Genomic DNA, 1,019,385 nt, shown 5'->3' with positions numbered 1-1,019,385 from the left:
CATGGAAACTGTCAAAAACTGGAATCTCTAAGTTTTGACGAGTCATAGAATTGGGCAAGGGTATACTTGTAGATACCAAAAGGCCCAAATCTCACTGGGTTGCTTTGTAGTTATTAACCAATAAATAAAATATTTCTATGTTAAGTCTTATAAATCATACCATTTTGAGTAGTCAAGCAAATATAACAGTATTTTTATACCTGATATATATATATGGCCTTTTATAAACATGAATGTTATGTGTGATGTTTGTTTATTCTATGAAATAAGTTTACTGATTGGAGGTATAAAAATTCATTTTTCAGAAACATATAGTTATTTAATTTGCATGCAGCAATGTGCAGTTGCAGGACCAATATTGAAAAGTATGTTGCCCATTAAAAATAAAGAACCTCTCATATTTTATTTTAATCAACAGGTTTCCCCCCATTTATTTACCTATTAATAATATTCCAAACAGTAAATCTGATATAACAACTATTTTAGTGGAATATGATGTTCTGGGTGAAAGGTATGTTGATATTGGTTATTAGATATAATAATCTCTGATGTTAATAATATGAACATTCACAATTTCCTGAAATGAGACATATAAGAAAACCCAAGCTTAAAAAATAATGAATACTCCCATACACACACATATCCCCCCTCCCCGTATATCAAGGTTATTAAATCCCATTAAAAGTAAAGGGGGAAACAAAACATTATTGAGGCCTCATCTGCACAGAGCTGGTTCATCATTAGGAATGGAATGTGTTGGAATCAAAGGAAACCTTAAATTACAAACCCAGATGTCTTCATCATGATGAAGTGCACAAATGTCAGGCCTTCCCAGGGATCCCAAACCTTGGGATCTGCCAGAACCCCTCAACCCCCAACCTTTCAGATTTCAACCTTAAGATAATTTCCTTCTTAAGAGAACCTTTGCATGATTCCTGAAGGACTATGATTTTCGTTCCTTTTAGAGCACTGAAACCCTTGTCTGAAAATTCTCAAAATGTCTCACCAGAGAAATTTCGACTATCACTATCATTCTGCCTTGTTTGTCTCCAGTTCTCTTTGGGCACAGTAAACCGAAGGAGCCTAGAAACCTCCTACGGAATATGGGGAAAACATCAGCAAACTGACTGCGTACACGCACGCTCTTTTGTTTTGCTTTGCTTTTTTTTTTTTTTTTTTTTTGGCAGCAGCAGCAACAGACACATCAGTGCTCTTTCTCCTTTAGAATTGGAACTCACCAGACCTGCAGGCTCCTTTCCCCCACCTCCTGTCCCTCTTCCTAGCTTCGGAAACACACGAGAAGGAGGACATGCTTCTCATCTGCACCTGCCCGGGAACCATTCGGCTAATGCGGTGGTTGGGGGAGAAAGTTACTTCTGAGGCAGGGCTGTCTCACCTTCCATGCTTGTTGCCATGGAGACGGAATCCCGCGAGTACATCTAAGGGTTGGCAGGTTGGTCTGCGCGCGCGGATCGGCTCAGCAACAATGTAACAGGCGCGTCCGGGGCCCTGCGTGGCGTCGCAGGACCGCGGGGAGCGCTTTCCTGGCCTACCTGGGTCAGGGTGTCTGTCGGTGAGAGGCAGAGGGCGTGGGCGCCCGCCAAGTGCGTGTGCGCGAGCGAGTGTACTTGCGGGAAGACGGGCACGGGGTTCTTCGATGTGGCAGCGTGTTCACACTCGCGCGCGCGCGCCTGTGCGGCTGTGAGGGCTCTGGGTCCTTACGTCTTCTCCTCCGACAGGGGAAAGGCGCGAGCGAACTGTTTAACTGGGGACTGCATGCGGCACTTGGGGTTATTTTCCCTCGCCCCCCCCTTTTCTCCCTCTACGCAAACCCAGCCGGGTCCCCTCCCTTTCGCAGGAGTAGGCGCCTGGGCGCTGTCCGTAGTGCTGAAGCATTGCGCAGCAGGACCCGGCTCCCGGCGAGCGACGCTCCGACACGGCTCCCCATGCGGCTGGGACACACGCTTTCCACACGCTGTTAAATATGTAGAATCCAGGCCTCCGCCGCCTAGAAAGCAAAGCAAAACGAAAACAGCAAAAATCTCTCACCTTCTCCTTCCTGAGGGGTCTTGTCGTTCTCTCCAAACTCAGTTATAAGGTTCCAACTCTATTCCTGTTTGGATACTGTATCCAGAACCTACAAGTTGTAAACACCTGTAGATTTCCTAAACGCTTAATTATTGACCTAATGAATTATTAAGTTGTCAGCGACTGGGGAAGATGTAAATGCCAAATCGGGTCATCATTCGCATAAAAATAAAACATAATGTAAAGGTGTGCTATAGTTTAATAATAAAGTGAAGACAAATTTTGTGGTCATTTGGAGTACTTACTAATTTAGAAAATTTTATGGTATTACAAAAAATGGACAATGAACTGGGAGTTCATACAAGAGTACACTAAAACCAAAAAAGGTTATTCTTTTTCATTTAAAACTAGTAAACACCCTGTAATGTAAGTGAATTAACTGCTCACCCAGGAAAAAAAAAATAGAAGTATCTTCTTCCATCTCATAAGCATGGTTTTATTGACTTTTTTAAAAGCTCACTAACATATATATACTAGGTGCTAAAGCAGTGCCCCTTGAAATTTAATGTGCATATGAATCCCCTGGGGATCTTGCTAAAATGTGCATTCTCATTCAGCAAATGTGAGGCTGGGTCTCAGATTCTGCATTTCGAACAATATTCCAGGTGATGCCAGAGGTTACAAGTCTCAGGACCTCACTTCAAGTAGCAAGGTGCTAGAGATACTGTATTCTGGCAATGCAGTCACTTATAGAGTATGGGAAAGGAGGTCATTTTCTTCCATCTAGAATTCTATGTATGTTTCCAGACTGTTGCAAGAATATTTTATTCACGTAAGTGCAGGGATTAACTATTTTGTTTGCACAATATTAACAAACTTCATGAATTTGATCATTTGATTTTGATTTTGACATTGTCTGGACACACACTATAGTTTACTACACTCTATATTTCCATACTATAATCTGCAATCATCCATTCTCTTTTCAAGTCCAGCTCAAGGAAGCAGGGCTAAGTTACATAATTCTACTTTTGATGTATGGGGCCCTACTGCAAGAATGTATTATGATTGGAGACTTTGCCTGGTAATTTTATAATTTTAAATATGGCTCCATAGTAAATCCTCATGACGCTGATCTTAAAAATCTAGATGCTACAGATATAATTCTCACCCAGTTTAGAAAGTAGGATTTGGCCACTATTTCATAAATCATTTGAATGAATGTTGATCTGTCGTGTCATTGACATAATAAAGGTATAGTTAGATTTTGAAGGTTCCTCGGAATGGTTTTCTGGTGTTTTAAAAAAATCCATACCTACATCAGTTGATACAGTGCTTTTAGTTAATGATTTTGAATTGATGCCAAAGGAAAGTTTTGACTATAAATTGGGTTCCTTGGCGTTAGCTGGTGCATGACCTTGACCCCTTTCAAGTTATATGAACAAGGGCGATGCTCTGAAAAGTCTGCAAAATGGCTTATTCAGGGGAGCATAGTGGATTAAAAAATCCATTATGTTCCACTTCCCTTGCTAGATTCTGGGATACAAAGATAGATGAGATTTAGTATCTGCCCTTGATGAGATACATTGCACAACAACTTGGCAGTTTTTACAAAGTTCTATAGAAGCACAGAGATTAATAATGTATATTTTCTTCTCTGTTGCCAAAGAAGTTATGAAGAATAGTAATGGAGAATAGAATAAAACCCAGAATACCTGTATTTTAAATTCTTACCAATGTCTGCTGCCCAACTTTTATTTTTTTAAAGTTGTTGAAAGATATGAAAGAGTTGAATGCTCTTCTAAAGAACCTGTGGTTAACCTATACTTCTGGGTAGTCTATGATTCATTTTCAGAGCAATCCAAATGATTAGAAAGGTAAATATGTGGGAGTCATTGTCTAGACCTCCCTCAACAGAATTGCCTTTACTATGCTTTGGCATTACACTTTCAGCTTATACACAAATATTCTATATAAAACACCCCTCAGTCTGTTATACAACCTGTTCTATGTCATCTATAGAATTGTTACTAAAGGCTTGACCAGCATATCACTTTCTATTCCTTTATGACAGCCCTCCAAAGACATTTCTTTCACTATCAATGTCATGAATTGAACTCTCACATCCCTCCTCTTCTCTTAAAACATCTGAGGTAAGTGGTGTTTTCTCTTCTTGTACACAATGTATTATATCATATCATTCATCACATTTGCCTTTTCTTTTAGTCACCAGGGATTAGAGACAAATCAACAACTACAAATTAGTAACTATATAAGACTTTAAGGCCTTTATATATGTTTTTTTTGTCTTCTCTATTGCCTTGACTGATACAATTTTGTTTTCTCAAGTATTGATACATTCTTTTCTTTAAATTATCTGTTTTAATATATGTCCTCATGTAAATGTACTCAGAAAATCAGAAATGGAGTCAGTAAATACAAAATAAGTAAATAAACACATTTATTTCTCTACCTTTTGGCCAAAAAATTTGACTACTGGGTGAGTATATGTGATTGTCTTATAAATTTGTTTTTAACAAGTAAACTAAAATATAGAAAAAAAATCACCTAGTTAGCTATGAAGATAAAATCTAATTTATTATGACTAAAGAATAAATATTAAGCTATCAGAAGAAAAGTTCAATTTATATAACTACAGATCAGCTTTATTTCTAAACATTATGTTTCCCTGTTTCTATAAATAGTGTCCCTTACATGACTAGGATCTTTTGTTATGTCAGAGAGTAGAAATGTTAATTAGCTGCCTTGTTAGAAGACAAGGTAACTACAGAAATTTAAAGAACATGACAACTCTACTATAATGAATATACTCTAGAATGAGGGTATCACAAAGGAACTGAAAGCAAGAATTTCCTCTGACAGGTCAGCTCAGAATTCCTTTGAAAGGAAAATTTTGCTTGCTATGAATTCTTTCCACCCAGCCTCCAGTTGACTTCTTGCTCTCATTTTCTATAGTGGGATCACCTCTTGAGCTTGTTAGACCAACATGTCCCCTTCAGCTTTTCATGGAAATCTGTCTGGCTGAAGTGTGATTATTCTTTATGAGCTAAAATGTTTTAATATTGCTGTGATTTGTTATTTCAAATGTTATTTACTCAAATGTTAGATATCAAAACTTTCAAATAAAAAAACCTAAAAATGATTAAAGACAAATATAATTTACTTTTGTTATAAATATTTAAAAAATTAATCGAATGCTTATTTAGCTTTAGATGGTATTAGATAATTAGCTATATCCAAGAGTCAACTGTTTATTTTTTTAGATGCATTTCTACCTATTTTGAGTATCATTTGAAGCTACCCATACCTTTTTCACACGTAAGTGGTTTTAATATTTTTTGAGAATCAAGAATGATTTTGGAATTCCAATAAGAAATATATGTCTTCTACCTAAAAATACACAGATATAGATGATTTTTCTCACAACTCAAGGCATTCATGGCCCCCTGGGAATCCATTTCTGTAATCCCAAAGTAATACAAGAAGCAATTTAAAAATTTCTCGTATAAATGAATGATCATGGCCTCATTCTCAGTTTTGCAACTAAGTATTGACTGACTTAAATACCTCTTTTTTTTTTTTTTTTTTACCATTCCATTTGTTTTCTGGTCTTTTTTTCCCCCCTTGGATTTCCTTGGAAATCAGGTGGAGTTGCTTTACCGTCTGATCTCTAGAAAGTAGCCAATGCTGAATATGCTGAAATAGGATTAGAGAGTACAGTAACAGGATGATTAGATTTGATTAGAAAATCGCTATGTGGGATTTTTGTCAACAGTGAAGAAATGATCTGAGTGGACTCCTAAGTGAATTGAGCACGATGACACTTCAGTGTACATAATGATCTAATGCCTGTGCGACAAGTCCCACGGAAAATGAGATGTTATGTTTCACTGGTAAACTTTTCTGCAAAGAAAAATGTACTAAATATTTCAATTCAGAGTGATCTATGACGTTTTATTTAATTGGTTTCATTTTTTACTGCTCCTAAGCCTTAAACTGATTCATTTAAAGTGTACTTCAAATCCTCTAGTATATTTACTGTTGAATCTAATGAGTATGCGAGGGTGCCTTGGGCACAGTCTTCATGAATGTGTGAGCCATAACTACAGTATCATATATTTAATTGACTTGAATTATTTTGTTGGGTTAAAGAAACAGGAAAGCAAAAGCAGTTTATTCTGCTACAGTCTATGTTTCTATAACAGGAGTCAGTTATGGGCAAGAAGGGTTGCCAAAAAAAAAAAGTGGAAATCAATTGGTTTATACATGATGTTCTGCGGTCTATTAGTGTTTTGACCACCAAGTAAAAGCAGTTTACCCATAGCTCCGCCAACCCAGCGGAATGAAGTCGCTGTGGAGGAAAGCAGTCCTGTACACTGTGCCCATTCACTGCTTCTTCCTCTGTTGAACGCTTTGTCCTGATCTTTGTGCATTTGCCCTTATTTTCATAATTCAACCTTTCCTTAGAGTGTTTCATCACTCTTAACTAAATCTTTTGTGAAGTTCTATATATTGTAATGTATGTTTTTAACTTTCGTTTTCAACGGCGCTAGTGTTTTCCTTAGGTTTGTAAATGTTCTTGTAGTGTCTGGTTGTGAAGTTGCAGGGGTTTTACATTCAATTTTTCCTCAGCATGATTTTCCCCCTAAATCATTCCATGTGTTTTTTAATTGAATGGACTTTATCTTTTAGAGCAGCTTTAGGATTACAGAAAAGTCAGCAGAAAGTTCCCATGTACCTCCTTTCTCTTATCCCACAGTTTCATGTTATTAACGTCTTGCATTAGTACATGCGTGTGTTACAATTGATGAACCAGCATTAATACCTTATTATTAAGTAAGGCTCATAGTTTACATGAGAGTTCATTCTTTGTGTTGTTTAGTCCTATGGATTTTAAAAAATGTATAATGTCGCGTATCCACCATTATATATCAGAACAGGAGAGTTTCACTGCCCTAGGTATCTCCTGTGCTCCACTTACTCATTCCTCCCCTCCCCCACCCCTCCCCACTCAACCTCTGGAAACATTGATCTTTTTACTGTAGCTATTGTTTTGTCTTTTCCAGAATGTATGTGTAGAGTCATGTAGACTCTGTTACCTTTTCAAACTGGCTTTTTTCCACATAGCAGCATACATTTGAGGTTTCTCCATGACTTTTCATGGCTTGATAGCTCATTTCCTTTTATTGCTTAGTAACATTTCCTTGCATGGGTATATCACAGTTTACTTACCATTAGCCTATCGAAACATATCTTGGTTGCTCCCAGTTTTGGGAAATTATGGTTAAAGATGCTCTAAACATTAATGTGCAGGTTTTTGTGTGAACATAAGTTTTCAGCTCATTTTGGTAAATAGCTGAGAGTCTGATTGCTGGATTAAGTGGTAAAAATATGTTAAGCTTTGTAAGAAAATGTAATACTGTGTTTCAAAGTGGCTGCGCTCTTTTGCATTCTGACCAGCAATAATAAGAGTTCCTGTTGCTTTGCACTCCTCAGCAGCATTCGCTGTTGTCAGTGTTTCAGATTTTAGGCATTCTAATAGCTATGTAGTGGTATCTCATTGTTGTTTTTATTTTTTATTCTATAGTGGTGTAAAACATTGAACATCTTATGCTTGTTATCTATCTGTATATCTTTTTTGCTGAGGTGTCTGTTTAGATATTTTCCCACTTTCTAATTGGGTGGTTTGTTTTCTTATTGTGTTTTAAGAGTTCTTTGTATATTTTGAATATATGTCCTCTATCAGATATATCTTTTCATTTTCTTAGGTTTCCAGTTATTTTTAGCACATTATTTTGTAGAACATGATAGGTTTTTTTCTTTCTTTCCAGAAATGCTTGCATTGTTAAAGTTGAAATACTTGTATATTTAATATTAGATTTCTAAATCTAAGCTGACCAAATAAAATTCACACCTCTCATATGTTAAGCAAAATTAAACCGAATGTGTATTTGATAAGATACAAAGTCACTTTGAGCAACTATAAAAGACAATTGGAAAAACAAAAGGGCCTTATCTTTCAATACTACTTGAAAGTCTGTATAAAATAAATTGAAGTTAGTGGCTATTTTATAAAAGAATATTTAAAATATGAAGAGTTTAAGGATAAAGTATAAACAATGTTTTGAGGACTGATTAATTTTAATAATTTTTACATAGTATTTTATATACAGTACACCTATGTTTTTTTGTTATTTATTTATTTTTAAAATATGTTTTGATTGATTTCAGAGAGAGGAGGGGGGGAAATAGAAACATCAATGACGAGAGAGAGTCATTGGTCAGCTGCCTCCTGCACAACAACTACTGAGGATCCAGTTCGCAACCCAGGCATGTGCTCTGACCGGGAATTGAACCGTGACCTCCTGGTTCACGAGCTGACGCTCAACCACTGAGCCACACAAGGCGGGCAGTACATAGTTGTTCTTATATGACTGTCCCAAAACAGTCATAAAAAATTTGAGACTTGCTGCCACAGACAACCATGATCGTTGGTGATAGTTCCCCATGATGTGCAAAGCAATAAACAGTTGGGAAGGATAAGGTCTGATGTTACAGATATGTTTTTGACACTAGTTTCCAGAAATATTAGGAAGCCAGGTGCAGAAATACAGTTGGAACGCTTATGCGTATATATGTACATATATATTTTAACATGTTTAAACAGTTTGTTATGCTTATGCAAGCCTACCATTCCTCAGCGACCTCAGGACTGTCAGAACATCCACCTCGATGTCCGCCATGGAGTCTCCTTAGTAATCTGAAGGGTATCGAGGGGAATTCAAAATTGAGATTTGTTAGTGGAGTCAAGAGAATAATGTAAGCTATAAGTGATTTTACATACTTACTCTTATTTAGAAGTGCAGGCATTCCTAAATCTAACAGGCACAATGAATGAATGAATGAATGAATGAATGAATGAATGAATGAATGAATGCATGAATGTAGTAATTCTGTCCTTTGTATTGGAGTACCTAAGAACACATGCCGTATTGCTTAGAAAGTGTGTCAAATATCACTTATTGAGGCTCAGCATCATTCTTATCCTTTGAAGCTCCCCCTTGTGTAAAACATTCCTCAGACTCTGTTGCCAGCAGCATTCTAACCTGGACTGTACCCCTGAGAGGCGGTGGTGCAAAATTTTAGAGGAGGAAGACAAATAAACCGTCCACCTCAGCAGCAGTGACCTTGTAGGTATCAGTGAATGGTTGATGAGATGAGATGTTATGCCCAGTAGCTTTGGGATATAAGAAAAATTTGCGACTTGCTGCCACAGACAACCATGATCGTTGGTGATGGTTCCCCATGATTCCTGCCCTTCTTAATTTTTAAAAATCTGGCAATCCCTCTTAGACCTTTGCTCCCCCAGTCCTACTAATTATTGTGGTAAATCTTTCAGTCTTTGTGCATTAATTCCTACATGAAATATCTATATTGTTTGACTTCATCGAAAATTTTTTTTCTGTTCCTGGTTGACTGCTGAATAAAGTAAGACATGAACATCATAGAAATACACCTAATCAAGTTTGTTTAAATACATATTTATGTGTATATATTTGCATATATATATACACATATATATTTTAACATGTTTATACAGTTTGTGACTTGAAATGTAATGACATGAAATAATTTCAGCCTACTATTCTACAATACACCATGAAGAATATGTCACATTTGCATACTACTGAAAAATCATTGCTTCTAACAAACTGGGCTCATAAGTAGCCATCAGGAATGGTGTGACCCTTGTTAAAAAGGGCTGAAAAAGGGTAGAATTTTTGGATTCTGTTCAGATTCATAAAAGTGAGGTAACAAATCCAATGGCAATGCCTAAAGGCAATGGGGTTAATTTTTCTCTCAAAACAAGAACTTCAGATGTAGGCAATCCAGGGCTTATACAATGGTTCTATGAGGCCATCAATGTTTCAGTCCCCTAAACTACGGATCTGTCATCCTTAGCTAGTAGCTTTTGTCCTCAAAATTGTTGCCTCATGCTTTCAAGAGGGATATTCCACCCTCAAGTCTCACAGAAAAGAAGGAATGCAAAGAACTTATTAGGAAAGACCCTTTTAGCACCTGTAGCATATTTCTTTTTTATAACTTCTTAGCTAGACCTGTGTCCTATGGCCCCATACTTTAGCTGGGCACATTGCTACTCTAAACAGAATTGTGGCTTGGTCAAGGAAGAATGTATATCAGATAGGAAACTTGTAGTGTTCTACAGCATAAAGCAAAGGAGCAAACAAAAACCAATGCAAATGACCTCTCCAGAAAAAAAATGTTTAAAGTAGTGTTTGTGTGACCACAATGTAGAAGAAACTATCGAAGCAAATCAGTTATTTCAATACAAAAATTATCAGGATCATCAGGATTAAGTTAAACTATGCATCATAGAAAGAATTTAAGTAGCAGCAATTTAATCAGGATAGAAATTTATTTCCTACTCTTGAAAACAAGTTTGTGGTAGGAATATGGGGGTTGTTACTGTGGCTTCATGTTGTCATCAGAGACCCTAATTTTATTTTCCTGTTACACCGCCTTCAGCACTTAGCTTCCAATTACAAGGTCACCTCACGGTCCAACCTGGTTGCTGTTGCTACAGACATCATTTGCTCCTTCCAAGGCCGCAGCAGGACGAGGCAAGAGACAAAGGCTATTCTTCTAGTTAAGTCAGTTCCTTCTAAGGAACCTCCCGCATGGTCCTCGCAACACTTCTGCTTATATCTTACTGGCTGGAGCATGGTTATGCCCTGTGCATGCATAGCTTCAAGTGTGCCTAGGAAATGTGGACTTTCAGCAACATTCAGTCACCTTAAATACATTTCTGTTATTAAATAAGAAGAGGAACATGGATTGTGTCAGTCCTCTCTATGATCAGCATTTATAGGCTTACCTTCAAATGCACTGGACAGCATGTGGATTGAACTTTATTATTCATCACTCTAAGAAATCTATTTTCTCTTTTAAATGTTGTGATTGAAAAACTGAAGAATGATATTGTTAAAGCAATAACTGCTATGAAGCAATCGTTTTCATTAATACCGTAGTCCCCCCTTAGCCTTGGTTTTGCTTTCCACGGTTTCAGTTACCTGTGGTCAACCATGGTCTGAAATATGAAATGGAAAATTCCAGGAGTGAAGAATTCGTAAGTTTAAATTTCATGCCTTTCTGCATAGCATGATGAAATTTTGCTCTGTCCAGCCCGAGATGTGAATCATCCTTGTTCAGCATATCCACACCCATACACTCTACCCACTACCTGTCCCTTGTCACTTAGTAGTCTTCTTGGTCATCACATTGCCATGGTATTTCGGTGCTTGTGTTCAAGTAAGCTTTATTTTTTAGCTTCAGGATGGCCCCAAAGCCATCCACTTAACATTCATTGCAGTATATTGTTATAACTTCTATTTTATTATTATTTTTGTTAATCACCTACTGTGCCTACTTTATAAATTAAATTTTATCATAGGTATGTATGTGTAGGGGCAAACATAGCACACACACATACTATGTATATATACACTATATATATACACACATATATATACAATTCAGTATTATCTGCAATTTCAGGCATCCACTGGGGGTCATAGAACATATCCCCTGTGGATAAGGGGCAACTACTGTACTTTTTGGGTTAGTATACCAAACTTAGAATAGTTAAAAATATCACCATACAATATCCATGGCATTGGACAGGGAAAGCCCAGTTCATGGAATTGTTAAAGCGCGGAGAGTAACTGCACACAGGGAGGGCAGTGGGGCAGAGCTCTTGAAAACTGGCTCTGCTGAGCCTCCCTTTCATGCAGTTACTGGGGTGAGACTGAAGAAAAATTTAAATTAAGAAATTTAATTAAAAATTTAAATTAAATTATTTAAATTAAGAAGTTAGAACATGAATAAAAATTGAGACTTCAAATAAACATCGGGGAATCAAAGGAATCTTTAGTCTTCAAAGAAAGTTCCAATACTTCTTGCAAAAATCAAAAGTAAATCTGTTATTGGGCAATAACCCCTGCGTTATAAAGTTGAAAAATGTGACAATTATCTAAGGAATTCAAGCAAAACCCTTGGTATTATCTGAATTATTTCAATAATTGAGGTGAAAGTAGAATTTCAGCCTTGATTATTCAGATAATTGCCCTAATTCTAAACTTCACTTCACTGGTAGAGTCCTTTCTTCAGGATGTATTTTTAGAATGCTAAATGCTAAAAAATAGATTCCTAAATTAAGCAGAGCAATGGGGTTGGGGGTGGGGGGATAGTAAGTGGTTGATTGTCAGAATAAGACTATACTTTTCTTTCTAGTGACAATAACTGACATCCACTTTTTCACCACAGAATAAACTTCTGTGATGCAAAAGGAAACTACATATGGATTTCAAATATAACCTGTAGTATTTTTTAAAGTTATAAATTCCTTTTTAAGTTTTAATTCTCTAATGTTTAGAAACTCAATAGCTCCAAATTCAGCCATTTAATTTTTTAAAATTTATCTTTATTGTTGAAAGTATTATAGATGTCCCCTTTTTCCCCTCCATTGACCCCCCCTTCCCTGCTCCCGCCCCCTCCCCAGGACTTCACCGTACTCTGTGTCCACAGATTATGTATATATGCATACAAATTCTTCAGTTAATCTCTTCCCACCTCCCCCTACCCTGAGATTCATGAGTCTGTTACATGCTTCTATGTCTCTGATTAGACATTTAATTTTTTAAAGCCAAGCGAATTGATTTAAAAATCACACTATACTTTCTGTTTGACTTCATATTTTTGGTCTTTGCCTTCGAATTTTTAAAAAACTTATTTTTCAATTACAGTCGACATACAATATTATATCAATTTCAGGTGTACAACATAGTGATTAGACATTTACATAACTTAGGAAGTGATCACTCCGATAAGTCTAGGACCCATCTGACACCATATATAGTTATTACAATAGTATTGACTACATTCCCTGTGCTGTTACTTTACATCCTCGTGACTATTTTCATAACTGGCAATTTGTACTTTTTAATGCCTTCACCTTTTTCGCCTATCTTCCCAGCCCTGACCCACATGGCAACCATCAACTTGTTCTCTGTATCTATAAATTTGTTTCTGTTTTGCTTGCTTGTTTATTTTGGTTTTTAGTGAAATCATATGGTATTTGTTTTTCTTAGTTTAACCTATCATTTAGCATAATACCCTCTAGGTCCATCCACGTTGTTGGAAATGACAAGACTTCATTCTTTTTTATGACTGAGTGATATTCCATTGTATATACGTACCACCAACGCAAGGCTAGAAGGATGATCACATTCTAGTTGCCACTAGAGTCTCTTCTTTGGAAGTAGAACTCTGGTCAGTGAGCCCAAATGAAAAGTTATTTGCCAACCTCCCCTACAGTTGGGTGTGTCATGTGACTAAGTTCCCACTCATGAGCAGAAGTGTTGTGTGAGAATTCTGGATGCAACACTTTTTTCCTGGCCTCCAATGCCCACAAGATGCCTAGATCTACAGAGCCATCTTGGGCCAGAGGGCGACCCGCAGAATGGAAGCCTCACACGAGGGCGGTGTAAGATTAAAACCGAAAGAACCTTAGTCCTTGATGACTGTGGAGCTACCATATCTCCTCTGAGATGCCTCCCTCTGCACTTCTTTTTCTCAACAGAGTAAAAACTCCTATCTTGTTTCAGACACTATTATTTTATTTCCAGTTTCTGTTACTACCCGGTGAACACAATTTCTAAATGATACACATATTTAATATTAATTGAAAATATTTTGGGATTTTAGGGTCAAATCTCTAGATATGAATAATGGCTCCCCCCCCCCATTTCAATTTGTAAGAAAAAAACTAAGTGGTTATGTGAAGTTGTACTATTAATACATTTTGTGTAACTGTGAAGGATGACACTTGTAATGGGAACTGTAACTACTTATTAAAAACGAAAGCTTTATTTAATTATTTTATAGCATGTATATGTGGACTTAAAAGAGGGGGAACATGCAGCAATAGAATGTTAATAACTATTTTTTCTTTATTTTTTGCAGATTTAGCTAAGATAAGTACAATACTAATAGCAAAAGAGGGAGGAAAGATCAATCTATAGAGCAGTCGGATGGAGTGGTAAGGAGTAATCATTTTCTCTTCAGAAGCTTCCCCCAATTCTCTTCGTCTTTTAAGATCCAGCTCTTTTGTGCAGCTCTCATGGATTCCCCTGTAGGAATTAACCTCTGCCCTTTATGCATTTATAGAATCAGGACTAAGGTACAGTGAGTAAGGCATTTGCCTTAGGCACAAAATTTAAAAGGGGGCCAAAAAGCTCAATAATCACGATAAATATTTGAATGGAATGTTTTAATTATCACACTATAGCATGCAGGCTGGTCTCCTCTTTTTGTAAATAAATTTTAAATAATACTTCGCTTTTATCTTTATTACAGAACTCAAATAGTGCTTTTTATAAACATCCTCTCTCGACAGGCCTATACTCATTTTTGTATTCCTCAGGCACCTACTACTCTGTTTTAAGCATAAAGGCCTCTTAAAAATATTAAATTGGCTCTATTGAAGGATTTTGCAAGAATATACTAGGGACTACAGGGTTAAATTTTCATAATTAAATTCAACTATAGCAAAAGGATACGCAGAGAGTGAAGAATGTTTTGAAAGTACTTATAATTCAGGTCTTGGGAATATCACCTGACTTCCCTGTGACTAAAACCCTCCCCAGCCTAGAGAAACAGGGAATTGTAATACTACTTTACATTCATATAGCATTTTGTCCTATATAAAGTGTTTTCTTTTAATCCTCACCTTAATCCTGCAAGGTAAGTATTACTATTCCAATTTACTATGAAGAAATTGAGAAGGTAAGTGACTTGCCCAAGCAGTTATAGGCAGGAAGTGGCAGAGCTGGGGTTTTAACCCAGGTTTTCTGGGTCAAAATCCCATTCCCGCCCTGGCTTGTGAGGTTCAGTTGGTTGAGTGTCCTCTTGTGCACCAAAAAGTCTGGTTTGATTCCCAGTCAGTGCACATGCCCAGGTTGCGGGTTAGTCCCCAGGGTCAGGATGCATGCAGGAGGCAACAGATCGAGGTTTCTCTCTCACATCCATGTTTCTCTCTCTCTCAAATCAATAAAAACATATATTTAAAAAATCCCACTCCTTTCTTCTTCAAGCGCTAAGTCTTAGGCTTGACTGAGGAGAAACAATTTAATAGAGCAACTATCATAGCGTGTATTCTGTTTATGAAACAATATCAGTAGCACCTTAAACAGCAGTATTTTACCAAGCATACTCATTAATAATTAAAATTCTTCTGATTTTTATGTGTATGTGTTCAATGACATAGATTGTCTTGTAGCATAGCATTAAATGTTTTATGATTAAGCGCGGAAACCTGCATATTGACATGTCAAAGGACAGGGGGATATTATGCAATACTTGAGTATGTTTCAAGCTACAGCTGTCCTACTGATGTGCAAGACATTCTGCAAAGAATGTAAATCATACATGTTTGCTTCTTTATGAAAAGAACATTTGGTGAAGTCTGAATTTTCAGCTGAAAAAGGTTATTTAAATGTGAAATTAAAGTACTTCAGAGTTAGGAGTTAAGCTTGATGGATATTTTTTTTCTTCATACTTAGGGGGAAAATACCTATGACTGTATTTTAAAACTCTATATGGTAATTAAATTTGTTTGAGAGTCTATAACTGCTTCAAGTATAATTTCCGTCAGCATATAATAAAGGCATAACCCAAACCGAAAATGTCTATTATTAGCCCATCTAGTAGATTTCTTATAAAAAGTATGGGTTCTCCCCATTGATTGTTGCCGGGAGAATTAAAATAACTTCAGTCTTCCTTTGATAAGCTGGTAGGAGTTCCCAGGAAAGCCTCATTGTCAAACACCACCGGAGCTCACAACAAATCCAACGCATTTCATTCTGGGGAACGGGAACCGGTCATCAACGACTGTTCATTGAATGCTCACGGGGTGCCCGGGCAGTGCCAGGGGATTTGTCTGCATCAAAGGCTTTCTAAGGGGAGCCTGAAGATCTGCAGACGTCTCCAAAGATGCAGGGCGGCTACCTGGAAGGAACAGTCCGAACCGACCGGAGCGCTAGGGGCTCCCAGCACCCACAGGCGACTCTGGCGCGGAGACCCCCGCTGGGTGCCACGCCACAGGCCGGCGGGGGACGCGCCCGGAGCACCCCGGGGCCCTGGACACGCCAAGCGCTCCCGGCCCGGGGCAGGGCCGACTGCGGCAATGGCGGCCCCGACCGGCCACCCCGTCCTCGCCCTTCCCCCACGCCGCGCTCCCGCTCCCACTCCCACCCCCCACCCCCGGCTCGCACCATCTCCCAGTCGCCAGGCCCCGGCTGGTTCTCGCGAGATCCGGGCAACTGAGCGCTCGGGGCCTTTTCAAATCGGGATCCGTTACCGCTTTCCCGGCCGCCGCCATTGTCACGCTCGGAGCCTCTCAGCGCGGGCGGCCGAGGCGGAGGTAGTGGCGGCGGGATGGCGGACGCTGACAAGGCCGAGGTGCCCGGCGCCGCGGGGCACGACAGCCCGCTGGCACAGCCCGCCGAGCCGCCGGGGGAGGCGCGGCGAGAAGCGCACCCGCCGGAGGCGGAGAAGCAGCCCCCTCAGCACAGCAGCGGCTCCAACGGCGTTAAAATGTATTGTCTTTTCCTCCGGGGACCGGGACGCGGTGGGGGACGGGAAGTCGGCCTGGGGGGCGGGGGGGGACGGCCTGGGCCTCGGGGGGAACGGCCCTGGGCCGCGGGGCGCGGGCGGAGCAGGTGCAGCCGGGCTGCTCCCAGGCCCGAGCCTCCCGCTCCGGGCGCGGCGAGCGGGGTGCGGGGGGCGGCGGCCCCGTGCCGTTTGCAGCCGGAGGTCACGGCTCAGCCCCGCCGCCCCGGCTGCCGCCGGAGAGCCGGCCAGCAAAGCCCGGCGGCCGGCGCGGTTTGCTGGGAAATGGTCCCGCGTTTAAAGGCCAGTAGTTAGTGTTCATCACTAGGGAGTATCTAGGGATGACATCATCGGACATTTCCTCCTCGCCGCGGAGGCGGGACGCGTTTCCGAGGAATGTCCGCGCGCCTCCCCGCCTCGCGCTGCGCGGCAGACCTCCAGTCGTTCTGTTGTTTTCCAAAGTAAACACGCACTTGTGAACAGATAGGTACCGAGGGGAAGTTTACTAACGGGCTGTGAGGCTGCATCCATTGTGCTACCCTTGAATTGGAAGCGGTGCTTTTGAAAAGGGAAATGTAAGCCTTGCTCGCCCTTCCCGGCCCCCAAATGTTTGTCTAGCGTGCAGGTATTTTTTTTTTTTTTTTTTAAACAGTGTGTGATGGTAGGTTCTTAATTCTGGTATGGTGGCATAGTAGGATTTTTTTTTTTTTTAATTGAGGGAAATCCACTACTTTTAAGATTGCACCTGTCATTAGGACCTATGAAGAATTGAGTTGACGCGAATTCATTCTAATTTCTAGTTAGTGTAAGGAAATGTTACGCTCCCCTTTGTTGTTGTTATGGGGGTGTGTGCGAAGGCGGGCTTTATTTGCATATGCCCAGCTCTTTAAACCTGAAGTGGGAAGGAGGTTGTTAATTTAGTGAAAACATCGTTTTCCTTCTCTCAGTTATTCCTCAAGAGTGGAAAGCAGTGGACATGTGCTCCCACTACAATAGACCAGGGAAATGGTCTTGCTTTTCTTTTGTGTAAAAATGTTTGAAAGTGTAGTAAATCTGGCCCAGCCTGTTTAAGGGTTGATTGCAGATAAGGTTAGTTGTGGCACTCCTGCTCTCAGTTGGGTGTGGACAGGATAGGCGCTATCTTTAGGCAGAATGGAGGTAAAGGTACAGGGAGTGTGTTCCTAGGTGGAATGCGGTGCGCCTCCGCAGCCCAGGGACCAAAAGTGACTGAAGCACTTTCTACCATGCCTACCAAATTGTGCGCTTTCAGGGATTGGGCATCATAAATATGAATGAAAACCAGTGAAATGATACATTTAAAATGTGCTTTTTAAAAATATCTCAACATGGGCCTGCCACCCTTTTCTCCTGAACAGAAAGTACAGCCTTGGATTACAGAGAGAAACCCTACTGAACTTGGATATAAACAGTGTAGTAGTGTCAGTACAGGTAAAGCTGCTATCTAAACCTCCATCAGATCTAAAAGTCTCTAATCCCTTTTAAAGTCTCTTTGTGGTTTACTTAGACAGGAGAGGAGAGAGGCGGAAAAAGAATCTCTTTAACTTCTAATTGAGGAAAAAGAAAATACAAGGTGAAGAAATTAAGAAATGTGACTATTAAATACAGATACAGATCCTTTTCATACTGCTTATAGTTCATCTCTCTCCTATCCTCTTTTCCAAGAAGTTGAGTGAAGAGGCAAGTTTACTTTCAGGGGTTTCTTGAACTGCCTATTACATAAAAACATAATCCAGCATGGGTCCCTCTCACTGAATAACTAGGTACATTTACCTGTATCAACCTAAGAACCTTTTTTGACCCTGTGAACCAACGGGTGGAGTAGTTAACCCAATGCATAAACTTCAGTTGATTTCCATGTTTTTAATAATAAGAATTCATAGAGATGTAAAAATTGCCAAGTATTGCCTTAAAATATATATTGGTCAGACGTGAACACAATGTTTCTTGTTATCAAGATTGAAATGACTTTTGCTGAGGTTAATCGATAGTCATTGAAGATGGAGACCACTATGTCTTATTCATCTTTTATCCCTGAGGCCTTATACTTAAAAAGGCCCAATAAGTATTTGTTTAAGAAGTGTAGAAGTAAACTTTTATGGTCATGAAACTCATATACAGAAGATTTAGTGGGTATGTTCACATCTTTTGACAAGAAATTAAAGATGTTTTCCTAGTGTAGTCTTTTGCTTTGCGCTGAATGGTATACTAGCTCTCCTTTTCTTAAGTGAGTAAGAGGAAAAAGAGTATTGTTATAACTCCTCATTATTCAAGTGTGATTAAGTAGTACCTTGGAGTATGTGGAGATTGTTAGTTACATTAGGATACTAGCATAAAAGTTTAAAGCATTGGAGTAGGGTGAAGTGGTTGAAGTAGAGTAGTACTTTTTTTATCATGTTAGGAATAAAGAATGGAACTGGACTTAATTTTGGATCTCATACTATAGCTTTATGTTCTTAAAATCATATTAAAACTATGTTTTCTTATTTGATGTCCCATATTGACTTTTCAGGAATTTATGTTATAATTTGGGTGGGCATAATTCAGCCTTAAGCGTAAATAACATTTTTGTAACTTAAAATAGTCAACATGTACAACAGTATAGTGATTCCCGGGGTGGGGGGAGATAGAAGAGGGTAAAGGGGTCGATAAATGGTGACTGAAAGATACTTACTTTGGGTGGTGAACACATAATACAATATACAGATGATATAGAATTGTACACTTGAAATCTATATCATTTTATTAACCAGTGTCACCCCCAATAAATTTAATAAAAATTTTTAAAAACTGAATAGTCATAGTATTTCAAGTACGTTAAGAGGAAGGTTTGCTTAAATGAATAGTTTGGGAATTATTAAATGGAACTCTGAATATAGTACCAATATTTTAATATTATGTAGCATTGTTTTTCTAAGAGTTTTAACATATATTTTTACTGTGTCTTTCATAATGTATTTAAGACATATAAAGAGTTCAGAAATTGAGCAGTTATAGCTTAGTTTCTTAATCAAACCATACCTCTAGCTCTAAACTTCCATAGGTAGTCTTAATTATGCATTGTAAATTAGCAGTTGCCATTTTCAGTAGTGCAACTCTGTACAGACAAGTAGTACTTGCTAGAGTTGGACAGGTGAGATGATCCCTTCTAGGATTTCCCATTTCTGAAAAGGGAAGATGTTTGACAGTGAAGGTGTCCCTGTCAGGGTCTGAAAAAGTGGCAAAGCAAGTTTGGCCCTAATATCTCTTAATTTTAGCAGTTTTCCTGGAAGACAGTAGCACCATCTGACTGTTTGCTCACTCAAGAATTAATATTTATCGAGCGCATGTTATGTGCAGTCACCATGCTAGATGCTGCTGATCCCAACACAGATAGTTTTTCTTTTTGTAGAGTTTTACAAATTATATGTATGACTGTGTTGTTAACCTGCTCAGAAAAGTGGTGTGTGAAAAGTTCTATATATCATGGAATAAGTGACTAGAATAAGATGTGTATGTGGAGCACAGCAATGTATATATTCTCACAGTTGCTTGGTTTAGAAGATAATTTAGAGCCTGGATTATAAAGCCTGATTGGTTATCAGAATAATCCAGGAAGCTGTAAAAAATTTAGATTCCTGGGTGTCACTCCCAGAGATTTTTATTAATGTATATTTATAAACAATTGCTTTAAAATAAAAGTTTTAGTTAGTTTTAGATTCACTAGTGTAATTAGTGATTTAAAATAAATCTATTGTTCTGTAAAAAAAAAAGATTTCTTTTGAAAAGTAAATTGCATTTTTAAAATACATATTTAAATTTTTTATCAACAGGATTTACTTTAAGTATATACTTGTATCCTACAGATGGTTGATGGATAGCATCACATAGTTGAATTGTCGTTACAGTTTTATAAATTCAAAAATTTTTCGGTTAAGGCCTCATTAAAAAGTAGATTTATAAACTTCTAGTTGGTGTTGTGTTTAAGTGCTGCTTCCTCCTCCACCCCACCCCCCCATTATTGATAATACTAATAAAAATGACTTGGTTCTCTTACCGTACCCTGTCCTAGTTTATAGGTTAAAACAGAAAATGTTGAGCATGAAAATATTAGTATACCTTATCAGTTTTCTATGTTGATCAAAACTGAAAATAGAAAAAAATTGAGTCATATGGTAGTGTGTGCATGTACAGATACGTAGATATAACTACGTATTTTAACTACGTTTTTAAGCAACAAGGGAGAAGAGTTCTGGGAAGAAACTGTTAACCTTTAAGAGATGAAATTTTTCAGGGTATCATTTTGTAAATTAATTTTTTAGAGTTCTGAATAAGGCCCAGAAAGTTAATTCTCCATAAAGGTGGCAGTTGTACATACTGTAGGAATAAAATTACACATTTCCCCCTCTTAAGTTCTAATTACGTTTATTATGCATTATGAAGGGAAAAACTGGGTGATTGTTTGGATGCTGCAGCTATTTAATATAGAAAAAAAGGATTGTGAAATGAGAATTTTGGTAACATGCCCAAATCCTTGCTTTGAAATGGCATTGGGTAATTTCATTGCCAGCAGTCTGACTCTTCATCTGCTTTGCTGAGATCTAACTTAGTGGAGAGTTTTGTGAAGTGAAGTGATAAATATTGAATATTTAATATAGACTTCCATTTTCTTGTTTTTAATTCATAGGGAGAATGATGAATCAGTGAAAGAAGAGAAATCTGAATTAAAGGAAAAATCTACAGGAAATAAGAAGACTCATAGATTTCATCCTTATTCAAAAGACAAGAATTCGGGCACTGGAGAAAAGAAGGGTCCAAATCGTAATAGAGTTTTCATTAGCAACATCCCATATGACATGAAATGGCAAGCTATTAAAGATCTAATGAGAGAGAAAGGTAAACATCTTTGATAAACCCACTGTTGGGTAATCTTCATATAGAAGGGGGAGGGGACTAAGTGAACTTTTTTTATACCTATGAGCCAAACAGACTCAAAAAACCGATTTTTGTTCATTTCTTAACACGTGAATTAATCATTCCCTCTTCTTTCACTTGACACAATTTCATTACAAGGTAGTATGGATAAATAAAGTTTTTTTTCTTTTCTTTTTGTTATTTCAGTGGGATAGTAGTGAGCCAGCATATGCATGCCACCAAGAATTTTGTTAAAGTGATTGCTTTGTTTAGTTGAAGTTTTTATAGATTTTAAAGGACTATTGCATTAGTTAAGCAATACATTTAGCTGTTAAAGTATGAATAATAAGGTCTGATTATTTTTTTTCCAAAAGCTGTTTTGTTATTATCTTGGTGGAGTCTGGAATCTGGCTGTGGAATTCATTTTGTTTGCATTGTCATGAATGCGATGATGCTGTCTCTGCAGTTCTATATTAAAATTGCGTTACTGCTGTTTCAGTTTTGTTTTCAGAATAACCTGAAAACCTTCATTTTATATACATGGTTGGTTTTGGGGAAAAATAATTTTAATACTTGATCTTGTAAAAGTTAGTTTTGTTATCTCTTGAAAAATTGAGTTTCAACAGTCCTGCAAACTATGTACTTGGCTTTGAGGCTGATCTCCTCTAATAAATTAAAAAAAAATTGCATTGGTGTATCTGTTGTAAGGTGACAACTATTTGATTGGTTTTATTCATTGACTTTATTTAGAAAGTGTGTGGCTTGCTGTGAAGCATGACTTGTAAATTTAGTTTGATGGCAAAACATGATTGAAGACATTCAGGTAGGAAGTCACCTTAAAACAGCTGTTGTGTGTAGGCGACTAAAGTTATTTGAAAAGTGCTAATGTTGATGTTTTTAATATGATAGGCTAAGGGACCATTTGTATGTATATGTGCATTTGTTCACCAACTATATCATGCTGGCCAAAATATGATCTGTAGTATGAATTAGGTTAATATGGTTGTTAGCTTTTTTAGAGAATGTGGATGATGTACATTTCTGAAAATTAGTTAAATTTACATAGCCATTGACAGGAGGTATGCTGGTCTGGTTTTGATTGTTGGTGAATAATAGGTGCTTTTCTGTAGAGTTGTGCACAGGTGTGCAGTAAAGCAAGATATTGGTGTTTAAATGTATTGTTTCTTGGTATCTTCCTTTTGTATGTCTTATGTAGTTGGTGAGGTTACATACGTGGAGCTCTTTAAGGATGCGGAAGGAAAATCAAGGGTAAGTGCTGTGGGCAGTAATCTGCTTGAGGTTTAAAAGTTCCTCAGCAGTTTACTTTTTGTATAATACTTGTACCAGTTTTTGGAAACTTAAGTTTCATTTTGTTTTACTTTATTATGCAAGATTTGAGGCTTTATATTAGCAAGTCTGACACTTATACAAATCAAGCTAGCTGCCTGGAAGGGATGGGTTTTGTAAATGCTCAAAAAGAGCATTCACTTTTTTAATGCTCTAAGGTAATGCTTCTTCTTAGACTATAGATTTTAATGTAGGATTTTTTTTTGTTGTGTTTTGATGTCTTCAAGGATATTTTAAAAGTCACTGAATTGATAATATTCCTTAAGAGTTCTATGAGAGGCCTGTAATTTAAAGGTGTTACTTCAGAATGTTTGTTTGGAATTTATACTGAAAAAAACTTAATTTGGTAGCCTACAGGACTACATAAGAGGCAGTGCCCTGATCAATTGGTATGAATGACACTGATGATTAAATTGACCTAGAAGGGATTGGGCGATAGTCAGTTTTGATTTTTGGCAACAAACAAGAAAGAATATGCTGAAGAAAGAATGGAAAGCTCTTAACAGTGTTTAATTTTATTAGCAAAAAAACAGTTGGGTGCATGAAAAATAAAAAGTTTGTCATTGCATCTAGTGACACTTTGAATAGTAACAATGACAAGGAATTATTTTTAAAATGATACTACAAATTTGTTTCTTTAACATAGGTGACTTTTTTTACATTCTTGAAACTGGATGCTGTTAAATTGTATGCAGCCAGTTTGAGAACTTCGTTAAAAGTGAGATTAATATTTCCTATTTTGATTTTAATAAAATTGAAAAATATACATTAAAAACTATTTATGCACAATGTAGCTCCTGAAAATATTTATAACTGTGTAAGGATAGGGATATTGGAGTCTTCAATTATTTCTTTGAATTAGTTTTCATTGAATTTGTGCAATGATATTACATTGGTTTAAACTTAAAGAAGAATCATCTAAAATGTGCTTCAAGCTTATGCTAGATCGTACTATCTTAAAAAGATATTTAAAACTGACAAAAAATTTGTGGTCACTTGCCTTTTATGTTCTGGAGGTGTAAAAGAAAAAAAATGACAATTGATTTTAATGACTTAAATGTTAGACTCTACTATTAACTTCGTCTACTGATAAAACTTTTTTTCTTTTGCATATATTGACAAATCTACCTGGATATAGGGTTGTGGGTAAGAATTTTTTTTAAGTATCTTAAGTCAAATTTAAACTTCTGATTGTAAAAAATAACCTTAGTACATTAAAATTTCCTCCCAATTTTTCTCTCAATTAAGTGTGGTTGAATTTAAAGATGAAGAATTTGTAAAGAAAGCACTAGAAACCATGAACAAATATGATCTTAGTGGAAGACCCCTGAATATTAAAGAGGTAAGATTGCTTATATTTGGAATAATGTAAACATTTGAATATAAGGACATGTTTTCTTTGTATTTTTATCATTGGTAATGCATTTGTCTGACTACAACATTTTTTTTAGCATAGATTCTTATTAAAGTATTATCTATTGATGACAATTTTGCTTGTACATGATTTTCTATTTGCCCTTAAGCAGTTGTCCTAATATTTGATTTGCTCCAAATTATTATAAGCAGAGGAACATGATTTAAAGAAATTTCAGGACCCAAGCCCTGGCCAGTACGGGTTGGTTGGACATCGTCCTGTGCACCAGGAGGTTGCCAGTTCGATTCCCAGTCAAGGGCATGTGCCTGGGTTGTAGGCTGGGTCCCTGGTAGGGGTTGTGCAGGAGGCAGCCAATTGATGTTACGCTCTCACATTGATGTTTTTCTCCCTCTCCCTTCCTCTCTCTAAAAATCAATAAACTATTCTTTTTAAAAAAAATTAAAGATGACACACTTTAGGTGTTGACTTTATTTGGTATATTTATTTTCAGTTTTTAGATTGTGTTTAATTTGAGAAATGTAGATTATCAAAGCTTGCTTAATAATGCAAATACCTTATGGATTTGAATAAAATTGATACTTTTAATAACATTAACCTGAAATTATACCAGATTAAAATTTTTAAAAAGTTACATCTATTAGCGAAATTTATAACTGGAACTTGTAAACCCCTAAAATGGAGATGTTCCCTTTGTATAGAATTGTTGCAATATAAATACGTTGATAAAAGAATGATTGGAAGATACATAAAAAAAACCCTAACTATTTATAGTTTGGTGTAAATTGACCTTAGAAATAATTAGCTTGAATAGCAATCATTTTCCTCTCTTCCTTTAGTTCATATTGTTAATCTTATCTGAATAATTTGATCACAGACCAGTTATGTATATATCCTTGCTGAAGTCTGTATTAAAAAAGATAGAGGATACAACTTGGGAACCCTGAAGAGTCTCCATTAGCACAGATGTTAATCATTGGTAATAGAGCTGTACTATCGGTCACAGTTTAACTTAGTATAGTAGTGATTTGAGTCCCAGCTCTGTCACTTCTAGCTGTGTGAGTAGACATGTTACTTATTCTCTAAACCTTAGTAATTGAATAGTACTACAGATAATACTTACCTAATAGGGTGTTTATAAGGATAAATTAGATACATGGTAAAGAACTTAGTCTGTGGCATAAGAGAACCTGTGTGACCCAGGGCAAACTACTTAAGCTCTCTATTTCTTTGTTTTCTTATTTCTAAAATGGGAATAATACTAGAATCTATTAATAGTGTTATAAGGAGTCAAAGAGTTAATATATATAAAACATTTAATAAATGTTAGCTATTTGTTATAATTGTGGTATTATATAAAGCACTTAGCATATTGCTCAAAATATTGTAACTACATAATAAATGTTAGCTGTAATAATAATTATGATTGTCGTTATTCCTGTCCAAGGTGTAGATGTTACTAGTCATTGTTCTCTTGTTCCTTAGTATGAGGTGATAATGCAGTATTTTCCCTTTATCTGCAATGGCTGCATTCCAAGACCCCCAGTGGATGCCCGAACCCTAAGTATATTCTGTTTTTTTCTATACATATTACCTTTTCACTTAAAGGAAGCTCTGTACAGCTTCCCTTTGGCATATTCGAATTGCCATCATCACTACTCTTGCACTTTGGGGCCATTATTAAGTAAAATAAGGTCACTTGAACACAAGTACTGTGATACCATGATAGTTGATTTATAACCGAGGTGGCTTCTAAGTGACTAAAGGGTGGGTAGTGGTATACAGTGTGAATGAGACTGGACAAAGGTCTGATTCATGTCCCAGGCTGGATGGTGTGAGACAGCACAAGATTTCATAATAATACTCAGGACAGCACACAATTTAAAACTCATGAATTGTTTATTTCTGGAATTTTTCATTTAATATTTTCAGGTGGTTATTGCCCATGGGTAACTGAAGCCAAGGAGAGTGAAACCATGGATAAGCAGAGACTGCTATAGCTTAAAATGAAAGGCCAGGCTACTAACATACACAATATAAAAGTACCTCGAACCTCTCTATTTGAGTTAGTTTCTCACTTCCTTTCTAACCCTGTTTGAGCCTGGGGTTTCTTCTTTTTTTTTTCTTCTGACTGGGAAGTGGAGAATTGGTAGAGAAAGTTTAGACTGTTATGGTCTGTGCCAGCCCATTTATTTAGTGGTTTTTATGTGTAGGCCAGGACCAGTGTTCCAGAAATGTGTTGATATTCTAAATAATTTCCCATAAGGGTGACATTTGTAGAAAACCATTCTTCTGGGAAATTATTATTTTGAGGATTATGATTTACTGTTTTATGATGTTTCTTATTCTTCAAAAGACAAATATTACAGATTCCCAGTGTTTTTATTTTTAATTGGAAGAAAAGTGTATTGGATGCTAAAGGCCAGGTCCATGTCTTTTGTGTTCTTTTAAGTTTTAGCACATTGTGGATACTCAGTATTTCAGAGACCCTAGAATAGAGTTATGTGATCCATGCCAATATAGGATACTTCCATTTTTAACCCTTTTAAGAGGAAAAAATTGTATAGGTTGGCCTAGCTAAATGGTGAGATGTTCTTTATTCAGTTACCTTTTTTGGATTAATATCACTAAAGGCCCCTTTTCTGGGAATATCAGATTTACAGATGGGTCAGTGCTGAGGTCAGTGCTGAGAACTACTAGTGAGAGTCTAAGGAAAAATTTATTTCCAATGTTCCTTTACAGGTATTAGAATTTCACTTTTCATGTAATTCAATGGGGTTTAGTAACAGTTGTAAACTTATTATAGGCTCTCTACTAGCATTAGCAGGCAATGACTGGCAGGCTGACATCCAAGGTAAAAAGAGGGATAAAAACTATTTATATAGTAGGTAATTTGTGTTATATAAATTGTATTGTATATATGTTTTTTTAAAAATATGGCTTTATTGATTTCAGAGGGAGGAAGGGAGAGGGAGAGATAGAAATATCAGTAATGAGAGTCACTGATCAGCTTCCTCTTGCACCCCCCTACTGGATATTGAGCTGGCATCCTGAGCATGTGCCCTGACCGGGAATCAAACCTTGACCTCCTGGTTCATAGGTCAATGCTCAACCACCAACCACACTGCTGGGCTGTACATATGCTTTATATATATGTATATATATTTGTATATGTCATGTACATAGAAGACAAATCAAGACATAGTAATATGCTTTATTAATATTAAGAGCAAACAACCTATCTTAATAGTTCATGAGCATCTATTCTATTGTGTTCTTCTCCATAGGTAACCACAATCCTGACTTTTGTATTTGTACAAGATTTTGAAACCTTAGACCTAAAGCATTTATTGTTTCATAGCATTCTTTAAAATCATTTATTTCTTTACTTCCGTATTTCTTTTTATTCTTCATGGTGAAGAAATATATTGGAAGCCAAAATAACTTTATTTGTGCATTCACTTTTTTACCTTCTATTCTCCCAGCCTTTCTAGAGAATTTAGTATCTAGAGAATGTATTAAAGTCACCAAACTTTCTTTTTATTGGTATTTCCAGACAGGCCAGCAGAGTAGAGTTGATGCTTACATATATCATAATCATTTGGTATTGCAGATGATAGCCTATTACTGTGTTTGTGTGGTTTTAAAATTTTTTTTATTTTTTGCATTTCACCTAGTGAGATGAGTGAGAAGTATATTTGAACTTGCTTTTCATTGGTTTAAAGGTAGAATATTTCTCTTATAAAGTTAATGAGCCAAAAAAAAAGCAATGTTTACTATCATTCTTCATTTGGACATTTAGTCTTTATTCCCTCTGTGCACCCGATCTTAGATCATAATCATGAGGAGGGAAAGCAGTTAGAAGGTGGATAATTATATTTTGCTTCTTCAGGAATGAAACTTGCACATTATCGTAGTTCCCCTCTACCCCAATATTCCTGGGTAATTCAGTGTGGCATTGCGTTGGTCATCCAGCAATGACAATTCATTATTAGTGCATTTGGGAAAGAAAAGAGTTGCAGTAAGTATTTTGTTCCTGTTTGAGTTATGTGTATTTATGTGTATGTGTATATACTTTTAAAATAGTACAAGGGCAAAATTAAACTATTTCAAGTTCTTAAGTGACTTTAGTGATTGGAAAGAGGTATTTAATTTACATCCCTGGAGACTGTAATCTTTTATCTGTCCACAGGTTTTTATGGGACTGAATTTTCTGGATGAGAAAAAAGCTCACTCTTTAAGAGGGCCAATATTTAACCCAGATGGGATAGCTACTGTAGAATTTGAAGTTTCTGTTTTAATTATATAGACTTTCTGATGTATCTAGTGGCATTTAACATTCAATGTGTGTTATAGGATCCTGATGGAGAAAATGCTCGTAGGGCATTGCAACGAACAGGAGGATCATTTCCAGGAGGACATGTACCCGATATGGGATCGGGGTTGATGAATTTACCACCTTCCATTCTGAATAATCCAAACATTCCTCCTGAGGTTATCAGTAATTTGCAGGCTGGTAGACTTGGTTCCACAATTTTTGTTGCTAATGTAAGTTTAAGCTTTAGTCTAAAATTTTGTCATTCAGATATGTAGTTCTAATTATGAGATTATTTAATTAGATGAATGGGTTATAGGTTTATAGAACATTTTATTTTTAACTAAAGTAAGCCAGACATAAATTATTGTAAACTGAAACCTAATTTAATTATATATATAAGGTTAGAGTGTATATACGAGTATTTAGAATTTTGAAAAAAGAGAACTGTGGAATTTATAAACACTTAGCAGTTCTTGACATTATTTACTTTTATTGTATGTGACTTTTGTTCATATTGGTAAGTAGATTTCTTTAGCTTTAAAATTTGATATTTGTGAATGTGCATGTTGTAGTTGGTTTGTCATTTGTTTGTTTTAAGCTTTTGAAAGTCAGTGATATCAACAATACTTTCCAAAATCTGAATTTCTCTCAGTAAAAATAGATGTGCAAGTTTCAAATGTACAAAACAGGATTGAATAGGTGAGAGACTGTTTTGGGAATTTAAAAAAATTAAGGATAAGGAACAACATAGATGTAGCTTAACTAATTTTAAACAACTTAAGATCTTTGTATTTGAATATTATTGATATACTGTTTAACAAGAATTATAGTTCTTTATAGTTTGAGAGTTTAGAAAAGATTTGTTTGTATTATTTATAAATGGGGAGGGGTTTATTAGGTACGTAACTTTATATAATTTTATGTTAAGCTTGACTTCAAAGTTGGTTGGAAGAAGCTAAAGGAAGTGTTCAGCATAGCTGGAACTGTAAAGCGGGCAGATATTAAAGAAGACAAAGATGGCAAGAGCAGAGGAATGGGCACAGTCACTTTTGAACAAGCAATTGAAGCAGTTCAAGCAATTTGTATCCTGATTTACACTTTAGGACTATTTAATAAGGTTGAAGAAGCTTAATACCAACCACTTTGTGGGAGTCCTGGAATTTAAGGTTGCCTGGCTTAGAAATGTGTGTTAGACTTTAGTCTCCAGTACGTAAAACCTTTTCTATGTCCAAGTACTAAAGTCACTCTTAAAACTTGAATTAGCCATATTGTACAGGCCTGGTATGAACCTTTTTCTACTTTCTCTTCCCGCCACAATTAATTATATGCATACATGCTCTTGACAGTTATGTAATCCATTGTAAATTAATACAATTGTTTTAAATGAAGCAGTGTTAATTTTTTTCTCAGTGGTTGAATTAAAAGAATACATTTTATATATAAAATCAAACCTATAAAGCAAAGAATTGAAGTTTTTGAATATATAGAAGACACAATACAAATGAGTAAAATATTAAAGATGTTGATTAAAATACTAGATAGTCTGACTTGGATTGTTAAAATGTGTTTGTATTCAAGTATAATTTTATAGTTGTCTTAACTGGCTTTCCTTGACTGAACCAACAGCTATGTTCAATGGGCAGTTTTTGTTTGATAGACCTATGCATGTGAAAATGGTGAGTTCCTATATATCACTTCATCTCTTCTCTTATCTGCTCTCTACATTGCAGATCTTTTTAGTTATATATTAACCTTATAATAAACTTTTTTGTAATTAGGATGACAAGTCTGTCCCTCATGAAGACTACCGTTCACATGACAGTAAAACACCACAATTACCACGTAAGTAAAAGCCATCAGAAAAATACAAACTCGTTTTTCAGTTTTATTATTTGCTAAGCAGAACTCCTTGTTTTTGTGCCTATATCCCAAGTTGCCCAAAGTTTGGAGTTATGCAGATAGTTTGGCATGATAGATTAGGAAGACAGACGATAAATATGTGCCATTTTTTTCTCTCTTTGGTAGTTTTTCCTCATTATAAAAGTAATATATACTAAAAAATTTGATTAGCTTACATACATGAGGGGAGAAAACTCTTTGTAATTTTACCTCCCATAAGCTATCTCCATTATAACATTTTTTGTATTTTTTTCCAGTCTCTCCTTCTATGTATATTTCTTACATAGTTGAGAATTACCACACAATAATTTTGTATTTTTTTTGTTTAAAATAGAGTGTAAGTATTATTCCATGTTGAAAATTATTTCCAAATATTTTTATTGAATGTATAATAGTCTATTATATGAATGCTCCATACTGTTATGTATATTTAGGTGTCTAATTTTTTTTTCCTTTAATCAACAACAAAGTAATTCATATCCTTTTGTATACAGATCTTTGGTATGTTTTAGTTACAGCCTTAAGATAGGTATCCTGAAGTAGATTTATAGGTTTTTCAAGGTATGCTCATTGATCAGTATTATCAAAATGTTTTTCCAAAGGATTATAAAATCACAATGTAACGTACTTAACATCTGTGTCTCAATACCCCATCTGTAAAATGAGAGTGATAATAGTAACCTATTTCATGAAATTGGATGAGTATTGCGTGAGTTAATATATATAAAGCACTTAGCACAGTTTTCGAATAATGTAACCACTCAATAAATACTAGCTCTTGTCTTACTGTTTTACTGTACCTTCTCTGGTTATTGTTAAACTTCTTAATAAAATACCTTAGATATACAGACAAACCTAAAATTACTCATGTATCCATCATAGTCCATATTTGTTTTAGGTGATTTTTCTTTAAAATAAAACTTTACAGATAAAGTTGAGATTCCTCTACTCCCCTGCCCACCTCTCACCAGATATCTTACCTTGAGGAAACAACTTATTATGAATACAGTGTTTGTCTTTTCGTTTTAATAATTTGACTACACATTTATAAATCCACAAACGTTATATGGAATTGTTTTGCTGGATTTAAAATTTGGTGTGTGTGACATCATACTATATATATTATTCTGCAACTTGCTGTTTTTAGTTCAACATTGTTTTTTTGATATTCATTTATGTTGATACATTTAGCTCTAGTTCCTTCATTTTAACTGCTAATACCACATTTTGTATGTTTTTCTGTTTCTTAGTTATTCTAATTTTTGTTATTAGAAGTAATAATTTGAAGAATATGTGTGCTTTTTCTAATAGAATGATCTCTTCTCTTGATGTTTGCTAGAAATTACAGGTGAAACAGTCTGGCCTTGGTGTATTGTTTTGGGGAAGATTTTTAACTATTGATTGTTCATATTTTCTCTTGCTTCTTGAGTCACTTTTGGTTATTTCTGGTTTTCTAAGAATTTTACCATTTTTGTCCATTTTAAGATTTGTTGGCATAAAATAGTCTCTTAAAATTTTGCCATATCTATAGTTCTATCTTTTAAGTTTTCAAGGTTTGCAATTTATCTTTTTTTCTTGGTCAGTTTTGCTTAGAGATTTTTGTCAGTTTTATTAGTGCTTTCAAAGAACTAAATTTTGTTTTCGGTATTTTAATTTCTGCTCTAAGCTTTATTATTTTCTTCTATCTATTTCTTTGGGTTTAGCCTCTTATTTTTGTCCTAACTCCTTAAGTTGACTATTTCACTAATTTGCAGCTTCTATTTTCTAATGTAAGTAGCTATGACTATAAATCTGGCTGCTTTATACAAGACTGTTATGGAGCGTTTTTATTGTTATTTACTTTTTATTAAATTACCGTTATAATTTTTTATTATTTTCTAACTTAACATTGTGGCCAGAGAAGATAGTCTGTATCATTGTGGTTCTTTGGAATTAATTTAAATTTTGCATTTTGGCCTAATATATGGCACATTTTTATAAATATTCCAGGTGTGCTTGGTGAATGTAGTGTTTTGTATATGTTCAAGTTTTAAAATCATTTAAATGGTCTTATGGCTCCTAATTTTGTTTGCTTGTGCTGTCACTTAGAAGTGTATATGATAAAATCTCTCCCTAAAATGGTGGATTTGTCTATTTTTTCTTATTTTTACTTTAAATGTTTTAAAGCTACACTCATGTGGAATTTAATGAACAAACTGAACTGCCAAGCAAAATAGGGACAGACTCATAGATAGAGAGCAGGCAGACAGCTCTGGTGTGTGTGTGGCAGGGTGTTGGGGGTGATTGTGGAGGGATTGAGGAAAAAAAAAAAGAACTAATGGACATGGACAACAGTGTGGTGATGGTGGGGGAGAGTGTGGAGTTGGAAAAGGGCATAGAGGGGATAAATAGCGATAGAAAAAATAAAATAACAAATATTTTAAAGCTAACAGTAGGTGCATCCAAGTTTAGAAAAGATGTTTTCCCATTGAATCCAAATTTTATCATTATAGAGTGATTTTACTTTCAGAAACTACTTTTTAGTCTTTTGTCTAATATTAATGTAGATACAACAGTTTTGTTTACATTTATTGATTTATTATCTTATTTTTCTCCTATCTTTCTCTTTTAGTGGTTATCCTAGAAATTTTAATGTCTTTATAAAGTCTCAAATTAATGTAATTATTCTCTTGCTCAATAATAGAGTGACCTTTGAATGCTTTAATTCTGATCATTTTTCTATTGAATTATATGCTATTATTGCTCTGTTTTATTCCTGTATTTCTTTTTTTTCTTTTTTAACTCCACAAATCTGTCATTATTATTATTTACCTTTTTTTTCCCCCCCTTTGGTCTCATCATTTCTCTGCTTTCCCTAGACCCTGGCACTAATTTTTCCCCCTGAAACATATATTTTAAAAGCTCTCTCATTGAGGATCTGTTGTTAGTAAATTCTCTCAATTTTGGTTTTTCTACAGATGTATTCAAAGATAGTTTCATTTGTATAGTTTATAAGATTGATAGTTATTTTCTCTTAGCACTTTGAAAATATTCCATAGTCATCTGGCTTCTATTGTTGCTACTAAATCAGCTATCTGTCCTTTCTTTATGGGCAAGCTGTGTTCTTCATATAGCTGATTTTAAGGTCTTTGTCTTTGATATGCAATTTCACTACAGTGTAGGTGGCGTGGATTACTATTTATCAAGCTTTCATAATATGGATACTCATTTTTAAAGGATAAACTAGAATATTCTTAGCACATGTGTCTTTGAATATTGCCCCTTCTCCTTTTATAGGGCAGTTCTTTCTATCTCCGTCAAGCTCACCTTACCATTCAGGGTGTCATCTTTTTTTTTTTTTTAAATATATCTTTATTGATTTCAGAGAGAGGAAAGGAGAGGGAGAGAGAGAGATAGAAACATCAATGATGAGAGAGTCATTGATCGAGCCCACAACCTGGGCATGTGCCCTGACCAGGAATCGAACCCTGATCGCCTGGATCCCAGGTCAACGCTCAACCACTGAGCCACACCCGGCTGGGCCAGGGTGTCATCTTTCAAGATCCTGGCTTTATGTAGGATCTCCCAATTTACTTTTCAACTATTAATACTTTAGATAAAAACTAAATCCTCTATTACATTTATACTTACTTTATATTATGTTTTATGTAAATGTTTTTATGTACTCTTATTGACATATGTAAATTCATAGACTTTGACAGAATCAATTTGTTATAGTTATGTTGTTATTAACCTACCCATATTTTTTTCTCTTTCCCTCCTTTCATTTGCTCAAATTGTAACTTGGCAAGTGGGAGCTACCTCATTTCCTATGCCTCTGATACTACTATTTGACTTTTTGGTTAAAAACAGAATTTCCCAGAACCATGAAGATTTTTTTAGTTGAATACATGGAATTGACCTGCTTTCAAAGAGGCCTAGTTCGTTTTAGTGAAGAATGATATCAGAGATGAAAATATGAGTGCTTAGGTGTAGACATGAGCATTGCTGATGTTCAGATTTACAGTTGCTTTCAGTTGGACCATTTTTAGGGACTAAGCTGAAAAAAGATTTCCTTTACTAGGTCACATTGATCTTTCTAATTTAACACAACATGCTTCTGTACTCTACCTTTTAAAATACATATATCTATGTATGTATGTATGTATGTATGTATCTATCTATCTATCTATCTATCTATGCGCACACACACACACACACACACACACACACATATATAAAGTATATGGTTTTCTCAGCCCCTAATCGCTACATTAACTAGTAAGAACTTTAAAAGTAGAACAAAACAGTTCCTACTCAAATATCAATTAGTTCTGTCTTTAAGGCCATCAAATTATCTTCTTAAAGTCTATTTTCAATTAATTTAATTCATTTCTTTTAAGAGAAGTAGTAAACAGAATATTGGATTTAGAGACAGAAAACTTAAATCTAGTCTTAACCACTTAGCTAGATGACATTGTGGAAGTAACTTAAAGTCTCAAAAATTTCCTCGTCTATGGATAATAGATGTAAAAACATTTAAGGTACCATATAAATATAAAAAACATGTCAGTGATAAAACTAGGTAATGGAACATTTGCTTTATTCAATATTTTCATGGTAGTTGACTTTTTAGTTTGATTTGAACCATTAACGTAATCCTTGGATTTTAAGTGGTTCTACAAATGCAAAAAAGTCCCATTTTCGGGTATGTATGCCACATAGAAGGTGATACAATATTCAAAATCCTTTTAGTATTTTATTAGTCCTTTTCAATATGCCTTTAATTGGGATATAAGATGGACCGCCTTTATAAAACACTTCTCATTATTTATAAATGATATTATAGTGAGTGTGCAGAGTGCTGCATTCCAATGAAAACAAGAACCAGTGGTCTTATTTATAAATTTGTGGAATTTATAGATAGTACTACAGGCTTATAGCTTTTTAAAAAAATTGTAGTGCCAGTTAGTAAATCATATATGCGCTGGTAATATTCTTATATTTGTGTTTCAGGTGGTCTTGGAGGCATTGGAATGGGACTTGGTCCAGGTGGACAGCCTATTAGTGCCAGTCAGTTGAATATAGGTGGTGTAATGGGAAATTTAGGTCCAAGTGGTGAGTATTCTTTCTTATTTCTTTTTAAGAGATACATTTGCTAAGTCATAAAGCTCACATTTACTAGTTAGTAATAATGTTTAAAGGACTGTATTTTATAGTTGGATATTTAGGATGTCACTTCAGTTTGGAAAAGGAATGAAACCTTGGGGAGCAAAGGACATGAAAGAAGATGGGCAAATGTCAGGAGGTTTTCTCTTAGATCAACTGTGCTGTAGCTAGCCTTTTAGCACTGGATTTTTGAATTGGTTTTAAAAGGCAAAAGGCAAATGTTCAACATAGTGCCTTGTGGAATGGCTGAAAGGCTATCATATCATAAAGAGTTTAAATTTGCATATCTAGTTGGGTAGGTAGCTTTTTAGATAGTATTTGGCTCTTCACCTGGACTAACTTACAGTTTATTTTTGAAGATTGGTTTTTAAACGTTTTTAAACTTAAAATTTGTTGAAGGCTCCAAAGTTCTTTTGTGTGTATGATTATATTTATCAATATTTACTATCTTAGAAATTAAAACATATTTATAAATTTATTTTAAAATAATTATAAACTCATTGTTAACATAAATATACTTTAAAAAAAGATTTTTTATTGATTTTTAGAGAGAAAGGAAGGGAGGAGGGAGAGAGAGAACCATCAATATTAGAGCGAAACATTGATCAGCTGGCTCCTGCACACTCTCTACCCAGGATTGAGCCTGTAACTTGGGCCATGTGTCCTGACGGGAATTGAACCAGCAACTCCTCGGTGCATGGGATGATGTCCAACTAACTGAACTACACTGGGCAGGGCCATAAATATACTTTTTTAAGAAAATAAATTATATTTTCCAATACAAAAGAATTAGTGACAAAAGTGGCATTATTTTACCTTTTTGTACATCTCTTTAATGTTGGGCTTAATATAAGACAGCAATGCTATTGTATTTTCTGCATTTAGTTTGTTACACTATCATACATTATATAGTAGTTTTTGGGAAATTCCACATTATACTCATGAGAGAATGAGAGTAAAACAATCAAATAATATCTTAGTATGAATGAAATAGTTTTGACCTATTAGACCCCCAAGGGTCCCCAGACCATACTTTGAGAACTGCTATTTTAATTGATAGACTAATAAATGCTATCAGATTCCTTTTTTTTTTTTTGAGATGCTATAGCTACCCTTTAAATTATGAGGGTAGTTATGGTAATCATTCTGATCCAAACAGATGGAGATTTCTTCCTTACTCTTAAACCTTCCACCCTCCTAAATACATACTATTTTTATTCTTTAATTTTTAATGCTCCCTTAGCTGTCATGTGTAGAGGAGTGCTTAACTTTCTGACCTGATGTGTAACTCTGCTACAGTGTTAATTCTGTGTTTGTCTAAAAAAATAAAATCAGTGATAGTGATATTTTTTTGTCCTGAAAAAAAAAAAAAAATCATCCTAGATATTTTCTAACTGAATGTGTGGCCAGTGAATTTTGTTTTCTTGTCTAATAAATATTCAAAGAAGCCTTTTTGAAGACATGATTAGACAACTGTGGCACAGCACTTTAAACCATCCCACCTGTACCCTGCTGCTTCTCTTAGTGTTCCATTGTGACTAAACCAGTGTTATCTGTTTTTGCTGTATTGCATTATGTCATTCTTAGTCATGAAAATAAGATTTACTGAAAGTACATTCTGTGTATTTTATTTGAGGTATGGGAATGGATGGTCCAGGTTTTGGAGGAATGAATAGAATTGGAGGTGGTATGTATAAACACTTGTTTTTCATACGTACCCATTACCATTTTTAGTAAATAAGGAACTGTGTTGAGAATTCCAAGAGGGAAAAAGTCATGGTTTATTGCTGGCTCACTCCCTAAAGGCTGCTAGCAGAAACTGAGCCCAGTACATACTTAAGGGACATGGAAGGTGATGTGTTAAGCAGCTGCACAAGGTAGGGTAGATGAAGAGCTTAGTGGTGAGACTTAACATTTACAAATGTACCTTTCAGCTATATGACTGACAGTCAAATCTCAAAATTAATTTTTATTCCATAGGAATTGGGTTTGGTGGTCTGGAAGCAATGAATAGCATGGGAGGATTTGGAGGAGTTGGCCGAATGGGAGGTAAGTAAATGTATGTAGTGGGATGTATATGCTACATTTAGTTTAACTTATATTTAAAATGTTCCCCCCTACTTAGAATTGGGTACTATAGCTGTCTTCAGAGGGCATATGTGGGCATTTGGTAATAGGGACAGGCATGGTGAACCAGGATATATGTGGTATGTGAGGTAGTAAGTTGGGTAAATCACTGACCTTTTTTATATTTGTGACTTTTGCTGTCTCTTTAGTTTCATTATGTTCCTAAATGGATTACTGTGTATTGATATACTTGAAAAAGGGTTAATTTGTTGCATAATTTTTTCAGAGCTATACCGTGGTGCAGTGACCAGCAGCATGGAGAGAGATTTTGGACGTGGTGATATTGGAATAAATCGAGGCTTTGGAGATTCCTTTGGTAGACTTGGTAGGCTGGCTGAATATGTCTTTTCGCAGATTATATTTTTCAAAGTTTATTTCTCTTTTTGTGTGAAAACTTGGAAATATATGTTTCACACAATTTGTTACTAGAAAAACACTATGGATTTTAATGTACTAGCTCTCTTTTTTAGTATCTTACATATTTGAACCCTATTTCTAGAAGACTATACTTTTCAGTTACTGTACATCTTCTGAGAGCATAGTACCTTGGGACTTTTAAAATATGATTATTTAAATTAATTAGTATATTATCTTTCCATCCTTGTTTAGGCAGTGCAATGATTGGAGGGTTTGCAGGAAGAATAGGAGCTTCTAACATGGGTCCAGTAGGATCTGGAATAAGTAGGTTTAAATTTTACTAGAATTTATTCAGTAATATTGTGTGCTTGCAAAAGGCTTTGCAAGAGTAGTTATTGTAGTATAGTAATACTTTGCTCTTATATGTTAATAATGTCTTGTTATAATTTAGAGAAACTTTGATAGTTATTGAACTTTTCTGTTTGATCACTGAAATTTCTAAAGTAACCGAAGTTTACTTCTTTGACATTTCTAAACTAACACCAGAGTATGTGTTAACTATAAGCCAACCCAAGAATCTCCTTTCCACCTAAGAGGTCTGGGGATTTCTCTGATCTTGTGCCAAGAACAACTTTTGCTTTAGCACCAACTTAGATTCCTTGTTTATTCTCTACAACTGCTGCTGATTACTAGATTATTTCATCTGCGAATACCGTTTTTGTCTTTTGGAAGACACAGGTGAATTTCCCCAGATATAACTCTTCCAAAGAGACCTCCTTTGAAGTTGAGGGATAAGGTTGAAAGAGATGCTTATTTTCTCTCCTCTTAAACCTTCCATGTGGTAGAATCAAGAGTAGTTGAAATGGTGGGGAGTACTGAATCGCTTCCATCTGTTTCCACTACCACATTTTAGGCCTTATCTTAAGGCTTAACACATGGCTGAGTTTTTTTACCTCTGTTGCTTACTGGACCATGTCTCTAGAGCTCTCCATACTTTATTGACTTCCTTTAATTGATTGAAATCTCACAAATAGGAGACAGTCTATTTGAACTGTGCTAAGAGTGAATGCAAAAATCCTGTCAGCTGAAGCTACCTGCTTCTGTTGTCCCTTGCTTCTCATTTTATTCCTTCTTGTCGTCATCTTTTCAGCCTTGGCCATTTTCCTATTATTGGTAACTTCCCTACCTTCCCTCTTTCACCTCAGTGTTTACACTCTGTTTCCCTGATTTTGTATTTGTTATTCACAGAAAGCCAATTGGAGGGTGATGTTAATTTTTAGAATTTCTGTGTGTGAGCATTTTAGGTATGAGAAAAAGGGATACGTTTTGAGAATGAGTAGGACTGGAATAGTTAAAGGGGAGGGACTCAGTGCATAAGAATGAAGTAGATATGTGCTCTGAGCTCAATTCTCAAGCTCTGGCTGAAGGGGTGTGATTTCATTTTTTATTGTTACCTCCACAAGTTTTATATAACATTGACATTAAAATTTATGTGTTTCTGTGGTTATTGAAAATTGAATTGATGCAAAAAAAGAAATTATATGTGACACAGAAGATACTGAGGTGAAAGGGAAGCTAGAAAAAGAATACTATGTAGGAGAGTATGATGAGAGCAACAGTTGATGTGTTGGAGTTGTAATAATTCAAATTTGCCCCATATATTTTTGTTTTAGCAATTATTAAACTTGGTGTATTATTGGAAAATAAAAGGATAAATACTGTAACATTAATGGATAAAGTAATTGGTAGAAAATTTACATAACTTACATATGATGAGTTTTATGATCAAGTGTAATTTTATAGAAATATATGTATATAATGTATTACATAGTGGCTAAAATTAACAAATTCAATTAGCCATTAACATTCAACTAACCAAATGTGTACCAAATTAAATTCTGTTCTTTGGAAGATTGTTATATTGTGCATATGAAAATAATTTTATGCTTACATATTATCTAATACATAAATGAATTAATTTTTCTCTCCCTTTCTTTCTCAAAAATGATTCTTTCCCTCCTCTTCCTTCTCCTTCTGTTTTTAAAACAAAATACCAAACTTCCAAATCCTCTCGTCCCTTCCTGAAAATCCAGGTGGTGGAATGGGTGGCATGAACAGTGTGACTGGAGGAATGGGGATGGGACTGGATCGGATGAGTTCCAGCTTTGATAGAATGGGACCAGGTATAGGAGCTATACTGGAAAGAAGCATCGATATGGATCGAGGATTTTTATCGGGTCCGATGGGAAGCGGAATAAGAGACAGAATAGGCTCCAAAGGCAACCAGATATTTGTCAGAAATGTAAGCAACTAAATGTAAAGGATACTTAAAATTATTTTTTGCCTTGTATATCTGTTACTAATACCTTTTTTCATTCTAGCTGCCTTTTGACTTGACTTGGCAGAAACTAAAAGAAAAATTCAGTCAGTGTGGTAAGTATGCCAATGACTGCAGATATGTTGATCGTGATTATGGAGGAAAAATTTATTTTAAACTTTTGAAGACTGTGTTTAGATCTTTGTCCAGATGCTTATTCCTGGGTAATCTAATTTCATTTCAAATAAATGAATTATTTTGCTTTACTCAGACTTAGAGCAGTGCAAATTACTACTAAATAACATGATTTAGAGTAGAGCTTGTCATTGTCTCCTGTGGATAAAGAAAATGCTTGGTTTATTACCTGATTATTATTGGTTTATTACTAAAAGGTTATTATATCATAATTGTTCACATTTAAAAAGATTCCTTTTCTTGTAGGAAATACTAATAAATGGTATATTTATTTCCTTGTTTATAGTATAGTGTAGTACATTGTCAGCATGACCCAGTGAAATGCTGTGACATCTAAATGATATGGAGTTAATAGATGACCCATTCTACGTACCTCATTGCCTACACAGCACAGGAAATTTATCTAATAGCATAGAACCCAGTCCTGCCTGGAACTTCTTAGACATAGGTACATTCTGGTGGTCTTTCTCATTCTTTTATAAACTGTTCTTGGCTATAGTGATACTACCTATCTAACATTAATACGTTCATTAGGTCTGTAGAAGATTAGGTGGGTTAATACTTTTAAAAGAAGGCCTTTTTTCTTGTTGGTGATGAGAGAATTAGTGTGAGTGGAACAAACTAACAAATTTTCCTGCTAGTGTTTTTCTGCTATTGGGTGGTGTCCTAGAGACTTTAATCACAATAGTAAGCTATTAAGTGGCTTATAATGATGAAAACGGGCTAAAAATGGTACATTCAGCCTTTGAGAGTTAATAAAAAGTTAAAAGTATTTGGAATATATCTTTAATTTTTTGAGATCATGAAGGGGATAAGTTTAATGTTCTCCCACAAAAGTAGCCTTTGTAGCCACTTATCACAAAGTGATAGATCTCTTGTGATCAAAGTGCTCACTGTGGAATCTATTTTCTACTGTGTTCTCAGAGTACTTCATACCTAACTCTAGTGTGATAATCTGTTCACATGTTTTCTTCCCTCCTAGATAGAGGCTCTTGAGGATAAGAACTGTCTTTATCTCAGCACCTTTCATTGCCTTGATACATATAGTAAAAGTTTATTAAGTGTTTTTGAGATTTTTATTTATTTAGTTATTCATTAAATCTAATACTATATTTTTGGCAGTTTGTTGTCATGAGTATTTGAAAGGCGAACAAAGTAAGATATTATCTCCACCCTTAAAGAGCATTCAGTGTGAGTATATCTAGGATGTTCTTTTGGCCTCTTTTTTGATCATCTTTTTAAAATATTTTATTCAAAGAAGAGAAACTAAACTTTCTTTTTTATAACAAAAAATATATTGAAAATGAGTAAACAGTCATCACTAAGAGAAAGCAGAATTTTATAAACTTGTTTTGGGGTGTTGGTAGTCTTTGTAGGAGTAAGATCTCCCAGAATGAGTAAGCAGCATCTAGCCATGAGTTTTATAGATTAAAGAGGAATGAATATACTTGGACTTTAACTGAAGTATATCAAATGAGGAGCAATGACAGCAAGTATAGATAATCTCTGGTGTAGTTTCAGTGGAAAAAAAAATCCCCAGATGAGATATGACTATTTTAAAAAGTAGAAATGAAACAAGATAAAGAACAAAGTAGAGCATACAAACGACATTAATCAAAATCCAACACCCCACGGACAATGGTGGGGAGAATGACTGGGGAGGGGGAAGGAACAGAGGGGAAAGGGTCATTGGGGAGAAACAGGGACATCTGTAATACTTTAAACAAAAATAAAAATTATTAAAAAAAATCCAACACCCATTTTTGATACTCAGCAAAGTGGGAATAAATGTTTCATACCTCAACATAATAAAGGCCAAATATGAGAAACCTACAGCTAACATCATACTCAATGGGCAAAAACTAAAAGTGTTTTCCTTAACAGGAAAAAGACAGGGTTGTCCACTTTCACCACTCTTACTCAACATAGTACTGGAAGTTTTAGCCACAACAATCAGACAAGAAGAAAAAATAAAAGGCATCCAAATTGGAAAGGAGGAAGTGAAACTGTCATTATTCATAGATAACATGATATTGTATATAAAAAACCCTACAGACACCGCCAAAAAACTAAGAGATTTAACAGATGAATTCACTCAAGTAGCAGGATACAAAATTAACATCCATAAATTGATGGCATTTTTATACACCAATAATGAACTCTCAGAAGCTTAAAAAACAGTCCCATTTACCATTGCAACAACAAAAGATATGATACCTACGAATAAACTTAACCAAGGAGGTAAAAGACCTGTACCTAGAAAACTATAGAACATTGAAAAAAGAAATAGTGGAAGATACAAACAAGTGGAAGAATATACCATGTTCATCATTAGAATGTCCATACTACCCAAAGCAATCTATAGATTCAAGGCAATTCCTATTAAAATATCAATGACATATTTTACAGATCTAGAACAATTACTCCAGAAATTTATATGGAACCAAGAAAGGCCCTGGATAGCCTCAGCAAATTTTGAGAAAGAAGAACAAAGTAGTGGGATCACAATACTGGATATCAAATTATACTACAAAGCCATTGTAACCAAAACAGCCTGGTAATGGCCCAAGAACGGGCATGTAGATCAATGGAACAGAACAGAGAACCCAGAAATAGACCCATGTCATTATGGTCAGTTAATATTTGACAAAGGAGGCAAGAGCATACAATGGAGTAAAAGGTAGTCTCTTCAAAAAATGGTGTTGGGAAAATTGGACAGGTACATGCAAAAAAATGAAACTAGACCACCAACTTACACTATATACAAGAATAAACTCAAAATGGGTAAAAACTTACATGTAAGTCATGGAAACATAAAAATCCTACAAGAAACAATAGGCAGCAAAATCTTAACCCTGGCTTGTGTTGCTAAGTGGTTAGAGCATCAGTCCAAGCACCAAAGGTCAAAGGTTGATTCCTGGTCCAGGGCATGGGCCTGGGTTTCAGGTTTAATCCCTGCTCAGGTCATGGTGCGTTCAGGAGGCAACCAATCTATGTGTGTGTCTCATGTTGATGTTTTTTTCTCTCTCTCTTTCCCTTCCTCCCCTTCTCCCTTCCACTCTTCCTAAAAATCAATGGAAAAAATATTCTCGGTTGAGGATTAACAACAACAAAAAAATCTCAGACATCTCTCATAGCAATATGTTTGCTTATACATCTCCTAGGGCAAGGGAAATGAAGGAGAAAGTAAACAGATGGGACTACATCAAAATAAAAAGCTTCAAAGAAACCAACAAAATGAAAAGGGATCTCACTGTATGGGAGAACATATTTGCAAATGCTACATCTGATAAGTGGTTAATTTCCAAAATATATTAATAACTGATACAACTTAACAAAAGGAAGACAAATAATCCAATTAAAAAATGGGCAAATGACCTAAATAGAGAGTCCCCCAAAGAAGAGAGACAGATGGCCAAGAGACATATGAAAAAATGCTCAAAGTCACTAATCATCAGAGATACGCAAATTAAAACGAAAATGAGGTATCACCTCACACCTGCCTGAATGGGTACCATCAACACATCAAATGACAAGTGCTGGTGAGGCTGTGGAGAAAATGGAACCCTTGTAAACTGCTGGTGGGAATGTAGACTGGTGCAGCCACTATGGAAAACAGTATGGGTTTCCTCAAAAAATAAAAATGGAACTGCCATTTGACCCAGTGATCTCACTTCTAAGAATATATCCTAAGAATCCCAAAACACCAATGAGAAAGGATATATGCACCCCGATGTTCATAGCAGCACTGTTTGTAATAGCTAAGATCTGGAAACATCCCAAGTGCCTATCAGTAGATGAGTGGATAAAAAAGCTGTGGTTCATTTACCAAATGGAACACTATGCAGCTGTGAAAAGGGAGGACCTCTTACCGTTTGGGACAGCATGGATGGAACTGGAGAGTATTGTGCTAAGCGAAATAAGCCAGTCAGTGGAAGACAAGTATCATGTGATCTCACTTATATGTGGAATCTAATGAACAAAATAAACTAACAGAGTAGATCCAGGGACATGGAAGGATGGAACAAACTGACAAATCTCAGAGCAAAAGGGGTGGGGGAGCAGGAAGAGATTAACCAGAGAACTTATATGCGTAACCCATGGACACAGACAATAGTGTGGTGAATGCCTGGGGTGGGGTTGGAGCCAGGTAGAAGGGGGTCAATGGGGAGGAAAAGGGGAAATCTGTAATACTTTAAACATAAATTTTTTAAAAACGTGACCAATGTTGAGTTGACTGTTCTTTATCTTTTGTAGGCAGATTTCCTTTATGTCAAGTGTGAGCAAGGCTTGCAGCAAATTTGAAGGGTTTTTGGTGGTCTTCTAGCTGGAGTGGTATTGTTTTGACCAAAGGACATCAACAATTCAGTGACATTTTCTGAAAGGAAAATTGATATCCAAATCTACATTTAAAAAAGTTGTACAGCATTTTAGCCAATAAAAAAGCAGTTAAATTATTATACTTTACTTTGTAATTTTATCTCTATTCTTATGTCCCTTTTTGATCAGTCTATAGTTATATCATGAAAGTAATGATTTTTGTTTTTCTTCCCAATTCTAATTGTAAAAGCTTCTGATGTTTAGATTTATATTAAGGCAATACCATACTTAAATAATTTCCTATCATCATTCTGTTTTTAATCTTGAACTGTATTGATGGGAAAGAAAAAAAGTTATATAGTAATACAGAATTAAGTGTCCAGCTGTTGTCAACTGTGGAAATTGCCTGGTTTGTATGAACTGAACCATCCATTTGTCTGCCACATCACTTTGTTTTTCAAATCTTAAGAATTTTTCTTTCTTAGTATGGAAGTTTCTTTTTAACCTGCTTCAAGCCAACAATGGACTCTTGCAGTAAAAGGCAGTTTTTTGTTATTTTTTTTTCTCCTGAGCCCAAGGTGCATGAGTATATTCTCTTGGTTGCTTCCTAGTAAGAGTCTAGTGGTACTCCATGCATCTCCCCCAGACATTATCTGCCAGTAAATGGTACACCAGCAAGCCCTCTGCTTAGTAAATTTCTATAGTGGTTAATTGTCCTTGATGGAACAATTACAAAGGCTAAGAAATATTGTATCATGGATTATGTTACCCTCAATACAACCAACATTTCCTTAGCCTTTATAATTCAGAAAAAACGGTGTTCACATATCCCCAAGTATAAAAAGATGAGTAATAAGTATAGTAAAATACTGCCTTATGTAATTCCTCAGTGACATGCATTTTTAAGAAGGCTGAGTAAATAAACTGACCCATTCAGAGTTGGACCCTACATTAGTTCAGGTTGTACCAATGAAGTCAAAAGGGTATAGTCTTTAAATTTGCTCCATTTCTGTCTATCCACTTTAACTGTTCTCTGGTCTCCTGGCTTAGTGTGATTCAGGGCCATAACACTTTAGAACTGCAGTGCCTGTTCTTAACTATTACTGCTGTATGTTGTAAACAAATATAGCTTTTTTCCACAGATTTCTATTATGTAGTTTTCTACCTGATTATGCTTGTTAATTTCACAGAAAATGTGGACTTGATAGATTTTATTTACTAAAAGCATATGCTGCTTCAAGCATGAATAGTGGGCTTTGACTCTGGAAGAACTTAACAGTAAAAATAATACAGTGACAGTAAGCATAGTATATGAAGAACACTTATTGATAGTCACTTTTTACTTGTAAGAAACACTAAAACTTTGTTTTTTTGGTCCCTTATGTCATAATTATTTCTTGTAGAGTATCTGATTTTGCTGTTTTTTTCTCTCCTGTGGTTATGTTACGGCTTGGCTTTGAAAGTAGATTTCATTGAATCAAATATTTATTTATGTTTTCATTTGGTCTACTTTGAGATATGCTTTTATATAAGCATTTCCCAAAGTAAACACTACAAGTTAATAGGCTAGGTAAATAAAGTAGAAAGTTTTCTTTCACTTCAGGATAAGTCATTTTTATAACTAGTAAATGTAACAGCAATATGTTTGATTATTCTATGGTACCGATTTCTCATTGCATACTATTTTGTTCTATATTGTTGCTAAAATAGTTCTGTTTTTGTTTTTCTTGGACTCATACAAGATGTTTGTAGATATTTAAGTCATTTAAGAAAAGTCCTCAGAGAATAAAAAACCAGAGAGGTCTGATTTTATTTAGTTATTCGAAACTAAATTTTTTCTCCTTAAATACTTAAGAAAATATCTCAATTGATGTTTTTATGGGATTAAGAAGAAACTTAGCAAACATATAACTCTTTATGTTTCTGTGCCTACTGGGATTTATGCAACAATCTAACAGCACAAGTATGTCTAGGCCACTCTCTCTGTAGCCTGAACGTCCAAACTGGAAGAAGTTTGGAGTATCTTTGCTAAGAGACCATGTGAGGTCAGTAGTTTGGGGGTCTGAGTGATGATCCCTAAACCAAGAGACAGAATTTAAGAGGGGGAATAAAAGAGAAACTAGTCCTGAAAGGTTGAGACAGATTTTGCAAGAGATAATTACATATTTTCCTTTGAAGTTTTAAAAATTTCTTGCTTGAATGAACCTTGCTATTGCTAATAAACCTATGGTGGGATACTTAATGTTAAGAAAAACCCTAAATTTTTAGGTAAAATTAGAATGAGGGCAAACCTTTAACCTTAAAAACCCTTGAAAATTATCCACAGTCCCCTTTAAAGTCAATGTAAAGTGTTGCCACTTACCAAGGTATACTCCTTTAATTAAACTTGCTTTTTTTCAGGTCTCAGCATTCAAGATATTAAGATGGCTCTGGAAATTCCTCTGTATCTATTTTAAAGTTTGTTTTTAAAATAAGTTTTCCAGTTTCATTTTATGATGTTTATTAGAAAATGTGATTTCGTGTGTGTGTGTGTGTGTGTGTGTGTGTGTGTGTGTGTTTAACCAGTTGTAGGGTAAATATTGTTTGGGTCTGCTTTAACCATTATAGTATAGCTTTTTTGAGGATTATTCTGTTTTGTAACTTTTTAGAACACAGTTAAAGACTTCCTGGTCTGGGTTACAAAATCATGGTTTTGGCTCAACATGACATTTATTGACTTGCACCATTTAATTAGTTTTGAGTGATTAAGCGATGGACTATCAGTTTTTTAAAAAAGCAGTTATGGGGAGTGAGGGGAGAGTGGATGAAAAAACAGTAGAAAAGTAGTCCAGGATGTTGTAGATAAGAAATCAATCAGATCAATATTTAAAAAGACAAAAAAATCTTACTCATTGAAATGAAAAATTGTCCTCATTGCCTAAAAAGAGCTTATGGATTTTTTTGCTAAGCCCTTTGCTTTTACCTTCCTCCTCCTTCTGCCTTTATAGAACTAAATATGAGCTAAATATGTTTGGCGCTCTGATTTTTGCCAGGCTAAAATTAGCCCATAGTGTTCTGGCAACTACAATATTCAAGGGGAAGGAAATATGGTATATAGTCACACACCTTACTCTTAAGTCTTTGTGAATCGGTTATCATACATCCCAGTTTGCCTGGGAATAATCTCTTTACATATGTTATATACTCTCTCAGATGTTCTGGTTTGGGAGATACATTTTTATGGCCACTTTGTGGTTTGATAAATGATAATTGATTTAGTTCAAATACCAGTCTCTAGAGTTAGCAGTGATATTAACTGTATATGGAATAATTGTCTAGTTTTCCTCCTCTTCCTGGAAACTCTTCTCTATGCTCTTACCATAACTTTTTACCTTTATTGATTTAAATCTGCACTCTCTCTTCCATGCCTATTTCCATAACATTTGGTGCCAGTCTTATGCTTGGAGTTCAAATTGTGATACTGAATAAATGACTTTGGCACTGTGGTTGAAAACAAAATTAGTGCGCCCTTTGTGACCTAGCAAAACTTAAATTTCAGGGCAGTTACTCCTGTTTTTAAGGATCGAGGAGTCAAAATGGAGGATACAAGGGAGGGGAAAGGAGATTGAGCAGAAAGCAATAATTTTTTCAAAAAATTTGTTTAAATTTGTAGTTTGTCATTGGGTATGGTGACTTGGTGGCATTTTGTGCTAGCTTACCTTATTGCTATAAAATTTACTTCAGCAACTAAGGAATTAGCATAAAAATAAAATTTTTCTAATAAAATATTAAATCCTTAGAAAATTTATCAAGTCCAATTTTGTATATTCTAACCTGTGTATATTTATAACTTTATATGAATTACATTATATTCAGAATATAAAATGATGTGAATAGTACTTGTATATGTTATTTTTAAATCGTTAATGTTTCTAGTCAAGTCACTTATCACTTCATTGGCAATGAGAAATTTCAAACCTGTGTAGTGAAATATAGAACCTGTTTAAACTGGCTAGTAATTCTATGATTTTTCTTTTACAGGTCATGTAATGTTTGCAGAAATAAAAATGGAGAATGGAAAGTCAAAAGGCTGTGGAACAGTCAGATTTGACTCCCCGGAATCAGCTGAAAAAGCCTGCAGAATAATGAATGGCATAAAAATCAGTGGCAGAGAAATTGATGTTCGCTTGGATCGTAATGCATAATTTCAAACCACGGTTGGAACATTCTTACATCTGTTTTGCTGAATCTCCTAGTAAAAGTCATTTTTTAAGTAATACTGTATGCTTACAAAAGCTGTAAAAATGAACTTTTAAAACTCCCACCAGCTTTTAACAGTATAATGTTACATATACTGTGATTTTTGTTAATCTCAAGTTTGGGTTTTTAAAGACAGCAAGTCTGGTCATTCAGTTTAAATGAATGGTTATACTGTTTTTTAATGAAATAAGCCATTTTCATGTTATTTTCAGCACTACATAGTGGGATTTGTTTGTTCACGTTTCTCCAGCTTTTATCAACTTATTTATTGTAAGGTAAACCGTAGATGGTTTTTCAAAACTTCTGTTATCTATATGTAATTGTTTTTGATAAGAAAAGACTCAGACAAATTAGGATATGATTTTGGTTGATTTTAAATTACTTTTCTTTGATGATAAAGAATTACTGTAAGTTTTAAGAGTGTAAGGTTCAGGATATTTTTTATTTTACTTAAATGAAGAATTGGAGTATTCCTTCTCTGCCCCTTTCTATCATTCACAATCTCCACCTATCACTATTAATATTAACCCCCACAGCCACTTATTTTGTTACTTCCAATAATTCCAAGTTCATACAGAACTGATAATGTAGCAAGTCCCAAGTATAATAATAGACAGACTACCCCCAGCTTTCTGTCTAGTTTCCAGCCATTGAAGTGAACAGCTGAAAAAAGGAAAATAATTGAAATGTTAAGAGAGATGGTTATGTAAGTTAGTCCTCTGCTGTTCACTTCTACAGGAGCTGATGTATTTATAAATACAGTTTTAATCAACCATGGAACACCTAGGCACAGCATATCAAACACATTGGATCCCACGATGTTAGACATAGCCATATCTCCTTTGCCTGCAAAAAAAGCATGTTGTTAAAATGTGCATACCATTACTGTATTTTATTAATAAGCTTCATAAGAAAAGACACTGGATACTTTTTTTGTTTGTTGGTTTTGGAAAATTGTATTAGAGCAAAAGTCTTAACTGAATTTGTATTTTTTAATTTGGGGAGGTTAGTATTTAAAGTATTAACATTTATTTATCTAATAATTATCTTTATTAAAGCATTTTTCAATAAGGTATGTAGATTACTTGTTGCTTTTCATTCTAATTTAACATGTTTAATTACAATTTAATGCACATTTCAGATGAACTTTATTGGGGAATTAGACTTAGTGAAATTAATCTGTTTGTTATTAAATAGTAAATCCTTTCTCTGAGTTACTCCTTTTTTTCTTCAAAGTATGTTACTGAGGAAATAAATATTTTTAAAGGCACCTTTGCTTACTGTAGTTCAGCCAGGTTTGAAGAGTTGGCATTGCAGCTTGAAGGATCTAATTCTTACCTTTTCTTGCAACCAACACACTTGCAATCGTGTCTGGTATGCTTGTTCCTGCTGCTAATAAAGTAAGGCCCATTATTGTGTCTGGAATTTCTAATGTTTCCCCTGTAATAAACATAGATATTGTAAGTCACAAATCTTAAAGATTCACTAACCATTCTCTACAGATATTTCCTCCCTGAACAAAAAGAAAATAGGTACATTTAGATTACAGAGCCCATAAGTATGTATTTAGATTTTAGCTAGAAAAATATTTGAACAAGATTGGTGAATTGGGTAGCATGGGTAGCACAGAATCTTTTTTAATCCTCACCCCAGGATATGTCTTTATTGATTTTAGAGAGGGGAAGGCGGCGGGGAGAAGAGAAAGAGAGAGACACCAGCCTTAGGTATGTGCCCTGACCGGGAATCAAATCTGCAGCCTTCTGCTGTACAGGGTGATGCTCCAACCCACGGAGCCACTTGGCCAGGGCAGCTGGGACAGATTTTTAGACATATGTAAAAGGCAAAATTCTACCAAGGAGTAATTCCTCTCCCTGGTATGCTCACAGAAGTTTTGGATGTCATCGCTGTTTATATCATCCAGGCTGTTGCTTAATGTATGGTAATAAGATTGGTCATTTTTTTTTTCTTCTTTTTAAAAACATTTCCTTAAAGTGGTCATGTGAAGCAAATTATTTATAGCTATTTTTAAATTGTAAATGTGTTAACATGGTATGCATTTTTACGTCCTACTTTAGTGATATACCTTAATTTATGTTTTCTTTGAGAAAGTACCATAAATCTGAGGAAAACAAAATAGGGTTTTTCTTGAGTCTTTATAACACTGCAGACCCAATTTATTAATGCTTCTGTTAAATTTGATGTCAGTTCAACATTTTTCAGAAATGCATTCATTCTAGGAAACAGAACGAGCAGGAAGTTTTAAAAAAAGTACATGTAACTGCTCTTTTAATGTTATAACTGAAAACTTGCTTTAGAATCATTCTTTCTTCCTTTTAAGTATCAATTTAAAAAAACTTTTAAGTAGCTATTTATTGCATGCTTATATATATTGATATTAGGATTGTAATTGATTGTTAATTTTTGTTACTGGTTGGCCAGAGTTCGTATGTACGTAAATAACACTAATACTTATTATCTTGGGGGTTGGGGTGTTCTATGATCTGTTACTCGATTTTGCTCTTTTCCTGTTTTCCTAATATCAAATATGTTCTGGCTGAGAAAGTTTGGAGAGATATACTATGCAAGCTAATTGGACTTTATCTTCCTCATTAAAAAAAGAAAAAAAATTCTGCTTTTTGCTAGCATACTATTCTAACTCACATATTAATTTGGAAAAAGTCAGAGATCAGAAAACTTCTTTTGTAAATGGCCAGATAATAATTATTTTAGGCTTTGCAGGCTATAGTCCCTGTTGCAATTATTTGGCTCTGCCAATGTAGTGTGAAAACATGCATAGATAATATGTAAATGAATGGGCCTGATTAGCAAAAACTGAGACCCAGTGATTTGGGCACCCTGGAGGTAGTTTGCTTACCTCTGATACTAGTTCATTCAGGTTTACCTTTGGGGCAGAATTCCTGACTTTTTTGTTCTGTGTTTATATTCAGTTTTTTCTTCTGGACTAGGAATTCTGTGGGACCAGAGCTGATTATGACCAAGCAGTAATAGTTAAATCTTAATCATGAAGGTAGTAGAAACCTACAGTGAAACTTTATTTTATATCCTTTTTACTCATTTCATAGTACATTTGTATTGCCATATTAAAAAGCAAAATAAAATGTATTCCAGTTAAATAGTGAGCACCCATTGTTTTCCCCAAACATTGGCATCTTGCTATATTTTTTATTACGTAATTGAACTTAATTTAAAGAGTGTACTATGGACCCCCTGCAATGTGATTTAATTATTAGCCTAATAGACATCCTCTGAATTTATTTCATTTATGATCCCTTGACTTGTACCCCTGGGCTGTATAACTGTGAGAATACAATTGATACATAATACACAACACACAAAACCTGGATGATTGCCACATTAATATTTAATTTTTGGTAAATAGCATTATTATTTACTCTTTGCTGAAAAAGAAATTTGCTCCTTAGCTAGACTACCTGTAGTGGATGTAAGGAGTTCTTACATAAAACTGACTATTTTCTTTTTAAATTGTGCTCTGGTACTTAAGATACATACCAGTTATTGTGACCATCCAAACCAGGATATATGTAAATGCAGATATCCATAGTGCCGACATGAAAAAGGTTATCACAAAATAATTTTTCCAAAACTTTCTTCTACAATCCGGTGTGGTTATAAAAAGTAGTGTAATAATAGGAAGAGATAGTACCCAAAAAATTCTTTTTAAATCTGCTTCAGGCATGTTGAAAACACTTGGTGGATCTGTTGAGAAAAAAATTAAATGATTCTTAGTTTTCTTAAATGGCCAATTAAGTTAGAAATGTCCATTTAGAAAGCTATATTGAAATAAATTAGCTGTATCAGTTTTTAAGAGGCTATTTAAAACATTTGAATACCTCATTACTGATATTGCTGGCAAAAAGAAACTAATTGAGACTTTAGGGCAAACAGTGTAAAATGTGATACTCAGCATGTCTTGATTTTGGGGCCTTACAAGTCCATCAAAATGTCTTGGGTCATTCACTAAATATGTTAGAGATAATGTTTATGAAGTGTCAGTCGGACATCTCTTGGTTTTCTGCAATGTGGATGGCTTTTGGTAATTTTTTTTTTTTTTTTTGCTTATGGAATTAACATGGCTTTTACCTTATCCATTCTAGTCGTCTCCACTTCCCAATATTGATGATGCCACAGCCTGTACTATGTATCAGATAATGTGTACTTAGGGATTATATGATAATTAGGGCATAATTTTTTAAATTAAGTTGGATAGTCCATTCTAATTCTCATTGTAAGTGGTTTTGAGGGACTTATTTCATTATTTTTTCAATAATAAATTCAGAATTCATTACAAATCTTAGAAAGAACCTTAAGAAAATAGGAACTAGGATAGGATCTACATGTAATTTATAAAACTTTAGTTTGTTCCTTTATTCAATTTGTTTTATGAAGTTGTGAAAGACAATAATAATATATTAGATAAAATGGGAATTTATTTTAAAATTGTTTAACATTTGTATGGCATTTACAAAATATGTACCCACATATTTGATCAAATCACATTACTACTAATGCTAGTAAAATAACTAACAAAAAAATTTTGCCAAGCCTCAGCCAATGGGCCATTAAGTAATAATAGGTATAATTTTAGTATAAATAATAAATTTTGGACTGATTCTTTTGAGTTTCTTGTTATGCAATTTAACTTAGAAATGTATAACTCTTGTATCTGAAGGACTATAAATTTTGTAAGAAAGGGAAAAGTCCTGTTTTAATTTTTTTAAGTAGTAAATTAGAGTAAGTTCCCTTCCTTAATGTACTCAGTTAAATTTAGAATCTGTTTTATACAACTGTTTTATTTTAAAAAGTTACCATAAATTTCTATTTGGCCATAGACGAATTTGACTTTCTACTAAACATATTTACCAAACTGTTTTGTTTCTGCTTCAAATAACGTGTTTAAAACTCAACTGCTTCCTTTGTCTTCTCACCAGCCCTTTTTCCTAAATTCCTAGTTTTTGTAAGCAGTGTTCCATTTTCTTAGTCAGTTGTGATCAAACCTTCAGAATTGTCTCTGCTTCCTTTTCTGGCCCCATATAGCCCTTTAATTGCCCAGTCTTCGTGATGTGTTCTCTGCATTGTCTCATGTCTGTTCTCTTCCATTCCCACTGCCTTTGCTCTGTCTGTGCATCTATTAAACACATCGGCTGTTTAGTAGCCTCTTATAGACCTCCCTGTCTTTTATCCCGTGTTTCAGTTCTAGTGATTTCCCTGCTCACAAACCTGCAAAGACTCACACACAAACATTTAAGTCTCTTCCTATTCTATTCCTTTCTGTCCACCTTTCCTCTGCTTTTTTACCATGCACATTTTGTACTTAGTTGTGCTAGTACTTGAACAAGCATCTTGCTCATGTATTTTCTTGGCTTCAATCCATAGAATATACTTTGTTCTTACCTCTATATCGTTTACCTAATGAAGACTTCAGTAGCTGTTACTTCTTGGTTATAAATCAGATCAGTTAAAATCTTACCTATTCTACTAGATTCAGTACTTTGTATTTAACCATTCTCATCCAATTTTAAATAATTATCCCATTTAGGAAGAACAGTTACACTTTATTTCTTTCTCTAAGTGTGTAAACCTTCATATTTTAGTTATTTTGTTTTTTTCCTGCAGTATTAGAAGCTTTGTAGGGATATGGACTGCCTCTGCCTCTCTGAATCTCCAGTGTCTTTTATATAAGAAGTCTATAGTACTTGCTGAATTGAAACGAGATTCTCACTACTGAATAGACTAGTGAACAGACTATTAATAGTGGGCAGGATGTGGTTATTACCTTCAGAAACCTGGTTAAGACCATGTAAACTTATAGAAAGCTGGGAGTAACCAGAATCCTCATGAAATATTCCGCTGTCGTTTCTTGATTGCCGACGGATGAATGGTCGACCCTCATCTTCCCATCCCATCAGTGGTTGTTGTTCACTTCTCTCCTCCATAGCTTTGGCAAGACAGGTACAGCAAGGACTGCATTTCTTTATAATATATTGGTTAATTTTAATGTCAAAACACAGCACCAGAACATATAATCCATATATCAAAAGTAGTAAAGTTCCTTCATACCTGTAAATTAGAGAAATTTGTGTACTTTTTAATAAAAAAACAAGAGTTATTTGAGAATTAATAGCTTTTGAGGTATATGCTTAATTTTTAATGCAGCAGTAGAACAATCACATGTTTCTGGATATATTTTGGTTTGGTAGATGTGTTACAGCGTTATTAGAAATTTATTCATAGGAGCTTGACTCTGCCTTTTCTGTATTAAAAAAAACAAGGATTGGAAACTCATCTTCATTTATAGATTCCTCCAAGATGGTAGGCATAAAAATGCTTTGAAAATAATATAGATTTTCAAAATTAAAGCAAAACTAATGAATAGTAATGGGCATTCTTCATCTCTCAGTTCATTGGCAGAATCCATTCCCCAAAATACATAATAATTATAAAAGAACATAGCATGTATTAGTTCATTTCAACTGTGTCTATTCACATTTTATAATGTAGGGATTTGTGTAAACTATTCGGAATATGTTAGGCTTTGGCTGGGGCTTTTCAGTTTTCTATACAGAGAGGTTTTTTGATAATATTAACATAACTGAATTCGCAAGAAAACAAGGAGATATTCTCAGACATAAAATTATACCTTAGACACTGACAACTATTTTCCTACACTGGTTTCCTATTTAAAGAACTGTGATTAGCTAATACCATCACATTTGAACCTTGCATTTACCTGTTACTTTATAGCTAGTGAATCTCTGCTGCAGCCGAAGCACAGAGTTCCTGATTTCCCTAGTGGAGGGATACTCTCACAATCATTGTCCCCTTATGGACAGCTGCTGAGTCCCAGAAATATCCCAACTGTAATATATAGTTTTCCTGTGGAGACAGACTAGAGTTCAGAATGATTCATTTAGAAACTTTGCTCCCTGCTAGATTTTAGGTTTCTTGATAGCAGGCATTCTGCAGCACTGCTAAGTTGTACTCTAGAGGGGAGCCAACCTGTGTGGCTGTGGGTTTAACATTTCTTTATCCCTGATCATTGCTAGCAGAGTGATAAATGCCTAATAGATACCTGGTGCATGTTAACTGAAAAAGTTACCTGTCTACTCCATCATTCCCTTTTTATTTTCTTGGAAAGGCAAGGAATAGGGAGATTATAAAGCAAGCAAGCAAGCAATTTTAAACATTGAAACCTACATATTTTTGGTTCTTAGAGGAAGAAGGTTATTATAGTTCCTCTTCCTAAATGAACATCAGGGAGAAAGTTGCAGGAATTCAGAGGGATGTTTACATCATCACCATCTCTCTCCAATCTTGTGACCATGACCACTTCTAACTGAGGTAAGGTGAACAATAACCCAATAGATGAAAAAGCCAACTGTTAGGAGTTTAATGGACAACAAAAGTTGGGAGACTTTTTGAACACTCAGTGGGGAAAAGGGAGGATGGTAACCTCCAGTGATTAATGAGACAGAAAAAAGGAGACTGACGACTAAAAACATGCAAAGAAGGGAGAAAAAAGGCAACCAGCAATTGTGACGAGGAACGTGAGCTCAGAGACCCACTGGAAAGCGGTGCGAAAGTGGCAGATATTTGAGAAGTGACTGAAGTTACATTTCTGGAAACAAATGTTACCAAGCCATTGGAATTTCATAAAATGTTCTCTGTAATTGTGTTTTACGTAAGAGTAACGATTATTTCAAGCTTACCAGTACACTTTGTTGTCATATATTGTGCCGAGAACTGCTGCTCCACTAATCGCGTATGCCGCGCAGTCTCGGAATAGGGGCCAGCAGGATAGCGTTGAAACCTGTAAAATGACAATTTACTGTTCCCATTACACTGTAACTTCAAGTACATGCTTCATGTAATAAAGTTGTTTGTATATTTGTAGCTAAATATTATCTTTTGGATATTGTCTAGAGAAAAAGGAACTTTAAGGAAAATTGTTTCTTAAACCTCTGATTTTCATAAATTTGACCAAGAGCTATTTGTGGGTTAACTTAAAATTGAATACATGTTGGTTTTTCTACTGATTAATAAATTTGATTGAACACATTACTAGTGCCTTATTTGTTCTAGACTATAAACAGTTCTTTAATCTGTCAAGGCAGTAAATTTTGTTGAATCAAGTTTTCGTACATACATTAGATAGCAAGCCACAGGCTGCGCAGATGCCAAGGAGATTATAAATGGCAGATCCAAGAATGGTGCTAATGCCAATATCTCCCTTTGTGATAAATACACCTATGAGCAAGATAGTAGGTAAGTTAGTGTTGATTTGAAATAGATAAAATCACATGGGGTTAGCAAAAAATATAAGGTGCAATATTTACCTAGGAAAGCAGTAACTAATTCAGGAGCTGAACTCCCGGCTGCCATAAAAGTTGCACCTGCAACATCCTGAGACAATCCAAGGGCTGAAGACAAATGAGATTATGTTATGCCTGGTAAAGTGACAAATGAAAGAGTATGTCTTTATAACTAAATACAGTAGATATTCAAAGCTACAGCTTCACGGAAAAGCACTAATACTGACTTCAACTGGAAAAGGTAAAATCTACATGTTAGGAAATAGGGGAATGTAGTGTCTTGCTTTATGACTCCGTGACTTAGAGCTTCTGTAGAAAGGGAGGCAAGGCCAGAAGCATATTGAAGCTATGCTGCGACTCAGTGTTCTGAGTGCAAAGATGCATCTTTTGGGGCCCAGGAAAGATTCCTTTCTAGATGTGGGTGTGTAGCAACAGCGTGACTTTTTAAAAACTCAGTGCTTCAATGGAGCTGAGAAAGTTAATGGTAATTCAGAAATCCTAATCCAACTTGAAAGAAAAAGTGAATATTGGTAGTTCTTAAGATCTATAAATGAAGCTGAATTAAGGAGTGTATTCACAAATTGGCAATTTCAACCTTGTCTAAATACATGAGAGGAAATTAGTTAACTAAAAACAAAATTGACTACTATGTGGTAACTATTAAGACACGGGATCATGAGAACTGCTCTAAAGTAGGAAATGTAGGAAAATACTACTATTCAAATTGTGTGTATCCCCCATGTTTATGAGCATACAAGTCCATTACCCTCAGTGATTGGTGGGATGAAGTCTTAAAGTTTTGCCCCCTCAATTTTAGAGCCAAGGGACCTACTTCAGCAAGGAAAGAGAAAGCCATGTTGAAGAAACCACCTGCTCTAGGAAGGCTGAGATAAGGCTGCGTGAGAAATCCCCAACCCGGCTGTGCGGGAAGAATGAAAAATAGCTGATAGAGGCCGTTACTGACCCTGGTCACACAGTTGGGACCAAAATTCCGGTTTCCAAGGCTCTTGATAGCAGCCCCTTGCTGATGTTTACTGTTTATTATACCTATTGATTCTTGACACTTCCGTCTTCCTGGGCCCCTCAAATTCTGCTGTGCTGTGGTCAATATTCCCTTATTCTTGCCTGTGGGGACCCTTATATGTTGCTCATTCTCAGGTCCACCTCGTGTTGCATTTCTCTTCCGGGACATCTGCCTTTGACTTGACTGATTTTTTTTCTTGGTGTGGCAGGTTGTGTTTTACAAAAAATGGCTACACTATTTCTGCCCACGTGATTTCCCAGAACCTTTTCATTCCCAATCCAAAAAAAAAAAAAAAAAGAGTCTAGGTTTATGTCGCCTCCTGGGCCTGGATGAGCCTTTGTGACTCACACTTTGACTGACAGTGTGGAAGAGCCATAATATTTGCCAGGCTAGGACATAAAAGGTGACAAACTTCTCCATGTTCTGTAAGGACATTTGCTTTAGAGCTGCAAATCCCCACATAAAAGTCTGGCTACCTTGAAACCCCCATGCTGGAGAGACCTCATGAAGAGCCCACATTGAAATAGAGCCCACATTGAAACGGAGATGCTTGAGGAACCCCTGCTCTTTGAATGTCCCCATCGCAGGTAACAGCCATGTGAGGGAGGGAGCTTTCCGATGTCCCTCCCTCTCTTCTGACCCTGAGCAAGAACCAGCTAGCGGAGCCCAGTTTTGGGGTGACTTGTTAAGCGGGCATGGATAATAAGAACACCTGGCTATTGTTCATTTCTTTGTCGCATTTACCTACTAGGCCGGAAGCTTTTCTCATGTGCTGGGAATATGGCAGTAACAAAACACAAATGTTTCTGCCTTGTGGAACTTGAATTCTAGGGGAGGAAACGGACAAGACCAGCAAACTCTATGTTATGTCAGAAATAGCAAAGAACAAAAGCACGGAGGGAGTATATGAAAGGGCGGGCTGGAGAGACCGGAATTTTAGGTTGGGTTACAGAAAGGGCTTCACTGAGACAGTGGTACCTGAGCAAGGACTTCAAAGGGAGCGAGCTGGGCACAGACACCCCTGGGGTAAGTATCCCAGGCAGAAGGAGGGAGCGCGAAGGTCCCGAGGTGGAAGCCAGCCTGTGCGTGCAAGAAGCACACGGCCAGCGTGTCGAGTTAAATGTGTGAAGGGAGAGGGGTAGATGACAGGGCCGAAGGTAATACGTGGCCAGATCATGCAAGGCCTGCGGATCCTAGTATGGACTTTGGCTTTTATTCTGAAAGAGAAGGGAAGTGCTGGGAAAGCCACCCACATATGCCTGCCGATGATACCAGCATCAGGCGTCATTTTTTTTTTTTTAATACCTGTGGGGTTATTTGGTCTCAGAGGCCCAACCAGCTCTAGTCTGGCCACCTGCTAAGCTTTGTGAAAAGTCCTCGGGATCGTTGGGATGATCCAATCCAGGCCCTCTGTCCTATTCCTCACTATTTGCCTTTGGTGGCTTGATAAACATCTACCTGCAGTGACTAATGAAGGGAGAGAAGTAATAATAATTTATGAAAATTATAATTTCATAAATGTAACTTATGAAAATATAACATATATATATTACATATCATCCATACCCACTTAACAAATCACCCCAAACTGGGCTCAGCTAGGTGAGATACGTGTGTGTGTGTATATATATATATATATATATACACACACACACACACATCACTCTATATAATATATAATAGTTATGTAATTACATATATAATTTATATGTATATATGTACACTCTTATTACAACTCAGTAATGTGCACTAAGATCAGTTGGCCATGAAACAAAATAAAACAAGATAAAGCATATTGCTCTGTGATTAACTTTTTTCATTTTAGGTGTGAAGTAAGTAATATATTGATGGTATGCAACTTACCTCACATAATTTATGAATCTCAACTATCCTCAAATATGAGTGGTGGTATTTCTATTCAGATATGAAAAAGGCCCAGGAGGTTAAGTAGCTCAAAGTTAGGTGGATAGCAAGGATCTTAAATGTGAGAAGCTACTACATAAACCCCAAGTATATTGGTGCTAAGTCCAGCGCTATTTCAGTTTCACCACAGAAACCCAATGTAACAATGGCAGTTAGGCAGGCCCATTAAACCTGATTGAGTTATTTTCTTCTCTGCCTTGTGGCACTAGCACATAACTGCCCCCAATTTGTTCCTTTCTTGTGGAGGAAAAATAGTTACTGGGAGTCAGAGATACTTTGGAAGTTTTCCAGCTTTTCCCAGAGAATATAGAAATTTAGTAATATTGGGTATTATCATGGAGTTTCACATCAAATCAGGGCTAAATAATATGTGGAGGAAACTGGAAAAATAACAAGTCACTGTCCAAACTCGGTGCAACGGAAGAGTTAATGACCAGTTTTCATTTAGCTGAAGAGGGTTTCATTAGAGAAATTCAATCTGCAGCGCGATCTATTGGGTTGTTGCAAGACAGAGAAATCCGCGACTCTTTAGAACACCTTCCCTCGCAAAAGGCAGTAACAATAAAGCGTGTTGCTCTTCGCTGGGCCCTGAGTCAGGAAAGGAAAGAGCTTGTATCAATGGACATGTAAACCTTCAAAGATATTTTAACAAGTTATATCTTAAGGTTCTAAGCATATTTTGTAAAAATGCTTTATACATCTGAACTTTAGAATAGACTGGCCTTGTCTTCGCTGACCTTTGGCTAGCGTTTCTCTCTGCTTTAGTTTATTATTAGAGATAAATTGTTTGGGGGATTTTTCTCCTCCAGAGCTATTTCTTTCCTCTCTATTACTCTAAAAGGAATAATCACATTTTCCTTCAGGATATAGTAGAAATGCTTAAGGTGAGTTTGCTTTATAAGTTTAGATATCAACACATTGTTTCTATTAAGTGCAACTTTATGATAATGGACTGATTACTAAAACTCATCAGACTTTTTCTTAAGTGTGTTCTCTTCTAGGATGCCATGTTGGGAAGTTTATAACAGTTTTTGAAAATCCACTTCTGGAAATATAGTAGGAAGAGTTTTAAACTAAAATGGAGACCTGGATTCTGGCCCTGCCAGTAAGTAGTACCTTAACAGGAGATTTTAGGCAAATCATTCAGACAAGGCTTGTATTTTGCCATCTGTAAAATGGGGGGTTGGATTACACAATCTTTAAGGTTTCTTCTAATTTTATCAAAATTTAGAGTATGAATTCTATGTCATAGACTCTGTACCACTTTTCATGTTAAATAAATCCCATAATAAAAAAACAACCCTATATTATTGAACATTTAGAAGATGGAGGAAAATAGAGGGGGGAGAGTCACACTCTTCACTGTTGTGTTTAACCACTGCTACCATTTTAATGTATTTCCAGTCCTTTTCACATTATAACAGAATTACAGCTGGGCTGTATGCAATTTGGTGTCCTCTGGCACTATTTTTAAAAAGTCCTCAATGATAGCAAATTTTCATGCTTTGTGAATGGACTCGAGTTTTGGAACAATCAAAAGTCATTCAGACCCAACTCTAGTGACTTGAGGGGGTAATCATACTGAGTAATACCCTTTAGGGTCCAAAATGAAGTGTAACAGCAAACCAAAGCCTTTTATGGTTTGCAAAACTCATTCTGACATCAATTTCAAGTATTTTTCTAGAAACATTTTGAGTAAAATTATCATCATTGGATTGAATGCTTGCCTCTCAGTGCCCAACTGCATGTACATGCTCTGAGGTTCTTGACCATAAATAAAAACATTTTGAGTACTTTATAGTTGCCATCTTATGTTTTGTCTACTCTATGATGGAATGAATTCTGGAACCCTGTACAATGGTTTTAAACTCTTGATTCCACTGAAAAAAGACTCTCCTCACCCCAATCTAACAGCTATAATATTACAATGAAGGCCCACTGCCCTAAGCCTATCATATAAAGCACGTGCAAGGCATTTTATCACCAAACCTCACAATTACCTGAGTTATGGCTTCATCATCTGCCCACGGTCCCATGGTAATTGCAGAGATGGGATTGGGCACCTAGATCATTTTTACTTTAAAAAGCTGCTCTTGCAGTCATTCATGTAGGTAAAGTAAAAGTAAAGAGATCAATAATAACAATGACATTATTATTATTACAATTATCATTGCCTATTCCTGCAATAGCATCTTGGTAACATCCAAATGACTTGGCACTTATTTAGATCCACACACCTTGGGTAGATTTAGCTGCAATCCAAGGGGACCACAGTTTAGATCCGAGAGAAAAGAAAACCAGAAAGGCTGAAAATGCTCTTAAAAGGAGGATGAGTGCCCTGCCCACGTGGCAGGGAAGAAGCACTGTTCTTAGGTTCTTTGTTCTTTGGGAAAACTTTGCCTCTGTAAACTTCATGAGGATTAAGAGAATCAAACGCTGAAACTATAGACTATGCAAGTGCCATACTCAGAATCCCCTGACTCCCTTTCAGTTTCATCAATTTAGGACCAGATCTACCTGGAATTAAAATGTGCGCTCCTTTCTTACTGTCTATTTCTGAAACACAAGGTAGAACACGGGCAAATATGAGCTCAAAGCAGAGTGAATAAAAATAACTTTTTTAATAAAAAAGTAAATATTTTATTTAATGATGTTTCTCCATCTCTTACTAAGATCGTTTTCACGTAGGACGTGTTACGCCTCAAAGGATCAACGTGGTGGAGGGATTAGAATTTCTAATTGAATAGTATATTAGTGTGACGTTTAAAATGAAAAGTTTTATAAGCTGGCTCATTGTGAACTTCGGGCTATGATATCAAGTGACCAGTCGTAAGGAGGGGGTCTCAGTTTTCTATGTAGATCGCTTGGAAAAAAGGTTGAAAACACAAAAGCGGCTCTGAACTGTGGTTAAGTAATTCTAGGAGATCCCCTTTACATATAAAAAAATATGTAAAAAGGATTTGCTTTGACTTTACACTGAACTTTTGTGTTTCTAAAAATGAACTGAGAGATAATAGTCCTATCTGGGCTATAAGATAATGTAGTTTATATTTTTAACTTAATTTATATTTAAATTACACATACTTTAAAATATCCTTTAAACAGTAAAAGATTGCTAAAGGTTTTGGAATACAATGGTATGGATTTTAGTGTAAAAGAAATAAAAGGAACTCTAAACAATATTCTAGAGATGTTTAAGGTATTGTTTAAAGTTGCCAAATGGGATATTAGACGAAATAAAAGAATTGATTTCACCAACTGACTTGCGACCTTGTGAAGTCGTGTTTGCTTTCATTTGCCTTCAGCTTGGCCTCCAGGCCCCAGCAGATGCACCCTGGAGAGGGTATATGCCCAAGCAGCTCGACGTTGGCTCTGGTCACCGCTTTCCCCCTTGCACCTTCCCCCAGCGCAGGGTTCCAATCCTGGGGGCCTGTTCTCACGTGGCAGTGAACAGGCGGCGAGTTTGCCGCGTGCTGCGGCCGTGTTTCCTGGCTGCCTGGCGCACAGCTCTGAACCGAGAGCTCGGGTCCCCGGCTGCGCGGCCGGCGGCGGCGGGCAGGGGACTCGGGGCGCTCTGCCCAAGTCAGAGCCAGTGCGGGGGGCTGCCAGGCTCCATGGGGGACACTGAACCATCTCACTGATGGCACTATAGCATAGAACAGCACCCCCCAGCACCCCCACGGATGCTCAGCGTGGTCCTAGACCACTCAGCAAGCATGTCACGGAGATGTAGAGCAGAGCGGGCACAGCCCCAGGCAAGCGGCACCGCCAGGAGCGCAGGGTCGTGACTGACTTCACAGGCCCAGCGAGGGAACTTAGGCGGTTTCCTAAGCCAGGCTGACGTGAGCGACCAGGGACCACAGAGGCTTCCCTCGCTTCCTCCTTGTCATTTGGAATCCTCTCTGATGCCGTCTCTTTGTCTCTGTCTGTCTCTCTTTCACACACACACACACACACACACACACACACACACACACACACACACACACTCCTAAGAGTATCCACCCAAGCACTGTCTGCAGGGGTGGGGAACGCCTGGCCTGCAGGCAGTGTATGACCCACAAAATCATTTGGCCTGGCCCTGCCAAGGCAACCACAGGCGGGACTTGAAATTCAATATATCTAGGACCTTTTTTCATAGATAATTTTTAAGTTGAATAGTTTTGTATGGCCCACGAATGATGTTATAAATATCCAAATGGCCCTTGGCAGAAAAAAAGGTTCCCCACCCCTAGAGCAACACAACTGATGGTAACGAGGGAGCTCCCCACAGTTTTTTCTTTACCCCATTTTCCTTAGCTCTAACTTGTCTCAGATAATATTCCCCCTCTGACGACATCTTTTAACCCCTTACCCTGAACCCCAGAACCCATTTCCCCACCTAATAATGTGGATTAATTTCACTTCAGCCCTCTGTGGTCTAAGAATCATCATTAGCCTCTTTTCCTATAGAACCTAAATGGGAAAAAGGACATTTAGAAGAAGGGGGTATAGCAATAGCATTTTCTGATGCTGGTTCTACACAGTTAAGAGAGAGCACACTGTCTCAGGTTGTCTAGTAGGGGTACGTGCTTGCTTTTCCAGTGTTGAATTGGGGAGGAGGGGTTGTGTGACATTTATGATTACGAGTAGAGCAAAGAGGAGGGAGACATCCCTGCTGGAAGCCTCAGGCGTGGCAGCTCTAGGGGAAATTGCCAGACCAACATACATAGCTACTGACAGACAGCACTTGCTGCCTGAGCTGGGGCCCGGCCAGGGGGTCAGCAAGAGACTCTGCCCTCCACCTCCTTTGTCCCCTGCACAGAGTCCATTCCTGAGCCTCTTCAAGTCTTCACCTTGCTAATGCCCCTTCTGCCAGCCAAATGAATCACTGCTGGTGACTTGAGGAAGGGGTAGCGGGGTGATGGGGCCGGGGTGGGCCAGGGGCCTGCCAGTCCTACCGTCATATTCTAGGTGGGGACTCAGAACATGTACCCCGCAGACAGTCATTGCTGATTGATCCCACAGTACGATCTCAGGTACATCCTAGACAAAAGGTGCAGGCCTCACAGTTCACTTATTGTGGGTAAATGTTTATAACATTAGTTTACAACCCCCAATAGGATGCCAAAAGCCTTAGCTGACTTTTGAAGTGGATTCTCCTTATTTGATAGTATACCTCTCCATCGTTGCAGTGGGTATTTGATGAGGCTTTTGGCGCGTCAAAATTTCCAGTGCCCTTGGGAGGGAACCATCTTTTCATTGTTCATATGGAATAGTTCTTCCGAAACAACCGTGTTACGGCAGCTAATCCCGAACAAGGAAGTGTAAAATTGTATCAGACAGCGATCGAGAACTTTCTTGGCTTTTGGCACGACAGAGACCAGGGCTTTGCCTGGTACTGACTGCAGCCTTCTCAGCCTCAGTGTTCTCTTCAGTGAAACCAATCAAATAGTCCCTACTTTGTAGGGTTTTTGTGAAGACTAAATAAAACCATGTATATTTAATTTAGAACCATGCTTTGTCTTTAGAACAACTAACTAACTAACTAACTAACTAACTAAGTAACTAACTAACTAACTAACTAACTAACTACATCACACTCCGGTACTGTGTGGAATGCCCCAGTGAACTGTTTGGAAGGTAGTATTTATTGGCTGACAGGATGGGGGAACTACTGTAACTCAGTGCTCATCAAAGAACTGTGGGAGAATGTCACCAACACACTGCAGACCTTTGCGTGGGTGTAAACAACCTCCAGGGAGATTGTTTTTATTGCTGATGTTCTAATGTGGATGAGACCATGCTAGACCTTGCAAAGAGAAATGACAGCGTTAATTTATAGACTTTTAAAAATGAATGGAGCTAGCACCATCTCTATGGTATTTTCTTGCCAGTATTTTTAGTCCTCAAGACCAGGGTGAGCTCTTAGCTGCTGGGGAAGGTTGGGCAGTGGCCGGCATCCATCAGCCACGCCTCTGTAACAGCTACTGGAGTCCACTGCAGAGCAAAGAGCATGCACTTGAGAAGGGCATGTTGTTGTTGATGTTTCTAAGGAATTCCACAAGTGGCCTGGTGGACGCGATTGTTAGGGATATTCTATGAAATCACTTAATGAAGATTTTTTGAAGTAGCAATCCAAGCTTTAAGGCAGTAGTGTCTTTCTGCAGGGTGAGGAAAGTTATTTATTTACCACTCTGAAGACAATTTTTTATGGATTTGTTCTTTCAGTCAAGTCATTGGTTGGAAATGTGAAAGCATAATTTTTTTAAAAAGTGATTATTTTACTTTCCAGAAAGATAAAGATTCTAGGTGGGATATAGTAACTTAAATTGTAAGTTTCTTAGGCTTATATAATTAACATTATTTATTTAGGTATTCTATTTAGAAGTACGATTCTTCCCGCAGGATGAACAAGTAGATTATTTCTGCAACAGAGTTGAGAGTATAGAAGCAGATCCATATATATAAGAATTTAGTATATGAAAACTGATCAACTTTTGAAAAAATAGCATTGTATCCTATAGCAAAACAAATTCTTAGGGGAATAAATAAGTAAATATAAAAAAACTATAAATAAAATAAAATGTCCTAACCTAGGGATAAAACAGTCTCAGTATAAAACCAAGAGGAGAATCCTAAACTATTTATAAATTTACTTAAAATATATAAAATTGTAATGTGATAAACACACAAAATAAAAAGCAAACATCAAACCATGAAAAAGCATATGATATATAAAAATTGTATTAGAAAAAGGGTTAATATCCTAATATTTAAAGAAAAAGTCTTAGAAATCAATAAGAAAAAGACAAGTTCCCTCCCCCCATTAGAACATGGGCAATAAGACACAAAAGAAAAAATGAATTTCAATAAATTTATAAAATGTTAACCTCACAAATAAGATAAAAGATAAATACAAATTTTATAAAATGAAGTTCAACTTTTAAAGCAATTAACAAAGACATTTAAAGTGATATTGTTCATGGTTTTGTGGAACTGAAGCTACCACACATTCTGGAGGTTTAGGCCCACACACTTTGTGAAATGCTCTTGGCAATGTGTAAGATGAAGCTTAAAACACACATAGCTCTGCACCTTTATCAGGAAATGGTCAGAGAAGTTTGCAAAGGTTTTATATAAGTAGGGGCATGGCATTGTTTAGAACAACAACAAACTCCCCCCTTCCCAAAAAATTCAAATGTCTCATGAATTAGTAATTTTAAAAACTGTAAGTTTCTACATGGTGCCTACTATGTATAAAAAATAGTCTTAGGTGCTCAAATCATTTACATAATCCTTAAGTATCATGCTACTACTAAAAATCATGCTTCTGAAGAGCATTTAATAATATGGGGAAATGTACACAATACGATATTATATGACAAAAAGGAAAAGACCTTAAACTGTATCTATAACAAAATCCAAAAGACTGAAAGGAAATACACCAAGTGGTAACTGTGAAGCTCTCTGGGTGATGGAAATGTAGATGATTTTACTTTTTTCCTCTATTTTTCTTGTACTTCATCAATCCAAGTACAAACACTTTGTTAAGTAACTTAATCTCTATTAAAAAAAATATAAATGTAAAACATCAGTGTAAAAATGTGTGCATTTACATCTACTTAAGTTAAATAATAATTATAATAAACTTACGCTGACCTATTCTATAATTTGTTGTTGTTGTTAAACAAATATGTGTTGAGTGTCCCCGCTGTTGCCAGGTGGTGTTTTAGGTCCTAAGGATACTGTTATACTGTAGTGAACAGACAGAAAAAACACAAGGGGGGTGGGGTAAAGGAGAGTTTATGTTCCTGCTCTCCCCCTCGGTGACCAAATGCTAGCTGTTTGGTGGGGTGGGGATGCTGTTTCTGTCCAGTAGGTGACCTAACCCTACCAACGCTGACTTTCTCTGAAGTGACCATGCTCAACTAATTAAACGAACCAAGTAGGAGACAGAGACTGGAGACGCTGCCATTTTTGCTTATGTGGCATAAAACATCACTGACATCTTGCTTTTAGGGCCCAGGGCACCAGTGGAAGGTCTGGGTGATGTCCGTGACCCAAGGGATATAAATAACCAATGGACTTAAACGGGTACATCTTATTTTCAGAAACCAGTAATGGAGCTTAATTTCTAATAGCAAAATTCTGCAACCGGTGGAGAGGGTCGGAATTGTTGCCGAGCTGTTTCAAAGGCAGCGGGGTATGTGTGTGGAGCGACTATTCTGGAAGGTCACGGGGGAGATCCCCAGCCACTTACATTCACTGATGATTTCCAGGGAGGGCAGGAAGTACTGGTCACAGACGACAGACAGGGCCATGAACATGTACACTATAATTAGGAAGTAGATGACCAGGCCTCCATCCGCGCGCTCCTGTTGGGTGAAAAACCCTTCAGGAAACTCCGACGATGGGGAAGTGACACACTGGGTGCTGTTTCCTGGGGAGGGAAGGGGGAGCGTTTGAAGGATGTCGGAGTCGCACATTCCAAGCCCACAAGGGGGGATTGCTTAAGAAAACTGTAAAGGGTGGGGTTTCTGGGTGGAATCTTAAGAACCCGGGTGAAAATGTATAAAGCTTTTGAATACGATGTAGTTGTAGATCCTCTAAAAAAAAAAAAAATCAGTCTCTGGGACCCGAAAGAGATGCTTTACTGAAGTAAGCGGACGAGAGCGGAAGAATTAAAAAGGAAATCACGAGACCACTCTTCCTTGCCTGCTTCATCCCTACAAGGGAATTCTGAACCCCTTTTCCCCCTCGAGGACAGATTGTACCTCTGATTATAAAGATTTCTAATATCTGTACAATTTCATTTCCCATGGCAGAGCCCAAGTTGTCCAAAGGCCTGCAAAGAGTCATCCGCTCTCGGCAGGGTGAGTTCCTAGGATGAAAGGAGATTTTTGTTTATTTTTTTACAAAGTCTCCAACAATAAAAACTGGAGGCTCTCCTGCTTCATGATGTCTGGGAATTATTTCGGCGCTCTCTCTGAGAACTTATTTGAAGGATCGAAAGTGTTTCATACTCTTCCAAATGCAGAAAATCAGAGCAAGCACAGGAGGAAGCACAAGCAAAAGGGAGTCAAGTGAGGATTTCCCTCTCTGTCCCTTCATCTCTAGGCAGCAGCAGCAGGGGGAGCCGACCCCAGTGTCCACCTACCTGTGGCCCTTGGGAGACGCTGGGGCAGGGAGGCGCCTGGGGGTGGCAGACGTGCGGTAGCCCAGAGGATGCCCAGGAGCAGGGCCCTTCTCGTCCACCGGGGTCCCCCTTTTGTCTGCATTTTCTGCCGCGCTCTTACTGCAGCCTGCAGCTTGAGGAAGAGAGGAAAGGAGGGTTAAGCTGGATCATGTGAGGAGTCTCCTTCCTGCCCATTGCCCTGCCCAGGGCGCATTTCAGCAAGGCCACTGCAGGAGGGAGGGTGACTGGAGCCAGCCAAGCTTCTCTGGTCGGGAGCCCCAAGCTCCAGGGAGGCTGGAGGAGGCAGGGAGGAGAGCAGACACCCCTTGTCGACAGCTGCTCTGGGCCCACAGTCCCTGCAGGCAGAGCCTGGAGGCTTGCGCTTTAGGGGGTCGTCTTTTTAATGTCTTCATACTGGCTCTGCTTTTGTCTTTCTCTAGATTTGTAAGGATCTGAGCTTCTGCAACTGCTTCCACTTCTCTGCGACTCTTGCTTCTAGAAATTGTGGGGACTGGGATATGTGTATTCTTTGGCTAACTTGGCACCTTTTACACTTCTGTTTTTGCCATTCATCCATATCTCCAATTAGGGCCAGAAGCCGGAAGGTGACTTAGGAGCTACTGCAACTATCCAGTGGAGGAATAGTGGTGGCTTGAACCAAAGCAGTGGCAATTGGGGATGGAGACAATCGGCAGCTTCAAGAACTATTAAGGAGACAGAGTGCATGCTATTTGATCATTGATTAGCTGTGCTTTCTGCCAGAAGCTGTTATCTAAAATGCAAATTCAATAAGGCAGGGAATGCTCAGATATGCACCACTGTCTTCCCCGTTCTAACATTTCCCGGGCTTGCCAAGGTGTTAAGAACTTGTGGCAGTATAGTAACAGGTAGCTAATGTCACAGGCTCTGCAGTCAGGCCACTTGGTTTGAGTCCTTGCATCGCTACTTTCTGGCTATGTGACTTTGGGCAGGTTATTTAACCTCTGTGCTCCTCGGTTCCACCATCTGTAAAATGGGAATGTTATAGTACCACCTCTGTTTGGGTTGTGGTGAGGATGGCATAAACGAATGAGCGCAATCTGCTGAGAACAGCCTCTTCCACATGCTCAGTGTTATCTATCATTGGTCTATACTATACTATTATATTATTATTATTATTATTATTGTTATTATTATTATTATTACTCTTGGTTGAGATAAAAGCTTCTTGGCCTTAAAGAAATTTTATAGCTTTACAGCTCTCACAGTTCCTTGGCTTTGCAGAAAAAGCATATGTTTGCTAACTTTTAGATTTAGAAACTGGGTTTTTCTGGAAAAGAGTTGCTTCTGGATATTTGTGATCTTGGGTTGGTAAAAATTCTTAAACAGCCTTTAGTTTTGCTGGGAATTGGTACCCACTATAAACCTCTCTGAAACTGTCATTTCGAGGAACTTGCTATGCAGATGCGTGGTGTGGTGTCGAGGCCGGGATGGTGAGTCACCCAAGTGTAGCCCAGGAACAGCAGATTCTCAGCGAGCAGAGCTCCCGCCGCCCACAGCCGCAGGGGGACGCCCTGGGCCCCTAGACTGTGGCCTCGCTGCCAGCAGTGGCTGAGGCAGGCTGGAGGCCATTTACTCCTGTGCTGAGTGGGAGTGTTCCTGAGTCTTCTCCAAAATGCAGTTCAACCGACTAGTAAAACTAAACATTATAAACAAACAAAATAGCACAAAAACTCAAACCCATCTGACTACTTCCATTGATGGTGTTAATCCAGGGAACAGGAAGTGTCTGAAGAGACAAGCCAATTACAACAGGGCAGCAATGTCTCGCAGGTAGCAGGTCCTTTATAAACATTTGTTGATTGATTACATTGTAGAGATTCTTAAAAATACACTCTGAGAACAAACATGTACTTGCTTTGAAAAACTATATAATAAAATAAGGATTTACCAAGAAAAGAGAATTTAGGAGGCTAATGAGGGTTGCTGTGTAAGTTTATTCTTCATTTTGCAAAAGGATCTTTAAAAGTTTCTTGTTGTAAAATAAAACACAGATAAAACCAAACAAAATAACTGTAATTTACTGTTATATTATCATTGTTGTTTTTTATATGATAAACACCCCAAGGTTAAGAAATAGAACTTTGCCAGCCACCCTGGAAATCCATCCATGTGCCTCAATCTCAGCTCCTCCTCTTCTCTGAAAATAACCAGACTCTTGACTTGTATAGTCATCACTTTCATGTGTGTATTTTTTTTATTGCTAATCCTCACTTGAGGATATATTTTTCCATTGATTTTTAGAGAGAGTGGAAGGGAGAGAGGTTAGGGGAGGGAGAGAGAGAAATATTGGTGTGAGAGAGACACATCGATTGGTTACCTCCGGCTCTGACTGGGGCTGGGGATAGAACCCGAGACCCTCCAGGGCACAGGCTTGTGCTCTAACCACTGAACAACACGGCCAGGGCCATGTGTGCATTTTTAATAGTTTGTCACCCATCCCTAATTGGGTGTGTCCTTAGGATAATATGGCTTAGCCTTTTTAAAAGAAGTCCTTTAAGCCTTTTTTAGTATATAGATTTCCCCACCTCCCTCTTCTTTTCTTTATAATTTACCTGTTGGACAACCCCAGGACATTCGACCTGCGGAGTTTCTCAGATTTTGCTGATCATGTCCTATCGCACAGCTCGATATGTTCTTCTGTTTCCTGTATGTTTGTTAATGGGCAGCTGGATGCAGAGGCTTGACCAGATTCAGTTCTGTCCCTTGGCCTAGGCGGTGGTGTGATCTTCCCTCAGAAGCACACAGTGTCTCCTTGTCTCTCTTCTTGTGACGTTAGCAGCCTTTCATGCTCATTACCTTAACCCATTCATTCTTTAGAGGTTGCCAGAGGGTGGCATTCTAATTCTATAATTTCTCTTTCATTTGTTACTGGGAATATTTTGCAATGACATTTCTATCATTTACTCTTTCAGTACCAGGGATACCCAATTTATATAGAAACGAAAACATACATGCTTGATTCTTTCCCTTTATCATTCCTCAAGATTATTGGTTTTTTTTTCTTTTCCAAATATAATCAGTTAGAGCTTAAAAATCATTATAAATTAATGTATTTAAATATATCTGATGGGTTCCAATTGCAATTATCTTTTTTTATCTTCACCAGAGGATATGTTTATCGATTTTAGAGAGAGAAGAAGAGAGAGAGACATCAGTGTGAGAGAGAAACATTGACTGGTTGCCTCCCCCCACACTTGGACTGGGGATTGAACCTGCAACCTGGGTATGTGCCCTGACAGGGAATTGAACCTGCAATATTTTAGGTGTACAGGACGACGCTCCAGCCAACTCCTACCCAGCCTGGGCAGCAATGATCTTTTTTGAAGCTCAAATTGCCTCATCTTTAGCTGGTGGGAGCTTCTTCAGGTTGTCTTCTGAGGGCCTTTGACATGATCTTAATAGGTTTTGTAGCTTTCTCACTACCCCATATAAAAAGATGTTCAGGGCTCATCTTATACACAAAACCAGCCATTTATCCAAAACGTCTCTTTATTTTTTTAGTTGGAAAATGTATCAAGATTATGATCAAAGAATCTAGGTTCCCAGGGATGCTCATTGCTATTGAGTTGCTTCCACTATCTGAAGGGATGCTCTTCTGCCCCTTTGTCTCTTTTATCTTTATAACCTTGTGGAGGATTTGGCCTCACTTCCATGTGAAATCATTTTTTCCTGAACTTTTAGAAGAAGGTGTTGTTTAGTAGAGCTTTTCTCAATTCACAGAGATCCCTCTTCTGTTGTTTCCTTGTAGGGAGATTTACTGGGTCTGCCCTCTACTCTTACTTTTATTGGGAATTTCTCTCTCCTTTTTTTTCTCTGATGTCCCTATCCTGCTTAGCATTATTCCATTTCTAGAAGTTTCAAATCACTACGCATCAGCCCTGACCCGGAAGGGAGCCCTAGTTGATCAGCTTTTAGAGTTTATATACGTCAGTCCTTCCTGTGACCCTTGGTACTCACCCTCTGCTGGACTGAGCCAAACCTTTTTTTAAAATATATTTTTATTGATTTCAGAGAGAGGAAGGGAGAGGGAGAGAGAGATAGAAACATCAGTGATGAGTCATTGATCGGTTGCCTCCTGCACGCCCCCTGCTGGGGATCAAGCCCGAAACCCGGGTGCATGCCCTGACCTGGAATCGAACCAGGATCTCCTGGATTCTAGGCCTATGCTCAACTGTGAGCCATGCTGGCTGGGCTGAGCCAAACCTTTTTTAGTTTCAACTAATGTTCTCAGATTTTCTGTTCCTTCCACATAGAAGCTGATACCATGCATGTCTGATATTATAAGGGTGGTTTGTCCCCACTTATTTGTATTTGGGGTTCTTGGAGGTAGCTCGACACAATTTTATTTAAAATGCTGCCCGTGGGTCTTCAGATTTGCTCTCTAGTTGCTTTCTCTGTTTCTATGTGGATATTTGGAAAGACTGAAAAACCATGCCACTTCTGTCTCTGTCTTGAAAGACCATTTTGCTTTCAACCAAAGGGATTCATAGTTTTAAGAGTAACCAGAAAGTTCTTTCAGTACATTGGAAAAGTGCTTCACAAAGATCTTATTTACATATAACCAGTGGGAAACTCATCTATTATGTAAAGCTGCATACAGCTAAATTGTTAGATAGGTTCATGCCGAGCAAACAAAACAAAACTGAACCTTTCCCAGTTTGGGAAAACCACTTCACTTCTTAGGGTTTCCTTGTTCTCATTTGTAAAATGCTAGGGCTGGGCTAGATATGACTCTAAGATATGGTCTTAATTCTCCTTACTAGCACCATATTTGACATTATTGAACTCTGAGTGGTGGCTTGTACTCAAAATGGAAATTAAAACAGAGAAGTTACAAAACAAGCCGTCTCTTGAAATGGCCAAGTAAACTAACCCATTAAAGTGAGCGCCGCGGTGGTTATTGAGCTGTGGCTAAGTTATAGATTTGTAGTCTTGTTTTTTTAAACAACAACACCATCAGAATTATCTTCAGCTCTTCCTTGCTCACTGACCAACTTTAGGTGAACAGTCTTCTCCAAGATACCTGGATCTCTGCGAAGCATACCTGTTATACTTGGGAATCAAAGCTAACAGTTATGAATTTACTGAATGGAGGTCTTCATGTGCATCATTCAGTGAAATTATCCCATCAACCCTCGAGGATAGAGGAGTAGTTCTCACTGGCTGCTCAAGAGAAGAACCTGGTGGCTTTTAAAACTACTGATGATTTGGCACTTACTCAGACCAGCTGAATCAAAATCTATGGGGGAGCCTCAGGCATGCATATTTAAAGAGTTTCCCAGGTGATTCTAGGAAGGTCGAGAACTACTGGGATGAATGTTGCTATCCGTGCTTTATAGATGATAGATTGAACAGTTGCCTAAGATCTAAGGTTAGATAGTTCTCAACTAGGTAGCAGAGCCAGGTTGTGGACAAAGGTCTGTGTAATGCTAAAGTGCAAGAGCATCCTTACCTGCTAAGCTGAGCCAACACCTCCTAATGTAAGTTTTGTGAGGGTAAAACCATGTCTAACTTCTCACTGCACTTCCAGCGTTCAACACAGGGATGGTCGGGCACATGATGGAATCTAATAAATGTTGCTGAACAAATAAATAAGAAGTTCCGCAATGGCTCTTCCTTGACCATATCCACGGGACTGCAAAGGAATACACAGGGTCTTTGTAAATTGACCCTTTTGTTCCATCTGCTCCATTGCCTAAGCATTTGTCTGAAGTGTCCCCTTACTGAGTGGCCCAATTAGCTCTCGGACTTCACCTGCTGATGCTCCAAACACAGCTGGATTTCCAACTTCCTGTTGGAGAGAACATGGGGGAGCCTACTGGAAGCCCTGTGAAAGCTGTCATTTGAAAAGAGATTTTGACTCTCCTTCATGGGATGAGACCTATGGATGGATGCTGGCCACTCTCAGCCTTGTATTATCTGCAACCCAACACTGAGATGAAAGTTTGCATAGGCTGTCCCTGTTACTGTGAAGACAGAGGAGGAAAAGGCAGCAGGCAGCTATGGCTGTTCCCGTGCTCTGACTCCAGCTTGTCCATGCTACCTTTTTATTTTTTAACCTTTTATTATATAATATATTATATATATATATATATATACATATGTATGTAAACACTATGTAATAAACATGCAGAAAAGTGCACATATTTTGCCACTGTCATAATATATGCATATATAAACACTATATAATAAACATGCAGAAAAGTGCACATATTTTGCCACTGCCTTTTGCAAATTAAATATGCAGAATCGAGTCCCGTAGGTCACACTTGGTAAGGTGAGGGATTGATTGATTCATGTTAAGCACTGCCTGGGAAGGCTGGGATGGAGTGAGTGTTGGATTGCTGCTGTCCCATGAGTGGCCCTCCCTCAGGCTGCCTGCACAGGAGAGTGGCCTGGTACTAATCACGACTCAGAGGTTCCGTTTCAGGCTACTGAACTCCTTCATATTTTGTCCAGCCATCAGAGGAGTTGCTAGCTTGAGCCTCAGCCATGCCTGTGAGCTGATCAGCATTCCACTCAGCGGTTCATATATTCATAAGCTGCCTGCCAGCTTTCCCTCGCCCTCACCCTCAGTGAGTTCACCAGCGAAAATCAGGGTGAGCGCTGGTTTAGAGTATGACTGAAAACTTTCCATCTTCAATCCAGTTCAGATTGGTCTCATTCACTGCTGTGTGGGCCCCACTCAATGAAAATTATTTAAAATATTTTCAATTCCCAGAAGGCCTTCATGGTCTTCTCAAAATTTGTATTTTTTTTTCTTTTACTAGAGGGCATATTCCAATTTTCTGAATACTGAAGGGGAATCCAACTTGCACATGAAATGCTATTTAAAATAAAAATAGTTTAGAGAGGAAATTATTTTAGAATTAGCTAAACCTGAGTTAAATCTCCCCTCCTTCATTTTATCTTATTTATTGATTGACTCTACTGGAGTGACACTAGTTAATAAAATTATATAGGTTTCAGGTACACAATTCTATAATACATCATCTGTGTGTTGTATTGTGTGTTCACCACCCCAAGTCAAGTCTCCTCCCATCACCATTTATCCCCCTTTATCATCTTCTACCTCCCCCCTCCTCTCCTTCTCTCTGGCAATCACCATACTGTTGTCTGGAATTCAGTCCATGGGGCTAACAGTTCATGCTTTTTAGGCTGTGTGATTCCAGATCTAGGACATAAATATTCATTCTTTTTCCCTCTGCACTGTAACTCCCTAGGATCACATTTTATGTTACCAGAACTTGGCAGAGGCTTAGCTCTCAATGAAAATGAATGTATTGGACAGGCCATCAGCTGTGGGGAGGGGGCGGAACAGAGATTTTTATTGGCTATATCTACAAAAAATGGAATTTAACTTTCAGACTGCTTTTTGATATTGGTGCTCCCACTTCATTTGTGCTAGCTTCACTCTGTCTTTGTTCTAAGAATTTAAAGAAAAGTCTTCCCTGAGTGTTCCAGTACTTGGAGGTTTACTGAGTGACCTGGACAAAGGCCCGCCTCGGTCTGGCTTTGTCATTTTCTCCTCTGGCTCTATTTCATGGAGGTGCTCTGAGGGGATGGCGAGTGAGACAAGAAGTGGAGGGGCCCGGACTCAAACATGCCAGAGTGGGGAGATTTATTGTCTTTACTTTAATATAATAAACCCCCTCAGGGTCTGAGTTAGCATCATCATTTTTCCTTAGTCTGCCCTGTGAAGGCTGCCAAACCTACGTGGAGAGATTGATGCCTCCTTCACTCTGAATAATAGGGACAGAGGCACTCGTCAGGGATTCTTCAGAATTTGCTGGCCCTAGAATTTCTCCCCGAGGTTTGGAACTCAAGTGCCCTAGAGCTCTTAAGGACAGAATATAGGAGAATGTGGCCCTGAAGAGAGACAGCCAGTAAGTGTTTTGTAATTCTCTCTGTGCTGGCATAGGTCATTCACATTACTTCATGCGCTTTGAAGTCCCTCCTTGCAAAACAGAGGTGAGGTTGTCATAGCTCTGTTTTGTGTGTGTGTGGGGGGGAGGGGGGTGTGCTGGAGAAGTAGGGAAGTTGACCAGAAAGATGGACTATTGCAATACGAGTAACTTGTGTACCATCCCATCCAGTCCATGACTGTTGCTGGGACTGAGACAATGGTCATTCTTTGTAAATCAATCTCCTGCAGTCATGGTCTGCACATCTCTGTGAAAGGGGTCGTTGCTTTCCAGACCTCTGGGTACTCAGTCTGTTCTGTTTTTAGCTAGATATTCCCAAAGAACTAGAACTATATTACTATTTTCTAGAACCCAAGGACACACATATCTCACCTTTTGCCCTTCTCTCCCTCTTTTTCCAGTTCTCCCCCCAATTGATAGGTTACTGCAATAGACATGCACGTGTGCCTTCCGGGTTCTTCTTGAGGAAGGACTTGTTGTCCCAGCACTGGGGGTGTGCTGTCAGGGACTGCCTGAGTTGCAGAGAGATACCTCAACTGGTATCACATCACCCCCAGCCCACATCCAAGCAAGGCAGGGACAGAGAAGCCCAGCCATTTCAGCCTGATGCAGACAACTGTGACTGGCAATGCTCAGTTTGGAGCTTCCTGCTGGCCGAGGGTTCATTGGAGCTGCCTTAAAGTTCAAGTTCTTCCACCTCCCAACTCTGCCTCCTCCCTTCCCTCTCACAGGTGCTGAGCTCCAGTGAATATCATACACTCCAAACTCCATGTCTGAAACAGCTTTAAAGTGCTTTACCTGTGAGAAGCTCTAGCCTGCTTGGTTGTTTGGTAAAATTCTATGCTAAGAACTCCAGCCTATTCTGATATGTAAACAGTGAGTTTTAGAATTTAGAAAACACTTCTTTCCTTCAACAAATCTTGGTCTTGAAACTGTTGTCATGGATAGAAAAAAAATTGAATTTAAAACTCAAAGTTGAGAAATGGCTCCTTTGTTCTAAGCTGTGTCTAACCCCCCCCCCCCTTTTTGAAGCAATGAATGCCATTGATTCCATGAGTGGGTAGCCACAGGGCAAGAGGAAATTAAAAGGAAAAAGAGTTGGAAAGCATTTATAAAACATTATTCCCATTAGATCTTTGTTAGAGAGCTTTGTAAACTCTAGAGCACTGGGCAACCCCTGGTGGTGGTTGCTCTTTTGATGGAAGAACGCTGTCCTTTCTGCACATTGTAGTCCATGACCAACTGGGCTGGCCGTGTCTTCGTCTCCTCCTCAGCCAACTCTGCCCCAGGTAAGTTGGGAGGCTGTGTAGATAGGACAGCACAGTGGCCGTGATGGCAGGAATGGCTTTACTCTAGTTAGAATATTTTAATTTCAGCCCCTGTCTTTTCTGCCCTTCTTTTACTCAGGTGCTTACTTCCTGGCTCTGGAGTGTCCTTCTAATCCAGAGATTTGCGGACTTCCTCCTAGATACAGAGGTAACGACAGGTTCACTCTCAAAGGGTAGCCTCTTTTTCTGTGCCTTCTGTGCTTACCTTGTGACTGTGACTGTGCAGCCATCAATCTGTCCTATGTGGGGACTCATGTCACTGAAAGGTGTGGCCACTGGAGAACCCCAAGGGACCAGCAGCCTTGAATTCTCTTCTAAATGAATTTAGCTGCAACATTTAGTATCCATTCAGCATCCCCTTAGCATTCTTGGCTTCCTTTTAGGAGAAGTCACTATGAGAAACAAGAACTGAGCTGCCACGCGGGTAGAGTCTCTCAGCTGACTGTACTTTGTGGAGTAAAGGTCTTTATGTGCCTGGGACACTGAACCAGGCTCAGATGTTCTGAACAAAATGCACATGGTCCCTGCACTGCTGGAAGTCAAAGGTGGTCAGAACAATACTTGCATCTCAGATTTTCTGCTGGGGAATAAACCTCAGACCCTCTGCTTGCTGCCTGATTCTTCTTAAAGGCTCAGTTGGGAGAAACCAGGTTTCTGGAAAAGTTCTAAAGGATGTATTATATGCAGCCCATTTTCCTCCCAAGTTCCCCGTCTTAGTGAATGACACCATCCTGGATGTCATCGTTGACACCTACTTTTCCCATGTCCTACCACATTTATTAATCACTGAGTCCAGATAGCTCTTTCTCCTAAACACCCGTTGGGTCAAGACACTCTTCTCTATATCCATTGCCACCATCATCTGTCGCCCTGAGTTTTATAATAGCCTCTTGACAAGGCTGTCATCTCTTTGCCACTCTACAGCCCACTGTCCTTCCAACGCCTATGTGTCAAGTGGTCAGTTGAATATACAAGTACACAGCTCAGAGGTGCAGCCTGGTGGAACGAGAGGTGTCAGCAAGTGAATTTCACGAAGACGGTCACTGAAAAAGGAGGGCAACTGGAGGAATGTGGCATTGCCAGGGTAGAAGATGGGTGGTTTCCGAGGAGGAAGTGATGACAGGTTAAGGTGAAATACAAGACAGTCCATCGTATTTGCCGGCACAGGGATCATGGACGACCTTAACAGAGAAGTTTCGCTGGATTCCTTTGTGCAGAAGTAAAATTCTAGTCAACAGAGAGAAGGAAAGAGCAGAGGTGGGTTTTTCGCTTTTTGGGCTTTTTTTTTCTCCTATATGTGAAAGATAAATTGAATTAGCAGCTGGAGGAGAATATTAGATGAGGGATTTGATATTTTTTGTTTGTTTTTACCATGGAAAATTCTATAGCATGTTCGTGCATGGATGGAAATGATCCAGTAACAAGCAAGAGACTGAAAATGCAGCCGAGAGAGGGAATCCTTGAGGAGGTGCTGAGGCTGAGGATCGGGTCCAGGGCCCCAGAGGATAGATGGGCCTTTGTTGGGGGAGCTCTGCTTCCTCCCCTGAAACAAGAGGAAATGGAGACGATAGATGTATCATAGATTTGGTGGGGAGGAAGATATATACATTCTTATCTGGTGGTTTCTACTTTTTTTCACTTGAACAACATTTTCATTTTTAGTTTTATTTTTCAATTACAATTTACATTCACTATTATTTTGTATTAGTTTCAGATGTACAGCATAGTGGTTAGACAATCACATACTTGACAAAGTACCCCCCCATGTTTCCGGTACCCACCTGGCACCATACATAGTTACGACAATATTACTGACTATATTCCTTGTGCTGTACTTTGCATCTCCATGACTATTCTGTAACTTCCAATTTGTACCTCTCAATCCCTTCACCTCTTTCACCCAGTTCCCCAACCCCTCTCCCCTCTGGCAGTGATGGTTCCTACTTTTTTAAAGCATAAAAAATATTTAAAATGCCATGTTTAATTCACATTTGAAGGAGGTTTGAGGAGCAAGACTAAAAAAGTATAAAATAATCATTGAGACTGGAAAAGCTTACTAGGGAAACGTAAGAGGAGAGTCGAGTGTTTTCTTCAGTTTGAGCTTTTGATCATGAATTTAAAGTGAAACTGGTCAGCAATATTTTGGGCTTGTGTTTTTCTGCCAGTATCTATTTTTTGAATCCAAGTGTGGATAAGTTGGACTCAGCAAGGCTTGGTTTGAATCCTGGCAAGTGTGACAGAAGAGAGAGGTGTAAAGGAGGTAAAATTGTCAGAGAGGTGATTGTAATTATAGACGTGATCTAAATGAGTAAGAAGGAAAAAGAAGAGGGAACTTCCTGGCGGATAATGAGATCATGGTTGGTGGTTCGGAGGCATCAGTGAGGTTAAAGAATATGTTAGTGGGCTGGAGATAGGGGAGGAGGTGTGGGTTAGAGAAACAGATTTGGAGGGGATGCTGATTGTGATAATGCCAAGGTAGAGTGTAATAATAAGACCAGATTAGCCGTAATAAAGTGAAGGGAAAAGCAGCCGGAGAGGAGAGGGTCAAGGAGCTGAAAGTGCAGAGTTTAGATGTCATCTCATTTTGCATATATCTCAATGTTTTGTAGTTTGCTGTATCTTTCCAACAAGTATGTTATATTCTGAAGGAAGGAACTACAATGGTCCCTCGGTTTTCGAATGCAATCCATTCCCGGAGACCTTTTGAGTTCAGAAACGTTAGAAAACTGAGGGATCCACAGCCCACAGCTAGGCCTCAGGATCCTGCCCTCAGCAGAAGCCGCGTGGCACGTTCGACTTCCGAGGTATGTTCGAAAACCGAAACATTTCCATCCAGGTTTACAGCATTTGTGAACTAAAATGTTCGCCAACGGAGACGTTCGAAAGCCGAGGTACCACTGTACGTGAGTCTTGTCACTGCTTCTTCCCTAATTCCCAGCACAGTACCTAATCCATAAAATACTCAATATATATTTAATGAATGAACAACTAAGTCCATTCTTTAAAAAGAAATTTAAAGTTATCTTTGAATTGAGAGCTGCACCTTGGGGTGCCGTTGTCTTGACACCTTATGGACCATGTTTTGAGAGCTGCTTCAAGGTAATGACATTTACTGCTGCCGGGGATGCTGTAAGAAGCACTCCGGTTTAATTCTCCGTGGTATTTTAACACAGGAGTGTGCTGAAGAAGTAACTCACTTCCTCACGTAGCCTTCCCTTCGTTAGGGCCCACAAGGGAGATTTTTCTGGGATTTCACTGCTAGGACGACCTGTGACTCTCCTAAGTGAACGGACGATTTGTGAGTCTCATAAGCAAACATGTTTTCCTCTTCGCTTTGCCCATGTCAACCAGATCTGTGGCTCAGGCTCAGCTTTAGCAATTAGGTATAAAAATATGGTACCTATTTCTTAGGAACAATTTTACCCTTTGCTTTATCTGATTATCTTTTCCTCATGTCCGCATTTCAGTGATTTCTTCTCATGTTTCTTTTTTTTTTTCTTTCTATTTTAGAATCTTTCTTGAGCATTTAATGCTAAAGTGTGTTTCCCAAGGTTCACTGGATGAAATTTTCTTTTCACCACTTCAATTGGTGTCTGATGATCGTATGAAAAGCAAGCCTGTTATTTTAGAAACTATGATAGTAAAGGTCCATCAGATTATGACCATTCATAAATAATGCATGTTTCTGAGGATTTGTGGAGCTAATCTTTTCGAGTTATGCTTAGAATTTCTACAACATATAGTGTTAAATGTGCCGCCTATCTTGGATTTAATATCAGGCACAAAATTGCTTACTCAAAGTAAATGCATTTCTGAGCACTTCTCAATGAAATCGAAAGCTCCTATCTGAGACTCTATTCATTTAATTAAGGAAACAGGAATTTTTGAGCATATATTTGCTTAATCAAATAATGTAAGAAGTGTAAAGGGAACTAAGTCACGAGTAAGGAGTTTGGGAGTCTTATAAGAAGGGCACATGCAATAATAAGCAGAGATCAGGATGACCAGTATGGACCGAGGCGCTGCAGAGTAAGAAGGGGGAATGAAACGAGGGGATGAGTGAAACCCTACAGGACTAAGCACACAGGCACACTGGACACAAAATCTACAGACTGTAAAGGAAATGAAAGGGGGGAGAAAGAGGAAACGTTATGGTGGGAGTTTTGCAATATACAATGTTGGAAAGCCATTAAGTACATTAAATACTTTCACTATGGGAAAGTTGATTTCGGAACACTAGTGGAGACACCTACTATATCTTACAAGGCTCGTTTTCTGCAGGCAGAATGCCAAGCCTGCAGGACAGGGCATGACGCACGGGCACCCTCAGCAAGGGCACGTGCGCCGGTGGAGTGAGGCCAGGCCACTTGTGTAGTTTGGTTCGGGACAAATGTATGCTTTTCTCTGAAGTTTGATCACTAGTCTCGTTAAGTGTTGTAGATGAGAAGAATGAGATTTTTAATGATGTCTACCGTGAAATATATGAATAAGTAAGTAAAACGTATTAAAGTTTTATCAGCAACTGTAAAAATATTCCAGAACGGTATAAGTTATATTGGCACAGCGAATTTTACGTATTTTTGTTAGCTACCTCCAGTCTTTTCTTGGGAGAAGCTGGGTTACTCATTACATGACATAAAACAAGACAACGTAAAGTCACATTTTCAGTACTGGATTTTTAAAAAATGACTCTGGGGGCTGAATGCTTATATTAGTATTATTAGAACTGCTAGCTATCATACATCTCATGCTTCTAATTTGTTAAGCAATATGCTAAACATTTTTATGCCTTATTTAATCTTCATAGCAATTTGATGATAATTACAATCACTATTCCCATTGATGCAATCGGGAAACATTTATTGAGTTCTTAATACACGCTGCCAACTTTTCTAAAGTGAGTGAGACAAAGACCTTGCTTTCTTGGTGCTTCCCTTCTAATGGAGGGCACTGAACAAATAATCTCACAGCATATTGAGAGTAATAAATGCCAGGAGGAATGTGAAGTTAGACAAGGGGAGGAGAGGGACAGGGAAAGCCATTTATTTAGACAGGGTGGTCTGGGAGGACCCCTCTGAGGACATGACATTGGAGAAGAGACTGGTATTCAGAGAGTGTGTGTCATTTTACAAAAGAGGTAACAAAAGCTCAAAAAGGCTAAGTAACTTGCCGAGGTCACAGATGGAAAGTGGCAGAGCTGGAATTCAAGTCCAGGTGTATCAAACTCTGGAACCTTCACTTTTCACCGTTAGCTTTGCTGCCTCAATGTTCTGGGCTAATTCCACTGCAGCACCGGAGGGCAATTTTGTTTTTGTTTTTTACGTGCTTTTATTTATTTTAGAGAGAGGGGAAGGGAGACCGATAGAGAGATAGAAACATCTATCGGCTGCCTCCTGCACGCCCCCTACTGGGCATCGAGCCTGCAACCGGGGCATGTGCCCTGACTGGGCAATCCAACCGGTGACCTCTTGATTCATAAGTTGATGCTCAACCGCTTAGCCACCCCGGCCGGGTGCAGAGAGCAGTTTTGAAGGTAGGACTCTCAACTCCTGGAATTCCAACTTCCCAAGTCAGGCTTGCGGCTCGCTGGTGCTCAGTGCGGTGTCTCGTTGTGGCCACTGCAGTGTGGCCAGGCTACAATTTCGTGGCAAAAAGATAAGCACATCTTTGATTAACACTGATCTGAGAAACAGCTGGGAATCAGTTTTGCTGTGTGACAACAGAGGAGGGGGCAGTGTTTTGGGAACTGCCTTGGGCGGTGTTAGAGCTAAAGTGCTACTTGACCGTGAACCTGCAGAATGTTCACGTTGCTTGAGGGTAATTCACGTGGTGTCCTTAGCCCGAGTCCTACCTGATGAAGTTGCCAGCAGCGGAAATATGTTTCCTGCCTTCGACCTCCTCTCATTTATTTTCCGTCATGCTATAGTGGCTGCGGGTAGGGAATGCTGTCTCTGACCGTTTACACTTACTAGCCTGCATTTGTTCACTAGAATTCCTGTAGCCTTTCCGTCTCCACCCGGGGACCCTCAGTATGTATGACACTCCCTGGCTTCCATGGCACTGCGTGCGTGGACTGGGTTTAATCGCTTTCTCTCCCAGTCCAGTGATGAGTGCTAGTAGGTGTTTGTTCATAAGGAGGAGTGAAAACCATTTTATTGAGAGGAGCCTGGATCTGGGATAAATTCCAGAAGAAACCCTGGTCCCTAGATGTGCAAAATAAGTCTTCAAGTTGAGGTAGATTTGAGTAAATCTCAAGTTTTTGAAGATGTCAGAGATGGTCTCAGAAGAATTATAACCTGTTCATTCATTTGCTCATTTGCACATTTATCAAGTACTTATTAAGTACCTTAAATAGGCACACCACAATTCTTAACTCAGGAGACACAGAGAGCAGATGGTCTCATGGGAGAGACAGACATGAACAGGATCATTGCATTTAGTGTTATAAGTGGTTTAAAAAAGGCATAAAGAGGGCGATGAGGGAAAAACAAAGAGTGACACCTTTGGGGGATCCAGAAAAGCTTTACAGAGAGGGTGCTACTGGAGGTGGACCTTGATGGGTGAGTAGAATTTGCCAGTGGAGGAAGGAATGAAAGTTGATATAGAGGGGACAGCTTGTCCAAAGACACAGAATTCACACTTGGCCTGGCTTACCCAGAAAACAAGGGGATCTGAGATGCCCCTGCAGGGAACTGGGGGAGGGATGACTGGGAGAGGGCCGGCCAGACCAAAGGCTTCTGCTCCCGGCCAGGAGGCTGGGCCTCTTTCTTTCCCTCTGTGGAATGGAAGCACAGGTTTTGGGAACAAAAGGGGCCTTAGAGGACATCTAGTAAATAAAGAGCCCGAGACTCAGATGGTGACTGAATTAAACTAGAAATTTATAAAGAGAATGTGATTTAGGAGTTTCTGTCAAATGAGAATCTCTTAAGGATTTTTGTTTTGATCGAACACATCTATATTATTTATCAACGTAAACATTTTGTTTCTTAGGTGTGCTCGTGTTTCAGTGGTGGACACTGGGTTGTAAAGGTTTCAATTCTTACAGCCAAGTTGAGTCTGTCAGCAAGTTTACGGCACAGCATTAAGATTAATGCTTTGGACATGCACCCACAGCACACAGGTGGGAGTATAAATTGGAACAGTTCTTCTGAAGGGTAATTTGGCAACGTACATCAAACAGCCTACGAAACCTGAGCAGCGCTGACCTCTAATTCCTTTTTAAAGGATTTTTCCTAAGGGAATGGCCAGAAATGCATCTATAGTGTATTTATTCATTGTAGTATTGTTTATAATGTAAAAAAAAAACACCACAAAAAACTAGATAACTTACATTTTCTAATAAAATAATTATGGTACAATGAAGTGCTTTGTAGATGTTAAAATGATTAAATAACTTGCTTGTTTATATGGAAATATAGTCCTAAATGAAAAAATAGGTTACAAAATAATATGTACAATAACCCTAATAACTCTAATCTTATAAAATTTAGATATATAGTCTACTTATGTGTATGCATGAAAAAGCCTGGAAAAATATATACCAAAATATATAGTAGTTATCATTGTGTGGTAGAATAATAGCCAATTCTTAATTTATACTATTGGCTTGTTTATGTAATGTTTAAGTTTTTTGTTTTGTTTAACAATAAACATGTAATACCTGATTACTTGTGTAATACAAAGTTATACATTATTTCCCCACATGTGTACAGACTGGCTGGTTACCTCTTCACCACACTTATTTAAGACTCTTCTGTTGTTCCATTCAAGACTGTTTGGCCAACAACTGGGGGAAGTGAAAATGAAAAAGTTTGAGCGCCATATATTATGGCTGGAAAAACTCTGCCCGTGTCAGCCATGTCTGTGATGGGAAAGATAAGCTGGACTTATCTCCATTTCTTTATGGAAAACACAAGTCTTTAGCTTAAGCATGGCTGGCCAACTTCCAAAATTTCCATTTTCCTTTGTAACTGAGAGGTAGAATATTTGGGTAAAAGCATCTGCTATTTTTTAAATCATCTATGCTGAGCAAAAGTCTTACCCAGACACCCGGATTCCCTTTCAAAAATTGTGATTTTCATATTCAGCACATACACCTGGAAATAATCTGGGGTTGAGCCTGTTCTCTTAGGGATAGTTATTTATTTGGTTTTGCCCACTTACTTTGACTCTGGTATTCAAGTGTGCATCATCCAAATCTAGTGTCTATTTCTAGCACTTTGAGAAAGGACTCTGTGCCTTGGGTCTTACGAAGATGGTGTCTGTGTTGTGAAGAATGAATTGAAACACCATTCACTGTTCTTATGCATAGACTTCAAGATGCAAACAAAAGATGTGCAGCAGATTCCGTCTTGTACTCTTTTCCCTCTTAACTAAGGTACTGGGAGATAACCTTTGACTAGACTAGTTCTGGTCCACATTGATTTCTTTTCTGCAAGTCTCATGTTGCTCTTATCTGAAAAGGTCTTATCTGCCCTGGGAGATCTTCACCTGCTTATGCCTTTATTACAGAGTCTTTTTTTATAGCAGAATAAAGGACTGAGATATTAATTGATCTGGATTTTCCATTTTTCCTCCCCCTTCCTCATTTCAGATGGAAAACCAGGTTGTTTGTATTTCTTTAGCCTGGAAACTTCTGCAGGTAAGAGAAGAGGAGCTGCTTGCGGACAAAGGCTCCTGCAGTGTGTTATAAAATCTTGAGCTCATCGTAGAGATTGAGTTGGGTGATCAGGAGAAGAGTGGTGCAGAGGAAGCACTTTCAAGATAAGGTGAGAACAGGGGAATCCCGAATATTAAGAGGGGTCTGGAGGCCCTCCAGTCTGGAGAGCAGTTGGGACCCACACCCTGTTCCCAGCAGTGCTCTGGAAGGGGCAAGACTAGCAGGGAGAAGGGCACTGCAGCACCTGGGCAGAATAGGCATATGCTCTCTGCTCCAAAGCAGACTTCAAGGGACCATGTGGACATAAACTTTGAAAATGTCAGAAAAAGCCATTAGAAAAATGAGGACCTGCCCCTATTTTCAGGGTTTCTTCTAATTTTCCAATTACTGGAGGCTGGAATAAAGTCTCAGGGGCCGTGTATCACGAGCCCTGAATGACATGAGCTTGGGGCATACTTAGGTTGATAAAAAGAAAATGCTGTTTCTGGCTCCAATGTCACTGGCTCTGAGTCCATCAGATACATTTCTTAGAAAACCTTGTTTCCCTCAATATTCTCCAACATATACTGCCTATGGTTTATATAGACTTTTGAGTTTTGTGGTAATAAGGAAAGGCTGGTTGAACTGTTGCATTCCCTTTGTAAGAATTAGTAATTTGGGAGCCAGAAGCTGAATTTTTAGGGGCTGTAGTTATTAATGGGGTTTTCAACCCTTTTGTGTGGGAAAAACCACCTCCAGTTTGGACCTAAGAATAGAAAACCCACTTTTGTAGCTTCATGAGATTTCCCATATCACATTATTAAGCATCACCTCTCCCCTCTGTATGAGCTGCAGCTATAATTGTTTCTCTGTGCCTTGGAGCAGGTAATCCATTTTTAGTTGAGCTATTAAAAACTATGCCATTGATTATTCCTCAGTTTATGTCGTGGTTTCTGAGGCTGTGATTTAAGTCACTGTAAGTTTGCATCTCTCATAGTTGTTGCTTATGCATCGGGTGGGACCGTCCGTGCAGACTGGAGCACCGAGGACGCCACAACATGGACATGAACATGGATTGCCCTCTGGGGATGAGAAATAGAGGCAGGAGCCCTGACCCCTGGTTTCTGAGAGCTCAGGAGAAAAGTTGGAACATAGTTTCCAACACCGATAACACACAACCTTAAAATAGGGCAGGAATTACTCAGGGCTAGAATCAAGTGACAAAGCATTATGGGCACTTAAGGGAGTTTATTCCTGGATGGAATACTTACAGAAGAGTCTTGAATGAGGCACAGGATTTGGGTAGGCAGAAGGAAAAAACTGATTTACATGTTTATTTTTGATGAGGTATTGCAACTAAAGCCTGTGGATTTGGCTCTTAAGACAACCCATAGGCAATCCAACCCAATCCACCATCTTTCTCTATAGTATCTTAAGCCACAGTTGAAGGTAGATTGGAACAAGGTAAAGTCGTGTTCCATTTCTTTTCAAGAGAGCTTTAATTCATTCCATTTTCTTTTTCCCTTTTCATTCCCTTTAACTGAAGACTTAACTGAGCCAAGAATGTGAGCTCGGCATTCTCCAGAGATGGGAGATGACTGGGATGGGGGCGGTTTGGAGCCTCCCTTTGCCCTCGGAATGGTGCCCTGCTGGCCCTCACTATCCCTCCACCTGCGCCTAAGAGCAGCACCAGGGCAGAGAAGAGGGGAGAGGAACGAGTTAATGTCTCCAGGCCGTTCAGCTTTCAACTGCTGGCTGCCTAACATGGGAAAAGCCCGAGGCAGAACGAGGGAGGGAAATGTTGAGAACGCGATCATCACTGGAAAGGCGCCCTCCACACATGGCTAAGGCCTGCGATAGGGCCGCGGTGGAAAAGGGCAGCGCCTGGATAGAAACGGTTCCCGATATAACAGCACCGAGCCTGGCTGTTGTATCACAATGTAATCATAGTACCTGGTGTTTATTGAGCATTTTCTTGCTACAAAGCTCTTGACATGCATTAACTTATTTACTCCATGTTACTGCCCGTGAAAGAGATACAACTGTTATCCCTATTTTACAGATGAGAAAATTTAGGCAGGAGACTTAAGACAATTGGTCAAGGTTATCAGTTAATAAGCATTAAAGTCAGGTTGTAGAGCCCCAAAGCATAATTCCTTTTTTTTTTTTTAATCCTCACCAGAGGATACATTTTCACTGATTTTAGAGAGAAAGGAGAGAGAGAAACTTTGATCAGTTGCCTCTGTTATATGCCCCAACTGGGGATGGAACCTGCAACATAGGTATATGCTCTGCTTGGGAATCGAACCTGTGACCTTCCGGTGTACAGGATGACGCTCCAACCCACTGAGCCATACTGGCCAGGGCTTATGCCGCACTGACCGTCTGCTTTCAGAAAGCAGAGCAGGGCGTGTATGGGGAAGTTCTGTCAGTGCTCCCAGTGTTCCGGTGTGCAGTGGAGATGTTGCTGAGTTTACTTGCATCAGCAGAGATGATTTAATGAACTGTATTAAAACAAAAACAACAGTTATACTCACAGAACTCATGTCTCTCATTTCCTCAGGTGTTTTCTCTTTTATCTTCTGCCATCAATAGGGCAGTGGCTAAACTGGCATTTTTAAAAAGCATCAATAATGAATTAAAATAGCTTTTTGATGGAAAAACTATTGATAGCCTATAAAAGAGGAACACATTTAATAACTTGCCTGGAGTTGACTGAAGACGGCAAATGAAACACATTTGCAGCATGTTGTATTTTGTTGGTTTAGTTTCTGAAAAATAAATAAGCCAATAAACTCTACTACTCAAGATTGCTGGCTGTGTGTCCTGAGTTGCAGGACTGTAATATTGATTCTCCAATCAGGAGACATGAGTTTGCATCCCTAAGTATGCCTTTGCTTCTCAGACATGAATTTGTATAATTCTTCAGCTTTCTGTAGTAGGAGTGATATTAAACCTATTACCTTTTTTTAAAAATATATATATCTTTATTGATTTCAGAGAGAGGGAGAGAGAGAGATGGAAACATCATTGATTTGCTGCCTCTGCACGCCCCCGACTGAAGATCGAGCCTGAAACCCGGGCACATGCCCTGACCGGGAGTCGAACTGCAGCCTCCTGGATCCTAGGTTGATGCTCAACTGCTGAGCCACACCCAGCCGGGCGATATTGAACCTATATCTTATGTTCACTTATCATTTATAAGTTCACTGTCATTTTTAGACTCTATTTCCAACACCAGAGAGAGGAAACATTTCTAAGCATACCTCAAATTTTCATCTCCAACAAAGTTGTGGTGCAAATACATTGAAATTAATAGGAGTTTTAACCTTGTACCACCTTGGAGTTGGTATGCACTGTTCTCTAGGACCCTGGTGCAACAGGTCTATTAAGAGCTTACACAGTCTTAAAGGAAACTTATTTGTGTTTAGGTGAAAAGGTAATGTACTCACAATGCAGCATGCAAAAGGAGTTCATCATGTATACTGAAAGTAAAGGTCCCTCCAGCCCCCTCCCCTGCCCATAGCAATTACTGCTTTCCTTTTCTTGTGTCGCATGACATCTTGATTCAGATAATTTCATGAGATAATATTCTGACCTAACTGAAAAACAAAGAATTAAATCTTCCCCTTTCAAAAAGGTATCAAATCACACTCATGAGCAATGCGCCATTGCACTGCTCACCCCCTCCCTTAGGACCAGCTCTTTCCTTACCACAACTCTGATGCTCACACCATTAAAGATGAGAGGAAAGGTGGGATTGACATTGTGAGGCTCAGAAAGGGCAAGGAGGTGGGGAGTCAAAGCTGGGTAGGATGAAAGATGGGGTAAGAATCAAGGTTATGTGTTGTGCAGATTCATTTTAAAATCCAATTTTTAAAACTCAAGTTGGCTGCTTCATAATATCGCGTTTTATGTAAGCAAAGCTTTAGTGACGGCCTCGGATGAGCTTGGAATCTGATTAGGACATTTAGTTGTCTCAGGTAGTGGAACAGGAGTTGGTGACTAAACCCTGGTGGTGAGTTAGCACTGAAGGCAGTACATTTGCTCCAGCCTCCGTCACCAGTGGGACTGAGCTGCGCCCCTGCTTTCAGCAGCATGAGCAGGGGACAGTGGGAGGCTGTTGTAGGATGTGCTCCCAGAATTCACTGAAGCTCTTTTGTGCCCAGAGGCTATAAATATTTTTGCAACACTTGTTCTTACACCCCCCTGCCCCTCAAAAAAGCACAGTCTACCGTAGACTCTAGTTTTGATTCATTGCAATGCAGTGTAGTGGAAATAGAGGTACCTGTATATGAGGTTGCATTTTCCAGCAGGACAAGAGAAGTAGCTTGAGCCAAAGGAGGAGTGGGGTTTGTGTAGTGGGCTGTAGCGTGGTAAGTTAGAGTGTGGGTGTGGAGCATGGAATGACCCATTTCTCTAGAGGAAGTTTGGGCCTGGATTATGCATGGTCTTGTCTGAGATGGGAAGCCTTGGGCCATTTGAGTCAGAAGAGGGATATGGTCAGAGTTCAGAATAACTTCTTTGGTGGCTTGGAGAGAGAGGTCAGAGTTGTCTTTCTCCTCATGCTTAGCAGTCTTAAATGTGACTGCACCAAGAATCCAGGAATATACTTAAACCAAATCCTTCATCATCTTTCCCCAGAGATATAAAGTATTTCAATGCCAATTGTCTTCGTATATGTTACGCTTCTTGATAAATGAATCTAGCCATCCGGCTGACTCTTTGGACACTACCTGATTGCATCACCATCTGTTTGGGGGTTGGAACTCAGACACTTTGGGATTTTCCATCATGTCTCGGTGTGTATAGTTTTTAGGTCCCTGAGTTAAGAACTTAGTTAAGCTCTGTGATTGGGCAGGTCAAGGCTATCAGTTTACAGGTAGATTTGCCCCATCTCAAATGGGCTGGAAACATGCTTGTGCAATAACATAAGTACAACAGCAATGGCAAGGGCCAAGGTGAGACCAGCAACACTCGAGCCTGTGGCATTAGCTAACTGCCTCCCTCAGAGCTGTGCTGGTGTGACTCAGCCCCGCTTGCAGGGCTTGTGAGGACGGTGCACAATAGCAAGCGTTTGAATGGTTCCTTCGTGGTAAGGGTGGGCGAATAGAGTAATGAGGGGATATACTAAGAGAACATTCTCAGGAAGAATTTCAAGCAGTGCAACATACATTTAAGAAGATGAGTGAAGCCCTGGCCATTTCGTTCAGTGGTTAGAGTGTTGGCCAGGGGACCGAAGGGTCTTGGGTTCGATTCCCAGTCAAGGGCACGTAATTCAGTTGCAGATTCCCCACCCTGGTCTGGTGTCTCTCTCACAGTGATCTCTCTCTCTCTCTCTCTCTCTCCCCCTTCCCTTCCCCAATCACTTCCACTCTCTCTAGAAATCCATGGAGAAAATGTCCTCTGGCAAGGATTAAAAAAATAGAAAAAGATGAGCCGAGAAGCTGTAAGAGCAGATCAAGGTGGCATGCAGCAATCAGAGCTTGAGTGACCCATTCAGATGAATGCAGACATTGACCACTGACCCGCTGTGTTCCTGGCATACAAGACAGCGATGGAGGAAATAAGATACACTTTCTTCCCTTAAGTACCTTTCCATCTTAGAAGGAAACAGACATCCAAGTAATTATAATATTGAACTGGATAAAATAAGTGTACATGAAGTGCTGTGGAATTGTGTATTTAAAAAAAAAAAAAAGCCAAGACTGATGGGGGAAATAGAAATACATTAGAATGGGGTAACAATTGAGCTAAACCTTGAGAAAGGAATACATGAATAACTGAAGAGGAAAGAAGAAAATTCTAAGCAAAGTGAAGAGAATGAATGAAAGCCTTGGGACCCCAACATGCACGCTATGATTTGGGATGGTGAGTGTTCCAGCTTGCAGGGTGTGCCCAGGGCTTCAGTGGGAGGAGAGACTGGAAAGATGATCTGGGGGATAGATTGGGGAGAGCCCTCACTGCCAAGCTAAGCAGGTTAGAATTTATCCTACAGGCAAGGGGGGGATGTTGCAGGATGTTGAGGAGGAGAGGGATGAGATGTAAGAAAAAGCAGGGACATGCAAATAATGAGGTTGAAGGGTTGGTGAAAGGAAGGCCACCGACAGGGACCATGTCTTGTTTATTTTCTTGATAATACTAAATATAGCTAATGTTGATTGCTTTTATTGTCAGGCACTGTTCTAAGATCTTTCGTTATTGAATATTCACAATAATCTTTTGTGGTGGGGGGAAGTAAAATAACTAGTCTAAGATCACACAGCTAGAAAGGATGGAACCAGAATTTACACCTAGACCACCTGATTCCAGAAACCACTCTCTTATTCTCAGGAATTCAGTGCTCAGTCCAGGAAATGTTTGCTGACTCAATAAACACTTGAATAAATGGAACCATCTGGCTTTAGCCACCACGGTGAAGAATAGTCCAATATCAAGTATAACAATTATATCTGAGACCTACGTATCCAACCTGAAATAGCTGAAGAACAAGGACCAGGCTGGTGCCAGAGTCTGAGAGTCGTGTAGCCTCTACTCTTTGAGGCCATGACATCTGCAGTATGAGCAAGAAAAGGGAGGAAGAACTGGGGTCCACCAACACCCTGGGGCCATGTCACTAATTCAGTAACTGCAAGCAAATATAGGTTGCATTGGGTTGAATAGTACCCCACTTCCAAATTCATGTCCATCCAGAAGCTCAGAATGTAACCTTATTTGGAAATAGAGTCTTTGCAGTCGTAATTACCTCAGATGAGATCATAGTGGGTTAGGGTAGACACTGAATCTAAATCTGATGACTGGTGTCTATAAGAAGAGGCGAGGACAACTCAGAGATTATATCAGTCAGGTCTTTCCAGGGAAACAGAACCAGTAATATATATATACACACACAATATATATACATGTATATATATATATACACACACACATATATATATATGAACACATACACATATATGTACTAGTTAATAACATATATATAAATATAAATATATATACAGGATGTCCCCTAAAATGTATACACACTTTAACAGCTGATAGCTCAATTGATGTTTCTTTCTTTTCAGATTTAATTCATTGGAATTAACAACTATTCAAAGTATGTATACATTTTATATATATATGTGTGTGTGTGTGTGTGTGTGTGTGTGTGTGTGTGTGTGTGTATAAAAGAGAGAGAGGGAGGGAGAGAGAGAGATTTTAAGGAATTGGATTATGGAGACAGGCAAGTCCAAAATCTGCAGAGTGGCCATCAGGCTGGACACAGAGGCAGGGAAGAGCTGACTTTATAGTTCGAGGCTGCCTGCTGTCAGAATTTCTTCTTGCTGGAGAAGGTCAATCTTTCGGGGGCAGAGGTCAATTTTTGGTTGTATTTAGACCTTCAACTGATTGAATGAGGCCCACGGTCAACAGGGAGAGTAATCTGCTTTACTCAAAATCCACTGATTCAAAGGTTAATCTTACTCCAAAACACCCCAACAGAACCATTCAGAATAATGTTTGACCCAATATCTAGGCAACGTGGCCCAGACCAAATGACACATAAAATTAACCGTCACAGAGACCTAGACACACAGGGATGAAGATGATGTGAAGGACGATGTACAGGTGCAGGCAGAGATCAAAGTGATGTTGCCTACCAGCCAAGAAATGCTGCAGGCTGCTGGCGACCTCCAAAGGCCAGGAGGGAGGCAGGGAATGCTGTCTCCCGCGGGACCTCCAGAAGGAATCGATGCTGCCGACACCTTGATTTTGGACTTCGGGCCTCCTGAACCACGAGACAATAAATTTCTGTTGTTTTCAGCCACTTAGTTTATGGTAATTTGTTCCAGTAGCCCCAGGAAGCCAATAAATAGCTAAACTCAGCAGTGTCACAGCCTTATTTCCCAGTAGAAATCAGGGTCTGATGTCCCACTGGGAACAGGTTGAAATATTCATGATGCAGGCACATAGCAGAACTCTGGGTGGGCTCTGGGGAGGACCAGGGAAGGGAAAGAAAGGCTGAGAGGTGGGGGCTCCCGGGCACACCATGTCCAAAAGTCAATGGCAAAGTGCACACTGAAAACAAGTGCAACGTATATGACAGGAACATGAGTTCATTTCCTTATATATGAAAAACTTCTGCAAAAAAAACTTAATAAGGAAAAGATAAGTGCCTTTTAGGAAATGGGAACATTGAGAAACAATCAATATCCAAAGGAAGAATGACAATGACTAATATATCACCACCTGGGTGACCTGGGCTTGTTGAGCATCCTGCCTCATCTTAAATTTGTGTTCAAGATTTACTCTTTTAAGTGGGTCCCGAAGATGCATATTCAGGATCCAGCTTGTGAGGACCAGAGAGCAGGCCGATATCAGGCCAGATGAAGTAAAGCGGCGGTGGGGTGCTCACAGCGAGATCCATCAGTGAGAGTGTCGCTGCTGCTCAGAAATGGTTCCAAACCTGGGACAAAGGGAGTTGTGAAATGTGAAAGCGTAATCAATCGATTAATCAATAAACAGGCATTTGTTGAAGACCTAGTTGTCTCCCGCACTGCACTGGGCACTCGGAGGAGCACGAGAACCCCATGCCCTGCTCCACCCACTGCTCGCCTCCCAGGAGGAGAGAGAAAGAACAGGACAGCAACCCAAGGAGGATTCTTTATTTGGTCTAGATCATATCAGTGGTTTCCAGTTCTGGCTGCACATGAGAATCCCCGGAGAGCTTTTAAAAAATACAGATGCCTGCTAGAATGTTCATAGCAGCACTACTTACAGGAGCTGCAAACTGGGAATTACCCAAATGCACCGCAAGGGCCGTATGAATAAATACCGGTGGGCGACTCACGGAATGGAGTGGTAGCATTTAGCCATGAGAAAGAGAGCTCGACAGCTACAGGCAACAATGTTGATAAATCTCCTTAGTATAATGCTGCTGAGAGAAACCAGATAAAAAAGTGTCACACTTAAATGGACCACCGTAATGTAAGACGTTAACAATAGAGGCAGTTTGGTGCGGGGTACACAGAATCTCTGTACTATTTACACTTTTTTCTGAAAATCTAAACCGTGTAAAATTTAAAAGTATATTCAAATATTTAAAAAAGTCATACTGTGTGATTCCATTTGTGTCAAAAACAAACAAAATTTGCCCTGTGCCATTAGAAGTCAGGGAAGTATTTACCCTGGGAGGAATGGTGTCTGGAAGGGACCCTGGAGTGCTGGTAATGTTCTGGATCTTGATACGTGTGCTGGTTACAAGGGCACCTTCCACTGTGAAAATTTATCCAGATGAATACTTGTTTGTACTTTCTGTATGTAACATTTTATTTCAATAAAAAATTAAAAGCTAGTCTTATATCCGATCCTATCTAGACTAGCTATATCAGATTTCTTGGAAGAGGGCTTGGGCAGTAGTGTTTTTTTAAAGCCCCCTAGATTATTCTAATGTGCACCCCAGATTGAGGGCCCCTGCTATTTGTCCTGTGGGCAGGGAGAGGAGCCAGAAACCAGTAGAGCCTGGAGCTGTGAGTTCAAGCTTCCAGAGAAGGCAGACCATGAATAGATCCCCCAAAGGCTGGCAAGGAGTGATGAGGCCAGCAGGACTCCACCATAAATGAGCATTTCCAGCCCAGGAAACATTCAATTTCCAATTCTCATCTTGTTTGTTTTTCTGGTAGTGGCTACATTTTCACTTAGAAACTTGATTTCTTGTCTTAAATGCTCTGTTAAGAGCCGTAACAGGGTCTCACCAGGCTTCATGCAAACAGAATTAAAAAGCAATTAGTCTTGTGTACCCTAAAGACTATTTTATCTAATTTGTACTCTTTTCTTTTGTATTTCTCTTCAAGCTTCAGTAAGCCCTCTAGAAAGCATGCTTGAAATAATGACCAGAAAAACAAGCCTCAGTGTTTAGGTTGGATCACAGAAGCATTCCGTGTAGTATTAATGATCAACTGCTGAGACATAGCCCGTTTAAGACTTCTCAGGGGCAAGGATGGATGGATCCCCGGCTCACAGCAGAACTTATGTCTGAGTGTGTCCCTGTTTATGATTATTTTCAGTCCAGATAGTCCAGTTGACTCACTGATGAGTGTCATGAGGGGAAGAGCAGCTAAGGAACACCCACTAAGCGCAGCTCTGAACTTGTTGGCATTTTATTCTGATAGCCTTTGCTTCCCTGGGCTTATTCCAGGTAACGATGATAATAACAGCCAGCCTTTACTGAATGTTGACTTCTCATCAGGCACTTCGTCAAGCCCTTTCCATGAATTATCTCACTTAATCCTCACTTCAATCTCATGCACCCCCACTTGACAGATGACAAAACAGGATTAATAACTTAGCCAAGGTCCCAACAGCTGTCAGAAGCAGACCCTGTTATGTCGACGCAGTTGACTTCCAGAAGATGCTTTTAACTGTGGTGCAATACTGCCTGTGTTTGTCCGTCAAGTTGGGATGATGTGACCCTGTAACATTTGTTCTTAAAGCCCTCCCCTCCTCTCCCCAACCCAGATTTATCCCACCCCACCCCATGTCTCACGGTGTGTCACCTCGTCTTTTCTTTTCCCTCTGGCTTACTTTTTCCATCTCCTGATACTCACATTTATTCTGTTTCTCCTCTCCTACTTCTTATCTCTGGAAGAGTGGATGATGAATTAAATCATGCTAAGATGTTTGGGATTTGCTGAGTAATTTCTCCCAAGAGCAATTGCATTTGAAGAGAAACTTCTGCAAGAAGGACAGTGCTAAGGGAGGTGATGCAAACTAACCCAGAGCTCAGCAAACTAGCCTGCAGGCCAGACCCTGTTTTGGTAAAAAATAAAAATAAAAATAAAAAAAATTGTGTGGGAACAAAGCTGCACCCTTTTGTGTATTTTTGGCACCACAAGGGCAGAAGAGAGCAGTTGCCACAGAAGTCGTATGGACCACAAAGCCGATTTGCTATCTGGCATTACAGAAAAACTTTGCCCACTCCTGAGTTACCCTGTGGGAGACGCTCTAGTCAGGAGTGGTGCATAGGCCCTCAGGAAATGCCAGTTTCCTCTTCTGTGGTTGCAGGCTTGCAGGCGTCTTCCTGCAGTGAATTCTGGGCAGGTTTTGAAATCACCTCTGCTCATTCCCTGTGGGCATAGAGGCTGCATTTCTCCTGGGGGAATATCCATTTGCACTTTGGCAAGTGCAAGGGTGACAAGGGTCCTTGGAGAGACAGAGAGATGCATTATTCATTTTGCAGAGAGCAATTCCTGGTGTGCAAGCAGCAGGGAAGCTGGAGGGGGAGGGGGGGAGACACAGCAGCCAGGAGTGGTGGGCTGGCTGCAAGAGCAATGCCCCAGAGCCACAGATGCAGGGCAGTTACGTGTCCTGACAGCTGTTTCTTTCACCAGATAGAAGAAGGGACTAAATTTCTCTTTCAAATTATGTTTAAAAATATCAAAACTGAAATTAGTCTTGAAGCACTTGAAGGTAACTCTGGTCTTTGCTTCTTTATTATAATTTTGTTAAGGACCATTTTCCACCATGCCATCCTTGTTTTTCATGGGTTAGTCGTTGGGTTGCGTGGGGTGGTTGTGGGCATAGACACAATCAAACGGCTGGGCTGCAAAGGTACTTGCTACTGGCTCCATCCCAGGAACCCACTAAATGCAGTCCCCATTCCTCCATGAATTCTACTTTCTCTAATTTGGGGGACTTAGGGGTCTTGCACTTATGGACCATTTTTTCCAGGAAATATATTTCTCTTCCTTAGGGACACCCAAGTACTGGGATCTAGTCTTCTCTCCCAGATAACTTACCTCTTAAATAGGTCAGATGTGACTTGAAATCTCACATTGTGCCTCTCTGCACTCTAACTAAGATCAAGTCTCTGTGGGGCTAGTACAGTGCTGGAGACGGGAATAAGAAATTAAGCCTGTTGCCAGGATCCCTGCAACAGCTTAATTCCTGGGAGCAGGAGAGAGGGAGGAGGGGAGTGAGGCAGGGAAGAGGGGGGTGAGGACCGGTTGTAGAGCTGGCCTCCTCTAAGTGAGACGAACTGCTTCATCTCATGAGACCATTTTCCAAGAAGGTATATAAACCCGGTCTGGGAAAGCTGACCCTGAGGGGAGAAATGGGGGAAAATTTATCTACCAGCTCCCGTCTTCCCCACTAGCCCCTGAAAGTTTAATCCACGGGATCCTATGGCCTGTGCTTCCTGTCGACATGCCTGGGCCTTGCGTGGGGTCCCAAGAAGTCCCAGGGCTCTTAGTCACAGGTGTCGCCCTTTGGTAAGCACTGTGCCTGTGTCCCTCAGCACTCCTTATTTTCACACACACCTTGGCTTTCCAGGTGAGCACCACCTGCAGCTCTATACTTGAGGCTTTCTCTGGTGGCAGGAGCCTCCCTGTCCCACATACCAGGGAGTTCCCATCCTTAGGATCTGAGAGTTCGTGGTAAATACTCCAGTGTCACTCTTTTGGGTGAAGCAACTAAGAAGCATGTGCTGTGCATTCTCCCAGAGGCTTCAGGTGGCATGGAACCCTGGTATCCACTGCAACACCCTTCATTAACACACTCTTCCTTTGTCCCTCCCTCCCCCGCCATCAGTGTTTCTAGGATGCCTTTAAATTGTTATCTCAGGATCTGTTTCTGGGACAACCCAACCAAAGAAAATAGAGAGGCCCTCGAGGAGGCCTGAGGCATGTGCACAAGCTTGTGGTGGGTGCCACCCTGTGCTTCACCTGTGTAGCTGCTCCAGCTGCAGTGACAGCTAGGGCAAGTCTGGGGAGCCCGAGAGGACCTGAGGTGGTGCGTTCAGGTGTCTGATGGGTTCTGGTACACCTGGCAAGGGGGCAGTTCATTGATTGTAAGTAGGCCCTGAGTATATTTACTTTGTGCAGAGACTGTGCTGAGCACTGCCTGAGGATCAATGCATTTACGCCTCACCATTGTTACAAATGAAAAATCTGAAGCTCAGAACAATGAAGTAACCTGCCTAAGGGAATACAACAAGAAAGGGCGGGGGCAGAACTTGAACCCAAGCCAATTTGCATCCAGAGCCTGGACCTGTAAGTCGATGGTTAAGGTTAGTGCATTTTAACCACTGCTGTTTGCAGTTGTACATGACCCAATTTAATTTTAGGGGGGGAGGGCTTTCAGGCATCCTGTTTCATTGATCTTTTATCAGACTCAGGTTCTTAGTTGAATGTGTGAGCATGAGAGTGTGAGAGTGTGAGTGTGTGAGTGTGTGAGTGTGTGTGCATGTGTGTGAGGGAAAGAGAGTGTGTGTGTGTATGCACTGGGTTGTGGGAGCATGGGATCTGGGGGGTTAAAATGTACAGACCCGTTTCCCTGCAGTCTGACCCAAAGAAATAACCTCCCACAGTTCGTAATGAAAGCAGAAGCTGGGTCTGAGTCTTGCGTCTGGCTTTGGGTCCCTTTCCAGGACCACAGGCTATTTCTAAATTACACTCTAACTTACTGGCCATCAAACAGCACAAAGCAAAACAACTTTTTGATGAGTTATGTATAAATGAGTCAGAGGTAGAGAGATTAAATTTTCCCTCAAATACACATGGGTTAAAAGAAATTACAGTCTCCAGAGGCACTGGCTCCTGGGAACTGAGCTTCTGCCGAGTCAGCACGTTGGAGAAAGTCTCTGAGTTTGCCAAACCCCAAGTGCCACTGGCTTCCGCGCCTTAGCTTCTCGCTGAACCCAAGAGTTCATCTTTCTAAATCTTTGCTGTCTGTCAGACCAGAGAGCCCATCTCTGTGCAAATGATTCATTGTTACAGTTTGTTGTGTCACCTCCTCACAGAGTCAGAGACTTTTCATTTTTTTTACACCAATCCCTAGGTGGTATTTCAACATGTCTCTTTTCCTCCCTTGTCTCTCTCCTGCCCTGTCACTGTCTCTCTGCCAACAGAGTCAAAACAGGGGTTCGCGATGGGGCACATTTGGAGCCCAGGCCCCAATCTCACTCTGCCTCTGGCAGGAGAACGACAGCATCATGCAAAACGCAAGCAGATATGATCTGTGCATCACGTTGCTCCTGCTAGCGCCCCTTTAGGTTCCGGTGAAATCATCTTTGGGGACGATTGTTCTTTTACTTAAACAAAGACGTCATTGTAGCTAGCATCCTCCAATTCCACTTTGAAGAACACAACGGTTAGGAAAGGATTAGATGATTTGGAGTCTCTAGATACTTCCCACCCCAAGGTTTGGGGTAAAGATGTGTTCCCTGTTGCAGGGTGGCTATAAAAGTGCAAGTGCAGGAGAGCCATGGAGGTGGCCTTGAATGTTGGTGACAGAGGATGGTGGACGGTGATTATGAGAAGCACGCAGGCTGATCGGTGTGAAGACTGAGCACAAGCTGGACCGGCTTGCCTGGATTTGCTCAGCTGCAGGCAATTCCAGTTCCAGGTGTGTGAAGTGAATAATCCAGAGCCAGGAAAATAAATCTCTTCTCTTTGATTTTAATATCAATGGATACGGTCTCCAAAACTGAGCCACCGGCACTCGCCAACTCCTTTGCCTTTGGTGTGAATTTTAATGAGCACCCAGACTATACTTGTCTCTCACAAGCTTTCTGCAGAGATTCCAGGCTTCGCCTCGGAACCCCACTGGTAGGACCTGCGCCAACACCACCTGCAGCGTTCCAGAGGCCTTGGCCACCAGGGCACTTCTTGTTCTATAGATCCTGGAAGATGGCTGGGTATGAGTGTGGAACAGAGTCCAGAGAACATGCACATCAACCTGTCAAATATTCTGTTTTGTTGGTGGCAGACGCTGGCATAGAATTTTCCCCATTTAACGGCCTGCACGCAGCCCATGGAAGGATTCTGAAGTGCGGCTTTCCCTGACACTGAGCCGTACGCTTGGAAGCCTTGGTAAAATTGAACAGCAGATGGAAAACTCCATTGAACCTTTTATTGGCCATATGTCACTTTTGAGTGTTGGCCAACAAACTAAATTTGCAGCTAATATATAATGATTTAAACAGCAAAAAAAGAGCAGCTGCACTTTGATTTCTGATGCCTTTCCTTCAGGCTTTCCTAGCTTGCTGGAGTTTCTTGAGCTACTTTCTTTAACCCTGCACAGTCTCTCTGAATTTTCACCAGGTGCCACAAGCTTTGGAGCCGCATCCAGCTTAGTTGGTTGATCTCTGCTTTTTCTTCCTTGAGGTCCGAGTTTTATACTTCTTTGTGATTATCATTATTTAATAGGCAAGAAAAAGCTACAAAGCACAAGGCATGAATGTTTTTATACTTCTGCCTGCTTGCCTTTCTCTTTGTTTTTCAAACCCCTCCTGGAGACAGGGCCCCTTGCATTCTCCGTTGGGCTGACTGGGCTGGCCTTCTGCTCGGTCTGTAGAACTCGTCCTTGGAGTAGACTGTGGGAGGGCAGCTCATTCTGATTTATGAGGACATGACCTGGGATGGGGTTCCTCTGGAAAAATTTAGTTCTCTTGCTGTCAGAATCTTCTAGAAGGAAATGATGGATATCAGGAATAAGGAGAACAGGCCACCTCTTGGTGCTTTAGTCTCAGCTGACTCTTCTCTCCCATGCAGTTGAAGTGCCAGGTCTCCATCCAGCTGCTGTAGACGTGCTAGCTGGCTCAGTGCTTGCAGCCTCATGGAAGAAAAGGCTCCTTGTTATCAAGTGAGAGTTACATGGTCGTTTCTGGGGTCAGTGTGCTGGGAACCACCAGGAAAGAATGGGAGAAACAATTTGAATTTAAACTTGCATGCCTGCCAACCCCTAACCCAATAACTCAATTTAGGAACATATGATTGTTGAAGTTGCGTGATCATAAAATGGTTCTGTTGCTGTCACTCTAACAAACTCCAATCCAGGTTTTTGTATATTAATTCCTGCAAAACTCAGCCACCTCCCTAATGTTAGTCAAAAGACTTTGAACAGAATTGTGGATAAAAATTATAACAGAGTACATCAAACTCAATGATTTCTATAACATCTGGAGCAAAGCACATTGCATGGGGATTAAAATACACATTCATCATGGTGTTTGGGTTTGTTTTCTGTTTTTACAAAGAGAGGAAGTAAGAAATATCTTTCCTGTAGGGATTTTTAGTTATCTGTCCCTGTGCGGAGCTGGACACCTCACAGAAGAGTTATAGCTTTGGTTTCTATATTTATAGATTCTCTTTATAGGCCTGATTAAGATTTTGTCCTGTAGCAACTTCACTTTGGGGAATTTATCCTACAGATAGAACTGCTGTGTGAAATAACATGTGTGCACAGTTAACCATTCCAACATTATTTTATGAAAGCAGGAGATTGGAAGCAACCGAAATGTTCATCAGTAGAGAAAAGGCTGGTTTAGAATATATCCACACACTGAAGGCAGCTGTATAAAGGAACCAAGATGTTCTCTGTAAACAGAGATGGAAAGAGCTCCAGGACATTTGTCAGTAAGTCAGGCACAGAACACAGTGCACAATGCATTGTATTTTAATCCGCATATTATGAGTACATACATAAAGAAACTTTGGGAGGGTGTGAAAGACGGTAGGCTCGTGGGACAGCAGGAACAAGGCCCAGAGGGGGAAAGAATCCACTACGTCTTTACCTCTTGGAATCTCGCTTTTGCATCCACTGTTCAGAAGGAAATTTTCCCTCCTGGCTCACATACAGTGTCCTAAATGCCAAACTCTCATCGTCCTTGATGTCACTGCCCACCGTGACCACACGCTCCTCTGGAACGAGGTCACTGCAGCGCAGAGCAACCCTCGGTTCTGGCGCTCACTGGTTCTGTGTGCCTGGGGGCGCTGCTTAGACTGCACGAGCCTCAGTGGGCACAGAGGGGGTGAGGAAGGAGCGCCTGGGGGTTCCTGCCATCTTCACAATGCTATCTCTTTAATCATGACAGTGGCCCTCTGAGATCGGTGCTAATACTATCTCCATTTTACAGGTGAGGAAATTGGGGTTTGGAGAGCTTAACTCACTTGCCTCAAGCCTACATAGTGGGGTCAGATGGCTAGTCACTCCTGTGGGTTCGCGGGCGCTTGAGGATGGGAGACACAGCAGCGCTTCAGGCCACCTCGTTGTCTTCTCTTCTCCCTGAGTCCACGACACTGTTTCTTCCACTTCTCTGGCTGCTTATTTTCTGACTCCCTTTTCTGGCTCTTCCTCTTCTCTTTAAACAAGATTGTCCCCAAGGTCCTGCCCTGGTCTTTCTCTCTCTTGCTCACCCCACCCCTGAAGAGTTTTGACCTTCACCCTATGGGTCTACCTTCCGAGCCGTTGTCTGTAACTTCAGACAACTATTTCCACTTGCTTGATGGCCATTTCCACCTGGACGCCTTGCTTGTACCCGAGGGCCAATATTTCCCGAAATAAATATATCATCTTTCTGCTCAAAACTTGGTTTTCCTTCTTCTTTCCCTTTTCTAATAATACTATACCCCAATCCCCAATCCATTAATCTCAAAACCTTAGAGAAGGCTTTGCTTCCCTTTTTCTTCCTTGCTTCCAGTTTCCAATAAATAAAATATTCTGCTATTTTGCTTCAACTGCCTTCATATAGCTCCCATATAGCTCAGTTGCTCATTATGTCTTGCCCCGGAGCCCTCTCTTAACTGACCACCCACATCCAGCTTTGTTCCTCTCCTAACCGCCTGACAAATAATCTTCAGACAGTGTGGTGCTCACACTGACATCTATGTGAGTTAAACTTTCAAATGCTAACGAAGGACACACTCAAAAAGACTTCCTAAGTGGAAAGGCCTGGAGCACAAACGCTGCCATTTCTCCCCAAATTAACCTATAAATGCAATAGGGCCTCAATAAAAATACCAACAGGGCTTTTTCGTATTTTTTGGTCACCAAGTAAGCTGATTTGAGAGTTCTTATGAAAAAATAAATATGCTAGAATATTCCAGGAAAATCCTGAAAAGGAGGAACGAAAAGGGAGAAGTAATCCTAAAACATATTAACATTGCTATAAAGTGATAGGAATTAATATAGATTACTATCTGTGCATGAATAAATAAGAGGAACAATAGACAAGAATAGAATCTGAAACTGGCCTCAATACTTTTATGAGGATTTAGTGTTGATAAAGTTTGCATGTTAATCAGTGGGGAAACATTTACAACTCAATAATGGTGTTGGGACAATTGGGTCACCATCTGGAAAATAATACAGTTGCATTTCTCCTGACTCTTTATACCAAAATCAGTGCCAGATAGACCTAACAATATGGAAATTAAACTATCAAGTTTCTAGGGAGAAAATGGGAAAAATTGTTTTAGTGATCTTGGAGTAAAGAACTTTGTAAACATGATAAAATTGAGGAAACACAAAAGAAAAGATTGATAAGTTTGGCTGTAAACACCAAACATTTTTGCGTGGTAGGTAACATTATAAATAAAGTCAAAAGACAAATCATAAACAAGGAAAATATTTGTAACAAATATGTCAGACAAAGGGCTAAATTTGTTAAAATATAACAAAAAAACTTCTACAAATCAATAAGAAAAGATCAACAGTGTAGTAGGAAAATTGACAAAGGACATGAACAAATACAGCAAGTAGTTCCTCCCTTATCCCCAGGAGACACATCCCAAGACCCCCAACGGATGTCTGAAACCATGGAACTTTCACCTTTTCACTTAGAGTAAGCACTTTACGGCTTCTCCTTGTCACATTCAAATTGCCAGCATCACTACTCTTGCACTTTGAGGCCATTATTAAGTAAAATATGGGTCACTTGAACACACAGGCACTGCAATACCATTATAGTCAATCTGCTAACCGAGGAGCTACTAAGTGATGGATGGGCAGGTAGTGTACACAGTGTGGATCTGTTGGATACAGGGGTGAGTCCCATCCAGAGGGGGAGGGGGAGGGGGAGGGACAGCTCTAGGTTGCATCCCACTACTCAGAATGGCATACATTAAAACTCACAAATTGTTTGTTTCTGGAATTTTCCATATAATATTTTCGGACTGCAGTGACCCTGGATCACTGAAATTGTGGAAAGCAGAACTACAGAGATGGGGGGACTACTGTAATTCACAAAAGGAAATACAAACAATACTAAGATAGTTGAAAAGATGCTAGGTTCCACACAACAAGCAAATGTAAAACAACTGCATTTCTCCATCTCACATCTAGAGTTTCTTAAGATGTGTTTTCGACAACTTATTTTTGACCAAGGTGTTTGGGAAACAGACACTTATACATTTTTTAAGCTATGTAAATTGGCGTAACCTCTAGAGAGGTCAGTTTCAGAAAATCTCTCAAAATTTAAAATATGCCTATCCTTTCACACATCAATTGCATGTTTAGGAATTTCTCCCACAATTATAAGCTTGTGCTTGGAGAAATAGATACGGATATTCACTGCTGCACTGAGTGTAATAGCATCTTTTACCATCTCAAAAAAGAAATGAAAAAATACGAAAGCGGGGAAGCAGCCCTGTTTAGCCTCTACTTAAATTCCCCAGATCGTTTCCAATCAGCTATTGACATTTTTGTGATCTGTCCCCAGCCTACCTTTTCTGTCATGTATCTTTTTCTCTCTAGTCTCCTTATATTCAGCCAAATGAGCACATTGTTTCCTGCACCTTCCCATCTCCTCTCTTGTGCCCGGCACCTGGTCTCCCCAGCCTCTCCTCTCCCTCCTCTGTGTGAATCCTCTCTCTCCTCTATAACCTGACTCACATGCTACCTCTTTCTGAATATGTGCTGGAACCCCCTGTAATTCCTCATCCCTAGATGAAAATCTCTACCTTTTGACATGATCCCTTTGTCACAGCAACTTGGGGGCAGTCTCTTGAATGGCAGTGATATTTTGATGTTCTCCTTTTGACGCAATCTTGGGACACTTGGCTGTCACCTACATAAGACACCATTAACTTACGTCTTCCCAAGAATGAAACTATCTTCACTGTTTGTTTCTAAATAATAGGCACATACTCAAAAAAGCAGGAAATCTCAGGACTCACACTTGTGTATGTGTGTGTGTGCACGCAAGCATGCATAACAGAATAAGGGAAAAATAAATTTCCCAAAGTAGATTCTGAGTCAAAGGATATGCATATTTAAATTTTTGCCATATGTTGCCAAACCCTCCTGTGGAAAGACTCATAATTCATTCAATAACATTTATTGAGATCCTACTATGTGCCAATTACTGTGTGCTAGGTACTTAGGAAGCAATGGTGAGCAACACCAGATGTGGTCCCTGCCTTTGTGGTGTCTGGAGGGTTACTAAGGAAAGATACATAGTACTGCTAGAGAGTACAACAGAGAGGATTTGGCCTGGTTGGGGAGTTCAAGGATGACGTCCTGGAGGAAGTGACATTTCAGACCAGGCCTGAAGGGTAAGTGTGAGTTAACTAGACTAATGGGGGATGTAAGAGTTCTTCAGCAGCAGCTGGGCAAATGCGGCAGGACAGGGAGATGCAGAAGGCTCGCGTGGCTGGAGGGGAAAGTGAGGGCAAGCTCAGTGCAGGACGAGGCTGGAGATGTGGGTAGAGAGCCGTAGATAAATTTGTAGGTCTTGCGAAAGTTTTATTGTTATTCCAACCTCAAGCAGAGGTATAAGCAAGACTTAGGGACCACATTTGTGTTTTGAAAAGACAACGGATAAACAGAGGAAAGAATAAATGCAGGTTAACAAGTTAGGAGGCTATTTAATAGTCCAAGTGACAGATGATAGTAGCTTAAACTAGTCTAAATTATAGACAATAGTAGCAGAATAATCCAAGCATAAATACAGAAAAGTGAATGATATTATAATTTTATCCATTAATAACTCTATCACAAGTGATATCACTGATTGTTTTTGCCTTTGTCAATCCAAGGTGTATATGTAAAATATATTACATATAATATGTAACATGCATATATATATTATACATATATATATAATTTTTCTTTGATTATTAGTGAGGTTAGAGGCCTTTTCTTACTTCACTGGTCATATTTATTTCTTCTTTGCATTACCTGTATGTATCTGGTCAATTTTCTTATTGGGGTGGATGTCCTTCTTCTGTTCCAGGACCAGTCCAGGATCCCACATTGCATTTCTTCATTATTTCCTCTTGTCAATGGCAGTTTCTCAGGTGCATTTATTTTTATTAATGATTTGAATAAACCATTGTTATACTGAGACAAGACAGAGCTTGGTAAGAATCCAACTGCAAAATCAAGGTGAACTTAAACCAACTTAAAAAGAAAAAAAAGCAAATGACCTTCTGTGATATATATTGCAAATATTTTTTCAGCTTTTTAAAAACTTGGTTACATGTCTGTGTGTGATACCACAGTCGATTAATCTTTTTCTTGATTATTTCTGGTTTTGGCTTAAAAGTCACTCCATTCCAATGGATAGAACTATTAAAACGAGTTATCTTCTACTACTTTTACAACCATACATTTTCAGGGTACATCAAGTAAGATGCAAACACAGATATCCATACACTATTCCTGTTCTCCCTGCCGTCAGCTTCACCAGATGAGGCAATAAAAATCAGTAGTGAGGTGGCTCGTGTGATATAAAACCAGCAATGTCAAAATGACAGTGTCACAATGTCTTACTCTGCTGTGACTACTTTGACTTTGTACTTAACTTGGGTGCTGACCAAAGCCTTCCCTGTATCAATGCTATTCTTTTATTATCTTACCAATCCTACCAGATCCTGAGCTCCTCAAGGGCAGAAACTACATTGACCTCATTTTGTGTAACACATAGGTAGCTGGGCCTTCCTTACAGTCTCTGCCAACATAGCAATTCAGTGCAGCTATTCCCACTTTGAGGAAAAATGCTGATTTTCTCAAATGTTTTCTGAGGTATTTATTAGAAGTGAAGATGCATCATAAATCATACAACTCAACAATTAAGTTTCTACATTGGACGGTATTTTTGTTCACTCTTTCCCTCTTCTCCACAGCTTTCCAATGAGAGTAAATTCTACCCAGCAAATAAACCCCCCCAAGTCAGTCTAATGAGCACCATATATTTTTCCTTGAACCCCCCCTTAAGGGTTTCAGTTCATCTTATCATGGCTGTATCCCTTGATGACTTTATCACAAAACTTTGGGTACGGCATGGAGTCAATAGATGCTTGTGGGAATCAATGAATTGGGTGATTATGCTGTTCTGATACGGGACTTACGTAGTGACTTAGCTGGTATCTAGGAGATTAAAAAAAGACTATTTCTTCTTCTAATTCCTCCTTGTTTTTATGAAGAGAGTCAGGACTCTACTGGAAACCCACCATAGTTTTATGGGCTACCAGGTCCAGTTAATTATAATAAGGATCCATCCTAAATTCTTACCAAAGGGCTTAGTTACTGAAGCAGCATTTTCTTAAGTGGTCCCTTAGCACAGACACAGAGGACAGTGTTACTGCCAAGTGAGCAGGTGTCTGGGTAAGTTGAAAATGTGGATATTACCTGTCTGCCCTGAGTGGCCTGCAAGATGCAGATCCATCTGGAATAAAGCCTTTGGGCTAGAAGCCAACAGCCCCCACAGAAGTTTTATCCCTTCCCGGAGGCATGGGGAGAGAGGAGCTGAAATGCTAGTGCAGCGCTGGACAGAGTAGATGTGAAAATCTTGGTACTGAGGAGGAAGCCATGCACCCACAGGTGAGCAAACCAGGTTAGAGGGACTGGGAGGTTAGCTGCTTAGCTTCAGGTCACCTGATGCCTCACCCAGGGCTAGGTTAAGAGTCGAGCAATGGGACATTTTAATATCAGTTAAGCACCAGGGCACAAGATGGGGTCAAGATCAAGTTATTAGAGGGCTGACGTCTTCACACCTGAATTCTGACTCAATGGCAAATAAGGGGTCATTTCCCTGTTTTTCCTTCCCTCTTTCATTTTCTAATAATTTCCCTCTGTCACTCTGCTTCCTAGGCCCTTCTCAGTCTTCATTTATCTATAACAAGCTCATCTCTTGTTGGTGATGTGACCTCTAGAGAAATCACTTTCTCTCTCTTAGCCTCGGTTTCCTCATCTGAAAAAATATAATGAAAGAAACTGGGTAGAGCAACCAGCACAGCACCGGGCACCTTGTAGGTGCCACTGTGGTTCATCTTAGAAGAAGCTAAAGTTGTTTCCAGCTTTCAGGATGCCTGAGGCTCCCTCGTTGTCTCAGGCCTTTGGAGGGAGATGCCTGGAGCAGCAGAACCATCAGGACCCTTGCTATTCCCTGATTCCTCACCACATCAAAGCTCTCAGCATTCAGATTTCTGGCCTATTTTGAAAGGCTGGGTGATGGCTCCCTGGTATCTCCTCAAATGCCACAGCCCATGAGTTACAGCTTCTGCTGACCTCTCCGCGGGGCAGGACAATGGGCTGGTGACAGCTGCGGGAAACATAGGAAAAAACTGTGGCATTGGGGTAGCTGTCTTGAGGATTATAAAAAAAAATAATGAAAAACAAGGAAAAAAATCCCAAGCCCCCAAACAAAGACAGATGTTTTGACTTAGGAAAAGAGCATAAAGAGATAGCAGTTTAGAAATTTGTTTTCCTGAGAGCAAATAGATGATGCTTAATTGGTTTAATGTAAAATAAATTGGAAGATATTTTACATTGACATCAAAATTAGCACGAAAACATAAATGAAAATCTAGTCCTCTCTACTCCATTTCTGCCTTTATTTCTTCTCCCCTCCTCCAATACAATAAACGCCCCTCCTCCTGGTTATCCCACGGGGCTCAGGGCAGCTGGAACCGGTGCTGTGGGTGATAGAATCTGTAAATGGAAGCTTGGAAATCCCACCCCAAGTCTGTGCTGTGAAGTGTACTTGACTGTGGCTGAGGCAGACTCCTTTCATTTAAATGTGAGTTTGGGTGCTACTGATGTCAGGGGAGAGGGACTGTCACTGGCATTTGTGGAGAAGGGCAAGGACCTGGAGGCTGGGATTCAGGACACATAGGTTTTAGTTCTGAGTTGGCCCCGAATTGATGTATGACTTTGGGAACATACCTCAACTTCTTGGGGACTTCACTCTCTACTGTCTCTTCCTCATCTAACATTTAAAGTCTATGCCTTGGGCAAAGCTGCCGTTTATGGTTGTGAACCTTAGCAGTCCATTCTGGGGACAAGTCGGGGTGGAAATCCAGCCCCCGCTCCCTGTCCCTCAGTTCCAGATGTCCAGAGAGGGGGACTTGATGAAGCCCTGATGGTGGGCTTGGTCAAAGTTGGGGCAGAGAGGAAGAGAAGGGAAGAATTTTTTAAGAGACTAGATCCTGAAAGCCCAAAGATGTGACTGTGCTTGTAGGATGGTCAGGAGTGACCAGGAGACAGGAGAAGTCTGCAGGGGACAATCTGGAACAGTTTAGGAGAGTGAAGAGGCGGCTGAGAGTCTGGGGGAGGAATCAGGGAGAAGTCTGTGGAAGGCCCGGGGAGGATCCCTTCTCCGAAAGTCAGGGTGACTTGGAGTGCAGCCCGGCCTCAGTGCGCTGAGAGGACGCGGAGCAGCCAGAGAGGGAGGCGTGCGTCCCGCCAGCCTGCACAGTGAGCGCAGGTGACGTGCTTGGCCCGGTGGACAAACGGTGGAGGGCTGGGCTCTGGGGATGGGGGTAAATGAGAATGAAACAGACTCGAAAAGTATGTTTTCAGGACACGGAGAGCTGGGATTTACTCTGGAGTTGAACAGAGTCTTACACCCCACAGTAAAGTGGATTTGCCCAACTGACTGGCCCCAGGTTGTGTTTTGAGGTCCTAAGATGCTGCAGAGAAAGGATGGGGAAATAGAGGCCCAACTGGTGTGGAAAATAAGACCTTCTGCTAGGGATACTCTAGACTGGTTTGTCTTGGAGGGTAAGATGGATTAGGACCTGGAAAACCAGGGCAGGAAATGTGAATGCATTTTTTAAATGGCTGCCAAGCGATGGGTAAATCCTAGGATGTCCCAAGAGAAGGCTGGAGGCAAAGTGAATTAAAAAAAGAAACCTCTTTCCCAAATATGTTCAGACCTGTGGGACCTGGGAAAAGTGGGAGCGAGTGTTGGGGAAATCAGGGGAGTGAATCAGTAGCTTCGGGCGAAAGCTCTGTGGAGAAGGTGGGTTTGACCTGGGGCTGGGATGGGGGAGAGACCGTTGTCTGCATTGGGCTCAGTCAGAAAGGCCTGGTTTAGTTCCATGGGACATAAATTCTCTGAGACCGAGACAAGCCTCATACCCTTTATGAATACCCTCAGCTCAGTGTTCCTGAAATGCCAGAGGCTTGTATATATGGAGGAGCCCCGTTCCCCCGCGCAAAGCCGGTCTCCAGGGCCAGGTGCCTCAGCCCTGCAGCCCCTGCCTGCGGGCACCGCTGCTGCACAGGTCCCCCTGGTGACCCCTGCCCGCCCACACCCAGGGCTTGCACACACTGCCCAGAATCCTGACATCATTTTCTTGTGTAGCAGATGAGAAATTCAGAGTTCAGGAAAGGTAAGTGGCCTGCCAAAGTCACAGAGCTAGCGGTCACACCAGACTGTGTTTTTTGTGTTTTTCTTGCCCTGCCTCATCTCGCAGATGGAGTCCATCTCTATCCTCACTCCTTGAATTGCACTCACTTTCTCAAACTCCCAAATTGCTATTTTACAAAAGGGAATTCTATTTTTTGTAGCAAACAGTAATACCGTCATGCAAATACTGGTAACCAGAACAGACACACTCACAAAAAGACACCCTTAGTGAACATTGTCAAATTAAGATTTGTAGGCCAGAAAAGAAAATCAGAAAGAATTATATTCTTATGTTTCTTTAAATCTATTATAAAACCAAAAATCTCCAATGGACCAGAAAAGTCTCTCTATAAAAATCATTAAGGTAAAAATAAACTTTAAAAACTGACTGGCAATCAACAAGCATAAACAAAAAACTTAAAACCTTTGGAGTACAGCAGTAATCATTTTGTTGATCTGAAGGATTAATGCAAAGAGAGGAAACTTGGGGAGAGATAATGATGAATGATTGCTGCCCTTTGTCTGGGAACTTTGAGGCACAATGGGTGGTTAAGTTTTAGGACCCCAGGAGGGTTTCCACCATGAAGAAGTTTGTTTCAACAGACTATGCCCCAAAGCAGTGTTACTAGCACCTCCTAATGTGGCCATATGATCAAATAAAATAGAAGTGCTCCGTAAACTGTGAAGGGTGTTGCAAAAGCAAGCGGTGCCTTAGTCCTGGGGGCCAGACTTTAGATATCGACCACTGTTGTATCTTCAGAGGTCCTGGGTTCAGTAAATATTTGTTGAACAAATGAGTCAAATATTCTACAGATAATACCCTTCTGATAATACTCCTGATTATACTGAAGGGTTGGGAGGGGGCAGGGATACTTATTTACCTTTTATTTGCAACCTAAAAACTGCCCTTAGCAGCTCTACTGCATCCTGTTCTGCTCAGGGAGTCTTACAGAAAAGGAGTCCTTTTGTTGAGAAGCAGAATGGAGGAGATGACATTGATGATCCTTTCAAGGGCCAAGATTCAAAGATTGTGAACTCACTGGGGTTCTCCTAGTGATACCATGTGATTCCCCTCACCTTGCTCACTGCCACCTTTCTCTGGTGGCCCTGCTGGGTTATCTCAGGATTGATTTCCACTCCTAGAAATTCAGACATGACTTGATTTCTACAATCCAGTCCTTGGAGTTTCCTTTCCCAATCCATAAATAAGTCCACTGAAGGTACACTGATGTGGTCTTTAAGTTTCCCTTCACTCATTTATTCAACAAATATTACTGATCACTTATGAGATGCCAGACACTCTATTCCTGAAGCTCCAACTCTGAATAACACAGACCAGTCACTCCCTCTTCTCATGGAACTTTAATGTTAGTGGCTGGGAGGAGGGCCCCGGTGGGATGGGCTGTGCTGTGACCAGCCTCCACCTTCCCAGCCCATCCTCGGGCAGGCTTTGCAATAGGAAAGGAAACAATAACATATTTAGTAAGTCTGGGTAACTAATAGAGGCAACATCAAGAATCTCTCTCACCCTTTAGCTGACAAATTCAGTGATTGGGTTTCCCTCAGGGATTCTGTGTGATGGAGAATTTTGCCCCAAATCTGGGAAGACTCTAGCCACATTGTCTATTTCATGTTCTAGAAGCCCTTGAACAGGTTTGACCTGGTCATCTGAACTAGTTTGGGAACCTGGCTCCATGCCTCACCTCACTCCCAGGAAGCTTGAGTCATTTGGCCAAAGATTTGGGAACTCCAAGAGGTTGTTCAGTCAACCACCCAAATAAACAACTCCTTGACACCACTTAAAATCCATTCTGGAATAAGGTGAGGTTATAAATACAGAAAAGAATCAAAATAAAGAATTGATAGTTGGCACTGAGGGACTGTGGGAGAGTGAAAATTTCCCACAAGACGTGCCTTTGCCATAGCAGGAACTTGTCTTGTAGGGTCCTGCCCGCTTGGTCCTGCCCTGTTGCCTGATTATGTATATATTGCCCTCTCTGTAGCTAGACCCCTGCTTCCCTTTTCCCTCTTCCCACTTCTCCCTGAAAGCGGGGAAGCAAACAACCAAGACTCATAGGAACAATGCTAAAAACTACAAAACATGAATGGAATATTCACTCGAAATGAGATTTTTAAAGAGGCACTTTAAATGCAGCAAAGACCTTAGCACTAACATCAATGTTCCTGTAAGCAGAAAATAAAATCTACAAATAAAGTTTTGGTGGAAGGTGTATTATTTTATTTCATTAATATTCATATTTGGGACTAGTATACGCCATGGCGGAGAACTTCATGAAACAATTTTGTTGTTCGGAAACACAGCCCCAGAGCAGCTTAATACACACTCAAAGCATCACTCACACTGGGCACAGGTGTTCTCCAGTTGTCGCCTGCACTGATGGGCAGCGAGCTGGAGCTCCAGGCGTCATCATCATTTGTGTTCTGGCTTTGCATCCCAATGCCACTGGAATGAAATGGGCCAATTTGTCCTACCTTCATGTCGGTGGGGGCAGGGTCTCCAGGATCCTCTTAGTCACACACCTGTCTCCCAATCCACCATATTTGTGGTCAAAATGACCCTCCTGCTAGCCTCCCTGGACTGTTTAAGGACAGGTTAAAGCTGAAGAATGGTGCTTGAGAGCCTCCTGGCCTATTCCTCTGTTAGATGTGGCCTCTGACTCACAGCCAAGCATGGGGGAGGCCTTTAAACCCAGACTCTGTGACTTTCTCTGAGCAGGTATAAGGTGCCGAGACAATGTACATACCCCATCCAGAACCTGGAGAGATTGACTTTTGGATAAACTGGCCTGGCCTTGGAGAGAATTTATTGGGCTACAGGAAATGATGGTGCTTTGCTACCTATAAAAAGCAAACATACTCGCTGTGCTATTCAGCCTTCATGTTGGCATCCCTATTATCCCCAGAGGCATGGAGAAGTGACTTTACAGGCTCCCAACACTGCGCTTTTGTCCCCAAGTCCAGTGTTTCTCTCCTCATTCCAGCTGCCCTAAAGAATCATAAATTCCCGATGGAATTACCTCCACATTTAAGTTCCTTTAGGTCCTGTTGGGGCAAGACCTGCAGAAGGGAACATCCAGATAAGAGGCCCAGGGAAAAAACCTGAGGGAAAACCAAGGGTTTCAGCAAAATACATTTGAACGGGAAGGAATCCTAAAAACACCCAGTGGGGGAAGCCACACAATTTAGCTGAGAAACCAGGGGGAGTGTCTGACCCAGATAAGTAGGGTTTGGTTTAATCTCTAGATTCTGGTTGCTTAAGTCCTGGACCATTTGCTCTTGGGTCTGCACAATCAATTGGCCTAAGGAGATAAGGGACCTGTTGAGATTAATGTCAGGAAGAAAACCCAGCACACCCTCTGGGGGAAGTGTCAGTGTCTCTCAGCAAAGAAACTGAGAAAGTAGAGCAAAGATGAGGTGCCAGATGGTCCCACTGCATTCCACCCAACTGGACAGAGCTCTGGGCCTTGGGAGCCTGGGTCCCCGCCTCTCTCCCTGCCTGCTGGATGGGAGAGAGGAGGAAGGGAGCTCACAGGAAGAGAGCACTGTGAACCCAGAGAAGCTGCATGAGGAGGTATAACCCTGGCCCCATCGAAGGCCCAGGACTTGTCTGCAGCCTCAAGGAGCCAAATAACAGAGTGGTTCAGAGCACAGGCCTCTGAAAGTGACCTTGTGGGGCCACATCTGATGATGCCACTCTACTTTGCACAAGGGCCTTAACTGCTCTTAGCCTCAATTGGCTCTGCTGTAAAATGGGAATAAGATAGTTGTGCAAGTCAGATAAGTAACATCATGTTTGCAACAGTGCTTGGCCCATAGTAAGTGTAGTAATTATTACCACGATTGCCACTACTGTTATGTTTGTTGTGATAACCAGGTTCCATTTATCCAGACTCTTCTGTTTCAGTAGCTCCTGGTTGTTTCTAGTTCCTGGACTGAACTCCAGATCTACAGAATCAGGATCTCTGTGGTGGTAATCTGTATTTTAATGACTGTGCCAGGCAAGTCTGGAAAGCACTGACCCACTGAGCCAATTCCTTATCTGGGCCCTGGAACCAATTTAGGATGAATTCCATGCCTTAGGCCCACTTTGCCTCCCCTCAGCTGCTCAGCCCACTGGCTACATCTTCCTTTGTGGCCAGAGAGTGTTGTGTTGTGTTTTTTCATCCTGCGTGAGGAAATGCTGCTCTCCTCTGGGTGCGTGGACTTCCCTGAACCCTGGCTGTGCGCAGCTATCCCCGCTCCTCCTTCCCCTCCTGTGGCCAAGTCTTCCCCAGCTGGCCATATACCAATGTTAGGCATTTTTCCTTCGTGGAGGCCTTTTCTCTCTCTTCCCCCTGGTCCAGCAGGCTTTCTAATGCAGCAGAGCTAGCGATGATGGTCTTCTGCGTACACCTGTCTCCCAGCTCACCTGCAGCCCACTCTAAGTTGGAAATTGGACTCTGATGGTGAGAAACTAAGAAGCTGTGACCCCTGTGTCACCGGCTGGTGTCTCCTCACCAAGTGGTGGTGGGGTGTGGGTGAGGAGGGGGCACTATTCTCTAGGAGTCAGGTCCTGCACTTACTTCCACACTTGCTGATACTGAGCCTATATCATGTGGCAAACCCTTGGCCCCTCCACACCCCGTTTAAGCCCTTTGCCTTGTATTTGGCCCAGTTCCCCTGAACTGCTCGGTTGCCACTCAGCCGGCTGCACCATCGCTGCCCACACGGGATGTGGGCCTCGTCTCCACGGCCTTTGCTCAGGGTCTGAGGCAGCCACCGCCGTAGTCTGGCCGGCCCGTGGGACTGCTGAGCGCAGCCCTCGAGCCCAGGCCCTGGGGCCTGCCCGTGGGAGGGGATTCTGAGTCTGGACTGTGAGACCGCGGTGACAAGGTCAGAGAAGAGGCTGGGGCCACAGGCCAGCCTCAGGGGGCAGACCTCCCTGGAGAACGAACCCGGCTACGGCAGCGGGGGGCAGACATTCCTGGTGTTTCTGCTGCTGCCTTTGAACCTCCTGGGGTTCGCCACATACTTATTTAGGTCTGCTGCTTGACTGGCTTTGTTATCAGATCTGTCTCCTTCCTCTTGGTCCTTCCTTTCCTCTGTCCTCTGACACAAAGGGGGTGAGGGTACAGAGGCTGGCAGGGGTTGGGGCAGGGTGTGTGACATTTCATACCCCATCGTGGTGCAAGGAAGCCCCAAGTCTAGGAGCCATGACTGGGAAAGGTCCACTGTCTTCCATGCTGTCATTCCTCCAGGGGCAGGGAGAAGGCAGGGGGAAGGCACAAGGTAGTGTTCATATGCCGGGACTATTTATTAGCTTCTTCTTGTATAGGGTCTATGCTTTCTCCAATAGTCAAACTGCCTTTTTGTATGAAAAAATACATGACTTGCTCTTTAATTGATTCACAAATATTCGCTGAGAACACACTCTGCCTGGGCCCTTAGGGTAGAGGCGCGGGGAAGAAGGCTGGGAGAGTGGATGAGATAAGCCTGTGACTGACACAGTGCCTGAGGATGGGTAGGCCTCAGAGAATGGCTCCTCCGTGGAATCAGGAATCTCTAATGAAGGTGCTATAAATGAAACATGAAAAGGTCAGAAACTCTTCCTTGGCTGCAGTGCTTGGGGGAGGTGTCAAGGTGGAGGTAACATTTGGTTGGCTTTGAAGGACAGGTGTGTACATCGCCTACCAGGTGAGGTGGACAAAAGTCAGCCTGAGTAGGCATAGAGAGAGGAGAGGGTTCTGGCATATTTGGGAAGTGAATAATGTTTAGTTTGGCCAAAACCTAGCGTTTCTTAAGGGAACTAGTTAGCTAAAAGTCTGGAAAACCTGGCCAAAGCAAGCCTGTGGAAGGCCTTAGACACAAGACCAGGGCTTTCGACTTGATTTGGTCGAATACGTAATAGACAGATGAGTGAAAATGGCAACAAATTATGCTTTAAAAAACTGAATCTTGATTCCAGATCAAGAAAACCATCATTAAAAATGTTTGGGAGGAAAAGGGCAGTGGCAGTGTGAGTAGAAAGGAAGAGATGAGATATGGATGGTGGCCCTGAGGGACACTAAGCGTGGAGGAGAGCCCTATTCTCGTGGGAAAGAAAATCAGAGAAGACTGAATGTTTTCTTTCAAATTCTCCATAAAGTGTGGATGAAGGAAAAGGGATCCAGATTCACTAATTTCCTGGATCGTTCAATGATTTTGTTGGGCGTGAGCTCTGCAGGGCTGTATGACAGGGTTCCAGAGAGTGGGGCTGTTGCATTCCCCTAGGGTGATGCTGTAAGGAGGGGAGTGCTCCGCCCAAGAAAGGTGGCATCTATGGAAGAGGGACTCAGCACAGGGATCCTGGTGGCTGGCCCTTCAGACCCCTCCCAAGAGCCAGAAACCCCAGACTCTCATTAGGTGACTCTAGTCAGCTCTACCCTCACTTTGCAGGAGCCCAGGGTTAGTGCCTGCAAACAAGGGTTTGTGTGTTGGTCCTTTAAGAGGGTGCAGACTCCCATCTCTCCCTGGCAGACAGAATGCCTGCTGATTTTCACAAGCAGATGTTATGCGGGCGCCTTTTCCTGGCTCTGTTGCTCTGGGCTGGGGAGCCTGGTTTGGGGTTGAGACCCCACTCTTCTCAGGGGGAATCTTTGCAGCTGAGAACCTCCAGAACCTCAGCTGCCACCTGTGAGAGTGGGGCCAGCACTTCTTCTCACGTCTCCACTTTTCCCATCAGTCTCGATGTGGCTTTTTTGGTAAATCCTTGGCTATAAGGCTTTTCTTTAGTTAGTCTTCAGTTGGTTATTCAGGTTGATTGCTCTGTATTTTAGCTGTAATTCCAGTTTGGTCCTAGGAGGAGGTGAGTGTAACATCCACCTTCTCTGCTGCCTTCTTGGATCTCAGTAGCTATTTCATTTGATTTTAAGATGGGCTATGTATGGAGTCACGAAGGTGAGTGAGAGTCCTGGTACACATGCACACTCCCTCCCCACACACGCTCTCCAGTTTCTCCCAACTTTTGAGGTGGCAAGAGGAGCTCAAAAGAGCTACAGGCTGGAGTCAGAAACAGGGCAGAAGCAGTGGTGTGGGGTTGAAAGGTAGGTCTCCTGTCATAGTTGGGGAAAGGACTTCAGGAGATTCTTTGTGGGAGATATGGTATTTGAGCCAGACTTTGTACAAAGCAGATCAATAGGCAGACATAGCGGAGATGTGAGTGGCATTCCTGGTGAGAGCAGAGGCGAGGAGACAGAGAACAAGGGGCAGGTTTGGGTCCTGTTACACGGTCCTGTTCAGAAGGTATAGAGGATGAACATAGCCTTGTTTATAGCTAGGATTTTGTTTTTTTCTGTTTTACTAATGAAGTCAGAGTAACAGTTGGAGATCCAATTAAGTGGTTTAGAAATTGTGGTTTAATTGTTTCTAGTTATACAATGTTCTGAGTTTTTTGTTGGGCCTAGAAGACATCCTTGTCAGTTAGCCAGCTGTCAAGCGTTCTTTGATTAGGTGATTTCTCCATTCCCGCCTGAAGTATGTCTGCTGGGCTTTGATTTTTGGCAATAATGTGTTCTTGGAAAGGAGACTTTCATTACTCACCATCCAAGGGGTGGAAATCATGCTGCTTTCTTTACGGAGTCTGTTTAGGGACATTAAAATGTGTGGGTGACTAGACATATGAGGAAATATATGGAAATCACCAAGTTTCATAAACATATTCATGGAAACTCAAATGCTCAAGGCCAGGACCAGGCTGAAATTAGTCTTTTGTACTCTCTTATGTCATCATTCTGGATCTTCCTTCTCACTCAGGGTTGTTGCTTCATCAAAGAGCAAATAGAAATATTATGACAGCAGTATCATTTTTATTCTAAATAAGAGGACAAGAAGGACCACCCAAGGGTAAGAGACACAATTAACCAACTTAATTATCAGCAGCAATTGTCAGTAAATCTTAACTATGTTCTTTCGGTGACATTATGTGCTGGTATGATTAAAGTAAATACAAGAATAGATTTTTTTCTCTTTGTCAGGGAGGATGGTGATTGCAGTTGAGGAGTTGCTTATCAAAACAGAAAGGATTCTAATAAACCCATGAGAATCAAATCCTAGACATGGTACCTGATAATATTCCCTTTCTAGGGCTGACATAACAAACTACCATAAATTAGGTGATTTAAGAAATAACAGAAATTTATTTTGTCAGTTTTGGAGACAAAAGTTCAAAATCATGGTGTTTCCAGGACTCCTTTCCCTATGAAGTCTCTCAGAGAGTATCCTTCCTTGTCTTTTCCAGCCTCTGGAGGCTCCAAGTGTTTCTTAGCTTTATGTTGTACAACTCTAATCTCTGCCTTCTTCTCTGTGTGTCTCTGTGTCTGAAATCTCCCTCTGCCATTCTCATAAGGATATCTATCATTGGATTTAGACCTACTCTAAATCCAGGATGACCTCGGAGTTCCTTAGCTTAATTCTACCTGCAAAGGCTCCTTTTCCAAATAAGTACATATTCACAGGTTCTAGGGATTAGGACATAGACATATTTGGGGGTCATGTAGAGGGCACCATTTAACCTATGACACTGAAGATGCATTCTCTGCTGGCACAAGGATGTGCCCCTAGACATTCAATAAGTCCTTGCTGGTGGATGGGTCATCCTTGGGACAGCAGAGCAGGGCTGGACTTGATTCAACCCAGCAAGGAGACTGGATGTTGCACTGAATCTCTCTAAGTAAGCTGCACTTAGAACAAGAGAAGTTCTATTATTTACTGGACAGAGATTATAAATTCATTTCACTAATCACAGTATGCTCTGGAAACTTATCAACAATTTTACTGATAGACTCCAAGGCTTGGAATTAGAGATCACCAAAGAAAGTCATTTGTCATTCATAACACACTTTATTGTTACTTATTTTTTTGTCCTCTGTCTTAAAAATAGAAAACTTTGAATCGATTCAGTTGGACATTTGAAATTCTGAGAGGCCTGAAACACTGAAGTCTTATGGAATAAAAAGTACATTGTAAAGCAAGCCTCCCTAAAAATAAATGGAAGACAACCTAGTAAGTAATAGAAATCTAAGAATTTTTCAAGAATATTTAATGGCACCCCATAAGGGTGAGAGTTCCTTATTTTTCATATGGGGATATTAAGACATAGAGAAGCCAGGGCCATAAATGCAAAGTTAGCTCCCTAAACAATAATTCCAAGATCCCCTTTCTCTTCTAGCTGAGAAATATAGTCACTCACATATTTCTGCCACCTTCCTCCAGCGCTCTGCGATGGTGATAGGAAATTGCCAGGAGAGCACTGGCTCACGGGAAATGTTCTCTTTTCTAAAGTAAACAGCAAGAATGAAATCATGTCAGCACCATTGGCCAATTTTATTTTTAATTGCCTAATATGCCTTTGGTCACTGAAGGGGAAATAAGTGAATGAGGGCTGGTGCAAGCTTAAGGACCAACATTATTACCTTGTACGTTTGTTTAGATCATTTTCCACCATCCACCTGAGATGCAGTTATTTGTTAGCATAATATGGTTACCGATCTATCTGCAGGGCTTCAAGATGGAAATTGAAACTCAGGGATGATTTAGCTGAAAGTTACTGGAGCATTCATAAAGCTGTCAGAATTACAAGAGGAAGCACATTAAGAAAACGCCAGGGCTAGTTGCTGTTAAATGGATATTCAAACATTGTCAGCATTGTTATCCAGAGAGGGCTGGTCTAATTTATAAGCTCCTGTGCAAGGGGATAATGGTAGCTGCAGGTTCAAAGGAAAGTGGATCATAGGGATGACATTAGGAAGAACAATCACCTTTTAAAGCATAAATCAAGACATAGGATAAAGGGCTTTTCCCTGATTTGTTAATTTATTTACATCTTTAAAAGATATTCTCACTAATAAATCACATTTATAGAAAACAATGAAATGAATTGAAAAGACAAAAACTCAACTTTTATTCATTCAACAAACACTTATTGTCATTTTTATGCTGGGCATGGTTTTCGGTGCTAAATGCGATGTAGACTAAACAGACAAAATATTGGCAATAGATGGATATTCAATCTTCCCGTCTTAACAAAGCCTTTTTGAGTGGCTGCCGCACACCCGGCATGTTGATATTCTATGAATTTACAATCATATACACTTGTGATCATATATTTGGGAAATGAGGTGTTATTAATTCTCTGACCTTGAGAATTCTGGGGAGTACCCAGGTGTCTCCCATGAGTTGGCCGATCACCCTTGACAGTTGCCTGTTGCTCTGCCATCCAAGCTAGAGATCTGTAGACTTTGGTCTAAGTGTACAGAGCAGCTATTCTGAACAGAAACTTTGTTCCCATTTCCGTGACTGCCCCCATGGCTATAGCCTTCATGCTGGTGGAGCTGGAAATCTGGGTGTGCTACTGGTGCCGCTGGACTGGAGCCACGTGCCCAGGCCTGGTGATCTATGTCATCACCTTCTCCAGCGCACTGAGCTCAGATTGCTTGGGCCTCGAGTGTTAAGCGTTTAGCCAGTCAGTTCTTTCGATTTTCTTTCTCAAACAGAGACTCCACTGCAAGCTTGCATCCATCTGACATGTCTGTAGTGGTTTCCTCAGCCCCACATAAATCTGAAGACATCATTGTGTATAAGGAGAGTGGGGGCACCTCACTCCACTCACTGCGGGCCCCTGAGACTGGGACCCTGGCAGGCCAAGGTATATTATTACACACGCATGCATCTTTGCCAACAAGATGGCCTGAGAAGACCTGGAGCAGGTGGCCTTAGGAATAGAGCGACTAGGCCAAAATTGATGCCACAAAGTTCAAGGTAGAAAAGCCAGTATCCTATGAAAATAGACAGGAAGATGAGCCAGGAGTCAGTTACAAAGGCAGGAAACACATTTGGGGTTGAGCCCTATACCAACAAATGTGGTTGAAGTTACGGTGCAATAGTTAGAAACATGAGACTTGGCCTCTAAGATTAAATTAAATTGGCAAAGCATGTAATGGTCTACACCCATATTTCCACCAGGCGGAATTATTAGTTACCTTTATTCTGCCATTTAAGATATGGCTATTCATGCCTACTCGGCTGCACACTGTGCCTTCGGTAATGGGAAGATGGTAAGTGAATTCTTGTCTTGCCTTTAAGCAGCTTAGAGTCTAAGACAAGGGTCAGAAAAGTATAGCCCTTTTGACAAATCCAATGCATTTTCTGTTTTTTGTACAGCTTATGAGCTAACAATGGCTTATACATTTTTAAATGGTTGGGGAAAAGAAATAAAAAATAATATTTCCCAACATGTGAAAATTACATGGTTTAAATGTCAATGTGTATAAATAAAGCGCTATTGGAACACAGCCGTGCCCATGGGTTCATGTATTCTGTGTGGCTGCTTTCCTATGACAGTGGTGGAGTTGACTACTTGCCACAGAGACAGTATGAACCACAAAGCCTGGAACATTACCCACCCCTGATCTAAGAGACACAAGTGCATGACTTAGGGGAGGTCAAGATGTACCCAAGGGTGCCCCTGGGGCATTGAGCAGGTGTTAATATAAAAGGTGTACAATTTTTGGTTTCCTTCCAGTCACTAGAACATGTGTATAATTAACCAAAGAGAAACAGAAAAAATTATATGTTATTATATTTCTGGCTTAACTCTTCTGTTTTTTAATTTATTTTATTATTAGTTTTAACACCGTTTCAGCTTTCTTTTAATATCAGTTTATAAATTTTGCTTTATTACCAGTTGTCTTATATGTGTTACTAAAACATCATTTGTTCAGGATATCCTGCAAAGGATAAAGTTTTAAAAAAATAAAGCTTCTTTGTTTTTTAAGTGGTCTGAGAGCTGTGGTCTGGAGCAGCTCAGCAAGGCTGGTTCACTGTGTGTGGCTCCAAAGGCACATCTCCCAGCAAGGCCTGGGAAAGAGGTGCCCTCTGAGAGGTGCCTTTTCATTGGATTGGTCTTCTTCAAATGGGGAAGGTGAACTTGGATGCCAGCAGGTCATGGGTGTACCAGCCATGGCAGGTTGCTGTGCCTGGCTGACCTCAGGGGCATGTTTAAGTAGGGCCTCTTCCACATGGGACGGGGAAAAGCTGAGCAGAAAAAAGATCTGGGGCTTGGATTGCCATTTTGCTCTCTCACCTTTGGCTTTCTCTAGTCAAAGTGTAAGCTGGTGCTCTAATGGGCTGGTGGTCAGGTCACAGGCCAGTAGTCCACGTGGGTTCACTGAGAGGCAATGGTGCTTTGGTTGCAGGGATAGGATGTCTGGATTGGGATCCTAGTCCTGCCATTCAGCAGCTTTGTGACTTTGGGAAATTGACTTCACTTCTGCGCTTCAGTGCGTGTTAACTGAGGAAAACAATAGCAGTTATCTCATAGGGTTACTGAAGATTAAATAAACTAATCCATGAAAACCATTTGGAACAATGCCTGGCACGTGGCTGAGTCCTTAACATTTGCCATGATGATGATGATGATGATGATGATCACTATTACTTAGCTGCCTTGGAGATATCCATTCAGAGTCAACCCCAAACACTATTTTAGGCTCTGGACATTTTTCCTGGCACTGCATCTTCATAGGTGAAATCTTTCTCTTTGTCTCTTTCAATCTCTATCTTTTTTCCTGAAGTCTTCCCTGAATTCTAGCCTCTTCCATTGTCCATTCTCTTTTTTAGTCTTTTAAATCCTGACGGTAGCAATCTAGCATATATGCCCAGGCACTAACTTTCATTACCCAGGTGAGGGGGAGCGCAGCAGAGGGATTAAATATTCCAGAGCAACACCACTGATGATCCACTTTCTGTCTTAAAACACCAGTCATTTCCTTTGCAATGGAAACAGTGACCACTGCATACTGGTTGGATTGAATTGAATGCTAGTCTTTCTCTGACAGTGATGAAGATTCCGTTCTCAGAAATCTATTGCTCCTTTAAATTAGCCGAGAGCTCGAGAACTGGACAGGCATCCATTCGTTTACATTGAACTACCTGATACCTTCTGCCTGACTGGTTTGCTCTGGAAAACAGAGTTAGGAATCTCTGGCTTCTGATTTATACAAGGTATGCACTATGATTCTTCAGGCAAATGATCCTTAGTCACAATTTCCTGGGAGCCTTGCTTGAAGTGCATCCTTACGAGGCTTCTTATCTGTTCCCAACTGATTTGTAATGACTCAGCTTCCTCCCTTTCCTTGCTCATCTCTGAGTTTCAGTGATTGCCAAGGGCTGATTTAGGATTGTAATAGAGGATGAGCGAGTGTTTTATTTATCGATTTCTGTGTAACAAACGTAGCACCTTGAAACAAGAAATATTTCTTATCGCATGGTTTCGGTGGACCAGGCAGCTGGGAGAGGCTCAGTGGGGTTATTTTGGCCCGGGCTCCCTCCCCAATGCTGCAGTTGAGGTGTCAGTCAGGGCTGCAGTCATGTGAGATTTGATCGGGTGGGAGAACCCACTCCCAAAATCACGAACACGGCTGTTTGCTGGACGCTTCATTCAGATCCTTGCCATGCTGGCCTCCCTGCCGGGCACACACAGAACAGCACCCAGCTTCCTCCGGAGGGAGTGAGCCGCGTGAGTGAGTAAGGGTGCCCACGGCGGAAGCCACAGCTTTCATGACCTAGCATCAGAGGTGGCGCGCTGTCCTTTCTGTGTAGTATCGGACACACAGATCAACTCTGGTACAACGTGGGGTGGGGAATGCACAAGAACATGGAAAACAGAATGTGGATTCCTTGGGACCACCTTAGAGCCTGGAAGTTGACTACCATATTCTACCCTCGGGTCCCTAATGATTCACGTTCCCACGTGCAATTTATATTCATTCTTGCACGAGGCCCCCCAGAGTATCTCACTAAAGCATCAAGCTTGAAATACAGACCCTTATTATCTAATCAGGTCCCAGAGAAGAGGCCTCTCAGGTACAGCTCCTTCAATGCAACACCTCAGGTACAGTTCTCATTCACTTATGAAGCTAGATGGTGATGATCACTATTACTTTGCCGCCTTGGAGATATCCATTCAGAGTCAACCCTAAAAACATACAAGTGGGGACAGGTATAGGATAACATTCCTGTCTGAAAAGGGGGGGGGGAATCAAAAGCACAGAAAAATGTCACTGGTATTTCAGAAATAGCAATTCTGGAATCCAGCTGGACGAATATCAGATATTCCTCGATTATGTCCCGAGGCCTAGGAACAACTCTGTGGCTCTCAGCTCTGCCTCCACAATCTCTCCAGTGGAGAAAGAAACAAAAAACCAAATAAAGAGAAACATTTTCCCTCTGACCCTTAAGCTGAGAGTAAGAATATAATACTGCCCTGAATGACAAGAGGACAGGGAAATGGCCATTGTCATATAATTAATGAGAGTGAGGAGCAGTGCAAATTTTCCAAAGAGCCTTTGGCAATGTTTATCAAAAGCTTTGACCCGATAATGCTATTGGTCAAAAATTATCTTAAGAAAATGTGTTATATATATATATAGAGAGAGATATATAGATATTTATCTATATATAGATATTTATCTATATATCTATATATATGCAAAGTAATACATATAGGTACATGTTACTTTGGTGCTGTAATGAAAATAAAAGTTTGTTTTAAAAAAGTATATTTCTACTATGCTATACTGTCATTAATGATGTTAATGCATCAACCTAGAATTAACCTAGAAAGCTGTTCGGTTTTGTTATTGAGTGAAAATAGCATATAAAAAAGTATATATAGTATCTGTCACATTTTGTAAGTATAACTGTAAATATAATAACATAGATGGTTGTATCTAGAATGTTAACAATACTTATCTTTAGACGGTGAGATTATGAAAGATTATTCTCATCTTGCTTATACTTAGATTCTTTTCTTTAAAGATTTTTTTATTGATTTTTAGAGAGAGGAAGGGAGAGGGAGAGAAACATCGATGTGCTTCTGACCCGTTGCCTCCTGCACATCCCCTACCCGGGATGGAGCCCAGAACCCAGGCGTGTGCCCTGACCAGGAATCGAACCGGCAACCTTTTGGTGCACAGGACCATGCCCAACCAGCTGAGCCAAACCAGGGCTTATCCTTAGATTCATATTTTTCTACTATAAATGTGCATCTCTCGTGCAATAAAATATAAATTTTCTTCCTTGACTGAGTAGATTTTCTTAAATGTGAAGCCTTTTTGAAAATAGACAACAGCAGTCACATTTCTAGCTGGGCGTTTTAAATTTCTGTAAAATGTGATTCAACTTACTTGCTTCATTTTTTTTCCCCATTAAATTTCAACTTAGATCTTTTTTTTTTTTTTTTTGCTTGGGTCCTCTGTGTGTGTTTGCTCCCTGTACCTAGAAAACTTGCCCTTTCATTTGGTAAGTAAAGCAGTCGAAGAACAAAGCCACCAATGTAATTTGAGTAGGTGTGGATCAGAATGAATTAAGCTGCAGGAAATGGTTTGAGACTGTTTTTCAAGATCTTTATTTTTTTTTTAGTCTTTTGTATTCAGGGAAGATTGAAAGCCCAAGTGGGAGAGGAGGACTTTCAGGTTCTCAGGCTTTTAAAATGCAGGTCTCGAAGGCCTTAGACTGAGCGTCCTCTGCATGACAGGAATAGAATTTGGTGCAAAAAGCAAGCAAATAGCCTTGGCATGTCCTGGGCTTTCTCTCCTCTCCTCCACTGTCAAACACTCCTCTGCCTTTCCTCTCCTTCTTCCCGCTTCAAGCCCCCTAAACTGCCAGTGTCCTTGAATTTGAACATCCTCCCAAAGAAAGTAGAATTGCAGAGAGAAGTAAGGAGAGAAAACGAGAGTTTATTTGCCAGTTTTCAGGGTCTGCTTGTGTGAAGCAGTTAGCTCAAGGGTGCAGCCAAGTTTATGAGCGTGTTGCTATGTTTGTTTATTTCTGCACACATGCATTGCCCTAATGCAGTATCTCTTTGACCCTTCCCACCTACCCTTGCCCTAAAACTGCACCCTCTCCTCACCCCTACAGTATTCCTAATGGGGTAGCAGTGGTAACAAAGAGGGGGAAGCATGAGATACGTAGGGTAGTGTTGTTGTTGACAAGAGGTGCAGAAGTGGTTGAGAGAAGGTCTGAACAGAACAGGCTCCAGGATGCCAAGACAGAGATATTCCTGTTCTTTTCAGATTTATTTATTCATCCGTTCATTTTTAATTTATTCACCCATTCTTCAAACACTAGTGTAGTTCCCATATATGTCAGACACTTGACCAGGCCAATGGAATCGATGGATGAACCTACTTTCAGCACTCAAGTAACTCATCTTGGTCTACAGCCAAGCTCCCTAAAGATGCACGTTTGTCGGAACCAGGTGGAGGCTTTTGTAAGGATACAGATATCTGGGGCCCATCTCACACCTCCTGAATCTACATGGTCAAAGAAAGGTTTCAGAAATTGGTATTTTAACCAAATTTCCCAGATAATTTTGTACTGTCAGCACTGGTCCGAGGACCAATGTTAAGAAACTACAGGTAAGGACTTTGTGATGCAAGAAAGAAAAACAAAAGTTAAGAACTGAATGACAGTGTAGTTGCCAGGCTAGCCAGCTCTTCCTCTCTTCTCTCCTTCTTCCCATTCCTCCTTCTGTGAGCATCCAAGTCAAGGATGGTGTGTAACAAGTTGCCCCCAAACTTAGCTCGTTACAACAACAACGACGACGTGTTAGTTCTCACAGGTCTGTGGGTTGACTGAGATCAGCTGGGTGACTCTGTTCCATGTGCTACAGCTGAGGTCACTCTAGCTGCATTCAGCTGGGAGCTCCACTGGTCTCCCATAACTCAGTAATCTAGCTTAATCTTCTTTCCCACTTTCACAGCTGACTTCCAAGAGAAAAAAAGCTGATGCTAATAGTTTTTTTGTTTTTGTTTTTAATCCTGACCAGAGGATATTTTTTCCATTGCTTTTCAGGGAGAGTAGAAAGGGGGAGAGAGAGAAAGAGAAAGATCGATGTGAGAGAGACACATTAATTGGTTGCCTCCCACATTTGCCCCAGGGGCTGGGGATCAAGCCTGCAACCGAGGTACGCGCGCCCTTGACTGGAATCAAACCACGGACCCTTCAGTCCACAGGCCGACTCTCTAACCACTGAGCAAAACCGGCTACGGCACTAATAGTTCTTTTAAGGCCTGGGTTTAGATATCCCAGACTATTACCTCTGCAGCATTTCATGCATCCTATTGGTAAATGAAAGACACAGGGCCAGCCCAGATTCAAGAACAAGAGAAACAGATTCCCCTTTTATTGAGAGGGGCAGCAAAGAATTTGTGATTATCTTTAATCCACCATAGATTTAAAAACATCCACAGGAATTGTTATGCTGATTTATAAGGCCTACACACCCGCTGACTTCACAAATGACTTTAGACTAGGGGCTTCGGATATGGTTCCAGAAATCAGTCATCTTAGACCAAGACCTTGGCTAGTTGTATAAGTGGCCATAAATGAACAATAAAATTTAATAGGGACAGGCTGTAAATAGAAGATGGGCCTACTTCACTGGGACTACATAAAAAAGAGCTAAAGATAAATAATAGACAAACAAGGCATAGGAATATAATCTAGACTTCTTGCCAAAAAACAAGCATGATACTGGATATATCTAGAAATTCTAAAGCATAGTGAAACCATGACCAGAATATCACATCCAGTTTGGGCCTTTATGATTAAGAGTCAGAGTTCAGGACAGGAATAGAAATGATTTTCTTCTTCCTCCAATGTGCCCAGGGCCCTGGACTTGATTAGGAAACACAGGCTAGCCTGTGCTCTGGGAAACGAGGAGTTTGGGTGAGTAAAGAAAGGCAGTGGGGAAGTCAGGCCATCAGCCACCTGTTGACTCTGTGGAGCCAGGACTCAGGATGTAAATTAGGCCATATCTCTTCTCTGTTTCCCCTCCTTTGGCTACTTAGGTTTCTTAGAGTAAAGCCAAGTCCTTGCAAGAGCCCACGAGGCCCCACCTAGCCTGGCCTCCCTGTCCAAAGTCATCTTCTACACACATTCCCCTTGCCTGTTCCATTCCCACCAGAGCTGCCTTTCTGCTGTTCCTTGAAAACTGCTAGCACATCGCCTCTAGGCCTTTGCACTTACTCTCCCCTCTGCCCCACGTGCTCCCCGCGCAGATCTCTGCACAGCTCATACTCTCACTTCTCTCCCGTCTCTGCCCATATTCAGTACATCACCCCGCATAAAGCAGTAAGCCCCCAACCTTGTGCATTCTTCTATATTCCCATTCCTCTGCTTTGCTCCCCTTCCTGCACTTACTCACATATGTTAATTGCCTTCTGTTAGCTTCAGAAAAGAAGCAGAACTGTTTTGTATTCTGTTATATTTCCAAAGGCCCTGGCGATGCCTGGCACCTTATCGGTACTCAGTAAGACTTTCTCAAATACATGAACAAGTCTCCTTGTGAGGCTCAGGGAACTGAAAGCAAGGCCTGGATCCTCTTGGTCTTTCCATGAAGCTTATTGAATTGACTTGCTGGCCAGTGTCTTGCAGAGTCCATGGGTCAGGAGGCCAGAGTTTAACTCCCTGTTCTGCCTCTAATTCCTTTGTGACTTTGGCTAAGTATTTAGCCTCTCTATGTTTCATCAGGCACTTCCCCTATAAAACTCAAAATTTCAAGGAATCTTAGATAAAACATTTTGGAAAGAAAATTACCAGTGGTCTTGTATTATTCTTGGAGAGTCCTGCCTCAGGCTCGAGGCTAGAGAATTGCAGCCCCCCTCTCAGTCCAATTTTTTGTGTCCCCCCGTGGGGAGGGATATTATCAACCCAGCTCACTGTTAATGCACCCAGAAGTAAAGGTGATGCTAGGATTCTCAAGAAGGGGGGACAATGGGTGGGTGAAAATGGCAATGTCCCAGACACTGAGAGATGTGGGTTTTATCACTGTCAGAGTGGGTTAGAATGCACATCTGGAACAAGGGTTTATTAGGGTTTTGAGTCCCTCTTTTGGTAGAAATGGTATTTTCTAAAATGCTAATGAATTTAGCAGGAGCAGGAGAGTAAGTATCAAATTCCCTAGGTTTGAATTTCATTTGACCACTTGTTAACTGTGAGACCACAGGCAAATTACTCAAACTTTTAAAATTCTAGTTTCATCTTCTGTTAAATGAGGATTTTAGAAACTGTCTACCACATCAGCTCATTATGCAGATTAGATAAAATATTCCATGCAAAGTTGCTCTAACCTACACATGTTTATTATCATCATCATCATCATTATTACTGTTATCAAGAATAGTAGTGGAGTAACAATGGTAGTTCCAGATCTACCACTTAGTGACTTAAACCTTCTGAGTCTCATTTTCCATTCAATACAATGGATGGTAATCTACTTTACAAGGCAGTTATCCCAACCTGGCTCTGGAAACCAAATGACGATGTGTGTCAAAGAACTTTGTAAATGTGTAAGCTTTATCCAGGCGTTAGTTATTACCCAGTGTTAGGATTCAGCTACTGTCACTGGCTCCATCTCCCCTCCCCCATGGAATACATACAATGGCCCCTGGCCCTGGCTTTGGCCCCACAGTCGCCAGCCTCTCCAATTACAGTGTCAGATCATCCTCCAGACCTGAGGGGACCAAGGACCTCAGTCCCAGATGCAGTAGAAACACAGGCCTTTCTCTCATCAAGCCTCCATGAGGGACTCTAAAAACCATGATGGAAGACCCTACGTCAAGGGCTACCACTATAGACTCCTCCAAGGGTTGTCAAAACTGTGAACAGAGAAGGCTGTTCAGTTTCTCTCCCTGAAGTTTTAAAAAATAAGTCTTGTCTGAAGATGAGCCTGAATTATATGACCTCTCAAGACCACAGCTCGTTAAGATTCCTTGTCACTTCCTGGGTTTGTAGAGTCTCCTTTGGAAAGTAAGGCCCTTCAGTGGTTGAACATCTGAAGGCACTGGGCATTCATTATCTGAGGATTAATTCTGAAGGCGGGTCAGGAGATTCGGCAATTTCAAGCCATTTTGGTAAATGGTCATTTGATTTTTATCCAGCTGATGGAATTAGAAAGAGACCTTTGAACTCAATCTTTGTTCACATCCCTGTTCTTAGAATTTCCGTGTATAAAGGTCTTTGATTAATTTGCTATTGAATTTCCTTTGTAGCCGAGCCTGTCCCCTCTGTGATATAGGAAGCACTTTAGGGGCTGGAAACCTGTCTTGTCCTTGTGTGTGTCCCACTGGGTATAAGTTTCACAGAGTAAATGTTTTCTTTTGTTTTTAATAAACCAATGAATAAAATTTCAGGGGAATTAGTCAATTGATTGTGACCAAACTTGGGATTGCTACTAAAAAATTTCAGCATAGTATATCTTGGTTTTTCTTTGTGGTTATCTGTCATCTGGAAACAAAAATAATTGGCAAACACTTTTAAGTAGACTTTTCTAATAATTCTCAATTAATTTTAATGAAATTAAGTACGTTTCCGGAGTTTGCAGAAGTCATTTCAACATGTGAGGTTGATCCACAGCGAACAGAATGAGACTATTTTTCCAGACCACTTAGAAAATGGGACAGAAGAAGGTCCCTAGTTATGTTAGCAATGAAAGCAGGGATGAAATTCCTGTTCCAATGCAGTGTCCTATGCTTTGTCATCTGGTTAAAATGGAAACATCTGGCAAAAATTGACTTAATATAGATCCATTTTTTTCTGGGCCAGGTATTTTGTGAACCAGGAGGGTAGATGGAAGTTATGAGATTTGAATCTTGATTCTGACTTTATTTAATACTGTAGACCTCGGTTTCTGTGTGGGTATATGGAGGTGGGGTGGAGAGGGAAAGCTCTAATATTCGGTGACTCAGTGCTGGGTTTCTGGTAGCTCACACACCGGAGAGTGGAAATAGCTGGGAACTTTATGGTTCCGAATGAAGTCCCTGAGACCAGAGTGTCTCACAGAGCCTCATGCCTGAGAGGTGGAGAGAAGTATTTACTGCCTTGTGGATTCATGGCTGAGAGTCATGGCGGTTTGAGCAATGCCTTTGAGGACAGGCTGAACTGGGCTCTTTTCTCAGACCTGCCACTCATTAGCTTTATCACTTTATATTTGTTAACATTTCTAAGTCATTGTAAAATCTTAATGTTTACATTTCATTGAAAAAATGGAAATGAAAATAGTGCCCACATGATAGGGTTGTTGAAAGGACTGAAAGGATGAGGTGTGTTAGATGATGTAAGCGGCGCCTGATGCTCAGCCAGGCTTAGAAAAGCGATAGGGTGGTGGCGATGGATGGGGACAACCGTGACCATGATGATTAACGGGAAGAGACAAGGGCATCAGTTTCCTGGCTGCCTCTTAGATTGCCAAGAGGATTAAATGAATTAGTTTCTGTAGAGAGTTTAGTAGAATACCTGGCACACGGTACATACGATTAAAATGTGGATTTTTAAAAGAAAATACGTGACTGTTTCCACACTCTCCAATAGAAACCAAGCTCCCACTCCACGAAGCCCGAAGGGAAGGAAGGCGTTTGCTGCCACTGAGACATTTCTGGGCCTTGTTGTTCAGTTTCATGATCAAGAAGGTGTAATTTATTCCCTCCTGGATGTGCTTTGTCTCTGCAGACAACAGGTGCTTTGTCGGAGAACACCAAACACTTCTTTCTTTGCCCCTTTCCTCACACTCTTCCTTCTTTTGTGTTCTGACCCTTGCTCCCCCTTTGGTTTGTTTCAAGTTACTTTCCCTCTGCTGTGATCGTCCCCCTCACATCTGCTCCTGTCCCCCCTTTCCTGCTCAGCCACGAGTCATGAGGGCCACTCTGACAGAGGTGCAACTGTTCTTTGGCAATCAAAGGGCTTCTCATGCCCTGTTCCAGCCGTACGGGAATGCTGCAAATGCCAGCCCAAATGCCAGCAAAGAGCCCTACCCCTTTCATCTCTTCCTTTTGAAGAAATTCTTTGTCGAGATCTCCTCATAAGCACTGTCCTGAGACAGAGTGCATTTTAACCCACTTGTTTCGCTTTTCTTTCTCATTCCTAAGGAGGGAGTGGAAAGTTGGAATCTGTGAGAAAACTGCTCTCAGCAGAGGCAGCCTCCTATGAAACTCTGTCCCAAACCTGGGTTAGAAATAAGGTGATTTCCCTGAAGTGAGGGTTTGTCACATGCCCTGGATAATTCAGGAGGACTCATCAGCTCAGAGTTTACTTACGCCTTACAGGTAGCTCATGGAGTCACCCAAAAGATTGTGAACTTATCTTTAGAAATCAGATGGGTTTTCTTGTTTGAAATTGGCAAATATGAATTTGGTTTATCACATCAGTATTGTTGGTTTTTTATATGTTTTTATTGAGCGAGTGAGAGGAAGGGAGAGGGAGAGAGAGAAATAAATATCGATGGGAGAGAAATATGAATCGGCTGCCTCCTGCACGCCCCCTACTGGGGATGGAGCCTGAAACCCGGGCATGTGCCCTGACAGGGAATCGAATACGGGACCTCTCGGTGCATGCGATGACACTCAGCCAACTGAGCCACACTGGTCAGGGCTATCACATCAGTTTTTGTTTTAAATGTTTTCGACTGATTTGCTATGAACCACTAGGAATATCTCAGGCTCAGAATTTACTTAGAGAGTGTGTTGGATTCTGGGAATAATCCTAGCAGCTTGTCCTTCTGTCAGGGCTTTTGTAAAGACCTTTCCTCCTCACACAAGTAAACACCCAAAAATGAGATCAAGAGTCCTTCTAAGTTCCAGCATTTAACTAATCATTTTTAGTTACTTGTTTACATTCAGTCTAAAAGGCCTAACGCAGATGCATTAATGTGGGAGGAAATAATTGTCTTAATTCCAGAACTGAGCTGGTTCCTTCTCAAGAGGAGAGCTATTCCCAGGATAATTAGGATGAGACTGAAGGATGGTTCAGCCTTTTGTCTTATTCTAGTTCTAACAAGCTTGGTTCCTTGTCCAGGTCCAGGTGCCTCAGCAACCTTTGCATGAGCAACAGATCATTTCTGCCTCCCCACGTCTGACGTCCAACCTGGACTGAGAAATGGTATTGAGCATCTGCTGTGGGACCCTACATTATCTTTAACCTTTATAAGTGCTCCCTGAAATATCATCATTCTCTTTCTTCAGGTAAAGAAACTGAGGCTCAAACAATCAAGTAACTTAACCAAGTATGGAAGATTATAATTTCAAAATCTGGCCTCAGCAATATTTCCTGTTGTATGGCTTGTCTAAAATCTTGCCACTCTCCCATCCAGAGGTGAGGTCAATTTTCTCTCCTCTTTAAACTTGGTAGGCCTTTGTGATTGCTTAAACAAGTACAGTGTGGTGGAAGTGATGCTGTAAGACCTCTCAGGTTGGGTCAATAAAAGGTGACAACTTTCTACATAGCTCTTTCTCTCTCTCTTGAGGAGTACTCACCATTGGAACCCAGCCACCATGTTGTTAGGAAGCTGAGGCCACATGGAGAGGCCAATAGCCATGGCTAAGGTTCTAGACAACAACCAGCAGCAATTGCTAAGCTTTTCAATGATTCCAGCCCCCAAGCTCTAGCCACCCCAGCTTATGCCTAGTAGAGCAGAGATCAGTTGACCCTGATAAGTCCTGCTCAACCTGCAGATCCATAAGAAAATGAGTAGTGTTGTACTAAAATACTGCATCTTAGGGTGGGTTGTGACATAGCAATAAAACCAAGACACTCCAATGGAGGACCCAGGACTTGAACTTAAATCTGTATGACTTTACACCTCTGCAGCCTGGTTCCAATGTCCTAGGTCCTTAGCCTCCTAAGCCTTACTCCTCAAGGAACTCTCCTAATAGACTCAGGAAACTTTCCACATTAGCTGTGGCTTTCATCAGTGTTTCCTAAGGGCATAATAAGAAGTCTTTACAAATATAGTTAGTGTTGTGTAGTGGTAAGTGTACAGTTTCTGAAACCTGAATTTCTGGGTTCAAATCTCACCTCTTCTATTTACACATTGTTTGACCTCAGGGAGTTTAACTTCTCTGTATCCTAGTTTTCCCATCTATAAAATGAAGCTAACAACAGTCCCTTCCTCACAGAGTTACTCCAGTGGATTAATGAATTAAGGAATTAAATCTTTAGATCAGTGCTTGGCCTATTAGCTCTCAGTAAATATAACTTATTTATGGGTCACCCGTAATTTAGAACTGTATTTCACCATACACCTTTTTCTATTCAGGTTATTGGACAGGAAAAAATGTTAATTTTTCTTGTTGTCTGTCTTTCTCTGTGGTTTTGTGTATGCACTTTTGAGTGTTTCTTTTTTTTAATTAATCCATTCATCTATTTATTTCTTCATTCAAGCGTTTAGAGAACCAGAGTAGATCATACTTTTTTGTGTGTGGAAGGTAAGGCAAATGCTGCTGAGCATGCATCTCCCAGTGGGGAGGACTCCCTTCCAGGCTGACTAGAGACTCCAGCATGCAAGGTTCAGCCTTGCCCGCATCTTAGCCACACCTGCTGATCTGCCAAATGAGAGCTTTTGGTTTCACTGGTAATTGTTTGTAGTGTGTGTGGATAGATGTGTGAACTGAAATGTGTTTTGGAAGACACTTGAGAAAATCTAGTATCTCTCCATAAGGACTCAGGGGAGCCAATAAACAGACAGCATAAGAGATCGGGGAAATCTTTTTGCCTTAATACAGACAATAGAGAAACACAAACAAGAGGATGGGACAGGGTGGTGGCTGACACAGCATCAGTGACCACGCAGGACAGAATTCATAGGTTTTTTAGTCCAATCTCCTCACTTACAGGTGAAGTCCCAGGGATAAAACAACTGCCCTGAGATGGTACCACCTGCATGGACTTGAAGAACTTGGTGGCGTGATCACCTTTGTCCTTGACCACCAAGGACACTTGACTTTGGGGACCATTAATGAACTTAGATTTTTCTAATACAATGACTTGGATTTTCCATCTTCATAATTAACGTTCTGTTCAGTTTCTTTTGCTTGAAGAAAAACTGAGGTAGACAGGTAGCTGCAACAAAGTGATATATATTTAGAAGTGTCATTTGCTGAAACTAGCCGAGTGTCAGAAATTGTAGGAAACATATAATTATCCAGTCTGTCTCAGGGCTGAGGAGCCCTGTTGGTGTGATGGCTAAATTAGTTTTATGATATTATTTCTGGCTTCAGTTCAAGTGAATCTAGGGACCCCAGGAGGCACACAAACTCTCTGCCATCTCTGTATTTTCAGGACCTATCCTTGCTACAGGGGAACAAATGTGATATTAACACGAAATATAAATTGAAAAGCTTCCCTTGGCCCTGTGTGTACCGCCTGGTTTTTTATATCAGTTACTTGATTTCTGTCACTTGTCTGTCATGCTCTTGATGTCCTTGCTGTCTCAGTGTGCTGGTTAGATGCTTAATGCTTGCTCTGTTGAAGCCCACTCCCTTGGAGCTGGTGTTAATGAGGTCCCAAGAAGTACTACATTTTTGCAGCACAATTTCAGTTTCCCAGAGAGATGAATGATATGAAACAGGCAAAAGGGCTCCCTCAAGTCAGCTTGGAGAACAGGACCACCAGGAGCCCTGCGAGGAATTCAATCAGGTGGTGCTACAGGGTAGGGGCGGGGGGGAGCGATCTCTTTGACAGGAAAACAAATAGAAAAGGAAAGGAAACCAGAAGACAAATGCCCGTTTTCAAAACGGGGGCTGGGAATAGAGGGCTACCGTGTTTGATCAAATCGAGGCTCTACGCTGCAATGGTTTTCTAATATTCTAGGGGAGATTTCTCTCTGACATTGCACAAGGTCTTGATTAAGGTGTCTCCTGGGAAAAGAAACTTTGCTTTGTCACTTGTGGGTGCCATGATTAATCTCGGTTCTGATACGGCCCCCATTTGGGTGGTTAAAGAAAATGCATAGATAGCTGGTGTTATGGCTCCTTTCTTCTGTCAGCTTGCATTTAATGGCAGTCCTTTGCAGATAAAAAGTTGGGAGTAGAATTCCATCACATGTATGCACACACATGCACACACACACATACACACAAATCTGAGAACTGAAAGAAGTTTTAGATGAAGGCGTCCTTGTCATTTTCTTAAAAGTAAAAATTGCGCTGGCTAAAAGGTACATAGCACATCTGAGGGCTCTTTGTAGCATTTTGCTTCTCTGCCTCAATGTTCTATGCATTTCTAAGCAGGGAGACTTCAGGCAAGTCCAGGGAAAGGAAAATGTAGCACAGACTTTTAGGTTTCAGCCAGAGAAGTTCTCTGTGGGAGGCTCTAAAGCCAGTGATTTGCCATCTGATTCACGTATAGCCTTACGAGTAGGAGATTTAGACATTCCGGCACAAATCCTGGTGGCTCCATCCACTTAGCATGGGACCTTGGGCATTTTCATTAACATTTTTGAGATTCCATTTTCTCAACTAAAAAAATAAAGATATTTAACATTGTTGCTATGGTGCAGTAAGGACTAATGAGATCGTGTATATGACTGTGTAGCATAGCGCTTGCCAAGCAGCAAGTGCTCAGAAATTGCTACCAATTTATTTCAACAACAGCCTGAACTATTGGCCATGGTGGCACATATGAGAGAGACGTTTTAGAGATAAAATCTGAGAGTATGCGCCACTAGCAAGAAAAAGACATTAAAGAATGAGCTTCACTGAAAGTGACCTGAGTTGGACTCTAAGGCTTTGTTCTTATGGAACAGTGAGTGTCTCACAAGTGGGCTCACACGGACATACTTTACAATACACAATGTGACCAGTTACATTAGACAACTTATCTTCTCAAAATGCCTATGAAGGGAGGGTAGGCAGTGGGTGGAGTGGGAACTGTTTTTTTGTTAGAAATAAGGACCCTGGAGAAGGTGCTCCCTGCACGTGGCTCTCGGGCCTGAAGTGTAATCCTCACGCTGCAGTGGTTGTGGCTGTCTGTTCAGCTGGAGGGTGGGGCGGGGGCTTTTGCTGTAGGAGGAGGAAGAAGTTGTGCTCTGAGATAATAGTCCCTGGGATTGGGACATGACATCTGTGGTTGGCTGTCAGTCCCTGGAATCTGTCGATTGGGTTGTTCCTATGTGCATGCCGTATGGACATAACACACTACTGACGAGAAGTGCACTTAACCATGATGCTGCTCCCTGGCATTTCATTTATTCATTCATTCAACGAGTGAGCACTTTCTTGTGACAGGGACTGGCAAATCCGTCTCTGTACAAAGCCTGCCCCCCTGCCCTTATATGCCACATCTTAAGGAGCAACACAGACGTGTTGGATCCCTGGGTGTGTCCTCGGCTCCTCACTTTCCCTTACTTCCCAATCCCAAAGAAAGCATCCTACCGATTCTCCCTTTCTTCATATTTCTGCACTTGCTGCTCTCCTCTCCTCCAGCATGGTTGCTGCCCTGTCCCTTTTTGGCCTGCTAATGTCCCTTCCCTAGTTGCTTCCCTAATCCAGAAAATCCTTCAAAGGCTTCTCCCAGAGTGATGGCCAAATCCTTGTGGGACCCGAAGGGACTTTCCCAATCTGACCCTTCCCTAGCAGGACGCATCCCCTGCCGCACCCCATCTGTCTGTCTCCCTGCTTCGGGCACACGGCCATATCTCCCAGCATGGCATGCTCCTTCCTGCTTTCACACCTCTACTGTATCCTCACTTGACCTGACAGCCTAGAAGATGCCATGTTTCTTTCCAGATTCCTCTTAAATGCCCCACCTCCCCTGCAAGCCTCTTTTCTTTATCACGTCTGCAAAAGGCTGATTATATTCTCTGTGACCATCCCTCTCTGAGCATGCCTCCAGTGTTCAGCTAAGCACGCTGCACGCTGGGGTGCAATTGTTTGCATATAAGTCTACCTCCCACATGGGAAAGACAGTCCTCCTCCCCTCAAGGTCAACAACCATGTCTTCAGTGTTTCAATAAGATTTATGGAATTAATTTGAGAAATCTATTTATGGTGGCCGTATTTGAGGACCAGTGTCATGAAGATAGCATCTTTGAAAATTGCTGTTTTCAGTAATTTCAGCTCTCTTCAGAGAGCATTCTGAATATGTCACAAATGTTTTCCATCTATAGGTCGTGAGGATGCTGGCTTTGGTGTGACTCCATTGTATCCAAGTCAAGGGGGGCCTGCTGTAGAGTCAAATAAATGACTGGGGTTCCAAGTTATAGTATGGTAAGAAGGCTCAGAGTCCAGGAACCAGGCCCTAAACGGTGACCAGCAAGAAAACGGGAAACAAGTACAAATAGGAAAATAAAACAAAGAGGGAATGGGTGGGAGCAGCAAGCGAGAGGAGGAAAGAAAAAGGAGCAGTGGCGAAATGGGAACGCAGGGCCAACCTAAAAATAGACAAAGGTTTATTGCATTGGACACTTCATTGCAGCTTTGAGCTAGGAGAAGTGCAGCTTTTAAATCTCATCAGTAAGCCTTCTACTTCCCCAGCATGTTCCTTCCTCCCTCCCATGGGAAGGAACTTCATCATTATGACACTCGTCTTTTTTTTTCTGTTTTAAGTACACTTTATTTTTTAGAGTGGTTTTAAGTTCACAGCAAAATTGAACAATTTCCCAAACACCCCCTGACTCACGCATGCAGAGTCTCCCCTGCTATCCAGATCCTCTACCAGAGAGCCACACCTGTTCCACTGGGTGGGCCTACGTGGCCACATCTCACACTTACTGTACCTTAGGGTTCACTCTCAGTACTGTACATTCTGTGGGTTTGGACAAATGTGTAACAACACGTAGCCATCATTACGGTCTCATACAGAGTATTTCACTGCCCTACAAACCCTCTGTGCTCGGTCTGTTCCTCCCTCCCTTCCCTCAGCCTCTAGAAACCACTGATTTTTTTATAGTCTCCATAGCTTTGCCTTTTCCAGAATGTCATATAGTTAGAATCACAGAGAATGTAGACTTTTCGAGTTAGCATTTTTCACTTAGTTACATGCATTTAAATTTTCTCCATGTCTTTTCATGGTTTGATAGCTCATTTCTTTTTAGTACTGAATCATGTTCCATTGAATGGAGGTACCACAGTTTACTTATCCATTCACCCACTGATGGGCGTCTTTGTTGCCTCCAAGTTTTAGCCATTATGAATAAAGCAGCTTTAAGCATCGGTGCCCAGGTTTTTGTGTGGACATAAGTTTGCAGCTCATTTGGGTAAAATCCAAGGGGCATGGCTGCTGGATCGTATGGTAAAAATATGTTTAGTTTTATAAGAAACTGCCAAACTGCCTTTCAAAGCCACTGCACCATTTTGCATCCTCGCCAGCAGTGGATGAGAGTTCCTGTTGCTCTGCCTCCTCGCCAACATGTGGTGGTGTCAGTGTTCTGGATAGTACAGGGCCCTCTCATTGTTACTTTTTATTCCAGAGTTCCGCTTTTTACTGAATGTGTTACAAAAGAGGTTTAGTCTGAAAGGTCAAAGCCCATGTCATCACCAGGCTCCTCTGATTCTTCTTTGTTTCCACTTTCTTCTCCTAGCTGGGGCAAGAGCGGTGGTGGGGGCAGGACCTCCTGCAGATGCAGTGTTAGCTGTGGGGGTAGGCCCACGAGCCCCTCCATCGCAGGTGAGGCTCCCCACTTGACATGGGCTAGAGCCTCTGCAAACAAGCCTGGCCTGGAAGGTTCAACACTCACACTGGCTGCTTCAATGAGGGCATTGATCTTATCCTCTGTCATGGTCAGGATGAGGGAGGGTAGACGCAGGCAAGAGGAGAGGGAGGCTGCAGTGGGGTCAAGTGCTGGGCAAGCTCTGCCAGTGGTGCTAGAGGCTGGGGGAAGCCAGGGCCTCTCCCCACCTGGCCTTAGCTTCCCCCACGGAGCACCTTGCTGCAGCTGGCGAGCAGCTCATCATTATTTTAATTTGCATTTCTCTGATGACATAGGATGTGCGGCATCTTTTCTTATGCTTATTTGCCACCTGTGTACCTTCTTTGGTGAAGTGTCTGTTCAGGAAGTTCACCTATTTTTTAATCAGGTTGTTTGTTTCCTTACTGTTGAGTTTTAAGAGTTCTTTATAAATTCTGGATAACAGTCCTTTATCAGATGTTTTTTTTTTGCAAAGATTTCCTCCCAGTGTGTGGCTGGTCTTCTATTCTCTAGACAGTGTCTTTTGCAGAGCATATTTTTCATTTTAATAAAGTCCACTTTATCAATTATTTCTTTCATGGATCATGCCTTTGGTGGTGTATCTAAATATCATCGCCATACTCAACAAAGGTCATCTAGGTTTTCTCCTATATTTCCCAGGAGTTTTACGGTTTTGCATTTTACATTTAGACCTCTGATCCATTTTGAATTAATTCTTGTGAAGGTGTAAGGTCAGAGTCTGAATTCTTTTTTTTTTTTTTTGGCATGTGGATGTCCACATCTTACTTTTGGTGCAAATATTTATCATTAAAAAAACAAATGTAGAAGTTTATAATGGCTTTTTATTGCTTCATTTTGCAATGTTTACACTTTCTGTTTATCAACACCAACCCATACTTGTCTCAAATTACTGTGAAAATCTGAGTAGGTTTAGTGTTTCTCTGCTTTCTCCCACTACCTACCACTTTTGACACATTAGATTAAATTTCAGCCCTGGGCCAATCTGTCAGAGAAACAGGAAACGTCCCTTGCTGTGACACGTTTGCCAGTGGCTGAGGTTTGAAGCCAGTGGGGTATTAGTTCTTACACAGAAGCAATTTTTCCCCATTGAAGAGGCGGAATCACTTGATCAGCTCAGCCCAAACCTTTGCTTTGTATGAATCAGTCTCCCTGATGTGAACAGAATCTTTTGATAAATATGCTTAACAATTTGCAGAATTCTTGAGAAACTTAGGGAAATAAAAAAGACAACAATTTCTGCTTGGGAGCGAGAATCAAATCTAAATATAGCTGTGCTTTCATTTTATTGAAAGTGTATGTGGATGGCTTTAATATGGTGATCAGCACCCTGAAATTGTATGTGGATTATTTTAATGTGGTGATCAGCACCCTGAATAGACTGTATGCGACTGGAGGTCGTGATAAGTGGGGGGAGCGTATTTCCCAGAGAGGCTCATGGTGCACTCTCATTCTCACAGCTATCTTTGGAGCAGAGAGTCCGGGGCTCAATTTCTCATCAAATGTGAAAGATAAGGAGCGGCTCACAGTTGCTTTGACTCATCACTCTGAGCTGGCGATGAGGGAGGGAACCCACCTCTCCCTCCTTCATGCTCTCATTCCTTTGCTATTCCACTGAAGGAAAAATCAATACCTAACACAGAGAACAGATCTTGCATCACCAGAGAGGCAGCGCTTCCCTTGTGGCCACCTAAAGAAGATATCTCCGGCAGGCCCTGGCCAAGAACTGGAATGGCTGCAGCCAGCCGTGGATTTTCTATGCACAGGGGATCATGTTTGCAGTGGGTCTATCGTAGGTGTCTCTGTTCTCCACCTCCCCTCATTCCCACACACCCCTCTCTTTCTTAACCCGGTGGATCACTTTAGAATTCACTCCAAATCAGCCGAGGGATACAACGTGGAAGCCCAGAGCGGAGGAGGCCATCCCGCGTTTTTAAGGCCAGCATTCCTTTCTCCCTCTCACGTTCCCTTTTCAGTGAATGGTGAATCTGGGTCACAGACACCGGGGAGAGACTGCTCAAGGTGAGGCGGTAACTTGTATAATTTGCCTTGAGTTTTTAAGGCACTTATTTCACACAGAAGTGAGAAAGCTGCCTGAGCAAGAAAGCAGCCTGGCACTTAACAGGAGCTGCAGCCAGCAATAACCACCAAAAAAGCTGCCTCTTCCTGGGGCTGTGGTGATCGATGATTTCCTTTCCATTTTCAAAATATTTTGTTTTGCTTGGTTGGTTAGCTCAGTTGGTTTGAGTGTTGTTGCCCTATACTCCAAGGTTGTAGGTTCGATCCCAGGTCAGGGCACATATAAGAATCAACCAATGAATGCATAAATAAGTGGAACAACAAACTGATGTTTCTCTCTCAAATTAATAAATAAAAATTTTAAAAAATATCTTGTTTTAAATTACTTTGAGTTTTATATATTGGTGTATAAGTTATCTTATGCATGTAAATTACATGTATATAAACTTATATATACATATATATATATAGATTTCTAACTGAACAGGAACGGAAGCTTCCTGGCTTTGTACAGTAGTTCATGAAACGAACACCTTAAAAGATTTGCCAATGAATATTTAAGCACCTTTCCCCTTAGGACTAGTAATATAAGAGTAGCCATAACCATGCTAGTTACAGTGATAAAAACAACAATCACATGTGGAATATGATCCATGTCTAGACACGGTGCTTAGTGCGTTATTTCATTCTTACAACAGTTCTGATTAGAAGATGACATTCTCTGCATGTGTCAGAAAATACAAACCAAAAAGAAAACCCAAAAGGCCTTAAATTTACCATTTGCCTTTTTTTAGCCATCTGTTTTATTGGAATGTGCCGCCCAATTCCTTTGGAACATGGGGTAGTGCCTGCAATTATGAAATCAACCTGAAGATTGGCTACCTGTTTTAACATGGCATTCGTAGGTTTTATTGTAAAGGTTAATATGAACAACAGCAGCAACAACAATAATAGTAATAGCAAAAGGAACCTTCTATCGAGCACCTACAATTCACCAGGCACTGTTTTAACAGCGTGGCACATGTTGGCTCATTTCAGCCCTTTGAAATGGGTATCATTGTGTCCACTTGTAGCTGAGGAAACCGAGGCTCAGAAGGGTTAGATCACTTGCCCGAAGACCCTCAGCTGGTAAGTGGCAGAACCAATGTCAGAGCCAGACTGGCCTGACCCCAAAGTGCTGTGCTGCCCAGGCAGCCTACAAAGAGCTGTGTGTGGTAGGGTGGGAGCACTTCATGGAGTAACTGCTGTGTGTGTGTTTGTGTACTGGGGGGAGGAGGAGCTGTGAGAACTGGGGAAGGGGTGAGGATGCCTCGTGGGAGCAGCACAGGCTGGATCCTGGGACTGAAGTCTTTCTCCTGGATGAGCCTCCTGTGTCCTTCATCTTTCAGTAGCAACGATCTCCGTCCATGCCATCATATTTATAATGTAGGGAAGGAACTCTAACTGCAGGGAGGGAGAGCTGAAATTCATAACCTTGGTCAGAGGCCATCACTTGAAGACCTGGTTTGCACACTTACAGGAAACTGTCTCTCTACTGTGTTGAGTCCCACGACAGCCATATTATACGACGTCATTTGGATCTACCGGTCACAGCTGATTAATTCAAGGCTGGGCCCCCAAGTCAAGTTGGGCCAGTCATGGTTCCTTCCTTGAAATTTGGAATTGGGACTCAGAGATGCCAGCCTCAGCGGGAGCTGTGTGTGACCTTGAAGCTGAGAAAGCTGAGCTGCAGCAAGGTAAAGTAATGGGGACATTCTGACACGTACAGAGAGAGAGCAGCAGCCACACAGGTATTCCAGTGACAAGTTTGGTCTGTTCCCGAGGCCTCGCTGTGTCCCTGACCTGGGGTTCAATGAGACCATATATAAAAATTAAATACAGTGTGGCAAACTTCCATTTTTGTTTAAATCAATGAAGTCATTGGCAGACAAAGGTTCTAATTCTGGAGTGTTTTAGGCCCGGTCCCAGGTTAGAGGACAGTCCTGCAGCAGTCGGGGTGGGGTGTGGCAGTGACAATACTGTAATAAAACAGCTGAGGAAAGTGACTGCATCCCAGAGTCTCCATCAAATCCCAAGAAACCGGGGATGTAGGACAGTGGTAATCACAGTCCAGTAATGGAGCTCCCCGGGGGCTGGGAGAGGAAAGCTCGCCCCCTGCTCCCTCCCTAGCCCCTGCTGGAGCAGAATGGAAAGGGGGTGGCAATGGGCAGGGAGCCCAGAGTAGCAGCGGAGCAGTAGCTTAGCTCTCAGGGAGTCCACAGTTGGAACAGTGGAGGAGATGGTGGCACCAAGAGTGGAAAGGGGTGACTGTCATGGCCACCCCTTATGGAGAACCTACAGGAAGGGACTTGGGAGGTTAGGGGTTTCTGTGACCTGTGGGAGGGCCTGTGGGGGCTGTGCTGTGTTGTTACTGTTGTTGAGATATCACAGGGCCCCCGGGCTGATGTGAAGCAATGAACCTTACGCAGTGAGAAGAGTGGGGAATGAACCTGGGCTCAAACGAAGGCTCACTAGCAAAGCCAACTCACTCTCCTCAAACTTGGCCAAAACCATGTTGGAGTGTGAAGCCCTGTCTCTCTGCTTGCAGCTTCTCTCTACCTAGGCCAGCGGCATGAGGCCAGGGGCGCTGAGGCCCTGACAGAGGCAGATGCATCATTGTCCTTTCTACGTGTCCCTCTGCCCTCCTTTCAGGCAGGCTCACCCTGGCACCCTCTGATCAGTGCCTGTGGTCGCATGCTTCCCCCTTGCAACATGAATTCTAACTCTGTAATTGACGTAGGGAGAAATCCAGGGGACTGAGTCAAGATCAAGTCAGTCTTACAAGATCTTACTCTGCTTTACTACGTTACCTTTTCTTCCTTTTTTTTAAAAAAAGAGCCAGGCCTGTGTGGCCCAGTGGTTGAGCATCAATCCATGAACCAAGAGGTTGCCGGTTGGATTCCCCGTCAGGGCACATGCACAGGTTCTGGGGTCGATCCCTGGTTGGGGGTGTGCAGGAGGCAGTCGATTGATGTTCCTCTCTCATCAATGTTTCTCTCTCTTTCTCCCTTCCTCTCTCTCTAAAATCAGTAAAAACATATTTTTTTAAAAAAAGAATTATCTTGGCAAGGAAAAGTGCCCGAGCAATGCTAGACTGACAGAAAGGGCAATCTATGGTTTTAGTGATGTATTTTCCCTAGATAAGAATATTTAGACCCTTCTTACTCTTTTCTTCTTCCCTGGAAGCTCCCTAGCCTTTCTAATAACAATTCCTGTGAATATCTCTGACCTCTGTGGCTCCAGGTCATCTTGGTGATAATATGCTTTCATTTGTGTTCATGAGAAATTTGTCATTTCTAAGTCACTGCACACATTTTATACCTGAGTAAAAGAAAAATATGCGTGGATGTTACTGTGCTTGATTGAGTCCTTATGCGTGACAATTGGAAAGTGTTTACATGAGGCATTGCGAACAATTAATGATTTACTCATCCGAGCCCTAACAGTGTGTCACTACTACCTGGGGTTGATGAAAGGCAGCACCTAAGTGCGACATGTTATTAGCTTTTAGGGAAGGGTTGATGAGATTTGAGGCATAACCCAGCCCTGGTGAAATACTCATTCTCGGGTAAGCTGCTTGCAGTTCCAATTGCAGTAGCAAAGAGGCTTTAGGTCCCTGTTCACATTAATCTTTTAAGCAGAAATGAAGCCTAGAAACTCAGACATCTCCAAAGGGAGGGGGTGCCTGGGACACATACCGTAGGCGTCCTAGGAATCACCATGGGGATCGGACCTGGAGGTGCCCCCACCGAACTCTCTGGGTGACCTTTCACTAGGGCTCTGAGTGGAACGGGGTGCAGGGTGGGGTGGGCAGGGTGGGAGGCTTTGTTTGGCTCCAGGAGGCACTTCATCAGGAAAGGATGAGCCACGCATCTCTGACTGATGGGCTGTTAGAGGTTTAAAATGTTTGACTTGGGTGACCTTAGGGAAAAACACCATCCTCTCTAGCTTAATGTGAATTAAATTTTTCGATTACTCCAGAGGAAGGAAAGGCATCAGCTCCAAGCATGCTTATTTGCGGAAAGTAAAATGAAATTAAACACTCCAGCAGAAGGCATCTTAGCAGCTCACTGATCCCAGGGCATCGCCCCTTGCCACTCAACGGCAGCGAAAATTTGATTTGAGGGTAATGGATATTTTAAATGGAGAATCCTGAATCCACCTAAACATGTTTTACTCCTGAGAGAATAACTGTCCTAATATGTATATCCTGGGAAAGAAATGAAGCATTTAATATTTTTTTCTCCCTTCAGGGAGGGTGCTGTAGATCTCTCGAGTAATGGAAGGAGAAATCAATGTAGGAACACATGGCCCTCCTGAAGGCTGGCATTTGTGGATTGCCATATCCAGACATGCGGAGGGTCTCCTCTTGGTCATGGGATGCTCAGATAAAAAAAAAATGGGAATCTTGGGAACAAAAGCAAGTCTCGTTTTCATAAAAGTGAAAACCTCAGTGGTCCTTTCCTCCTGTTTGAAAGAAGACAAGAAAAGAAAAGTGTGTGCGCATGATTTATTAGAGCATGAGCAAGCAATCTTGATTATATATCAGAGAGCCCACGATGAATTAGCATGCAGGTGTATTTAAATTCTGAGACCAAGAGTTGTCAAATTGTCATATCATCACCTTGGAAGTTCCTGTGAACATGCCAAATCCCTCTGGATCTGCAATGAATTGGAGTTCATTATGATTGGTGATGAGTGGGGCAGGGGGAAGGCATGACTTTGGTGTTTCTGAAAATTCCTCATAGCCTTTGTTTGGGGATTCCACAAGGAGGCAAAGTAAGAAAGGCTGAGGGAAGGTGGGACAAATAAGAAGATAGTCCCCAATACCTTGGTAACCTGATCATTTGAACAGTTTCTATTTCTGGTAACGCTTGAGCAGACAGAGGTGATCAGGTGGGCAGGCTTGAATTTTCAGCCACCAAGTAAGACTTTACAAAAAGGGGGAGAATGCAAAATGACCCTTCAGCCCACGTGCCAAGGAAAGGGAAGGCAATTAGCAAAACGCATGGTCTCTGCAGATTTGTCAGCAACTACCTCATTGTTGGCAAGTAACTTCCTTTGGGGAGCTCTGTTTAAATTGTAATCCCAGATCTTTGACAAAGCAGATACTCTATCTCCTCTTGGTGGAATAAATTAAAAATCTTCACATCTTCTGAGTAGAGAAATAAAACCTTTGTGGTAAATCTCATAAAAATGTGCCCTGGAGATGAAAAATTGCATTCAAACCTCAGCCATCTATATTAATTATGAGAAAGGACAGTGTGAACAGGGAAAAATATGAATTATGAAGTATTTTGAGGTGCTGCATGCTAAGAGAGACACTGATAAACTAAGATGTATCTGGAGTGGGGTGACCTGCTGCTGATGCTGGTGCTCCTGCTCGTGGTGGGAAGGCAGCGTGCTTAGTGTGGGCTCCAAGACTCCTCAGAGTCATTTCAGAGAAGTAAGGAACTGGGAGCAGTTAGCCTGGAAACAGACAACTCAGGGACAATGCTATAGCTCCCTGGGTCATGTGAAAGCCTGTCAGTTCTGATTTCTAGTGGCAAGAATTCTGTTACTACAAATGATAGGACCGGACCAATAAGCAAAGTTTTGTAGGGAAGGTTTCTGCTTAGCATAGAGGATCATCTTCTAGACATCAGAGTGGTCTAATGGTAGGATGGGTGACCCGTGGAAATAATTGTATGTTATGCTATAGAGTTCAAGCTGCATCTGGATACTGGGCCATCTGGGATGTTATAGGGAAGATCTCTGAATTGAGTGAACAGTTTGGTCAGGCACATGTATGTGCTTATATACACATATACAAATAAGTATGCATTTAAGAAATTATACTTGGATCACAAGTGAGACTTGCAAAGACAAAGTGTCTCTCAAGTCTGTCGTTTTGGGCCCATCCCCTCTGCCGTCTATTTCGGGGCTCCTCCTCTCTTCCTTTGGTTTGTATTTGGTCTTCTTGATTCCAACCTCCCTTCTCCACAGTCAGTGTTTCACAGAAAGCCTCCTATGTATTCTTTTCTAAATTCAAGTATATTAATTTTATTCCCCCGCTTACATACCTTCAGAGGCTCCCAACATCTACCGGGAATACATTGGAGGTGCCTTGGTGTGGCCTCCAAGGCTGGCCCAGCCATGGTCTTGCTGTTTCTGCCTTTACGCCCTGGTGCACCCATCCATCACTAAGAACCATGTCGCTGCCATCAAACACATGGTCTCGCCTTGTGAACACTTTTCTGTCCCTCATAACCTAGCTCAGATTTCGTCTTCTTTGGGGCACCTTTCCTGCTGATCCCAGATCCGGTTCATCACTCCTTTTTGGAGGTGTCTCCACAGGACACACCTCTCTTGTGTAGTTATTTCTATTACCTGTCTGTGTCTGCGGCCATATCTTACACATTCCACGCCTCATGAAAGCAGAGCCTGGGGCTTGGGTATCTGCCCAACAACACCGACAGCACAGTGCCTGACACAAAACAGGAGCTCGGAAATACAGGCAACATCATCAAAGAGAAACCTTTGGGTGACAATGAAACCCATGCTTGCCCCAGCATTTGCAAGGGCTGAAGCAAGAGTACAAATGGAGGCCACATACCATATGTCTAAGTATTTAAAACTTATAAATCAAGCTAACAAACTGTTTGTAGAATAGATTTTTATCTTCCTGCCTTGACAAATACACCCTCATCAAGGCAATACCAAGTAGTGTAAAACTTTATGTTTTTAATGGCTGAAAGTCAGCAAAACACCAAAGATGAATGAATTTAAATATTAATGCACATGTCTGAGAATTCTCTTAATGAGTTGGTGACATTTGCATGAAAATAAAATGAAGACATACATAATTCATAAATTACCATATATTTATTCCATTAAATTTATTCTTTTCCATTAACCAGCAAAAACCACTAATTATGTGATTTTCACACAAATTGGGTTTTATTCACAGTGATCATCTAACAAATTAAAAATGCAATTGTATTCAAGATATACAAAATTTAAATATGTTTTCATAATAAAGATAAATTAACCCCAAAGTCAAAATATAAAATTATTTTTCACATATATTTTCAAAAACTTTAAATAAAATCACTTACAAAAGCTTACCATTTTAAATTTAATTTTTGAAAAGTTAACTAAGCTTTATTTGATGTTTTATAAAACTCTTTATATTTCCAGCATCCAATGTTCATCTAGGTGCCAATGTAAAACCTCAGTATCACACTTCAAACAGGATATATATATATATATAGATATATATCTATATCTATATATATATATATAGATATATTTTGAAATGCAATATGAGTTATTTAATATTGCAAGATATTCCTCAGTTGTCACGTGCGACTGACTGTCTTAGTAATTCATGAGTCCACATGGAGCTACAAACTGGAATATGAAGAGAAGCAGAAAAATGGAGTCAGTGCCACTGGGAAATGTACTTCATTATGCACAATTCCACTGCATTCATGCCATCTTAGAGAAAGGAGTTGACGAGTTAATTAATTTGTCTTTCTGTTACCTAAGCACAAGCCGTCTCCATGCCCAGAAGCTGTGTCTGCCTCCAGTGTTGAACAAGTGGCAAACTGGCTTCAGGTACAGTTCCTTTGTGTTAAGGACCTAGAGCTAGAGCTTCAAAGTGGTGTTTGCCTACGACCTGAGTAGTTACAGAGCAGATGTTTAAAGTTGTGGGCCAGGTTTGCCAGTGCCAAGTGTCAGATCTTGAGTGACAGAGATGTCTGAATGCTCTTTAACACATTTGTTTATTTATTTTTGCATGTTCTCTAATACATGCAGTTTCCTCTAAAGTATAAGCTACAAGCCCCCTTTGCTTCAGCCTAAGGGGTCTACTGATGAAAATTCTTGTTTATGTGTGTGCATTTAAAATAGCCTGATCTCTTTCCTATTTAAGGCATTATTTGCAATCTTGATTTTTTACTTCAAATTCATAGGCCAAAGACCTAAAGTATTGGTAGTAAGGGCTTTGACGTAGGGATAAAGAAAGATGGCTTTGAATTCTAGTGCTGACATTAATTCACTCTATGAGTCTGGGCAAGTCCGAGTCTCAGTTTTCTCATCAGGAAAATGGGAAAATGAGGGTAGTTGTTAGATTAAACAAAGTAAAGTAAGTGAAAGGTTTTTGTAATTAAGAAACAGTTCATAAAGTAAGGGGTTCACTTGGTATAGCCTTGTGTTAGTTTTCTAAACCTACAGCAACAAAGGACCATAGACTGGGAGGCTTAAACAACAGAAGTTTATTTCTTCACAGCTCTGGAGGCTGGAAATGCAAGAGCTAGGTGTCAGCAGTGTTGTTTTCTTGCAAGGGCTTCTCTCCTTGGCTCGTCTTCTTCCAGTGTGTTCACATGGTCTTCCCTCTGTGTGTCTGTCCTCATTTCCTCTTCTTATAAGGACACCAATCATGTAGGATTAGGCCTACCCTCACACCCTCATTTACCCTTAATTACCCCTGTAAAGATTGTGACTCCAAATTGTCACCTCCTGAGGTGCTGGAGGTTAGGAGTTCAACAATTCAGCCCATAACAAGCTTTATCTCTTTATTATTATTATTGATTTTTAGAGAAAAAGGGAAGAGAGAGAGCAAAACACTGATTTATTGTTCCACTTATTTATACATTCATTGGTTGATTTTTATATGTGCCCTGACTGGGGATCGAACCTGCAGCTTTGGTGCATTGGGGAGACGGTCTGACCAACTGAACTACCTGATTAGGATTTTATCTCTTCCTTCCTTCCTTCCTTCCTTCCTTCCTTCCTTCCTTCCTTCCTTCCTTCCTTCCTTCCTTCCTTCCTCCCTCCCTCCCTCCCTCCCTCCCTCCCTCCCTCCCTTCCTTCCTTCCTTCCTTCCTTCCTTCCTTCCAAAATGTGTTTGTTTATTGATTTCAGAGAGAGGAAGGGAAAGGGAGAGAGAGATAGAAACGCCAATGATGAGAGTCATTGATCGGCTGCCTCCTGCACGCCCCCTACTGGGGATCGAGCCCACAACCGGGGCATGTGCCCTGACAGGGAATCGAACCGTGATCTCCTGGTTCCTGGGTTGACATTCAACCACTGAGCCACGCTGGCCAGGCTATCTCTTTCTTTTAAGTGGATTTCAGATTCTATTTGCATTATTCTAATCCCAATGTAACACTTTCCCTGAATGGCAGGTGACTATGCTTATTTGGAAGAGAGTTCCTGCTGCGAGGAGCTACGGGAAACCTGGGAAGAAGCTGCTGAGGCCTCTGCTTACTTGAAGCGCCCTCAACACCCTTCTGTAGTGAATAAGCTGAACTCACAGCACGTGAGGCCCGGCGGGATCCTCAACATGCCCCTGCTCTTTAGGAGGAGCTCAGATGTTTTTGCAAAATGTGTAAAAGGAAGGTCTTCAGCTGCCTGTGGTTGGGTGGTGGGGAAGGGATTCCTCATCCGCGGTGGGCAACGCCTGGGTGAGTGTCGGGGCCCAGAGCCCGGGGGTCCTGGCCTGGCCTGGGCGGGGTGTGGGCAGCGGGCGCGGTCCGTGCTTTCTCTCCTGCTGCCACTTCCGAGCAGCGAAGGGAAGTTTTAGAGTCAGCTGAGTTCTTGGCTAGTGGGGAATAATTTTACTTTTCAGCTGAATTGAAATCAGATCTTTGGAAAACCAAGGAGCGAACAGAACGTCATTCTCCGGCTGCGAGAGCCTCAGGGTGTGCATAGGGACACTTCTCTACTTTTTCTCTGGAAGTGAAAGGAAAGTAGGAGATATTCTAATGGAACAGTTCTCAACATTGTGTAAAGTATTGACCCTTTTAAAAGGAAAAATAATTTCCCATTGTTCCTAGTATTATGAACATGCATTATTTTGCTTCAGTATAAAAGTTAGTGTAAATCCGTATGACTTTATGCCTCCTTTATGGCCATGAAACCAAAACAAGTTTAGAAACTGAATACAAACAAATTTACGAAATCCATCGCATTCAAATGGTCATTACTTTAAGGTGGAAAATTGAGCTTCACCGTGGCAAAGACAGGAAATGTGCGCTTGATACTTGGTGATACTTTATTGACCTTCATTTTGAGGGTGAGGATATTTGAGTCACCACCATAATTGTTAACAGCGATTAAATTTTGTTTGTGAATTTGATGGACCAATCAATCCAACAGCACACCTCAAAATAAAATTTACCAAAAGAACTGATCAGCAACACGGTGTGGCTCACTCCGTTACCGGCTCCTGAAGCGTCCCACAGATGGGACCTGCTCAGTGCCTTTAGCTCTGAGCAGCGCGGTGACCTGGGTGTGCTGCTGCCATCCAGGGCCTTGTGAGGGAGGACACAGCTCTCCCCCTATGCTGTCCCCTTGCTTTCTTGTGAAAGCTTGGTTTCTGCAGCTCAAGGAGACAAAGGTGCAGGTACTCAAATTATGGGGTGGTACTTCATTATGAGGAACTGCCTGATCCACTGTAGGCTTTAAATTTTGTCTAGTACTTCATCAAATGAAGACACCAACTTAACATAAATTCTTTGAACTCTTGAGCCCCCTGAGAATAGCATTCACACATCCCAAATTGAGAATGAGACTTTTATAAGGAGTTTTGAAAAGACCTATTGTAGCACATGTTTTTATCCCTAACACTCAGTATATTTCAATGCCATGTGATTCACCCATTTAAAGTGTACAAGTCACCCGGCTGGACGTGGTTCAACGGCTGAGGATCAACCTATGATCTGGGAGATATCGGTTCGATTCCCGGTCAGGGCACATGCCCGGGTTGCGGGCTCGATCCCCAGTAGGGGGCGTGCAGGAGGCAGGGGATCAATGACCCTCTCTCATCATTGATGTTTCTATCTCTCCCTCTCCCTTCCTTTCTCTGAGATCAATAGACATATTTAAAAATAAAGAATAAATTGTACAAGTCAGTGATTTTAGTATAGTCACAGTCTGTGCAACCATCACCACAAATTAATGTTAGAAGGCACAGAAGCAGGGAAATGTGGGGGCTTCTGTGGAACCAGCAGTGAGTTAGTTCAGCGAGAAGTCACTTTAGGAAACACCGAAGGGAGTGGACTGGTTAAAGCTGGAAGGAGAGAGGCTGGGGTTCAGAGCCTTGCTAGACTCACATCTCCATGCTGAGCCATAACCTCGGCCTGGTGCTCAGGGCCTAAGGCATGGGGGTGGCTGTTGACCCAGGGGTGTGGGCTAGGGTGGCAGGCGGTGAGGAAGGGGGTGGTGCATTGCAGGCTCAGCAGGTTACTCTGTGGAGGCTGTTCTGCTTCTAGTCAGAGGCAAGACCAGAACATTTGCAGATTATGAAGGTCTTTAGATACTGTCCTGAAAGGGGGAAGCCATTGGCAGGAGTAGCGGAAACTGAAGGGAGACCCTTGGTAAGACCTGGTCTCACTTTCCTCAAAGAAGCCTGAGGACACAGCTTCCTGTGCAGTCTACAGACACAGGCATCACTCGCTCAGGTCCCATAGGCCAATGACTAAGGGCAAAGGCAAATTTCAGACACTGTTTCTGTTGTTTGAAATATCTGGAGTGTTACTGCTTTTTTATATACGTAGGAGGCCAAGCAGACCCCAACCCCCTGACAGGTGACTTTACTTGCATGGCTTCACTCTCTCTCTGTCACAGGACTTTGTGACCTTTCCCATCTCAAACCAAGACTCACAGCAGTTACCTCGTCCGTGCAAGATTAGTCAGAAAGAAAGTGGGGACAAACAGATTCCTTCGGTCTCCAAGTCTGTGCTTTTTTCAGAAGACAAACTGACCTCTCTTCTATTATAAAGAATTAGTAGGTGCAAATTTATAGTCACTTTACTTTCCATCAAATGACTCTTAGAAGTAATAAAAGGTCTGGATAAAGGCCAACCAGAAGCTCCTAAATTGGAAATACATGTGACCAATTGTCTTCAGGCTTTTAAATCCCATTTAACAGCTGGTAACCATTTTTTGCATGATGTTAGAAGCACCCAAATCTTTCCGTGCTTCCTGAGCAATGAAAAAAAATATATATATATGTAATATGAATATATATACAAATATCTATATATATGGTTTTTTTAAAAGGTAACAGGAAAACTTCCACATTCAGTAAACTGCCAGAGCGAGTATGAACACACCAGGCCAAGCTTGGAAAGATTTTCAATTCCATCTTCCAGTCTCTATCCTTTGCTCACCACGGGGCCTCATCTTTTAGGGCACAGTGTGTCCTCTGAAAAGTCACGCAGCTGTTCGCAGCTAGAGGTGCTCTCCTAGCAGCGAGGGCTCCTCCCTCACCATACAGGCTGGCTAACCTCGCTGGGAGAGTCCTTGGGCCTTGGAGACAAGGACAAGAAAGCACTAATGAGGAAGAAAGTGCTGGAGGAAATTTTTATTCAGTGAGCCTAGAGGCAATGACTCTAGCTGACAGGGCCACAGGCAATCCCTTCCATACAACCCTGGAAACACAGCAAGGGCTGGAGGAAGAGAGACATCTGCCACTCTTGCTCACTATTTCTCTTTTCACTTGGTTCCCACATTTGTGAGTGCTCATGTTCAGACAGGCATCTTGCTGCTTCTGCATGGGAGAGGCCATCGGACAGGAGACGTCAGGGTTTGGAAAGCTTTCTTAAGGAGGTGAGCAAGGACATACGGAGGGCACGCGAGGTGCAAGGAGCTCAGATTGGGGACTAAAGGGATTGAAAAATATTAAAGGAAAGCGGTGTGTGTAACTGCCAAGGGAAACAGAGGGAGCAGTGCAAGAGAGCTAGGGCAAGTCAGGCCTCCTACAGACTTAGTCAGTGACAGATGGAAGGCTGGGACTAGGAGCATAACCTGTGGACGACCTCGGTGACACTGTTCAGGGGCCTCCTGAAGAACCCTGGGCTCAGGCTCCAATAACTGCACCTCGCTCTGATATTTCCTCATTGTATACACACGGGGAAATCATGTAGCATCCTTGAACCTCAATCACTCAAATGTAAACATCTACTACTAATAATACCCAGCAATAATGTTGTTGAGGGGGTTAAATGAGGTCATGCATATAAAAGCATCCTAGAAACTGTAAGCGGGCCAGCCGACTCTCACTATGCACATGAACAGGCCAGAGGCTGGTCAGAAATTACAAGGTGTCCCTTCAAGGAGAGCACTTTAATTACTCCCGACTTTATAGGAACTTGGTCCAAGTCAACAAGTTAGCTTAGTGGAAGACCTTGGAGTCTTCTGTTGTGTTGTAGTAGATATTGGAGGGCTTATTTTTTAGAAACGCAAATGTTCATGCTCTGTAAGTTCTCACGTTGCTTCCTAACGTACTCCTTGGGGCTGCGATGCGATTATTCTATAACGGCTCAGGAAGGAGCCCTAGTCTCCCACCCACTATTCACCCTACCTGGGCAAACGCTTTCGCTCTTACTCATCCCACTTAGAGGACAGAGGTCACTGGGTGGAAACGTACTTTCGTATTCTGTGGGTTTTGAGAAGATAAACGGGGTAGTGCAATGTAAAGGGTTTATGAATTATAAAGTGCTAAAGAAAGTGTTAATGCCAGGGGTGCATTACTGTTGCAGTTCAGAGGCTGCTTGTAGAAACAGGAGGACTCTCAAGTAAGAAGGGTGGAGTTCAGGTCCTGATTCTGTCACTGTGTATGTGTGTGATCTTGGGTAAATCAGTTAACCTGTCAGTGCCTTAGCTGGGTTATCTGAAAATGGTAAAAAATGTGGAAAATACCCACTACTGCACAGGATGTGGGGAAGACAAAATGCATGGTAGTGGGCTTTGCCAGCCGTAAAGTACTAAACTACTGCTCCTATTTGAATGTAAGGCGTGCGAGCCATCTATTTTCTCTTCCTGTTGTTCACACTCTGTCCTTTAGAAGAAGCCTGAATGGTCTTTCTAGACAGGGTCTGCACCTAGATTATATGTGTCTGAACCCCATTGAGTTCTGGTTGTTGATTCAATAGTTATTACCTTTAAAATTCACAACAACGGTTTAGATCAACAGACTATGAGGAGGCAAGAGGTGTAATATCCCAGGATGGAGCCCCAGGTCTACAGTACACTTTTTTTTTTAAGTCAGACTTTTCATTTTTATTTTATTTTAACTTTATAAGGTGCACTGTGATGGAATGGCAAACCACTCCTATATAAGGTGGAGTTATAGCGCGGGAAGCTGATCGATGTTGATGTGTTGGATTTGGATGAGTTGGTTTGTTTTCTCATTTTTTTCATTTTGTTTCTTTTTTCTTATTTTTCTGTAGTGGTTTTGTCTGTCTGTTTGTTTGTTTGTTTGTTTGTTTGTTTGTTTTTAAAGTCGCCATGTGTGATGACTTTGCAGCCATCCCTGCCAACAAGGAGTGCCATATGGGTGATCACATCGTCCTCAATACCATCGGCAAAGGACCTTGGCCGAGCTGAGTTTGGCCTGGCACATGCTCACTGGCACAGAGGTGGCAGTGAAAGTTGTAAATTGGCAGAGCTCTCCTGATGTTCTTCAAGAAGTTCATTGTCTTAAGAACTCAAACCATCCAAATATCACCAAGTTGTTTGAGGTGATTGTCACTCAGGACAAGTGTATCTCTTCATGGAACATGTAAGCGGAGGACAGTTATTTGACTACTTGGAAAACTGTGGCCCGATGACGAAGAAGGAATCCCAAGCCATGTTCTGCCAGCTACTATCAGCGGTACGATGTTGCCACCAGAAGCACACAGAACATTGGGACCTGAAGCCAGACAACATTCTTCTAGACAGTGGGCTGCATGTTAAATTTTCAGACTTTGGCTTCAGTAGGAAATGTACAGATGAGAAACTGAGTACCTTCTGTGGCACTATCTCCTATATAGCCCCAGAGATCTTGCAGCTCCAACCCTGTGAGGGCTTGAAGGTGGATGTCTGGAGCATGGGGGTTGTACTTTATGGAACTGCCATTTGTGGGGAAGAATTTTGAGGAACTAAAGAAGATCTTGAGTGGGCACTTCTTTATACCATATTTTCTGTATCTAGAATGTAAAAACCTTTTAAAAAACTTGTTATCATTCAACCCCAGCCAAAGACTAACCCTGGAAGATATAATGAAAGCCTGCTGGGTCAACACTGGTCAGGCAGAGGAACGGAGGCCATACAGCAAGCCTCCCTGGGATGACTTGGACTCCCCAGGTAGCCCAAATAATGAAGAACATGGGATATGAGCAGCATAAGATAGAAGAGTCAGTAACAGGAAGAACATATAACAACATTTTGGGCACTTATCTAATCCTAGCTAGCACAAAAACAAAGATAAGGGGGGCAAGATCAGGATCTAGGCCCTGCCACTCCCATGACACAAGCATCAGTCTTCCCCAACCCAGGGGGGCACAGGCATCAGGGCAGAAGGGTAGAGACCCTGCCACTCTCCCAGGGAGCATGCTAGAGAGGGCGACCATTCCAGCCGCCTGCGCGGGGTCAAGACCACACACCGCTACCCAGCCTAGATTCAAGTTCTACCGCCCCGGGCCCAGCCTTCCAAGGCGGCCTGGCGGCTCCTCCACCACCCGAGCAGCAGCAGCCCCAGCAGCAGTGGCGGAGCCCCAAAGGCAACAACCAAGGAAAACTGCCTTCAAGCCGGGCAGTCGGAGGGTGGGATCCCAGCCTCTTCCTCTGGTCACAGTCATGGCCAGCACAGGGTGGCTAGGAGGGTCTTAAATTTTTTCCTAAAATTCCTATGCTATAGGCCATCGGCTGAGGAGCAGCATCTCACAAGGAAAAGAGCGAAGCCAATATAACTTTTCATAGCCAGCGTTCAGGCGAGGATGAACTTCTAATGAAGGTGATCTCTGGTAATCTTTGGTTTCGAATACCTCCGTGGGTGCACTGTCCATCATTTTTACAGCAAGAAAGATGTCACCTGTGCAGCATCTGCAGCGCTCTGGCTGAGAAGTGAGTTGGTTTAAAGGGTTCCATTTCAGATTACTCATGAAGATTTCAGCGGCGCTGTCCCTTCCTTCCACCTGGTAATCAATTTTCTTCACAACAATAGCACGGGTGTCATCTTTTAAGCCTAAATACTGCAGTTTAAAAGTCCCCTGAACCTGCAAAATCACATTTGTTTTCTTTACAGTGTGAGCTTTTCTCTAGTCTTGCCTAAATTCCTTTTAGGTCTGTTTTGTGCTGCAGCTTCTGTGAGCCAGTCACAGGATAGCTTCCCTTCCCTCTGCTTCCTTAGGACCCAACGTGGTCCAGCTACACAGGGTAGGTGCAGACAGTCTTGACTGACAGCTTATAGGAACTCCAGGCCCAGCATCTTAAGTGACACAGAGTTGACATTTAGTATGATGTCTCGCTATCTGGAAAACATCTGTTCTTATACGGCCAAGAGTTTTCACTCACCTGAGGAAAGCTGACATCTTTCAATACTTATGATGCATTGTCAACATGTTTTCTCTCTCTCTCTATTTTTTAATTTTTTTTTATTTTAGCTAGTGCCAACTGGCAAGCATTTTTCACCTGGTGGAACATGACTGACAGTTTTGCTTTGCAGGGAAGTAGCTACTCTCTTTGGGACACATGGATTTTTTTCCCCTAATACTAAATTTTTAGGGCACTGGTTACAAATATTCATATAAAGTCTTAATTTAATAATATTAATGAGATGAGCATGATTCTCTACTGTTGGGAAACAGAGTGTTGTGGGAAGTGTTCTGGTTCTGAAGTCAGAAGATCTGGGCTCGGGTCTTGGCTATCCTACTAATTAGCGAGAAGACCTTGGGCAAGTGTTAGTTTCCTGCCTTGTGAAGTTGAGAATAACAAGGATTGTTGGGATTTTAAATGAGCCAGTAATTATGATTGTGGGGTAATATACAAGTGAAGATTATCATCAAGAACCTTTATCCTTATAGCTGCTGGAAGTTGTAAAGTACATTTTTATTTTCTTAGGTTTGGCCGATTGATTTCACATGGTCCTTGCTCCTGTAATTTCAGAGGATAGTGCTGATTCTTAGGCTTTCACACCAGCCTTTTCAATGGTGTCATTATTTGATGAGGAGGAGGAAGAAGGTGATTCTTTACAGAAAGAATTTTCACTTAGCAGAAATCTTTCTAAAATCCCTCCAATCCGAAAACCTGTTATGATAATATTCTAGCACTAAGGCTTACAATTAGTCTGAGGAACTCATGGAACTTAAACATCATTTCATTAATTCACATCACACAGAGAGAGGACAGTTAGGGAACAGGTGACACTATGCCCAGGGCTTGACAAGTAACAGTTGCTTGCTTGCTTTAGTTGACTGAATATCATTCTTGCATCTCCTTAGGTCTTTTGTGTCAATCCAGCTTAACTGATACTAGGATAAGTAGGTAGAGGCTTAAGTGCTGTGCAAGATACAAAAATCAGAGAACTCATCCATCTCTGTCCTCGGGAATGTATAATCTTGTTAATCTCTTCTTTGGTGTTGCCTCTCTGTTATCTATATCCATATTTATATCTGCATTTAAATCTCTCTCTCTCTCTCTCTCTCTCATCTCTCTCTCTCTATCTCTCTCTCTCTTTCTATCTCTATCTCTATCTCTATCTCTATCTCTATCTCTATCTCATCTATATCATCTATATCTATATCTGTATCTTGTTCAAGCCCACGCTGGAAGAGGACTGTGCCTATGAGTTCCTTAAGGAAAAAGTCCCACCACTCCCAGCATCTCCTCCACTGGGAAGCAGGTCTGGCTGCCCAGAGGCTGGGCCTGGGGAGGCCTGTGAGCTATAGATAGTATACCTGGAACAAATGATAAACTCTTCTGGGTGCATTTGGCTCAGGGGTGGATGGTTGGAAAGCAGGACAGTGTTTGGGATCAGAAGTTACTCCTGTGCAAAAGGTCTGCACAATCAGAAGCTTCAGCCTCACAGCTTCTGGCAGACTGGGGACACTGCCCCACCTTCAGCACAGGGCCTCTGACACCACCTTAGACTGAAGGGTCAGGCTCGGCTCCCGTTGCGGCTATAGTAACAGCTGTCACTGTCATGGACCCATTAATGCTTCCACGTTGCTCGTTCTGTTACTCACTCATTCATTCACTTGTTCACTCAAATGTTTATTGAATGTCTACTATGTGCCAAGAACTGTTCAAAATACCAGTGACAGAATGCTGAGCAAAAATACATGATCCTTGCTTCTATGGAGTTTATAATTTATTGTGAAAGAAGTACTTGGATGAAAGCCTCGAAATGGGCACATACACGTGAGGCAAATACTATGAAGGGAGGAACCAGGCCTAGAGGGAGAGATCTGGGAGGATCTGAAGGAGGGGCCCTGGGAGAGCTTTCAGGCAGAGGAAACACAACCCAGGAGGCCTCCCACCCTGATCTGCAGGCAGTGTCTGGAGTACTGAGTGTGAGGAGAAGCGAAGGTGGGATGTGAGTGCGGAGGGTGGGAAGGGCCTTTGCAGGCCAAGGTCAGGGTTTAGACAGAAGATAAAAGAATTCTAAGAACATGGGTGATAAGGTCAAATCTGCATTTTCAAACCTACTCTTCCTGCTCCTTGGATAGGATGGGAGGGGGCGTGGTGAGGTGCAGGGACTCCAGGGAGGTTATTGTCCTGGTCTAGGACAGGGCGGGGAGCAGCCTTGGACTAGGATGGTGGCCATGGAGGGATCACAGCGGAAGTACTGAGACGTTAGGAGTCAGGCCTTGGAGAAGGTTTGCTTATGTGGGGAGACAGAAAGGAAGGAGTCAAGCAGAGGGGAGCTCAAGTGGGCCAGCAAGGCCAGACACAAAGACAAGAGCCAGGGCTGGGGGAGGCAGATTTGGCAGGCAGCAGGGAGAGAGCGGCAGGGAGGCTTTTGCTTAGATTCCTTCTACTTATGAACTCTGCTCTCAGCCTGAATCGTCCAATTTGGTTTCAACTTTAAGCGATTTTGCTTTAGAGGTTAACTTTGCAGGGTCATTCAACTCCTGCGTTCAGTTTTTGGTTTTTGTCTTCAGGTCCGTGGGTATGTGAGTGTGTTTGTGGGTGGGGGCACGTCAAAGGGGACGCTGGTATTTGGTCCTTTGGCTCTGAGTTTCCACCCACTCCTCTGGAATGCGACTTTCCTGACCTCCTGCGGTCCTCCCCCACTCCCCTTTCTCCTTGCTAACTTTCACGGATGACCCAGCAGAGTGTAGTCAGCCTGAGGCTGCTTAAAGCCTTTCTAGTTTTGTTTTCAGCTCAGTAGCCATTGTCCCCTCAGGCATCTGGTTATGTTTGTTCCTGGTTGAATGGTCTCACCTGACCCTGGAGGTGGCTTCAGGAATTGTGAGGGTGGGAAGCGGACAGCTTTCCTGTTTTTTCATCCAACTGAGGCCTAACAGAAACCCACCCCATCTCAGCCCATGGAAATCTCACATAGTTAGTTAGTGCCCAGTGGTCTACTACCACAGTACATATTACTTTTATTGCATCAAAGAGAGATTGGTTTTAGAGGGATGAAATGATCTTGACATTTTGGGTGGATTTGATATAAAGAAACTATATTTTTACATAGACTTTGCTACTCCTGACTTGTATTTCCATCTGTCTATCCATACAATCAATCAACAACTACAAAAATACTGAGCCATCTCCCACGTGCCAGGAATAGTTCTGAAGATGAGGAACGGAGGAAATATTAGTGACTACAACCAGGGCTGTCAGGGCTTCTCAAACGTGCCCTTGAAGTGTCGCCAAGGAGCCTGAAAGAAGATGGAGAGGTAAGTCTTGGCTTTGGATGCAGCTGGTGCTGGTTGTGGAAACAGCTTGAATTGTCTTGCCATCATATCCCTCCACGTTTGTTTGAAGGATTTTGTTTTAGTTGCAAACTTCATGCACATTTGCACTTTGTTCTATAATGTATCCCTGTTTTTTAAGTACTAAAAATGTCTCCCAACTTAAAAAGAAAATTGTTGCCCTAGTTGACTGCACCCTGTACATTCTGAGCCCCTTGGCATCGCCTGAGCACCCGGATGTGAGTATCTCAAGAGAGATGAGGAAGGGCGCTCCAAGTCGGTGGGACAGACAGTCAGACGGACACACGAAAGCACTGTCATGGGGAAGGGAGGAAACCATGGAGCAGACAGTAAAAGTGGGTCCTGAAGGAAGGATTACATATTTTGAGGAGATGGGGAAGCATTCCAGAAAATAAGAAGTACTTATTGAAGTGTGTGGATGCCTGAAATAAAATGACTTGTTTAGGGAATGATAAGTTGCAAGAGCATAGAGTCTGTGCAGAAGGAAGGAGCTGGGAGAGTGGACAGCAGCCAGACTGAAAGGGTGTTGAATGTCACACGAAGAATCTGAACCAAATCCAGAGCCATTGATTTTGCAGGCAGTGAGAAGCTTCTAAAGTTTTTCTCAGGTGGATTTGTGACCTAGAAATATCACTGAGCAGGACTCAGCCATAGACTGTTAGAGTGGAAGGGCAGTTCAGAAGGCATTTATTCCTTGGTTCCTTTCACTCTCTGACCATCTGCAATGTGGGGGTGGGAAGAGGGCAGCCCACCCACTTCTGATTCTGTTTCAGTCTAGGGCAGGGCCTGGCAACCTGTATGTTCAAATATTTCCTTTAAAATCTGAAGAGAATTAGCCAGGTTTGCCACTTGCTGATCCTTTTGGGATCATTTTGCAGTGCACACGAGGAGAGATGGAGGCCTAGAGAGGTGAAACCGTCGGCCCAATGTCACCCGCTAATTATTGGCGTAACTGGGACTCACACACACCCCTCTGCTCCCCAGTCACGAGTCGCCCCCACTGTCCCAGGCTAGGAGCTCCGACCCAGGTCGGAGTTTCTCTGTTCCCCTTCTCCCTTGCGTATTTCTCCATAACTGAAGGCAGGGAGAGGACAGAGTTGTTTTGCAGGGCACTGGAAGTTTTGTGTCCCAGCCAAGGTCAGTTTAGCATTCTTATTAACATACCATAGATAATGGATGTCTAAAAGTCTGAGGGCATAAATATTTTAATGCAGCCATACCGTGTCGCTGTTTCTTTGAGACCTGCACTTCAATTTTTATTTACTTTTATATGTTGCTGGCGTAGGGCCACAAGGTTTTCCATCAACACAAATGGCTGCTGATTGAAGCGATTTGCTTTCTCCCCCAGTGCTGAAGACCGACCCATTCTCCAAAGCAGGTGTTTTTAGATCAAGATGGGCTGTTGGATGACACAGTGGGGAATACACTCAGTAAAGCAATGCCATAAATTGGGCTGGTGTCGGTTTCCTGATTTAATGCTTTGCTCCATTTGGTCATGAATTATATATTCTTTTTTCAGATGGATCATTTCTCCCACTGATAAAGGGACAGTGTTTTACCCAGTGGGTTTGGCCCCTGACCTAAGAAATATACTGATGCATCAAAATTCCCCAAGCTGTCAACCTGGATGAACTCTGGAGACTGTAAATCTGCAAAGGCAGAGAGGGCAGGCAGGCCTGTGTGATAGACCTCTCCCCTCACTTAGTATGCGCTGGCTACCATGATGGCCAAGCAATTCCTTGTCTGTGTTTTACCCAATGTAATTTGCAAAGTGATTGTTCTTCCTTGGAAGTCTTTCTTAATTAAATAGCAACTGCAGTTATTACCCTCAGACAAAGGGGACATTTTAGTGTGTTGGCAGAGGACAGCCTTAGCTCAGTGGATTTTCATTTGCTGAAATGCCCACCGTGGACTATAGAGTGCAGAACTCTACTGAATGGCCTCCTCCTACGGGAATGAGATAGCATTTCTTGCCCACAAAGAGCTAGAGTCAGGTGAGTCAATAATAATGCCCGTTTGCAAAATATGTATAGAATGCCTCTGCTTTTCAATGCACATATTTCAAACATTACCCCATTCCATTTTCATACTATGTATGGCAAACAACTTTAGTCTCCATTTGTCAGATAAGGAAACTGAGAAAGAATCTGGGGCCTTGCCATGCTCATAGAGGAAAGTGAGAAACAGGACAAGAGTATAAATGACCTGTCTCCTTGTCTGCTCCTTACATTGAATTAGGACCAAATGTGTTTATTCAACACCATTTTAAAATGCCAGCTGTGATTGGGCACAGTCAGGATAAATAGAATAGACATGAGTGAGCAGGTGTCTTTGATGGAAATCAGCCATCTAACCAGGCCGGTGGTTCCAAATTTTTGATAGGTGTCAGAAACATCTGGGAAGCTTGTTAAAAAGTGCAGTTACCCGCACCATAGCTTGGGGTTTTAATAAGTCTGGGATATGCCCCAGCATATATATTTTCAAAAGTTCTTGAGGTAAATCAGATGGCCAGTCGTGGGAAACCACAGAACTAGTTTTTTATCTTACCCAGGATAGCGGTGAATTAAAACCAGAATACCTGACATATTACCCCAGTCACACCTGTGCCTCAGAGCCCACAGAGAAGCAGGCACCATCTCTGCTCCAAGGAAACATACCCGTGTCTCCTGGATGAAACTCTTCTGGCTTAGGCCAAGTCAAGCTCACGGGCTGGAACAAGGAAGCCTGCCGCCTTTATTCACACTGGGTAATTCTCTCCTTCTGCTCTCCTTTTTCTTGCTTGCTCCCTCCCTCTTACACATTTAAAATTCCCCCTTTCCATCAAAATCCTGCTCATCCTCCAAGGCCCAGCTCACATGCTACCTTTTCCATGACATCATTGGTTTCCCCTCTCAGAGTGACTCTCTCCTTCCTCTGTGATCTTCAGCACTTTGTACCCCTATGGTTTTTACTCAGCCATTGTACACAAGAGTGCATTTTATCATTGCCGATAAATTTCTTATTCATCTTTGTACCTCTCAGTAGCTAACACAGAGTCTGACACATTAGAGGTGACCAGTTATTTGTTGTTCAGTTAAAATGACTAACTGAACTGTTATTACTTCTGAGCCTAATCAAAACTAATTAATAAATGTATCAGTTCAAATTTAGAATGCATATCCCACCAATAACTTCTACCCCTTGACAATCTAAAAACAAATTTAAAAAATTTAGCTCACAATACTTGAAGAAGGGATAATTGCTGGTTTCAATGATGAGTCTACACTGGTCATTGGTAAGGCCTATCTACGTGAACAGAGATTGTCCCACACAGCCGTCCTGTGACTGCTAAGTACTGAGTACTTTTCACAGGCAGCCCTGCATGCTTCCGTCCCTGTACCCGAGGCTGACCTTGGCCTAGCCTCCTCCACATCAGGAGGAGAAATATATTTCTGATGGTTTACTTCCTGCCCTCCTCCCTACCTCTGTAACCCAACCTGGCTCCTGTGTCCTTCCCTAACCTGCCTTACCTTGAGTCTGCAGAGTCTGACCCTGACCAGGAAAGGGGTTGACAAAGTATTTGGCAGAGGTACAGCCTGGAGGTGACTGTTCCGGGGGGGTGTGCACCCTTGGTTGGAAAGGCTGAAAGTTGGGCCTGGTGTTAGGAGAAAGCCATCCTTTCTCTCCTTTGTCTCTCCCACTCCTTCCTGCCCCTGGAATCAAGTTTTGCAGACCTATATTTGGTTGGCACACACTCTATATGCACAGCTTTTCTAGCCAGGTTTTTTTAGACCATGGCCAGGAATACTCAAGGTCAGCTATAATCAGGGTTCATGATTCATACAAGCTTGACAAACCTGACATGCCTACAGGGTTCACTCCTTCCACCTAGAGAAGCACCCATAGGAAAGCAGCCTCGTGATCTTGTCTGCACCTCCAGAGGTGGTGATGGGCTCACATGTCTCCTTATCTATCATCTCACACCTGCTGGAATGTCAGCGTGGCCCTGAGTCATGGTGTTAGGCAACCAGGATGTAACTGACATTGGGAGAATCACAAAGCTGTCTGCTGGAGAAACACTGGAGGGCTTTGAGAAGAGAAAATCGTCAAGGCCAGCACAGCTGTCTTCAGACACTTGAAGGGTCCTCTTGCGGAAGGAGGGTGGAAGTTACCACATGAGACCCTGATGGGTGGAACAGGCTGAATCATAAATCGATTTCCTAATCACTTTCCTCTCCAGGTTCTGGCCATGCTGACTGGCCCCCGGCTCTGCAAGCATGCAGTTCCCTTTGCTGGAGCACTCTCCCTGGATAATCTTGACCCTGTCTTTTGAGTCACAGCTTTAACTTCCCTTCCGCAGAGCAGGGGCTCTCCTTAAATCCTCTAGATCAGGTTTCTCTAAACAGCATTATTTTGGGCTGGACAATTGTTTATGCTTTAGACTCATGCTCCTATAGCACCCTATGCTTTCATCGCTCTCCTCACACTTAGTTCCTGGTGCTTGTTTAACGTCTGTCTTCTCCACTGTCAGCTCCTTGATGGCAGGGATGGATTCCAATGTTCTCTGCTGGCCCTAACCTTTCAAAATGTAAAAAAGTCGGTGAAGGGATGAATTGATTTAAATAAGAACTTTGTAGCTCTCAGAGTTGTCCACAGACAGCACAGTTACCCTTCAAAGTTATTCAATTTCCTGTCTCTGAAGGGGTCCTAAAAAGGCAACTGGCCACTTGTAGAGGATGTCATCAAAATTTAAGCCCTGAATGGGTGATCTTGAAGGCTCCTTCCAGTTATAAGATTGTATGGAATGTAGGCTTTTAGCCAACCACCCTGTGGGCAGCTAATTAAATCACAAGGAAGAGGCCAGTCACCCCCTCAAGAGTCAGGTGCTAAGTGTTCCCAGGAAGGGGAGATGTAGCTTGGGGAGTGCCCTTTACATGGGTCAAGAGTCACATGAATATGGAATGCCTTTCCCTTTCCTTTCTCCTCTCCTCAGAGGTCATTTGACCCATATCCTCAGGGGTAAGATCATGCTTGAAAGGTTTAGAAAACATCCCTTTCCCCTAACTCCCACTCTTTGCTCTAGCAAGCAGAGCTAGGCAGCCCTCTGGTGTGTGATGTGGGTGGGGAAGGGAGCCCAGCACACCTCCTTGGGTGGTGCAGGAGTTGCCTGGGGCAGTGTTCTCCAGACTTTGAAGGTTACAGTGCATATGATTTATTGCTCTGTTTGTCTTTCCCTGTAACCCCTTTTCCAGTGGCGTAAAGAACTGTAAGCAGAGAAAAATGGATGTTCCCTAGGCCCACAGTCAACTCCAAGGGCTATGGGAAGACTCGGTTTTGACTGCTGCTGACTGGCTCTGTGCTAGGCACTCTCACACACACAATCCCATTTAATATTTATAACCTAATAAAAGAGTGGCAATTAAATCTATTTTCCAAAGAAGCAATGAAAGGGTCAGCAACTTACCCAATATCATACAGCTAGTATGGGCCTGGCCCCGGGGCAGAATCCATCCATACCCACTGTCTGGCCACAAGCAGAATGTGAAGCTTTCCACTCCAGGCTTCTGCTTCAGAGAGTCTCTGTGAGTTGGCATAGTCATGATGAAAACTATTTTAGAACTCAAAGTACTTCTGCTAAGATCTTACCATAGTTGACTTGATTATACCATTGCAAATCTCTCCTTACCTATCTGTAGCTAAGCCTTCTTAAAGCATTGTACTTCTGATTTTACATGGTGAATCACACATGTGGTTGTTTCTCTTTAGAAAGAAAAGCAGAAGAGTAAAGGAGTATGAACCTACAAAGAGAAAGAAGAGGAGTGTGAAGATGTTGATCAAAATTTGGAAGATGGAAACTGGATGGATGAACAGTAAGTGAGCTGGCATACCAGAGAAATCTAAAACCTGAATGTCTGGGGGTGGGATAGAGTGGGGTGGAAATCAACAAGATGCAGGATAATTCTCATTGCGGAATCTTAGAAAGAATAAAGGTAGACATGCTAAGTGCTACTGAGTACGGAAGGAAACAGTGAGGCCACCTAGATCATTCCACCTCCCGGCTCAGCTATATGACACCTCCTCTCTGACCTCAGCAGACTGTCTGAATAAAGTATACACTGCAGAATGTGAACCAGAAAAGGTCTGGATTTAAACATGCCAGGTATAGCCAGAGCTTTAGGAGAGACAGAAGTGGTAGCAGGGCTAAGCTGAAGTTTGCACACTGAATGGTAGGATCCCACCAACCCCTTTTCTGATTAGCTTCTGGATTTCTGGAAGCCAGGCTTCTACCTAGGACCTCAGGTAGAAGATTAGAAAAATCTTCTCAAGGAAAACGGACCTAAGAGAAAAGGCCTAAAGATTTGGACATTTGGGTATTCAAGAATGCAAGGCCAGATTCTCATCATCCTGTTGGGTGGCCCATGGTGTCCAAGCCCTACTCATGCATGCAGGCCATCCATTCAGTGGTTAAGCAGCTCACTGTATGATGGTGCTGAGATTGGAGCCTTCTTTGTTACCAACTTGATTGCTATTGAGACACCTTTGCAAACATAATATTTGAATTTCTTGACCTTCTAATTACAAAAGCCTTAGTTATTATTTTCTTACAAATTTTGGCCTTCTGTTTGACAAAGCTGGCCCTCCTGTCCCTCTATACCCCACTCTACTCTCCACCCAGTCTCTGGAGTGTCCGGTTTGTTTGTTTGGTTTTATCCTGATATAGATTAAAACATGGATCTTCTTCATGGGGACTGACAGAGCTAATTCTCATTGTAAATTGCTTGACTCTTATTTAGCTATTTCATGGGTTAATTTAATTGTGTTAATGTTCTTTATGTTTCTTATGTTTTATGCCATTTCCCCCACCTTACTCTTTGAATGCTTTGAACCTGAACCTGGTTTCCTGAGTATAAATAACAAGTGCTTTAAAGCTTTTTGTGCTCTTGCAAGATACCATTATCCAGAAATATGTTGACATTTCATATAAACACATGTTTAGATTTCTATAACTAAATATGTCCTTATGTATAACTTATTATTATAACTGAATACATCTATAAAAACATAACTTTATTTACAGGTGTGTTCTATTATAAGCTTCTGCATCTCTGTTCAGTTGGTACATGTGCCCAACAAAGAAAGTGTCATTTTTCCTCAGGAATAAAATCACATTATTTGTGAAGATTTAGTAGAGCTCAAATGAGTACCAACAGTATTTACCTTATTAAGTAGGTATTTCAACACTTATTTAAAATAGGCTCATGTTCAATGATGATGTTCTGAGACATTTCAAGATGATTACCAGCTCCAGGGCTAAAACCAATGAGAAACTGTGGTAAAGGGCTGATACTTGTGGCTATTTTGCAAAGGAGAGAAATATGGTGGGGTGGAAATGGCATGAGTTTTGTAGCCAGAGACCTGGTGGACTCAAGCTTTCCATTTACTTATTGACTGTGATCTTGGGTGAGCCGCTTCACCTGGGTATGGGACCTAGATAAAATGTAGATCACATTTATCACCTCACAATTGATGTGTTGAGTTAATGTGCATGTAAGCATAACTGTAAGTTGTTTGACTTATTTAAATTATTGTATGTCCAAGTCTGTTTTAACACCCTGTTGCTTACAGTGCCTTGGGCAGAGTACAAGTGTTCAATTAATGTTTATTGGATAAAAAATTAATAAAGTAACTCGTGAGTCTGGGTTTTCAAAATATTTTTGCACCTGCCTGAGTCATTTATAGACATATATAGAATCAAGAATTTGTAAGTTGTTCTGGGATAATCAGATCTTTTGGCTTAATGGTAAAAGATAACTGTTTAGGTTTTCATGTCTTTCCTGCATATGGGACACTAACAATTAGGGCTGATTGGGAGAAACTGTCATCCTTCTCAAGTATAAGATCATAGAGTGGGTGAGCCTTAGAAATAACACCTTCTCAAATACAAGAAAACTGAAACTCAAAGTCTACTTGAAGTTGGTGACTTTATAAAATGTCTTCTCTTCTAGGACTATTATATATAGATGCACAACAAATATATTTTTAAGATATATTTTTCAAGGATTGTGCTAAACACTGGGGAAATAAACATCAATAAGACAATATCCCCTTTGAGGAACTCATAATCTAGACAGACAGGGAAACCAGTAAGTATATTATTAGTTGTATTAATGTTGTCTTGGAATTATAGGGACAGAAAGGAAGAGCCAACAGAAGCTTTGAAAGGAGGTGATGTTTACCGTGCCTTAGCTTGGGTTCCCCAGAAGGTGATTCTGACGTAAGCAGGCAAGTGATTTATTAAATAAGTCATTGTCTAAGAGTCATGATGGGAGAGGTTGAGAGGCTATGCTGACTCCCAAACATTCTGGACTTTGAACTTATGGGCAAACTGGCTCCAGTAGCCTGAGGGTGGGCCTCTGAGTTGGATTACAGGTATGGGCCCTTGCAGGTGACACTGGTTCCCAGCACCCTCCTTCCATTCTCAAAGAACGTTCTGGTATGTATATACATCCATATACACATAGTACATCCAAGTCTGGCTGAAGCACGGGATGCCATTTATTAAATGGGAAGAAGAAAAATAAAAATTATAGACCTTGCAAAGGTCCTTTCAAGGTTCTTGTAGTCATAGTTCTAGAGTCTCCGGCTTCCTCCCGAGATGTAATTGGAAACACAGCCGGTCTCTGTCTTCTGTTCACTGATCCTTTCCTCCATCCAGCCTCTGCTTAGCCAAAGGGCACATGGTTCCTTCCTCCCAGAGGAAAGAGAAGACAACTAGGCAGATCAACATTTCACTTTGTGTGACCTCCGTTTTATTGGGCTTTTTCCTAAGGCACATTATTTCTTACACTGCCTCTCCTTATTATTATGTTGACTAGTGGTTATTTCTTTTTTGTAGCCAGCAAATAAGAAGACTTAAATGCTTTCTTCAGGGAAGTGGGGGAGAAGACACTGTGCAGAGTTGCTTGTTCCAAGGTAAACCAAAGAGTAGGAAAACTCTGAGGGTGAAGGGGAGGGGGAAAGAATAAAGGACATGAATAGGTAGTCCCACCCCAAGTCCTGTGAGAGAACCGTCCCTGAGTCATCTCCAGGGTCTAGAAGTGGCTCCGGGTAAGTCTGCAGCATCAGGATGCTTCCTTTGGAGTTCCTTTGCATCTTTCCCTCATTGTGAAAATTCTACTTACATGGGGAAAATTCTACCTTTGGCTCATTTTCTTGACATAGACACACAAAGAAAGGAAGACAGTGAGGCAAATGACCAATGACTTTTGCTCTGGCTCTCTTCTCTGAGCTGGAAGATGCTTATATTAATTTATTTACCTTCTTATCTATCACTCTAGGATTTCATTAAACTAGAGAACAAATTAGGGCTTTCTAGAAGGGCAAAATGTGCTTATGGGGACTTAAACACAACCTCACCTAAGGTAGATTTTATTGCTAATCACTTGAATTTCTAAGTCTCCTCTTTTTTCCCCTGAAGATTGTAAAAATGGCATATTGTTTCACACCTCTTTCTGTAAGCAAGTTCCCATCTTTTCACACCGTGAACCCTCCATCAAGCCTCATTTTGAAATGGAGGCACCACAAGATCAGTACAGCCTCGACCACTGAGTCACCACATGGAAGACAACTCCCTGGAGAGTTATTCATGTCCACAGCAGACCTTATGTGAATGAGATATTAACTCTTCTTGCATTAAGTCACTGAGATTTTGGTGCTGTTTGTTACTACAGCATAACTAGCCTATCCTGACTGACACACAGACTCAGTCTCAGATCATTTCTCAAACTTATGTGCACATCAAAACCACCTAAAGTGCTTTAAACTTTATCCCAAAGCTTCTGATCAGGTAGATCTGAGGTGAGGCCCAGAAATCTGCATTTTAATTGCACATCAAATCACCCACAGAAATTCTGGCCCAGGATATCTGTGAATCTGCTGTTTCTGAGGACCCACACAGACAAACACTTGAAGGCAGGTTGAAGAGGTTCATTTAGATTTCTTGCTGTTGAAATTGAGTTGTGTTTTTCTGTCACTTTGAAGGCCTCAATTACTTTCTTAGCCACCAAAAGAATGGAAAAATAGGAGCGAAGGAGAGCTCGTGTTCATCAAGATCACAGACAGGAGTGGTGCCTACCTCATGAGGGAGATAATTCATTGGGATATATAAATTATTTAGCCCCTTCTCTGGAGCAAGAATAGTGGTCAATAAATGTTTTTTGTTTTAAAAGAGGAAGAAAAGCTAAGTTTCAGGAATGGCTTCATTTCAGTACATACAAACAATTATGGATTACCTTCCTAATTCCAGGCACAGTTAGGGACCAGGATCTACACCTGTCCCAGCTGTCACAGAGTTGAGTCAGGCAGGGGACTAAGCTGTGTGCGTGCAGAAATAGCAACAGTACAAAGCTCTGCGTGATAAAGGCTGTGAGAGTTGTAAAACCAAAGTACTATGGGAGTTCAGAGAAGGGAGAGATTTCCATTTTCTTTGAATATTGACTCACTGCTGCAGAGTAACAGTAATATCTTCTAAGAATGACAGCCTGGCGTTTCTCACAAGGACTAATGAATCACTGCATTTACTTGTGACAACAGCAAGGCAGAGAAATATCTTCAAGGGCCCAGACGTTATTTTTCCAGCCTTGTCCCAGGAATATAATATACTTAGAAGTTGTGACAAATTAGCTGCTTGTGACAAATCTATATGAACCCTTTTATAAAAAGGGAAATTTGGGCCTGAGTTAATGGGTTATTATTGGCAAGGGAAATAAAGTTGGACTGGAAGGGTGGGCAGTGGCTAGGAAGGACTTTGAAAAGCAGCAGAAGGGTTTAGACTTGATTCAGGATGCCCAGGAATAAGGAACTGTTAAAGGCATGGACCACATCCCCATGTAGTCTTCTGCCATTGCTGCTCTTCAGAGTCCCAATAGCCATTTCACAATGAAGGCTGAGGGCAAAGTCACCAGACCATTGTGCAGAGAAATGGAAAGGAAGCAAAACAGAAATAACTTAAAAACAAAATGAAATATAGCTGTGAGGGGAATGAAATACTATTGTATTTTTTAACTGCTAATTTTTTTCTCATCAATATTGTTTTCCTAGAAGGGAGCATCCCTCAGCTTCACACTGCCGTGTTTGTGCTTCTGTTCCAGTTACACTGGGAGTGGCCAGCCTCTTGGTTCTCCCTGTGCTTTGGGAGGAAGATGCCGTCCCTGGATTCAGGGCGCTTGGGAAATAGAGCCTTGTTTTGGCAAAAATATGTGCCCAAATGTCCAGGTATGCTTCAAACTTCTCACCTGTAAAAAGGGTGTAATGACAATACCTAGAGCATATAGTGAGAACTAGACGAGTTAGTGCATAAAGGACTCTTAGCAGAGTGGCTGGTCCAAACCAGGCTGCCAGTGAAGGCTGGGTATTAATAATGGTATTCTGATGTGAGGTCCTGAGGCCTGGACTGCTTGGAGACATGGGAGCGAGGGAGGTTAGAGTGAACCTGAGAGAAATGTGAGAGGCAGAACAGACAGGACGTTGTGACAGACAGGGTATTTGGGGACAAGGGAGAATGAAGGGTCAAAGACTCCATAAATTATTGATAAGTCATCTTTCTCATACGCTCCTTGGCACTGGGTTATTTCTATGTGAGCTGGTATTTTTCAGATAAAGTAACAGGAAGAGAACAATGGAAAATTTGATCTGATACAATGAGTTTTCTGAGCAGTAAAAGAACGGCTGAGCGCTTACATGCAAGGAAGCTGTCCCTCCGCTTTCCCTTCTTCGTAAAAAGGAGACAATTGAAAACATAGCAGAAAATTTTACACCTAACATTACTAGTCAGATAGCTGGATCCTCAATCATATCTCCTTGCTTCAAATCTGTGCTAGAAAGAGATAGGATATAAACTGCAAATAAATAAATAATCAGGTCAACCCATCCACCTTAGGGATTGACTCCTTCCTCCGCAAATGAAGGTCAGGCCCACATCAGGGGAATGATAAGAACTGGCCCTAACTCCAAAATTTCACCTGGGTAGCCAGTCCTTAGACTGGAAATCCCTACTGTGCCATTCCCAAGGGGGCCTCCAAAATCCTGCACATCGTGGCATATCACCAGGAGAGGGAATGGTTGCTAAGCTCACGTGCTAACAGTAGCAGGCATAATTTTTTTATTAGCATCCAGTGTTACCTAATAGAAGGGTAACTGTGGAATGAAAGATAGGAGTTACAGATGATCATAAGAAGCCTGGACTTATTTAATGCTTTGCTACCAAAAATATGGTCCGGAAACAGAAGCAGCAGCATCCCTTTGGGAGCTGGGTTGAAATACAGTCTCAGGACCCATTAAATCAGACATAGTAAATCAGAATCTGCATTTTAACAAAACCTCCTGGTAATTTGGGGAATCATTACATTTTGAGAATCACTGGCTGAAGGTAGGAGAAATTGAGGAAGAGGAGAGAGAGAGATCAGTTTTTATGGAAGGCAGAGAAATGAGGCACTCAGAAAGTGGAAAAATAACATAGGTCTAACTCTCATTTTGCCTCGAACTGGCCTTTGAGTGGCTTTTAGAAAAGGGACTCCAGGCAAAACGCCTCACGAGGCCGAGGCAGCAGTAACAGTTTCGCAGAGTTCCCTGAAACCCATAAGCACCGTGTCAGCTCGGCCCCAGGTGCAGGGCTGCCTGTTGACGACAGGTTTATTGAGCTCAGCGCGTGCGGAGCGCTCGCCCTCCCCTTCGAATTGGAAACAGATTGCAGCGCTGTGGGCAGTGTCATTGAGAAGGTGGCAACTGCCTCGCTCCATCTCCAAAGTCACCCAGAGTCAGTGTGGACTCTAACCAGCCCAGGCCGCTCTGGCTGGACTTCCGGGCCCTCAAAGAGGGCAACTTTCTAAGCAAGGATGATCCTTCAGCTTTTAGTTTTTAAATTTCCTGTGTCAGGGCTTTTCCAAGCATGACCCCAGACCAGTAGCCTCGGCGTCACCTGAGGACTTGTCAGAGTGTAAAATTCTCTCCTTTCGCCTCTCTCCCCAGGCCTACTGAGTCAGGGGCTCTGGGAGTGGGGCCCAGCAATGAGCAACAAGCCCCCAGGAGTCTCTGATGCCAGTTAAAGTTTGCAAATCAGCGCTCTATGTAATTTTGAAAACTCGAATGCAAATGAAACGAAGTTCCTGCAGTCTGCATTGCTAGGTGGTGAAGGCTTACTTCTTAAATGGCCATGTAGTTTTGTGCAATTTTTAAAATTGGATATATTGGGGTGACATTGGTTAATAAAAGTATATAGGTTTCAGGTGTACAATTCTATGAGACATCATCTGTATATTGTACTGTGTGTTCAGCACCCCAAATCAGGTCTCCTTCCATCACCATTTATCCCCCTATACCCTCTTCTACCTCCCCCACCCCCTTCCCCTCTGGTAGTCACCATACTTTTGTCTGTGTCTATGAGTTGTTTTTTCTTAATCCCTTCACCATTTTTACCCAGCCCCCTCGCCTCCAACAACTGTCAGCCTATTCTCTATCTATGAATCTGTTTCTATTTTGTTTGTTAGTTTACTTTGCTCATTAGATTCCACATACGAGTGGAAGATGTGGGTTCTGGTCCCTGATCTCTGGATTCGCTTGCTACCTAAGTTTAGACAAATTGCTTCAGCTCTCAGGCCCCATTTTCCTCATCTACTGAATGGGAGCATTAACACCTGCCCTGTGTGTTTCCCAGAGCTGTTTCAAGACTTACATGACGTCTGTCACCTGGGAAGCGGTGTGCAAAGGCCAAAGTCTGGGCACGGTGCACGCTTCCTCCAGCTGCGTGGTCCCCACCGCTCCGCCCCTCAGGGAGGACTCTGCCCTCCTCCCCGTGGGAGCACACAAACTGTCTTTCAGGGGACCACATGAGCTTCTAGAGACAGGGCAGTGCTTTTGTATGTCTGGACCCAGAGCCACCCAGAGGAGCCACCCGAGGGTCTCGCCCACGAGGCCCTGCTGCCAGTGCCCTCTTCCACCCAAAGCCCAGAATCCAAGCCCATGAAGACGGCCTCTGTTCTGCCCTCCGCGAAGCTGAATAGAGCCCATTCTCCTCCTCCTGCACCTTTTATCTCAAAGGGGTCCCGAGCGTACAATACACTGCACAGCCTGGGCCTCGGCCACTGGACAAGAAAGGGTCTTTCACTGGCTTGCCCGGCTGAAAGCCGCCACCTCTGGCGCGCAGCTGCAGGACAGCTGTTCTGGGCTGTGCGGAAAACGCCTCTCGGTTCTAGGTCATTTAGAATGTCGTACGCTGATGGGAGCGCAGGAGGACCGCACCGAGTTATAAACTCTGGATTCTTGCTAAACATACGCAAGCCACCAAAACCGACCTCCCAGCCAATCTTAAGAAAACCAGACTGATTCCATTAAAATGATGTTGGTTTGTTTCGTAACGAAGATCCACACTTGGACCCTGCCCATTTTTGTTCTACTCAAAGTCACCTCTTTACTATAAACAAATGGAAATTGTATAAATAACATTTGAGAGTGGTAGAGTAAACTTTACTTAGTTTAGTCCCCAAATAACTATGGGTATTACGAGTGTGTTTTGCCTAATTCAGTCTAACAGGGGGGTTGCTGTGTGTCGGAGCTGGGCTAGGAGCTGCGAAGCTAGCAGGGGTCAGACAGTTTCTGGCATATTCAGAGTTCAGATTTCCTGTGTAAAAGGAAAAGGCTTGGGGTAATGTAAGACCCTTGGCTCTTCTCCTTTGCCACAGATGGGCCTACCACAGTAGAGCACCAAACTAGAGCAGCTCTGGCAGCCAAAGTCCTTCTCAGCAGGTCCCCAGTGTCCTTCTTACTATTTGAAAGGAAACCGACAAGTTCCAAGAGGTTTTCAATAATTATTGGATAAATGACCTTGTAGTCACAATACCAGAAATGACTATAGGTATTTGAGTTCCTTTTCTAATGCTAGCTATATCCAAGTATAACTTTCTTATGTTTTCTTCAAAAGGATGATTCATATTTTTATTCATTGTGGTTTTGATTTTATTTTTAACTGCGCAGATAAATTCCCCTTAGCAGAGGAAGCCTGAGTGGTGACTATTCCATAGGTCCACACATGAGGGTCTAATACCCTGCTTACAAGCCCTCACCATTCCCAGCTCTTTAATTCCTGCTGCTTTTTGTGGGTTTTAGTTATTTTTTAAGTCAACACGACCCTTTCACAGAATCATTCAGTAGCACAACTGGGGAAGGAGCGGGGAAATTGTGATTGCAAAATCTATTGAATGACTCAAATTTATATTTTCAGAGAACCCATATAAAACATCATCGCCAACAATTTGTTAAATCCCAATCTGTGCCAGCACTATGCTGGGAACTTGCCAGAAGCCTAGTGGTGAGTACATGAGCCACATAAGCAAAAATCTTCAGGGAAATCTGGTGAGGGAGGCGAGATAATCATGGGAGATAATTTGAGAGCACTCCAAGATGATCATTTAGGACCAAAGTTTCTGCTGCGAATGTCAGGGTCAAAGGGATTCATATACAGGGTGGGGCAAAAGTAGGCTTAAGTTGTTCATATGAAAAATAATACAATTATTAATATATAATAATTCAACAGTAAACTGTGTTTTGCATACTCACAATTGTAAACCTACTTTTGCCCTACCCTGTAGTAAGAGAAAATTATGGTTGTACTGCTGTTCACAAAAGTCTTTGTGGAGGAAGAAGAAAATTGTCCATGGGTCTTAAAGGATTGTATTTAGTAGTTGGAATTCAGCCGGGGGGAGGCATTAATTTAAACAGTTAAAAACTGGCAAAGCAGAGGGATGGCCTGGTACATGTATGTGTTGATGAACTAAGAAAAAATAACTTTTTGTTGAAACAGTAGTTTTCAGATATTCAGTTGACCATTGCGATGACCCATCAGGGGCCATACACCCATTCAGTAGAGCAGTGAACTTGCTTCTTTAGCTTAGCTTTTCCCCGACCCCCTGCTCCTTGCCAAGGTCACCCCTCCCAGGGATTCAGCTCCTCCACAGACAGGTGGTCGAACTGCAGGTGCCATCATGTTAGTGATGTGGAATCGCACACTGGAAATGTTTAGATCATCTAATCCAGTGATTCTCCCCTTTTGTGTACATCACAGTCACAGATTGCTGGGTCCAACCACAGAGTTTCCAACTCAGTGAGTCTGAGGTAAGTTCCAGCTGGTGCTGATGACACTGGTCCAGGAGCCTCACTTTGAGAACTGGCTACCTAATACATTATCTCAGTTTACAAATGAGGAGACACGTCTGGCGAGTTCTGAGCTTAAAGAGTGCAGTAGTAGGCAATTCCCTCCACTTCTCAACCTGCACCAAGTGCAGCCTAATTCCCAGTTCCTGCAGGGCGAGTCTGACTTCGGTTAGATTTTAATTGTCTGAGAGTTGAGCTTCTCTAATCTCAGGGAAAGTTCTTGCATATTTAGGAACAGTTCTGCCTGAAGGCAGAAGAATAAACTGGCTAACTTTGAGGTTTTTAAGGCTATGAAAATGTTACATTAATAAAATAATTTTTTCCTACAAATTAAATATTAATTTATGATGTCCCTAATTTTGCAACCTGTAGGTGGCAGTGCCTTCCTTCTCTATGCACAGTTAGATGCCTGACCCGATTCATTTCCTGAGGCACTGAGAAGGCTGCAGAGCACGCAGGATTCGAGATTAGGCCACCTACCCCAGCCCAGGACAGTAGAATCAGGTAACAGGATTTAGCATTCCGAGAACTGTATTGTCCCGGATTGACAAATGCGGTTTTTAACATTTTAAATGTTTTTGTTTTCTCATGTTCTTATTTAATTAGCTACATTCTTATTCTTTGTACAAGCTTCTAAAACTTAAGACCTGTGAAAAGCCAGAAACTGGAGACTACAGAGAATTAAAACTATTGAAATACTGTGAATTCACTGCAAGAAAGCATTCTTCACTGGAGAGGCTTGTAGCCGCCAGAGCACTCTTTTATTGGTGCAAGTCGGGGGTGGGAAGGGAGAAAAAGCAAAGTATGATTCTAGGAGCCACATTGCAGAAATGCCAAAGGGAGGTCCCAACAAGAAAGTGATTGTTCATTAGCTACTGTCAATGATTAAACATGAATTCCCCATTTCCATCTGACCCAGAGTTTGCAGATGACCTGTTAGTACGTGATTTCCATTTCATCAGCAGTCATTGACATGAAGATAGAAAATCCACTCTGTGTTCAATCTTAAAATGAAATCAGATTGTAAGAGACTGAGGTGTGCCCTCGCAAACACCCCACACCACACGCTGTGCACTTCGCCTCCCAAAACCCCAAGGCTGGTCCCTTTCCCAACTTCACTTTCCCCCTGAGAGCCACTGGATTGTCCCGGCCTCTGCCAGAGCAGAGAAACACTCCGATCTAATGCTGTTGACCATTCCCTCCTCTCTATCTCTATGGAGGGAACCATAATTTCCTGGCACTGTCTTCTCTTTCGAGTGATACAAAGATCAATTAATTCCATCTCTGTTCATTTTCTTAGTTGTTCCAACATATTATTATGGATTGAAACTTGTCTCCAAGTTACCTGCACAATTGAGTTTCAACTCTCCTTGGACATTCAAGGCCACAGGGTGAACTTCCACCTTATCTCTTCAGCTTCATCCCCCTCCATTTCCTACATTCCTTCCCGGCATTTGCTGAGCCTTGCATTATTTCCAAAATGACTTTATGTCTGCGCTTTTGTGTATTTTGTTCCTTCTCAAAAATTCTTATTCTTTTTGAAAATTAACTGTGATTTTGGGGGAGCATTTCCAGATTTTCCCAAACAGCACCTTGCTCTTTCTGTAACACAGCGTTTAGCACATTGTGGCATAATTGACATGTTTACTTGTCTGTTCACCCTCCCAGCAAGCCCCCTACCTCATTTTGTCCCACCATCCACTGCAATAGGTTGGTATCATGATGGTAGCAACTGTCCTGTTCTTTATATCTCTAAGACCTAGCGGAGAGCTGGGCAGATGGTGGATGCTAAATAAATATGTGGGTTTTTGATCAATGAATCCAATTCATGAAGCTTCTTTCTTTTGTTTACTCAGGAAGGCCCCTCTTTTTTACTTCCAACCTTTCCCCTGTTCTCTATTATTTCATTGTGAACTAGAAATAACGTGAGTTCTACAAGTGGCAGAATTATATCAATGAAAAGAAAGAAATGTTGAAGTGAAAAGCTTGAATAATGCTGACAAGCCTTCTACCGCTACTACTAAAAAGCCAGCTTAATCAGTATCTCCAAACCCTTGAAAGTTGCCTGAATTCCCTGTAGACTAGTCACTGAAGTTATCATCTACCTTCTTGCCTCAAGCACCAGAATTCCAGCAAGTAAAAACGATTTCTTATTTACACTGCTGTATGTTACATTCAAGAGATTAGTTTTGAAACAATGCTGTGTTCTACTTTCATTGCAATAGTATGCTATTTCTTATGCTTTGTGGGTTAGAGAGGGCATTGGGGCCAAATCTGTGGTCAGCACCAACACTAAAACACTGTTTTTAGATGAAAATAAGTTTTACATTTCAGCCACTGACTTATAAATGAACTTTTTGAGCATGCCTTATGTTCTAACGGGAGAAATTTGGCTCTTCATACATTTGACATCAATTCGTAAGAGTGGTCAATTCTCCCATTATGTCACATGTATAGGGCAGAACATGGGGCCAAAGACATGTATTCCCGAGAATGTGCTGGAAAATCTCTTATGATCCCCAGGAACACACACCCTTGATAATCCCTGGTGACATGTCTTTGTGTTTTCTGTGATAACGGGGATGAAATGGGAGAAACTGGGGTACACAGGAGGCAGCTCTTTAAGAAAGGGCTGTCCAGCCCTAGGCCAAGGATGCTGGAAAGGTGTCATACTATGTGTGGGTGGGTCTTGGTATCCAACTTAGAGAATCGATGACCATGACTGACAGGGCCTGACGTGTCCTCTCACTGAGGCTACTTCATCTAGAGGTATGGAAATAAGTGATGTAAAAGTAAAATAAATTTTTAAAGAGAGAGCCCACTGCTCTAGTATATAGCATGCAAGTAAAGACTCCAGTTCTTTGGGAAGTCAAGAGATTAATTCCTCCTAAAATTTCCAGACAGAGACCCTAAAGGAGCAGTGAGGGAGCCTGCAGGATTTGGTCTGGCTGAAGGTGAGCATTCAGACTAGAGACAGGGGGAGATGGGAGATCTCAACAGTAACACAGGGAGAGACCCAGGGCCCATGGACACAACTTCTAGTTAAGATCCATTTGGAGTAGGAATTAAAATAGTAAACAAGCCCTATGAGAGCACAAGTGGACACATTTTATCCACAGCTGTGGGGGCCAGGTGGCATGTCTGAGTGGGCCACAAGAAAGCCCCTTAAAGAACTCCAGTGTGTAGGACAGAGCTTTTCAGATAGCACTCATTTTAGAAATTAGATTCTTTTCATCCCAAAGTTAAGAAAACTTATAACACCTTCCCACCATAGCAATGCCAAAGAGAAGGCATTTTCTAGCAATTATTTTGCAGAAGCATTGTTATGTCAGAGTAAAATAAACCTGGAGAATTCAGCTTTGCATATTTATGGAGTAGCAAATAGTAACTAAAATATCTAGAGCAAGAGAAACACATTGAAAACATACAAACAGGCAAACAACCCCTACATTCCCTGAAGGCTGACCTCCGAGCCTTGGTAACTGCACTGACAAATATTTAATATATACATACATATAGGGTGCCTCCCCCAAATGTATACATACACTTTGAATAATTATAAAGGCTGTGTTTATTAAAATACATTTCATTTTCAAAATTGAGCTGTTAAAGCGTGTGTACATTTGGGGGGATGCCCCGTATTTATGAATATATGCACATTTTAATTAAATGTAACATATATATACAAAAGCATTCATATAATTTTTATGTAAAGTTAAAGAGTAATAATGAAATGAACACCAATGAATCCGCCAACGAGCTTAAGAAATTCACCTGATGACCCTGTATATTCACTCTGCTGTGATCCCTCTGCCTGCCTTCAAGAGCCAACTATTACCTTGAATTTTATGCTTATTATTCTCTTGCTTTTTTTAAATTTTACACTTTTTATCACATTTATATCCCCAAACAGTTTTAGTTTTGAACTTTATACAAGCCGAAGATCCTGGCGCCTTTCCCCTCTCCTCTTTGTACTTTGAGAATCTGGTGCCGCCATGTGGTATTTCATCTTAAGAGCCCACCGTCATCTACCTATATTCTTGTCCATGGACACTCAGGCCCTTTCCAGGCCTTGCAATCCCCAAAATGATAATAGGAACGTTCTTGTTTCCTGGAGCACATGAGCAATGGTTTTCCAAGATCCCGATAGTTATGTCTTAGGAAGTGTGCCTCTTCCATTCGACTAGGTAATGCCACGTTGCTTTCCTACTCACGTGGTTTACACTCTGCCAGCAGTAACATAGGAGCTCTGGTTGCTCTACATTTCCTTCCACACTTGTGATCACCAGACTACTACATTTTTGTCAATCTGGTGGGAGCAAAAAGTGTAATTTTTGGTTTTAACTTCCATTCTCCCTTTTGATGAAGTTGAACATATTTTCTTATGTTTATGGCCAAAAATATTTCTTCTTCCATGAAATGCCCAATTTTTATGGGATTGTGTGATAATTTCACAGATTACTGAAATACTCAGTATGTTAATCCTTTGTCGATTATAATGTGTGTCAAATGTCTTCTAGCTGTAATTCAAATTTTAATTTCTTTATGAAACTATGCTAACATTGTCACTATCACATGCATATACATAGTTCTACTTGCATGGAAAAAGTAAACTCCCACTGCAGTATAACAAACCTATTTCATAGCCTAGTGTCTGACGTGTAGTAGCAGCGTTTTACACAGTTGGGTGCAGCAGAAACTGACCAGCTAAGGCCTTGTCTGCGGCACGCACACCCTACCCAGAGGCAACACTTGATTGGTACTATTGGTTGCTCTGAAAGAGAAGAAAACTGAGCAAGCCACTGCCCTTTTCGCCGGTAAGTAGCAGCTTCCTCTCCACTCTCCATTTTTTCTTTTATCTCTCTTTTGAACATCCTTACATCCCCCAAAAGACAGAGGAAGTACAAGATAGAGACCTAATAGCTCCAACGTTGAAATAAATGATAATGATTAATACATTCATATCTACCTCTCTGCACTTGCTTAATATCCTGTAATTCCCCCTGATATCACTTATTGCTTTAGGTACATCACTCAGGATTACTACTGCGATGTATAAACTGTTTGTTTAATGTCTGCTTCCCCTGCTCCACCCCAGACCACGAATCTCTGTGTGCAGGGCTTTGTCTTTCATTGTTACAGTGCCCTCAGGGCCCAGCACTGTGCCTAGTTCCCAGCGGTTCTCAAGCAAACAAACCAAATACTTGTTACTGGGCTTGTTACCTCATTTTGCTCTTTGAAAGGACAATACTTCTCTGTCTCCATGATCACAAATGAGCACCCCTACTTTTTCCATTTAAAGAAAGATTTCTCATCTCTGTAGATGAGATATGTATGCTTTGATTTTCTGTCCTGTTCAACTGTTTTCAAAAAAAAATTCATTGTTTTGGACAACGGCCTTGAGAGCATCCTGATCGAAAATGTGTGTGCATAAAACTGGGAGGGATGGGTATGATGATAGATTAAATCTATCAATGTGGGATCAATAAACACAAGTGCAAAACTCTTCAGTTCTGTATAAAAAAAAACAACTGCACAAATCGGAGGGAAAAATTTGTGCTTCAATGGCACACTGTGCGTTATTTAGGGCGCATCCTTCTGGATTCTCTGATTCTTATCCTATGGAGATTCTGCACCTTTCATTGCCTTTGAGCTATTTTATGTTTATGGAAATGGTAGACAACCAATAGCAGTGAAGAATAATCCTTGTCTATAGACTCGAAAATAAATTTTGTCTGGTGGAAGTTCAAGTGACATTGTGGACTTGCCAGTTTTGCATGCTTGCAAATTCATTTCAATATTTCTAATCTATATGTGTGTCTGCTCTTGGAAGTTTCCTTTGAATGGGTGGTAACATCTGCTTGGTTCCCTCATTGGATAAAAAGTTAAAAATATTTAATGTGTATTCATTTTATATTTATATGAGAATTATGATTTCACCTTATTTTGAAAGTTATTCTTTAATAAAATAGAGAATGGGAAAATTTTATGTAGATAATGCTGTATGTGAAAAAGATTTGAAGTCTTAGTTAAACAATAAATTCACTGTAAGTCACCAGTGTAATAGGGCTGTTGCTTTGGTATTTGAACCTTAAGTACTTAATTTAGAATCACTATTCCAAGCCACTGGTCAACTTTTCTTATTTTTAACCCAATAACTGATTGTTACTTGTTGCTATAAATCATGTTTTAAAATCTTGTATAGCAAGCTGTTATAATTATCTTTTTTAAAAGACCACTTCCATGTTCTTGCTAGTTTATTCTAGATGAATTACACTGTGATTTTGTCAGAGCCTGTACTGTATTCATTGGGGATCTTGGTTTTGCATAAAATCTATAAATATTTGCTTTGGAATTACTGTCATTACTTCTGTACTTGGTCTTTCCAATAAGAAGCAATATCTATCTCTCCAATTGTTCTTCTCATCTTTATTTCTGCCATTAAGAGTTTTAAATTTTATTTGAATAATTAAATCATTTATGTCTTCAAGTAAATAAGCATGCATTTAATGATTTCAAGTGTAACAGAATCTCATATTGTATCTCTATTTGTTATGGCTGTAAAAAATACAATTGATTGTTATGTTTATTAGTTCTAAAAGTTATTATCGATCTTTTGGGAATACTTATTGTATTTCTCTCAAATAAATACCACCAGCATTTTTGCTGCTATGTTTATAAAAGTGGTTTTAAAAAACAACAACTAGGTATCCTTGTTTTGAAAATAATCTTCATTCATCCTGGAGAAAACAAATATGAAAAAAATTTTAGGTTCATTCTTTCTAAAAGATACCTTGAGTAAAGGTTGTTTTGCTTTTTAGGTAAAGTTATTTTGGGGCAAAGCAGTTAGAAACAACAACAGAGGTCATAAGTCATCCTTGTTCATACTTGCCCCAAAATAATTTAGCCTATGCCGTGGGTTCAACAATGTATGTGTGTAGTCCGGAGCTCAGGAGTGCATCTACTCAAAGATACTCTTAGGAGATCCCACATGTGAGCAGCATGCAAAAGAGAACAAAAGTTTGAAATTAAGATTGAAAGATAAACCAGAGTGAAATTTTTCTTAAACGTTAAATATGTTTTCTATTTATTTCCAAATTTTCCTTTCTTCCCCTTTGGTAGTTACCATCTGCCTTTAATTATCACTTTGCTCAATTTCCTTTGAAGGTCCTGAGTATTTTCTAAATTTCAGTTGTTTGACCTTAAGAAATTAACAAGCCCGCTCCAGCCTCCACTTCTTTATTTGTAAAATGGGCATGAAAAAGTGCTTTGCATGTCTCCCTGAGGGTTGGTTTTTGAATCAGATAAAATGGTGAGGCCACCTTCTCCATGAGAAGAGTGGCTGGCCGTTGACAGTCGTTCCCACTAAATTCAGTAAGAATGTGTTCAGTCTATTTCATGGCTGCCATGGTTCCACGTAATTAGAAAAGAATGTGAATTAGAAAAGAAGAGAAATGCAAAATAAGGTCCCTGTCTCCCAGGGAAATGCCTCTAAAACATTAACTGCACACAGATCTCCCAGGGTCTTGTTAAATGGCAGATTCTGATTTAGTTTGTCTGGGGTGGAGCCTGATATTCTGCATTTCATTTATTTCCTTTCTTTCTTCCTTTCTTTTTAATTTAGTATTATAGCACTTGTTTACTGAAATTTTCCCTTGGATAATAGCAGTTGCTATCCATTAGGTATCCAGGTCTTAAAGGAGGAACACTGAAACCTCTGTTGATTCGATTACCCACAGAAATTCAGATTTTGCCTCAGCACCGGAACACCTGGAATCAAGAGGATTCAAGTCCACTCCCAACCAGGGGCATCACGTACATATGGTCATTCTGGATTTGGTCAGGGAAACAGAACCACTTCAAGAGTGAGGGTAATATGGGGCGCAGGTTAGGAATTAGGGAGTCCATGAATGAGGGGGAGCTGGGAGAGGGAAGGCAGCGACTCTGCAGGGGTGGGTCAGAGCACTGGAGCAGAAACAGGAAGGGAATCTTGGGCAAAAGTGCACAGAGAAAGAGATTTTGCATTTCTAACAACTCCCTGAGTATGCTGATACTGAAGGTGATAAGATCCCTATGTTACAAGTTGCACACATTAGAGGCAGAGATCAGGAAAATCTAGATATCGTTACATAGCCAGCCATGGACAATTGGAAAGATCAATGTGGGCCAGAGAATGGGAGACGGTTTCATGGCCACGAAAGATGGGATAGGATTCAACTTGAGATTCCTTCCACTGTTGGTAAGGAGACAAAGCAAGCTTAGGCATGCCATGGTCTCACTGGAGAGAAAAAAATGGTGTGTGTTTTGTAAGATTCTGTGAATTTCTGCATTTTAAGATGCTGGAGATGGCTTTTGAAAAAAATGTATGAGAGTGCTTAACCAAGAAACAATGGTGTGAAGTAGCTGCTGGAGCTCAATATTACATGCGCACATGCACATGGAAGTTAAAGTGGCTGGTGCATCCACATAACAGTGCAACATGCCCTCTTACATATAATCTCAATAACCATCAGAATATTTTCTGTAGACAAGTCACATGCTTTGTGTTTGTAATATTATTAAAGGGAGCATTTAGGCTTTACTAAGTACCAATTAAGCTCCCAAGACGCTCAGAAGCAATTCCCTTTTACATGCTGATCAACTTGCTCTGGAATGAACTGGCTTCTCATCCCCAGGGTTGGTCTGCAGCAAAGCTACAAAATTAGGTAAATTTGTCTTCAGGGTTCATGGACTCTTTTGGTGCCCCATCCCTCAGGGACCCAGTGTTCATGTCTGATGGTCTTGATCACCCTCCCTCTAGTTTTCATGTTCATACTCCTTGCTGTCAGATCAGTCCCATTCCATGTCTATCCCCTCAGCCTAAAGCTATTTCAACTAACTCATCTCCCACACAGGCCCCACCTGAACCTCGACCTCAACCAGAGGGCTTGACTTACTGTTCCCTGCGCATACCTCCTGCTCTCTGCTCTATATTTAGCTTTCTCCTGGACTGTCCCTTCTCTTCCTTTCTTCTTAGCCAAGCTGGTCCTACCCATCTTAAGTCCAGCTCAAATTCTGCCTGCTTTGTAAAGCCTTCCAAGATTCATACTCTCCCAATAGGCTATGAATCCCTCAATAGGCTATTGTTTACACTATCCACAGACAATTAATCATTACTGCTTTGTTGCTGTTTTCTATTGCTATCTTCCATTGCCATTTGGGACTTATATTCAGTTCTTTAAAAGCTCCTTGAAGTTGGATTTCGGATCTTATGTTTTTGTATATTATACAGAGGAGTCGCACACAAGCAAATGTTTGTAGAAAGCTGCTTTGATTTGATGAATGAATTCTAAAGATTTTTAGGATGATCCTAGTGAATATAAAAGGTCATTTGATTAAAGTGGTAACTAGGTCTCTGAGTCTCTCCCAAAGCTGCCCCTTCTTTGGACCCTGCCCCTTCTGTAGGCCTGGCCCTGTTGCCATGGGAACTATGCCCTCAGCTGCAGCCCAGCTTTCAAGCTGCCAAATAAGAAGGGATGGAGAAGAGGGTAGTTCTTAGGGCTTCTTGGCTGGCCTTGTTCCGCTTCTGTTCTCCCAAGCAGGAGTGTGGTATCTCTGCAAGGAGGCATGCATGCTAAAGTTGGGAAGCGAAGTGCAGCTGAGGGCACAGGCAAAAACCTTGAGTGGGTGCTGGAAGAGGTGGCCCTCTTCTGGGAAGTCAACGTCTATGATGCAAACAGTAAGCATGTGCAGCCCTCCTCCATCCTCAGAACTCTCTGGCCAGGGATAAAACGTGATGTCTGGCTCTGTCTCCTGCTCTTCTCCCTGGATCCTGGAGTCCTAGTCTGAGTGCCAACTGTGGTCAGCCAGGCCTGGTTCTTTCCCCTGAGAGAGTAAGCACTGGGACTCCGTGAGGGTGAGGCAGGGCAGGGCAGGGCAGGCCGCCCCCCCCCCCCAAAGCTCCCTCCTAGGTAGCAAGTAAGGAGATTAGCATCAGGGCCCAACAGTAGCCTTGGGCTACTCTTTGTCCCTTCCCTCCACCCCAAGCTTTCTATTGTTATGTCACTAAGAAAGGCAGGGCTTTAAAGAGCTGCCTCTGATCATTGATGTCCAACATCCTTTCTGCTCTGGGAAACCATACCTGCCGCCCAGGGGAGAAATGACTGGGGAGAAGCTGGCTTTCCTGCCTCGCTCTCTGCTGGCAGCCATGAGACCAGCAGTGGCCATCTTTCCTTGATGAGGTCAGAGCTGAGATTTCATACAAAGCCACACCCTGGATCCTCAGTCCACAGGCTTAGCTGTCCTTTACCCTGCCCACTCCCTCATCTGAGCATCAGAGGCTATTCCTAGAAAGATAAACACTTGTGAATGTACCTCTTAATTCCAGAAGGAGGGAGGGTGTGAGAGACTGGACTCAAGGGATTAAGACAAGAGAGTGAGGTGAGGTGGTTCTGGAGCCAAGGAACAGCCATCAGGATTGGTCACCAGTTCTGTGAACCCTCACCTAGTCAGGAGGGCAGGTTTGGGGTGGGGGTGGGGACTATGTAAGAGGAGCTATAGGATAAAAATAGAAGAGGGAGTCTATGTCTTTGGGAAGCTTACACTACTATGGACACAGAATTGATGGATGGATTGATTGATTATTTACTTATTGAGGGTCCACACATACTTTCCTGAACCAAACCAGCATGCCCTAGACCTTCATCTGTGTAGAGGCTCCACTTTAGAATCTCACAACTCACACATCCCACTCACTCCTTTATGATGCTGGATCTTAAGTGCAAGAATAATGATGACATGGGTATCCAACCTAAGGATGATTGTTTAGAGCTTGCTTGAGATGTTCTAAGAGATACTGAGGAATATTCTCTGTCCACCTCCTCCCACCCCTTTAAAAAACTGAAATCTAGTCCACCACTAATCACAGAGCCTGAAATTGCATGTTAGGGTCTCTTGATGGTTAAGATAGCTTATTTCCTTAGTTTTTAGTTTAAAGGCAGTGTCTTATAGACAAGGCAAAAAAAAAAAAAAAAAAAAAAGAGAGAGAGAGAGAAAGAGAGAGAGAGGGATTATCCAGAATTATTTGCATATTTTGAAAGTAATATAATTCTCCATTAGTAATTCCATAAACCAAAATAATTCCTAGTCTAGTGTAATACTTAAATATATAAAGAAAAAATAAATACTTAAAATACAAGAAGAATATAGATAAATATTTACTGATTCCAGGCCATAAAAGCCTCTGTAAAGTGAAGAAAGAAGATATAAAGGAAAAAAAGTAAATTTGACTGCAAATAATTTAAGAATTCAGTTTGTCGGAAGAGATCATAAATACTGGTAACTGTCAAACTGAGGGAACTTGCAATAAATACAGCAAGGAACTCATATCATAAATGCATAAAGAGCTTTTCCAAATCAATATGAAAAACTCTAAGACCTCCATTGAAAAATTGGCAAAAAATGAAGATAATTCACATCTGAATAAACATTCCATTTCACTAATAATCAAAGAAATGCAAAATAAAATGACAAGGCAATACTATTTGCATGTAAGAAATGGACATTAGCCCGGCCGGGTGTGGCGTAGCGGTGAAGCGTTGACCTAGGATCCAGGAGATCGGGGTTTGATTCCCCATCAGGGCACATGCCCAGGTTGTGGGCTAGGCAGCCGATCAATGACTCATCATTGATGTTTCTATCTCTCTCTCTCCCCCTCCTTTCCTCTCTCTGAAATCAATAAAGATATGTTTAAAAAATTTTAAAAAAAAGAAAAGAAAAGAAATTGACATTAAAAAGCAGCCAAACGGAACTCAGGTAAGAATGAGATCTCCAACTGGATGTCCCCTTCCTCACACCATAGCCTCCTGATGGGTCTTCTCTCCACCCCATCAGTGACTGAACTTGTCCTTCAGCATTTCTGGGTCTTCCATTCCCTTGAATCGTCCTGTCTTGCTTTGGTTGTTTATCTGTATGTCCAGGGTAATGCTGAGAAGGAGGGAACAGGACATGGATGGGAAGGAAGTCTGAAATAACTATGTCATGTTTTTCGAGCTGTTGCTGTACTCAAAAGAGTATCTCGCACCTACTGCAGGCCAAATGACCTTCTGGTTCTCACTGCCAAGTGTAATAGACACTTCCAGTAGAGAATGACAATACTATAGCTTAAAGCCATTAACTCTAGCCTTAATAAATGGATAAAGATTACTCTGTGGGCCCATAAGTAGTCCATTAGCCCATGCCGAGCTCTGTTTGACTCTGCCTGGCTGGGCTTTTGCATTTGGCAACTTGAATGTTGTTCTCATCATGACTCTAGAATCTTGTCAGATGAATTTGTGCTCTGTCTCTTTGCTTTGCTTTCCACCCCCAGGGGTGAATTCCAACTTTCTCTGCTCTCTGCCCATATTCCTTGTTTACTGAAAAAGGACATGAGACCACACTGGCTATGCCCACTACAATTTATGTGCCGTATAATGTTCATTTCCTATTGATTTTTCTTGAGCACTTCCCATAATGGCTAGGACAAATATGTTCTAATATTCACAAAACTATAATAACAACAATAACAACAAATATGTACTACTATAGTATTTATTGTATTCCAAGCTATTCTAAAGGTGCTTATCAATTATTAAATCATTGAATACTTTTAGCAACCCTGTAAGATGGGTAGGTATGATTATCTTTTCCATTTTACAGATGAGAAAACTGAGGCACAAGGAGCTTATGGAAATTTCCCAGGGCCATCCAGGCTGTCAGTGATGGTGCCAGAATTTGACACTGGGTGCTTTTTCTTGACCACTCTGCTGGATCCCATCTTTATATTCCCATCCCTAATCTCTTGGTAGAAAGTTTTGGTTCCTACATCATTGAGAAAATCAAGTGCATATAATGCATGGGCTTCCTTACACACTTTCTTCTTTCATACCATATTTTTTGGGTCCTTAAAACCATTTATCTCCCTTATTTCAGTCTCAGAAAATGACGTTTACCTATCACACTAGGTGGGCCCTCCTATGTCCTTGGCCCCAAACCTTCCTAAGGATTCAGGCTTTGCTCTCACCCATTCCTTGTCATCACCAGGATCTCCCTGACCCTTGGGTCTTTCCTCCCAAGGCCTTCAAATATGCACCAATCTCCCTCATCCCAAAAGAGCTCTGAGCCTTCATGTATAGGAAGCCTAGAGTGCTTTACTTGTTTCTTTCTACTTCTCTAAATGGTGTCTTTTCTTCCAGTGCTCATTAGGATCCCCTCCAGGTGCTCTCTCTGAATTCCATGGCTTGCCTTGAGTTTTATGACTCTGGGCTCCTGGAGCCCCTAGACCAAATCTATTCCTGTTGGCATTCAGGAGCTACTGTCCCAGCCTGCAGGTCAACAGACTCCTGCCTCATCTTCTAGGGAAGATTATACCCCTGTGGAAACAACCCATTCACCTCTCTATTGATTAATTAGCTAATTAATGGTTTCGTTAAAGTTGCTTATCAAGTGCCTACTGTGTGTCAGGCAATGCGCTAAGAATTAAGGGTGCAAAACAAAAATGATAGCCCTTGAAATTGACTCACACAGATGCAAAGTAGAAAACCACTAATTAGAATACAATAACCAATTTATTGTGATATGCTCATATGTAATAGGCACTGTGCAAAAGTCACTTTTAAATTATTTAAATTTCACGTAAAGGAGGCATTACCCTCCACTGAAAGGTAAGACAACTGAAGCATAGAGAGAGATTAGGTAACTCACCCAAGATTATACAGCTACCTGTGAGAACGGGAGCTCCCAGCCCATTTCTCTCTTTAACTCTGTTGTGCTTCCTACCGCGGGCGCACACACCTAGAAGGTGGCACGGGAACCCAGACGGTCCCCATCTCTGAGAGGCGGGGCCCTCTGGCAAAGGCTGCACAGGGCAGCTGAGACTCGGTCTGTGTCTTGGTGGAGGAATAAAAGCTTGCCCAGTGGACTGGAGGTGAGCAGAGGAAAAAAGGATCCCTGGCAGAAACCCCGGAACGAAGGACGGTGAAAAGACGTGACGAGATGAAGGAACCGCAACAATACTTCTAAGCCTGGAATGTAGGCCAGGAGGAGAGGCGGCTGGAGATAGGGCTTGAAACCCCTTAGACTGCGGCCTTGTCATAAAGAGCCTTATATAATCAGTGAAAAAGCCTGAATTGTACATTCTATGATCCCTACAGTGTCTAGCAAAGTGATAACACTAATGAGTTGTCTCAATAATCTTTCTCGAACCAAAATTACTTGGCGAGCATATGGGAAGTGAGTCAGGAGGTTCCTGAACCAGTGCCTATAGCTCTCTCATGAGCTCACTGTTTAGCACTCAGAGTGTTTTAGCACCTTTCTCAGCCTATTATTACATAGTTTCTGTGCCTTCATCTTTTCAGAGAACAGTTTTGCCATTTCTTGGCTAGTCTGAGCCTTTTCCTCCGTGCTTAGAGGAAAGATGAGGTAATCCAAATAACTGCTTGTTCTATTTGGAAAAAACGCCAGGAACACCACCTTCTGAAGTAATTGTTTTTCTCTTGATGCCTTGTGCATCCAAATAGCTATCTTGCTGGGGGGGATGAAGCCAGGACCAGTGCTTCAGCACCCTCCCAGCCCCATCGCACCCCCGCCCCATCCCCCACTGAGCAGTGGACCCCACAGCTTTGGCAGGTACAGCTTGGACTACATAATCCTCCAGGCTGAGGGTGAAAACAGGGCTCCCCAATCCAGAGATCATTGCTCACTCCACCCCCTGGAATGAGGGATGAGCAATCCCAATCCCACCTCTGTCTTCAGCACACACACCAGGAGAAACCTCGCCTTTCTTCACCTTGAATTGGTCATCGGCATAAATATGACCCACATCTGTCCAAAGCGTGCTCCACGTGGCCCTGGTTGGATGGGAGACCCATCAGATCAGGTTTCCACCGCCCGATAGCGTAGGATCAGGTTCAAACTTCTCAGAGTCTTTAACAGGCTGAGATGTTTCCTGAGTCTCCAACAACAATGGTATTTTAAAAACTCTTTTGATGACAAAGGCTTTTTCTCCTAGGGCAGAATTAGAGAGTACTGAGTGTCACACGCACAGGGTTTTGGGAGATGCTGCTCGGTGCTTTATTGGCACACAGTAGCCTGGTATTCAGTTACTTAGTACGCATGAGAATGAACATGGCTGTGGATTTTCTGGGTAACAGAATATTAACTCTTTTGAGTACCAGCTGGGCAGCAGTGTTTGGGGACATGCTGCACAGGGCGCAGGATAACATTTGGAGATATTTGCTCTGCTTTTTCCTCTGCCACCCCCCCCCCCAATCTAAGCAGGGTCAGCCTTTTGTGGTTCATTGTCTCAGAGAAGGAGTATGACAGGGCGGAAATATGACCGAGAAGAAATATGACAGGTCGAGAAGGAGCCTGTATATCTGTCTAGCTTTTATGTTTCAAAGACCCAGACCCTTAAAACAATTTAGAGGATTTGCAGAGGGGGGTAAAAGAAAGAGGGTTTGGGGTATAGAAACATGAACTGGGAAGGATAACCCTGTGGGCTAAATTAAATGCAGAGAAGGGGGGATGGGTGGAGAAGAGTATGGGAGGAAGGCAGGAGAGGAGAGAGGTAAATGGACAGAGACACAGATGCGGGAGCCTAGAAAGGAACGGTTGAGTGGGGCATCCAAGGAGAACGGCCAGGCATAGCTTTGCAGGAAGATCTTTTTCCTTCAAGGCTGGATTAGAAGCAACAGTCAGCCACGGCTAAGGTGGGAATAGGTGTGTTGACAGCAACGGAGAACTCACCCGTGTGCGCACACAATTCAAGGACCCCATGACCAGCTGGGCACCTAACCAATGTTCTGACATTATTGACATCTCTTGGAACATTAGGCATAACCTCAGAGTGGGGTGGAGGTTTACTATGAAAGCTTGAGGTTTGAATTCCTAATCTGCTCAGTGGGATAAAAGCCCTCAATAGAAACGATTATGAACTAAAGAAAGTTAAATTTCTTCCAAACCTGGCTTTTGGGATGCATTATGCAATCTGTTCTGTGGCTGGGACTGGCTCACAGTCAGGCCCCCAGGGTCTGTTGAGGAGGGAACACCTTCACATCCACGCCAATGTTGCAGGCCCTGGTGATTTTTCAGTTTTTGTGTCTGCTTTTTATAGTTTCCTATCCTCAGCCCAGCTTTCCCTTCTTGATGCTTATCATGAGCAGACGTAGCTCTCACTCTCCCTTTTCCTCTCTAAATTTGTTCTCCTTAATATGTTTTGGCAAGGAAACCAGATAACGAAGCTCCTTAGAATTGTATATGAAGGGAGGAAATAGGTTCTGAGAGTCAGCTCATTTTCCTCGTCTACAAAATGAGGAGAAACTGTAATAGATCTCACTAAGGCCCAGTCCAGCTCTAGCAATTTATGGTTCCCCCGAATAAAGTAGGTGAATTTTATGCTTTGTTCCTGGAACATCTTCTTCCCCATTTCCTGACTCCCAGCCGTGTTCTCAAGGGTCGAGGTTGCACGGTTTGTGAACTCTTGGAAAGTGACAATATTTAACTTGCGGTTTGTTGCTCAATTCACAATTCACCCATTCATTGAAAACAACACTGAGCATCTACTGCATGACCCATGCTGTACTGTATGGTTTAACTACAAAGAGTAACACACAATCCCGCCCTCATGGAGTTCGTAGACTTGAGCATTGACTTTCAATCTTCTCTGCAGTCAAGGACCCCTTTGGGGATCTGATGGAAGCATCATATTAGAGGCCACTTTAATTGAGCACTTCCTACATGCCAGATTAGGTTCCAAATGCTTCAAAAGTCACTTATTTTATCCTCAAATATCTGTGAAGTAGCTGTTACCAACTGCATATACAGATGAAGGAACAGAGATTTAAGCATGAGGACACATGGCTAATAAGTGGTGGGAACCAGAATTCACTCCCAGGCAGTGCAAATCTAGAGCTCGCATTTTTCATCAGGGACTGTAGTGTTTCTGAAATCAACAACAACAAGAGCAACATGGTAACAACAACAATAACAGTTTTTGAATATCAACACATGTGCCAGGCACCGTGCTAAGCCCCCTGCATTAATTATCTCACTTAATGCCAATGACATCATGAATGGGTACTTGTATTATCTATATTTCAGTGAAGAACCCCTTGGCTTAAAAAGATTAAATAACTTGTCCCAAGGTACACATTTAATAAAGAGGGGTGAGGGGGTTCAAAGTGCATTTTTGGTATGGTTTTAGATGGTTCATGAACGTCTTGTCTTCTGACCAAGAGGAAGAGAAAGGTAAGAAATATATTGATTTGTGGTAAGTGCAGTGAGAAGTTCTATGGGAAGAGCATAAATCATTCTGCAAGATCAGGGAAAGCTTCCCAGAAGGTCATACTTGAGTGGAGCTTAAAGGATATATAGGAACATAGATTGAAAGCAGGGAGAGAAGAGCTCATGCAAAGGCAGGAACAGGAAACAACAGCATGACCTGTTGAACCAGAATTGAATGTTGCTGTGCTTGAGGCCAGGCAGGAGATGAGTAAGGCTGAGAAGTCAGGTAAGAGTCAGGTCACACAAGGTCCAGATGTCAAGCAAAGGCATTTGAACTTCCCCTGCTCTGTGGGAGCCACTGAGGGCTTTAAGTGTGGGGGTGGTTTGTTCAAATGTGCATTGCAGAAAGATGCTTCTGGCAGCAGACAGCAGGCAAGACTAGAAGGGGCCTCCTGGTCCACAACTAGAGAGAAAAATGAGTTAGGCTATTGTGATCAATGTCAGATGTGATGAGAGCCTGAGTTTTGACACTGGTGGTAGAGATTAATTTGAGAGATATTTAAGAGAGAAATTAGAGATTGGTGGAGTGATGGAAGAGTCTAGGAGACTTCCAGGAGAAAGTCTGGGGCCTGGTTTGTCAGCTTCCTGGGAACTGATGTAGAAAAGTTGCTGAAACAACATGGAAAATTAAATGAGATGGTAAAAATTGTATTGACCAGTTTAATTTGGGGAGGCTCCTGATTATGGTTGATAGTACATGATCTCCATGTACATGATGGTTGAAATGGGGCTGGGAGGTTGAGATTTTCAAGCAACCAACACCAAGTATTATGGGTTAAATTGTGTCCCCTCCAAAATCCATATGTTGAAGTCCTAAACCCAAGCACCTCATTTGTGACATTACTTATAGGGTCCTTGCAGATGTAATTAGTTAAATTAGGATAAGACCATATGGAGTAAGGTGGGTCCCTAATCCAATATGACTAATTTTCTTTTATAAAGGGTAAATATGAACAGAGACACATGCACAAGGACAAGGAAACATGAACATGAAGACACAGTCAGGGTGTTGATTCTACAAGCCAAGGAATGCCAAAGATTGCCAGCAAACCACCAGCAGTTAGGAGAGAAATATGGAACAGATTTTTTCTCAGAGCCCTCAAAAGAAACAAACCCTTTTCAGCATGTTGATTTTGGACTTCCAGTCTCCAGAACTGTAAGACAATAAATTTCTGCTTAAGCCAGTTGCTCGACCTTTGTTACAGCAGCCCTATGAAACATACACCATGCAACTACAGGTGGTCTCTAAACTGCCCACTAAGAAGAGGTAGAGTGACCAACTGTTCAGATCTGCCTGGGAATGAAGGGTTTCTCAAGACACAGAGTTTTCAATGATAAAATCAAAGAAGTCCCTGGTTAGACTGGGATGAGATGATCACCCTGAGAGAGTTGGTCTCCTTAACTGCAGTCTGTAGGTGTGAGGCCAGAGCTGCAGGGAGTGGTGAGCACAGCCCTAGCAACCCGCCTGTAGGCATCTCTTAATGGCTTCCCTAAAGCTGTCAGATGACCATTGAACAAATGCTGCTTTGAACGGCCCTGTACGTTGACCTGTCTTGGTCACTCACAGTTTCTTGGGTGGCTGGTGATGCCATTTCATGAGATAGGGAATGCTAAGAGTGGAGAAGGCCTGGCAGGAAAGATGCTGAGTTTAAGGGAACAATGGTAAAAATGGGGTAGAGTGTTGGTCATAACAACAAGATAGAACCAAAAAGGAAGTCTATCTGGGATAGGGGTCTAAAGGGAGAGGAGCTGGGAGAAGCTGCTGAGGCTCCAGGAAGAGGGCTTGCATAAGATACAGGGCCCATGATCACATGATTATTCAGGTAATTAATAATGAAGAGACTGTAGTGAGAAGGAAAACAGGATCAGGAGTGGAATCATGTGTGGGCAGGAAAAAAGCAAGAGGTAGCCTGACTCATTCAATAAGGTGGGAGCGTGGGCCATATGAAGTGCCTGTATATATTCAGACAAACACATGGATGCTATCATGCTGTCCTGCTGTGAGTGACATTTATTCTCACTGCCTCTCAGCCCATGAAATGGCTCCCCTGATCATATTAAATTGTACCTGACTACCCCTGAAATTCAGGAAATAGGAGTTACCATGTGCTACTAGCATTAGGTTTGCAGATCCAGCTGACATTTCCCTCTTTCCTCCATTTCTTGGTCCAAGAGAGAGTCTTGGTTTATTGATTTATAATTCCAGGGTGAATGAATGAAACTAAACCCTTTTCAGATGGAGCCTGTTTATCACTTCTTGGTAATCTTCTGGTTGTTCACTTCTGGTAGAAACATTTGCCCTAAGTGATAGCGTGTGCCCTAAGTTACATTTGCAGAGGGCTTTATACTTTATTAAATGCTGTCACGTGCATTATCTCATATAACCCTTGCATACTATGGAAGCCAATTCTGGTGTGAATTTACACACTCTCATCACTACCCTAGGTAAGAAGTTAATTTGTTGACTCAGTAATAATTGAAGATTCCACCTGCGATCTTCATAGACACTATCTACAGGCCCAGGGGGAACTTACATTCTCACATAATAGAAAAAAAACTTTCAGGGACTTAGGAGATAATTCTTTAGCCCATTATTTGAGTAAAACACTAGGCTAGGCATTGTGGGGAGATGCAAAGAGACATTAGACAGAGCCTCTGCCTTCAAGGAGCTTAGGGTTTGGTTGAAGAGACAAGATACACAAATCATGAAAGATGACTCAGTAAAAGGATCTTATAGGCCAAATGTGTGAGGCAGACATAAGTTGGTAGGAGAACGGATGACTGCTGTCGAATGTTCAACTGAAGGACTCGTTCGGAAGGTGGGGCTAAAAGGACCTTATTCTGTGGGAGAAGACACACTGCTCACCGGGATTTTACTCATGGAACGTGTTATACTTGGTTTGCAGGCTAGAAAGAGCAGGGTTGCTGCCAGCTGGCACACTTGTGCCAGAGGGTACAGGAATGACATTTTCATGTTGAGCTTTGGAAGACAGTTTTTTTTGCAGGACCTTGATGTGTCCTGAAGAAGGTGGAATATTAGGTGTAGGCAGGCTCTTGTATTGCACTGGAAGAGAGAACATTTCCAAACAGGTGACTAGAACTCCCTTATGGGTCAGCCCCACTAAAAACAAAGCAAAACAAAAGAAGACACTCCAGCCTAATTAGCAGCTTTTGATTTAGAGTAAATCCCTTATTGGTGAATTAGATTTGGTCCAGTCTTGCTCCTCAAAGTATGGTCCATGGATTGGCAGCATCAGCATCACCTGGGAGCTTATAGAAACACAGAACTTACTACAGATCTTCTGAATCTGCATCTGCCCTTTCATAACATCTGCAGTAGGCACATAAAAGGAAATCAGTCATTAGGTACATGGCTTTACAATCAAGCAATAGGGTTGAAAAGGTTACTTAACCCATGATTCTAGTTGTCACAGTGCAAACTTAAACATAAATTTATGTTATTATTTCTATGCATGGATATATTCTTAGGTGCAACTTGCAACTGTAGGAATACCTATCCTCCCCCTTCACCACCCTCCACATGAGGGCAGGAGCCCAGTTCCCTGCCCTTGGGGTTGTTTCTGGGGAAGGTGCCATGGATTCTGCTGAGTTGGGGATGGGCATCAGGTGCATACAGGAAAAAGCATGGGCTTTGTAGACAGAAGTGGATTCAAATTTAACTTCCCCCTCAGAATCTGCCTCCTCCTTTATAAAACAGGGCTATTAAAATCGTGACATTACCTACCATATTGGCTTGCGAAGTTTAAAAATATGGATGATGCATAGCAGCTACACAAGTGCCTGGCATATTGGGAGTATTCCCCTCCAAAAGCAAAAGGGCAATTAATTTCTACTCCCCACAAGGAGCTTGTTGTCAGACTTTCAGTATGCCCTTCATTCTCTTTGAAACTCGGCTTTCACTTCTGTATAATGGGAGTCAGGGACTAGATGATCCCCATGACCCTTCCCAGGGCATAGCTGTTAAGTGCCCCATGTGCAAGCAGAGTGCAGACAGGGGTGGCTGCTGTCACGCTCCACCCACCTGCATCCCACCCCTGTGCTTCCCAAGCCACAGCACTGCCCCTTTATTGCCCCCGTCCCCTGTCTCAGAAACCAGGCCCTGGCAGCCTAGAGGAGTTCTGGTACTATTCCTTAAAGGACCAAGTTCTGCCAGGCAAGTTGACAGCCTGGTTGAATTCCATAGCAGTGAAAAGCGTGAACACATCCGTGATCCCAGATCTGCAGACAAGGCTCCACTGGGCACCCTCGGCTGCTGATACAGAAAACCTGGGTGGGCCACACCCCTTTCCTGAGACATTATAATCCTACTGAGAGACAATGTAGGGAGCCCAGGGCTTAAGTTGCACACTAATAGGTGCCAGCAGCAAAACCCTCTTTATACCACAACTGAAGCACAAAGCCTTTAGTCATGGGGCCCCATGTTCTGGGGGACGTTGTGGTAACTTGCAAATGATCAAATTATGAGGTTAAAAATATAGTGTGTTAACACAAGTTCCACTTGGCAAATTTGGCTAAGCAATTTCGTTTCTGGCTGGGATTTCTCGAAACAAGAGAGGGTGCTTGCTCTGTGGTTGGGAGCTGCGAGGGGAGCAATGCCAGGTGGTGGATCTGGGTCTTGTCTTTCCTGCTGACATGAAAGTTTCACCTGAGTCACTGCATTTTTCTGGTCCTTTCTGAGGCACAAAAGCAAAACAAAAACAAAGCCCGAAGAAAACCAAAAACCAACTGTTTGTTTCTTGAAGATTTGTGTCTAGAGGGAAAACAAGACCTGCCTGGTCCTTTGCTTGAGGCCGTTTGCTTCTTCTGAGACCCGTCTTTGAGCTCTGCTCTGCCCTTGCTCACCTTTGCCACAGACACCTCGTCATTCTCCCTCTTTTACCCTCCAAGATTTCCTCTTCCTCTGAACGATGTTCCCATTCCTAAAACCACTTCATTGATGGGGAACCATCGTGTGTCGCCAAGTAGAACACTTCTCTAGTAGGACACTTCTCTAGTGCCAGGAAGGCTCTCATTGCCCTTTCACCTCCACCTGAAAGATTTGATTTCAACTTCCTGTCAGTGCTTTGAATTTCGAAGAAACAGTGAATCAGTTTGTCAATAAATATTATTTATCAAGCATTTCCTCTCCTTCGAGTAGAGCTTCTCAAGCACAAACACAAATGTCACTAACAGCAGAGGAGTGTGGACTTGGATTCCAGGAAGAGCTGGGCACAGGCTTGGGGCAGGGGCATTGGTGTCACCTGTGAGGTCTGCTGCAAAGGTGAAGTTTTATTCAAATCAAGTTTTTCCTTAGAAAATAATGTGAATTTCCTATTCTGTTCTTTAAAATATCTGTTTGTGTTCATGTATAAAGTTTGGATTATTTACCATGGAATAAAACTAATGCTCCTGGAAGATTTTTTGTTGTTGTTTATTTAAACGCCTATATTTTTTAGACAAGCTTCAGGTTCCCAGCAAAATTAAAAGGTAAGGAGGTTTCCTAATACTCCCTATCCCTACACATTCATAGCTTCCCTCATTATCAATATCCCCCACCAAGGTGATACATTTGTTACAATTGATGAACCTACATAGACTCATCATAAACACCCAACATCCGTAGTTTTTTATATTAGGGTTCACTCTTGGTGTTGTACATTCTATGGGTTTGACAAATGTCTAATGATATGTATTCATCATTATGGTATCATACAGAGTAGTTTCACAGCCCTAAATATCCTCTGTGCTCTGCCAATTCTTACCCGCCACCACCAACCACTGATCTTTTTTGCTGTCTCCATAGATTTGCTTTTTTCAGAATGTCATATAGTTGGAATCATGCCGTACTTAGCCTTTTTAAATTGGCTTCTTTTACTTAGTAACATGCATTTAAGTTTCCTCCATGTCTTTTCATGGCTTGATAGCTCATTTCTTTTTAGTGTTGAATAACAGTCCATTGTCTGAATGTGCCACAATTTATTTATCCACTCACCTACTGAATGTTTTGGCAATTATGAATATAGCTGTTATAAACATTCATTTACAGGTTTTTGTGTAGATGTAAGTTTTTAAGTCCTTTGGGTAAATAACAAGGAGTGCAATTGTTGGACGGTTAGGATAAAAGTATGTTTAGTTTTGCAAGAAACTGCCACTGTCTTCCAAAGTGGCTGTGCCATTTTGCATTCCCACCAGCAATGAATGAGAGTGCCTGTTGCTCAGTATCTTCACCAGCATTTAGTGTTGTCAGTCTTCTGGATTTTGTCCATTTTAATAGGTGTGTACTATATCTCACTGTTGTTTTAATTTGAATTTTTCTGATAACATAAGATGTAAAACATCTTTTTAAATGCTTATTTATCATCTGTATCTCTTCTTTGGTGAAGTAGGTTTCTGTTAAGATCTTTGGCTCATTTTTTAATCAGGTTGTTTTGTTACTGTTGAGTTCTCTGTGTATTTTGGATAACAGTCCTTTATTAGATACATCTTTTGCAAATATTTTCTTCCACTCTGTGACTTGTCCTCTTATTTTCTTGACAGTGTCTTTTTCAGAGCAGAAGTTTTTAATTTTAATGAAGTCTGGCTTAAGATTTTTCACCAGAAATTGTGCTTTTGGTGTCATATCTAAAAAGCCATTGCCATATCCAAAGTCATCTGGATTTTCTCCTATGTTATTATCCTCTAGGAATTTTATAGTTTTGTATTTTATATTTAGGTCTATGATCCATTTTGAATTAATTTTTGTGATGAGTTAATTTTATGTTTCTAGATTCTTTGTATTTTTGCGTGTGGATAGACAGTTGTTCAAGCACCATTTGTTGAAAAGGCTAACTTTGCTTTATTTTGTTGCCTTTGTTCCTTTGTCAAAGGTCAATTGACTATATTTATGTAGGTCTATTTCTGGGTTCTCTATGGTTTCATCGATCTCTTTGTTTAGTCTTTTGCTAATACCACACTGTTTTGATTACTGTAGCTTTATAGTAAGTCTTGGAGGTGAGTAGTGTCAGTTCTCCAACTTTGCTCTTCTCCTCCAATACTGTGCTGGCTGTTCTGGGTACTTTGCCTCTCCACATAAACTTTAGAATCGGTTTGTCTTGGTTGGGCTCCTGGAGGTAAAACTCACAAAATATCAGGACCCCTGGAGTTTTTAACTCTCATACTTGTCTGCAGTGAGCCTCCGCTAATTCATCACTTACTTTTTTTTTTCTGAATTGATTTTAAAGAGAGAAAAGGAGAGAGAGAGAGAAACATCGGTTTGTTGTTCCACTTATTATACATTCATTGGTTCATTCTTGTATGTGCCCTGGCCAGGGACTGATGCTCTAGCCAATTGGACCACCTGGCCAAGGCCAGTTGGTGTTGCAGTTCAGCTTTTCCTATCCAGGTACAAGCTCCCCCAGCAATTTACACTCTTGGGTCTCTGCCCCAATGAACTATGACTCTCTGTATTTGCCTGTGTCTCTGATCTTGGAGGCAGTGGTTTGCCCTATGACTTCCCTTCTCTTATAGATCGAAGAAGAGTTGTTGATTATTTAGTCTGTTCACCTTGTTATTTGTTGTTAGGATGAAGAGGTAACTTCTAAGCTCCTTACATGTGGAACTGAAACTAGAAGTTCCCTGGAAGATATTTTCAGATGCCTTGCATCCCCCAAAAGGCTGTTGTAGGCCTCAGGAGTATTATGGCTCTAGGGTTAGTGCTGACTGAAGGGTCAGACCAGGGTTGTGCTTGGACCGCTGTATGAATGGAGCTGCTTTGGGTTTTCAGAATTGCTGGAGCAATAGTAGGTGCCATCAAAGAAGCTGAAGGTGTGAGGAGAAGGGCATCTTAGCTTTCCCCAGAAGTCTTGGCCCAAAGGGCAGAGAGGTGCTGAATCTTTGACATGAAGTCAGTAGATTTCTTCCTGTGGCTTGTTACAAGTTCAGGTGTTCCCTGGGTGGGCCATTCACCAGAAAAGAAGGCTTTTCCAATAGTCTGTGGAATAGCTGTATTTCAACCTATTCTACCTCCATTTAGTCTCACTAAGGCCTCTCCTTCCTGAATTGTTAGCACTTTTTGGACTTTTCCAAAATGAGTCTTGCTCTTATCAAAAGCTCAGTCATCCTTCATTTCTTTTATGGGTGCGTCTTGCAAGGTGCTGGGAAAGCTTTGTATCATTAGTCACTATCCCTAGAAGAAATTACAGAGCCATCATTTGGGGTCCTAAGAAAAGGAACAAGTATTACTGTCCTCTCTCTTCTAAACCATAATCTACTCTGGGAAGGAAGTCACTTTATGGGAGTGGAGTCACTCTCGAGTAATAGCTACCCTTTCTTATTACTGTGAACCAAACGGTAATTGTGAAGAAGAAAGGACCAGCCAGTAACAAAATAGAATAGCAGCAGTGGTAGTGGACAAACACTAAGATGATCTACCTCTCAGTGGGTTTTACAAGCAGACTTGCTTCCAAGCAAAATAGTGAAGTAGGTGGCATATGTTTCTAGGGTCTCACTCCCAGGCTTTGCCCCCAACCAAGTGACTTTCTTCTACCCACAACTTAAGCACCCCTTGCCTTTGTGTCTCTGTCACAGAGAATTTTTTCATAGGGAATTCATATGTATTGATAACTTATTATCACAACTTCAAAAGTCAGCTTCGTGGGTTACTTGCATTTTAATAGAAATCAAAATCTTACAGAAGGAAAGGTGGGATGGGGCTCATGTCTTCAGTAACATCAGTCTGGCTATCAGTCTGAGCAAGAAAAGGCCCAGAGGCAGCTCTGGACACCTGGGAAAGAAGTGCTAGTTAGATACTGTACCCAGCGCAAGCCAAGGAGGAGGTAGAGTATTTCTCTTTTCAGTATGTGGACTGCTTGGTCATGCCTACTTGGGAAGCCCTGCCAGCCAACACATACTTCTCCTCTTTAATGCCTTTCTCAATATCTAGGCTCTTAGAAAGGAATGTCACTGCTCCCAGCACTTGGATAACAGAAGGAACCTGAATAGGATGAATCCAGAAACACCTTCCTCAGAACAATGAGCAAGGACTAAGACATCCTTCTGCTCAATCTCTGTTCACTGTGGTTCATAACCACAGGGGCAAGGCCTTGTCCAACGTCACACTGGCATGACACTTGAAGTGACAGAAAAGTCCACTTTATCCACCTCTGCTCGACCATTACCTCTAAAGAGCACTAAAAATGACTCTTGCCACTTGCATGTTCAGAGAACTCAGTGTAAAAAATACTACATTTGGGGGGATCCCTCCCAACATCTTATTTGCATCAGAATGCCCAAGTTGTGACACATTTTTGTTTTTTTATATTTATTTTCCTCCCCTGCTGTAAAATCTTTTGGGGCAGGGGCAGGGTATTCTATATTTCCTGTACTATCTGTAGTGCCTGAAATACCTTGTCTTAATACATAAAAGGAGCATAAGAAATATCTATTGAATAGATGAATAAATGGATAAAGCATTTAATTTTAGAACCATTATATTTTTATGAAAGAGCAACTTTTTAATGAAATAACACAGTTTCTGAACAAGTTATGGACAGGTACTATTAAAGTTTGTGGGGAAAAAAGTCTGGCTAGAGTTATATAAAATTTGTTCTACCTTACGAGATACTGTGGATTTTCTTGTTTGAGAGGGAAAAAAGTGATTCTTCACATTGTCTTTAGATTTCCTGCAGGTATGAACACGTTTGATTCTAAGTGATGATGTTGTCTGTGAGGATATTACTGAGGGTTGGTGTCCCGGGTGGAGCTAAGTGTTGCTGGTAATAATCAGGCTCCTATTCTGAAAGACATATTATAGATATGAGAGAGGAAGAACAGAGGGATGGGGAGGGCCCTTGAGTGACCCACAAGACATGCAGATGCTTAAGCAGTCATGAACCCCAACTCCCGCTCCCCCACACACTCATGGGCCTGGCCCGCATCCCAAAGTACTACTTCTTGCAGCATGATGGAGTAAGAACAGTGTAGTGACAGAAACGTGAGAGGGAGAGAGCAAGAAGAAAGATTGAAAAGTGTGGACCAGAGAATTGCAAATGTAATGGGTCCTTAATGGATGCTTACTGACGAGAGAGGAGAGGGCGACAGCTGGCTAGGACTTAATCATGAAAGATGAGGTGCCCCCTGGTGGAGCAGCTCAGCTGGTTAGAGCATCGTCCTGATACACAAAGGTGGTGGGTTCGATCCCCAATAGGGGCACATGTAAGAAGCAACCAAGGAATGCATAAATAAGTGGAACAACAAATCAGTGTTTCTCTCTCTCTCTCTCTCTCTTCCTCTCTCTCTCAAATCAACCAATATTTTTTTTTTTTAAAAGAGATGCAAGGAGACAAATGAAATGGACATGTAGTGGCTAAGGAGGCCGGAGACGGGGCATACTCAGCAAGAAGCAGAGAGTACCCAGGAAAACGTAGAGAATTATGTTTTTTCCTCTCAAACAAGAAAATCCACAGTGAGGGGAGCAAAAAAGGCCAGAACTGACTACTGCCACCATTTAAAAGTATATAAGGGAACCTCAGTCCCCAGTAATGAATGTGTAGGTTTAATCAGCACAGAGTGAAGTTACTGAGTTGGAAAGTTCAGTATGAAGGGAGATGACATAAGGCATGTCCTAGCAAGCCATTCTAAACAGCAAGAAGACTATGACTAATACTAAGCAAGGCACTATCCAATGGAAAAATTTAAATAATGTTTAAAAGTGTTATCCCATAAACGTATTTTCCCATTCCATTATGGACTTAAAAATCCTTATTAAAATCTTTATTCTCTTTTTTCATTTTAGAATAGTAAATATCTTTAAGAGGTTGAGAATTTGGATTTTGGAGTCATTTAGCTCTAAGAAATTAAGTTTCTGGCCCTGCCACTTTTTAGTGGTATGATTTTGAGCAAATTACTTAATATCTATCACTAATCTCCAGTTTCCTTATCTATAAAATGGGTACAATAATACACACCTGTTATGATTTTAGGAAATTAAGTAAAAATGTACTCAAGGTATCACAGAGGCTTGATCTCCAGAAATGGCTCAAGTTGAAGCAGTGGTAGCTTTTACTAACCACCGTCAGTATTATTGGTGGGAGTAGGCTGACACTGATAAATGTGTTTGTTGAAGACTGAGGAAGGGGGGTTGTGAGAAGATGTAGTTTCCAATTAACTTTATCTCTGATTATTGGGTAACTTTGGGCCAACTGCTATTCTTTAATGAATGGGGGAGCAACACTTATTAAGATTAATGACTGTTACAGCTGATAGCCAGATGTTTACATAATTCCTTCTGTTTTAGAGCAAACATATCGGAGGAAAGGGGTTGGATAATAAAATTAGGCAAATAAGTACAGTATTTGGGGAATGTATTCTGATTAGGCTAATATTAAAAATTAACATCAATTATCTAAATGAGTTAGTTTTTTTTACACAAGTGATTGGTAGAGGGAGCCTGCCATGGAAGAGCATGTTTCTAGCAAAATCACCATGGATTAAATTGTCTGCTACAGAACACGAAGAGTTAAGTGTGCCTTTAAATAGCTTCTACTATGAAAGAGTAAATCATTTCTTTTAGCTGAGGAAGAATAAAATGTTTTTGCTCTCCACATGTATTTATGTTCTATTTTAGCATCATAATTATTTTTGCAGCTGTCAGAATTTCACACAACCTAATAGGAAAATAAATCTAAGTTCAAAATAGCCCAATACTTTCCAGAGGAGTCTGGTAAATAAAAACTTGAGGTCGATCCAAGATGGCAGCAGAGTAAATGGAAGCTACACTCACCTCCTCCCAAACCAAACCAAATTACAACTAAAATATAGAGAAATCAACATGAATAACCAGCCGAAGACCAGCTAAAGAGAAGTCTTATAACTAAGGATTTATAGAAGAGCCTACAGCAAGGCTGGTAGGAAGGGCAGAGACACAAAAAGGGCAGGCCCCATTCCCATGGGTGGTGGCTGAGATTCTGGAGAGATGTCTCAGCTGGAAAGGTTCCCCCTGAGAAAAGGGGGGTCTCAACTCCAATCCAGGCTCTCCAGCCCAGAGCACCAGAGCCAAGAAGATGTGTGCACGTAACATGTGGCTGTGAAAAGCAGTGGGGAGTCTGTCTGCCAGGGAGGACAAGAGTCTGCTAGAGGTACAGGCTCCCTCTAAAAGGGCCAATGCATACTATCTTGTTCATAGCCACTGACCCTTAGCTCTGGCAGAGGGAGGGTGAAGCAGACTAGAGTCATGTGAAGAAAGACTGGGGATTGTGGCTCTGGGTAGAGAGATGAAGGGATAGCCGCCAGGATCCCTGTGCTGAGTCTGTCTCCCACACAGCAGACACCATCTTTCTTGAGTGGAGCACTCCCCTCCTTACAGCATATCCTGGGTGAATGCAATAGCTTCACTCTCTCAACTCCCTGTCACCCCACCCTGCTAAGTTTGTGCCCTGTTGAGGAGTCAGCTTCCTGGGTCAGGGTGTAGAGGTCTGGGCAGACTCAGGGCATGTCAGTGACTGAGTTGTGTGGCTTTGGGGCTGGAATCATTCTTCCCACTTTCCCGTGACCCTGGCTGGGGCCTCCCCCTCACTGGAGATCTGCTAGCCTCACTTACTGAGCTCCAGGTGACCCCATCCTCTCAACTCCTAATGGCTCACCCTGTTGAGACTGGGCTCCTTGCAGAATCTGGGACAGACTGAGTTGTGTGGCTCTAGAACAGGGGCCATTTTTTCCCTCACACACCAGACCTGTGCAGAGCCCTCCCCTCACACGGCCAAATCTTGGTCTATTTTTGCCTGATAAACTCTGCTGGCTTCACCCTGATCACTCCTTGAGACCCCACCTCAGCACAAAGGTGTGCAAGCACCCAGTAGGTGGCAGCTGGACTTGGTATAACCTGGGACTTTGGTTGTGTAGCCTCAGACCCAGCACTGGCACCCAGCTTGAACCTGTATCAGTCCAGTGAACACCACTTGCCCCTACATGGTGACTCACTGAGAACCTACCTTATGCAACTCATATACCACCAGAGGCTCTCTCAGTGACTAAACGTAATAGACAGCTGGCAGGTGGAGGCAGGCAGAGGCCAATCTCATGGTGACAGAAGGGATTGGCCACTGCTAGCTTTGAAGATGGAAGGGAGCATGAGCTATAGAATATAAGTGATTTCTAGAGCCTGGAAAAGCAGGGAAAGAGATTCTCCCATAGATCCTCCAGAAAGAATGCAGTCCTGTTGATACCTTGATTTTAGCCCAGCGAGACCCATGCTGGACTTCTGACCTCCAGAACACAAGATAATAAATTTGTGTTATTTTGAGCCACCATTTGTAGTAGTATGCTACCGCAACCATGGGAAACTAATACAGATGCCACGGCAGTGGGACAGGGAGGCACATAAAAATAACAGCAATGAGGGGAACAGAAAATGTCACAGGAGAAGCCAATGTTTCTCTTGGAAAGGACAGTTCACTGGCAACTTTCACTTGAATTTCTTAAGGAAAAAGTTTCTCACTTATAGTGATCAATCCCAAGGTGACAGGTTATAGAGCTGATGGCTTGTATAGTCCTTTCTCAGGAATATGCTAGCCAACTGTGAAGGAGGCTAGGGTCATTTTCTTGACCTGCCTTAAAGGGTAAGGTGAGTGGGTACAAAGTAAAGAGGGAAAGGACAACTTCTTTTCCTGTATAACCTAATTACATTGCCTCTAAACTTGTTTATTCTGTTCTTTCTAAACCATAGTTCCAGAGCTTTCATACTTGCAGATTTCTAGGGGTTAAACTAGAACAAGGGTTGACTGTTCCTCTTATCATTTTGGGTCCTGCTGAGCCCTCCCTACTTGCTACTCCAAGACCACCCACTGGGCAGATAATATACAACCCATCAGGAAATTCCTCATGCCCATCTAGGAGGGAAGTGCTGCCAGGGCTGATTGTTTCTGGGAATGCCACTTCTCCCCTGCCTTTTCAATATTCTTGTTATGCTACTCCTGTGATCACTGCCAATCTGTAGAAAATTACAGGATGAATTTTTGTGAAGGACTGGATTTGCCTAACTTGTTTTTTGTTGTTCATTGTTGGGGAGGAAGGGGATTGTGCTTGTTGCACACAATTCGTGTGCATTTATTGGAGGCTATTGGGTTAGATTCTTCCCACTCATTCACAATTCTGGCATTGCTATGCATGTGATGTCAGGGCTTAGCATTAAACGATTTTCTTTGTTCAGATTTGGATTGCTGTCTCTGCTTAAAAATTATTTTTCACAATGACTCTTCTCTCTCTCTCTCTCTCCCTCTCTCTCCCTCCCTCCCTCTCCCTCACACATACACGAACACACACACACACACACACTGCCAAGTTCAGGGCTGGGATAAGTCTACTTTATTTTGGTTCCTCATCATCATCCAGCCATTGTGTTCTGCTAAACAAAATAAGTTATTAGAGGAAGACACAGAACCCATGTCTGTGTTTTAAAAGAGCGTGGTTTCCTCATCTTGGCACTTTGGGCTGAATAATTACTAGTTATTCAGGGCTGTCCTGAGCGTTGTAGGATGTTTAAGCAGCATCCCCAGCCTCTGCCCTCTAGATGCCAGTAGCAATACATTGTGGCAATAAAAAATGTCTCCAGATATTGCCAAGTGTTCCCCGAGGGACAAAATAGCTTCTAGGTGAGAAGCACTAAGAGTAGTAGAGAGATCACACACACCCAACTTCAAACAACTTGTTAAGATAGCCTCAAAAAGCAGTGAACAGGCTCAGCTGTTCACCCAGCTGTGTGGACCACCTGTGGCCAATTACTCTGATAAGATTATTAAGTTTCAGGCTTGGGCATGCAGCTTCAGCTATAGGCAACTATATGTGCTCTGTGGGTTGGCTTCCCTGGTGGGATTGGGTTACATACATTCCACTTTGCTTTGCTCTTCAACTGCTTGAGGGCAGCTCAGTTACTTGCTAACTAATAGTGATGACAGTTTGAACCTCGCCATATGACCCCAAGGTGGTTGAATGAGTTAAATAGAAATAATGATAATCACTTTTGCCCAAATTATTACTGTCGTTGTTGCTGGTGTTATTGTTATTATTTTTTTAAGTTCCAAAATTTGAGGAATCACATGAAATTTTATTCTGTGGTATTTTGTTTTCCAAGGGATGTTTAATAAGGTAGATAAATGCTTTTCTAACATGTTTTTTTTTTTAATCACAAAAGCTAAAGCATAACATCCTGTGCATTGGGTAAAAACTGCCTGCTTTATGTGTATACACTGAGTGCAATGAAAAAAATACTGTAATTATAATTTCAGACATTGGAATTTTAATAGGTGCCAGCGTTCTCTCCTTTCTTCATATGGAAAAAGAAAATTCCTTTGAAAATCATTTGAAGCTTGGACAAAAATTCCACAGATATACTTAGGACCACTCTGTAGCATCTTCATGATTCAGATAATACAAGGGAAGCTTCAATTCAACCTTTTAGAGAAGGCATTCCAGCTCTCATGATCTCATCGAGCAGGAGAATGTCAGTGGCGATCACAGTGCAGGAGTGGAGAAGCTCATTCTTTACACAATAGTTGTCCCACGTGCCTACTGTTGCTGCCACCATTGGCTCACCTGCGTTCTGGTCCACAACCAGAAGTTGACCTGATTCCAAATGTTCTGCTTGAACTTTAACTAGTGTTTCCTGAAGATCAAAACCAGACTTCTGAGCAAGAACCTCGGGAACAGTGAGCACATGGGCATCAGCGAATGCTTGAACTCCAAGTTGGGCCCTGCCCTTTACACTGGGCTTATATGTAATTAGGTTTTTGCCATTGCCACTTGCAATGCACCAGCACTTGGAACTACACAGCCACCATCAATAGCACTTCTAACAGTTCTCAAGCCATCTCTTATTGCATCTTTGATTTGAGTGAATGTGTGCTTATTTGGTTTTTTGATCAATAATGGGACAGCTAGAATTGTTACATTTCTCAATAAAGGTGAGCTTCTCTTCTCCCAAGGTATACTCATAGACAAGTCCTGCCTATCCAAAAGAATCAGGATGTAGGTCATCAAAAGAATTTAGAGCCACACCACCCCACAAGCAAGAGTCCACCTTTCCATGTTTCTCCTTTTGCGAGAGCATCTAAGGAAAATGGGTCAGTTCCCTTTTGATTAGAACAATAAATCCTTCGTCTGAGTCACCACAGACTTTCTTTTTCAGTTCTATTATTTTTTTAACTCTATCTTCAGTGAATTTCCCTTCAGGTTTTACTAGTTTCTCTCTTCAGCAATCTTGTAAAAAAAAGCCAGAATTCACTTCAGTTTTTTCATATTCTAATGACATATTGCATGTGATGATTATAAGCATCTTTTACTCTTTTTTTTCATATCAGAATGCCATGCCCCATGGTCCAAAACAAGACCTCTGATTAAGCTTGTATCAGTTTCAGATTTACATTTCATCTTCATGATCTCAACCACGAAGAGGTCAATAGGTTCATCTTGTGTTTTAATGGTCAAAATGGAGTCAATCGTAGCCTCTTTTAAGACATCAGCAAATTCAGCATGAACTTTAGTATGCAGAGATGTTCTGGCCACATCTATGAGTATTTCTCTGTCCATCTCTTTGCTTACTTTGTCTTGTTCCAAAAACTAAAAGGCCCTTTTCTTTAAAGCTTCAAATACTTCTGTTACTGTTCTGGGATGAAGACCTTCAGAAATGTAGAGATCTATCTGTTTCAGCAGCTCTCCAATGGTTAGGACAGTGGAGGTGGTACCATCACCAGTTATGTCATCCTGGGCTATTGTTACCTTAGCTAATGAGGAGGCTGTTGGGTGTTGGTTTTGCATTTTATAAAGGAGCACATTGCCATCTTTAGTAAGCTTGATGTCTCCAGCACCAGAAACAAGCATCTTCATGGTGCCCCTAGGTCCCAAGTTGGTCCTCAGCTCGTCCTATAGCACCTGGGCTATGCTGATGTTGACTGCCAACCTGCGTGGGTTCAGGCCACCTTGGCTTTGGGGTTCAGGGTCTTCACAGCCACTATAGCTGAGCCAGCAGAAGAGGAAGAGACCAGCACACCACAAAGGATGCTTAAAGCTGGCTCAGTGACATAAAATTTTATTGACTTCTCCTTAAATAACTATAGATTTGCCTTTTCACTGGCTGCTACATGTCCTGATGGCCTCTTAAATGGAACGTACACAGGCTCAAGTTCCTCATCATTCATCTCCTAAACAGCATTTTTAAAACCTTTTTAATTTCTATGAGTTCTTTCTGTTACCTAGCCTTGTAACAGCACACATATGAGCTTCCTAATTCAGTTATCTTCCTTCAAGTCTTTCAACATACAATTATCAGATTATCTTTTCTAACTCAAAGATTGGATTAGAAACTATTCAAAAACATAAAATGTCTCCATTAACTATCGAGTTCAAATTTTGTAGCTCAGCATTTCTAGTTTTTCCAATATTTACCTTCATCCTATATTTTTTCCTTTCTTCTTTCTTCATTTCTTCCTTCCTTTTTTCCACCTACTTCTCCAATGTTATCTCCTAACCAATCATTTCCCAAAATATGATCTATGGTTTACCTGAAGAAGAATCAACAAAGACACTTTTAAAAATGTATATATGTTTTTATTGATTTCAGAGAGAGAGAAAGGAAGAGGGAAAAAGAGAGAGAAACATCGATTGGCTGCCTCCCATACACTCCCCAGCTGGGCATTGAACCCGCCACCTGGGCATGTGCCCTGACTGGGAATTGAACCGACGACTTTTTGGTGCATGGGATGATGCTTAACCAACTGAGCCACACAGGGCTGGGTCACAGATACTTTTTAATGCAGATTTCTAGACCTAGCCCCAGAATTTCTAGGAATAGGACCTGAATATCCAAACAAACAAAAAAAACACAACAAAAAAAACCCCTGAAATACCATTTTCTTTTAAGACTCAAACTAACTTCTCTCTTTAAAACATTTATTGCTTTTCTTTGGGTACTTATCACATTCTAACTTGGAGGAGTAAAAAGAGGAGGAAATGAAGGCAGAGAATGACCACAATTTTTGTGCCAGGAACCGTTCTAGTCACTTTACATTGATTATTTCATTATATCTTTGCAATGTCATTATTTACTTTACCTATGTAGAAACTGAGACTTAGGAAGTTTTCTTTATTTGCCCATAATTGCACTTAGCAAGTAGGGAAGTTTCTCACTCCAAAGTCACTTCTCACTCCACAAAGTCAATACTGAGCTGTGAACTTGCTCAGACTCCATTCGGATGTCTCTTTGTGTATTATATACTTGCCTTACATCTGTGATTGAGAAAACTCTTTGTGTCCAAATCCCTGATAAAATGGCTCAGTGGAAAAAACAGTAGACTTAAAGTCAAACCAATCTCTGCTTGAATTCTGGCCTTGGCATTTCTTGGCACCTTCTAGCTGGCCCTAGGGTATGGCCATCTGCCTCTGGTTCAGGACATGGCCGGGTGATAGAAGGGATGGAGATGAGAAGTGCAAAGGGCAAGCACCTGCTTTCTTTTAAGGAAGATACCTGGAAGATTTGTCCTACCCTCCTGCTTACATCGCATAACCTATTCCTATAACCAAGCTTGCTTCAGGGGAAGTTGGAGCTTATTTCTTTATCTACGTGGCCTTGAGCCCAACTAAAAATCAGAGAAAAATAGATTTGGAGAGTTTGCTATGCCAGCCAATCATAATGGACATTTCTTTTCCCTGCATTTCCGTTTCTCCAGTTACAATACCCTGGTCTTCCTCTGGGCACCATCCATTTCTACCTCACAATCCATGACCTTTCCGTGAATCTAATTCCAGACTCCAGTGGAGAACAAATGCTCCAAGTCTAGCCAGTCAGAGATGAGCATGTGGTTCGAGTCAGGCCAAACACACCAAATTAGAGTGAACCCTGAGACTTTGCTGGAGGAACTGGCACAGAGAAGTGCCCTCCCTGCCTCAGTCTTGAAGCTGTGATGGGGTGTCCTGGAGGTCTGCAGAGTCTAAAGCCATCTCAGAGGGAAGCAGAACTGAGAAGCAGAGAGAGAGGAAGATAACCTTGGTGATATCACCTGAGCTCTGGATCAAGCCCTGTTGAAGGATGAGATCTACCAGTGGACGTTTTATTTACATCTAATAAACTTTTCATTTTGCTTGAGCTCTCTAGCATAGGGCCTTTTGTTCCTCATAGTGTGCTAAATAAGCAGAGATTCAATAAATAGTCACTCATAAGATATTCATCTTTGAATTTCCCACACCAGCACACTTCTTTGTACAGAATGGGTGCTTTAGAATTAATGATTAAGAGAGTAAAAGAAGAAATGAATAAATAAGTGACTGACACTTAGGGCAACCTCACGATGTTACAAGAATTTTATTAGTTTCTTTTATTCCAAATACCTTCTTTGACCATATTTACTTTTAGAAGTCACAATTATAAAAAAAATTAGGCCAGATGGCATGGGATGTTTTTCAGAGCTTTTCGCAAGACCTTGAAAGGAAACCAAGAAAGGAAGATCTCCCTAGTTCCAGTCAGGCTTTGCCCATATGTGAAAGTAGAATCATTCCCAATTACTTTCCAACTAAATTTTTATTTTCACTAATCATCTGTCGCCTGTCTTCCTGGTGATGGAATGCTGTGAGGGCACCATTTCAGGGTCACCAGATGGTGTCCTCATGGACAGTCCCTGCTCAGGTCCCCTGTAGGGGGGCAGGGCAAATATTCTGCAACAGGCCCTTCAGTGCAGCAAAATGTGGAATTAATTCAAGCATTCGTTACACCCATTTTGCTTCCAAAGCAGGTTTGAGTAGGCTTTCAATAAAAGGCACACGTACAATAGATTTTTTAGAACCAGGATAAAATAACAAGTGCCATATAATGAAGGGTGATTATATATATTAATTACAAACATTTTTATTAATGGCTACATTTATGAGGGCTTACCGTGAGCATGGCTAAGTGCACTGTTCTAGGCACTTAACTTCTTATCAATTCACTTAATTCTCACAACAGCTCTAGGATGGTAGCTCCTATAATTATTTACATTTTATGATAAAGAAACTGAGTACAGAGGTTGAGTGACCAGCTTATGGTCATATATCAGTAATAGATACGTGCAGCATGGCTGAGCCAGGATTTGAACCCAGTCGAATTCAGGACATGAATCAGGCAGAGATAAGGAGTGTCATTTTAGAGTCCATCAGCCGGAATTTAAATCCTTTCTCTTCCACTTACTAGCTAATGACCTGGCAAGTCACTTAACTTCTTTAATTAAGCTTCAGGCCATTCATCTGTAAAATGGGGATAATGATACTTACCTGTTGGATTTGAGGTGAGGACACAGTGTGTAAAGATGTGGGGTACAGTGAGGGGCACAAAGTAAATGAGACATGTGTGACCCTTTGTTATCTCCCTTAAATAATACTCTCATAGTGTTCTAATAATCTAAAATTAAGTAAATGTTAAATTCATGAATTTTTTTTCTCCTTTCCAATGTCATTGGCAAAGGACACCATCCATCTCTCACCATTTCATTCTGGTGACATTGCTAAGGATGTACCTCCTATGGGAATGACAAAACTATAAAATTAAGAGGAACATTCCAGGGTTCAAATCGGACAAAAGAGAGGCATTGTTCAGATATGAAATAATAACATGGAACAGATGGACTGCCTGTTTACCTTCCTGAGTATGTAAATCCTCAAAAAAGCTCATCACATACAGCCCAGCTCCCCTGCACTGTGTCCTTTTGAAATGAGCTCTTCTTTTTGTTAAGTAAATAAATAATGAATTCCCTATCTACCTGTCCTCAGAGCCATAAGAAAGAAAGAGTGACACTGTCATTCAGGGCTGCTGACACAAAGAAAAGATGGGCACCAAAGCCAAGGAGCCAGTGATTATGTGGTGGAATGGCCCTGTTACAGAGATCACTACGGGTTGTCACCACTGGCCTGAAAACTCAGCTATGTTGTTGGGCGATGGAAAGATCCAATGATATATAACATGCCTCTGCTTAATTACTTGAAAAGCCTTAAATTCTAGCACTTTGCGTGAGTGTGTTTAAGTTAAAGAAAAAAAACTCATTGGGGGGAATACATCATATACCTTCCAGATTAAATTCTGTTTCTGCAAACCTCAGCTGAGGGCTGTCCGTTTTATGCCATTACGATCATTGCTGAAAGGTCAAAAGGTCAAGCATGAGCCCATGGGCTCAGGATACAGCGCGCCTTTCCCCTTTCTCGATGGGAACTGGATCTTAATTAGACTTCACAGGCCCCCAAGCTCGAATTACTTGTTAATCTAATAGAGTGCTTTCTTTTAGGGAATAAAAAAGCAAAAATAATTTACAGAGAAACCCCTCACTTGATGCTTCCACCAAAGGGAGGAGGCAGAGTCGCCCGGAGCCCCCTTGAGGCTCAAGGGAACCTGCTCAGTTCAGGGTGTTAAATGGATGTTTCGCCTCTGCTATTTCCTCTCCTGCTTCCCTCTCCTCCACTTTCTTCTGTCATACTTTCCTTCATTTCTTCTTCATCTTCTATCCCTCCCTGTCTTTCTGGCTTCTCTTCTTTCTCCTTCCTTTCTTTCTTTAAGAGAGAGGAAGGGAGAGAGAGACGTTGGTGTAAGAGAGACACTGATGTGAGAGGGAGACCTCAGTCAGCTGCCTCCCCTATGTGCCTGCCCGGGGACAGAACCGCAGCCTGGTATGTGCCATGACTGGGAATCGGACCCGCCACCTTTTGGAGCACCGGGCCATGATGCTCCAACCATCTGAGCCACATCAGCCAGGACCTCTTTCTTTCCTTTTTATATTCCATTTTTAATCTCTCCTTCCCCTTACTTTGGAAGTTTTCTCTAATTTGTATGAAGCATCTAGGGAAAGCAATTAAGAGGTTGGGGGGAAACCCAAGTGCTAAGGTCTGAATGTCTGTATCGCCGCCTAATTAAGATGCCCAAAGTGATTGTATTAGAGGTGGGGCCTTTGGGAGGTTATGAGTGTGGAGCTCTCATGAATAGGATTAGTGTTCTTACAGAAGAGGCTCCAGAGAGCTAGCTTGGCCCCCCTTCACCGTGTGAGGATACAACAAATGAGATGCCTGTGACCCAGAAGGGGACCCTCACTCAATGGTACTGCACCCTGATCTTGGACTTCTAGCCGTCAGAACAGTGAGAAATAGATTTATGTTGTTAATAAGCTACCCAGTCTATGATAGTTTGTTAAAGCAGCCCAAATAGACTAAGACACCAAAAACCAACTTGAGGTCCAGGTCAGGCTAACCATTTACCAAGTTTATATTAAATATAGCCCTCACTCAAGCTGATTCCATTAGTGAGACACGCTATGGCATGTCCCTCAAGGTCAGCATTCATGGTGACAAAATTAAACACAATGAGGTATGATTTTATTATATCCGGTGACACACATGAATGACTAGGAAAAAACCCAAAGAGCAATTTTTTCTTTAAAAGCTTTCCAGTTCTTGGAATTAATACAAATTTATTACAGCTGATGGGTTGGACTCCTAGGTTTTCCAGTGCCTTTAACTCAAAACATCTAAAGTGAAGCGTATTTGTTAGCAGAGGTAGATTTGACTATGCGCCAAAGGCAGACAAATCATGTCAATACTGTTTTAATAAAAGGCCTAAATGCAACTTGTTCTATGCCATGTGGTCTCAATTCACAAGAAAAAAAGTTGTGGAAAGAACACAGTAACTTCACAAGCTGGATTTACTCTAAAAATCTACCCAGTTCTCCTGGATTTCACGGGCCGCTGCTGCAGAACTGACAGGGTCCTGTTGGTAAGACGTAGAACCCGGGACTGCCTGTAGCTGAGTGACGTGTCTTTACCTCCAGCATAGAAAGCTACTGCAAAGGCCTGCTTAGCCACTGCAAGGGTTTGCAGAGGTACATTGGGAGAGAGCCATTTTAAAAGGGTTGGGCAATCTTCCGAGACTGCACTGCCTTGCCAGAATGCTACTCCATTTCATCTTAAAAATAATATTTTGATCCCAGCCCATACCATGTTTCTGGCTAAATGTTACACTTAACAAGCTTTATGCAAATTACCATACACAGTCACATACTGTTTGCAGCTGATTCCATTTTTAGCAATGTCAAACGGAAGAAGGAATCTCAGAACAGTGAGGGGATTTGATATGCCTGATACTGCTCTCAGAAGGTCAACTCCGCACAAGCCTTCCCCACAGGCCAGCATTCCTGAGAGCTCTTCAAACAGCTCCCTCCTGCATGAAAACCCTCCAGGGTCTGCCAAATTTCCCCTCCCAGTGCCTGAGCCCCTCTGGCAGGTCTAAAAGCAAATCTAGATGGTTCAGCAATTTGGCTGGCTTTGTTCCCCATGGTCCCCCCTCCATCTGTGATGGAAGCCTGCTAATTTGTCAGTTTCAGCAGTGAAGCTAGAGAGGGGGAAAGAAAGGTGACAACTGTGGCTGCAGTGTGTGTGTGTGTGTGTGTGTGTGTGTGTGTGTGTGTGTGTGTGTGCCTGTATAAATGTGTGTATTCCCAGTCACAGGTTTTTTGGAATTATTTTGGTATAAAGTCACAGGGTAAGGTGAACTCCAGGCTTAGGGGAGAAATCGTGCCTAATCATCAGTTGTCCTAGCTTATATTGGAAACCGTTTCTATGCTAACTGGAAGCTTCACTCTCTTCTTTCTTTCTTTGTGTTTTTACTATGAAATGTTACATACATACAAAAGAGTGAATTTGTATGTCAACTGTAACTAAAAAATAAAAAAATGTATTATTTAAAAAGTAAAAAAGTGAATATAATAAAAATAACATAAATATGTGAATGAACATATTACATACACATTTTTGTGTGTCTATATATGTATGTGTAACTATATAGCAAAAAGAAAAATAAGTGAACACCCATGTACGTAGCACGCAGCTTAAGAGATAAAAGATAGAAAACAGAAGAAAATTCTTCCTACTTCTGACACCCCCCCAGTTCCGTTCTCCTCCCTTCTTTCTAATGTTTGTAACTTCCATTTTGTTGTGCTTTGCTATACATGGAGTATCCCTGAACAAGCACTGTTACATTTCTGTTTTTAGAAATTACAGAAATACAATAGTTAATGTGGTTGTCTGCAACTTGCTGCTTCCACTCCGTGTGCTTTTGAGGTTCATCATGCTACTCTGTGTTGTATGTATTATGAATGCAGCTGAATGTAGTATGAATGAGTGAATGTAGCTCATTTTCACCGTGGAGCGTTTGATGCTGTGACTGCATCCCAATTCGTTACCCATTCTGCCGTTTTCTAGACAGCGAGCTCTTTCTACCTGCTCCTGCTACCGCCAGCAGAGCTTCTGTGAACACTCTCCTGCCTGTGCCCTGGTGTCCACACGCACAATCTCTCAAGGGCACAAAACATGTGTGACAGAGCAGGGTCACGGCTTAGGCCTACCATCAGTTTTACTGCCTAACACCAAATTGCTTTCCAAAGTGGTCATACACACGTACATTTCCACCAGCAAAAAATGAAAGATCGGGCTGTCCTACATCCTTGCCAGACGAGAATGTTTGCCAGTCTGATGTGTGTGAAATAGAACATTGTTAGGATTTTACTTTGTGCTGCTCTGAATACCAACAAGCCTGAACACCTTTCATGTTCATTGGCCATTCATACTTCTGTTTTGGAATTCATATCTTTGGGTTGTTTTCTTTTGGGTTTTTTATGTTTTACTTGTTAGTGCATATCACTTAACCCCCCCCCCCCCCACTATATTCTAACACTTTGTTTGTTTTTACATGCGATAAATGTCTTTTTACCTTCTTTTTGAAGCCCTTTGATAACAGCACTTTTTTATTTTAGTGCAGTAAAAATTACCAACATTTTTTGGTTATAATTATCTTTTTTATCTTGTTTAAGGAATTGTGCCTGACATCAAGATTATAAAGATACTCTATTTTGTATCCTAAAAGTTTGAAAGTTTTGTTTTCACACTTAAGTCTTTAGTACATCTGGGTTTTGTACATGGCATGGGAAGGAATTTTATTTATCAAATGGATAATCAAGTGCCTAATCACATTACTATTCATTGCATACATGTTCCCCTCTCCCCCTTCTGTCATATACCAGGTTTCCATATATGTGGGGTTCCCTCTTATATTCCTCTCTGGGTTCTAGATTATATTCCATGAGTGTGTTTGCTACATGTGCCAGGACCATATTCCTGACTGTTAAAGCTGTGCAGTAAGTCATGATTTTTGTAGTCTCCTGGCCTTATATTTGCCCTGGGGAGTACAGTCACCATTCTTAACTTTTTTGCTTCTACATAAATTTTAGAATCAACTTGTCAAGTTTCACTAAGAACCCTACAGAAATTAATATTAGAATTTTATTGAACCTATAAATCAATTTGGAGAGAATGAGTATATTCACAATATTGAATATTGGATCCTTGAACACGCTTCCTTCATTCCTTTGTTCCTCCTTCCGAACTCTCTCCATTCCCCCCCTTCCCCCCATAGGCAAGCATGCTGATTTGTTTGATGTCAATCTTTTCATTTATATGAGTTTTGGTAACATTTGCTTTTGTATGTATTTTAATTTCTGTATATCATTTCTTACTTTTTTCCTGAGTCTCAGTCCTGTTTTTCAGATTCACGTAAAGCGCTTATATGCATATCTAGACAGTTCTTGCTACCTGTTGCTTAGAACTCCATCCTGTGAAGCTGCCTTATTTTACCTACTCACTCCCCCAGTTCTGAGTACCCAGATTACCATCAATTCACTCCAGCCCGTTATATGCACACAAATAATGGTCCCATGAATAGCCTCATACAGGCTTGTGTAGGTGAGTTTCTTTGGGGCAATACCCTCAGAGACAGGAACGCTGTGTCACGGAGCATGCCCACGATGGGCATGGCCCTGTTCTGACAGATTGCTCCCCAGCTGCCTGCAGTGCATAGTTGCTAATCTTTACCTTCCCCGTTGCATCATCTAACTTTCCAATCTTATAGTTATAACAGGTTATTAGTCTATTTAATCCGCATTTTCCTTGTAACTAATGACTTTGAGACTCTTGACGTGCTTACTTGCTTTTTGGGTTTCCTTTTCTGTCATTTAGTTGTTCATAGAGAATGACCATTTTCCCATTAGGGTTACTTTTTTCTTACATATTCTCAATATTAATCCCCTGTCTGTTTAAGTGCAAGTATCTTCTTTTATATCATATGTCTATCAATTTTGTTCAGTGTCCCTTGCTGAACTTAATTTTTTATTTTAAATTTTTATCTATTAATTTATTCATTTATTTTCCAGTATTATTGAGATACAATTGACAAGTAACATTGGGTTAGTTTAAGGTGTAAAACATAATGATTTGATATATGAATATATTGCAAAAAATCATAAGTTTAGTTAACACCCATCACCTCACACAATTGCAATTTTTTTCTTATGATGAAAACTTTTAAGAGCTACTCTCTTAGCAACTTTAAAATATATGCTGTACTGTTGTTAACTTTAGTCACCATTAATTACACCCCCAGAACTTATTTATCTTATAACTAGAAGTTTGTACCTTTTTGCCGCCTTCTCCCATTACCCCACCCTTGCCTCTGGCAACCACCAATCTGTTCTGTTTTCTTAGAGTCCACATATAAATGAGATCGTACAGTACAGTTGGCCCTTGAATGACACAGGTTTAAATTGTGCGGGTCCACTTACGTGCAGATTTTTTTCAGTAAATTCAGTCAGCCCCCCATATCCACAGAATTCATATCTGTGGATTCATCCCACTGCTGATCCAAAAAATATTTTCAGTTTGAGGTTGGAAATTTGCTGTGTGGAGGGCCGAGTGTATGCATTGTTCTATGCCATTTTATATAAGAGACTTGAGCATCCACACATTTTGATATTTGTAGGGTGTCCCCAAACCACTCCCCAGCAGATACCAAGGGCCTACTGTTAAGTTTTGGGGGAGTCAAAAGTTATATGTGGATTTTCAACTGCTGGAAAGAGGCTGGTCAGTGCCCTTAACTCCCGAGTTGTTCAAGGGTCAGCTATATTTGTCTTTCTCTGTCTGATTTATTTTACTTAGTATAATATCATCTCTGTAGAATTTATTTAGATGCTCTTAATGTTATTTAATAAAGTTTTCTAATTTTCTCTATGAATTCGTACACATACTCTCTAAGATGTATTCTTTGTGCTGTGTGGTTTTTAATGTTATTTTAAATTCTATATTTCAAAATACTTATTGTTGGTTTGTTTCTGGTGGAATAAAATGTGACTCAGTTTTGCTTGTTAATCTCATTCCAGCCTTTTTGATAATCACAGTTATTACAGTTATTAAGTCTTTGTCTGTAGATCCATTTTGGTTTCTTATGTAGATACATTTTGCTTTTCTGTGCTTTGCTATCTTCTTGCAATGAACCTAATTGTGTGTCCCCTGCCCTAACTCCCAATGTGATGTAATTTGGAGACAGGGCCTTTGGGAGGTGATTTGGTTTAGATGAGGCCATGAGGCTGGGGTCCTCATGATGGGATTAGTACTCTTATAAGAAGAAGAGACCAGAGAGCTTGTTCTGCCTCTCCCACCACGGTTGCACACAGCAAGAGAAGATGGCCGTTTGCAAGGCAGGAAGGGAGCCCTCAGCAGGAGCATTAGCCAGCGCCTTGATCTTGGACTTCCCAGCTGCCAGAACTGTGAGAAATAAATGTCTGTTGTTTAAGCCACCCAGTTTATGGTATTTTGTTATAGTGGCTCAAGCAGACTAATACACTTTCGTTCCATATATTTATATATTTTATTTTGCCTCACTGTTGCTGCTAAGATCTCTAGGACATTGTTGAATAAAAGTAGTAACAGAACGTATCCTCACTTTATTCCTAATTTAAATGGAATGCTTCTATTTTCACTACAGTGGTCCCTCGGTTTTTGAATGTAATCCGTTCCGGGAGACCGTTCGAGTTCTGAAATGTTCGAAAACCGAGGGATCCACAGCTGACAGCGAGGCCTCAGGATCCTGCCCTCAGCGGAAGCCGTGGGGCATAAACCAAAATGTTCATCAACGGAGACGTTTGAAAACCGAGGGACCACTGTATTACCATGATTTTTGGTAGACACACTTTATGAAGTTAAGGGAGATTCCTTCAATTCTTACTTTACTGAGATTGTTGAATTTTATCAACTGCCCTATCTGCATCTATTAAGATGACTATGAGTTTTCTTCTTTAAGTACATTTGTTAAATTATATCCATATATCCATAGATTTATAATGTTCCAACCATTTATTGCTTGAATAAACATTTTAGACATATTCTTTTGTATTGTGTTCTTTTGTCTTAATGGGCTTGGTTTTTAATTTTTTATTTCAGTAAAATTATTGAATCTATGTTTATTAGTGAGCTTAACCTGAAATTCTATTTTCTCTTATTGTTATTGCTGATTCTGATATCAAAGTTATAATCATCTCACACAATGCGTTCGGGGAGTATTCTTTCATTCTCTAGGTTGACTCGGGGTATCATCTACTCCCTGAAACTTGTTAGAAGTCATTTATAAAATTATCTGAACCTGTTGTAAGACGAAACTACTGATTTAATTTATTTAACGGTTATAGGAATATTCTAACTTTCTGTTTCTTCCTAAGCTTGGTAATTTACAATATTTCTCTAGAAATGTATCCATTTTGTCTAGTTTTTCAAATTTATTGACATTAAGTATTAACAATATTCTCTTATTAAATTTTAATCTGTATTTGCGGTTATATCCCTCTTTATTTTCCAGCATTTCTTGTATTTCTTCCTGTTTTTTCCTTGATCGATTTCCCCGTAAGTTTGGTTGTATTATTAATCTTTGTCCAAGAACAGTCATTTGGATTTGTTGATTCTCTGTATTATATCTTTATTTTTTATTTCATCTATCATTTTCACTATGTTATTAGAGATTTTATGATGACTTAAAAAATACCTAACATTTACTGAGAGATTGGCATTAGCCAGATGCCATACCAAATGCTACGTGAATATACTTTAGCTTATTTTGTCTTCATGAAAACTTGAGGAGGATGATAATGTCACTACATCTATTTTACAAATTAGGAAACTCTGTGAAAGTCATAGAGCCACTAAATCACAAAATTGGAATTCAAATCCAAGCCATGCATACGGTGCTATTCTTCTATTTTCTTTGAAATATAATTAGGAGAATAAAGACATTATTTAACCCCAGGGAATAAATTCGTAATGTTGGAATCTCAGGTATGGTATGAAGCCATGAGAAATTATTTTTGAATTTGGAGTTGAAAGCTATAGACTGCCCAAGGCTGCTGTCTTCTGAATTATGCTAAAGATGGCAGAATGAGAGAGCCTAGTTATTATCTAAGTCCTATCCGGTCTTTTTATTTCCAGATATGTCTGAGCCAAAAAAGAATTGTTGAACATATAATAAAGTGCCTCCTGCAAATTATCAAATTGTCTTGTAATGAATGATAATATTATTTTGAGTGTCAGTTTTGAAATAGCTTGTCTAAAATCAGTTTTCAGAGCACTTTCCAATGCTGCATCTAATTCTCACACTTCTTACCACTTCAGCAGCCTATAAGTAGATAGGACCATTATTATTCCTACCCTACAGATGCAAATGTGAGAAGTTATATAACTTGCTCAAGGTTATGTACACAGTGAGAGGCAGAATGATTCTCTAATGCAGATATCCTGGTTCCTAGCTTGTTCGTTGCTTTTTTAACTTATACATTTATATATATATTTAAGATCCTCTATATGTAAGATACAGTGTTGAGCACTGTAGAGTAATAGAAAATTGTTTAAGTCATAGGTATAAGGCGTCCACACAAAAAAATTATGATAAAATGTTATAGGAGAGAGGTTCAAGTAAAGGGTTATTAAATTCAGAGGAGGGAGAATATTTATTTTTGAGTGGAAGGAAGAGAAGGATTCTGATCTTTTTCTACTAAGCTCCAAATCGATCTTAAGAATTTATTAACATCAAATATTATGTTTTGCAATATAATATTATATTACATGTAATAGAGTAAACAGACCAGAATATCAAAGAAAACCCTCAGGGGGAAATGAGCAAAGTGAGTGGCTCAGTACATTCTAATACTACTCTCACTTGGATTTCAGGACCTTTTCTGTATTTCTATAGGCCCATGGTAAGACCAACACCCTTACTATCAGACACTCCTTATTATAACCAAGAAAAAGACTATACCTGAAATTGATGACCTACCTTCCCCTACGAAACCATCAGGACTAATGCTATTATCTCATATACCTCAATCTCTTCCAGAAGTTCAGGAAGCCAGGTCATCAAAGAACACAAAATTATCTCCACATATTCAGGTCTGCATCCCACATCCTCTAAATCCTTCTACTCTGCTCTCCGTCACTTATGTTCTCTCTTTGACATAATCTTCCACATCCCTAGTCTCTCCTCTGAACATTCACCCCTTTATCTTCTAATCTAAAACCTGATTCTCTCCTTTATCTTATGATTTATCTAAATAGGTCAAGGAAAGTGGATTCCAGCTACTTCCCTTGCAGCCCCCTCGAGTGGGACCTGCTTTGTTCTCACACAATGTCCATACTGTGGACCCAAGAGATAATGATTGGTGCCCTCCTGAAGTGCCATTTTGTTTCCAGATCTTTTCAACCTTCTTTCAAAACCCTTAAATATTTTCAAGCATGTACCATTAGGACAAACCTACTTTCTACCCTTTCTTCTCACCCATTCTCTGATCTTTCAGTCACACAACTCATTAAAGCTTTTAGCATTTGGCTCGCTCTCTCTTTCCGTCACTAGTCCTGTCATCATTCTTGGTGACTTCCACCATCATGTAGGTGGTCTACTCAACCATTTGTTCTCCCAGAATCTTAACCTCTTTACTTGAAATGATGTCTTCAATCAATCCTCTTCAGTCACATACTCTCGTAGTTCAACTCTAGACCTCATCATTATCTTGAACACCTCCAAATCCTGATTTAGAGAATTCTGTTGACAATCACGCCTAGCTTTTCAACATAATTACCCCGGTACTCTAATCACAACATTTCTTTGCCCCATTGGGAACTTCATTCAGCCCATTTCCCTTGCCTCTTTTTCCTTTATCTCATTTATATCTTCTTGAGCTAGACAAAGTTCTGTGCTCTATCCATCCCTTGCATACAACCTAAACATCCTTTCCCCTTTTTCTCTCTAAGAGTCACCTGGCAAAACCACAACCCTGGTTAAATGAAGCTCTCTGCCTCCCCGTTCCTGCTTCTGAGCAGAGCGTGGCCAGGGGAGAACACTCCATCACCGCGCCGCATGGAATTGCTCTAAATGTACAATCATGACGCTTGGGCGGATCCTCAGCACCCCTCAGCCAGTTTTCTCCATCTCCCTACTCAATTTCCTTTCCTTCTCTTGGAGGTTATTTCACACCTCTTGTCTCTTCAAACCTGTTCTCCCTTTCTCGCTCATAACTGATGATCTCACTTGCTATTTCTCTGAGAAATGAGAACAATCAGAAGAGGAAAATGCATCTTCCAACAACAAATCTGTCCTTTTAATTGTATCTGTGCCTCTATCTTTTGCCTTCTCTCCTGGTAAACGAAATACACTTTCCTAGTTCCTATCAAATGCCTGTGTACTGGGTCTCATCTCCTATAACCTGCCCAGGAGCTCCGGGCTTCCCCTTCTCTCCTCAGCGTCAGCCACCACCTGCCATCGTGTTTCATCTTAGAGCCTATGACCTCACACTCTCCCAGTTCTCTCTGCCTTCAGACCCTCATCTCTTACCAGACGCATAATCTTTTGGGAGAGCATTTTGGCAACATATATATTTTTTGACCCCCCAATTTTTTACTCTAAAATTATACTTATAAAAATATATCTTAATGAACAAAGCCAAAGAAAAATAATAAGCAAAGATGCCCATCTCAACCTTAATTTTAATTTGAAGCAAATCTAAGCATTCACTTATGGAAGGGTATAAACTGTGTGTGTGTGTGTGTGTGTGTGTGTGTGTGTGTGTGTGTGTATCCAACAAACATGATTACGTATGTAGCTATTGACATGGGGAAATGTTTATTATTTTAAGAAAGGCAAGGCAAAAATCCCAGCTTACAAGATAGTAGGTATATTATGATCCAACTTTTTTTGTTTATGAAATAATACATGGTAAGTACCACATGCACATAAGTCAGTTCGCATAGAGATAGGGTCTCAAAACATGCTGTCCTTCCTTTCTTTCTTCTCTGTTAGACTCGGGTTGGTGGAAGAAGGGGGAGTAGGGTGTTGGGTGAGACTCTATAAGGTTGGAAATAAGAACATAGCTCAGAAAGGAAAAATTGATTGGATTGATTATATAACTTACCTATGTTCATAGAGATAGAAGTTTCATATATATGTATATAAAGCTGGGAAACATTTTTGGTAAATATGACATGATTATATAAATATATAATTAAAATTGATAAAAAAATTATTAAGCCAAAAGTAAATAAATCTATGAATAGCCAGGGTTTTTTTAGAAGAAATGTAACTGGCAAAAAATTGTGAAAGAATATTTAAGCTCACTAGAAATCAAATGTCAGGTAAAATTTTAATAATGTAATCTCATTAAATTTATAAATTAGTAGAGTGTATGTGTAACTAAGTACATAATGTATATGCGTATATGTGTGTTTAAATATAAACATGTATATATATATATGTGTGTAGAAACATACACACACTCTGTATACTACTAGGTTGTAAAAGTTCCATGAGGGATAAAACTATTTCTGTGTGATTGACGGCTTTATCCTGAGTACCCAGCTCCATGATTATAGTTTGGTGTTTAATAAATATCTGTTGAATGCTCAAATGCCAATGAAGTTGCGGTGAAACTGATCTTCATTTTCAAAGTACATTTTCTACTATTACATCTTGCCAGTTTATAACGCCATTTCAAAATTATTAGTGTTTTATATCCTTTTAAATTTTCCAGTTCCTAAGCATAATCAAATGTGTATATCGACCCAGTCTTTAAAAAAATTAATCATTTGATTTTAGTTTAATTTATTATTTTTTTCTGTTTTTTATTTAGCAATGTAATCTACTTATTACATCATGTTTTAGTGAAACTTACAAGAAAAATAACATGCCAGAGAAAATTGCATTGTAAATGTAAAAAATGTAAATCAAATAAAAATCCCATTGCAGGTCTCTGGTGAAGCCATCTATAACATCGATTACAGGACAAAATATAGCTGAAACAGCCATGGCCTGATTATGCAGACTATAAAATGCGCTTTTAAAAAACTGCAAAAGGTCAAGGTTTTTCTCTTTCTCTTTTTCCAGTCAGGTTGGGTAAATAAGAGGGCATTAGAATGAAAAACTTATTAAGACTATGCTGCTTACTCTGGGACTGAAAACTAGGGAATATTTACAACACACATAACTCCAAAAGTAGGCTAGTCTTTTGTTTTAGCATTGCTATTTGAATGATTTTGCTTGAAAATATGCATAGATTTATTGCAGTTCAGCTGAGAATGGTAAGATAGGGCAGACTTTAAAGGGCCAGCTACAGAGTGGGCACCTGAGTGTTGTGACCTGAGAAGCCCCACTCTTGTTACAACTCAACAGTGGAAACACACACCTTTGGGTAAATAGGCATCCACCTTTGAAATTCTCTGAGAGAGCAAATCTGGAGAAATACTCCCAAAACGTGGCTTCCTGGGCATTTTTGCCATCATAAATTTTTCACTGACCATCCTCTTTCCCCTTCACAGTAAGAAAGAAAGGTGCTTCTTAATTCTCAGCATCATTCAAGAACACTAGCCTTTCCACATATTGTTTTTGAAAGGCAGACTAGTATAAGAGAAAAAAATTACTAAAATTGGATTTAGGGAAACAGAGTCCAAATCCCAACTCTGTCATATGTCAACTCAGACAAGTCATTAAATTATTCTAAATCTAAATCTTAGATTAATTCATTAAATTATTAAACCTTAGATTACTTATCTATGTAATAAAACTAATAATGTCAGTTCCAGATGCCTCCCGAGGGTATTATAAAATGGTGGTGAGATCAGTTCAAGTGTTATGTACATTTTTTTTCTGTACCTTTCTTCACCCTTACCTATGGGATTTTATTTTATTTATTTATTTATTTTAATCCTCACCTGACGATATTTTTTCCATTGATTTCTAGGTAGAGTGAAAGGGAGGGAGGAGGGGGGGAGAGAGAGAGAGAGAGAGAAACATCAACGTAAGAGAGATACATCGATTGGTAGCTTCCCTCATGTGCCTCAATCAGGGATGGGAAACTTGAAACTGAGGTATGTGCCCTTGACCGGGAATTGAACTTTCTACCCTTCCATCCTCAGGCTGACACTCTAACCACTGGGCCAAACAAGCCAGGTGTATGGGATTTTAGATTTGACCTCAAAGGCAGTTTCTCCTCAACCAGCTAGAAATCAGTCATTTACCCTTTAGTTAGAAATAACATAGCCATCTGCTTTCTTCTTAAGAGTGTGTTGAGATCATGGCATGGAAGGATTGAACATTTTAATTCATAGGTGAGAAAGAGAAAAACAATTTTGAAATATAGGGCATTGTCCAAAATAAGACTTAAAGGCCCTCCCTGGTTGATTTTCTCTGTTCCCTTCAGATATCTCTCAACAATGTATTTATGATTCTCTAACTGATGTTCACAGCCCTAGCCCTCCCCTGAGCTATGGATAGCAATTCACCTGGTCATCTTGTAGACACCTACAGCTCAACAGGTCCCCATCTGAGCTCATCAGTTCCACCAAACTCCAGTCTCAGTCCATGGACATACCACTCTAGCCACCACACAAGCTAGGAATTTCAGAGTTATCTTGCATTTCAATCTCTCTCGACACTCATATTTCATGATCAACCAATCCTGTTAATTCTTTCTGAACTATCTCTCCAAACATCCCTCTTTCCTCTCCTCTTCATTGCCACTCCCCTATTTTAGATTCTCATCATCCATGTCCAGTCTATTGAATTAAACACCTAACCAGATTTCTCCTCCTACTATTCATTCCCCATCCTGCTATCACAATGCTCTTTCTAAAAAATATCATTCCACTTTGCCTTGAAATTCATGGGGGAAGCCAAGCCTGGATTCGGAGATGTCAATCCAGCCCTCTCCTTCTAGATTGCCCATGCAAATCTCACAGCCAGTCTTCTCAGCAGGACACCCTCTACCCGCTTGCTTCTCTGATAGATAACAACAGGAAGCTACACGTGGGGTTCCTGGGGAGACTCCTGGGCCTTTCCCAGGCTGAGCATTTGTCCCAGGATGAAGCACCTGACTGCCAGGTAAAAATAGAAGACTCTCAACTTCTTCTTTTTTCTCACTCTATTCACAGATCTCCTCAGGCCTATATCTTTTCATCTTGGCACAGCTTGACAGCTCCTCCATTTGGCACACCAAGCTATGCACAGAGCTCCAAGGAGTTATGCCCTAGTTGCAAAAGCTTGAATGAATTTCTACCCACTCCCTGTCCCTGGGGCAAGTGTTCTTAACTCCCTTTGATTGATGGAGAAAGCAGGGAGATTATTGAGGGGCCCAATCAGGGACACAGAGGACCAGCTGTAAATTCTCATCTCAATATCCTGGCAGGAAGGCCAGGCTAGAGCTGAAGGTTGGAGGTAGGTGCATTTCTGCTCACAATTCTGAATTTTGCTCCTCTCTCTCTGGGGTGCAGGCCTTTGTGAAAAGAGAGTTAGGCGCTCTCAAACAGAAATCACTCAAAGGACAGAGTTTTCTTCTTTTCTTACCATAACCACAAGAATAAAGCCTTGGCTTCATGGTCCCATCAGGAGAAAAAAATTTCCACTTATAGATAAAACTGCCCGAGTGGCCTGGGAAAGGCAGCCGATGCAGCACTGAGCATCATCACACCCCCAGTTCACTCGAGGCCCCTTCCTGCCTGCTCACACAGCGAGGCTGAAAGCGATAATTTATATGGCTTCTGGGCACCTTCCCAGGGTGTTGCATGAGAAAGCTCATCACTCTGTGATGCTGAGCTTCAGAATTCCCGGAAACTTCACTATCACTTCTCTTTTTTATCACCTATTGTTCAGCGATGCCCCTAAAGCAAAGCAGGCCTTGGAAATATTGGCCCCCAAAGGCTAGTCCTAGAGAAAAGGCAAACCACATGGACAGAGCCTGCTCACTGAGATTGATTCAAATTTGATCCATTTTACAAAGAACTGAGCACATGAGGAACCTCTCTCTCTCTCTCCCCCTTCCCTGCCCTCCCCTCTGGGTCAGACAACTGAGTCTTAGCCCTGGCCTTCACTGGAATGACTGCTTTTCTATAGGGTTCCGAGCCCAGCCCTGGACTCCATGCCAAATCCGCGCTCTTAGCAACCACTGGGGCCTTGTTAAACCAGTGTGTGGTTCCTTGGACTACTTCCCAGGACCTTTTGAATACAGTTCCCTTCCGAGGCCCCCTCAATCGCTCAAGTCCCTCTTCAGTACTTTCTCTCCTCTTCTCTCTCTTGGCCACTCTCAGACGCCAGCTGCAGACTTGCCGGCCACCTACCGCAGCTCATTTTCCTGGGTTTATCTCTTCCTTTCCCCTAATCCTCTCTCTTCAGGCATCTCTCCCCCTTGAGGGACTCCCTGCCCCAGTGTATCCGATCGCTCTTTCCTTGCTTATTCCTCTTGCCTCTCAATCACTGATGGCACATTGTATCTATTATCATGTCTAAAGCCTTTAAAGTCAACTGTTTCTATCTACCATGAGAATCAGAGTATATTTTCAACGAATATAAAATTGAAAAAGATAGCAATTTTTATTATAATTGTTTAAGGTCTGTATTCTACTATTTAATGCTTTTCTAAAGTGGCTTAAGAGGGTTTGGGATCAGGGGACTTATTTTGATTAGAAGCCTGGAAATTATAATACAGGAAAGTCTGTTTTCCATTATATACAGAGATAGTTTAATTGATGATTAGTAAGTGTTAAATAGGAACAAACCGTAAATGTTCTTCCAATGCTCATTCATCATAAAAAAATTTGATAGGCCCCATAATGGAAATAGGGGTCTGATTATTTTACATGTATATATGTTTTCCATATGGATTGTTTTACTGCTTTTTTGACTCAAGCTTTCTGTTTCCTGCTTTTGGGCTTGCTTCCCTCATTTCCTTCTTGGCGCATTTGAAGGTGGACAGACCATTATCAGTGGATTGTGTGGCTTCCAAAACATCGCCTCTGTTTTTTGTGACACGCGATAGGCACGAAGAAGGGAGGGATATTTATAAAATTCCACAAGCTTTCTTTCCAGGTTGACGTATAATGAAGGAAGAGCAAAAGAGAGGCTCCCATACGAAGAGAACTGTGTACCCAGAGCGGCATCTAGGATGTTTCCTTAGAGCTTAATACAGAATATCACCTGCCTTTCCATTGTTTACAGGACAGCTTCCTCTTCAAGTAGACCTTAAAACTGATATTATGAGGATGAGGAAAAATAGATGAAATCAAGCATGATTCAAGGGTGTGTGTCCTGGGGACACTCAGAGGGTAAAATGTTATGATGATTTAAAGAATATGTTTTTTTATTTAGAAAACTAACATATGCCTATAGCAGGAAATGTTGAGATGAAAGAGAGAAGGAAGGAAAACGCCATCCAGAATCTGCACTTCCTCCAAAACAGACAGGAACATTGTGCTATTTTCATTTTGGATTTCTGTATTTCCTTCCTATCTTTTTTTCTTAGGATGAATTCTTGCATAGTTGAAACACTGTTTCTAGATGGTATATACAACTTTATTAACTTATTTTTTTTAAAAAAAAAATATTATTAAACATTTCTTTTCTCTTTTAACAGCTGTATAAAAATTCTTCCATCAAATAACTATTCCTTTATTTATTTAATCACTGAACTCCCTTGAACTTGAACTTATTTCCAATGTGGGAAGATACGCATCTTTGTGCATAAATCTTTATCCAAAATTTCAAATTATTTTCCTTGAGATAGATGCCTAAAGGTGTGTAAACTGCACCAAAGGACTGGAACATTTCTAAGACTCTTGACATATTTTGATGAATTGCTTTCTGAAGGGTAGCACCAATTTATACTCCCATAAGCAGTGTGTGAATATATCTCACCTCATCTTTGCCAAGACTGAATAATTTTCAAAATCTTTGCTAATTGGATAATTAAGAAATGGCCTTCTGTTTTGGTTTCCCTTTGTATTACTTTTTTTTCCTCTAGAGAAGTTGAAAGTTTTTTCATCTTTAACAGCTAGTTTGAAAACAATATTTTCTTTTTAAAGAAAATCGTGTAAATTGAGAATCTTGTTAGCCTCTCTTATTGTTTTGCAAGTGTTGATAATAGTTTCAACGGATGATAGAAAACTTCCTCCAAATAGAAATGGTACCTATTAAACACGCCCATACTGATAGAAGAGGCATTAGCAGCAGTAAGCAGAAAGCTGACAAAATGCCCTCTTTGGAAAGGAATTAAAAGAATGGGTTTAACCCCTCCACATGGCTTAGATTGGGTTCCCCCAAATCAGCCCCTGAGAGCTCACGTTAATTTGTTAGGAAGTGTTTCCAAGAAAAGACAGCAGGGCAGTAGGAAAGTGGCCCTGGGACAGGAAAGAGGCAAAGCAAGTGTGAGGTATTAAGTCAAGTTGCATGGAAGGAAACTGTGGCTTCGTCCTGCAGGACCGCTCAGCTGTCACAACTCAGAGTGGGCCAGCGGGGAAGCTGAGCCCCCCCCATCCTTGGCCATTGTTTAGAAAACTCAGGGAGAGATGGCGGGCTTCCCTGGGCCCTCCTGACGCTCGCTCTCCATGCCTGCAGGCAAGGTGGTTTCCGGTAGCCTAAGGGAAGCCCCCTCACAACGAGGTGCTGCTGCGGGCTCCTGGGAGGGCCTGCGGGACCTCCGGGCATTGGCATGGCGCGCTGGCAGCCTCTCCACCCCAGCTACACCGTGACTAATTCTGGTTAGTCCCCTGACAGGGACTTAGGAAGTCAGTGACTACATGGCAAAAGGCAAATGAATCTGTTTTCATGCCAACGATGATTCATAAAAGGTGGAGAGGCAATGAACTAAGATCTTGGTCATATGCGTGGGGGAGGGGTGGTGAGTAACTCAGGGTTGCAAAAGAAAACCAATGAAGAAAGGTGTGAGAGGGTGAGGGGAGAATGAAAGAAAAAGAAAACTGATGGTAAAAAAAGAACCGGGATCTGAAGGCCGCTGATTGGGAGAGGTGTCAGGAGGCTGGGTGGCTTGGGGAATTCCAGGGTTGAGAACAGAAAGGGGAAGGGCCACAGGCTATCCCACTGGCTGTGTCAGCATTTGGAGTTTCTTGTAGGTAATATTTTGTTTGACTTTAAAAGAAAATATAATATTGACTTAAGAATTTATAATGTATATATTTGGACCATTCATGAAAAGAAAACAATATCTCATGTATTAAAAATGCTAATATTCAATTAGGTTTACTGCAAAACGTAGATCCCCTGACATGATAAATAAGTTATCATGTAGATAATGCAAAGAGAAGTCAAGGGACAGGGAGCTGCTGGGATTGGGCACCCGCTCTCCACTTCACCCTCCTTCTCTTGGGATAGATTGGAAACCTAAAAGACACACTCTAAGGAGCAAAGGAAACAGAACAAACACACCTCTGAGAACCCAGAACACCTGCCCAAACCTTCTGAAACTTGAGCCCTGATGAATTCACTTCCTCCAATCAGATGGACGTGTGTGACTTTTAGAAAACAAAAATGAGAAACACGGATTGGCTTCTGGTTGTTGCCACTGGTTAGGAAGATTGTAGTTTTTCTGAAGCAATTTCTGGAACTTATTCTCCAGCTTCTTGGCTGTCAAGGCACAGTGGTGGTAGCAGCAGCTCTCTTGCGTTGCCTCTTTGACACGTGGCTAACATTTGTAGGTGTCCCTTATTGGTTCTCAGGTGTCCAGAGCTGCCATGGAAGGGCTGCAGCTTTGGCTCCAACCAGCCCTGCTTCAACAGCAGCCTCAGAAGGTTTTTCCAGAAGTCATTCCAAAGGCTCAGCCGAGAACCTGCTGCTTCTCCCTTTCATCAACATATACACATCCGATTATCTAAAGTAAACACCTTCCTGCTTAAAGTGCCTGGAGTGGTTTGGTGTTTTTCATACAAACACCGACAGACCTAGGAATGCATACACAAGCCTTTTTAAAAATAAAATTAAAAGAGCAGTATTTTCCTTCCTCTTTCTCTTTCCTGTGTTTCCTCTCTTCCCTTTCCAAACAATTCAATCCAAAAGCCATTATGTGGGTGGAGCAAGATAGGCATCCTTGGGCTGGGAGGACAACCTGGTATGGGGCATTAGAGCCTAGGTGGGGTGAGCAGGGAATCCAACGGGAAGGGTGGTGCTAGTGGTAGTCTAAAGCCACAGGAGGGTGAGGAATGTGTTCTTGCACACTTGAAAAATTAAAAAAAATATATATTTTTAAACAGGACATCCATGCAGCAGGGGGAATGAATCGAGCAGCGACAGGATGTTGAATATGTATACAGGGGGACTGAGAAAACAGGTAAGTATTTTAAAGAAAATGGGAGCAGGGTTTTTATTGTCAGAGAAGGGAGTTACAAATATGAAAAGGGAGAAAACTAGAACGAACCCTATGGTATTCGATGAAAATTAGAGATATTGATGTGAAGTCATAGTTTTAGATAGATGATAGGTAGCCACATAGGTAGATGGATTGATACATAGCCAGATAAACAAATACAGATGTAAATGTGTATGCAACATGCATATATTCTCTAGCTCTGTCCATGGAGTCTGGAAGCAGTGACACCCCAATAGCAATAAACACATTAAATATCAGGTCTTGGTAACTAACTGCCATTCTCCACTCAAAAGGATCCCTGAAGATGCCCCAAATATAGGGCAGAGAATATACAAGTGATCTTAGAAAGTAGGGACATGCCTGATGAAAGTGGGGCACATGTCAAAAGGGTGCAGAAACTAGCTCAAAGGGGCTCTTATTGAGCAAATCTGGAGTTTGAGCAACACAAATAATGATTGTAATGGATTATAAGCCACTGAACAGAACAGTCATCTATGAGTCCATGATGACACCAATAAGCAAATAAAGAGACTGAAAGGTTGATGAGAATGGAATATTTATCAAGTCTCAAACTACCTCCCTTTAAAATACTTATTAAATGCAAAGACAAAAAGAGTAACTTTACGGGGAAGAAGAGAGACAGCACCTTAATCAACTGATCAAAGTTAACGTCGCCTGTGATGGGACACATTGAAATCATGTGCTGCATAACGGGCTGCAGTGAAAAGAACACAGCATCACTTCGGTGGCATTCCTGCCAGAGATGCAAAATTGGAGCCTAATCATGACGAATCATCTGACAACCCCAAACTGGGGGACGATCGACAAAATAACTCGTGTGTAATTAAAAAATGCCCAGGTTATGAAAGACTGAAAAAGCCTTTCAAATTAAGGGACATTAAAGAGACATGATCAGTAAAAGAAACATGCTATTTTAGACTGTTAATTTTGCTATGAAGGACATTATTGTGACAGCAGGTGAGATTGAATGGGCCTGAGAATTAGATGGTAGCAGTGCATCTCTGTTACTCCCTCAGTTCTGATGACTGCATTGAGTTACAGGATAGAAGGTCCTCGTTTATAGGAGTTATACACCAAGCATTCAGAGTACGGGGGCAACGTGTTAACAAGTTGCTCTTCGGTGGTTCAGGAAAAAAGCATTCTTGTGCTGTTCCCGTAATTTTTCTGAACATTTGAGATTGTTGCACACGCTCTCCCCAAACAAACAAACCCACGTTATTTATGATCTAGCCTCTCAAGAAGCAAAGATGCCAGGAAGGCAGAGTGGCAGAGAACTGAAAAGGATTTCTTGTTATTTGGGTAGAGGCAGTACAGTCAGCAAAAGCCAGCACGCAGGCTCCCATCCAGAGCCCACTGACAATCTTGACGCATGGCAGGTGGTGTAGGCGGGTGTCTAACGCCTGCTGAGAATGAGCCCTGGTCATTCCTACTCTACTCGTTCTTTGCTTGTGACCTACACTGTGAGATTGTTTGTCTTGGGTTTCCCACCCTCCTCCCCCACGTGGCTCTGTGTCTCGCCTCCCCTCCTGCCTGCAGCCTCGCCTCTGCCCTTGGTGCATTTCTACCCCTTCATTGTTCTGGTAACAGACCTGGTCATCAGGTGCCAGGAGGAGAGATGGGCCTTCCTGCTGGGAATGCCTCCTCCTGCTGGAGGAGACCAGAGCGAGTGGCCCTTCTGGAGGGGTCCAAATAATTGTATAGCCCAATCCCCCCATTTCCCAGATGAGGAGACAGAGGCCTAGGCAGGCTGAGTCATAGGCCGGTGGTTACAGAGCCAATTCGTGACAGAGCCATGAGCAGAGCTGGGGTTTTCTGTCTCTCGGTTCAGTGTAATTACCATAGGCTATGTCGGAACGAGGGTGTTGGTGGCAGAATTGAAACAATAAAAGTGGAAAAACAGAAAATGACATCTTATGGAAGGTGGAGATTTTAAGCCCAAAGCCTATGGCTTTGGCCTGGAAAGGAATGAGGAGTCATATGGAGGGGTGATGTGTTGGAGGTGGAATATTTGCATTGATTTAACACAGGGTTTCTCAGCAGTGATGCTATGGATGTTTGGGGCTGGAGAAATCTGGGTTGTGGGGCTGCCCTGTGGCCTGAAGGACACTTAGCAGTGTTCCTGGCCTCCACCCACTAGATGCCAGTAGCCCCTCCCCGAGTATGACCATCAAAAATGTGTCCAACGTGCCAAATGTCTGTCAAGTAAAAAGTTGTCCCTAGTTGAGAGCCACTGGCTTAATAGGCGGGTTGGAAGCAACACGCCCCAGAGAAGGGACGCTGCCAGGAGGGTGTGAGGGCTGCAATCCCGAGGCTCTGGAGGGAGACGGCCTGTCTTGAATCCAGACCACATCACGCACCAACTGTGCAGCTCCCCTTGGGTTCTCTAAAAGGGGGGTGGTATTAATACTTATCTTTAAGAGTTTTCATTAAACAATACCTACAAAACCCTGAAAGTAGGACTTGGCAAATAGGTAAATGCTTAATGTGTGAAGAGAAATGGGGGGGGGGGAATGAGCAGCCCACAGTGGGGCATGCAAGGTGAGCCCCCCCAGTGATGTCAGAGGGATGTGGCACTAGGTGCTGTGAGCAGCACATCTAAACCATTCTAGAAGGTATATTGACTGTCATTTCTGCTCAGTAAGGATTTGGTGGCTGATGGATAAATCAGACTTGTGGGCATTTTAGAGTTTTTATTGAAAAGCTAAGACAGGTCAGCTTCTACTGAACTTCCTGTTATACTGAAATGTGTAACTCAAAGGGAAAAAATCAAGTCAGGTGCCTCATTTTTGTCTCAAATACAGAAATCGGTATATACTAACATAGAGAGAGGAAAGCATTCACAACAAATGCTTGGCGCTCTGGCAAGTCAGAACCCTGGGCTCTGTGATCTCTTCAGGCAATTTACCAAAAGTGCTCCCAGGGAAGTGGTTCCTGAGTGCCACCTCCCTCCCACCTGCCACCTGGAACCTTCTGCACCTCCTACTTCTCCCCACAATCTCAGGGCCCAAGCGAATGAGGGACCTTGAGGCTTCAGCTTCACTAACCTCTTACTGGACCCCCACCACTGATGGCAGTGTGCAAGTCCCAGGTGACTGCAGCGATGTCATCATAGTGCTCTGGGCCCTGCTTGTATGTCATGGGAATGAAGAGTTCCCTGGTGATAACCAGGCGTGACTGAGCTCCTGCGGCTACTTCATCCCACTGGTGTGCATGAAGACACCCAGCAGAGGATTTGTTCATGGCTTTTACTTGACAATTGTATTGTTTCCTCTGCCAGAGGCATGTACTTATTTTATTTTCCCAGCCGGGAGATTTCAGATTTTCCCATCGAGAGGACTCTCTCCCTCTCACAGCATTCTTTGAAATAATAATAGTAATAATCCCCTATGTTTACAATACTTTATACTTTTCAATGCAGTTTCATATACATTAACCTGCTTGTACTATTATTTTTGCCTCAGAAATGGTTATTGGCCCTGTATAGAATTTCCATTTTCATCCTAAAATTCTGTGATTTTTTTTCTCAGTTTGCTCTTGCAATGATATTATATGTTGTTCAGTTCACAAGGTTCAATCTCAATTAAACCAAGTTCAGGATATGAGCGGAAATGACTAGCAGTGAGGGGCACATGTACTAACACTTTGTGACTTGTCCATTCTAAATTTAGACAATACCCCTAGAGTCTTCCAGATTGAACCGCAACCTTCTAATTAATATTCCCTGCCCCTCCTCCCTGTGTGAAGTCCTCAGTCCCTGTGGCACTGTGCTTATTCCTTACAGGTTGTGTGTTGCCATGTGAACTGAGAGCAGCAACAGTACTTTTTACTTTTCCTGAAGAGACAATTAAAGAGTAAGGTCCAAGTGCATGTAAATACAGTGACTCTCCCTCCAAAGTCCCTAGTTTTAAAAATTTAAAGCTAAAATATTTTGATGTGTGTGACTCTAAATTCTTTTATAACAATATCTGTACATGTGGACTCACAATCATGTGTGTAGAATGAAATATTTTTAAAGCCCCGTGTAATTTTATAGATGATCACCAGCAAAGGTAATGTTCGTTTTATTTGGCAGCAATATATCGACATGCATAAGAAATTAATACCAGATTAAAACTTATTAACAATTTGAAGCCTTTCCACCTTTTCTTCAATCAGATTTCAAGACGCAGAAGAAGAAAACTCAATTTCAAAATTAACTGGGGTTCAGTGTCAGGTGCCAAGAATTTTGTATTTAGCTGGGTGAATATCTAATGGATATGGAGGCAGAGGGAGGGGAGGGGAGGGGAGGGGAGGGAAGAGAAAAAGACACCAACCATCTAGTCTCAAAACGGGCAATGCTGCTTGAGGCTGGTATGCTCATGTGTAGCCATAATAAAAGCGTGCTTTGTAGCTGACTTCAATGGATAACTAAGTGCTCAGATGCACCCATCTGAAATGGTCATTGAAGGTGTATTTGATAATTGCCTTTAAAGATAACGTTGCATAACAGTAATCAAGAGAAGAATTTGGCTAGCTGTGGGTTTTTCCTGTGAAAACCACATTTTGGATGAACTAACAACAGCTGAAAAAAGCATGATGAATCTAGGGCTCTAGCAGAAGCCAAAAGCTGACTCAATTCATTTGTAGTTAAACGATCTATTTCCTGGTCAATAGCAGGCAACACGAAGCCATAGTTAAATGAACCACACACCCGAATATCATACTTGGAGAGGTTTATCATCATTTGGGATGAGATAGCCATCGCTTTGACTGGTAGGTCTCCAACTCTTTATGCATCAAAGACCTATGCATATGTATCCTGGTCATTTGGCATCCAGGAGAGTGGCTATGGCTTACAGAATTATGAACATCTGTAGCCTTCTCCATATTAGGTAGGTACACATCACCTGCTGGTTAATGACTTCCCCAAAAGATTATTGATGTCCTGGTAGACAAGCAGCACTGTCATCATTGGGATGCTTGTTGGAAAGGCAGAGTCTTGAGTCCCACCCCAGACCTTCTGCATCAGAATGTGCATTTTAACAAGATTCCCAGATGATGCAAATACAGTTTAACGTTTGAGAACCATTGCTTTACATGGTCTGTCACACCTTTCTTTAAATCCGTATCGCTGCAAAAGCCTCTGAACTGATCTTCCTCTCACCACTCTTATCCTACTTTGTTAGTATCTTTATGCAGCTGCCAAGCACATTTTGAAGGCAAACTCGGGCGGTAGAGGAAATGCACTTCCAATTTCCAAAGCCTTCCTGTGGCTTTCCGAATTAAGTCCTGATTTACACAGCCCTTTCTGATGTACTACCTGCCTACAAGTCTAGATGCATTTCTTAATATTTCCATGGAATGTGAGAGTGACTTAGGCAGGAATGGGGTGGTTACTATAAACTGGAAGATCAGAGAAGTCTTCTGGAGGAGGTGATGATTGAACTGGCACCTGAATGACAGGAGCTCATATGCCAATAACATCCTTCCTTTTTTTTGCACAATCCATTTCCTGTACCTGGAGCAACATGGTCACCTTGCTCTGCTCCCTGCCTCAGTTTTATATTTATTTTCCAAATGAAATGTTCTTCTTTCCTGGAAAGTCTTTTCTGAGCAGCCCTGGTTCACATCTGGATTAGTTCCCTTGCTCTGGACTCACCTGTCTCCTATATGAGACGTTAAAATGGCACTGTGCAGGTGTGAGTATCTGGAAGCAGACACTGATGCAGAGTTTAGGGTACAAGATGTTTATGCAGGGTCAGCATTTGTGAATGGAAGACGGAGGAAGTAGGACTGGGTAGAGGAAGGCATCTGGCTGTGATGGAGATCTGAGAAAGCTTCAGACAACCCAGTGGGGAGCTCTGGAGAAGGTATTGCCCATCAGAGTGCCCAGTATTGGGCTAAAGTGGCTGGATCTTTATAATTCTGCCTGACCTAATCAATGGATGTGGGTGCCCCAGAAGGGTGTGACTTTGGACAAGACAGCCCTTTGTAGGTGAGGCTGGCCCTGAAGTTGCTGATAGCTGGACAGTGCCTTTTTTGATAAGGAATCTAGGTGGTGCACATCTGTGTCTACCTTACATGCTCATCATGTTGTGTTGTTTTCTCTCTAAGTAGATTTTGAGCTCCTTGAAGGGAGCAAAAACATTTTTTAAAAATCACAGAACATAGCACAGAGCATGATACATAATAGATGTTCAATGTATGTTTCCTAAACAATTTACTTGCTTTTTGAGCACTGCCCCTTCTTACTGAGACCTATCCTCACACTTTCTATGTGTGGCAGAGGAGAAATGCACATATACTTGGTAAAGTTCTCTAAGCATCTGTTCTGCACTTTCTGACTATCTCCAGAGATTCCTTACACCATTTCTTCCATTGATTGACATGTGCTTGCCTTTTCTCTTTGTTTGTAGAGTGTACATAGTCTCCCCAATAATCAAGCCAAGGGAAGACCTACAGAAAGCTTGAAGTTGAAACTGGTTGTCAGGCTATTGATGATTTTGTTTTATCATGTTAAATTAAGAATGATGAGATGGTGACATTAATGAAACAGGCAAAGAATATCGCTGTGAACTTGACCTCCAAGTCAACACTGTCCTCGGGGAAGGGCAGCCCTGGGTCAATGTGATAGCCACTCTTTCCCTCACCGCACCACAACCCTCTGGGCCTGTGCTGAACACATTGTCCAACGTGAGTTAATAGGGCCACCCTATGGATTTTGAATTCATACCCAGAGGGACTGAGTTAGAGCAGTGCCTTTCAGGCCATTTATTGGTAGGAATCACATTGTTTTTGTTATTTTCCAAAGTGCCATGAACCAATATTGTTGTAAAATACAATAAAAATAAATTACCAAAAAATTCAATTGAAAAAAGCGTATACAAACTATAAGACCCAAATTTTTATATTAGATCTAGTTGACATAAAATTACTTTTCAATAAATATAAACAGAAGAAACATAGCCTATAGAAATAAAGAAAAGAATTACAAAATTATGCACATTGTTCATTGGAAGTATGCATAAAGGCAATTAATAGAGTCACTATTACACTTGTAACTTTTAGTTATTCCATAAACATAGCTCAACAAAATTTGTGGTTTTAATAGTGATTCTCCATAATGCCTACCTGTTTTGAATGAACACTATGTATATCAATATTTGAAGTTTTTAATGTTTACTTCTTGCTTGTTAACTAATCTAATCTAGGTTTATTGATTATGATACTACATACAGAGGATAATTTGTATTTAAACTGCCTCTGTGTTTTCTTTTAACAGCACTCATAATAGAGAAACCAACCTTACAGAAGTAGGTTGATGGAAATGAAAGAAGATATTTTAAAGGAATCTCCACGAGCTTGGGATATTAAATTCTATCCCAAATGAAGTAAGTGATAACATATTTTCAAAATTAATCTTCAATTTGGTTCAGTAGCCAGATCTAAAACTTAAACATATAATATTGCAATTAAATTTAAATTTTCTTTAGATTAGTGAAATGAATTCTGAATTTTATTCATGTTTGGGTTATAGTTGACAAAATAACCTTAAACTATCGCATGTTGTAACACAATCCTGCTGCATATAATGTGTGTCTCATGCAACTCACTGCCGAATTTAGTGACACCCACACAGGTCTCTATCTTACACAAAAAGCAAGTCCTCTGGTCATGCACTTGGATAGGTGGGGGGAGATCAAATTGCTATGAAAATTTCTAAACATTTACTCTCAATTTCTGCACTTTTTCTTTTATGGAGTCATAACAATCTTTTCACGAACTGGTCTGCAAACAGTTTGAGGAGCTCAGAGTTAGTTTATGTAATGGAGGAAGTATGGTAGGAAGTCATGTGGATTTGGGGGCCAAGCAAAATCTCGTCAAGCTGAAGGTTTGGGGAGGCAGAGAAGCTTCTCAGTATGAAAAGAGAAGATGGAGAAGAAGCCAAAGTCCATGGGGTCCATTTAAAACAGAGAAGCAGCCTCTCTGTTCTTGACCTTCACCTTTTAACTCCTGGGAGAAGTTGCTGTTCATGGAATTGCATGCTTGGCCTAACCTGTCTTTAGTGGAGTTCTGTTTTGTGCAACAAAAGAATCTCTGACTCAGAAACAGATGAAATTAATACAGCTCCTCAAAAAAGCAGATTTAGAGTAAGTTTCTAAGCTACTTCCATCCACAGATGGTTTCCCAAGTCCAGCTATAAGTGATCCAGATGTGGACTGTCTTCAGAAGACAAGGGTCAACATACTGTCAGTCTGAAAATGTACTTGGCTATATTTCTTTTTCTTTTTTGTTAAATATGTCTTATTGATTTTAGAGAGAGAGAGGGAGAAAGGGAGAGGAAGAGAGAGAGAGAGACATCAATAATGAGAGTCATTGATTGACTGCCTCCTGCACACCCCCTACTAGGGACCGAGCCCACAACCTGGGCATGTGCCCTGATTAGGAATCGAACCTATGACCTGGTTAGATGGAATGATGCTCAACCTACTGAACCACACCAGCCAGGACAGGTCTGTTTCTTTTTTATAACACTACTAGGTGATTGTGCTGCTCTAAGCCTGGCGTGCACTTGCAAATGGGAATATCTTGACTCATTCTGAATGTTTTGGACAGAGAAGCAAGAAGCTATAAGTTTGAAGGGTAACAAGAAAGTAGGTCAATGGTCTTCTTTAAACCATGTTCCAAGGCTTGTGAGTGTTTGCTGTGTGCTGTATAAGAGACGACTTTCCATGCCAGTAGCTGGCCAAGCCTGATGTCATTGACTAACAAGCATGACCAATGGCTGCTGCTGCAAAAAAATGATGAAAATGTGACTGCTGGCATTGTGAGATTTTCCCAGCAGAAGCCAGGACGATTCCACCTGGAATTACCCGGCTCAGGGAATTTGGGCTATTCTTCAGCATATCTACCCTATTTCTATGGGCAGTTTTTATAGATTTTCTGTTGTGGATATTTTTGCTCACTGATATAACTCTGTTCACCTTGGCTTCACATGCGTGGGTGTTTGGGGTTGCTGATGAGCATTTACGATGATGTTTATATATGCTGGTTTTGCACAGAGGTGTCTAGGGATTTAAAACACAGGGATTTCATTATGCCTCTCCTAATGACTAGGTATTTATTGACTAGATTAATTAACACATTATATATTCTCAGGCACAAATATCTCCATTGTCAATGATTTAGTAATTTCATGGGAGACATTGGAGTCATTTATTATGGTACATCATTACCCTTCTGGAACACAAAAATGAGTCTAAACTATTAGCCCTAAGAAAACCATGCTAAATTAGAGCACATACATAAAAAGAATTAGAGGGAAATCATGAATAGTTCATTTCTCTGTAACTCCTAAAATCTCAGCAGCATGCGTGGAGGGCAATGATATTGGCTAACTCACAGCCCTCACTTCTGACACTAATGGAACACACCAGTAAATCTGCACTTTAGGAGGTAAAAAAAAAGACCCAGAAACCATTAGGACCATAAATATGAGCATCAGCAAAAGAGAGTCCAGCTGACTTTAAACAACAGATTTCAACTCATACTCTGGTTTAATTCCCATATGAATTCATTGTATGTCAAACAGAATCTCCACATCTCATAAAATTCTCAAATCTTTCACTTGCAGCATGGGAGCCGATATCATTTCCGACTTATTGACTGACAGATATCCACCCCAGGCTGACCATCATTCATTAAAAACAATATGTGTGTGTTTCTTTATGTCATCACTTTATTGAACCCCAAATGTTCACGGCTAGCTCTGCGGCTGGAAGGTTAAATTACTGATATTGCAAAAGTTATTTAACTTTTCTGAAAGCTATTCTTCATGACCTCAGGTTTGACTCTTTGAGGTAAACCTCAGGCATGGGCACTTTTAGCACATTTTGCTTTTGAGAAGCAGGCTGCTAAAACTTGCTCACGAAACCTCACACTCAATTTGCTTCCAGCCACTCCCCAACTTCAGGCAGGGTCTTATATTTTTTAAAGATTTTTTTAGTGATTTTTAGAGAGAGAAGAAGGGAGAGGGAGAGAGAGAAACACATCAATGTGAGTGAAATATCGATCGGCTGCCTCCTGCAGGCCCCAGACTGGGGATTAAGCCCCCAACCCGGACATGTGCCCTGACCAGGAATTGAACTGGCCACCTTTCAGTGCACTGACCTTGCCCAAAAAACTGAACCACATAGGCCAGGGTGCCAATAGACGGGTTTTAGTGTTTCGGTTTAGAAAACTCTCAGGAAGAGCAGTTTCTTTTCATTTTGGCGCTTTGAAGTTAGAGATGTGCTCAGCATTGCTTGCCTTTTGTGGTATGGGGTGTGAGCTTTACATAAACTGACATGATCCATGTGGGCAAACTGCCCGACCAATTGAGGGAATTAAAAATACACATTTACACACCTCAGATGCGCCTTAGCCAAGGGTTCCCACTTCCCTGATTCCATCCTAGGTCAGGGCCTCGACTCTTTTCCCCTCTGCCTCTTCCTTTACTTAGGTAGAAGTGTGGGCACAATTACACAGCATGCAAGGAAAACGTAATTTCTGCTTCAAGATGTACTAAGCATTTTTAAAACCTTATTATGTAAATGTATTACTCTCATACACTGATTCTTCTTTTGCTCAACAGAGCCCTTAGACATTAGACAGCCCACTACAAACTCAGAATATTAACAAGAATTCCTTTCTCTATCACTCATTAACAAGGATTTTAGAGTTCCTACTATGTGCCAGATGTAAGGTCATTTTAGAGATTCGGGTCCAAAGCAGACTACCCTTGTTTCCAATTGTACCCTTCCAATTCTTCCCAAGATTTTTATATAAGCGCTATTAGGGTAAAACTCACTTCTAGCTTGAAGTGTAAAGGAGGAGCATTAAGAACAACCTAGACTGCAGGGCAAATGTGAAGAGGGGGAGGGCGGAGTCACATTACTCAGCTGTTGCTTTTGCTTTGGGTGTTGTTTTGCTAATCTTCCCCCGAGGATATTTTTTCCATCGATTTTTTAGAGAGAGTGGGAAGGAGAGAGAGAGAGAGAGAGAAACATGGCTGTAAGAGAGACACATGGATTGGTTCCCTCCTGCACAAGCCCTAACCCCCCACCGGGGCAGGGGATCGAACCTGCAACCGAGGTACGTGCCCTTGACCGGGAATCGAACTCAGGACCCTTTGGTCCGCAGACCGACACTCTAACCACTGAGCCAAACCGGCCAGGGCTGCTTTGGGTTTTATGGGAGAACAAAAGAAGTTTCCAGGATCAAACTCAAGAGTATTTGGCATCAACTGTGGAGCCACCACCGCTTTCCTCACCTGCAGCCTTTCTAAGTCACGGCCAGGTACCCAGCAGGGCTCCCTCATAGAGGGGGCAAAGCAAGGAAGGGGCATGTAAAGAGTGGAGCCTTGGGGTGGCCTCGAGAGCAAGTGCAGTTCCTAGTGGAGGAGAAGAGACAGGTCATTCTTGGGCAGGGCACCACAGCATACAGGGCTCACAGGGTGACAAGCATCTGCCTGGAAACTAGAGGGCAGGTGGGCACAGGCCACAGGACAGGCTGGGCTGATGGAGCTGCCTCCTCTGGGTCCCCATTGTCTCACAGCTGGACCACTGTGTCCCCCACTTGTAGTCTCCCTCTTGGTGCTGTTCTTTGCCAGTCCAGTTGGAGACTGACAGGCTGTCTACAGCCATATTCTCTTTCTGCTCCAGGGGTTGCCCACCTAGATTTACATCACCATTGCAGACCAGGCCCAGCCACACCTGCAGGATTCCTAACATAGCTCTTTCTCCACTAATCAGATCCAGACTGACTGGTGCCTCTGGGGTAGGACCGGAATCAGATCCCTCCAAGTTGCAGCTTACCTCCTGCCCAGCTGTCTGACCCACTATGACTAGAGTCCTTCTGTTTCCAGGTCCCTGGACTCAGAGCTTTATGGCTCTGCCTCACTCTCAATGACCTTTCCTCTCCTATGGAATAAGAAGTTTTACCCCTGACCGTAGCCCTGGGGCCAGGTCTTATTCCCCAGAGACAGCTTTGCAGGATGCTTATCTGTCTCCCTAGTACTCTGCTTTTTGGATTTAGTTTGGGCCAATATTCTTTGCTGGCCTGATTGGGAGCCCCAATTAGAAGCCAGCTGTCACTGGAATCATGAGTGAGATTGACGCTGGTTTATACAGTTTAGAAGAGCTTGGCACTGCTCTTTATCTGTTCTCCTGGCCCAGGAGTCAGCCTTTGCAGCCCCATCATTTCCCCATCACTCATTCTGCCTCAGGAGTTGGTTATCTTGCTTCTCAGAGAACCATCATACGTTGTACTTAAATATAATTTAGCCAAAAATCAAGACATGCTGTGTACATAGGAAAATTTCAACTGATAGCCTGTGATGTTAAGATCTGATTTTCTGTGTAACAACAACAGTTAATACACTACTTTGGATATATATTCATTTGGTCCTCACAATAACCCTATGGTAAGAACTATTGTAATTTCCATTTTATAAGGAGGAAAACCAGGTCACAGAGAGGGTAATTGACTTGCTCAAGGTCACACAGCTAGTGAGCAGTATGGCTGAGACTGAAGTCCAAGCATTGTGACCTTGCAGGCTTTCTGACCGTCGAGTTCACATCCATCACCAGCATGCTGGGCTGCCTCTCTGAAGCAGGAGGTCACTTTAGGTTCACATTATAATCAATGGTCAACTTTGGTATTTTGGGGAACTGTATACATAAAATAGTTCCATTAAAATTACTGCTAACTGAAGCTAATTTAGGCTTGCACTCTGCCAACACCCACACACAGGCACACACACACACACACACACACATAATTTGACACAGAGAAGTACTTATCTCTCAGTGTACAAGCCATCAATTTGGGCAAGAGTTTTGGAGTAAAAATCAAACACTATAAAATGTAAAAAGGGATTATCTCAGTACCTGGTATTTGTAAACATTCGATCACATATTTATTATTGTCATTATTATTAATACATCATATGCCAGTATTACAGATTAATATGCAGTCTCCCCATAAGACTATCATAGATGCAGTTGTTTACTATAGAAAGAGATGGCAGAAATGCAAAATGCTGCCTCTCTCCTGGTGCTCCCCTACGTTTTGATATCTCCCTAAAGTGATTTACGTGACAATCTTTCTATATGTAATATGGATGCTAATATTTTGTCTTTTTCAACATGACAATAATGTTGGGAGGTAAAATAAAATAATTATCAAATTAAAGCCCTTGAAATGACTATTTTAATGAAATACTAGGAGAGTTCCTTCAAAATCAGATTATATTTCATACTATTACCTCTAAGCTTTTCCTAGTAATATACCATTTTGAAGTAGCTTTGATTAACAAGAAGCAGCATGTCCAATAAAGGTCATGAATTTATTTTCAAGCTCATAAGAATGGGACCTTCTCACTCTCATCTCCCTGCCTGCCCAGAGCCAGCTCCAGTGTGCAGCTTGTGCAACCCCACAGGGTCTCACACTCAGAACGTCTGTGTGTGTGCTCTGCTGGCACTGTTTTTGAAATTCTTAATTATTTATAAATAAGGGACCCTGTATTTTTATTTTGCACTAGGACCCACATATTATATAGCACCTGTCTTCCATCTGCAATGGCACCTGCTTCACAATGTAGAGGTGATTCACTTGGGCAGAGCAGCTTCTTCACAGGGGTCTAGTAACCTCACAGGGGCTGAAGTTAAACTTAGAACAGAGGAGAATTAATGGCAAATTTCCAATAATGGTTAGCTTCTTTATTATTATCATATTAGACACCTGCACTCTGGCAAGTGACTTAGTGAAAAGCTAAGTGAGGTTCATTTGTGGGAGGGGAAAAAAACGTGATCAATGTCAGAAATACCTGCCTCAGTCGGGGGGAGGGTGTTACCAAGAACACGTCCATTCCTGGGACCTGGGGGGCTGAGAAGCATCTTCCATGTTCAGCTGCCCACGCTGGAGCTTGTGAGATGAGAGCTGACGGCCATGCGGGCTGCACTTCGCCATGTCCCTGTCCTGGGCAGGGGCTGCATACAACCTTCCAGCCGACTTCCATCTCATGCGTCGAGTGCTTTTGTTTATTGCCAGTCATTTTTATCTTTTTTATTTATTTATTTTTAAAATATATCTTTATTAATTTCAGAGAGAGGGAGAGAGAGAGAGAGATAGAAACATCAGTGATGAGAGAAGTTGTCATCGATCGGCTGCCTCCTGCACGCTTCCGACTGGGGACCGAGCCCGCAACCCGGGCATGTGCCCTGATCGGGAATCGAACCTCGATCGCCTGGATCCTAGGTCGACGTTCAACCGCTGAGCCATGCTCTGCCGGGCGCCAATCATTTTTAAAAACAACTTTATTGTGACATTATTCACATAATATAGAATTCATCCTTTTAAAGTAAACAGTTGTTTTTTTTTTTCATTGACAGAGTTGTGTAATTATCACTGGAGTCAATTTTTCAACAGCTCTGAAAGAAATCTCTTACCCACTAGCAGTCACTGTCCAGTCCTCCTCCCTCCCTGCCAGCCCCACCAGCCACTAATCTACTTTATGTCTCTATGGAGTTGCCTACTCTAGATATTTCACATAATTGTACAATATTTGTCCCTTAGTCTCTGGCTTACTTTACTTAGCATAATGTTCTTGAGGTTCATCCATGTCGTAGCATGTATCAGTAATTTGTATTACTTTTTATGGCTAAATAACATTCCGTTGTATGGATATACCACATTTAATTTATCCGTTCATCAGATGATGGATATTTGGGTGGTTCCACTTGGGTGCTGTTATAAATAATAATTCCACGACGAAGGTTCATGCACAAGGTTTTGTGTGGATGGATGTTTTCATTTTTCTTGGGTGTAAGCCTAGGATTGGGATTGCCGGGTCATATGGTAAAGCCAGTCATTTTTTCAAGTGCCAACAAAAAGGGGACCCTGCCATCAGAATCACTAAAACCAAAGCAAACATTGAATATATGAAAATCCCTAAAGGTCCAAATTAAATACTAGTTAAATATTTTATATTTAGATTCAAAACTTACAGTCCAATGTGCTGGACCAGCCATGGCATAAATGGCTTTATAATTAAGTAACCAAAACCCAGAGAAGGTAACATCCCTCTGCCCCCCAGCACCATTAGAGGAGATAATTCAGGGTTTTTGCTCTTACTATGCCAAAAATTGCATTTGACATCTGTTCAAAATCGCTCTTTCCTGATGCACTTTGGGAGGTCTGGCTTAGGAGATATTTGTAGAAAATATGCAAAAAATTAACCATGTCCCTGTGTGTGTGCCTAGGACAGGTTTGGGGTGAGGGAGAGCTTTGGTAGGTGCTATGGTCTAAATATGCCTCCCTCAATTCATATGTTGAAACCTAACTCCCAAGGGGATGGTATTAGGAGGTGGGGCCTTTGGGAGGTGATTAGGTCATGAAGGCAGGGATTAGTGCTTATAAAAGAGCTCCCTTCCCCCTTTTACTATGTGAGGATACAAGAAGTCTGCAACCAAGAGAGGGCCCTCCCCTAACCATACTGCAACCTGATCTCAGAATTCCAGCCTCCAGAACTATGAGAAATAAATTTCTGTTGTTCCTAAATCACCCAGTCTGTGGCATTTTGTTATAGCAGCTTGAACAGACTAAGACAGGGGGGAGATCAATTTGAAGAAAGAAGCTATAAAAAATAACGTGAGAACTACTAAGACAGTGTTGTCAGACTTTGGAGTGCACATGAAGTGCTTGAGTGCCTTAGTAAGGTGCATATTCTGATTCAGTAAGCCTAAGGAAGAGGCTTGGATGCTGCATTTTGAACAACTTCCCAGGCGATGTCAATGCTGCATGTCCACAGACTTGCACGTTGAATAAAAGGCTCCATGGGACCCCACGGCAGCAGGAAGATGGGCTAGGTGGCATGGCTTCCTAGACCCTGGGCAGTTCATGGACCCCGATGTGCTGTCCCAAATTTGACTCCCATGTGGTTTTCTAGGTGAAATCAAGCTTATTAAGGCCAAATATCCCGCACCTAATAAACTGAAGGAACAGGAGGTAAGACATGAGCACCATAAGCCCAGATCCCCTCTTGTAGAATCAGCAAATCTCATCTGGTCTTTCAATTCAATTAAACTCAGCAAGCTTGATTAAGTGACAACCTACTTGAAAGTTGGGCAGACTCATGGTGCAGAGGGAGGCCAGGGTTAGACCAGAAATCCAAATAATTGAAAATAAAGTTTCAAAAGTATAGTGCATTCTCCTGAAGAACATTAAAAGCCTACCTAATTTTAAAAGCCATAGAAAAAAGTATTAAAATGCTACTTACCCAACGGCCCTCTCATACAACTACCCCCCCCCATCTTGCCTACAGAGACTGTCTTCCTCCTCTCTCTTCCCTTCCCTCTGGGTCAGGTACTAGTTGGGTAGACACTGCTTCTCAGGCTTTAAAGTACACACGAATCACCTGGGGTCTTGTTAAAACAGATTCTGACCCTGTGGATCCGAGCGGCCCAAGGCTGCATTTCTCACAAGCATGTGGGTGAGGCCAATGTGTGCTGCACCCCAAGGAGCAAGGGTTTAGACTATCTTAGTCTCCCCGTTTCTTTAATTTCTTCTCTTATTTCTTCTCCCCCTCCTTCTCCTTCAAAATGGGAGACAATAACTGCTGACTGTATAGCCTAAATGATCCTTTCTGATTCCTAGTTTTAGCATCTGTACTAGTAGTGACAATGAAGGCTACTTTTCTAAGGTTGGTAATAATATAGGAAGACCTAGTACCGTGCGGACACAAGGTAGATGCTATCAACACAATAGTTTATTTTATTCCACCTTCCTAGATTCCTTCTGGAGTTCTAGGCAGGCAGTTTTTGTAAGTGCAAAGGATAAACAAGCATTGATGATTGATATTAGCAGATAGCCACAAATCAGACTTTTCCCCACTGGAAAAAAAATGCAGTTTGTTACAACAGAAGCATGAATATATAACTAATCTTTGTGAAAAAGTATAATCCTATCGACTTAGAGATTACATGAATTGGGGGTGACATCCTTTTGAGTGCAGGTTAAGATTTCAGAGAAATGTAAAGGGCCTCACCAACCTTTGGTCCCCATCGAAGATTAAGCTATCAGAAACTAAGGTAAGAAAAGTCAGATATCACCCACGTAACTCCTGGCCCTCTGCCTGAAGCTGGGTTCCTCAAGTATCTGAATGTTTTGTTCGTTCGTTCATTTATTTTTACATTGATTTTAGGGAGTGATAGGAAGGGAGAGGGAGAGGGAGAAACATTGATTTGTTGTTCTACTTGTTTATGCATTCATTGGTTGATTCTTGTGGGATCGAACCAGCAACCTTGGCAGATCAGGATGACACTCTAATCAACTGAGCTACCCAGCCAGGGCCCTGAATGTTTCTGATTCCCGATGGACTTGACTCTCTTTGTGGAGTGTGGACAGATGACAAGAGGGGTGACTGGCTCTGTAGTAGGGTGTCTACAGGCCTGAAGAACTTTATTTCCAATGGAAGAGACATTCTGACCCTTATTCTATGCTTCCTCAAGTTAGAAACTTGTGAGATAGTGACACCCAATCATGAGTCTAATTTTATCAGGGACACTGGGGATCAAGATTCTTATATTATCTAATAGAGCACAAAAAGTCAAGCTAGCATAATTTCCAAACAAAGAGGGACTTTTAACAAGGAAGTTGCAGACATTACACATTCTCATTCCTCATTGCACTCTGCTGTCCATCTTCTGGGAAAGAGGCACACAGATCATGGCGTAACTTGCTTAGAACAATAGACAATTGTCACAGTCTATTTATTTCATCTGCTTCTGACGGGAAGGAAAATGGTTACATGGTGAAGTCAGAGGGTCTCGGGCATAGACGGGGATTTTCCTGAGGGTCTCCCACGAGGACTAATGTAAAACTGGAAGCATGATGTAAAGAAGAAAACTTCCTGGGTTATCAAGAACTCAGTCCCATCACTGCTTCTGTGATCTAAAAAATTTTTTTCCATAGCGAGCTGGGCAAAGAGCTTCAGTATTAATATAGATAGTGAGGAAGTAGAGGAGAGTAGAGGGACCTTTGCTTTAAATCAGAGTGAGATTATATTACCTGCTATACAGTGTTGAATCTCTCTCTCCCTGGCAGTCCTATCCACTATGAAGCTATCCCTAAACCAGAGAGAAGACAATGTTTCAACATTCTTAGGTTTCTTAGAGGTGAAAGGGTTAAGAAGCACAAATTGATAGTTACCGAGTAATTGTGGGGATGTAAAGTATAGCATAGGGAATATAGTCAATAATATTGTAATAACTGTATGGTGTCAGATGAGTAGTGGGTTTATTGGGGTAATTACTTTGTAAGTTATATAAATGTTTAATCACTGGGTTGTACACCTGAAACTAGTATAATATTGTACATCAACAGTAATTGAAATATAAAAAATATATATAAAATAAAATATTCTTAGGTTTCTTGGTAATTCCTAAGCTACTCTATTTTTTTATTATTTTTAAAAATTCACATAATTTGGGGGTATCATTTAGATAATCCTAATTGGATCATCCTCGGAAGTAGCCAGATTGGAAGCCAGGACCCCTGACTTTTCAACTAAGTACTTATGTGCACTTGGGTACTTAGTTCAAACTTTTTAGACTTTTATCTTTAAGAGATAGATTAGTCTCTATTGGTGTTTTCAAATGTGTATTGTGTGCAATAAATAATTGTTAGGCAAAAATAGGATTCATTGCCCTGGCCAGTGTGGCTAGAGGGAATGACCTGCGTTGCAGGTTTAATCCCAGGCCCTGGCTGGGGCAAGTTTGGGAGGCAACCAATTGATGTCTCTCTCTCTCTCTCTCTCTGCCTCCCCTTCCACTCTCTCTAACAATCAATGGAAAACAAACAAACAAAAAAGGATTCATTGATCAAATATATGTGGATGTTGCTGAGTTAGGGCTCATTTTCTTTGTTCTCGGAGTCCTTAATATATGGACACACACCTGGGACTCTCTGAAAAGAGGCTAGAGTATTCTGTTTCCAGAAAATACTTGACCACAGAGCCCCTCTCTTTTGATACTCCTCCCATTTTAGTCGCGCCTCTTGGGACTTATGTAAGAATGAACACATTTTGGGAAATGGCTGTCTACGGAATATCTCAATTTTAACTAATAGTTATTTTGCAAGGATATTAGACTGTACTTCTCAAGCTGCCAACCTGGAGACCCTTTTCAGAAACTTTCCACACACATTAAAAACTTCCATCCCCCTCAGCTTTTTCACTGACACAGTACGAATTTGATGTCGATCATAAAAGCATGAATGACTCAGTACCTTTATGAACTGCATCTGAAACGAATTATTCAGGCTCTGGGGACTGCTCTATTAATTCGTTGATCAGGGAATGTTTATGTGACTTACGTTAGTTCCAAACACACTTGATCCAATGTCTAAGGCTGTTTTAAGTACACATCAGATTGATTTCATGGCCAAGTCGATTACTCAAAAACTTCTTTTGAAAATGGTTCAAGAAAAATAGAATAGACTTTCTACTGGCCGGTTCGAGGGACATATCCAGAGTACACTGAAGTTCCTTATAAACTGCCACCTTGGTGGATTACAGAGGTGCAGAAGGCTCCACCAAGGGTAATTTCTAGCGAAATAAATTGTCAAGGAACTTGGTATTTGTCCTCAGAGGGCATCTCATTGCCTGTGCCGGAGGAAGTCTGCAAACAGGCTATTACAGTAATCCAAGCAGAGATGACTAGCCATCTATTCATTTTAATTTCTTGGGTAATTGGCTCCATCTATTAGCAGTCAGTCACATATTTAAAAGACTTTTCTCCATAAAAATCCTTCCTCTTGGGTATGATGGTCAGCTAAGCCAGTAAGCACAGTGGATTTTGCCAGCATCTTCTAGTGATTTCAGGCCCTTCAGAGACTGGCCATAAATACTTCCCCAAACTCTATCTACAAAGTGACTTCTATTTCCCGACAAAAATAATCCCAGGATGGTGTGCATTTTGCAATTAGCTTTCTTTTATTGTACAGAACAGCTTTATGTCATTCACTTCGCCATGGTGAGATACCCTCGGAGCATCGCCGGTGCCGGTTTCCTAGGCCGTCCCGAAGGGCTGGCGCAGCTCGGTCTGTTTTACAGTTCGCAGTAAAAGAGGTCCTTTCGGAGAGGAGAGAGCAATACTGATTTTTATGTGCCTTTCACATTCCAGACTTGGATTTAGTTAGACTACAAAACATTTACATTTTTCATAACCAACGAGTTCATGTTTTGACAGATTGAATGTAAAGAGACTCCCAGATCTTTTTTGATTTTCAAAAAATGTCCTAACGCCTACTTTTCTCTTACCACTGCTGCCGTCTACTAATCTACATTTTGGAAAAGCAATCCGACGTGATCCATTTACAAGCCGAGGCTACAATGCGCGATCATGTTATCATGGAGCAGAATGATCCAATTCACGTGATTCCTCAAGGGGTAGCAAAAATCTGTGTTACACTGACAAAAGGCACCATGTTGGGGTTCTCTGTTGCTGAAATTAATACCACAGTCATTTGACATGTGTGTGATTCAGGCAAAACTCATGTTACACTCAAATACTTACTACTTGAGACCACCCTCTACAATTATAAAACATTGTCCAAGGGGGAAATAGAGAATGGATTTATTGTCTACAAGATCAGAGCAAGGAATTAAAATACTTTATTGCATTCTTGAAGGTCAAACTTTTGTTCCAATGAATTTAACAGGCTATAAGAACTTTTTTTGTTTTAAACTTTTAATAAATCAGTTGTGAAAGATTTCGAACCCAGAAAATAATGCAATAGTATCTATGTATGAATTATCAAGAATAAACTTATAGTAACATTTTTCTGTATTTCTTCAGCTATACCTTTTTTCAAAGAAATACTCAAGTGCCCTCCCATTGTTCCTCTTGTTCTCGCTACAATGGCAACTTCTACCTTGGAGTTGATTTGTTTTACTCCAATGCGTATTTTGAAATTTTACTATGTATGCGTGTATGTCCCCAAACAATAGCTACTTTTGTTTTCTTGCTTACCTAAGTGTGATACTAGTCTTTGTCTTTTTGAAACAACTTCGAGATAAACATTCTTATAAGATATAATTCATCTATTTGATGTGTACAGTTTAATGGTTTTTAGTATATTCATAGATATATGCAACCATAACCACAGTCAATTTTATAACATTTAATCACTTCAAAAGGAAACACTCTACCCTCTAGCTATCACTCCCTGTTCTTCCATCAATCCTCCCTGCCCCCAGTCATTAGCAACAGCTAATCTAGGTTCTGTCTCTATAGATTTGCCTATTCTGAACATTTCATATCAGTGGAATTATATACTAGGTGGTCTTTTGTGACTGGCTACTTTCACTTAGCATAATGCTCTTAAGGTTTGTCCATGCTACAATAGTTCATTATGTGGATATACCACAATTTGTTTATCCATTCATTGGTTGATGGATATATGGGTTGTTTCCACCTTTTGGCTATTAGGAACAATGCTGCTCTAAACATGCATGTGCGTGTTATGTAGGCAGATGTTTTCATTTCTCTTGGGTGTCTTCCTAGGACACAGCACAGTTTTCTAATACATGTAGCTCTAGTTTGTTGTGACTCCCGTAATGGTGCGGCTTTGTAGTAATAATCTGTGTTCCGCTTCTCTCTTCTCCTGCTAATGGCCACTTTGGTGGTGTTTGTTCTTTGCTGCCTCTGCTCACAGTGCTGCAGGCACGTCCTTCTATGTGCTTCCTTACACAAACGCAGGACTTTCCAAGGGAGGACCTCCGGGGGGAGGGGCACACACGGAACCTTTCTAATTATTGACAGGCTGTTCTCAACATTGCTGTATTTTTATTACTCCACATTTCCCCCAAACTCTGTGTCATCTGACAACTATTGCTAGTGTGATGGGTGTGAGTTGGTGTTTCGTTAGTTTGGTTCAATATGCCTTTCTCTGGGTGTTAGTGAAGTTGAGCACATTGTCATGTTATTGGTCATTCCTTTTCCTCTGCAGTGAGTTGTCATTTCACAGTTTTTGTGTGTTTATTGGCTTATGGTTTTTCTCATTTGGCAGATCCCTTTTGGATATTAATTTTATGTCTGCTATAAAGAGACTGCATTGTCTTCTCCTGATCAAAAGCATTTCCCCCAACTTTTGAAAACAGTTTTTCAGCTTTATTGAGATATAATTAACATATACATTGTGTAAGTTTAAGGTGTACAATGCAGTGGTTTGATGCACATATATTTTAAAATAATAACTACAATATTGTTGGTTAACATATTCATCACTTCATATAATTTCCATTTTTTTGGTGTATGTGATGAGGACATTTAAGATCTACTCTCTTAGCAACTTCCAAGTATATAACACAGTATTGTTAACTATAGCAACCATGCTGTACATTAGATCTCCAGAATTTACTCTTCTAATAACTGGAAGTTTGTACCCTTTGACTGACATCTCTCCAACACCCCACCTAGTCCCTCATCTGCCAAACCACCATTCTGCACTATTACTATGAGTTCCACTTTTTCAGGTTTCACAGATTAGTGAGATCATATGGTGATTGTCTTCCTCTGTCTGACACTTCACTTAGCATTATGCCCTCAAGGTCCATCTGTATTGTCTTAGATGAGTCCCAACTTTTAAAATGCTTTTTATCATACATTGGTTTTAAGTTTTGTTAAATTCTCAGTGTTTTCTTTTATAACATGTATTTTGTATCTTAGTTTAAAAATTCTCTCCTATTACAATTTCATTATTCTTCTGTGTGTGTGTTTTTAATGCTAGATTTTGCTTTTTTCACATTTCAGTCTTTAATTCATTTGATGTTGTGTGTGTGTGTTATCATGGAATGAGTTAAAATTTTAATTTCACCTTATTCTATAAAATTATCTATTTAGATATCTAATTGTCCTAGCATCATATATTAAATAGGCTATTCTTTCCTCATTGACTTAAAATGCCACATTTGTCATACTCCAATATCGTGTGTGCATGTGGGCCCGTGTTAATGAGGGAGGAAGGGAGGAAACGAGGGAGAGGAAAAGGGGAGGGAGAGATTATTTCTGGGCTCTCTGTTCCACTCTGTTCGTCTGTCACTAGGCACATTTTTTACTTTAGCTTTATAGTCTTATTATCTAAGAAAGTGAATCCTCCCTCTTTCTCCTTCTTTTTTCTTCATCTTCAAAATTATCTAGGCTATTCGTGGGCTTTGCTATTTCCCATATATATTTAGAATCAAATCGCAGTTGTTAATGCTCACTTGTTGAGTTCCAGGAAAAGCCTGCTGGTGTTTTTGTTGTCACTGAATTGAACTTAGGTGAATCTGGAGAAAATTGATTAACTTTAGACTTTGTTGAGATACGTATACAATTTAAAGTTCAAAGAGTAACCATTAAAAAAATTAGAGATTGAGTATATAACTTCCAAACCAGTACAAAGGAAAAAGGAAATAAAAGAATCACAGTCTAGTAAATTGGCATCTTAGCAAACATCTGTCTTTTTACGTGTCATTGTGTTTACTGTTTTACTAGCACCTTTAGTTTACAGACCCTACAAATTATCATTAGAATGCAATTAAGAAGAAAAAAGAGGCATAGAAAATATATGGTAAATTAGAACAAATATTATGAAAAAAACAAAGTCAATTGTATCAGTGATCAGAATTATTATAAATGAACAAAATTCACCAGTCACCAGTTAGAGACTGTCAGACAGGAAACTCTCAGCTTTATTTCAGGGTCTGGATTCCTACTCCCTGCTCACTTGGTTCAAAGCTTTGCCTCTCATCCTGCAGAGTATTAGGAGGCCCCCACACAGCCCCACTCCCGCAGTCCTGATCCACCATGTGCTTCCATCTCATTTCACCTTTATTTCAGGCAACTTGATGTTCTTCTTACTTGAGTTTATTGCACATTTAAACATTTCATTTTGTTATTTTTCTGCAGCATTTCTAAGGCTTTATAGCTGGAGGACTGTCATATTATCTTTATCTGCTATCTTTCCAAGACCAGAACTCCTCCCACCACAAGTTTTACAGGCTTGCCTGGCCCTGCAGCAACATAGCCTATAAAGTTCATAAAATACAGCAAGTTCTAAATGATTCAAGTTGATAGAACACATGAGTTGGCCAAACAACAGACATTGGATAACTTGTGTGTATTAGTGAGAGTTCTACCGAGGAACAGAACCAAAAGGCTATAGATAGATGTATAAGAGGAGATTTATCACAGAAATTGGCTCACACGCTTACGGAGGCCAAGAAGTCCCATGATCTGCTGTGTGTGAGCTGGAGAACGAGGAGAGCTAGTGCTGTAATTCAGCCTGAAGGCCCAGAACCTGTCCCAGGACAGGAGAAAATGAATGCCAGATTGGCTGCTGCCCACATCCACATGGGGAGGCATTTATTTATTTATTTATTTATTTATTTATTTATTTTTACTCTGCCTACCAATTCAAATGCTAGTCTCTTCTAGAAACACCCTCACAGACACACTTGGAAATAATGTTTTGTTTGTTTTCTGGGCATCTCTTATAATAGTCAAGTTGATACATAAAATTTACCATCACAGTATGATTCACTATTTCTTTTTTTAAAAATATATTTTTTATTGATTTCCGAGAGAGGAAGGGAAAGGGAGAGAGAGACAGAAACACTGATGAGAGAGAAACATGGATCAACTGCCTCCTGCACGCCCTCTACTGGGGATCGAGGAGGCAACCCGGGCATGTGCCCTGACCAAGAATCGAACCAGCAAGCTCCTGGTGCAACCAACTGACCCACACTGGCTGGGCATGATTCACTATTTGTATAAATTATTTCTAAAACTATGTTGTTCAGTAGAGAATATAATTATTGTTTGGTGAGACAGATGCAAGAAATCCTTCTTTATGGCCTTGGTAGTCAAGAAAAATTACCCAAGCAGTGGAATATATAAGCTATGGGATTTGTTTATTGAATAGGCTGGTATTGATCAGCTCTCCAGCTCCCATCACTATGAGATGAGTCTCCCATCTCTATGTATCTTGATATTTATTTTGAGACTATAACATTCTTAAATATAAATATGGAGGATATATTCTCTATGTATTGAGATTTGTTTTGTCTCCAATCACTATGAGAAAAGTCTGTGGCTGGGTCAGCACTGTGCCCTGTCGTGAATTGTTGGTTCAGGGAAAGGTGACACCTAGAGGAAAGGTAGATGCACACTCTGCGAACCTTAATGGTATAGAAAATCCCTCTGCTGGGCAAGATTCACAATTCCTAGCTTAGAATAACATGGAGGCTCCCATCCATCCAATAACCAGAGTTATTCAGGGGCTGGAGATGGGGGGGTGGGGAACATACTGCTTTTCTAAAAAATTTGAAGAAAAAAAATCTTGAAAATAAGATACTTTCACCAAAATAATGTCTCTGAAACCCCAAAGGGTTTAGTGTGGGGGGAAAAAATAAGCCTAGAGAAATAAAGAATATGCATGTTATTTTTGTTCTAGTCTTGATCATCCCTACATAGTCTTAAATCTTGAGCTTTTGAGCTCTGGAGCCAGATAATATGAATAAGTAGCATTTTTTACTTTTATTCCTATCCTTGGCCTACAGGTCTTTACTCCTAAGAGATTCCATGGAACACTGGATCAATGGCATTCAGGAGGTTATTTGGATTTTGGAGCTGGGCCAGTTATGTTAGTTATATACCAACAGCCATTTGCTCTTCTCTGCTCACAAATCTCTGATTTCATTCAGGTTGCTACCTTTTCCCCTTGTGGCTCTGGTGAAAATCCTGATTCATCTTAGTCAACCACCTCAGTCCTATTTTCCTAACCAGTCAGTGAGTCTGGGGGTGGGCATGAGACCCAGCCAATGAGAATCAAAAGGAGATCTGGTGGGAGTTTTATAACAAAAGAATCCTTCTTTATAAAAAAGACAAATGAAAATAAACAACCTTCTCATTTGTCTGCACATTGCTGTTTGCCAAGGATGTTTGTAGTTTTGGGAGTCATCTTTGCACGTTTGAGGGCAGCTTGCCTAGGACAAGGCCAATATGCTGAGGTTGGCATATGGAAAGAAGAGTGAACCAAGGCCCCGGTGCCCTTGAGTTGTTTTATGGAGCCACCCCAGAGCCAACTTATGCTAGGATTTCTTGTTCTATATGTTGTAATTCTCCTTACTGTTTAAGCTGGGTGAGATAAGGTTTTCTGTTATATTTAAGGATGTTCTGTAACAGCTCAAGTCATCTTAATTGATACAATAGCAACCTTTAAGGATCTTTGGTTTAATCACCACTCAACTGGTCTTTGTAAGATCTGAAGGCCAGGGGTAGAAAAGATTGAGAGATCTAACTTTTCGGTGGGGGAAGAGATGATGGATGTGAAATGAAGAAGCTGTAGGCTGTGACATCAGGCTATTTCTGGAATTCTGAGTTGCAAAAACTCCATTACCCATTTCAACAGAACCTTCAAGGGCTGCCGGAGGTACCCACTAACTGATGACTCGGTGTTCAAGCTGCTGAGGTTTAATTAGTAATGGGGCTCTTGCCTTCATCAAAAGTACAAAATTCTCCTTTTTTCCCTTTTGCCTCAAGGTACAAACACTGCCCAAGATGCTTGACTCTGCAGGGAGGAAGGAGGGATGCAGCAAATGTGTTTATTGGGCACCTTTGCCCCGTGGTAATAGAGGAATCTCAGAGCCTGAGCTGCTCGTTTTGCAATTAAAAATCGGTGGGAGAATTTCTCCAACTTTTCCCGAGAGAATACACAGTTCTGGGCAGCAGATGACTGCCAGATAAAGAACCTGATCTCTTATTTTGTTTTGTTTGCTTGTTTGTTATTTTCATTTAAAATTGGAAACAGCTGGTGGCCAAAGATCTCAGGCTTCCAGCAGTGAGGCTGCCCTGGGCAGGGCCTGGGGCTGCCTGAACTCCAGTGCAGCAGAGCAGTGTCCCCATGAGAACTAGGACTGCTCCAGAATTTCCTCCCTAGGACGACCATGCTCTGAAAATCCATGTCAAAGTAGGAAAATGCCCAAGAGCAACAGTTACCCATCCTTCCTCCTACTCCTCCCTCCAACCAGTCTAAGAACAACTGAGGAAGACTAGTTGCAAGTCCAATCCCAGGGTGCCCGTGATCACAACTCTACTGCAGCCAGTTTTACTAAGACACGAAGACACGTCTTCATTAGTCGGAGGGAGAGGGTTGTGGGAAGGGGGAATGGAGAAGGAATATTCTAGAGCCCAGCAGTATGTTTCAGATTTTTATAGAGATTCAGAAAATTCAGCACTTTCTTACTACCCTGCTGTCCCCTAACTTTCCCCTGGTGTTGATGCTGAGTCTGACACTCCCCAGGTCCCTGGACTAGAGCAAGGGGTGGGGTGGGGGTGGGGAGGAAGTTAGTGTCTCACCTGCTATGATCCTCCGCTATTATTAACGGGGATGTACTCTGATGGGGAGAAAACATGTAAAAAAAAAAAAAAAAGGGTCTCAGACTCTCTGTTTTCAGCTTTCTTTTGTCTGCATTTAATCAAGTGCCCTGTGCTTTAGTCACCACTTGCTGGAGTCCAACAAAATGCGTGGGATTTAGAAATCAAACAAAAAGATAATCACCCAGAAATCAGATAAATCTGCAGTGACTAAAGTTGCTTTGTTAGAGAAATAAAAGTGCTAAGAAGCTTTTTCTTCTAAGGTTACTAAACAGTTTGTAGCTGGAACAAATAGGTTTGGGGCTGTTTACATTGAGCGGTGGAAAACCCACCTCGAGTATGGAAACAGGCTACATTTACTTTGATTTCAAAGGTCCTGTAATCGCTCAGGAAATGGGGAGCAGTTCCTCGCTCTGATTTGGAAGGATCGATGCTTTCCTTATTAATCCTCAAGGCTTAAAATACTGCAACCTCGCTTTTGGTGGCTCCCAAATGTCACTCTCACATCAGGAAAACAGGAGACGAATATGACATGGGAACTCAGTGCAGGCAAAAAATTACAATGCATGTCACACTGTCATTTTACAAAGTGACTTTTTAAAATAGAAAATAAATAAATAAAGCCAGGAACCCCCCCAAGGCGACATGTTAGTGCCTCAACCTGGAACAATAAAGCTCCTTTAAAAACACTTGCCATTAGCTACCAGCTGCTGTCAGCAATTGGGGGTAATCTTTATGTCTTCTTGACAGCTTTGCCTCATTCTTTAGCCCCTTGATGAAGCAAAGACGCCAGTGGATAAAACAGTTAGGGGTAAGGATCGACAGCATTTCACAGCTCTGAGCTTGGTGACTAACATCCAGAAATCTGTTTGAGGTTTTCAAGACTGCACATCGAATTCAAGGAAGTTTGCGAACCATATTCCCTTCCCCATCCACAGTGCTCTGTCCCCATCAGCATTTTCTGCACAAATCAGAGGTGAGGTGGGCTCCCTGACCCTGACATATTTGGGAATTTAGGAAAATAAGACTCTTACTCTGCTCTGAAAAATAAGGAAAGTTGTGTGGTTCTCTTGATCAGAATTCCTCCAGTGCACCTGCATTTTTTCTTTCATTTGAGCTTATACTTTTTGGCTATTTAGTAAATATAATTCTTGTTGACACCAAAAGCAAACATTTTCTCTCTGTAGTGCTGTGGTTTAAGAAATTTTTAAAAATAATAATAATAAACAAGATAAATGGTAAAGTCATGGGCTCCCCCACTATTTGGCAAAGAATCTCTTGTGCAGCTCGAAGTGCAGTAAAGGAAAAAAGTGCTATTAAGATTCCGAGTGCGCTGAGGCCACTGTTTTCCATCTTCCAGATATAATCTTACTGCATTTGAGGGCTGTGATTAGAGGAGGGAATGCAGTTAGGTAGATGTCTATGACACACGCTGGACTTTTATTTATTCTCTATGGGGGTTTTCCCTATCTAGCTCTCTGTGGTGGCATAAGTCATAAAATGTACTTTGATTTTTCCACAATAGTCCGAGTCCAGTTTTTGGATTTTGTGGACGTCTTTGAGTTAAAGTTCCTGACTTCTTCTGCGAACCTACTTGATACAGTAGAGGGAAGGGACCAGGGGCATCAAAGTAGTCGTGGGGCAACCGGTTTCTTCAACAGTCTCGGATCCCACGGGTAGTGCCCTTTGCTGCACTCCAGTCGTGGTTATCGGGGTTCCTGCGGCCAGGGAAACTTTCCCCTTACCCCTTTAGTTCTGGCTGGTCCAGTAATTCATATGACATACAGCAGGTTAACTGACAGGGGGAAATACAATCTTAACACGTGTGCACAGGGAATTCACATAAGCATGCAAATTCCAAAGGTAGTGAGGCAAAATGAGGTCTATAAGTCATTTTGGACTAAGGGAAGGTGGGGTAAGAAATTCACAGGTAGATGAGGGAGAGCAAACATTTGGTAAACAAAGTCTCACAGGGCCACCCAGAAGCAATGGGACACGGAGGGCGACCTAGGTGTTGTGGGTGTGACTGGGTTCTTGCAGCGTTGCTAGAAAGGAACTTCAAAGGCACACCTGCGGGAGAAGTTGAAGTGCAGTGGCAAGATCTAGTGCTTTCTAGTGAATGAGCCTTAATATCCAGTTCAGCTCCCTGGTTTATTAGGCTCAGTGCCTGATTCCATTTGCTCCCTTCAGTGTTAATACTAACTAGCTACTTTAACATAGGGAACAGCCTTTTGCTTGGATCCTCCCTGCCTGCCACACTTAATTCATATGGGCCCAGGTGAATATGTGCCAAGAGTCCCTTCCTGAAGCAGGTTTTTCTGTCTGACTCTTTTTAGGGAGGTGAAGGGGAGGTAAACTCTTCGTGAGTTGGTTGGGCTTTGACGGTTTTCAGTTTGAAATAATTTGCATGCCAGGGTGGCACAGTCTGGGGAGGCTCGCTCGCCACCCTAACAAGGCCATGCCCTGTTACTTCATTTTTGGCTTCTGTCTCCTAGTGGTACAGAGAAGGAAAATGGGGTGTGGGGGAGGGGCAGTAGAGACTGGGAGGGAAACAGAGGGCAGGCCTGGGTCAGCCCATCAGATGCACTTCCTTTCATCCACACTTCTGCATTGTGAGGGCTAAAAAATAAATTAATAATTTTCCTCCTACCTTCTGAATTCTTCTGGTTGGACTAATAATCAAATTAGCAGAGATGGATTAACAGGAGAAAACCAAAGTTTAATACATGAGCATGGGGAATTCACATAGACATGAAAAGTCCAGACAGTAAGGCCACAGTGGGTATATAAGACATTTTGGACGAAGGAGAAAGGGGGTGGATGGCTGGTGGAATAGGGTATTAGATTTCAGAAGGGAGTTGAAGAATTACAGAACACACATGGCAGGAAAATCCTTGCTGGGAAACCCAGAAACAATGGGACACAGTGGGTGTCTAGCTAACGGGCACCTGCCTCAAGCCCTCTTGTTTACCATACTTGACTCAAACTAGGCTAAGGTGGCATCCTAAGATCTCCTTCCTGAAGTAGGTTTCTGTCTGAGTCTTTCAGGGAGGAAAGGGGGGAGAGTCAAAGGTTCTTTCTGAGCCTTGTTTCTTAATAAACAGCTTAAAATCACTATCCCAAAAAGGTAGCTTCAGGGTGGCAAAACTTTGGTCCCTGTAGCATGCCCCCTGCTCCTAACCTATAGACAGTATTCCCTGCCTTAATCTCAAATGGCTTTATGGTCTACTTTCCTTTTAAACCAGTAATAATATTGGCAGCATCACTTTAAATCCATCCAGGACACGCATGCTCTGTGGGGAAGAAGTTGCTCTAGAGTCACAGGTGCATAATCTCATCCTTTTCATTCTTCCTCTCTTCTTTCTTCATTTTTTAATCTTAGACTGGCTCTGGACCTTGCCCAGACCAACAATGCGACACTATCCTGGTGTGCAGAGAGTCTGGGTGACTCTAGGAGACCAGCAGATGTTATTCTAAAGTCTGAGGCCACAGCTCTAGGAATCTATGTTCTGCCTATAACAAGCATTTTGCATAGACACATGATTCACCGATCAGAGCTCTCCTTCACCTAGCTGTATCATTTGTGTTCTTTGAGGCAGCATGGAGAACCCAAACCCAGAATAACTTTTTACGGGGGTTCACTGCAACCCCTGTGGTATAGTCACTTGGCCACAAGGAGAATTTGAATGGTAGCTTGACACTGCTTGAAATAGTCCCCAAACTCAAAGGACACATCGTCGCTGTGCAAATTAGTAATCATAATTCCTGAGGAGAGGACATGAGGAGGCTAGTTTCTCACCATTCAGCGGCAAACACCTGCTTCATCAGAGATTCGCCTCATGGCCAGGTGGTCTTGCTCATGTTCAGATCTGCCATTGTTTTCATCAATGTTATCGTCGTTGTCATCTCCGACACTTATAAAGGTTCTGTCCTAAGCACAATTTAATTGTATGAACAATTTCATGAGGTAGATACTATTATTTTCCTCATTTTACAGATAAGGAAACTGAGGCACAGAAAGTTTAAATGAGTTGCCCAAGGACACCCAGCTAGTAATTAGAGGAGCCAGGATGCTGGCTCAAGGCCTATGCCATTACTTGATAGCACAGTCATACATTCTGCTGGCCAGAGCTTATCTCTGATTCAATCACGTGGGCTGATTAGGTGGCAGCGGCTCCCCTTGCTGTGTCAGTTAAATCCCTTTAACTGCTGGATCAAGAGGGGGTTCTGGGACCCTTAAGGAAGTGCTGGGGAAGCTACTTTAAGGCTGGGGAGAGAGGCTGTTTTTCAATTGGTACTGAAGAAGTATTTCAATATTTTAATGATGGGTAGTCCCCAGTGGCACCTACAGTCCTCTGAGTATGTGCATACTTACAGCACTCAAATGCTGTTTGCTTTTCCTTAATTGAAAGTTTTTTTCCTTCCAACCAAATATAAGGTATCAGTTACACCACCTCCTTCCCAACACATACACGCATATGCTACCATTTCAGTGATATACAATTTGCACCGTTTATTTTAGAATCAGATGGATTCTATAATACATGGAGTATCTTTGGAGCCTCTATCTAAAATCAGTTCAGATGAAACTAGATAAGATGAAATTAATTCAGATTGCAATGCTCACATGTATAACTCATTTTTGAAGATTATTATAAAGAAAGAATATGTTCTAATGGCCAGACAGTATCTACTTTTGCATTTAAAAATTACAAATCTGTTAACAGTGCAAGAGAGTCTAGCTATACTATAAGTAGAGCTGGAGTGAAATTGTGTAAGAATCAAATATAGAAATTATTTACGAAGAGAGTTCATTTAATGAGAATGAAAATCCTTGAATGAATAAGGCATATATAGATGTAAAGCTGAAATTACCACCCCAAATTTTAAACATTTGTACTGACACTTTAAGTGGGAAACTAACTGATTTGGGAGTAACACCCATTGAAAAGAAATTCTGATCTCAAGTACAATGTCGTCATCATCTTTTGCACACAAGGTCTATAGTATATAAATGAGAGAACTGACGTACCTCATCCAGCTACAAGCCAATAACAGCCTTTCCCCTCCCCTCCAAACTAATGAGCTATTGTAACATGGACAAGGTAAAACTCCTTTCCCTTTTTATGCTTTGTTCGTTTCATAACCAGACAAAAGTTGTAAAATAACAACCACCCAGCCCAGTCAAAGCTATATTTTCAGTTGCTTTCCCTTCACCTGTCAGAGAAGATGCATTAAGGAGATTCTATGAGGTTCTGCAGCAGACATGATTCCAAGGGTCTCACAGGCAGTTCTTCTGGAGATAGTTCTGATCCTGAGAAGACAACTTCGGGGAAGTGAGGAGGCAAATCTCATGGACACACTACCACCCTGAGAAGCATCAGAGCCAGTCACCCTCACATTTCTAAAACTGTAATAAACAGGCTGAGTGGGATACTATGGAATGCCTCCAAGAATTAAATTCTAGCGTGTTCAAAGGTAACTTTTCTCATTAATATACCCCGGCTGGAGAAAGTTAATCCTGAAAGTCTGTTTTTATTTGTCTGTTTTCAGTTCTCCATGAATAGGTGACAAGCAGCAGTCAGTTGTCAAAGTTGACAGGTGGAAATAGGATTGAACCAATTTGACACGGCAGCTCTTCTCACATCCCAAACCTTGTGATTTTTCGTGTTGGGCCTGAATTATTTGCCCAGAAGAACTTAAGTTCTCTCCTCTGATAGACTTGTACCTTATACCAACTCTAATCTTAGAAGAAATAAGAAAAATTTACAGTGTTGAAAATGGCCCCTTTGTGACAATAGCATTGCTCGGTTCAATATCTACTCAGGGTGAGAGCATTCCCTTAACTTCAAACATGCCAGTTCTTCATAAACCATTTCTCCTCTAGGGAATGGAAATGTGGTCCAGCCCAATATTATAATCCCAGTTACAAGCTGTTGCGGTGGATTTACTATAATTACAAGGTTAAGACTCCCTTCCTTGACTTGCAAGGACAAATGTCGCTCTGGTGTGACATATTCCATTCTGGGGTAGGGGAAGGGGGCATTTTTTTTCTCTTAATTAGAACAGCCGTGCTTTAACTGAGGACAGCAATGATAATGGCCACAGAGCGAAGTCCAAGAAAAATCTCGTCAGAACCTCTGAACCTTCCACTGCCAACCCAAGGCAATTTGAAATAATTCTCATGTAGAATAGGTGAGAAAACCCTTTGCCGTAATTCGATCAATCATAGGGGCTTTCTTGCCCTCACTGCTTATAAATCACTTAGTGAACGAATCTGAACAATGCCTCTGGTGGAGTGTTTGTACTGCATCATATCTAGCTTTGTCAGACCTTTGTCATTTATTTGTGTCGGTTCATGAATCTTTAAGAGCTTTTCCGTTTCAACCAGCTCATTCTACAGATGAAGACACTGAGGCCTCTGAGGCAGGAAGTGACTCACCTAAGGTTCCAGAGTGAGAAAGGGGACAGGCTGGAATTGGGTGCCCACGTTCCCAGTACTTATTTCAGTCCATTATGGCCCATGTCCTGCCATACAATTCACTGCTTAATAAGAACCGAGCTATAGCAGCAACTTTCAACGTACTGAGTGGAAGGAGGGTCTGCTATGTGAATATCCGTCACAGAGGAAGTAGAAGAATCTAGGGGGAGAAAAGTTTCAATTTAAACTTGTCGCCAAAGCTCACATGCGTACTTCGTTCAAATAATTTAGTTTTACATACCAGACACAATCTTACATTCAACATGAGATGGAAGTAGAGTGCGCTTCCAATTTAAGGTTAACCAAAGATAGGTCATGGTTAGAATTTTCTTGGGAAAGGAATTGAAAACATGCGCTTGATGTTCCCCACGTGACACTCATCGCTTGCTCCGGATGCCTCATGTCTCAAGTCTGTTCATGATCCTGGAGTCTCTAAGCCATAGACACAGCTATCAGATATCAAGAATAAAATTGAAGCCTAATTTATTTTTCTACAGCAGTTCAGTAGACTGTTATCCTATATTTTTAATGTATAAATCAGATCTTATCAGAACCTCTTATATAATAAGAGGATTTAAAGTTTTAGCTTTGAATTAAGGTAAAATATACATATGGGAAAGTGCATATATCATTTGGTTTGATGAAAGTACATACCTGGATACTGTGTGGTTTGATGAATCGTCACAAACTGAATGTGTTCATGGAAACAGCACAATACTAGCATCCCCTCAGACCCCCTTTCAGTCGCCGACAAGCCCCAGCCTCTCCACAATCTCCAATAACCATTCTCCTGCCTTCTAACCATATACGCTACACATACAACCCTGTTGTGTACTTATAAGTGGAATGATGCTGTATTTACTTTTTTTTAGGGTCTTACATCTCTTGCTTAATCTTTGGCTTGTGAGAATAAAGCACAATGTTGCATGCATTTGTAATTGTTCATCTACGGTGCAACCAATCACAATTTATTTAAGCATTCTACTCCTGTTGGGTGTTTGGGGAGTTATCCTAAACATTTTTGATTGTGTTGAATTGTTTGCAGAAGACATTAATTCAAAGATAAGAAATTCACCGTTTAGAAGTGTGGTATATTTCACTGAAGGAATTCTTAGCTCACACTATGAAATTGTTTTCCAGAATCTAGTTTATTTTTTTTATCTGTGTGCCTTTGAATTTACTGTCCTCCCAACCAACAGTTTCCACCGAGCCATTCAGCGGCTAGGACCTCAGCCTGGCAGTAGGGAGCGGGAACACTGCACGCTCCAAGCAGAATGGATGGCTGGACTATTGTGACATTAGTAACCAGGTAATTCATTGCCCATGTCACTGCTCCTCACCTTGAGCCGATTAGCCGGGGCTTTCTCAAAAACTGCACCTTGTTTGACCTGCTACCAGTTACAGTCCACTTCAAGCTCTTCTGTACAAAATGCAGTCTTGTCAAAGGGAAGACACCTGCTCCCAGCAGGAGGGTTGCTCCCCAGCTGCCATGTCCTTTGTTACAGTGTCTAGGAACAAAACGATCTTTCCATCTGGAACGTGTCTGCTGCCATGACTGCCTGCCTCGGGTTGACTGCCAGCCTCTGGTACCAGAAAGGGGCAGAGAGACATGGGAGGACGGTTCTGGAAAACGGATTCGATGAGTTCTTGACACTGTGATTTTTAAAGCTGATTTTCTCCGAAAGAGGAGCATTTAATTCTTTGGTGATGTCAGCAAAATACCCTTATTTCTAGGTCTGGTTTCTCCTTTTGTGACCCCAATTTGAGCTTATTTACTTCTTCTGTCTTATTTTAAAAATTTAGCAGGCCTTTTATTAATCCTCATTTTTCTCTAAAATATTCTCCTTCATGATAAATGAACTCCTGATTGGGGTCCCAGGCTTTTTCTTCAAGGCAGGAGAAACCAGGGGACCTGTTTTGTTTCACTCCCCCCACAGACAGCCTGGGATGCTGGAGTCGTCCATCCCTGGGGAAGCAGCTGTCTCACACACACACGCACACGCACACACACACACACACGCACGCACACGCAGTCTGGAACCTTCACAGGAGGCTCCTCTTCTAGCTGTCATTTAACACTGTGAGTCAAGTCCATTTGATGGTTAATGGGCTGAGTGTTTCATACCAACCCCCTTTTTCCTGATTGAAAATGACCACCGTCTCCACACATCCCAACTGCCTGCTGCCCAGAGTCACGCGGAAGCAGCGGGCTGCTGAAAGGTTGGCTTTGTTTCTGTCTCCACTGGCTGCGCCCAGAACATAGCCAGATACAGTTTTCAGGGTGCAGATGTGTGTTTTTTTAAAATCGTAGAGTGGAAAATGTACACTAATAGAGAGAGCATTTTAATTAAAAATTTAAAATATTTTTCAAGCTTACTATTCTCTGTTGAAACATTTAAAAGAACTTTAAGATTTCAAGTAGGGACTGTTATTTGATGTAACTGCCATGGATGGGTTAAAGGCCACCCAGTTCGGTATTGAGAAAGGAAAAGTTCCCTATATCAAAGCGTTCTGTAAATTGCAAAACACAGCACAAATGTATTGTAATTTTAATTGACCATGAGGAATTACATGCTTAAAAATTGTCCTAATAATGTCCTTGGTCTCCAGATGGAGTATAATCCTGGAAAACAGCACCCACCAAACTACAAAACAAACATCCCTCTCCCCTTGTAGCAGCCCGGTGCTAATCTCTCCCTTTCCGTTTATTTCGTAGGAAGGTAGATAACTTCCCACGGGCTCCATCTTTGTAGCCTATTTAATTAAAACAACAGTAATCACCAACTAATCAAGCTCTCTCTTAACAAACTATTGTATTCTAACAAGTCTGGTTTTGTTTATTTGTTTGTTTTCTCCTTCAGGGAGAAAAATGGATGAGAAAAGATAGATATTGGTTTGAGGTCAGCAAAGGAGATTTATGTAAGAAAACTGACCCACCAGAGGAATCAACTCCATTTAGCCATAAAGCATTCCCCCTGCAAGCTCAAGAAGGATTTCCAATTATTTACAAACAGATAACATTGTGTAGCTCCCTCAGTATTACAGATAAGTCACCAGAAAACAATTAATTTGACAAAATTGCCTAGCAGCCCATTAACTGTATAGCTCCGCTAAATATCCACATGGGCCACCCTCTGTGGAATTTGCTAAGGAAACAGTGCGATGGATTCCCCAGCAGCATTCGGGAAGTCATGAAATCAGGAGCCGGGAATGGTTTCTTCCACTGATGTGTCCGTTATATCCACTCAAGACCTGGTTGTCGTGTGTGTGTGTGTGTGTGTGTGTGTGTGTGTGTGTGTGTGTGTGTGTGTGTGTGAAAGAGAGAGACAGAGAGAGAGGAGAGAGAAAGAGAGGGAAGGACAGAGAGCATAAATTGATGGTAAATATTCAGTAAGAGTAAGTCAATGGTGCGTGCTCCAGACCTTCTAACAGTGAATGAATGTTTTATTACAATCTGTTTAGGGACAGCTCAGCTTAATGAGCACTAGAGGAAGGCCTTTCTTCTGGTTCAGTTTTTGAAAGTGAAAAGTTATTTCCCCCCTCCTATTGTACTATGGCACAATTGGGAAGGAACTCAGCCAAGCTAAACAGGAGACTCCGAGACCAAATAAATGACTCGAGCTTTGTGGTGCATATTTAAAATTGCACCAATCAACACTTTTGGAAGTTTATCATTTATTCTCTGATCTCTTGAGATGACTTCTCAACAATGAGAGATGTGCAGTTCACTTCTATGATTTGGGAGCTCTCAGTGTATTTTAAAGTAAAAATAAATGCCAAGATAAATATTCCAAAAGCTGATACAGATTAAAATTTTGCATTTAAGGTATTAGCACATTCAACACAGAAAATACAATTTAGTAAAACTGTGAGACTTCTAACATAATCAGAGGATTTATTTTAAAATGTAAACTGTCACCTATAAATATCATAGCCTAGTAACGAGACAAAAGTTTAAAATTGTTTGATGGAGGTCATCTTTTCCAATCCTGTTGGTTTAATCTCTGTAATTACGTACATAAATCACTTTATTTAAAAATAACACCAGAAATTTACATCTCAGGCAGTCATGAAATGGAAAGCCCCAAGCACAAGAACCCATGCCCCCTACACTCTCCTGATAGACCATCAGCACCTTTCTTCATTCTACTTGTTGACGATGCTGAATAAGGTCTGGTAGTAGGAGGTGAGGTGAGGAAATAGGTGATCCTTACCAATGGTTCCCAAAGACAAGTCCATGAATTGTCATCTGGAATCATCTGGAATTGCCATTAAAAATTTGTATTCTTGGGCCCCACTTTAGACCTTCTGGGTCAATATCTTTGGGGTAGGTCTCAGGAAGTTGCATTGATTATGATGCCTCGGTGATTCTTGGGCACAGAAATGTTTAAGAACCACTGAGCTATGGAGTTGGGATTGAAGGTAACGAGGCCTGATTTCACATGTGACTGAATGTTGCTACCTAGAAACACCATGTCTGCTCACATTCTCTGAAAAGATGTGACTTTACAGCGGTCATATTTTCGTTGTGTACCTCGTATCATTGGGGCCACCTGGATCACTTTGGTAGATTGGGAACCACCAGGAACATTTTGAGCTGACCTGTCTTAAAATCCTTTTTTTTTAACCAACCTGGATCTGCTTTCACGATAAAACACAGAAGCAGGCACTTTGGGCCCAGGGGTCCCCTGAACTTTCCTTACTTGATGAGGTCTTACAACCACCACCATGAATGTATGTATAAGCCTTTATCCTGCAGAAAAGACTCCAGAGAACCATGAAAAATTCCTGCTCTCCACCATGCCTGGCAAGAATTAGCCCAGGGGACTGATTACAAGGAGGTAAGCCCTTTGTGGCACACTGTTTCCTGTAACATAACCAGAGGGCAGGGTGCTCTGGCCACAAATAACTCCAATAAGTTGGGTGCTGCTCTCTTCATTTTGGCTAGAGAGAGACTTGGCTAAATCACATCCCTGAATGAGGAAAGGGGAGTGAAAGCTACAGGTAAGCCATAAAGCAATGCAAGTGTTAACTGTTACTCTTTTCATTAATAGCAATCAGCAAATTACTAGGCGATGTCATTTGCTAATTAATCATCTCTTTTTATGGAAGGATTCTACCTGGGTTGGTGCTGTTACCATGTCAAAACAAAGCTTTCTGAGCCTAAAAAAGTTACACATTGTGCCACCATTTGTTTTGATTTTGAACGTTACGTGTCATAGTATAAAGGAAGATTTGGGGTATTGTTGAGTAATTAGTTATTCCTCCATTCCTGTCCTCCCCACTGAAATCCTTCAAAGCCCAGGACAAATGTCACCTTTATAAAGTCTTCTGACAGTTCTCTCTCCAGCTAAAACCAACAGCTCATTCTTCTGCATTCTAGAAGCCTGGAATTTGTATGTCCTTTTAGCATTTATGTCCCTCTGTCTTCTATGGTAGTTGGCCCACGCTGTCTCCTCACTAGATAATGGAAGAGCAGGGTCCACGCCATCTCTGCTTCCCCACAAGCAGGTGTCATGAGCTGCAGTTAGCAAGTGCTCTGAAACATCCACTAAATTAAAATGTGTCATCCTCCAACAGAAGTCACAAGCTGGCAGGCCATAGGCCAGAAATACCTATACAAGTTTGATATAATGGCCTACTGGCAGATTTCACATAAAGCTTTGGGTGTCTAGCGTTTCCCATGGCTATCAGTAGCTCGAACAGAGTGGTATCTGCTCTCTGAAGGGGCGCATAGTGCCTCTAGTTTTTCATAGTTACTTTTCGATCATGTGTCCTACCTGCCTAACCTCTGTGGATACCCTCCTCACAGAAATACCATTCCCACAGCTGCTTTGATGTTAGCACCAAACGCTTCCCTCCACGAGTGGATGTGTGACCGCACTATGGTGCAGGCAGTTCAGAACCAAAGACTATGTTTGCCTAGAGAGATCATTTATAGGCCCTCAATGCCAAATAATCAATTGATTTGTTGTGCTCTATGATCTAAATTTTTTAAGGTGGCAAAATGTAATCTGATCATCTTTTGGTTAATTGTTTAAGGCTTAATGGTTTCGTGGAATATTAAGCTTCAACCTGAAGTCCATACAGGTAAGATTAATAAAAAAAAAAGTAACACCTAGATCTCACTGGTCTGAGTTTCCACTAGCATAGTACTTTTATAGCGTTTCCTCCTTAATTATTCCTAGCAATCCACACAGGGGCTTACAAGTTGACAAGGTTTTTTCTATGAGGTTTCTTATTTCCCCAGTTTCCACGGTTTCCTTGGCTATCTAGCCTGGTCTCTCCTCCTATTGTAGTAGAGAATGGTCCTGATCATGGCCTCCAAGTCGCCAAATGCAATGAATATTTTTTCAGTGCTCTTTGTATCTGATCTCTTGGTAATTCTGGTACTATTGACTGTGCTCCCTTTTCTTAAAACTCTCTTATCCTTTGCCTACTGTGATACCACACTTCCTGGTGGCTCCCTGGCTTCTTATCCAAAGTCTTCCCTTGAATATTTTCCTCCACATGATTAATATTTGAGTACTTTAAGGCTGAGTTCTGCTCCTCTTTTCTTATCATTCTATACATTCTTCCTAAGAAACATATTCGTGTCCTCTAATTACTATTTATATGCCAGTGATATAAAAATATATATTTATAGCCCATATCTTTTCTTTGGGCTCTAGTTCACGTAGGCCATTGTTTACATTGCATCTTCACTTGGGTATTTGAAGAGCATCTCAAGTTTCATTTATCCAAAAACAAATTAATACCTCCTTTCAAATTGGTCCTCTCTCAGGGTTATCTATAGTAAATATCACAGCCATTTAGTTAAACAAGTGAAAGAACTAAAAATCATTGGCTTCACTTACATCCCCACTGAATGATGCCCATCCCCAAGCCTGTGTATTCTTCCAGTCCAAAGGCCTTGAGCCTGTCCACCGTTTCCATCCCATACTGGTTCAAGCTACCATTACCTACCATCTGACAACTTCCATGCTTTGTTAACTGTCCTCCTCTAGTTCATTCCTACATAGGAGCAGGCTTCACATTGCTCTTCAAGGCCAGGATCCTTGAAAAGGCCATGCACAGTCAGGCCCCCAACTACTTCGTTAACCTCTCCCATCAATGCCCTCCCAGTACTCTCTGTGAACCAGCCGCACAGGACTTCTCCACATTTCTAAATCCTGCAGAGTCCTTCCCATGACAACACCTTTGCTCAATGAGTTCCTTCTGTCCACAAACCTCTATTTCCAGACTGCCCTCTTCAGCTAGTTATTTGTATTTCTTCTTTAGATGTCAACCCAAACATCATACCCCAGAAAGTCTTTCTTAAACCACTTTAGAGCATTTTCTCTGTAATGGCACTAATTATAGTTTATAATTATAAATTCATTTGTGACTCTGATTAATGTGTCTTTACCACACTGTGTTTTCGCTCATCATTCCCCTAGGAGTCTCCCTGACCCCTTACACAATGCAGGGAATAAATATAAATATTTTAAGGGATAAAAGGTGTTACTTATTAAATTATTGGTCAGAAATATCTGAGCCCTAAGTCCAGCCTATCCAGACACCTGGTTATACTTCATCAGTCTCTTCCCATTTCAAAGCAATACCTATATAAACTGTCTATAGAACAATGTTAATAGAAATGCTTTAATTGAAAAATAAGAACAGATTTCTATGTATGTGGCTTCATACATCTCTACACATACCCTAAATTTAAAATTCTCTTGTAGCTTCAATAAGAGTCAAAAATGGATGGTTAATGGCAGAATATTTAAGTTGCTTCAATAAGCTATTAAATGGAAAGTGGGAACAATACTTGATTCAGCACAACAAACAAATCGCACTGGTATGCTTCTAAATTGCTACCGTCGTGATCTTTGGTAATTGTATAGTGTAAGTTATTAGTCAGTCAAGCGCTCAATATACCCTGTGAGCTCAACCGAAATAGGCTAGATAGGATAATTAGGTGAAAGTGTGATCATTGCCTAAAAATAAACATGAGGCTTGTATGAACTTTGTGGTTATGTATGGCCAGCCTAGTCTTTATATACTACACTGATAGTTATTCCATCACTTTAAGTGTCTTTCTAAAGCATTAATACCTACCTGAACTCACATTAAATCTCTATATCTGAGCCAAAGAAAATTATGACTTGGGTTTAGATTTTTTTTTAAATCCATTGCCTTACTGGTTTCAATTTCCAATCACTGTTTTTCTAAGTGAAGATGTCCTGATATGGTTGCCAGGGAATGGCAAAACTATACAGGATTCTTCTCAGGGTCTTTGCAGGAAGAGTTCTGCAAAGGACACGCGTCAACCGAGAAGTAAGAGAACATAAGAAATATTTTTAAGTCAAAGTGTTGTATTTTCTAGGCTCTGAAATATTTTCTTAAAACAAACATATTGACAATCAAAGACATGTGCCTCTCAAGCAGTTTAGCTGCAGATTCCTCCAGCTTTTCCATTTGGTCTCTGAAATACTGGTTTTCTGTGACACCAATTCATCTTCACATGATGTGAAAAACATCATACGTTCTCTCCGCGCGGTGCTGCTCATCTGGATCGCCTCCAAATCAGAATAGACCTTCAGTGAACACAAAAAAAGAGACAGTCTTTGCCTAAAGCAGGCATTCTGGGTAGACTCTGAAGTTTGTTTGTGTTTGAAAGCTGGTCGATCATGGACCTGCAATGTGACGTCAGATGGAGTCAGGGCTTTGTTGCTCTTCTGAGCATTGGGGATCATTCGGAAATCGAATCTTCTAACACAATCAAGGGCCATCATTTATCTTCCAAAGGCACATTTGACTAATCAGATTCTCTCATTTTCTTCTATTCTGACTTTCAACCATGGTTCCTAATAAGATAGAGGAGAAATACAGGGCTCTCTTTTCAGCTGCTTTCCATACAATTAACATCAAAGAGAAATAAGTGACTCATAGTCACAGATAAAAAATTAGCCAATTATACACTGAAACTGGGACAAACAATCATGTCAATAAAATCGACTGGCACAAGAAGCCAGACCCATAAAGCCAGGACATTTGGCAAAATGTAAGACTTCTAGTCTCTGCAGAATCTCACACTCCTTCCAGCCTGTCACCCACAACTGGACAAATGGACAATGGATAATGGAAACTTTAAAAAAAAAAGGTCATGGCTCTGGTGGGGGTCATTTAAGGCCAATTTATCCAGCAAGGCTGTATGAGTTTGTGGAATGAACAAAAAGCACTTCCTTTTTTCCCCTAAGCAAAACTTCACATAGAGGCATTAACTTAGCAGCTCTTAGGACAGATGAATGTTATTTTTCAGACATAATTCTTTTTTTCCTGGCATATAATTTGGAGGGGAAAAGAGCCATCAATTTAAAAATTCAAATACTTAAATCTTTGAACACTGTTTGCCAGACACTAAGAATGAATGACTTGATTCAAGGTCATGCCCCTGTGCAATGAAACAATCAGCCAGAATCATCACTGAGCCACCCACTGCACCATCCTAACAGGGTAACTCTCTCTGCAAGGTCGGCGCACGTGAGGCTCATCCATCTGGACTGAGCAGTCAAGCCACAGTGAGCCAAAGTGTCGGGTTCTGCTGCTCCATGGTGTTTTCGTTCCAGTTGATTAGACACAGCTTCAATTTTGACCAGTTTACAGATGGAGATGCTCAATGCATTTCAATTTGCAGTGATATTATTGTGGGGCTAGAAAGTGTGCTCTGGTTGGTTATCTTGAGCCTGTGTGATATAAATAATAAGCTGTGAGCTCCATTATTCCCTGTGTCTGAATCCCTCCCCGGGAGAAAGCAAGAGATCATTGCGAGAGAAAGGTGCTTGGAGGCCTATTAACTACTTAAGGCCACTTAGAACACCATTTAATGCATTATTGCTACAGTAAGAGAGCAGAATGGCCATTTATGTGGGAGATGGAGAAAGGCCATGTTGGCTTGGCCTCCGACATCCTCCTAACCATCTCGATTCATGCCATTTCAGAGGGGAATGGCCCCATACATATTGTCACCTGTGGGGCTGGGAGGGGGCTCACTCTTACCTAAGACATAAATTTGTACTCTTATAATTACAGTAATTTTTAAAAGCCTGAATGCTGAAAGTAAATTTCTAATAACCAAAAAAACCAGTTTGGACACAGTATCTGAAAGCATCACTTGCTCTTTTGCTTGTCATTGGTTTTCTTTCTTTCCCTTTAAGACCAGAATTGCATTGGTAATCAATGCCCTTATCTATCTGAGGATGAGAGATGTAAAAGTGGCACAGTGCCCCTTGTCCTGTGTCCTTTCAGATCAAACTAAATGTTTCTTTGCACAGTATCCAGAGGGCCAGCCGTGGAACATGGGGGAAGGGTAGGTAACCCGCCAGGTCAGGCCAGTGCCCCCGGCTGCCAAACGGACATGAGGAAATGAGCCATGCTTGGCGATACCCACGTGAAGATCTGATGACCAGGCAGAGTAGTGGATGCTGGAGTTGAATAGAAGCGTCTTTGAAATTTTAATTTTCATATTATGTAACAGATTCCTGACCCCATTCATAAACTATCAAAGTTAAGACTAAGATTTCACTATTTTTAAAGACAACAGGCCTCTGTTACATGAGTTGAAAAAGAAAATCCCAAGATCAGCTAACTCGAAAACCTTGGCAATTTCCTCTTCAGGTTTTTTTTTTTTTTCCCCCTTTCTGTCCCTGACCAAACTTAAGTCCACTGGGACTTGACAGAACTCTCCTGCCTTAAGTGATTTTGGAAACAACTACAAGACAACTGCAGGGAGATGGATCATCTCTTTCAAAGGTGTGTCCTGGGCTGACTTGCCACCCCAGGGGCTCATGGAGTCTTGTATCAGTCCCGCAATGAACTTGCAGAGCAATACCGGGGTGTCTGTGGCCATGTCTCTCCAGCACGTCTGACTAGTTTTCTCACGGCTAGCACACCGAGTCTGCGCAGTGCCCGCCTGAACAGAAAGACTAATCCCAGAGACGGGGCTTGGGGCAGGGTCCCCAGTAGTAAAATAAGTTTATGTTTAAGCTTCTGAGTAGCCCTTTCTGTGAACACTGACTGAGTATAGGTGTGGATGGAGGGAGAAAGGGTGTGGAGAGGAATGCTTATCACCCCCACAGCCTGGTTTTTAAAATAAATTAGTAGACTTTTTCTTAGAGCAGCTTTAGGCTTAGAGAAAAGTAAGTGGAAAGAACAGAGAGTTCCCATATACGTATTCCCTACTGTTAACATCTTGTATGAGTGGTATATTTGTTACAATCTATAGGCCAATATTGACACATAATTATGAATTAAAGTCCATAGTTGACATTAGGGGTCATTCTTGGTGATGTATGTTCTATGGGTATATTCACTATACATTTTGACAGGCATAAAATTACATGTGTCCACCACTACAGTATCATACAGAATAGTTTCACTGCCCTAAAAGTCTATGCTCTGTCTGTTCCTGTTCCCTCTCCCCAACCCTGAGCAACCACTGACCTTTCTGCTGTCTCTATAGTTTTCCCCTTTCCAGAATGTGGTATAATTGAAATCATACAATACATACCTTTTTCAGATTGGCTTCTATCACTTAATCTTATGCATTTAAGTTTCCTTCATGTCTTTTTGTCTTGATAGCTCATTTCTTTCTATTGCTGAATAATATTCCATTGTATGGATTTACCACAGTTTGTCTATCCATTCAGCTAGTAAAGGACATCGAGGCTGCTTCCAAGTTTTGGCAATTACAGAAAACTTCCTGTAAACACTCGTGTGCAGGTTTTTGTGTTGACACAGTTTTCTGTCTTTCTATTTTTGAGTGTGGAACTTTGAGAATTCGGGGTAGATACAACCTCAGCCAGGATTCATATACCTCATAAGTCGAGGAAGAAAGACAAGCATAATAACCTCGCATCCCGGATGCAGCGCACTGCTGGGCAGTTATAGCTGTTGGATAAATATTGGTTAAAAGAACAACTGAATGATCCAATAAGTAGGCTGACTTTGAGTATTATGGGCTGAATTTTGTCCCCCAAAATTCATATGTTGGAGGCTTAACCCCCAGTGTGATTGTATTTGGAAATGAGGCCTTTAAGGATATGATTAAAGTTAAATGAGGTCATAAAAGTGGGTCCCTAATGTGTTAGGACTGGTGTCCTCATAAGAGGAGGAAAAGACACCATACACAGAGAAGGGTCATGTGAGGACACACTGAGAAAGTTGCCTCTGCTGTGCAGGAAGAGGGGTCCTACCAGAGCTCAACCTGGGCTTTCAGCCTCTGCAGTGTGAGAAAAATACATTGTTGTTATTTAAGCCATCCAGCCTGGCATTTTGTCATGGCAATGCCAGCAAACCAATATCTGGGGGTCTCTCTCCTCTGGTATTGTTGGGGAGGTTAAGGTAAGTTTTGTCTATCCTGGGGCCCCTGTGGGTTTGCATAGGCGAGAGCTCCTTCATCCCTAGGCTCAGGTGTGACCTCCCCCTGCAGTAGGTGCCAAGAGGGCTCTAACAATGTATCCTTCATTATTGCCCTGGAATTCATTCTGAGATGCAGAATTCCTAAAGATGGAATTTCTGGGCTAAAGGCTATACGAAGTTTTAAAGATTGTTATGTGTTGTCCAGTTACCAACTACACCACCCATTGACTTTTCTAGGAGTTTTTGAAAGTATTCATTTTACCAGTGCTGACTATTGTTATAAAAAACAAAAGTAAAAACAAACAAACAGCCTGGCCGGGGGTGGCTCAGCATTTGAACACCAACCTAGGATCCAGGAGATTGCGGTTCGATTCCCACTCAGGGCACATGCCCTGCTGGCGGGCACCATCCCTGGTTGGAGGCGAGCAGGAGGCGGCCGATCAATGACTCTCTCATCATTGATGTTTCTATCTCTCTCTTTCTCTCCTTTCCTCTCTCTGAAATCAATAAAGATATATTTTTAAAAAAACAAAAAACAAACAAAAAAACATTAATTTCAAAGCGAAAAAACTAATTTCAAACAAAGCCCATCTGACAGCTTTTAAAATTTATTTATGCATTTGAAAATTACTGAAGAAATCATATCTTTTGTTCCTTTTACAAATTACAGACTCATGTTTTCTTAAGAGAAACCTTTATATATTGAGACTGACTCTATGTGCCACATGAATTACACTTTTTTTTTTTTTTTTTACCACACCTTTCTTTTGACAGTTAATGATGTTTAGGTATTTTCTGTGTGCAAATTTTTTAAATTTTTGTGTTCCTACAATATATTTGATGTACTCTTTTTCAGTTTCTGCTTTAACATCATGTTTAGAAATCCTCCCCCATAGCAAGGCTAAACATATATATTTTTCTGTGTTTTTATCTAGTAGTTTATTGTTTTGATTTTTTGCAATTTAATCGTTAGCCACCCTGGAAGTTATTTGTGCATAAAGTGTACTGGGACTCTTCTGAATCTTTAAAAGAAGTGTGAACCAACTTCCTTCTCTCTGAGACTCTCCTCTATTTTCCACTGACTTTTTGAGAAAACTCGAACTGGACTTGAAGATCTTCCTTCAACAGAGGTCAAGAAAACAGAGCTAGGAAGAGAGCAAAGAAAGGAAAAAGGAGATCAGGGAAATTGTTTGGTTTAAAAAGTCAAGTAGAAAACTAACTCGAGTTTTTCCATCTTCTAAATGAGCAGGTTGAACAGGATCATCTGTGGGGCTCTCTTCCAGCTCAGCGTTACAGAATTTGAGGATTCTGAGGGCAAATCACATCGCTCCTCTAGTCTCTCTAAAATGAGAGTAGTGCACACTAAACAACTCGACGCTGAAATGACATTTAAACTCAGGAAATACTGGAACCCAAAAGGATCTTCAAGGACTTTCAACCTCCATCGGATCGTTTCGCTGATAAGGACACTGCGTCCTAGGGAGGTTAATGGACCTACCCAAGGTCTGTCACTCTTTCAGCTGCAGAGTGGGCCTGGGGCTCAGACCCCAAATCCCACGCTGCTTTCCTCCCCCCTCCTCTCCCAGCCATCTCTTCACTTCCTCTTGCCTTCCTTTTCCTGTCACTTCTTTCAGTGTGAAATTCATTTCACTCTAATCATAATTGCTTTCATCCAGTGGCTGTGACACTGTTTGACAGTGAAAGCTGAGAAAGGAGGTGGCTTACACCAGGAACAATATAATGGAGAGAGACACTCCCTTAGGAAATTTATCACTTAAGGCCACTGCGTATTTAGCCCCCCCCCCACTCCACCCCCCCCCCCCCCAGGCACTTTAAGATATTTTCCCCTGGGAACTGAGAGATCTTTCCACTTCTCTTCCGAGAATCTCATTGCAGCCAAAGTAACAGACTCTTCCATTTTTGCCTAAAAGCAATGAAATGATTACCTATGTCCTTAATTTAAATTCTCACTGACAGCTCAGACGCTGTTGCTGCTGGAGGAAACGAGCTGACCTTCAATCTATTGTCAGTATAGAGACGGAGGGGAATTTTATTGACCAGAGAGGATAATATGCATTAGGGAAGCCAAGCAAGGATGCTCTGACCTATCGGAATATAGCTCAGGGTCAAAGGGCACAGGATTAGAGCTCTGTGGCATCATTGGCGTAAATGCCAATTGTGTCCCTTTGTGTGCTCCGCTGCGGCACTCTCCTGTCTGTACCTTGGGGAGTGGCAAGAGAGTCTCTTCCAGCTGCTCTTTGCTTATCTATGGTATTGAGAAGAGCTGGCTGCCAGCCCCTTGGGACTGCCTCTTGAAAAAAAAGAAAACAACCGATTGCAACATCATGAATCCCAGAAATTCCATCTGCATATTTTCAGAGCCTCTGGTACATTGGGTCACTCCTTAGGGGAACCGTTTACTGTATTTGCCTTTAGAAATGAACCTCAGAAATCACTCAAGGGAATGCCCAACGAACAATTCTGCTTTCTTTTCCCCCTTCCATTTTCCCGCTAAGTGTCTCTGAAAAGCTCCTCTCTGGGGACACTTGTTCTTGGTAATATCAGGCCCCAGTCATGCATAAGGCTCATGGATATTTTTGTTGTTTATTTCTTTCCTCATTTTCCATGTATGGGAGGAAGGGGGCAGGCTCGGACCCAGGATGAGCTCATCGGAGGTCCTGGGAAAGTCTGTCTTAGGGGCCCACAGCTTTGTTCTAAGTGGCAAACACTGGCCTATGCAATTGATATACATTTTCTCATTAGGTAAGTATGATCAGTGTCCCCATCTGACAAACTGAGAAACTGAGGCACAAAAGTTAAGTAACTTCTCACAAGGTGATAGAACGAGTTGTAATGTGAACTCATGCATTTTGACTCTCAAGCTCATGCCCTTAATCATTGCCTTTTTCACCAGAAGTCTCTCCCTCCCTCTCTCCCTCCCTCCCTCCCTTCTTTCTTGCCTTTCTTTGTTTATAATTCTTTAAAAAGGTAAGAAACCACTCTCAGCTCCAGGCCATACAAAAGTTTGCCGACTCCTAATCTAAAGTATTGATTCTAATTACATCGCTAAGACTCTTTTAATTGCAACGAATAGAAAACCTAGACTAAATGGCATAAGCAAAGGGAAAAGAGATTTTACTGGATCATATCACTGAAAAACCCAGGAGAATCTCTGGTGGTAGGTAGGACTCCACGTGAGGTTTACAACTTCATCCCAGGGCTCCATGCCTCTGTTTCTCTCAGCTCTGCCCTCGACAGGGTGGGCTTAGTCCCCATATGGCTTCACTCACTGCAGCAGAAATGCACAATCCAGCCACTACATCTTACCCCACATCACAGAAATCTCTTCCAGGAACTCTCTTGGAGAGCGAAAAAGCTCCTTTCTCAATAGCTCCCAGCAAACATCTCACATCTCACAGGCTCGTGCTGAGTGACATGTTCATCTATGAACCCCTAACTGCAGCCCAGAAATGGATTTTTCTTACTATCTTAAACCAATGTCACCTAAATGTTAGAGAAGTTGGGAGAGGCCTGGTTTTTCCAATGGAAATGCAGATCCTTGCTATGCGAAGAGTGATCCACAGAACAGCAGCAGCAGCAGCAGCAGCAGGGAGGAGGGAGGAATACAGTCTCAGATCCACCCCAGGCCTACTGAATCTGAATCTGTGTTTGCACAAGACCCCAGATGTCTCATTTACGCACCCAAGTCTGAGAAGCACTGATGACTAAGAACGGGGAATGGATGCTTAGCAGTAGCAACAGGCGACTACTGCACACATTTCCTTGTGATGGTATTAAATTGATTCTGCCTGCACTTTCCACTGGGGAGATGACAAAATGAGTTGAGCAGTTATCATTAACCAGGTTGAATGTTTTCAATGACAAATAGGAAAACTCCAACTCAATAGGCTTTAGGTATAAGGGGAGATAATTATCTAACAGAAGAGAATGTTACCACGTAGGGTAGCTACTGGGCTTGTTAATTCTTTTTAGAATTGTTAATTCTTTCCTTGGAGATTCAGTGGTTCTCTCCTCACAATTCATTGGCAGTGTTTGCCATCCATGCCTACTTTTAAACACATCTCTCCATCGCTGGCTTGGCAGTTCAGGATGTATCTCTGACTCGTGAGAAGGAGTGCATGCCAAAGCCAAGTCAGGTCCCATCCGTCAGCAAGAAAGGCCATCCATGCCCAGGCACCAGCTAGAGCATCTTCGGTGTAATTGTGGAACTTCTTAAGATTGCTGCTGTGTACGCCAGTGCTAGTGTTAGCATGCTTCATTTCTTTTTAACCAGTTATTTTAAAGCTCTACCTTAGAATAGTTTATTTGTTTATATGTCTGTTTTTTAAAAAAAATAATAATAAAGCAAGGACAATTTTTAATAAGAGAGGAAAATGGATTCAAAACGGCAGGAAAAATATTTCATGATAAGACTTTGGATTGTGTGTGACAAAAGGCCAAAATAAATAAAAACGACACTTGACACAATCCTTTATAAAGAAAAAAAGGCCCTACTTGTTTTGTGTTTGGGCAGCACGGTTTTCTTTCCCAAGGCCTGCAGCTGGGGGTCAGACTGTCTGTATCAACCAGGATCGCTAGAATTTTTGGCATTGTCCTAGAGAAGCCCTGGGGTCTGCTTTTAAATCATCATGGTTGGTCTGCTTCACAGTGACATTTCTCTGCCAGGAAGGAAAAATAGTCTGTGGTTGGTGCGAAAGAGTAAAACCAGATACACTTGCCAGTCGCACAAGAAAGTCGGAGGCGTTTTCACACTTATACTTGTTTTCCTTCATTAAGGCAAAATAGCAAAATCATTCTCCGTTTCCTAAGAACAAGGCCCAGCCCTGGGGTGAACCGGAAAGCAGTCCATTCTGTCCAATGCTGCGCTAATCCTCTGGGGATGAGTGAGGATTTGTTAGGACAGGGGGACAATCCCGGCCCCTAGGGGACTGCCACCAGTGAATGGCTCCCCTCGCTTCAGGGCTCTGTTTAATAAGGGGCTCTCCAGCGCCCTCAGCCCCCTGCCTGCGGCCCTCAGCCTGTTGTGGGAGGGGGCAGTGAGTGGTTTTGCACTGGCTTTATTTGGTGGCTGAATGAATGGTTTCCTCAGGATTTCTTTTGTTCTCATTTTATTAGCAACCGCCCTGCGCAGAGAGGAGTTTGGGGCCAGTGCGGATGCTGGAAGGAAGTTATATAACAGGTTTCATGGGCTTCAGAATGGCCATGCTGGCCCTTGACCAGTCACCCATAGGTTTTACTCTTAAAGCCCAGTTGTTTTGAACATTCTTGAACTTTACAACAGAAAAAGCACTTATTATAACAGGGTCTTGTAGCTGCCAAGGCCTATATTGGGCCCTTTAAATGCAATAGCTCATGTATAGTGCTTTCAATCACCCTTTGCAATGTGTACTATTATTTTCACTTAAAATATGAGCCGCTGAAGCTCAGAGAGGGAGGTTGTGACTTGCCCATAGTGGTAGATCTAGAGTTAAAACATAGCCTTAATTTACACCAGAGCGCCGTTACCTGGGGGTTGTGCTCTCTACTGCCCAAGGCTCCGCCCTGTTCTTTGAGACACGTTGGCAGCCTCCTAGGGAAGGAGGGCGTTGGGGAGAAGGCACAGCCCAGGAGCAGAGGCCAAAGGCTTGGAAACCGCAGGCTCACAGATTGCTGCCCTTCAGGTGGTTGTTCCAGCAGCAAAGCAGGAAACACAGCCCTCGCTCCCGTGCCCCAAGCCCTCACTTTATCATTTGGGGTGGGTTCCTGCTCCTCCAGGAAGGAGACTTTTTTGTTCTCATTACTGCATTCCCAGAACCTAGTAGCGCCTGACACATACCCCAAAGCACCAACTGCGTTAGAATGGATGGAGCGGAGTGGTGAGGGACACAGCAAAGAAGCAGCTTCCTTTTTCTCTCTCTTTCTTTTTCTTTCTTTCTTTCTCTCTCTCTCTCTTTCTCTCTCTCTCTCTTTCTTTCTTTCTTTCTTTCTTTCTTTCTTTCTTTCTTTCTTTCTCTTTCTTTCCTCTCTTTCTCTCTTTCTTTCTTTCTCTCTTTATTTCTTTCTGTCTTCTTTTTTTTTTAAAGAGACACAGCTCATTACTTTCAGCTTGAACCTCAAATATTACACTGCTGCTGTGTGACACTGAGCAAGGTACTGAACATCTCTGCATTTTAAAATATAATAATATCAGCTATATAGTTTTGTTTAGAAGATTAAATAAGATGAGACAAGGCATATAAATTGTTTAGCTCATCTCCGGATGGACCAGGCTTTTGATAAATGGTGGCTATCATCATCATCATGGTATTTTGCCAATGTTGGGAATGGTATTTCAGGTGTGTTTCTAATACAGTGAGGCTCGTGGCTGCCTGGCTGCAGGAACCTTGGTCTGTTTTCTTAAGGCAGGAACACTTGTGTTTCATGACTCCCAAGAAAGGAATTTCTTGTCACTTGGTCACATAGCTCTGCAGGTAGTGGGATGGTAGGCAGCTCTTCCATGGATTTTGATTTTCCATACCAATCGTGTCTTCCACGGCTCTGTTACCTGGAGGTGGACTGCTCTCCCATGCCTGACCTACCAGAGCCCCATTATTTCAAGAAACAAACATCAGAATAGTCCCTTCCCAGGCAATAAACAGACTAACTAGCATTTTCCCCAATGAGTATTTTAAAACTAGAGATTTGTATGGCTCATTCAGAACCATTTTACCAGAAGAGGCAGCCGCGGGGAAAATGACTTTAGAGGACACATGAAAGATGAACTCAGCCTGTCTTCGTGGTAACAGAAATATTGCTATTATTAATATCATGCACTTAGAGAGTGCTGCTTTCCTGAGGAGCTCAAAGCAGTGCACATATATTACCTTATTTCTCCTTGCCACATGCAAGGGAGGTAAAAGACAGCAATGGGTAATCTTTGGAAAAAACACTGTTTACGAAGTGCATTTGGGCTGAACTGGGACCACACCAAATCATCCCAGTCTGGATGGAAGAGAGCTAATAAGTCATACCCCCAGGAGCACTGACTTCCTGTTCTATGTCACTGAATGCCTGGGAGGTAAGGGCTCCCCTGAGTGAGGCACCTGCACCCGCAGGTTGGGAACAGGCCACTTAAGTCCCGGGGCCACTCAGCAGCCTTCGGTACCCACCTGGGGGCCCCACTCCCCCTTGGAGCTGTGCAACCTCCTGGTTAAGGCATCGAGCCTAGTGCCTGCAGTTGGCGCTGTGCTGGCCTTTGCTTCTGATCTTTTCCAAAGGCGTTCATGGAATTCTGCAGGTAGAGTCAGGAGAGCTCCCCACTACACAGGACCTCTCAGGGTCTTGGATACATTTAGGATTAGGCTGCGGAAGATGCCCTGAACTGGGCTCTCTTGTTGCCCTAGCAATGGGAGAATCTCTGTAGTGTTCTACACCTAAGAAGTCGCCTACGAGTTCAGATGTTTATTTCATGCTCTACACCCTCAACCTTGGCTCTGATCCAGAGCATGTCCCGCTTAAGCTCATCCTAACTGAAATTTGACTCAGTGAAGAGCTAGCCATGAAAGACTACAGACCCACTTAGACACACATGTTATGCTGCCTCTGAACTGGAGCCTAGTAGAGACATCACCACCATCTTCGTAGGTGATGGGAACTTTGAATGAAGTTAGAGGTATTTGGGGACAAGTAGAACCACTCAGGAGGCTACCTCAGTACTGAGGGAGGGAGAAATCTTTAGATGTCAGTTTCTGATAAACTGGAATCTCAAATCCCAGATCCACACATACTTACCCATATGTTCTTGGAAAGCTCTCTAATCTTTCTGAGGCTCAGTTTCCCCATCTGTAAAATGAGAATCAGAACATATATCGAAGGGTGCTTATAAAGGCACAAAACCGGCCCTCCCTCGTGGAGGAAGCTCAGGATAAGACTGCGGGACCCTTTACCTCGCTGTTTTGCTTTCAGGCACAGGTAACAGGCAGCCTTTGAGGTTTTCAGGAAGTGGTAAAATTTGACCTATCCTCTGGGAAAACTCCAAGAAGATGCTGGCATTTTATAAGCTATGTATCATAAGAACATATGTTCATTTGTTTACTCAATTAGTAGCAGAATACATACTTAAGAAACCTTGGCCACTGGGCTAAATCGATAAACACCATAATGGAAAACATGATCCCTGCCCTCATGCGGTGGTGGCTGTTGTGTTTGGCAGATTTTTTTCCTTAGTTGGTGATGTAAAAACCCAGGTGGCCTGAGTGGAGCTGCTGTCCACAGAACCCTAAAAGGAAACAGGAAACGAGCCTCAGAGTTGAAATGGCCCTGGGATTCCGCAGCTCTGACCACACCAATTACAGCCTTTTGTGTCAGGGCTGACCTTTGAGGAGATTGCCTCAATTATAAAAGGTCAACATCTCCTGGTTCTGGCACAAACGAGTCCTGAGAAGGTGGTGAAATATAGCCAGATCACCCCATAAAGGTCTTTGACCTTTGCCATTCAGCAGTGATCCAAGGCTATCAGGCATGCTTGGAACATCGTGGTTAAGTAGCTCTTACAGGCAAGGTGTGTGCTGGAAAATTAGCACTTATGTCTCAATGTAAGTAGGTTGTATGGGCTTTTTTATTAGCAATTCAAAATGTGTTTTCATAGCTAGTTAGTGGTTACTCCTAAATGAATTAATTCCAAAGGTCATGCATTTCTTCATACATGGGGTATTAGATGGGCAATATTAGATCGTGTTTAGAGAACTCACTTATCCACGTAGAAGGGAAAATGGGAAAGGACATTTGGTCTCAAGTTTCTGTTTCTCATTTTGCCACCTTGACACAAACTCCAAGAAGAAAAATTACATCCCCTGACATTACCTATGAGGATAATAGTGACCCTTGACCAAGATGCAATTCCTGATCTTGAAGCTCCATCTTTGTAAACTGCAAGACCCCATCTCTCAGCATCCAAAGAGGAGGAAACGGACCAGGATGACTTCTCTTCAGAGAGACAAGAAGAGGGACGAGAGTTCAGCGAGAACAGTGATCTCGGTCAGGCCCATTGAGATGCTGTGAAATTGCCTTCCCACCTGCATAACTTCTTCTCTGAACCAAACCTGGCCCTGTGTTCACATTAACTCCTGAGAGATGGCCTTTGTGTCACCAGATAGGAAAACTGGTTTATTGCCAGTCTATAGGCACAAAAATCAGGCTGGGACTTAACTTTGAAGTACATTTTCATATAGCTTAGCTTTCTCTGTCAGGGAGGAGTCTGGAATTTCTAACTCTTGTGCTTAGACTTTTAGCTGGAGATTTTTTGATATAGTAATATTATCAGATTTCTTTGCTAACTTTTCTCAGGATAATATTGGTAGCAGGAATCTTTCTGACAGTTACATATTTGTGTTGCCCTTTGGTAGTCTTCTAATTTATAAAACTTGGACTTTATAGAGCTTCAAAAAGAGCACTTCACTTCTGGGTCACAAGGTCTATGGATGGGTTGAAATCCCTATAATTATATGCAAGCAATTTTAAGTATGTACGTTTTTCTGGAAGAAAGACTCTCATAGCATTGGTGACCTAGAACATATTAAAAACACCAATCTAGACAGTTTCTTTGACTCTCGGAGCTGATAGCTAACTGGTAGAGATTGTAACTAGGGAGAGAAGCAATAAGGGGAGATCTGTCAGCAGTAAGAGAAGGTGATTCTTGGTCTCTTTGAAAGTATGAGCATTTTAATCATGAGCCTGGGGTGTTGCTCAGATGAAATATATTTTAGTTTTAGTGCCTGTGGCCTAGCTCCACCATAAGACTTTATCCCACTATTCTATGTTGACTTTCTTATGAAAAAGATTTGTCCAGAGAAGCACCTCTCTTCAATCACACATAAAGTTTAATTTCACAGACTTCGCATCGCCAACAAGTAGGAAAGCTTTGCAAATTTGAATTATGTTGCATGCTGGCAAGACACAGTTTCACTTTCACTATGTCAAAGGAACATTATTTCTGTTACCCAATCTTCTGTGTAACTGGTAATGGACAACTGAAAAGCACAAAGCACATGAGAACTACCAGAACCCAAATAATCCAACAGAAGGATATAGAGAAAAGAAATGATTCATAACATGAAAGAGATTGCTCAAAACCTTCCTAAGTAATAAACTCAGAGGTGAGAAAATATACTTTTAAAACAAAATCTGAATGCTACGAAAAAGAAGTACTCAGAGAACAAGAAAAAAGAAGTATCCTGCTAATTAAACACAATTGCCAAAGTAAAAAAAAACAATAAAAGGATTAAATCTAATAAATTTCTTAGAAATAGAGAAACACAGAAAGAATTAAAAAAAAAAAAAAAGTTCAAGGAAAGATAAGAGACACAGGGAAAATAAGCATCCAGGGAGTTCATATTGGATTAATAAACTTACTAAAAAGAAAGAATTGAGAAAACAAAGGTAAGCAAATTATCACTAAGGAAAAAGATTTTCCCAGAGTCAAAATACTGGGATCTTCCAACTGAAAGAGAACACTAAGTGTTGACTCCAAATAACGGAAACTCTTGTCTACAGGTAGCCTCGTGAATTCAGAACACCAGGGACAATGAGAAGATCCACAGCCCTTCCAGAAATTATTATTTTTTTAAACCTACAAAGGGAAAAAACTAAAACTGACATCAATCTTCTCAAAAGCAACTTTAGATGCTAGAAAACAATGAGTAAGCAACTTCAAGGTTTTGAGGGAAATGATCTACAACCTAAAATTTTATGCCTACTCAAGTGGGACATTAGAGCAGAAGTCTTTTTAGATATCAAGGACTCAGAAAACGCACATCGGATTGAATAGAATAGAGGGGAGGGATGGTTAAACAGCAATCAGAGAGTTGTCAAAATGATGTCACAACTTAGTCTGGTGGGACACCCCTCCCACTACCAAGAAGACTCCCCAAGCAGCTGATTGTCTTGCTGCTTCTGGCTTGGACCCTGGGCGCTCACAGTTCTGCTGTGGAGTCCACAGAAACTCTATATTCTGGCTGCTGCCGCCACTGCCACCATCCCACCAGAGCAAGTACTCCACGGTCTCCATTTCTGTGCGTCCCTAGTTCTCCATTCAAAACCCGGAGTAAGGAAATCTGATGGGTAAATCTTAGGCGCTTTTTCATGGTCTGGATGCAGAGGAGATTAGGAAAGTGGGGTAGGCATTTGGAGCTGCCAATACAGAAAGTTGAGCTTTGACCTCCAAAGACTCATTCAGTAGAAAATTCTCCATACATGAAAGGAAAATGTAGATTCTGAGTAGAAAAATTGACAAATGTCTGCACGAGATAACTTGGACACACTTGGTGATATCTTAAAAGCCGAAATGCAAACTACAATTATAAAAAAAGTTAGAAAGTCCAAAAATAGAAGCAAAAGAGAAGGAGCACAATAGTCTCACTATGAGGCCCAGTAGAATGTTGACTTTGTACAATTCATTGAGTGTAATGGAGTAAAATGCTTTAACATGGATGATAGAAATTTTTCTACAGATGACTCCAGGATCATGAAGTGAGACTTCCAAAGAAAGAAATGTAAGTATCCTACACTTGCTGTTTAATAGAGCAATGAACAAAATTTACATAGCCATAACAATGTAAACAGGTTTTTCTTGGTTTTTTTTTCAGTGTTTACTATCAATTTGTGAACAAAGTACTATATTTACTACCAATCTGCTTGTGGTTACAGGACAGATTGTAAATGTAGACAACCTCAGCAATGCCAACCTGTAGGGACTGAAGGGAAGAAGTAGAAAGTAGGAGAAAGGCAGGGGACATCTTACAAATAGGATATCAAAAATATATAGAGAAAGTCAATGGGACAAGACATAGAATAGCACTTAAAGCTACAAAGGGAAACACAAGGCATTTTTTTTTTTAAAGCAATTGAACTCTCAAATGCTGGGAGCAGAAGAGGAGAAGGAGGCAGCCTGAGTGACCCAGATCTTCATCTTTTATATTTGGAAGTCAATAGAGAAGTTTCTAAATTTAACAAATCAAGACATGGTGTTATAAGATACTCTGGAGGTCTGCTGATAACCTCAGAACAACTGAAACCTGACCAGAGTTGAGACTGCTTTTTGGGAATGGGACGAGAGTAGAGAGATGAAACGTAAGAAGTCCTGCTTTCAACCATTGCCTCTTGAGTTATTACGTGTATACGTGACTTATTTAATTAAATTAACATTAAATTAAAAGTAGGTAAATCAGAATCTTTGAAAAATAACCCAAATGGCATTTATTTATTATATTTCCTTTGTTTCATGAGTAGTAGAAAAAATGAACGTGTGCTATTAAAAACTGATTAGAAAACAGATTACTTTAAAAATAGTTTATAGCATTTTCCCTTCTTTATTTTCGTCAGGCACACAATTAAACAAAAATAATTTATTTTAATTTTACTGAAAATTATTCCAATGAAGATATTTAAGAGACATTCTAAATTTGTGATATATGGGAGCTCAATGTAAAATATGAGACAAACACTTTTTCAAATTTCTTTTGACTAGTCTAGATTTCCATGGAGTACTTTTCTTTCCTTTTCTTTTCTTTCCTTTTCTTTTCTTTTCTTTTCTTTTCTTTTCTTTTCTTTTCTTTTCTTTTCTTTTCTTTTCTTTTCTTTTCTTTTCTTTTTTTCCTTTGTGTATGTGTGTATGTATGTTGTTACCTCTTGAATTGCAATTTTAGAAGACATCAGCAAAGATCTGCAACAGAAAACTCTATTTTCCAACTAGGCATCTTACTTTGACAGAAGTTGTAAACTTCCACAATTAATTCTTGTCCGTAGATCGATGGATTGCATAAATGGAAGATCAACCTTGACAAGATGGAACAAATACATCCTATTAGTGACATCCTAACAATACAGAACAATCAACTATGAATTCAGATCAGTTTGTCTGCTTTGAAATACTTTTCCTCTGTACTATTTTATACCTGACTAGTCCTTATTGTGTAGTTGACATGTTTTGTAATTGTTCATAGGCAATTTAGAATCTTTATTTATTAAAAAAAAAAAAAAAAGGAATATTTACTTAGGAGATGTGAATGTGCAGAACATGGATAGCATAGTTAACTTAAGGTTTTAACACAGTAAACAAAATCGCATATGTATTCTGAGATTTTGGAATAACACCTACAGCTAGAGCATGAGGTAAGTGTCAGGGGAGTGTGGGGAGGGGAACAGGTCTATTAAGAGTATTGGGGTAGAGCAGCATCCTGTCTCCAGAAGACAAGAAGAGGTGGATTTGGAGTTAGTATCTCATGAAAGAATATGAGGGAGGGCAAAAGCAGAGAGGGACCAGTGATATGTTGGGACACCTTTACAACAGGAACTTCAGAACTGGCAAGCAATGAAATGGGTCCATAAGGGGGACCTCCTTATGTGCACAGGGAGCTACTTGCCTTTTTAATTGCGCAAGTTCTTCTACGGAGCTTTATCTGATTGGGTTCTGGTGCTGCTTCCTGTTTCCCATGGATCATTCTTTGTGGCTCTAAGAAAGACACAACAGTTTTAGGCATATCTGATTTCCTGGGAAATAAATAGACTTGTTCTATTTACATTGACTCTCTTCTATGGACTACAGGTGGGGGACTTCGGCAAGGCTTAGGTACGCTTGGGCAGGAGCATACTCTTCCTGCCAACTAGAAAGTACAAACTGATCTAGTTTTTGTAAATTTCCCCAGGAGACTCATGCTTACCAGTAAGATGCTTTTTAGTATTCTCACTATTACCTAATGCTTCCTTTCCTCTTCAGTGACAAGCTCAGAATTCTGGACCATTTTTTTAACATTTGAGAAGAAGCTCAGAAGGCAAATACAAAGCTTGCTGGGTGGTGTCCATGTCTCCAGGTTTAATCCTGTTACATTCAGGTGAGCCATGTTCTCTTGATCATAAGTTAGGCAGTCCTCAGATCAACCAGGCTAACTTCACACTCCTGGACATACCCTTGGCCATCCAAGGCTTCTCCTTAATGTTTTTTATGATCATGTTTGTTACCCTAGACTAGGCCGTCTGCTTAGTTCTTGCTGTTAGTGCAGGGGAGGTACAGAAAATTGCTCAGTCGTAGCTGTGAGGAGGATTGTGACTATTGCTAGCTACTTCTCACATACCCTTGACCTCCACCCTGACAATTTTTCACCATGGTGTGCGTAACTTGCTAAGAACTGAGTCCTTGGAATTTCTTAATGTATTTTTGTCATTGCTGTTGTTGTTAATCTTCACCCTAGGGTCTTTTTTCCATTGAATTTTAGAGAGAGTGGAAGAGAGGGAGGGAGGGAGAGAGAGAGGTAGAGAGAGAAACATCGATGCAAGAGAGACACACCGATTGTTGCCTCCTACACAAGCCCCAACCGGGCGAGGGATCAAACCCCCAACCCAGGTACATGCCCTTGACCAGGAATTGAACCCATGACCCTTTGATGTGTGGGTCAAGGCTCTAACCACGGAGCCACACTGGCTAGGGCTTAATGTATTTCTTGGTCTTTCTTGCACTCAGTGAATATATCTCATCTTTCCAAGTGAGCAGTCCTTGATCTCTATTTTTCATCGCATGCTCTGTCTAATCTGTTGCCAATTCTACAGGTTTGACTAAGTTAATTCACTGTCTACATCTGTATTTCCTCAAGTTTAAATACCCACGTGTCTTTCCTTGACAACAATAGACTCATTCGTGTTCCAGCTTCCCTTTTTTGTACCCTGGCAGTCCGTTTTGCACGTGGCTGTTAGAATAATCTAAACACCCAAACCTCCAAAGCATTGATTTCATCATGTCACTGTTGAGCTTAAAATCCTTCAATTGGAGGTCAGTATACTTAAAGTCCAAATTTCTTAACCTGGGGTACAAGACTCTCATGTGGCCCCCTGACTCCTCCAGCTTCACCATGGTCCTTTCTCTGCCTGATTTCCATACTTTGATTACATTTGTCTTTTTTCATTTAGTTGAATGTAGCCAAGTTCTTCCTCATTTTGAGGCCTTGACACAGCTGAAAAGTCCTTTCTCCCAAGCTTCACCTAGATGACCCCTTCCTACCTTTAGAGCCTCCCTCTAATGCCACTTCCTCAAAGATACTTCCTATGACTTTCTCTCTACACTCACATATGTGACTGACCAATTTTTATAGAACAGCACCACTCAAAGGGCCGACAGCTACTTACAGATGTGACAAGTGCAAGGCTACCAGAGCCCCCACTTTATCCATGCCTACTTCAGCCTTTCCCCAGTCCTACCAGCCCGGGTCCCTTGCTCTCTGCATTTTTTAGCACGTATTGGCCTGTCCTCACTAATGTCCAACCAAATCTCAATGTGGCTCCTCAGTTCAATACTCAGATCTCAGAAACACATGTTTGAAAACTCTCTCATGATGCAGAAATTGACCCTAGTTATGCTAAGCTGCATTCATTTAAACATTCAACAAAAGCCCCTGTAGCTACTACATGCTGGGTACTATGTTAAGTACTAGAAATAGAAAAGTGAGTGAGGTGAAATCCCCTCCTGCACGGAGCTCATACTTGACTAGAGAGACAGATGTTAGACAAATGAACACACACACATACACATTCACATACGATAACCTATTGGTACAAGTTGTGATAAATTCTATGGTGGAAGTATTATTGACTAGAGGATCTATGATTTTAGATTCTCTAATAACTATATTTACAAAGTATAAAAGGATAAAATTAATTTTCATAAAAATATTTTTACTTATCCAATATATCAGAAATATTACTTTTCAATATGTAATCAACATGGAAAATTAATGAGCTATTTTACATTCTTTTTTCATACAAGTCTTCAAAATCCACTGTGTACTTTACACACACAACACATTTCAATTCAGACCAGCCATATATGGCTAATTGCTTGATAATCATTTATGGCTAATGGCTACCATATTGGACAGAGAAGCCTCATAGGTTCTCAAAGGCTTATTAGTGCTGACCATGAACTTATTCTAATTTTCTCACAATGGGATTTTATCACTCAGGTAAAACATGCCTCCTTGAGTGGCACATCCTGACAACTTTAATTCCACCCAAGGCTGAAGGTGGTGGGTAGAGCTGACATGTGAAAGAGGGAGTTTTGTGTAGCTCCAGCATACAGAACTAGAACTGAATTTCAAGGAGGCAGATTGTGCTCAGAACTTTAAACAATGAGAACTTTCAGGAAACAAATGAGATGCCCCATCTTGCACTTCTTGTCATTAGAAGAGCCAAGGAGAGGTTGATGCCCACTTGGGCTAGGATTCAATAATTCAGTGAAGGCTTCTATCAGATGTTCTCTCAAGTTCCTTTGAATCATAAGATTCTGTAATTGAATTAAACTTGAAACATTCTTCCAACAAAACAGAGTTTGTTTTCTTGTTCTTTATTTAAAAGGCATTAGCAAATGCTTTTGAAAGCATTTTATTTTCAGAGAAAACAAGTTTTCATCTACAGCTACACATACAAGAAAACTGGAGAATTTAGTCAACTATTCAAAAAATTTTAGAGGAAAACTGATAGAAATGTGGGGGGAGGGGTAAAAAGAAATAATCTCTTTAACCCTTGTGTCTTGACTTGTTTTGTTAGTGTCAGCTGGGACTAAAGAAATTTCTTCCCTACATGCCGCATTGGACTCATCTACAATCTTATTTGACTAAATGATGTATGCTAGTGATGGCAGCTTACTTTTTAAGTGAAATCCTAACTGCACATTTCTATATAAAATTAGATAATATTTGTAAATAGACAAATTTATTATATGCTGGAACTCATTAGGCCTGGGAAATGCCTACTTATTATAGTCACTTCTCCCAAAATGTTAGAATAAAACATTATGCTTCCTATTTGTTGCCAGGGACGGCCTTATTGACGTCTTGGGCCCAGTTGGTGCTGAGTACTCACCTCCCTAATGTGAGGAAGGCAGAACTCAGTCCAGACTGCTAGACATTCTCTCTGCTTTTAACCTGAGAGACAAAAAAAAAAAAAAAAGCCTTATTTTTTTAATGGCAGAATATAAAAAAATAAATTTGAGACTATGGAGAAGAGTGGGATGATATATTTTGCAATAATAGAGTCTACACATTTGTGTTTTTTTTAAATGACTAAGGTTAAAGTTGTCTCTGAAAATCTGCAAATTTTCTGTAGTTTTTGTATTTTGTTATCATTATTTTCAATGTGCAAATGCTCTCCGTATTTGTGGATACCCTGTTATTAACTCTGTGCACTCACATTCATTCTCCATGTGCCTTACACCCCTCATTCATGCCCTGACTCCAACCCCATATATCCACGTTGCCCTCACACATGGGTGTGTGGCCTCATGTGAGTGTGCGCGCGCGTGCGCACACACACACACACACACACACGTATACAGCAATAGAGTTCACTCTGTTACGGCAACAAATTTGCTCTCTGTGATTCCAGGTGAGGTAACAGAGTGCCTTTGGTTCTCTTTATCTCTTCCTAGGCTCTTTCTGTCCTATCAGTTACCAGATTCCTCTAAGGCTAAGTTCAAAGCCTTTAGTTCTCTGCTCAAAGAGGAGTTGAGGCCCTAGAAGAATCTACAGAGTGCTAAATGGTATCCTTGTCTTATTTAGAAAGAATTTCGCTCAGGTGAAAATGGAGAACTCTTTCCTTTTTTAACCGTACTGTTTAATTTACTTATCTATTCATTTGTTCATTTAGTAAACATTATTTCTGAACGCCCACTTCATGCCAGCCGCCATATGAGGAGAGTAAACTCATTTCATGTCCTTATTTAATTCATGAGTAAGCAGGGACACAGTCATCATAACAGTGACTTACTGCAACCTTATACTTCAGGTAATGGACAAATGTGCAAAGTGTCGTGCAGTGGGCATGCTGGGGCGGGAATGACAGTCTCTGCCTGCCTCCCGGGAGAGATGGTATTTGATCCAGGCCTTCAAGAATGCTGTGCACTTCTGGCACTTGGCCGAGGGTGGGGGGCTGCAGCGTAGGCAGGGTGAACAAAGCAGAAAGCACGGGGTGGGTGTGGGGGGGAGGGGGAGGCGACAGATGGTGTGAAGTGACTGGGTAGTGGAATCAAGGCTGCAAAGCCAAGAGTGGGCAGGTTGTGATGAACATATGGGCTGGATCTGCCCTGGAACTTTCACACTTCTCTGTTGACTTTAGGAATATTTTTAAATTCTGGGCCTAAAGCTGGAGACTAGAAAATCGTCTAGAACACAGGATTGGAAAATATGAGAAACAATCAGGCTACATTTGGATGGCAGTGGCTTCTTCTCACCCTCCTCTTGCAGTCCTCCTCTATTAGATAGCAAGAATGCATCTTTTTGTAATAATTTTGTAAACAGTAGTACATAGAATGCCCAGCCATGGGGAAATTCGGGTGCCATTCTGTGCTAGTTTTCCATTCAGAAACAAAATGCCGTTATCTCATAGACATAAAATGTTAATGAGCTGAGCCTCTGTGCCCGCTGGGAGCCACCCATGGGCCAGCTCTGCATGGAGAGCTCTGGAGATTGCTGAGTAGAATGTCAGAATTCAAGTGACCTCAATGCCCTATTGTGACCAAACGTCCCTCTGCATGAATGGGGATGCTCACACTCAGGCCTGTGACCACAAAAAAAGGAACTGGTTCATCATCCCTAGACGATTATGTAGTCTTTACAAACTAGCATGGTCATGGACTTGTTTTGTCCTTAATGGAGACTGTAGATCCCATGAGAAAGTAGGAGAATCTAATGTGAAATCTGTACCCTGCATGGCATGAAATATCTGAAAAGAAACCACAATGGAAAATAACTAATGAATACTGTTAACTCTGGTGAGCTGGTACTCAGATCCTAAGAGCCAAGGTCACGTTAATATGGTTAGTATGCCAGTCAAACTAGACTAATCAGAGTGGCCAAGCCACCGTGTGCATACACACACAGTCAGGATCCCCACAATAGTTTCTTGGCCTGACTTTGATAAAGCACTTCCTTGTATGTAGGGTTAATCCTAAATCTTTGTTGTTGACTCAAGTCTTTAAAGGACTGGGTAGCAGGCATTCAGACTTGCAAGCTCCCAGTCAAAAACATCTTCCTGAGTGCACCTAAGTCCATTTCAGAAACACTTTCATGCATTTCAGAAAGGGACGCAAGAGATCAATGAACTGAATCTTGGGAAACTTAAGCTTCTTACACTTAAACTGGGTTCTCCAAAATCTCTCAAATCTGTCTCAACTTTTCACCTCTATAATCCATTATCCCATTATGGATCCCTATCCCATCCCCATCACTCACCCACAAAGTTTGTTACTTTTTCTCTGTTTGCTCAGTCCACTCTTTCTCCCTTTCTTAAAAAGTCAACCCTTTTTTCTCTCATCTAAATCCTATCCCTCTCTTCTGGCTCTGGCTTTTTTCTCATATTATCTAGAACTCTTTCCCCAGTAATCTCTAGAAAACACAAAACTCCCTTTCTTTCATTTTCATTTTAGTAAATATTTATCGAGTGCCTGCTTTATGTCAGTATTATGTGCTATGAAGAATATATAGGTAGATTAGGGTCCCTGTCCAAAAGAGATTACAACTTAAAGATGAAATTAGTGGAGTAGGCAAGTATACCATTGCAGCGTGATGAAATAAATGCTAAATCAAGGTTGAAACGCTGTGTTTTGGGAAACCTAAGGGAAATGGGGCTGACTACAGCAGCAATTTTCAATCTTTTTCATCTCATAGCACACATAAACTAATTACTAAAATTCTGCAGCACACCAAAAAATATTTTATATTTTTTGCTGATTTGACACACACACAAAAAAGGTACAATTTTGTTTCAGTCACACCAGTCAGCTATTGTTGTGTTGGCTGTTGTCATTTTTTTAATTTGGCAATCCAAGAGAAGAAAGGTCAGTGCTCCTGACTAAATAGTCAGGTAGTGCATGTTTTATAAATCCCTGTGGCACACCAGTGTGCTGTGGCACACCGACTGAAAATTGCTGGGCTAGAAAGATGAGTGAAACAAAGAGGTTGCTTTTGAACTGAGCCTTGGTGAATGTGAACGATCTTTGGCTTCTGATTGTTTTCAGCACTTGCTGTATCTTGCACCACAGCATTTAATTAAACACAATCTGACAGTCTTTTAAAATATACGATTTGTTTCCTGTCGAATTTTGTCAACCATGGGTGGGTCTGGTCTACCTGGCAGAGTGAACTCCCTCGTGCAAGCCCAGTCATCTTTTTCTCTATTACTGAGGCACACAGCATGTGCTCAATTGACCCTGGCTGGGTCATGGACAAGTCATTACCATCATGATGAATATCAACAGGTTTGGTTACTTCAAACAATCCGAAGAACCTGAGACCGCCTTTAAAACAGGGCTTGTTGTTTAGAATGATAATAGGCCCTGTGATGTATCTCAAAATACCGCTGTCCTCTTTAAAGTTGTTGCCCACTAGCGGCTGCCTGATGTCCCTAAAGGACTCTTGGTAGAGGCCTCTTTAGAGACATTGAGTTCTTGGAAACTAAATTTAGAACCAAAGTAACCTGATATTGGTGGCCGCATGTCAACCTGGTTCAGAGCACAGCTAACAGTGCCCTAGTGTGATTGGAGGGGAGGAGCCTTCAAAGCAAGTGGGCAGAGCCCTGGTGGGAAATAGGGGCAGTGCCTGTTGCCTCCAACTCCAGGCTGAAGCAACAGGTTATCACAGACGCTTGTTTGGTTACACGGTCAACTGTGTATGGCCTCAGGAAACAGGCTTCTTGACTGCTGTTTTTTTCCTAGGAGTGGTTATAAACAATCTTCTTGTTTGATGGAATTGTCGGAAAGAATGGATGAGTCATTCATGAGCATTCCCAAACAGGAGGCGATCGGTACCACAGTCACCTCCCAATGAGGGTGGCAGGGTCACAATAGTCTCAACTGGATTTAATGTTCTCAGGCGGCTCCTCGTCTGTGTCACCTCCCTTAACCTTTAGAAATAGGCAAAACCACATATTGGTTTATCAGACACCAGCCTACGACAATTCCTTCTGCCTCTTCCCCTTGCACAATGCACAGAGTTGACAGTTGGCCACTTGAATGTCTCCTCACTGTATTGCTTTCAAGATTCGAGCTATCACTGTAATGCAGCAACGCCTTTTGGATCAAGAGAGCCTCACTGTCTAAGAACTTGATATTCTGAACTGCTAGCTTATGTTCAAGGATGTTCATTTCCTGGGCAAGGCACTAAGCAGTTTTAGGAAACAGTCATACAACTGTAGCAATTTTCCCCTATTTGTTCCTGACAAAGAACTCTCTTCAAAATTGAGTTGGCTTCTTTTCTTTTGTTCAAAAATGCTGGTAAACACAATTAGCCTCATTAACCTCAGTTTCTGTTTCATAACTGAAAATTAGCCTACAATCACTGGTTTGCTGGAAAGCACAGTCATAATTAGCCTTCAACTGACTGATAGAAAAAATCTGCCTCTTCTTTAATTTCTCCGACATCTCAGTGCATGGGGAAACATGTCTGAACTCTCCCACAATGGCATGGAGGATGGAAGTAACAATAAATCAGAGATTATATCAAGCATCTCAAGCTAAGACATAATAACTGATATTCGTGCACTAGGAAATTGGAGACGAGGAGGCATTTGTCAGAGGCGATGATGAAAAGGTAGCTACCATGAAGTCATTCCCAACACCGCTTCTAACATGCCCACAGAAGGTTGCTAGTATGCTGATGATAGCCACAGGCAAAGTGAAATGATTATTCACGAAAAAAGATTGGGGGAAAAGTAGTTGTTCCTTTGACATGGGTGAAGAATCACTATCTCAGCCTTTGAAATCCATATCGTCAGCCAGTCTTACCATGTCCTTTTCATGGGCAAGAATTTGCATTTCAGGAGCAGCCTTGGCACTCGTTCCTTGTTCAGGCTAACACCCGAAGGCTGGAACTCCAGGCTTTGTGATCAGACAGCTGGGATTATGAGTCTCTTTGAGACACTCTATGGCCATCATCCCTTCAATGATCGGTTGCCTAAAGAAGGTGTCCAATGAAGGAAGGATGAGGGCATTCATTTTCTTTCGATCAACAGACAATCTGCCGCGACAAGGGGAAGGTAATTTGAAATTGTTCAACCAGATCTTTGGGTCTGAGTTTAACAGAGTGTGGTCTGGGGACCCAGGCCATGAGAGGCATGTGTTTGGGGGAGCCCATCCCGCAAACAATCACTACGAAGTCGACACTGTGTTTTTGTGTTTCTTCCAGTTTCTCTAGAAGGAATTAGTTATTTATCAATCATTCCTATAACATGTGCTTCCTGGATTAGTCACTGAGTTGGCAAATCAAGCATACATGCTGACGTGTGCCCTTCTGGGCTGTTGGAGTTAGGGGTGGCATGATAGAGATGAATATCTCAGTGCTCAGAAATCTGAGGCTGGTGAGACCTTGTGTGTGTGCATGTGGGTGGGTGGTGAAGGGCAGTCCTTAGGCAGAAGCATGGCTGACTCTAATTAAAGCTCATGGCATAGTGATGTCCCTCCCGTACTAAGAGGTGGAATATCTATATGTGACCAACATCTTTTCCTTTTTTAGCTTCAGTTTCCCCTTGGTGGAATGAAAAGTTCTGAAGGTTATAATCCCTGAGACTCATCTGCTCTGGCACTCTTTGAGTGGGCACTAAGCAAAGCCCTAATCTGCAACCTGAACAAACAAGTTCTAGATTCCTTAACATAGACACAGTGTCCTTCTTTGTCCCCTTCACCTGCTCCCCACACTACTGTGTTCCCTTAACTCCGAGTAGAGGTTCTAAAGTTCTGAGTCGTTTCCCTACAGACTTAGATGATGCTCCCTGGCATGCACAGGCTCAAGGACTGTGAAACATCTCCCTGCCAGTGTGGACTCTGGCTGGAGGGCTATGAAATGACGCAGAACCGTTTTGTCTTGATGCCCAAACTGCAAATGAGAAATTTTATAATTCAAATTGAAGTTCTCCTGTGTCACTCCCTGTACCTCCATAATAGTGAAATAAAATAGTCACTAAAATCAGGAAATAATCCAGGGCAATAAAGTAGCTTTTATTAGGCACCTAAGGCGCCAGATGCAAATAAAGTAATATGAGAGGAAATTAATATTATTTTCTCGGTGCTTGCTGGAGAAAGTGGTGTGTGACACTTGACTGAGTAGCAATATCTCTGAAATATCTTTCTTATTCTCTTCAGCATTGCTTATGCAGGAGGCTCTGTCTATGCAAACACCAGGTTGGAAATGGTCATGGAGTTGGGCCAGATAACTGGATCTAATTACTGAGCGCTCCCTAATAGAAGTATCTGAGTTGAGAATTCTGTTTGAAGAATTCCCAGGAATGTATCATTTGGGAACCACTGTATTTCAAAGAATGACACTGAGACTCTTACTGCCAGAGATATGTTTTTGCTTAGCTGTCCCCCTTATAGCCATATGCTTTCTCCATTGCACTCTGTGTTTGTTTCAGACAAGCATCACTTATCCCACAGAAAGAGGAAAGAGCTTGGGGGTGGTTATTTTGACAAGACACTCAGCACAGGGACCTCCCCCTTCCTCTGGCATTCATTTTTTGCATGTTTCTTTTGGGTAATTGAACACAGAAAGGTCACCTAGCATCCTGGCAATTACAGGAAGTGGGAGTGGGGAACATAAAACAAAAGCAAAACAATCGATATGAGGACATCAACACTGTGTTTTTGTTTTTCTTCCAGATTCCTTAGAAGGGATTAGTTATTTATTGATTATTCATATGCCACCTACTTCCCCTAAAGATTTTTGAAGCAGACCAATGTGATTGTATCTCAGTAACCCCTGCAGGCTCCTAAATTTTCTTTCTTGGCAAAATAACAACAAGCCAGTACAAAAATCTGATTTTGAGTACTTCTAAGTTTCAGTGAAATTAAAAAAAAAAAATGTCTCAGTAAAAACATCTGCATTCACTTGTTCCAGTTCTCTGTTCCATAATCCAGTCATGTAATCTTCTTTTCAAGAAAGTATTTGCTTCCCTGCCCTGCTCAGCTGCACCTGTATAACAGGTGCAACTACAAGACTTGACTCTTTCCGTATCTTGCACTCTCTTGGCCCAGCCATAGAGGAGGGCAAATGTGTATGTCACAGCCCCAGCATCTAAAGGAGGTTGTGTCAGAATGCACCCTCCTTCAATAGGGCTGCTTGTCTAGAAGGTAGCCGCCCCACCAGATCACTTCGTATAGTTGACATCGTGAGAATGATCATTTAGAAATTCTGAGCCCTCTTCATTAAACTGGGTTGTAGCCATTCTGTGGCCATGTCTTGGGCTTTCTCCATGGTTTTATTTGTACTATGCCTTTTGCTTGAAGTGCTCCCCATTTATACTGCCTGTCATAATCCTCAACCCTCTTCATTCTTCATGGCTTGTTGAAAGATTACTAGCTCCTGAAGCCTTTGGTATCAGTTATCAGTTGTCACAATAAAGCTGAGTAATAAATAAGCAATGTAATAACATCCTACAGTAGACATCCATTTATCCTCACAAGTCTACAGGTCAGCTGCATGCTTCTTATGGTCTCACTTGTGTTCACCCATGTCTGCGGACAGCTAAGTGATGGCAGAAAGATCTGCAAGTATTAGCTGAGCTCTCTTACATGTAAGGCAGTAGGCGGGCTCTGAGGTGACCTAGTTAGCTGATACAATTGTGTTTTCTTTCACATGGTCTCATCCTCCAGCAGGTTAGCTTTGCCTTGGTCCCATGGTGGTGACAGGGTTATGAAAGAAAGAGGAACTGTGCAAAGTCCCTTGAGTCTTGGGCTGAGAACTGGCACACCATCACTTCTGCTGCTTTCCATTGGCCAAAGCAAGCCATAGGCCAACTCAGTTTCAAGGGATGGGAATCTAGACTCTGCTCCGTATGGGAGGAACTGTGAAATCATGTTGCAATGGGTATGGACAAGAAAGAATGAAGACCTGGGAGATTTTTTGCAGTCAATGTACCACGACTTTTCTGATTGCCTGGTTTGAAATCACTTTTGATTGTGGTTTAGTTTTGCTGTTTTGATAGCAATTTTAAAATATAGTATTATTTGGGCACTTGCTTTTATGAGTCTGTTAAAGTCAGAGGCCTTGTCTCATTCATTTTTGGGGGCTCAAGCTGATTAATTCAGTGACTTACCCCTTTTAAGCATTAGGCATATTTAAAAATAGAAACAGACTACAAACAAGTTAGGATAGAAAACGTAGGTACACAGAATTTTAAATCTGAGATGACCTTAAAAGTTTATTCTATTCCATCATCCTGTCTTGTAGTGGTATGTAAGCTGCTCTAAATAGAAAGTCAATTTCAAAAATTGTTTCAAAATGCAGATCCCCCTCCCCAGTGAACTCCTGGTGCAAACCATGGGCCATCCATGCATCTTAACACTCCAGCTTTCAATTTCCAATTTCCTAGCACACAGAGAAGAGCCCTTTTCCCATTTTCTTCTTAGCCTTCAGTGGCTGCCTTTCTCTTATCACTATGATTCAACCACATACTTTACTGATGACAATGACATCCGCTTAGCATTCCAAGCTGGGAAGAGAGTCTGAGTGGTGTTAACAGCAGTGTTTTGCACATAGTAGGTGCTCAATAACTGCCCTTTGAACACATAGATGCAGGAGACTTCTTCTACCTTGGGGTCTCCTGATCCCATCTAATCGAGGGTTTTTCGTAAGAACTACTATGTGATCCAGTAGGGAATTTTGTCTTCTCATGTGTTTTTTGTCTTCCTTCCTGAAACATGGCTCCCAAGGGCACATTGGTTATTTGCCTTCTCAGCCCTTCAGAGCATGCTGAGAGCCCATCCTCTTGGTATCTTCCATCCAGCCTTTTGGCCAGGGTTATATTTTAGGAAGACAAAGCCAGTCCAGAAGTGGAGGGTGTGCACTCCGCTCTGAAGAGAAAGAGGAGATTGAGCTCTATATTGATTCATTCATCTTGAGAGCTCTTCACTCTGCAGAATGGAATTCAATTCATATTTCAGGCTTTTAATGAAACTTGTTCTCACCATGACGTTGCCTGTCACCATTTATTTGAGTTCTAGGCTTGTAGAACTCAGTATTAAAGAAGGTCTTTTATAATCGGTATATGCCCGCATGAGCTTTCCTGGTTTGGTTTAATTCCCTAGCCAACCCCCTGAGAAAGAAGAGCCTTTTTAAGCAATCTTTCACCCAGGGAACAGGTGTGTTTTTCCCTCCTCAATCTATAATTCTGTGCCCTTTATTGCTAGTTATGGTTAGTACACTTTTAACTTCAGTTTACAATACAGTGTATCTTTCAGATTCTCTCTGGATGGTTTTCTTTGAATCTGTCCCTGTGATGGTTCATTTCATGTGTCAACTTAACTGGATTGTAGGGTGTCCAGATATTTGGGCACCATGATGGAGATTAACTCTGGGTGTCTGTGAGAGTGTTTCCGGATGGGATTAGCATTTGAATCTGCAGACTGAGTAAAGCAGATTGTCCTGCTCACTGCCCGCGGGCATCATTCAATTTGCTGAGGGCCTGAGGAGAAAAGACAAGTGGGGGAAGGGAGAATCCACTCTCTCTCTGCCTGACCCCTTGAGATGACACACTGGTCTTTCGCCTTCAGACTGGGAATTCCACCATTAGTGCTCCTGGTTCAGGCCTTGGGACTAATATTGGAATTTACACCGCAGCTTTCCTGTGTCTCCAGCTTGCTGATAGCAGATTGTGGGACTTCAGCCTCCATAATTATGTGAGCCAATTTTTTATAATAAATCTCTTTATATATATCCAATTGGTTCTGTTTCTCTGGAGAACCCTGACTAATAGAGTCCTTCATGGTAATATGACAACCTGATGTCTGGGCCCTTCTGGCCATTTCTTCTCTACTGCTAGCATTTCTCTAGCAGCAGAAGTCACTACGAGTAATGCAATTGCTAGCCCTGCCTGCCTTCTTACCTTTCAGGGTGGTCTATTATCTCCATGGTTTTCAAGACTCTATCTTTCCTGAATTCAAGCCTTCCTTGAAACTTAGTCTTTCCTATCAGAAAAGGATAGCTCTCACCTTTGTCTTTTAAAAAGGAATAAAAAATTCCCCTCTCTAAAATAATTTATTTTCTCTTCCATAGTCAGGGTCTACTTGAAATTGTATATAGTACTCTCTTAAGACTAGCTGGAAAGAGTTACCAGACCTGCAACTTAGAGTGATAAACTGCTAAAATCTTTTCAACAACAGGTTTGTTCCAAAATATTTCAAAATGAAACCTAAAAGGTAGCCTTAAAGTAACTTTTTACTCTATAATTATTTACTCCTGATACTCTCCCAAAGATTTCACCTAATAATACAGATCTCTTCATTTTTTCTGCATTTGCCTTAATCCTTTGAGGGAAACTTTTATTTTTCAGATAGCTGAAACATTTATTAAGCAACTCCTGGTGACTGGAGCTTGTATTAGGCACTGAGGATCCAAAGACGAGTGAGCGCCCTCAGGCTGTGCAGGGAACCCCCTGGGTCTTCCCGCCAGCGCGCTCAGAAGCCTGGGCCTTCCCCGCTTTCTCGCTCCCTCTGATTCCAGAGTGATTAGGGCACAAGGCGTTCATCTAGTTACTGAGTGAAATATGGAACAGGTTACTTTCTTGTTGTTAGGATGCAATTTTAAAGGGAATATCTCCATATTTTTTTCCTCTGCCTCTTTGGAATACTAGGCTGTGAACGTTCTACACTTGATGTTTTACTGCATTTCGGATACTGTAGTCTTTATACCGGTAGATATATGCACACCCTTACTTTTTTCTAGGTTGTGCTTTGTCCCCTCCTAAGATTTGTATTTCTGTCTCTCACCCACCAGCCTTTCCCGTGAACTCTCAGGCAGAGTGTATTTCAATTTTCTGTAATCTCACTTTCTAACACCAATAAGTAATCCACCCATCCCTATGAGGACTGCTGACCTTTCGCTTCTTACCGGCTTGGCATAGTTTTATGTTTTGCCTTTAGTTTTTACATATTTTTGCTTCAGTTCTCTGGTCTGAATTCTTTTTGCCCAGTTTTGCACCCTGACTACTTAATTTTGATTTCTCGGACCCCCACCTTCCCATTCTCTTCCTTTGCAGAGGTTCCTCCACCCCCAGGCTTTTCTGCCTTTCTCCCAAAGATCTGTCCTCTGCTTAGCTGCTTGGATTCCAGCTTCTCTGGGACTCGGTTCACTTACCTCTCTGCCCATACCCTCCTCCTTGCCTTGCCTGTGCTCACTGAATTCTCTTCTCTTACCTGACTGTGCAAAACCGAATATCCAGAGATTGGAAAGCCTCTCTGCTCACCCTACCCGTCACTAGTCCCCTCACCCACTCACCGCATTCCACTCACCCCCTGAGACTCAGGGCACAGTGGGCATGCGCAACAGGTTGGTCTTGTTGGACAATACTGTGAGAAATATTGGCAATGACTCACGGCCTCTTCCAGACACAGAGTCCCCTGCTCCCTACCTTCTCTTTACTGGCTACCGGGAACCTATTGTGCCCAGCAAAAGAGATTTGTTTAATATTCCAACAGTTCCAAACTTTCGGAAAAGTTGTAATAGTAGAAAAACCTCCATATATTCTTAACCTAGAGCCTCATTAAAGTTTTGCTAAATGTCTCAGCAACATCATCCCTTATAGCTGAAGGTCCACACCAGGATCCCTCATTAAGCCTGATGCCCATTTCTCCAGACTTTTGACCTGGAGTGGTCCTTAATCTTTCCTAACCACCATGACCTTGGCATTTTTGAAGACTGCAGAGCAGTCCTTTGGTGGCATGTTCCTCAATTTGGGTTTTCCAGTGCCCCCTCAAGATGAGGTCCCCATCCCATTGTACATTTTATGGAGGGACTATCACAGATGCTGTAGTTAGTTCACTCCGGTGCATCCTATCCTATCCAGCGGCACACGATGCCTGTTTGCCCTGTAAATGGTGCTGTCAACTTGGCTCATTTGACCGAGATGGTGTCTTCCAGTCTTCACCACTATAAAGCAGACCTCTTTTTTTTTTTTTTACCCAAGGATATTTTTTCAATTGATATTTAGAGAGAGTGGAGGGGAAAGAGGGAGGGGGGAGAGAGCGACACAGAGAGAGAAACATTGATGTGAGACACATCAATTGGTTGTCTCCTCACGCACCCCTACCAGGGCCAGGGATCAACCTGCAACCCAGGTACGTGTCCTTGACCAGCAGTCGAACCCAAAACCCTTTGGCATATGAGCCGACACTTCAGCCACTGAGCACACTGGCCAGGGCTATAAAGCAGCCTTTTTTTCTTTGTAATTAATGAATATATTATGGGTGATATATTGAGACTATAGAAAATCCCATTTCTCATCCAATTATTTGCCCACAAATTTTAGCAACCTTTGGAATGTTCCTTGCCTGAATTAATTATTACTTTGATGGATATGGTGTTTTTCCAACACCATCATTTCTCTACATGTATTAGTTGGTTTCCCATCCTAAGCGTGAGCTTACATTTATTAATTTATTCATTTATTTATGTCACTGTAGACTCATGGCTTTCTATTTTAATCAACATGTAAGACATTTTCATATTATTTATTTTGATGCTCAAATTGTCCATGTTTCACCAGTGGAACTTTTGGCAAGTCTCCATCATTTTTTTATAATTTTTTTACTTTTTGTCACAAAAAACAAAAAAGATGTTTCAGACTCACCTTGTTCTTTGCCTGACCCGGCCCTGGGTAACCAGTCATTTATTTATGTATATGTGTATATGTGTGTGTGTGTATGCATATGTGTGTGTATATATATGCATATATATGTACACACACACCCTATATTTATCCTCTATCTTTTTAACTATATTGGAAACTATGAGTGCTTCCCAGTATGTCCAATTCCAATCCAACACCACAGGGTTTGTTCTAGCTTTCCTCCTTTCTATATTTACACTTCCCTTCTCTGGCTCCCAGTATCTCCATCTCCCTGTATATAACCACTCTCCTGACCCAACCTGGCTGCCCTAGCCCTGGTTTGGGCCTGCCTCCTTCAAATTGCTTACATATTTGGAGCTGCCTGAATGGCTTTTTGATAAAGGAAGGAGAAGCCAATGATTTATTTTTTTTAAAACAAGGCAAGAAGAATTTCGAAAGAACAGTGCTAAGAGCATTTACCCAAACTACATTTGTTATTTCTGTGTCTTTGAACTTAGACTATTATTTCTTTACCATTTATGTAATTACTCTAAATAATTAAAAAAACACATCTCTGATTATTTTGCTCTAATATTTTTATTTTGTTTGACCGCATGTGCTATTTCTACAAATCATCACTACTCAATAGCCTTTGAGAATGGACAGGAACATGAGACACCCAGTTTAGTGCTACGAAGGGAATACTTTCTGTTTTGATCAAAATGGGTTGTTAGGTTAACAAACAAACATCCCTAAAACCTCAGTGGCTTAACACCATGAATGCTTAGCTTTCGTTCATGCTATGTACCCAAAACAGGTAAAAAAACAGGAATCTCAAAGACTTAGACTTATAAAAGCTTCATTTCTAAATGTGTTCCCATGATTTCCATAGTTGTAGGAAGAGACTGACTAATTGCAGTTTCTGCCAGGAAATGAAGCACATCATTTCTGCTCATACGTCACTGGCCAAAGCAAATCATACGACCATGCTTCTCAGGAGGTAGGGAAGGACTGTCCTACCATGTATCTTGAAAGAGGAAAATATGAAATAGTCAGAGAAAAGCACTAATGACGCCCATAATGTCCTTTGATGAGGGACAAAGGCCAAGGCTCTGACTTTGGCTCTGCATTTTACTACCAGTGTGAACTTCTATTTTTTTTATCTACATAGCAGGAAAACCTAGCTCATGTGGTTATTATAAAAAAACAACAACTGTGTTTTACAAAATATAAATACCATAAGAAGCAGGAGAGCATCATAACTACCATTTCTAATATAATATTCCCAGTGGCAGGTAATCTTCCTGTGAATTGTATAACCCCTTGGACTGTACACTTCAGGCGCAGAGGAAGACAGTCTTTATCTGATGACAAAAGTAATGGGTGCTCAGTGTTGATCATTTGCCCAATACAAAAACATACAAATAAGAAAATACCAAAACCCATTATTTCAAAACAGAACAATATTTACTTTTTTAAAATGTATTTTTATTGATTTCAGAGAGAGAGGAAAGGAGAAATAGAAACATCAATGATGAGTCATCGATTGACTGCCTCCTGCACGCCCCCTGCTGGGGATCGAGCCCACAACCCCGGGCTTGTGCCCCCACTGGGGATCGAACCTCAGTCTCCTGGATCCTAGGTCAATGCTCAATTGCTGAGCCACGCCAGCCAAACACAATGTTTACTTTTTGATATTCATCTTTCCAGTTTTTTTTCTATATATACTTTAAGTAGTTGAAATTATACACAATATTTGTTGTATTTCTTTTCAAAATTTGAACTTATGTGCAATATTTTCCTATGTTAAACTTTAAATATTTTCTTAAACTTATTCTTAAACTTTAAATATTTTCTTATATAATTACAAGTTTTTTAATGTTTTTCAAAGCTGCAAAATATTTCATAATTAGTTAAACAGGAATCCATTGTTGGGCATTTAGGTTGTTTGCACACACATGACATTCATGGTTATTGAACTCTGCTGAAGGTGAGAGAGGAATTCCTTGCTTCCACACTGTACCAGTCCTGGGCCTCAGGTTCATTCCTTACCCTCTGCTCTGCTCCATGCTACATGTGCCAGGGCCATTTGGCGGCCGGCTGAATTCACCGAGTGGAAGGCACTAACAGAAGATTGCAGGACGGGGGAAGGAAGATCTCGGCTATTTCTCCACCTCCGTCTGCCCTGGGTGGTTTCTCTGGCAGATGCCTCCTCCTTGGCTCCAGCTCTCATGGGACAGGACCCCCCACATGACCCAGCTCCTTGGCTCAAGCAACACTCCCTCCTTTGTCTCTCTGCAGAGGTGAAGGGAGTGACTTCCTGCTGTTGCTAATCTCTCCATTATCTCATTATATCTGATGCTGGTGCTCAGCTGCTCCAACACTTGGCTTACCAATTCCCGCATTAAATTCTCTCCTTCGGAAATATAGGGTGGGGCAAACATACGTTTACAGCTCTTCATGTTCATATGGAAACTAATACAATAATTAATTAATAGTAATACAAGAATGAACTCTTATGTTTCGAGTATTCACAACTGTAAACCTACTTTTGCTTCACCCTGTACTTGAAAAGGTTTATGTTTTCCTGTCTAGACTCCCATTTATTCACACCCTGGGCTCCTATAGTTTCTATATCATTTTCTTTCTCCCCAGCCCTGGCTTGTCTTTATCAGGGAAACCTAGTCTAAGGAACAGAAACCCACTAAAACTAGTAGTCCAAACAAACAAACAAAAAGGATGCAGCCATTGCGAAGATAAAAAGCAGCACCCGTTACCCACAAGAAAGAAGTACAGCTGGGAATCAGCAAATTTGAAGCTGCTCCCATTCACTCTTTTTCTCTGCAGAGCAGAGTCAACACTAGAGAAAGCTGTCTGCACCCACAGCCCCATTTCTGCATAACTGCTCAAACCCGGTGGCCAAGATGAACGAAGCAGATCTCTGTTTCTCCATGTCTTATCGAGCCCCACTTGTCGCTGGTGTCTAAACCTCAAGCAATCAGCTGTCACCAGGAGTGGGGTGTGAACAGGTCATGTGCCCATTCTCTGAGAAAGGCCATGGGCAGGGCCAGCCCCTTGACTAGCACGTCCACCTCAAGGTTATTTATTTCGTGATCCTAAGAGCAATGTGGACTTTCTGTTTCTGGAAATACGACATATCCCTGCGACACAGCACTCCTAAGACAGAACACGTAAAACTGCAGGATGAGTTATCAAAGAACAGCCTCAACAATATCTTTTTAGTTCATGGCTGAGCAGGCAATAAAGTTAGGAAAACTACTGGGGCCTGAAATGAAGGAAAGTCTCCTCTATGAATGGGAGGAATGAGGGAAATTGATCAAGGATGGATAACAAGTATTGACATTGGTGATGTTTTATTATATAAGCTCGGTGGTAAGTATAAGTGCACTCATTTTATGGTTAGTACTTAAACTCAGTTAAATATGTACGCTTGCATATATGATATATTTCATTAAGTAAAATTAATTTAACATATATCACCTGGAAATACTTCTAGATTTCAGTTCATAATTGGCCAAAGCTTAATTTTGAAAGAATAAAGATTTTAGAATGTGTTTTCCTTGCTCTATTTTTATTACTGCTGCTATAGAAAATCTCTCACAGCTGCAAATCTCCACTTTTTTTCTACTCTAATATGAAAATTCTTTGTAGAATGATCTCTATGAAATGCCTCCTTCTGCTTACTACTCTGGGGGAGGTTACTAAAAATTTTCTTATCTTTTTGATGAAAAGAAAGTCATCTGTGAGACTCTTTTTAGGACTTAAAGGTCTTGATTCTGTGGCCATTTCCTGTGTCACAACATCAAGCAAACCACCTGGCCGCAGCAGCTGTGAATGAAAAGTGTTCATTTCCCATCTCACTGGGCTTTTGTGGTTTAGTGATTAATTCCTACACCAAATTAACTCACTAGGGAAGATGTGTCCATGGGTCCTGGGTCTTTCCTTGAGTCACTTCCTTTTGGTTTCTATTCTCCTTCCTTTGTCCATAATTTAAATGTCCAGCCTCCAGCCCTGCAAAGTCCTCTAGCCTCCCATTCAGAAGGAAGTTGCCTCTCGATCTCCCCAATAATTGGATTATTAGCAATGCTTCTGCTTTTTACTAATTTGCCAGGACAGTAGGCTCCTCATTTTAAGTGTTTTGTTTTTTGTTTTTTGTTTTTTTAACTCTTGCATCACTCATAGGTGCACTTCTGTTTACATTAGCTACACTTGAAAATGAGGTCAGGCTCTGTTGTCAGTCAGTCATGGTCACTGACTCCAATTTGGATGGCCAAGTGTCCCTCAAAACATGGCATTGTTCCAGTGTCCCTGGGAATAGCCTTTCCCCAAGGGTTTACCTCTTGCCACTTGTTTTCATGTGGCATGTGCAGTGGTATGCTAGAGGAAATCTGAGTAGCCAGTGAGAGTTGATTGTTAAATTTTCAGGAATTTTGTAAGCCAGTTGCTACACCACTGGTAGCTTGATATTAGCCATGATGGGAGTATTTATACTGTGGAAATTTGCAAATACTATAAATCAGGGCTTCCCCTGTCCCCTAGAAAGCCCGTTTTGGAGCATCTCAGTGCATTTGGGTAATTAAAATGCAAATAATTTATTTAAAAAACATTTTTGTGAAGATGGATAATCAGGAAATTTCTATTACTGAGAACACTTACAAAATATTCTTTAAAATATTTCCATCAAAAAAAGTCACCCAAACAGGTAAACAAAAATTTTCTAGAGGAAACAGAAAATGCTAAACATAAAAAGAAATGAATTGGTAAACTGGACTTTATCAAATTTAAAACTTCTTATTAAAAATACTTTTAAGACAACAAAAAGGAAAGCCATAAACTAGAGAACACATTTATGATATGGCAAAGAGCTTGTGTCTAGAATATATAAAAACTTCTACAAATAAATGATAAAAAGATGACTCAATGAACTGGGAAAAATATTTGAATAAGCACTTCTCAAACAAAGACATGCAAATGGCCAATAATTACATGATCAAAAGGCTCAGCATCATTATCATCAGGGAAATGAAAATTAAAGCCGCAGTGAAAAGCCATTTCACAGCCACTAGAATGGCTGCAATCGAAGGCTGTCCAGGATGTGGACCCGCCAGAGTAGGCCAGTCCTCCATCGGTGGAAATGAAGAATGTAACTCCTTTGGAAAAGCTTTTGGCAGTGCCTTACAATGTTAAACATACATTTACTCTTCGATCTTGCCATGCTACTCCAACCCAAGAGAAAGGAAAACATACCCACAAAAAGGCTCACACGGGGGTCTCTACAGGAGCTTTATTCTTTGTAGCCCCAGACTGCAAACTGCCCAAATGTCCATCGACAGGAGAAGGAACATACACATTCTGGAACATTCATTCAGTGCGAGACGACTCGGCAATAAAAATAAACCATTGGCACATGCAACATCATGGATGCATGTCAAAAACTTGTTGAGCAATAGAATCAGGCACCAAAGACTACATGCAGTGCTCCTCTAGTTGCATGAAGTTCAAGAACAGACAATACTAATCTTTGAAAGGGGAACAGCGGTTAGCGGGCGGGGTGGGGTGGAGGTGGGTGGGAATAACTGGGAAAAGACACCACCCAACTTTCTGGGATGATGGGAAGCTCCCATGTCTTGATTAGGGAATCGGTTACACAGGTCTATGCAGCCATCAAAACTCATTATCTGGATGGAAATTCAGCTTAATAATAATAAATAAAAAGAATAGGAAAAATCTGCTCCCAAAATAGCAACCTAAAGAACACAACCAACATGAAGTAATTTCATCAAGTCTCAGGACAATGGAGTAGTGACATTTTATCTGGTTTAATGATGGAAAATATATGTCATCAGATGATATCACGCAGAGAGCCAGACCATAAGACAAAAAGAGCAGAGGGCCGAAAGCAATTTCACCTCACACCATTACGCATTTAGCATGATATTACACAAAAGCTCTCCTGCAATTATTTTATTTCAGGGTAATGGTATCTCAGGAGTCATAGTTTCATTTCTGACCTTAAAAACAAAATAGCAGTTTGGTCTGTTTACTCATATTGGTGGAGTAATAAATCCAATAAATCATTGCAGCCTCCCACGCACCTTGGCTGGCGTGAAGCTGCTGACTGACGCAGGCTGCTAATCGCTGTGCAGCTTCGGAGATTTGGGGAGAAGCAGAGAGGAGTTAAGGAGTTGAGGATGTCTACCTGGGAATTTGGGGGACAGTATAGGCATCTTAATCAGCATTTATGAAACAGACATGGTTAGTCCACCCTGCTGCATACTTTGGGTACTTCTGTGTCACAGACCGAGATGATTTCCATGTCTCCCACCACTAGGCATGGCAGTTCATGATCATGGGTCACAGTATCCATCAGTTCTCGACTTTTAGGTTAACTTTGATTTTATTATTAAAGTAAGATAACTCCAGCCCATCCCTCATTTTCACCGTCACAGCTTTAGTGCCCTCCTAGATATTTCTGAGAATTCCTGGTGTCACCTGTGAGCTCTCTCCTAACCTGGCTCACTTTCTCATTCCCCTTTGGCCTCTGTGCTGCTGGGCCCTGCAACGTGAGCACAGCCCACCCAAAACGACATTGTCACCAGGTGGACCCTACCCTTAACTATTCTTCAAGCTCTCTTGAAGGCCTGGAGAAATATGGAGAGGGATTGTAGCATATATTGCAAAGAGATAGACACTGGTTGTAGAATATCAGAGTTGATGAACTCTTGGCGTTGGCCTCTCCATCACTGGAAATCTTTCATGGGAGAACTTTCCTTGGGCTGGCCTCCCTCATCTCATCGCTGGGCTCCATGCTGACCTTACTGAATCCCTTTCCTCCACTCCTTTCCTTGTTCTGTCACTGAGGCTGGCACAGAGGAAATGGAAACCTCATTTCTCAGGAGAGCAAGCCCAGTCTCATGATTGCCTTATTATGCACAAGCAGGTTCTTTTGTCGTGACAACCCCATTCCAGGCCCTGTCTTGGCCTCCCTAACCAAAACCCTTTTAAATGAAAGAATAGTATCTGCCTGCCCTCGCTTATGACCCCGCACTCATAGACATCCTACCCATCAGGCTGAAAAGCTGCCTTCAGTTGCACAAAGTAGCAGTTTTGCTTCCCATTAGTTCATTTATTTTAAACTTTGAATTTGTTTTTTTAATGCTGGTGCCATTTAAGCTAGATGTTTGCAGAAGCTCAGCATTCTCTGGACCACAGTCTAACCTAGGGTTAGATGGGCAGGGAGGAGAGGACACAGCTAATCCGTGTGCTGCCTGCATATCTTGCCTGGCTACGGAGCCAATTTTTGTTTTCTTATTTTTTAGGTCTTACTTTAATTTTCTCAATTTTCCTGGCACTCAGATTAGATGAGCTAGTGTCTGCCTCTGTCACCTATGGCCTTTCCTCCAGGCCAGCGAGGCCCGTGCATAGGAGCCATTGTCACCACTCAGCAGCACAAAGAGCCCACATGTTAATATTAAATACTTTGCAGCTGGTCAATGGCTTTCACACCAACTCTCCTCTCTGATCCTATGCAAGGGGCCCGGTAGAGGAATCAAGGTTCTCCTTTCTGCTAAATTTAGCCTCATCTAATGCTTCTTGACCACTGTTTTCTGAACCCTGGCCTCCCAGAGCAGTTTTGGAATAAGCTTTGCCAAATTTTTTTGTGTGTCAAATAAAAAAACACCAAGGCCATTTGCTCTTAGCTCCTTGTGTCCACGGCCCTTGGTTTTTACATTGCTGCAAACCTCTCCCTCCACAAGACTTCTGACCCATCGCTGAGGCTGGAACAGGGACCGGTGAGAGGCCTGCAAGCTTGCAGACCGAGGCCAACTATAAACAAACCTGGATTCACATGTTCAAACGGGCTTAACGAAAAGGATAACTATCTATGATAGAAAAGATACTACAGAGTAGAGCGCTCTCAGATGCCGTTCCGCATCCTCCCATGCCTTCGTCCATCCTGGTACCATGTTACTGTATTTACCCAAAAAGCTGCACGTGAACATGGGCCTCTGATGTCCGAAGCTTACTAGCCCACTGTCTCTCTTGCGCCGCAAGGAATTAAGAAACTGAAGCTGAAGATGAAAATGTTCACCATTTTCTACAACAGTGCACCAGAAAAGACAGTGAAGGCTCCTCCTTTTTTAAAAAAATAAGTAGCCCTAAGAATTTCAGACATACAGCTCAGCCTGGGGCAGCTTTAAAAGGCCACCACCAGATCCCACCCAAGATAAGCAGCCCCCATGCTGAGGCTCGGCACCAGCAGATACAGGAGATGACTGGGACCGAGATAGGAAAGGGGGAGAGCTGCTTTTACACAAATAACATAATTTGGCTCCCTGAGAAAAGAGAAGGCAAAATGCAGGTTGTGTTCCTTCTTCCCTCCCTTGCTTGCCTCCCTGGGTGGAAGCGTTAATAGGCTTAGTGCTTATCAAGATGAAATCGAAATGAGAGAGAGAGAATTGCACGAATGATACCTCCAGAGACCTCCAGTTTGAGGGTTTCCAGCTGGCTCATTTGTTTCAAGGAAGGAGATTTAGGGAGTGTGGGAGCCCCTTTCTGCCTCAGTTCAACTTTGAAAGGAAGAAAGACAAGATGTACATAGCTAATGTAGAAGGTGCGATCCAAAATGACAGAAACGATCCCATCTTTTCATTTCAACAAATAGTGAGTTCTTATGTGCCCAACACTGTGCCTGAGATGGGAAATATTTAAAAGGCTTAGTCATAGATTCTGCTCTTAACACCTTTATAATTTGATCTCTCCAAAGGTGAACCGGAGCTCATCTTTGTGACAAAAGGCTTTCCATTGTCGGGACTGCTAAGACAGCCTCGGATGATTCGCGTGGATCGGGTGCTGGCAATAGTTGAAATGTCCTGTTGAGGGTCATTTCTGAGGTTGCAGAGGGCTCGCTGCAGTGACTTTAGGATCCATGTAACCCACTCTAATTTGGAGCTGTTTATCTCTGCCCTTTTCCCCCACATCCTACTTCTGACTTGTTTGCACCACACAGGCATCATTTATGTGAAACACTATCCAAATTTCTTTCCCACATTCGACCTCAGTTTCTCCATATGTGTTGTTATAGAATCATCTGGCTCTAAGTCATTCAGTGTCTCTTGGCAGAGGTTCAGTGCGTTTGCAAGCTAGTACGTGCTTGTTTCAAGTCCTTATGGTTCGTCCTCCCGGTCTGTCAGTCAAGTGCATCTGCTTCGTATCTTTATCTGTTATGTCTATAAAGATGCCTATTGAAGAAAAAAGTCCCTGGAAATACTCACCTGCATAAGGCTCTCTTTTCCAGTTACTTGGCATTGGTTTCTGTTTAACGAACACGAAGATTTCAGAAATATTGTGCATTTTAATTTAAGTTCAGGGCAGCCTGACGTCGGAAAGATCTGCTGGGATTCTTCCCTTTGAAAAAGAATCTGGCTATGTGATACTGCAAACAGCTGTAGGGGGCCGTGTTATCTCCGTTGTCTTTTTTAAGCCTAGCAGTGTGTGTGTGTGTGTGTGTGTGTGTGTGTGTGGTTGGAAAATGGGAATGGAAATAAAACTTATATTGGTTTCTTATATTGGTCATCTGTTACTTTGGGCCACTGACATTTTTGCAGAAATTAAGTCATTACTATTTGCTGATATAATGTCAACTCATAAGTGACTCCTTCTCAGCATCAAAGCACATCACTTGGAAATTATAAAAATAACCACCTCACTGAGTAAGCATATGTATTTGTTTAGATGAAGCATCCAAGAGCTACCTGACCCATCCAGCTAACCCAGACCACAAAAGACAAGGCCCCACGTGCCCATCTGCCCGAGGAGGGACTCAGAAACCCCCATTGCCCACGGCCCACAGTCCTGACAGCAAAGTGAATCACTTCTGGGGAAGACAGTGACTTGTTTACCTTTCACTGAATTGAAAATGGAAGCTATTTCATAATAGGGTCTGGGAAAATTTGCCAGATGTTTCATTTCACTGTGTTCTTCTGGCAGGTCTATAAGATATAATGCTGGGAAAGGCTAATAAATCAAGGTAGGTATGAAAAGCTTAGGGACAAAATTCACAAAAGCTTGAACTGCGGGAGGACACCTTTTCTGTAGCTGCTAGAATATGAAATTTCCTCACGTTTTGGATGCTTCAGAGGCAAGTTAATATCAACCAGAGATTTCACTTTTACTCACTTCCCTTCCTCACCTCCTCTTTTCCTCCCCCTCCCCTTCCTTCTGCTCCAATTTTTCCAATTAGAGAATCTCTAAACCCAGAATAAGAAAATGTATCTTCTAAATTAATTGAAAAGGATGAACACACGAATATATAAAGGTAGCTTTGAATATAGTGTCAACTGGAGAACTTTTTCACTTGGCCCAAGGAAAGGTACCCAGGAACAAATCCTGAGATGCTTTAAACTAACAAATTCCTTTGTTAGGAAATTGGAAAGCTTTTGGTTCGTGTTTTTCCTTCTCTTCAGATTTTTGAGGTGCTAGTGAACTGTGGCGTTAACCAGAGGAACATGGGTTTAGCCTTCATATTGGTCATCTGTTACTTTGGGCTACTGTCTGTATCATAGTGACCACAATCCCAGTTGTCAGAGTTACTGCATAACCAGTTACCCCAACATTTAGTGGCTTAGAACAACAAATATATTATCTCACAATTTCTGCTGGTCAGAAATTTGGAAGTGGCTTAGTTAGTGGTCTGGCTCAGGAGCTCTCTTGAGGTTGTAGTCAGGATGTTGACTGGGGATGCAGGCGATGGATGCTTGACTGGGGCTGGAAGATCTGCTTTCTAGATGGTGGGCTCACGTGGCTATGGGCAGGAGGCTCAGTTCCTTACTGTGTGCACCTCTCCACAGGCTGTCTGAGAGTCCTGACGATATGGCAGCTGGGCTTCCCCAAGAATGCACGCTCCAAGTGAGAGAGTGAAAACAAGCATTAAGCCCACAGGGCCTCCTATGACCTGGTCTTCAAAGTCACACATTGGTGTGTTTTATTCTGTTTGTTAGAAATAAATCATTAAGCCCAGCCCACAGTCAAGGGGAGGGGAACTAGTCTCCATTTCTGAAAGGGAGGAGTATCAAAGGCTCTTTTGAATCATCTTAAAATCATCGCACTAGTTAAGTAAGATTTCTAATTTGAGGTGTTGATAGGGGGATACGGATAAACACCATGAATGATGGAGGAGGGGGAAAGCACACGTATATTTATGTGGCTCTATATCCTAGTCTGCTAACTTTCATCCCAAGCCCCACCCCCACCCCAACCCTCATCCCTTATTCTGACACTGCTCATGGCTTTAACTAACTTCTCCCTAGCTCCAGCTGTTGATCTTACAATTGTTGAGATCTTACAACATCTTCAACTTCTTGGGAAAATGAACCCAACCCAGGCAGAACCTAGAGTCACAAAAAGACAAGAATACATGAATTAGAGGACAAGAGTGAAGTTACACATAAAGAGAGAAAAAGTTCCCATGTGGCCCTCTCCGGCCTGATGTCTCTCAGAGTCCTGGGGGGCATTGCCGAGGCCTTCCAGAGGATACCCTTGGTTCCTTCCAAGGAGAGGAGTAGGCAGTCTCACGTATGTGGGGCTGGAGTGTCTGATTTCTCATCCATCACTCCTCTGCAGCTCCTCTGAGCTTCTCGGCCCAACGCTTCTAGCCTCTGTTGAGCAATAATCACTGTACTAAATCACTCTGACCATTATTATCTAGAGTCTGCCCATGGACATCTTTATACCTCACCAGGAAGTCTGCTCTGATCAGCTATTCACCGACTTCCTTTCATGCTTACAACAGGCAAGAAAAGTGGCTTCAGGGACTACCAGTTTGCACGGTGCAGTCAGTCCTAATGGCCTTATCACTCGGCTACCTGCTCTTCCTTCCCAAAGGGAACACCAGTTAGTGTATGTGAGCCAGAGAGTCTGGCTGAACCATCCTACTACTGTTTTATATAAAGCACTTACTGAATTCCTAGAGGAAAGAGGAGTCTCCAAGGGGACTTGTCTCATTAAACTGCGGCCTGCTCGGCAAGCAGTTGGCTAGGATCTGAGAGGTGGTGAGCAGAGAGGCAAGACCTTTGGGGGCCTTGGTGATGCTAATGCACCAACCTTGGGGCGCATGAGCAGCACAAAGGGGGAATAACCTCAGAGGAAAAAAGGAGAAATGTGCTTTTCTCCTTTGTCTCATTTAATGGGATTGAATTAGAAACAAAGACATTTTTACAGAGTGATAAAAATATGCCCGGTATCAAAGCATCTGGGTTTTTGTACTTAAAAACTCTTTATGATTTTTATGTTCTTATTTTCCTTTCTTTATTTTTTTTATAAAGAAAATCCTCTTTCTCTCTCTCTATTCGATAGGATTCTCCACTTAGCCTAGATATCTAAAGAAAATGGCTTCTGATGATGTGGATTTTTAAAAGCCTGAGAAGAAACAACAGAAATTTCTTTAAAAAGCTTCTGGCCATGATGCCTTTCAACTTTGGTTTAGGTTTTTAGGAACCATTCACGGGAGCCCTCTGGAAAATGGCTTTTTTTTTCTTCTGAAAAAGCACCACTGAAAACAAGCCAACCCCCAGGCTGAAAGGCTGCTGTCTACAGAGAACTTGGGAACTGCATTTGCAAAGGTTTCCAGAGCAGACTGATGCCTCTGGATGCAGTGAACTTCACTGCACTTGATTCTACTGCCAGGGTTAAGTCTGCAGACAGAGAAGGAGGCCCTTGGCACAGAGAGGACAGTCAACGTGTGATGTCTCAATTCCATTTGCCCCAGAATGGGGCCTGCAGTCTTCTATTTCACCCCCTTCCAAGCTGTTCAATACCAAGAAGAGGGACCAATTCTCTTCCTTCTTCTATGGAAGGAGGGGGTGGTTAAGTAAATACTTACACTAGGCAGCCTGAGGAGAGTGTGTGTGTGTGTGTGTGCGCGCGTGTGTGTGTGCACGCGCGCTAGTAGGTTGTGCCCAGGGAGTAGCACCTTCCTGTATCTGAGAACACCTGGATATCCACCCTGACCTCGGCCAGGGCAAGCTGCATTTGGAACAAAGTGCTTCCTGGCCTTCCTTCCCCAGGATGTAATTTCTTCCTTTGGTGACAGTGTATAGAGCCATAGCATTAGGACTAAAAGCAAATATTCTGATACTTCTTTAGGACATTTGGTAGTACCATTTTCCCCCATCTGACTTGCTTTGCTCACTAAGATGTGAGTAAAAATAACTTTGCCGCTTCCTGTTGAAGATTTAAGAGTTAAGCATAACTCACCACCTCCTTTTTTACCTGCCAAGGTGATTGGTAACGGTCTGGTAATGGCCGATTCCAAAGTGAGGGTGACTTGGAGCAGAGCCCCGCCATCAACCCTTGATAGACCTGTAGGGAGAGTGAGAGGTAGGCTTTTACTGTTATAAGCCATTAAGATAATTGGCTTGTTAATTATTGCAGCATAGACTATCCTGTGCTACCGGATCCTTACAATCCCCTCTGGGAAGAGGGTGGGTTTTTAGCTACTGATGGGAGTATATTTCATGGAAAGAATCTATGTTCATAGTTCACAAAAACATCTCTCTACATGAAGGTTTGAAAAAGTCCTTCTCACTTCCAGTCTAGGGAAATTTATGTTATCTAGGCCACAGGAAAGAACCAAGTTTCCATAAAAATGTAGCCATATATGATTTTGCTCTGGAAGGACAGAGAATGAACCAATTTTTTAATTGCTTTGTTAACGTTTATGATTAAGCTGATCTGTCTTTCTTCCTGGACCTGTGCATAACCCACAGCCTCTAAAACATGTACACAAGCTATCCCCACTTTTTATCTGCATGCATTTTATTCCTTGGACAGGATGGGGATGGAAGATTATAAACTAATAATCATGCTTCAACAGTGATGAAACCTGGCAGCACTCTTGTCTAGAGCATAATTATTTTCTTAATGAACTCTTGCTTACATCTGTCCTCTGCAGGAGAGACTTTGGAAACGATCTACGTTAGAATCCACAGAGCAAACAAAGGGTTATACACAGTGGCTTATCACAATCTTATTCCCATCCAATGGGCAGTAGGGAGTATTGCATGTGAGGAGTCTTTATAGTAAGGTTAAGTACACAAGGGCTATGATTATGATTATTTTAAAAATAGGAAAAAAAAACTTGGATATGTATGGAGTTATCAGCCTGGGTTCCCCAGAACAGAGCTTAAGGCAGAGTTGAAATGTTAGTGATGCCCTGGGGGATACAATTCCAGGACACAGAGCGTAAGGCTGGGAAGTAGGCCAAGCAAGTTGAAGAGTGTGGTTTCCCCGGAGCAGGCCACAGCTCTACAGGAAAACAGAGCTCGTTGCTCCCAGGGCTCTGGAAGTGTCATGAGGACCCACTGCACCTCAGGACAATCTGTTGAGGGGAGGACGGGAGTGGCGCTTTCCCGTCAGCTTCTTTCTGCCTCCTGTTTCTTACTGGGCAGGTGTTGTCTCACTGGCTGTTAATTCTTCTCCCACTCCCTTAACTCCCCCAGGCTGTGTTCCTCAGCCTTTCTGGGAAAAGGCTGATCCTCAGCTTTATGTCCTGGTGTTTCATCCATGGCCCAAATGAGGAGGATGTGAGCCTTTACAGATCCAATAAGGTGTGAGTAGGGCACCTGAGCTGCTGCCAGTGGTGATAGGAAATTGGGTGGCAGCTGCCAGGGCTCCCCATTGAGCAATATCCAAGACCTAGGGATTTGTAGGAGGTGCATAAACTGAGTTCAACACAGGTGCTTGGTATTTAATTGTAAAAAGTACGATATGTCTATATGGAGACAATGATTACAATCCTTGAAATTGTATTATATATGGGCAATTAAATACTTGTAATTATGGATGATTTTCGACCTGTTTCGGAGGACGGTGAAGCTTCTCAGAGGAAAACAGCTTGAATAAGTTTTGCAATTAAGGTATTACAAGCTAGGTCAGAACTGTGTACCTCAAATGCCCAGATTGCTGGGAATCACAAGGCCCAGTTAGCCTACTGGAAATTTTGAGAGGGTGATCTCTGCATCAATTCCTCAAGAATGGTCAGCAAGTCCTTTGTAGGAAACTTTTCAAATACAAAGGCTAGAAAGGATACTCACTACAACCAAACAATGCTTGGCAGTGTACATGGACCACACACTCACATGAACAAGCAAAGCCAAAGCCTTAGATTGCTGGCCACTGAAATAGTTCGAATAGTAGGTTATCCGTTCTTGGTACCAGGAGGCATCCAAATATCCAAACTGTGGGCATCATAGCCACCAGTGACTGTGGCTTATGAGAGTATTTTCTAAGATGCAAGATGATCTTAAAGTAAAAGCTTGTATGGTCAAGTGCCTTTGGAATTGCTTCTGTGGCATGCATTACCTTGTCTTGGAACACTTAAATAGCACGAAAACCCCAACATATCTTAGGAAGCCTGCTTAACCTAGCTTTTCCCAAACTTATGTCATCAGAGGCCACTCCTTTTTGCATAACTTTTATCCACCTTCCAAGAAATGGACTGGGTGTTCTCCTTTGAAAACACTTAGATAAACTCTAGATTATTGAGAAACGCAGTATGATTTGGTAGGAATTCCGGCGGCTGAGAGGCTGAGAACTGTGCTCTAAGACTGTTTTCGACATTAAACTGTGACTTTAAAATCAAGCCACACAACCACATCCGGTCTCTGTGTCTTTGTTTTCCAAATAGAGATGATAGTATGTTACAAGGTCACCAGGGAGACCAGGTGAAGAAATGGATATGAAGGCATTTTGGAAAATTAAAAGGGAAGGAGAAACAAGTGAACTCTACCCTTGAAATGAATGTGTGGTCTGCGATGGAGTCGATAAGCAATCTCCTTCTTACAGATGAGTCCTGTGCTGATCTGAGCCGGTTTTGCCTTTTCCAACAGGCTCTCGTATAGTTTTGTAAATGCAGAGAGCCAACAAGAGCAGATGTTGAGTGGCTGCCAGAGCAAAATAAAGCCCCGCTGCCAGCTTCCCACCAAAAAATAGGTCCTTAGACCATTTCATTCAAAACCAGTTCTTTGAAGGCATTAAGTGCTGACTAAATATCACTGAAATGTGTGTGTGTGGCTTCTCTGCTTCAGAGATAGGAAATGAATAATTGAGTTTAAGGTCTACCCCATCCACATATCTCTTCCTGCATGTGTGTCTCTTCCTGCACATTTCTTCTGAGTAAATATGATGACCAAAAAAAAAAAAAAGAGTGTGGATCATAAACCCCTAGAACGGCAGAACAGGCAGGGAATTTGGGGCTCATCTTTTCCTTCTCCCCACTTGGCAGAAGAAGAAACTGAGACCCAAAAGCTATATCAACTTATCCCTGGTCAAAATGACTACTGAGAGTGGCGCTGGACCAACCCAGTTCCTCTTCATCTCAAGCTGGCACCCCTCCACTACCAGGAAGCCTCATTTCCTCCTCCCCAGGGATCTGCAAACATTACTACGAGAGGCTCAGTAGCCCCTTAAATATAAATAAACCACAGAGGAAATGTGTTAGGAATTACCTCAAACCTCCAAAGGACAGCCATGTAGCAAACAGTCTGCCTACCAGTTAAAACAGCTTTTCCAGTAGGGGGTCATATGGTGTGACAGACTGAGGGCGGACAAGCTCAATCAAGCTGAGTTCCATAGAAGCAGAGCCGGACACAGGCGAGGGCAGGGGGAGAAGCCCAGCAAGGATGTGGTCCTGGGCAAGGCCTCGCTGTGATCCGATCCATGGGGGAAATGTTCTGGAGTGTGTACCACACAGAACAGACATCCCTCTTTAGACAAGAAGGTTGGCTTTCTGTATGCCCACGTATGTCAGGCATTGGCTGTGGGCCTCTGAGGGTGCTTATCTTCCCAAGCAAGACCGCTCCTGTCCTCTGAGACTGGTTCTCAGAGGAGGTTGCATCTATGAGTCATTAGCAGCCACCTCTCACAGCTGATGGGGTTGGCACTGGCTGGTAAAGGGGATCTGGGCCCGGCTGCCACAGCATCTACCACAGGAGCAGAGTGTGGGTTCAGGAGAGAGAGAAGGTTTAACCTTGAGTAGAGAGAAAAAGTCAGGCTTATCATCATTCTCTTGGATATCTGCTTGGACTCGTCAAAGCTGAACAGAACATGCAACCATGTCCATCCATCAGAAGAACGTGTTTGTTTTTCTCTGTGGTCATGGTTACAGAACTATGATCCGCTCAGCTCCTCATTTCCTTTAGGGTTTCTCTTACATTTCAATTGCGATCATCTAAGCAAAGACAACAAAGAGGAAGGGCAGGTGTGATGATAGTCCTTGGTGCTTTGGCAGCCATCCTGACCCTCATGCTGCCCAGAGAAGCCATCCAGAACTTTCCCATTCTGCAGAGTGAGAGGGTGACTGGTTAGCACTCTTGGAATAAAAACAGAGCATATGCTCCCCACTTTGATAAGTTGGGTAGTATTTCTGTCATGCTCCTTCTAAGTTCTCTGGTATGTGGACTTGGAGTTCCAGTCCAAATGAGTCCATGGAAAGGTCAATGTTATTTTATTTGCATAAACATGAGTCAACAGTTCTCTAAAAAAACAAACCCATTCTTACCACACTGTGAAGAAAATATTAATTCTGCACTTTGGAGAGATTGGGCCATGACTCTGTGACAGCATTTTATTTTTGGGAAAGACTCTTGTCCAACTTTCTCATGTTAAAATGGAGGGAACTAAGGCCCAGAGAAATAGAAATGATTCAACCAAAAGCACAGGGCTATTTCATGTAAGTATTATTCTTTAAAAACAAACACAAAACCTCTGAGGCTTCTATTGAGAGCCAAAGTGCCACATCTTGTCCTGTGAGCCAGACACACTAAGTGATTAGGCCCCAGTAGCTGCCATTCGGAAGGCATAAGGCACAAGGCACCATGAATGGCTCACTAAACACTTCACCTTGGCTCCACATGAAGCCACAGGAGAGGACTGGAAGATACTGGGAGGCAGAGGTAATGAGATCGGCCTGAAGAATTGGAGGAAAGCCTTTGAAGAGGTGGGGATATTTATGCTGGCACTTAGAGGATGAATCAGATTTTGAAATTCAGGGAAAGGGGGAAGAAGAAGGGTAAAGAAGGCATCCCCACAAATGCACAGCCTGAATGAAGGCAGAAAGAGGAAGGAGTGGCACTTTTCAGAGGAAGGCACAAGTGGATCTGAGTAGCTGCACAGGAGAGCTGGAATGGACTCCAAAGGGGGTATGGTATGTGAGCCATGAGTTTGGAAACTAAACTTGGAAGGGGAGGTAGGAGAGATAGAAATAAAGAAGACTGACCTCCCAAAGAAGATTTGACCCGTGAGCAGTGATTTAAAAAGCAAAGAGTCGGGCGTCTTAACTACAAAGTTTCTCTCTAACTCTATCTAGCAGATTTTCAGTCATGATGCTTAAAATTCACTGTTTAGGATTTGTTCCTTTGGGTGGTGAAGATGTCTTTTTCTTAAGTAAACCCTATTAAAATGCAATGGCTCTGAGTGAGATAAGTAATCCATCAGATAATACCTCCATAAATTTGTTAACATAAATGACAGCTAGCTGAAAACAAGACCTGGAGGAAAGAAAGCAGAGGAAGCATGTGAGTGGAGGGAATTGAATGCCAAGAGAAAAGAAAGATGCTGAGAGGGGAGGTTCCAAAGTTGTGCCTGTGGCTGTCCCTGACTGAGAATGGTATGTACAGGCCAGATGTGGGGTCAAAAGGAACTTTATCTGGCCTAGAGACTGATGGGTGGTGCTCGCAACCCCAGTGCCTAAGGGGAATGCAACAAGTGTAGACAGAGAAGTGTCCTTCAGCCAGTGGCCTCGGGCAATGAGAGTGCATTTCTGAATATTTCTACTTTATTGGATTTGAAGAGGAAAGAGGAGGCTGGCTCACATAAAACTCTAGTTTCTCTTCTGCTTATGGGGAAACATGATGAATGCAACTCCAAATTTTGATATTTTTAGACTGTTAGAAACTGTAAACTGGTACAGGCTTTACATTAAACTTGCTTCAATCATCTTCAAGATATGCATTGCACTTATCTCCAAATGTGGATGATATTTCCTGCCTATTCTGTAACAAAAATGCTACTAAGTGGCAGAGCAAAGCTCTGAAGCCATTTCTGTTATAAAACCATGAGTAATATCTGCCTGTAGTAGTCAGCCCCCAAGGCAATCCCAGTATTCATGACCTTTTTACTGTTCCCTCCCAAAGGGTATAGGTCCGACTTGTGTAACCATCAGGATATTGCAGAAACGATGGAGTGTGATTTCTGAGGCTAGGTCATAAAAGACAATGTGGTTTCCAGTTTGTGTTCTTGGGTCACTGGTGCTGTGGGAAGCAAGGTGGCATGTCATGAGGACTTAGACAACTTATGGACAGACCAGTGTAGTGAAGACCTAAGGCCTCCTGTCAACAGCCATGTGAGTGAGTTATCTTGGAAGCGGATCCTTCTGGCTCCATCAAGCCTTCAAATGACTGTACACCCAGTGGATATTTTGACTGCAACCTCATGAGAGTCCCTTAGTCACTTCCAAATTCCTGATCCCAAAATACTATGGATAATAAATGTTTATTGTTTTAAGTCTTTAAGTTTAAGAATAGCCTGGGTGGTGTGGCTCAGCAGTTGAGCATCAACCTATGATCCAAGAGATCTCAGTTCAATTCCCAGTCAGGGCACATGCCTGGGTTGTAGGCTTGACCCTCAGTAGCAGATGTGCAGGAGGCAGCCAATCAAAGATCCTCTCTTATCATTGATGTTTCTCTCTCTCTCTCTCTCTCTCCCTCTCTCTGAAATCAATAAAGATATATTTTAAAAAAACAAACAAGAAATGACCTTCTTGTAGGCTCCCAATTAGAGCCCCAACTTTAAAAAAAAAAAGAGTAATTTGTTACCCAGCAGCGAACATCAAGTATACTAATACAATGAAATTTGGGATAAAATGTAGAACACAGAATCAATACATATTACTTTAGGCTATAGGAAGGATATGGGTTTCTCTAAACATGTCACAATCTTAAGAGGGCTTTCCAATGATCTAGGGGCCTGGATGGGCCACAAAAATAGTATGTCTATATAGGTTTATTTCTCTTCGAAATGATAGATGGATATAAAGGAAAACAGACGTGCCTTGTAGGTCTGATATGCAGGAGTGACTTTTAGAGGTATGCCCAGATGAAAAAAGAAAGGAAGTAATAATCACATGGAGAGCCTAGAGGCTTACATAGCATTACTGTGAACCCCACTGACTTCTTGTTTTCCCAGAAAATGGAAAGTGAAATAAAAACTGTGGGTGTGGTTTACTTACCCCTAGGGAGGCATAGCTAATTTAGTGAGAGCATGGTTAAGATAGCACACTCTAACTAAAACATAAACTTGGCCAGTTCAGTCTTCTTGTCGCTCTAGGTAATATTCCAGCTGGTCTCAATAGAGGCAGCTCAATTCAAAGACTGTCATTAAACAAAAGAGAACTAGTATAGAAGGACTACAAAAGCAGATGGTCAACATTCCTTCACCTAAATTTATTCAGAGCACTCATTTTTCCTTTGAGAAATTAACTCACTCTCTTTTCATGTGGCTCTGGTGTGATTACCATTCACTCTCTCCCTTTTTCTACTGGAGATATGTGATCCTGGTCAATCAGAATAATCATTTATGAAGCCAGACTGATAGCATTAAGGATGGGTATGTGACTGAGTCTGGGCCAATCAGACTCTTCCCTGGAACTTCTCTGTTGGTACTTGGAGAAAAGATGCTCTTTTCTTAACTGTGTTGCCAGCAGTAGAACATGAGTCTTGAGTTGGCAGCAGCCATCATGGCAACCACTTACAGAGAGCTTAATACCTAGATGGAGACTTGAAGACAGCAGGTGAGATACTAGATTTTCTAAAAATTACATTGCCATTGGAGTTTTTAGTAATATGAATAAATAAATACACGTTTACACTAAGCTAGTTTGAGTTGTGTCCATCACTTGCAGCCAAGTTAGTACAAATGAATTCATTACCATAGAAAACAGAAAAGTTCACAAGATTAGTTCCTTAGAGTCTTAGAGAAATTAAAGACTGCATAGACTTTTTGGAAGAAAAAACCCTCAAAAAAAAAGGGAGATCAAAGAAAAGATGGTAAGACAGCTGAAAAGTTGAAAAGTGAGCTGGGAGAGCATAGAAAAGAAACGGAAGAGAAAAATCAAAGAAGAAAGCCACATAAAGAAAAAACATAAAGGAGAAAGAAATTGGATGTAAACATTGTCAGAGGCATGGATAACAAGTCTGAAGGAATTATCATTTTAGAGTCATAAGATATAATTTTTAAAAATAAAGTGATAGTGATAAAATGATAAATATGGGAGACGGACATATATATGCATATATAAAATATATATAAGATATATATATAAAATATATGTTATCACCCTAGCCGGTTTTCTCAGTGGTTAGAGTATCAGCCTGCGGACTGAAGGGTCTTGGGTCTCCATTCCAATCAAGGGTGCGCACTTCGGTTTGAGATTCAGTCCCTACCCTAGTTGGGGCGTGTGTGGGAGGCAACCAACTGATATGTCTCTCTTACATGGATGTTTCTCTCTTTCTGTCTCTCCCCCTCCCTTCCACTTCTCTGAAAAATCAGTGGAAAAAATATCCTTGGGTGAGGGTTAATCAAAAAAAAAAAAAGGGAGACATATGTTATCATGTATATTATATGCATATCACATACATATAGCTGGTATTCATTAATAATAGCTAATATTTATATAATGCTTATTATATGTCAGGTATTTTCTAAGGTGCCCTATTAACTCATTTATTCTTTATAAAAGCCCTATGAAAATCGGTCTCCATTTCATGGGTGTTATGGACTAAATGTTTGTGTCCTCCTCAAATTCATAGGTTAAAGCACCAACCCCTAGTGTGGCTGTATTTGGAGATGGGGTCTCTAAGGGAATAATGAGTTAAATGAGGTCATAAGGGAGGGGCCCCGATCCCATAGGATTAGTGTCATTATAAGAAGAAACCTCAGAGAGCTTGCTTTTCTTTTGTATCAGTTTTTCTGCTGACATGATGTTCTCTGTTACTTACCTTCTAAGTGACCTTGGATAAGTGGCAGAGCTGAGATTTGAAACCTAGAGCCTGGCTCCAGAGTCTATGTTCTAAGCCACTATGCTAGAGCCTCTCATATTCATACGCTATAAAGTCTCTTATAGTCAAAGATAAAATAAAACAAATTTTTATTTTAATGTTAGTAGTAACAGTAAAGTATGGCATTTACAGTGTGCCAGGATATACAAAATAGCACACTGTGTTAGCAGAAAAACTAAAGCAAAACAATCTACAGCAAAGTAACTCATGATAAAGAATAAAAAGTAATCTTATGATATCCAGGCAAATTAAAAGTACAAGAAAAAAATCTGAGTGACCTCGAACTTCTTCATGACAAGATTTAATTATAAGCTAAAATTGATCACTTACATTAAAAAATCCATATGAGAGCCCAGCCAGTGTGGCTCAGCAGTTGAGCATTGACCTATGATCCAGGAGACTGAGTTTGATTCCTGGTCAGGGCACATGCCGGGGTTGTGGGCTCAATACCCAGTAGGGGGCGTGCAGGAGGCAGCCATTCAATGACTCTCTCTCATCATTGATGTGTCTATCTCTCTCCCTCTTCCTTCCTCTCTCAGAAATCCATAAAAAATATATTTTAAAAAATTAAATAAAAAATAAAAATCCGTATGAGAAACAATTTTGATTTAAAAAATTTTATGTTTACATTAATTTACACTTTAATACAAATATATTCATATATATATGAAAATTACATTGTATATTGAATCCCTTGGTTCACTACTATCAGTAGAATACTAATTACAAGTATGTGAAAATCTCAGTTATAAAAGCATAACATGTGATTTGGCTCAAGTACAAAAAAATGAATACATAGTACTTTATAAATTATGTATGTGTTTATTTTATTACTTACTTAAACATTGAAGCACATTAGTAAGAGCAAGAATAATTATATTCTCTTGTCTATGATATTCCTCAATGTTTAGCCAGATTAAAAACCCTAAAGTTTAGCACGTTTTTCAATTTTGTTATTATGATGGTGTATTTGTCGAGGTAGAAGAATATAAATTTCATTTAACCATTTGCATTTATAGCACTTAAATGTTTAGGTACAGGGTAAATGAGTTTTAATTTTACTGTTGCCAGGGACCTCATGAATGTTAGGGCCAGACTTTATAGCAAAAAAAATAATAATGAGATGGAAAGAAAAAGTTAGATGCTAATTTCCTTATAATTATAATAAGAAACCAATAAACACTGTTTAAAGTCAAGAGTAAGGTTTTCTTTTTTTCCTTCTAAATGATTTTCAATTTCTTAATGCTATCCATAATTTTCACTTTCAAATATTAGGCATCTTTTAGAAACTTTAAAAATGTTTATCTAAAGGTCATAATGTTTTGTTTTATTATTTTTTTAATTTATTTTTTAATATATCTTTATTGATTTCAGAGAGAGGAAGGGAGAGGGAGAGAGAGAGAGATAGAAACATCAATGATGAGAGAGTCATTGATCGGCTGCCTCCTGCACGCCCCAACTGGGGATCAAGCTCGCAACCGGGGCATGTGCCCTGACCAGGAATCGAACCGCGATCTCCTGAATCCTAGGCCAACGCTCAACCGCTGAGCTACACCAGGCCGGGCTGTTTTGGTTTGGTTTGGTTTGTTTTATTTGCTTATATTTTGTTAACATTTATATAAATTAAACTTAAAACATTTTAATAAAAACAGCTTGCTCGGTAACTCCATTTCTATAAAATTTGCTTCCAAACCTCCCTTATTCTATCTGTACATGGATCGCTGTAATGATGTCCCCTCAAGTTCCCTGTTAGAGGTTATTTCTACTGGGGAGGCTTCATGTGATTTCCTTCCTTTGCTCTTTGCACTCTGTATTGCTTGATTTTTTTTTTTCTACCAGCAGTTATCATTTTTCCAAAAGAGTAAAAGTGCATGTGTACCTATGTGCTTAGGGTAAACAAAGACAATCCTATCAGCCTCGCCTAGGAGAGAGAGGGAGCAGTCATTGTTCAGGGACTTGTTGAAGTGGGGTTCCCTGGCTCGGTGATATCAACCTAGTCACCTCATTCAGGTTCCACGTGAGGTGATTTGAATCTTCCTTGGCCAATTTGCACAGCACCATATGCTGCCCAGACTAAATTTTTGCACAGTATGAAATAATTTCTTTTGACAGGATAACCACTATTGCAGCAGGTAGGCCAAACTGGGAGAAATCTGTAATCAAATTAAGGAAGCCGTAAGTAGACAATTAGGTTTACCTCACCACCAAATGCTGGCACTAATCTGCTCAGGATACCTAGAGAGCATTCGGTTGGGAAGAGCTTGAGGGCCACTTAGAACATTACTGCAGTGTGAACGTGGGGCCTCCCGAAGGCTCTTATTCATAAGCTGTTTAGGCCTTACTGGTGGCTTTAAATCCTGATTTTTGCCATATTTTGCAAAATAAACATTTTAGTTCAGGCCTCAAACTGCAAAGGTATAGCCCAAGGACCAAGAATGCAACTACAAATTGGCTTTTCAGTTTAGCCTGATGGCCTCGTGCATTAGTTTAATTACCACGTGTTTAAATGTTTGGGTCCTAGGTTAATGCTTAATTATCTGACAGAAAGATACAGGCGCACACTCTGGAATGTAATGCTCCGATGATCCTTCAACCCAGCCACCTCCCCCCACCTCCCTTCTGTGCTGACAGTGAGCAGAGCAAGCCACATCAATATGCTGCAGAGTAGGGATTTCACAGTTATCTCAGAGTCCTGCTCACGTGGGCGGCCGCAAGGCGCTAGTAATCCCTTTACAGTCAGAAACCTCACCCTTTTCCTCCATCAACATGAGGGACTCTAAAAAGTTGTTGCTTTCCCCCTTCCAATGTGTGCTCCTGAATAGAGCAGGGCCTCGCCCCCTTCACCCCCCTGTCCAGAGCCAAGCTGAAGTGTCAGATGAAAATTCACTGTGGAGACGAAGGAGATGCCAGAGATCTGAGTTGCACTGGATGAGTCCTCTGGGAGTGAGAGAAGCTTCTTTTCTTATGGGGGCTGAGCAATTCTGAAGGTGCCACAGAGGCTGGCGGGCTTTCTCATGTCTCCTGAAGTTAGGAGAAAAAAACACACAAAAACCTTCAAAGTGTAATTGTGGGGTCTGATGGCTTTTTTTATAACCTGGGTCTTTAGGAGCAGTCAATTAAGGTTTACCTGCTGGAGCATTTGCAAAACAAATCAATATCTCATTTATTAAAAATTAAGAACCCATAAGCTTCTAATATACAAGTGAAAAGAGAGGAAGCGGTATAGCATTGAAGGCTTGGGGGACCAGGGTGGGAAAGCATAACATACATTTATGATTTTAAACACACCACAGGATCAGGGTATTGTCACGCTGCACTGCCTGGCATTAGCATAATCAAGTTTGCTTACTTTTAGTTTATGAGCTGTAGCTGCATTTAGGCTCAAATTGTATTCTCTTTCTTCTAAATCACAGGCTCCAGCCCTGAACGCAGGAGAGGAATTAAAGGAGGGATTCGCTGGAGAGAGTAAGCAGATTATCGGTTTTCTCTGGAACAGTCTAGGAAACAGGAAACATGGTGGAGTGGAACCTTTTCTTACTGAACTTCCGTCTGTGCTGTGGATGATAAAAAATATATATATATTTCTATGAAAAGTAACCTCACAGGGTGATCTGATCATAAATTCCTAACTGGGCAGGTCACAGTGGGTAGTCATGCCCCAGACCTAGAACGCCTTTAGAGAGCGGTTCTAAACCAGCCCTGTCCATTGTTTCTGTGCATCCAGGTTAACACATTTTTGAAATTAGTCATCACAACCCTCAATAAAGCACATAGTCTTATTAACTACCCTGTAATCCAATGCCTGCCTTGCTTCTCCCACCTCCATGGAATCTTCTTTAGTTCCCTCCTTAATTTCAAATGCATGAAAGAAGCTGCAGAACTGTTATTCTCTGGAGCATTTGAGATCTTACACCTTGGCATATGTCATCAGTTTGTCTCAAATAAACTCTCATAAAAATTCTCTACAGGTTTGGACATTCTTACAACAACAGTGGATTTTCTGTGGTTTTCTTCACCCAAGAATTCCTCCCTCCCCCCCAAAATTGTCAAAGTGTGGTCCTCAGCCCAGCAGCAGCAGGATCCCCTGAGAACTTGTCCACCCCCACCACACTAATCCATGATCCCTAGGCTACAACTGTCCCTGGCTAGTCTCCATGCTACCAGCCTTGTTTTCTACACAGCAGAACAATCTCTTTAGCAACATTTCTAGATGATCACCATAGCCCTCCCACCATTTCAAAACATTCAAATGGCTTTAAAAAAAACACAGCATTTGACTATAGTTAACAATGCTGTACTATATACTTGAAAGTTGCTGAGAGAGTAGATAGACCTTAAATGTTCTCATCATACACAAAGGTAGTAATTCTGTGAAGTAATGGATGTGTTAACCAACCTTATTGTGGTAATCATTTCATAATATATATGTGTATTAAGTCATTACATTGTACACCTAAATGCACACAATGTTATATGATAATTATATCTCAATAAAGCTGAGAAACATTTATTTAATGATTTGGGGATATTCTATCTACACAATGACTCATGGTCTCTTATTTTCCTCAGTTTTTATTTCCTTTTCAAGAGATGAATTAACTTTTAATCATGTTATCTGAGATTTAGTTTTATAAAAAGGGTTGTTAAATTGGTCATTAATATTTCTGATATACACACATACACATATTTGAAGTTTCTCAACATGTTCTCTTTTACATTGGAACATTTAATTAATAAGATCATTTTTAATTTAAAGAATTTATTCTCTTCTCAGTAATAGAGCTGTTGTCCTTAAATAGTACATCTAAATATTACAGGGTTTTCATTTTTTCTTACTTTTATGAAAAAAAAATCGCCTTAAAATGGAGAAAGGAAAGAAAACATGAAACACAGCATTGCCTCAAGTACATGGGAACTCACACTTATTATTAAAAGTTTTTACCACATTAAGGGACCCTGAGTTACACTAAATTCAAACAAGTGCATCTCAATAGATGGCATTTCAATAATGGTATCATCTTGTTGGATATATAATGGTTCACAGTTAAATTCTTCCAAGTCTGTTGTACGGTTAAAATTTCCAACCCAAAAAGTTGGAGGATGGGGGGGAGGAGGGGAAGAAAGAAGAAAATCAAGTAGCTCCTCTTTATTAATTTCTCCCTTCATAAAAGCCCCACTAATCGTGAAATACAGTCTACATCTCTCTGAGAAACTAAAAGAGAACTACCAAGAGATGACTATAAATGATGCTTCCATTAATAATTTCCATTCCTTTCAAGTTTCAGGTTTACAGTTTAAACACATACAGCCCAAGGGTGAAGGGATCCTAGGGGTGCTCAGCCCAGTTTCCAGCCTAAAGCAGCATCGCTCTGTGGCTGCCCCAGGGACCTCTACAAAAGCCCGTAACTGGAGCTCAGAACAGTAAGTACCTCTCCCTGCTGGGACTGAAACACAAACCGTAGGAGTGGAGAAGTAAGGTAGGTGGAGTGGAATAAAGGAGATTTATTTTGCACCCCTCTTCCATTGTTCTCGCCTTTTCTTTTGCTAAGTCGGGTGTCAGTGGCTTGCTGATATTTTAACTCTGTTCACTAAAAAGGAAAAAAAATTCCTCTCTATGCAATGTGTCCACCTCAGGCTTCACGAGCCAGAAAGCACAGGTTGAGTCTGAATATCCAAATCTCAATGGCTCGGATCCTTTGCTCATTTGATGGCACAGCCTGCCCCTCCTACCCGGGTAATGGGCCTTGCGGCTCATCTCCACCGCTTCCCAAGTGCGCTCTCAGCCCTGCCCTGAGGCGTCTGGGGAGGGACCTTTCTGATTCTAGAATGCAGCTGGGTCTCTGCTGCTGGTGCCTGAATCCTGCAGGAATTGAAAATCAACTGTTCTCCATGTTAGGGAGAAACTGGAACACTACCTCCAGTCTGGCTGCCAGAGATCCTTGTCACCCCTCCTGCCAAGTCTGAAGGGGAGGGTGGGGCTGGGGAGGGTGGACGGCAGGACTTCCCACAGAAATTCAGCTTCGGGCCTCAAAATGCTGCAGCAATCCCTGATCTAGCTCTCTCCTCCTTCCTGGCCGGGGGCTCTGAGCTTAGATCAGCAGCCCACAGGCCCGCAGGCCCTCAGAGATCCAGCTCTGACGTAGAAACCTGCTTGCATCACTACAGCAGTGAGTATTGCTGTCACCTACTTCGGTCTAAGGTGATGCGGGATACGTGCTTAGGACACTTTCTAAATAAGGGCAGAGCTCCAGCTGGTTTGGCTCAGTGGTTAGAGGGTCGGCCTGTGGACCTAAGAGCCGGCCAAGGGCAGGTACCTCTGCTGCAGGCTGGATCCCCGGCCTGGCGAGGGCAAGCGCAGGAGGCCACCAATTGATGTGTCTCTCTCACATCAGTATTTCTCTCTCTCTCTCTCTCCCTCCCTCCCTTCCAGTTTCTCTGAAAAGCAATGGAAAAAATATCTTTGAGTGAGGGTTAAAAAAATAAATTAAAATAAAATATAAATAAGGGTAGACAAGGATTTTATTTTTACCTTGGAAAGGGATACAAGTTCCTAGATTACATCAGCAGCCCTCACGTATTTAGAGATATATTCCTTACACACACACACACAGCTAGTGGAGCTGTGTGGCAGATTAGAGATGGAAGCAAATTCTTTGACACGCTCCCCATGGAGGGCAGGGCCTCTGCCTTCCCGGTGAATCTGGCTGGCCTGTGTGTGACTGAGAGGACAGTGGAGAAAGTGAGGCTACACTGGATCTGCCCTGGTCTTTACAGGACTGGCAGTGTCTGCCCTGACCTCTGGGAGCACTGCACCACCCATAGCAAGTCCAACTACCCTGCATGAGAAACTATGTGGGGAGGCCCCGAGGCTACGTGGAAAGGGAGATGGCCCAGCTGAGGCCAGTCTTCCAGCCATCCCTGTGGAGGCCAAGGTACTAAGTGAGGCCCTGGCCCCTCCAGTTGAACCCAGTCACCAGGCGAGTGACCTCAGCCAACTCCACCTGATGCAGAGAAACCAGCTGATTCCTGACTTGTGCATAGTGGCCACTGTTTGCATTTGCTGCGTTGGAGGCCTGGGTAGGACACATTCTGTAGGAACCTCCACGCTGTGCTCAGAATGTTCACTCGCTCTCAACACCCAGGCCCTGTGTCTCGTCTGTCCCTCCTCATCGGACTCCTTCCCACTGGGCGCAGACATCTGGGGCCCTCAGAAGTACAGTCACCATGGGACCAACTAGGTTCATTAGACAGGTTTCAACTTTTTTCCTACTAGCAGTTGTAGGTACAGTGACTACATGCAGAGATACACTCAAAATACCAGAGCCCCTCCGCTGCCCAGCCAGGACATCCTGTTACACTTCCTTTACTAGTTGCCGTGATTGTTATTTCAAAGTTCAAAAATAAGGTTAGGATATAAAGATTAAGCAGGAGAAAAAAGTAAATATTTTCACATTTTTCTTTTTAGAATTTCAGTGGAAGGAAAGTGTACAGATAAGCATGGTACTTTAATCTTTATTTTTTTCTTTGTAACCAGCGTTTCTCTTCCCCAGATTTCATCTCCTGAAGCCTGTGCTGCATTTCAGGATATAAATCTAAAAGTTCCCCATTCTCCGTCTCTGTGAGAGCTGTTTTGCCCCCATTTTCTCTTTCTCTGCCCCTGCTATAATTAGCGTTCCTAGCTTGGATCCGTAGTTGCTCCTGCTCTGAGTCAGATGCCAAGAACACCTCTTCAGTCTGGTTCCCGGGGTGTTGGCATTGATGTGCTGTACTCGGGCATCAGTGTGATGCTCAGTAATGTGGAGTTCTTTCTGTTCTAAGGGCTACATTACACTGTTTATAGAGCAGCAAGGAAATGCCTCACCTTCCCCTGCTGACAAAGGGTTCAGGAATTTGCTGTCCAAGTTACCACCTCCCATTTTTCCAGAGGACCTTCATTTTCTGATCATCTCACATCAAGTTGTAGGGTGTTGTGAAAAGCATAAAAAAGACTTAAATATGACGGAGGAAGAATTGAATGGGTTAGTTAAGACTTGTTTCAAGTTATAAAAAAAGTAGGGTGGCCATAAGATTTAATATTCAAACTTTGAGAAAGAAAGGAGGACCTGCTAATTATTCCAAGACAATAGGCATATACTTGGACTATCCCAGGCAAAAAGGGCCTATTCCACCATTAAAATACCCCAGCTCAAGTGGGTTTAATAAATAAAGGGCCCACATATTCAATTCAACCAGTTTCTTCTAATGTCTCTGCTCTGCCTTCTGGATGGCAGCTTTCTCCTAAGACTGGGTCTTCCTTTGGTCATAGGATGGATGCCAGTAAGACCCTGTGGTCTTGGGATGTGCGCCAGTAGCAACTAGAGCTCCATGCGGCCGCAGGGAGAGCCCTCCTGCCCCAGCATTCCAAGCAAGAATTTCAAGGTTTGAACATTTATGTCACATGCTCACCACTGGATAAATGAGTATGTGACATAAGTGGACAATGGCCCACCGTTGGAACAATGAATAGGATCAGTTTCTCACAAGAACTGGGGCAGTTTGGGGATGAGTAGCTTTTTTTAATAAAATTAAAATCTGGGTAATAATAATGTCAAAAAAAGAATGTCCAGCCTGAGAAAAAGTCTTATAACAGTTTATTTGAGCCAAACTGACCACAATTGCCAGGAAGCAAAATCTCAATGGATTGAGAAAGTGCTCCTGAGAATGGCCCTTATTTTGTGCATTAGAATAAAAGGAGGAGACTTAGGAGGGTTATATGAAATTCACTTGGTGGTAGATTTCCATTTGGTGGAAATCTCTGAGTTTGCATAAACAATAAAAGAAGAGACATGTTGTTCTTTTGCATTGATGGGTACAAGATAGTTTTTAACATTTACAGCACAGAGAGATGGTATGTGAGTAACAAGATAACATGGTCTTATGCTCTGGTGCCTGAGGTTGTTCCTTCAAGGAGACTGGAAAAAAAATTACTCTGTCATTTCAAAGGCATGTTACCTTAGATGCACAAAGACAATAGTCAGTTTCAAAGGTAAAGATTGGCCTTTGTGCAGGGAGCTACAGACCGAGGACGTGACTACTCACCAGGCCCCGCTGTCAGCTGTGTGGTTACTTTAGTCTCTGGGTAAGGTCAGCCACGTGGGCCTCCCCTGAGCTTGTCAGGTTTAGTATGTGGCCCCTTTTATCCACATAAAGAAAGGAGGTGAATACTGCATAGATCAACAGGAAATATCTGCTCTATCGGAAACGAACCTGAAATCAATAAGTGACTTCTTTTATGCTAAGAGCGGGACTTCCTAGGTATAAATTCAGGTTTTATCAATTAATAGTCATGTGACTTTGTATTTAACTGAAATCTCATTTTCCCAACTTGGAAAATAAGATAACAGTAACTTCCTTATATGTTATTATGGGATTAAATGAGTTAATATATGCAAAGTGTTGATAACATTGTCTGGCATATAGTAAGTGCTTAATAAATACCTGTTAACCTCTACTGTAATAGTTATTTAAGTGAGTCTCGAGGGGGATATTGATGGAAATCTGTAAAGAAATGCTAAGGTATCAACAATAGAGAAATCCACTTGGTTGAGGGAAAATAATGAAGGCAGACATGAGAGCTGGAGAAAGGAATTGGGTGAGGACTTCATATGGGCAGGAGAATGATCCCCAATAAACAGATGGATAAAGTCAGGTTTCAGAAGTTTTTAAATGGTTCCTGCCCAAGGTGAGTCTGTCCTTCTTAAACATTCCAACAGACTCTCTTTGGAGCTTTTTCCAGTGTTTCATGATCAAGAAATTCTCCGTTATATTCAAGATAAATCCCTCTGGTTGCCCCATAAGCCTGTTTTATGTCTTCACGCAGGATGAAACATGGGAAAAGGTTTAACAGACATGGAGAGCTAAGTTGGAGAGTCAGAGATGTCGCAGAGGGAAAGTGACAAGCCTCACTGACGTCCATTTCTTAGGGGCAGGGAGAAAGGGTAGTGTCAGAGGCTGGCCGGTAAAAGGCTCAAAGGCTCGGGAGACAATGGTATCTCTGACAAAGGGGGGGGTCTGCTAGATAAGTTGGATTTTTAAATATAAGGTACTACCAGGGCTTTGATAGTAAAATCAAAATCGTGCCAGAACAGTAAAGAAGACATTTCCCTTTCTCTCTGTCCCCCAGTAGATAAGTAGGCAGTTAAAAAGGGAGGAAAGGGAAAATCTTGCAAACAATGGGAACTTTTAGCAATCTGTATACATTCTGGCAAGGCTTGCTCATTAGAAAAACATCAAAAGTGTTTATTATCAAGTCCAACTTTTTGGTGTGTGGGGCAGTGCAGGTGGGGGTTGGGGGCTGGCTTCTCTTTGCCTCCCAGGGACTTTGGTAACAAAGTGGTATTTGATTACTCCAGTGGTCAATCGAGTGAGCCTTCTACCTTATGAATACAAGCTGAACCATTCATAACCACATGTGTATAGTCATTTTATTATTTTTTAAATATGTTTGTATTCATTTTTAAAGAGAGAGGAAGGAAGAGAGAAAGATACATCAACCGGGGATTGAACCTGCAACCTGGGCATTTGCCCTGACCAGGAATTGAACCAGTGACCTTTTGGTGCACACGACAATGCTCAACCAACTGAGCCACATCTGCAAGGGCATGTGTAGGCATTTTAGGTTTTGTTTTTCTTTGTTTCTCTATGGATTTTTGGGGAGACTAGACTCTTGTATTTAAAGAGAAATTATATGTTTTTATTATTGGTTTCAAGAAAAGACAAACTGGATTATCCAAATTTTGGTTATTAGCATAACTGCATTAAATGTGATTTTCCAAAACTTAAATACATTACAAAGGTTATCTGAGGTTTAACTTGCTATACACAGAGCACCTGCTAATCATTTTGCATCAAAAATAATAAAGATTAAGTGTCTGCCTCTGAAGTTTGTGCTTTGATTTGGGAAGTGGAAATACGTAGTTGCATCACTGATAGAAAATTGAAATCCTAAGGAGAATTGTGTCCCACAGGAAAAATATCAAAAGAATTTGGTTTTTTTTTACTTCTGTTCTTGCTCTTCTAGCATATTTTGCTTGTGTAACAAATTATGGAATTTTATTATATAACCATCTTATCTCCATTATCAAATCGATGGCAAATAACATGCTTTTTTTTCCCCTTACAAATAAGAGTTGCTTAAAAGGTAAAATGAACGAATAAATGAATCTGTTATACTTGAGAAAATAATTCAGAGTCTTGATTTTGTTCACGAGAAGCTTTGAAATATTATGAGAATTGATGCAAATTTAGGGATACAATAAAGTTGCATTTTATCTTTTAAAATATATCTGACCCTAATTTATTAATATGTTTAAGAATTCAATTCTTGCTTAACCATTTGACCTACCACTGTCCACTAGTCTCAGTTATTTAACAACTTAAACTGACACTTAATAAGTATGTAAATGAAAGCACCCTAACATAATACAGGTATCTTCCCAAGTGCCAATTATATGCCTCAACATTCCCTTCAATTTGAATGTGTTAGTAAGAATCTAATTACCCTGGTTTATAGCTGATGGAATTACAGAAGGAGATTTCTCTCTTCCATACTTATTAGACCTCAATAAGTGTTCCTTTGCAATCTGTTGCTATTCAATTACCAAGTAATAACTGTCTTAATGAATCTAATTGAAATGCTTATTTCAGACTGCTATCACACACAAAAAGGAGGCTTCACTCGGAAGCTGCCACTGGATGGGCCTGACTTGTTTATCCAGAAAGAAGTGACTTCACTGGGAAGCAGTTCACATTGTGAACGTTCTTACAGAGTTTCAGGACATTCCCTTTTTCACATCCACATATCGTAAAACTTAAGCTCCTATTTAAACTTAAATCCTTGCTACTCTAGCCCATGTTTAAATATGTTTTTATTGATTTTTTTTTTTTTTTTTAGAGAGAGGAAGGGAGATGGAGAGAGAGAGAGAAACATCAACCAACTGCCTCCTGCGCACCCCTTACTGGGGACTGAACATGGCACCCAAGCATGAGCCCTGATCAAGAAGCAAACAGGTGACCTCTCAGTACAAGGGACAACGCCCAACCAGCTGAGCCACACTGGCCAGGGCATCCAACCCATATTCACATAAACACTCACACAATCATTTGGCCCGCATTATTCCTTATAATAAGAAATGTTTGTTTAGCTTTCCTAAATGAAGACAGAATAACAGTAAAATTTAAAATATGTATAATTATGTGTAGGGTACTTTTTAGTGCCAATGTTGCCTAAATACTTTACATTATAGAAACTTATTTAATCTCCACAAACTCCCTAAAAGGGATATATACTGTTATTGTACCCATTTAACAAGACTAAACTGAGTATAGTTTATTTTTTGGAGAAGGGCTAATTCACACAGTTTATAGGCTAACAAATGACAAAGATGGTGCTGCAATCCCGGGTCAACTGGCTTCCACCGCAAAAACAAGACTTGAAAAAAAAACCCAAAAAACAAAACAATAAAAACCACAAGACTTGACGTGAATGTTAGAGTTTAGCTGATGCAACCTCTTATTACTCAGGACATTGAGGTTACAAGCTCACACAGCAAAGAAGGGACTAGATCCTGAGGCCTCGTCCTGTGCACTTTGGCCTAAACCATGCTGCACTGTTTAAAAACAACAAAAACGGTTACAAAGCAAAAATACCAATAACATCTCTTCAGTTAGATGTTCTATGAAACACTCCCTCCACCTTTTTGTAACTTTTGTTTAGATCAGCAACTGGGTCTTAAAACTCATTCATCTCAGAGTGTGTAAGAAGATAGCCCAAAACATACCACCGTATTTATTTACTTTAAGAAGAAACTTAAATTTTATTGGCCCAAACACAAAAGTAAAATTGGTTCAGGGACTTGTGGATCCCTGATAATTGACACTTTTTATGCAGTTGCTCTGATGCTGGCCCATTTTAAACCACCCTTGGACGACAACTGGCATAGCCACAGAGTTGCTGGCACAGCTGTACGAAGCCCAGAGACTCATGGAAAGTTAAGAGCCTCACCGGGATGCTCTCCTCAGGTTGTGTCCTCACAGTCATGGTGATGGACACATCCCACAGACCAGCTTTGAGACATACGCTGCATGGATTTTCTTCTCCGCCAAATATGGCCATGGGGTCAGGTGACACCTCAGTGACTGCAAAGATTTCTGATAGAACAATATCTCTATGGAATTAACAAGCATTTCAGATTTTCAAAAACTATCTGACAAGAATAAAAACCGCACTTTATATATAAATTATCTAGGTTTGCTGAAGCATCACTTTATGACCTATATAGGTGTGGTTTTTATTTTTAACCATTGATCCATCTCAGCAGTGACTCGTGTCATGCCTCCAGCTATGAAGAGCCATAAAGGGAGTTGCCCAGCCTGTTTCTGTCCCACGTTGTCATCTGTGCAGCTTTCTTCTCAATTTAAGTTATGATGTTTGCCTCCAGATATCCAGGCTGGTCCATGCAAGTTCCAAGGGCTTTATGACTCCTTTTGCATTCACTTAGGAACAGTAAAAAAGGAACAAGGGTCATATCTATCTCGTTAAGATAGTATGAAAAACATGGAGACTTCAAACAGGGAAATATCTTATTTTTTGTAGAAAGAAAACAACACGATAAGAGTAAGCTATTTACCCTCTTAAGAAAGCCCAAGTTCCCTCAGCCAGCCAACTTAATTGTTTTGAGTTCCACTAACGTGCCAAGCACTATGCTAGGCTCCCTGGTTCTAGGACTTACAGCCTAGAGCACTACAGCCTACAGTTTTTGGAAAGTTCTCAGAAATGTCCTTACAGTGATATCCACGGGAAAAATCACAGTGGGAGACGGGGAATATGCAAGGGAGAAATGAGAGTTTAACTTAATCCTGTCCTTCCTAAATAGAAAAGACCCAGATCATTAGACTCCAGCAGGCAGGGACCCATCCTATACAGAGACAGTGGGTTTATGGAACAAAAAGAATTGCCAAGAATTTTTTAAGTCCAAAATTTTTTATATATATATGTGTGTGTGTTTGTGTGTGTATATGGAAAATGACTATTTGTATGTATAGAAGGTTCATATGAATTGAAAATATTTTCATTTGATATTTTTAATGTGGAATTGTGTAGGTGTATACTATAGTTGTAAGCAGTAAATTTAGTAGAGAATGTGGAAATTTCTTTCCACAAGGGAATTGATTGTATAATATTTATAGAACATGCAGTACATACTGTATTCTAATCTGATTTTTCTTTTCAAGATAGTGGGATGCTTGGTTTTAAGATTCTACAGGGATTATTTACTTATGAAATGTGACTATCTTTACTTTGTTGTTGCTTTAAGGTGAACTGTGTCAACAACCGGTGAAGTGTTTGCATTATTTTGCGAGTCACCCAAGGACCCCAACCTCCAATGCAATCCAGAGAGTGACTTATCAGTGGTCCACAGGCATGGCCTAGTGCAGCGGCAGCCCTCGAGAATTTCATTTTGTCTCTTCCCATTCTCTGTCTCTGTCTCCATCTCTCTCTATCTCCTTTTGCTTCCTTGGCTCTTAACTGTCCTCTTAAAATATCAAAATCAATTTGAGACTCCTTGTTTCTGGTCCAAAGAGTTGATATGGATGAATTTAATGATCTAAACTCTGGGTTTGAATATCTTGATGCAAAAAGAAAGGAAATAATCCGAGACTATTATGAGAGACCCGTAGTATGAAGGGAGGCACACAAGCCTAAAGGCGAACTTATCATTAAGGCCATGAAAGAAACAAATCCTGACTCTGTGGAGCACACATTGGCTAAGACAAGTCGATAAAACACCAACAAATAAGAGCACATCTAATAGTAATAAACATTATGAAGGGAATAAAAAGTGAAGGTAGGGCTCAGGAGGAAGGGGTTATTTCAAGTAGGGAAGGCCTCCTGTGAGAAGGTAACACTTAAATCGAAACCTTATAAGCTGTGCAACTGTAGGTCAACTACCTAACCTTACTACATCTTTCAAAGGTAAAATTGGACTAAAAGTTCCCAGCTCTTAGCTTATTGTGAGAGCAAAGGAGAGGAAAATATATGTGAAGTGGTCCAACAAATACTATCTGTTACTGTCATTGACAAAATGCCGCATCAGTTAGGGTCTGAGCAAGAAAGTGACAAATTAGGATAATTTGTGTAGAGTTTAATAAGGAAAGAATTTACAAATTGTGGGCAGGGTGAAGGGAAATGAGAAAAGAGCAGTAACTGGGTTTAGTAAGAGCAGACAGCACTTCTCACCTTTAGACCTGTGAGGGAAGAACAAACTTTCCTCTGCCCTCGAGGTTCTTCTGGCTGGTCCAATGATCAATGGGCATGAGACATATTAGCAAGAGAAAATAACCAAATTTATTATGTACATATGTATGGGAACCCCGCATACGTGAGAGAGCCAGAGACCCCACATGCAGAAAGGTTCACAGTTAGAAAGGGAACATGGGTATACAAGGCATCCTGAGCTAGGTAAGGTGCCTCGGGGGTTTCAAAGGGTCATCGCACTTTTTCCAGCCAGTGCCAAGCCATGGGCATCTCTCAGGACAACTGGTACAAATGCCACAAGTCCAGGGGCAAGAGAAAGCCCTACCATAAGAAGCAAAAATATAAACTGCCAACACTAAGATTGGCCCTGGTTGCATATACAGTCCCCATGCGGGAGAGAACGAGACGTATGGAGCCTTGAGGCTGGATGCGGGCAACTTCCCTGGGGCTCAGAGTGCTGTCCATGCAAAACAAAGATTATTGATGTTGTCTACGATGCACCCAACAACAAACTGGTCCTCACCAAGACCCTAGTGAAGAACTGCGCTGTGCTCATTGACAGCACACCTTACCAACAGCTCCACTAGGCACTGCCCCTGGGCCGCAAGAAGGGGGCCAAGCTGACTCCTGAAGAGGAAGAGATTTCAAACAAAAACTATGAAAGAAAATTTAGAAGAAATATGATGAAAGGAAAAACAATGCCAGATTCAGCAGACTTCTCGAGGAGCCGGTCCAGCAGGGCAAGCTTCCTGCCTGAATCTCTTCAAGACCAGATCAGTGCGGCGGAGCAGGTGGCTACGCGCTAGAGGTCAAGGAGCCGGGGTTCTATCTGAGGAAAATCAAGGCCCCGAAAGGCAAATAAATCATCCTCCCTCCTGTCTTAGATGGTGTACTAAAGGTGTTTATTATTCTGGGGGCCGAGGGGAAAGGTCAGTGGAGGGTGATAAGCAGAACTGTAGTAAATGGAAGTTTGCCCGGCCCTATAGATAAGTCAAAAGAAGCTGTCTCTGATATAGCTTAGGCAAGACCTCTCATTCAGATTCTTCTGGGTAGTTAAGAGTGGGGGTGGAGCAGGCAAAAGTTGAGTTTGCTGCTAAACTTGCTTTTTAGCTCAAAACAATCCGCATACCATGGAGGCCCATCTGAGAAAACCGAGTGTGGCTGCTGACACTTAGGCAGAGGGAGGCTCGTGGAGCAGGCGGCGACTGAGGCAAAACCTGGAGGCCTTGAAGGCGTGTTATGCGCAGGATTAGGTTGGGCGCTGCTGGGGCTACAAGGATGTGCTAGGTATGGAGTCCACCAGCATATGGGCCCACAGTGAAGACTGGAAAATGACACGTACACATGCAGTTTGATTGCAGCCTAGAAACCGAGTAGGAGTCAGAAAAGGGGTTTGGAGACAGGCTAAGGGGTTCTCAGGGGTCAGCTGCTTCCCGCCAAAGGAGCGGAGGAAGGGCGGTAGAGGAGGTGGCGGGTTTGCCCCACACCTTAAAGGAGAGGCGGGATTCACACGTGTAGTAGTGAATGTGGTGGGGAAACCCTACATGTGCAGAAAATGGAAAATTACGTCAGCTGGAGACTCTGGCCCATGAAACGGAATTAGATTTTGTCATTTCTGTGAACCCGAACCTGTTCCCCGCCCTTCGAACGCTTTTTCTTCTTTCAACCTACATTTCTTCCCTCTTTTATTGCCTTTCTCATTTTTCTCTTCCGTCTGTCTTCATTTATGAGAGGAGGATTTGGGTGTAAGGGCAAATGGGAGAGAAGTGGGGCTCTGCGGAGTATCCGTGAAGCATGTTAAGCCTAGAAAACTGTGGGGTTCAGAACAAGCCAAGATATGCCTCGGGGGTATGCAGGTTACTTTGAACTAACAGCAATTTTAGCTTCAGGCTCAAGAGAATCTTCTGCCCCTACCTTTAACTAGCTAGAAGAATTGAATGATAGGTCTTGTCATAATAAGAGATTATCAGAGGTAACGTCTTCCGACTATATACTTATAGGGCAGAGAAAACTTATTATCTTATCCTGCAATGACCCTTTGAAGCCCCCAAGGTACCTTACCTGCTCCCTAGCTCAGGATGTCTTATCTACTCAATCCCCTTTCTATCTCTGAACCTCTCATGTATGCAGGGTCCCTGACTTTCATCTGTGTGGGGCTCCCGTATGCAGGAGATTAAATTTTATTTTCTCTTGTCAATCTGCCTCCTGTTGATTTGATTATTTGGCCAGCCAAAAGAACCAGAGGAGGGAAAGGGGAATTTTCCCCCTTCCCCACGTTTCCCAAGCTCTAACTCAGTCCTATTCCAGGGATCACAGCATGGAAAATGATGGGTGATGTTAGGCAAATGAAACAAAATGACCCCAGAGCACAGGTTATTTACTTTATCCCTTTAACCCAATTCTTCTGCTTCTCTACTCATTTTCTGAGAACCAAAATCTACTTTTGCCCACTTCTGTATATGTAGCCCATAATAGGCCTTCAATGCATACTTGTTTGATTGAATCGATAACTAAATTACTGAACAAACAACCCTGGCTTCTAAGCATGACTTAGGGAAATGATAGAAAATAATGAGGACCCATCATTTAGGCCAGGTTGGAAGGGCTTTGTACATACATAAAACTAAAGAAGCTGGACTTTATTACTTTCTCTCTCTCTCTTTTTTCTATACAGAATGACTGAAGCTTTATAAGCTATCAGGGAACATTTTAGTGACCAAGGCTATTTTAGAAAGATCATTCTAATGGTTATGTAGAGGATCAGTAGGTGTGGTACAAAGTCTGATGTACATCTAAGCTTTTGTTGCTTTCGAAAAGTGACAATAGCCCCGCCAGGGGTGGCTCAGCTGTTGAGCATCAACCTGAGATCCAGGAGGTCATAGTTCGATTCCTGGTCAGGGCACATGCCTGGGTTGTGAGCTCTATCCCCAGCCAGGGGCGTGCAGGAGGCAGTCGATCAATGATGACTCTCTCACCATTGATGTTTCTATCTCTCTCCCTCTCCCTTCCTCTCTCTGAAATCAATAAAGATATATTTTTTAAAAATTAAAATAAAAGAAAACAAAAAAACTACAATAAAAACTTCAATGAACATCCTGGACAGTGTGGTTCAGTTGGTTGGGAGTTGTCCCATGAACCAAAAGGTTGCCGGTTCAATCCCCAGTCAGGGCACATGCCTGGATTTTGGACTCAATTCCTCGTGGGGGTGTGTGCAAGAGGCAGCCAACCTGTGTCTTGCTCTCACATCATTGTTTCTCTCTCTCCCTTCCTCTCTCTCTAAAAATCAATAAAAAGTCTTAAAAAAATACACTCTAATGAACAAAGGGCTTTTTAGTCCAAACATAAATGTGGCTGCCTTAACTTTATTGTCTATTAATGGAAATAAATATACTTTATCCATCTTCGTGGTCTATGGGTTTTGTATAGTTTTAGAAGACCATGTGTCCTCATGAAACTAGTGTGAACTAAATCTGTTCAATTATTTATCATATAAGTAAAGTATAAAGTCACAAGGAATGCTTAGATCCTTAATGGCAAACAAGACTACCTTCAAACTAAGAAAAAGAAATAATGTCAGAGCAAAGGAAATTGTCACCTTTTAACATCCCTGTGGGAAAGAAAATTCTTTGATTTCCATGTCTCTTTAAAGTGCTGGACATCAAAGTTGCATGAAGGTCAGACTTGTAGAAGCAGATTGTTTTGTTTGTTTCTGCCATCTGAGTAGCAGGCACCTGATGGTCACACCTTAACATACAGATTTGGTTAGCCATTTGGGATTTTCTTTGCCAGAGCCAACCGAAATGCACTGGACTATAGCTGAGGATAACTCAGGTCCACCTATGTGTGCTTTTTGCACCTCTAAAACCATCCAAGCACCTCTTTGTTAACATATCATCACAAATATTGATTAGTCACTATGACATATTACATATGGCTATAAATTTTTTACAGTTTCTTCTATCATGCAGTAGAATCTACCTCCTGAATCTGGGCTGGACTTAGGACCTGCTCTGACCAAAAGGAAGTATAGCAGTGTGATTTTGTGTGATTTCCAAGCCTCCACTTAGAGATCTTGGGGTTTCCCCTCTCTCTTGGAACTCTGCACCTTGAAGCAAGCCTAGGGTAGCCTCTTTGGAGGTGAGAGATCATATGGAGAGAAAGAGAAATGGGGAGAAAGGAAGAGAGAGAGAAAGAGAGAGAGATCATGCAACAGTGGAGGTTCAGTTATCCCAAACATTCTAGCTGAGGCCCAAGATATGTGAGGCCATCACAAACCAGTCAGCTTCACAGCCAGCTCTACCAACTGATGGACATCAAAGCCAACACCATGTGGAGCAGAGATCAGCTATCTCAACTGAGCTTGCCCAAATTGCCAACCTATAGAATTGTGAGACAATAAATTGTTATTGTTGTCAGCCATTAAAATTCGGGATATTGTGGTAGACAAAATTCTAAAGATGCCTTCTGACCCCCAAGATTCCCATTTCCTGCTAACCAGTCAAATACTAATATAGGTACTGCTGTAAAGGGATCTTTCAAATATATTTAAAGCCCTAAATCAGTTGTCTTGTGATGTGGACCTGATGTGATGATTTAAAATGCTGAAGTGAGCACTTTCAAAGTAGCAAGTTTTCTCTGGCTGGCAGCAGAAGGGAATGTCGTAGAGATTCAAAGAATGAGAAGGATTTGTTGTCCCCTTGTTGGCTTAAAGGTACAGCAGACCACATGACAACTAATTCTGGCAGTCCCTACAAGCTGAGTGGCTCCAGCTGACATCCAGCAAGGGTGCTGGAACCTCAGTCATACAACCCACACTGAATTCTACCAACAGCCTGAAAGAGTTGGAAGTGGACTCTTTCCCAGAATTTCCAGATAAGAACCTACTTCAGCCGAGACCTTGAGTTCAGCCTTGTGAAACCCTGAGCAGGGAACCTGGTGCAACTTGCCCACCTCTCCGACCTAGAGAATGGTGTGCTGATAAATCTCTACGTTTGTGCTAATTTGTTATGCAGCAATAGAAAACTAATAGAAGTTGCTTATTTCAGTCATAGATGACGAATGCATACTCTAGCATCTGTACGGCACATAGGAAAGACACAGCATAGAGCAGGGATTTCAATTCTGGCTGCATGTCAGAACTTTCAGGGAACATTTTACAAATACCGGTGCCTGGGCCCACACTAGAAATGCTGATTTAATTGATTTAATTGTTCTGGGATGTGGCCCAGCCATTGGTATGTTTGAAAAGCTCCCCAGGTGATTCTAACAGGCAGCCAGAATTGAAAGCCACTGATATAGAACAAATTATGTAAGGGTAGATAGATAGATGAGAGAGGGATTTCTACCCTCTCATCCCTCCGCTGTGAGATAACCACCTGGAGCATGTCAGGGGCCATCAGTGAGGGTGCTTTCAGATAGAAGGAACAATATCTGATCAGCAATGGGACCACAAGGGCATTCATCTCTCCCTTCATAGAAAATATGAAGGGCCTCAAGTTGGTGAGATCAGCAACCCTACATAGTCGTCAGCCAAGGATCTGAGGGCTTCCTGTCTCTCTGCTCCGCCATCTGCAGCACGTTGCTTTCCTCCCGGTTCACCTTCATGCTCCCCAGGGGCGGCTGCTGTTCCGTGCAGCATGTGCCACTCACCACCATCCGAAGGAAGAGCGTTCCTCCTCATGCGTTCCCTCTCTGTTAGGGATGGAAACCTTCCCCAAAGCCTTCCCAGACTGGCTCAGCTTCCGCTGGCCAGAATTGGGTTGTTTCCGTGTTCTCGCTGTCAGAGAGACTGGAAAAGAAGTACAGCAGGCCTTTGAATAATGCCATTTTGTTCAGCATCATTTTGATGAGGTGCCATAGGAGCTTAACCCTTGGTTATGTCAATTAGTCTCTGGTAAAACTGGTTTTGTTATGTCTTTTCTCTGCAGTTCCAAGAACCTATTGTTACCAGAAAGGGGACCTGGCCCTTGGTGGGTCTGCCTAGGGCCAGCTGGTAGTGTGTGGGTTCTTGACTTCCTGGGGGAGAAATTTCACCACACGAGTCCAGGTGAATTTTAGAGGGTGTCTATCAAAGCTAGGACACTGAAACAAGGAAGGGCTGGGGAAATGAGCCTATGCAGGGCTGCTTTGGCTCACTAAGAAGTCAGAGAAAAAGGAGGCACCTCCTTGGGGACAGGTTCAGGGGGTTTGGGACAAACTGCTGCTGACCTTTGCTGCCCTGGTTGCAAGCCTTGTGGGGTCCCTTAGAGTTTAGGAGATGCAAGCCTGTGGGGAAAGGGGGGACACTCTACACCTTTGTTTTGAGGGGTTTTAAAGGCTGGGAGTTTAGGGGAGGTCTTAGGGGAGGATCTCAGTAGAATATTCATCAGCTTTATGCTAATGCACCAAAATGAGATTAAATCTCTTAACTTCATCTGTGCTTGGGTGTGGTTGACACAAATGGCACTGATTGGATTTCTGCTATTTGTCTCCCTGAGTAGAATGATTTAAGCCATTTACTCTCTGGTTGGAGAGGAGAAGAGCAAACTATTTACTCTCAAGTGTCCCTGGTTTAGGGAAAATAGGATTTACTAGACAGTTGCAAACTGCTTGGCATCTTGATTTTCTAGATGGTTGCAAACTGCTGTTTAACTATCTGGTCTGTTTCCCTCTTCCGCTTGTCCTGACTTACCGGCGTGTCTCACTATCAATGACGTTAAATGAGAACTCACTGTACTTGGCATTTTCAGCCTCTTTAAAAATATTCAATTGTGGTGATATCACATGTAAAAATGAGAAAAGTACCCTTCTTCTAGAGCTATCTCTTCATTCCCTGACAGTAGATGACCAATCTAAAACCAGAAACACAAATCCAGTTATGTGATTGATTAAACATTTTCAACAATGGGAATAATTTTCTCCCATTTGCATCCAAAGCTCATTTTCAGAGAACAAGATCTTCCTATTGAATTGTCTTGGCTGTTGACACTCCTGATATAAGTTAGAACAGTGGAAAAAACCAATGAAAAAAATATGCTGGCATACAGCTAGGCCCCTAAAATGCCAATTTAGAAGTTGAATTCTATTTTGTCTGGCTATTGGTTAAGATTATCTAAAAAAAAAAAAGTCTTTAATCTCTTCAAGGTGTCACACAGCCATTACAGAGAGGAGGGGCAAAGTCACTTCTTCAAAGGGAGAACTTGTTAAATTGAGAAAATTCACTTTAAAAAGAATTTTTCTTTAAAGTGGAGATTGGGGAGGAACCCATGGGAATACTGGAAAAGGGTGTGGCTTTCCTGACAGCCCTGACAAGCTTGCTGTCAGAGAGGAGAGAATTCTGCTCCACTAATGATTTCATACTCTCACAAGTTGACATTACCCTAACAGTCTTATTGTCCTCAGACCTGCCCGCTCTCTATTCATCAGCTTCCTTGCTTTTGGTTATCCTGGAATCCAGGGAAGAGAAGACAAAGGAGAAAATCTGGCTTTGTAGGTTTCTGTGTCCTTGCCCTTTGAGACACAAAGAAGAGGGAGCTGCCGCAGCTCCTCCACTGTGAGTCCCGGCCCTGGACCCTCAGCCATCACCTTGTCTCCTGTCTCCTCCGCACCCAGCTCAGCTGCCTGCTGCTGTCCAGGCTGCTCTGCCTGGGTCCTAATTCTGTTCCTCAGAAACTTATTTTCTGCTTTTGATATTTCTAAAATTTTCATATTTCATCAGTTGAGTTCCAGCATCTCCAGGAAAATAAAGAAGAAAAAAAGAGAAAGAAATACACTGTTTACACACTTTAGAAACCTAAGGACCTCCAGGTCAATCATAATCAGTGACCTCCCCCTTTTAGCTAAATCAAACCTTCAGGGAGTTCATTTTCAGCAGTGAGCAGAGTTCAACTTTTCTTGAGACCAAATAACTAAGCAGAGTCAGGGGCTGCTCCCAGGATATTTTTCTTTTATTAGAACAAACTTAGAGTCAATCTTAGAGACTTTCCAAAGTATGTTTGAATGAAGCACGTTTCAAAATATGTTAGTTTTAATGATTGTAACCAGCTTTAGTATTTTTGTGTTTCTTTCTAGACTCTCTTCTGTGTGTATACTGACATTTAAAATAATTTGAATTCTATCACTTTCTTCAGTTTAGTATTTTGCTATTTTTATTAAATGAATTTATGATAATTATTTATGTAAATTAAGCAGATATCAAGAGCTCAGCTCTCTCTACCTCTCTGCAGGTGAGTTGCATAGGTAATTGGAAATACTAGCTAGGTAAGTCCTGAAATTCAGATGGGCTTATTTAGGGGGCAGCCTTAATTTAGGCAATCAAGTCAGGCTGAATCTTAAGTTTTGATTTTAGTGTTACGAGTTGCCACAGGTACATATTGACTGACAAATCTCCAGATTGCCTGGACCAGTGAATGGTCCTGCCTCTCAGCCTGAGATGTCCTTGAACTTTGGAGCCTAACTCAGTTCCCAAATGCTCACTAACACCTGAGGTTTTCAAATTGGCAGAAGTCCCCTAAGGGTTCCATTTCCTTTTCACACTTCCTAAAGCCTTCCCCAAGCCCATGGAATGCCCCTTTCAGAATGTTTAAAGAATTCTATAATCCTCTTATTTGGGAACCTGATTTGCAAACGCTAAGAAGGGGGTATGCTTCTAGTATGCTTATCAGCACAAACAGTTGCAAATATCTGGCCAGGCCCTGCCATCTGACTTAGGAAAAAACTCTGAGAGGCTGTCATCAAATCTCCTCCTTCAACAGGCGTTTTCTATGTGCTTATTCTGGGCCTCACAGAAGACCAGGCAGCACAAATCATCAGAAAACATTCTCCTCTAAGATAAAGTCTGACTGCGCTAGCTCCCCCAACCACAGGGAGCAGTGGAAAAATTACAACTGTGTTTAGTTCCCACTATGCAACTCCAGCTCAATATGAAGAAATTCCAATTTAAGAAATAAAGTGCATTCTCCCCCGAGACTCTGACAGTCCACAGGTATGGATCTGGCAGGATGCCCAGAAACCTGGGCACAGTTTGGGCACGTCAGGTTAGTTTCTCTTAACATCACAGAGTCCATCCTCTTTGGTTGCTTTCAACCTACACATCAACTCAATCCAATGATTTTTTCCAAATAATTGATTTGGCATATTCATTACGATGGCCCAGCATGTGACTCACTCACTGAATGTTTCATTTTTTCACTGGATGTTTGGCACATACCCCTGGATACTGTAATCATTCTACCTTTTTGGTTTCTCCTCATTATCCATGAAGTGCTGGAGAGAGGCCATCCTTCCTGAGTGAACACTGATATTCTCTTTCAGCCCTTTCATGGAGCGTGTTGGGTTGTACACAGGACATGAGTGTGAGAATAGGTGGATTAGCCCTGAGTTTTGAAATGGCTGCCATCTGTATTTCTATAACTGTCACAATACCATGAACTCCATTTTTGTACCTTGAAAATGGGAATGACGTCTTCATGGCTCAGTGGTTGAGTGTCGACCCATGAACCAGGAGATCTCCGTTTGATTCTTGGGCAGGGCATGTGCCCGGGGTTGTGGGCTCAATTCCCAGTTGGGGGCTTGCAGGAGGCAGCCCGTCAATGACTCTCATCATTGATGTTTCTCTCTCTCTCCCTCTCCCTTCCTCCCTCTGAAATCAATAAAGACATATTTAAAAAAGAAAATGGGAATGACAAATCTTGTCCCCTTCCGACAGAAAGCGTGTTGAGGATTAACTGAATAGGCCTCAAAATCTCCAAAAAACCCCTGTCCACACAACCAAAGTGCTGACCCTCTCTCAGGTACCAATGGATGTGCTCATCACAGTTTCTAAGTAGGAAAAATAACAAAAATAAAAACAAAAACACCTCAGACTAGATCTGTGATTGATTGGTGATCAGTTGTGAGCCCAGCTGTGTGAGGAACAAGGGTAGATAAACAAAATGCACAAAGCACATCTCACCTTTTAATCAGTTACAAGCCCGTTGGAATTGCTGCTTTCTGGGGGGCAGCAGCAGCAGTGGCTTTCTAGACCAGTGCTGTGCAATATCCAGTACCTCAGTGGCCCTGGGTACGTTCCGAGTGCCCAGAAGCTATACATGCTGGTGGCTCCCATATTGAACGATCCAGGTAGAGGGCATTTCCACCAGCACAGACGGTTCCAGGGGACAGTGCTACTCGACACTGACAAATCTCCCCTCTTATGACTACTCCAACTGGCCTCAGGTCAGTCTTTTATTTTTTAAAATCCTCACCCGAGGGTATTTTTTCCATTGCTTTTAAGAGAGAGTGGGGGGGGGGGGGAGAGAGACATCAGTGTGAGAGGAACACATCAATTAGCTGCTTCCCACACACGCCCGACCGGGGCCAGGGATGGAGCTTGCAACTGAGATACGTGCCCTTGGCCAGAATCGACCCCAGGACCCTTCAGTCCATGGGCTGATGCTCTAACCACCGAGCCAAACAGGCTAGGGCTCAGGTCAGTCTTTAGAGTAGCATCAGGGGGATCCATCTCACACAAATGAAGAACAGTTCCAAGGAACAGTGCATAGGAACAAATGTCGTGTTTTCATACTTTCTTTCACTAAAACCCAGCATAAGAGGCCAAGATGAACCAGGCTGCATGTTACAAAGACATCGAGCAACCAGTAATCAATACCTCATTTTAAAAAGAATCATATCATGCCCCGGCAGGTGTGGTTCAGTTGGTTGAGCGTTGCCCCATGTGCCCAAATGTTGATGGTTCAATCTCCGGTTAGGGCACATGCCAGGGTTTTGGGCAACAATCCATGTTTCATTCTCACATCGATGTTGCTCTCTCTCTCTCCCTTCTCTAAAAATCAATAAAAAAATATTTAAAACGAAGGGAACCATATCATTGGACAGTGTCTAAAATATTCTATTTTCTTTTGTGTGTGAACCTCAGTTGATTCATGGTCTGCATATTCAGGATTTGATTCCCCCACTCGCTCACCCCTATTTGCATGTGATTTTATTATAGGTCCAAATCTTCCCTGTTTATGGTATCATGTCTATTTGATAAAGAATGCAACTTTGGCAGAGATTTGTTTTGCATATTATATATGCAGAAAGGGTAAACAACCACATACAGACCCAAGCTAAATGGCTTAAAATGCATTGTTTATCATGCCTTATTTTATTGCTAATTTCACATATATCTCACATCTACCAGGAACAGACCTCACACACCCATAAAAGCCCACAAACCAAGCTATTGAAAGAGTAATACTTAAGCATAGCATTCATAAAATAGGTAATAGAATTATAGAGTTGGCAGGTTACATAAAACTGTCAGAGATATGGATGTCAAACCATCTCTTTTCAAAAATGGGAAAACTGAAGTCGAAAGAGCTATAGTGCCACAAAGTTGCTTGATGAGTGATGGAGTCAGGATTAGAACCCTGTTCCCAGACAGGGGCTGTTTTGGACACCTTGCTCTTGGCCCTCCTCTGACAAAGAGGGAGAAGGTGAGCTGCAGAGGGGAGAAGGCTGGCCTCTCTCAGATGGCAGGAAGGTCACTTCTCCTGGTGCCTCTGCCACCAGGTCATTGCCTTGCTTGTCAGCCTGCCCTTTCCTCTCAGCCTGCACCAGCCTCTCCAGTGTCCCACTTGGCTTCAAAATTGCCACACTCCAGAGTAACCTCAATGCCTAATCAATGGGATTTCTGGACCCAGAGAACAGGTGGCCTGTCCTAGTTAATTTGTGCCTTTACAATGTCTTCCTTATGAAAACGTCTCCCAAAGGACACTGAAGTATTTATCTTGAAGAGTCAGTTTTAGGGGTCTGTAAATCTCCTGAAAAGTGAAATTCTGCTCAGTCTGTAGCATTCATTACATTATTCAAGATGTCCACAATTGAAAATGGTTAAGTCTGTCCATCAGGGGAGAAGAGAAAGAAAAATCGAAGAACCCAGGAAACCTGGGGTAATGGTCATAAGGTATAATAAACACCCATTTCATAGAAATAGAGAATGTAAATGAGATTACAAAGCTCAAGAAGCCCAGAAGGAAACAGGATGGAGATAACTTTCCCTTGTCTCTTTCTTCATTCGTTTAAATTCTAAGTTACGAGTGGACTTCGGCACGTTGGTGAGAAGGGAGCCCCCACCCGCTTCCCCAGCACTGCAGGGGGCGCAGGCTCACGGACTTCCTGCGGTGGGGGCAGGGCGCCGAACGCCAGGCAGGCTCCTCCACTAGTGGCGCCCCGGCCTTGCTGTCCACACGGCTGTTGTGGTCGCTGTGGCAAGGGGCAAATCGGCCTTCCGGCAGCCTTTCTCTCATGAAAGGATTCCTGCACGCTTCCTCCTGTCTCTAAACTAGACTATGCCATGAGAGGAATGAAAAAGGGCCCTATACGATGAACTAACATTGAAACTTAGCACCCTCATTAGATGTCATCGTGAGAACAAGGACCAAGACAATACGGCACCTTCTGCTGCAGAGATGCTGCTGGGGCTCTCAGAAAAAATGTGGCCATGGAAGAGGTGCCGATGGGCTCCGGCAGGAGCAGCAGCTGGACCCGAGGGCAGGGGTTGCTGCGAACGCTCCTGTTGTCTCCCCCAGAAGCAGTGTGACACCCTCAACATCCACAAGAGCCGATGACAGCAGCCAAGAACTCATTCCACGCTAAGGGAAGAACGAAATGGAATCATAATTATACCTCCCATTTCAATAGTTGGGGACGGTATTTATTAATATGTTCTCTTCAGTTAAAACAATAGAATTGAGAAATGCCATATACCAAGTAGCAGGAAGTGCTCAAGGAAATCCGGTAAGCCAGATATAATTTTGGACTTAAAATGACATTGAAAAATGTGGGAATACAAATCATGAATTTTAAAAATGTCTGGTGAGCCAGATATGAGGACGGGTGAGCCACCGTGATGTCTGCCCTGCGGCATCTGGCTGTTGATGCAACACAGTTCATCTGGTTTTCGGAATCGTTTCGCAGCGTTTCAGGACCCTGCCCATCACCATCAGCCTTCCAAGAAGAGAACGGTGGTGTAACCCTGACTGGGTAGCAACTATTCCAGACAAGAATATTTGGTAGATTTTTTTAAAAAGAAACTCTCACTGGTGTCGACTGAAAACTATTTCGAAAATATGGTCTGTTAAACCTCTTCAATATCAACAAGCAGGAAATAATGATTTATATAGTTTATTTTGACTTTACATGCGGTGTTAAAAACCCAAAGTACATATTATTTACACATCCACAATACAAGTTTACAAGATATCTATACATGTTAAAGTACTCTATAAAACAGTATAGAGCCACTTCACTTTAGGGTTACTTTTTATGCCGTAACATTAAAAAAGATACAATCTGTGTTTACCTTTGCACAAATGGATAAAGCATTTAAAAATTAAATTAACAGGATAGAGACTAGATTTAATGTTAGAAATCTCAACATAAATACTGGAAGAACTCACATCACAAACGACAAGGCAGCACAATGTTACATGTTACCCGGGAATCACACCGTTACTGCTCCGTTTTCCGCACGCCGGGATTAATATCGGTCAGGTGAATTCAAACACGCTTGTCGGCGGTGGACTGGGTAGTGTTTATCATTGGTTGGTTTAATTTATTATTAATCTGTAATATTTTAGTTGCAAAGCTGAAGTGTGTCAAGAACAGAAGTTTTAGCTTTTGAGGTTCCAGAGATCTCAGGGAACCACGTTCTTTATAAAACAATATCCTCAAAAGAAAAGAATAACTGTACCATCGGTATTCTACATTTTGTATAAAAATGCTCCGGCCTTCTGCCACCCATCCTCCCCCAAGTAATGTATATCATCAGCATTATCACAAGAAATCAGTCGAACTTATTTGTCTGACAAAGTCAGGAGCATTCCTCTGCCTTGATACTGTCTAGATTAGGGTCGATCAACCACAGTGTGATGTGCAGCATCGTAACCGAAACAGTCGTTGGGATCGCCCATCAACAACTGTACGTGGCTTCTGCAAAGCTACAGATAAATGACTATGGTCTCCGCAGGTGTCCCATTACCGGGGAAACCTCATTTGATTTCACATTATCGCTGTTTCATCCTTAGGAAAGCAGGAGTGGAATGTTTATCATGGCAAGGACATAATGCTGCTATCTGGGCGGACTGTTTTACAATTAATTGTTCTAGGTTGTTTTTATGATTTTTTTAAAAAGTCTTTTCAGGTGCTGGTTGAAAAAACATTTACAACTGGCACTCAGTAAATGATGTGCTATACTGCAAACACTTGACATATTTTAGTACTTCTATCATTCTCATGAGTAAGGCACAAAATGCACAGATTCAGGTAAACGCACGTGGAATATTTACAGTCTACTGTCATTACCTGCATGACTTAGGAGGAAAATTCTCACATGACACGACACAGACGACGTGATTGCACCACTGTTAGGTTTTCATAGGCTGTCTGTTAAGCCAATTACAATTCTTTTCTCATTTCCTTCTTTTGTCTTTTTTTTTAAATTTTAAGTCTCGGGGGTAGGAGGAGTTAAAGGAAGAGAAATTTTACTACACGGGAAAAACCAAACACAACCAAAATAAAACCTTATCAGTATGTCCAAGGTTAAACAGAGTGACTCAGGCTTGGATTCACAGTGGACAGGTAAGTTTTACTACTGAATACTGTTGGATAAATCAAGGATACCTCTTAACATCTCTATCTCCTTAAGCTGGCAAGACTGAAATAGAAGTTTTAATGAATAGCAGCACAAAATGACTTAGAACTCTTACATTCTGGCATTGGGTGCCCCGTAAGTCAATCATACTGACGGTCAAATCAGCCTTCGCTTCATTCCTTTCTCAAAGCCCAACCCAACGGACTGCTGTGGGAAGGAGTCTCGTGTTCAGTCATGCTCAATGTAAACAACTCCACAGCACAAAAAGATGCAATGGGCACCTAAACACATCCTAGTGGGTACAGAATGCACGCACACACGCACGCACACACACACACACACACACGCAACACAGTTCAGTGGTGGCCTGAAAAAATTGCCCCATGTGAAAAAAAAAAAAATGCTACAGTTTGGGTCAAAGACTGAATTTTTAGCAAATTGTTTGGTAATCTACAAGTTTGTTTCTTTGAGACATAACCGTTGTTTGTGACATTTGTGCAAGAGGCAAGGTGAATGCATACATAGTAAAATGTTCACATTTAATGGGAAGACCACACATAATAATGGCAGTCTAAGTTGAACCCATTTTCAAGTATTTGCTCACAGATTCTCCTGCGTACTGTATCAGCTCTTTACACCAGGGAAGGTAGCCCCTCAGAGCTACACCTCTCTTCAGCTTCAAACAAAAGAAATGGAATGGCCAGCACCTTCCTTTGTTTCCAGGCAAGTACATAGAAGCCTCGCTGCAGTAGCTACATGTGGCAAGTTCTGATGTTGCCAAAGTGAGAAAGAGTTTCTTTGGCCACTTGGTTCTCTTAAAAGACAAGTGAGTCTCTTATCTGAAGGTACCCTTACAACATCATCCTCGCAACAACATGGACAGGAGAAAGCCACATGGGGAACGGCACACTTGAGGCCTAGTAAGTGTATTTGTTCAGTGGTCTGACAGAGGTCGTCTGAGGAGCAAATGAAGGCTTTGGTGGCACGTCAGGTTTTAAGGACGGTGTCCTCTTTAGCCCCGTCCTAGGAAGGGTGCCATTACTGGTGTAGCTGCTCTGTCTGGAGAGGGAGGGCTGCAGGTGAACACTCCCTGGCGTTCCCTGAATGTAGTCCACCTTCGCCCCTGTTGGGGTGGGCATGTACCCGCCACGGTTCATGCTAGGCTGTCTAGATAACAAAACACCATTCGGTGAGTTTAAGTTTTTAGGCATAGCAGATATGGAGTGCCTCTGGGAGGAGTTTTTGTGGTAACCTCTTTGTCTTTCCAGAGAAGTCATTGGGACTCCAGGAGTGGTAGGAACATCCACTCGCTTGGTTGGGCTATTTCTGGGGAGGGTTGAAGGAGGAGAGTAGAGCGATGCCTCCCGGTTAGGGACCTTGGGCGGGACCTCAGACATAGGGCCCACAGGATCCAGCATGAGGGTCTGGTGGGCCATTTGGATGTCTCCCATGATGGCTTTGGGGTTACTATTTGGGTCATTTAGATGCTTCAGGAGATCATTGAGGGTATTTCTGGAATCCACAGAACGCCGGTGATCTCTTTTACTGGATGACTTCGTAAGAGGGTGGTCGATGTGTTGAAGCTTTTTCTCAGCTTTGTGAGCATTGGAGTTCGAGAAGGACGTGTTATAGTCATGGGTGGCATTAGGAAGAACAATGGCACTGGGGATATGCCCATGACTTAACGGGGAGTGGGGCGGAGGACTAGAAGGGAAAAACTGGGGGGCTTCTTTCCTTGAAGCTGCATGGCTGTGGGCCTTGTCCGAGTGGCTCTTCATGGCCTGCAGGGTCTTCTGGTGCAGCACAGGTGTGGACTCAGGTGTGGGGAGGGCAGCCAGCTCAGGAGGTTGGCCTCGGTGGTCCATTACCATGGATTTAGTATCTCCGGTGGGTGGCAGCTCTTTCCGACTGGTCAACAGGTTACTATACAATTTGGGAGAATCGATATTCTGCTGGTATTCCTTCACCGGGCTGTCAAAGAGGCCATTCAGCTTGGCGAAACTCCCACTGGAGTCTGTGCACGACTGGGCAGATTCTGCGTCTTTGTGGATCTTTCTGTTTTTCCGAACAAACATGTCACGGTAGCAGTACACGGCCACCCCTGCAATGAACGCACCCAAAACAAAAGCGGCAAAGACACAAGTGATGAGGACATTCATGTGGACCATCTGGTTGGACTCTCCAGACTGGACTTCCCATCGCACACCTGCAATAGACACAGGGAGAGAGTCTGAGCGAGGTGCTCTTGAGAACAGTATTAGCCGGCAAATGGCTTCCACTGAGCCAACACTACCTCATGGTCTACATGCTTAGCTTGGGGGGTCAGGCAGACTCTAAAGTTCCATATATATTCTCCTCTTTAATCACAATAAGATCCCCAGGGACATCTGATTGCTGCAAATGCCAAGATAACTCTAATCTCTTCATCTCTATTCCTTTTTTCCCCCCAGCCCCTCTTAAATAGTAGTTATATAACACTAGAAATTTTAAGAGTTTCTACCTAAAAATTAGAATTAGAAAGTGTATATTTTCTAAATGGCCTGTTTTAAACTCACAAAAGGTTTTATCTCATGGTTTTCTCCTAATTCATAAATCAGGATTAAAAGGCAGCTGCTAGGATTAGGGAAATGTATAAATTGTCATAAATATACATTATGCTAACCTAATTATGCTTCCTTAACTGGAATAAAAACACGTAACTTGTTCACAAACTAAAAGCACCTGCTTGGTCATTGTTAGCTGCAAATATAGACTTTCATATTTGCTTTGATTTTTTTTTCCATTCCATCTTGGGGTGAAGCACTCTTGAACTGCCTGCTATGAAAGAAATCTAAACAGTCTAAGGAAATATACTTTGTATTCATTAAGTAACATAATTCAAATATCTTGAGATATTTAGAAATATTTAAGTTAGACTAGAAGAAGAGTGAATTAGTTTTAATTATTGGGATTTTTAATGCAACCACAGACATCTAACAGTCAACCAAGGAAATGTTAGTTTAAGAGGTATCCAAGTCTGTTACATGCTATAAACACAGCTATCCCAGAAAAAGGTAAGTCAGAGTGATTCTGAAGGTTTGGCTGTTTTAGGTTAGTACCAAGGCCTTCGAACATTAGTCATTTTTAATCAACGTCCAGGGTTATGAGATTGAGTGGCATCTTGAAAGACAAAGAATAAAGGTAGAAATGGTACTAACTAAAGAAAACAAAGCAGGAAAAATGATGATAAAATTGTTTACAGTGAAAATATATAAAAGCAAAATAAAAAGGTGTAAATCATAAATGACAATGTATAGTCACAGAAACTGATTGGAAACCTGATCCCACAGTTTAGTAAGTACTAAAGAATAGATCCCCCCCCCACCCCCCGGAGTAACATATCTAATAAGCCCACTCCATAGGCAGCTATGTTATAACTGCTTCTATGATGGGCTGTTATGTTTGATTGCTTGTGGCATTCAAGCAACTTAGCACCTCACATATCCTTTTCATATTGTATTTTGAACTGTAGCTAAACAAAAGACTGGGAACGTCTCTTAGGCAAAATATCTGATATCTGGGTATTTGCAATGAATGAGATTTGTTTTTTGATGTGGCTGGGGGACCCTTGAAATTCTCTGATATCCAGAAGTCTCCAGCTTCTTCACACAGAAATCAACAGATTAGATTGTCTGAGTGGCTGTTTCACCACTCTTTCTTTAACAGCTTTCCACCTCTTTCATCTTTTAAGCAATACACTCCAGTTTAAACACAGAAAACCAAAGTGACTGCGGCCAGTGGAGGCGGGAGTAATACGAACAGCAGTTCCTCTCTGGTTCGCCTCTGGAGAGCCCTAAGTCTTTGGGCTCCAGAGATATTAGGAATCAGGTTTCCACTCATTGAGAGATGACTTCCCTGGTGAGGGCTTACCCTTTGGGATACCCGATAAAAGATCAGTAAAATCAGAAGTGTTTGGGTCATCTTGAACTACAAATTTCCGGGAGCTCGTCAGTTTAGGTCTCCAGGTAGCAATCACTTTGCGTGTGATTTGTGGGATACTTGCTACTGTGGTAACAGAAGATGAAGATACCTCCATGTCTGTGGTGGCAAACAGATTTTTATTAACGTGGGTAGTGTCAGCAAATTTTTCTGACTGGTCTGTTGCATTTTTAAGTACAGTTGAAGTCAATTTTAGGAGAAAACCAGTTCTAGGATTTCATCAAAACCCATTCACAGAGAGACTACACCAAATCCTTTTCTTGCAAGGGAAAACTAAAAACTAAAAATGAACAGTAAAGCTATATTAAGCTGATTTCAAAATTAAACATACTCAAAATGCTCCTATGGAAGCCCCTGGGGCGAGGAATGACACTCATGGAAAAGATAATAGAAATCTCAAAGATGAATTGCTATGCTTTCCATCCTTTTGTGAGTCAACATCATTTCATTTCTTTTTGCGTATATTTTTCAAGCACTTTCATAGACAGTTGGAGACTGTCTATCCTTCCCTGGGGAACCTAAATGGAGCACCTGGGTAGGTCCGTGTAAACACAGGATCTGAGACCTGATGAAGCAGCTCTGCCTACATTGTCCTGCTCTGCCGGGGACCCCTGTCCATCTGTAGATTATTCACTGCACTGAGGGCTCACTGCCCACGGGAAAGCACTGAAGCTGGGATGAATCTTGCCCGTGCCTTCCAAAATGCCCGGGGAGTTTCTTCCGAAGAGTTAGCAGCAACTCTTAAAAAGAAACGGCATTTACAAACTGAATTAGGATGTCCTGAGGCGTAAGATCTACCATCCCTTTCCTCCCTCCTCCCCCAAAGAATGAAACTGCTGGGGAGTTTTAGAAGCAGCACTAGGATTGGGAGTGACTTAACCTCTTAGATGTCTATTACTGATTCCCACCAAACAGATTTTCCCTTAAAAATGTAAGCATGTGATTTTAGATTAAAACTCCAGAGATCCCAATTCAGACTGGTGTAATGGTCACAGATGAAGACTCCAAAACACATACAGAGAGAGGGACGTGGGGAGCCCACTGAGCACCTCAATACATCAGAAACCAGCTTCATTCAACCAGGAGCCTTTTGCATACCACTGAGATCGCAACATTCCAAGTTTCCCGAGATTACCGCAAACCATTCAAAAAAGATCTCTAAGATGTATAAATACACATTTTGGGGAAATGTGTATTTGTTTACTAGGTCTGAGGAAAGGTGAGGAGAGAAGGGGGAAAATAATGAAATTCTGCCATCCATTAACTATAGATGGCCAGAGGCAACATTCACGATGCACAGGTGAGAAGAAAGCTTGGGTGGCTGCGTGCAGCTGGAATGCATCTATGTGACCCCGTTTGATTTTCCTTAGAGGATGTGCCTGGGCCAATGATGGGCTGTTAACATGCTCCACAGGGTGAAGTGCTGAATAAGAAAAAGTCTTTTGGTACCATCAGTGGGATTATGAGTCAAAGCACAAAAATGAAGGGCTGCCAAACTGCGCAAAAGGAGGGGAGAAGGGGCTGAAAATGCTGAACTGAAGGAAAGAAAAGGTAGTTAATTCAAAAAAATTAAAAAAACTAACCAGATGTTGGACCGCCAAATATTTTGTAATCTGGTGTAGTTGAAGTAGGCAAAATTTCTAAAAGAATTAAAGGAACAAGTAATCAGTAAAAAAGTAACCAAAAGAAAGCAAAAATTTATGAATTCCAATTAACTAAAAAAGTCAAAAGAAAAGACTATAAATTAAAAGACTAGCCTACTGGTTAGACTACCTTTCTCTAGATTTCCTACAAAATTGTAAATGGTGAAGAAAAAAAAGTAAGATTCTCTAAGAAAAAAAAAAAAAAAAAGTAAGATTCTTCTCTAACGTATCCCCATGACCAAACAGCTCAGCTTTTGCGAAGTTTAAGTTAAATGCTAGGTGGTATGTGTCCTGAGTCATTAAAAGGCTGGTTGTAAAATAATGTTCACGTGCAAATGTGGTCAAAAAGAAGCGCGAGGGGGGCAAGGGCGATTCGGTCGTACCGTGGCAGTCCCCTAGGTGGGCCGTGTTGCCGGACTCCGTGTCCTGTTCATATCCTCCAGCGCTGTGGTTATGGAAAGCAAAGAAGTCTTCGGTTAACAGCCTTCATAGGAACACAAGTGACAACCAGAGCAGAACCAAGAACACAAATCGATTAGTAGTAAGAACGGGCAGAGAGAAAAAAATGGGCATTTCAACACAGCTTGCAAGCTTGAGTGTTCCTGCTAAACGTCTGCTAGCTGGAATGTTTAAGAGAACAGAAGAGAATGGCCTATTCCCTCAGGTAATACACTGTCTGTAATCTTCCCTTCTCCTTCACAGCTCCAGATTTCCCCCTTTTTTTTAAACTTCTCCCACACCAAAAAAGGGGCAGGAGGGATAAAAGTAGTTTATTGGAAGTTTTCTACAATTTCTAGCTTTACAGACCCAGGGGGAAGATAGGAACAGATGTGGAGATCTTGGCTAATGTGACAGTGTACTTACAGCATCCCCGGGGTGACTCTACCACAGGTCCCCTGGCTTAACCAGCCGCAGTATGGGTCTCGAGATGCAATACAAGACCTGCACAAAACCAAACAGAACATAACTTGGATCTTCTCGTCATCAAAGGTCTTAATGCTGCAAGAACCAGGGTCGGAACAGAATCATCAGCTTACTTTTTGCACGATCCATGACGCTCACAGCGGCTGAGGGGCATGCGAATAACGCAGCTAGAGAACGCCACATACAGAGTGTGGTGATCTTTATCCAACTGTAATGAGATGACCCTTCTGTCCTCCTCATTCTCGGGATTGCACCTAGGATGAGGGATACGTTTTGAAGCCGTCTGTTTAGTAAGTCAAAAGCTACATGAATGATACAAGGCAAGTGGGGTTTGGCTTTGACAATTACTGAGAGCTGGGGGGGTCTTAAGGAATATTCTTGGTAGCAAACCAGGCAAGTGTGTAGTTTGCGAAGTAATTATGTGATTCATTTTCTACGGCTTTGCATGGTTGGTTAAATTTCAGGCTCGATAAAGGGTGTTTTAAGTTTGCTTTCCCACTCTGATGATGGAAGGGAATTATATTTGTGAAGACCATGTTGGTCTCTAGGGGGTAAAAAAGCATAATGTTTTAATGCATTTAAATCTTCCTGTGCTAGATGTTTCTCCTTAGTCTCTTTTGCTCATTTCTCTCATTTATTTCTTGTCTGTTTTAATGGCCTAAATACTCTTTTATGTCCATGGGTTGGAAGAACTGTATTCTGTGTGTGTGTGCTTGCAACTGCCTGCGGCCTGTAGCATCCCCGAATTTATCTACAATGCTCTCGCCTTCCACAGGTGAAATACAAGGGCTGGATTATTTTTAAACTCATCAACTGCCCACCTCCGAGCCCCAGCGGACTCAGGAAGAAAACAAAGCCAGGATTTGCTTCCGTGAGAAAAACACACACACCAAAACCCAAAATGCTAATTTGCCAAACCACTGCTAATTTAGAGGGCTGAAAGGAAATGACCGGATGGAATCAACTCCGGAAAGTTCTGAGCAGTGCCGAAGAGCATTCTCGTAAAATAAACCTACTTTGCATGGTTGTACGCTTCAATCTCTTCCAGTAATACGCTGTCATTCAAAGAGAAAGAACTGGTCTTTGCCAAAACTTTAAGTACCACGCCAGCTTCCGAGCCAACGAAGATGACGGTGTAGTTCTGGTGGGGGCCGGCCGAGTGGTCCACCGCCACGGCCGTCAGCCGGTACCTGCCGGGAGGCGAGCGCTCAGTGGGGGCTGACGCCAGGAGGCGGGGTGGGTGGCAGGGGGCCGCCCTTCCCGCACCGGCTTACCTGATCCGAGTCTTGGTGAACCAGGGCTCCTCTGCAATGGGTGGGACGGCAGAGTCCATCAGGGGGTGCGATTTGATGAACGACAGGGTTTCATCCGGGAAATCGATGGAGGTCTTATAAGCTTCGGCAAGGCCATGCTTTGCACAACAGCCAGGCCTGAAAGGAAAACAGTGTGTTTTTTTCCGCATCAAAAATTGTATCTAAGGAGTAAGTGTCCATTCTGAAAGAAGAGGTCAAGAGAAAAAGAACAGTGAGCGACACCCAAGGAGCGATGCTAGCGCCCCGACTCCAGCGGGTGCTCCGCATTCAGGCTCACGGGGCTGTGCTGACGGGCTTTTGTCTGTGCTGCCCAGGGGCCCCTCCCAGCGTGGGAGACTGAGGATGGATGCTTCTGGGGGCCAGGCGGTTTTGTGAAAGACAGAAATCCCTTTTCATCATTTTTCTTTACCTTGGCTTGGGTACTTTGTCTTCAGGGACTGCTGTCCAAACAGAATCTGGAGTTTTCTGTTCTTTAAATCGTCCTTTGAATACTTTCTCAATGTCATCCATGCTGAATGCACAGACTGCAGACCCAGGAATGCTGAAAAGGGGGAAAACCATGGGAAAACCATCAGGCAACAAGGGGGCCCTTTCGTGGGTCCCACCAGCAAGGACAGAAGGCCTTTTGAGGTGCCAAGGATCTGTTCTCACCTGTTGAGCTGTGTGGTGAACACCCCGACCACTGTGGGGATGCCATTGATTTGTATTATGTTGGTAATAGACTGCAGAACATCAAAGTAGAAAAAAGAATCTCCGGGGACGGAGCAGTTCAGCCGAGCCTTCAGAAACGAAGTCCAGTGTTTCTCCAGGACCCGCTGGGAGCCACCCATGTCGTTTTTACATATGCGGGCCACACGGGAATAGACAGCCTGCCCAAGGGACCAAGCAGAGCAGGGGGGTTGTGAGCATGGAAGGGGAATGAAAACCAAAAGCCGCTACATATGGGAGGGACAAGAAATGCTAAAGATATATCTGGTTTGAAAGAATCTAGCTGTCTTCTCTCTAGGGATCTGTAGACTAAGAATGTAAACTAGGCTTACCTGTTAGAAAAAAGGGCCAGCTTCTCATTCTGCCAAAAAGCTCCCTAAGAAGTGACCGACTGAACTGCCTTGCTGGCTGGAAACCATTCCCACACTTTATCTCTCAGATTGCTTCTCACATTGCAAGTGAAATGTGCCATCCTTAAACCTGGCACATCCTTAAACCTGGGGGGGGCGGGGGCAATACTTTGAACTCATAGGAGCTTCTACCAAAGCACCCAAATTGAACAAGGTCCTCTACTTTCCACCCTGCCTCCGACACAGAGAAACAGAAACTATCAAAGGATTGCTAAAGAGTTAAGGAAGCATCCAGAGTCAAGGGTGCCCCTACAGCACTCTCTGCAGAGACAGGAAACATGAAACCTTCTCAGGGCCCAAGGCTGCTGTCCCCATCCACGCCATTGTTCAGGTGTTTTCCAGCAATTATTCTCATGATAAGCTACTCCCCTCTCTTGGCCCTAAACGCAGTAAGCGCAGGCAAAGGCCATGTCTCTACCAATGTGGGCTCAAGTCCATGCAGAACGAGTCCACAACACAAGTCAAGCACGTATACTTGCCTTGCCTAAGTTATTATGTTCCACAGCAATTTCTCGAAAGAAGAAATAGACATAGTTTCCATATTCTATGGCATGAAGAAAGTGCGGCTCTGAAAGAAAAATGACAAACTGGTTCTTAAAGGGTAGATCAATTAGCAGACGACCCTGACTGCTAGGCATGACTGACAGGTGTCACGTAGCTACATTCAAGCCAAGGGGAACTTGGACACGCCGATGAGTTTTTGGAGCCCCGACATGGGTGAGCTGAAGCTCCAGGGAACGCGGTGTCTTTAATGTCAGCTAATGGGCTGTAAAAAGCCTACCGGGAACTGAACCACAACAAAGGTCTTTGTTTCAACAGATTTTTCATTAACCTATTTAACTAGGGAAGAAAACCTGTTACTCTGAGAATTAAAAAAAAAAATCTTGATTTCTAGACTCTAAAGAACAAAATGATTCTGCAGATATGACCTAATCGACTTTCACTGTTACCTTCTCAGGATAAGTAGATGAAAGTGGGCAAGGAGTACTGTGTGCATTGAGTTTGGCTAACTGGAACACTGAAATGGCTTTTTTTTTTTAAGTGACCTAAGATCAAATCCTAGATGAATCTACTTTCTTGCCTTGGCTATGGGTCTCTTCATTCTTTGTCAATGCCCCTGTTCACAACCAAAGCAGCTTACATTTGCTGTAAATAAACAATATAAAGTCGTGCACGGAATCTCCTGATGCCCAGGGCACCTGTTCCCACTTGGCCATCCCACTACCCTTGGCAGTCCCACAACACTGCTCTTCAAAGGTACCTTTTATCCATTTGGAATCATATTTAATTGTACGAAGGGCAGATCCATCGCCCATGCTTCGATAAATAACAGCGTCACTGGCCAAGAAGTCAGCCACTGTGGCAGAGTACAGCTTCCCATCTGAAACCGAAGTTATAATTTGAGTAAAATAACCATAATTACCCTGTACTGTGCTGCCCTAAGTAGTGTGTTGTGCTCTTTGGAGTGCTTTCACCTGTTATCCCTACACAGAGAAATAGAGCTAAACCTGATGCTCATAATCAACCTAGGACAGGTTGGCCAATAATATTACCTAGTTTTACAGATGAGGAATCTCAGCATCAAAACATTAAGCAACTTATTCAGGGTCACTGGCCTAGTTAAGAACAAAACCAAGTGTCAGAACACTGTATTATAATACGCTCGCTTTTAATTCTTTTTGGAAAATTTTTTCATAGCTTTTAGGCTTTGAAACACCTATACTGGGGTAGCTATCCTAGTTAAGAACTTTTTTTCTTTCTTTGAATTCCTTTTGCACCTTCAGTGTCATTAATCATTTATATTCATTATGCTAAAGAATCTTACCAGCAAAAAGGGCAACATTGGTCTGTTTGGCATCAAATGGGCATCGTGCCAGGCCACTAATTTCTTCCCCGTCATACTCTAAGGTATTCAACTACAAAAGAAAAATAAATAGATGGTGTCACATCTGTTCAATGTACCTGTTTGAAAGCAATACTGCTTTATTTGTACTGAAACTCTATTTGAAAAATTCTGTCTCTATTCTTCCATCGCATTAGAGATAAAACAAATTACTCCGTTATAGCAGAAAGAATTCAACTTTGACAGCATATGAGTGAAGGAAGAAAAATTGATGAAAAAGAAGCACATCATATAAAATTTACTTACCCTATAGTATCGACACATGGGATTAAATGCATTGGTACCACATACGAAAACCATCTCATCGTTTCTTGGAACAAATACTTTGATGAAGTTGTGGCATTCATCCTAAAGAAAGTAATAATTACATTAATATTAGACATTCCATTTGCTGACATTGTGGGATCAAGACCACAGGAAGACTCAATGTAGCAGGCACCGGTCGGTTTTACTTACTTTATGTTTGCCTTTCATGGCACAGTTTTCTCGGTCCTGTTGTCTTGACCGCCATGTCAGTTTCTGCACGAACGAAGCAAAACCAAAGTTCAATTTTTAACTGTGCAAATTCTGGGAGGGGAGGGGGGCATGATCCAAGTTCTGAGGGAATGCAAGCAAATTTGCCAACTGCACTAGCTTACCTTGCTCGGTATTACTTCTGTTTTGGGGATTTCATTTAAGTTTACTGTATAAACTTGATCCCTGTTGGAAATAAGGCAGTAAGTCATCGCATGTGGATGCATAAAACTGTTAAGCTGCTTCTTATTTTATTTTTACAGATCTGCCTTTATTGTGTTTTGGAGATCATTTGGATTTTCTATGTCTCCAACAAAGTCAACAAAGGAGACTTTTTCATTTTTGAGAAGCTTTTATACAGTACTGTGGTCAGGGAGCAAAGCAAGCTCTTCTCTTCAGGCGTGGGTCAAACTGCTACTTGCATTAGCATAGACATACTTCTAATATTTGCTCGAATAATTCCAAGTTAAAAAAGAATAAAGAAATATTTTTTCCCCCCACTGCTTTAAGAATAAAGAAGGACGTATGATTTCTTGATGGCGGTAATAAAACAGCACCGCCGAAGGTTGCTGCTCTGTATTTTGTTCCTGGCACACAACACTGACTCTTCTCCGTGAATATTTTTGGCTACTTGCAATTTTTGATCACAATCACATATTAGTTTTTCATGAACTAGATACATTAATGCAAGCACCACGAGAGAAAAGAATTTTAATCTAATAAACCAACGAGAGGAAAATTACCTGCCAGCAATATAAAGTGTGTCTCGAATTTTCAACATCAGCTGAAAGTCCAGCCTGTGCTGCGATTCATTGCCTGAAGGGCGTCCTCTAAAAACCGGATATTGCCTTGAATCTGCAAGTAAAAATGGGCTAAACCATCAGTCAGGATTATGGAGCTAAAGAATCAATAGACAGCATTGATTAGCTGTATATACTAGTTGTAGAGGGGTTTTAACTAAATTCCTCTCTTCAGGTCTTGAATATAAATGAATAAAAGACGGTAAATGTCAGCAAATGGTCTTTTTCTTTAAACTGAAAATATATAACCTATATATGGGCTGTCTCAGAAAAGCACCCAACAAAACTGTCCCCATTGTCTCTGAACACAGTTATGGATACATTAATATGCAAAACATTTTTAAGGCACATAAAACTCTCTTTCTAAAAATGAATACGTTTAGAAAAATCAAAACCAAAACAGCTTCCTTCTTAGAAAAGGAGGATGTTCTTTAGATTACTTACAGTGATAGTCAACAATATTAAGGGGTTCATCATCTTCAGGAAAGCTGACTGCCCTCAACTGGGAAATCATCAGGAGCAGCATGTAGGCACAAAGCAGGAGGAACCTCATGGTGGGCCAAGGTCAAGTCAGAGCAGCCCCTCCTCAGAAGTCCCACTTAGCTACCTAGAAAACAGAAACTGTTTGGAAAGACCTCTATGCTGTGATGAACCTGTTTTCTTATTTGTAATCAGCTCAGTTTTCACCACCAGCTCTCTCCAATGCCCTCCTCCCCCCAGGAGCCCTGGCCCTGGTGAAGGAGGTATCTCTGAAAACACAGGCAGAAGATGGCAGTGTGCCAGGCCTGATGACAGCATCTGGTGAGCATATGGAAGTTTTAGGCAAATCTGCAAGAGTTTTTGAGGTAACTATGGATGTCATCATAGCAAAATCCCCAGAACCACAAACAGAAATGTTGGCTGCTGAATTGGCGAGAAGATGGGCAATGTTGGGATTAGAATTTTAATTAAACTCCAATCTGCTTCCCTGCCCCCAGCCCTGAAACACAATTCAGTACAGCCTGCCTCTGCCCCTCATAAGATGTCCAGGCTGCCTCGCAAATACCCGGGGAGCTGATGGTCCTGTCTCCCCTCATCTGATCTTTGCTTAAGGCATTGCCAAATTCCCAGCGTTACTCAAGCCGTGGCCCTAAATTCTTAAGTAGAACAGTTCCCCAAGCTTAGTAACACCAACACGAAAGCCGCCACATGAATGACCTTGAATCAGGGTGAAAGAGAATTAAAAGAAATGAAATGATTTCACGATCAATCAATCAAGCAAAGCAGGGCAGGGATGAAACAGCACAGCTGCCGCCAGACCACTGGGGATGTCGACATTTTTACATAAAACCATTTGGACACAAACCAATACCCTAAGTACGCCTGTCCTCTTAGCTTTATTGAACTTTAGAGTCATAGGGGGCCTTAGGGACCATCTAGTCGAACCTCCTTATTTTTCAGATGAGAAAACTAAGGGCTTGAAAAATTAAGGGACTCACTGAATTTCATGGAGCTATTTAGGAAAAGAGTTAGAGTCCTGACTCAGATCACCTGAGTCCCCATCCAGGCTCTTTTCACCAAATTAGATTATGGGTTTTGTCTTCAAAAGTACAGCATTACAAAACATCTTTTTGGGGTGATGAATACATTCACTATTTTTATTGAAGTGGTGTTTCACAGGTGCATGCATATGTTAAGTTTTATCAAGTTGTACATTTACATACGTGTAGTAGGTTGTATGTCAGTATCTCGGCAAAGCTTACAGTATTAATTGTATAATATTAACTGTCAAAATTTTAAAAAATCTTTAAATGGTATCCTTTTATTAAAAAAATAAATTAGGGCCCTGCTGGGCCAACAGGATGGGTATTTTTGTGGGACTATAAATGTTCCACTTTGCAAAAATACCATCCCTTCCTCAACCAAAACTGTCACTTACAGCTACTGTATTGAACAGTAACACATGAAGAATTATCTTCAGCTTCACACATCTAAGAACTTTAGGGAGAGGATAAGAATCGCTTCACATTCCGGGGGAGTCCAACCACTCAGCCAGGTACTTCCTATGCCTTTCATCTTCTTTTTTTCTTTAATCCTCAACTGAGAACATTTTTTCCATTGCTTTTCAGAGAGAGTGGAAGGGAGAGAGAGGTAAAAACTTCGATGTGAAAGGGACACATCGATTAGTCGCCTCCCACACATACCCCAAACCGGGGCCAGGGATGGAGCCTGCAATGGAGGTACTTGCCCAGAATCGAACCCGAGACTCTTCAGAATGAGGGTCAACGCTCTAACCGCTGAGCCAAACCAGGGAGGGCCCTTTTATCTTCTTAATGTCAAACCGCAGATGCACATGCATCCTATGCAATGCTTTCAATATTTCTCTTTTTCACTAGAGTCAAAGCCAAGTCTATGTGAGTTTTAGAATCCCAGTTTTACAAAACAAGAGAACATTGCAATACGATTTTTCTTAACGGATCGCTAGCCCAGCAGTAAGTTGCGGGATCTGGGGCAGCGTCATTCTGTACTCGGCTGAAAGAGTGTGGACTGTGCCGGCGCTCTGACTTGGATGCAGCGCCGTCACCGACTAGCTGACTGACCCAGCAGAAGTGCTTTCATCTCTCCGAGCATCAGTTTCCTTCTCTCGAGTTTGTGGATAATGCCACCTTCTCCACACGGTGACAAGGAACTAAGTGCCTGGCATATGCAGGTTCTCAGCAGCTGGGCCTCGTCACCCATCCCCTCCTGGACGTCACGCATAAGACCAAGTCGGCTTTAAGAGTCTGAGAAGGGTCTGGGAAAAAGATCTCGTAAAATATTAAAGCTATTCGCCAATTCTCCCCCCACAAATGAATAGTTATTTTAAAATACTAAAGCATTATTTTTAGAATAAATTTCACAGCTTGAGCCCTTACCAAACTTGGAAACGCAAGGAAAAAAACCAAAACCCAACACTCTTACCGTCCTAACCCAACAACTGTGCTGACTTGGTTCTAGTCTTCTTGCCACATGCACCTCTTTTCAGTCATGGCAAAGTGACCTCTTTCAACCTACCACTTCTCCTGAAGCGGCATCTTCCTGTCTTGCTTTTCCACATTGCTTTGCCACTTAAAAATACCCTGGTAAGCTGATAAAAATACAAAAATGTTGCCCTAAGAACCAAATTCTGTTAGGACATTAATTCCAAAATTCATTCTCTGGAAGTAAAGTCTCTGGATGTTTCTGCAGGGTATCAGGGGCGGAATTAAGACACACCAGTCAGTCCTAAAGAAATTCAGAAACAACTGCGTGAAAACAAGAAGACGGTTCTGTGATTCTTTCTCCACCAGGACAGGTAACGGAACAGTTTGCGTCATGTGGGCAGAGCCTGGGTGCCCCAGACAGCAGGGCAGGGCGGGCCTCACCGGGAACAGTGTCTGTCCCAGCTGGATTCCGGCATGGAGCCTGAGGACGGACTCAGCGCTGACTCACTGGCAAGTGCCAAGCCGCTGGCTGAGTTATCATTTCCTATAACTCATTCATCTGACACGGCAGAAAGCATTTTCTCCTCAGACCCCGCCCCCACCAATCTCATCCTCCAAAAATAAAGCCCCGCCACTAATTGCTTCCTGGCCCTGCATAAAGCCTTATTTTTAAAAAGAAATACTTTTAGAGTTGCCATAGGAATTATAAATGGAAGTATTTAAAGTAAAATATATATCTAAGTAAGGCTGAGCAGGGAAGGGAAGGATCTAGAAATACTTTAGAGAAAGGTACCGGGGAAGGAGATTTATTTGCATGTAAACCCCCTCGGTCTACATAACTCTTACCTTATTTAAGGAAGAATCTCAGAATTCTCGGACTCAGTAAAATCATGAAACTATGTTATGTTGAAAGAGGGCCAGTTAAGAGGCAGGACAAAATGTTGGAAAAGAACACAGACCTTGGGGTTAGAATATTCCGAATTCAAACTTACTTGTGCCATTTATTTCCTGGCTTTGTTTCAGTACACTTGACTTCTTTAAGCTTCAGTTTCCTCAAGTGTAAAATAGAAATAATTACATTTCCTACCTCATAAGCTCTTCTAAAGATTAAATGAGATAATGTATATAAAACATCTAACATAGAACCTAGTCCACAGTAAATCTCTAGTAAATTTTTGTGAATATTATCATGACTGTTATATTATGGTAAAGCCAAATTACAATTAGGAAAGCTCTTAAAGGGGTTTCAGAGCTACCAAGACCGCCAGAGTTTGAGTGGCAGGATCCTTTAATAAAGAGCGGTGGAAGGACATGAACCCCACACTCGGCACTTGATTTCACATTATGGGATTTGCTAATTCTTAAACTGTATAAAGATGAAGAAAAGCCAGAAGTTTGGCAGTCTCAAGTTTAGGACCGACCAAGAAGGAGGAGTTCTAGTAAATGTCTAAAGGCTCTCATTTGGGCCTCTGACCATCTGTACCCCAAGGAGAAAAGGCAAACTTGTGATAGGCCAAACCTTACAAAAACTCTAACTTGATAAGCTAAGTGCTATAGATAGATGTTATCTCCTCCTACCCTAGCTACTTGCAGAAAAGATAAAGTGAATCTTCTCTAGAGAAAAATAACATCCAGAGACTACAATTTTTAATAAAACACACAACATTCAAGCAGCCATTACTAAACATTCCAAGAACTAAGACTAAGAAAGAAAAAAAAAGGCATTAGAAATAGCCCAGCTATTAGAGTTATTCAACATAGATAAAAAAAAAAACAACTGTGTTTATTTTGTCCAAGAAAAAAGATGATAAGACGGAGAATTTAACAGAGAAATGGAATCTATTTAAAAAAACTAAATGAAAATTATATAACTAAAAAGCACAATAACCAAAGCTTCTTAAAATATGTTTTTTGGCAACATATTTCTTGTGGCTGAAGAGAGGATTTGTCAACTGTAAAATGGGTTAGTAGAAAATACCAGACAGAAACATGGAGAGCAAAAAAAACAAACAAAAAACAACCCCCCCCAAAACAGGTAAGAGGGTAAGAGACATATAAGGATCTTGTGAAAAGATCCAACATACCGGAATCCCTGAGGGGGGCGGGGCGAGGGAAAGGGGAAATTATATCTAACAAGATAATGGCTGCATTCTTTTTCAAAGCTGACAAAACACTGTAAGTCACACATTCAAGAAATTAAGAACTTCTAAATATAAAGAAAAACACATTTAAACACACCATAGTCAAGATGCTAAACACAATGACAAAAAAAATGTTGAGAGTTGAAATAGATTACCTTCAGAGAAGAATACTACAGCTGACTTATCAATAGAAACAACAGAGTCCAGTAAACCAAAGAGTGACATTTTTAAAGTGCAGAAAGAAAATAAATTTCCAGAATTCTATTACCAGTGAATATATTCTTCAAAAATGAAGGCAAAATAAAGATGTCTTAGACAAACAAAAACTGAGAGATTTGTTGACCCAAACTAAAAGAAACACTAAAAGGGATTCTTTAAGCAGGAGAATGTATAGGATTGGTTAATGCAAGTTCTTTTTATTGTTACAGCACAGTGCCCACATTTGAAATTAATGAATCCCAGATTGAGAAAATGGTATATAGTCTTTGCCTCCCTAACAGCTATCTTAGTTCAAAGGAAATGAAAACTCAGAAATGGAGTAGACCTACTACTTTATCCCCAGGCCAAAGAACCCAGAAAGATACCTTGCTGCTTGTAAAGCTCTCCTCTCGCTCTCTTCTGGAGAGGCCACTTCTCAAAAAGAGGCTGTTTAGACTCATATTCCATCTACCTCAGGATCTGAAAGTGGAGCTAAGTCTTCCCAGTTTCCCAATGATTCTTCCAGACCTTGAGCTTCCATGACCTTACAGAAAAAATATTTGCTTACTTGACGTTCTGCCTCTCCTTTTAGCTGATAACTTCCCAGTCACTTTCTTTAAGAAAGACAACTCAAAGACTTTAGTAGGCCCAGCGCATGGTTCCACTCTGGGACTTGTTATCAGCTATAGCTTCTTCACCTTAGAAACCATATAATCAAGCATTAAATGCTTTGATCCCCATCTCCTGTTTTTCCAACCTGCTTGTCCGATCATTTTTACCATGACTGCTTATCCTTCTCATCGGAGCCTTCTGTTCTACTAACTGCTCTCCCTTCTTCTAATTCAGTAGTCTTCCCCAATCTTGACATACAACTTTATCAGTTTTACATGTAATAGTCCATAGTCAATCATTTCAATAATACATTTGCCTATACTCTGGATTCCCTCATCTTTTGCCTCTGTGTCAGATTTTCTTGCAAAGTTCTTACCTTGGATGAACTCGGCTATTCATCTTCTGTACCCGCCCCAGAGCAGCTGAGCACTAGTGAAGACATCCACACTCTGGGGCAATTGGGTAGTAATATCACAGAATTCTTGATCACCAACTACAGCTAGCACTCCTAAAACTCTGGGGATCCTATGTTTCTCTACTAGATTTGCTCACTCCCCAAATCAGTAAGTTTAAATTTCTTCCATTTTCTTCAAGGCCCTAATCAGTTCTCTCTCCTTACTCTACTGCAATCTTCCTTCCTGCCATCCTCCACCCCCAGCTACTTCACATAGAAAATAAAAGCTATAGATAGAAACTTCCTCCACACCCCCCTTCCAGTTACCAAATACATCAACTTATCTGCACCTTCATCTAGCTTTTCCTTTCTCCTCTTTTAAGAGAAGATTTCACTCCACAACTCCTCTGCATGTGTTTAAACCCAAACTCTTCTGTATTTCCTGAAACAGAAGAAAACATCGATATTTCTCTCTCCCTAAATATTCTATACCTTTGTATTGATTAAATACTATACATCAGCACTTAAATTTCCCAAGTCTCTTTCAGCCCAGGTCCTCCTCCAGCTACCACCTAGTTCTTTCCTTCCATTCAAAGACACTGAAAAACAGTTTTTTTATTCTCAGCTGCTGTCATTTCCTTACCTCTTACTGATTCTTCTACTTCCTCTGTTTAGCTTCTCTCTCAATATCGCCTTTCAATAAAGTCACTGATGGCCTCCAGGTAATTAAATGCAGCAGTCCAGTTTCAAGTAATTGCTCAACAGCTCTAGACACAAGCTGAGTGTCCACAGCTTTTTAAAACACTTGCCTTCCTTCCCTTCTGTTATACCATAGTCTTCTGCCCTTTTACCTATCTTTCTGTCTGTCCCTGGTTTGTCTCCCAATCACTTTCTAGATGAAGCAAGAATTACCATTTTTAGAACATAAACGTCATCATACAATCTCATAATCCTCCAGTAACTTCTTAGTACTCTTAGGAGAAAGCCCACATCTCTGTAATGTAGCCTTACGTGCTCTGAGTCCTGCCTCCCTCTCCAGGCTTATCTTGAGCATCTCTCCATCTCTACTTGTGCTTCTAGCACCCTGGCTCTGTTTCTGGCCCTGGAATGTGTCATGCCACCTACTTTCACCAAGCCTTTTCTCCTACTTTCCTTCTGGGCTGTTCTTCTCTCCTGTCCTTGGCCTGGTTAAGTCCTCTTAATTTTTCAGAGCCTAAGGAAGCTTCTTCTCAGTCCCGTGGGGCAAGCATGTCTCACAGTGGTCAATACTTCAGACAACTGTGAATGAACTGTGGAGAAAGGAATAAACCAAAGAACTAGTCACGTGCCCTGAATCATCAAAGCCCTGCAGGATCTCTCAGGACAGGATTAGCATTTTGGACTCTTGTGTAATTTAGGTTTACTTAATATTGTTAAACAAACGAAACGACAACAAAAGAGGGCAGTAAACCCAGGGAAGGTGGGCATCCTACTCTCAGAGAGCGTTCATTCTTTTAGTTGAGAGTGCAATGAACCACAAGAGAGAATGGGGGTACAACTATTTGCCCCTCTGCAGCATGAGGGGCACCATTCACTCCATAGTCCATGAAATTCCAGGACACACGGTTAGCATTTTGGTCAATGGAATGACAGCCCCTGGAGTTGAAGGACTTACAGGCCCACCACCTGAGAATCTCACGAGACCAAATAAAAGAGGAGCAAGCAATGGGTTTAGGTAGATTGACAAAGAGCAAAGAGAAATGACTTAATTGCTGTTCCTTGGAGCCCACCAAGACAGAGGGTCACATGTCCAAATTCAAGGCATGTGTTGTCTGTAGGGCTATGGATTTCAATCAGTGCTCAACATCAGCATTTAATCAGAATGGTATGATAACCAGGCTGACAGCATAACCTTTGGAGTATAAGAAAGTGAAATGGGATGATGAACCACCACTAGATACATGCGAGTTCCACAAGACCCACAGGCAAAGTTGAGGCAAGGGCCCTTCTGATCAGTGTGGAGAGAGACCACGCATCCAGGCTCACCAGGTGACTCGGCTGGTGAGGTCTCTTGGGAGAGCATCGGCTCTCTCACTGAAGGAATCTTTACTGCTACCCCACCCCACCCTCTTCTGCACACAGGCCTGGGGACCAGCTGCTGTGTGTGAACAAATATACCCTCCCTTACTCTGGACCAGGAAGAGGTGGCTGAAAGACTCTTAACTCTGAGACCCTTCCTCCCTCTGGGAACGTGGGTGCTCAGGTGAGACAAAGAGGCTTCCAGCACTGCTTTGTTAATGACACTTTGTAATTAACCACACACAGCCTTGACCAACAGCATGTTGAGGAAATGACAGCAACTCTCTGACTCCTCCTCCACAGGGCTGAAGTCCTGCTGACACATCAGAATCTGGAAGGACGTGCATTCTGCGGGAGCAGGGAGAGCCACTGGGGAGGACTGCGAACTCGGAACCATGAGGAGCATCTCAGGACTCTTCTCCCACTGACAATGGCAGCAGGAGAGGAAAGGGGCCAGGTACCAGATCTGGGGTCATGGGCTTGCTGTGTGACCATGGATGGGTCACTTCACTTTTTTGGCTTGAATTTCTTCATACAATAAAAGGTGGGTAAATTGAAAGTGTAAGAATACTTTTTTTCATTTTGAGTCCATGATCTCCTTCTGAGAGCTGGAAGGGAGAATCCTACTTCCCCAACCTACTCGGATAAACATCCTGTGTAACCGCCACTGCTTCTCAGTTTCTTTCTCCTTCACCTACATACCAGCATCTCCAGTGGCCCCCATAGCAAATAGTATTTTCCTGTTTTTGAGGTTGCCACTGTTATCTCCCTGTCTCTCATCAACTTCTCCGAGTCTGAGCCCATTGTCTCCATTTTCTCACTTTTAAAAACATTTTTTAACCCACTTCAGTCCAACTTCTGCTCTTGCCCATCGACCACCTAATTGCCAAAACCAACTCAATCCTCATTTTAAATCTTCTTTCACTTTCCTGAGGAATTTAATTATGTTTGTCCCTCCATCAGATCTTGAAACCTCACCTTTGACTTTCATAATTATCTCATCTCTCTAGCTGCTCCTTTGCAGCAATCTTCCCAAAGTTGTCCAAACACACACACCCTTACATGTGATTCTTGATGGTTCCCTCTTGGCTCTTTTGAGATTCACCCAACATTACACCCACTTTCTTTACTACCACCAATTCACTGAGGAATCCCAATTCCACATGTCCAGCACAGACCACAGCCTTCAGTTCCAGATCCAGCTGCCCAATTCACTCGATATTTTGATCTCAGTAAAACACAAGCAGCAAAAAGGAACTTAAGATACTTTGCCTTGACTTGTCCTCCTGCTAAATTTCCCACAGAGCACAGGCTCTAGCTCAGAGTGCCTGGGTTCAAATTCAAGCACTATCACTTACCAGCCATGGGGCCTTGGACATGTCCGTCACTTTACTTCTCAAAGTCTCAAGTTCTCCCGCCTACAGTGAAGATAATTATAGCACTAATATTGTTATGAATTTTCAATTAAATAATCTATGTAAAGCACGTAGCCAACCCCTTTGAGCCTGGTAAGGATCCAATAATTACAGCTATTATTAATAGTGCTGTTGATATTTTTGATATCCTTAGTAGCTTAAGCCTTCAGCCTGGGAGTGTTCCTAGGCCCCTCCCTTCCATTATCCTCCTTCCAATCTGTCAGTGCGCCCAGCTGATTCTTTCTCGTCACCGTTCTGGAGCCCACTCCTGACTGGCTTCTGCTTTCCTAGACTTCTACCTCATTCCCCCATAGCCGCCAGAATGATCTTCCCAAAGCGCAAATAGTATAATGTTACTTCCCTGTCTAAGAACTGTTTCATGGTTCCCGAAGACCTATATGATAAAGTCCAAATTCATTTCCAAGACTTACAAGGTCGTCCACAATCTAACTCTTGCCAGCTTCTGCCTCAGCTGCCACTGCTTCCCCATCTCAAAGCAGCCTCTTCTGTACACACTGTTCTCTCTGAAATGCCCTTCCTGGGAACTGTCTACTTACTAGCTCAAAACATCCCTGGGCTTCTCCCCTTTCCCATTCTTCCTCCTACCCCAGATCCCTCTTCCTCAGCCGTACTGCTCCCTAGGATGGCTGATCATACTATGATACCATGTAAATGCTTCCATGACAGCACTTATCACTTCCAAGCGATACTACTTATCGTCACATTTGCTCTATCAAACTGGGCTGCTCGAGGAAGAGAGTACATCTTACACACTCTCTTTATCTCCAGCATCAAGCATAGGTGCTGGCACCTAGGAGGTCCTTAGTCAGTATTTAATGAACAGAAGAAGAAATAAATGAAGTAGTACACATGACCAGACTCAGCCGGTGCCACATCACGAGGACCTCTCCACCATCACCCCAAACACCTAGAGTCTTGAGCCTGCCACTGTTTTCCTACGGCACTGGCACACAATCCTCAGTAGCTTCCAGTCCATGTGTTTCCAGGTGCTGCAAAACCAAGAGGTTCTTACAATCAGCAGCAGATGCCTCTTTTCACACTGACCCATCATTAACAAAGTGCTCTTTGATGCAGGACAGATGGTCAACACAGGCCAAAGGAGTAAGTGATTTCTGTCACCTCCCACTGATATTCCTGCCCATTCTGCAGCTTTCCCAGAACAAAGGGAAGTAGAGCCATTCCTCAGAGTAAAGAGCAGGACACATGGGACTGGCAGAAAAGGAAGCCTACTCGACTCCCCACTACCAAGAAACAAAAATAAAATAAAAACCAGCTTCCCAATGGCTGGCTGATGCTGGAGATTCTGCAATGGGAAATTCTTTTCTTTGGCTGATGGCCTTTTTTTCAGTTATAAAGTAAGTAGTGTTAGAGTGTAATATAAGCCAGTATGAATACATTTATATGATTTATTTATTTATTTATTTATGCAGCTAGATTCAGACAGAAGAGACAAGAAAGAAAAGTTGCAGTAGATACCATGGAAAGGAGAAAAGGGCACATGGTGGGGTCCAGAGCTGGTTGTGTTCTTTATTAAGGCCTTGTTTTTATAACCAATGTTTTCTGAAAAGTTGGGTCAATTGTACTTATTTTAATTATATTTTACATGCATGAGGAAGGCTGGCTATTTAAAGGAGTTTCCTGAAAATTAAAGCAGCTCTTATTGAAGACTTTCACTTTAAGTCTGAATTTTCAATGCTTCTGGACAAATATCAATAATTCAAAGAGGAATTGAACTTAAAAGGAACTGGGCAGGAAGGGACACAAAACAAGACCGAACCTGTCTTTGTCAAATTCTAAGCAAACTGAACAGAGATCCCAGAAACTAACCTCTGATCAGAACCATGGCTCCGGGAAGCAAAATCCTAGTGACAACATGCCTACAAATTTTTGGCTGTCCGCCCTTACTCAAATCAGGTAACATTTTAAAGTTAAATCATCCTAGAAGCAGTCTTCATTTAAAGTGAAAATAACACAAGAGACTAATGAGAGGATGAGCACGTTTCTAAGCAGAGAAAATCTGCTATCCAGGCAGATGACAAAACACATCAACTTCTTAAGAGATAAAGATGAAGACTAGCTTTGGGAAAATATAAAACATAGGAACCTTGTACAACCACAAAAGAAAAACAAAGACAGCGGAAGATGGCTATGGCAGAAATGAGACAACCGTGTGTCGTTTTTTTCAGGGAGGACCACAGGGCTCTCTAGGCTAACAAGAGAAATCGAAAGCCTTTTCCTTTATTTCCTCCCCACAGTCGTCCCCAGCCAGGCAGGGCTGCTCCCCTCCGGCCTCCAGGAAAGGAACCATCCTAGACAAAGGAAGGGCTCAGGGTTCCAAGGGATGAGTGAGATGCCAAAGGACTCAGCCTGTCTTTGGAACATTGGCTTATTCTACCAGATGACCTGCTGGGGCTGCCATATGGCGTGCGCGTGACATTCTGTTCAGGATAATAGGGCCTGGGTCCATGCCTGGTTCTGCCCTCGGGGCAGGGATGACAGAAGTAGAGCTTGTTTGTTCTGATTCTACTGACTTGTCTGATGCCACCACTAAGGAGCCACAGCTTCCAGTAGCCTCCACGATGCCTTTTCAGGTTTTCAAAGAACAGGACTAATACCCAGGCAAGGAAGGACTGAGGGTGGGCCACTGCTACTATTCCTGGGACAGAATAAGATAAATGAAGGGACTTATGATCCCAGAGCGGTTAAGCCAGCGCAGAACCCAGATGTCATGAGAGTCCAGTGGTCTATGTTTATCATCACTGCCGACAACAGAAATTTGCTCTCTATGAAAGAGCTCATGTCTTCACGGTTTATATTCTGCAAATCACCTCACCAGAGGTTCCCAGGTGATGTCATGATTTCAAACAGTTGTTGAAGGGTTCACAGAAGAGGTAAACAACTCTGAGAAAGAAAAATGGTCTTTTAACAGCTTTTGAAAGCCAAGAATTCCTGGTCCAAGTCCTGTGTTTTCGGTTGCCAAAAATATGGCCTTTGTATTTGCCCCCTGCATCTGAAAACACAGTAGCAGTTGTCTGTTTATGGAAATGTGGAGGATGATTCCTAATTGTCCCAAAGGATCTAAAGCATTACCACTACCCGTGTTCCTCTAGAAAATTCAGCTGACTTGTTTTTAAAAATGTACTTCCTGGGTGAAGACGACATGGGACTCTACTATTGTTACAGCTCTCTGTGGGTTTATAATTACATATATATACTTTTTTCCCCCAAAGGTGTTCTGTCCTACTGATGGAAATGGAAATGAGGTCCCCAGGAGTTAGGTTCAGCCCACGGCCCTGGACTAAACATGAAGCTGTAACCACGAATGAGAACAGTAAGTGGCCCAAGTGAATTATGAATTTTATGGACAGTGAAAGCTCTCAGAGGGCCCAGACTGGACCTGAGTCCGTTCACAGTGACTTACCTATAGACCTCTGTCTAGGGTCCATATCTGATATCTAATGAGCTTTTGAAACCTGTGGGTGCACAGAGGCAAAATGGGAGTTTAGGTGCACTGGTGTCAATTGCTGATTTTTCTAGATTGACTAAACACCCAGAGGGTGTGAGCAATGCTGGGCCCCTCCTCCTGTGAGGGGTGAAGTCTCACTGAAGGCCGAGCAGTGCAGTACCGGTCACAAACACGAACTCCAGAGCCTGAATGTCTAGGAGGGAGTTCCGGCTTTTCCACTTACTAGCTGTGATCCTATCTCTGGATCTGGAACCACAAAATAGATTTGTAGAGATAAAAATAAAAAGTAGGTTCTACAGTGACATTCAGAAGCAATCTTACAAATCTGAGGCCCAAGTGGGACCAGAGGACAGCGTTCGGGTAATGCTCCTCTTAGCACCCCATGTTCTGGGTGTATGGATTCACCTAATTCCCCAGCAAACCAGCTTCTCCTGCCTCTCTGCCTTTGTATGTGCTGTGTCCAGCACCTGGAATGCCCTTCTGGTCTTTTCTTCTCTTTACCTGCCATTGAGCAAGCTCGTTAACTGCTTTGTACCTCAGTTTCCCTACAAACCGGGGATAATACTAGCAGCTCTCTCACAGTTGCTGTGAGGATTGAGTGAGTTATCTAAGGGGCGTACCAGGATTCCGGGCACATGTTCTGTGATCATGGGAGTGCAGGGAAGCCTGTTCAGGGCTAAAGGCATTGAGGAAGGGTGGTGTGGTTCCAGTGTTATTATTGGAAATAGTTATGCTTCAAACATCAAACCGTTATCTACATTTATTCCTACCTCCCTTTATGAATCACCTCAGGGGATGTTAATCTCTTCCCAGACAGCAAACACACCTGCAGATAATAAATCTGGAGTTAAGAAATCTGGATTCTATTCTTGACTCAGCTTCTGAGAAGCCGAGAGGCCCTGAGAAAGCCAATTCACCTCCTCCAGCTTCAGTTTCCTCATCTATGCAAGGAGAGGTTGGGCCAGAATCTCAATCGCTAAGGCCCCCTCCAAGTCATGAGGTTCTATGATTCTGAGTTTGGTGTCTGGGCTGCAAAAGGCTCTTTACCAAAAGTGAAATGATTCTCAACTCACACTTCTAATTTTTTTCTTATAGCATTGGTGTTGCCTAGGATACAGAGTATATGGGCTCCCTCTGAACCCCGAGACAGGACAGTGCTATGATCCTGCCTCCGATCTGTAACCACAAACAGACTTTGTAGTGCAAAGTGGCTGATGCGTTGAACACCGAATGGGTTCCACTGGCACCTATGAATGTGGATATGGCATTCTCATGGTGTCCCAGATGGGATGCAAGAGGGTACATTTTTTCCCCCTCACAATCATGTGGCCTTGGAAAATACTGCCTCTACATGACAACTCTAGCTTCCTTGGACCCGGGGGTAAAGTGGTGCAGGCCCTCCCACAGGTCAACAGATCACTTCCGATTTCTTCTTTAAATTGCACGATATTCTTCTGGGAAGCACGGGTCAGACACACCCAGGACCTCTAGGCTTCACAGCTTCCCCAAATGTACTTTATAGCTGATGGAGGTATTTCATTAACTTCTGTGGGTGAGGGTGTGGACCAGGGACTGCCAAGTCTCAGTGATAGTCACCGTAGACCAGGGATTGGGCAATGAGCTTTCACTTTTACAGCATCTTATGCTTTCCAAAGCAAATATGCCTGATCTATTTTTGTCCTTAAAGGTTTAGGGCAGAAATTATTATCTCTACTGAACTTCATGTCAGCTTCACGAACCGTCTGCTCTATTGTCTTTATCTTTATCACCCACCATGGTGTTGGGTAACTGGTATCTACTTGGAGAATATTTGCTGAGTTGGTCAGTAAATCTCCACTGCACAAAAGAAGAGTAAAAGAACTGCTCGGGGTTAGGTTGTTAAGAGGCTTCTGGAAAATTTGTCTCCAGGTCCACTGCTCTGTCACTGCCAAGGTTAATTTCAGAGAGGCACAAAGTAGATTTGTGTAGACAAAAACAAAAACGAGGTTCTACAATGACATTCAGAAGTGAGCTTACAAATCTGAGGCCCAAGCAGGACTGGAGGACAGCATTTGGATGATGCTTTTCTTAGCACCCCATGTTTTATAAAATTCCACCTAATTCCCCAACAAACTGGCTTTTCCCGCCCCTCTGCCTCTGCATGTGTTGTGCCCACCACCTGGAATGCCCTTCTGGTCCTTTCCTCTTCCGTTACATGGCCAATTCCTAATCAGAAACCACTTCCCACCAGACTTTTCCATCTTTTCCTCCTTCTGCCACCAAAATCTGGGCTCATTTTTTATCAGAGCACGTACCAAACAATATTACATTTCCTTACTTTGTCAACTTCCTCTCCCCTCCCACAGCCCACACTGTGAGTTCCTTGAGTGTGGAGACTGTGTCCTTAATGGTCATAAATAAATTCCTTTTCAAGTGGTTGGTACACAGGTTTTTAATTGTTGTTTGTTGAATGAACTGCAACGCTGTACTTTATCAATAAAAAAGTTGAAAAACCTCCAAAGAGCACTTTTCCCACCGATGGCGAGCTGCTAGTGACAGGGCGCACACAATCTGCAGGAGTGATCGCAGTCACACACACCGCCATGAGATCGTGCTGCAGGATGTGTGGAGGGCGTTCCCTCTTATAACTGCTGATCTGACCACAGTCAGACTCCGGCTTCCACAGATTTTGCAATCACGGAGATGGACATATAGGACTGACAATGCCCCAGTGTTATTCTCTGGCCCACTTCCTACAATGACCAATCCGTCAGACCTGGAGACACAAATTCTATCCCAGTCACCGAAAATATCTTGGGGAGGTATAGAAAAGTGTTGCTTCAGGCACACAAACAGGCTGAATATTGATGAAAAGACTGAGAGAAATTAGCTTAATTACTTTTGGAGGGAAAGGTGTGGCTGGCTTTCCTTTCACTGCCTACCCTTTTTACAGCCGGGTGTCTCCTTGATAAAAAAGGACTATAAAACCAGGGAAGGCGGAGGGTTCGGGTTTTTTGTATAAAAGATACAGAGATAAAGTGGGGTTACAACCAGAGTAAGCAAAGAACTCTATAAGGACTTGGAGAAAATACACAGCGGCACCTTTGGGTTTCTCCCCAAGTGGTTGTGTCTATACCAAGCTGGGGAGAAAGGAACGGCCTCTTTAGTGTTGTACACGCCGAAGGCTCCAGAGCACCTTCAAGGTGTTGGGAACTCAAGGAGAGGTATCACAGGCACAATCCTCAGCCCAATGGGTGCGGGTGGCACTGCTTTCAGAGGTGCTCGAATCAGAAGTCCCCAGGCCCTAACCTTTATCACAGGTCAGTCAGTTACACCTTCTCTACTTGCTGTGTCTTCTGCATCCAACCCGCCCAAGGGAGAGGAAGAAACAGAGGCCGCAGACAGGATGGAAGGGATCCCACAGCAAGGGCTTGCTTCCGTGGCCTCCCACACACTCACTGTCACCTCTTTGCAGGTGAGATAAGAAAGCATGGCTGCTGACTACCTCACCGTGGTTTATAAAGGGACAAGTGAGAAAATGTGAATTAAAAATACATTGTAAATTGTAAAGGTGCTATACAAGTGTGAAGTAGTATTATTATTATCAGTGCTTTATTTAGTCGCAGTTCGCATCAGCACGGATAGGATACTAATACTGCGTATGCTCTGGCCTAAATAAATATTAACATTCCTATCTCCGTGGATGCAGCCACTCTGCAAGGCTCAGGCCCCGCTCAGCCTCCTGCTGTTCTCTGGACCTGGACTGCCTTCTGAGGCTTCTCTGATCGGCAAGTTCCTACCTGTCCCTTAGGACCCATCAGCAGTTTGAGCCCCTTTCTCTCTCTCTGGTCTTTTTCAGCAACACTCCATCCATTTGGACTCTAGGTTTACCACGGTGGGTAGCACTGGCCATCTACTTGCTTGTCTTTCTGATTAGACCGTGAGTTCCTGGAAGGCAGGATCTATGACATATTTGTGGATATACATTCATGCTCCAATACATGAAATATTTCCTGTGCCTGCTCCACTAAGAGAGCAGTTTGCCTAACAACATACTCATTTTTGTTTTCACGCGACACACCTGGAGTTATGTGTAATATGCACGTGCTGGAGACGGGAGAAGTAGAGACAAAAGTGATCCAAACAAGCCGTGGCTGAATGCTAAACAAGCACTAGGCACTGCGATAAGCACCCCCCAGGACGTTGGTGCTATCTCTCCAAATCTTCAGATGAGGAAATCTGCCTTCAGTCACAAAACTAAGGGTCACAGCTCCAGTGTCTGTGGTCTTGATCACTGCACCAGAAAAAGGGAATGCAGAAGAAAGGGAAAGGAGAAAGGGGTATTTGTAATTTATTAAGACAGAAATACTGTCATATTTGTAGCTTGATTTTCTTAGTGTTATTTTAAGATACAGTCAGCACTATTTCCCCCACATCCCTTCTTCTAGTCTAACTGTATCAGACAAATAAATAAAGTTTTTGTGAAACAATAAAATAATAAGAGAGGTGTTATATGTGGGAAGTGAGCTAAGATCCTGCCTCCATAGGTCTTGGGAGTTGGTTTCCACCTCTTGCTCCTACCTCCACCTTTGAAGTGGTCAGAGGCCTCTTCCCTGCACTCTCTGGCCCAACATCAAAGCCTTTAACTTGTTTCCAGAAAAGACAGGACAGGAGCGCACCAGCAACCCTCTCCCAAGGTCAGGGAACCTCCTTGCTCAGGTGTCTTGTATGGAAACAAACTGAGAGCGGAAGGAAGGCCAGGCTCGCCTGGCTCCTAGGTCCTCCCGAGTTAAAGAAAGGCTCCCTCTGAAATCCCTTCCTTAGAGTGGACATGGTGGGATGCACGTAACGAGGTAAGTCTCCTCCTCTGGAAGGCTTGTCTACTCCTTACTTTCTATCTTCAGTGACCAAAAAGAGAACAGTAAAGGGTGAGGGTCTAATCCACACACCATGAAATGGCTGAAAAAGGGGTGTCAATGTGTGAAATCCAAGAAAGGAACCATAGGATGATGGGCCGTCTTCTCATCACGCCTGAGGAAAAAAACACCCTTGTGCAATCCAAGGAGGAAACTTGGTTTAAGGATATTCTGGCTCCACCATCTACTAGCTATGTGACCTAGGAAAGAATATTTCACCTTGCATCTGTAAAAAATAGAAAATAATTGGACTTATTTTATTTAATTTATCTATTTTCAATATATCTTTATTGATTTCAGAGAGAGGAAAGAAGAGAGACAGACAGACAGATAGAAACATCAATGATGAGAGTCATTGGGGATTGAGCCCACAACCCGGGTATGTGCCCTGACTGGGTATTGAACCCCGATCGCCTGGATCCTAGGTCGACACTCAACCGCTGAGCCACGCCCGGCCAGGCTGGACTTATTTTAAAGGGTTGTTTTGAGGTTTATAAACCTACTACCCAGAAACCCTTTAAAACTGTGCCTGGCATAAGTGCAATAAATATTAGCTATTATTATGGCCATTGCTGTTAGTATTATCATTAGCACCACTCTGTTTTCTCTCTGCTGTGTCCCCCACTCCCCTGTGATAATAAATCTTTCCTGAAGACCACCTCTGGTGATTTCAATGTCGTCTTCTATGTTCCAGATTCTCTCTTGGAATATTCTTTGGAAGATTGGACAAAGAAGCTGCTTTCAAATAACTTCCTTTTGTTGGCACTAGTAATAGAAACGCCTAAATCAACCACTTAGCAATCAGGTGAGAGTCTCATAAATACGGCTGTCGGCACATGAGAAGTTAGCATTTTGCCTGTATAAAATATACCAAATACATATAATGTCATTATTCTTTTTGAGATGCATCACCCACTCAGGTCTGCCTCTAATATCTATCTTACTAGGAAAGAGCCCAGGCACAGATGGTTAAAAGCACCGAGACTGGCTGCCTGGGAAGGCTGGGGGTGCAAGGAACCACTAGGTTCCCAGGAGGGGAAAAATCAATCCCAGAGACACCAGACTGAATCCCTTGTTGTGGGAAAGGTGAATTAGGTAAATGGAGAGCTCACTGCTGGAGTATTCTGGGAAGCAGTGGTGGAGGTCAGTGCTGCAATACTCCCCAGTCCGTGGTGTTCTACGTATCTAAACTTACTGTCTCTCAAAGGACTAGATATACTCTATAGTAGTTTAAAAACATAGTCTCCAAATATTTTTATATTGTTCCCATTAAAAAGTAGATAAATATATCTTCCCCTTGAATCTGGGGTACGACTGCTTGAGTAATTGAATATGGTGGACGTGATTTGTCACCTTCTGGGCCCAGAACCTAATAAATGGGCAACTTGCTGAACCCAGCTACCACAGAACGAGGAAGCCTGAGCTGCTTGTGGAGAAGCCTCCGTGAAGAGGCTCGTGTCGGAAGGAACGAAGGCTGTGGCTCTCAGCCCTAGCTGAGCCCCCAGCTGACAGGCAACACCATGGGCCCCCCATGAGAGTGGGCCATCCAAGAAGTGGATGCTCCAGCCCCACTTGAGCCACCCCAGTTGCCACTACGTAGAGCAGAGATGGGTTTCTCTGCTGAGCTCTGCTTACACACTTTGTTTGGAGAAGGTTTCTAATGCAACTAGATAATTGATACATTCCATGTTCTGGGAAGAATCCTTTCCTGGATCCTTTCAAGCCTTTTCTCTATCCTGAAATATTGCTTTCTTTGCTCTCTCCTCTTAACTGAAGACTGAAATTAGCTGTCAAAGCTGGATACGCTGCAGAAACCCAAGGAGTCTTTGGTCAGAATGCAGATGCCATGACAATTTCCCAGTAATAATCTTCAGATGGGTTTTCTATGTGTCAAGCACTACAAAACGTGTCCCTAAAAGGATTAATGCCAGTCTGTTGAAATCGGGCTTCTTCTTATTAATCATAGAAATACAAATTATATCAACGAGATACAACTTCACACTGGTCAAATTAGCTGGCTTTTTCTTTTTTTTTAAAGGATAATATTTAATGCCTGTGAAGTTAGGATAAAATCAATATATTGCCCATGGCAGGATAAATTAGTACAACCATTTAGACAATAATTTGGCAATGTGTAACATACACACTCCCATCCATGCACATTAACAATACTAACCTTTGACTCAGTAATTTTACTTCTCATAATTTATCGTAAGTGAATAATCTAAAGTAAAAAAGAAAAAAAAAAGAATCTTATAGAGGAAGATGCTTTTTGCAGCTTTATTTATCACGATGAAAGAACTGGAAACAGGTTAAATTTCTAGATATGGAGAAATAATTTAAATAAAAGTATATTGTATCAGCCTCATGGAATGTCATGCAATAATTAAGATGATAATAATGAAGACCAGTAATCCTCAGCCTATGATGTAATAGTAAGTGGGGGAAAAATCAGAATAATATAAAACTATATGCCCACTGATTACAATTTTATAAGAACAGATGAACACATCAACAAGTATTAAAAGGGAACAAAGACAAAATGCGTTATTTTATATAATAGTTTATATTAGACTTTTTCCCTTTTAGAAACAAAACTTTCTATTTTTTTTAAACATTTAAAAAAGAAGGGATAAAGAAATAATCCGTTAATCTTTATCCAACGAAAGGGAACTTTAGTTCCCGGCAAGGAGTGGGTCCCACTGGCCGAATTTAAATGCTGACGGAATTTAAATGCCGTCTTTTAAAGGTTAAATACTCAGAACCCTAAGCATATACGTTCTTTTTTACAGGCAAAAGGAAAGAAACCATTATTTGTACAGTTGATCCTGGAAAATATATGGAGTTTGTATGATGCTGTCTTTTAAATGCCGTCTTTTAAAGGTTAAAAACAATAAAGTCACTCTCCAACCCAACTGGCTGAACATTTTCTTGGTGAAAACAGTTATTGCTCTACTGTTGAATAAAACCAAGAACTAATACTTGGGTCTCATGGAATATGTTACTTGACATAGATAACTTAATGCTAAGTTACTTTGGTAACTTGCTAGAGAATGAGTCCTCTATCATTTTATATACCAATTTATCCTTTGGGTGTTCAGGAAGAGAAAATGGAGGTAATTCAGAGATTACCGTTAAGTTAGCATATTATAATTTCGGCTTTGTTTCTCTCCCCTTCCAACCTCCTACTTTTTTCTTCCTGGGCTTCTAAAACATAAAGTGCTAAAATAAAACCAGCAACAACAATTCGTATTTTTAGAGTGAACTTTAATCCGATTTTCACAAAGATTCCTGCCAATTCAAAATCACTGCTGTTCTCTTGGTGCTAGTCATGCAGTGACTGTCTTTTGCATTAAAAATTAAGAATGACAGTCACATAGGAGAAAGAAAACCTGGCTCAGACTTCTCAGTTGGTCCAATGGACACCAGGAAAAGCAAAGGGAAGACTGACTGCAACTGTGTACTTCGATGCAAACACCAGATACCTGTCACCCTAAGGCACCAGGGAAGCTTTGTGCTGGACCGTGCGGCAAAACGTCAAGTGCATGTTTGCACAAACTAATTTCCAAGTGGGACTGTTTACATTTTACCTTAAAGAAAAATGGCTGCTGGAACACTGAATCTATTTCAGAATTTTAGTCACATTGCCGTAGTAGACACCAAGAAGTCTGTAATTCTGCCTCTAAGTTGTTAGAGCAGCAAGAAGCCAGGCTTCAGTCCTCTCCGTGGCCCGTTTGAAATCAGCCCACTCAGTGCTAATACAGATACAAACACGTCAATCAGCCATTAGGGCTGAAGAAACATCGTGGGAGCTAAAATGTAAACTCCTATTTGGTTCCAAGGCTTCTAAACTGAGCATCCTATTGCACGTAATAAAACAGGCAGAAGTCAAGATGTTCTCCACCATGAGAAAATAAAATTGAATGAGGTTAAATTATATTAAGGAAATAAACCCTAAACTGAGTATCTTTTAGGAAACCCAAATACATGATACTTCTGGCTCTTGCAAGAAGAAAAAAATTACCATTCTTGCTCTTCCCCTCTAAATTGTTTGAGTTATTTAAAAGAATCGACACTGCCCGGCCAGTGTGGCTCAGTGGTTCAGTGTCGCCCCCATGAACCAGGAGATCACGGTTCGATTCCCCGTCAGGGCAAATGCCCAGGTTGCAGGCTCGATCCCCAATAGGGGGGTGATCAATGACTCTCTCTCATCATTGATGTTTCTCTCTCTCTTTCCCTCTCCCTTCCTCTCTCTGAAATCTATAACAACATATATATAAAAGAATCTACATTAATAACTCTTGATCGGTGTCAAAGTAAAAATTGCTTAATATTTAAGTGATATAATCAGTAACATTAAGCATCATGGCTTTGATCTTAATTGGCTCCTGGTACTGTGACTTACACTGAAGTTGTCTGTGGGCTTTAACACTACAGAAGGTCCCCATCTTTTCTTTGCTCAAACAGGCGACAGCATGCTTGTAAACTGGAAAGCCCTGCTTAATGATGCAAATGTTTAGGTAATGATTAGAGACACTCTGAGCTGCAAATTCTCTTGTGATCTAAAATTTGCTCAAGTAGAAGGTAGCTTCAGGCAGAACTGAAGGTGTATCTACAAATGATGATTGCTGAATCTGTTAATTTAGAGTTGTTTTTCTTTGAAATGTCTTTATTCATTACAATTTGCTGGTGACCTCAACTTGATTAAAAAAAACAAAAACACCTGCAAAACATGATTAGTATCTGAAGTCTATGCTTGCCATTAAGCAGCTGTAAGTTTTAATTCGGAAATTGTAACAGTGCTCTCAGAGGTGTCAGTCAGAATGTCTGAACCAGAAAAGATCTCGGTTCTCACCTTGAGTAAACAGTGCTACCTCTTTCTTACACCTTGGAGAGACTGGGTCTCTGTAGAAGTAGATATATGGGCCATGGTGAGTTCAGTGGCACTTTAAGTAAAAATTAACACTGGAGTGTGAGACTATGGAATACACCCAGAGCCGGCATTCATTGGGTACCACGCGGTGGGGTCCGTTTTAATTGGTCAGCTCCCTCGCCAGAGAGCTGGCTAAATATTTTGATTATCATCTTGCAATATACAACTTCTTGGAATGTAAATTAGAGAATTGTCACGGATGCCAATATTTATATATTAGAGTTTTAAGGTCTTGGATATAGATTTTTTTTTTTAAGTATGGCAAAAGTATTGAAGTGAGTTAAATCTCCTCTGGGATATTAGCATAAAATCTATAGAGAGGAAAGTTCAGATCCAAATGAAATGAGCAGAATAATGCCAATGCTCAATCAATTTGACTTTATGTTGTAAAACCACCAAAGAGCATGTTTACGAGGACAGAGTCTAGAGGTCAAAGGTTTCGGCTACACAGCTCAACTTCTCAAGAAGAGTCCTGATTTCTTTTTTTCCCCTTCTTTTGATCCCATAATCCCCATGTCCTAATTTTGAGTTCTGAGCGTGTGGTTACCACGGTTATCCAAATTCAGGCCTGACATCATTTTACACTCATGTCTTCCTGTCTTGAGGTATGAAGGTTCCCAGCAGTGACCCTGGAGACCAGTCTATTCTGCCTTAGTTTACACCTGAGAGAACAAGGCCCAGGGCAATTAGGCGGCTTGCCTGAGTATGTGACACAGTGGGAAATTAGACCCAATCTGTGACTCTTTCCAAAAACTCCTGTCTGTCCACTCAGATCAGCGCAGAATAAACACCACTGGTGAAATGCAGTAGTCAGAACAGGCTCCGTGATTTGCAGGGGCCAATGCAAGATGAAAATGTGGGACTCCTTATTCAAAAAGTACTAAAAGTTTCAAGACGGCTATAGCAGAGCACTCTAGGCACAGGGCCAAGTGTGACTGCCCAGGTTCACATGCCCATAAAACTGACCACCAGTGCAGTTTCATTATTACTAGGCTTTGACTCTACGAAGGCAAAGGGGAAGAAAGGCTCTTTGATCACTGAAAATGGCCATACGTGATGTGTTTCATAGATAAATGAAGGAATGAGTGAGCGAGTTAAGGAAAGCACCTAGAAAATCACTCAGGGTCAGCCGGGGTTAATACAGTAAGTCACCCAAAGTACCTGGTCCATTATTTAAGAGTCACAATTCATCATCTGAAACTAGTTCACAACGTAATAAACTTTCCAAGCCCCAACACAAATAAGTTGCCAGAATCATGTCCAAAACATGAGTGACAATGTATACATGTGGTAGCATAACTATGCTTTTATGTGCTCAAGAAGTGCCAACTTCTTACCAAAACTTTTGTATTTTTTCTGTCTCTTTCTGCATTTAGAAGTAGCCATCCAGATGTTTTATGGAACCTATCCATATGCAAAATCTACAAGCCCTTCAGATATGAATATTTCATACATTGCTAGGCATCCTTGATTTGAAACAATAGTACTAATAACAAAACTAGTACAATATGTTGAGTTTTCATTATGTTAGATAGCATGCTAAGTACTTGGCATACATTTCCTTCTGAAGAAAGACATCATAACATCTCTATGGGTAGACACAGTATCCTGATTTACCATAAGGAAAACACCACTCTTCGAGGTTGAGTGGCAGTATCAGATTTTGACCTAGGGCCATTTGGACTCCTGGAGAGATCAAGAGATTTTTGGAAGGAAAATAGTACGGGCTGGATATACAGAGAACACACAGCAAGGTCTGTGGCTTAAGGAATACAACTTGCATTTGACAAGGCCCGGGTGAAGGTTCACTTTGGTGAACAAAAACGCAACCATAAAGGACTGAAAGTAAACATCTCCGATATTGAAAACCTAGGTGGTTCATTTTACAGTATTACTGCAGAGGCAGACCAGTTGTATGATGCTAGGTACAAAGTTGAACAAAGATAGCGCCTCCTCACCCATATTTTATGGGGCCTCGGGGATGATTTATTGCATTACTGTACCAAGAAAGGACGTTAAACAGTCCAGAGTGAAGGAAGAACCAGGCTAAGATTTCCAGTCAGGGAACCTGCAATACATTTCATTAAAGGACAAGACAGACAAAAGGTGGGGAAATTTCCTCCGTACATACAAGATGTACGATATGTAGCCAAAACACCTGAAACTTTAACTTCAGAGCTTCAGGGGTTAATGGATGTTTTGAAGTAGGAACCATAACAAAATGTGAATTTATAATCATGAAATGTCTCAGAGTTAAGGAGTATAGAGTTAGTGTTTCTGTCTCTACCCATCAAGAGATAAAAGTGTCTTCATAATGATGGCTTATATGTATTATGATATTTCAAAGTGTTAATATGACAGGGCTATCATTTCTCACTTAACACATGATACAGAAAAAAATTAAGAAAAATATGGAAGCATAATGAAGGAACATTCATTTTATATATTCCGGGCACTCTTTTGTAGTATTGTCCTCCAGTGTCATGACTTTTAGTTTTATTTGCTTCATTAAATGAAAATTCTGTTCTAGGTATGCAAAATTTCAAATAATGGCAAGAAGATATTTCTGGCCAAACACATGAATATTTTTATGTAATATACACTGTGTTTACACAATATGCATATGTAACAATATAAAAATACACACGCTCTGCAACAAAATGCTGATTTTGTTCCTGTATCCATTGGTGAGTCTCCTCCACCTAAGTCAATAGTGGTGGTTGAAAGGTGAACGGTCAGTGGTGCTCGGGCAGGCTAAATAGCCATCTCAGACGGTGAATAAAGAACATTTGAATTTATTTAAGAAAAAGGGAGGGGGGGATGGGGATATGCAAAGGGTAGGGCTATTGTGCCAAAGGGTACTGTGCCAAAGCACTGTGCCAAAGGGTACTGGGTTCATGATGGCAGCAGTAATGTACTTGGGCCAGCGAAACAAGAAAGAGCATAGAAGCAGCAGGAGAGCCTAGGCCTGGCTGCTTTGGCTCCCTGAGAAGTCAGAGAGAGAAGGGGGCCTTGGAGACAGGTTCAGGGGCAAGTCTGGGATGAGCTGCGCCTGCCCATTGCTCCCCTGGTTTCAAGTCTCCTGGGGTCCCCTCAGAGGGATGGAGATGGCGCTGCTGGTGTGTCCCTTTATGGGGAGTGCTCACTGGGTCCTTTGTCTTGAGCATGTTTATCTCTTTCTGGCAGGCAGGAACCTTAGGGGAGATCTCAGGGGAGGGTCTCAATAGAATATTCATCAGCTTTCCAGGGGTGCTCTTTCAGGGCCATGGTCTCCACTGATCAGCAGGGGGCCATTAGTCAATGCAGCTGGTCCTGGGACCACTTGTCTGGTTTTGCTGCTTATCTGGGCCTGGAGCTGAAATACAGCTGAGGCCTAGATGTTATCTTTAGGGAGGAACACTCAGAGTTCTAAACCACATGACCAATGACATGCTAGGGAAGGAGAGATTACCCTGGGGGCAAGGTTCTTGTTTTGCCAGTTTTGCCCCTTGCTCGGTGGCGTCCGGGGCTTCCTGCCCTGGTGCGTCTCTGTACTCAGGTTTCTGTCCCTGGCCCACCAAACAGTGGTGGTGGTCCCACTCTCTCGTCCAAGGCTACATTAGGCTTAGGGCAGGTGCCTGATTCTATCCGTGAAGACCAAGGGGAAGCCAACTGCTAGGAAAGGTTTCAGAGGAAGACCTGGTCTCTTGATCTGTTTTATTCTCACCTGGAATGTACCAGTCTTAGTGGGAACATAAAAAGAGCTAGTCAAGGAGAGGCTCAGAGGCTGAGAAGAGCGGAGAAAAGCACGGAAGCATGCGAGTCTCTGATGACATTTGTTGAGTCACCTCATCTCAGGGCTTTATGTGACTTAGCACGTCTTCATTGTTCAAGCGATTTTGAGTTGGGTTTTCTGTTACTTGTAGACAAAACTTACTTGACTGAGCACCTACTGTGCTCTAAAAACTGTGCTGGCCGATTTGCTCACATCTAATTAACATCTCTTTAAGATAAGGGCTGTTTTCTCCACTTAACAGACAAGGAACTAAGACTTACAGAGGCTAGTGATACACCCAATTTCTCACCTCTCATTAGCAGACAGGGCAGGATTCCAACCCAGTCTATGTGCCTTCAAAAGTTATTTAAAAGCTCTGCATGTGTTTGTGTATATGTGTGGTGGTTCTGTATTTTTATATATGTCCACCCTTATGCACCTATGGTGAAGGTTGTTATTTATCTCATTTATCACAATCATTTCTCTCATTCTTGGGTCTTTGAGAAAAATGGCAGGGCATAATTGAGGAAATATGCAACAAAACAAAGCAAACGGTAAGAACTGGGAAAAGTAATCACTACCAAATTGCCTTATCCATTAGGAGTTTCTTATTTTCCTTCTCATGGGTCAGGTAATTCAAAACTGTTCTTGCGGCTAGTTGAAATATTGTGCCAGATGACGACGGCATAAAATACTTATCATTAAGACCTTTGATGAGTGTTTTAAGGGAGATAGGTGTCTCTAAAGAAAATACTGAATCAAAGGTGGCACATTTTCTGTGTAGAGGTGACATGCACCCTCCCCTTTTCCCAGAAGAACCTGCTAGGCAATCAGGCATTCTTCCTCCCGCCGCCCGACCTTGGATGTGGCCCCACAAATTTCTACAACACAAGCTCCAGCAGTCACTACCAAGCCATTAGGTTTGGCTTTCTACTCTGAAACTCATTTGCCCTGTCTGTCCTACATCCATGTTCAGTGGGGGATGGCTCTTCAGGGATGTAACTGAAAATTACAGGGAAATTGTGCAATGGTAGCATATCAACCCCTGAGAGCTGACTGAGGTGCAATTACTACTAACTGAAAACATTATCTATGTATGTCTGAAATTGAGTCTAAAAACTATATTAGCAGCAATGAAGTTTAAGTGATCCCGAAAGAAAAGGGCAAAGTGTTGTAAAATGTAAATGGCAATAATAAATTTGAGAAGTAAGACTATTTTTTGTCTGTCTCTTTTTGCAGATAGCTATATGCACATTCATGCAGTGGATTCATAGTTTTTAAATCATCATTAGATTTGATCTTACTACCAAGGTAATTAAAATATGAAAATATAGCACTAAGGAATCCTACTACTGACAAGAACAGTGGAGATCATCTAGACCCTCTGCTGCCCATCCCCACCTCGCTTTGTTCTAATCAGAAAACTAAGGCCAGCAAGGCCAACGCCTTGTCCATAGATAGCTGTTGGCTAACAGGTGAGCCAGGCTGGGTTTCAACTCCCAGCTCTGTTCTCTTACTCCTTGTACAAACTGCTCTGACAGCCCCGTCCGTGATGGGTGCACACTTTGAACTCTACAATCACATTAGGCTAAACCTCAGATATTAGCTAAGTGTGTGGCAAAGAGAAGGAGAGACAGAGAGAGAGGTATGAAGAGAGTGAGGGAGATCTCTGATAACTTTTTACAGTTCTTTGGAGGCTTGGCAGAACACAGGCTCCTGATTTTCTCATTGACCTCTGAGGACACCAAGCCCCACAAGCTAGAGATGGTCTTGGCTTTCAGTGAATGAGGTGGGGTAGTTTTACCTGAGGAACCCCACCCAACTGGCCAAAAGACCAGCAAAGCCAGAGCCAATGCCAGAGCCAGCAAAGGATGACTGGCTTATCGCCATCACCTTTTGTTAACCAATCTTTGCTGAAGCGGCAGCTCCATTAGAACACCTTCCTATAGTCTTCCAAAATGGTCCCCTGGTCCCCCAAATGCTCCTTTATTCAGTCACCCCACAAAAGACACCTGGATTCAGGAACCCTATAAATTCAGTTAATTAGGTAAATAATACTCACCCTCACAAGAAAGAAATGACTATATATAGTATGCTTAGTACAAAGTAGGACATGAAGCTCAGTAAGGTTAATTTTTGTGTTGTTACTACTATAATGATTTTATTTAAAAGCCCCAATTGATTGCTCTAAAAGTAACAGGGCCCTCCTCACCACTTAGGTTCTACAATTTTATTGTTTCTTCCACTGATTGAATCGAAGGGGTTTTTATAGTAAGTGGTTGAGATTATGGGCTTTGAAGTCAGACAGGCTTAGGCATGAATTTTGACTCTGCCACTGTGTGTCCCTAGCAGGGCACTTAACTGTGCTAGACAGAAAAATGTCGCCATCCCACCCCAAAGAGTCCATGCCCTGATCCCTGGCCTGTCAATATGCTACTTTAAATGACAAGAGGGACTCTGCATGTGTGATTAAGTAAAGGCTCTTAAAATAGGGACATTTTCTTGGGTTATCTGTGTGGGCCCAATGTAACCACAGGGTCCTTAAAAAGTGGAAGAGGGAGGCATGAGTCCAAGGAGATGTGACTATGGAAGTCGGAGTCTTGGGATAGCTGACTTTGAAGGTGGAGGAAGGGATCACAAGCAAAGAAATGAAGGAAGCTTCTAGAAGCCGCAAGACCAGAAAATAGATTCTCTCCTTGAGCCTCCAGAAGGACAGCCCTTGACTGTTTCCCAATGAAAGCCATTTGGGCCTTCTGACCTCCAGAACTGTAAGGTATTATATTTGTGCTGTTTTAGACCTCTAAATTTGTGGTGATTTGTTACAACAGCAATAGTCAACTGAAGCTCCTTCAACATCTGTGTCTTCATCTATACAATGGTAAAAAAAAAGTATGTGCCCCGCTCCAAAGGGCTGATGCGAGGATTATATAAGAGAATGAAAATAAAACACTTCAGTGCTTGGCAGAGATTAAGAACTCAGTAAGTGCTCACTGTCATTATGCATATGATATCATCACATAGAGTAGGGATTTATACATTGCTGATTATAATAAACGGTGATTCTATAAATATAATTCATTGTATCGTAATAATACCTTACATCTGAGCAGCACTCATCTGGCTTCTACAAAGCTCTTTCACCTCTACTGTCTTATTGGACGCTTATCATCATTGTGAGTCCACAGAGGAGGGGACAGTGCTTTCCCGAGGTCCCTCAGAGTATGCCGTTGGCCAAAGTTGGGATCTAAATAGAGCAGGCTTCCAATCTCATCATGTGGCTTATAGAAATACTCACAGAATGCAGAATCTTCCTAGGAAACAAAAATGATAAGCCAGATGATGATGGGCTTATTCATCGCACATCAGACCATTTCCCGTATGATGTTACCCAGGGAAGTTTTCTGCCAGGGCCTCGAGGCCCTGTTCCTCCAAACACAGCCCGATTCCTCTCTGTAATGCATCTAGTCAATTGTGCAAAACACAAGGGAAAAAATTCCATCCCGACCACAGCAGGCAATCACCTTATGCCCTGAAGCATGAAGTTTGATTACCCTTATCTCAGTTTATCATTAAATCAAAAAATGTTGCTGCGAATACTGGCCCAGGACTCCATTTATGAAATGGTATAGGCCAGTCAGCAGAAAGAGGTGAGTGGCCTTTTACTTTCTTAATTTCTGCTCATTGTAAAGATCTTTTGCAAACTGGGGGGGGGGGGGAGGGGCTCTTTAGCTTTGAGCAGATCTTACTTTTTTCGCTTTCATGAGCTAGCTGGGAAACTTTCCACTCATAACTGTTCTCCCCATGCTGTAGGCAAAAGATTTCAGATCTACTATCCAGTGGCCTGCTAACACTAGCCTTGAAGTCCAGAGCCTTGCTTGGATGGGAATCTGCGCTCTGGCTACACTAGAGCATCATTTCTCAAAGTGTGGTCAAGGGACAAAAGGGGACACAAGTCACTTGAAGTGTCTGTTAAAAATGCAGACTCCTGGGTCCCATTCCAGATCCATGCTTGCTGGGACCCGAAGAATTTGCATTTTAACCCTATGTGATTCCAATGAATTTTAAAGTTTGAGGACCACTGTTAGAGATCAAAGATGCGGGTGATGGCAGGGATGGTCTAGGTGTGTGCCTCAATTTCCATGGTATTATTCAGGTTTTTATCAGCCCAGGAGGCCACCAACATAGAACACTCACTGATGATCTACATTTGTCCTTCAACACCACCAATAGTGGCAGCCAGATTTCTGATATCATGAATCTGAAACAGCTGAAATCTGGGTCAGGGATATGCAACTAGGGGTCAAGGTCTGAGGTAAATCTGCAGGCCACTGGACCTCTCCTGCCAAGTTACCCTTTCCAATCTGGTTGAATTTGTGGCAAGTGTAGTGGGTAGAGAGCTGTTTATAGAACTGGCTTCAAGGTATGTACATCAGTTAAGGAGATGTGATAGAATCACAGGTGAAAAAACTGCACAGTGTAAGGCACAAGCGCATGGGCTCTGGAGCCAGACTGCATTTACATTTCTTTAATAGACACTGAGATATATACAGCACTCACTGCATGCCAAGCACCGTTCTAAGTGCTGTCTGTTCAAATATTAATTCATTTATGCCTCACAACAGCCCTACCAGGTGGGTGCTACCATCATCATCAACCTTTTATGTGGTGAAACTGGGGCTCAGAGACATGTAATCTGCTCAAGATCACACAGCTTATCAATCACGCAGCCAGTACTCACACCACAAAAAGCTGGCTTCAGAGTTCATGTTTTTAATGCCCCCCCGCCATGCTGATTCTTATGGATCCAAGTCCCCTGGTTCCACTACTCATTAGCTGTTCAACCCAGGAGAAATTACTTAAATCTCCCATCCCTCAGTCTCCCCCTGAGGATATTATTAATAACAGTACCCACCTCATAGAATGCTGATCAAATAATTTAATATATGCATTAAAATGAGAATCAGGCACATAGTAAGCACTCAATAAATGCTAGCTCTTAGCTATTAGTCCCACACTCTCAGGGGTAGCGTGAGGGCTTAAATTAGATAACATACTTGAAGTGCTAGGCACAGTGCCATGGCACACGGTAAGCACACAGTAAGCGCTCGCTGTTATTATTAGTTGAGTTGAGCCACGCCAGGTTATTTTAGGTCCTGTCTGGAAGGCAACTGTGCTTTATGAAGGGGGAGGTAGCATGCCCTTCATTTCACAAAGTAACTGGGTGGGAGCCAGACTAATTACTAGACTCAACAGGTTCTCTGCTTTACATCACTGGAATATTCCTGAAAAGTTCCCAATATTGAATTTGTGTAGGCTTAGTCCATTTCCCCCACTGACCTATTTTATAATTTCTGATTGATCTTTCATTGGCAGTGATTCTTCACACTTCTCTCAGACTTCTCTAAGACTGTCTGTCATACATCTATTAACTTGTAAAAGACTTAAATATATCAAGAGAAAATGAACTACTGGAGCAATTCTTGGCAAAGCAATTGGCTTAATCATTCTGTAACGTAAATGTTTTCCTTCTATTTTTCCTTTATTATGTGTTCTAACAAGCATGCTTATACTACACAGAACTTCCAGGCTTTCTTCCTGCAAAGCTTATCAAGTCCACTATTAAACTTAACCACCTGTCGATTACCATTTATGTTAACTCAAGGGGTTAATGATGGCTTGGAAACAACCCTCATACCCAAAACAGCACAGCTTGGGGTAGGGATAGGCATGAAGGGGAGGAGGGAGAAGCTAAGGGAGATAGGCGGGTGGGGTCGTGAGGAGCCACTGATGGGAGGGTGAGTTTGTCCTGAAATCTCAGACCCAGAAAGGGGTGCTGAATCCCCAGGGACTCTCAAGGATAGGGTTTTCGAAAAGGAAGAATTAGTAACTTTCCAAGTCATTTCCTGCTTTTCCCCTCCCTATTACGAAAAACAGTCAATAGCTCCAACCCCATTTCTTGCAGTGTACCAGTCACTATAGGCCATAACTGCAATGTAATAAATTCAATTAACACATTTACTGAAATATTTGCTGCATACTTACAGGGTGAATAGACAATCTGGCCTCTTGGGGCTGCAGTGTAATGAGCACCTAGAGTCCAACTCTTATCATTCTCACAGTTTCAACAAGTCTCTACTTCCCCTTCCACTTCCTATCTCCACATTTCCTTCTCCCACCACCAAAAATCCCCATATATGTATGCAATTTATTCTGTATTATAGAGTCTATGTTTGGAGTCTTTTCAGGTTAAAAAAAAAAAAAAAAGAGGACGTCTATGAGGAAACAAGCTTCTAGTTTGGTTCTGCTAAACACCACTGTGGGAGAAACCATCTTGCTGGGAAATCTGAGGCAATCGTGCCATGCTCTGCAATGTTCATGCGAAACACTGAACCATTTGGCAGTTGACATGGGGGGGTATCAGTTCTGATCACGCAGCAATTACTAAATCATCACCAGATTGATCCCATTCATTCTGATGGTTTAAGTAGCGGGGCCATCTGCTGAATGACTAAGAACCAGAGACACTCAAATATTTGTGGATTGCATGGCAAACTGCCTCCTCGCACCTGAAATGCAAGTCTGTCCTAGGTTAGGACTCAAACATGGACAACTGATCTAGACCCCACCCCCACCCCAGGGCCTTTGCCTAAGCTGTTCTCTATGCCTGGAATGCCCTCCTTCTCACCACCTCCCCCACTGCCCCTCACTGTCCACCTGTCCAAATCCTACCTAGTTCAAGGACCAGCTCAAATATCAGTGGCTCCACAAAGCCTTCTCTGACCACCCTCGCCAGAAATAACCTCTCACTCCTCTCAGTTTCCATAGGTCTGTGTGTAAGTTTTCTGACACAACACTTGCCATTTTATTCTGGCTATGTGTTGACCTTGTCTTTTCCATATACCACTCAGTAAGACCCTTGAGCTTTGGAAGTGTGTCACGTTCCTCTCTGAACCCTCTCCCACCCTGGCACCTACTTGTACAGCACAGACACTTGGTAAAAGTTAGCTGGATGAACAAATGGTTACCCCAGCAATGGTAGAAACAGAAACATTCTTTATGTGGCATTCTTTATTTATACTGCAAACACAGGAGCATTCTTTATCCCTCCTTCTGCCTCTCGTTCTCCTTCTGTAGCTTTAAAAATATGTTTACTCCATCCACCAACTACCCGGGAGAGGTTTGGGGACCTACTGATAAATGTAGACAACTCTGCAGACCAAAGGATCTCTCCGAGACCCTTAGAATGACAAGTAAGGCCTAGGCCCATGCAGATGCTGGGAGAGTCCGAGTCCCTGGTCTGCTGACAAGCCGGCACCTGGGGAATGGAAGCGTGATTTTCTCAAAGAGCTTCATCTGCTCTGGTTCATATGTGCCAGTTCCTCAGCTGAGTAGAAACTCCAGACTTTATTTTTAAATACAGACTCCAATAATAGGCCAAGTAATTGCCCATCATCTGAGGCCTTATTATACATGTACCAACATATCGGACTTTTTAAAACCCATATTCCCTTCCCATAAATATATGTTGAAAACCTTAAATTTCAGCATTATTGCAGCGGTAATGTGTTATTTGTTTTTCTTCCCTCCCACAGGGATCCTGAATAAAAAAGAACACCAAAAAATGCTGATGCATGGGTGACGGGTTCTCAACAATGCATCTGATGACTCACAGACGTAAAAGGATTCTCGCACAATCGTAACGAAGAAAAATGTATATTACAATACAATGCACAGTCCAACTTGGGTAATACACTTTCCCTCCTGTTGCCCCTGATGCTCCAGCAGCTGTAGCTCACTGTCTTTGCTGATGGGGCCCATAAATACTCCTGGGAAATGGGAAAGGATGCATAATGGATCTTCACCTGCCAAGATCAGGGAAATGAATGTGACTCGCACCCTGATGCAGAAGCACTTTTTGGTGGAGAGTGATGAATATTGCCATTTGTCCTCTGCCACTGAAATTTTAGACAGGGAAGCCTAACATGGAGAAAAACAGTGGGAGGAGATAACTGTTCTAGGACACTTGAAAAGACAGCATGTCATAATTATTTGGCCAACAGGAATAAAAATGAAAGAAGAGTACAAGGATACGACTGAGTTCAGAGAAAGGTTAACATTTAAGAGCACACCCATTGTGTACATATCATTTGATTCAGTAGAAAATTTTCCCCTCAAAATCTGACTCTTTCGTTGAAAAACAAATGTCAGAAATATCAGGGACTCAGAACATTGTTCCTGGAAACAATTCAGTGCAGTGATGGAGACGTGGGCTGAGAGGTAAGGCAGACCTGGTGCAAATCCCGATGCACACCTTCCTGCTGCACCTGCCTGCTGTGACTTTAGGAAAATAACTTGACTTCCCGGTGCCTGAGTTTCTTTCTTGATAAGGCTCTGGAGCAAACACCTCACGCAGGTGTTGGCGGGTAACACGATATAAGGAAGATAAAGATCTTAGATGGTGCCTAGAATTTAGTAAGCAGACCAACAGTGAGTGGCTGCCCCTTTGTCTTCTTCCTCTTTATCATCATCATCATCGAAGGGGGCCAAAGTTTTGTCACCCTGAAGCAGCCTTTTGGGATACTGATTTTAAGCTGTTTATTGCGAACCCAAAGACTCAGAAAGAACCTTTGACCCTCCCCCTTTCCTGCCCAAGAGATTCAGACAGATAAACCAGCCTCAGGAAGGAGATCTTAGGCTATTCACCTTAGCCTAATTTGAATTAAGTATGGTAAATAAGAGGGCTTTCAAGGCAGGGACCTGTTAGCTAGACATCACTTGTGTCCCATTGTTTCTGCGTCGCCTAGCAAGGATCTTCCTGCCAGGTGTGCTCTGCTCTTCCTCAGCTCCCTATAAATCGCCAGTTCTTACTGAAATCTAATACCCTATCCCACCCCATTATCCCTGGTCCAAATACATCTTATATACTCGGTGTTGCCTCACTGTCTTTGAAATTTTCACACATATGTGAATTACCCATGCCCACGTATTAAAACTTGATTTTCTCCCGTTAATCTGTATGCTAATTTGATTATTAGCTCAGCCTAGAAGAACTTAGAAGGTGAGAGGAAAAGCATTATTTTTTTTTTTTTAGTCCTGACAATATCACCCCAGCTGTTTTGTGGCTGATGTCATTAGTAAATATTAGGAAAAGAAACAAGAATACTATCTCCCACCGTAACATGGGGCACATCAAACTCCCCTTCCTACATCAAACTCCAAGAGCAGTACCTTCTAAGTTTTTTTTTTAAGGTGGGCAACATAGCCTAGCAAATATATACACCTAATTCATGTCACTCTTGCTTTAATAAGCAATGACTACTGTAGCAGATCTCTTACTGAGTAAAAAGAAGAACAAAACAAGTGATGGAAAGCTCTGAGTACTATTAGACACGGGGCCTTGATTTAGGCCCAGCACACGCTCTTTGTGCAAAGGGATGAAGCAGTAACCTGTTCAGTTCTCCAAAGAACTCGACAAGGTCCTTTCTGTGTTCAGTCTTTTGGGATCACAAGCTAAAGGATACTTTTTTTTTTTTTTTCTTCCTCTTTCAAATAGAGTGAATTCTGAAGGTCTAGGATTGAGTGTTGTCTGAATGGCTACTTCTAATTCTAATTCTGGTGCTTTAATCATATCAAGCCTAAGGAGGCTTTCCTGTGGGCCATGTAAGGTCGGTACTAGCCCCCCCTGAAGTGGAACACACCGTCTCAAGCCAGCCAGTCTGCAGGTGTGCCCCCAGAACTGGATGAAGAGCCCAGGCACAGGTTGCCAAACAATGGAAACTTCTCACTCTGGGTGTTAACTTTAGTTACCACAGCCAGACAATGCTGCCAGTGGTGTGGAAGAAAAAATTGCTGTAGCCAGCTGTGCTGTTCACAGTCGGATGGATTCTGTGTAGCTCCAAATGGTGATGGAGCCAGCAGCCTGTTGTAGCCAAGGACAGGATGATGGATGATCTACACACTGTGTCCGAGTAGAGAGAATGACAGAAGTTCACTTCAGGGTTGTTAAAATGCTAATCTGGGTGAGTTAACAGAAGCTTAAGAGAAAAGAGAAGTTTGAGAACTAAGTATACCTCATGTGGTACCTATGGGGACCATTCATTTGATCGCCCTTGGTCACATAAACAGGTGCTTTGCAAAGTACAATGTTTCCTAGTTTTCCTGTTGGGATGATGAATGCAGCTTCAGTTATCAGCTGCACTGCCACTGTCATCAGGGGCTGAAGAGGAAAAGTCAGCCAGACAACAGCCACCTCTACTAAAAAGGGTTATGATATGCTCAATATAGTTATATGATTTGTATTCCCTCCGCATGTCATGGAAGTAAATCAAAACACACCTTTTTCCCTAACTGGAAGTTGGCAGCAGTTCACAAAATAAGAGGCAACTTAAGACTCAGGCTTTGGTAGGTTGTAATACACTATGTCTTCATTCACATGAGCCACAGAAAGTGAGACCTCCCATTCTAATGACACTTTCAGTAGGCGAATTACACTACTAGGACATTAGATTATTACTGTTAAAAACAGAAAGGCTGGGCCTCTGTAAATATCTGGTATAACTAATCTTGCTTTAAAATTTCTAGGATACGATAATATGCTTCGCGAAAAGGAGTGTATATTTATATTTCTTGCCTAATAGTACTTTTTGCCATTCTCTATTTCTGTTAATTCTTACTTAAATTGAACATCCAGAAGCCTGTCTGCCTCACCTGGTGTTGGAACACTGGCTAGCATAGCACCTTGCAAACACTAACACTCCATAAATACTGGGTGGTTGGCATACCCCAAGTGCCTCTTGCTTCCTCTAGAAATGAATCTAGAATGTGCAGGTTTAAAGTCTATTAATTGAAATAAAAGGTAATATTTTATCCTGCAATATGCTAAGGAAGGAGCTCACCTCCTATGGTTACACCAATAATGGTTAGGCATTCAGCCAGGCTCTTAACTCTGCATAAAATGCATCAGAAAGGTGAAAAATGACCCTATTTCAGATGCATTTTTCACTCCTGGTATCTTAGTGAAATTCACATGCAAGAACAATGACTAAGCTAATTACCAAGGTTCATTATGATGGAGCAGCAAGAAGTAAAGAACTCCAGTTTCAGCAAGTCCTTAAAAATTATGGGCATCTTTTGTGAATCGAATCTCTATTCTTGTCTACTTGCCTGTGTGCCTTTTAAGCAACCGAAACCACCACACAGGATTCAGGGGCCCACTTACCCAGAGCAGTTACTGGACAGATCCCTCCCGTGCAGCAAGCAGGCAAGCAGCCAGTGAGCTGAAGTCCACTGGATTTCTAAGTTGCCCTCCCTCTAAGGACTAACAGGTTTACGTCACGGCCATCTTTCAAATCCATCAAACCAGGGGAGGAGACATGACAAAAAAAACCCCACAAAAACAACAGAAACAAAAACAAGGAAGAGGGCAGAATGCCAACAAATCTAAATCAAACTGGAGTTAACCAGCTGTTTGGCGGTGGGGAAGTCACAATATTCCTGGCACACTGTCCTGAATCACAGAAACGTTCCTCAAAAAGGGTTATCTATGTAGTGCCCCTAGAAGAAAGGAGGGCAGGTAGCAATATTCTGCAGGAACCAATAAGAAACAGTGGCTGGTCGTTAATCTAACTAAATGTGCCAATGGAGAAAAATGGACCGCTAAGCAACATATTTTGGGAATCTGAGGGTTACTTTTTGAACTGCCTTTCTGAGAGCAGATTCTAGAGAGCTAAATCAAAACACAGACACTAACTATAAAAAACAAGACTTAGCTATGGCTGAGCTATAGTTTATTTACCTTCAGATGTTTACGTTCATGATAATATAGGCCCAAATCTCAAGGCTTATCTGGCAATTTCTATTTATCTAAGCCAGGGCAAACGTTTGTGTAGTATTTGCCAGTCTGACAGAATATGCCTGTCACTCACTACATTAAACATGACTACACACAACTTAATTTCCTGAGTCAGACAGCTAAAAGAGCAAAGGGATTTTTTACAACATAAATAAACCGGCATCAAAACCTATTGTTTATATCACCAACAAGGATAGTAAAATCATCACCTTGAGCTGTCTGAGATAAGATTTCTCAATTCTACTAGGAAGAAACCTTAAAAAAAATTCTCCAAACGAGTATTCTTCCTATTCTGAGAAACAGAGACAATCCAACTTAGGAATATGTTAAACCTTTCCTAGGACTTCAACCTTGAAATAAACAAAACAACCTACTCTATTGCCCCAAATATCAGGTGGGTACAGCACACAAAATTCTTAGTAGCCATAAGTTCTTGGGAAAATTGCCCTAGATACTTATTTCCCCTAGAAACAGGAAACGCTACTGTTATTTTTATGGGAAAGTGGCCTCCTGTAAAGGTGGACATAGGTCGAATTACTGTTTTCAAAGTCTATATATCTACAATGATGACCTGCTGTCCCTTCTTTGTGAAAACCACCCAGCTGAGAGCGGTGAGGGACCGGGGTGCTGACACTTGGGTTACTGACCCCTCATCTCAGAGCAGGGAGCTCTCCCCTGACTTCCTTCCTCTAACGCTGGCATTGATACTGCTACTTCATTCCGCGTTAGCTCCATGACATTTAGCTTTTCACAAGTTCAGGATTTAATCACCTGACAGCACTGGTCCCGAGAGTCGATTTAGCAGAAATTTTTCAAACCCAGCTCTCATCCACACCTTTAAGTCTTCTATGACCTTTTATTTCCATCCGACAGTTAGACACGGCAGAGGAAGCCTTCGTTTAGCCCCTCCGAATCTCCCCAAGGCGGCGGCTGTATCAATCTCCGCAGCCCAGACACAAACATCGCTGTCAAGACGAAATAAAAGTTTCCCTACCTTCCTGCTCATCCCGCTGCCAGCGGCGGCCGGCGGCGCGGCGGCTCCCTCCGGGCCGCAGGACGCCTCCCGGGCCGGAGCGGGGGCTCTTGCAGAACTGACTCTTCCTTATTTGTTTCCATCCATAATTGATGGGCAGCCGAGAACCTAACACATCCCAGCGCCGGGCTCCGGCCGCCTGGCGGAGACCCTGTCCGAGACGCTTCCGTAAATCATTTCCAGCCGGAGAACAAAGCACGGAAAGTTGCGGGGGAGAGTGGCCGGGAGGAGAAACCCGGGCGCCGGGCGGGAGGTGGGGTGGGCGGCGGGCAGCTCGGGGCCCCAGAGCCTGTCCGCCGCGCGCTCCGCCAGCAGGGGGAGAGGGAGGGTGGGCAGCGGCCGCCCTCCCGGCCGGAGCCCCGGCTGGAGCCAGGAAGGGGGGGTGGCCGAGTCCCCCGAGCCCCAGCCCCCTGCCACCAGGCGCAACAACGGGTGCGCACTGACAGGTAGCCAGGGTGCGCTGCGAGCTGCTCGGGCTCTGCGGCTGCGCTACGCCCGTCCTCCAGGCGCGGGCCGGGGCTCGCCCGCCAGCTCCCAGTCGGGCCCCGCGCCGCCGGGCTCCCGCGGTCCCAGGGCGGCTGCGGGGCCGGCGGGCAGAAGGGGGCGGCCGAGCCCGCAGCCGGCTCCTTTGGCCTCGGCTCGGCTGTTTTGCTGGCTGGAGACGCCGCGCCCGGCACCGTAGCAGCCTGGGTTGGCCCTGCTAAGGTACGGGGCAGCGCGGAGCTGGCGCTGCCTGGCAAGAAACTTTTCCTTGCCCCCTTCTTCGGCTGTATTTTCCCCGAGGGGGTGCACGGTGCAGGGGGGCCTCCAGGGCCACATGCCCCTCCCCCCAAGCTCCCAGCTCTGCTAGTTTTGACTGGTCCGCCAAACCTCTCCAGCCCTCTACGCGTCCCTTGCACGGCAGGCGGAGAGAGCTGGTTGCAAAGAAATCAACTCTCCAGTGACCACGCACACACACGCGCACGCCGGCTGCGACTCCGGCTCCGAGGCTCTCGGTCCGAGCCCCACCGGGCGCCCAGAGCATTAGCACATTTGCAAAGAGGGTCTTACCTCATGGGGGGGAGGCTGGTAAAAATAAAGCTTGTCACGTGCAAGGAAAAAAGAAAATCAAAAAGAAAGAAAATGTACATATATATCCCTCTGTCTCTTTAGGTCTTGGCTTGCTCCATATAATCCTGAAACTCGCCACCACCAGTCCTAGCAGCAGCGTCAGCAACAGCGGCGGCGGGGACGAAGCCGAAGAAAAATCGAGGCACGGCAAATGGTGTAATTCGATCCATCTCCAAGTCAATCCATCAGGCGGCGCGGGGCCCACCCCCAGGCGCGGACGGCAGGAGGCGCGGGTGGCCGGCCGGGCGCGCTCGCCCGAGCCCGAGCCCCGCGGCCAGCGCCGCCTGGAGGCCCCCAGCCCGGCGCCGCGGCCCCGCTGACCCCTCCGTGGCCTCCGCGTCCCTCCTCCCCGCGCCGGGCTGCGCCCCCTCCCTCTCCGCCCCCCTGGAGAGCGGCTCCTTCCAGCAACTCCCAGCGCCTCGGTCGCCCGGCTCGCGGTGGCCGCTGCGGCTCGCCAGGCAGCCTTTTCGCTTTCCTCCCTCTTTCTCTCTTTTTTCCTCGCTCCCTCACTTTCCTCCAGCTGCCCAGAGGACAAATTCGTGCAGCCCGCAGGAGCTGCCGGCGCAGTTGCTCCGTCAGGTCCAGCCTTAGTTCCCTAATCGAAGCTTCATTTTTTAAGCACATCTTTACCAACCCGCCCCCATATTACCTTTCTCGCCCTCCCCCTTCCAATTTCTCTTTATAACCACTAACTAAAACAGCTGGGAGAAGCAATCAAACATTGCTTTATCTTTTATAAAAATACAGAAATTGCCTACTAAAAATCCCATTTCTATTTTGAATGAAAGCCATTCAGCACAGTATAATTTTGCAGGCTAATGAGCCGGTATTACAGGCAAGTGTTTCGTGTAATATGTTGTGGGAGAAATGAAAATGTCCTTGAAGTGACATCATTTAAAATTGACTGTCACAAATGAAAGAAGAAAAGTCATATATTCCAAAACAGGAGGATCTGAACCCAAACTTCATTTCCAAGAACCGGCTGTGCCTTATTAATTTCCAGTTGAATTTTGAATCACTGGGGGCTCTAAATGGCTGGAATGAACCATGATGCCCTATGTAAAGAAAGAGGGGAGCGTTTTTGCCAAACTTTTGATTTTCATTGAGTTTGGTTAATTACCCTGAAAGAGAGAAGGGGGCAAAGTAAGGACTTTCCTTTCCTTGAGGGTTCCTGCTTTCGCCTCAGCACAAAGTTACCTGTTCAGGTTTAGGAAAAGACCCTCTTCTGAGTTGTTTCTGATCCTTCCACTGACAGCCTTGAAAAGGAACTCAGAAAGGATACCCCAAGGAACTGCTGCAGGACAGTGTCCTGGGTAGTTAACACTTTGTTACCAAAATGAAGGAGGAGGAGGGTGTGTCTTTTAAAATATAAACTCTCTTCCTGCTGTTCGTCCTATTGGAAGAAAAGGGTAGGGGGCGGAAAGAACAGCGTTGGCAACAGAGCCCTCTGATTTTTCTATTGTTGTTGAGGCTTTTGTTGGCTGACTGGCTGGTGTTGTTTGGTTGTGCTGGGTTCTGACATCATTGCAAGTTACTTGGCAGTCAGGGCCCTTCCCCAGCCAACTTCTGACCCAGAAAGCTGTGCCTGTTTTACTGGCACCCAGTCATTCCGTATTTTCTCCACCAAGGGAGCAAGCCCCACTGCAGGCAGAGGGCTCTGTGCGCTGAATGAAGATGCAAGAAGGCGACCAGTGGTTTGATGAGGAATTAAATTGCCACCCACCTCTCCAGAAAGTTCACAAGTTGTCCTGCATCTGCTGCAGCAGCAATAGAAAAAGTTCAATCCTCTAGATTCCTGAATTCTTCACTGAAATTCAGCACCGGACAACTCTCCCGAGTGCCACCCCAGAGTGTGCATTTGACAGGGTCCTAGACTGAGTTCTTTTTTTTTTTTTTTCTTTCTTAATATACCTTTATTGATTTCAGAGAGAGGAAGGGAGAGGGAAAGAGAGAGAAACATCAATGATGAGAGAGTCATTGATCGGCTGCCTCCTGCATGCTCCCGACTGGGGATCGGGCCCGCGACCCGGACATGTGCCCTGACCGGGAATCGAACTGAGATCTCCTGGATCCTAGGTGGACGCTCAACCGCTGAGCCACGCCCGGCCAGGTTAGGCTGAGTTCTTAAATCCAGGAATGAAAAAACTTCAGGTTGCAGAAGGATATGGTGAGAGGTCACTTCAAGCCAAAGATTAGACATGTTTTCAGTTTCATTATCAGTCTAGACCTTAGAGCCAATCCTTGCACTCGGCCTGCTGGGGAAAGAGAGTTCAGGAAGTGGACAATTCACCAGCATACAAAGAATGGCCCTTCATCTTTTGAAGATCAAAATAATTTAGTAAGGATTCATCAGGGAAATGACACTCTTTGTTCAGATTCTAAGGAAACTGCTCACTCTTTATGCAGTGTATTAGCATCTGGCCCCTTCACTTTACTTTATATGTTCACTTCTCTAGTCTGCCCCCCCACTACCTCATGCTGTAGGTAGTTCCCTGAGATGTCACATGTTTCACGTCTCCATGTCTTCACTTGTGGCATCTCTGATTTCTGGGGCACTCATTCTCCATGATTTGATGCACTTTAATCTGCTTTCCTTGACTTTTAACAAAAATTTTGTTTAGCTATCAAAATGTCCTCAACCCACTCCCTTTGGGATGGGTTTAAGCCCTCTCTTCTGAACACTTATGTAACTTAGCAAACTGAAGGAAAAATATCTGTTTAGGATGTCTTCCCCACTGGCTGCTTCTTAATTAACTGAGGGATCATGTCCTATTTACCTGGACAGCAGCAGTGCCTAGCCCAGTGCCTGGTATTTAATGGGCACTCAACAGATACTTGTTAAAGAGATCTGATTATGGAACCCACAGCTTTTTCACATTCTTTTATGTGCCAAACCAGAGAGTATAGTCGTCCCTAGATTGCATGTTCCTCCAGAGTAGGGATTTATTCACCTGCATCCCCAGTGCAAGCATAGTACCTGTGTGAGGATGTTTGTTGAATTGAGTGAATACTAAAGTGGATAATAAAGGAAGGGAGGGGAGGAAGATATTTCCTCTTTCTATACCCAGAAAGAACACTTAAAGGACTCAATGCTGTAAATGGTTAGTGACTATGTTTTATAGTGTTATCTGCATACATCTCTCATTAGTCATAAGTAGTAACCTAATTTACAATCTGTTTCTTTGTTTATTTACTTTAGGAGTAAAATTCAGAATTTTATTTCTATGTTTTATTTGCAATCTAGTTTCTGTTTGTTTTTTCATTGATTTTAGAGAGAGGAAAGGAGAGAAAGAGAGAGAGAAAAACATCAATTGGTTGCCTCCCGTACATGCCCAGACCAGGGATCAAACCTGCAACCTGGGTATATGCCCTGACGGGGAATCAAAATGCCACCTTTTGGTGTACAGGACGACACTCCAACCAACTAAGCCACACTGGCAAGGGCTCCAATCTAGTTTTAAGAATAAAAGCTATCTGAAAATTATAGAAAATCTGTGTGTAATAGCCAGTGAAAGTTTATCAATCAACAGAGTGTACCACTTTTTAACTATTACAGTTATTAAACAAAACATTAATGCTAAATATGTGACAAACTCTGTTCTAAGCACTTTTCAAATATTAACTCACAATAAGTCTATGATGTAAGTACCAATATTATCTTCACTTTATAGATGAGGAAACTTCAGCTTAGAGAGTTTAAGTGACTTGCCTAAGGCCACACAGGTAGTGACTAAGTAGGATCTGAACGATACCTCTTACTTAATTGTCATAATAGTTTTAATGGAGAGGTCACAGTTAATAGCAGAAGGCTCTGGAACATTAGACAACCTGGATCTATATTCAGACACCTCCTCTCAGGATAATTTATTCACCTGCACTGTGCTTTAGTCTTCTCATCTGTGAAACAGGGGTGATAACAATACTTCAAGTGGATTTCATGAAGACTGAATGGGATAATGCATGTAAAGTGTTTGGCATCTTACCTGGAACACAGCAAGCACTGAATAAATATTAGCCAATGTTCTTACATGTGCCCTGATGGAAGTGCACTCTGGGAATCCTGCAGAATTGGATTAGAAACTTAGTCCAACCTCACATTAAATGTGAGATTTAAAATAAAAGTCCATGTTGTACAATGGGTTTGCAATAAATGTTTGTTCCATTCCAAGTCCTTCACTCCCTCATCCATGTACATATGCTTGTTAATTCAGATACAATATTCACTATCCAGTTGTTGGTAGAAAATAACATTTTGTATGAATTTTAATGAAAAATACAGGTTAGAATGCAGAATTTCATGCTTCAAAATAAAAAAGTAGAGGTATTGAAATTTCAAAGGTAGCTACAGCTTCTGTGATTACTTTAATTTGAAGAGCACATATAGCATGCCTTGCGATTGCACATTATAGAAAGTGCTTTTGTGGCAAGGGATTGCTTTCAAAAATAATCTAAGCTCCCCGTGACATGATAAATCATTAATAATATAGACCCAAATCTCGGCATCTGCATAGGCACAGCTGGCCTCCTTGTGTCAATAGTCTGCATATAAAAGTGACTCTGCCAAGATATTTCACTTTAATGAAAAATATTTATCATGGTAAATCTTCAACCTCAAGAGTTTACTGACATAATTCATTTCTATTATTATGTACTATGATAGTATACCACCACAGCTAGGCTTATGTTTGAAGTAATAAAAATGTGCTTTTTCAGTCATTCTGATTACTCTCCCTTAGCATGAATAATTTTTGCTGTACCCTCTGAGTAAAGGGAATGCACCACGCATTTACAGAAATGATAAATCAGTTACTTATCTAATTTTGCTCAGGACTCTGTAGGTGCCATGGTGTGGAAGGACACTGCATGCTCAAGCTAAATAAAAAGAGTTAAGCTTTTTTGTCTTGTGTTTTTTTATACGAAAGATGAGCAGCAAACAGCTTTTAATAATGCCAGCTCTTTTGAAAACACAAGAACTAGGAATGTTATCACCATTTTATCAAAGATCTTTTGAACAAACAGAAGCGAAATAGATGTTTTGGAGGGAAGATCGAATAAAAAGATGGTAACTCAGCTGGAATTGCTTAATTGTACTTCTATGTACTTTGGGAAGAAACACTTAGGATACAGGGACTCCAGCTTACATCCCAGCAGATGTAAATTCCTGACAGCCCTTTCTCCACAAATTTACAGTAACCAAGCCCCTGACCTTGAAGAGCTGGGGCTGAATAGTTTCTATTAAATGTTAGAATGTCTTAACAAAGAAGAAAAAGGCTGGAAATAACCAAAAGTAGTAGAGAATTACAATTTTTTATCTGTTTTTTTAAAAATACTTTTAAATTTCTTTTTAAAAAACAACCTCCCTGCCTAATCTTTTTTTTTTTTTTCCCCCTTAAGCCAATGTTAAAATTCAAGTCAACAGAGGGAGAAGAAACCCACTGGGTACCTATTACATCCAGATGCTGGCTGGCCACAATAGTGTCACTTAATTCTTACCACAGCTCTTGAAGACAGGCATCGTTTAGAAACAAGGAAGCCACACTTGCTTAAGTTAACCGTCTTAGCAGGGTTTTCAGCCCTAGTGGATGATGGAGTCTAGGGTCTAATACAGGTCTGTTTGGCTCTCAAGCCTAATTTTCTTTCTAGGACACCATGCTATGAAAAATGGAAAGAGTATAGGTTTGAAAAAATGTGTCTTGGATAACACAGAAAATAAAAACATTAAAAAAATCCAAAACTAGATGCTCAAAGCTAGGTTAAAAATGTGCTTCAATTTCTAATTCTTTGATAGTTTTTGCTTGTCACATACCAACTAGTGTCAGGAATTCCGCAATGGGGTTTATAGCATTATTTGAACCTTTGGACATTATATCCATTTTATTATGCATCTCTGAATCACTTACAAATAATGAGAAAAAAAGGACCTATTTAACAGCATACACGTTTTTATTAAAATAAACCTTACCAGTTAAGCCATAAATGTTGCAATTAATGGTTAGGGCCATACAACTGCACCTTACACAAAAAACAAAACCAAAAACGTTGAATGCTACACATCAGAAAGGACTGTACTGTGTAGAGTTACAGAGCCAATTCATTGCCCAAAACCACTAGTGACACCGATTGATTAAAAAAAGAGAGACTAAGATTCTGGGTAATTTATGTCTTTCCAAAAAAAGGAGCACAAAAGATACTTTTTTTTTTCCTGTGCCTTCTCAGATAGGACGTTTCCTATTATGGACATCTTATTAATATTGAATATATTAGATTCCTTTAAAAAATCACACTGCTAATATGCCAAGGATTGAAGGGTGGTATGTGCTTAGCGGACAGGAAGGAGTTGACATTCTGGGATAAAAATCAGTAGCAAACGCTTTAATTAAAGGACTTGTCCAACAACCCAAATGCCCTAGTAGGCTGTGATGCAGTGGCAAGGCCCAGCAGCACGTGGGAAGGTACATTTGGCCAACAGCGTTTAAATCTGGGTCTGGGTTATGGTGTCACCGAGTCAGTAACATCACAAATGAGGTGACTGGAGGTAAGCTCTCTCCACCAGCCCATTATAGGAATTTCATTTACGTCCTAGGAGAAGTCTGGGGAGAAACCTACAGTTTGTCTAACCTTTGGTTGGGCCCACAAAGTGGTCTGCTCAAGTTCTCCTTGTCCCCAGATCTCTTTGGCCTTTGAACAGAGATCCCAGCATCAGTTGACAGCCAACAAGTACAAAAAAACACATAAAGCCTATAAATCTTTGTAACAGACTTTCTTACCAGGTTGACCCTTGCAACCAAGTTAGATTTAAGCATTACCTGATTCACTTAACCATCTTCCAGAATGAGCTCCTCCTCAGTGGTTATCTCCTAAAGCTTGAATTTTGAAGTATAATGAAAAAAATCACTTCAAGCTTATCTTTTTAAAGAGGAAAGCTTTAAAAAGGAGCCTCACGGAGTTTGCCATTATCTGAATTTGTACTTCATTTATAAAGTTAAAGGAAGAAACTACTTGGCTAAGAGCCTTCCCGGAAAATCCAGAAAGGTCCGGAAGGCTGTTTAGAGGTTTTTAACAGCATTACATATCCATTAAATTAGAGTATTTCCATGTTACAGTTATATTCAATGGTTGACTTTTTAAAAATAATTTTTTAAATGTTCTTTTGACTTCAGAGAGAAGAAAGGAGAGGGAGAGAGAGAGAAACATCAATGATGAGAGTCACTGATTTGTTGCCTCCTACACGTCCCCTACTGGGGATCGAGCCCGCAACCCAGGCATGTGCCCTGACCGGGAATTGAACAGCGACCTCCTGGTTCATGGGTCGGTGCTCAACCATTGAGCCATCTGGCCGGGCTCAATGGTTGACATTTAAAGTCTATTTTATCTGATCCATGCACATACACAGCATACACAGTGTGTGCGCGCGCGCGTGTGTTCTTCTAAGAGTTCCTGTTTAAAAGCTTTGTGAGTTCTTTGCTATATTAAAATCTTTGATATTGTGCTCATAAACTATCCCCAATATGTTCTGAATTTCTGGGTTATAATTACAGAATAAACAGACTCATTTCTCATCAAAAAATTTAATTAAGAATTCCAGTTATGCAATTATTTGCTAATGAATAATACCTACTCAGCACCAAAGCATACTATTAAAGGTATTTACTCAAAAATGTTTCCATAAAGATAGTTTCCATGGGTCAATTTCTCATTTTTAAGTCATTGACCTTATATTAAAATAAGAGGCAAATGGTTATCTCCTATTTTACTGATATGTTTGGGGATTCAGGAGACAAGGATAGTCTATAGTTCCTGGGAATAAATTTAATATTAAAGTTTAATCAGTTCAACTCTATAAATATCAAGCTACTGAATTCTGTGATTTAACTGTCTTTAGATCATTCGACGAGGCCGTGCGATTGCCCACTCATTGGCTAGGCTTCCCCTAGAAAAAGAGGACAGTGGAAGCAATGATTTGTGTTTTTTCTGTGCTTTTGAAAAACTGCCCCAGTCTAAGCTACTGATTCTTTAAATGTGCTCTTGGTTCCCAAGTAATAAGGGAATAATCCACTTGCTTGCTTTTGACTTATTTGCCATCTTTTATGTTGATGAACAAAAGATATAAATAAGTGAATAAATATGTAATCCATTTTTGCTATCGGGTAATTGTGCAGCCTATAGAAAGAGGGTATTTCTAGAAATTGCAAAGTTAACCCTTTCAAGTTTAATCACTAGAAACAAACAAGGGCTGAGATAGACTATCTGCAGAAATGTTTTCCCCAAGAGACAGTAAGTTCCAAGGGAACAGGGGACCTCCCAAATCAAATCAAGCATTAAAAATCCAATCAAGGTGACAAGGAGATATTCCCGCCATTGGAATGCAGCTAAAGTGGAGGCAGGCAGGATCATTCACTCATTCATCCTTGCATACATTCATTCCACCGTTTGTTATTAATAGCAGCAATCTGCTTTGTGTAAAGCACTGTGCAGAGATAAATGAGAAATACCTTGCATTTAGACAGCAAGTTAAAGTTTGAAAAGCAGTTTTATCAATCAGAGTCCTGGCAGGGAACATTTGACGTGGGTAATTTTCGGGGACTTTCGTAGAGGGACTGTTTGCGGAGGTGTGGGCAGAGGACAGGGAAGCCACAAGGGAGAGTTACCCTGGGGCCTGACTACCCCTGGGACCGAAGGAGCCAGAGGAGAAGGCAATTAGCAGAACCTGAAGACAGAGAGGTGATGTGGAGGTGACCCCCTTGCTTAGAGGTCAACTCCTAGAAGCACAGAGTAGAGAAAAAAGAGAGTGGACCTGGTGAAGCAAATGAAAACTCAGTATTCCATTTTATTTTGATGTTTATAGAACACTAGGTGGTAGGGCCCCTCACTTTGCAGGTGGGAAAACTGAAAGTAGGAGAGTTGCTTATTATAACTTAGCTACGTAGCAGAGGCAGACCTTGAACACCTGAATCTTTTGCGCGTAGGTCCTGTGCCCGTCACACTGTCTCCCCACTTCCTCTCCTTTGGACTTCCTTATGACACTTATCTCACCATAGCGCACTAGTCACATGTTTTTATCACCTACGTGAACGAGCTTCTTGAGGAGGGAATTGGTCTTTGTATCAGTGTCTAGAACAGAGGCCGGGGCGGGAATGCTGGAGGCATCTGATGGGTGGGTAAGGAGTGGGGGGTGCAACCTACAACACATGTGCCACAGGCCAACTTCATACGCCGCAGATGCTGAATCCAGAGGTGGAGGGAAAGTGCTCGAGCCAGAAAAGGGGCAATGAGTAATAGCGTGGGTGGTAAAAGACTTCATGACAGGGGGCCACACAAGCAGAGCCAAGCACAGTGAAGGACAAGTGTCCAAGGCAGAGGAGTACAACCAAGTTATTGTGGGCTGAGGGGACAGCAAAGGCAAGAGAGGGTGGGAGGGCCTGGTGTGGCTGGGCCATGACTGGCGGTCCTGGGGGCATGTAGCAGTAGATGTGACGGGAAGGACAGGATAGAGTCATGTATGGAATTTCTGAATTGGAACTTGCTGGAGTCTGAATGTTTTTCTTGGGGTGTTTAGAAACCATGGATTTTTGAGGAAAAGATGATCATAATCTAGGCGGTGCTTTTGAGAGACAATACTCACGCCGGAGGAAGGAACCGGTTGGAGAAGCAGGAGGTTTCAGAAGTAGGGATGCAGGGGTCAGGCCAGAAGACGGCTTCAGTGGCGGTGGAACCAATAGGAAAATAGGAATCTATGCAGAGACACAGCAGAGTGGGCTGGTGTTTGAATGTCAACGGGGGAAGGGGAGATTTTTCCAAGTTTCTTAGTCTGGCTGGATTTGAGAAAAATTGAATTACTGTAAGAGATGGAGACACAGGAGGTGGAGGAGGTTTGCAGGGGGCATAATTGAGTTTGGTTTTGGATAAGTGGAGCTTAAAGTGCTGGTATGTTGTCCATGGGGGCTGCCCAGGAGCAAAATTGGGAATCATTATTATAATTACGGTTAGTGGACAGGAGAAAGTTTCTATCTTCCAGAGAAACACCAAACTCTAAAAGACAAATACATACAAGAGAGTAAGAGGAAATCTAGTTTTCATCAAATGGCCTCCAGTGAGCCTGAATGACTCTGAAGTCTCAGGTGCTCAGAAACAATGAAGTGAGAAACTGTAATCCTTCCCACTCCCAGCCTGTTCCACCCAACACGGAAACCATACGGTGGAGAGTTATGCAGTTATTACCACTCATCGCTGTGTCTCACCAACTTAGGAAAAGTAGACCTGGCAATTAATCTTATTTTATCTAATTCCTTTTTAAGCTGACCAGTGATACCTTTTCAGACTGATACTTTTCAGAAAATGCTGATAGTTGCTTTTAAAATGTTTTGTGAAACTATCCAAAATCATTGTTTTCTAAGTGTTGAGGGAACCCTTCATCTTCACTTGGTGTAGATGAGAAAAATGTTGAAAAATTAATTTACTTAAACCATTATCACTCCATGTAAAATTAGGCCTCCTCCGACTCTGATTATCAATCTTGGCTGCTGAAGTCTAAATGAACTTAGAGAAATACAGTTCGGAGGCTTCTTCTCCCAATTATCTTAAACAACATAAACGCTGCCATTTTTCTTGATTTGAAATGTGAACATGAAATATATGTAATAGAGAGTAGATCATTTCAGAGTAAGAAATCACATCTTGACAGCCAGATGATGAAATGTTATAACAATAAAGATTAGATCACTTCCAATTCACTTTACAAAAAATTCTGGGGGAAAAAACAGAATATGACCTGAATTCTTCAAGCATAGTTCCCCTTTTTATTTAGGAAAAGAACCTGTATGAAAAGTGAGTGTCGGGACCATGTGCATCAGGTACTGTATAATGGTTGGGGTGAGCTTTGAAGCAACAGCACTTTACAGACAATGTATAAGGTAATAGGTGTAGGATTAGAAAAATGGCCCCTGCAGTTTTTCCTAAGGTGATGAGTTTCTTCATTTGTGTTATGTAGGCCATTGAAAAGCATATAGTGTCCTCCTGGTATTAAAGGGAAAAAAGAGGAGGGATCGAGGGGGGAGGGCAGAAAAAGAGAGACAGAATGAAAGGAAAGGAGAACAAATGGGAAATCTAATTAAATTTAATGGCACATTTCCAAGAAAAAGATAAAGTCTTTAGCAACATCTGCAGTTTCAATTTTCGAACTGTAGGTACTACTTACATTGGAAGGAATTTCGTTTCATTTTGTGTTTTGTTTTTTTTTCTTTCCATTTTTGTTTTATTACTTGCCATTAATGGAAGGAGAAATAAAATAGATATAAGTATTTGTTAATTCCTTGCAAACCATTTCAAATTACACAGAATGTCATAGAATTTATGCTTAATTACACGAGCAACCTTTGTATTAAAAACATCCTTTTATTACCCTCTATAAACATTTTATGGATCTGTTTAGTTTATGGTTAAATTAAGAGGAAATGAAAGGCAGAGATAAACTACAAAGGATTCTCTCCTCATCTTTTAAACTGACTTCATTAGAACTGTGATTTAGTGCTATGTATAGCTGAGCAATTCAAGAGCAGAGATGGGGCAGCTCTGCACTTGTATTATTCAGTCAAACGTTGAAAAGGTGGTGTTTAGCTTTTGATGAATATTTAATATGCCAGAGAGCTCTCAAGACTCCACTTTAGCAGTGAGATCTAGAGCAGTTTTCAGCAGAGACTGAATTGCTGATCTGGCCTCCTGAGCTCTCTCAACCACCTTTCTTCCTCTGATATTCCTTAAGTTTCAGAGATGGAAAAATACAGCCTCCTGTTGCTGAAGCAGTCTCCTGTGTGCTCTGTGAATGAAGTAGAGGAGGAAGCGGCCTCTGGGACTGAGGCAGTCCCCACTTTGGAGAAGAAGGAGCAGATTCCCCTGGCTTGAGCCCGCAGGAGCTTGGCTACCCAGCAAAGGGTTCTGACTCCCTGGTGATGGCCGTCTCCTAAGCCTTGAGGGCTTCATAGAAGGCCAACATTTTTCAAACCACAGCATAGAATTTGGCCCTGATTTGAGCACCCCCCACCCTTGCCTCTGGATCAGAGCAAGTCAACCTAGGGCAAGAATACAGGGTTTCCACAGAGGACTGGTCTTAGGTATTCCTGCAACTCTGGGGGGTTGGAAAAGTACTGGTTGGGATGGCCTGGTGTGATTAACAGGTGATTCTCTCATTGAAATGGGAAAGGGGGATCGTTGGGGTAAATAAACCACAGAAGAATGAATTCTAGAACTCTCTCCTAAAGATTATGAGATTATTAAGTCATGGATTATATTATTCAATTCTTTTATTAGGGTCAGTACAAAGAGCACAGATTTTCTTTTTGCTTGACTTTGGTATTCTGGCAATTCCAAGTTCCAATTTTGTCTTCTGTAATGTTGACATAATATTTAACTGAGGTTATTGCTAGGAGTAAAGTAATTCATGTTTATGAAAATTTACTTATTGTATAAGTAAAACTGTAAAACTATATTGAGGTTAGATATTACTAAAGTCCAGTGCCCAACCCTATGGCCATATAAGAATCACTTGGGGTGCTTTGTTAAATAACATGTGCCACACCTGCCTTTTTCCTTCACCTCTAGCGTGATCCTTCTCTTTCCTCTCACTGAGTAGCACTGCTTTAGTGAGCCACTTGTTATACTGTGTCCCATAAGTTCTTCAGAGTCATAAACAGAGTTAAAGCAACTGCCTTCAGCAGTGAGTGCTAGAAAGCCAGGGCCGTATTTGATTCCCTAGTGCTTAGGACAGTGTCTGGCTAAATACATTATTAAATAGACAGGATGAGTGATAACAGAGAGATTATTATTAGAAAGATAAATGTATTTCTACTACCATAACATGTCTTTTAAAAAATTTAAATGCATCTTGAATACAGCTCAGAAATAAAGCTAGAATAAGATAATTCTTTAACATACTCAAAATGTAAACTGCTCATATCAAAATCCAATACAGTTCTTAGTGGTAAAATATAGAATTCTTCTTTTTAAAAAGCCATGGATATCAGTCATTAATTGCTAACATTATACACCATGATTTTGAATGTGCTAGCCAAAGCCATAAGTCAAGAAAGTGAAATATAGTCATAACTATTAGAAAGGAGACAAACATTATAAATTTTTTAGAAGGAATGAGAGTTTACCAAAGTTAATAGTTTTTAAAATAGTGCAAAAATGACTAGCTCTTCTATATGCTAAATACCACGCAAATATTATTGCAGCATATAATGGGGAAAATACCACATACACAAGGTCAAATTAAACACAGATCACCTGAGGATAAACCTGGACAAAAATGTGCTAGACATATATGAAAAAAACAATAATGCTCTTCAGAGGAACATAAAAGAAGGCAAGTATATGAAGAACCAGATTTTACTCTTATGTGAGAAGTCGCAATGTGTTAAAATGTCCATAATCTCTAAATTAATCTCTAAATAGTGTAACTATAATGAAGTTCTCAATGCTTTGTTTTTCTTTGTGAGAGTATTTATGACTGCTTTTCAAAACCATTTAGAACTTTAACTGTAATATAACTAGTTTGAATAGTTCTGAACAGAGAACGTAACATGTATTTTAAAGCTACAACAAATAAGACAGAGCAAGAGTCATATGGGAAGAAGTATTCAAGTTAATGGAACCGAGTACAGGAATAGACACAAATTTTAATATAAAAGTTAAAATCATCTTAATATGCAAATTAAAATATAACAATGGTAGCATTTCAAGCAACAGGGACAAGATAAATTACTAAATAACCAAGTTGAAACAACTGGTTACTCATTTTAGAAAAAAAAACTAGAATCCTATTCCATATTTCACCACCCACCAAAAAATAAATTTCTAATGAATCAAACATCTAAATTTTCAGAAGAGAGTATAAGAAAGTACAAGTGATTATTTCCACAGACCTACAGTAAGGAAAGAATTTCTAAATATGACACAAAACCAAAAACAACAGAGAAAAAGACTGATAGGCTTAGTATAAAAATATAAAAATGTATATACAATGAAAACCAATAAAACTTGAAAACAATTTAAAACCACTTACAACATAGGAACAAAAATATTATTCTTTTCAAAATAACAGCTGTTTTAGGATGTAATTCACATACTAAAAAGTTTACTCTTTTATAATATACAATTCAGTGATTTTTAGTATGTTGATAGAATTGTGCTTCCACCACAATCTAATTCCAGTACATCCTCCTTACCCCAAGAAGAAACCCTGTACCCACCAGCATCCTTCCCCTGCTCCTGGTAACCACTAATCTACTTTTTGTCTCTACCTAGATTTGCCTATTCTAGACATGTCATACAAATGGAACATTTTCAGGATCCACCCATATTGCATCATGTATCAGTACTTTATTCTTTTTATGGCTGAATAATATTCCTTTATATGAATATACATTTTGTTTATCCATTCATCAGCTTATGGACATTTGGGTTGTTTTAACATTTTGGCTATTGTGAATAATACTGCTATGAACATTTATATACAAATTTTTGTGTGGACATATGTTTTCATTTCTCTTGGGTGTATACCTAAGAGTGGAATTACTATGATAACCCTATGTTAAAATATTCCAAAGTTTTTGAAACAGGTAATTTTCTTTCTTCTTTCTTCTCCCTCCCTCCCTCCCTCCCTCCCTCCCTCCCTCCCTCCCTCCCTCCCTCCCTCCCTCCCTTCCTTCCTTCTTTCTCTTTCTTTCTTTCTTTGAATATTTTTATTGACTTCAGAGAGAGGAAGGTAGAGGAAGAGAGAGAAACATCAATGATGAGAGAGTCATTGGTCAGCTGCCTCCTGCACACCCTCTTCTGGGGATCGAGCCCGCAACCCGGGCATGTGCCCTGACCAGGAATCGAACTGTGATTTCCTGGATCCTAGCTCAATACTCAACCGCTGAGCCACACTGGCTGGGTGGTAATTTTCTTTTTTTTTACACCCTCCAAGTACTATCAGAAACTTTTCTTCTTTCATTGAGCAAAAATTAATTTTATTAGCAGAAAAAACTTAATCTCTATTAAGAAAATCTAAAACCTTGTAAAACTTTAAATATGTTCCCACATATGATACACATGCACACACAAACCTACCCCATCTTCCCTCCTTTCCAAAAAATGAGAGACATTATTTAGCATTAAACCCAAACATTCTTTTTATCTTTATTATTGATTTGGATATTTCTGGGAGTTGGTTTGGGGTTGTTTTTTTTTTTTGCCAGAATTATCTAGCTAACCATATTAATCTTCTACTTTGCTTTATAAAAATGTAAGTTCAAAGAGCAGGAGCTATATTTCTTAGGCATCATTTTTTCCTGCAAGAAGTTTCTGGAAATTGTCACAAAGTGTGTTGCTACATAATGGATTCTTTTCTCTTTTTCCACAGGAATAGTGATATACCTGAAAGTTTACATAGCTGACTAAAAATGTGCTATGTTATTGATATTTATGTGTTACGTTATTGGTATTTATGACATAAATAACAGCTACAGCCAATGTCATAAAATTGAATATGCAAATGTGCATCTTGATATTTACTTTAAACAGGAAAATTATATTTCATGTCCTATTTTAAAAAGTATAAAAGTATTTTTATTGATTAGACAACAGGCCCCAAAGTACTATAAAATGAATGTATAGCCTATAAAAATACAATTCCACCATGCCATAAATTATAGTTAGCTGAAGCTAATGGGCTAGCTATAGTCAATATTAAACACTTGATTAACAATATGCACATCTGCTTTAGAATTTAGTAATATTGTTGGAGGATTATGTCAATAGACCATGTCCTTTTGTAAAAGTTGTACATGGAAATTTGAAATAAGAATGCTTTTACTCTTAATAATAAGCTCATGAAGCTATATTCAAAATCCTTCCATCTATCCTTTCTTCTTTTTTTGAAAACACACACTCAAACACTGCATCAAAATTCATTTTTGGAAGTGTTGACAAACATTCTGTTTTAAGAGGGTGATTGGAAAGTAGGACTAACTTAAATTTTCCTACTTTTCCTCTGTTTTCTTTTCTCCCCCAAACGTTTCCCTTCCTTTCCTACTGAATTGATGCAAATGCAAAAGGGCAATTTAAAGTACATATTTAGGCATAGCTTAGAGGGACAGCCACTATTCTCTGTTGCTGGTCGCTTAGGTTTCCAGGATTCAGTTTGCTTATCTGTTAATCTGTTAATAGAAAGAGTACCAAATGTCTGTCTTTTTTTTTATTCCTCACCTGAGGATATGTTTTCTATTGATTTTAGAGAGAGAGGAAAGGGGGGGAGAGAGAGAAAGAGAGAAAAACATCGATGTGAGAAAGAAACATCATTGATTGATTGCCTCCCATATGTGCCCAGACTAGGGATTGAACCCGAAACTCTTTGGTGTACTGGATGATGCTACAACCAACTGAGCCACCCAGCCAGGGTCTAAGGACTTTTTTTCAAAGGTAATATGGCATAGTAGAAAGAACACTGCACATAAATAAATAAACCCAGATTTATATCCCAATTCCACTTCTTTATAGCTATTTGACCTTGGAAAATTACTTTAATTTGATGAGTTTTAAATGCCTTATGTATAAAATAGGAATAATATCAGTCCTCATAGGATTGTTAAAGATTTACATGAAATAACATTGACAAAGCACTTAGCATAGTGCTTGGCACTTAGTAGACTTGCAATAAATATTAGGTCCCATGCTCTTTTACCTAAATCCCATGATTATATAGAGGTTAGTTTCAGAGATGAGATAGGTGCTCATTGAACCATGTTAAATAAAGAAATAAAGGCTTTTGAAAGCCTGGGATAGATGTACCCTTCTCATCTTCACTGGGACGGGTACAGAGTAGATGTTCAATAAATTGTATAAATAATTAGGACAAAAAAGCAATTTAAAAATCATTCTTTGTTCATGTTCTCTGTCTTTTATAATCATAGTCACTTCCCTTAAGTTTGCCTTTGTTTTCACAGCCATTTTAAAATTTAAGTTTATCAATGGAGAATGTTACAGCTATTATTTTGAGGGGGAAGGTGGGTGGTAGGCTATAAGTGGGCCTAGAAAGCCATATTATTAGGAACCTAGTTCGTTTCTACTTTATGGGAGGCCAGTAAGTGTGATATATTGTGCCAACTTTGATAGATAGTGATTGCATGGGATGTTGCATTGACAAAGATGCTGTGGCTGCAGGAGGATGCATAGGGAAAGAGTACTGTGATTGATTAGTTATGCCTGCCATGGGTACAGCAAAAGAGACTAGATGCCTGTGTGCCATGAATTTCTATTTCATATACGTGAATCAGCTACACCAGAGAAGAAATGGAAGAAGGGAAAAAGTAACAGGTGATTTCCAGACAGGAAGGGAATAATCAAGTTTGTAAATGTCCCTTATTTAGTAGATTCACAGCTTTGGGTTTCATCTCTATCAGAAAAATTTTCATTTCTGTCTTGAGAAGTTTTCCCTGGTAGGAAGATTTTAGTAGCCATGTTGTAAAGAAGTCTTAAGAGAGTTTCATTTTTATTGCTAGAGATTTTGCAGTAGAAGCAAAAAGCATTTATAAAATTTTGTTCTTGCCATTGGAGAGTTTGATCATTTTGTCTGTTAAATATTATCTAAGCTTACACTGGCCTTTTTCTCATTTCTCATCTCTTCTGTTGGTTACGTAGAGAGAGGCAGAACATCTAAAATCACTTGCATTTAAATGTTTATTGACCATTCTCCACTTGACCCTGAGCACTGTTCAAATGCAAAATTTCATGGATTATGCAAAAAATACGTAATCCCAAAGGTATCTCACTAAACCCATATTTTAATAATGGGAAATAGCTACTTTGAGGGGAAATTAAAAAATGCACATAGTTCCTGCAAACATGTTAAAGATCAAATGATATCTGATTGAATAGACTCAATATTGAACAGATTCTAGAGATCATCAGTGGCTAATCCTCTATTTTACTGATGGGAAAACTGAGTCCCAGGAAATCTAATGATCTTTTTGCTTTAGTGAGTTAGGTAGACACCATGTTGAAATGCAATCCAAGTCTCTTGAGACTTAGTCATAGCATTTTCTATTAAATGTTGCCCCTGGAAGGAGCTGTCAGAAATAAGATGATAAGGACATGTATTGGGGATGCTAGGAGGCTTGCCTAAGGGAAAGGGTGAGTATGTTGAAGTGGAAAAATGAAGAAGGTTTAGTCAGTAATAGACATAAAATTAGAATAATTAGAATTAATCTCAAATCAGCAGAGCTTCTCAATACAAGGAAGAGAGATTTTTGAAAGAGACTAAATGACAACTGAAAAACAAACAATGGGCTAAAGGGGTTTTGGAGTCTGAATTCTAACAAATATAGTTTATTGGATTATTATCTGAAAATAATCAGAAGTTAGAAGTAAAACAGGATCAACCTTGGAATCCAATGAATATTAGCCGATAATCAACCAATGAGAAAAAATTACCACAACCTTTACTACTGGGAGAGGAGAAGAGGCAAGGGGTGGCAACAAACCATCATTGTGGGCACTCTGGGTGTCCTGAGAAGGTCTTCTGGGGAGTTCATTGAGCAAAGCATGCTAGGACTTGCTGTTTTAGCAGAGCAGGATAAGTGCTAACCCTCGGAATGCATACCAGGGTTCCCCCGTGGGCACACGTGCCATGCTTGTGATTCTCTGCTCTGGCAGCGAGGAGAGATAGGTCCCTGCGTCCCATTCCCGTTTCCAGCTAGTTCACAGCTATGCATGGCCCTTGCCTTTCCTGCACAAGGGAAGGCAGTTAACACATCCTACTACGTTCTTTAAACCTGGGCCTGGCTCTGGCCAATGTGGCTCAGTGGTTGAGCATTGACCCAGGAACCATGAGGTCCCTGGTTTGATTCCTGGTCAGGGCACATGCCTGGGTTGCGGGCTCGATCCCCAGTAGGGGGTGTGCAGGAGGCTGCCGATCAATGATGTTTCTCTCTCATTGATGTTTCTCTCTCTCTATCCCTTTCCCTTCCTCTCTGTAAAAATCAATAAAAAAACATATTAAAAACACACACACAAAACCTAGGCCTGATGTGAGAGTGAGAGGAGCAGTAAATGCATCCTTTACCCAATTTGATAATTTTACAAAAATGTATAGGACACTCATGAAGTGCCAAGCGAAGCGTGCCATGACCTAGCAGTAGGGGCCTGGGTAGGACGTACAAGATGATGGTGATGATTATCCTGATAGTAGTAATAACAATAGTAATAATCATAGCAGTTTCCATCTATTGAGTCCATGTTGTGTCAAGTACTTAACTACTTTACAAATGTTTATCTTTCTAACAAATCTATGAGACAGGCATTGTTTTCACAAGTTTCATATGCATATTGTATGTGTAGGCCGTCCCCACAGCAGTGGTTCAGACTCCAGCTCTATCACTACCTATGTGTCTTAGAGAAAATAAATGAACTTAGACTCAGTTTCTTATGTGCAAATGGGAGTTTAATCCCACCTCGCTAGGCTATTGGTAAAGTGTCTTTCACAGAACTTCACCTCCAAGAAGCTGCAGAGCAGATGTCAGATCCTTACCCCTCACTGCCTCTGTCCTTTCTCTTCATTTTGGCAGCAAGGAAGTCACTAGGAGCTTTTGCCAAGTTTTCTCACCACAGAGAGCCCCTCTGGCTCCCCCCTCCCATCCCTACTTCTAAAAATAACTACTGAGAGTTGCAATCCCTGAGAGCAATGTCTAAAGTGTATTGTTCAGGCTGAGAGAAACCCCTAGAAGTCCCTCGTTCCCCCTTGAATTTAGCAAGAGACCTTGTAGCTCAGGGGACTTTTAGAATTTCAACAACAGTGGAGGTGGCAGAACTTCTAACCAACACTTAGAGTAGATATTATGGCCTGCTGGATTTGATGGCTGAGTCATCTAAAGAGACTTCAGACTGCAAACAAGTTTTTAAGTTCCTAATAAAAGTGGAGTTCGGGTCATCTTCTTAACCCATCAACTGACATCAAGAAAGTACATTGGAGGTGAGTGAAGAGAAGATTTGTATTAAGTAAAAATGTATGTCCTAGTGGGTAGAAGAGAGAATTAAACATATGGATATGCATGCACTGTTGCAAATATGCATATTCTTTATGTATCCTAAACTACCAATGACCTAATTGTAACATTACTGACAGCTATGCTTACTGGATATACTGATGGCTTACTGGTTTCAAAAATGTCAGCTTAGTTTATCACAGATCAATAACTCATTACATGCTCCAGAATATAAAAAATCCAATATGAATCAACTTGCTGTCATATCCAGGCATTCAAATCCCACGCCAATATGGACCTTCAGTCATGTGACTCTTCAGTTTTCCTTCCCATACTAGCTTTGGGGATTAAAAGATGTTTTATATTTTGTTAGAATACTAGGTTAAGATTTCATTTGGAAATGTTGACAGGTGAGGGGAAGGCATCAGATGAAGATCAGAATTAAGAACTTCATTTAACAAGACCTATAAATTTGTGTGCGTGTAGACAATTGGGTGTGCACAACTCCTCTCTTTCCTAGCTAGAAGTTATCAGGGCTTCCATAATTCAAATTAGCAAATCTTTTCCAGCTGATTTTAGCCGAGACCATTCTTGGCACCTGTCAAGGGAATGAAGATATCCAAATTGCCCCTGGATTGTTTACTCCATAAACTATGAGAAGCTGCAATATAGCTTCATTGAAGGGAACATAATTCATATGGCTATGCTAGCAAGATTCTTAAAGGCAAACGGAACACATTACCTTCTCCCCTCCCCCCAATCTTTTCTGCATTTGAAAAAGTAGAATTTGGGTTTGGCATTGGTATCACCAATCAGCTTGAGTCCACAGAAGTTGTAACTGTCATCGATTTACATTTGGATACAGATGAGGAACTTCATTAAGTGGCCAACCAAACAAGCATTGACCACCTAGTGGCTAGGCAATCTGCTTGTCTGGGTAACTTCGGTTTTAAGCCGAGTGTATATGCCAGGCATAGTGTTGCCATTTAATGAATAAATAATCTCCATCAATATTAACTTTAATTTTTGCCTAAGGCAATGCCCTGCTCTAAAGTCTATCGTGTTTAGGGCTCTGGATCCAATCCCTGTTACTGACATACGTTACTACTATCTCAGTAATTGTAACACACACTCTAATTGAATACAGATGTATTTTAATTACCAACCTTCTCTGCCATGACTTTTTGTCTCTGTCAATTTCATATAAAAATGACTCCGACTTGAGAAAAGCTGCCGTGCTCTTCTTAGCCCCTGCTGCAAAACATAACTTGCAGTTGACTGGCCACAGCAGACACATGCATTGATCTTTTCACAGCTGGGTTGTTTGTATTCATGTGAGCCTAGGAAAAATATTGCCATTTGTATCAGGTGAGTGAACGCACAGCTCCACCTCAGGCCTGTAAACCTCAACAGGGAAATTGATGGCGACAGCAGGAGGCTTGGGCTTTCCCCCTCCCCGGCAGCAGCCCCTGACTTTGCTGGAGAGGCGCATGTGAGCAGGACAGGGGACAGGCTTTCCTGGGAAGTCTGCTTATTTTGCAGTTAAGAAAGGGCAAAAAGGGCTTCTAAATTTATGGCTTGTTGGGTTGGAAGTAGAGAGGAGTATCAAGTTCTTAAACTGGGATCTTTAGATCCTGAGATGTCCATGGACCAAGAGAGACCTTGGACTGTCTGACAGTAAATAAAAAATTTTGTGCACGTGCTGTTTTTTCAGGTTCTATGAGCTGCCATCACATAAAACATCAATGTACTAGACCAATCTTTTTCAAACATGAGCAGGCGTCAGCATCATCTGGCGGGGTGTTGGAACACTGATTCTTAGACCCACCCCAATAGTTTCTGATTCAGTAGGGCTGACACAGGGCCTGAGAGTGTGCATTTCTATCACCTTCCCAAGTGACTCAGATGCACTGGGTGAGGGCACCACCTATTGGGACCACAGAACTAAGCAAATGCAAGGTTTCCAAACCTATTTTTACAATGCAATCCCTTGAAGAACTTTTAAACAGTACTGGAGGAAATGCTCTGTTCTAGGCCTTTCTCCTTGGCTTGTAAGGGGCAGTCTTTTTTCTGTGTCTATTCACATTGTCTTCCCTCTGTGCAAATTTCCCTTTTTTAGAAGGACACCAGTCATATTGGATTAGGCCCTACTGTAATGACCTCATTTTAATGTGATTGCCCCTGTGAAGATCCTGTGTCTATATAAGTCACATGCTGAGGTACTGGGGGTCAGGACTTTATTTAACGTGAATTGGGGGAAGGAGGCAGAAGTCAACCTGTGACGCTTAATACTGTTCTTTCTAACATTGCAAATATCTGGGGTGGGAGAGAGATACTCTTTACTCCTTTTTGCAGATTATTTATTCAAACCAAAGCCTTTTATAATTGCAGAGAATCAATCTTTTGTAAATATTGTCTTCTCAGCCTATGATTGCAGACTCCAACTTTTCATATGATGCTTTGAGACAGAGCAGCCAGATACCAGAATGAATCCCCAGGGTCACTGCTACACAACTGGAAAATAGATGGTCATTGCTGTGCATTGCGATAAGCTCATCCAGGTGACACCGCAGGTCGCATCTCAAACAGATCCCAAGAAAATCTGAGCACCCTTTCCAGTTCAGCTGGCCAAGAATTTTCCAACAGGTTTAGATGACTGCTTTGCTCCGAGCACTGGAGAATCAGGTATAATGTGTTTTTAGTGTAATGTGACAATACTGAAGGTGCTAGACAACCTTGCTTTCAGTTTAACTCTGTGCTGAAGGGGTGCTATGTTTGCACCATGCTTAGGGATTTTTAAAAGCAGAGCAAATGTGTAATCAGCAAGTGGACCTTAGCAAGATCATTACCAGGGTGGCAGAACAGTAGTTGGCATGGAAGGCTGGGAAAGCAGAGTAAGCCGTGCACATTCAATACTCTGATATGCTCACCATGGAGGAAGGACAACACTGTGGAATAAATAACACTTTCAACTATGAGCAGAATTAAGATAAGGGCTCTCGGGATGGGGAGAGAAATACATTTCTAACACCACCAGTGACTTAGGAAAATGCCTAAAACTGAGCAGAACTCTAGATGAACATTAACCAAGAGAAGAAAAAGTATGTGAATAAGCTCTCTGAAGAGTTCTGGCTGTTAAGTACAGGCAGAGCTTCAATTCTGTGTGTCCCAGCCACTCCGGCCATCTTCCATTTCCTCAAACATCTCAAGCTCTTTCCTATCTTAGAGCCTTTGTCTTTGCTGTTCCTTCTGCTAGAAACACGTTTCCTTTGGCTCTTTTCATTGAGCAATCCTTGCCATCTTTTGGGTTTCACCATAAATGTCACCTCTTCAGTAAAGTTTTCTTTTACCATTCCATCTAAATATGTTCCTTCTCCCATTTTCTCTCATAAGTTCCACATTGCATGTTTTCCATTTATTTGTTGGCTTTTCTTTCATTGGAGCATAAGTCCCATAAAGGCAGGGACTATATAACCAGCCCCGGCTTCTGGTAGACACTTAAGATAGAGATTTTGAATGAATGAATGAATGAACCAGGCAATAAATGTTTCATGAATGTGGACAGCTAACCAATGTTACACTGGAATAGAAACATCTACCCCATGCCCCGTCAGGCATGGTTTATGCTTTTTATTAAGTACCCACTCTGAGCCCTGCCCTGCATGGGAACCTTATATTTATCATCTCAAATATTTACACCAATCTGCAAGATAGATACTATTATCATTATTTTGTAGTTGAGCAGGTTAGTAACTTGTCCAAGATCACAGACCTGTGATTCAAACTGAGGATGATCTGACCCATACATATTCTCCTATCACCAAAACAACAGTTGTCCCTTAAGTCACTATAGTCCCCTGCAACTGCAGACTAAAGCGGCCAGTGACAGTGGCAAAGATGGGAGCCGTTTATACTGCCTACCACCTCCGTAAAAATATGTACAGACAAGAAAGAGCATGTCTCAGCTTCCCCGACTTCCCTTCATTTCAAGCACCCTGAGGTGCCCAGTGATAACTCTAATGGGTAGTGTAGGCTTTTGGGTATCACCCAGGAAAACTGTCTTTTAAAAATAATAGTTTCAAAGGGAAAAATAGTAACTTTTACAGCAGAGAAACCCGGGAGACACTATCATCAGTAATAAGATGTTGACGGCCAGAACCTTCTGATAGGATGCTCTTGAGGTGAGCTCAATATTGCTTCTTGGTTACTTTTAAAAAATTGCATAGATAGCCTCATTTTAATTACAGGACAACATAGATAAGTCCAAATTGATGCACACTCTAACAAATAACTAGCCAGTACTCTTCAAAAGTGTCAATTGGCCATAAGAAACAGTCCCAGGTTAGAGGACACTAAAAAGACATGACAACGAAATGAAAGGTGGGTCTTGTACTGACTACTGAGCCAGAAGAAGGACATTGGTGAGACAACTGGTGACATTCATAGGAAGTTTACAGATTAGTTAATATATCAATGTTGATTACTGTTCTATGGTTATGCAAAATGTTGACATGAGGGGAGAAAGTTGGGTGAAAGGTATAATAGAACTTGATATATTTTTGTATAGAACTTAATATATTTTTGTTTAAATTTTTAAAGTTTAAAATTATTACAAAATAAAATGTTAAAAAAAAACAGTATAGTTTCTACACACAAAAAAAATGTTCCAATTTCTAAAAATTCAAACAATTAAAACCTACGAAAGGTTTTAATTGTAAAATTGCAAAGTTTGCTTGTAAGTTGGGAAATGTAAGTTTGGTGCCACTGGGAACCACTGCGATGCCAATGTTGTTTAGTGGATTCCGAAAGTACAGCGTGGTAATTCTTCCCTATTGCTGTGTCTCCTAGAAGAAGAATTGAGAAAAAAACTTGTTGAGTCTACAGGCTACCCCTTCCACTCATCCCATTTTTTGGGAAATGAAGAATTCCTTGCGGAGAATATGTATCAAGTCTGAAATCAAGAAAGGAAATGGATACTGATTGTTTATGTAATAACTGTAACATCTCAAGATTTGTGGTTCCTCTTTTCTCCATCTATCATGAAAGATTAATTCAGATGTTACCCCTTCCCTGTCTTTACCATACATAACACACCTAAAACAGACCAGGAAAAGGTTCACAATAATTTTATTATGAGTCAGCCTCTGGGGGCAATGACTTTTCAAAGCCACAGGGGAGAGGTGACTAGGTTTTGAGGCTTCTGAGCTTTGCAGTAGCTGCAAGTTGTTTCCTATTGTAGCTGTCTTTGAACTTCATAAATGGGCAAAATGCCATGCCTGCAGATGGGCAGCACAGGGTGTAATTGATGGGGGAAGCCAGTCCTCTGTCTTTATGACAGCAACACTCCACTTAATAAAGGGATGGAGACATACGGCCACGGAGGCGCTTTTACCAGTGGAACCAGCCTGCCCAGGCAGTGCGTTTCAGGGAAACACTTTGCTCTACATCCCTGCTGTCCCGCCCCACAGCAAATCTCCGCTGCCCAAGAAACCCCTGAGGAGCTGTGGCAGGGAGAGATGATGACAAGGAAATTCACTCATACGGAAAGCTGTGTGCCTGGCAAGCTCGCGCGTCAGACTACTGTGGAAGCTGATGATCTGAGGGAAGGCGTGCCAAGGAGAAGGGGCAGCAAGGGAGTCAGGCCCTTGCTCTAAAACGTACAGGCCAGTTCAGTTTCCAAATAAGTTGGCAGCACAGCTCCAGGAAGTGGCAGGGCCAGAGAAAATTAGGCTTGGTAGAGGCCAAATCTCTCCTTTTGCGAGAGCTTTTAGACTGACTGGGACTCTTCACTGAAGGCCCTGAAGGGAGGGGAGGTGCTTTTTTGTTTTATCCAATGCCCAGGGCCAGCCCTGTGACTCCATGACATTCTGGGGAAGATACTGTGGAAAGCGATGCAAGAAGCTACCTATTTTCTCAAGTTCTTTCCTACCACCTCGTTCAACTAGAAGCTGATTTTATGAGGCCAGGATCCCTGCTCTAAGATATAACCAATTGGCTGAGCATGGCAAAATTCCCTGGGAATTGATATCGGATTGGTGTGATTTTCTATGTGCTCATTCATGAAGGAACCAAAACAACTTCTAAAGGATTCAGTTACGTGCTGAGACTGGCTTGCTGGAGCAGCTTTTAGGACTTTAGCCCTCCCTGAACAGGTCATCAAAACCTAGAGATGTTCCAGCTATCCATATAAAAATAAAATTCACAGGAGTTACTAAAATTAGAAGAATATATTTTAACCATCTGAATATAAGTGTAATTGTTGAGCATGATGAGTGTGAACAAATGTCACTGACACTCACTGCAATGTAAAATCTACGCTAATATCTGCCACTGGCCTCCAGACCCTCCTTTTCCTGGGTGAGTCTTTGAGCAATATTAAATCCATCAGACTCATCATGATTCAAAACGGCTTATCTGTGACTCAGAATTGGTTTACACTGTCTTTGCCAACCCGCACAACAAGCCAAGACTTATTTCCTTTGCCTCCCCAGTCCTCTTATTTCAAAAGTTCTTCCATCCAACCAAAATAGGCATGTGATACATTTGCATAATTAAAGTGTACTGATTATATGTGGGAAATGTGGGAAGAAAATCTAGCTAGAAAAAATAGCTAAAGAGTATGAACTTTCACAGAATTTAAGGACCTTAGCAAACTTTCTGTCAATCCCTCATCTTTCAGGGAGGAAACTGAAGCTCAGTCTGGTGAGATTGCCAGGTTATACTATTCAATGGTCAACTCAAAATGGAAGCATGGAACAGATTGACAAATCTCAGAGAGAAGGGGGTGGGGGTCAGGGGGTCAGGAAGAGATTTACCAAAGAATTTACATGCATATATGCATAGCCCATGGACACAGACAATAGTGCTGTTGGCCTGGGAGTGGGGGTGGGGTGGAGAGGGCCAATGTGAGGACAAAAGGGAATATCTGTAATACTTTCAACAATAAAGATAAATTAAAAACAATAAATAGACGAGCACAAAAAAAGACAAAACAAAAGAACCTACAAAACAAGCCCTCTTCTACGTAGTCCACTAAAATTATGTTGCCTCATACACGTCCCTTTTTCATCCCCAGTCAGGGTGAATCATAGAATCTCAAGGTTGGAAAGTACAGTAAAGTTTGTTAGCCCACCCATCTGTCTGATCTTGTCATTCTCTCTACAAAAATTTTACCAGCCAATGCTTAAATAAGCCTGTGACAAGGGGTGTACTACCTCCATGACTTTAATAAGTAATTGTGGAATAAGTAAATACATAATAATATTGATACAGCTACTATCTAATTGCCTCTTTCCTATTTGAAGAAGAATCATCTTTTATTTAAACATTCATGCTTGCTTTAGTAATCCGTAGGCTTCATCCTGGTTTTCAGTCTCTTCATCACCTAGACCCCCCTTCTGCTTCTAGCGTCGCGCCCAATCTGATGCTTAGCATGGTCTGGTCAGCTCCAAGGACAGCAGGACTCTGCTGCCTTAGTTAGTGCCAAATACTGTATTAATGAGTCCTATCACTTTGCCTTTTTGGTAGCTACACCACATTGTTGACTTTACAGACAGTGTATATTCAAATCCTATTTCCTATTTATTCTATCTCTAATTCTCTGGTTTTATTTACTCCCATGGCTTCAGTTATCACATATATGTTGACTCTCAAATATGTACCTCAGAGAGCTTAGACCTCATTCATGAGTTCCAGGTTCTTATGTCCTGGTCATCTGTACCTGGATAGCCTAGAGATACGTCAGATTCACATGGCCCAAATTTCAGTTCTTCTCGTCTCTCCTTAAACTGCTGTCCCCCAATATTTTCATCTCAATGAATGGCATAATGTATGATCAGATCCTCAACTGGAAATGTTGGAATCATCAATGAGTTTCTCCATCCCGTCACCTCTCATATCCAATAACCCACCACACCCAGTTGCCTCAGCCTCAGAAATCTCTCTGCTTCTCTCCATTCTCGCTGTTATTGGCCATCAGCTTGGATTTCTCCTACACATGCCTATATTCCAAATGCTTCCAGGTTAATATTTCTAAGTCTCATATCTGCTCATGTAACTTCCCTGCTTAAAATGGTTCAGGGGGCCCCCATTGCTTTAATGATAAAATCTTATCACTTAATGGGGGATTTCATGATCTGGTTTTGTCACACTTCCCAATTCTTTGAACAAACGGTGCCACATACTGTTCCCTTCTGAAACGGCCTACAAGTCTGCCTCACCTGCTAACTTCTAACCTTTCCTTAAATTCCAGCCTAAAGGTCATTTCTTGGGGCTGGAAACATCCTCCAGAGATATTTTAACACGTGGCCACACATTTTCATTCTGCTTCCTTCCCTGCTTAGAGCCCCTGCTGAATTCTAAGTGCTTCGAGGGCAGGGCAGCATCTCATGCTTGCCCCCAGCTGTCTCTACAGTGCCTGGCACAGCAGCAGGTACATAGCAGATGCTCAAAATTACTTGTAGAAGGATGAAAATGCAGGAACCTCCGTATTATCTCTGTAAAGCTTCATATTCCTAGCTCTGTTCCAAATTCTTTCAAATTCTTTTAGGATATTCTGTTGGTTGTAATTAACACCACTTTAGTTTTAAGTCACCTACAGTTTTGATAAGACTATCGCCTGTGTTTATTCAAGGCATCTGACACACGCTGAAGCGGAGGGGAGCTCGTATGCTGCCTGCGAGATGGCTGAGAATGCAGAGCTGGAGCGGCTGTGAGGGTGGCCGGCCAGGAGGGTGGGCAAGATGACAGGGGAGCTACCTACCCTAGGGCCTCACCAAGTTTGGCAGCAGTGAATTCATATCTTACATTTTCATGGTTTTGTTCATCTAAAACGTTAGCAACCTAGGTAAATATATTATTGTTGAGAACATCCTAATCTCCTTGAGATAGCTTTCCTTGAAGAATCTCATTCCATGAAAGATGTGTATCTTTTCTCTGAACATTTTTTAGTCTTTCTAACCATGGTTATATCCCCAACCCTTCATGTCCAGGGACAAAACTGTCACCGAAGCACTCTGTAGAAGTTTCAGAAGGCAGGAGCTTAGTTAAGTGACCCTCCTAAGATGTCTAAATGCTGAAAATTTTTCCTTTTTGCCCTCAATTCATGACTTAATTTTAATTTTACTTTTGAACCATTTCAAATGAGTCTATAACATGGCTTACCCTCCTGCAAACAAGGTAGTTTATAAATGACTGAAGTCTTAGCAAATATCTTGCCGCTGTGCAAGACACATCATCCGCTTCTTCCCTCTGGACAGTAGCTGAGAGCAAATATCCACATTTTCACTTAAATAAGTAATACCCAATATTTTCATTTCTATTTCTCTCGGCGAATCCAGACCCACCTGCTCGCAAGTGGACTCTCTACATCAGCAATCGTACACTGCTCCATTTTTCAGATATGCTTTTTTTTGGCAGTAACAGGAATTTTAATTTTGTAAACCATATATTCAAGTAATCGACAACAGAACGTTGCCCGTAGAGAACTGGGGCCCGGGCTGAGACCTAAAACTTATGTTCCCCCAAATGCAAGGCCATGCTGCGCTCCAGTGGCTATGGGGGGAGCCCGGCCCTTCTGGAGGAATGGCTGGGAAAGACTCAGGCGCACCTGCCATGGCGCGTCTGCAGGAGCTGGGCAAGGCCAAGGGGAGGCCAGGAGGCTGCTCAGCAGCCTGCGGGAGCGTCGGCGCAGAACAACTTCTCGAAGGCGATAGAGGCTGCGCTGTTGCTGTGTCATCTCCCCGGCCCCCCAAAGAGGAGCTGGTACTGGGCAGCCCCAAAATACTGGAAGAAGGGGATCAAGAGCTGGTTCACTGGCTTCTGGGGAAATTGGAGATCGCTGCTTTTTGCCACAACCTCTCAGATACGCTTTTTAAAATCTATCTGTGTCTTCCTCTGTTACAAGGTGTTGAGTGGCGTCTAAAGGAGACTGAAAACCGTAACAGGAATGTGGCTCATCTTCCTGGGGTCAGTTCTACTTGCAGGTTGTATCAGACTCCTAGTGTGGTCAACCCTAGACTCTCTGGGCCTCACCTGTCTCCAGGGTCCTTGGTCACAAGTCCTACTATAGTTGTATTGGTTTGGGGCTCCTGCGAAGGGTCTCAGGACTCTCCCCCCATTTCTGGTCTCAGTCAAAGAACTACCTCCCCTGTGGTAGGTGTGTGGCTTGCTCTGGTTTCTTGAAAGGGTCATGTGGTCCAAGCCAGAATGTAGGGGAGATAATTCCCTGGGGGGCAAATTTGATAAATCTGGAAGAGAGTCAGCAGATAAATTCACTGCCTCTCTGCCCCCACCCACTCCAATGCGCTGGTCAGCAACACGGCACTCCCCATATCGTCTTTAAAAAGACTTCCAGCCAGACCAGACATCAGCTCTGTTTGCTCCCTTGGTGACGGTGACGTCCCTCATGCTCACTGTCCTCTCTGCCTCACCACCTCTCTCCTTCGGGCCTGCTCCCTGGGACTGCGCTAGCCAGAGCAGCGTTAGAGCGAAAGCATCCAGCTCAGGCTGTGCTTTCTAGGGATTCCAGGAAAACTTAGGCGATGGTGCTGCACAAGAATTTTATGAATGTTACAGTAAAACAGGACTCTCCCAAGTTAGTTAATGCTCGCAGTGGGCCCTTCGTGCTACACAGCCGGCGTCCGTGGAAAGACAGGCTTGCTCTCGTCTGCTCTTAGGGGCTCTGCGGTGGCACCATTTGAGAGGGACTGGCACCTTCAACATACCCCTGAACCTCACATTTAGTCCTGCGGCTTCCTCCTCTGCCTCCTTCTTTCTTTACACATCAGGGCTTCACTTGGTTTATCACTGGTTTTGTATTAAGTTTCCTTATATCTCTGATTTTGGCATTGAGTCTGGCATATAGAATCCATCCAATGAATATTTTAAAGGTCAATATTTAAGTGATGAATGTATGAGTAAATGGATGGGTGGAATAACAACGTTCATTTCTCTATCGTAATTACTAGACTGAATAATTGAAACTGATTGTAGTTGGAATAAATCTGCCAGTACAAATTTTTAAAAACGAAATTCCCATATTAAAAAGTCTTACAATTTGCTAAATATTTAACTTTCAGTTATAATTGGATAACTGCTGGCATAGTAACCTTAGACAAGTTGCAGTCATTCATACACTCAACAGATAATTACAGAGCCCCTGGTATGTGCCCGGCATTATTACAGACTCCAGGAAACACGGCGGTGTGCTAAGTAGTCAGCAACTCCTGCATCTGTAGAGCTTACATTCGATGTCATGTCTCTGTGTTTTAATATTAATTGTAAAATGTGTATAGCTCTTATCTCAACCTTCTTAAAAGAGAAGAGAATGATATATGATATGGTCCTAACAATGTATGTTTTTCAGATGGTACCAGACATGTAGCCAACACTCAGTAAATGCTAGTTTGTTATTATTGTTGTTTTTATTATTAGACTGGGGCGTATTCCATAGAACTGCATAAGCCACATGAAGATAACGCAAGCCTGGCCCCTTTCAGTGCAGACAGTGTCTGATGTGGCCTCAGGAATGCATCAGCATCTTTTAGGGACACGGTCATGGGACCTGTAATGCTTTCCTTTCTGCTAACGTTGCCTACGTGTGAAGACCATGGACTCTGCCCTTCTGAAGATGGCTCCGTATTGATCCAGAGCATACTCATCCCTTTGAAGAAGCTGCCTCTTTACTGTCTGTTTTCAGCACCTCCTGGATTTTGCTATCACTAGGTACAACTTAAGGAGGGTCACTAATGTATATTGCTGGAGAGAAGTAAGCTTAGTCACACATTACCAGAACTGAACTCCAGGAAAATGCAACGCATTTCCTTTGTGCCATCCGTGTGTCATTCAGCCCGGCCTTGGCCCCAGACTTCCAGAGGCGAATGACTCACTCATGTGCTGGTACAGCCCTACGAATACTTAGGTATGTGCTACTAATACTTAAATAACCATTTGGGGCATGCTCGGGTATATGATGGCAGTTTATAAAACCAGAGCAAATAAACAAGACAACCAAAAAATAAAAACAAAACAATAAAAAACAAGGTAAATAAAATATTCAAGGTTGATTTTTTTCTGAAAAGAATGCAGACAAGATATACAACTAACCATATCACATTCTGATTAAGAGTAGGTACTAGACACAAAAAGTGCTGTGCTTTCTAAGTGCAGAGTTTAGAACAGAATCCAAATTTAAGGATTTGGAGATTTTTATAAACTACTAGCTTTTCTATTTTCAGAACTTGGATTTCGCTGTTTTTAGGTGACGATCCTGACATAAAAATATACAAGCAGACAAATTTCTCTTCACGGCTGTGTTTGAAGCCTCGGTGCAGCCATGGGATTAAACCTGAGCTCATTCCTGTGTGCAGGAAATCGATCAATAGCATTTGTATGCTCTTTTCTGGGGGAATCTGTCCCCCTTCTCTCGAACCCTGTTCGTGTGGTGTCCAGAGTTTCCATATTCATTTTTCTCAGTGGACATTTGTGAGGAGAGCTTTACGTACTGCTCAGGCCAAATGAACTCAAGTAAAAATGGTTTAATTTTCAGCTTAACTAGAATATTATATTATTACTTGGCAGAGTTGTGCTATTCTTAGAGTATAATACCGAGTGATTGGCAACATAATTTTTTTAAAAATTTATCTTTATTGTTGAAAGTATTACAGGTGTCCCCTCTTCCCCCTATTGACCCCATCCACCTTGCACACACACCCTGCCTTCACTGCACTATTGTCTGTGTGGCAATATAGTTTAATTGGTATTCTAGTTGTGTGGGGTGACATGGCTAAGCCATCCTGGTAAAGACCCATCCAGGTCTTGGTCTCCAGAGTGGGTAAACCAAGCCCTGGAAATGGGGAATTGAGATAGAAGCCAGTCACTGGCAGACACTAATTTTTTACATATTTTCTTTTGTGATTTGAAGAATGATGTAAATATTGCTGATGTAACTGACACGAAAGTGGCATGTTTGGGTCAGTCTGTGACACCTTTGTCTTCTGACCTATTAAACTGGTCCTAAGAGACTAAGAGCTAACTTTACCCTTTAGGGGTCTATCTATGTTCCCTTACTCAGTGACAGTAAGATTACCATTAGCTTTTATAAAAATTGAATATTATTTGAAACAACTATGCCATTAGACTCAAAAGCATTTTCTTAGGTAGTAATTTTGATGACAAATCCATTTATTACTGATTACATGTGAGACATTTTGCCAACATCAACCACATATGTCCACGATGAACTCTTCTTCAAGTGGAGAAATACTAATACAACTTATGACAACAATTATAAGCCCACCTTTCATTTCATATACTTTATAATTAATAATCATTTTATATGCTTTAAAATGCTTTACAATGAATAATCATTCATTCCACTCTCACATTGTCACTGTATAGAAGGTGTTACTCTGTAAAGACTGGAGAGGTAAACATCATGTTCAATGTCATACAGTGATTTAATGACAGAGACTGGTCTGAAGCAGTCATTCATTCACCCATTTGTCCATTCATTCCACTTTTTTATTGTGATAAATAAAAGAGAACAAGAGATCTGCCCTCTTAGCAAATTTTAAGTATAATATTGTTATCTATAAGCGTAATGTTGTATAACAGATCTTTAGAACTTCTTCATCTTGCATGACTAAAATTCTATACCCACTGATCAGCAACAGCTCATTTCCCCTCCCCAAACCACCATTCTACTTTTTGCTTCTATGAGTCTGGCTGCTTTAGATACTTTATGTAAGTGGAATCATGCAGTATTTGTCCATCTCTGACTAGTTTAGTTCACTTAGCATAATGTCCTCCAGGTTCATCCATGTTGTAGCATGTGTCAGAATTTCCTTCCTTTTTTAGGCTGAATAATGCTCTACATTTTAAAATGTGGCATGTATACACCACATTTAAAAAATTTATTTATTTGCCATTGGGCATCTGGTTTTTGTTTGTTTGGTTTTGCCTCTTGGCTATTGTGAATAATGCTGCAATAAATGTGGAAATGCAAAGATCTCTCTGAGGAGCTGATTTCAATTCTTTGGAATAAATACCCAGAATTGGGATTGCTGACTCATATGATTGTTCTACTTTTGATTTTTTAAGGAAATTCTATACTGTTTTTCATAGGTAAGGCACCATTTTACATTCTCACCACTATTGTACAAGGGTTCCAGTGTCTCCACATCCTTGCCAACACTTACTTTTAAAAATAATGGCCCTCCTAACAGATGCAAGGTGATATTTCATTGTGGTTTTGATTTGCATTTCCCTGATAATTAGTGATGCTGAGCATCTTATCATACATCTGTTGGCCATTTGCATGCCCTCCTTGGAGAAATGTCTATCAAGTTCTCTGTCCAATTTTTAATCATTAGGTTGTTTTTTGGCTACTGAGTCATATGAGTTCTTTATATATTTTTAGATAGTAACCCCTTATTAAGATGTATGGTTGGCATATATTTTCACTTTATATTATACCACCTAGAAACTGTCTATTCTGAGTTATTTGAGCAGTGGATAAGGCTCCATTTTACCAATAGATAACTACATTTATGTCACTGCCCTCATTTCTTTAAGTGTAAGGACAAAAAGTCCTTTATTATTTATTTATTTGTTTATTTATTTATTTATTATTTTTCTTAACCCTCACCAAAGGATATTTTTTCCATTGATTTTTAGAAAGAGTGGAAGGAAGGGAAGGAGGGAGAGAGAGAGAGAGAGAGAGAGAGAGAGAGAGAGAGAGAGAGAGAAACACTGATATGAGAGAGACACATTGATTGGTTGCCTCCTGCATGCTTCCCGACTAGGGCAGGCATCAAACCTGCAACCCAGGAATGTGCCCTTGACCAGGAATAGAACCGATGACCCTCTAACCACTGAGCACACTGGCCAGGGCAGGACAGAAAGTCCTTTAAATGCTGGCACGTTATCTAGAAGAAGCAATACATTAACCAATTAGTACCCATGCTTTTATATGAAAATGGATTTATTTATTGTTTCCCTCCTGTTCGTTGGTTCAGAGTAGAATTTGTAAATGATATGACACCGAACACCAGAACTCTAGTCACCGGGAGTGTAGAGTGTCAATCCAGTTGAAGACATAAGATATACCTAGGAGACCGGATTTGGGAATGTGGGATGCATTTCAGGGAGCACCTCTGAGTCAGAAGAATCAGTATGAAGGACAGTGTGAAGATTCTGGGTGTATGTTAGTTGCTGCCACAGGCATGTGATGAAAAGGGCAACAGAAGCAATTTTTTGCTGTTTTGTCCCGGAGAGGGAGAGATAGCTCCCATCATCTTACCTGGGCACCACAGGGAGGGGCCTGTTTACACTCGGTGCACTCTCTTCAGGGTCTCATGCAGGTAAGTGATGCAGTTCCATGATGAGGAATAGCTGGTGATTCTCGGGCCCTGCATCCTTGGCATGAACTCAAGCTCAACTGAGTGATGCTTTAAGGCCCATTTCTGCCATTTAACAAGCTTGGAGATAAGAGACAACCCAGAAAATCACTTAAACTATCTAGATTCCCAGGTTCCTTCTCTGTGAAAACCAGGATGGATTTGTGGCCCACATAAGCCAAGAATTGGGAAAATGATTTAATATCTGCAGAATGTTACAGACATATTACTTGTGATTATTACAATTATTTTTCCTTTGGGTGTTTTAACATTTTTGCAAAATTTGCCAAGAGGAAAGTGATTTTAATTTTTATAAAAAAAACCACACACACAAAAACACACACCACAAAGTGCTTTGAGGGGGTGTTGCAGAGCCAAAACAAAAAAGACAGGGTGTTGCATCTCTGGCAAGGTTGAGAATCAGCAGGATTCTCACCAGGGCTTCATTTTCCTCAGTTGTAAAATGTGAACCGTAGTATTTAGCAGTATCATAGGGTTGATGTAACACTCAAATGAAGTAGCTTATATAGCACTTTCTGATATATAACCCATTCTACAAGGAAGCATTGAGACAGGAAGGGAGGAAGGAAAGAAGGAAGGGAAGGGAAGGGAAGGGAAGGGAAGGGAAGGGAAGGGAAGGGAAGGGAAGGGAAGGGAAGGGAAGGGAAGGGAAGGGAAGGGAAGGGAAGGGAAGGGAAGGGAAGGGAAGGGAAGGGAAGGGAAGGGAAGGATATGAACACATTTGAAAATCATAAAGCATTTTTTGACTGTCAGGAACTAAAAAGGCACCCCTGCTAGTCTGTGACTGAAAAGTTGAGAACTTTACCTCCTTGCTGCAGCTCAGCCTCTGATTCATTGTTTGATGCTGGGGAAATCATTTAATCTCTCGATTACGATCTCAGCGGGTATGTATCATTTGTACTCTTCTGCCCTGTATCACTGCATTGGATAAGGTGACCTTGAGGTCCCTTCAACTCTTACTTTCTATGATAAAATTATGTTCTCTGTGCCACTTGTACTTCTCCAGTAAAAAGAAAACAGTAAAACCTTAAGCTAGTGAGTGTGTCAAATGCTTTGAGATTTGCAGGAGAAAATTAATGTTCACAGGGTGGTTCTTATTGAAAAAAGATACTCCCTGTTTTCACACTCCCTTTTTCTATTGAGGCTTTTTAATTTAGCAGAATTACAATGCTTCTTTGCTGCTCTACAGCTTTCAAACATGGTGTGCTTTTGAGAAAAGTCTTTAATCATCTAATTTCTTACATTCTCTGTCTAAAAGCTACATCATGAGAATTGCTCACAATTTAAGCTTTTCCTTTTCTACTACTTCTTGGTTTCCAGGACCTATAGCTAGATAGATACAGATGTCATTGTTCACAAAGGGCCAATGGATGTTTTGGTTGGAATGAGCTGTAAAAAAGTGTCTTGTTCAATTCTCTCATTTAAGAGTGGAAGATCCTGTGGCTCAGAGAGGGAAGGCCTCTTAACCAAGGTCACATAGGAGTGGGCCCCAATCTCCCAGTTCTTGGTAACTATGACAAACTTCATTTTCTAAAGATGGTTGCAATATTATTTCCTATGCCCACGTTTGTCTGTCACGTGATTTTTGTCATGCTCCCATTAAGATATGAAGGCGAACTCTTCTCCCCTTGAATCTGCTTGATCCATAGAATGTGACAAAGGGACATGAGAAAATTGTAAGGCTAAGTGGAGCAGTACAGTCAGCAGCCCCAGCTGAGCTCCTAGCACATAGGGCCTACTCCTCCCCACGACTGTGTTTTCTTGGACATCCAGGTCAGCGAAACCTTCAGAAGACTGAAGCCCAGCCATTCAAACACAATGGTGAGAAGACCTACAGATTAGCACCAGTAGGCAGTCACTATTATCTGGGACCCCATGAGACACCCCAAGAGAAAACTCCCCATCTGAGTCCAGCCTCTCCACATAACCGGGAGAGATAATATGTTTTAAGACATAAGTTTTGGGATTCTTTGCCATAAATAACCTGAAGAGTATACACTATGCTTCACTGGCTCCCAGGCTCTAGACTACTTCTTTCTGATACCACACTATTTCTCAAACTACTTGGGATTAGCAGGATAATGTAATTAGTACTTTGGTCTCAATTGTTGCACAGAATTGAAAGTGAGAGCCTTAATTTGAGTTTGACTGGAAGAATAATATAATGTCAGAATTCCTGAAGTTGCACAAATAGTAACTTGCCACCCTTTGCCTGGCTGGAAAGCTTGTGTTGGTCTGTCAGATTGCCCATAATGGACCAGCTGTCTCTGAAAGTATCGGCCCTCAGAAAGTTTAATATGAAAGGAGTCGAGGCTAGCGATACGGAGGTATTTTTTAAAGGCCCAGCGGCAGAAGCAGCAATTTTTCAACCAATATCCTCCTTCCACATTCTCTTTGAATCTTAATTTATTTATTTCAATAGGTCCAATTAATAGACTACATTTCTCAGCTTCCTTTGTTGCTAGGAGTAGTCAAGTGACTAAATTTTGGCCAATGAGGTATAGGCAGAAATGTTGGATGAAGTTTTCAGAAAGGTTGCTTCAAAGAGCTGATTTAGCCAAGAGGCAAGACCTTTTTGTTCTTTTTTCGTTTCCTTCTTCATCTTTCCTAGAACTAGGCACGATGCGGGGAGCCCCAGCTCACTTGGACAATGAGGGGGTACTGGGAACAGAGGTTCCCTCAGGCAGGGCCTAACCAGGAAAACAAAATCACACTTTGTATTTTGCACTGATTGAATCCAAAGCGCAGGATTAGTTGCACAGATACTGGAATAGCTGAGAAGCTAAACAGAACAGTGAGAAGACCTCCAGATTAGCACCAGCAGGCAGTCACTACCAGTGTTATGCTGGAAGGCAAGGGAAGGAGACAGTGTTGCTGGAGCCCCGAGAGCAGTCACCCAATACAAATGGTACATGGTGGACTGTCCTGCTGGAGCTGGAGCCCCAGAGAGACGCAGCTGCTCCAGAGTGGGGACCCAAGGTGGAAAAGCTTCTTCCTTCCTCTTGTCCCCTGAACTCTGGCCAGTGCCCCCTACTGGCTAAACTCAGTTGTAAGCCAATGATCTCAGGAACCAGGTAAATATAAAATGCAGAGGCGAGATTCCCTGCATACAGGGCAGATCAGGGAACAGGTTCAGAATGATTCTGAGGAGCTAACGAGCCAATAGCCACCACATAAGCCAGTGCTGGGATGGTGAACCAGAAAGATAGGAGGAGGCTGAGCCCTGATGACCGTGGAACTGCCACGCAAGATAAAAGCCGATCGTCTGTAAGTTGTCCTTATTTTGCATTTTCTCTTATATACAGCAAAGCGCAATGCTAATTGATATTAATGTCCCTTAGGAAGGACAGTGCAGTAGTTTGCTAAGGTTACCATAAAAATACCAGAGACTGGGAGGCTTAAACAACAGAGATTGATTTTCCCACATTTCTGGAGGCTGGAAGCCCAAGATGAAGGTGTAGGCACATTTGGTTTCTTCCGAGCCTCTCTCCTTGGCTTGTGGATCGCCACCTTCCTGCCATGTCCTCACATCGTCTTTCTTAGGTGTGTGCATGGCCCCTAGTGTTCTGCTGTGTGCCCAAATTTCCTCTTCCTCTAAGGACACCAGTCAGATTGGATTGAGGCTGCATCCAATGGCCTCATTTTAATTTAATTACCTCTTTAAAGGTCCTACCTCCAAATATGGTCACATTCTAAGGTATGGGGGAAGGGGAGATTAAGGCTTAAATATGAATTTTTGGAAGATGATTCAGTCTATAACACAGAGTGAAAGAAATATTAGAAAATTGGAGAATTAAGTCAATCTAAATTATATATGCTAACTAGGAAATACTAGTGTTGACAATACCACAAAGCAAATAATCTAAGAGACATTTTTATGTGGCTTTCTAATACTGTGGTCACTCCTTGATTAGACACCTCTTAAGCCTGCTCTAGTTTGCATTGTTGATATGCCGTTGTGTAACACAGTCTGTTTTATTTGCTCATGTGGAGGCCCCACCATTACTTTTTACTTAGATCACTGAGCCAGGAATCTTCCAAGAGACCTAGAATTTGTCAGGTGCTAATTATTTGCTAACTCCTCAACTAATAGGAATTCCCACTTCTGCTGGGTAAAAGAGGCAGATGCTCCAAGAATCTTCAATCAAGGGGCAGCTGCAAAAAGGGTGTTGCTTCCATAGTTTGCTCTTATAATTAGCTCCACCTTAATCCTCACATACACAAAGCCTTCCGAGACTACAAAGCCCCAGCCTTGTCCAGCTGCCATCCTTCCCCGCTAAGCTTGCTTTTGGCTGGACCAGGCTGCTTCTAAAGGTGTAATTTAGTATTTAAAAAGCAAGGTCTAATAAGTGATCTTGGGTGGTGATAAACAGACTTCTCACCCTTCTCACCACAATGGTTACAAATAGGGTGAGAGAAAGCAGAGGTGGCAGCAAAGGGGTCAAAAGCGACCCAGTGGGTGGGAATTTCAAGTTCTCCTCTTAATCAAAGAAGAATTAATTAATGTTTTTAACATGAATCCAGATTCTCAAAACTGTGCCTTATTCAAGGTGAATTACAAGGGTTTAAGGTGGCCCCAGTGATTTCTGATGACAATGATGGTGGTGGCTAAAGAATCAGATGCTATTTCCATGATTGGCTTCTTTCCTTCTAACTCTTCCTTGCCCTTCCCTATTCTACTAAGAGAAAAAGCCAGGCTTGAGGATATTTCAGAAATTTGAAAATTATCCGAAAAACGATTTTTCAAATAGACACAGTTTTTATTTGGAAATGAATCTGCTACCAACAGCATATTTTCCATATTTCACTTTATACAGGCTCAAACCAACAGGCCTCTGGGACACTTCACCCCGATGGGGTCCCAGGAGCCACGGCTGGTTTTGTATTGAAGGGAGATCTACAGAGTGTCTGGGGACAAAGTTAGACGTAACTGCCAATAGGTTAGGATGCAAGCAGATGGGAGACAATGAGATAAGCAGCAGAGGTATCGAGACACAGAAAAACTAGCTTGAGGAAGTACTGGACAGAGGGCACAGCCTGGAGACACATCCTAAGGAATGGGAGCATAGCATTACTTTCCCATGGAGACCTTTATTGGGTGTACTTGCAATTTTCCTATGTGGGCAGAAGGCCACTACTGCAGGCATCCGGCTAGCTGGGGAGTTAACTCTTTGGTTTCTTCTCATTATTTTTCTTCTCTCAGTTATCCTGGCGTGCACCTGGCTCTCCCATTCCCACATGACAGATCCCTCCTTTTTCTTTTTCCAACCCCACCGCAAGTGCCTGAGCAGAGCTGGCTTTGCACCACGCACTGGGCTGGCTTTCAACTGATTAGGAAGCTTCCAGCGCTGCCAGTACATTAAAACAACACGCTTTCCCTGCAAACCCTATCCCTGGCTTGAACACGACATCTCCCACGAATACCTGCTGGGCCGGCCCCATTGCTGTGTGACAGGAGTGTGGGCAGCGTTCCCGGGCGGGGACCCTGGTAGACAGCCCCGTGAAAGCAGGGGTTAAACTGCAGAGGAACAGGGGAGGGGAAGAGTGTTCTCGGCTCGTGTTGATTTCTGTCAGATTTCAGTTGCGGTTTGTGAAGAGATAATTGTGTTATATTTTCTCATCCTTCACAGCCTGGTGGTTCCTGTATAATTATATATGCTTGAGCTTAATATTATTTCAGAAAGAAGAAAAGTATACAACAGATTTTTAGCCTTAGGCTTCTTATGATTGGGTACAGATTTTACGCTGGCAAATAATTCAGTACTTTTTCCCTTTGCAAAGAGTGATTGTAGGGATGCAGCTCCAGTGGGTAGTTGGCCACTGGGGGATTTTCTGGGGGTAAGGGAATATTGCCAAGCTAGGGGCATATGTCATTCAGGACCCCGTGAAACGTGCAGAAATGGTCCTCCCGTGTTTTCGACAGCATCCAGGGGGATGACGGATCTTTCTGCCTCTGGCCTCAGAAGCTAAAGAAGATGGCTTAAAATAAAAATCCCATTTGAAAAAGTTCTTTGTCGTTCTGGTAACTCAACCAATTTGTTAAAATTGGAGGAACATTTCTGAATGTCATTTAATTTTTGAAATTTACATCATTAATGTGATTAAGTATTATTAGGTCATATTTATTAGGTTGCACTGAATTATTATGATAATTATTAATACATTGCCTAGAGTGGAAAAATAAAGAGACTTGAGTTGAGTGGAATTTTCATACTGATGTTACGTAATTATCATATTTAACCAGAAAGAGAAGCTGATGCAATTAGGAAAATAAAACCGAGTGCAAACGTTTTTATTGATATCATTAATACATGTTCTCAGGATTGCCAATAAACGTTTTAATACAACCCGGTGACAGAATAAATTACACCAGTGATATAATTATTTCAAGTTAATTAAAATATTATTGGCATATATTTTTCTTAAAACTCAGGATTTAACCCTATGTTCCTTACTGTTTAAACCACTTTTAGGGATTGTCTCCATGACTTTTACCGGTTTTGCCTTTTTTTCATAAGCTTTTGTGGTCTATAATAAAAGAGCAGTGGGCATTTCCCCCAATATTTCAGATTCAGTTTTCGATATATAAAGTGAGGATACGCAGGAGGGTCATTTCTCACTATTGGGCTTTGCTGCGCTGTGGTTAGTTAAGGCCTATAAAACGCTTGGTCGCGTAGCACAGCCCTTTAAAGTTCAGACTCTGGAGCCAGGCTGCCTGGTTTTGAATCCTGGCTTTGTGTGCGACCTTTGGTAAGGCACTTAGTCTCTCCGTGCCTCAGCTCCTTCCTGTGTAAAACAGAGATGAATACATCACATAGGGGTATTATAAGGATTATACGTAGTGATAATAATATCACATAAGGATGTTAAAAGTCTTCGATGGTTCATATAGGTAACGTTTTAGAACAGTGTCTGGCACATAGTACTCACAATGCAAATGTCTGCTCTTATTAGCGGACAACCTGGCATGCAGTACATGATCAATACATAGTAGCAGTTGTCATTTTCACAAACACACCTACGCATGCCCTTGTCCTCATGACAGAACAGCCCAACTTCCTATTGTTCTGTGCGCATAGGTACCATATTCCACTCTGCCAATTACGTTTTTTCTCTTTTTCTTGCCCTTATATTGACCCAGCTACCAAGTTTTATCGCTTCTTTTTTCACATCTTTTTTATTCCATTTTATTGCTACCACCACCACGTTTTCAAACGGAAAATACTGTTACAGCCTCTGAACGGTTATTCCTGCCTCCAGTCTTCTCCCCTCCCCATCCATCTTCTGTGGCATTAAAAGACATGGTTTTCCTGCTTAGTTACTACCTGGGTTCCGACTATCCAGACTCCTTACTTTGTCAGCCTGAGCTTTCCATCTCTGGGCCCCAAATATGTTACTGCCTTCCATTACCCAGTCCTCCAGCCAGGCTGATTTATTCCTAGTGCTTCCAAAAAGCTATGGTCATGATCACTTTTCTTTTGGCAGAAGTCCTCCTACCTAGTCAAACCCTACCTGCTTTCCTGCTTCAGTTTCTCTTCCTGGCTCTCAGACATTGCTCATCACGTCAATTCCTGTAGGTCTCATCTATACCTTTGATACACTTGCCACAGGAACAAATACTGTATTGCATTATTTTATCATTTGAGCCGTGCCCACATTTTCTATATACCTTTGAGGGCACAGGCTACTTCTGACAGTATTCATGCATGCCCTACCTTGCCTTGTACAGTGACAAGCAAATGAGAGTATTTAAAAAATTCTCAGGACAACTACTGTATCTAGCCAAAACGACTCAGTTTCACTTTTCAACTCAATTCAGCATCATTTTCTGGTTCGTATGCACTGTGTATAATGAGATTTGCTTTGAGTTATCAACACTGCAGGGAAATGTTTAAATTAAAAGGAAAAAAAACCCACCACCAATTTCTTTGAAAATAGAATAAAAAGCACAAAGATATTTTTCTATATTCTATTATCAAAATATAATCTAAATCAAAAGCTATCATGTCAACAATACCATTGTTTTCTCGGGAACACAAACTTGGTTTACAAAACGTTCTTATTGAAAATAATTAAATGGAAACCAAAATCCTTATAAAACACTACTGTGTAATATTTCTTGCTACCAAAAATGGGATTGGCTAACACCTAGTAACCCACAGAGCAGGAGGAAAATGCAGATACCAACAAAAGAATGACTAGATTTGGGAATTTAATAGCAGCCCTTTGAAAATGAGTGAGAAAAGAGGGAGGCGAGGGTTCATAAGTGTTGAAGTATATGTGTGTGTGTGTGTGTGTGTGTGTACAGGAAGGAGACCTTTGTTCTTCAGATTTCAGTTTCTTAACTACTTTAATCCCTTAGGAGATTTTTCTTGCACATATGGAAAGAGAAAACTTATTAAGCCTTATTTCAAAGGAGTCTACCATGCTAGGAAGGTATGATTAGGTAATGCTTCCCCATGGGCGTGTGTCCCCAGGTCTCACTGGCTTTCTGCTGTGACATGACTGAGACTCCCTGGAGTCTTTGCCCTGGTTCTTCAGTCAAGCACACTGCTAAGCAAGCAAGGACAGACACATGGAAATCATGCCCTTCTCACTCAAGACGCTTGAGAGGCTTCTCAGATAATGTACCACGTCCTTGGTGGTGGGCTTGGTACATGTGTGTGTAAGATGAATGAAGACACAACAGCTCACCACGTAGTGAGTATGACAGATCCTCAGGTGTTTACAATGCAACATAATGAATATTGTGTCATGTTGTTTATTGAAGGTTAAGGGAGCATAGAAAAGGATTCTGTTTTCTGCTTGTGGGTGTTCAAATGGAGAGGGTGATACTGCAGGAGTGCCTCACAGTGAGTATGTCATCTGAACAAAATCTTAAAATATGTGCAAAATTTCTTCAATTGGAGAGGTGCTAGGGACACTTCAGGCAGGGGCAACATGCCCAAAGGTACACAATGAGTGGAAGAACTTGACTTGCTTTGGGGAACTGATAAGGATGGGACAAATGCAAACTAACTTTCATAAGCCAGGTAGTTGTTTCACAAAGGTTGTTGAAACTTAGAATTATCTATGATAACAATACATTTCCCATATTCTGGAAAAAGAGAACATGGTAACAGAGGCAAAATTTTAGAGTAAGGGCTCAAGTCCAGGTCAGTTTTTTCTACACCTGATAGAACAAGATGTGATGATTCACAAATTCAAAGGAAGAAAGATGTTTCTCTGAAATACCTGAGAAGGAAGTGACAGAGCAGGTGTTGAGGAGAAGGAAGTTGACGGAGAAAGTGACAGATATGGGTGAAGAGACAGGTGGGTCATCTCTGGATAGTTGAAGGAGCAAGGCTGGGGTAGGAAAGTGATATGAGTTCTGAATAGTAGCCCCGGAGGCTGAGAAAGGAAGTCTCTGGATTGTCAAGGCAGGCGTGGCAGATGGCCAGGGGGGTGAAGAGCCTTGGTGTTCCGGGCCGGAAAACCACGAGAGGACTAACCTTGTTCAATGATTCATTTATTTGGTTAACAGTTAACCAACATGCATCATATGCCAGGCCCTGGGCCAGGCCCTGATGATGCAGAGAAAAGTAAGCAAAGGAGCCCTACCCTTGGGCATTTACAGCTGATCCAGAAGACAGAGCCTTATGCATGCATGAGCTACAGATGCCAAGATAGACGTGCACATGTGAGAAACGGGGGGAGGGGGGGGCCTCAAAGGAAGAGTAAGGATTCCATTTGTGTGCAGGGAAAGGGTGCTGGGAAGGACTTCTAAGGCGGTGCTTTAAAACTGTCCTTGTTCTGAGGAGCTATGTGGCAAATAGGCCAGGGCGAAACGACCTGATGGCTCTGCCTAACTTACTTTCAAACCATTCAGCAAAAGGAAAGAAAAAAAGAGAAAGACACAGATGAAGCCAAAGGCAGCAAGGTGATACCTGATGAATATACACAGGCGTTCGTTGTACTATTTCCCAACTTTTCCGTAACCTTGAATTTAAAAAAAAACAAAAGGTGGCGGAGAACAAAAGGAAATGCCCTACAATGAGAATTGAACCGTAAGTTCTTTCCTGCTAGTGGGTGAGGGCTGAGGGTGGAGGGGGAGCGGGAAGATGGGGCGGGTTCCTGCAGGGGGCAGCCGGGATGGGAACCGCAGGTAAGGGTGCCCGGAAGGCTGGGCCTCCCTGGGAAGGGAGGCTGGAGCCTGGCAGAGGCCAGTCACAGTCAGGAACAGGAATTTATTCATTAGGCCAAGGAACCATGACACTAAGGTGTTGGAAGAGACTGCTCCGTCCCCATCTGCAGAAGGTCCCACTCTGTAGGTTCAAATAAGCTTTTGGTTTCTTGAAGTGGAGCCTGCAGAGTGAGGTGGATGGAAGGCAGGGTGGCATTTGTCTCATTGATTTTGTAATTTCTGAGATATATGAAACCAGAGCAAGCAGCTAGGAGCAGAATAGAGCCCATATATTACTCAGCTCTTTATACATAAGATGTTGAAACAGTGTAAACGTTATAAACAGTGCTGTGGAAATTAGTTGGCTAAGACTATGCAGGAAGAGGTCAGATTTCATTCCAGTCGTCCTGCATGCCAATGTTAGATCAGCTAGGTGCTTATAGTATGACACAGGGCAAACTGACTCAAGTTATTTCAGAGCCATTAATACTAGGCATTGTTTTAGATTATTGTCTTAGCAGAGTATCTTTGGGGCTACAAGGTAAATCAAAGAGGAAATAAAGTCAGTGAAGTTTAGTATCAACGATACTCTTAACTGTGGAGATAAAGAAATACACCACAGTTGTATTGCTAAGGCATTAACTTCAAAACAAATTTAATGAAAATTCTAGTTAATTGTATTTGCTTAAGAAGATTTTTAAAACAAAAAAATTACAACTCTTTTGTGTAACAATAGAAACAAAGAATAAGCAACGATGGGAATAAATACAGAAGAAAACACTGTCTCCTCTTGGCACCTGCTCAAGTAGCCCTGGACCCTGGATGCTCCCCTCGGTGTCAGTCTATGGAGCTCTCTGGGCTCCATGGGGATCCCCAGTCTGAGGAATTAGGCCTCTTCACATAGCTTTCTATAAAGCATGAGGTCTGACGGCCTAGAGAATGCTTTAGCTCCACAGAAAATTAGACTACATTGTGCTTGAATTGTGTTTTTAAATACCCTTGCTGTTCTGCACAACCTTTTAGGGCTTCAGAAAATCAAAACTTCAGAATGGCAAGTTCATGAATGATGATGATGGTGATTGTTCCAGTTATTCTCGCTTTGTAACAAACCACCCCCAAAATCTAGTGGCGTAAAATGACTGATTACGCTCACAGAGTCCATGGGTCAGGAATCTGGACAGGGGGCAGTGTGGATGGCTTGGCTGTGTGCCATGATTTTTAGTGCTTCAGCTGAAAAGACCTGCAGGCTGGTGGTGACTGAACAGCTGGGTGCTGGAATCATCTGGAAGCTTCTCCATGCCTATGTTGGATGGATAGAGTGACTCCCAGGCTGAGCTCTGCTAGGGCTATTGATTGGATGCTTATTGGTGGCCTCTCCATGTGGCTTGGGCTCTCTCTCAGCATGGCAGCCTCAGGGTGGCTGGACATTCTATATAGGAGCTTGTTTAGGGCCATGTATGAACCATGAAAGAGCCATGAGGATAATGATAAGAATTTAGCAAGCACCTCCCCCCCCCCAAACACTTGAAATGAATCACATTGAGGAGCTTCATTTGCTGTTCATGATGTGATGAACACACATTCCCTAAACAGAGAGAATAGAGACAAGAGCCAAAGGTGAAGGGACTTCTCACAGGTGGGTCGCAGTGAGAGTAATGTAGGTGTGTTTTGATAACTATATGAAAAAATGAATCCAATAGGGGCAAGAAAAAGTCAGCATTGTACTCTGCACACTAGGGTGAATGTACTTGAGGTCTTCGTCTCTGTTTTACTCCGCCTACACAGTTTTGGTTTCAGAAGGAGGCCACTTGCCTTGTTCAAAAGCAATCTCTTAGGCCTGGCCTCCCCACTTTTCCTTTTAAATAAAAATAAAGGAGTTGACCACTAAGCATGGGCTAATGCCTTAAATGTCACAAGTTGGCCCCAATTTGGTGTTAAATGTAACTGCTAGTACAGTTACTCAACAGGGGTACAGTGGGGTTTTTTCTGAGGGCATTGGCCTTGCCGTGACATATATAGATGTGTCCAGGCCCAACTTCCTGAAGCAGGAAGACAATTCTAGCTCTTGACTTCTCTGACAGCATTCTCCCAACAATGCGAACACTGAGAGAAGGAGGCGCGAGTGGGAATTTGTAAACAAAAGCATTTTCGTAAGTTCAGAGAAAGGTGTCATACAAAATTCAACCATGAGTGTTTTAGAAATCTGCACTCTCATGCTGCTGGGACCATCCATATATTATTGACCAGTTCCTAGTTTTAGGAGAGCAGTAGTTTTCCACCTAAGAATTGGGACACATGGTCTAACAATAGGAAGAACCCTGGAGCTCTGAGTTTATTCTGGAAATTCTTCATTGTATTGGAGTCAGACGTAAGGCCCTGAGGTTGTTTCTTCATCTGTAAAAATGTCAGTGCTAAGGGTAGAAGTTTCTTAAATGTCACTAAGGGTAGAAGTTTCTTAAAAAGGGGCAGAATGCACTTACCATAGACAACATCTGCCCACACCCTCTCTCTAACCGTGATCTTACTCTTTGTCCCATCTATTGTTCTGACTTTCTGAAAAGTGTAGAGATGGAAAAAAACCTAGAAGGACAAATGCAGAAAATAAAGACAAAAACTTGCACAAAGATAGACAAGGGAAGAAAAGGCGGAACAAATGGAAGAGGTAGGTGAAAATCTTCCTTCGATAATTTATAACACTTAAGAGTAGAACAGATGATCTAAAGCTGCAAAAAGAATGAAGAATAGTTTCCCTTTGACCCTCTCTTCTTGCTACTCAAGGACTGAGAATACCAAGAATTGTTCATAAGCATGATTTAAATAAAAAGTTAAATAACAAACCCCAACTCAACACACACTTACTATGGCTGAGGTGGGGGCTACTTGATAGAGAAAGACATTAAATTATGAAGCATAAAGGGCTTCTGAGATGAGAGAGGATCTTCTAGGTGACACTCAGTCTGGGGATTTTTACCTACTTCCCCCAACCTCAGTAAAGCCAGGGAGGTGAATACCATCCTTCCACCACCATTGCAGCAGGAGTTCTGTATCAGCCATGGTCGCCAAGGTCGTCCACTGACCCTGCCCAGCATGTGCATCTATCTGCCCAATTAGTGCAAATGCTGCCAACAGCAAAAAGAGTTGATTGGTGGAATTCAACTCTAAAGACGAGCTTTGAACAACTGCAAAGAGAATGCTCGAAAGTGTTGCAATTAGATGTTTAGTTCTGATACGAGGGTGTGGCTAATCACCACAGATCAATGTGATTCACGGGCAGACGAGGTACACACTGAGCACAAAGGAAAAGGGACACCCAAAGGAGTAGCACAGATGGGATCTCATTCCTGCCAAGGAAGTGTCGCACTGAGATGCCAAGTGATCTGCCCAGGGTCACGTCCTAGTGAGGATGGACTGGTAGGTATGGGCTACACATTGTGGTTATGCCCACAGTTGTTCACTACTTTAACATTTTCAAGCTGTGACACGTGATAAGTGGCTCATTTCCCATCACAGTACAGATTTGTGTCTAAATAATTATTTTATTGTCTCTTAGTTAAGAATACTTCTTAAAATACCTAGAATTTTGCCTGGCTCATTTGGTAAGAACTTATATTGTATAAACAGAACTTGGCTCTTACAGAAATGAAGAATTTAAAAAAATTACCCAATCAGAGCAAACTCACCTATAGTTGTGCCTGCACTTATAAAGAGATAGGTAGGCATCTATAAATGTACAAGAAGTTTCATCCTTTTATGTCGGTATCTGTGTGTGTATAAATGCATGTTAGAAATAACAATAAATAAATAATATCTGCAGTAGATAACATGCCACAGGTTGAAAACAGTTTTGCTTTTAGGTTCTATTAATTTATCCAGTGGAATTTCCCTTCATATTTGTTCTAATACTTATTTCTAGATTTTTTTATTCATAAGAAAAATATCTACTCAATCCAGATGAAAAAGTTTAACACAGTAAGATACAAACAGACCGAGAAGTCAAAAGACTCCAATTCTGATGCAATGAGTGCTCTTTATAGTCTGGGTGTCTAGGGAAACCACTTCGCATTTCTGGAGCTGTAGTTCTGCATCCCCAAAGAAGAGAGCTCAGTTAGAGGAATTTAACTATCACACCCAATTGCCTGAAGGATCTTCTGAGGGACAGTTGCATTTTCTCTTCTCCCATCCAAACCACTAGAATATCTTGGAAATTCCAGCAGCTCAGTCTTCAAGTTAAGTTACACTGGCTGCCTTGAACCTGAAGAAGCACTGAAATCTTTCAGTCAATTTTGCTTCCAGAATCTTGGCGAAGAGCTATGATCACTATATTCCAAGTGTTCCCTTCCTATGACGTGACGTTTCACAGGCTTTTATTTCTGGAAACCAGTTTACGTATCAATGTCTCTTTTCAAAGCTCCCACCCCCATTACTGCTGTGAAAAAACAAAGAGCAAAATCCTGAACCTGTAACTTCAGAGATCAATCCAGGATTAATTCAGGATCAGGAAATAAGGTAATTCAGTTCTAGTGACACTGAATTAAATAGAAATAAACAGTCTACTAGCCCAAATGAGTGAAAGATTTCAACCATCTTTCTAGTTGGAACACAGAACTTTCTATTGCTGAACATGACGGACCCTTTCACAGGGAGCAATGCTCTTGGAGCATTCTTTCTGCAAGTTATCAGTGTCTGTGTAATCTTTAAGGGGCTCCCTCTGCCCACAGAATGAAAAGACTTGATGTTTTCTGGGCACCTCAATTGTACCAGACACTATTCAATGCCTTATATATGTTATTTCATGTGATGATCGAACTTGCTTTAAAATATATTAAGAGTACTTCAGAAGCTTCCATGGCTTCTAGAGTGTGGTCTGAACTGACCCGTCGAACCTCTTTCTCCCAACATGTAGCATAGTGCTTTTCATCCCAACTAAACTATTGGCTGTTCCCCAAACACACCCTTGATCTGCCAGAGCTGTAACTGTCATCGTTCCACGTGAGTCAGCACTTTTTGTGTTTGTGAACAACTACTTGCTTTGAGCTCGATGTAAAATGCCTTCTGCTTAAAAAGTCCTTTTGTGCTCTACTCAACTCAAAGTAGGCACCTAGTGGCACTCGAAATATATGTCTTGAGTTGAATTGAATTCATTTATTCTGTGATTACAATAAGTTTAAAAGAAATTAAGTGCAAGAAGTGATGTAGATATGTGTACAGAGAGAGTGCCTAATGAGGCAGGTTATTGCCGAAACGCATTTACACACATTTAGGGCTCACGCAGAGACAAAGGAAGATAAATTCTAAGCAGGATGGGCAAAGAGTGATGAGCTAATAACAGAAGAGTCTGGCCTTTCTGATTTTACAACACTGTCATTAGCGGATGAAACTGAGATGAATGCTATTTCATAAAGATGTGGCTAATTTTAGGTTCCAGTGGTGTGTTTGGCGAGCGCAGCGGCATCACAGAAATGGATCACTCTCGTGCTGCTCTTGCAGAGGGTGCTCGAAGCCTGTGAGGACACGCACAGTCACACACATGTTACTCTGACTCCTGTGTGCGCGTGTGCGTGTAGTGGCAAGGCTTCTGATCCTACACCATGTCCCCTTTGTATGCACAGCATGTTGGAAACACTGCCGAGACACACTGGGACACCTTAACATACACCACCACTAGCTTTTGAGGGGATGTCACCCCAAAATGCAACTTCTGGGATATTGATTTTAAGCTGTTTATTAACGTGGGGGGAAGAAGAAACTTTCCTTTACCCTCTAGGTTCTTTTGGCTGGTGTAATAATCAAATAGACTTGAGAGAGATCAGCACGAGAAAATAACCAAGTTTAATACATATGTATGTATGGGCACCCCGCACACAGGAGAAAGTCAGAGACCCCACATGCAGGAGAGGCCCTGAGACCGCAAGAGAAGCCGAGGGATCTGAGGCATCCTGAGCTGGGTATGGATAAGGTAATACCCCTTGGGGCTGCATGTGGTTATTGCCTGGAGGACACATGCTCAGTAATTATTAGTTTGCCCTGCCACATAGATAGCTAAAATGTCATTCTGTTCTGAAGTCTTATCATGGGCCAGGCTCCTAATTTAAATTCATCTGGATAGTTAAGGAGGAGAGCACAAGTTTCTCTTCAGCCCGCAGGGTCTGGGTTGCTTTCAGTTCAAAATAACCCGCATGCCACTGAGGTGCCTGGCGGGGGGCTCGTTCTGAAGGCCCACAGGAAGGAGAGAAAGGTCAGAGAGAGCCTTGACCTCGCCCCTGGACTGGCTGAGGAGGGTTAGAGGGGGAACCTGCCTCAGGAAAGGAGCCCTAGGTTCCCACCTTACCACGCACGAGTCAGCACATAGGCGACGACAGGGAGAAACCCAGCAGGGCCATCGCCAGCAAGAATGTGCTCGCCATATGGCTGCTCTTTACCCTCCCTGGGAATTGCCTGCGTCCCTTGGACTCCCAGACCTCTGTCCCCTCCTTGCCTCCAGGGCGCCTAACCCTCCACCGCCCAGTGCATTTCAGGCCTGAGTTCCTATGGCACCCCCCAGGGTACAGCAGCTTCATAAACTTGGGGTGTCTGCTCTCGTCAATCAGTTTCTGTTAACCCGGTTATTAGCCCAGCTAGAATTTAGAAGGTGGGACGAAAGTTATTTTTTTTTTGCTCCCACCCCCTCTACTGGTGTCTCCAAGATGAGGCAAACCACGTGCGTGAAGCCGCGGCGGCGGGGCGGGGCCCAGGCCCGCGCTGCTGCGAGGGAGGCCAGGCACCAAGGCAGCCGCTGAGCAGTTTTCACTGGGATTGTCCACCTGGGACGAGTGTGCCCGAGTAACAGTGTTCTGTATCCGCCTCCCTTTCTGAAAAGCTTGCTTTATTTTAGAGGCGTGGGTTCTAGTCCTACTCCTGCCTGCGCTTTGGCATGGAGGGCGGCAGCTCCCTGTCACCAGGCGGCGTGGCTTCGCCCTGCACAGAAGCCCTCCGGCAGCACCTTCTGGGGACACAAGCCGGGCATTATTCCTCTCGGAAGCACAGGCGTTATTACCTTCAAAGCCTCCGTTTTCCCACAGTCAGTTCCTCTGTTCGCTTCCTGGAATGAGCTTTGCACTAAGGCCGTTTTTCTCTCTGAGTTCCTCGCTTCGGGAGAGAATGCGAGAAGCCAGCTCTGCATGCAGTTTCCATAGCTTCCCCCGTCACCCAGAAAATCTTAAGGACTGTAGATTTAGCCGGGCACTTGCCAAGGTGTTGATGCCAAAAGAGATTTAAAATTTTCTAATTCAGCTGGGTAGGCAGAGATTATAATATCATCACTATTTTCACCATCAATTTTCATTTCTTTTTTCTTTTTGTTCAAGTGGGGGGGGGGGGGAGATGTAAAAGTATGCAAGAAGAAGGGATTTAAACAGGTCATCTCAGAAACAGAGTCAAGTTTCATCTTCATACACATCTCTTATGAAATGGTTTCCTAGGGGATGTGCAGACTGAAGATTTCATGGAGGAGGGAGGCGAGGAAGGGGACTGCCAGGTGAATGTTCCCCCCCAAAAATGTACAAGGGTGAGGGTGGAGCCTCAAGTTGATCAAGAAAGAAAATCTACTCTTCTTTTACTTGGCTTCCTAAGAAAATTAAGTGATTATGAAAAAGCTGATATCTGAGACGGAGTCCAAAACTGACAGGTTCTTTCACTCTAAGAAGATACTTGGCAATTGTGCCTGTTTCTTTATCCCAAGCTAACTTTATTAACAGATGAAAGCAGGAGGCTATGCTTGCTTTTCCAATTATTTAAATCTGCATTTGAAAACATGATTCTCATAAACTATCCAAGCACGGGTAAAGAAAGATAGTGGAAAATCAACTCTTCAAGATCCTCAGGAAGCTTGTGAGTCATTCTGAACACAGAAAAATATCACTTGTAAAGTCAAAACTATTTTTAAAATACACTAGATATTTTAATTTAAAAAAGCAATGCTGCAAATTTGTTTATAAAATAAAAAAGCAATACATATTTCTGGAAAAATGCAAATACTAAAAATAATTGTTCACCAAAAGTAAGTTTTCTCCTTACCCTGGTTACCGGGTCAACTTTGTCAGAGCACCTCCTATTAATAGTTACCTGTTTATCCAGAAATAGGCAAATACAGCGCTATGCAAGCATGTGTGTCTACATGCGTTTACATGTTACTTTTGCCCACATAAAACATACATTTTTCTGTACCTTGCTACTGTTATTTTTTAAGCTTAGAACATACCACAGGTCTCTCTATATGTTTACATATCGATCCACCCCATTAAAACAACCCCAAATCATCATATTGTGTTCATCTCCATAATTTATGTATTTTGGTCTTCTAGTCATACACATGTAGATTATTGCCAGAGGTTTACTCAACATTTCAAGAAAAATGCCCTTACAAGAAGCATGACCTCAGGGAAGATATTTAATCTATGTCTCAGTTTCCGTGTTTGTTAATCGGGGACAACAGTACTAATCTACGGCAGACGCTTTTGATTGCCCACCCAGCAACAATTTCCTCCTTTTTAAAGTGTCGGAAGGGTGACTCTGTCTTGGTGGCCTTGCAACATGCTCAGGTAAGTTGAGCCCCCACCCCTCCCCCCTTCCCCATCCAGTCCTAGAGGATCAGAAATGACTTGTCTTAGCGAGGCTGGCACTGATGTTCTCCTTTGTTAGTGATCACTTTAAGCACAAGCACAAGATCTGCCCAAAAGCTTAACTGTTTAAGGTGCGACGTTGGAGTCAGCTGCCTCGGTAAGAATGCTGGGTCCAGCGTTTATTAGCTGTGTAAATTTGGGCAGGTTATTGAAACTCTGCTTCTCAGAGATCATACTACTACGTACTGTATAAAGGACGTTTTGAAGACTAAATGAGTGAATGTATGTAAAGAACGTAGAGCGATGTCTGGTAATTATTAAGTGCTCAATAAACTTGCTATTAATATTACCTGTGCAATGAAACCTAAGAGGAAGTTTGTGCTGGGGGAGGCTTCTAGGAAGATTTTCGATCCTGATCGAGAGGTGGACTAGAGAGGCACTGGCTCCCTTCCTGCTCTGAGGCTACCATGTGAACTGTGTGGGACTGTGACAGTCAGAGTTGCTGCAGCCACCTTGCCACCATGGGAAAGCTAAGAGAACTGTCCAGGCGTCAACCAGGGCCCAGGATGCTACACACAAATCTACACCACAAATGTGCGCCGAGGATCACTTATCTCCAAACTTCTTTAATTAGATTACATACTTCTAAACTGTTTAGCCCCCTTTAGAAGGTATTTGGTTACTTGCAGCTAACAGCACTCCTAATGGATACATAGTTTATAAGGTGTTTGTGTGGATTAAATAAATCAATATTATAGGTAAAGCACTTAGAGTAATACTTGGTCTATATGAATGTTCAAAAAGTGATAATTATCATGATTGCTTTTTTATTGTATTAGAGTGCATACTTGCGTAATACAATATTATGTATTTTACATTAATTGCTAAAAAAGCAACTTCTGGGTCACAGAGTAGGTGCATTTCAAACTTTAATATGTACCATCAAGTTACTCTTTAAAGAAGTGACCTCAAATTAAAATGACAGCATCTATTTCAACACACCCTTGCCAATATGTATAATCAAACTTCTCCAATTTTTTGGTTAAAATTTTATTTTAATTTACATATTTTAAATTGTTGGTGAGATTAAGCATCTTTCATATATTTATAAGCCATTTATATATTTTTTTCTGTGACCTATATGCTCATGATCTTCATTCTTTACTTTATTGAATTTTAAGTACTTTGTAAACCATCACTTTGTCATAGGATACAAATATAAATTTGTTCCTTAAAATATACTTTTGTCACCCTGGCCAATGTGGCTCACTTGCTTGGAGCACTGTCCCGTATACTAAAAGATTGTGGGTTTTATCCCCAGTCGTGGCATGTGCTAGAGACGACACAGATTTTTTTTCTCTCTCCCTCTCCCTTCTTCTCTCTCTCTCAAATCCATAAAAGCATGTCCTCAGGTGGGGATTAAGAAAAAAACTCCATGCAAAACCTTAATACTGTAATAAAATTTATCATTTTCTTGCTTACAAAAACCTTTCCGGCTTCAAATTTGTAAACAACACAAAAATTACGATCCTATATATTTTTCTAATACTTTCATTTTTAAAAACTTGTAACTGATGGATCCATTTGTATTTGGTAACTGTCATAGCTTTATTCTTCTGCAGAAGGCTGGCTACTTTCCCAGTACCATTTTATTTACCAATTCCTGTTTCTCCATTGATTGGAACATTACAAATATTATATACTAAATTTGCTACATATATTTGGAACTGGACTCTCTCTCTTATCTTATTATAGTTCTTTTGTAGATAATGTGCTGGTACCAAGTTGCTTACTGTAGAAATACATTCAGATATCAATTAAGTTATATGTCACTTATTATTTCTATTTTTCTGAAATTTTTTGTTTGTTCCCATGTACTCGTTTTTCCACAAGGACTTTAGATTCTGTTTTTGTAATTTAAACAGATCCATTGGTAATTTAATCTGGATTCCATCAAATTCATTAATTTAAAAATTGACATCTTAACAACATTGAGGCCCACTGCTCAAGGGTAAGGTACACCCTCTTTGCTCCTCAACAGTTTTCTTTATAAAACTCATGCCGACTTCTTGTTCAGCTTATTCCTAGATTCTGTTGTTGGTGTTGTTTAAAATGGTATCTTTTCTTCCATTATATATTCTAAACTATTGTGTGTATGAATTTAGGGAAGTTGAATGACCGTCCCTATGCCTTCTTAAACAGAATATGCCTAACATAATTTAACATTTTCTTTTAGCATAACTTGCAGCTATTAAGTAGACTGTTGTGACTAAAGTGAAAAACATTACATATAGCTATGTGAGATATCGTAATAGATGCTAGAAAATGATAGATCAAGCATTTAGAAACATAGGGGTTAAAGACTGCATAACCCAACAACAAAACTGAGCTTTGCCCAGTGTCATGTATGAATGCCATTACTAAATTAAAAGTAAATCTTTGTAATATAAACTCACGAATCTTCTATCTTATGTCTTATTTATCCTGCTTCTTTAATTATTTCTTCAATTCTAAGCTATGTATTTTTCACACTTTTAATGTCTTTGAAATTGAGAAGCACCTTATAATCCATATGTATATTTTACATAGTAATGTTTCTTTCTTCCATTGAAAACTTCTTTATCATAATAATTGGTAGCATCTCAGAACTGAGAAAATGCTATAATACATTATAGCCATGCAGGTTTCCCTGGTCAATCCAGGGAAGCAAAGATGGTTTAGTATATTTAGTAATATGATTAGTTACATCTGATGCATAAAGGGATAAAACACGTGAACTTTTTGGGAGATGTTGAAAGATTTGGATTAGATTTAACATCTAATTTTTTAAAAAGCCAATAACATTTTAGGTGAAGAATAATATGGCTTTAACATCATAAAAATATCTCAAGTCAATTACCACCATTTTTCTTATAATAAGATGCTACAACTATTACATTAAGGCCAGGATAAAGAAAGGCTTTGTCATTGCATGGCATACATTTATTTTTAAAGTATTTATCTTTATTGTTGAAAGTAGTACAGATGTCCCCTTCCCCCCAGCCCCCCATTGACCCCCATCCACCTGTATCTGCGCCCCCCAGGCCTCCACTGCACTATTGTCTGTCCTTGGGTTATGCATATATGCATACAAGTACTTTGGTTAATCTTCCCCCCCAATACATTTCTTTATGAATTCTAAGTTTTGATGGATCAATACAAAAGACATAAATGTTGCAAAGAGGAGAACATGAATTGCTCAGACACATTCTTCTTCTTTCTGAATGAAATTTTAAAGTAAATTAATAAAAAATAGGAAATACAAAAAAATCAATGATTTCCTCATATACTTGTAACCCCCTAGTTCAAAAATAAAGTAGAAAAATACTGTCTGTACAAGAGTAATGTTAAAAACCTAGGCAAAAATTAAGAATGAGTTGGGACAAGTTAAAGAAAACCATAAAATTCTGCCAAAAGACACAAAAGCAAGTTAAACGCATGGGTAATCATATTGCCTGTTTATACAGAAATCCTAAGTATGGCACTACATGCACTTTAAGAACCTGCAAACATGTAACAACTTCCTGTTCTTAATTTTGATTTTAGGGTTTAAAATCTTACTACTCAGTTGACTTGCTGTCATTTGCCTGTGCTCACCCAGTTTTGTCTATAACTGTTAGCATTACTCTTTTGCTTCTGTCTCTTGCCTGTCACTGCAGGAAGACAAATGGGCCCGTAGAATTTCTGCAGCGCCCTGATCCACTGCAGAGGCCACACACATCCTGTTGTGAAGAGCAGTGTAGTTGGGGGGCTCCGGCATCGGGTACACGGGTGACCCGGAGAGAGCCTTGTGCTGGGTCACCTGTTTTCAACATGCGGGCCTGACATCCTCCAGGGTTATGGGCATTAAATGGGCCACTCTTTGTGCCCTAATAGTTGTAGCTGCTTTCTTTTCTTCCCCCCCCTTTTGTCACTCATGATTTTCCAGTGTCTATGGTTTCCATGCCTGCTTCTGCTTCTAACGGGTGTCAGCACGCTGACCACCATCTTTCTCCTCTGCATGCTTCGCAGCTTTTTGCGAAAGGCAGGCCGAATATTTCATCAACGGGCTCTTCCCACCCACGCGGCAGCTTTTACTAGATGCGTTTAGTGCTGCGTTGCTTCTTTGCTGCTAAAAAGCTTCATGTAGTTTTCTAACTATTGATGAGTTTGAAGGTTTCCTGGGAGCCTGGCTATTCTAGAAGGCTAATTCAAGAACACTGTAAGTGTTCTTATAGAAAAAGAAAGAAGCGGATTTTATTACAAATGGAATCAATGTGTCTATTCATATCTGGATTCAATTAAAAATAATTTTATGATAAAAAATCCTAATAATAGGTGACAAGGTCACAAAAACTGATATTTTCTAGAAAGAATTATGTGCCAGACATCATGCTGGACACTTTTCACGGTCAATTCTCATTATTCGTATTTTTTTTACTTTTTTATTGAATTTATTGGGGTTACATTGGTTAATAAAATTACATAGGTTTCAGGTGTGCAATTCTATAATACATTACCCATATGTTGTATTGTATGTTCCCCACCCCAAGTCATAGTTTCATATTCTATAAAGTCACCACAAGCACTGAATGAGAGAGTATTGAACCACTGCTCCTAGGGGAAACACAGGATTAGGTCCCTGTGAGCCTCTGTCACATTTTTTGTCAACTAATCAATACATAACTTTGTTTATGTGTCTTTTCATTTCAAGGCACCTTATTTAATATATATGGTTCATTGATTCATTAATATTGAACTCATGGCCAACAGCACTCTAACTCATGCCTGGGTGACGCTTATCCAACACGTGTATTTTTCTATAAGGTACATCGCAGCCTTTTGTCCTTAGAAACACTAGACAGCACTTCAGCTCGACATTTGGAAGCCATTCTGTGTAACAGTGAAATCACTAACAAAAGCAAAGAAAATGAAAAAAAAAAGGGGGTGCTAAATAGGCCATAAAAAGAACAACTGTTTATGGCAGCGATTTTCAACTGGTGTGCCACAAGAGGCAAGTTGATATGCTGCAAGAATTTTCAAAACCTGCAGTACCTGACTATTTAGTCAGGGGCATGGACCTCTTTTCCCTTAGGTTGTCAAATAAAAAATGACAACAGCCAACACAGCAACAGCCTTCCAACCCAGCAACAGCCGAATCAAAATTATACCTTTTTTTGTTTTGTCAGATTGGCAAAAAACGTAATACATTTTTTGGTGCGTGGCAGAATTTTAGTAATTAGTTTATGTGTGCCCTGAGATGAAATGGTTGAAAATCACTGGTCTGCAGTATGAGAGCTGAAACAAGAAGGGGGACACAGCCTTGTTCCGCTTCAACTGGGAACATGTGTCAAGCAGATCAGACTTTTCACCGCTCTGGGCATGTCCACAAATGCCCAGGAAAGTGCCCCAAGTATTGGTGGTGTAGTTACAAATAAATTTTGGCAAGTAAGCTAATTTGCAATTACCAAATCCGTGAATAATGACCATCAACTGTATCTGAATTTTCATCTAACATTTAAAGTAACTCTCAAAGATAAACCTCGGTATGCCCAACCTACAGAGGGGAAAGCTGAGGTATAGAGAAGCTTTGGAATACAGAAGCTTCAAGAACACATTGATAATCTGCAGAGCTTCATTTAGTTCTAAGACCTTCATTCTTCCCACACGAGTTTCCAAATACGAATAATGACCTTTTAACTCATCTCCTTTGAAGAAACCTGAATATATTTGCAATACTTAAAGTGCATGCTCACTTAAAAACAGTCATATACTGATCCATGTATTCTTCCTAGACTGCTTGTAACCTTTAAAAATATATTTGTAGGTATTTATAGCAACAATACATGTGCACAAATTATTCCCTCTTAGGTTCCTGACTTTCTATTCAGAAAGATTTAAGAATATAATTACGAAGAGGCAGAAATTATGCCAGTAGTTCTCAACCATAGCTTTATGTCAGAATCACCTGGGAAGTTAAACAAGAAAATATGAATGGCCAAATCCCGACCTGGGCCAACGAATCAGAATCTCCGTGTGTGAGAACTTGGCATTTATAATGTATTTAAAAGTGCCCCGGGTATTTGCATATGGAGCCAGACTGATATCTGTTGAATGGGGGATGTAGAAGCTATCCAACTGCATTCATTTCATCTTCCTCAATAGGGGTCCTGAAAGGTATGGAGAGAAAGAGAAAGATCCATCACGTAATTTGAAAACTGGCGAAACAGTTGTAAATGGTAATCTAGCACCTTAAACTGAAAGAGGAAGAGTCTCCCAATTTGGAGTGGAAAGGCCTTCAGCCCTTCTTTCTTTTTTACCTTAGAAAAACACTAATCTCGGAGCTTGGTAGAAGATTTACGATCACGTCAACATGGACGGTAAGATTCAGTATCACTATAAATGTCCAAAGGCAGGGACTATCCCTATTTTACTCACCACTAAATTTCTATTTCTAGAGCCCAGTACAGTGCCTGGAACAATGTGAGTCTCATTAAACATATGATAAATACATAAATGATGCACTGCCCTTGTTTGGGAATGGATGAGGCAGGGACTTTTAAGGCTTGATGAATTCCCCATTCATTTATTCACAGACAAGCGTGTTCTTCCGTGTGCCTGTATACCATGCAACCTACAAAAAAATTATTGTTGTTTTTTCTTATCAGCAAGAAACTGATAATATTGTTTCATGGACAAGGCATATGAAATATTAGTAACCCACATTAAATAATTATTTTAGGAACACCTCATTGAATTACAAAGATAATCAGTACTGCTGTTGGGAGAGAGTTTAGGCAAAGCTTTGGAAGGGCACTGGGTCTCCGAGTGGCTCCTGGAGAACCTTCCGGCTCTGTATAAACAAGAGCAAGCCAGTCAAAGGAACATTCAACACATGAAGAGCCATCAACTCTCTTCTCTACAGGCCTGGCTATGAAGGAGTTTGGGTTGGGAAAAGTGTGTGACGACTAGGAATTAGCATCAGCAGTCGATTTTCACTCTGCTTTTTGTGATTTTTATTTTCATTGCATATTTGAAGAGTCTCTATTATTTCCTGAGGAGTCAAGTTTCTTTTTATGTGCAGATTCCACTGCACATTAAGCATACTTACATGCGAACAGCTTCAGGTTACAGTTCCATTTGAAGGTTTTCTATGCAAAGAGTGATTCAGCCTTGATTTAAGAATATTTCCCATTATAGTGCATTTTCCTTGTAAACTGATCTTCCCTCAATTATACCTTGCCAGGTGTATGAGCATGTTCATCTGCTAAGAAGACAGAAGTAGTTTTTATCATACCCTTTCCTAGCCAGGAGAATGTGGAGGAATAGGCATGTGTGGAGAGTAAGCCTATCACCGTTCCACGTACTGGGCGCCACAATCTCCATGTACAAGGAGCACCAATGAGCCAGTGATAGTATCAAGCCAGTCTCTGAATCTTCATTTGGACCTTGTTTTCTTTCGAGATGTGTGAGGCACAGCTACAGGTAGAGTCTTTATTTATTATTATTATTATTATTATTATTATTATCATTATTTAATAATGTATGTCATAGGAGCATAGTCTGCACTTGGAGTGGACCAAGGAACGCCTAGCAAGGGCCTCTGTGTGTATAAGAGTCACAAGCACTCAGCATGATCTAGCTACACAATTCCATAGTTGCATTTCTAACACTCCCTGGAAAGTGGAGAGGGCTGTGGGTTTTGAAGAAGAGCCGGGGTTAGGTGGGGGTGGGGAGGGGGACTGGGGAATTCCAGACTCTAAGACAGACTTCAAAGTCCTATTCTTGCTAATCTCATAATGTCCTTGAGCTCCCCCACCAACAGCTGCAGTTGTTAAAACTCTTCTTAACCCTTCATGTGCCAGTCCCCCCTCAAACCCAGGAAACCACACAAAGGCCAGGTGGCATTTCTCATGAAAATGGATTTGTTTTGTGCTTTTTCTCTTTTATCGTTTTATGTCTTCGAAGCATTCATTCACTTGATGTTAACTGAGTGAAGCTCCTACATGCAAAGCACTGTTTAAAGAGAATAGGGAATTCCAACTATAAAAATTATTTCCTGATCACCAGGAATTATTTCCCAGTGAAGTAGAGCAATAAATAATGTATAGCAAAAGAGAAATGGTTCAGAAAATCAGGTTATGAATAGTAAGAGTGGGATGAGATCACCAGACTTGGGAATCTCGGGAAGGGTCCCGGCATTTAAGCCAGCCATTCCTGAGGACACCGAGACTTCTCGGCGTCGGAGATGTGCTCCGACGGGCCAGATGCTCTGCTGCAAAGCACAGGGGAGTGACTGGTACAGCTGGGCTGAGGGAGGTTCACACAGGACGGCAGCGCCCGAGAAAGCCGAGCAGGGAGTCGGGTCCCGTTGTGTTGAAAGATGAAGCCTTTCTCGTTAATAAGCACGTAACCGAGGGGAGGGGATGCTTTAGGAAGACGGTTGCCCTGCTGCTGTGGGCTACGGTGTGGACACAGAAGATGGGCACACAGTACAGTTTAGGGGGTAAGGACAATAATCCTGCACATTTTCATAGAACTTTACCATTTTATGAGGTGCTTCCACATTTATCTCATTTAATACAAGTCGGGGGAAACTGGGACTCAGAAAATTTCACACCTTTCTTGGCAAAATCAGAATCTGTGACTCCAAAGTAGGTTCCAGGGGTGTCTCCCAATTCACCACAGTCCCAAGTGTCCCATCAAGGTTCATATCTGTGAACTGAGATGGTAGTGATGGAGGTTGGGGGGAGGAAATGGATATAAAAAGGTTGTAAAGACAGGACCCCAGACCTTGGTGACTAATCTGCGGGGTGTGGCACTGTGGGCAGAGAATCTAGACTCAATTCAACACCCGCCCTCCTTGAAGCTTTAATTAATAAAGGCCTTCCACTTCGCCGAATTCCTAGAACACACAGTCCAGAGCACACAGTCAGTCCATTCATTCCTTCCCCCTATGTTCTCTGCTTCCTGAGTGTTAGTCTTTCATCTCCAAGTCTATTAAGTGCCTGAACACTAGACATTACTTTGTTTTCATTGTCCCTCATCTGAGCTAGACCAGCGCTGGGGAAATGTGAATAGATTTATGAGATAATGCTCTATCACGTACTTGAAGTATAACTTCTGTAGGCAATCCTTTGGCAAAACACATACCTCTTGGAAGAAGGGAGAGTTCAGGGTTAACGACAATGATTAGTAGATCAGTAAAATGTTGACATATTATGATTTTTTTCAGCGCTAAAAGGAACTAATGTTTGAACACTACTCATTCATCTGTCCATATCTCAGTTTCTTTTCTCAGAGGTACTTAATGGCGAAGATTAGCTTTTTTTGTTATGGAAGGCTCGTGCCACTATTAGAGTTATTGACTCATTCAACAAACGTTAATGGATGCCTCCTATGATATAGGTGCTGTAGGTGTTGTCCTGTGGACAAGAACCAGCCCTCTGAAACTCCGGTCCTTCATGGGGGCAAAGGGGCTGTTTTCCTTGGGACCAGATACCAAAGCAAGCAGTCTTAAACTGAAACAGTTGGAAATGCTACTTACTGTTAGTAGTATATCAGTACCATTCCCTGCGCCAAACCCCCCCCCCCCCAGCCCAAGTAACTGTTTATTTTCACTCAGTACATTTGGGAAAGCCTGGTACATAGTTAAGTCACTGTGACCTGAGATACCGCAGAGTAAGAGAAACATTACCTTGGATTTATGCTTCAGGTCGGTGGGGTACTAGCCTTGGGTTTTGATGAGTTGCTTAACCTCCTTGAGTCTCATTTTCCTAATCTGTATAGTGGAGACACAAATGATTGTTTTGCCTGTGTTCCAGTGTTATTGTAAAGATAAAATGAAAATAAATATGGGTTTTGAAATGAAAGCTACTTGTGATACAAACCACTATTTACATGCATGGTACCTTGGTTATTGAGAGGGAAATCCATAATTACTTACTGATTTTGAGGTCAGCTATAAATATTAGCATTTATGTTGAGTCTCTCTTATGGCACCATATCTTCAAATCTGAATTAAGCAAAAATCACTCAGCTGTGAGTTCTTGAGTAGCTAGAGTGGTTTCCTGGACTAGACGTTGTCATGGTTTTGCATCACAAGCCCCTCCCCAGCTGATGCTAACATCTCCACCTATGGGGTGGTGTATGGATATCATGAATGAGCTTGCGTTGCATAGCAGTTTAGGCTAGGTCTCCAGAGTAAGACAAACCTAGGTCTACTCCTGAACCCCGAATTCCACCAGCACTGTAGCCCTGAACAAGTCAGTGCACCCAACGCTGGAATATCCTTCCCAAGATGGGAGGGGGGAGGGGGCAGTGTGGCCACGCCCCAAGTGCTCAGCGCATTACCTGCCCAGTACAGGTGCGCCATAAACGTTCTCTGTGCTGGTAGTGGTGCCTGAGAGAGGGCTCCAGAGGCCAATAATCTGGCTTCCACCTCTGTTTTGTTACCAGTGATAGTAAGCAGCTATGTTCACAAGAAATACTTTCACTGCACACCTTTTAAAGCCTACTTATGCTTTTGCATGTAATGCTTCTTCAGCCCAGACTCGAGCTGGTGGAGAAAGAAATTTTAAGAGTACAGGATTAGCCCTCACTCTTTCATTACGGAAACTGCCTACAGGAGCTATTTTGTAGCAGCATCTTTGAAAAGTTGTAGAGATTTGGCGTCTATGAAAGTGAACGGCTGTCTGCTGGTCCTCCAGGCACTGGCACAAGAGTTGTACCCCTTTCTCTGGATGACTTGTGGCTGGTGCCCTTCCCCCCTCTGTTTCCGTGAAGAGCTCTGAGAGAAGCCCCTTCCTGTGCAGGCCACTGTGATTGGTGCTGGGTAGTTGTTCCCTGTCAGCAGACGATGTCCCGATGGCTAGTGCAGTTCAGCTTTGAATGACTCAGTGTCATCTGTGTCAGGCATTTATTTTTAGTACATTTTGCCCCACAGATACATCTCAGAGATGTGCCTCTTCCATCTGTCTAGGTGACTCAGTGCTTCTGTGTAAGTGACACATAAAGCCTTGTATCCAACTCTTTATACCTAAGCCCTTCCATCGCCTTTCTCCTCTTTACGCCTTCGAGACAGCCACACAGAACTACAGGAATGACCTTTAAGTCACATTATTAAATGGGCTTCTTATTCAATATTATACATACATATAACAATAGGCCCACTCAAAGCTCGCACATGCATTTACATACAAATATACATATGTATTCATACATAAATACACATGTGGACGCATTTTATATACAGGGGTGGACAAAGGTAGGGTGCAGTTGTATGTTGTATGTGAGACAGAGTTTATTCTTGTATTAATTATTTATAAATTATTGTATTATTTTCCATATGAACAACTATAAACATACTTTTGCCCATCCCTGTTTATTTTGTATCATCAATTGACATCAATATATTGACATGTTAAAATAGGCACATAAAAAGACATATTTAGCTATTTACTTATGCATAGATAATTTATACATAAATATACAAGTGCATGTACATTACTCATAGATATTGTTTTGTATCATCAAGTAGGTTTGCATTCTAGTTTTGTCTTCCATTGGGTTTTATATCCCCCAGGTTGTCCAGAATATAAGCATGTGAGTGTGTAGAAAAGAAATTTCAGCTCCCATCCCTCTGACCCTGCTTTGGTATGGAATGCTAAGTCTCTGTTCCACTTTTAGGAAGTGCTCCACTGCTTCTGAGCTGAGCTATGTAACAAGCTATCTCCATTTTATAATCTGTAAAATAAACCAGGCTACTTGCATCCTCTACATAATTTGCGTCCATAAGGGTGGTCATTGCCAAGGTCTTCTTCCACACTTGGGCACGCTCAGTGTGAATTCTGATCTAGGGAAACTTCATTCGCTAGAACTTCCAAGATTCAAAATGTATGAATTTAGTGTCATCTCCAATGGGCCATGCCGATTTAAGAATGAATGTGTTCCTATTTTCTCCTCTTTTTAAACGTGTGTGCTTGGTCACTAAAACATCAATATGTTCTGTGATAATTTGGAAGCCTATATGAACATGCACATTTGCACATGCAAAAAAATACTCAATACTTCTTAAGTGTGCCCCCCATCTGTCAACCTGAAAAATAAAGACTTTCAATGAATATAATTCCAATCATGTAATCTTGTTAGTTCAAAATGAGCTTCAACAGCCCTTTGACACACTCCAGCAGAACCAGCTCCCTGCATGGAAACACAATTCTGTTTTTATGTATACATTGGCACTTGCTGACATACTATTAAATTGTTTTAATAGGCCTTCCTTAGAAAGGTGTATATCTTGGTAGTTAAAACCCACTACATTGTAAAGTACACTTTATATCCAAAATACTGCTCTCATAGGAAAACTGTAATTACAACTTTAGACTACATAGTTAGACTATGTTGCTTTGTCTTGTCTTTGGAAAACCCACACTAAGCTAATATTGCACCTGCCATTGAATCAGCAGTGACAAGAAAAAAAAAAAAAAAATGACCACCTGGGGATTTAGCTGGCTATGGGGGGTGCTGCACAGTTTACCACAGTTCTGCTTATTTTCGGTCACAGCTACAGTCTGGAAGAAACCTAAATGCCAACCTTTTTTTAGTCTCTAAAAATCTTGTTCTTTCATGAAATTTGTTTACCACAGCTTTCTCTCAGAGAAGATAGTGGAGAGCGATACAGTTTTCAGCTAGTGACGTATTCTGCCAAAGGGGACATGTCTGCCTCGTGAATACGTAAACGCCGTTCCACTCACACAGCAGTTGCATCCTTTCACTCTTACCCTGAGGTCGCACTCCCTGGCTGCTCCTGTCGTCTTATCTGGGAAAGCAAATGCATGGGCCTAATATGAATATGGATTAGTACATACTCAGCCTTTTGGGCCTAGAGAGAAATAGAGTGATTCAGGATCATACTGTCCACAGAACATTTCCAGCTTAGCTAAGGCAGTTTTGTTTTCCTTCTTTCCACTGTAAAAATCTTGAAAACACCATTGGGAGATTTCCTCCTTCCCCCAAATGATGACACTAATATTTCCTTCTTCAGAACTGTATTTTTCTAATCAAAAATGGAGATACTTCCATACGTTTTCAGTCAGTTCTCATTTGAGGGGAGGCATTATCATCTCCAAGGCCCTTCTCCAGATCGCCCGGCATACAGCTCACCCCTGTTCTGCGACCACCCCGAAGCCAAGCCAGTCCGCAGCGACATCCGTCTCTGTAACACGATCACTGGGAGAGGCGGCCAGGGCGCGGGCCGGACCAGGAGCAGTTGGGGAAGGGTTAGTGTTCTCTCGGTGTTTGGTGAGCTCCACACGGCAGCATGTGCTTCCCCGTGCCTTCAGAGAGGGAGCAGTGACCCCTTAGGTTGGAAACTGTTCCAGCGATGACAGCAGCAGGAACACCACAGATGAGAAGGGGAAGAGGGAGATGAAAGGCAGACGCTCGTTATCCACAACTTGACTGTTTTCTTAAAGATGTTTCCAATAAGGGGGGACGCGCCACATCATTTGCCCAAGCTTGCTTTTCCCGTCTTCTCTGGATCATCAAAGCCGCCAGCACAGAAACAGATCTGGAAGCCAAGCAGGTCTCAGGGGTTGCAGGGCCCGCATGCTTCCTTCACTGTGGACAGGCTGATCCCGCGCCGTCACCACAGGCGATGTTCGTTTGTTGTCTTGGAAACAGATGTGCTTGCTATTTATTTATTTATTTATTTATTTATTTATTTATTTATTTATTTATTTATAATATGTCTTTATTGATTTCAGAGAGAGGAAGGGAGAGGGAGAGAGAGAGATAGAAACATCAACGATGAGAGAGAATCATTGATGGGTTGCCTCTTGCACTCCCCCCACTGGGGATCAAGCCAGCAACCCGGGCATGTGCCCTGACCTGGAATCAAACAGTGATCTCCTGGATCCTAGGTCGATGCTCAACCGCTGAGCCATGCCGGCCAGGCTGTGCTTGCCCTTTTAGAGACATGCGGATCAGCACGGTGTGTCCTGAAAAATCTCCAATATGCTAATTTACCCCCTCTCCTAATGTTAGTCAGCTTCACTGGGTCTTTTGAGACTAAATCAGGCTTCCAAAGAGAATCACTTACAGTTAATGGAAACAGGACAGACCTAAGGGTCACTTCACTTATTTCCATGCTGTGCCAGCATTAAGTTATTTGGTGTGGGAAAGTCCTCCTTTTTGTACCTGAGCAAAACTCTAGGATTAATTCCATCAAGATGTAGAGTTGATGCAATCCAATTTTATTATAATTAAACAGTTTTACTTAAAGGACATGAGATGATCCATGACACAATGGTTTTTAATGCTGACTGTGTAACTGTGTAGGCACTTAACATCTGTATGTCATTTTCACTCATTTGTAAACCATGCATTGAGGACCCACATATGCCAGAAACTGAGTTGTTTAAAAGTGGTGACTGGGGGGAGGGGGGCAGGTGGGAGGTGGGGGGGGCAATGGGGGGAAAAGGGGGACATCTTTCTCTAACATATCTAGAACAAGGGTAGGCAAACTTTCTGTGAAGGGCCACACAATAAAGACTTTAGGATGTGCTGTACAGTCTGGGCTGTAACTATTCGACTCTGTCACTGTTGCATGAAAGCAGCCCTAGATGACATGCAAATGAGTGGGTGAGCCTGTGTTCCAATAAAATTATTTGTAGAAAAAAAAGTATATGATGTTTGAAGGAATAAACATTAAGTAGGGAAATAAAAAATGGTGCAAATATTTTGATTTTTGAATGCCTTTTGTTACGCGGAGGTGGGGAATCTTTTTTTGCCAAGGGCCATTTGGATATTTATAACATCATTCTTGGGCCATACAAAATTATTAACTTAAAAATTAGCTATAAAAAAATTCCTAGATTTGTTGAATTTCGCGTCCCACCTGCAGTTGCCTTGGCAGAGCCAGACCAAATGATTTTGAGGGCCGGAAGTTCCTCACCCCTGGATTATAGTAAACAAAACAGAAAGGCTAAGGGGAGGCCTGGCATAGTTTTTAAAAGCTCCCCAGGTACACCCAGGAAAGAGGATCACTACTCTAGACCAGGGGGGATTGATTGGCCGTTCTCAAAGACATGCTTTGCAACCTTGCTTATGACAAGTGTCAGCATCCCTTGGACGTTTGTCATGAATGCAGAACCTCAAGCCCCTTGATAGATCAACTTAGTGAGAATCTGTGTTTTAATATGGTCCCAGGTAACTAGCAAGTATGTAAAGTTTGAGAAGACCTGCTCTATCATGTCACACACAGCAGCTGGGTTACAGATTTGAAGCCTGTTGCTGAGCCTTGTCCCTTCCTCCTTCAAACCTGCATCAGAAGCCTGGCTAGAGGCACCGAGTGGCTGCGCCGTGCAAGCCAGATACATTCTCGGGTATTGGTCAGATCTTCCAGAGCAGTGAGAATGCAGGCCCTGGGTACTCACCGTGTATGGTGTATACATCAAGAACTGCCTTACTGTCAATACAAGTGTGGTGACCACGGAAAAAGACATCTCCCACGTATGATTCAGTAGAGACTTACGCCATTCTAACATCCTTTCCCTTTTCCTTGTGCACTCAGGGAATCCTTCCTGAGAGTTGGGCTGTAGAGTGATCCCTACATTACCCCTATTTCTGCCTCTCTTTCTCTATTGCTATCTCCATCTCAATCTCACTTTCCACCTCTATTCTTAACTCTGTTTCCATCTCCTTCTCCATCTCTCAACATATCAAGCCAGTCTGCCATTTTCCAAACACTATCTGACCCGATTCACAGGAAAAGCACAAGATAAAAATCGTACTTCACTCCAAGCCCTCCTGCCTTTCTCCCCTGCTCCTGTGCTCCTGGAAGGGAATTCTCCACCATTATGGCATGTTCGGCCCCACCCCCGGAGGTCAAGGTCCACTCCCTCTCTTCGCCACTGCCCTGCCTCCTTTGCTCCCTCTCTCACAGGCTCCTGGCTGTACACCCTGAGGCTTCTGCCGCCTTTGCCTCCTCTTGGACTACACCTTGCTTTTATCTAGATGAGTGCATGCCTTGTCTCTCCAACTAGACATAAAAGCTTTTGAGGGTAAGACCTGTGGCTTTGGGAGCCCAAAATGCCGTGCCCCCTGCTGCAGTCACAGTGGGAACTCAGCAGCTATTTATTGAGTGTGTGTGTGTTTACCTGTTCCTATCACAGGCTGCAGAACCGAAGAAACAGCACTGGGTTCTGAGTGAAAAAATTTCAGTGTCCTCTGAATGATCTCTGCCAGGACGTTTAAACCCTGCCCCTCAGTTTGCTCATCTGTGAAAAGAGGAAGTTGAACTAGTTCTCTCTACGTTTCTTTCCAGCTCAGACGTGTCTATCCCTGTTGGTGCCCACAGCTAGCGCCTCTACTGGTCCTGGCTGCTTCAGAACCCACTTCAATAGGCACCTGACGTATCTGTGCACAGAACAGTGGTGTCCATCAATTTCTCTCTACAAGAGAGAAAGATCTGATTCTGGCTTCATCACAGGTTAGGTAGGCTGCCTCCGTGGAGGAGGCCGGGGAAGCAGATCATGATTCATTCAGGAGGCACTGAGTAGCTACCACGCGTCAGACACTGTGCGGAGCCCGGGCAACGCAGCCCCGAGCCCCGAGCCCCGAGGGAAAGGCGGGCAAAGGACCCCAGTGCTGCAGCGCAGGACGTGCGCTCTGCCCCACAGAGCACGACACAGGGCACCTCCCCCAGCAGGGGCGCCGCGATTACAGCTCAGATGCGATTTCTAGAGTGAGCAGGGGTGGGGAGCACAGTGTTTCCTGGCAGGTTTGGGGGAACTGAAAACAGTTGAACGTGGCTGAAGGGCAAGAAGGTGTGACTGCAGATAGGGCCGGAGAGGAGCAGGGATCGATGGTCCTGCCCACCTGGATGCCTGCCTGAGAAATGGGAATTTAGGTGGGACAAGCCAGGGGGATTCCCTTTTCCTCACAAAAGGAGCCTCATTTCCCCCAAAGTCCTGGCCAAGAGCTCTTTGGAAGAGCCCAGCCAGGCTGGATCGGTGCCTCGCCAAGATGCAGATTCTTCTTCAGCGAGCTCCAGGCACCACTCCATGAGGCAGGAATTGGGAATTTTGAAAATGGCACAGAGAGAAAGAGGGAGGGAGGGAGGGAAAGGGGGGTGGGAGAAATGAAGATGGAAACTGCAAATAACAGACCCAGGAGCCATAGCTAGATCCTCTGCCAGCATACCCAAGTCTCGCTCCCTCTTTGCGTCTTGAAGAGTTTCAATGTGTTTTAAAAATCTGCTTAGAGCCATGCTATTTCTGTAAGTGGTTCTTGTTTCCTGCTCCCCACGGCCACTCTTCCCCCGCCCCCCCGTCCTGATCCCTAAGCTGCATAAACATGTGGGAAGGGGAAAAAGGAGATGCCGAAGCTGCAGGGCCAGAAGAAGCTGTGGTACCTGGAGCAACTCCTCCCCCCTCCCACTCTGCCCCATTTAACTTGGCTTTGAAAAGGCAGACCATTGGGGACTGGTGTGTGTTTTTTGTGTTGTTGTTTTTTTTTAATATCACTACTGACTTCCTTTCCCAAGAAATGTGAGCCCCGTGGATATGAAAAATAGTTGGTGAAGTACTGTGAGGTTTCTTGAATATAAAGGATGGTGTAGGTGTGTAATATTATTATTACCACTTTCTGTTCAATAAGTGATCTTAAAAGAAAAAGAAGGTATGTAATTTTCAGCTTTCCTCCCAGACTGGCCTATGTATGGCCATATTTAACATAAATATTATATTCCTTTGGATGCACAAAATTGGAATTTTTTCGGTGACTAGTTAACTCCTGACTTGAGAAGTGTATTGTGTGACATCATCTTTGTTCCATTATTAGTTCGAGGAACCGGGTAGCCAACCCTGACGACCTTCAGTTCTTAAAAGAGAGAAAGAAACACCTCCAATACATCAACTAAGGCTGTTAAGACAGAATACTTGAAAAGATCTCGTGGGTGTATAAAGTTCATTTAATTCATTAATAAGCAACTTCCTTTAAGGCGATCCCTTAAAGTGCACTGGAAGTTTATTCATGGGCACTGACCTGTGTGTGAGACAATCACCAATTTCGCTAGAGTTGGAGGCAGTTTTTTGAGGTCCCTCCAGGCTCAGACAACTTCACCAGCTCACTCTAAGGTGAAGTTAGGCAGGATTCTAAGGGTGCCCCTAAAGCCACAGCCAGTTTTTGAAGATAAAACACATGTATTTGTATCTTAAAAGACAGATCCAATTCTATATTTATTTTCTTCCTAAGCCACCTTGGGCTGTCCCTGCTGGTGCTGAGATGACTCATACATGGGAATCTTGCTTCAATTCCAGCCTGTTTGTTTCTCACATTGTGAAAGATCACTGATGTCCAACATTTCTTTAAAAAAATTACAGTGGGAGTTACTAAAAAAAAAAAAAAGACATTATTTTTTAGAACAGTTTTAGGTACGCAAAAAAATTTAAGAGATTTCCTATCTATCCCCACACCTAGTTTTCCTTATTACTAACAGCTTCCATTAATATATTTGTTATATTAATAAACCAATATTGATAGTGTCCTTTTTCTGTTAGACACTATCAATGTTGGTTTATTGATAATCACCAAGTCTCCTTAGGCTCCTCCCGGCTGTGGCAGCTTCTCAGGCTGTTTTTAATGACCGTGACAGTTTTCAGGAGTCTCATCAGGTGTTTTGAAGAGTGTCCGCTATTGGGGTTTATATGATGTTTTCTGACTCTAGGATTGGAACTATGGGTTCCTGGAAGGAAGACCACACAGGTGAAGTGCCATTTTCATGACATCATACCAAAGGTACAAACTGTCGACACGATTTATGAACGTTGATGTCCGTGCTGAGCACCTGTCAGGCTGCTCCGCTGTAATGCTCCTTCTCCCCTCCCCGACCCCCTGGCGTACCCATTCTCTCTGGAAGGAGTCCACACCTAAGGAGTGAGGAGTTATGCTCCCCTTTCCTTGAGGATGCTGCACCTCCATAAATTACTTGGAACTTTTCTGCATGAGAGATTTGACTCTCATTTCCCACTTATTAATCTATTTGATCATTTATTTATAACAGTATATCTTCTAATTGTTCCAGCTTTGGCCTTTGGGAGTTATTTCAGTTGCATCTGTGTCCCTTTCACATGCCCCTTCATATGTTGGCTTTCAAATTGTTTTAAAAAATTAGTTCAAGCAGGTCCTTACTTTCTGGCACTACAAGATGCTCTAGGGGTCATCCTGTACATGTGCTTTACATTGGTGGAAACCATCTGGTCACCAGTGGTTGTCCCTTCAAAGAGACTTGCCCCCAGCTTTTGAGAGAGCCTGCGATTAGAAGTAGTTTAAAAGCCCACACTGACTGGTACTTTGTGGGGGCAGAGTCCTGTCCTCCTAGCTAAGGAAGGGCCCAGGTTTCAGGTGCCACTATGTGCAGATGTGAGGGGGAATGCCACAGACAGGCAGGTGACTGGGCGGAAGAACATCAGACGGCGGCTGCAGCTGAGGGGCAGCCCTCTGAGACCAAGTCCTACTTCCTCAGGCGAAGGGGGGCGATCATTTGCAGCTGAGAGCAACCAGCCAGACAACCTGATCCATCTGCTGACAGAACATTTGAGTGGAGGCAGCCAGTTTTAAAAGACATTGGGGGGAATCTTTGGTTTAGACAGGAGAGAGAAAGAGGGAGGGAGAGCAGAGAGGGAAGCATCCCCTTGGTGTCATGTGCCAACCCAAATTAACAGCTAATGACAGCAGATTGTATTTAGCAGATTTTAATATAAATTAGGTTAATGATGACACATTTGAAATAGTACACTGAAAAATAAGTCTGTAATAGCAAGCTAACAGATGTTGGCATTTTTATTAATTATACATTTCATTATCATCTGATTATTGTCAAACATCATTTGACAGAAAAAAATCGTATAAATGATTCATACACATTGTTATGTTGTTAAGGGGGACTAGGGTCTGTTTCATTAATGTAGTGACTTGAGTAGTCTGATATCATTCTAAAAATCTCAAATTTAATTAAGACTGTGTGTCCATATGCAATGTGTAACAATTATCCTTATTTAATTTTGGTTATCATTAGAGGACCTCAAAGAATTTCGCATCCTCACTTGGCTTACCCTTCGTTCTACTCCCCGTAGTGCAAGGCCCGCAGAGAGGGGGTTCGGGCTCTCAGGGAATATTTCTGAGCAAATATAATGGAATCATCGCACAGCGTATTGTCATTTCTCAAAAAGATCTCACGGAGAAACTGTTATGAAACTGCTGTTCTAGCGTCTAGGGAACTAAGAAATTGGGTTTTTGTCTTATATAAGGGAAATGAAATTAAGAAACGGGTAGCCTAGATAGCCAGTCACTAGACCAATAAAATTTTAAATAAGTTTTTGCCCCTCATGCTCTTGATCAAATCTGCTAATACGATATCTGTGCTACAGATAATCTATTTGTGCCAGAGTGTAACTTTTCCACTCGGATATTATTCTAGTTATGGTTTGTTGAATGCTTCAGACAGTTTAGGCGCCGTAAGAAAGCCATGTGATTGATGTGCTGCCTGGGACTTGCACGGGGCCGGGAGCTCCTTAACTGGGTTGGCATGTGGGTCGTCCATGAAGACTGCCAAGGGTGGTGAGGAAGCATCGGGTGATCCTTCCACGAAGGATCAGTAATGGAGTTGGAGATGCTCAGCAGAAAGGGCAGCATGTATTAGGTCAGTGGGCAACTACTTTCTCTGAGCGACTGAAAGGTTCTAAAGGCCCTTCTGGAAATATTGACTCCCCAGGGCTTATCACAGCGTCACAACTGTTTGCTACCTGGCCTGTGATTCCCAACATGGAAGTCATTCCCCTTGGAAAACTGGGAAGATGCTGGCAAACAGAAGGTGAGTGTGAAATATTTTCATACCCTGAACATAGAGGAAGGCTGTGGTCTCTCTGCCCTTGATACTAGGAAAAAAGTGCCTCCTGTATCAGCCAGGTGATAGAACCCTGGGGGCACTGAGCTGGCTCTAAAGCCATAATCAGATTAGTGATGGCCAGGTAAGCAGCTGCCCTGACTCCCAGCCTATAAGGAGCAGTGGAGCATGAGTGGAAATGTGACAGGAGTAAAAATTCCATATTAGCTGTCGGAAGCTCTCTCAGGGACAGTGCTGTTTGGGGTCGAAAGGAGTATTTTACTAGTTTCTGGGAGTATAAGTTGATGTTTTCTGGTGCATGCTCCAGTAACAATAGGTGGTAGACACACTGGCTTTGTAGAAGATGTATTCAGATCAAAGTAGACCTTTTATTTTTCTGAGAAGATGTACAAACATTGTCCAGAGTTGAGGTGCCGAGGCCATACACGAGGCCTGACCATGCTGTCACTTCTGGGCCCCCTTCTCTGCCCTTCTTTCAACAGCGTCACACTTACATCTACTCAAATGCTTAACCACTATTTCAAGGACACTGATTTAATAGGGTATCAAGTTATTAACCTGCTCACTGCATCCACATATCTCAACCCAGCCTACGGTAGCCAGGAGCAGGTATGGGGCTGGTGAAAAAGAATGAGAGACCCTCCCCTGAGGAGAGATCAGCTAGGAACACTGACATGAGATCTCTATTTGCAGCATTAGGTGGGGGTGGGGCCCTTCTGTATTGCAGGTCCCAGTGCTACAGTGGTGCTCCCGTAGGTCAGAAACTAGTGCACTGGCTTCTTCCCCTTGACCCCGGTGCTGCCCACGGGGACCAATAAAACTGCATTGGGGTCAAGGAGAGTCTTTTGCCTGGCCATGAGATGTTATTGCTGTTCGGAGGCATGAAATCATAAAAGGAAGTGAAAGAAGCGGACTGGCCAGAAGGCACCACCTGGGGTTTGTGTAATTGCAGAGGTGGGGAGCCCTGCGGGTGTACCCTAGCGAAGAAGGGTAGGTTCAATGTGATGAGGAATTTGAGGCAGGTAAATTCAGGAGATGGGGATAATCCATGTTGAAAACAAGAGAAAGAGGGAAAGAGAGAGTTACACACAGCCTGCACTGCCCTCATAACAAACTTTAGCAGGGACGAAGGTGCATTCTTGTCCCTGCTGGGTGTCATGATGTTCATCCATGACCACCATTCATTTTCAAGAATATTGCAGGTTTGAAAAAGCACTCTTAATTCAGAAAGGACAGAATTCCATGTGGCACTTTTAATTATATTTTATTACTACTTAATTTTTTAATAATTCAATGATTTTTAGTAAAATTCTAAAGTTGTGCAACCACTACAAAATCCAGTTTTAGAACATTTCCTTTTTTAAAATATTCCACGTATAAGTGAGAACACACTATTTTTCTTTGTGACTGGCTTATTTCACTTAACATAATGTCCTCTAAGCTCATTCACATTGTTGCCAATAGCAGGATTTCCTTTCTTTTTATTTTATTTTTAATTGAATTTGTTGGGGTTACGTTGGTTAATAAAATTATATAGGTTTCAAGTGTACAATTCTATCAATTCTACAATACATCATCTGTATATTGTACTGTGTGTTCACCACCCCAAGTCAAGTCTCCTTCCATCACCATTATCCCCCTATACCCTCTTCTACCTTCCCCACCCCCCTTTCCCTCTGGTAATCACTATACTATTATCTGTGTCTATGAGGGTTTTTTTCCATCATCCCTAAAGAATTTCTTCTACCTGTTTGCAATGCATGCCGCTCCCCATCTGGGTCAGTTCTGAAAGCAAAAGCAATATACACATGCTGCATATTCAAGATTGCCTCTATGGAAACAATTGTGTGCTTGAAGCTCCTAAACAGAATGATCCTTCTCAGTAAAAAGATTTGTTTTAGCATTTAAGGTTTGTAATTTTTATTTTTTTGTCAAGGGTAGTGTTTATTGGTCCAAAGTGCAGGAGTTTCTTCTGTCCCGTGGAGCTGGGGTGCACCCACCTCCCAGCACATGGATGCATTCACCACCTTGAATGGCTCTCAGAATCCTGACATTTAGGGGTTTTTATGGGGGACTCATGTTACAGACAAGATTGATTAAATAATTTGCCACTGGTAATTCACTCACTCTCTAGCCTCTGTCCTCTCTCTGGAGGTTGGGGGTGAGGCTGAAAGTTCCAAGTTTCTAATCAAGGCTTGATCTTTCTGGTGACCAGCCTCCATCCTGAAGCTATATAGAAGCTGCCAAACATTATCTCATGAAACAAAAGATGCTTCTGTCAACCTATCACTCAGGAAATGCCAAGAGGTTTAGGGGCTCTGTCATAACATCTGGGTCAAAGATCAAATATCTTTCTACGATATCATACCTGGGGACCATCTAAGGGTTCCAGTTCCTGAGCTCCATCTCCAGGTTCTGATCTAGTTGATCTTGGTAGGCTCTGGGTATGGATAATTTTAAAAGTGCTCTAGGTAAGTCTAAAGTATAGCTGGAAATAATATATTTAAAAAGTATAGCTGAAGTTGATAATCACTGTAAAATATTTGGTGATCACCTTCTATATATTCAGTGGGGCTCTACTGGACTTTATGGCAATTACAAAGAAAAATAAAACTTATTCCAAAACCGCAAGGGGTTTATAATCTAGGGTTAGGATCAGAGAAGTGGATGTGGATGTATATATTATAAAAGAAAGAAATATGATAAGATATTCTATAAAGACATAATAAAGAAGCAATTGCTTTTGGTTGGAGAGACTGGAGAAGGCTCTACAGAAGTGGTGGCCTGTGGGCTGGGCTTTGAAACATGAGTCAAACTATTATAGGCAGAAAATACGGAGTAGGCATTGCAGTCTCAGTATATGACTTATCCTCAAGTTTCATAGACAACTCTGTCTTGCAATGTTACTCTGGAAGAAAAAAAATAACTGTTCTATCGAAAAATACAGTTACATATTTTTATGTCTAACAAAGATTCTTTATTCCTTACTCTACATAGAATGTGAGGTGGGCATATCAGGAATTTATGCAAAAATCAGTGAGGACTAAAATAAATATATCCAATGTTCTGGTACACCCTGCTCTGGAAGATGAGGTGTGTATTTACTATATACATTTGTACAGAGAAGTTTGACCCATTTTATATCAACTGCCCACCCAAAGCCTGGGTAAACAGTATTTATTGGGTAAACAGAATTAATTTAATTCAATTTAATTTATTGAATTAAATTGATTTGGAAACATAATTGACAGAGGAGCATCTAGGATTTTAACCCTGGTCAAACTGAAAAAAGCTGGAACACAGATCAATGTGATCAATTAATTATTTCATTTGCTTAACTTCCTATCACCATGACTTTTGCTTATTGGGTACATTTAAATACTCTTAGCGGTGTTCCTTTAAGATCTAGATGGATCTAGATGGATCTCAAAGCAGCATTTGCTAGAAATGGATCTGAGAATAATATAGAAATGGATCTGAGAATAATACAAAGATGAATTCATTTTTGTTTCTTTATGCTTTCTTCCCCTCCCTCCCACCCAGAACCACATGACCGAGATGGAAGGAGGTTGGTGGTATTTGCTAAGCAAGTCGGTGCCACTACCTGAGAGAGCTGTGCCACTGATCACCCTCACCACACTCAACAAAGAAAGCCTGGCCCTGGCCAGAAGTCGGGCTCTCTCTCCGCCACCAGCTTGCTTTTACGGAATTAAACTTTTCTGGTAAGAAACTCTCTTTCTGGTTTCATATAATGTCCCTACTGTTGGTGTTCCTTTGTGCCTCTTCTTCTGTCAGATGATTTTAAATACCAGGAAATTAAACTCTGAACATCCCTTAAACACAAAAATTGCATGCATTTTGGAACATTCCCATCAGCCAAAGCATTAATTTTTTAGTAGATAATTCAAGACTGATTTCCATTTACTTGTTTAACAACCCACCCTCCTGAACAAGGGGACTTGTTGTGCATTTCCAAAATTAAAAGAGTACAAAATGAACAAGAAAGAGCACAGAAAAGGTGTCTGTCGAAGGCATTTCAGGGAAACAACAACGGCAACAGCAGCTGCAGGAACAGCAAGCCTATTGTCTCAGAGCCCTTGAATTCATCCTTCTTGGTTTCTTAGTTCAATGAAAATATTGAAAACTCTTACTTTTTTTTTAGAATGACAAATGTAGAGTCTTGCTGACTAACTTCAGTTTCTCCAAGTCTTCAGGAAGCTGATGACAACAGTCATTCAGAAAGTCCACAGACACAGTTTCCTGGGCACTTTTGTTAAGAAGAGCACTTCTGAGCTGGAGTATCAGTGACATACCCATTGGAGGTCAGCCACCCCTCAGAGGACTCACACTCTTTTATGTCACAGATCGGAGCATGGGCACATCCAGGGAACTCCCTGCCTGCTCTCTGTGCCCCAGCTTTGTTAAGGAAGTAGCCTGAATTCACGCACACCTAGCACAGCTGTGGCAACGCTTTCTGCCATCCCCTCACAACTCTTGAGCAATGCATAAGCATTTCCAGGGGCCAGGTCTTATCAGACCGCCTGGCTGGAGACGTCTTCTGGCCCAGGATTTGCCTGGGGAGAGATGATGTTCTAGGCATCAATTACATATTGGAAAGTTTACTAATGCCCAATCTCTCTTCCCCATCCCACTGCTCCCTCTTTCTCTTTTCCCTGCCCACCTCTCTCCTGGCTTTTCATAATCTCTTGCCAGTTCAAGTCGTGAGAAATTGTCAGCTAGGGAATGTCTTCACGAGTAGTCTCCAAAAAAGAGGTGTGCAAATTATTATATTCAGGTATAGGAGGAAAAATACATGAAATGATATTTGTCTATAGTTCCTTGCATCCTTTTAAATTCCATTTTTTGGGTAAATGTATGAAGTTTAGTAGTACATAATCATGCATGTAATTTGTAAATAAATATTCATATTTTTGCATGTATTCTCAATAAGATATTGTACTAATCAAGATGCAAACAGCAAAATTGTAGAGCCTACCCATCTAAACCCTGCTTGACAAATGATGGTCTGTCTCCTTCTAATGGAGAGAGATCTTACAGGCTTCAGTATGGACTCATCTAACTGTTTTATTGCTGTATGTGTTTATGCATTCATTCACTTCAATCATTTAAAAATTATTATTGTGTATAACAATTAGGCCATAAGCTAGGTAAATGGCTTTGGCTCAGAATTAGTTTTCCTTCCCATGAGCAAGATATTTCCCCAAAATAGTCTTTAGGAGAAAAACGATTTGCCAACTAGAATGTTAAGCCCATTGGTCTTTCCTGAACACACACAAGAAACATTTCAACCTCCTCATAAAAATATATACATACATATATGTATATACATATATATGTATATCTGTGAAATGGTGACAATAATATTTAAACTGAAAGGCTGTTGTAAAAATTGAATGATGTAATGCTCAGGAATGTAGCATGTTGTTAATTGGAACAGTTTAAAAATGTAACGTAGCAGCATTTCTGATTCTCAGAAACAGTAATTCCCTCCTCCAGTCTGCACTAAATAACCTCATTTTCTCCAATATCTCCTCAAAATATATTGCATTAGTTTATGACTTGGTGGCTGAAAGTGTCTGCTTCACTCTGCAGAAGCCACGGTGGAGGCAAAAATCCCTTCCCAGCCGAACACATCAAACCTCATTTAATGCACCTGGGAAATATGAATCTGTCCTGCATTTTCTTTCTGTAATGGCACTTCATTGCCGACTCACATTTATCTCATGGTTAGTTATGCGTCCTAAGTGCTTTTCCACTATGTTTATGCTTTGCCATCCTACATATTTGTTACTGGATTTGTGTTCTTTGGAGGATGACCTGGCATTTACCTATTACATTTCCGCTTTGTTGATGAAATCATTTTGTAATGTTTCAAGAACACATTCTATTTTTGCCCCCATATCTAGAATTCTGGTAACCCATCTAATTTAATATTATGTACAAATTTGATAAATATGTTTGTAAGTTTTTCATAGAGGCAATAAAAAAAAAAAAGACATATTCCTTACCGGAAGGTATTTGAGAGAGCTACCCAGATCAATGCCATTAATAACACTCTTCACCTTCTTACCTGAGGCTAAAAAAAATGTACAAGGCGGTGGGAAAAGTGCAGTGATGAGGGTAAATGCCCAGAGCTACGGGAGCATGCAGGTATAGTTCCTAACAGTCTTGGGAGTTCAGGGAAGTCTTCTAAGGACATGTGATATCTATGCTGAGACAGGTAAAAAATGTCCAGAAGAAATGCAAGAGAACAGGTACAAAGGTCTGAAGGTGAGGGTGCCAGATCATATCTCTTCTGGGTATTGAAAGCAGTTCTGTATGACACAGGAGACTAAAGGCACTGGCAAGACTTGAGATGGGAGAGATTGGCAGGTCTAGATCATGAGAGGCCTAGTCAGCCAGAGGAGGGATGGAATTTGAGGTCACTGGAAAGACACCAAAGGATTCTTCCAGCAGAATCCTGACACTCTCAGACTGTTTTGTAGAAAATTAAGAATTATCATCCCTTCAGCACAATGAATGGATTAGAGGGAGAACCAGATTTGAAGACTCAGGATGTTGCAGCAATCTGTATGTGTGTTTTCCCTTCCCTTCTGGGCTACAAGTACTCTGAAACAGGACATAGGTCTGTTCCTCATTTCCCTGTCATCACCTGGCATGAGCCCTTGAAAAGGTTTTATTGAGTACATGAAAGAAGATACATCGCATCTGTACCTTCTCCTTTGTTGATCATGGCTACCACTCTATTATGGGAGAAAATGAAACTGAGCTGGACTACCCACTCTTCACAAAATACTGTTTGTATTTTGTACACACTTTGTATAGGAGCAGCCTTCATTTTCTAAGCAGTGGCTGATTATTTGCCTGGCGATGCATCCTAGTAGACTCCTAAGAATGATGGTTCTGTTGGCTGGCATATCAGTTAGGATGTGGCTATCAGAAAACATGATTTTCCTTTGGTTGTCTTATCTTTAAGGATGATAATTTACCTACATAATGCGGTTATGGTGAGGATTAAATTAATGTAAGGGCATAAACTAGTTACTAGCATAAATAAGCACTCAGTAAATGCTAAGTATTGTGTTGTGATTATTATAATTATTTTAGCTAAAAATAATAGAAGACCCAAAGAACACATATGGTTGACGCTGGGCAGTGCTCGGGCTGAACCTTAGGAGGCGGGCCCAGCCAGTCAGGGAGGGGCTCAAGTACTCTGATATGGAGCTTGAACACAACTCTACAAGTAAAGCAAAAAGTCATTCAAACAGGTAGAAATGAGGCTTGACAGAACTCTCTTTTTTGACTTGAAAAGAGAGCTGTCAAAAGGACAGGAGGGAAGAGAAGGGTAGTTCTGGAACAAAAAGTTGGCACTGTGGTGGGTAGCGGACTTTGAGCTCTGCCCAGGTCCTCTTGGGTCCTCTCTACTGTTCCCACGCACCCTTCCCCCAGCCTCTGCGCTCTTGTCCTTCTCAGAGCCATACCTGCCACTCTCTCCTGAGGGCTCTCCGAGGGCTACTGAAGGCCCTGGGTGTGGTCAGACATTTCTGCAGAGTGACAGAAATGTCTGGGAATTCACAAACCCCCAGGAGACCTTACCTAGGATTGACCCGTGCAGGCCTAGGAAAGCCCAGCTCCCACTCTTCAGTGCAACAAACCCTACAGTGTCATTTATGCTGCAGAGTTCCCCATGGCCTCAGGCTGGAACTTGGCCTGAACTCACATACTCGCTGGACTTCTCTGTCCACGTTTGTCTTCCTCCCTCCCTTGCTGGTTTCTTCTGGGCCCCCTCTTTAGTAACTGCTCACATTCACACGCTCGTTTCAGGGCTTGCTTCCGCAGGACCTCCTGGGGGCCAGAAGATTTTCCTTGGAGAGAGGCAGTAAAAGGCCAATGGTACTAAAGAGAAACTCAGCTCTCTAGGCTTGGGCTGAATCTCCAGCGGTTTCTGAGTTGGGCTGAGTGGCTGGGATAGGCTGAATTTCCTGGCTCCAAGACTCTCCTCTTTCACATTCAGGACAGAAGCAGCATTAGAGGAAAGCTCTTGGAAAGCAAGCAGAATTTCAGCCTCAGGCGGACATGAGGAAGCTGAACTTTGGTTACCCTTACCTCCTGTGAATGAGGGTAGCTGAATCGGCAATCTCTCCCTTATTTTCAATGGCTGGTTTGCCCTGCATGGATTTGAGAGGCTCACTGGTTTAAAGCTACCACAAAAGGTTTGGTCAGGAAGTCATTTATAACCTCAACCACCAGCCATTTACCCTAATGATTCTGGGGTGAGTTTTTGGTCATGTTGAATCAGCCTTCTCCATGGTGCCACTAGGAACTTCCAGCTCATTAACAGAACCCTCTGAGTTACTACCCCACCTATCAAGGGGACAGAGGCTCCTAGCTCTCACAGTCTCTGGAAATTAGGGGTGGGGTTAAAGTGTCCTGATTGAAGACTAATTACTTCTTAGTTTTCATGAACTTTTCACCCTGCGAAGTGCTTTCAGGTGTGCTACCCTGGTAGCTCTTCATGACAATATTCTGAAGAAGGTGAAATGGATTAAATTGTGTCCAATAGACAGGAGAAAAACTGAGGCCAAGAAAGGTCAAGTGAGGTCCTTAGAGCCACAGAAAGGGAAAATATAGAGCTGAGAGCCACATCGAATCAGAATTTTCTGATTTTACGCTCTGTGCAGAGGAGGTGGGGCTGGGGGAGTGGGATGAGATCCAGGAGCATCTAAGAGCAGCATGTAAAGTGAGATAAACTGTGGCTGTGAACTCAGACTCTCTGGGGCTCCCAGATATCACCCACAGCCCCAAACTGGCTCTATCCAAAACAGCTGCTCTCTGCACAGGTTTGGTCTTCCTTGCCAAGTCATTACTGGTGACTCACTGGGCTTATGTATTTAGCTAAATCAGCTAAAATAAATATTCTGTCTTGGGAGAAGAGTTAGGACATGTAGAGCTTATAATTCCCACATTTCTATTTCTCCTCCTGATTGTGGTTTATGACATTAGAAGATCCTTTTGTTCTGCTTAGCAGAAGGTTAGAGACGAGTATCTATGATGCAAGTGATCACTGCAGGTCTGAGCTGGTGGCATCCTCGCCTGCTGCAGCGGGTGCCCGAGCAGGCGTGCACATGCGTTCACCCAGGGCAGGTCTGAGAAAATGCCACCGTCTACACTGGAACGGGGGGGTTCCTTCTAGGATATTTTCTCACCACTGAGAGTGAACTAACGAGGGTATAAGGTCTCCATCTATGTGAGTTGTATGCTTGTTGTGTGTATCACATGGGTGTCTTCTCATTTGACCCTGTGTGTTGCTCAGAGTCCCTCTGCCCCTGCCTTTAGGTCCCGCCTGTCACACACATTTGGGACTCTATGCTGTTAAGAGCTGGAGCACAGGATGGCCTGTGGCAGGACACTCAGGCTGGGGATCTCTTCAAAGGACTCGTCATGAGTCATACAGCCTGGGGTCAGATTAGAGTTTGGTGTGTCCCAGCTTCCCCGTGCCATGACGAACGGGTGGGTAGCCCAAACCTCTCCAAACCCCGGGTGAAAAACATGCCCACAATGAACTAATATTTGAAAAACAGAAGATAATTTTTTTTTAAAAAAGGCAAGCACAACCACTCAACCGCAACAACCGCCCCCTAATTTATTACCTTTAGTGCCCGCTAGGTCCTGGCGCGCTGAGAGCGCGCTGAAAGAGGGAAGATGGATACGGAACATCAGCACAGCTGGCTGCTTCGGTCTTAAAAATAACCCAGGACTGAATCAATAAGTAACCAGAGGCGGCATGTTCATCTTAATTTTTAAACTTTCAATATTAGTTATTCTTCCCCTGTGCCCTGAAAGTAAGAGTCTCCGTGGCCTTGATACCGAGAACGAAGTGGGCAGAGTGCTCCTGTGTGAAGCAGGTGCTCTCGCCCCCCAGCCAGGCGCCCCGCCTCCTCCCCTCGTGGGCCCGCCCTCTCTAGCACACCCACACGACAGGGCTAGAGCCTTGGCAAAAGGAAACACGCAGTTAGAGGGCTCAAAACACCACCTGCACATGCCCAGGTTGGGCACGCATTAGGCATAAGCCTTGTGAGATTGCTATTTAGGACGTTAGTGCAGTCTTCTACTGCATTAACAGACGCTTAGTGTTCAGGCAAAGGAAATGAGAGTGTCGTGTCGCAGGGCTGAGACCTGCTAGAACCATGTCTCGAGTGTTAAGTTCAGATGTGGGTGCCACATTTTACACTGCTAACTTCACGGTCACCCCTTTTCTAAGACATATTGTTCCCTCACTCACATCCTGTATTAATTAGCAGATGTAACATGAATGGGGAGAGAAAGTAAATTAAAATAATAAAATCTGGGTTTGGAAGGTCCTCAAAAGAAATCTGTGTCCTTGACTTTGAATTTCCCAGGCCAACAAAAATGACGTAATGTTGCTAATCTTAGATTTTTCCTAGTGAAGATGTTATAAAAAACAAAGACAAAAACTCCATTTACTTTTATCACTTTATTTTTAAAAAGGCATTTTAATGCCCCAAATTCAGACTAAAGAGCAGTCTTTTAAGCTAGTTTCTCAGACATTAGTGAGCATCCAAATCAGCAAGACAGCTTCCTGGGCCTCGCCTCCAAAAATGTTGATTCAAAAGGCCTGGGGGCCTGAATTCTATATTCCTAATAAGTCCACAGATCTTGTTGATACTGCTGGTCTATGGGCCATGTGTCAAGGAGCACCTCTATGAAGAAAATGAGTCAGCTTGGTTAGAACTCACTACCTTGTACTTTGTCCAAGTCCAAGGAACACTTCCTCTTACATGGACTCTGGTCCTGCAGATCCCACTGACCATGTGTAACTTCTCACCTGATGCCACACCCCCTTCACTGCATATATAAGCATGCCTTATCCATGGGTTCAAACAATCCCACCCTCTGGCATATAGCTTTCATTAAAGGTTTGCGGATAGACGCAAGGCTCTCCTCTACCACCCACCCAACATGCTCATTGAGTTCGTAGCTTAATTCCCTCTGAAGGGCAGAATTGGGGATAACCAGGAGGGAAGGCACTAGAGACAGGGAAGTAGTGTCTGTCTAGCCTAAATGATGACTCATATAAATCTTCCTTTAGTGGTCTGGCTGCTTTTGCCAGAGTTTCAGTGCCTTGGAAAGCACCTGGCCTACAAAGGTGCCTGTGGCTGAGTCCTGCAGCGTGTTATCTACTGACTTCCCCCTTGATCCACCTTTACTCACTAGGGCACCAGCTCACAGCTCTTCTGGCCCCAGGTCCAACTCCAGACCTGCCACCTTTACCTGCATCCAGGAAGGGACCCGAATGGAAAGAGTTAGTTCTATTATATCAGACTATTATTTATAAGGCACGCTCACATATATCATCTCTTTCGATCTTCAAACCAACCCTAAAGAAAGTTACTAGTGCTCCACATTTTCAGATGAAGAAACTGACATTTACCCTCAGCATACGGGTGTTCAGTTACCCAGGAAGTTCTTCTCTTTCCCAGCAGTCTTTCCCCTCTGGCTGCACCGCACACTTACTTTTGAGATTATTCTCATTCAGTCCCCTTACTCTTTCTAGCCTTTCCAACACAGAGAGGTGGCGAAGGTCAAACGTGAAGCTAAATACAGAGCGGAGATTAACTCTACTATTTCTATAATAGGAAAAACATCCCAAATCCCTATAGCTGCATCACAGAAAAGAGACCCAATTAATTCAGTGACAAGATCAGCCATATTGATCGGCTGAAGAGTCAAGTGGACAATACAAGTCATTGATTGAATGTTTTATTTTCCAGAGGCTTGTGTAGACATAGCCACAGGCAAGTCTCCTCTGAAAGTGTTTCCATAGCACCAGCCAATTGGTTTGCTGTCCAGCCTCCTCTGTTTCACCTGGCAGTCCTTTCAGAACCTGGGTCGGAGGTCTGCTTGCCCAGGTCAGGATCCTAGCCCCTCTTCTTGGATTGGATTGCTTTTCAAACAAATGGGCTTGTCTTTCAGGACAGCCTTATTTCAATTACTAAGTACCTGTTGACTCTATACATCTACAAATTGCTATGCTCCTTGTTAGTTAGCAATCTAAGCACTGAAAGAGGACCAGTGGTGTTACCCCCAACTTACAGACAGATAGGGCATTGAAGCCTAGAGAGGTTAGGTCACCCAGCAAGCCAGACTGGGCCAAAATTGCTTCTCCCCATTTGGATATTCTCTGAACTGTCTTCCACCTTTATGGGGATAAATCGATGAAGATGCATTAACCTTGAGATACAACTCAATTAAGGAAGAACAGACAGGAATTAGAAGAGACATCTTATCAGGACCATACCAAATGGATGCCTAATGAAATCTCAATAGGAGGAAATAAACTCCAATGAGAGGGAGATGTTAAGAGTACCTAAGGTTATACAGTTTCTAGCCTGTACTTTGTGCCAGGCACTGTTCTAAGTGCCCATATAGATTCACTCAGTTAATCCCTACTTTAGCCCTAACAGTTAGGTACCATCCCATTTTATAGGTGAAAAACTGAGTCTTGCCCAAGGTAATTTACTCTAGGTCAGCAAATCTTGAATATAAACCAAGTAACTTAACTCTGCAGGTATGTTTAGACACTGTGCTATATGCATCTTAAAGAAAGAGAAAATGTTCTACAATACTATTTCTTTATGTTTTAAAGTGGAAAAAGTACAAAGAGACCAAACCAGACCAAACTAAACCAAACATATAAACTTGGTCACTGTCTTCTTTCCTTAAAGCCTATTTCTATTACAGTAGGAGTGAGGAACCTTTTTTCTGCCAAAGTCATTTGGTTATTTATAACATCATCCCTGGGCCATACAAAATTATCAACTTAAAAATTAGCTATGACAAAAGCTCCTAGATTTATTGAATTTCGAGTCCTGCCTGCAGTCGCCTTGGTAGGGCGAGACCAAATGATTTTGCAGGCTGTATACAGCCTGTAGGCTTGACGTTCCCCATCCCTGTATTACTGTGTCACATTCAAAATAATATAAATTTTTACTGACCCCTTCTAAAGAGACAACAGAGAGGGAGAATTTCATCACTCAACATGGCAAAACTTTGTCCCATTAGCAACTATTTTTCCTTTTTAAAAAATTCTCACCTGTGTGCAGGAGGCAACTGATCAATGTTTTTCTCTTTCTTCCCCTCTCCTTTCCCCTCTCCTGCACACACTCTGACCGGGGATGGAACCTACAACCTGGGTATGTGTCCTGACCAGGAATCAAACCCGAGACCTTACATTATCCCATAATCAACTACTAACTGTGATTTTCTCAGCCAGTTTCTTACAAACCTTCAAGCAACAGCCTGGAGTCTGAAGGATGAATTTATTCTCTCCTACAGACTCTAATAACCTTGGAGGAGACCTTGAAGAAGCAGTAATAAGCTCCAGCTTCTGAGAGAAATTCTGAACTCAACTAACAATGAGATCAAGGTGGAGCTGAAGACTTTGGCAGGTGACTCACTGTTGAGCCGATAGAAGGCTCAGGCCTGCTAATGTTCACGCCTGGGAGCTCAGTTTGCTGCTGCAAGTCTTGGCCCTGGGCTAATATGTGACTAGGAATTCAGGTGTTAAAAGCATGTATGCCAAAACCAGCTGTTTCTTAGCAGCTGAGCTAAAGCAGCTGAGGGAGTCTGAAATACCTCTCAGCACATGGGCAGTGCTGCCTGAAAGTCATAGAACTGTTGAGAGAAGATGGGAAGGCTGTGGTTTGAATTCCATAAAGGGGGAAGGGAGCAGGGAGTTAAAAAAGAAAGGTGTACATTTGTCACCAGTCTTTTATTTTTAACATATACCTTTCCACCTTGGATACCAGGCGTTCCAGCACACAAAAAGAACACATCCAAACTGTAAAACCCAAACCTCTCGTGCATGCATCCTTCACCTACATAAATATCTACACAATTAAACAGCACCCTCTCCAGGCTCACCTGTAGTTTTGTCTTCAGGCTCAGCTCTCTAGTGAGCAATGGCATGAAGTCAACAATCCACACACTCTTCTTTTAAGCACCTACATTGTGCCACCGCCAAGGCGGGCACTGGAAATAGAGATTTTTTTTTTTTAAGTTTAGGTCTAGATATTTGAGGACAGTTGAAAGAGAGTAGTAAGAGGTCAATAAATGACCAATTCAAATATGACTTAATCATACTCAAGTGTGCACAGAGGCCCAAAACTACCCCGAATGGATATAGCTAATCTACAGGAAGGATTCAGGGAGGAGGTAGAAAATGAATATCTGAATTGGGCCTTGACATGGGTTAGGAGTTTACCAGGTGTTCAGAAGAATAATTTTCAGCAATTGACTAGTGCATGATATATATATTTTGCCTGAAAATGCAAAGCTCATGTCCATTTCCAATTTTTAACAATCCGTCTGAAGTGGTTTTCATATTTTTGTTATTAATACAAATGCTTTCACAAAGAGAACATTTCTGTGCAGTCCTTGCATGAGTGTTAAATAAAACAGAAATTCTCTCTTACGTGTGGCATACTTTCTTTTCCCTTTATTATTGCCATTTGGATTGATGTGATAATAAAAGATCCTGGAACTAACTATTCAAATATAATAGAATTCATATCCTTTGGGTCTTCCTTATTTGTTCTCTGGAATAAAAATATTTTTTGGAATAGGTGAAAAAGAAACCCTAAAGCTTCCTCATTTTTGTAAAATAAGCACATGAGCAGACATTTTAAAAAAAAACCTTAAGTTTGTGTGTACATAAATGAAGTCTTAATTTTATAGGTAAGAACACAGGAAACTATGAAGAAGCCATCATATGGGGAGTCATGATGGTTGGCATGTACTGGGCTGAAGGAAACTTTCCCAGAATGACCTGGGATTCACCCTGAAGTCCAGTCATTTCAGGTTTACTCTTAATAGGTCATGACTGACATATACCAGGGCCTTGAAAAAAGTATATGTTGAATATTGAGCAAATATTAAAAACAATGGCCAATATTGGCAAACAATGGCAAAAAAAGAAAATCTAATGCTTTGTGGTAGTGCTCTGGGTTCTCCAGGAACACTGTGCAGCCTGGATTTAAATGTCTTAGACTAAGGCATTCTCTCAAATGAGTGTAAATGCACTCTATGTTTACACAACCTATGTGACATATTTTTCTCAAAAATTTCATCATTTATCTCATTTCATCATTAGGTTAGCTATAACATACGTACCATTATTAATCCATTTTACATACAAGAAGATAGAGGCTCCAAAGATGAAGTAACTTAAGGTTGCACATCCCAAATGGCAGAGTCTGAATTTAAACATGGGGAGCTCTGACTCCTGAGCCTTGCACTCCATTCCTGTGCGTCCTGCCCTGTGCCAGCTCCCAGACCCACACAGATCCCAGGTGGAAACTCGCAGGGCGCTCGCAGCGACCACACTGGGCAGTGGACACTTAGGAAGACTGGGAGGACTGTGCAGACAGATGTGTAGGAGGCGGGGCGACACGGAGGGGGGGCCCATCTGTTTGGGTCTCTGGCTCATTCAGGATCCAAGTAACTTTAGACAGGGAACCCTGCTCTCAGAGGAGATCTGGAGGCCGAAGAGAAAGAAAGATTTGAGCTACAAAACACTTAAATCAGGCTTGTGGACTCAGAAGAGGGATTCGGCACTTGGTAGGACAAACCGACCAGCCGTAGCAGTGCCGACCCATCTGGCTGTCCAGCGGTTCGGGTTGGCCTGCGCGACTGCAGGCGGGGAGACTCCCGCGTCCGCTGCGGGAGGTGCTTCTTGACCAACCAGAACGGGCCAGGAAGCGGCTGGGGACACTCTCTGCAGCCAAGTGAGGAGCAGAGTTCTCTGCGTTCCTTTCTACTCCACTCAATCTTTGTTTTTTGTTTTGTCGCATTCTGTTTAGGTTTCTGTAAAAGGGCCTTTCCAGCCCCCACCCCCAAACTAGCTGACATTTTCAAGGATTAAAACTGGATATGAAAGAGCTTAACTGCCACCTAATACTAATTGTACTAAGTTCAAATATCCCCCCAAATAATAACATTAATTTTAAATAAACTTTGGGGGAGACTCTCAAAGGTCCAGATATACTGGGTTTATAAACATCTTCTTTATTTACAATCTACCCTGTAAGCACCATGATGACAAAGGCCACATGTTACCCTCTTAGTATCTGACCCCAAACCGAGTGCTACCTAGTATTTTTGTATTATAAATGTATTTTTTCCATCTTCCTCCAATAGAATTTGAAGCACCAGAGAGAGACTTTCTCTGTCTTGTTAGCTGCTGTATCCCCAACATTTGGAAGGGCACCTGTCACACAGATGAGCTCATTAATATGTGATGATGAATGAAGGACATATTAATTACAGAGTGCTAAGCTAGAAATACAGGACAGACTTAAGATGTTTCCTAATAAAGGAAAAATGCAGTTTAAAGACTCCCCCCCAACAACTGAAGGGTTAAAACAGTGGGTTGAGATGAAATCTGTTTATTTAGCAAATGTTTGTCTGCGAGGAAGGGAGCTGGGGGTAGGTATCTCTCAATGCTGTGTTTGTAGCAGTTATTTAGCTCTGTTATGTAAATGTACATTTTTAAAGTTCTTTAGATTTTAGACTTTCTTTCAGATATAATTAACAAAGAAATAATCTGTAGTTTTACACTCCATATAGCTTAAAACTCACTGCCATGAAACAACATTATCTATGCTTCTCATAAATACATTGACATCCGTTCTAAACCATTGTACACTCTATGTTAGTGTTGTTGAGGTTTTTAATAACTTCAAGATCTAGAGAAGCAGTCAGAAAACTTTCCGATTGTAGCAAATTGCCAAGAGAACAAAGGTTTGATAGCACTTCACTTACAAAAACCCACTTATTTGTCAAGCTCAATTACCCAGAATAAAACTTTTCAAAGTAAAAAATATAAGCAAAGAAAAGGTCTTTGCTCAAAAGGAAAATAGAGAAAAAACTCGTGGACACAGACAACAGTGTGCTGATTGCGGGGGGGGGGGGGGGGATGGAAGACTGTAAAGGGGGATAAATGGTGATGGAAAGAGACTTGACTTGGGGTGGTGAACACACAATACAGAGTACAGGTGATGTGTTGTGGAATTGTGCACCTGAAACCTGTATAATTTTGTTAACCAGTGTCACCCTAATAAATGCAATAAAAAGTGAAAAAAAGGCCTTTACATTGTCAAAACAGTCTTCATAAGAGCCTGAGTGCTGAAGTCCATGCCCTTGATCCATACAAAAGCTTCTGGGGCCCCTGCTCTCTGGCAGATGCCAACCAGGAGTTTCCAAACCCAGGCACAATGCAAGGGGCAAGTGAGAAGGGCTTCAGGGCTGCTGGAGACAGTGAGAAACAATAGCAAAGAGCCAGGAAATTAGAGAAAATAGGTAATATCCATGAAAACGAGCACAAGGTGTCTACAAGCTTCTTCCCTCCTGGAATTATTTTGAACAAGCGCTTTTTGACCACACCAGTTTTCTCAATGCAAAAATTTATTGTGTTAACTTTGCCTTGAAGGAAGAAACACACTGAACTTCTTCTGTTCAGGTAGCCAAGGGACAACTGCATTGTGTATGCATCTCATTTTCAAAAATGCTTATTTTCTCAGTAGAAAGTTCTGTCTTAGTCACCGTGAGCCTGGAGATTTGGCCAATGTCTTTACTGCTAGATATTTAGGATATAAAAAAAAAAGGCAAGATATCTTGCAGCTGAAATGTAGAAAAGCACAAAGACTATAGTATATTTTACATTCTGAGGTAAAGTCCTAGACTCTGTGTGTGTGCGTGTGTAGGAAGGTCGGGTGGGTAAACTAATCAATCACATGCTGCCTGACGCAGGTGCCTTTGCTGTTGTTTCCGTTACGGTGGCGTTTCACGTGCTTTCGCTCAGTGCTGCAGGCATTAGGAACGACGACACAGCTTCAGTCATCTGTGTGCCATTTGCCATATGAAGACATATGTTCTGAACACATCTAGCCGTTTTAAAATAGTTTTAACTGCCCTATAACATAAAGTCACTCCTTAAATAGCTTAATCCACTTTGAAGTGAGCTACATAAGCATCTGTTTTCTCTGCCTGTCCCGCTCTCCTTCATTCTTCTCTGTACATTGGAAACAATCATATTGGGCATTTCCATAGTTTATTAACTAGATTCTTTAGCAGTAGAAAATTAAGGAAGTGCTGAGAAAATGTCTTCTTTAACATTTCAGCACAGAGTATTGCTATTAAGAGTTTAGAAGAAAAATGGTACCAAGCATAAATTATTATACTATGAGCGCAGAAGATAATATATCTAGAAAGGAAGAAGATTATGGAAAAGTATTTCTTCAAAAGGGAAAGGAACTATAAATGTGCATTGTGGTGGGATTGTAGCTTGAGCCTCAGCCTGTTGTCGTTCATTGCTAAGGTTCAGACATGCCTGCAAATTTTTATCACACATGCAGTAAAATATATAAGAAAAGTTTATTCAAATAGAATGCAACCATTTTCTTAGGGGTGGGGGGATGTCGTTAAAGGCGAATCCACTGTTGGAATGTGTGTTGAACTTACATGGTGGTGCAATAGAAGTCTGGCAGGGGTACGGTCGGGGGCAGGCAGTGGGATTGTCTTTTTCTGGAAAGAAGCTGTCCCAGGGGAGGAGAGACTCAGTTGAGATGCTCTTGCTCATGTAAAATTCTTAAGTGCTGGTGAGGAGCAGAGAGTCTGCTTATGACATCCTGTCTATGACTTGAATCAGCCTCTGACCCAGTACCTTGGAAACATGGCCAGGTCCTGGGGGAAGAGAGGGTTACCAGCAAAATCTGAAAGCACCTAAACTATATGACTCAGTGGGATTCAAGCAATGCTTCTTTAGGACTCCGCTTTAACCACGGAAGAAATCCATCATCCTTACTCTTTTGAAGGCTACGGGACAGCCTGTATATTTTCAAAGCAACCACCAGGAGATTATAACCAGGCCGGATAAGGCAGCAAGAAAGACAAGGCCATCAGGCAGAACACAGCACATGTACAGTGCCTGGCGGGGACTGCAGAAAGCAGTGGGGCCATCGAAAGAGGAGAGGCAGTGCTCCACAGTGCGAGGGTGTGCCACCCCTGGTGGAGCTCACGTAAATACGTGTGCTGTGAAAGTTGCGCCTGAGCGCAGGTGAGACCACCTGGAGGGTCCCAGGGCTTGGGGAGAGGAAAACTGACAGAGTACTGGAGTTCCTGCCAGAGTAGGTAGGGGATGCAGCTAGGTTAGCTGGGTGATAGGTGTTCCTAAGTCCCATGATTTACCTAAGTCATTTAAGTGCAGAAAGACTTCAATTTTAAATGTTTTAGAAGCAGTGAACTTCAGAGATCCCTTTTGGGGTCAATTAAAACATGCACATGTGCCTTCAAATGGTTAAGGGAGTCGATCCTCAACAGAGGGGCAGCTAAGCTACTGCATACCCAAACAGGGAGATATTGATAAAATGGCCTCTGAAAAGGGCTTCTGTTTTCTGTTCTTAAACTGATGAACCCATTTGTATTTTATACCAAGATCTGTATGCACAGACGCAGGATGCTAACGATTAGTCAATTCTGCTCAAAATATAGATCTTAACATAGTTTTTCCTGCTGGAGTATGGTATACACTCACCTTCCTTCCCTCTATACCTTCTTATATTGTTTATTTAAAGTTTTATTTTTTAAACTGTATGTGAGGGACCATGTAGATAATAAAAATGCATAAGACATGGTCAGTACTCTTGCGGCTACTCCAGTGTTCTCTTTGTTACACAATCAGAATCATCAGAATAAGTAGTTTGGCCACTTAAACATCTCAAGTCTGAAGTCAGTGAAAATTCACGATGTAATTTTAAACTATTGCATTTAGTGTTTGGGTGAGTTCAATGACTTGATATGAAGAACACATCAAGTCCTTAATTAGGGTAAAATATATGAATACAGAATAACTGGACTAATATATATGAATACAGACTAAACGATAGCAGAGTGCACTGTAATAGTCCCAGGAGGAAGTGTTTTGTGATTATTTTCATCCAATATATAGTTTTTCCTTTAGGAAGTCATTAGGGATATTACAATACAATGCAAAGGGAACAGGATTCTACATACAGATGTTCATTTAGTTGTGCCCAAAACACACCTGATATATATATATGTCAACTACGTGAAATATTGATTTTGGGGAAGGAGGAGATTGAGATATTTTGTTGAATGTGGATCCAGAGAAAATCTTATATAAAAGTTATACACCCATAACTTGTAAATCATATATACTTATAGGTAAAAATAATATATAGTGCGTTCATGGCCAAATATAGGAGGTTATTTGATGTTTGTCCAAAGAGGTAGGGAGAGAGTTCTTATTCTATTGTTGAACTCTACAGACAAAAACTCCCCTGTGAGTAAAACCAGCCCTGGTATATGTTAATCAGCCTAGTTCTTAGTCATTAACAGGTCATTGAGATTAAGATAGGAAAGGTAATTTCTAGTGATCAAGCCTAGCGGAGAGGAGTTTATGAATCAATAAAAGATTGGATTAAAGACTTTTATACTTTTAAAATCATCTAAGTAAATAAATTACCATGAAGTCCCTTTAAGGAAATGGCAGAGAATCCAAGTCCACGCCCACTTGGCATAGAAATGAGCCATTCTACAGCCCTATTATCTTGACTGCAATAAGAACAGTCTCTGTTTACATACAAGCTGGAAAAGTTTTGAATAATAATCTTGAGAGCAGGGAACATACTACACTCTCTGAGGCCAAATTATGACCTCACGTATGTCACAGACAGTACAAAGAGCCCCAAAAAGGATAAGAAATGGATAAAGAGAAGAGACAGAAAAACAAAGTGGCCAGAGGAACGTTTAGCAGGGCCCAGCACAAGTCTGGCAGCTCCTCCCTAGGCCTCCTGTCTGTCTGCAGAAGCAACACTCATCAACCACCAGCTTCTCCTCAGAGCAATGCCAGTGAGCCCCTTCCCATGACTTACCAATACCAGATATGTCAAGGCAAATAAGCTATAAGCCAAAACAGCTTCTTCTCATTAAAACAGGGCTTCTCATTTGCAATATTAACAAAATAGAAAACTGTATCTTTTAAAAAAATTAAAGTATTACAGATGTTCCTCTTCTTCCCCGCCAATGGATCCCCTCCACCCCAGATCCCCCCCCCCCCAGGTCTTCCCCTTACTAATGTCTGCGTCCATGGGTTATGCACATATACATGTAAGTTCTTTGATTAATCTCCCCCCTCCCTACCTTCCCTCTGAGATCCCTCAGTCTGTTCCATGTCTCTGGATCTATTTTGTTCATTGGTTTATTTTGTTCACTATATTCCACATATGAATGAGATCCTGTGATACTTGTCTTTCTCTGACTGGCTTATTTCACTTAGCATAAAACTCTCCAGTTCCATCCATGCTGTCCCAAAGGGTAAGAGATCCTTCTTTTTTAATGGCTACATAGTATTCCATGGTGTAAATGTACCACAGCTTTTTTATCCACTCATCTACTGATGGCACTTGGGCTGTTTCCAGATTTTAGCTATTGTAAATTGCACTGCTATGAACATAGGGGTGCATAAATTCAGAAAACTGTATCTTAATTCAGTACTATTCAATAAAAACATTTTCTTAAACACATTGGCACTTTCTCCTTGAAATCAGTAATACTCTGCTCCTTGACATGTGTATTTATTTGTTGTAAATAAAAGATAAGTAGATAATTACTTATGGTAGCAGAGGAAAAATACACCAGCTGGTAGGTATAGTAGACATGTGGAAACGGACAAGCACTGAGGAGTTCTGGACTGAAATCTGCTGTCCCTAACTTGCTTTGTAACCATAAGATAGTCTCTTAATCTATCTCGGTCTCGGTGTCTCTACATATAATTTGAGTGAGTAGAAACTTTATCATTTTTGTTAAATGATCTGTGATCTATTCACATCAACTCCAAAATGTAGTGCCAGAGATATTATTTTGAGCATTAATTAGAGTACGTGGTGACTGACTGAGGAGTCATATACAGTGGTACCTTGGTTTTCAAACATCTCCATTTACGAACATTTCAGTTTATGAATGGCATAAACCCAGAGGTAAATGCTTCAGTTTTCGAACACGCCTCGGAAGTCGAAAGTGCCCCACGGCTTCCGCTGAGGGCAGGATCCTGAGGCCTACCCGTCGGCTGTGGCTCCCTCTGTTTTCGAACATTTCAGAATTCGAACGGTCTTCCGGAACAGATTACATTAGAAAACCGAGGGACCACTGTAATTTTAATATACTTTAAAAAAAAGAAATATAAGCTCTTACTGTCTCCAAATCAATTAAACATATCTCAAGGCGCTTGGCCGCATCTTCACCAAAAACATCTGACATGATCCTTATCACTTGATTTAAGCAATTTTCTTTGAGCCTTCCTAGAATTGTGAACATTTTAGGACCAGAAGGTGCAATGCAGATCATCTCTCTTGACTTTCATATTTTAGAGACTAGAGATGAGAAAACTGAGCTCATGGGACAACTCAGCAGCAAGAACAATACTAGAGTCCAGATCCCATGGTTTGTGCCGTGTGATCTCTCCATTGCCAGAGGCCACTTGTAGAAATTTGAGTTGGAAACATGGCCCATCATTAGGCCTTGAGAATTCCAGCTAGGATCATGAGCAGGCTTTCATTTCAACAGCTCATATGTTAAGGGCCACCAGGGGGTTAGTAATATAAATAGATACGATGTCATCATCTAACCAAGAAATCATATTCTTGATCATACACAAGCCACAGTCAAGGGGATGCCAGATTTCCTTGAAACAACTGTAGATAAAAGAAGAAAAATCACAGCAGATGTGTAGCCAGCCTCCAGGGACCCCTGCTTCTTGGTAGTCATGCCCTTGTGTGGTTCCCCTCCACACTGTATCAGAATGGGTCTGTGTGACCAACAGAATACTGCAGAAGTCACGGTATGCCACTTCTGAGGCTAGCTCATAAATGTTAATTGGGTTTTGTCCCTGGTTTCTGATACAGAGCTCCTAAAACCCTTGAAATTTCCTGATAAGGGTGATAGAAATGTATTTTATTATAATGAGGTGATTCGTGGCAGCCCCTAGATAGTTTCAGGATAGGGGCTGGTCACCAAAAAGAACAAGTCTCATTAGAAGCTTAAAACTTTCAGCTCCACCCCTGAATCCTCTAAAAAGGGGAGAGGGGCTGGTGATTTAGTTAAACACCAAAGGCTGATGATTTAATCAATCATGCCTACTAAAGGAAACCTCCATAAAGGACAGGTTTTGAGCCGCTTCCACCTTGGTGAGAACATCGACGTGCTTGGAGGGTGGTGCCCCTGGAGAGAGCATGGAAGTTCCAAGTCCTGCCACCCTCTCGCCTACAGTTCCGACCCTAGTCACTCATATGCTTATTGTCCGATACCGCAGCATGTTTTCTTCAGGCCCAAGCTGGGCCAGAGGCTTACAATGGTTAGAGAAAAACTAAAGAGAGAGCGAACACTATACAATGTTTAACAAGTCATCCTATCCCAGGAGGTCAGGGAATGAATTAAATGTTAGGAAAAACAGAAAAGAAGTCAGCAACATGGTGCCAGTCTTCAGGTTTCTTAAACACTCAGCTGGACATAGAAAGTGCAGAAACATTAACCCAAGGGATAAAAGTAGGGCATGTTAAGAAGGACCATTTAAATTGCAAGGACTGGGGACTCGACAGAATGAGATGACCAGAGTAGATGGGCTTAATGATAATAAATATATGTATATATAATCCCTCGTATGGAATGGAATTTCATATTTATGAAGGACATCTTCCACATTCGTAATTTTGTTTGAGATACTTGTTATAAGGCATCTGGCTGGACAGATGTTAACTTCATTTTACAGATGAGCAAACTGGGACTCAGCGAGCTCTGTTGACTTGTTGAGTATCACAGAGCTGGCCAGTAGTGGAATATAACACAGCCCTGCTCTCCTCCACGTCCTTCCTCCGCCCCCTCCTCCACGTCTGTGAACTGTTTTCCTGGAAGAGGTAAGTTCTAAAGCAGGACTGGAAGCTTTAGAACTTAAAGTTTATTTGTCTACGACAAAGAAGACACACATCTAAGAGTGGCAATGAGTTGGGGCAGTCGTGGGAGAGCATGAAGATGTGTGGGAAGGAAATGATCAAGGCGGGTGGAAGAGTCCAGATAGAGAGTAGAAATTCCGAGTGTGAAATACCGATGCCACCCACTGTGACTAAAGGAGCCATTGATATTAGATAACAAATGCTCCCCTCCAACCCCTTGACTACATTTGCCTGCTATAGGACTTCACATGTGAGAAACCATGAAGAAAACACCAGTATCTTCACACAGCACGTCATCCAACACAGGCGTATACAATCTCTCTTGGGCTTTTCTAAATCTTAGTCACAGTGAGCGACATCACTCTAAATTCTTGTTCTCTGGGTCCTGTATCCAAGGCTTATATTCTGGTATGGACCAAAGGTGAACCTCTTTAATTCTTAGTGATAATTCATATTGTCACCCACACTGACCCCACATAAGCCAGTGCAAGGGAGGCGTTGCTCCAGTCAGCTTCCTCCACAGCGTGCAGGCAGGAGACGGTGTATGGGACCTGCACGTGGAACATGAGGCAAGGCCTCTGAAGGAATACTGGGTGGCAGCGCTTAGCATGAGATGCCAGGTGCGTACAGGGGACCCTTACGACGCTGTGATGCTAGGTTCACCTTTCCGTACAGACCTCACGTGGCCTGAAGCTTTCGTGTTGAGAATGTACATTGATTTCTGTGCTTAAAAATAAGAAATGTATCACTCAATGAATAAAAACACAAAACCCTCTACTAATATTCAGTCTCTCCCTGCTGCCCTTCCTCCAACATTCTTATCTATTTTTATAAGCAACACTATTTTGGAGAAGTGAAAATTCTCGAAATCCTCCATCCCACCCACCGCTATCCCAAAGCCTGGACTTAGTGCGAAAGCTCTGTGGCTCTGACTCGGTAGAGCCAGTTATCCCCTTTAATTGGATTGATGGCGACAATTGTAATTACCTTAGATGAGACTGCCTGTAGCATAATTATACTTCCTTCATCAGCCTGAGATGGACTTGTGGAACTCATACAGAAGATGCCTCCAATTACTGAGGGGTTAAGGAGAGCATCATATTGCCTCACAAATCATGTTTGCTACAGTATAAGATTTTCAAAATTATGTAGGACGCTGACGGAATTATTCCTGTGAAGCGGCCACTCCAAAGACATTCCTGTTGGAGATATACTATATAGTGAGATGGCTACATTCCAGAGCTGTATTTTTATTTAAATAAAAGAAATATTTTTAAGGACCTAACTTAGACTACCAATAGTAAATCTGTATTTTCTCACTATTGAGTTGCTGCTTATCATTTATAACAGGTGATTATTATATGTGATTATATCCCAAAGACATGTTTACAAAGCATGCAATGCATAGTAAAGTTTAATTTACAGTTTCTTAAAGTAACAGTAAATAATAAGAGATAATTTTAAAATCCTAGTCTTTATAATAGATGGAGCCATAATTAATACCCAAGGAGCCAGCTGCTTTGCTACAATGATGTCTCTTTCTATTTTCCAATTAACACATGGAGAACTTTAAATTTTTTCCACTGGAAGCCCAGCCTCTAATCAGGACAAGGCTGCCAAATGTACTGCAAACACATGCAGTTTAGGAGAAATGGCGCAGACTGAAAACCCACCCCAATCTTATTAGCTTCAGCATTGCTCTCATTAAAAATAGAGCTGCTTGTGGGCTTCTCCTTCTCCAGCATATGAAACAGAACTTGGACATGTGCCCTTTTGAACAACTTATTCCTGTATTCACAAACCAGATGGTGCACATCAAATGCATCCTGATTTTCTAATGAAATAAAAAAGGGTTCCCAGTGTGTTCCTTAATGAGATTAACGCATCCTCCGTAGCTGGTTCTGACAGATCCTCCTGGAAAGTTAAACAACTTGGCGAAGGCTGTTTGCTGGACCCGGACAGGAAGGCTCGACCGAGCTGAGGGGCTGGGGCCATGCTGAGGGGCGCTCTGCATGTTAATTCTTCCAAGGCAGGCTTTAGCAGAGGTGCAAGCCCTGCCACAGCTGCTCACAAAGAAACCCCCTGCCTTTGAACATCAGAGACGGAGAGTCTGCTGTCTCATAAAAGGGCTAATCAAGCAAGAAAAAGAGTCTCAGTCTCTCTTGCACTCACTGGTCCAGTCCCTGCTTAGTCAAGCCATCAAGCCATATTCTGAGGGTGCCCTCATCACTAACTCTGCCAATAAAAACCTAATTCTGGGCACCATTTGAATGTTACTCTCATGACTTTGGGACACCGCGGAGCAATAATGTATTCAAAGTCAATAAAATTATGCTGGATTTTCCCAACAAATTGGAGAAGAGTGTAATGTAGCTTACCTTGGAGAAGGTTGGTTTGTGTGGTCAAAAACCTGAAAAAAGGAAAAGAGAAATGAATTAATATTCTATTCCTTCTGACCTTTGTCACCACAATTGTCATTTTGCAATTCGATGTATCTCTTGCTTAAAGTAATAAAATGGTTTAAGCCAAGCTGGATTCTAACCTGAATCCAATTTCTGCATTTAATTCCACTATTAAGTTAGGAATAGGTTCAGCTGAGGGAAATAGACTTGAGTAAAAAACTGTGGTGGGTTAGATACTGTAGTTGTAAAACATTTTTTTGAACTTTCAACAACTGGAAGATCTCAGCTATGTCTTTTTTTTTAAAATTCTCCCTCCACAGATGAGAAAAAAAATTTCTTTGTGCTGAGACACCGTTTCACGGAATGCAACATCATATCTCATCTTTCTTCATGAACTGCTCTAATTTAACAGGTGGGCTGGAACAGCAGGCATTACCAACAGGTTCAGTCATATAACATCCACAACCTGGAAATAACAAGTGGGAAACTTCACATCCTACAAAATAAATCAGTCACTCCATCAATTCCATAAGCCTGAGAGTCTGAAAATTGAAGCAAGGTATTTTGAACAGCACTGTGCAAGAGCTATTGCTGAGTTAGATGCTCAGTTAAGCTGAGCACCGTGTCTTGTTCCCAGTTTTCTTTGCAGAAGCAGTTACTTTATATTTTAAATATGTGTGTCCTCCAACTTTGGCAAGGAAGATTAATTGAAAATACCACTGCTACCACCAAGTGAGGCCATGGTCCATCAATACTCAAGGATTTGAAAAAACTTCCCCAAAGTCACATGATTCCCTGGGGCCCAGGAGCTTTTCCTCTGAGTTGTAAGAGTGCTTCTCTTCTTGGTGTTTTGCCACTGGGGGGAAAAAAAGCATTTAGCAAACAGCTACCAAATTCATCAAAAGGTTAGGAATCTTTTTATTTTAGTGATTTTTCTTTATGGGCAAAATTGATTGGTTTACCTAGAACATGCTTAGCCTTAGGGCAGAAACAGTGCTTTGTACACAATAGTGGACTGGATTTAAAAAAGAAAAAGACAGTTAACATTCGCAAATATAGTGAACCTCAAAAGTGGAAGCAGCAAGATAAAAAGCATGGTCTGAAAGCATACTAAAATTCTTGTATTTATTCAAAACCTAGTGCATGTTTAAATTGCACTGAATTATCGTGTGTGTACTGGCTCTTCATCTTGGTTGGAAATGTACTTACTTTATTGTTAAGTGGGTCAGGAACAGACACTCACATACAGAAACCCGAGTCCAGAGACTCATCAGGGCAGGAAGCCCCAGACGCTGAGCAAGGGGCAAACTGGGAAAATAAGAACCTTGTCCCCGGGGTAATCTCTCCTCCCCTAGCATGTGACTGGTCATGCAGTTTAGACCCCCTGAGTGTTCCTCCCTAAAGAGGAACAAGATAGGACCACAGGCAAGGAAGCACAGAACAGACCGACAGATCTCCAGGGGAAAGGGGGGAAGGAGGGCGGGAAGAGATTAACCAAAGAACTTATAAGTATATACGAACACCCCATGGACACAGACAATGGACAGGTGGGGGCCTGGGGAGGGGTGGGAGATGGGTGCAGGGGGGTAAGAGGAGGAAATGGGGGGCCTCTGTAATACTCTCAACGGTAAATTAAAAAAAAAAAGATAACATCTAGGCCTGGGTTGTATTTCAGCTCCAGGTCCAGATAAGCAGCAAAACCAGACAAGTGGTGACGTGGCTGCCTCAGGACTAGGAGCATTGACTAATGGCCCCCCGCCCTGGCACCGGCCAATCAGTGGAGACCATGGCCCTGAAAGAGCACCCCTGGAAAGCTGATATTCTATTGAGACCCTCCCATGAGACCTTCCCTAAGGTTCCTGCCTGCAAGAAAGAGATAAACATGCTCAGGACAAAGGACCAGGACTTCACTCCCCATCAGGGGAGCACACCCTTGCCATCTCCATCCCTCTGAGGGGACCCCAGGAGACTTGCAACCAGAGGAGCCATGGGCAGGCGCAGCTCATCCCAGGCTTGCCCCTGAACCTGTCTCCAAGGCCCCTTCTCTCTCTGACTTCTCAGGGAGCCAAAGCAGCCAGGCCTCGGCTCTCCTGCTGCTTCGATGCTCTTTCTTGTTTCGCTGTCCCATTTATTCTTGTTGCCATCATGGACCCAATGCCCTTTTGCTCAGTGCTGTGTAGCCCTTCCCTTTGGATATCTCCATCCCCTTTTAACAAATTTAAATTGTCTTTATTCACCACCTGAGATGGCTATTTAGTCTGCCCATGCACCACCACCCCTGAACTTTCAGTTATGACATTTAAATTCACCTGGATAGATTACACTATCACCTTAGTTTCCTGAAACTCCATATATTTTTTGAGAAAACAAATTAAGGCGAGTGCTTCTCCAATTAATCCACAACCTCTATTGCTTCCCTCAATTTCCGCCCCCACAATGACTTTGAAACTACTTTCAGGAAGAGGATTCTCTAAGTGGAAAGTTTGTTGACCTTTCAGAAAAGACAAGGGGTGAAAAAGAGAAGCTAATTCCTTGCCACTGGCTAGAATAAAGTGAGAGGGACTATCTGAACCCTAGTGATATTAATCCTCTTTACTCTGATCTTATCTCTGACCCTCTTCTACTATTTATTGTTTGGCATTTGCAAGTACCATGCTCCCAGCACAGTGATTTGTCTCTTAGGGAAAGTGGTTTCTAAATGTAAGTGTACATAAGAATCCCTGAGGAGCTTATTCAAAATGCAGATTCCTGAGCTCCAACCCAGCTCGGTTAAACCTGAATCTCTAAAGAGTGGGCACCCAGGAATGTTCATTATCAATAAGCTTCCAGGGAATTATGATTAGGTGGTCATTAAATGAAAAGTGATCTTGGGCTGTGCCAAGCACCAAGTGCCAAGCCTTGGGTGGACAGCTTTAATAAGTTGACATCCTATCTTAGAGTATGTACTCAATAAATATTTAAGTTTGAAAAAAATAGTAATAATGTTATTGTCATAATTGGCTGGTTAATATTAATAAAGGAAAGAAAGCAAAGGGAAGCCAGACGTTATAAACACTGTCACATGGGCCACTTCACCAGGAAGCTACAGCTTCACGCTCCCCAGGGAAGCACCGGTCTGCTCCTTGCAGATCACTGGGGGAAGGCATGGATCAAAGGGGGGATCGGCCCACGTGCAGAGAAGTCGGGGCGATGTAGGGAAGGTACTTGCCTGTCAGTCTAGCCTGGGGGACAATGGATTAGCTAGGGGGTGAACCCCATGAGAAGCATGCAAAATCTTGAAAAGTTAATTGGTTAAGCTCCTGGTTAAAGCTCCAGACAAAGGAACCTGTTTCATCTTGCTCTCTCTTGCTTCGTGACCTGCACTCATCCGTGGGCTCGCCTGTTCTCTCTCCATAGTCATGTGGCCTTAAGCAGCCACCTGGCCATGGCTGTGCGGACCCCACACACAATGGACTGCAGCTGGGAACACAAGGTGAACTCACCAGATACTGGACTGGACTTTAATATGGAACAGAAATTCTGGGCAGTGGCCTTTATTCTGGCCCTGCTGAAGACAAGAATGGACTTTTTCCATGGATGGGAATGGGATTGGAGGGAAATCCCCTTAATTTTACATTATCAATAAAGCTTTCCACGAAAGCCCATCCTTCCATGGAGGCCTCAGGAAATTATTTTCCTCCCAGGACACCAAGAACTCCATTTCCACGGATAACAGTAATATATAAGTGCAATTTGTTCATTATTTGAAAATGTTTTTTCCTTCTTCTTGATGACTTTCAGAGAGATATAAGACTAGCCTTAAGCATAATTTCACTTTGATAATCTATAAATCACTTTCGAAAAGGGGAGAAAATTTAGGTAATATAGACACTAATTAATGTGGCCCTTATTTACTGTTTAACTCCACATAAGTTATAGAAATCTTGACATTTATAGCTGGAAGGACTTCAGAAAAAATTAGTTCAATCCTTTCATTTTTTTTTTTTTTTTTAGGTGAAGAAACTTTCATGTAGAGAAATGAACTAACTTTAGGGTTATTTTATAAATGGGAGTGATCTGAAACATTAATGGAAAGTTTTTGCTGTGATCTTGAATAATTCTCAGGTTTCTGCTTAATTTTCACTCCTTTCCAGTTCAGATGGAAATAGCCACAAAGAGAACAGTGTAAGTAAATACAATTAATTCTAATTAATCATGCACTGTCTTGGATTTGCCTAGAACCAAAATACTACTGAAATGCACACATGACATCCTACTGGTTCTTATTTTCCACCAATTCATGAAACTGTTCATGCTTTTCTTATGATAGCACAAACCTTTCAATTTCTTATTATGGTTAGTATTATGAAAGGCATCATTGTGCCTACATATGTGCCATGAAGTCCTTGAGTGTGGAATGGATGTTTCCAATATACACAGAGTTTGTATGAATGATAATAAACACATTATTATCATTTTCTTTGTAGCATCCTCAGGACTTCACTTCCTTCATCTATTAATGTTGGGATTGAAATAGATGATATCTAAGAATCTAAAAAAATGATTCAATCAAGCTAAAACCAAGTGACTGGCATAAAGATGCCAACTTTTAATTTAAAGCATATATAAACATATTTGAGAAATGATCATCTCTCCCATCACCATCATTTCACTGAAAAGGAAAATTTTAGCACTAAAAGCACAGGAAACACATAATTTCAAACTAAAGACAACCCTTAAATTGAAAAAACACACACATCAGTAAAATACTGCATTGTTCTTATGTTTCCCATATTGCTGTAGATTGGCCATTTTCAACTGGTGTGCTGCAAGAATTTTTAAAACATTCAATACCTGGGAACTCACTTCCTTTTCCTTAGACTGTCAAATAAAAAAATGGCAAGAGCCAACACTACAATAGCTGTCCTGTGTGAATGAATCAAAATTATACCCCCCCTTTTTTTTTGTCAGATCAACAAAATAAATTTTTTGGGGTGCCACAGAATTTTAGTAATTAGTTTATGTGAGCCATGAGATGAAACAGGTTGAGAATCACTGCTGTAGATTCATACCTTTGCCTCGGACCAGCACCATCTATGACCTCCTCTTTGGGAGCCACTGCTATAAAGTTCTACAAAGAACTTAGAGGCGGTATTTCCCTGGTGTATCTGACTCAACACTCAGCCCCTGAGATGCTTCTGAACGAGGATTTCCTGGTTTAGAACAAAGGAGTGTGTGGTTGACCGTATAATTCCCTTTCAGAGAATCTTGGTGAATAATAATACAGATTCAGAGTTCTCATAAAGTAAGGCAAAATGTTAACTTTATTTCATCTAGCATTTAAAATAGTTATTTATCCCAGGAAACAATTTTTGCACACAGCACCTATGAATATTCTGTAAAACTAGTGTTCTGCATAACACACTCTCAGAAAGTAGCCCATGACTTCCCTTAAATCAGCTCCACGTCCTAACCTTCCGCTTATAGTTAACAGGCCCACCTTTCTCCCACTCCCCAGTGGTAACTTTGAGGACTCTCTGACCTACACTCAGCAAATATTAGTTAAGTGGGTTGGAAGTGAGCCTATATGGCAGGCGGCAGCTGCAGGGCCAGAATAAAGCCTAGGAGGAAGGCTGGGTCTTCATGAAGGCAAGGGTGTCCTCCCCTCCCATCAGAGCAAGCCATGTAAGTGGTGACTTCAGGTCTTTTCTCTTCCCCCTCATTTTGGGAAGTTCAGCTGTGTGTAAGGAGACTGAAATAACAGTGGCTTAAATAAGATAACTTTTATTTTTCTCTCGTATACGTAATTACTTATACAGTCCCAAGCAGTGATTCTCAAAGCCCTGGGGGGCAGAATCAGCATCACCTGGAAACTTGTTTGAAATGCACATTTTTGAGACTTTCCCCACGCCTGCTGAATCAAATAGAGGTTCACCAAGCCCTCAGGGTGGTTCTGATGCTAAACTTTCAGAACCACTGTTCCAGAGGTAGTGGTCCAGGACTGGAATGGGGACTCTGCCCCAAGAAGTCATCCAGGAATTCAGGCTCCTTCTCTTGACGCTTCACTCACTGTACCCCATGATGTTTCCCTAGTACACATGATCTCAAATGACTTGCTACCAATGTTTCCCAAAGCTGGCTTCTCCTGAGTTCTTCAGCTATAGGCCTGGTCCAGGCCCTCATGAACTCTACCTGGGCTGCTCCTAATGGCCTCTGTCCTGTCCACTGATTCCAACCTAGTCCATCCCCGTGTAACTATCAGTTACCATTTTTTTTAAATATAATTTTTTTATCTGTCTTACTAGACCATTATCTGATTCCCTGGTGGCAAAGGCCAAAGAACAATGAAGGTCACAGAGTCTTTCAATATCTAACATCTATCTTTTTCTCAATTATCCCTCAGTCCTTTACCTGGACACCTTCTGGATCCCAGCTATAGTAAATACTGTTTCCAGAACCTACCGCGGTGCATCAGCCTCCATGCCTTTGCACACACTGTTCCTCTAGCTTAGAATGCCTATGTTCAACAGCCCCACCCCCACCCCTGCCTGCACGCTTCTTCCAGTCTTCCTTTTTCATTTGAGGAACATCCACTCATCCCTAAACATCTAATCTATACACCGCTTCTGTGGGCCCTTCCTCAACTAACTCACGCTTGGTTACTGCCTTTCTTGTGCTCCCTTTATAGGTATTCCTACGTATTCTAGAACACTATTCAAAGTGTGTCATACTTTTCTGTGTTCAAGTGTGCCCTCCTCCGTAGATAGGGAGCTTCTTGGAAGCAGGCGCTGATACCTATTTGATAAATATTAAATGCCTGTTTGTGCCAGCAAGTATACATCCTGAATCACAGGGCCTTGAACAGAGTCGGTGTCCAGTGGGTGCCCAATAATGGCCGGTTTAAAGCACGAACAAGTGAATGTTTCCTGTAAGTTCTCTCCAGGATGCAATGATTGCAGTTAGCACCTACTTTGGATATAACTGCGGGTGTCCCTGCAAAACAAGCGTGGAACTATTTTAGCTGTTAGTATTGTTGGGTTTGCTAAGTTTGAAAATGGGAAAGTATTGTCAGAGTAAACACTGGCCTTTGAAGAGCAAAAGAAGAAAGTGTAGGAGGGAACAGAGGATGAGAAAAACAACAACACTGGGGTCAGGGCATAAGAAGTGAAATTTCTACGCCCAATGTGTTTGTACCTAGGGAAATTGGGCAAAATGAGTCCTGAAACATCGGTTTCAGCTCTGTAGAGAAACAAATATTATCCTTCCAAGTTTAATGGCACCTGCCCCTCTTGCTGAGAGCAGGAAAACTGATGAGTTTAATTCCCTCAGGCATAGTCGACGGTGGTGCCCCTTCACCCTGAAATCTTTTCTTTCAATTTTTTGAAAAGAGGGAGAATGTCTGGATGCTTGTAGCTTTTCTTCTGATTATTTTAAAAAAATGAAAGTCTTTCTAGGCAATTGTCCAAACCTAAGAGCTTAAATTAAAATGCTCGTTTTCAGAATTTTTCGTGTAATTCCCTATTTGGATTGAGGCTATAGATCTTTTCTTGACTAATCATGGGACAAGTAGCAATGAATACTTCTGAAATGTCAGACCAAGTTAGAATCAAGGACACTTAGCAGAGATGAGTGGGACTGTTGTGGCTCTCAGGAAGAGGCACAAGGGCAAGCCAATTTTTATGATCCATCCTGTGTCAAGACCTAGCTTTGTGGATTCCATCAGTGAGTCCATTCTGGAAGGTTATGTTCACTGTTGTGCTTTGTTACTAATCTGATAAGAAAAACAATGTGATTGCCAACATTGTTACTTTTCATAATGAGCCAAGCCATATACATCTATGCAGTAATGATGAATAATTGTTGGATGTAAAGTATCATGGACTATACTGTAGTTATAATTTCTTTGTCAATTACAGAGCTATTATACAATGCAGATAAAAAATTCGACAATCTTTTCATAATTTTTATGAAGGGTCCTTCTAGATGCAATTTTTAATTTATGTAATTTTCATAGGATGTAATTTGACGTAGTCTCTGTCTCCTAAGAAAAAGGTTTGTTGTAAACACTTTAGCTTGCAATTACCATATAATTAAATGACTCATCACAGAAACTCACTCCACGATCATTGACAAAAACGGCCACACTTACAGCTGAAATTAACAATGAAGAAATGGATCTGCCTCTCATGCATATCCAGGAAGTCAATCACAGCAAAATGGCCCAACCATGACTCCAATTTTGTGATGAGATAAGATTAATCTGTGCTGTCTGAGTCAGAAAAAATTCATATCTTAGGTCCTGTTTTCCCACTCTAAGTATGGCTGGATGCAATAAAGAATGGGGGAAGTCCTTCAGGACAGGGTAAGACATTCTTTAAGTATGTTGGGATGAGATGTTAAAACTCTTTTTCACAACATTTTTCTTCCCCAATAACCCTTCTCTTGTGGCCGACCAAATACATAGATATTGATTTTTAATGAAATGTACTTATGAAAGGGGGATCATATCTTCCCAACTCCCATTATCTTGATTTCTGCTAGAGACTTACATTAGGGCAGAAAAACCCAGGAAATGTCATCAAGAATGCCACTGACAGCAGAAAACAACTGCTCCCTTCTGGATTTCACGCCTATCCTCAAAGTTTATCATTTTATACTGATAGTGTTGTGGTCCTTAGACATATATTTACTGCAGTTAGCTCTCTCTCATTCTCTACTGTGGCTCTTTCAAAATGTTACTCTTTCCGAGTCTACCACATATCTTACCAGTGTCAGCAGGTACTCCTCCTTCTTTGAACCCAGAGACACTAGAAGCCAATACACGGGAACTCTCTCAACATCCTTGAAACTTCTGTGCCCACCTCCACATCCCATTCCCCATCCACACATTTGCTGTCTTTACCTGTCTTCACATGCTTCTCTCCGGACACAATGAAAGCAGTATTTCTCTTACAGTAAAGCTGAACCCTCTAAATTCTGGATCTTATTCTCTCAGCTCTTCTCTCCTATACTTTCAACTTTTAATACATCTTTCCCATCAATATCTCAAATCAAAAAACAAATGACAACTTTCCATCAAACTTTCTACTCCTTAGAAATCAAACTTCTTTAAAAAATTGCTTCCAACCCTTGTTATTGTCTGTAGCCAGCCCACAAAAATGACCCTACACCAGCAACCCATTCTGGCATTCATATCCTTGTATAATTGCCCCTCTTTGAAGCTAGGCTGGACTACTGACACATTTTTTGGCTGAAAAATAATGCAGCCAAGTGACATTGTCTAACCTTTGAAGGTAGGCAAAAAAAGCTCTCGCGCTTTCTACCTGGGTCTCCTAGAACACTTGATCTCTGGGAAGCCAGTCACTATGTAAAAGCCCAGCTAGCCCGGCCAGTGTGGCTCAGTGGTTGAGCATCGACCCATGCACCAGGAGGTAGACAGTTCGATTCCTGGTCAGGGCACACACCGGGTTGTGAGCTCGATCCCCAGATGGGGACACGCAGGAAGCAGCCAATTGATGTTGATGTCTCTCTCTTAGATGTTTCTATCTCTCTCTCCCTCTCCCTTCCTCTCTAAAATTGATAAAAACATTTTTTAAAAAGTCCAACTACCCAGAGATTACTGTTAGGAAACCCAAACCAGCTATGTGAGAGGCAGTGTGGAGAGAGAGAATGAGCCCTATCCAGCCTCAGCACTTTCTATCGTCCAAGGTGAGGCACCTGCCATGGGAGAGGAGCAGCCCTCTTGGACAGTCAACCCAACAGAACCTGCAGATGATTCCAGCCCCAGTCGCGGTCTGACTGCAACTGTATGAGAGATCCTGTACTAGCTTCTGAGGGACAATCTAATGAAGAACCACAAACTGGGTAACTTAACATTGCAGAAATGTATTCTCTCACAGTTCTGGAGGCTAGAGCGCTGAAAGCAAGGTGTCAGCAGGGCCGTGCCCCTCTGAAACCTACAGGTGGAGAATCCTTCCTTGCCTCTTCCTAGCTTCTGCTGGTGGCCATCAATGCTCAGAATTCCTCAGATTGCAGCTGCCTCACTCAGCCTCTGCCTTTGTTTTCACATGTTCTCCCTTTGAGTTTCTCTCACCTTCTCACAAGGATACCAGTCATACTGGATGAACAGCCTACTCTACTTCAAGATGATTTCATCTTACCTAGTTTTATCTATAAAGACCCTATTTCTAAGTAAGGCTACATTCTGAGGTATTATTTTTGAGGGACATAATTCAGCTCACAGCAAACCCTGACCTAGAACCACCCAGGTGAACTCAGTCAACCCACAAAACTGTGAGAGGTAATAATAAATGGTGGTTTTAAGCCACTAAATTTTAGGATGGTTTGCCCCATAGCAAAAGATAACCAAAATACCTTTCTTTACTCACATCTCCTTACTGTAGTCTGGCTTCTGCCAACACACTCTTTTGGTGAGGTCACCAGTGACCTCCTTGGTGTTAAATCCAATGGACAGAGGTGCTGCTCTAGAAGGGTGACATAGCTTATCTATCTACCTCCCTTCCTTCCTGAAGTCCACCAAAATGACCAAATAAATTTGTATGTAAGAATAAATTCATCAAATCCCTGAAAAACAAAGAAGGGGGACATTAGCAGATCAGAAACTCAAAGCATTTCTTAAAGATGGAAAGAAGATAGAATTTGATTGAAAGAGGGAGCGGAAACAAAGCCAAGGAATCCATAGCCTAGGAGAGGAAGACCCCAGGCTCAGAGTCAGCAGGATTGGGAGGCTCTGTCAGGGTTGAACTCAGTCTCCCCTTCCTTCCGTATCCCCCCTCCATGTAGAGCAGCTGCGAGAGACATACTCCCTCACCTACAGTTGCTACAAAAATAGAGTGGCACCTTTCCTTGAGGGCCTCCTACCTTGGGTATTGGAGCCAGAGGGGCAAGGGGCCATGTCCTTGATAAAGGTGGGCTCTACAGACAGGGAGGGAACAAATTAGAGAACACATAGCTCAGCACAGGAGCAAGAGCCATAAAAGGGCTTCCCATACATTTACCCTTTCCCACTGCCACAACCCAGGTGGGTGTGGTGCCCTCTACTGTCCGGCCACCCTCACACCTTGACAGAAGTGATGCTCATGTAACTAATCCAGCCCATCTACTCATGATATCGTTTAACCACTGATGGTGCAGAGCTGTTCAGGTAAGAGACACCTTTAATTCAGAATTTCTCAACCTTGGCACTATTGACATCTGGGGCCAGGAAAGTCCCTGTTGCGGGGATCTGTCCTGGGCACTATAGAATGCAGGACAAACAACGTTCTTGTCCCCTACCCACAAGATGCCATAAGTATTCCCCCTGCCTGGGGTTGTGATAACAAAAAATGTCTCCAGATATTTCTGAATCGCTCTCTATTGAGAACCATTACATTTAATTCATGACTACCAAAGCCCCTCTTTGGCTTTCTGCTTATTACCAGGAGACTATAAAACTCAATTCTCTAGGAAACACTACCCATGTCTAAGTGTAACTGCCTTCTCGGCCTCTACTCCCACTCTCTACATCCTTCCAAGGACTTGCCTGTCCTTCACAGACAGAGCCACAACAGGGGCGCACACTCGCAGACAACATCCAGACACTAGTCCTCACACTGTATTTACAAATGCCTTCAGGGAGGCTTTCTGCAGCCTCAAATGCGTAACTTGTGTTTTCAGATACGTGCAGTTCGTGTGCTGACTGGACACTTCTCCCAGAATAATGGTTCTGTTTGTGCCAAGCCTGAGGACCTGGCTTACAGAAGAGGAAAGGCAGGAGTGGGAGGCTGAAAGCCCAGCACCAAGGATGTGACTCCCTGAAGTTAGTGGAAGGAGTAAACTGTTCTCTGAAGGACTGAGGCAGAAAAGAGAATAGGCTAAAATTCTTCCCTTGAGACAGTTGGCCTTGCTGGGGTTTCATCTGAAGTCATCGCTCCTCTTTGAAAAGGAAATGCTCCCAGGAAAGCCTGACCTGCACCTGGGAGTAGACCTCAGACACCACGTACCCCAGAGAGGAGGGTGCAGCGGGGGGGGGGGCACAACTCTTGGAGAGCGAGAGGGGAGACTTGGTTGGGGTAGAGACTGAAGGAGACTGAAGTCCTTTGGGGGAATCCTTGTGGTAGGCTGACTCTCACTAGAGGGCCTACAAAGCTGGGGGGGGGGGGGCAGGAGCGAGGCGAAGAGACCCCTTCAGCTCAGTCTTTCCATGGTGGGTTGGGGCAAGGAATTTCTTCATTAGTCAGGCACCCAGGTATCTTTCTCCAGTGTTTTCCTGTGGAAGTAGATGCACACATGCAACCTCCAACCACTCTTTTTATAAAGTATACAAGCTGTCCGAGTAAACCAACAATGCTGGCTCAACTCACTTAGCTACAAGAGCAAGCTCACTGCTAATGCAAATGGAGAAAGGGAGGAGGTCCAGGCTCTTTAGTCTCCCAAGATGCCAGTGGTACCTCATTTTGAAAATAACAAGTTGTTATTGCTCCAGAGCAGTGGGCAGCAAACTCTGAGATATTACCTATTTTTGTAAATAAAGTTTTATCAATACAGAAACACACTCATATTGTCTATGGCTGCTTACAATGACAGAATAGATTAGTTAAAATAGACCATATGACCAGCATATTTAAAAATATTTACTATCTTGCTCTTCACATAAAAAGTTTGCTAACCCAGCTCCAGAGCATTGGAAGCAGAATTTTTGTTTTATATATAACATCTAGTTACCTGCTATTCTTCACTGTGCTACAGCTATATTTAAACAGAGCGTGAGATTGTCAATATGAGACTGACAGTTTTGTAGAAGATATGTTTACATTTCTTTATTGTTCCAATAAATGGTGCTTTTCAGGGAGATCTAGGATGCTTCCATGAGGGTCTAAGCAGTCCTTCAAGTCTGCACGAATGTATGGTGAAGAGAGAAATTTGTGGATGGAAGAAGTGCAGATGAGTCTGCTCTGAAAACTCAGGACAGAGCCAGGTAACTGATGGGATGAGGCAGGGTGGAGGGAACCTTGTCTCCCAGGGCCCTTTTCCCCTCCTGGCCATCTTGCCTTTTGCCATCTCTGCTCATTTCCTGTGCCCTGAGGTTCCTCCAGCTGAAGGAAGGGGCTTCCTCCCATGGTCACCCACCCAGGAAAGCCAATGCCCCTTCTCCCGATCTGTTGCTCCTATAATGTGATCACCCTCTGCCCTTCCCTTCCTGGTCCTCACACCCAGATGTCTGACTTTCGCCTCCAGCCTACCCCTATGACAGCTATTCTGGCCCAATGGATGAAGCACCCTGGGGAGAAGAGAGGGAACACAAACACAGACAGGTCTTTTAAAAAATAAAAAACCCATCAAATTTCATTTTGAAACGCCCACCCTGAATTTAAATGCAGTTCTAGCACAAAATGTAGTAAAATAGAGCTTTCTTTACAAATTGATGGCTACAGGGTTGGGGGGCTTGTGAATGCATCTGTTTGGTAGGATTTTTAGTTGAAGAAAATTCATGTAATTCAGCAAAGCACGGTTACTATGAGCCAGCTCCTGGGCATGAGGGAAGCTGTACTCATAGAACTCCGATTTAAAATGGTGTTTGTTTAAAAGTGGTTTTACCTTCCCAAAGTAAAAGCTTATATATCCAATGACTGGACATCAAATCATTTGGATAATGTGACCACCTTGCATTTATTTGCACTTGTTTAATATTTTATAGGTATCCAAAGTATACTCTCACAGAAGTGAGCATGTTTTGTCTTCCCAGCCAGTCTGGGAGGTAGATAAAACACAAGTCATTTGGGGGAAAAAGTAAGTTAAGGCCCAGCTAACCAAGGCTGCACTAGAGTAAGAGAGGACACAAACCAAGACTTTGATTTCTTAGAATTTTCCCTAACATTTTTCCTGCATTTTCTAAATTAGAGCACTGGTTCTCAGGTCATAATGGGCCTTTATTAGTTCTTACAAGAGGCCCTTAAATTCTTATGCCCACTAAACATATCTGTACACTAAGTAAAGGATATATCACAAACACATCTCAAGAAGCCATGAAAAACAGCATATAGTTAACTCATTTTAAAGGCACCTTTGTTATTTTAAAATCAGCAGATATTAAAAGTAAGTGTCCTCATTTTTGAAATGTAGGAAGGGCTGCTCATTTAAAAAGGCTAAGAAACACAGCATGCCCTGTACCGCTCACTAAGTAGCCCCAGGCCTGGCAATAGCAGCAGCCAAACTTGGTTCACAGCTTGGCCTCACCTGGGCACCTCCAAGCCCAACACAAGTAGCAGCCATCTGCAGATCACTTTGTAGTTCATGCTGGGTGGCCCCAGGCAGAACACAGGTGGCGAATGACCTTGGCCTGTACCTCCCCAGAGGACCCAGAGCCAGCATACCCAGTGGAGAGCTTCAGACCATAGTGAAGCACCACCACCTAACTACCTCCACAAGCAACACACTCAAGGGGCAGATGCAACAGGCACCAGAGCACCACTGAAGTAAGTCTTGCTCTGTGGGGTGGACCCCTGCTCAGCCAATCTTTCACAGTGGTCTGAGGTCAGTGGTCGGTGATCACAGCCAGTCCTAGCAGCTGATCAGCCTGAGGGTAAATCCCTCCTATTGATGTGCCAACAGCAATCAAGGCTCAACTACAAGAGGAGGGTGTACACAGCCCACATGTGGGGTGCACCCCAAGTGCCCAACTTTGGTGATCCGGGAGGCTGTGCCCCTGGACCCTACAGATCACCTACTATATAAGGCCACTCTTCCAATCCTGAGAGACATAGCAGCTCTACCTAATATGTAAAAATAAACACAGAGAGGCTACCAAAATGAGAAGAAAAAGAAATGTGTCCCAAATGAAAGAACAGAACAAAACTCCAGAAAAAGAACAAAACAAGATGGAGACAAGCAATCTACTAGATGAGGAGTTCAAAACACTGGTTATAAGGATGCTCAATGAACTTAGGGGGAGAGTATATGAACTTAGTGAGAACTTTAAGAGATAGGAAACATAAAAGAGGAACTAGAAAACAAAAAGGAACCAGTCAGAAATGAAGAATACATTAACTGAAATGAAGAATACATTACAGGGAATCAAGAGTGGAGTAGATGAAGCAGAGAATCAGTTCAGAGATTAGGAAGATAAGGAAGAAGAAAACACCCAATCAAAACAGCAATAAGAAGAGAGAATCCAAAAAATGAGGATAATGTAAGGAGCCTCTGGGACAACATCAAGAGTATCAACATCCACATCATTGGGATGCCAGAAGGAGGAGAGAGAGAGCAAGAAATTGAAAACCTATTTTAAAAAAATAATGACAGAAAACTTTCCTAACTTGGTAAAGGAAATAGACATACAAGTCTAGGAAGGGCAGAGAGTCCCAAACAAGATGAACCCAAAGAGGTCCACACCAAGGCACATCTTAATTAAAATGCCAAAAGTTAAAGACAAACTGAGAACTTAAAAGCAGCAAGGAAAGCAGTTAGTTACCTACAAGGGAGCTCCCATAAGACTATCAGCTGATTTTTCAACAGAAACTTAGCAGGCCAGAAAGGATTGGCAATACTTAAAGTGATAAAAAACAAGGACCTACAATTAAGATTACTCTACCCAGGAAAGTTATCATTTAGAATTGAAGGACAGATAAAAAGCTCCCCAGACAAGAAAAAACCTAAAGGAGTTCATCACCACCAAACCAGTATTATACGAAATGCTAAAGGGTCTTCTTTCAGAAGATAAAAGATATAAAAAGATATAAATATTAACAACAAAATGGCAATAAATATGTACCTATTAACAATTGAATCTAAAAAACAAAACGAACAAACAAAACAGAAACAGAGTCATAGATACAGAGAACATTTTGATGGTTGCCAGATGGGCAGGGGGTTGAGGGGATGGGTGAAAAAGGAGAAGGAATTGAGAAGTACAAATAGGCAGTTACAGAATAGTCATGGGGATGTAAGGTACAACATAGGGAATAATATTCTAATAACTATGCATGGTGTCAGATGTGTGTAAAATTTATTGGGATGATAACTTACACGAGTAAGTTATGTAATGTCTAATCACTGGGGTGCACACCTGAAACTAATATAATAATTTAAGTCAACTGTAATTGAAAAATAAAAAAATAAAATAAAAAGGCTGAGAAACAAACTAATAGGTTGACTGAAGTGGGTACTGCAGGATTTGGGAGAGCTGTAGGGGCCTTGGGTGTGATGTAATCCTGAACAAATGCCCCCTTGGCCTCATTATTCCTTCACAAAGTCACTTAGTCACTGTAACTCCACATAGAGAGGCTGCACACCTGGTGGTTAGGGCTGCAGGCTGGGGCCAGATAGATCCTGAGCTTTATGCATATAAAATAGTACTTACTTTACAAGGTTGTTGTAGTCAGTGACTAGGGTAACTCATTTTTATAAATTACTTAGCACAGTGCATAATACATAGTAATTATGGATAAATGTTTGTTATTGTTTTCAATGGTGTTATTGGTGTAAATAATATATTTTTGATCTCTCCTCTACCTCAGTCAGTATTCTCCCAATTTCTGTAGAAAGATGCTGCATGGCTGAGGTGCTGGACACTTGCAGAAACCCGTTATAGGAAAGGTGGTCTCTTATTTCTTGCTACACAGTGTTCTTGCCTCTATTAAGCTAGCAACAAGCCCCAGGCAATATTAACTTTTCAAGATGAGGACAGGCTCCCACATTGGGGCTGTCAGAGAGAATTTGGGCCATTTAAATGAATCAAACCTGACAAATCCGATTTACAGATTAAAATAATGTTGTGAGATTTACCAAAAGTATATATAGCGAGTTAAGACACCTCCGACAGGCAGACATTGATGGCCTGTGTTTAATCAGGTGGTATAATTTAGCTACCACCAGCAGCAGAATGCTTAGGAAAGGTAAATCTGATAAAAAAATAATTCCCATTTTGATGCATTTAAAAATCAAGTAAGACCTTTGTTGGAAGTTGGCTACAAGGTGACACATCTACCACATTATGTGAGGTCACATCAGGTTTCATTTGGGTGTTAGGAGAAGATCTGACTTGACATAAACAGATGCCAAACAAAGTGTTGCAGCAATTTCACCCAGTGCCAGTATATTAAGCTCGACAGAGAGAAGACGGAGCCTCGCTGCCCTCATATGTCCACTAAATCTCTGATGTGGTAGTACTTTATCACTATTGCTTCATCAATACCTCCAACATTTCTGAGCAGAATCAAGAATCATGGCTCTGAAAGACGCCTCAAGAAGTCACTTCGTCTAGAAACCCTGAAGCAATGTTATTGTTTAAAAGAAGTTGGTCTGGCTTCAAAACTTATTTGTTGAATGAATAAATGAGGGTAAAACTATCTTCACTTTCAATCCCCAGAGGGCTGTCTTGCCCTGGGGGTAAGATAGGGCTGAAAAGTCCACAGCAGCCCCAGGGGTTTAAAGCTGATCCACTCACTTATTTATTAATTATTTATATGCTGCCTACTTCTAACAAAGATCTGCAGCAGCTTACAGCAAAAGACCCCAACAGTAAAGAGCCTTATCCTCAGTCATCCCTTGCAGGGTTGTATTATCACTTTCATGGTCATTAAAAATATATATATATATTAAATGGCTATTTGCATGGGATATTGTGCCAGGCCTAAATAGATCAGGCACAACATTAATTCTTTTGACAAATATTTATTCAGCACATTCCACATGTAAGTGCTGCCAGGCAGTGTTGGGAAGGCATAAATGAATCACAAGTGAGCCCTGCCCTGCTCTCAAGAAGTTTACACAATAGAGGGAGCCTAGGGCAAGGGTATCTGATAGCTATGTGTGTGGACAAGACACAAACCTACCCCCATCCCCCCAATGCCAGGAAGGAGAGATCAGAGCCGGGAGGGAGCTGCAGAGAGGTGCAGTGGAAGAAGGTCAGGGAACATTGCACCTGCTCATGGAGTGTCCTAAAGAGAAACCAGCTGAAGCATGTACGGCTGCAGGCAAAGCTGTGAAGGAGAACTCAGCTTTCCCAGGCACCTCTCTGCCCTCCTGGAACTCCTGCCTTCCCTTCCCACCTGGACACCCTAAGCCCTAATGCTGTCACAGCTGCCTGGTTTCTGGCTTCCCCTTCCCCAGAAGACTGGCGTGCCATCTTGGTAACAAGTCTTGAGATAAAAAATGCCCATTTCTATGGGACTCTGCTATCTTCTGGCTATCACCAAGAACAGTGATCGGAACCCTCATCTATACCAAAGCCAGTTTGTTACCGAGTCATGCCTAGTAGTCTCTGATTTTAAAAGAAGATCACGTCTGGGCACAAAGGAAGTAACTTTGCAAAATGTGGGCTCCTGGAGGCCTATTATTGGAGTGAGAGCTTTCTGGAGTGAGAGATTTCCTTAAATCCAGGACCCAAACGACTTCCAGTCCTGTGCATCTAGAAGGCAAAGAGTCTCCAGAGAAAACATCCTTGGGGGGCCTCACTAGCAGAAGATCTGCCCTAGCTCCTAGTAAGGGGGAGAAAGAATCCCTTCAGCTACAGTCCTTCATTCCATGGGGCAGTCGTTTTTAAACTTTAGTTTATATAAGAATCCCCTGGGAAGCTTTAAAAAGTGCAGATTCCGAGGCTCTGTTCCTGAAAATTTTTTCTTCTGGAGGTCTGGAGTGAGTCCTGGAATTTGCATTTTTAACATGTATCACAGCAGCTTCTGAGGAGGTGGTCTTAGGGCCACCCATGAGAAACATTGCCAAAGGGATATGCATCCTAAGAGGAGGTCCAGAAGAGCTGGACTTGCTTCTGTCTTGTTCATAGATGAACTCCTAGCACCTAGAACAGTACGAAGCTCAGATCAGACCCTCACTAAATATGTGTTAATTGGATTAATGATTGGTGACTTGGCCCGCTTCCTGGCACCATGTGGGAGTTGATGGTTTGGCAATATTTTTTGGTGAATGGTAGCTTTGGAGAAGGTACAAATGTCTACATAAAGACTCTTGATTATGCAGATGAGGCAGTAAAGAACTAATTTAGAAGGTGAGAGTAGAAATCTCAAATGTATCTTCCCCTTCCCTCAAGAAGTTGATAGGCAGAGAGTGAGGGGCTGGATTGGTAGATGCACTTTGAAGCTTATCCTGAGAATGATGGATCTGCTTAGCACCTCATCACTCTCCCTCTTCCCCAGCCTTCTGGAGGAAAGAAGGTCCGAAGAGACAAGTGGAGACTGAAGGCAGGGCTTCAGGACTCAGGAGGCGCAGGCATCAGGGAGGGCTCGATGCACACAGGGGCTGTACGCTCCGTCCTACAGGGGACACCGAGCAAGCTCCTAACACCACAAGCCAGAGGCAGCTGCCTCTTCTGCTTAGTGTAGAGCAAACCCCCAAACAGGCTGCTTTTGGCCAAGGCATTTGCCCTGTGGCATTTAGCTTGTTGTCAGGTTAAATTTATTCTTCTGTTTTCTGACTGGCTTTGATAAAAGACAAGTGTCAATATGAAAATAAAATCCTACAACTTCTTCCCATGACTCATTGCTGGGCCTTTTAATCCACTGTCAGAAAATCCTCATGCCTTGTCTCTAACGTCAAGTGAGCAGAAGGACAGAGATAGCAATCCCCACATCCACTGACTGCATCATTAGACTGCTTAAAGGCACTACGAAGGTGGGTGGATCTGGGCCCTGGCAGTTGCTCTAAGCAAGAATGGCTGCCTTACAAGTCTTGCTAACATCTATGATGGTACAGTAGACATTTTGTCTGATCTATTTTCCTTTCACCAGCCGAATGAAACAGGACACTAGACAGAGCCTGGTTCAACGGGACTTCTTTCCAATATCATCATGCTTGAGGAAGCAATACACACATCCAGGATCCATCTTGGACCATCTGGGAAGATTCCCTAATCAATTTCTTCTTCCCTGTGTTCAAATGAAGGTCTCATCTAGGGATTGCCGCAGATGTTTGCCTGTGCCCATGGAAAAAGATGTGAGATCCAGGTCTGTCTGCTGATGTGACCCTGTATATGAAGGGTAAGTCCTCCAGGCCTCAGATATACATCTGTAGAGTGGGTTCAAATGTGACCTTCTCAGAAAGTTTCCATGGCCACCAGGTCTTCAGGAATGCCTCCTTGTTTGTTCCATGCACTCCCATCCACAGTCCTTAATTTAATTTTTTCAAAGCACTTATCATTACCTGGAATGATCTTGCTTGTTTGCTAGTTTCCTTGTTTACAAATAGTTCTTCTATAACATGTTATGTGAAATCCATTGCAGAATGTAAACCACGAGGTTTGTGGAAAAAATAGGGTTGTGGGCCCAACATTCAAAAACTTCATCAGTGAAAGGTTTAGAAAACAAGATGGGAACAATAAAAACTGCAGCAGTTTTACATATGTTCATTGGCCAAAGCCTACATAAATACTACAATACGTATGTCAGTTTATCCTGAAAAAACCTGAAGTTTTGCTTGTGGAAGTGGGCATGTGGAAGTGGGCATGCGGAGGGTTGCAGCCTGTGAGTTACTGTGAGGTGGTAGAAGGGTTATGTGAAATCAAACCGATAGCTGTAGTTCCAGATGTGGTTCATAACACACTCAGAGGCTTGAGGTGGCTGGTGGAACTTTGAGGTGTGTATGCATGTCCAGGTTGCATATTCCCAGGTGACACAGCTCAGCTGGGTGAAGTTTTCTGCATTCTATTGTTTCTCATAAACGAAAGTACGTAAGGAAATATGAAATTCTCACTGTGCTCAAATTGTTCCCTAAGATATCAGTCACTTTGCAATAAATTTACCTTTTCAAAACAAATATTACTGGAGTTCTGATAGCATTTTTTTGCTCCATGTACTAGAATTTAAGCTCAGTAGGATCAGGGAACTTTTCTGTTTTATCCATTGCTATATTACTAACATCTGAAGAGCCAGCTCATAGTAGGCTTTCAATCAATATTTGTTGAGTAAATGAATGAATAGATCTTCCTTCGACTTTCTTCTCTCCCCAAACACTAGTTATACCTTTTCAAGGGTTACAGTGATCCTCATTGGCGTGGTGGTTGCTTTTGGTGAAAAGAGTAATAGTAGGATGAGACGGGTTTCAAAATTGCTGTGTTGAGGGGCATATGTTTTCTGAAGGCACACAAGAAAATGAAGAAAGAAAACAAAACTACTGCTACGAATGATTGTGGTATCCACCTAGGTCCCTCTACCTTGTGGTCATGAAAATCTCTAACACTCCTGCTGTGTGTTACACATTCAATTCTAATTATGGATTGTTTTGAAGAGTGAATGCAGAACTATGAGTGAAGGTAAGACCCCCAAACACTACATAGAACCCTATGTTTTGTGGAAAGGTACCTGGCATTCATTCCATGATGAATGAAAGAAGCCTCAAGTCTAGCTTTAAAGTAGGCAAATTTGCTGGGAAACTCTAGCTTCTTCTCCCTACTCTCCATATAAGTGTCTCAGGTCTTAGAATTTAATCACTTTTCTACTAAGTCAGAGACCAGAATTAAAAGTGGCTTTGAAAGGTCATCCCAGACAGTTGGGTTATGTCATATTTCTAAGGGGTTTGAAATTGTTTAAATTTCAGGGAAATTGTCTAGTGCTACTAAGTAAAAGGTCAAATCAGAAAGCCCCAAAAGAGCTAAGGGATGCTCTATCTTCTAAATTTTCTCTGATTTAAATTTGGAACCTAAGAAAATGTGCCAGAAAATCCACATGTTGTGGTGGAGTTGCTTTGGTTTATCAGGCAAAATAGGGAATATTTTGTTATGATTCTTTACTTCCTCAGTAACTGCTCAATCTATGGAGAGTTGAGTGGAGTGGCAAAGTAATTACATGGTGAGTACCATATATTTACGATTATTTATGTTTTCTAGATTGGAGTACAGGGTAATTATTTTTGGTCTTATTAAGTGCAAATTACCAAGTAGTTTTCAGGAACATGTAATTACTATATACTGTAGTCACATGCCACTTACCAAGCAAAATGAATACAGTGAAGATTTTATTTAATACAAGCAAAACGAGGCATATGGTTTTCTGAAGCAAAGTACAGGAACCCACCTTCCTGTCTTGGGAGAGGAAACAGAAGCAGTCCCTCTTAATTTAGGGCATTTCCTCAGTGGGCTAGATCAACATTTCTCAAAGGTGTCTGCTCATTAAGAATGCAGAAGTCTGGAGCCCCAACCCAGACCTAGAGAGCCCTACTCTGGGAGGTGAGGTCATGGAGCCTGTCTCTCCAGCAAGTGCTTCATGTGCTCATCACAGTGAGAGAGCATCTGCCTGAGAGTCACAAAATACTCCAACCAGCAGGATAACCTCTAAACACAACAGGCACGAACAAACAGGGTCCTAGATGGAGTAAAATTTGTTGGTTTTGGTTGACTAGTTTGTGTTCTTTTTAGATTGTACTTTGAGAAATATCCTTAATCCCACTATTACTATTACAAAGACACAGATGTGTTACGTATTCCCTGTGAGTTAAGTTTCCTATTATACATAGATCATCTATGTTCAATTCAGTTTAGATCTCTCTCTCTCTCTCTCTCTCTCTCTCACACACACACACACACACACACACAATCTGAGGGACAGCAGGATGAAGAAGGGCCAGAGGCTAAGTGGTGATTTGCTTCAAGGTCAGAATAAGGGCAGACTTTTTTCAAGACACATTCTGAGCACTTACTCTATGAAGTGTACAGATGGTTCCCAACTTACAATAATTCTTCTTAGGATTTTTTGAATTTTTGATGATGTGAAAGGATATGCATTTAGTAGAAACTGTACTTCAAATTTTGAATTTTGATCTTCTCCCAGGCTAGTGGCATGACATATGATGCCCTCTTGTGATGCTGGGGATCAGTAGCCACAGCTCCCAGTCAGCCATGCAATCAAGAGGGTAAGCAACCGACACCTACAATGTACTGTGTGGCCGGTGTTTTTTGTGCTTTGTACTTTCACATCCCATCATGTCTACAAAATGCCCATCATGTGTTATGTCTCCTGCTTCTGGTGAGAAGAGTAAGGCAATTGCTTCTTGAGATAAAACTCAAGATAACTGCCCAACTGTAGGCTGATGTAAGTGCTCTGAGCACATTTAAGGTAAGCAAGGCTAAGCTATGCTACTCGGTAGGTTAGGTATATTAAGTGCATTTTCAACTTAAGGATACTTTCCATTTACGATAGGTTTATCAGCCCTAACCTCATTGTAAGTTAAGGAGTATCTGTAATTTTACTTTTTATACCCATTTAATTCAATAAGCCTTATTTTCTTAATTGAGAAAGATTATCAGAGTGGTTAAGGGCAAAGGATCTGGAGTCAGGCGACCCCAATCTCACCATTTACTAGTTAGAAAAGCATGGGTGCTACGGTCTCAATGCTTGTTCCCCCCGCCTCCCCCCTGGGGCAAATTCATATGTTGAAATCTTAACCCCCAAAGGTGATGACTTAAGTAGTTGGGGCCTTTGGGAGGTGATTAGGTCATGAGGGTGGAGCCTTCATGAATGGGATTAGCATTCTTATCAAAAAGACACCCCAGGAAGACCCCTTGCTCCTTCTGCCGTGTAAGAATACCATCGGGTAGAGGGCCGCAACCAACCATCATAGCACCCTGATCTCAAACATCCAGCCTCTAGAACTGTGCGAAATAAATTTCTATAGTTTCTAAGCCACCCAGTCTGCGATATTTTGTTATAGCAGCCTGAACAAACTAAGACAATGGGTACCTTACTCTTGGGCTCACTTTCTTCATTGTAAATTAGGAATAATAATGCCTATCTCAGAAGGTTACTTCAAGGAGAAAATACTATAATGCACGCAAAGTGCTTAAAACCCTGCTACCATCTAAAAAAGCCTTAAAAATTAGCCATTATTGACGTATTAAACATAAAAATAATACAGTATGTATTCGGCACTTCCATCGTCTTCCTTATTCCCCTTTTGAAAAGCAAAATCAATGAAAAGATTTTTATACTTATCTTTCCTCTCACATTTTAAAAACTCCAACCGCACTGACAGGCAAGAGTAGAACATGCTTTGTCCTTGACAAGGCAGAGAAAAGGTTAACTCCTTGACTTCAAGGGAAGCCAGCTGGAGAAGCAGGCTGTCTGTTAACGGTGAGGAAGGGGCACAGGGGCTGATTTTAGCTATCGCTCCTCAGTCACTGTCCAGCTCCCTCTCACACGCCTCCCTGCCTGCCCCATCCTCTCTGGACACTGAGGTGGAAGGCTGTTTCCCCTGGGCACCCTCGGTCCCGGGAGGGAGGGACATAATTCTACGGCAACCCACTGCCTCTTGGAGGTGCTTATGTCCCAGCTTAAGCAACATCCTGAACACCATACACACCAGCTGTCTATCATTTGCAAATAATCTTTGTCTTTTTCTCAGAAACACTCATGCAACCACGCGCCTTTCCTGCCATCTTTTGCTGAAAATAAAATTTTCCCCTGAAATGCAAAGCATTGCGCTGGAAAAAGTTGAGAAAGTCCAGAGACACTTAAACTCGGCCTGAGAGTAAACAGGGAGGAGGCAAGCAGAGGTTAGCGATGATCGCTAGGGTGAACCCATGTGCCTGCACAACTTTTCTCATTCTTGCCATTGAAGTGAAAATACCAGGGGAAAAGAAGAGAAAATTATGCAAATAAATATTTCACGAGCCTGACTTCCCCTGCAAAGACTGTGAAACAGCATATATATGTGGGAAACACCAACATTTTCCCCTTACTAATGTTTATAATTAAAACGTAAATTCTTACTCAAACAAAAAAAATCCTAGTTTGGGAAATAGAAGCATAAAGAGAAACACCATTAATGCTTTGCTGACAGCAGGTTTCTTCTGCGGGTAAAGCGAGCCTTCCACGTGAGAATAAATACCAAGAGGCATTTCTGTAAGTACACAAACATACATGCGCATGAAATACGATCGCGGGCAGTGGGAGCTCAAAAACAAACGGCAGCGTGGGGCTGCTCAGATGGGAGAACCGCACGAGCTCGCTTTGCTCTGCGTTGATAAGCGCTGCGGGAAAGGCTCGGAAGGCACGGTCTGGACACGGGAAGAATGAGAGAGGATTAGTCCCTTCCACAGGCCAGAGAAAGGCCTGCCCAGGAGCATCCTGCTAGTGCCTAGCCCAGGCCATGGAGTGAGCATCTGAGTAAAAGCAGCCTTGGAATGGCAGCGCTGCAAGAGGCCTTACGAGGCCTCTAATCCAACCCTAGATTTGCCGGCACAATGAGCCCCCCAGGGACGGCTGGTCAAGTTGCCTCTGAGTCTGCTGATGGGCAGGGCTCACACAGGGGCGCTCCTTATTTGGCGCCATGTGAGGATGTCAGCACACCCAAGTTCTGAGATAAACTCATCAAAGTGGAGGGCGGATCAGATCACCACATCCTACCTCCCACCACACTCATCATCATCATCATCATCATCTTCACTTTGAGTCTGAAGCTACAGCTGGGGGTTGCCTTGGTACTGGGCCTGCAATAGCCCCAGTTTGCGGGTATTTGTCCCTTGGCCTCACTTGTGATGGAAAAATGTGCTGAGGTCAGCTGCACTTGGACCATAATCTTAACAAGTCATATTAGTTTCTCTTTATTTCAGTTCTGTATCTCTACTATTCTGCATTTAAAAAAAAAAAAAAAAAAGGTCAATTCCTAACTAGATTCTAAACATTACAAAAGATACAGGTTTCAGTGAAAATTAAGAATAATTACAATAAATTGGTTCTTAAAAGTTAAAGAAAAAATCATGGTCCATTAGTAATGTAAAAAATTCTGCGGTGTGAAGGAATGATACCATTGTGAATCATTTTGTCATGTAAAAGATTTGTGATGAAAATGTTTCATCTGGGTAAATACAGAATTTTCTCTATCATGGCTCCTTATCCAGCCAGACTCCAAAAACCGGGAGCAGAAGACATGGTATGTATTTATTTAAATAATATGTATTGAGCCCCTACAATATGTTCCTTTCTGTTAATTTTTAAATCTGCATGTCCCTTTGCCAGCTTCTATATCTGGAAAGGTGAGATAACACAATGTTTATTGATTTCTTTATGAGATCTCCTTGAGGCTACTCAAAGCCTTTGCCGCTGGAACATCTTGTGCTAGCCAGCTCCCATCCACCTGTACTTCCTGTGCTTTATAGCCGGGTCCCTCAAGCCTACCTCACACCTGGGTTCTGTGGAAATTTCAGCTCAAACTATCTTGACTCTCCTGATGACCTTACTTCCACCCCCTCCTTGCCCAGCAACTTCATAATAGTGTCTATTTAAGAAAGACTACCTGTTGGGAGAAAGCTATGCATACTCTGATCTTTCAGCACTCTCAAAAGAATTAAGATAGATTGGAATAGATTACTACATAATTGATACAATTAATTCATTTCAATGAATGAAGTGGCAATGGTGTCCACAGTGGCCTTGTTTCCATCAGCTCAGGGATCTGGTCACCAGATCTAGTTTCACTGCATAGATATGGCTTAGCAAACACCATTTGAAAGTCTTCTCATTCAGTAAATATTCTGACATTATATTTTTAATGTTATATTTGCTTGTCAAGAAGATAAAAATTCTCCAGATTTCATCATTTGAACTAGGATTTAGCCAAAACTAAAACCGATTAGTCATTTTCAGAGTGGATCACTGTATTCAGATCCAAATAAGACCAAACAAATACCACTGTTTGAATACTGATCATTCTTAATATTGTGGGGAAACAGGGAGACACCAGAGCCCTGAGGATGGGAACTTAGTTCTATTGCGTTATCCAAAAGCACTTAGTTCTTACTCAATAATTGTTTGATTCCACAACAGTCAGCAACATCCATCAGGCATTTTGCGTAATCGTTAAGATGATTATCAGCTACGCGGTTTTAATGCAGGCCAGGCACCACGCTACGGGCTTCATGAGCATGAGCTCACCGCTTCACAGCCACCCAACTGGTGAGTTACTATCACTCTTTCCATCCTTATAGAAACATAGATCGAGTGACTTCTCTAGAGTCAAACAAGTCATTGGGGGAAACTAAACTTAAGTGCAGTTTGCTTGACACTAAAGCCCAAGACCTTGAATACTGGGTCTGGAAATCTAAATCCCTCGAAATGACAATAGACTCATGAGAACGGTATACTATGTGGGAAATGAAAATCCATGAAAAAGACAGCCCGGTGCAGACTGGCAACGTCACAGAGGACTTGATGGGTTTGTTCTAGGTAGACATAGTGGAGTACAGATGGCATCAATGATGAGGGATACAGTGGAATCCAAAGGATGGAGTAGGGAATGGGTAACGTGATTTGGATGTCACTTAGATGTCAATGTTGAAAGGCTGAAGTTTTTAGTTGGGTAGGTAGGCCTGATTCCCAAGGAAATTCAAAACCAGGCTGAGTTCAGACATGGTTTGTTATAAGGAGTCCAGGTGATGGTGAGCCAGGAAGATGTTTTAATAGTGGCATTTTAGGAAGATTCAGTGCCAGGTTGGCTCTGAGAGATGGTGGAAGGGAAGATCTGCAATCAGTAATCTCAGGGAGACTCATGAGGGCCTGGACTAGGGCCTGGCAGAAGGACTGTACAAGATGGGGCATTTATATGAGATATCTCAAAAGGAGAAATGATAGGACCTCACTGGCTCATATAAGAGTTGCTTTTAGCAATTATAAGAACAGTGTTTAATTCAACAAAAGTCTGTCATGTTAAAATAATTTCTATTTACTGGGGGATCCTCTTTAGCATGCACTTTGTAACTATACCTTGCCTGTTTTATAAAGTAATTTTTAATGCTTAGTTTATTTTCCTAACTTTGTTTCAAAGAATAAGTACTTTATGAGTTGCCAGTCGTTTTAAAAATCGTATTAATTGGTAACACTTTGTTTTTAACTGTGTTGTACAGTTCAGCTATTGATTTTTGTTACAGTAAAACATTTCAATGGTTCTCTGTTTCTTTGATTTAACTTACAAACTCACTTTTGTCCCCAGTATTTTGTGCTGATTGTTTCTTCCTCAGTTTATAATACACTCTTTGATTTCTTTTTATCACACACAATGCTTATCAAAAGGTTGGGCATATAGAACATCTAATAACTTAGTGATTAATTTGATTTTACAAAGGCGGCTTTATTTGTTTCCAGTGTTAACAATTTTTAAATAGAAATATTTAATATTGGTTTTCAAGTGCTCTGGTTTGACTTACCTTTAGAATGTAATTCCATGAGGACAGTCTGCCATATATGACTTTATGCCTCTCTTAATATCTAGTATGGTGTCTGACCAAGGTTGAGGAAACATCCGTTGAACAAATGAATGATTTATTTACTCGAAAAAATATTTTCTTACTAAAAATAATGAGTACAGGGCTCCAAATATCCTATGACTTCCTGGAAAAGCAGTAGTACATATTCAGTGTTTGTGTTTTTCTTTTTTTTAAAAAAATATGTTTTTATTGATTTTAGAAAGAGGAAGGGAGAGGGAGAGAGAGAGAGAGAAACATCATGGATCAGCTGCCTCCTGCATGCCCCCTACTAAGGATCCAGCCTGAAACCTGGGCATGTGCCTTAGCAAAAATCAAACCAGTGACCTCTGGGTGCATGGATAGCGCTCAACCAACTAAGCCACATGGGCTGTGATTTTCTTGTACTGGAAGGAACAACTAGGTATAATTGTGTGTCTGTACGTCTATGTACATGAAGCATGTGATTTGATTCTTAATGTGTCACTCGAGAAGGACCTGTTTCTGGAAATTGATCCTGGCTATGTAGGAAAGCAAGAGAGAGGGTGGTAGTTATCTTTTGGAAAGATGGTGTTAGAGGTGTGCCCATAAAAGAAGGGCCAGGGTTTATCACAGCCTCTGTGCTCAATACAGAAATTACCATCTAAAAATCTTCTATTGCAAAACACCAGCAGTCAAATAAATCAAGTAATGATACAATTATAAAGTATCTGCACTTCTCTGCATGAATGTTATACCACAATAATAAATTTAAAAAGTAACAAAGATGCTAGCACACAAATAATTTCTTCCTAAAGATAGTTGAGGCTTAAAAAGTGTTTTAAAAATTCAAAATGACCTATACCTCTCATTTGATATATACTTAGTCAGAGGAAACTAGTAACCATTATAGATTCATCGTAAGAAAGTTTGGGATCTAGTTGTTCCCTGGAGATGACACCTAATCCTGAGACAACTGTCCTAACTGGATGGCCTTTTTTCCCAAAACACACACTGCCTCGGAATCAAGGAGGAGTTCCTTAAGTAGAAATTTTCACCCTTACTTATAGTGAAGAGTGATGCTGTTCTAAACCTATGACAATGTGTAACTTGGCTTCTATTTCTATAATATTTTGAACTAAACATTGGATAGGAAACTCGGCTCCAACCTGAAAATAACAGGCTTTGATTTTCAAGGACTTTTTGCTGGAATAACAAATCATTTTTTTGTTAGTTCCAGGTGAGGATGAACTAAAGGATGTACACACACACACACACACACACACACACACACACACACAATCTCGGATGTCCAATTTTCAGACCCCACGTTTTCGTTTTCGTAATTTAACCAACAATTGGGCAATTTCCTATCCATTACCAAAAAATAAAAAAATGACCTTACAAAACTTCAATGTTCGTGGTTCCTGTGAACATTATCCAACGTCTACGGAGCTCTAAATATGCTTAAACCACAGCTGTTAAGTAAACTATTTAATAGAATATTTTCTTCAGTGCTTTTTCAGGAAACCATCCCAGCCACAAAACAGTTCTCAGCATCAGATACTTAGCTTTCTTAAACCGCGATTAAAGGTCAGCAACAGTTCTGGGGTGTTTTTAAGTCACCCTGTAGTTGTAAATGGTTAATCAGATTCAGCACCCAGAATTCAAAGACCTACCCTTTGACTTAACGCACTACTCTGAACTCCAGGATTCTCTAATTAGGCAGCAAAAGCATCTGCAATGGGCACGCTCAAGACCAGTGGTGGCGGTGACCCCTCGTATAAATTCCAGGAACATCAGCCTCTGAAATAGCCTTTGTTTTATTTTCAAATGCTTTCTTCCAAATTGGGCTCTGTGATTATTTTTTCTATTTCAGTTACAGAGTGAGTATAGCTACGTTGTTAAAATTGGCCTCAAATATATTTCAAATAAGTGGGCTGAGGACTGAACGAGGAACTTATGACCCTGTCAATTAAAAATAAAGTCGTGGGGGATGCGCAAGATCAAGATTGTCACAGGTCTTGTAGCGGGGCAGGAGGGGGCGGGGACAGGAGGGAATTTGGATGGCGTTTGTTGTTTTCTTCCATTTAAGATTGTATATGGTCTACAATTTATGTTAGCTTTCGGATCTGTTCACAGAGCCTAAAGCTCCCCAGTCCCAGATGTATATTTGGCAGAGCATCTGCACCTTAGCGACTCATCAGAGTCGCTGAAACATACTGAGCCTTCCTCACAGCATCGGGCCACTCCATCACTGCGACTCCCCTGGCCTCTTCCCACAGGCTGAAGCTTAGCTTGGACTTCGCTGTGTCTTTTGGCCACAACTTAATCATTTGGGACGGCACAGTCTGGGAAGAGGTGCAAAGTACCCCAATTTGTCTTGCATCGAGGGACAGCCTCTTGGACGCAGAACTAATGGAGTACAACTTTGGTACTGGGCTGGGGGAGAATTTCACCGGCCAGATGAGGCCAGAATTAGGGTCAGCGAGGGGTGAGGTGCTGAGGCTGACCAGCGGGGGCTGAGAAAGGAGGCACTGATCAAATTAGAGTTCCAATCCTTTAGGATACCGAGAGCCCTCGGGAAGTCTCAGGAGTCCAATGGTAACTGACTTTTTTTTCTTTCAGCCTAAGATATATTTAAAAAATAAAGATCATTAAACTAATCTTTAAAAAAAATATAGAGAAAAACCAAAATGAGATTTCAGAATTTGTGGCACATTTAAATATTTACATTTAAACAAAGCAAAAAACACACAAACACACAGAAATCCACATAATTGTACCATTTACAAGTTAATTATAGGATTGACAACACATATATCATTGTAGAGTTCATTATATGCAGTGTGATCTGGTAATGGGTTACAGACTAACTCAAAGCCTGAATTATTACTTTCAATTCAGTCAGTATACCCCTCCCCCAACTGCATGCACCACTTCACATGAGGATGACATCAAAAGCCTGCTCCAGGTGAGTAACGGCTCCATGGGCCACCTGCATGGGGGCAGGGCTCCCAGCATAGAGCCAGCCTAAGAGCTTTATGCATACTCAGGTCTCTGAATCTCTTCAAACAAAAGGCACAGCATGTGACTGCTGGGGCAATTGATGGGAGATGAGTAGGTCAGCAAAGGACTCACATTTTTTGAGGTTAAAATAAAAAAGGTCTTGCACTAATAAAAAGTAAAAGAAAGCACAGGGAAACATTGCTCTGTGTCAGTAATTTTCAAATCTTTGCAAAAACATCCACCCCGATATAATTTATTTAAGTATTAATGTATATGTATGATTATTGACCACGTGTTTTCTCTTCCAAGTATCATCTGTTTAAATTCTTGTAGATTTCTCAGTTTGGTTGTCTTTTTCTTAGTAATTTCTTCCATGCCACTCCACAGCCCCTATAAATACCATTGGATGGATAATTCCAAACAGCAAGTTTCAGCTTCCAGTGATGATCTCATTCTAGAGAGTGAAGGGAAGCTAACATTTCTCACACCCCGTTCAAAGGAGCAAAAGGTGAGGGCTCTTCCTTTTTCCTTTCTCTGCAACACCATCTTGTTTTCTCCTCAGATGAACAATAAATATTTTCTATTTTCCTTCAAAATTCAGATTTTTGTCAGGTTTTAGCCACCAGCCTTTCCTAGACACTATCAGGTGACAGGCAGTATATGAAGTACTTTGCATGCATTATTAGCTCATTGAATTCTCATAACAACCCTGGGAGAGGTATTTGTTACCATCACTTTCCAGATGCGGGAACTCAGGTCCCGGGAGGTCTAATGACTTGCTCATAGTCGCACAGTTTTAAGTAATACAGCCCAGATTTGAGCCAGGTACTTCTGATCTCAAACAGGCCCCCACTTAGTATCAGAACAGAAGGACCTGCCTAGGTTCTCTAGAATGCCTCCTGTCCCCACAGAGTGGGAGCTTGTCTTGGGCTCTGAATCCGTGATTCGAGTACATTTTGCCATTTAATGACCTATAGTTGGTCCACAGAACACTTAATTCAAGTGAACACACTCCAGTCTTCCCTCTTCATTGTCTCTTCCTCTCCCCCATCATCTGCTTCATATGATTTCCCATGCATTATTGTTGGCCAGAAGGGATCTCCCTCTTTCTCAATGTGGCCTGAGTTAGACTCATTATGAGGTTAGCAGAGCAGGTGGAGGCCCAAACACTGTAATCCAAAGACTTTGGGAATGCCCTCTGTCTCTTGTGGACCCCGAAACTCACAGATTTTATTGCTAGACGTGACCTCAAGAGATCACCTCATCCAGCCATCAGCCTTTGTCAGGTGTCAGACATTATCTCAATTTTGATGATGAGGTCATCGAGACTCTGAGTTTATGTGACCAACCCAAGGTCATGGGCTAAGGAAGTGACTCTACGGGCCTAAAGCCCTGCTATGATAAGCTTCTTCTTTTTTTTACACTGTGAGAATATTTCTTTGAGATTTTGAGATACTTAAAAAATATTTAAATTTTATAACTCAGTTGAAAACTAAGAAAACACACACACATATGTGTAGTGATAGGATTGACAGCCAGGAGAGAAACAGCAAAAGCAGAGGAAGAGAGGGTCTAAAGGGAAGTGAAGAGATGCGGGAGAAAATTTTCCTGATTGTCTACTTTGCACTGAACTAAATCTATTTTGCGTTTCCAATTGAACTTTTCTGGAGTTTTATAACAATGGAGATTGGAAAAAGGGAAAGGAAGAAAACAATATATAATACATTACACATTTGTTATCTCGCTTAATTTCTCCCTCCAAAAAAAACTTAAGAAGTAGGGGCAGGATCCAAAACTTTATCTAAAACACTTGTGGTTAGATGTCTCCCAGATTCACGATTGCTCAGATTTTAGAAAGGCAATGCACTACATGGATCATAAATTACAAGACATTCCCCACAGCATCTGGGATAGCATCCTGTAATCAAACACATTTGTATTTCTTCAGCCAAAAGCATGAATATTCTCATTAAGTGGAATTAAATGAAGGCTATAAATAGCCCCTCATCAGTTCATGTAAGGTTTTGCAGCCAACCAAGTTCAGATAGGGTCAGGTTTTGACATCAAATGAGTTATATATATAAAAAAGGCTCTGTTTGGAGAGATTTCTGGGAATTTGAAATTGCTGATAAGGGACTGGGGATCTACATTATATCCTGTATTATCATATCACAAATAAAGAAATAGGCTTAGAGTCTAAGTAATTGCCTAAGTTCCCACAGTTCCATGCCAGAAGTGGGACTGGAAACCAAAACCACCCTCTCTTCTCATCCCTGCCTCCAGGGAGAGGGGTCTCATCTCTCAAGGAAATGGAGGGCAAGCTTCCATGGGCAGGCTGACTGACACTTGTGTTTCATATTTTATATATTCCAGGAGACTTTGCATAGCATTATGAATCACACAGACTAAATGCCCATGAATGAATTCCAGGGTTTACAAACGAACACAAAGGAGATGGTCTGGGGATGCCATAAGAGGTAGGGTCAGGCTTCTTGGACTCATAATTAGGATAGTGGTCAGAATCCCTCAAAGGAGATATGCCATAGGAGATGCTGATCATGAATTTATACTCACAAAACAGGAGAGGCTTCTACCTGCTGACTCTTGTCACTATCAGGAAGGGTGAAGGACAGTAGGAAGGCAGTTCCTTGCCTACTGAAAGGTGCTCGTTGTATGGACGGATCTTTGTGATGGTAAATACCTATGTAAATGTGGTACTTTTATTAAATCCATAGACACTAGTTAAGCATCTTCCACAAACAGTATAGTACTAAGAATACAAAGATAAGAAAGGCTTATCTTCTGTCCTCACGAGGAGATGGAAGAAGTGATAAGGGACATAAAGACTTAATGTTAACACAAAGTAGACAATTGTGAAATAATGGAAAATATATATAGGTCTCTGACCCCAGTTCCTGACACAGCACTTCTGAAATATCTGTAATTCTCTGGGTGATAGGAGTGCTTTTTATTCTAATGAGGAGACTATGGGTGGGCTTCTGGATGGCACCTAGATGAGGAATGTCACCGGAAAAGCTCAAGCCAAAATTATAAGCTTGGCATTTTCAGTCTCACCCCTGATTCTCTTGAAAAGGGAGAAAAGCTGAAAGTGGAGCTAATGATCAGTCATGCCTACATAATGAAGTTTCCATAAAACCCCCAAAGTATGGGGTTGGGAAAGCTTCCAAGTTGGTGAGCCTGGAGAGCGCACAGAAGCTCCATGTTTCTTCCCACATACCTTGCCCTACTCTTCTGAATCCTGTATCATATCTGTTCATAATAAAACCAGTAAACGTAAGTAAAATATTTCTCTGAGTTCTGTGAGCCACTCTGACATATTATTCGAACCTGAGGAGGAGTTTGTTGAACACTCCAATCTATTGCCGGTTGGTCAGAAACCCAGGTGACAAAATCCTTCTGGGATTTTAATAAAAATAATTGCATTGAATTTATAGATCCATTTGGGGATAATTGGTATCAAAAAGATATTAAGTCAACAAATCCATAGAAATAAAATATTTCTCTACTTATTTATATCCTTTTAAAATTTCTCATCCATTTCATGTAGTTTTTACTGTATAAATCTGTACTTTGTGTTATTCTTAATTTATTTTATTATTTTTGATGTTATTGCAAATACAAATTTTAAATTAATTTTATTTCCAGTTTTATCTTTGCTGGTATATAGGTAAAGTTGACTTTTATAGATTGATTTTATATCCTGTGCTCTTGTCAGACTCGTTTTTTCATTCTAGAAGCTTTTATTCCTGTTGTTAATCAATTAGAGAATCTGGTAAAAGCTAAATGGAAGTAGCATGAATGAACATCTTTGGCTTGTTCCTGATTTAAGGGGGAAAGCATTCTTTCAGCAAAAGGTTTTTGTCCTTTATCACATTGAGTAAGTTCTCTTCTGTTCCTGGTTTGTTTAGAGTTTTTATCATCAATGAGTGCTGGGTTTTGTCAATGCTTTTTTCTGTGTCTATTGAAATTGTCATGTGGTTTTAATCCTTCAGTCTACTAATATGATGCAGTGTATTAATTAATTTAGATGTTAACTAAAGGTACCTTCCTGGGGTAAATTTAACTTGGCCATGACTTTAAACCTTTTTTTAAAATATTTTACAGAAGTCAATTAATTTTGTTAAGGAATTTTGCATCTATGTATGTCCCTCTTTCTATCTAGTAGTATTTCTTGTCTTAAAGTTTATTTGATCTGGTCTTAAAATAGCCACATCTCTATTATGGTTACTGTTTGCATCTTTGCATCTTTTCCCCTTCTTTGCTTTCAACTTATTTGTCTTTGAATCTAAAGCACATCCCTGTGGACAGTATATACTTCCTTTTCAAAAAATCAAGTCTGATCATCTCTGCCTTTTGAGTGAATTGTTGAGTCTATTCAGAATTATTTTAATTAATAATATGATTGTATTTATATTTGTCATTTTGCTGTTTGCTTCCTGTTTGTCCCATGTCTTTCTTTGTTCCTCTGTTCTTCCTTTATGCTAACTTAATATAGTTTGTTGTACTATTTTAATTGTTCTGTTGATATATATATATACATATATATATGTATATGTACACACACATATATATAGTTATTTTCTTGGTGATTGCTCCACTAAGATTATAATATGGATCTTAACTTATCACAATATGCTCCAGAAAAATACTTTGTTCTGGTAAAATATAAAAACTTTCCTCCAATATATCTTGCCCTGTTTAGTGCTATTGTGTCATATATAGCATATCTATATGTGTTGTAAACTCAGCAACACAGTGTTCTAATTATTGCTTTTACAATCTTACTTATTTTAAAGCAATTAAGGAAAAATAAAAAATACATTCATAGAATATTTTGTATTTTCCCACATTTAACATTTCCTGTATTCTTCAGTTCTTCAAGTTTTGTTTGATCCCTGGTGTCATTTCCTTTTAGTCTATATGACTTCTTTTAGTGTTATAAGGCATGTCTCTTAGCAAAAATTATTTTAGCTTTTTTGTTTATCTTGAAATTTCTTTACTTCATCTTCATTTCTGAAGAATGGTTCTTCTGGTGACAAAATATATAGTTGGCCAGATGTCCAGATGTCTTTTTTTCCTTCCCCCTTTCAGTTGAAAGTATCATTCTACTGATTTCTGTACTCAATTGTTTCTGATGATAAATCATCTGTTAATCATTCCCCTATTTCTGATGAGTCATGTTTTTCTTTCTGCTTTCAAAATTTTCTCTTTTCCTTAGACTATAAATAGCCTATAATACATCTAAATGTGGATCTCCTTGGGTTTTTCTAAATGAGATTAATTTAACTTCTTGGACGTGTAAAAATTAAATTTGGGGAAATTTTAACCATTTCTTTATATATATTCTGTTCTGTATGTTTCCTGGGCTGCTGTAACATGCTACAAACTGGGTGGCTTAAACAACATAAATTTATTATCTCTAGTTCTGGAGGCTAGAAGTCTGAAATCAAGGTGTTGGCAGGGTTGGTTCCTCCTTAGGGAGGTGAGGGAGAACTGGCTCCATGCTTCTCTCCTGGCTTCTGGTAGCCTCTGGCATTTCTGTCTTTTCTGTGTCATACATTGATTGTCTTCCTTCTATGCATGTCTTTCTCTATGTCCAAACTTCCCCTTTTTAGTCATATGCACTAGGGCACATGCTAATGACCTCATCGTAACTTGATCATGTTCATATTCTCTAGTTCTAATAAAGGTCACATTCACAGGTACTAGGAGTTAGAACTCCATCATCTTTTTGGAAAACAGGATTTAATCCTTATATTCTCTTCTCTCCTCTAGAACACCAATTGCATGCATGATGTCTGTTTTATGTTGTTCCACAGGTCTCTGAGGCCTTGTTCATTTTTCTTCAATCTTTTTCCTCTGTTTTTCAGACTGGGTAATCTCTATTGATTTATCTTCAAGTTCACACTTTTATTTTTCTTCTTCCATCTCAAATCTGCTCTTGAGGCCTCTAGTGAAATGTTTTTGTTTCAGATATTATGATTTTCAACTCTCAAAATCCCTTTAGTCCCTTTTTATAATTTCTATCTTTTTATTGAGATTCCCTATTTGAGTCATTGTCATCATGCTTTTCTTTTGTTGTTTAAACACAGATTCCTTTAGTTAATTGAACTTATTAATAAAATCTGTTTTGAAGTCTTTGTCTGTTAAATCCCACATCTGGGGACAATCAGGGACAGTGTATATTGACTGCCTTTTCCCCCCAATGACTATTGATCATATTTCCTTGTTTCTTTAGATGGGTTGAAAAATTTTTAGTATGTTTTAAATAATAGGCTGTAGTAAATCTGGGTTCTGACTTTTCTCCTCTAAAGGTTGTTTCTAATGTTATTTTATTCATTTGTTTGTTTAGTAATTTGCATGGATTAAAATCTGTGAACTCGTTCTGCTGGCATGGCTCAGCAGTTGAGCATTAATCTATGATCCAGGAGATTGCGGTTCAATTCCTGGTCAGGGCACATGCCTGGGTTTCGAGCTTGATCCCCAGTAGGGGGCGTGCAGGAGGCAGCTGATCAATGACTCTCTCATCATTGGTGTTTCTATCTCTCCCTCTCCCTGAGAGTAATAAAGACATGTTTAAAAAAAAAAATTGTGAACTTCATCTCCTTGTAAGATACACCTACTGATGTCTCTACTCTGTTTTCATTTATTTTGTTTTTTATATTTAAGCCTACTTCCTAGGTGTCTGCATAACTTAGCGTTTAGAGGAAGACTTATCAGAAGCTAGGCTCAAACACCTAGAGCCAGTAAGGCTTTCCATGCTCTGACAATGTGTCTGAGTGTAGACTGAGGAGTGTATTCAAATTTTAGGCCATTCTCAAATTTGTCCTGACTTTTGCTTCTTTCCAGAATCTCTTCTATTTCCTTCATGAATATATGTATACTCCATCAACCAGGAATGTTTGAATGGCTTTAGCCTGTCCCAGTCTTCCCTATATATCTGCACAGAGTCCAGTCAACTCAGGATATGTGGAATGCTCATCAGTTCCCCATGCTTATTTCACATCCAAAAACTTTCAGTTAAATCTCTAGGTTTTTTGACAGCCCAGTCCTTTGATTATCCCACATAAGACAGCAACCTTAAGCTACTGTAGCCCCTGGATATCCCTATTAGCTTGCCAGTAAGCTGGCCACTTTAATTTTCAATAATCTGATACAGGTGAGCATTCTCCTGCATGGGTATCAAGGCTACTGGTTTTCAGAAGCTGATAGATTTGAGAGAGAGGTGGAAGAAGCCATTGACAAGAACACCACAGACTTATACTGTTCTTAGCTGAAGTCCAGTATTTTTCAGGAATAAATGCTTCTTAATTTATTGTATGCCTTTGGTTGGTTTCAATAGCACAAAATGGTTGTTTCTGCCCAGTCTTATAATTGGTTTTTTAGGAGAGGGTTTGTTTACCTTCTCATTCTGTCATTCTTGAAGAGAATCTCTTATTTCAGGAGTTTGTTTGCTTGTTTGTTTGTTTGACAGTCTTATCTTTGATTTCCTCAGGATTGTGCATCAACTCTTTGCTTTATCTGTACAGTGATACTTTCCCAGATGCCTTTTGTCCTAGAAGTTTGGGAGATAGACTAGACCAATTCTGAAGATGGCTGAGCCAAACAAAATGGATAGGACCTTCACTTCTAATCTCTTGCTCTATCTCTGGAAAATAAACAAGCTTATTCAAGCACCCAAGAACTTTCTCATCTGTTAGCACTCTCTGAAATGTATTACCTCTCTCTTTTCAAATCAGTTGCTGCTTTAAGTCTTCTCTCAAGATCTTCCTCCTTTATAGTTGTTGCTAATTACTTCAACTCACTCCAATTTCCCCCTTCTTTGAACACTTTGGCTTTTATTTTTGCCATTATTTTCGGAAATTACACAGATTCTATCATATGTTCATTTCCTAACTACTCTTTTTATGCACCGTTCTTTCTTATCTCCCCAGGGAGATCACATTTATTGAAGGCAGAAGCAAAGCTATTATTATTTTGCATGTCTTATAGATTTTACTGAAATCCTAGCTATAACTAGTGCACAATTTAGAGTTAGTAGGTTGAATTGAATAGAATACAATCAGGTGAATGGTTGCCTGATTGGTGATCTTTTCCTACACTTTTAAAAAAGTCAGAATCATGAAAAGATGCTTTATACTCCTCTTTGCACCATGCAAGTTTCGGCATGCTTAATCACCCCATTTTTCAAAGTCTAGGTAAAATACTTCCTTCATGCAGCCCTTTCTGATTCCCTCCTTCCCGAACCTGCACTGTGTTCTGTACTTTTGCCTGTGGTGTTTATCACTTTCTGTCTTGTACCCTAGTTTCATGTGCATGTCTTTTTATGATGTAAACATCAGCTTCAGGCAAGGATTTATTTCTGTAACCTCACTGGTGGAATGTCTTGCTATACAATTGACTTGGTACTTGTACACTAAATAAAAGAATGAATGCATGAATGAGGCTCAATCTTGGATGTATCAATTGCAATCGGTTTTTAGAATACATTGGTTGAATATAGAGTGTGTCCTGTAAAGTCAGAGGTCAGTGTCAGAAAAAAACTTGTAGATGATCTAGAACAGCTGTTCCTTTTCAGATGGGATTGCTGAGGTCTAGTGAGATGACACGACTTGATCCAGTGAATTAGTAGCAGAGGGCTCTGGCTGGCTGATGGGATTGCCTCCAATGCTTTTGGCCATTCTTCCCTCAGGATGCAGAGTGAAACTGTGGCTTTGCATGTGTTCCAAGCAAATACTGGCTTCATCAGAATTCCAAGTTTTATTCATGTCAATGAATTTATATTCAAATCCTTTCGCCACCAACAGTACAGCTGACCTTGCACTCATTGTAGGGTAACAAATTAATGGGCCTACTCTAATAGCAGAGTTAGCAGGTCTAACAGCCAAGGCTATTCCTTTGATGGAAAGATGTTAATAGACCCCAATGTATCGACTGGCCCTTAACAAGGAAGTAAATTCAAAACTAACAAGAAAATGTAAACCTGATGTGACTTCCCTAATCAAAACAGAGAGCAAATAGACCCTACTCTCTGGGAAAGTATACAGCTACTGAACTTTAATGACAGTATCAGTTCTGTTTGATGAGGGCAATAGTAAGTTTTTGGTTTATCTATTATAAAGATTGGAATTCAGGCTGATTTCTCTGCACTTGGCAGATGGCTGAGCACTAGCTAGCTAATGCAGGCCCATATTCTGGCTGTACTTAATGAAGGCAGCACCCAAGACACCAACTTCAAGCAAAAAGCTCATCTACATATCTGATTCAGACCTAATAGCAGAACATTGTGTCTGGGAGGTTGCTGATATTTAAGAGTATGTCAACCCCAAATTAAAGAAATAGTAAAATCATAATTATAGGTTCTTCAAAATAAGTTAGGTAGACAACTGTCAAATCTAGGCTTTTACTTTAATAGGGTGAGGGTACTTTGGGAAGGGGTGCTAACAGAGAATGGCAGGCAACCCCACAGATAGACACTTCTCTTCTGCCCTTTTGAAACAGCCCATGCTTACATCTTATAAGCTACTGCAGATTTTTTTCCTAGGCTCCCTCCCCTGGTACCCATGCTGACACCTCTTACTATATGCTTCAAGACTATAAGTACAGAGAACTGCTTTCACTTATTGAGAATGTATTATGTGCCAAGCTCTCTGCTAGATACCTTACATTGTCTCATTTAATCACAACAAGTCTTTTAAGTTAGGTATTGTTACATTCATTTTAGAGATCATGTACACAAGATTCAAAGAGATTGACTGACATGCTCAGGGTCACACAGCTGATAAGGGGTAAAGACAGGTTTTGAACACCTGATCTGATAGCCTTTGCACTGAACCTTGGTTTCATATTTTCATCCCTGATTTTAACTTTGGGCACCCCAAAAACATCACTCCCAGTTACTGTTCTTGTAATCTCAGGGGGAAAATGTACACAGCCCTAGTCCTGTTATAACTACCAAGGGCTCTTCTGGGGAAAGGGGCTTCACAGCAGAGAAAAGCGATCAAGGAAAAGGGATTTTGCATAATTTTTCTCATTTAGCTCTGTATGCCCAAAAAACCTTTGGAGAACCATCCAGGGAGTACACTTCTATAATGTGGCCTGTAGATAATAACAAAAATATAAAGAAAGTAAATAAACCTTTTTCTATTGTTATATGCACACCACCAGACACAATGCCTCACACATAACAGGTAAGCAATACATACAAATTTGACAGATTTTGATAAGAAAGTATTCTCATAAATATTCATTTCTTGGTCTATTTTATATGATAATCATTGTATATTCATTACACACAGTTATAATGTTGGGTGGAAAAAGCAGAGAATAAAATCTTATCCATGTTACAACCGGGAAAAATTGCGTGCATATGAAAAATTACTGGAAGAGAGTGCAAAAATGGAAGCCATCATCTGTTGGTGTGGTGGGATTTTGGGAGTTTCTTTCTTCCATTTGAGTCCTATTTAAGCTGTTTTGGTGTTGTTTGTGCAATAAATAAGTTTTAAAAGTATAACAGTGAATACCAATTAAAAATAAAACATATAAGGTGTGTGCCAACACCGTCAGGAAGCATAAATGTGGCATTTCTATTTATGCTGGAATTCTGACTTCTAGCAAGGTATTTATTTTTGCTGCCACAAAGTACAGTCAATCCCCAACCAACTGTGCTAATGGAGGGACGTGCTGATGAGGTCACTGCTACATGTGGATGCTGAGGGGCCCAGGGCATCTGTTGCCTGTGGGCCTGACAGCCTGATAGGCATGGTCCTGCGGGTCATTTCTAATTTACACTGATTACCACACAAGCATCTATACGTTGCCTCCCCTTAACAGAATTTGACCCAGATTGCATCATCCCCCATTATATCATGTGATCTGACAGTGATCAAAATTACTGCAAGGTCTAATCTAGTGGCTTTCAAAGTATGATACCTGAGTAACAATGTTGGGGACTTGTTAGAAATGCAAGTAGTCCAGCCCCTCAGACTTTCTGAATCAGAAACTCTGGGGGTGAACCTAGAAACTTAGGCCTCCTGGGTGGTTATGACGATCAATAAAATTTTAAAAACCCCCCAGACTAAAACATATCCCCATCTTGTCCCTGTCCTCCATTAGCCAAAGCATCTCATATTTTACCCAATCCAGGGCTGATTACTCACTTCATATCACTCACTTTACTCTTTCAGGTTAAAACAATGAAAGTTACTTAAACTCAAATGTATTGCATGTAAGGAGTGGTGTTTTAAGATGTTGTATGCCATTAATATGTTAGATTGAATTAACGTATTAGTTGCCTTGAAAGAACAGGTTCTTTGGGGCTTGGGAGTTGAGGGTTTGACAATAGAGAGCAGTTATGAAAAGATGAAATGTAACTGTGAGGTAGGAGAGGCTATCATAGAGGTGGCTGGGGGTGAGCAGCGTTAGGACACCTTGGAAGGGGTAAGTCTGTGTCCTGCAAACAAAAGTTACCTACCTCATAGACTACCCAAACCATGTCCTGTGCACTCAAAGCAACTCAGTGTCCTACCTGGGAAGTGGTTCAAATCTACCTCCCTTTTTGGAAGTAAAAGGTTGATGTACCCATTCTATGAACATCCATTAGGGAATTGGTCCTTAAAATGAGCCTACTTGAAGCCTCAACTCTCGTCCAGAAAACACTGCCTTCTTGGGAAGATGCAAAGCTATTTTCAATCAGAGCAAAAATAATATGCAGCTCAAATCTTGTCTTCACATATAATTATGAATCATTTATCCTGGATTGAGCCCTGCTGAGCATGGTTTCATCCTAAAATCACCATAATCCCCCTGAGAACACAGACTTCCTTGCTTCGGCACTTCCCCACTGAGGGCTTATTAGAGAAAATACACAGAAGCTACACAACCAAAACAAAATATTCACCTGAGACTATCAAAGATGTTACCTACAGCAGCGACGTACCCCTGAGGACCTCAGGGTCTGTATACCCTTCCTGGAACACCACCATTCATTATCTGTGTGTCACTTTGGGTTTGTCTTGGCAGCCACATGTCTTGCTGAAAATGAGCAGCAGCATGGAGAAAGAGTGAAAACATGAAGCTGCTTCCTTGGGCATTGAGAGAAAACCGAATGCTGAAATCAGCAACGCGTATTTCCTGTCTACACAGGGCCATGATCAACCCTAGGCAGATCTATCCTGCCACAAAGTTTGCTCCCTTCCATTCCTACAACTTTTACTTCCAAAAGAACATGTCTTTTTCCAAAGGGCTAACCCTTGGTTCTGTAGCATTACTCGCATCGACAGCCTCATTTCCTCATACAACCTGCATCCCCATGTCCTTCCTGCTCTTCCCAGGCTAAATATCTGTAGCTTTCTGATGCTTTCCTCAGGGCTACGTAGGGAAGCTGGAGAGAATGATGATTATAAATATGGGGTCTTGAGTTGGAATGTTGAGTTCAAATCCTGCTTCCGCTACCCAGCAGCTGTGTGGCCATGGGCAAGTAATTCTCTAATAACATATACTTATATTTAACCCACTTTTTAGAACAGAGTTTGGGAAAGCCCCTCAGATACAATTTAATTGTTTACCAACAATTAAATTCTTTTGCCTTCTTATCAAACAACACTGAGATGCTGTTCTTAAGATGGGAATAACACGGCCCTGGCCGGTGCTCAGTGGTTAGAGCGTCGGCCCTCGGACTGAAGGGTCAAGGGTTTGATTCTGGTCAAAGGCACGTGCCTCGGTTGCAGGCTCGATCCCTGGCCCAGGCTGAGGCGCGTGCAGGAGGCAGTCAGTCAATGCGTGTCTTTCACATCGATGCTTCTCTCTCTCTCTTCCACTCTCTCTAAAAAAATCCATGGAAAAAAAATCCTTGGGTGAGGATTTAAAAAAAAATGTAATACTTTCAACAATAAAGATAAACTTAAAAGAATAAAATAAAATTTATACGGAAAACAATGGGAATAATAAAGAAAAAAATGCTTTGTCCTCACACACAGCTGAATGAACCCCACACACAACTTCAGCTTCATTTCTAATCATGACTTAAAGTCTTCTTACCCCCAGTGTTCTCTCTTTTCAGCCCAAAATTCGATGGTGCAATACATCAGCAGCTTTAAAATCTCTTTCAGGCAGGAAATGTGAGCTACCAGCAAGGCTGTGATATGCCAGCTGAAAGTAAAAGGGTGACAGGCGTGGGTGCGGGCAAAAGGTGTTTTATGCAACCCACCGGGACATCATCACTTTAGAAAACAGTTTTACAGCCATATAGTTAAATTAACTAGTAGTTAGAGGCAATTATGTGAGAAAGTAAAAATATTTATGCTCTTTAGAGCTCCGAGACTGTCATTTGAAGTGTGACAAATTTTTAAGTAATTTCACCTGCAACTTTTGAAAGATTAGTTCTATGACTAAGGGCATGAAATGGAAACAAGTTGCCGCTGTGAAATAAAATCAAACTTATCTCCCTGTAATTTCGCTTGAATTTAGTGCTCATGAAATGTCTCGCTGTCAGTTCTCATGCTCAAAATCTTCATTTTTCAAACAACCATAATTTGGAGTTTAAGATTTTAAAATGCTGTCACCTCTTGAGAAACTGAAATATATGCACATGCACATGCAAACACACATACACCCGCTTCTTCATGCCTTGCCCTGCAATTTTTTTTTTTTAACCATTTTCTTGATAATAAGCATAAACTCACACTTTCCTTCTTATTATTGTTAAAAAGTACACTGGAAGCCATAAGCCATCAAAAAGTCCCACCTACATCCTATCTTCTGCATAACTGTTTTATTGTTGCTTATTACCATTTTTGTCTCTGCTTATACACATTTACATCTTTATACAATTGCAACTATAGCATATATACCATTTTGTGGTTTTCCTCAGTATTTTACATTATGCATTTTTAGTGTTGTTACAGTCTCCACAACCATCATTTTCACAGGCTGCACAATAGTTTTTTTGAATGAGGGCACCATACTTCCTTACACTATTCTACAGTTGGCACTTAGGTGGTTTCCAGTGTTTCACTATTGCACATGAACATTTCTGTGCTTATGGCTTTTTTCTTTCTGTTATTCCATTTCCTTGGGCTAGAGTCCCACAAGTGAGATTACCAGGTTAAAACATATGCATTTCTTACTTTGATAGCTTTTGATACCTAAGGTCAAATCACTCTTCAAAGTGTTTTATCCATGTACCTGACTTCTCAAAATATGTAAGTTCCTCTATATCCTCTGTATATTTCAAATTCATAGCCACATGTTTATCTATATGGTTTCAATGATATTATACAGAATTCTAAAGCATTGCCCAGGTCTCTGAATCTTTGGTCTTGGTTGGAGCCCTTTTCCTCCTTAAGTTTTAATGGGTGTCAATATAACAACATTCAAATGCAAGTGCACACAGACACACAGACACACAGACATACAGACACAGCCCCAGATGTTAGAATTGGAGGGGGTGGACGTCAATTATTTGCCCTTATGTATTGGAAGCACTAAGATGCAAAGGAAAATGAGTATAGTATGTGGAGTTCAGTCTCCGTACTTTCTCACTTCATGATCCCTCTTCTTTCCCTCAATTCCTTCAATACTAAACCCCAGCTCCTAAGGAGGTTGTAGGCTCATTTACTCAGGACAGGGCAGCAGCCTTTATGGATTATTGTCGGTCTACCTGGCCTTTTGCCATGGCCTAACTGCCTCTGAAAATCACAGTGAAAATAGGTATATTCGGTTCATCCCTCCCACAACCCTACCAACCACCTCTAACCAAATACACAAAGGACGGCCTGTGGAGCTGTGCGTGGAGCAGGGCCATGGACTGCAGAATAGCACAGGGAGTAAGTGTGCTCCTGGCTGGCCAAGCAATGGATAACCTCTCTGAGCTCCCACCAACACGGATCATGAGTTGTGGTCATCTAATCGCAACACTGGACCAGAGCCAGCAACTCATTTCAAATGAGTCACTCAGGAGCCCAAGACAGAAATAAATTTGAATCGAGGCAATCGAAAGGTGAAAACCTCCATGTAACTGGAAGTGTAAGGAGCAAAGCTTCCTGATGTCTTGAGTTGTCCTAGCCCTCATAAAAATCATAGCTTTAACCTTTCCTATAGGATGGTTCTAGTCTGATTTTTATTATAACGTCATGAATAATGTATGTCCCTTTTATAGCAAATGGGCACCTTTGAAAATGATGCTGCCATATTTACTTTTACACTTTCTTCCATATAGAATTTTGCTCTCATTTTGGAAAATTCCTGCTTGGGATAGCAATCACAGCGTCAGCTCCTTGGGGTATATGGGACATCAGTTTCCCAGCAACAAACGAGTGACTGAGAAAATAATACAGGCACCAAGTGCCTCTGGAATAATTCTTGCAAATGAGCTTTGGGAGTCACTTAAGCTTGGAAAAGGCGCTGCTCTCTCTGTACATTTGATGGATGCGATGCTCACTTGTCCACCGCAGCCTACGTGGATGGGTGGCCCGGGGGGAGGCTTCCGCTGAGCAGGGGGCCAGCCCATCAGTGGAGATGAATTCGGCGCAGAGGTTCTCATGAGAAGAGCATTTCTCCATTCTCTGGCTGTAGTTAGGCTCTCGCATTAGGGAACAACACATTTTGTGTCCAATAAAAATGGTGTTTCTACAGAGATCTATAAGCAAAAGTAACGGAAAGCGGGAGCCAATAGCATTGAGCTATTTGTCATTTAATGGAGAGAAGTGAGGGAGGACATGATATCTGGGAATGATTCTCTGTTGCCCTCTTCCACGGCAATTCTGCCTCTCCCGCCTCCCCTGCGATGTTAGAGGACTATCTGAGTTTTGTTTTACTTTCACATCACTAATATTAAGACCCAGACCCAGAAAAAGAGGACTGGCCATTCTTCCCCTGGATCAAAACTTCAAAACGTGGAACGAAAGGAAACCCTAGCTCAAAAATTCACTTTTGCTCCCTGTCGTTCAGCATTAGCTTCCAATGATATAATAAAAGTGACGTCTCTTGAAAGGTTCTACGGTGCCATAAAGACAGGCCAGCGCGTGGGTAGTAACACCTCTCTTCTCTCATCTTAATGAGAACTTAGATTGCTCATGGAGCACTTTGAGGATGAAAGAGGAGAACACCAAGTGGGAGATCCAAATTTCAATGACCTTTGTCACTATCTCTTGTGCAACTTTAGACAAGTATTGGGACTTTAGTAAAAAAAAAAAAAAAAAAAAAAGCAAGACTTTCAAGGGTGAACGACACTTGTCCTGGTCTGGAGTGAAGAAAGACCCACTCTTCATATTTCTGGGTCCCTTTTCATTTTCTTAAAGTTAAAACACCTGGGGTGGGGAGGCAGCATGGTTATACAAATCAGTACTATAAATGGTTGTAATTATCATCTTTGTGTCAATAACCCTAAAACTGACTTTGGTTAAGTTTATGCTATTTGTAGCACACAAACGAATTTATTTCCCTCTGCATAAAACTCGCAGTGAAAAGTCTATTGATATTTTAGGTTTTTTTTAAAAAAAATCAACATTTCTTCTATTTCCAGTAAGATAGGATTAAGTGACTCTTTCCACCCCCAAACTAGCTCTACAACATGGAATAGCACTGTAGTCACAGAGAACCTGGCATCACGACAGGCATGCCACAGAGTGGCTTCATGCCCTGACAGGAGCTTTACAGAAAATAAGCAGACCGTGCCGGGGAAAGAAGGGCCCTCGAGGGTACCAAGGCCTTGCTGCCAGGAGGATGGGCAGCTTCTCTTCATGCACCCCCCTGGCACAAAGTTGCCTAGGTTTCCTCCGGCAGGGAAGCCTGTAGGCTCTCCAGCCCCAATTCAAGAGCTGACTACAGGCCTTCCTGCCATGTGCTTTCTTTGCCAGTTGTTGTGGGAAAGAAAGTGCGTGGTTGGCTCCACAGGGGCTGGGGATACCCTGTGATACACACAGCTAAGTGAATATGGACATTTTCAGCCCTGCGAATTAGATGAGTTGATTCAGATCAAAGTGTAATGCTCTTCAGCAGCATGACCCATGAGGTGACTTGGAAAGCATGGGTGCCTCACTTTGTGCTCCATGCTCTTAATAATATTGATGATAATAATGATACTATAATGATAATGGCAGACGGGAAGTTCTCCCTGGAAAGTTCCTTATAGTTTTATGGGATCACACTCTCCTGTATTTTTCTAAATGTTTACAATAAATGCGTGCTATTTTAGATTCAAAAAAATTATATATGTATGTGTACGTGTGTATAATCTTTACACATGTATATATGTATTCATGCATGTGTGATATGTAACACATAGATGACATATAAGTCTACATATCTAGGTATATAGATATCGTCATACTGAAGGGGATTCTGTCATTGTGGCAAACAGTTTTGGGGAGCACAATGTGCCATCCTCAGGGCATTCATGCTGCTTTGAGGAGTGTCCAAATGGCAGCCAGGATGACCTGGGGAGTTCTCTGAAGGCCACACTGAAAGGGCGATGGCTCTTTCCATGTTTTTTAACATGTGCAAATCTTTTGCCTACACTCCACATACTTCCCCATTTCTGTGTTTGCTTCCAGAAGGGAGAAGGCCAAGAAAGAGCTGAACTTGTTCCAAAAGGAGGTGTTCCTGGCAGGTGTGAGGATTCTAAGGCAATAAAAACAGGCAGCAATCAGCAGCCCCCTCAGCTGAGCAGCAGCTGCCTCTCCACGCTACCGACTAAGCCTGCTTTGGAAGTGCTCTTGGCTTCAGACACCAAGCGGACCCACGTCTGTGTTTCCAACCATTTGATCTTCTTACCACCTAGCCCGTCCCTGGGGATTCCCGACCACTAAATTAGGAAAGTTTAAAAAGCTCTGCATTTCGATACCAGTTTCCATGAACTGTGGTAGGCAGAGCACACCATTTTATCTTAAGCACATCATTCCCCTCCAAGAGTGTGTGCCATAGAAAAGCACACAGGAATAAAACAGAATTGCGGGAAGAATATGTCAGCAATTACACATTTTGGGGGGAAACGAGTTTTCATCTCAGAGGTGGGAAATTCCAGAGTCTTCTGTGTTTCTGGACTAATCAGCATAAATGTAGGTGAGAAAATGGGGTCCTTTTCTTCTTTTTCTGGTTAATGTGGGTGAGAGCCACAGCAAGTTGAAACGAAGTCATTTTGATTGCTTTTGTGTAGGTAGGAGATGGATGTTAATAATGTTTTAAACATTCATTTTTATAAAGGTTTTAGAGGCGTTGGGCCGAAGCGACGGGCAGGCTAAGATTTCCTTAATGCTGGCTGTCTGCACATTTTTGAGCTTCAAACTAAGATTCTGTGAGCTTGCTGTTCTCAAGTGCAGATAACAACATGATTGAAACAAATCTCTATTAAACAAGAGCAAAGATGGATGAACACATTTTCTTCCATTTTATTGGGACTTACCGAATGTGGAAAGTTAAAAAAAAATTGTCAAAAGTCAATACAGCACAAAAAAGGGGGGCAGGGAAGGGGGAATATTTAATGTTTAAAACCAGAACAAAAGCAAAACTCCTAGTCAAGATATATATTTTTAAAATTGTAGTGAAGCTGTAAAACAATGCATTTGGTAAGGTCTTGCTCAAGCTTTGGGTTATATATATGTAATTAAGCAGCAAGTATTAATTTAGCCCCACAACAATGTTCTTGTGATCAGTGGGGATGGTGTTGCTAATGTTTCTGGAAGCATAACAAGGGCTTGTGTGGTGAAGGTTTATAAATGGGTGGATTTCAGTGGGTAGAGTGTATTTTCTTTGTTTTCCCATTGTACTTTAAGGCTCCTTTAATTTCCCAGCCACATACATCAGGATCCCCTAGAAATAATAATTTTCCCAACTAGTATTTATATATGTATAATTTTATCTACAGGTAAAAATAGTGTCATTTCACAAGTGCGCGTCAAGTCAGAGGGATTTGTGTGTGTATTTTTACAGCAGTGATCCCATCACTGACTCTCCCCAGAGCAATTAAGCTGAGAATAGCCTATTTCTGTCAGCTAGAATGTCTGGCTCTTGATACACAAGTATTAGACAGAACTGGGTTGGAATATGGAGTGATGGGGCCAAGGTCACAGGCTGGACACCAATTAGCTCTGAACAGAGGATAGGACTGTGCTTTAGGACACAAATGCCCCTGGTCCTCTGACTGGGAGCCCAATATGGTTGATCTCAAGAGAAATCTGAGTGTAAATGGTCCAGTGTGATCTGTCATGTCCACTGAAATAAATACCAAGTACGCATGCCCCACCACCATGGGCGTTTCCTTCAGGGCCACAGTGTGCTGGTCACATGCCTTAATGTGAAGGGTTGGCAGGGGATGGGAGGAGAGCTGCTCTGGGTTCCATGGCTTTCATTTCTAGGTCACCCACATTGGAACTTTAAGCAAAGTTTGATTGTAATCTGAAACCATGTTCTGCACTGAGAGAGAATCTTATTTCAAAACAACTTAGAGGTGTAATATACTTAGAGATAGATGCATCTATCCAGTGTGGATTCATTGGCTAGATTTCATTAGTTAGGAAATCAAGACAGCACAATAAAAAGAAGCTCAACTTTGGAGTCTAATTTAAATTAGAATCTCAATTCCACACTACTTTCCAGTTCTATAACCTTGAGAAAGTTAAATAATTTACCGAGCCTCAGCTTCCCAAACCATAGAATGGGACATGTTTGATGCCTGTCTTCCCATTTGGTTTTGGTGAGACTCTGAACTCCTCCTTTTCTTTTCAGTATGATCAGTCACACTGTTTTCCAGTTCCTTTCACTTCCATGGTTTTGGAGTTTTAAGTTTCCTTAAATGAAAATTCCCTGTGTCAGTTAATAACAACTTTGGAAACTCCCCTCTCCCTCCCAGTAGGGTCAGTTCCAACCTCCCTACCGGCAACACCTACTCAAATATAGTAAATGTGTGCACGTGTGTACATGTTGGGCTGAGAGCTTCAGGCAATACTTATCCCCATGACCCTACACTTTTCCACCTTAAGTTTTGTGCAGGTTCCTGCTTTCTGCTTTCATCTAGGAGGGGCCCCGCACTGTTGCCACCCTGGGAGGGGAAGAAGAAAATGAGGGAGAAGTGCTAGAACGAGGCTGTGTTGCATGCTAAGGGCAGAAGAGAACATCTGAATTGAAACAAGACAGGATGTCCTCAGATGTTCATTCCAGGGCTCCTTTCATTCATTCTGTCATCTGAATGGCAAAAGATGTAGTTTTTCATCACCTGGCTCTTTCATAAAATATAAGAGGGTTACTGCGAGTATATATTAAAAATTGACCATGTTTACTTAAATCTTAGAAGCTAGATTTAGAGTAACCTATTCATGAACATGCAAAGTAAAAATGGACCACATAATTCAATTCAGAAACTGATAAATTGGGAATATGTGTTGATATTCTGAGCTAATATCTGTTAATGTCAACAAAGTAGGATGCCTTGCTACTACCCTGTTACCATAGGCTGATGATGTAGCAGGAGGCAAACTCTAATCTGATTAGGTATTATAGCCTAAGGATTGTCTTTCAGGACAGAACACCAACAGCCTTAGTTATTGACCATCCAATCTAGAGTAGGTATTGGTAGATAGAGTGCAAATTAATAAATGTCCACTATATTCGCCAGTGATGGATAACTTAACAGCCTATTTTAATTTACCTTAATTTGTGATTCAACTGGTACACATTTTCCCCCAAAGTGTTAATCAATCTTCAATCAAAGTCGATTGTTACCTTGGGTCACTTCAGAATCCTAAAGCATTATTTATTTTGGAAATAAAAACTAAACTCTTTGGTATATGTCTACATTTTCCTGGCAAGCTCTGAGTTATAGATTTGTTTACTGACCCAATTGTACAAGGAAAGGTCCATTTCCTCTTCCCCAACCCCATGCCATCTTGCAAAGAAACCAATTCATGTACAGTAATTTCCCATTATGGCAGTTTTAGATAAATCTACAATTTTAATGACAATGTGCCACTCTTCATGTTTGTATTTTTCCATATAGATATCCTTAAAAAGCATCTGTCCATTTACTGATTAACAATACCATTCAGGTCACTTAATAGATTGCTGATCTGAGTTCTTAAAACAAAAAATACTTTCTTCAGGCTTTAGCTGTATTGAAGACCGTCCGAAGTAAATACAAGTTCCCCTGCCCATATGTTCCTCTGTGTTTGAACCTTCTGGCTCTCCTAGAGCTGTTGTCTGTGTTCCCAGAGCCGCGCATGAGTGCACCCTGCCTTGCTCTGTATTTCCTAAGTCCTTCACGTTCTAGAAGTTTTTCCTGGTTCCTTTCTCCATCTGAATTCAATCACCCTTTGAGTTCTATTCTCCCAGGACTTCTTAGAGACAAATACTAATTTGAACTATTTGACCTTAGAGGTAAGGAGCTATAAGAGGCCTGATGTACTAAAACTTCAATATTTTAAAATATAAGCTTCATAACAAAATGGGTCTTAGTAATTTTTAAAAAAATATATCTGTATTGATTTCAGAGAGAGGAAAGGAGAGAGAGAGACAGACAGAAATGTCAATGATGAGAGTGTCATTGGGGATCGAGCCCACAACCCGGGCATGTGCCCTGACTGGGAATCAAACCCCGATCGCCTGGATCCGAGGTCAATGCCCAACCGCTGAGCCACACCCGGCTGGGCAGTCATAGTAATTTTTAACTCACTTTTGAGTTCTAGGTTCCCTGCACAGTGCCTGACAAATAGTAAGTACTCAATTTTGAGCCCATAAGCAGTATTCAATAGTTATTTGTTGACAAATGAGAAAGGATACTTGTTTGCAGTCTAACAAGGGTCTTCAAAATTGTAACTCAAAAGTTTATGATGCTGTTGTCATCAAAACTGAGAACACACTTTAAAGAGGTATTTGGGGACCGGGGCACTCTAGTGCCTCATATTATTAGTTGTCTGGTTTACCATAGATAAGGTTAATAAAATTCATATCACAAAATAGATTTTTATAAAATATTTGGTTATATCCATTTAGCAGGCATTTAAACATTCTAATTGAATTTAAAATATCTAACCTTGAGCCTATATTCTTTTTTTCTTTTTAAAAAATATCCATTACAGATGACATTCAATATTATATTAGTTTCTGGTATACAACATAGTAGTTAGACATTTATATAACTTGTGAAGTGATCACCCTGATAAGTGTAGTACCCACCTGACACCACACATAGTTATTACATTATTGACTCTATTCCCTATGCTGCACTTTACATCCCGGAGACTGCTTTATAACTGCCAATCTGTACTTCTTAATCCCTTCACCTTTTTCATCCAGCCCTCCAACCCCCTCCTACCTGGAAACCATCAGTTTATTCTCTGTCTATGAGTTTGTTTCAAGTCTACATTCTTTAATTTGGTTACTTCCAGTGATCAAAATTAACAAAATAATTTCTTTATCTACTTTATTAGAAATAAGTAGGGGAACTTCTGATCAATAGTAGACTTCTGAGTACTCCAAGACAAGTCTATCAACCAACTGTTGTATCTTTATTTGGGTAATTTACTTCTTATTCTAGTCAGGCAGATTCTTCATTTTTCGATCTCTGAGATACATCATTTTAGCTTTATTCTTATATGTTTGGTTATTTCCCCCCCTTCCTTAATTTGGCACTGTAAAGCTACCCAGAATCAATTTTAGAAGGTTGATATCTTATCACAGACTCATAGGACTGAAATAACCCTCCAAAAGTCATAGAATTCCAGAGTTGGAACTAAACACTAGAGATTGCTTAGTCCAAACCCTTTCGTGGAAAAAACAGATTTGACTTAATAATTTGCCCAGGGTGACATAGAAAGTTTAGATTAAAATGTAGGCCTTTTAATTCCTATTCCAAAATTCTTCTGTAGATTGATGGTTCATCCTTGGTCATGAAGTCATTAATTCATTCTAAAACCATTTTTATTGAACACCTATAATGTGTTGGACACTGTTAAAGCATTGATAATGCAAGATACAAGAGAGTGCTAGATGAAGATACCGTACTTTATTGTCCCTACCCTTGGGGTGCTCACAGTCTAATGAGTGCAATAGATGTCTAAACAGATATCTACCAGCAATGCAAAATGACAGGGCATTGTGGGAACACCTGGCAGGGCACCTAGCTCAGTCTGAGGGCATGAAAAACACCTGGGTTAAGGCTTCTCTTGTAAGCCACATGCCAACCTGGACAGAAACATGCTGAAAAGAACACCTGACGTCCTGGTCATGTTTTCCCCAATGTCACACTAGTGCTTTTGTGACATCTAGGCATCTACTCTATGTGGTATTGACTAGAACTAGCAGAAAATATTGACTGAAAAAAAATCTTAGAAAGAAAAAATAATAGCACTTGCTTTAAGCAAAATAGTATCCTAAGTTTTTAGAATGGATAAGCAGGAAAAGGCAGATGTCAACACCTCTAGCTTGGTAAGATGTTAAACCTAAATAGGTCTCAGGTTCAGTGGTGTCATTACTAGTGAGTTGTACATGGGCTTCACTGATCATTGTAGATCATCAGGCAAAACAAGCAGCCTCACAAGGGCTAGAGTCCAAGAACTGCATGTGTAGAGTCAGCAATAGGAGAGATTTCTATGGTTTGCTTAATAGGAGTGAAGCTATAGCAGAAAGGAGATCCTCAGGGTGGTGACTTATTGCCAAGTCCAGGAAGCCATAGATGTTCTCCAAGGTTTATATGTTCCAGATGTCACAGGATTAGCCTTTAGTCCAATCAGTTCCTCAACAAAAAATACTCTTGTCAAACCATTGGGTTATTTCACTTTGGAGAGGAATATATCTTGAACATTATAGTGGAAGCCAGAGGAAAATAGAACATAATATTATAGAAATTTAGGATTGGCTGATTTTTATAACATATCCATAAACCGAGGTGCACCTGCGGTTCAGTTCTGTGATTGGTCTCTATCAGAGTTTCACTGTCAATGTCTTCATTTTTCTTGTTATAACAGCAGACTCACTCTGTACATATGCATATATAACAGTTTTTTAAGGGAATGTGAAAATGTTTCCAAGGGTAATGTTTTGAAGGGTCTTTTTAGAAATCAAATAAGCAGCTGCAAATGGGGAAATAACCATTCCGACTCTGTTTGGGAAACAGCTCTGATCACTCAGGGTATTCAGCAGCCACACAGGGAACTTATTTAGAACAGCTTTGAATAGACCAAGAAAACCAGCCCTAAGCTAATTCATCTGATTGTACTCTTGGCAGCTCTTCTTGGATTGCTAACACTGTGCAGCTGTAAAAATACAACAAAAACACCCTTGAAATAAGTTAGGTGCATATATGAAAAGCACAGCTGGGCTACTCCTCCAGATCATCTGTAGATATAGGATTCCGTTTTTAAATGCTATTTTGCAAAGGGCAAAATCACAGCCATCTCTGAAGAAAAGCCAGAACTGCAAAGAGGATTCATTCACAGTTCTTCTTTTTTTTTTTTTTTTGCCTCTTTACCTTTTCTCTCCGGTGGCTCTGGCACCATTTTGCTGAGCTCCACAGAAATTGCTGTTAGAAACATCAGTTTTGGCTGAGTCCACACAGAACCAAATGGAGATCAAGCAATTTTTTGGAGGCTCAGACTAACAGAGAATCTGGATGATTCTAGACATGAAAGTTTTTTATTTACTGTAGGGATTCTTTCATCTCAAGCTCTTTGGATAATTTTTTATGTTCGCATGAACTTCAGAGGAACACTTTTAGAAGTTATGGGAGGCAAATCACCTTGTTGATTTTTTACTGTCGTGGAGCTAAAATATCTTTCTGGAAAACTTTCAGCCCATCTGCAGCCCACCTAATAGTTCTTTCGGAACCATATGCTTGAGTGTTTCTTATCTGCAGTTTTCTTTACTACGTTTGCACATGAATGTTTTGTTATGTCTGAACTTCAGAAAGCTCCCTGACGGAAGGATCTACCTCTCTCCTCACACAGAGCATCCTTGCATAGTGCTCAACACACATTTGATGCTGCCATTAAAATTCTTCTTGGTTGCCCTTTATCTTCGTCATAAGTCTTGTAATTTACACTTGATTTCTACTTCCTGTTCAGTCTTATCTCCTACCTGCTATTCCCTCAGTTCTCTTCTCCATCACTAATGAATTACCTGTTCTTGCTACACTCCCCATTTGCTCACACTTCTTTGCTTTTACCAAAGCTTTTCCCTCTCTCTGGAATATGCTCTCCATTTCTGCCTGGGATGCTCCAGTCGTCCTTCCCATCCACTGTGCCCTTCCTTTGAGAGCCTTCTTTAACTTTCCCAGGGCAGCACTACATGTCCGTTCCAAGCTCTTCCTGAGGATAGTGTGAATTACTTCATTATAGGATTGATTATATTGCTTTTCAATGAGGTGGAACGCTCCCCGGGACCAAAGCCTTGTCTTTTCATTCTTATATTCAGAAGTGCTCTACGGGCATTGACCTGTTGTCCATTGAGGACACCAGCCCCACATCTCCAGTCCCTCTGTCCTGGTGCACTCTGGCTGAGTGCAGCCTGCCTGTGCCGCCAGCCCCAGCAGCTTCCACACCCGCATTCACCACTTACTGAACAAACTGAGAGATATAATGGGTGAAAGACTGATAAAGAAATGGACGCATAAATGAATGATTTTTAAAATACAAGTTCATGGAAATAATTTCCTAACTTGTCTGTTGATGGCAGAAAAAAAAAAAAATGCTTTTCTAATTTGGAAATATCTCACATTTTGAGGTCGCTCACTGTAGAAACCTGGACATAAAGTTTTATTCACATTCTGTTCAAAGTGGATCTTTCTAAGCTACAGGCAAACCTCATTTATATGTGGGTGGATTCTCTGATTTATGGTTTATTCACAATAAACCATGTTTTAAAGTTCTTATTAAAAATTAGCACCTACTCTAAATTAATTAAGTGTTCACAGTGTGGCTTCATTACATGGTTTGAAGTGTTGTGAATTCCCAGAGCACCAGACACATCCATATTTAAATGTAAGTGCAAAAAAATTTAAAAAAACACATTACAGAGCTAAATATAAAAGCTCTTTGGATCATGCTCTTATTTCTCTCTTTCTTGAGTAGAATCCTTCAGACTCTTCAAAATACGCTTTCACATATTTTACGAGACTAAGGGTGCTGGTATCATCCCCTTTTACAGAAGAGAAATCAGGTACCGACAGGACCAATGATTTGCCCATTGAAATGCAACCTGACCACAACAGAGAAGGGCCCAGACCCACTGTCTCCTGGATCAGACCTGGACCCAAGTCTTCTGTCCATTATCTTCTTGGCTAACTTCTGTACAATTGTACCTGTGTTTTCAACAGTGCTAAGCACACATACTCAGGAGATGTCTTTTCTTTGTGTTTTCTGTTTATAAATTTATTTCCTTGGTATAAAACTGAGTCCAGGGTTATATCGTGAATGGCTTTTGTCTTGGAGGCATTTAAAATTACATTATTATAATATTATTAATCTTTTGGTTATGTGAGACCATATCTTTTTAGAATAAATTTGCAATGTTTTAATTTTCACCAGGGCATGTGGTAGCTAGTGACATAGTTGTAAGCAGATGTTAGCAGAAATTTCAATGGCAGTACCAGGTGATGACAAGCATATCACAATATAGGAAGGAATGGAATAAAATTTTTTATGTTCTAAATTATCTGGCTGGGTCATAAAATTCAGCAGAGCAGGATATTTCTTGCAATATGCTTTCTAACACCTTGTCCAGGGAAGGCGTGGTTATCAATTTCCCTGAAGCCCAAGCCATAGCTCCAACATTTTCAATAAGAAGAGGGTTTTACAGGATTCTTAGCTTAAAGTCTTTTTTCTTAATTCTATCCCATGAGCTCTAAGTAGATTTTCTTGATACCAGGCAAATTATTATTTTTTCTTCCTCTGGGTTTACATTCTCTACATGGTGATTGAGGGTGTGTCTGTACTTTCTCTTTACACAACTGAGTTTTCTAAACTTAATTTTTTTGCTAATATTTTGCTGTAACAGTATGCTGACACCAAATAATAATTTTAGTAACTTTACGACAATTTGAAAATCCTAAAAGTGTTACTTGTTAGTAAGCTCAACAAAACAGGACCTCTTTATCAGAACAATAAAGTCTGCCTGACCCCCAAAGCCTATTCACTGCTGTATACAAAACGACACACTCTCATATTTTATGGTAAGTATCAATAGCTATTATGTTACCCCCACACCAATCAACAGACCAGTTGATTCTGATACAGATAATTTGTTTGACTTTACATGGTATCTTAGCTAAGCTATTGGGTTTTTTTTTCTGAGGTTGGTATAATGCAGGTTTACTACTATGACTTAGTGTGAATTTTTAACCCAAAGAGCTGTAAAATACCTGGAGCTCTTCTAGCCCTCAACTTGTCTCATATGTTCGTGGGTCCTATGGGAATTAGGGTGCAAGGTGAGACATGTAGCAAAAGCCTTTAACCCCATTGTGACAACTCCCAGGTTCTTCACACTGGTCTCTTTTGGTAAATATTTATTTGATCTGTCACTGTGCTACATGTGGGAGATACAATACGAGCCAACTCAAACACATTCTTTGTCTCTAGGTATCTCAGAAATAAGTGAAAGAAACCATGTTACTCAGATAATCATATTTAAAAAGTTAAAATAACATGTGTTGTAGGTGCTTCCAAGGAGAGAAATATAACTTGATGAAAGCACGTAACATATTTGATCTAAATAGGAAGTAACTGATAACAAATTTAAGTTGACCAATTATAGAAACTCAAGGACGGTTAAGAAGACTGGCATAAGGCTGAAGGTTCAGGACAAGCAGAAAAATAATAGGTAATATAGAGAGAGACATAGAAGAAGAGAAGAGAAAAGAAAGAGAGAGGAAGGAAGGAAAGAAAAGGGAGGAGATGCATAAAAAAGTAGAGTTGATGGAACTTCTCACAATGGGCTTCAACATCTGGATCTCCTGACCACATGGGATTTGTTCTGGTGAAGAGACCAAAGATGGTGATAGGAACAGGTTAAGATTCATCGAAGAGAAGGGACCAGAACAGACATGGATGTGTAACAAAATCAGAATCAGATGGGGTTCTGATTGGAAAGAGAAACGATGGAGTAGAAATTTAAATTACTGACTGTATTTAGAATGTTCTGGGTCTTGAGCAACCATAAAATATGTCCTAACAAATTACTTTAATTTTTGAGAAAAATCTCACTGTGCTTATCCTTCTACTTCTCTGATCACATCTCCTCAGGCTCCCTATGTGGCTCCCAATTCTGTATGTTCTCTCAAGCTTTGGTCGGCCACCCTGGCTTCTTTCTGAATAACTTTCTCAAAGAGCACATAATCTCATATTTCAGGATCGCAGCCACATCACTGATCATCAAGCCTGCTCCTCCAACTCTGACTGCTCTCCCCCATTACCACCCCGTATCTTAAATTTGGATAATCTGTTATCAACTCCAACTCCACACATCCAAATCCAAACTATACATTTTCTATAGAATCTCTTGCTCAGCATTCCTACTTCTGTTAATAGCCGGGTACTATCTCAGACACAAAGGTATACACCCCTTGAGGCACGCTGTGGTCATTGTTTCCTTCCCTGTACTTCCATAGCCCGTCTATCACCAAGCCCCATGATTTATCCTTTGAGGTGATTCTCAAGTTTGCCCTGTCTTGTCATTCTCACTGCCAACAACCTGCCTGGCCTGTGTGGCTTCAAACCTGACTCATGGCAGAGCCTTTGACCTGCTCTCCCAGGCTCCAGCTTTCTTCTCTTCAATGTATTCTAAGAACATCTGTTTGCTATTCCATGAATTAAAATTTAAACATGTCCTTCTCCTTTTTAGGAAATTACAGTGGCTCCCCAAGACCTTATAGCGTGTAATCTAAACTCTTTGCCTAACTTAGTTGAGCTATTTCCCTCCCCACTGTCTCCTTCTCACAATTTTGCTAACCTCCTGCCTCTACCTTGTACTTTGGTTTGCCATGTGTTCTGACCAAAAAACATTCTTCCTACACTCTTAACCCATGCAAATTGTATTTTGTTCTCTAGGTCTATTTTGTTGTTTTATAATCTGAATAAATCCATTCCTACTAGCCATTATTTATTTATCAAGCTTTACTCTCTATTATTTGTACTATGAAAATAAGTGTTTGTTTCCCTTTTAAAATATAAATTTAATTCATATTTATTGTGATATTCTAAATTATGTACCACCTCCAAGGGATTGTGGTAACCAGCATTCCCTGTTGAGTCACAGGCTCTACTTTTCCAAGATGCTCTACCACCGCTTGGTCCTTTCTGGTTTCCATATCTAAATGCTTACAGAGGTGCCACACATATACCCACAGGATCTCTAAGGGACACTACTGATTGGACCAGGAGTGGATAAGAGGCCCAAATGAATCAATGCACTTACCAACTAGCCACCAATTAATTATTCCCTCTTGAAAATTCAAAATGAAAGACCCAGAATAACAAGGTGGGTTTGATTTGAACGTTTGATAAAGGTTTAGGGACAGAATTGGTGCCATAACAACTTAGTATCGTGAAAGCCTAAGTGATAGGAGCTAGAACTAAGAGGCTCGAGGAGAAGTCAGTCTGCAGTGCCAGGAAACGGAGCAAATGTACAGCAGTGGTAAGTAACGGTGTAAAAACAGAGAAGGAGGGAGAGAAATAGAGGTTCCGAGAGGGTCGGAGTACTTCATGGAGTTGGATTTTTATGGTATTTTACTATATAGTCTTTTAACTGATGCCTTTATTCATTCATTTTTTGAAGGGGGGCTGAGGTTTCTTTAAATCTGAACTATCCTTGACAAAGATAATAGTCAACTGAGAGAGGCTAATTTTCAGAGGATTAAAATGTATTAATGCACATTACCCTAGAGCTTCCTGGACTGTGATTTCATTTCACAGTAATGCTTGAGAAAGTTGTCCAGCATCTTTGGACAAGAAGAGAGGTGGTAGGGTTAAGTGCTGGGTGTGGAGATGAGGTGTGTAGGGTGGAGAGAGGAGTATGGGTACCATTCTACTGTAGGGAACATTCTATTAGTCCACTGGGTATTTTAGAACAAGAACCCCTGCCCCCCCCCAAACAGTACACAGCAACATGATCTCCAATAAGTAGCTCATTTGGAAAGTGCATATATATTGAGGGCAGAGGTGGAGTCAGCAGAAGGAGGGGAAGGCAGGCAGTCACCCAGCAGAGCTTTCCTTTCCTTTGATTCCCAGCACTCCATTCTGTCCTGACACTGGCCCCTGAAAGAGAGTAAGTCTGAGTAGAGACTAGTGGTGTCCCCCTCAACTGTTCTAATGAAGAGTCACAGAGGAAGCACTGGCTGAAACGTAGGATTCGTTAGGTAAAAAAGAGATCATCGCAAGCGCATATGTACACGTGCATAGTCATTTTTCCTGAAAATATATGCAATGATATAAAGTGCTAGTCAAAAATAGCATCTGCCAAATGTGCAGCTCCTTTCCAATACCTGATAATTTTGGTCAAAACTATGTTATAGCATCCAGTGTGCGTGGGCATGTAATGAAAGGCCAAATATAATCTGTCTATACATACAGGGGCAAAGGGTCAGAAATGCGTTTGTGATGAGGCTTTCCTGTTTGAATCCTAGTTTCCTTTGCACTGCAAATCACAATCTTAATGCCAGGCTGATATTTTGCGCATACAATTTTAAAGTGAATATTTGTTACATGTGTATTTATAGCAAATTAACAATATATAATTTTCTTCACTGGAGCCTAATTTGGTAGGAAACTTTACACAGATGTGTAAACAGTACACATCTCTGACCTATTTTTCTTTTCTTGTAGATTCTGTTTAGTTGCATAAAAGGCAAATTGGATAAACTGTCATGATTCCTCTTTGCCTACTTTTAATGTTTTGTGTATACTTGTTATATGTAAACATATAAAGTGAAACAATGATACCAATGGTAATGTACAATTATATAATGTTTATCTTGGCCAGATAGTGCGCTAAGTTCCTAACTTAAATTTTTTCATTTATCTCTGTCAATACCATGTGGAATAAGCACTGTGATGAACCCCATCTTATTGATAAGGAAACAGGATACAAGAGGTCCTATAACTTCCTCCCAACTAATGAGTGGCAGGACTCAACTCAAGCTTGCCTGTCTCCAAGCCTGACCATCATCTTTACTGAGCTACACAACTTTGTATCTCCTGTAAAGGTAGATGATTTAAGATAAAACTTGCATTCTGCGAGACTGGACCTTAAAAACATCAGTTCTGCCTTGTCACCTTCAGATACGTACTTTAGTATACCCGGGGTATTCAAAATTCATCTGAGGTCTCTGTAAATGTCTTGTGATCTTAATTATATAAACTAAGAAACTATGTCAAAGAAATAATCATGAAGGATATTTTTAAAGTAATAATGATAGTCATAGAGGATACTTTTAAAGGAGGGCTTGAGTGTGGGTATACATTCTATATGACAACAGGCTTTGGTAAAATGCTCCAATTTAGGGGATCATTGACTAATTATGAAGTGCCTAATTTTGTCATTTTAAATCAGGGCATTTGGTATTCAGAATGAAACATGTTGATGTATTTGTTCAAGTCCCTTTGGATTACTCAGAAATTAGATGTTCTGTCTGAAGGAGCTTATTATGACAGGAAGAAATGTGGGGGAAATGTTAAAAATTGAAGTCCACCTTTTCTAAAGGAGATTCCATTGAACTGGAAATGGCCTTTCTCTACTGCTGTGGTGTGTGTCTGTCAGAGCTCACAGCTTTTCCTGTTCTGCTATGTGATTCAGAGCCTGAGAAGATCACCAAAAAAACATCTTCTTGGCCCAAAAGCATGTGAGGAAACCAAAAGATGTGATATGCTTCCACCCTGACCACTGACCAGGGCTATGGAGACCATCTCCTCCTCCCCATGGAGCTTGGTAAGCACAGGATGGAATCATGGCTTGTGGTGGGTGTTGCATTTCAGACTGAGACTATCACTCAAAGAATAAAGTAGAAATATGTGCGACTTTAAATATCTTTCTGGAACATATACTACCAAACTTGCAGCAAACTGATGGAGCGATTCCCCCTTCACATGAAATAAACTAAAGATAAAGGAAAAAGCAGGTTTTGAAAAACAAATATGATATCCTTCCGTAAACCCTACTATCTCCAAGGTGCTTATACAAATGATTCTCATTCGTGGAACAAAAACTCTTTCCAGGTAGGGCTACTGAAGACATCATTAGTTAAAGACTTAGAAAACAAATTAAGAAAAGTAAAACACATACTTCAAAGTAAGCCTGACTTTTCAGTGCCACAACTACTCAGGGCTAAAATAGGGAAAGACCCAGAAGAACAGGCTCCTCTATTCCGAAGGCGAACAGGTTAGCCTTAGGAAGGTGGATGACAGCCTACATTGAAGGCTACCTTCTCCTACCTTCCCACCTCTGAGCCTCCCCTACCAGCTCAAGTCTTGTTACCAATATCTACTTTCTTCTTCTTGCATACTTATCAAATTATCAGCTGGGCGGAGGGACAACAAGGAGAAAGGCTACATTTCCCAGTATCCCTTGCAGTTAGATGTTGTCTAGTTCCGACCAGTGGGATATGAGAGGAAATGATATGCCAAACTTCTGTATGGCAACCTTAGAGGAAGAGCCTTTCCCTCCTTCATTGTTTCATGGAGGCAGAACTTTCTGGACCGTGCATATAAGGGCAATGCCCTAGAAAGCAAAATATTCCTTTATTCCACAATTACAGATGAGCCTTAAAATCTGAAGTCTCCTAACTGTTGGCCAGCTGAGAGGGATGGAGTGGAATAAAATAGTAAAAGTAAGATACAAGTTAAACTATCCCACAGACAACCTTATCTATTTTTCAATGCTATTCCAAGTTGACCTCCTTTCATTAGTTTCAGGACTGTACTCTTAGTTGCCTTAAAAGAAGAATCAGACAATCTAAACTTAGGAGGCACAGAGTGATGAGAAAGACCTAGGCATGGTAGGCTTTCCTCTTGGGAGTTCTCTCCTTGGTTATTACGTAACACACACACACACAAAAACCCACAAAAAAACCCCACAAACTAAAAATACATAATAATTTGTTATGCCTCTGATCACTTATACTAGAGTAGTGAGCGAGTGCGTGGGGTGAGCCGAAGAAGCTTTGTCCCTACTCAGTTGAAAATGAATGTAGTGTCCACATTAAAGTTTAAAACAGAGACTCGGGATTACATCACCCAGGTGCCTCATACTTTGCTTGGCTTTGTTCTGGGCGCAGTCGAGCGTGAGGAGTAGAAGTGCTGATCCGTCCAGAGTCTGACTGGCAATAAAATGATACTGCCTCTTGTCAGCTAGGAAACAGTTACACACATAGCACAGGAACTTTTCCTGTTGGATTAATACTGGAAACCTGGTCTTAAAAAATAATAATAAAGAACTGTGCTTTACTACCCTGACATGCAATATCTTGAAGTCTGCAGGGGATTTTCATACCTGCTGGGGGTTATAGACTGTGAAAAAATAGCTGTTAGCAGTTTCAACAGTGGATTATTTTACAGAAATTTTCATGAAAAATATGCACATGCATTTTCCAGTATTTTTTTTTCTTTCTCCAGGAAGCATCTAAGGAAGGATATAAATTTAGTTCCCTTCTTTTCTCCCACTGTTCAGAGTGCTCTAAAGGAAACAGACGTGGTGGGGAAATAAAGTAAGGCTATGAGTGTTATAAGATTGGCATACAAAATTGCCTTCCTCATTTCGTGCTATGAACTCAATCAGACACTTTACCTCTCTAGGGAAAGAAACCCAACCCCAAACACGCAGGCATACAAGAGCACTTTTACCAATTACTTTCACAGAGAATCTTTGAGAGGCTGGTTTGTTATTTTTTGGAACTAGATTTATAGCAAACTCCAAGACAATCTACAGGTGGTATCAGGAAATCTTTTTTTTTCTTTTTTCTTTTAGCATTTCCATAAAATTTTTGGTCAAACACCCTTTTGCCAAACTATGTACCAAGATACCCATACACTCGTCATGGTTCAGGCCCAGTTTGCACCCACTCAACCTGACAGGACTTTAAAGTGTTGGCAAACATTCCTCTCTTGGGGCTAATCCATGTCAGGAGCCAATTGTTGAGTAAAGTCTTGAGACACCGAGTAAATGAGGGACAGTCCAATTAAGAATCACTAGTTCCATTTTGGTGCCAAACACGCCACCACCACCACACCCAAACCCAAACAAACACACAAAGAATAATTCCAGCAGGCCAAGACAGCAGGCTGCCCACTGCCAGAATGAATACTGGCCATGTCTCCAAAGGACTGGCTGGATGGTTTGATTTGAATAAGACTGGTCTTTGGGGAGAATTATTAGTAACATTCAGGTCCCCAATAGTGCTTCTCAAGTCACAGCTTACCCCAAAGCCAGCCTTTGATGTTTGCTTACTTGCAACATTTTTAGAGACACTGCTCTGAACTCAGCCCTTAAAAACTTTCCCTGCCTCCAGCTTTCTTTCTCTGAATTATGGCCCGTGATTGAGAGAAATTTCTGAGGTCCTCTTCAAATTCTCTAATAAAGGGCAAATAGTCCTAAGAAGGAAGGACATAGGCCCTTATAGTTTTGAATAAGGGAGATGTATGTGACAGCTGGTTGAGAGCAAAGTCCTGTAGGAATGGGGTACCAGATGATACCAGGGAAGGAAGCAAAAAGAATGGAAATAAAAAATTAAGGAACAGATATTGGAGGTAAAAAGATGCCAAAGCCTGACCTTAGGGAAGAGTCCAAACAATAGTTGTTTGAAAGCACAAAATTTCTCTTTCTTAAGGCATTGCTGTCAGAAATCCCACAACTCACAGAAGAGGAGGTGGCTATTATATCTGAGAGGCTTTCTCCCCCAGTGGATGCAGAGAGAGCTTCTACTGTAGGTGGTCTACTCCCTCCCCTCTGCCACCTCCCTGGACCATTTTTCTGTTTTTCTGTCTTTTAAAGACCATTTTATTTATTTATTTATTTATTTATTTATTTATTATTTTTGTTAATTCTCACCCAAGGATATTTTTTCCATTGATTTTTTTAGAGAGTGGAAGGGAGAGAGGGAAGGAGAGAGGGGGAGAGAGAGCGAGAGCGAGAGAGACATCCATGTGAGAGAGATACATTGATTGGTTGCTTCCTGCACCCACCCCGACTGGGGCTGGGGAATCAAACCTGCAACCCAGGTACATGTCCTTGACTGGGAATTGAACCCAGGACCCTTTGGTGTGCGGGCCAGAGCTCTAACCATTGAGCAACACTGGCCAGGGCTAGAAATTATCTTAAATGTCCACATGAGTAAATAACATAGGAAGCTGCCTCTCTGATTTCAGAGACCCCTGTGAGGCTCTGCCTCTACCACCCTTGTTGGAAGCTAAAATTGTGCAAACTGAACTACAGGATTTTACAGGGGAGTCAGATGTCAGGCTCCAGCCAAGTCAGGGGTCCACTCTTAACCTTCTCTAGCAGATAAGTAGTAGAAAGGAATTATTTTGGAAGTGAGGTTCCCTATTAAAATGGTAATGCTTATTTACAACTTCTGACCCATCTTTGTGGATGAGTTTTAAAAATCCACCCTGAAAAGCAAGATTTGATGTAAGAGAAAGGGGAGAGAGCATGAAGAGAGTGATAAAGAGAGGAAATACAAGGACAACTTACTCAGTGGCAGAAGAATTTGAAGAGTCCCAGAGGAAGCCCTGAAGACTTTCTTTGCATAATCAACAGGGTAGCTGAAAGCCCACCCTGGCCTGACCTGAAAGCCCTGGAGCACCTTCTAAGGTGTCTCACTGGTAAAGCAGCTGTTGCAAAACTGTGAGGACTATAGCTGTGTTTATATAAAAGGCCCACAGTGATGTGAGGCTAACTCAGACTATTATAAATCTCTTATATCTGCTACCCTAGAAGCAATCATTTTTCATCTTCTCTTTCTCTCTTTAAATCATCTATCCTCATTGATCCAGATCACCTCCAATAGAAGGGGGAAGGGCAGAGAGAGAATTAGTGGCTGGGGGACAAAGAACATGGAAGGATGACAGGTGAAAACAATGGGGTGGGCAGAGGAAAATACACTCAGTGCCTGTGAAAAGAGAGATACCAAAGCAGAAAGGGAGCCCATTCCCTACCCAGCCAGTCCCTCTACAGGAGTAAAACAGCCTGGAGAGATGCTTAGGTCACCATGACAAACTACATTTGGTCCATTTACACTGTCATGAGCAAATGCCTTGTCATCTCATTACCATGCTCATGCTGTATCTGGTTCCTGATATACATAAACACCTTCTGTTATGGACTGCATGTTTATGTGCCCCAAAAGTCACATGTAGCAACACTTACCCCACTGGGATGATATTGGGAGGTGGGGCTTCTGGGAGGTACAGTGGTGCCTCGGTTTTCGAACATCTCCACTGAGGAACATTTCGGTTTACAAACACTGTAAACCTGGACGTAAATGCTTCGGTTTTCCAACATGCCTTGGAAGTCGAACATGTCACACAGCTTCCACGGAGGGCAAGATCCTGAGGCCTAGCTGTCAGCTGTTGATCCCAGTTTTTGAACGTTTCAGAACTTGAATGGTCTTCCCGAACGGAGTACATTCAAAATCCGAGGTACCACTGTAATTAGGTTTCAATGAGGTCATGAAGGTGGGGACTCCATAATGAGATTAGTGGTCTTAGAAGAAGAGAAACGGGGGTGGAGGGGGCCACTGAGGATAAAAAGGGGGACATCTGTAATACTTTCAACAATACACATTTTTAAAAAATGAGGAGAAAGAGACTACAGCTCTCTCTCCACCACGTGAAGACACATCAAAAAGACAGCTATGGGCAAACCAGGAAGGGAGCCTTCACCTAGAACCCAACCTTGCCAGCACCCTGATCTCAGACTTCCAGCCTCCACAGCTAAGAAAGAAATGATTGTGGTTTAATCCGCCCAGTCTACGGTATGTTACAGCAGCCAGAACTGACGAAGACACCTTCTGTGATCACTGGTCTCTGCCAAGGCCCTAACATTTGCTGCCTTGGCCTGCTCCAATAGTGCAATTTTTAAGCAATATATTTCACTAGCCTGAGCCCAATTCATCTACTCAGGAAGAAATAGTTCCTTATTTGCCACCAGGATAATACAAAATATGAATGGAGAAGAGACTTCCTTGCATTAATAAAATCTTGATACAGTAGTACTGTCTCCCACTGACTAATTAGGTTTCAGAATGATCACACCCCTGAATCTTTTGGGTCTGACTAGGTATTAAGTCATTTATAATTAGGCATAAACTACAGCAAGATTTCTATTTGTCTATGATTTATCCCTGGTATCAGGCATCTTTAGGAAAGTAAGCCCTTTATATTTCTTTTATCGGCAGAAACCTCATTAATTTGTTGTGTTTTTTCCCTCCTGATAAGGCGCAAATTATTACCAAGGTAATCTGTGAGTAAGTTTCAATCGGCAGCTTCACTAGGGGGAATGGTATGCAGGCAAGTGGAAACACCGGCCCCAGCCACCTGCACGAAAAGCCTTCTGCTCACCCTCCCTCCCAATTCCCAGTCTCCCAGGGAAATAAGGATTAGGCTGAGCATGTTAATTCAGGATGGGATAAAATGGCTTAAATCTTTAGGCAGGTCCATCCATACTTAGATACAGCAACATTTCACCATGCAGCAATCTTGTCAGCAAGGAGACATAATGCCCCAAACTGTCACTAAATTATGCAGTGAAGCCAGTTTGTATCTGTGACAATAGATTTTATGATAGATCCTACGCTGAAGCAGGGCACATAATTTATATCTCCTCCTGTCTCTGTCCTCTCCTTGATAAAAGTCAGGAGGAAGGCATATTTGTATTCCACTGTCCTCTGTAGAGGGTGTTTAACATGCTTATAGGCCAAATGAAGCCGCTTTGTTTGTTATCTCCTGGCTTCCAGAAATAGTCGGCTCTGATAATGTGCCACTGGAGCTCGGAGCTACCAAGTCATGATGTAAATGGCTCAGGGAGTACAGTGAAACCACAAATATCCAAATGAATTGACACAATTTCCTGTGGAGGAAGCAATCTACAAACAATAGGCAGAAATTCTGGCTCCTTTTACACTTAGAGGAGATGACAGTCATCACTGAAGGGGTGCCTGAGAGTGTTCTGGTCCATCCGCAACGGGAATGCTCACAAAAATCAGGCTTTTCTAAATGCACACTGAACCCATCAAGTCTTCCTTACCCACCTTCCAAGAGCAAAGTGAGAGCAGGTCTTGTTGTAAATAACCCACGCTGAGAATCACCAAGCCATCTCGTTTAAGTTAGAGCATCGCTTCAAGAGTTTCCTATAATGGTCCTGTTCTCTTTTGCTTCCTGACTTTGCATCCGCCATTTCCTCTGGTTGGGACACTGCATTCCTTCTCAACCACTCCTTCCTTCCCTTGCCCCGCCCTGACTCCTTCCCAGCCTTGGACTCGCAGCTTGAACTTGGTCTCCACTGGGAAATTCTCACTGAAGAAGCCTGTGATGGGGTGGGGGAGAGGTCCTCCTCATGTGCTTTCTCATCAGTCTCTTCATCTACATCCTTTTAAAGCACAGTTCTGTTCACTGTAATCAAGCACCCTGAAGGCCAGCCCTGTGCTTTATTTATTCACTCTTCTATCCCAGCAGCCCCCACATGCCCTGTACAGAGAAGATGCTCAATAAATGTTTACTGAAAGATTATTGAAAGAAAGAATCCAAACCATGGGGCTTCACTTTGTTGTTGAAATGTGTTACTTTGGGTGTTTCTCTTTAAGGCAGAAAGATATTTACAAGCTCTGTCTGGCAAACCTGTGGTTTTGGGCATAGCCCCTTATGCAGGGTATTCCATTTGCCCTTCAGGATCTACTTGTGACTCTTCTGCACACTATTCTGTACCTCGGGAGGTGGACACTCTGGGCTGCCAAGCACCTGCGCCCTCTAGATTTCAGTTGGATCAACTTAAGAAGGCCATCATTTGGAGCTGGAAGACAAGTGATACAGTGGTACCTCGGTTTTCGAACATCTCCCTTGATGAACACTTCGGTTTAAGAACGCCGTAAACCTGGAAGGAAATGCTTCCGTTTTCGAACACGCCTCGGAAGTTGAACATGCCACACGGCTTCCATTGAGTGCAAGATCCTGAGGCCTAGCTGTTGGCTGTTGATCCTTCAGTTTTCAAACGTTTCAGAACTTTAACGGTCTTCCAGAATGGATTACATTAAAAAACCGAGGTACCACTGTACTTACCACCCCCACCCCCCAAACAAATCCCCAGTCTCCACTATTAGGTTGGCTCTGTCCCACTATTAGAAGGCCATGGTCCTTTAGCCAGCTTTTTCCTACAGCTCTGTGGCTTCATGACCCCTCACTCCCTTGTCCATAGAAGCCTAAGAGTAGTGAAGACACCTCTCATTGCTAGGCAAAGACAGCCTCACCATCTCTTATAGGTGTCTCTCAACCTGTGCATACCTTAGTAAGGTCCATTCATTAATCCTCCCTAATTACCTGGTTTGGGAGTTGTCATCTGTTTCCTGCTGGGACACTGATGGGTGTGTCTTCCTTCCCTAATTCTGCCTGTGGTGAGCAAAGGATACCACCAAAGGCAGTATCATCACTATCATCACGCCCCCTCCCCATGGTGGGAGGGCTCCACCACACTGGCCGGAGCCACCACTCACACCTTATAAAGGCCCCCTTTTGCTTCCTCTTCTAAAGGAAACATCATCCAGAGCTTTTGACAGGGTTCTGATCTTAACATTTCACTTATTCATCATTCAACCATCATGTATTGAGGCTCTGTGTTTGCCCCTTGAGATACAGCGTGAACAAGACAGGCAAGGTCCCTGACCAGATGGAGCTTATAGACTATTAGGGGAAGTCCAACAATAAACAAGACATATAATTTATGATTGTAAAAAAGTGGTACAAGGGGAAAATGCTTGGTACCAGATTTCTGAGAATGTCCTGTAGTTTATATAGGAAAATATTTCCTGTACAGGTTTTTGTACTTAAAGAACCTAATAAACATGACTTGGGAATATAATTACAAACATTTTGCATTGTTCTTGAAAAGCACGAGATATTCTGATTCTCCCTCTAAACTCCAAGTGCATGGCTTCCCCTGGTTTCCCATCAGCTTCATGGGACATGTATACAGTCAACAAAGTGCCCACAGAACTGTGCTGTCCATCTGTGCTTTGGAATTGAATTGGACAATTGTAGTCAGATTACTGGTAGGTAAAGGGACATAGTCCCCCAAAGGGCATTCCTGATAATGAATGTTTTGGTGAACTTATTTTCTAGTTCTAAGGAAAGATTAAAAAATCAAAATAATTTATTATTGTTCACTGTTCTAAGGAGACTATAATATGAAGTGATGGTATATTAAGAGAAAAGAAGTTTTTTCTAACTGGTGCCAGGAAGTGATTGTGGAATGAGCATCTATTTATTCCACTAACATCTGTTGAATTCTTGCTATGTGCCAGCTTAGGCACAGGCACAGGGGGAGGGGGCAGAGGTGGGTACAGGCAAGCAGGTCCTGGAGGAATTTACATTTGAATGGAGGGACTGCCCAGAACTTCAAGGCAGGAGAAGAAGCAACCCTCAGAAAGGCACCTGCCCTGGGCAGTTGGTGAAAAAAGTCTCTTCTCAAAGGTTCTATAGAACCTGAGCTTCCTTAGAACCCAGGGTACCTGTTCCACAAATGCTCCTCCAGCACCTCACTTCTGGAGGTGACTTCTCTTTCCCTTCTAAGTGCCCTCAAAGAGGACTGTGCCCAGCTGGTGTGGCTCAATAGTTGAGTGTCAACCTATGAACCAGGAGGTCAGGCACATGCCCAGATTTTGGGCTCAATCCCCAGGAGGGAGCGTGCAGGAGGCAGCCAATCAATAACTCTCTCTCATCACTGATGTTTCTGTCTCTGTTTCTCTCCCTTCTTCTCTTTGAAATCAATAAAAAGAAAAAAAATTTTTAAAGAGGACCACAACCTGCATCCAGCCATGTGTATTAATGCAAAACCAAATGAGCCCATATTGACCCATGTACCATCAGGTGACCTTATGAACAGCACAGAGCTGCTCTTCTCAGCCGGGCATCTCTGAGTCAAAACCCACTAGAGGAGGTGGTTCTACCAAAATGGCAACTTTTCCACTATCCAACCCCAATTCCAACCCCACTCACACTGCTTGAAGCAGGGTGACTGAAGCTCAAGAAACACTGAATCCAAGTGTTCTTTTCCATCTTCAGAGACTCACTTCTGCCTCAAAAATAGCTGTACAGAGACATCATAAGCAGGTACATCTGCGTTTGCTAGATGCTGGCTTCCTTCTATGCTGGCTTCCTTCTGGCACTTGCCCGTCCCCTTTGCTTTGATTCCCCAAAGGAAAAAAAAAGTGCCTGGTACTTGATGTTAGATTCTCCAATGTAGACTCCCGTTATTTGACTTTTGAACACCTCAACCTCAACTCCTCTGTTTCACACCATCCCCTCAAGAGCCTGACGTTTGTGGCTGAAATAGCAGGTGTTCACAGGATACACCTGAAATGATTAGTTTCCAGAATCTTCTGAAGACCAGTGCACAAAGCAGTATCTCCTTTCCTGACTATTTTCTGCACTATATTCTGACAGGTGGAATTGGGGTAAAATTTTTAAAGTCAGCCTTCTGGTAGCTTAGATTACATAATGCAGGTCTTGTCCAAGATGTGAGTAAAATGGTATTAAAAGCATCTGATGTCCATCTTATGTTTTCTCATGTTGAGAAAGTGTGATATGATGAGAAAGAAAGGAATACTAGTTTGTGTCCCAGGAGACCTGGTTCCAGTCCTCAACTCTGCCTATGGCCTCAGCTTCTTTGGGTCTCCATTTCCCTAAAACACTCTTTTACTATTAGGACGTGGTAAGTGTCAAATAAATTCCTAAGAGAGTATTCTATAACACAAATGTTAAGTATATTTTAAAACCAAATGGGGAGAGATATCAAGATGGTGGCACAGGTAACAGCTGCACCCGCTGCCTCCTCAACCATATCAAAATTACAAATAAAATACAGAATGACCATCACTCAGAGCCTCCTGAGATCTGGCTGAACAGAAGCCCCACAACCAGGGAACTGAAGAAGCACCGAGACCGTTAGGGGGAGTGGAGACCCGGGCCGATTGGGGCTGAATTGTGGAGACGCAGCCGCAGGCCCACACCCGGTGCCGCGGTTTAAGCCCGGGAGGGAATCTCGGCGGTGGAGGTTTCCCAGAGGAGGGAGGAGGGAGGAAGAAGGAGGGAGGGGTCCCAGCCCCACAGCAGGCCCCCAGCCCAGGGCTCTAGGGCCTGGAAGAGACGTCCCCACAACTCCGGGCTGTGAAACCAGCCGGGACTGTCCCTGAGGGTCGCGGAGGCTGCAGGAGCCCCAGCAGCTCCTCTAAAGGGCCCGCGCACGGACTCACTCGGACGCTCCCTCTGAGCCCAGCGCCGGGCAGCAGCCTGAAAGGACCTGGGACACTCGGGGAGGAACTAACCTGCCTGGAATCCGGGCGAGGTGGAGGGGCGGCTTCCTCCCAGGCAGAAGGGCTGGCAGAGGCCATGGCTCCTTTGGCGAGTCCTCCCCGCACACAGCCGCAGGCAAGCGTCATATTTGAATCGCCAGCACCTCTCGCCTTTGGCCCCGCCCCATGATTCCAGGAGGCCCCGCCCCTCCCCACCTGCAGCTCATCAGGCCATTTCCAGGGGCTTTTCTGTGCAAGTGGCCTCTCGAGCCTCATGCTTAGGACTTTCCTAAAATCTCTCAAACAAGCAGCAGCGGGCCCCATACAGCTTGGTAAGTGGCCCCAGGCCTGGCACTAGCCGCAGCCTGCACTGGCTCATAGCTGGGCCTCTCCTGGACACCTCCAAGCCCAGCACAAGTAGCAGCCAACTACGGTTTGCTGTGTAGCTCATGCTGGGTGGCCCTGGGCAAGGCACTGGCAGGAGCTGACTTTGCACCTCCCGGGAGGCCCCAGAGACAGTGCACCTGGTGGTCAGACTCGGCCATGCTGGATTACAACCCTACCACATCCACGAGTGACACTCAAGGGACGCACTTGGTGAACCAAAGCTCCACTGAAGTAAATCCTGCTCTATAGGGGTGTCTCCAGCACCGCAGCTCTCTGGCTGTAGTTGCAGCTGGTCCTCACAGCTGATTGGCCGGGGGGTCACTCCTCCCAGTGATGCCAACAGCAACCAAGGCTCGACTACAACAGACCAGTGCACACAGCCCACACAGAGGAGCACCTAGAAGGCCCAGCTCAGGTGACTGGAGAGGCTGAGCCACTGGATCCTACAGGACACCTATTACACAAAGCCACTCTACAAATTCCAGGAGACATAGCAGCTCTTCCTAATTCATAGAAACAAACACCTGGAAGCAGCCAAAATGTGGAGGCAAAGAAACATGTCACAAAAGAAAGAACAGAAGAAATCTCTAGAAGAGGAACTAAATGAAATAGATCCAAAGAAGCTAACAGATATGGAGTTTAGAATTTTGTTTATAAGGATGTTTAAGCATACTATTAGGGAAATAACTGAGAAAATTGATAACATAATAAAGTACCAATTTCAAATGAATGCTACACGAACTGAAATGAAGAATAATTTACAGGGAGTCAACAGTAGAGGACACTGAGAATCAAATCAGCAATTTGGAACATGAGGAAAGAAAAACCACCCAACCACAAGAGCAAAAAGAAAAAAGAATTCAGAAATATGAAGATAGCATAAGGAGCCTCTGGGACAACTTCAAGAGGCCCAACATTCATATTATTGGGATCCAGAAGGGGAAGAAAGAGAGCAAGAAACTGAAAACCTATTTGAAACAATAATGACAGAAAACTTCCCCTACCTGGGGAAAGAAATAGACTTACAAGTCCAGGAAGCACAGAGGGTCCCAAACAAGAGGAACCCAAAGAGGCCCACACCAAGACACATCATCATTAAAATGCCAAAGGATAAAGACAAAGAGAGAATCTTAAAAGCCCCAAAAGAAAAGCAGTTAGTTACCTACAAGGGAGCACCCATACGACTGCCAGCTGATTTCTCAACAGAAACCTTGCAGGCCAGAAGGGAGTGGCAAGAAATATTCAAAGTGATGAAAAACATGGAACTACAGCAAAGATTGCTCTACCCAGCAAAGCTATCATTTAGAATTGAAGGTCAGATAAAGAGCTTCACAGACAAGAAAAAGCTAAAGGAGTTCATCACCACCAGACCAGCACTACAGGAAAAGTTGAAGGGTCTTCTTTAAGAAGAAGCTAATGAACAAAAGAATCTGACAAACTAAATAGATCCAGAGACATTGATGCAGGCAACAGACGATCATCTTTCAGAGGAAAGAGGGAAGGGGGGTGGAGGGTGGGAAGAGATTAACCAAAGAAGTTATATGCATATATGCATAACCCATGCACACAGTCAATAACGGGGTGAAGGCCTGGGGAGGGGGTCGCAGCGAAGTGGAGGGGGACAATTGGGGGGGAAAATGGGATACCTGTAATACTCTCAACAATAAAGATAAATTTAAAAAAACAAAGAAAAACTGATTTGCAACATCCACTGGTTTCTCCATTTCCTCGCCTGGTGAGAACTGCCCAGGCTCCACAGAGCCAGAGGATGGCACAAGAACAGGCACAAGAGGATGTGGGGATTCTGTTCATTATCATCCTGAATGTCTTGCTCAGTGGGAAGACTCGTCTTGCTTTTCCTTAAGCTCTTTTAGGGAGGAACTTAGAAGGTCAGCAGCACAAGGAAGAATTAACATAGGCTGAGAGTCCAATGCTGAAAATAGTCTGTCCTAGCATGAAGCACAGTGTGAAAACACACTCAAGCATTTTGTGATGACGATAATAATGACAACGTCTTGTATTTCTCCAAAGAATCTCAGAGGCTCTCACAGGCCTTGCATCAATCATCCTTGCCACCTCCCCGTGGGGAAGGGGGAGGGCAGGCACTAATATGATACAAACGGCAGCAGCCGAGTGAGCCATCACGTTGAAGTAGAGCCTTATAAATTGTTTTCTGCCCCCTTGTAACCAAACAGCAGCTACAGTGAAAAGCGGGGAGGGGGTTTGGCACAGTCTTAGACCAGAAACCATATCCCCTTGGAGACCTCCGGACAAGTAGGTACAGCTGATTTTTATAAATGACACTTTGGACAACCATTTATCACTGATTAAGGCCTGTCTGGTCTTAAATTTTGCATCATTTTTGTTGATCTGATATGTTTTGCTGCATCAAACCTGGTTTCTACAAAGCAGTGATTACTGGATTTCCTCCTAACCCTCAGATTGTCATGTGTAAACAACTACTTATCACTCCCTAATCATCACTGAGTTCTTGTTCCTGGGTTCTTTTTGCCTGAAAGGAATATGCCAAAAAGCTTCTCATGCTTAGTCATTACCCTTTAGAAAATAAATAAGACGAAGCCTTCTCTGGGTTTCCCGAGCTTAAATATCTCTGCTCCTTTGTTCCCTCACCCCCTCTCTCTGAGTGTTCCGAGTTTTCCTGTTTATCATTAAAAATTAAATCCCTATGCCGTGCTCTAAATCAAAAGTAAGTAAATAGCTAGCTCCGTGGCATCTCTAATTGTCCTCAGCTCACGACCATTATCAACATTTAATGGGTTCCTATGAAGCTCAGGGCACAGTGCTGGCAAAGAGAGCCGAAGCAAGTCAGGGTGCTTATCCTCAGGGGAATCTGCTCCTTGGAATGAGTTGGGATGGCCTGCCTGGGAAAACAAGCAGCAGGTCCGGTCTGGTGGCCTAAGTGGGAAAGAGAACCAGGAAGCCTACGGAGGAGATGACTTCAAGACATTTCCAGAAGACTGAGAAGAGACAGCTCCCCCACTTGCTGAAGCTGGGAAAGGAGTGTTATGAGCTGTTAAGGGTAGCGATCAGTCTATGGAGGGTAAAGGAGGGTTTGAGGTAATGAGTATAGGTCAATGACCCTTAGCGAAGGGTCATTCCAAGGTCAAGAGAAGAGTCTCCTCCCAGATGAAAATTTCCAAAGGGGGTGGTGGTGGGGGCCGGAGGAGAGGAAACAAAAACAAAAGCTAAAACTCTACCTTATGCTTTTAAGGCTGTATTTTGTTCCCACTCTCAGTTTCCTGAGATACCTCTAAAAAAGAACAAGGTAAGTTCCAAATAGAATTCACTGCAACCCCTGTGCCACAGTATAGGTGTGTAATGCATGGAAGGGAGCAAATAGGTATTTTCGTATAAAAAAACATACTCAGCTGTCATGCCAGAGTCCTTCAAGTGGGCGGATTGAAGAGCGAGACAGTCTGACCTGGAAGACATCTGCCTTCCAACCTGAGAGTCTATGATCTAATTTTCCACACACCCACTTTGAAAACTCCTGGTAAGCAATAACTGACAATGTGATCACAGTCAAGAATCAGGCAGGCAGGGAATCAAGGGCAGCCATACAGCTGCCTCCTAGGACAGTGTGTTTCCCTTGAATACCCAAGGATAACAAATGATGGTTCATTCCTCATTCATTATAAAGCTAAAGACCTGAAAACCTACTGACCAAGGTATTACTTTTCCTAGAAGTGCAGCTGGAAGCTACAAAATTAGAGAGCAGCACTGGCTTTTGAAAATAGTGTTTTTCTAGAAAGCACTGCTCTGTGCCCAAGAAAATTGCTTCAGTCCAGCACATCCCTCAACAAGCCTTAATTCTTCTTAGGTACTTAAAGGTAATTTTTTAAATTGGTTCTTCTTTTAACAAAAAAAGAATCAAACAAAATGCATTATTCAACACAACTACTTCTGAGCGTGGACTCCTTGCCATATTAAAGACACAAGCTCTGGAACGGCTGCTATGAGAATATTTTGGCGCTTGGTAATTATTTTGCATGAGCAAGTCTTACAACTCATCAATACTTATTACTTTAATGATGTCCTCTTCTAACTAATTTCTTTTAAGAAGCAAGGCACCTCACTTGTTAGCTTGATAGAGCTGCAGCCGAGGATACATGTCTATGACACACACTAACTCACAGCGTTCCCACAAGGCAGATGGGACTTTCCTGTCCCTTAGCCAACTGTCCATAGGAGAAATGGGGAGGTGTTCTGAAGAGTCAGCATTCTAGGCTTTCTTCCATTCCCCAGGAAGGTACAACCAATTGATGAGATAGTAAATTAGGCCTTTGTTAAATCAACTCATTTTGACAGTAATGGTTAAATTCAAAACTAGAACATCAACAGCATTGAAAAGTAAGTCGACTCTGTCACTTTGATGCGCCTGTGGCTGCTGTGATCATCTGAGAGCAAATAGACAATACACACCTTTTCATTACAGAAGATCCTTTTGTAATTTCATTTCATTTAGTGGCAAGGCCTGGTTATCCATATTGTGGGACTGAACTGAAGTCCTAGGTAGTTCAGCAGGATAATTGAGCTAAGTTTACATCAAGATAACTGGGCGCCAATGCAATTTACACCATTATGAAATGAATCCAGCACTCCTGGAATCAGGGTCTGTAGAGTCACCATAAATAACAGTGTTGCTCCTATACAAAAACCATCCATTTCACATGGCTCAATGGGGATAGCTGTGCAAGTAAAAACCAATAGCTTATAAGCCTGAGGCTCTGGGCTGCAACCAACCTGTTGCCCACAATTTGAGGTGTGGTTTTCTGGTTTCCAAAAGTAACTTTCTATCTCTGTCTTTCTTTTCAGATCCACCCAAATTACAGCTTTGGCTGTGAAGAAGGGTTGGGAGAATGACTGCATAGTGAAAAGGGTATTTTTTGGAAAGGTAATTGCACTGTTAGTGCTGCTCCAAGTCTAGCCCACAGAGTCAAAATATATCAAAATGACACAGACAGTCTCATTGAAAAGGTGTTCTGTGCATGGCTCATGCCTTTCATTAACTGAAGACATGTGCTCCCAATAGCTTGTTGCTAATCATGTTCTAGGGAGATGCTAACTTTGCTCTAACTCCTCAGAGACTCTCTGAGGAAAGGAAAAGTTTCTCTGCAAACTCCACCTCTGCTGGGGCTGCCTCCAGGAGGGGTCCTAGCTCCTTCTTTGCCTTCTCAGATTTTTGTACCCTCTCTGGGGATAAGAAATCCCTACTGTTATGGAAGGGTTGCTGCAGAAAGTTATATCCATCCTCAAGTTAGCAAGCAGCAAAATATCTTTACTACATTCATTAATTTATTTCACAAGTATTTATTGAGAGCCTAGTATGTGTCAGAGTGATTTTAGGCACTTGAGATATATCAGTGAAGGTCAGTGGGAAAACAGATCATAAAAAAGACATAATGAGTAAATTACAAATATGTTAGTAGGTGATAAGTGCTAAGATTTTTTAAAAATGTAGAGCCAGATAAGAGGGATTGAAAATTTCAGGAGAGGGGCAGTTAACAATTTTAGAAAACTCTGGATAGGTCTCTGAAAAGATGATGTTTCAGCAAAGGCTTGAAGGACGTGAGGAAGAGTTGGTGATAGTGATGTCTGGAGGGGATCATTTCAGGCAGAGGGAACATCCAGCAAAAAAGCCGTAAGTCAAGAAGCATGCTCGCCATGTTTGAGAAAGTCTAAGAGGCTAGTGTGGGCCTCTTAGTGTGTGCGTGTGTAGGAGATCAGATCAAACAATAATAGGAGTTTAAGTCACGTGGGGTTTTGTAGATCAGTGCTTCTCTAACTTTCAACTGCATATAAATTGCCTGGGATCTTGTGAAAATGAAGCATCATGTCCACTTGATGTGGGTATGGCCTGAGATTCTGCTTCTAACTAGTTCCCCATTGCCTCTGGTGCTGCTGCTGTTCAACAGCCCATACTCTGAGTAGCAGAAATTTAGATCATTGTAAATGGCTTTACTCTGAGTGAACTGAGAAATCCTTTGAAAGATTTTGAGACTACTGAAAACAGACTGTGGTGGGATAAGGGAGACAAGGGAGACCAATTAGGAGGCTATTGTATATAAGCAAGTGGTACTGAAGACTTGGATCAAGGAGGTATCAGTGGAAACAATTAGATTCTGGACATGTTTTGAAGGGACAGTTATGATAACTTCCTGATGGATTAGAAATTGTGTGTGAGATAGGAACCAAAATAATGCTGAAGTGCTTGACCTGAGCATCTTGGAAATGGAGTGACCATCAGCTTGAAATGGGGAATGCTGCAAGTAGAATAAGTTTTTGGATGTAGGTTACACAATGTGTTTGGTGGGTGTTTAAAAGGCAGCATCTGGAACGTGGAAGACAATGCTGGACTGGAGATGAATGTGGGAGTGGTTGACAGAAGATATATAAAGCTATAAAACTGGATGAGATCACCCAGAGAGTGAGTGTAGATAGCAAATAATAGGCCAGTAACAGCCCTGTAGCATTCCTCTCCTGGAGTTCCATCAGGGATCTCCTGCATCCAGGAGACAACACAGAGAAAGCCTGGAAAGAGAATTCTCTCTCAGGTTTCACCAGAAGCAGCACTTGGGGTCTCCTCCAAAGTCTCCTGTATCACATCTCTGTCATGCACAAGGCTACTGTGCTTTACCAGTGACTTGGGGACAGACACATAGAGATGAAAAGGTGCACTTCCTCACCCTCCACACTCTCAGCTTCCCTGATGAAGCCTCATCTATCAGCATGAATTGTCACTGAATGGGCAACAACTTGGAGTTTCTACACAGTTGGTTGAAACAGGTGAAGAACAAGCATCTACTTGAGGTAGCAGCAGGACCATTTATTTATTCATTCAACAGCAACAAATGAGCAATTACAATGTGTAAGTACTGGCCTAAGCAATATAGAAGCTACAGAAAGCGTCACCTATGGATCTTACCTATCTGAATGCTTCAGTACCCTTAATAGCTGAGCTTGGTTTGAGATGCTTCAAGAACAAACTACACACACACACACACCTTCTACTGCCCTTGGGAATCTATCTTGGATCCACTTCTCAAACCTGCTCAGTCCATCTGGCCAAGCTTCTATTGTAGATATATTTCTTCCTTTCCCTTCTTTTCTCTACCTGCCACTTTGCTAGTGGAACTTTAGGCTCATCTATTTTCCTGAAATCCATATTTGGCTCAGTTCTACCCATGCCTAAGGCCAGCTGCGGTTCCCAAAACCCAGGGAGGGCAGAGCTGTAGGCCCTCTACTTATTCAGAACTGAAGATGATTAGGTACTCTCCTTAAGAAAATTATGGTGGAGTAGAGATTAGTATTGTAAGATTGCTTGATAAATGAGCCAGGGTATGCATATGTGTGATCATACACTTTGATATATACATAAAAGTGGACTATTAATAACATAGGCACTATCATGTAATTTATAAACCTTGATGCATTTTGCCTTGTGTTCCATCTCAAACTGTGGCACCATTTTTGGGGTGCTGTGGAGGTGAGGATTGCTATTCCCTGATATTCACCCAAAGGTTAAGTGTGTGCCTTAAAACTTCCTGGTTTCTGTTAATATTCCATTCTGGTCTCTCATCCATGAATTTATCTATACCTTTCCTGAAGCTATTGACATTTCAGAATGTACTACCTCTTGGGGGTAATGACACAGCATTTTATGCATCACTGGAAAGTGACAGTGGAGAAGGAATCCGTCAAGGCCTACTTTGGTTCCTGCTCCCACAGCCTGCCTCTCCCTCTGCAGGGGACACATCCCTCCCACCTCTAGACTAAGCCTTGCTCGGGAGCTTGAGGACAAATCCTATCTGAAGTCACAGGATTTAAAGAGTTCTTCAACATTTAGGTGACTCAAAATCAAATCACCATACCTGCCAGTTCTAGAAATAAGCTTGTCTTGTTCCTGAGGTCAGCTTCCCACCTGTCCCCAAAATCTGGCAGTATAATCTTTGACTTGCTCTTTTGTATCAAGGTCCCCAATTTGGTAAGCTTCCCAGTACTCTCAGCCTTCTAAGAGTATTTCTTGCCTTTTTCCCCCAGGCCCTCTACCTGAGCGATGAAAACCTTTCCTGTGAACCTTGGAATAGACAGTGTCTCCTGATGCTGCCTATTTGAATGTCTGCCTGCTTCATGATCCCACATTTCTGTGCTCTGCCCACCTGTCAGGAATGCAGAATGCGTGTCATCTAACCCTCCACACTCACTGCCTGCTGGATCCATCTGTTGTTGATGGTTCACCTGTGTGGACACTGTGAGTGCTGCATGAACGATACTTGTTCTACCATGTGCAACGTGCAAGAGGAATCAAGACTATTAACCTGAGCTGCTGCTTACTGCTGTGCAGATTACATACTGGTCAACTGCAGAGGGCACCATATGCAATGTCTGAAAGGTACAGGAGATCACAATGTAATGGCACTCCCTGGAGTTGTGCTGTGCAGCAATCCTGATATCCTGGAGCTATAACTAAGGGATATGCTTACAGCAAGTTAAGTGGTTATCAGCATATGCATCAGTATTTAACACATCATCAGCATTTAATTTGGGGAAAGCTGACTCACAGCTAGGTAGACTTTAATTATAGTCTCATACCAGGGTCAGATGCAAAAGAAAAAAGTGAGACTACGCTGAATCTCAAACACTTGATAATGTTAAATAATGTAACAAACAATAAGAGTAAAAATTTTCATGATTGAGGCAGGCTGCTAGGCCAGGAATTAAGCTAGGCGGCTCAATTCTAAATGATAGAGTACATATTTCAGACTGCAATGGTCCTTGGAGCATTTGTGTGGCCTGAGGTGTGCCAAAGGCATTCTTGCTTACAAACATCTGCCATACAGAGCGTATCTCTTCAACCTTAAAGTCAAGTTCCAGGATTAGTTGAATTGGAGCCCTACTCAACTCCCTCATTTTCCCCTCTAACCCCCTCCAAAAAGTTTATTTTAGAAATCTAGCCTGTAGTCATATTAACAAAAATCAGAATTACTGACTTAGTGGCTCATATATAAGTTTCTGAAGGAGTATGTTACAGGGCAGGTATGGGGGAGGAGAAAGGGAGATAATAATGTCAAGGTGTAGGGGCAACCTAATATATTTTGTGGGGAGTGGAAACTGATCTGAGAGGCAGAAGATGTGGGATCCAGTAGAGGTTAGACTACTAGCCAACTGTGCAACCTTGGTCAAGTCATGCTGCATCTCTGAGCACTTGCCCTTTTAACTGTAAACATGAGGGAGTAAGGCTGGATGACTGCAAAGGTATTTTCCACCACTAACACTGCAGACTACTGACCTGGAAGTTGAAGTTTCTTCAGCAAGGAGTCCTGGATTGCAATGGTGATGTTTGGACAGCACACGGACACAGACTAAACTGGTGCAAATGGAATCCCCAATAAGAGTGGAGGAATGCACCAAACCAACTCCACCTCCTCTGCAATTCGCCCCAAGGCAGCTCTTAAGGAAGATGAATGCTTAATTGCAAAGTAGGCACTCAAAGAACAGCCACGTGTAATTGAAGAGGTGGTTTCACGAGCACCATTTAAAACCTAAGGGAATTGAAAGCAGTACATGTTGGCATTCATTTAGAAGGTTGTATTATGAATACTTATTATATACAACCTGATTTTTCTTTCATAAATTAGATGATAAAGTACTTGGTTAATTCTAGCAAGGTATTAATATCATATTAATCTAAGTCATAAAATAAAGTATTTATGGATCTTATGCAGCCCTCTAAGAACCAAGTGCCATACGGAAAGCGGTGTCTGAGGAGGTGTGAAGTTAGCAGAGGAGTCACCCTGCTCCCACTCTCATCCTCCTTGGCCCACCGACACCCTCTGCCCTTCAGGCTTAGCTCATGTCCCATTTCTCCAGGAGCAGCCCCCATAAAGCCGGTCCGCAGGTATTTCCTCTTCCCGATTTCCTGTGGCACTTACTGCCTGCACTCATGATCCACCTCTGCATTCTCACCATTGCATGTTCTTTTCCTAATCACCTCATATATGCACTTCTTGACATTCCAATTAGATTGTAAATGCCTGCAGACCAATATCCCATGATGCATTGCTCTTTTTATCTCTTCAAGGGCCAGTTACTGGAGGCTGGCACACATTTAATGGCCAACAAACATGTTTTGAATGGAATTACTTTCATAGACTTTAGAGAGACTATTATGGGCCAGGTTGGGGATATGACAATGGATTAGAGAATATCTGTCTTAAGCACTTACCTAAAGGGAAAGAGAAGACAGAAATATTTGCAAATAATCACTAAAACACAATGGTCATGGGAAAGAAATGTTTTGCACATTGGAGAGCAAATTCATTTCAAAGGATGGGCTGAGGCATGCTTCTCGAACTTTATGCATTGGAATCGTCTGGAGGGCACATCTTGCTGGGTCCTGCTTCCAGAGTTTCTTTTTCCGCTTGGAAAAGGCCTGAACACATCCATTTCTCATCAGTCCCTATGTAGGTGATGGACTAGTCTCTGGTTCAGGGGTAATACTTTGAGAACCACTAAGCTAGAGGACAAATAGGTATGAAATAATGAATATAGCATCTCAGTAGCTATATTTACCTTCTTTAAAGGAGTAGAGGAGAACATTGCTAAGAAAACAGTATGAGCAAAGGGGGAGAGATATGGAAGCACCCACAATGTTTAGGGATGACAGCTGCATACGGAGGTGAGGATGCCAGAATTCAGGGGCATTCTTTTAGCAGTCTTCAGTGTCATGCCAGGGAACCTGGATTACTTACTGGGCAATGGAGAATACAGGAGTGTTGTACAGAGATTCCAAGAGGCTGACAACAGGAGGCATTGGAGGAAAGGGATTGATAATTAAGCCACTAAATCAATCTGTCTTTATTAAGGGGAAACTAAAATAGAACGGAGACATGTGTTCTTCCAAAGCCACTCCATATGTTTCTGGTGATCATCTGAGTAAGTGGGACAAAGGTCTCAATTTGGCTATTGTCCAGGGTTTAGGGATTCTGCTTATATTATCACTGACACACATAGAAATGCATAGGTATGTCATGATTTAGAAAACACCTCTTCACACACCCCGGTGAGGCCCTGGCTCTGGAGTTAGGAGTTAGTCCTTATGCTAAAGAAGTGGGTGTGGAAACCCTCAGCAAATGAACAGGGAGATATAATTTTCTAACTCAGGTCAGAAGTTGGCCAGAATGAAAACTTGATCTATCAAGTAGAGCTAAAGAGAAGGAAAACGGTACTGAACACTCGAATCAGGCTCTGTTTGAAAGAAAAAAATTTGGGTTTGAGCTCTGTCTCCCAAAATAAAAATGATGCCTGACGCATAGTGCTGGACACTGTTCTAAACACTATAAACATATTATGTTATTTAATTCTCACAAAGGAGATGGTTATTATCTCTATTTTACAGGTGAGAAAACCAAGACACAGAGAAGTCAAGAAATGTGACAAGGTCACACAGTAAGAGGTGTGACTTACATTCGGAAAGGCCAAGAACCAGTGTTTGTGGGTGTAACCACCACACTAGGCTTGTCCTCTCAGTTGGGCAAGGATTCTATATTTATTTTTTGATTTATTTGAGAGAGAGAGAGAGAGAGAGAGAGAGAGAAATCAATTGCCTGTCACGCATTCCCCGACCGGGGATGGAACCTGCAACCTGGGCATATGCTCTACTGGGAATGGAACCCTACACCTTTTGGTGTATAGGGCACCACTCCAACCAACTGAGCCACATGGGCAGGGCTGAAACTGCTTTTAAATAGCTGAGCAAAGTAGCAGCTCTAAGCAGGGAAATTATTCTAGCAGTGAATTACTACGCACGTGGGCCATACACAGGGTCTTCAGAAAGATCAGACCGCTCCACGGGGCTACCCCCTCAGAGTGTAGCTTTGGCTACACTTCCAACTTAATAAAATTCCAGGACCTTGTCCCCAGCCTCATTTAGTTTCCTATCACAAAAGCATACGGTACCTCTCTGCAATGCCAAGTAGGATTCAAAACCCCCTGAAAGAAGAGACTGTAAAGAGAGCTTTTATATAGTTATGAGGAGAAAATATCTTAAAACACATTCATCTGAAGCCTTCTTTCAATTCTCCCATGGAATGCTAACCTTTATTTGCAGTCTGTGAGATTCATGTCAAAAGCTTGCTGTAGCCCCAGGTTTAAACCAGAGAGATTCTGACTTGGTCCTGAGGCAGGTTCCTTTGTAGCTTTCTAATCTCTCTCTCTGAAGTTCTTGGGCTTTTAAGAGGTTGGTGATTTTCCCTGCAGAGGTTTTTCTGTCATTTCATGGGCAGGAATGCATGGTGGTGATACTAAGAACTGAAGTTTAAATCTCTTTAAGTTTGCCTAATTGCCATTATTGGCCTAATTGCAGGTACAAGGCTCAAAGAGAATGTGTGTTACTGGCCATCTGTAGCCAGAAGGTGCTTGAATCAAACCGAATCTGTTCAGGATGCGAAAGACACTTTAGCATATGCAGATGCCCGAGATGGCTTTACAGACCGAAATCCTTTTAATAAGCTTAAGACAGGCCTGAATTTATTTAGATGTCTAATCCTAAATGTACGTATGCCTGGTAGTAATGTTTACCATCTGTCTGACACTGCCTGTTGAGGTAATTGTCAAGCTACACTATGACATATGGTGCACATATTTGGACCTTAAATATAACAGCCTTGGCATGAAACAATTGGAAACCAAGATTTAATCTTTGGTATCATTCAAGTTGGAGTTGAACAAACAGACAGTTCTGGGCTATTACTGTTTTCTCCCTTTATGATAAATACTCCTCCGTAGGCATGCTTGAGAACAACAAGGAAGGGCGGCCTGCTTTCCGCACACTGCCTTTTTCCTGCTCGGGCTCCGGCACTTAGAAACCCAGTTGGAATGGCAATTCTGCAGGAGGGGCCAGAAGCCAGTCTCAAGCTGAGGAAGCATCTGGCCTCAGCCAAGAAATAGGAGGAGGGTCCCATGTGAGAACACAGAAGAGCTAGTTGCCTAGACGGAGGAGGCAGAATAGAATAAATACAAGGCAATGGCAGCAATTGCAACTCTTCTTTCTACTGTTTATTCTGCGTGCCTATCTCCTCTTTTCATCCATTCTCTTTTCTTTCCCTGTTTAGTTTTCCCAGTGTCATGTCAAATATGGTGGGGTCAGGGGAAGGGAGGAAGACAGGGGAGAGGCTGACCGCTCCAACAGCCCCCCTAATGCCCTGGGGAAATGCACAGGGCTCCAAGACAGGAAAACAGTGCCCTTTTCAAGTTATTTTAGTTAAATGATGGAAACCTTAGAGTGACAACTATCTCAGGCCCGGCTCCCGTTTTTCCTTAAATACTAGCAGCGCTGTAGCATGAGATACAGCTGCGTAGATGCCTGAAGCCTGACTTGAAAGGCCCACTTTATGCTTGGATTAGAGGACGAGCGTAGCTATTGTAGCCGCAGTCGCTGTCTGGATCTAAAGTGCTGTAAATATGGCAACAGAATAATGTAACTCTTGCAGTAACGTAACTGAGAACGCGGCCACTGTCCTCCACGGGTATGGCACGTCCTTACAGGCGGCACTCCGTACAATAATAGCTTCCAGTATTAAGTCAACACAGACACCCTTTCCCTAATCCTGCTTCTGTCCCTGGGCTCCACTGCCTTTCATTTAGAAAAGGAGGCATAGGGGATTCTGGGGGATGAGCAGGATGATCTGTGTGTGTGTGTGTGTGTGTGTGTGTGTGCACACTTGCACAACTAAGGAGGCCTAGGAGATGAAAATGACAATCTCCGAGGTTAGCCACCACCGTAATTCAGCCATAGACTTCCCCCCAGTCTGAAATGACAAGTTGATTCCATATTTTGGCATCCCACCAAGTTCTGTATTTAAGCCTGAAGCTTAACATGTTTTCTGTTCCTAATTAGCAACAAGGCTAAATTTAGCAAAGGTTTCTCTGGTGCTACCACTGTCACAAAACGATTCTAAAATCTAACATGAAGGCATGCTACTCGATGGATTTAGAAAAAGACAAAACAAACCTAAAGGTGCCTCTCTGGGATCTGGTGACTGGGAGGCTAAGGAATTTTGAGGCACAGGGATAAAATATTTAAATTTTGATACAGGAAAGTCTCTTCCTTGGGGCTCAGAGTACACAGGGTGGTTACACTTTCAGAGTGTGAACATTGAGAAGAACATTGAGAAGAGGGCAAGGTTCGTTTCTCCTGCCTTCCATTTCCCCACTAAAATCCTATTGCTTCCCTACCCTGACTCTTTTTCTCTGACCCCAGGACCATCCCCAGCAGATCAAGGTACCCCCAACTGCTTCCCACCTTGAGACCTCAGCTGCCAATAACATCCCACATGCCAGCCTTTCCTCCTAGTTGGCCACAACTTTTTCTTCCCTGCTCACCACAACTTTTTATTATTTTTTTTAATTTCAAATCTGCAAAAGAGCTGCAAGAATAAGATGATGAGCAGCGAACAGGTGTGTAACCTTCACCTTGAGTCACCCATTGTTAGCACCTTGCCACGTTTATTTTATTTTTCTTTTCTCTTTCCTTATATGTGTGGGAGCACATGTGTACATATGATTTGTGTAATATGTTTATTTTTGTTGCTGAGCCATTTGAGAATTTGTTAGACATCTTGACTCTTTCCTCCAAAGTGTTTTCACATCTGTCTCCTAAGAACAAGGACATCGCCTAGATAACCATGAATACAATTACCACGCGTAGGAAGGTTCACACTCATACTCCGTGACCAGCTGATTACACAGCCTGGGTTCCTATTTCTCCAGTTGTCCCAGTGCAGTTACAGGCCTCTTATGTATGATGTAGGTGCCTGTGGAAGATTCAGGCCAGTAGGTTTGCAGAATGAGCCTGCAGTTGGAAACGTTGGGAAGTGCTTTCAGTTCTGGTGCCTCATCAGTGGTCTCGGACATCGCTGGGCTGGTTAAGACTTACATTCTTTTTTTTAACAGTAAAGATTGAAGAGGGTGATGACCTGCTGTGGGGCAGACCTAGCCCGGGACCAACCAGAGGAGAGGGGCAGGAAGAGCGCATGTTTGGGCCTTTCTCTTCCTTTTATCTTAGGCCTCCCACGGCCATGGCTCTCACTTCTGCAAGGCCCAACTTCCTTTCTTACTCCTGGACTACCCCCGCTTCTGCAGACCGCCACTCGGCGCCCCTGGAATTCTGAACTCCAGCTGCGTGTCTGCCTGGCTGCCTGGGTCTTCCCAGGCTCAGGTGACAGGAATGAGACAAATTCTCCTTATAAGGACAAGCTCTTACTCCCCAATTTTCTTTTTCCCATGGAGGAAAGGAAATCTGCACTCCCCTCCCCCAAAAGAAAAAAAATGATGGGAGAGACCCGCGGACCCACTCCTCTGTGAAGTGACTGGTGACCCTGGAGGACAGGTCTGAGCATGCCCAGTCAGCCTCTCCTCTCATTCCGAGCTGCCTGTCCAAGCAGACAACTTATATGCTCGAAGCATTCCCTGTGTGTGTCTGCATGTATGGGGGAAGCAGTTAAGGGGAATATGTTCCATTTAGAGGGCAAAGTCAGGTGCCCATTTGGTGGCACATCAAAGCCACACTGCATTCTGTAATTAGCTTCATCAAAAATAAAGCTGCTATTTTTGTGCTTATCTATTTGATGCCTGCAATTCCATGTTGTTTTCCATCTCAGAGGGCAATAGGGTCTTATTTAGTGGCTTTCTGAATCCTCAACTTATTTTTATCAGATAATTAACTGTAATAAAGCAACACAGGTTTCTCTCTGTCCTCACCATGGGATGGAATGAAACTGCTTGCACTGAACTCTTCCCTCTAGAAGGAGACGGGTTGCCCAGGCTGTGACACAATGGGGACAGCTCAGGACCGCTCAGGCAGGGTGGGGGTGGTGAGGACAGAGGCAGCCAGCCAGCCTCAGCTGAGCCCCAGCCAGCTGGCCTGAACAGAGACTCCACAGAAGAATTCAGAAGGTGGGAGGAGAGGCCCATAATTCTGCTAAGCAGGTGCAGATATGATGAAAATGGACAGGGAAAGTCCCCATTTTGTCTGTGGTGATAGGGCAAACCTGGCTGGTGTTGTCTGTAATGCACTGTCTGGGAGGCTGGACCCCTCGGGGGAGCAGAGGGATTTGTGTCCAGGTGCCAAGGGCTAATGCGTTTGCTATGGAAACTGAGCCTCGGGGTTCCTACCAGGCTCTCTGGAGACACTAGGCTTCTTCACTGGGAGGTGACTGGAGCTGTCCTTTCTAGAACAAAGACTTCCCTCAGATATAAAGAAAAATGGCCTTTAGTTAGTTGGGGGGTAGGGGTGGAATGAAAGTTACAGTAAATATAAGGATTGGGGTATCTCAGCCTTTTGCCTATATTACTAAGAGTTTAAATGACCCTGAATGATGTTCACTTTGTCTCTGAGTGCAGCAAGAGGTGAAAGGAGAGAGGCCTTATTCAAAGCAGAGGCGAGGCTTTCTAGGCCTTGAGCTATTACACAGAGGGGTATGATGTGTGTGTGTGTGTGTGTGTGTGTGTGTGTGTGCGCGCGCGTGCCCATATGTACAGACACAAGCAAAGGTACTGATGTTTCCCCCAAGAAAAGTGAAGTTAATGATCATGCCATCCCTACATGGCTGCCAATAGTTGAATAAATCAGCAGTTACCATCACCTCCACCTCCACCATCACCGCACACATATGCTTGTCTTCCTTCCCAAAGACTGAGCCAAATAGCCAAGTCCCTTGGTCTGCTCTCCCAGTCCTGACTAGACTCCCTGGCATCCTTGGTGTGCTGGGCAGGTCTGAACAGATGAATCAGCTTCTCATGTTAAACTTTTGAGACCCTGTTATCAAGTGACATAGCACAGGGCATGGCACAAGGCAAGCGTTTAGTAAAAGAATAACCATATTGTGTCTTCTCTGAGTGTGAAACAATATGATGTGGAGGCTAATGGCATGGGCTCTGAGACACAGTTCTGTCACTTATTAATTTGGTGGCTTTGGGTAAGTGACTTGACTTCCTGAAGTCTTATTTTCCTCACTTATAAAATAATAATAAAGACTATTTTATGCTATTGTTTGAGGATGTCATAATATGTGTAAAGTATGTAGCTGAATTCCCAGCAATAATCAGAACTCGGCAGAATTTTGTTTGGAGCTGAGGGTCGTGCTTGATCAGTAAACTGCTGCACTGGAAAAAGCCCACTGGGCCTCTGCTCCTTGTATGCATTACTGACATGGCTGAGTTAGATTCTCAGCTTAACCAGAAGGTATCTGGCACTATATTTTGTGTGTGGACCTGTGGAGAGTGATGTTGTTGGGGACAGGGCTTGTCTTTGGAAGTCTTCATAGGAGGCTTTTAAAGCTGTAATAACTTGGAAATTTTTTCAACAAAAACTCTCAGTTTTACATCTTATTTCCATTAGCCCAGAGTTATAAAACTGACTTTCAGGACATATAAAAAGCTCAAAGAATATTGGGAAAAAATTAATCTAATATATTAATTAACCTGTGACACTGAACTCCTGAATGCAATATGTGGTCCCCCACCCACCAAATATTCTGAATTGGAATGAATCGAAGTCTTGCATTTCTATCATGCTTGCATACATGATGAACTACAAAAAGAAACACAGGCTACTGTGGTGATTTAAGGGACTTCTAAAATCAAATGTCTAGTCTGTAACTAAATTAATGCATTTTTGCTGCTCAGTGGCATTCTTCAGTTGTGGAACTTCCCCCAAGCTTCGTATCATTAGAAGGGAGATTTCAATTTTTCTTTAGAAGAAGCAAAACCATACGCGAGTGTCGCAGATCATACACAGGCTGAGCACAGGCTCGTGTGTGTAAGTGCATGTGTGTGTGTACGGACATGATGAAAATGCTCAGAAATGACTAAATTCTGAACACTCAATTTTTTGTGCTGCCAATTTTTCTCCTGTAATGCTCCCATTTCATTCTTTATCTCAGGTACCCTGAAGACCCAGGGTTCCTCTCTTTCACAGGCAGGTAGCAGGGAAGGGATACAAGGAAATAAAATGAACCTATGCCTCAAGCCCAGACTTTCTAAGGAAGATGAATGAGAGGGATCTGATTCCTACGCGAGCATGTACAAGAAAGCAGAGTACAGACGGCTCCATGCGCTTTCCTCACCCAGAGTCCTGCGATGGCACCCATGCTCCTCTGATCTGACACCAGGCATTACAGCTAGAGTTATTTGGCCACAGCACATTCAAGAACAGAATCAGGGCTCCAACTGCCATCACTGTGGACAGTGTGCAGAGGAGTGAGAGGACTGCTGGCAGCCCCTCCCCAACACTGCCTGATTCTCCCCCTCCCTGGCCAACAGAGTTACTGTGGTTGCCCTTACCATGGGAACCCTACAGGTGCTCCTCAAAGCACGCAGATGTGAGCCCATGGCTTTAAATACTGAAGGTGGCATAATATATGAAATAAATAAAATCAGACAGAAAATGGGTTTGAAATCTTTGGTTCTTTCTCTTGAACTTGGGCAAGTTACTTAAACTCCTTAGAACTTTTCTCATCCGTAAAACTTCCTCAGCTTGCTATTAAGGTGAAGTGAAGCGTGTTTTGAAGGGTACCTACCACTGAATAGATGCTCATATGTGTGATCTTCTTTCTCCTTGGTGACCACAATGCTTACATGAGGACTGAACAATAACCTTCAGAAGGATGCCTGTCCACCAGGCAAGCTCCGCTGCGTGACCATAGTCTAGAGAACAGCCAGGCCATGGGCTGAAGAAATGAAAATACTGAGTCAGGAGACCTGGGTTCTCCTCTTGGCTCTTTCCTCTACTAGCCTGTGATTGTGAGTGAGTTGCCTGACATGTCTGTGTCTGTCTTTGTCCATCTCTAAATGCCCGTTCTACAAACTTACAAGGTGTCGTAAAGAGCAATAGAGATGCTAGTGTAACAGCATCTGAATGGCAAAGCTCAGTATAAATACACTGGATTGATAATATCACACACCAGTGGTCAGGTGCCAGCTCCAGAGGCCCCTGGATCCAACTGCTTCTCTGTAGGGGGACTATTTGTCTTATCTTACTCTGTGGACACTTGTAAAAAGATAGCGCAGATGTGTCTGTGAAGTAAAAACTAGGACCAGGAGAGGCCCAAACTTCCTCTCTGTGACCACTGTCATCAGCTTCCAATAGAAAGGATATTCATAATCAAAACTTAGCCTGAGTCTGAAACCAGAGCTGTCAAGATCTATACTCTCAAGATAGTTCTTGGAATCCTGACCTGGCCTGAGACCCCCAAACATGAACAGCTAGCTCTTCATTAAGCAAGTCTTGCAAGCAAACATTCATTTATTAAACATTCACTACATCCATTAAGCATTCAGCAAGTGGCAGGCATCAAGCAAAGATGATTTGTTTTATCTTTACCTAAAGTCTGCACATATTATTTATTATCCCCATTTTAAAGATATGGGAACTTAAGTTTGCCCAAGGCCATCAGGCTGGGGAGTGACAGAGCAGTTGGAATACTCCAAAATCCATCTCCTTTTGACTTCACCACACTGACAACCTCACACTTTCTATGAACAACAGATCTACAGGGATCTAGTGAGTGGTACAGTCCCACTCACTTTGGCTTTCTTTCTGGCAAAAGGAGAATTTACATTTGAAATGAAGATTTAATATGATGAATGGTGACTCAAGTATATATCACTTCAAGGAAAATCAACACATACAAAACCATTTTTTCCCTAAATAGGTATATAAGCAGAAATTATATTAAAGTTTTATCTCATCACAAGATATCACTAAAGATCAAGTTTTCCTAAGGTATCCAACATACAATTCGAGTCCCAAAAATCTGGTTGATGCAAATTTTTGTATTATATTTTTTGAACAAAGCAAGTATAAAAAAGTATGTAATAATAAAATAGCTACCATTCAAAGCAAAAAAAAATTTATTGGCTTTAAAGGTATATCAACACAGCCATAAATATAATGAGTAATTTTACTGATACTTTGTATCAGGTGTCAAGATAAAAATAGAAAATGAGACCAGATTAACAAAAATGAGATTGGGTGAGGGGTAGAAGAGATCACAGTCAGCTCATCTTTTTCATTTCCACGGGTAAATCACAGTGAGAATACAGTTTGATGAAAAAATTCCTCTAAGTCGGTGGACACATGTAGTGTCTTAGGCCTATTATTTTGAGTCATAAGACAGGAGTAGTTGGAAAGCAGGAATGGCTTTAATACGTGGTGGTACTATCAAGAGACCTTTCATGAATCAATGAACATTTTTATGGCCTGAATGAATCTGGAAATTTGTTACAAAAGATATATTCCATTCATTTGGGTAGAAGGGAATCATCTTTCAAACATAATGTGACATGCCCTTGTCATACTCTCGTGGTTTGGGTCATAGATTTTACCAAGGACTGCATAGCCTTTAGAGTTTTTATCCAGTATCAACTTTCTTCCGTTCACACCTCAGGCTGGAGGTGGGAGGGTAGCACCTTTCTTCCTTTTCATGTGGCCTATCCCAGAAGCCCTTTCCTGTGGGGCTGGGCAAGACAAAGGAGCACAGCCCCTGCAGCTGAATGTGCTGGATTCCTAGAGGAGCTCACTTTCTGTAGTATAATTTTAAATCATAGAATTTATTTATGTTCTCTCTCTCCTTTCTGTGGTCAATGACATGGGTCAAAGGCATTTAATCAAACCCTTGTAGAGAGATGGGTTCCATCACCATGCAGTGCGACGATCTAATTTGTCTTCTGTCAAAAAATGCATTTTGGGAACAGAGCTGAATATGGTGAGTGTGATGTCTTTTTACGGTCACTGCTGAAATATGTGTACGGCACAGATTTGCTAGGCTCATTATTTCATCTGTCTCTGGGTAAATATTGAAATTGTTGTTAGTGTGGATACTAAATACTGAGGAAACATGAGTACATGGTTGTTTTTTATTCCACTCTGAGTTAAGCTAGCTAAAGCCAAAATTATCTTCTGATTTCTGAACCAGAATAACTGACGACCAAGAAGGCAATGCAATGACAGGAATGTCTACAGGCCAGATGCCTGAGTGCTGTTGGAGAAATGATGTCAATGAAGCTTATAGTAAAAAGCAAAAACAAAAACAAAAAACTCCTCCAGCCAGCAGATGGTGCCACAATTTTTAATGTCTGGCTACTTTGGGCTTTATGGGCAGCTTGCTAAGGGCTTTGTCAATTAATTTAAGGGAGGTAATTTAATTTCTTCCGCTGCATCACATTGTGGTTTTTTAAAGAACTCACATCCAGCTCACTGGCCCTGGATGACCAGCTCATTTGTTAGCACTGCTAATGATTTCCAGACATCCTCTGCTGACTTACTTCTCCATCCTAACTCCAAGAGGAAGGGAGAAGCTTGATCCCAGGTATTAATCAAGGGCAGATCCAGACCTAGTTTCTAAACCAAACTCTACATTTCAAACTTAGATCTGAACTTGTAAAGTAAGAAGCCAGAATGATGTCCATTTGCAAGATAATGGGGAAAATCTATCTTTGGGCCCATGTAGGATTCTTTCCCCTAAGTCCTTTGCAAATTTTTGCTTTATGACAAAGCCCCAGTCAGTCCTCATGTATTCTTCTGTGTATAATTTATTTCGTTTTCTTTGTCATAGCAGTGGAGAATGAAATAACACATGAGGCAAGGAAGGGAAGTGAGAAACTTGCAAGAAACTTGACGGGAAGAGCAAATTCCACCTCTGAAAATAACTCTAGCCAGTGGAATATTTCCTAGCACCAGAGAGAGGTTCCCTGATTAATTTTAAGCCTGGAACCTGAATGCTAGATTCCAATGCAAATGAAAGAACTGAAGAACTTGTCTGAACTAATGAGGAGAGAACATTTGTTGTTGTTGTTGGGATTCTCCATTTGCCCAGGTACCAGAAGGTGCTTTAATTCTCTGCATTGCTTTCTCCAGAAATACCCAGGCCAATACTTCCCTCTGCTGCTTGGAAGCAACTCTACACCACAAGTCAACCAGAATTACTGTTACAAAAGAGCATACCTGTCTCTCAGCTGTAGAAACTGAGGCATGTCCTAAGTGAACTTTTAAAAAGTAAAGTCAAAACTAAAGCTTAGTGATAGTTCAAGACTGTCTCGTCCCTGTAGAACATCTATATAGATGTAGGCAAATTTACCTTTCTGACTGTAATCTTAACCAACTGACTCTATTAAGTGAAGATATGAAGCTTGGCAAATGGAAACCTGTGAAATGGATTTAAGAGAAGAGCATAAGTTACAAGTGACCTAAGATATACCCATGCCTGGGCCCACATCATACTGATGACACCAGAACTTCTATGGGTGGAACTGAGGCACTAGCATTTACTAAAACCCTCCAACCAATTCTAGTAACTACTAAACTAAAGAAATCCTGGCTGGTAGGGTATTCAAAAGCAGCCAAAAAGAGAATTAGAATGATAGCTCTTTTACTAAATTTATCTAAAATTATTTCAATATGATTACTTGATCTAACCATGTAATAAGCATATATGCATTAATTACATCATTGTCTTATTTTAAATTATATAAATATATGTAATAGTCAAAACTATCGGGTATGGAAACATGCAATTTAGGAACTGTTAGCAGATGTTGGTATCTTTATATTTTTCCTATTTGTAATTTAGTTTCCCAATCACATTTGGGGGCATTTGTTGAGTAGTTACAGACAAAATGAAAGTGCAAGGTGTGGATATAATTACATCCTGTGACCCACCAAGTACCTAATCTCAAGGGCAGAGTGACTTCAAACCAGTCAAAACCTGCTCTTTCCATCAGAGGGGTCATCTTACTATTGTCCTGTCTCACTGGTTATGAAAATGACTTCTCAAGAAGCTAGACAGGCTGGTAGTATTGCAGCATCAAGATAAATTCTGACTGGGGAGGAGGGTTTGGGTTTATCATTGATGGGGTTAAGAGCCAGGCCATAAGAGACTACCCTATAGGTAGCCATGGTGATGTCAAAAACTTCTGTGGGCAGCAATATGGGTGCTGTCTTTATTCACTGAAGAAAAAAAAAAGCTTGAAGCACAGGGACAATCACTCATTCCACCATGTGGGAGCCTGCTGCTGTATGGAGGAAAAATAACAGGCTATAAACACATGATTTACCTGCAAAAGCTTTAGAGCTGCAATTGCAGGCCTTACAGACAGAGCTCTATCTTTTATTTAAACAGCCTTTTGTTTTCATCCAAGAAACTATAAGCAACTTAAAGATACAGCTGAACCCCAAGTTTCATAAAGAACATAATCTTGAGAAATAATATGTGACTTAAGATAGTGTAACTGAAAGCATTAAAGTATCTTAAATCAGTCCTGAAAGCATGATCTATTTGTATTTTATGAAACAAGATATTTAAATATAAAACATCACAATGACATTAATAATCCTATTCAAATGTTTGCTATGAATTATAATTTGATGAAGTTAAAATTAATAAAGCACTAATTAATTTTTGATACAAATGACATAAATATTTTATCTGCAGCTGGTGTTACCTGTCTTTGCAGGTAAGCAACGGGAGACACGTGGAGTCTGGGAGAGGGAGCAAAGGGAAGTCTTGAGTAAGTGAGCCTGGGAATGGCACAGAAGTTGGGCTAGAAAAGGTATTTCTGGGAACAGATGAGAAGCTTAGAGAGGAGAGAAGCTCTTTGGTCTCAGACCTTGGCCTTGGTCCCAGTGCCGCCATTTACCAGCTGTGCAACCTTGAACAAATGAATCTTTATCACTTCTATGATCTGCATGTTTGTGTTCCCCCCAGCTTCTTCCCACCAAGAATTCAAGTGTTGAAATCTTAATGTCCAATGTGATGGTTAGTAAGTGGGGCCCTTGGGAGGTGCTTAAATCATGAGGATGGAGCACCCATGAATGAGATTAGTGTTCTCATAAAAGAGGCTCCAGAGAGATCCCTCACCCCTTTCCACTATGTGAGGATGCAGTGAGAAGGTGCTGCCTATGAGCAAGGGGAGAACATCAATTTCTTTGAGGTGCTTCTCAGATCCCCTCAAAGTAAATCTTTCACACAGTCTATAAAATATATTTTGAGTCAGTTCTTGATAATCATATAACCACATGAGTTAGTCCTTGATAACCATATCTTCCAAATTTGTTGAAAACGTCTATTTTCATAATTTGTGGTAATATGGAGGAAGAAATATACTTTTTTTTTTTTTTTGCATTAACTGACAGTATCATTATTTCCTAAATAATTCTAGATACCTATACCCAAAGGGACTAAGACTCCTGGGATTCCTCATTCTAAAATAAGGCTCCAGAAAGAATCTTCCTTTTCCAGCAAAGATTTATACTTAGTAGCCTTGCGATGAGAATGTGATAATTTGATGTAGTTATCAAGATTGGTGAGAGATACAGGAAAGGGAATGAGAGGTGACAAAATCAAATTTGTCTATTTTTCAGTTTTACTTCAAGTTGGTACATGACTCCCAAACCTTAGGATAGAAAGGAGGTGTTTCCTTCTTTAGGAAGCACATGGTATATATCTATGCCTTTCCATTGCTAAGTCTTGGGGGTGGAATTTTAATCTCATAATAGAAGTCTAAGTTATGGTTAGATCATTCATTTTATTGTTGTGGAAACACATGGTCTTAAAGTGGTGTTGTGGGAGATAAGGTTGCTAAAATAGGATGGGCCGAAGTATGAAGACAGTGATTGCCACATTTAGGAATATGGACTTAGTTTGGTAGGCAGCGAGGAGTAGGTGAGGGTTTTAGTGGTATTGGAATCCTGCTTTAAGAAAATGATCTGATAGTGGTGTACAAAGAGATAGAAAATCAGGGAGGGCATTTGTTGTACAATGGTTCCTATGGGAAGTCCTGAGGCACTGATGTAGTGTTGGCATCCAGAGAACAAAGTTAACCTCTGCAGAAGTAGAATCTATTGGAAACTGACTTGAGCCCAAGAGGGAGGCATGAGAGAGAGAGGAGTTTAGAATGGTTCCAAGGCTTCAGCAGCGGTTGACCGAGAGCAAGGTACTGTAGCAAGCGGAATTAAAAGGCAGTAGGTATAGTGGAAAGTAGGCTTGATTTACACATGTTGGTTGAGGTGCTAAAGGCTCTTATAGAATTGGCCAAGAAGCATTGGGAATGGAGATTCGGGGTAGTGTAAGGAAATTGAGGCTATACCAATATCCTTAAGTCATCTATTAGGAAGGTAATTGCCACCAAGAAAATTGATTAATTTGCTAAGAGAGAGAGTGTGTATATTTTGTGGGAGAAAAAGGTAGGCAAAGAAGAGAACCAGAAAATGGCAAAATGAGAGGAGAGCAGAAATTTCAGAAAGGAACTAAATTACAGTGTAAAGGTTGTGAGGTCAAAGTGAATTATCAATATAAAAAAAGATGACTGAAGGGGAGCCAAAGGTATAGTTTTTGCTTGACACTGAAGGGAAGAAGGGAAGTAACAAGCTTGAAAAAAGCTTTTTTCCCCTTTTCCATTCTTTTTCACAGACAGAGAAAGGAAGAGGTGGCAAATCAGTGATAACTTGTGAAGCGTAAGACAGAAAATTTAGGGAATTGTGTCAGAAGAGCTTATCTGTTGAAAGTGTGGAGAAAGAACTGAGACTGGGATTGTAAAACAAGGGCTAGTGTTTAAAATCATTGCCAGGAGTTTGGCCAACTAGTGGTGAATAAAGGGACTGCAATGCAGCCATGGTGGCTCAAGGGAGGAGAGACAGCACAAGGCTTTCTCAGCAGTTTCTTGCAGCCCAGAAGTCATAGCATGCAGAAATCTTCTGGATTGGAGACCAGTAAAGTGGGAGGGTGGAAAATCAAGTAGGTGAGACGTTCTGAATCGTTCCGACTAGGATGTTAAATTTTCTGAAAGGGAGATCAGGCTAAGAAGAAAGGAGAAAACCATGGAGGAAAAAGGTAACAAACCAGGAAAGTGAAGATTCAATTACCGGAAAAGATGCTGAGGCTAAACATCAGATTTAGGGGAAGGGTAGAAACTTCTTATCCGAGGTGAAATAGGACCATTGCAAATACGATGAGATCTGAAGTGTTGACTGAGCCCCTGGTGTCTGAGGTAGGACAAAAACATGTTCCTGGAGCTGAAAAACAGAGGCGTGGATATTAAATTTAGGGAGGAGGGTGAGCTTCCAGTAAAGAGAGTAACTAAGAGTTAAGTTCTGGAGTCACTGAAGACATTGGGAAAGTATTGGTGAATCTTCAAAGAAATAATGGAGAAGATGTTATAAACACACAAAGAACAGACATTTCAAAAAATATATCTACTTCCATTGAGTGAGTCAGTTGTAGGATAGCTCCTGACTAGTCACTGTCAGAGACAACAAATTATGGTTCCGGTGAAATCATGGAAATTACGGAAAATCACTGTACTGCTTAGTCTTTGACCAGCTAGAGAAAATATTGAATCTGAAAGTATAATAATTTAGCTCCAGTGTTCCATTAGGATACATTAACATCAGTAATCAGAAATCTAAAAAACGAGTTTAATGGAAAAATGGAGGTGAGTCCCTAGTGTTTTCATTATATCCCATTTTCTAGCGAACATTGTTTCTATCTCCTTTGGGGAATTTTCTTTAGGAGACCAAGTGAAAAATGTGCCTATAAAAGAAATATTGATTAGCTTAACAATCTCATTAAATTTGATTAACCTTTTAAGAGCATTAGGTAGATCATTAAACTATACAAAGCTGAATAATACTTTTATGTTCAATGAAGGGCACATTTAAAATCCTTCAGAAATTTATGAGAATTGGTTACTTATAAGACTAAAGTTAACACTTAAAGCTTTAAAATATGTTTCATTCTTTCTTTACTTTATTTATTTTTTAAGGTTACTGAGAATTAAAAATAACTTGATAGCTGTTTTATTATTTTTAATATTCATGACGAGAATGACACACCACACAAGGCTAAACTAGAGGCTGATAGAAATGAAAGTTAAAAAGAGTCTTAGAACCTTCCTTCTCTTCATTTTATACCTTTTCCAAATTTTACATCATGCCATTTATGAATTACAGATTCATGAACAAGACCTGTTAACAAGAGTTCTAACACAAATGTAATGGAGTTAGCAGGGGAAAGGACTACAATCAATCTTAGAAATGCAATAGCTAACCCCTCCATCTCTAGATCCTCAATTAGGAAAGCAAGTTCTTGGGCATCAGTGCAAAGTCTACTCAACTCTATAAGTCTCAACTTATAACCAAGGCATAATGTAGAACTTAAGGGAAAACAGAACCCATCAGTAAACAGAAAATCAGACAGTTTTTCTTTCTTTTACTTTTCCTTTCCTTTAAAAAATAATTTATAGTGAGGAACACTACTATTTTCTGACTGGACTGTTGCCAAGAATGATCATTATTTGTAAAAGTCCTTTAATCACTCATGGCCATAAGAATGGCTTAGGGTTTTTCTATTTCCCGCTTACAGTAGATTTTTAAGATAAAAAAGGTAAGGCAACAGAAACTTAGTCCCTTATGTAGCTGACCTTTTAAAAATTCAGTATTTTTATTGACTGTCCATTGTAGTCTCTTCCCCTGAGACACTGGTGTGGTAATCAAAGTGTGGGAATTAGTCAAACATTGTTACCAAACCCTGAAGCCAAATGTTCCTTCCACAAGGAACTGCATTACTCTTCCAACAACTGTGTTTACAATTAAATGCAAATATAAATGCTAGCAATCAAAATAATGGCCGGCTATCATGTGAGGAATGATTTAGCATCAGGGTGTGTGTGTGTTCTCCAGATTTTTTATTGCACCTTGGGGTAAGAATAAAAATAAGGGGGGAAAATCCAAGTATTTTAGATTATAACAGAAGATATTGGCAAATCCTCCAGCAGCTGTTTATCATGTAAAATAAGTTATAAAGACTATTCACTGGTCATATATGTTGAAAATTCTTGAAATTATACATCAATAAATTATGTCCAAGATGCACAAAACTTAACACAAAAACTTTTGAAGGCTGAATTTTACTACACAAATACTTTGACATGTTCCCAATAAGTGATTTTAATGCTGCTTGGAAATTTCTCCAGGGCATTTAAAGCTTCTTTTGTGACTCTTCATCAGCTGCTTTACAGACAGCAGTGATTGCTATAATACACATTTTCTCTTTCTGCATGGTTGAAGGAGTTCATGTGCTATATCCAATTTGAAGGTAGAGTGTAAGATTACATTTCTAGAATATAGAGAGCCATGGCCATTGAAACTGCACCAATGCTGTTCATAGTAATTCCTACTATTTACTGTTTGACAGACATTTGTGAATTGAAGAGAAGATGGTGCCTAGATGATCATCCGGCCACTGTAATAACTGGTAGTGCATGCTGTCAACTGTAGATGGGCCCAGACCAGCAAGCACCTGGGTACTCCATACACTCTGCAGTGAGCAGCTTCTTTGCTTTCTGGAATGGAACTGACTTTGAAGAATATGTTACAGAAATACATGAAATACCCTTCTGGCTGACTTTCTCTGTCTTACTGAAGCCTTCACGTTGCATAAGTTTGAGACTTGAATTTTCCATCGCAGGTTTTACTGAAGTTGAAGTTTTACAAACTACCTTCCAATTCCAACAGCCTGGCCATGAAATTTACAAAGGACCCCAATGTACCATAAAAGGGAAAGGCTAGGAAAGGCAGAAAAACAGAATGACTATGAATATGAAGTTTGGATGAAGCTCACCTGAGATCAAATCTTAATTGCTCTTAGATAACTTACTTGGGTTCTCTGAGCTTCAATTTCCAAGCTTTAGTTTCCTCACCTTTAAAGTGAGATCATTATGTATTCTATCTCCCACGGATATAATGAGAAATAAATGAAATAATACACATGAAACAGGTAATAGAGTTTTGGGAAAATAGAAAACGCTCAGACTGTTAGCTAGTATAATTATGAACTCACACACATACGCAGGCCTTTTCTGTAAACTACTGCTCAGTTGACAGACTGATTTCCTATTATGGGTTTCTGTGAATGGTGGGATATGACTAATCTGTCTTCAATGCCCACTGCTTGAGATGGAACTCGATTTTCTAGCTAAGATATTGTGCTAGTATAATTTTCCAATTCTAAAGAGAAACCTTCACATCTGATCCTGATGATGCTTTTACTTGCCAACAAAAAGACCACAAGATGAAAAGACTAACAGAGGTGGGAGTTGCTAACAAAACCTCGCAGAGTCTATTTCCCTGGCCGAGGTATGTTTTCAGGAAGCATCGTTTTCCTCGAGCAAATGCCAGGCTCTGAGAACTGGTCATTGTTCACCGGGGCCTTATGCTGACGTGTCTGCCACCCTTGTTATGGGATGCCAAGCATGAGGGATGGGAACCTCTTATGGGAAATTGGGCTTCAGTGGATGTTTGGAGAGTCTGATTGTGGAGGTTGATTTTTATACTAACTCAGTTCCTGTTCTGCAGCCAATCCTTTTTGATTTGAAATCCAAGTGTGTTTCCTTCCATGCTCAGGCTTTAAGGTTGGATGCAGGAGTAGGTTCTTAGTTTCTTTTCTTGCTCTCCCTGCTCAGAGACTTTGGTAAGGGATATGGTGGAATTTAATACCCCAACGACTCTTCAAAACATTTTTACTTGGCAAATATATAAACCAAAGTTGGGAACAAGACAACCATCAAAAATATATGCAAAATGTAGACTCTTTCTATTTAAATGTTTATTGTTAAGTTTATAACATTGTGCTCTTCCACTCCAGGGAGACCAGTTAGAGTTATACCAATGTTTTCACCATAAAACAGCTAGTACCCAGGCCTTGTAAACTACCTACAAAAACATATATGGATACAGAACCCACTATTCCAAATATCATTATCTGAGTGTATTTTTAAAATGCACTTTAAGTATTTCCAGAGTTTTAAAAATGCTAAAAAGAAACAAAGCCAATTCAAGTTGTCAAGTAGTTTCCAAAACATCTTTCTATATTGCTTGGAAAGGTATAAAACTACAGACAGGGCTATGTGATAAATACACACACTGAAGGTCCTGGCTGAAGACCAGATGTTCAGAGAGCTGGGACGAGCACTCTTCCCAGCTGCTCAGAAATGTGATGTGTGTGTCCCTCCCAAGGGCACCGGAAGTGGGGGAGAACTTTTAAAGTATTAATTGCAGTTTTATGTTTGCTCTTTTATTTGGCCAGGAATTGTAGAGAGGTAATTTTATAGTTCAGTACTGTAGCTCTGTGGGACCTTATGAAAAACATGTCTTTGCCCCCCTCTATCCTAATTTCAGTCAAATTTAGATTTACCTGATTTTCAGTCAAATCTAGAACAGCCTTTGAAGTGGACATTTCTAATTAGGATCCTCTTATGCTTCTATGGCCATGGTGACCCATGTGTTTTCTTACATTGAGATGAGCTGCCTTAACTGCAACCATAAATGCAATGGAAAGTTATCGCGTTCTTGAATGGCCACATCTTGCATTTCATGACAGGATCTAACCCCCGACCCTGCGCCTGTCATCGAGACTCACCAGCCCAGCGCCCGTCCACCGCCCCTGCGCTCACACGTTCGTGAGCAGCTCAGCGTCCCTTGCCTCCCCCAAGAACTAAACACCAGCTTCAGTTTTGTGTCTCTAGTTTGCTTGCTTTTAAAGAATATCGTTTTAAAGTCACATATATTTGTGCATAAAGGATGTCTTGCTTAGTTTTGTGTATTTTTGAGCCTTGTGGTAAGGACGTCTCACGCCGTGCAGTTTTCCAGGACTTGCTTTTTATTCCACATCATGTTATAGGGGTCATCGGGGTTATCTCCAACTCCAGTTTATACCTCGTCACTGCCATACAATATGCCATTGTGAGGACACAACACAAGTCTCTTGTTAGAGTCCTTTATCAAAAGACATCTCGGCTGCTTCTAGTTACAGGGTTATTTGAGAAGGGGTGGTGGTGGAAGGAAGGGTGGTGGTGGTGGGTTTGGTTATTTTATTGCTGAAAAATTATTGTGCACGCCTCCTGATGGTGCATATATGCAAGTGTTGCTCCGTGTGTGTGTGTGTGTGTGTGTGTGTGTGTGTAATTACGAGGTCATAAGGTACGTGGATATTCAACTTCACGAGATAATGCCAAATGTTTCCCAGGTGGTTCCTTCATTTTGCATTTCTACTAGCAATTTTAAAGACGCCTCACTGATCATAGTTTCTCCTATGCTTGGTTTTGTCAGATTTCTCAAAATTTGTTTCAGTTGAAGGGTTATAAATTAATATTAGAAATTATCATTTTCTATTACTAATTAGATTGAGCATATCTACTATATGTCTATTGACTATATGTATTTATTCTTTAAAATACCTACTGAGCATTTTTTTTTAAATCTATTTTTATTGTGTTTTGCGTTTTCCTTATTTGTTTGGTGGAGTACTTTTTCCCCCCCAAGCAACTTTTATTATTATTTATTTATTTATTTATTTATTATCTTTACTGTTGAAAGTGGAATATTTTATAAAATCTGCATACCAATCCTTTGTTAGCTGTATGTCTTACAAATATCACCTCATCAGTTTGTGGTTTGTCTTTTCAGTTTTTCAAGTGTCTTTTTAGAGAACAGAAGCTTTTAAGTAAATAAAGTCCAACTTATCAATCATTTCTTTTATGCACACATTTTATAAGTTAAATGAATATTGGACACTCGCCATGTGCATGGCTTATGCCAGGCCCTAACCCCTGGTACCTGTGAATGTTACCTTATTTGAAAAAAACGGAAACAAATACAGTCCTTCCTTTCAAGGAGCTCAAAGTTTAGTGAGAAAGACAAACAAGTAAATGATTACAAAAATAGTGTGATATCTGCTGTCATAGAAGCAGGGAAATCCTAGTGAGGACAGTTACAGAAGCTTCATAAAAGTGGATGCAATATTGGAGCTACTATGTAACGATTGTAGGAGATAAATTTTATCAGCACATGCCAAGGCCCAGTGACAAGAACCTATGGTGAGAATTGCTGGTAAAATTGAACCAGATGTGGCAACAGATCAGAGTGAAGAATGAGAGGCCTTAAAGCTGGTGCTCCCCAGGGTCCTGCACTGACAGGGCTGTGTTGTGAGGAAGCATAAGCTTACAGAGGCAGGGACTTCTTTGTGCCTTATGCACCGCTGTATCCGCAGGACTTCAAATAGTTTTGATATAGGGTGAACCCTTTTAACAGAATATCTAAGAGAATGAACAAAAGAAGAAACGAACCAATACCTATCAGTTTTTTAGGGCTGCCATAAAAAGGACCACAAACTTGGTGGTTTGAAACATCAGAAGTTTATTCTCTCACTTCTGGAGACTGTAAGTCTGAAGCCAAGGTGTCGGCAGGGCTGTGCCTCCTCCAACAACGCTGGGGGAGAATCCTTCTTCACCCCTTCCAGCTTCTGGTAGCTCCAGGTTGTCCTTGGCTTTGGCTGTATAACTGCAATCTCTGCCAAGGATCCTTCCCCATGGCCTTGGCCCCTGTGGTTTCCTCTTTTCATAAAGACACTGTCATTGGACTTAGGACCCACCTGAGTAATCCAGGATGACCCTATCTTGAGATTCTTCACTTAGTCACATCTGCAAAAACCATTTTTTTTCAAATAAGGTAACATTCACAGGTACCAGGGGTTAGGACTTGGACTTATCTTTGTTGGGGGCTACAATTCAACCCACTATAGAATGTCACTTACATGCTTAAAATCTTTCAATGCCTCTACTGTTTTAGAGTAAAATATGAGTTATTTTAGATAAACCTGCAAGACCCTAAGGGTCTGACCCCAGTCTGACTTATCTCCTCCCCTGATCCACTTCCTAAGCTTTAGCCACAGGGGCCTTCATTCAGACTCTTTCCCGGGCCGTGCTTTTCCACGCTCAGGAAAAGCCTCTGCTGGTGGATGCCCTGCCTTCCTGCTCTTTCCCCAGCTAACTCTGTCTGCTCCTCAGCTCTTGGCTTTCTTCTCTGATCCTCATATAAAAGTTATCTTACTATTGCCCTACACATTTAAATACTATAAAGATGCACCAATTAAAACAGTATGTTTGGAAAGAGTAAATATATATATATATATAAACTCTATGAAGTTGTTTAAAAAAATAAGATCTGACTATATGCACTGATATGAAAAGATCTCCAAAAGTGTTAAGTGACAAAAGCAAGTTGAAATAATGCGTATAGTATGATCCCATTTGTATTAATAAAAAGAATAAAACCACATATGGCTACATAGCTTCATGTATATATGGAAACACATAAGGAGACTAAAATAATATCTACCACCTGTTGACAGTTGGGAGAAGGGCAGGGGGAGTAATGAGGGAAAGAAAGGTTCTTTCATGTTTTCTTTCAATATTTTTATACTCTTCAAATCATGTGCAAAGAAAATACTATGTATTGCTTGGGTAAAAAAATAATAGTAATGGGAGAAACCAAAAGATGTAAAAACAGTATATTGATTCAGGAACATACAAGCAGACCAATAGAACAGAATAAAACCAGAGATTTTGTATTTGGTAGAGGTGGCCTCTCAAATTAGCCACGAATAGATCAGCTCTCTCTTCAATCAATGGTACTGAGGCAAGAGGCTGGCAATTTGGTGGAAGGGGCTGGGAGAGGCAGATAATAGATCCCTGCCTCTAATCTCTCACCAAAACTCAGATGAAGGAAAGAGCTAAATATAATTATTACAAATATTATAAGAATATACAAGATAGCATATTTTATAATACAGTCATGTGCTGAGAAATACATTGTTAAGTGATTTTGTCATTGGGTGAACATCACAGAGTGCACTTACACAAACCTAGATGGCATAGCCCCCTCCACACTTAGGCTCTAGGATATGACCTATTACTGTTCCTAGGCTGCAAAACTGTGCAGCATAATACTGTATTGAATACTGTAGGCAACTATAATGCAATGGTAAGTATTTGTGTAGCTAACCATGGAAGAAGTACAATAAAAATATGGTATAAAATATAAAAAATGGTACACCTGTTTAGGGTACTCACCATGGATGGAGCTTGTAGGACTGGAAGGTTCTCTGGGTGATTCAGGGAATGACAGGGTTAATAAAGGTGGTAAACATGTAGGGGACAAATTATAAAGGGCATACAATACACTCATAGTCAATGACAGTATAGATTTAGCATTAGCATCATCAATTAAATTTTTAGTCCAAATTCTCCCTACAAAAATGTATAAACTCAGTTTCAGTTTTCTAATGTGAAGAATTCACTAAAATGTAATTGTACTCTCTTCTTTCTTTGGCCATGTGGAGAAGCTGGTTTCAGCAGGGTGCACATGAGGCCAAGACAACAGATGTGATTCTCTGGTAGGCATGTCTTCGTCATTGTAATGCACGTCCAGCTGTCTGGCAACCTTGCTCTCGTGCTCCCAATGGGAATGGGTTAGAGGGTGCTTCAGAGTGGATGCAGATCCACTAGAAACATTTTGGGTTTGGGGGCCATGTCAACATCTTCATCTTCCTTAATAGAAGTCAACTGTACAAATAGGAGACCTTTTCCTGCAATGCCCTCTCACCAGCAGAAACAACATCAAGAGTGTTGTCTTCATAAAATCTATGTTAAGGTCTTGCATTGCTGTCCCTGCCTGTGGTGCACATCTGTTTGTTTTCTTGACCACGTTGCACATTACAAATTCACTCAGTACACGGATGGAAAATATTAGTGGGAACATTGACTGCAGCTGTCCTTTTCATAGTCTGATATTGTTTGCAACTCTGCCTTGTATATTTTTTTTTTATACTTTAACTAAAAATCAGTTCTTATGCCTGGTCACTAAGTATCAAAAATTCCATTTTCTCAGCAACCACAGCTATGGGATTCAGTAGACTTTGTTTTTTATTTCTCCTAACCATCTCCTCCTACCTGGCCCTGCTGCCTTATTTCAGTTCACTACAAAGCAGGTTTTTGTTGGCAATCTTGTCCTTTTATTATCTACACAAACACAGTCCAATACTGTGGACTTGAAACAGTGTTGTTGGTCCAGTGGACTGAATCTTTCTGGCTCCTTTTGGAAAACAATGTTGTCTTCTCCTCTCATGCTGACTGTGGCTGATGAAAGAGCTCACAAAGTTGGGTGCACTGCAGAGAACAGTGCCGCATCTCTCGGCCATATGAAATATGGCATGGACTGCACTGTAATGCTCCTGAGGCTCAGTGTTATGCTTATCTGCCAGTCTCATGAAAGATTTACAGGCTAGCTTGTTTCAGTTTTCTGCCTTGTTTCTCTCTGTGCGTCACTAGTTCTGTTCAGTAATCAAGCAAATATAACCTAATGATATCATTCTAGAAAGCTGGATATATCACATAATTAAGTCTGACAAAATGCTCTTCGGGTTAAATATTGTATGACTCTCTTTGGTATAGATTTAATTGTAGTTAAATCAGAGCATTTCATTCTCTCTGCAAAATGTTTTAATGCACATGTTCCTAGTGAGCTTCACTTTTTTTTTTTTTTTTGAGGGGTGGGGGTTATATCTCTATCTAATTGTGGTCATTTTGTGTTTACCCCTTCTTCCAAGGTATTAACCACTTTTCTAAAGGTAGATTATGCTAGATACCTTGAGAAACATAAATGTGACCTCCCCCCAAAAAAAACATCGGTTGTTTTCATTCATTGTGTCCCGTTACCTTAATATAGACCTAGAAATATTGATCTCTCTTACACCTGCTGGGCAGGTCAGAGTGGCTCAGATTTTGAGCACATAGTTCATCACATTCATTTTAGTCACAAAGATATGGCATTTATGTCATCTAAGTATGTGCTGGATCTATGCCTCCTCTAGCACAAAAAACACAACCACACTAAATCCAATTTACAACTAGGTTGAATATTCATAAGTATTCATAAATCACTGCATTATTCTCAGATACAGTTGTCCAGTATGACATGCTCTAACCATCCTTGTGTAGCCTTTGGAGAATAAATAGAAAAGGCTCAATAAACAACCTTTCAAATCAATCAGAGTCAGGAAATCACACAGCACTCTCTTCTCCTAGCCCCACATTGTACAATTTGAAACTGCTTTTTGAATCAAGACCTCTTGACAATGATAGGGTTTGGGCTGTAATTGTGTTTTTTGTTTATGGTTAAAGATTGAAGAACAGAGTCAAAAACACTCAGGATATACATAGTATAAGGTTTTGCTTCCTTCTTGAATGCTACTGTAAATTCAGAGGGGCCTTAAACTTGCTTGGGTTCCATCACTGCCACACTTGTGTATTCATGGCTTGAGTGACTCTGACAAGGGAATAAAATATTAGCTTCATCAACTAACTAGTAGTAGTAATTTTTGTGCTTGTGAGGAACTCCAGCAGAGTTAGAAATGAAATAAATATTAAGGATCTCGAGGTGCTGTGTGGCCACTGCAACAAAATATTTAATCAAAACCAAAAGCAACCCTGCCCTTCTCCTCTTGGTGCAAGGATTGTAATGAGGTTACATAGGAAGTGTCCCTAAAATATCACAGAAGTACCCCTGTATCGTTACTGATGGGGAAGGAATTTCAATAGTGCTACAGAGGAAATGTCCCTGAAGGGCTTTTGATGGGACAGGAATATTTAATGGTGTCACGCAGGAAGTACTGCTACACTGCTTCTGCTGAGACAATGTCAAAGCACTTGACGATGGGGAATGTTTTCAGCTTGGTGCCAGGCAAAAGATGACTCTTAATGCCAAAAAGAGACTGAAAATACCCTTCCTGCTGCCACAGTATGCTTAGAATGCTACAAAATGCAGAGAAAGTACCAATTGTGCCAAAAAGAATGCAGAGAGGAGGAAGCCCGCCTGCATGAGAAGAGTTGCAGAGCTTAGCAAATAGACCAAAGCCGTTTATAAGGCTAACATGTAAAGAGGCAGCCAGCATTTCAGTGAGCTAAACAAGAACTCTTAATAAGGACTCAGAAATCAGAAACTCATCCCAGTGTGAAAGAAACAAGGTAGGACATTTGCAGTAAACCAAAGAGGCTCCAAGAAACAGGAGAAAGTTCTGAGTGAGCCAGCATAGATGCTATTCCTCTGCCATGGGAGTTGAGAAATTTTAACAAATCTTTACTAAGAAGGGCATGAAGATGGAAGTCTGAAGATGGAAGTCTTCACAAAGTCCTGATTTAACATCTCCTCCGGGGGCGGGGGGGGGGGGCACATCTGTAATGCTATCAACAATAAAAATCATTAAAAAAATAAAATCTCCTCCAGCTATTGTAATTGTTAGAAATTTGGATAGACTATATTTGACTATTACAATAAAGACTCTGGTATTCCGAGTGGGCAAAATTAAGCAATCTGTCCTCCCCATTCTTTGGAGCATAGATTTAGGTATGAAAGCAACATGGAAAATCCATTAGGCCAGATGTTCCATTCTATTCCACCACTTGAGGTTACTGGACATTTCCTTCCTCTCCTGGAAGGCAACAAGACCAGTGTGAGTCAAGATGACCAATTTCTGGTCTCCTAAAAAGTCCTAGCATACACCTCTATAGCATGAAGGGTCTATAGCCAGCGAAGTCTCTAGGATCACAAGTAAGAAAATTAATTAATATTTCTTAAAACATATGGAGTTGGCCTCTCAAGTATTCTGATGGTAGGTCAAATGGTGAGGGTCTATAAATGAATGACGCTCAATGTTCTCCACACTGCCTGACTTCCCGATGATTCTCATGCCGCTCTACAACTTTCTCTCTTTTACGATACTTATCTTCTGATAAACTATGTGATTATTTATTGCATCTGTTGTTGGGTGTCTGTCTCCTCTCATTGCTAGAATTCATACCCCAGGCTTGTTCACTGCTGTATCCCAAGCACCCAAAAAAGTACCCAGTACAGAGTGTTTGCTCCAAGTATATTTATTAAAAGTGTTGAATGAATAAAGTTATGAACCCCAATATTATATCTTATCATCTCTCTAAGCCATTATTTTTAGTTCATTGTATTTGCATGGACCTAAGCCTAAAGGATTCATAAATAACTCATTTTCTTATCAAAACAAGATTTCCTCCCTTATTTCTCTATTACATTCTTGGAACAGCTCTTCGTAGACCCTTAGGTTTCTACATTTTCAGTCATTTCCTATTATTTTTCCCCATTCTCTGTGTGCATGTCATCCTATCAGTACATCCTAGGCGAGACTTCTACATAACAGCTCCTGTTATATTATTTCCACCTGTTGCACCGTAGTCTAAAACAGGAATAGCATTTAGGCACTATCTAGCTCGCCACCTCAAATTGTTTGGTAAAGGCTTCCCAGAGGGTAGTGTTGAGAAGGATTCTGGTGCCATCCTGAGAGCATCTGCATGTGACTGGGGATCCCTGTCATGGAATAGGTAATGATGGCATGTCCTCCTTGGTCTAAGCCCTCATAAGCTCATACATTTAAAGTAGCCAGCTCCTTCATAGTGTCCAAGTTTTAGTTCTTTCCCCTCTAATATGTTTAATATAAAAGTTTTAAAATATTTATCCTCAAAAGTATTTTATCATGTGTTTTCCCCTCAGTCAATAATTTATAATGGCTCCCTGTTGTCATCACATCTTTAATCCAAATTCTAAACTGATCACTACTAAACACCCATTTTCATACATTTAATTATTTATGATTTCCCTGCCCAGAATCCTTGCTCTAGCCAAGGCATCTGCCTGTTTTCATCGCATGTCTTGCTTGGCACTGTCCAAGTCTCCTTAGGCCATCCTGCATCTTACACCTAAAATGATTGCTCTCCCTCTCCTTACCAAACACTTACCTTATGTTTCAGAGAAATTATGTCTTCTAGGAAACTTCCTATAATTAACTAAACCTGACAGGTCACACTGACACTCTACCCCTCCTTAGGACTTCTGCACGCAACCTTCCTTTTTTTTTTTGACATGATTTTGTACACACAGAGCTATATCTTAAACAGACAGGATTGAATTATACATAAAATGCACCTGTGTCCTCCCTAGGGCTATGGCCTGGATTTAGTAGAGAGAAATAGTCCACAATGATAGTCATACCACTTTCCCCTCCTGGTCAGAGCACTGCAGACATACTCAGGAATGGAGCACAATGGATTTGCAAGTTGGAGGTGATGGGGTTGGCAGTGGCCTGGCTTCAAGGCCACTTATCTGGAAACTGCAGTGGTCATGTAGTTAAACAAGCTTGTATTCATTAACCTCAAAGTCTTGGAAACAGTCAAGACCGGTTCAAGAAGAACCATGGGATATGTCCCACTGCAAATAATTGGAGCTCAGGTGTCTAAAAAAGCTTGAGAGTTTAAAACATTTGCTATTTTCTAGAATCCACCGGAACTCTTTTAAAATCTTCCAAAGGTGTTAACCCTCTTCATGCTCTTAAGCACAAAGCTACTTTGTGGCGGTAACTGGAGGCGGTTGTGGAGTTCAAGATGACAAAGCCCAGGCTGAACATAATTTTAGAACCTGAAGAGTGGAAGTGTTTTGCGGCTGCTCACCTCAAAGAGGGCTCTCTCATCTTATCTAAACTGCCCTGTCTACTGTCTCCAGCCTTATCAGAAAAACTGCAGGGATTTGAGCTCTTAAGGAGCCCTTCCGAATACACTGAGCACCGACAATATGGAAGCTATGAATCAAGGCGCAGGGAACTTAATACTAGATAATTCCTTGGGGGCATGTAGAGTCTAGTAGTGAAGACAGCCCTATAATTAGGTAATTTCATTATGACGACATGGATTCAAGATGATAGTATGAACAAAAGACAATGAAAAAACACAAAGGTGCAGTTAATCCAGACCTAGAGGTTTAAGGACTTTCTGCAAAAGGTGATATTCAAAGTGGCTCTTCATACTTAAGTAGGAGTTCATCCAGTGAAGGAAGACGGAGAGCTGAGGGAAGTGTGTTTATTTAAAGTACTATGCTTTCATTATGAAGATACAAAAAGATCTAGGACAATTTCATCGCCACAAAAATCTTACAGTGTTATTGTGGAGATGAGGTAGATCTACGAATAAATAAATATAAGGTACTGATAAAAACTTTTGAAGTTCAAAGACAGAAGTGGAGCGCAGGGAGAGAAATTATATAAGGGTGTGTCATTAATGTGACATGTGAGGTAGGTCTTGAAATAAAGGCAGAATCCAGTGTGGGAAAATAGTTGGGATAGCCTAAGCCAGGAGGTGGAGGTAAGGTAAGAAAGCTTAAGAAAAGTGCTGGACATGTGGAGTGCTATTTAAATTGAAATATAGGATGGCTGAAGAAAAGTAATGGAGAATGGTTTCAAAAGGCAAGTTGGACTCAGCTTGTGGATAATAGTGACTGTCAGGATAAGGTGATTGGACTTTGTCGGGTAAAGCATGGAGGGCCACTGAAGGTTTCTGAGTGAGAAAGTAATCTGACCAGTTACCCATTAGATAGGAGAAGTACATAAACTACATTGGAAATAGGGAGAGACGGAATTGAGAAAGCTGCTTTGAAAAGTATTATTTTTGTTGAGGTGAGAAATAACAAAGAACATAGGCAGTGAAATAACAATGATTAAAAAATCATGTATTTAAAGAATGTTGCAGTGTATGATTTAAAAGAATTGTAAATCATTTTTATTTGTCTCTAGGAGTGGTTTTCATTTGTGGGGACAGAATCTCTTCTTATCCTTACACTCCCTTAACTGCAAATGACCCCTAGACCTAGTCCATTGTAATCATTCCATTAATAATAACAGAACATCCCATTTATTCATCCCAAAGGTTGGTTTCCAAGTTTATGCTCTAAAACTTCAGCTTATTTTACATAGACATACTAGAAATCAGATCCCCCCTACTCCTTATAAGACAACCTCATAGAGCTGTTCCAGTGAGATACGAATACAGTGTGTAGGGCATGAGAGATAACTGATGCATACACATTTATTAGTATTATTAGCAGAGTTCTGTGTGTGAGTGGCTGTGTATAGGATTCGTAAAAGGTCAATCTCAGTAACTGAGATAGGGTTCTTAATATCTAGCATCCTGTCTGCCCCCACTGAACTTGGCACACAGAAACAGGTTGGGGATGGGCAATTCAGGAGACTCCTACTCATTAAATGATGCTCAGCTCTGTACTGAGCATGACAGGACACATCGAAGATTCCTGAAATGAAAACTTTGTCCCCCAAGAGCTTCTAGCCCACTTAATCTCATAAAGCTAATATATGCATAAAGTGACTTTTGACCAAGTCCAATTAAGGCTGAAGAATGTGGTTCATACTTGAAGCACACAGAATAATGGAAAAGAAAGACTTACACCTTCATTATTCTTTGTTTGCCATCTGCTGTAGCTGACCCTTGTCAAAGCTCTGATTAAGCCACCATCTTTCATGAGGCCTGTTCACGCTTCTAGCTGCCTCGCTTCCATCCACCACCACCCTGGTATGCTGCCCTTGGCCCTCTGCTTTCCCCTTACAGGCTCCGTGGTTGCTTGATAAAGGTCTAATGTGAGCTTGACCCTTTGGTTAGCATCACTCTTTCTTTATGATATTTGGGGGATTTAAAGATGAACCAGACAGACAGGAACTTTAAACTCTGTTCGTGCCCTTCCTTGACACTTCCAACAAGTTAATTGTCTGTTTATCTTCTTGTAATTACTTTAATTACATGCCATTAGTGACCATTAATAAATGCAATTGTGTTTGATTTTTCACAAATCTTACTTTTCTTACTCTCTGCAGAACTCCATCAAAGCTTTCACATGTGGTCAAAATAGAAAGTGAGACAACTAAGCACATTCACATTTAACCTTTGGGGCTAAAGTGAAAAGTAAAAGATAATTCATGAATGGACCAATTGTTGTCCCCTACTTCTGACACTGGCCAGCATTCTCTCTACAGTGGTTATATATACATGCCGCGTGCTCATTTATAAGACAGCAAAGTTAAAAGGGGTTGAGAAATAAAAGCTGCCTAATTGCTGCTATTATCTCAACTCAAGGAGAGAATTGCTGGGTGATATTATAAAGATCGAAAAACCATTGAAGATTTTATTGATGGAACACTTTTGTTTTAACTTCAAACCACAGAAAATGAAGGTCATAATTTCAGTTTTATGAGCACCTGATTGGGGATTTACATAGAAAGAGCTTGAACTATGAGGAAACAGCCAATATTCTCTCTGCCACAGTTTACTAGATTCCACCACAGTATCTGGTACAAAAACAGGTTATCTAGTTGTGCCTTTTGGTCAGCTTTACCAACGAAGTCAACTACAAGCTTGAGAAAGTGAATTGTGTAAAGAATGGTTAGTTAGATGCTCCTCACTGTATCACTGCACACACAGGAGCACGCACACACACACACAGATTGGTAAAAATGTTGAATTCTGTGGTTGTTTAGATATTTCCAGAATAATTGTCTTGCTTATTAAAATATTAAATGGACCAAATGTATTTGTAATGCTAGCAATATGCTCTTCTCCAAATACAAAGTGATGATGTTAATCCCTAATTATTGGAATTTTTGATTTGTGTCTTATCTTGTGGTGAAATAGGTTATACCAGGTCACTCATGATTTTTCTCTGCTGCAGACTAATGGCAAACCTTGAGAGAAAGTTGGCCAGGGTTGAGGCTGTGGCCTCTTAGTAGCTATGGGAAGGCAATTTAAATGTGTTACTCTATCCAGGTAAGCCCAAGAAGGTGGCATCATTAGCACCCAGGTGTTCCTCACTGCATACTCTACCCAGGTTATTAGGTCGGGGTTGATGACATAATTTACATGCCACTTCTGGTAGGAGTTTATGTGGTGTTTGAAAACACTAATCTTTTTTTAGAGGAATAAAAACCCAAATACTGTAATTAGTTCCAAGGAAAGAACATATTTTCCTGAAAAATTTTGGAAATATCTAGTTTGTGAATCTGGTCAATAAATTTTGGTTAAAAGAATTAATAGTCTAGGGAAAATAAACTATATTTCACATTATAAAATGTCAGTTTTCTGATTCGTCCACACCATGAAACTTTAATCGTACAATGCGACCTTTTTTATATAACTACTAAGTACCACTGTCTCCTCCTTCTTCAAATGCCAACATAGTTTTGGATGAGAGATAAATCTGTACTTAAAGATACCATTTGCCCAAAGCCTCTCGGTAAAGGAGGAAAATAAGGGTGTGCTTAGAAAGTGAATGGGTCAGAGTCAGGAAAAATATCTGAGAAGGAGCAGGAATCATGTTGGGCTGGGGTGAATGGGATGAGTCCATGGTCAAGATAAGAAACAGCTGGCTGAGTTAAATCAGAGAGCATGTTGTGGCGTGTTAGCTCTAGTCTAGGTCCATGCTTCCCCACCTCCATTCTCAGTGTTTGTTTCTAAAATGACTTCAGCGTTTTTTGTTTTGTTTTGTGTTTTTGGAGGAAACAGGAGCATGGAAGAGGTTCTAGATTGGACAGTATATAAATGGAAGAAATAGCACACAATTCTAGCTATTTCTAAGCACTACGGCTGATTTGTGTTTAACTGAATCTGAGAATAATATATATCAAATTCTCAGATTCTCTACATACATAAAATGAATACAATAAATTCCATCTCCTTGCATCACATTAAAGCCTATATTTTAAGATTATATAGGTTATAGGTTAGTCCGGCCAGGCGTGGCTCACTGGTTAAGCATTGACCTAGGATCCAGGAGACTGTGGTTGGATTCCTGGTCAGGGCACATGCCTGGGTTGCTGGCTCGATCCCCAGTCCGGGGCGTGCAGGAGGCAGCCGATCAATGACAACTCTCTCATCATTGATGTTTTTATCTCTCTCTCTCCCTCTCCCTTCTTATCTCTGAAACCAATAAAGATATATTAAAAAAAAAAAAAAAAGATTATATAGATTATTTAAAGTTCTTCTTAAATGAAACAAGTTAAGCAAAGCACCTTCCAACTTGATCCTAATTAACTTTGGGGTTCATTTCTCTACCAATCTTCCCATGAAATCTATGTTCAACTAATCAACAGTGTCAAGAGTAGAGCTGAACGAATGAGTGAACAAATAAATGAATGAAGTATCACCATTTCAAATACAGAACCTTTCTTATCTCCGTGCTTTTGCTTAGAATGCTCTTCCTACTTCCTCTGCTTGGAACATGCCCATGTCTCTCTTTCATGACCTAGGATAAGTGTCACCTCCCCTGTGGTACAGACCTTACCCAATAATTCTCTTTGTTCTCACCACACTCTGCACCATCTCCCACTCTAGCTTCCTTTCTCCACTTAGAAGCTTCACTATAAGCCACTTGAAGGAAGTGCTCACTACTTGCTTGACACTTAAGATAAGCTACATTATGCAAGTCACAAACTGACCCCAAAATTTCAGTGACTTAATATGACAAAGCTATTTCTTGCTTATATTTTTTTCCCGATGTGGGAACTCTTGCTCAGGAATGCAAGTAGGTGGAGATTCCATTAACTTGTAGCTGTGCCATCTAGAACACGTGCCTGCTTGATTGCCTTAAAATCATGCCATGAAGTCATACCATAAAATCATAAAAAACTGTATATGGGCTTTGACTCCTTCAGTCATAAAGTGGCACATTCATCAGTCCCACTCACATGTTATTGTCCAGAATTGGTCACAATACCCTGCCTAGTTGCAAAGAGGCCAAGGAATATAAGGGAACAGGGGGAATATTTGTTGAATATTATCATTTTTGCCTTAATATCCTATTAAAATATTGTTTAAAATGTCCATACTTCCCTAAGCAATGTACAGATTAAATGCTATTCACATTAAACTACTAATGCCTCTTTTTTACAGAAATAGAAAAAATCCTAAAATTCACAAAAGATCTAGAATAGCCAAAATAATCTTGAAAAGGAAAAGAAAAAAAAAACACAAAGATGGAGGCATCACACATCCTAATTTTAAAATAGGTTACAAAGCTACAGTAATTAAAACAACATGGTACCAGCATAAAGATAGACATAAAGACCAACAGAACAAAGTAGAAAGCCCAGAAATAAACCCACACATATATAGTTAGCTGATTGTCAACAAGGGTGTCAAGAATACACAATGGGGCCCGGCTGGGCGTGGCTCAGCGGTTGAGCATCGACCTGGGATCCAGGCGATTGGGGTTCAATTCCCGGTCTAGGCACATGCTCAGGTTGCGGGCTCGATCCCCAGTCGGAGGCATGTGGGGGGCAGCCGATCAGTGATTCTCTCACCATTGATGTTTCTATCTCTCTCTCTCTCCTTTTCTCTCTCCGAAATCAATAAACATATGTTTAAAAAAAAAAAATACACAATGGGGAAAGGATGGTCTCTCTAATAAATTGTGTTGGAAAAACTGGATATCTGTGTACAAAAATATAAAATCAGATCCCTATCTTAGACCATACATAAATGTCAACTGAAAATGGATTAAAGACTTATGTATGGCCTCATGCCCTATAAAACTCCCATAAGAAAACATAAAAGAAAAACTTCATAACATTGGTCATGGCAATTATTTTTTGGATATAACACCTAAAGTAAAGGCAATAAAAGCAAAAATAGACAAGTGGGACTACATCAAACTAAAAAGCTTCTACACAGCAAAAGAAATACCCAACAGAGTAAAAAGGCAACCTATGGAATAGGCGAAAATATTGGAAGCCATATCTGACAAAGAATAAATTTTCAAAATTCATAAGGAATTTTTTAACTCAATAACAAAATAACCCAAAGAGCCCAATTAAAAACTGGGCAAAGGACTTAAATAGACATTTCTCCAAAGAAGACATACAAATAGCCAACAGGTACATGAAAATCACTCAACATCACTAATGATCAGGGAAATGCAAATCAAACCACAACGAGATATTACTTTACACCTGTTAGAATGATTCTCGTAAAAAATTTAAAAAGGATAAGTGTTGGTGAGGTTTTAGAGAAATTGAAACCCTGTATACTGTTGATGGGAATGGTATAGCTGCTATGGAAAACAGTATGGAGTTCCCTCAAAAATATATATATATAGAACTACTATATAATCCAACAATCTCAAGTCCAGGTCTACATCCAAAATAATTGAAAATAGGATCTCAAAGAAGTGTCTTCACACCTATATTCATTGCAGCATTATTTATAATAGTGAAGACATGTAAACAGCCTAAACATCCATTGGCAGATGAATGTAAAAAGCAAATGTGATACACATATTTAGGGAATACCATTCAGAAGAGGGAAACCCTATTTGCAACAACATGAATGAACCTGGAAAACATTATTCTAAGTGAAATAAGCCAGTGAGAGAAGGCCAAGTACTGTATAATTCCACTTACATGAGGTATCTAAATTAGTCAGACTTATAGAAGAAAACAGAATGGTGGTTGCCAGCGGACTGGGGGGAAAATAGGGGGCTGTTCATGGATGTAAGGTTACAGTTACTCAAGATGAATAAGTTCTAGAGATCTGCTATACAATAGAATGCTTATTGTTAGCAACACAATGTTGTGCATTTAAAAATTTAAGAGTGTAAATCTCATGTTAAGTGTTATTACCACAAACAAAAGCAAAACAAAACAAAAGAACACAAGGAAACTTTGGGAGGTGATGGATATGTTTATTGCCTTGATGGTGGTGATGATATCACGAGTGCAGGCATATGTCCAAACGCATTAAATGTGCACTTTTTGTCTATCAATTATATTTCAATAAAACTGTAAAGAAATACTCTATTAAGCACCGGGGAAACAAAAATGATTAAAAGACTTAGTGCCTTCCTTATGTAGCATGTTCCATAGATATTGAATGGCTTTAATAAAGCTAGCACCTATTAGAATGATGCTGCATAAATAAGCATTTCATTGAGGTCAAAGGAGTCTCTTTGAGAAGAATCTTATTTTAGGATAACTCTTTGGAGTCATGTTACATTTGCTGCAAAAAAATATACTTGCAAGTTTAAGACTTAATGCCATGTACTCCTGGATGAGGGCAATAAGGTTTGGGATGCTTAGAAACAGAATCGGTTTTAGTTTATGTTTATGATAATTTCATGGGAAAATAGCAAAGGTCCCCAATGTATTGAGCAAACATTCCACAACTAATTAGGCCATTTGCTTCTCAATCCATTTCTCTAAACACAAAGGAGAGAGGCTTCTGGCTAAGAGATTGTGACCCCCGCTGGCGACAGGGAGGGTCTGTCTTCCCGGAGGCTCAGCTATAAGCCTTTCTCAGGCGGCCTCAGGCCTCTTCCGGACTCAGTCCACCCCACAGACCTACAAACAAGGCGACAAGCTGACAGGAACTAAGCCAGGACTCTTGGCCTTTCAGTCAGCTTCATGAGCCAAAGGGAAAGGAGGCCACCTCCCGAGGCCGGCCAGTGGGAACTAGGCCCCCCCCCAGCAGGCAGCCCGCGCACAGCCTTCTGCTTCCGGCGCCCTGGGCCAGCTGGGCGAGGAGAGGCCTTTCCAGGCCCTTGTGCACTCGCCAACAAGCCTTTTTTTTTCACCCTACAGCCAGAATCAGTAGATTACAAAGCTACCGTCACAAAATGGTCACTGATAGAGGTCGTAGGAGATCAAGGGAGAAAGAAAGAGTTTATGGGTCAAAGAAAAAAATCCGGCTGGCGAGTTTCTGGCAGTATAGTCACGGTTTTCCAAAGTTTGCTGATAATCAGAGACCCAGGCAGGCTGGAAGCCATGTTTCTGAAATCTGTTCAGAGCCACATTTCTTTAGTTTTATTTTATGAGAAGCTTTCGTTTTGAGTATTAACCTCAATTCTCTAATGCACAAAACATTTAAGCTGATGTTTTATGGAGAGGTGTAAACATTGGTACCAGATCTCTGCTTCCCGTGTAGACTTTCTGGGGACTTGGTGAGAAAGCAGCCAAAGACACTCACTCTTGCAGACTGTCTTAACGTGCACCAGGGGACTCAGGCATGATTACTGAATTCAGCCTGCCATGTAGATCTTTTACACGATTGGCCTTACTGTCTCTTAACCCAGGAGCCTCTCAGGCCTAGCCACAGAGCTCTCTCAAGTAGTGCTGACTTTCTGACTTGTCCTAATCTTATCAAGGGTCCACTGGGCTCCACAAGAAACAAATCTTCTCTAGGGCCAGTCTGGAGCTGGCACCAGAGCTGCTTCTGTGTAGCTGAAGGGGAAGGCCCTGTGCAGAGCAGGTACTGCAGAGCTGTGTGGCCACTGTGGGGCCACCACACCTTTCCATGGAGGACTGCCTGGCTCCTCTTCACACCCTTGACCCCATTCCCAAAGCCACTGACAGTATTCGTATTTTTTTTTTCAGGAATCCCTTTCAGGTACTGTCTGAATCCCTTTTTTTTTTTTTTTTTTTTTGCAAGCTCCCATGACACTGTGGCCATTGCATGTCTAACTTCATTTACTTAGTTTCTCATGCTAGCTCCTAGACAAGGCGAAATATATTCTTAAGCTCTTCCTCCAGAAAAATGGATCTCTATTCTATGTCTACATAACTATCAGCAACCAGGCAAAGCAGCTCTCGACAGAACAAAAGCACATTTAACTCTAGAAGTGAATCAACTTAGACTGCAGAATCCAGTTACAATCATGAAACCAACAATAACAAATTTAGGATCCAGTCTTCACCCAGCACTCCTTTGCATATACATGTTTCACTTAATCATCAACACAACTTTATTTTATGGACGCTATTCATATTTTTTTAGGTGAGGAAGCTGAAGCTCAGGGGATATTAAGTAACAAAGTCAGTGTCACACAGATTATAGAAGATGGAAGCAAGATTTGACTCCAGCTGTCTTTGGCCACAAAAGTCCTTTTCTTCTACCACATCAAGGCACTCACGTTCCTCCCATGTAGTCCTGGGGCCATTGTGGATGGACAGGGATAGCATGGCTGGGAAGCAGGTAAGACTCTAGCATCCTTATATCTCTTCCAAGTTTACTTTACCTGTTTTATACATTAAGGTTTCATAAAATATTTTCCTTGAAGATAAGAAAAGTTGGAGCACAAAACACTACATCATTTGTCCTGTTTCAGACTTCCTACTTAAGGAAAATAAGAGCTAAGAAAGAAATATGTGACTGCTGAGATATCCTCTAAGGATAAAATTCCTGAGGGATCCTGCAGCACATTAACTGATTACCTGATATAATACCATAAACTCCTTTATGGCCCAAGTTTTGTCTCATTGGCCAAAATATTAATTAAGAAAAATTAAAAATTAGAATTACTAAGTTTCAGACGCTTTTAATATATTTTGTTTGGAAGAAAATAACAAATTTCCCTTGTTCTTATGTTTTAGAAAGGATAGGCTATTGATAGTTAGGACTAGTGAACCTCTACCCTAACACTGTCACTAGTGAACTAAGTGACCTTGGGCAAAAGGTGTCTCCTTCAGGGCTGAAACACGGCAGTTTTGAAAATGCCATCCGTCTTTAACATTTTCTGATTTCTCTGTAAAATAGGGGATATTTAAAACATACTGGATATTAGAAACCACTCTAGTGTCTATTTCACTGGCCCTTTGGCCCCTTTAAAAATGGATGATGCAATGTCAAGATATGTGGTCTCAAAGCCTAGAGGTCCTAAGTGGTTCCCCATCAGTCACAATTGACTCCTGGCTTCTTGCTGAACTCACTTAGCCTCGCTTTCCAGCGACGAAACACGTGTGTCTCTTGTCTTGTCTGCTCTTCTCTCATCTCCTCTCTTCTTTTCCATCTCCTGCCCTTTCAATCGCTCTCCCTCTTTCTGTGTGTGGGGGAGAATGTGGCCACCAGGCGGAACTCTGAGCACCCCAGGTTGGGCTATTTCAGGAACTCTCTCTCTTTCTCCTGATTTATCAACCTCAGATGTTGCTATCGGGGACAGCTATGCCTCGCTCCCTCTTCAGAAAGGCACTCCCAGCTAAACAACAGAAACAAAAGCAGCTTACCTTGGTCTCTTGGTTGTTTAGCTCCTCCCACTACGTCCAGCCCCTAGTTTGGCTCAAAAACCAAGTATATAAAACAGGCCTGTCTACCAGGCTCCGCTGCCTCTCTTCGGCTGTCATCTCACAGTGAACCAGCCTTTTATGAGAATTGACCTTGCAGTTGGTACAGACACTCATAGATGAAGTAGACATAAATATAAAGGGCTGGCCCTGTTCACCAGAACAGCTGTCTTTATAACAGATTGCTTACGACATGAAGGTTGAAAATAACTAGAGGATCACTGAGTGAGTTATAGGTTAAGCAAGGAGTATATCAGCACTTGATTCAAAAAATAAAAAATTTTAAAAAAGTGACTTAGGAGGAAGAGAATCCTGAATCAGAAAGTCCCATCTCTTTTTCAGGGAAGTAGAAATTTTAAAAATACTAGCATCTTGGAGAAACATTTATAGTGACTAACAGACTTAAAACTGCACTAAGAGTCAGTAATCATTTCAACACAGTTACTGTGACAGTCTCCTGGTGCTCACAGGGTCTGCACGGACATTCACAGTTACTGTGATAGTCAGTCGCCCCATAGCACTGTCACTGTTTGAACAGAGCTGCTTACCCCCGACCCAGCTCCTTCAAGGATTCATAAAGCAAAACAGTCACTCATCCCAGTCAATCAACAGTCTTTCTTTGGAACTTGGTTGCTTCTTCTCTTAATACTTGGTCAAAATCGAAAGTATTTTCCTCTCTACATACGACACAGCTTGCCTTCCTCCATCAACTGCCTGCCAAACATGGTCATTACAGTATATATATTTGGTTACTGAAATAATACGCTTCACATTAAAAATTGGAAGAATCTCCATAAAGCTTTTTCAGAGTATGGCGTGCAGCAAAATGACCTAGACTGTTATTCAAGTGATACTCTTGAAGCAGTGCTTCTATTATTTATCTTTATTCTCATCCTACCATGTTTTTCTAAATTGCCAAAGAGGGCTTAAAAAATGATAATAAAACTTGAATTTTGATCGATACTAAATTAAGAATACAATCTGAAAACTAATCTAACCTGACCAATTAGTTAAGCATGTCTAGTGACAGCAGGAGGCAAAAATCCAGATTAGGTGATATAAATTTCCCAAAGAAGAATGGATCTCACAAGTTCAGGCTTCAATCAAACAGTAGTATCATTCCATGTGGAAGAGGCGCTTTTGCAAAAGACCCATGTCTTACCCTTAGGAGTCTTGGCCTTCAGGATTCCAGGCTGTCAATCTATGGCCAAGAAATCCAGGAGTACTCATGCTACAGTAAACAGAAAAGGAAATGAACAAAAAGGCATTAGGATAGCTACACATGCAGTGAAAAAGCACTGCCTACAAGTGACTAAAGAAAGAAAAAAAAACCTGGAATTAGATTCACAATCTCTCTATTTATCTAAGCATTCCAGGCCTTCGACAAAAATGGTTTTACATTTAAGAATATGTCAATTTAAAGAAAATCTTAAGTAAATAACAGTATTTCTGATATACCAATATAAGAAACATCATGATGGCAATAATTAGGTGACTATATATGTGTAATTCTACTTATGTAAATAAGAAAGGTAAGCATACATGGTAGTTTGGAAACTACATCAAGGCAGTCAAGTATTTTTATGTTAACCTAATCTGTAATATCTAGCACAGGGCTTGGTCTAAAGGCACTTGGTCTAAAAGTACTCCATGAATAATTATGAATGTATAACTGAACAGGTTTACCTGTCTTCACTTAGGAAAATTCCTCAGAGGATAAAAGCAAAACAATAAAGACCATTTTGATGATCCTACACCTGCTCCCCCAAAACCAACCTTAGAGCAATAGCTCCAAAAGTCTCTGGGTTTAGACAATGGCATTCCAAGGCAAGGGATATGCCTGAGGTTTGGGCAATAAGGGAATGCTTTGCTGTAGAGAATTTAAAAACAATATATCTGACTAAAAGTTGATCTGCTTTTTATTGTCACCACACTGACAATTCTCAACTATGTCAATGATAAAATACTCTCTACCAGGCAGAGAGCTCCCACTGCCCCCAACTTGGTATACCACTGGGTTCAGAAAAGATGGACTATTTACCTAAACTAAAGAAGCAATTATGCTGATAAGGAATTTGACAGTGATGGACTTTCTGTACCCAGAAATCTCAAACTTCAAGAGTTAATAGAAAAGAAAATCTCGGGAAACTTGTCTATTGAGAAAATTCTGAGGGATCCTGGATGGGGTGAAGTAGAGGGGCTTTGTCTTGGGAATCATCCTGAACAGATGCCAGTGTGTTAGAGAAGGTAAATGGATACAACCCAGAGAGAGAAAGGGAGAGAGAGAGACAGGGTGGGGGGGTAGGTGAGAGAGAAACTTTGATCGGTTGCTTTCCATACATGCCCCAACTGGGGACTAAACCCACAACCCAGGTATGTGTCCTGACTGGGAATTGAACTCACAACCTTTTGGTGCACAGTAAGATGCTCAAACAACAGCCACTCTGACCAGGCAATCTATGCTTTCTTGATGTCATTGCTTTAGAAGAGAACAAGGGAAAGTGTTGCTTTAATGCCTGCAGTCTATCAACTGTGAATAGTATAAAATAAGGGGCTGTATCAGTAGGTGATCTTAGGGAAAGTTTTGGAGCAGTTGCTCTTGAAAAGCTCCCTCTTTGCTCTGAACTTGTTGCCCAGCTCCCCTCACATCTAGTGTAACCTCTTCCAGGGTTTTCATCTTGGCTGACAGTGGGTCTTGCTGACTTGTCTCCTTCCTCAGATACCAGAGATCATTCCCTTAAACTAAGGCCATGAATCTGATGATTTTTGCTTCTCACTGCCAGTTTCCTGGCTGGAGTAGTACTCAGGGTTTAAACCACTGTCTCCAGACCATTTTATGCCATGTTCAATCACAATGATTGAAGTAGTCTCCATTTCTACTAATGCTAATAACTCAAGCCAAATCTGCTACCTTAAGATAACTCCAATAATGAAAATCACTGTCAGTGTCACCCAATTTTTCAACAGTAAAGAAACACAGATATGAAAACAATGTATATATTATATACATATATAATACTGCATATAATTTTGAATTAGAAAGGAAGTTGAAGTTACTGATTTCCTTGATTGTACATTATTTCCAACTAGAAGGCATCAGGTCTAGCGAACAGTAGCACAGGCCTGTTACTTATATAATGTGTCCCAGCCAAGCACTGTTACATAAACTGTCTCATCTAAACCTCATAACAGCCCTGTCAATATTATTATTGCCCTTAGAAGCAAACAAACATTTCTCAGATCATGTCCCTAGTAAGGGAAGGGATTCAAACTTGTCTTCTTTCTACTTGCTGCTCTACCAGGCACATCTACTAAACGGCACCAATGCTGCCGAGTTAGGCCCTACAGAAACCCATAATGTTAAAGAATTATATCAGTTCTTTTCTTAGGAAAAGAAAAGAGACAATGTCCCAAGCAAAATGTCATAATGTGTAAAAGGGATGTGATGGAGATAGAGAAATCATTCCACTTCAATTTCCCATATATCTAGATCAACTCTTACAAGTTTCCCCCTAATTAAATAGCCTTTTTTATTGTTCCATCCCTTATTCTACTTCTAAGTCTGCCATTTAGCTAACATTTTCAAGTTGTTTTCCCCCCACAGATTTTCTAGCCTCCTTGTATTTTCAGCCTTCAAATGTCTGATGAGAACACACCGGGTGTAGGGCTTTATGGCAATCCCCCTTCTTCAGGTTGCATTTCCTAGGAAGCATTAGCATAAATACCAGTATGTTTGCAACATAATTACTTTAATTCCCTTGGCCCCAACCAGACCTGGAGTGTGTCAATCCAGAATGACTGCAGGGGTAAGAGATGATTATTGGTCCATGAGACATAAATCACAGTAAGTGCTTGAAACTTGGCGCACTGCTTCTGAAACGATCCCTACTGTGAATCAAGGAGAGTACAGGCCTTTATGTGGATGTGAGCAAGGTACGATTTTCTACATCTTAGGTTCTCATTTATAAACCAAGGATCAAAATTCTTATCTTTATTTTTTCTCTGTGCAAATATGAAAAATTTGGCATCTAAAAAGCATTTCAAAAAAGCATATATTGCCCTGGAGAAAACCACTAGGTAAATATTATTATAGAATTGGATTTACAACATAAAGTCAGGGACCTTTCCCCTTCAAAGGTTATAAGAGAGGTTAGCACAATTGGCACTATTGCAAAGCAACTCTTTAGGAAATGAGAATTTTAAACAGCATGTGGACAATCATTTACACACATATAAATGTACAGATGTCTATATTTGGGGGCTTATTATTAATAACCAGATAATTAACAGTGGTCAAGGTTGAGGCTAGAAGCCAAGTTTAAGTGATTACAATTTTATGAGGGATATTTCTATTTTTCTTGTATAATAAAGATCCACCTATTCACTGGTCAAGCGTATTTACTGACTACTTAATGTGTATAAAGCACTGTGAATACAGATAGAAGAGAGTCTTGTATTTATTGAGCCACCTACTGTATTCTAGATGCTGTGCAAGGTGCATTTACTGCATGTTTGTGAGTTGTAGGGGTGGGGCGACAGGGAGGGAGAGAAAGTGTAGCAGAGAGGGAAATGGAGTGTTCTAATTTGAGTCTCAGCTCTAGGTATCCCTGGAATTCATACATACTTGGCAGAATTGTGGACTTAACTATTTGCCCAAGGGACTTAAGGACCTCTCAAGACAGCACTACTTCAGACAAACCCACATGGTCCATGGCGGTCCCTCACTTATCAGTGGGGTAGGGCACTCTCTGGAACTGTAACCCTGATTTATGTTCTGACCAAATTGTGCCCAGGCTCATAGATATGCTACCTGTCAATTAAAGAGGTATTTAAATTAAATAGGAGAGAGAGAAGAGAGTCTTATTTTGGCAAGGGGCCAGGGTGGCTTGTGCACACGGAAGACTATGAGGAACACAATGCGACCTTGGCACCTTGGGCGCCTGCGTGCGCCAGCCTCGGCGCAGCGGTGGCAGCACTCCAGCGGCTCCTCAAGCAGCAACCTCGGGACAGCGGAGCTCGGGCCCTGCTGCGGAGTACACTGCTGGCAGGCCTTGGGGCGTCACGGAGCTTGGCCTCCGCAGGGACCGGGACACTGGTAGCAGCGGCTTGGCAGGAAGCAGAGAAGACAGGTATCGCCAAAGGTATATGAAGCAGAAGGGGGCGGGGATGGCTAATGTCATATAATATTTAAATAAAATTTTTTAATGATCGCATATGAAATACTTCTAGGGGCAGGATGCTGCACGGGCTGAATTTATTATAAAAGGAGTTGAGTGGTCCATCCAGGTCCATTTATATAAGCCTGAAAAAGATGTTTTACATGGAAAATATATTAAATAGCCATGACAATGAGGGGTCATTGTCCTCATCTTACTGATGAGAAACTGTAGATAAAAAAAATGGAAATCTCTTGTTAGGGTCATTGTATAGGTTGAATGGTGGCCCCTAAAATATACGCCCATGTTCTAACCCCTAGAACCTGGGGATATTACTGTGTAGGGCAAAGGGTGTGATTACGTTAAGGATCCTGAGAGGAGTTTATTCTGGTTTATTCAGATGGGCCCTACATGTAATCACATGCATCCTCCTAAGAGAGAGGCAAAGGGATTTGGGGCAGATACACAGAGGAAAATAATGCACAGAAGAGGAGGAGGCAATGTGACCACAGTGGTGAAGATTGGACTGATGGGGCCACAAGCCTGAAGCGACCAGGAGCTGGAAAAGCCAAGAGACAGGTTTTCCCTGAAGCCTTCAGAGGAGTGAGGCTTTGCTGGCACCTTGACCTCAGCCTTCTTTCGTCCAGAACTGTGAGAGCACATGTTTCTGTTTTAAGCCACCCAATTTGTGATCAATTGTTTCAGCAGCCGCAGGAAACTAACACAGTCATACAATTAACTAGGGAGAGGAGAAGACATGTTTCAGATTTAAGTTTGTCTGACTTTAAATTGTCTTTTTGGACCCCTCTGAAATGGCTCTGGGATGCCCTCAACATACACTGTGGCCATAGAGCTCTTGGACTTTAAATGATACTAACCATTTACTTTGACCAACACCACCTTCTATTTGGAAATATACTGCGAACTACTGGATTTTTTAAGACATAGATGAGATGTATGTGCAATAAGGGCTATAGGAGTTGAATCAAGAGAACTGGTTATGGGCAGAGATGATGAGGAAAGAATTCATGGAGGAGACTTTGAATTGCGAGGGAAAGGATGCATGTAATTGGATAATTGTGGAGCACCAGGTAGAACATTGTGGGACCTGTGAAGAACAGCTTGAGCAATATTTCAAGGGGAAAATTATAAGCCCCATGCAGAGTACACTGTGGAACCCAGTCTGCAATGGAAAATCTCATATGAAAAATGAAAAACTAATTAGATTTAGATTCTGGTTGTGTCTGTTATTGCTATGGTGAATTGTTACTGTCCCTTCTGGAATCTCAGGTATTCTTATTTACTCAAGATCCTTTTCTTAAAAATAAAAAGTCTATCCCACATCCAAATTTATTATTGAGTTGGTTTTGTAGCTACATCTTTTTGTGGTCAGGCATTTTCTTTCTGCCCACGTGCCTCTTTCAATGCCATCTGTTTTGCTAAGGGATTTAATGAATTACAAGCCACACCAGCAACATACAGGACTGAGTTCTTAAAGAACAGGTTTTAACTTTATTTTTACTTTTCCCCCTCTCCACTAAAGGTGAATTAAGTAATCTTTACAAGAGATAAAATTACCTGCATTCTTGTCTAGCCTTAATAATGGAAAGGAGAAGGCCTTTTATCTATTCATTGTGAACAGAGTAATCACAATTTGTTATGGCTCACAGAAACAGGAAAGAAAGTAACAACAAATCAACACAACTAATGTGGTTTTCATTTTATCTGAAAACCCTAAAACCTTGGTCATCTTAATTCTAGTTCATTACAGCCAAGAATTTAATCTCTGGTGCCAGAGAGGCAAGAAATATATTTATGTCTATGGTAGCAGTAGCTTAACTCCAGATCAATACTCACAGTCACTGTTGGAAGAAGTTCAGTTTTCACAAAAACACCTATGTATTTCTCACTTGAGGAAAGGGGCTGAGAGGGGCATGGGGCGGGGGGTGGGCATGAAGCAGCATTCATTCTGGAATCGCTGGTCAAGCGACATCTGTGTTGTTTTCCTGTGCCGGGGTTTGTGAGGAATTAAAAATGTTTAAGTGTCATCTCTGCCGTAAAAATCTAGTTAGGGAGATGAGATATAATGTCTGAAACTTTAAATACGAGCCCCAAACAATCAAAACAAAAAGAACCCCAAGCAAGAGTTTAAGACAATAAAAATGGCACAAGACAGGACACATTTAATTATCAATAATTGCTACAGGATGTCAGAGAAATGGAGAGAACATATCATATTGAAATGGTCTGGAAAAAACCCACGACAGTATCATGATATGAAATGAATCACAGTGACTGGATATAAAAGGGAAAAAAAATTTTTTAAATCAATATCTAGAATCACCAAATGGGGCCTGTCAATGTACTCAGGGACTGCACAAGGACTGTCTTGCTCATGTAGCAGGATCAAATCTAGTACCTATTGTCATGAGCCAATGCACATCTATAGCTGTTCTCTCCAACACCATATAAATGTGAGTGTGCAAACAGAAACACACACATCCCTCACATATTTTACAAATGCGTTCTGCCTGTGGAAGTTCTAATTTTATAGATTTTATCCATTTGGGGTTATTTTGTGTGACTAAGGATGACCTTAGCTCATCCTTAAATTAACATGCGAGGACCAAATTTTCCATTCCAAATAGAATGATGCATCCAAGGACAGAAAGCAATTACATTTCCAAGAAGAAGTCTCTTTCTGACATTCTGTATACCTCACTCTATCAATAGGAATTTACTTAGAGGAGTTATTATAATAATAGTAATTATTATTATTACTAATTATTGCCATCCATAATAGTCATACAATTATCAGATTTAACAAAGCTCAGATATTCTTGTTCTACCATATCCAACTTAACCACATGTCCAACAAATATGATAGAACGCCTGTTTTACACTCAGTGATGTGTCAGGCACTGCAGATATCATGGTGACGGGTGTGGGGAGGTACAAGGTCTGTGTGTTCGTGGGGTTTACATTCATAGGTGTGTGTGAACATGCGCGTGTGTTGGGGGGAGACAGAGGATAAACAAGTAATCCAATGAATAAAGGTAATGCAGATGGTGAGGCATCTGCTATTTTGAAATAACGATGGTGGGATGAGATGGAGAGTGACTGTGGCCAGTGGTGGGAGTGGGAGGCAGTAATTTTAGATGGTGTGGTCACCAGAGGCCTCTCTGAGATGGTCATGTTCATATTCAAACTAAGATTTAAATGAAGGCAGCGCTGAACTGAATGAAGACCAAGGGGAGAATGGTCTAGGCAGAGAGAAGAGCAAGTACAAAGGTTCAAGGATGGAAATAAGTTTGTTCAAGAAGCAAGAAGGCCGGTAGGGCTGGAGCAGTGAGGGAGGAGTGGTTAGAACAAAGCAGGAAGGGGAAGGAGGGGGGACCTAGACCATGGGGGGGTCTGTGGGCCTTGGAAAGGACTCACTGTGCCTGCTTAGGGCAAATATTGATAGGCATTTCATAAGACCAAGGCAAATGCGGTTGAATCAGTTTCTAGGTCTTAGATCTTCTCCACTATGTTAAGATAATTATTGGTACCAAACATTTTAGGTAGTTAACCAACATTTACTAAAAATATAACATTTGCCCAAATTGAGATTTGTCGTTTACACAGTTTGGTGATTCTATTTCAGTTTGAATAAAAATCATGGGATTTTCGCAATACATTTCAATGCTCCCTAACCCCCCCTCACAATATTATCTACAAAAATGGTTAGGAAACAAGGAAACCATCCCACAATCACATAACACTAACAAAGCACCTATTTTGAGCGTCTTTGCTCCTTTATCCTGAAGCATAGAAAACCAGGATGTAGCTTTAATCAAAGCAGACAGACAATTTTCCTTCAGTGCTTTCAAAGCACATTTAGAGCAGGTGCTGATTATTTTGTAAGTTTTGGTCACTGGCAAGGACGTTTCTCAGCAGCTCTAAATCAGCCTGGTTAACTGGGCTTTGCTGATCACCGCCTGCAACTATCTTCCCCTCGTTGGCTCACATCTTCGCTTCTTACAAAAATCGGCCTTTTTGAGTTTAAAAGGACTTATGATGAAAAGTAATTTCTGATAAGCAGTAATGAGCCTGACTCCTTCCTACGAGGCTCCCTGGGTATAAAAATTAGATTCGAAGTAATTTCTAAGTAAGTTCTGAGAATTCGTAGGAGGAGAATTCCTCCTCTTACTTGAGTGTCTTTGGTTGCCAATGAGAAAGACACAGCCTTGGGATGGCTAATTAGAAGATGTTAACCTCACCTAACTATGTCTTAACAAAACCCAGAAAATAGATGTTTTTTCTTAGTCTCTGTGTAAGATTTTAAAATTCTCTGACTTGAGGATTTGAATAGGGATCTAGAGAGCTTAACAGGTCAATAGAGAAGTTAGTGGAATTGATTTTTAGGTATGGATTTTATTTCATAAATTCATGTGTTATTTAGGAAATTGAAGCAGAAGGACTGAATACAGTGTATTCCTCACTACTCCACATATTCCCTCAGCTGGTTATCTCTGGCATTGCCATGGAGATGCAATCCTTTAAATATAATTTAATAGAGTTTTCACCAGAAATTGTTAGTATGATCTAGTATTGGTTTAAGCGGAAGGTTGTAGGGAAAAAAAGGAAGAAAATAAAATCTATTGTTTGTTTAGCAGTTTGTTTTTTAAACAAGTTTAAAAATTTAAATATTTCCCCTTGCCGATATCACAGGTTTCTCAAACTTAGTACAGTCAATACAGAATTTGTGATTCCCACAGTCAGCGTCCCATCTGTTAAGCCACGGTCTTTCCTAGTTTAGTAAATCACTGTTCACTTAGTATCGAATCAGGCGAGATCCCTCTTGATCTTTCCCTCACCTTCAACTGCATCTACATGCAAACCGTCTGCACGTCTTACTGACTCAGTCTACAAAATCTATCATAAGGCTGCAATCAAGGAGTTGCTGGGCTGTGTTTTCATCTGGAGGCCCAACTGGAAAGAATCTCACCCCAAGCTTATTCAGGTTATCGGCAGAATTCATTCCCTTGAAGCTGTTTGACTGAGGGGCCTGGCTTTCAGCTGGCTGTTGGCTGAGGCTGCTTTCAGGTCATAGCGGCTATCAAAAATTCCTAGAGGCTGTCTATATGTCCTTGCCACATGGGTTTCCCCAACATATCCACTTACTCCATTAAGCCTATGACAAGCGTCTCTGGCTCAAGTCTGCTACAACAGAGTTTTACATACTCTAACATTATGATGGGAGTTGCATCCCATCATTTTGCCATATAACATAACCTACAGGAGTGACATCCCGTCACCTTTACCATATTTAATTGGTTAGAAATAAGTCACAGGTCCCATCCACACTCCAGGAGAAGGGATTACACAAAGGCTTGAACACAAGAAGGTGGGAAACACTGGGGATTACCTTAGGGACTGCCTGCCATATTTTAATTGATATTCTTCATTATAGATTTTTATTTTTAAATTGTTTTTGGCTCATGTCCTTATTATTTCCTTTCTTTTGCTCACTTTGGTTTAAATTGCTTTTGTCTCCCTTAGTTTCTTTAGGTAGAAGCTAAGCCATTGATTTGAGACCATTCTTCTTTCCTAATCACTGTGATAGCAGCATCCTACACATTTTTATTTGTCATGTTATTATTTTCATTCAGATCAAAATACATCTTGAATTTCCTTTTGATTTCTTCTTTGAAACATAAATTAATTAGAAGTATGTTTACTTAGTTTCTAAATATTTGGGGATTTAGCAGATATCTTTCTGTTATTGAGTTCTAACTTGATTCCATTGTGCTTAGGGAATATACTTTATATGTTTGGAATCCTTTTTAAATTAAGGAGGTTTGTTTTATCATCAAAATGTTGTCTATATTGGTAAATATTCCATGAGTACTTGAAAACAGTATGTATCCTCTGTTATTGGGTAGAATTTTCCATAAATGCCAAGTAAGTCAAATTGGTTGATAGTGTTAAGCCTTTTATATCTTTATTTAATGTATTTTTTCTATTGTTTATTGAGATAGGATTGTTGAAATCTTCAACTATGATTGTGGCTTTGTCTAGTTCGCCTCTTACTTATATCAGTTTTTACTTTATGCATTTGGAAGTTGTTTTTAAGTGCAGGAATACAGGGTGGGCAAAAGTGGTTTTACAGTTGTGAGTACACAAAGTTTATTCTTGTATTATTTATTAATTATTGTGTTATTTTCCATACAAATTGTAAACCTACTTTTGCCCCACCCTATATTTAGAATTATGCTCTCTAGATGAACTGACATCTTTGTCATTATAAAATGATACTTTAAAAAAGTTATCTTTATTGTTGAAAGTATTACAGATGTTCCCCTTTTTTCCCCCTCTGAACCCCCTCCACCCTGCTCCTGCCCTCCCAAGATCTCACTGAACTATTATTTGTGTCAATGGGTTATGCATACATGCATAGAAGTTCTTTGGTTAATCTCTTCTCCACCCCCCCCCCCCCAGATACTCTTTATTCCTGGTCATATTCTTGTTCTATAAACATAGCCACTCAGCTTTCTTTAAATTGGTGTTATAATGGCATAATTTTTTATATCATTTTACTTTTAATCAATTTATGTCTTTATATCTTAAGTGAGTTTCTTATAGATAGTATGTCTTAGATCTTGCTTTTTTATTCAGTCTGACAATCTCTCACTTTTAATTCAGTATTTAAATCACTTACATTTAATGTAATTATTTGATATCATTATTTTTAAATCTACCATGTTGTTCTTTTTTAAAAAATTGAGTTTATTGGGGTGACATAGGTTCACACAACCATACAAGTTTCAAGTGTACAACTCAATAGAACATCATCTGCACACTACATTGTGAGCCCAGTGCCTCAAGCAAAGTCTTTTATCATTCCCATTTCCACCCCTTTGCCCAACTCCACCTAGACCCCACCCCTTTCCCTCTGGCTATCACCAAACTGTAGTCTGTTTGTGTTATGTATATGTGTTTCTTGGATGGTCACTTCCTATTCTTTCATCCAGTCCCACTTCCCCTATGATAGCTGTCTGTCTGCTCCATGTATCCATTCCTCTGTTTCTAATTTGTCAGTTTCCTGATTTTTTGCATGTATGAGTAAATTTTTATTAAATGCTTAAGATATGAATTTTATATTTTGGATGCTGGATATTTTTACATGCTTTTAAATATGTTTCAGTTTTTTCCTGAGACTCAAATAAATTATTTGGTAAGTTTTTCAAGGCTTGCAAATAAGCTTTACTATGGGAGACCAGAACAGTTTTTAGTTTAGGGCTGATTTTTCACCATAACTAAGACAATATAATTCTTTTTTTTTAATATTTTTATTGTTTTCAGAGACTGAGGAAGGGAGGAGAGGGAGATAGAAACATCAATGATGAGAGGGTCGTCAATGAGAGGATTGTCATTGATCAGCTGCCTCCTGCTCACCCCCTGCTAGGGATCAAGCCCTCAACCCAGGCATGTGCCCTGACCGGAATCGAATGGGAATCTCTGGGATCATAGGTCGAGGCTCAACCATTGAGCCACACCTGGCCGGGCAACAATATAATTCTTAATACTCTACCCAATGCCTTGTATTACCAGGTTGTTCCACTGTAACTGATAGCAATAAAAATTATTACAAGCTCTGTGTGATCTCTTGGGACTATTTCACAGGATCCTTTATAGTTTCTTTCTCCAGATATGGTGATTTCATCATGTGCTCGTGCGGAGCAGAACACAGTAGGAGACTTGAGAATACTTGGAGATCTCAAAAGTCCTCTCTCTGTGAAGAACTCTCCTCTCCAGTAGGCTGCCTTGCGAATTCTCACCATTTTGAATTCTCAATTTCATCTCCGCATTTTGGGGAAATTACTGGGATCTGTTTGAGGGGCCCCTTCCTGGAAACTCTTGAAGCAGTAAGCTGAGACATTCATAGGGCTTGCCTCATTTTTGCTTTCCATAGGTATCATTATCTTACGTTACCTACTGTACAATATCTTAAAACTATTGTTTTATATATTTTGTCCATTTTTTTAGTTGTTTAAGGTGCATAAAAGTAGTCTCTTGTCCCTCATCATTACTAGAAGTGGAAGTGTGCAAGGGTCCTCAATCTTTTCATTTTGTACCGTTGCCTCTTTTTCACAGATTGAGCAATTTCAGCAGCCTGGAGAAATCTATGCACCGTTCTCAGAATATTCTCATTAAGGTTGTATAACCAAAGCATAGGATAAAGGAAGTAAACCAATTATCCTGAAACACATTTATCAAGATATTTTTAAATAATTGCATTGCTATAATAAATGTGCTTCTTTATTAAAACATTAAAAAAATTCTAGCAGCAGGTCTAATAATTACTAAAATCTAAAGTGATACTTAGCATAAATAATATTTCCAGATTTTTGCCACAACTGTATGTGTTATGAAAACATTTGTAATTTCTACTGATAACAAAATCGCAAGAACTGCTAATCCTACTGAGCTTTGGATCCTGCATTCATAATTGAAGGAATGTTAAATTTCAGTTAGAGGTTAGTGAAAATGAAGGCATATTTTTCATTATCCAAGTTCATGAAACCCTGCATTGTCCACGAACATCACGGCGATCTAGAGAGCCTATGATCAGAAATACTGTTATCAGGAAACCTCCTGATTTTTTATTTTGAGGATTGACTCATGGTTCACAGAATTTGCTACTTAAAAACCTTAGTTTCTCAAGTTTGCTGCCAGTTTTAGATCTTCATTGTTGGTGAGGTCCTAAAAGACAATTGGATTATATGGGATCATAAGTAAAGCACTTATCATTGTGCACGGTACCCACTAAACTCACAATAATCACATTAACTATTAATCACCATCATCATGGGATGGGGGACCACTTTTGGGGGTGTGTGGAGTGAGCTGAAGCATTTACTGAGTGCTTGTATTGGCCAGGCTCTGGGCTATTTTTAATTGTATCATCTCTATCAGTCCTTGCACAGTCCCACAATATTATCATCATTCCCATTTCACAGCTTGAGTAATTGATGCTCATAAGATTCAGAAAGTATGTTCAGTGTCAGACAGTTAGTGAGTAGGAAAGCCAAGATTCAAACTTAAGCATTCTGACTCCAGAGCTTGGGCTCAAAACCACTTAGTCACCACACCACCTACTATAGTAGGAATAAAATTCAAAGGTGATTTGTTCAGGTAGCATCTGCATTTTATTTTATTACTATTTTTTAATCCTTACCAAAAATTGATTTTTAGAAAGAGAGGAAGGGAGAGAGAAAAAAACATCTATGTGAGAGAAACATCCATTGGTTGCCTCCCCTATGCACCCCGAGAGGGTATTGAACATGTAACCTTTTGGTGTGCGGGGCTATGATCCAACCAACTGAGCCACTTGGCCAGGGCAGCATCTGCATTTTAAAAAGGGTCACTCTAGCCCTGGCTGGGTGGTCCAGTTGGTTGCACCACTACACCAAGATCACACGTTTGATACCCAGTTGGGAACATGCAGGAATCAACCAGTGAATGATCGGTAGGTGGAACAATAGCTGTGTGTGTGTGTGTGTGTGTGTGTGTATCTCTTTCCCTTCCTCTTTCTCTCTAGAATCAATAAATTGAGATAAATAAATAAATAGGGTCACTCTATAACAAAAAACCTTCAGCAATCAAAATTATAAATAAAATGGTAGCATATTAGGCAGCTGAGGTGAATAACGATCATACACATAATCCTCAGTGTATCCTGTGTGTAAATAATAGAATAAAAACTTGTGTGTGTGTGCACGCACACATGTGCAAGAATGGTGAACTCTCCCTGTGAGACATCGTCCAAGCCCTATCTCAAAATAGCTCATTGCTTTCTTGCTGGGTAGTCTCCATGCACAAGGATCTATCTATTGCCCAAGAAATTTGCTTGGCAAAAGGTGTTCAATACACATTTGTGGAGTAAAGAAATTCCTGGTACCAGGAACAAAACCAGGAAACATCAAAATGACAAGTTGCAAAATTACCTTAGAAATTAAGCTACATTCAGGAAAAACACAGAAAACTGCTTTACTGTAAGGATCCCTAATGGGCAAGAACTCAGTTACCAAAAGTAGACTGTAAGTCCTTAAAGTGTATTCTAAAGTGTATTCTAAAAGTCTAAGGCAGCAGGGATTCATAGCCTTTGACTCTTACCAGCAAAGATCCTAGTATATAGCCATCAGGCTCTCTAAATGCTCACTGAGTGCATGAAAAAATGTTTTAAATTATATATTCTCCACTGACTACACCACAGGTCTTGCATTACGTAGAGCACCAGTTCAGTAGCAGCGTGCTTTTGCTCATTTGTTCCTTAGGCCTATGAAGCAGTGGTTGCCACAATCACTGGATGTCAGATCCTCATAGTCAAAGAGATTATCAATAGGGAATGAGCTCTGCAAAGAGCATTGCTCTCTGGGCCTCATTTGATGAGGGCTCCTATTTCTAACAGGTGTTTGTCGGGATCCCTCTACCTCGCTGCTTCATCTGCAATACTGTCCAAGCTTGTGTATGGCATGTCAGAAACTGTGGCCACAGGATGGGACTTGCATGGGCTCTTGATCCCCCTCTTATGCCATCTTTTTGAAAAAGAGTTTTCAGAAGCAGTTCCTGTGATAAAGCAAGATGTTTTGAAATAGATCAAACCAGTGACATTTGATTCTGCCTCTTTGTGGAGTGAGGCTATTTGTTTTAGTTCATGAAATAAAACTGAAAACTTGTAGACATGCTGTTGTTACCACTTAAAACTGGACTCTTCTCTGAATATGAGATAGACAGACCCTAAGTACCATTCCTAGCCCTGTTCTCAATAGGATACAAAGCTTTTGTGCACATAATGAACTCAGACATTTTAATAGCTGCTTTGTAACCTTCAGGCCTCTGTTGTCATAACCTCTACTGACTCACTGTGGATTATTATGTGGGGCTTAGCATTGTTGATTTTCTTTTTTTATATCTGTTCCTAAAGCGATAGAAATTGTCACTTCCATTTAGAACACATTTGTTGAAATGGTGTTTTTTTCTAAAGGGCACTTAAGTCATTTTTATTTAAAGGAAACTAATTAAATTTATCTTCCTCATTTGCCTCAACATGACCTTTTGGGAACTTGGAAATTAAATTTTCTTCTAATATTTTACTTTCCAACTTGGCAAACATTTGACATTGTTTTAGATTCTGAACGAAGTTGAAAAAGCACAGATTTCTTTTCAAAGATCACTTCAACTTTGAAACAGAAAATGATAATGACTCTGTATACTTACCTGCTGTGGTATGGCTTTAATTTTTCTTTTTAAATAAATTACAAAGGAGAAGGTAAAGATGAATATAAAAAACAATGAGATCATAAAATTACCAACTAAAAACAACAACAAATACCCATGAGGGTGATTTCAACTGTAAATATACTCATTTAAAAATGCAAAAGTGTTCATAATACCATTTAATAAATATTATTTGATGTGGATAAACATAATAAATTACTGAACAGAAATTAAAATACCTATTCTTGAGCAGTCTGAATTAAAACTACTAATGGTAATGACACTAGTAAAGATCTCCAAACTATGCTAAAATAAAGAAATTGATCAAAGAGAATTTGTTATTTATAACTTAAAATATGTTTCCATGCTTGATCCTATAATCATGTAATAAAAGTATTTCAGGAATTTTAAGAAACTGTTAAAAGTTCAATAATGGAGATTACTTTTAATTAAAATATCAACTTTTTTAAAATAAATCATTTATCCTTTGATACAGCATAAAGGGACCTGGAGAGTATTATGCTAAGAGAAATAGCCTAGTCAAAGAAAGACAAGTATCATATGATCTCACTTATGTTTGGAATTTAATGAACAAAATAAACTGATGAGCAAAATAGATCCAGAGACATGGAAGCATGGAACAGACTGAGGAATCTCAGAGGAAAGGGGGAGCTGGGGCTGGAAGAGATTAACCAAAGAACTTAAATGCATATATGCATAGCCCATGGACACAGATAAGAGAGATCTGGGAAGTGGGCAGGATCCAGGTGAAGGGAGTCAATGGGGGAAAAACAGGGGCATCTGTAATACTTTCAACAATAAAGATACATTTTTTAAAAGTTTTATTGTGAGATAATTATACCTTATAAAAACAATAATTACAGAGTTTTATAATTTGTGGAGGTCTCTCCATATATATATCTCCTAAAGATGTAGGTAAGACAAGTATTTCTTTATTTCTAATTAAAGATATAAAGTGGAGCTCAGAGAAGTGAATTTGCCCAAATCACATAGACTAAGTGTCAAACCTGGGACTCAAGCACAAGTCACGTGACTTCAGATTTACTTTTTGGTTAATCAAGAAACTTATCCTTCCTCAATTCCTGCCAAAGCAATAGAGACAGTTTTCTATGTGATTTAGCAACACTGAAGTTCTCCCTCTTTTCATCTGCCTCGTCATTATTACCACTTCTGGGCATTTCTTTACGGTAGTACTTGCTTCTGTGGAGAGGAGTGAGAAGAGCAAGTTGTGGGCCAGGCCTCCAACTGAGAGGTCAGTAGGGGAGCAAACAGGAAAAGCATGGAGTGATAGGAGGTGTGTGTATGCACTAAGCAAGAGCACCAATTCTGAGCACCAGTGGCCTTCAAAAACAGCAGTGATCAGCTGGGAACGGGGGTGAGCAACAAGCAGTCCAATCTTTGGGTTTTTTCTTAAGTCAGCTATATTGAGGTATAATTTATATACAATAAAATGTATTTAGTTCAGTGTGCTGTTCACTGGCTACCACAATCAAGTCCAAGGGTATCTCCATCATCCGCAAAAGTTCTCTCCAGCTTTTCTGCAGTCAATCCCTCTTCCCACCCTTGTCCTCATACAACCACTGGAATAGCAGGTTTTTAAAAACATGGATAGTGAAGAGGGTAAGGGAAATAGTGAGAACAAAAGGAGAACGTAAATCAGATGAATTTCCCAATGGTTAGAATTCCAGGTTATAAATCTAAACAAAATTTCTGGGCAAGGCAGGACAGTAAGTTGGACTTGTGAGGGAGGGAAAGCCACCTGCTTTTTCTCCCTGTTCCTTTCTGACAGTCATTTCCTGGTTTCTCACTCCCTGTCTCATCTCAACCTGACTTCCATCCATTGATTATGTTTCTGGAATAAAAATGTCACCTGCAGAGCTCTACTCTATTGAAAAGCTGCAACCTGGACCACACTGGTAGCTTCAACCAACATCCTAGATGTCTGTGAATCACAGTCAAGATTAGACTCAAGTAGTTCTTAAACTTCTTGGGGGGGGATGGGCAGTGTGGTTACAGATCTCTTTGAAAAAGCTCTTGATCCTCTAGAGAATTTGTTTGAAGAAATAATGGCAGAAAACTTCCTTAACCTGGTAATGGAAAAAGTCACACAAGTTCAGGAGGCACAGAGAGTCCCAAGAAAGAAAAATTCAAAGAGGGCCATGCCCAGACACATCATAATTGAAATGCCAAGAATTCAAGACAAAGAGAGAATCTTAAAGGCAGCAAGAGAAAAGCAATCTGTTACCTACAAAGGAGCTCCCATAAGGCTGTCAGCTGACTTCTCATCAGAAACTCTACAGGCCAGAAGGGAATGGCATGAAGTATTCAGGGTAATACGAAACAAGGATCTGAAACCAAGACTACTCTATCCAGCAAGACCATCATTCAAGATAGATGGTGAAATGAAGAGCTTCCCAGACAAAAAAGGCTAAAGGAGTTTATCACTACCAAACCAGCGTTGCAGGAAATGTTAAAGGAACTGCTGTATGTAATTAGAAGTAGAAATATATGTAGAGAGAAACATAGGCATAAAGAATTAAAATGGCAATAGATAAATATCTATCAATAATAACCTTCAATGTAAATGGATTAAATGCTCCAATAAAAAGACATAGGGTGGCTGAGTGGATAAGTAAACATGACCCAAATATATGCTGTCTACAAGAGACTCACCTCAGAACAAAAGACTCACACATGATGAGAGTGAAGGGATGGAAAAAATTGTTTCCACGCAAATGGAAATGAAAAGAAAGCTGGGGTAGCACTACTCGTCTCAGACAAAATAGACTTCAAAATGAAAACCATAATGAGAGACAAGAAAAGTCACTACATAATACTAAAGGGGTTGATCAAACAAGAGGATATAGCCCTGATAAACATATACGAACCCAATATGGGAGCACCTAAATTTATAAAAAAAACTTCTAGAGAACTTTAAGGGAGAGATCAACAGAAATACAGTCATACTAGGGGACTTTAACACCCCACTGACTTCACTGGATAGGTCTTCCAGACAAAAAATCAACAAGGAAACAGTGATCTTAAATGACACACTAGATCAGATGGATTTAATTGACATTTACAGAACATTCCACCACAAAGCTACAGAATATACATTTTTCTCAAGTGCACATCAGTAGATGAGTGGATAAAAAAGCTATGGTACATTTACACCTTGGAATACTACGCAGTTGTAAAAAAGAAGGATCTCTTACCCTTTGGGACAGCATGGAGGGAACTGGAGAGTATTATGCTTAGCAAAATAAGACAGTCAGGGAAAGACAAGTACCACATGATCTCACTCATATGCGGAATATAATGAACAAAATAAAGTGATGAACAAAATAGATCCAGAGACACAGAAGCATGGAACAGACTGAGGGATCTCAGAGGGAAGTGGGGGTGGGGAGGGGGTGGGGAGGGATTAATCAAAGAACTTATATGTTTATAAACATAACCCATGGACACAGACATTGGTCTGGGAAGGCCTGGGGGTGGGGTGGACCCGGGGTGGAGAGGATCAATGGGGGTAAAAAGGGGACATCTGTAATACTTTCAACAATAAAGATAAAATTTAAAGAAGCTCCTGATCCTCTACCTAGTAACATACATCTCAACACACAATATGGCATTCAATTTCAGGTGGTCCACAGGGACCCCCAAGCCCACTCCTGGTAATCAAGGGATGCCCTTGGTATTCAGTGTCCAACCTTCCTATACCTTGTGTTCTTCAGCCCCCTGCTCTGGGCATACCAGGGAGAACTACCTCGTACTCTACAGAAGGACTCAGGAAGGACTCTGCAGCACCACTTCAAAGTCCTACATTAGCACGTTCTCTATAAAACTTTTTTTTGGCTTTTATAACACCGGATCTCTCTTTGTGTTTGAAGTGGAAATTTCTCACCACTTTACACAGAAAATAACATTTTGAAGAAAGAATTGTGTGGTTCAAGAGTGTTGTGTTGCTTGTCAAAATATCAATGCAGCCAAGTGTGAAGTGAACACAAGACCAGGGTTCCTCTTAGTTCTGTGTTCCCCCAATAGCTGTGGATATAAGGTTTAGAAAGCAACAGACTTCTCTGGGTATCTCCAATATGCTCGTCTTTCAAATGAGAAAGGATTTGATTGGATAATGCCTTCTAGGATTCCATATCCCCTTCTCTGAAGTCAAACTACCCTTTCTCTTTTATAATTGAAATAAATATTCTGGATACTTGAGGTCACCTTATAAAATATCCAGCACACATATGCAAAACATACAGATATTTGAAAAGCCCCTAAAACTAAGATGTGATCTGGAATGTCAATGGCCAGCAGGAGCCAGTTTCTGAGGGTAGGCCACCTCCTCAAAGCCATTCTCTTGCTGATGCCCCCTTTCACTGGGGCTCATAACAAAACAGTGCTTCACTTTAGGGACCAAAACACACTAACAAAGTGACAATGACAAACCTGGTGATGTCTGTGACCAGCACACCAGGTGGGTGGATGAGAGCTCTACCAAAGAACAACAAACCCCCAATAAATACGTCTTGAATGACTGTATGAAAAGAGGGAAATTCTGTTACATTATCAGGGCACAGAAGGGGGAGCAGGGAATAAACAGGTTAAGTATTTTAGTTTATTTGAGCTGGGAACATCTGATTTATTAAACGTGCACTTAAGCTAAGCCTGACTTGGGAGGTTCTTTGACTGTGCAATGGGCACTGAATCTGTTCTATTTGCTTTACTTCTGATCCTATTATGAAAAGACAGTGAAAATGGTGCCAAAGAGTCCCCTGTGCACAAGAGGTCAGCCACTTCTCAAAACAACTTCCTCTGGTTTTATAGTTGTGGAGACTGTGATGTGTCTCTGGGAGTTTCCTAATTCTTTGCAACATTTTAAAATAAGTATTCTGGGACAGCTAAACATATAACTTGTCATCTCAATATGCATTTAGAGACTTCTAATACATACTATAAATCGGTATTTAGAGATTTTCTTACAAGGAATAAAGAGCTTTCTAATAACTGCTTTGGAAGGACTATGTTCTATTGCATTATATGTGTCCATGCTCTTAAAAAATGCATGCTATTTTCCTGATAGGCCAGGATGTCTGATAAGAGATGGTAACGAGACACAGTCAGTGAGGCATGGGGATTCTCAAATTCCACCTACGATGCAAAGCCCCTTTCTTCATGAAGACAAGGTCTGCGGTGAGGAGCTAAGGGTTCTTTTTATTTCTTATAAATAATGCAATAATACAGCTGCTCACATGTCAGCCCATAAGTGGGCAAACACAATCCACATGCACTGGGTCATCCAGGTTCAAGGCAGTGTGTGAGAGGAAGCCTTCATGCACTTCTAGGTGGGAGGTGGGGCGGGCTATCAGACGCAGATGGCTGAATGCAGAGGCTCCTACCTGGGATCCTGCAGCCCCTTCCCCAGTCAGATCCCTTTGGCTCTGGATACACACACCTTACTATTGTTTAGAGCAATGGCCACCCGCATTTTTGCTTAAGTACTCCATTAGGAAAATATTTTGTAAATGTATCTCTAATATAGATATATTCATCAACTTGTAAGCTATTTATATTGAGTATTAAAGCTTAATTTATGCTTTATTTTTAAATGAAACATGCATATAGGTGCTGTTATTTTTATCCACACTTCAATAAATCACCAGGCTCCTGGTTTTGGAGAAGTCAGCCCAGAGAGGGAAGCATGTCTAGGTCATTTATCGCTTCATTACAGTCTCTTCAAAATACGCACAGAAGGGAGTCGAAGCCTGTGGCCGCAGCAGCACACGTCAGCAGTTCTCTTTGACCTCACGAGAAGCTGTGAATGGGGCAGAGGGTGTAGTTTTCACCTGTTTGCTTGCTAGATAAAATTCTGGTGGACAAAGCACCCAGACCGCCAGAAAAGTTGGTCAGAGTGGAAAGATGAAGAGCACTGGCCACCCTACCCCTGACTGAGGCACTGGCAGGGGCTGTCAAAGAAGGAAGGTGTCAGCCTCGGTGGCTTCTACAGGCTAAACAGGTGTCTGTACAGTGAACATCCTCTCATGAACAGGGCAAAACTCCAGAGCAGGGCTCTTCCTTCAGCCCTATTCTCTTCTTTCTACAACCTTCCCCCAACTCTGGTCACTGTATTAGCCCCCAGGGTCCTCATTTATTTTTTCTCACAACAATGAGGTCATGTTACCAGGAAAACATTGTGATAAACAGGGTCATCCTTCCTCTTATTTGACAAATGTTATTGAGTCCCAATAATGGGCAAGGTTGAAAAACAAGTGATTGATCAGGAAGTACTCCCCTGAGGGCTATCTGCTTAACGTGTGTCCCCTATTGCCAATGGTTCAGGTGTCAGTAATCAAATCTTCTGCACACTACGGAGGCCATGCCACAGGCCACCGAAACCTCCCACACAGCCTCCCCTGTAGCCTGGCCAGTCAGCTGAGTCCAGATCATACTGAGATTATTGTTCTGGAAACTAACCAGCTCTTCTCCATTTAGTTGATACACAGATGTGAACAAAGATCATGGCCCAGGATTCATATACACTGGAATAAGGCTTCTCTATTTTTTTTTTTTTTAGGTTTTTTTTTTATTTTTAGAGAGAGAAGAAGAAAGAGACAGACAGACAGACACTAATATAAAAACAAAACATTGATCGGCTGCCTCCTGCACTCCTCCATCCCAGGCATGTGCCCTGACTGGGAATCAAAACGGTAACCTTTCGGTGCACGGATGATACCCAACCAACTGAGCCACACTGGCCAGGGCTAAAGGCTTCTCTTAACCAGAGGCCCAAAGCAAATAAGGCACAGGTTTGGCTTACAAGAAGCTTGCAGTAATTTAGGGATAACAGATGTTTAAATTCATAATAATAGAGACAGAAGTGTGACATGTATGTCATGTTCAGTAGAGGCAAATGGGAAAAAGAGATAAATTATGCTTGATGGGAAGGCTTCACAAAGGAAATACTGCCAGAGCAGAGAGGGTCTTGCAGGATATGTGCCAGTGCCGGCATATTGAAGGGTGTGAGATATTCCCCCGGAGGAAACAACATGCCCAATAGCAAGGCCTAAATGCAGAACCGTGCAGAGTCCAGTTGTTTGTAGCATGGGTGTCTGGGGAAACGGCTGGAGAAAGAAGCTGGGCCTGTAGGCAAGAAAAACTCATGGAGGGCTATGTGCCATGCTGAGATTTCTGGACTTTATCGGTACACAAGTGGGAATTATTGAAAGTTCCTAAGAAGGGAAATGTATTTTAAAATAGATTGGGCCTGTCGAACTCATTATCACTTTGCTGAGTATTTCACAACAGGAGTTCTCAAATTCGCTACAACACACATGACATATGATAGTCCCACATGAAACGTGGTTATAACTACGGCTGGTGATGTTCTGTTTAATTTCCTGCACACTAGCTGTAACTCTATGGAGTTCCCTCTTTTTCTGAAAAAAGCTTGTCCAATTTCAAGCCAAGGAGGGTGGGTTTATTATAAAGATAATATTGCAACAAAAAATAAACCATTTGTGAAGTTCACTACTGAATTGCTGTGAGTAACTAAACACTTGTTCTACACCAGATTGTCACCTGCCAGTGGGTTATGAGCATGAGTGACCGCTACTGTTTTAAACACATATGTGCACTGGTAGTTCCTATCTTAAAATGTCTAAACACCCGATTTGTTAATTGAAGAACTGAAATGTATTCATAATTTCTCTATATAGTGCGTGCAGTGCAATTGCAGAACATAAACATATGTACACGAACACAAATATACTCATCTTCACCCCTGGGACTGCAAACAACAGAACATCCCACAAACACCCCAGTGGTGCAGGCTGGTGTCCCCCAAGGCTAGTGGCTCTTTCTCCCAGGACAGCCTCACAGTGGTCAAGGAGTCATCACCCCCATCCCTGGAAGTGACTGGTGCTTCCCTGTTCTACACAGCAGATGTTGGGGGACAGGCTGTGAGTGAGAAGTAGACCAATAAGGCTGATCACACAGGGGGAGGTGGGGGATATGAGGAGCAGGGAGGGTGGGTTAAGAGCACAGGAAATGTACATGTTGGAAAGAAAACAGTCATGCACAGCTACTCATTTTCTCTTACACAGGATTTCATTTTCCTTTAAGGGTGGGGGGAGAGGGAGGTGGTCACTGAGCATTCTTTGTGAATCCAAAGTACTTTTATGTTTACCTCTCATTCCCCAAGTCTGTGTGGTGTTGCCAGAATGTGCTAATGCAACTTGTGTCACAGGTGAGCTGTCTCACCCTTTGAATGTGACCTTCTGATACATGTCACGTATATGGAGCTTAAATGGGGTACCTGGACATATGCTGGTGGTGGGGGGGACATGCCTTGATTTCTAAAATGCCAACTGGTATTTTTTTAAGTTGAAAATTTAAACCAGAAAAGTAAAACTTAAAAAGTGAAAAAATAACTGTTTTACTAAACTGGAGACAATCTAAACATCCTACAAAAGGGAAATGGTTCAATAATAGTAACACATAGAAAGAGGAGATATTAGGCAGCTGCTCCATCAGTACTAAGGAAATTCATACTAAGTAACTAAGTACTATGTTAAGTCAGCAAGTGTAGAATACAAACTGGTGTGCACCATAATTACCAACACGTGAAACAGAAGCAGGTATGGCTAAGCCCACCTGTTCAACAGAGTTCATATGTTACTGTGGTGAGGCGATGAGTGAGTTTTGCTTATTTTAATCTTTTTCCAATTTTTCACAAATTTTCTTTAATAACAGTATCATAACATAATGATAATATCATGACAATCACATAAAAATGTAACTATTAAAACGATCTGAGATGCCAGTAGGAATTCTGCCTGATGTGCAGTAATTTGGCACTTTTTCCAACAAATAAGCTAATCCATACCATCCTGCATGCAGCAGACCATGTGCCCGTTACCTGAGTGATGACATGTACTTGTGCTCACTCAGCGGCCTGGGGACAGAGGGGCAGCCTCCCGGCCCTGGCGCTTATCCTGGCACCAGGGAAGCTGGTTTCCTCAAAGCAATCAACCTGCCCACGCCCTCGGCCGCCCGCGCTCACCCGCACTTTGCCGAAGGCTTGCACCTCCCTCTCCAGCAACCACCACCCTTCCTCGTTCCGGCTGACACGGCTGTTCTCCTCCTCAAGGACCCGCAGCCTGTCACTATGACTTACCTGGGCGTCACAGCCTGCTCTGTCCCGTTAGAAACTCTGTGTGTGTGTCGATGGTAAAATTCCAAGAGGCTTGGCTACGCTCCTCTGAATCGCTCCTCACGGTGTCCTGCGTGTAGCAAGGAGGCGAAGGGGCAAAGGACCAAGGTGCAGTCGTTGATGAGAGGGACAATGGCATACTCGGTCTCATTTCAGCCAGGGCGGGTCACATCCACAGCGGGAGTGCGGCTGACGGGGGAGGGAAGGGAGCCCCCGGTTGGTCCTCTGACCGCATCCCAAAGACACTGTGCTGTTTCCTAGGCCACCCGCTAGTTTCTATCCTCACCTATTCTCTTTGCGCTTACCGGGGCCTAGAAGTAGTGGGCTATTAGCAAAAGGTAATGTTTTTAGATGTCCTGAGAAGACAGATTTCCACACTAGGTTGCCATAACTAATTACCCAAATCTACCTGATGTGTGAGTGTACCCCTTTACCTTCAAAAAACTGAGGCGTTCCAAAGTTACTAAAGTTTGGTGATTATATCTTGATGGAAAACCCTCTTTACAAGTTTTCTTTAAGGGCTGATAACATTTTTTTCCCAGCATATTCTAGTTATTACTATATCAAAATCACCCCAAAACTTAGAGGTTTAAAACAATACTACTTTTATTTCCCATGGTTTCTGAGAGCCAGGGCTTTGGGAAGAGCTAGCTGGGTGGTTCTGGCCAGGGACTCTTGGGAGGCTGGTCAGACAGTGGCTGAAGCTGGGGCAGCAGGTACCTGAGCACTAGGAGCTGGTGGGGCATCTCGATGGCTGTTCATCGAGTTTCAGGACCTCTCCGTGTGGTCACTCCACATGGGCTAATTTGGGCTTCCAAACAGCATGGTGGCTTTAGGGCAGTCAGACTGTTTAAATGGAATCCTATGGCTTTAAAGGAGTCACTTCCATGAGCAAAGTGACAGGTGCAATGCCCTTACAACCGCCATCTCCCAAGTCACCTTAACTGCTCTCTACTGGCCACCACGGTGGTCGTAACAGCTGGCCCGATTCATGGAGAAGGGCACAGACCCCACCTCCCCATGGAGGACTGTTGGGAATGGAGATATTGTGATGGCCATCTTTAGAAATGCCATCTGCCACCAGGTGAAACGTCTGTCATTGCATTTCATGTAACTGGTAATCCTTTTAACTTGTTGCACTGGAATGCAGTGCTCTACGGTCACTGGCAGAAAACAACTAATTTTCTAGTGAATGCTCTCCTGTAGTAATCTGAAACTCCCGGTTTCCAGTAGGAGTAGCCCGCCTGTTTCGGTTCTGGACAGTGCTACTCGGTACCACGCCTCAGGCTTAGAGGGAAGAGACAGTAAGGAATAACTCTAGGCCATCTGGAGTTCTTAGAGATTTATAGGTTTTAGGGCTCTGCTGTGTAGCAGCAGGAGTTCCTATTTCAGAGCAAAGTTTTTTTTCTTTTTTACCTTTTTTATAAATCCAAATCCTGGCCCAGAGACACACCACTGGGAAGGAAATCAGAACTTCTACCTTCTCTCTGAGGAGTGAAGGGTTTATTATTTATTATTTTTTTAAATATGTTTTTATTTATTTTAGAGAGAGAGGAAGAGAGAGAAACATCAATGAGAAATATTGATTGATCGACTGCCCCCTGCCTGCCCCCTACTGGGCATCAAACCCATAACCCAGGCATGTGCCCTGACCAGGAATCGAACCTGTGACGTCTCCGTGCACTGGACGACACTCAACCAACTGAGCCACACCGGACAGGCCATAGCAAAGCTTTTTCCATACAGAGAATCAACACCCAGAACAGGTGACTGGAAGGTGCTATCAACCTAAACAATGTCAAGTTGTCAAGTTTAAAGCCTTAAACTTTTGGTAGCGCTTCCACAGATGTTGTTTCTTTATAATGCCGCTATCCAGGGAAGGTAGGTGTTTTTCTCATTTGAATGATGAGAAAAGAAAGAGGCACAGAGAGATCTAGTGACATAGGTCATGTGGCTAGCTGGTGGCAGAGAGCAGGACCCCCCAGCTGCAGACTAGGGCTCTGCCTTGATCAGCTTTGTGGTGTAAAGCAGGTGTAAAATTTTCCGTGGCTGCTGAGACAAGAGGGTATCCTTTGAAAGTGTGATCATAGCCCATTCCCCTCATACGAAGAGCAGGGGAAGGGGAAGTGTGGAGTTCTAAGGTCTTAAAGACTCTCGGTAGGTCACAGACCTTGGACACATTGGTGAGTCTCTGAATTTTATGTGTACAGTGGTACCTTGGTTTTCGAACGTAATGCATTCCAGAAGACCATTTGAGTTCTGAAACATTCGAGAACCAAAAACTGAGGGATCAACAGCCGAGAGCCAGGCCTCAGGATCTTGCCCTCACCAGAAGCCATGTGGCGTGTTCGGCTTCCAGGGCCTGTTCGAAAACCGAAGCATTTCCTTCCAGGTTTATGGCGTTCGTAAACCAAAATGTTTGTCAGTGGAGACATTAGAAAACCGAGGCACCACTGTATTATATAAAGATTATCAATGGATTTTAACCAAACTTCAGTGAAAATATTGTCAATATATTGTGAATACAAGGTTTGCTAGACATTCAGAATCTCTTTCCAAGCTACTTGCTCCAATTATAATATGCTGAATGAAATTAGGATGAATTTTAGCTGCCTTTATAATGCTATAAATTGTACACTATGCCGGAGGTATGACAAACTTGCTGGAAAGTGGTAATTGATGAGCTAAAAATGTGGCCAATTATCTCATCCAGTTACGCTAATGTCAACAGTAGACTCAGGAAGTTGGGTTTGCAGGTGATCTCTCAGTGTAGAGATGTGGCACTCTAGACCCTCCCACACTCCTTCCCTCCCAACCTAAGGAACCATATGGAAATCAGCCATAAGCTACAACTGCTTTCTTTGCTTTACTCTTGGATTGAAAGGTTATTAACAAATATTCACAATACATCATAGTTTGGAACAGATTCGAATCAACCTTATTAAAAAATAAAATGTATTGGCTATGATTCCATAAAACATTTTAGTATATGGAATCTTCTAAAGCCAGTTTTTTTCCAGTCACCTGAGATCCGCTGTTGCCAAAAATCATGCAGGGTCGATGGTTGAAAAGGCAGCTCTACATTTTGAAACTCTTGCCCATAAACATTTAAAAGACAAATGGTGCATCAAACTATTATATAAACGACGTTGTGTCTGCATTCTTTTACAGTAATAAACATATCACTTATCTTGCTTGTTGTAACAAGAACATGCCATTTATCTTTGCATTGGTCATTTCTCACTACACCTTGTTCCTGTCCTCTCCATTTGCATTACAAATTTCTCTTTACTTCTGGCTTTCGTCCATTTTAATTTCTTTCCAATATTACTTGTTCTGTACTTCCTTCCTCTGTTTAACTTGTCTTTCACATTTCATATGATTATTTTTCCATTAAATGTCAATTATGAGGTTAAAATTTATAAAAACAATAGTAATAATAATATTTTGAGAGTTAGCAATGACTGCCTAGGAAAGAGAGTCATTTGTCTTGAAGGGCATGTGACCAACTAAGGTGACACAGGTCATACATACTTAAGAAAGACCAAGAAACTCATAAATACATACAAAATAGTACTATGTAAAGTGAGGGTCCTAAGGCTAAGAGGACATTACTTGTCATTAAGCTCACCGGCTGCCATGAAAAGGTAAGTGTCAAGCAGAGTGTTGGTGGGATGGTGGCATTTCAAATACGAAAGGAAGAAGGAACAAGTTGATGATAAATAGATGAGCTCAGTTGTAGTGTTTGGTCTTCTAAAGGTCAAGAAAATAATTATAAATTTGAGTCCTAGTAATAAGGTCTTCTGAAGATTCTATGAAAATTGTCATAATTCTCACTTTCATTTTCTATTCTCCTTTTTATGGGTTAAACTAAAACTATCTGAATACATATATTCTGAACCGCCTCCGTGTCCACACCACTAATGTCTTTCATCCTAAAGAACCTGGCTGCATTTCTTTTTGATCAAGAAAATATCCTCTAGGGTCACCAGTGACCTGACCATTTGTCTATCTTCTGTTGTTGAGCTTAGTCACTCCTATTTAGATATCATTTAATATCATCTCCTTGGCTTTATCTTCAGGAACATTGGACACTAGCTTTCTTTTCCGGTTTGATGCCTGCCAATTCTTAACGAGCGGTCCTCCCATCTCCCTCACAATGAATGGGGGTTCGTTCCAAAGCTTAGTTGGGGGTCTTGTGCTTTCCCTAGGTGCTCTGTGCCTTTCCAGCCAGCAATTCCCACGATCCCGCCCAACACGTGTTTGCATCTGACTCTCCCAATGCAATCCTCTGCCCAGTATTTCCTACTGACTATAGCTTGGTGTCACACAGATTTCTTGCCAATAACAAGTGAAACATAACCACAGCCAAGTTCGTTATAAAATTCCAATTCACAGTTTATGGCAAACACCCACTTTCCTGTCATTTTGTTTGGCTTTATTGATGGTAAAGATAATCTCTTTCCGCCTTGTGTCCTTACTCATGGGAGGCTATCTTTAAGTTTGCTCTTTCATTTCTTCATTCTGCCAAGTCCCCCTCTCTCTCTCTATTGTATGCCTTACAGATGTTCCATCCTCTATTTCAAAAACCACTGTCTTCATTCAATCTCTAACACATTCACAACTGTCCTAGCGCATTTGCCAACCCTTGATTTCCATCCCTCCTTTTCTTCTCCCAAGTTCAACTTATATGTGAGTAACTAGCTTTTATGTAACTCTCCAGATTCATCATAAAGTGTGTGCTCAATAAAAGTTTGAGGGTGACATTTCCTGTCACTTGAGACTCTCTTGGATGCATTATATATTTTTTTCTCTTTTTTCTTACTGCCTGGAATGCTTTTTCAAATGAAACTACCATCTTCTTTTTATTCAAATTCCTCTTGGCAATTGTGATCTGGAAAAATTTTAGTAGTATCCTGGTGAAGGGTTTTTAAAGATTTAAGTGAGTCTGGTTTTTTTGAGACCTCACAGTTACTTTTTATCCGTTTTTTATTGTCTTCTTAACTTGGCCTCTAAACCCACAGGGCAGAAATTAGGTATAGAGCACTCAGTCATGAGAACTGCATCAGCACTACTTTTAGCTCTGCCTTTGCAAAGTGAATGAGAAATCCCTCAAGGAAAAGCCTGTAATGAAAAGATACACCACGGCCAAGAGGATCTTGTGTAGATCATATCATCACTTAGATCACATGATAAATTCTCACTATAAAGGAGAGTACACACATTCAGAGAAGTAAGTACATTCAAAATTATAGTGTTGGCACAGTTGAGGCCGAATTGTATCAGTTATTTCTAGTAACTATAGAAACAGAAGCACAGAATCTTGAGTGGCTTGTAATTAAAGACTTCTAGAGAACTGATCTGTATAAATACAGGGACTGTAAGTATTCATTTTACATAGGTTTTTAAAATAGAAGTGAACTTGACTCACAAACATTATTAACTATGTACACAAACTACTTAGTTCTTGGTACATAGCTATTATTTGATTACAAAAATAAAACATTGCTAATGAAACAATTTCCAAAGTATATGCTCAAATTAATTGGCACAATGCTTTAATTAGAACATGCAAATAATACAAAGCGATTCCCTTCTTTCATGACATAGAAATCAGAAATTAAAAATTCACAAAAGCTCCAGGTCTCAGATAACTGTTCAGCTTCTCTCTTTAAATTGGTAGATTCAAATTATTTCATTCTTTCTCCTTCCAGTCATTCCTAAAACGTCACCCACAATTCCAACTGCTTACCGACTGCTGGGAGAGATCACCATCTCGAATGCATTCACTCACTAAATGTTGACGCATGTCTACTGCGTTACCAATATTGTTCGAAGCATAGGATACAATAGTAAGCCAAATCAACTAATACCCTCTCCCACATGAAGTTTACATTCTAGAGCAGGAAAATAAACAGTAAATGAAATGAAAGAGAAAGTTAAGTGATAAGCAGAATTAGAGATACCGAGGTGAGGGCAAGGGCAAATAATGAGAATAGGCCACGTTAAGAACTTCGAGCAGATGTGAACGAGATGAGAGAGTTAGCTATCTGGGGGGGGGGAACAGACTTGGCAGAAGAACAGCAAGTGCAAAGGTCTGGGGCAGAAGCATATCAAGAATGTTTCAGGAATGGCAAGGACACCAGTGTGACTGGAGCACAATAAACACGTGTGAGAAATTTTACGAGAAGAGAGAAGTAATAAAGAGTCAGATCTCATAGGACATAATAGGCTGTCTGTCATCAGAATTTTGGCTTTTACTGTGTATGAGATGAAAGTCTATTATGGGATTTTGAGTAAAGGAGCGACAGGATCTTATCTGTATTTTACAAGATCACTCTGGCTGCTTTATTCATACAGGTTCTAGGGGTTCAAAAAAGAAGCAGAGAGAAAATTTAGGAGACTACTGCAGTCAAGAGATGATGGCAGCTTGTACCAGAATGGTAGACATGGAGGTGGTAAAAAGTGGTAGATTATCAATATATTTTTAATATAGAGTCGGCTGGATTTTCTGAAAGATTATATGTGAGATGTGAGAGAAGAGCGGGGTCGAGGATATTCCAAGATGTTCTGGTCTGAACAATTGAGATGGAGAAGGCTGCAAGTTGAATAAATTTGGGGGCAAAGATCCCAAATTCACTTTAGAACATGTAAAGTCAAACAGTTCATTTACACTATCCAAATTTGTTAGCAGTTATAAATTAGAAGTCCCAGGAATGAGGCTTCTTTTACAAGCCACCCCTTCACTCATCCCAGATTTTGCTAGAAGTTTAAGTTACAGCAAGAGTGCAGAATGAGAACCAGTTCTACACGAGGCTCATGAATTAAAGAGATGTTTAGGGGGTTATTTTTGGTGCTTTCAAAGCAAACAGTAGAATGAAAATGTAGTCTATTGTTTAGAAGAAAAGCTAGTCCCACAGTTTTTATTTTGTCTCACCTCTAGGAAAAAGAAAATTCGTAATTATAGCAAATTAGCTGGATCATCTACATTAGCCTATGACTCATACAAATCAGTGCTCTACAGGTCTCTTGCAAGAGGTTCTCTTTGAGTCAGAGGAAATGAAAGTGATCATCAGGAGCCAGGCAAAGAGGTTGGTATCCAAGGTGAGCAATCACTTCCTTTTACTCTCAAACTAACTAGCTACTGCTTAGTTCCGTGCTAATTTTAGACTGTTGAGGGTGGGAGATGACTTGGGGTGAAGAAATAGGATTAATACTGTGTACACAAATGTGCTGAGGGAAATTTATACAATTTGTTTGCTGTTAGACTGAACTGGGTATATAAAACTTTTCTAACATGCTTGTAGATGTCAGAAAAGCCACACTGGTCAGGGCCAAAGATTCATTTTTAATGTTGCATCCAAGCACTTTTTTCCCATAGCATTTTTTTTTTTTTTTACATCATAGGAGTCAAAAGATTAAATTTCCACTTTAGATAAATATTTTAAAATATATTCATAATTTAGAGTTTATTAAAGCATCACAAATAGTATCTGTATTAGTCAGCCTGGGCTAACGATGATGTGGCAACAAACACCACCCAAATCTCAGTGCCTTAACACAAGAAGTCCAATTTGTATTTATACTACATATGTAGTAGGTAGAGAGCTCTCTTCTCTAGAATGACTCAGTGACAAAAGTGTTGGGACACTCAGCCTCCTCCAGGGATGAGAGGCTGGCTCATTGAGCATGGGCTTCTTACTGCTTCAGCCTGTGAGTAACTCTTGCCACCTCCCTTCCAGGCCCTTAGGCCAGAGCTAATCCTATCACCCCTACTAGACGGCTAGGATACTGGGAAATAGAAGAAATATATGAATCCCTTTCTTTTCCATATTATCCCTTTGTTTATTTTTTTAAAAAACACAATAATATGACTTGTGGGAATAGGATCTCAGTGACCCAAAGTGTGACTCTTCTTTAAAATGTGCACAGAAGTCCGTGGAAAACTATTTAAAAAAACTTCCTAAATTCTTAATAAAAGTCAGACTAAAGGATAAAACTATTCCAGTCAATAGTGCTGTTACCCAGAGGGAGCGCAGTCTGAATCTTGCCTCTTTCAGGAGCCAGAGCCGAACAGGCCAAACGGAGCCAGAGCACTCGGAGGACCTGGCAGCCTCGGCAGCTCCCCGGGCTCCGGGGCCCAGAAGGAAATGGATCCAGCCCAGCCGGGAGGGCGCCGCACATGCTCCGACTCGCCACGTGCGGTTCATTGCTTGCCTTCAGGGCCCTCGAGAGTGCATATTTTAGGGCCCAAGGTCTATCTGGAAAAACAGAGTTTCCACCACTCCAGGAAGCCAAATTTTTTCATGGAAGATGGAGACAGAGTGAAAGAGAGAACATACTCTGTATTGCTAATAGCTCGAAGGCTTATGGAATCAAAGACAGGGGCCTGACGGCTCACAAACCAGGCTGCTTCTACCGTAGTGACCTCACAGAAATCTCAGACTGTTATTTAGAATATTTCCTTCTTCATTCGGGAAAATGGCCTTTTCGAGTCTGGCCTTCCAAGAAAAGCCCACTTTGCCACCGCCTACTGCTAAGCACAACATCTATGAAGAGTCCAGCAAAAAGCATAAAAAGGGCCTGGAACTGGAGCACGATGTTTCTTTCCAATGTGGTTAAGTTTAAAATCTGGCCGTTCTCTACTACCTCGCAATCCAGTGATTTATTTTTAACATTTATTATCTTCCTTTGGGATCAAGATATAGCTGTCAAAGAACTGCGGTCTGTGCGTGTGCACGTGTGTGTGTGTGTGTGTGTGTGTGTTGATTCTGATGACCAGCTGTGTTTAGTCCCTTGTAAAGGTCAGAGGAAGGCCCCTTTTTCTTCCCATCTGGCAGATTTCTTACAAAGAACACACTGATATAAACACACATACTCCTCTTGTGCTCTAGGTCTTGCCCTTGGATTGATTCCGGGTAAGTGAACGGGCCCTGGCATATGACTCAGAGGAAACTATGCCATGTGGGACCACACGTTATCCACTTGGAGAGTAAAGTCTATATACCAGACACTCTTTCGGTGCTGTGGAAGATACAAAGCTGGATCAAACACAGACTTGACTCACGAAGCAGCTTCAGTTCAATAGTCTATCATCTGCCTTTAATCAGTCATTATGAAGACTGAGCGGCAAGGGAGTTATATGTCACCCTTCCTGGGGGCAACCAAAATGAGGAAAACAGCAGCAAACTGTCAGGATGGCATGGGTCAGGAAGAGAGGCAGAGGGATGGGAGATGCAAGGAGGAAAAGACATCTGCTTTGACTCAGTTTACTCCTTAGAGCCAGAGTCCCCTACCCCATTCAGCTCCACATCACTGTCATCAGCCTATTGAAGGTTTCAATCTGGACAATCCAGAATGCACCCCTTCCAAAGGATCAAACCCCCTTCCCCCAAACTGCTCCCTCCAGTCTCGCCTCCTCTGTCAGTCTTTTCAATATTCACCCCCAGACCTGAGACTACAGTTACCTCGTTTCCCCCTTCTCCTTCAGCCCCCACACCTAATTACTCTCCCGGCTTTCTCACTTCCATTAACAATGCCACCATCCTAACTGAGGCGTCATCGCTTCATACCTAGGGTGCTGTCGTCATTTCCTACTTGGCCATCTCGCTCTTATTCTGCCGCCCCCACATCATCATTTATGCTTGATGATGAAGAGTTTGTTGAGACGATGAAGATTTAGCTTGTGTCCTTGTTAAAACTCTTCATATTCAGAATTTTGATGAAATTGCTGAATGCCCATTTTACAGTTTGCATTTTCAAAAGCATAAGGATCTCTGGACAGAATGATTCTCACAGTACTAGTGATTTCTTTCTCTGAATCTTTTCCATACCTTATAATTGAATTGATTTTCACATCTAAGCATATTTTATGTTTAGCCCATTATGCTTTGGAAAGAGGCTGAGAGTTACCCGGGATTCTGAGGTTTGATCTCTGTAAATCAGGGACCTCCCATACTCCACAACTCCAGCGAGTTAACCCTTAGCCTCAACCCCAGAATGTGTGATTCATGAAACACTGGATTGCAGCATTCCACAGAAAGCAAAAGATACATGGAATAGAGCAATTATACACAAATATCTATACAATGCGTCTATTTTTGTTAAAATATAAGCCCTGGTATTTTGGGGCAAAATCATTATTTATTTTAGCGGGAGAAGTTGCCTGGGTCATGAAAAGCCATGGAAGTCTCCACTGGTGTTTGCTCATGTTATTCTGCACAACGAACTGTTGTTTAGAGGCACATTTTGTAATAAGATACTTGGTTATATGTCTAAGAATCAAGAAATAGAAAATATTTCATTAATATTCCAATAATGCAAATAGCTCAAGGGCCTGATTCAAACTTACATTTGCACTGTCTGTGAAAAAAGCTGAGCAAAGGCATTAAGAGTCTAATTAAGAAGGAAGTGATACTGTCTAAAATACCGAAGAAGGAACAGCATGGTCACAATTGGTAATTATAGATTATAGTTTATGTATAGCTTATCAAGAGCGATTTACCACTATATCTCAGCACTTAGCCCTGTGTTTGATACATAAGGCTCAGAAAATTTTTGTGGAGCAAGTCCATTTTTTTTGAGTACCTTACAAACCCTGGAAGGATCCATTCACAAATAATAAGTGAATCATGTTACCCACGCTTTACAAATAGCTCATTAAGTTTTCGACGAATACTGATGGCCTAGTGTTAAAAATAATTTTTCACATCTTAAAAATTCAAACTTCTCACCAAAGCAAAAAGGACTTACATTTGATCACTCAGATTTTCAGTTTTTCTAACTGAATCATTTTAATTTGGAAGACACAATTCTCCCAAGAGATGCTCAGACCAACTCGTAACTTAAAGAGGTTAGTTTTAGAGTTGTTTTTTTCCTCTCAAGTGAGGTCACATGATCTTTTCAGCACATTTGCCTCTCAGGCAAAGCCAAGTCACTTCACCTTTTTTGTGTGCTCACTAACTCTGTGTGTGTTTTATATATAAAATAAAAAAGGGGGAGGAGAGACTGAATCAGAAAACTATTAGCTTTTAATAAAACGTATCCCCCCTTCTTAAATTCCCCAGCCTAAGCATAAATTGCTCTTTTGTAGTTTTGTTGACCCATATTTATAAGTCATATTTATTCAGAGAAGTACATTTTGTCCCTACTCTCTCTGCTTATCTCTGTGTTGTAAAGACAGAGGATGTAAGAATCAAGTCTGTATGGCTCATGGAGTGGACATTGACTACTCTGCCAGCTGTGGCCTATGAGGGCATTAACCTGTCTGAAATTGCTATTGAATCTTTTGGGTCCGTTAATGATTTTGTGAATGCACAGCTCTCCTCTTAAAGGGGAAGACATCGTTTAGGGCTCAGCAGTCAGTTCCCTGGAGCATCACCCCACTGAGCCCGTGTGTCATTGCTGGCGGCGGGGGTGGGCATTTAAAAGAATCAAAGGAAGCCATTGATACTTTTCACACCTTTCATGATTGTCTGAATGAATGCAATGCCTTGTGCTTACACAGACGGTTTATGAGATAAGTTATAGGGTTATTTATAATTATAATCCTTGTTTCGACAGAAACACTGAGATATCTTTTAGTCACCTAAGACATGTCTTGATGTCAGAGGCATTTTCAACTGTACTGTTTTGAAGTCTAAACTGTTCATTTCCTTTGTGCATGTGAATCAACAGAGGGCATTGAGAACAGATCACACAGGAAGCATTTTTGTGGGTGGCCTTGGAATGGGGGCCAGCGTGATTCACTCACATCCACATGCCAGACCTTAAGGGGCAATGACAAAACTGTCCCTACTGTCCACAGTGGCAATGCTGCCAGCTAGCCTTATGCCCAGCCCGCAACTCCATCCATCCAACCAACCAGAAAGATGTGGTTAGTGGGCAATCTGGGACCCCTGTGGGGGAATGTAGGATTGCTGAACAGCGGGAAGAGAAGGAGAGAGAGAATTATGTTCATGATGAAGATACAGCAAGGAGCCGAGATTTGGATTTGAAACCATTTAGGCACTAAGCAACATTAGAAGGGGAGGCAGAACGTGTTTCAACTGGTATTATGCTCAAATTGTGCTTGGAAATATTCATTTGAAGGGAATCCCTCTAAATAAAATTATAGTTTATTATTTTATTAAATTTAATTTAATATAATAAAATAGTAATACCTAACTATATGACAAAAGCCTCAGAAATCAAAGATTTTAAAGAGGAAGTTTAAGACCCATCTTACAAAATGCCTCACACATAAACAGCCACTATCCTCGAAAGAGAGGCCTAGAATGAGGTAGTAGAAAAAGCGATGCCCGAACCTCATAAGCCTGGGTATCTCTTCAGAATAGCAAACTACTGCTGCCAGGTATTCACGTCATAGGAGCTTCTCACTTTCAGATACAGTTACATGGGTTCCAAGCCAACATACAAAACACTTTGGCTGTGTTAGAGCATTTAAAGGTGAAAAAAAGTACGAGAAACTTTCCTACAAGTTTCATCTATGTTCTCAAAGAAAAACAAGTTAAATTTCCTTTCCACCAAGGTTGGGACAAATCCTGTTTTGAGCCCCAAACAGAGTCTAATCCATTTGGAGGTTGTTGGTTCTGTGATATCTGTAGAAAGGACCACTGTCCGTGATCCAGGGGATTGGCCGCGCTGACTTGCTTCCCGAGAGGTCTCAGCGGCGGGGGCTTCCCAGGCGAGACTGCCCCCCTGCAGTTCAGCAGCCCTACCCCCGCGCCGCCCAGCGCTGAGATGTCGGGGGGACGGTGAGGACGGAGGAGGGGTGGTAGCATCTCACAGTTCTTGGTAGTCCTCCAAGGGACGTCATTCACTACTCTCCTAAGCTTTTCTTTGTGTCTTAAAAATTTTGCATTTTTACAGACAGCAAGCAACTAGAGCATGTACATATGTTTCAGAAAGTATGTAGCTGTCTTCACATCTTATCAATGTTCATCTGGATTTTGAGACATTACCTCGGGCCTGTGGGGGGCTGGAGTAGGAACAGAGATGGGGGGGAGCAACATAACTTCGAGAGGAAATGTATCTTCTTTCTTTTCCAGCATTTTACACATTTTCTTCCTGTCTCTCTGCTCTGCCTTAGCATTTCCAGGCACAGACAAACTGAAAAATCTGACCTGCCACGTGGGAGACCCAGCTCACTGGGTTTCTGTCTCAATCTTTTTGCCCTTCCATCCGCCTCATTAAAACCCATGCATGTTTTATATCAAAGGAGGCACAACTAATTTGCTTTTCCCAGACGAACCCCTGGCCTGATGAGATGCCAAAGAAAGAAAAATACTCCCTGGGTGACCACAGACAACAAGCAAACAAACACATCCCAAGGAAGTGATAGTCTGTGGTCATCGTGCAAGTAAACAGGGGCCCCAAGCGAAGTGTGCGCGCCCCTCCTCTTCTGCTGTAGGATCCTAGCCCAGCGAAGAGTTCTCCCCACAGCAGGGGAAATGGTTTGGTCTCCCAAGGAGGAGATTCCTTGGAGAGTGGGGTAAAGAGGGCGAGGAGAGGGAATAGGGTTTAATGCTAAAATCAAAGAGTAGCTGCACACTGCATTTTTATTCCATGTCCTCACTCTGATAAAAGCCTGGCACTGAGGAACGCCTGTGAAATCACGTCCGAAGCACATCAACTCACCACAGGAGTGCCCCTTTCAGATAGAGCTGCATGGGCCCCTTACAGTGATGGGCTCCAAGCCATCAAACAGGATGCTTTGGGGGCATTATATCATTTGAAGGTGCACGAAAGTAAGAGAAACTTTCTGTGGGTGTCCCCTCAGTTACCACTAAGACCTCAGACTGTTTGTATTATCTAATCATTGGAAAGGTCAACTGGTTTGGTCACAAAAATCTGAGAGCCTTAGAGCTCCCACAGACAAGAATAGACACCTTTATAGAAAATTCTCTGAGAAACACTCTTGAACCATTTTAGTTACTGATGGACTTGGACAAGACTGAGCATAGTGGCCTTGACCACACAATAGGACAGAAGTTGATTCAGAAGAGTACCATCTGCCCCATTGTATTTCTTCCCAGGAAGTTGTTTCCTGTAGAGCCAAGTGCTTATGGTCAATGCACAATTCTCAGAGAGGGCTGGGAAGCAAGCTTAGGAAATCACAAAGGGCTCCAGTAGGGTAAGGAAAATTTTCTTTATTACTTCTAAGGCATGGGTCTTAGAGTTAATAATATTGATGATGATGATGGGATGATGACGGTAATAATAATAATAATAATGCCATAAATGAGTGCTTTATGATCTAATAATACCATAAATGAAAGAATTTGGAGCCAATAGTCCCCTGTAAGTTAGAGATGATACCACTATTCCCATTTCACAGCAAGCTTAAATGATATCCCCAAGGTCATATTATTTAGCAAAGAGCAGGCAGGAATCTAATGTCTGTTTTCTAATGTCACATCCAGCATCTTTCCTCAATCGTATAGCTCTCCTTTAAAATAAAATCTATTTATTTTAATTAATAAATAAATTCATTTATTACAGTTAAAGGATAATACCACCAAGACCAGTGTTTTCTAAAGTGTTTTCCACAGAATCGTAATTCCACGGCATGTTACAAATTGTGACAGAAAGAAAAGGAGTCCAATAAGTTTGGGAACCGCTAGGTTAAAAAAGGTTAAACTGTAGCATTTCTCAGAGCATCGAACCTGCCACTGTGTGCTGCTGTGCACTGCGATTCTAGATGAGTGTGCAGCGTTTCCCAGACCCCCAGGCTGTGGAGCATGCGGGACACAGCAGGTGCGTGCGGTGTTCCTCAAACTTACATGACCAAGGGGTCATTGTGCTGACCAACATCTCCTGAGACTTGTGTCCCAGGACACTCACTGGAGCAATACCTATCTCCATTAATGCCTCTTTTCTCCGTATTGAAGTATTTCATATTGCAGATACCTGCCAAGTCATGTCTTTAAATCGAAGGAAATAATGCTACCACTGAAAATGGATCTTACTTCAATAGGACCACAAAAGAAAATGCAACCTGTCTTACTATACCCTACTGGCGTTTGAAATTGCAGTTCGTACCTGACTTACTCATTTCTTTTTACAATAGCTTAACCTGTATAAAGAAGCATATGGTTTCTACCATTTAAACCCTATCAGTAAAATGATCATTATGTTTTTTTAACAACAAATATTTCTTTCAGATTTATGACTTGCATCTGGCACAGAAAAACGATGTGATTTATACAGTTCGTTACCATAATGCTAACAGATATAGGAATCACAGCAGCCCTGAGGAGAGCACAAACAAATTTGGAACTGGTCCTTGCAAGCATTGGGCTCCACTTGGCAAAAAAATATTTGGTATTATACATGTGTGTGAAAGAAAGAATTTGAGTCTCTATACCCTGCAGGGAGAACACATCAGGGATGTGCTTTTATATGTTAAAGAAAATGTTAATAAAAGACCAAAATCTATCGTCAAATATTTCCTTCTGCATTTCTATGCCTTTTAACTAGAAACCCTTAGGAATAAGATTTTTACAGCAATGGTCCTAAGGCTCTATCTTTCTGTATATAAAGACCACATCTTCATGTGTCCACACGATAGGATTGGAATAGAATTGGTTCAATTACTCCAAATAAATCCATGCAGAGTCCTGATGATCAAGAATGAATCCATTGTGGTTCCCTCTGCAGCAGAAGCTCTGCAGGTTTTTGTGTAAAATGGGGCACCATTAGACAGAAATATCAAATAAAACAGGAAAAAAAATTAAAACCCTTGCACTAAGCTATCTTAGGGCCTAGATAATATAAAATCAGTGTGTTTATTTTTTTGGAATTTGAGGATCTAGAAAAAATTGCAGAAAGGCTTTCAAGTGATGAGACAAATAGACAAAATAGCATTTATTAGTACATAATAGCACAAATAAGGAGTCTCTAGTAGGTTACTTCCCCCAATTATTATGGAACACCTGTTCATAGCCAATAGCACACAAATATCTCCAGCAGAGAATGATTAAAAGTAATTAGAACAGGTGTTTATTGGGCTGGGAAATTAGAAGAGAGAGTTTAGATTATACACTGAAGAGAAACCCCCAAGTGTCCTTGGAGTCTATGAAAACTTGAAAGTGGAAGCAAAAGGCCCCTTTACTATGTAAGTCCAGTGAAATGAATTCCTGTTGCATTCAAGAAGATGAGGGATATCAAATCATGCCAGTACTATTCCAGGGAGTAAAAAGACTAAAGCACAATACAAAGAATTAGTGTTCATTTTAAGGGAGGCCTCCCCTAGCCCGTTACCCTCATAGGCCAACTTGGAGGTGAAGGTAGAATTCACACACTTTATCTCGATTTATTCTACCTAAGTCATATAGCATCGGTACCAATTTCCCAAGGTATAAGAAGGTTTAACATTGACCAATATTGTTGCAGGGCATCTCTCATATGCAAACAATTTTTAAAAACTGGTGTCTGTGTCTAAAGAGTCAGCTTAAAGTAATATTTTTACTTAGAAAATTGGCCTTAGTAAGAATAAAGGACTAAATTTCACCTTGACCTATCCTGTAAGATTTATTCATTCCTTGTATAACTGTTTACTCAAATGGAAGCTCCCTGTCAGTAGATCCATCTCTGATATTCACTTCAGGTTTCTCAAGCTCCACCACTTGCCTTGCCCACGTAGTATTCAGGGCATGATCAGTAGTGAGTGAGTGGATGAATAAATAATGTTCTTAAAAAAACAGAGTAAAGATATAGTTTTCTAGACATTTGCTCTGAACATATTTTCCAAGTAATTATAAACTCATAGGTTCTAATTTAACCAAGACTTATGGTAAATAAAAATTTTATATCATTAAAATTTATTTTATCATAAATGACCTATAGGAGCAATTGAAAGCACAATGCACTTTTTTTTTCAAAACTGATTTCCTTTTTCTTTTTTTCTATTACTTAAAATGCATAATCTATTATATTTTATTTTTTAAATATATATTTATTGATTTCAGAGAGAAAAATGGAGAGGGAGAGACAGATAGAAACATCAATGATGAGAGAGTCATTGATTGGCTGCCTCCAGCATGCCCCCTACCAGGATCAAGCCCACAACCCAGGCCTGTGCCCTGACCAGGAATCAAACTGTGATCTCCTGGTTCATGGGTTGATGCTCAGCCACTGAGCTACACCTGCCGGGCTTCATTTTATTTTTTATTTATTGATTAATTTTAGAGAGAGAGGAATGGGGGAGAGAAAGAAACATCAACTTGTTGTTCCATTTATGTATTCATTGGTTGATCCTTTTTTAATTTATTTATTTTTATTGTTGAAAGTATTACAGATGTCCCCTTTTCCCCCATTGGGCCCTTTTACATGCCCCGCCCCCCGGCCTCTACCGCACTATTGTCTGTGTCCATGGGTTATGCATTTATGCATATAAATTCTTTGGTTAATCTCTTCCCATCCACCCACCCTCTCTCTGAGATCCCTCAGTCTGTTCCATGCTTCTGTGTCTCTGGACCTATTTTGTTCATCAGTTTATTTTGTTCACTAGATTCCACATATGAGTGAAGGTCATGTGATACTTGTCTTTCTCTGACTGGCTTACTTCGCTTAGCATAATACTCTCCAGGTTCCCCCCATGCTGTCTCAAAGAGTAAGAGATCCTTCTTCTTTACAGCCGCATAGTGTTCCCTGGTGTAAATGTCCCACAGCTTTTTTATCCACTCATCTATTGACGGGCACTTGTATCGGGATGATGCTCTAACCAACTGAGCCACCTGGTCAGGGGAATGTATGATCTATTTTAAAGCTCCATGTATATTCCAAATTCTTCTATTTATATTTCCATGGTAGACATCTATTTTTAATTCCCAGCAAGAATGAAAGGTATTGGCAAACAGTCACTAGGCACTCTTCTATCTAGACATGGGATGTTCTCAGTGTACTTTCCTAATTAGTATAGCGACTCTCTAAACAAATACATTGAGTAACATCACAATTTAATAACACTCTATGTGCTCAGTGCCATTTGCTGCTTCAGATGTTTTTCTGTCTAGGTCTTCATGATTTTCTATTTAAAATTTAGTTAAGTTGAAAATTCTGTGAATCACAGAATCATTCTATGACCTTATCTTGTTATAACAGAAACCACTAGAGACTGAGTTCCTTGTTGTTTCAATTATGGACAAACAGCTTTTGCCCGGTTCTAATGGTTGGTGCTATTTTTAAATGATGTTAGTCTTATTTAGTACGCAAAGCAACAAAAACACATAGAAACAGTAATGTCAAACACCGGTCATTTTTACACAACCCCTACCCTGAAAGCACACACAGGTACCTGTCCTGGCAAAGCAAGACTGTGAACGAGTCGAGTTAGAGCTTATTGCTGGGTTCCTCAGGTCTGGGGGAAAACACTTGGTCTAATTTGTTTACCGCAGTGGTGACTATTTCATATATATTAAGACACACTAAACTATATCAAACACATGACGTATAATTTCTCACTTGAGGAAAAAAATGGATTCCTTTATCCTGTGGATTTGTAGCTGCTGTTTTCCTTCAGCATGTCATCTAAGGGTTTAGCTGTAGTGTTATATGTTATTTTGATGAAGACTAGGAATTTCATTAGACAAGGTCCCAGGTGAGCTATCAAGTATGTTATTAGATGTGCTCTGACTAAGAAAGCAAGAAGTCAGATTCAGAACGATTGTAAGCATTCAAATAATTCTTGTAACAAGAAAGGATAATTACGAGTAATCTTTTTTTGTTGTTTTAAGAATGCCTGACAGGAGGTGATGGCAAAGAGAGTTAGTTTATCAACAAAGGCTGAGTTCTAGGCCCCAAGGCAGCTATATGTTTCTTAAATACACTAATACTCTTATGAGAATCTCCATCTTTGGTCTCCTACAAAGTAAGAGCTGCTTGGGTGGCTCTCTTTTATGAGTTCTGTCACTGAAAGCCAGATTTCAATGTTCCCCAAGCACAGAGGTATGGCCCATCATTCTATAATATATGCAGTGCAACACACACATTACAGTGACTCAGAGTCAATCGGAAGGAACAGGAACTCTACTTAGAGCGCTTATTTTAGCAAAAGGCCAATCCTCACCTTTCATTTATGTGTCTTTGTTAAGGGCTCTTTTGGCTCAATGGTTTTTTTCACTCTCAAAAATTTCCTTTGGGGGCTGGCCTTCCGTTTCAACTGAGTTATTTTGATGATATGTTTCCTTTAAGATGATTATTTGTTTAAAGTTCAAACTAATAAAAGTAACTTATCCCCTTAAAAATATTCTGGGGAACAGAACAACATTTTAGGATGTTAATTGCTCATGTTACCAGTCATCCATGAAACATATGCCAAAAATGCTCTAAAAGGTTTCAGAATGTCTCCTGCAGCTATAAATCTTTTACAGGTACAATTATGTGGGAACAGAAATAAGAACAAGTGTATCCAACATCTGGAGTCAGATGGTCTACTGAAGTAAAATTACAAAGTTAAATTTAAATGAACTTAGTTAAAAAGGGAACCAATTTAACATGGACATTCATCATGTCCTCATTGAAGTTTCTCCCAGCACCGGATAAAGCCTCTAATGGATGTGAAAAGATATCCAAACACACACACTCAGGCAGAATATGTTCTCTTTTTCTCCCTGCAATTTTAATGACATGGAATACCCAATTGTTTTGAAAATACAGTATCAATAAAGAAACCAAGCTTGGAAACATATCTGTTTCAAGAGTCTCTTCTGTTTCATCGTATATTATTTCATCACTATGAATGGTGATTACTAAGTTTGGTTTTTAATTCAATGATACATTATTGAAGACTCTAACAATATGCAGCAAAAAATAAAAAAGGTCCAAACAGGAAACTGTTAATTTCAAATCACTTGCCCTTTGTTTTTCATGTTCTAAAAAAAGAAACAATCAGAATATTGACTCCTTTTAATATTGTGGTACTGAGTTCTACCTGCTCATTTTAAAAAAAATGAATTGATTTTAGAGAGAGAGGAAGGGAGAAGGAGAGAGAGAGAGAAACATCAATGAGAAAGAAAGGTTGATTGCTGCCTCCTGCACGCCCCCACCAGGGATCAAGCTCTCAACCTGGGCATGTGCCTTGACCAGGAACTGAACCAGGGACCTCTTGGTACATGGGATGAGGCCCAACCACTGAGCCACACCGGCCGGGCCTATCTGCTCATTGATCAATTTCTGTCTTCCTAGCTCTTTAACATTCTTAAACAGTCTTCTTAGTTCTGTGCTATGTCTGTGTGCTGAGGAAGACATGTTAGGAAATAAAATACATGTCATAAAATTATATATTCATGATTACATAAAAATAATAGAGTTTTATTTTATTAAATTGATGGATTCACAGATTCTAGAAAAGATAGTCAATGTTCTTTGGCAAGTTTTCACCCCTTGTTAGTTCTACATGCCCACTGCCATTGCTAGAAGTTTGATTAATGAAAATCTTATACCATCGGCTGACACTTAGATTCCCATGATGTTATCTTTCCCTTCCTCTCCATAAATATTTGGTTTTGTCATACACGTCATTAGCACCTTTCCTTCAGATCCTCTTTATCTAAATGAGAGACTCCTGACACCTCTGCTTCCCAGCCACAAAGCTGATCTAAAGGGCACACACTTACAGGTCAAGAGGAGAGCAAAGGCAAGCAGGCTTGAGCAGAAAAAGAAATAAACAATTAAGGAGGCCAGAGAAACACAAAACAGCAAAACTAACCAAGCACCTGAAGCTGAAACCAAGGCCCAGAGGATAAACAAAGCACTATCAATTTATTTATTTATTTATCAATTTATTTAAACAAAGCATATTTATTAAGCAGCTATTTTTTATAAGTTATAGTGGGCTGAGCTCTTTCAAATACCTGAGAGCAGTTAACACCGCAACCCTGTGATAAGAAAACAGAGGATAATAGCACTTATATAACTTCCTCAACACTGTACAGCTGGTAAGTGGCAAAGCCAGAATTTAAACACCAGCCCTTTGATGCCACATCCCATGCTCTTCTCTCTATCACACTGCCTCAGAAAGTGCAGGTGGTGGGAAGCATTAAGGGAGATTGGGAATATAACAGGAAGATTGAGTCTTTTATTGGAGTGAGGATTAACTAGAAATAATCAGTGGTACAAGTGAGAATAAATAATGAATAATTTTAACTGTTAAGAAAAGTTCATTCATCTAAATCATGTGTTCTTCACTGACTCATAGTATTTGCTTCCCATAAAAAGTACAAAAATATTACACTTTAAAACCCTTGAAATATCTCTACATTGTAGGGAAAAAAGAGAAATTAGCAATTTTGTAATTCATAACAACCCCAATGGTATGATGCTCTGTGTCTCTAATTGTGATCCCATTCTACTCAAATTTTACGTAAATATGTTTTATTTTTTCAGAGAACTGAATAGCTGTTCCTAAGGTCACAAACAGAAAGCAGCTTTACTTTCCACAGGTAGTGGGCCTGAGGAGTTAGATTTAATTACAACTTGCATTTTAGTTCCACAGAGTGACTGACCATCTGCAGTGCCTCCAAAAACCGTGATATTACCATCCCTCCCAGAACAATGCTGGTTTTAGGAATGTTTTCAATGGAAGGATGAAAAGTTAAGAGTCATTTACGATTCAGCTGTAATTCTCAAGTCAGTTCTGTGAAGACAAAAGGTCAGGACAAAGGAGAGGGGCATTAGAACGTGCATAGCACATACCTTCGCTCAGTTCAGAATGCATGGCATCCAAGAGAAGCAAAACTGCGAGGGAACCAGTATGTCAGAGAACGCACAGAGTACGAGAATACAGTACTTCTAAAAAATATAAATTTGTAGGACACAGGTTCATCTACCCACTGTATCAAGAAATGGGACAGACTGGGGGAGAAAACAAGGAAAGGAGGAAGAGTTTATAAGTAGGTTGGTGGGAAAGAGCTAGAGCAAAGATCACAGAAGAAGGCCATTAAAGTGCACCCGTGAGTTCCACAGTTGAGCCTGTATCTCTGAATCTGATGTAAAATAGTAAATGCTCAAATAGTAAAATGCTCTGCTGATACATGCATTTAAGGGGAGGGAGTCTTCCCATTAAAGATGGACCATTGGGTTCTGAAATGATGAGTTCAGAGGGAGCCAGACCACTCAGTATGAGACCACCTTGCTGAAGACCAGTTTGGATCAAGTCAAGAGAGTATCTGTGTGTTCTGAGTCATACCACTCTTCTGAAGGACAACTGTCTCTTCAGCAATAGTTGAGTGGGAACCTCAGAACTCTTCATGTTCTTGGAAAGATCTCCCTCACAACCCTTGAATCTTGCCCTAAACACTCTCCTTGACCTCAGCACTCACAGTCTCACCACCACCATCTGCAGGACTATCAGAATAAGCCTCTGCATGTCACTGTCATCTCTTCTCTCTTCTTCTCCAATCTCCATAAGATTCTGTTCACTGCTTGTTCCGATCCCGGTCTCACACCCCCTGAAACCATTTCTCTGAACCCCCTGGGGCTTTAGATCAGTCACAGTAAGTTCACTCATTCTCAACTTCTTTTGGAAACTTCCCTTTCACTTTTTGCATTACTTAAAACCTGGTTCTCCACAATAACACAGATTCTACAGAAGCCCTTCCAAGAAGTAGCTTTCCTCATAGATCCCTATCGCCAAGGAGCCGGGAGGTACGGCAGGAGTCCTTCTTGTTTCTTATCACTGCATCCAGTCCCTTCTGCCTTCTTCCTCTACAAAATCCCGGCTTCTACTTCCATGTCGTCAAGCTATACCACCCTCTACCCCTGCTGATCCTTCTGCCACCATTCTCCACCAGTTCATTGCCCCTCCATTAATTGGAGATTTTGGTGCATAGCTCATGACCACTCTCTCTAACACTACTATTTAATTTTTAGTCATTTCCATACCCAATGGGAGGATCCTCCCAATAGTCAGACCTCTCAGTTCCTGGACTTCCTCTCTTGCAAAGATTTCATCAGCCGTCGTTTCTGAGCCACTCACTTCCATAGTTGCTCTCTTGTTACCAATAACTGCAGTCCTTGCAAAATCCAATTCCATATTCTTTTCTTTGATAATGACTTCTTATCTTTCCTGTCCACTCCTTCCAACCCCAAATCCTACAATTCTACAACCCCACCAGGACCTAAAACATCTCCCTGAGATATCTCCCCCATGTTATCTTCTCTTGCCTCCTTTCCACCTTAAGTTCCACAGATAATCATTACAATAATATGCTAGCTCCTGTTTTGCTTTGGTGCACTTTCCTTGTGAAACCATAACCCTCATTAAAGTTAACCACTCAATACTTATACTCATGTAGCCTGATACAATGGATATTCATAGGTAATCAAAAGAGACCCTCCACATGCTTTCACTATCATATCTGCCCACCTATCCATCTCTCTTCTGTTACTATAGACACGTTCTCTGTGCTCACAGCCAAGGTCAGTAGAAGACTCCCCTCTCCCCTCCTACCAGAATTATTGCGGCATGCTCTTAAGTAGTCTCTCCACCTATGCCTTCCCTTCCCACCCTGTGTCACCTCCCAACATGGCAGCAAGAATAATCCCTATAAAAATATAAGTCACACCAATCATGCCACCTTTTTAGTCAAAACCCTCCAAAGGCTTCCCATTTCACTGAGTAAGAGCCAAGCTTCACATGGTATCTACATGATCTGGCTCTGCATTGCCTCTCTGACCTCATGTCCTACTATCTCTCCTACTCTTCTCACAGCCTAGAAAACTCTCCCCCCAGGTACGTATGCATGGCTTGCTGCCTCATTTCCTTCAAGTCCTTTTTCAAAAGTTTTTGACATGTAAAAGCTTTACTAGGCCATTATCTAAAATTCAACACTCCCACCCTGTGACATTTCATATCTCTTTCTCTATTTTTTCTCTTTAGCATTCATCCATATATAAAATACACATGGGTGTATAAAGTATACAGACACTATATATTTTAGATTTGTGTCTTGCTCATTACTCATGTCTTCCACTAGAAGGTAATCCACGAAGGCAACAATTTTTATCTGTTGGGTTTACTTCAGTATCCCCAGTACACAAAATAATGCCTAACAATGCCTAGTAGACGATCAATAATATTTGTTCAGTGAATGAGTCAGCAAATAAATGGGTATGTGAATGACCAGGGAAGGAGAAAACAGAAAGTTATATTTTTCAGATGGAAACATAATATTTAGAGATGTCTATTTTTTCTAAGAGAGCTCCTGTTTATGAAATCAAGATTTCAGAGGGATCTTAATATGCAATCACTGTCCTGGTGGTGCCATGACAATACACCAATATAGCTCACTGAGCAACACAAAAATATCAAGAAGTAAAGCAAATCCTTGAATAACTCTAAAATAAATATATTTAATCTTAGCAATAATTGTCACTCCTTGAAGAAAGAGATATTTGGTTGATCTTGCCTTTTCAAGTAACCTGTAAAAGTTTCATTTTTGATGGTATTTACTTCCTACTTTTTCAGACATTCATTCCTCCCCACTCCCCAAACACGTACACCATATTAGCAGCTAGATTCTAAAAGCTGACGTACATGGCCGAGGGACAGGCTGTCAGAGCATGTCTTCTTGCCTTATATTAGGAGGAAATCACAGTATGCTCAGACAACTTATGTGCCTCATCTCTCCTTGCCCTCTAGAATCCCAAATAAACAAAATTTATATTTTTCCAGGATATTTGTGCCTTTACAATGTATTTTTATAACATATCTTTATATAGTTAATTAGAATTTTTTTGCAGATGGTTGATAAGACACCAGAGAACACATTATTAAAAACTATTTCTCCCCTCCCCCCTCAATTCAGTAAAATCCTTCAGTGATATAAATATTGCCTTTTATCAGAAGCTTTCAATCTATCCCATTTTCCATAAGTCACTGTGCTCTAATGACATTTTGTTAGATGCAAAACTTGAAAATAACAGATGAAAATTCGCTTTTGACTTTATTACACCAAAAATGTCTGAGTGATAGATGGGACCATTGCTGATATGGTGGTTTTCTGGTTCCTATTATTAGTCATGGGTTATTTTGATCAGCTTCAAAGTGATAGTGGGTGACTGGAATACAAAATACTTGCAGTTTTCTGGAGCTTCAGTGAAATGCTATCGAAGGCAGCTGAGAGTTTAGAGGCCCTACTTGAGTTTCTATCAATTTCTGTCATTTCATCATCCCACCACTGGGAAGAGTCGTAAGGAGCCCTCTTTGCTGATTATGTCTCACCTCAATTTTGACTTTGAGAGAAGTAGAGTCCAATGATTAAAAAGAGAAATTACCTTTTGAGTTGGGAACACTGGAAATAATAGATGTATCCAGATTAGTCAGAGCCCAAGAAAATTGGCTCATTAGTTGTTAGTAGTATGGCTTGCTATGATGATTAAAATCTACAATTTTCAGGTTGATTGGGTCAGTTATAAAAACATGGAAATCTGGCTGGAGTATTCTAGGATAATATTTTCTATATTTAACTTTATTCCTAAATATTAATTTTCTTTGGTTATTCTCCCAGATAAGTCTTAGAATATTGTGACGCAGGGAAAATTTCAGCTAGGTTCTAACTTGACAAAACGAACCATACTCAGCCTGAGGAGACCATTACCTATTTTTGTTGTCTTGGGGAATAAATTGAAAGAAACGAGGTTGGATTTTATTAGACAGAAAAGATACAAATGATGCTTCCATGTAGTTGGGGATCTTGGGACCAGGAAAGGGGATGGTAGTGCATATAGGTAAGCATCTCTACAGTGGTGAACTTTGGATGGTGTTCAGATTTTATCCCTAAAAAACTCAAATGATGATACTTTTGGTTGCTATTTCAAATATCAGCCAATTTCTCTGACCCACGTCCATCATGCTGATGATCCTCTCTAGCACTCTGAATAAAAATTTGGACCACTGTGTTCAATGTCATCCATTATTCATAGTCCTTGATTGCTTCTAACACTAGAACGTGAACCAGGAGCTCTGGAAGATTTTCTGTAATATTTTGTGTAATTGTTGGAATTTCCTGTTTAGTATCTAGGTAATGTTTTCCAACAATTACGTCTTTCTTCTTAAAGGGCACATGACCCACAGTTCTTTGCAAAGACATGGAACTATGGTGTGTTCGAGCAAATTGTGTTTTTTGACCCAAGACATCCCGCCCTCCTTCAAATTCATATTGATCGCCTACAATATTTGTAATGAAACAAAGTCCAAGAGTAAACTCAGGGCTACGGGGGTGTATTTGTCTTAGAGATCAAACACTTAAAGCAGGATTTATGGAAGCAGAGGTCTGTGAGTCAATAGCTAGAAAAAATTGGATTGTAAGCAAGTAACAGACTGTCTGAGGTGTGAAGGAGAGGAGAAAGGAGACTGACTGGAGGGGGCGGGGAGGAAGATAACACTTAGAGGGAGGGAGGCCTGAGAAATGATGATTCGCCTCAAGGATCAACCCCAGAGACGCTTTCTTTCCTGTCTTGCCGACAGAGGCTGTATTATAAACATCTCTTCCCTTCTCTCGTGCTTTCCTTTTGGAATAATTCAAGGACACTGAAATTTGGGAGCACAAACACCAAGAGAGGTTCAGGTACAAATCAGAGACAGTTATAACTACAGACTTTTGATGATATCATAATTTAAAGAAGAAAACCAAGTATCTGAGCACTGCAAGCTTTCTTTTTTTCCAATGCAAAGACACCTATGAAGATCTATGAAGGTGCTCTTTAGACATAACCTTCAAATCAGCCAAGTGCTATTAATAAGAAATCAGCTTTCTAGCACTGCTGGATTTTGTGTAGTAACTTTAAGTTCCTTGAAGTGTTTCCTGTTTATTACTTTATTTTTGGAGAATTCTACAGAGGAATACAGTGAATAATTAACCTCATTTTACAGACTGAAAACTAAGGCCTAACTGTTAACTATTTAAGATCTCAGAGGTAAATAAAAAAAAAATAAAAGCAAAAAACAACAACAAAAGAAAGAAAAAATATTTCTTTATCTAAACAGCTATGGTTTAAGATTAGGCTTTAGGTCCGTTGACTCCTAAATCATTGCTCTTTCTATTATGTCGCTTGCATCAATGTATTTTTTCTTAAACAAGCCTATCTGGTCAAGAGTGTTCTCATATTGCAGAAGAGGCAAAACATTCGGTGTTGTCTAATTCTCTAGAGATTAGGAGCTCCAAGCCTAGTTTCAAGAAAACCTTTTCATAGCTCTAATGACAGAAATCAATTTAGCATGATCTATTGAGTTACTTTGGAAAGGTTTCACTCTTGATAACAGAAGTATAATTTAGTATACAGAGCTCAGATGAAACTGTGACTTCTTGTGGTCCAGGAGTAAGTTATTAGATCGATCACTCCCACAGAGGTTTGTGGTTTCATTAAGGCCAATTGTACGCATGTTCCTCTTACTTTTTTTTCCCTCCTCAAATTGCTCAGCCTTGAGGTTTTTAAAAAGTCCTTTTCAGTTTAACCCTGGCCCTTCTGATATCTGAGATTTAATGACTCTCTAATTTGGATGTTATCTTGAATTCCATGCACATATGAAAAACCACGACTTACATATGGGAGCTATCGTTTAGTGGTAGTTCCTAGAAAGCACATCTCAATCGTGAAATAAAACTCAAGTGCAAAGTAATTTAATTTTCAAGAGGAATGTGCTATTGAGATAAAAGAAAACATAATGGTTCGTTCATTTATTTTATATGTATTAAAGTGTGAAGTTGTACTGTTGGTTCCAGGCATCAGTTTAAGTAATGCATCTTCCAGGCTATTCCGCAATCATTCTTCCATTGTCCCATAAATAGATTATGTGACTACAAGCTGTTAAACTGAAAGTTACCACAATAATATAACGGAATAAAACAGCTGGGAGATTTGAGAGGAGTATACTTAGACTAAATATGAATGCTGACTTGCCAAAATGCATCCTTTGAAAATTCACAGATATAAAGCCATGTCTGGTATACAGAAATGGACAAATACGTTCAGTAAAAGTCACATTTGTTCAATGTACCAGGAATCTGCTACTTTAAGGCCACATGAAAATGGGGACCAAAACATAGGTAAAAAATGTACTAAAATGGTAGGCCTTAGAGAATTGAACATACTAAGAAGATCTGGTTCAACCTGAAGTTGGGAATGCAATAGACATTATTGCTGAATTTAGTCTATTAAGTTCAATAATTCAGAGTCCAAAAAAAATCTACCTAAAGCCTAGATGCTCTTGTTTGACTCCAGTTAATCACAGCATGGTTCATTGTCTACTTCAGATTGGAAATGTGTCCAGCGACTCTGTTCTCTTCCATAAGAAACAGAATGCTAATTATTACTTTGTTCAGTAATAGATTTTGGTATCAGATCTAAGATGTCTGTGTGCATGCATACAGGGTATGTCGAAAGCAAGTTTACAGTTGTTCCTACGGAAAATAATACAATAATTAAGAAATAAAAATGCAAGAATAAACTCTGTGTTTTGTGTACTCACAACTGTAAACCTACTTTTGTCCTACCCTGTGTATGTAAATACACAGATAGAGTGGAAAACTTTTATTTTCAAAACAATCTTCCAGAAACACAATTTGCTATTTATCTGCTAACATCTTCACCATTATGACTCTCTTTTTAAGAAACATCATGTGGTTGTGCTTCTGATGGCAGCAGGCGTCCAGTGTGCCACCATTATCACCATACCTTAAGCATCTGCTATTCTTAATTTTTACCCAGTCTCTTAATTGACTACAGATTTGGTTGTTTTAGGAAGCCAGTCTCAGGACCCACATTAAGGGCATGACTGCCCCTTAAGATATTGAAAACAAACTGCTTCTCCTTTTTTTCTCCCCAATGATCTTAAACTTTGTGTCCCTTTGTGTTCTAATATTTATCTCTCTTCCGAAGAGAAACACTTTCATTGTTCAAAATGGAATCCATTCCCCCCACTTGGTTGAACAGTGCAGAAATAAAGAAATCTTGATATTACTTAGTTTCCTTATTTTCACTGATCCCAGCAATACTAAATTCAGTGTTTATGGATTATGGATTTATCTTGTGTTTACTGTAGTTTTGCAAGGTAATTGAATAGAGACCTGTATGGGTCAAAAAATATTACATCTAAACAGCTTCCGTTTCATATCTCCAGAAAAAAGTCAGAACCCAGTAATATTTAATGTCCTTCATTGTTATATCTTTAAATCTTACCGCTGCAAGCAAATGTGAAAATCCTTAAATTGCTGGCCTCAGTTTCCCATGTCAACTGGCATATGTTCAGGTTGGAGATCCTGCCAAAAGTCAAAGGAAAACATTTATGAGAGAGAGCCTGGTGGAGATGATTCTAATCCTGCATGTCCAGCACTGCCGGCAAGCCTGGCTTATGAAGCTTGCTGCTGCTTTAATGATGAGACCTCTTAACCACAGCTGAATGCGGGCATCGATGGATTCCCCCTGCCCTAACTAGGAGGCTGATTATTGATCCCCACCTGAATGCTCCATTGAGAACAAGCCATTCATGAATAGGAGCTGGAAGAATAGTGCACTGCAGGGCAGTTTTAATAAACTGCAATAGGGACACAGTCTGTGGATAGAAAGGAACACATCCAATCTTAACGAAGCACTGCTTGCATGACTGAGAGGTCTGTGGGCATCCTACGGGCCAAGTGGCGGACAGAGTGCCACGCCAGAGTAAGCACAGGACCCCAAGACACCCCATACCCTTACTCAAAGGAAGCTTCAGTTCTCTCTATCGCTCATGGGATGAAGCTTTGAGGCTGGAATGGACTGACTGATCTTGCTACTGGAACAGAGGGGTCTGACCCCAGAAGCAGCTATATAGACAAGAGGAATACAAGTCCAATGAGAAACTTAAGGCTTCAAAACTTGAAGACAGGAGGGTGAAAAGTAGCTGAATGGTTATCCCCAGGAGTTCCCTGAAGCTGCTTGGAAACAGCCAGAGAAGTCATAGAGGAATGGACAGTGCATGAGGCCTGACCCGAACCCGCAGCACTCAGCGAACAGGGCATCTTTCGGACACACTCTGGAGTTCTAGGTTACTCACGGTTAGGGGTGCCCTTTTCAAATGCATCTGAGTAACTCAATAGCTTGGTCCAAGTAACAGGTAGCCATTCACCTGTTCATTTATCTATTTATTTGAGATCTAAGGTGTTTTCAAGTTAGAAAATGTCAGGCTCTTACATGGGTTTTTGTTCTACAAGTATATGAGTGTGTCAGCTTCTTTGATGCTAAAGAGGAGATATAAGTTTTATAGTCACCATTTGCTAAAGTACTTTTTAGAATAATACACTTGATATTTTTATATTTAAAAAACAAAGTAGAACTATGAGGACAATTCTTCAACAGCAAGAATACATGCAATTGTAAATATAAAAATAAGAATATTTACTAAGGATGCTCCTTAAACAAAGGTCAAAGAGAAGGAGTCTATATACCACACATAGTGACTACCTTTAGCATCATACAGTTATGCTTTTCAAACATGCACCCTGAATTATACATTACCTTAACATTTCAAAAGCCAAAGAGTCATTTAGGATAGAATTGTTATTAGCCTAGTATTATTAAAGGCTGAAAATATTTGGGCACATATTGAAGAAAGCAATTCTCAAATGTGAGTGTCCATAAGGAAGTTTGTTAAAAAAAAACAAAACAGATTCTTTGGCCCTACTTCCTACAGATTCTGAATTAATAGACCTGGAATGGGGTTCAGGATTACATATTTTCAAAGAGAGCAGAGCATTCTATTGTACCCAAAGATTCAAAGTCAAGAACTAATTAGTAGAGGCCACCTTCAGACTCAGTTAATGAGAAATCACTTTCTGTTTTAGGCAGCCCATTTGTGTTATCTGACTTACAGTTGACATAAGTCAAGCATTGAATTTCGCAGAAGTACATGTTAGAGGAGCAACAACTGTAATATTTAAAGGGGTAACTTCTTTTTTGAAAATTAAAAAAAATGCCATCAACCAAACAGGTGAGTAAGACTAATTTGGAAGGACAGATATAAACCCATACTTGTTCCAGTTGTGTTGAGATGCTTTCTACACAAATGAAGTTATTAAACCAAAATAACTTTGAAATTTGACAACACACATTCCATCACATTAAAATGTTTTTTTAAACATCTAAGTGCTCTTCCAGATCTAAAATCCTGGGAAATACCAATAAACCGGGAGCATTGAGCTAGAAGGTATCTTGCCATGTCCATTGGCCTAGTCTCCTTGTTTATGGGGGAAGAAATGAAGCCCAGAGAGCTCATGATACTATACTTATGATGAAAGATCAAAAACTGAACACAGGACTTCTGACTCATACATTAATTCACTCTCCATTCTAACACACAAAAAGTTTTCAAGGCTCTATTCTCAGCCTACAGCTTTACTCATTGACCGAGGGAGTTTTTCAGACAAAATTTTCCTTTTTTGGCTGGGAGAGGAGTACAACGTGTCCTTTGGGGTTCTCTCCCAGATTTTCTCAGGGAGAAAACATATGCTCAGGTCCCCAGAGAACTGTGCTCCCACACTCACAGCTGTACAACAGGCAAGAAAAAGCTGTCCACAAGCTTAAAAAATAATAATCAGCATTTGCAAAAGTGCTCTGGGGTATCTTGGGGAAGTGTTCCAAGAGAATTGCTATTAGAAAAAGATCACGAGGTTCTCTTCTCCTGGATCCTATTCCATGCTCAGATTAATATTTTAGGTGCATCAGTGACCCTCATTTACTCACCCATAGTTCATCATTCAGCAAGTACCCCTGGCAACAGTGGGCTGCGTCCCTGCTCTCGTGTAGGCTGCGGCCCAGCGGGAACTGGGGGCTCCCGGGAAGTCGGCTGCACCCCGGCCTGTGCCTACTGAGCGTGCTGTGTGCCGGGCCCACCACCTCCCCAAGAGGGGGGAGCCTGCTTCCTAGCCAAACAACTTTCATTAAACTTAATAAAACATTGGACTCCGTATGTTTTTCCTCATTCTATCAATACCTATTTGCTTATCAAAATCCTACTTCTCCAGCAACAGCGGGATCAAACCCTCTCTTCTCAGCCTCCCTTATGACTTCATCCCACCGACCTAAGCGTGTGTAGAGCAACATGCTTATTCCTTCCTTATAGCACCCGAAAGTGGGATTCTAGACCTACAGGAATTCTAGATCACTGACTTTAACTTTACTTTTTAGAAAAGAAAAGAGTGGCCTAGAAACATGATGCCGCACAGTAATTGGTAATGAATTATCAGAAATCAAAGGGAAAGGAGGAAAGCACATTTGTGTTTAGCATTTGCTCTATGCTGTGTTCTTTGTAAGATAATTTAACTACCTTATTATTTCATCTAATTCTCAGAAAAATCTTGCTCAGCAGATACATCGTTAGTCCCGATTACAGGTACTGTAAACCAGTATCAGAGGGGATAAATAGTTGAAACCCGGTCAGACAGCTGCACGGGGTAGTTGGCAGGGGTGGATGCCAGACCATGCCAACCACACAGTTCTTATCCACTGACCCTCTTCACTTCCACCCGGGGTCACAGGGATGGGAAAAGTGCTGACACTTAACTGAGAAACGGGACTTGGGCAGCCCCAATGATAAACAGTAGGTCCCTGATAACTGGTCAAGGGCTAATCCACTGCCTACTTCTGAGACCCATAATCCACCCACCCCCGCCTAAGGGGCAGCGAGGATGGAGACAGGCCTGACAGTGCCAGCTTGGAGGGAAGGAGAGCGAGGACGACTGGCAGACCCTGCGGGAATCTGAGCTCTGGCTGGCTATCAATCAGACGGGCTTTGGCAATCATGGTAACTCTTTAAGCTCCAGGAGCAAGTACAACTCGGTCGCTGTAAAATGTAAAAACTGCAGGTTTCCGCCTTGTGTACACCACTGTTGAAGAGAAGAGAGGGCCTCCCAATCTTTATTTCCAAATACTAACCACCTTATACACGTATGAGACACCTCGAAGCTTTTCACACCAAAAGGTGGACAGGGATTGCGCTTGACTGGTGAACGCGTCTGTTGTTCCTCTGCAGGTCAGTGACAGTCTGTTTCTACTTCAAGTGGATTTTCCCCAAATACTCCTGTAACTATGACAGCCTACGTGCCTCCAAAATAATGATAATACCCACACTTTCTGACTATTTGCAATTTTCCACTTTACAAAGTATCTTTGCATGCACTGTTATCTAATGTCCACAAAAACTGCATAAAGTGAACAGCTATTATTAGTTCAATTTTTAAAACAGAAAATGAAGTTAAGTAAAATGTCCAAGATGATGTTTAACACTGTAAAAACAATCAAAGTTGCACTTACTGAGGGCCTGCTATGCAACACAGGCCATTGCAAAGGTTATACGTTTGTTCACTTAAGCCTCACAACCACTCATGAAGTAGGTGTTATCTTCATACAAGTGTGGAATCTGCGTTGCTACAAAGGGTCAGATGACTAGCATAAAGTCATACAGGTTAGCACCAGAGCTAGGATTCAAATCCAGCTTTATTAAAAGCCGCCCAGATTCTCAATCAAAATCTGACCTTGAACCTAAATGAGGTGATAGAATTTCCAGAGGTGTCCTCATTGCCTGAGCGTCCAGACTCGCCAGCCGGCCTTGCTTTTCCCTGACATTTTGTGGCCTGTCTCTCACACTTTGAAATATAGAAAAATTCAAGTTGTTAGAAATTCCCAGCAAAATTCTTTATTGTTACTCTCCATAATCACGACTGTTCAGGCAACGTGATCTATGTGAGAGTAATCCAGCTACTAGGTCTTGTTTCCCTCTTAGCGCTCCTATAAGCTGAGCTTTGTGGCATTTCTCACTTTATCCTGTAACTACTGGTGGTTACCTGCCTGCATGTGTGTGAAGCTGTATATCACACATACTGTGAACGTTCAGACAAACCTATCCCTCTTCCTTCCATGGGTTCGCAAAGAGAAATTGGAAGAACTAAAGAGAAAAGAGCAGTTCTCGGGTCCCCTTGCACTTGGCGCCTGTGAGAGGGAAAACGTGGCCAGTACTTGGGAAGCACTGTGGGGCACGTGTCGCTGCACACATATGCATCATGTCCCTTTCACTCTTTGGAGTTACCAGATGCCTGGTTCTGCTGGGAAGGGGCTTGGTAACCCACTTGAAATCATGAGGGCTCATAACTCATTTATGCAAGGCACAGAACCTGTTCAGGTGACATCTGCTCTGAGGAGTGATTGAAAGATGTAGTCGAGCCAAAGATGACAATGAAATATTAGCAGCCACGCAGTTTATATGAGGCCCCCAGCTAGTTGGGGGAATTATGCAGGTCAAAAGAAGAGCCTCCAGGCAACATAAGAAGCAGAACAAAGGATGCAAGAACCCTTTAGGGGTCAAGGACTCATTTTGTTGCTATGGGGAAGGCCCCGAGTTTTTAACTCATTTCATAGGCAGATGTGCGGCCCTCAACCTTGAACTCTCCAGGCTAACAAGTGCTGGGTTAAACTGCTCCTCCATGCCCATCTGACCTCAGAAGTCACACAGCCCTCTGAGGGTGTGGGTGCTTGGGAGTGGGGAGGGGAAGGGGACAGTTGGGATGGACTCAGGCTCTGACTTCAGGGTCTGATCCTGCTCTCCTGGTACCATCCTCCTCTAATCAAATGTCTCCCCATTGGTGTGTTGTTGTTTTTCCTGAAACACCCAGCCCATGCCACCCCCCTCCACTCTCTTATACCCCCCCCCCCCCCCCGCCACCACCACCACCACCCTACTTGGGGATGAGATTCCTACTACTTAGAAGAGAAAACAAAGCCCTTTGTAATCCTCTCACCCCTTTCACCCCTTGCCTCATGGAACTTCTTGCATTTCCTAAAATATTTTCCATTCCCTGTGTCTTTGCCCTGCTGTCCCCTCCTCCTGGAATGCCTTTCTCACTTTTCCGCTGGACAAATATCCTACTCATTTTAAGAACCAACTGCCACGTAACTTGCTGGGGGAAGGCTCTCTCGAACTCTAGAAAGGAGCTAGTCATTCCCTTTGCTGTACCCTCTGGGTTCGTGACAGTAAGGGAGACGCTCCATCTGCTCCTACCTCTTCCTATAGCTGTAACTCAGTCTGTTACAAACATCAGCTAAATTTGTCACTCAGAACAAGCCAAATCCAGGGCAAGATTCTTATGCAGCTCCAAACAGGGTTGCTCTCTTTGCATTACAGTGCCCATTTTCTCCCCGTTATGAAGTTTCAACAGGATGACCTAGGTTTTTTAAAGGTTACTCTTCATAGTGAATTAGCAGTTACAATGAAAAAGTATGGGCCACCAGGAAGAGTGTGCAGCTAAGGAACAGGAGGGAGCCAGGACACCTGAAACTAATATTGAATGTCAATTGTAATTAAATTTTAAAAAATTTTAAATGTCAAGCCAAGGTGTGGGGTGTAACAAAGAGAATGATCAGTAGTGTCAAAAGCGGTTTGTCAGTGAGTGGTGCGGATTAAGTTTTGTTTTTTGAATTCTGCCTTCCGAATAGAACTCAGAAAAGTGGTTGGATGGGATGAGGGAGGCAGGTCAGGGAAATAGATCAGGAAAGGATATCGGGGAGATTCCTGGGCGATAAGAATGTTTTATATCCTGACTAGGGTGTGTGAGTGTCACACAGGAGTGAGCACTTTTCAAAACTCATCAAACTGTAACACTCAAGATCTGTGCATTTCACTGTATGCAAAGAACACTTAGATTAAAAAATAAATTATATTTTTTATTGCTTTTAGAGAGGGAGAAAGGGACACACACACAGAGAGAGAGAAAAAGAGAGAGATGTGAGAGAGATACATCCATTGTTTGCCTCCCACAAGCACCCCAACAGGGAATCGAACCCGGGACCATTCAGTGCATGGAACAATGCTCCAACCAACTGAGCCACACCAGCGGGGTGAAAAATAAATTTTATTTTTCACACACACAAAAATGTGTGATTATTGGGGGGGGAGAAACGACCGTGCACATATGCATACATCTCTGCTTGACCACTTAGCACCCTCCACTAGAATTATATTTTACATGTTTTAACCTGCACAAAACTACGAGTTTCTGGAGGGCAGGAGCAATGCCTATAAATATACCTTTTTATCCTTTATACTTCGCCAAGTGCCTGACACATATTAGCCTAATAAATATGTATTGGTTGGGGGGGGGGGGGAAATGACTGACTGGCTCGCTCATTTCCTTCCCATATACTTTTAGCAAATTAGCATATGATCCTTCATCATTCTTTGCTATGCTCTAGTGATGATACTGGAGGGAAAAGGTAGCTCTAGGAGGCAGCTGATCAGAGTACTAGCTAGACATCTTTGTCCAGAAACCTTTCCTTTGGGCAATTTCTTCTTTACTATAAATGACAACCTTCTGTTATGATGCTAAGGTTTTCCTCAGGTCACAGCACTAAAGGTTCCAGAGAGAGGCAGTGTTGTGGGCTACAGAGAACTCAGGTTTTTCAATCAAATGGTCCTTGGCTCAAACCCACGCATGGCCTCCAGTAATAATGGGAGCTAGAGCACGGTTCAGGATCTAGCAGGACTTTAGGTTCCTCCTAGGTAAAACGAGTTTGCTAATACCTACCCCGTAGGACTGTTTCATGAAGATCAAACTAAATCATGGCTGCCAAGAACATGGCTCATTGTAGGTTCTCAGTAAATGGTAACATTTATTTTTTACATCTTTAGCCCCAATCTCTCCCACTCCCTGGCCCTCACAAAATTCTGCTCTTCTTTAGAACAGGGATCATCTTTGGTGGGGTGATTAGAATGTGCTTTGTAGACCAGAGTCATCTGGGGTGATTCTCCAAATTATATTCCCACAGTCTTTTCTAGAGACACTTCTGTATGTACTATCACTATTACTGATGGCAGCATGTTTTATTTCTCAGGAGTTACCAGACAGAAAAGAGGTTGGGAATCACTTCTTTAGAATGTACCTTGGAAAGCCTTGCTCTTTATTTTCACAGCCGTAATTCTAACTGGGACTCAAAACCTCTCACCTTAAAATTGCTGTAATAGCTTCCTAGCTGACCTTCTTATTTAGAGGTTTTCCTCTTATCAATCCATCCTATATATAATAGCAAGAATCATCTCACAAACTCCAGAAAGGCCGAGAAATCTTCTGGTGAAATGAACGCCTCAGTGGTCCCCCACTGGGAGGGCCAGCCTCATCTCCCCCAACACTCCCTACAGGCTCTGCCACACATTTTTGTCTTTGCTTGCATTCTTGCTTCTAATCAGAGGGCCCTTCCCTTCCCTTCCCTTCCCTTCCCTTCCCTTCCCTTCCCTTCCCTTCCCTTCCCTTCCCTTCCCTTCCCTTCCCTTCCCTTCCCTTCCCTTCCCTTCCCTTCCCTTCCCTTCCCTTCCCTTCCCTTCCCTTCATCTCTACCCCTCCCCGACCCATACAGCTAAAGAATTTCCACACCCCGTTCATGAGAGACAAAAGGAGAGCTCGCTGTCTCCTCCTTTGTGCCACCAAAGCTCACCTCTGTTATTGCATTCATCACAGTGTGTTACAAGTTATTAATTTACAATTCTTACTGCTGTACCTGATTTTGAATTCTTTAAAGGGAGAGACTGTGTCTTAATTATCCATGTATCTCCCCATAAAGTAGATACTCACTACATTTTTATTGAACTGAATTAAACAAAATAGAGATGAATCCCTGTTCATGCTCCATTTGCGCATTTAGCTTGCTGCCGAGCCTCGCGGGCCGTGCGTGGGGGCACGCGCAGTAGGCATTTCTGGGGTCTGCTCATCACTTTCACGTTTCCCCCCAGGGACCTTTCAGACCAAGACCGTGCGAAAAGGAGAACTGCACGTCGACTGGTCAGGCTCATTTCAGAACCCGGGAGGCTGGGCAGGCTCTCCGGCCAGCTCAGAGATGACCAGAGCAGTCCTGTGTTAAAACAGCGTTGCTTCCTGTTCACTAAATCCAAATTCCCTCGGGTGGACCGCGACATGCTGCCGCCAGCTCTGCTGAAACTCCGCTCAGCCTCGCCGCCCGGACCGCCTGGGATGCGCAATCGCCCCCCTTGGCGACTGTCCTGCGGCAGGGCAGGGCTCTGTTCCCGCCAGCCTCCCGCTCTGGTGGGCGACGCCGCTGCAGGCTCTTCTCCCTCTGGTTCATTCGCTCTCCTATGATGGATGTGCTAGCTGCCTTGCAGTCCCCGGAGGGGTTGACTTGTTCCTCCATTCAACGTTCATTCATTCATTCATCACACATTTATTGACCCCCTTCCTCATGTCAAGTGCTATGGTTAGTCCTAGGGAAATAAAGATGCACAGGACAAAGAGCCTGGCCCTCAGTGAAGTCGCCTCATGGAGGGGAGAGAACAGGACATGAACAAATAATGCCAGCGCACTCAGACAAATGGAAAACAGATATACGAGCATAATGCCAGAGGGACCCAGGGAAAGCAGATAAAAAAGAGGCTGATGTCTTTTCCCACTTGTTAGCTCTGTAGAGAACCTGAAAGCATCTAACAATGACATCTTACTCAGGCCCCAAATATCTCCCACGAACCCGAAGACTGTGACGATTGCTCACCCTGTTACAAAAATTACTGTTGTAGTTACACGGGTGGCTCTAAGAGCCTAGATTGCCCCTCTGAAGAGCCATTATCCCTTCAGCAGAGGGAGTCGTGTCTACTCAGAGAAGAGGGTTGCTGTCTCATTGCAGTCATCTTAAAATCTCTGTTTTCCAACATATGTAACTTCCTGACTTTGACCGAGTATAAGGTACAGTAAATAACTAAGGAGTATGGACAAGGAGTGCTCACTACGAACCTTCAATAAAACCCTGCCCCGCTCTAACTCTACAACTGTGCTGTCCACATGCTACTAGCCACATGCAGTTATTTCACTTTAGATTACTTAAAACTAAACAGAATTTAAATTATAGTTCTGCAGTTACATCAGCCATGCTTTATGATTTCAACAGGCACATGTGACTAGTGGCTGCCATACCAGACAGATATTTTCAGCATTACAGAAAGTCCTATTGGACAGTGCTGCTCTAAAAAATAATCTGAAATTTTATTCAGCAATTCATTTACTTTGCAATTTTATGACTTGCTTACTTTCTAAAAGACTCAGTTCTGGGTTGTGGGGAAGTGAAGATAAAAAGTAAAAGTTACTTATTTTTGAAAGGCTGTGTCTAGTGGGGAAAATACATGTTTTTAAAAAGGAAAACAAACATAGACATTGTGCAACAGGTGATATTAGTTCAGGCCAGCAAAACAGCTTACTCTTGTATTAAAAAGAGAAGACCTCCAACAAGAGGTGACATGATATGATTCTTGAAGAACAGGTAGCTGGCTACTCTCCTAATTTGCGAAGCAGAAAGGGCACTGGAGTAGGTGTGAATGGCAAGAGCAGCCTCAGGGCGGAGCTCAGAATGCTGCCAGGCCTTTGGTATTCCTGCAGCGCAGTGTGAGCTCCTGGGGAGCTGGGTGAGAACAGGCTGGTCAAGGCGATGCCATAATGACGGAAGGACATTGGTGAACAGGTGGCGGGAGGAAGGGCAGTTACAAATTACAACACAGTGATTAAAATGCATTAAAGTGATACAAAAAACTGGGTTTATGCTCAATATTTGCCACTGCTAGCTTTATTACCTTTGGCATGCTTTAAAATCTCCCCGAATCTCATTTTTCTCATCTATAAAATGGTGTTAATAACGCTGCCAACCTCATATGGTGGCTGTATGGAGTAAATGAGACCATGTGCTTTTCACAGAGCATGGCAAATTAATCAAAAGTGAAAATGATTGCAATTTATTCTATATGGAATGTAGAATTATGAAAAGATTTGAGCTGAAGAACGCAATGATTATATTGTAGAGAGGAATAAGACACATGGCAACTGTCTGTGTCAATAATAATAAAAACAATGGCTAATATTTAGAGTATTTACTAGGTGTCAGTCATGATTCCAAACTGTTTAAATAACCTCATTCATTTAATCCTTTCAACAAGCCTACTAGGTAGGCTTCCATTACTATCTCCCTTTTACAGAGGAAACAAAGGCACAGAGAAGTTAAATTATTTGCCAAACTGCTAATAAGTAACAAAATGGGATTCAAACACAGATATCTGGCTCTTGAATTTATATCCTTAACTGTCAGGCTGTTCTGCCTCTGTTAGAAATTTTTTGATAAGAGTGTGCCCAATTCTATATTGAATTATTTCCTACCACAGCAAGACTCCAAAATAATTTTATTTAAGTACAGATCTTCAAAACAACATTCTCACACCATAAAAGCCAGTAAGCCAGTATGTGTGCTCTAGAAATATTCCAAAGAAGGCCATCTGTATAGAAAAGGGCAAATGCTTGATAAATTGTGTATCTTTAGAAAGGGAGGTTGAAAATCTCCTTGGATAATCATGACATGACTATAATTCCAGAGTATCCTCAACAACAGTGAGCCTCTAACAACCTCTCATGAAAATCAGTTTCTTATGAAAATGGGCTAATGAGGTGTTTCAGAGGTCAGCAAGAATTATTAAATAAAAGAATGTATAGAAAGGAATTTGCACTGTGTGGCACACTAGAAGTGTTTATTGAGACGGAGCTTTTGTGGCCACAATGTTTTTTTCTTTTAATTAAAGCATCATCTTCCAGCCCAGCTGGCATGGCTCAACAGTTGAACAGCAACCTATGATCCAGGAGATCACGGTTCGATTCCCCGTCAGGGCACACGCCCCGGGTTGTGGGCTCGATCCCCAGCAGGGGGCATGCAGGAGGCAGCCAATCGATGACTCTCTCATCAATGTTTCTGTCTCTCTCTCCCTCTCCCTTCCTCTCTCTGATATCAATAAAGATATATTAAAAAAACAAAACACATCATCTTTCAATATGGGATCTTCCTAGACCTGGAAAACCTTTCCTAGGATGCACTTGAACTCTCTCATACTTTTTTTGTTTTTTTTAAATATATCTTTTATTGATTTCAGAGAGAGGAAACGAGAGGGAGAGAGAGAGACAGAAACATCAATGATGAGAGAGTCATCGACCAAGCCCACAACCGGGCATGTGCCCTGACCGGAAATCGAACCCTGATCGCCTGGATCCCAGGTCGATGCTCAACCGCTGAGCCACGCCCAGCCGGGCTCTCTCATACATCTTAAGGATGGGGAGTTGGGTATCACATATGAAATTCTTCAAAACAAACACATCCCAGTCTATGATCTAAACTTTAACTCTTCTTATTTTAAACCTTCTCTGATTCAATTTCAACAACACTTTCTAACATGTCCCTGTGTTTACCCACATCTGAGCCTAACACATTGGTGTTTTCATTGATCAACCTCACTAAGGCCTCATCTCTCCGGAAAGTTCCTCCAAGTGTCTTTTCTTCTGATATTCTGTCCTGTAGTCTGACGTTCACCCTCACATAATTCCACTTTAATGAGTGAGGTAATATAATTATCCTTCAAATTTGTTCCACTCCTTCAGAGTGCAGCCTCTCCCCATGGGGCCTTGGCTAGCTAGCAGCACCATGCTTTCCCAGCCTAACACCCTGGACTGAGTGTCAATCCTGGTCAAGGGGACATGTGTGTCCCTGTTGATAATGGCAAGTAATACTTTTGCAAGCACATATTCTCAAACGGCCAAAAGAAATCCCACCCCACCCCTCAATTTTCATTTTTATTTTGCATACCTAGGAAATAGGACCCTGTCAAAAATAAAACAAAAAAAGAAATGAGCCAAGTGTTGCAGAGGAAAAACACACACAGATCCAGATCTGCTCCAAGTTTACTCCTAACCACTGACTTTATGGGACTTGAACACACCAGGAGCTGGACTCACTCTAAGAGGTGGGCACAGTCACCAACAGCACAGAGGAAACAAGAACGGTTGGGAAATGTCACCACAAGTGAACAAAAGCAAATCCTTTTTGCTGGGCCTATAAATTTGGTAAAATCAGAAAGCAGATCTAGGGCATCAGCTAGGAAGCCAGAGAAGCTGAAGTCTAGGAGGCCAGGATTTGGGAAGAAGATGGACAGGTGGCCGATGTACAGTCCAAGCCCCGAGTCTAGTCAAATTCTTTGAGATTCAGCAGGATGGTGTCTGATAGCAGAACCAAGAAGTTGAATGTCCCTTTGGCACTTGATTAAAAGCAGATTGTTGGGAGCTGGGTTGTCATAAGAATCTCACTGGACCAGAAATCTCCCTGTGGGTTAGTGGCCTAGAATTACCAGCTATGTGACCTTGACAAATCACTTAACCTCTTTTATTCTCTGATGTTTTTTCATCACTAAAATGCAGATAATAATTGATAGTAATAAAAACTGCAAAGAGGTTTTTTTGTGTGTAATTGAGAGAATGTATAATAATTTATATATTTTAAGTGTCTTTGAATTTACAAACTATTCTTATGTAGAGAATTTATGCGAAAGGGGTTGGTAGGACTAGTGGCTTGAAAATGTTGACTAAAACATATTCACCCCAATCTTTCAGTGATGTATTTTCATGGCCATTTCTAAGGCACAAAGACTCTTGGTCAAGGTTATGCTGTGGGTAAGTTTAGCCAGGCAGTGTGGCTCCTGAGCCAGTGCTCCTAATCATGATTACAGTGAGGGCCCTTATAGTCACTGTGGCTTATCTGAGTTTCAAAGGCAAAGGCTTGGTTGGTTCCTGAGAGGCTGATGACAGCTCCACAGAGTCATCACCTCACTCTAGGACCTCTGGAGCAATGGCCGGCGCACCATTCAATACCTCTTCCTGCTCTCGCCTGGTGTCTAAAAGGATGATGCCTTCCCCTTTCCATTTCCAGCCATACATCTTCATTCCTTTAAAACTCTCTGCCGAAGCCTCAGGGCATGGAAAGGAGGAACTAGAATGTTATTCATTAGCATTTCAGGGCATTGAAAAACAAAAATAAAAAAAACAACAAAACTCTCCATTCCTTTTATTCCCATAAACGCAGACTCTAGGACCCTGGGTCCTACTCAGAAGACTCCTCCAAGACAAGCAGGCGTTCAGGGATTTATAGCATCAAAAGTGAGGCATCCGTGACTTTAGATGGTTTGAAAGGGTATCTTATTTGATAGCAGCCAATAAAGCAAAAGAGAGTGCCAGATCAGATAAGAAGAAAGAACATCTCCAGCCAGAATTAAAAAGGCTATTTTGGGATATGTCAAAAGGAGCAAAGCTAGATTGGAAATGACTGCAAAGATGATTAAATAGGTGAGAACAAAGAACACTTCCTGAGTTCTGGCTAAGAAGGGAAAAGTTCTTAATCATCTTTTAATCGTACTTCATAATTAGCCAAGTTACAAATGCCATGGCTGGAATTAAAAGGCATTTCCTAAGGCAGGAACTGCTATGGGTTTTCCTAGGGTTGGGGGATAGAGTGAATGCTAACGCCCTTCCGCTTTGTGTAATAGTTTGAGGTCTTATAAGCATATTTGTTCATAAAGCACATTTTGAAAAATACTGTTGTTCTGTTTTGTTTTTTTTTTTTCACTTTCCAAAGGGACTGAAAAACAGTGATGGCAGTTTTTTCAAAGAATGAAATCTCCACAGCAAAGCCAAGAGCCACTGCAAATTGCTTAGGGTTCTCCTAGAGGCAATGGATACGTCGTCACAGTTATGTTACAACATCTTCCATGACAGTGGCACAGAGTGAGAGAAGGCTGAAGCTACATCTGAGTGAGTTATTTCATGCTAAATAGCCTTCATCAGTATCACAGAAGACGTGGAAAACAGCTGAGCGCCTACAGAAAGAAAACAAAATCACCTCTAATAAGCACGCGCTAACACACCGATGTCTAATTTCTCCTGGAAAAGTAAAGCCTCTCCGAATCAGAGGAAGTTAAGGAAAAGCCCGTGAGAAAAGCAACAATACGTTTGAATAACTTGTTGCTTACCTATTTATTCATTCTCCCAACGGTTATCTAACACCTATTATGCGTGAGGCTCTTTGCTCATTGCTTAAATTGCAACAACAGATCACAACACATGACCAACCCTTGCGAAGATTGCAATCTAGGGAGAAAAACAAACATTTTTTTTCTCATTTATACTCTCTCTTTTCTCTATATCTATGTCACTTCATTTGGTATATAGCTTTGAATAAGCTCTCCATGAACACTAATTCCAAATGACATCTCTAGCCTTGCTCCTACTATGAGCACGAGACCCAAGTAATCCAACTAGGCCCAAGTAGGCCCATCGTTTGTCTGCACAGAGGTGTAAGAGTTCTTTCCAAATAAGTGTGTCTGAATCAGAGCCGAACATTTCTCCCATTCCTTTCTCAGTCTTTCACCAACCTCTGCTACTTGTTTAAGGCCATCAGCAAAAAAACACACACAAAAAAACCCAGCGGATGTAGAAGAGAAATAGGACATAGGAACAGACCCAGAAGGGCCCCATGCTCTCCTGTTGTTGTCTTGAAATTCTTTTTTTTAAAATGTATCTTTATTGTTGAAAGTTTTACAGATGTCTCCCCCTCACCCCGCATTGACACCCTCCACACTATTTTTGCCCCTTTGAAATTCTTAGTAATAATTTTTATCTTTGAACTTGTGTTTTATATGAAAGGTCCAATGAGGCAATGAGGCATGTGTATGAGAAGAGAAGATGCACAAATGAAAAAAAAGCTGGATATTTTAGTACCTTTAGTGGTACATTTTTCCCTGCTTTTTGAACGAGAGACCCAGATTTTCATTTTGTACTGGGGCCTATAAATTGAGGAGCCAATCCCATGTATGAACATCATACAAACTTGATTCAGGGAGTGCGGTCATGCCCCAGGTTTGCACTCTATCCTCGGTGTGCTAACCTGCCTGTTTCTTTCCCCTGGCTTCTTGCTGTGTGTTTTAAGTTGACCTGAGTATTGGCATTTGGTCTTTCTGTTCCATGACTGCTGGGGTAGCCTCCCTGGCAGTGGACTTAGAACTGCCATCACATCGAGGTGTTCCCACTATGACAGCACATGCCTCCTGAACAGGCCTTTTCTAGCCCCTGTGCCTTCTCCAGAGGAGATGATGATGCCCAAGTAATTTCTTAGTCTTTCAAAAGAATGCTTTCTTTTTACACTACGTGAAAATTGACAAAACAGCTTTCTGACAATCCATGGAAAGACTAAGTCATAAGAAGATGCACGGTGTGCCTCTTTGCACAGACTTCTGGTTTGAAAGCCAGGGCTCGCTTCATAGGATCTGACTACACCATTTGATTTCTCCATTGTCAAAGCCAATGAAGATTTTGCATCTTAAATCTCACACCTTTCCAGTGACATTTTAAAACTCTCACTCCCCCAAAGCAGAACTGTTTTTGAAATCCCAAGAGGACTCTTCAAAGGAAAGCTCTTCCCCCCCAAGGTGCTTAGTAGAATAGTGTTGTGTAATATATTTTCCAAAGTACAACTAATTGAAGCACTTTGTCTTTCTTAGTTTCCCAGATTTCAAAATACCTATTATGTATGTAATTTTATAAGTCAGATATGCTGTAATACCTTGCCTTTATGTGTTTGGGAATTTCATCATTTTTCAGTTTTTAAAAAGTGTCAAGGAAAGCTGTGCATTTGGGGATATGGCATCGCAGGAAAACCTATCTGTAAGACCACAGTGGTCTTAATGAGGTTTGTTCTGGTATAAAATGGCAACAGGGAAGAAGTAAAGCATGATACTTTTTTTCACTTAAAAAAAAAAAAAAAATAGGCATCATAGGATGCCACTTCACAGTAATGTCTTAATATTCTTTCATTTAATTATGTAAATCATGAAAGAAGGCTGCTATTTATGGTAATTTGCACGTGCGGAGATCTGCTTCTCAAGGTAAGCTAATTTAAATCAAATTATAACTAAGGGAGATTTACCACTTGTTGATTTAAACAGACAATCATTTATAACTCCGACAAACCGCCAGTAAAGATGGCAAGATTTCAAAAGTGAGGAGAACCGGTCGTGCTCCCGCTGTGAAAGGGATCAGCTGACAGTCTATGGAAGGATCTGGTATTCCTGTTGATGTCAGCAAGAAGCCAAGGCGGCCTCTTTTGTGAGGGAAGTGATTAGTGACCACCCCGACCCTCGCTCCCTCCGCACTGAAGCCTGCCTGTCCACACGAAGTTACAGGCCACTCTCCCCAACGAATTCACCGCCCGCTTTTGATACAGGCCCAGCTCTCTTCAGAATCTGCCTGCATTCTAGCTGCATGCTTGTACCAACTGCCGAATGTAACAGAAAAGACCATTGTAACCTGCTGAAGTGTTCATGTGTCCCCGGCTCCTTTATTTCTTTTCTTTTAATCATTAAAGATACTCCATTTGAGTTTGAGAAACTAAGCATGTACCAATTCATCCTTTGTTTTACAGGCACATTTGTTACACAGCAAATGCCCTGCTTGGCTAATGAAGTAGGCGTGTGGGTCTCTGGTAGACCAAGAAAGGTGCCCCGGTCCTCCTGGATGCAGACACAGGTGTCTGTGACAATGGCCACAACTTGATTTGGCAACAAGAAGGATGCAAGTACAGCAAGCTGATTAAGCAAATTTCTCAACCTCTCTGAGTATCAGTGTTCTTATGAAAAGAGAGCATTGATTATACCTTCCTTATAAGGCTCACATGATGAGTGAACAAGCCGATGCATATAAAGCACAAAACTTTACGGAAATGTTCATCTTAAAAAATCGCAGGTATGAATAAAACAATAATCAGTAACAACAATAATGTAGTGTTATACATGGGAAATGGACCATTTCCAACATATTTATGGGTAAAGAGTTAACAAAACCTTTTCCATTCTGCGTAAGAACTTGACCTGCCTTAAACTTTCAAGCTTAGTTAATCGATGAAGGGTAATTCGTCAGCTGCTGTTGTTAACCAGTGTTGTTAATGGTAAGGTGTGGCCCATGACTAACGAATTGCATCTGGATTGGAGGTGCATACATGAACGACAAAATACACAGTAGGAGGTAAAAATTGGCGCTTCTCTGAATGTGCTAAATTTGTCACTGACATGTCCTGTGTGAGGACCCTCGAAACTGTGCCTCTATTGTTATTACAAGAGGTATTGGCTCTTGGAGGCATAAGGCTTTGGAGCAACCCGCCCAATATAGACCTTGTCCGCCTGCAGCTGGTCTGTGCTGCAGAGAATTCTGCGAAGACCAGAAACATCTGCTGGGATGCTAGGTTTCCCATTCAGGTCCTTCTAAGTGAAAATGATGTTGAATATCTTCTACAGTAATCTTGTGGTTCTGAATGGTTAGCTGAGTCCAAGAAAACACTCTGTAGATATTGCAGAATATTTCAGTTTAGTGTTTTGGGCATCAAAGCATGTGCTTAAAGTCTAGGAGCATGATGACATTAGGATAATACCAGTTTTGTGTATGAAATACCAGAATTCTTCCTTGCCTATCTTTTCCAGTTTCTTTGAAGAGACAGACATTTCTTCTATTGACAAGTTTAGGGTCTTGTGAAGCCATTTGTGGAGGTCAGTAAAAGATTTCTTCATCACAATCAATTAGTAAAAGGAGTCTTCTCAATGTGCCATATGGAATAGTCAAATAGAATTAAAACACAGAACCTGCCAGAAAGAAGTTTCTCTCCAGAGACACATTCAGTGACCATCTGAATAGCAATGGCAGTAAGAGATGTCCCTCATTTTCATTATAAGCCTTAGCTTACTCTGGTGGTCACCTTTCTTAATTAGGTTTCCTGGAGAAAATTAAGCTCTAATGCCCTAAAGCATCTGGATTAGTTTCTTGTTGTCACTGTAACAAATTAGCACAAAATTAGTGGCTTGAAACAACACAGATATATTATCTTACAGTCCTGGAAGTCAGAGATTTGAAATGGGTGTCACTGGGCTAAAATCAAGGTGTCAGCAGGGCTGTGCTCCTTTTGGAGGCTCCAGGGTAGAATTCATCTCCTTGTCTTTTCCATCATCTACAGGCTGCCTGCATTCCTTGGCTCATGGTCCCTTCCTCCCTCTTCAGAGCCGACAGTACAGCATCTTCGCATCTGTGTCTTACTCGGACCCTCCTGCACCTTTCTTTGACTTATAGGGACCTTTGGGATTACTAGCTCACCCAGGTAATCTAGGATAATCTCCCCATCTCAAGATCCTTAACTTAGTCACCCCTGCCAAGTCCCTTTTACCATGTGCAATAAAAGGCTCCAGGGACTAGGAAGTGGACATCTGTGGGCGGAGGCTGTCACTCTGTCATCCTTCTTTGTAATAAATTAACATCTCTCGCGTGCAACTGGAATGGTGCTAATTATATATCACTCTCAAAAAAATTAAGAAAACTGTCACTCAAGACATTTTCTGTGTCCTGTAATTCAGATGAGGAACTTTATTTGCGAAAGAGTTCTTGATGGCAACAGTGCCTTAAAACAATAGGCAACAAGACATTTTTAGTGACAGTGGTTTTACAAATTCTTTTTAAAAAAATTGAATAAATAAGTAAGGATAGGAAGTTAGCGTTGAAAAATTAAATGTGAGGCCCGGCAGGCATGGCTCAGCGACTGAGCATCGATCTAGGATCCAGGAGACTGCAGTTCGATTCCGGGTCAGGGCACATGCCCGGGTTTCGGGCTCGATCCCCACTGAGAGGTGTGCAGGAGGCAGCTGATCAATGATTTTCTCTCATCATTAATGTTTCTATCTCTCTCCCTCTCCCTTCCTCTCTCTGAAATCAATAAAAATTTTAAAAAATACAACAACAAAAAGCTGTGAAACTTCAAAAAAAAAAAAAAGAAAGAAAATTAAGTGTGAGCCTAGAAAGCAAGTGTATGGTAGTGATTTTAAAATGCATTGTTGGGGGTAAATACATCTATGAAGAGAGGGATATTGGGGCAACAGGAGTGGGAAAGTGTGTGACTATAAATGGTTGGTGCCCCCAAATTCCATGTTTCCTAAAAATGTGCCAGCTATCAAAGTTGCCTTTCTTTCTTTTAAAAAATGTAGCCCTTATTCTAATGACCCTTGCATACTTGTGGATACTCCCACAAGAAATATTCAGCAAAAAATGCATGTGTGTAGAAACCATACAATAGCCAGTTTCACTCCTCTTACAAAGAAAAAAATCAATAGTTGTTTCTGTCCCCAAATTTCATCTTGGGCCTCTTTGTGAAATGTGCAGTTCAATTTAGTGTTGACAGGTCATTCCAGTCAGTGAGAGTTTGTATACAATTCAGCCAACTGGAAACCAAAGCACTCCAGTTAGACAGTCACCTCACCCCAGTCTGCTTGACATTGTCTTTTAACAAGTAATAGAGCCACTGTCTGATGGATTGATTCTTACATCCGTCACATAATGTCCAGTGAGAAGCCTGGAAGACTCATTATTATCAGTACTGTACTTATTTAGAGCTGAGTGAACCCTTTGGTATAAACTTCAGGCTACTGAGTCTAGCATCTAGAATGTTTTCCCTCATAAGAAAGAGTTCTGTAGTGGCTGACAGCGGACCTGGCTGTGTGGTGGTGGCTCTGCCAGTACCCAGTGTGTATGTGACTGGAGAGCAGGTCAGAGGGCAGAGGAGAGGCAGCTGGCTGAGTGCGGTTAGCTCCTGTCTAGTTGAGGACTTGGAGTGTCTCACAACTTAAGAAGAAATGCATTCAGAAGAGGAAGTAGAGCCAGCCAGTGTTGCTCAGTGGTTGAGCATCGACCCATGAGCCAGTAGGGCATGACCCATTCCAGGTCAGGGCACATGCCTGGGTTGTGGGCTCGATCCCCGGTAGGGGGCATACAGGAGGCAGCTAGCTGATCAAGGACTCTCATCTATCTCCCTCTCCCTCTCCCTTCCTCACTCTGAAATGGATAAAAAAAAATTTTTTTTTAAAGAAGAAGCAGAGCAAAAGGGGTTAATGTGTCAGACTGGTAAACTGAGGAAGCAAGGGCCTCACTCAGAGCAGAAAGCTCATACCACAGCCAAGAGCCCTCTTGCGAATGGGACAGACTTGGGCTACAGGCGAATGGGAGCTGCGTGTGCACCTCTGGGAGCCCTCTCGGCTGCTTCGGAATCATACTCCTGCGCCCCTCCTCCTGGTTATTGAGTATAAAGGGAAGTTAACACTTCAGACAATGCGAACATTGCAGGAAAAGCCTGTCTAGTAGGAAAAACAGACCTCAAAGCTGGTTAAAAAGAAAACAAAGACAAACTGATATAAATGCTACGAAGGAAGAGGGATACTTGAGAGAATTACAGGTTACCTCCTACTTATGTCTCCAGGAAAGACCTTTCTGAGGAATTGATATTTAAACTAAAATTAGAAAGAACAGTCCCGTGAAGACTTAGAGCTTGAGGAAATTGCATTTGAAAATATCCCGAGGCAGGAAAGATCTTGTCTTGTTTGAAGAACTGGGAAAAAACCCAATGAGGTTAGCTTCAGGTGAATAACTGAAGCGAGGTTAGAAAGATGTACATGGTAGATTATTACTCTTAGGCGATTCCTCCCCAATTATTCGCTTCCTCCCTGCAGCTCCCTTCCGTGGATCAATGTGCTTGCCCACGTCACTGTTGTGGGACTTGGCCAGGTGACTCGCTTTGCCTCCGTGGTGGCTGAGTGTAGTCTGCTCAGCCTTCACTTTGCCTTAACGTGTCATTTCTCTGGACGTTCCCAAATACGATGCAAAAGGAAGCTTAACATCTGCTTGCATAGTCAGGCTCGCTCTATTGCACGGCCATCACTGTGTCAAAAGGACACGTCTGGAGGAGCCCACGGTAACAGGATGAGAGACATGCACAGCAGACAGGGATCCAACGCGCAGCTTGGAGTCAAGGCCAGCTGAGCCCCACCTGGGTCAGCCGGCCTCCAGCTGATCTGCAGATGCCTGAGTAAGAGTCAATAATTGTTGTTTTAAGCCACTGAGCTTTAGGGTAGCATTGTTATGGAAATAGCTGACAGATAAGAGTATATAAGGATCATCTTACAGAGCTGGTGGGGAAATAATTGAAGATTTTTAAGTTATGTTTTGAATTATGTTTATTGAAGCTCACTCTGGCTGCCCTGAGAGGCCAGCGAGGAAGCAGCTGGAATAGTCTGTCTGGAGATAATGGAGGCAATGGGGTAAAAGGGGAGTGGATATATTTGGCATAAATCTTGGCGGCAGACCAATAATACTTGCTAATGAGTCACATACAGAGAGAAAGGAAAGTGAAGAAGGAAAGCGCGACTCCCAGGTTCCCAGCCTAGACAACCAGGTAGAGAGTAAAACACTTTTGAATTTTAATGTTGCTATAGTTTCACATTAATCATTTAAATGGCTGTACAGCCAGTTAGCACAGCATAAGTTATTTAATCACTACTTTATGCAGGGCATGGGTTTGTTTCCCATTTTATTCTTTTACCCCAAACTCAATAAATTAACCTCTAAGTACAGTTAATTTTCCTATATTTTAGATTGAGGTGGGGGGGTAGATTCTTAGAAATGGGATAACTGGGCCAAAAAATTTCAGTGGTGTCTTTTCTTTTTCTGCACAGAATCCATTCCTTCCCATAGGTGGAAAATGAAGTGTAGGATGTGGAAGAAATGCACATTCACAGAGAGCTATGCATTTTGCTTTGGTGAAATGTCACAGCTTCCTCGAGGCTCCTAGTAACAGCGACAGCAACAGCAAACCTTCATAAAATGGTTTATATGTGCCAGACACTGTTCTTGGCACTACGTGTACATGAACTGACCTAATCCTCACAATTCTATGAAGGACATACTAATATTATTCCCATTTTACAGATAAGGAATCAGAGGCAGAGATGCTAAACAACTTGCCTCTAAGAACATAAATAGTTGTGTAGAATTCGCAGTGTCTATGGCAAGGATGATGCTGAAACACTTGTTAGCTCACCACAGGTACCTTATTTGGACTTGCAGAAGAAATTGTTCCCCACTTTTCTATCAAATAATCCTTGTGCCTATTCTAAGGAAATAGTAGATTTTTACCTGATGGGTTTTGTACCAAATAATTGTGTGTTTCTCCTAAGCAAATGGCAGATTTTCATTGGACAGACTTTGGAACTAATTAAGTTCTACCTAAAAAGTTTGGAGCCAAATGTTTAGCTCCAGTGTGGCAAGTGTCTCAAACTTTCCTCTATGCATGTTATCCCCACTCCTGAGTCTCTGATATGCTTCCACCTTTTATACTTTTCTCACTCCTTTTCATTTTAATTTATACCATGATGGATTTTACATATCTTGTAAGCTTCCTTAAATCCTTTTTGAAAGAAAGATACACATAGTAAGTAAACAGACTCAGGCAAACCTTAAAAAATATCAATATAAAAACAAAGTATGTCCATAATATTCATAAGATAATTTCACTGATACATATTTGTTGTCTCTTTGCTGTTAACATTCTCTAGCACTTTCCTTTTTTTAAAGTGGTATATTCAATAAACTTGATCAGGAAACGGTACCTGAAAGAGTCTTCCCTTTCCAACCCTCTTTTCGGCTTTGTTTCCAGAGAGCCCTTGTAAAACCACAGAACAACAGCAATCTTTAAACTAGAAATACAAAAGTTTAAGTAACAATAATGACATGTATTGACTGCTTACTACTGTTCTAAGTAGCAGAACTTAGGCAGGCACTGTTCTAAGTACTTTTTGTCTTACTCCTTGCAACAACCCCATGAGGGTCTTACTGTCATTCTGTACATATTACAGGTGAGGAGACAGGTTTCAGGAGATTAAATTTCTTGCCCAGTGCCACAGAGATACCAAATGGCAGATGTGCAGATTTACCGAGGTCTGTTCCTACCTCCATAGCCAAGCCCAGCTGCCCTGCAGGATAGGTTAATTCTAGATAAAGCAACCCAGGATTTCTAGCCTCTGTGCCAGTGCCGATGAGGTGGCCATGAGAGCACACCTGACAGACCTCCAACTACTGAGAGTGTAACCAACTGACCAAGGCCCTCAGCTGCTGCCCCCGAAACCCAACACCAGCCTGCCCAGGGGTCAGGCTCCCCACCAGCTACCGCCAGTCGGTGAGCAGGCAGGGCTGCTATGGCAGGTCCAAGCCTAGACTCCTCTAGCAGCCAAGTTTGGCTGCAGGACTCCCTGACAGCTCTGCTGAGTTTTCATTAGACTGCACAACAGTCTAGGACCCTCCTTCCCTCTCTCCTTCCCTGGGGCTAGTCTTGGATCAAGGTCTGACAGTTCACCCAGCCTCCTCCCTCTCTCTGCATTTTCACTCACAGGCACTTCCCTTAATAAAATCCTCATATGTTTAATCTCATATTGGCCAATGCTTCTTGAAGGACCAATTTATAATGGTTCTTGCTGCTTAGCTTTCTCTTAATTCTACCCTTTGGACCTCTCCCATAGAGCAATAATTGATTCCCCCAAGCCCCTGGTCCCAGCTGGAAGCTCTTCCTATTGTCTCTTATCTTTACCTCTTTTAGAATACATTGTTATTTTACCATAAATTACGGTTATCTATGCAGATATTTTATCTGTTCCACCAGATGTTGAGCCCCTTGAACATATTGGCATCAAAACCTATTGATACTTTATATCACCCTATGCCAGGCATTGTACTGTGGGCTTTACAGATGTAACATATCTATTTAATTCTTATCAACCCTTGTGAAGTATACATTATCAGTTCCGCTTTCCAGAGAAGAAAATTGAAGCCCAGAGAAATTAAATGACTTGCCCAGTGCTGCACAACTAGTTAGCAGTAGACCTTACTTTGAATTGGGGTTTGTAAACGAAATTCTGTTTTCAAATTATTATTCAATCCCTGCCCAAAGCCCTTGCTGATACAATAAGTGCTACACAGCACATCCTATTTCTTCCCTTAACTCCTAGGAAGCAGAGAGCTAAATCATATGCCCTGTTGCAGCACAGGTCTTTTGCTTTGAGGTTCAGGATTGCTCCTGAGCCTCCACCTTAATTGTACAGTTCTCTTTTTAAAAAAAAATACTGCTGTAGTTCTGATGTACATGAATCTTTTCCTTTGGGGGAGCGGCAGGCGTAAAGAGTAAGCAGAACCTCTGGATCCATATGCTTTGAGTTCAGAGGCCTAGGAGCACAGGTACATGTCTCCGACAAAGCCAAAGCAGGCTATAGAAAAGCATCTCAGAGAAAGTAGAAGACAGGTGGCGCTTTTCTCTGTTAAAAAGAAATTAATTTTTACAAATTCACAGAGCAATTTGGTTATGAAAATTAGAATGGAATTCAGTACTCCCACTACCCAGGGCTAAGACCACATTTGTTGCCTTTACAGCAGAAAAGAACAGTGTAATGTCTACTGTGACTACATCAAAATATATATTCATGTGCCTTGAGACAAGGTATTGTAAATGGAAACCAGGCCTATGGAGCCCCTACCTGACTTAATGGCGCTCATTCACTCTTGAATTCTTTATTGCAATGTTCTGTTTGTAGTGCAAATTGCATTATTAAATATTGATGAAAATTCCTAAAAATACCCTTTTATCTATCCAAAAGTTGGATGCAATATTTGCATGAGTTATGAAAACTGTTGTATATAATGAGTCAGAACACTGCCTCATGAATTCTGCAGTAAAAAATTACAGTCCAGCTCCATGAATGTAATTATTCAGGCACCCAGTCTGATTTATCATCTTGATGAGAAACTAAGCCATGAAATATCTCTGCCAGAAATAAGCTTTCGCTCATTCTGCAAATACACCCGGGAGAAGCAGGAGGGGTGAGAAAAACAACAAATGATCTGCCAGGACTAGAGGAAACATATTTCTTTTTCTTTACTTTAAAAACACACACACACACACACACAAAAAAAAAACACCCTTCAGTAATCAAATGTTAATTTTGAAATAGATAAATGGGGAAATAGCTGTACGCTCCTGTGCATGCTTTTGGCAGTGTGAGGCTGACTCAGGGCTAGAGATGTTGGCTGTCACACCACTTACTCAAGATCAAAACCCAGGCGTGGGAGACAGAGGGAGGGGCGCCGGGGGAGGCGGGAGGGGGGCGGGCGCAGCTCTGCAGCGGGCGCCTCCTGGGCCGCGGCGGGCAGCTGATTAGTCCTTTGCAGGCAACAGGGTCTCTGAGGCCTCAGCTCCCTGCTCATTGCACAGATTAGTGAAAATGAGGCCCAGCGTGTGCAAGCGAGTGACACTGATGAAATCTGCAGAGGTCAGCTGGCTGAGAAATCATTTCAAAGGAGAACAAGACCTTCTGACAGATGGGAGAGTGGGGAGCTGATAGAGATGTTTCAGGGGAGAGGGAAAGGGGACGTGGGACAGGACCCAAGCTTCCAGCTCCGAACCAGGGCGCACAATGAAGAGGCGCTAGAAAGGCAGCGACTATTTTGAATTTGCCCTTTTTCCCAAGTCTGTTTAAAAGCACCTTTTACGCACTGCTGCACGTGGGTACAATGTTTTGACTTTTCTATTCTTTTGATGCAACTGCTGTTACTCGAGGGGGAGGGGGTGGAGCCCGTGCGGAAGCCTGGCAGTTGCCTATTCTGATCTGTGGGAAAACAAATCCTGCTCCTGGAATTCTTCACATTTAAAAAGCATTTAAAGGCCCAGCCAAAAACGAAATTGGGTATAAGAAATAACTGAGCCTACTGTTAATGAGACGATGGACATAAACTGCATCACGTGCGTGAGTGTGTATATCTGTGTGTATGCTTTGTGAGAGCAGACGATTGAACTTGGATCACGCGATGCATAGAGATGCTTCTGAGAACAAAGGTAAAATGTTATGAAAAATTGAATGTGTGCTAAAATGTCTTACTCTCCCAGAGATCATTCAGCATAGCTTGGTGGTTTAAGAGTTCTGTCTCCGGAGTCAGCCAGAGCAGAGTTCGAGTATGACACTTACCCCTAGATCTGTAAAGCTGACGAGTGGTTAACCTCTCTGAGCCTCAATGTTCATTGTCTTATAAGATGGATATAACTATAATATTTAATGCATAGGGTTCTTATGAGGCAAATAAAGCATTTAGCTCATTGTCTGACACAAGGGAAGCATTCAATATATTACTATAGTGTTGTGAGTTCCGAGCCTCTGCCAGTGCCAGATGTGAAAATAAGGAAAGCTTGATCTCAAGGAGGAAGGTTACACCCCCTTGTGAAATGTCAGTGCTGGCAGTTTTTAAAAATCACCTGGTAGCCAGGGGGTAGGAGGAGTCAGAGATGAATTACAGCCCAGATGCCCGTTCACCTCTGCACGGGAGGCTCTATTATCTGACATCCTCCCATAGCTTCCACGGGCGCCATCTGAGCTAACGAATCACCACCATGAATCAGAAACTCTGCTAGAAGCCTCTGCCCACAACTCTTCCCTGAGGCATAAATGAGGAGACTAGGAGCTTGCCCCTTTGACCTTAGGGAATCATGATACCCCCGTGTCCTTGGACACAGGGGACCAGCCAAGACCACTTAAAGCTGAGGAGTCCCACAAGGCTGAAAAAAGCCTCTGGTCTCCTCAGGATGGGCACAGAGGCAGTCCCCAGGATCAGTGTGAGAGAGAAAATTTAGAACCATGAGAATGTCACCTGTCCTCACCAAATAGTACTAGGAGATTAATGAGCAAGAGTTACGTACAGAGAGCTGTCCTGATCTCCCCCTTTTCTCTTGTCCCACCTAGGAAACTGTGGGCTCTTTGAAGACAGAGCCTCATCTTAGCCTGGTCTGTATGATACCTGGGCGCCTGAGCAGCACTTGAAGGGGGTCTGTAACAGCTCTCTAAACATTTCTTGACTTGGTTTATACTTTTAAAGAAATCTCCCTTAGCACAAAAATGCCTCAGTGATCCCTTCTTAAAAGGCCTGATTCATCATGTAACTGTTAATTTGTAAAAGAGTTTATATAATTATACTATTTCTGTGTCTGTTTTGCTCTGTTAATCTAATAATGTTCTACTTCAAGCAAGCAGCGGTAGTGATTGGATAACTCTTCTCTCTTCATTTCATCAATTATTTCTTTACCAAAGAGAAACACAAGGCAAAATATTCTCAGGACATTTACAGGGTCTAATTCACCTTTGTCTACTCTAAACTCAAGCACAGACTGTGGGTCAGAGCAAACATTCAACTCCTCGTCAATGAATGAACGAATGGAGAAGGGCCAGGTAGGACAAAGAGCATTTATAATCATGAATAAGAAGAGTTAGCCCATATGTCCCCCACTGATTCATTAGTCACCCCTCAGAAGGTTTGTTCATAGTGGCTGCAAGTTGATCATAAAGTGTTAAGGTTTACAACTCAAGCTCCCCCTAGTTTTATATTGTTATTACATTACTTTGCATTTGCATCCAATTGCATGCTTTATCTTTTTAAGTGTGGTCACACTTTTATTTTGTCTTTCCTCTGCTAAAAAACATTTTCATTTACAATCAAGTTCATGATAACCTCTTTGATAGACCACTTTGAAATCCTCCAGAAAACGCCCAAGCCACCCCTATTAGAGAAAGATCGCCTCCCCAATGACTTTTATTGGAGCATCCCCAAGGTCACAGGTGTGGTTAGTGTGCCCCTGAGTTTGGGGCATGGATTAGATTGGTTTTAGGAATAATCCTGTAGGTGCCCCTCCAGAGACCAATTTGGGTAAGAATGACATCATAGAATGAGGCCTTTGGTCAGGGTGATCTGTGGACTGGATCTTGTTCAAAAATAGAAATTACACTTTTTGGCTGTTTTCAATAATTAGCCAAAAATCATGAATGTGATACCGTTTCTCTGATTGCCCAAGTTTTTGGTGGAACCTGTGGATTTTCTCTGAAATGATATATTTTGAAGATCGTAAATCCACCATAATCCTTTGTGATTTTTACCATGTAGACATAGTCTAAGTTCTCTGTTGCAGTAATGTTGAACCAGATGTTCAATGTGTAAAATCTACTAAAAGAATGTTTGGACCTGAGCCCAGCAGGCTGGTAGCTTTAGCTTGGCTTAATTCACAATTTCGCATTTCTCTTATGTGTCTGGGCCACAGAAATGTTTAACTTGTTTTTTTATTGTAGCTGCTTTAACTTTCTCTTTTTGGCATTTTATTTATCATCACTAGGGATTAGAGTTATGGGTGTTACATGACGACCTCCAGCTATTTCGACTGAGAGTTCTAGAGTCACTTTTAATTGACTCCTAAATCTAGGCTCATCTTTGAGCCTGCCTTCATAATTTTTAATACAATAGCTATTTCAATAGCTCTCTATTAACTGATCTTTACTTAACTGACAATATGTCATTCATCTCTAAACTAAAAACAATGAGACCTGCTACACAATGAATTCTCTGATTCAGCATGTTATCATTAGTCACATACTTCTACTCCCATAAAATGAGTTGACTGCTTTCCAATAGTCACTTATGTACATTCCCAAACCCACTAATACAGTCGTTCTTATTATAACACTTATATAATTGAATTAAAATAAATTACCAATTAAATATGAATATGAAAATAAAGAGAATTGTTGTTATTAGGGAAATTACATTGATGTTTTGGAAAGTATATTTTGAAGGTGTGCTAAAAAATAAATCAGCTTTCAATTCTTGTGTAGATGGGATCATTAAGAACATTTTCAGGGGGGAATGAGAACCACAGGAGACTACACTCATACTAGTGAGCAAAGGCCTCAGAGTTCCCATCCCATCTCGCTTCTAAGAAACCAAATCTGGAAACTGAGAATACTACATGTGGGTGTGGCTAATGCAAGAGAATCATTAGAAAGAAGAAAGAATCAACAGAATTCATCTCTATGAAAAAACACTGTCATCATATTGGAAAACAACAACAACTGAGTGTGCAGTTAGAAGCTTTATGTTAAAATGTTTAAGATATATAAGTTCCATATTTTACGATTCCCGACTTTAATGTTCTTCTTTGATTAACCGACCAATATATGCCAGGTGGAAGGGCTTGCCTGTGTCTCTGGGTGGGGGGTTTATTTGGGCTTCAAAAATTCCCGTTCTCTGCTCAGAACTTTTCACTTGCCGTCTCTAGTTGTGAAAGCTTTTATCTCATTTAAGATTTCTCTCCACTAATCTTTTATCAAAACTATATTCAAAATTCACCTCTTCCATGAAGGCTTCTGTGATTAATTTCACCTGTCTTTTAATTATGTTCAGTTTATATCTCTTTATTACGTATAGGCTCCCTCTACCCCATTTCAATTGCTTCTTTGTCTCATACTGCCGAGTACTAAATGCTTTTCTTATCTGAGAGGCTGGTTTCCCTAACTAGATTGTAAATTTTCCCAAGGCAAAGATTACTTCTTCTCTGGGTCGAAATTTCCTTCAGTGCCTTTGACAGTACTTTCTGTAGAGTGAGGTTACTCAGTATATCTTAACTGACCTATAATTTTAGACATTTAATTGAATGGATTAAATAAATTATTTCAATACAGAGATATTTTCTTCCTTGCAAATCCCAGTTTTGAGTAAGTCCTAAGCAGACCCCCCAAGCACATTATTTGTATCCTAAAAGCTGTGGAAATTTGGTCAGAAAAGTGTAAAAGATTGAGATAATTTATTAGCAATATAATATGAAGGAGGTCTTAATCACAGTGAACGTGTCAGTGAAGGCTTTATAAATTTAAACGTCCATAGCTGAATTGCAAATTATGTTCCAGCAGTTACAGAGCAGAAAGAACTTCTCAACATAATTCCACCCTTTCTGTCTTTTTTAAAACAAAGTCTCCAGTTGTAGGAGTAGGGAAAGAATTCCATTAGAAAATGCAGTGTATGTCTTCCAATAGATCCCTTGCCAAATGACCACAAACTGCTTGACTGTCAGAGTTAATGTGGCTTCCACAATGTTCGGTTTATGTCCAGAATATGTATATTCTGGAATTGGCCCAGTGAGTAGCTCACTGAATTTTGTGATGTCAGCCCAGCTGGCATGGCTCAGTGGTTGAGCGTGAACCCATGAACCAGGAGGTCATGGTTCAATTCCCGGTCAGGGCACATGCCAGGGGTTGAGGGCTCGATCCCCAGTAGGGGGCGTGCAGGAGGCAGCTGATCAATGACTCTCATCATTGATGTTTCTCTCTCTCTCTCCCTTCCTCTCTCTAAAATCAGTACAAACATATTTTTAAAAATTGTGATGCCAGAACAGAGTGTAATACTAATAGGCCTCGCCATCATTTCTAGTAATCCCATTTTACAGATTATGGGATTAAGTCAAGTCTGTACTCTTTTAGCAGAATCTTATCTTCCCAAGCCACAGTACATTATGAAGCAGATGACAGCATCGAGTGGAACCGTTCTTAGGCCATTTTCATGCAATACATTGTCCTGACATAAGCAAGGCAGTGAAAAGTCTGTCTTAGAAGTGGGCACCAAGTTTGAGGCACAAAGAGTATTCAGGAAATTTTTAGATTATCAGAAAAATTCTTAGATTGGGAGGAAAGACTGGCTTCACTTAAATTTTAAAAGATATGCAAATCTCAGGTCCCAGTGATAATATACCAAACAGTTGCCCAAACACTGGCTCAGGAAAACCCTTTGATCTTTAACATTGAGACATGGGTCTGATTTTAAAAAAGGAGGCAGAGGAAAAACAGCATTTATTTTAAACACGATTTTTCTGGTAGCTAATCTTGCTGGGGATATGCTGCTTCTAGAAAGGAGAGAGCTGCGCTTCTATTACCACCCTACGACAATGCTTTAAAATGGTTTTCAAGGCCCATGTGTGTGTTTTCAAGCATTTCTCCCATTAAAGACCTTTCTGGTTAACACATGCAATTGAAAGTACCCAGGAGATATCAACTTACATCTAAACACTTTATTATAAACATGTAGGAATCTCAGCAAGCAGGTATGATTCTCAAGCATCAGTCTGTAAGGACATCACCATCCTGACAAAAAGAAATTAAGAAGCTGTAGCTTTGTGACTTACTTTTACTCCGCTTACCAGCCATCAACACCTTAATCTTCCCCTCAGACTCTTAAGGAAGGGATTAGAGGTCACTTGTAAGATTGTACTCACTTCCTAGGCTCCAGGTAACTTTTATAGTTTTATTCCCAGGCACTTTCCTGTTCAGACTCAGCCACTGCTTCCCTGCCTGACTTTGGGATCCACTCTGTACTAGTTAGGATGGCAGAACATCCTCTCACAACTTACTAAGGAATGCTTTTCACTCCATGAGGCCTTATTTCCCACATACCCTTTGCTACTTCTCTGCAAGGACTCCTAGGCTCTGATCCTTAGGTCTCCACAAAACAGCTTTTTATTTTGCTTTCCCTAAGCACTGCCCTCTGTTTCTAATCCCTGCAGGCCCAGGAGGAACTCAGCAGCAGCGACAGACCTAAGTTACTATTTCCATCTGGTTGCATTGCTGGGAATTATTGAATTTCCCATGAGGCCACTATATCTATTTCCTGATGGTTTCAAAGGTGACAGCCAATCCCTGACATCATTTCATGTGATTAAGACACAAATTTATTATCACTGAATAAATTATATATTTGATTCAAAATTCAGGCTAAATGGAAAAATTGGATTATTACTATTGCCCTGCACAGATTGTATTATTAAATTGTTCATTTGAAATTTAATAATTCTAGGCAGGTCAAATAAATTATTTAAAATTGTATTCTGCCTTCGGACACAAATTTAACATATCTTCAGGCATTCAATTACTCATCTTATATGGCTTCTTTAGAAGTCAAAATGTTGTCTGCCAAATAATTATGGGGGGAAATAGAGACACTGATTCTTAGCTATCAGGCACCAATTACTGATTATTTTAAGGCAGAAGAGTTGCTTAAATTAACATTAAAATATAAGAACAATAGATAACAATATCCAAATTATGCTCCTGATGTGATATCATGGGAAAAATAAAGGGCTGATCAATTTCTGAGTAACAAATCCCCAGAAGGTCAACTGAGGGATCTGGAGACTGCTGATATTTAACATATTTTACCCTACAAGAAGGCAACCGCGTTTAGAACACGGTCCGTCACTGCCATCCCCACAGTAATATGTAACCAAATAAAGAGCCACTGTTCCTTAGCTCCCCATTGTCTGGGTACAGTTGTTTATCTTCCTGTAGCAAGCTCTGCAGAAAGAAGAGCAGTCTTCCAAAACTCAGATGAACAGTCTGGCCTTACAAAATAGCATTTTGGGTTTCTCACAGTAGCAATTTTAGGCGACACCAGTGCTTGGCTGGAAAGCCAAACACAAGTTATAAACAACCATTCACATAACCACCGGGTGGACATTAGGATGGAGCCAACTTTTGTGTTCCACATCTCCATTGTGAAACCAGTTTGGCATTTGGTTTAGTAAAAGTAGAAGGCAGTTTGTGCAAGGGGGTGCTGATGGGGATTTCTTGCTGTGCTCAGCATTGAGCAGCACGCTGAGTTAGTTATATTCAAATGCAGGTCATGATGAAGAAAATACATTAAAAGGACTACCCCCCAAAAGACAGATCTGTCGAAGGAAGGGCAGGTGGAGATCTGAAAGGAAGAACTTGGGCAAAGGGAGTGCTACCCAGCCAGGGCGGCACGTCCCTTCCATTCTCTCCTGGAAATTCGGTCCCTGAGTAGAACTGATCAGGTGTTCGAGAAATGTTTGCTTCTGAAAAAGATTCACAGAACTTTTAAGTTAATTTTGATGGCTTGCACTCTTTGAGGACACAGTGCCAGCTTCATTTAAACAATTTGCCTTCTTTACATGGGTTATCTGCTGCAATTATTAATAGAAATAGCATAGAACTGCGGGCTGGGAATTGGCAATGAGAGTGGATTCAAACTCATTCCAAAACGCACTCAGGTTTTCTTTCTTTGTTCACATAAAACACTAGCATTTGCTCTTACTCAATTTTTTCCTATTAATACAATAGAGCATAAATGTATATATAATGTCTACTGTCCTTCACAGTATTTTTTAATGCATTCTAAGTCCTATTCCACCCAATTTATTAGTGGAATAAAATTATATTTGCTATGTATCCCTGCTCGTTGAAATTTTAACTTTTGTAAGTCTGTTGATCCACATGTGTCTCTTTGTGTTATAAGAATTGCAATGGTAGCCCAGCCAGGCGTGGCTCAGCGGTTGAGCGTCGACCTAGGATCCAGGAGATCGGGGTTCGACTTCCGGTCAGGGCACATGCCTGGGTTATGGGCTTGATCCCCAGTTGGGGGGCCTGCAGGAGGCAGCTGATCAATGACTCATCATTGATGTTCCTCTCTCTCTTCCTCCCTTCCTCTCTCCGAAATCAATAAAGATATATTTAAAAAAAAAAAAAAATTGCAATGGCAACTGGGTCAATAGGCCAGTTCTTTGCTGAAATGCTGGGAAAGTGAATTTGACTTTTTTTATCTCCTCTGGCCTGGTATGAATTCAAGCTCTCTCTCACCAGCGAGTGAAAGTAACTAAAATATGCACCAACATTATAACTCAGTGGGCACGTGGAAGGAAAAAATTGAAACAAGTAATTTTCTTTGATTAAAGTAAGAATATCCAGGGAATATTCAAGAGGAGAAGATAGAGATTTTGAGAAAAAAGAAAGATGGAGGGACAGGAGGAGAGTGAGAGAAGAAAGATAAGCAAAGGGGGAAAGAGAGGAAAAAGAAATGGGCGAAAGTTCGAGTGAGGTTCCATGGCTGACAGAAGAGCAGCTGAAAACTTCATCCTCAAGACTTGGAAGCTGTTCTGCACCAAAGCCATCCCTTCATTTCCGAGACCCTCTGCCTTATGCTCCTGCTCCCAGCCTCCTCCCGATCTACCTTTTTGGGGCCAGGGAGTTCCTGCTTCTAAGAGCATCTGCACCACCTGGAGATTTCTCGTCTCCCAAATGTTAGCCTCTTAGGTTAGTTAGCTTTTCCAGACAACTCACAAGGGGCAATACAGGCAAGATATAGTTAAGAAATAAACAGAATGGCAGAGACTGCAAATAATATATAAACTCAGAGGTGAGAAGTTGTGAAGTGCTCTACGGGGAACAGCAAAGGATAGCCAGTAGCTGCCTTAACTACCCACTCGGGTCTCTGTGACAGGCGTACGACAGAGCTGGAGAAAGCAGCCTCGAACCTGATCGGGAGGAGGGAGGACATTGCTGCCATCTTTACCCACCTTTTCCACTCAGGTCAGGTGCCCAGATCTGGTCAACGTTCCCATACCCAGGTCCCTGGAGCACTGGGGTGGCAGGATAAGTAGGGCATGGAGCACAGAGATGGAGACATCTGTGTTTTGCTTCTGCTGCTCAGCCCCTTCATTTCTGCACAATAACTCTGGACCTACGGAAGGTGCTAAAAGATCGCACCAGTCACACAGGAAACTGTTATATATGATAAAGTGTCCCTCATATGTAGTGGAAGCAGCCAACTCAAGCTGTAACATCTACTGACAATTGGCTTTTGGAGGGGCCTCCTAGACAGAGGAGAAAAGGACAGCTTTGCCTTGGGGAGCCCACTAGGAGGAAGGAGAGTGTGAGTCTAGGAGGGTGAAGGAGGCAGGGATCTTGCCGGCTTGTACTTGGTTTGCACTCAGAAGACAGACCCATGGCCATTCTTGCAGACTAAAAAGCTCCTTCAAAAAAGGGAGGAGGTCCAGCTCTCAACCCAAGGATGAGCTCTGCCACCACTTTCCACTTGGGGATGAGGAAGGGTAAGCAGAGGTGAGAGGACTTCTTACCATCTCCGGCCCTGCTCCTTCAGTGGGATTTCTGCCATGAGACAATTTCCTAACTCTGAACCTATTTCTTCCTTTCCAAATGAATGTTCCAGTTCCTTGCATTTATTCTGGATAATATAGGGAGGCGGCTGTATGTCCTTAACACTGGAAGATAGTGAATGTTTGTAGCTACAATGAATGTTTTTCTTTTTATTTGCTAGTATTCAGCATTCTTTGCCCTAGCACATGTGCTAAATAAGATGGGTTTCTGCCACTAATCTTTGCATCTGTTGTGGTTCAGTCCTTAGCCATTACGTGGACAAGTTATTTACTGCTGAGTGAATTTGTGCCCTGTCCCTGCTCATGGTCATGCCTAAGAACCCCAATAAAATGGGAGAAATCAATTATATGCCTTTATGCAACTAAACGGTTAGGTCTTCCATTTAAATCTTTTGTGCAAAAGCCAGGGAAACTTTTATAGTAAAGAAAACACAGGTTTTGGTAAAAATTAAACAAACATAACTGTATGAAGCAGGGCCCGGAACTTAACAGGAAGCACCATGAATGATAATAGTTTAATAACTAAGTGATAAATAGTAATATTTAGTCACATGGTTGGGAAATACCCATCTATCATATATGTAGAAACCCTATAATGTTCTTAACACCTGTACCAAATGCATTTCAATTTGCACGTGACAGGGTGGTCAGAGAAGTGAGGTAGGAGAACACTGTTTTGATTCTTCCTCCCTTTCTCGTCTTCTGCGAGGAAACTCTCTTCTCATAGGAGGTCTCCAGTATTTAAAGCCATTGAGTTCTCTCTTCTTTCTTAAAAAAGGAACTCTCTAAAAAGATGCTAATCATAGTCACGCATAAGAATTAATGTATATAATTGTGCTGTTTCAAATATAGGGTATAATTACATTTTAAGGTATCTATAATTTTGTCCATATTTCTTTTAAAAACACAGAAGCATTAGCAAACAGGCGAGGGAGAGATGAGAGAGAAGCCTTTCTGGCCTGTAAAAATCCCACTGTCCATGTGACAACTTGCTACAAACACAAGTGGACAGCTGTATCAAGAGCACCTGCGATGACATCTTAGAGCCACTTGGATCTGATGGGCTCTGTGAAGTCATGTACAGCTGGGACACTCACTCTTTGATGCTTGTCAGCGTCCCAGACAGTGCAATGCACAAAGCCAGTGCTTGACACTGAGGTTGGAGGTGGAGATGAAGCCCTTTGAGGGCTAGGCAGGAAAATAGAAGCCGAGATAGATTTCATGCCTGTGTGTTCTTGGTAGAATTACTGTTCCACGATCTAAGTTTGGCATTTGGTGACCTTGTCATCAAGGAGCTGGAAGTTAGGAATTAAAGTTATGTTTCTGGTGACACACAATCTGGATTCTATTTCTTTCCTCGAACCTGAAAATGACCCTGGCCGGTCCTATGATTATCGACTAGAATTAGCAGTGGAGGATGTTCTAGTGAAAACATAGCTTGGGTGGCAGGAGAATAACATTTATAAGTATCCTGGAGGAAGCTGCTGGAGTTTTAGGGGCAAAGTTTAATGTGGCTGTTTCTTTCCCTTTGGGAACCGAGGCCACAAAATAAACAATATTGTGGTTTTATTAAAACACTAAATACATGGTGATTTTCCACTGACATTTACCTAATCATGGGAAAGAGTGTACCAGAGGGGCTCCGAGGCCCCTGCAGATTTGTACTCTGTAAGCTGTAGCATCAGCAAACATTCACAGCAAAAGCAGGGAGGGGAAACTAAACAGGGAGCTCCCAGGTCATGTGTATTCTGAGGCTAACTGAATACAAAGTTGGTTCTGGCTTTCCATCTATTTCTTCAAGTCCAGCTCTACCTTTGCAAACAAAGGGGAAGAAGCAGTTTCTATGTTATTCCATCCATCAGCTCAAGCAACTGAAATTTTAGAAATTCTTATTAGAGGGCGTATCTTAAGCCAGGTATGTCTAATTTCTTCTTTGCCTGAAGACCAGGGGAGGCCTGGAAGTGATGCCAACCAAATGACTTGGGGTGCCAGGCCTGCATTTGATCAGGTAATACGGTTACAAAGCCAGAGGCTAGGTGCTCACAGAGCAAGAGTTCTAAAGTCCAAATCACTGAAGCCAAGGCTTTAACCAAGTCCAATATGTGAAGAGCTGAGAACTGGAGATGGGATCAAGACATGGGTTTGTTACCAGCAGATGAAGTGTAACACTTTGGTTGCCAGCTTGGGGATCGGGAAGGTGTAGGCTCGAATACTGACTCCACTGCTTAACGGTTGTGTGTGGCCTTGAGCACATTACTGGATCTCGCTAAGTTTCTATTTCCTCATCTAAAAATGAGAGAAAGTATTACTATTACTGCCTACCTCATAGGACTTCTGTCATAACTGAGAAAATGTTTGTAAAGCTCTCCACACAGTGCCTGACAAGCAATTAGGACTCGATAAATATTACCTATGATGATCATCATCAACACAAAACAGAGCAAGAAGCAACAGAAATGAGCTTGAAGCGGAAAGGGCTCAGGCATTGTCCTCCAAATGCTTAGGATGTCCTTACATGCTTCTTAATGGTTCCCCAGTTTATGGTGATTAGTTCATCTGAAAACAAAGGCACAGGACTCAAAAGGTTGCCTGTACCACAGGAGCAGGGAGAGAATCAGTGTCTCTACAGTAGTTCTGAGCAGTACGTAGGGACCCTACATATAAGAAGTGTCTTCCTTCTACCCTTCCTGAAGTTCCTGACATTTGCATCACATTTTGAAGGGTGCTTTTAAGAAGTGTCTGATTTTACTGATTTGGGTGGGATCCTAATTGAGGGAAGAGTAGCAAACACATGCAAGATTTCTCAAGCGTGATGGTTAGCAGATGCATTGGCTTGATTCATTTATTTGATTAATCTATCACATAATAGTTCATTTATTTCATTCAACAGACTTTTCTGCCCATGTGCAAGGTATGGAGATAGGAGCTCAGTATCACCACCACCTGGCAGAAAGCTGGATTTTGGGGGCACTTTTGTGATGAATGAGCATTACAGTGGAGAGGAAAAGGTCTCCAGAATGTCATCCTAGGCTAAGAGCTTGATTTAACAACATACATGGATAGCAGCTTTTCATGAACTGTGGCCCTAATATAAAAATAAATGAAGGTCCACATTGATTAGGGGAACCCTGAGCCCACTGCAATATTTGGCCATCCACTATTCCGTTTGGCACTGGACCCAGCAAATAGATCCTGCCCAGGGGGCACTAACTGGCAGGAAGTTGCATCCCAAGTCCCACCTACTGCATCCAAGTCCTTTACAAAACTACCCTAAGTCACATCATTCCCTTTCCTGCCTCTTGCATTATCCCCCATTCTCTCCTCTTCATCAAATGAACTCAATACTCTTCATATGATTGTCACTGCCCTTTAATTTATGAGATTGGCTCCCTATTGTCTTATCCCAAGGCTGTCAAGCCCTCACTATCATTCCATTTAAACTACTCCTGAAATACCAACAGACTTTTGTAGGTACTGGATAGTGAGGGAGTGAAACCTTGGGAATGACCCACTTGCCCTTCACCAGAAGACAGAAGCCAACCTAAGTAGGTTTATGTCCTAGTCTCTCTCTTACTGGCCGTATAATCTTAGGTAAGTTACAGAACATATGTGTGCCTTAGTTTCCTCATCTGTAAAAGAAAGTTAATAAGATACCTCTTTCATAGGGTTGATAAGTGAGCCAACCCAATGCAATATGCTTAAAACAGTGTCTGGTCTATAATAAGCATTCGATTAATGCAGGCTGTTTTCACAACTTACTATAGTAGTGCCCCCAGAAACGATATAAACACTCACTGCCTTGTTTGTAGGTTTTCTAGTCAGAATCACAGTGTCTCACTATCTGAAAAATTTCCTTTTGGGTAGGAACTTCTTTTATGCTTATGGCAATAACATGTACTTTAGCAGGGTCTGGTAATCCAACACAATTCGAATGCACAAGCCTTTTATGTATGTGATAAAATACATCAGTGATTACTGTAATGATCGGGGAAGTTAAAAAATGAGCCACTTTCATCATAATCGGTGTCATATAGAAGGAAAAAAGGAGAATCGTTATTTTTGGATTTCAATGGGAGGACTTAAAACCATGACAACAGACAGGGATTCAAATTTTCACACTAAGCCCAACATAGTAGACGAAACACCAGCAAAAAATGGAAAGATATGGAGCGCAATTTTCTAAGATGTTTTTTCTTTCACAAACTATTATTGTCTTTTTTTCCCTCTGAGAATTTTAATACATTGTAAAAGTGTCAGATAATTCAAAGAAGTTGCTTCAAAACCCTCTAAGCTCTAAGCCTGATGCAACTTTTTAAAATGTTTTTATTGGATTAGAACATACATAGAAGAAAGTGCACGTCACGTAACTAAATGATTTATTTTTTACCAAGTGAACAATCCCACGCCACCAGATCATAAATCGGAACATGACCAGCACCCAGGAAGCTCTGTGGGCCCCTTTCATTTCCTACTGTCGGAAAATAACCACTCCTTTGATTTCTGACACCATCGATTCGTTCTGCCTCCTTCTGAACATTTAGACATGGGACCAAAAGGGAGTCAGCGGCTTCTCTTGCCCTGCCTGGTTTAACACTCACATCATGCAGCCCCACGTTACGTACAGGTTGAAGTGACCATGTAGCCCTCTGCCAAAACCCCACAGATCATTTGGTTTGTTCAGTGTGATCCCTGAAAGGCTAAAGTGACTAAAAAACATCTCTAAGGGAGGCCGCATGTCTCTTTAGGGGCAATTCAAAGAAATGTTAAATGCTGAAGAGCAGCAGAAGGTACAAGAGTTTTGACTGGATAAACTAGACCCCAGTTATTGTTGTTACTCTGGTATAAACCCCCAGCTTCCAGTTATATATCTGCGAAAATGCAAATGAAGGGGTCTGGTATTTAATGCAAAGATCAGGGCAGCACTTATGGAACTCCTTACTAAGTGCCTGGCATATAGTTCAATTAAAGGCTGTTAAAAGGGAAAAGATACCCAATGCAGTAGTCCAGGTGTGCAGTGTGGGTAAGTGAGGGAAGGAGGAAAAGTCAGGCAAACTTTTTTCTTGCTTTCTTTTGCCTTAATGAAGAGCATTAGAGAATGAGACTTTGGGGATGGCTTCATGGCTATGAGGCTCAAGGATTTCTGATCAACAGCTGAGCTCCTTCTCCAGCTCCTTCCCCTGGCTGCCTCCCTGAATCACCATAAGGCCAACTGCTTGGGGCTGGCCCAAACTGGGGAGCCTGGCACAAGCTGCTGGCTTGTCAGGTCTTAGAGGTAACTCGCGCAATGGTTTTAGGATGATGGACACTGGTATATAAATAGAAAGAAAAAATACTGAGTGCACCTTTGGAAAGAGATCTGAGCGCCTGGTGGAAAGCTTGTCCTTCTACCATTTTATGTTGGGCCCAAACACTATGTTCTAGTCACACACCAAATGTTCTCATGAAAAGAAAAAGGGAGCATTAAGCTGCAGGGGGTCCTTGGGATCTCAGAAGTGTCTTCATCTTGTCAAAGCTAAACTGGAGTTTTTGAGTATGAGCCAAGGCTTGTCATCAGAAAAGCAGAAAGGCTTGGTCCAACATCATTTCATTAAAATGCTAAAGAGAGATGCCTGTGTTGTCAGTTTAAATACAGAGGCTATAGTATTACTTAGGAAAGAAGCCAATTGTATTAATCTCTCCTCTCTCCCCGTCTCCTCCCTCCCCTCCCCTCCCCTCCCCTCCCCTCCCCTCCCCTCCCCTCCCCTCCCCTCCCCTCCCCTCCCCTCCCCTCCTCTCCCCTCCCCTCCCCCATCCTCACTCCCGCTCGCGCTCTCTCTCTCTCTCTCTCAGGCAAAGGGAAGAGTAATGGCAAAAGCCCACATTAACAGCTCTCCTCCCCAGAAATTCCTTTCAAAATAGCTTAAACTGACTTTTGCTATAGTTCGTAATAAAAGAAAATCATGGTAAAGCAATGAGCAGTAGACAGTGCACATGCCCCACACTAGAGTATCACAGAAGGCAGAAGGCATTAGAGTTTCGTAAAAGTGTTATTTGGTGTGAGAAGGCAAAATACTTGGGATTTATCAAGTTTTTCATCTGTTTTCCGTGCTGCTAATGCCAAGGAGATATTCATACGAGCTGAGGTTTACCGTCCACTCAAACTACACAACTTATTTATAATCTAGTCAGAGCAGGATTAAGGAGAAAATCTGAACTGTGGGCTCTGTGAAATTCGTGATGATGATGATGATAATGATTAGAAGGGTGGAGGGGAGGGCAAGGGCAGGAAGAGAAGCAACAACAGAGTAAGAAAAGCAACTAACAGTTATCGTGTAATTACCAAATACCAGGCACTGCGGCAAATGAATTACATAATAGACTACCGCTTGTAAAACTTACACCAACTCTGTGAGGCAGGTGGATCATGAATCCCCTTTAGAGCTAATGAAACCGAAGCGTACAGGGGTTAAGTAGCTATGAGGGATGACACGCGCATCTCCAGTCCAGAGCCCATGCTCTTACTACTTTATTGCCTCCACAGGCAAGACACAGCCTTGGTGGCTGTCATTTTTCTGCTTGAAGGTTAACTGGCCAAGCAGACAGCATTGAATCCAGTTCTTAATAAAATTTTATCTTAGATGTCCAAACAGTTGAGCCAGAGTGACCTGGCCCCACTCTGCCTTCTGTCCGCATCTTTCATTCCCTGCCTTCATGCCTGTGCCCACGTCTCCACTGTTTTCTAGCACTTGTCTTTACAAGCTGTCCTCTTTATTATCTTACATCTTTTCATACAGGGATTCCTCTGCCTGAAATTCTTTATTCGCTTTATGTAATATCTACTCATCCCGAAAGACCAAGGTCTAATGTCATCTCCTCTGTAAAGTCTCCTTTGATTGCTTCAAGCGGAGTTAATAACTCTCTTCTCAGTTTCCCAACAGCCCTCTCTACGTACCACGAATAGAGTGTTAGGGCATTCAGTGCAATTTTTCTGTGTTTACCTATTTGCCTTTGTCACCGTTCTTTTTGATAGGCAGGGACAGCACCGCCACCTCTGTATTCTTACTCTGTGCTATTGAACAGATTAATGGTTTTGTCCCTGCAGGAGAACAGACATACCCAGAGCATATGACCATGCAGATTTTAAACTGCACAACTCCAGAGGGTGCCATCCACAAAATTTACAAATGTGAATGGCTCCTCTGGAGTCATGCTGTGCATTCCCTGCACAACTGAACACAACAGTGTGGCATCAACAATAAGATGCTTAAAAATGTGAATGCACGTGGTACAAATGGACTACGCTGTAGCACATGGCATCTATATAAATAACAGATCAGAGTCATAGGATTTTGACCTTCAGTCCAAACTTTCTTTGCCATATATGATCAGTTATATCTCAGTCTGAATAAAACACTGATATTACAAAGAGTATAGTCAGCTCATAACTGAACCGGGTCATAATCTAAATGCCTCCTAAACAAAATACGCTCCAGAAAAACCTTGGTGGATTTTGTTTCTAATACAATGTCTAAATTTGCTTAAGCATAGGCAGGCTAGCTTCATTATAAATATGTAGAAATTTGACCCAGATAAGAGCTTAGATGCTGATGTTAGAAACAAATTGCTATTAGAGGAAGAGATATTCACAGCTGTTAAACTGCCACCGTGGAGTTCTTTGGGCTTCAGTGGGGACACCACCTGCAGGAGTTCCTGGACGCAGGTGTAGGTGCAGAAAGATGAAGATTATCCACACTTCACCAAGCAAAACCTCGAGCCCCAAGACGAAGCTAGAGCGCACACACTGAGCAAGAAGGAAAATAATACAGTGTGCGATGTATAAATAAAATCGGTTTTCCTGCTTTCGCTTTGCTTAGCCAAGCTGTCATCTTCAGGCCTGATGAGCAGCAGGTTGTCTATTTTGCTCAAGTCCATTCCTAATGAAGGATCTATCTGTGGGATACCTTCCCAGAGCCTTTTAAAGCCCTACGAAGCCAGCTCAAGGGCTAATGATTGGAGGCCGCTTTTAATTTCTTCCCGGCTTCCCCTTTGTTATCTTACTGCTGGCCATCTCTCAGATGCTTGTACTTGATGGATTCCGTGGAGATAAAGATAAGGGTAATTTCTTGCCTGGGATGCTTTTCTTCTGATCTTTTGTGGTTTTATTTTTGCACTTTGTAGTGTGGCCCTCCCGCTGTGTAGCCAGATGTGCCCTGATCCTACTGAGATGCAGCCCAGAACAAACAGACCAAGCAAGAGTAATTCTGCGGTGGCCAGAATCATTTCTGTCCTGGGAGGAGAACAGGGGAGGAGTGAGGGGTGGAGGGCGACAGGAAGCAGGTGGGAGGCTTAAGACAGTGAAAACACTGGAGAAGGGGGAATGCAGGGAGACCCTGGAGTGGAGACATGGCCCACCTGTTGGACTCCCCATGTTAAGCAACATATTTCAGAGGTCGAAATACATTCTATGTTGGTTACATAGAAAATAAATTACAGCTACTGTATAAAATTCCACCTTTGCAGTGCAGGGCTATAAATAACGGTTATTAAGCTGCTCCTTCCCCAGCATCCTGCAGGATGACCCTGAGCTGGCCCCTGGATCTAGTTTATTTGAACTAAAATTCTCCTTTAGAACTTTTCTTCTCTAATGTCTCTCATCTTTCGAGTGACCAATTATGAGACAAACAGTTGTGTAGGCCGTGGTCATCTGAAGCTGTGATAATAATACCGCTGGGCTTCTGCTGCCCAGGGTATCAGCCACGGCTGGTTTTGACCTGTAGCTCCAAAAGTATGAAAATAGCTCCACACCTACCCAGCCAGGCCTCCTTAAGAAATTTTTGTTTCAGGGCGAGCGCAGCTGAGTGACAGGTCAACACAAGGCACATGTGCTCTCTTGCTCGCTCTGCTGACCCTGGCTCCGGCCTGGGAAGTAATGTCTTAATTTTGTAACCCTCCTTCTTAGAGTCAGTAGGCATGCCTCCACTTTTTGGCTGCATGCTGTCTTTTTCACAGATTTCATCTTTCCCTTACTGCCTTCACACAGACTAAATCACCCCCTTTTCAACACTTTCATTACACTTTCGTTTTCACAAATACTCTGCGACTTGTCCTGTCCTCTAAGTCTTGTTTTGTTTTCCTGGGTGATGGGGGCAGGGCCAGTCTCATGTGCCGTCCTTCAGTCCTGCAGAAGGATCCTGGGCCTTAATGCCACCATCTACAAATTCTTCGTAATTTTTGAAACAGGAACCCCACAAGTTACTTGCCCAGTCCTGAATGGGGGCATGTATTCTCCGCTCCCCCACCTCAGGAGGTGAACTCAGATTCACAGACCCCCATAAGCCCTACTTTGTGCTAGACCCATAACAGGTGTTTCAGGAATGTTCAGTTTGGGAGGAGTGTGCTTAATAAATATAGTGGCGGAGACTCCAGATTCTGAAACCAAGTGCTTAGGTGCAAATTTCAGACTCCACCACTTACCAGCTTTGTGACCTTGAGGAGGCCACCTTTTTGTGCCTTAGTTTCATTTGTACAACAGAACAGCAACAGTACCAATCTCAGAGGGTTTCTGGAAAGATAAACTGTTAACACACATAAAGTGCACACATTTTCTGGCATGTAGAAAATAAATGCTGTATGTCGGCCACTGTTATTGTCGATACTGTTATTTGGAGGTCTTTTCCGGCTCCCTGAATTTGATCCCGGTATGGAAGGGCAGTGGTGTTCGGAGGTGCCCTGAAGAAGTCAGGCTGCTTCAGCAGGCGCTGGAGGGTCTGCTCGCGGGTCTGGTTGGGGAGAGCCTTCGTTGCTCCCCAAGAGCAACTAAGCAGCATGAGGTCATCACCTCTGGAAGTTCCCACTGGCCCTAATTCAAGAAACTCAGCTCTCTCTCCGTAAGAAGGGGCTCCTCCCCGAGGAGAGAAAGCGACTGTGTCCCGACAGCAGCAGCTGGGAGGCTTGCAGCGGCCCCTTCTCCCGCCCCGCCCGGCCTCTGAGCCGCCCCCGGGGGGGCTTCATTGTGGTTGGCCACAGCCACTGCTCTCCTCTCCAAACTGCCAGTTAGCAGGCTCCAGTGAGGGCCACTCTGCCTTCCCCACAGTGATTATATGACCTCCGAGAAGCGCAGAGTCTAAAGCAGATTGTTTGGGGGCTGGTGAACGCACACGAGAGCCCTGTGAGTAGGGGCAGCCAGCACCACTGACCCTGAGAGCGGACATTGAGAGCCCAGGGGTCAAAGTCATCCTGGTAAGGACAGAATCGGAGTGGTTCTGTTAGGCCGCGTTGTAGTATCTTAAACAAGGATTGTCCTCCCTGGGAAACAAGAATGTCCATTCCTGCTGTGGAATCCTGAGGTTCCTTACTTGTTGCTCCTCTCAGCATTCTATTTGTCCACTCCCCCTCCCACTTATTATTTAATTATAGTCCTATTATCCTAAGGAAGCTGCACCAAGGCCGCAGTGTGCCTGTTCCCCCATCCGATTGCCAGTTGGCCCTACAGCCAGTCCCCATTCCTCTTTATTTTTCTTGATCCCCACACACCCACTCCCTGGCTTTCGTAGTAGTTGCTTAATGACATTTCTCCTTGCCAGTTCAGGCAGGCCACTCAGATTTCAATAAGTTAGAGGTGACCACAGAAATCAATCTTTTCTAGTAAAGGGGGACACATTTATGAAGCCTAATTTACTCTAACAAGCTCATTTTTGTCCGAATGTTTTTAAGTCTCAGTAATTGGATTAAGTTGGAAGTCTTCTGGAGAATGTTACGAGGATAATTACACGGTACAGTTTGTTTTCCAGCCCCAGCTTTATGGAAAATCAGAACTAATGCTGTAATTCAAGAGAGCTTCTGGGATTCCCTAAAAAGAAAAGCATAGCCGCGGTGATGCCGGAAATAGTGGGTGCAAGAGGCTGGGTGGACTGAAGGCCGTGGGTGACAGAAAAGCACATCCGAGGGCGGCAGGTTGCCTCCACTCACTCATCCATCCCACAGAGAGTTACCGGGAGCCTACTAGTGGTTGGTACTGTGCTGGACCGTGGGCGATACGGTAGAGAGCAGGCAGCCAAGTCTCTGCCCTCACAGAATCGCCAGCCTAGCTGACAAGCAGCTAGTGGGTCTAACTGAAAAGACTTTCTAGTCCAATCTTTCCATTTTTAAATGAGGAATACCATGAGGTACAGGATTTCCAGAAATCATCATGAGCACTGAGACACCCAGATCTCCTGATTTCTGCTTTAATGCTGTTTTACCCCTTTTTAAAATTTTTATTGTTACCATTATTACAGATGTCCCCCATTTCCTCCCCCCTTAACCCCCACCCACCCAGACCCTGCCCTCCCCACCCTCTGGTCCTAACCACACTGTCGTCAGTGTCCCTGGGCTACGCATACATGTTCTTTGGCTAATCTCTTCATCTTCTTTCATCCTGCACCCCCGTCCCCCCCCACCTCCCCTCTGAGATCTGTCAGACTGTTTCATGCGTCTATGTGTCTGTTTCTATTTTGTTTGTTCATTTATTTTGTTCATTAGATTCCACATATGAGTGAGATCATATGGTACTTGTTTTCTCCCTCCTGCACATCTGGATCCTGAAGCACAGAATGGCCAGCATAGAAGTGTCAGGCTCCAGGCTCCAGGGTGCAGGGTGCACTGGAGGAAGATGGAAAAGAAGACCCTGAGCAGGAGGAGGTGAGCAAGAGAAGAGGGGCTGGGAAGGGGCCTCATAGTTACCAAGCACCTGTATTGCACTTGTGCTTCTACAAAGAATCCTCAGGACAATCCTGTAGGCTAAATTTTGCCTGTTTTTGCCAAAGGAGGTCATTAATTGTCAAAGGCAAAGCTAGGACCCAAATCCAGATTGGCCGGTTTCAAATATATATTTCAAATATCCACTCCACCACCCTGATAAAATTTTCCAGCATGGTTTCCTACAACTTAGGACTTCATTATAGCCTTACATTTCATTTTTATCTCATATTTATTTTATTGACTTAAAAAAATCAATTACAGCTGACATTCAGTATTATACTAGATTCAGGTGTGTAGCGTAGTGGTTAGACATTTGTATAACTTACCAAGGGATTCCCCGGGCAAGTCTAGTACCCACCCGGCACCATACATATTTATTACAGTACTATTTCCTCTATTCCCTAGGCTATACTTTACATCCCTGTGACTGTTTCGAAACTGCCAAATTGTACTCTTGGCGGGACTGCACACTGGTGCAGCCACTACGGAAAACTGTGGATGTTCCTTAAAATTTTAAAAATAGAACTACCATATGACGCAGCAATGTCATTTCTAGGTATTTATCCAAATAAATCCAAAACATTAATTTGAAAAAACATATGCATCCTTATGTTTACTGCAGAATTAATTACAATGGCCAGTATATGAAAGCAACCCATGCGCCCATTGATAGGTGAACTGGATAAAGCAGATATGGTGCATACATATAATGGAATATTACTTGGCCATAAAAAAGAATGAAATCTTACCTTTTGTACAAGATGGATGGACCTGGAGGGTGAAATAAGGCTGAGAAAGACAAATGCCATGTGATCTCACTTACATGTGGGATGTAAAAACTAAATTGGCAAATAAACGAAACAGAAATAGAATCATAGATGCAGGAAACAGCCTGATGGCTGCCAGGTGCGGGGCACGTTGCAGGGCTGGGTGGAAAAGGGATTAAAAAGGATAAGCTTATTCTATTTTTTGACTGCTCTCGAAATACAATCAAAGATCCATAAACGCTTAGAAATCAGTAGAGGTAGTTGAATAGAACCCATTCTGAACTGCCATAGGAGGAAAATGAATCCTTCCTACATTATTCTTTTTGTAAGCATGCATTTTCTCAGGTTGGGTTTTCTTAAAAATAGACACACTTGCTTCCTATTAGGAACTGGTAAATTTTCTTGCCTCCTACCTATAGCTTAATGCAGCACCATCCAACAGTACTTTGAGCAATAATGGACATGTTTAAAATGTGTATTGTTCAGTATGGTAGCCCCTAGACCCATGTGGCTATTGAGCACTTGAAATGTGGCTAGCATGGTGGAGGAACTGAGTTTTAAAATTTTGCTTAATTTTAAATGGCCACACCATGGCGCATGGCTAACATGTTGAATAGCACAGGTCTAAAAGGTTCTGTAAATGTAAATTCCTCACACGGACCTACGCTTATCTGTTCAGCAAGCTCAGCATGTACTGGGAGAAACAAGAATGCTGGCACTGTGATATGAAGACACAAATGTCAGAAGCAATCTAGGGTAATAGCTTCAGTAACATCCAGACATCATTAGTGGCCTTAGGATTCATTAGGCTTCAGAATCCCTTCACTGATAAGCAGGATGCACTTGTCTGATACGGCTAGCTGTGTCATATCATTTTACAGGAAGAATAAACATTCTGGAAAACGTACGTCCTTGTTTAGAAAGCAAGGCAGAAAAAAAAAAAACACCAAAAAAAACCTCTTAGCCTGAAGGACCATGTCAAACACACAGCACTCCTGAAATCGCTTTTGGACCCAAATCACACCAAGCACTGCCTGTGGATGTGACTGCAATTCAGCTGCACTGTGCCTTTTAGCTCAACCGCATCAGAATCCACTTTAGAGCTTTTGCTTTCTCTTCCCGCAGCTGTCTGATCCCCTCAAAACAATGCTAAGTTTCACAGTATTCCAGCAAACTTGTTGTAAGGCTGAAGCAAATTTTGTAAAAGAACCCCGGAGTGAAAAGCTATTATAACCTAACTAAAAATGTGATTACCATTTTTTTTTTCATTTTCTCTTTTATATTTTCATTCCATCGAGTAGGTACTAATCCCTAGAAAGATTTTTTTCGTTGGTATAAACTAACTATTTGACTTTTTATGACTTTCAGCAATTGAAATTTATAATCAATAGGTCTTGTAACTGTATTGCCCCTTCTCTCCGAAGCTTCTGTCTTCCCACTCATTCAGCTTCATTCCTGGAGAGCAGGAGGAGGAGGACTCCCTCCCCCACTTCTCTCCCCCTCGCTTTGCATAGTCCAGGTAAATACCGATTCCCTACTATGTACCAGGCACTGCTTTAAGAGCTGTACATGTATTGACTCAACAACCCTTATGAAATCCCTATTACAGATGAGGAAACTGAGGTACAGAGAGGCTAAGGAGCTTGATAATTCAATACATATCAATCAGGCGCCAGATATGCACACACCTACCACTGTGCTAGGTGTCATGCCATATAGGGTCCTTACCCTCAAGACATGTGGGGTTCAGAAAGGGGAGAAGATATGCACCTGGCTAAGATTCAAACAGACTCATAGATACAGAGAACATTCTGACGGTTGCCAGATGGGAGGAGAATTGGGGGGCAGGTGAAAAAAAGTGAAGGGATGGAGAACTATAAGTTGGTAGCTACAGAAGAGCCAGGGGATGTAAAGTGCAGCATAGGGAATGCTGTCAGTAATATTCTAATAAGCGTTTATGGTGTCCGATGGGTGCAAGATTTACTGGGATGATCACTTAGTAAGTTATGTAATGTCTCATCACTGGGGTGTACCCCTGAAACGAATATAATAATGTATGTCAACTGTAATTGAAAAATAAAAATTATTTTTAAAAAAAGAAAAAAAAAAAAGAGATGACATGATAAATTCTGTATAAGATACGGCAGACCAAGTATGGGCAGAACTAAAACTGCGCTTAATACGAGTGAAAAAATCTTCTGAGACTGCAAAGGTCAGGGTTAAGGCACTTCTCCCCAGAGATAGACACCTTATATTTACGTTTAAAACATGAAAATAACCTCGTAAAATACTCTCCTGCTCTTACGCATAAAACAGCTGTGGCCACGATGCCCGGTGAGGGCCCTGCCTCACTCGGAGCACACAGGCTTCCCTCTGAGACTGATGAGTTCCAGATCTCCACCCAAGCGGGTGCTGAAAGAACCTCATTCGCACATTACCACTTCTGCCCCAGGAAATAAATTACAGCCGGGTGGTCTCCTACCCATGTCAGAAACCAGGAAAGTGGAACGTAGAAAGATGTCTCAGAAAGCCTGTCCAGCGTAAGGGCATAGGAACCGTATTATTATCCCAGCCCCTTCTTTTCCCAAGAGACCATGAGAAGGTTCCATGGTTACATATCACTAGGAAGCAATTGTAATAAAAGGCTAAACCTCATTTTATTATTACTTTAAAAATATTTCTCTGGAATATTTTTATAAATATTTGTATAAATATAAACTGGAGGGGATGGGAAGACAAAAGTTACTGTGCAGAAAAGGACAGATAATGGAGGAAAAAGGTCAAGACCTAAATGGTGCCCAGCCGGTGTGGCTCAGCGGTTGAGCATCGAGCTATGATCCAGGAGATCGCAGTTTGATTCCCCAGTCAGGACATGTGCCCAGGTTTCGGGCTCGGTCCCCAGCAAGGGGCATGCAGGAGGCAGCTGATCAATGACTCTCTCAACACGGATGTTTCTTTCTCCCTCCCTCTTCCTCCCTCTCTCTGAAATCAATAAAGATATATTAAAAAACAAACAAACAAAAACTACATGGTTATTATGCCGGCATCTACAGATGGCCTTCCATGGGGCCTAGTGATCATTCTTCATAGGAAAGTAACTACTATAATCACCCAAGAACACTGCAACCATTTTATTCTAAGACAAGGGAGGTGCCCTTTCATGCGAGTGGTCACATACCTTTGGACAGGCAAATAAAGAATTTGGAGAATAGCATCACCTGCCCACAGGGAAAACTCAGAGGCCTGGCCTGGAATACATTGTGGGACTCTGGGAAAAGGGTTCTCTAAAACTTCCCGATGTCTGTAGAAATATAAACTTTTTCTAAACTGAGTTTAAATATATTTAGTCAGTTTGCTATATATTAGGAAACTTTGTTGTGGTATGCCTAATCTTATTAAGGATGATACATTTGTGGAGAGGATTCCCCACCAAAATCACCTTCCCTATTGGCATCAGCTGATAACATTGCTAATAGCTCTGTAGGGTGGAAAGGTTTCAGTGTGATATTGCCATGTGCATTAGAGATGTTAGACATTACAGATAGGCATGCACATAGTTAAGCATTTATTGGGTGGCTCTCTTGATGTCTTGGGCTTTTCTTTTTTTGGGGGGGATACCAAAATATCATACATAGCTAGCCCCCATTTTATGTAAGCATGAAAATCTGTTCACGTCCAAATAGAAAGGGTTTGAAGATTATCTGCCACTTGATATAGTCAACATCTTTAGTCCCCTACATAACTATAAGCAATTCAGACTTAACCTGATTCTCATTCACAAATACAGTGAAATAAAATGGTTTGGGATATTGCAAATGATCAGCTGACTGAGAGGCTTTCAATGAACTCTGGGGCTTTCGGGAAGGAAGGAAGAGTGGGTGGGTGGATGGGAAGATGCCGGGTGGGATAAACGGGTGCGTGTACAGAACTGACAGACGGATGCATTTCCTAAAATGGACGCCACGCCCATACAACCGCAAAAAAATAAAAATTGGGAAGAAAAGAAGCCTAAATCCTTAAAATACAAGGAAAATTAATTCCAACAAATGTCATTAAGGTTTTCTTCACCTCTCTGTGAAATGAGAGGGATGCAGGCATGGTTCAGCTCCCACAGCCTCTATGATCACAACTTCGTAAAGGTTTTCTTGTCCCCTCCTCTCTCTCTCCTCCTCCTCGCCTTTCCACGGCACATTCCCTGGTAAACTGACCCTTCAAATCCAGGCTCAAAAGTTCCCGACTCCCCCAGCATTACCTATGTTCTCAAATGTGTTCCAAGCACCTGCCATATTTCAAAACGTTCCATGGACAATCACACAGTCTTCTAGACTGTGGAGCTCTTCTGTTCTTCTTTGGGGGCAGTGCTTTGTCTAATTTATCTGGGGTTGGGTAGAAACCTAGTAGGTACTTAATGACATTTGTTGGAATTAATTTTCCTTGTATTTTAAGGATTTAGGCTTCTTTTCTTCCCAATTTTTTTCTCCCTGCTTCTCTCAAATGAGCATTAAAAGGGCGGAGAAAGGGGGAAAGAAACGGGAGACTGAGAGTGGGGGGGAAGAGAGACCAAAAAAGAACTCAGTACAACAGGAATATCCAAATAACCAAGGGTCAGAGAAGCAGCCAGCTCACACCGTTTTTCAGAATTTCCCTCTGGGCTAGACTGTCCCCATTTGTTGTTGTTTTTAATATATCGTTACTGATTTCAGAGAGAGGAAAGGAGAGGGAGAGAGAGAGAGAAACATCAATGATGAGAGAGTCATTGACAGAGCCCGCAACCCAGGCATGTGCCCTGACCAGGAATCGAACCCCGATCGCCTGAATCCCATGTCGATGCTCAACCGCTGAGCCACGCCCAGCCGGGCCAGACTGTCCCCATTTGGAGACCTGAAACTCTAAGGCTTCCCTTCCTCCAAGGTCCTATGCAGAGGACAATGTCTTTTTTAACTAGGAACACTGTAAACAGAGACTTGGAAGAACAATTTAAAGCAGCAGAATGTTGCCCCTGAAATTGTTTTTGTAATTATAATCTTTGCCTTGGGAGAACGTGGCCTTCTAATTTACATGCCCTCCAGGCGTGAAGGTCTGGCCCAGGGGGATCTGCAACGTAAATCACCAGGAAACCACTGCTGCTGGATTCAGGAGCAGTTATCCAGCCCCGTAGCCAAGTGTATTGAGTTTGTTTACTTTTCCTTCTGCGAGAAGCTGCTTTAAAAGCTATTTAAGCAGGTAAGCACAGTCCCGAGAGGAAAAGCAAATGGGAAGGAGGGTAACAGGATGTAGCAAAGCTAAGGAGCTAGCACCGGTATTTGTCTCTAAAAAGACTGCAGTCCACCGTGAATGCATTTGTGACACTTTCTCTTTCACACACATATATGTACACGCAGCTTTTAATCGGAATAATTTTCCACCTCTCATCTCTGATTCCTGAATATCTTTCTTAGGCAACATCAGTTGCAAACGAAAGCTTTTCATTTTTAGCTTGAGACAGAAGGAAAAACAACAGCTACAAATGGGGAGCTTTTGAGGAGGTAAAGTTATCAGCACCTGCTATTTTCCTTTTAATATAACTTTTGTTTTAACACTTAAGTATCACAGATGCCTTGTCTGTATCCGATTTTTGCACTCATTCGTGCCATCTACAACTTGCGTTGTACAAGTACATCCTTCCTCCCTTCTGCCCCCCTTCCCTCTCCAGCCCTCAATGCCCTACGCTTCCTCCCCTTATTTTTTTTTTAATACAAAAATTTTACTTTATTTTATTTTTTATAATTTTTATTTTTGTTTAAAGTATTACAGATGTCCCTTTTTCTCCCCAATGACCCTCCCCCCCCCCCGGTTCCTTCCCCCTCCCAGTTCGCCCTCTAAGGGGAATGAAGCCTGAAAATATGAAACTTTGGTACACAAGGTTACAGTTCGGTGTCCCACATGGAAAACCCTAAACCTCTGCCATCTTTAATCATGAGAATTCCTGGCCTCTTAAATCTGCTCTTAAGTTGGTTTCAAATAATTTGCAAAAAAAAAAAAAAGTGAACACTTTGGAACAACAATTTCAGAAATTATTCAGGTTGTTAGAGCTAGACACACACATTTTAGGCAGCTTAAAGCTGTTACATAAAGCCACTTTGTCATTTCTTTTTTCTTCCTGTACTTATGCTGCCAGCAATCGAGACACAATGTGGACTGCAAGGCCTGCTGCTGACCACACAAGTCTCCTCTATGCAGAATGGCAAACAGCCCCTTCTAACCGTAACTATTATGTGCCTGTTCATGGCTGGCACCAACTCGTGGATTCACCCTTTCCCCCTCTTCCCTGGAAGGGTGACACACTAACTGAAAAGTTGGAGGAAAAATACATATTCTGGTTCAATGGTAAATCCCATATTGCTTTTCTTCTGCCAAATAACAGTAGACTCCTAATCTTAAATTTCAACCTCAAAAGATCAGGGTGGGACTAGCGGTTGTGGGTATCAGGTAGCCACAAAAACAATTAGTTTTGATTTGTAAAAATTAAACACAAAATGTAAAATTAAAAGCAAGGGAAAAAATGTCAACCAGTCAATTAACTGATGGCAAACAAACAAAAACAAACAAAACCAAATCTTTTCCCCCCTATTTTATTCATGGGAAGGACTAAAGGAACTGAGAATGCTTATCTTGGAAAAGAAAATTATAGGAAGGCTTAAGGGTGTGGGGACAAGGCAACCTCAGTTGTCTTTGATTAGCTAAAGTACTGCAGCTGGAAAGAAGCAGGTTCAATGCATGTGGGCCCAACGAGAAGAACCAGGTGAAATGAGTGGAAGATACAGGAAACCAGATTTGGAGAATGTAAAGAATATTAGGTAAAAGTTCATAATAGACCCGCCAATGATGGAATGGGGCGTCTTGGTGGAAGGCAAGGCAGAGTTTAAAGCTGCTAAGTTTGTTCAGGAAAAGGTTGACTGGGCACCAGGGAATTCAATTACCGTAGCTAGTTCTTCCTTAGATTAATCTAATGGTATAATGGAGGGAGCACTGGACCAGGAGTCAGAAGCCCTTGCTTTGTAACTTAATGGCTAAATTATATTGAGAAAATCAATTAACCCATTGGGACTTCAGTCTTCTCATCTTCAAAATGAGAGATTTAGGCGTGCTTTTCTCTACAGTCCTTCCAGTTCTCATAATATCCTATTATTATTTCTTTACACTTTTTTCTACTAGTTATTCACAAAATTGATGACATAAGTATCATGTAGACACAATTTGGGCATACTGTGTGGATGTACATTTCCCAAATTTTACTCTCACCATGTAGAATTCCTGAAAGGATGACCCTTAGACATTCCAGTGAAAATCCCTCTTATAACAGAGGGGCTTGAGGATTTTGGCCAACCTCTTTCCTGCAAAAAAGGCATGGCTAAATTTGTCCAAGGAGAAGTTGTAAGCAAGAGAGAGGGGAAAAATAAGTTCTACCCTGCCAGGATTAGAGATTACTGGTTTTACTGATGATGCATTCCGCTGTGTGTTGTTCAAAGTAGAGAACCAAGAAAAAGATTCATGCTATGCTCAGCTCTTGCAAGAAGCAAGGTAAGTGTTCTGTGAAGCACAATAGTAGTTTTTCTTTTCCTAAGATGGAAATACTCTGTTACCATGGTAAAACCTCAATTACTGCTCTACGCCCATCCCTGAACTCTCATATTCATCTCATTATTTGCATTCCCCCCCCACCCGACATACATACCTGGATCAAATCACTGAGAAAACATTTCATTAAAGGACACTGTAACGAGATGGTATGCTTAAATTTAAAGGAAGACTATTTGTGGCTTTATATTTTTTCTGCCCTGGGAAAAGTAAGAATTGGGATCACTAGAATCACGAGCAACCCACCTCTCTGTTGAAAGCCAGTATGGCTTTCGGTGGGGATGGAGCCCTTGTTTTTAATCCTTTCCTATTCTTAGATCACTGAAAGGTGGAGCCTCAAAGAGAGCTTATAGAGAAAAGTACCAACACCCCAAAGACCATGGAATGACACAAGACATCAAAAGTTACGTCAGAAACTGAACGAGAGGGAGAGAGAGAAAATTTATCAATGGAGATGACCTAAGAATCCCACGAAAAGAAAATAACTAAATTATATTTTGCATTCTTCTTCTTTGTGAAACACATTTTTCAAAAGCTTGTCAGCATATACCTTGTCTCTGTCTTAAGGGCCTCAATTTTAAAAAAAGAAAAATTCTGCATACAACAGTCTTGACAACCTTACCCAATATTTTACAACAACGGGGCACAACTGGCTATATTACTGTGCTTAGGAAAAGAACAATTTACTTGTTCTTTCCTGACAAACTTTTACTCTCTACCTTTTTTAGGCATTTCCCTAGGACCTGCAGTGGATTCAAAGATGAGATTAACGAGTTCTCCAACCTCAAGTAATTTATTCTCAATCTGGGGAGATCAAATTTGTAATAAACTTTAAAATAATACGATAAAGGAAGTAATAAGTTTAGAGGTTGGAGAGATCAATTCTGCTGGACAAAATCAGAGAACTCTTCGTGGAGAAGGTAACGTATGACCTGAGTGTGACACATTCCCACTGAGCACAGCACGTGGAACAGCACCGAGGACCAAGGTGGAAAGCACTGGAGATGCGCCTCCTTTTTAGAAGCATAAGGTACAGGGAGAGGTGCAAGGAAAAATCATGATCTACCATTTATGCCTGGAAAAGGAATTACATTTTTATTTGGCTGGTTCTAGGAAACCCTTGAACTTGTTCATTACGGTTAAGGGACTCCTAAATGGCATGCAGGTCTAAAACAATCTAAGACCTCCATTACAAAAACAGAACACAGACCGTCTATAGGAAGTAGCAGTGTAATTTGCCATCGTAAAACTCAGCATCTTTTGTGAGGCCCTTGAGGTAGCTTGAAAAGGTTAATCACAAAGGTTCTTTATGAACAGAATTTGACTGAAAGTAGGATATAATGTATATAGAAGTAGGATATATATATAATTATATAGAAAAGCAGCAAATCAAGACCCTAACAGTACCCCTCACAACCTCTGCAGAGAGCTAAATAAGCCTTCATATGGAAGATTACTAGTTAGAGATAGTGATGTCCACAATCCAAATATACGGCACATCCAACAATGATTTTATAAAAATTTTATCAGCCTGGTTGTGTGCACATGACACTATGTATAGGCAGAAAGTAATCAGAATAAATTTTTCTGGGTGACTGGGCTTTTATAGCACAATATATCCAATATTGGGAATATATTTAATGTTCAAGAAGCTTTGCAGGGCATACTATTCAATTAGACATTTGAGAATATAATAAAAACCTGTCAATCAACTAAGCCTTCATCCCAATCTTTCTTTTTACCTCATGAATAGGAGATGGCTGAAGGTCTAACCAACTCTCAGCATTCAACGCACAATAGGGGATGGAGTTAGGGTGACGGAGGTAAATGATCCGGACCTGCAGGTTCTTCAGCCTTAGAAGGTGAGCTCCTCACAGGTCTACCTGCTACCTCATAAGCCTGAACTACAGTTTATCCTTCTGATAGGACATCCCCTCTCTGAATGTCTCAGGTCACGATGAAAACAGCAGTGTTTATTCAAAGCTGCCACTCTCTTGAGCTTCTTAGGCAGAGTAGTAAAGATAAGATAGCTTGTTAAAGACAAAAAGGTTATTAGTCCCCAGATAAGATATCTTATCTTCAACACCTTCTCCTACTTCAATATTGAGGCTCTGTCAATTCAATGACAACTTGATAAAAATCAGCCAATTATTAATCTGCATGATATAATTATAAATAGAAAAAATGGTATTATTCACGTCTATTTATTAAAATGTCATTAATATTAGCCGTTTTTCTATTCATTAGACTTTTTGTTTTAGTCAAGCATGACCTCTTTTGTTTCAGTGGGAAATAGATTTCTAGCTTCCACATTTATAAATATTATATGTGGGAAATAGATTTCTAGCTTGCACATTTATATATATTATATACTGACTGTGAGTTTAAAGATATTTTACTCCTTCAATCAGGAGACTGTCCTTATTTATTTTCAGATCAACTCAATAATGGATTTTAAAATCCTGCTTTAATTTTATTCTTTTGGAACATGTCATTTCTTTTGGTCAAAGCTGTATTTTCCATTTTATTTTGACGACAGTTAAACATAGTTCTTTCCTCTCTCAAGAAATCTTCCATGTCAGAGCTATAAAAGAACATATGAAAGGTTCTAAATTTTTCAGTTGTTGACCAAATAGTTTTAGACCACCCTTACTTTTGTGTGAGACACTGAGCTGAGTCATGTTTAAAATAGCAAGAAGAATCAAACGTAAATTTAGCCTTCAAGGAACAACTATAGTAATTCAGTCACAGGTAATTACACAACAAAGCAGAAAGTGATGCTCGACAAGCAAAAGCAGGTACTAGCTATGAGGCCCAGGCTTGCCTGCTGGGTAAGGACAAGGTCTCTAAATTAGAAATCGCACTTGACCTCAGATAACTGTTGTGCCCTCTCTAACGATTTCTTCTTAGGTGAATTAGGAATAATAATAGAATCTACATTATAGGGTTGTTGTGTGGATCAGATGACATAATGTACATAAATAACTTTTTTCTATTATACAACAGTATTTAGTGTTTATCATTATTGTTGCTATTGGTAAAGTAGAAAAAAGCATCACAAAATAAAAGGTAATATATGAGAGATTTTATAAATGGTGGTGGGGGGAGTCATGTCCAACTTAAGAACCAGGAAATTCTTCAAAGAATTTTGACAATAGAGTTGAATATTTCAGGAAAGATAAGTTGTACGCCCATGGCAATGGGTGGAGAGAACGTTATATTTAGAAAGGGGAGGAAGCATTGAGAGACAGACCCAGGAAAGCATCAGGTATCCACTGGAATAAGAGGCGTCTCAGCTTGACAGCTGGGCAGGTGCGTGAGGAGAGAAGTCAAGGCATCAAGGCAGACACTACTATCCGTCCAGCACAGGAATCTCACCTTGACTCTGCAGAAAATGTAGAGCACTTCAGGAGTTTTGATCATGAATGTTATCATAGAACCAAAATAATTTAAGTCATTGAAGTGATATGATGTCACCTCCTACTTGGGATAGAAAACCTTATAAACAGAATGACCTGTTTATATAAGGTAGGAGATAAATAAGACAACTCATTTTCTTTAAAATTGTCTTTAAAATTTGTATTTACACTAAAGTACAAACAGTTTGGATTCACAACTTCTGTCCTAAGCTGAAGAGCAATAACCAAAACATCTACAGTTCTTATTTTTAAATATTAGTTGTCCACATCCTTTTAGGTATTTTAATAAAAATGCAAATGAAGCTTTACTGTTATTAATAATAAAGATGAACACAGGCTTTTTTCACTGGAAATATGTGGATTTTTGTTTACCTCCCCTCCCCACTACCACATATTATGAAAGTGCTAGGAAAAAGCAAACACTGAAGGTTGTGTTTAAGTGGAACGGCCAGGCCTATAGAGACAGCTGGTGGAAAAGCACGGAGAAATGACGCAGAAGGGGCTGTGGTTTGCTGCTGTCACTTGAAACATTGAGACTATGTGAAAACGAGCCCCTGCTAACAGAACACTTTCATCCCAAAGATATTCAAAATTCTGACACCATGTTCAAGTTTACTGTTTGAAATTTAATGTTCCAACATTTATTTAGTAGATGCTATAAAGCATTAAGGATGTATATTTAAGAATCTACCAAACTTCAATAATGGTGTATTTAAGCCCCTATTATTGGCTTCAGTTCTCCCCTAGTGACTGCTCTGCTTTAGGCGTCCAAAGCAGGGTTTATAACAATAAAGGACTATTTTACTAAAAGCCTACTAATAGTAAACTCCAGTCATTGTTTTTGATACCTATCTGAAGAGGTTATATGATTTTTTTATAAAGATAAATTAAATTAGAAACTTGATTTGTGATAAAGAGATATGACCGGGTTACCATGAAACATATTTTTTGCGAAAACACACACACATTTCCTTAGGGGTGTTGAAAAACTAAAACGCTCTTTTATTACACTGACTTCTAAAATGAGTAAACAGCTCTGAGCTGACATAAAATCATTCTCCAACAGCAGACCCTGCTTTGTTCATCTGTTGTGGCTGTGTTGTTGTGCATTACACAGTAATGGCAGAAACCGTCAAGGGTTCTTCATCTTCCATGGCTGAGAAGTTTATCTCCAAGGAGCGATACCCAAGATCAAGCCGGTACTTTATTCTTGAATGCATTCAATAACATTAGCATGGAGACCAAATTTCAATGTACTCCAGGCGGTTACCAAAATTTGTTTTTATATTGGGTCTTATCTCTAGATCCATATTTTTAAAATAAGGATCTCAATTCCACTTTCTTTCCTGCATTTTTTGGTAGTTTGTAATCCCTGTTTAAGTGTAGTTAAAATCCACTGTGACACCTTATTTATATTACAGCCCCACACAATAGTTTTTATGAAAATAGTATTCACATTTGAAAACAATCAGACAAAGGCTTTCTGAGCGGAACCACCAGTGGATAATGAATGTTTCCCCATCTTCACAATCACAGCGTCTTGGCACACTGATGTGGTGGCGAGGCTTAATCCTGGCAATGTCTCTTCTGCGGGCCTAACCAGATGCACCGACATGCCCTGTAGAGTCATAAAGGGTGAACACATTTAAAAAATGCCTCTGCCTCAGAGATGTTAGGCTGTACCTGCAGAATCGGGGCAATCTGGAAGAATCAAGTCAAATGCAGAAAAAAGCGCCTCCCGCTTCTCTAAAGCAAGTCAGCATCAATGGGCCTCGCAGCACTGCTCCTAAGGAAGGTTTCCTTGGGGGGGGGAGCGGGCTGAGACGAACGACTGCGGGCCGGGCACTCTGCACTCACACCGCGGAGGGAAAGACGGAGAGAAGCGCTCCTCCCGGGTCTGTTCTGGGATCGCGGGGATGAATGGAGCTCGGGAGATGCTGCCACTTGATGCCCTGGTCCTTTCCCCCGGCTGCCCCATCCCATAGCCTTGAAGAGCAGAGGTACAGGGCAGGTACAGTACCTGCTGGTCTAAGAACAAGGCCAGCCGTCCGAAGTTTCTAAGTTTTTGCAATCCTATCATTTCCTTCGTCACCAATGCCTCTTCTTCCAGTCTCTCCTGGGTAACTCTCATTCTTCCTTCGAGACAGCCTAGACATCACCTCCTCTAAAAGGTTCCCCCTGAGTCCTTCCAGAGGGTGAGTTACTGGTGGTGTAATATGGCAGGAAAAAATAATGTGGGGTGCGCACGCGCGCGCGTGTGTGTGTGTGTGTGTGTGTGTGTGTGCGCGCGCTCCAGTCACAGAGGCCTGGCTTGGAATACTGGCGCAGGCAATTCCCAGCTGAATGATCTTGGGCACATTTAAAAACTCAGAAATTCTGTTCTCTTATCTATAAAATTATACTTTTTTACAGATTGCTTTGAAATATAATGAGATTACATATTGTTATAGACTCAATGTCTATGTCACCACCCCCCACCCCCCAAATTTCATAGATTGAAATCCTAATCCCTGATGCAATGATATTTGGAGGTATGACCTTTGAGAGGTGAGGAGGTCATGAAGGTGGCACCCTCATGAATGGGATTAGTGCCCTTATAGGAAGAGAAAACGGTAGGACTAGTAGTTGCTTATATATATAATTCTTATGCCTGTGGTCCTGTTCTAAGAGCTTTTATATAGTAAGTTATTAATTCTCATACCAGCTCTATGAAGCACCAATATCTCCATTTTATAGATGAAGAAACAGAAATAAAGATGTTAGATAATTTTCCAAAGTCTCGCTGCTAGTAACCAATACAGGCTCTGTTTAAACCCAGGCAGCCTTCCTCTCGAGCTCTGGGTGTGCAATGAGTTTGTTACATACACAGCTTTATACTCAAATATGTGTGCTAGGTGTGTTCTTTACCATGCAAAATTTGAAATTATTTTAATTAGAAAGATTACTGAACTATAGCAAAAGAATTAGATTTTAATGGAGGAAAAGGAAAGCAAAGAACAGAGACTGCCAGGAAACAGAACATCTAGGTATGCATGAGGCAAGATGGAAGAACTAGAGAACCTCTCCTGTCTCAAAGCATTTTCCCCACATAGCCACAGACTTTTGGTTTCTATCATAGAGGTATGGCCGAATTTCTGGAAATAAAACACCAAGTTCATTGACTCAATTAGTGATTTATTAGGCATAGTAGATCCAATTTCTTTAGAGAAACACAGGGAAAGTGTGGCCACTGGTTTTCCAAGGACAAATTTGGTGAAGGGGAAAAGGGATTATGGAGGAACTGAAATGACACAGAAAAGACTCTATATCTCCTACCAGGCTTTTCAGATTTGGCAAGCACTCACCCTTTCAGAAGAAGGAGCAGATTTCTCACTGGCTTTATAGAAAAAACACACATAGAGCAAAGCACTGTTAGTTTGGACACTCTTATTGTTACCCATAAATTTTTAAGTGTATCTAGTTAGTTCCAGCTCCCTAGAGCCTGCACTGTGATTATAGATGCCCAGCAGGTCACTGAAACAAGTGTTGTAGTCTGAAACAACCAGAAATCTTGATCAATATTTTCAATTGTCCTTTGGAGGGAAAAAGCTCCTTTCTGCCAGAAGAGCCTGCTCCATTTAAATTTCAACACTGGCTATAAATAGGTCTCCATTTGTTGGAAGAAATACAAACTATGTTGGGTTGGTCTTTACTTTGGGGTTTAATTTTTACCAGTTACTCTAAAGCTATCCCTAACATTCCAAGGTAAATTGGCTTTATGTTAAGAAATATGTCTGAATGGAATCATAAAAGCTATGGTAGGATTGCAGGTTGTCATCAATTATACAAACACCAGCTCTGCTAGTTAGGTAGGACTCTGGCAGTATTAACTTCTTTTTTAATGTTATAAGCAAAAAAATACCAAAGAAATTCACTGAAGACAGAAACCTGGCACCTTTCCTAGATAAGAAGATTATACTTTTAAAACTATTTTTAGAAAAATGGAGAAAGAAATGAGAAAATCTTACTATGTCACCATAGAATATCACTATAATTACTTTGTTTCTAAATTTAAACTGGCTCTATTTGATTTTTAGTTAAAATTCTATAACTCTTTTCTCGCTACCTTGTGCTTTCATCTGGTGGTTGAACTTCCAGTCACCCCAGCTCTCCTCAACACAGCTACAACCTGGAGGCAGAATGAAAGTCATGGAAGAACATTTAGGAATTAATTCTAAGCTCCTTGTTTTCCATATGTGGCCCAGAGACTTAAGTGACTTTCTTTGACACACAGAACAAATGGAGGCAAGGATCCAGGTGATGCTAGGCCAAAACCCTGGTCTTCTGATGCTATTCCACCTCCTTCCAAAACCCCATTGTGCCTTTAAAAGGAAAATCCTAAGCAACACGAACATCTAGTATCTTAGAATCTCTTTACTGTACTTATTAGGAGAGACAGACATAGCTGCCAACCACAACTCACTGATGCAATATGGTTAGCAAACTGAAATTACTAAACTGTTTGTTCTACCCTTCCTTTGGGAACCTGAACTTCTGAAATGGTATTATATACAAGGTGATGCTGGGTGATAAGTGAACCAATATTTTGTAAAGGTTATATATTTAATACTGTTAATGGCTGTATGAGATATAATCCACATCATGAAGTGCCCATATTTAAAATGTACAAACTGATAAGTTTAGACATATATATACACACATCTATGAAACTGTCATATAAGGACATATATGTCCATCATTCCCAAAAGTTTCTTCATATCATTCCTACTTCCTCCAATCTCCCTATCCCTAGGCAATGATTGCTTCAGTTTCTGTTCCAATAGATTAGTTTGTATTTCCTAGAATTTTTGTTAACTGTGATGATAAAATATAAATTTTTAGGGCATGTGCTTCTTTAACTTAGCTTTATTATTTTGCGATTCATTCTATTGATTGTGCATTTTTTACAGTTGCAGAGTAGTACTCCATTGTATGGATATACCATATTTGCTTATCCCTTCACTTGATGGATATTTGAGTCATTTCTAGTTTGGGGCCATTACAAATAAAGCTTCTATGAACATTCATGTACAATTCTTTTTATGAACATACCCTATTATTTCTCATTGGTGAATGTCTAGGTATAGAACAGCTGTGTATTTAACTTTTTAAGAAAATAACAAATTGTATTCTTAAGTGCTTGTACCATTTTACATTCCAATAGGGGAAGTATGAAAGTTACAGTTTTCCAACAGTATAGAGGTTCCTCAAAAATTTAAAAATGGAACTGCCCTATGACCCAGCAATTCTACTTCTTGGTGTATATCTTAAGAAACACAAAATACTAATTCAAAAAAATATATGCACCCTTATGTTCACTGTAGCATTACTTACAATGGCTAAGCTATGAAAGCAACCCAAGTGCCCATCAACAGACAAGTAAATAAAAAAGTTGTGGTACATATATACAATGGAATATTACTCAACCATAAAAAAAGAACAAAATCTTACCATCTGTGATAGCATGTATGAACTTAGAGGGTATTATGGTAAGTGAAATAAGTCAGTCAGAGACAGACAAATACCATATGATTTCACTTATATGTGGAATCTAAAGAACAAAATAAACAAACATAATAGACTCATAAATACAGAGAACAGACTGATGGTTGCCAGAGGGGAGGGGATTTAGGGGACTGGGTGAAAAAGGTGAAGGGATTAAGAAGTTACAGAAGGGTAGTTACAAGATAATTATGGGACTGTAAAATACAGCATAGGAAATATAGTCAATAATATTGTAATAACTATGTACAGTGCCAGTCGTGTACTGGAACTATCTGGGAGAATACTTTGTAAAGTATATGGTTGTCTAACCTCTATACTATACACCTGAAACTAATTCAAAGTAATATTAAATGTAAAGTGTAATTAATAAAAGTTAGTTTTTTACAATTAAAAATTTTTTAATGTAAAAAAAAAAAAAGATTTTAAAAAAGAAAATTAGAGTTTTCCAAATTCTTGTCAACACTTGGCATGACCAGTCCTTTAGTTTTAGTCATCCTGAAAGGTGTATAATGGTACCTTGCTGTGACTTTAATTTGCATTTCTCTAATGACTAATGAGGTTGAGCATCTTTTATGTGCTTATTTCTGAGCTTGTATATCTTCTTTGATGAAGTATCTGTTCAATCTTTAGCCCCATTTTTGATTGAACTGTTTGTTCTCTTATAATTGAGTTTGAGTTCTTTTAAATTCTGTACATATGACCTTTATCAGATAAATGCCTTATCTGTGTCTTGTCTTTTCATTCCCTTAGCAGTATCTGCTGAATAGTCAAAGTTTTTAATTTTGATGAAATACACTTTATCAATTATTTATTTTATGGATCGTGTTTTTGGTTCCATATCTAAGAAATCTTTGCCTAACCCAAGAAAACAGAAGTTTTCTCTTGAAGGTTTGAATTTTTAGGTATTACATTTAAGTTTGTGATCCAAAGTCAAGTTAATTTTTTGTGTATGACTTAGTATTAATTTTTTGTATATAGTATGAGGTATGGATCAAAGGTCTTATTTTCCTTTTTTTCTTTTTTCATATGGCTATCCATTTTCTCCCCAGCACCATTTGTTGAAACCACTATAATTTGTGGAATTGCATTGGGTCCTGTGTTGAAAATCAAGTGCCCATACATGAGAGGATCTAGTTCTACCCTCTCTATTCAGTCCCATTGACCTATTTGTCTACATTTACTCCAGTACCATACTGCAGCTTTATAATGCTCACAATCTTATAATGTTAGCCCTCCAAGTTTATCTTTTTCAAAGTCACGTTGACATTGTAGGTCATTTCCATTTCCATGTGAATTTTAGAATCAGTTTTCAATTTCTACAACAATACCTGCTGCAAGTTGATCCAGAATTGTGTTGTATCTATAGAACAATATGGAAAGAACTGAAATCCTAACAATACCATATCTTCCAACCCTTAAACACAGTTTATCTGAATTTGCAAAGATATATACACCCCTCTGTTCACTGCAGCATTATTCACAGTGGCCAGGACATGGAAACAACCCAAGGGTCCTGCGATAGAGGGCTGGATAAAGAGGACGTGGTGCATGCACACAATGGAGTACTACTCAGCCACAGAAAGGATGAATTACTGCCATTTGTAACAGCATGGATGGACCTTGAGAATATTATGCCAAGTGAAATAAGTCAGTCAGAAAAAGCTAAGAACCATATGCTTTCACTCATATGCGGGATATAAAACTGCAGCTCGTGGACACAAACAGCAGTGTGGTGGTTGCCGGAGGGAAGGGTGGTGGGTGAAGAGGGTCTCAATATATGTTGATGGAAGAAGATAGGACTTTGGATGGTGGGCACACGGAGCAATATACAGATCTTGTAACATAAAAACCCACACCAGAGCCCTAGCCAGTTTGGCTCAGTGGCTAGAGCATGGGCCTGGGGCCTGAGGGGTCCCGGGTTCGACTTCGGCCAAGGGCACAGACCTCGGTTGCAGGCTCGATCCCAGCCCGATTGGGAGGCAACCAATCGACGTGACTCTCTCACATCAGTGTTTTTCTCTCTCTCCCCCTTCCACTCACTCTAAAAAGCAATGGAAAAAATATTCTCAGGTGAGGATTAAAAAACCCCCCAAAAAACCCACACCAGAAATCTATATGTTCATATTAACCATTGTCACCCCAATAAATGTAATAAAAAAAATGAAATATGTATCAGCTAAAAAAATAAATAAACAAACACAGTGTATCAATCCATTTACTTAGGCCTTCTTTCATTTTCTTTAGTGATGTTTTACAGTTCTCAGTGTATAGATTATGCACACCTTTTTTTAAAATTTATCCCTAAGTATTTCATATGTTTGATGCTATTCTAATGGCTCTGATGTTCTATGTCTATTAAATATTCACTACTAATATATAAAATACAATTGATTTTTGTATATTGATCTTGTATCTTATAACCTTGCTAAACTCACTACTTAGGTGAAGTTTTTTGTAGATTTCACTAGATTTTGTTCATAGGTATTCATGTTATTTGCAAATAAAAGAGTTTTACTCCATTTTCTTACCTAGATGACTTTTTTCTTGCCATACTTCGCTGCCTAGAATTTCCAATGCAATACTGCACTGATCAGTACTTTACTGACTCCTCGAGAGGAGCACCTGCAGATCTCCAGAGTTCTCTGTGCAGTTCTCTCTCCTCAGGATCTCTGTCCTGACAACTACAGCCGCCTTGACCTCTGCACTCTCTCAGCTTGGGGGCTGTACCATGCTCCTCCTCGGTTTCCCCTCCTTGTACTGTGGCCAGGAAACTCTCCAAACAGAGCAAGTTGGGGCAGTGATAGGTCCTGCTTGGCTCTTCCCCATCTCTCAGGAATCACTATGTTTCATTGCCCAGCATACAGTGTTTGAAAACTATTATTACATATATTTTGTCCTTTTGTTGTTGTTTCAGGCAGGAGTGTAAATCCATCCTTTGTTATTACATCTCGGTTGGAAGTGGAGGTCCTTATATATTTTTTAATGTACACTAAAATACATTTGACAGTTATACTGGTAATAGAGTATCGATATAATTCCTTTTAAATATTTTAAGGAAATAAACTATTTATTTTGAAAAGCTTTATGTGTATAGTAATGCAGGTGAAATTGATATGGCAAAACCCCTGATGGTACTATACTAAAAGTGCTACATTTATGGAGTACTACAATAGGGAGCAAATTAAAAGCTGAGGTGAGTGAGGGTTTACACTGCCAGGAGATCCACCAGGAAGACACAGGAAACTTGAGGCAAGGAAGCAAAAGCTATGGATGCCTTGAGGCTAATTAGGGGCTATTTAGTGTAGGGTTACGCGGGCTGTCTGTACCTAGCAGAACTTATTTTAGTTATCACTGTACTAAAGAACATGATAAGTTTAGCTCCTAATGATAACTTTAGATCAATAAAAGGTTAAACTGTGTTCAGAATACTATGCTAACGTAAGTCATCACAATACATTTTAGGAACTCAATAAAGGTTTGTTAAAATTTCTTGCTTAAGGAGATAAGATAGAGATTTGTAGAACTTATGTAAACACCTTAATAGTTTTTCCTGAAAACTACAGAACAAGATGGCATTGCTTATTGCTTTTCAGATGATTAAGGGCAGAGTAATTTGGTGTTCCAGGGTAAACAAGGAACAATTTTACTGAATTTAAAAGCTGCGAGTTGGAGCGCTCCAAAAGTGTTCAGGCGCTGCAATGATCTTTCTAATCTTCAGATGGAAGGAGAGGGGAAAGGGAGCAAAACACGAGCTTAACATTAGGGGCACTTAGCTCCTCAGGTGTCAAGACCCATAGTATGAGCCTAAAGAGCAGTGCCCTCTGAAGTCCCGTAACAACAGATTTGACTTTGTGTAACTACTTCTGGAATAACAAGTGCCTCATTCGCGTTAGCGCATCAGAATCACTGCAAAGCTGTTAATAACAGAAGTAAATATTTTTAAAAATAATTTTACAGTTAAAAAGTACTTTATCACATCTTATCTCAACTTTAATACTCAGAAAACTATACAGAGTTATAATTAACCCAACATTACTGATGAGAAGGTTCTGAGAGAATGTGACCCGTCTACAATCATGCAGTTACTAAGTGGCAAAATTGGATGTAAACACAGACCTTTCTATCCCAAGCTGGTGCTGTTTTCAACATGCAGAACTAAGTTTGGGTCTCATTTCTACTTCCATTTTTGAATCTCTAGTAGGGTGAATAACTTAACCCAAATCTTCTGGCAGCCTTGAAAGGCCTCTGAATCTCCTAAAATGAGTTCATATGTAAGGACTGTTTTTTAATAAGTGAAAAGTCCAAGACTTTAAGACCCAAAATGGGTTAAAAAGTTCTATTTGCTATAGATAGTTTTGATCTGATCATTTCAGCTGGAGTTATAAAATCTCTTAGCTCTTGACGCCCCCAATAGTTCCTCCCATTCCAATGGCAAATGAGATGTTGGCTATTACCTCAGTAAACATCAGGAACCTAAGGGAAGACAGAGCAGTGTTTCAACTTCTATTTGAATCAATGTTTTCTTACTGCCCACTTTGCATTTGCTAAGGACCGTTTATTTTATGCCTGGGGTTACAGCCCTAACAACATGATTTAACTCCGCACAGTGTTTCTATCAGCCAGCTGAAACCCACTCCAGGGATTCAGCTGATGGCTGCCAGATCTGCACCCTGGAAAAAGTAAATATTTTCTAGAAAGAATGATTTTGACTAGAAATAGAACACCATTGACATATATTATTTTCTCCTGACAGCAGGAGTTTACCATTTTCCTAAAGAGGAAACAGCAAGTAGACAGCAATACTGACTGAAAAGGGTGGAGGGCCCTCCGTCTCCCCGGAGAGGTTTGCAGTAGAATGACCACTCCAGCTGTGCAGTCTCCGAAGTAAATTTCCCTTAGATACTTTTTTTTTTTTTTTAATTAGTACTTGGGTAGGTTGTTTTGCCTGATTCACAGACAAAGCTGGTTCTGTGGGACGATTTACTTGGCTCACTTGCCCTCTTCTCCAACACTCTCTCCTCTCTTTAATTTCCAGGCAATTCCTTCAACAATGGCTTGACACTCACCCGCTGGCTCCCACTCAGCTCTGTGACCCCATGTCCTACTATTATTTCCTTTGCCCCTCTGTTCCACCCACACATCCTGATCTTCAAAACTGCCAAGCCTTTGGCAGCTCAGGGCCTTTGTACCGTGAGGTACAACAACTACCTTTCCTTCAGCCACATGGCTCGCATCTTCACTTCATGTAGGACTTTGCTCAAATGTCACCGCATTAAAGTCCACCCTGTAAAATATAGTGACTTCTTTATCCCAACACTTATCCCGCTTCATTTTTCCTTAGAGCACTTCACAGCATCCAGAATATTATGCATTTACGTATTTGTTTGTCATCTGACTTTCCCCAGTTAGAATGTAACTCCCATGACAGCAGGGCTTTTGTCTGTCATGGTTCTCCATGATCTCCAGCAACCAGAGTAATATCTGGAAAAAATGAGGTATCCAATAAATCTTTGCTGACTGAGTGAATGACGTGAGCCATCAAATTAACTTCCTAATTTTCCATTACATGCTATGACACTTACCATCTAATTTTAGGAAGTAATTCTGGGTCCAATACTAGTGAGACCATGGCTATCTGGATTTCTGGATAAGCTGTTACAACGTGGACAGTGAAGTCTTGTCTGCAGCTTTCTGATCTGAACTACTAGACCTGAACTATGTGTCACTAAAAGGGAAATACATTAGCAGACCTCAGCTCTCACCTATGATTTATAAATTATTTCTTCAAGCTTTTCACCATTTTTCTCCAGGTTTTGATCAATTGCTCTATTTTGCATTATGATACACACTTAACAATAATGTCAACTACTATAAACAAAAATATTTACTTATTAAATCTTATGCAACCAGAGCTTAATGTAACTGGAGTAAGCCCTGTAGATTTGAATAGAGCTGATTTTAAACTCATGGACTTTTAGATGCATAAGGAACAATCAGAGTCACCAAACCTGTCTCCCACCCCACTCAGGAATTCCTTCCAATGAAAGTATTAAGCAATAACCACAAGAGTGACAGCTTCCATACACAGAGTCCCTATCTTATTATTATCTAAGTATCTTAGGTTGCAATAAATGTTTGTGTAAATTTGTGACTTTCAGTGGCTTCTTCCAGTAACACAGCTAAAAAACTCGCCAATAGTCACTGGAGTGGCAGCACAGTGTAAATGAGTGGTAACCTGTGTATGCAGCCGATAGGTGCCTGTGTTGAGAGTATTAAATTGTGCATGCAGATCTGCTTTGTGATTCAGGACCCATTTCATCTATGACCTTAATCTCCGGCCACAATCTTTCATCCAAGAAGCATCGTTTTCTTGTGGGCATCCCTGGCCTGGCAGACTCAGGCTTTTAAAACTGTGTACAGGCACGTCTTTCTCACCCACATCACTGCTTAAGAATGGATGACCCCATAGCCACTGCTAGATTCCAGACAGAGAGCTCTGCTCTTGATTTAAAGCTTAAGTGGACTCAGAAAATCATCTTGAGTTGAATACCAAAGAGGGGGGGAACACAGCTTGAGTGGTAAGAGAAAACTGCCATCTCCCCTTTTTTGTGCCACCCAGGGGCATGTCCCCAAGTTCCTTCTGGTTATGTTTAACCAAAGCAGCAACGTCAACAACAGACAATTAAGTGAAAGCCTTAAGCTTAAAAATAAGCTGTGAGGGCTGGGACCCATTTCCTTCATGGACTCTGCTCAGACTCTGTGTCAGCAGCCTGCCTTTCCTGTGGTGTCCTTCCCAGGCTGATATGGCCCAAGCTGGGAGGGAACCCAAGAGTTTCTTCTATCTTGTAAGCCCCTTTTGATCTCCACTCAAGGTCACATAAATATGCACAAAGCAATTAAAGCCCAGTTCTTATGTAAACAAAGGGTAGTGTTTGTTGGCTCTGCAGCACGCTGTCCTATTAGTTAAGGAAACACAGAATTACCAAAGATGTCTTGGTAGGTGCGTTAATGCCATTTACAGTCATTCTTCAGAGAAGTAAGCTAATTAGAAGCAGACCTGAGCTTCAGCACTTCTCATTCAAAACCCTACCATGTGGGGAGACTGATAATAAAGAGAAAGAGAGGTGAGTTTCTTGCCAAAGTTGTGCTGTAGTTTTAGGGCAGAGGCAGGACTGTTTCACTGCGCTCCGAGCTCCAAGGCTTGAACTGATTCGGTCGCCACCACATCAGGCTGCTCCTGTGCGGCGCGAGAGCCAGAAATGCATGAAGTGACTAAAAACAGAGGTTATCGCTGTTAGTGTGTTTTCTCTGTTGTCTCTTCTCAGAATGGCTAGGGACAGAAACATTTACTCCAGATCTATTTTTGGTTTCTGTTTATATTTACCCCTCAGTCTTTTCATTTTTACATACTATTTTAATGATGGGAAATTTGACAATGTAGAAAAATATGGAGAGAATAAAAATCACCTATGATTACACCATCTAAAGCGACTACTGTTATTTTGCTTTGTTGCATTTGGTTATATAATCCTGCCACCACACTCACATGGTTATACATATGTCCATGCTTTTTTTTAAAAAACACACACAACAAACAAGGTATAAAAATATATTTAGTTTTGTGTTATTTTCCAAGGTATACAATAAACATTTTCCCATGTAATTAAAATGAAAATATGATTTAATGATTGCATCACAGTCTATCCTATGAATGTACAATATTTGCCTAAGTAAATTGTTTGAAATTTAACTAGTTTCCAATTTTTCACTATTAGAAATAATCCTGCATCAAATACTCTTTTGTATATATCTTGGCACACATATGAAATTATTTCCTTCCAGCTTGTACTTTTAAAGCACAGAAAAATGCATGACCATTAAGGTCAATGCTCAAGGAAATTAAAATACAAAAGCGATGTGGCCAAGGGCTGGACTGTTCCAAGACACATCCAGCTTTTCCTATGGTGGTCTTTTCTCACTGTGGCCTAGAACATCGTAGAGTGTGTTATGAAATTAAAGGCAAGTAGAATCTGTCAGTGAAATTGGGGACTGGATCAGAAATCAAACTTGTGACCTGGACCATTCTGATCCTAACGCTCTTGCCGCAGCTAAGGACTGAAATTGGGCCACATAAATAAGGTAAGGCTGTGAAGCATGAAAGAGGGGCCACAGGTCTAAGCGTAACATGTAATTCTTTCACATCAGTAATTCAGTATGCATGCTTAACGCACCCGTGCATCTTGATACACGTGCCCTTCATGTGTCCACATCCCATGTCCTCTAATCAGAAATTCTTTTTCTTGTCCACCTGGGATTTTACAATCCACCCATCAAAGCCCATCTTTAAGGTCATTTCTTCTGAGAAGTCATCCCTGACCTTTCCAGAAAACTGTGGCTAACTCTGAGATCCCAAAACATTTTGTATTGAGAGAATTATTTGGTTGTGTGTGCAGGTTACTCTCAAACAATACTTTCCATAAAGACAGAGACTATGTCTTATTTATCTTTGTAGGTCCACAGATTCTGGAATGCTGTAGAGATTTGATAAATGTTGGCTGAATTAAGGAATAGTGGTAGGGACTGATATTAATACCATGAACTATGGCTCATTCACCCGTACACAACCCCGGCAGGTTCCTCAGCCATGATTAGAACATGGAAAATATGAAAACAGAGATTGCTGTTTTAGTCATGGCCTCTCAGTCATGCTAGTTTCGCCCATCCATGAGTGACTCTGGTCACTAGCACCACTGCTAGCCATCTCCTTAGGTCTCTGACCTGCTCATTGATCCTTTCCATGACAGAGTACCTTCCCCTGAATGCCTAATGCCAGGCAGAAAACCAAGGGAGTGCTTGGTTACCAATGGATTGTAGGTCACCTACATCACGCGCAAATAAACACACATATGCATACATGTGGACTCACTTCTATAGCTGCATGCAAAAAGCATGTGCCTAGTGCCAGGCAAGGTCAAAAGAAAAAAAAAGAAAGAATTAAATGGGAAATGCAGAATGTAAAATGAGAAGCGTAACAAGAAACTATGAATGTTTTGTGTGTGAGAGATGGGTCCCTGGGTGGGAGAGAAGGGGGAAAATGTTTGATCAGCCAAGAGGCCACCAGTTGCTACTATAAATAGAGGCAGCACAGGATGATCAGCTTAGCTTCCTTTTCTTTAATCTGCCACCTTACCAAGTGGGCAACCAGGAGGTGTAAGGCCAGGCACAAAGGCAGTGTGCAGCTCTTAAACGGCATCTTCATCATCTGGCAAGGCAATGATGACTGCCTTAATGAGACAACAGCAGACAGATGAGACTCTAAAGCATTGTTTCTCAAACTTTAGTGTGCAGGAGAAATGTCTTGGGATCTTGTTAAAAATGCAGATAGTCCCTACCCTAAATAATTTGGGTTCTGCGTGTCTGTGGTAAAGACCAAGAAACTGCATTTTTTGCAAGTACTCAGGTGAATTCTGAGGTAGGACTGAGGACCATTCTTAAAGGAAACACTGCTATAAAGGGAATGAAAAGAGATACAGAAGAAAGGAAGGGGCAGAGAGGGAAATTACCTAAAGTCACCAAACAATGCCCACTTTCGTACATCACAATCAGAGTAAACCACACTCTACTTCAGCCAAAATATTCTGACACTAATTTTACTTCAGTGTCTTGAGATAATGAGGCCAGAAGTTTATGCATGTTTATTTTCTCTTATATATCTCTATATATTACATATATATCTATATGTATTATAGTCAATATATATATATTTATATATATGTATATTTTAGTCAGTATATATAGTGCCATCATGGAAAACCTGATTCCTTTGTTGTAGCCTCATGCTGTTAGCTACACGGCTTATCAATGAGGAGATTAAGAATACAGGAAGATGGTATTTTTCAATTCATTGTAAACACTCCTTCCATGAAGCTTACCCTGACCCTTCAGTTTGGTCTACCACACCAAAACACACTTTAGTTCCTTTCTTTAGTATTTGCAATACTTTAAATAACTTAGGCCCACTTTGTCTTGCTCCCCGTTTAGAAAGCTCCATGAGGACAGAATCTCATCTTTCTTGTTCAACAGTGTGTGGCCAGCACCAAGAACAGTGCCGGGCACATTTTAGGTTCTCAAATTTTTTGCTGGGAGAATGAATAATCTTGAGTGATGAGAATCTACCCCAAGGTAATTTGGCTGAAAGGAGAATCATGAAGTAAAAAGTTTAGATTTTATGAAAGAATGAATAAACTAGTCTTGATTGATAAAAATCTACTCGAATGGCTTGATGGAAAACAGAATAATTAATGAAAAGAAGCCAGAGACTGAAATGATAAAACAGGCATAGGCATAGGAACCTTTCCCCTGATATAAAATCCACTGTCACCTCTTTGATGAGTCACTTCTTTTTTTCCTACTCCGCACCGAGTTGGTGAGAGAGTAAGGACCCCAACAAGTCAGGGGTGCACCACACCTCCTGGTTGGAGGAAGACAGAGGCTGGCCAGCAGCATCAAGGTGGATCATGTACACAGGTAGGATCTGAGCTGAAGGCCTCACCAGAAGGGTCCCACGTCAAACTTTTGTCACCTACCTGAGGGAGTACTGGCAGATGCTCTGATGGTGGTCTAAAGCAAATGCTGGCCTTTAACCAATAGCAGTTCGGGTGTTCCCCATTGTTTCTGCCTTCAAATGAACCTTGTATGTCTTCAAGGCCTGGTCAGGACCTTGATCTGCCTTGAAGGAGACTACCTCCTCTCAGGAGTCTCTGGTTTATTGCTCAACAACACATTTGTGTCTTCTGGGAGGGAAAATCAGGATTTTCAAAGACAAGAGTTAAGTCTTTAGTGTACTGAGAAAACTTCCCCAAGTATTGTGATACACAATCTTGGTGAGGAGTTTAGAATCCACACCAGTTTGGTATGAAAGAAGAGACTCCATGCTCTTGCTAGTTATGAAGCTATCCTGAGAAAAATCATGTCTCCTGCCTTCTTTATTCCATCTAAGGCATATGGTATCAAGAATCAAGATTGGTTTTGTCTTTGTGCTGGAATTATCAGATTTTAACAATTTGTTCTGCAGCTTCTGTTGGATCTGTGAGTTAAGACCTATCCTCTAGGGGCCACACACTTGAAAGCTAGCACACCTGCACTCACGTCCCTGTTCTGCTATGTACTTGCAGTATATCCATGAACAAATTAGTCAGCCCCATTCTCCGCATTTGTAAAACAGAAATAATGATAACTAACATCACGGGAACAGTTCTGTGAAAAATAATTGAGGAAAGGATTAACGGTACCTCCATTCTGGCATTTAGTAAGTGTTCAATAAATATTACTTCCCTTCCTTCCCTAGTAATTCCCAGTCCAACATATTATGCTTTCCCTTTCCTTAATGAGGAAATAACTATCAGCTAAGTCAATAATTTCTTTTATTGTAGCTTGCATTCATCTATGATTGACCTTGTATTCATATTTTCTACTTCCAAGTCACAAGTTAAGGGACAAAAAGTATAACCTGAATAGGCATGCATGTAAATACAAAGATGGACTTTCTACTAACATACCTTCATGAAAAACACCACTGATATAGTTAAGCAGAAACATAAAGTAATTTTACCACAACTTTCAATTCAAACACAAATGTGTCCATTCATAACTAAATATGGTTAACAGAGTGGTCCCTCATTCATAGATTTTAACAAAAAAGTTAGAAATATAAGAATAAGGCTATTAATGTAATGAGAATAACTACTATTTATATTGTGTTTATCACGTGCCTGGCCTAGGCTGAGTGGTTTATATTTATTATATGATTCAATTCTTATAACCATATGAGTTGGTAATATTTTACAGGAGAGAAAACTTCAGAAAAAAAGGTTAAATAACTTACCCAAGGTTACCTAGCAAGCAAGTGGGGAGGCAGGATGCAAAGCCAGTACCAATGGACACCAAGGCACACATACAGTATCGGTGCAGAACCTGCATCTCAAAGGCTTAGGCATCACTGATACAAGGGACACAGGACCACCCAAGGGGCATGGTCTTACCATTGGGCAGCAAAAGCCTGGCCCTGGGATGACTCTCACAGCCACGGGATGAACTGGCATAGAACTCTTGCTGTTGGAGCCTGTCTCTTAGAAATGGCACTTCCAAATGTCCAGGGCATAGACCAGAATCTGGGATATGTGTTTAGAATTTTCCAGAGAGGTGTCGGTGGCCTACGTCCTGTAACTATGTGAACAACCAGCCTTGTGTGGCTTTGGTAGGAGTGGGTAGAGTGGGGCAGAGAGAATCAATCTGTCATGGGGAAAACCTCTTTCTCCCCTGACAAATGGCAAACCTCAATCACTAAAATACAAACACATACTAAGGAAGTCTCTGATTTTCCTTCAACAGCCAGTGCCTAACAACCAACATGTTACAAGCCTGATTTCCACATTCTGTGAAGTCTCTGATTTTCCTTCAACAGATTGGCACTTTCAAAATTCCCTGTCAGATCTATTTTCAAGGCTCACATGGCAACACTGCTTGTAAACAACTCAGCCCCTACCAACAAAAATGTGACTGTAAACCGGGCTGCAGACAGCAAGCACATTTTCAGAGTGGGGAAGAGAAGGAGGTGCTGCTCATCTGACATGCTTGCAATTCTGACCTTCGCACACCAAGTGAATGGGTCAGAAAAGCAGCACCGTTTGGACAAGAATGGGCATGGCAAGTGCTTTTAACAGGCCAGGACAGATGGGGTGATGTGGCCCCTTGTTCCTTCAGACTGAGGGGACTAGGATGGCTGCTGCGCTGGTTAACCGCAGCGCGATTACTGTCCTACGTAAAATGAAATAGTGTTTATTATAACATTTCTGAAACTCCCTTGTCCATTTCTCTGATTTGAGACTTTAAGCACAATCGTGAGAGAATTTAGTTCCTGCTGTTTGCACGCCCTGCAGTAAAGAAACTAATGAAAACTGCATTAGAGAGTCTGGTTCTGTAATGGCCTTGATGGGGGTGCTGTCCTCCGAGAGGCTTTCACCAGGACAAGCGGATAGCAGCTTGGGTTTGGACCCCTAAAGTTAAAAAAGTAATTTAATAGCAGCCTTTTTTTTTTCTGGAAAATCTTCTGAATTCCCTATAAATCCAAATCCAGTGACCTGTGCTGGCTCTAATAACTAGTTACATGAGGGGGTTTTTTGGTCTGATTTTTAGTTGTTTGTTTTTCTGGTACCTGGGCAAATTCATGTCTCTTACAAGCAACTTTCAGATTTTATTTTTGGCTGTACATGAAGCCCTAAAGATAAAATAATGATCGCAAGTGAAATATTGAGATGTAAATCCGTCCTTTCATTAATGACGTGGCAGCTCCTGCCACAGAGGAGGTGCAGGGAAGGAAGCAGCAAGGTGAATGGGGACAGTGAGCATTTAGGCCCAAGCCCCACGGAATGAAGCAGGTTCTCTGAGAAATAAACTGCTGGCCAGGGAGCACCACAAAGTCTGTTTAAGTGGGAAAGAGGGCTTTAGGTTGGTTTTACCTTTGGGGAAGAGGCCCTGGTAGGCAATCCATTTTAAAGGGTAGGTATTCCTCACAGTTCATCAGAGCTTATAAAAGGAAATAATGCGAACAGATCTTGGATCTGAAAACCTCTCCCCTGACCTCTTATTTTAAAAGAGCATGTAATAGTTGAGGACCACGGATAATCAAGTGCTGCTTATTCTAGATAAAAACCATGAATTGAGTAAGTTGGGGAAGTGATACAAGGATTTAAAGTTTCTGCTATGAGGAAAAATTAAGACAAATCAATTTAGAGAATAAATACTTTTTTCTGCAGAATTATGATGATAAATAGAGAAAAGGAATCCAGAGAAGTATATAAAAAATGGCCAAGAAATACAAGGAAAAATATTCCAACACACTAGAAAACAGAGAAAAAAATGAGGTACTATATATATTTTTTTCTAGCAAAAAGATTAAAGTGAGCGATGATACCAGTATTTGGAGAAGGTGTGGCATGTCTAGCATGTACATATACTGCTGGCTGGAAAGTAAATCAGTACCAACTTTCTAGAGTATGATTTTAGAAATTTGTATAAAAATGGACCTATCCTTCGACTCAGCAGCTCCACAAAGGTACATTCAGCAAATGATTGTCTGTAGTGGCAAACAATACAGCCAAAAATCAAATGCTAATGAATGGAATGTTTTAAGTAAATTAATAAACCTCATTACAATGGAATAATAACCACCTTTAAAAATAAGGTTTAATTATATTCACTGGCATGGAAGGATGAACATAATGTATTTCAAAGTGAAAAAAACACACATTAAAAAACACTATAAAAAAAACACTATATCCTGCACTTACTATATTCATTCATTATATATATAATATATACACATAATATCCTACACTTACTCTATATGTATACATACTTATGATGCATATTTATAGTAAGAATATGATGTATATAGTACATAATTTAAGTAGCATGTATTTACACAATATAATGCTATATATATCATATACTAGTTGGCTTCCCCATGTTTACAGAAGAAAATCATTAACCATTGTTAAATAAATAATCCCTGCTGCTACCCATCTTAGTAGTGCAGTAATATTTTCCATACAGTTAGCAGCTATTTATGAAACTTTGAAATCTGCAGTTTTGAAGACCTGATCCTAAGTTTTTTTAATTTTCTGATTATATTTGAAACCAATATGCTTCTCCACCTTGGCTTATTGACACATACACACCTCTAAGTTAGGTACACACAGGTCAAGTCATTTTTTTCATGAGGCATAAAAGACAACATCGATTTTATTTTTGTAGATTTATAAATTTATATTTATGAAAGAGAAATATTTTGGTAAATGTCTAGACACAAAAATGTTAATATGTTTATCTCAGAATTATGAAGATCTGTGTGAACTTACGTTACATATTTATGCATTGATTGCCTTTTGTTTAGTATGATATTTAAATTTGTTTCTTTTAGTCTTCTAGCCTGCGTACTTTAACAAAAGAAGAAAGGAAAATCAGGATACCCCAAGCAAAATCTAACTTCAGATGTGTGCTTTCTACTCGGCTGCCCCTGGGTACCAAAATAAACCTGAGGACTCCTGTTCTCCCATGCAGAATCTCTTTTCTTTTGGTCACTTGTAGATGTTTTCTGTGCCTAAAACAAGTTATCTTTCCTTTCCTTTCCTCATGCCAATTTCTTTCATCAATAGCATCTGTCAACTCAGAAAGTAGTTTGAAGGTACAAACATCCAGTTATAAAATAAGTGAGTATTAGGAATGTAATTTACAGCATGATGACTATAGTTAACAACATATAAGGAAGGTGCTAAATAGTAAATCCTGAGAGTTCTCAACACAAGGATAATTTTTCCCATTTCTTCTTTCTTTTCTTTTTATTGTATCTATCTGAGATGATATGGACGTTAGCTGAACCAATGTGGTAATTATTTCACTATGCATGTATATTAAACCACCATGCTGTACACCTTAAACTTGTACAGTGACATATATCAATTACTTCTCAATGACACTGAGTAGAAAACAGAGGAGCTTGGCTTTAAGGTGCAAATATATGCCATATCTTATCCAGACAATAGGGAAAGATGAGAGAAATATTTATTAGCTATAATATTTGGCTAAGTGAATAAGACATGGTTTGAATAATTTAACCTTCTAATATCATAAATTTATTATATGAATGTATAAATAGAAAAATGGATAGACAGTTGGGCGAATGGATGAATAGGTGGATGGATGGATGGATGGATGGATGGATGGATGGATAGTGGGTAGAAAAATAAACGGACAAAGACTAAGGCACACTAATAAAGCAGGTCTAAAAAGTTCAATGCACTAACCAGTTCTGCAATTATATCAACTTTTGAATTGAACTCTTTCCTTGGAGCCTAGGTAGATGTAGCAATATATTCTCTTAAGGAAGAAAGATAGAAAATTAATTGCCATCTGAGGGAAATGCAAAATCACCACTAGGCAAGCACCACAGTCACAGGCAACATCCACCAAGGGAAGCCAAAATTAAGTACCAATGTTAGGGGAGAAATGGAATGTTAGCACTTACTAAAAATATCTCCTTCAAGAGAGTTATCAATTATAAAGAGAAAATTAGTCATTCTACAGTGGAGAAATCCAGCAGGTATTATCTTAACCAAATAATCAAGGTTAATACAACCAGTAATAATATATACATATACACACACACACACATATATACATATATACATACATATAGACGTCATGTACCCCTGACAGAATGTGCTGAGAAAGGTGTAATATTACTTCTGTGGTATTCTTTCCAAAAGCATATAATAGTAATTGAATTATAACAAAACACTTGAAAAACCTAAGCTGAGAGACACTGTGCAAAATAACTGGTCAGATCTCATTGAAGGCGTTAAGGTCATGAAAGACAAGGAAAGAATGAGGAACTGTCAAAACTGGAATAGACTAAGAAGACGCCACAACTAACTGCAATGTGAGATCTTGGATTAGAACCCAGAGCAGAAAAATAACATCAGGGGACGAAAAACCACACAACTAGTAAACCTGAATAAAGTCTAAAGTTCAGTTCGTTTTTTTAATTTTTTAACGTCATTTTTCCAGATTTAGGGGAAGCTGGGTTAAGGGTATAATTAGTGAACCCTCTGCAGTAATTGTGCAACTGTTCAGTAAGTCTTAAATTCTTTGAAAATGAAAAGGGTTTTCATGGGGAAAGCTGTCGTGCCTTCCTTCTGGGTTTGATTCTTGTTCCACATTTGTGAGAGAAATGTAAAGTTTCCACATACAGTTTTCTGTTTCATATTAGCGCGGTCTTACCCCGAGTCTTAGCTTTACAGCTGAAAGGGACTTTTCACAATCCACAATGTTAACCTGATAGTGTCTCCCACTGTTTGTAGGGTGCCCTCCGATCAGGAAATGGTTTTCCTGTTCTGCATAGTGTCAGAGGGGGAGGGAAATTGTTTTATTAAGCATTTAAAAACAAATCCCATCACGTAGGGCTGAACAAGTTTGTCTAATCATCTTCCATAACTATCAATCACAACATAAACGGCCAGTACCTCAAGAAGGGCCAGACTCACGAATCTGAGTTTTGACAGGTGAACAAGGAACGGGAAACGGCTGCAGCCACGCTGCATAACCAAGCTGCAGGCGGCAACGGGCCGCACGTGCCGGTGCCGCCAGATGTTAAAGGAGCTGGAGACCCTGCTGCCTGGTGATATCAGGGCCGTCGTAATGCGGCACGTTCATGTGTTCGTGGTGATGCTGGCGTAAGCACGCCTACTGTGCTGTCAGTCATGTACGGTGCACACTACTTGATCATGATTAATGATTGTTAGTGGTTTATGTATTTACCATTCTATACTTCTTATAGTTACTTTAGAGTGTACGCTTCATACTTGTTTTTCGAGTGTGCTGTAAAACAGTACGCCACGCTACGCCTCACATATCTCCCATTTACCATGTATTTTGATTGCATCATTTTCTCTTGGGCTTGATGTGATCGCGTGCTGGTTTGCACAGTGAGAGGTTGGACAGGCTAGGAGCAGCAGGCTACGCCATAGAGCCTCGGTGTGCAGTGGGCTGTCCCATCGAGGTTTGTGTAAGTGCACGCTGTGACATTCACACACAACGGAATTGCCTACCAATGAATTTCTCAGACATACCCCCCCCATTAAGCGGTGCCCGACGGTAGGTACTTACATATCCCCGTCCTTAAGCTGCGCGCGATGGTAAGCACTTCCAGCTCTTTATATTGAAAAAGTAAAAATTATTTTTCCTCATGAAGAAGCAACACTTCCTCACATGCATGATCATTATACTATGGGGTCATGTCTTATGAGGAGCATACATATTATAATAAGAATGATGATAGTAACACATAGTTTATAAAAAAGGTTCTTCGTGGAGAGTGAAAAATTGAAACAGACAAAGATATCTTATTTTTGACTCTGAGATTGTGGTTAATGACCGTATTTTTTCACTCAATAAGTACTGCTGAATGATGGCTGATGAAATAAATGTATTCCATTATCTATCCCTAAAGTGCCTAGCAAAACCCTGGCCATTATTCTCTGCATCCCCTTTTAGGGCAGCTCCAAAGTCTGCAATTTGGATGATCCCAGCTCTGTCTTATTTTACCTAGTAAGAGACATAAGAGACAGAGCCCATAAAGCTGGGAGAGAATCCCTGAAAATATACCAGTCCCCCCTTATGAGGAAGAAGGGCTTCCCCTGACTGAACTAAGTTAATGAGACCTGGGATACACACACACACTCACATATATATATATGTGTGTGTGTATATTTATAGATACACATACACACAAGAATATATAGGCATGTATATGTGTATATATGTATAGACAGGTATATATATACACATACACATATACATGTACATACAGATATAGATGATATATAGGTATAGGTATAGATATAGATATAGATGATATAGATAGATATAGATATAGATATAGATATAGATATAGATATAGATATAGATATAGATATAGATATAGATATAGATATAGATAGATATAGATATAGATATAGATGATATAGATACAGGCATCTATGCATCTATTTAGCTGCATACATATGATACATATACACATACATATATATATCTATTACTCAAATTAACTTTTACCTGGCAAATGCCATATGAGTAATAAGATACAGAGGTTTGTTATCAAGGAGTTTGACTCGGATGGAGGACAACAATCTTATTTCTAAAGTAACCAGAGTGCATAAGCATCAAGCCACTCAGTGAGGTAAACAGGCCATCCAGCCTCACAGCAAACACTCACACACTGAACTACCACGCTCTATGTCACAGGCACTGCTTGGTGATAGGTACATGAAAATAAACGCACACTTACTCTACCCCAAGGAATTCACAAGTCTAAGGGAAAAGTAACATAATTTAAAAAGCACACACTAATAATATAGGTGATAAAGTTTAAAACAAAAGAGGAGGCACTTAAACTCGTCCAGAAAGAAGACAGACTCTGAAGAGGAAGTGATGTTTGAGCTGACACTCATGGATGAAAGGGAATTTTTAAGGAAAGAACACAGATCGGGGGAAAGGGCCTGCTGGGCATCAAGGATGGCAGTTATGAAGTCAGGAAAGCATTAAATGAAGTAAGGTGTGAGGAGCTATAAGGCCTGTGGGTAACGGCAGCACACGGTACAGAGGCAGAAGGGAGCGCGAGTGGCAGCTGGAGAGGCGGCCAGGAGCCAGGCAGGAGGGACCTTGACGACACATTGGGGAGCACAGGCCCGACAAGGTGGGTAATGAGGAATCACTGCATAGTAAGTGAAAGTGAGGCACAGAATTTTCACTGCTGCCGAGATAAAATATGAACGGGGCAGCATGGGGAAGAAGACAAGTTAGAGCATTATTATATATTATTAATGACAGCTGCCTTGGGGTGAAGACAGAGGATTTCAACGCTGACTGGAGGTTTCTGGCCCGGGCTTCTGAGTAGGTGCTGGGATGAAGAATGTAGAAAAGAAGTTCATGAGGTCTCCTCGGATGGGATGAGCTCGCGGAGCCCGAGAGGCATCCCTGCAGACACATCCAGTGGGTAGTCAGAAAAACAGGGGCAACAGAAAGGCAGAGGAAAAGAAGGAAACGTGACCTAAAAAGTTCTAAAGCTTGCTGCCCAACATGGTAGCCACTGCTCCATGGGGCAGCTGAGCACCTGAGATGGGGCTAGGCTGAGTAAGATGTGCTATTCTGAAGATTTCATTGGCGAAATCGCATTAGTATCGTGTATATTGATTATATATTCAAATAGTAATATTTCAAATATACTGTATTAAATTAAAATATTATTAAATTTTTGCATCTGTATATTTACCGTTTTTCATATAGCTAATAAAAAGTTAAAATTACATACATAGCTTGCATTATATTTCTATTGGACAGTGTTAGTCCAATGACTCTGGCCTTAACCTCAAGGTAGGGTTTAAGAATATAAGGAGAAAAGCAAGGGTCTAGGCACATGTTTTGAGGCAGAGGCTGTTCAGAGATTGAGACAGGAAACAGTAAAAATGGAAACACTCGACACGATCAATTATTATTCTGACAGATCAATTATTATTCATGAGGAAAGCGGTCAGACTGGAGCAGATGTGCAGAACAAAGGTGAACATGTAAAAAGAAGGGAATTTGTTTATAGAGAATGATTATGGCCAACCATGTATGTAGTCTAAAACAGAGAGCAACTGGAAAGGGTGGTGTCCTGATGAGAACATTATCTTAGGAAGAACATGAGTCATTGGTACACGTGATGATGCAGAGACAGGGAGAGACTGAAAGCAAAACTGCAGAGGGAGCTGTGGCCGTTGCCTAGCATGAAATGATGTGTTTTTAAATGAAAATGAAGGGAAAGAGAAGAGGTCAAGAAGACCCTGAGAAAGGTGCCTAACTAAGCAAGGACGACAGCTGTCGACTGCAACTGTAATATAAACCTCAGCGCATCAAAGGGGTGGCCAAGCCATCGCCACCCTCAGAGCTGAAACACCAGAGATGTGAGGCCACACCAGTTCTCCGGCTTAGCCAACACTGCGAGGTGCTTTATTAGAGAAAAACTGCAGGAGATGGCCACCTGGAATGTCTCTTCACGGAGCTGCGGGAAATGCCAAGGTCACAGAAGATAGCTCCACAATTAAGAACCATTGCCAGGACTGTCTCCTGAGGCTTTGAGCTGCTGCAGACACCTGGTTTGCCTCATGTAGACTCAGGATAAAATTCACCAAGAGAGATTTCTCATAGGCAACCAAGAAATGCCAACAGTTTAGAGTACTTCTTGACTTTTGTTGCTAGCTGTTGTATGAAAGAAAAAGCTATATATAGGTTTTGTTCACTCCTGTTCCTGAATTTTAATGAGACCCAAAGTTAAAGTAATAAAGATTCAAATTTTCAAATCTGAAAGATAACTTTAAAAAAAATGTTTTTATTGATTTTAGAGAGAGGAAGGGAGAGGGAGAGAGAGAAACATGGATGATTGGATGCCTCCTACACACCCCCTACTGGGGAACGAGCCCGAAACCCAGGCATGTGCCCTGAGCAGGAATCAAACCAGTGACCTCCTGGTGCATGGGATGACACTCAACCACTGAGCAACACCAGTCAGGCTAAAGTTGCCCCTTTAAAAAAGCAACTTGGATCCTGAAATAGACTAGAAATTGAACAGGCAACCTTTCAGTGTATAGGACAATGCTCAACCAACTGAGTCCCTTTGGCCAGGCCAAAAGTAACTTTTAATTTGTAAAATTAAATGGAAATACATATTTTACTTCAGGGTAAATATCACTGTGCTGATCTGAAAGACAAATGGATTCGGGAACTGAATATATAAAAATATGTTTAAAAAAATCCACACAACCCTTCCTGCAGGTTACATTTAATGTCCTCACATGATCCCCTGTTGGCTCCTAAGTAGATTATATTCAAGAATCAAGAGGTGAAAACACTTGACAAATAAGGGTATTAAAATGACTGCTGTCTCTCTGAGATAGTAATCCCACTAATAACTTCTACTGAATCTTAAAAAAAAAAAAAAAATGAAGCTAGTTCTCACAAAGGTGTGAAATTGAGTGCATGGACAACTAAGTCCTATTTTACCTTTATAAAGCTCTTAATGAATTAGAATATGCTATATATCCTTCTTGTTGCCTAAATCAAAACCTGATCAAGTCACAGCATAAAGGGAAAAGTGCACAGATGATGTAGTAAGTAAAGCTCTTTGGGTCAATTCTTCCCCTGTTGTGCTGAAAGGAAATCTAAAACAGGCAGCAGTAAGACACTGTGGTCTTTAATGCCTGGTCTTCAGTTGAAATTCCAAGACAAAGTGCTATCCTATCCCACTTTGGAATTTCACCTCCTAAGTATGCCTTGTACTGGTCTTTTGATCAGAGTTTCAGCAAAGAAATTAGGCAATACGTGGTATAATTAATCCTAATTAATCAAGAAATGCTATGTTCAACTATGGCCATAAACCCATGATAAGGACATTTATATGAATTTTTTAAAGAAAAGCAATAGAGAAACTAGAATTTATATTTCTATCTTCAACTTCTTCAGATTACACTCAGATATTTCTTTCCTTCTGACTTCGCCTCAGTCCTGCAATAGATTGTGATGCACTGTAATGGTTGGAAAGCAGCTGTGTGAACCTTAAGCCTCAGTTTCCTCACAGATCATATATGGAAAATACCATCTCCTCAAGTGGTTGTTATAAAGATTGAGATGAAAGTGTACAGTACATAGTATATTCTTCATAACAATTAGTAATAACTACTATTATTATTCAAAGGGCACACAAGTTTAGGTTTAAAAAATCATAAACTATATTTGTATATATTTAGAGCATTAATTTTGCCTCTAGGCAATGCTTTCAGAACTTTACAAACTCCTTCAAGGTAACCTACACATTGGGTAGACTATGGTAATAAATGTGAAATGAGCAGTTGGTCCACTTCAAATAAGTAATGTACTACATTTAAAAATAGAGATGTGCCTGCTCCATGGAATGTAGACACTGGCTTAAATACAACCTAGACCTAGAATTTAATATCCTTTCCATGATTAGCCCCATAGCCTCTGTCCTACCCCACACTCCATTGTGAATGGCACCTTTTATCTCACCTTCCAATTCATAATTATGATGGGGTGTATGGTTTCTAAATGTAAGCTGAGCTTGGAGCCCTTCCTTCTCTAAGTCAGTGTTGGGCATATGGTTTTGTCAGTACCGAGCAAACACTTGTCACATGAAAAGGATGCACTTCATCTATCTTTTCTACTTGACATAGACGTGAAAGGATGTGTTCACACATCTCTCTCCCACACCACACACATAACAGAAATTTAGAAGTTTGCAGTAAGGAAGCTGAAAATGAGTATGAAGATAAATCATGTCTCTTTTTCCAGTATAGTCATTCAGGAGATTTGAGAAGCATGACCCTATATTATAATTTATGATGTGATTTATAATTTTATAAATGCATATCTTAAAGTAAATGTCAATTCTGTAGTCTAGCTGGAGGGCTAGCATGAATGCTATGCTTGAAAGACATTACAGGATTTGGCAGGCAGATGTGAGTCTTAACTGGCCACATCCATGCCCTGCCACACCAATAAATGAAGAAAAGAGAATAAAATGTTTCAAATGGGTTAGTTGTAGACTTTATAAACAACTAGAGTAGACTCAGTTGTATGATTTCAGTGTTTGTCCAAAACAGTTTCAATCTAATGGAAAAGAATTAGCACCTACATCATTTTTTTCCATGAACACTCTATAGTTATAGGAGAAAAAAGGCAAGTTTTGACTTTGATTTTCTGTCAGTGATCACTGTGGTCTTTTTACAGTGATGCATGAAGAGCCTGCCCCAATAGTTTGATGCCACTGCCAACACTGTTAGTCAGAGCACCTGGGTCATTTGTCCAAAGGTCACTCTGAGAGATGATTATAAAACTGACCGGCCAGGAGGTTGGTTCTAAAGATTTCAGGGAGATTTTTTTGGCTTGCTTAATTAAGAAGATGGGTTTACTCATATCTTCATTTATTTCAGAAATTATACGTAAAGAACAATGACTTAAAACTCAACAGATAAGGAAGGGTAAAGCTTTAATATTTATTGTCAACTACATGCCAGATGCAGTTAAGATTACTCTCATTTAACCCTTAGATGACACATTTCCATTTGACACATAAGGAAACTGAAGCTTGAAAAGAATGGTAATTTATCCGACAGTATACAACAACTATATGGTTGGGCTGGGATTTGAACAAAGAGTTTTCTCAACTAGACAGAAAACATACACAAGGGAGAAAAGACTAAAGTTTGACCATTACTTAAATACTGGAAGATTGTTCTTTTGGTTTCTTACTTTTTTTATAAACTATGCCCTAAAATGTATAAGCTTAATGTCAAGTTGCTTACTTCTCAACTATCTTGAAAAAAATTAGCCAGGTCAAAGTCTGATACATTTTTGCAGGCAGCAAATATGTGAAAAACTCATCAGAACTTCTCTCTTCATCAAAAGATTTCTGGTTAAAGAGGAAAACATTATATGCTTCTATCAGACAAGTGTGTCATTGCACACAGATCTCTTTTAATTCTTGTAAATCATCTTTGAGAAGATGGTTTTAAATAGTAAGGTATAATTAGTGTAACTGCCATTTTGCAATAATGAGTCAGTCATTGTCTCTTACTTGGAAGAAAATGAAAAACATTTTGGAGATCAAGGGGAGATATTGACAAAAACTATTAGAATTGCTTTCTTTTCCTTATTACACCCCCTTTACCTGATAGGTGTATATCTAACAGTTAAGCTTGAATGAATGTGAAATAATAGAAAATTAATTAATAATAACAGCTAATACTTATTGACTATTTCCTATGTGTAGAACATTATTCTAAGTGCTTAACATATACTTTTCTCATTAATCCTCACAAGAGTCCACTGAGATTGATGCTATTATTAATTATTCCCATTATACAGATGAGAAAATGAAAGCACAAGGACTTTATATTACCACTTCAGGTCACACATTTATTTAGAGGTAAAATCCAATTGAATGCAAAAAATTTGGCTCAAGGGCTTATGTTCTTCAATACAACAATGTACTGATACCAGAAAATATGCTCATGTATTAGTTGTTTTGTCAAAAAACAATCCACCTGTTGTTGAAATTACCGATACATCTATCTACATTGAGTTGAAGAGCCACAAATCTTCTATAAATTATACTACAGAAGGGTATGGATATAATTTGTTAGAAAGGAAAATGTTAGCAAGTGCCTCTATTTGGTGGGAATATGATTGATCTCTATTTTTATTTATGTATACATACGTTTATTTTTAATTGTACTCTCTATTTCTTTTCATGATGAATATGCATTACTTGCATAATTAAAGCAATTTAAAAAGGAAAAGAGAAATTTCTAGGGGAGGCCTCTAATACCAGAGCCAGCTAGAAGGTGAATTACCACTAAACCTTGACTTACTTCCCATTGGAATTCCAACCTACCTTTTATTTTGCATAGCACTTCAGAGTTTACAGAAAGTTTGCAAATGTTATCTAAGAATTATCCATCAAAAATTTTAGTTCAATTTAGTTTCTTTCTGACACCGGAGAAGGTGGCGAGCAAGTGGCAGTACAAAGGTCACTGAAGAATGTGTGATGGCATGGACAGGCGCAGGCCATGATCTATATGGAAAGGGCCCCTTTTGGTTGAACAGCTCATCATGGCTGCCTTGGTGGCAACTGAACTCTCCTAGAGTTATCCTGGCCTCTGGTCCAAAACCCAGAGCTTCTGTGTAGTCGGGAAAGCTCAGAGCATGCAATGCTTCTGCAAAGCAGAACTGTTAGGATTGTGGCAACAAAACTGGCAAGTTAGGGAAATTCTTCAATAAAATGTTCTTTATAAAAAATAATAATTGGCATTGAATTACAGCATGAGGCAACGTAACAGTTCTACCATTATTAATTTAATCTAGTAACCGAGGAAAGGAGCGCTCTTTCTTCCCTTTTTTACCAGACGATGCAGATGACTGGTGAGACATCGTGGCTTCCCTCACAATGTAGCTTTGATACAGCCCAAGGAATTATAGCTAAGAAGTCAGTGGTGTGTCTCTCTACAGATATTTCCAGTAGCTCTGCTATCATCAGCTCATTCCACGGGCCACACCAGGAAATCTCCATGGCAGTCCACCACCAATCCATCTGCTTACGGTCACCAACACGATGAGAGTGGCCACACGGGAAAGGCTGCACTGTACTAACCCAATGGGTCAAACTATAAAACATAGTAATCATCTGTGGAGCTTGTTTAAAATACAGATTCTCCAAGCCCTACTCTTATACAATTTGATTTAGTTGGCATGGGGAGAGGCCCTATACATGAAAAACAGGTGCTAATATAACAACACACAATATAGTCTTGTTTTCCTTATAGATTTTCATCTAAGTATGAATAGAGGTGGTCAGGGCGAATCTTTCACATTTGTTTCATTAATAATTCAGCAAGACTGAATATTTTTGTTGAATATATTTAAGTGATTGCAAACTTGGCAGGTCTTGTAGGCAAACTTCTCCCATATTTCACATCATCAGAACAGCCTTACTCATCGGCACTACAGCAGACTGTACGTTCACTAGAAGGCAATGAGGTGTGAGGTGGTAGTTCAGATAAAATTCTGTCCACACTTTCAACTCAAATGCAACTAAGACAAGAAAAATATGATCCATCCTCAGAACAAGAGAATATATAGCAATTTGAGACTTATAAATAATTGGTAACTAAGAAATATTAAGCTATGTAGCAGAAGGTTAAGATAAAATTTGAGCATTTGGGCTATTTTGGGAAAATGCCTAATATGGACAAGACCTGGAGTAATTATGTCAAAGTCAATGTATTATTATTGACTATGTTTTTATTTGTTTGTCTCTGTGCTTTGGTCCCTTTTCTTGGAAGAATATGTGCCTTTACACTGAGCAGAATAGTCCAGCTGTGGCATAATCAGTTCAAATCAAGATGAGAATAAATACTAGGCAACCCTGTAGACTCTAACAGAAGCTTTTATACACAGAATTCCCAGAGGTGTTACTTTCAGTATAACTAAGAAAATATGACAACCTCATTCTATAGCAAGAATGTGATTTACACACAATGGTATAAAGCCTGCATTAAAACATTGCAACTAGTCTGAACCCCTCAGGCAGTATGTTTAAATGTGATACCCTCCACACTCAATCAAAGTTGCATCCTATTAATTTTCCATGTGATTTGACCAGCCAGAGAGTGTTGTGGGGGTAAGGGATAGATGGGAGTGGGTGGACAAGCTTATTTTGACATCAAAGGAGGTGACAAAAACTAGTCTGAATTCTCAGATGTAAGCAGTTCAGGATCCCACCATCTGACTGATTATTCCTGGAACTGAGAAAACAGTGCCATCACCAACACTGGGCTTAAACTTGTCTAGCAAATGACATAATTCAGAGAGGAAGGCTTATGCTTCATCAACAACCCCCTACACACACACACCAACAAAAGCCTAACAATCCTTTATTCACTCAATAAATATTGAATGAGTATCTACTAAGTGCCAGACAATGCTGGGAATGCATAGATGAACCAAACAGATAAAATTCTGCCCTTATGAAGCAGATATTTTAACGGGAGGAGATAAAAAGTAAAAAATAAATGTCAGGCATAGTATATTGAATGGAGATTAGGGCCATGGAGAAAGACAGCAAGAAAGGGGTAAAGAGTGGAGACAGAATTTTAAATAGAATCATTAGAAGGGAATCTCACTCAGGTGACATTTAGGCAAAAACCTGAAGTGAGGAAGTACCCATGTGGAAGTCGTTGGGGAGAACATTCCAGGAAATTGGAATAGCAAGTTAAAGGAACATGGCAATCACAAGGGATTTCAGTATCTGAATCAGTGGTGTGGCTTCACCAAATAGGCACCAACACCCATCCTGAAATTCAAATCTATGCATAATATCAGATGGTTGAGAAGTGTGTTCTCAGTAATTCCACAAGTTCATCAGTTGCCTGTTGGGAACCTCAGTGTCCTTAATGCAACCTTTCAGGACTATGAAAATTAAAGAGGGCAAACTGCATTCCATGCGGACCCACATAGCACTGGCCCGCACTGGCCACTTATTTTGTTGTTATTGTTTTTGTTCTTATCATCAGCATCAACATTTTTTTCGTTCACTTGCTTCCTAGTTCCTCAAATCTAGTCTCTGAAAGAAAATCTAGATTTTAAACTATTTTCTATGTAAACGAGTCCTACATATTGCATTTGACCTAAATGCATATTGCTACTTTTCTTTCCTTTAGAGTTTGGGGGACTCTTGAGCTCAGTATGCAAATTAAATTCACCCGTGGCTCAAACCCTGAAGCTATTTTGAAGAGCACTGCCCTGTGGTCACTGCCCCTCTCTGGTCTCCCCTCTCACAGCTGCTGCTGGGAGGAGCAGTCACCTGGCAGAGACTGGCGGCAGCAGCTGTCTGTGCAGAGAGGCTGAGGCCCAGCAGCGACACTCGTGCATCCTGCTGAAGGCAGCGAGCAAGCTCAGATCAGGTGAACAGTGACACTCAAGACCAGACTGTCCCTGGGGCAGCTGGACATCTGCCTGGTGACCTTCTGGGCTACCTGTCTCTCTAAAGAGGCCCAGGTGAAGGGAAGAGCAGCAGCTACCTGTTGTTGCTTCTGTTGTATTTCTGATGAGTCTTGAGTTCATCTCTTATGTTGGTGTCAATTTCCAGATGCCTCAACTCTAGATATCTAGTATGTCTAGTATCTGACATATTAGGTAGTTTGGATGACATGGACCCTGGAGCTGCCTCTGGAGGAGACCCGTGTCTAGACCTTTGTTAGCACTGGGGTGGATGGAACTCTAGATGTCATTGTTTACACCAATTTACCTCTCTCTGACCTTCCATCTTTGTTGACATGAGTGACAGAGCCATTAAATGTTCAATACGTGCTATAGGAGATCACTGAATCCAACCACCTATATGAAGGACAAGGAACTGGAGGCCTAGAAAGGGAATAGTTTGCCCAAAGACAAGACTAGAACTGTGTTTGATTTGGCCACTAAATCACTTCTCTTTCTATGGCACGTCCTTCACCCACATTTTGAATCTATGCTTTGTTCTTACTATCTTGAGATATGCTTGTTGCATGGAGAAAGCAGATGAGTAGCCATGTTAATGTAACAGTTTAATATTAAATATTATTTTCTTGCAGATGAATGGACAGTAGGCAATAAAATGCAGTCACCCTCAATGGGTGGTTTAGAGAGATGGCGAGGATGGTTAGGGTCAATAATGCACTGAAGATGCAGCACCCTAGACTGGGCTTGGTGGCTCCAGTACACACACAGCTGTGTTGGCCTAAACAGCCTTTGGGAACCGAACAGAAGGCACATGGGTGGCAGAAGGAAAAGCTGGTGAGTGATCATGGGGAAGGCAAGTAAACACAGTCCTCAAATCTCTCTAAAAATGGATTTACAATGTCCATATTTCCAAACACTCACCTATCACCGATTAATAAAGTAAAACCTACAGGTACCAGAATGAGAGCCTCAAAGGAAATAATCTCAAATGTCAAATCTGTCTAGTCTATTAAAAAAAAAGAGAAAACCCACCTAGCTATAAACATAGAAAAATAAGAGTTGTAGGACATAAGCTTGTGTGTAATTCAATGGCAGGAACTATGTTAAAGTCAGGGTTTTTTTCCCTTCTGGTCACCACCATGCCTTCCATCTCCCTCCAGGACTCAACACTGTGTAGTACAAATAACAGGCACTCACAAATATTTTAACTTGATGGCATTTTTTTTACATTCACCTAAAATAGGCAAAACTATCAATTTCCTTTTTTCATGATTTTTTAAGTGGCCCAGGTTCACTTGGCACTACAGACAATACAAGAGCAATCAGCCAAGAATGAAATGCCCTAAAGAGTAGAAAAGCAGACATTAAAAACACTCGCTGAAGAAAGCCCTCAGCATGAGGAGCAGGCAAGCACTGCAGCCAAGCCATGGAAGCACACACCAGGTGGAATACATCTGCTCCCAGAGATCTCCCGATCCCATTAATCTCCATGTTTGCTCAGATTAATCAGAATCTCCAAGTCTCCTGAGGCTCCCTAACACCCAACTAATAGCTACATCAAGGGTAAATGTATGCTAAGCTGTTAATGTGCATACCCCACAGTCATCAACTGAGGAGACTGGCTCCTCTACACAACTGCTAAGGGTTTCTTAAATAGAGAAGTAATGGAAATGTCTTTAATAATTCTCCATGCTAACTCTGTACTGTTTTTATTACTCACACATATGCACCTGCAATTTTTTATCAAGTACCTACAGAATCTTGTAATTTTGCAAGATGGCTTTTTGCAAGACAGTAGCTCCTAAGGGAGAAACAGCCCTATGAAGCATGTAGGTTACTCAAGTGCATTTAATAGATTCCATCAAGGGCAATTTGTCATCAAGAATAACAATATAAATATTTTGATTTATGTCAGACTCATTAATTATATCCATCCCAGTCTCTATTTTGGAGTAGCTCCATATACTGAATTTCCTTGTTATTTTCATCTTCGTTTAACTGAGAGCCTTCCTGCCATTCCGACTGGAACAACTGTTGTTTATTGGCCATGCAGATCAGCTTTACTTTCCCTGCCAAAGGTAAATACCCTAAAGGAATCCAAAATTACACCGAATGAAAATCTGGATGAACACCATTTGTGCTTTAATTTGAGTAAAAACAGTCTTCAAAGGTTATGTGCTGTGAGGGAGGTTTGGCTTATTAGGTAGGCCTGAGGTTCCTAAATAATTAAAGTTATCCCAAGCACACTGGAATCCCAAACTGGCTATTTCATGTGCACCTACACCAGAAATAAATCAATTAGTTTGAAAACAATGGTGTGTCTAGTTTGGTCTCTGAGGACCGCATGATTCATTTACGTGCTAAGTGTGAATGTAACTAGACTGGCCACGTGTTTACCTGCATCCATGCAGAGAGCAGTGGCCTCAGGATCTCCCACCCCAGCTTTCCCTCTGCACCAGACTTCTTTGCTTCCTTGCCTACTCCACTGGTCCACCATGGCGTTGCGCAACTCAGTCTCCCTCCACTCAGTTTTAATGTTAAAATGGGAATAATTCGTACATTTTAAATTTAATTATACCTGTAGGAATACATGAGATAATGTAGGTAAAGCAGCACAGTGCCTGTAACACAGTAAATATTTAATTAATGCAAGTATTTATCATCATCACCATCATCATCATCTTCCTCTTCTTCTTCACCAATTGGCCCAAAGTAAAGGGCAAGATAATAGCAGGGTGATGGAGAAGCAGGCCAAGAGCTGGGTTAGAAGGGTCCTTGCAGCGGGAAAAGGGACCTGGGATTGAGGCCTGAAACATTACCATACCCGAACTCTACGTAACACTTCAACCTGCAGGAGGGCAGATGTGAAAGAGTTGATAGAGTGCTGTGCTGACATAATGGGCCATTTCACCAGTGGGCAAATAAGATGGGACATGAAAGTCTTGGGGTGAACGTTGCATTCAGTGGATATAATTCACTCCTTAAGTCACACTGCTAAAAGCTCTATATCCCATCTAATTCCATAGCAAACAGTTGCTTCCTGTGGGTAGTTTATGCTCCAAGCTGTCCTAAATGCCTTTGGCACTTTTTTACTTCTCCTTTATTGATTTAGAATAAAGATATGTGTGCCCAGTGAGAAAAAAAAAAAAAATGTTTGTCTATATTAAGCTAAGCTTTGAAATTTCCCACTTGCACCAGCAACCATGCCTAAGTGCTCCACAAAGCCAGGTGATGGTAGTCAATGCAGTCTTCTTTCCAGTGCAAGCTCCGCCCTCACCCCGGTGGGTCCTGGACCAGTCTCCTGGGAGCCCTTCTCATCACCCATTCCCATTACTCTTACTGCCTGCCTTATAAAATGCACCCTTTGAATGTGACCTTGTTAGAGCATAAATCAGATGATGTCTGCCTACATAAAACCATTACATTTTAGAAAGAAATCCAAAGTTCCTACCACAGGCTATAAGAACCAGCATTCTCTGGCTCTTCTTTACATCTCTCAACTCACCTGGAACTCCTCTCTCTTACTCCATGCCTCCTCTCCTCTGTCTTCCAACACACCAACCTCTTTCTTATCCCATTTGTCTGCTTTCCTCTCCCTGTGGAAATCTTCCCCATTGCCCCCTCCTGGCTACTTGTACTCATCTCAAATGTCATCTTCTAAGGTGACTTCTCTGATCAGCATTTTTATTACCTTAAGAGCCTTTTTCACAATGGGAAGTCATTTTGTGTATTTGCTTGTTTACTTGATTCATAATAACTGTAGTTCCTTGTGAGGAGGAGCCTCTAAACCACTGTCTCCACAGCACCCAGGGCACTGCCTGGAACCGAGCAGACACATAAGCATGTAATGAATGAATAAGTGAATGCTTCCTTCAAGACGGTCCCATTTTATGCAAAACAGCATGATGTTTTATAATTATGCTCACTGTTTCTTTATAAACATTTCGGGGGATAGAAATGGGAGCGCACAGAAGAGAGCGGAAGGGAAAAGTAATGGGTTCTATAAAAAGGCCAGAGAATCACTGATAGAGCTAAATACCTAATGACAGCTGTTTAAAAGAGTTTCCAGAATCTGGTGCGAGAAACAAAACTGGGAACTAATACATATATGTATGTGAAATGTCTACTTTATAAAGCCATTGAGGAATCACAGAAATGCCTGTACCCCCAGGGCCTAAATATTCCTAAGACAAACATATATGTTATGTTACTTATTCCTGTTAAAAGAGCCGGAGTCTGCCTCTCACAGTGCAGCCAGTTCACCAAGTGGCTTGCCACAGGGATTCTGGCTGAGCTCTGTGTGCCCTGGAACAGGGAAAAATACCTCCTCCCTGATGATTGATTTTGAAAAGTGGCAAGAAATTCTCAAAAAGAGCTTGAGAACCATTTTGGCGGGGGGTGGGGGAAACTGTGTTATAATTACAGTTATTTTATTTTCCTTTTTACAGACAAAAATACAAAGATGAGCACGGCCGGGCGTGGCTCAGCGGTTGAGCCTACGTAGACCTAAGATCCAGGCGATCAGGGTTCGATTCCTGGTCAGGGCACACGCCCTGGTTGTGGGCTCAATCAATGACTCTCTCATCATTGATGTTTCTATCTATCTCTCTCCCTCTCCTTTCCTTGCTTGAAATCAATAAAGATATATTTTTAAATAAATAAAAAAATACAAAGATGATTCTTAGAATTCTTCCTTTCCCACTGAACCACGTGTCTGCCAATTGCCCTTACTGAACAGCGAGCTTTAAAGGGATGCAGGTGTTAAAGCATATTCACGTGGAAAATGTTCCTCAAGCACAGTCTTAAATTGTACTTGGTGATCAATTGTGTGAAGATTTATGGCAGAGTTTGCTCATCCATTAAAGGAGAGAGTATCTTTCCATTATGATTCTCGTATCTGATAAAACACTCATCATATTATGTTCTGCCTTTCTGAAGGAATCCTCTGTTAAAACATTCTATCTAGTTCTTTACTTTTACATTGTTATAAATAAAATGTGTTCAGGCACATAAACTGTCTTTCAGTGAGTATTCCCTCTTGCCTTATTTTCTGTTTCACCTACAGAGACCTCAGTGAATGTATAAATGTCAGCTGGACAGGCATGGGGTTTTGTGACTATTTAATTTTCAGCCTGCTAGACCAGCGATTTTCAGCCGATGTGCCATGGCATGTTTTTAAAACATGCAATACCTGACTATTGAGTCGAGGCACTGACTTCTTTTCCCTTAGATTGTCAAATAAAAAAATGACAACAGCAGACACAACCACCACCATCTGGTGTGTGTGAATCAAAATTATACCTATTTTTTGTCAGATTGGCAAAAAATATATATCTTGGTGTGTCGTAGAATTTTAGTAATTAGTTTATGTGTGCCATGGGATGAAAAAGGTTGAAAATGGCTATGCTATACTAAAGTTGTATGTATTTTTCATAATGTCATAAAGCAACTATCTATTGAAAAGGGGGAAATTGGTAGCAACTGTTATCTCTAAAGGCAGCAATACTTTGGTGCAGTTAGACTAATTGCTGTATACACACAAATACACATACATATTCCCACACCACTTCTCCATCTCTCCAAAAACTGTCATTAGGTTGTTCTGGTCTGTAGCTTTGTGACCTCCCATATTAGATAACAAGTCTTCTACACACAAACAATCAGGTAAGGAAAACAGGGCAGAGTGAAGAGGTATAGGAAGGGAATTGAATTTGAATGCAAGTCTTTAATTAAACTAGAAACTTGACACACAGACTTCCACCTCTAACACATTAGCATAAATACTTTATTAAGTCAGCAAATTGACACTTGGGATGTTTGGGGTCAAGAGTAGTTCAGTGATACCAACCCAAGAGAAAACACCACCAAATTCCAGCAGCTCTACAGGCTTAATTCTACCATTTGGCTTTTTATGTTACAATCGCATGGCCCATAACAAACCTTTTGTACCCATTATTGAATACATCATTCCTGAGTCACTGTTTAAAGATCTCCGGCTCTCTGCCATAGGAGCCCTCCTCATTCGTGCAACAGTTGTTATTTCAATGAGTGGGTCTTGCTTACTCTCCCAATGATCTACCAATAATTCGTTCAGGAGTTTGGATCTGTAAATTCACAGTGATGTTAGGCCTTGAAAAAGACCAAACTGTGCCAAGTCACGTGACTATTTAGAGAGAAGAGAAGCAGAGCAGAGGGAAAAGAGTATCTTCCTTCTTCAAACTCTGCAATCCTGGCTCCCACTAAAGTTGGAGATATAAGGTCAATAATTTTTATTTATCTAACATATGATTTTTAAAAATAATTTCTCATACATATCTTACTTGATATGCTCACACATGCAAAAACGTAACAAACTTTTTTTTAAAAACCTCATAAGACAAATAATTGCATTTCTTTGCCTTCATTGTACAGCTGGCAAGACTGCTGCACAGCATACAGGCCTTACTTCTGGTACCTGACTCCGAGGTCCCCTCTCGGCAGCCCTGTGGTCTTTCTGCTTCTCTTGGCTCCCCCTACTCTGTCAACAGCCGGGGGCTAGGCTAAGGCTGAGAGTGTCTTAATGATTCCTTTCAAAACCAAGGCAGCAGAGACAAAGGAAATATTGCACAAGAGAATTCAATGTTTCAGATTTTGTTCCATCCTGGACAGAGAATAAGAGACATAAACATTCTCAAGTATTGAGATCGTGTTTCCCATCTCTGTCTTTCTCAACTGTTAGCAATAGCTGAGAAGAAAGAAAAAAAATGTAGGCAATAGACACATTCCACCTCACACCCACCTAGCCTTTCAGCTAGGAGTACAAAAGAAGGAAGGCCTCTGCAGAGTACAGAGGTTTTGTCAAAACGGTGCATTGGGTTGTTTTGAGCTTTTTTCTGCACAAGACAGAATCGTCTCATTATTTACAAGGAGACTTGTCCTCTTCTTACCTCGAGAAGAAGCAAGAAATGGAGAAACAACACAGAAGCTCATTTAGTAACATTTTAAATTTTATATTTTAGTTTTAAAAAGAGATTTTTGAATGAACCAGCATTGTCACTAAGTATGGGAAGGGAGGAGATTCCCACAGCCTCAGAACTACAAGGTTCTTAACTTCTGTACTGCAGGGCTCTCACAAGTACTTTCAGAATACAGTTCCAACATTTCTTTTCAGGCAGTTTTAAGAATGTTGGAATGTGAACAAAAATAAATGTTGCTTCAACTGCAGTCTTCACTCTGCGCTCGGCCCACAAGGGCTGCTGACGTTGCAGAATAAATACCAGCAACACCACAAGCAACTTGAAAAAAATTTTTTTTTGGACAAAGTGCATGTTATGCAAGACTTAACTGAATACACTTTTCTACATAGAGAGAAAGAGCACAATGGTCACGGGGCAAAATCAAATCAATTGAGTACACCAGGCATTTTAATTACAGAAAATTGGGCATTCTTACCATAATTGCTTACAATAACCAGATCCATGTGCGTCAAAATCAAACCCATTCTGATTTTAGGACTTAAGCAAACTAGACTCAAACACAGACTGATTCCCAACTCCCTGTTGCCACTGTAGACTAAACAACTATTGGTCATTAATAAAACATCAAGGTAAGATATAAAGATACACATCACCCTCTCAAAGGTATCATGGCAAAGTCCCTTACACATAATGAATCTGTTTACTGCATTTCTTCTGGAAAAATACAAAGTGCAGCCAGTTGTACCATCTTGGACCTAGAAAGCCAGCTTTTATTAATCCAACATTTAGGCCACTAAGTCACCTTTCATCACAAGGGAAGAGTGGTGAACTGAGGTCATTGTGACCAAATGCACAATTGTAAGTGCAGGTAGCCCAGTAAGGATTTGTCACGGTGCATAGGAAATAAGACCAAGAAGGCTCAGTTAAGATTTAGACCCAGAGAAAGAGAGTGAAAAGCTACATCAGAGCAGGGTGCTTCCTAGGGTGAGAAGAGGGGCCTCAGAGCCCAGTGGGAGGAAGACAATTGCTGGGGGAGGCTGGATGGTTCATGAGGGGGAAGGGCCCAGCAGACCAGGAGACACTGCCTCTGCCTCTGTGACTGACATGCTCACAGTCAATTTTAATGCTGTTTTTTTGGGGGGGGAAAACAACCACTAGGCCCCCAAATTATACATTTTTTCAAGAACTGAGTTATTCTCCTCCAAGATTGGATTCAGTAATCTCAGAAAGAGTTGCAAGAAAATCAATTTCCTGATAAGAAAAAATATCTCATCAAGAGCACTCTTGGGAGACGGACAGGAAGAAAAGACTGCCGAGCAACATGAAATGAATAGCAAATATTTAAATTGGTATACCCATCCACTCAGGAAATGGGGTTTCAGTGAAAAAGCTATCACGCTGATAATAAAGGTTTTCCCCATCTGAGGCCAGTCGCCCTCATTGCTCACCCTGTACACAGGACCCACACCCCGGCTTGACATGCCGGTCTTCATGGAGCTAAAATACACGTCCTGTGGTTTGCAACTCGCATGGCGCAAGGTTAATGCTTGCCCTTATCATGTTTATCTTTCTATGTGCCTGGAAATACCAGACCTTCTAGGCCTTGCCATGTGTGCACCAAGCTAGCTCACAGTTCAGCTCTCAGAACCTAACTCACCAAATCCATGGGTTACAAACTCTTTTGAAGGTTCTAAATGCAATCATTGTTTTAAAAACTCATCTGCTTAAAATAAAAAGAAAGCATTGCCAGGAACTGCTGAAAGGAAAACAGAAAGGTCATTTAATTGGTTTTTTTTTACTTTGCCCATCAGCTGCCAAGTAAACTTATTAAGTCTTTGTTTTATGAGGAATCAAGAAACACGTCCAAACACAATTTTATATAGCCAGTAGGTACCAACCAAATACACTGCCACTCACTTTTACAGTGTTTTTCCCCCCCTGCATCCCACTGTAAACCTCTCCAAATGAAGGTACATCTTTTGGACACTCCCTTATTTTCTGTCACAGTTCCCTGAACACAGTGGCCTTTCAATCAGTGTTCACAGTGGCTTACAATCAATGCCCGATGTTCAATCAGTGTTTCAAAAAAGTGAAACGGTGCATCTTCCAATCAAACATTTGTTTTTCTGTTTCCTAAAACTAACATGAATTATTTATTGATTTTAATGTATCCTTCCTACATCTAAGAAAGATTTCCTGAGAAATAAAGAGCATAAATTCTATATGATGTGTGCACTCATGATTTCTTTTACATAAAAGATATCAACAAGTGGAACATGTTGACTTGATCTCGCAGGAGACCAGAGGCCAACTTCTGCTTACGGCTGCATTTCATTTGGACTTGAGATAGTAGAGCTAAAGACAGACACAGTCAAACACAGCAAGAAGCCTATCACAGTGTGAACTATTTCAAGAGTTACAGATATTGGAGGGACAACGGAATGGCATAGAGGGCGGAGTAAAGAAGAATTTGGGAGTAAAGGTATTATTAGTTTACAAGGAAGTGATCCCTATGCCCTAAAACTCTCATAGAAACAGAACTAAGACAGATGCTTCCAGCAAAGGAGTTGGGAGAGGGGAGAGGCAGACAGCAATAGTGTCTGGGCTTAATAAAATCTCCAATCAGGTTTTCAGTTCTATCCCAGATGCCAGCTGCAGTGAGGATCCTGTGCTACAGCTCTAAGCCTCCATCTCCAGCTCCTGTTTTACAGGGATGGGCTTTGGAATCATGTGAGTGAGGTGAATGAAAAAGATAGTGAGGCTTCAGGTCATGGACTTGAGGACAGGGGCATCCGTCCAGGTGTGTCCTCTGGCTGAAATACATGAACACAAAGGCAATGTATGATCTGTAATCTTATATAAAAAAGGAGCTCCTTCTGCCATTCCAGCACTCGGGAACTCCAAACAGGATCATTCTAATTTCCATGGCCCCTCAAACAGTTTCCATCTTAGATTTCAGGCCTTCCGCCCCGTCCTCCCCCCCCCCCACTGCCCCGGCATTTATTTTCCTGCCATTAAATTTCCACACTGGCTATTTCATCCGGAAAATGCTTTGCTTCATCCCACTCTTCTTGCACACCTTTTGTTTAGAAAGAATAGAAACTACGCCTAAGCCAGACATCCTCAGGGAAAATAATACTGATTTTTAGTTTTTTATTTTTAGCCAACTGTTTTTTCTTCACTATCAGCTTTTTGGCCCCACAAAAAAGGAAAAAGAAAAATCTCCTGGTAGAATGTCCCTTTTGTATGTATTGAAAAGTCTAGTCTCCGCAGGGTAGATTTTGTAGAACAGTGAAGAGGTGACCTTTGAGCAAAGGCCTGAAGAAAGAGAGAGCAGGTCAGCAGGTATGTAGGCGAAGAGCAAGCCAAGAAGAAGAGACAGAATCGAGAAGTCCTTGCAGTGGGAGACTGCGTGGTACATGCCAGAGCGGCAAAGAGGTGAGCACGGGTGAAGCATGTGGGGCGAGGGAAATCGCAGTAGAAGCATTCAGAGAAGAGGCAGGGGTGTGGGTGGGGAGACACAGAAGTCCTGGTAAGCAATTCAGAGGACCCTGGCTTTGTTTTGATTGAAATGGGGAGCTGATGGGAGGTTCTGAACATAGGAATTCCATGGTCTAACTCATGCTTGAAAAATTGTCCACCAGCCACTCTGTGGAAATTAGCTGGTGGGTGGTAGGGAAGGGCAGGTAAAGCTGGAGGCAGAGAGATCATTTAGGAGGCTCTTGTAATAGTTGAAGTAGGGGATGTTAGCTTGACCCAGAGTGGTAGCAGTGAAGGTGGTGGCTGACAGGTGAACAGGTTCTGAACACCTACTAAAGACAGTGTAAGACTTTTTTAAAGGATTAGAAGTGGTATGTGAGAGAAGAGTTGAGAGGAGAGGGGAGTGAAGAGCTGGAGTAATCTGTGGGTCACCTTCGGCATAATTGTATCCTTTTATTTGCCGAGCTTGAAACTATAGGTGAAGAATCAGGAAGGATTCATAAAATACTGGGACACATTGTTGAGTGAACAAATGGACTGTCATCATGTCTTGAAAGTGTCTCTACTTTAAGAAGTATCACACTGCATTATTATTATTATTTTCATTGCCCATCCTCTCCATGGGGATGGGCACCTTGTCTTCTCTGTTTTGTACCTACAGTACTTGACTTAAAGAAAGTGTTCAGTCGTTCAAGTAATGTACTTCAATCCATTAATTTATTTATATTATTGTGACCAGAAGACTCTGAGATCACAAGATATATGTTACAGTGGTTGACACAATTGTGGAAATAAAGCCAATAGCATATGAGCAAAAAATACTTTAATGTAGATAATAGGAAGGCTATACGTGCTCTCTGGCTATTTTAGGAAAGAGTCAAAGGGTGGATACTTTAAGGTAGACATCTGTATTAGTCAGCTTTGCTTTCCTAACAATCTTCACATCTCAGTGGCTTACCAAAATACAGGTTTATATCTCCTTCATGTTACAAGTTGGACACAATTTGACTATGGCTCTACTCTACCTTCCTTCTCATTCTAGAACTGAAGCAGCAGTCCAAATCTGAAACATGCAGGAGAAAGAACAAAAGCAGTGGCAGAAATGTATGATGCCTCTAAAAGCTTCTGCACAGAAGTGGTGTGGGTTGTACACATTCACATTCCATTGACTAAATAAGTGATTTCCCCAACCCTAAAGTCAATAAAGGTAGGAATGTGTAATCTTCTTACAGGAAACCAGAGAGTAAATCATGGAAACAGTGACATCTAATATAAGAGACTTCCAAAAGGTATAAGAAGACTATGAGGTTTTTCTAGTCTCCTGGGTCCCAAATGGAGCCATGGCCAAGACGGGTGAATCGACTACCATAGGCATCTGTGTCCATAAAGTTGGGATTTGAATGCCAAAGAGACCAATGGAAGACCAATACTAGTCCCTGGGGATGATACTTCCCTTCTATTTCTTGTGAGTCAACAAAGAACAATCATTAATCAAATTCAAGTTTCTCTGGCTTCGGAAAATGCTGCAGGTCACCAGTCAGAGTGCATAACCTGGTAAATTTTCTTTTGTTTAGTTTCTCACGTATTGATTGATTCCTATATGGCTTTTGTTCTGAATTGTAAAAATGGGGAAAACATTGGGTACATAAGTGTCTCATTTCCAGGAGTCAATTCCTTCCAAATTTCTCCTTCCAACACTGAGTGTAAATACTACCTCGGTGGCAAAGCTGCTTAGGCCTGTAGCTAACCAAAAGCAATTGACCAAGTTTGTGTTTAGAGGCCCTATGTATATATTAAAAAACACTGATAATGCCATGACATCTAAGCATGGCATGCTGACAAAGGGAGATAACAAATCAGTGGTCCAACTTTCAATGGGTCTATAACTTGTGACATGTTTTGATCACGATTTTTCAGGAGTGCCTTTTTATTTATTTATTTTTAATTCTTTAATGTAGCAAAAAAATATATAACATAAATTTTGTCATTTTAACCATTATTAAGTGTACAATTCACTGGCATTAAGTACATTTCCAATGTTTTGCAACCATCACCACCATCCGTTTACAGAACATTCTCATGTTCAACAGAAACCTTTACCTATTAGACTACTGCTCCCAGGCCCTGGTAACCTCTATTCTACTTTCTATTTGTATGAATTTGCCTATTCTAAGTACATACCTCATATGGTTGGAACCATATAATATTTGTCCTTTTATATCTGAAGTATTTCACTTAGCATAGTGTCTTTAAGATTCATCCATGTTGTAGCATGAAAATGTCACTCCTTTTTAAAGCTGAATAATCCATTCTATGCCTATACCATCTGTTGATGGACACTTAGGTTGATCTACCTTTTGGTTATTGTAAGTAATGCCACTATAAACACTGCTGTTGCAAGCATCTGTTCAAGTTCTTTCTTCCAATTTTTTTGGGTATATAGCTAGAAGTGGAGTTGGTATATCATATAATTCTGTATAAACTTTTTGAGGAACTCCATACTGTTTTCCCCAGTAGCCACACCACTTTATATTTCCACCAGCAATACATCAATTTCTGATTCCTCCATATCCTTGTCAACACTTGTTTTTTTCTACTTTTTTTATTATAGCCATCCTAATTAATGTGGAAATGGGTTCTCATTGCAGTTTTGATTTGCAACTCCCTAATGATTAATGATGTTTAGCATCTTTTTATGGCCATTTATATATTTTGTTTGGAGAAATGTCTATTCAAGTCCTTTGCCCATTTTTTATTTTAATTTTTATTACTGTTTAAAATTTTATTTAGCTTTTTAAAAATCTATTTTTTCAATTTGAATTGAGATGGTGTCAGTGTGTTTTTGAAATTTTTTTTTTATTTTTCAATTACAGTTGATGTACAATATTACATTAGTTTCAGGTGTATAACCCAGTGATTAAACATTTATATAACTTATAAAGTGATCACTCTGATAAATCTAGTACCCATATGACACCATATATAGTTATTACAATATAGTGACTATATTCCTTATGCTATAGTTTATAACCCCATGACTATTCTATAACTACCAATTTGCACTTCTTAATTCCTTCGTCTGTTTCACTCATCCCTCCAGCCTCCCTCTCTTTTGGCAGCTATCAAAATGTTCTCTGTATCTATGAGTCTACTTCTGTTCTGTTTGTTCGTTTATTTTGTGTTTTAGGTTCCACATATAAGTGAAATCATACAGAATTTGTCTTTCTCTGTATGACTGACTTCACTTAGCACCACATCATCTAGGCCCATCCATGTTGTTGCAGATGGCAAGATTTCATTCTTTTTTATGGCTAAGTCATATTCCATTGTATATATGCACCACTTCTTCTTTATCAATTCATCAAGTGATGAACATTTAGGTTGCTTCCAAATCTTCATTATTGTAAATAATGCTGCAATAAACAAATGGATGTATATGACTTTTCAATTTAGTGTTTTGGGGGATCACCTTCATTAATGTGGCACCAAATATTTTTTATGCTAAGTGATTGTGTGTTTAGACCTCTTTTTTATATGAAGAATAATATTATGCTGCAATCCTTTTTCCCAAGGCACTGAGTGAAGATGTGAAGCCCAGTAGAGCACCTAGGCCAGCTGGGGTGAAACCCAGTGGGACACCTATGCCAGCTGGGGTATACACTGAAACAGAGAAATTCATTACAAGAAATGCCATCATATGAATGGTTCTATAGAAGAGGGCTGTTTCCACATCCATACAGAGGGTCCTGAGTAACAAAACTCTGTTCTTTTGGCTACAAATTCCTTACAACAAATTACTTCATGCAATAAATAGTTTTCTTGTTTTTTGTACAAGTGTGAGTGTCTGTGTTTGTTTTTCTGGTCCCACGTATTGGCTATATATATTAGAAAGAAGAGAAGTAATGGAAAGTAGTAATTCATGAAGCTGTGGTCACATTTATTGTCTTAATTTAATGTCTAAGTTACTTGTTCAAATACATGAATTCACATTAGCATGAAAGGGTAATTCACTCAAAATTTGAGCATATAATTAAATTTATATTATGTTATATATTTATATTTACTATGACTTCCAATGAGATATATGCGTGATTCACATTTATTTAACTCTAGATCTTAAAATGCTTTATTATTACTTAATTAAAAGACATATAATTGTTTGTATCTCAACCAATAAAATCTTCAATTTACATAGAACTGGACAATTCTCAATCTCTCAGATTCTCATTTTCACTTTCCTTCTTTCATTTCAGTTAAATTCCCTTGGAACTGGTAGAAGTGGTTGTCTTTTGAGAATATGGGACTGGGAGTTAAGTGAAACATTCTCCTTTTATTTTCAGGAACAAGAATGTTGCATTGTTTTCAAATCTGGATTAGTGCTTGACATGCCAAAGGTGACATAATGACCCTGGTGGGCTTTGGAATTTTAGCTTTAGTTGAAATCTTTGCAGCAATTCCTGCAATTTCTGTTATGTATAGGCTTTAACCAGAGATGTGAATGTACCCTTGTATTTCTTAGATGAAAAATACCTCTGTCAAACAGGCAGCATGTTGTAGGGGCTCTAAAAAGAATGACATTTCTTACCCAAGATCACCAGAAGATTTTTCTTTACTTTTAGTTTATTGCACTACCCTTCCCTTTTAAACTCAACCAATGTGTCTGGGAGGAGACTGTCTTCCCAGGCATTTCTTTTATTCCAGGATAAAGCTATAGAGAAGTCTGGCTCACCTTCTAAGGATCAGCCTGAGACCATCAACACTCCCGGCATTGACACGGGGAGGGATGGGTATCTAGAATGTATGGGAATGGGGCATGAATGCCCAAATTCCATTTCCTCTCTTACCTTTGGTATCTGTAATAATGCCCTGGTTTCCCTCAACCTCCAATCTGAGAATTTATTTATTTACATCTCTACAATATTAGTATTTCCTATAAGATCTGGCTCCTGCTTTGTGCTTCTGAAGTTTCTACAGGATTAAACACTCCACTGTTTAATACTCTTCTATAGAAACAATCGGGTCATCCCAGGGGAAAGCTGCCATTTCACAACAACTTTTGCTTTCCCCAAAGCCACACTTTTCTCCTTTCACTCAAAATCTAATCCCTTCAGCTCTTTGCGGCCACACTGCACCAGAAGAAAAATCAGATTATGCTAAGAATATAAATACTGAAAAACAAATGTTCTGTACTGAATTTAGTTCACCTTTTTAATGTTCACTTTGGAATGATCTGTTTGTTCCCTAAAATAAATTCTCCCTGACATTTGATTCTCATTTAATATTCACCTTAGTTGAAGCTTCTGGATCTCCATTCTCTCCCCAACCGCCCTCCCTTCATCTCTTGGTTGCTGGGCAACCTCAAACAGCCGGTTGCCCAAACAGGAAAAGTAAATGGGATTAGCTCTGGAGGAAACTAATTGAAGGAAGCATTAATACATTCCCAATCAGAATTCTTTCAATACTAGCTTATTAAGTTGTGCTTTGCTGTCCTAAGTAAGAATGTGGACTGTGGAGTGTACAGGTGGAAGAACTGTTTCAGACCTGAAAACTGAATATTCGCTGCAGTGGTGACCGCAGCTACTACATAATAGCACTTAACAGACCACAGTCCCCTACTTGCAAAAGGACATAATGTTATATTACAAGTCTTTTGCCCACTACTCCTCTCATTCATATATTCATGCGTAAGTTCATACATTCATTCACCCATGCCCTTCCTTACCATTCAGTTATGCACTTACTGAACGACAGCAGGCTGTTACACAAATTCTATAAAATTGGAGGTGAACCAGGCATTGGTTTGGATCCTAGCTCCAATGCTTTCTAGCTCTGCGATAATGAAGTAATTTTTTTGAACATTCTGGGCCTTTATTTCAATATTGGTAACAAGTTATCAATACCTACCTTAAAGAGATAATGTGAGGATTAATTAAAATAGACTATATAACAACTACCACAGCGATTGCCCAGATTAGACCTTCCATTAAGTCACTTCACATTCTGCCACATTAGCACTGCAATGTGGGAGAAAAGCTGGAAGTGTGCTGGCTAGTTTAGACTTGTGGCTGTGCAGACCTCACTTTATCAAGCAAAAAGTCGAGACAAGAATGGAATTTCAGCAGTTGTAACTGAGACGAATGGGCAGATGGGAGACTTTTTAAGTGAATTAAATGTGGTGAATGATAAATCAGTAAAAACTGTCAAAGGTACCTTTGATGTTTTGACACTGGATAAACTCAGAGATGGTGGTGTCACTGAGGAAGGGAACCAAGGAAGAAAAGTTAGTTTGTCAAATAAGTATGTTCAAGTATTCAGGACAGAGCTGACCCTGGGGTACAAAAATGAAGGCCATCACTTTGACTTCTATTTGCCTTGTTTCCACTCTGCTCTCAGACTCAAGCTACTAGAACAGTGGATACAGTATGGGCAGGTGAGGAAGCAGGTGGAGTCAACAGCAGTTAAAAGAACCTCGGCTGCTTTCATGAGCTAGGACTCCGACATCCAAAGACCAGCATCAGCCTTTTAGGCCATTTCAGCTCATGTTGTTCACGTACGTATGGCCCCCTCAAAACTTGTGTGTGCTGGAAAAGTTCCCTCGGGGGATGGGGCTCCAGAAGGCTGTAGACTGGAAGAGCCCACTTGGGACCTAGGTTCTCCTATTTTCTGCAGGTAAGACAAGTGGACTCAGGGAGGAAGGAGATAGGGAAACATGAGCACTGAACTGGTCAAATCTGGAGTTGTAAGGTTCAGACCAGTCCTTTCAGGAACGTGCATTTGGAGTGAGGCACAGAGCTGACATGACAGGTGGGATGAAATGATTTACCTGTGAACAGGCCTAGTTGGGTAGTTCTTTGTTCATTACCACTCACAAAAGTGAGCAAAAAAACTTTGCTTCTTTTTGAAAATGGTCATCCAACGGGCTACAACATGTTAGTAAAAGTTAAAGAGGTAGTTAACAGGCAAAGAATAACTTGAAGTATAAAGATAGGACAGAAATGAGACTTGAAAGAAAGGCAGGGACCTGTGCGGTGACTTTTGCAGTTGTAAATTCAAGGGTTCTGGGGGGCGTTTGAAAGAGCGTTAAGGCAGCCAGGAGGCCGCTCACTCCTCAAGGGGAGCGATGCACTTTGCAAACTTCTATTTCGTTTACTCTTTAAGAATGCCCTCGTTCAGCTTCTCACCCTTTATCTTAATAATAATAATAATATACAAATTGTATGGGGGATGGATGGACATATATATAACATAGGTGTCAGGCCATTTGCAATTTTGGGGTTTGCTCTTTGGCAGTATATCTAGTTACCTTCTCCTTTCTTTTCACTCTCCCCCCGCCCCAAGCATCTATATTCTCCCAACTGTTTTCGTGTAGAAAGAAAAAAATGTGAACTCCTCTCCAATTAAGAAACAAGATGTGCTGCTCGTGTTCTTTTTCTTCCACCAAAGACAGGGGCCATCTCTGTAATCTGTCCTTGTTGGAGATTATATATTTTCCCCCGCTCCGAATCAGTCACTAGGAAGGTTAGAAGAAAGGCAGAAAGTGGGGATGTTTAAACTATACAGAATAAATAAATAATTCCGTGATATTAACCTCTCAACTACCTGCGAAGCATTCTTTGTAGCTCAAATGCTAAGCTGGCCTTGTGAGAGAAATGATGTTTATCATTTATTTAATACACATGGCTGCAGCCCACGGAAGAAAAGTTTAAAAGTAATGTCAACAGGCAAAGGATCACACCAGTAGGATCATCGAGCTCACCTTGCGTTTCTCCCTGAGGCAGAGCTGACGGGAATTCATTCAGGGCCATTCTATTATTCATGCAAAGAACTGTCTATCACAAATGGAATATGAAAAGGAGGCGCACCCCATGCGAGGCATGAAATATCATCTCTAATAACTGGCAGTTTAATTTCAAGATTTCGGGTCTGCTCATTTAAAAGTACCTGAAGCAAAAGTTCTAAAGCAGAGAATGATAAAGGAAATCATTGTTACATTTTAAGGAACTGTGTCCTATTTCCACTAGAAAATACATAACATTGGGTTAAAAAGAAGATATAGAAAATAATGCAGAACCTGACAATAGAATGTCAGGGCAGCTAGTGCCTCAGAGTAAGAACTTTTCATAACTCTGGGGCACAGTCACTGGGACACAGCTTGTGTTGTTACCTTGGAAAACTGGTCTTATTCTTTTTTGAATTCTAAGGACACTGAGAAAAGAATTCACAAATTTTACAGTAGAGTCTAGAGTTTACAAGAGAACCTAGATCTTGCAGCACAGCCTGTTAATCTTTTGTCTGTTGATAGACTCAACGCATTTCTGACTTAAACACCTAGGAAGGACCTAAGGAGTCACCCATTACAACACATTTATGTGAGTGGTTAAGACACTGAGATTCTGTGGGAGACATAAGACCAGAACTGTAGACTCAACATAACCTAGTTTTCTTTCTCTATACTCTATAACTTTTTTTTTTTAATATATCTTTATTGATTTCAGACAAAGGAAAGGAGAGGGGGAGAGAGAGATAGAAACATCAATGATGAGAGAGTCACTGATCGAGCCCGCAACCCTGGCATGTGCCCGGACCAGGAATCGAACCCCAATCGCCTGGATCCCAGGTTGATGCTCAAGCCACGCCTGGCCGGGCTATAACTTTTTTAAATTATCTTTTAAAAATCATAAGATGTTAATGATAAGTATTGAATTTCACTCTATAAACAATAGGTTCAAGTACATCTCCTGCCACATGCTCGAACCCCTTCTCATCTCTGATGCTATATGCTCTGCTTAAAGGAGGCCTCTTGCTCTTGTATTGTAGAAGGAGGGCTACTGTCTGAAACCCCAGGTTAGATGCTGTGCAGATGGGTGCTGGTTTTGGTGGCAATAGCTAGGCTTGTGGGGTTCCTAGGGTCAAGGTGCTATAAGAGAATCAAAATTAGAGCGGTGGATAGAGATGATAAAAGCAAAAGAAGCCAAACCCTCTCAGTCAAGGAAGGGAGTTCAACACAGGAGGTCAGTCAGGCACTGCGGCTATGGACCCAAAACTTCCTGGCCCAGGGAGGCAAGTGCAAGAGCAGCAGCAGATGTAACTGGGACCCTGGTCTGGGACGACGGCCTGGGGCAGATGCTGTCTGCGAATGGTTTGCATGTGTCAGCTGTGGCAGGGTGGCGGGTGGGCGGGCTATGATTAAATGCAGGTTGAGACAGGCTCACACATACGGGAAGTGTTTGCTGGCTGTATTTCTGGTCTCATCCCAAATTTTCTCCAGCTGGACCCTTCTCCCAGCACAGCGGGAGAGCATAAGCAGCACCAGAGCCTCCGCCCCCCACTGCTGACGAGGCCTGGTTCTCCTCCGGGGTCAGCTAGACCCAAGTGTGCCTCTGGCCATTCCCAGTAAATGTGAAAGTCACTGAAGTAAGGGATTCGTAGGCGGGAAGAGGGTATGGAAAGAGGGGCACCAGCAGTTGATTGAGAGAAGACAGATGTTAGCTATCAGTAAACACCAAAGTCAAAGGATCATCCAACCAACCCGTCTCTGCCTGTAGTCCACAGTGCCAACTAGCTGACTCCTGTGGTGGCACAGCCCCCTTGGGGGTTTAACTTTAGTAATTCAGGCCAGGGCATGTGCTTGAGTGAAAACACACACACACTTCCTCCTGATTTTGCTCTGTGTGTCTGCCAAATAACCACACTCCAGGTCCTGCCACTTTAGGGTTTAGAGAGTTTAGGAATTTAGGAAGAAAGGAAGGTGGGGACCGGGTAGAATGCGGGGCACTGCCATTCCTTAAATGAGAAAAAGGGAAGTGCTGCGGAGGATTTTCCAGCAGTTTGGCCTCTGAGAAACCAGGACTAAAGTCAGTCTGGAGTCTAAACATTTTACATCCTGTTATGCTGAATATCAGGGAATCACAGTGAACAGATAGGAGGTAAACAGTAAGGGAAGAGGGAGCAGTGTGGTCAGAGAAATAGCTTGAAGAAAGGGTAGGACAGCAATCACATAAAAAGCATAGTTCCCTGCCCAACAATGCTAGTAAGAGGCCACCTGGAAACAATAAAAAACAAACACGGCTTGAACCTTGAAGCTGCTTTCTGGAACAGTGGCATAGGAAAGATACAGGCAAGAGTCCATAGCATTTTCTACTTCAAAGTTGCCTGGAAAACATCCAGCAGAGTGTCTGGCACATAGCAGACTCTTAAAGCATGTTAGCACCTTTCTTTTCCATAAAATTTCCTTGAGTGACATTAAAATATGATAGCCTCCTCTCAACAGGACACAGAACATTTAAAATACTACAAAACTGAAAATATGTATATTCTATGCCCTTGCCACTACTAGGTCTATATCCAACAGAAATGTGTTCATACGTTTATCAGAATACATTTAGTAGAGTGTTTATAGCAGTGGGACTCATAATAGCCAGAACCTGAATACTACCGAAATGTTCAACAGTAGAATGGATAAATAAATTATAGTAAAACATAATAGGATACCACAATTATTTATTCTCATTGCTCTACAGTATTCTATTGTAAAAATAATGATAAATCTCACAAGTATAATATTAAGCAAAACAAGACAGACACAAGAGTTATACTCTAGAACTCCATTTATATGAAGTTTAAGAACATGTAAACAGCATCTATACTGCTAGAAGTCAGTATAGTTATTACTCCTGATGGGGGGGGAGAGGAGTTAAAAGGAGGGCTTCTGGGGAGTCAAGAATGTTCTTAACAATAGTTATGTCAAAATTAGCCACTGTCCTGTTTTTAGAGAGACCAGATACATGCATATGCGCACATGCGTTCTTTGCGTTTAAAGAGCAGGATACTAAGCACATTATTGCCATGGAATTTATAATAATAAGGATAGATGCAACTCCTCCCTGGAAGGCAGCATGGGATTTGTAGTAGAGAAAGAATAAGTTCTCGTGTTAAACAAAGCTGAGTTAAACCATGATTCAGCCGCTCACTCGTTCTGCATTTGGAGCAAACCTCTATGTGCTTTAATTTTCTTGTTTGTAAAGGGAGGATGAAAACATCTACATCATAGGAGTGTTGAGAAAAATTAAAGAGATGATAAATTATATATACTAAGAGGGACTGTTAATAATAATGTCAATTTCATTCTTCTCACTTTCTCAGTCAGCATATATATACAGTCTACTTTTGTGACATGTTCACAAGTGCACTTTTCAAGGCTATGGAATCTCTTGGAAGCAGAAAATGCAGGCAACCTTTAAGCCGAATGTGACACCCTGTCTCTGCAACACACAATGTGTCAACGTCATTTCTTCTTTCTGGATAACCACCACCATAGTTCCTGAGGTTGGGTGTCAATGGATCTGTTAACATTTCCTTAGCCCATTTTGCTTGCAGTTAGTCAATTGTGTTTATCATAAGTGGCCCAGCTTCATTCGCATTCATACTCTGGGAACCACAGCCCGCTTCTCAATAGAGCTAAACTGCAGTGTCCATAGGCCTGTTTGGAGAACCTGTCCTTCCCTTAGAAGGTAGGTGCAGTTCAGGTCATGAGTGATTCCCCATCTTGGACCTGTGGGGAAACTGGAACTTGTCTGAACTTCCTCCCTGGCAAGAATGGTGGAGGGAGGGGAGAGGAGAGGGGTGAGAGACCCCTGAGGTGTTGAGCAGAGCTGGGAAGCAGAGGTGGCAGAGGCAAGGCAGGGAATAGAGGTCACTTCTCTGATACTCTCCCTTCCTCACCTGCTTCACGTACAACTTCTAAACTCATCCTTTTTTTTTCTCTCACACATCCTGGTCTCCCTTCTGAATTCTTTGGTTCCTTTTCACTTTTTTCTTAGCTTTACATTTCTATTTCTCTCTCTATCCAGATTTGGTCGTGTGTATTTATTGAGCTCATAAATAGAACCCATGCCCCAGAGGAACATCCTGAGAAATTAAATACACTGAAGTCAATTTATTTTAAAATAAATATGACATCAAGTGAACCAAAATTTCATTCCATTATCTACAGTTTCATGAACCTACATTTTGGCAGCCAGGAAGGCTTCTTTCAGAGCTTTTCCTCTCTCTTCTTTTAAAATCTTTTTAGAAAGTAGCTTTACGGGCAAGTTTCAGTAGGGGGTGGTGAGGATGGAAGTTTGATACTACAAACCTTCCCTTTTCTCTCAAATCTCAAGCTTCCCTTCCTTTGCTGAGCATCTTAAACAAGCAGGCGGATGTTTTCCCTCTTTTATTTTTTAATTGCTTATGTTGATGTGCTAGACAACATTTTCAATGAGATGCCAGCGGAGTTGCCCACACAGCAATAATGGGGGCTTTGTGGGCTGCTCAGCATGGGCTGTGCTTCTCTGAAGGCTTTGGGCCCGCATCCCCAGCTCTCAAAGGGGCCGGTCCATTTCAGCTTCCCTCCCTCCCATACCAAAGAGATGCCCTGACTGTGAGAAAAACAGCAGGTAGAACAGCCACTGGCAGAAGTGCCCCCCCACCTACCATTCATATCACTTCTTTTCCACTAACAGCCAATTATTACATTTCAAACAATCAGTTGCACTCTCTGAGGATTTAACGAAACGCTGCCATGATATGGTAAACCAGAGCTGACTGAAACACTATTTCACTCAAAGGTTTTTTTCCTATTCAATTAGCTTTTCCTGTTAATACAGCACGATAGCAACTGTGATTAGAAAAAAATAACATTCACTAATTTACACCTGAATGACACATAAAAGGCTGCTAAGTGCTTCGAAAGTACAACAGGATTATTTTTTGATGTGGGGAGTAATATAGTTTCTGGCTAAGGACAGAATTCTGGCTAAAGTCTACAAATGAACAAATACAAATTATCTGTCTTGATTCAGTGTTATTTTCAATGCTATCATTTAAGTAAGGATTTGTGCCCTCTATATAACCATCAGCACTTTGGAAGACTTTTGTTTAACGTGAGCAATACAGACTATTGATATCTATTCTTTCTGGGGCTCTCTTACCATTTTATAAGTACCCAAACACAGGAAAGCTCTAATAAAATTAACGTTATGGGGAAAGAATGTAGATGTTGTCTGGGTAACAGGCTTAGGCACTATAAGTACAAGAGAGAGACTTCTGTGGGCCTATTTTTTTAAGGCAGCACAAAAGAGGAGTCCTACTTCAGAATGGTTAGCTCACTCTTGAGACATTAAAACAGGAAATGAAGTGTGAAACTAAGAGCACAAATTCCTTCAGAATTCACTGTAAGACTCACAGTAAATGGTGCATCCACAAACTAATGAACAAACAATGGTATAAATAACAATAAACTTACAAGGTTCCCAACCTCACAAGGGGTATAAGGAAGGTCATGTCTTGGCAGGCTCAAGAATCTTAGAATATTCTGGAGACCTTGAGAGAAGAGGAATTCACCTAAATTTATAGGTATTATAGGTAAAGTCAAGTAGTGTGTCCTTTGCTTGGCCTGCTATCCTTTAGAGGCTTTTGAAAGTCCAATATTAGATTCCTTATAAAAATTTTCAGCAAAGCAAATTTAGGTGGCTATAGTAAATTACCATTCTTGCTGCGTCTATGTAAATAATCAGGCAACATCTAATGTGACCATCTTATTTTGTGATCAAGAATAATTTTCTTTAAGATTCTTTTCGATCAAAGGAAGGGTGACTGTACAGAGGTGTTGTGTTTCAACAGAAAACTATTCATCATCTACAGCATGCTCTGTGGTTATCAGGCCCGAATCCTGCCCGATGTCTTCAAGCTATTCTGCGGCCTGTCAATTGCAGGTAACTGACAGGTACGCCAGCTCTACACTGTCTGGTGGAGATTTAACTGACTTCCTCTCAAACTGTGGAAAAAACAGTTTGGGTACTTAGATGTAAATTGGGCTAGATTCTCTTACTTGTACAAATGAACAATCCTTACCAAATTTCAAAGTTTCCAGTTTCTTCTGTATCTGGCTATAATTCTTCAGACTATCTTTTCTATTTTTCTTCCTCTTCTCTGACTTGGCATCACCAAGACCTAAAAATCTAACTGCCCAGATCCCTTACTAAGTTCTGGAGGGCCTTGCAGTGGCACTTTTACTTAAGATTTGATGAAGCCCAGCAAGTTGAAGACAGATAATCTGGCATAAGCTCCAAAAACTCACAGTCACTGAAAATTATGCACGGGACAAAATTCTCCTTGGAAAGAAAGTCTGGCAAAATACTTCTGTCAAAGATGTCTCTATATAAGAATGCCCTAATATCACCAAGGGCATTGATATACAGTGTGAGAGCTTCAAGAAACAGCAAGTGGTGTTGCATAGCCAACGGTTTTCTTCTGCTCTTAGAATTCATTGGACTGATTACCCTCAAGGATCCATTCCTGACTCTTTTTCTTTTTTAAGACTTTTTATTGATTTGTAGAGAGAGAGAAAGGGAGATGAAGAGAGAGAGAGAAAGAGAGACATCGATGTGAGAGTGAAACATCGATCAGTTGCCTCCTGCACATCCCCTACCTGGGATCAATCCCGCAACCTGGGCATGCGTCCTGACCGGGAGCTGAACCGGCGGCCTCTTGGTACATGGGACAACATTCAACCCATTGAGCAACACCGGCTGCGCATGATTTTATTTTAATACAACTTTTTATATTAACATTTTCTCCTTTTCATTTCAGGCATTTCTCTTTTAAAATACCTGATCTCTAGGAATCTAAAGCAACTAACCTTTGCCACCAGTACTCAAACACGACCTAATCAATTATACAGAAATGACAACAAGAATCCTTGAGGGACTATTTCTTAAACACTTCTTTGCAGCACTCAGGATTCTTATTTATCTTTTCTGAGATTACAGCAACAGCTGTCATTCTTCTTAAGCAAAAATGAATACTGACAATGCTGAAGTTTACTTGAGCCCCATGCTCCCCCAAAACAAAGATGGTTAAGAACCCCCCCTCTGTTTACCTTGCAACAGCTATCTCCCAATGACTACCCTGCCCTCTCATATTCCCAGATAAGGCCCACCTCTGTATGATTCCTTTGTTTACTTACCTCTGCAAAATCCTAAGCCCACATCATTTTCTTTGAGGTGTTCCTCATTAATGAATGTTTTCCCTATTGCAATAGCCTGAATAAAATCATCTCCTTAATCATCCAATGCATTTTGTCTTACACAATAAGAGCTGGGTTACACGGGTGCATGCACTTGTCAAAAAAATAATGAAATAAAACAACTCATATTTGTGTATTTCATTGCATATAAACTTTGCCTCAAAAGAAAAAAAGAGGATTATAAATAAGCAATGAAACATTGTTAATGATATGCACGTTTAGTTGTTTACAGGTGAGGTGAATGGATGTCTGCAACTCACTTTCAAATATATGTTTAAAAAAAGAGATGGCTTGATTCGCCCACAGAAGGATGGTTCACTCACTAGTTTGTGATTAAGCAAATTGGTGAAAGGCTAATTACTGAGTCTAGGTGGTGAGTTATTTAGTGTTGACATCAAACTTAATGGTGAAATACTGAATTATTTTTCTCTATGATTGGGAAGAAGGCAATGATACCCTCTCTCACCATTTCTATTCAAATTTGTACTAGAGGACTTAGTGCAATAAGGAAAGAAAAAAAATAAAAGGTGTAAAGATTGAAATGGAAAAAATAAAACTTACAATTTTAAATAATATAATTGTTTATATAGAAAATCCTTTAAAAATCTACAAAAAATTGCTAGTGCTAGTAAATGAACTTAGCCAGGTCACAGGGTAGAGGGCCAATAAACAAATATTAATTATAATTTATATAATAGCACAAATAACTAGAAAATAAAAATCTAAAAATCACATTTGTAATAGTATCAACAAAATCTAATATCTAGGAGTAAATGTAATGAGAGATATTCAGAATCTCTATTTTGGAAATTATGAAACATTTCTGAGAGAAATAAAGATCTAAGTAAATAAAATTATACATGATCTTGAATTAGAAGACTCAGTATTTTTATGATATTAATTCATAGATTCAGATAAATTTTCAGTGACCTCAGACTTATGATAGTAAAAAATAAAATTAATTAATTAAAATATATAAGTGAATTATTCAAATTTTTATAATCTTTGGAGACTTTTAAAGACAACATAACTAGTTCTTAACAAAGATTTCTTTAATTTGCTGCTCTTGCAAAATAGCATTAAAACAAGGTGACTTATTTGAGAGAGCATGAAATTAGTGAAGTAACTGAGATTTCAGTGTCATCTGTGTCCATAAATCTTGTCAGTAACCTTAGACACATTGCTGAACCTTTACTCATTAGGTATTCAGTTGGTAGACCCTTGTTAGCCCAGAAAAACTTTATTGAAAGCTGACAGCTCGATTAATAAAATATTATATTTATATAATTTAAAAAACAGGGGAAAAGGTATTTATAAATTAAGTTAAAAAATATCTTGAATTAACGTACAGTAAGCTAAAACAATTTAACTTATTGTATAGTAATATATGAATTTAATCTGTAATGAGATTCACTGGTTTTTAAGAGCAAGCATGTTTAGCTCGTTTACCTTAAATTGAGCTCTATTTTTAACTGTTAATTTTTTTTCAATAATGAGCTACATTGTTATTTAAATTCTAAATCAGATTTGTTTATGCTTGGATAGATCTCATCTGTTGTATTCACAATAGTATTAATATGAACACTCCTGAATAAGCAGGTACTCCTATTTGAGAGACATATTATTTTTATATATGTGCAGTAGTGCATACACAGCTTCACAATATTTATAAACATAAGATTGAGAAATAGGCCTGCACTGCTTGAAGAAACTAACAATAAGTTGTTTTTTAAATTAAAGCATAGATAATAAAAGCATAATATAGAAAACTTCTAAAATCAAATATAAAATGGCTGAGATTTAAAGAAATTCTGACTGGAACCCTGACTGGATGGCTCAGTTGATTGGAGCATCATACCATACACCAAAAGGTAGCAGGTTTGACTCCTAGTCAGGGCACATACCTAGGCTGTGGGTTCAATCCCAATAAATAAATAAATAAATAAATAAATAAGTAAATAGAAATTCTGACTGGAGACTACAATTACAATTTACAGCCTAATATATGCCAAAAAATGCAAAGCATATTTGCCCAAAATACAAATGCTAATTTATATTGCATGAATAGCCACATAGCATCTAGATTAATGACAAAATTAAGCAAGGCTTCTCTAGTCAATTCTCTAATAAAATGAAAGAAAAAAGAGTAAAAAAAATCATCAGTGATAAAAGAATTGAGTGACGGTAAACTCTGAGTCTTAAAAATTAAAAAATAATGTTAAAAATTCTGTTATGTCCTGGATTACTATAACTCCTAATCCCACCATCAACCCACCAAAGTAGTACAAAGAAAATAAGTCAACACATCCTAAGAATTATTCACTAGCTCCCTACAATATAGAGAGTGCAAAGCTGGGAGATACACAGATCCTCAGATGAGTACAGGGCTCTTAATCCTTAAGAGTGAAAGCTCCAGCATTCCAATGGAATAATCATAAGCCTTTGCCATTTTCAAAAGTAGCATACATAAGAATTGAAATCCATCCCTGACTAGTGAAGTTACACATTTAATGGGATCTCAGGAGATAATAGCTGAACCCAGGCCCACCATTCATAGATGAACTACCCTTCCTTCCCTTCTGTCTCCATCCTCATAATACTCACTCTCAGATTACAGAGTAAATAGAAGGCAAGAGCCAGTTTGTTGGGTGTGTACAGAGGAAGGATGAGAGGGTTAGATGACAAACTAAATAAACTGAGACAAATGACAAAAAGGAGTAACCTACACAATATCAGAAATAAGGGGAAGGTATAGGTCAGTGGTTATCCAATTTACTGCATTCTAAAATAACTCATGTCTAGGCCATATTCCATATAAATTAAATCAAAATTTCAAGCATTAGTATTCTTTTAACCTCTCCCGGTTACTTAAATATGAAGTGGAGTTTGAGCAGTGCCTCTCAAATATGAATGTGTATATGGATCACCTGGGAATCTTTGTTAAAATTCAGATTCTGTTTCAGAAGGTCCTGGGTAGGGCTTTTGACTCTTCATTTCTAATAGGCCTCCAGGTGATATCAATGTCTCTGGTTTGAAGGCAGCACTGTGATTAACAAGAATCTAAATAAAACTGATGGTATAAAGTTGAGAAAAATGAAAGCAGAAAAGCATGAAAATTATGCATTTTTTAAAAGAAATAAACAAAAGAAGATAAAGATCATAAAATCAAAGGCAGTCAAAGAATCCAGTTGGAAAATAAATACAATCAAAGAAAGAGTAGCAAAATCTGGAATGTTGCTTTGTGCTCCAGAACTCAATAAGAATTTTAAATGAGTAAAACATCATCTCAAAAAGATAAGACAACAAATTTTTAAAAAATTCATATGAGGAATGTCAAGTTAAGGGAAAAGATAATCAAAACACTACCAGATATACAAAAATTGAGAAAACAATAAAGAGCAGATTAGAGTTTTGAAATAACCAAGGTGAACCACAAAAAATAAAAGTAAAAAAGATTCAAACAAATGTAAAAAATGATAGATATAAAGAATATAGACAATTCAATATGGATAACTAGTATCTCCTAATTAAACAACCCAATAAGAGGATCAGAAAAAAAAATACGTCAAGACATATCAGAAATGTTCTGTTAAATAAGGAAAAAAAAAGAATCTGTAGCTTGAAAGGATACAACATACATCAGATGGATGTAAAATAGTTAAAGTTAAAATATATTCTCAATAAATTATTTCCAGAATTAAAAAAATAAAAAGTTTGCAGGAGAAAAATCCTTACTTCGAAGTGCAAAGAAAAAAAACACAAGTTCTAGACTTTCAAATAAAATCCTTCAATGTCAAAAGACAAAATAGAAGAAGGTCTATAAAATTCTAAGGAAAACAAAAGTAAACACCAAGAATATTTTAAGTGGCTAATCTTATTCAAGTACAAACACAAAAGGCAGATATTCTTGATTATGAAATCTCTCAGAGAAAACACATGAACGCCTTTTGAAAAAAATAATTTAATGATCACATGTAGCCAACCAAGGCATGAAGCAAAATAAGGAAATCAGGAATGAAGAAAGTCATGTTAAAATTACTGAAGCTGGTTCCACCTCTGGTATGATACACAGAGGAGCTCTGTGGACTTGCTTCCCAAAGAAACTGGTGAAAACTATTTAAAAATATCATTTACATTCTCTAAAAATAGTCCTAATTGTATACAGAATATGAGGAAAGATCTATGCAAGAAAATTTTCTAAAACTTGGTAAGGACAGCAAAGGTCTTTGATGTTGGAGCCACAGCCTGCTCCCTTTCCCTTTCCACTTTCAGTTCAGCAAGACAAAAAACCCAAATGCATACCTGGTGTAGCCAAGAACAAAAGGCTCCCTCTCATCTCAGCTACTAGGTAAAGGGTTACCTTTCATGGGGCAGGTGGGGCAAGGGGCAGAAGATTAGTATTTCTCATCCTGGACCAACTATCTGTTGCTGAGGCTAATTTCTAAATGAATGCTGATGAAAGGGAGTTTCCTCCTTCTGCCCAGCCTCAACTTGTGGGATGGTGGCTCTGTCTTCAGCATGGTGCTGTTGAGAATGCTAGAGGGCCACAGTTTGTAAGGTAGTGGTTCCATGCTGCAAGAGGCAAGCCATAAAGACTTAGGGCTACTGCCCAAACTACCCCATGATGATGTACTCAGCTCTAGAAGTAGGGCTATCACTCAGGGAGCAGCATGCCATTGTTCACCCACTTACAGCTCCAGAGCTCAGGCTCAGAGAATTTGCCCAGGAAGAGAATTTAGGGCAAGTTTCTTTTTGCCCTAAAACAGAAACATACGAATATCTTCTTAAAGAAACTGACTTTATTTGTAATAGAATTTGGAGAAATTCATGCCTAACGGGGCTCTGGGGGGGAAAAAAAGTAGTACTGTGGTAAAAGGTAATTGAAAGGAAATTAATAGATTAATTGGAGATTAAACAGGCTGCATTATTCTCCAGAGGGAATGGCAGAAAAAGACAGCTGAGAGGAACCCTTCTGGGGTCAGAGCTAATCTCATACACTGAGCTCAGGGATTAGACCTCAGAGGAGCCGAAATCTGATTTGATCCATTTGTAGATCAGTTAATGCCTTGGACATTAATAAAAACATTAGAAGAAACAGCTAGAAATTAGTAGAGCCTCACAACTGGATGTATTTAGGGATTGAGACAATGATGGAAAGCCCTGCCGAAACCTGTCACCTTAGGATGACTGTGGTCATACCTGAGGCTCTGCATCCTAAGGAGCAATATCAGAGATTAACACTGTATAAGGGATATAAACTTCATAAAACAATCCAGCCAGTCATTAAAAATATAAGCAAATAACAATAGCAAGCCCCAAAGTGGGGACCAGTATCCAGACTGGCTACAATATGTTATTTAAATGTTCAGTTCCCAACAAAAAATTAGAAGGTATGTAAAAAAAGAGATAGATTTGATGCACAGGTCATAAAAGAAAAAGAGAGAAAAAGAAGGCACCAGAAACTGCCTGTAATAATAACCAGTTGTCAGATTTAACAAATAAGCCTTAAAAGTGGCTATAATAAATACATCCAAAGAACTAAAGGAAACCATAATTAAAGGAAGGTATGAAGACACCATCACACCAAATAGAGAGCATCAATAAAGAGATAGTTCTTTTTTAAAAAAGAAGAATCACATGGACACTGTAGTAATAAATTACAAAAAATAAATAATTCTCTAGAGGGTTTCAGAGTAGGTTTGAACTGGCAGAAGAAAAAATTACTAAATTTTAAGATAGGTCAATAGAGATTATGTAATGCAAAGAACAGAGAGAGAGAGAGAAAGAATTAAGAAAAAGGAGCAGTGCCACAGAAAATGTGGGACTCAATTAAGAACATAAACATAATGTAACAGGAATGGCAGAAGAAGAGGAGAGAGAGAAAATGAAAGACAAAATATTCAAAAAAATAACGGCTGAAAATTTCCAAAATTTGTTGAAAACCATTAAGCTACACATCCAGGATGCTCCAGAATTTCAAGTAGGACAAATACAAAGAGATCCACAAACAGACCCATCATAGTAAAAATGTTGAAAGGAAAAACATTTTGAAAATATTAAGAAAAAAAGGACTCATGACTTGCCTGGGAACTCCAATAATATTAACAGCTTATTTTTCATCAGAATAATGGAGTCCAGAAAGCAGTGGCATGACATATTCTAAATGCTCAAAGAAAACACTGTCAACCAGCTACCTTGCAAAAAAAGGAAGGTGAAATAAACACATTCTCAAGTAAAAAAAAAATGAGAAAAAGTTGTTGCTAGCAGATAACATACAAGAAATATTTTTTCAATATTCTTTTGTGTTAGTTTCAGGTGTACAGCACATTAGACAATCAAATAGTTTACAAAGTGTTCATTTCACCCTGATATTTCCAGTACCCAACTGGCACCATACATAGTTATTACAATACTATTGATTATATTACATATGCTGTATTTTACATCCCCATAACTATCTGTAACTACCAATCTGCACTTCTCAATCCCTTCACCTTTTTCATCCAGTCACCTAACTCCCCTCCCCTATGGCAACCATCAGCCTATTGTCTGTATCTATGAGTTTGTTTCTCTTTTGTTTGTTCATTTATATTGTTCTCTGGATTCCACATATAAGTGAAATAATTTGGTATTTGCTTTCTCTGACTGACTTATTTTACTGAGCATAATACCCTCTAGGTCCATCATGCTGAAAACAAATATTAAAGAAAGTTCTTGAGGCTGAAAGCAAGTGATCCCAGACAGTATTTGAACTCAAATGAAAAATCAAAGGGAACTGGTAAAGTTGATTATGTAATTATAAAAAAGAGTATGAATGCATATTTTTCTTATTTCTTCTTAATTGATTTAAAAAGAAACTGTACAAAACAATATGGATACAACATATCATTTAACCTATAACATATGGAAATGTAATATATTTGACAATATGAAAAATAAGAAGCTTAATACAACAAAAGCTACAGATATATACTTGCTCTCTATTCTCTCAGCTTCTTTAGAAGGCATTCAATTATGTAAAGTAATAATTATAGCAATGGCGTGTTGGGTTTGTAACATTTAGATATATAATATGTATACAAATAATGCCACAAAGGGGGGAATGAATCAATCTACATGGAAGCAATATTTCTATAGCTTACCAGAATTAAATTAGTATAACTCTACAGTTGATCCTGAAAAGTTAAGATGTATATGGCAAGCACTAGAGCAACCACTAAGAAAATAACTCAAAAAATTTATGGGGGAAAAAATCACTAAGTTAATTAAATGCTATAGTAGGAAATATTCGCATACTGTTAATGTAAAAGGAAGCATAAAGGAGGGATAAAGGTACAAAAAAGATATGAGCTATATATGATACAAAATAAAGCCCAGCCGGCATGGCTCAGCTGTTGAGCACCGACCTATGATCCAGGAGATCTTGCTACGATTCCCAGTCAGTGCACATTCCTGGGTTTCAGGCTCAGTTCCCAGCAGGGGGGGTGTGCAGGAGGCAGCCAATCAATGACTCTCATCTTTTATGTTTTTATCTCTCTCTCTCTCTGAAATCAATAAAAATATATTTTTTAAAAAAGAATACAAAATAAAAATGGCAGATGTAAATCCAACTGTCTCAATAATAACATTAAATGTGAATGGGTTAAACAATACAATCAGAAGGCATAGACTGTCAGACCTGATAAAAACAAAAACAAGAAAACAAGACTCAGCACAATGCTGTCTATAGGAGATACACTTTGGATTCAAAGATACAAATAAATTAAAAGGTGAAAAACAAAGAAAAATAGATCATGGAAACAGCAATTACAAGAAAAAAAGAGTGGCTATAACAATATCAAGGAGAAAAAACTTTAACACCACAAATGCTGAGAGATAAAGATTGATATTTTATAATGATAAAAGGATAAATAAATGAGAAAAATATAACAATTATAAACATTTATGCACCTAATAGCAGAACACTAACGTAGAAAGCAAAACCCAGAGAAATAAAGGGGAGAAGTGGATAATTCAACAATAACAGTTAGACATTTAATACTCTACTCTCAATAATAAGTAGAACAATTAGGCAAAAGTCAATAAAAAAGCAGAAGTCGTGAATAATGGAATAAAGCACCTAGATCAACAGATATCTATAGAATACTCCCCTCAAAAGCAACAGAATATATATCCTTCTCAAGTGCATATGGAACATTCTCCAGGACACAGAATATTCTCCATAGGCCATAAAGCAAACCTCAATACATTTGAAAAGATAGACATAATAAAAGTGTGTTCTTCAACAAAAATGGAATAAAATTAGAACTCAATAGCAGAAAGAAACTTGGAAACTAACAATATGTGAAAATGTAAAAACACTCTCCTTAATCACCAAATGAGTCGAAGAAGAAATCAAAATGGAAATTAGAAAATATTTTAAGATAACTGAAAACAAAGACACAACATACCAAAAGTTATGGGATGCAGCTAACTTAGGGTTTAGAGAAATTGATAGTTACGAATGCCTATTTTAAAAAAGAAAGACCTCAAGTCAAGAACATAACCTTCCACCTTAAAACAGTGGAAGAAAAAAAGAGAAAACTATACCTGAAACAAACACAAAGAAAGAAATAATAAAGATTAGATCAGAAATTAATCATATATTAAAACATTAATAGGGAAAACCAATGAAACCAAAAGCTGGTTCTTTGAAAAGATTAACAAAACTGACAACTTTTGTAGTAGGTAAAAAATCACTCTCTACCTCCCAGTTGATACCCATGTTAACCTATGAAACTTGTGATTGATACTTTATGTAGTAAGGAGGAGATTACGCTCAATTATCCGAGGTGTGGCTAAAGTGACAGCATAAGCGTCCTTATAAAATAGAGGCAGAGGGAGATTTGACAAAGATACAGAGAGGGCCCGGCCGGGCGTGTCTCAGCAGTTGAGCGTCGACCTAGGATCCAGGCGATCGGGGTTCCATTCCCGGTCAGGGCACATGCCCGGGTTGTGGGCTGCAGCCGATCAATGACTCTCTCATCATTGATGTTTCTATCTCTCTCTCTCCCTCTCCTTTCCTCTCTCTGAGATCAATAAAGATATAGTAAAAAAAAAAAAAAAAAAGATACAGAATGAGGAGGCAATGTGAGAGAGGCAACAAGGAAGGCCAAGCAATGTGAGAAAGGCAAAAGGAATGCCAAGGGTTGCTGTGAGACCAGAATCTGAGACAGAGGCATGGGCATGGAAAGAATTCTTCCCTAGAGACTCCAGAGGGAGCATGGCCCTACCAACACCCTAATTTCAGACTTCTGGCTTCCACAGCTATGGTGGGATACATTTCTGTTGTCTTAAGCCACCCATTTGTGGTGATATTACGGCAGCCAGAGGAAAAGAATACATCTTTGGCTATACTGACCAAGAGAAGAAGAAAGAAGACTATAATTACTGGATTAAAAAATGAAAGAGGGATCATTACCACTAACATTACAAATATTAAAAAGTATTATAAAACAATACTATGAACGATATGTAAAATAACGAATTAGGCAAATGAAATGAACTGGATAAATTCCAAGAAAAACACAAACTACTAAAAGGTTTACACCCTTACTTAAAGTGGTAAAATGTTAACTTCTGTAGAGTGAAATAACTCAAATATGTATAGTGTAATAGTCGGAACCACCACTATAAAAACTATATGAAGACATACACTCACAAACACTAAAAATAAAGATGAAATTCCAAAAGAAAATTCCAGTAATCCACAGGAAGGAAAAAGGACAGAAACACAGGAAAAAGAATGAGAGGAAACAACAGAAGACAAATAATAAAATACCTCTAAACATGCAAATATATTTAGTACGAACATATAAATGATTACTTTAAATGTAAATGGTCTAAATATATACCAACAAAAACAGAGAAAGAGAGAAGAGAGAGAAAGAGATTGGCACTGTGAATTTAAGTAAATTGACACAACTACATGCTACCAACAAGAAACTCAAATTCAAAATTTACCACTTTGAGTGAAGTACTTACTTCAAATTGAAAGTAAAAAGATAGAGATATTAATAAAAAAATACACAAATGGCTGTGTCAATATATGATAAAATAGACTTTAGAACAAATGAAATTATTAGAGACAAATGTAATAATAAAATAAGAACCAACCAAGAAGACATAATAGCCCTAAATGTGTGTGCACAAAATGACTGAGCCTCCAAATAGATGAAGCACAAACTCATAAAGCTGAAAGGAGAAACAGACAAATTCTCAATTATAGTTGGGGATTACAACACTCCCGCCTCCCATTCCATGTCCAGTAAATCAGAATATCAGCAAGGCCCAGCCGGGCGTGGCTCAGCGGTTCAGTGTCGACCTGGGATCCAGGCGATCGGGGTTCAATTCCTGGTCAGGGCACATGCCCGGGTTGCGGGCTCGATCAATGACTCTCTCATCATTGAGGTTTCTATCTCTCTCCCTCTCCTTTCCTCTCTCTGAAATCAATAAAGATATATTTAAAAAAAAAAAAAAAAAGAATATCAGCAAGGATGTAGAAGATCTAAACAATGCAACCAATCAAAATAATCTAAATGATATATTTATTTTAAAAATCTACCGAAAATAGTAGAGTTCATATATTTTTTTCAAGTGCTCATGTTATATTCACCAAGATAGATCATATATTGACCCATAAAACAAATTTCAAAAATTTAAAGAATTGAAATCATAGAGAGTGTATTCTCTGGTCTTAATGAAATCAAACTAGAACCCAGTTACAAAGAGGCAAAGGGAAAATATCTAAGCAATACACTTCTAAATTACCCATCGTTCAAAGAAGAAGTCTACCAAAAACACATATAACTGAGTAAAGATGAAAATACAACATATTATAAGTGAGATACAGGCTAAGCAGTGCTGAGAGGGAAATATATAACACTAAATGCTTGCATTAGAAATGAGGAAGGGTCTTAAATCAATAATCTAAGTTCGTATATATATTAGGAAAAAAACCAAAATAAACTCAAAGCATTCAGAAAAGGGAAGTAATAAAGATTAGAGCAGAAGTTGATAACATTAAAAATAAAAAAAGCAAAAAAGAAAATCAATGAAATCAAAAGCAAGATTGTTGTTTTTTTTGTCATTGTTTCTTTTTAAAATTAAAGAAACCTCTTTCTACACTTTGGAAATTAGCCTCTTATCAGGTACATCCTTGGCAAATATGTTATCCCATACTGTGGGATTTCTTTGTATTTTGAGGCTGATTTCCTATACTGTGCAGAAGCTTTTTAGCTTGATGTGGTTCCACTTGAAGAGGCTAATTTCCAAAGTGTATAAAGAACTCATACAACTCAACAAGAGGAAGACAAACAATCCAATTAAAAAATGGGCAAAGGACCTGAAAAGACGCTTCTCCAAAGAGGACATACAGATGGCCAAGAAACATATGAAAAAATGCTCAATGTCGCTAATTATCAGAGAGATGCAAATTAAACCACAATGAGGTATCACTTCACACCTGTCAGAATGGCTGCCATCAACAAATCAACAAATGACATGTGCTGGCGAGGGTGAGGAGAAAGGGGAACCCTGGTACACTGCTGGTGGGAATGCAGACTGGTGCAGTCACTATGGAAAACAGTATAGAGGTTCCTCAAAAAATTAAAAATAGAACTGTCTTTTGACCCAGTGATCCCATTTCTAGGAATATATCCTAAGAATCCTGAAACACTAATCAGAAAGAATATATGCACCCCTATATTCATAGCAGCGCAATTTACAATAGCTAAGATCTGGAAGCAGCCCAAGTGCCCAGCAGTAGATGAGTGGATAAAAAAGCTGTGGGACATTTACACCATGGAGTACTATGAAGCTGTAAAAAAGAAAGATCTTGTACACTTTGGGACAGTATGGATGGACCTGGAGAAAATTATACTAAGCAAAATTAAGCCAGGCAGAGGAAGACAAATATCATATGATCTCACTTACGTGTGGAATCTAAACACAATAATCTGATGAATAAAATAGATTCAGTGACACAGAAGCATGGAACAGGCTCACAAATCTCAGAGGGAAGGTGGGGGTGGGGGGTGGAGAGAGATTAACCAAAGAATTTATATGCATATATGCATAACCCATGGACACAGACAATAGTGTGGTAGAGGCCTGGGGAGGGAGTGGGTGCGGGGTGGAAGGGGTCAGTGGGGAAAAAAGGGGACATCTGTAATATTTTGAATAAAAAAAAAAAAAAGAATTTAAAAAGCTCTAGCAAGTTTAACAAAAATTAAAAGAAAGAAGACACACAAATCATCAACATCAGGAAGGACACGGGATATTTCACAGATCCTACAGCCATAAAGGGATAATAAAGGAATAATATAAACAATTTCACACTCATAAATTTGACAACTTAGTAAAAATGGAAAATTTCCTCAAAAAAACACAAACTACCAAAACTCAACCAAAAAGAAACAGATGATCTGACATGTACTATCACCATTAAAAAAATAAAATAGAACTCACAATTAAAATCTCTACAAAATGAAATTTCCACACTCATGTGGTTTCACTGGACACTTGTAGAAAACATTTAATGGAGAATTAACACCAATTCTACAAATATCTTTCAGAGTATAGAAGAGGGAATACTTCCCAATTCATTTTATGAAGTCAATATTACCCTAATAGTAAAACTAAACAATGATAAAACAACAACAACAAAATAGAGAACAATAGTTCTCAAAACTTAAGACACAAAAATTCTCGCCTGGCTGGCATGGCTCAGAGGTTAATCATCGACCTATGATCCAGGAGGTTGCGTTTCGATTCTCAGTCAGGGCACATGCCAGGTTTGCAGGCTTGATCCCCAGTGGAGGAGGCAGTCGATCAATGATTCTCTCATCATTGATGTTTATATCTCCCTCTCCCTCTCCTTTCCTCTCTCTGAAATCAATAAAAAAAAAACCAAAAATATATTTTAAAACTCTCAAAAAAATTCTGGCAAACAAAATTCAAAAATGTATAAAAATAATTACATACCATTAATAAGTAGAATTTATCCCAGATATTCAAGGTTAGTTCAATTAGAAAATTAATTAGTATAATCTACTATATCAACAAGCTAAAGAACAAAAATTAAATTATCTCAATTAACATTGAAAAAGCACTTGACAAAATCCAACACCCATTCATGATAAAATTGGGAATAGAGGAAATTACTTCCATTTGATAAAGAACATGTAAAAATAGCCCACAACTAACATGATACTTAATGATAAAAAACAAAATGCTTTCCCCTATGATGAGAAATAAGGCATGAATTTCTGTTTTCAACACTATTATTCAGGATAGTACTGGAAGTTCTAGCCAAAATCATAAGAGGGGAAAAAACCCAACCCAAACAACCATCATACAGATTGGAAAGAAAGAAATAAAGCTGTTCTGATTTGCTGACATGATTTTGTACAAAGGAATCTACAAAACAATCTAGATTTATTAAGTGCTTCCAGTAATGTCACAGGAAATAAGACCAGCACACAAATATCAATCACATTTTTATGTACTAACAATGTCCATGTGAAAACAGAGGAAAATGCAAAACTTAGGTATATACTTATAAAACTGTTGTGGAATGTGCATGCTTTAAATTAAAAAATGGTGGTGAAAGAAATTTTAAAAACCTAAATAAATGGAAAGACATACCATATTCATGGAATGGAAGACTTACCAAACTAAGAATATTCATTCTCCCCAAGTTGATCTACAGGTTTAATGTGATTTCTATAAAAATCCCAGCACGATTTTTTGTTTGTTCATTTTTGTTTTTCTTTTCAGAATAAGACACGGTTATTTTAAAATTCATGTGGTAAGACACAGGCCCTAAAATAGGTAAAATAATCTTGAGAAGAAGAATAAATTGGGAAGAATTACTCTACTGAATATTAAGACTTACTTTATAGCTACATTAATCAAGCTCTGTGGTATTAATGGGAGAATAGACACATAGATCATTGGAACAGAACGTAGAACTCAGGAACAAACATACACAAAAAATGTTCAACTGATTTTTCAAAAAGGTGAAATAACAATTCCATGGAAGAAAGATAGCCTTTTCAATAAATGGATGCTAGAGCAACTGGATATCGACAAGCAATAAAAATAAACCTCATACCTTCTACAAAAATTAATTCAAAATAGACCACAGACTTAAAGGCACAACACAAAACTATAGGACTTTTTGAACTAACCATAGTAGAGCATCTAGATTTAGGACTAGGGAAAGAGAACTTAGTCTTGACACCTAAAGGATGACCCATAAAAAGAAAAATCAGTAAAATTAAAACTTAATAAATTTAAAAACTGTTGCTTGGTGAAATACCACGTGAAGAAGATGAAAAGATAAAATACAGAGGGGAGAAAATGTTCATAAAGCACATAAACAAAAAAGGACTAATATCTAAAATACAAAGATATCCTAAAACTCAAGAGTAAATTTTTTTTAAATCTAATTAAAATATGGACAAAATACATTAACAGAGATTTCTGAATAGGGTATATGCTGAGGAGGATATACAGATGGCAAATAAACACATGACAAGAGGTTCCTCCTCCTTACCCATTAGGGAAATGCAAATTTAATCCAAATGAAGTATAACTCACATTTATCAGAATGGCTGTAATAAAAAAAAGAGAAGAAAAGGAAGAAGAACTATTTAAGATATAATTTATAGGTACAGTCAATTGCCTATATGCATGGAGAGATATCTAATAAGATCATCAAGTGTTTTTAAAACTAGTTATTTCTGGGTGGAAAAAATTTGATTAAGACTATTTTCTTTGCATTTGTTTGTATCACTTGAACTTCTATGACATATTGTTTAAAACAATACATAATTTGGAAATAAAAATAAAATATGAAATAAGCAATAATTCCACTCAGATTATATCTTGAGTCCCTAATGCACGATTTAGGAAGGGAACTGGAAATGGCAGCACATCCAGAAAAGAACAAGCAGGGTGACATGTTTGAAGACACCTGAACTAAAGTGTTTTGGGGGGAAGAGTTGGCCATCAGAAAAGGAGGTAGATATTATGCATTACGTTCTGGAAACAAAAGTTATGTGTAGAACTTCCATGGCAACATATTCTTGATAATCAATTTTTCTCACAAAATACAGGATGAGTTCAATCGGAGGCAGGGTAAATTTACATCAGAAATGTTGTACAAAGAATGCCTACAGTTCGGAGGAAGGCCAGAACTGTGGAGCACTAAGGTCTGTTTAACTAGAATTCTGCTTTTAAAAAAGGAAAGGCCTCTGGCTACTTTTAATTGCCATTTTTTTGTATGTGGGGTTTCTGGCACTTTCTGGCTTATCCCTTTGTTTCTGCTTCCTCTGGGAGGTGCTCTGGTAACTCTGATCTCATGCTTCAAGATGAAAAACAATACATAAACGTGAATCAAGGAGCCTATACCTTTTAATGCATCAATTATTTCACATCATATCTTTCTATGTTATAAACGACTGACAGGATTCTCTCCACCTTTTTGAAAATGTAACTGGAAAATTTCTAAGGCAAAAGCATGCATTTGTTCACACGGGAGTCCCCACAACTGTGTCCAATAACACTTGGCATGTGACAGAAGAGAGCCAGAGGCGGTGACCTTCATCTCCTCTGGTTTTCACTCACTCTGGGCTGTACCTCCCACTTTCTGTGGCAGACCTTTAGGGCCCAGTGGAAACTGTTTACTCCTTTTATTCCTTAAAAATAAAGTTCAAACTGACGGCTCCTGACAGCAATTTCTGTTTAAAAGAACTGACACCCACAGTATGTCATGACTTACATAGACTTTCATTAATATAGAAATCATCCTGTGTGTTCCTTTAGGTATAAAATACAGATAGGTCCACACCTTGCAGGTTAACAGTGAAGATTGTAGAACCTGTAGGTAAAAAGTCTGACAGAGAGATTAGTTGTATTTTATAGGAATTATCTTTCTCGACTGTAAGCACCTCTAAGGCAGGATCCATCACCTACTCATTTCTAATGGGTATAAATTTGCTTCACAACTGTCAGGTGTATGAATATAACTTTATTTTATGTTTAAATTTAAATTATATATTGTCCTAATCCTCACCGAGATTTTGCCCTGCTGGACACTGCACAGTTCTGTTTGACAGTCCCAAAATGTCTAGAGTACAGAAATATGGAGAGTGGTCTCTGTTCTTAGTTCTTTGAGCTAGTTGCTAAGAAGCTTATTTTTTAGCTTTTTAATTTTTTTCTTTTGTTTTATTTTCGATTTTTTATTTTGTTTATTAATATCAGGATTCAAGACCTTAACTTGCCTCTGGGCTTTACTTCTAATCCAGTTTGGCTACATTTTGTTTTTTTTTTTCCTTTTAATTAAATGTATTGGGGTAACACTGGTTAGCAACATTATGTAAGTTCCAGGTGTACAACTTTAGAATACAATATGTGTATACTCCATTGTGTGCTCTCCACCCAAAGGATAGTCTCCTTATGTTGTATATTTGGCCTCTTTTAACCTTCTTCATTCTCCCCTAGCCCGCCTTCCCCTCTTCTAACCATCATTCTGTTGTCTGTATCTTTGAGTTTGTTTGCTTTGTTTGTTGCTTTCAGTTTTATATCCCACATATGAGTGAAATCATATGGTCTTATCCTTTGCTGTCTGACTTATTCACTTAGCACGATACTCTCAAGATCCATTCATGTTGTTGCAAATGGCAGAATTTCTTCTTCTTTTTTTTTATGGCTGAGTTTATTAACCAAATTCAAGTGTTCTGATTAAAGACAAAAACTCCTCTGCTCACAGAATTCCTTCCCCATGACTCATTTGGCCAAGGGGCTTTAATCACCATGTGTCTCAAGATTAGCGGTTCTTCTATGCCACCTCTTCCCATGCCCTTTCTCTAGTCCTTCTATCTCTTGGGACATAGATTCAGCCACTACTTGGCTCCTGGTTCACAACCTAGCCCTTTATCTCCCTGAATACAGGTCTTCTAAGTCACAAGTCTGAGCTCCTCTCTAGAACATAAGAAGGCCTAGAACCCAGGATTCCGTCCTCTCTCTTGAACTGTGTGTGGCAGGGTGGGTGTCAGAGAGTTTGTAACGAACCCACAGAAAAATAAAACCACTATTTTTTTCCAGGTTACCCTGACATTCACTTTTGTGTCCCCAGTGCCTAACACAGGCCTAACATTCTATGCCTGGCATAGAGTAAAGCACTCATGAATATTTAATAAATGTGCAAATGAGCCACAGGCAACACAGGTGAACTATCATTGGGCATGCCCACTATAAGACTATAGAACACAGCTAGCCCACTGTTCAATTGTTATTAAGCACACATGTCATAAACCTGCTCAACTGCTTGGCTATACCACTGCAAGTCCCAAATCTTAAAGCCTAGGTTATCCAAACTTCTTCAAGTGAGGTGAGAGGACACCCAGCGCTTGCAGGCTTCTGTTACTTCATACTCAACTCTGTAAATATGCACATCTTAGAAAGCCAGAAAATGACTGAAGATCATGTCTAACATTCTATATTGTAAATCAGTGAAATAATAGAATAAAACTTCAGCTATTGAGAGCTGTTTTCCAAATAACTTTCAGTCTCCCAATATCATTAAAATTTTAACCATTTTAAGTGAGTATCTTTCTAGAATACATAATGTATATTCCTGCTGTCTTGAGTAAACACAATTTGACCTTTCTGTGATAGTTTAATGTAATCATTACAAACACTTATTATTCCAGTCCATATAAACAGTGGTGCCTTCTGGGTCCTTTGGAGTAAATTGTGCTCTTTGCATGGCAGGAAATGACCCTGACTGCTGGATTTTCCTAAACCCACAAAATCTGTGTTTCATTACTTTTGAGTGTTTTTTCTGTAAGCATTTTTCTTGCTCCTTGCATGATAATAGGATATGATGCTTTGTTGGATGATAGTTGCAGTCTTTCCTTTATAATTGTTAATTCTTTTGTTTTTAAGTTGATAAAGCTCAGAATATGGGAAACCAAGCTCTTTTTTGATTTAGGAATAAATATGCACTAATGGTCTCTGTTTTCATTGGGCTTATATTGTGTCACCTATTTTTGCTAAAAAGGTTTTCAATTTGGGTTCCTTTGGGTTCACAGCTATGTGGAGACCATGATGTGTGTATTTACATGGTACTCTGTATTTTTCAGAGCAATGTCATAGCTTCGAACCATCTGCTTCTCATACCAGTCCTGTGAGTGCTACTTTATCTATTTTATAGATGAGAACTTGAGGTTTAGAAAGTCCACATAACCACAGTCAGTGAAGAGGATTAAAACTTCATCCCTTGCCTCTGATCTCAAAGTCTGACACCGTTCACAGCACACTACACACTGCAAATGCTCTATCAAAAACTAACTGAGCTGACAGGGTCTGATAGTCTCACAAATGATGACATGGCTGATGGAATTTTTAAATTTAGACTATCTTTTCTCATATATTTAGAATCAAATCTTAATTATTATTCCAGCTACACATATGCACACTGACTAGCAGTTTGGAAACCAGAAGAAATTAAGCAGTGTCAACTGAGATCAAGTAGTAAGCAAATATCAGATGGACAGAGACAGAAATAGACAAGGAAACATGTTTACAGTGGTGACTTGACTACGTTTTCTCCACGAATGGTTCTGAAATCAGTGGTTATGATCCATGATAGCAATGGTACCCCCCGGTTGTTAGTTTCTGGGAGTGTTTCTAACCTCTGTTTGTGCATTTAACCCTGCCCACACCTCTGCAAGTGGTTCCCCATTATTCATTTTTTATTTGAACAGTCTGGGGTGAATGTGTTTCCCACTAGGACACCAACTGGGGCAGTGTTGTTTCTTTAAAGCATTATGAAAGGTTGCTGAAAGTTCATGTGGACGTGGGAGTGGATCATATAGCAGAGATATGGGGGAAGGCTCATGAGAAACCATCTGACCCCTGAAAGAAGCCTCAATTTCTTATGACTTTTCCATTCCCATGAGGCATGTCTATGACTTTCCAGCATATTCTGTGATGTCCGTGTATCCTTGAAACCCTCACTCTTGCCAGTCCACTATGTCGATATATATACAAATATTTTTTCTTGATGGATATTTACTCTCTGTGTTTGCAATTTCTTATGCTTAGGATCCTCTTTCACCTTTTAGTATTTAATGTTCAGAGCACAAACACATCTCTGAAAACAAGAGGATCAAGTTCTCAGAATAAGCATCACAAAGATCATCAATTTGTTTGTGCCAAGCTACATTCCATAATCGGCGTGGGCAAAATTGGCACATTCATGAGAGACAGACTGTGAGTAATAAGATAGGTAAATAGCAGCGGGGCACCCTCCTTATCAGAACAGATATCCAGGTATTTCAGATCATTCTGACTTGTGGCAAACAGCTCTCATTCCTGAACATCTGGCCCTGTCCAGATGTCCTGGCCTTGCTTCCTAAATAAAATCTACTTTCTCACTGTGCTCATAGATCATAACAAATGAATGGACTGTGCTGAGAAACTATCTACTCCAGCTCCTTCATTTCACAAATGAAGAAAGTAACGCCCTAAAATGCTATGGTGGGTATGTAGGTACAGTGCTTAAGGGCTTGGCTCACTGAGTCACGCTTCCTAGGAATTTGAAATAAGGCTCCATCACTTCACTATGCAAACTTGGGCAAGTCACTTAACTTGATTATGCCTTAGTTTTCACATCTGTATAATGAGGGAAATAACATTTTCTACCACAGGGTTGTTGTGAGCATTAAATGAATTAATATCTGTAAAGAGCTTTACAACACACAGCTATAATCAATACATGGGTTAAGGATATTTAAAGGAAAATTAAGTCATGCATAATTAAGCCTTAACAACCCTGCAGAAAAGATATTCTTCTTTACAGATGATGAAACTGAGGCTCATTGAGTTTAAGTAACTTGGCCAAAGTCACAAAGTTCTTATTCAATTAAAAAGATTCACATTCATATCCCCCTGAGCCTGAAACCCACGCTGCTCACTCACACTCTCCCATGCTCTGACCTCTTTATTCTGAACAGTTAAGTTTGTCAGCTTCTCCCATGGCCCTTCCCAATGTTCAGTCAACAGCCCTGAGGTTCATTTTCCTGAGGTTACCGTTGGCTTTTCTCTCCTCTCGGTTTCAAGTATTCTATTTAAGTTAGCAAACCACACACTTTCTAACACGTCCTTTGCCTTATCTTCCTTCACACCACTTCATACCTGACATCATATTATATATTCATCTGCCTCTTTTCCATCTTACCCACTGAGATTATCAACTTCATGCAAGTAAGGACTTTTGTCCACTGCTGTATCCATATACCCACATCATGTGAAATGCAGCTTAGAACATAAAAGCTGTTCAAAATAGTTTTGATGAAATATCAATGAGTGAATAAAAGACTAAATGGATGAATGAAATTCTGCCTCCCAACCAATACAGTACAATAAGTAAACTCAACAAGAACAATCCACACTTATTGGTTTCCTTTCCAGGCTAATTGTAACAATCATTTACCAGGGCATAAAGCACACACACTAGAGATATCCCCTTTACTGGCTTCTGCCATTTAAAGTCATTTTTCATATCAAGCCATTGTACTCAAAGCAGTAAAAACTTTCTGTCATTTTATTATGCTCCATTCCTACTTAAAAACTTACTGTGTTTGACATCTGCAACACACGTCGGATCGAACCTGCTCATCTTTATTGGTTTCCTTATTTTGTTTTAAAACTCTTTTTATTTTCTGGTATGTTTCAAATTCTAACTATTATTGTCTGTTTTATACATAATTATACTGATTTAAATTTTCCTAGTGAAAAGTTCCATCTCTTCCTATTATATAGCTACTCAAGTTCAAATCAGTTCTTCCTAAAGAGCTGGGTCCCCATAAGATCATTACAAATCCTGTTTTAAAATTTCTATTAAAGAAGAAAATTAAATTGTCCCACTTCTTTCCTTCCATGTTCTTAAAATTTTTAACACAGATATTGAGGGTGTAAGAAGGTAGTTATATTGGGATACAAAACACACACAAATAACCAGTTCATGACTGGATTCCGTGAGAGGTAAGTGGATTTTGAGAGTGGAGTCAGACCAACCCGCCTCCCAGCCCAGCTACGCAGCTGTGAGATGTCCTAGTCTGGGCGTTACTGTTTGCTGTTCGTTCTACTTTGACTCCTCTTCTACTGTTTTGTATTGATATTGCATTTCTCCCGAGGTGGCTTCCCAAATTCCAAACTCCACTCAGGCTTGGAGATTCTCATTTTTCCAGCAGCTAAAAAAACAAAGGTGCTCAGGACAGCTTTGCAAGCGTGAAAAACGCTTGCTTTTCTGTGATTCTAAGGTGTTGGAAATTTACACTGGGAAGGCTCAATAAGGTTACGTATAGTTACTACATCCTCAAATAATCTATGATCAAGAGTTTTAGCTATAGAGCAGAACTATTATACAAAAAAAGAGTTTAACTTCATTTTCAAAAAATGTTTATATGGTAGGCATACACATATACTATGCATAATATATTTGCATGGATAATGCACTAAAAGGTAATATACCTTCTTGGTAGCATGATTATCTCCACTCCTCTATATTTTCTATATGATCAGGGGTTGTTTTTAAAATCAAAAGTAATATTATTTTAAAAGAAATTTATTTCTAATCTAGCACATAGTTGACTATAACGATATCAGTAACCTTTTCTCCACAAATTTTTTTCCCCCTTCAGACCCCTGAGCAAATTATCATTAGTGTGCAACTTCACTCAAATTTTGTTTCTTGCAGATTTAACAGAACTTCAATCCTGACCCCCAAAGTTTGCATATATATGCATATGCCCTATGGCTCCTTCATCACATACCAACCACAAGTCATTAATTAGAATTGAAGGCTTACTTGATTGAGCCTGACGGAAGTTTATAAAGCATTATGCAAAACAAAAAGGAACTGGGAAGAAAATTCTGATTAAGCAGCTCAGCTTTGAGAACCTTAAAAACTTAAGCAACCACAGAAAATAAACCTAGACCATCAGGCAAGAATGGGTTGATACCTCAACATATCAAAATCCATGCTATTTATTATAGTAATACTTAATCTGTGCTAGCCCCTGAGTCAGCTACTTGTAACAATACTGTGACAACAACATTGTGAAGTAGGTACTAGCTTTACGTCCATTGTAAGGGTAGGTTTAGGATTGCGGACTGATGAAGTGACTTGCCCAAGGTCACACAGGTAGTAGACAGCAAAGCTGGCATTCACGCCCTTGTATTCCTGACCCCCTTCCTCCCATCCCTCCCCGCTCCCCAGCCTAATGGTTCTACAGCCTAAACCAAGCCCAACTCTGGGTCATGCCTGCAATACTTCCTCTCAATATGTTTGGCCTTATAATATATTTGAAAGTACAGTTAAAAAAACAAACACGTAGGGACTTTTTACTCTATAGGTAGTGACCACTTATGCACAGCCGTCACTGGGCAACTGTCCCCTTCCTTTTCATTCTTACAATCATGTCCTTTGTGAAATCCAGAGGGTGGATTCTGATTTCCAAGGCCCCTTACATGTTTGACATTCTGTGGTTCTTAGAGTGCCTACCAGAGCTAAATAGGAATGGATTACTGAAGACTAAGAGGGAAAATACACTCCAACAGAACCATTACTCAGTCAGAATGTTTTTTTAAAATGTACATTTGGGGCTGCTCAATGCTTTCATGAGTCTGGATAACAGTGCCATCTGCATTCTAAGCCGGGCTCTGTCCCTGCCATGCTAGGAGATAGATGAATCTCTCATTCTTTGGGTATTTTAATTTCCTCAGTGGTTAAGCAAGGATGATACATCTAATCTACCTTTCAGAATTTCTGAATGGATTATAGCAAAACCTTTCATAATGTTTTTGGCTTAAAAGAGTTCTCTCTGAGCTACATTTATGTTTTCATATTTTATTTTCCCCAAATAGTTACCAATAAAATTCACAAAGGAAATATATCCATATAATTGGATTAATTTCCCTAAATCCTTGGATAATCCCAACATGTTTGGCCATGACTAATCAATGAATTTGAATTTTTGGCAAACGGTGATGATTATGTACATCTTTCAAATATCTGCCTTTTTCTCCAGAGTCAGAGCAATCTGGTTTAACTAATTTTGAGAACATAAATGTTAATATTCAACAGCATTAAAATACTGTTTTGTTTAACTAAAATTCCTTGAATGGCATAAGAAATCAAGATGCAAAATTCCATGTTGATGTCAAAGCATGAAGTATACCAAATCTACACTAGTATATTGAGAGCAAATACTGAAGTTGAAAATGATCTTTAAAAGAAAAAAAGACTGCCGAAAAGGCTTGATGCCACAGGTAAGAATAGGAGGGAAGTAAAATTTCCTGAGCAACCAGGGGTATTGTACTAGCTGCTTTACTGTACTAGTGCATTCACTCGTCATAACTCCATCACGGCCCCCATTTTACCTAAGACTAATCTGAAAGCCAGGAGGATGAAGTAACTTATCCAAATTCACTGGTAGGGCTGTAATCAGACCCCAGGTTTTCTGTGCCCCTTTTGGGGGATGACAAATCACTCTTTATGGAGGAGAACTCAGGTTTATTCCAACTACACATCATGTAACTGAGATCAGAGCTTATAATAATGTTATAAAAATAAGAGCTTTCATTTAATAAACATTTAAGACATGTCATGGATTTCAAAAATATTATTTGAAAGTCTCATGTAACCTTTAAAATAAATATAGCAACCTCATTTTAAGGATGAAGTAACTGAAGCTTAAACACTTGAATAATAACAATAATAATAGAAAATATTTGTATAAGATTTACAATGAGCCACGTACTGTCTTTTCTTATATATTATTTATATCTTACATATATAACATTTAATGTCCATAATAACTCTCTGAGCCAATTAATAGTATCATACCTATTTACCATACGGAAAACTAATACACAGAGAGGCTAAATAACTTCCTCAAACCCAGACAGTCTGGCTCCAACATCCAGGCACATAAGCATTGCTCCAAACTCAGTATCATAAAGTAGTGTTTTTCAACCTTTTTCCTCTCGTGGCACACATACACTAATTGCTAAAATTCTGTGGCACACCAAAAAATATATTTTTTGCCAATGTGACACACACACACAAAAATAGGCATAATTTTAATTTGTTCACGCTGGATGGCTATTGTTGTGTTGCCTATTGACATTTTTTTAACTTGAAAATCTAAGGGAAAAGAGGTGTGTGCCCCTGCCTAAATAGTCAGGTATTGTGTATGTTTTAAATTTTTTTGAGGCACACGGGTTGAAAACTGCTGTCATAGAGAGAAAGTGGCTATAGAAAGACATGAGCTTTGGACTTGGACTCCAAAGCCAGCGTTCTTTCTAAGTCTTCATGTTTCTCAACCATGGCTGCTCATTAAAATAATCTGGGGAGCATTCAAGAATAGGACTTCCATTAAATAGATATAATAATTTTATCATGCATGCAAACTGAAGGAGTTTTCCGTTGAAATTCCTGCTTTTTCTTAAGTGTTAGTGAATCCCAAAAGAGTGGATGTCACCTTCCCTGTTGCTTGGAATGAGAGTTCTCACCAGTTCTCCACTGGCTGAACTGTGGGTATGCACTGAGGCAAGGCCTGGGCCCATTTCCACTGGCCCCACCCGGCCTAAGCATGGCTGCCCGTAACCAGAGCCAGAAAGCCTGCACAGGTTCTGCAGAAATGCTTTTATGCCTTAAGATGAAGTTTTCATTTATACCTCCCTTAACTTTTCACTTGGACAAACATGTACTGAGTTCCAGCTATGGGCAAAATGCTGTGAAACACTATGGTAGGTCTTTGGGAAACTCAGATTTCTTCTCCTCAAGAAAAACACAATCTAGTGGGGGAAATAAAAATATCAGCAGCTAAGTACAATTAATATTATTGTACAAAGGAGCTCCTTTGGCTCTGTACCTGAGAGAATTTGAATGGGTTCTGGTACACTGCAGGGGTCAAATAGAAACACCCAAAGCAGAGATAAGGGGCCTCGCAATGTTCTTTACTCTCATAAATGTGTTTAGACAGCCTTGTGTGTTTTTAATGGACCCTGGAGAATTAGGCAGATTGTTGTTATTGTTGTTGCTATTTTATTCGCCAACTACGTGTTTACAGTATCTTCTCTTCAGTGGTTTGTGTCCCTGAGAGCAAAATAAACTCGTTTTCTTCCTGCAACCTCTCATGAATATTAATGTTGTCTTCATTTATTGTTTGGCAAAATATGACAAAAATTAAAATGCACTACAGCAAAAAGGAGCACGCATACACCAGAAATATCTAGCTACTATCGGAAAACTTGTGTCACCATCATCAGTAAGTGCGCACTTGACAAGCTTGCCCCATAAACTGCATCATCCCACCACCCCTTCCACACTGACCTTTCTTAACGGGCGCTGCTGCTTCTCTGGTTGCTACCTGTGGGACTCCCACTCATTTCATTTTCAAGTGGTATGGTTCCGTCATGCTGAAACTAGAAACATGGGGTTCAGTAACGATCAGCCAAGGAGATGTGTAAGAACAGTCATCCAGATTTCCAGAGCCTCAGAATCTTCCCTCAAAGAGCTTCCTATCCAAAAGCTCAAGTACATAAAACGAACAAGTGGAACTGTTCTGGCTGAAGGGAGTGTAGAAATGGAGTCCCACCTGGAAGACAGTTCAGACCTCCCCTCACGTCCTAGAGCAGCTCCAAGCAACTCCACAGAGCCCTTTGAGTTCTGCATGTTGCACCTGAACAGTCACTGGTCCAGGGCATTTAATAGAAGCAGGACCAAAGTACCAAGCCACCAAGTCAATTAAAGTGGCTCAGGTCACAGAACTGGCAGCGAAGCTGGGACTAACATCCTATACCTTCTGTGTCTTCAGACAGTGATCTTTTTACACTACTCCTACTTCCCTACATAGTTCATATAAGAAAGGACAAGTTAGACAACTATTAGAAAAATTATAACAGTTTGTTTTCCAATGTTGGCAAGCTCGAATTCCTTTGAGGTTTGTCAGATACTCCTGGGATAACTATTGCATGTTGTACCAATAAGTAAAGCAGACAGCTTTAAAATGTCTACACTGTGTTCTTAGACTTGGAATAGAACATGAAAACCCCAGGAACCCTGGGTTCTGGCAGCCAAAAGGGAGTCGGCTACGCTGAGAGCTTGTCCAGTATTCTACTAGACTTTTCTTTAGTTCAATTGTATTCCTAAGAGTGGTGTTGAATTATATAACCTGGCCAATGCCACTGAAACACTGTAAAATAAAACTTTGTTCAGGAGCATAAAAAATTCTAAAGACTGGTGGTGTTTTGTTGGAAATGTATTCATTTAATCAAACCGAAGACAAGCATTATCCAGAAGAATGGATCCGATGTCACTGCCACCTGTTTGCAGCTTGGGTCTAAATAAATCCCTTCAGTAGCTATATGATAAACTGAACTTGAGAGCGTATGAGAGGCTGGCTACACAGTAAGCTAGTGACAGCGTCGTGATTTGGAACTATATTCTGATTCTCAGTCCAGTGCTGTTTGCTCAAGTTGCTTCATGTTCTTCTCTTTCCTACAGATGTTAGATGATATTCATGATAAGCAAATAATTTCTAAGCATTTTCTTTTTCCCTTTTAGAGAAAGAAATAGTTTCTTAGACTAATCACACCTATAGATTTTCTCCATATAAAATGTTCTTGAGCAATTACTCTTCCTGATAACCTTCAGCAATAGCAGAATTTATCTTAAGGCAGCCAGTTATTTTCTCACAAAGTATAATTTTATCCTTTATGTTGGAAGGTTTAAAAAAACATAACTACACAGTATTGTAGAGAGATAAAAATAAACTGATAATATAGAGCACTGTTGTTAGAATTTTTAATGGCCGCATAAATTTATGATTTGGTTATTAATTGCATAATTACTGATATTGGTCATATTGAATATTGTCAATCATAATATTCAGTACTTAGAATTCTATTACATTCAATACTCGGTAAGTATGGAGACTTGGAGCTAGAGAGAGCCCCACATGAGCCCTTCCTCTCGGGTAGGACTACACATACCAGGGGCGAATGCAGTGCTCGACTTACCCAAGAAAGGGCGACTGCATCTTCTTTCAAGAAGCAAGTCTCAGGTGTTATTAAAAAATGGTTAAAAGGGTGAATTTTACGCTACGTGAATTCTGTGCTTAAAAATCAGAACGAAAGAATCAATTGCCAAGGAAAGGTTCTAATTTCTGTCTATTCTATGGCTGATCCTCAGGCAGTTTTTTGGAAACCACAAACGCAGGATAGGAATTCGGAAATATTTCTTGTTCTTACTGACATCTCCTGAAGAGATAAACTGCTGGGGCACAGTTTCATGTAATAAGAAATAGAAGAGCTGTTCTATGTAAGAAACCAAAGTAATTACAAATTAGATATATAGAGGCTTAGCGAATGGCCAAGTCTGTAAGGTATAAGGGACAAATTTCATTTCCTGAAATACGTGTGTGAATGTGATGGCAACCCCGCGGGAAGAAGGGGGGTGTGGACAGGGAAACGTGGATTTCGGTGATGGCGATGCACACACCACGCGGGGATTGTCTGTCGGGTGGTGATCTGCTAGACTCGCAAGTACCAGCAGAGGAACAAAAGATGAAGACGGAGCAATAGGATAAAGAGAGAAGTGTGTGCGGGACAGAGAACCAGAAACGAGGGCAAGAAGGGCTGCTGCGAGCAGCCAGTGCGGGTGAGCCAGGAGGCTCTGGTAGGAGAGAGATGCCGGCCCGGCCCGGGGGCATTTACGCGAATGAAACACAAGGGTGGGAAAAGGGCCCGCTGGAAAGGCTTCGGGGCTAAACTGGGAATGCCAACCAGGTAAGATAAAGAGGAGAGGGGGCAAAGGAGGGAAGGGGGGAGGAAGGGAATGAGGGAGAGAAGGGGGGGGAGATGACCAGAGCCCTTCCTTTCAACATGCAGACTTTGCAACTAAGAAACAAGGCTTCCTTGTGAGGAAGAACATAACAGGGAAGGCGAGAAAGAAAGTAAAACGGGGAACAGTCTATCAAAGTCTGAAGAGTGGCCTAGATTTATCTGCATCGAGTATAGTTAAGCAGTGAGATAATTACCCACACATCAGTCACCTCTACCGCACACACAGAAACAGAGGAAACCATGGGCCGTTCCAGCGCTTTCTTAAGGAGAGCATCGGGGTCACCTGGAGGGCCTGTTGAGACCCAGATTGCTGGGCTCACCTGTAGAGTTTCTCAGGCCGGAGGGTGAGGGTGGGGCCCAAGAACGTGCATCCCTAGCAAATTCCCAGGCGCCGCTGAAAGTTGCTGGTCTGGGGCCACGACACTTTGATAACCACTGACTTGGAAAAGCAGAGTACAAAGCAGGAAATCCTGACGGGCTGTGACTCTAAAGTCTACAGGAGGAGGGATAAGCTACCCTAGGCAGCCTGAGAGGGGTGTTTCTATAGAGCACCCGCCTCCTGCGCTAGGGACTAGCGAACAGAGACAGGGGAGCAGCACAGGAAATCTCTACTCTCGCAGAGCCGACAGAATACCGATGATCACGCATTTATATTTCCATTGCTGGCAGTGAGCCTTTTGGTCTGATGTTTACATATTAATTGTTCTTATAAGTGACCATAGAAATTCAGGATTAGTAAAACATTATGAATTTCAGTCCAAGATATACAACTTTGCGTATATCACATTCTGTGATATAAGAAGAAAACTCCAAGGGTGAATTTCTATAGAAGTTCAACGTAAAAACACATTCAAGATAGGATTTCCAGAATTAGCAAATAAAAATATAAGGCACTCAGTTAAATCTGAATTTCAAATAAACAACAACTTTTTTAAAATGTAAGTTTCGTGCACTATTTGAGATAAATTTATACTAAAAACATTTTCATTTTTATCTGAAATTAAAATTTAACTGGGTCTCCTATACTTTATCTGACAACTCCAATCCAAGTAGACTTTGAATGAATGTTTAATATGTCATCAGTCTTACAAAGAAGATAGAAGCATAGAGTATCTTATGGGCCACACGAGACAATAAAAGGTCAAACTTCAGATTTTAAGGAAGACCAATAGGACTGGAGTAGTCAAGGAAGGGAGCTTCATCAGCAAATATGGCTTCAGCTGGTCCCGACGGTGGGTAGAATTTGATTAGCCCAAAGCTGGTTCCAAGACCATGCAGATGAAGATAACGTCATGACTATGAAGGGTGGAGCTGGACCAAGGACAGCGGGAAAACGGGAGAGGAACACGATCGCTTGTGACACACTGAGCCAATTCCTTCACCAGCTGGATAGCGCAAGGTTTCTTAGAGTGCAATTACTGACCCTCATCAATATTTCAATGTACATCCATGACCATCAAATCTACTCCCCTTTTTTTCAGCTTCATTAGGACCACATGGAGAGATCTGAATACAAAGTATCCGGATATTCTGAGCCAAACAGAATCTGATGCCTGGGGTGTTTTCAATCAGAAAATAAGTAGATCTTTGGTCCCAATACATTTCCTTTCTTTCTTTTCTTTTTAAATACAACTTTATTGATTTCATAGACAGGAAGGGGGAGGGAGAGAAAGAGAAACATCAATGGTGAGAGAGTAGTCATTGATCGGCTGCCTCCTGCACGCCCCCGACTGAGGATCGAACCCGCAACTCGGGCATGTGCCCTGACCGGGAATCGAACCCCTATCGCCTGGATCCTAGGTTGATGCTCAACCACTGAGCCACGCCCGGCCGGGCCCAGTACATTTTCTGATTCTAGTTTGAAATAAATGGCTCTGCTGCAGTGTCGAGTCTGAGTCTTGGAATCAGTAGATCTGGGTCTTTGTTTCTGGGGTATGCTCGCAAGTGAGACAGTCTCTGGGCTTCACTACCCCAGCAGTAATGTTACACTTTGAGATTATATAATTTCTCAGGGCATTTCCAATTTAGCATTCAGCAATTAATTGAATAACTCAGTCATTCATTAAACATTTACTGAGAGCCTGCCTTATGAAGGTAATTCGCTAGGAGCTGTGATAGATACGAAGAGAGTTATTTATTCATAGTTATTTATTCATCACTAGGCAAAGCTATGCAGCAAGTAGTTTGCCCCTTTTCCCAGTTCTTACGCTGAGAAACCCACCTGGGCACTCCATAGAGGCTGGCCTCCGGCCCTCTGAACGCAGGCGCCAGACTTCTTCAGCTGCCTCTCCTTTATATTTATTTTATGCCCTCCCCTGTATTTCCTCAAGGACATTCCACCTGTCTGCATTTCATTCCCTAGGGGGTCCTAGTCTCAGCCTTCCAGAGTGAGAATTAATTCATCTAACAAGCCCAACGTGTCAAAGCCTCAAACAAAGAAAGGAGGGCTACATCTGAGTAACCTTAAGGTCAAGGTGGACTTCAATCTTTTCATCCTTTCTACATATTAGTGACTTCATTCAAAAATTGATTCAAATTAAACAAAGAAGAAAAAAAGAAAAGAAACATTTACCAGGGCTCACTGGTGCTATCACATATCATCTTATTTGATCTGCATAACTATCTTGTGATAACAGCTTATTATCTTAACAGATAAACCTGAGGCCAGGAGTAGGCAGCAAACTTGCCCCAGGTGAGAAGCTCCAGGGCCAGGAGTAATTCAGATTTGTCTTAAAAACCAACGCTCTTTCCAGGAAACCAGCTAATCCACAGGCATGGTTCCAACTGCCAGTATGTTTCAAACAGTTGTGTGGTATATCGACTAATAATATTTGAAGTAATAAAGAAGATTTCTTTATAAAGTAGATTCAACTTATTTATAATAATGTCAACTTCAGTGACTTCATTCCAACATTTTTGTTGTTGTTCAGAGTAGGAGACTTATAGCCCAAATTAAGGGGTTACACGTAATTCCTGCCAAAGGAATATTTGGTCACATAATGCAGTATATCGATTGTATGGTAGCTAAGAAAAAAAGTTAGCAAGTACTAAATGGTAATCAGGTGGCTGTGGGGATTCTTTTGGGTAGGTCTGTTCCAGTCCTGTGCATGTGTATTGCTGGCCCCACATCCTTAAAAAGGATGTGTGTGTGTGTGTATGTCTGTGTGAGAGAGAGAGACAGAGGGGCAGGGAGAGGAAGTGGGAGTGAGTTAAGGAGAGGGAGAGAACATAAAACAGGGAGAGGCAGAAATAGTTCTTTAATACCCGTAAGGAGTTCATTTGGACCACCATGACTTTAAAGCAACTGAGCTTTTAATGATTTATACAACAAAATTAGAAGCTTTCTAATTTGTATTATTATATATGTAGCTGTCTTTTTAATATCTTTATGACCCAGGGTCATTGTGGTAATCATATAGTATTTTACAAAATACAGTGATGCCCTTGAGGATAATCACGTGTTCAAGTATGTGAAGCTCTACCCTAATGAGCTCCTGATCACTTTGCTTTTTGTGGTTTTGGGCATTTTAACAAATGAGTTCTATTTCCCTTGGTTGGCAGAAAGGAGCTTCTTAAAAGCCCTATTTGGGTATGAGACACTAGGTTAAAAATTCAGAATGGAGAGCATGCTTGAGCCTGAAGGACAATTTTAAAGAAATGGAACCACAAAATAAACCAGCACAATATTTGGTGCAAACCAAAGCAAAGCTATAGGTGAAGAAATGGGTTCCGGGAAGTTAGAGAGAGGGAGATTGCAAGGCAAAGTCTAGGGACAAAGAGCCAGGCCCTCTGTGCTTCCTATAAGCATCTACATTCCTCGGTTGTCTCTGATACCGTTTGCTATTCATAGGTTCTCCTTGATATCTCATCAGTGTATATTGCTGTCCTCCACTGTCACTGTCTGTGTGGACAATCCTCTCGGCCCTTTGCACCATCTGTTGCAGCCATGACTTTGAAAAGCAAGAAGACTGTCTTAGTAGATGAAATTGTTAAGAAGGAATGAACAAGCTCTGAGTGGAGCCTACTGGTAACAGAGTAGTTGTGTTTGGGTCTGCCTAGGACATCTTTTGTGGCTACTTGGTTAATTTCTTGGTTTACTTCTGGATTTCATCTATGCTTTAGTCAGGAAGATGGCCAGATATGGATAGATAATTGCATTTGTTTTTTCAGACTTCCATAACAAAGTACCAAAAATGGGATGAAATAAACGATAGAAATGTACTGTCTCACACTGAGGAGGCTAAAAGTCTGAGATAAGGGTATTGGCAGGTTGAACACTTCTGGGGCAGTGAGGGAAAATCTGTTCCACGCCTCTCCCATGCAACGTGGATCTCTGCCTTCATTCTCACGTGGCATTCTCCATGCGTGCCTCTGTGTTCAAAGGTCCCCTTTCTATAAGAACACAATCATATTGGATTAGGGTCCACCCTAATGACCTCATCGTAACTTGATCATATGCAAAGATCCTATTTCCAAATAAGGTCATATTTATAGGTCCTAGGGGTTAAGACTCCAACATCTTTTGGTGTGTGCGGGGGGAGACACAAATTAACCCATAATAATAATGTTAATCTGTGTGAGTGTGTATTATGTAAGGAAAAAAAAAAGCAAACCTCTTTTAGGCTCCTGTACAGATGTAACCTCTGTGTGGTGGGCGTTTTTTTACTAAAGTCTCCAGAGATGATGCAGTTCCCAGTTACAAAAGCAGACCCATCAGTCCTGCATAAATGACATCCACTGAGTAGACCACACCACTCTGGGGCAGGGTGCTCTACTCTGCACAAGCCTGGAAGCTTCCAGGGGCTCCCCAGCCAGGGCGTGATGGGGAAGGGAAAGAAGGCACTCAGGACCTCAAAAATCAAAACAAAGATCTGTAATTACACAAACAAGCACGGCCTTCTCTACCATCCCCATATCTTCACTGAGCAGTGGGGGGGGGGGGGGGGGGGCAGAAAGCGCCTAAGATGAAGTCAGAGAAGATAAAGCTCTTGGTTTGGGGTGACAAGAAGTAGGAGATCAAGATGAGACTGAATAAAGATAAAAGAGTAATTTTTTATTGAGTTCTGGTTGCTAGCAGGTCCCAGATTTGTACTTATAAGTTCAACAGAATAATTTTCATTAGTGTGAAGAATTTCTTTTCATACTCATTCAACAAATATTCACTGAGCACCAACCATGTGACAAGAATTTTGGTGACTGGGCATAAAATGGTAAATGAACTATAATCTTTCCTTTGAGGCGACAGTCTGAGTGGCTCAGGTTTTAAGGTTAAAGAGACCTGAGATCCACTCTCATTTGCACAGTCTGTCTGCACTTCAGTTTCCTTGTGTAAAATGAAGACAACGATAATCCTTAACTCATGGTGTTATTGTTAAAATTACGTTAGCTATATATGGAAATTACTTAGCACGGTGCCTGGAAAACATGAAGTTCCAATGAATACAATAGTGGTAATAATAATAAATTAATATTATTATTACTATAGCTGTAGCACCGAGGAGGAAAGAATTAATTTTGATGGGCAGTGTAAGAATGGACTCACCAAGGAGTTGCTATTGAACCTTGTCCTTGAAGTCAGGGTCAGGTGAGAGTTAAAACACTGGAAATTTAATAATACTTGGTAGTATTGTCTCGTTTCTACTGTAGACATTGAAGTTGTTCAGAATTACAAATGCTTTGTCAAACCTTATGACAAACACTTTCTTTAAAAAAATGTATGGTTATTGCTGAGATTTGTAAATTATAGATATTGCTTGACAAGGTAAAGAAGGGAGTAGGGGAATATAACTGGAGATGTAAAGAGCATTTCAAATAAATACATGTACCATTTGTACGTCCAAGTACTATACGTTGCAGGACAATATCCTCTCCCATCTACAGTTTTACTTGTGAGACAAAATTTGGGCTTCACAGTAAGGTCAGTGACCACCCAAAACGGGCAAGGCTGAGGCCCGTGCCCACCTTATCACTGGCAAGCCCAGGACACTGCCGTCTTCACACGGCCTGCGGCCGAACGCGGGGAGCCTGGAGCCGGCCCACGGGCCATGTGAAGCGCAGTTCCCAACACGGACTTCAGCGTGAAACTCCTTAAAGAGCTGCCACAGTGACAAAAAGTGAAAATCAAAGGGAGGAAACCTGGAGAGTTCCCAGACTTCAGTACGACCCTTAAGCTCTGGGGGAAAAAGATTCTTTAAATATCTTTGGGAGAAAAAGTTATAGACAGGAAACAGAAGAGATGAAAAGTAGAAAGCATTCCTCCAAAAGTAAGCGTGGCAGGAGAATTAATTTGAAAAGATACAAATAATTTACAAATTGAAACACTGCATATGATTCCTAGTACTTTCAAAGGAAAATTTTTTAAAAAGAATTTTTCATGTTTTGGACAAAAAGTTTGGTTCAAGAACAGGTGTGGAAAATGAGACAGGATGGTTAACCAAGAGAGAAAAGTTTGGAATATTTATATATAATGTAATATTGTATATATGTTATATCTTATATACATACATTAAAAGAATGTGAATGGTTTTTCCCTATTACTTAAAGAAGATAGCAAAGAATTATTTTTGGATGTTTTAAATGTTTTAGCATAAATATGTTTTAGCATTAATCTAAATGGGACCGAAAAAAACAAAGTAGAGAATCACAACCCTTGTGAAGATTTTATCAATATCTGTGAAGAATCAAAATATCCAGGGAGAATGGTCAGTGCTGTAGTTTCTCTTTCTAGAGGGTAAATGTATGAACTCTGGCTCCGCCTCTGAGAAATATGGATGGAACCTGGAACCATGGCCTGGTCAAGAAGCATCCAAAGCTACCTACAGGGTCCTTAGTGGGTCTACTGATGGAGAAAATATGAGTGCTGCCCTCAAAGTTCCTTTAGTGTACTTTTTCAGTCACGAAATCTGTTGACAAAGCAGATAGCCCTGGCTTAAACCTGCATCTCATTTATTCATTCAATAAGCATAACTGAACTCCTGCTATTAGCACCTGAGAATACTACTCAAATATGCAAGAGCAAAGTGCTGCCTTCACAGAGCACAGTGATGGAGACCATGCCCGTGTAGTCTCACCATCGTGGTCATCCCCAGCTCGTTATGGTTAATTAGTAGGGAACCAGAGGTAAAGAAGAAAAAAAATGTGTGAGACTCTTGGACTATCCTGACAGGTCTAAATTATGTCTTCAGTGACAAAGCAGAGTAGCAAACAGATTCGTGCGAGGTTAAAAATGAACACTGAGCCTTCCTGGTTGCTTCTGGGTCACTGCTTTGTTTTCGGTGTGTTGGGCTGTAGCCAATATTGTAATTCATGAGAGTGTTCTCACCATGGGAATGAAAACAGAGGGTTTGTGAAACAGGATTAGGACCCCAGAGAGGGTTGAAGCAGAGATTACAGAGGACAAGGGGTAGGTGGCAAGAGCATGGAACCCAAGAGGAAAATAAGAGGCATCTGGGAGGGAATCAAGTTGGGGAAAAGTACAAGTGACAGAGAAAGTCTAAGAAACCTGTAGCCACTGGGACTTGAGGGGCAACGGTCCCTTTCTGAGCAGGTCTCCATGGCTGATTGTTCCTATTTTTGGTAATCTCGTAAGATGGGTCATTCCTATAGGATATCTTTTCCTAAGTGTGTTTTTTGTAAGACTAGTTGCATGAAATACTAATGTGTGAACATGAACGACGAGTTCCCTGGTCAAATAAACTGGGAAGCTCACATTGTATCAGCTCTGGCCCCTCAGACGGTTCCGGAGTTCATCTCGGGTGTGTTGGGGCGGGGGAGCACCTAATGAAACCTTTGGGGAGTCTAGGGAAGCCTACAAAACCATTTCAGAAAACACATAAAGTACAAAGATTACAAAAGGGTACCAATTAAATCAAAATTCAGTTAAAATATTTTGAGAAACACATATTTAGTATAGGAATAAGTGTGCTTCTTTATTAATCCATTCAAATAAGATGATCTAGCATACGGTTTCATAACTAATACGGTGTCCAAGTAGTAATAGCGATAAAAACTATTTCAAGATATCAACCAAACTTGCAATGTCTTATGAAAATATCTGTGATATCTGTTGATGAGAAAGTTAAAGGTACTGTTAATGCCTTTGCCTACCCTCATAACTGAAGGAAATGCTAAATTATCTTTTAGGGATTAGAGAAAATAAGGGGATGAATTTTTTACTTAGCAAATTGAAAGTTTTCTTTTTCCCTTCCAGGTTCACCAATCCTGTTTTCTTTCGATAGATGTCACTGAGGTCCTTGGACCCCAAGCTAAGAACCCCTAGAACAGACTTTAATGAAGGGACTGCTTAAGGCAGTGTAGGCAGAGTTAATAAAAAGATGCAGAAGCAACTGGGGAGTAGCAACAATGGGAAAGCCTGGAGCTGAAGTTGGAGGGCAAATAGTGTTTCTCAGCCCCAGTGAGGATGGAGCCATGGGGAGGACCTGCCTTATAAGAGCTGTAGTCATAGAGGAAGCCAGTCACTGCCAGAGGACTGGCACCAAAGTAGCAAAAGAAGCTGAGAAGAAAAATCCATTCTCCTCCTGCCCTTTTTAACTTCTGCAAGTGTTTTCTATTGGCCAAACCCAACAAAAGCTCAGCTGCCACAAAAGCCTGGGTGAGTCTTTTTTACAGGGTTTGGGCTCCAGGAGGTCCAAAGGAAGCCAGAGAGGGTGGAAAATGGGGTGTGGGAAGGAACATGAGAAAAGCTAGCCCAATAGGTAGCTATGTTTTTTTAGGGCAGATTTTCCCAGATACTTTAATATACTAGCATGCATTGTAGTCATTCAAGTCATTAATTATTTATTGTTTATCAAAACTTTTATCTCAGGATCCATTTTTCAAGGAACATCATAGAGGATTAATATTCTTTAGAACAAAGTTTGCAGGTGCTACCTTAGGAGTTCCTGGGATGTGTATTTTAACTGCATCCAGTTATTTACCCATCTAGCCAGGATAACGTATTAGTTAGCAATCACCTGTGAGACACCAGAAAGAACTGATTTCTGGAGCAGCTATAATTATTTGGCAGCAGGGAGAGTTGAGAATTGAGCATTGTGGAAATAAAATGTCTATACAGCTTTGATACCTTGTCCTGATTTTTTATTAGAGATAGTTGAGAAAGTGTCCATACCATTAGGGCCCTTTGGGGTGCCCATCCCCTCATGTCTACCTTGGCAACTCCAAACTCTTCCAGTGAGCAGTCTGCACCTCCCAGGTGGTCAGCGTGGACCATGTGCAAGTGAGCATTCTACAGCTTCTCTAATGAGGACACCAGCTTTTGGTAACTATGCTAAATGCCATTGTGTATCTGTTACTGCAGTTACCTAGCTCACCAGGACAGCATCTTGGCACAGATTAGCAAAGAGCTAAAACATACATCGTTGAGAGGCAAAGAAGAGCAAGAAAGAAGTTCTGTACATTTTGATTAATTGCTTGAAAAATCAAGGGCCCCAATTCTTCACTCCTTCTGGTATCCATACCATTTGTAGCTCCTTCCTTTAATGGGTGAAGTCTATTTCCCACTCCCATTATCAGGGTTCCCTTACAGCTTGCTTTGGCCATTAAAATATTGCAGAGATGACAATATTTTGTGTGCTGGCTCTGAGACTAGGCATTGTAAGACCTTTCCTGCATCTGCTTGTTCTCTTGGGACACTGCCCAGCTGCTATGTGAACAAGCCTGAGCTAGCCTGCTGGAGGATGAGAGACCATATGGATCATAATCAAGTCAGACCATTTGTCCCAGCAACGGCCTCAGACATGTGATAGCCCAGCCAAGATCAGTAAAGCTGGTCCACAGCTGACATGAGCTGACCTCAAATTCATAAAGACATCTAGCCAAGACTAGGAAAAGTACTCAGCAGACCCCAGCTTATCTTTATGGCCTTCACAATCATGAGCAAAGTAAACGAATGTTGTTTTCCACTACGATGTTTTGGAGTTGTTATGCACCAATAGCTAATTGATACAGTAAAGCACAGAATATAACTCTATCTGGTCCCATGTAGTACACAATGTTGAAAGAAATGTAAGTAGCATAAAAACATCAGGTTTCTTGTGCTTGAAAAATGAGTGGGAGATTCTGACAGGAACTACAGAATGGAGGCAGTGCAAAAATTCAGCTTCGAACACCTCACATTTGTGTGTCAGATTAAAGCTGAAGGGAACAGTTACAGATCCCGGTATACTATACAGGAAGGAGGTTACCACAGCACATAGAGAGAGAGGGCAATAAAAAACAAAATTCGTAAGGGATTCTGTATCATGTTTCCTAAAACCTTGAATTCCAGCATGCCAGAGCAACAGTGCTTATGACCTGGCAGCCTCTAGCCTCCTCTTAGTGAATCTTAGCGAATGTGTTTTTGTGTATGGTCAGGAGTCCTAGGCCCAGCGCTGGCCGCTGTGCAGAAGTGGCAAGCATCCTGACACCACAGGCACCCTTAGTAAGGGCATAGGTACTCAGACAAATAAATGGCTCCTGCCGACAAAAAAGTGTTCTTCTCTAAGACAGTCATTGAGAAATTACTCTACCAAGGTCAAAAAACCTTTACTTCTTCAAACAGCAAGTTTACAGCTATACAGGAGAAGACTATATATGGGTTAAATGTTGTAATGCCAATGCTTAAAAAAAACAAAGAATACCTTTGGATATAAGATGTAAAAATCTTTGGAATGGCAAACTTCTATCAGTTAACAAACACTAGAAAATGCATGGGCTTCAGTACCAGGTGGACTTGGATTTGAACTTTGATTCTGCCCATTACCTTGTCCATGTGGCTGAACTTCTCTGAGCCTATTTTCTCTTTTAAAAGATAATTAAAGTAATTATTTTCCTCATAGGTTACTGTGAAGATTAAATGTGATAACTTATCAAACAACTGACACTGTCTGGCACACAGCAAGTGCTCAATAAATTTACATGGCCAGTTCCCTATGTTGAAGGCAAAGCATAATCTCCATGAATAATTTGTTGTGGCTATCATAGTGTTTCAAATGAAAGAGTTTTATCCAGAGCTCCATCACACCCTTTGAGGCAGTGAAAAGCATGACTGAGTTGCAAATAATAAGCAAAATGGAGAAAGAATGCATTTTTGTTTGATGCTGTTAGTCACAGTCCAGGTACTATCCAATTTCCAAAGATTGTGTTCCAAAACTTAATTTGTGAGTTACTTTCTGGAAACAATTTCATACACAGTGGTTAGATTCTCAAGCCACCTCACAAGAATATATTTGACCCATAATATGGTTGACTAAAGTACTTTTAACTTGGTCCCAGCAGCAGAACCTCAAGTGGTAGAAGAGAAAGACAGAGTACAGGAGAGAAGCAGCATCATGAAGGAAAAAACAGCACAAAGGCATTGGATGAGTGAAAAATAACTAATATTTACAATGCATCCTTCAAGTTCCAGGCTTTGAACTATGTGCATTGAAGTTTTATTATTTAATCTTTACAGCATCTCCTTGATAGGCATTTCCCTCATGCTACCAATAAACATAACTAAACCACAATAACAACTTAGAACCTCAGAAATATTAATTTGTCTAAAGTTACGTAACAATCAAATAACGAAGGAAGAGCATTTTGAAAGCAGTAAATTCAGTAGCTAATCAAAAAGTGATCAAAAAGCCAAAATTTCAGCTAATAGACTTCAGGTGGTGCCATCAGATAGGGGAAGATCCTTTCAAGTTATTTGGCTAAGAAATGCTTTACAAAAGCTTGTGTGTTTGCATGTGCTTAACTGTGTGTGGGAATGTGTATAACGTGTCTATTTAAATATATATTTGATCATAATTAAATGAAATCTAGGCAAATGATCAAAACAATGTTCAAATATTACCGGAAGGTTTAAAATAAAAGCTAAACATCTCCCACCACTGATGGTTTTACTGTATTCTTCTAGTAAAATACATATGACTAGTACATATTCTTCCATAAAGGAGAACACACAATGCACACTTTGTCTATCGCTTAATAATACATCCTAAAGCTCTTTCTTCTTCAACATCAATAGATATAACTCATTTTTTTTTTCACAGTTGCAGGATATTCAACACAGTAACTTAATTTATTGGCAGTCCCCTGTTGAAGAGAAATTTTGTTTTCCAGTTATTTGCTATTACAGGGCACATCCTGTTCAGCTATCTTAGCAGATAGTTGCAAAAGCGTATTGTCAGGGTAAATCCTGAGCTGCGGAGGTGCTAGGTCAACGGTTATGCGAATTAAAAATTTTTATTAATAATGTCAAATTTTCTTTCAGAAATGTTGCTTCAGTTTCTAGCTGCACTCATATTCTCCGACATGGTTTCTTTATCTCATCCTCACCAACGATAAATATTATTGGATTTTTAAATTTGTGCCAAACTCATAGGATAAAAATATCTAATTTTTATTTTCATTTTCTTAATTATGTGTGAGGTTTATCATTTTTTCATGTTTATGGGTCATTTGTACTTATTTTTGTCAACTGTTTTCACTAATAGGGTATTTATCTTTTTCCCATTAAAAAAATTGACATTAGTTTTTTTCTTATTGATTTATACAGGTTCTTTGACAATCAAGGTACTGGCTCTTTGCTTTTCATATTATTTTTTCGTAAGTAACACTTTTTTTTTTTTTTCTTTTTACCAATAAGCCACTTCTTTGACTTCATAAACAAATTTCAAATTACGATTTGATGTTCTCTTAAATTGTCTCGCAAGAGAATATGTTCTGGTTACGCTATTAGGAACATTCTTGAAGGTATTAGTTATATTTCTTTTTTTACAAAATCTGTTTTTATTGACTTGAGAGAGGGAGGAAAGGAGAGGGAGAGAGAGAGAGAAACATCGATGAGAGAGAAACATGGATCAGCTGCCTGCTGCACGCCCCCATAGGGATGGAGCCCGCAACCAGGCATGTGCCCGGACCAGGAACTGAACCGGCGACCTCTTGGTGCATGGGGCGATGCTCAAACCACGAGTCACACCAGCCAGGGCTATATTTCCTTTTTTAAGTAATAAATTGGCAATCTGGCTTTAAATATACTACTCAGGACTGTGTGTGTTTGTGTGAACATGATTATCTTTGAATCTTTGTTCATTTGAGGCTTGAGGGACACATCTAATTTTGGTAAGCTAAGAAATCAGTTTTTGATTTTGCAACACTAAGCATAATACATGGGGTCACTGTTCACACCATGTTCATGCTACCCTGCAAGGTGCCTTGGTGTGTCCCATATGCCAAGCCAGTGGCTTCTTCTGACAATTCCCCAACTCCGACTTCACCCCTTCATTCTGACTTTTAGGGAACAATCCTGGCATCAGCGGAGGGGAGGGCGTAAAGGTGGGGCTTAGGTCATTGTTGATCTTTGTTAACCAGGCAGCATTCTAGGAGACAGATTGTTAGTGGGCACGAGACAGCTATTCACATTTAAAGGGAAGATAGATGCTGCACAGGGAGAAGTCAAGGGATCTGGAATACTGAACCTCTGAACTCTGTGCCCCTCCTGAGATCCTTGTAAAGATTCCCACTTACTCTCTCAGTTCAAGATCCTGAATGCTTAACCTTGGTTACATATTTTGCAGCTTCAACACCATAGTCTGTCAAACAAATAATTAGGAAATAAATACATAATTTGGAGACCTTGATGTGGTTTTCAAGCTCATGTTCATGCAGTGTTTATTAAAAATAATTTTAAGCTGATTTCCCATTAAAATCTTCTCAAATAATAAACTAAATCACCTAGTGCTAATTTTAAAAATAAAATGATTATTCAACAGGATCAGTTACCTCTTCAGCACTGTAAATTAGGTAACAGGACTGATTTTCGACAGAGGTATCATGCTGTAACTCCCTGTCATTTTATAAATTGTCTAATTAATTTTAGGAGAAATGCCAATTATACAATTCTAGAAGTTTAAAAACAACACTTATGAGTGAATTGTGTGTGTCTTTGCCCACAGCTCTGCAGTAATCCTTGGGCACTGGTTCCCTCTGCTCCTGTGTCAGGTACTTCACATGCTTCTCGGGTGAAAAGCAGAGACATTCTTCCAGCTCCTACATAATCTACATTATCATGTGGTCTGTAAATGAATGAGAGTTGTTTGAAGGAAAGCAAAACACCCAAAACTATGAGCTGTAGCTAACTATTTCCAGTCTTGAAATTTTGAGATACTGATTTATTATATACATACATGCCTATCTATATATCCATTTGCCTATAGATAAATATTACCATTTATAAATATGTGGCTCATATATACAAAGTATAGCGGTAAATGAATTTATGTATAGCTATAGATATAATTAATATATCTATGAATTGAAATGTAATTATGCATTTATATAAACCAAGTTCTTAAATAAGGCAATATCTGAACAAAACTACATAAATAGCTTAACGTGTGTGTTATTAATTCAAAACACTTATATTATCTGAAAAATGCCAAACATTTTTAACAGTTCCCTTTGTAGTGAAGTGTGTTTGTGCTTATTTGCACAACCCCCTTTAATATGCTAGTGGACAAAGGAAAGCATCCTTGATTTTCAAGGGCAGCTACGATCTGGTTCCAATAACGGTTGTAGGAAAATGCTCTTTTTTCCATCAAACTCTTTAGAGAACAAAGATTCCCTAGACACAGATCTTTAATAGTTTGTGTCTAGATTCAGGTAGACTGCACAATACAAAGTATAAACAGCAGATGTTAATTTGAATTTAAATGCAATTGAATTGTCCATCAAAAGGATTATCATTCTAATTTATAATTAGCCTCCAAATAAATGAAAACCTATTCCTGTCTAAAAGGAAGCTTAGGTCTGTTTATAGAACAGTCATCAGATCATGTGCTTCCACTGCTTACAGACCGAACATGCTCTCCCCTAATGGGCTTTTAAATCCACGTAACTGTCAGTAAAGAAAGAAAACCTAAATGGGCAGATGATAGTACATTAGCCAAACTTCCCTATTCCTCCAGCAGTCAGAAGGTCTGAGATGGTCTTTGTGTTCTTCTGCCATTTTCTAGAATGAACTCAGACTGTATCCTAAGAAAATGGGAAAATATAAATCTTCTGATGCAATTTACCTTAATAACAATATACATTAGATGTGATCACAGTTCTGCTCAGGATGAAACTTTTTTATAGACAGTCTTTTATTTGTATCTAGGCTGAAAGATTATAGTCCAATGAGAATTTCTAACACGTTATCTTTTCTATAACAATTTTGTTCTGCCCGTAAGTAAAATAATGGAACCAGACAAGAACAGATGCCAAATTCCCTCATTATAAACACGTGTCATCAGTATCTACAAACAAACAAACAAAAACCAACCTGAACACGTGCAAGGAGCTCAGTTAAATAATCACTCTGCATGCCGCCGGCAATACTCTATTACTTCCTGACCTTCAGCCATGTCTTCGTGTGACCTTTTCCATTAAATGTTTAAACCTCTCTTTGCCTGTGAAGACTTCCAGCCTCTGTGCTTTTCAGCATTGTTCTAATCCCCCCAACACCTCTTGCACTGCATCACCTTTCCATTCTTTCTGTCAACAAGATGAATCCTTGACCCTATTTCCCCTTAAAAATGCGTTCATTTAAGTCAGACATTTTATATTCAAAACAGTCTAATTCCTAAATATCCGCCATCTAATTTTTAAAAAACAAGATTGAAGCGATGAGAGAAAAATGATCAGTCCCCATGACCAGACGTCCGTATAATGTATTGCCTGCCACCACCTTGCTTATGGAGCTTTTATCGGTTTTCTCCATGGTAACACACATGAGTGACGTTCTGATCAGTGACCCAATCTCGTAAGTGAACCCCGGCCTGGGAGCAACCACCAGCACAAGCTCCAGCCCCACACCACTTTTCTCTCCGACTCAAGGAAGCATGACAGAATGCAAATGCGTAAGACTAACAACATCATGCCAGGGATCAAGACAGTTTAATTTCTTAAAATAAAAAGGGGAATAATTTGTAAATGCTGACACTTTATTAACAGCAACAAATTGCTCACCACACACCTTCTAAATGATCACAGCTTCTCAGTGTGTTTGTGTCTCTGTGGGTAAGACCTCCTGCTACAGGCTGTCATTTTCTCATATGCTTTCTCTAAACCTTGCTATTTTCACTGAACAATGTTAGGCACACAGAACAGTTCTCGATTGATTTTATAGCTGGGCTCAAAAATAAGTGAGATCAAAAATCCAATGAGATACAAGAGTTTTTGAATTGAAAAGTTGCTCTTGTATGAGAATATCAGATATAGGCTGAGTTTAGCCTAGTGGCAGTAGATGAGGGAATCAAAAACACATCACAAACACTTGGAGTTGATAGATTAATCTATCCGGTCCTCAGCATCACTGGCATCACGTAGAATCTAAAAATGCCAATTAAAATCTGCAAAGCTGTTGACTAGCGCTTGCGATACTCTGCAACTGTACTGTTTGATGTGGCAGCCAGTAGCCACCTGTGGCTATTTAAATTAAGATGAAAACGAATTAAGATGTAATAAAATAAAAAAATTTAGCTCTGAACTTATACTAGTCACACTTATAGCCCATACTTTGAAAGAATTCTGTCCAACTGAACTTTAAGAAAAGGAAAGTGTTCTATATTTGTGCTGTCCGACACACACAGCCATTCGCATTGTGGCTATTGGGCATTTCAAATGTGGTCAGTACCAATGAGGGCCTGAAATTTTAAGTTAATTTACATTTAGATAGCCAGATGTGGCTGGTGGCTACCACAGATACAGAACATTTTCATCACTGCAACAGTTCCATTGGACAACAGCTGCTCTAGAACCATGGCATCCCTAATGCTCGGATGCTAGAGGAGGGAAGGGAAGAATGGAAGGAATAGAGGTGGTGCTGGAGAAGAAAAATAACATTCCCTCACCTCCTGCTATCTGCCAGGCGTCTTGTTATGTGCTTTCCATAATGTCACTTCACCTAATCCTCATAGCCCAAAAATTGCTATTGAGCAGAGACTCAGAAAAGATATCAATTTACATGTACCTGGCATCTCATATTCTTTTCACTAGTCCTCGGCATCAATATAATCATGAATGATATTCATATGGTCAATGTAGATTTCTTAGAGAAAAAGGAGATGAAAGAATGAAGGGTAATGTCATTAAGGATGTAAAAAGAAAGGAAATGCTACTTTATAGATCAAGCAGCAAACATATCAAATGTGTTATTTTGAGAGATGGTATAGGCTTAAAAGGAAACAGAATTATGGGAAATGAGTGATTGATGGTTCATTATTAAGAAAAACTAGAATGAGTGAATTGCCCAAACTAAAATTGTGTAACAGTGATCATCATAACAATAGTTGTCATTTATTGAATCCTTGCTGTGCTTGATATTTCATGCTCATAATCATCCACCCTTGGAAGTGCTGGTGAGGATGCCATTGTCGGAGATAAAATAGCAGCCTGGAAAGCAGAAAGGTCTGACTGATTAACCTCTTTCCTATCGTCTTAAGTAAAATTTCCCAAAGCCTTCTCACAGGTTCACAAAACAAAGTGATGGCAGAACAGATAATATCCAATATCGGTCAGTGAAGAAATACACTGCCATTGAGGAAAGTTCTCATTTAAATTTTAATTTGCCCGTTTCTTAATTATCTTTGTGTATGTCCTAAATTTTTCCTTAAATTTTGTATCTGGAATTCACAATCATTTGCAAGGCTGACATTAAAATTTGCTATGTTGGTAGGTTTGGGTGAATAACTTAATTTTCATGCAACTTTTATGTTCCTGTCAGGTTATTGTTGATATTAGAAAAAAAAAAATCTCAGTCCATTTTCACCTTCTTAATATTGTACCATTTTTAGTTGTTTTTATCATCAATCATTGAGGCAGAACTTTTGTAAATGAGAGTATATTTAAGGAAATAATCAAGCCTGGACTGCCCGAAATATCCATCTCAGTGTCTGGAAATTACTTCAGAAAAGCTAATTATTAAATAATCAATAAGTCCTTAGGTAGAGATAATGTATGTATTAACACCTAACTCAATCCTTGGCACATAAAACTACTCAACAACTGTTTCTTTTTAGCTCTTACACCCTCGGCTGTCAGATTATAACATAAATTGTGATTATAACTAAATTTGGCTAAATGTCTTCCTCTTTGATTCAAGGTCACCATGGAAAAACAAAATTTCTATTTCACATCTTCTATAAATATGGCTTTAGGAGAATCACTGCCTATTCTGACTTTCAAATCTGTCATAATTATTACATATGCTAATGGATACCTAGGCTACATGTATTTCAAAAGATTGTCAATTTAGAATCATACAGGTAAAGATGTGTATAAGAAAATATATTCTTGGAAATATATTAAGGGTTCCATTCAAGTCTGGATATAGTATAAACTTGTGAAATCATCCTTTATTTTAAGAAAATAAAATAGAATTTAAGAAGCTAACTATATTTTAAAAAATTAAAGTTTGAAAACAAAAAGGATAGGTCATGGGAAGAAAGATCTAGAACCCTTCCAGAAACAGGGCAACTATCACTAATAAGTACTTATTTAATTTTCTTTACCAATCCCCCTTTTTAAAGAAAGAGATGGTAGTAAGTTGTTTTTGTGGGTTTTTTTTATTCAGGACAAAATCTAACATCCACACTCTAACAGGAACTGCCAGCCACTCCACTTTAAGGACTGATGGGCTCTTGGCAGTTGCTCCCTTGGCCCAATGAATCAGGCATGAGTAACAATTTCAATCTTTTCTTTCAATACAAAAAAACCTAAGGGTTGGAAGCCTTTTAGAAACTGGATGTCAGACCTGGGCAGGTGACAGGGACCAGGAAACGATTTGGCTTTAAAATTTCTTCCTTACATCCCACATTTTATAAATTCTTAAATAAAATATTCAGAAAATTGGCAATGTTCCTAGATCTTTGAACTGAACTAATAGAATGGGTTAATAGTATACTATTGATTAAAGATATAAAGTTTTCAAATTTGCCATTTTCAGTGAATGTGTCTTTGGGTAAGCTACTTTTTCTCATAGGACCTCAGATAGAAAACTTGTTTTTCATATGGTTAACACTTGTTTAGAAAACCAAAACCTGTATATACTCCCCCAATATTTGCAAAAGTATACTCCATGGAATACTAATCCCGTGAGATATTTGTTGAAAGTTAGGATTCCATGATCAAAATATTTTGAAAGCATTTTGTACTATATTCTCTTATTGATAATTCACAACATACATTCACATATTACAGATTTGAGCAGTCAAAAATGAGCCAGTTTAAATTTAACACATTATTTCTCAACCTTTTTAATCATGAAAATATTTTCCTCATGTACTTATTAATAGTCTATTGAATTAATATGTAGAGGACAGTTTGGAAAACACTAGATAATCCTCCCTGTTGGTAATAATGAAATGGCCTTAGGGCCAGCCAGCACAGAAGACAGTATCACAAAGAGAAAGAACTTTTTGGAAGAAAGAAAGGAAGGGGGGGAGGGAGGGAGAGAGGGGGAGAAAGGGAGGAGGGAGGGAGGGAGGGAGGGAGGGGGGAGGGGGGGAGGGGGGGAACCTAGAGAGATCTGCATGCTAAATCTATGGCCCAATAAGCATCCTGAAATTGGACGAATTAGACTCCTTATTAGTGTTTATACTTGCCTTATTGTGACTCAAATTTACATAAGAGGCAGAGTGAGATAAACTGCTGAGAGAGAGAGGGATGCTCTTTGGTTTTCCCTAGAGATCAACTCAATCTCATTAATCTATGAAAATAATAAGCCCCAGGATATTACATGACATGCCCAAGACCACTCTGTGGCCAGGAGCAGCCCTGGAATGAGAACCCAGTCTCCCGAATCTGATGCCACAGTACTTCCCAGCAGCCACACCATCCTCTGCCCAGTGATGAGCAGAAAAATTATTGATTCACACAAATATAATTGAATATTAATATTGTTTACAGGCCACTTAAGGCCATGATGAGAAATGGGCAATTGAAGAAATTTAAAAACTGTTTAGTGTTCCTTCTATGCTTTATAATTGATGTTGTTCCTAAAGTCTTTGAACTGAAGAAGTGGAAAGCTATACGATGTATAGCAGTATAGTGTAGTGATGACTGTAGGGATTAGTTATCACCCATCTCCTGAGCACAGAAAATACCAAACAACCCACAATCCTCTAAAGAACCACAACTTGAAAATCAATCATTCTATTAGATGGTGAATTTAGAAGGTCCCATGTACCATCAGTTTTCTTGCTTTATTTACTCTGGGGGTTTAAATAAAGGAGGACTCTACCACTCATCTATATTTTTGTAAGCCTCAAAGCATAAATTTTCTAAAATTAATAATAACAATAATAATAGGAGGAAAAAGAGAAAGAACTCATAGTAGTAGTAGCAACACTTACTGGGTATTTTCTATATCTCTGGCAATATTCTAAATGCTTTAAATATATTAACTCACTTAACCCCTATAATACCTGAGGTAGGTAATATTATTTTTCTCATTTTATCAAATGTGGAAACCAAAGAACAGTCAGATTTTAAAACTCGCCCAAAATCTACGTGTCAAAGACAGAAATAGAGCTGGGCAGCCTGATTCAACCAGTGGTGGTCTTTGACTATTATGCACGTTGCGGCCGCAGGAGTCTCCGGGTGTGATTCACCTCACCATTTCCACAGCCCCCCTCCCTCCCTGACGGACTCCTCCATGGCTGACTTCAGCCCTGATGAAGTGTCTGCCTCACTGAGAGCACCTCTTTAAAATAAACATCCCAGGCCCCTCCCGGGACACTCTGGTCCACACCAGAGTAAGCCGTTTAAAAGGCACCACCTCACGCGGCCCGGCCCCGAGTGGCTCAGCGGCTGAGCACTGACCTGGGACCCAGGAGACTAAGGTTCGATCCCCAGTCTGGGGCATGCAGGAGGCAGCCGATCAATAACTCATCACTGATGTTTCTATCTCTCTTCCCCTATCCCTTCCTCTCTCTGAAATCAATAAAGACATATTTTAAAAAATAATAAATTAAAAAAATAAAAGCACAGCCTATTAATCTGGAGGTACAGAGCCAAGGACCTGCGTTGGGAGCTACTGTTTGAGAGCCCTCCTCCCTTGAACGGCTGCTTTATTCATCAAAGACACTGTCTGGATTCACAGAAGCCATGAGCAGGGGAAGGACAAACAGGACAGCCCGATGGACTGGCTACTCGGCACCTTATCCCAGGGAGCCTTCACATCCCCTTCTCACACCGCGAGATCCTGGAGGGCAAGGCCAAAACATTACTCAGATGCAGATGTTCAGTGCTGGCCGATTCCTAGTAGGTGCTCAATTAATATGTACTGTGTAGGTTTCTGGGTGAATATTACTGGAAAACAAAAAAAGGCAATAAAACTGTGGTTTGCTAAAGAGACTAAGAAGGGTTTTCTGATAATAATTGCCTATTTCTCTGAATATAAAGAATCATAAAATTCCCCACTAAATGGAGTTATTCACCGTATTAACCCAGAGGAAGGAACAGGAAGGGCAAGAACAAATGGAAGCAAAGGAGGAAGCCGTGTTTAAATGATGCCTGGCTGGACAAAGGCTACATCAATGCAGAGATGAAATATAATCATCTATGTTCATTTTTACCGCATTCATTAAATCGAGTGTATTTTTAAAAATTCTTTCAAGGGCGACTCTCGAATAAATTTAACCACTTACCCTCCCGTTCACTGCATTTTAATATCCCCACCACAGGCTAATGGGCAAACGGTCCTCAGCAACCATTTATCTTTTTTTTGAAGTCTTGTGCTAGAGCCCCCTTTAAAAATAGTGGTATGTTTTCCCTTGAAGCTATTTTGTTGTTGTTTTTTCCAAGCCTTATGGAAAGGCTTCTTTGCTGTTTGTTTCTGAAGCAAATCAGGAACACTAATTTGTTCTTTGTGGGTTTTTGGAAGCTATCCCGGTGGGAGCGGCTTGCTGTGACCAGGACCTCTGCCTGTGGACGGTGAGGAGCGCAGCCTCCGGAGGGCTGCTGAGACAGCCAGGAATGCTGTGTATCGCTAGGTGAACAAATTAGTGCTGTAGAGATGACACGCAGAACTCATGGTTTTGAGGAGATGCAACCAATGAGAACACATACACAGGCCTACTGAAGAGCCACGCGTTTACCTCTGTACAATTACGCGCAAAGTAGCAATTTCTGGCTGAGATGGAAACCCTGATTGGCCTTATACGGGGGAATACAGTGCAGATGCGGCACTGCGGGTGGGGGAAATCTTCATGGGCTCTGAAGGGGGAAGGATGCCGACAGCTCATTTCGGGGTGATGGGGAAAGCATTCTGAAGGGGAGGGGGGCAGAAAAGTTCTCAACTCACTCAGAACATGTACATTTAATCCTGGCTCTTCCATTACCTGGCATTACAACCCTGCCCAAATCATTTCATCTCCTGGCCTTCCAGTGTTTCCCCATCCGTAAAATCAACAGATCCAACATGCTGGCCAAGAGTTCCTTTCCATTATAAAGTGCTGCCTCCAGATTAACAAAGATATATATTCATGTTGGCCTTTGACATTTTACCTTAAGTTGACTCTCAAGGAAAGCAAACAATAGAAATGAATATATATTGGGGATTAAAAAAACAACAAGCCTTCAAAATATATAGCCAGAGATCAATGTAACACACAATAACCCAGTCATCTGTGACTCCAAAATTTCAGCACAGGGGTGAGAGCAGCTGAGGATGAGTTTCAGGCCCTGTGAAGACACTGAACTATTAGAAGAAAACGCACCGTTATGTCTAGAGTATCTATTTTGACAACAGAAAATGAGATATTTTTAGACATGTATTAAAAGGTAATATAAGATTAATAAAGTCTTTAAAATACAAAATCACTTATTATCCAGAAACAACTACTCATTTATACATATTACCTATACATATGTATTGACTTTATTAAAATGATTATATATGTAGTATTTTATATTTCACTATTTTCACTTATATTGTATCATAAACATAACTTGATGTTTCTATATAATTATCATTTTAGTGGCTTCATAATATTAAACTGTGTTGATGGGCCATAAATCTATGAAATCATTATTTTGCTTGACTTTTAATTTGTCTCCAACTTTTAGCTATTTATATGGATTGCAATAATTTTTTTATGTTTAGCTTCTTTTGTTTCTGTTCAAATGTTTTCATAAGAGAAAGAGAATTTCTAAGGTAACGAATATAAATATATTTGTGACTTATGTTACAAATGCTCATTATTTTCTAAGGGATTATCATCTTTATGATGTAATATTTATGCATTTCAGAACTGGCAGAGTAACAATGACGTGTCTGACAGAGACATCAATAAATGTTTTAACCTTGTTCATAAAAACCATGGACTTAAGTTGGAGATTCATTTATTCATGCATTCACTAGAACTCATTCATCCACTCATTCATTCATTAAAAAATCTTTCAATGGCACAACTATGTAATGGCAATATATTAGGACCTGGTTATACACAGATATAGCTTCTCTTTATGTTTTACTTTCTGAAAGAGAGAAATCTATGTAAGCACATATGTGGTCACTGCCTTAATCACAGCATGTTCCAAGATGCATAAAGACATAGAAGAAAAGACAAAAAATAGTTCATTATTTTTCCTTAATAGTATACTTTCAACAAAATATACCAGGTACCTACAATTATCAAAACTATTTTTTTAATACAAGCCATGAATGAGCAAAATCGTTCTAAAAGTATAACCCAGATTATTTTCAGAGGCAGAAAGTTTTGGAAAGGGATTAGTAAAAATTGTAACTGGGTAAATGTTAATTTTGATGTTCTATTTTCTTTTATTTCTCTTCTTTCATGCACATAGAACAGTGTCCAAAACATAGTACATGCTGAATAAAGTGTGTTTTTTTATGACCTCTTTCTCCTTCACCCCTAAGCCTGTATATACCCTTTTTTAGGTTAAAAATCCCTTCACCTGCAAAAATTCCACCTAGGCCCATAACCCAACAAAATTAACTATTCTCCAACATTAGTCCTCCCTCAAAACAAGAAACATTATTAACTGGGTGCTTAAAATGAGTCATGCACTGCAGTAGATATTGTATTTAACACTTAGGTAATCTGCTTTATGCTCCCTTTATTAGAGAAATTATACAATTTGACCAAGGTCACAGAGCTGATAGGTAAGAGAGCTGGGATTCCCATCTAGATGATCTCGATACTCCTCTTTGATTCTATATTGTATCACTGCAGTGTTTCAACTTTGGAGAAAGGGCCAAAACCTATGCCCAGTCGCCCTTTAGTATTACCTAGCCACATGAAATCTACTGGATGGTATTCAGGGGAACCAAAAAGGGGGGAGCTGATAAATGTGTCAGGGGAACCAAAAACGGGGGGTGATAAATGTGTTAGGCAGGCATTTCTGTGATAAAATAAGTGCTCAAATATATCAATTCAATCCACACCTTAACTGACTTAGAATGGTCATTATTAGTCACCAATTCCACAATGATTAATTTAATTAGATTTTATTGTGACGGTATGACCTCAACCTTATCAACAATAACCTCTGGCCCTGTATTTTACTTGGCTCGTTCATGATTCTTCACAGGATGAACTGTCTTCTGAGAGTGAGTATATTTCTGTGCATCACAGGGAAGTAGCAAGTCTCCGTGTATGCTGCATTCGGAAGATGCAGTGCCACAGTGGGTTAAATTTTGCACTGAATCTGGCTTTACTGCTCACCAATATCTTAAGATGATCATTTCTGAACCACAGGCAAAATTAAATAATGCTGACAACTAAGTTGAAAGTTCCTCACAAATCACCTCAAAAGGCCATTTATGAAAATAAAAATTGAATTTTTATAACAATTTGGCCCTTACTTCTCTGAGGTTTCATCGAGTTCCAACGGTCTTCTGGAGCGCACCCTGCTCCTCTCTTAAGTCAAAAGGAGCATTCATTCCTATTACTGCCTTATGGCTACTACTGGATTCTGTATCACCAAATTCTTCTGTATTATTTACTCCACAAATATTTTATTTTGAACATAATTACATTTTGTGCAAAAATATCAATACAGTATGACACTAACTTACAATATTTTAAGAATCAAATTAAATAAGCAACTAGATATATGTTGATTCTTGTAATACCCACAACACAGATTCATTCAATAACTCTTAAAACGTACAAGGTATTTTACTTGTAGTAGTGAAAGGTGTCATCAACGGAGTGTGTTCAAATAGGAAGATCGAGAATATGTTGCAGATACAAGGGTCTTGATTCTTTCTGTTAAAAAAGACTATTCAGGCATCTAATTACATAAACCTTTCTCACTCTGTTTTCACTGAAATGAGATGGCCAATCTTGTTGGGGGGAAATGTGTCTGAGATGGAGTTTATATACAATGAATAGAATATACCTCCTCTTAGAAATCTGTTGGTTACAGACTTTCCTACAGTTCGGTCAAATTTCCTTCTCTTATCAGTGTAATGCTATTGGAAGTTCTCCCATCCTCCAAACCACCTACTCCAGGAATTCATGCCGTCAAAGTTCTGGTGAGCTGGAACCGTTTCCATATCATTAAAACAGTCCTGCTATGAATCCTAACAGACAATCCGAAAGAGAAGATCAAAATCGGGGTCACGGGAAAGATTCCTAATGTGTTTTTTTAATGTTTAGTGTATTTTAATTGTTTTTGCTTTGGCTTGAAAACATTATCACTCTATTTCTGAAGTAAATTCGTGCCCATGAATTTCGTAAATAAGCTTGATTACTACAGACCCTCTCGGACGCATGGTGGAGATTTCTGTAATGCTTGCCATGCATCCTTAATGGTTTTTATTCTGAAATTCTCTTCGTAGAGTGCAGTGTTAGTTCGCTTTATTTCATCAATCACTGTGTAGTACTGTTCTCTACAAACAAAGCAGCCTAATGCAGAAACAAATTATTGAGAAGTAAATTAAAAGGCCGGAACATTCCAAACTGCAAATCCCACAGGCTTTCTACTAGATAAATAAGAGGAGGCAAGAGACGGTCTCTCTGAGTCCTGCGAAGTCAGGGCTCGCACGCCGACGCCTCGGCCCTGCCTCCCGCGCGCATCTCCCCTCACACGTAGGCACAGAAGCCACGCAGCTCTGGGGAAAGGAGGGACCATTGCATCTTGTTCTGGTACATTTCCCCCCCCCCCAAAAAAAATCAAAAATTATTTTGTAAGGCATAGAAACCAGGAAAGCTAGGACAGCGTTTTAAGTTAACTTTAGGAAATACCTTTTTATACTGATAAATTTGTTAACATGATGTTTATAGGGCAGTTAGGCAATTGCCTCGTATTTTTAACTCACCTCCAAATGCCTGAACAAGTGAAATGGCAAAATTACACAAACAATTTTATTCCAACAGTGGGTTGAAAGTTTTAATAACTTTACTCCACAAATTTTAACTGGTTAGAATAATACAGAGTTTTTTTTTAACCATTCACTAGAATAAAATAGTTAACAACAATCGATACTGACTGAGATGCTAAGGATTCTAAATTAAAAGTAGCATTTTGAATTTACTTCAGACCTATTTTATGGCTTTTGGTAAACATTTTGTTTCCAATAAACACCTGGATTTTATAAAATGTAATATTCCCAGCCAGGGAAGGATTGTCAACTCCCCACAAACAAGTACCACTTAAACTTGTTTGGTTAGTTGGTTGTCCTTTGTTTCTCTGTCCTTTGTAGTCTTACAACACTTTCCATTTGAAGGTTTCAGAGGCACAGAAACATACTGACATATAGCTACCCTCCCTCCTGTCACCATGTACATGGGCTATCCTTAGTTACCAACAGTTTATAATAATACTAGTGCCGATGAAGTGGAATTAAAATCTAGGCTTCCGGATTTAGGTGGGGAGGGAAGTACTGGCTCTCTTGCTTACTAATTTATTAACTCTTTTCACCCTCCCTCAGACAAAAGAAAATCTCATCAGTTTGCAAGTGGCCATCTAGGTGCCTTCTCTGCACACCCACAGGGTTAAAGGTTCCCCACAGGAGCTCTTCCAAGCAGAGGGAGCTCCAGAGATGAAACCGGTAAGATCCAAGGTGTTATTAATCCCACCTAGTTCACTGTCTTCAATCACTAGCTTTAGGGAACAACACAATCTTAGCTACAACAGGATCCACATTTTAAAACAGAAAGAAGAATATCAGAGAGGTTAAACCCAAAGAAACGGGTTCGTTACTAGGTTTGGAAATGGATCCATTTGGGTTGACGTAGTTGGAAGGAGGTTAGAAAGGGAAAGAGGGTGAAGGCCCTACCTCTGGATTAGACCTGGAAATGTCCAGTATCAGTGAGACACTTAAGGAAAGGGGTTAACTGAAGGAACTTGTGACCTCCTGTATCTTTTTTGAACACATGTGAGAAGCAAGAGGCATCAAGAGAAGAAATCAGAAGTCAGCTCGGGCCACAGTTCCAAGGCACTCAGCCAGAGAATGTAGGAGGTAGGTGGAAATTCACTTGCCCTCTTCTGGGATGTGAAAAGAACATATAATGCCTTTATTTCTCCAATTTGATTCCTCCTTAAGTTGCCCTACCCCACTAAGGGTGACTAATTCACAATACTTTAAATTTTTCCTACTTTGAACAGGTTCAGCATATTTAAACATTGACTCTATTCCAAGTTCACTCCTTCGTAGAGCTATTTATAATAGCCATTTTCTACAATATTTTTATAGTAAATGCTCAGTCTTTCGGGTCTCCTCCTCTTTTTCCTCTCTTCCCTCCGATACTTCCTGGCTTGACCATGTGTTTATGACAGTGAATGGAAGGGTGCTCCAACCCATGCCGGTGAACTTCAGACGCTCTGAGGTCCTTGAGATAGAGCAGTAGGACTACTCTACTCTCTGTGTGGATAACCTGGAGCAGTACTCAAAATATTTAACGATGGGTATGGCATGGCATGAACCAATCAGAATGCATGCTGGTTCAAGAAACACCATCAGAATAATGTAAATAAGTGATGTAAGCAAGCCACTGCAGAACTGCTACATATAAGCCCTGTGGGTAACTACTGAAATTTGACTGTCTCATCCAGTCTTTTGTAAGAACCCGCTGATGCCTTTCATTGGTGTCTACAGGTGCAGCCATTTCTCCTAGTCCTGAAGACCCCATCCATGGCAAGCAGCTCTCACTCAAACCTCAGATCTCCATGAGTCTGCTGGCTACACCGTGATTGGGACACAGCTTCTGAATCCCCATTTGGAGGTATATGTGTCAAGCTGACTGCCATCACCACTGCTCTACTCTTGCCCATGTCATATGGGAGCTCCTCCTAAAATCTTATGGTTTCCCCTAAAAATCCTAAAATCTAGGAAGCACATCACTGGCATTCTTACAGTACCCCACTCTTTTTTCTGGTCTTGAACTCAAAGAAGTAAGGTCAGGATCTTAAATAACCCGCCACCTGGTTCCCTAATTCCATAATGATTTTTTTCCTGCCACAATTCCTTAAGGCCAAAGGAGTTGGCTTTCATTTCCTCCTCTCATCTTTAGTTGGCTCTACCCCCTGGAATGCACTAAACTCTCTGATCTATTCCACTCGTCTTGATTCTTGATTTGCTGAGAGCTAATGGATTTAGAAAATCCCTTTTCCTCAACAATACCTGACTTTCAAGAGCATTATTTGTGCTTAAGTAATGAAGTCAAAAAGTGAAACTTTGAAATGCAAAGTTGATCAGTGGGCCCTGTGTTTTAAGTAATACCAACCCTGTCCTTTTTTAGGGCAAAAACCTCTTGACTCCGTGAGGAAATTACTTAAATATATCCAAAAATTGCTCCTTTAAAAATATCAGTTAGACATTGACAAAAAATTGTAATTTGTTTTTGAAAAGTTTAAAAAAATATGTAGGAAATATAAATGATAACACTTAGAACACTATATTGTGTATGTTAAGCAGCATGCTAATTAAAGGCAGCATGGAAATACAGATCTCTACATCAAGTGATAAAATCAAGACATTTTTGATAAGTTGACCCAGTGCAGCCAAAAAAAATAGGAATTGGTAGGCGGAGAAAAACCCTTTAGTGAGTCATGGATCATTAAGCAGGGTTTTAGGCTATGCTGGGATTCTTTCTCTACTAATTTTGTTGTTGCTGGAGTTAAATCAGGGCCCATGAATAAACTATTGTGGACCTATCTCGATTAATTTCCCACCCTCAACCCTGACTTTCAACCCCTAGCCTAGATCTTCATCACAAACATACTATTGCAAGTTCAACTTATGAGATAAATTTAACAAAGCAAAGGAAGATAGATTAGCACTCTGTACAACACCTAGAATCTGATTTCAAAAAAAATAGAATTTGAGGGCCCATCCTAACTGTTCTTCTGATTCTTTCACTCTATTCCAAGAATTTCAGGAGTCTAACTTTACTGCCTGCTAAGACGTGAAAGTGTCCACACATGGAGCCCAGTTAAGTTTGGCTCTCTGAACAACTAGAAGATAACCTCCTACACAGACTACAACTTTAAATCGTCGTTACGGGCTACCACGGGAGAATCTTCCGGGCTGAGAGTCAGACCTCGATTTTGGAGGAACAATTGTTCTCAAAAGTACCAAAGTGATATAAAAAGAATTTACTGAAGAAGCTACAAACTGCTGCCTACCAGCATTCTCCAGAGGCATGTAAATTTAAACTAAGAAAGGCAGTCAGGTTTCCCCTGCAGTTGCACAGACAAAAGTTTTCTGAATCTGTGATTCCTCCCCCCAACCGTGCTAAGATCTACTAGTATATTCTATTCATGACACCGTTTCCCACTGTTTAGAATCTGGCATTTTTCCCAGTTGCTAAAAATGTAATGAAAAGCAGTCACACAAGCCCAACCCGACAGGCTTAACATCTTTCGTTGGCTGTCTGCTGTAATTGCTATTACATGTATATTTAGCATAAACGGACACTGTACCCTTATGGTGCTCATTCTAACATGCTTCACGTTCTCTTGAACTGTGTGCAACTTTAGAAATTTCTACTCATCCTACTTTTAAATACCTCAGCTTACAACATAAAAGGGCTTACAGCTTATTTAAATAAAGACATTATATATAGCTCTGCCTGCACTCTTTCAAAATACTCAATTAACATAAGCTACCTTCCAGAGGATTTGCTTTAAGTCAGGTGGAAAGGAATATTATCTCAGAATCAAAGAAGGAAAAAAGAATAGGCTATGCATAGCAAACCAAACTTCTAAAAAACATTAAGACACTTTTCCCCACATTTTGAGGGTGCTGGTGGTGGTCTTCCCCCGCCCTTTAAAACGTTTTTGCCAAAGACGGCATTCTGGGCACAACAGAAAGGCCTCCAGGATGTCTCTGAAAAGATATGTCCAAAATGTTGCAGCCCTTTCTTATCAGACAGAGGCTCAGGAAGTCCCTCTGCAGCCTCCAAAATTCTGCAGGCTCAATTACCCTCAGGGTACAGCGAGGGGGCAGCACCATTAATCATTCCTGGGGCATTAAATGCTCCGCAGAGTCCTGAGTAGGCGGCCTAGGGACTGTCAAGGAACTGAGCTGGCCTCTGACAGCTGGGCCATGCTGCCACCTGGAGGTCAGCAGAAGACACTGCTGCGGAATGCCAGTCTTCTCCCTCCACTTCTAGAGGAGCTACAAGGTGGACTGTGCTAAATATCCCCTCTTCTGGACGCTTAACCTTGTTCTTCCTCTGCCGAAAAATGTTGGGACTTTCCTCGTCATTGTCCAGTTGCTCGTGGAGCACGTGAGGCCAACAGCAGTGGGCAAAAGCGGGCAGCCCAACGTCCAGCGGCCCCTTGCCCCCATGCTTCCCTCATTCATGCCTTGGCACACTGTGGGGCCCTATCTTTGGGTGCACCTTTTCTCTGGCTCACCCATCCGTTTAGTCATCATGAGGGGTCTCCTGCTCTGTTCTAGAGAGAGGACACTGTATCCATCCTCCAAGTGCTCCAACTCCAGGTGAAGAGGGACAGAAGAAAATAGAGGGTCAAGGCCCAGTCATGGTGAATGTTTACACCGGGTGAACACCAGACACTGTGGGACCCAGAGGAGGGATAGTAAAGTATGTCCAGGTGAAGGACATTAGGGAAGTCTCCAGGAGATGGGACTCTTTGGAGACATCAAGGAAGACCAAAGGTGTGCTTTTGAAATCTGAGGAGTCTATGGTCAAACCATAGCTGCAAAAACAAATCATGGAACTTCTCTAATTTTCATTCTCCTAACTTGAAATTTTTTTAGAAATGACACCTATTTTATAATGTTATCATAGAGGATACAAATGATATGTATGAAAGACCTGGGATAGTGTATTAACTCAACATCAGAGTTGTTTTGTTTTAATTATAACTGTGATGGCAGAGCGAGCTAGACTTATCTGGGCAGAGAAGAGGGGCACGGAAGGGACAACACCCACCAAGTCAGACAGGTGAGAGCGCTGTACTGTGTTCAGGGATTTTCAAGCAGCCTGTTATCATTGGGAAATTTCTGTTTTGCTCATCTCTTCATGTTTCTGTATGTCTTTCTCCCCTCTTTTATCTTACTTTTTTTTTTCTCTCTCCACTGCCCCCGCTCAACAAAGGAAAAGTAAAAACTCCAGTTATTTCCAGGATATTAAACAAGTCTTTAAGTTTTCAGCTAGTTCATGGTAAAAACATTTATTTGGAGGAGAAACAGCCTCTTGGAATGAATTCCATTTTCTTCAAATTTCCTGTGGGCAACTTAGTAGAGAACTTGGTGGGTACTACATTGTAACAGGATGCTGGCACAGTCTGTCCCTACAGAATGCACTGGTGAGTTTGAGTGAGCTATAGTGACACCTCCTGGCAAGAGAAAGGGAACATCAGTTGATACGAAACATTCCATGCCTTTGCAATTTTATGATCAAAAGCAATACGTGAAAACATATTTTCCAGAAGTGTATTTCCATCTTAAAAAAACTGAAGAGATACACACTCACATGTACTACACATACTCTGGTTTGACTAACTTCCATTTTAAAAACCAGCTGGATCAAAGAAAGAAAACAGTTTTGGTTGTTTCTTCCCCCCATGACATCAAATAACTAATTTGACTTTTAAAAAAGTCTTTAAACCACATATTTTGACATTGTGACAAGAGTCTTATTCAACACTCTCTGAAGCCAGAAGTAAAATGCAACTGAAGTTACTCTATAAAATATTTTTAACCCGGTCCTCTGTGAAATGCTGGCCTGATAATTTCCTCTTGAATACCTAAACTCCAATACCTCACCCCAAGCCCACCCGGCACCCCCAAAACTCAAGTTTCATCTTAGGGTGTCCCTGGCCTCCTGAGCCATGTTCAGGTACAGAGCCCCCCAATCCACTTATCACTCCCCGCTACAGTCTCAAACTCTCTCCCTCTTTAAAATGCACTTGTGTTCTGACAAGCATTGTTAAAGTCCTGGGGACCTTGAAAATACAAAGCCCTTCTGGAGATGCAATTCCATGATGACAATGCTTAGACTCTCAGCCATGGATCCACCCAGTATCTATTCAGTTGCCTAGTACTAAACGCTGGACCTTCAGCTAGGTACTGGGAGAAACAAATGTAACCATGACAGTCACTATCCTCATTTCACAGAATTTAAACTCTAGTGGTCAAATAAGAGGAAAAACATTAACAAACAAAACATTCAAACAGTAACAAGGCCTGTTAAGAAAACAATGAGGTGTGGAGAGTGAAAAAAAAATAGTAGGAAGTGTCCCTGAGTAGAAGTCAGGGAAGGGCTCTTACAGGAGGTGGCAGAGCTGAGACTGGAAGGGCAAGAAGTTTTCCAGACAGAGGGAACAGCAGGTGCAAAGTCCCCGCGACAGTGGGCTTGGAATATTTGTGGAAATAATGAGGAAGCAGAAAGTGACAAGAGTTGACGCTGATGCAGGGGATCACAAGGATTTAGTTCAAAGTGCAATGAGAAGTCCTTGGACGATTTAAAATAAGGTATAATCTAATTTAGGTTTTGAAAAATAACTGATACATAATAGTACTTCCTTTATGCCAGTCGGGTGTTTAATCCTACCAATCTTATGTAAGATAGGTATTAATATCTTCAATTTTGTTGATGGGAAATGCAAGTAAAGAGAAGTCAAGTAACTCGCCGCCATTCCCACAGCTGGTGAGTGGCAGCGCTGGAACTCACACCCAAGCGGCCCGGGCACGGGGCCCACGCTTCATACACTGTGCAGGGCTGACTCTCGGGTGGCCCGCTCTGCACAGGCCAGAGGGGGGAAACCTGCTGGGCGCAGAGACGCTCATCCACACTGGAAATTACAGTGTCCCACTCCAGAAGGACAGCAGTGGAGATGGTGAACGTTAAATAGCTTTGTGATATACTTTAGCTGTAAATTATATGGTTTTTGATGTCGTGGATGTGGCTGGCAAGGGGAATACCTGGTGGGGACAAACATCTCAATGACAGCTGAATGGCACTATAGAGATGGCTTTCATGATTGTGTGTACTCAGTAGACATTTTCTATGTCACCAGGCTCTTCCCATCAAAAAGTTTCCTCTGCCAAGCTGAGTACATTTTCAAAGGATCTGTGATACAGAACAATTTTCATCTCACTGTCCAATACAACTTTTTAACACGGTTCACTTACTTTTCTGTTCTTTTCTATGTGCACGTACGAAGTTGTATCATATACTATGTACAGTTTTGAGGTTTTCTTTTCATAGTATATCATCTATTTTTAACTTGTCCATAATTACTTTTAAGTACTTCTAAGTGATGCTTGCTGTACTTTATTGCTCATTCTGTCTACCTTGGGGCAGGCATGTTGTTTCTAATTTTCACGACTCTAAGTCACATACTTTACATACATCTTTGGCTCCAAAACTCATTATTTCCCAATGCTGAACAACTAAACATGGAAGTTCAAGGTCTAAAGGAATCGTTTTGTTCACTGATAAGTCACACTTACATATTTCTACACTGTCGTCCATTAAACTGTAACAGCTGAAGTGTCAGTAAGTGGATAAACACGGCAGCGGGTGCCTATGGGAATTTTTTCTGCTAGCTTCGCTGGTATCAGCGACTGGGAAAGAAGGCCTTCGCCCGAGGGTGCAGACAGAGGCACTGAGCACGTAGGGAGACGGAGAGGGTGGCGCAGCCTTCCAGGGGAGTGAAAGGGGTAGCCCGGTACAGTAAGATTACCTGATAACCTTCAGAACCTATTGAAGATTAATGAGTAGGGAAAGAACCCATGGCTGTGTGTTTTCTTTGGTGTGTTCAGCGAACGTTCAGCTGTGTGGGTGCAGGCACAAGGTATAAGACAGTTGGGTTTAATCGGCCTTAAATTTCCAAATCTTGATCTCCAGGCTGCTGTGCTGGCCTTGGGTCTCACGCACGGTACTCCCTCGCTGGACTCTCTGGGTGGTCTGTGTGGGCCTCACTTTTCCCTTTTTCCCCAGCAGCTCTGTGCCAGAGACCCATGCCCACTGCTTCTTCACCCCTAGGCTTCTACTTCTCCTGTTTGCTTCAAATCCCCCACTGAACTTCCCCAGTCCACCGCCACCCACTCGAATAGAAGCATACGCCCTGCCCTCTCTCATAGCTCCCCAAGTATCCCCTGATGATCTGTATCATTTCATTCCCCACATTTATTCTGCACCTCTGGTCCCCATTTAATTCTAAATTCCTTCAAGGCAGGGATCTTTTTTGTCGTTTGCCCCCCCTTTTTTTATGCTCATTTGCCATCTCGATATCTAGAGCACAGTAAGTCTTCAGTGAGTGCTTATTAATAAATGTGAGTTTTTCCTAATGAATGGATAAATTTCTTAATAAACCTTCACCAGGAAGAAATCAAGTCGCCTTGATCATACCCTGACCCTACCGCATACGACTAATGGAGACATTTGTCAATGAAAAGTAACAGGCCTGAGAACAAATTATTCAACTGCTGGTCAAAAGTGTTAAAAATAAGAAAAGTTTCACTTCCTCATGTAGCTTGGATCCGCCATTTAGTTTATATCTTTAGCTTTAGAACGACAGTAATAATTATAACAAATACTGTATTTGTACAGAATTCTTTAGATTTTCGAAACATTTTCATGTTTACAATATGACTGTAAAACACACACACTCTTCCAAAAAATGCCAATTTCAAGTCCAACTATGGGGATACCTTCAGAGAGACAGTGTCTTTTAATTAAATCTTTAAGAAAACACAGGCATTTCGCCAATATGGTTGGGAAAGTAGAACATCCTAGGCTGTGTAAAGCATAAAAAAGAACGAAAGGTAAACAAGCCATAAACTCCTCTAATAAGTTGTGGTTTTGTAGGTGAAATTTATAGCTTATATATATCTTTGTCTCATGAGACAAAAATCCATACTGAATATAAAGTGTAAAGAATAAAGGAAGGACTTACTTTTTCATGTTTTACTTTATTATTCTATCTTTAGGCAGATACAGGCAAAGAATAAAGAAAGAAAAGTCCAACTTTTAACCTAATAACCTCGCATGGGAATTGCAGATACACTGTAATTCTCTCACAGCAATCTTCATACACAAAATGTAATGGAAAGTAGAAATAAAAGAAACTCAATTGCCATTAGAAAATAAAACAGGATTTCCACTTAGAACTTTAGAGAAAGCTATTCTTAAAAATTAATTCACTGGGTTGCCTGGCCGGGCGTGGCTCAGCGGTTGAGCATCAACCTAGGATCCAGGCGATCGGGGTTCAATTCCCGGTCGGGGCACATGCCCGGGTCACGGGCTCAATCAGTGACTCATCATTGATGTTTCGCTCTCTGGCTCTCTCTCTCTCCCTCCCTCTCCTTTCCTCTCTCTGAAATCAATAAAGACATATTTTTTAAAAAATTAATTCACTGGGTAAATGTTCAAGCTTCTTCCTCACTTTTTCCGTGTGAACATTTTTCCTCTGTGCTCTGCATGGAAATGGATGTGACCAAATCCTTGCATTTAAATTCACAGTCTCAAGAGTTAGACAGACACACCCGAGCACGCTGGCGAGGGGTACTTAGCTGGTCTCCGATCTCTTAGGAATCGTTTGAAGATCCTGCCCAAATGTTATTAATTATATATTTAGCACCTTAGGTATCTTATTTCTGAGAGGCTTCAGGGATCAAAAGGGGTGTGAAAAAAATAAGAGAATCAAAGCTAAAACATCAATTTGCACTGAGCTGCACAATGAGAATTTACTCCAGCACTTTGTTGCCATGTAATCTATAAATAACCCTCTGAGGTTCACTTGCCAATTAGGAATCATCACATGGCATGCACCTTAGATGTCAGCAGTTAATTTGCATGTCAGTGAAACATTAACTTGATGAAAAATTTAAAGCTTTATGCACTACTTATACCTTAATTGGAAGCAAAGCGAGTGCACTAATACACACATTTTCATTATATCCAATGTGCTTTTTAAAAGGCCAAGTTTAAATGGTCAGTATTTATCATTGTCTGAAAGTTTGCTTCAGTTCAGGACAACAGTACATTTTAGACTTTAAATTATTTTTAACACTAACTGTAATTGAGATGTCTGGGCCAAAAACGATGTTGATGTGTGAAACAGAGACGATGAGAATCAGATTTATACCCAGAGGTAGCTGGTTAGACTTTAAGTTTAATTCAGAGTTTGTGGCCTTAGCCGTAAACACATCACCCTGAGTCAATAACTTAGTTCTATTTTTTTTTTTTCTTCAGGTGTTTACTCTTTCCTTCCCTCCCTCTAACTTTTTCTACAGTCAAAAAGAACCATTTTTATGGGTGGTCCCTTCTGAAAGCTGAAAATGGTTGTTGATTCAAGTACAAAGGGAAACAACCACCGGGCACTTAAACGTAACTACTGTATTTAAGTACAGTACTTAGAACAAATAGTGTATTTACATAGCCAGAAATTGCATAAGCTGCCATCCTGGTGGGGTTTAGTTTGTCATCAGAATTGCCACTACTGTCAATCAGATCCAGCCACTGGCTGATTAGATAGCAAGCGAAAAAGCCAATGAAAGACAGAGAAGGGAAAAGAGAAATAAGGGGGAGAAATGTCTGAAGTCTCCAGTACCACAGAATCACAATGATGTTTCCAACATTTATTTTCATCAGCACATCCCCAGACTATTTGGAGTTTACTATACCCAGAGGGTATATATCTAAGGAAATGATATGGTTACTCTGATTTACCAGTTGGCACTATTAATAGTGTTTTCCTAGCCAGTGGAAGTTGAGAGTCATTAACGATAAGGTCTGGGTTTTCAATTTAATGCAACAGATGTCTGTATATATGTTGACTCATTTATTAGCTAATTTGTTGTGTGTTTGTATCTTCTCTATCTTTGAGAATATAAGTATCTTTAGATCAGAAATCATGCCTTAGTTTGCCTAACATCCCCTCAGCATTTGCAGTATTAGACTTTAATATTTGCACACTTGATTGTATTTCTAAACACTCGTTCATATTAACTTTGATGGCCTGTCTCTTTTCACAATAAAAAAGATATTTCGACAGAGAAAATAAGTAGAATAAGATAAGGTCATTGAGAAGGCATATGCATGTCATGGCGCCTCCTTAGAGGACCAATAAATTAGATCGCGGATTGGCTCTGAGCTTTCTAATGGCCAAAGGAAAACAGAAAATGTGATCACTTAAAAAATTCACATTAACCCTGAAATTAAAAATACTAATTTATAAAATATGATGTCAAAAGTATATACAATAATTAATTTGCAGTCTTATATATTCATTTCACCATTGCTTACATTTTTATCATTCAATCATGTTGGTCTTCATTTTCAAGAAAACCTAAATGAATGTTGGTTATTAAAAATAAGAACCTAATTTAATATTTTTCCTTCATATTAGTTTATGGGGAAAAAAACTAAATTTAACGTTTACCTGCATTAATTTAAATGCACATGACCAATTTGTTTCTGGCTGCATCTGGTTATGAAAGTTCAGTGTTAAGCTTTATCTTTCTCAGTAAACATTTAATAAGAACTCAATTTATAGAAGAAACTGAACTTCTTAAATAAAATGTTTCCAAAATGAACATGACAATCTTAACTTTTACATAAATAGAATAGTGTTCCCTCCCTTCCCAGCCAGGCACCTACTCACGATCCCTGGCAAAAAGAAAAAAAAAAAAAAAAATAGCATAAGAAAACAATTTCCATTCCTTAGTATGAAGAAAAGTGAATGGAATTAAAGTCACCATTCAAATGTAGCAAAGCAGACACTATGATACTCTGCTAATTTGCCTTATGATATGTGACGCTAGTGCCTGAATTACTCAGATGTATATGACGCGCTACATAGCTTGGACTTTTAAAGGTGAAAAAGCATTCCTCAATGAATTTTATTCACTGAACCTACCCTTCTTTTCCTGTTTTAAACTCTGACTCTTTCCAGGTTGAATAAAAGTTATTCTCTTTCTCTCCCCCCTTCCCCCACCAATTCCTACTGTTTGCAACAGGAAGTCCCCTAACAGGACAATACAGAAGATATTTACACATAAATATATGACATGGGGGGGGGGGGATAACAAAAGATTCAAAGCCAATGGAGTATTAATTTAAAAGGCAATTAATTTTGAAGAAGAAAAGGGGCTGCATATAAACTCAGCAAGGGTCTGAATGATAGTATAAAGTACAAATAATTCTCTATTTGGGGGTCCTGAGAAATTTCAGCAAGTGGTTGTGGAGTAATGAATGTTTGTAATTCATTAGCTACTATTTTAAAATGCAAAGCACACCATGACATCAATGATGTTCTTTTTAATCTCAACAAACAGGCTATTACAATGAAAGCACTTGCAAAAAGAGACACTATATTCAAATATTGATTTTGATGAGATTTCAATGTTTAATAACAATAATTTAATAAAATTTTATAATTCTGTAGAAAGAAGAAAATGTGTTATGAGGCTGGTTCAAAATACATGTGTTTGTACACACCAACCTTTTATGAGTATTTCGTAACAGCTACTAGCACTTCTATCCTGAAATTTTCTTTTTCCTCTGAATCCTTTACTAAGGTTTTAGTGTATCTTTGAGAAAATAATCACTACTTAAAAAAAACAGTTTTCCCAAGTAGAGAAAATAATAGCATTTTAAAGTGCTTGATATTCTTTTCTCACTTTCCATCTTCCTTCAGCTCCTAGACAACAAAACAATGGCTCTTTCTTCATGTGGAACAGTAAACTCAATAAACACAAATGGCTCGGGGGCCGCACAGCAGTGAAATTATGGCTTCACAAGGACTTTTTTTTTTTTCTTTATGAAGAAACATGTTTAAAAGGACCTTTTTCAACATACTTTAAAGTCATGCATATTTCAATGATATAATTAAACTGGCAACCCTGAAACATAGCGGACTGATAAATGAGACCAAAATAATTAAGTTCTGTTCTTTGTACAATCAAGATTTAGTGCAGCAATCAATCTGGACGAGACTTTGGAGTCTGGAGACTGCAGAAGACCAAGATGCAAGTAGCTAAAATTCGTCATGTGGGAAGGTGGTTACATGAGTGTTTATACAGAGCTGTGGACACCTCCCGTGTCTTAATCTTCATTAGAACCTGGTTGATTCACGGCGCACGTGGCCCCACACGAAGCTGAACATGGTATGCAAGTAGTCGATGCACGAAAGAACAGTTTAAAAGACAGCCCTATGCATTCAATGGGCACTATTGATATTGAAGATGTAAAATATAATAGGCTGGAAATATAAAGGGTTTGTTCAAAGCCTTACATACTCAAAGAGGCATACATACTCTGATGAAAAGCATTAAAGATATTAACATTGAAGTGATAAAGGAGAGAGACAGACACTGTGTGCTTTCCATATATATATATATATATATATATATATATATATATATATATATATATTTGTGGAATTGTGAGTACGGTTTGGTTGCCTACTCAGGTTTCCATCTTTATTTTTCTTCTACCTTACGCCCTCTCCCCACCTTAGAATAAACCTCACAGCTTTCCATACCCTAAACCACACTCCTACTGCATGGCTTTTCTCTGCGGAATCAGACTGTGGTCAGAGAAAGGTTTTCATATTCTCTCTCCTGGGGGCTGGAACTCCTGGCTTCCGCAGGCCGGTTCACTCAGCAAGTTCACCAGGGCAGTCAAAGTAAAATAGAACCAGGGCAGCCGCGTGTGCTCGTCACCACTGGGGTTTACAGACACATGGAAACACAAGTGCGTGTGTGTATAAATGTTTGAATCCCTCTTGTCAAACGCTTATTCTGATTTTTACCCATGCACCGTAGAGAAAGGGAAATCCTCTTAAGGAAAACGCACCCTCCTCTATAGGGGGCCGAGGAACCATGAGCGTGTGATATCATTGTCATTTATGGAAATGAAAAAAAACTTAAACAGGGGTGTCCTACCCTCCGACAGAATGAGCGTGCGCTAGTTGTGTTCCGACGTCTCCAGCCGGGCGGCGGGCCCGCTGCCTCCGGGCGCCCGTCCGCCTGGGCGAGCGTCGGGCAGCGCGGCCAGGGCGGGGCGCCGGGGGGCCGCGCCCGCGCTGGGCAGTTTGTACAGTGGGCATCGCACTTTGTTTTTAAAGAGGGGGGGTCTTCCCCTGGAACACGCAATTCGACTGCCCAAAGGCACAAATGGTATAAACACGCATTCCAAAAGAGTGGGGGGTGGGGCAAAAAATTAAGCCCCACACCCCGGGACCTTTAAGAGAAACAGGTGCTGGCGAGAGAAAGCAGCCGGGTGACAAGAACACCTACAACTCGATCTCCAGCACCCTGGAAACAATTTCCGTGGGGGAGACACCGCGCCCTGTTTCTGAGGGTTTAATTAGCGGGGCTGTCTCCGAGGATCAGAGTGGGGTCTAAGTTTCACACTCAGGAGCGGCTGGTTTTGCTATTGCCCTTCAAGCCCCGAGAAGTCCGTTTGCAAACTGGGTGAGCCCTTTCCCCCGGGCGGCCCGGCCCCTCACTCCTCCAAGTCGACACTTTCATCTGCGGCCCCTGAGCGGTGTCTGCGTGGCTCAGCCCGGCCCCAGGAACGGTCCCCGCGAACAATGAGCCCGACGAGGGACCCACCCAGCGAAAGCCCGCCGGCCGGCTGCGCGCAACCCCGCAGGCGCGGCGCGCTCGGGGCGCCGGGGCGCTCGGGGCGCCCACCTCCCCCTCCAGACCCAAGGAGAGCCAGAAGGTGGGTCGCGCTCCCTCCGCCCAGACACCCCCGATTCCCCAGGCAGCCTTCCTCACCCACCCGCTAGAGATGCTGTGTCTAAAGAGGAAACCCGAAGCGGGGACGGCGTGCGGCCCGCCCCATCCCGCTCGCCCAGCCGGGGGGGTGGCGCTCACTTGCGCCCGAGTCCGCTGCGTAGCGAAATCCCCGAGGCTTTGGGGTGGAGGCAAGAGGTGGGGCCAGGAGCCATAAAGTGGCTTCCGCTCCCCCACCCCGGCCTGGCACGGCTCTGGGTTCGGGCAAGACACAAAAGACGGGTAGTGCCCGTGCCAACAACTCCACCGCCGCCGCCGCCTCCCTCCGCGCGGCGCGGCCGAGCGGGGCGGCGGGGCCTCGGGGCGGTCCCGCGCCCCCGGGGCGCGCGGAGGCGGCTGGAGCATCCCCGCACGCCGCTGGAGCTCCGGGGCGCTTTCCGCGCGGCTAGTCTACGGGAACTCCCAGCTCCGCGCACACGGCGGCTCAGGCGCGGAGGAGAAAGGGAGAGAAAAGGCAAGACTTACTTGGCGGCCGAGGCGCGGCGGGACTCGGCAGGTGTCTGGCACCGCGGGCCCGGGCGGAAGGCGCTGGCGCAGCTGCGAGCCGGCCCCACTTCGCGAGGACGGGTGACTCCCCTCGCCGGCGGCCCCGCGCCGCGCTCCGCGCTGTCACCGCGCCGAGCGACGCAGGCACGCGCCTCGCTGCCTCCTGGGGCCCGGGGGTCTCTGCGCCCGCCTCTCGGGGTTGCGCGCGCCCCCACAGACCACACCCTGTCACCTCCGCAGCCCTCCACTCCTTCCTCTTTGACACTTCCACCGGGTCCTCCGCCGTCAGCGTCCTCCCACCCCCTCGGCCCACGTGCTCCTGCCGCTCCCTGCGCTCGGAACTTCCCCTGCCGCCGGCGCCCCCACCTCCGCCTGGAAACCCCGCGCTCTCGGAGCCGAGGCCAGGTCCCGGGGACGCGTGGTGGCCGAGCGACCTTTCGGTGCTCACGCAGGCGCCCCCGGCCCTTGAGTACACAGAGCCCCTTACTTTGATTTTGTTAATGCGGTGGTTTAGGGGATCGTGTTACTGTATGTGAGGATGTATTTTTTACTGTGCCACAGTATCACTTTTGATATTATAGAAATGTATTCCAGAGCGTCACTTAGCATCACCTAGCAGCTCTTCGCTGGCCTTCGGGGCTGGACTGTCAGCCCAGCGTTCTCCATAGGCAGAAAGCCCAACAAAATTCCCCAACACTCTTTTGCCCGATTCAACCCAAAAATGCCATTTTATACTGAGCCCCCCTTCAGTGGGTTTGTTGTTGTTTGCTTTTTGCTGTTGTTATAGAAATATTTTGATATTCACTTTTCCCTCTTCCTGCACAGTCAGAGGTGTGTTTTTTTGCTTTTTTATTAGGGTTCCCCTCAGCATTCGGATCACAGTTTTGCCACCTATATGGTATTTTTTTTTCACGTGGCTGCTTCTACCGTAGTGCACAAGTTTCTCCAGAAACAACTTTGTCACACTAATAACTTTATTAGCAGCTCCTAGCATAGTCCCCACTACATACTATATGCTCAAAACACTATTCAAGGAATGAATGTCCATTAACTATAATGCAGGTGTTGGTGGTTTTATATCCTACTTAGAGGAATGAAGCCTTCAATCTCGTGCTTGACTGTATCCCAACTGATAGGTCATGTAGAAAACTAAAACTTTTTGCATTTGGCTGGGTGATTTCTAATACATTTCTTTACATAATCCTTAAAAGAAATCTTCAGAGGTATTACCCATTTTTTCTAACTTGGTGAAGCTCTCTAGTTCGAAGCTCCTAAGTGTCAGTGCTGGGGCTCCATGTTTCTTCAGACTAGCCCAAGTCGGTGTTCTTACCACACGACCATCCTGCCCTGACTGTCCAATGCCACATGCTGGAGCTACCTACCAGCTGCACAGAGAGCCTGCCCAGCTGGCTGTCCTCTAAAAAAATCAAAATTTTTCCTTCCCTTGTCCAACTCTGTAATTCTTTGACTCCCTCTTAATCCAGAGTTCAAACAAACAAACAAACAAACAAACAAAAAACCCTTTTTAAGCTCAGACCTCCTGTAGCACTTGTCTTAACTCTTACACTTCAAATTATTTTTGCATATATCTTGCCTCAGCTATTCTTGCATCTTACACAGGTCGTCTTATGTCTTATTTTCTCCATTGAAATAAACAGCAGCTAACATTTACTAAGCTAGGGACAGCATCTAACAGCCAGCCATTGCTCCAAGCACTTCAGACTTCTATTAGCTCATCTAATCCTCATGAACCTTCTGAAAGAGAGACTATTCTATCCGTGGAAAACTAGGCACAGAAATGTGGTCACCTATCCAGTAATTAATGGAGCAAGGATTGGTTTCCTGACAATGTGCCTCACAGGCTGCTCTCTAATCATCTCACTACATGACCTGCTACAATCCTTTGCACCTAAGGTATGTTAACAAATATTTTAAAATAATGAGTATCTATTCATCTGCATTTAGCTTTATAGCAGGAAAAAGTGACAGTAAGTAATGAAATGGGCTGAACTTTAGGTTATGGAGGACCTATGATTGGCCCAACATATGATTGGCCCACCATTACCAGAACTGCTTTCTTTGGTGTGACCATGGACCCTGCCTGTGACCTGTATTTGAAACCTGAGGGGGACATAATCCAAGCTCATGACTTCAAGTGTGTATGTGAGATAAAGAGGGCTTCAAGTTTGAATTCCAGGTCTTCCTTCACGATCGGTGAAAGACATCCCCAGCTAAATTGATTCTGACTAAGCCCACAGCAAGCCCATTTGCATTCCTACTTTGTGCAAGGGGTTCCCTCAGTCCTTATGGAGGGCTGGATAATGCCCCCCAAAACATCCATATTCTTATTCCTGGAACCTGTAAATGTTACCTTTTATGGCAAAAATGTACTTGGCAGACATGATTAAGAATCTTGAGATGGGGATATTACCCTGGATTATCAGGTGGATCCTAAAGGCAATCACATGTCCTTGTAAGAGGAAAGCAGAGGGAGATTTGACACACAGAAGAAGAGAGGCAACGTGACCATGGAGGCAAAGATTGGAGCGTTACAGCCACAAGCCTAGGAATGCTGGCAGCCACCAGAAGCTGCAGAGGCAAGGAGGGGATTTGCCCCAGGAGCCTGGGGAAGGGGCACAGTACTGCCTACATGTTGATTTCCATTCCAGGAAACTGATTTTGACTTTGGGCTTCAAGAATTGTATGAAAATAAATGTGTTGTTTTAAGCTACCAAGTTTGTGGTAATTTGTTATAAAAAACCAATAAGCGTGAATACAGTCCTCAGTTCTGGAAGATGACTTTCTATACCTGGGGATGAGATAGGAGAAGGTGTTCCAAGCAATTGGCCAGTCCCCTCTTCTTTGGCTGGTGGAGCCAATCATTTGGGGAGAAGGGGGGGAATTTGACCCCCAGCATAATACTATATAAAAGCCCTCCAATTTAGATGTCATCATTTTCTCCAAATAATAAATACATGCAATACCTGGGATACACTTATATGACTTAAAGTAAACTTGAAATTTTAAATTTGTTTTCCACTATCTTATCATGCTGCTCAAAGTGTGATAGTCTATTTTTAAAATAGATATTCTATAAGTATTTAATGAATAGCAAAAATATATTTTTGTGAGTTACGTGTTAGTTTGTAAAATGAAAAAACATATGAAGTATTCATAAACTTTTTAAGCCTTTCTGGAACTTATATTTTGCAATACTTAGAACCTCAAAACAATTGAACAAAAAAATGTGATCCAGGCTCTCCTGGCCTCTGAGAGGCTGTAGTAGCTGAAATTAAAATCTTTGATAAGTGTATTAGATTTTTCTTTTTTTCTTCCTCCCTCCCTCTTTCCCTCCCTCCCTCCCTTCCCTCCTTGTTTCTTGACTATAGCTACCAAATAAAATACAGGCCACCCAATTAAACTTGAATGACAGATAAACAACTAATAATTTTTTTTAACATGAGTCTATGTGTCGTGCAATATTTGGGACAATAAATTGTCTCCATTTTGCAACCTTTTGTAAACCATGCAATATTTGGAATTTGAGCACATACTTATACTAAAATTTATTCATTATTTTTCTGAAATTAAAATTTAATTGGGTACCCTGTATTTTTATTTGCTCAATCGGACAATTATATTTTCTTTTAAAATATAACATTATTGATTTCAGAGAAAGGAAGGGAGAGGGAGACAGAGAGAAACATCAATGGTGAGAGTCATTGATCAGCTGTCTCCTGCACGCCCCCTACTGGGGATGGAGCCTGAAAGCAACCTGAGCATGTGCCCTGACTGGGGATCCAACCGCCACCCCTGATCCCCCAGATCCTAGGTCAGCGCTCAACCCCCGAGCCAGCCCTGCCGGGCCTGACAACCCTATTTTTAACTCTTCAGTTGTGTATGCATTTTCCCACTCTTCCCCCTTCACCCGAACCTCTGCCCTTCCGCCTCCGTTTCACTGGGGCTAATTTATGTTCCCTTTAAAGCAAGGCTAACACAAGATTTAACCCCTCACTGCTGGCCTAGGGCTGATGTTTTGCTCCACACAGAAGAAAAGAGAATGATGTCACTCTTCTCAGATTTGGTCATAGGGCATAAATCTACTCCACCAGTGAGGGATTTCCCATTAGGCCACATAGAGTTATTTAATATGTAAATAGTAAATTGGTGTGAGATGAAGTCTTGCTTTTTTTTTTCTTTTGAACTGTTTCTCCATCATTTACATTCCTTTGGATTTAGTGCAATAATTTAGGCTAACAGTAGGTAAATATCATTGGTGTCTTTTACATCACTTCCCCTGTGATTTCTAGCAGATGTATGTTGGGTGGCAAGGGCAGGGCAGAAGGATGATCATTTGTGTGTCCTGATCATTGGAAACATGAGAGGGACAAATAAAGAATGCCACTAATTTATCTGAGACTTAACTTTCTTCTTCTGTAGAAATTGAACAAAAACCCTGATTCTATACATTTTATACCTCTAAACTCTTACTTGTTCCATTTTTACATTTTTCAGAACATCTCATATTCTCCACTTTGAATTATTTGGAGACATGAGAGTCAGACAGTCCTGGATTTGAATCCCAGTGCCTCTGCTCTCCAGTTGAGTGAATTTGGCAGATTTTAAATCTCTCTGAACTTTGGGGCTCTCTATCTAACACACAGGGATAACAATAATCACCTCATAAAGTTGTTATAAAATTCAATGAGAAAGTATCTGTATAATGTTTCACTTAGTGTCCCATACAATGTAATTAATCAATAAATAGTAGCTATTTTTTTTTTTTTTGGCCTTACCTGATACAATGATTCCCTACAGTGCTTTATCCCCTCAGGTATGTCTACTATAATGATTTGCACATATTAAGTGCTCAAAATAAATGAAAGTGTCATGAAATTGACAAAGTGTCATAGAATTCTAAGAGGTTAGTACTAACAGTAATAATTAATAAGTAATAACAGGTGACACTTGTGAGTCTTTGATTCTGGATCAGCTTTGGAGAATTGCTCTGCAAGAAATGTTTGATGCCTAACCTTTTTCATCTAAAAACTCAATCATGAGAGACACTGTCTACAGAACAGCAACATCTACTGATCAGTGGAAAAAACGTTTCATTCATTTTGCTTTGCTCAACAAAAATTCCTATTCTTCCTTCAAAGACTTTTTACTGTATTTCTTTCACCGTACCTATATCAATTAAATTAATCTTAGCTACATTTGACAGAGCTACCACCCCTTCCCAGGCAAAAGTGGCTTTTATTTGTCTCTTCTGCATCAGAATGCAGAGTTCAGCAGGCCACAGCCCACGTGGTGGCCCCACAGTCAAGCTCCAGTATCCCTGCACTGCCTCTTGGTGGATCACGGCTGATGAGACTCCAGTGATCACTTCTTTATGTCCTAGGAGAGAGGAAAGGACACAAGGCGACAAGGGTAAAAAGTCAGCCCCTCCAGGTGAACCAGCCTTCATTAAAGATCCCTTCCAGTGCTCTATGCAGTGAATTTCACCTACTTTATGTGAAAGAAGAAGCTGGGAAATGTCACTTTTATCTGACATGTTGCTGCCTCGATGCAATTAGGGTTCTGTGACTCAGGAGAAAAAGGGGAACAGACATTAGACAAGTAACTAGTAGTGTCTGTTGACCTCTTCACTTTTCCCTTTTGTCTTCATCTTCTAAGTCTTCATTTGTGATCCAAATGGCAACTCTTTGAACGTTCCTATAACCTGAATAATTTCCCTTTTCTTTTGGGGGGTCTTTTTTGGTATTTCACAAATCCGCTGCCTCCTCTTTTAAGTTACCCATGCCGTCTTTTTCCCCTGTTCTTATCTTGGTTACTTAATTACCCTAAAGTTCTTCTGATATTTCATTTTTATTAAATTTTAAACTGCTCACACTATCCACTATTTTCTCTCGATAGTCTGTTCTTTGGCTCTGTCATCAATAACTTTATTTTCCATATTTAATCCAGATGCTTTCAGTGTCTTTGATCCTCTGTGATCTAGAAAACCTTCACCTGCAGTACGATGCCTGGCATTTTCTTCAAGATAATCCAGTATTGGGAGGGAGGAAAAGTTAGTGGTGTACAAATGGAGCAAGATTCACCATATGCTGAAATTATTGAAACCGGGTGGCGGATATTGGATATGGGAACGGGGGTCCATTATATCATTACTTTTAATCTTGTGCATGTTTTAAAATTTATATAATAAGAAGTAAAGAAAGGAACGATTGCTTGAATTTCCATTTTGCATAACAATTTCTTCAGGGAACTCCAGGAGTTCTACGCTGTGTTGGTCATCTCTGCTTCTGGGATCATCTCTCACATCGGTGTCACTTTGCCATTCACATCTTCCCATATATAATTCTGCCTTTTCACCAAACTGTACAAAAATACACACATACACATTCCTGTCACACAAAGTAATTTGAGGAAGGTAGTCTTTGTGAAGAGTTATCAGCCATGTATGGTGCTCCCATCACACACTGCAAGTGATATAAAATTACACATTTTTCTTCATTTCTGAGAGCCCTGTGCAGCATTTTAACTTAGTTCTTGAGATATAAACAGAAGTTTTGCACATTTTTCCCCCTCCACTCCACCTTTCCCTGGGCTTGCTTGTTGAAATACAGACTGAAATTGCAGAGCCTGGCCAGCCGTCATGACCATGAAGCAATGTCATCAGGTGGCAGGGCATTAGGACCCAAGGAGCCTGGGTTCCTGCAAACCAGAGGCTACCCTATTACCTAGGAAGCCTAGAGCTGCCTTCCTCTGCTTTTGTTTACGATGGCTAGAAAAAGAAAGATTTATCTTGTTTAAGCCATTGTTAGTGCGCTGTGTATATATTTTTTTATTACGTGTTGCCAAACCTAATCCTACATGCTATATTTATCAAACAGTTTTCTTTTTTTTCCAAACAAGTGTGATTCTGAGCCTAAGAGAAACTCTACTGCCTGATAGTAACAGGTAATTTTTTCCTTTACCTCCTTACGCCTAATTCCTGTATCTATTTTCAGGCACAGTGACAGACCCTTCTTCTACCCTTGATTGGCTATTGTCTGAACCATTATAATACACGAAAATCTATTGCAAAGGGCAAATCTAAATGGTGTAAATATTACACCAAGAGAAGGATATGTTGACTGTCTCAGTTATCTATTGTTGCTAACAAATCACTCAAACTTTGTTGGGAAAAGAGCAATGTTTTATTATTTCTTATAATTCTGTGGGTTTACTGGGATCAAGTGGAGGATTCCTCTGTTCCACACAGTGGAACTGAGGTCACTCAGCTGGAAGAGCTGCTGTGGCTGGAATGTCCACCACAGTCTCTCACCTTTGGGGGGCCCTTGATGTAGCCTTTCATTATTTCGTTGTCTAGCCTGAGTGTCCTTCCAGCTTGGTGGCTGGCCTCCAAACGGGGTATTCCAAGAGGACAAGCCCTCAGGTGCAGGCACTTGTTAAGCCTCTTCTTGCATAATACTTGCTAATTTCCAATTAGCCCGAACTTACAGATGAGGAAACTTAGCCCTGGGAGTTTTAGCAATTTACCCGGAGTCATTGATTTAGTAAGCAGCAGAGTCAGTATTTAAAACTAGTTAGGCTGACGCCACACTGTGAGAATGCGATTACGGCTGGGGATGCAGAGCCTGGAACTTGATTATGGGGTATTCTGAGTATGTGGGCCTTGGCTCTCCAATCCTTTCTGATTAGAAAAACTAAAAGCAGCATATTGTGCAGCTTTCCGGGGTAAAACCATGAGTGTGTTTTGAAATTTATAAAACATACAAATGCTAAAAATATGAGAGCTGCCTTGTCTGACTGTATCCGCCACAGTGCTGGGCAGGGGGCCACGTGCCTCATAATAGCTACGCACAGTGTGACTGGACACTGCGTCCCCTGGAGCTGGGCTGATGGGGAAGTGGGAGGAGGCCTGTGCCTTCCTCCTGTCAGTTGAATTTCCAGGCGTCACCCTGCCTCTCTGAGAGCTGGGACTCACTCCTCTTGCAACGGAAGCAGGAGATGTATAGAGACACGTCTTGCTGGTTGAGTTTGTACGAAATCATCATGTCATTTCAATGCCACCAGAGAAGTCTGAAGGGCACTACTCATGAGGCACCTTTAGAATTTTTTTTATGACAATCATTTCAGTTCACGACATTTCTCCAAGGATGCAATGGACTCAAATTGTCTTAGTTCATAAATGGAGTTTGAAATGCACTATAATATAATTCATTTGCAGAAATAGCCTAAGACACTTCACAGGTAGTTATGTTTGATGTAGAAACACCCAAATTCTGAATCTGAAAATTTGTCATGTAGGTAGCAATTGGATAAGTGGCGGGCAAGGTTAAGGCAGCTTGCAAAGACTAGGGAAATCGAAATGTCACAAATGGGACTCTTGTTTAATTAAAGGAAAGATGAGGGCATTTTTAAAAGGGCTTGAAAGTGAGAGGGGATTCTTGTAGGAAATCAGGTTCCTATGGTCTTTTCGTCTAAAACCTACACTTAATTAAATTTAGTATACTAATTACACTAACAAATTTAATCAAACTCAAAGCCATGCAAAAACCTCAACTGTTAAAAAAATGGAAATCAGATGGGCCAGTTTACATCTTTTGTCCAAGAATAAACAAAACTGAAAATTAATTAAGATTACATTAAATAGCAGTTTGGTTAAAGAGGTAATAAAAATGCAATTTAAATGTCTTTAGAGTATAATTGAACTGAGAGTAATATGTATCAAAACTTCTGGGGTAGTGTAAAACACATACTCACATCTAAACTTATATCCTAGGTGCTCTCATTTAAGAAAAATAAAACAAATGAAATAAGTATTTTATTTAAGAACTTACAAGGTTTTGAAGAAGGCAACCCTATAGAAAGCAGCAAAATGGAGAGTAATGAATTAGTAAATAGGAAACATATGAAGTGAATAGATAAAAATATGTAGGTTTTTTAATGGACATCTCCAGAAAATATAATTATATTAGAAATAGGAAATTATTAGAAAATAAAGTAAGTATGAAAAGAGGTATGGGAGAGATTTTAACTTTACATAATTCAATGCATAATTGCATACAAATATATTGGGAAGTCCTAATTTTATTAAAAAGTATAAATCAGAGTGAAAAATTAGAACTGTTTATTACATAGGTAGTTATTTAAAATTACCTTTATTAGAAAAGTTTCACAAGCAAGTTTTTCTGAGTTTGCAAGAAACAGGTAATTACAGTGTTACATGATATATTCCAGAGCCTTAAAAATACATAAAAGCAAATCAAATAATTTTAATAAAGTTATCTTCAAGCTGAAAGAAAATGTGTTCAAGACACATGTATAGAAAAACTCAGTGATAACAGAGAGGAACAATTCATTAACAACATACCAGAAAACGATATTTAGCACCACATTTAATAATCTTCCCACTCTGATTTTATAGGATTCATTCCCAGGAATGCAAGGTGGTTTAATATTTGGCAAGATGTTAATGGTTTTCAATATAATCATTTTAAGGGATTGTGTCATTGAACATGATACAATCGAAACCATTTTCTTCAGTATTGTAAAGATGTTTCAAATATTTCAAATTAATTTTTACTTTAAGGTTATTCCAATCAAGCCAAAGGTCTTTGTTTTCAATAGGAGATAATGGCTCTACAGGCCTTTAATATAAGTAAACAAATAAGCATAGCTAAGCACATTGGTCATAAAGACCTTACTCTGGTGTAATACATATTTTAGGGTCTTACAGAACCACAGCAATGAAAGTATTATTTTCTGTGTATCAGAACTGAATATCAGAATAGTGGAACAGAACAGACAGCACTAAAACTGATGCTCAAATAGGTAAAATCTTAGCATATGATGGGAGTATCGCAAAGCAATGTAAAAGAGATTCGGTGACAGTATTAAATGTTTAATCGTATAATAAATTACGAGGAGATGTGAGTATCAACAAAGGGCTGGATATGTCGAGGTTTTTAAGCTTGAAAGCAGTGTGTGAAATGCATGGTAGGCCATCTATTGGCTTGCCCAAACAATGATTTGGAAACATCTATATGGTAAAAGACTAAGCATATTAAAATAGAAAGTGGGGAAATACTCTGCATCTGATATAACAGGCAAAGGTTATTATCTTTAACTTATAAGAAAGCGTTACAAATTACTAAGAAAGTAGTAATACTCGATTGGAAAAATACCAAAGGACATATGAAACTATCTCTAACCTCATTAGAAACAAAGACATAGAGATTTATGCAACAAAGCCGTATATCACATCAATTTAATAGGTTTTAAAAATTATACTGTCTAGTGCTACTAAGGGGTGTAATAAAATGTGTACTTTCTTACATTTAGTTACTAAACTAGATTAATTGAGAATCTGAAACTTCATACAGATATTGAATAAGAATAAAAGCATAGAAAAGGGATTGGGTGGAAATTTAACAATGTACAATAAAGCTCATCTGTTGGCTGTGGGAATTTATAAGTTTTTAAATAGTTTTAGTAAGTCTTTAGTTATGAGAGGTCTTTAGTAAGTTTTTAATAAGTCTTTAATTATAGTCTTTATAATTTTCTGTATTGTTCAAAATCTTTACACAAAATTAACCCTATAATGAAAATAAATAGGTAATTAAAATACATAGTTTATGCATTGGTAAATAAGAAGGCAGCATTAAAGAAATATATCTCCCATACGATCTCATGTATATAAAGTTAAAAAAAAATGATGCAAAGTAGCACTGACAATTTTAACAATGATTTCTTCTGGATCATTTGATTAAGTGAATTTTTTTCTGCTATTTACACTTTGTATAGTTTATTTTTTCTTATGAGCATATATTGCTTTCATAATCAGAAAAAATAAATTCAAATTTCAACTATCGATTGGATAAAGTCGATTCAATTGTAATAATGTGGTTTATAAATTCAAGGGTGGTGTTTTCCATAATTAGAGATGTTCTTATTTATAGTTTTTTGGTTTTTTTCCCCTGTTAAGATAGCTAACCAGAGCTTCTTTCTTAGTATTACGTAAGCATGAATGTCATTTAAGAGATTTGATTAAATAGACATTACTTACCTTTATAATAGAACAGTAATTAAATAATTATGTTGTGATTAGATTAAACATTCAAATACATTAATACAAAAACATTCCCATCTACATTTCTATTTCCTTATTCCGATTAAGAGATTATATTTTTGTCAGTCTGTTTGATTAAGTAAAATTCTCATCCCAGTTCTGTTGGGTTTGATATGAGATCAGTCTGCTTTTCGATGGACAGACGTGGGAAAACTCCAGGACAGAGGAAGGAGCCGGAAGCGCTAATTAGCGTTCGTATGACTGGTGCTGGAGCCTAATGACAGCCCTAGAACGGGTTGGCTGCGGGGCGACCAGGATGGCGCCTTAAACCCCATCGCCTTTAGTCGTGGGCTTTTCTGCGTCCACTCCAGCAGCTTCTGCTTGATCATATCACTGGGCAGTTAACACCAGAAATAATTATGATGAAAACCCTGGGGCTCAGATTATGATGATAATGTTAAAAGGAATGAAGTTTGTTTTGGTGGAAATATTTTCTTCGGTCTGTGTCTGAGTGCCATTTTTTATAGAGTTGGTTGACTTTCTATTATTGCATTTTAGCAATTCTTTGTATGATTTGGATACAAGTCTTCTGTCAGATACATCACAAATATTTTATCGCCGTCAATAGAGCACCTTTTCATTTTCTTAATAATGTCACTTGGTGATAAGAAGACATTAATGTTGTTGAAGATGGTTATCACTTTTTTATTTTGTGGTCAGTGCTTTGTATATTGTATCTAATAAATCTTTGATTACCTCAGGGTCATAAAGTTTTCCTCTTGTACTTTCTAGAAAGGTTAGAGTTTCAGCTTTTACATTTAGATCTGTGGTTCATTTCAAATTAAATTTTGTGTATAATGTGACTTTGGTTTGAGGTTTATTAATTTCTATAGAGATATACAGTTGTTTTAGCACATTTGTTAAAAAGACTTTTTCCTTCATCTAATTGGATTGATGCCTTTGTTAAAAATTATTTGACTATATGTATGTATATATATATACATACAAATACACATATATATAGGATATGACAAAAGTAGGTTTACAGTTGTGAGCACTCAAAACAGTTTATTCTTGTATTATTATTAATTATTATATTATTGTCCATAGAAACAACTATAAACCTACTTTGCCCCACTCTGTATATGTATATATATGTGTGTGTGTTTATGTCTATCTATCATCTGTCATCTATCTATCTATCTACCTATCTAGTTATCAATCATCTGCCTATCTATCTATTATCTATCTATCTATCTATCTATCTATCTATCTATCTATCTATCATCTATCTATCATCTATCTATGGGAGAGAGAGGGAGAGGGAGTCTATTTCTGGAGTCTATTCTGTTCCATTGATCTGTAGGTTTACCGTTATATCAATACAGTGTTATCATGATTACTGCAGCTAAGTGCTTAATCTTAATATCATGTAATGTACATCCTCTAATTTGGTTCTTTTTACAAGACTATTTTGACTGTTCTAAATCTTTTGTTTCTCAATATAAATTTTAGAATCAGTTCACCAACAAGAAACAAAATCTGCTGAAATAGGTTTAGGGTTTCATTGAATGCATTGATCAATTTGAGGAAAATGAACATTTTAACAGTTTTGAGTCTTCCAATTCTTGAAAATAATTTACCTTTGTTTATTTAGGAATTTTTAAATGTCTCTTAACAATGCTCTTTAGTTTTAACTATAGAGGTCTTACACTTTTTTTGTAAAATTTCTCCCTAAACAGTTAATGTTCTTGCTACTGTTGTAAATGACCTTAGTTTTAATTTCATTTTCCAATTGTTTGTTGCTAATATATAGAAATAAAAAAAATACAAACTCACTTATTTTTCTTGTGTTTTTTAAATTACTCCTTAGTATTTCCCATGCAGACAATCGTATAACTTACAGATAAGAAAAATTGTACTTCTATCCTTCCATCTTTTGTCTTTAAGAAAAACCTTTTGTTTTTGTCTTGCCTCATTATACTAGTTAAGAATTGTGGTACAATGTTGATTAGAAGTTTTGAGAATAGACATTTTTGTCTTTACCCCTAGTCTTAAGGGGCAAATATTCCATCTTTTACCATTAAGTATGTTAGCTTTAGATACTGAAGATACATACACAGGTGTACACAAACACACACACATTTTAATGTTATGGAAAAAAGATATTTAGCCTATAAGGTAAATGCCTTATGTATTTGAATTCTTATTAACATATTTAAATATTAGTTTTAAAGTATTAATATCTATGAACTTAAACAATAAACGTTGAGTCTGTAACAAATTAAGGCATTTGTACTAGTATTTTGAGGAAGTATGGCAAAAAGGGACCAGAAGGATGTCGTTCCCAAGACCTTTGCCTGTCTTATTTTTAAATTAAAACAAACAAAAAACCCCACATACAATAGTTCTCTAAAAGTTTAAAAATTAAAAATAACAACTAATAAAGATATCAACTGACAACAGCATAGTCCCATGAAACATCACTATTTTAGGGAACGTGGTAAGCTTATCTTCCAACTACAAATGCCCCTGTGAGATTCTGATTATCTCATTTGCTCCAGTCAAGAAAATCAAGACGCTCATAGGACTTTTCTATACCCTGAGTCTCCACTCATCACCAGGAATCTCGGTGCTAATTATCACTGTTTCAGGGGCCCTGTTAGTGCTCCCTGCAGATCTCAGGCCCCTCATCTCCACCATGAGCTCTGCCTGTCAATTCTCCAGCCCCAGCTCTGGGATGTTCTGAGTTGAACCCAAGAGGCAACTGGACTGACTCCTTTCCCTTTATGCCTTTGTTACCCAGTTTTCTGGTCAGCCAGGCTCGTGTCTCCTGGAATCAGAGAACGAATTCAAGGAACAAATCAAGAGGTAGGGGAAAGCAAAAGTTAATGGAAAGAGAGACAAATCCAGAGGGGCCGACCCTTGCCCAGGGGTGTCCCTGCCTGAGTGCTGCTCGCTGGCTCCTCTGAAAGATTCTGCCCTGGCAACTGATCCAATCGGTTTAAGCCTTTGCATTCCCGCCTTCGGCTCCCTCCCTCCGGGTTCAACTTCATTTTCTCTTTTCTCGGCCATCACTCCCGCCCCAAGCTGCCTGCCAGATGTCAGGGAGCCTGTTTGCCGGTCTCGCTTCCCTTTGTTCTTCCCGACCCTCCCCAGTCCCTGAACTGCCGGTTCAGGCTCCGGCTGCTCACCTGCGGCCTGTTTATTGATGCTGAAGGTGGGGGGTGGGAGGGGGTGGGAAGCCAAGCTCGCAGTATTTACTAAAAGTTGTTGGAGACACAAAGTCACGACTTATGTAGACTTGTTTTGAGTCCTGTTTATATAGAACTTTAACTTTAAAAACGAAGCACACAAAGAAACAGCCCTACCGAGGAGTCAGAAGCGTGTCAGCTGGAGCTTCGTTCCGGTGGACCCCTGACATCCAGAGACGAGGCAAACTCAGGCACCGGTGTTGTCTCTGAGAACAAAGAAACGTAAATCCTTTTATAAAGTTAGGAATCCCTTTGTTCACGAAATAACCGCATCCTATTTTATCTGTTTTGTAGGTTTAGATTTTTGTATTCTGGGTCTGGTTAAAACCAAGCACACCTATGATAAAAACAAAAGTGTGCTGCTTTGTTCCACAGAACTTTTAAGCCTGCTGTTTCATGTGATCAAAATGCAGGGCCGCACACAAATGCATTCACTGTACGTGGAAACTCAATGTGTTTTGGGAAGATGGATTTCTTTCCAGGCTCATCTGCAGACCTATTCCCTCCCCCCCACCTGACTTCACCGCACACTCTCTGTTTGTTTTCTGCTCTAATTATGCTTTCACTACAACAAACTTTTCACCTTTCCTTGAATTGCTATCCCCTTTGAAATTTCCATAATATTGCAATAGCTGTTTCTGCTGCCTAGAATGTCCTTTCTCTCCTCTCCAGTGATTAAATCTTACCCAGTTCTTAAGATCTAATACAAATGCTTCTCATTTCTGAAGCCTTCCCTGAATTGCTAGGCAATATTGGGAGTCCCCACAGTATTCTGTATCCATTTTGAGTGGGGCATTTACAAAACAAGAGCGTGGCTCTTCCTGTTGCTCATGTATGTCAACTAGACTAAGCAGGGCCATCGTTTTTAGGGTCTGAATGTGTATGACAAAGCAAATGCTTGGCAACTGCTGGTTGAGTGACTGGGTGAATGAATGAATAAATGAATGTATTTTTGACTTTCCTTTGTTCTACTTTCTTGAACTTCTTTGTTCTTAAGTTTTCCCACAGCACTTAATACATTCTAACATATTACATAATTTTCTTATTTATTATATTTATTGACAATGTCCTCCCATTAAGGCAGGATTGTCTGTCTTTAGTATGCATTAGTACAGCTCTTGTTTAAGGAAAAGATAAAATAAATAAATCTTGCCACCTATTTTTTTCTTCTAATGTCATGTCCTTGATGTCTGTGGTTTAGGAAGTAGGCTGAATTCAGCATTACCCTTATTCCAGAGTTTCCCTGCAGGCCTGGCACCTTTGTCTGGAATTCCTCACCACCTGAATAGGATCTTTTGTAACAAGGCTTTGAGTTGGCTGTCAAATATTTAACTATTAGCTAAACATTATCACCTTTTATCAGCCTTAACAAGTGGCCCACATAAGTTTATCATTGGCCCCAGCAGAGAGCAAGGCAAGGAGAAGGCATCCATTCATCCAACTGCCTGTGTGCCTTTATTCAGCAAGTGGGATATGGTCACCACCCCGACAGAGCTTACACCTACTGCTGAAATCCTCAGACGTTTGGTGTTCAAATCATACCTGCAAGTGCTAGAATTTTTGATAGATTAAAAATCTTTAAAATGTTCATAATGCCATCACTACCTAGCATAAGGCTGCAGCTCTATGAAAGTGTCCATAATTATCACATACTCCACTTGTCTCCTTTTTAGCACGGTGCCTCTGTTTTCTGAAAACTGTTTACTTTCTAAGCTAAGTTCTGTTCTATTATGAAGAGACAGAGTTCTCACACGACCCAGCAAACATTCAGCCTTTCTGTGGTGTCAGCTTGACTGCATAGTAGTGTGCTTGTCTCCTGCTCCCTTGTTTTATACACCTTTTACGAACTGTTGAATAAACTGTTCTGTCTTTCATAATTCAGTGTGAGAGAAGTTTAACTATGAGAATAAACTATAATTTTATCAAAATTTGGGGCAGCCCTGGGCGGGGTATCTCAGTGGTTAGAGCATGGGTGTGTGGAAGGAAGGGTCACGGGTTTGATTCCCCATCAGAGAGCATTTGGGAAGCAACCAATTGATGTGTCTCTCTCACATCGATGTTCTCTCTCTCTCTCTCTCTCTCTCTCTCTCTCTCTCTCTCTCTCTCTCCCCCTCCCTCCTTCCCTTCCACTCTCTCTAGGAAAACCAATGGAAAAAATATCCTTGGGGAAGATTAACAAAAAAATAAATAAATAAAATTTAAAAATTGGAGGAATGCTGACTGCTAAATATCTGGTCTATTTTCCCACAACTTTCCCGTGGGAAAGGGAAAAGGAAATGTCTGCTCCATGGAAGGATGTGTGTGTGGCTGGTTGGCAGGAATATAAGGGTTCTATGTAGCTGGCAGGCAGCAGGAAGGCCCTAAGAATGGGCAGACACCAAAGGAAGAAGGATGGTAGTGTTGCCAAGGAAAGGCACTTGTACCTCACAAATGAGTGCAGGCCAGCCCAAGTTCAGGACCTCCTGGAATCTTCTGAGGTGCTATTGACTCATGGCTATGGTAATTGTCACTCGACATCAGGATTTAATATATTGTTAGCTTGGTGTGCAACTGTATGTCCATTGTCAAGTTCTGTTCCTCTGGATACAAGAATTCCCCAGGCAATCTTCCAGAACTAGTACAAGCTCTTTTTATAGCACCTCTTTTCTTTCTTTCTTCAGACAGGGTTCTAATTCCTCCCAAAAACCACTGCTTTTTAAGTCACATGCTTCAATTTTCTTATGAGCTACATCTGTTTATGCTTCATTCCTTCCTAGTGGCCTTTATTTCTGAGTACAAATATTATATAAACATAACACCAAGTATCTCATTTCATTCCTTCTCACAGCAGCAGCTCTCTAATTCTAGTTAACAGCTGTTTTTTATATTTTTTTCTTCCAGGAGTTAACTAAATGTGTTAATAAACTACACACACACACACACAAACATATGTTAGATATGTTTGTGGCTATATGGACTCAGAATCACCATATAAGTACAGTTAACAAGCGGTATCTCTAAAATATAAGGACTCTCAAATCTTTGAAAGTAAAAGACTACAAGAAGATATAACAGGAAATTCTAAGCAAAAAGTCAGCTAGTTAACTATTTTCATGTACTGTGCTCATAAAGAGGCATATCTAAGAATGTTCAAAACACAAATGTTCATGATAAACCAATCTATGAATGGATATGTTCATAATGAATACTCTCCATCAGAGTCAAGTGTATATAGCACAACTATATATATCAACATGGACAAATCCTTGAAATATGTTGTTTGGCAAAAGATAAAAACCACCAAGAGTGCACAAGTAGGATTTAATGTACATGTAAAATGATCACTATTGGTTAAGGATATGAGAATATTGATTAAACTGGGGGGAAAAAGTAAGGAGATAATTAACTCCAAATAATCAAATTTGTAGTAATCTAAGAGTAGGTTGTGTGGAGAAAAGGTGATAAGATCAGTGAGGGGCACACAGGGGCTTCAAAGTATTAGCCATATTCCATTTCTAGGGGTGAGTAGGAGAATATATGGATGGTTATTTTATTCTTCTTCTTTACACTTCAATATATTATAAATGTAATTTTGCATATATTTAGTAATTAATAAAACAATTAAAGGGGGATGAAAGAAGGTGAAGGGATTAGCCAAAGAACGTATCTGCATAACCCATGGACACAGATCACAGTGTGGTGATGGCCAGAGGGAAGGGGAGGGCTGGGGCTGGGTGGAGGGGGCAAAGGGAAGAAAACTGGGGACATCTGTAACAGTGTCAACAATAAAAATAAATAAAAACAATTAAAAATAAAAACTAACAATATCATAATGAAAAGAAATGGGGAAATAGTAGACTGTACTCTTACTTAGCAGAAGGGCTAGACTAAAATTTCATGTATGCTTATTCTCAACAAGTAAGTAGACCTTAGCGACTTTCTTGTGGAGTATAAAATCTATAACTAATCACAGATTTTCTGAAAATTGCCATGTGGCTTTCCTGCCTCATGTTCTATTGATAACATAATAATTAAATATTAATAACATTCATAAATGGTTAAACACATTTAATGGTTCAATTTGCTTAGGACTTTCTAGTGCAAGGTACACAACACAACATAATTTGGGAGGCATATCATCTTCAGTGTGTTGTGTGTGTGTTTGCATGTGTGTGTCTAATTTCTCTGTACGACTCACACAGACGGATACAGAAACTCAGGCATCAAACATGACTTCCTTGTCTCTAGTTTTTTTTCCACTTTTCTTCCGAGGTAACATTTAAATTCATCTTCTCTTTCACATTCTCATTGTCTCTTCCTCGGCTGAGACCCTCATCGTCTCTTGTTTTTACTATTTTAATAGCTTTGTAAATGTTTTCCGTGTCCTGTCTCTTTCTCTCTCGATTCACCTTTCCCAGAACTGGTAGCCCAGACTGATCTTTCTGAAATGCAAATGCTGCCCTAACTCCCTAATTTCCTATGGAATAAAACCTAAACTCCTCCGAATTACATGGAAGTCTCTGAAAAATCCAGGTACAGCCCATTTTTTCTAGTCCTATGCATACCATATGCTCCAGCTGGTTCCCTGATGGGTCGTGTGTGCTTTCACGCAAGGGGAGCTCTGCATCTGCTCTCCCCTCTTGGTCATTAAGTGCCACTTGTGCACTCTTTTATTTTATTATTTTTTAATGTTTGTTTTTATTGATTTTAGAGAGGAAGGAGAGAGAGAGAGAGAGAGAGAGAGAGAAACATAGATGAGAAGGAAACATGAACTGGTTCCCTCCTGCACGCCCCCTGCCAGGGACTGAGCCCTCCGCCAGGCCTGTGCCCTGACCAGAAGTTGAACCGGCGACCACTTGGTGCTGGGAGCACAGACGCTCAACCGCTGAGCCACACCAGCCGGACCGTGCGCGCTCTTAATGAAAATGGATCTGTTCTCTGACTTGGCTTCGTTGTTACCTGTTTCTTCTCACCTCTTCAGACCCTATCCCATCCCCTCGCACATTTAGGCACTTTTTCTTCCATACTTCCTGAAAATGCAGGAACGGATTTCTGTGGTGGATTTTTAATAATCTAGTGGGATTTTTACTCCTTTGTCTCTTCCTCTGGGCCCTGTGCACCTTGAGAGAGGAGTCTGAAGTGTATTTCTCTTTGTAATCCTGGATCTAAAACAATATCTGGAAAATAGTTTTGCTGAGTAGGAAGATAACGAAGAAGATGAAAGCAATGAAGGGGGCAAATATAGTGACAGAATCTGGGCTGAACATGGGAAGAAAGAGACATCATGATTTTCATGCTAGGAAGTAAGGAAATTAAAAGAACACAGTAAGAGGTTTCATCCACTCAGTGTGAAATGTTCTTTATCATGTATCATGAGCCTTAATTGAACAAAACACTTAGAAAAAAATAGTTAAATAGTGACAATGAGTCTGGACAATTGGTGATTGAAAAAAGAAACAGAAAAGAAAAGAAAAAGATTTTATTTTTGGTGCCCTCAACCCATGTCCAGAAAGTGCCAAGCTAATATTTTGGGAAGGAGAAAGTCAGAGCACGAAGGCGATGAAGCTTCTTGGTGGGCAAACACGAGCTCTGAGATGAAATGTTTGATTAAAATGTTTATTTGTAATGGTGGTGCTCTGCTAGACTGAGGGTAGGTTTTTATCCCAAACATTTGCTTTTTGTCATTGTGAAAGGGAGTTCAGCGAATCCAATTAACTGAGCAGAAAAGACTACCTGCGGCCAGATGCACTCCCTTCGCCCATCCCAGAGGGTTGCTATGTTGTTTAAGCTTACTTGGGCACTCCAGCATTTGCCTGCGTTTCTGAGATGTCGGGTGCTTTCCCGGGAGAAAAATAATAAAGGGAGTAGCTAGGGCCTGCTGTGGTCTGTGTAGACTGTCCAGAAGCCTAACTCAGAGACCTGCTCTCCGACCGCACCACGAGCTACCACCGAACATGAGCCCACCCAGTGCCAGGCACTGTGCAAAGCGCTCTCTGCCTACATGAATGATCTCATTTAACTGGCACAGGGTAATGTAAGGAACATTTACACCCATTTTACAGAAGAGAAAACAGTCTCAGGTTACGTAAATTGCTTAAGGTCACATAACACAGTTAAGTACCTGAGCCAAGAAATGAACACAGAGCTTTTCCAGTTCTTTGCAAGATCAAGCAAAAACAAACAAATTCAGGATAGCTAAACATTGCAAGGGACACTAAACTAAAAAATTACTCATTGTTTATCTTAAATTCCAGTTTACTTGGGTGTCCTGTATTTTATCTGGTAACCTTATTTTGAGGGAGTCCAACTTCTCTGGCATGTCACCCAGTTGACTCCTTCAGCAGGTGATTCCAGGGATATCACTGGGTGAGCACATTGACAAAGCACAGGCAAAAAGCAGATTTACAAGAGGTGCATGTCTTCCATGTGCCAGGTGCAATCATTTACACAGATCATCGCTACCTGGATGGGGGATTAGGATCTTGGGCTGAGGGAACTGCAGGCCAAGGTCAGGACGCCAGCTACAGAGGTAGATTCTACTAAGCTGATGAAGCTAAAGCTTCAGGGCTTCTCCCTTGCATGAGCCCACAGTCCTAATTTTAAATCCTTTTTCTTATAAAGGATCCCATAAATTATCTAAGTTTCAGGACCCCCCAAAACCTAGGTACATGTTTGATAAATGGGTGAATGAATAAATGGATAGCAGATCTGAGAAAATAAATTAGAAAGTTTACTTTCTTAAACAGGCTGTTGAGCACTTAATTATTTTCATTGTTGTACAAGTCATGATCACCTGATCTTTTTCTTTATATGTATCTCGTTTGTTCTCTGGAGATGGTGCATGTGTTTAACTGTATAACATCTGTTACCTGGGGAAAGGATTATGGACAGGACCCTCCTTCATTTCTCAGGCTTAGTGGAATTGGAAGGTGGTCCCAGAGTTTGTCTTTCTAGGGTTATCCTTTGTGTTATTTAAGCTGGGGTGTCCTGGCATGGATTTATTTAATTGTATTTATTCCTATTTTGTTACAACGGGATTGTCCCACTTTTTTTTTTTTTTAACCTTATTAGACTATTTAGAAGGCATGCTTATCTTCTGCCTAGTTACTCAATTAATTGAATGCTTGGGGTAAAAATTAATCTAAAATGGACTCTGGGCATATTTCTCAACCAGTTAATTAGTTATTGGGATAATTGCATGTTTTTCCTGTCCTAAAGAAAGGACACCAAAATCAATAGTAGGGAGACAAGAGACAGGGTGACAGCACAGGCATGGGATGCTTTGCATGATTGTATAAGTATTCAACAACCATGCAGCCCACTGAAGACGTGAAAGTCCACACTGAAGGTCCTGAAGGGACACACAGCCACCTCTCTTACAATGTGTCTTCCTAGTACTGCAATATGACATTACAATAAAGCATTGTCCAGTAAGGATATATAGCTACAAATGGTAGAGCTGGAACTTGGATTATATTCAATTCCAAGACTTAGCCTTCTACAAACAAATTGTCAGTGAGAATCTTGTCACAGTTTTATATTTATAATAATTTTTAAGGTATTCTCTTATATAATATGTCTGATAGAACTTAAGAAATAAGCAGGGCATTAGAGTGTAAATAGGCTGTCAGCCAACTCATTAATTAACATCACAGTTACACCCAGATTGTTCATTGCAATCCTCTGTTTGTTTGAACTTAGGTCTCTAATGGTTTATTGTTCAGTAGCATCTATCAATATAAGAAAATATTCATAAGTTTCACAAGTATGCTTAAATGCAATGTCTTTAATTTTCTTAAAATAACCCGAATTCAAAGTATTTCCCCCATAAAGTTGCAGAGAATGTTTTTTATATTACAGATACAACTAGCACCATAATAGAAGTGATAATTGTTGTTGTCCAGTTAAGACTATTATTACTCATTCAGAAATCTGTTAATGCATTAAAAACTGTATAATGAGTGACTCAATTTAGCATGGCTCAAAAGCCCGTTACCTTAGCACGGTGAATGGACTTTCAATCTGATATACCTAGCCATTTTTTTTTAATGGGTCACAACCTAGAACCTGGCATTTGAGAACTCATTGATTAGGTAGGTTTCCATAATGGGCTCAGGGTTCTACGGGTTCTACCCTGGGCCTCTGAGTCTTCAAATTCACATCATTTTTTAAACAATAAATTATGCTATGTTCTTAACGAAAGATAATGTCAAAAATGATTTCTTCACATGTTGACACACATATGAATTAGACAAAGGTTGCATACATTTTTCTTTCAAAATTGGTGGGAAGTAGAAGCGAGGCCATGAGGTCTCTGTGCCACTGCTGTTCCAGCTATGGTCATTCCCATTCTCATGGGTCCTGTCAGGGGTTCTGGTGGCTGATCCAATCAAGGCCCAGTAGCTCTTTGCTACCATACATAGATATGGTATTAGGTTCCAGAAAAGCATCAACTCTATAAACGAAATATCCCTTATAGTAATCTCTTGCTTGTCTGATGATTATTTGAAAGTTATACATAATGATTTGACATTAAACAAGGTAAGCTACCGGTTTCCTAAAAGAGAGTAATTGTCGTGAGAACAAATTTTAGCTTCCCCAGCTACATAGCTACAAGGTGGTTATCTTAATTGTTTATATTTTAGCTCCTCCATCTGCTTGTCCTTCAAAAATATTTAACCATTGAGCCACCCTGGCCGGTGTGGCTCAATAGTTAAAGCATCTACCTGTACAACAAAGGGTCACGGGTTCAATTCCTGGTCAAGGGCACGTGTCTGGGTTACAGGTTCGATCCCCCAGCCACCATCTCAGGGTGCATGTGGGAGGCACCCAATTGATGTGTCTCTCTCACATTGATATTTCTCTCACTCTCCTCCTCCTTCTCTCCCTCCCACTCTTGCTAGAAAGAATAACTATTATTATTTTAATAAATAATGGAAAATATTCTTGGGTGAGGAATCATGTAGCTTTTTGATGATGTAAATTAATAGAGGTGTAAAGAGCACCATAGAAAAAAATCTTTTATTGATGAAATTAATCTTACATTTGTTATTCCAGTGTTCTTCATACTGAGACATGCTTTCCCCTAGGGGTCCATTTGGATTTTCACCAGGCACTCAGGCAGGAATAGTTTTAAGGAAACCCGTTTCCAAATCTTCAGTTGCCATATGTGTAGTTTCCTAGATTTGATGTGCCTGACAGTTTGCTAGTGGCCAATGCATCGTGCTAGGAGATTCCTCTTATTTTCCTTTCCTAATTTCTCTTTCAAGATTGTTTCTCTCTCACTTTATAAAAGAAACTCATAGGTTTCACACAAAGAGGATCTTCATATGGTGCATTACCTCTGGGTTGAGGGCCCAATCAAAGGGATAATTTAAATGACTTGGAAATAATTTCTTTTGCCAATCAGATGGTTTCTAATTCTTTGCTTTCAATAAAATTGAATAAAGAACTAATTTAGTAATTACATCATTACAGATGTTTTTAATGAAAGATCAATATGTGATTTTTGTCGTATAACGTGAAAGGAGTTCAATAAATTGAGTTTCATGGCCATAACGAAACTCTTTTCATTGCCATCTATTTATATGAGAATAAGTTATCTCAATAAATATGTCTCTCAAAAATAGGAATATAATTGATCCTGAGCCCTGTTTCATTTTAAAAGAGGGTACACAAACTAATTGAAACAAAACAAGAGCATCCATAATCAATTTCATTAAGCAATGAATTCCTAATAACATTTTACTTACTGCCCTTATTGATTATTTATTAATATTTGTAACAAATTTATTTTTTCTTGGTCAACTTAGATGACTGTAGAAAATTATAAACCAAAGAAAATTTTGCATGTATTTACTGTAATTGAGTATTATAGGGTTATCTAGAAAATATTTTCATACAGTAAATTTATCTTATGAGGACAAGATTACATGGGTAGGTTGAATGGAAAGATAAGAACAAGATAAAAAAAGAATGACAGGTTTTTGAAGAATACCTTGTTCATTTATTTTCTTTAATGGATGATGGTGGTCATCAAACCTCAATGATAATCAGATTTCATTGGAAACATCTGAAATAGTGATTTAATATTTTGTTTTAAAATGGTATTATATTGAAAAACAACAGCTCTCACGCAGTTTTGAAACTACTTAACATTAAAATGATGGAAGAATTTGGAAGGCAACTTAAAATATACAAGATGATTCAGAGTTTTCCAAAATTATTTTAGGGGGGGTAAAAATAAAATGTTATAAAGCCACCTTTTTTATCTACCATATGTAGATACCATTTCTTTTACCCACGCCTTTGATGAAGGAAAAATGCTAGAAAGTATAAGGCTCTTTTATCTCAAAATAACCAGCTGTGCTGGGATTCTGTGATCCTGACGTACTCTACAATGCTTAAAACACCCAATGGGGCAAAGATATAAGGTATCATTTCTTAGGATAAGCCTACTTTTTTCCCAGCAAGGAAACATTAGATCCTCCTAAGAACAACAAAGAAGTTGATAAAGAAAAAAGCTTATGATTTTTGTGTGTGTCTATAATGGGTGGAGTCTTGATTTTCCAGCACAATGTTCTTTTTCTAAAGCACGCTCACCTCACTCCCAAATCTCATAGTTTATTTGTCTAAGGTACATATTATTTTCCCTTAAATTTGTTGTCATTGGCATACACTATTCAAGTTGTAGACTCTAATAATAAAGAAAATTTGGTAGGTGCTTCCAGAATAAAAAAGCAAGTAATCTTTGTAGTGTTTGCATTCCAAATGAGGACACTTACGCGTTGCTCGGGGGCCTGGTGCTATGTGTTGCTACATTTCTTTGGATAGCTTTGTAGAGTAAGGACCCTTCCCTAGAACCTCATGCTTCCCTGGGGCCAGTGTGGTAAAGCAGAGGAGAACTGAGTCCAGAGGAAGGAGATTTAAGATATTTAACAGATTTTGACATTGCTAAGGTAAGTTACCATGGATAATTTTCTGCACCTCACCGGACCTTGATTTCCTCATCTATAAAATAAGGGAATCGAACTAGATGCCACAAACTTCTTTAAGTCTTAAATATCTGTGACTCTACATGGGAACCTTTTAGGATGATGAAATGTTCTATTTGTTACAATTATGCTACTGTGTACATTGTAAGAACTCACCAGTGATTTTTGTTGTCATAAAGCTGACAATTTCTGACTTTCAGAAGTAATAATTACAGGACAACTTATTGAGTACTATGTGTTAGCTGCTAAGTTCTTTACCTGTATCATTTCATCATGTGTATTATAAGAATTTGATACAATTTCATCCCCATTCTTGTGTGTGTGGGGGTAACCCTGAGATCTAAACATGTTAGTGACTTGTCAGCCACACAGTTCCTCTGTGGCAAAGCCAGAACTCAAATCTATTTCTGCCAGTTCCAAAGTCTGTGTGTGACTCCTTCTTTACTATTAGAAGAAGAGCTGGATAATACATCATATATGCTAAGCTACTCCTCCCAGGCCTATATATCAGGAATAAGACGGGGATTTTTTTTCCCATCCCTATCAAGGATTAGCGAAGGTTTCTAGGATCATCCTGACTTCCACTGCAAGCCTGGGACTTCCATGCCTTCCTTTGTCGATTTAAAAGCACCGCTACTTACATGAAAAAAATGCAGAAAAAGGGGGCATGCAAACTGAAAAAATAAACCCACAGGGATTTATGCTTTTGTTATTGATGCACATTCATGTTTTAATTTGAGATGCACTTGACTGATTGTAAATTATCATGTACACAGAGAATCTTAAGGGAATGCTAAACTTTGCCATCTACCTAACCTGAATGTTGTCAAATTCCCTTGTAAATCAATCCTGCGCTGTGTGATTTGTCAGAAAATGTACTGTAGCAGGTGTTTTTTAGAGGAAAGGAATTTCTAATTATCCTCAAGGTTATTCGTGACCTTATTTTAAGTAGCAGTAAAGAAACATGTCTAAAGTAACCTAAAGATGCAGCCTTGGTTAATGAAACCAAGTTACAAAAAGAAGTGGCTGCTGTTTTTTGTTTGTTTTTCATTAAAATTCCTATAGCAACCCATACTGTTTTGACTTTTTGAAGAAAGATGTAATTATGTGTATTTTAATGATATATGGCATGAAGTAACAACCGAGATGCTCTTTCTCTCCAAATTAAGATGAAAGCTGCCTACATTGTGGGAATTGATTGGTAGTATCCAGAGGGAACTGAAATATGCCTACAAATTAAAGATTGATATTGGGAGACTTTAGTCTTCTCCCGGAGAAACTGCATCTGAGTTATGAAAGTCGTACCCTCAGTAATCTTGCCTGAGAAATTATCATTGGATTTCTTTGGGTCATTGATTCTACGAATGTACAAGTAGTAGATGCCTTCTGCTTCAGTCACTGAGATCTAACTGTACTCATTCCTACAAATTAGAAGTATTTTATGTCTGGAAATTTCTTAAATATGGTTTCATACTGGGGTTTTCTAGAATATTTAAATGGTAACATTAAAATATGTTTAGAGCTATTGCCGGTTATCTTTTCTTGGGGTAGTGGGAGAGGAAACTATCAAGATTAAGTTAAGATTAACTTACAAAAATGTGCTTTCAGGGGAAAAAATGCCTTTAATTCAGTTTTTCAAAATTTAGTGTCATCTGTGTTAAAACCAGCTAGTGAGATTTGCAAAGCTCATGTCCTGCTCTAGACTTGCTTTTGAGTTGAAGCAAGTCAACTTGTTTTTGTGTGCAGAAGCAGAATGAATTATAAGTGATTATAACATTTAAATTTTAGGTTTATTTTTCAAGTGTAGTTGATTCGACTTAAATAGGAATTATGTAGCTATTTAGTATTTAGGAGTGATAGTTCTCTGCAATTCATATTGGGCCCAAGACAGGTGTTTTTTTCTTTCTTTTTTTTAAAAATTGGAAGTATTTTCAGCTTTTGCAGAATACATTTGCAAATGGCTCTGAGCGAATAAAAAATGTAGCTGAATGTAAAAGAGGAAGTTTGTGTTTTTGTTACATTTTTAGAAAGCATTTTTATTGAGCAAATCAAAGGAATCTGCATTCTTAATAGATGTGTGTATTATTTGAACTTTTGATAACAGTTAACCTGTTAGAGGTTATAGCTAAAATGGGCATTAAGGAATAGTAATAAGAGAATTAAAAGGAAATAAATTGATACAATTATGTATAATCCATTATTCCAGAAGATACAAACACACACACACACACACACACACACATGTGTGAAAAATCAAACTATTTAGATTATGTATTAAACATTAATTTAGAACAAAAGTTACATCTTATATCAGCATCAGAATTAAAATAATGATGGTTCATAATTTATTTGGGACCATCAATGACCATATGGGTCTAAGGATTGTGTATTCCTAATAAGATCAGAAGTTATTAATAAAGGGCCCACAGCAATTTCCCAACCTAAAATGTCAATTTAAAAATGGTTTGGATGATGGAGTATTTCCAATTACATTTCCAAAGCAGCATATGCTTAAAATGGTTTACAGACCGCAAATCAGAATTAAGAGGAAGGTTGCTGCAAACTAGACCTACCGGGAGGATTCTGCTGTCTCACTGTGGTGCACTGTCCTGGACTAACACCAGCTGGCTCCTGTGGCTGTTCCCAAGGCTGACCACAGAGGCAAAACAGATTCTCTGTAACAATGTTACCAACCGACATAGGTTTCCTTCTTCTTTCCAAGTAATGTGAAGTAAAAAGGCTCTGATTTACAGTAAATAATGAATTATGAAGCAATGACCTAAACTGAAGATGTTTACTGGGCGATTGCAGCTATCAGTCAGACGGTAGGTCATTCCTCCTGTTTCGCTCAGTTATGTATCCAAATTGTCATGTGGAAGATGTATAAGGTCTGTTTAAACATTTCCGTTTCAGCAGCTGCTTTGTTAGGCTTATGTCTGGAAATTTACTAGGAATTAGAATTTACCCTATTTTCAAGTTATTTTAACTTTTCCTCTTTGAAAAATAAATCCAGGCTCCTTTGTAATATTCTGAATAAAGTAGAAAAAAGAAAAAAAATCCACCTAGGGTCTTTCCCCTCAGTGATGAACAATTTGATTCTCTATGTGGCTTGAATGACTATGCTGTATAAAAACAGACTTTCATGTGATCGGGTGTATGCACACAGATACAACTTAAATGACCACAGGATTGGAGAAAGGTACAAGTAGAGGGGACCACTCTGTGAGTCACCCTGTCTACGACCGGCATCCTTAATTAAGAAGAAGATAATGGGGCAAGAGGGACTATCTTTGGACAATTTTGGGTCCTTCTTCGATCCAGCTGCATTGCTCTTCTAGGCAAGAATGTTTTCTCAGCACTCTCCCTTGCAATATTTTTATAATTCCTTCTTCACATATTTGCCATTCAGAGTCTAGCTGAGTGAGGATCCCTGGGCTCTTCATAGGATTGTATCTTCATTCTGGTAAGTAATACTAATCATAAAAGAGGTCTGAATGAAGTTTCAGTAGGTGATAGAAGACACAAGAATTATCAGATTGTGTCACAGCCCTGTCATAAATTCATTAAACTCCTATCATGATAACCCACTGGGCAAAACTTTTTTCTCCTTCAGGTTGCCTTAAAAAAATTGTTGAAAGTATTACGGATATCCCCCCCATTTACCCCCTCCACTCCTTACCTCCCCCACTCCACCCCCCCAGGCCTCCTTCACCACACTATTGTGTGTGTTCACGGATTATTCATATATGCATAAGTTCAGTTGCCTTCTTATAAAATGTCTTATTTTCTAGCATAAGAAATGTAGTCGCCTCAGAGGAGCCACTAATAATTTTGCTAATACTGAGCATAACTACTAAGATAAGGTCATTCCTGAGCTCCAAAGAGTCCACTCTTTCCAGACAGACAGCAGATGAATGCAGTTTAGTATTAAACGTAGTTCTCTTGATAGCATCTTTATTATTAAAAATTGAAATGCATTGTGCAGTAATCTGTTGATATTGGGGTGTTGTTGTTGTTTTTTATCACAGTAGAAACCTTAGTTGATATCAGAATATTGAAAGAAAAACTTAACATTGATTTTGAAGCCTATCACTGAGAGATGAAGATTTAAACAACTTTCTAGTAACATTTTTTCATGATAAGATTTAAGAAAGAAGAGAACAAAGGTCACTTTGATAACTTACTTGATTGAATTACTTGGCTGAGCTCACAGTATATGAACATGTTGAATATTTTCCATGATAGACACACATAAAAAATAGTCCTCAGGTCTATTTTGAAAAACAGGTCTTCATTTTATTTCAGCTCCTAACCAAAGAATCAGCCTGTTTCTTAAGACAATTTTTCTCTTGACATTTCTGCCTTCAATGCATCAAGTTTCTATTCATATACATTTGTGTCTGTCCTTTTAACAACTATGTCATCTAGCAATCACGGATCCGATTTGATTTTCTTCAAAGATCTGATCTCAGATACCTTTTCCTCACAGCAGGCAATTTTTATGTAAAATACTGGTATCAACTCTAATGGATCTGATGACAGTTTTAAAACCTTTCTACATTAATGACCTTTCCATTTTATTTAAATGTCATGTCTCTGATATGCTGTGCTGAATGTGACATTGCCATTATAAAATCCAAAGTAACCACTCTGAATGGGACACCATCCGTTCTTCAAAACTGTAATTGCCTGGTGCAATATATTATTACAATTTATGACTTCCAAGGGGAAAATATCCCTTTAACTGAGATGAGTGTTTAGTTATAAATGTGTGATTGTGTAGTTACTTTGCTATTACAATATATTTAGAAAAGATGGACCTTAGAATAAGAATTGGTCCTGAGAGAGTTATCAGAGTTCCATGCATTGATACCTACATGAAGTTGCCAAATTCTTTTTTCTTGGGAGGGGGGAACATGGGGAAGGTGGCATAGTGTATATGAGTATATTGTCAAATATCCAGAACCAAATTTAGCAACATGAAAATGAACAAACTTCATGGAGTTATAATTTCCATAGAATAAACTGCATGTATTTAAAGTCCACAGTTTGACCGGTACTGATCTATGTGTACACCCATGAAATCATCACCACAATAAAGGGTGGACATATTCAGTACCCCTGAAAGCTTACCTGTGCCCATTCGTGAATCCTCCATTCTATTCTCCTCTATCCACCTATACCCCATACACTGGCCACCATTGATCTGCCGCTATAGATTAGCTTGCACTTTCTAGAATTCTAAATAAACAAAACCATACAGAACATACTATTTATTTTAACTGGCTTCTTGTATTTAACATAATTATTTTAAAAATTCAGATATACTTTCATATGTTTCAATAGTCCATTCTTTTTATTGATGAGTAGTGTTCCATGGTATAGATATGAAGCTTTGTTTACCTGTTCACCTATGGATAGGCATTTGGGTTGTTTGCAGCATTTGGTTAGTACAAATAAAGTTTGCTAATCCTACAAAATGCTGATAGGAGAAATCAAATTTCTGCTACATATGCTGTGACATGTAAGCTATACTGTGTTCATAGATTGAAAGATATAAATGAAGATTTTAATTCTTTCCAATTTGATGTATATATTTAAATCTCAATGAAAATACCAGCAAGTATTATTGAAACCATGATTCTGAAATGTGTATGGAATAGCAAAGGAGTGAGAATAAACGGAACAACTCTAAGAAAAAAGGTGTGAAGTTGGAGTAGGGAAGCTACCCAATTTCAAGATTAATCATAAGCTTCAGTAACTAGCTTGGGGTTGATGAGACGATATAATGCATGGATAATGGAACAGATTATACAGGCTAGAAATAGTTCCACAATCATAGAGTCAATTTATTTTTGACACAATTGCAAAGACCATTCACTAGAGGAATGGTTGACTTTTAAACAAATGGTGCTAGAACAACTGGATATCTTCACGTGCAAACAGGAAAAAAAAGGAACCTCAACATATATTTTACACTTTAAATGAAATGAACTCCAAATGAATCATAGATCTATGATAACATTTTTTTTGCAGATGCCCTTAATTACTTAAAGGAAATTCTCTTCTATTTGTAGTTTATCGGGAGTTTTTATTATTAATGGATGTTGCATTTTTTCAATATTTTTCAGTATGTTTGCATCTGTTAATATGATCATTTGTTTTTTCTTACTCTAATATGGCAAATTACGTGTATTGATTTTTAAATGTTGAACAAGACTTGTATTCTTGGAATAAATCCCACTTGATGATATGTTATCCTTATCTATGATGTATTATTCTTTTTATATATTGCTATATTAGACATTTTATTTTCTTATAATGTCTTTGTTTGGTTTGCTGTAGTGGAATTATTGGCCTCATAAGATGAATTTTGAAGTATTTATTTTTCTTCTCTTTTCTGGAGGAGACTGTAAAGAATTGATATTATACTCTAAATGTCTGGTATAATTTGCTAGTGAAATTATCTGGATATTCAGTTTTCTATTTTAGTGGATTTAAACTATAAGTTCAATTTCTTTAGATATAGAACTACTCATGTTATTTATTTCTGCTAAAGTGAGTCATGGTAGTTTGTGTTCTTCAAAGAATTGTTTCCTTTTAAATCAGTTGTCAAATTTATTGACATGCTGTTATTTGTAGCATATCCTTATTTTCCCTTCGATTTTGGGATGTGCCCACTTCTATTCCTGATATTAGTCATTTGTATTCTCTCCCTCTCTCTCTCCTCTCAGCTGGGTAGAGGTTTATCAATTACATTCATCTTAAAGATCCAGACTTTGGTTTCAATTTCTCCTGCTTTTTTAAAAAATTATTTTTAATTTTTGGTTTTATTTGCTTTTGTTCTTGAGTATGTGAAGGTAGAATGCTAGGTTACTGATTTTCTGTCTTCTCTGAGTACAGTATAAGCATTTAATGTTATTTATTTCCCTTTAAACACCACTTTAGCTGCATTCCAAAAGTTTTGACCTGCTGTACCTTGATAAATATAAATATGTATACACCTTGAAATAAATATTACACCTGTAACCACATTTAAAAATAAGTTTTGTGAAAGTGTCAGTTATCCTGCATAAAAAAAAAAACAAAAACAAAAAAACAGGGTTGAGGAGAGAAGAAGAAAAAAGAGAAGTTCAATGTTCATAGATCATTGGAGCAGTAAATGAAGCTTGACTTAGGGTATGTAAATTGTTTATGTTGCAGAGTTTTGGAAAATCAAGGATAACTGAAACATTGCCTTTAATGAGCAGTCCTTGCCATCCCATGTCCTAAACTCACTCAAGATAACTTTGGCCCTTCACCTCCACCACAGAATCGCAGAGGCCTGAAATTCAAGGTGAGGCGAGCAAGTGTGGCAGCGGGGTCACAATGGCTATTTCACTCCTTCCCCTACTCCCCAGCCAGTAACTCAAAAAGCTGTCCCATCACAAGCCATGCCACACGGCAGACTCTTTTTAGATTTGTGAATACATTGAGTCAAAATCTAACAGTTTTCATCAAAGACCATGATATGTCTTTTCCCTCTCATTAATTATATATATATATATAATTTTCTTAAGCATCTATTTCATTTCCCTAGAGAAGGAATACTCTAAAATTAGTGTTGGGAGTCTCCGTGGTTTGTTCCCCCTCTCACATCATTAGAAAGGCTTTCTAGCAGTGCACCAAAAGGCATTTTAACTGAGGTGTTGAACTATCTTATCCCGGTTTTGGATATAAGAATTATCTTAGTGGCCAGCCTGGCATGGCTCAGTGGCTGAGCTCTGACCTAGGACCCAGGCGATTGGGTTGGATTCCCGGTCAGGGCACGTGCCCGGTTGTGGTCTCGATCAATGACTCTCATCATTGATGTTTCTATCTCTCTCTCTCCCTCTCCTTTCCTCTCTCTGAAATCAATAAAGATATATATATAAAGAAATTATCTTTAAAAAAAAAGAATTATCTTAGAAGAAATAGGTAGTGAGATATTTCAAAATAAGGGGGGGGGGTCTGACCTTTGTGACTTTTAAAATTTTCTTCCTAAAGGAAATTGTTGCTTTCCTTCATAATGCATTACGTTAGAATTTTGCAAACAAAGAATGGCTTTAAATAATCTCTTTGAAGAGCAGCCTCCTAAAGCTGAAGATGAGCATGCTCTGCAATCTGTTAACTTTTCTTCTTGGTCTCTTTTCCAGGCAAAACTTGCACATGTGTACATGTACTAGGATACCTTTTTTTTCAGCAATGTTTTCATAGGAAAAATTGTAAACAACTTGACTTTTCAGTAAGATGAGGTATATTTCATCAACTAAAGATTACGTTGAAATCAAAGCGATTTAACCACCTATAAGAGCTATGTTTTTCTCAGGGCCTAGGAGCGTGCCTGGGGCGGGGCCTGGTTTGAGCGCGGGTTCTGGGCGGGGCTCCGGGCGGGGCTCCGGGCAGTGCGCCTGCGCACGGGCCTCTGCGCCCCCCCCCCCCCCCCCCCCCCCGCGGGAGCCGCCTGCGCCTGTGGCGCTCGGGGACCGCTGGCGTGTGGCCTTTTCAACGCGGACACCGAGCACGTGCCGTCCCGCGGCCTCGACGTCGTCTTGCTGCCCGACGTCTTTTAACATGTGGCCTCGGTCCCGGCGTTTGCAGCCTGCGTGTCCTCAGTGCCCGAGCTGCGAGCCAGGTGAGGTGGGCGCGCAGAGGCGAGGACGGCTCGGGCTGGGGGCGGGCTCGGTGGGGACGCGGGGTGGGGGCCCCTGCGCTCACCTCGCCTTTCGCGCCGAGGCGGCCGCTCAGGTGGGTTCCGAGCCCTCAGATGTTGCCTTCGCCGCGGGTGGGGAACCCGCCGCACTCAGACGGGCCCTCCCCTCGTTGTATTGATACAGTTCACACACAGAAACATAACGTCGAGTGAAATAAGTTTCCAAAAGAGAAATACCGTTTGTGTGGATAAGAACCCCACCACAGATGTATTGTTTCAAGATTCCTAAGTATTTAAATGGAACTAGAAAAACGTGAGTGAAAATCGCGTTTCCCATCTTTAGGAGAATCGTTCCCTGTGGGGAGAAAAGAAGGGAAGTGGATCTGGGGGCATGGGTGTAACTGCGTCGTCTGTAGTACATTAAATAAAGAGAGTAACCTGAAACAAACACAGAAAACTTAAAGCATGATTTCAGTATGAGTAGTCCATACAAAAATTTTTATGTAATTTTTTTATGTGATGAAGTATTCTATGCTTTAATTTACTTGTAACTTACATGTCAGTTTATTTGTGTCACTAACTGGAAGTTTCCACATACCTTAGTCTTATTACCCACTCTGAGAGCACAATTTTCAGGGGTCTTACAGTCCTTTTTTCTTTCTTTCAATTTTTTTGGTAAAATACACATAACAAAATTTATTATCTTAACCATTTTTAAGTGTATAGTTCAGTGTGGTATTACGGACATTGATGTTACTGTGCAAGCATCCCCACCACCCATCTCCAGGACTTTCTCAACTTCCCAAACTGAAACTCTGTATCCACTGAACACTAACTCCCTATTCCTTCCTTCCAGTAGCCCCTAGCAACTACCATTCCAGTTTCTGTCTGTAGGATTGTGACTATACTAATTAACTCAAATATGTGGATTTATACACTATTTCTTTTTCTGTGACTGGCTTATTTCACTTAGCATAATGCCCTCAGGGTTCATCCATGCTGGAGCATGTGTCAGAATTTCCTTCCGTGTCCCTCTTTCTAATACCACATTTGCTTATCCATTCATTAACTGGAGGAGACTTTAGCTGCTTCCACTTTTAGCTATTGTGAGTGATGCTGCTATGAACAGGATTGTAAAAATATCTTTTAGAGACCACGCTTTGAATTATTTTGAGTATACACCTCAAAGTCAAATTGGTGGATCATATGTTAATTCTACTTTTAATTTTTTTTTTTTTTGGGGGGGGAACCACCATACTGTTTCTGTAGTCGCTATACCTTTTTAGATTCCCACTAACAGTGCACAAAATTTCCAGTTTCTTCACATTCTTGCCAACATTTGTTATTTTCTGTATTTTTTTATAGTAGCCATCTTAGTGGGATCACACTGTAGTGTTGATTTCAATTTCCCTAATGATTAATGATAGTTAGCATCTGTTTATGTGCTAATTGGCAGTTTGTATTTCTTTCAAGGATGGATGTTCAAGTTCTATGCCTATGTTTGAATTGTGCTGTTTTTGTTTGTTTTTAGGTTTCAGGAGTTGTCTATATAGTCTTATAATTCTTTAATTATATTTATAATTAATACCCTAGATATATATCCCCTAGATATTTGATTTGCAAATATTTTCAACCATTTTCTAGGTTGCCTTTTACTCTTTTGATAGTGTCTTTTGAGATACAATTTCAAAATATTTTCATGAATTTGTCTGTTTTTACCTCTTGTTACCCATGCCTTTGGTGTCATATCCACGAAATCATTGCCAATCCAATGTCATGAAGCTTTAGGCCATGGATCTATTCTGAATTAGGTTTTGTACATGATGTTAGGTAAAGATCCAACTTCTTTTTTTTTTGCATGTGGATATCCAGTTTTCCCACCATTATTTGTTGAAAAGATTGTCCTTTCTCTAACCATTTTGGCATCCTTGTTGAAAATTACTTAAGAACATACACAAGGGTTTATTTCTGGACTCGCTATTCTAATCCTTTTGTCTCTATGCCTGTCTTTATACCAGTACCATACTGTTTTGTAGCTCATTGTGAAAACAGGGAACGTGAATCCTCCAGCTTTGTCATTCTATTTTAGGGTTGCTTTGGTTATTCAGGGTCCCATGACAGTGCATACAAGTTTTAGGATGGGTTTTCTATTTCTGCAATAAACTCATTGGGATTTTGATAGGGATAGTATTGCCATTTTAACAATATTAAATCTTCAGATCCATGGACATGGGGTGTCTTTCTACCTTAAATATCCTCTCTAACTTCTTTGAGCAATGTTTTGTAGTTTTCATTGTGCCATTTTCAACTCTTTGGTTAAATTAATTCCTATGTATTTTAATCTTTTGATGCTATTGCAAATGGAATTGTTTTTGTTTGTTTTTTTGTTTTTATCTCCTTTTAGGATTGTTCATTGTTAGTGCATAGAAATGCAACTAATTTTTGTGTTGACTGTATCATGTTGCTTTGCTGAATTTGTTTATGAGTTCTAACAGTTTTTGTGTGACTGTATTCTTTGGTGTTTTCTACATATAAGATCATACCACTTGTGAACAGAGATCAGCTTACTTCTTTTTATCCAATATGGATGCTTTTTATTTCCTTTTCTTGTCTAAATGCACTGGCTAGGACTTTTAGACTATGTAGAATAAAAGTGGCCAAAGTAGGTGCACATGCTTTGTTCATAACTACTGGAAAAACTATTAGTCTTTAACCACTGTGTATAATTTCTGTGAGTTTTTCATATTGGTTTTATTGTGTTGAGGTAGTTTTCTTCAGTTATTAGCTTGTAGAGTGTTTTTATCATGACAATGTGTTGAGTTTTGTCAAATGCTTTTTCTGCATCAATAATTATGTGTTTTTTCCCGTCATTCAATTAATGTTGTCTATTATATTGACCAATTTTTAAACCGTCCTTGCATTCTGGAAATAAATCACACTTAGTCATGGTGCATACTATTTTAATATGTGGCCAAATTCCATTTGCTATTACTTTGTAGATGAATTTTACATCAATGTCTTTAAGGGATATTGATCTGTAGTTTTCTTTTTACTAGTGTTTTGTCTTGCTTTGGTATTAAGGTAATGTGAAGTAATGGCCTCACAGGACAAGTTAGGAAGTGTTTCCTCCTCTTCAATTTTTGGATAAGTTTGAGAAGGATTGATTTTAGTTCAACTTTTAATGTTTGACAGGATTCACCAGTAAAGGTATCAGGTCCAGGGCTTTTGTCAGGAATTTTTAATTACTGATTCAATTTCCTTATTAATTATAGATCTACTCAGGTGTTCCATGTCTTTTTGGTTTAGTCTTGATAGGTTTTGTATTTCTAGGAATTTGTCCATTTCATTGAGGTTATATATTTTGTTATTATATAATTGTCCACAGTACTCTCTTAATCCTTTTTATTTCTGTACAATTGTTACTTATTAATTCTTTTAGGTTCCTGGACCCAATCCCAACATTTGTGTGTGGGACTTCCCACACAACACCAGGCAATTCTCAGACACCAACAGAGTGTTCAAGAATTCAACTCAATTCTGATGTTATATACCCAGAGATAGCATCAAGTACCAAAATTTGAGCCTGGCCGGGGTGGCTCAGAGGTTGAGCATCGACCTATGATCCACGAGATCATGGTTCAATTCCTGGCCAGGGCACATGCAGGCTCGATCCCCAGTAGGGGGCGTGCAGGAGGCAGCTGATCAATGACTCTCTCATCACTGATGTTTCTGTCTCTGTCTCTCCCTCTCCCTTCCTCTCTCTGAAATCAATAAGGATATAATTTTTAAAAAAATCCCAAAGTTTGAGGCTTCAGTCTCATAAGACTGTGCCACCCCCCTTGTCACAAGTCAAATGACACCCTCCTTGGACTTCAGACACCAGGTGAATACCTGGACTTTTGATCAGTTGGCTATAATTCAGAAGTCCCCAGGACCTCCTCCTTGGGTTTGATTAATTTGCCAGAGTGGCTCATAGAACTCAGAGAAACATTTTACTTACTAGATCACCAGTTTATTATAAAAGTGTACAACTCGAGAACAGCCAGATGCAAGAGGTGCATAGGGCAAGGTATAGGGAAAAGGCATGCCCTCTCTAGCTGTACCACTCTTTCTCAGATCTCTATGTATTTACCAACTGGAAACTCTCCAAACCTGTTCTTTTGAGTTTTTATGGAGGCTTCATTATGTAGGCATGAATGATTAAATCATTGGACATTGGTGACTGGTTCAACATGAAGCCCTTCTCCCCTCCCCGGAGTTTGGGGAGTGCCACCAAAAGTTCCAACCCTCAGTCGCATGATTGACTCCATTGACAACCAGCCCCCATCCTTTTCCAAAGTCACCTCATTAACAACAAAAGACACTTTTATGGTTCTCATCACTTAGGAAATTTCAGGTGTTTTAGGAGCTCTGTGCCAGAAGTGAGACAAAACCAAATATATATTTCTTATTATAAATTACAATATCACAGTCATGCCCCCACTTTCATTTCTGATTTTAATAATTTGCATCTTCTCTATTTTTTCTTAGTTTATCTAGCTAAACGTTTGTCAATTTTGTTGATCTTTTCTGAGAACCAACGTTTGGTTTTGCTGATTTTCTTTATCATTTTTCTATTCTCCATTTTATTTATATCTGCTCTAATCTTTATTAGTTCCTTCCTAGTGGTAGCTTTAGGTTTAGCTTGTTCTTTTTTTAGTTCCTTAAGTTGTTAAGTTGTTGAGTTGACATCTTTTTTATTTCCTAATATAAGCATTTATAGTGGTAAATTTCCCCCTTAGCATTCCTTTCATCATGCCCCATAAATTTTGGTATGTTGTATTTTTGTTTTCACTGGTCTCTAAGTATTTTCTAACTTCCCTTTTGAGTTCTTTGATCTATTGATTGCTTAAAGAGCATTTCATTTAATTTTCACTAATATGTGATTTAAAAATAAAAAAATCTTTATTGATTTCAGAGAGAGGAAGGGAGAGGGAGAGAGATAGAATCATCAATAATGAGAGAGTCGTCATTGATCGGCTGCCTCCTGCATGCCCCTAACTGGGGACCAAGCCTGCAACCCAGCATGTACCCTGACCGGGAATTGAATCATGGTCTCCTGGAACCTAGGTTGATGCTCAACCACTGAGCCACGCCTGGCCAGGCTAATATGTGGATTTTGAGGGGTTTTTTTTCTGTTATTCATGTCTGACTTTCTCCCATTGTGGTTGGAGAAGATGCTTTGTATACTATATATATATGTATGTATATATATATATATATATACACACACACACACACACATTATGTATATCTCTATATATATCTCTCTCTATATATATATCTATTGAGACTTAATTTGTGGCCTAACATATCATATATTCTGGAAAATGTCTCATATGCACTTGAGAAGAATGTATATTCTGTTATTATTTGGTAAAGTTCTCTGTATATATCTGTTATATTTAGTTGATTTATTGTAGTGTTCAGGTTCCCTATTTTTTTTACATATTTCCTGTATGGCTACTCTGCCATTATTGCAAGTAGGGTATTGAAGTCTTCAAGTATCATTGTAGAACTTTTTATTTCTCTCTTTAATTTTGTCAATTTTTGTTTTATATATCTTGATGGTCTGTTATTAGGTGTGTGAATATTTGTAATTGTTATACCATCTTACTGTATTGTATGTTTTATTAATATAAAATGACCTTCTTTGTTGTTTGTAAACTTTTTTGATTTTTAAAGCTTATTTTCTCTGATATGAATATAGCCATCACTGATCACTATTGATCACTATTTACATGGAGTATCATTTTCCTACCTCTCACTGTCAACCTATTTGTGTCCTTAAATCTAGAACCAGTCTATAGTAGAGGGCATATAATTGGATCATGGTTTTAGAAACATTCTGCCAATCTCTGTCCTTTGATCAGGGAGTTTAACCCATTTACATTTAAAGTAATGGATAAGGAAGGTTTTTAACTTCTGTCATTTTGCTCTTTGTTTTCTATATAACATAACTCTTTTGTCCCTCATTTCCTGCTAGTACTTTTCGTTTAGTTATTTTTTGGTAATGAGTGTTTAAATTCCTTTTTCATTTCCTTTTGTATATATTCTTTAGCTATTTTTTTATGGTTACCATGGGGATTACATTTAACATCTTAAAGTTAAATAATCTAATTTGAATTCATACTAACTTAACTTCAATAACATAAAAATTCTGCTCTTGTAACAGCTCTATCCTCATAGCTTTCAGTTAACTCACAAAATTACATCTTTATCATATGTGTCCCAAAACATAAAACAATACTTTTTTTAATTCATTAGGCTCTTAAATTGTGTAGAAAACAAAATGTAGTGTTACAAACCAAAGTTACAATAATACTAGCTTTTAAAGTAATAGTTGTGTTTTTTAAATGTATTTTTAAAAAGTATTACATTTCTAAAATGTATTGCATATACATTTTAATTTAAAATGTATTACATATACATATTTTATATACATGAATTTAAAATGTATAATTTCAAGAGATTTAAAAGATTTAAATATCTTAAATCATATAGAAAACAAAAGCGTAGTTGCACACAATTGTTATAATAGTAGCTTTTATGATTGTCATGCATTTACATTTACTGAAATCTTTATTTCTTCATGTGTCTTTAAGTTACTTCAAGTTACTGTGCTTCCATAACCTGCATTATTCCTTTAGTATTTATTGCAGGGCCAATCTAGTGTTAACAAACTCAGTTTTGTTTATCCCGGAATGTCCTGATTTCTCCCTCACTTGGAAGGATAGTTTGCCAGTTATAAGATTCTTGATTGACAGGTTGTTGTTTTTCTTCTTTTAGCACCTTGAATATATCAGCCCACTTACTTCTGGACTCCAAAGTTTTGGCTGACAATCTGCTCCTCTTATTGTGGAGCACTTGTGTGTGACGTGTTACTTCTCTCTTGCTACTTCCAAAAATCTGTCTTTGTTTTTGGACCATTTGACTATAATTTGTCTTAGTTTGGGTATCTTTGAGTTCATCTTCCTTCAAGTTCATTAAGTTTCTTGGATGCTTACATTCATAACTTTTATCAAATTTGGGAAGGTTTCAGCCATTATTTATTCAAATACTCCTTTTGTCTTTTTTCCCCGTCTCGAATTATGCAGTGATATTCAACCAGTGTGCTGTTGCACACTGGTATGCCACGAGAATTTTTTAAACATAGAATACCTGACTGTTTAGTCAGAGGCACTGAACTCTTTTTCCTTAGTTTGTCAAATAAAAAAATGACAGCAGCTAACACAACAATAGCCAACCAGTGTGAATGAATCAAAATTATACCAATTTTTTTTGTCAGATTGGCAAAAAATATATATTTTGGTGTGCTGTAGAATTTTAGTAATTAGTTATGTGTGCCATGAGAGGAAAAAGGTTGAAAATTGCTGCTATAATGCATAATTTCATCCACTTTATGGTGTTCCACAGATTTACTTCTCTGTAATATTTTTTCTTTCTGTTCCTCAGACTCAAAATTTTCCATTGTCCTATCACATCAAGTTCATTGATTCTTTCTTCTGTCTGCTCAGCTATGTCTTTAAACACCCTCTAGTGAATTTTTCGTTTTATTTCTTGTACTTTTTAGCTCCAGGATTTCATTTTGGTTTATTTTTAGGTACTCTTTCTCCCTCTCTCTCTTATTTTTTTTAAATCCTCACCCAAGTGTATGTTTTTATTGATTTTTAGAGAGAGAGGAAGGGAGAGAGAAAGAGAAAGAAACATCTATGTGAGAGAGGAACATTGGCTGCCTCCAGTACGAAGCCTGACCAGGGATTGAACCCACAACCCAGGTGTGTGGCCTAACCAGTAATCAGACTCATAACCTTTTGGTATATGGGGCTATGCTCCAACCAGCTGAGCTACCCAGCTAGGGTGGTTTTCTATCCTTTTATTGATATTTTCATTTTGTGAATAGATTGTTTTCTTGCTTTTCTCCATGTATTCCTCTTGCTCTTTGAATATTTTTAAGACAATTGATTTAAAGTCTTTGTGTGGTACAGTTACCATCACGCCTTCAGAGACAGTTTATCTTGTTTTTCTTTTTTTCTTCATTTGAATGGGCTACCCTTTTCTGTTTCTTGTTGTGCCTTATGATTTTTGTTGTTGAAATTGAATGTTTCAATCTAATGTAGTTATTCTGGAAATCAGATATTTCTCCTTCCCCACATTTTTTTGTTTTCTGTTCACTTTTTTTCCCTTTGTAGGCTGTCTTTGTACTGAGGATCAGCCTGAGGTATAAACTTAAGGTCACTTCACATCTTTTTAAGCCTGTACCTTCCCCTGGGTGTGTGTGGTGACTTTTAAATTTCTTCCATATATGTAGTTGATTTTGAATATTCTAATCTTCAATGTCTGGCTCCCAAAAGGGAGGAAAGGAGAAAAATGAAGGGGGTGGGGAAGACTCAATCTCTTTAAATCTCCTGGAAGTCACTTCAGACTTAGAGGTAGGGGCTTGCAGCAGTGAGGAGTGGTGCAGCAATAATAGCCTTCACCCTTTGTCAACACCACTGTTATCAGCAAAGTGAAAGTGCTGCTCGATATTTGGAGGACAGGGTCCTTTTAGTCTATCCTGGCTCCAGCAAGCTGTGTGCAAGGTGCTCTGGGAACATATGCACAGCTACCTGACATGAGGCTGAGGGGCGAGAGGCAGGTAGCTGCTACTGTGCCAAGAGCTGAAATGGACTGAACTTGTGCTTTACCATCCAAGGCTTTCTCTTGAAATTATAAGCCTTTAGCAGACCCAAGAGTTAAAAATAGTTACATCAGACAGATTCTGCCAGTGCAATTGTTGGCTGGGTGAGGAGACAGATTTCTGATACTTCCTACTCTGCCTTCCTTCCAGAATACTCTACAATCCATTTTAATAGATACAGTACTCATCAAGATAATCACTCTTAGATCAGCTTCACCATGGGAATGACATAGGCAATTAGCCCTGATCAAAAGGGAGGAAAGAATATTTATAGTTGGAAGAAATGGTATAATTTGTTTTGGGGGGTCATTCAGCACTGAGAAACCTGGGCAATATATATACAAACCATATACTGTTTTTTTATAAATGTGAACACATGTAAAAAATATTCTTTCTTTATCTAAATGCTGAAACTATGCTTTTCTAACAGAAATGTATTTCAAACCATGAATCCCATTTAGTATAAGGTTTATATATCAGGGGGAGGGAAAAGTATTTCCTTAAGCAACTTAAACTAGCCTGAGATTCTGTAAATCCTTTCTCTCTGCCTCCCAAATTTCACAACCGTGAAGAAATACTCAAAATTTGGGTAAAAAGTTGACAATTTTCAATGCTTTTTAAAGCCATACACAATTTGGTTAAATTAGATGACTTTTGTATTGAAATAGATCTTTAGTGTTAAATTATATAGAAAGCTTTTTTATCTGCATATACTTTGTAGTAATAATTATTTTAGTAACTATCTTTAAAAATTCAATAAATTACCTAGGAATTGCTTTAGTTTTGTTGAAATATATATACAATCACTATTTTTTATAAATCAGTAAATAAAATTTTGAAAACTAAAACTAAAAGAAAAAGCTCATTTTAAAGCTCACATTTTCAACATTTACTTTACAATTTGTCAGCTTTAGAATAATGAGCATTTCTATTGGGAAAAGAAAATAATAATTTTGTATATACATATGTTCATCAATATTCTAAAATGTTGCCAACTCTTCATGACCACTGATAACTTAGCCGTTTACTCTCTAGAAGCTTAAAAACAGGAAATGCAGCATCTCTGGTGTCAGTCATCAAAATTAGGATTCAAATCCATGAGCAGCCTTTGAGAGAACCTAGGTATGTCCCTGACCAGGAGTCAAACCTGTAACCTTTTGGTGTATGGAACAGTGCTCCAGTCAACTGAGCCAACTGGCCAGGGCAATAATTACTCGAAATGTAAATGGACTAAATGCTCCAATCAAAAGATACAGGGTGGCAAAATAGATAATAAAATATGACCCATCTGTAGTCTACTTACATGAAACTCACTTTAGATGGAAAAAGACGCACAAACTAAAAGTGAGGGATGGAAAAAGATATTTCATGCAAATACAAATGAAAAGAAAGATTGGTAACAATACTCATATCAGACAAAATAAACTTCAAAACAAAGAATGTCAAAAGAGGCAATGAACGTCACTACATACAACCCAGCAATTCCACTTCTGGTTATTTATCAAAGAAAACAAAAACACTAAATTGAAAAAATATATGCACCCTATGTTCATTGCAGCATTATTTATAATAGCCAAGATATGTAAGCAATCTAGGTGTCCATGAATGGATAAAGAAGATGTGGGGTGTATATATACAATGGAATTTTACACAGCAATAAAAAATAATGAAGTCTTGCTTTTGCAACAACGACATGGATGGATCTAGAGGGTATTATGCTTAGAGAAATAAGTCAGACAAAGAAAGATAAATACTTATCGTCTCACTTATCTGTGGAATCTAAAGAAACAAAGCAAACTAAACAACAACAATAACAACAAAAACAAGACTCAAAGATACAGAAACCAAAGGGATGGTTACCAGAAGGAAGGGGGTGGGGAGATAGGTAAAAATGGTGAAGGGGAATGTAGTCAATAGTATTTCAATAAGTTTGCCTGGTGATTACTAGAATTAGTAGGGTGATCACATTGTAAGGTAAAACATTGAATCACTATATTGTACACCTGAAACTATTATAACTAATATAGTATTATATACCAACTGTACTTAAACAGACAGATAATTGACCTTAATTTGTATACAGATGTTAAAGATGAGAATGGCCTTTTGTTCTGAATAATGAAGATAATTAACACTGAATGAAGAGATTCTCTGAATCAGATTCTCTGAGGTTGAGTTCCAAGAAATTGCATTTCCAGCCCAATAGCCAATAAATTATTTTTCAAATAATACTTTATGGAGATATAACTATGTTTAGTAAGTTATGTGTTATGACCACCTACACCAAGATATAGTTATTTCTGCTCAATATTCCAACTGTTTTATGCCCATTTCTGACTTTTCTCAACGTACATTGGTAATATTTGTTCTTGAGCCTCATCAAAATGGAACCTACAGTAGGTAATCTTGCTTTCTTTTCCTTCCTTTCACATACTATTTTAGAAGCAAGTAATTTTTAGGCACACTAGAATTCAAGAACCAAAGCTTTCTAAAGCAGAAATTGCCATAAGGAAGCTTGGTGTTGAAACTGAAGTGATAGAATATTTTCAAACTATCATCTCATTTTAAGGCCATCTTGCATTTGAGGCAAATCTATTACATGGTTGCCAAATAGTCTGTTAACTCGATCTCTTCTGCATCAATGATTTCATCCATGCAGGACAAACCAGCTTAAGAAATCAACCTCCTTTTTGTCATTATATTTTCCCCATTTCTTAAGTTATACTTGTCTTCATTTTGAAATTTTTTGAGGAGAATTTTAATAATACTACAATGACAGCCAGTCAAAATTTCAGGACTATCTGACTTTATATAAAATAATCACTAGTGACTGAATAATTTAGTATTCAGCATTTCTTCTCAGAGTCCTTACAGTTTGATTTCCATAGAATTTCACTCAAGAATTCTAAGTAGTTTCTCAGAATGGGGAGAATTACACAGCAAAAAAGCAAAGTATAATTATCAGAGAAGCATGAAACTTATGATGAAAAACACCTATTAGATCACCTAGGCTTCAACCCTGCCAGGGAGATGTTGATCACTGTGGTAGGTTCCTGAGTGTTTTGCTTAGTTCAGTGCTTTAAACAGTTAGGCTTCTGCTTCTCTTTTATCTGAGTCTTCTGCAGTCAAATAATTGCTGCAGAATCAAAGTTTCACTGGAGGTGTAACTTATTTTGTCCTTTTAAGTTGGAAAGACACACTTAGGTGTTTCTGCTGTATTTCTACATTACTGCCATACTTCACTTCTGACAACAAATGTGTGGGTTTTGCACACATTAAGTACTTCTCTGACACCAGATGTGTATCCTATAATTTAAGGGCTCAGTCCCACAAGACTGCCCCCACCTCAGATACCAATCATAAGTCCAAGTTGTTACTGTACTTCTGACTGCCAGACTGTAAGTTGAGGTTCCCATGACCCCTTCCTTGGGCTTGATTTTTTGTTAGACTGGCTCAGAGAACTCATGAAAACACTTGTTTGCCAATATATTATGAAAGTTAAAATAAATGATACAGAAAAACAGCCAGATGAAGAGATTCATAGGGCGAGGTCTAGAAGGGTCCTGAGTATAGGAATTCTGTCCCCATTGAGTTGAGGTGTGTCTCCCTTCCAGTGTATGTATGTATTCATCCCAGCTTGTACTTTGGGGGTTTTTATGGAGGCTTCATCATATAGGCATGATCGATCATTAACAGAGTCTCCAGCCCCTCGTCCCTTCTCAGAGAATGAAGGGTGGGTTTGATAATTTCAAGATTCTAATCTTAGTTTGGTCTCTGGGACTTGTTCCAGGGTTTGGACCAGCTTCTATCCTGAAGCTATTTATGAGCCCACCAAGAATCACCACATTAAAACCCAACCCAACCCAACCCAACCCAAACACACTACTATTACATAGGACATTTCAAATTTAGGAGCTCTTTGTGAGGAACTAGGGTTAAAGAGACCACATGTTTGAATAGAACCTAGTCCTCTTAGGTTATTACAAGGGATTTAGGAGCAGTGTGCCAGAATCCAGGAACAGAGACCAATAGATTTTTTTTTCCTGTTATTATTTCCCCCCCAAAAAAATCTTTATTGATTTCAGAGAGAGGAAGGGAGAGTAAGAGAGAGAGAGAGAGAGGAAGAGAGAGAGAGAGAGAGAGGGAGAGACATCAGTGATGAGAGAGCTGTCATTGATCAGCTGCCTCCTGCACACCCCCAACTGGGGATTGAGCTACCAACTTGGCTTGTGCCGTTACCAGGAATCGAACCACAATCTCCTAGATCCTAGGTCGATGCTCAACTGCTTAGCCATGCCTGGCTGGGCTTTCTGTTATTTTACACCTTCTCTTATGTGTCCCTCTACAGACTCAAATGATGTCATCTTTCTTTTCATGAAATAGTTGTCTCTTGGCATACGATGTCAGAAGACTTGGTGATAAAAGTTAGAAGTGAGCTGTCTCACTTTCTCTCTGCTATTATACCAAAAGGCCTTTTCAGGGTGGTGAGGAAAGTATATGAGGTTAACTGAGAAGAGGAATAATCTAGACAGTGGGAACCTCTGCATGGCTGGTAGGCTGCATGGGAACATTCAGTGCAGGACTAGTGAGAAAAGGCTACTAAAGACAATATTAGCTAAAATTGACCCCATTGGGAATATGCTGGGGAAATCTGGAACCTCAGATATCCCCTTTTTCACTTGCATCATTAACACAAAGAATTTTTTATTTTTATAAGCTTACCATCAATTTAGATTTTAGCCTGTTTGGTTTACTTCCTTTCTTGAATTAATTATTAGGGCTCAGAAAAAAAGTATAAACTATAGTTCATAGATTTGTAGAATTTTCTTTCCTAAAGCAAATATTTACCCACATTGGATCTTTAACTCTCTCATGTACAAAACATATTAATTTCACTGAGATGAATCAACTTGTAATTGTTGGACTTTTAAAGTGGTCAGCAACAGTCTCACAAATTATAGTCACAGTTCTGTAGGATGCTATGGTTTCTACTCTGATTTATTCTAGGTGTAAAGGAATGAAAGCCACTATAACTCTGGGTTACACTAATGACCTAGTAGCCCCATTACCTTTTGCTTCAAAGAAGAACACATCATTGAGAATGTTGCTAATCCTGAGCTGAGGTCTTTTCTATCTCTTTGACCTTTGATGCTTTCCTATTGATTGAGCAAGAATTCTGTTTCATAGAGATGGAGATAAAATGCACATTTCCACTCTGTGCTCCATTCTGTGCATCTCTGTGGGAGAAATGGACATTTTATCACTTTGAAGTTTTGTACTGAAAGATTAGGTATCAAAAGAAGATAGAAATATTTGATTCCAGGAATCTTAAAATGAGTGAAGTCAACAAAATGATCTGTAAAAACAGATTGTTTGGAATGGGAACAAAAAGATATGGTCAGAATCATGGCTTTTCTACTGACTAGCTGCAAATGTCAAAATCCTAACCTCAATCTTTTCATTTGTGAACTGGGGACAATAATACTTGGTTTACCTGGTGGAGAGATTTTGTTATTTTTGTGTTGTGTGAGTGTGTGTGTGTGTGTGTGTGTGTATCAAATGAGGTATTCTGTGCACCTTGTATACTAAAAAGTACTACAGCAGTATTGCTTCTGGTGTTGGTGCTGCTGTTGATGGCAAGCTGGAAGTCAGACAGACTGGAGTTCAAACACAAGTTGCTGTTATACTTAGTGCGTGTCATATTTTTACATCATAATTTTTCATCTATAAAATGGGTTTAATTGAAGACTGTGGGACTCTCATATTTGTGTCTGCATTCAGTCTGTCTGGATATCACATGTATACAGCTTCTGAGAAATCCCAATGTACACTTGTAATAGAAAGCAACAAGAAAAGAATGTCCTGGCATTATTATGAAAATAGTTCTGAGCTTGGGGACCCCCAATGTTCCAGATTACACTCTGAGAAACACTTTTATAAGGCAGTATGTACATGAAATTATACTGGTGCAAAACCCAAACCACAATAATAAGCTATAATTCCTAAAAAAACAAACAAAACACAAACAAAACTTTAACTTACAATTTTGAGATCTCATCAGTTTTTATCTTTGTCTCACATCCTAGAATTTACAAAATATACAGATATATTTTGCTAAGCAAAAGACTATAGTCTAAAATGTAATCCTAAAACTAAAATCCCACGTACAGGCTGTCCCAAAACATATATATACAGTTTAACAGCTGATAGCTCAATTTCGAAAATGAAATGTATTGTCATAAACACTGCCTTTATAATTATTAAAGTGTGTGTATACTTTTTTTGGGGACCCCCTATCCATAAAACTATATATTTTCTATTGATTTGCATTATTAAAAATAAGGATGGGTTCATCATGTGCCAAGCTTAAAATACTTTTACAACTGCAATCCTATGTTTTTATTACTGAGAAGGCAGATCATACTAGCACAGAATCAGCGTTTTGTGAGGATCCATTTTAAAAGTAGTTGTCTCTATTATTTCTAAGTCCCCGCTTTATAAAGTAAGAAACTTATAAAGTTTGGTGTAAATAAAGTGCTCTTTAAAAATTATATCATAATACACACTCACTGTAGATGACTTAGAAATACACATGAGCAGAACCAAAACCAAAAATATATCCTAAATACCACCAGGAATAATTACCTTTGAATTTTTCTAGTTTTCTTTTTATTGCTTTAATTAGACACTTGTGATCCCATGTTCCAAAACTAAAAAACCGTGGTTGAATTATTTTATTTTTTCCTAAGATATTCCCTTAACTGAAAAACCCGCCATGCTAATGTCACAAAAATCTCATCACAATAAATACTCAATTGAAAATACTAAGAATATATTACCCTTTTTAAAATTTTTATTGACTTTATTGGTTGACATTGGTTAAAAAGATTATATAGGTTTGGGGTGTACAGTTCTGTAATACATCATCTGCATATTGTTTAGTGCCTTCACCATCCCAAGTCCCAAGTCCAGCCTCCTTCCATCACCACTTATCTTCCCTTTACCTTCTTCCCTCCCCACCCAGAATATATTATCTTTTAAAAATGTTTTGCTTAAAAGTTACTTTGCTTGGTATCTAAGAAAATTACTTAGGAAACATAATCGTTTTTGTATATAAGGACAAAATAATTCTTTGTTTTAGAGGATAGAAAAATAAATGAGATACCTCTTGAGATTTAAGTAAGGTCAAATAAACTGGTATAAGAATACATTATTGCAATAAGTTGAATATGACATTTCAGGCAAAAAAGACTGGATAATGAAATGAATAATGTTGGAATTCTGATTATCTGAACAGTGAAAATTTAATTTTTCAGAAGTAAAGTGACTAACACTAGAAAGAAATAGAAGAAAGGATTTGACTTGTGGCTAGTAAGAACACTCAATCATGTTTAGGATAATTAAATTTACACTCGATCTTAGCCAAAAGGCTGAGAAGCGATAGGGTAATTAAGTTTAAAAATTGCAATGAACTCAGGAATTTTACAAGCTGCTATGACACATGGTATGTATCACTCTACTTTATTTGTACAGTTTCAGTATTTGCACGTCTCCTACAGCTTCACAGAATTTCTAACTTCAGTATAGTCAACACTCAGCAAAGTAATTGTAGTGGTACCATCCATTTTGTAAATGGACCAAGTTTTGTGCTTGTGCTGGGCGTTAGAGCTGTAATCATGAAAAAGAGAGACTTGAACTTCAGAAGAAGGAACTTGAAGTAGTCAAGTGCAAAGGGCAGGGAGCACTAATTCCACAGGATGGAACAGGACAGTATAAGCCAGTTGTGTGGAGGACAGTGTTTCTTTTCATGTATGGTCCTGCTTATATGAACATATTTCCATCAAACAGTCATGTTCTCCTAGATGTGTTACATTGTTACTGGAAAAATCAGTGGGCCAGATTTCCCCGACACTAGTGCGAGGGGGTTGGCTCTTGCGATAGCTTTAGAAAATGAATTTTCTAAGATTCTCATGGAAGAATGAATGGTTTTTATAAGTGTGGAGTTACATTCCTCGGGTTGTAAAGTCCCATGTCTTTTATCCAGTCTTAGGAAAGGTACAGCTGGGGTTCCAGCAGAGCCAAAAGGAGGGCCAGTATTCAGAGCTTCCATTCCATGTTGCAGCCAAGTCCGATGCAGCATCAGTCAATTAAAATCCATTATTAGTCCACTGTGTGGAGTCCACACAGCTGTGGGCAAATGCAGGAGAATGTGCCCCCTGCAACCCGAGTCCCAAGAGGGCCAAGAGCCAAGAGCCAAGAGAGCCAAAAAGGGGAGAACTCCCTTTGTTCAGAAGTTTAAATATTCAGATTTCAAATCTTTGCAGTGGCCACACCTGTTCTGGCCACTGACTTGCTCTCAGATTTGACTGACAGGTCGGCACCTTCCCAGGTCACTCAGATGTTACTGGGCAAGCGTCCAAACTGCCTTTGTCCAGTCCCTTCCCCCATCAATCAGTGGGGAACAGACTTGGTGGAGAGTGTTAAATTTGCAAAGCTGTATAAATGGCATGCCTATATTATCTAGCCTTCCCTTTACTCCTTTCCTGTTAAATAATAACCAGATTATTATAATGGTATCAGTGTCACATAAGCATTATCCTTTTTCCTTTCCTTCTTACAGATCAGCTTTTCCTTGAAAGTTTCCTTTTTCTGGAGTAATAAAGTCCAGCAGAAGAAGTGTTTAATTGTTACAATCATTAAAGTTAAGCTCACTGGCTAAGGCTGCAGCCAGGGTAGGAGAAACAGAAGTCCCAGCTTTAGCAGTACCTCTGCCAACTTCTCTTTCCCTCTGATGAAAGCTTATAGGAATGAAAGTGAGTGGTGTTATTCAGGGGAAGAGTTTGAATCTTCTTTAATTCATGAATGAATAAATTATTCATAATTATGAGACTATTATTAGTAAAACATTACTTGTGACACTTTTTATCAGCGTGCCTCAACTCTGAAGGTTAAGACTTTCTGCTAAAAATTATAGCACATTACTCCCATTCACTGAGGTTCATAACCCTTATAGTCATCTGTAGCTCCTCAGTCTGCCATGCCTTGCATAGCTAACTATTTGTCAAGTCTAGCCAGTTTTTATTCCTTTGCAATATATTTAGTATCTGTCCTTTCACTATCATTTTTATTGCCACGTATCAATACAGATTTCAGTTATGTGCCACCTGGGAAATCACAGTTTTCAAACAACGATACATTGGGAGCTGAGAATATCAATATAGATATTTTCCATTTCTCTTGCACTCTGGTCATCAGGTGCTGTGACCACATCAGTTCCCTATGCAAAAGCCACCAATGGCCTTTTATTGCTTAGCTAAAAGTGTCCAAGTAGCTGGTTGAATACCAGTGTATCTTATAGTAGGGTCACTCTTATTCTGTTACATAAAGATTATGTTTCAATGGGGGCATTGTATTAATGGAAAGTAATATAAAATTGGAGTAAATATTCAGTTATTGAAAAAAATCAAGATTGATTTCTGATTAAAAATAAAATAAAACAAAAATAAATAAACAATGACTGGAAGTAGAAATACCAGTATCTTTAACATGTTAAGCATGCCAATAAAATTTATAAACCACATTCTATTTACTAAATTCATTACTATTAAATGACCAGGAATCTAAGAATGAATAATTAGCATTTGACACATTTCTGAGAATCCTGAACAATGTAATAAGCTATAAAACAGAATTAAGAAATTATAAGGAAGTGATAGCTTTTATTTATAAATATCATAGATATAAGGAACTTTAAAATGATCTTGACCTGTGATTAATTATAATGGATTTTGAAGTCTACCTTAAGAAAATAATACCCAATAAAAATATTTTTGAAATTATTTATTTTAACAAAAATTTGGAAAACCCTAAACGTTTAACTGTAGGGAAAATGGTTTGCGAATGTGGCACATTTATTTAGACTGGTGTTAATCTTCATTTTTGAGGCATCTGTGTCACTCAGACTCTGTGTGTATAGAGGTTACTGGACAATAAAAAAAATATTAATATTGCATATGTAATATGGTAGTCATGTAGAAAGCATGATGAAATAGAAAAGAATGGAAGCTGAATAGTGATTATCTTTGAATAGTACATTCTTAATTTATTTTATTCTTATTGTTTTGAAATTTGCAAATTTATTACCATGAGAATACATTAGTTTTATAATTAGAATACATCAAATGTGTGCTAAATAAACAAATATATAAAATTCAGTTTAGAATTCACTTTCCCAAGAAGCCTTCCTTGATCAATCCCACTGGTATTGGTCATTGCTTAGACTGGCCCCCATACTTATGTATTCAGCCTGTACTATATTAATTTGCATGTTTAAAAAAATCAACTTATGAACATAAGTATGGTATTTCCACATGAATGTAGCGTATTCTCCACAGTGAATGATAAACTTGAGAATACGAAGAACCACAGTGTATTTCCTACTACATTTCTGTAATAATTCATGTGGTACTGTTTGCAGAGTGCATGTTAGCTTATTGAACACCCGATGAGCCAGTGGAAATGCAGTAAGATCTGGCAAGAGGAATAAACATGAAATGCAATTCAACATCCTTTACAATTTTTATTACCACAAATGCTGGTTATTGAACTTGAAAAACATATACACAAAAAGTTGAATAATTATACTTTTTAGCTGTATCTTATCATTTCAAATCAAACTTATAAAAATTGGTCCAACAATATTGTCCTTACAATTGTTTAAGCTTTAGTTTCCTGCCATTACACTAGTACCTTTATATTCGTATGTGCCATAGTTCTGAGTTTTCGTCAGAATTCAGCTGAAGTATTTTCTTGTAAAACTAGATAGGAAAGAGAAAATGGATAGCTTCTAGTTGGTAGAAGTCATTACTACTGCATTGCCTATTAACACACACATATTCTTCCTTGTGTCCCAGATGTTTGGGCATATGGGAATGAAGAAAGTCAATGAATTGGAACCTCTTGATTCAGTTATCCTGGTGACAAGCAATTTGAATAGCTCATTGATGGTTGCTTTACCTTTGACAAAGTGGCTGCAATTGTTACTAGCAGATGCAGCCACACTCAATTTCTTTTCTCCACTCCGCAACCCATTGCAGTTGCTATTCTGGATCAGAGAAATAAGTTAAGAAATATGCCACTAACTGCATGTGCTCCCTACACTCATTGAGTAGCTAAGGAATACTACTAGTAATTCCTGTTGAATCCGGGTAGAAAGCATGACTTATTAAATGCAGTAATTTAGGGAAGATCTTTACTCATTTCCGGGAACAAGGCTTTGATGGAGAATTGTGAGCTCCCGAGAGAGAATAAGGAAACGGGCCCCAATGAAAGTAATGTTTTTCCAAAAGCAAAGGAAAAAGGTGGATGTGTAAATTCATTTCGTATTTTAAAATTAGGCAAAATTAGATACACAATTATTGTGAGTCATGTATGAATTGTTACGAAAGTAAATAACGGCCCAGAAAATTCAGAAAGATAAAAGGGAAGTATGGTAGGTGAATAATGGTTGCTGTGCTGACTGAAAAATGGGATTGGCAGCTAGCTCAGTGCAAGCTTGGAAGACGCGAAGTGTTGATGACACTGCACTTAATGTACAGGTGGCAGACTGATGGCAGATGCTGGAATGTAGTTTTAAAACGAAGAAATCAGTGAAAGCAGAGCGAAAGCACAGTTGAACTTATCTGATTTTTTTTAATCAAAATTTTCTTTATCTAACACACGTGCTCAAAAACAAAATACTGGGAACAGAGAGCAAATCTTGGTCATTCTAAATGTCAGCTATTAATTCTTTGGCTTTAGGCTGTATTTCTACAGACAAATTTTGGCTGAAATATGTGACTCAATCCAGATACTAATTTTAAAAATAATGTTTACGGTCCAAATGTTGAAAGTTTGAGGCATCTATCAAAAATACACATTTGAAAACAGCAAAAAGCTTAGAATGATAAATAGATTGCATTAGCAGAGGCAAATTTTAACAACAAAATGGAAAAGAATGCAAACATGGCGAAACGCATATAGGAACATTTAGTTCTAACATTGAAGAAAAACTTTCAACATGGCTTCTGTTCATTTGCAGGATAATAGTTCAATAAACATAGTAACAAACTATCTTTGTCCAATGAGGAAAAATCTTTTATTTGGATGTGATGCCAGGAGAAGATTTAATATTTTGGAGGTATTACAATAGATTAAATCATTTGTTGGGTTCTGTGTGCACTTGCCATGCACTGTTTTTAATGTGTATATTTTGGCAAGATTTGCATGTCTAACACAAAGCTTGCCTATTACAGCAATTGTAACCAATATATACACATTGGCAGAAAAAAATTATCTTCTGCTGTCCTAGGTGAGCATGTACATGTGGTGTTTATGCATATTAGGGAAGTTGGGGTACTTATGTATTCAATTCAATTTAAAAAACAGATATTGACAATATGGTAATCTTGGGGAGAAGTGAAGGTAGGGTGGGGGATAGAGTTAAATTTAAGTTTGGGAAGCTATACTGCTAGCTCTATAAGGGCTGACAATACATACAAGTCAGAAACACACAGAAGTCACTGAAATGGAAGGTACATGGCTATAAATGCTATACTATATCCAAATCAAGTGCTATTTATATAATCCTTTGAATGGATAAATAAAAAGATTAATTCTGACTAGGATGGGAGAAGTAATCTAGGAGGGTTTCTTGGAAAATGTGCAGCAATTCTGATTGGTACATAGGGAGGGACAGGTTATTCTAGGAAGAAGAGATAGCTAAAGCAAGGCATAGAGTAATTTTCTTCTTGTGCAGTATCAGGGAACCCAACAGTTTTATCAGCTAAAGCTACTTTTAATTTCCTTGAATCCTTGATATTATCTGGGAGGGTGGTGGTGGTAGGTAAGGCTGCTGATGAAGACTTTGGTCTTCCCATTTGAAATGGGAAGGGTATTAACTCCAGCTCAGGTTTTCCAAGGGTAGAATCCTGCTTCTCCTGGTCTCTTTCAGCTCCAGGCAGACACCTGCACACTCAACTACCTTCAGTATATACCAGTCCCTTCCAAAGGCTGGAAGCATTTGAGACAACTGAACCAGACTTGAGGCCAGAATTAGAATTGCTGCTTTAAGTCTTGAATCAAGGTGCACAATGAATCATAGATTTCTAATGAACCAAGTCTAGTGGATTTTCCCGTTAGTTATTATAATTATGCCTTGATTACATATTAATAAAATTCCACAGTTGAATCTACATTACTGCCCCAAGTATTTTTTATTGATATCCTGATAAGTTGCCTATTGCTTTTTGGTTTCAGATTTCAGTAGCTGGAGTCTGCTCTAAAATAAAATGATCATTCACATGGCCATCCTTGTCTGCTAGCATCTCCACCTATGGAATAAATGTTTCCGTGTCAATATCAGCTTCGTTCAAGCTTGAATTTGTTTTGCTTTGGGTGACAGATCAATAACTAACTTGAATTCACCTTCCCCAGTCTGGCCCAATGCTGCTTTCTTTCTCTTACATCAATAGTTATTCAGATGCCAGTTTTCCTTGAGGCTAAGTCTGCTTTAGTTATCGCAATTGAAAACCCTATCAGCTATATCTTAGTTGCCCCTTTCATAATATTTTTCATTTTGGAAAAAATGCATTCTCAACATTGTTCCCAATCTGAGAACCTCAGCTGTGTCTTTGCAACAGAAATGAAGTGGAAGCTTGCCAAGTGCTGCGGTAGAAAAAGAAGGTAAATCATTGCTCTGAATTATTCATAAAATCACAGAATTTAGGGACAATAAACAATGACCTGAAACTGAGAAATTTTCTTTAGCTTCTCATGTAATTTGAAATATATTGCAATTCACACTCTCACTGTTATAAACATATAGACTGTTCTCTTGTAGAGAAAAGCGCCCCATAGAATTGTTAGACAAATAAGGTGAGCTTTTCTCTTCCATCTCTAAAAGCAATTTTCACACCCACATTGTCTACAAACATATGTTTTAATAGGCCTAATATCTCTATGATGTAATTTTCCCCCTGAATACCAAGATATGTATTTATTCCTCTAGAATTATTTAGCTCTCAGGTGCTGAGTTACTATTTCCCTGGAGTTGCATTGCCCAAAGTAATGTGGACATTTTTCTCATTTTAGCTCTCACCTCATATGGACCCTTGGCTTGTAACATTTTGCAGCTGTTTTGATTTTTTTGCTCTCCATGGAAATTCTTTGCAAAGTCAGGAGAAAAAGTGTCGATGTTTTTTCCGTATTCAAACATTATGGTGGATGCAAACAAAATCTGATCAGGTGACTCCATTGCAGCCTGTCTCAACTGTTTACTAAGATTAGCACGAGGTCACTGAAAAGGGGAGAACTCAGGCCATTGAAAATTTGGAATGTAGGACAACATTATGCCACAGTTTCAGGAAAAGCATCAATAAGTTAGTGAGAGACAGTGGTGAATTTGTGAAAAGTAACAATTAGAAGCAAAAGTCCCTTGGCTCCTTTTTATGGCAAAGAATAGATATCCTGAAAATAGGTAGAAGTACTCTTTGTATAGCCCTTACAATTGTTCCCCAGTAGAATACGAGATCTTACGGTAACAGGAAAACTGAATATATGTGCCTCTGTTCTTCTGGTGCTTGTGTGGACACAGGAGAGGAAATTTCCCTCTTCACTGTGCCTCTAACCTCTATGTTACTACATAAATATCAAAACGTCAGAAGTCTGGATATTGACAAGACAGTAAACTGGAATGGACTGCTCATTCTCTAACTAGGATCTAGATCTAAGATGTCACGGAAGTGAAGGGATTATGTTTGCACTTGAGAAATGAATGTAAAAACTGTGAGGAAGCCCTGGGGAGTCCAGAAATCTTTGAGCCCTGATGTCTGGAAGAAATAATAGCTGGAGGCTAATGACCTCTCATCACCTCCACTGTTACATAAGATTATTGCCGAGTCCCTAACTGGTCTCTCTGTTTCCACGACTGTAGAACTGATAGAGTGATCCTTTTAAAATATAAGGCAGATCATTTCACTCTTCTGCTTAAAAACATTCTTCTGCTTTCAGTGGCTTCCCAGCACATCCAGAATAAAATTCATAATTCTTGCCAAGCCTCAAAGCCCCTACAGGACCCTGTCCCTTAGCTACAGTTCTTACAAAATCTCCAACCTTCCCATCACCCACTCCTGTCTGTCACACCAGTTTCCTTGCTGTTGTTTTGAAATAAAACAAGCATGATTTCACTTCAGGGTCTTTATTCCTATCTTTTCCACTAAAATGTAAGCTCAATACTGATAGTTGTTTTTTTAATATATATAGTGGTAAGAAACATATAGCATAAAATCTACCCTCTTAACAAAATTTTAGGTGTGCAGAACTGTATTGTTAATTGTATGCACATTGTTGTAAAGCAGATCTCTAGAATTTATTCATTTTCTTTCTTTTTCTTGTTGACACTATCACAGATGCCTCTCATTTCTCCCCATTTTTCCCCCTCCACCCAGCAACCCCCCATCCCCTGCCTTCACCACATTATTGTCTGTGTCCATGGGCCATTCATATATGCATATATGTTCTTTTGGCTAATTTCTTCCAGTTCTCCACCCCCTCCCTCCTTCCCTCTGAGATCTATCAGTCTATTCTATGTGTCCATGCCTCTGGTCCTATTATTTTCATCAGTTTATTTTGTTCCTAGTTGAAATTATGCCCATTAAATAGCAACTCCCCATTTATCTCTCCTGCCAGCACCTGGCAAAAATAATTTTACTTTCTGCTTATGTGAGTTTGACTAATTTAGATACCTTGTATAAGTTGAATCATGTAAATATAAAAGGATTTCCTTGTTTAAGTCTCAGTAATATTCCAGTGGACCACATTTTCTTTATCCATTCATTGGTCAATGCACCTTTGGGTTGTTTTCACCTCTTGGCTATTGTAAATAATACTGCAATGTGTTATGCATCACATGATGAAGTGCAGATATCTCTTCCAGATCCTATTTTCAATTATGTTTGGATAAATATCCAGAAGTGGGATTGTTGGATCATGTTAGTTCTATTCTGAATTTTTTTAGGAACCACCGTACTGTTTTCTATAGCAGCTACAGCGACAGTGACCTTCCCACCAATAGTGCACAACTGTTCCAGTTTCTCTACATTCTCACTAACATTTGTTATTCTTTTTTTCTTTTTCATAATGGCCATCCTAGCAGGTGTGATATGACATCTCATTGTGGTTTCGATTTCTGTGCTGATTAGTGATGGTGACCATCTTTTCATAGATCTTTGGCCATTTGTATGTCTTCTTTGGAGAAATGTCTATTTAAGTTCCTTGCCCATGTTTAATCAAGCTATTATTATTTTTTTGACATTGAGTTGTAGGAATTCTTGATGTATTTTGGATATTAACTCCTTATCATGTATATAGTTTGCAAATGTTTTTTCCAAATCCTGCAGGTTGCCTTTTGACTCTGTTGATTGTTTCTTTTATTACATAGTAGCTTTTTATGTTGTTTTATTACCGGTGCTATTGATGTTACATGCAATAAATCTTTGCCAAGACCAATGTGATGAAGCTTTCACTTTTTTTCTTCTAGGACTTTTATAGTTTTAGGTCTTATGTTTAAGTTTTTAATCTATTTTGAGTTCATTTTTGTGTATGATGTGAAATAACGGTGCAATATTATTTTTTTACATGTGGATAAATAGTTTTCCCATCACCACTTGTTGAAAAAAACTATCCCTTCTCCATTGTGTAGTTTTGGCACCCTTGCCAAAGATCAGTTGACCCTACAGGAGTGGGTTTATTTATGGCCTCTCTGTTCTTTCCTTTGGTCTGTATGTCTGTCTTTATCCAGCTACCATACTTCTTCCATATTTCTTTGATTACTGTAGCTTTGTAACATGTCCCCAAGTTATGAAATATGAGGCCTTCAGCTTTTTTCTTTCAGGAATGTTTTGGCTATTCAGAGTTCATATGCATTTTAGGATGGGTTTTTCTATTTCTGAAAAAACATCATTGCAATTTTGATAGGGATTGCATTACATCAATAGATTTCTTTGGCTGGTAGACGTTTAAACAATACTATTCCAGTCAATGGACATGGATGCCATTCCATTTGCATCTTTAATGTCTTTCATCAGTGTTTTATAGTTTTTATTGTACAAATCATTCAGCTCCTCAATTAAGTTTATTTCTAAGAATTTTATTTTATTTTACTTTTTAAAGGACTGGAGGGTCCCCTTGGGTCTCGAAGGTCTCAAACCACCCTTGCATGTCTTAAACCACCCTTGCATGCAAGAGTGGTTAGCAAGTGAAGACTTGACTCGAAGGTACCACTGAGCTAAAGCCAGTCCAGAATTTTATTCTCTTTCATGCTATCATAAATGAGATTATTTTCTTAATTTGCTTCTCAGATTGTTCATTGATAGGGTATAGAAATATAACTGATTTTTTGTTTGTTGATTTTGTATTCTGTGACTTTGCTGAATTTGTTTACTAGTTCTAACATTTTATATATCTATATATCTATATATTTTGTAGGAGCTTTAGGGTTTCTACATATAAGATCATGTACTCTATAAACAAAGATAGTTTTACCTTCTGATTTTAATTTTGGATGCTTTTTCTTTCTTTTTCTTTTCTAATTGTTCTGACTAGGACTTCTAGAACTATGTGGAATAGAAGTGGTGAGAGTGGGCATTCTTGTCTTGTTCCTGATTGTAGAGAACAAGTTTTAGCATTTCTTTTTAATATGAAGTCATATGTTGGATGTTCATATATAGCATGTATTACTTGAGGAATTTTCCTTCTGTTACTAGTTTTTTAATCATTAGGGTGTATTGAATTTTGTTTTGTGTGCATTTCTTGAGATGATTATCTGATTTTTATCTTTTTTCTTTATTGTGGTAAATCACATTGATTTTTCATATGTTGAACCATCTTTCCAAAGGAAAAATTCCACTTGGTTATGGAATCTCTTTAATGCCCTATGGAATACTAGTTTTCTAGTATTTTGTTGATGATTTTGCATTTATATTCATTAAAGATATTGACCTGTTGTTTCTGTTCTCATAGTGTTTTTGACTTTGGCATCATGTTAATATTTGCCTCATAAAATTAGTTTGGAAGTATTCCCTCCTCTTCAAATTTTCTTTCTTTCTTTTTTTTTTTTTTTTTTTTTTTTGAGGAGTTTGAGAAGAATTGGCATTGATTCCTCATTAAATTTTTGGTGTATTTCTCCAGTGAAATTATCTGGTCCTGGTGTTTTCTTTGTTGAGAGGTTTTTGATTACTGATTCAATATTCTCATTAGCTATAGAGCTGTCCAGATTTTCTGTGTGTGTGTGTGTTTTGTCCTTTGGTTTTTGTGATTCAGTTCAGATAGGTGATATGTATCTAGGAATTTATCCATTTATTTTACGTTACCCAGTTTGTTGGTATATAATTGTTCATAGTAATATCATAACATTTTATTTGTATTCTTATTTCTGTGGCATCAGTTGTAATGTTTTTTCTTTCATTTTTAATTTTATCTAATTGTCTTCTTTTTTTTAGTCTAGCTGAAAATTTGTTAATTTTGTTGCTCTTTTAGAAAAACTACTGTTTCATTTTTTCCTATTCTTTATTTCATTTATTTATGCTTTAATCTTTATTGTTATTATTTTTATCTTGGTTAATCCTCACCTGAGGATATATTTTTCCGTTGCTTTATTCAGAGAGAGAGAGAGAGAGGAGGGAGGGGGAGAGAGAGAGAGAAGAAAGAAAGAGAGAGAGAGAGAGAGAGAGATTGATTGATTGATTGATTGCCTCACACTGGCCAGGGCCATTCTTTTTGCTAACTTTGGACTTAGTTTGTTCTAGTTACTCGAGGTGTGAATTCAGATTGTTTACTTGAGAGATCTTTCTTATTTTTAATGTAGGTATTTATCATCATGAACTTTCCTCTTAGTACTGCTTTTGCTGCATCTCATAGGTTATGGTAGTGTTCTTTTTATTTTCATTTTCCTAAATATATTTTCTAATTTCCCTTTTCATTTCTTCTTTACCTATTAAATTCAAGATTTTGTTGTTTATTTGCCACATGTTTGAGAATTATCTAGTTTTCCTGCTGCTAATTTCTAGTTTTATTCCATTGTGGTCAGAAAAGTAAATTGTTATAATTTCAGTCTTTTTAAGTTTGTTGAGTTGTTTTGTGAACTAACATGTGATCTGTCCTGGAGCATTGTCCCTTTCCGCTTGAGAAGAATGTGTTTTGTGCAATTGTTGGATGTAATGGTCTGTAAACGTCTATTAGGTCTGTAGTGTGTCTAAGACCTCTGTTTCCTTATTGTTCTTCTGTCTAGGTGTTCTATATATTTTGAAAGCGGGATATTGAAATAGTCTATTATTATTATGTTGCAGTCTGTCTCCCTTCAGTTCTGTCAAGGTTTTATGCATATATTTGCCTGTTTTAATGTTGGGTGCTTATGTCTGTAACTGTTAAATCTTTCTGGTTAATTGACTTGTTTATCATTATATAATGTTCTTTGACTCTTCTGACAGTTCATGATTTAAATTTGATTTTGTTTGATATAAGTATGACTACCCCTCCTCTCTTTTGTTTAGCATTTGCATAAAATCTTTTTCCATCCTTTTAATTTCAGCACTTAAATCTACAGTGAGTCCCTTGTAGACAGCATGTAGTTTGATTTTGTTGTTTTTTGTTTTCCGCCCATTCACCGTTCTGTGTATTTTAATTGGGAGTTCATTTCATTTACTTTTAAAGTATTTGCTGATAGAGAAGGACTTACTATTGCCATTTTGTTAATTGTTTGCTGTTTATCTTGTAGCATTTTTGTCCCACTTTTTCTCTCTTGCTGACTTAATTTGTGTCTGGTTAAGTTTTTTGTAGCGACATTCTTTGATTTCTTATTTTCTTTTGTGTGTCTTCTATAGGTATTTTTTTATGATTATTATGCATTTTATGAAAACATAACAATCTATTTTAAGCAGATTACTTAACTTTAATTACATATAAAAGCTCCATTCTTTTACCTCTCCCTTTTCCACACATTGTGTTTTTAATGTCACAATTTACATCTTTTTATGTTGTGTATCCATTAACATATTTTTATAGTTAAAATTATTTTTAAATATTTTTGTCTTATTTGTTATAATAGAATAAAAAGTGCTTTATGTACCACTGTTATTGTACTACAGTATTCTGTATTATTTTATATTTATACTTTTACCAGCAAGATTTAAACTTCCATATGCTTTCATGTTGCTGTCATGTGTCCTTTTGTTTTAACGTGAAGGTCTCCTTTTAGCATTTTTTGTAAAGTTGGTCTAGTGGTGAAAAGCTTCTTCAAATTTTGTTTTTCTAGAAAAGTCTTTATTTCTCTTTTATTTTTGAAGGCCAGGTTTTGCCTGATACAATATTTTTGGCGTTTTTCCTGTCCCCACCAGCACTTCCAGTATATTATCTCACTCCTTTCTGGCCAGCGTGGTTTCTGCTGAGAAATGTGCTGTCTTATGGAGAATTCCTTGTATGTGGTGAGTCACTTTTCTCCTGCTGTTTTCTAAACTCTCTTTTTCTTTGACTTTTGATAATTTGATTACCTTGTATCTTTGTTTGGACTTCTTGGGTTCCATCCTTATGGGAGTCTGTTGGACTTCTTGAATCTGGATGTTCATTTCCTTCCAAGATTTGGGAAAAGTTCAGGTACTATTTCTTGAAATAAACTGTCTGTCCCTTTCTCCCTCTCATTTCCTCTGGGACTACCATAATACATTTATTGGGCCACTTTATCGTGTTCCATAAGTCTCCTAGTCTTTCTCCCTCTTTTACATTTTTTTCTTTTTGCTCCTCCTACTGGATAATTTAAAATAATTTATCTTTGAGTTCACTGATTCTTTCATTTGATTGAGCAGATTTGATGTTGAACACTTCTAGTGAATTTTTCAATTATATTCTTCAGGTCTAAAATGTCTCTTTGGTACTTTTTAATATTTTCTACCTCTTTGTTGATATCCTCATTTTGTTTGTACATTGTTTTCCTGGTTATTTTGAATTTCTTGTCAGGTAATTTTTACACCTCCATTTCTTTAGGGTCAATTTCTGGAGATTTATTTTGTTCTTTTGATTGGGCCATGTTTTCTTATTTCTTCAAGTGCCTTGTAACTTTGTATTTGGATCAGAGCATTTGGAAAAACTGCAAACTCTCTGTCTTTATAGAATTTTGCTTTTACATGGAAAACTATTCACTAATCACTCTTGCTAGACATTCTGGAGACCTCTCAAACCTTGTTTGTGGATGCAAGTTTTCTGGATATATGTATTCAGATTAGAGGGTTTTGCCAGTTCCTTTTGTCAGGACTCATAATTTCTTCCTCCCTCTGGTGTCTGTCTATGGTATTGCCAGTTTGTGGAGTTTTGTAAAAGTCCCAGCTCTCTTTTGTTCTCAGTGTTTCTCAGGTTTATAGGGTATGCTGTGTCCCATCAGTGCTCCAAGTTGAGTGAGGCAAAAACAGTACCCTGGGGCAGTTCGCTCAAAAGCTTGAGTGTTGGATACATGCTCCCCTACTCTTCTCTTTCTCCCTTGAGGGATAGGCTGCCAAGCTGTTTCAGCCTCTGCTGTACTGTGGGCCCTCTGGAGCAGTAGCAAGCTTCTCATCTCTCTTTTGTTTTCAGTGATGATCAGACATCTAGAATATGTCAGTTCTCATCAGGACCCCGAGACAGGCAATACAGAAACCAGTCTCTTGGGTAGCCCCTGGAAAACTTGGAACGTTGGTGACACACTCCAACTTTGGCAGGGAGAATCCAGGAGTTGGGAGTTTTCACCTATTCCTTCTACACTGAGCCAAGGGGAGAGACTACGGTGAGTGAATGCTACAAACCATTGCCTTTGTTTCAGTGGCCTCCAACCTGACACCTGTTCGTGTCAGCATTTAGATTCAGGCAGGACAGAAGCTGGTGTCTTGGGTGGTCAAAAATTCAGAAAGTTAGCTGTATTATCCAGAGTTTTCTTTTTTTCCCCCAAGTAGACCCAGGCATTGGGAGTTTTCTCCACATTGTATTGTGCTGTGCCAGGGGAGGGACTTCTGTGAATGTGTGCTGTAAATTGTCCTAGCAGCTTTCATGAAGCTGGTTTAGCACTTGCCTGCTGTGTAGAATTTCTTTACTGGCTTATGGAGTTTTCATAAAGGAAATTGGTCTATGTACTGTTGTTGAGTCAGTGTCTGTGGGTGAAAGAAGGTCTAGGGTTTCCTATTCCTCCATCTTGCTGATGTCTGGGCAGGAATTTTTAACCTGTCCTTCCTCTACTTACAGTTAGAGAATAGACTCTGTTAGCTAATAGGCACCCATGAAATTTTTGTGGGGTAAATTATTATTTACCATTTAATTTTCAAACATTTAAAATTTTCATTATGGGAAATAATTTTATGAATATGATTAAAGGTTGTTTAAGTACCAGTCCATTACTTTGAAAAGGTAGGAAATCACACATTTATCTTGATTTTCCTATTCAAACTGTGTTTGGAGGTAACTAACAATCATTGGGGAGAAAATACCCTTTTAAGAATTTTTTTAGCCCGGTCGGGCGTGGCTCAGCGGTTGAGCATTGACCTAGGATCCAGGAAATTGAGGTTTGATTCCTGGTCAGGGCATGCCTGGATTGTGAGCTCGATTCCCTGTATGGGGCGTGCAGGAGGCAGCCGATCAATGAGGGCTCTCTCATTATTGATGTTTCTCTCTCTCTCTTCCTTTCTCCCTTCCTCTCCCTGAAATCAATAAAGACATATTTAAAAAAAAAAGAATTATTTCAGCTAAGAAATGAAGAATAAATGAGAAAATTTGCTACCCTTTTTAAATATCAAGTAAAATAATGGCTTAAGGCAAGCTTTACAATGTAAAGCTAAAAGCATATGGTGAAAGGTTGATGGAGAACTTTATTTTGGTGGAATATAGTTGACATTAATTTCTTAACTGAATTAGATCTTTGAAACTTCAGTACCTTTTGAATTTAAAGAGATTTTTGTTCAATTTTTTATCTCTTTTACTTTTCTGTAAACAAAGATTTATGTAAAAATCAACTATTAACTAAGTTAATAGTTGGTAAACTTGGCTTTTTGTGTAAAGATCTTCCCTACACTTTCAGAGGAAATATTATTTCAGATAAGCTCTGGTTCCATCATTCCTTTTTGAATTGAATATCTTTCTTCATCTTTTGTTTTATCAGGATCTTGTTCTTTTTTAATTTAAAATTGATTGAATGTCAACAGCCAATGAATTAACTCAAGAAACTAGTTTATCCAGAAATAAAAATTTCCTGGATGAATGTAAGTCACACACTTTGTTTAGAACTCTAGTATAAAAATTCTAAAAGTGAAGTTTGGGCAATTTTCTTGAGTTCTGAACATATGTGATGAATAATTTTACCAAAGTAAGCAAACATTCTTAAAACATTTTTACATAATGAACACATGGAAGAAACTTCTAATATAATGTTAGCAATTCTATTTAAATAAAGAGACTCTAACAAAATAATTACATTCTTTACCTGACTACATTTCACATTAAAGTTACTTAGTACTTTTTGTTGGCAGCATTTTAAAAATATCTATATTTGTTTTGCAATTTTATATTTCAAACAGAATGTGTAGAATACTGCAGTATCATATAAACATGGGGATTCAATATTTATTTGCATATTTTATAACAATATTTTTAATTCTTTTATCTTTTATTAAACTACTCATTGGAGCAGTTAGAACGTTTCTATTCACATTTTTATGGTGATATATACAATCTTTTCTTTTTTCTCCATAGAGCAACATGGGCAAAATCCCTCATACATTATGATTTTAATTATTTAATGCTCTCTCTCTTTATTCTGTGGTGAATTTCAGTTCTTTTTTTTGAGATTCATTTCAGTAACTTAAACATTCAATTTCTATCCAACTTTGTGTTTTGTAGGACCCACATTAACCTGCTTATCATGACAATCTCTATTTTCTCTAAAGGACTAGTTCTTAGGAGAACAAAATAGTCACATGTTCTTTAAACAAAGTAATTTTAGGACCATTTCCAGTGTGGAGACTAAAAATGTAAATTAATTGTAAACTACAGATTCTGGTTAGAAGGGAGCCATTGAAAGATGAACGTTTCAGGACATAACTGTTCTATTGAAGTTGAGTACAATTATGGGCAACCTTAATTATTCCTATTTGGGTTCAAAAGGACAGAGAAATAGTTCTCACCTTTCTGAAAGAAAATCAAACCTGCAATGTAGTGGTAAAGAGTGAACTGCGACCGGGAGATTTTCTTGGAAGACATGGATTGATTTATGACAAATGTCACCTGAACTAGTAAAATCTGCAGTTTACTTCTTCAGGAAACATGCATGTAAAGAAGTTTTCTAAAAAATTTATTTACATTGATACTTTTGTGTAAATTGTGTACAAAGTGTCTGATTAGTATAGATATATAAATTCTTTGCGTTCTAAAATAAAGTTATATTCACTTAAGAGAGAAGCTATGGTTAGTTTCTCATTTATCCCTTTCAATTTATCATTAATTCTGTGGACAGAATAATTTATAATGTAACTTTAATCACTGACTCTTTTGATCAGAAACTTGCAAATACACTCATTTTTCTTCTGTTTATATTTAATTTCTGCTTCAGTGCTTTTACTCTTTCTCTATTTTCTGGTCCCACAATGCTTAACTAAGTTAAAAAACCTTTTTTTTTCAGTATTTCCAGCTCAACTCCCAAGAACATTAAATATTCTCTTCTGTCCTTCCTATGTGTTCTCCTTTACAAACACCATGACTTCCACTTTGAGTTCTCCTGGCCAAGAATGCTCTTTCTTCTCCATTCTGCCATAGAACTATTAGCCGTCTTTCAATGACTGGCTTGGTTATTTTCTTCTCTCAACTATTGCTGCTTTCATCACTGTCCTTTCTGAATTCCTTCAGTACTTAAACCCACCTTGTAAAAGGCAGCATGATACTCTTGTGATGCTATTTTAAAATTATTATTTTCTTTTAGTTTTAGAAAAATAGTCAATAGTCAGGGGACAAACAGATGGTCAATAGCATCCTTTATTTTGCTGGAAATTATTCTGAGTCAAACTTACTTTGCATTATTGCTCTAACTGTGTGATCTCATAAAGAACTGAAAATCTCTATCACTGAACCACAATTTTTCTTAGCATGTTAAATGTATCTTTTTTCTTACCATCAAAAAATGTCCTTTGGCAAAAATATCTTTGTTTCACTAATATATAGGCTTGGACCCCATGGCTTCCCGGCTTGCTTAGGAAGGAAGGAAGTCAGGGCACCCAGATGGGTAATCGTCCTTTTGTTTATCTTTATATACGCACTGCACACAGCCTAGAATCTACCTCTTTCCTTAGTAGGCACCCATTAGCACAAGATGAAGGCAGGAAGTCATCATTTATGAAAACTACAATGGCTGGAGTTGTTACTTGGTACTCTCCATTTCTTCTTTCTAAGAAATAACATCTGCAAATGGTCATTGTAACAACTCAGACTGTCCAGAAGTGAATTAGATGTAAATTGAAAACTTCCTTTCTCCACAATCTCACCTGCCACACCGTCCTCTCTTTCCCTTAGAAACCGTTGATAAAAATTTAGATTATATCCCAAACACTTCAATTTATAAGTAGATATATATGTATCTTTTGAAAAATGAATATTATACTAATTTTTATAGTTCCCAATACATCATTCAAAAATATATTGACCATCATAGCCTTATTTTAAAGTGACTGTAAAGCCTTAATTTTTACCTGCATTTAAACCAATCAGAATTGGTGAAAATTTAGGGCATTTTCATTTTTTCCATTTTATAAACAATTGTGCAATGAACAGTCTTTCACATAATGGTTTGTATATTGTTTAATTATTTAATAGGACTCCAGGCTGAGAAGAGGAGTTGAGAGTTTTCAGCTGTTTCTCAGGACCACTCCTTTAGAGTGTTTTGGAAATGTAGGTGATTTGTGGCTATGTAAATGACAGGTACATGACTAGCATTTACCAAGAAGAGGTCAGAAGTGCTGTGCATCCTGTATTGGACCAGACAATCAGACACAAGGAACAATTGTGTAGTCTGAAGGCCCAGTTGTACCTGTTGGAGAAACATGGAAGCATGAAATATTCCACTCTCTACTTTAAGAAATTTTGCACTATTTGGGCATTTTACAATAAACATTGATTACTCATAATCTGCAAAATAATATACTCCCATTTAAAGGATTTAACCTTTCCCCACACCAACCAATAGAACTTTAATATTAATAAAGGGGGAGGGATCCTTTGAAAAATAAGTACATTAGATACCCAACTAAAAAGAGAGAGAATATCAATATATACATTAAGAAAAATGAGAAACTGGATGATTTAAAATTTTCGAAAGAATGCAATATGTGTTTTGGCCAACATATGTGAAAATGTACATGAAGAGGTTACATTTTTAGGAAAATTTAACTATGAAAAATGAATCTAGAAGAATGAAAACATTTTGAATATACCAACAATATAGAAGAAATAGAAAAGGTCATTACATCAACCACACCTAAAGGCTTATGGCCCACATGATTTCTCAAGAAGGTCCTATTTAACTTAATACAAAAGTGTATTTCTGTGTTGCTCAAGCTGTTCTGATTAATGAGAACACAGGAAATATATCTCTGCCCTTCATTTCTTTCCAAAAACAACAGAAAACAAAGAGAAAGATAAAAGAAAAATATTTTTTAAAATTACCATCAGTTTTGTTAAAAATAAATACCATGAAAAATACTAAACCAGATTCTGAAGAATAGTTTCCCCAGGCCATGACAATTTATTCTGCTCTTCAAAAAAAAGGGTGGGGGGGGGCGGGCAAGAGTGTGGGTGTGGACATCTTAGCAAATATGGCATATTAAATGCATATAGACTTTTTTCCCTTCTGAAACTCTATAAAGTGATGGTAAATGGTTTATTAAAATGGTATAAACTAAAGGAGCAAAGAGAAAACATTAATATTTTTTGAAGATAAGAGTCCACAGTGGACTGGAACTGACTTAGTAGACCAAAGAGAACAAAATTTTGTGCTGACATTGTGGAGATCTAATCTCTCAAAGGCTCATGAATTAGCACAAGATACTTGTGAAATTTGAGGTAAAAGTAAATATAAAAATTAGGAAGGTTGGTTGGAAGTGTGTTTGTAATGCCAAATTCGCCAAGTCTAGTGACAGAAAAGTAGAGGTTTTTCCTCTGAAAAGGTAAAACAGGGGATCTCAGAATGGGAGATATCAACTTCTTTGGTCATACATAAAATAAGAGCTAAAACAAATGAAACAAACAATAACTACGGAAAGCTGCGATCTCTGGAATCTTTATCTCTTTCTTGGCTCACAGTATAAAGATCTGTTAGTCCTATACCCTCAGAGAAGGACACTGGAAGGATCTACTTTAAAGAAAAGTCCAAAGAGTAGACTTAAGGGGATGTTATGAAGGATTTTACCAAAGAAATTATCCACCCAGATTACTGTGTAGGGAAGCCACAGTTGAAAATTACTACTCATGAATTTAGAGATTACTATAAACATTCATTGCACTGCTCTTGAACATAAACATTTTCAGCAGCTATGAGAATCTGGGGATAACCTGTAAGATAAAACACGGAGACAAAGTAAACAGAATCCATACAGGGAAGAAAGAAAGTTATTATTAATGTTCTTACAAGATAAAATACCCATGCAGCAAGATCAGGATGTGACATAAAGTGAATTACCAACATAAGAGAATTCTTGAAAATTTAAAATATTATTGAAAAAATGTATACTTCATAGTAGATTTGAAAGATAAAGTCGACTGCATTTTCTGGAAAAATGAATAAAAATAAAATAGTTGGAAATTAGGAGACAAAAGTTTAGTGAACTAAAGGATCAGCCCAGTTGGGTCAATAGGTAAAATGTAGAGTGAAAATAATATATAATGGAAGTGAGAACAATATAACGAAGTGTAGTATACTTAAATTTTAAAAATGGGTAAGAATTGCCCAGCTGGTGTGGCTCAGTGGTTGAGTGTCGACCCATGAACCAGGAGGTCACCAGTTCTATTCCTAGTCAGGCCCCATGCCCGGGTTGCGGGCTTGATCCCTAGTAGGGGGGATGCAGGAAGCAGCCAATCAATGATGTTTCTCTCTCATCGATGTTTCTATTTCTCTATTCCTCTCCCATCCTCTCTCTAAATGATCAACAAGAACACATATTTTTTTTAAAAATCTGTGAGTTTTTAAATTGAATGTATCCACCAGAGTTCAACTAGTGGATGAAAACAGAACTATATCAACACCAAGACAAACAGTGAAGAAAGTAAGCACAGTAAGGAAAAAAAACAACAGAAGATAATTTAAGCTTTCTGAGAGAAAAATTAAAATAGGAAAATTCAATAGACAATGAAGCAATGCCTTATAATAAGTAAGAGAAAATTATTTCCAATGTAGAATGACATGCTTAGCTGAACTATCAATCAGATATGAGAAAATAATAAAAAGCATTTTCTACACAGGAGATTCCAAAATTATACTTCCAATGCATAGTATCTCAAAAATTCACTGCAGAATGTTCCACTAAATTGAGTAGTAAATGAGGAAAGAGCAGGGCATAGGGCACAAGGAATCTCTGGGATGTTAAAGGAGTAGAGCATGTGTAAGTCACAGTCTATGTAAATCAGAAGCCAAGAAAAATCCTTTTTCAAAAGGTAAACTCTGATAAAAATATCTAATGCTTCTGAATGTATGGATAGACTCATTAGATAATTGGAGCCGAGCACAGAGTTCATTTTTGATGCATATATAGAAAACTAAATAAAACAAAAGTAAGAAAATGATCAACTTTAAAAAAGAAAATATTGTGTAGGAGAGAAATATAATTATTTATGCTAAACAGGTCAGCTGCGAGTAGCATTAACCTAGTCATAATAATTTGAACACTATTGATCCAAACAACGTTAAGATATAATTATATAGGAAGTATGGGAAGGAGAGTTAAATGTTTAGCTGTCATAATGATGCCAATAGAAAATATAGTAATGAAGTTTCAGTATTGGACTATTATTTAGAAATATAGAAGTAAAATCCAGAAGCAATGCTAAATCAGTTGAAAGTAGTATCTTGAGAGGGGGAGAAAAGGGATGGAAGGTGTGGGATATTACCATTGTACATAAACTTTCAAGAATTATTTGACTAATTAACCTATTTATAACAGTTTAAAATTAAGAACAAAATTACATGAAGAAAGAATTGATGCATGATCTTCAGATCATAAAGAGTAAAATCTATTCAAGACTTTGGCTTACAGAGGTTTACAGTAGTGCTATCAGGGAGCATTTTGGGATTTTTTTTAGTGTCTTGATATAAAAAGATATATTGACAATAAGTTCAGTATTTTAAATTAATGTGTGCAGCATATTAAAATAAAAATTTTAAAACTTAAAAATTTTAGAGTTTAAATTTAAAATCTTATTCTATTTATAGAGCTAGTACATTTAAAAATAATTTTTAAGAGGAACTTTGATTAATTTTTTTACATTTACAACTTAGTTAATTAAACTCCCTTGAAGATTTTAAACTGCACTTACAAATTTAATATGTTCAATTATCTTTGTGGACATTTTAATTATCTAACAAACAAAACCTTCCAGAATAGTTAATCTTTATAAAGCTAACTATAAATCAAACTAAACAAAATCGCAAATCTCAAATCGTCTTAAGTGTTAAACAGATACTGTCAACTTAGTAAACCTTGTAGTTTTCAACTCAAAAAGAGCAATGCTTAAGACAATTAATTACTTAGTTACACATTTAAAATTGGAATTTAAGGTGCTAATCTGTAAATACTTCAATGCTAACATCAATTACTAATACATACATCATCTCTAAAATGCACATATTATTGTTTTGATCTACTTCATCTTTATACTTTTAAAAAAATTTTTCCCAGGGTAAAAAAATAAAAACTAGCTTTAAGCCTTGTTGTTTTTGATCACTTATGTAAGAGGAGCCTTAATGTTTGGGAATTTTTATGTTTGTTTTTATTTTATGGGAAAATGTCTTCCAAATTTTCATTAACTTTGCGGCCCAATAGTAATTAATGTGGTATGTATTCTTATCTACCTTTTATTGTTATATTGTCCCTGTTGCTTTTCTCTGTTCAACTTGAAACATACAGGGTGGGGCAAAAGTAGGTTTACAGTTGTGAGTACGTGAAACAGTTTATTCCTGTATTATTTATTAATTATTATATTATTTTCCCATAAACCTATCTTTGCCCAGCCCTGTATTTTACACCCGCACGATGGTGATCTCTTGTCTATTACTATCTCTGAATGGGGCCCATTTTTGTTTGAGTTACTTGTTAAAATGTAGGAGGAAATCAGTAGAGTGAATTACGTCAACAGGCAGCATCAATTTGGGCTTATTTTTCCTGAACATTTTCTCAGCAGCTCAGTAATCTGTGGGAATAATTTTTTTCATGGACAGCACTGTGTCAGGCTGTATCATTAATCTGAATTTGGAAACTGTGAGCATTGAGCTGGATATAGATATGAGATGAAGAATCTATTTATATGTTATTTAAATATCTAGAAAAGTTATGTAGTAACATCTACCTATGACCAAGCATTGCTCATTATACTATAGAAATAGTACCAGGCAGGAATTAGATCTTCTTTAATCATGGAATCATTACTGAATAATATACAGTATTAAAATTTTTATTTTATTTTATTAAATTTGTTGGTGTGATATTGTTAATAAGATTATATAAATTTCAAGTATACAATTCTATAATTGTCTGTACATTGATTGCATTGTGTGCTCACCACCCACAGTCAAGTCTTCTAACATCACCATTCATTTGACCCCCCCTTACCCTGGACAGTCTCCCCACCCCCTTCCCTCTGGTAAACACCATATTGTTGTCTGTGTTGATGAGTATTTTTGTTTTGTTTGTTCTGTTTTATATCTCACATATGGGTGAAATCATATGGTTCTTAACCCTTTCTGTCTGACTTATTTCGCTTAGCATGATTGTCTTAAGATCATGTTGTGGCAAATGGCATTTTAAATTTATAGTTGAGAAAATTGAAGACTCTTCAGGGATTAGTTTACGGCAATAAGCATATGCTCTTAAATTGCATAATTAATAATGATGAGCGAGATAAACATATTCATGGCTCTGAAGAAGGTCAATGTCAGAGGTCCTCAACTTTGTTCATTGAATCCCTGTCAGTAAAAGCATTTTATACAAACTCAGCGTTTATAACTTGTAAATGTCTATGTGCTACATGAAATTATAAAAGATAATATAAAAATGGGTGACAACATGGATGGACCTTGAGAATATCAAGCTAAGGGAAATAAGTCAGACAGAAAAAGTTAAGAACCATATTATTTCACTCCTGTGTGGGATATAAAACTGAAAACAACAAATTAACAAACAAGAAAAACAAACAAACAAAAACTCATAGACACAGACAACAGTGTGGTAGTTACCAGAGGGAAGGGGTTGGGGAAGAGTAAAGAGTAAAAGGGAGCCAAATATATGGTGACAGAAGATGATTTGACTGTGGGTGGTAGCCACACATGCAATGTAGAGATCATGTACACTTGAATGTAAATTATCTTATTAACCAATGTCACTTCAATAAATTTAATAAAAAGGAAAAAAATAGAGTTAAGGAAGTGGCCCTGGCTGGGTAGCTCAGTTGGTTAGAGCATCCCCTGGACGCCAAGGTAGCAGGTTCAGTCCCTAGTCAGGGCACATACAAAATCAACCAATGAATGCTTAAGTGGAACAACACATCAGTGTTTCTCTTTCTCCCTTCTCCTTTATTTCTCAAAAAAAAAAAAAAAGTGAAAGAAGCAATAATAATTTAAAATTATTTATTTAACTTCCTTTATTATAAATTCATTATAGAAGTTTATGGGGATAAATACATTCAAAAAATTTTCTTGATAATTCAAGTAACTTTGGCTGATTTTTTTCAGATATGTTTTGATTCTCAGTGTTGACCTTAGAAATAAGGCTGATATGCACCTAGCTTATTTGAAAAGTAGGGAGAAGCATCAGTTTTGCCCTTATTCTTGTTGCTTAACTAAGATAACTATGGTTATGTTAAATATATAATATCTTTTAAGAAATCTTAATTCACTTGATCATTTTATGAAGGTTAGTTAGGTTAAAAATATTTAACTTGACACACATCGATTGCAATAGATCACAAAATGCTGAAAACTCACAGACAAAAGATGGCACCATTGCCACCCTCTCTGCAAGGTGGAACTGCCATTGTCCTCAGGGTGGTTCAGCTGCTGTTGATAAAGCACAGCCTGTTGATGTAACAATCAGTTGGGGGCACCACTGTGAGTCTGTATTGTAATGTTAGAAAAGCGTATTTTACTTCCCAATTTTCAGATTAAAAAGTAAATATGAATGGAATTATTAAATAATTCTTTCAGTACCCATTTGCATGATCTTGTCTACCCCATGACATACACACATCCCATTGTAGAAGCCACTGGCCTAACTAGTAAACCACAGAATCAAGATCCCAACAAAGACCTGCCTGGCCCACATTCCTCCCACAAATCCTATAGGATTATCTGGCTGAGTGATCACTCTCTAATATTTGGACCAAGGAGCTATTGATAAAACTGAGCCCATTAAAAATATGTAAAAACTTTCCACTCCACTGCAAGAATAGAACAGAAGGTAAAATTTAGGTAAAATATAAAATATATCAAAGCATAGAAAACATGATAAAATACAAGCAAATATTATAGGGGATTATAATTACAAGTGGTTCTATTTCCTTAGCAGAAAGCAAAGAATATCAGAATAAATTAGTAAAACACAGTCTCTGCTCTATGATGCTTACAAAAATAATCTTAAAGCCCAACAGAATAGTACAAGTGTTGTCAGGGGGGAGGGGGTTGAAGATGGGTAAAGACATGCCCAGAAAATGTAAAGCAAAGTCAAATCCAGCTGGGCCATATCAATTTCAGAGTAGAATTCAAGACTAAAATCTTTGCAGGCTAAAAGTGCACACATTTACCCTTATTCTTTCTTTCTTATAAATGTATCAATAAATATCCTGTAAATAACAAAACAATTATATACAGAACAAAATTCAAACTATACAATACTTATCCTTTATATCAAAATACTCCCAAGCTAGAAATTATAATCCAAAATTTAGATAAGAAAACCTAAAACCATCTCATCAATATAAAGAACTAAAATAATCATGCTCAGTATTAAAAAATTAAAATATTAAAAATTATATGTCAACTAGAGAATTATAAAATTGAGAGCAATAAATAAGACTATTGATGAAATGAGACTTTTAACAAGGAAGTTAAAAGAAAGAGCAGAGTTCATTGAATTTAGGAAATTTCCAGGACTATGTATCAGGATTTGGGTGATGAGACCATAGCTCTATGGAGTTTTGTGCATAGCATTAAATGCCTCCTGTGGGTAAAAAAGAAAAGCAAAATCAAACAAAATAATTCATACCAAGAAACTCAAAGTAGAATACAAAACAATCTCTATGAAAAGTAAAATAAGACAATATTAATATAGAAATACATCAATATAATAGAAAACTGAAAAACAAAAATTAAGAATTGATAAATGTAATCATAGGATTTTTTAATAATCCTATGATAAATGTAATCATAGGGTTTTTTTAGAACCTGACCTTTACCTTCAACCAGACACCCAAGCAAATCCCAGTAGGATTAAAGAATAAATCATTCCAAAACGTAATCTTAAAGCATAAAGAATTTAAAAGAATTTTAAGTGAAAATTTACAATATAATTGGAGGCAATTGAAGAAATGTATCCTAAGGGAGTTATTAGACATATTAAAATATATGCTAACATTCTAAACATTCTCATCATAACACTATTTATAAATCTAAAAAGTTATAAATAATAATTTGACTATGGCTCTGTTGATTATGGTATCCATATCCCGGAACATAATATGGCCATTTAAACATTTTTCTGAAGCATTTTTAGTAAATTAGAAAAAATGTTGATATGTCAAGCTAAAGATTCTGAATACTAAATTATATATAATATAAAGTTTCAGCTATTTTCTAAAAATTGTACAGCATAAGATTGAAAGTAAATGCAGCAAACTACTAGTAGTGGAATTGTATAGTAATAAAATAATGAAACATGTCCTTTGACTTACTACTTATGTTTTTAAACATTTTCTCCATACCAGTAAGTTCAGTGTTCCTGTCTTAAACCATTGAGCTTCCACTAGGCAGTTTGGCTTTGTCACTGTTTCATTCAGGGGACTATAGGTAGTATTTCTGTATATCTCAGTTTATTACTTTTGGCATAATTATTAATATTTCCCCTTTCACTTTCACAGTGCCCTAGTTTGGACATTAAATTATATGGTTTTCCAAGATGGGAAACCTAATTCTGATCCTGGTTTTCCATTAATAGCCTACAAAATTCTGGATATGTCACCTACCCATGGAAGACTTTGATCCCTACAGTAAAATAGAAATAATCTCTTTGCTGGTTAACTTCATAAGAATGTTGTGAGGATTAATGAAGAGATGTTTGGAAAATACTTTGAGTTCCTCAGAGAAAAGTGCTATGATATTGTCACTATTACATTTCTCTACTAGCTTGCTGAGTGGGAAGTCAGGGGAAATCAAGATTTTGTGAGTATCCACAATGAAACCAAATCAATCATGCATGTTCTGGCAGCACATTTTTTTACAAGTGCCCTAGAGTACAGAATCTAGTGAACCTAAAACTCCCCCACTCATATAAATTACCTGTGACATATAGACTGAATTTTGACTCTAGATTGGCTATTCAATAAGGAGCTGTAAGTGTACTGAACTTCCCTTTCTGGTTGAAAATAGTGTGCTCTGTTAACCAAAGGAGTGTTTGGAAGCTGAACAAAGACTGTTCATTAAGCTCAAAAGGGACAGACCTAAGCCAGCTAGCACTTTATAACCTGGAATCAGTCCTTTAAATCACACCTGTTATTTTAATAACCTAGTGGAATGGCTGCATCTTCACAAAATGCAGTGTGTCCCCAAAAAATGTATACACACTTAAAAAAATTTTTTAATTATTATTATTTTTTAATCCTCACCCAAGGATATTGTTTCCATTGCTTTTCAGAGAGAGTGAAACGTCCATGTGAGAGAGAGACATCAGTTGGTTGCCTTCTGCACTCGCCCTGACCGGGACCAGGGATGGAGCCAGCAACTGAGGTATGGTCCCTTGACTGGAATCAAACCAGGGCTATATACACACTTTTAGCCCATTATTTATTTTAATAGGTTAAATCTGAAAAGAAAGAAACATCAATTGAGCTATCAGCTGTTGAAGTGTGTATATACTTTTTGGGGACACCCTCTATTTCCAGCACCTTATAAATTGGATACCTTGATCTGGCATTAAAAGATCTTTCTTGAAATTCTTACAAATCAAAATCAAAATCAATAAATCAATCCAGTTCCAAGGCAACAAAGAAGCAGATGAAAGGGAGCAACGAAGCTGATTAAAATTCTTGCAATGATCCCCCAAATATAATGGAGCCTTAGTCTGATTAGGACTCAGGAAACACCTGGAAGAAGTGCAGCCCTCTGACTTCTTAATCCCTTTGTTCTCCCTAAAACCCACATTCTTAGGTTAACTATAGTACCATAGTTGATACTTTGAAGTTAAAACATAATACTTTATTTTTTCCTGACATGCAAGTGCATTACATACCACCAAGTTGTTTCTTTTTTCACTAGTGAAGCTGTTCCCTGTCCATCTAAATTTCCTACCTTGAGCTTACATGTCTGTCTTCAAGAACAAGTCATCTGTCTTCCCACTGTTGGTCAGTGTGGTCTCTTTCTCTTTGCTTTACACTGAGGCAAGGAAGGCATATCTGTGTCATTTGCCTATTTGTCAGAATGAAACAGTTGTTCTTGGAAAGTGTTGAGCAGTTACATATGCATAGGTGAACTGGCTATTTAGTATTTATTAGATACAAAAGGGAAATAAATGCTGAAAATGGGCATTTCTTAAAAATATTCATTTACTTCCATTTTAATTGGAATGCAATAAAAGCTACAATCTTTAATTCAATAAGGAATGAAAAGATTTAGTTATGACTCCAATATTTACATCTTAGAATTGTTTTAACATTTCTGGTTCTATGGCCATAATTGACGAATATTGTTACAGAGCTTAGTTTTCCCAAATAAAAATTGCATCAGTGTCTAGAAATTGAAAAATTAAAAAAAAAAATATAGCAAGAAGATGATCTGAAAACTTGAGAGAACATTATAATTGTGAAAAGAAATAGTTTGGTGCTATAATTTTAATAATTTTTTAATTGCATTTTAGAAATCCTTGCCTTGACTATGTTCTTGTTTCCGGGCTTTTTTCCTACATACTGTTTAAAAAATTCAGTAAAAGACTGTTTTAAGAATTTTCTAGGGAAAGGCCTACATGCTCATTCACTGACAAATTGGGACTATTAGGGGTATTAAATTTGAGTTAATTGAATTTGTGGTCTTCCTCACACAAGCTGGACATGGTGACTGTTGCTGCTTTGAGTGCATATTGGTTTAATCAGTACTATTTAGAATTTTGTGGAAATACAAACTTATGTAGTTTCTGTGATAAGACACACTTTTGGCTCCTGATTGTTTTCTTTCGCTCACATTTATACAACACTAATCTCATGAGTCACACATTAGACCAGTGTGTTATTGATTTGCACATTAGGCATGTAATTACCTCTGAATTGTTTTCCTGTATGATAATCTCAGATGCCAAATTTTTTTAAATTTAATTTATTGGTGACATTGGTTAATAAAATTACATAGGTTTCAGGTGTACAGTTCCATAATACAGCATCTGTATTTTGTATAGGGACTGCTGCCTCACTACCAGCGATTGTGATATAGGATCCTCTGGGAGACACATTATAATTTCAAATTCATTAAAATGTAAAAAAGTAGTTAGAGTAATTAAATATGATAATAATGTGAATTGATAATGCATGTATCCTTTGATTCAGCATTTTTACCCATCATCTCTGGTAAATACTCTTAGTTGCCTAACAGGATCTATAAGGGTACCATGCCAAGACATAGGGGAGCCTGAAGCAAAAGGAAAAATCAGTAATATTAATTTTGTCTTTTAAACATATCGATATATTGCTCATCATGGAATATTTTTACATTAACTTTGATTTAATAAAATACTGCATTAAAATATTATTTACCTTGATTACTGAGTTTTTGGCACCTTCTTACTTTTCACCTGAGGCAAGGACGTCACTTGCCTCACCCTAGATCAGAGACTGCACCAGACCTGGAAATAACCACTTAGGAGCATTTAATGGGCAGATGAGACCTTTCACTTTTCTGTTTCTCTAGAGCTTACCACCAAAAATAAATAAATAAAATGGTAAAGGGTATCGGAAGAAGGCTACATGCTCAGTGTGTTAGTTCCAAAAAGATGTCTCCATATGCCCACGAGTGCATTTCAGAGTTTAGAGATTCACTGCCTTTTTTTTTTTACTTTCTTGTCATCAGTTTGTTCCCCGTCTTCTAGAAAGCCAGATAATGGGCATTGGGATAGACAAATCAGGATAGAAATTCCACTTATGACCTGGGATGAATTACTTTACTTGTCTGATTTTCAATTTTCTTCCCTAAGAATGGGGATAATTTTTAATTTTATAAGGGTCCCGTGTGAATACATATCATGTTCAAAAAAATCCATCACATGCATAGCCCACAGCATGCCCTTAATAAATACTATTTTTCTTCTTTTTTGCTCGCCATTTCTCAAATTGATACTAAAGAGTTAGCATTCTATATGGTCCCTATAATGTATCATTTAGTTCTATTAGATAGAACTGAAAAAATTTTTTGAATTACTTGTCCACCTGTCTTTTATTGCTATGATCACAAATGTGTTATATAGACCTTAGTGCTAGAGCTTCTGCATTTGGAATTGGCCTAGTTAAATTTAAAAGCAATTTAATACTTCAACCATAACAAAAGGAAGGTGTTCATTGGTCACCTATAATAGGAGGAGGGAAGTAACCAATAGGATTATTAAACCCACTCAGATTCCTGATCTTAACCCTGATTTTCAGTTACATTGTTATGATGATGCATACAATTTCAGAAATTTGTATTGCTGTTTCTAAAATTTCAAGTATTTTTTAGGTCTTGTAAAGAGAAACAAGGGGAGGAAAAAGAAAACATTTATTTTACTCTCTAAGTCTGTTCTCAGTCCACAGGCTATAAAAAGGCATTTACATAAAATAAGAACTATCTGTAACTATAATTTAAATGACCTCTAGCAAAACAGCCCTCATGTTATATTTGTGGAATAAAATATAAGCCGCAGTTCTTAAATTGTTTTCCAATCACATAAGCATTTGTTCAAAATTTTAATGAATGAAACTTATATTTTAAATGACTATATAATTAATATAATTAATTAAAAATAATTTATGCCCTGGCCAGTGTGGCTCAGTTGGTTGAAGCATTGCCCCTACACCAGAAGGCTGTGGGTTCAATCCCTGGTTGGGGGGTGTATGGGAGGCAACTGATCAATGTTTTTTTTTCTCTCTCTCCCCCTTCCTCTCTCTAAACTTATCCTCTGGTGAGGATTAAAAATATATATAATAAATAAATAAACAAACAATAAGCATTGCTTTGAAGAAATTTTACACTGATTCTCAGATACTGATATAGGAACCCAATACATAAATAGTAAGACAGTTTATTCATTATTGTTTAAGTTCAGTTAAAAAAAACAACAGTATCTGAAAAGGAATTACTAACAGAATGCAATTAATAATGTCCGATTTAAGAACAAAGAAGATATGAAGAGCAAATGTGTTAAAATTTTTGCTTTAAAATAAAAAAATAACATTATCAAAGAGTTTATTGTTTTCTTTATATTTATCAGGCTTATTTGCAGTAGAAAATGAATATCCTTATGTGGACAGGCAAGTCAGTTACTAACAATGCAATAGATCTTTTCTGTGGATTGTGTTTAAATTACATCAGTATAGAACAAACACATTTAATTAAAGCCAATAAATTCAGGTGTTCTTCTGCAACTGTTATCCTGTTTTTTTAAATGATAAATAGCAGACTTGTCCATTGGGGCTTGTTGTAATCATGGAGCAAATAAACCATTATTTAATGTTCCAACAAGAACATGTTTCTCTGTTAAAGAACTTAAAAGATTTCTCATTTAAGTTAGTGTCTTGAATAATGACTCTGGAAACATTCCTTTTCCAGCAGTTAGACTTGTATTTGTCATCTCTTGAGAGGTTTTTGAGGTAAAATCAGATTAAAAAAACCCAAAACATTAAAGTCTCAAATAATGATGGAAACTTACCCCCTTGGTGACCCAGGGAGTGCGTGTGTGGTTTAGTTTCTAACTGTTCACTTCTGCCCAGCGTGAACAAGTGCCCATCACAGGCAAAAAGAGATATTGAACATAGGAAGTGGCTTTTGATGAAGAGCAGCACCTAAATATGGTGACAGGGATGGAGAATGGGAAAGCTTTATTTTAACTAGATATAGTTATTTTTCAATGACTACTGGTGCCAGTTTGTGAAACAAATTCTCCCGAAATGATTCAAGGTTGACAAACAGGCCTCAAGGCCGTACCTGATGATCTTGGTTTGATTTCCAAATAAATTATTTATATTTTTCATCATTTCCCCCTGTATAACTAAAGCAGTCAAAAGAAGAATTTGGACTTTAAAAAAATTTCCTGCATATAGATGAAGTTAAAATGCCAAGTATATCCACATACTCAAAATTTTACTGAGAATAAAATTTATACACGGAGAGGATTTTATTGTTATTTTTTATTTATTTTTATTTTTAAAATATATTTTTATTGATTCAGAGAGAAGAAGGGAGAGGGCGAGAGAGATAGAAACATCAATGATAAGAGAGAGTCATTGATCCGCTGCCTCCTGCACGCCCCCTACTGAGGATGGAGCCTGAAACTGGGGCATGTGCCCTGCCTGGGAATTGAACCATGACCTCCTGGTTCATAGGTCGATGCTCAACCACTGAGTCACGCCAGCTAGGCCATGAAGAGGATTTTAATACCAGCCATGAGAAGCTCTAGGAAAACTAAAAAAGTTTTGGCTAACAGAAGCAATGTAGCAGAATTTCATACAAATTAAATATAAATGTAAAAGATGTTATTTATTTTATCCTCAGATATTTCCTGTTTTTACAAGATTTATGAGATAATGATGTTTAACCTTCCTGGAAATCGAGATCCCTTCACGTTTCAGTCTCATTCTGAAATATTTTATTAGTTTTCTATGGCCACCATAATAAATTACAACAAACTTAATGGCTTAAGCAATATAAATTATTACTTCACAGTTCTGTGGGTCAGAGATCTCACAAGTTCCAAACCAAGGTGTCAGGGAAGCTTTGGGTAGGAATTGGCTTCAAAGTTCATTCAGGTTGTTGACAGAGTCTGCCCTTGTAGGTCCCCATTCCCACTCTCTGGTGAAGTTGAAGATCTTTCCTTGGTGATTCTTGCAGGAGCCCGCCTTTGGCACCTGGAGGCCTGACTCCTGCATTCCCAAGTGAGCCACTAAGTCTGAAAACTAGCAATAGCTTATCAGATCCTCTCATTTGGAGTCTTTCCAATTTCTCCTTCCACATCTCCTGCTCCAGTTGGAGACAGCTCCCTGCTTTTAAGGGTTCCTGTCATTAGCTTGGGCCCACTTGGATGATTGGGCTAATCTTCCTATTTTAGAATTTGTAACATTACAAATTTATAACATTACAAAAGTCTCTTTTGCCATGTTCACAGGCTCTAGGAATTAGAACTCAGCTATCTTTGAGGGCTATTGTGTGTGCCACAAATGATAATCTGGTGCTTAATCTGTTGTCTACTTTTTGGCCATTACCTCGCTGAAATTTATAATCTGCATTTTGTTAAAAATTCACTATCTGGGCTGAAGCACAATACTATGGGAAAATCTAGACCATTAAAAACAAAAACCATATTAATAAAGAGGGATATCAGAAATTATTGGCTTTTTAGACTAATGTGTAGAGTTTTATTTTCCCACGTTTTTAAATACTACTTTTTCCTTCTTTTTAATTGTAGTATACTTTGGATACAGTGAAACACATAAACCTTAAGTTGTTGTTCAAAGACTTTTGACAAAAGCATACACTTGAGTAACCTACACCCCTGTCAGCATTTCATAGAACATGTTTATCACCTCAGAAATGTCACATACCATATTGTAAACAATTCCCACCACCCCTCAACCATTGATCTAATTTCTATCACTATTAGACTGATGCCACCCATTATAAATCTTCATGGAATATGGTCATACGGTATGTACTTTTTGAGTCTGAGTTTGTTTTGCTCAGAGTATTGTGGAGATTCTTGCATGTCCTTGCATGTAGCAGTAGCTCATTACTTTTCTTGTAGTATTTATGAGTACTTTTCAGTTCTTTCGTTGTATCACATTTAAAAACAATTCATTCTCTTACTTTTGGACATTTGAGTTCTTTTCAATTTTTTTGTTATTGAGAACAAGTATGCCATCATCTTTATTATTTCTGGGCTTGACAGTATTTCATCACCATTTTTCTTAGAATAATGCGCGATGCATCTATTTAAGCAGTCATATTGAATTTAGAGGGAGACATATTTTTAGATTACCTGCCCAGAAACATAAACTACCAATTGAGCCTCTGTTTTTATTTTGATGGGTATATGCATATAAACTTGAAGTTATCCAGAAAGATTGAAAACATATGAAATGTGATTAATTTAACTTAAGGAACTACTGTCATTTTCTAAAATAATTGCTAGGCCTTCCAGTTTATAAATTTGGTGACATTGCTGAAAAGAAATACTCATTGTGTAATATTTACAGAGCTAGGTTTTCAAAATCGATAAAACACTTTTCTAGGATTTTCTCACATTTTCTTATGTATTCAATCAGTGTATCTTTTATAGTTGATACATTGTATATAGTGTCAAAGAAATGGGATTTTATGCTACTTATTTATCTGGAAAATACTTTGAATTCTTATTCCTTTGATACACAGGTTTTTGTCTCTCTTAGGTAGGTAACCAGTCTGATAAGCTGGTACCACCTCCACGTTTTTCAAACAATTCTCCTTAAATGTTTTTTAATAGAACTTACACCTCAAACTTTTATTATAATGAGTCCAGTAATTAGATTCCCATAATAATATAAAAATCTGAATCAAAACTATCATCACGAGCAGAAATTACCCTGATATTAATCAGTATATTTGTATCCTTTTTTTTTTTTTTTTCTAGAACACTGAGAAACAAGATAAAACCTGAACTTTTAATTAATTAAGTGGACTTTCAAAAATAAATCTTGGGGGAAAAAATTTTTGAGAGCTTGGGGAAAATAGGATACTTGAATACATTAAGCTAACTGATCAAATGCAAAAAGTTAAGGACTTTTTCTCAAACTGTCACCAATAATTTAAATACCCAGAGCTAAGCAGTACTTAATTTATAGCCAAGCAAAGTGAAACTTCTTAAGAGGAAGACACTCCTATAACAGATTTTAAGTTTCTCCTTGTTTTTGGCAACAAAATAACTGTAGTCAATCTACAGATATTTTAGAAGGGCTCATCTTCTCACCCAGGAATAACTAAGCAAGTAACTTTCAGATCTTGTGAGTAAAATGTGAACTTTCATGATTTGTTTTTTTTCTAGGCTAAATACAATTTTTTGGATAAAGATACCCTTTAGGTACTTGGTTTCAAAACTAGTACAAGCAATTTATCATAATACACTCTTCATTTTTTGCCTTCTTTGTCCTACCAGAAGTGCTCTCCAGTACTTTTATCACATTTCAGGAGGGAGAGGAGTAGATTCAGAGAACAAAATAAGCTTGAGGAGTCTTAGGGCTCCGAAAACCTTTCCTCCAGCTAGTCATGGAAACTCATCTTTCACCAAGGTGTAAAGACTGTATATTTTGAGAAAACATTCTTGGCTATATTAGGTTCTCTGACGAAGATCATTAGACATGACAGCTACTAAATGTGGCATTAGCCTAAAACAATTAGGTAAGAATAATAGAAATCATGTATTTCCCTATTGAAACTTTTTATTCCTCACTGTTGCTGTTGTTGCTTAAGGAAAACATCTGCTGTTGTGTTTCACCTTCCTACCCAGGGACTCCTAGCACTAGCTAGTGATAGGCTGTTAAGAACCAGTTGTCAACTAACACCTAACATTTATAATTTGAATTCATTACGTGGCAAGACATGAGTGAGGGATTAATGTTAATTCAAATGGGTATCTCTGAAAAAAAAAAAAAAAAAGATCAGTTTCCTGTTATTGCAAGTATTTTTATAGAACCTTGGGGAAAGACTGGAATTTCCTACTAACCTGAAACATGTATGATTTTTTCCAGCAATAATTGAAAACAACAAAAATTCTAAGACAACTTTCAGTAGACGTCCACAGAGTCATTGACCAGATGAGCTCTGTGAACTGTTTCAGGAGGCAAATGCTGTCTCATGGGAGTGGGGAGTTTGGGGTGGGATTTTGAATCCATTACTGAAAAGAAAGGACAATGATCCTTAGTAATATTCTCCAATTTCTTAGCATTTCCATGCCTTGAAACCCTATAAGTATTTTTAAATTTTTTGTTGTGCTTGTGGTCTTGAAACAGTGTTTGAAACTTATCCCAATAATGAGAGGGTTGCTCTTCTCTGTCCCTGTCACTTTGGCACTGTCACCACAAGTAGAGATATAAACTTGGGGGTATTGACACACTTAAGAAGGCCAGGTACACGTTCGTACACACTCATGTGTCAGTGTGGTTGTTTCCATTTATTCCTCACTGTCCTTTGTGATACATCTATTATACATTTTATTTCTATATAATGTTATATACCCCACAATATATTATTTTTCATTAGTCATTTGTTTTTATAATAAATTAGGAAACAAGAGTATCTTTTTTATTTATCCACATATTCCCCATTTCTGGCACTCATTATGTTTAGTAGATTTGAGTTTACATTTTGTATCACTACCCTTCTGCTTGAAAAACCTTTACATTTTTCCTAGTGCTGTTCCATTGCTAACAAATTCTCTCATGTTTTATTTTAATCTATAAATATGTTCACTTTACCTTTACTTTTGAAGGTTATTTTTACTAGGCAAATAATTGTGGAATGCTATATTATTTCTTTTCAGTTCTTAAAAATATTTTTTTCAATTGTCATCTGGTTTATATTTGTTCTGATGAGAATTAGTAGTGTTCTTTATCATCATTCCCTTTTTTGTTATGTTTCTTCCCTGGTGGCTACATTGAAGATTTAAAAATTTTTATTTCTGTGATGGTAATCCTCTAAATCCAGTTTTCTATATTTTCTTTAAATCTTTGGCATATTTTAATACCTGTTGTGTGCTTGTCTGATATTAACAACATCCTGGTTATCTGCAGGCCTGTTTCTATTGCTTGTTTGTTCTGGGTATGTCACAGATTTCCTGCCTCTTCTTTTGCATATTTGAAAATTATTTTTACTTTATGCTTGATAGTTTCCATACTATATTATTGAGAGTCTAGATTTTTTCTTCTATGAAATTGTGTTGAATTTTGTTCTGAGCAGGCAATTAATTTACTGTCAGATCAGCTAGATCCAGTTAAGGTTTGTCTCAAGCTTTTAAAGGCTGATTTTAGAGCATTTCTTCTGATAAGGCTAGATTAGCCCTACTTCAAAGGCATGACTCTTCTGGTTCTCACTTAAACACCTGGGAATGCTCAATGAGATCTCTTCCCTGTGGCTGGTGGTAACTCTAATGCCTCTCGGCATCGCACAGCCAGTGGAATCTCCATTCCACTTATTGGTGCTTAGTAACTCTTCTCAGCCTGGCCTTGTGAAATCTTACTCTGTGCATGCACAATTTAGTATTCACTCAATAAATGAACAAGAGCCGTATGTAGGTTTTTGGATCTCCTCATTACAGCTCTTTCTTCTCTGAAACCTTCCTCATAAATTCCAGCCACCTCAGCTTCCCCCTACAACCTATTTCTCTATCCAGAAAAATTACTGCTATCTCTTTTTATTTATTTATTTATTTTATTTAATTAATTAATTAATTTATTTATTTATTGTTCAGAATATTACAGATGTCCCCTTTTTTCCCCATTGACCCCTTCTACGCTGCACCCACTCCCCTCCCTAGGCTTTCCCCACACTATTGTCTGTGTCCATGGGTTATGCATATATGCATATAAGTTCTTTAGTTAATCTCTCCCCACCCACCCACCCCCACCTTCACTCTGAGATTCCTCAGTCTGATCCATGCTTCCATGTCACTGAATCTGTTTTGCTCATCAGCTTATTAATTTCTTTAGAGTCCACATATAAGTGAGATCATGTGATATTTGTCTTCTTTGCCTGACTGCTATCTGTTTTTAAATTAAAAATGATTTTCTTCTTTTAAAATTTTTATTTTATTTTTTAATTACAGTTTACATTCAGTATTATTCTGTATTAGTTTCATATGTACAGCAAAGTGGCTAGAAAATGATGTGCTTTACAGAGTGGTCCCCCCATCTGTTTGGGTTTCTCCTTCCTGTCTTGCAGTTTTGAAAGTAGCCATATATGAAAGCACTGCTTTCAGTGTGGGGTTCACTTTAAGGACCACAGCTCTGTCCTGCTTGTTGTACAATGCTTATATACTGTTGCTTTATATATTGTGTCTCTTTTTGTAGTTGTTTATTGCAGGGGAATAAGTCTGAAGTCCATTATTTTGTTATGAACAGAGCGAGAATTCAAACACTCTGGTTTTAAAAGAGCATATATTATATACCTGCTATCTGCCATGCACCATACTAAAAGTTTTCAAATACATAGTCAAATCAGCCTTTACTCTTGACTATTTACCAGGTATGGCTTATAATTTTTTTTTGGTGGGGGGAAGCTTAGGGCAGACTCTTATTTACCTTTATGCCTTTAATCAGAGTGAATATTTTTGATGTATTCTTTGCATAGTGCCTACATTCTGTTTATCTTATGGGATTTTTGGTACCTCTTTTCTGCATTTTTTTCCTAATTCAGTTCCCAAACCAACCTGACTTTCCCAACATCATTTGTTCATAAAACACTTTTTAATTTACCTCTATTATAACATTTACCATGTTGTATTATAGTGATGTCTTTATGATTTATAAACCCTAGCAAAATTTTAGTCTGCACGTGCCTCATTCTCCTCTTTGAGTCTCAGCTTGTAACACTATCTTGTACACATTAGTCATCTTTAAGGGTATGCTGCTTTAAATATTTAACTTAACCCACATAAAAACCTTGTGTATAGTTATCATTATTTTTAAAGGAATATTGAGACCCAGATAAATTAATTTTTAATTTTAAAAATTCAGTTTAATTTACATAGGGTAACATACACAGATTTTGGTCCACAGTTTAATGAGTGGATCCAGTTTTTAAAATTGAGATACCATAATTTTTAAAAAGTTTATCTTTATTATTGAAAGTAATACAGATGTCCTCCCTTTCCCTCCCATTAACCCCCTCTGCCCCACTTTGCTCCCTCCCCAGGCTTTCACTAAACTATTTTCTGTGTCCATGGGTTATGCGTATATGCATATAAATTCTTTGGTTAATCTCTTCCCACCAACCTCTTTCCCCCTGATATACGTGAGTCTGTTCCATGCTTCAGTGTCTCTGGGTCTATTTTCTTCATCAGTTTATTTTGTTCATTAGATTCCACATATAAGTGAGATCATGTGATAACCTGTCTTTTTCTGACTGGCATATTTCAATCAGCATAATACTCTCCAGGTCCCTTCATGCTGTCTCAAAGGATAAGAGATCCTTCTTTTTTATAGCTGTATAGAATTCCATGGTGTAAATGTCCCACAGTTTTTTTAATCCATTCATCTACTGATGGGCATCTGAGCTGTTTCCAGATCTTAGCTATTGTAAACAACACTGCTATGAATATAAGGGTGCATATATTCTTTCTGATTAGTATTTTTGGCTTCTTAGGTTATCAGACTCAGTGGGTAAAGACTAAAAGCATTGCCCATAAGAACAGGAACAAAACAGGAGTGTCCACTTTCACCACCCTTATTCAACATAGTGCTTGAAGTCTTAGCCACAGCAATCAGACAAGAAGATAAAATAAAAGGCGTTCAAATGGAAAGGAGGAACCAAAACTGTCATTATTTGCAGATGACATGATATTGTATGTAGAAAATCCTAAGGATGCCACCAAAAAACTACAAAATTTAATAAATGAATTCAGCAGTATAGCAGGATACAAATTTAACACCCAGAAATTGATGGTAATTTTATACACCAACAATGATCTCTCAGAAAAAGAAACTAAAAAAAAAAAAAAAATCCCATTTACTAGCGCAACAAAAAAATTTAAGATACTTACTTAGGAATAAATTTAACCAAGGAAGTAAAAGACCCTTACTCAGAAAACTACCAGACTATGAAGAAAGAGATAGAAAAAGATATAAACAAGTGGAAAAATAATACTGTGTTCATGGATTGGTAGAATTAACATCGTTAAAATATCCATACTACCCAGAGTAATCTATGGATTCAATGCAAGTTAATTTTTTAAAATTCTGGATATGAAATCAGTGATAGAACTGGAAATCAAGCCCCAAGTTTTCAACTCCAGATCTAGTAATTGTCATATTATCACATTTTCATGCGCTGTCTTCACTCCAGTTAGCCCAACCAGTAAGAAGGAAATGCCATGATCATTAAATATCAGTATAATTTTATACAATTACAGATCAGAATTGAAGGGGTCAATAAAGCTTAATTAGTCTAACTCTCCGTTCAATGCCCACATTTCTTCTACAGCATCTCTCACCATAAAAGTCTATTATGATCCCTCTCTGTTTGTGTCTCTAACTCCCTCAAGCAATTTATTTCTAATTATTATCATTAATTACTGGTAGTAGTTCAAATCTGCAACCATAAAATTTCTGCCACCATTCCTTTCTCTACCCATTAAGGCAGTATAAAATTTGTCGCCATGGTCACCTATTGGCAGGCCTTCAACTATTTGAAGACAGCTCTGATATTACCCTAAAATCTTTCTTTGAGGGGAAACATTTCTAATTACTTTATCTGCTCTTCATATCACCTGGTTCCTATACCTTACATCAAATATTCTGCAGTTGCTGTCCAGTTTTTAAGACATCTAAAATCATGAAACACACTATCCTATATGATCATACAGATTATTGTGAGACTATGGTCTTAGGTCTTACTACATGACCCTTCCTTTTCCTTTTCAAGATAAACAATGTGACAACAGAAATAAAGGAAGTTTTGCCTCTTGTAACTGGAAGAGTTAGATTAGTTATGATGTACAGATGAAAATCTGAGGGTGGAATCTTCCTGTAGGACATTACACTGCCTTTTCAAGGAGTGGATCATATATAATATTTTCCAGTTCTATGCCCTCTTCCTCATGTTGCTTCCTAATGCTTCTTTCACTAGTGAGCAAAAGGAAGCAAGAGAGGTGGTGAATGGTTACATGTGAAACATGCTCCACCTTTTTTTGACCCCTGGTCTAGATGAATAATCAATGACATGCAGAGGTGAATATAAATTTTATGAGTCTATAAAGTAGGGAATCCATATTTCAATAATTAATTCTACAATCATAAAATTAGCTTTTACAGTAAACCAACAGCTGATGGCTGGAAGTTCGACATAATGGAGAAAATATGGACTGAGAGTAATTATGAATAGGTGTTATAGAGGATCCACATTGTAATTGGGTGAATAAAGTAAACTCTTGACTAGATTGAAAAGTTAGATTCTGGTTGGTTTTGGTTTTCTCTTACGGTACAGAAATGTGCAGATTTACAACAAAGACCCAAATTCACAAAAAAGAAGAAAGCACCCCCTTCCCTATCTAATGGAAAAAATTAACATGGCCATCAGATCATCCATAAAACCATTATTCTGAGATTTTGCTCATTATAATAGGCAGTGAACTTTCAATAATACCTCATTTAATTTTTTGGTGTTTATTACTAATCTATAATCTTTTTCTGCAAAAGAGTATTAGCCCATGAACCAGTATATTCAAGTGTATAAAGACAGTGTAAGTGCCCATGTGTTCCTGAGCAGGCTAGCACGACTTTTCCAGGGCCCTGGAAAGTTCTTTTCTCACACAAGTAAGCATGCACGTGAGCACACGTGCACTCGCGCGCATACACACACAGACAGAATGCACCAACATTTGGCTTTACCCTCTGTATTGGCCCAAATCTCCATGCACCTTTACATTTAGACTTAAACTTTGGGAGACCAAATAAGACAAACCTACTCTACATCATTTCTGGCATCCTTGAACTTGGATGTGACCAATGATACTGGAAACTTTCAGAGTTAGTATGAGCATATGAATATTTACTTTTTAAGGTTATTTTGTCAAGGTGAAATCTTAAAAATTTCAGCTAACAACAGTACGTGACATGCATACAATTTTGAAACTGGTTTGTTATGAACCTATACAAGGTGAATCAGCAACAATTACATATTAAAATGTCTGCTGGACCAAGCCTTAATAACAGTACTTTGCATAGCAGAACTTACTGACATCTAGTTGTTGTTTGCAGAGAAATTAGTTTGTTTGTTGGAACTTTCTGAGGAAATAACCACTACAATATGCCTTTAGAATATACATATTTCTTTTTTTTATTTGAGAATACACATTATTCTCATAGGAGACTTCTGTGGAGATCTTCCTGTCATCCTAAACTGAGAAGTTGCTGAAATTAGTGGGCATACTCAAAGTTTAGATGCTGCTGAAATTTCAGAGACAGTTGTTCTATCTTGAAAGCCAATTTCATTCTTCCATTGCCATATTTTAAAAGCTGAGACTTACAGACAAATATTCTCAAGTGCTTTTTATGGAGCAACTACCATTGAAGGCAAATATAGAAATAAAAAATGTAAGTCGGGATAACAATTTTCATTCTGCTTCTGAAAATACCATCAGTTTGCAAAGCTTTGGTTGGGATTGGCCCAGTGAAGCTGCATCATCACCATCAACCACATTTTCAGGATCCAGAATCTTCCAATCTGAGCCTAAGTCCTTTAATATTACAGGGAAAGTACATGTTATAATATGGTGGGAGCATCATTGCAAGTATGATAATCGGAAAAAGTAGCCAAATTAGCATCCGCTTGTTCTGTAGTGAGCACAGGAGCAATCCAGCAGCTGACAGTGCTAAGAAATTATTGTCCTGAACTATAACATCAAGCTTTATAATTCTGGTTACTAAAATTTTAATAAAATTTCAATCACAATTGAATATGATAAAAGTTCAGATTTATTCTCGGATTGTAATATTTAACTTCAGGTGAACAATGGCTTTGGCACTCAGCCCTTCGGAGTTTGCCTAAGCATTCATATGGTGCATCTCTACTTTGTGTATATTTGCAAATTAACAAGTCAGTTTTTATTTCTTCTAGTAGTAACCTTTGTAACTGGTACATAACACACATAGATACATACTCTGGTGGAAAACAAACACAAATGTATGTGCTCAGGAAATGTAAAAAAATGAAACCACTGGAAACAGAAATCATTACATAAGATGACAAAACTCAAACTAAATGTATCTTCATTGTTATTACATGTAAATGAAATAAAATTAACAATGAAAGAAAAAATACATAGTGGACAAGAAAAAATGTGTGGATTATCCTGTTCCTTCTCCAACCTCTGTTCTCTGTTCTGTGCTCCAGGAGGCAAACTCCTCAGACTTGGTTCCTCTGCCAGCTGGCTCCTAGTCAAATTGTGTTAATTCTAGGCACTTGAAGGAGACAAGTGGAGAAAAGAGAAAAATCATGACATTTCTTCTGTATTCCCTTCCTGATTCTGCATGAGTGCAGTTTCTACCACAGAACCTTTCTCTATAGCACTGGCTCTTCATGGGATTAAGTAATGCTATTTATATCCCTTGTCCCTTCAGATCTAGGGATGGTGACAGCTTTTTACTGTTTCTGATCTTTGGGTGTTACATCATCCTTCACTGAGTCCCTAAATCCTGCTCATGTTGAGGTAATTAGTCCCTTCAGGAAAGTCTCTGTGCTGGACCATTGACGCAGAATTCTATTTCTCACAAGGACCTGGCTGCTATAGTAGCTATTACAAAGAGAGTTATATAAGAAGATCCTGTTTTATAGAGAATGCCCAGAAACTGCACCTTGCCCACCATGCAGAAGAGCACTTTCTTTAAGCTCCCCTTCCTGCAAGCTCACCGCCATGTGGGCAGTATCCCAGGTGGCTGAGAGTGATGCTGTTTCGAGTTTCTAGCGAGCACCTAGAAGAGGATCACAGTTCACTTGCCTAGGATTTTATAGAGCCATGCACTTTTCTGTCAAATATTTTTCTCTGTTTTAGAAGCAGTTTCTGGCTTTCTGCTGGTCCCAGGAAGAAATAAAATACTTGAATATGGGACACCAGGTGTGAACTGAAGTGTTCATACCAGCCGGCTGTTATTTGAGTTATTAAATCTTAAAGTTGTGCATGCACATTAGCATTACAAGTTATTAGATGGAAATTATATGTATGAGACTGAGTCTGAACAGGTATGGGCGTCATGAGCATATTGAATGAGCAGGTTACCGAGACAGCTACAATTTACTCCCGCTTATTTGCCAGATCTCCTTCAATCCACATTTTTATTCACCTTGAGAATCCTCTAAAGAGAAGGTGCTCAGTCATCAGATGAGTCAGGTGTATGACCTCTGCCATAAATGGATGTCTATGAATCTCTTTTCCCAGTGACCCTGGTACTTACTTAATGAGACCATTTAAGAAGTAACCATGATAGCATGGGTGGCCGGTATACGTGAATTCAACAAAATGGACTACCCTTTAGCAAGCCTGATCTAGCTACTGTTACTGAGTGTCCAACCAGCCAATTTCCAAAGGCAATGCTGAGCTCCTGATATGGCGCCATTCCATAGGGATGGAATATCACCCGGTGAACTCTTTACATTATGGAATAAACGATGATTTGTCCACATAGAAACAGATACACATTCTGGAAATGGCTTCCTGTTCCCCTGCCTTCAATGATTCTACCAGTATTACCATACATGGCCACATAGACTCCCTTATTTATTGCCATCATGTCCAACACTACATTGCCTTTGATCAGGAAACTCATTTTATAGCAAAATAATTGTCACAATAGATCCATGACCATGAAATTCACATTTCCCCACATGTCCCATCACCAATAAGCAGCTGGCCTGATAGGAATGATGGAATGGCCTCCTGGAGGCTCAGTTACAGTTCCAGTTTGGAGAAAATATTGTTTGAAATTGTGGTGCTGGCCAAACAGATGAACCCATCAGTCAATATATGGTGCCATATTTCCAAAAGCCGGAATATGCAGGCCCAGGAGCTAAGAGGTAGAATTGAGAGGAATCTATTTTATTATTTTACCTAATATCCTATTTACAAAATTTGCTTGTTTACTTTGAACCTTGTACTTGGTGGCTTGGAGGTTCTGCTTTTTAAAGAAAGAAATATTCCTGCCAAGAAATATAGCTATGTTTCTATTAAATTGGCGTTTCAAATTACACCCTTGTCATGTTTAGCTCCTAAACGCCATTGACCTAACTGACAACAATAAAGTTTACTCTACTGGCTGGGGTGATTAATTCTGATTAACAAGGGTAAATTGGGCTAGAAGGACTGGTCTGGAATCCAAGAGGTTCACTTTGGAGCATTTTAGCACTTACATGTCCCATAAAAAACAGTCCATGAAATACAATGGCCACCAAATAGACAGGATCACCAAGGACTCTGATCCTATGAAATTAAGATTTGGCTCATCTCATAAGACAAAAATTCCCATCCTGCAGAAATTTGGCAAAATGTAGTTTGAACATGGAATGGATGATAGAAAAGGGAAATTATGAAGCTCAGATTTGGCCTCATGACCAAAGGCAAGAACAGGAGCAACTCATTAACATATTTTATGTTAATCAGTCGTTTCTTTTCTCTCATTTTCCATTGATGTCTGGTATGAAGAGTACTGATGATGGGTAACATTAAAATTTAGGTTCCTGCTGGGAATGTGAATGAATTGCTGACACCCTGTGACAATTTAAGTCACAATAGAACTGTGGTTCCTCCTGTGCTGGGGATGCAATTTTCTTAATCTTAGCAAAAGGCAAAAATGGATGCTGAGTGGGTGTAGAGTTCCGGTACTTTTCTATTTGCTTCCCGGATCTATTTTCTTTTCTTCTCTAACCTGCTCTGTGGTCATGGAGGCAGAACTGTGCAGGCTACATCTTCCACTTCCTTTGTGGGCTGAATTCAAGCTGAATGACTTGATTGGAGGCTGCTGCAGGGTTTGAGTTAGGAGGAGAGACAATGGCATATTTGTTTCCTGTTTCCTTCCTGCTTTGGGGCTGTGCCTCCTGCTGCATTTCTCCATATTATGGCTCCTGCTGTATGGTCTTATATGGGGACACAAGTCCAGTATTCACTTGGCTCTGTGGGCACTTTTTCTCTTGTCTCTTTATAGCTTCCTGTGCTTAGTGTGTCTCTTTGTTCCTGAGCATTTCTCTCTACCTCTTATTATTGGTGTCTTTTTTAAACCCTACCTACATTTCTGTAAACAAACTTTTTAATTTGTCTACAGTTGAACCTCTGAGAGGAATCATGTTTCCTTCCAGGATTATATCTAGTAACAAAGTGAATGATTTATTGTATAGAAGAAACATTCATATGTAATAAAAATTAACTCAAAAAGCTTGACAGTGAAATTTTTCACCAAGTCATGTCAGACAAATGGAAACGAAGTGAAAAGCAAGGATTCCGATATTAACATCAAACAGGTTTCATTCGTGGTTGGTAGAAAATATTAAATGGGACAAAGACAGACACTATATTAATAAAGTGGATAATATACATAAATAGCTGTTATAAAGACTTATTAAATACCATGTCTACAAAATTCATAAGGTACAAGCGTCAGTAAATAGAAACATTTTTAAAAGAAAACTTACAATGTTCTTTTGTCAGCTGATGAAAGATTAAGCGGACAAAACATAAGTGAGATTAAGGACATAAATCACTAATGGGGTAGACTAATGGGTGCATATTTATCTCTGTCTCTACTTTTATTTCTGTCTGTACTTCTTTCTCTATCTTTATCTCTATTTCTATTTCTACCTCTATCTCTATATCCATCTCTATCTCTGTCTCTATCTCTACTTATTATTTTCTTTCTATCTACCTATGTACCTAAACCCTACTGAACTGATACTGGTTTGAAAAAAGATGATAGATAGATAGATAGATAGATAGATAGATAGATAGATAGATAGATAGATAGATAGAGATAGATAGATAGAAATTGATTATTTAAAAGACAAACCCCATATCTGAAATAGAAGTTATTTCTGGGTGGTGATTTTGCCTGCAGTTTTTTAATTTCTACATTTTGTTTACAAATACTCTATATTTGGTTGAATAAGCATTGTGTACTTTGTGATTAAAATAATCAAATATCCAAATATATATAAAATGTTAACAATGTATAATTTTAAAATACTTTATAATAGCAAACTTAGAAAATAAGTATACTGTGATACAATATAACTTTTCTAAGTTCAATAAACATATCTACTATGCTAATAGCCACTAATAAAGTCAGGGTTTTATAATTTAAATCTTAAAAGTAAAGTAAGAGGTGCATCTATATTGACTGGATGATGCACAGTCATTAGTTGCAATAGAGCCCTTCTTATTACCTATTTTAGTAAGTGCACATATAGTAATTTGCTATTCAGAAATGTTGGCCCATTTAAAAATCACTTTTTTATTAATACAAAAGCAGTGTGTATGCATTATAGCAAAATTAGAAAATACAGAGGGACAAAATGGGCTAAAATACTCCCATCACATAGAGATCACTATTGTTAATACATTTTCCTCTAGTCTTACATGTTATTTTTTTATCAAATGTAAATTTCCTATATTATTGCTTTGTCACCTTTTTCAGTCAACAGTGTTCACATTTTTATTTGTGTAAATTTTTATTAGATATAATATCCAGATTGTATTTAGATTTCCCCAGTTAATTAAAAATGTTATTTAGGGTTGATTTCTTCAAACCAGTATCAGTATAAAGTGCCACACATTATATCTGATTGTTATGACCTTAAATTTATTTTAATCTAGGAACACCGCCCCACGCCCTTCTATGACACTGACTTATTGAAGGAATGGGGCCAACTGATCTATAAATGTCCAATTTTCTGGAATTGTCTGATTATTTTCTTGTGGAATTACTTAGTTTGTATCTCTGCATCTACAGGTTATCTTCAGCTTTAATTGTTTCAACTTAAGCATGCTTGACTAGAATAAATCTGAGGTGATATTTTTGTAACTCCTGGTGTGTCACATCAGAAAATACACAGTAACAGGTAGACTCACCATTAGTGATGGTAAGATTGACCACTGGTCTAAGGGATGCTGGATCCTTCCATTGTTTAGTTAGCGTGTTCTCCTTGAGAGTATGGGAGTCAGTGCCCACTTCTCCATAAAATATTCATTTAATTAATTTTAACAGTTGCTTGAATTATTTCATTTAGGGTTTGCGAAATTTTTTTCTGACTCAAGTTTCTCCTCTATATTAGCTGGTGATGGAAATACCTATAAAGTAAAGCTTTTCTTCATGAACTGGGGTTGTTGGGTTGTCCTGAAATATAACTCTTTACTGTAAGAGCAATATAAACACTTAAATCTTTACCATTAGTATCAGTTTTCAAAGTAAGGAGTTGTTTTAATAGCTTCCCCAAAGAGTGACACATGATTTTTTTCTGGCTTAAAAAATATCATTTTGGACTCTTGGATTTTTATTTTTGTTTATTTATTTTTTGCATTCATTTTTTCTTTTTTATCCATCACCATTTATCCCCGCTATATCCTCTTCCACCCCCCGACTCCCCCCACAGGTGCCACACTGCCTTGGATTTTTATTGTTCCAACCTATTCCCACCCACTGCAACTATTTTCCTTTTTGATGTTAAAATTTTCACAAAATTGGCCAATGGATATCCTTCAAGCTGAGTGTTGGTCCTTTTGACATAATCCTACTTCTCCACTAAATAAAGTAGTGCAATTTTATTTTAATATTTATTTATTTTAAATTTTTAAGTGGAATATAATATGCATACATTAAATTGTACAAATCATAAGTATACAGCTCAATGAATTAATACAGAGTCAACACATCCACGAAACTGTCATACTAGGTTAAAAAATAGAAGATTAACTGGACCTAGAAGAGTCCTCATGCCTCATCCAATCTCTATTCTCTTTCTTCTCCCAAAATGTTGCCAGTATTCTGACTTCTAGTGGCATAGAATAATTTAAACTTTAAATTTTTATTTAGATTCATGTGTTTCTATTTACTCTTCTTGCTCAAAGTAATGATTGAGATTCACATACATTATTGTGAGTATTTTCATAATATTTATTTTGTTAGATGTCTAATCTATGCATATATCATAATTTTTTCCCCCTGTCTTGCCAGGTATTGTTTTCAGTTTTGGGCTATTCTAAATGATTCCTTTGGTAACATTTGTAAAGGTTTGTTAGTAGTGCATATGTTCCCATGTGTCTGTTGAATGTATACATAGAAGGGCTATCGCTGAGTTATACAGTAAATGTGTATTCAAATGCAATAGATAATGTGAAACCCTTTTCCAAAGTGGTTGTTTCAGTTACATACCCAACAGTATTCTGTGAGATTTCCAGTTTCTCCTAAACCTAATCAACACTTTATTTAATTTTAGCTGTTTTGGCGGATGTGTAGTGCTTTCTTATGGTGGATTTAATTATCATTTAGTTGGAGACTAATGAAGTTGAGCACCTGTTCAAATATCTATTGGGTATTTGCGTAGCCTCCTTTGTAAACTGCTTCTTCAAAACTCTCGCCACTTTTCTATTGGGGTGCCTCTTTTCTTATTGTTGGAATTTTTGTTTATCTTGCATGTAAGGGTTTTGTCAAGTATATGAGTTGTGAATATTCTTCTAGTCTTTTGGCTTGCTTTTGAACCCTCACTGGTGCCTTTGTCAGGACTATGATACTGAATTTTAATGTAGTTCAAATTACTAATGTTTTTTATGTCCTATTTAAAAAATCTTTGCCTGCCGAGGCCCTAAAGGTATTCTTCTATGTTAGCTTTTAAAATTGTTATTGCTATAACTTATCCATTTAGATGTACAATAAATGAATATGATTTTCGGGAATGATGTGAAGTAAAAGTCTAGATTCATGTTTTCTTACGATCCCCAGTTACTAAGCACCATTATTGAAAAGATCATCCCTCCTGTACTAGAACTCCCTCTTTGTCATAAATCAGGTTGTTATTTTACAGGACTCTATTTGGTTATAGTGGTCTATCTACCTTTGCAGTAATCCTTCATTGCCATAACTTATATAATAGGCCTTGCTTGATATCTAGTGCTGTAAGTACTTTATTCTTTAAGTTGTTAGCTATTCTTAGCCTTTTGTATTTTCATCTAAATTTTAGAATCAACATGTCAGTTTTTTAAAAGAAATAAGCCTGCTGAAACTAATAAACACATTTATAAATTTGAGTTTTAAATTTATGAACATATTTTCTCTATTTAGGTTTGATTCAGTTTTACTCAATAATGCTATATAGTTCTCTAGAGATTTTACATATACTGGGTAAGATTTATTTCAAGATACTGGTGTTTCTGATGCTATCCTAAGTGGGATTATTATTTTGTATTTTAATCTTCTATTGTATAAAGAAAAACAATTTTTTTATATTGGCCTTTTATCAGAAACCACACTATGCTGTGTTATTTCTAATAAAATAGTAGAAAATTCTCTTGAACATTACATGGACACAAACATATAGCCTGTGTATGAGCGTGACATTTTACCCTTTCAAATCATTACTCTCTTACTCCTTTCCTTACTGTACTGGCTGTGAATCAAATAGGTTGAAATGGAATGGAAGTGATAAGAGGAAGTAATCTAGCTCACTTTTTATCTTGGAGGGAAACATTCTACCCTTAAAAAGAATTTTTGCTTCAGATTTTATTTCTTGTATTTTTGAAGATGATTATCAAACTTAAAAAGCTGCCATCTATAACTTGCTGAGGTTTTATATACGTTTGCTTTTATTTCCCATTTATGCCATTTTTCAAAGATTTTAGAAAAATCACCTGATTTGTCTTTTCATTCTCTAGTGAATTGTACCACTGATTCTTAAATGTAGTTTTGGCATATTTGAGGGGAGGGGGCTAACATTGTAAACTTACAGGGAAGTTGCAAGAAGAATACAAGCAACTGCCAGATACTCAGATTTGCTAAATGTTTGCATTTTATTCATTTGTTTATGATTCCCTCCCTCCCTCCCTCCCTCCCTCCCTCCCTCCCTCCCTCCCTCCCTCCCTCCCTCCCTCCCTCCCTCCCTTCCTCCCTTCCTCCCTCCCTTCTTTCATTTAGGAAAGAAATTTTCCAAATGTGCCCCTTTATCCCTAAACTAATCAGTTTGATTTCCGAAAAACAAAGATATCTCCCATAACTGCAGGACAGTTATCAAAATGATATTTGAATATTCAAACATTCTTGCACTTCTAGAATAAAAAGTAATCTTTCAGGATATGTTAAGCTTTTTTATATGTTACCGGATTTGTTTTGCAATATTTGTGTAGGATTTCTGCATAGTTTTTATAATGATACTGGATTGTGCTTTTCTTTCGTGTAGCGCCTTGTCAGATTTTCTAGCAAGATAATGTTGGCTTCATAGAATGTGTTGAAAGTGTTTCCACAGTTTCTATTCTCTGTAAGTGTTAGACTAGAATTATTACTTTCTTAAATCTTTAAAAAACCGTTCCAGGTGATTTATGGGATGAAGTATTACAAAATTGAATATAGCAAGTATTTAATTTTGCTAATATATACGTCAGATTACACAGGTTTTCTATTTTAACTGTTTTAGTAAGTAATAATTCTCTTCAATTTTATCTATTTATTTCAAATTTTCAACTTACTGCCTTGAAGTTGTTCATAAGACCATTTTAATAAATTTTTAAAATCACAATTATTGATGCATAATCTATATTCATTGATGTTCACCCTTTGTTAGGTATACAGTCCTATGATTCCTGGAAGATGTATACAGTCATATAATCACCATCATAATCAGGATATAGAATATTTCCAGTTAGTTCCTTTATGCTCTGTTGTGCTGAATCCCTAACCCCTACCTGCAGGCCCTGGCAACCACTCATCTGTTTTCTGTCTTCATGGTCTTGCTATTTCCAGAGTATTATATAAATGGAATGGAATACTTCACAGTCTTTTGTGAGATTAATCCATGTGTTGCATGGATTTGAAGCTTGTTTTTTTTTTAATTACTAGTATTAATCTATTGTATGTATCAATATGTGTATCACTAGCTGATTGATAGTGCATTGTGAATAGTAATGCTATGAACATTGGCATATTGGTATTTGCATAGACTCCTCACATCTCTTTTTTAGGTAAATTCTTAGGATAGGAATTTCTAGGTGTTTGTAAATATATGTTTAAAGTTATAAGCAACTACCAAACTGTTTTCCAATGTGACTATATCATTTTGCATCTCCACCAGCAAAGAAGGACAGTTCTTTTGCTCCACTGCCTCATTAGCACTTGGTATTTTCAGTTTAATGTAATATTTAAATTTTAGTCAGTTTAGTACACAGGGTGGGGCAAAAGTAGGTTTACAGTTATTCTCGCAGAAGATAATACAATAAAGTGGCATTTCATTGTAGTTTTAGTGTTAATTTCTCTAATGAATAATGAATGATGATGATGATGTTTTCATGTGCTTATTGCCATTGTATATCTTCTTTGGTAAAGTGTTTGTTCAACTATATTTTCACTCTTTAATTTTTAAATTATAAATTTGTAAATTTATTTTATGTTCTGCTAATGTTTTACATCTTTAGTTCGTAAAACACTGAAAGGGTTAATTCAAAAATGCTGACAGAACCTGTAGTGTCTTATAACCTCTGTTTTACCAACAAGTGATGCAGAGTTGTGATTACAGGTTAAAAGTCTGCGGAAGAACAAGGGATAAGTATTTTTGAGTTATTAGAGAGTTTATTGTTTTCCTGGACTAGATTTACAAACCAAAATTGATCCTTAGCTACATGTTTTTTGCGATGCTCAAAAAAACATTTCCAGGTGGTAATTCTGAACATCCTGAAAAATATTAAGTTTAATTGCAGTCTACTTCTGTTCATTTAAATTGGTCACAACTTCCCACACACTTATTCCAGGCAATTACTCTGACCTTCTCTAATTCATTTTCAAGTCAGGATCTTAAACTCCTTTTCCCCTGGATTTCTTGAACTGATGGGGTCTGTGAGAATTGTACTTTGAAAAGCAAGACACAAAGCTAACAAAAAGTCAAAAGTTTGATGAGCAATGAATAGTATCAAACACCGTATTGTCAGTATACTTCTATAGTTTGCTTGAAGATCTAATGAGATCAAACGTATGGCTCTCAGAAAGCAGAAAGAGAGAGCCTGACTGTCGTTTTTGGAGAATTTCAAGATTTTTTAATTTTTTAATTGAATTGTTATTGGTGTGATATTGGTTAATAAAATTATATAGATTTCATGTGTACAGTTCTACAATACACCATCTATATACTGTATTGGATGTTCACCACCCCAAGGGGAATCTCCTTCCATCACCATTTATCACCCCTTTAACCTTCCCCACCCCCTTTCCCTCTGGTAATCACCATACTGTTTTCTGTGTCTATGAGTTTTTAGTTTTTGTTTTCACTTAATCCCTTCACCTTTTTCACCCAGCCCCTCTATCCTCTCCCCTCTGACAGCTGCCAGTCTGTATTCTGTATCTGTGAGTCTGTTTTTATTTTGTTTGTTTGTTCATTAGGTTCCACATATGAGTGAGATCATATGGTTCCTGTCTTTCTCTGACTGGCTTATTTCACTTAGCTTAATACTCTCCAGGTCCATCCGTGCTGTCACTAAAAGTAAGATATCCTTATTTTTTACAGCTGAGTAGTGTTCCATCGTGTAAATCCACCAAAGCTTTTTAATCAACGCATTTACTCATGGGCACTTGGGCTGCTTCCAAGTCTTGGATATTGTAGATAATGCTGCAGTGAACACAGGTGTACAAAAATTCTTTCAAATAAGTGTTCCAGGTTACTTTGGATATATTCCCGTAAGAAGAATCGCTGCGTCATGAAGTGGTCTAGTTTATATTTTTGCACTTATCTGTCCAATTTTCCCAACACCATTTATTTATTTATTTATTTATTTATTTATTTATTTATTTATTTATTTAATATGTTTTATTGATTTCAGAGAGAGGACAGGAGAGGGAGAGATAGATAGAAATGTCAATGATAAGAGAGAGTCATTGATTGGCTGCCTCCTGCAGGCCCCTACTGGGATTGAGCCTGCAACCTGGGCATGCCCTGACCAAGAATCAAACTGTGATCTCCTGGTTCACAGGTCAACACCCAACTACTGAGCCACACCAGGCAGGCCCAACACTATTCATTGAATAGACTCTCTTTACCCCATTGTATGTTTTTGCCTCCTTTGTCAAATATTGACTATAAAATTGTGGGTTTATTTCTGGGTTCTCTATTCTGATCCATTTAGCTATATGTGTGTTTTTATGCCAGTACCATGATGTTTTGATTACTATGGCCTTGTAGCTAAAGTCCCAAGACACCCCAAGATCCACCTCTGCCTGCCTTTGCCAGACAGCTGCCTGTTAGGCTCAGTCACCAAAAGAGACTCTGGCAGTACTTGAGTTGTATGAGGTAGGTTCTCAATGAGTAACCAGATAGGAGCAAGTGGTGTTCACCAGACTGATACAGGTTCAAACTCGGTGCCAGTCTTGGTTCTGAGGTCACTCAGCAAATGTCCCAGGGCATACCAATTCTAGCAGCCACCTACTGGATGTTTGCATACCTTTATGGTAGGGCAGGGTCTCAGGGAGTCATCAGGGTGAGGCCAGCAGTGTTTTTTAGGCCCAAACTGACCACTATTTCGCCGTGTGAAGGGAGGATTCTGGACCATTCAGGCATATGAGGGGAAAAATGGCCTCTGTCCTAGAGCCACACAACTCATTCTGTCCAAGATTCTTCCAGGAGCCCGATCTCAGCAAGGTGGGGTCACGGGGAGTTGGGAGGATGGGTCTAGTGGATCTCCCATGAGGGGGAGATGCTGGTCAGGTTAGGGGGAAGGAGGAGACAAGAGACCTTCCCCCCAGAGCCACACAATTCAGTCTATTCTGGATTCTGCTCATACCTTGGTAGGGGGGAGCCACCAAGAGCCTGTAGGGTGGGACTGCCGAGAGCCCTTAAGTGGAGCTGGCAGACTTCCAGTTAGAGAAAGGCAGCAGTCAGGTTTTCAGGAAAGTGGGATGAATGGCCTCAGGCCCAAAGCCACAGAACTCAGAGACTGACTCGTTAAATATATCTTAGACTTAAGATTTGGTCAGGTACCAGGTGGGAGGCTGTATCCATTCAATTGCTTTTTAGCTCTTTCCCAATAAGGTTTTATCTTTATCCAGAGGAAAGTTTTATTTAAAGTGGTACTTAAAAACAAGTAAGAAATAAACTTACCTCTTGTACTGCAACAATTACTTACAACTCCATTATAGGTAAGAGCAGTGCTAATCACCTGGAAAGGACCGAGGGACAGCCTCATCACTGCACAACAGTGCACTGCATAGTATGTAATATGCTTCTCTCTTTTTGAACATAACAATCTGAATTAAAATGCTACTATTTCATTAATAAATATGATATTTAAATTAGCAATTAAAAATCACCACTCTATTAAATTCCCTCTGATGACACTTCAATATGTAGAACATGGTAATTACTTTGAGAAATCAGCTATTCTTAGGTAACTGGGCAGTTATAATATTTTATCAGGTAAATTACCAGTCACCATCAACATTCATCAAGGACCCATTTGGATTTTATTACAGGTTGACATTTACTTATTTTCCCAGTTTTTTAAATTACAACTGTTGCACAATTGCTTTAGGGCACAAGTATAGAAAATTAGCACGCTAATCACATTTATTATCATAAATAAAAGGTTATAAAAGAGCAGCAAGTAATGACATCAAATTTTTAGGGTGCCCCTAATAATACCTTAAATTTACATATCACATTGTTATTGACAAGACTTTTTTTTAACCTCTATAATTTTTAACTTTAACAGCTCTGCTTTAGGGAGGCTATTATTGATACCTTTTCCTAAATGAAGAAGCTGAAGCCTGAAACAGCAGTTTGGCTGACCTAAGGTCATGCATCTAGATAGATTTAAAGTCAAGTTAAAAAAGTCCTGGACTCCCAATACTTTATTTTCCCTTGTATTTCTCTGTCTTTCAGTGATCCAGAGTAGAATATCCTTTATCCTCCATGCTCCAGTCTATCAGCAGGTTCAGTGAACTAAAGATTCAAAATATAGCCCGGCTGGGCGTGGCTCAGCAGTTGAGCATCCACGTAGGATCCAGGCGATCGGGGTTCGATTTCTGGTCAGGGCACATGCACCTGTTGTGGGGCTCAATCAGTGACTCTCTCGTCATTGATGTTTCTATCTCTCTCTCTCCCTCTCCTTTCCTCTCTCTGAAATCAATATAGATATATTTAAAAACAAAACCAAACAAAACCAAAATACATATCCTTCCATTTGCTTCTTTCCATCTCCATTGCTACCAACCTAGTCTAAGAAACATCATCTTTTGTCAGCACTGCTTACAGTGAGAATTCCCTACCTTCTTGCCTCCATAAAATTTTGTATTTTATAGAGTAGCCAAAATGATTTTTTTAAATGTTAATGATTTTTTTAATTAAAAAAATTCTTTTGAGGTAACTCCATACTGCTTTTCACAGTGGCTGCACCAATCTGCATTCCCACCAACAGTGCACAAGGGTTCCCTTTTCTCCACACCCTCACCAACACTTGTTGTTTATTGATTTATTGATGGTAGCCATTCTGACAGGTATGAGGTGATATCTCATTGTGGTTTTAATTTGTATTTCTATGTTGATTAGTGATGTTGAACATCTTTTCATAAGCCTATTGGCCATTTGTATGTCCTCCTTGGAAAAGTGTCGGTTCAGGTCCTTTGCCCATTTTTTAATTGGGGCTGCCTTATGACTCAGCAGTTCCATTTCTGAAAATTTATCTGAAGAAACCCAAAACACTAATTCAAAAGAACATATACACCCCTGTGTTCATAGCAGTGCAATTTACAATAGTCAAGATTTGGAAGCAGCCCAAGTGCCCATCAGTAGATGCGTGGATAAAAAAGCTGTGGTACATTTACACCATGGAATACTATGCAGCTGTGAAAAAGAAGATCTCTTACCCTTTGTGACAGCCTGGGTGCACCTGGAGCACCTTATGCTAAGTGAAATAAGCCAGTCAGAGAAAGACAAGTACCATAGGATTTCACTCATATGTGGAATTTAATGAACAAACTGAGCTAGCAAGCAAAATAGAGACAGACTCATAGATAGAGAGCAGACAGGCAGCTTTGGTTGAGGGCAGATGTTGGGGGTGGCGGTGGAGAGATTGAGCAAAAAAGAAAGAGAAATAACTCATGGACAGGGACAGTGATGTGGTGATTGTGTGTATGGGGGGAGAGGGATGGCTGGAAGTAAAAGAAGATATAGGGGGTATGACTGGTGATACATAGATATGTACATAACCATACCACATTAATGCTTAAAATGATCCATGAGTTCTCAGTGTATTAGAATTAAACCTAAATGACTTCCCTTGTTAAGAGCCACATAATCTGACCCTCTCTCCAGTTTCATCTCTGGTCTCCCTCTACCCCTCCATACCCTGCTCCCTTCTTCTGATTGTTGAATATGTCAAAATCGATCTTGCCGTGGTGCCTTCATTCTTATAGTTTGCTCTTTCTGGAAAGTTCTACTCCCAGACTTTAGCGGAACTTACATCGCATTCTCCCATCTCAGACAGACTTGATAACACCCTAATACCGCCACTCCTCCTTCTCCTTTCTTTCCCTTGCCCTATCCTCCAGTCATTCTTTGTCGGTGACCCTGTTTTATTTTTACAGAATATTCATTTTTGCTCTCAGAAACTACCTCCATTTATTTGTTTGCTTGTTTGTTTATTGTGCAACTCCCATAAGACTATAAGAGCAGAGATCTTGTGTGTCTTGTTCACTTCCTCTAACAGGCGCTATCATCCCCTGCTCATGTTTTTGAAAGGCCATCCTGGAAATCACCTGCCTCTTCCCTTGACAGTTCCCATATATTCCAAAGAGCTTTCTACCTTAATACCTTCCTGCCTTAATACCTTAATACCTTCCTGCCTTACGGCATTCTCTAGGGCAGTGATTTTCAACCTTTTCATCTCACGGCACACATTAATTACTGAAATTCTGTGGCACAGCAAAAATACATTTTTTGCTGATCTGAAAAAATAGGTATGATTTTGATTGATTTACAAAAAATAATATTATCTACCCTTTTTAAAAAATCAGGTGCCTGTATCTTGTATATAAGGATTTCTGGTACTGAGAATTAACCAATAGATGCAACCTTATTATGCGATGTGACCAATAAGATGCAACTCTGTTATATGGCCTATTTATTTTTGGTTCAGTGCAGGGCATTCAAACCAGATGGCTATTGTTGTGTTGCCTGTTATCTTTTTTTATTTTATTTTTTTATTTGACAATCTAAAAGAAAAGAGGTCAGTGCTCTTGACTAAATAGTCAGGTATCACATGTTTTAGAAACTCTTGTGGCACACTGGTGGAAAATCGCTGCTCTAGGCATTCCTCCAGGCAGGCAAGAAATGCCAGAAAGTTAATGCCTCCAGGTATAGCTCTCAGTCAGTCAATAAAATTAGGAAATCAGCAAGTACAGTGTCCTCACTCTCAAGTAGACAATTTTAAATTCAAGATTATAAGACATGTTTTACATCTTTCAGAGAGTCTCATGCATAACTGAACCCTAGTTGCCCACAACAGTAACTGGTACATTTCATTGACTTTTATTTATTCATATTTTTGTATGAAGAAATAAAATATATGTATTAAATCACACCCATTTTTATGTCTCCAATGCCTAATTGAATTCATTATCCTTTGTACTGTTTACTGATGACCAAGCTAGGGCTCGGATAAGTTAAGGGACTTGCTAAAGATAACACAGCTAATACGTGCACTGTGTTGAGATTCAAACCAAGTTTGGACTGGCTCCAATGCCAACAAGTTCAGTAATCCACCGTATTGCCAGAAGCAGTTTTGTATAGGTTACATATCTGTGAGTTCTTTGGTTCTATTTTTTTCTTTTCATTTTTATTTTATAAGCTATCCAAGCTATCTTCTTTTTATGGTACTATTTATGATTCACCCATCCAAATGATAAGTCTGATATGTCATTACCTATTGATATGTCTCTAGAGAACCACCCAAATTTGTTCATGATTTACAGTGAGTAGCCAGTCTCTTTCTTTTTCAGGAGCACGAGGGTAGAGGCTCTTTGGCTGATATACTATCAGTTGCAACATCAGTTCCTCAGCTACTTGAACTGTTTGCCGTATGCATCTCCACCTGCAGCTAATCAGAAATTGACTAGCGTTAGGATCAATGAGATTAAAATTAAATCAAATTACACCTTTATTTAAATCATTAGTCATAAAGATTTGATTTATGTCTTTCCTTCCCCTACTCAAGCAGAAGAGTTTACTACATGATACAACCCTAAACCATAATAAATAATTTTCACAACTCAGACAAGAATGTCAATTTAATTTTTAGAAGTACACAGTGTACATTTGTAATGATTTATAATGTTATTTTATCAGAATAATTCTACAGTTGCATCAGAAAACTGCACATCTCGATTTGCACAACTAGATAGTTTTACATTCATCATCTTCAAAGTACTCTCTTCCAGATAGGAGCATTTTTCAGAAGAGCTACTTTGAGCTATTTTTAAGGTGAGCTGTTTGAATTTTACATAAATGCAGTCTCTCAATATGGAGGAAAACTTCACTAACGTATGCTGAAGCAAAAAAGGTCACTTTTTGGTTATACTGCCAGGGTAGGTTTTCTTTGTTTCATATCATCTTGTCATTAAATCTCAAATGAATGGAGACCAGTACATACAGATGAAAATAGTTGATTATTTAGAATTCCTATTATTTGTTAGGTGCTGTGCTGACCACTTTGCCTCCATGATTTTATTTAATTCTTATACCCACATTCGGAGGCAGTTTTCATTATTCTTTTTATTTATCAAAGCAAAACAGAACAAAACCTGGCACAAAGAAGAAATAAGCAATGTGTCAAAAGCCACACGGTAAATGTGATTCAAATCTATATGAGTACGACTCTGAGACCCATGTTGTCGTTGCGATGTTGTGTGCTTTTCTGGGCCACGCTTGAAAGCTACCTTCTTACCCTGTCTGTGCCGTTTCACTGACAGCTTGATGGAAATGGTTGCACTGCCCCTGCTTTGCGTCTCCCTTCCTTGATTTGACCCACAGCCTCCTGAAGGTTATTTTACTCTTTGAAATTTAGCAAATTAAAACTGCTCCAATTGGACAAGAAAGAAAAGAGGAAAAATAGGTCAGTCTAACTTAAAAAGTAAAACAAAGAGGATATACCCATTTTATGTCTGAGACTCAACAAGTTAATGTGCAGAAATGTTTAGTTACTTATACCCGTATCCACACAGACAGCTAGGGACAGAAAAGAAGCCAATGTCTCTCTCTCTCTCCCTCTTTCCCCCCATTTGGATCCTTTAGAAAATGCGTTTTCTTTTTCCTTGTGAGAGTGAACACTAAATTCTATGATTTTAATGATGTTACTTAACAACAACAGATCTCACTTAAAACTTACTGAAAAAAGGAGAAAGTTTAGAGACCACCATCTCCAAAAAGAAAGAATAAACTTTGATTTCCCAAGATTTGAATCCAAAATACAAGGTGGATCATAGTGTATAAAATTAGGAGAGTCGTGAAAAAGAAAGAAAATGAAAGTAATTATTCCTTTTATTCATAATCAAAAGCTGCACATAAAAGAATTTATTATGCATTAATGGAACAAATATCAAATGTAATGGGTGGGTATAGAGAGATTTTTCAAGAAAAAAATTAGAATGTGATAATTTCGAAGAATTCAATAAATCATTAAATCTCTTTCAAAGTAGCTATATAGTAGTACCATCAGAAAAGGTTTAATTACCCGTAAAGGTCCATAGTAATTGAAACACTGAAGGAAAATGCAAGCTGTAATGGCAAGATCCTTGACAATTAGGAAGTACACAGAAACAAATGTTCAATTAGCATAAATCTGAAAATAATAAAGAGTTTAGTTGGTATGGTCAAGAAATTCCCCACTCATCTGAATACAAAAAATAAAATAAAAGGCCATTTAAATTAAAAAAAAAAAGAAGAGAAATTTAAGAAATGTAACTGAATAGGCAAATTTCTGGAATGTCAAATTACTAATTACGATGCAGCACCCATTAAAGGGCTAAAGGGTATTGACAGTATTCTAACATCTTGAAAAGTGAGGAACAAGTTTAATTAGAGAACAATAAATCTTAGTTATTTTAAAATGTAAAATGACAGTTGTATTTTCCAGTATTTTGGTTTCTTCTGGCATCATAAATAAGCTACACAGGAGACACGGCAACACTTAAATAGGAGACGTTATCATTCTCTCACTGTGTTGCTGGTAGTAGGAGTCTATTAGGTACAGATAATTCATCCCTAACCACTTATATCATCCTCAGGTTTTTTTCAGCTTCAGAAAGCAAAAACCACATTTATCTCCATCTGTGGCTAGCCTTGGCCACTTAGTCTGTCGGCATCATTTGAGCAGCTGGATATTACAACTAACTAAAATTTTTCTATAGTAAAACTTCAGATGTATAGAACGATGACAAAAATGAATTTCTCAACTCTTCACAAAGATACAGAGAACTAAAAATTTGGTTTTGCAATACAACTTCACAAAGGTGGATAACCAGTTTCAAGTTTCATATGCTCCTATGAGTATCTAACTTTGTTTCTTTCACCCTTCATGGACATTGTATTTTCCATTCCTTATATATGGAAATGGAAAATGAATAATATATGTTATATGATATATATTTTATATTTTATACAACTTATATTTATATTCACATATACATTTTAAAAATTCACATGCCCTCAACTACCTTTTCATTAATCTCAATCCAAAGATACACTACAGAATTTTTAAAAGTGTGGAAGTTTTAGACTATGGGATTAAAGAATGGTTTTCATAGACATAAGTATTACCTTAGTGATGTGTCTAAAGGATATCCTTCACCACCTGAATAGACACTTCTCCAAAGAGACATACTGATGGCCAGTAGACATGAAAAAATGCTCAGTGTCACTAATCATCAGAGTAGTAAAAATTAAAACTACAATGAGGTATCACCTTACACCTGTCAGAATGGCTGCCATCAACAAATCAAACAAGTGCTGGTAAGGATGTAGAGAAAAGGGAGCCTAGTACACTGCTGGTGGGAATGCAGACTGGTGCAGCCACTGTGGAAAACTATGGAATTTCCTCAAAAAATTAAAAATGGAGCTGCCTTTTGACCCAGTGATCCCACTTCTAGGAATATATCCTAAGAATCCTGAAACACTAATCAGAAAGAATATATGCACCCCGATGTTCATAGTAGCCCTATTTACAATAGCCAAAATCTGGAAACAGTCCAAGTACCTATCAGTATTTGAGTGGATAAAAAAGCTACATTTACACAATAGAATACTACATGGCTGTGAAAAAGAAAGAACTCTTACCGTTTGCGACAGCATGGATGGACCTGGAGATTATTAAGCTAAGTGAAATAAGCCAGTCAGAGAAAGACAAATACCATATGATCTCACTTATATGTGGAATCTCATGAGCAAAATAAACTGAGGAACAAAATAGAACCAGAGTCATTGAGCATTGGAACAGACTGAAGGATGTCAGAGGGGAGGGAGGTGGGAGGGACTGGATAAAAGAAGGTGGAGAGATTAGCCAGAGAACATTTATGCATAGTCCATGGTCACAGATAACACTGTGGTGAAGGCCAGGAGATGAAGTGGGCAGGGGCTGGGAGGAGGTGGGCAAAGGGGGGGGAAATGGGGGACATCAGTAATAGTGTCAACAATAAAAATAAAAAATAAAATTAAAATTTAAAAAAAGATATCCTTTATCATTATTTTAACTCAGTGACCTGTTATAGTTCCATCTGATCCAATGAATCTTGCAGTGCAGAGCTGGGTAAGAAGCTTTACAACATTTTACAAATAGAATCTGAAGAGCTAATTGTTTCTAGAGATAAACATTTTTCAGAATAGTGATTGGTCTTGGGTGACAAAGCTTTGCTTCTGTGATAAAAAGCTTGCTAATAGTGTTTTAATTGAAACTTTTAATCTGAATGTTGTCTGAATCCTGTTAAGTGTTACTTCCCTGCCTCAATTCAGATTTTCTTAATCTTCACTTTCGCATTGAATGTGGTTACACCGTGTGCCTCATTATGCTAAAGAAAGATGAAGTAAGCTATTAACATTCTGAACAGCCTATGAGATGTTAGGATAGAGAATGTCATTCATTTTTATGAGTTGGCTGTCAGTGTAGGCTGCAATAAAGTTATAATGTCTCCCTGGCAGTATGTGATGCCTGGTGTTGCTGCAAAATCCTTATTAAAATTTCAATAATTGTAAATTAAAGCAAAAGTAAATAGGACTTTTATGAAATGGTTGTTTCTGAAAGTCAAGTGATACAGAACAGGACTCTACAAGATTGACATTATTTGCTTTGTAGCTCCAAATCATAATAATCCCACGGTGGGGGGGGGCGGAAGGAACCAGAGTCATTTAATACTTTCAGCTGCGGAACGTGGCTTGCTTATGCTGAAAGGTGAGATGACAATGCAGTATTGTTGCTTCACCAAGTCTACCCTTAAATTGCTGCATGATGTTATATTGCCTGAAAACCTGAGAGTTCCAATTTGAATAATTTTTTTTCTGTTTGGAAGGGAAGGAGTAGCCAGTGCTTTACATGTCATCTCATGGTCTTGTTAAATGAATAGGTTAATGTAGCATTCAGCTTGCAATTTTCTCATACAAAATAGAAAACAAGTGCAAGAAAGATTCTCCTAGGACAGATAATGCTATATTATTTAAGCATATGTTACCCAAAAATGCAAACTGTCAGTCAAAACAAAGAAATTTATAATACACAGAGTTCTCTTGTGTACTTACTGTTCAGCTGGCTGAAAAGTATACCGTTGTAAAGATAGGAAATATATTTTATTTTTGTTTTTTAATTGGGGTATAGGAAATATTTTAAATTAAGTAGACGATACATTTCATTATCATGAATGTGATTGGAAAATAACATGAAAGAGGATTAGTAATTTTATGTCACATATTTCATTGCATTTATTCTTATCTCTGTTATCTCCTTAGACTGAAGTAGTTTGCGGATAGAAATCTGGTACTTCTAAAGATTTGTCTAACTTGGGTTTGTGCTAGGAGGATGCCATACTCGGAGTCAACTTGGCCAATATGTAGAGGCCTGTGAAACATGATTTGAAGGGCAGTGTGAAGACAGCCTGCCTAAAAATAGCTTCACCCACTGAGCAACTTAACTTTTACCACTAAATACTCTTTATTATGAATCTTTACCCATGAGTCTCTATTACTCACTAATACTGTACTAGTGTATTATTTATTTTTGTTGTTTATTTCATTTTCTTTTGCCTTTCACTTAGAGATATGTGTTGGTGAGGTTTTCCACTAGATTCCAGAATATTCATTTCTGGCCACCACAGTTGCCATTCCCATGGCTTCTATTGATTGAACTTAGTTGCACCTGGTTATGGTTTGGATAATTGAGAAAGTTTAAAAAATAATATGGACTCAGCAAAAAATAAGCCTATTCTATGAACCTTCACTAGAGTAGCAGCCTAGTTGCTTCTCCAGGTGTAACCCATGGATTAGGTGCATCAGAATCACCTGGAATGCCTGTTAAAATGTTGATTTCAGGATCCCACCTCAGAGCTCCTGATGCAGAATCTGTATGCGATTTGCCTGATGACCAGCATATTACAAACTCCAAGATGATTCCAGTGGGTGTGGAAGTTTATATTACTTGTATAAATACTTGTTGATAATGACTCCTATGCTGCCTGAAAGCATTAAATTCAGTTGTTTCCTTTCTTTCTAAACTGTATCAGGGCACAATAGAGAAATAGTTTTCAAACCATTCAAGAGTAGAAGAGTAATTTTGTCATGAAAAACAACTTGTCAAATGCTTATTTTTTCCATTGAGTTCATTAAAAAAAATATTGCTTCTAGTTGAGTCCCTGAGCCTTGAGCCGATGGTCAGCATCTTGCAGGACCATTTCATTTACTATTTCTGGTCATTTGAGGAGGCAATATTTTGTAGTTACAACATGTATTGATCAGCAGTAGTTCACAGTTAGCACATGGCTAGGTCAGTGTCCCAGCAGAGATGTCCCAGATGGCACACTGGATAACAAGGGATCAGGACTGAGGGCCACAAATTTGAGGAGGCACTCAGTCTGAGGATTGTATATGCCTCAGTTGCCTTACTGTATTCCTGGTTGGTTGAAGTACTAGCGCAATTCCCAAGGTTTCCAGAGGTCAGGGGAGTAGTTACCAACCTCAGAAAGGATGTGCTGCCTAACAGAGGTGGTGGCCTTTGATGGAGGAAGGCCTCTTTCTAGCAACCACCTTACGGGGAGGAAGCCAGGGAAGTGAATACTCAGACCTCCCTCTTTGCCATTCTCTTCTTTGGCTGAACTTAACCAGAAGCAAGAGGATAAGAGAAATCTTCAGTGGAGTCCGTAGTCCAGGTCAGCTTTTGAAGGTCCCAGCAGTGGGGGGAAGACTAGGAAGAGATCTACAGCGGAGACAGGAGGCACTGGGACAAGACAAAGAGTCAGTGCCCGGGCATCCCAGTTCTCCACTTCACAGCTTCATGTCTTAGTGCCACTGCAAATCTCATCTAAATGCAGGGATAATAGCACCTGCCTCAGAGTTGTCTTTAGGATTAAATGAAATAATACTTATAAAGAATTTAAACAGGGCCTGACACATATAAATCATGAAATAAATCTTAGCCAGTATCATTTTTAATATCGGTACTTGGAACTCAGGGTCTTCAGGTGAGATTCAAAGCACTTTGTCTGAATACAGTTAATCAGAGAGCATGTAGCTGTCCATTCCTACAGGCAAAAATTGCCCACCGAGGCAACTAAAAGGGAAAGAAATGTGGCCTCCCCATGCAGTGTGGTGTTTCTTCTTGCCTTTCACAACAGGTCTTTGTATCTCTCTGCTGTAGCTTTTTTTAAAATGTATTTTTTTGATTTTTTTTTATTAAAGTAAAATTTATAGACAATAAAATCTGTCCCTTTTAGTGTACTGTTCTATGTGTTTTGACACGTTTACAGGTATAAAACCACCACTATGACCAAGGCATAGAAACATTTTCTTCACCCAGAGTGTTCTCTCCTGCCATTTTTCAATCAGTTCTCTCTCACCCACTCTTGCCTCCAAGACAAAAACTGATCTTTATAGTTTTGTCTTTTCTAGGTTGTCATACACATGGAATCATAGAGTATGTGGTCTTTTTATTGCCTGCCTTTTTAAAATTAGCTTTTGTTTTTGACATTAAATCTTTGGCATTGATGTGTAATATTCCATTGTGTGGATATACTAAAATTTACTTATTGAATTATGATTCTCCAGAAAAACAGAATCAATAGGAAATTATATATTTGTTAAAAGAATTGACTCACATGATTATAGAGTCTGCTAAATCCCACAATCTGCCATCTAAAACTAGAGAATTAGGAAAGCTGGTAGTATAAATCAGTCTGAATACAAAGGCCTGAGAATCAGGAGGACCAATGCTATAAATTCTTGTTAGAGCCCAGAGGCCCAGGAAGCAGGAGTGCTGGTGTCCAAGGGGAGGACAGGTGTGGACGTAGTGTGTTGGCTTTTCCCTGGTAGTGGCTGATCGTCACCTGGTTCTTAGGCAGGGTCCAGAGTGCCGAAGACTTCTACAGATTCTCGTGTTCTGCTCTGAAAACCTAGGCTGACTGTGCTTGCCCTTTTAGGGAAGTCCTTTCAGGTTTCCTATCTCACACCAATCCCTTATGAGCACCTAGCAGGGAGGCCCTCGGAAAACACCTGGTGAGTTGGTGTAGGCTGTGTGTCGGAAAACTCCAGGGATTTTAAACTGTCCTTCTAGGGCATAATCTAATGTAAGGACTTGTTAAAGTATTTAGTTGTTTTCTTCTCAGCTATGTCTATCTAAGTTCTGTCAAAAATAAGAGTTCAGTGTTCCCTCTCTTACTGGAAGAGATTCTAACCCTTTGAAATCCGCATCTCTGGTTGGCTTGTAACTTCAACTCTATGGGAGACTCAAATCATGATTTTATACATGATCTGGAGCTTTCTCACTATTTGGATGAGTGTGATGTTTTCTTCAAGCTTTTGTACCCTCTGCAGAAGCAGAATTTCCATTAGGTTATGTTATTTCCCCCCTCTAGTTGCTTTTAACTACTGTTTGTACCTATAGCTCCGCAGAACAAAGGAGTAAAACAAATACTAATAAACAACATGCGAAATACTTCCTTTAGCTTGTGTCACTAATTCTTGTACTCTTACTAAAGAATTCTTTTGAACATGTTTTAATATGTACTTGTCATTTGTTAGTTCATTCAACAATATTTAGCCAACATATCCATATAACACATTTATCAACAATATTTTCTAAGTACTAACTACTATACAAATTGTTAGACATTCATATATTAATATAATTTGCAGATTATGCGGATTTCTTTCTGGGAAGATGAGAAAAACCTGTGTGAATGTTAAAACTAAAAAGAGAATTCAGTTAGATGCCCAGCTGCCTTGTAAATAAGTAAAAATTAGTATTTTAATATATTAGTAATAAGTACTTAGATAATGTACAGAAAAAATGTCATTCACAGTAACAACACAAATCATAGGCTGTTTTTGGAGTTCATGTAAGAGTAAATATGAACAAATTACATAAAGAGAAGAAAAAAACTTCTTTGGCATACCTCAAATGAGAACTCAGTTAATGAAAAGTCATACCCATGTTCCCAGATGAGAAGGTTCAAGATTATAAAGATTTCGATTCTTTCAAAAACACATTTATAAGTTTATGATATTACCAAATAAAATCACTTAGTTATATTTAGGGACACATAATTAAATAAACTCTTCCTGAAAGCAAAGAGGTAACCAAATACTGAAGTATAATCAGTCAGTCAAAGTGGTTATTGTGTGTCCTTTGCATTGCAGGTATTATGTGAGGTACTAGGCACAGTAGAACACAAGACAGACAAGGGTCCTGCCCTCAGGGAAATGAAAATCTATAGAAAAAGTCTTACAACAGATGAGTAATTGTATGTAGGATTAGTTATATCATCACATTGCCTAGAAAGTCTTCCGAGTAAATGGTATTTAAGTCGAGTGTTTGATTAATAACGAACTTTCTGGTTTCAGAGGTTAACTTTATTTCCTTAACTTGGTAATTTCATTGAAGATGAAGACATTTACTATTTGGGTAAAACAAATATATTTTACTACTGTTCTCACCCTCTATAATCTGGCAGGAGAAAGGATGGGAGATTCCTAGTTATAAATAAAGATTAGTGGTCAGGGTGTTTTACCACTTAGATACACCTGATGGAACACACAGAGAGAAAGAAGGGAGAGGGAGTTGTTTCAACAAGTCTTTCGACATCGGAGTAAAATGGGTTCTTTCTGGCCCAGCTGTGGTGAGGAGCAGCACTGCTATCACTGGTCTCAGAGTTTTAGGGGCTAGACTGTCCAGGCATTACCCGTTATAAAACTGTAATAATCGAAACAGTCATATAAATTTAAATGACTTAAGAATTAAGAATGTGACCAAATTGACATTTTTTTATGGTTGACACTAATGCAGATGTCCTCCATTTCCCCCCTCTTTGTCCACCTGCACTCAGCCCCAGCCCACCCTTCCCCTGGCCTTCGCCACACTGCTGTCTGTGTCCATGGGCCATGTATATATGTTCTTTGGCTAATCTCTTCACCTTCTTTTATCCAGACATTTTAAATTGATGGCAAAAGTATGGATAAAAAAAAAAAATCTGACAGCTGGGTAGTTATTTGTTAAATATCAGATCATTTATCTCACATTACTTATGATGACATACATTCAAGATGAATTAAAAGTTTAAAAATGAAAAAAGCAAATATAGAGAAAAGAGCATAGGGATGAATATTTATGCAATCTGGGTATGGGGAAGGATTTTAAAGGAAAAACATCAAATATATAAGGGACGCAAAAAGACTGATTTTTTGAGTATTTTGAATGAATATATAATTAGTTGATACAAGTAAATATATTTAATATATAAAGAACTAATAAATTAATAAAGGAAATGGGAATCAACCTAATAGAAAATCTACAAAGGGCATGGGCAAACAATTTATCAAGGAAGAAATATAATTGCTCAAGAAACATATTTTAAAATTCTATTGTTTTTGATAATGAAAATACAAAAAATGTATTATTTATGTATTTCATGATCAAGTTGATAAAAATTATCTTAAAGCAATTTCTTTGTTTAGATTGGGGAAAAATACACTCATGCACTGCTAAAAATTTATGTAATGTGAGATACTGATATTAAATTAATATAATGCGAAAGACAACTTGATACTAAGAATGAAAAGCATTATAAAATTGTCTGTTCCTGCCCAGCCGGGTGTGGCTCAGCAGTTGAGCATCGACCTAGGATCCAGGCAGTCGGGATTCTATTCCCGGTCAGGGCACATGCCCAGGTTGCGGATTCCATCCCCAGTCAGGGGCATGCAGGAGGCAGCCTATCAGTGACCCTCTCATCATTGATGTTTCTATCTCTCTCTCTCCCTCTCCTTTCCTCTTGCTGAAATCAATAAAGATATATTTTTAAAAATAATAATAAAATAAAATTACCTTATCTTTACATATTTCCTCAAAATAAAGTTCTGGGACAGATTGAAATTGTTTTACTTCATGAGTGCTCATGAAAATATTTATAGTAAAGGAAAAGTGGAGGATTGGTAAATCGAAACAAGAGATTGTTACATATAAGTGATATGTATGCTTTAAAAGTACATTTGTAAGTGAGGAAATATGTTTCAAAAACCTGTTTAGAGTGTAATTATATTTTCTTAAAAAGTTACTTGTGTATTAAAATGTCAGTGACTATATATTAAGATATTTAACATGATTATCTACATCATGTACTTAGGAGTGATTCATTTTCTTCTTGTTACTTATTTTTAACTTTATTTTTCTACAATGAATAATTTCTACTTGTGCATTTTTTAGTTTATTTTTAAAGTCATAAAACTTGGTTTGAATCCTTGTTAAGCTATTTATTAGCTATACACTATGGATGATATCTTACTTTTCAACCTCACTACATCTTTGAAGTGAAAGAAAAGTATCCATTAAATATTGTTTTGAGGATCATATATGTAAGAAGTAAAAACAAGTAATGATTTTTATTCTTCCCTTCCCAAGGCATTTCTCTTGGATAACATTTGTACATTTTTTCATAATGTTACTTCAAAGCTGCATTTTTTCCAGCTATTTTTGCCAATTGTACTTTGCAAATTTTTTAAACAAAATTTGCATTTTATTTTCATTGAAATAAACTATATAAAATTGACTTTCTTCAACTAAAATAACAGCAATATTTTCTGTATTATTCCTAGATAACCACAAAACACATTTTTGCAGGTTTTCCAGATTTTGCTTATAAATCAAGATGAGCAGTTGATACTGTCATGGAAAACACAGGATAAAACGGACAAATCAGTTATCAGTATCCATGGCCTCCGATCCTGTCTTTACCATGATACAGAAGTGTTCGACAGGTACCTGCTAGAAAGCTTATGAAGATAGAGGCTCCACAAAGGAATGTAAACAGCGACACCCAGGTGTGGAACATCAATAGCAGGTTCTTGTAGTCAATCTTTAACTGTAACTTGTTCCTTTAAGATCATTGAATGAAGGCATAATCTCCACTGAAATTTTTTTTTTTGCCAAACTCACATACTTCTTTCTCTGTCTGGTAATTTCCTTAACTGTACACTATAGATTTTTAGTAGCATACTTAAAACTCCTGCTATTCAAAGGTTAGTCTTGAGCTTCATTGTAAGATTTTATAAAATGTATTCCTCCTTCCCATACCTCCTCAAAATGTATTTCTTCAAAGAACTGTTAACTCAATACCCGACAGCTGGATCCTCAGCTGTCATAAATGTTATGTCTAAAATGACTTAACTAAATCCCAAAGTGCCACTGGCAGAGATCACGTAGAAGTGATATGTGGCCCTTTCAGTGCTATCTTCTGGAAGAACTGTTCGTTCTCCAAAGCATGAGAGTTCATCAGGGTCCATTGTCACAGGCAGATTATCAATGGCTAATGTACTGAAGATATTCAGCGATTAAGTGGCCTACGTTCTCCTTGTAGCTTTTCTATAAGATGTTTTCCAATTTCTTACAGATTTTTTCCAATATCCAATATAAGAGAAAGTCTTTTAAAAAAATATCTCAGGTACTTCTGATGGTTTCTGAATTATCTGTAGGAAGCTCTGACTTAATTGTATAGAGTTTGATATATGTGTCCACCATTAAATCCAAATCATGTTTCACATCAAAATTTATGTTAAGCAAAGCTAAGTTACTTTACCTTTGGTCTGTCAAAGTGTTCCTCACCACTATAATGAAGATAATAAAATAGTGAAAGAGAGCTCGATAGTTTAAGATATCTAACAGTGCTTGGCAGTCAGGAGACATTCAATAAACCCCAGTTCCTTCCATTTGTCCTACCCAACCTCCATGTACTTTCCAATCATTAACATTTACCTCCCTTAAGTACGTGAATCCAAACACAGTCACATTTTGTTAGCTAGCCAAACAGATGATTATTTTTTGGCAGGTATCTTAGCAAAAAGAGATCACAGACACTATTCCTTTATTTTTCTTCTTAACAGCTAAGATTGTTACAACAAAATAGAAAAATACTTTAAAAATTCTTTACTCATCTCTAGGAATGTAACGTGTCAAAACTTCCTAATGAACAAGGCTTGTGACTGTTTTTTGCGCAGTCATCATATACTTATCACACTAAAAAGAATCCTTCAAATAACTCCCATAAAAAAATAAAATGAAGCTCTTCTCTTCTATTTGCAGCGACTATTCCTAATCTTCCCCTAAAGAACACAGAAGAGAAATAGTGCCTGCGAGCTCTCTCGCTCGTGCTCTCTCTCTCTCTCTCTCTCTCTCTCTCTCTCTCTCTCTCTCTCTCTCTCTCACACACACACACACACACACACACACACATGCAGGTATGTAAGTACCATACAAAGAAATGGAATCCCTTCAGGTAGGGCAAGTTTTCACAATTAACTTATGCAAAACTATACAAAGACATCTTCTTACACTTATTTTATATTATTAATTATTCCATGGAGGTAAAGCAAATAATGCTATGAGTTTTTATTTTCTGTTGCAGCTTTTCATTTTCATAATCCATCATGTTTAGTATTGTGGGATGGGTGGTAAAACATCCCCCGTCTTCCTTTTAGGATACTCGTTTATTAAAGTAGGCTTTCAAAATGGATTTGAGGCGTTTTCAAATTAGATATATAGTCTTGTTGTATCTATGAAACTCAAGGACAAATGATTCTGTATTACATACCAACACTATGGTCACTAAGCCCATAAAAAGTTACTGAATGATCTAGAAGGATTAAGAAATGAGAGGGCAATTCTAGTATTTTGACTTGGAATGACTTAATCTTGTACAAGTTTCTCAGCAATAATGTGACAAGCTACTAAATGCACATTCTTGTGACAGGCAAATGACAGTTGACAACAGTATAGGTCTTCACTTTTGATATACTTGCAATTTAATCGAAAAGTGGAAAATGGTTAATGTGCATGCTAATAGAAAATACGAAAAGTGCAATCTCTGAGCAAATCATGTGATTTTTTAAACATAAAAATTACTATAGTCACCTTGGAAAGCTTTTAGCATAATACCTGTATTGCAAAAATAATTTGGAAACCTCATAAGCTATGAGAGGATATCTGTTTAATGATGTTAAAATTTTGTTGTATTAACATAACACAAAATCTACCCTTTTAAAAAATTAAGTGTACAATACACCATTGTTGACTATAGGTACAAAGTTATACAGCAGGTCTTTAGGGCTTATTCATCTTACTTAACTGAAACTTTATTCCCATTCATTGGTCACTTCCCCTATCTCCCTTCTCCCAGCCACTGGCAACCACCATTCTGTCTTCCATATTATGAATTTGACTGTTGTAGATATTTCATGTAAATGGAATCATGCAGTATTTGTCTTTCTGTAACTGGCTTATTTCACTTATTATAATGTCCTCAAGGTTGATCCATATTTTGACATATTGCTTCTTTTTTCAAGGCTGCATGGCATCCCACTATCTGTATATCCCAGATTTTCTTTGTCCATTCACCTGTTGATGGATAGATATTTAGGTGGTTTTCACATCTTGGCTTATGTAACTAAGGCTGCAAGGAATACGAGTGCTCATGTATCTTTGGTATCCTGATTTCAGTTCTTTTGGGTAAATTCCAAGAAGTGGGATTGCTGGATCATATGGTAGTTCTATTTTAATTTTTTGAGGAACCTGCCCACTCAGAAAAGTCGGGACACTGCTTGCATGAACCATGGAAGAAACTGGGAGCTACGGGCCTTCTGATTGTGCCGTGCTGAGGGCCAGCGCTCCAGTGAAAACGTGTCCTAATCTCCCTACCTGCCTTAGTCAGTCTCGTTTTTATTCACCTTGATTGCAGGAGCATTTCAGTTAGTTTCTGGATTTGAGAATTTGTGAATTGCTGCTGATTTGGTGTGTTTCTGTGGGATGGAAAGTTGAGGGTTTCCTCTTTGACATCTTACTGATGTCACTCCCTATTTACTTTTTATTTTTAGCTTTTATCCAATTATACAGCACCCACATTATTTAGCAGAATTGCATTTGAATGACTTTGGCTGCCCCCCAATCTCTAAAATACTATGAAAAATGCTTAGCAATATTGAAGATATTCCAGAGAATGTCTCCAGAAAGTAAGGTGCAGTATTAAGATGCCAGTTCTCACCATTTTTTTTCTATAGATTCAACACCGTCTGAATTAAAATTCTCATCCACCTTAAAAAATAGATATTGCCAAGGTGTTTCCAGAATTAATATGGAAAGATAAAAGAACTGGAAAAATAAAAATAATGTCTTAGAAACAAAAAAAATTACAGGACCACACTATTCAATATCAAGGTTTACTATAAATCTATAATAATCAAGATAGTGTGGTTAAAGAGCAGACACATGATCACCTCAGAATAGAAAACTCAGAAAGAAGCCCTTACAGTTTCGTTAACAGGTTTGTGATAAAAGTACAAAGGAGTCTCAACAGGAAAGAGTCTTTCAACAAATGGTGCTAGGACACCAAATGGAATTTGGACATTTATAGTCATAAATGTCACAACCTCATACTTTGGACAAATATTAACTTACAGTGAATCAGATATAAATGAAGACATAAAATCATAATTTTCAGAAGAAGGCATAGGAAAAAAAATTTCCATGACCTTGGGTTACACGAGGACTTTTAGATGTAAAAACAAAAGCATGATTTAAAAAAAAATGATAAACTGAATGTTATCAATACTAAAAACTTTTGTTCACTGAAAGACGCTGTGAAAAAATATTTGCCTATAACATTTCTGAGCAAGAATTTTTATTGAGAATATATTAAAAACTCTCAAAAGTCAAATAATAGAAACTTAATAAAAAGGTTCTAACCATACACCTCGCTAAAGAAGATATGTGAATGACAAATAAACGTGAAAAGAGGATCAGTATCATTTCCCACTAGGAAAATGGGAGTTAAAACCACAGGATGCCTCTACACAGCTATTAGAGTGACTAAGACAATAACAGCACAATGAGCGGATAATATAAGTAAGGTAAAGGCAAAGAAATTTGCAAGAGCACAGGAAATTTGCAAGAATATCAAGCAAAGAGATCAAGAGTCAGAAAATAAAACATAAAGGTTAAGAGACGTAAAGAATGATAAGACTGTCGCATTATCTGTCTGATAGGATGTCCAATAAAAGCTGTCAGAGAGAGAGATAAGAGAAGAGTGAGGCAAAAGGCAACAGAAGGAGATCTCCTTCGGGTGAACGGAATGTTTCTATCGAAAGGACTCACTGAAGCATGAATATGATGAATGAAGAAAGACGCCACACGTCAGGTGCATCCTGCCAGTGTTTCAGAATTTTAAAACGAAGTGTAAATTTTAGTAAGACACAGAAAAGGAAAACCAAAATATTCACAAGCAGGTAAGCACCAGACTCAATTGAGAAAATATCTGTTTACTTTTGCTATGGTCCATGACTGTAGCTCTCTTACCTCTTCCTCCCCAAATTGTTAAAACACTCTCTGTTGTCCAATTAAAGTATTTTCATTAATATTACTATTTCAGTACCAAGCTGGCCTATACATTCATATCACACTTACTTCCTTCTATAATTTCCTCCTGTCTTCTGTCAATATTTTTCTTTATGTTTTCTTCAAATATTGCAGTTGCTGCATCACATCAGTTATTTTTCTGCTTCCCTTTATTGAAGTCAGAGACCTATCTGCCGTGGTGTTCCATTATGTGCTACTTTTTTCAAGATGCACTGCATTGTATCATTTTAACGGAGATGCATCTTTATTAATTGAAGCCCAGATTTTCCACTTCCTGTGTTTACACCCTTATTCTATTGTTTCATCCCTCATGTAACTTCCCACAATGAGGTATCACCTCACACCTGTCTGAGTGACTGCCATCAACAAATAAACAAATGACTTGTGCTAGCAAGGCTGTGGAGAAAGGGGAACCCTAGTACACTGCTGGTGGGAATGCAGACTGGGGCAGCCACTATGGAAAACAGTATAGAGGTTCCTCAAAAAATTAAAAATGGAGCTGCCTTTTGACCCAGTGATCCCACTTCTAGGAGTATGTCCTAAGAATCCTGAAACACTAATCAGAAAGAATATATGCACCCCTATGCTCATAGCAGCGCAATTTACAATAGCCAAGATCTGGAAACAGCCCAAGTGCCCAGCAGTAGATGAGTGGATAAAAAAGCTGTGAGACATTTACACCATGGAATACTACGCAGCTGTAAAGGAGAAGGATCTCGTACCCTTTGGGACAGTATGGATGGACCTGGAGAGTATTATGCTAAGTGAAATAAGCCAGGCAGAGAAAGACAAACATCACATGATCTCACTTACATGTGGAGTCTAAAAACTTAATAAACTGATGAACAGAGTAGATTCAATGACATGGAAGCATGTATCAGATTGACAAATCTCAAAGGGTAGGACAGGGATGGGTGGGTGGGGAAGATTAACCAAAGAATTTATATGCATATACGCATGACCCAAAGACACAAACCATGGTGTGTGGAGAGGGACTGGGGAGGAGATTGGGGATGGTGGTGGAAGGGGTCAATGGTGAGAAAAAGGAACATCTGTAATATTTTGAACAATAAAAATTTTTAAAAAGTGAAGTATCTACAGAGGTAAAGTTGCTGTGTCATTATGTGCTTGAAAATGCCTTTACTTCCTAATTTTGTTCCACACCCAAGAACTGAGTATAGAATTCTAGGCTGAAGATATTTTTTCCTCAGAATTCTAAGACAATGTTCATTCTTCTTCAAGTAGCCAATACTGCTACTGAGTAGTCTCATATCTTTTTTATTTTGTCTCTTTCTCATCTCTTTCTTTCTTTTTGGGATTTTGGAGCATCTCTTAACTCTAATTTTAAGAAAATTTCTGACAATATAATACATGTCTGTTTTCATTCATTTTGCTGGGCACTTGATAGATCCATTCAATTATTAGACCCACATATATTTTAAAATGTTATTTGGTTATTTTATTCTTGCTATATGGAATTCTTATTAGTCAGAGAATGGACCTCTTAGTGTAATCTTCTCCATTTAAAACAATATTTTGATTATTTTATTTTAGTCCTATTTCCTGCTTCTTGAGGAGATTCTTTAAATTTTTATTTAAATTGCTGCTCAGCAATACTTTCAACTTCTAAGAGCCCTTTAATAATCTCTTATTATTATTTTTCTTAGCATTTTAAAAATTTGTTTCATGGTTAAACATGAAGTCTACCCAACAATTTAGAATGGAATTCAGTGGGCTACGCGCGCGCGCGCACACACACACACACGTTAAGAAAATATATGTAAAAGGACAGGATCTCATCAATAGAGAACAGATTAAATGTGTAGTACTGGACATCAACACAGAAGAATAGTATGGAACCATCACAAAAATTAAGTTAAATCTTTATTTACTAACATAAAAAGTATCCATAAAAGGACTTGCCCATTCATTATTCATTCTACAAATCTTTATAGAACATGTAATATGTATTAGGCACTGTTCTAGGCATTGAAGTACAGCTGTGAACAAAGTAAACAAAATTTCTGCTCTTTTACTTCAAATAGTGATAAAATTATATAAAAATTAAAACATGCGGAGGGTATAGAATTATAGAATGATCCAGAAAGGCCTCTCTGATAATATCACACGTGTGTGTAATTGAAATGAAGTCTTAAGCAAAGTTTGTCTGAATATTGGCAGACTGATCCAATTTTGAAAAAGTGTATATATACATTTCTGACATTTCTGTTTATGGTAAAATAAAAACAAGTCAAAATATATGCACTAAATGTTGATTTTGGGGAAAGAAAAGAGGAAATAAAGAGGAAATGATTTTTACTAAGCTCTTAGTAATAATCAGTATACATTACTTTTATAATTTAATAAAACAATAAGCCTCATATATATGAACATATAAATGCTTTAAAGTAAAAGTAAATCTTTTAAACACAAAGTTTCATTTATTTTTCTGCTATCTTTAAGGGACATACTGCATTTAATAATATTTTTTATAATTTCTTTACTTGATTGCTGTTATGAATTCAGTATTGATACCAGTCTGTGCCACAACATACCAGCCCACATATCATCTAAATTTTAATGTGTAATTTATTGATAGCTTTAATTTTTATATTTTGGCTCTAAAGTAGATATATCTTATTTCATTCTGGCCTGAATGAGGAACAGCTTATTAACTACAGAATTCTAGTTATTATGTAATGTACATGTTATGAATTAACTTAATTCCATCTTCATAAATGAACACAGATGAAGAAAATTATAAAACCTCTTAAATATTCCTCTCCTGCCCCGTCCCAAGGGCTGCCTGCCTTTTTCTTGGGAGTTACTTGAGCTGGAGGCTCTCCAGTGTGTCCTAATAACTCCTTCATGTTTTTTAAGATCTTTTCTTCAGAAAGTACATACTAATATTGATTCAACTTATTTTTTAAAAGTTGTTGAGGAATAATTCATATGTCATACTATCCCCCCATTTAAAATATATAGTTTAGTCATTTTTAGTATACTCACAGATACATGCAACCATTGTCACAGTCAATTTTAGGACATCTTTGTCACTTCAAAAAAACAAAAACAAAACTAAGCCTGTCTACTTTTGGGCTATCAATCTAATTCCCATCCCTTTCCCAACCTCAAGCAAACAGTCTGTTTTATTATTCTCTGGGTTTATCTATTCTGGGCACTTCATGTAGTAGAATCATTCAGTGTGTGGTCTTTTGTAAATACTTTTTTCACTTCGCATATTTTTAACATGTATCTGCACTTCATTTATTTTTTGTGACTGAATGAATAATATTCCATTGTATGCATATGCCATGTTTTGTTTATCCATTCATTAGTTGATGAACATTTGGGCTGTTTCCATATTTTGGCTATTATGAATAATGTTGCTGCAAACATCTGTATACAAGTTTTTGTTGAATATATGTTTTCATTTATCCTGGGTATATACCTAGGATTAGGATTGGTATGCTTGGTTAGGAACTCTATGCTTGGTCATAGGAGGAACTACCAGACTATTTTCTAAAGTCATACCATGCCAAGTTTCTAAGTTTTATGAAGTCCAGTTTCTTTATGTTTTCTATGGTTGCCTGTGCTTTTGGTAACATATCTAAGGATCCATTGCCAAACCAAGTTCATAAAAACTTCTAAGAGTTTTATAATTTCGTCCCTTACATTTTGGACTTTGATCCATTTTGTGTAAATTTTTGTATATGGTGAGAGGTAGGGGTTTAACTTCATTCCTATGCATGTGACTTTCCTGTTGTTCCAGTGTAATTTGTTGAAAAGACTCTTCTGTTGCCACCTTTGTCAAAAATCAGTTCACTATAAAAGCAAAAATACCTAGAAACCTGTGATATATAACACTATTACCCTTTTTACAATATTCTGGGAGAGGCATGCAAATAAACATGTAATCACTCCAATGTGGCCTATACCACTTCTTTTTTGTTTTCTTTTTATGATTACATTTATTGGGCTGACTTTGGTTAATAAGCTTATATAGGTTTCAAGTGTGCAATTCTATGATACATCATCTGTATAAAAATATCAGTTGAATGTAGTTCTATTTCAATTACAGAATATTTACGTAGTTCTTTTTTATAGTTTCTATCTCTTTATTGGTGCTGCTATTTGATTTGGTATTTACATCATACCTTACTTTACTTTTTAATCATGATTTTCTTTGAACATATTTATAATGGATGCTTTACAGGCTTTTCTTTTAAATCTGACATCTGGCTCTTCTCACAGGCAGTTTCTGCTTTCTTTCCTGATGTATGAGTCATAGTTTTCTATTTCTTTGTACGTCTTATTTTTTTGTTGGAAATGGTATATTTTCTATAATATATTATAGCAACTCTGGGGACTGCCACCTTCTGTGCCCCATCCTGGGACTTGTTATTGTTAATTGCTGGTATATTTATGACTGGAGGGGTGATTTTAGGGGATTATGTTTCCTACCTGTAGTGTGAAGCCTCTGACATTGTTCCTAAGGGGATGCAGCCTTGGATATGCCCACAGTCGCTCTGGGACTACGGTAGTTCTGGCAGGGGTCTCTTTGACTACCACTCCACCTTACCACACCAAGCTGCTGAGTTCTGTAATGATAGATGATTAATCTATTGTTTTCAACAATACCCTGGTGCATAAATTGCTCCAGGCACTAAGCTAATCAAATGTAGCTCCTGTAATGGGATAGTATCTGAGGTCAGCATTGGAAATTTTGCAATTTGTCCTGACCCTAGATTGACCTCTCCCATCTGCTTCATTCAGCTCCCCTGCTCTCAGGCAAACTAGCTAGCCTAAAATTTAGTCAGTATGTCCAATGAATGTACCAGTCTCCTTCCAATTATCCTTGGGTTGGTTAGTACCTGAGCCATTGCTGTTTTCCAGTGCTCATTGCTGTGCTTTGCTCTGAATGATGAGCTAAGTTAAGAGCAGCCTGTCAGTGATGCAGTTGTATCCTCTTCTGAAGCATCTTAAAATCTGGAAAATTGTAGCTCAAATAATAAAAATGCACATATAAAGAACTAATCCCCTTATCTTACTATTAATGTATTTTGCCTGGTTATCAATGAACATTTTATAAAACATTTAATAAGTTAATAATATGCCTAGTTAGTTTCCCCAAATATAGGCTGTAAACCATCCAAATGAAAAAAATCCCAAGAAATCACTTTGAAAAATTATTTTCTTCTAATTTTGAATGCAACTAAAAGATTTTTCTCTTTAACGAATTCATAATCTTAATAAAAAAGCCTTAGGAAAATATGTTTATCATAGAGGGACTAAACATGGTAAGAAGGGTATTTTTTGTAGTGCAACATGTTTTTTATTTTAAAATCACTTTTGGGGGTTTCTGTATACATTTATGGACTAAAGTTTGTATTATGTTAAAACTGAAATCGTAGTTATGCTGGTAATGCACATATTTCCCATTTAAGTTTCTAAACTACCTAGGTTTATAAGATGTTTTGGAATGATAAAATAACAAAACCATAAGTTACCCCCAAATTAGATGTCATATTCATATTTGGAACATCCAACAACATTGTCTACAAAATTAATCCCTGATATATAGTATTTTTACTCTCTCAGGTGATATTTAAGTAGATTTAACAATAACATGCAAACTAAATGTATATTTGTATTATTGGTGTCAGTGGTTTTAAGGATATGTGAACAATTGTCTATAATCCTGTAGCATGTGTATTGAGAAAGAAAAAGAAGTATGTCACCTCCTCATTCCTGCTGGGGTGGCATTAGAGAAAGCCTAGTGGAGAGTTGAGATTTTCACCATTTTCCTCTGGTAATGAGGCCACTCTAACCATGTTATCAGTGGAGACCATGTACGTAGCCAGGACTCATCCTTCTGCCCATTAACAACAAGTTATCTCTCACCTCCCAAGTCAAGAGAAGCCAAGTGGGGAACTTGGACTTCTAACTCCACTGGCCAGTAAAAAAATGGTGCTCCTGCTTTTTTCCTGCATGAGTAGTGTCAGAAAGAGCTAATTAAAATGATGTATTTAAATAAGTTCCAGAGTCTCATAGCATAATATAAAAATGTCTATATTTCTATTTTTTTTAAAGATTGTTATTCCAAGAAACAGGGATATCTCAAAATAAATGAAAAGAGACAAGCAATAATGGCCAACAGTGAAATGACAGAAATTTTATAAATAACTGACAAAGATTTTATGCAGCCATGGTAAAAATGCTTCAATAAGCAAACACAGTTGAAACAAATAACAACATAGACAGCCTCAGCAAAGAAAGGGAATGTCTCAACAAAGAAACTAATGCTATGTAGAATCAAATAGAAAATTTAGAGCTACAAAATCTAATAACTGAAATAAAAAGCTCAGTGGATGGGCTCAATAGGGAATAGATATTGGGCATAGGAAA

General features: G+C 40.3%; 3 protein-coding genes and 2 pseudogenes across 17 annotated transcripts; 2 read left to right on the top strand and 3 right to left on the bottom strand.

Annotated features, from left to right (window-relative positions):
• Nucleotides 1–16,470: 16,470 nt before the first annotated feature.
• On the top strand, nt 16,471–51,898 carry MYEF2 (myelin expression factor 2). 2 transcript variants are annotated; one of them, XM_081133844.1, is made up of 17 exons: nt 16,471–16,724; nt 21,422–21,630; nt 22,865–22,917; nt 24,134–24,141; nt 24,244–24,337; nt 28,724–28,915; nt 29,614–29,767; nt 30,312–30,361; nt 30,464–30,527; nt 35,580–35,681; nt 37,369–37,419; nt 37,713–37,781; nt 38,086–38,184; nt 38,469–38,540; nt 40,310–40,518; nt 40,598–40,649; nt 49,069–51,898. In XM_081133844.1, exons 1-17 carry the CDS (start codon nt 16,564–16,566, stop codon nt 49,230–49,232), a joined length of 1,803 nt encoding a protein of 600 aa, XP_080989970.1. In that variant the 5' UTR covers nt 16,471–16,563; the 3' UTR covers nt 49,233–51,898. The 2 variants fall into 2 exon arrangements, with proteins under 2 accessions (XP_080989970.1, XP_080989971.1); XM_081133845.1 differs by lacking the exon at nt 38,469–38,540 and having other exon boundaries at nt 16,472–16,724.
• SLC24A5 (solute carrier family 24 member 5) lies at nt 49,811–108,688 on the bottom strand (the record flags this gene model as incomplete). Its single annotated transcript, XM_081125506.1, has 11 exons — nt 49,811–50,133; nt 50,626–50,727; nt 52,819–53,025; nt 55,103–55,386; nt 57,036–57,142; nt 57,473–57,573; nt 57,663–57,746; nt 68,828–69,007; nt 69,342–69,448; nt 69,725–69,875; nt 108,613–108,688. 11 exons carry the CDS (start codon nt 108,686–108,688, stop codon nt 49,811–49,813), a joined length of 1,722 nt encoding a protein of 573 aa, XP_080981632.1.
• A 104,545-nt stretch (nt 108,689–213,233) lies between these two features.
• On the bottom strand, nt 213,234–214,693 carry LOC308560848 (T-complex protein 1 subunit zeta pseudogene; annotated as a pseudogene). Its single transcript has one exon. The product of its transcript is annotated as a T-complex protein 1 subunit zeta pseudogene (transcript).
• A 137,298-nt stretch (nt 214,694–351,991) lies between these two features.
• Nucleotides 351,992–352,591, top strand: LOC308559042 (small ribosomal subunit protein eS8 pseudogene; annotated as a pseudogene). Its single transcript has one exon. The product of its transcript is annotated as a small ribosomal subunit protein eS8 pseudogene (transcript).
• Nucleotides 352,592–364,859: 12,268 nt separating this feature from the next.
• On the bottom strand, nt 364,860–887,726 carry SEMA6D (semaphorin 6D). Of its 12 annotated transcripts, XM_081136885.1 has the most exons (23): nt 887,422–887,723; nt 843,223–843,314; nt 699,674–699,753; nt 646,002–646,070; nt 520,924–520,955; nt 378,980–379,156; nt 378,479–378,590; nt 377,861–377,921; nt 377,679–377,741; nt 377,469–377,570; nt 377,145–377,235; nt 376,581–376,700; nt 375,799–375,887; nt 374,853–375,070; nt 374,611–374,742; nt 374,163–374,318; nt 373,905–374,078; nt 373,002–373,142; nt 372,829–372,906; nt 372,348–372,448; nt 371,905–371,961; nt 370,253–370,420; nt 364,860–368,549 (listed from the first exon to the last, which is right to left on the bottom strand). In XM_081136885.1, the coding sequence occupies exons 6-23, from the start codon at nt 379,086–379,088 to the stop codon at nt 367,261–367,263; spliced, it is 3,261 nt and encodes a 1,086-aa protein (XP_080993011.1). In that variant the 5' UTR covers nt 379,089–379,156; nt 520,924–520,955; nt 646,002–646,070; nt 699,674–699,753; nt 843,223–843,314; nt 887,422–887,723; the 3' UTR covers nt 364,860–367,260. The 12 variants fall into 12 exon arrangements, with proteins under 12 accessions (XP_080993011.1, XP_080993021.1, XP_080993014.1 ...); XM_081136895.1 differs by lacking the exons at nt 370,253–370,420; nt 843,223–843,314 and having other exon boundaries at nt 372,348–372,409; nt 378,980–379,142; nt 887,422–887,726; XM_081136888.1 differs by lacking the exons at nt 370,253–370,420; nt 371,905–371,961; nt 843,223–843,314 and having other exon boundaries at nt 372,348–372,409; nt 378,980–379,142.
• Nucleotides 887,727–1,019,385: the final 131,659 nt, after the last annotated feature.

The sequence above is a fragment of the Miniopterus schreibersii genome (genome assembly GCF_964146895.1).
Source record: "Miniopterus schreibersii genome assembly, chromosome: 1".
Taxonomy (NCBI): domain Eukaryota; kingdom Metazoa; phylum Chordata; class Mammalia; order Chiroptera; family Miniopteridae; genus Miniopterus; species Miniopterus schreibersii.
This window is presented reverse-complemented; position numbering and strand designations above follow the sequence as displayed.

Coding starts and splice junctions, on each gene's coding strand:
- MYEF2 (XM_081133844.1), top strand. CDS start 16,564: ATGGCGGACGCTGACAAGGCCGAGGTGCCCGGCGCCGCGGGGCACGAC. Junction 29,768..30,311: donor TGAAGCAGTTCAAGCAATTT/GTATCCTGATTT, acceptor CTGAACCAACAG/CTATGTTCAATGGGCAGTTT. Junction 38,541..40,309: donor TCCAGTAGGATCTGGAATAA/GTAGGTTTAAAT, acceptor CTGAAAATCCAG/GTGGTGGAATGGGTGGCATG.
- SEMA6D (XM_081136885.1), bottom strand. CDS start 379,088: ATGAGGTTCCTCCTGCTTTGTGCCTACATGCTGCTCCTGATGATTTCC. Junction 377,922..378,478: donor ACACTTTATATTGCTGGCAG/GTAATTTTCCTC, acceptor TATTTCCAACAG/GGATCAAGTTTATACAGTAA. Junction 372,449..372,828: donor AGAGTCACCCCGGGGATGCT/GTAAGTACACTG, acceptor GTTCCTATGAAG/GCTGTTAACCGAAGACTTCT.